This window comes from Schistocerca gregaria, chromosome 6, assembly GCF_023897955.1.
Source record: "Schistocerca gregaria isolate iqSchGreg1 chromosome 6, iqSchGreg1.2, whole genome shotgun sequence".
Classification (NCBI taxonomy): domain Eukaryota; kingdom Metazoa; phylum Arthropoda; class Insecta; order Orthoptera; family Acrididae; genus Schistocerca; species Schistocerca gregaria.
Window position 1 is genome coordinate 155427027 of NC_064925.1, and position 1153433 is coordinate 156580459.

The window sequence follows — 1153433 nt, forward strand, 5'->3', positions numbered from 1 at the left end:
GTTCCACTGCCAATTGATTCTGGTTAGTTCAGTATCCAGTTGTTCGTTGTGTTCACTACGCTCGCATGTTTTACATGTGTTCCAAATTGTTCTTGAACTTAGTTCTGGCTATTCAGCGTCCACGACCGGTAATCAAAAAGCCTCCGTGCGCGCTCGACTCTCTCTGAATGGCTCTGAGCACTATGGGACTGAACTGCTGTGGTCATCAGTCCCCTAGAACTTAGAACTACGTAAACCTAACTAACCTAAGGACATCACACACATCCATGCCCGAGGCAGGATTCGAACCTGCGACCATAGCAGTCACACGGATCCGGACTGCGCGCCTAGAACCGCGAGACCACCGCGGCCGGCGACTCTCTCTGATTTTACACTCGTGATCTCCTCGGGAGGTATAAGTAGGGGGAAGCAATATATTCGATACCTCATCGAGAAACGCACCCTCTCGAAACCTGGCGAGCAAGCTAAACCGCGATGCAGACCGCCTCTCTTGCAGAGTCTGCCACTTGAGTTTGCTAAACATCTCCGTAACGTTATCACAGTTACCAAATAACCCTATGACCAAACGCGCCGCTCTTCTTTGGATCCTCTCTATCTCCTCAGTCAACCCGATCTGGTACGGATCCCACACTGATGAGCAATAGTCAAGTGTAGGTCGAACGAGTGTGTTGTAAGCCACCTCCTTTGTTGATGGACTACAGTTTCTAAGGACTCTCCCAATGAATCTCAACCTGGCATCCGCCTTACCAACAATTAATTTTATATGATCATTCCACTTCAAATCGTTCCGTACGCATACTCCCAGATATTTTACGGAAGTAACTGTTACCAGTGTTTGTTCCGCTATCATATAATCATACAATAAAGGATCATTTTTTCTATGTATTCGCAATACATTACATTTGTTATGTTAAGGGTCAATTGCCACTCCCTGCACCAAGTGCATATCCGCTGCAGATCTTCCTGCATTTCGCTACAATTTTCTAATGCTGCAACTTCTCTGTATACTACAGCATCATCCGCGAAAAGCCGCATGGAACATCCTACACTATCTACTAGGTCATTTATATATATATATTGAAAAGCAGTGGTCCCATAACACTCCCCTGTGGCATGCCAGAGATTACTTTAACGTCTGTAGACGTCTCTCCATTGATAACAACAAGCTGTGTTCTGTTTGCTAAAAACTCTTCAGTCCAACCACACAGCTGGTCTGATATTCCGTAGGCTCTTACTTTATCAGGCGACAGTGCGGAACTGTATCGAAGACCTTCCGGAAGTCAAGGAAAAAAACATCTACCTGGGAGCCTGTATCTAATATTTTCTGCGTCTCATGAACAAATAAAGCGAGTTGGGTCTCACACGATCGCTGTTTCCGGAATCCATGTTGATTCCTAGAGAGTAGATTCTGGGTTTCCAAAAACGACATGATACGCGAGCAAAAAACAAGTTCTAAAATTCTAATACAGATCGACGTCAGAGATATAGGTCTATAGTTTTGCGCATCTGCTCGACGATCCTTCTTGAAGACTGGGACTACCTGTGCTCTTTTCCAATCATTTGGAACCTTCTGTTCCTCTAGACACTTGCGGTACACGGCTGTTAGAAGGGGGGCAAGTTCTTTCGCGAACTCTGTGTAGAATCGAATTGGTATCCCGTCAGGACCAGTGGACTTTCCTCTGTTGACTGATTCCAGTTGCTTTTCTATTCCTTGGACACTTATTTCGATGTCAGCCATTTTTTCGTTTGTGCGAGGATTTAGAGAAGGAACTGCAGTGCGGTCTTCCTCTGTGAAACAGCTTTGGAAAAAGGTGTTTAGTATTTCAGTTTTACGCGTGTCATCCTCTGTTTCAGTGCCATCATTATCCCGGAATGTCTGGATATGCTGTTTCCAGCCACTTACTGATTTAACGTAAGACCAGAACTTCCTAGGATTTTCTGTCAAGTCGGTACATAGAGTTTTACTTTCGAATTCACTGAACGCTTCACGCATAGCCCTCCTTACGCTAACTCTGACAACGTTTAGCTTCTGTTTGTCTGAGAGATTTTGGCTGTGTTTACACTTGGAGTGTAAACCTATGTAATAGGTACGTCTTTTCAGGTAACAAAAGGCCACATCAACTAACTTCATTATATCGATGAACAGCAGAAGACATACTTATAACAAGGCAAGTTTTTTTTTGTTACTCATAAATTTTTTTGTTTCATCGACTTGATTTAGCAGCTAACTTTCAATAATGTGCTTAAATTTTAGTGTAAGAAAATTCATATAAAACGATTTTCGTGTATCTTTCATATACAAAACATTACATTTTGGAAGGCTCTAATTATTTTTAAGTTTGGTTGTTTCCAATTTATATTACCTGCTAGTCTGGTTTCCTTGGAAAAAAAAGAAGTAGTTTGTGGGTCATTTTGGCTCAGTAGGAAAAGCGGTGCCTCTCCATTTGAAAAGACATAGATTGCCATAAAATCGTATTTACTTATTATCTCAGAAACATTTGTTCAGAAGGAGCTTTCAAACCAAAAACTTTACTACTGCGAACATTATTATTATTATTATTTCTGTATTAACTTTAATAATGCAACATAAAAACCTAAATTTTACTAAGCGTGTGACGCAAGTATGAGAAAACCACATTTTATTTTGTGCTCCCATAAAGTCTCTACCTCGCCTACGAACTCAGAGACAACGTGAAGTATATATAGGGTGTAAACGATTATTGTTTACAACATAGTATAGCTATGTAGTGGAAGTCGTAACGAAGAATTTTATACAAGACACTTGTGGTCTATTAAGTTGGGAAACAGCCACCAACAGGTTTACAAGACTAAATGAGCTAAATCCCAAGCGCTTCGCGTGATATTTTCATGTTCTCTTCTCCAGCTCTCTACACATCGTCATCGATTGTTTCGCAATTGTTGCTTGCATTAGCTTGTTTTTTATTCACTGCCTAATTATTACATGTTTGTCTGTTTGTTGTATCTGATCGGAACGGGCAACACATCGTCCGTAATTGGCAAGCAGTCTGTACTCGGGGCCGGTTTTCGGTGCGCCACCCTATATTATTTCCCAGCGATCAGCCACACAAGGCTACAGTTGGCTAAACGAGAGGTTTTGCAGAATCACAGAAATTACTTCTGAAAGTGTGTAAGAATTTTGTAATGAATAAAAACTCTATACTCCAGGGGGGAGGCAAGTGCCCTCTCTTGGTGTCCTCCTTCCTTCAGTAATCTACACTACTAGTTTTCAGTTTTTCATAAGAACTATAACCAAGCACAAATGAACGGTGAACGATTAAAAATGAACGGTTCCCAGAAAAGAACGACCAGCAGTGAACTAGTTCCCAAGGATGAACGAGTTTGCCCATTTCTAATAAGTATTTCGAGATGTTCCTTCTCCTAAGAGCTGCAAATGGCTTTAAACCCCAAACATCTACTGCAAGGTTTACTGTTAAATGTCGAAACTACTTGCTTGTTCTCAACTCCAGAAAATACTTTCCGAAGGAGGGCCACTATAAAGATCTTGGATGCATTAACAAAATACACACGCCCATCTACGCTTGCTCATGCTGATACCTAACTGTTGTATCACAAAAAAGATATCTTGGGAGTAAAATCACACTGAATTGCACCTTTGAGTAAGGAGAATAGTGAGAGAGTGACTCGTCCTCTCTCATATGCTTAAGAAATTATTCACGCAACACGATCGTGCAAACATAGTGTCGTTTGGCCATCATACAAACTCATGTAGAGAGAACTTAGTATTTGTCATGACACAATAGAAACTCAGACCTCAGCCACAGTGGGGTACAGAAATAAATCCAATGACGACAAATGTAAATTTGTGCTGGATCGGGTCTCTAATCCGCGTTTATCGCTTTACATGGGCAGCTACCTTAACCGCTTATGCTATCTGTGCATGGTTTCCAAACAACCACAATTAACTTCTTGCCACAAGCTACGCGTTTAGTGTCCACTGTCCACTGTCGTCATTGCTCGCAGCTGCACCTGATCCCCCAGGGTTTATAATGTAGTGCGTATATGCAATGAAGGTATCATTATTGCCTGTTAACACCACGCATAGTAATAGGCATAACTTGCATAGAGAAGTCACTGAAATTCAGAATTAATAATTGGCCATTTCCTGGTGGAATCCCAGTTCAGATTTACACAGAGTATTCTACAGCGTTGGTTTGCAGTTACTGCACATTTCTCACCCTGTGAAAAATCCCAAGTGATTGGAAAGAAAATCGGGTAAATGCTGTATATCAGAAGGGTAAAAGAACGGACCTGGTAACTTACAAAGCAATATCTGGTACGGTATAGTATTGGTAAGTAGGGCACATGGCCTGCTGGAGTGGAATGCTGTCCACATTTGAGGATGCAAACATTTGTTTACACCAATTCTGAACATTCATGGTGGTGTCTGTTTGTTATATATTGTGTCTCCCTACCACTTTCGCGCAACGACGCTCTGAGCGTGTTTTTTAGGGAATTGTCTTGTTTGAACCTCGGACCTGTTGCTGGTCAAGAGACGCCAAACCACACATGACATGTAGAACGCAGAAGAGTTCAGTGAGACTAGCAATGATATAACCAAATGCTTAATGATTTCAGTGTCAGCTCCACTGCACTCCCTGTAAAAGAATCTTAATACTAACTAAATGTAGTGGAAGGGCTTCTAGGCTTTCCCATTTTTAGTTAGCTGGTAAAATAACGTCGAAAAAGCGGTTAAGTTTACCATTGGAAATTTTAATCTGCTCACAAAACATTGTTTATAAATTGCACTATTGATAAAACGAAGTATTTTAATACAGGATGGTAAAAACAAACTACGTTCAACAAAAATGTGAACGAATGTTCCCTGAATGGGTTTCCAAGTTCTACAATGGATCGAAGGATGACCTATGCCATATCACATCTATAATCTAGGTTTAAATTAAGTTTCACGAAAGAGAAAACTATCAAAATGGTCTACAGTGACCCTCAATTATCTTTAATTACTTATCTAACTTGTCGTAAATTACAGTGGCTGATGTGGCTTCTCAATAACTATATAACAGAAAAATCATAGCGTTTCAGATCTTTACTTCAAGTGGCAAATGTGAATACCATGAGTTTTAAGTAACGATCGACAGTAGTATTACGCAAAAAGGGGGTGTACCAGATGAGACTTCTGCAGTTCTGAGTGAAGCCTTATGCGCTCAAAAATGCGGCATCGCGTGCGTTCATTACCTTGTCGGAGTTTAAGCAGCGTCAGGGCGGCAGCGGCCGGCGCAGCAGCCATCCAGCTCGCCGTCTCCGAACTAACTCTCTCCTAACTGCAATTTACCGAAGTTGGTTTAAGAAAAACTATCTGGCTGTGTTTCCATCTGACCAATCAGGGTCTCAATGTTAACCTTAAGCTCCACCTACAAAAATTCTGTCTATCCAATGAGAAACGTTATACTTTTCGTGGTGGGGCAACGTTTTTAAAGTTTGCAACGTAACAGAGAAGTGAAAAAGTCGCACGCTAAAACCTGCAGCTGGTGTGGTCCTTTTAGCGTTATCCTAAGATCTATACTGTTCTTCTGGAGGGCTCTATCTTTTAACATGGGCTGGAGGATTGTCCTAATGTAACAGACACGCGAAAAAGTCTCACGCTAAAACTTGCGGGTGGTAGTGGCCCTTTTTCTGTTATCGTAAGATCTATACTGTTTTTCTGGAGGGCTCTAGCTTTTAACATGGGCTGGGGGGTGCTCCTTGACGTAACAGAGACGCGAAAAAGTCTCACGCTAAAACTGCGGGTGGTGTGCCCTAGTGGTTAGCTGGCGACGTAGGTGTCCAGTCCGTCCCTTATCGTAGGGCCTTCTAGCTGAACACGGTTCTGCTCTCGGCTTCTGTTCTCGTTTCTCCCCTCGGAACAGCGTCGTCCTCACGGTGGGAAGGTACGACATGCATTTAGGCATTCTTGTGTTAGTTTGTGGTATTCCATTTGCTCACTTGTTACTCATATTACTTTGGTTAATTTAATGTCACGATTTATTCGGAGCTATGTGACATACTACTGGATTTGCTTATCATGTCAGTGTTTTCATGGAAGGTGTTGGATTTGCCTGACACCTTACACATTACAAAAATTTGTTTTCACCACATTAATGGAAACAGAGCACTGGAGACAACAAAATGATTAATTAGAATTTGCAAATCGATTATTCAGTTTTATAAAAGCAATGAGAATAATTAAAAAAAAATTTAAGCGATAAACAGCCTTATGGCCCCAACTTGAAATTAATAAAAAATTACCTCACGCAAATATAACTTTAACATAACTGCAGATCTGAGCTCACTAGTTGTGTAATTAGGTCAATTATCAGACCTTGTGAATATGAAAAATGACAATTTGTAAAAGCTATTAGGTTTCAAAATTACTCAAATAGCAAGATCTCATAAATACATGAATTAACTATTAAGACAAACATCCGGCAATATGATGTTATGATAGCCTGAAAGATGTGCACAGCAATCATTACATTCTCGACGTTTGGCGTTCATATCGGCAGCGCGTCTATATTCTGTCCTCGAGAGCCCAAGTGACAACAACAAGCAAGAGGACGTGCGCATACCAATAACGGCTTCTGGAACATACAAACTCAATATTAATACACAGTTCACTAAAATACTAAAACCACCAGCCAAGCAGAGGGTAGCGCCAAATGCAGGAAGACATGTGAAACGTTATAGTGTGACAACCGCAGTTACTATGAGGGGCATCCACTAAGTTAGTTCCGTTTCTATTTCTATCCGTGATAGCGCTACAATCTCAGTTCAGAGATGGCGCGTCAGTCACTCTGACTCAAAGAGAAGACACGTACACCATTCTCAGATCGCTGCTGCTTACGAGTGCTTTGTAGTGCTTCTTTATCATGTCAGCCGTAATTGAAAATGCCGCCGCTTGTGAAATCAGATCTGTAATTCATTTTATAAATGCAAAGGAAGTTAAACGAAAGGAAATTCATCGACAAATCTGCGAGGCTTACGGACAAAATGCTGAGAGTGATTCAATGGATAGACTCATCCGCCCTATCCTTTGTTACGCCCATCCTGCCTGGATCTTCGCCCCCCCTTCCTTTTACAAATCCCTTCAAATCCTTGAACGCCATTCTCTCCGCCTCGCCTATCGCATCCGTCTCCCCTCCCCTATGCGGATCCTGTACGATCTCATTCTGTTCCCGCACCTCCTCCTTTTCCTTGAAGGGATACGGATCCTGTACACCTCCCGCAAACTCGATCCTGCTCACCCGCTGGTCTCTCCCATCCTCTCCCACCCCCACCCGCTGCCGCACCTGTATTCCCACATCCCACCCGGTTTCCATCTCTCCACCCTCCTTACCCTCTCCCAAGGTGGCTTCCGGCAGCTCCCCCTCCCTGATGATGTCCTCCTCCCCTCCATCTACCACTCCTATCAACTTTGATCCTTCCCGCCCCCACTTCCTGTGTCCTTTCCTTTAGACACCCTCCCACCCTTCTCTTTCCTTTTCCCCCGTCCCCTTCCTCCACCCCTCTTCCCCAGGCTTCCCCCCTTCCTCCCCACTATCTCTCCTGCCCATGGCATCTGCTCTCCCCTCTCCCTCTCCCACCCCCCCCTCCTCCTCTATTGGCAGGTCCCCAGACTCGTAGACAGTTAGTGAACATTCGCGCGCCAGAGATCAATGCCTCGTGTTTCTGTGTGTGCCGTCGTTTTGTGCTTAAGTGGTTCGGTGTTATTCGTTTTGTGCACCTCTGTCTGAACATCTTTTACCTTGGACTCTACGCCCTTGAACGGCTCCATGATTTGAAAAAGTGTTTGTCTCTGCTTATATGTCCACCGTATTTTTATCTCACTTTTTCTTCATTTGTATCTTGTGTGTATCTCTGAGGCGAAAGAACGGCGTAGTATGCTGCTGCAGGCCTGCCTGTAAACAGGTTTAAAAATAACAATAAAGAAAAAGATAAATGGATAGAAGATGGGTCAGACTGTCTAATGAAGGATGTGATCAAGTGTACGACCAAGAACGAAGTGGACGCCCGTCTGTGGTTACTGATGAACTGGTTCACACAGTTGAATAGAAGATTAACCACAACTGTAACTTTACACTTAGTGCCCGTGCTGTGGCATGGATGTGTGTGATGTCCTTAGGTTAGTTAGGTTTAAGTAGTTCTAAGTTCTAGGGGACTAATGACCTCAGATGTTAAGTCCCATAGTGCTCAGAGCCATTTGAAGCATATCAAGTTTCCTTGAGACAGCTTCAGTCCACAGATAATAATGGTATCGGAAATCATCGTTACTGTGAAAGTTATTTTCGATTTTTCTCAGATGATTTCCTCAAACCATGGATGGACGGCAACAGTCAGATTCCATACTCCCAGATTACTCTGCTTTAACTCTGCAGACTGTTGAAAAATGTACGAGCATACAGAATAGGTTCCGAGATACGTAAGGGGCTTGAAGACTTTCTGAGTGATAAAACCCAGTACGTTGTCCTCGATGACAAGTGTTATCAAAGACAAGGTTATCGTCAGGAATGTGCCAAGAGGAGTATGATAAGCCCGCTCTAATTTGCTATATACGTAATGATCTTACAGACAAACTGAGTAGCAATCTGCAGCTGTTTGATAATGACACTGTGACGACGGGAATGTGTCGTCGTTGAATGACTGTAGGGAGGGTATGAGATGACTTGGGCAAAATCTCTAGTTAGTGTAATGAGAGGCAGCTTGCCCATAACGTAGGGGAGTGAGGGGCTTGGTGTAAGAGGGGTAAGTTGTAACAGGCTCTTTTCACCAGGATCTTAAACTTCATTAGACTATTTCTTAGTCTCAATTTGACCTATAGACAGCGCCGCATCATGTTGGCATTGCCAGTGTCCCTCCGACTGGCGAAGTGAGCGGAAGTGTGCACGCGCTTCACTTTTGCCAGGTAATATAAAATTGTACTATCGTAACATTTTGGTTTGCGTTTTTATTATCGACTAATTGCATACTTTCTATATCTTATTTACATTCAAATTTATCTATCTCTGATAATGTGGAACAGTTTTTCAGATTGCTAAATTGTTTAAATAGTTATCTTGATAAATGTTAAAAATCATACCATGGGGTTAGTTATAACAAAATCCCAGGGCTTGTTGTAACGTGTTACAACATGCTCCACGTTATGATGTATATACCTACTTTCTTTTTTTTTTCCTTTCTTCTAGAATGAGGGTGTATAAAAGAAAGTCAGAGCGGGCAACACAAAGCCAAGAACTGTACGAGTTAGCGACAGCTGAAGCTGTAGAAAAAAAAAATGAAGTATTCGGAAAGCTAGTCAGACTTTCGGATTATGTCACGTCTCTCTTTATAGATACATAAAGAAAAAGAACAATAATTAATGTTTAAGAGTTGGTTATGTTAAGCCTAGACAAGTATTTACGGCAGAAGAAGAGGGTAATGTGAGTTCCTACCTACTCAAGTACGCCGAAATATATTTTGGGCCACTTCCTATAGAAGTAAGGAAACTAGCTTACCAATGCGGTGTGCAGCTTAATGCTAAAAACATTCCCCCTTCTTGGCATCAAAATAACATGGCTGGTGCTGACTGGTTCAAAAATTTTTTACGCAGATGTCCACAGTTAACTTTAAGGACACCACATGCGACGTCTTTAAGTCGATCTACGTCGTTCAATAAGACTAACGTTAATTCATTCTTTGTAATATATCAACGACTTCTCCAAAAACATCAGTTTAATGCTTCTCGAATATGGAACATTGATGAAACAGGGGTCACAACGGTTCATAAATCTAAGAAAATAATAGCTGCTAGTGGCCAAGAGCAAATGTGAGCTATCACATCGGCTGAGAGGGGAACTATTGTAACACTTGCTTGTGCCTCTAGCGCTGCGGGTAATTTTATCCCACCGATGTTCGTTTTCCCCAGGCTCAAATATTCTGAAATGTTTATTCGCGATGGACCTCCAGATTGCATTAGAGCTGGTAATTCCTCTGGATGGAAGAACGAAAAAGAATTTATAATCTTTATGGATCACTTTATCAAACATGCCAAACCCACCAAGGAAGAGCCACTTCTGTTGCTACTTGACAACCGTAGCTACCACGTTAATATTGGAGTCGATGAAAAAGCCAAAGAAAGTAATGTCATCATGTTATCGTTTCCCCCGCACTGCTCCCACAATTTGCGACCTTTAGACGTAGGATAATACGGCCCTTTTAAAAATTACATAAATAGGGCACAGACAGCACGTATGCGCAACAATCCGGGGAAAACGATGCCAATATATGACACCCCAGGTACTGTGAAAGAATCGTTACGCTTGCTTTAAACCCTGCTAATATTATGAGTGGATTTAAAGCTTCTGGTGTGTGGCCTTTGAATGCTGATATTTTCCAAGACTCCGACATTGCACCATCTTACGTTACTGATCGTCCAGATCCTATACAAGAGCCAGATGTCGTAAATGTCACAGAAAATTTGTCATTGAATCTTGAAAATCCAGAGCTACTAGATTCTGCCCCTGAATTAGATATCAGCACCACGGAAATTATAAGCCAAATCGAAACTGCGAACGAACCAACTCCGAGTTGCCCCAGTCTACAAAAACCATTTTCGCCATCGAAGATTAGAGTTCTACCAAAAGCGCCACCAAGAAAAACTAATACAAATAGCAGACGCAAAAGGAAATCTACAGTATTGACGGACACTCCTGAAATAGAAGCTTTACAAAAGGAATGTGAGGAAAAGATGAAGAAAAAACAGAAAAAAGATGACAAAATTAAAGGAAAAGGTAAACGGAAGGGGGAGGGGAAAGGCAAAGGTAAATCAACAAAACATAAAACCGGAGTGAACAGAGCTTAAAAAAAAAAAAGGATTTTATGTTCAGATTCAAAACCTGAGTTAGAAGAGTGGTATTGTCTGGTATGTGGTAACGCTTACACAGATTCAACTAAAGAAGATTGGGTAGAGTGTTGCATTTGTAAAATGTGGGCACATGTAGGATGTGTTACAGAAGACACTATATCTTTTATTTGAATTAATTATAGCTCAGATGAAGACTAAATTTAATTATAATCAAACCCACCAAATGTTGATTCGTATATAAGAGCAATACTTTGTTAGATAGATATTAAAAAGAGATAATTACGAAGCATACCTTAGATGTGAATAATTTAATTACTTACTGTGATTGAAAAGTGCCATGATGATTATAAGTAGTGTTTAACTAAATAAAACAGTTAATTACTTAATTTTTAAGTGTTGATTACTTAAAAAGTGTATTTAAGTTACTTTTTGATAAGAATTACATAATACTTACTTTAGAAAGATGTCAATTTTGTTAACAATAAAAAAAGAATAAATGATCAGAGGTATTATTGTTGTTTTTTTTTGTCGTTACTACTTGCCCCAGTAGACGTCACAACATGCCTCAAGCACGAGGTAAGTTGCAACACCGCACTTCTTGTAGCAAATAATTGATTGTAAAATAATGATCAATAGTAATGGTATACTTTTTACTCGATTTGTTAGAGGAAGAGTTACAGAATCCATCCATCTTTATTTAGTAGCAATTTCATCAATGGATCTCAAGATATATTAGTGTTCATGAAAACTGTTACAACAAACCCCTCGCTCCCCTACAAAAATGAAAGTTAATGCAGATGAGTAGGTAACAGAGTCCCATATTGTTTGAATACCGCATTAGCAGTGTGGTGCTTCACACAGTCATATAGGCGTGACGCTGCAAAGCAGTATAAAATGGAATGAGCACGTAGGGAAGGCGAACGGTCGACCGTAGTTCACTTGGAGGGTTTCAGGAAAGTGTAATTCGTGTGTAAAGGAGACCACAATTAGAACACTAGTGCGACAAATTCTTGTCTTCTGCTCGAGTGTTTGCGATCGCCACTAGGTAGGATTAAAGAAAGACACTGAAGCATTTAAGAGTTGCTAGATTTTTTGCCAGTAAGTTCGAGGAGTAACCCAACTATTACAGAGATGCTTCGTGACTTCAAATCCGTGGAGGGTACACAACGCTCTGCCCACGGAACACTGTCGAGAGAATTTGGAGGCATGGCATTTGAAGCTGACTGCAGAATGATTCTACTGCCTCCTACATACTTCTCAGTAAGGACTACGAAGATAAGATAAGAGGAATTTGGGCTCATAAGAAGGTGTAAAGACATTTTTCCTTTGCTCTGTTTGTGAACTGATCAGTGTTGACGTCCCTTCCCTCCTTCTGCACTCACCGGGAGGAAACGATACTCGTAATGCTGTTTATCCCCGTCACTATGACGTGGAACAGCACCTGTAACTTCAGTAAAACACAGCTCCTCGCGTAGTTAAGAAACATTCTATCGATCGTCCGTAACAGTCTTAACAGTTTGTGTTAACTGATCAATTGTTTATCTTTTATCTTAGGCCCGGTTAGTTTCGTTGAGCAGTGAAATGTTGGTTCTTAATCCTATCATTACTGTCGTTTTTCACATCATCCTTAGCGAGGATTAGTAATTGCTGTTCGTAATTCCGTTGCTATGCCGGTGCTACGTCAAATTATTAATAACGGTCCAACGTAACTCGAGAGATCACTTACATTGAAGTAACCTCCTTGTAACTCGCCGTAATGCTGATTTTTGTATTATTCACCTTTCACTGTCTGTTATTTCTCTCTTCACACAGTCACTTAAAATGCTTAAAAGACTCAATCACTAGTATGAACATAAGTAATATTATTCCTCGAATCATGTAGGTGATACACCTGATTTATCTCTTGACTAATAGTTTATTAATCTTTTTGTAATTAATTGTCTGTCCCTATCACGCACAAACACCGATATGTCATTCGAGATTAACTTCTCATCAGTCCAGTAATCGTGACGTTGACAACAACTTTTGATTGAACGGCGTATTGGTTTTTCTACATCGCTTTGTATTACTGTGTCCTGCTCAAGACTGCTAATGGTTTTCGTGCCACTGATCCATTACTATCAAGGTCGTAACTGTTCTTCAGTCCGAAGTTTAAGTCCAGTAAATCAGTATCACTCAATTAAAATCACCGACGCTTTGATAAAGGTAAAGATTACTTTATCCAGTCGAATAACTGAGTATGGCTTTAGTCTCTCTCTCCCGAACTGTCGAACTTTCACAACTGAAACAATTTAGCCGGCCGTTGTGACCGTGCGGTTCTAGGCGCTACAGTCTGGAACCACGCGACCGCTACGGACGCAGGTTCGAATCCTGCCTCGGGCATGGGTGTGTGTGATGTGCTTAGGTTAGTTAGGTTTAAGTAGTTCTAAGTTCTAGAGGACTGATGACCACAGAAGTTAAGTCCCATAGTGCTCAGAGCCATTTGCCATTTTTGAAACAATCTAATAGCGTTTGCTTCCAGAAGACTATCGCAATAGTATTCTAGAGCGACTCAGGAGCAACTATCTAAACATTTCCATACCCGAGTTGCATTGAAGATGCATTGAATTTCCTTTTCGATGCCGCTACAACTCTCTTCCATGGTCCATGGTAAATGTTACCTTTGGCCGAACTACCTCCTTGGATTTAACCTTCGCTCATATGAATTTAAATGTATTCTATAGATCTTTAAAAGGTAATGTATGACCACCCTTTCCTTTTCATCTCCTCTTTTGTATGTTAGTCTCAGTATTTGAGTGTTATAGTTGTTAATCAAAATATTGTCAGTGTAATTTTTTTTATCACCAATAGTTGTTGTAATTGTCAAGATGACTCACTTCCCTACTTTAAGTTTTCACAAAGTTTGTTCATTGAGGCTTTCTGGCCTTGGGGAGTTACATCAGGTACCCTACACCCGACGGTGACCTGTAGTGTGTGCATGTAGATATAGGTGTAGGGAACGACAGTGCCTTGGTGTATACGAGGATAGTGTTGAGGTGGCAATATAAGTGAAATTTTATATGGAGTTTTGGTACCTGAAAAAGTGGGTCTGTTGTGTAGATAGTTCCGCGTAGTTAGCGCGTACACAAATTTCCCAACAGAGCGCGCCCCGCTAAGCACAACAGCGCAGGCGCAGCGCTCGTCCGTCTCCGCACTACCAGATGATGCTGTCTTAGAGACGGACCGAATTCTGCTTCCGCCGATCCGCGTATTAACATGTAACGCAGCCAATGAGATTGCTGTTAACGTAGAACCTTTTCTCCTCGCGGATCACACTCGCGCAGTGATACCTGAACGCGCGAGGTATTATAACGAGTGTACAGACCTCCGATTAGTCAGTCTGCTTTAGTCTGTACCAGTCTATAGTCAAGTTTGAGTCTGCGCCTAAAAAGATTACCATATTCCTGTACATAGCCATGAAGATAAATGACACTTTTTCAAGTATCAGAGATATGTGAGGATAAGACCAAAGGAACTTCAGATTGTCAGTTGTAAACACCATCCAGAATCAAGTTCCGTATATCTTTGCTTTTTATTATTTTAATAAATCTGTGTGAAAATTAATCAAGTTCTGTTGAAAGTTGGTCACCGTCAATCTACTACTCTAAGCGTGCAAGTGGCATTTCTATAGTCTGACCTAACGGCAAAAGATAAACACGCCACGATAAGACCACGAGACATATTGCTGACACTCGCCTACTTCGTTAGAGCGATAAGTCAAATAATCTGACCGAGCGAGGTGGCGCAGTGATTAGCACAGTGGACTCGCATTCGGGGGGACGATGGTTCAATCCCGTCTCCGGGCATCGTGATTTAGGTTTTCCGTGATTTCCCTAAATCGCTTCAGGCAAATGCCGGGATGGTTCCTTTGAAAGGGCACGGCCGACTTCCTTCCCCATCCTTCCCTCACCCGAGCTTGCGCTCCGTTTGTAATGACCTCGTTGTCGACGGGACGTTAAACACGAATCTCCTCCTCCTCAAATAATCTGATGGTTTGTGTACCGAAGATCTTACAGTACGCACACCACAGGGTCTGTTGCACATCGATGGGTGGTGAGTCGTGTTATTTGTGGTAACATAATTAAATGAGTACTTAGGAGAAAAGGGGAGGGGATCTTTTAGTGATGAGTTTAGGGGTTTCAACAGATATGGATATTTGTGTTATATGGGCAAATGAGTGCCATTTAGAAGGTCATCGCACGGTTCGTCATATGAAGAGAGTGAAATGCTTTCGATAGTGTAAAAGGAAGTCCATTTTATTCATTTGAATATCATTACAATGGATGTGCACTGTGGTATGATGTTCAGCCTCTGTGTCCTTCACACGATATCCCCCTAAAATTAAGTTGTGATCTATGGTAGATGGAACCAGAGTCATCAGGCGAGCGTCCACCCCGGCATGCGCGCCAGGTGTTCGTCGACGTGCGGGTCGAGCCTGAGCGAGACGGCCGGCCCGCCAGCCAGGAGCGCCGCCCATTGGCCAAAGGTGCCGTAGTCGAGCAGCGACTGGTTGCAGGCGGCGAGCAGCGCCAGGTCCTGCTCCGGGGAACCCCCGCGCGCCACCAGCACGTCGCGGCTGGCGCCCCCGTCCGCCAGGTGGCGCTCGCACCACCCCGGGTCGTCGCTGGCCACGGCGAACAGTGCGCGCCCGCCCTTCCACAGCCGAGCCCTGGCGCGGCACAGCGCCATGCCCGCCGAGAAGTAGGACGCGTCTGCCGGCAGCACCAGGCAAGCACACACACTGAGTCCTCCACCAACTTGCTCGTTAGTACATGTCAACTAAGCTACGCTTTAATTGATGAAAGGAGAAAATATAAAACCGCAGTGAATGAAGCAGGCGAAAAGGAATACAAACGTCTCAAAAATGAGATCGTCAGGAAGTGAAAAATGGCTAAGCAGGGATGGCTAGAGGACAGATGTAAGGATGTAGAGGTTTATCTCACTAGGGGTAAGATAGATACTGCCTACAGGAAAATTAAAGAGACCTTTGGAGAAAAGAGGGCCACTTGTACGAATATCAAGAGCTCAGATGGAAACCCAGTTCTAAGCAAAGAAGGGAAAGCAGAAAGGTGGAAGGAGTATATAGAGGGTCTATACAAGGGCGATGTGCTTAAGGACAATATTATGGAAATGGAAGAGGATGTAGATGAAGATGAGATACGATACTGCATGAAGATTTTGACACAGCACTGAAAGACCTGAGTCGAAACAAGGCCCCGAGAGTAAACAATATTCCATTACAATTAATCACGGCCTTGGGAAAGCCATGCCTGACAAAACTCTACCATCTGGTGAGCAAGATGTATGAGACCGGCGAAATACCCTCAGACTTCAAGAAGAATATAATAATTCCAATCCCAAAGAAAGCAGGTGTTGATAGATGTGAAAATTACCGAACTATCAGTTTAATAAGTCGCACCTGCAAAATACTAACGCGGATTCTTTACAGACGAATGGAAAACCTGGTAGAAGCCGACCTCAAGGAAGATCAGTTTGGATACCGGAGAAATGTTGGAACACGTGACGCAATACTGACCCTATGACTTATCTTAGAAAATATATTAAGGAAAGGCAAACCTACGTTTCTAGCATTTGTAGACTTAAAGAAACCTTTCGACAATGTTGACTGGCATACTCTCTTTCAAATTCTAAAGGTGGCAGGGGTAAAATATAGCGAGCGAAAGGCTATTTACATTTGGTACAGAAACCAGATGACAGCTCAAAAGAGTCGAGGGGCATGAAAGGGAAGCATCGGTTGGGAAGGGAGTGAGTCAGGGTTGTAACCTGTCCCCGATGTTATTCAATCTGTATACTGACCATGCAGTAAAGGCAACAAAAGAAAAATTCGGAGTAGGTATTAAAATCCATGGACAAGAAATAAGAACGTTGAGGTTTCGTCGATGACATTGTAACTCTATCAGAGACAGCAAAGGACTTGAAAGAGCAGTTGAACGGAATGGACAGTGTCTTGAAAGGAGGATATAACATGAACATCAACAAAGACAAAACGGAGATAATGGAATGTAGTCGAATTAAGTAGGGTGATGCTGAGGTAATTAGATTAGGAAATGAGACACTTAAAGTAGTAAAGAAGTTTTGCTATTTGGGGAGCAAAATAACTGATGATGGTCGAAGTAGAGAGGATATAAAATGTAGACTGACAATGGCAAGGAAAGCGTTTCTGAAGAAGAGAATTATGTTAGCATCGAGTATACATTTAAGTGTCAGGAAGTCGTTCCTGAAAGTATTTGTATGGAGTGTAGCCATGTATGGAAGTAAAACATGGACGATAAATAGTTATGAACAAGAAGAGAATAGAAGCTTTCGAAATGTGGTGCTACAGAAGAATGCTGAAGATTACATGGTTTCAAATGGTTCAAATGGCTCTGAGCACTATGGGACTTGACATCTTAGGTCATCAATCCCTTAGAACATAGAACTACTTAAACCTAACTAAGGAGATCACACACAACCATGCCCGAGGCAGGATTCGAACCTGCGACCGTAGCAGTCTCGCGGTTCCGGACTGCAGCGCCTAGAACCGCACGACCACCGAGGCCGGAATTAGATGGGTAGATCACATAACTAATGAGGAGGTATTGAATAGAATTGGGGAATAGAGGAGTTTGTGGCACAACTTGACAAGAAGAAGGGAGGGCAGCGTGGAGGGTAAAAATCGTAAAGGGAGACCAAGAGATGAATACACTAAGCAGATTCAGAAAGGATGTAGGTTGCAGTAAGTATTGGGAGATGAAGAAGCTTGCACAGGATAGAGTAGCAATAAGAGCTGCATCAAACCAGTCTCAGGACTGAAGACAACAACAACAACAACAACAACGCTTCTCAGCAAATTCCACTAACCCTCACTTGTTCCTAGAAGATTCTCAGCCAGCCATCGGACAGCACTTAGAGTACAACTCAGAGATCGCGTAGAAATAACTAGAATCCCTGAAGGCAGTGCAGGTGCATATTGTTCTGAAACTTCAGCTGGACATTTCTCTAAGAGTACCGTCAGTTGAACTGTGTTATGGCTTCTAAGTGCACAAATCGAACATTATACAGGGTATTGGCTGTGAAGATGGAGAGTTCCCGCAAACACAGAACATCAGTTACTACCTATTGTTTTCTGTACAGTAGTAACAGTTCCGGGAAGTAGACTACACCTGTTAGTATAGACAATCCGTTTTGCGTCCAAGTGTCCCACCTTAATACCTCATCTGCTGCCCAGCGATATGTAAACTTTAATAGCTTGCTTGTGTCGCAAATACTTCGAGGTACTAACTACCCTAAAAACATACTGCTTGTAGCAGCTATAATTACTAGTCTACAAATGAAGTAAATACTGACGTAATGTTGTTCAGTACTCTCTCTCCTGTCAGCAATAGAAATATCTGTACTTATTCTCCAACTACTGCGCATATTGAACTTCCTGGCACTTTAAAACCATACACCAAACCGAAACTCGAACTCCGGACCTTTGCCTTACACAGGCAAGTGCTCTACCAAATTCACTTTTTAACAGAATCGCTTCGTATGTTTATGAACATTCAGATGACCATAGTCAAAACTATCGTGTAACGTGAGCTGCAAACTCAGAAAAAAAATTGAAGGTAACAAAAAAGAGAAAAAGATTCAGAGTAACCAGGAAACGAAAGCACAATCTGTTGTCTACTGTTTTATCTTTTTTTCTGTTTTTTGATTTTTTTATTGTAAGTGAGAAAAGTGAACAAAAGCGGCCTTCACGTGATTCTGCATCAGCTGACAGGGGTCAGCTCACAGGGGTCTTAGCCAATACCCTGTCAACTAAAAATAAGAAAAAGCATTGTATCACAAGTTATCGAGTTTCCAACCACGCCAAGTAGTTAAAATTACACGAGCCTAAGGCTAAACAGGCCTTCACGTTGTGTGACAGCCCTTATATACACTAGCTGCCGCGAGTCCCACGAGAAAGACAGGCCGCGGCGCGTGCGTCACAAAGGTAGTCCTGAACTCGCTCGCTGGCTCAGCTCAGCAGACAAAATACATTTCTACATCTGCTAACTCGCAGATTCATTGGAATCTGCTATTATGAAGTCTTACTCATTAACAGTACTACAGCAAAATTTAATTTATGATCAACATGCGGTATAAATGGTAAAACGGCTTGTTGATAGCATATAGTCTCTTCTGCTTAACAGTACCCCTTACATGCTGGAAGTGGCGCCTTATGCAACTGATAATCGTTTTAGCTTGATTTTATTTTACTGTACGCCAGTACAGCCGTAACTAATTATAAGTAGGCACGTGGACTTCCCATCATTATAGGACTAATAACAGTAAATTCCTTAATAGCGGATTCCAGCAGAAGATTCAGTTTTCGTTTGTACGGGCACGCCTAGTTACGAGTTAACAGGTGTAGATGCGTAGTTTGTCTGCTGATTTGAGCGAGCGAGCGCAGGACTACCTTCGTGACGTACACGCCGCGGACTGCCTTTCTCGTATGCCCCGAGCTGCCGGCTGTGACGTCACTGGTGCCCGCAGCATCGCCGTATACGGGTACATTTTGACTCGGCGTTCGATGCGCTCGGTTCAACCGCGCGATGGCTTGATCCCACGCCATGCTGAGCTGTAGGCCTCCGTCTTTATTTAGGGTGTTATTAGTTATTTTGACTTAAATGTCTTCTTTAGTTACACAATGCCGGCAGCCATATGCGCGAGCCACAGCGGATTTTTTCTCAGATTTCATCTGGTGTCCGTTTTCTAAAGCATTCTCCGTAAAGAAGAATCCTTGGGATAGCGTAGATGATAAAATCACTTAGGCTCCTTCGTGCATTGTTCTACAGTGCATACTGTATGTCCAACATAAGACAGCCCACATTCGCAAGGTATCTTGTAGACCTCAGATGCTCTGAGACCTGCTGCAGCTTTATGTTACGGGGTAAAGTCAACTGCCTGCACACCAGTCAGAAACGAAACAGAAGAGACGGCTGTGAGCAGAAGTCAGCCAATCGCACACTGACCGACCCCTTTCTAGGCCGACAACGTGACAGCCGCGGCCCATATGTGAAGAGGACCTAAGTGCCATAACCGACTGGTGACTACGCAGTTCGATAGCAGCATCAACTCTAGTCTCTTCGCTTGTACTCTCTATGTAGTACAGACTTGGAATAGTTTATAGTGAAGAATATTGATTATGTTTCAGCCGTGGCGGGACCAGCGTCAGTAGTACCCATTGGAACGTTTCCACGTAACACCTGCTTTGTTTAACCTTTAAGGGACAGAAAAGGTAAGAAACTACCGGCAGTATCATCCAAATTTCGGGTAGATACACAACATGCTGAGTGCCGATACAGCGGTACTAGCGAATGACATTCTTATCTGTGATGACACCGTCGTCGGAGTGACGAAAAAGCCTAATATTCCTTCCTTCCTATGGAATTACGCTAGAAAAAAATCCTGAAAATCTAATCAGTAATTTCCTTTAACTAAACGTTTATCACATCAGTTAGTTATTCTAAGTTCACAGCCACTGTATTCGTGCGTCTCTCCTCTTTTCGAACAGCGTCATCTAATAAGCTGGTTTAGGTTTTTATGCAAGGAGCTCAAGGCGACCAATGAGCGCATCGTTGCGTGGTAAATGCTGCGTGAGAGACGACTACGTCCGCGACGAAGAAGGGTTCCACATCAAGTTACTGACCTCTTGCGGGGAGAAACGGTTGATCTTGATGGATATGGGTTGTTGTATCGTGAAACAGATCTTCACAAGACATTAAGCTGCGGTATTCGAGTTGGGGATATGGTGTGGAGAGACGTGCACGACTCATAAAACCTAGGAGTGATAACGAAAATGTTGCATCGGCATAATACCTAGCACAGAAGTAACACTAACAAGAGTGATTAGTAATTGTATGGGCAGACAACGGACATTACTCGTGTGGGAACTAATTTACAAAGGCAAGTGATCACAAAATTAGCTATTTAAATTCAACTATGAATTCAAAACATGAGAGTTCTTTAAAGAAATTATAGAAAAAATCAACACAATGAATTATTTGCATTACGCCTCAGTGTAATAATTACGGAGCACAACCTGACTTTGATCAAAACTTGCTCTCAAGAACGTAATAATTACACAGAAATGACTGTAAACTCTCAAAATACTGCGAGCAAGACATCGATACATAAACACATCAGAATCTGATAAAGGAATCCGTGTAACTGAGATGAAGGTAAAACTATTTACAGTTGGGCAGATTCAGTAGTTTCCGATATATCACGAATATTAATTTGAAATTTAATTATGTTAACTGTAGTTCACAATCAAGATCTTTGTAAGTATGGAAAAGAACTTGTAATTCTAGAGAACATTGTACGGTACTGTCTGGCAAAATTATATCCGTATTCTATATTTTCTCATTCATAACGTGATTATCGGAATTTAATTAGTTAACAGAGTAATAGGGTATGGACCCAGTTTCCATTGTTAGTGACGTGAGTTAATGACCACTATAAAATTATGATTAAAGCACACACAAGTACTGTATTGTCCAAATAAAAAAATCCTTCAAGACCCAGGCAAGTCTTTTACACACCAGGGTGTGTGAAATGCTTCAGCCTTAGTTTCTGCGAACGTACTGCCACGACGAATTAGCTCGGTAGAAACCATTAGGATGATCATGCGTCATCATCCCGTTGAAAATATTTTTTATCCGTACTTTGGCCTAACACAGTATTCTTCGTTTATATTCCTCCTGAAGCCCTCCTCGAAAATCAGATTGTGCCTCACGGAAATAGCATCTCACTGCTACAAGGCACTGATGCACGGACAAGCACTACGCCGGAGCCCCGACAGCCCCTCCCCCCCCCCCCCCCCACACACACACACGCACGTACTCTTTTTTTCCCTCGCAGTTAAATCTCGTCTCCCCTATGGTCGCTACTGTCTGATTGGTCTGTACCGCGCTCCAAAGAGTCTCTTTTACCATTCAGACAATACCACAGGCTTTATACAAAATCATATACTTGATCATGCGAATGACTCTTCTATAAAAAGTTACAAAATATACTCGGTGGCCGAGCGGTTCTAGGCGCTACAGTCTGGAACCGCGCGACCGCTACGGTCGCAGGTTCGAATCCTGCCTCGGGCATGGATGTGTGTGATGTTGGTTCCGATGGCTCTGAGCACTATGGGACTCAACTCCTGTGGTCATCAGTCCCCTAGAACTTAGAACTACTTAAACCTAACTAACCTAAGGACATCACACACATCCATGCCCGAGGCAGGATTCGAACCTGAGACCGTAGCAGTCGCACGGTTCCGGACTGCGCGCCTAGAACCGCGAGACCACCGCGGCCGGCCTCTGTGTGATGTCCTTAGGTTAGTTAGGTTTAAGTAGTTCTAAGTTCTAGGGGACTGATGACCTCCGCTGTTAAGTCCCATAGTGCTCAGAGCCACTTGAACCTTTTTATAACAAAGAAAACATTACATTCATGAAAAACCATAGACTTCAGTAACCCAAAAGTGATGTTGTGTCACATGTTGAGACACTGTGCTGTAGTGTCACAAATTGAAGAATTCTACTCCTTCGCAACCATGGTAATCACACAAATCTGTTTCTCATGATACTGTAGGAGATGTACGAAGGTGGCAGCAGAACTATCTCAAATTCTTCCTCCTACAACTGTTCTCTACATTTAGCCAGCAGTGTTTCACGAACACAATGTTGTCTTCCTACCAATGACTCCAATACGTTCCCCATCATCTCTCTCACACATTCATGTGGGCCAAATCGACCTCTTACCAACGTCCTCAAATTGATGCGATGCCTGCTGTGATACTACTTGGAGAAATAGTGGAACAGGAAATGAATTGATCGCACTAGCGTCCTGCAAAAATTTTCCTTTCTAGATTATCTGCCCTTTCCCAAATTCCTTCCAACAGATCGAAATCGTACATTCACCTCTCCCAATACGGATATTACGTTCTCTTTAAATTCCATATCGCTTCTTCGCGTTACCACTAAATACTTAAACGATTAGGCATGTTACGTATGTTCGCCCTCTTTGTAGTCACCACTAAGCTGGTAATGGGATGCTATCGCGTTGTTGTTCTTTGTTAGAGACACGTGCAACGCTCCATTGGTACGCTATGCGCTTTGACTTATATGTCACCGAGTATGCACAGAAATTTTAATCCATCGGCAATTATTCTGCGTAATTCACTAAAGGGAGTGATTATCTTTATTACGGTCTGGGGTGCAATTTGTTTTCCCACGCACCCTGTCTGCAAAATTGTACATCAGTCTAGTCACTCGAACTGTTGTGCTGCCAATCCTGCCGCTGTTGTAACCCAGTATGTTCGGCAGATTTTTGACATGTTGCCTTGGCCTGCTCGATCACCAGATCCGTCTTCAATCGAGTACAGTTGGGTCACTATCGGCCGAAAACTCCAGCGTCACCCACAACCGTAACTGCTCTGACCGACCAAGTGCAACTGGCGTGGAACTCCATCCCACAAACTGACACGGCATTTGTGCAACACAATTCATGCACGTTTGTATGCTTGCATTCAACACTCTCGTGGTCACACCGCTAATTAACACAGCGGCATTTAACATTTCAGTGGCTTATTCGTGCACATACATTAACCTGTGATCCTGCAATGTTCATCAGCTAAATTTTGTTACCTAGACAAATGTGTTCCAGAAATTACAGTGCAAATTTTTTGCTGTTGCGATATTTCTTTCAGTCAGTGTATTTAGCTGTTCTTCGCATCTGCCCTGGTGTTTCCCCACTGCTGACTTGGTGTGTTGTCTTAGATAAATGTATGCTTACTGAGAAACAGCGGCATTAAAGTCATAATTAAATTCAGCGTGGACTTCATCTTTTCTGTGACATGATGCTTGAAGAACAGGGATTTATCCATTTACACACACAATTTTTTCATCTTTGCTCTCGAAGGGATGCGTTCGTGCCGGTCGGAATAGCCGTGCGCGTCTAGGCGCTACAGTCTGGGGCCGAGCGACCGCTACGGTCACAGGTTCGAGTCCTGCCTCGGGCATAGATGTGTGTGATGTCCTTAGGTTAGTTAGGTTTAAGTAGTTCTAAGTTCTGGGGGACTGATGACCTCAGCAGTTAAGTCCCATAGTGCTCAGTGTACAAAAGTGGTCGCTTCTTGGTAAACAGCACTGCTGCCGTTTTCATACGTTAACATTGACCTTATTCTGCATTGCCAAGGATTGCTTCTGCATACGGAGGATCAGTTTGGGCACATTGAACCCTGAGGCTAAAATCGCTGTATCATTAACCTAGAGACTGGCTGAAACATGTTGTTCCATCGATATTTCGTTAACACTAACCTTAAACAACAGCAGAGACAATATGGAGCCCTGTGAAATGTCGCCAATAGGATGTTGCGTAATCTGGTAGGGTGTGTAAGTAGGCTGTTTAGATTTTTATGTTGGTAACGCCACGTAGCGCTCTGTATGAAAATCACTGGCTGTGCTGTGTGCAGTCTGTGGCTGGTTGGCATTGTTGGAATATTAGCTATTGTAGTGTTGTGCAGTTTTAGGTATACTTTCTACTTCTCCTCTCATTCCTTTAACTGTGGAATTCCTGTAGTACTTTTTGCTGAATCAGAGCTTCAGAAGACCATTTCTTTTCGATACCTTCACATTTTTCCAGCAGCTATTTCGCTTTAGCTTCCTCGCAATTTCTGTCTACTTCACTCCTAAGCAATTTACATTGCTGTATTCCTGTCTTTGCGGCAACGTATTTATGGATCTTTCGCCGGTCAGTTGATTTCTTCTCTTACCAAAGATTTCATCGAGTTTCTTTCCTTGCTCCTGTCTTCAGACGCCGAGCCGTGCAAACGCGCCAGCAGCAGCAGCATTTGCCTGATACACGGTAATTTAGTTTTGTTTCTGTTTTTTTCTGGTGTTTCTGCAAAGAAGTGAATTCTGTCTGTGTATTTTACTGTGTAGACTAGTGGTTAGCAAATTACTCTTAGTTTTTGTTTGTGTGCATAAAATTTAGATAAGGAGGCTTCCTAGTGTACTTTTCCCTCCATCAGACCACCACATCACCCCACTAAGTTTAAATCTCATGCTGTTATACACTCCTGGAAATGGAAAAAAGAACACATTGACACCGGTGTGTCAGACCCACCATACTTGCTCCGGAAACTGCGAGAGCGCTGTACAAGCAATGATCACACGCACGGCACAGCGGACACACCAGGAACCGCGGTGTTGGCCGTCGAATGGCGCTAGCTGCGCAGCATTTGTGCACCGCCGCAGTCAGTGTCAGCCAGTTTGCCGTGGCATACGGAGCTCCATCGCAGTCTTTAACACTGGTAGCATGCCGCGACACGGTGGACGTGAACCGTATGTGCAGTTGACGGACTTTGAGCGAGGGCGTATAGTGGGCATGCGGGAGGCCGGGTGGACGTAGCGCCGAATTGCTCAACACGTGGGGCGTGAGGTCTCCACAGTACATCGATGTTGTCGCCAGTGGTCGGCGGAAGGTGCACGTGCCCGTCGACCTGGGACCGGACCGGACCGCAGCGACGCACGGATCCACGCCAAGACCGTAGGATCCTACGAAGTGCCGTAGGGGACCGCACCGTCACTTCCCAGCAAATTAGGGACACTGTTGCTCCTGGGGTATCGGCGAGGACCATTCGCAACCGTCTCCATGAAGCTGGGCTACGGTCCCACACACCGTTAGGCCGTCTTCCGCTCACGCCCCCAACATCGTGCAGCCCGCCTCCAGTGGTGTCGCGACAGGCGTGAATGGAGGGACGAATGGAGACGTGTCGTCTTCAGCGATGAGAGTCGCTTCTGCCTTGGTGCCAATGATGGTCGTATGCGTGTTTGGCGCCGTACAGGTGACCGCCACAATCAGGACTGCATACGACCGAGGCACACAGGGCCAACACCCGGCATCATGGTGTGGGGAGCGATCTCCTACATTGGCCGTACACCTCTGGTGATCGTCGAGGGGACACTGAATAGTGCACGGTACATCCAAACCGTCATCGAACCCATCGTTCTACCATTCCTAGACCGGCAAGGGAACTTGTTGTTCCAACAGGACAATGCACGTCCGCATGTATCCCGTGCCTCCCAACGTGCTCTAGAAGGTGTAAGTCAACTACCCTGGCCAGCAAGATCTCCGCATCTGTCCCCCATTGAGCATGTTTGGGACTGGATGAAGCGTCGTCTCACTCGGTCTGCACGTCCAGCACGTACGCTGGTCCAACTGAGGCGCCAGGTGGAAATGGCATGGCAAGCCGTTCCACAGGACAACATCCAGCATCTCTACGATCGTCTCCATGGGAGAATAGCAGCCTGCATTGCTGCGAAAGGTGGATATACACTGTACTAGTGCCGACATTGTGCATGCTCTGTTGCCTGTGTCTATGTGCCTGTGGTTCTGTCAGTGTGATCATGTGATGTATCTGACCCCAGGAATGTGTCAAAAAAGTTTCCCCTTCCTGGGACAATGAATTCACGGTGTTCTTATTTCAATTTCCAGGAGTGTAGCATATAATTTAGACCAGTGCATTCTAGTTTACATACTTATACTTATCTTGTGGAGTTGCTTTAGGGTTAGCAGTTTCTAGTGACCGATAACTGTAGATAAAGTCACTTCTGTAGAGAAATTTATTTCTGTTTAAAAGTTTGCCGCCTCAGGGCATAGTGAGAAATCTGCAGAGAAGTTTTTAGTGTTTCTTTGTTCTCCTCGTTATATTTTGCGCACATCCCAAACTCAGTAGCGCCATTTGAAATCTTATATCTATTTTACACGGTACAATATGGCAAGAAACTGTATTTGTTGTGAGCGGGCACAAGGAGAATTGGCTGCGGTCTGTAAACAGCTGGAAGCAGCATTGGCTACCGTCGACATGCTTCTACCTATTGTTTAACGTTGAGCCGGCATCGGGGCTCCGGTGACGAGACCTGCGACACCTTTGGTGCCTTTGAATCCCCAGGTGGCCCGGATGTCGATGCATCTTCTGATTCGCAACATCTGAACGGCCCGTCTTCAGTCGAGGGCGGGTGGCAGACAGTGGTGGGTTCGCGTGTTAGTAGACGGAAGGCGAAAGAGGGAGCACGTCGTGCGGCTGGCTCCCTACGCTTTAGCAACGTGTACGAGTTGCTACCCAGCGTTCATGATAACTCTAAGCCAGCACCAAATGCCTCTCCCATTGGGCCAGCGTAGGATTTTCCTGCCCAGTCCGGACAAGCGCAAAGGTAGGTACACTTGTCATTGGGAGCTCCAATGTTAGACTGGTGATGGAGCCCCTCAGGGAAGTGGCAGGCAAGGAAGGAAAGAATGCCAGCGTACCCTCAGTATGTTAGCCGGGGGGTCTCGTCAGTGATGTGGAAGAGGCCCTGCCGGCAGCTGTCGAGCGATAAAATCTAGCGAGGTTATCACGTATTCCAATTGTGAATTAATATTGGTGAAGTTAAGTATCAAAGGTCTGTAAAAAATGGTAATCGGATGCCTTTATAGACCGCCTGGGTCAGGAGCTCTAGTAATAGAGCGTTTCAGACAGAACTTTCAGAACATTGTTAGTAATTTACCTTATCATGCCGTTGTAATAGGGGGTGACTTCAACTTGCCAGTTATAAATTGGGAATGTCATGCTATCAAAACTGGTGCCAGAGACAGGGATTCGTGTAACACTGTTCTGGACGTCTTGTCCGAAAATTACTTTGAACAGATAGAGACCCAACTTGTGAGGGTAACGTCTTAGGCCTCCTGGGAACAAACAGACCCGAACTTACCGAATAGGTAAACATAGAAGAACGTATCAGTGATCATAAGACTTTGACAGCATCTGTGACGACGGGTACCACAAGGAATGTTAAGAAAGGTAGGAAGTTATATTTGCTTAGCAAGAGTGACAGATTACAAATTTCAGAGTATCGGAGCAGTCAGCATCAAATATTCAGTGATGAGGACAGAGATGAGGAAAACAAATGGAAAAAAATCAATGTAATCGTGTAATATGTCCTCGACAAATAAGTTCGAGCAAGGTCTTATGGGATGGGAAAGACCCAACATGGTATAATGGTCATGTTAGAAAACTGCTACGAAAACAAAGATAACTTCACCTCAGATTCAAGAGAAACAAAAAACTTAACTGACGTACAAAAACTGAACGAAGCGAAAATGAGCGTAAGGAGAACAATGAGAGAAGCGTTCAGTGACCTCGAAAATAAAACTTTGTCAACCGATCTGAGTAAAAACCCTAAAAGGTTTTGGTAGTATATGAAATCAGTAAGTGGGTCAAAAGCATCTATTAATTCAGTCAGTGACCATACTGGCACCGAAACGGAATATTACTGAGAGAGGGCCGAAATACTGAATTTGGTTTTCCAAAACAGTTTCACCGCGGAAGATCGTAACACGGCCCCTCCTTTCAATCGTCGTACGAACGTCAAACGGCAGATATTGAGATAAGCGTTTGCGGAATAGAACAACTACTGCAATCGCTTAGTAGTGGAAAGGCGTCAGGTCACATGAGATACCTATAAGATACAACAAAGATTATACGAAAGAATTTACTTCCCTTCTAGCAGTAATTTACCGTAGATCGCTTGAACAACGAAGGGTATCTAGTGACTATAAGCAAACGCTGGTCATTCCCGTTTCTAAGAAGATCCATAGAATATATGTACCAAATTATAAGCCTACATCGTTGACTCCCGCCCCCCCCCCCCCCCCCCCCCCCCCATGAACCATGGACCTTGCCGTTGGTGGGGAGGCTTGCGTGCCTCAGCGATACAGATAGCCGTACCGTAGGTGCAACCACAACGGAGGGGTATCTGTTGAGAGGCCAGACAAACGTGTGGTTCCTGAAGAGGGGCAGCAGCCTTTTCAGTAGTTGCAGGCGCAACAGTCTGAATGGTTGACTGATCTGGCCTTGTAACAATAACCAAAACGGCTTTGCTGTGCTGGTACTGCGAACGGCTGAAAGCAAGGGGAAACTACGGCCGTAATTTTTCCCGAAGGCATGCAGCTTTACTGTATGATTAAATGATGATGGCGTCCTCTTGGGTAAAAGATTCCGGAGGTAAAATAGTCCCCCATTCGGATCTCCGGGTGGGGACTACTCAAGAGGATGTCATTATCAGGAGAAAGAAAACTGGCGTTCTACGGATCCTAGCGTGGAATGTCAGATCCCTTAATCGGGCAGGTAGGTTAGAAAATTTAAAAAGGGGAATGGATAGGTTAAAGTTAGATATAGCGGGAATTAGTGAAGTTCGGTGGCAGGAGGAACAAGACTTCTGCTCAGGGGACTACAGGGTTATAAACACAAAATCAAATAGGGGTAATGCAGGAGTCGGTTTAATAATGAATAGGAAAATAGGAATGTCGATAAGCTACTACAAACAGCATAGTGAACACATTATTGTGGCCAAGATAGATACGAAGCCTACACCTACTACAGTAGTACAAGTTTATATGCCAACTAGCTCTTCAGATGACAAAGAAATTGAAGAAATGTATGATGAAATAAAAGAAATTATTCAGATTGTGAAGGGAGACGAAAATTTAATAGTCATGGGTGACTGGAATTCGAGTGTAGGAAAAGGGAGAGAAGGAAACATAGTAGGTGAATATAGATTGGGGCTAAGAAATGAAAGAGGATGCCGCCTGGTAGAATTTTGCACAGAGTACAACTTAATCATAGCTAACACTTGGTTTAAGAATTATGGAAGAATGTTGTATACATGGAAGAACCCAGAAGATACTAAAAGGTATCAGATAGATTATATAATGGTAATACAGAGATTTAGGAACCAGGTTTTAAATTGTAAGACATTTCCAGGGGCAGATGTGGACACTGATCACAATCTATTGGTTATGACCTGTAGATTATAACTGAAGAAACTGCAAAAAGGTGGAAATTAAGGAGATGGGACCTGGATAAACTGAAAGAACCAGAGGTTGCACAGAGATTCAGGGAGAGCATAAGGGAACAATTGACAGGAATGGGGGAAAGAAATACAGTAGAAGAAGAATGGGTAGCTTTGAGGGATGAAGTAGTGAAGGCAGCAGACGATCAAGTAGGTAAAAAGACGAGGGCTAGCAGAAATCCTTGGGTAACAGAAGAAATATTGAATTTAATTGATGAAAGGAGAAAATATAAAAATGCAGTAAATGAAGCAGGCGAAAAGGAATACAAACGTCTCAAAAATGAGATCTACAGGAAGTGCAAAATGGCTAAGCAGGGATGGCTAGATGACAAATGTAAGGAGGTAGAGGCTTATCTCACTAGGGGTAAGATAGATACTGCCTACAGGAAAATTAAAGAGACCTTTGGAGATAAGAGAACTACTTGTATGAACATCAAGAGCTCAGATGGAAACCCAGTTTTAAGCAAAGAAGGGAAAGCAGAAAGGTTGAAGGAGTATATAGAGGGTCTATACAAGGGCGATGCACTTGAGGACAATGTAACGGAAATGGAAGAGGATGTAGATGAAGATGATATGGGACATATGATATTGCGTGAAGAGTTTGACAGAGCATTGAAAGACCTGGGTCGAAACAAGGCCCCCGGAGTAGACAACATTCCATTGGAACTACTGACGGCCTTGGGAGAGTCAGTCCTGACAAAAGTCTACCATCTGGTGAGCAAGATGTATGAGACAGGCGAAATACCCTCAGACTTCAAGAAGAATATAATAATTCCAATCCCAAAGAAAGCAGGTGTTGACAGATGTGAAAATTACCGAGCAATCAGTTTAATAAGTCACAGCTGCAAAATACTAACGTGAATTCTTTACAGACGAATGGAAAAACTAGTAGAAGCCGACCTCGGGGAAGATCAGTTTGGATTCCGTAGAAATGTTGGAACACGTGAGGCAATACTGTCCCTACGACTTATCTTAGAAGCTAGATTAAGGAACGGCAAACCTACGTTTCTAGAATTTGTAGACTTAGAAAAATCTGTTGATAATGTTGATTGGAATACTCTCTTTCAAATTCTGAAGGAAGCAGGGGTAAAATACAGGGAGCGAAAGGCTATTTACAATTTGTACAGAAACCAGATGGCAGTTATAAGAGTCGAGGGACATGAAAGGGAAGCAGTGGTTGGGAAGGGTGTGAGAGAGGGTTTTAGTCTCTCCCCGATGTTATTCAATCTGTATATAGAGCAAGCAGTGAAGGAAACAAAAGAAAAATTCGAAGTAGGTATTAAAATCCATGGAGAAGAAATAAAAATGTTGACGTTTGCCGATGACATCGTAATTTTGTCAGAGACAGCAAAGGACTTGGAAGAGCAGTTGAACCGAAAGGATAGTGTCTTGAAAGGAGGATATAAGATGAACATCAACAAAAGCAAAACGAGGATAATTGAATGTAGTCGGATTAAGTCGGGTGATGCTGAGGGATTTAGATTAGGAAATGAGACACTTAAAGTAGTAAAGAAGTTTTGCTATTTGGGGAGCAAAATAACTGATGATGGTCGAAGTAGAGAGGATATAAAATGTAGACTGGCAATGGCAAGGAAAACGTTTCTGAAGAAGAGAAATTTGTTAACATCGAGTATAGATTTAAGTGTCAGGAAGTCATTTCTGCAAGTATTTGTATGGAGTGTAGCCATGTATGGAAGTGAAACATGGACGATAAATAGTTTGGACAAGAAGAGAATAGAAGCTTTCGAAATGTGGTGCTACAGAAGAATGCTGTAGATTAGATGGGTAGATCACATAACTAATGAGGAAGTATTGAATAGGATTGGGGAGAAGAGAAGTTTGTGGCACAACTTGACCAGAAGAAGGGATCGGTTGGTAGGACATGTTCTGAGGCATCAAGGGATCACCAATTTGGTATTGGAGGGCAGCGTGGAGGGCAAAAATCGTAGAGGGAGACCAATAGATGAATACACTAAACAGATTCAGAAGGATTTAGGTTGCAGTAGGTACTGGGAGATGAAGGATAGAGTAGCATGGAGAGCTGCATTAAACCAGTCTCAGGACTGAAGATCGCAACAACAACATCGTTGACTTCAATATGTTTTTCCACTATGGAACACGTTTTATGCTCAAGAATTATGAAGTTCTTGGAAAAGGAAAATCTCCTGTATAAAAATGAACATGGATTTCGCAAACAGAGATACTGCGAATCTCAGCTTGCTCTGTCCTGCATGAGATCCACAGCGCAGTGGGCAATGTCGCCCAAGTTGATGCCGTGTTCCTTGAGTTCAAGAAGGCATATGACACCGTACCGCACTGCCTTATTGAAAAATGTACGAACTTATCAGGTATGGGGGCAGATTTGCGACTGGCTTCAGTACTTCCTTGCAGACAGAACTCAACTTTTAACGGTAAAAATCGACAGATGTAAATGTAATTTGCGGTGTACCCAAAGGAAGTGTGATAGGACCGATACTGTTTAGAATATATATGAGTGATCAAGTAGAAACAGTCGGATGCTCTCTAAGGCTGTGCGCAGACGACGCGGTTGGCTGTGGAAAAACAGCAACGCCAGCAAAATGACCTCCAGAGAATTGTTGAATGGTGTAGGCTCTGGCAGTTGACTCTGAACGTAAAAAAGACGTAACATATTGCGCATACATAGAAAAAGAAATCGGCTAGCGTATAGCAACACTATAGATGACAAACCGCTGGAAACAGTATCAGCCGTGAAATATCTAGGAGTAATTATCTTGAGCGACCTTAAGCGGAATGATCATATAATACACTCCTGGAAATTGAAATAAGAACACCGTGAATTCATTGTCCCAGGAAGGGGAAACTTTATTGACACATTCCTGGGGTCAGATACATCACATGATCACACTGACAGAACCACAGGCACATAGACACAGGCAACAGAGCATGCACAATGTCGGCACTAGTACAGTGTATATCCACCTTTCGCAGCAATGCAGGCTGCTATTCTCCCATGGAGACGATCGTAGAGATGCTGGATGTAGCCCTGTGGAACGGCTTGCCATGCCATTTCCACCTGGCGCCTCAGATGGACCAGCGTTCGTGCTGGACGTGCAGACCGCGTGAGACGACGCTTCATCCAGTCCCAAACATGCTCAATGGGGGACAGATCCGGAGATCTTGGTGGCCAGGGTAGTTGACTTACACCTTCTAGAGCACGTTGGGTGGCACGGGATACATGCGGACGGGCATTGTCCTGTTGGAACAGCAAGTTCCCTTGCCGGTCTAGGAATGGTAGAACGATGGGTTCGATGACGGTTTGGATGTACCATGCACTCTTCAGTGTCCCCTCGACGATCACCAGATGTGTACGGCCAGTGTAGGAGATCGCTCCCCACACCATGATGCCGGGTGTTGGCCCTGTGTGTCTCGGTCGTATGCAGTCCTGATTGTGGCGCTCACCTGCACGGCGACAAACACGCATACGACCATCATTGGCACCAAGGCAGAAGCGACTCTCATCGCTGAAGACGACACGTCTCCATTCGTCCCTCCATTCACGCCTGTCGCGACACCACTGGAGACGGGCTGCACGATGTTGGGGCGTGAGCGGAAGACGGCCTAACGGTGTGCGGGACCGTAGCCCAGCTTCATGGAGACGGTTGCGAATGGTCCTCGCCGATACCCCAGGAGCAACAGTGTCCCTAATTTGCTGGGAAGTGACGGTGCGGTCCCCTACGGCACTGCGTAGGATCCTACGGTCTTGGCGTGCATCCGTGCGTCGCTGCGGTCCGGTCCCAGGTCGACGGGCACGTGCACCTTCCACCGACCACTGGCCACAACATCGATGTCTGTGGAGACCTAACGCCCCACGTGTTGAGCAATTCGGCGGTACGTCCACCCGGCCTCCCGCATGCCCACTATACGCCCTCGCTCAAAGTCCGTCAACTGCACATACGGTTCACGTCCACGCTGTCGCGGCGTGCTACCAGTGTTAAAGACTACGATGGAGCTCCGTATGCCACGGCAAACTGGCTGACACTGACGGCGGCAGTGCAAAAATGCTGCGCAGCTAGCGCCATTCGACGGCCAACACCGCGGTTCCTGGTGTGTCCGCTGTGCCGTGCGTGTGATCATTGCTTGTACAGCCCTCTCGCAGTGTCCGGAGCAAGTATGGTGGGTCTGACACACCGGTGTCAATGTGTTCTTTTTTCCATTTCCAGGAGTGTAGAAATAATGGGAAAAGTAGATGCCAGACTCGGATTCATAGCGAGAATCTTAAGGAAGTGTAACTCATCCACGAGGAAAGTGACATAAGACGCTTGTTGGACACATTTTTGAGTATCGTTCATCTGTCTGGTATCACTAGCAGATAAGACTAACAGAAGAGACAGACAAGATCCAGAATGATTGTGGCACGTTTCGTCACGGGATTATTCAGTCGGCATGAGAGCGATATGGGGATGCTCAACAAATTCAACTGACATACCTTACAAGAGAGGCGTTGTGCTTAACAGAGAGGTGTACTATTGGAATTTCGAGAGGGCGCTTTCCTGGAAGAGTTGGGCAGCATATCACTCCCCCCCCCCCCCCTACATACCTCACGCGTAATGACCATGAGGAGGCAATATGAGAAATTAAAGCCAACACAGAGGCTTACCAACAATCATTCTTTCCACACACAATTCGCGAGTGGAACAGGGTTGCTGGACTCAGTTAGTGGTAAAAAAAGTACACTCCAGCACAAACCGTTAGGTGGCTTTCGGAGTATGAAGTAGATGTAGATGCACAGGTGTCCATCATCTGTGGTTGTCCTTTTCAGAGATATCTACTTCTTTTCAACTGAACTACCTGTTGCGTCGCAGTACCTACAGCCTTAGAGAACTTCAAACACGTCTCACCTCGCCTTATTAGCTCAGTATCTCAATTCCTTCCACACTGGTCCTTCCGGACGATTTTTTAAAGTTTTAGTTTACTCTTAATCATTACTAAATAGTGATGTAAATGTGTATATGTTCCTGGGTACGCCTCTCTGATTTCGGAATCTCTGTCTCACCGTGTTGGAACCTGGAATCTTCTCATGTCTTGAGGCCATTTCCGAGTACAGGTCCTCCTCTCGTGGTTTTGGGACAGTGTATTCGCCATAACTACCTCAGATATGTTTTTGAACCCAGCCTTCTTCCTCTCTCATTCCCCTTGAAAAAAGAGCGTACGGCTTATCCCCTTCTGCAGGACTACGTACAAAGCCAGTCCAGAGCGGAGAAAATCCCTGACGCAATCCGGGGCCAGGTGATCGAGAGTCATTAACACCGACCGCGGAACCACTAGCTGCTGATATATTTCTCAACTCTGTTCCTTCCCCAGCTACAGCGTACCAAACCCTCACGATTATTAGATTTTCGTCTCCCTTTACATGCTGTATTACCTGTTCAGTGCTCTCAAATTGTTTCATTATCTCTTCATCTTCTGCTTCTAATGTCTGAACAATTGTTTTCGCTGTTGGTTTGCTTCCCCTTTACTTTACTAACCCAAATATATCCAGACTGAGTCTTTGAATTTCCGTTTTTAGATTTTCTAGTTTGACTATGATTTTCAGATTTGACATTCCAGTCTCTGACTCGTAGGATGTTGCTGTCTCGGTGGTTATGCACTCTTTTTCTCATGATGCAAACCCCCTTGGCGGCTCGCTCCCAGAGATGCGAGAATCTTTTACAGTGGACTGCTCATCATGATACTTCTTCAGCTACAGGCCACATGCCCTGTGATTACCCATTGCCTTTTGCTGCGTCATGCCGTTTATCATTGCTGAGTGCTCTATCTTTTTTGGCAGTTTCGCAACACAACGGTAAGAGAGTGCCGTGAATCTCTATTCACTCTTCCGACCTCCTGAGAACACTGTTGGCTGAATGAAGGTCCCTAATTATGCCAGAAATGGTAGGAAGCCGATACAAACTATTTTTATTCAGAATATAAACAGTGTATTGGTTATAAGCGAGGATGCAGACTGTTCAGTTTTAAAACCAAGTACGCTACCCCTAGACCACGGGGAAGTCAGCCAAATACTGAAAAGCAACATCAGAAGTGGATAGCATGAGGGAGAAGGGGGGAGGGGGGAGTGGCCACTCTGTGATTAGCCGGCACTCCTCAGTTAGTGCTTACCTAACTGAAAGTGCCATCTGCCCACGAACCACTTTCGTGATAAAACTCACTTCCTATGTCGTGTTGACGGCGTTCACTTCAGCGAAATACTTGGCTTGCTGCAGCTGGGAGGTAGAAGACGAGGAATGTCATCTTCGTACTGGTTCCTACCCTCAAACATTTAAGCCGCAATTACATATTAATTACAGTTGTGAGAGGTTTGTGTATAGAATTACTATAAGAGAGGTACGTGTTACATGTTGTGAAGTTTGTAATAGCTGACCGGTGTGGCCGAGCGGTTCTAGGCAGCGCTTCAGTCTGGAACCGCGCGACCGCTACGGTCACGGTTCGAATTCTGCCTCGGGCATGGATGTGTGTGATGTCCTTCGGTTAGTTAGGTTTACGTAGTTCTAGGTTCTAGGTGACTGATGACCTCAGAAGTTAAGTCCCATAGTGCTCGAGCCATTTGAAGCATTTTGAAGTTTGTAGTACCTTTCAAATGTTATGCTCGCAGCGTTGGTAACATCTGATTGAAAAACATAATTATATATAAACACGTTTTTAAATAGTGTGTTCTTACTTTTGTCAGCCAAGTTACACTCTGCGAATACAAACAAAACAAACACCGTCCAAACACCTTGAATGCCTAACGGTACCGACTGACCGCCGAATCATCCTCAATCCTTAGGCGTCACCAGATGCGAATACAGAGGAGCATGTCGTCTGCACACAACTCTCCCAGCCGTTGTCAGATTTCGTGACTGGTGCCGCTACTCCTCAATCAATCGGCTCCTCAATTGGCCTCACAACGGCTCAGTGCACCCCGCTTGCCAGCAGCACTCGGCAGACCTGGACGGTGTCCCATTTAAGTGCTAGCCAAGCCTGACAGCGCTTAACTTAGGTGATCTGACAGGAACCGGTGTTACCACTGTGATAAGGCCGTTGGTACAGTACATGAAGAAAGAGTGAGCAAATTAGAACTGGGATGGAAGATACACTACCGACGAAATCAAACGTGCCAGAGTAATCCAAGATGGAAAGATCGAGTAAGGATGGTATCTTGATGTCCAGGATTACGTAACCTCATTGTTCGTTTTTTTTATTTCTCTCTCTCTCTCTCTCTCTCTCTCTCTCTCTCTCTCTCTCTCTCTCTCTATATATATATATATATATATATATATATATATATATATATATATATATATATATATATACTCCTGGAAATTGAAATAAGAACACCGTGAAATCATTGTCCCAGGAAGGGGAAACTTTTTTGACACATTCCTGGGGTCAGATACATCACATGATCACACTGACAGAACCACAGGCACATAGACACAGGCAACAGAGCATGCACATTGTCGGCACTAGTACAGTGTATATCCACCTTTCGCAGCAATGCAGGCTGCTATTCTCCCATGGAGATGATCGTAAAGATGCTGGATGTAGTCCTGTGGAACGGCTTGCCATGCCATTTCCACCTGGCGCCTCAGTTGGACCAGCGTTCGTGCTGGACGTGCAGACCACGTGAGACGACGCTTCATCCAGTCCCAAACATGCTCAATGGGGGACAGATCCGGACATCTTGCTGGCAAGGGTAGTTGACTTACACCTTCTAGAGCACGTTGGGTGGCACGTGATACATGCGGACGTGCATTGTCCTGTTGGAACAGCAAGTTCCCTTGCCGGTCTAGGAATGGTAGAACGATGGGTTCGATGACGGTTTGGATGTACCGTGCACTATTCAGTGTCCCCTCGACGATCAGCAGAGATGTACGGCCAGTGTAGGAGATCGCTCCCCACACCATGACGCCGGGTGTTGGCCCTGTGTGCTTCGGTCGTATGCAGTCCTGATTGTGGCGCTCACCTGCACGGCGCAAAACACGCATACGACCATCATTGGCACCAAGGCAGAAGCGACTCTCATCGCTGAAGACGACACGTCTCCATTCGTCCCTCCATTCACGCCTGTCGCGACACCACTGGAGGCGGCTGCACGATGTTGGGGCGTGAGCGGAAGACGGCCTAACGGTGTGTGGGACCGTAGCCCAGCTTCATGGAGACGGTTGCGAATGGTCCTCGCCGATACCCCAGGAGCAACAGTCTCCCTAATTTGCTGGGAAGTGGCGGTGCGGTCCCCTACGGCACTGTGTAGGATCCTACAGTCTTGGCATGCATCCGTGCGTCGCTGCGGTCCGGTACCAGGTCAACGGGCACGTGCACCTTCCGCCGACCACTGGCGACAACATCGATGTACTGTGGAGACCTCACGCCCCACGTGTTGAGCAATTCGGCGGTACGTCCACCCGGCCTCCCGCATGCCCACTATACGTCCTCGCTCAAAGTCCGTCAACTGCACATACGGTTCACGTCCACGCTGTCGCGGCATGCTACCAGTGTTAAAGACTGCGATGGAGCTCCGTATGCCACGGCAAACTGGCTGACACTGACGGCGGCGGTGCACAAATGCTGCGCAGCTAGCGCCATTCGACGGCCAACACCGCGGTTCCTGGTGTGTCCGCTGTGCCGTGGGTGTGATCATTGCTTGTACAGCCCTCTCGCAGTGTCCGGAGCAAGTATGGTGGGTCTGACACACCGGTGTCAATGTGTTCTTTTTTCCATTTCCAGGAGTGTATATATATATTTGCGCTTTTATTTGTTGAGATATTCTGAATGTCGTCGTGTTATGCTATGAAGATGACAGCTTTTTCTTTCGAAACGTGTCAGTTTTTTTACTACAATTGTTGCACATTATCAGTACGATATATCGTGTCATCTCCGAAGTGAACTGTGCATCCGCCGTTGATTTGGTTTGCGAACTGGAGCAGAGAAATTTTACACTCTTGTCAAAAGTGACGTTATTGCCAGGGGAGTATGAAATAATTTCTCACTTCACAGACTAGTGTAGTATTTGCAGCCGTAACGCTAGGTCCAGTTGCGGAAAACGACCTTTAATTGATACGAGTGTATGGAAATTCTGGCTTGTTACGTGCTGAAGCAATATTGTATTTCTTGTTAAGGTAGCCACGGGTGAAATCTGAACCCACTTACATGGGTGCGCAATCTAAAAGTTCAATTAAGCTCAATTAGGGCAGACTTTAACGCTGAAACCAGTCGCTGGTCGTTACCATATATGAGCAGTTATCTCGCAAAGGGTTCGCTTGTGGACGCGAAGTTTACGTGAACACGTTTGCTCTGTTATCGTATATTTTCACTCGTATCGGTTTTCAGTGTTAATTACGAAACCTGATCATACCAGAATTGACGCATTGCGGGAAAACGAGTTTGTATCTCCTGAGACATGTCATCATAAGTATCAGTGTACCTCAACGAATAAAAGCACAAATCAGTTTATTAATAAACAGTTTAATTTTCAGACTAAGCCGTATTCATTTACTTCCCCTTCCACTCCTCTTGACGACCACCCTCTCTTTTGTGAACATATGGTATGTTGAACTGTGTAGAGTCATTTGTCAGTCTCAGTTTCCGGCCGGAGTGGCCGAGCGGTTCTAGGCGCTTCATTCCGGAACCGCGCTGCTGCTACGGTCGCAGGTTCGAATCCTGCCTGGGGCATGGATGTGTGTGATGTCCTTAGGTTAGTAAGGTTTAACTAGTTCTAGGAAACTGATGACCTCAGAGGTTAATTCCCATAGTGCTCAGAGCCATTTGAACCATTTGAACCAGTGTCGGTTGCAACGGGTTCCAGCTCGTTTTCCTTGTCACCCGATATACCGAGACAACACTCGCACCTCTGCAGTTCATTTTTTGTGCAACTATTTGCGCTTTTATTTGTTGAGATATTCTGAATGTCGTCGTGTTATGCTATGAAGATGACAGCTTTTTCTTTCGAAACGTGTCAGTTTTTGTACTACAATTGTTGCATATTATCAGTACACCAGTTTTGACTGTCAGCCATTTGTTTGTTTTAGTACTACACATTTCGATGGTTCACGCCGTTATCTTCAGCTTTTGTAGTTACATTCTTTTCGGGGTAGTGCAGAGCGCATACATCTTTTACAACAGCTAAGTGAATAACAGATTGCTTGTCGTCTTTTGCTGGAGATAAAATGATATTTTCGGAAATAGAGCTGCTTTCGTCAAAAATATAAATTATGTGAAATTTTATTTTGCTTCAGTTTCTCTATAAGCGTACACTGCCAATGGCCTTGCCGCAGTGGTAACACTGGTTCCCGTGAGATACAAACTCGTTTTCCCGCCATGCGTCAGTTTTGGTATGATCAGATTTTGTAATTAACATTGAAAACCGATATGAATGAAAATATACGATAACAGAGCAAACGTGTTCATGTTAATTTAAGCGTTGTCGGACTGGGCTAGCACTTAGATGGGTGACCACCCGATCTGCCGATCCCTGTTGGCAAGTGGGGTGCACTCAGCCCTTGTGAGGCAATCTGAGGAGCTAATTGATCGAGAAGTAGCGATTCCAGTCTTATAAACTGACATACGCCTGGAAGGGCGGTGTGCTGACCACATGCCTCTCCATATCCGCATCCAGTGACGCCTGTGGGCTGAGGAAGGCACGGCGGCCGGTCGGTACCGTTGGGCCTTCCAAGGCCTGTTCGGAGTTTAGTCTAGTTTATAAGCGTACATTACCCTTGCATGACTTTCGGTTTCAACTGTACCTGTGCTTTTTATGAAAAAAACTTTTTTATCGTCAGCAAAATACGAGACGAAACCTTGGTGGGGTATGTTTGTTTCTGGACCATTAAGAACTAGACATTAGTATAGCGGTGTCGCGGGGGTAGCCGCCCGGCATGAGGTGCCTTGCCACGGTTCGCGAGGCTGACCCTGTAGGAGATTCGAGTCCTCCCTCGGCCATGGGTGTGTGTCTTGTCCTTAGCGTAAGTTAGTTTAAGTTAGATCAAGTAGCACGTAAGCCCAGGTTCCGATGACCTCAGCAGTTTGGTCCCATAGTAACTTACATGCCACCACCAACATAGTGGTGCGGCCTAAAATATCGGAATATTGGGCGTAAATGAACTACATGTGTACGAATGAAATTATGGTTATGCTTGTAAATGCTTAAGTTAAGTGGCATTGTGGTATCCAAAAAGTGACTCGTTGCAGTATCATATGCACACAAACTATCGATTTAAATCACAGTTGCAGTTCGTTATCCACAATGAATAAAATGAAATATTTCTTTTTCACGTAGCCTATCGCTGTGAAAAGGCGCCTGTGATCTGCAGAGAAACAGAAAATTATGAAAACACTTATTGCTCCATGTGAATGTGACGGTGCCATCGAAGTGCGTAGTGGTTAATTAAATTAGTGGCTCAGGCAAAATCAGTATTACTTATAATTAATTACCTGTAGCAGCTTTCATCTGTCCTCACCCAAACAGCATTCATGCTCACACTATCTGGGTCGTTGCTTCGGCTGTGCCCATTACAGTGATACATTCTCTTACATATGCCTTCATTTTTAATTTATCCCTTAGAATCAGTCAACCGCAACACCTCCATTGACAATAAGTTCCTCTTATACATCTACTACTCTGCAATTCACATTTAAGTGCTTGGCAGAGGGTTCATCGAACCACAATCATACTATCTTTCTACCATTCCACTCCCTAACAGCGCGCGGGAAAAACGAACACCTAAACCTTTCTGTTCGACCTCTGATTTCTCGTATTTTATTTTGATGATCATTCCTACCTATGTAGGTTGGGCTCAACAAAATATTTTCGCATTCGGAAGAGAAAGTTGGTGACTGAAATTTCATAAAAAGGTATCGCCGCGACGAAAACCGTCTTTGCTGTAATGACTTCCATCCCAATTCGCGTATCATATCTGCCACACTCTCTCCCCTATTAAGTGATAATACAAAACGAGCTGCCCTTTTTTGCACCCTTTCGATGTCCTCCGTCAATCCCACCTGGTAAGGATCCCACACCGCGCAGCAATATTCTAACACAGGACGAACGAGTGTAGTGTAAGCTGTCTCTTTAGTTGACTTGTTGCATCTTCTAAGTGTCCTGCCAATGAAACGCAACCTTTGGCTCGCCTTCCCCACAATATTATCTATGTGGTCTTTCCAACTGAAGTTGTTCGTAATTTTAACACCCATGTACTTAGTTGAATTGACAGCCTTGAGAATTGTACAATTTATCAAGTAATCGAATTTCAACGGATTTCTTTTGGAACTCATGTGGATCACCTCACACTTTTCGTTATTTCGCGTCAACTGCCACCTGCCACACCATACAGCAATCTTTTCTAAATCGGTTTGCAACTGATACTGGTCTTCCGATGACCTTACTAGACGGTAAATTACAGCATCATCTGCGAACAACCTAAGAGAACTACTCAGATTGTCAGCCAGGTCATTTATATAGATCAGGAACAGCAGAGGTCCCAGGACGCTTCCCTGGGGAATACCTGATATCACTTCAGTTTTACTCGATGATTTGCCGTCTATTACTACGAACTGCGACCTTCCCGACAGGAAATCACGAATCCAGTCGCACAACTGAGACGATACCCCATAGGCCCGCAGCTTGATTAGAAGTCGCTTGTGAGGAACGGTGTCAAAAGCTTTCCGGAAATCTAGAAATACGGAATCAACTTGAGATCCCCTGTCGATAGCGGCCATTACTTCGTGCGAATAAAGAGCTAGCTGCGTTGCACAAGAGCGATGGTTTCTGAAACCATGCTGATTACGTATCAATAGATCGTTTCCTTCGAGGTGATTCATAATGTTTGAATTCAGTATATGCTCCAAAACCCTACTGCAAACCGACGTCAATGATATAGGTCTGTAGTTAGATGGATTACTCCTACTATCCTTCTTAAACACTGGTGCGACCTGCGCAATTTTCCAGTCTGTAGGTACAGATCTATCGGTGAGAGAGCGATTGTATATGAGTGCTAAGTACGGAGCTATTGTATCAGCGTAATCTGAAAGGAACCTAATCGGTATACAATCTGGACCTGAAGACTTGCCCGTATTAAGCGATTTGAGTTGCTTCACAACCCCTAAGGTATCTACTTCTAAGAAACTCATGCTAGCAGCTGTTCGCGTTTCAAATTCTGGAATATTCCATTCGACCTCCTTGGTGAAGGAATTTCGGAAACCTGCGTTCAATAACTCAGCTTTAGCGGCACAGTCGTCGGTAACAGTACCATCAGCACTGCGCAGCGAAGGTATTGACTGCGTCTTGCCGCTTGTGTACTTTACATACGACCAGAATTTCTTCGGATTTTCTACAAAATTTCGAGACAATGTTTCGTTGTGGAACCTATTAAAGGCATCTCGCATCGAAGTCCGTGCCAAATTTCGCGCGTCTGTAAATTTTAGCCAATCTTCGGGATTTCGCGTTCTTCTGTACTTCGCATTTTTTTTCCGTTGCCTCTGCAACAGCGTTCGGATCTGTTTTGTGTACGACGGGGGATCCGTTCCATCTCTTACCAATTTATGAGGTATGAATCTCTCAATTGCTGTTGCTACTATATCTTTGAATTTGAGCCACATCTCGTATACATTTGCATAGTCAGTTCAGAAGGAATGGCGATTGTCTCTTAGGAAGGCTTCTAGTGACACTTTATCCGCTTTTTTAGATAAAATTATTTTGTGTTTGTTTCTGGTGGATTTGGAAGAAACGGTATTGAGCCTAGCTACAACGACCTTGTGATCACTAATCCCTGTATCCGTCATGATGCTCTCTATCAGCTCTGGATAGTTTGTGGCTAAGGGCTCAAGTATGTTTTCGCAACCATTTACAATTCGCGTGGGTTCGTGGACTAACTGCTCGAAATAATTTTCGGAGAAAGCATTTAGGACAATATCGGAAGATGTTTTTTGCCTACCACCGGTTATGAACAAGTATTTTTGCCAACATATCGAGGGAAGGTTGAAGTCCCCACCAACTATAACCGTATGAGTGGGGTATTTATTTGTTACGAGACTCAAATTTTCTCTGAACTGTTCCGCAACTATATCATCGGAGTCTGGGGGTCGGTAGAAGGAGCCAATTATTAACTTAGTTCGGCTGTTAAGTATAACCTCCACCCATACCAATTAGCAAGGAGTATCTACTTCTACCTCACTACAAGATAAACCACTACTGACAGACACAAACACTCCACCACCAATTCTGCCTAATCTATCTTTCCTGAACACCGTCTGAGACTTCGTAAAAATTTCTGCAGAACTTATTTCAGGCTTTAGCCAGCTTTCTGTACCTATAACGATCTCAGCTTCTGTGCTTTATATTAGCGCTTGAAGCTCAGGGACTTTCCCAGCACAACTACAACATTTTACAACTACAATTCCTCTTAATTCTTTCATATATTTCCCATGTTTTTGCTTCAAACGTTGCTACACTGTCTACAGTTTTAAGTAACCTAATCCTCGGTTCTCATTTGTGTGTTCTGTAAAACTCCATTTAATAGTTTGGTTGTTTGGCAAAGGCGGTTCTTTATTTCACTTTCACTGGATCCATTTTTGTCATTAATGACTTGCAAATATTTGTTGCTATCCCAAACTCTAAAGTCAGGCATTGACCCAATTCTCCAGCAAATATATTCTGTTTTCACTAAATTAATGGTTAAACCAGATTTCTGATATTCTCTGTGCAAATGTCTATCCATGTACTTCATATCACCCTCACCCTCTGAAAAAATTACTTTGTCATCAGCAAAATGCACAATGAGTAACCTGTCGTAATTTATAGATACACACGTATTTCAACAGGAAAGTTTCCATAACCTTAAAGCACAATACATGTATAATTTAAATACTGTAGGTACTGTCGAGCCCCACTGGCCACTGGAATCTTCCTGACATTTTGTACCTATTTTAATTACACACGTTTGGGTGAGGACACATGGCCTAAGAAGATGATGGAATGGATGTCAACTATTAAAAGAAGAAGGAGAAGAAGAGGAAGAAGAAGATACCTTTAAACAACATGAGAGGAGTGAGTCGGAAGATTTATGTCAGAGGCGAATTTAGGCGGAACATTGGAAAGACGGGACACTCTGGAAGCTACGATATGAAAAAGAACTATATGTATCCAATCGCAATAACATAGCATTCCTCATGATCCCATCCTTTATAGAAGCAATAAATGTCGTTGAGTCGAATTCTTACTTTAAATTAGATTGTTGCTCACTGCTTCGCCAGCAGACCCGTAGGTAACATATGTTTCACACATATATGTATTTCACGTAAATTTAACATATTTCGCAGGTTTTTATAAACATATTGAAAAAGGATGTTGCTGGCAACTATCTGATTCTAAGCTGTTTTCACCATGAGACTTTAGAAAGGATGTTAAATTTATCTGCGATATTTTAGCAGCGAGGCATGGTGTTTGGCCCCGAAACACACTAACTATATTATTTCCTCCCTGCTGTACTTATTTTCACATATGATTGATGCACTGAACAACAGAAGTAAGACACAGATTATTCTTCGTATTTTTAAAGTATTCCTACTCAACCATTTACCGAAGTTAAATACCGGCAGGTCGTTTTCGAACGTTTCTATATGCCACTACTTTCCATCGTCATCCCCAGCCCTAGCGGTAGTAGGGGTCTTTCACTACCAATCTATTTGCATACAAATAATGTTGAAACTGGTACAGGCGTTCCTCAGTTCTGCTTTTACATCACACCCTTTCATCCCAGACACTCAGCCGTCGGTTGCTAGGGGTGTGTTACGATCAGAGCAAATTTTGTAGATAGCAAGTGATATATGGCAGACATTCGTTCATGTGTTACAAAGATATGTGATATGTCATTGTCTTTGTAACAATGCCCCACCTCACTTCAATTCTAGCATTAAAACGTCATCGTGACTGTCACCAATTAGTCTAGAGATTCACTGAATATCTCTCCAGGTTACGACTTCTCACCTCAACGCCTGGTGGTCGTTAGGGTGCATTACCCCCAAAATATTTGTATACACATAATTATAAAAATAATGTATCATGAATACAAAAAGTGATTGAAATCGCCTCAGTCATTCCCGAGTTGAGCTTCTATATCACCCTCTTTAAACCTCCATTTATACGGGTGGTATATTTGTAGGTGAATCAAGTCCCAACAGAAACCATCGTGGGCGTGAGCACAACAACTCACCAAAGTTTGATCGCCATAAGATGAATGGCACAGCAAATCATGAAGACAAACATACAAACAAACAAACAAATTGTAAAAATCACAACAGTCTATGATGAAAAGTATTTGTTTTATACAACTACCAGTTTCAATGTTAATGATCGTCTTCAGATTGATCTGAAAGTAATGGGCATATTAATGAACAGTAGAATTATGATGTGTTACCAGCATTATCAGTAGCAGCGTGATTCACATTGGCTGAGGAAGAACTAACAAATGTACCTCTACATTTGAAGTTAACAAAAGAGTGTAATAAAACATATAGCCATGACTGGCATGGTCACATGATATAGAAACATGATAAAATTATGGTAAACACTTCTGTTTTAAGTCAGAGTAAAACCTCTTAATAATAGTTACCCAGCAGTAATGAATTCAATAAAATATCAAATGTAAAATTGAAAGCAGGATACAATTTTCACGAAAACTGCCGAGTTAAAACCAGGTGTGAATTGGCTAACTGTATTAAAGACATAATAGTTTCTAATGATGTAATTTTTGCGTGACTCGAGATCACTAAACTTTACACCACTGTCACCATTAATGAAACTGTAGAGATTACAAAAATCATAATCTGATGCCTCACCAGAAAATTATCAAAGCAGAAACCACACGGCTCACTGAAATGCTTGAATTCGTGCTTTCCTACTTCTCGTAATAACAAAATATATTTCCGAAAACAAGGCTTTGCAGTGGGAACTAGCTTCGGTGGCAGACTAGGTGATATTTCTACTAATGGCTTAGAAACAATTTTTCTTATAAATTCGCAGACTTTGAAGATCAAGTCATCTACTATAAACGTTATGCAGACGACTTCTTGGTGATGCTAAATGGTAGCGTAAACGATATTGATGTCTTCGTGCAACGGTTTTGTTCTGTGCATCCCAAAATTAAATATATCGCCAGTTAGAAAAAAATAACTCTTTAAGTGTTTCGCCTTAGGTATCACTAAAACTAACAATAGACAAGGTTCCAGCATGTATAGATTACTTACTTGCACAGATAACATTATTCATGTCAAATTCTGCCACCCAATTCGGAATGAAAGACCTTTTCCTTTACTTTCACGGTATACCTACTTTTTCACGTCCCATTAAATAGCCGATAAATGTATTGCATGTTGTTATTCCTGTTGCTTTTTGTTTATTTACGGATTGTCATATTTTTGTAGTCCCCCGTTTCTATTTGAGTTTACATATTGTTATTTTGTCAATTGGATTTAGTGAGTGGAGCTGAGGACGCCAGAATATGGAGTGCCAGGTGGAGACATCGGAACATTTCCGACATATTCTTCTGTTAGAGTTCAATAGACGGGTCGCAGCAGCGGATGCAGCTATAAATACACTACTCGCCATTAAAATTGCTACACCAAGAAGAAATGCAGATGATAAACGGGTATTCAATGGACAAATATATTATACTATAACTGACATGTGATTACATTTTCTAGCAATTTGGGTCCACATATCCTGAGGGGAATGCACCCGTGGTCTAGGGGTAGCGTCTTTGACTCATAATCAAAACGTATTCGGTCCCGGGTTCAACCCTCGCCACTGCCTAAATTTTGATAAATAATCAGCATTGGCCGCCTAAGACTTCCGGCATAAGAAGTCAGCCTCATTCTGCCAAGGAGTGGGAAATTGCCCCTAAAGGCGGAAGAATCAGGAATGATCAACGACATGGGGATGCAGAAGGCAATGGAAACCACTGCATTAAAGACACGTAACGTGTATCCACAGGACATGTGGCCTGTAGTTGAAGAAGTGTCATGATGATCTCTCCATTGGCCAAAGATTCCGGAATAGTCCCCCATTTGGATCTCCAGGAGGGGACTGCCAAGGGGGAGGTTACCATGAGAAAAAGATTGAATAATCAACGAAAGGATAATTTTCTACAAGTCGGGGCGTGGAATGTCAGAAGCTTGAACGTAGTAGGGAAACTAGAAAATCTGAAAAGGGAAATGCAATGGCTCAATCTAGATATAGTAGGGGTCAGTGAACTGAAGTGGAAGGAAGACAAGGATTTCTGGTCAGATGAGTATCCGGTAATATCAACAGCAGCAGAAAATGGTATAACAGGTGTAGGATTCGTTATGAATAGGAAGGTAGGGTAGAGGGTGTGTTACTGTGAACAGTTCAGTGACCGGGTTGTTCTAATCAGAATCGACAGCAGACCAACACCGACAACGATAGTTCAGGTATACATGCCGACGTCGCAAGCTGAAGATGAACAGATAGAGAAAGTGTATGAGGATATTGAAAGGGTAATGCAGTATGTAAAGGGGGACGAAAATCGAATAGTCATGGGCGACTGGAATGCAGTTGTAGGGGAAGGAGTAGAAGAAAAGGTTACAGGAGAATATGGGCTTGGGGCAAGGAATGAAAGAGGAGAAAGACTAATTGAGTTCTGTAACAAGTTTCAGCTAGTAATAGCGAATACCATGTTCAAGAATCACAAGAGGAGGAGGTATACTTGGAAAAGGCCGGGAGATACGGGAAGATTTCAATTAGATTACATCATGGTCAGACAGAGATTCCGAAATCAGATACTGGATTGTAAGGCGTACCCAGGAGCAGATATAGACTCAGATCACAATATAGTAGTGATGAAGAGTAGGCTGAAGTTCAAGACATTAGTCAGGAAGAATCAGTACGCTAAGAAGTGGGATATGGAAGTTCTAAGGAATGACGAGATACGTTTGAAGTTCTCTAACGCTATAAATACAGAAATAAGGAATAGCGCAGTAGGCAGCACAGTTGAAGAGGAATGGACATCTCTAAAAAGGGCCATCACAGAAGTTGGGAAGGAAAACATAGGTACAAAGAAGGTAGCTGCGAAGAAACCATGGGTAACAGAAGAAATACTTCAATTGATTGATGAAAGGAGGAAGTACAAACATGTTCCGGGGAAACCAGGAATACAGAAATACAAGTCGCAGAGGAATGAAATAAATAGGAAGTGCAGGGAAGCTAAGACGAAATGGCTGCAGGAAAAATGTGAAGACATCGAAAAATATATGATTGTCGGAAGCACAGACTCAGCATGCAGGAAAGTCAAAACAACCTTTGGTGACATTAAAAGCAACGGTGGTAACATTAAGAGTGCAACGGGAATTCCACTGTTAAATGAAGAGGAGAGAGCAGATAGGTGGAAAGAATACATTGAAAGCCTCTATGAGGGTGAAGATTTGTCTGATGTGATAGAAGAAGAAACAGGAGTCGATTTAGAAGAGATTGGGGATCCAGTATTAGAATCGGAATTTAAAAGAGCTTTGGAGGACTTACGGTCATATAAGGCAGAAGGGATAGATAACATTCCATCAGAATTTCTAAAATCATTAGGGGAAGTGGCAACAAAACGACTATTCACGTTGGTGTGTAGAATATATGAGTCTGGCGACATACCATCTGACTTTCGGAAAAGCATCATCCACACAATTCCGAAGACGGCAAGAGCTGACAAGTGCGATAATTATCGCACAATCAGCTTAACAGCTCATGTATCGAAGCTGCTCACAAGAATAATATACAGAAGAATGGAAAAGAAAATTGAGAATGCGCTAGGTGACGATCAGTTTGGCTTTAGGAAAAGTAAAGGCACGAGAGAGGCAATTCTGACGTTACAGCTAATAATGGAAGCAAGGCTAAAGAAAAATCAAGACACGTTCATAGGATTTGTCGACCTGGAAAAAGCGTTCGACAATATAAAATGGTGCAAGCTGTTCGAGATTCTGAAAAAAGTAGGGTACGCTATAGGGAGAGACGGGTCATATACAATATGTACAACACCCAACAGGGAATGATAAGAGTGGACCATCAAGAACGAAGTGCTCGTATTAAGAAGGGTGTAAGACAAGGCTGTAGCCTTTCGCCCCTACTCTTCAATCTGTACATCGAGGAAGCAATGATGGAAATAAAAGTAAGGTTCAGGAGTGGAATTAAAATACAAGGTGAAAGGATATCAATGATACGATTTACTGATGACATTGCTATCCTGAGTGAAAGTGAAGAAGAATTAAATGATCTGCTGAACGGAATGAACAGTCTAATGAGTACACAGTATGGTTTGAGAGTAAATCGGAGAAAGACAAAGGTAATGAGAAGTAGTAGAAATGAGAACAGCGAGAAACTTAACATCAGGATTGATGGTCACGAAGTCAATGAAGTTAAGGAATTCTGCTACCTAGGCAGTAAAATAACCAATGACGGACGGAGTAAGGAGGACATCAAAAGCATACTCGCTATGGCAAAAAAGGCATTTCTGGCCAAGAGAAGTCTACTAATATCAAATACCGGCCTTAATTTGAGGAAGAAATTTCTGAGGATGTACGTCTGGAGTACAGCATTGTATGGTAGTGAAACATGGACTGTGGGAAAACCGGAACACAAGAGAATCGAAGCATTCGAGATGTGGTGCTATAGACGAATGTTGAAAATTAGGTGGACTGATAAGGTAAGGAATGAGGAGGTTCTACGCACAATCGGAGAGGAAAGGAATATGTGGAAAACACTGATAAGGAGAAGGGACAGGATGATAGGACATCTGTTAAGACATGAGGGACTGACTTTCATGGTACTAGAGGGAGCTATAGAGGGCAAAAACTGTAGAGGAAGACAGAGATTGGAATACGTCGAGCAAATAAGTGAGGACGTAGGTTGCAAGTGCTACTCTGAGATGAAGAGGTTAGCACAGGAAAGGAATTCGTGGCGGGCCGCATCAAACCAGTCAGTAGACTGATGACAAAAAAAAAAAAGATCCTGAGAAATCAGTACCCAGAACAACCACTTCGGGCCGTAATAATGGCCTTGATACGCCTGGGCACTGAGTCAAACAGAGCTTGGATGGAGTGTACACTTACAGCTGCGCATGGAGCTTCAACACGATACCACGGTTCATCAAGAGTAGTGATTGGCGTATTGTGACGACCCAGTTGCTCGGCCACCATTGACCAGACGTTTTCAATTGGTGTGAGATCGGGAGAATGTGTATAGCCAGGGCAGGAGTCGAACATTTTCTCTATCCAGAAAGTCCCGTACAGGACCTGCAACATGCGGTCGTGCATTATCCTGCTGAAATGTAGGGTTTCGCAGGGATCGAATGAAGGGTAGAGCCACGGGTTGTAAAACATCTGAAATGCAACGTCCACTGTTCAAAGTGCCGTCAATGCGAACAGGTGGTGACCGAGACGTGTAACCAATGGCACCCTGTACCATCACGCCAGGTGATACACCAGTATGGCGATGACGAATACACGCTTCCAACATGCGTTCACCGCGATGTCGCCAATCACGGATGCGACCATCATGATGCTGTAAACACAACCTGGATTCATCCGAAAAAATGACGTTTTGTCATTCGTGCACCCAGGTTCGTCGTTGAGTACACCATCGCAGGCGCTCCTGTCTGTGATGGAGCGACAAAGGTAACCGCAGCCATGGTCTCCGAGCTGATAGTCCATGCTCCTGTAGACGTCGTCGAACTGTTCGTGCAGATATTTGTTGTCTTGCAAACGTCCCCATCTGTTGACTCAGGGATCGAGACGTGGGATCAGGTCACTACATTAACCTATCCTTCCTAGCACTCATTGCCAAAGTGTGGACTCTCCGTCGGTATCACTGATATCAACGGAAGGCCAGTTCCATTGGTTGAAGGATACGACGAAGTGTTGTCAGCCGCTTCCAGTTTGGAGTCTGCTTCTATGAGTCTGCAACCGACTGGCTGTGGGGGACTATTGCAGTCACAATGGTGACTGACTGAAGATGAATGTCGGGCTGATCTTGCTGAACAAAAAACAAAAAAAAAACAAAAAAAACGTATCTATCTGACTGCAGTCTGTTCATCATGGGATCAGGGTCCGCCCCTGGTAGCTGAGTGGTCAGCACGACGGAATGTCATACCTAACGGTCCAGATTCAATTCCCGGATTGGACGGAGATTTTCTCCGCTCAGTGACTGAGTCCTGTGTCGTCCTTATCATCATCATTTCATCCCCATCGACACGCAAGTCGCCAAAGTGGCGTCAACTCGAAAGGCTTGCACCAGGCGAATGGTCTACTAGACTGGAGGCTCTAGCCACACGGCGTTTCCATTATGGGATTAGGGCAGCTGGTGGCGCCGCTCTTCGGCAGTGATTGTACCACCTTGCCAGCTAAACGCCGGGACCGCTCCTCGGGCTGCCCTCCGTTTTACTGTTGGGACTGCCGGCTTACAGCCTCACGACATCCACCATCAGACATTTGCACATTTCTGGGGCTTACCCTGAGAGCAACTATGCGCAATGAGAGTACTGAAACATCAGCGGATGTGCACAGACATGCTGGGCTGTGGGGATGTGCGAGCCACCGCACTGCCTGGAACGAGGCAGCAGAACTGACCGTGGGTAACACCTGGTGCTTCAGCCACACATTTCACAACGAGCGCTGACACGCTACTTAGAGCATTTCTGCAACACGGGCGCAACAAGGCTGCTACCAGTTCGCTCAGAGGTGGAGACTCAACCACCGTAAAACTGTCAGCAGAAAGTGGATGATAATTTAATACTGTTTCATTGATCCCACGGGCGTGGCAAAGGTCCTCACCAGTGCCTCGTTGCTCGGCCGTCTTGAACCTTCATAGCGCATCACATCCAGTGGATCCCCTACATAACATTTTACTGTGGACCCAAGTTTAAACTCTAGCTCGTCCTAACTACATTTTGACATACCCCATTTTGCTCCGTGGAAAATTTTAATGATCATATCGCTGACTGTGGAATACTCTGCTGTAAACAGTACATACGCTCACAGACGCCAAGACCCCTTGGCTGTAAGCATAGTGTGCTAATGACGGCCCCATATTGCGCGACATGAGTTTTCAGCGTAATTTTGTCATGATTTCATACTGTGTCACTATGTGAGTCACGGCTATACACACTACTCGCCATTAAAATTGCTACACCAGGAAGATGACGTGCTACAGACGCGAAATTTAACCGACAAGAAGAAGATGCTGTGATAAGCAAATGATTAGCTTTTCAGAGTATTCGCACAAGGTTGGCGCCGGTGACGACACCTACAACGTGCTGACACTAGAAAAGTTTCCAACCGATTTCTCATACACAAACAGCAGTTGACCGACGTTGCCTGGTGAAACATTGTTGTGATGCCTCATGTAAGGAGGAGAAATGGGTACCATCATGTTTCCGACTTTCATAAAGGACGGATTGTAGCCTATCACGATTGCGGCTTATTGTAACGCGACATTGCTGCTCGCGTTGGTAGAGATCCAATGACTGTTAGTAGAATATGGAATCAGTGGGTTCAGGAGGGTAATACGGAACGCCTTGCTGGATCCCAACGGCCTCGTATCACTAGCAGTCGAGACGACAGGCATCTTACCCGCAGGGCTGTAACGGATCGTGCAGCCACGTCTCGATCCCTGAGTCAACAGATGGGGACGTTTGCAAGACAACAACCATCTACACGAACAGTTCGACGACGTTTGCAGCAGCATGGACTATCAGCTCGGAGACCACTTCTGCGGTTACTCTTGACGCTGCATCACAGACGGGAGCGGCTGCAATGGAGTACTCAACGACGAACCTCGGTGCACGAATGGCAAAACGTCATTTTTTCGGATGAATCCAGGTTCTGTTCAGAGCATCATGATGGTCACAACCGTGTTTGGCGACATCGCGGTGATCGCATATTGGAAACGTGTATTCGTCATCGCCATACTGGCGTATCACCCGGCGTGATGGTATGGGGTGCCATCGGTTACACGTCTGGGTCACCTCTTGTTCGCATTGACGGCACTTTGAACAATGGACGTTACATTTCAGATGTGGATACAGAAAATGTTCGAATGTTGCCCTGGCCAGCACATTCTCCAGATCTCTCACCAACTGAAAACGCCTGGTCAATGGTGGCCGAGAACCTGGCTTGTCACAATACACCTGTCACTACTCCTGATGAACTGTGCTATCATGTTGAAGCCTCATGGGCAGCTGTACCTGTACACGCCATCCAAGCTGTGTATGACTCAATGGCCAGGCGTAAAAAATTAGTATCGGTTCTAGGCGTTCAGTCTGGAACCGCGCTGCTGCTAGGGTCGCAGGTTCGAATCCTGCCTCAGAAATGGATGTGTGTGATGTCCTTAGGTTAGTTATGTTCAAGTAGTTCTAAATCTAGGGGACTGATGACCTCAGATGTGGTTAGAGGCAAAAAATTAGTACATCCTTTTAGAGATTTCCAATTCACTCAGGATTTATTGTTGCATCACTCCATATGGAGTACATGAAATGGTTACATCTACAGAATAGCAGCACATGCCCTTTTGAGGCAAGAGGCATCGACTCACGCTGAAACACTCACATTAGTACGTGGTGTAACCTACTCTGACGCAATGCACGCGCTGACTCTGGCATCCAGTCGATCGTACAGATGGCGAATGCTGTCTTGGGATAGGTAATGCCACACCTGGTCGACCTCTTCACATAGTTCTGTAAGAATTGCTGGTCGACGAGTTGCACGAGTCACTCTTCATCCCATCATATCTCGCACGTACTCGGTTGGAGACAAGTCTGCAGATCGTGCTCGCTAGGGAAGCTGCAGCACGTGTTGGAGAGAAAGTTGAGTTTCATGGGCAGTGTTTGGGCCAACGTAATTCTGTTGGAACAAGACATCACCTTCCTGTTGTAAGAAGGGCAAATTAACGGGTCTGACAACAATCTGCATGTACCGAGATCCAGTTATCGTCCCCCTACAAAAAACTTCTAAGTGAACGAGGCTTGCACCTTATCAGATTCCAGCCTGGGTGGGGCCACTGCTTCTTGGAACAATGCACTGTACGAGGCAGCACTCAGCACATGTACGCCGTACGCGCAAACGACGATCAGTTGCGTTCAGGCAGAATCTGCTTTCATCATACAAAACCACGGCGCGCCACTCTACCTTCCAAGTGAACCTCTGACGGCACCAGTTGAGACGTGCACGTCGATGCTGTGGCGTTAGTGGGACAGGCTAGAGGTGTGCAGACTCCCACTGCTGATAACTGGGTCGCAAATATTCGTGACGTTATGTCTGGGCTCATAAGCCCTCTTGTCTGTGCTATGGTATCTGTAGGAACTGCTACTGCCACCCTCACAATACAATCCTGGTGGGTGTCTGTGCTGCGTGGACATCCAGGACCTTGTCTACGGCTGTGAGAATGTCCAGTTGCCCACTGATACCAGTGTTGTACAACTGACGCAGCACGTCCAGCTTAAGTAGCAGTTTCCCTAAAGGGCCATCTCGCCACTGGAAAGGCCACAATTTTACCCCTTTCAGAGTCGCTCGCCTGACTGTGGGGAACACGAGTACGTCTCCATAACATCGTTGCCTGCCTGCTTCACACACTTGCATCACGTGAGCCTTCTGGTTGTGAACACTTCCTATCAAAGGGCAGACACAGATGGCACTCTGGTACCTATAGCACTACGCTGTCTGTCGATGTTGAAACCATTTTCGTACAACTGTTATCCCCCAGATGAGATATACCGTCATCTGGTCAAAATGGACGACGTCTTATTTTTTTTCGTGCAGTGTGTCTTATTTTCCTCTTATTGTAATTCCATGTATGCTTTTTAGTTCCATCTTAGACAAAAAGAATCGCACTACAGCTTGTGATCTTGATAACTTATCGTAATATTATTATTGATAAATATGCACATTCTTTTTAGAACGATCTATAGTTGGTCACTGCAGTTCCACCTATCACTGAATAAAACAAAAACTTGTAGGTATTGACTGTGGTTGTTTTTGCGTGTTGTAAAACTTTAGATCGCTCTTTTCTTCACGGTGACTACGTTACCCCTCATCAAACAAATATTCTTTTTATGTACTAGAGTGGTGGGGAAGAGAGTGAGACAGGGGTGTAGCCTCTCCCCAATGTTATTCAATCTGTATACTGAGCAAGCAGTAAAGGCAACAAAAGAAAAATTCGGAGTAGATATTAAGATCCATGGAGAATAAATAAAAACTTTGAGGTTCGCCGATGACATTGTAATTATGTCAGAGACAGTAAAGAACTTGGAAGAGCAGTTGAACGGAATGGACAGTGTCTTGAAAGGAGGATATAAGATGAACATCAACAAAATCAAAACGAGGGTATTGGAATGTAATCGAATTAAGTCGGGTGATGCTGAGGGAATTAGAGTAGGAAATGAGACACTTAAAGAAGTGAAGGAGTTTTGCTATTTGGGGAGTAAAATAATTGATGATGGTCGAAGTAGAGAGGATATAAAATGTAGCCTGGCAATGGAAAGACAAGCGTTTCCGAAGAAGAGAAATTTGTTAACATCGAGTATAGATTTAAGTGTCAGGAAGTCGTTTCTGAAAGTATTTGTATGGAGTGTAGCCATGTATCGAAGTGAAATGTGGACGATAAATAGTTTAGACAAGAAGAGATAGAAGCTTTCAAAATGTGGTGCTACAGAAGAATGCTCAAGATTAGATGGCTAGATCACATAACTAATGAGAAGGTATTAAACAGAATTGGATAGAAGAGAAATTTGTGGTATCGGATGGTAGGACATGTTCTGAGGCATCAAGAGATCACCGATTTGGTACTGGAGGGCAGCGTGGAGGGTAAGAATCGTAGAGGGAGACCAAGAGATAAGTACAGTAAGCAGATTCAGAAAGATGTATGTTGCAGTAGGTACTGGGAGATGAAGAAGCTTGCACAGGATAGAGTAGCATGGAGAGCTGCATGAGGACTGTAGACGACAACAACAACAACATGTATTAGAGTGAGACTAGCGCTTCTCGGACGAAAGACGCCTCTTTGGCACTTTGCCCGGTTTCGGACTCACCGGCCAGCGAGCGGTTGTAGACGCGCGGCAGCCAGGAGGAGAAGTCGGTGCGGCGCACGTGGACGCCCACGAAGGTGACGCGCGCGTGGTCGGGAACGCCGCTTCGCCTGCGCAGAGCCCAGAGCGCGCGCTGGGCGCCGGCCGCCAGCTCCGGCCGCAGGCGGAAGTCGCCGGCCCGCAGCTCGTCGAGGCGCGCCAGCACCGGCTCCGCCAGAACGATCCAGCGGTGCAGCAGCAGCGGCCGCTCCGCGAAGGCCGGCAGCGCGCGCGACAGCGGCTCCAGGCGCCAGCGCTTCACCGGCTCTGACGCCTCCAGGCGCCGTCTGCAAGAGCCACCGTACAGTGCGTGAGAGAAAAACTGTCACACTTCTTTCTGACTTGCTGCCAGTAACTTAGTTACGAAAACGGCCGACAGGGGCGCCACCGACCGTAACTGGCGATGAGTCAGGCAGGAAAGCACTTTCTGCGCTATAATTTGCCCATTACCAGTCGGCAGGTAGTGTGCAAGGAGTGTTATGGCGATGAATCAGGCAGGAAAGCCATTTTCTGTGCCATAATTTACCTGTTACCAATCGGTACGTAGTGTGTAAGGAGTGGAATGGCGATGAGTGAGGCAGGAAAGCCGATTTCTGTGCTATAATTTGCGCGTTACCAATCGACAGGTAGTGTGTAAGGAGTGTAATGGCGATGAGTCAGGCAGGAAAGCCAATTTATGTGCTATAATTTGCCCATTACCAATCGGCAGGTAGTGCGTAAGGAGTGTAATGGTGATGAGTCAAGCAGGAAAGCCATTTTCTGGGCTACAATTTGCGCTTTACCTATCGGCGGGTGGTGTGTAAGGAGTTTCACAGCACACCATCTGTTTACAACAGCTTAGTAGCATAATGAAATGGTACAAGAAATCTGAAGAGGATGGTTGTTGGTGCGATGCAAAATGTCCTGGCAGACTGGGCGTGTCAGGAAAGATGGTTACCAGTGTGAAGGACATGATGTTGCCAAGTCTACTTATCGAGCTAGAGTGAAACTGAACACCCCTCATACAACAGTACGGAAAATCCTTTGTAAGCAAACTGGTAGAAGCCGACATCGGGTAAGATCAGTTTGGATCCATAGAAATGCTGAAATACGTGAGGCAATTCTGACCCTACGACTAACCTTAGAAAATAGATTAAGGAAAGCCAAACCTACGTTTCTAGCATTTGTAGACTTAGAGAAAGCTTTCGATAATATTGACTGGAATACTCTCTTTCAAATTCTAAAGGTGGCAGCGGTAAAATACAGGGAGCGAAAGGCTATTTACAATTTGTGCAGAAACCAGATGGCAGTTATAAGAGGCGAGGGGCATGAAAGGTAAAGAGTGGTTGAGAAGGGAGTGAGACAGGGTTTTAGTCTCTCCACGATGTTATTCAATCTGTATATTGAGCAAGCAGTAAAGGAAACAAAAGAAAATTTCGGAGTAGGTATTAAAATCCATGGAGGAGAAATAAAAACTCTTGGAAGAGCAGTTGAACGGAATGGACAGTGTCTTGAAAGGACAGTATAAGATGAACATCAACAAAAGCAAAACGAGGATAATGGAATGTAGATGAATTAAGTCGGGCGATGCTGAGGGAATTAGATTAGGAAATGAGACACTTAAAGTAGTAAAGGAGTTATGCTATTTGTTGAGCAAAATAACTGATGATGGTCGAAGTAGAGAGAATATAAAAATTAGACTGGCAATGGCAAAGAAAGCGTTTCTGAAGAAGAGAAAATTGTTAACATCGTTTATAGATTTAAGTGTCAAGAAGTCGTCAGCGGTTCACCGGCTCTGACGCCTCCAGGCGCCATCTGCAAGAGCCACAGTACAGTGCATGAGAGAAAAACTGTCTCTTTTCTTTTTTACTTGCTGCCAGTAATTTAGTTAGAAAAGCAGCCGACAGCTTAAAATGGCGATGAGTCAGGCAGGAGAGCCATTTTGTGCGCTATAATTTGCCCGTTACCAATCGGCAGGTAGTGTGTAAGGAGTTTCACAGCACACCATCTATTTACACCTGCTTAGTAGCATAATGAAATGGTACAAGAAACCTGAAGAGGATGGTTGTTGGTGTGATGCAAAATGTCCTGGCAGACCGGGCATGACAGGAAAGACGGTGGCCTATATGAAGGACACTGAGCCGTAGTTGTGTCTGGCTCTTCGAAATGCGCGCCAGGTGGTGTGCTTTCGCTTCGTGTCTAGTGTTTGCGGTGGCGCTTTCGGTTCGGCGCGCTGTTTGGATCGCTACCACCCTCGGGCGGGAGGTGGAGCAAGTGTACGGTCACGTGACGATCGAGGAGTACGTAGTGGGCGGTGTCCGAGAGAGGTGGGGGCGCGAGCGGGGCCCTGTTGTTGGGGGTGTCAACTGCTCGCCACGTGCGCTGACCGACCTCTTGGCTGTCAGGGGCTAAGTCTGCCTTACCTGCATGTATGTGGCTTATGAATCTTGGAAGCTGTGGTGCAGGAGATCAGTGCATGGGACCGTATGTCTTCTTATCGGCCATTGAAACCACTGGCAGCAGTTGGCTCTGATGAGTATAAGGAAGTGCAACATGTTCCCGGTGCTGTCGTGCAGTCTGAGAAATCCCAACTGTTTTCTATGTAACCGAGGTATATATATATATAGTTTATGAGTTTCTTCACCAGTGGTTTTGATGGGGGTCTTCTCACTGCAGTTTTCGTTTGCTAGTCCACGAGAATGTGGTAATTGCTTCTTGGTCGGGCCGTTTCATTCACGCCTTCGTTGGGTGATTTAGTCTGAAGTCTACTTATCGAGTTTGTCTGAAGCTGAACACCCCTCATACAACAGTGCGGAAAATCCTTTGTAAGCAATTAATAGAGAAATTGTACGAACTACACCTGTACATTTAATATCCTGTAAATTATTTTCGATTTATATTTATATTACATCGCTGTTTATGATGCACAGTTGGATTATTTATCATTTCATTGGCTGATACTGACTAGCACCACATACTAACAATTCCTGTAATACTTCATTTCCGGGAGGTAATTGGAGCTCAGCATTGACAGAAAAGACAGCGTGGGCTATGCCTACCTCAGAAATCACTATCGGCGAAAAAATTGGAAATTTGTAGTAAGTTCCAATGTGACCAAACTGCTGAGGTCATCGGTCCCTAGACTTACACACTAACTTAAACTGCCACGCGCGATTAGCCGAGCGGTCTGATGCGCTGCAGTCGTGGACTGTGCGGCTGGTCCCGGCGGAGGTTCGGGTCCTCCCTCGGGCATGGGTGTGTGTGTTTGTCCTTAGGATAATTTAGGTTAAGTAGTGTGTACGCTTAGGTACTGATGACCTTACCAGTTAAGTCCCATAAGATTTCACACACATTTGAACATTTTTTAAGTTAAACTAACTTAGCTAAGGACAACAGACATACACCCATGCCCAAGGGAGGACTCGAACCTCTGACGGAGGGAGCCTCGCAAAACGTGGCAAGGCGCTTCAGACTGTCGGCTAGAGAGGAGCTTGGAAGGGAGCTGTCATGTTCTGCAGGGGTGGACATTTATTGCTTTATGACAGAGTAGAGGGAGAAGGCAGCAGTATTCAGAGGTGGAAGCTGCAGAACCCCCATAGCAAGGAAAGAGCAGGTTTCAGGTTACACTCTGATGGGAACAAAAAAAAAATGATAAAATCATTGTAGCATACCTGACCAAAGAGTGTCATGGTTGGAACAAGGCAAAAAGACATCTTTTTAATGCAAACAAATGCTCAGTGTCATAAACGATGGATGCGAGCTGACCTATGAAGAATCTTCTCAAGACAAACGCCAGGGCATGTTTCCCACTGAAAAGCAGAGTTGCATATTTGATGCGTGGAGTGCTAAGGATGTACGAGGGGAAACAATAAGTTACAGAAAATCTTCTGAAAGAAGTAAGAGCTTTAGGCAATTGCCTGGCAGATTCATGACCCATGTAGTGGGCGTAATGTTTTTGTAGCAGCTGCTGGGATTCGTTGCCTGAGTGCAAGGGTAGGCGCCTTGTGTAGGGAGAGGGGAGGTGTATGTTGTCTAAAGGAACTTCCCTCCAGGTATCAACCGAAGGTACTTCCTTATGGGGATTGATAGAAAGCACTTCCCTCCGGGTGTTCGACCTACAGTCGGTGGCAAGAGCCACAGTGGAGAATCTGGCGGTTAGATTGAAACGTCCCCTTAGAATGATGAATTACTGTGCTGGCAAACTTCTACGTTATTTGATACAGAGACAGCTGAGTAAAACTGAACGTACTCAGACAGTTCTCTCTTTACTTATTCTGATCATCACTAAACTGACACACAATATTTTTTTAGCGCAACGCAATCTGTCTTTCAATAATCCCTACAAAAGAACGGCCCAGACTAACAGGAACCTATACCTTTCATGAATCACTTACCTCACAAAAATCTTCGTTACTCGAACTACTGCAATACTGCAAGCACCAATACTGCCAGCTAAATAAACGATTCTAACTATCGAAGGCACTAACTACTGATAGGGATAGTTGGCAAATGAAAGATTTTGATAGAGAACAAACAACGTATTTACCACTGCTGGTGGCTCACCTCCAACTGCACAACGCTACGCGCTGTTCAAATCCAACTTCCCAACACTACACGCGAATATCAATGAGTCCAACCAGCCACAGACTGTGCACAGCAGAGTCAGTGATTTTAGTACAGAGCGCTACGTGTCGTTACCAACATACAAACCTAAACAGCCTACTTACAAGAATTTGTTGTTTTTGCTTTCAACACTAGGAGTTCGTGAAGTCGTTTCCCTGTTACAGAATAGTTATTCTGCTTACTCAAGTGAGATTCTTAACTTCTCTGTGCAGTATGAAACACGTTTAAATACTTCTTTACCTAGGAATACCTGAGTCGGAGAAAACAGAAATCTCGAATTGTGTTCGTCTTGTACTGAGATAATTTCAGTACTAGCAGTTTGTGGACGGCATACTGCGTCCACTTTGTAGGCAGAGAATTGGAGGTTCATATGGTTCAAATGGCTCTGAGCACTATGGGACTTAACATCTATGGTCATCAGTCCCCTAGAACTTAGAACTACTTAAACCTAACTAACCTAAGGACATCACACAACACCCAGCCATCACGAGGCAGAGAAAATCCCTGACCCCGCCGGGAATCTAACCCGGGAACCCGGGCGTGGGAAGCGAGAACGCTACCGCACGACCACGAGATGCGGGCAGAATTCCAGGTGCACCATGTACATTATATGTATTGTGACCAACATCCAACGAGCTGATCATCAGTGCAGTACATATGCTGTCCTTATTTCAGTGCGTGACATGCGCACTGTTGTTTGTTGGATAGGTAAACACTCACGGTAAATGAAATGAGTTCCATTTGTTTGACTGCTGATCTTTTTCTGAAGGTGCCAGAAAGGGTTTAGATCTTTTGTTTCTCACCGCTAATCAGTATCAGCCAACTTTGTGTCCGTCTAATTAAGGGGGTGGGGGAGGTTGGGGGGCTGGGGGGCGCATTTTAGAGGAAGTCAAACATACGTGCTGCCCATCTCGAAATTACACTTATGGCAGAATCCCACGTTCTGTACTACATATTTGTACAATTTATTGCACTCTACATGTTTTTTGAGAGTAAGTAATTCACATTATCCAAGTCATGATTCATTCTAGTAACAGCCCCATAGGAATGATTTCGTTTGATGTTCTAAACTGAAGTAAAACCACAACACAATGCTTCATTTTCCGGAAGTCCCTAGGTATGTCAATGAAAGGGTCGTTATACTCATTTGTTGGTGTGAGAATTCCATTGCAGAGAGAACATTAGACAACCACACAAACAAACACTACACTGAAGAGCCAAAGAAATTGGTACCCCTGAGTAATATCGTGTAGGGCACGCAGAAGTGCAGCAACGCATGGACTCAACTAAGTCTGAAGTAGTGCTTGAGGGAACTGACACCATGAATCCTGCAGATCTGTCCATAAATCCGTAATAATACGTGGGGGAGGAGATCTATTCTGAACAGCACGTTGCAAGGCATCCCAGATATGCTCAGTAACGTTTATGTCTGGAGAGTTTGGTGGCCAGCGAAAGGGTTTAAACTCAGAAGAGTGTTCCTGGGGCCACTCTGTAGCAACTCTGCACATGTGTCGTATTGTCCTGCTGGAATTGCCCTTGTGCGTCGGAATGCACAGTGGACGTGAATGGATGCAGATGAACAGACAGGATGCCTACGTAGTTGCCACCTGTCAGAGTCGTGTCTAGGCGTATCAGGGGTCCCATACTACTCCAACGGCATACGCCCCACACCATTGCAGAGCCTCCACCAGCTTGAACAGTCCCCTGTTGACATACAGGCTCTATGGATTCGTGAGGTTGTCCTTCCATCCGTATTTGGTGTTTTACCGTATTCCCGATATTCGAGGTACACCTGTCAAATGGTCGTACGGGTAAATCGGCACTTCATCGCTACCTCGGAGATGCTGTGCCCCATCGCTAGTGCTTCGACTATAGCACCACGTTCAAGCTCACTTAAATCTTGATAACCTGCCATTGTAGCAACAGTAACAGATCTAACAACTGCGCCAGACACTTGTTGTCTTATATAGGCATTGCCGACCGCAGCGCCGTGTTCTGCCTATTTACTTAACTTTCTATTTGAATACGCATGCCTCTAAGGTGCGTCTGAAAGGTTCGGTGAATGGTCTCAGAAAATAAAGGGAACAAGAGTTTCTAAGGAAGTAGCTTTACTGGCATTCAGAGTGATCAGTTTCAGCTACAACAATCTTCTGACATCGATTGTAAGCTTATTGCAAAGCGTCAGTAACTGTGTCTGAAGAAGTCGTCTGAGAAAATCTAAGTTTGAGAAGATGCTGATCCCTGTTTCGATAGCAACGGCTTGAAACATCACGAATTTCTACCTGAGGAAGGCAGGGAAGACGATGAACACCATGCGATTGACTGTCGCTTGCTTTTCGGATCGTAGTGGCAGCACCAAGTTTCATTACCTTCCAATGTGGATATCCAATAACACGTTACCATGACGCTTCGAGTGATTCCACAAAAATCGGTTGCTGACAGTTTCCAACAGCTTTACAACTGATGTAAGAAGTGTGTTACAGCTAATGGTGATTACTCTGAAGGCCAGTAAAGGTATTTTGCTTCTAATTCTTGTTTCATTTATTTCCTGAGGCCGTTCACCGAACTTTTCAGGCGCACCTTGTATACCAGTTTCTTTGGAACTTCAGTGTGCATGCTACAAATAATACGTGGTGATACGTGGGACCGCAGCTCGTGGTCGTGCGGTAGCGTTCTCGCTTCCCACGCCCGGGTTCCCGGGTTCGATTCCCGGCGGGGTGAGGGATTTTCTCTGCCTCGTGATGACTGGGTGTTGTGTGCTGTCCTTACGTTAGTTAGGTTTAAGTGGTTCTAAGTTCTAGGGGACTGATGACCATAGATGTTAAGTCCCATAGTGCTCAGAGCCATTTGATACGAGGGCCTTATCGAAGACAGAAAAGGTGTGGGCTGGGCCTAATCAGTTACCATTGGTTGCACAGTAAACACATAAACTTTTTTAAGGAAATAATTTCTTAAAACAATCATTTTTTTAAAATTTGCATGTAACACAAGCTACTCTGACGGCTGAAGGCCTTACTAAGAAAGAATTCAAAATTATTTGTCGGCTGAAGGCCACAAGCAATACCTCAGAACAATTAGGCGGCTGAAGGCCTGAATTACAAATACTAAAAGACCAAAATAATTTTTAAAATAATCATTTAAAAATTGACTGAAACACAAGCTACAATGACGGCTGAAGGCCTTATAAAGAAGAATTCAAATTATTTTTTGGCTGAACGCCACAAGCAATAGGAATGATTTAAACAAAATACTATTTTCAACAATTGACACAACCGGACCAAATAAAGAAGGGTGTGATCCACAGACAGTGCTCCAAGGATCGACCTGAGAAACGTCCCTACAGCTGCGTAAGCGGTGAGACAGGTAGCCAAGAGTTATGGTCACGTAACCGGGCAACTCAAACTAGGGACACTTAAACGCCAACACACTCGCAAAATCCACCTAAGATGCGATAACCAATACCACGATAGAGTAACATTTAGCATCGTCAAATGACAAGCATTTCATTACACAAGTTGACTCCACCAATTCCTAGGGCGCAGACAGGGTTAAGACCACAGTGCCTACTATCTGACTAAATGCACGTGGAACCGCAAAAGACAATTCCACAAGCAACTCAAACAATTCTAAAACAGTCACTATACAGGAACAAAACGAGTTGCGCGTAGACATGAACGCTAAGAAGACAGAAACGGTCGACAGACCAGATGCACGTCGGCCACTGAGACGACCGACCGAACGACCAACCATCGGTCGTTGCCAGTCAAGTTGTAACACCATAGCTCTAATGCTGTACGGATGTATTTTGCTTTTGTTTCATTTAATGTTACCTCATTGAGCTTCTGTAAGTGTGTTTGATAGAATAGATAACACAGAATTGTGTACTCCTTTCTTTGTTAAAACTTTGATGTCATGGTTTGGTTCTGTACAAAGTAGTGTATCTGTCATTTAAATTCTTTGTCCCATTTGGAGGGCACAAAACTTATTGTATATTATTGTAATTTTGTGTGAATAATTTTTGGTAGAAATGTCAATATGTGCAAATGTTCTGTTTCATTTAATGAATTTGGTTGCTGTTATGTAAACTGCTGATCCTCACTTAGGGTTCTTAGTTAGTTTGTATGTAAAAGGTGTTGCGGTTCCCCTCGGGAACGGAACTGTGTAGCGCGCGCAAATTGTGGTTGGCCTAGGTAGAAAAGGTGGAAGAAGAGTCAGTCGGGGACGAGCTACGAGTCGGGGACGAGCTACCAAACTGTGCACTGCCATGTAAATGTTGCATATTGTGCTGGTTCCGAGAGAGGTTTTTTTCTGCTACTATCCAATGCCTCGGATGGACGGATAAATAGCTGGAACGACTCTGGAATTGGTATTCATCATCACCACCAAGAAAGGCCACAGTCCAGCAATTCTGTCTTCAAATCCGCCTACCGACTTGCAGTTGCCACCACATTGCCCAATCACTGTAAAGGAGTACTATAATAATGTACAGTGAAGGATCAGCTAAATGAATGTGTTAGTGTGCTCAAATATAAGGTAATTTACAACTGAATTTATGTACCTACCTTGATTTTTCTCCTTATCGTAACACCTTTCAGGTTCCTCTCCGTTTGTACTAAAGTGATTACCGAGTGTCCCTACTGAAAGAACATTAAAGACCAGTGTTTTTGCTAATTAATGCCTCTTGAACATAGTAAAAAGAAAGTTAAAGTTAATAGTAAAACTGCTTATTAATGTGTTTTTGCCAACTTCAAATTAAGAGTTCTTGAGACTGAGGATTATAAAGTTTTGCATATTAAATGATCACATTTTTGCCTGTTGTAAATAGCAGAAGATGAGTCAGTATCTTACACATATATATATTAATTTTGTCTCTCGATGTAGTAAAAGGGGAAAACTGGAGTGTGGAATGCCATATACCCATGTTAGATAAGTGTTTGTCTCTCTTGTGTATTGGATGTGCATATTAAAAATATAACAGGATCCACAGTTTGTCTGTTGTGTTAATGCTAGGTAACAACCAATGGGAAGACCACTAATTATGAAAAACATTATTTCTTTATTCAAAAGATAGTGATAAACAACCTGTTAGTGGATTCCAGTTAACTTTCATTTTAAATAGTAAAGTATTTAACTGAGAGAGACTTAACCTATATCCAGTTAATGATTCTGCAGTGAATAGTAATAATAACGTTATAAAGAGCATTCAGTTTGTGTAAGCCTTGAAAGTATTAGTGTGTTTCGGTATCTGTTATAATTTTGCAAACAGTTTGTGCTGCTCTTAGTGTTAGTTTCAATCTTACCGTAAACATACGTATGTGTCAAGAGTTCACTGCACTCGCGTGTAACAAAGTATAGGTTGTGTTTATCCATTAAAGTTATTAATAACTATTTTCTTGAACGAGAATGTTAATCATTCTCTTGCCTAGTTAGGCTGGCGACCGTTTTCTTTATCAGTTAAACTGTGCAGATAGGCAGAACTTTGTTTGTTACTGTTCAAATATTTACGTAATTCTGACTTTCATTTCTGATAAGCCCACCTCCGTTAGGTACAACACGGTCAACACAACAAAATTACTCTCAGAGGGTAACACTGCTCTGTTGCGTTGTACCATAATTTGCTTTAATAAAATAGTTTTATTTCACAACCTGCTTCAACCTTTAAGGTTATGGTACAGCAGTAGCAGACGGTAGTGTTATAAAGTCAGGCAATGGAAGCATAGGAGTACAAAACCGCCAACTGACAGCTTGATGGCATGAGGTCACTTCGACGGACTGAAACACACAAGAAGTGAAAGTTGCACTACTCGAATATAACGATTCATTCAACTTAAACTCGCTGAATCCGGACCTCGGCGTTGTCGTGCACTCTCGCGACCACATCCTTCCATCAGGCACTGCATATATCACCAGCTCGCTTGGCGAGTACTGCTGCTCCGTCCCCACTAAACTCCGACACACGACGACCCGGAAATACTTGAGGTCGCTCCAAAGATAATACCACAGTACTCACTATCGATAAACGCCGCTTCTGCCACTCGCGGACAGACAAAGCGAGCAAACGTAGAGGCGCCAGTGAACACACTAAGAAAATGAGAGGTCACAATCGGAATACACGACGCCAACCTGTCAACGGCACAAACGCGAGCTGGAGCACGGCAAATTGGGCAGTGCGCAGTTCTGCACTGATATGCAGAACCATCTTGAAAATGATGACTCCATACGAAGATTAATCTTCAGCGACGAAACCTCCTTCAATGAAGGTGAAACGCCACGTAAACGCACATGGGCGATAGAGAATCCATATGAAACTGCCGAACGCGCCCGGGATTACGAGAAAGTGAACGTTATCTGTGCCTCGCCCAACTTCACACTCTGGGAACCATCCGTGTTCGCTGAGGGACCTGATATCACCTACTGTATCTCGAAATGTTGCAGTTACGGCTAGTGCCACAACCTGAAACTGATAGCAGCGGTTTCATCTTTCAGCAAGATGAGACACATATATACACAATCGCGTACAAGATTACCTGAACTAGGTATTGTCAAGTCTGTGGATGACCCGCGTTGCGTCCTCTGACCAAGCACTATTCGATGGCTACCACAGTTGCCAGACTTGATGCCCTGCAACTTTTTCTTCCATCAACTACAGCGTTTTCGTTCCACCTCCAATAAAGAACTTCGAAGACTTGCGAACCAGCATCATTCTTATGTCATATGCTTAGTCTGGTATTGGCAGAATTGGAGTCCCGATTAGATGTGCCCCGTTTGGGGCACATATTTATGATCACTGTCAAACAACTTTGGGAGATTGTCTTTCGCACATTGCATCATTATTACGTTGGTCTTACACATTTATCCGTACTCATTTTTTTGAAATGTTACATGGAATTTACAATCATTAATGCCTAGCACGTTTTCCAATCGTGAAACCATTCCGTAACTTATGTAGGGTGTCAGGCAAATCCAACACCTTCCATGAAAACCCTGACATGATAAGCAAATCCAGTAGTATGACACACAGCTCCGAATAAATCGTGACATTAAATTAACCAAGGTAATACGAGTAACGAGTGAGCAAATGGAATACCACAGACTAACACAAGAATGCCTAAATGCATGTCATACCGTCCCACCGTGAGGCAGACGCAGTTTCGAGGGGAGAAACGAGAACAGAAGCCGAGAGCAGAACCGTGTTAAGCTAGAAAGCCCTACGATAAGGGACGGACAGGACACTCACGTCGCCAGCTAACCACTAGCGCCACACAACCCGCACGTTTTAGCGTGAGACTGTTTCGCGTCTCTGTTACGTCAAGGACCCCCCCCCCCCCCCCAGCCCATATTAAAAGCTAGAGCCCTCCAGAAGAACAGTATAGATCTTAAAGGACCACACCAGCTGCAGGTTTTAGCGTGAGACTTTTTCGCGTCTCTGTTACGATGCAAACTTTAAAAACATTGCCCCACCATGAAAAGTATAACGTTTCTCATTGGATAGGCAGAATTTTTGTAGGCAGAGCTAAAGGTTAACATTGAGACCCTGATTAGTCGGATGAAAACACAGCCAGATAGTTTTTTTAAACCAAATTCGGTAAATTGTAGTAAGGAGAAGTGGAGAGTTGCTTCCGAGAGGGCGAGCTGAACAGAGCTGCGCCGGCCGCGGCCCCCTGACGAACACCGACAAGTTAATAAACGCATGCGATGCCGCATAACAGTGCATAAAGCTTCACTCATAACTGCAGAAGTCTCGTCTGTTACACCCCCTTTTTTGCATAATACTAGTGTCGATCGTAAATTAAAGCACATTTGCCACTTGAAGTAAAAATCTGAAACGCGATGATTTCTCTGTTGTATAATTATTGAGAAGTAATTTACGACAAGTTAGATCATTTTGATAGTTTTCTCTTTTGTGAAACTTAACTTAAACCTAGATTATAGATGTGATATGGCATAATTCATCCTTCGATTCACTGTAGAACTTTGAAACCCATTCAGGGAATATTCGTTCACATTTTTGTTGAACGCAGTTGGTTTTTACCATCCTGTATTAAAACACTTCCTTTTATCAATAATGCAATTTATAAACGATGTTTTGTGAGTAGAATAAAATTTCCAATGGTAAACTTAACTGCTTTTCTACGTTATTTTACCAGCTAACTAAAAATAGGAAAGCCTTGAACCCCTTCCACTAAATTTAGTTAGTATTAAGATTCTTTTACAGGGAGTGCAGTGGAGCTGACGCTGAAATCATTAAGTATTTGGTTATATCATCGCTAGTCTCACTGAACTCTTCTGAATTCTACATGTCATGTGTGGTCTCCTTACCAGCAACAGGTCCCGGGTTGAAACTAGTCAATTCCCTAAAAAACACGGTCACAGCGTCGTTGCGCGAAAGTGGTAGGGAGACACGATACAGAACAAACAGACACCCACCATGAATGTTTAGAAAATGGCGACCCTGCCAGGATGGTAAAATACCATGATTGAAGGTCGCCCACATGACTAACTAGGTCAGAAAAATATCGTGCTGAAAAATTTTCGTAGTAAAACATTTTTCTAAGGTTATACATAGTCGAAAACAGTAGCTGTGGCGATAAATAGTAAAAGTATTCAACAAATAGTGAGACATTGTAGCAGAGGCAATAGCATAATTAAGTTATGAATTTTAATATTGTTAGAATTAAGTTTTCTCTCGAATGCAAGCGCGTAGTTGGCGGATACATCGTTGACAAGTTGATTCTGACCCAAAAAGTAAGTGAATTGTTTGTCAAATCGTGTTAACAAAAAGTTTATGAAACCCGTGAGATCGTATGAGCGCATGTTGACGCGAAGTAGGGCGCGTGAATTGCTTTTAAAACAAAAAATAAGGGATTCGGAAAGATTAGCAATGGCAGATCGAGACCGTGACCGAATTGAGGTAGAGACCCAGCATGAAAATGGACAGAGAATAGAGGACAGTACAATAGACGATGCAGTATCGCGAGAAACAGAACAGATAACTCATCATAACGAGGATAATGTACGCCAAGGCACAGAAAACCTAGGTCAGCATACTACAGAGGAGCAGGAAAGTAGTGAGACAGGCGATGAGGATTCTAACTTGCGTCTTAAATACGTAGAACCCATAGTACGAGTAATCAGAGCTCCCTCACCACAGAGTACAAGGAATGCGAGCAGAAACGTGTCACAGCACAGTTCAATGCAATCGGTTGCGAATCACCACTTGGGCGAAAACACAGAGCTTAGGACGTCGGAACAAACCGCAATAGGACCCACCAATCTGGCAGAATTATTACAACAAATTACGGAAACCATGACAAGGCAAAGTAAAGACATAGCGAACCAAATTAAAATTCAGAATGTAGAAACCACAAGACAAATGCGTGAGATTAAAGAACAAAACAAAAAAATTCTGTTACACCTATATCATATTGAAAACGAGGCAAAAGAATTTCTAGAAGTGATAGGAAACTTAATAACAGGTTACAATCAGTTGAGAACAGACATTGACAAGGTTCAAGCGGACGTACAAACATTGCGTAATGACATTCAGGACGAGATCAAAACATTACGTAACAACAACCAGGGAGAAGTCAAGAAAGTAGAGAAACAGACAAGCAACAGTACAGTGGGTGAAATTGTTGAAAACAGTGCGTTACACAAACGTATCACAAAAGCAGCGGTGAAAAGATATAATAATCGCATAGTCAAAATAGAAGCACAAACGAAACGACAATTTCACAAATTGCGAACAGAGTTGTTGCAAACCATTGAAGAGCGTAGTGAACAGGATCGAACAAGCACAGAGTCTGCAACCACATCCGTATCTGTAACAGCACGGGAAAAACAAACAATTAACTAAGATATTACGCATTTATGATTCCAGTCACAGGCGGAAAGTAGCATGTGTGAAATCAGACTGCCTGCAACGTGGGTACGCGAAAGCTACAGTGGACAATATCCAATGGACCTACCACAACCGGAAAGAACGACGGGAGAAATGATCAGGAACAAAAGTGGCGAAGAATCGTGAATTTCTAATGGAGCTTTGACGAAGTACGACAACGATAGTACGAAGATTTCAGAGAGAAGTTTCTCTCACGATATTGGTCCAGCGAAGCACAGAACAGAGTGAAGTACGAATTATTACAGAACCCATATTTTGAAAACTCAGGAGAGAAGAGTCCCGTGAAATTTTTCGAAGTAATGGCAAACAAAAATCAGTGCTTAGATGTACCATAGAGTGACGGAGAGTTGATTAAATTATGCACGATGAAGCTGCCATTGAAATACCAGCAATCATTAGTAGGTCGCGGAGGCAATGACGTCAAAGCATTTAAAGGTATTCTAAGGAAACTAGAGTTCATGTTTTCGGAAGATGACGCAAGAAAAAGACGAAGCGCACGTAAAAACGAAAGCAAAAAGCAGTGGAATCCACAAGACACAGTACGAAGAAACAATAATTATGAACCACATGATAACTTCGCACCAAGAAACGACAATAGATTTCAACAAAGAACCGGTTATGGATTTAGAAAAGAATATGGCCATAACTATAATTCGCCCAGGAACGGCAACAACTATTACAGAGGGAATAACGACAAATTATCAACAAAGAAACCACTATCAACGAGCTGAACAAGAAAAGCGAATACAGATAGAAGAGGTCGAGGTAAGACCACCAAACCCCGATAAACGTTCGATTTGACAGCTAAGCGCCCATGCCAAACAGAATGACGCACCGACCCAGGACAATTGCAACACCTTTAACAGAGAAGTAAAAATCTTATCACGAGAAGAGAAGAAGGAAGAAACAAATCCGCAGGGATCAGATGAAAACGAAGACAAGAAAATAACAATATCGTGTTGGGACGAAATTAATTTTGAGAATACTGACGAGGAAGATGAATTACCAGAGGCATGCACAACGAATGTAGGAGGAAAGGACGAAGTAATGAGTACTGTAGAGCTATTTAACATGGAAACCAGGGAAAGCGAATTCAATGAGGATAATGTGCAGTCGACAGAAGTTGAAAATAAGTTACAAGTGGGCACACAACCCAACGTATATAATGAAGGAAATTATGAAGAGATAATTAGAGCATTTACAGTAGATGCGAATATGTGGAAGTAGCGAAGAAGGAGAAGATAGACGAGGATGAGGAAAAAGTTGAGAATGTAGAAGAAAGCGCAAATGAAGGAAGAAGTAGGGAAGAGGAAATAAAAGAGAGCGAAGTAGCAGTCGAATCTCATCCTACAGAAAGTTCGAATTCACAAGGGAAATTCCTAAAAAGACTCATGTATGATTCAGTGGAGGATTCGTTGATGCAAGAGGAAGAAGAACAGAACCAACCCTTTTAAATTCAATCAATTGCGAAGGCCATGGTAAAGCATATCCCAGTCAATATTGTAATTGATAGCGGAAGTGAACTGACTGCGATCTCAGAAAATTTATTCTTGCAGTGTAATGCCAATGAGGAATTGCCAGTTCTGAAAACACGTAAGATTAAAGTAAGAGGTCCTATTAGAAACAATGCTGCGGAAGTTACGAGACAAACAAGGTTAACTCTTTCGTGCCAAGGTCAAAAGGTCGAAGCCAACTTCGTGATTATACCTAAACTAACTGTAGATTCGATTATAGATGCAGATTTTTTAAATGAGAGACGAGCGATAATAAATATGGGGAAAGGTAGCGTAACATTCAGGAATGTCACACTTCTCTTTGAGCAAAAGCTAAAATTAGAAGAGATCCCATTTATAAACAAACAATTAAGAATGACGCGAGATAAAGAGGATGAAGAATTAGAATGGTATGCACAAAAGAAGGAATCGCCTCAACTCATGTTAGAAGTCCATAAAGAAATCGACGAAAAACTGCAAGAAGTTCAAGGTATTTCGGATCACAGTAAAAGAGAATTAGACGGTGTTTTACGAGATAAAGCAGAGGTATTTTTACCTAAGACTGGCAGTATTAAACACTTTCAGTACAAGTATGAAGTAAAACAGCACAAACCATTTAGAGTGCCACCCTATACAATCCCATTAAGCTACAGGAATAAAGTATTCCAGGAGATACCTAAAATGTTAGATGACGATATTGTTGAACCAGCTACCTCCACATATAACAGCCCGCTCCATATTGTACAAAGACGAGATGGGAGCATCAGGTTAGTGACTGATTCCAGACAGATCAACACAATCATAATCACTGAGACAGATCGCCCAGAAAAATTAGAGGAATTGATACAAAACTTCCACGGTGCTAAGATATTTTCATCAGTTGATTTACGGAGTAGTTTCTGGCAAATAGAATTGGCCCCAGAATGTAGAAAAATTACAGCATTTATCTCATTTTCTTTAGATGTTACCAGTTTAATCGATTGCCATTTGGTTTAAACATATCATCAGCAGCGTTTATTAGGGGATTTAATACTATACTCAGTCCTGAAATTTTACAAAAAATTACTTGTTATGTTGATGATGTGATTGTAGCAGAACCCTCTTGGGAACATCACAACGACACATTAAATTAGTTTTTACAGATCATGAAAGAGCATGGGGTCACAGTAAATATAACAAAATCCAAATTTGGAAGGCGAGAGGTGAAATTTCTAGGACACATAATTTCCGAGAAAGGGGTAATGGCCGACCCTGAAAACCTAACGGCAATCAAAGAATTCTGTACTCCATATAATAAGAAAACTCTCAGAGGATTTCTAGGTCTAACCGGATTCTATAAAAAATTTATTTGGATCGACTCTCTCGCAACATCACGCCTATGTACATTGACTGGAAAAAACACGCCATGTGTATGGGATCAACAAGCCAATGAAGAATTTTTAAAAGTGAAAAACGCACTAACAACAGCACCGATTTTAGCACATCCTGATCTAACACAAAATTTTTGTATGCCAGTGATAGCGCGAAAATAGGTTTAGGAATTGTTTTATTCCAAGAATACGAACAGGCAGGGCTAAGATCATATAGAACAATTGCCTTTGCCAGTCGGGTACTCACAAAAAGCGAGAGAAACTGTTCAGTCACCGAGCTGGAAGCATTCGCCATTGTATGGGGCTTCCAACGTTTTAGATACTTCCTATTCGGAAGAAAAACAAAAGTATATACTGACCACAAAGTATTAGAATTTCTGTTATCCGCCAAACTAACTCATGGGAGGTTAGCCAGATGGATGTTAATAGTAGAAGAATTTGACTTCACTATTACACACACACCAGGACCAGCGAATGTATTAGCAGATGCTTTATCACGCTGTCCACAGGGTGCATCCATAACATACGTTTGGAAGCAGCAGAAGACCAGTTTACAATGTACTATATGAAACAAGTACCTTTCGAAAACTACATTACGACAGCATTGAAAAACATAGGCAAAGAACAGGACAAGGATCCTGAAATAGTAGGAATCAAACACAAGTGGAGAAGTAAGGATTATCCAGACATTCGACAGCATTATCTCGTAAAAAACAATGTTTATTTTTTAGAGGAAATGTTAAAACGAATGAATGGTTAATTTATATCCCATATGAACTAATTAATAAATACATATGGTATACACATTTAAGTGATGGCCACTTTGGACCAAAGAAATGCTTTTTAAAAATAAAACAAACAAGCCACTTTCCTAATATGGAAAGATGAATTAGAACAGTATTAGTCAAATGCAAAAAATGTATGAGGGCTAAACACGTCACTTTCCAAACAAAACCACCTATGTTTCCAATAATCCCTAAAAGGTTAAAACAAATAGCTGCAACAGATTTGATGGGGCCCATCCCACGCACAAAAAATGGATATATTTTCATATTTGTCGTTTTGGAACTTACTTCTAAATATGTTACCTTGACACCATTAAAACGGGCAACAGGTCTTGCTATATGTAAAGCATTTAGACAAGATTTTCTCAGACAAGTAGATCGAGTTGAACGAGTAATTTCTGATAATGGCCCACAATACAAATAAGTGCAATGGAAGAACACGTTAAAACGACACAAAATAAAACCCATCTACATATCTAAGTACAAACCTAGCATAAATCCAGCAGAACGATCTATGATGGACATAGGCACTTTATGCCGATTATATGCAGGCAAAAGAGACAACACTTGGGATATATACCTTAAAGATTTTCAAGAAGTAATAAATGAAAAGCCACATAGCACTACACTACTACCTCCAGTTACTGTACATAAAAATATTGAACCCCCAAACATAACCAGAGAGAATGTTAGATTTCTTATTATACCACGTAGACAGCACAAACAAATCATAGCAACAGCACTCTCCAACATCAGAAAGGCAGCCATTAAAAGAAAAGAAAGAGGAGATAGAACAGCAATTAAAAGAACATTCTCAGTAGGCCAGAAAGTAATTGTAAAATCACATCATCTCTCCAGCAAACAGAAACACAAAATACATAAGTTTTACGCTGCATACAAAGAATCTATCATAATTAGCCGAATTGCTCATGATAATGCTGTGGAACTAATGGACCCAAAAACAGGCATAACCTTAGGACTTCACCAGGTGTACCATATCAAAAAGTTTGAAGATTAATTTTATTACTGGTAAATAATCAGCACAATATTGCAAGATTATGTTGCAGATAAGATCGTCAGGAGAAAGAAGACTGAAGAGAGAGGAAGGTGGGAAAAAGAAAGTAGTTTCAATAATAACACCAATAGTACCATAGATTAAGGTGAAGGGATAAAGCGTAGATAGTCTAACAGCATGAAATACTAAAATGCTATACACCACGACACTACACAAAAATAAAAAAACGAATTTGAGGATTCTTGAGTAGACGTTAAGACTCCAAATATGTTAGAATTGTAACATGGAATGGGCGCCGAAATTAGTAAAGCTTTTTAAGAAGGCGTAAAACAAGTAGGTACTAGATACATGTTAGATGATCATAAGTAAAACTTTTTGTAAGAACCATTGTAAAAACTCCAGCAAGGAAGAGATGCAACGACACCCAAGTTGCAACGCGAGAAGTATCAGGAAAGAAAAGGATGTAATTAGCAAGACACGAGGACAGCGAGACCAGCAGAAGGCCCTTGTAGCGAAAGTAGGCAATAAATTTCCCCTCTAGGTGGAACCCTGCTGGGATGGACAGTGACAGCGCCCTGCAGAGACGTGACGGGATGCCGAATGTCAGAAGGGGCTGGTTGCATGGACAAACAAGCAGACACCAGAGTTTCACCGCTCGAAAACCCCTGAGCGGAGCGAGCAAAAAACGGCCGAACGAGAAGACCGCTTGGGCAAGCCACTGCTGGCAAAAAATATGTGTAAAAGTCACATTACTGCTATTAAACAGCACGCTGATGCACGAAACTGAAGAAGAACTTCCGCAAAGTAAAAATGACATGCCCAAACAATTTATCAAACTGTTACTAGGAGGAGAACTTCAAAGCGACTAGTTATCAAAAAATATTTCCATATCCTGCACAGAGAAGAACCAAGAAGCAAGTAAGAAGCAGAGAATAAGCAGGAAGAACAGAAGATGAAGATTTGCAAGATTGAGACCAAGAAAGAAGATGGGTGAAGAATAGACGACATACCTTCCCCAATCCCTATCCTATTATAAATTAGTCGTCTGTGAAGTATTACAACGAAAAACGACCGCTTTCAGCGACACATAACGATGTCTTTCACACATACAAAGCCAGTAAACCACGAGATTCTGCACTCACAGCTCCATTCCATTATGGGACCTCCACAACAGCGACACACACTGCAAAACCAACAAGGAACGACGAAAGAACCTGTACATCAAATGCTTGCCCACATCCATCTCGCTCAAGTCCATCATAGAATTGTGTGAATGTGTGAAATCAAATTATGTGATGTAGGAATTGTGCAAAAGAAACATGTGAAAATCTAAATAAGTTAAGCACACCAGACAGCTAATAAACTAAAAAAATAACGGTCATTGACTATGGACTTAAGTAAAAAATAGACTATCGATAAAAATAACTCATTAGTTCTGAAATGGACCTATATAAAGAAACAATATTCCACTTATTTTCTCCTCATAAAAATAAAAGAATAACTATATTTTACTTATTTTCTCCTTATAAAAACAAAGAATAAAAAATTATCTTGTTGGATGTTTTCCCTTTTTTTTAACATTTGTGCCATTTATTAGGATAATATCTCAATACTTGTGTATGTGTATTTCATTGTCAAAGCAATTCTTGGAAATAATTCTTATTTGTTAGTGTAACAATGTTGAAATGAGCATCTCGAAATAAAAACATTTTTACTTGCACATGATATTTAGAAAATGTCTTAGGAATAGATTTTACTTAATTACTACATTTATAAAAACAATATTTCTAAGAAAATCGATGTGAAAGACTCCTCACTTTAGATTTAAAAAATTCTTAAAAAAACCTCACTCATAAAGAAAGCAAGAAAATAATTAAAAATTAATAATAGTATAAAAATATTCTTCTCTTGTCATTTTTAATTATAATGTGGAAAAATATAAAAATATAAATTAGTAATACAAACTAGCATAGAACAGAATAACGTGGTTGAACAGTATGCAACAAAATTGAGATAAATCAGAAAATTTTTGACTAACTTAGACAACGATACAATCATTGCCTAAATTCAGTGCAAAAATTAAGTTCGAAGGGTGGTGATATGTAAGGTGTCAGGCAAATCCAACACCTTCCACGAAAACCCTGACATGATAAGCAAATCCAGTAGTATGTCATATAGCTCCTAATAAATCATGACATTAAATTAACCAAAGTAATTCGAGTAACGAGTGAGGAAATGGAATACCACAGACTAACACAAGAATGCCTAAATGCATGTCATACCTTCCCACCATGAGGCAGATGCAGTTCCGAGGGGAGAAACGAGAACAGAAGCCGAGAGCAGAACCGTGTTAAGCTAGAAGGCCCTACGATAAGGGACGGACTGGACACCCACGTCGCCAGCTAACCACTAGCGCCACACAACCCGCACGTTTTAGCGTGAGACTTTTTCGCGTCTCTGTTACGTCAAGGACCGCCCCCCTCCCCCCCCCCCCCCCACCAGCCCATATTAAAAGCTAGAGCCCTCCAGAAGAACAGTATAGATCTTACGATAACGCTAAAAGGACCACACCAGCTGCAGGTTTTAGGGTGAGACTTTTTCGCGTCTCTGTTACGATGCAAACTTAAAAAACATTGCCCCACCACGAAAAGTATAACGTTTCTCATTGGATAGACAGAATTTTTGTAGGCAGTGCTAAAGGTTAACATTGAGACCCTGATTAGTCGGATAAAAACACAGCCAGATAGTTTTTTTAAACCAACTTCGGTAAATTGTAGTAAGGAGAAGTGGAGAGTTGCTTCTGAGAGGGCGAGCTGGACGGAGCTGCGGCGGCCGCGGCCCCCTGAGGAACACCGACAAGGTAATGAACGCACGTGATGCCGCATAACAGCGCATAAAGCTTCACTCAGAACTGCAGAAGTCTCATCTGTTAAACCCCCTTTTTTTGCATAATACTAGTGGCGATCGTAAATTGAAGCTCATTTGCCACTTGAAGCAAAAATCTGAAAAGCGATGATTTCTCTGTTATATAATTATTGAGAAGTCACATCAGCCACTGTAATTTACGACAAGTTAGACCATTTTGATAGTTTTCTCTTTTGTGAAACTTAACTTAAACCTAGATTATAGATGTGATATGGCATAATTCATCCTTCGATTCACTGTAGAACTTGGAAACCCATTCAGGGAATATTCGTTCACATTTTTGTTGAACGCAGTTGGTTTCTACCATCATGTATTAAAACACTTCCTTTTATCAATAGTGCAATTTATAAACGATGTTTTGTGAGTAGAATAAAATTTCCAATGGTAAACTTAACTGCTTTTTCGACTTTATTTTACCAGCTAACTAAAAATAGGAAAGCCTTGAACCCCTTCCACTAAATTTAGTTAGTATCAAGGTTCTTTTACAGGGAGTGCAGTGGAGCTGACGCTGAGATCATTTAGTATTTGGTTATATCATCGCTAGTCTCACTGAACTCTTCTGAATTCTACATGTCATGTGTGGTCTGGCGTCTCCTTACCAGCAACAAGTCCCAGGTACAAACTAGTCAATTCCCTAAAAAACACTCTCAGAGCGTCGTTGCGCGAAAGTGGTAGGGAGACACGATTAGAACAAACAGACACCACCATGAATGTTTAGAACGTCATCCAAGCTCTGTTTGACTCATTGCCCAGGCGTATCAAGGCCGTTATTACAGCCTGAGGTGGTTATTCTGGGTACCGATTTCTCAAGATCTATGCACCCAGAATTTCGTAAAAATGTAATCACATGTCAGTTCTAGTATAATATATTGGTCCAATGAATACCCGTTTATCATCTGCATTTCGTCTTGATGTAACAATTTTTATGGCCAGTAGTGTACTAAGATCTTTGCAGGAAGGCCTTCGGACAACACCATTCATGTGAAAATGACCAACGGTTGGAAGTAGTTCGGCTTCACAGAGCTATCAAGACCAGCCCCTCCTCCCAGTCACTGGTGGGACGTACCTGGCGGGGCAGTCCTCCGGTAGGTCCTCGAGCGCGGGCAGCGACAGGTTGTGGAACAGTTTGGAGAGCGCCTTCAGCAGCGACCGCGGCACCACCGCCGTCTTGTTGAGCTCCGGCAAGACCCGGGGAAGGGCCCAGACTGCCGCGTACTCCCACAGCTTGTTACCGAGCCGGCCTCCGTCCTGTACGCTCACCAGGTCGCCGTCAGGGCACTTCAGCTTCCCTTTCAGCCCCTCGTTCTTCTCCCTAATTACACCAGCTTTCTTCTGAATGACACTCTCGCTCTTCACCTTCCTGACGTTTTTTGCTTCTTTATACTGAGTTGAATATTCTTGTAGTTTCACACTTTCCCCTGCAGATTTCCTTTTGTTTTGTTCTTGTATCACTGACTGTCTTTCTTCTATGTGCTTCGGATTCTTATCCAGTACCTTCCCTTCCGTCTTACCTAGCTTGTCGATGCTGTCAGCTGACGTCACTTCTAAATCCTGAATAAAGACTTCTTTGTCTTTTGTCACTTCATAACTGTTGCCATTAGGAGGACCCTCGTTAGTCAAACTTCTAGAAGTGACATGCAGAACGTTGTCGCCCTCATTTGACTGTGCTACATTTTCTGATGAGGATTTGTTCTCTGTGGCATCACTTCCCTTTTGTATTATTCCAGTATTTTCGTCATACGTATCTGTAGCCTCTTGCGACATTGTCTCACTGACGCTTAAGTACCTGCGGCCAAACAGTTTCTGACCTCCGACCTCAGGCGTTTCTCGGGCGTTGTAGCGTTGTGCGTGCCTGCCTGCGCCCTCGTATGAGTCTGGATCCCATGCTGCAAATTTGCTTGGATAATTAATATTTTTACTAGCCATAGCAGGTGAATTTCGGTAGTCTCCATTTTGGGTAAACTGCTCTGGAGATCTCGAATAGTATAAAACTGGTTGTTGCATTTCTTCCCTTGTGTGAAACGAAACCTCAGGATTTTTACTTCTGGTGACTGGTGGATATTCTTGAGGATACCTCCACATCATACCTTCAGGGATATAGACAGGTCTCAATGGTGACTGAACCTGTATTGTCCTGTGCTGCAGTCTTTGCCGTTGTGTAGGAGAATGAGCGTAGGCTTCGAAAGTTGCACTATCTCGCCATCTAGTGTCTACATTCGCACTGACATCGTTCGGCATCATGGGTGCATCTTGGGGAGAACTCTGGACTGGATCCATATTGCCTGGCAGCTGCGGCCCTCTATTATCTGGCTGTAAAGGCCACCACTGACCTCGGTAGTCATACTTTACCCCTGACACGCCGCTATCCACCGCTTGTATCACTGATTTCGTTCCCCCAGTGGAGTCCTGCCGCGCTTGATAATCAATAACTGTGTAATTATTTTCGCCCCGGTTCGTCAGTTCCAGCGAATCTCTGGAAGGAGCTGTCCTCTCGCGCGTCTGCTCTTCTCCAAGTACGGCAGCAGCTGCGTTGCTGTCGAGTGCACCAGATTGGAGTTCGTTTGCTTCTGGTGCTTGGACATCAGCTGGACCTCCCTCTGCAGCTCCCTCTCGATCGGTTTGGCGGAAGGGAGTAGCTACTGGTAGATCTGACCTTCCGAATTGTGCAGTTTGCTGAGTGTCGTCTGAGTCTTCTGACCGTTCGTCTGCCGCACCGTCGTCGTCGCCCAGCTGAGACTGCTGAGGGCCAGTGGCCACCGCAATTTCCGACACGCGCGGAGGCGCCGAGCCGTACAGCTGCAGGAAGCGCTGCAGGATTGCCGCATGGGCGGCATCGCTGTCGGCGGCAGCGGCGGAGGTGGCCTGCAGGAGCGGCTGGGCCGATGCACCACTGGAGGCGTCACCGAATCCCCGGGCGGCGGCTGTGGTGTCCGCGGGGCGGCCGGGAGAGAAGAAGATGCTCACCAGCCACAGGCAGCAAGCTACTGCGGCACACCACGCCACCACACGTTGCCAACCGCCAGTCTTCATTTTCGGCACTGTACTTGCCATAGCCGGTTGACACAGTCCGGTTGTTTGCATGCAGTCAGTTGCAGCTTAAAACTGCAAAAAAGGCAGAAAGTAATCAGGTTTTGAGACGCAACAAAATGGTTCAAATGGCTCGGAGCACTATGGGACTTAACATCTGAGGTCATCAGTCCCCTAGTACTTAGAACTACTTAAATCTAACTAACCTAAGGACATCACACACATCCATGCCCGAGGCAAGATTCGAACCTGCCACCGTACCGGTCGCGCGGTTCCAGACTGAAGCGCCTAGAACTGCTAGGCCACACAAGCCTGCTGAGACACAACAGGCATCGTATGTTTTTCTTTGGATGTTATAAACCTGAGACTTCAATTACATTTTTAACACACATGTCGCGAGGCAACAGCAACTGTACACAAAGGAACTTCCCCCTTCTTGCAAAGTTTTGTCTCTATTACAGATAATGTTGAGGATCAGTGGACAAAGTTCAAAACCATCGTACAATATGTGTTAGATGAGTATCTGCCAAGCAGGGTGGTAAGAGATGGAAAAGAGCCATCATGGTACTACAACCGAGTTAGAAAACTGCTACGGAAGCAAAGGGAACTTCACAGAAAACATAAACATAGCCAAAGCCTTGCAGACAAACAATAAATTATGTAAGGAGGGCTATGCGAGAGGCGTTCAATGAATTCGAAAGTAAAGTTCTATGAACAGACTTGGCAGAACATCCGAAGAAATTTTGGTCTTATGTCAAAGCGGCAGGTGGATCAAAACAAAATATCCAGACACTCTGTGACCAAAATGGTACTGAAACAGAGGATGACAGACTAAAGGCCGAAATACTAAAAGTCTTCTTCCAAAGCTGTTTCACAGAGGAAGACTGCACTGTAATTCCTTCTCTAGATTGTCGCACAGATGACAAAATGGTAGATATCGAAATAGACTACAGAGGGATAGAGAAACAATTAAAATCGCTCAAAAAAGGAAAAGCCGCTGGACCTGATGGGATACTAGTTCGATTTTACACAGAGTACGCGAAGAAACTTGCCCCCCTTCTTGCAACAGTGTATCATATGTATCTAGAAGAGCGTAGCGTTTCAATGGGTTGGAAAAGGGCACTGGTCATCCCCGTTTTAAAGAAGGAACTTCGAACAGATGTGCAGAACTATACGCCTATATCTCTAACGTCGATCAGTTGTAGAATTTTGGAACCCGTATTATGTTCGAGTATAATGACTTTTCTGGAGACTATAAATCTACTCAGTAGGAATCAGCATGGGTTTCGAAAAAGACAATCGTGTGAAACCCAGCTCGCGCTATTCGTCTACGAGACTCAGAGGGCCATAAACACGGGTTCCCAGGTAGATGCCGTGTTTCTTGACCTCCGCAAGGCGTTGGATACAGCTCCCCACAGTCGTTTAATGAACAAAGTAGGAGCATATGGACTATCAGACCAATTGTCTGACTGAATTGAAGAGTTCCTAGATGAACGCAGCACGTCATTCTCAATGGAGAGAAGTCTTCCGAAGTAAGAGTGATTTCAGGTGAGCCGCAGGGGAGTGTCGTAGGACCGTTGCTATTCACAATATACATAAATGACCTTGTGGATAACATCAGAAGTTCACTGAGGCTTTTTGCGGATGATGCTGTAGTATATCGAGAGGTTGTAACAATGGAAGATTTTACTGAAGTGCAGGAGGAGCTGCAACGAATTGTCGCATGATGCAGGGATTGGCAATTGAATCTCAATGTAGACAAGTGTAATGTGCTGCGAATACATAGAAAGAAAGATCCTTTATCATTTAGCTACTATATAGCAGGTCAGAAACTGGAAGCAGTTAATTCCATAAATTATCTGGGAGTAGGCATTCGGAGTTATTTAAAATGGAATGATCATATGAAGTTGATCATCGGTAAAGCTGATGCCAGACTGATATTCATTGGCAGGATCCTAAGGAAATGCAATCCGAATACAAAGGAAGTAGGTTACAGTACGCTTGTTCGCCCACTGCTTGAATATTGGTCATCAGTGTGGGACCCGTCCCAGATAGGGTTGATAGAAGAGATAGAGAAGATCTAACGGAGAGCAGCGCGCTTCGTTACAGGATCATTTAATCGCTAACGCGTTACGGAGATGATAGATAAACTCCAGTGGAAGACTCTGCAGGAGGGACGCTCAGTAGCTCGGTACGGGCTTTTGTTGAAGTTTCGAGAACATACCTTCACCGAGGAGTCAAGCAGTATATTGCTCCCTCCTACTTATATCTCGCGAAGAGACCATGAGGATAAAATCAGAGAGATTATAGCCCACACAGAAGCATACCGACAATCTCTCTTTCGACGACCAATACGAGACTGGAACAGAAGGGAGAACCATTAGAGGTACTCAAAGTACCCTTCACCACTCACCGTCAGATGGCTTGCGGAGTATGGATGTAGATGTATCGTCAAGCCATTACAAATAAAGAGTTCTGAAGTATTCAGCTGTTATAAAATCCAAGCTCAGATTCAAACACTAGGAGAAATCATAAATCCAGTGACCGCAACAACGGTTCGATTGCGTGCATGCTAAGTGATCTGGAAAACTGTTTGTCAGACCTACTGTAGATTCCGTTCCTTGATGCTGCCTTGGTCAAAGAGGCAGAGAAGCTAAAACGCTCTGACACCAAGAAGGAATTATCTGAATGGGACCGAAGCCGGTACATGTACAGACAAAATATGATCACAATCTCATAAAAAATTGATGATTTGTTCAGTACATACAGCTTGACAAATTGAGCAATTCAATAACGCGTTGGTCCACCTCTGACCTTCATGCAAGCAGTTGACTGGGTGTTGTGTGCTGTCCTTAGGTTAGTTAGGTTTAAGTAGTTCTATGTTCTAGGGGACTGATGACCATAGATGTTAAGTCCCATAGTCCTCAGAGCCATTTCAACCATTTTTATGCAAGCAGTTTATCGCCACAGCGCTGCTTGGTAGATTTGTTGGATGTCCTTCTGGCGGATATCGTGCCACATTCTGTCCAATTGGCGCCTTAGATAGTCGAAGTCCCGAAATGGATGCTTGGATCTGCCAATAAAGCTCCAAATGTTCTCAGCTAGAGAGAGATACAGCGACCCTGCTGGCCAAGTTACGGTTTCACAAGCACTGAGACAAGTGTTAGAAACCCTCACCGTGTGTTGGCGGGCATTATCTTGCTGAAATGTAAACTCAGGATGGCTTTCTACGAAGTGCAACAAAGCGGGGCACAGAATATCGTCGACTTACCGCTCGGTCATAAGAGTGCCGCAGATGTTAATCAAAGGGTTCGTGCTGTGAAATGAAACAGCACCACAGATAGTAGCTCCCAGTTGTTGGACAACAGTTAGTTTGGTATCCCACCGCTGTACGAGGGGTCTCCAGACGCGTCTACGCTGGTCGTCAGGGCTCATTTCCAAGCATGACTCATCACTGAAGACAATTCTACTCCAGTCAATGAGATTCCAGACGAGAGACGCCCCGGACAGCAATAGGATACTAACCTGACTTCTCCACCATATGACCTGGCAACCAGGAGTGGTAGTCTGGGGTGCCATCTCATTTCATAGCAGGAACCCTTTGGTTGTCATCCACGACGGCATTAGAGCACAGCAGTACTTCGACGATATTCTACGACCCATTTTGTTGCCCTTCATGGCACGGAGCATACATTTCAGCGACATGACGCCCACCCACAGACTGCGAGACTTTCTACTGCTTGCCAAACCCTACCTTGGCCAGCAAGGTGACCGGATCTCTTCCCTATTGATAACGTTTGGAGCATTATGGACAAAGCTGTCCAACCAGCTCGAGATTTTTACAATGTAACGTGTCAGTTGATTACAATTTTGCATGATATCCCTCAGGAGGACATCCAAATATTCCATCAATCACTCCTGAGCTGATTCACTGCTTGCATGAGGGTCAAATGTGGACCAACCAGTTGTTGATATGTTCAATTTGTGAAGCTCTTTCCCTCGAATAATTCGTCCAGTTTTTCTGAAATCGTAATCATTTGTTTCTCTGTACGTGTACATCTCATCTACCGATCCCCTTCCACACAGATTCACCACCACCAAAAAAAATTCGGGTAACCGCCAGTGCTGAAAAAATTATGGTGTCCATGTCCTGGGACAGCGAGGGCGTAATCCTTACCCATTGCGTTCCAAAGGGCACTTCGGTAACAGGTGCATCCTAGCAAAATGTTTTGAAGAACAAATTCCTTCCTGCACTGCAACAAAAACTTCCGGGAAGGGCTGCGCGTGTGCTATTTCACCAAGACAATACACCCGCACATCGAGCTAACGTTACGCAACAGTTTCTTCGTGATAACAACTTTGAAGTGATTTCTCACGCTCCCTACTCACCTGACATAGCTCCTGGTGACTTTTGGCTTTTTCCAACAATGAAAGACACTCTCCGTGGCCGCACATTCACCAGCCGTGCTGCTATTGGCTCAGCGATTTTCCAGTGGTCAAAACAGACTCCTAAAGAAGCCTTCCCCGCTGCCATGGAATTATGGCGTCAGCGTTATGAAAAATGTGTACGTCTGCAAGGCGATTACGTCGAGAAGTAACGCCAGTTTCATCGATTTCAGGTGAGTAGTTAATTAGAAAAAAAAGTGGAGGCCTTAGAAGTTGAATGCACCTCGTATTACCTATTCGAGAGGGGGGTCACATCACATTGACGACAGCAGGAGTAACATAGAGATGCTGACTTTCTAGATTAATGATGAAAATGAACTTCCTACATAGTGAATAAAAGCTGTTACCTGAGTTTTCATGTTCTGGTGAAAGTCAGGTGTAGGAGTCGTCGCTGGAGAGACTGCAGAAAATTGGATTGCAGGCTCAACTTGTGAATATGTAAGTGTACGTTCGATAGCGCGCTGTTGGCGCGATGTTATGTCATCAATGGCGCCGTTTTTGCCATTATATCCAGATCAGAAATGCAACCAATCAGGGAACGCATTTGGCCGCACCTACTGTTCCGTTCACAGTTGTCAAATCTCTGTGCTACTGCAGGTAGCGGCTACTTTAGCCAGTTGTAGACGACGCTCGCGGCCGGTAACGTAAACAGTTGTCGTTCCAAGTTTTGTTTCTCTGTGCGGCGAGTTTATTTCGAGTTACAGAATGTCGGAAGCTTGTACCGGAAGTGGGCAAAAAAAGTGCGGCTGCTAAACGGGAAGTTCAACGATCTGCTCATGTTTTGCGTGGTCAGACACGTGAATTGGTGTGTGCTTGGTGCGAGAATATTTCGAGAAAGAGGGAGCCAATGGTGCAGCACTATTGCCTCTAACTAAGGGCGAGGTAGTCGAGAGAACTGCAGACGCCTTGAAGACACACAAAAATAAAGTCGTGAGAATTTATGAGGTGTAATACTGCGCGGAAGGGGAAGAGATTGGTTCATCTAAACAGCGACACCTGGAAGCAAGAGAAGGACAGAACCACCTGTAACAAACTTGCACTCTTTTCAACAAGATGCTCTTCGTCGCCACATATGTGGATATTAGGAGGGAAAAGAACATCCAAGAATTAAAAAAACTGTGCATTACTCTTCGCAAGGCAGTCATTCAGTGGCACCAAAACGTCATTGTTGACGGTTGTCAGAGCCCTACGTTTTCGGTATAAAAAATTAATGGACGGAAAATTATAATGGAGAGAAGCGACATTATAGCGCGGTGTTGTCGATTTTTGAGAACTGTCGTTAAATGCCTTTTAAAGATATTGTGTGGTTCGACGAAACCTGGATAAACGCTGGTCATCCTGTTAGCAAAGATTGGGCAGATGATAGCATATGCGAAAGTTTTGCTATTCCGATGGGAAGGAGCGCAGGAATTATCGTCTTGCGTGCTGTAAACGCATCTGGTTTTGTACCCAACGGTCTCCTCGTTTACAGATCGAGGAAAACAAACGACTACCACGAGGAAATGAACCACAATAGTTTTTTGAAGTGGTTCAAGGGGCAACTGGCTAATTGTTCAAATGGCTCTGAGCACTATCTGAGGTCTTCAGTCCCCTAGATCTTTAAACTACTTAAACCTAACTTACCTAAGAACATCACACACATCCATTCCCGAGGCAGAATTCGAACCTGCGACCGTAGGAGTCGTGCGGTTCCTGACTGAAGCGCCTAGAACCGCTCGGCCACAGCAGCCGGCCAAGGGGCAACTACTGGAAAACTTAAATTGGCCGGTCGTAATTTTAATAGATAAAGCCCCATACCACTCAGTTATTAAAGATAAAGCTCCAACGATGCCAACGAGAAAAGCCGACATTTCTGAATGACTGAAACGCCACAAAGAAAAAATTCAGGGCGATTTATGTAAGGCTGAGCTCATGGAAATAGTAAACAAAAATAATCCACCGTTTCAGCAGTATATTGTGGACGTGGTAGCTAAAGAACATGCCACAGCGTTCCTAGGTTTCCACCATACCAATGCCACTTTAACACTATTGAAATGATTTGGGCACAAATTAAAAATTACGTTGCAACAAATAACGAAAGCTTCACTGTGGCAGAAATTCAAAGACTGTTAGAGAAAACAGTGGCACAAATAACGCCAGAGAAGTGAAGAAATGTTGTACGCCACACAGAAACGGTTGTTAAAGAAGCGTGGAAAAGTGAAGTGAATGTCGAGATAATATAGACAATACAATACAGAAAAAGTAATTATGTCCTTGGGCAATTCCAGTGGCTTGTCCACGGACCAGAGCTCAGATAACGACAGTGTCGAGGAAGGAAATGATTATGAACAAAGTGACATTTACCCTTTACCTTAAAATTTGTCATTATCTTTGTGTTTGTATTTCGTATTTTTGACTGAATGGTGTGTACTGCAGTTGCATAGTATATCTCATCTCATTATTAAGGAATACTCATCTGCACAAATATGACCCTCTACATGCACCCTACAGTGACTGTTAAGTAATCAAGCAGTTGATATTATTTTACTGTTTACAGTGTTTACATGAACGATTCACATCCATTTTCGCACCCCTGCTTGTTGTAAGATCAGTGCTCTTCCTGTTGCTTTTGTTCAGATATACAAATAATAGGAACAGATTATCATTTTATAAACTAAAGTATGTTTGTTAAACCACAAGGATATAATGATCCTGCAAAGCGAACGCAATGCCGCACATTAAAAGGTGCCGTGAGAAGGTAACCCAACAAGGAACCACACAACTGTTGCTGAAACAGCCATAATGCGCGTGCACGCACAGGCAAACCGACAACAGCGCCCCCTTCCACGCTCAGCTGTGCTTCGCTGTCAACCACTTTGTTGTTATTCGGATCCAAGTGTAGGCAAGACTAGGTGGCCTCCTAGGATGGCAAAATGTTAGGAGCGGCAAAGGGAGGAAAAAATTGACTTTAAATCAACCAGCGGAAAACTTGAGCAAACGAGAAAGAAATGAAAGAGAGGAAAAATTAAAACTCCAAATTCTTTTTGAAAGCATATGGAACAGTTACTTAATAAGCCTTTGGTGTATCCGTTGTTTTTGATCCTCTATGACCTCATTCCTTTCCCCATCTGATCCTGTTCCCCGAACATATCCGCATACTCCACACCTCCCACCGCCTTGATCCCCCTGACCCCCTGGTTGCTCCTCTCATCTCCCATCCCTGCACTCTGCCACATCTTCACTGTTGTGTCTGCCCTACCCTCTGTCTCTACACCCCTACACCCCTACACCTTTCCCAAGGTGGCTTCCATCAACTCTCCCTCACAGATGATGCCATCTCTCCCTCCATTTATCCCTCCTATCAACTCTGATCCTCATTCCCCCTCCTTTCCTCTGTCCTTTCCGTGGGCTCCCTCTTCCCCGCCTTTCCAACCTGTTTTTCTCCCCACCTAATGTCTCACTACCTCCCTTCTTCCCCCCCCCCCCCTCCCCGAGTCCTTTTGTAATCCCCTCCTCTGCCTTACCCCACTCCCTGTCGCGTCTGCCCAGCACCCTCCCCCCTCTTATAGGTCCTCGTCCTCCCTTCCCCCCATTCGTTTTTCCTCTCCTTGCCCCTTTTTATTTTCCCATCATCTATCCATGTTTCCCCCACCTGCCCTCGGTTATGGTTTGTCATATTTGCCAACTTTTTAATGTAGTGATCAAGTGAATGTTCAGTGTTGTTCGTCTTTCCAAAGTGTCATGCTGTCGCTGGGTGTGAACTTTACGTCTCTTGGGAACAGAAACAAGACTGTCGCAGTTTGTTTTAATTGTCTGTCTATTATTTTACCTGTCTGCTTCATATGCATTTTATTACCGTCATCATCCCTTTGTTCTATGTTTTAAGTTCCACGATTTTTCCGCCATGTCACCATTTAAGTCTCCTATTTTCTCGCCTGTTTTTATTATTTATTATCTTCATCTTTTTCAACAAATTCTGTAGGCTGAAGAGCGGCATACTAAGGTGCTGCTAGACCGCCCCCTTTGGGGGAATCGAAACTCAATAAAGAAAAAAAAATCTGCTGTTCTTAGCGTAAGTCAGTTTAAGTAGTGTGTAAGTCTAGGGACCGATGACATCAGCAGTTTGATCCCTCAGTAATTCACACACATTCAACATTCAATAGGCCTTTAATTACTTCGCGAAAGGAAATACACTGCCTCTGTGTACCTACCAAGCTAAAGCAGACGCTACTGAGCAAGAAGCGGAAACGAACAAGACCTTGATTCATACCTGTTGAGCGCTAGAGTGAGGCACTTGCGCTGGCTTGCCAAAGATTAGCAATGAATTTATCAATTGTATCATACTTGTCAAATAAACTTACGATGAATCTGAGTGGTACTTTTCGTATGAAATCGGTATAAATAATAGTAAACTGCTATCATTCGGAGTATTACTTCTGAAAATTTTTTCATGTTATTCATAAGGAGGGGCAGCGTAGAAAAAAAAAACTACATTTTCATTTTGTACCGTATTTCCATTGTGATTCTGTGCAAGAAAAAAATCCTAAGCCAAAAATTTATGGTACAGAACAAGGGATATTCCAAGTCCAGCAGCTTTGCTTGGAGAAACAGGTTAATGAAAATTAGTACTTAAAGAAGTTTTTTAACTTAGGGTTTATTGTCCACTGTAAGCAACTCAATCGCCTATTAAGCAGTCGCCAGTACCTAATTTAGGACCTCTGACTCCAGGGAAGGGAAAGAGCGAGTGCCTTTAGACAAACACAACATCCATGCCGCCAAACCTGGACTCATCTCGGATGAATGATCAGAGTCCAGAAGCTTTGACCTCGGCGTCAATGTGGCAGCTAACACAACTTGTATATGAGCAGACATAATGTCACCACTGTATAATAGTCATAAGCTGACGCGTATTGTATTGCATTTTCTTTGTCTATGTTGTACTTAGCTCTGTGATTAGTTTGTTGATTAGTTTGTTAGACGATAAAGGCTGATTCTAATAGAATGTAAATCTTTCAGAGGTGATTACTTGTAATTATTCAGTGTGGTTCCATGTACTAGTTTGTCGAGTTTATTATGGGCTGATACTGTCATCTTGCTGATCACTTATAAAGTCACAAAAAGTTGAAGGAAGAACATAATGTAATGTACAGTCGACATTGAGGTCGTCAGAGATTGCGTAGAAGCTCGGAATGTGTAGAGAATTTTTGATTTTTATTTTAATTTTTTTCTTTGCTCATGGAATGAATCGCACTATTGAATCGAGATTACCCGAGGGGGACAATCCCCCGTTGACCAATGTCGACGCAAGCAGGCATTCGGATTCTGAGGGAACTGCAAAAAAATGCAGAAGGGAAGAGTCGGAGCTCCCAACAATCTCAAAGAAGATTAAAACTAAAAAGACTTTCAGAATTGGAACCATAAATGTACAGACAATGATTAAGACTAGTGAACTTAAACAAGGTAATAGATGAGATGAAAGAGAGAAGCATTGAGATTCTAGCGATGCAAGAAACAAGACACACTGATGAAGATACAGTGGAGTCAGAAGGCTTCATAATACTGAAAGGGAAACCAGGAATTAGAGTGGGAAAGGAAAGACGTGCACCTACATACTTTGGTACGATGTTCATAGTCGACCAGAGATACGAGGATGGCATAACTGAAATAAAGAGCAGATGAGAAAGGATATCAACACAGACGGAACAAAAACTTTGCAATAGTAAATGGGCATGCACCTACAAATGACAAAAACAGGGAAGACAAGAAAGTTGCAGTCAGTTACTGGGAGGAGATAGATGATAAACTGAAAAACATACCATATAGACATGTAAGGATACTCATAGGAGATTATAATGCACAGATTGGAAGAGAGAAGCAACATAAAGAAGTAGTGGTCGAGTGCCCTGCACATCAGCGGACAAATAAAGATGGAGAAAGACTAACTGAACTGCGTCGAGAACACAAAATGAGATTTATGACAACACACCTCAGGGCCAAACCGAGTAAGAAAAAGACATGGGCAAACCCACACACCCGCCTTGGGGAATTCCAAATTGGTCAGATAGCAATCAGCTGGACAAACACTAAAGAGATCATGAACACAAAGGTCAGGAAGAACTCAAGAATAGAATAGGATCATTATCTTACAGAAGTGCCTTTGGATCTGAAACAGGGATAGACTGCCACTGACGAATAGAAGAACTGGAAACGTGAAGATAGGCAGAAACAAATTAAAACACAATTAATGCAGATATGAGAAAGGAATTGAATCATACAATGAGTGCGACAACATGAAGCGAAATATGGCGAAAGAGGCTGAACTATGGTTACAGGAAGAAAAGAAACAGAAGCACTGGTGTTGGAACAAGGAATGTGAGGAAGCGGTAGAGTCTCGCAAGAAAACCTGGAGAGACTGGAGCTGCAAGAAGGACTTGGAAAAAGGGGAAGTTTTCTTAGGAGCAAGAAAGCAAGCGGCCTGAACGATAAGATGGACCAGAAGATAGAAGATGAAGCAGGAACTGGACGAGATTGAGACCAACTTCAGGAAAACAACAGCATACACTTTTTCGGGAAATACAAAAGGAGTCTGATTGGATTCAAGGGTAGAGAACTATTTATAAGAGATAAGAAAGGGGAGCTGGCTGTTAGTGCGAAGGAGAATTGTAGGATTTTCGCAGAGTAGTTTCGTGACCTGCTGAACTGTGAACCACCTGAAGACGAGCTGGAATTGGGGACTGACACAGATGAGAGCGAGCCACGCCCTCCAACCAGGGATGAAATCGCACATTCCGCAAGCGATCTAAAGAATAATAAGGCAACTGGATAAGATGGTACAGCGGCCGATATGATAAAGTGGGGAGGCAACAAAGCAAAACAAAGCAATAGACAACATGACCAACATAATCCACCAGATTTGGAGAACAAAGAAGTTGCCAGAAGGATGGAAGAATGCAATCGTAGTACCAGTAGATAAGAAAGAGGACATGAGAGTTGCAAACAACTACAGAGGAATGTCACTACTAAAGGTTGGATACAAGGTGCTGTCAAAACTCTTGCTCAAGAGATTAGAAGAACATGTAGAAAGTACAGGTGGCGACTACCAAGCGGGATTCAGGAAGGGAAGAGGACGTATAGAACAGATATTTGTCCTGAAGCAAGTGATAGAACATAAGGCCTTAAAAAACATAAAGACAGTATTAACCGTCGTGGACTTCACAAAGTCACATGACTCCATCGACAGACAAACTCTTGTTAGGATCCTGAAGAACAGAGGACTTGATGGAACTACACAAGAACTCATAAAAGAAATTCTGACAGGCGTAAAAGCCAGGGTGAGAGGAGCACTATCAAAAGTATTTGAGATCAAGACTGACGTTAAACAGGGGGATGGATTGTCAGCATTGTTGTTCAGTGTAGCAGTGGAGAGCAATAAACGAGGAAATGGGAGTAGAAAGGCCCATGTGGGGGCAAAAAAGGACAACAGGGCTGAAGTGGACTGCCTAGCCTTTGTAGACGACATAGCAATAGTAAGTGCGGCGGAAGAAGACGCAAAGGCACAGCTCGACAACTTAAGTAAGGTAGTCAGAAAGGTGGGACTGTGGATTGCCTATAACAAGACAAAGACATTAAATAGCACTGCAGACTGGGAAACACCGGATGGCACTGTGCAAATGGTGGACAAATTTAAATACCTGTTAGAATTTATAACAGGAAGGATCCGGAGCAAGGAGGGAATAACAGAGATGATAAAGAAGATGATTTCAGCCTTCTGTACGACGAGTGAGATATACAATAAAAACAATATATCAACAGAGGCAAAGATAACCCGCTACAAGGCAACAGTGAGGAATGCAGTATCATATGCTGCTGAGACAATGACACTAGGAACAAATTGGACAGAAAAACTAAAGAAAGAAGAGAGAAAAATGCTAGGTCCCAAAAGTGGTGGAGGGAGATGGATGTGAAGACCTAGGGAAGAACTGTACCGGAACATGAGAACAATATCCGGGGAAATTAGACTCGAAAGGGCAAGGTTTGCTGGACGTGTAATTAGGATGAGTATGGATTGAATGATGAAGAGAGTGTGGGAAACAACAGGGAGGACAAGGGGAAAGACAGGAACCAAGAGGGTTTTTGAACCTCGGAAGGAAGGGTTGGAATTGGGGATCAATGTCGAAGGAAAGGAAAAGGAGGAGCAAATATACACTGACCAATTTGCCAGAGATCAACGACCAAGAATAATACAGGAAAAGATTAGTGTGTCACCAGTGGAGCCGACAGGAGAAAATGACACTGATGATCTTGGAAGAAGAGCTGAGAGAAGAAGAGAAAGAAGAAGAAGGAAGTTCTGGGAGAAGAAGAAAATTCAGTCCACGAAGGGGCTACCCATGGTCCTACAGAGGCTGTAAATATACTATGAGCCAACAAACAGATTTTAATAACACTTAGAAAGCGTATTTTTTGTTCAACTATACACTTCTTGGAACAATGGATCAATGGATATTGGCATTAACAAACTAAAAGTAGGGTTAATTGGAATGTCAGTGGTGGTTATAGCAAGATCTAGTGAGAGTCATTTACGAGATGTCGTATTTTGAAAATTTTCCACACCAACGATTCTTTGTTCCATTCAACCTGGGCAGTTACTGTGTGCGATGCCGTTATATTTGATTACATTGTGCGTGGGTGTTCCTTGCTAGTTAGTGTGTGACAGTCCAAGTAGTAGGTCATGAGTGAACGATGATACTTTCCATTGCAGAAAAAGTCGACACGCTCAAGTTGTATCGTGTGGAGAGTGTAGAAACAATGCAAGCTTGTACCCATATGGTGTATGCAGCAAGATATTTCAATAGACATCAATCATATTGGCAGTTATTTATCAGCCTCTTCAACTAGTTATGTGAAAGTGGTATTATAACTCCTAGCAACGTAACAGAAGCAAACAAGTGACTATAGAAGAGGTAGAAATTAGTCTTATAGCTAATGTTGCAGTTGATCTGCACATTAGCTCCCTCGCAATCACACGAGGAAGTGGCATGAGGCAGGCATTTGTCATCAACGTGGGTTCCATCTCTCTCCATCAAGAGCTGCATGGAAACGATTGTGAGAATCGTGTTAACTTCTATACCTGGGCATTAAGAGAGCATACTCCAGATGTAACATGTAACCTGTTTAGTGATGAAGCCACATATGCCAATCATGTGCAGACAAACCACCAAAATATGCTCTATTGTTCTGTTGACAGTGCCCATTGGCTTCATCAGGTCGAGCATCAGCTTCAATGGAGTGCAAACGTGCGACGTTGAACTGTGAACCATCAGCTCATAGGCCCACTTTTTGAACGTAACAGACCATCTTGTACGGATGCTACCAGATACCTCTGCAGACTAGGAGGAACTAGTGGTACCAACATGATTTTTGTCCAGCCCACACTACACGAGGTTCAAAATGGTTCAAATGGCTCTGAGCACTATGGGACTAAATATCTGAGGTCATCAGTCCCCTAGAAATTAAAACTACTTAAACCTAACTAACCTAAGGTCATCACACACATCCATGTCCGAGGAAGGATTCGAACCTGCGACCGTAGCGGTCGCGCGGTTCCAAACTGAAGCGCCTAGAACCGCTCGGCCACACCGGCCGGCCTACATGAAGTACTACAGCACGTCTTCACGAATTGTTTCCAAATCAATGGACTGGATGTCGAAGACCTGTACCTTGTCCAACCCACTCTCCAGAATTGACACTAGCTGAAAGACGCTGTCTGTGAGGACACACAAATACAACCCATGATATTCAACGACATATTACTGCAGCCTGTTCGGATATGTCTGCTGAAATGCAAGCATGTGTACAACAGTCGTTCTATATCAGACTGGAATCATGTATTGCTGCTGGTGGTGGTCATTTTGGACACAAACTGGCCGAGCGGTTCTAGGCGCTTCAGTCTGGAACAGCGAAACCGCTACGGTCGCAGGTTCGAAGCCTGCCACGGGCACGAACTTATGTGATGTCCTTAGGTTAGTTAGGTTTCAGTAGTTCTAAGTTCTAGGGGGCTGATGACCTCAGATGTTAAGTCCCATAGTGCTCAGAGCCATTTGACCCATTTTTTTTAACAGAGCCTGTGACGGCCAGCTGTCGCTTTACTGGTCTTAATTCACATAACTGGTGTATACACTCGTATTATTCTTCACTGTGTGCTCCCACAGGTATTGTCCAAGTGCGGAAACTTTTCAAAATACGGTGTCTCATAAACGAGTCGCACTAGAATCTTGCAACAAACGTCCGCAGCTCGTGGTCGTGCGGTAGCGTTCTCGCTTCCCACGCCCGGGTTCCCGGGTTCGATTCCCAGAGGGGTCAGGGATTTTCTCTGCCTCGTGATGACTGGGTGTTGTGTGATGTCCTTAGGTTAGTTAGGTTTAAGTAGTTCTAGTTTCTAGGGGACTGATGACCATAGATGTTAAGTACCATAGTGCTCAAAGCCATTGGAACCATCTTGCAACAAACACAGTTGACATTCTAATTTACACTACTTTTAGTTTGTTAAGGCATTGTTCCATTTAAAAAGTGTATGGGTGCACAAAAATTAAACATTCTAAACATTACTGTATTTCAGTCCTTTTATTGGCTAACAGTACGACCACCTGACTACTAACCGATTCTGTGAAAACCGCACGCCAGTAGCAGTTCCCAGTTCCGCAATATTTGCGGTACATGATTCAGATGATTCAACCAGTATATATGAATGTGTTTTAGAATACGTGTTATATTTTATGTGTAAGGTTGCCCATTTTAAGCAAGAATTATTATTTCTATATCTGTACAGAATATTGTTTACTTCTGCGTTAGCTAGCGCAAAAACGTCAATTTTGTTTTACGCTCCATGTTATCATATACTGACTAATAAAAGGATATTTAATATACCTTCGCTTGCACAACCTCCAAACCCTGCAATACAGCCACCATTGTTGCGATGGCTACAAATTTAACACATATACTGTTAGCTGCATATTGCTCAAAATAGCTATACTTTTCTTTTTATTTGAGTCGTCTGTCTTCTGGCTGGTTTAATGCGAATTCCTCTCCTGTACCGACCTCTTCATCTCAGTGAAGCACTTGCACCAAACGTCCTCATTTACTTGCTGGATGTATTCCAGTCTCTGTCCTTCTCTATAGTTCTTATCCTCTACAGTTCCCTTTAGTACCAAGGAAGTTATTCTGTGATGTCTTAAGGGATGTCCTACCATCCTTTCCCCTCTCCTTGTCAGTATTCTCCAAACATTCCTTTCCTCGCCGATTCTGCAGAGAACCTCCTCATTCCTTACCTTATCAGTCCACCTAACTTTCTACATTCGTCTGTAACTCCACATCTCAAATGCTTCAATTCTCTTCTGTTCCGGTTTACCAACAGCCCCTGTTTCACTACGATACAATGCTGTGCTCCAAACGCACATTCTCAGAAATGTATTTCCCAAATTAAGGTCTATATTGGAAACTACTACACTTCTCTTGGCCAGGAATGCTAGTCAGGAATGCCCTTTCTGCCAGTTCAAGTCTGCTTTTTATGTCCTCCTTGCTCCGGCCAACAATGCTTCTTTTGCAGCCTGGATAGCAGAGTTCCTTGACTTTCTCTGCTTCGTGATAACAAATCCTAATGTTCAGTTTCTCGGTCTTTCATTTCTACTACTTCATATTACTTTTGTATTTCTTCGATTTACTCTCAATCCATATTCTGTAGTCATTAAACTGTTCATTCGATTCACCAAATCCTGCAACTATACTTCGCTATCACCGAGGATAGCAATGTCAACAGCGAATCTTACCATTGATATCCCTTCACCTTGAATTTTAACTCAATTCTTTAACCTTTCTCTTATTTCCGCTATTGCTTCATCGATGTGTAGAACGAACAGTAGGGACGAAAAACTACATGCTCGTTAATTGAAAGACTTCATTCGTGATCTTCCAGTCTTATTGTTCCCTCTTGGATCTTGTACGTACTGTGCATTATCCGTCTTTCCCTATAATGTACCCCTGTTTTTCTCTGAATTTCGATTTTCTTACACCATATTACATTGTCAAACGCTTTTTGTAAATGGATAATTTACATGAACACGTCTTGAATTTTCTATAGTCTTGCTTCTATTATCATGTGCAACGTCATAATTGCCTTTTTTTACCTTTATCTTTCCTAAACCCAAACAGATCGTCATCTAAAACATCCTCAATTTTATTTTCCATTTTTCTATATACTATTTCATTCAGAAACTTGGATCGTGAACTGTTAAGCTGATTGTGCGACGATTCTATCACTTCTCGGCTCTTATAATCATCTGAATAATGTGGACGATATTTTTCCTAAAGTCAGATGGTATATCGTCAGACACACCAACGTGAACAGCCGTTTTGTTGCACTTTCACTAATGATTTTAGAAATTCTAATGGAATATTATCTATCCCTTCTGCCTTATTCGATGTTAAGTCTTCCAAACTTCTTTCCTGTTTTGATCCTACTGCTGGATCCCTTGTCTCTTCTACATCAACTCCTGTTTTTTTCTTATATCATCTCTCTCCTCCGCATTTGACAGTGGAATTCCCACCGCACTCTTGAAGTGACCGGACCACCCTGACATTAATTTCAGCGAAGGTTGTCTGACTTTTCTGTATGCTGAGTCAGTCCTTCTGGAAATTATCTCTTTTTCATCTTTACATTTTCAATACAGCCTTTTCGCCGTAACTTACCTGCACTTCCAATTTATTTCATCCTTAATTATCTTGTATCTGTGTATTGCTGAATTTCCTTGAACATTTTTGTGCTTCCTTCTTTCATCGATCAACTGAAGTATTTCAGCAGTTACCCGCAGTTTCTTTGTAGTTACCTTCTTTGTAACTATGTTTTTCTTTCCAGTATCTGTGATTGTCCCTGTTAGAGATGACCATTCTCTTCAACTGAACTGCATTTTGAGCTATTCCTTACCGTACTACCTATAGCCTCAGGGAACTTCAAGCGTGCCGCGCGGGATTAGACGAGCGGCCTCAGGCGCTGCAGTCATAAACTGTGCGGCTGGTTCCGGCGGAGGTTCGAGTCCTCCCTCGGGCATGGGTGTGTGTGTTTGTCCTTAGGATAATTTAAGTTAAGTAGTGTGTAAGCTTAGGGACTGATGACCTTAGCAGTTAAGTCCCATGAGATTTAACACACATCTGAACATTTTTCGAACTTCAAACGTATCTCTTAATTCCTCAGTGTTTCTGTATCCGACTTCTTTGCGCATGGATACTTCCAGACTAACCTCTTAAACGTCAGCATACTCTTCATCACTACTAATTTGTGATTTGAGTCTATATCTGGTCCTAGGTACGCCTTACAACCCAGTATGCTATTCCCGTTACACCATTTTCTACTGCTGTTGATATTGCCCTATACTTACTTTGTACCTGACCAGAAACCATTTGTCTTCTTTCCATTTCACTTCATTAATCCCTACTATATCCAGATTGTGCCTTACCATTCTCCGTTTCACGTTTTCTAGCTTCCCTACCTCGCTGAAACTTCTGAAATTCCTCGTTCCAACTCGTAGAACATTATTCTTTTGTTTGTTATTCAGTCTTTTTCTCATGGTCACCTCCGCCTTGGCAGTCCTCTCCTGGAGATACAAATGGAAGAATAGTCGGGAATCTTTTGCCAATGCAGAGAATATCACAACACTTTTTCCACTACAGGTCACACTATGTGTCTTTAATACAGTGGTTTCCACTGCCTTCTGCATCTTCATGACATTGATCATTGCTGACTCTTCCACCTTTAGTGGCTCTTTCTCACCCCCAGGGCAATAGAGTGTCCTGAACTTCTGTCCGCTCGTCCGCTCTCTTTGACAAGGTCGTTGGCAGAATGAAGGTGACTTGTTATGCGAGGAGTGTTCGGCCGCCACTCTTAACGATTTTTATTCAAAACTGAAGCGGTGGCGCGGTTCGAACACGGGATCGAGAGCGTTTTGATTACCACAGGTGCTATTTAGCTCTATCGACAACAGAAAATCTTTCAATTTAAGCCTATATAATATTATCTCAAAACTGCTCATGTTTCATCTTTTTAGGCTCAAAAATCAAAACCAACAAAAGCGTACGCATCATCACCGGATGCTTATTTGCAATAACAGATGCTGCTGTCCTCATCACAAACAATACTATCACCAAAATTCAGTTCGTTTTACATGGGAAAGTAATGCAAATAAAGCTAGATTGTAGTGTACTTGTAGAAGTGTACTTGTAGAAGTGTACTTGTAGAAGCTTACCCACAAAACGATAAGATACCAGATGAAGCTATCTTCTGTTTGCGTAACCCACATGGTAGGTGCATACAGCAGCTATATACATCACTGGATGTACATGCAAATTTATATCGTTGTACGGCACACTGTATAGACAGACATAATATATACTGAGTTCCGTAAAAATGAAACTGCAGGGCGAAATTCGCGAGAGATACATGTAAAATATCTAAAACGGAAAACCTGGTAAAATTATCCAGTAACGTCCTTCAAAATTGCTCATGTTTTGTATACTATAAATGCGAAGGTTTTTGAGTGTGTGTCAGTATGTTTGTTACTTGTTCGTGCTGAAACAGCCTGACGTATATGGATGAAATTTGGAATGGAGATAGTTTATACCCTGAATTAAAACATAGGCTACCTTTTTTGAAGAACTACTCACACTTCATGCGTCCACTGTTGAGAATGAGAGCACTTCGTGCCAAACTTTGCACGTTGTATCAAGCCTTTACGAAACTTGTTCTTGCTGATAACCTCCCACAAAATAATGAAAGGAAAAAATTATATCGCTTCATACATTTTCGCTGTTCAGGGTGTGAATCTGCCAGAAGAACCATGACGTTTTAATTTATTATGTCTCTACTGCTAACTTTATTTGTGCTACTGTTTGCATGTTATGTTCACATATACCAGTGAACATACCATCAAAGTTATATCATTGTACGACACATAATTCAGGACGTGACGTCATAAACACTGAGTTGAGTGAACACTTGTCGTATCATACATGACGTTCTGATGTACTACTTCCTCGCTATACATTTCATGAACAGCGACTGTATATATCACTGGATGTACTTGCAAATTTATAACATTGTACGGCACACAGTTGAGATAGACGTAATGAACACTGAGCTGCGTGAAAATGAAACTGTAGGGCGAAATCTGCGAGGGATATAAGTGAAATATGTATACAAATACGTGTGAAATATGTTAGATATCTGTGAAATAGGTCTGATATGTGCGTAAGTGGGCAAATCCATGGGTAAAAACCTCATGTCAAATCCCTGGAACTATTTAAATCATATTTGGTACACATCTCACAAGGGGAGGTCAAAAATTTTCCATTTGAGGGTGTTGCGGGACTCCGATGCGGGTATATAAGCATCGACATGTAGGCAAAGGATTAGTGTGGCGGTCCTGTCTTTCGATGTGGTTGTGATAAATGCGGAAACGTGGACTATGATCATGTATTACCAAATGCACCCAAACAGGACCAACGTGCTTTTATTCTTTTCTTCGCTGCCAAAAGACAAACACTGGTTGACATCCATCGAAGGATGAACAATGCGTGTGGGGTAGCTACATGTGCCTAAAGCGACCATTATGGAATAGTGTGTCAAGTATCGTGCTGCTTCAGGTAATGTATGTCCCCACAACGCAAATGTCGTAACACAGAAGTTACGCCAACTGAAGTGGGAGACACTCGAGCAACTCTCGTCGTGGTTTCTCCCCATACGATTATCACTCCTCTGGTCCCTTAAAGAAGGCCTTGACAGGTAGACGATTCCTGTCAGACGATGATGTGCATCAGGGCGTTCCAGACTTCTTCATGCAGCAAGATATGGTGTTTTACCAAGGTGGAGTCTTCAAAGCGGTGCGTCTATGGCCTGATTGTCTCAGTTGTCACGGAGATTTTACCTTATTGGCATACCGATTCCGGAGTGTAAGCCTTCGACCAGAAACTTTTTGATCGCTCCTTATGGATAGGTTCAGAAAAGAAATGCTGTGAAGGTAACAGCCAAGAGCCTTCTGTTGTGGTGGATAGGGAATAGGGGAGGAGAGGATGACAAACAGGGAGAAGGTTCAAATGGACACAGGTAGGGGATGTAGCAGATGGACAGAGAGAGGGTGGGGGAGTAATTGAATAGAGAGAGGAGTGGGACAAAATTGACAGAGGAAGCGAACAGGATAAGATGGACTGGGAGGAGGCAGAAGATGGACAGAGAAAGAAAAGATTAGGCGATGGACAGAGAGTGAATGAGAGGTGGAGGAGGTTGGCTCTGAGCACTATGGGACTTAACATCTATGGTCATCAGTCCCCTATAACTTAGAACTACGTAAACCTAACTAACCTAAGGACATCACACAACATACAGTCATCACAAGGCAGAGAAAATCCCTGACCCTGCCGGGAATCGAACCGGGGAACTCAGGCGTGGGAAGCGAGAACGCTACCGCACGACCACGAGCTTCGGACAGTGGAGGAGGGGGCAGCAACAGTGATTATGAAGAGATGGACAGGGAGAGGGAGAAGGAGCAGAGGCACACTGTTAAGGGGTAGTGGGATATGGACAGAGGGTGAAGGAGGAAGTAAACAGAGAGAGGGGCGTGAGAAAATGACAGAGAAAAGGAAGAGGAGGAGGTGGACAGTGAGAGGGCAGAGGAGAAGATAGAAAGAGAAAGGAAAGAGAAGAAGGGGAAGGAGAAATAGATGTAGAAAGAGGAAGAGACAGAGGGGAGGGGAGAGGAGGAGATGGACCGAGAGAGTATAGGAGGAGAAGCCGAACGAAGGAAGATGAGAGGAGATGGACAAAGAGAGGTGGGGAGATCGACAGAGAGTGGGGTGGGGCAGGTGGAAAGAGAGAGGGGGGAGGAGGAGATGGACTAGAAGAAGATTGGATTAAATACATACGTTGGCAACGCCGTTTACTCAGCTATCTCAGCATACATGCAGAGAACAACATGTCTCGCAACGTTGTTTACAGAGAGATCTTGACACACACCAAGAAAATTATGATCCTTCCTGTACTAAACAAGTCAGTCGTGATACTATTTAATCCCACTTCTAGCAAATTTTGTAATTCGCTACTCGTCTGCGTAAAGATGCTTTCCGTCAACATGAGTTTTGACAACTTCAAAATTTGGTGGTTCTTTTCTTTTCTTTTCTTTTCTTTTCTTCGATGTCGCTGGATTTTCTGGGCCGCACGTGGCTCGTACCGCAAGTGTTCCAAGAGACAACTTATGTGACGGTGCAGAGGCTTGGTTAGTGATTTTAGACATTAGAATTTATTTTAAATTACTGTTTATCCGCAGGTAACACCGCGCGTCGCAGCTAGTAGTATAATGCCTCTCCGTTTTAGAATCCGACACCCGCCCACCCTTGCCGTAGGAAGCTCACTGATTGGCCTGTTTCCAAAAACAAAAGTGGGCTTAGTTTAAGAAGGAATCAAGAAATGTGATTTTAAATCAAATACTGAACTGTACTGGGCTAAATACAGGTGTTGCCTTAGAAGTAATGAGACTGCCCTCATTCCAAGAAATAGAGGAGATGGAATGGGGGAGCATGCATGTAGGCATCTCTATGGTCAAAGTAAAGTTTTGTCCAGAATGCCTGTTGCTGTCATCCCATCCTGCCAAATTCCTTTTGCATCCCTACTCTTAACACCTAATGCTCTAGGTTATTCAGGTGCCCCTACCTCTGGGTTTTGTTCAACCCACAACGCCTTCAAATACCGCATACAAGATATTTATCTTCTTTTACTCGTTGTGAGCAAACTATTAGTTCTACAGAAAAAGTGAGCAACACCTTTTAGAGGGGACTGTAATGTAATTAAATTTTGTGCTAGGATACTTTTTTACTAGAGGCCATGTTTTTCGAATTATTCAACAAAAGTGACTTTCAAGAAAGTTTTTCTTGAATAACTCCAAAACCATGGCCTCCAGCGAAAACTTATCCCTCTAAAAATTTTACTCTATTAAATTTCCCATACAAAGTTCTTGTTCATTTTTTCCGTAAGACTAATAGTTTGCACACAGTTAGCGGGGATAAGAAAATCTTGCCCCTTGTTTTTGCAGACACTGCGAGTTGCATAAAACCCATATGTAGGGGCAGCTGACTCACCTTTTGTACAGGATGAACCTAAACCCCATCGATAAAACTTCAGATGTTGTTCAAGGATATTTTATCGGTTGCTTGAAGGTGTATGTGCTGTCCAGTGACTTGTTACAGAGTAATAACGTGTTTATGATTTATTCGGTTTATTGCCAAAATAGCTTCTGATAAAATACCGTCTCAACAATGAGAAAAAGGTAAGAAGGCCTGTATTTTACAATCACCGAAACGAACAACACAAAACATAGGTTAATGCCACAACTCTCATGTGAAACACGTTAACTTTTATCACGATAAGTTCATTTCATTGCAAGCCGTGGCTCGCTTTACTCGTAAAAATACTCATATGTCCGAGTGAAGCAATTCATGTATCACTGCAAGTATTTTAGCTCATAAAATAATGACAAGTTTTATTAAATCGAATAATAGACGATAATATCCATAGCTAACTGTTTCGAATGCATCCAGCAAAAATAGTTTCACTTATTTGTAAAACAAATCGACATTCCTGTTGTATGAAAACCAAATTGCGATTACAAAACTTCATCACACCGATTAGAAGCAGAATATCATTGTTTACCTGGAGTTTAGATGCTCTTACATTTACAATAGCTGTCCACACATGTACCGTTGAAAAAGATATTTCGCAGCTGACTGAACACATACTTCCTACTTTCATTAGAAAATAGTTTTTTTGGCTTCGTACTGTCCAGCCTTGAAGTTTAAGCTTCTGGATCTCCATCATCTTAAATAACATGAAGCTAAGTCCGCTTCAGAGACTGACGTTAGTTTACATTCACAAACAGCACAGCCCTTACGTTTGCGTTATCTGCACGTTGTACATGCTCTATATCTCTCCGCACACAAAACCTGCTCGTCCTACACCTCGTTGTACTTTGAGAGTACGGTGATTTCTTCACTGCTGCAAATGCTTTCCTAATCAGGTAATTGTTTGTGAGCAAAGTAAATTTATTTATCCTCAGTTGACCACTTCTCAGACTAGCGTTAGTGTGATGCTAGATATAATACATCCCACCATCGAAACAACTGCTACAATGAATTCTTGCTAACGCTATTTTCGTTTTTGATGTAATACTTCTAAAAATGTATGACCCTTGCAGGATGCGAGCCGCTGTCGTTTCTACTCGCAGTCTCATGCGCCCTGCGTTGGGCCACATACCACGTGCTACTTGGAGCACATCTGTCGAGTGTCTTGTATAGCGGAAATCAGCGATAAGATTTGCCAAGAACAATTTTATTGTATGTAAATGAAAGGGATATCTGCTATCAGCTGCAGCGGTACATTAAGCAGAATCAGCGGCGACTAGCGAAAATGTGTACTGGGCCAGGATTCGAACCCAGGATTTCCTGCTTACGAGGCAGGTGCGGTAACCACTGCGCCAGCCGGGACACGGTGCTACCGTAACTGCACGGACTATCCCGCTACGCCTCACAGCCGGTCCACACTCCCATTGAGCGCCACTTATCCGTGGTTCTTGTCCATTATACTCCTGTTCGCTGCTTAGAGATTAACACAGGAGGTCAAACGTATTTGTGAATTCGCACTGAAGAAAGTGGATCCATTGACCAACCAGCCTCATCAATTATTTAAATGCGTAGTGTCTGTTCCCTCGAAAGAACAGACACCATGCAGATCCAGCAGCCGTGAAACACTGTTTGTAAATTGGAGTTATATACATTGTTTCACGCCTTCCGGATCTGCGTGGGGTCTGTTCTTTTGAGGAACAGACAATGCGCATTCAAATAAATAATTTTATTGTGCTTTGGATGGCATTTCACGACTGGTAGTCGACAACCTAGATATAAGATAAGGACCCATTTGCTACAGTTCTGGAATTCCTTAGTTTCTGAGCGACTTTAATGATATTGCAGAGAAATAATGTCCGTCCTTGCAAATATCGCCGCTCTAAATGAGTGGAGCATGAAGCATCAATTTTCGTAATGTTTCCACCATCAAAGTTCACGAAATTCCATTCTGTTAATACTAAAAAGACGTAAATGCTTTTCCCATCACTAAATAGCTAAACTACTTGCAGAAAAATATATAACAAACTATTAACAAACTAACACTGCTGTATCACACGTATAGCCTCCTCTTACCCCTAGTCTGTGACGTCACCAGAGCTTCAGCGAATAACAAAGCTTTTCCGATCACGTGACCAAATCTTGATATTAAATTATTTTTACACTTAAATTGCATAAAAATTACAGATTTTTGTGAGAATATTGATTGTTAATGCGTGTTGAATATTATAAACACTCAGAGTAACAACAGTCCGAACCATATTTTTACGATACGAAAATAGCCTATTGCCGCTTAACTAAACATCCAGCGCTGGTCTCCCTCACAAATCCACTGATGGCACCAGATGGTACTGACGTAGATCTCGCCGTGTCTGAAGATGTAGTTGGATTGCCTGAATGCAGAAGCGGTACTGAATGTGATCCAGTAGCTTCAGTCAGATGTGCATACTGTTCGGTTTCTCTTTGCTTTGACTAATTAAGTGAAATCCCACACCTGCACTTCGAAGCCTGAACACCTGTGCAATACTATCAGGTCGGCAGAAACAGTTAATTGTTTGGATAGTGTAATTATTGCAAACAAAGGGATATGCTGCTGAAGTATGTCTGCTCTTTTTTGGTTCTGTTTTACAGAGTGTTTCGAAATGGACTTTACAACTTTAAAAATTCATATAAATTAATTCGTAGTACCTACAGAGGTGAGTGTAGTGTCAGTTTGTAGGGAAATACATCACGTTTTGTCTCGCGTATTTCGCTAGTACTGAATCGCACCGTAAGGAGCGCTGGCAGCAGTTGCGTTTAAAACGACTACCTTCACTGGTCCCGAGCGTGTCACTGTATGTTTTGGTTTGAAGATTCGAAGTCGGCGACAACAGTTCGCAGTAATTTCTATATCAAGTACGCTAAGGATACTCCTAGTAGGCCTACAATTTATGAGTAGCATAAATGTTTTGTAGATACAAAGTGCTCGGTAAGACATGGGAAATGTTCAGGTTGCCGAAGCACATCTGACGACGTCATTGAGAGAATGAAACAACATTTTTTCAACAGCCCTATGAAATCGACCCGGCGGGTATCTCGCGAACTGCAAATCCCACATACGACTGGTGTCTGCTGAGAAACCGTTTGCATTTGAAACTGTACAAATTGACTTGACCATTGTACAAGCAGTAAAAGGCACTGATAAAATCGCTCGCAGGAACTTCTGTGCGGGTATGTTAACACGATTACATGAGGATGAACGCTTCTTGGACAAAGTCATCTTTTCTTACAAGGGGACTTTTCACTTAAGTGGCAGGGTTAACGCACATAACTGTAGGAACTGGTGCAGTGAAAATCCACATCGAACATTGCAACATGTTCGTGATAGCCCTAAACTGAACTTTTTTGTGCCTAGAGCAAGAACAAAGTGTATGCCCCCTTTCCTATTCTTGAGAGATCGATCAATGGAATAGTGTTCCTGGATATGTTACAAAAATTTTTGATACCACAGATCAATGACAATGAACAAAAACGAAATTTTTACTTTATGCAAGATGGTTCACAACCCCACTATCTGGCTCACGTCCAGAGGTTTCTCAGTGACCGCTTTCAGGTCAATGGATTGGCCTTGATGGGCCAATTGCACTGCCCCCACTTTCACCAGATCTGACACCACTCTCGACCTGAACTTAGAGCAAGAATTTACTCTACCACTGAGAAGATTACACCTGCAATGCTACAGCGAGTTTGGGAAGGACTGACTTCCAAAGGGATGTGTGCAGGATAACCAACGGAAGCCACATACAACATCTTTAGTTTAAGGTAAAAAAAACTTGATGTGTTTCCCTACAAAATAACGCTAAACCCAACTCTATATCTTCTTTCAATAATTTTATACGATTTTTTAAAGTTGTTAAGTCCTTTTTGAAACACCCTGTACAGATACTTTCTTTCTTTGCGTTACCATAGTTCATCCTTCATACCTTGAATAGATCGTCATTCAAATGTCTCTTGCGGTAAGACGCATAGTTTCCTAAGACAATGGCTCATATGACTGTTTTTGGTATTAGCGATTTATATTGTAATCACCTTTCCGTGCAGTTTTGAGCATTCGAAGTTACGTACTTCTCTTGCATGATCAGACACACAAGTGATTCGTAAGCAGTCTCATTTGTAGACTGTGGACAATTTCCCAGTATCCTGCAAGTGAACCGACATTGCGACCTACCTTACATATGATTAATCATTCAATTTCATATCTGTGCAAATTTTTGCACATAGCTGTTTATACAATTCGACCAATTCCGAGCATGTAGTGTACTTCTTGATAGTTTTACATTTTCCGCATGCCGCCTTCGCGGCGTCGCAGTTTCAATGGGCAGCAAAGCATTTTCCAATCTAGAAAATACCAATGCGTATCTTATCTGCAATTACAAGACACGGAGTTTTGGGAAGAAATATGGACAAACCGTGAGAAATGCTTGCCTGAATATAAATGCAGATGCAGGACTTTACTAGTTAAAAAAATCATATAAGCCTGCATGTTGTGGTTTTGTATTTCGGCACGAATGGCACCTATCCGATGCCATCAATACTTTGCAAGTGTCATTTGTGATCAGAAGAGTGTTCTGTGTATTTGTAAGTCTATTACGTCCGAGTTATTGAATTCGGACGTCGGCAAATTGTTAGTGCTCTTATAGTTGGTGCTTCCGTAACCAAGGCAGCCAAAGTGTTCGATGTTCCGAGAGGTACCGTATCGAAAATATCTACTGTTTACAGTGAAAGCGGAGAAACATCATCCCCCTAAGCCAGGCCGCTCAGGAAAGTGTGTGCTGAGCGAGCCTGACAAACGATGATTGAAGAAGATTGTGACGAAAACTAAACGGAAGTCAGGTGCAAAAGTCATTGCAGAACTGAATGTTGCACTCGTCAAGTCAGTCAGCATCAAAAACACACGAAGGGAGCTCCATAAGCGCGAGCTGGAATAGCAAAACAACACCACTGATGCAAATGCCCTTAACAGAAAAACGTGGCGCTGAAACCATAAAACCTGGACTATGGAGCAATGGTAGAATGTCATTTACTCGAATGAGTCTTATTTCACACCGTTTACAACTTCTGGCCTGTCTACGTCCCTAGAGTGAAACACGGCGTGGGTTCGGTGATGATTTGGGCAGTCATATCGTGGTATTCCATGGGACCCCCATTCATTCCGCAAGGACGCATCACTGCCAAAGATTATTGGACCATTTTGGCTGACAAGGTCCATCCAATGGCCCAACGTCTGTTCCCCGATTGGGCCGCGCGCGATTAGTAGAGCGGTCTGGGCACTGCAGTCATGGACTGTGCGGCTGGTCTCGGTGGAGGTTCGAGTCCTCCCTCGACTGATGACCTTAGCAGTTAACTCCCATAAGATTTCACACACATTTGAACATTTTTGTTCCCCAATGGTGTGTCGTCTTGGCTCAAGGCGAGATGACTCTGTTGACACAGCTCGCATCGTGAACCGACAATGAACTGCCGCATCTCCCTTGATCACCACAACATTACTGTCACCTACTTTGGAGAGGCGGGTGTGTAAACACTGTCCACTTCTGCAGTGTTACCTGAAACTGACACTGTTTTGCATACCTGTCTTTATCCATTTCAAGATGATTGGAAGTTGTTTTGAGTGCCAATGGTTTTCCTACACCGTTTTTGTTCCGGCGTAACCACAAGCGCCGGCAAGAAGATGAATAATGGAAGAGCAGAGAAGGTTGTGAGACGACGCCAGCCAATGGCACGCTGACTAGGACGTCACCACGACAGGAGCTGCCTCTATAAAAAGAGACTATAAGCGCTGCTCCTGTCAGACTCGACCGAACATTAAAAGACGTCCGTTAGCAGAGGCACTAACGGAGAGACCTAGAAGAGCAGTGGTACACATATCAAAAAAAAGTTTTGCATCACCTCGGTTCCGGAACCTGTACAGAAAATTGGAATACGGATCAATGTAAACATCATTTCCGCCCTTTTTATTGTTCACGAAAACCACACATTGCATGTTGTACCACTGCACAGCGAAACCTTCAGAGATGGTGGTCCAGATTGCTGTACACTCAGGTACCTCTAACACCCCTTACCACGTCCTCTAGCACTGATGCATGCCTGTATTCGTCGTGGCATACTATCCACAAGTTCATTATGGCACTGTTGGTCCAGATTCTCCCACTCCCCAACGGCAGTTCGGCGTAGATCCCTCAGAGCGGTTGGTGGGTCACGTCGTCCATAAACTGCCGTTATCAAACTATCCCAGGCATGTTCGATAGGCTTTAGCTCTGGATAACATGCTGGACACTCTAGTCGAGCGATGTCGTTATCCTGAAGGAAGTCATTCACAAGATAGGCACTATGAGAGAGCGAATTATCGCCCTTGACGACGAATGCCTCGCCAATATGCTGCCGACCTGGTTGCACTATCTGTCGGAGGATGGCATTCACATATTGTACAGCCGGTACGGCCCTATTCACGAGCACCAGCGGCGTACGTCGGCCCCACATCATGCCACCCCAAAACAACAGGGAACCTCCACCTTGCTCCACTAGCTGAACAGTGTGTCTAAGACGTTCACCCTGACCGGGTTGCCTCCAAACACGTCTCCGACGATTGTCTGGTTAAAGGCATATGCGACATTCATCGGTGAAGAGTACGTGAGGCTAATCCTGAGCGGTCCATTTGGCATGTTGTTGGGCCCATCTGTAACGCACTGCATGGTGCCATGGTTGCAAAGATGAACCTCGCTATGGACCTCGGGAGTGAAGTCGCGCATCATGCAGCCTACTGCACACAGTTTGAGTCGTAACACGACGTCCTGTGGGTGCAGGAAAAGCATTATTCAACATGGTGGCGTTGCTGTCAGGGTTACTCTGAGCCACCGCGAGGGACCAGCCGAGCGGTCTGAGGCGCTGCAGTCATGAACTGTGCGGCTGGACCCGGCGGAGGTTCGAGTTCTCCCTCGGGTATGGATGTGTGTGTTTGTCCTTAGGATAATTTAGGTTACGTAGTGTGTAGGCTTAGGGACTGATGACCTTAGCAGTTAAGTCCCATGGGATTTCACACACATTTGAACTTTTTTTTGTTACTCTGAGCCATAATCCGTAGGTAGCGGTCATCCACTGCAGTAGTAGCCCTTGGGCGGCCTGAGCGAGGCATTTCATCGACAGCTCTTGTCTCTCTGTATCTCCTCCATGTCCGACAACATCGCTTTGGTTCACTCCGAAACGTCTGGACACTTCTCTTATTAAGAGCCCTTCCTGGTACAAAGTAACGATGCGGAAGCGATCGAACATCGGGATTGACCGTCTGGGCAAGGTTGAACTACAAACAACATGAGCCGTGCACTTCCTCGTGGAATGACTGGAACTGATCGGCTGTCGGACCCCCTCCGTCTAATAGGGCCTGCTCGTGCTGGGTTGTTGGCGTCTTTGGGCGGGTTTAGTGACATCTCTGAACAGTCAAAAGGACTGTGTCTGTGATACAATATTCACAGTCAACGTCTATCTTCAGGAGTTCTGGGAACCGGGGTGATGGGAAACTTTTTTTGATGTGTGTATTAACGATAGTAGTGGCTTATGAGCAAAGGTGAATAACTTGCAAGGACATTGTATTAGCGAAGAACTTTGATTAGCTGTTTGTTGCCCATCACTTGCGGCACCATCGTAAATCAAAGTTAAATATAGTCAGTTTACGTTATTGTAATAAAAACCATTAATGTGATTTACTTGAATTGTTGTATAGTTATCCGAGAAGCCAGCAACTTTTAGGCACCATGTAAGAGACGAATGGGAAGGCCCCCACACTTATAATCATAGTAATGTGTTGTGTTTGTGGTGTTTCCATATTTTGTCCCATCCCTTGTATGTGATGGCCTCGTATGATAAAGCATCATAAATTACAGAACGGAAACATAATGCACGTTCGTATTACACTGTTCTGCAACTTACCGTGATCCCACGTCCAGCTGACATCTGAGAGAGTGAAGTAACTGCTGCCTATTATTGCTCGCTACTTGGTCAGCGATGGACGACGGTATGAAGATAGTACGGCCTCTTCAGCCTCTCTCTGCTGGTGCAGTTGGGACGCAGAGCTAATGCTGGTCGGGCTTTCTTCGCGTACGCAGCTAATCTGCATAGCGCGTGCCACGCCAGACCAGAAGGGACCAGAGAACAGTCCAGGCCACGAGATAAACGCCAGCGACACGCTGTGTGTGTGTGTGTGTGTGTGTGTGAGAGAGAGAGAGAGAGAGAGAGAGAGAGAGAGAGAGAGAGAGCGTGTGCACGCGCACCAGCCTGCCGATTTACACAGCACTAAATTCTCTGTTTGTGTTTGCCGTGCTCGCATTGTTAATGCGAGTAAACATGCCTGAAGGAATTTTATTATTTCTGCAGGAAAATACTTCAAATACAGCGCATCCCGTGTACAGCGACAACGTTGACTCTGCCCCCTCGCTGAAATGCGCTACGGGCGCTCTGCACCGCTGAGCGGAACAGATCCACCAACTCGTTATGCATCAGTTAATTTATTGTGCGGAGGGATGCCGTGTAAGGAAACATCGTGAAAATTTCCGTTTTCAGTCGATACAATTCAGCATTTTAATCGTGTATTCAGCAGTTATTCGTTAAAGTTAGAATAAAATGGGGCAAGACGGCGCCGTTAAAAGGTTTAACTGACGAGATACCAAAAGGAACCTAATCACTTCCAATAAGGTTTTAACTAGTTTTGGCTAGTGTACAACAGAGTAAGAAAGGCGTATCTAAAAATTAAACTGTACTACACACTTAGTAAAAACGACTGCGATTAGCGATCGCGCTCTGACGGTTCCGTACAAACCAAACTACGTATGTATTTCGTTCAGATGAGTGAGCATACGCTTAGAAAAAATATGAATGACTGTGCTAGTAAACTTCTACGTCATTTGATACAAAGACAGCTGAGTAAAACTGAACGTACTCAGACAGTTCCCTCTTTACTTATTCTGATGTTCACTAAACTGGCACACAATATTTTTTAGCGCAACGTAATCTCACTTTAAAAAATCCCTACAAAAGAATGGCCCTGACTCACAATAACCTATACCTTTCATGAATCACTTACCTCACAAAAATCTTCGTTACTCGAACTACTGCAATACAGCGAGCGCCAATACTGCCAGCTAAATAAAAGATTCTAACTACTGAAGGCGCTAACTACTGATAGGCATAGTTAGCAAATGAAAGATTTTCGTAGAGAACAAACAATGTATTTATCTTAATAGTGTTCAAAAGTCATCATATATATATATATATATATATATATATATATATATATATATATATATATATATATGTGTGTGTGTGTGTGTGTGTGTGAGAGAGAGAGAGAGAGAGAGAGAGAGAGAGAGAGAGAGAGAGAGAGAGAGAGAGAGATCCATCTTTACAAATTTCCTTTTTCTGGCGGACACAACCTCCTCTCAAAACTCTGGCATGTCTCTCTCCACATCCACCACTGCTGGCGGCTCACTTCCAACTGCACAACGCTACGCGCTGTTCACACCCAAATGCCCAACACTACACAAGCGAATATTCCAACAATGCCAACCAGCCACAGACTGCACACAGGACAGTCAGTGATTTTCCTACGGAACACTACGTCGCGTTACCAACATAAAAACCTAAACAGCCTACTTACAAAGAGTATCAAAATATGTGACAAAAATGGGATTACTTTTTGACCCACATGCTTAAATTTTTTACACCGCCAAAGGACCGTAGATCTTAGTATTTGAGATAAATTTCAACGTGATATCTCTACCCATTCGTGACAGAGGGTTCTTAAAGGACGACCATTTGTTTTATTGCAATTAGTGCAGTGACTTAGAAGCTTAAATATTTTACATTTCCAAGGGACCGTACACCTTAATGAGTCACATTATTTCAACTTGATACCTCTACCCATTCCTGAAGGAAAAGGGATCGGACGGACAGACAGACAGACAACAAAATTACCATATAAGGGTTAGTTTTTGTCGAAACGAGGTCATCATCATCATCATCAGTTTTCTGTTGCATTAAGTGTCCTTTACCTCTCCATTTTCTGCGATCCATTGCTTCCTTCTTAAGGCTGCTGTATGTTGTACCGTCCATCACGTCATCCAGTATCTGAAATCTCTTCCTTCCTCGCTTCCTTTTTCCATCTACATAGCATTGAAAAACTGTTTTTATAAGTCCGTCATTCTTTCTTTAGATATGCCCAATCCAAGGTCTTTTTCTTCTTTTTTTTTACATCTAGTAACTGTCTTTTCTCTCCCTCTCTTCTCAGTACCTCTTCATTTTTTACCCTGTCCACCCAGCTTACTCTTTCCATCCTCCGCCTTGTCCATATCTCAAAAGCCTCCAGCCTTTCTCTGTCTTTCTTCCTTATAGTCCATGTAGTCCATGTTTCAGCGCCATATAGAAGAACACTCCATACAAGACATTTTAGGAGTCTCGTCCTGAGTTCTCCTTCCACACCGCTTCGGAAAATTCTCCTTTTCTTATAAAATGCCTCTTTTGCCATTGCTGTCCTTGTTTTAATTTCTGTGGTGCGCTTCCAGTTGGTGTCTGTCCGGCTTCCAAGATACTTAAAATTTTGCACCTGTTCTAGTTTCTCTCCATTCAGCATAATTTTTTATTTCTTTATTTCCTGCTAGTGCCAATACTTTTGTTTTCTTTGTGTTAATTTTCATTTCATAATTAGCTTCAAAGGCGTCCACCAAATTCTGTAATTCTTTTTCCCCTGTGGCTAGAAGGACCATGTCATCAGCAAACCTCAAACACCCTACTCCTCCAATTTCTACTCCTTTGTCATCTAATGAGCATTGGTCAATCATATTTTCCAAGTACAGGTTGAAAAGAGTACGTGACAGACAGCATCCTTGTCTTACTTCTTTTCCTGTTCCATTCCAATTTGTATTTTCTTCTCTCACTCTAACTGAGGCTTTCTGATTAAGATATAATGAGTTTACTAGTTCTCTGGTTTTCCAGTCCACTCTCTTTTCCCTCATAGTCGCCAGCTTGTCCCAGACCACATTGTCAAATGCCTTTTCTAGATCGATGAAGCACATATATAGGTCTCTTCCTTTATTAATAACCCTTTCTCCCAAGATTCGTAGGATCACTATTGCACCTATGGTGCCTGTATTCCGTCTAAAGCCAAACTGCTCCTCGCCAAATTCTCCTCCATTACTTTTTCAAGTCTTTTAGTAATTATTCTTAACATCATTTTGGCTGCATATGAAATGAGACTGATTGTCCTGTGCATTTCTTGGTTCCTTGTTTTTTCCGTGAAGGAATCATTACTGCTGTCAGAAAGTCCTCAGGCCATTCACCACTGTCATATATTTTATTACATAACCTCAATGTTTCTGTTATTTATTCTTGGTTCAAGCATTTTAATATTTCTCCCAGCAACGTATCTGTACTTACCGCATTGCCATTTTTCGTTGCACCTGTGGCAGACTTTACTTCTTCCATTATGATGGTTGGTCCTTTCTCGTCATCACACTGTTGTGTGATTCAAGTTCCAGAGTTTCTGGTATGCGATTTGTGTCATATGGCTCTTTTAGATATTCTTCCCAACTCTGGAGTACATCGTCATGATCTTTGTGCACTACCTCTTCGTCTTTAATCCAAATTTCCATAGTAGCACTTCGTGCTCTGTTTTGTTCCCATGTCATAGACTTTACACTGCTGTATAGTAAGTCGTATCTTCCCTTCCTGTCCAGTTCTTCAGTTGCATCCATTCCTCTTTTAGCCATTTTTTCCTAGTCTGCTCTGTTTCTCTTCGCAGATTATTACTTAACCTTCGGTGTATCTTTCTTGCATCTTCAGTATTCTTGTTTTTAAATTTTCTTCTCTCCTCCATCTTGGAAATCATTTCTTGTTTGACCCATGATTTTTCCGTTTTCCCTTTTACATATCCTATATTTTGCTGTCCTGCTTTAATGATTCCTTCTTTCAGCACATTCCAGTACTCGTTGACATTATCAGGTTGTTCTTTGTCTCGTAATGCGTTTAGAAACTCACGTGACAGCATTTCTGTAATGTTTTATTCGTTGGATCTTATCTTCTCTAGATCCCACTTCTTCACCATTGTCGCCTTTTTGAGTTTTTTCGTTCTTATTTCTGTTTCTGCCATAATTAAGTTGTGGTCGCTATTAATATCTGCACCTGGTAATGTGTGCACTTTCTTGATTCCATTTCTGTATCTTTCTTCTATCAGTATAAAATCGATTTGATTTCTGTTTTATCCCCTGGCGATTTTCATGTGTAGAGCCTCCTCTCGTTGTTCTTGAACCATGTGTTTGCCGCTGTCAGCTGCCTTTCTCTGCAGAAGTCAATTAGCCATTCACCTTTATCACTTCTGTTTCCAAGACCATGACTGCCTACTACGTTTCCCTATTTCCCTTTTCCCAAAATGGAGTTCCAGTCTCCCATTACTATTTTGCAGCATTTTTTTATTTTCGTCCATTATTCTATTACATTGTACGTTTCCTCTACAATTTGGTCATCGTGTTCTGAAGTTGGCATATACACCTGGGCAATCTTTTTGTGCACCTTTCAGCCTTACACCAATAACCCAGTGATTTGCATAGTCCACATATTCCACACATTTAGCCAATTCCTTTGTCATAATCATTCCTATTCCATTAATTCCTTTTACTTCTCCTCCTCAGTAGTACAATACCTATTCATCTCACTTTAGCTCTCCATGTCCATTCCATCTTACCTCAGCAACTCCAACGAGGTCCATATGATTCTTTTCCATCTCTCTTTTAATGTTTTCTAGTTTTCCTGCTTGTAACAGAGTTCTAATATTCCAGGTAGCAATTGTTGTTTTGATTTTTTGCCTCATTTCTATTTGTCATCCCCCCTTCCCCAGAGATCGGAATGGGGGACTATTTTACCTCCGGACACTGATTTAACATGAGAGGAAGCCACTTTTGTGCATAAAATGGAGACTGCATTACGCAGGGAAGGTAATCTGCGGTGGTATTCTGTTGCCTTCCGCGGCTATGGAGGCCGCCCCTAACATTGTATACCGACGCCGTTCGCAGCCGCCCTCTCCGGACCAGACGCTGTATGAGAAGTATAGGTTGGAAAATGAAAGACACCTAGCCCTCGAAACCTAATAGCGTCAGGGTCGGAAAATAACAAGAGTTGGCCAAGGGTGGCGACATAGGAAAGGTTAAAGTGAGGAGCCTGACATAAGTAAGTGGAAGCAATGCCAGGACTCAGCTCGGGGCCCGTCATCGCCAGCCACGTACTCACTAGGTGTGAGTCCCTGAGGGACCCGAATGAGGTATGGAGCCTTAAAAAAGTGGTGTTCTAATATATGAGAATGAGTCTTTAACATTGACTAAGAAAGACAAAAGAGGAATACAGTCGCCTGTAACGAAATTTTTAAGAAAAGTTTAAGAGCCAAATACACTCTAAGAAAAGGAGGAGAAGAAGAAATTATCCGAATGGGACGGAAATCGGTAGATGTGAAGTACATGTATAATATTTCAGAAAAATTAGATGACCTTCACAAACTGAGCAAGTCAATAACCCTTTGGTCAACCTCTGATTCCTATGTCAGCAGTTGTTAGGCTTGGCATTGATTGATAGAGTTGTTGGATGTCCTCCTGAGTGTTATCGTGCCAAAATCTATTCAAAGGGTGCGTTAGATCGTCAAAATCCCAAGATGGTTGGAGGGCCATGCCCATAGTGTTCCAAACGTTCTCATCTGCAGAGAGACCCAGCGGGCTTGCTGGTGAAGGGGAAGTTTCGCAAGAACGAAGACAAGCAGTAGCAACTCTCACAGTATGCGGACGGGCGTTGTCTTGCTGAATCCTAAGCTCAGGATGGCTTGTCGTGAAGGGCAACAAAACGAAGCGTAGAATATCGTCGACGTACCGCTGTGTCGTAAGGGTTCCACGGATGACAACCAAAGCCATCCCGCTGTCAAATGAAATAGTACCCAGACCATCACTCCGGTTATCGGGCCGTATGGCGGGTGACAGCGAGGTTGATATCCCACCGCTGTCCGCGATGTCTCAAACCATGTTTCTGGCCTGGAATCGCATCGACTGTATTAGACTTGTCTTGAGCGGTGAGTACGCTTCAACGTAAGCCCAGATCGCCAGGAAAGATATGTCAGGAGACGCCCCAGACGGCCGTGGGATGTCTGTCTGACTGTCGCCCACCATACAGCTAGACAACCAGGAGTAATGGTCTGGCACGCTATTTCATTTCATAGCAGGGACCTTTTAGTTGTCATCTGCGGTATTCTTACAGCACACTGGTACGTCACTCTTCAAGCCAAACCACACTGGGCTACATTTCAACTACATAACGCCCGCCCGCACAAGGCGAGAGCTTCTACTTCTTGCCTTCATGCTTGACAAACGCTGCCTTGGCCAGTAACGTCTCGGGATATCTCCCGAATTGAGAACGTTTGGAGTATTATGGGCAGTGCCCTCCAACCAGCTCGGAAGTTTGATGATCTAACGCGTCAGTTGGACAGAATTTGGCACGATATCCCTCAGGAGGACGTCCAACAACTGTATCAATCAGTGTCAAGTCGAATAATTGATTGCATAAGAATCAGAGGTGGATCAAACGCGTTGTTGATTTGTACAATCTGTGAAACTCTTTCTCTTGAATAAATCATCCAGCTTTTCTGAAATTATAATCATTTGTTTGTCTGTGCATGTAAATTGCATCTACCATTTTCCGTCCTATGCGGATAATACCATCGTGGTGCATCTTTTTTTCTTGTTTCTTTCTTTTTGTGTTAGAGTGTGTTAATACGACAGGACTTCCAAACTGTGGGGATGGATAGAAGACCCGACATTCACTGTCCAAGTGATAGTAACGTGCCAAGTGAGCGCATTGTAAACAGGCTGAATCGTCTGACCAACATCGAGTGGGAAACAGAATTCAAGAACAAGATCTCATTGTACCAAATGAGCTCCAGTAATGTTGAACAGTGAATGCTCACTCTCCTGTCCATCGCCACATTTGGGTTGCAAGACATGTATATTGTCTATTGTCAAACCACAATTTATGAAATATGTTTACATTTTATTAATAGGATTAAGCAGGAATAATTAATATTTGTCATTTTGGAAATAATTGCGGTATCAGGGAACGTCTGCACCAAAGTATTGTCGGCGGAAGAGACCGCACATTGATATAATTTTAAAAAGGGCGGGAGATATCGCATATGGACACATTTTAAGAAAAGATAGGGAGAGACCGCGCATTGATACATTTTGTAATGGTAGCAGGGATTGTCTGCACCAGAAAGCATTGTTGGTGGGAGACACCGCACTTTAGCGATCGTAGGAAGTCAGTACTAAGCGAGATGTGAATCGAGTCGGTAGCAGGTCGGAAGCGAAAATTTGAGAGGAGCAATGTGCCTGGCAGCCACCAGCAATGATTTACAAGAGATTATAAACCGATGTACAGAGACATCAGCTAAATATTATAATAAGAGGAACTAATATTATTGAAATATTCTTTTTATAAACTCAAGACTACTGAAGGTATGTTTGCGCAACGCTAGTTGCAAGATTATTGTAAAAAGTAAGTCCCATTTGAACGTTTGTAAAATCATTTCATTACCAACAGTAAATATCTGAAGAATCGTTTTCAGAATATAATTAATTTTTGCCAGCAATACTGCAATACTGATTATAATCCATCCCAAAAAAGACCATCAACGTAAAACTTTGCAAAATTTTATTGTTGTCAAGAAAAAGTTTAACTATGACTTACGTAACTTCTATCAAATAAATTAAAGAATAACGTCAGCTTTGTTATTAAAGAATAACGTCAGCTTTGGTAATAAATACAGCAGCTAACAGAGTATAGTAAAACAGAGTTAGTATATTCATGTCGCAGTTCTATGTAGCAGTTAGATGGCGATGGGTTATTGCAGGTAGCGACTGAGGGCCACGACAACGACAATTTCTATGTTTCGTCGAAATAATCAGAAAATCACTTTTAATAAGCAGCGTTTAAATTTTTATACGAAGATTGCACTTAGTATTATTGAGAAAGAGAATTAATTTCAAAGGGCAGTTTCCATAGGTTGTTATAGAACGGAAGGTTGCGTAACAAAGGAGATATAGAGGAAACGGGAAGGTTTCAGGGTCTCAGATACCTTAATTTATATACCCACTTGAAGATGTGGCTCGTTATTAGTATATTTAGTGAAACCGAGAATGTGAGCAGCCATTATTGCTGTCTTTAATTATTTCTTCCATGTATTCTAATCCCTGCCTTTCCGTAAAATTTTCATCCTCCACGAGTCCCTCTCGTCAGTGGTAGTTATTCCTATCCCTTCTTCTGTTATTCCATGTCCTATCACATGCACTCATTTCTATCCTATCGGCACACTTAAGCGTTCAGCTCCCTTCTGCACCACCCACTGTTCATGATACACACAAATCTGTTACAATCGCTTAGCGACGGGGAGAACCACAAGGGGATCTGCCATGCCCCGGACGTCACTTGCTACACTCTGACAAACAAGATTTTCCGGAAAATATGTTACCATTACAGTGAATTCCACATATTATGTTACTATATGTGTCCCTGGAGGAGGGAACGCCAATAAAATGTAGTGTCGTATCCCGGGCGCCATGTAAGGGGGGGGGGGGGGGGAGGGGGGGAAGGGGGATAGGAGACGCCAATGAAGTGTCGTGTCCCTGGCGCTAGTTACGTTCGCTTCCCCACTGTGTGTTCTGCGGAGGTACTGTTGTGGCTGGCAGGAGAGCCAACCACTTGGTACTAAAGGAGGCCGGAATGCACGCGTTTTAGCTCACGCAGGCTGGCGTGAGGTCTGGAACATGAGAAGGGAATTAGAATTGAGAAAAACGGACGTAGCTGGTGGAATACTTAACTTTAATCCATTCATGGAGAACGTCGCTCTTTATGGTACATGATTCACAATATCAATAGTACGGATACTGGCGCCTTGCTAGGTCGTAGCAAATAACGCAGCTGAAGGCTATGCTAACTATCGTCTCGGCAATTGAGAGCGTAATTTGTCAGTAAACCATCGCTAGCAAAGTTGGCTGTACAACTGGGGCGAGTGCTAGGAAGTCTCTCTAGACCTGCCGTGTGGCGGCGCTCGGTCTGCAATCATTGATAGTGGCGACAAGGACCGCGGCCGATTTAAAGGCTACCACCTAGCAAGTCTGGGCGGTGACACCTCAGGTACAGTCCTCGAAAGTTCTTCCTTAAATTAAGACCTATGTTTATACAGGAATTCTCTTATTACCTATTCGAGTCTGCGGATTCTTCTGTCTTCGTTCCCTCTTCCGTTTTTTTTTTTATTTTTATTTTTTCAAGATAGTAGGATTCCTTCTCTTCATCTATTAATCGGCCCACAGTGTTAAAGTTTCGCTTTTCGCTATCTCATTTTTGCTGCTCCTCAATAGTTTCGTCTTTTTCGGTTTACTTTGAACCGACGGCATGTTCTGAGCAGACTGCTCATCCCTTTCAACAGTGCATGCAAGACTTCCTCACTTTGACAGAGGATAACAATGTCAACAGCGCATCTTATCACTGAAATAATTTCTCTCTGAGTTTCAGCCTCGCTTTTGAAACTTTGTTTTATCTTCTTCATTGATACTCTAATAGAGAGGTCCTACAGCATAAGCCTTGCTTTCCCCTTTTTTAATTCGTCTCCCTCCTTAATTGTTCCCTCTTATTGTACATTACCCGCCTTTCTCAACAGAGTATACAAATTTTTTGAGTATTCCGAACGTCTCCCTCCTTAATTGTTCCCTCTTATTGTACATTACCCGCCTTTCTCAACAGAGTATACAAATTTTTTGAGTATTCCGAACGTCTTACATCACTTTACATTGTCGAACGCTTTATGCAGGTCAACAAATTCTACGAAAGAGTTTTAATTTTTCATTATTCATTATCAAGCGCAACGTCATAATTGCCTTTCTAGTGCCTTTATCTTTTATAGAGTCAAACTGATCGTCACGTAACATATTCTCAATTTCATAGTCTCTTCTTCCGAATATTATTCCGGTCAGTAACTAGAAAGCATGACTATGAAACTGATTACGCAATACATTTCCCCTTGCTATATCCGTAACTAAAAGAAGGTAACAGAGAGGGTACAATTAGAGTAATAGATCAGGAGAGATTAAAAAGGGCGTGAGACAAGGATGCAACCTTTCTCCTCATCCACTGAGTCCCATTGTCATTATTGTAAACTATTAGTGATTGTTGTAAGAACCCAAGATTTTATTACTCTGTATGAAGCCAAATACGCAGCTATTTCGTCCGCTATTGGCTGTTAATGACGTATTAAAATGTATCCCTTTCGTAATTCTTCTCTAGGGAAATCATTCGGGATGACCGTATCGAGGTTTAATATGAGCAATAACAGCACAGCACATGCGGAATTTCGATTCATTATAACTCCATAAACAAGCATCATACGGGCAAATATATCGCACCCACAGGAGTCGTTACAGAGGGGAAACAGTAGCTGCGTTGTTTCTGTTTATCTCGTATTTATTGCAATGCGATCTGTAATAGAGTAACGATAATATGTGTCATGCGAGTATATTAAACCGGCCGTTACCAATACGTTGCCATTGTTCCTGTAGCACTGATGTATTTCTCGCCCCAGGAAGCTTTCCATGAATCTCGGTTATTGTTAAACATTGTGGATGTTTGTGTTGGGCCAGGGTATTTAGTTTCGTGTTGGGCCAGTGTATTTAGTTTCTCTGTTATTGAACTTCGGCTTTGACAGTGACACATCTTGGGTGTGTGGTCGGCAACGTTTATAGGACGTCCTGTTCAATTAGCTTGTTGTCTAACAAATAGAATACGCAGTGTGTGCAATAACAGAGAGGGCATAATTAGAATGGTAGATCAAGAGAGATTAAAAAGGGCATGATAGAAGGGTGCAACCTTTCTCCTCTTCCATTCAATCCCAATGTCGAAGAAGCAACGAAGGAGATAAAAGTTCAGAAGTCAGCCAAGATTCAGAGCGAAATGATGTCGATGGGGACATTTTCTGATGACGTTGCTGTCCTATTTGAAAGTTAGTTAGAATTACCGTATCTGTTGCGAACGATGAACAATCAACTGGACACAGAATGATCCAAAAACAGAATTGCGAGGCAACGTTCTGTAAACCGGAACATAGAGAAACATTACAAAAAATTACGTAACCTTTTTCTTTCTAATCTGTCCGAGATTAGTTTACATATAACCAACACCTAATAACATCGATTGTACAAGTGTCGATTAGAAAAAATGGGTAACGGCATACAAAGCACACGGTAACGTGTAAAGGATCATACTAATACGTGACGACTGGTAACAAATGCTATTTTTTGGATTATTAATGGTAAAAAAAGATACTGAAATCAAATTGTTACATTATCATATGGCTGCAAGATTGGTCTCTATATATACTATAAAATACATAGGTTGGCACAACACAGCAGCTTTCTGTAGGAATAGACATCCAGTTTGGTTATAATATGTTAGGGATTCCATGATGACTCTGTAAATTATTGTAACTGCTGGCGATACTTGTTAGAAACGGGTGGTTCAGTTTGCTTAATCGCTTGCACAAAGTGAGTGACTATACTACTGTCATGAAAACGAAGGGTAACTTAAACAATGTCTTGAAATTAATTAGTTGGGTCAAGTTGGGAAGTCTCTACTGTCTGACGCATTACCTGTGGAGGTGACAAGGGAATTGTAGAAAGTTCCGTCTATTAAGATAGCTGTTAGCTACCGTCTGGCGCGCGTCCATTGTATGAACAACGACTTTGAGATTCATGGAGCTACAATTCCTGAGAGGCGGATTGACACTCTTCAGGCACTTTTACTATTCCGTTGTGGCCCTCGCTGTGAACAATCAGTTACTAGATGAAATTTCTACTAGCCGTATTTGCAATTTTGACTAGTGAAATGCACACTATTATTGTCCATCTTCCAATCACTAACACTAGCTCTGAAACAGCTTGTAACACGGTCTGCAGCAGATGCAATAATCCTCACTTAGGGACGTTTCAAAACCTTTTATCTTAGAATCACTTGCAAAAATTTCACAAATGAAATTCCGGCTTCTGCAGAACAAGGTACCTAGCTATGTGAATGCAATTAAGACTATACAGTTAAATACCGATTTGTAAAATATCGTTGTATCGCAGCTTATTCTTGAGAAGTTTGAGCTCGAATAGATTTGCAAATTTCAACAAAGCAAGCATATTTCTATGAAATAACTGTAGAACATAAAATAAATATATATAAAAGTTAAAATGTGCATTACAATAACAGTACTTCCTATTACGAATGTGTGATTTCAAAGCAGCTATTTACTTGAAAAATGGAACGTAGCCCAAATAAGCGTAGTTTATGAGAAAGGAAATAGATGTGAATGTCATAACTGCAGCGGTACTTCTGAATACATGTCATAAACTGCATTTTAGACATGTGACAAAACAACTGTCGCCAACTGATGGAACTATGTTATCAGATTGCCATCATGCTTTGTGCAAAGGAAGAACATGCTCAGACTACACCTTCACTACGACTTAACAAGTAGAACAAAAAAACCTTGTATCCAATTTACCAACTTTTCTTCGAAGGAAAAGAAGCAAAATATATAAAATTTTCAGAAATAGAAGCATCTTATCTCACCTTATACGGCCTGTACAGGGTTTATATAAGAATAAGAAAAAAACATTAAAAATACAGAACAGCAGATAAAACAAACCAATGAGTTAGACAACGGCATCCCCTTCACTCACTCTATTCAATATATACATCGATTACATAACGAAAACTTAGGTTAAGACAATAATATTTATATATTACTAAGTAGATGCTAGCTCACTGCTTTTTTCTGACGACGAAGTAGCTGTTAGCCAGAACCAAAATAACCTACAAGTAGTTCTTTTAAGTCGGACGAAGTGGACGTGCGGTTCTAGGCGCTGCAATCTGGAACCGCGAGACCGCTGCGGTCGCAGGTTCGAATCCTGCCTCGGGCATGGATGTGTGTGATGTCGTTAGGTTAGTTAGGTTTAACTAGTTCTAAGTTCTAGGGGACTAATGACATCAGAAGTTGAGTCCCACAGTGCTCAGAGCCATTTCAACTATTTTAGCCAAGTTCTTTCAATTTAAGGAAAATAGCCAGAAATCCCCCCCCCCCCCCCCCCCCCCCATGAACCATGGATCTTGCCGTTGGTGGGGAGGCTTGCGTGCCTCAGCGATACAGATGGCCGTACCGTAGGTGCAACCACAACGGAGGGGTATCTGTTGAGAGGCCAGACAAACATGTGGTTCCTGAAGAGGGGCAGCAGCCTTTTCAGTAGTTGCAGGGGCAACAGTCTGGATGATTAACTGATCTGGCCTTGCAACATTAACCAAAACGGCCTTGCTGTGCTGGTACTGCGAACGGCTGAAAGCAAGGGGAAACTACAGCCGTAATTTTTCCCGAGGACATGCAGCTTTACTGTATGATTAAATGATGATGGCATCCTCTTGGGTAAAATATTCCGAAGGTAAAATAGTCCCCCATTCGGATCTCTGGGCGGGGACTACTCAGGAGAATGTCGTTATCAGGAGAAAGAAAACTGGTGTTCTACGGATCGGAGCGTGGAATGTCAGATCCCTTAATCGGGCAGGTAGGTTAGATAATTTAAAAAGGGAAATGGATAGGTTAAAGTTAGATATAGTGGGAATTAGTGAAGTTCGGTGGCAGGAGGAACAAGACTTCTGGTCAGGTGACTACAGGGTTATAAACACAAAATCAAATTGGGGTAATGCAGGAGTAGGTTCAATAATGAGTAGGAAAATAGGAATGCGGGTAAGCTACTACAAACAGCATAGTGAACGCATTATTGTGGCCAAGATAGATACGAAGCCCACACCTACTACAGTAGTACAAGTTTATATGCCAACTAGCTCTGCAGATGACGAAGAAATTGAAGAAATGTACGATGAAATAAAAGAAATTATTCAGATAGTGAAGGGAGACGAAAATTTAATAGTAATGGGTGACTGGAATTCTAGTGTAGGAAAAGGGAGAGAAGGAAACATAGTAGGTGAATATGGATTGGGGCTAAGAAATGAAAGAGGAAGCCGCCTAGTAGAATTTTGCACAGAGCACAACTTAATCATAGCTTAAGAATCATGAAAGAAGGTTGTATACGTGGAAGAACCCTGGAGATACTAAAAGGTATTATAACTGCAGAAACTGCAAAAGTGTGGGAAATTAAGGAGATGGGACCTGGTTAAACTGAAAGAACCAGAGGTTGTACAGAGCTTCAGGGAGAGCGTAAGGGAACAATTGACAGGAATAGGGGAAAGAAATACAGTAGAAGAAGAATGGGTAGCTCTGAGGGATGAAGTAGTGAAGGCAGCAGAGGATAAAGTAGGTAAAAAGACGAGGGCTGCTAGAAATCCTTGGGTAACAGAAGCAATATTGAATTTAATAGATGAAAGGAGAAAATATAAAAATGCAGTAAATGAAGCAGGCAAAAAGGAATACAAACGTCTCAGAAATGAGATCCACAGGAAGTGCAAAATGGCTAAACAGGGAGGTCTAGAGGACAAATGTAAGGATGTAGAAGCTTATCTCACTAGGGGTAATATAGATACTGCCTACAGGAAAATTAAAGAGACCTTTGGAGATAAGAGAACCACGTGTATGAATATCAAGAGCTCAGATGGCAACCCAGTTCTAAGCAAAGAAGGGAAGGCAGAAAGGTGGAAGGAGTATATAGAAGGTTTATACAAGGGCGATGTACTTGAGGACAATATTATGGAAATGGAAGAGGATGTAGATGAAGACGAAATGGGAGATACGATACTGCGTGAAGAGTTTGACAGAGCACTGAAAGACCTGAGTCGAAACAAGGCCCCCGGAGTAGACAACATTCCATTAGAACTACTGACGGTCTTGGGAGAGCCAGTCATGACAAAACTCTACCAGCTGGTGAGCAAGATGTATGAAACAGGAGAAATACCCTCAGACTTCAAGAAGAATATAATAATTCCAATCCCAAAGAAAGCAGGTGCTGACAGATGTGAAAATTACCGAACTATCAGTTTAATAAGTCACAGCTGCAAAATACTAATGCGAATTCTTTACAGACGAATGGAAAAACTGGTAGATGCGGACCTCGGGGAGGATCAGTTTGGATTCCGTCGAAATATTGGAACACGTGAGGCAATACGGACCTTACGAGTTATCTTAGAAGAAAGATTAAGAAAAGGCAAACCTACGTTTCTAGCATTTGTAGACTTAGAGAAAGCTTTTGACAATGTTGACTGGAATACTCTTTTTCAAATTCTAAAGGTGGCAGGGGTAAAATACAGGGAGCGAAAGGCTATTTACAATTTGTACAGAAACCAGATGGCAGTCATAAGAGTCGAGGGGCATGAAAGGGAAGCAGTGGTTGGGAAAAGAGTGAGACAGAGTTGTAGCCTCTCCCCGATGTTATTCAATCTGTATATTGAGCAAGCAGTTAAGGAAACAAAAGAAAAATTTGGAGTGGGTATTAAAATTCATGGAGACGAAGTAAAAACTTTGAGGTTCGCCGATGACATTGTAATTCTGTCAGAGACGGCAAAGGACTTGGAGGAGCAGTTGAACGGAATGGACCGTGTCTTGAATGGAGGATATAAGATGAACATCAACAAAAGCAAAACGAGGATAATGGAATGTAGTCAAATTAAATCGGGTGATGCGGAGGGAATTAGATTAGGAAATGAGACACTTAAAGTAGTAAAGGAGTTTTGCTATTTAGGAAGTAAAGTAACTGATGATGGTCGAAGTAGAGAGGATATAAAATGTAGACTGGCAATGGCAAGGAAAGCGTTTCTGAAGAAGAGAAATTTGTTAACATCGAACATACACTCCTGGAAATGGAAAAAAGAACACATTGACACCGGTGCGTCAGACCCACCATACTTGCTCCGGACACTGCGAGAGGGCTGTACAAGCAATGATCACACGCATGGCACAGCGGACACACCAGGAACCGCGGTGTTGGCCGTCGAATGGCGCTAGCTGCGCAGCCTTTGTGCACCGCCGCCGTCAGTGTCAGCCAGTTTGCCGTGGCATACGGAGCTCCACCGCAGTCTTTAACACTGGTAGCATGCCGCGACAGCGTGGACGTGAACCGTATGTGCAGTTGACGGACTTTGAGCGAGGGCGTATAGTGGGCATGCAGGAGGCCGGGTGGACGTACCGCCGAATTGCTCAACACGTGGGGCGTGAGGTCTCCACAGTACATCGATGTTGTCGCCAGTGGTCGGCGGAAGGTGCACGTGCCCGTCGACCTGGGACCGGACCGCAGCGAAGCATGGATGCACGCCAAGACCGTAGGATCCTACACAGTGCCGTAGGGGACCGCACCGCCACTTCCCAGCAAATTAGGGACACTGTTGCTCCTGGGGTATCGGCGAGGACCATTCGCAACCGTCTCCATGAAGCTGGGCTACGGTCCCGCACACCGTTAGGCCGTCTTCCGCTCACGCCCCAACATCGTGCAGCCCGCCTCCAGTGGTGTCGCGACAGGCGTGAATGGAGGGACGAATGGAGACGTATCGTCTTCAGCGATGAGAGTCGCTTCTGCCTTGGTGCCAATGATGGTCGTATGCGTGTTTTGCGCCGTGCAGGTGAGCGCCACAATCAGGACTGCATACGACCGAAGCACACAGGGCCAACACCCGGCATCATGGTGTGGGGAGCGATCTCCTACACTGGCCGTACACCTCTGGTGATCGTCGAGGGTACACTGAATAGTGCACGGTACATCCAAACCGTCATCGAACCCATCGTTCTACCATTCCTAGACCGGCAAGGGAACTTGCTGTTCCAACAAGACAATGCATGTCCGCATGTATCCCGTGCCACCCAACGTGCTCTAGAAGGTGTAAGTCAACTACCCTGGCCAGCAAGATCTCCGGATCTGTCCCCCATTGAGCATGTTTGGGACTGGATGAAGCGTCGTCTCACGTGGTCTGCACGTCCAGCACGAACGCTGGTCCAACTGAGGCGCCAGGTGGAAATGGCATGGCAAGCCGTTCCACAGGACTACATCCAGCATTTCGACGATCGTCTCCATGGGAGAGTAGCAGCCTGCATTGCTGCGAAAGGTGGATATACACTGTACTAGTGCCGACATTGTGCATGCTCTGTTGCCTGTGTCTATGTGCCTGTGGTTCTGTCAGTGTGATCATGTGATGTATCTGACCCCAGGAATGTGTCAATAAAGTTTCCCCTTCCTGGGACAATGAATTGACGGTGTTCTTATTTCAATTTCCAGGAGTGTAGATTTATGTATCAGGAAGTCGTTTCTGAAAGTATTTGTGTGGAGTGTAGCCATGTATGAAAGTGAAACATGGACGATAACTAGTTTGGACAAGAAGAGAATTGAAGCTTTCGAAATGTGGTGCTACAGAAGAATACTGAAGATAAGGTGGATAGATCACGTAACTAATGAGGAGGTATTGAATAGGATTGCGGAGAAGAGAAGTTTGTGGCACAACTTGACTAGAAGAAGGGATCGGTTGGTAGGACATGTTTTGAGGCATCAGGGGATCACAAATTTAGCATTGGAGGGCAGCGTGGAGGGTAAAAATCGTAGAGGGAGACCGAGAGATGAGTGCACTAAGCAGATTCAGAAGGATGTAGGTTGCAGTAGGTACTGGGAGATGAAGCAGCTTGCACAGGATACAGTAGCATGGAGAGGTGCATCAAACCAGTCTCAGGACTGAAGACAACAACAACAACAGCCAGAAATTGCATTCTGGAGGTCTCCATTACGAAGACAAAATCAATGGCGTTTTTGGGACACCGGCCAATGCGAGTTAAGATTGAAATTAACAAGTACATCACAGAGCAATTTAATACACACGTCAAAAAAAGTTTTGCATCACCCCAGTTCCCAGAACTCCAGAAGATAGACGTTGACTGTGGGTATTGTATCACAGACGCAGTCCCTTTGACTGTTCAGAGATGTCACTCGGTTCAAATGGCTCTGAGCACTATGGGATTTAATATCTGTGGTCATCAGTCTCCTAGAACTTAGAACTACTTAAACCTAACTAACATAAGGACAGTACACACATCCATGCCCGAGGCAGGATTCGAACCTCCGAACGTAGCGGTCACGCGGTTCCAGACTGAAGCGCCTAGAACCGCACGGCCACACCGGGCGGCAGAGATGTCACTAATCCCGCCCATAGGTGTAAATAACTATGCATGAGCAGCGCCTATTAGACGGAAGGGGTCCGACAGCCAATCAGTTCCAGTCATTCCATCAGGGAGGAGCTACATGTCTCGTGTTGTCTTAGTTCAACCATGCCTAGACGGTGAATACCGCGGTTCGGTAGCTTGTGCATTGTTACTTTGTGCCAGGAAGGGCTCTCAACAAGGGTTGTGTCCAGGTGTCTCGGAGTCAACCAAAGCGATGTTCTTCGGACATTGAGGAGATACAGAGAGACAGGAACTGTCGATGACATGCCTCGCTCAGGCCGCCCAGTGGATGACTGCTACCTACGGATTATGGCTCGGAAGAACCCTCACAGCAACGCCACCATCTTGAATAATGCTTTTAGAGCAGGCACAGGACGTCGTGTAACGACTCAAACTGTGCGCAATGGGCTGCATGATGCGCAACTTCGCTCCCGACGTCCACGGCGAGGTCAGTCTTTCCAAGCACGGCACCATGCAGCGCGGTACAGATGGGTCCAACAACATGCAACAGGCAACAAAGCAACGCTCAGGATTGGCATCTCGTTCTCTTCACCGATGAGTGTCACATAGGCCTTCAACCAGACAATTGTCGGATTCGTGATTGGAGGCAACCCGGTCAGGCTCAACACCTTAGACACACTGTCCAGCGAGTGCAGCAAAGTGGAGGTTCCGTGGTGTTTTGGGGAGGCGTTATGTGGAGCCGACCTACGCCACTGGTGGCCATGGAAGGCGTCGTAACTGCTGGAATTGCCCAAGTCTGTCGGAATGCACAATGGACAGGAATGGATGCAGTTGATCAGGCAGGATGCTAACGTATGTGTCACCTATTAGAGTCATGTTTAGACGTATCAGGTGTCCCATATCTCTCCAACTGCACATGCCCCATACCATTACAGAGCTCCACCAACTTGAACAATCCCCTGATAACATGCGGAGCCCATGGATTCATGAGGTTGTCTCCACACCCGTACACGTCCATCCGCTCGATTCAATCTGAAATGAGACTCGTCCGATCAGACAGCATGTTACCAGTCATCACAGTCCAATATTGGTGTTGACGGGCCCAGGCGAGGTGTACAGCTTTGTGTCGACCAGTCATCAACGGTACACGAGTGGGCCTTCTGCTCCGAAAGCCCATATCGATGATGTTTCTTTGAATGGTTCGAACGCTCACGCTTGTTGATGATCCAGCATTGAAAACTGCAGAAACTTTCGGGATGGCTGCCCTTCTGTCACGCTGAACAATTCTCTTCAGTCGTCGTTAGTTCCGTTCTTGCATGATCTTTTTCCTGCCGCAGCCGTGTAGGAGATTAGATGTTTTACCAGATTACTGATATTCCCGGTAAAATTGTGAGATGGCCGTACGGAAAGATCCCCAATTCATCCCTACCTCGGAAGTGCTGTGTTGCCTCGCTCGTGCGCTGACTATAACACCACGTTCAAACTCAGTCAAATCTTGATAACCTGCCGTTGTAGCAGCAGTAACCGATCTAACAACTGCGCCAGACACTTGTCTTTATAGGCGTTTCCGAACGCAGGCCGTATTCTGCCTGTTTACATCTCTCTCTATTTGAATATGCACGCCTGTACCAGTTTCTTTGGCGCTTCAGAGTATGTTGGCGCACAAATTTTCAACATTCGTCTGTAGCACCACACCTCATATGCTTAAATTCTCTTCTGTTCAGATTTTCACAAGGTCTGTGTTTCACTACCTTACAGTGCTGTGTGCAGGCGTACATTCTCAGAAAATTCATTCTCCAGTTAAGACCTATATTTGATACAAGCAGACTTCCCTTGGCCAGAAACAGCCTTTTTGCCAGTGTTAGTCTGCTTTTCTCATTGGTTATTTTACTGCCTAGGTAACAGAATTCCTTAACTTCATCTACTTTGTAATCACCAATTAAGATGTTAAGTTGCTCACCATTCTCATTTTTGGTATTTCTCGTTACTCTCGTCTTCGATTTGCTCTCAGTTACTTTAAAATAGGGAAATGTGTCCGTTATTACCAGTAAAACTCTGCATTAGTGAACTATGGATGTTTGAAAATAATTAATCTGCAGACTACAGCAGCACAACCCGCCCAGATAATTATAATTACCACTTTCACAAGAGTTTTAATGTGGTACTATTAGGCAAAAGTCTAAACATTTGCTTGAAAGAATGCACGCTAGCAAATACAGTAGTTAGAGTCATATCGCAAAATAGTAGTTAGTGTTTTGTATGTTCTTCCCTTATCTATCATCGAAGTTCGGGTATGGAGTTCATGTAAATGATTAAAACACAGCGAATGGAACAGCTCGTGGTAGACTATGGCTTTCACATTAGATATTTGCCAGATAATATCATGACTCTTGCGAGCCTCTTTAACCTATAAATATCAGTTATACGCAGATGAGATTACTAGAAGTTAAATGACATTAGTGGGTTGTAGAAAAGGCGTACCTCCGTATTTTAAAATAATTTTTGTAAATTTCACCCATTCGAGGTGGGATACTTCCTTTGTCAGAGAAAATGAATGCAGTATTCACCTGCAAATACGAAGCTCATTTAGTACACACTAGCCACCTAATACTTTAGATTAGGCTAATGTGAATGGACATTTAAGAAACGTTCTTCAACTGTTTAATTCGTCATATACTGTAAAATTTATTTTTTCTATGTCATTACTAAAAAAGAGGAAATAGTAATTCTACATTTCAGCGATGCTTAGCTTACATTTTGATTGGAATGGCAGTGCTGTCAACAACACATATTGTTCTATTAGAGCAAAATAATAAAAATTGCTTTAAGGAATTTTGTTGAGTAACCACATTTGCGAGCCAATTTTCTAAACGTATTACACTATTCTTATTATTGGCACTGTTCGTAATTTTAGATAAACTTGAAGCATACACAGGAAATAAGTTTCCAATAGGTAATTTAATTCTTCTGTAGTGGTAAGGTAACTTCACAATACCAAGTTTCATTCACCCTACTGCATCATTCCTCATCATGAGAAGTGGAACGTTCACAAAAAAGTCACACATGTAGAGAGCTCCCTTTGTCATTTGTTTTTGCCATTTGTCATCTTAAAAAGAGCATTGTGACCATGCTGCAACTGTCCCCATACCGCTACTTCTTCAAGGATTTGGATCACTGGTAACAATGTCTGGTTGAAACCATGGCCACTCTGCTCGCCTCTTCTAGTGATCAAGATCGTGATTTCGTTAGCACTCTCTCAGAAGGTATCAATAGCTTGGGTTTTCGCTCTCTTGCACATCGAAAGGTAAGGACGTTGATCTTACTACTTCATTTACAACCATTCCATGTTCATCGTGGGTCAAAATGTCTTAATGAAGACGAAAATGACTACGGAGCGACTTCAATGGGATCAAATAAAACAGATCTACAATAAATATAACGATCAATCTGGAAACAAATTGTATTTAAGGCGATTGTTACATGGTTTATCTGGTTTTATTACGTTGGACTGTGTGAATTGCTTGAATTCAATTAGTAACTTTAGAAAGGATTAACCTGCAATATGCCTTAGGTAAATAACGTTCCTCTCATTCTTTGCAACAGGCTTGCCATCAAGAAAGGTGAACTGCAAGAAATTCTCAAAATCGTAACGGAGAAAAGCTCAGGTGTGTCTCCGTTATGGTCTTGAGAATTTTTTGCAGTTTCGATTCACATAGTTCAACGTAATCAAACCAGATAAACCAAGTAACAATCGCCCTTATATACGATTTGTTTCCAGATTGACCATTAAATTTATTGTAGGTCTGTTTTGTTTGATCACACTAAAACTAACTTTATCATCAAATGTCTCCACACAAGCGTTATGCAAATAAATAGATAATGGCACGTTTGTGCTGCGGATGGGCCTTTTATAAGTTCCTAAGGTACCAGATGTCTTATACATAACTATTGACAACAGACGATTACGAAATGTGCAAGATCAGTAATAACTGCATGTGTTGATAATCAACATTTGCTGCTTTACGTGAACTGAACAGACTTCCCTTGGATTGAGGCCACCACAACGCGACGCGTAGCGATTTATGCGCATGTTGTGACAACTGCCTGAGCAATGGATGTCTGGAGTTGGACATTGTACAAATATATCAACGACAGCAACGCGACCGTTCAGAGACATCAAAGATCGCTTTACATCATTTCAGTGGCTTAAAAAAAATCTTGGGCTGCATTTATTATGGAGGACGATGTCGTCTATTGTTAAAAAATGAGAAGCTGGAAGAGGTAAATAAAGTTTGAAGCAAAACAGTGTGGTTTATTTAAGTATTACACTACTGACCAGTAAAATTGCTACACCAAGAAGAAATGCAGATGATAAATGGGTATTCATTGGACAAATATATTACACTAGAACTGACGTGCGATTACATTTTCACGCAATTTTGGTGCTTAGATCTTGAGAAATCAGTACCCAGAACAACCACCTCTGGCCGTAATAACGGTCTTGATACGCCTGGGCATTGAGTCAGAGCATGGATGGCGTGTACAGGTACAGCTCCCCATGAAGCTTCAACACGATACCACAGTTCATCAAGAGTAGTGACTGGCGTATACTGACGAGCCAGTTGCTCCGCCTCCATTGACCAGACGTTTTCATTTGGTGAGAGATCTGGAGAATGTGCTGGCCAGGCAGCAGTTGAACATTTTCTGTATCCATAAACGCCCGTACAGGACCTGTAACATGCGGTCATGCATTATCCTACTGAAATGTAGGGTTTCGCAGTGATCGAATGAAGGGTAGAGCCACGGGTTGTAACACATCTGAAATGTAACGTCCACTGTTCAAAGTGCCGTCAATGCAAACAAGAGGTGACCGAGACGTGTAACCAATGGCGCCCCATACCACCACGCAGGGTGATACGCCAGTATGGCGAAGACGAATACACGCGTTGTGTGTATGTGCGTTCACTGCGATGTCGCCAAACACGGATGCTACCATCATGATGCTGTAAACAGAACCTGGATTCATCCGAAAAAATGACGTTTTGCCATTCGTGCACTCAGGTTCGTCGTTGAGTACACCATCACAGGCGCTGCTGTCTGTGATGCAGCGTCAACGGTAACCGCATTCATGGTCTCCGAGCTGATAGTCCATGCTGCTGCAAACGTCGTCGAAGTGTTCGTGCAGATGGTTGTTGTCTTGCAAACGTCCCCATCTGTTGACTCAGGGATCGAGACGTGGCTGCCCGATCCGTTACAGCCATGCGGATAAGATGGCTGTCATCTCGACGGCTAGTGATACGAAGCCGTTATGATCCAGCATGGCGTTCCGTATTACCCTCCTGAACCCACCGATATCATATTCTGCTAACAGTCATTGGATTTCGACCAACGCGAGCAGCAATGTCGCGATACGATAAACAGCAATCTCGATATGCTGCAGTCTGACCTTTATCAAAGTCGGAAACATGATGATACGCATTTCTCCTCCTTACACGAGGCATCACAACAACGTTTCACCAGGCAACACCGGTCAACTGCTGTTTGTGTATGAGAAATCGGTTGGAAACTTTCCTCGTGTCAGCACGTTGTAGGTGTCGCCGCCAGCGCCAACCTTGTGTGAATGCTCTGAAAAGCTAATCATTTGCATATCATAGCATATTCTTCCTGTGGGTTAAATTTCGCGTCTCTAGCACGTCATCTTGGTGGTTTAGCAATTTTAATGGCCAGTGGTGTAGTTAGTTGGCGCTTGTCTAGATGGCAACGATTATAAATCCGAGTTCGTGCATTTGTGTAGGATAATATGCACATATTGCTGCTTCCTACATGTAATTCAATGAGTACATGGATACCACGTGAAAGACTAGTCCCCATGCGAAAGCATCCATGGGGTAGTAATTCTGGCAATATGTGCTTCCGCCACACAGCAGTATGTAGAGACAAAGTAGATGCTGACAGCTGCAAATTTGTGGACTCATAATAGAATCCAAACAACATTTTCCAGAATTCTTGTAATCCAACACAATTTTGAATAAAAAGGAGGATTCATTTGCAGTTCTAGTACAGGGTCTATCTAGGGCTTACTTACTCAGTAACAGCAGCAGTCACACATGTTCACGAACAGATTTTTCGCTTATTAGACAACAGAAAAATGAGAAGTTAATTTGTCGGTTGACAGACTGCAGTAAGAAATTGTAGTGGTTCTGTAACGCGGAAGCATCGTCTCATTAAGTTGCAAAAGAAAAAGCTTTCAGATTTTTTTTCTTTCTCTCTCTCTCTCTTTGTTTTGTTTTTGTTTTTTTACTGCAAGCTTGTCAACAATATGGAACGCTCGGATATAGTAGCGCGGGACATTATAAAGCAACACCACACGCCTACCTCTATTCAGATTCGAACCTCAGAAATTTGTTAATGTTACTCCATTCCCCTTATATTCATTACCGCTGCATTTACGCTTCTGACGCAGGAGTCGTCTGAATCTTCCATGTGACCATTCCTAAAAGCCGAGTTCGAATCACCGTCTTGCAAATTATGTTCTTTTATTCCAGATGACATCACATAATTCGAGTTACAGTGCAATCAAATCGTGTCTCAGTTGACGAACTCTGAGAATGTTAAGGAATTTTTTGCAAAATCATTAGATACAATATGACTCTTCAGATTATTGAATATGTGATGTGCATGTCCTCTTTTAGTCAATTTATCTACAATACACTTTGCTGTCTTGGTGTAAATACACAAAAAAAATCGTCTTCAGCTTATTAATGCGTGTGATTTACTTTTATGAGCAGTTAGGACCCATCTCAAGATCACCATGGTTTTGCGACTTTGTAAAGCTCCTTTAATGTATTGTTTTTAAATTGACATCTTACGGCCTTCTACCTTCCGATTGCTCATCAAAAACTTATTTATATCGCCTCTTGCCTTCAGCGATTATAAAGCTGAAAAACGAGATTACTTCTCTTTCGAACACATTGTGCCATCACTGGTTGTGTTGATCTAATATCTTAAGTACAAATGTTTCATAGCAAGTAACCATGCGCAGTATAAATTGCTGACAAGTATGTAGGCGTCATAAAAGCGCGAAAAAATGCCATCCAAACACAGGTGTCAATACGTTTTAATTATTTCCTTTAGAGGATATTGTTTGGTTTTAGCATACATGAGTTTGCTTATATCACTTTACAGCAAGTTCGCGTCAAATATAACACTAACACAAACTAGCGTTACCCTCTGAGAGGATTTCTGATGTTTTGACCATGTGTTTACCTAATGGACAGAGGGTATGGTTCAAATGGCTCTGAGCACTATGGGACCTAACATCTGAGGTCATCAGTCCCTTAGAACTTAGAACTACTTACACCTAACTAACCTAAGGACATCTCACAAATCCATGCCCGAGGCAGGATTCAAACCCGCGACCGTAGCGATCACGCGGTTCCAGACTGAAGCGCCTATAACCGCCCAGCCACACCGGCAGGCCCAGAGGTTATCAAACAGTAATTTCGTACATATGGAAAGTAATTGGAAAAACTTAACAGGCTTTATTTTGTGGGTAATGGAAGTAGAGAAGTGCATGCAAATGAAATAACAAACGGTCGCCACCCTAATCAGGCATAATAATTTGAAACATTATTTTCAAGGAAATTGAATATGAGTACCTAAAGTGACATTCATTAACAATATCTTTAAATAGTGCACTGGATACACACGACTACAGAGCGAACAAAGTTGTAGGTAGCAGTAGTTACCATCTGCACAAATCAGCAGTCATAAGAGATAATAATAGTTATTATTGCAGTCATTAATCAACATAGCACTGCGGTGTTACTATATGAAACACTGGACTAAAGTTGGGCATGAAAAAAGTTCTAACTTAATTAACATATAACTACCACAGCTGAAATTAAATAACACTACGCAGACATAGGAATGTATCTGATATATAACACTACATAGACATAGGAATGTATCTGATTTCTTTCGTAACAACAAATATCCAAATTATCTGTCTAATACGAGAAAAACTACAATGTGCCCATAAACTGGTACTGTCTCTCCAGGCAGCTCTGTGATTATTTTAAAACCAAACTGCAATTCACTAATACTGATTCCTAACCCCACTTAAAATAGTTTATATTTTCACCCTTTAAATCAAATTACTGAAACACAGAGTTCAATTAACCCCAACAAATAGTTCATTGTAACAATTAATACTAAATTACGTTTCATAATAGTTCAGTTCATGTGCTTTTTCACTGCCTGTGAAACAGGTATTTTACATAGCAACATTTACACACTCTGGCACTGAACTTTAGCAGTTTTAATAAGGGAACAAGTCACTATTTACCTCGAAACAATATGCTCGGTTTCTGCACGTTTAGGATGGGATCCTGCATCGGTTCATGATTGGGATAACTTTAAGTTTCAAACACAGGTTTACAGCACTTGAATTACTATTGAAAAACACTCACACAAATATACTAGTACATGCTATAATACATATCTGTGTTTCGGAAGTTGGTCCAGCAGTGGCACAATAGTGGTGGCCAGCAACATGGCGGCTAACTGGTCTCACACGCTTGATGTTGAATGCTCTTTACAGTTTCTTCTTTTCGACGGATTTTTCTCGTTTAAGAGCTATTCCTTAATACCAAGAGCACCATGCAACAGCCAAAGCCACACCTGAGGCAAATTTCCACATAAACGGCTTCCAAGTGCCTCACATGTCACCCTCGATGTTTATCATACAATGGCTAGCCACTGACTGCGTAGCATTCCTACCTAGTACCCGCCCAGATCGACCGCCAAAACCACCTTTTACCGCGCGCCAAGCCACTTCCGTAGCGGAGGGGGTTTATTACAGCCTTTATACTTTACAATAAAAATTCCCTAAACATGAACCAGCTTCCAATATATACACTCCTGGAAATTGAAATAAGAACACCGTGAATTCATTGTCCCAGGAAGGGGAAACTTTATTGACACATTCCTGGGGTCAGATACATCACATGATCACACTGACAGAACCACAGGCACATAGACACAGGCAACAGAGCATGCACAATGTCGACACTAGTACAGTGTATATCCACCTTTCGCAGCAATGCAGGCTGCTATTCTCCCATGGAGACGATCGTAGAGATGCTGGATGTAGTCCTGTGGAACGGCTTGCCATGCCATTTCCACCTGGCGCCTCAGTTGGACCAGCGTTCGTGCTGGACGTGCAGACCGCGTGAGACGACGCTTCATCCAGTCCCAAACATGCTCAATGGGGGACAGATCCGGAGATCTTGCTGGTCAGGGTAGTTGACTTACACCTTCTAGAGCACGTTGGGTGGCACAGGATACATGCGGACGTGCATTGTCCTGTTGGAACAGCAAGTTCCCTTGCCGGTCTAGGAATGGTAGAACGATGGGTTCGATGACGGTTTGGATGTACCGTGCACTATTCAGTGTCCCCTCGACGATCACCAGAGGTGTACGGCCAGTGTAGGAGATCGCTCACCACACCATGATGCGGGGTGTTGGCCCTGTGTGCCTCGGTCGTATGCAGTCCTGATTGTGGCGCTCACCTGCACGGCGCCAAACACGCATACGACCATCATTGGCACCAAGGCAGAAGCGACTCTCATCGCTGAAGACGACACGTCTCCATTCGTCCCTCCATTCACGCCTGTCGCGCACTACTGGAGGCGGCCTGCACGATGTTGGGTCGTGAGCGGAAGACGGCCTAACGGTGTGCGGGACAGTAGCCCAGCTTCATGGAGACGGTTGCGAATGGTCCTCGCCGATACCCCATGAGCAACAGTGTCCCTAATTTGCTGGGAAGTGGCGGTGCGGTCCCCTACGGCACTGTATAGGATCCTACGGTCTTGGCGTGCATCCGTGCGTCGCTGCGGTCCGGTCCGGTCCCAGGTCGACGGGCACGTGCACCTTCCGCCGACCACTGGCGACAACATCGATGTACTGTGGAGACCTCACGCCCCACGTGTTGAGCAATTCGGCGGTACGTCCATCCGGCCTCCCGCATGCCCACTATACGCCCTCGTTCAAAGTCCGTCAACTGCACATACGGTTCACGTCCACGCTGTCGCGGCATGCTACCAGTGTTAAAGACTGCGATGGAGCTCCGTATGCCACGGCAAACTGGCTGACACTGACGGCGGCGGTGCACAAATGCTGCGCAGCTAGCGCCATTCGACGGCCAACACCGCGGTTCCTGGTGTGTCCGCTGTGCCGTGCGTGTGATTATTGCTTGTACAGCCCTCTCGCAGTGTCCGGAGCAAGTATAGTGCGTCTGACACACCGGTGTCAATGTGTTCTTTTTTCCATTTCCAGGAGTGTAGATTTTCCATTGTGAACAGACATACATTATTAAATTTCATTAATTTTAAACATCCTTTAGCGTTTACAACACATACATAACAAACTTTAAATTTCCTCTCATAAATCAATGGCTTTAATTAGTAAAGAACAACCACTTCATAGTCACATACACGTAGTAACATAGTATAACCCACTTACAATCGATATTGGCGTTACACATGCCCCATGTTTCATTGAGGTTTCCTGACAGGGATACGTCAATGAAACATCAATAACACCTATGCAGTGTCGTGTAGTCAAAAAATAATCAATCCAACCAGCATTGGGCATGAAAAAACGTGTCACAAAATACAGTAAAATACAATAAACTTTATATACATCATTGGCAAAACAAGACATAAACATCAATACTCAGTCCTGTAGACCTGTGGTAATTCACTGTCATTTTATGGAACAATCAGTTAAGTAGTAATCAAAATTATCTGCATTATTAATAATAATGCATAGTATTCAAGAAAAATTAATTATACATTTAGAAGCATATAAATAACAATATCACAATGAATTTTACACTGTACATGTAATACATCAAATAGCATAGTTTTGAAATTATTAAGCAAGAATTTTCGATACTGCTTCTAATTATGTCAGTCCATTTTTGGATATTTACACAGACATATAAATATATTTAAATTGAACCTAGTATTATTTTCTCACTGCCCTTACTTGAAAAAGACAGTCCAAATTTTTAAAACCATAGCAAACACGTACACTCTATAATTAAGACAATAACCAAATAATTTCACTGCCTGCAATAACATTTGGCAGTACATGTTTGCAAAATTTTCAACACTGTGTATTCATTAGACATTACACATTTGACTACCAACTTTGGATTTTATGGCAGTTCATTTCTGACACAAATTTAAACACATAAAACACTCAGAAGGGTTTCAATTTCAAATACTGCCTATCACTGAGATATGACAGTCCATGATGAACATTTTACCATATTCACACATACTTTCTTGCGCCAGTTTGGAAAGTCCTTTAGGCTGCCCACTCTGTATTCAAGGTAGTCCTTTGCTATTTTCATCATCAAAACTTATCTGCCCAATAACACTTTTTGCAATCCTTATATGTGTCATAACCAGGAGTTTAAATATAATGCACATCTCATTATTTTATATCGAATCTTAAACGTACAGGCATGCATCAGTAGTCTTATAATAGAAAAGTTCTTTTTTCAAAATAACAACACTTAGTAAAACAACATCAAAAATAAGAGCAAATATATTAAACTACATAGGTACTTTTTCCCTTTCCCCCCCTTATTACTCATTTCTATAGATATACAGAAAATCTGCTATATTATGAACCCCCAATGGCTTGTTTGCCTTAGGATGAACAAGATAACATGCATTAGGGTGCGGAGTTCCTTGCACTTCAAAGGGGATCATTATAAATATATTTGAGTTTAGAATTTCTTGGTTAATTTCACTGGATTTTTCGTGAGTTTTTACTAGAACAAAATCACCAGTTTTGATTTTGGTCAATTTAAGACACTTATCATGCCTTTTAGATCTGGCTTTCGCTTTTTCTTTCATTCGTTTTCTTACTAAGTCTTTTTTCTTTTTCAGGTCAAGTTCTACATAGGGTGGAAACTGTAAGGCTTCTTCAATGACATTTTTGCTTTTACAATTAAGTAGGATTTCCTTAGGCGTAAATCCTGTAGTTTCATGATGGAGGGTATTCATTATATTTTCAAAATTCATAACAATACTTCATGACCTTGGTGGCAGTTAGTTGTTATTTACTGACCAATCTCCTATACGTGGTGGCTTCTTTGGTCTCCCCCTTTCTACATCTTTCACAATCCTATTCAACTCTTGCCATCATATTGTATCGTCAGGTGGCTCTTTCAGTTTCATGAGTTCGAATTCTTTTATGTTCTCTTCGTCTGAACTATCTCTCAGTTCACATTCACTCTCTGATTCTAGCATGATTGTTACTCCAAGTCAACGAGCCAGCTTATCTTCCGATCTTTCGTTATTTTCATTCTTTTCGATTTTCTGATCATTTCCTAAAATTTCCACTTTATTTTCGGTTACAAGCGCTTCCTCGATATCACTTTAGATGAAGTCGATTTTCACTTCATGTTTGGTATGATCATCATGAATTTCAGTGGTTCACTTATAATCGTCTGAATCTATCTCTTCACAACCATTGCTAACAATTTCTTGTACGATATTTTCGTCAGCCAGGATCGCATCCACACTATTGAGGATTTCGTCCTCCCCCTGATTCCCATTTATACTGGCCATTTTTCTATTTTCTTCACCAATTTCCCTGACATCAGCAGCTCGCGTGCTTCTTGCGGTGCCTTCCTTCCTCTTACTCTCTTACTAACCTATTCCTCTAAATTTGCTGCAAACACACCTCATGCTGCGCTAACGCCCTCCACCCCCTTTCCGTTCTCGTGCAACATCCTTACTCCAATGTTTCACTTTCGTTTCTTCCCTTTATCACATTTCTGGCCTTATAACCTTCTCCAAAATTTTCCCACTTATATTGCTTTATACAGCGAATTAAATCATCTCACCCTTTTTCTTCCCTGACGACTCCCATTCGCACAGACTGTGTTCCTTTCCACTTTTATTTAATAACATGTCTGATTCTCTTTTTGTTTTGGTGATATTCTCCACAAAAACAGGTTCACTGAATTCTTTTACGACGTCATCTTTTACTACTGCCGCTCCTGCCATCTCACGGTGGCCAGCTGATCGCTCTGCGAAGTTCAGTGCACGCGGTAGTCTAATTCGAATGTCCCGCTAGCTGTATTTTCTCCCATGTGTGACTCATACATGTCAGGACCTGTCGTTCTGTATACACCGGCTAGTGACGCATTTCTGCCATTAGCTTGTGCCTTAAATTCATCTTGCTTAGTTCTGTAATGTTTCTTTAGTTTGGGACCATAGTACTTGTCTGCAGAATCTGGCATGTAAAACATGCGGGCCTTAGTTTTCCGCATCATTCCACTTTTGAAGATTTTGCGGTACAAATCCGCTGCCGTAAAATGACATGCTACCGCTACCTCTGCCGCTACCTCTTTGCTTAGTATTTACTAGGTAATATTCGATCTCAGATTGTTCATTCTGCTCGTGATTATCCCTTGTCCAGTTGTTACTGTTTTTCGTCTCTAGTGATCCTCATCTTCTACTCTTTCCAAAAACTACGTGAAGCTTTTGTGGATGCTTCCAACATAACGTTTTCAATCCTCTGGGAGCTTTTTCCATAGTTCCCAATCTATTTTGGATTCCGTTCATCTATTCCTTAACTGTGTCAATTTTGGGACCACATTTCGCAAAATACCTTCATTGAGTTTCTACCTCAACTTTTGTACAACGTTGCCATAATAAACTCTCGCCATAGGTAGTCCTGCTTTTGTTCTGACGAATATTCCTCTATAAATTTTGGTTTAAACACATCAAATGACATTTAATCTGTGTCTAAATTTAACACCCATCGTTTAGCATCACCTGCTATGATGCTAATGAACATATTAGTCCATTATATAATCAGAAAAATTCCTTTCACAATTTTTCAAAAAATCTAGGGGATGTCGTCCATCATGGTTTTCAGCTGGATCGAATCGTTCTTTGCCCTCTAGCAATTTACTACAAATTATTCTGTCAGTTGCTTAATTGGTTTTTCCCTCATCTTACGTTCAAGATCTTTCATTTTACCTTGAATATGTGAAGTGTTCTGTTCACACTTCTTTTCGCAAGTGGCTACTTCTTTACTCAGGTTTTTTTTCTAGAGTCATTAACTTTTTGTCTAAACTGAGAAATTCTGGAATTACATTTGTTAATTAATGCGGTTTTGAGGCCAAAAACTTTTTCGCCAATTTTTGTTACTTCCAAAGGTTTATTTAAGTATTACACTACTGACCAGTAAAATTGCTACACCAAGAAGAAATGCAGATGATAAATGGGTATTCATTGGACAAATATATTACACTAGAACTGACGTGCGATTACATTTTCACGCAATTTGGGTGCTTAGATCCTGAGAAATCAGTACCCAGAACAACCACCTCTGGCCGTAATAACGGTCTTGATACGCCTGGGCATTGAGTCAGAGCATGGATGGCGTGTACAGGTACAGCTCCCCATGAAGCTTCAACACGATACCACAGTTCATCAAGAGTAGTGACTGGCGTATACTGACGAGCCAGTTGCTCCGCCACCATTGACCAGACGTTTTCATTTGGTGAGAGATCTGGAGAATGTGCTGGCCAGGCAGCAGTTGAACATTTTCTGTATCCATAAACGCCCGTACAGGACCTGTAACATGCGGTCATGCATTATCCTACTGAAATGTAGGGTTTCGCAGTGATCGAATGAAGGGTAGAGCCACGGGTTGTAACACATCTGAAATGTAACGTCCACTGTTCAAAGTGCCGTCAATGCAAACAAGAGGTGACCGAGACGTGTAACCAATGGCGCCCCATACCACCACGCAGGGTGATACGCCAGTATGGCGAAGACGAATACACGCGTTGTGTGTATGTGCGTTCACTGCGATGTCGCCAAACACGGATGCTACCATCATGATGCTGTAAACAGAACCTGGATTCATCCGAAAAAATGACGTTTTGCCATTCGTGCACTCAGGTTCGTCGTTGAGTACACCATCACAGGCGCTGCTGTCTGTGATGCAGCGTCAACGGTAACCGCATTCATGGTCTCCGAGCTGATAGTCCATGCTGCTGCAAACGTCGTCGAAGTGTTCGTGCAGATGGTTGTTGTCTTGCAAACGTCCCCATCTGTTGACTCAGGGATCGAGACGTGGCTGCCCGATCCGTTACAGCCATGCGGATAAGATGGCTGTCATCTCGACGGCTAGTGATACGAAGCCGTTATGATCCAGCATGGCGTTCCGTATTACCCTCCTGAACCCACCGATATCATATTCTGCTAACAGTCATTGGATTTCGACCAACGCGAGCAGCAATGTCGCGATACGATAAACAGCAATCTCGATATGCTGCAGTCTGACCTTTATCAAAGTCGGAAACATGATGATACGCATTTCTCCTCCTTACACGAGGCATCACAACAACGTTTCACCAGGCAACACCGGTCAACTGCTGTTTGTGTATGAGAAATCGGTTGGAAACTTTCCTCGTGTCAGCACGTTGTAGGTGTCGCCGCCAGCGCCAACCTTGTGTGAATGCTCTGAAAAGCTAATCATTTGCATATCATAGCATATTCTTCCTGTGGGTTAAATTTCGCGTCTCTAGCACGTCATCTTGGTGGTTTAGCAATTTTAATGGCCAGTGGTGTAGTTAGTTGGCGCTTGTCTAGATGGCAACGATTATAAATCCGAGTTCGTGCATTTGTGTAGGATAATATGCACATATTGCTGCTTCCTACATGTAATTCAATGAGTACATGGATACCACGTGAAAGACTAGTCCCCATGCGAAAGCATCCATGGGGTAGTAATTCTGGCAATATGTGCTTCCGCCACACAGCAGTATGTAGAGACAAAGTAGATGCTGACAGCTGCAAATTTGTGGACTCATAATAGAATCCAAACAACATTTTCCAGAATTCTTGTAATCCAACACAATTTTGAATAAAAAGGAGGATTCATTTGCAGTTCTAGTACTTTTTCGCCAATTTTTGTTACTTCCAAAGGTTCTACATTGTCTTGAATTTTCATTATTTCTGTGTCAAATCTATCGTTAATATCATTTATCTGTCCCTGTTTTTGTTGTTAATAATCCAACCCAGTTCAAAAGTAATAGCAATGTGCAAAGCTATAACACCAGGAGAAAGGATGATCTCCACTATGCAGGGTTAAATCTGACTTTGGCACAGAAAGGGGTAAATTATGCTGCCACAAAAGTCTTTGCTCGCCTACCAAACAGCATCAAAAGCCTGACAGATAGTCAACCAATATTTAAAAATAAATTAAAAGAATTTCTAGATGACAACTCCTTCTACTCATTGGCTGAATTTTTAGATATAAATTAAGGGAGGAGAAGGAAAAAAAACTACCATAAACATTAGTGTCATGCAATATTTTGTGTAATGTAATATCTTGTGCAGACATCTTTTATTAACCTGACTTGTTCCACATCATTACGAAGTGTCGTATTCATGATCTATGGAACAAGTATTAATCTAATCTAATCTAATCTAATCCTGCATAGTGTCGACATTGTCACTAATAGTGTCTGTCTCAATGTTTAAATAGCTGATTGCATTGTTCACAATGCCTACTTTCGCGTCAACTTGCTCGATTTATCTTCTTATTTTAGCACCTTGCATTTCAATTTGGTTGTTAATGTCCCTACTCTGAACTGCAATTGGTGCTTTAATTTGGTTGTTAATATCATTGCTCCGAGTTGCAATTTGTGCTTTCATTTGGTTGTTAATATTTCTGCTTTGAGCTTTAATCTGATGACCCTATACTGTAATTTCATTGTCATTATTGCTACTTTGTTCTGCAATTTGCGCTGACAGTGTTTTTAATAAATCGGTCAAATTCAGCTGTTTTTCAATTTCTTGTTCTATGGTGTCCTCACATTCAGATCCTACTCATCGCGTTTCACTTTCGACTTTCTATGAACTGAACATATCCATCGAGTGGTTAACTTAACCACTGTCTTCGGTTGTGTCATCTTTCCTGCCTTGTTTCATTTGCGACGAGTTCATCTTTTGAATTTGATCGTTTATGTGTGTATGGTATTCCATGTAAGCTAGTTGCAGCGTCGTGGCATCATTTGTGTTTCCGTCTAGCGAACTACTGCCACCTAGTACAGTACTTACTTTCTCGTCCCGCTTGTTCTGATCTAATGTCGTTTTCGTATCCCTCTTAACTTTGTCAGTACTTTATATATTACCATTCAAATACTTGTGAAGCTTTCTATTAACAATTTTGCCTGATGTATTGCAAATTCGTGCAGCTCGACGGTCCGTACTCGTCTTATAGTTGTTTTGTGTCAAATATTTATGTTCTGAACTACAATTTTGTGTGTAAAACTCACGAACGTCCTGGCACGCAGCGCCAAATATAACGCTCAATTGCAAGTTTGGATCAAATATAACACTAATAACTAACACAAACTAGCGTTACCCTCCGGAAGCATTTTTGACGTTTTGACCGTGTGTTTACGTAATGGATAGAGGGTATTGGCTCTGAGCACTATGGGACTTAACTTCTTAGGTCGTCAGTCCCCTAGAACTTAGAACTACTTAAACCTAACTAGCCTAAGGACATCACACACATCCATGCCCCAGGCAGGATTCGAACCTGCGACTGAAGCGCCTAGAACCGCACGACCACCATGGCCGGCGGATAGAGGGTATCGAACAGTAATTTCGTATACAGGGTGTTACCAAAAGGTACGACCTAACTTCCAGGAAACATTCCTCACATACAAACAAAGAAAATATGTTATGTGGACATGTGTCCGGAAACGCTTAATTTCAATGTTAGAGCTCATTTTATTACTTCTCTTCATATCACATTAATCATGAAATGGAAACACACAGCAGCAGAACGTAACAGCGTGACTTCAAACACTTTGTTACAGGAAATGTTCAAAAAGTCCTCCGTTAGCGAGGATACATGCATCCACCGTCCGTCGCATGGAATCCCTGATGCGCTGATGCAGCCCTGGAGAACGGCGTATTGTATCACAGCTGTCCACAATACGAGCACGAAGAGTCTCTACTTTTGGTACCGGGGTTGCGTAGACAAGAGCTTTCAAATGCCCCCATAAATGAAAGTCAGGAGAGCGTGGAGGCCATGGAATTGGTCCTCCTCTACCAATCCATTGGTTGAGAATCGTACGAACACTTCGACCGAAATGTGCAGGAGCTCCATCGTGCATGAACCACATGTTGTGTCGTACTTGTAAAGGCACATGTTCCAGCAGCACAGGTAGAGTATCCCTTATGAAATCATGATAACGTGCTCCATTGAGCGTAGGTGGAAGAACATGGGGCCCAATCAAGACATCACCAACAATGCATGCCCAAACGTTCACAGAAAATCTGTGTTAATGACGTGATTGAACAATTGCGTGCGGATTCTCGTCAGCCCACACATGTGGCGGTGATTCGAGGAAGTACAGTACATGCTGACGAAAGTAAAATGAGCTCTAACATGGAAATTAAGCGTTTCAGGACACATGTCTACGTAACACCTTTACTTTATTTATGTGTGAAAAATATTTCCTAAAAGTTTGGCCGTACCTTTTTGTAACACCGTGTAGATGGCAATTAGTAGAAAAACTTAACAGGTGTTATTTTGGGGGTAATGAAACTATTGAGACATTATGTTCACAGAAATTGAATAAACTATGAGTAGCTACAGTGACTTTCATTAACACTCCCTTTGAATAGTGCACTCGATACACGCGACTACAGGGCGAACAAAGTTACCAGTTACACGAATCAGCAATCATACGAAGATGAATGAAACTTCCCTCTTAATAATAATAATTACTATTCCAATCATTAATCAACACAGCACTGCGATGGCATGGTATGAAACACTGGACTGAAATTGGAGAGGAAAGCAGTTCTGACTTAACTAACATATAAATACCACAACTGAGATTAAGTAATACTAATTAGACACTTTTTATGCCCTCATTTTTGGTAATGTATCAGGTTTCTTTAGTAACAACAAATACCCCAATTATCTGTCTAATATGAGAAAAACTACAATTAATCCCATAAAGCGATACTGTCTCTCCAGGCATCTCTGTGATTATTTCAAAACTAAAGTGCAATTCACCACTATTGATTCCTAACCCCACTTAAAATAGTTTATATTTTCATCCTTTAAATCAAATCCCTTAAACACAGAGCTCAATTAACCTCAACAAATTGTTCATGGTAACAATCAATGCTAAATTAGTTTCATAATAGTTCAATTTATGTGATTTTTCACCACCTATTAAGCAGATATTTTAGATAGCAACATTTACACACACTGTCACTGAACTTTAGCACATTTGATATGGGAACAAGTTACTATTTAGTTAGAAATGGGATACTTGGTTTCTGCGCATTTAGGATGGAGTCCTGCATCGGTTCGTGATTAGGATAACTTTAAGGTTCAAACACAGGATTTTTCACACTTGAATTATTATTGAAAAACACTCACACAAATACAGAGTCCATAACTGGCAAACTAATTGACGGAGTTGTCTCATCTTTGGTAGTGTAATAGTTTGTAATTCCGGCAATCGCCACACAAGCGTTGTATTGCGTTGTTTTGTTTTGTCAGATAACAGTCGCCAGATATTCAGTGTTTTGGTCTTAGTTGCATCTAGTTGCTCGAGTAAACTTGGCTGGCACAAGGCTTACATTTGATGAAAGGAAGTCAGTTTTGAAGTGGTATTTTAATACGAAAACATTAATGAGGTTCAACGGCAATGACGAAATGAGTATCAAATAGAGCCACCGACACGTTTAACGATTCGTAGCATTCGAGACAGATCTGAAGCCATAGGCTGTGTTAAAGGTGTACACAAGCAACGATCTGTACGATCTGTATGATCTGTAACAGTAACAAGTCCAGCTAACTCCCATTGTGTGTTACAACAATTCACTCACTCATCACTGAAGTCTGTGAGACAGTGTGCCCGTGAAACTGGAGTGAGTCGCTCATGGCTTTGGCGAATTTTGAAGACAGCAAAGTGGAAGTGCTACATCCCACGATTATTACATGCAATGAATGAGGACACTCCAGATCGTAGAATTGAGTACTGCGAGTGGTTTACTAACATGGTGCGCAACAGTTAAGAGTTTGCAGAGATGATTGTGTGGTCTGTTGAGGCACAGTTCAAACTCAATAGTACAGTAAATCGCCACAATTGCATCTACTGGGCCGCCGAACATCCGAACATCCATGTTGACAAAGCCATGAATTTACCAGAAGTAAGTGTGTGGTTTGGGTTGTCTTACTGGGACATGATTGAGCCATTCTTCTTTGACGGCACAGTTACCAGTGAGCTGTACCTTCAGAAGCTTCAGACACCCATTTTACCTGCCATTCGAGACTTGTATGGAGACGGCAGACTTTACTTTCAACAAGATGGTGCCCCAGCCCACTACCAAAATCGTGTTAGGGCGTGTCTCGACGAACATCTACCAGGAAGATGGATAGGCTCTAGAGGTGCTGTGGAGTATCGTCTATGTTCCCCAGACCTAACCCCTTTAGACTTTTACCTGTGGGGAACACTAAAGTACGTCGTTTATCGACAAAAGCAACGCACATTGGATGAACTTCGGGAATCCATCGTACATTCATGTGCAAATATCCAACTGAACACGTTGCAGTCAGCAGTTTGTGCTGCAGTTCGGTGGCATCGTTTGTGTGTGGAATTTTAATGGTGACCATTTCGAACACCTAGTTGGACTTTAAGCTAAACTTTTACCAAAAATGAGACGACTCCGTCAATTAGTTCGCAAGTTATGGACTTTTAAACAGTGGATACATATTTTTGGACCCCTCTGTATACTGGTCCATCCTATAATATATATCTGTGTTTCTGAAGTTGGTCGAGCAGTGGCGCAATAGTGGTGACAAGTAACGTGGTGGCTAACTGGTCTCACACCCTTGATGTTGAATGCTCTTTACAGTTTCTTCTTGGCAACGGATTTTTCTCGTTTTAGAGCTATTCCATAATACCAAGAGCACCATGGAACAGCCGAAACCACATCTGAGGCAAATTTTCACATAAACCGCTTCCAAATGATTCACTTGGCACCCTCGATGTTTACCATATAATGGCTAGCCACTGACTCCGTAGCATTCCTACCTAGTAGCCTTCCAGATGGACCGCCAAAAACCACCTTTTACCATGCACCAAGCCATTTCTGTAGTGGAGGGGGTTCCCTAAAGCTTTTATACTTTACAATACAAATTGCCTGAGCATGAACCAACTTCCAATATATTGCTTTAACTTTGTGAACAGACATATATTATAAAATTTCATTGATTTTAAACATCCTTTAGCTTTTACAATACATGCACAACAAACTTTAAATTTCCTCTCACTCATCAGTGACCTTAATTAGTAAAGAACAACAACCCCATAGTCATATACACATAGTTACATAGTAAAACCTACTTACAATCGGTATTAGTGTTACAACTTCTTACTTCTAGCTCATACATTTTTCTGCAAGAATAGCACTACAGGACAAAATGAAGGATGAAAAGATAAAAGGCAGGTTTCACAGATGAAGACATTTTTTTGATTATGTCCTTCTGAAGATGCGTGCATCAGTAATGCTTTGTCATTATGTGCATAGGCACCATTCTCACTGTTGATGGTCTGGCAAATTGCGCAAGCGGTGGCATTCACACCAGCACTGTAACAGGACTCTTACAACTCTGCTAATATGCACCTTCATTTCCTATCTAGATTGGCCCCGATGCCTAAGTGGACCGTGTAGCGATCGTTTGTAAGTTGGACATATGCGGACCACCATAAATCTAACAATTTTTTGTGATGCAAATTGTTGTAAGAAAGTGTTTTCTGACACAGCGCCTAAAATTTGGAAAATGTCGTGGCATGGATGTTTCTGTAGATTTTGGATTGCTTCTCAAGAAAAAAAAAAGTCATATAAATTTCCTCTAAAGAAAAGTTTACCAGAACCTACACAAATGGCCTACTAGACTTATCTAAAATTAAATAAATAGACATATTTTTTCTTACATTACCCTGTTATTTAGAAAATAAAGTTCACTTCAAAAAGGGAAACGAATCCTTTTATTATAAAAATAATTTTTGTTTACATAAAATTTTCCTATTTTCTTCTTTAGCACACAAGAGTTTATTATGAATTAATGATTTTTCATGTTGTTTGAGTGAATGATTAACTGCATTTCTTCGACATTCACATGGAACTTTAATTTTATGGCAACTCAATACACATTCTTTACATGTATTATGATACCCATCTTTTTGATTCATGCCTATTTGAAATTCTTCAATATTTTTTTATCCATCACTGAATACACTTCTCTAGCTGAAAGTTGTTGTTAAGTTAAATGATGTAAATGTTAGTGGAATAAAATAAAATATTAAACTAAAAATTCGAGATCACATTTTGTACAGTTAGTAAGTGGGCACAATTGAGCACAATCGGTAGAAAATAATGTCCCTACTTTTGAGGACGCTAGCACATTGGGGAGTTATAGTAAAAATAGCAAGTTATAATAAAAATTGAAGATAATTTTTTAAATTAAACTAAAAATTTCAGATCATGAATTTTATTATTCTTATTTTTAAGTTTTTTTCATTCCTTCATATTTCAGGTTTATACTTCCATCTTCAAAATATTGAAAATCCCAACCAGAATTTAATTTATATCTATTTTACAAAATAATTTTGGATTTGTCACTGAGCTCTATACAAATTTTCTCTCCATAGCTAGATTTCAAATATTCATGTCCTGTTATGTAATATGTTTCATTTACTTCTAGCTGACTAATTTTTTTGAACAAACTCGAATTGCTAGACTGAGCTTCTTGAGTAGAGCCTCCATTAATATAGAATTCATTTTTTATAAGATTTTATTTTTCATTCCATATAAATGAAAGAGATAGTAGTAATGATATATAATACAGCTGAATTAATGTCTTTATTTTTAAGAGAAGATTATGAATGTGGAGAGTATACTGCTGATGATAATAATGAATAATGGCCATATGGTAATGTATTTATCCTATTTTCCAGAACATATTTTTTATCATCATAAGTACTAAAAATGTGTAGATTTCGTGATTTTCATTTCAAATCATATTTATCATTCTGCGCTGCTCTATATTCTTGAACAAAAAATCTTTATAGTCTTCTCCACTTGTTTTGTTTTTAACAAAACATTTCTTCACTCTTTTAGACTTGTTTCTCCTCCTTTTCAACAAATTTTTAAGAATACATTTTGCTCTAAAACCACAAAATTCTTCCATAATTTTTCTGTTATATTTTCTTTCATTTTTCCTAAAAGTTTCTTTTATACCTCTAGAATATTGTTTATATTATCTGATGGATAGTCACTTTTGTCAAAGTGATTAATCATTGATTTCATATCTTCATAAAAACCTTTAGTGTGCATGTCCAAAATATATGTCTGAATTTTGCTAACACATTTATCTATTTTCACCTAATTATGGTTTCATAACTGTGTAGTGAAAATCATACAACATTTCTTTAGATAAATCAATTACAATCATATCCACATAGATGGGTTTATTAAATGTAATTTTTGTTTTATTCATAATTATATTCATTATTAAATACTGATTTTTCTTTAAAGGTTAGTATTGCTACAAATACATCACATTTTTCTTCATCTTCAACTAATCTTATATCTATTCTGTCTCACATTCTCCATCATCTTGCCAAATACAGAATTATTCTTCTGTAACCTCACTTGTAGAATTGAAAGATACTGATTCATCGCATCCAAAACTACTATGTGGTAAATACTGACTCACAACATAACCATACACATTGTTTGCATCTAAATAGGCTAAATAATTAGATACACTTTTTACATCACAATCTTAATAAATTTATCATTTGCTGTTACATATATCTTACAACACTGAGATATATCATCCATTATTCATTTTTCAACCAGAAGAACCATATTATAATCATGTAATAATTCTAGTTGTTTATCAGTCATTCTTAGCATTGCATTCCTGACAAACCTGGAGCTCTAAATTACCAGCACAGATTCAGATCATTTGCTTTCGTGAAATTTTTGTAAAATTTTCAAAACATTTCCACAAATTTTTTTGACAGTTTGTAAAATAGATGTTTTCTATGTAAATATAGAACATGTACGGTGTGAACTATAAAAGAAAAAGGAAAAAATGTGAGAAATATCTACAATATTACATCAAAATATTACGACACACTTTATAAAACAGAAAAAAATCGACAGTAAATCACTATTTTAGAATGTCATGTGAAATATAACAAAAACAGCCACCAGTTACAGTCACACCAGATGTTATATATCCATCAGGACAATGCAGATGTACTTGTAAATGCAAATCTTCCAAAGCAGCTGCAGTAAATGTTTTAAGGAGTGATACTGCACCCTTACAATGTCCTTTCAAGACATATATTTCACTGCAAGCCCAATCATCAATAAACTAACTACTTTTTTTGGAAATGTTTTTTGATTGTGAACATTTATTCTCCTTTGTTAGACTGTGTCGTTTTTGTTGTGCTACTTCTGGGTCATATTTTTGTTTGTCATGAAGTGATTTTGCAATAGCCGCTGCTGCACTAGCTAGTGAACCAACTGCACCAAATGCTGCTAACAGAGATGAAAGAAATTCCCCCCTCCCTGACCCCCTCCTCCATCACATGCTGTTAGCCCTTTACTATTTTTCTTTTGTGTCAGATATTCAATAACAATTTTTCACAACAGGTAAACATAATGTCGTAAGTAAATTTCCACCTGTCTTGTCTCTCTTATTTGCGCATTAGTTAAACAATTATAGATGCTGTGTAAGTGATCATTATTGAGCTTAATTTTAATGGCTTTAACTTTAGTTTTGCCACTAGGTAGCAAAGCATAATCAGTGCTTAAGTTATTCTTTCATACAGATAAAAATTTACAAAGATGAACATTTTTAGAAAACACTGAAAGGGTGGTACTCAATTTTTCATAAACTCCAATCATTTTCACTAGCTGCCAATTTTTCGAATAATTAAGCGTCATAAGTTTACATTCTCTCATTTGCTGTTAACTGAAGTTCTTTATCAGCTTTACTACTTGCTTCTAAGGCTTCATTATCTCTGTACACAAAAACATGTTTTTTTCTAAGCTTCATGTGAAGGACTTATGGGAATGGGATCGGTAATCGGGATGTAAAACTTAATTCCAATATATGTTTTAGCTCGTGTCCATATAGAATGAAGTATAACAATGAACTGACTAAAGTTAAGATGGAGGTTCAACAGAGCACTTTGAGTTCACAGGTACTACATTTTGTGGTCGATACGAACTATGGATTCCACAGACTTATAAGATTATCACTCTGTGCAAGTGTTTCACCTAGTTTAGTGAATGGTTTGCAGTATGGATATTGTGGTAGATGCATCAGACATTGGCAAATTATTTAAAGCGCAATTTACTAATCCCTTTTACATGTCTATCAGACTTGCAAAATGTTTGCAGCAAGTTATTCATAAGCTAATGAAGTATGGTATCCCTGTTGGATTATTAAAAATAAAATACTAAATTTGTCAATATCTGTCTTGTGCCAAGTGTTTCATTACGGTAATTTTTATTTCATGCTAATTCTTCTCTGTGGATTACCGTTAATCTATAGATTAATTCTCTCACATAATTTGTCCAAACATATTCAATTGGTTTTTCTCTACATTTCATTATTTATCCTTCACCCACTTTTTCGAATTAAGAATCTAAATATGTTAATTTTTGGTTAGCAATATTAAGAATTTTATTTACAAAATAATGTGATAAATCATATGTATTTAATTGTGATTGTTCTTTTATCATTATATTGTGTTATTAGCCTCTACTCGATTTTATTTTATTTTGTATATTATCATAATATAATGATAATGAATAAAAGAATGTATCTGCATAATTTGATAAATCAACTGAATCGAATTTTGATCCCATATCATCCATGGTAATTTGTTTTTCAGTTGAAAGATTCATCAGTCCATCTGTACCTTTATTTTCTATCCCGTCGATCATTAATAATATCTCCATCAAATGTTATTGTTAATTCATCAACAAATTTATATATTTGGACAGGTCACACTCCAAAAGTTGTGTTTTCACTATGGCTGATATACTGTAACATTATTTTTCTTATATTTATTTTTACAGCATCATCCTCCTTTACTTTTTTAACATCACACTGAGCTTGAGCTATCTCTTTCTGTCTTTAAACACTTGTCCATACTTCTGCAACACTTCTTGTATTTTGGTTCAATTAATGTGTAGTAATACTTATTAGGATGATCATCAGATAATTCATACTTTGGACTTACATACCCTGGTACATCTCCAAATTCTTCCAAATGTTTATGATCATATGGATCCATTTGTTTTTCATCCTCTCTATTTTCTTCAGTTGCTTTCAGAACATTATCATCTAGTCCTTCAATTCCTTGATTGACCTGCTCAACTGCATCAAGTACAGGCCAATCTTCTTTCTTATATTTGTCAAATTCTGTTCTTGTTTGTTTTTTTTCGAAACTTGAATCTTTCTTTCAATTCTTCGGATATTTCTGTTCCTTTTAGCTTTTTAACAACTTGTGGAACTTATTTGCAAACATTTTCTGAAGATGAAGTTCATTACTAAAAGATTTATAGCATCTTACGCTTTTGTTTAACATGCTTCTTAAGCTAATAGAAAATTTTTGATTTTTTTTCTGCACTTGCTGTCATTAGGTTTCCTAGTCATGTCTTCTGTTAAAAATGTAACATGATCCTCATTCCAAGTTTTACTACAATATCCCTTAAAATTATGAAAATGTAAATCACCACCAACAAACGCATCGTAAATATGATATAAAATTTGAGTCATGTTACGAATTTTTTTAAAAATATTAGATTATCCCTGACTACTTGTTTAGGTACTTCAGAATATGTCTGAGCTAAAAAAATTCCATTATATTTGCCTCTAGTAAAATATTTTGTAACTGCATCCTGATTTTCAAGAATGAAGTCATTAGATACTTTGCATTGCTCTAGGGATATAATTTCACTAGCATTTTCAATAAACGAAGTAATCTTCTCATTATCTTTATCTTCAATTTTTTTATAAACTATTGATGTTTTGGTTGGTCTAAACTTTCAGAACAAATATACAAATGGTTGATTTTTTTATAATTCAACCGTCTTGGAGCTAAATTACAATTATCAATCATTAATATTGCTTATCCACAGTCATAGGTCCTATTATTGAACACAAATACAATTCAGTAAAGGCTTTCCATGTTTATTTTTCGATATCTTCTCTGCAACTCTTAGTTTTGGTTCCCATCTGTCATTTAATTATATAATTGGGTAGGTTAGGTTACGTTAGGTTAGGTTATTCGTATTAAATGAGTCATCTTTTGCAATTCAGTGATAAGTCATCTGTTCTAAAAAAAGATAGACTGTACCTATACGAAAAAGTTATAGCAATGTTGTGCTAGACTTTTATAAAACATTCTAGCTCCAAAATCAAAAAATAATAAACAGTATTCTGATGGAGAAACGACTGAAATTCTTGTTGTTCAATATGGACTGAAAAAATTCATTTAATCAAAAAAGTATAACAATAAAACTTTAAATAGAATTATTACTGCAAGTGATGCCACATCATATATGGATAAAAAACATTATATTCGAAGTGTATTAGGATTTAGTAACCAAATTGTTGAAGCAAATAAAAAAGGTGTTGCCAATGATGGTCCTAAAATTATTCTATTCAGATTAAGAAATATAAATTGTAACTTGGCTGATGGCATGTTTGTGAAGCATACTGGTCATTTTCCTCAAGAAACTAGTATTATTTCTTCATTCAAGCACAATGCTGAACTTAGTCGATCACTAACTCATGAACCATATTGTTCTGTATATATTCCAGTTTTTGATACTATACCACATTCAGAAATAAGTATAACTGATGAAAATAATAATTTAATTAACTTCAATGTTGCTACTGTAACAGTTACTTTAGAAATGGTTCAGTAAATTTTGTCCTTATTAAATAATGAACAAAGTCGAGAGCTATCAGTTTTACTCATTCCCTTTGAATGAGGAAAGCAAATATAACCTACATGTTCATAATAAGGCCACTGACATTAACGTAAATATAGTAGATGGATGACTTCATCCTAATCATACTCAACTGTACATGATCTTTAGGATTGCTATCAGATTATCCAACATATGACGAAAAATTAGATAAAAATTAATTGATAATTATATGGCAAAGCTATTTGATTTTATAACCATAAAGAAAGGAAGTAATACTATGTTTAGAAAAGAGCATCCTTTTGTTTCATCTTCAGTTTTGTTGTAATTGACTTCATCTCTTAATGATAAAATAAGTATGGAAGGACATATACTTAATAGTGGTAAGTAAACAGTAAGAAAAGTGAGATGCTATTTCCACTAGATATACTTGTTGCATTTTTCAAAGATTATAAATAAATTTTGTGCAAAGATGATCTTCCTGTAATTTTTATTTGGAGTTCCAGTGGTGAAGATGCTTTTCTTAGATGGCCTGATTGCAGTAATGCTGGAATTGAAATAGAAAGAAAAGTATTCTTCCAAAAGAAGGTAAAATTATTGTAAAATCTATGGAAATTCGTGTACCTATTAGTAAGTGTGAACCAAATTATATTTATTCATTATTATTTTTCTAAATATCTCTTTTTATTTCGATTGTGTTAGCATTTTGAAATTTTAAAATTGATGAATATTCGTCTGAGAAACTAACAAAAAATTTTATCCTTTGCCTTTGCAAATTATGCAACCCATTTTACTTTCATGTATTGAGGGTAGCGTTTTCGACCCTGTCCAAAAATGCAATCAGTTTTCAGTTATCTCTAAAAATAAAAAAAAGTTATACTAAAAACAAATTTCATGCACCTCTATGTAGGAAACCCAACTTACATGGGGAATCTCTGGCTGAGCTGTAGTGTGAAAATGATGGCACTCTTTTAAAATGAATATGGGAATGTTCTTTGTTTCAAACATAAATTATTCTTTTTTTAATGTTAATTCCAGTACTGTAATTGGCATTACAAGTTGTTTACATTTAGTCCCCTCAAATAAAATACAATAATGCAAGGAGGTTCCTACATTCATATTCAAATTAAACTGTTGAAAATGCCACGTTTTACAATGAATTTCAAATCCCTATGGGCCCAATTTCAGTTCACAAGAGCTGATAGTAGGGTTTGCATGTGGCACAGACCCTCTGAAGCTGTTGACTCATGCTGTCAAACAAGGCACTGTGCCAGCTGGTTGTGCCTCCATTATGATGTGGGCTGTCTTTACATGGAGTGGAGTGGGTCCTCTGTTCCAACTCAACTGATCATTGCCTGGGAATGGTTATGCTTGGCTACTTGGAGAATATCTGCAGCCATCCACAGATTTTGTGTTCCCAAACAACAATGGAATTTTTATGGACGATAATGCATCATATCACTGGGCCCCAACTGTTCTTGATGATTGAAGAACATTGTGGACAGTTGGAGCAAATGACTCTGCCACCCAGTTCACCCTACTGACACCCAGCATGATCTGTTCTTGCTGTGACTGATGCATGAGGGGATCACATTGCTAAAAAGAAGTTTACAGATACCAAGGACTGAATGCTGGAATGACCACATGCTTTCACAGTGCCTGACTGACAGCTTGCACCCATGGCTTTGGGGATTTGTGCCACACCCAAACCCTGCTATGGGTTTTCATCAACTGAAATTGAGACTCATCTGACCAGGTCACATTTTTCCAGTTGTCAGAGGTCCAACTAATGTGGTCATGAGCCCAAGAGAGGTACTGCAGGTGAAGTTGTACTTTTAGCAAAGGTTATAGCATTGTTCATCTGCTGCCATAGTCCATTAATGCCAAATTTGGCTCACTCTTCTAGTGGATACATTTTGCATACATCCCACATTGATTTCTACTCTTACTTCATGCAGTCTTGCTTTTCTGTTAGGACTGAAAAGCTGTACATACACAATGCAGCTTTCGGTTGTTAAACGAGGGCTGTCAGCCTCTGCAATGTCCATGGTGAGAGGTAATGCCTGCAATTTGGTATTCTCATCACATTTGACACTGTGGATCTCAGGATGTCAGAATATTCAATTCCCTAATGATTTCTGTAATGCACTGTCCCATGGGTCTAGCTCCAACTACCATTTCATGTTGGAAGTCTGTTAATTCTCATTGCACAGCCATAATCACATTGGAAACCTCTTTCACATGAATCACCTGAGTAGAAATGACAGCTATGAAAATGCACCACACTCTTATACCTAGTGTATGCAATACTACTATAATCTACATACGTACATATCACTATCCTGTGACTTTTGTCACCTCCATATAGATTATGTATAAACATACAAAACATGACCCTCCCATTATCCATGGACCTTGTCGTTGGTGAGGAGGCTTGCGTGCCTCAGCGATACAGATACCCGTACCGTAGGTGCAACCACAACGGAGGGGTATCTGTTAAGAGGCCAGACAAACGTGTGGTTCCTGAAGAGGGGCAGCAGCCTTTTCAGTAGTTGCAGGGGTAACAGTCTGGATGATTGACTGATCTGGCCTTGTAACAATAACCAAAACAGCCTTGCTGTGCTGGTACTGCGAACGGCTGAAAGCAAGGGGAAACTACGGCCGTAATTTTTCCCGAGGGCATGCAGCATTACTGTATGATTAAATGATGATGGCGTCCTCTTGGGTAAAATATTCCGGAGGTAAAATAGTCCCTCCTTCGGATCCCCGGGGGGGGGGGGGGGGGGACTACTCAAGAGGATGTCATTATCAGGAGAAAGAAAACTGGCGTTCTACGGGTCGGAGCGTGGAATGTCAGATCCCTTAATTGGGCAGGTAGGTTAGAAAATTTAAAAAGGGAAATGGATAGGTTAAAGTTAGATATAGTGGGAATTAGTGAAGTTCGGTGGCAGGAGGAACAAGACTTCTGGTCAGGTGACTACAGGGTTATAAACACAAAATCAAATAGGGGAAATGCAGGAGTAGGTTTAATAATGAATAGGAAAATAGGAATGCGGGTAAGCTACTACAAACAACATAGTGAACGCATTATTGTGGCCAAGATAGATACGAAGCCCACACCTACTACAGTAGTACAAGTTTATATGCCAACTAGCTCTGCAGATGACGAAGAAATTGAAGAAATGTATAATGAAATAAAAGAAATTATTCAGATAGTGAAGGGTGACGAAAATTTAATAGTCATGAGTGACTGGAATTCGGTAGTAGGAAAAGGGAGAGAAGGAAACGTAGTAGGTAAATATGGACTGGGGCAAAGAAATGAAAGAGGAAGCCGCCTGGTAGAATTTTGCACAGAGCACAACTTAATCATAGGTAACACTTGGTTCAAGAATCATAAAAGAAGGCTGTATACATGGAAGAAGCCTGAGATACTGACAGGTTTCAGATAGATTATATAATGGTATGACAGAGATTTATGAATCAGGTTTTAAATTGTAAGACATTTCCAGGGGCAGATGTGGACTCTGATCACAATCTGTTGGTTGTGACCTGTAGATTAAAACTGAAGAAACTGCAAAAAGGTGGGAATTTAAGGAGATGGGACCTGGATAAACTAAAAGAACCAGAGGTTGTACGGAGTTTCAAGGAGAGCATAAGGGAGCAATTGACAGGAATGGGGGAAGGAAATACAATAGAAGAAGAATGGGTAGCTTTGAGGGATGAAGTAGTGAAGGCAGCAGAGGATCAAGTAGCTAAAAAGACGAGGGCTAGTAGAAATCCTTGGGTAACAGAAGAAATATTGAATTTAATTGATGAAAGGAGAAAATATAAAAATGCAGTAAATGAAGCAGGCAAAAAGGAATACAAACGTCTCAAAAATGACATCGACAGGAAGTGCAAAATGGCTAAACAGGGATGGCTAGAGGACAAATGTAAGGATGTAGAGGCTTATCTCACTAGGGGTAAGATAGATACTGCCTACAGGAAACTTAAAGAGACCTTTGGAGAAAAGAGGACCACTTGTATGAATATTAAGAGCTCAGATGGCAACCCAGTTCTAACCAAAGAAGGGAAAGCAGAAAGGTGGAAGAAGTATATAGAGGGTCTATACAAGGGCGATGTACTTAAGGACAATATTATGGAAATGGAAGAGGATGTAGCTGAAGATGAAATGGGAGATACGATACTGCGTGAAGAGTTTGACAGAGCACTGAAAGACCTGAGTCGAAACAAGGCCCCTGGAGTAGACAACATTCCATTTGAACTACTGACGGCCTTGGAAGAGCCAGTCCTGACAAAACTCTACCATCTGGTGAGCAAGATGTATGAGACAGGCGAAATACCCTCAGACTTCAAGAAGAATATAATAATTCCAATCCCAAAGAAAGCAGGTGTTGACAGATGTGAAAATTACCGAACTATCAGTTTAATAAGCCACAGCTGCAAAATACTAACGCGAGTTCTTTACAGACGAATGGAAAAACTAGTAGAAGCCGACCTCGGGGAAGATCAGTTTGGATTCCATAGACATGTTGGAACACGTTAGGCAATACTGACCCTTCGACTTATCTTAGAAGCTAGATTAAGGAATGGCAAACCTACGTTTCTAGCATTTGTAGACTTAGAGAAAACTTTTGACAATGTTGATTGGAATACTCTCTTTGAAATTCTGAAGGTGGCAGGGGTAAAATACAGGGAGCGAAAGGCTATTTACAATTTGTACAGAAACCAGATGGCAGTTATAAGAGTCGAGGGACATGAAAGGGAAGCAGTGGTTCGGAAGGGAGTGAGACAGGGCTGCAGTCTATCACCGATGTTATTCAATCTGTATATTGAGAAAGCAGTAAAGGAAACAAAAGAAAAATTCGGAGTAGGTATTAAAGTCCATGGAGAAGAAATAAAAAGTTTGAGGTTCGCCGATGACATTGTAATTCTGTCAGAGACAGCAAAGGACTTGGAAGAGCAGTTGAATGGAATGGACAGTGTCTTGAGAGGAGTATATAAGATGAACATCAACAAAAGCAAAATGTGGATAATGGAATGTAGTCGAATTAAGTCGGGTGATGCTGAGGAAATTAGATTAGGAAATGAGACACTTAAAGTAGTAAATTAGTTTTGCTATTTGGGGAGCAAAATAACTGATGATGGTTGAAGTAGAGAGGATATAAAATGTAGACTGGCAATGACAAGGAAAGTGTTTCTGAAGAAGAGAAGTATGTTAACATCGAGTATAGATTTAAGTGTCAGGAAGTCACTTCTGAAAGTATTTGTATGGAGTGTAGCCATGTATGGAAGTGAATCATGGACGATATATAGTTTGTACAAGAAGAGAATTGAAGCTTTCGAAATGTGGTGCTACAGAAGGATGCTGAAGATTAGATGGGTAGATCACATAACTAATGAGGAAGTATTGAATCGGACTGGGGAGAAGAGAAGTTTGTGGCACAACTTGACCAGAAGAAGGGATCGCTTGGTAAGACATGTTCTGAGGGATCAGGATCACCAATTTAGGATTGGTGGGCAGTGTGGAGGGTAAAAATCGTAGAGGGAGACCAAGAGATGACTACACTAAGCAGATTCAGAAGAATGTAGGTTGCAGTAGGTACTGGGAGATGAAGAAGCTTGCACAGGATAGATTAGCATGGAGAGCTGCATCAAATCAGTTTCAAGATTGAAGACCACAACAACAACAACAACCAAACATGAAGGTGATGAAGACTAACAGAATGGAGAGTAATGAGTTGCTTACCATCAAAATTGGGATCAAAATAATAGTGAAAAATGTAAGAGTAGACTACAGTCCATGAGGAAAAAGTAAAGAGAAAATCACATGCTGATTGGCAAAGAACACTTACAGTGTCAAATATTGGTACAACATGGAGAGAGAAGTTCCTGAAAGAAAACACTTGGACCTTAGCACCATATGCAAGTGAAATGTACACCACCAGATATCAGGGTAATGAAGCATGGATGCCATCTAAGAACATTAAAATTAGATGTGCAAATAAAGTATGAAATGAAGAAGTACTGAAAAACATAGGTGTGAATAGAAGTTCATAGAAAATTCATGGCAGTAGAAGGTTGGTGGAACACCTTTTGCAGTATCCAGGATCAAGTGCTGGAAGGAACAGAACTGACGAATAGTAGTGTAGGCAGACCAAGACTAAAATAAGCAAATCATATTATAAAGGAAGCAATGTATAATACTTGTTAGAGATGAAGATTTTGGCACAGATTAGAAACAGTTAGAGGACAGTGTCTAACTGGACAAAATATCTATGACTTTAAGAAATTCTGTTATGATGCCTCAGGTATTTAGCAACTGCACTTTTGCATTTGGAGCACTCAGTCAACCACAGAGATAGCCGACCACAAGGGCATTCATATCTGGGGGCAAGGTGGGGCATACCCACCCCCCACCCGCCTTGCTTCCTCTCAGGGGAAGGAAAAAATATGATGTGGTCATGTGTTTTTCTTTCGATAAAATGATTTAAAAGTGAGTGTTACACAGGTTTTTAACAGGGAACTGAAAGCTTTTTGTGGCTACTTAAAAGTCGTCATTTGTCTTCCAAAATACTAGAAATGCTCCATACCCCAGGAGCAGGCTCCCCCTCCCCCATTTCAGCAAACTATAATAAGGACACCTTTGGTCAATCATTTGCTGAAATGTTAATGAATTGCTGCTATGTTGCCATAAGGAGCCATCAGGCACTTTACATCTACATCTACATCTACATGACTACTCTGCAATTCACATTTAAGTGCTTGGCAGAGGGTTCATCGAACCACAATCATACTATCTCTCTACTATTCCACTCCCGAACAGTGAGCGGGAAAAACGAACACCTAAACCTTTCTGTTCGAACTCTGATTTCTCTTATTTTATTTTGATGATCATTCCTACCTATGTAGGTTGGGCTCAACAAAATATTTTCGCATTCGGAAGAGAAAGTTGGTGACTGAAATTTCGTAAAAAGGTCTCGCCGCGATGAAAAACGTCTATGCTGTAATGACTTCCATCCTAACTCGTGTATCATATCTGCCACACTCTCTCCCCTATTACGTGATTTTGCACCCTTTCGATGTCCTCCGTCAATCCCACACCGCGCAACAATATTCTAACAGAGGACGAACGAGTGTAGTGTAAGCTGTCTCTTTAGTTGACTTGTTGCATCTTCTAAGTGTCCTGCCAATAAAACGCAACCTTTGGCTCGCTTTCCCGACAATATTATCTATGTGGTCCTTCCAACTGAAGTTGTTCGTAATTTTAACACCCAGGTACTTAGTTGAATTGACAGTCTTGAGAACTGTACTATTTATCGAGTAATCGAATTCCAACGGATTTCTTTTGGAACTCATGTGGATCATCTCACACTTTTCGTTATTTAGCGTCAACTGCCACCTGCCACACCATACAGCAATCTTTTCTAAATCGGTTTGCAACTGATACTGGTCTTCCGATGACCTTACTAGACGGTAAATTACAGCATCATCTGCGAACAACCTAAGAGAACTGCTCAGATTGTCACCCAGGTCATTTATATAGATCAGGAACAGCAGAGGTCCCAGGACGCTTCCCTGGGGAATACCTGATATCACTTCAGTTTTACTTGATGATTTGGGCACAACTTGGCTAAGGGAAGGATCAGTTGATAGGACAGACCCTGAGGTCTCAACTGCTTTTTTATTTATTTCTATTTATTCATTTAGCCTGATTTGATTAGGGCCACCATGGCCCTTTTACTTCATTTTTACCTAAGAAATAACAATTTTAAAATTAAAAACAGTATTACGATGTTTTGAGTGGCTGAAATGTTGGTGTTAGTAAATTGTACTGACGATGACTAATAATGTTAATACTGACATTACTTGTGCTACTGCTACAGCTGCCACAAATAGTGATAACAGTAATAATAATAATGATAATAGTAATAATAATAATAATAATGATAATACCAACAATAATAATGGCAATAATAACAATATTGATGGTGTGAGATATAAAAAGGAAATTTAAGGAGACTGCCCCAGCTAAGAAAACTGCAAACTGAGGAAGATCTGGCTGGAAAATAGTGTGAACAGTGGTAACGAGTGGGACAGGCACAGTGATAATAATTATTGTTGCTTTAGTAGATATGTCATTAAATGTCTTACACCTTGAAGATTTATTCTTTTCACCAGTATTTTGATTATTAACCAGTATATCACTGTGAAGAGTTCAGTGATAGTGTTGTTCTCATCTAGGGTGACCAGATGCAATTGTTTAAAAAGGAGGACAAACAGCTTCAAAAAGGAGGACAAAGGAAGAAAAAAGAGGACACATCAGATGGGTCAACTGCAGATAAGGATACCACTCGTCAGTTTTGGACAAGACACATAACTGCCGGGAATGACCTGTAAGACTAGTAGTTAATTGTTACTAATGGTCAGGTGGTGGTTAACTGAGCAGTATAAAAAAATCAAAAGCATTGATTGTGGTGACAGTGTGGCGCCAATTGTTTTATTATGTCAACAACACGGAATTGTTTACAAACCGAAAAACATAGGATCATTCACATCCCTTCATTTGACGCACCGCTACCAACATCTACAATTCAAGCAGCAGCTGACGACATGTAAACTTCACTTTAACCTTCCGAATACAAATAAATTGAATGACTATGAAACAATGAAATAAAACCATGACAGTTAATCTGTCAAGTTATTTCTTACCTTTATTGGCCACAGCTCCACATATCTTATATTCCGCTTTAAATTCATTTCTCCCTTTCTTGAAAGCTGGATATTTGCAGGAAAGGACATCAGAAAAAGTACACTTTCATTTAGGCATAGAGAAATATTTTACATAACTCACTCGGTTAAAAATTACATTCATAAACCACACGTGCACTACAGGAAGCCAAGCGAATATATGAAACGAAAATTTTAAATAATCGAAATTTGCATTCACTTATGGGGCAATCAACAATGACATCAGTGATCCTGGTGCCACCTACTAACATCGCCTTCATGCGTGTTTATCATGAAGGGTGTGCCAATAGTTAAAGTATTTATGAAAACAGCAATAGAATGGAACGAATTGTAAATTTAGGCTAACTTTACTATGCTCAACTTTCTGAAAAAGCCAGACACTGTAAAAATCCGTCCAGACCCCGAACAAGGAGCTAAAATGGAGGACATGTCCAGATTAATCCGGACATCTGGTCACCCTATTCTCATCAGAATCAACAGCAAACAAGCACTGACTATGATAGTTCAGGTATACAATCCACCATAGCAAGCTGAAGATGAAGAGACAGAAAAAGTATAGGAGGACATTGAAAAGGTAATACAATGCATAAACAGAGATGAAAATCTAATATCCATGGGGGGCTGGAATGCAGTTGTAGGGAAAGGAGTAGAAGAAGAGGTTACAGGAGAATATGGGCTTGGGACAAGGAATGAGAGAGGAGAAAGACTAATTGAGTTCTGTGAAATGTTTCAGCTACCAACAGCGAATCCTCTGTTCAAGAATTACAAGAGGATGAGGTATGCTTGGAAAAGGATGGGCAATACAGAAAGTATTCTGTGATTAGATTACATCATGGTCAAACAGAGATTCCGAAATCAGATGCTGGTTTGTAAGGCATACCCAGCAGCAGATATAGACTCATATCACAATGTAGCAGTGATGAGAAGTAGACTGAAATTTAAGAGATTAGTCAGGAAGTATAAATACACAAGAAGTGGGATATGAAAGTACCAACTAATGACAAGGTAAGCTTGAAGCTCTCTAAGGATATAAATACAGCAATAAAGAATAGCTCAGTAGGCAGTACACTTGAACACTTGAAGAGGAATGGACATCTCTAAAAAGGGCAATCACAGAAGCTGGAAAGAAAAACATAGGTACAAAGAAGGTAACTGCAAAGAAACTATGGGTAACAGAAGAAATGCTTCAGTTGATCGATGAAAGAAGTAAGTACAAGGAGATGGAAGAATATGGGAATGCAAGTCGCTGAGGAATGAAAAAAATAGGAAGTACAGGGAAACTATGACAAAATGGCTGCATGAAAAATGTGAAGAAATCGAAAGGACTTGCTCAGCATATATTAAAGCCAAAATAACCTTCCACGAGATTAAAAGCATGCTTGGTAACATTAAGAATGCAGTGGAATTCCTCTCTTAAATGCAGAAGAAAGAGCAGACAGGTGGAAAGAGTACATTGAAGGCCTCTATAGGGGGTAAGATTTGTCTGATGAGATGGAAGAAGAAACAGGATTCGATTTAGAAGAGATGGGAGATCCAGTATTAGAACCAGAATTTAAGAGAACTTTGGAGGACTTAAGATGAAATAAGGTAGAAGGGATAGATAACATTCCATCAGAATTTCTAAAATAACTGGGAGAAGAGGCAACGAAACAACTATTCATGTGGTATGTAGAATGTATGAGCCTGGTGACATACTATCTGACTTTTAAAAGAAATATCATCCACACAATTCAAAAGACAGAAACAGCTGACAAGTGCAAGAATTGTTGGACAATTAGCTTAACACCTTATGACCCAAGTTGCTGACAAGAATAATGTACAGAAGAATGGAAAGGAAAGTTGAGGATGTGCTAAATGATGATTACTTTGGCTTCAGGGAAGGTAAAGGGACCAGGAAGGCAACTCTGACATTGCAGTTGATGATGGAGGCAAGGCTAAAGAAAAATCAAGACATATTCATAGTATTTATTGACCTGGGAAAAGTGTTTTACAATCTAAAATGGTGCAAGGTGTTTGAAATTCTGAGAAATAAGAGTAAACTATAGGGAGATACAGGCAATATACAATATGTACAAGACCCATGAGCGAATAATAAGAGTGGATAACCAAGAATGAAGTGCTTGGATTAAAAAGGTCATATGACAGGAATGTAGTCTTTCACCCCTACTGTTCAGTCTGTACATCAAAAAAGCGATGGTGGAAATAAAAGGAAGGTTCAGGTGAGGGATTAAAATTCAAGGTGAAAGGATATCAATGATATAATTTACTGTTGAAATTGCTATCCTGAGTGAAAGTGAAGAAGAATTACATATTCTATTGAATGGAATGAACACTGTAACGAGTAGAGAATATGAACTAGGGTAAGTTGAAGAAAGATGAAAGTAATGAGAAGTAGCAGAAGTGAGAACAGCAAGAAACTTAACTTCAGGATTGATGCTTACATTGTAGATAAAGTGAAGGAATGCTGCTACCAAGGCAGCAAAATAACCAATGATGGACAGAGCAAGGAGCAGACTAGCACTGGCAAAAAGGGCATTCCTGGTCAAGAGGGATCTACTAGTATCAAACATAGGCCTTAATTTGAGGAAGAAATTTCTGATACTGTATGTTTGGAGCACAGCATTGTACGGTAGTGAAACATTTGAGATGTGGTGCCAATGAAGAATGATGAAAATTAAGATATGGTAGGGTAAGGAATGAGTAAGTTCTGTGCAGAATTGGAGAGGAAAGAAATATGTGGAAAACACTGTCATGGAGAAGGGGCAAGATGATAGGGCATCTGTTAAGGGATGAGAGAAAGATTTCCATGGTAGCAAATGGAATTGTAGAGAGCAGAAGCTGTAGAGGAAGACAGAGACCAGAATACATCCAGGAAATAATTGAAGTCATAGACTGCAAGTGCTACTCTGAGATGAAGAGGTTGGCACACGAGAGGATTTTGTAGCAGACCTTGCAGTAATACTAAGGAGAGATATGAGGTACAGTGTACTTTGATAAGACAGTAGAGAAGTCGGAGGGTATGGAAGTTTCTGCACTTGCCTGCGTGCAACCAGGGTAGCTGTGTGTATGGTGGTGAAGTAGGATCAGATAGTTGAACATCACAGATGTGACAAGCATAGGAATCCAGAGCTAGTTCCAGGCCTGTGCCCAGTTTGATAGTGCATGCATGTTGGTACTGTGATTCTCAATAGCTGTCTTTAGATTTATTAGTATTGCACTTAGATGTAACTGGAGGTCATCAGCATTGGTATTTGCAGTAGGACAAAACTGATGACACATCATTGACATACAATTAAAAGAGCATTGGACCTAATACTGAACCCTGGGGGACACATGATACTACCTGCCTCTACTGTGACTTTATGGTGCCAGACATGATGCACTGATGAATAGTGCATGGATTTATATGCACTGAAAAGTATGAATATATGCATGCATCTATGCATTAAAAATCTGATAAATATGATCTAAAAACTTTAAAATATGCATAATAAATAAAGTTCATTTTTTTCAACTTGCTCACATCTTTTAATCCTCCTAAAGTAATCTAATTGTACAATTGTTCTTAAAAGATTAATTAACAAATTTAATATTTATTACTGTCTGTTTGTCCCTTTCTCTTAGTCTGTTTTAGCATCAGTTGATTTTATTGCAATAAACAATTAAATATTTTTCACAGTTGTCTGGAAGAACTGATTTCCTTCTGTTACTTAAAATGTTTTTACTGAAGTCACAGGACAGTACCAAAAAGAGGCTATCTCACTTACAGTATGACCATTAAGCTGTTTTTCAGATTCTCATTGTAACACCTTATTCACATCCAAAAGAAACATTAAACCTGGATTCCTTGCTTCAGTTTTCTCAGTTATGTTGCAAAGACACTTTCCTATTTCTCCTGGTATGTCTCTGATGACAGCTGTTTCATAGACCTCAAAGGAAGAAAACAGAAGTGTTGCTTTTCCTTCCAAATGTGTGACTGTGGCTGGGAGTTTACAGAAATAGGTCTTAATAAACACTAATTTTCTCTGGAGACTCTCCTCATTGCAAGCACTAATTGCAGCTGGAATACTTGCTGCTTTGTTTCTGTCCATCACGTCCAGCACCCTTTTCACATCTTCTAAATACTCACTGTAATGCAGAGTTGCTTCCATCCATGTCCCACAACTCATGATGATTGGCTGTGGGGGTAAACTAATACCTGGCATCATTTCAGTAAATAATTTTTATCTTGATGGCACCTTCACAAACACTTTTTTCACAGAGAAAATTAAGGCATTTACTTCTGGAAAATATGCTTAAATTTCTTCAGCCCGTCAGTGAAGAGCATATGCTAAACAAGTTATGTGAACTACCTTGGGATAAAATATCTGCAAAGCTTTAGCACCCTTAATCATATATGCTGCTGCATCTGTAACTATCATGAGGAGTTTCTCCTCATTTTCTTTAGGGGGCCACAAAATGCGTAATGCATCAGGAACAACCCTAGCAATAGTAGACTGGTTTGTTTTTCCAGTACTCTGGAGACAATGAGATGAAGTGTTCCTGGTTCAGATTCCGCTAATTTTCCAAGGACAATGTTGCCAATATATTTCCCACATGAGAGAGTCGTATCATCTACAGATAACCACAGAGTTGAATCCCCAATATTATCTCTGATCTCTTGTATTACCTGAAAAGAATTATTTTATTGAAAATTTGTAAAGAACACCTATGGTGGTATGGGTCTCACTTTTTTGGGGGGGGGGGCGGTGGAATAAGTGTAAAATGGGGGGGAGGGAGGATAAGTATAACAAAAAATATTAAAAATGTTTTTTGATCGTAATCTCGTCATCACTACAGGCCATACAAAATTTTATGTTTCAGTTTTAAAATATTTTTATATAATAGATTTAAAATTCACAAAAAAAATGAAAAAGTTTTAATGAAACTTAAATGGAGGGTGGGGGATATGGGTCTAGCTGACATGCAAACTAATTTCATTAAATAAATTTTTAAACTTACCTCTTCGTAAACTTTGCTAAGATAGGTTTTCCTTATTGTTCATTCATCATGTACTTTTCGTTTGGTACATTTTTCGAGGAACCCTCAAAATTCCACATTATTTAATGTATTGAAAGGGATGTTGGCTGAAACTAAAGCTTTGGAGAGATCTTTCGAAAAATTATCATTGCCTTCATTTCCACTTCTGCTTGCAGAAAATGCTGCTGATAATGTTGTCTGGATGTTGGAGATATTTTTATTAACAGAATTTCTATAAGCAGCCGTTTGTAAATGTTGTGTAATCTGGAATTTTTTATCACAGGGCACCTATAACACTCCTCCATGAACCATGGACTTTGCCGTTGGTGTGGTGGCTTGCGTGGCTCAGCGATACAGATAGCCGTACCGTAGGTGCAACCACAACAGAGGGGTATCTGTTATGAGACCAGACAAATGTGTGGTTCCTGAAGAGGGGCAGCAGCCTTTTCAGTAGTTGCAAGGGCAACAGTCTGGATGATTAACTGATCTGGTCTTGTAATAATAACCAAAACAGCCTTGCTGTGCTGGTACTTCGAACGGCTGAAAGCAAGGGGAAACTACGGCCGTAATTTTACCCGAGGGCATGCAGCTTTACTGTATGATTAAATGATGATGGCGTCCTCTTGGGTAAAATATTCTGGACGTAAAATAGTCCCCCATTCGGATCTCCGGGCGGGGACTACTCAAGAGGATGTCGTTATCAGGAGAAAGAAAACTGGCATTCTACGGGTCGGAGCGTGGAATGTCAGATCACTTAATCGGGCATGTAGGTTAGAAAATTTAAAAAGGGAAATGGATAGGTTAAAGTTAGAATATAGTGGGAATTAGTGAAGTTCGGTGGCAGGAGGAACAAGACTTCTGGCCAGGCGACTACAGGGTTATAAACACAACATCAAATAGGGGTAGTGCAGGAGTAGGTTTAATAATGAATAGGAAAATAGGAATGAGGGTAAGCTAATACAAACAGCATAGTGAATGCATTATTGTGGCCAAGATAGATACAAAGCCCACACCTACTACAGTAGTACAAGTTTATATGCCAACTAGCTCTGCAGATGACGAAGAAATTGAAGAAATGTATGATGAAATAAAAGAAATTATTCAGATAGTGAAGGGAGACGAAAATTTAATAGTCACGGGTGACAGGAATTCGGTAGTAGGAAAAGGGAGAGAAGGAAATGTAGTACGTGAATATGGATTGGAGGTAAGAAATGAAAGAGGAAGCCGCCTGGTAGAATTTTGCACAGAGCACAACTTAATCATAGCTAACACTTGGTTTAAAAATCATGAAAGAAGGTTGTATACATGGAAGAACCCTGGAGATACTAAAAGGTATCAGATAGATTGTATAATGGTAAGGCAGAGATTTAGGAATCAGGTATTAAATTGTAAGACATTTGCAGGGGCAGATGCGGACTCTGACCACAATCTATTGGTTATGACCTGTAGGTTAAAACTGAAGAAACTGCAAAAAGGTGGGAACTTAAGGAGATGGGATCTGGATAAACTGAAAGAACCAGAGGTTGTACAGAGTTTCAGGGAGAGCATAAGGGAACAATTGACAGGAATGGGGGAAAGAAATACAGTAGAAGAAGAATGGGTAGCTTTGAGGGATGAAGTAGTGAAGGCAGCAGAGGATCAAGTAGGTAAAAAGACGAGGGCTAGTAGAAATTCTTGGGTAACAGAATAAATATTGAATTTAATAGATGAAAGGAGAAAATATAAAAATGCAGTAAATGTAGCTGGCAGAAAGGAATACAAATGTCTCAAAAATGAGATCGACAGGAAGTGCAAAATGGCTAAGCAGGGATGGCTAGAGGACAAATGTAAGGATGTAGAGGCTTATCTCACTAGGGGTAAGATAGATACTGCCTACAGGAAAATTAGGGAGACCTTTAGATATAAGAGAACGACTTGTATGAACATCAAGAGCTCAGATGGAAACCCAGTTCTAAGCAAAGAAAGGAAAGCAGAAAAGTGGAAGGAATATACAGAGGGTCTATACAAGGGCAATTAGATTAAATTAGATTAGATTAGTTTAATACTTTTTCCATAGATCATGAATAAGACACTTTGTAACGAAGTGGAATGTGTCAAGTTAATGAAAGATGTCTGTACACGATATTACATTACACAAAATATTGCATGACACTAATGTTTAAGTTAGTTTCTTTCTCTCCCTTAATTTATATCTAAAAATTCAGCCAATGAGTAGAAGGAGTTGTCACCTAGAAATTCTTTTAATTTATTTTTAAATGTTGGTTGACTATCTGTCAGGCTTTTGATGCTGTTTGGTAGGTGACCAAAGACTTTTGTGGCTGCATAATTTACCCCTTTCTGTGCCAAAGTCAGATTTAACCCTGCATTGTGAAGATCATCCTTCCTCCTGGTGTTATAGCTATGCACACTGTTATTACTTTTGAACTGGGTTGGATTATTAACAACAAATTTCATAAGTGAATATATATACTGTGAGGTTACTGTGAGGATCCCTAGATCCTTAAATAAATGTCTGCAGGATGACCGTGGGTGGGCTCCAGCAATTATTCTGATTACACGTGAATGAATACTTTTCTACTCAACAATAAATTACCCCAGAATATGATGCCATACGAAAGCAATGAATGAAAGTAGGAATAGTAAGCTATTTTACTGAGATTCTTATCACCAAAATTTGCAATAACCCTAATAGCATACATAGCTGAACTCAGACGTTTCAGCAGACCATCAATATGTTGCTTCCAGTTTAACCTCTCATCAATGGACACACCTAAAAGTTTTGAAAATTCTACCTTAGCTACAGACTTCTGTTCAAAGTTTATATTTATTTCTGGAGTTGTGTCATTTACTGTACGGAACTGTATATACTGTGTTTTATCAAACTTTAAAGAGAGTCCATTTGCTGAGAACCACTTGATAATTTTGTGAAAAACATCATTTACAATTACATCACTTAGTTCTTGGTTTTTGGATGTTATTACTATACTTGTATCATAAGCAAAATGAACTAACTTTGCATCTTCATCAATGTGGAATGGTAAGTCATTAATGTATATCAAGAAGAGTAAAGGACCTAAGACCGAACCCTGTGGGACCCCGTGCTTGATAGCACCCCAGTTTGAGGAATCAGCTGTTGTTTTAACATTACACGAACCACTTATTTCAACTTTCTGCATTCTTCCAGTTAAGTATGAATTAAACCATTTGTGCACTGCCCCACTCAAACCATAATGATTTAGCTTATCTAAAAGAATTCCATGATTTACACAATCAAAGGCCTTCAAGAGATCACAAAAAATACCAATGGGTGATGTCCGGTTATTCAGAGCATTTAATATTTGATCAGTGAAAGCGTATATAGCACTTTCTGTTGAAAAGCCTTTCTGAAAACCAAACTGACATTTTGTTAGAACTTTATTTTTCAAATATGAAAGGCTACTCTTGAATACATTACTTTCTCAAAAATTTTTGATAGAGCTGTCAGAAGAGAGACTGGGCGATATTTGTTGACATCTGATGTATCTCCCTTTTTATGCAATGGTTTTACAATGGCATATTTTAGTCTACCGGGGAAAACACCCTGCTCCAAAGAGCTATTACATACGTGGCTGAGACTCCTACTTATCTGTGAGTAACAAGCTTTAAGTATCTTGCTGGAAATGCCATCAATTCCGTAAGAGCTTTTACTTTTCAGTGAGTTTATTATTTTACTGATTTCAGAGGGAGAGGTTGGTGGAAATACAGTTGTTTCAAACTGGACTTCAAAATGTGTTTGAGTACAATATTATGGAAATGGAAGAGGACATAGATGAAGATGAAATGGGAGATATGATACTGCGTGAAGAGTTCGACAGAGCACTGAAAAACCTGAGCCGCATCAAGACCCCCGGGAGTAGACAACATTCCATTGGAACTACTGACAGCCTTTGGAGAGCCAGTCCTGACAAAACTCTACCATCTTGTGAGCAAGATATATGAAACAGGTGAAATACCCTCAGACTTAAAGAATAATATAATAATTCCAATCCCAAAGAAAGCAGGTGGTGACAGATGTGAAAATTACCAAACAATCAGTTTAATAAGCCACAGCTGCAAAATACTAACATGAATTCTTTACAGATGAATGGAAAAACTAGTAGAAGCCAACCTCGGGGAAGATCAGTTTGGATTCCATAGAAATACTGGAACACGGGAGGCAATACTGACCTTACGACTTATCTTAGAAGAAAGATTAAGGAAAGGCAAACCTATGTTTCTAGCATTTTTAGACATAGAGAAAGCTTTTGACAATGTTGACTGGAATACTCTCTTTCAAATTCTAAAGGTGGCAGGGGTAAAATACAGGGAGCGAATGGCTGTTTACAATTTGTACAGAAACCAGATGGTAGTTATAAGAGTCGAGGGACATGAAAGGGAAGCAGTTGTTGGGAAGGGAGTAAGACAGGGTTGTAGCCTCTCCCTGATGTTATTCAATCTGTATATTGAGCAAGCAGTAATGGAAACAAAAGAAAAATTTGGTGTAGGTATTAAAATCCATGGATAAGAAATAAAGGTTCGCCGATGACATTGTAATTCTGTCAGAGACAGCAAAGGACTTGGAAGAGCAGTTGAATGGAATGGACAATGTCTTGAAAGGAGGATATAAGATGAACATTAACAAAAGCAAAACAAGGATAATGGAATGTAGTCGAATTAAGTCGGGTGATGCTGAGGGAATTAGATTAGGAAATGAGACACTTAAAGTAGTAAATTAGTTTTGCTATTTGGGGAGCAAAATAACTGATGATGGTCGAAGTAGAGAGGATTTAAAATGTAGACTGACAATGGCAAGGAAAGTGTTTCTGAGGAAGAGAAATTTGTTAACTTCGAGTATAGATTTAAGTGTCAGTCACTTCTGAAAGTATTTGTATGGAGTGTAGCCATGTATGGAAGTGAATCATGGACGATAAATAGTTTGGACAAGAAGAGAATTGAAGCTTTCGAAATGTGGTGCTACAGAAGAATGCTGAAGATTAGATGGGTAGATCACATAACTAATGAGGAAGTATTGAATAGGATTGGGGAGAAGGGAAGTTTGTGGCACAACTTGACTAGAAGAAGGGATCGGTTGGTAGGACATGTTCTGAGGCATCAAGGGATCACCAACTTAGTATTGGAGGGCAGTGTGGAGGGTAAAAATCGTAGAGGGAGACCAAGAGATGAATACACTAAGCAGATTCAGAAGGATGTAGGTTGCAGTAGGTACTGGGAGATGAAGCAGCTTGCACAGGATAGAGTAGCATGGAGAGGTGCATCAAACCAGTCTCAGGACTCAAGACCACATCAACAACAACAGCCTATTGCAATGGTATAACTTACGTACTTCTCACACACTTGGCACAATACTACATTTCCAAGGATTTCCATCAATCCACTGTCAAAGTAAATAAATTTCACTGTTCTTCTCCTTCATCATTGTGGTAATATAGTCTCCTCCTGCGCACTCTTCAGAAATCACGAAGAACAGAACACTAGTTACTGATTTATAGGTAGCTGACAATGGAACTTCCTCATTCTTGAAATTGCCACCTGTGGCTTCATTTGTTACACAATACAAACCATACTGATTTTTATGATTCGATGGCCAACAAAAATTTAAAGGTTTGCCACATGATTGTTGATTGTTATTTAGTTTTTGTTAAGTTGTCAAGAGACATATTGAGTCATTTTTTATAGTACAGGAACCGCTCATTGCTGATTGCTATGTTTGCCTCATTTTTAGGTGCTTTTTTATGGATTTTAAAATATGACAGAGAAGTAATTCTACACAAACAGAGCAACAAAATAAAAATTTGCTCAGGTCTTAGTCTTCTTCTTATACTATTCTGGTGAAATACTTGTATATCAAGAATAATTGCTGCAAAAGTAAAATATATGCATAAATATGCAAAAGTTATTTATGTATGCAATAACACCTTAAATATGAATTTATATGCACTGTCATGCCAATATTCAAAAATCCTAGCTCTACTGATGAGACTTTAGGTATGACCAAAATCAGTACACTGCCTTTTTATGAGTTTTTTGATGAGCATTGAAATTTAACAATGGTTTACACTGATGTGTGTAAGCAGGGCCATACTGTCATCTGATAAGTAGATTTTCAGTTTTTGTGTGTTGTTGGAACTCCTAACCACAGTATTGCTAAGTGAGAATTTACTTCCACACATATTTACAGTTTTTGACATAGATTGCTGTACAACTTGATATGAAATGGAGAATTTCAGGTACAATCCATAGAATAATTTTAAACTGTACCCTGATTTGCAATGTTCCTTACAGGCCATTCAGCTGATGTACCCTGTAAATAAAGAGATCTAAAAGATACATGACACACATTACACACTACAATGTCAAGAGAACAAAGTATCATTCTATTAGGTAACAAGTCCTATGGAAATACTGGGAAATGAGCAACCTGATAATGACAACAAGGGTCACATACAAGGAATGTAATTTACTTCCCTGTGCCATTCCTTCAAGAGCTATTACCTTGTTGCTGACAAGAGAAGTTATGCATCAAAGGGAGAATGTGTGGTTGGAGGTACAAAATAACGAATTATGTCAGGTGATGCCTACAGTTACAACAGAGCAAACATCATTCCAGTGATACAGATAGAAAGAAGTGGTTCCAGCTGGAGGACTTGCCAGCATTTGGTGCTTGTTGTACAGCAGCATAAGTGTACCAAATTTTACTTGATTGCATTTTATATTCCAACAATAAAGCATTTTTCCAATAACAGTTTATCCTCTGTTCTAAAGGAATGAAACTCACTGTGGAAAAAATTTTCAGTTTTTGTGTGTTGTTGAATCTCCTAATCAAAGTAATACTAAGTGAGGTGGCACAGTGCTTATCTTGCTGTATTTTCGTTTAGGAAAGGGGGGGAGGGGGAGACAATGATTCAAATCTCCATCCACTGCATCTAGATTTCCCTAAATTACTAAAGACAAATGACAGGCTTGTACCTGTAAAAGGGCACAGCTGATTTCCCTCCCCCTCTTCCTCTCACACAAACTTGGGCGCCATCTCTAATTAGCTCATTGTCCAAGGAATGTAAAACTTTTACTCTTCTAACCTTCCTCCTAAGCAAGTTATTGCGTAAATTATTTCAATTTACCTTAGACAAGCCCGTCCTTTCTTGCTTCTTCCATTCATTGATCTTTCAACCATGTTTATCTGGATAAGTTTTCAGTCTGGACTACATGTCTATTTCTGTTTTAATACAGTACATATTTTAAAATAAGATTTGGGTTTCTGTTCAAGAACTTTCAACATTCTTGTATTGCCCTGAGGATGTTCTGATCACTGCCCTTGGAAGTGCAGGCCCTGCCATTGGAAAGAGTCAAGAACAAAATTTAAAGAGTCTTAATACTATGTCCACTCTGCTTCACCCAGGAATTTTTTGACTGTGAAGAGAAAGTTAATGAGTTTACTGAACTTTCTCCAAAACTACTGAATTTGCCAGTGAACTCAAATGTCAATAGCAGTTTAAATGTATGATTAGTAAAATGCTTAACTTGTTAAAGAAATTGTATTTTTGCATATTATGTAACATGTACATACGCATGTATATGTATGCATTAACATATGCATGTAGACATGCATGCTTCCATGGGTGATTTCCACTATTTTAATTTACTAATCAGTAACTAATGTCTGTGTCATCCCTGCCAGACATTCTTTTAAGTCTGTAATGTGTGTCCATGAGCCATTGTCCTGAGAAGATTCTTTATGAGTAAAAAAATAATTATTCCAAGCATTTTACATATATTCCACAAGATCACTGATAACCAAGCCACTAAAGGTAATAAAGCCAATAACATCATCATATGTTTAGTTATGCAGGAAAATGTGGGAGGGTAAACTGTAGCAGAAGGGCAAGGTTTGACTACAATAAGCAAGCTCAAGAAGAAGTCAATGGCAGTAGTTACACGGGATGAACAAGCTTCCTCAGGACAGGCTAATGTGGAAAGCTGCAGACTGAAGACCATAACAACAGGATCTACACAGTCCCGTCACTTTAATGCGACCATTGCCTATATTTAATGTCAACACGCACTAACCACTCACAGATGTCAGATACCAATGCTAACAGTGGAGGGTGTACAAAGCTTTAGGGGGACAAGAAGACAGTGAAGTTACTATCATAATGTCGAATTGGAGCAATTTAGCCATGATCATTGGCTTTCTGGCCAAAGATGGAAGCATTTCTGAAATGGCAAAGTTTATATACTGTTCACTAGTCACTGTAGCTAAAGTATACCATACATGGCAAAATGACCCTATTGAAAATCAGCACCAATGCAACTGAGATGCACAATGGGCCATAGATGACAGAGTTGAGTGCCAGTCATGGAGGTGTTTAAGGGCATATCTACATGCAACTTTTGAGCAACTGAGCACCCAGATGAACCAAAGGGCTACAAAAAGTGTCTCCTCAACAACCATTCAGACAATGTTGCTACAAATAGGGTCTGTAAGAGGCACATGATCTATACACACACTGACAGCAATGAAGACTGGAATTTGAATGCCAGTACCACAACTGGACGTCCACTGAATGACAACAAGTGGATTTTTCAGATGAATGACGTTTTATGCTGCATCAGACAGAAAGCAAACACTGTGCAACTGTCGTAGGAAGGGTCTAGACCAAAGGAGGAAGTATTATGATTGGGGGAATGTCCTTATAGCATTCCCTATGTGATCATGTCATTCTTGTGGCACAGTGGATCAACATATATATGTGTTTATCCTTAGGGGCCCTGTCCAGGCTTACATGTAGTTTGTTTTTCCTTGGCATGACAGCATTTACCATTAGGACAATGCAATGTGTCACACAGCTTGCTCTGTACCTGAGTGATATAAAGCACCAGGATGAATTTGCTGTATTCCTCTGGTGACGAAACTCACCAGATATAAAAACCCAGTCAAGAAACTATGGGACCACCTCAATTTGACTATTCATGCCATGAATCCTCTACTGAGAATTATAGTTCTTCTGTTCATGGAAATGGAGTTGGCATAGCTCCACATCCCTGTTTGTACCTTCAAGAACCTCATTGACTCTCTTCCTGCATGTCTCACAGTAATCCACTCTGCATAAAGTGGTTATTTACACCTTTGATAGGTGCTCACATTAATGAGGCTGAACAGTGTACTTTGGTTGAAGGTAGGATTAGTACATAAACCTCTGATAACAGTTGCATGTATGTTTCATGATACATTGTTCCCAAAGTTGACAAGAGTTGGTGATCTCAGTAACTTATGGAATGCATGTGAGAATACTGAGCCAGTGTAACACATGTCTGAATGGCTGTGTTGAATCATAGTAGCATCTACCATACTGTTAACAAAAATGTCGTATCCAAGATGCTGATACCTGTTACTGGAATTTACTGATTAAATGTATGTCTACTATAAATGACTTGGGAAGTGCCTTTCAGTGGATCACAGAATAAGTGGTAATTTTTGCACATTAGTCTTTTGAAATCTGGATACAAGATATATGTGAACCTAATAAGAAATACAGTAAAGATCGTTTTAGAAACATTTCTTACCAAAGAACAGAGAGGATTTGGAATGGGAAGATCTTGCTGAGATAGTGTTTTTCCAATCTACCAAATTTTTGAAAACTCAAGAGAATACAATCATTCCTTATACATAGCCTTTATAGACTATGGAAAAGTTGTTGGTAAAGTTGACAGAGTTAAAATACAGGAAATTAAAGAAAAGAATGGAATACCACAGCACCTAATGAGTGTAATTCAATGTATGTATACACACAACACAATAAAACTATAAAAATGGACTCCATTTGTGAGAGACATGTCTCAAGGATTACTATCATAGACAGCATGAAAGCTATGACAAATGTCCCCCTTAGCACAATAATGCCACCACCAGTCTATGTCCATGGAGTGGTGCATGTTTTGAGTAATTGTTGACACCGCTGATGGTTTATCCTGACACAGCCACTAACCTGACATATACATGATTCATCTGACCATCCCATACATTTCCACTGATTTACTATCCAGTCTTTATGTTCTAGTGCACACTCCAATCATAACAACCAATGATACTTCTTCAACATGGTAAAATGGAGTGTGCTTCAAAAAAACTTAGGCGTCCTCTAGCATTGTACTCTGTTATCACATCCTGTTTTACAGAACAAGAAGGTCTCCAATCTCAACATTCTGTGATGAGGCATGGATATTGAACAACATTGTCACCTACTTTATTCTAGCTGCCCTTCTACCTCTTTCCATAGATAATCACAACAGTGGCACACTAATAGCCAATCAGCTTTACTGTGATGTGATCATTTCCAGGAGTCAGGCCATAAACAGGTTGTCCTTTGTCAAAGAGTTTAGGTCACAGGAGTCCCTCTTTGCTGCTCATATCATCACTAGAATGATTCCCCATGCATCTCTGCTTCTCTCATATACTTTGCTTACTGGATCATATGTCCACAACATCACAAGGGGGCATTCAGTTCTGTGGCAAGCAGTTTTGGCTCAACAGTGTATCACATGCTGAAAACCACATTTTTTGTCTTTAAATGTTCATGAAACTCAGGGGCTTACATGATTCATTTACAAGCTTAATTTGAGGTCAAATATTAGCTATTTCATCCATGGAGTCTCTTGATGAAGGGCACTAGTGTGACTTCTACAACACAAGTGTGACTCTGTTTTCCACACTGATTACCCTCAGTTCTTAACATATGAGCTGGTCCATGATATTTAGGTATTATCCTCACAGTTGCACTTAATGTAACAATCACTTTCTTATACTGTAAAATAATCAGCTTCCATGTTGGCAGACTCAGTGGAAATATACAGATCAGATGTAATGTACATTATGTTTCATCTTCAACAATTCCTATTACTGTAAGCAATAGATTATCACAATATGAGTAAACAATTGAGATACTTCCATTAGCTTACCAAGCTCTTACAGCTTTATCTGCCTTAGTAAAACTGAAATGGCACTTAACCACAGTTTATGGGCAGAACGTATACAGTATGAATAAAATGTCCTTAATGTAATTATCAACCAATTTAATATATTGAAACACAATCACTTCAGCGTAATAAATACATTCATACTTACCAAACACTTCAAAAGTAACAAAGTGCTCAGAATCTGTAAAACAATCCTTCTTGAGCATGTTATTTTCACATTAACTTCTGAAAAAGTGTTTGGATCAAAACCATATCCAGTATCTTTATAACAAGAACTAAACACAGTTACAGACTAAACACAGAGCCATGGTAACTTTCTTTTAGACCATGAACTATAATATTTCTGCAGTTCCACTGTGTGATACCTTATGAAAGGGAAATGACATTTTTAGATACACACAGTTTTCCACTAAGCCCATATTAAATAATACGTTAGTATGTATCACTATTTTTCTATCAACTATGTCCATGATAAATCATGCTGTTGAGAATGCCAAGTTCATCTTCGCTAATAGCCAAGAACCTTGATGGTAGATATATTTTGTAGTCATTCAGATAGACCAGAACTGCTGCTCCAGATCTAGTGTTGACACATCTTGATGTTAAGATTATGGGCTACTCCAATGAAAAAAGTATTTTGATGCATATTGCACTATCACCATCACCAAAATGCTTCAAGTTCTGTAAAATAGAAACAGAAGAATCTCTGTTTTTTAATTATGATTACTTCATATCAGCCACATTTTTTATAATTCAATGAAGTACACACAGAGGACAGCAGCAGCAGTAGCAGCAGTAGTGCCAGCAGCCACAGTACCAGAGACTTACTTCTGCTACTAGTTGTCCCATATTCTAATTTCCTGCACAGCCAGCGATTGCCAACAAGTTCTGACAAGCAAGTCACTATTTTTGCAATCACCAAACATGTCAGATTTCACCAAGTCAGAATAACTTGAGGCTTGCAAAATACATAATCAGTGAGTTCATGCTTGCTGATGCCTATTCTGCATGTGTGGTATATTATGTCAAACTGGTTTCCATTGTTTCTGTGTGACACACAATGAATCACCTTCAGGGTTTGTTTTCATTTTCACACATACAGTGCAATCACAGTTAATTCTGTCTTGCAGCACAAATCGTTTGGCATATTATGCTGTCATATTCTTATTTTTCTTCTTTTTAGAATATCATCTGTGGCAAACAGGAGGCTGTTACATGAAGACACATGTATGTGCTAAGCTATCATCTTCTGTGATATCCAGCTTTTAACATTTCCAACCACATATTCAGTTTTCCACTAAAACTGAATGTGATCCCTTGGCATCTGTTCCCAAGATCAGATGCATATTGTTTGGTCCATTGTAATTGTAAGACATTTTTCCAAATCTTTTGATATTTATGAGATGCACATGTTGTAGATTTCTTTCAACTGATGGAATGTTTTCATATGCAGCTTTCCATTCTGCAGTTGAGTTTTTCACTTTATTATTTGTGACAGACATTGTAAACTTCAAGTGATAATCAATGCTTCTTGAAGTTCCTGTTTGACAGATATCTATCTATTATCATGTGAATTACTGCTTATTGCTTTCAAAGCTATTTACAAAATTAATCATTTTATTAGTTCATCATGATTGATATCTGCCGCCAATTTATTAGATGTCATCCTCCAACGATGATAATCAGCATAATATTCTTCTTCTTTCCTTCATTTTCTTCTTTTCGTCTTTATCATCATCATTGTAATCATCCTCTTCATCATCATCCTCTTTATCCATCCTCTTCTCCTCCTATATCTCCACCTCCTGCATCATTTTCTTTGGCATCATCTCCTCTGTATTGGTCTGTCTTCTTTCAGAACAGCTGTCCCAATCTCTGTAACAGCTGGAAAATAGGTTTAAACACATTTTCCAGCACAGAGTCCACTTCCACTTGCTTCTTTGTGGCAATGACAGTTCCTTGATAATTGTTACTGAGATTTCAACAAAACTTAGCGAGATTTGTTGTTTCCAGTATCAGACACAGCTGGATTAGGGCCTGAAATTTCAGATAATATAATATGTCATTAATATCTCTATTAATTAGTGGCAAGAGAGCACATAAATATTGTTCTTCTGTGTAATAACTAACAGCCTTACGAAATGGATCTGATTTTCTTATCCAAACACACTGCAGCTTCAGATGAAACAATAGAAACTCCAGGCAGGAATATCAACAATGTAGGAAAAGAAAGATTGCTACTCACCATATAGAAGACACATTAAGTTGCAGACAGGCACAATTAAAAGACAGTTACATAAAGTTTTTGGCCACAGCCTCCACCAGTAAAAGAGAGATACACATCGTTCATACTCACAAGTAAACACACCTGAAGCACAAATGACCATCAACTCCAGCACCTCAAGCCTATGTTGCTGTAGCTTCAGGTGCTTTAATATGGTGTGTGCACTACTTTTATAAGTTCAGATTCAATTCATTTCAACTATCTACTCTGGTTTTCAGTTTACTAAAAGGTATTTTAAAATTTTAGCACTCCTTCTAAGTAATAAAACTGGTTTTTAATTTTTTAAATCTTCTGTAATACAGTTTATTTTCTCTGTCTTCCTTATATTTTTTCTACTTATTTCAGACATAGAAAATATAAGTATAAATGGATGATTGTCAACTTACAGGGTGATTGTCTCTGGTTTTAATCAACAATTTAAACAAAAAATAATACACCTAAAATCCTTAAAAACAACTAAATTATACAAAAGTAGGCCTTGCACAGTGTCATTTAATCATTGGTATGCTAACAGAAGTGGCAATTAATTGTCACCTGCAGTATGGCTTCACTTACAGCAGAAAAACAATCTATCTCACTCAACACCCGAACAAAAATTATCTAGAAGGTCTGCACTATGTCTCTTGAATTTACAAGATTCACCATTGCAAATGATGTTCAGTTTACAGCATGATTTCCATTACTCTGTATATTATTTGGTAGGAGGCAATGATGCTCAGTTTATAGGGTGATCACCATCACCCCAATCATGGTGACTTCTATACTGAACACTGTTGGTGTGGTAATGATGGCCAGTTGACATGGTGACTGCCATTGCCCCAGTCATGGTAATTATCATAATATTAACCCAATCATGGTGATCACAATTACCATAAACTCATTGTGGACACAAATGGGGTGTAATGAGGCTCAGTTTGCCCCAAACATGGTGACCATCATTACCTCACATTTCACATTTGTTGCCCAAAGTCAGTTGACCGTAACTGATCCAGTCTTCATTTGGGATATTGTACATAAATAGTAGATTAATCTAATAGAAAATTTTTACTGTAACTTTATCAACACCACATGTGGGAATCATGTACTCTGATGCCTCAAAAAACTGTAACACATATCTGCATTAAGAGATTTGGAGACTTGTTGAGGAACTCTCTACTGTTATGTGAAACTTCCAGTAATAAATAACAAGCAAATGAATTGTGAAATATCTTATGAATTATTAAACACTCATACACTGCAGTTTAACATTTTGTAACCTAATACTGTTGTTTTATGCTCTAATCTGGCAGGTTCTATGTCCTTTGTGTCTGCCTCAATAGCTGAGTTGTCAGTGTGACCAATTGCCGTCCTACAGGCCTGGGTTCGGTTCCTTTCTGGGTTGAGGATTTTCTCCGCTCAGGGACTGGGTGTTGTATTGTCTTCACATCATTTCATTCCCATCTGGCACGCAGGTCGCCCAATGTGGTGTCGAATGTAATAAGACCTGCAACAAGGCGGCTGGACGTGCCCTGCAAGGGGCCTCTTGGCCAATGATGCCAAACGCTAATTTCCATTTATGTACTTGATGATCTGTATCTGCTCCACCATTTAAAATCCAGGACATCAGTAGCTTTCCCACATCAAAGAACAAGTATGATCACTTGAAATTAGCATATGATACATGAGTTACCTGTGAACATTTTAAAAACCTGTAGCAGTAGTAGTAGCTATACACTGATATTTATCCTCATGTCACAAGTGACATTTATTGTCTACACTTTAACAAGACATCCAACAGTCTTGCCGCAGTGGTAACACCGGTCCCTGTCAGATCACTGAAGTTAAGCACTGTTGGGCTGGGCTAGCAATTGGATGGTTGACCATCCGGTCTGCTGAGCGCTGTTCACAACTGGGTTGCACTCAGCCCTTGTGAGGCAAGCTGAGGAGCTTCTTGATTGAGAAATAGTGGCTCCGGTCTCTGAAACTCATATACGGCTGGCAGAGCAGTGTGCTGGTCACATGCCCCTCCATATCTACATCCAGTGACGCCTGTGGGCTGAGGATGACACGGCAACCTTCATGGCCTGATCGGGAGGAGTTAACGTGACATATGATTAGTAACTACTCATTGACATGAAGCTTACCAAACCCAGTGCCAGTTACACTCTCTCTCACATCTCCACAGAATCTAACAGTTTGTGATGTTCTAATGAAAATTATTCCAAGTTCACATGATGACAGAATTTGAGAACATTTATATCCCAGCCTGACAGTACAGAACATTCTTAAACACCTTACATAATTTGCTTACTGAGTAAATAAGAGTTGTTGTCTGATCAAGCTCATAAGAAGTCATTCCTTTCTGTTACACAGAAAAAGGGAAATTATTAGTATGTAGCATCACATCACACAATCTGAACATTTTAAGGTGTTGCACAAATGGAAACAAAGTGAATTCAGGGCAAAATTACTGAAAAAACCTGCTTGTGTATGAACAGTCTTCAGCAAATTACCATGAGAAAAAATTAGTCACCATTGGTACTGCAAGTAGACACATTGTGGTCACAGTGCTATAGATTTAACAGATTCTGCTACTCAGTTTTCCAAAGAGAATGCTAGAACCTATGTATTACGCTATTTTTATGTATTTGTAACACCACTGGTTTTCATATGTGTTGTATTTTTCTGTCTTTAAGACCATCATTTGTAGCTCTCATAAGTGATGACAAGACATGAAGTCAATGTATCTCACAGCTAATGCTGTACATATTGTAAAGATATTTTGTACAAAATATTGTTTCAGTAATGGATCAGGCTCATTGCCTATCCAGTGAGATTTTGAAATGATGTGACATGGATTTGCAGACACAATTACAGCATTATACAGGAAGGTGCTGATTCCTGCAAAAAAGTCATTTAATGACAATGTAATATATAATGCAGATAATAGAAGCAAAGCAGTCTGAGATGTTGTAAAAAAGGAAATGGGGAGGAAAAACAAACACAGAATAACATACTGCTAAGGGAGAGGGTAAGGTAAGAAATGATCCACAACACTTAGCAAACTATGTGAACGAGCATTTTTCATGTACTGCTGAGAAGATACAGCATAAAGTCCCCAAAACAAATATAACACCTGTAAATAATGTTGCACTAAATACAATGTTACTTCCAACCACAGAGAATGAAATCAATAAAACTGTTCAAAAATTAAAGAAACTAAAAGTCAGTAGGCTTAGATGAAGTACCAATGTGTGTACTGAAACAATGCATAGGGATTATACGAGGCCCCTTAACAAATATAATAAATTAATCCTTCACATCAGGAACATTTCCAGAGTAATTAAAACAGGCAAGAGTTGTACCTTTGCTTAAGTAAGGTAATGCTTTGCTTAAGAAAGGTGATGCAGAAAACATAGAAAATTACTGGCCCATTTCCCTGCTGTCAGCATTCTCAAAAATAATAGAAGAAATTATGAAAGACAGATTAATGAATTACCTGAATAAATACAATCATTTAAGCAAACCACAGTTTGGTTTCCGAAGTGGTAAAAATATGGAGTCAGCCATAGTAGAATTTACAAAAGTTGTACTTGATGCTCTTGATAAAGATGAGTGTGTCACAGGCATATTTTTGGATCTTTCTAAGGCATTTGATACAGCTGACCATAAGATTCCATTAAATAAATTAGAAGCATTAGGAATAAGAGGGGTAGCTAATGACTGGTTTCTATCATACCTGACAGATAGGGTACTAAGAGTAGAGATAACACATACTTCAAATAGATCTAAATGTTTGGTAAAACACTTATCAGAATCAAAATACATTAATATAGGGGTTCCACAAGGTAGCATATTAGGACCAATACTGTTCGTGATATACATCAGTGACATTCCCAGTAGTGTTACTCAAGGTAAAAAATTATCTTCGATGATGACAGCAATATTATAGTCACTGAAAAAATAAAAGAACTTCTTGCCAAGAAAGCAAATGAAACTCTCAAGAAAGTTTATGGTTGATCAATAAGCAATAAAGTGACATTGAACATAAAGAAAACCAATGCCATGAATTTCAGTTTGAAGTGGAAAAATGACATTGTTAAATTAAATGTAGATGGCACCTCTATCGACTGTGTAATTTCTAGGAATGAATATTGATTTTCAGTTGAAGTGGTGTGAGCACACAAAGATACTTGCAAACATAATGTCTTCAGCATGTTATGCCCTTAGAATCCTATCAGTGTGTAACATGCAGTGTCTTTTTGTTACATATTATTCATATGTACACTCAATTCTTAGCTATGGCATTCTTTTTAGGGAAACAAATGCACAAAATATGAACATAATTTTCAAACTCCAGAAAAGAGCCATAAGAATAATAACCAAAAATACTATTTGAGCTCATTGTTCAAAACACTGGGAATTTTAACTTCTCCATGTGAATACATTTATCAGTCAGTTGTACACATCAAAAATAACATTGGTAATTAATGCACGAACAGCTCTGTCCATGACCATGTAAGAAGAGATAAACTCAACTTACATTTACCAAGAAAAAATAAACATAATCCTCAAAACAGCATTTTCTACCAAGGAATAAAGCTGTGCAATAAATTATGAAGATAGATTAAAGAAATCACAAAAACACACTTATTTATAAAGGTAGCTAAAATTGCCTGTTATGCAATACATTTTATACATTGAAGGATTACTTAGATAAAATAGAGTAGGGGTTTGTTAAAAAATGTTATACAAACAAATAATAATAATGATTATAAAACATCCAACATTCCACATAACACCTTCACTTTGTTTTTTCCTTCTTTCTTCCTTTCTAGAAATACTTACAGCCAAGGTATGCATAGAATAGTACTAAAACCTTTTCCTCTTTCTGAGGTCAATATCTCACTCATTATGGAGGGATGTTCAAAAATGTTCAAATGTGTGTGAAATCTTATGTGACCTAACTGCTAAGGTCATCAGTCCCTGAGCTTACACACTACTTAACCTTAATTATCCTAAGGACGAACACAGACACCCATGCCCGAGGGAGGACTCGAACCTCCACCGGGATGAGCCGCACTGATGGAGGGATGCTGACTCAGTTTTTCAGGACAGCAAATGGGAAGTTGCAGTACAGAAAATGGCTGTGTGTAGTGAGTGAAGTGTTATGAAACAATGTGTGTATAGTGCGTGCAGTGACTGATAGTGGGATATGAGTGAACAGTGTGGCATTACATTATTTAATAAGTTATTTGTAAAAAAGGGATTGTATGCCAGGAGTAAATCTAATGATTATCTCTAACTAGAAGTCTGTAAATATTAGTGTATATGAATTAGCTTATTTTAAATTGATCTAAAGTTGTAAATACTTTGACATGTCTTATATCCTTGTAAAAAGAGATCTACAGATGAATAAAGCTACTACTACTACTGCTGCTGCTGCTGCTGCTGCTACATTAACAAACAACAGTCAGAGAAGGCAGTCTGCATGCTGCAGTGTTGTAAACTGAGGTGATAAAAATCATGGAATACCTCTTAATATTATGTCAGACATCTACAGGCCCAGCATAGTGCAGCAACTCAATGTGGCATGGACTCAAGAAGTATGTGGAAGTCCCCAGAAGAAATATGAGCCATGCTACCTCTGTAGCCTTCCTTAGCTATGAAAATGTTGCCAGTGCAGGAGCTTATGCACAAACTAACCTCTTGATTATGTCCCCTGAGTGTTTGATGAGATTCCTGTCAGGTGATCTGGGTGGCCAAATCATTTGCTTGAGTTATCCAGAACGTTCTGACATGGCACACTGACATCCAAAAGAATTCCATTGTTGTATGGGAAACTAAAGTCCATGAATAGCTGCAGATGGTCTCCAAGCAGCTTTTTCTAGTCAATAAACGGTTGAGATGGACCATTTAACCCAATCCATTCCATATAAACACAGCTCACACCACTATGGAGCTACCACCAGCTTGGATAGTGCCTTGTTGACATCTTGGCTCCATAGCTTCATGGAATCTGTGCCACATTTGAATCCTGCCATCAGCCTTTACCAACTGAAATTGGGACTCATCTGACTAGGCCACAGTTTTCAAGTCATCAAGGGTCCAATTGATATGGTCACGAGCCCAGGAGAGGCACTGCAAAGTGATATCACTCTGTTAGCAAAGGTACTTGTGTTAGTCATCTACTGTCATAGACCATTAACAACAAATTTAACCACACTGTCCTAACAGATACATTCACCTTCATCCATCATTGATGTCTGCTGTTATTTCACACAGTATTGCTTGTCTGTTAGCACTGACATCTCTATGAGAATGTTGCTGCTCTCAATCATTACATGAAATCTATTAGCTAATGTGTTTCCATGGTGAGAGGTAATGCTTGAAATATGGTATTCCACACTTTTAACACTGTGGATCTCCTAATATTGACTTTGCTAACGATTTCTGCAGTGTAACTTCTCACAGGTCTAGCTCCAACTTCATTTTGCATTCAAAGTCTGTTGATTCCTGTCATGATACCATAATCACATTGGAAATATTCTCGGATGAAACACCAAGTACAAATGATAGCTCTGCTAATGCACTGTCATTTTGTACCTTGTGTACATGATGCTACCACTGGCTGTATATTGAATGACACTATCGCATGACATTTGTCTCCTCTGTGTATGTTAATAACCACATTTGTAAATGGTGATTTCATCTTATGCAAAAAGGTTTCCAAAAAATAAGTATGTGTTAACAAGCAGTTTGTGAGATGACTGCATGAAGAGCGACTACTGAATTAAGACCACACAGTATTTGCACATCCATTGGCAGCTTTCAAATGAGAGAACTGATGAGGCAGGTAAAGCTCTGATTACATGTAATACACATGCTACCCACTGCCAAGCTGCACCACTGGTAAGCAGTAATGTAGCCTGTTGTGTTCGAATGTATCTAAATTTTGCATTATGTTCAAAACATTTGTTAGATATTTTAATAATACTCCATTATTTATAATACTCAGTGATCATACTATAGATGTACATTAGTTATATAGCCAATGCTTAATGAAATAATCCTTATGATGTCTCTGTAAACTCTTTTGGAAAGTGTTAGGTAACAAACATTTCTTTCACCAGAGCATTTGATTCTCAACTTGGAGTAATGTGGCACATGCATGCCGATTAGTAGTTGCCAAGACTGGACTCACATATTGCAAGCCTCAACTTGTTTCAGATCAGTGCACTGGCATTTTTTTCAAGTAAGCAATATATAACAGACTTGGAGACTGCTGACTAAGCACTTTTGCTTATCAAATCATGTCAGAAATTACTGTCTCAGTAGGAAATAATGTAGAAGTACAAGACACCTACAAGTAGGAGTAAGCCATTGCTGCTGTTAGCACTGAAAAAATGTAAGTGTAATATGCACTAATACTAATAAAATTTGTATTTTACTTGTCAATTCCAGTGTCACCCTAGCCGCCGTCTGCTTCACGTCTGCTGTGCAGCGAGCTACCTTAATGTAAGTATTAACTGTATTTTTCTTACTTGTCACTTCTTCTGCGGTGTGTTTTTGCTTTTAGGAAGCTTTAATTGTCGAGTGCTAGTAATAGTGTTCCATAGATTTCGTGTTAGTTTTGAATACAGTCAGAGAGAGTCCCTTTAGTCAGCTATAATGCCAGTGTCGCCCTAGCCGCCGTCTGCTTCACGTCTGCTGTGCAGCGAGCTACCTTAATTTAAGTATTAACTGTATTTTTCTTACTTGTCACTTCTTCTTCGGTGTGTTTTTGCTCTTAGGAAACTTTAATTGTCGAGCGCTAGTAATAGTGTTCCATAGATCTCGTGTTTGTTTTGAATACAGTCAGAGAGAGTCTCTTTAGTCAGTCATAGTGCTAGTAGTGCTAGTGTTTGTTTTGAATACAGTCCAGAGACAGGTAGTGCTATTTTCATTGTTTTCTACAAGAAGTGGTTAGCAATCACAGTTTAGTCAATAATCAGCCGCCTTTAGTGAATTAGCAGTCTAGTTAAAAGTTGATTAAGTCTCTTCAGTAAATTGATTCCTTAGGATGGATAGGATGTGTGACTGCTGTGTACGGATGCAGGAGGAGCTGGCCACTGTTAGCGAACAGCTGAGCGTGTTGATGGCCGATGTCAGCCGTCTGCAGGCTGCTGCCTCAGAGTGTAGCAGCAGTGGGGAGTCTGGTGCGTCGCAAGGTACACCCCAGGTGTTACATGCTTCACCCACTGTCCCTGCTGTCGAGACATCTTCGCGGTACCGGGCGCAGTTGGGCCACCCTCTCCCCAAGGGGAGTGGCGGGTTCAGCAGAGTTCGCGGCGCACGAGGCGGAGGGTCAATGTGGAGGCTGGCCGTGTGGCATTGCCCGCTCTGCCTGTGACTGGACATGTGGCTGCTCCTTCAGCAAGGTCCGAGCAGGCACACAGGGGGAGGGGTTTATTAGTTATTGGGAGCTCCAACGTTAGGCGGGTGATGGAGCCCCTTAGGGAAATAGCGAAAAGGTCGGGGAAGAAGGCCAGTGTTCACTCTGTCTGCTTGCCGGGGGGTCTCATCCGAGATTTGGAGGAGGCCCTACTGGCGGCGATAGAGAGCACTGTGTGCACCCGACTGCAAATTGTTGCTCATGTCGGCACCAATGACTCCTGCCGTCTGGGTTCAGAGGTCATCCTCAGTTCGTACAGGCAGTTGGCGGAGTTAGTGAAGGCGGAAAGCCTCGCTCGCGGGGTGGAATCAGAGCTAACTATTTGTAGTATCATTCCCAGAACCGATCGCGGTCCTCTGGTTTGGAGCCGAGTGGAAGGCTTAAACCAGAGGCTCAGACGATTCTGCGGAGAGCTGGGGTGCAAATTTCTCGACCTCCGCTATCGGGTGGAGAAATGTAGGGTCCCCCTGAATAGGTCAGGCGTGCACTACACGCCAGAAGCGGCTACGAGGGTAGCGGAGTACGTGTGGAGTGCACATGGTTTTTTTTTTAGGTTAGAGAATTCCCTCCCTAGGCCCGACAACACGCCTTCTGAGACGCGGCAAGGCAGGAGTAGGCAAAATGCAACAGGGAATAACAATATTAATCTGCTAATAGTAAACTGCAGGAGCATCTATAGAAAGGTCCCTGAACTGCTCTCATTAATAAACGGTCACAACACACATATAGTACTAGGGACAGAAAGTTGGCTGAAACCACATGTAAACAGTAACGAAATCCTAATCTCATATTGGAATGTATATCGCAGAGACAGTCTGGACAGTGAAGGGGGAGGCGTGTTTATAGCGATAAGAAGTGCAATAATATCGAAGGAAATTGACGGAGATTCGAATTGTGAAATGATTTGGGTGAAGGTCACGGTTAAAGCAGGCTCAGACATGGTAATAGGATGTATCTATAGACCCCCGGGCTCAGCAGCTGTTGTTGCTCAGCACCTGAAGAATAATTTGGAAAATATTTCGAGTAGATTTCCCCACCATGTTATAGTTCTGGGTGGAGATTTTAATTTGCCGGATATAGACTGGGAGACTCAAACGTTCATAAATGGGTGGCAGGGACAAAGAATCCAGTGAAATATTTTTAAGTGCTTTATCTGAAAACTACCTTGAGCAGTTAAACAGAGAACTGACTAGTGGCGATAACATATTAGACCTTCTGGTGACAAACAGACCCGAACTATTTGAATCAGTTAATGCAGAACAGGGAATCAGCGATCATAAAGCGGTTACTGTATCGATGATTTCAGCCGTAAATAGAAATATTAAATAAGGTAGGAAGATTTTTCTGTTTAGCAAAAGTGACTAAAAGCAGATTACAGAGTACCTGATGACTCAACACAAAAGTTTTGTCTCAAGCACAGATAGTGTTGAGGGTCAGTGGACAAAGTTCAAAACCATCGTACAATATGCGTTAGATGAGTATGTGCCAAGCAAGATCGCTAGAGACGGGAAAGAGCCACCGTGGTACAACAACCGAGTTAGAAAACTGCTGCGGAAGCAAAGGGAACTTCACAGCAAACATAAACATAGCCAAAGCCTTGCAGACAAACAAAAAATACGTGAAGCGAAATGTAGTGTGAGGAGGGCTATGCGAGAGGCTTTCAATGAATTCGAAAGTAAAGTTCTATGTACTGACTTGGCAGAAAATCCTAAGAGATTTTGGTCCTATGTCAAAGCGGTAGGTGGATCGAAACAAAATGTCCAGACACTCTGTGACCAAAATGGTACTGAAACAGAGGATGACAGACTAAAGGCCGAAATACTAAATGTCTGCTTCCAAAGCTGTTTCACAGAGGAAGACTGCAGTGTGCTTCCTTCTCTAGATTGTCGCACAGTTGACAAAATGGTAGATATCAAAATAGATGACAGAGGGATAGAGAAACAATTAAAATCGCTCAAAAGAGGAAAGGCCGCTGGTCCTGATTGGATACCAGTTCGATTTTACACAGAGTACACGAAGGAACTTGCCCCCCTTCTTGCAGCGGTGTACCGTAGGTCTCTAGAAGAGCGTAGCGTTCCAAAGGATTGGAAAAGGGCACAGGTCATCCCCGTTTTCAAGAAGGGATCTCGAACAGATGTGCAGAACTATAGACCTATATCTCTAATGTCGATCAGTTGTAGAATTTTGGAACACGTATTATGTTCGAGTATAACGTCTTTTCTGGAGACTAGAAATCTACTCTGTAGGAATCAGCATGGGTTTCAAAAAAGACAGTCGTGTGAAACCCAGCTCACGCTATTCGTCCACGAGACTCAGAGGGCCTTAGACACGGGTTCACAGGTAGATGCCGTGTTTCTTGACTTCTGCAAGGCGTTTGACACAGTTCCCCACAGTCGTTTAATGAACAAAGTAAGAGCATACGGACTATCAGACCAATTGTGTGATTGGATTGAAGGGTTCCTAGATAACAGAACGCAGCATGTCATTCTCAGTGGAGAGAAGTCTTCCGAAGTAAGAGTGATTTCAGGTGTGCCGCAGGGGAGTGTCATAGGACCGTTGCTGTTCACGATGTACATAAATGACCTGGTGGATGATATCGGACGTTCACTGAGGCTTTTTGCAGATGATGCTGTGGTGTATCGACAGGTTGCAACAATGGAAAATTGTACTGAAATGCAGATGGATCTGCAGCGAATTGACGCATGGTGCAGGGAATGGCAATTGAATCTCATACATAGAAAGATAGGTCCCTTATCATTTAGCTACAAAATAGCAGGTCAGCAACTGGAAGCAGTTAATTCCATAAATTATCTGGGAGTATGCATTAGGAGTGATTTAAAATGGAATGAACATATAAAGTTGATCGTCGGTAAAGCAGATGCCAGACTGAGATTCATTGGAAGAATCCTAAGGAAATGCAATCCGACAACAAAGGAAGTAGGTTACACTACGCTTGTGCGCCCACTGCTTGAATACTGCTCAGCAGTGTGGGATCCGCACCAGATAGGGTTGACAGAAGAGATAGAGAAGGTCCAACGGAGAGCAGTGTGCTTCATTACAGGATAATTTAGTAATCACGAAAGCGTTACGGAGATGATAGATAAACTCCAGTGGAAGACTCCGCAGGAGAGACGCACAGTAGCTCGGTACGGGCTTTTGTTAAAGTTTCGAGAACATACCTTCACCGAAGAATCAAGCAGTGTATTGCTCCCTCCTACATATATCTCGCGAAGAGACCATGAGGATAAAATCAGATAGATTGGAGCCCACACAGAAGCATACCGACAATCCTTTTTTCCACGTACAATACGAGACTGGAATAGAAGGGAGAACCGATAGAGGTACTCAGGGTACCCTCCGCCACACACTGTCAGGTGGCTTGCGTAGTATGGATGTAGATGTAGATGTAGATGTTATAATTAAAGATAGAACTGGTTTTTTATAGTGTGACATTGCTAATTTCAGTGTTTTTTTCTGTTTCTTTTCTTCCTTGGATACTGCACCAGAGACTATTGATTTGTTCCTAAGGAACTTGTTTCAGAAGTTTGGAGGTGTTCAAAGTAGTAAAGTTACTTCTTTCAGTTTCATTCTACAGTGGACAACACGCTACAAGCTGGAGATAACTTCTGCAAAATGGTTATTGAAAAATGAGCACCAGCACAGCACAGAATCAGATGGTGTGCCATTGAAGAAAGAACTGAATGGTTATGCTCAATTATTCCATTTTAATCATGTGTCTTCATGAAGGATTTTGAGAAACTGAAATGGATTAAAGACTTTTCACCAGATTATTAACTGCATAATATTGAGGACAGGGGTTATTCCTCACTTCCTGCACTCTGATAAAAAATGTGTGTTGACAAATATGAACTGGTGACTGCTGAATTAATGCAAAGTTGTGGAACATTGATGGCATTAAAGCCACTTGTGAGATTTTCCAGCTGATGCCAATCAGTGGAATGGACTATGTTGATGAAAATGAAAGAAATTTTTATAATAGAACTTTAACTGTTCTCTGGCTGAAAATATGTGCTGACGAGCTAAATGTGATTTTATTGTATGTGTGAAAAATGTGATTTTGTAGTGTAAAAATGAAAATAAAATTTATGCCTTCCATACATATTTACTTACTGGTCAGCACTACAGTTCTCGTAGACCCTTGGTGTCCTTTGTCATCTTCCTCCATTCATCTTTGTCCATGGCTTTCCTTCTCCAATTCCTGTTTTCCATTTCTCAAAGGGCCTCTTCCATGCCATAAAATCCCCTCTTTCTGGAATTTCCTGATGTCCTTCCCCAATCAGGCTTTGCTATAAGCACTTTCTTAACAAATCAAGTTTTAGCATTCTCTGTACATCCTATTCTTTCTTCCTTGATTTTCATTACAATATTTATCTGTCCAAAAAGAGTAGTTCTGCATTTGTCCTTAATCTCCAGCTGTTTTCATCTCTCATTGCACCAAATATGCTTCTCAAAATCTGCATTTCCGACCTCAATAGTCAGCCTTCTTCCTTTGTAGTCATCACCCAGTCCTCCAATCCACACACTGTTAGGGCTGATGACCAAGCAGTTTGGTGTCCCCCCCCCCCCCCCCCCCACATTAAATCAACCAACCACACATTGTTATAGGTCATAATATATCAAATATATTTTGATTTTTGTATTCCTACTAACATTTCTGAGCTTGAATGCATTCTGCAAGGAATATTAGCACTGATTTCACTTCCTATCCTTCAATTAATCTCTGTTGCTGTCATATTGTCTAGAATTATTATTGGACTGGAAAGTGACATACTTCCACTTTTTTATTTTCTTTCTCAATTTATATTTAAATGAATTCACTTCTCTAACTGTACCAGGATCTCCCTCCATCGTATACCTAGCGTAGTTTTGTTACTTTTTTTCCCTTTCCATACCCATTGTAACAGAATGCTGGTGTCTCATTCAAGTAACCATGGCAACAAGAGACATACAGAGAAATGAAACTTTTCTTGAACATTTTTAGTGTAGTTATGCTGAACAGTGCCACTTAGTTAGTTATTTTGTTACGTATTCCGTTGCTCAATCTCATGGTGAGCATTATTGTGTGGAATGTGTCAAAGGTGTAAGAATCAAGTCTTTCTTTTCTTTCTCACTTTCTTTCTTTTTTTTTTTTAAAAAAAAAAAAAAAAAGCTTAAAATTTTTATTACCTACCACTTTCCCTTAAGTGGCACAAAATGCATATATTATACCTATAGATTTATTTATTAGTTTTCAAGAATTCATCTATGTACAGGGTGTTTCAAAAATGACTGGTATATTTGAAACGGCAATAAAAACTAAAAGAGCAGCGATAGAAATACACCATTTGTTGCAATATGCTTGGGACAACAGTACATTTTCAGGCGGACAAACTTTTGAAATTACAGTAGTTACAATTTTCAACAACAGATGGCGCTGCAAGTGATGTGAAAGATATAGAAGACAACGCAGTCTGTGGGTGCACCATTCTGTACGTCGTCTTTCTGCTGTAAGCGTGTGCTGTTCACAACGTGCAAGTGTGCTGTGGACAACATGGTTTATTCCTTAGAACAGTGGATTTTTCTGGTGTTGGAATTCCACCGCCTAGAACACAGTGTTGTTGCAACAAGACAAAGTTTTCAATGGAGGTTTAATGTAACCAAAGGACCGAAAAGCGATACAATAAAGGATCTGTTTGAAAAATTTCAACGGACTGGGAACGTGACGGATGAACATGCTGGAAAGGTAGGGCAACCGCGTATGGCAACCACAGAGGGCAACGTGCAGCTAGTGCAGCAGATGATCCAACAGCGGCCTTGGGTTTCTGTTCGCCGTGTTGCAGCTGCAGTCCAAATGACGCCAACGTCCACGTATTGTCTCATGCACCAGAGTTTACACCTCTATCTATACAAAATTCAAATGCGGCAACCCCTCAGTGCCACTACCATTGCTGCACGAGAGACATTCGCTAACAATATAGTGCACAGGATTGATGATGGCGATATGCATGTGGGCAGCATTTGGTTTACTGACGAAGATTATTTTTACCTGGACGGCTTCGTCAATAAACAGAACTGGTGCACATGGGGAACCGAAAAGCCCCATGTTGCAGTCCCATCGTCCCTGCATCCTCAAGAAGTACTGGTCTGGGCCACCATTTCTTCCAAAGGAATCATTGGCCCATTTTTCCGATCCAAAATGATTACTGCATCACGCTATATGGACATTCTTCGTGAATTTGTGGCGGTACAAACTGCCTTAGACGAGACTGCAAACACCTCGTGGTTTATGCAAGATGGTGCCTGGCCACATCGCATGGCCGACGTCTTTAATTTCCTGAATGAATATTTCGATGATCGTGTGATTGCTTTGGGCTATCCGAAACATACAGGAGGCGGCGTGGATTGTCCTCCCTATTCGCCAGACATGACCCCCTGTGACTTCTTTCTGTGGGGACACTTGAAAGACCAGGTGTATACCGCCAGAACCCAGAAATAATTGAACAGCTGAAGCAGTACATCTCATCTGCATGTGAAGCCATTCCGCCAGACACGTTGTCAAAGGTTTTGGGTAATTTCATTCAGAGACTACGCCATATTATTGCTACGCATGGTGGATATGTGGAAAATATCGTACTATAGAGTTTCCCAGACTGCAGCGCCATCTGTTGTTGACAATTGTAACTACTGTAATTTCGAAAGTTTGTCTTCCTGAAAATGTACTGTTGTCCCAAGCATATTGCAACAAACGGTGTATTTCTATCATTGCTCGTTTAGTTTGTATTGCCGTTTTAAATATACCGGTAATTTTTGAAACACCTTGTAAATACTCAAAAAACTGTAAGCATGCACTTCCATACTAGACAAAATAACCCCCTTCAGTGCAGTTATAGTTACCGGCAAAGATGACATTACGTACAAGCAGGACACCAAATTTCTTGGACTTACCATCAGTAACATACTAAATTGGATACCACATATTGAGGCATTGTCACAAAAGCTTAGTAAAACCTGCTGTCTATTATGATCATTAAAAGACACAGCCAGTGTAGATACCTTGAAGCTGGTGTACCATGCCCTGTTAGAGTCTGTCTTGAGCTTGGCCTAATCTTCTGGGGAAAGAGCTCTGATTCTCTCACAATTTTCAAGTTACAAAAACAAGTAGTAAGAATAATGAAATGTAAAAAAAGAACTGAACACTGTAAACCACTATTTCAACAGTTAAAAATCCTACCACTGCCATGCCTCTATATATTGTAACTAGCTTGTTTTACAGTACATCACTTGGACACCCTCGACAGAAATGCAGACCACCACACACATGACACTAGAAACAAAACACAGTTACAAATTATAGCCCACAACACAAAATTATATGCGAATGGGGTTAAATGTATGGGCATTAAAATATACAACCAGCTCCCAACAGACATAAAAACAAGCAAACACCCAAAAATAGTGAGAACTAAATTAAAGGAATTGCTACTAAATCACTGTTTCTATTCCGTACATGAAGTTGTAGATGTAAATAAAATAGAAAGCTGTCTGTATCTGGATATGTGTGTGTGCCTGTGTGTGTGTGCGTGTGTGTGTGTGTGTGCGAGTGTACACCTGTCCTTTTTTTCCCCTAAGGGAAGTCTTTCTGCTCCCGGGATTGGAATGACTCCTTACCCTCTCCCTTAAAACCCACATCCTTTCGTCTTTCCCTCTCCTTCCTGAAGAAGCAACCATCGGTTGCGAAAGCTAGTAATTCTGTGTGTGTGTTTGTGTGTTTTGTTCATGTGCCTGTCTGCCGGCGCTTTCCCGCTTGGTAAGTCTTGGAATCTTTGTTTTTAATTTATGAAGTTGTAGATGTTTTGACTTAGTAAGATAATTTCATTATTGTATCTTATCTATATTCTGTCAGTATCTCATATAGGCCAATGTATTCTGCTATGTGAACTATGTACCACAATATTTTAATTACTTGTAATAAGTTGTATATTCACTTGTAGACATTTCTACTTAGTAAGATAATTTAACTATTGTTTGTTACTCATATTCTGTCTGTATCTCATATATGTATTCTGCTATGTGAACTATGTACCACAATATTTTAATTACTTGTAATAAGCTGTATATTCACTGGTAAATATTTCTACTTAGTAAGATAATTTAATTATTGTTTGGTACTCCTATTCTGTCTGTATCTCTTATATGTATTCTGCTATGTGCAGTATGCACCACTGTCATCTCTCATCACACACCACCTTTTTTATATTTTGTCTATATATCCTGTATGTATTCTGCTATGTTAGTTGTGTACCACTACTGTTATCTCTCATCATATACCATCTTAACATAATTTTCAAATTGACTTGTCCTATATCATGATGTGCTTTGCTGTACAAATTGTATGATCTACAGGACCAATAATAAATCAAATCAAATCAAATTATCTATTAGAATGTTACTGTCTTGAGCTATACATGTAGGGAAATTGATCACTGATTCTAAGTTATACGTCATTATTAGCATTTCTAGTTCACTTTTTCTATCAGAAGAGCTCAGAAAGTTCACATCAAAATCACCACAGGTTTAGAAATTCCTCTTTGAGTCTGACTCACAACATACTTTCCATCCCCACAATTACATGGTGTTCAGGCAGACAAAGTATATCCATCTCAGTCTTATTTTTGAGATCGTCTAAACATGGTAACAGCTCATCTACTTTACTTTTTATTCCCATGATATTTTGATGAAGTAAATCGACACTGTCCTTTGCTTTATCCCTATTTATTGCACATGAAGCTTCTTTTATTCTATTTTTCTCGATTGTTGTATGTCTGGACTTTGACTTTGCATGCCTCATCCCGTTAACCACAGGGATCATACCTTGTGTGACTGTGGCTTTCCTTACAGTGTCTGCTAATGGAGAAGCTAACTTATCTTCCCCTTTCTATTTAGGTGCAGGCCATTTGTAGTGTATCCCCACCTACTAATAGCATCACCTGAAACAACACTTATGTGAGATGTGACCAGTATCTGGAGCATTCTGTTCATCTCAGTGTTAACATGCCTTACAGCAGTGTTTACCTAAATCCCATCATGGCGCTGAAAGACCTCCACAAACCCCACATTTGTCTGCCCAGTTTCTACTCCTATTTTATCCAGGTCACTCCTAATACTATATCCTGGATTCATATCCAGGCTTTTTCGTGCTCCCCAAACTATAATTACCTGATCTTCCATCTCAAAGTACCTGCATAGCTGACCTAAGTTTTTTGTCTCTTGGCTAAGGCTAGCACTTGGTTTCATCCTGCATCTAATTTCTCCTTGAGCTGCTGGCCTACACCCCTCCCATGACTCCTACCTAGAGGTAATTGAATTTCGAAAGTTTTTTCAACAATTCCTCCTTTCTTTCCCTTTGCTTGCTACTTTTTCTCAGCACCCTGTCTCTTTTTCCTTCCTTAGCTTAAATAATTCCAAATTTACGTTTTCTAATTCAACATTAAAGGAAAAAATTGTTGCGTCCTGTTCAGCAGTTTTCTATCTTTTCTACATAACCAACATTGCCATGGAAGAGCCTGTTTCCTTGCCACTACATTTGCCCCAATGAAACCATAAAGTACAATCTTCATAGAACCTGACCTCCTTCAGATTTCTACAACAACCAACACACATGTCACTCATGGTTTGATTGGAAAGTTTACACAGAAGCAGAGAATAACTTGGCACAAGAGCACTGAAGTCTCGTAACCAGTACTGTTATGTAGCTAAATGCTAATGTAAATAAACTTTTAAATTTACTTTTGAAAGTTGCAACTAACTACCTAAACTCTATATGACAGACACAAATTAATTTACCTTTGAATCACTAAGTCTAGTCAAAAAATGAAGATCTACACTCACATGTAATTTATGCCTAAAATGCAAACAAAACTATCGATTACCAGCCTTTACAGAATACTTTCTTTCCAATCTAAATTCACTCTGAAAAGCAAAACCTTCAATATCTAGCCTAGTGAAGAAGTAAATGCACTAGTCTAAAATGTAATATTAACTAAATTAGCTGTTATTTCAATATTAATCACTTAATATAGTGAGAGCTTCATGGATGTGCATCTTCCAGTGATATTACATTGTACAATTAAGTTAAGTTGAAGAAGCTTTTGTACTAGGTCTATAACTTTGCTTCTGCAGTTTTTTTATTGAAGTTTAAGGTTTCATTCAAAAAAAAATGATTCAAAGTATTGGTCATTACTGTCCACCACTTTCTCTCCTCTTTTGGGCAGCAAATGAAACCTTGGTGAAGAGCTGGTCTTCTTTTGAGGAGATCCATGAATTGATCCAGTTTTGGACTTGTTTATATGACAAGAAGTGTTGAGCAGTCAGGTCAAGTGCCATTGATTGTAAAAGGTGGTAATCAGAGGGATCAATGTTGGGAAAATTATTTTTGATAAGTTTTGTGACGTGGGGTTGAGCACTGTCATGCTGTAAACTAACCTTTTCATTTCATTATGTCTGTTTGTCTTTCTGTACTGTGCTCAAACACATCAACTACTTTTGCTAACAGTCTCCTGTGATTGTTTCCATTGGTTTCAGTAGCTTCAAAAACCTTCCCTCTTCCACTACTGCACTGGTCTTCAGTGACAAAATCACCATTACTGAAGGGCTGAAACCATTTCCTTCACATTATTCCACTAGTAGGTGCCTTACCAACAGCCTTACTCAGGAATTTTTAAGCTTCAGTTACAGAATTCTTCATGTTAAAGCAGAAAATTATAATGTCCCACAAATGACAAGAACTGGGCTTGTAAGTCAGAATAACTTTATGATGCTATCACAAATTGACCTTTTGATGGCGTTGTGTTTAAAATGCCTAAGCTTACTGTATGACACCTATGACCTACAACCTGCACTACCACTTACCTTAACTGCCTTCTATTCCAAAAAAGCAGAAGCTAAGTTGTAGACCTAATAATGTTTTTTGGAGATACTGTAATATTGGCAATGCTTCTTCTTAACATGATGCCAATTCAGGTGGAGATGTTTATGTGTTTTTTATTGTGTAAATACTGTACTATAATTAATACACTGACTGCAGCTCAGTTAGTGATGGATGTTCCATCACCAGGGGTGCGCATGCAGGAGGAGTTATGTGTGAGACTCTGCTGTAATTGCTGCTGGCGACACAGCATCAGGTTTGTGGTACTGCTGTGGTTGCCAGTGGCCACACAGTCAACACATTGAATGTAATGCAAAAAATACTGTGCTGTTACTAGTGTATTGTGGTTGGTTGAAAAATATTTTCCACCAACATCATCTTGCAAATTTTAATTTATAAATTCCCTATCTCCCACCATCTTGATGATGTCAGGTGTCTGAACTCAGTGATGATGTCATATGTACATGTGACATGGACATTAATGTCATGTGTTTAAGGTCACTTATCTCATTAGATGTCATCAGAGGGATGGATTGTGAGGTCATAAATGTAAAAAAATTAAAACATGTTGATCTATGAACAAAGTGCACTGGACAGTTGATGGTCATAATATTGTAACTGATTTACCACACCTACTGTGACTTGTGTCATCGTAGCAGTACAGTGTAATATGCACACTGCTGAAAACAATAGCTACTGTCACTTTTCTAGCCAAAGTATGCCTAGACAGGAGCATGGCCTAATTTCACCAAACAAAGTTTTTTTTCTATTAATATTCTAATAATATGGTGAGACAATAAAGATAATTTTACTTTTACTTCAGTTTTGATTAATACTTTATTTTTGTGTGTCTCTGATGTTCTTTCTCATGACATGTGGTTTTCCTGTCTGACTGTGTAGTGATGAGAGGGGGATGTGCCTTTTACCTAATTAGCTTCCTTATGTGATTAACTGGGGGGCTCTACCCATATGCCATGTTTTGTATATGAATTTTGGGCATGAATAAACTATGCATCATAATAGGAAAACATTTGTTTTAGATGTTTCTATGAGTGATGAAATGTCTCTGCCAGTTCCAGCCAGAGTACACTTCGATCCACTATTGGCACAGGCCACATAAGAAGACGTCAGTGTGGGAGAAGTTTCTCATGGAATAAATCAGGTGAGGAGTGGCTCATTAATTGTTGTACTCTAATGTCACTTCTTTGCTAGATGACTTACTGCCAGATCCAGTTATGACCCTGCTGATGAAGTGCATGGCCTGTATCAGCAATATGTACTCATTTTTTTTCTATATTTATTGTTTTTCTTCTACATAATTTGTGAAAGTAATATATAACAAAATTTTATCTACTAATTTTAACCACAAACAGGTATTAGGCACAATGATTTTGAACCATTATCTCAGCATTGTAATCAACATTACTCAAGACTTCTACTGACTCATTCATGTAACAGCAAAAATCACTTCTTCTACTTCTTTGTCATCACCTTTTTCTGTTACTTGGGGATGGCTTTCCTAGTCATCCAGTCCCAATTATGTCTCTGGTAGCGGTCATCTTCACTGAGGTTTAGCTTCTTTATATCAACTTGGATGTTATTCAGCTGGATGGTTTGAGGTCTGCCTCTTCCTCTCCTGTTTGTGGCCAGAGAAAGGCACCTTTTGCAGCTTGGTCAGCAGGTCTTTGTGTTATGTGACCGTACAATTTCAGCCAGGTCTGTGAGTTTTCCATTTGTGGGGACTACTTTAAATTACCTTCATCTACATGTATACTCTGCAAATCACCTTTGGATGCATGACAATTGGTACATCCAACTCTACCAGTTATTACATCTTCTTCCTGTTCCTTTCACTTATGGAGCATGGGAAGTACGATTGTGTGAATTCTTCTGTATGTGCAGTAATTATTCTAATCTTATCATCACAATCCCTACGTGAGTGATACATTGAGGATTGTAGTATATTCCTAGAATCATCAAGTAGAGATGGTTCTTGAAAATTTACAGTTAATAAAATATTCTTTGCTGTTATGCCATGGTTGAAGGGATTTCACTTTAAAACCCGATGTTTTGCCCCAGCTACAGAGGACATTTACAAGGGGGATCATAGCCTTGGCAAATGTCCAATTCACACCCTGGTTCACGACTGACTTCAGCAAAATTACACTTCTGCAAACTGCCACGCAGTGGCATGACATCACATGTTTGGAATACATGAGTACAATTGGCCGTTGGCTGCTGTTGTCCACTGTTACTATTATCCCATGGTGGTAGACTGGTACACATTTTCTTTAGCATCAGAATCCAAATTTTTATCAATTTAACGCCCTCCTCCTTCCTGTTGAAATTCCTGTGGTGTTTAACAATCTCTATGGCCGCTCTGATTTAAGTGTCAGGTAGTCTTTTCTGAAAGTGTTTGTATGAAGTGTTGCCATGTATGGAAGTGAAACATGGACGATAAATAGTTTGGACAAGAAGAGAATAGAAGCTTTCGAAATGTGGTGCTACAGAAGAAGGCTGAAGATTAGATGGGTAGATCACATAACTAATGAGGAAGTATTGAATAGGATTGGGAGAAGAGAAGTTTGTGGCACAACTTGACTAGAAGAAGGGATCGGTTGGTAGGACATGTTCTGAGGCATCAAGGGATCACTAATTTAGTCTTGGAGGGTAGCATGGAGGGTAAAAATCGTAGAGGGAGACCAAGAGATGAATACACTAAGCAGATTCAGAAGGATGTAGGTTGCAGTTGGTACTGGGAGATGAAGAAGCTTGCACAGGATAGAGTGGCATGGAGAGCTGCATCAAACCAGCCTCAGGACTGAAGACCACAACAACAACAACATGGCCTCTCTGTATAGGCTTTCATGGTATCCACTTATGGCTGCCTGTACTTGGGTCCTATCAAAATGAATGTGGTGGTTTCCTGGCTGTAAAGCATATTCTACAACCGCTGATTTGTCAATCTCCCCTCTTCTGCAATTGCCCTTGTGCTCTTCAAGTTGTTTTTTGACAGTTCTTTTTGTAGTACCCACTTACACCTCCCCACAACTATATGGAATCCTATGAATTCCAGTTTTTACCAGCAGTTGGCGAGCATCCTTTGCCCATTTTTAGTTGATCTCATATGTTCCTTGTGTTTGTGTGTGAGTGTAAATTACCAAAATGTTCAACTTTTTCAAGATTTTTCCCATGCAGTCAGTCATGTCCTTAATGAATGGCAGGAAAACTTTTGATTTCACTGGCACTTGAGCATCACTATGATTTCTACATGGTGGTCTTAAGGATCCTTTTACCTCAGTAAACAAATAACCATTCTCCAGCCATGCATTGTTAAAAAAAATTTAATTCTGCATCAAGCAGTTCTGGTTCATAGATTTTCCTTGTTCTCTCTGCCAACATTTTAATAATGTTGTGTGGTTGATAAAGAAGTCCTCTATTGAGTAGAACATTCAGAACGGTCTGTTCAAATCAGTTGCACTGGCACTGACACTTTATGGATTGCTGAAGGTGAACAAAGAACATGTTCCTCTAAGGCCTATAGCGAGTGCTATTGGTTCACACACCTATTCGATTACCAAGTTCTTGACAACATTATTACGACTGTATGTGGGCTGATCGGATTCATATATCAAGAATTTGGCATATTTTATCAGTAAATCAAATGGCATAGTGGTACAGTGAGAGGACATATTAGTTAGTTTTGATGTGGTGTTGCTATTTACTATGGTTCCACTCAATGAAGTATTGCAACAGCTGAATCGGATTTTTCCTGCTGATGTTGCAGAACTGCTTTAAATATTGCCTCACAACCATGTATTTCAAATGAAACAAAGAGTTCTATGAACAGACAGATGGTGTTGCTACAAGGCGCCAATTAAGCCTGATCATAGTGAACTTCTTTATGGAAAAATTCAAGGAGCAGACATTGGGAACTGCGACCAAGAAACCATATATTTGGTTCTGTTATGTGGATGATACATTTGTTTTGTGGCAGTATGGCAGGGAGTCACTGGATCCTTTTCACAAACACCTAAATGGGATCAGATTGAATATTCAGTTTACCAAGTAGGAGGAGGCAGGCAGCAGATTAAATTTTCTTGATGTACTAGTTTTCAAGAAAGAAGATGATAGCTTGGGCCACATGGTATACTGAAAACCCACACATACTGACTGTTACTTATACCAGGATGTGAACCACCAGCTACAACAAAAGTAATGCATCATAAAAATCTTGAAAAACAGAGCGAGGAAAATTTGTGAACCAGAGCTGCTTGACACATAATTAAAACATCTCAACAATGCATTGCTCAAGAATGATTATTCATTCACTGAGGTGAAAAGAGTGTTAAGACCACCACCTAGAAATCATAATGATGCTCAAGTGCTAGTGAAATTGAAAGTTTTCCTGCCATTCGTTAAGAATGTGACTGATCGCATAGGAAAAATCTTGAAAAAGCAGAACTTCATGGTAATTAACACACCCACACGGAAGATACAAGATCACCTAAAATCGGCCAAGGAGACTCGCCAACTGCTGGAAAAAGGTGGAGTTTATAGTATTCCATGTAGTTGTGGGGTAGGTGTACAAGGGGAACTCTCAAAAAATGACTCGAAAAGCACAAGGGCAATTATAGAAGAGGGGAGACTGACAGATCAGCTGTTGTGGAACGTGCTTTAAAGCCTGGAGACCACCACAAGCATTTTGTTAGGACTCAAGTAATGGCAGCCACAAGCAGATACAATCCCCATTGAAAATGCCCTCTGCAGATGGGGATGAAACGTTGGGTTTTAAAGTGAAATCCCTTCCACCACTGCATAAAAGTCTGGAATATTTTACTAATTGTAACAGTTCCAGCTATGAAAGCTTACATTTTACAATCTTGAAACTCTGTTAGTAGATTTTATCATGACAGTTTATGTCTATCTTCAAGAGTCTTCCAGTTCAACTCCATCAGCATCTCTGTGTCACTCTCCCATGGATCAAACAAATCTGTGACAATTCAAGTTGCCCTTCTCTGTATATGGTCAATATCTGCTGCTATTCCTATTTGGTACAGGCCCCACACAATTGAGCAATATTCTAGGATGGGTCACACAAGTGATTTGTAAGCAATCTCTTTAGTATTTGATTGTGTTTCCCCAATGGTCTACCAATAAACCAAAGGCTACAACCTGCTCTACCCATGACCGGACCTATGTGATCATTCCATTTCAGATCCCCACAGTGTTACAGCCAGCTTTTTGTATGAGTTGGCCAATTCTAACAACAACCCAGTGATATTATAATTGTAGGTTACTATGTTTTTTCGTTCTGTGAAGTACACAATTTTACATTTCTTAACATTTATAACAAGTTGCCAATCTCTGCACCATGTTGAAGTCTTATCAAGGTCTGACTGAATATTTATGCAGCTTCTCTCAGATAGTACCTTATTACAGATAACTACATCATCTGCAAAAAGCCCAATTTTACTATTAATATTGTTGGCAAGGTCATTAACATGAATAGCAAGGGTCCCAACACACTTTCCTGGGACACACCCCAAGTCACTTCTACATATGATAATGACTCTCCATGCAAGATAACATGCTGTGTCCTCCTTACCAAAAAGGCTTCAGTACAATCACAAATTTCACTTGATACTTCATATGATCATACTTTTGACAATAAGTGTTGGTATGGTACTGAGTCAAATGCTTCTTGGAAATCGAAAAATACTGGATCTACCTGACTGATCTGACCAAAAGCTTTCAGTACATCATGCGAGAAAAGTGCAAGTTGTGTTTCACATGACTGATGTTTTCAGAATCCGTGATGGTTGGTTTTGAGGATGTCATTCTAATCAAGATACTTCATTATGTTTCAGTTCAAAATATGTTCTAAGATTCTACAACAAATTGATGTCAAGGATATTGGAGAGTAGTTTTCTGTATCACTGCTACTACCCCTCTTGTTAATGGATGTGACCTGCACTTTTTTCCAAGAACTGGGCATGGTCTTTTGTTCAAGGGATCTATGATGGATAATAGTTAGAAGAGGGGCTAACTCAAATGCAAACTCAATATAGTATCCGACAGGAATTTCATTGGCCTGTGGAACTTTGTACAATTTTAACAATTTCAACTGTTTCTCAATACCATTGCCACTAATACGTACTACACTCATCTTCTGAGTTGTAGGGAAATTAAACTGAGGCAATTCTCCTGAGTTTTCCCCCATAAAGGAACATTTGAAAATGGAGTTAACCATTTCAGCTTTTACTCAGTTTTATTTCCTGTCCCATTCACTAGGGACAGGACACTAACTTCGGTGCCACTAACAGCCTTTACTATGACCAGAATTTCCTTGGATCTTGTGAAATATCATTTGACAATATTCTGCTTCAGTAATCACTGAAGGCATCATGCATCGCTCCCTTGACAGCCAAACATGTTTCATTCAGCATCTCTCCATCTATAGCCCTACATGTTGTTTTACACCAGTTACGCAGTAATCTTGTTTTCCTTAGAAGGTCCTTTACAAAGACTCTATCCATGGAGGTTCCCTTCCATTATGAACTGTTCTACTGGGTACAAATCTATCCAGTGCATAGGCAACTGTTGTTCTGGACTTGAGCCATAGTTCATCTCTATGCTCCTGCCCTGCACTGAAAGTTTTAAGTTCCTAACAGAGATATAACACTATTGATTTTTTGTTTGGTTTACTGAACATATGTATCTTCCTGCTTGGTTTGGTCAACCTTTGTACTTTAGTAATCAATGTTGCCACAACTCCATCCTGGTCACTTTTACCAGTTTTTAAGTGGACACTCTCAAGGAGGTCAGGTCTGTTTGTTGCCATTAGATCCAATACATTTCCATCATAGGGGGAGGTCCTTACTATCTGTTCTAGGTAGTTTTCAGAGAGATCACTTAGTAATGTTTCTCAGGGTGTCTTATTGCTACCAATGCTAAAAAAACTGTAATTTTCCCAACTGATAGTTGAATGATTAAATTCTGCACTGATGATTACAGTGCGATTGGGGTACTTATGTACAAGTGAACTGAGGTTTTCTCTAAGGTTTCTGTTTACATCAGGAGATGAGTCTAGTGGGTGATAGAAAGATACAGTTATCATTTTATGCCTATCTCTGACACTGAGTCTTGCCCAAACAATCTCACATGCAGCTTCAATTTCTATCTTGGTGTATCTGAGTTTCTTGTCTGCTGCAACAAATACACCACCCCCGTTTCCCATTTGCCTGTCCTTTCGATATACATTTAAATTCTCCTGAAAATTCTCACTGCTATCAATTCTAGGTTTCAACCAGATTTCTGTACCTAGTATTACAGGAGCTTCACTGCATTTAATGAAGGCTTCAAACTTGGGGACTTTGTTGTGAATGCTTCATCAGTTTACTGTTAGGATTTCAATACTCTTACCAGTGGTAGGAATTTCTTTCTATCTTACACTGATACTTTTGGGTTTCCTACAGCTGTTGTTATCTGGATTGTTTGGTGAGACACCTAATCTAAAGAACTCTTGTGTGCAACCCACACACCATCAACTACTTGAGTAGCACCCTCTGATGTGAAATGCACACCTGACCCATTTAGGGATGCCATACAGTTCTCAATCCCATAGCACAAGTCCTGGAAATCACAGCTCAGCTTTTCACAGAGCCTTCAAAGTCCATGGTTCAGTCCTTCCACTTGACTTAAAACCAAAGGGCCATGGTCATTTCTGGGGACAATGCTGCAAATTGTGAGCTTTATTAAAACTCCATGCTCAAGACTGGTCTTACCAACCTTCTCTGCCAGTTGCTGGAATGACCCAAGTATGACCTCGGAGCGCAGATGAGAGGCATCATTTGTTCAAACATGCACCATGATCTGCAGTAGGTTGCACCCTGTTCTGTCAAGGGCTGCTGGATTAGCCTCTTCACATGTTGAATGAGACTGCCAGGCATACATACTGAGTGAATATGGTGTCTTTTCCAGTGTCTTGCTGCCATTTCCCTAAGGGGTACCATAAATTGCCATACATTTGAATTGCCCATCCCGTAAGTAATGTAGACGTATAGTTTTTTTCAGTAACTGTAAAATTTTTCCATCAGTGAGAAGTGTGAGCTCTGTCATAGGTTTGTGAATAGTGGTTTATGGTGTGGGATTTGTTAAAGTATTTTCATTGTGGGGAATGCAGTGGGGAAGCTAGTGGGTATTCTAGCAAGATCCTCTCCTGGGGCTGTAGAACCTGTAGTATAAATAAGTTGATAGAGGAGTAGGAGCATAAGATATCTACCCTTCAGGTGCAGTTACTACACTCAAAGGAGGAACTAGATAGGTTGAGGAGGGTGGAGGGTGCTGGGGAATAGGAACTGGCTGTCAGGTAGCCTCAGCAAGATTATCATTATTCATTTGTTAGACTGCCAGTAGTCTGAGTTAGCATCTTGTGCTATCAATAGCACAATTAGCATCTGTGCTATCAATATTACCATCATTTTGTCTCATTCATTTGGTGATCAGTTGCCTGTATTTTTAAAGTAACCTTTGCTATTGCATCAATGTTATACAGTGTGTTTCTTAATTTTTTTATTTTTGCCATTCTTGGTGATAAAGGCCTTCAGCCATGACTGTAGTTACTTGCCTTAAAATTCTAATTGGGATAACATTTTAAAACATTATTTGGTGTGTCTGTTTATTATGCTCATTTGGTAAATTGTAACACAGAGGGCACTATTAATTACACAGTTGTTTATTCTTTCATTAATAACATGTGATGTCTTTATATATTGCTGACTCTGAAATTACCGTTTTAATATAAATGTGTGTAATTGCAAAAGGGAACCAATAGTAACTGATTATGATCCCGTCCACAGTCATAACCGAATCCTGCCTTCCTCAACTACCAAATTTCAATTGATGCCTGAAATACTCCTCTATGATACAGACAATGGGGAGATTGAGTCACTAATTAAATCACTTATGACTAAGGACTTTCACAGATATGATGGAGTGCCTAGCAGAATATTAAAGTACTGTGCTGCACATGTTAGCAATGTATTCAGCCAATTTTTCCTTTAGGAATGATCAGTTTCATGAATGATTAAAGTACTCAGTAATAAAGCCACTTTATGAAAAGAGAGAAATGGATAATGTAGACAATTTTAGATCTATTTCTATGCCATTAGTGTTTGCTAAAGCTATTGAAGAGGTTGTATATGTAAGTATAATTGATCATTTTATATCACATGACTTGCTATCAAATGTGCAGTTCAGCACTACAAGTCATTTAACAATTGAAAATGCAATATCCTTTTTTCTCTGTGAGATACTGGATGGGTTAAACAAAATGTTTCAAATGATAAGCACATTTTTTGACTTAACTAAATCATTTGATTGTGTTGATCACAAAATATTGCTCCAGAAGTTGGACCATTATGGAATACAGGGAGTAGCACACAATTGGTTCACCTCTTACTGTAGCAACAGATACAAAAGGTCATTATTCACAGTGTTGAGAATGGCTGTGATGTGGGGTCTGAGTGGGGTACTGTCAAGTAGGGGTGCCCCAGGGATCAGTGTTGGAGCCACTGCCGTTCCTTATTTATATAAATAATACGCCCTCTAGTATTATGCGTAACTCTAAAATATTTCTGTTCGCTGATGACACTAGCTTGGCGGTAAATGATGTTGTGTCCAACGCTGGCTCAGTTTCAAATAACGCAGTTCATGACATAATTTCATGGCTTGTAGAAAATAAACTAACACTAAATCACAGTAAGACCCAGTTTTTACAGTTTCTGTCACACAATTCAACAAAACCTGATGTTTTAATTTCACAGATTGGGCATATGATTAGTGAAACTAAACAGTTCAGATTTCTAGGTGTTCATATAGATAGTAAATTGTCATGGAAAGCCCACATTCAGGATGTTTTTCAAAGACTTAATGCTGCCATTTTTACCGTTTGAATGGTACCTGAAGTGAGTGATTGTTTGACATAAAAATTAGTCTACTTGTGTCATTTGATATTATATTTTGGGGTAACAATATTTTTGGCTCAGAAATGGGCAGTTCAGGAAACAACTAATGTAAGTTCACAAACATCTTGTTGACCCCTGTTCATGAGTCTGGGTATTTTGAACATTGGCCTCTCAATATATATATTCCTTAATGTCATTTCTTGTTAACAATATTAGCTTATTCCCAAGAATAAGCAGCTTTCACTCATTTAATACTCGGCAGAGATCCAACCTGCATTTGGATCAGCCTTCCTTAACTCTTCTGCAGAAAGGTGTGCAGTATACTGCTGCATTCATTTTCAAGAGCTACCAGTAGAATTCAAAAATCTTAGCAGTAATCCATGTGCTTTCAAATTGAAACTGAAGAGGTTCCTCATGGGCCACTTTTTCTATTCAGTCAAGCAGTTCCTTGAAAAATTAAGTTGATTCTTTTTTATTGCATTTACTTAAACTTTTGGCTTGACTTTTTTGGGTTCATAAACATTTTGTTTTTATCTGTTACTACTTTTATGTTGTCATTTCATGTATTGACATGTTCCATGACTTTGGAGATTTGCTCCTTAATTTGATCCTACAAAACTTGACATATAAATAAATAAAATAAATTAATTAATAGACCCCTATCCCTTCCCCTTTACTTCCTCTTGACACCCTGCAAATAAAGTTTCCCAAAAGCAGGTGAAGTGACTCCTGCTGGCTCAGTTTCATTGTCAGTGAAAGACGGCACATCAGACTTAGGGGGACTGATACAAAGCCTAAGTCCTTCCTGGTCCACGTCCACTGTACAGGACACTTAGATCAACCATTGACATGTCATTTTCAGTCAAGTGGACAAATGATGGATCCTGTACTTTCTGCAGAGGAGACAGGATCCACAGGAGAGTGTAGTAATTGAGGCACCAGAGGTACTGGTATCACAGGTACATGGCTCTTGGGAGCTCTTCCAATACACCAGTACACAGTAGCTGCCCTTCATTTGACAGTAGTCAGGGCAATTTCCAGTTGCCTATGAATGTCAACCAACTCATCCCATGTCTGAGTACAGCATGCACAGGGGGGTTGCATTTTTGCTGGTGTAATGTATTAAAAGGCAGTGAACAAAAAGCTTTAAATGAAGTCCACTGATTATTTTTTATCTGTTGAGCTAAAAAATTGCTAATTCCCTACAGGAATTGAAGCAATTGCTCACAACTAAGTTGCTGTTAATAATAATAATAATAATAATAATAATAATAATAATAATAATAATAATAATTATTATTATTATTATTATTATTATTATTTATTATTATTATTATTATTATTATTATTATCAATTGTGAACTCATTGTCCACTTTGTCTTTCAATGTTAATCCTTTGGCCCATTGTAACAAGCAGATTTCTGCTGTATAGAACTTGTGTTCATGATTCTTTTTTGATGCCCAGACATCACTTCAATAAAATAGTGCTGGTCTTAAAACCATTTTATAAATTTAGCCTTTGGTTTTTATGGGTGTTCTTGCATCACACAAACTGCTGAAAGCATACGCCACTTATTTCAATGAGTGAAGTTATGTCTGCATCATTTGATCCAGCTAATGATGTTACTGACCTCAGATATTTATAATTTCTAACAGTTGAAAGTGTGATATTATAAATCTTGATATCTGTGGTAATTGTGACATCAGGGCAGCAGTTGTACATCATCAGCTCTGTGTTTGTTCTACTGATGTGTTAGCCATTTGTTTCAAGGACTTGTATAATCAGACTAAGAGATCCATTACTGTTACAGAATGATACTGCAGAATTGTACTGAATATCTGCCAAAAGTAAATGGAATGAGCATCAGCCTAGATGCCTTTGTCTACCATGTTCTGAGTCTCAAGGAGGAAAGAGTGAGCCAAGTTCTGCAAGATCTCTATTTGTGTAATCCATGTTGACTTTCATGTAGTAGAGTTTCATCCTCCAAGCCAAGCAGTTACTTATTTACTTCATCCATAGATAATACTGACAGAGAAATAATCAATAAAAGTATGTTTATATGAGTATACATTAAAAACAAAGATTCCAAGACTTACCAAGCGGGAAAGCGCCGGTAGACAGGCACAATAAATAAAACACACAAACACACACACAAAATTTCTAGCTTTCACAACTAACGGTTGCTTCTTCAGGAAAGAGAGAAGGAGAGGGAAAGACGAAAGGATGTGGGTTTTAAGGGAGAGGGTGAGGAGTCATTCCAATCCTGGGAGCAGAAAGACTTACCTTAGGGGGAAAAAAGGATAGTTATATACTCGCACGCACACACACACACACACACACACACACACACACACACACACACACACACACACACACATACATATCCATCCATACATATACAGACACAAGCAGACATCAGCATCATGTCTGCTTGTGGTTGCGAAAGCTAGAAATTTTGTGTGTGTGTTTGCTGTGTTATTTTATTGTGCCTGTCTACCAGCACTTTCCTGCTTGGTAAGTATTGGAATCTTTGTTTTTAATATATTTTTCCCATGTGGAAGTTTCTTTCTATTTTATTTATATGAGTATATGTTGATAAATTACATTTTTTTCCCATAGGAATGACTAAGAGCTCACAGTGCATGGGCATAAAATGTATTCCATAATTTGATAACAGACTGATGCTCCTGCATGTTGTGGTAATTACTCTGCAGTGAGAGAAAACCTATTCAAATCTGGAAACAAGCCTTGGATTACTAAAGGCATCAAAATCTCGTGTAAAACAAGAAGAGAACTATATGCTGCAGCCAGGAGTTCATATGATAACAGTAGGATTACATGCTATAAAATCTACAACGAAGTTCTGAATAAGACAATTCAGGCATCAAAGAACATGTGCTTGAAGGCAGAAATTGACAACTCGAGCAATAAAGTAAAAACTATCCAGAAATTTGTAGAGAAGGAAACGGGGAAAAATGCAGTTTGTAGTGAAAATATCCAAATCAAAAGTGAGGGTAATCTTGTTACCGATAAAAAAAAAACAGACACATTCAACAACAATTTTTTAACAGTAACAGAAAACATAGGTTTACAAGGGTCCATGAAGTAAGCCATCAATCTTTTGAAAGCTAGAGTACCTGGTTCAGTACAACACATGAAGGTAAAAACAGTCACTGTTCAAGAAATTGAAAGAGTTATTAAATCCCTGAAAAGTAAAAACTCTGCTGGAATTGACAACATTTCTAACAAATTATTAAAATACTGCTCCCGCTATGTAAGTAAAGTCCTTTGCCACATTTTTGATGCGTCACTTAAGCAGGGGGCTTAAGTATGCAGTTGTAAAACTGCTGTATAAGAAGGGGGATAAGACGGATACTGCTAAATATAGGCCAATATCACTACTGACAAGCTTTTCAAAGGTTTTAGAGAAACTAAAGCATGCTAGGATAGTTAAGCATCTCAGTGAACACAATAGTTTCAGCAAAAGTCAGTTTGGATTTCAGAAATGTTTGTCAACAGAAGATGCAATATTTGCATTTACTGGCAAACTCTTGGAATCTATCAACAAAAAATTGAAAGTGATTGGCATATTTTGTGACCTAACAAAAGCATTTGACTGTGTAAATCACCAAATTCTTTTACAAAAAGCTGCATATATTGGTAAAAGTGGTGTCAAACAGGAAACAAAAAGTTATAGTAGATAGTCAAGATGGTGTCCCAGTATCTTCAGAATGGGGTACCATGACATGTGGAGTGCCGCAGGGCTTAGTTCTGGACCCCCTTCTTTTTATTATATTTATAAATGATCTTCTTCTCTTTATGGAACATTGTAGATTCACCATTTTCGTAGATGACACTACACTACTTACTGATAATTCAGTAGATAAGCTTGAGGTAACGGTAAATAAGGATTTAAATGAAACGGTGAACTGGTTCAACATTAATGGTCTTATTTTAAATTACTGTAAAACAAACTACATTCAGTTCCACAAAACATCCAGAGATGAGGAAATATTTGTAAAGGTAGGTGAGCAGACAATAAGCAGGGTAGATTCCTCAAAATACCTAGGCTTGCATATTGATAGCAAACTGAATTGGTCAAACCACATTGTGGATCTGTCCAAAAGACTAAGTTCAGCAACATACACATTGCACATTGTTTCTGCTTATAGAAATATGGAAATCATGAAGTCAGTGTATTATGGTTACTTTCATGCAATTATGGCATTTGGAATTATATTTTGGGGAAATCAGCCACTGGCTAAAAAAGTACTGTGTGTACAAAAAAGAGTCATAAGGATCATGTGTGGAGTCAATTCTAGAGCCACATGCAGGAGTCTTTTTAAAAAGCTTGAAATACTTACATCCACTGCGCAATATATATTCTCGTTGATGTGCTTCATAAGAAAAGAAAAATCCATCTTTAAGCTGAATAGTGCATATCACAGTCACAATACTATAAGGAAACATGATATCCACTATGAACAGACAATTCTAAATATGGTGCAGAAAGGAGTCCATTTCAGTGGCTGTAAGATTTTTAATGCCCTCCCTTCAAGAATCAAGAATTAAATGTTTAGTAGATGATGATCTCTTGTTTAAAAAAACCTTAGGCATTTCATATTACAAGAATCATTTTATACATTAGAAGAGTTCCTGAACTACAGTGTTTAACATCTCTTGTATTGTAAATTGCAAATGTGTGCCCAAATTTGTATTTGTAATACCACATATTTTGATTGTAAACATATATTTTGCAATATTTATTTCCCTGTAACACTTATTATTTTGTAATCTTTATCTCTCTCTAAAATGTATTTTTGTAGTGGGACCTAAGGAACTGTTCACTGTTTTTTGTTGTGTAATCTCTATCTATATCTAAAATGTATTTTTTGTAGTGGGACCTAAGTTACTGTTTACTATTTTTGTTTTGTTTTATGTATTACCACAAATTCTAGCCAAAAACTTGTAAAATTGACACATTACATATCCTGTGATAGTGTCACAACATGGATCACTGGAACAAGCGATAAATAAATAAATAAATAAATAAATAAATAAATAAATAACTGTTGGATTGTGCATAGTAGACAGGAGGTAGTTGCCTTAGATCAAATTTCTAGATTATGTTCCATATACAAATAACGACCACATGACACAACTACTCCCCTGTTGCACAGATTCTGGTACCGTATTGGGAATATTTGTCCACCTCAGCTGGGAAACTGCTGGGACTGCTTCACTCAATGGCATCACATGGAATGTGAAGAAGAAGAGGTTACTTCCAGAGTGATCGAGATGAGAAGTGTTTCATTAAGTACTGTGGTATTTCATGCTACTAGCATGCTACAGGACACAAATTGTGGTTATCACCTGCCATTACTCATGAAATCAATCAGTAATTTATGTCTATTTCTTTGCGTAAGGTTTATTTTTCAGACAACCACTGTGTAACACTCCAGATGTTTGATTAACAAATCATTTCTCATTCTTGTAGTGTAGTCCATCAAACCTGTATCTCGGCATTGAAAGCCTGTATTTTTGTAGTAAAAAATGCACCCACCTCTCTATGTAACTGTAATCAAACAACAGAAATTTTTCAAACATTTGAATAGATTTCTTCCACAAATGTGAGACCAGAATCAAGTGCAAATAATGCATACAATACCTTTTCTCCTATATTCATGTCACATTTTGAAATATGTTTCCCTAAGAAGTTAGTAAGGTCCTAGTCTTCAGAACAAAAAGTTGACAAACCTTGGATAACTACAGGCATTAGGACTTCCAGTGTAACCATGAAAAGACTGAACCAAAAAATTAAAACTTGCTCAGATCCACAGTTTGTAGAGTATGTAAAAACATACAGGAAAATATACCAAAAGGCAATAGCAAAGGCAAAGTTGCTATATTATGAGAATTTAATCAGTAACTCAGACAACAAACCACAAACTATATGGGACATTGTGGGGAATGAAACTACTACCTTGGGAGAAGAGGAAAAAATAATACTCAAAAGCAGTGAATATTGCAATATAGAAAAGAAGGAAATGGCATACTATATTAATAACTATTTTTTAAATGTACCACATTCATTAAACTTAAACTTCACAAAACAAAAAATGATACATGCTCCAAGGGTTGCCTGCAGCATGAATATTCCTTCAACAAATGAACAGGAATTACTTAGAGTGATAGGAAGCTTAAAACCAAAAATGGCAGCAGGTGTTCATGAAGTACCAGTTTCAATCATAATAAGGACTGCAGTGCAGATTGCAAAACCTTTAGCCCATATTACAAATTTATCCTTTAGTGAAGGTCTGTTTCCTCAGCAACTGAGGATCTCAAAAGTGAGGCCACTGTTTAAAAATGGAGATAGACATAAAATAAAACTACCATCCCATATCACTTCTTCTTGCTTCCCCCAAAATATCAGAGAAACTGATGTAATTGAGAGCCACTAGTTACCTAGACAATAATAAACTTTGGAATAGTAATCAACATGGTTTTCGTGCAAAATAAAGCACAGAAGCTACAGTCATAGACTACACCCAAGAAATAAATAAAAATTTTGAGAAAAACAAAAGTATAATAGGAATCAATTTAGATCTATCTAAAGCTTTCAATACGGTCTGCCATGAAATCCTCCTTGAGAAGCTGGAAGCAGTACGTATTAGAGGAAGAGTTAAAATGTGTTTTGAGTCATATCTCAAAAACAGATCTCAGATTTTAGAGCTGACCACTGTAAATTAAAATTAAAAATAGTTTTAGAAGTTCTTTTAGGAGTACCCCAGGGCAGCATCTTGGGGCCACTACTCTTTCTCAATATATGTCAATGATTTAGAGTTACAATATGATACAGTCAAAATTGTACTATATGTAGATGACACAAGTCTTATAGTGAGCGACTTTAAAAACTCTTTACAGTCAACTGCTGCCAAAATCCTATAAAGTATTGAAACTTGGTTCAGTGCAAATAAACTTACACTCAATGCAAAGAAAACAAATGATGTACAGTTTAGTAAAATGATTCAGGATGAAGACATTAATTTAGAATTGGATGACAGAATAATAGAGAGAGTGCACTTTGCAGAAGTGTTACAAATGCATATAGATGAAGCTATGAATTGGAAACACCATGCCAAATTTCTTACACACAGACTTAACTCAGCCTGCTTTGCACTGAGAGTTATTGCAAATGTTTGCACTCTAGAAGGCACCAGAATGGAATACTTTGGATACTTTCATTCTGTTGCCTCATTTGGAATAGTGTTCTGGGCCAGCTCAAAATCTAATTTCAAAGACATTTTTATTCTACAAAAATGGGGTGTTCGAATAATTACCCACAGTTTGACACAAGCTCAATGCAGACCTCTTTCCAAAAAGTTAGAAATACTTACTCTGCCATCAGTCTATATACTTAAATGTGTACTCTTAACCAAAGCTAATTCAAGCAATCTCCACACAAATGCAGATTGTCACAACTATAACACAAGGAACAATAATGATCTCCACATAGGACAAGTAAGAAGAACATGAACTCAGAAGCATGTAAGCCACATGGGCATTAAGCTCTAGAATGCACTGCCTCAGTACATTAAAGATTTAAAGGACAATACAAATTTTAAATTGGAACTTAGAAATTTTTTTATTGATATATGTTGCTACTCAATAAGTGAATATCTTGAAGACCAAGAAAATGACTTTACAAACTAACCTCCAAAATTTTCTATCTTCGTTTGTTTCAGCTGTTATTATACTTTACCATTTATAGTACTAGTTATATATTGTACTGAGAAACAAATTACTATAAACCATTTATGTGGAGAGAAACTGTAAGTTTTCTGTCATTTATTATAGACACGTTCATTTTGTACATTCTATATTTTAATATCTGTGTATGACAAATCAAATTGTAGAGAATTTCATTTTGTATATTCTATATTGTTAATTTATATGTATGACAAGTCCAATATCGTTTGTATGATGACATGGATGCTAAATAAACAAATAAATAAATAAATTTGATCTGGAGGCTGTGTAACACCTCTGTACCATTGCCATATGCTCTTCATTGGACTCCTAAAATATTCAAGTCAAATAATAAAGGTCAATTGTTTTCAAACCTGGTCAATAGTGTATACATTCCAACAATTTGTACTTCAAATCCCTCAGTTTGTCTTTGCCAAAGTACCTTTATTTGTATAGGTGTTGTATAACCAGAGTATTTCCCTTTCCTACAACCATCTGGAGCTAATCTTGCATGTTTCTTTTATTCAGTGGATTTATATGATTTGCATAGTATTCATCAGTTACTGTTTTGTCCTGCAAAAGCTAAGGAAAAAGAAGAACCTTTTATTTTAATTTCTAGATCATCAGTCTTCTGACTGTTTGATGCCTCATACCACAATTTCCTCTGCTTCACTAATATTTTCATATCAAAATAGCCCCTATGCCAAAAGTCCTCAGTAATATGCAACTTATTCTCTGTTGCCTCAATAGATGTCCAATCACCTTGTCACTAACTCTAGTTGTTTTCTACATATCTCCTTCATCGCTGAATCTGCTGAGAACGTCCTTATTTATTACAGCACAGTACAATAAACAATGAAAAATTTAGGATGGAATGTAACAATATTATGAAAAGGCTAGTTGCTTCTCACTATATAGTGGAGATGCTGAGTCACCAATAGACACAAGAAAAAGGCTGTCAAAAAGTGAGCTTTTCGCCAACAATTCATTTTTTCAAAAATAGACAACATACACACACACACACACACACACACACACACACACACACACACACACACACACACACACACACACACTCACGCAAATGCAACTCCCACACATATGACCACTCGCTGGCCACTGAAGCCAGACTGACCAGCAGTGCCAACCAGGTGGTGGGGGTAAGGAGGAGGCTGGGTTGGGGAGGGGAAAGGATGTCAGGGTAGTGGTGGGGGACAGTGAAGTGCTCCTTGGGTGAGAATGCATGGATGCATGAATGAGGTGGAGAGAGGGCTGGCAGCTAGGCGCAGTCATGATGTTAGAGGGAGATCGGGGCTAAGGAGGGGAAGCAGAAAATGAGAGAAGTAAAGAGACTGAGGGTGCATTGGTGGAACAGAGTGCTGTGTAGTGCTAGACTGGGCACAGGAAAGGGGCTGATGTGTAAGGACAATGCCTAATGAAGGCTGAAGCCAGGAGGTTTATGGGAATGCAGGATATATTGCAGGGAGAGTTCCCACCTGCATAATTCATGAAAGCTGGTGTTGATTGGATAGATCCAGATGGCACAGGCTGTGAATCAGTCATTGAAATGAAGAACAACATGCTGAGTGGCATTCTCAGCAACAGGGTGGTCCAGCTGTTTCTTGGCCACAGTTTTTCAGTGACCATTCATGCAGAAAGACAGTTTGTTGGTTGGTATGCCCACATAGAATGCAGCACAGTTGTTGCAGCTTACCTTGAAGATCACATGACTGGTGTCACAGGTAGCCCTGTCTTTGATGGGATAGGTGATGGCTGTGACCAGACTGGAGCAGGTGGTGGTGGGAAGATGTATGAGACATGTCTTGCATTTAGGCCTGTTACAGCGATAGGAGTCATGAGGCAAGGGTTTGGGAGCAGGGGTAGGCACGTATGAGGGTAATGTATAGATTCAGTGAACAGTGGAATACCACTTTTGGGGGCGTCAGAAGGATAATGGGTAGGAAATTCCTCATTTCAGTTCATGATGAAATGTAGTTGAAACACTGGTACAGAATTTGATTCAGGTGCTTCAGTCTTGGGTAGTATCGAGTCATGAGGGGACTGTTGCTGGATGGTGGGACTTTGGAAGGTGATGGGTGCCAGGAGAGATATGGCATGGGAGATGTGTTTTTGTGCAAGGTTGCTGAGCATGCTGCCCAAAATGATTTTTTTCATTTCAATCACTGGTGCCATCTGGATCCTCCCTCCAACACCAGCTTTCCTGAATCACTCAGGTGGGAACTCTCCCTGCAATATATACTATGTTCCTGTAACCCTCCTGGTCTCACACTTTGTTAGTCATTGCTCTTACCCATCAGCCCCTTCCCTGTTCCCATTCCAGCACTGCACCTATGTTCCTGTAACCCTCCTGGTCTCACACTTTGTTAGTCATTGTTCTTACCCATCAGTCCCTTCCCTGTTCCAGCACTGCACAGCCCTCTATTCTGTCAATGTGCTCTCAGTCTCTTTGCTTCTCTCCTTTTCTGCGTCCCCTCTGTCTAATCTCCTGACTGCACCTAAATGCCTTGTTCTCCCTCCACCTCATCACTGTACACTCCCCTAAGCAGCACCTTACTGTCTCCCATCCCTACTCTGCTATCCCTCCCCCTCCCTGCCCCTGTCTCCTCCTTACCCCCACCACCTGAATGCCTCTCCTATCAAACACTGCTGCTCGCAGTATGGCTTCAGTGGACAGAGACTGTGGTCATATGTGTGTGAGTTGTGTGTGTGTGTGTGTGTGTGTGTGTGTGTGTGTGTGTGTGTGTGTTTTGTGAGAAGGCCTTGTTTGCTGAAAGCTCACTTTCTGACAGTCTTTTTGTTTTGCCTCTCTGCGAGTTTGCATCTCTGCTGCATGGTATGTAGCAACTAACCTTTTCATAATATTGTTGCAGTAGGTACATTATTATTTAACATTATTTTCAGGTTCCTTCTTTAATATAGCACATCATGCTTTTCAGTTCTGTTCTTTTCCAATTTTCACTGAGTCCATGATTCACTTCCATCCAATGCTGTCCTTCAGATTTACATTCTCAAAACTTTCTTTTAGCAGTTTAGGTCTGTGATTGGTCTCATAGACTTCTTTTGCAATGAATCCTTCCAGGATACTGTGAAATCCTTCACTGTACTCCAGCATGGGTCTCACTTTTATTTTTCTATCCTCATTTGTACTTACAAATCATCAAATGCAGCTTGATTCTGTAAAAATTTTATTTCATGTAAATGTAGTTCATTAGATATGTAAATATTGTAACTTTAAAACTATAACAGATACAGTTTTTCTGTTTATGTTAATATGAGTTGTGAATAGGTGTGTGTGTGTGTGTGTATGTGTGTGTGTGTGTGTGTGTGTGTGTGTGTGTGTGTGTGTGTGTGTGTTGTGGGGAAGGCACACCAAAGACTGCATTTTATTGGCAGGACACTTAGAAAATGTAACAGATCCACTAAGGAGACTGCCTACACTACACTTGTCCATCCTCTTTTAGAATACTCTGTGTGGTGTGGGATGTTTACCAGATAGGAGTGACAGACTACATAAAAAAGTTCAAAGAAGAGCAGCATGTTTTGTATTATCATGAAATATGTGAGAGAGTGTCACTGAAATAATACAGTTTTTTGGCTAGACATCATCAAAAGAAAGTAATTTTTCATTGCAATGGAGTCTTCTCACAAAATTCCAATCACCAACTTTCTCCTGTTAATGCAAAAATATTTTGTTGATACCAACCTGTATAGGGAGGAATAATCACCACGATAAAATTAGGGAAGTCAGAGCTCGTACAGAAAGATATAGCTGTTCATTCTTTCCACACACTATATGAGATTGGAATAACAGAGAATTGTGAAGGTGGTTCAATGAACTCTTTGCCATGCACTTAATGTGATTTGCAGATTATCCAAGTAGATGTAGAAGTCACTTGGTCCAGATGGAATCCCTATTCAGTTCTACAAAGAGTATGCTATGGCACTGGTCCCTTACTTATCTTGCATTTATTGCAAGTCTCTCAATCACCCAAGCAACTGGAAAGAAAGTATAGATGACTCCTGTATATAAGAAAGACAAAGGAGCAGACTCACACTACCTGACTCACACTACCTGAAGTACCCACAAGTGGAGACCCCAGCTGGACAGTTTATCTTATACATGTGTTCTGATACATATGACAAATGACAGCCAAATGTACAGATGATGCTGGTTTCATAAACATTTCAGCACAGGTGCTTGACGTTGTGTGAAGCCATATTTTTACCCAAACTTCCCAGACAACTTTCAGTAGTCATATGTATTCCTCAGTATCAGTTATAGCACCACTATGGATTCATCCCCCATTCAGATCTCCGGGCGGGGACTACTCAAGAGGATGTTGTTATCTGGAGAAAGAAAACTGGCATTCTATGGTTCGGAGCATGGAATGTCAGATCCCTTAATTGGACAGGTAGGTTAGAAAATTTGAAAACAGAAATGGATAGGTTAAATTTAGATATAGTGGGAATTAGTGAAGTTCGGTGGCAGGAGGAACAAGACCTCTGGTCAGGTGACTACAGGGTTATAAACACAAAATCAAATAGGGGTAATGCAGGAGTAGATTTAATAATGAATAGGAAAACAGAAATGTGGGTAAGCTGCTACAAACAGCATAGTGAACGCATTATTGTGGCTAAGATAGATACGAAGCCCACACCTACTACAGTAGTACAAGTTTATATGCCAACTAACTCTGCAGATGACGAAGAAATTGTAGAAATGTATGATGAAATAAAAGAAATTATTCAGATAGTGAAGGGAGACGAAAATTTAATAGTCATGGGTGACTGGAATTCGAGTGTAGGAAAAGGGAGAGAGAGAAACGTAGTACGTGAATATGTATTGGGGCTAAGAAATGAAAGAGGAAGCTGCCTGGTAGAATTTTGCTCAGAGCATAACTTAATCATAGCTAACACTTGGTTTAAGAATCATGAAAGAAGGTTGTATGCATGGAGGAACCCTGGAGATACTAAAAGGCATCAGATAGATTATATAATGGTAAGACAGAGATTTAGGAACCAGGTTTTAAATTGTGAGACATTTCCAGGGGCAGATGTGGACTGTGACTAAAATCTAATGATTATGACCTGTAGATTAAAACAGAAGAAACTGCAAAAAGGTGGGAATTTAAGGAGATGGGACCTGGATAAACTGAAAGAACCAGAGGTTGTACAGAGTTTCAGGGAGAGCATAAGGGAACAATTGACAGGAATGGGGGAAAGAAATACAGTTGAAGAAGAATGGGTAGCTTTGAGGGATGAAGTAGTGAAGGCAGCAGAGGATCAGGTAGGTAAAAACACAAGGGCTAGTAGAATTCTTTGGGTAACTGAAGAAATATTGAATTTAATTGATGAAAGAAGAAAATATAAAAATGCAGTAAATGAAGCAGCAAAAAGGAATACAAACATCTCAAAAATGAGATCGAGAGGAAGTGCAAAATGGCTAAGCATGGATGGCTAGAGGACAAATGTAAGGATGTAGAGGCTTATCTCACTAGGGGTAAGTTAGATACTGGCTACAGGAAAATTAATGAGACATTTGGAGATAAGAGAACCACTTGTATGAACATCAAGAGCTCAGATGGAAACCCAGTTCTAAGAAATAAGGGAAAGCAGAAAGGTGGAAGGAGTATATAGAGGGTTTATACAAGGGCGATGTACTTGAGGACAATATTATGGAAATGGAAGAGGATGTAGATGAAGATGAAATGGGAGATATAATACTGCGTGAAGAGTTTGACAGAGCACTGAAAGACCTGAGTCGAAAAAAGGCCCCCGGAGTACACAACATTCCATTGGAACTACTGACGGCCTTGGGAGAGCCAGTCCTGACAAAACTCTACCATATGGTGAGCAAGATGTATGAAACAGGCGAAATACCCTCAGACTTCAAGAAGAATATAATAATTCCAATCCCAAAGAAAGCAGGTGGTGACAGATGTGAAAATTACCGAACTATCAGTTTAATAAGCCACAGCTGCAAAATACTAACACGAATTCTTTAGAGACGAATGGAAAAACTAGTAGAAGCTGACCTCGGGGAAGATCAGTTTGGATTCTGTAGAAATACTGGAACACGTGAGGCAATACTGACCTTACGACTTATCTTAGAAGAAAGATTAAGGAAAGACAAACCTATGTTTCTAGCATTTGTAGACTGAGAGAAAGCTTTTGACAATGTTGACTGGAATACTCTCTTTCAAATTCTAAAGGTGGCAGGGGTAAAATACAGGGAGCAAAAGGCTATTTACAATTTTTACTGAAACCAGGTGGCAGTTATAAGAGTCGAGGGACATGAAAGGGAAGCAGTTGTTGGGAAGAGAGTAAGACAGGTTTGTAGCCTCTTCCCGATGTTATTCAATCTGTATATTGAGCAAGCAGTAAAGAAAACAAAAGAAAAATTTGGAGTAGATATTAAAATCCATGGAGAAGAAATAAAAACTTTGAGGTTCGATGATTACATTGTAATTCTGTCAGAGACAGAAAAGGATTTGGAAGAGCAGTTGAATGGAATGGACAGCGTCTTGAAAGAATGATGTAAGATGAACATCAACAAAAGCAAAATGAGGGTAATGGAATGTAGTCGAATTAAGTTGGGTGATGCTGAGGGAATTAGATTAGGAAATGAGACACTTAAAGTAGTAAAGGAGTTCTGCTATTTGGGGAGCAAAATAACTGATGATGGTCGAAGTAGCGAAGACATAAAATGTAGACTGGCAATGTCGAGGAAAGTGTTTCTGAAGAAGAGAAATTTGTTAACATCGAGTATAGATTTAAGTGTCAGGAAGTCATTCCTGAAAGTATTTGTATGGAGTGTAGCCATGTATGGAAGTGAAACATGGACGATAAATAGTTTAGACAAGAAGAGAATAGAAGCTTTTGAAATGTGGTGCTACAGAATAATGCTGAAGATTAGGTGGGTAGATCACATAACTAATGAGGAAGTATTGAATAGGATTGGAGAGAGGAGAAGTTTGTGTCACAACTTGACCACAAGAAGGGATCGGTTGGTAGGACATGTTCTGAGGCATCAAGGGATCACCAATTTAGTATTGGAGGGCAGCGTGGAGGGTAAAAATCGTAGAGGGAGACCAAGAGATGAATACACTAAGCAAATTCAGAAGAATGTAGGTTGCAGTAGGTACTGGGAGATGAAGAATCTTGCACAGGATAGAGTAGCGTGGAGAGCTGCATCAAACCAGTCTCAGGACTGAAGACCACAACAACAACAACATGGATTCTACCGCTGCAGTTAAGGATGAACCTTGGACCTCATGACAGAATTCATCTCCAGGGTCTATCCCTCACATCGACCATTGTCACGGGAAACAAGAATATAAAAATTCTACATTTATGGCCAACCAGTGCATAATTGTGGTTAACAAAAGTCACTGCAATTTTTTGTTTCCAAAGTATAGATTCCAACATGGAGAAATTTACTATTGTCGTTTTGCAACTGGACCTTAGAATTAGTGAACAATTGGCAGGTATGTTTGACAAATAATCTTTCACTGGTCTTCAGGATACTATCTCAGAATGTTTTGTTCTCCCCCCTTGAATCGCACATACAGAAAACCATGGATAGTGAGGCAGTGACTGGAACTTCCCCCTTTTAAGTGCTCCACATGCTACACACCTTGGTTTAGCAAAATTTTCTGTTGGATCAATCACTAAGGCTTTTTGGGTTCCAATATTTGCTTCCACATGTTCAGGCAATATTATCAGCTTTTCCATTACTTCCCATTGATGAATTGGCATGAAAAGCAGACTGTTGCTATTGATTATGCTGATTAAATTTGTGTGAACTGAAATCTGAGGCTATACTGGATGGCCCTGATCCTAGCATTTCACCCTCAGCAGCTTCTGGAAACTCCTCACCACGCACTTTTTTCCTTCCTAGCCTACCAGCCATCATCAGTAAGTTGACCCACTTTGTAATCTACCCACCTTGAAATCATTTGTTGTGATTGTCACTGCCTGTATAGTTAACTCTTTTAGTAAGTTTTGAGAGGAGCAAGATTTACAATAAACATTTTACTTATCTTCTTTTGTGATAGTTGGCTCCAGTTCTTCATGTCTAGGGGCTGATTCTTGAAGCTGAAATTTTTGACATTATAGGTTCTCACAGTCCCAATTGACATAATAAGTTTGAAGTAAGCCTTCAGTGTATTTTTCGTTTATGTTAATTTTATTCTCTCAAATTTTTCTATATCACACTACCTTTTCAATTTTCACATTAACAAAGCTGAAATTACATTGTTATTCCAAAATATATAAACACGTTCGATCACATCAGAGGCATGCCCACTGCTACCTCACTCTGCAGTACTAACAATATTCCAAAGGGTTCTCTTGACAAATTTTACTATTAATCTGCAAATGCATAAAGAAATAAACAGTACTAAATTGTGTAAATTAGTAATATAAATTTTATGTTTGCCAAATACTTTGTAAATTCAAACATTTCTAAAAAAAAAATTTAACTGTATATACAGAGATAGTACATATTGATTGTAACAATGAAAATTAAATAATATCTGTTTACATATTTTAGTCTGAAATATAACACATTGTGCACAAAACCACACGCATTTTTTTAGAAAGACAGGTGAGACAATATTGACCTACTCAAAATTCAAAGATATTTCTGGTATCTACTACTTCTGTTGAGGAAGAGTAAAGCTAGAAGAGGGTGTCCCTTTACAACACCCCCCTCAAAACATTTGTAAAAAATGTTTTTACAACATTTTGTGACTGACTATAAATTTTGCCAAACAATATACAAAATAATGCCAAAAGATGGAAGACAGGGGTATAGAAGTATCTGATTCATAACTTATTACAGAAAACATAAGAAAAATATCTCTACTATATAAGTCATAATTCATACATATATCAGGACACTGAATTCAGGTTTTCAGATCTGTTGAACGTTCTGTCACAAGGCAAACAGTACAAAGTCAGTACCACATTACAACACTAAACGATAGAAATAAATTCAGAGACAATGTAAATTACTGGAATTACATATTCCAAGTTTACATCTAGATAGTCACACATTCAAAATTTTCAAACGAAAAGAGAAAAAAAAAATCAGAGCCTAAATGTACAACAAGTGAGCCAACTCAAAAAACTCAGAACAATGGGTACAGACCAGAAGAAGATACACAATCATAAGTAGGAATATAGCACAAAATCAATCAGCCACATAAACCAAAGTATTGAAGGTTATGTTGACTCATGAAAGGACAAAATAATGAAAACATATTAGGGCCTAAGCTTATGATGTGGGGACCAACCCATGAATCCAAACCACACCGGGTACAGACCAGCAAAAATGGTTTGACACAACAAAACGAATAAAATTCATAATTATATCTCAATAAATTCAGTCATAAGTAAAGAGTAATTATAGAAAGCATCTAGCCCCAAACAATAATTGCACGCTCTCCTTGAGTATACACACACAGTCGCGATGACCAGGGGTACCCAAAACAGAGATAAGCTTGAGTCTGCTCACAACTCAAGATCCAATCAAATACAATACTGCAGTACTCAGGATTAATACAGGTAATCAGAGTACAAAAAGCTTTGAATGATGATGTAATTGATTAGCTCTAAATTGTTCAGATATACCACAAATTGGGATTCCTGTATCAAGCAAACAGTTTCCTTCCCATTTATCAATCTTGATCTTAGTGTAGTGGCACCCAAAATCTGAATCATCTTCTCTGTTGTTACACTTCATGTAAAAAATCACTTTCAGTCTCTTCAAATGCCAATTCCACACTGTCTTTACAGGGGTTTTATCAACTTTACTGGTATCATAGCGTTACTTTGGTTACTTATGTTGTCAGGCAAAGACCGAGCACAATGAATGGATTGTGTGGCACAACTATCACTTATTACAGATGGAACACAAAATACATTACTCTCAAAATTAGACTTCCTACGTAGGTCTTCTTTCACTTAATTCCACCAACTTGAAAACAAATTTTGACTAATCACAGCTGACTTATTCCAGAATGCACATTTATCTATGTTATCATCAATCTGGTCCCAAAAAAACTTCAAAAGTTTTTCACCTTTATTCTCCAGGCTCATAGATAATTCACCTTTACTGGTTGGATCCTTACTCTGCTTGACATTAATGAAAAGCTGTTTTGACTTGACTGGAATTCCATGACTCTCACTTACAACATCACAATCATCACTTCGTTACCTGTATTGTCAACATAATTCACAAATAACTTTGCAACTTCATTAGTTTTAAACCCCACAAATACCTGACACTCATTGTCATCATAGTCCTCTAAAATTACCTAACTGACAACATCATTAACAACACAAGTCTCATTTCCATCAAAGACACTTACCTCACCTACATTCATTTGCAATAAGATACCAGTCTCAGACCTACCAACCTCAGCTATTTCACAGCTCTCATTCACATCTCCATCAAAAATACCACCTAGTTCAGATCCAGTACAGTCATCATGTGATTTACATACACCAATAACGTTGTTTTCTGACCAAGAGAAGACATCATTAGTACATACTACATCAGAATTCTCACTAACCCCATTCAGGTTTGTGATTAGTACCTATGTCACCATAATTAAACATAGTAACCTAAAACTTTTTATCAAAACATAAATGAGAAATCTGATATTCCTTCCGTTCAGTTTAAGATATAACTGTCATATCATGAATACTGTTATTACTGTCTAATTGTAAGTGTGACATGGGGATCCTCTGCTTGTTGTGTTTCCTCACCCTAAAATTGTGGACCTTCATTCAGGCAAACTGGTGTTTCCTGAGTAGTTACTTCTAAGACTGTTTCTTCTATTAAAATGGCCATGGTTACCTCAATTGTTGCTATCCTGCTGGTGCTCAAAATTTCTCTCTCTATTGACCCTTTGATGCTGATAGAAGTTACCATTATCTCTGTTTCTGTAATTGTTCCCATTGTGATTTCTATCATTCCAGTTATTGTAGTGTATTCTTCTTTCTACTGCCCTATCCAGGCTATCAACATACTGTAAAAATTGTTCAACACAATCACCAGGCCTGTGTAATAAATCCCACTGCAACCTTTCTCATAATCTCCTTTCAAGTGGATCACTCAGGAACATTTCGTTAAATGGTTTGTCAAAGTGTGTTGATTTTTGAAGTTGAGCCTTACAAAACTCTTTCAAAGTACCACCCCTATTCATATAATTAGGGCCATTCAAAAATTCACTTTTATTTCCCCCCGTTCAGCTTCCAACCAAAATTTATTTAAGAAACTTTCCTCCAATCTTTGATACATTTCCTACTGACTTAAATTTAAAGCTACCTGTGATAGAGCTTCCCATTGATGAATTGGCATGAGAAACAGACTGTTGCTATTGCTTATGCTGATTAAATTTGTGTGAACTGAAATCTGAGGCTATACTGGATGGCTCTGAACCTAGTATTTCACTCTCAGCAACTTCTGGAAACTCCTCACCATGCACTTCTTTCCCTCTTGGTGTGCCAGCCATCATCAGTAAGCTGACTGACCCACCTTGTAGTCTACCCTCCCTTACATCATTTGTTGTGATTGTCACTACCTGTATAGTTAACTCTTTTAGTAAGTTTTGAGAGGAGCAAGATTTACAATAAACATTTTACTTATCTTCTTTTGTGATAGTTGGCTCCAGTTCTTCATGTCTAGGGGCTGATTCTTGAAGCTGAAATTTTTGACATTATAGGTTCTCACAGTCCCAATTGACATAATAAGTTTGAAGTAAGCCTTCAGTGTATTTTTCGTTTATGTTAATGTTATTCTCTCAAATTTTTCTATATCACACTACCTTTTCAATTTTCACATTAACAAAGCTGAAATTACATTGTTATTCCAAAATATATAAACACATCCGATCACATCAGAGGCATACCCACTACTACCTCACTCTGCAGTACTAACAATATTCCACAGGGTTTTCTTGATAAATGTATTTCTATTAAGGTACAAATTAACCCAGAAATAAACAGTACTAAATTGTGTAATTAGTAATATAAAATTCAAGTGTGCCAAATATTCAAATATTTTGTAAGTTCAAATGTTTCTAAAAAAAATTCTAATTGTATGTACAGATATAGTACATATTGATTGTAACAATGAAAATTAAATAATTTCTTTTTTTATATTTTAGTCTGAAATATAATACACTGTGTACAAAACCATATGCAATTTTTTATAAAGACAGGTGAGACAATATTGACCTACTCAAAATTCAAAGATATTTCTGGTATCTACTACTTTTGTTGAGGAATAGTACTGCTAGAGTAGGGTGTTCCTTTACAATTTTAGCTCCAGGCTGCAGCCACAAGAAGAGGCCACACACCAGCCTTCAAATGACAGCTGAGTGTACAGTTTGTGCTGGTTCTGTAAAAACTTTGGCAAAGTTGCTCAATGCTGTACAAAGCTATGTTTTTGTCCAAACTTCCAAGATGAGTACCACTAGGTGTGCATACTCATCAACATCAGTTAAAGTGCCATCAAACCATACACAGTGGAACTTTATCTACAGTGACAGGTTCACCCAGATTTTCTGTAAAGGCCAAACATACTGGGGCAATTTCTTAGTGAACTCAGGATCTAAGATTAGTGTTTACCTAAATTTGTGTAATAGGTGCCACTCTTGTGAGCAGGTGCCTATTCTCACTGCGGCTAGAGGCTCTGACACTGCCACATTTTTAATGGTGCAGTTTACTCTAGATTTCAATGATGAGCTGCCATTCACTTGGACTGTCGTGGTTGCTAGTGTCGAAGGTGCAATTATCAACACTGATTTTTTGCATCATTTTGCTGTTGTGCCAGATTTAGTGCATCAGTGTCTTCGGAAAGTGCCACTCTCTCCTACATCTCAGTCTGCATTGTGCATAATGCCATTGGTCTCCATCACTAAAAAATATCAGGAACAACCATTCCAGCCGTGCTGTGTCAAAAGGATTCGTTACCATTTCTGTACCCATGCAAAACAGACATGTGTGTGTCATATGAAAAGATACAGAATCATTCTCTACCAGCTCACTACAATGTCAAACAGGATACCATTAATAGCCTGTGCAAAAGCGATGCAGCACTGCATGAAAAAGTGTCTACTGTTTCTGCAGAATTAGTGATCATGCATGCCACTCTTCATGACTGTCAGCATATGGCCAGTACAAGGGAATCTTGTCTCTTTCACCTGCTGGTGTATCAGAGGATGGTGACCTTGGCAGTCAGCTGCTGTGAGAATATCCTGCACTTACTGACCCCTAATTCATCCCCGTTACCCCTAGGCATCAGGTGGCCACAAAACTGTGACACTTCCCTCTGGATAAGTTGTAAGCCTGAGTTGAGTAAAATGCTATAAGATGGATCAGTGACTAGATCTTACAGATCATGGGCTTCTGCTTTGCACATGGTCAAGAAGAAAAATGGATCATGACATTAGTGTGGTGACTAGCAGGACCTGAGTGCCTGATCCATTTCTGAATATCATGGACTTTAATATGGCAGCTGCCTGTACTTTTAGTGTTGTTGATTGTGCCAAAGCTTTTTCACAGATACCGATGGCAAAAAGAAATAAGCATAAACCTGCCATAATTATGCCATTCGGACTCTCTGAAGACAGTATGATCCCAGTCAGCCTTTGTAACACAGCACAAACCTGACAGCATTTAATGCATGAAATCATGCAAGAGTTTCCATTCACATTTTGTTACATGGATGATATTCTGATTTTTTTTTTCAGTCTCAAACACCAGCACTGTCATCTACAAGAAGTTTTCAGCAGACTCCAAAGTTTTGGATTATGATAAATGTAATTTTACCAAGGAAGAGGTACAATTCTTGGGCAACAAGATCATGAAGCTTAGATTTACATCTCTACCTGATATGTAAATGACATCCAATAACTCCCTCCACCTCAAACATTTGAGGCCTACGTCATTTCATGGGGACACTTCACCACTCAACCTTTTTCTGTTGGGCAAACACACCTCCACAAACCTGTGTGTACCATAAACATCTAAAGGAATTTCTGGCTTTAATTCTGTGAAACTGGCATTGTTAATTTCTCCTTATTGGGACATTCTATCCAAGAGGCACCACTGGCTTGGTTGGTTGATGCTACCCAAACTACAGTGGGAGCTGTATTACAACAACATGCATCATAATCTTGGCAATCTCTGGCAATTTTTTTCCAAAAATATCTCACACCAAAACAACACAGGAGTGCCTTTGATAGAGAGCTGCTTGCAATTTTTCTGGCCATCAAGGATTTCAGGCCATGACTTGAAGGACTTGTTTTCACAGTACTTACAGATGTTAAGCCTCTAGCATTCCCGTTGCAACAAGTAATTGAGCTCATCTCTCCTTGCCAAAGCTGCCAAGTGGATTCAATAGTGCAGTTCACCACTGACATCCGCCATGTTGCCAGCCATGCCAATGTCATGGTTGACTACCTCTCACAGTATTGTGCATCACTCACCACCATTGACTGGTGTGATGAGGTCACTGATTAGGTAGTTCACCCTCTTCTCTGGCTGTGTCCTCATGATCTGTCATCCATGGGATTACATCTCAAGCTCCTCCTTATACAAGGTTCTCAACAAAAAGTGTGGTGTGATGCACTTTACTAAAAGATACACCCTTCACCCCTGTTCCCTGGCACCACTCTATTTTCAATTTTTACCATGACCTATCTCACCTGGGAATCAGAGCTATCACAAAACTACTTGCTGCTGAAGTGGCCTGACCCAGTTTACAGTGTGATTATCACCAGTGGGCGAGATGTTGGAAACACTGCCAGTCTTCAAAGATTTCCCAGCATGTACCCATGCCAATATCTTCTTTACATGCCTCTTCAGGATGATTCACTCATATCCTCATGAATATCATTAGCCCTCTTCCTGTTTCACAAGGCCTCCATTTCACTGTAATTGCAGTTGACACTTTTACATGGTAGTCAAAAGCTGTCCCTGCTGTTGATATTTCTACTGTTTCCATTGCCCCAGCTTTGGTAACTACTTGGTTTGAAAATTTTGGCATCCCCACAGTGTTACTATGAATAGGTGTAAACAGTTTGAGAGCCAATACTTGCAAAGATATTACTTTTGTGTGGGTGCAATCACATCCACACTACATCCTACCATTCTGCAAGAAATGGGGTGGTGGAGCACCTACGCTGCACCTTGGAAGTGTCAATATGTCTCATGGTTGGATGCCCTCCTACAATATTGTCTGGCCTGCACACAGCCTTGATAGAAGATATTGGCTGTCCTTCACCCAGCTTGTGCATAATGAATCTCTGATGGTTTCATGTGATTTTTTACTTCTTCCTTTGTCCCTGACATGCTTCTTGATGATTCTGAGTTCTTCCAACACAATTTACAGTTATATATGAATGCACCTTCACCTTCGCAACCTGTGCATTATACTTCCAAACTGATCTTCTGTCACAAAGATTTGCTTTCCTAATCCTTCACAAAGGGGCAATTAAATCTCTGCTCTCTCCTTTGTACAAAGGCCCCTTTAAACTTTTGATTCACTCAGGCCAAACTTTCATCCTTGAACTGAATTGTCACAAGCATAAAGTTACCATTGACTGCTTACAGCCAGCTCCTGTCAATGGGTTATCAAATACTAACTTGGGCCCTCAATGACCACAGGTATCTCCAACTGTTTCAGTACCTTTGTCAGTGTCTTCCTCCCCCTTCCCCCAAATGGTCACATTTTCATGATCCAGTAGATAGAATAAGTGCCAGTTTTCTCATATTAATGGGGCTCCAAGTTATAGTGACATATATTACAGCGATTTGTGGGTAAGTTGCAGTGCCGCACCCTATGATTCACAAAACTGGGGGCTACAGGGCCTAATATGGGGACAATAGCAATACAATCAACCACCAAAATCAGATCTATTGTATAAAAATGTATCACCTTAGTATTGTCTTCTTTGATCAGGTTGGAAAATATACACATGATTGTGTGAATTCTCTTATGTATTGGGTTTCATTATTTGTGCATTCAGTCCCTTTATTTTTATTTCTGTGCTTTGTAAAAATTATATACCTCAAGTAGCCACAAATGTGGTGTTGAACAAGTAAAAATATTATTGATGTGAAATAATAATGGGAAAAAAATTAAAAGGTGCATCAGCAGAGCAGTAATTTGTTTCATTCATATTACTGTCTATAATATGCAGAAGATAATAATAATAATAATAATAATAATAATAATAATAATAACAATAATAATATGTTGTTGTGGTCTTCAGTCCAGAGACTGCTTTGATGCAGTACTCCATATTACTTTATACTGTGCAAGCCTCTTCATCTCTGAAAAACTACTGTGACTTACATCCTTCTAAATCTGCTTAGTGTATTCATCTCTTGGTCTCCCTTTACAATTTTTACCTTCCAAGCTTCCATCCAGTACCAAATTGGTAACCCCTGATGCCTCAGAACGTGTCCTACCAACATATCCCTTCTTCTTCTCAAGTTGTGCCACAAATTCCTCTTGTCTCCAATACTACTGAGTACCTCCTCACTAATTAAGTGATCCACCCATATAATCTTCAGCATTCTTCTGTAGCAGCACATTTTGAAAGCTTCTATTCTCCTCTTGTCTAAATTGTTTATCATCCATGTTTCACTTCCACACATGGCTACAATCCATATGAATACTTTCAGAAAAGACTTCCTGACACTTAAATCTATACTTGATGTTAACAAATTTCTCTGCATCAGAAACACTTTCCTTACCATAGCCAGTCTACATTTTATACCCTACCTACTCCAACCATCATCAGTTATTTTGCTCCCCAAATAACAAAACTCATTTACTACTTTAAGTGTCTCATTTCCTAAACTAATACCTTCAGCATCACGTGATTTAATTTGACTACATTCCACTATCCTTGTTTTGCTTTCATCTTATGTCCTCCTTTCAAGACACTGTTGGTTCCATTCATCTGCTCTTTCAGGTCCTTCGCTGTCTCTGGCAGATAATAATAATAATAATAATTATTATTATTATTATTATTATTACATATAATGAATATATACAAGAAGAAGCACATTATAAACTATTATCTAAACATACACCACCATTAATATACTGATGATGTAAATAAAATAGAAAGAAACTTCCACATGGGAAAAATATATTAGAAACAAAGATTCCAAGACGTACCAAGCGGGAAAGCGCCGGTAGATAGCCACAATGAATAAAACACACACACACAGAATTTCGAGCTTTCGCAACCGGCAGCTGCTTCGTCAAGAAAGAGGGAAGGAAAAGGAAAGATGAAAGGATGTGGGTTTTAAGGGAGAGGGTAAGGAGTCATCCCAATTCCGGGAGCGGAAAGACTTACCTTAGGGGGGGAAAAAGGATAGGTATATACTCGCGCGCACACACACACACACACACACACACACACACACACATGCGTATCCATCCAAACATACACAGACACAAGCAGACAATCTTGGTATTATTGGATGTTTCAACTGTAGACAGTGATTAGGCTATGAGTTTGGTTATAGTTGGATAAGACCATTGTTATAGCAGTCTTGCCCTTATTCCATGTATGTTTATTCATTTTTAGATGTTATATGATCAGTTCAGAGTTTCCTATATTGCTTTCTAGTTCTAGCTGATTGAGATAGCCCCAGCTAATAAATGATGTACCATCAACATAGTTCACTAGCTTTGAATTTTGTGGGCGTTTTATGTCATTAACCCTCAAGGGGTTGCACTGCTTTTCACAACCTGGGTGGCCATGTGATGCACTTTGTACACCAGTAAAGAATAGCTGTTTGGAAGTTATCAAGGTAAACATGTATGTGCAAAATCCCAGTTTAATTTTACTTTAATTAAACAATGACTAAATAATCTTACACTATATAAGATAAATCACAGTTCAATAAAATAATAATAAAATAAATTTTTCACTATTTCACTCTGTTGCTGCATGCAGATGTTACCCCACAGTAAAGATGCTCTCAAACCATTTAAACAGTACAGTTGCATCAGATCACTGCCAATTACTTATTTGATTACCAGTTACTTTGTAGATAACTGCCTCTTTGTGGGATTGTGCTGCTAGCTCAGAATGGATCATAAATTTTCTCTCACCTAGCTCACTGCTTATTTTATATTACAGCTGCTAACTTGAATGTATGAAAACATAACTTATAATTGTTTTATCTGACGTAAAAATTAAGGAATATTTCCAGATTCACAGCTGTAAAGCCACAGTGGAACAATACAAGATGATGTTATTTGTGATTGGTGCACTTCATACACGGATGTGCCAGCTCTAGGGTTAATATAGACAAGAAACAAAAATAGCTCAAGAATACTTGCCTAGTGGACTCCACAGCCGAGAGTTTTGTAAGCTGACTTTACTGTTAAGATTTTACTTCCATTCTTATAACACATTTCAGTAAACTGACTTCCGTCTCAGAGATACAAACTTAAAAACTTTAATGTTATTCATTTTATATGTAAGCTGTTAATATGGATAGTATAGTACAGTATTATTTACAGAATCAGTGGCCTTAGATGAATCTTGAGAAGTCTCATTGAACAATATTATGAAAAGGATATAGATTACCACTCACTATGGAAATGACACATTGAATTGTGAGCTGCAGAGAGACAGCTTTTGCCCACATGCTTTTTTGGTAAAGAAAAGACACACACCTTTACACAAGCAAGCACACTTTGTGCACATATAACTGCTGCCCCTGGCCATTATGACCAAAATGCAAAGTTCTAATTACTTTGTTTCATTTTTCCTGTCAGTTTAGCAGTTAATGGAAACAAGTTAAGACTGTTGTTATTGTGGATCTCCCTTTCCACAATCTGTGCAGCAAGTTGTTTAGTATTTACAGAAGAAAAATTCCATTTTTTCAGAATTATTCTTTTAAGCAACTTGCCAACTGTAGAAATCAATGAAATTGGCCTGCAATGATTTATGTCAGTTGTCACTCCCTTTTTACACAGGGTAAAGCAAAATTCACACACTTGGGCTTCGCAACGTGACTTCTCACATGCCAGCGATAAAAAAAAATTTGTCCGGCAGAAAAAGGATGTTTAAGAGTGGAAATCTGGTAACACTGTAACCACATGTATGATAACTATCTCTGACAGCACATTTTAGTCCAGGTGTTTTGGTATCTGGCATCTTAATCATCTTCCACATTGTGGAAGTGGTGTGAATAAATTCACACCACTTCATCTATTAGATGTGAAATCTGTTTTCTTTGTACCCTCCTCCAGTGGTCCCATAGATTAGTACCAACTATTATTCTTGCCTTGTTCAGGTACATTACCTTTTGTTAGGTCCTCATGTTACCAGTAGGACTAGCAATGTGCTTTGTGAATAATGTCCAAATTCAGTTACTATATGTATGTGTTATCACCATGGTCCAACTAATTATGCCTTTCAACATTAAGCCTGGTAACCACATGCTGTTTAGTACATTTGTCAATGCATTATTATTATTATTATTATTATTATTATTATTATTGTTATTGTTATTATTATTATTATTATTATTATTATTATTATTATTATTATTATTATTATTATTATTGCTGTTGTTGTTGTTATTCTATCAATGGAATTGTGGAAACATCACGTCTATTACTATTAGGGTGTCAGGATGCATCATACAGGCCAATATCTGTCAGACGGGTAATGCTATTAGATGGAACAATGTGCAGGACTGATAGTGGGTTTATACTGTATGCACTGTCCACCAGACAGGGATTACTTGCAATCAAAGTAAGGCACCCATGACAGATTGCAACATACATGCATCTGATAACTGGGCTGGTGTTGTCCCTCATGAATATGCTGCTAGATATCCTTGTTGATGCCATTCCAGATAAAAATTAGTTTTGTTGTCTGGAGCTGTGCCTTCAGGGGTCAGGTTCCCTCCTTCCAACATTGTGTGCCAGAGATCATCCACTGATATGCCATACTCCAGCTTCTGAGGGAGCTTTTCTGAAGGTCATACACCAAGAACCTCAGCAAAGTACACGTAGCATAGCAAGGCAGCTGCATGTCTTGCAATGCATGGTTGTCCTTTAACATGCTGCACAAGCACAGGCTGCATACCTATCATTAAGCTTTCATGCAACACCTGCATCCTGCAGATCGTCATCAGCAGATGCACTTCCAACAACAACAGGAAGCCAATGATGACTTTGTGAATGCAGTAATAAGGATGGATGAAGCAGATTTCACTTGTGAGGGTGTCTTTAATATACAAAATGCCCACCATTGGTGAGAGGTTAACTTGATTAAAATTTTGGTTAAATATTTCATAGAAATTACCCCCACCTTTCATTAATATCATCTGATTTGTTTATCTTCTGCCAGTCTCTGTGAGCAGTGTCTTCCTTAAGTTTATTATGGTCAGTTTTTCTTTTGTAAATGATTTAGTCATTATGCAGAAACATTTTGTGGTCTTTCTTAATTTCTGTAGATATAATTCTGTGGTCTGGCAGAAAGGTATCAATAGTTCTGACCACTAATTCTTCACTATTTAAATTTTTAACTACATGGTCAATGCGAGATTGTGACTCAGGTGTTATTCTGGGTGGTAACAAATGAATATTGACATCGTTGGAGCAGTGTAACAGGTCAGAATCTACAAGCTACTTTACATTATAGCTTAAAGAGTCCATCTTCACATTTCTAATACTATAACCTGTTTTTTATTTGTTGATAGTTTTTCAGGAAGTTCTTCTAAATGGCAGAAGAAGTCATCTACTAAACTATTTGGTGGTGTGTATAGGCCTACAATTATTAAGTTTTTTTGCCTTGCTTTATTTTTACAGCTACTGATTCAAGTGACATCCCCAAAGTGAGTTCACAAACTCAGTCAATATTTTCACACTGGATGTTATTTCTAACATAGATGCCTAAACCACCATTCTTGGATACCTTTTTTCAATATGCACTCACAATTTTTTAACTGTTTAAGTCAAAACTATGTATCTGTTCAGTCTTGCATCCAAGTTCATTTATAGCATGTAAGTGTGGTTTATTGTCTCCTAGAAATGCACAAACTTGTTCTATTTTATTAATGATGTACTCAACATTTTGGAACATTATTTTAAATTTTTTATGTTATTTGGGAAACTATATAGCACAAGTTCTGCTTCTTAAAATATGTTGCTGAGTTTTTTTAAATATTTTGAATGAAGACTAACAATGTCTACTACACATTGTAAATAATTTAGGAGTGAATGTAACAATTCACCCAATTATAGAGGCATTGAATCATCAACAGGTACATAAACAAGACTGGAAACTTCACCAATTTTTCAACAAATCCTTTTTTGAGCTACAAACCCACCACACACACCACCAAACACAAACACCCCTCTATCTGGCTATGTTGTGCCAACTGAATACACTGTGCCAGGGCTGCAGTTCTACATTTTGATTGTCCTAATGGGTTGCTATGGGTGTAGTGGGTGAGGAGAGTATGGAGGCCGGAAGCAGGATGAAGGGCTGGGGAAGTGCAGCTGATCACTGGGAGGGAGGCAGCAGGTATATGGGATAGTGGGAGGAGTGAGAATGTAATAGCTCTCTGGAAGGCTGGTGCAGCATATCATGATAATAACATAGAAGAGAACTGAGAGGGAATGATAGGACAGAACTGTTCTTAGAGCACGCATATAACTGCTGTTCTGTGATGGGTACCATTGTGCTAATGTGGATACTAAGCTAACAACAGATGACAGGTAGCAGCTACTTTTTATTTCAGTGGAAGCAACAGCCATGTCTTTTCTTCAAAGTAGTGCATTTACTATTAACACATTAATAAGCACAAGTAGTTCATAGCAAATCAATGCTAATTATTTGTTAATGCAGTTTCCAACAGCAGTTCACTTCTTAATATTGCCACACTGTAACCACACTGAAGTCTGAATCCAAAAGCAGGGTCCTCAGTGAAGCACAACACTTGTGAAGTACAACACTTAGCACTGAAAGCACATATATTTTGAAGTTCCATTTTCACTATCTACAACAATAAACAATGTTCCCAGGGGAACCACAGTGAAAAGACACTATCAGGAGTACCTCTGTCTTCCAAGTGTCAATCTTTCTGCAAGTATTTATTCTAGATGGAGAACTTGGTTGTACCTGCATTGGTGAGGTGTTGGGATGTCATTTGATGGCTGCAAAATAACCCCAAGCTGGCCGAGTCCATCCTCCTTCTATATGTACATGGTCATTCTGCAGTCCACAATTAAATGCCTGGCAGAGGGTCCATTTAACCACCTTCAAGTTATCTCTCTAGCATTCCATGCTCTAACAGTATGTGGGACAAATGAACACTTATATCTTTCCATGCAAGCTCTGATCGCTCCTATTTTATTATAACGATCATTCCTCCATGTATTTGTGGAAACCAACAAAATATTTTCACAGTCTGATGACAAAGTTGGTGATTGGAATTTTATGACTAGATCTTGCCACAACAAAAATCACCTCACTGGCAGAAATTGCCTCTATGGTACATTTGGCTGGTGGCGGAGATTACTGCTCGAGATATGTATGTCTCTTCTTCAACATTCTCTGTTACCTCCTTAGGTGTGAGATTGGCACTGATATCTGTTATCCCTTTCTTATTCGATCCAAAAATTATGGTTTCCATAAAACAATGTGTCTCTTCTCTCACTCTGTGTTGTGTGAGAGAGGCAAGATCATGGGGTCTTCCAAGACTACCATAGGGGCCACATTTGGGAGGCAGTCATACATCTTTCATCAGATTTTTTTTCTGTTGTTCTTTCCTGTATGCACTGGCACCACATGATAAATTCCTCCACTGTTGAGAGATACTTCATGAGAAGAGTGTGAAACATGTCTTCTGTGATCCCTTCATTAAGTGTGAGATTTTGTTGGCCTGTGTCACATTCAGATTTACAATGTGGCATAGGGCTATAACATTTTGTATGCAGTGCTGTGTTTGCGCACCTTGATTATTTCTAAATTTCTGAAGTTTGTTTTTCATAATCAAAAGTATGAAATATAATGAAGGAATGAATTAACAAATGAACAAAAGCCAAATTCAGAGGTAGTTAATAAGTTCTACTATAATTTTCAGTCAGTATGACATCTGGAAAATTTTGAAGTAAGTGTTGCACTTGCAAACAGGGTGCAGGAGAAACAATTGCCTGTAGGCCTTTGTATCAGTTCCCATTTCCCTTATTCTGTCCTCATGCTGCTCATGTGAGATGAGCAGTTTGGGACAGTAGAAAAGCTGTGCAATCTGTTGAAAACACTGGTTCTCTAAACTTACTCAGGATACTATTTGTTTATTTCCAATTTTAGAGACTGGCATCACCAATACATATGTGAATTTATCAGGATACAGGCAAAACTGTTGACAGATGAAATTGTAGCTCAAGAATGGTTATATTTAAACAGAACAACATTTTAATAATCTTCCAGAATCGCTATTATTGCCAGAATAATTAACAGCTTTACTAATATAAACTTCATGCAAGCTCCTTCTGCATCTAAATTTACATATATTTTCTGTAAGCCACGGTCCATTGCAAGGCTAAGGGTATATTGTACCATTGCTAGTCATCCAATTGCAAATAACATGGAAAAACAACAGATTGTATGCCTCTGTATGATCCCTAATCTTCCTTATTTTGTCCATATGCAAGATGAATTTTGAACACAGTTCAACAGTTAGGTGAAAACAATGGTTGTCTTTACTTCCTCAACAGATTTTCACTAAATGATCATCCCCTTTCCTTCAGTGATACCCATCTAAGTTCATGGAGCATTTTTGGAATGTTGTTGTTGTTGTTGTTGTTGTTGTTGTTGTTGTTGTCTTCAGTCCTGAGACTGGTTTGATGCAGCTCTCCATGCTACTCTATCCTGTGCAAGCTTCTTCCTCTCCCAGTACCTACTGCAACCTACATTCTTCTGAATCTGCTTGGTGTATTCATCTCTTGGTCTCCCTCTACGATTTTACCCTCCACACTCCCCTCCAATGCTAAATTGGTGATCCCTTGATGCCTCAGTACATGTCCTACCAAACAATCCCTTCTTCTAGTCAAGTTATGCCACAAACTTCTCCTCTCCCCAATCCTATTCAATACTTCCTCATTAGTTACGTGATCTTCCCATCTAATATTCAGCAGTCTTCTGTAGCACAACATTTTGAAAGCTTCTATTCTCTTTCTTCCCAAACTATTTATCGTCCATGTTTCACTTCCATACATGGCTACACTCCATACAAATACTTTCAGAAATGGCTTCCTGACACTTAAATCTATACTCGATGTTAACAAATTTCTTGTCTTCAGAAACAATTTCCTTGCCATTGCCAGTCTACATTTTCTATCCTCTCTACTTCAACCATCATCAGTTACTTTGCTCCCCAAATAGCAGAACTCCTTTACTACTTTAAGTGTCTCATTTCCTAATCTAATTCCCTCAGCATCACCAGACTTAATTCGACTACATTCCATTACCCTCATTTTGCTTTTGTTGATGTTCATCTTATATCCTCCTTTCAAGATGCTATCCATTCTGTTCAACTGCTCTTCCAAGTCCTTTGCTGACTCTGACAGAATTACAGTGTCATTGGCGAACCTGAAAGTTTTTATTTCTTCTCCATGGATTTTAATACCTACTCCGAATTTTTCTTTTCTTTCCTTCACTGCTTGCTCAATATACAGATTGAATAGCATCGGGGAGAGGCTACAACCCTGTCTCACTGCCTTCCCAACCACTGCTTCCCTTTCATGCCCCTCAACTCTTGTAACTGCCATTTGGTTTCTGTACAAATAGTAAATAGCCCTTCATTCCCTGTATTTTACCCCTGCCACCTTCAGAACCTGAAAGAGAGTATTCCAGTCAACATTGTCAAAAGCTTTCTCTAAGTTTACAAATGCTAGAAATGTAGGTTTGCCTTTTCTTAATCTAGCTTCCAAGATACGTCGTAGGGTCAGTATTGCCTCATGTGTTCCAATATTTCTAAGTAATCCAAACTGATCTTCTCTGAGGTCCACTTCTACCAGTTTTCCATTCATCTGTAAAGAATTCGCGTTAGTACTTTGCAGCCGTGACTTATTAAACTGATAGTTCGGTAATTTTCACATCTCTCAACACCTGCTTTATTTGGGATTGCAATTATTATATTCTTCTTGAAGTGTGAGGGTATTTCGCATGTCTCATACATCTTGCTCACCAAATGGTAGAGTTTTGTCAGGACTGGCTCTCCCAAGGCTGTCAGTAGTTCTAATGGAATGTTATCTACTTTTGGGGCCTTGTTTTGACTCAGGTCTTTCAGTGCTCTGTCAAACTTTTCACGCAGTATCATATCTCCCATTTCTTCTTCCTCTACATTCTCTTCCTTTTCCATAATATTGTCCTCAAGTACATTGCCCTTGTATAGACCCTCTATATACTCCTTCCACCTTTCTACTTTCCCTTCTTTGCTTAGAACTGGGTTTCCATCTGAGCTCTTGATATTCATACAAGTGGGTCTCTTTTATCCAAAGGTCTCTTTAATTTTCCTGTAGGCAGTATCTATCTTACCCCTAGTCAGATAAGCCTCTACATCCTTACATTTGTCCTCTAGCCATCCTGCTTAGCCATTTTGCACTGCCTGTCAATCTCATTTTTGAGACGTTTGTATTCCCTTTTGCCTGCTTCATTTACTGCATTTTTATATTTTCTTCTTTCATAAATTAAATTCAATATTTCTTCTGTTACCCAAGGATTTCCACTAGCCCTTGTCTTTTTACCTACCTGATCCTCTGCTGCCTTCACTACTTCATCCCTCAAAGCTACCCATTCTTCTTCTACTGTATTTCTTTCCCCCATTCCTGTCAATTGTTCCCTTATGCTCTCCCTGAAACTCTGTACAACCTCTGGTTCTTTCAGTTTATCCAGGTCCCATATCCTTGAATTCCCACCTTTTTGCAGTTTCTCCAGTTTTAATCTACAGTTCATAACCAATAGATTGTGGTCAGAGTCCACATCTGCCCCTGGAAATGTCTTACAATTTAATACTTGGTTCTTAATCTCTGTCTTACCATTATATAATCTATCTGATTCTATCTATTTCTGTAATACATCAAAATTAATTGGATAATATGTTAATAGACATAGCAGTGCACCTTGAACCATTTCTATGCCTATTTCAAATCTGATCTGGTGGGGACCTCAAATATTAGAGCAGGTCTCAAGTATGGGTTGCACAAGAATTCTGTGAGTTGTGTCTTGTCTAGTGAAGTGCTGCAAATATTTTTCAGTGCTTACAGAGTGAAACAGCACTGCTGACATAGATGTTGCAAAAGGACCATGGAAGCCTGGAAGTGGAGAGCTCATCAAAACACCATTATATCAGATACAGAAATATCAACAGACCTGGACTCTCCCACTGATGAGCTTACTGTTTGTTCTAAGTCCACTCTGATGGACTTTGTACCTTAGAGTTGGTGGGCCACCACTGGGCTCACATCAGCCATAGCTAGCCTTCTGCCCTGGATGGCAGCCATTCATGATCAAGGTGGGGCACCCATTCCACTGCCTGAACTTTTGCAGGCAAACTGATCCTGTATGCCTCCACTTGCAAGGTCGGACATCACCACTGGGAGCCATCTTCAGCTAAAAAAATCACTGTGAGCTTCCATGTTTGCTGGTGTGCCTTTTCCTGAGTTGCAAAGTTGTACCAAGACATTGGACCTGCTGCTATGGAAGTTATGCATCAGCATTCCAGCAGACCTAGTGCTAAAGTGCTCACATCAAGTGGATGTTACCACACTGAAGTAATGCTATGAGTGCTGTAGTTCATTTTCTAGTGAAATGTGTAACTGTTAATAATGTTTTCTCAAACCACCATTAGTCAACAACCTGACAACAACACATTACCACAACACAACTCTGCCACTGTAGAGGTTACTCACTGCAGGCCTCTACATTTTGGTGTCACTATCATCTCCAATATGGACATTACAGTTCGATCTAGCATCATGTCGCAGCTGCAGTGGTTAACATTGAGAGTTACAGTGGGGTAATTGAATGAACTACTTTGCTTTTCTTCTCCTACTTTTTTGTGCAGGAAAGGTGGATTCAAGACAGCTTGAGAACATTTATGAAGCAAGAGGAACTGGCTGATTTGTCACAATTGTATGGCAATGCTAGGGAGTACTATCTGCAACCAATAAGGTGCTTGCAGTGCAACCTATTAGGGCACAATGCATTGTGTGCTGAGACAGTATCACAGGAATTTCTTATGTGCCAGATTATAGCTGTACTGCTTGACAGTGTACCAATACAAAATGGCTCATGATTGGACTCCAGGTATAGGTGGTATTCTACGATTCTGTGTGTTTATTATAATGGCACTGTTGTTTCAGTGCACTTGGTTGTGTACTGGGGAAAAAACATCCACAACAACCAAGTCTAGGAAGCAGGAAATTTCTGGACATGATATAATTAAGTTGTTAGTGAATCAAGTAGCACATTTATACTGAATGAGGGTGGAATGCATAGGCAAATGATTGCTATGAAGGAAGACTGGGCTTCATCCAGTTTGTCTACTCAGTTGGTGGCTTCAGCCGGCACTAATTTGATTACTCCATTTTCTGACAAACCATCTATGTATGTATTGTCCTTCCTGGATATCTCGAAGCAGCAGCAAAGATTGGGTTTGGATCCAATGACCAGCAATTGCCACTGGCTAAGATGTAATTGATGAGGGAGATAAAAGCATTTGTGGCACAAAATGAGGAATTGAGGAATGAACTAACATTTGAGCAACTGGAACAAGGGCTCCAACAATACTATAAGAAACACAATAGCATGAGGTTTCTCCAGGAGCAGTTGAGTGGACTGTCACAGAAGCACTATGAGTTGACAAAGAGTTTCAGTGATAGAATATGAAAATTCAATAGTCATACATACAAATTAACAGAAAGTGACAAAGTGAATAAGGTTAGCCCTGCTTCCTGGAAAAGGATGGGTACTAGATGCTTTCCCCATGGTCCTGCTACCTGATACCTCTAGGAAGGTTTGGGCACGTATACCAAAGGACCTGAACACTATCTTTAGGACGGCTATGGACAAGGAGGACATAGAGCAACAGGTGTTCACAACAAGTAAAACTGACATGAGGTGTTATAAGTGTGGACGTATAGCACATGTCCAGAGACAGTGCCATTATCCACAATGTGAGAAGTATGCTGTGTTTGGGCACCAGTGGCAGGATTGTAGGATCAAGGGGAGGAATGGACAGAGGCAAAATATACAGGCATTAAACGTAAACAGAAATCTCAAGTCCGCAAGGTACCATTCCCATTTAATTTCAGTGATGCTGAATGATGTTCAGAGGTGGAGTGTAGTATATTAGGAGTTTTAAGGGGTAAGAAACTTTCACTTTTGTTGTTTTTCTAGGTAGGAAACAGTGAAACCCACCATGCTAAAATCTTTGTGGGTTAAACCAGTTAACCTGTGGAGAAATTCACTAGGGATTAATTTGCAAAAGGCAAAGGAAATCTACTTTGTGTGAGCATGAGATCAGAAGTACCTGTTGTACAGGTATATGAAAGAGCCATTACAAGAGAATGATGCATCACAATGTTTTATACAGAGAAGTATTGTATGCATATAAGAGACAGATGGGGAGAGAGTGGTACTGGCCAATGTAGGTAACTTTGATGCCGATGAGGTGAAGCTAACCAAAGGATTATTGGTAGTGACTTTGGACAATTTGGATGGAGATGATTTGAGTACATCATGTCTGGGCCATAATCATATACAAGCCGTTCCAAATGCATTACATGAGAAAGCTAGAATATGTAAAGGAATAGAGAGAGTGGAAATAAAGTAAATTTTAGTGGAATTCAAGAATTTATTTAATTCCCAGGGCCCATTACCAACAATGTCCAACAGTCAACAAAGCATCTCTATATCAGAAAACATATTGCATGCCTCAGCATTTACAGCCAGTTATTGAGGCCTTCATTTACCAACAACACAGCAATGGCATAATAGAGAGGTGTACTATCCCCTGGGGAGCAGTAGCCAAAGAGCCAACGGATGGAACAAGAAAAGTATAATTTTTTGTGACTATTGGCAGTTGGATAATAAAACACTAACAAATGAATATCCAAAACCCAATATTATGGGAACCCTTGACAACTTGAAGGAGTGCCAGTACTTCTCTGCAACAGATCTAAGGTGCACGTATTATCAGTTGAAGGTGTTTCTGGAGGACCTACCAAAACCTGAGTTTTTGGTACTCTCAAGTCTTATAAGTATCAATGAATGACACTTGCACTGAAAACCAGCCATGTTTCAGCCACTGATGGACAGGGTATGAAGGGGATTGAAGCCTTAGTAATATATTGTGCACCTTGGTGATATAATTGTGTTTTCAAGGGATATGAAATATCAGACATGGCAGCTGAGAGAAGTGTTTAAGAGATTACATGTTGCACATCTTACATTCTGTACATTAAAGTGTCATTTTGTTTGGAAGAAGTGAGTTATTTGGGTCATGTTTTTAGTCAGGAAGGGATAAAGGTGGACTTGAAATTAATACAGGTGGCACAGGATTTTCTTACTCCTTGGACAAGTAAGGAGTTAAAAACATTCTTGGGGTTGAGCAACAACAGAAAATCATGAAGTGGTTTGTGGATATCGCACAGCCACTTGCAAAGTTTAGTGTAAAATTTCAGTGGGCAACAGAGCATCAAGTCACAATTGAGAAGCTTGAAGAACGTTTCGCATAGAGTCTGACATTGATGTTTCTGGATTATGAAAAGCAGTTTCTACTATCATGTGACACTTCAAACCAGGCATTAGGTTGTGTTTTTAGTTAGGTAATATATGATTAGGAAGATCCAGTAGATTACACCTCACAACAATGAAAAAAGTCAAGAGAAATTACTACACAATGAAGAAGATGTTAAAACTGATATATGGGGTTACATATTTGAGATTTAACTGTATGGTAAAATATTCAAGTAGTAAGCAGTCACACAATGTTAAAGTGGTTGTTAGGGTTGAAGCATCCTTCAAGCAGAGTCACAGGGTGAGCAGCAATGTGACTGAGTGACTTTGATTTTGAGGCAGGTAGCATGAAAATGTGGACAGGTTTAGCTGAAAGTTTACAATGGTATGGACATTGCATCACCGCCTTGTGGAGTGACAGACAGTGAAGGCTGCTGATGCTGACTGCAAGCTGTTTACAATGCACCTGCTGCACGTTTTAAATGATGGACAACGAAACTACTCTAGTAGTGCCTACTAAGATAAAGGAAGTAGTGCTGAATGAAATGCTTGATCACATGCTATCTGGGCATGAAGATTGTGGGGCAGAGGGGTCAAAGAGTGGCAGAACATTACAGGTGAAGAACAAGGAAAAAGGGCATAGAGCAGTACACAAAGAATTATGTACCATGTGCACCGTACTGCTCTAGAGCCTTTAGAAATGACAGGAATGGACAATTTAGGACCTTTTAGCCACAAGTGGGGAATGATAACATTCCATTACTGGATTCTTCTTATGATATGTAGCAATGATCACTATTCCAGATTAGCAAACCAACAATTGGTGCAGGCCATTGTGAATAACTGGTTGCTGAAGCTTGGTGTCCCTGAAATGACAATCATGGGCCAAGATACCAACTTCATGTCAGGTTTGATGAAGCAGTTATGTCACTAATTAGAGGTGCAAAATCTAAGAGTTTGCTGTTTGCACCCATAAGCTAGTGGTAGAACAGAGCGCATACATTGCACTATTGGTAAGATGTTTAGTTAGAACGTCAAATCAGCCACCATACTGATTGGGATGTTTACTTGCCATTTGCCATTCCAGTATATAATTCCAAATTGAACACCAACACTGCAATTTCTCTGTATGAGACAGTGTATGGGGGAAAAATGGCTTTACTATTTCATACAATTAAGTGAAAGATTTGGAGGAATGTATAGCCAGTTCAGAATTTCACAAAGACATTAAGGGAACTATAGAAACATATCAGAGTATAGAGTAGGGCAATGGTTATTGCTACCAAGTCCATATACCACAAAGTGTAAGAGCAAGAAGTTTATTACACAATACCAGGGGCCATACCAGGTGATCGAGATGATGTCACCAGTAAATGTCAAGCTATAGTTGTCAACTTGAATGATGCCTACAACCATTTCAAGGTGCTCCAGATTCATTGTGCAATTGTCAGCACTGGATGCTAAGAAAAGAGCAAGGAAAGATAGAATGACAACCAAAAGGATCTTGCACCCTCTACACACAAGATAAGATATGGATTGAGATCTCGGAAATATGAAAAGGATGAAGAGTCTTAGGCAATTTTGTTTAGTGTAAGAAGTGTGTAATATTATTTGGGTGTTGTAACTTTAACTAAGGTGTTCTTATTGAAGAGGTGGGGGTCAGGGAGAGCGTATGTAATTTCTGTGCAGTGTGATCCCATTGCTAAAAGAAATATGGGGGGGGGGGGGGGGGTGCAGGGGAGACTGTAAATACTGTTGTTGTACTTTGGGTGTGTAGTCACCTTCAAAGGGATTTCTGTTTGTCATCAGTTCATGCAAGAAGTTATGTGGGGGACTGTAAGTACTTTCAAAAGGAGGAGGGAGAGAAATCATGGCTTCATTTTTCCAGGTTGCTGCACACCAAAGCAGGTCAGAGACATTGCAATCATGATGGTGCTACACCTTCTCACTAAGGGTGGAGTAGGAGTCCTAGGGATGGATCTGCTGTACAGACCAGGGATGTAATGGTAATCTCAGAGGATGAGAGAAGGGACATGGAGACTGAGTAGTAATATTGCTGGAACTGCCTAGCAGCGGGCTGCTAATTAGTGGAACAACTTGTGAAATAGTGGGGTTGACGTTTCACCTCCCGGTGACTGTTACAGGAATCACCAACATGAACACAACTCATCCACAGTTCTACAGACATGAGAAACTGTTGGGACTACTTCCAGCATTAAACCTAACTTATCTCAGTAGTACTCTACAATACAACTTCATCCTCTCCCTGAACTAACTCATAATAATACAGGGGGATGTATTTCTGCTGAAATGATGCTGAAACATGTACAGCAATACCAGAATAAGCAATGTCATACAGTCATGACCAAGAGCATCACAATATCCAGCAACTTAATAGCTCTGACTTTGTTCTGTGCAGACTTCATCTGCCTTAGGTGGAGAATCACCCACCTGTGTGACCACTCAGTACATCAGATAACAGCAGATTGGACTACCTGTTGAGTGCATAATACAGTTAAGTGAGAATTTGTTCAGGGGAAAGACTTTTCCAGTGTTACATTTGTTTTTTCTATATTTATTGTAATTTTGTAGTAGGAATATGAATATCTATGATTAATGATATTTTACAGGTGATGCGCTTCCGTTAAATGCTCTGAGGGACTGGACCTTGAGCTTTAATACACTGATGAGATTGATGATATGGCACTTGAAGCATTTTTTTGTACAGTGGTATCAAGGGATGCACAGTTAACACCATGTTGAGGAGTTGACAGGAGTATGTGAGTTGGTGGAAGTCATTGTAACTGATGTACTTTATTTTGTGTAATTTTTAAGGGATCTGTTGAACCAATTTGTTTTAGTAGATATGAAGGGATATCCAATGGGAGAGAAAAGTTCGGTAAAATTTCCTCTTAACTGATAAGTAGTCATTTAAGAAAACTGCAGATCATGTGTAAATGGAAAGCCAGTGGGAAATGTGTCACAAAGTGACTAGACTAAGCTCAGAGATAGGGAATGGATCTACCATCAGAGGGAAGTATGTAGTGCCACCACAATTTTTCAGTGCAACAGTGTGAAGTTGTAAAAAGGCTATGGATCTCAGTGAGCACAGAGCTGAGCAAAACACTTATGTCAGAAGCAGCAATACCACCAGTGTGTATGTGTACAGTGGATTGCCAGTGCCCACAATACTGACAACACTGTAGAAAGTCAGGGTGACCACAGTAACAGCAGGGCAGTTGCTATGTCTTATGTCTCCTACCTTATTTTGGTAAACATTGTTGGAAACAGTGCTTCAGGTTAACAAATATGCACTGACCTTGTATAAACACCCAACATTTTTGGCTAAAATCATTTCAGTCTGGCAGTACCATCTATGAAGGGAAAAATATGCCAGGCAACAAGTAAAATGGCCATGCAAGAAGCCTCTACAAGACTTGGGCTCCGCACCAGTAAGCCTACTGCTGGTTCTAAGTCCACTCCTTTCGATTAGATTCCATCCACTGGTGGGCCATCTTTGGGTTCATTTCAGCTAACACCAGCCTTCTGTCCTGGAGGACAGCTGTTCATGACTGAGATGGTGGTCATTCCACCACCTGTACTTGGGCATGCAAACTGATGCTGTGTGCCTCCACTCACAAGGGGGACACTCTTACAGGGAGCTGTCTTCCTTTACAAGAGTTATGATGGACTTCTGTGTCTGCTGGCACACCCAGCCTTGGCAGAGCTGCCAGCAGGTCACTGACCACTTGTTGCATCAGGACTGCCATGTATACTTCCGTTGTCACATACTAAGAGAGGACTGCCATTATGGAATGATGCTACAAGTACTGTAGCTTGTTTTCTAATAAAATGTGTGACTGTAAATGATCTTTCCCTGAGCCGTCGTAGGTCAGCCTCCTGATAACATAATGGTGCCTGAACTTAATCCTGCCACTACAGAGACCAACCACCTAGGGCCTCTGCCATGGGTGTAATATACGTTCCCAGAACTCTCCAAATAAACCTTAGGCACCCATTCATGTTCTATAGAACAGACCTTATGAGCTTTTTCCACTCTGTGCCATTTTGCAGTGCTTCAGCTGGATATTTAATCAATATGACTGAAGCTCTAGCATACTATTAATAGTATATTAAAACCTCGTGGGAATGTTTGTTCTAACTGTATATATTAAATTACATTTATCCACATTAAAAGGAGACTTATATTCATTGTATCAAACAGAAATTCTGTCAAAGTCATCCTAAATTGCTGTACAGTCAGTAAATGATGACAATTTCCCATACACAACAGCTTCATCAGTGAAGAGCCTCATATTTCTACACACCATATCCGAAAAATTATGTACAGGGTGATAATGACTTAACTATATGAAATAAAACCATCATAACTTCTGAATGATTTGTGTTAGGACATGATGGTAATTAGTATGTGCATGTGCACATGCCTTTCTGTTGTCAACCATTTTCATTTGGATGGGTTCATCAATAAGCAAAATTGATGTGTTTGGAGGCTGCGAACCCGCACTTCATGATCAGGAAGTATCTTTACGTTCAACAGGTGACTGTGTGGTGTGCAATGACCAGTCAAGGAATAATCGGTGTGATATTCCTTGATGGCATGGTGACTACTGAATGATATATGAAGGTCTTGGAAGATGACTGCATCCCCTTTATACATTACGACCCTGATTTCAACAAGATGTGGTACATGTAAGATGGAACTCAATCCCATAGAAAAAGGAGATTGTTTGATGTCCTGGAGAAGCAGTCTGGGGACCGCATTCTAGCTCTGGGGTACCCAGAAGCCACTGGCATGGGCCTTGATTAGCCACCATATTCTTCACATCTGAACATGTCTGACTCCTTTTTGTGGGGCTATTTTAAAGACAAGGTGTGCAGAAATAACCCAGAAACAATCCTGAACTGAAAACAGTCATTCAGGAGGTCATCAACAGCATCAATGTTCTGATACTTCAGCAGGTCATGCAGATTTTCACTATAAATCTGCCCCACTTTGTCAATAATGCTGGAAGGCACATTGAACAAGTCATTACCTAAATCTGAATATCCATAGTGATATTTACAAGTTGAATAAAGTGTGTGCACACTGTAGTTTATAACTAATATATGTTTTTCTTCCATGTTGTTCAATAATTGTAATCCTGTATGTTTTTAGGAAATAGGAGTGGACTTCTCAGACAGCCCAAAGTACTCCCAGACTACATTTGTCCCTGATGACAGTCATCATTCAGGACAACAGGATAGGTTTTATCATTCAAAAAGTCTTAAAACTAGTCGCTTATCTGGAAACAAATTATGCAAAATGTGACTTCCATTAACAGTCTGCAGTATGGTATTCTGTGTAATGCTTTTTGTAAATCAAGGAATGTAGAATTTGAAACTAGCTGGCAAGTTAAAACTGTGTGCCAGACTGAGACTCAAACTGGGGACCTATGTCTTTTGCAGGCAAGTGCTCTAATGACTGAGCTACCCAAGCATGACTCACAACCAATCGTCACAGCTTTACTTCTGCCAACACCTCGTCTCCTACCTTCCAAACTTCAGAGATGTTCTCCTGTGAAACTTGCAAGACTAACATTCCTGGAAGAAAGAATATTGCAGAGACATGGCTTACATATAACATGAAGAATGTTTCCAGCTGTGAGGATGGGTTGTGAGTCACACTTGGGTAGGTCAGTTGGTAGTACACTTGCCCCTGAAAGGCAAAAGTCCTGAGTTCATGTCTTGGCCTAGCAAATAATTGTTATCTGCCAGGAAGTTTCATATTAGTGCTCTCTCCACGAAAGAGTTAAATTTTCATTCTGATATAGAATATGCCTGTTGGCCAGCATCAGCTCTCATAGGACATAGTGTGTAAAAGTAATGGAAGCACTGTATCGCTTGAGATGATACTTTCTATGCTCACACTGATGTTTGGACATAAGATTTTCTTTCTCTAAGAATCTCATTACATTTGAGCCAAAATATGTTCAAGAGTAGCACAGCAGATTGATGTTAAAGACTGCCCAACCCATCAAACATGAAGTGCAACCAGTGAGGCAGCACTGAAGATATGCATGCCAGTTACTTAGGTTTTCTTGATGGCAGTCACCCACAGACTCATAGCTTGTGATGCCCCATTCTCAAGGCATGGCAATACAATTTTAATGTTCAGTAAACTCTCAGAATAAAGTAGATGAGATGATCAATATATCCTTATAGCTGTAGTTCTCAAAGACCAAATCTAATGTGACTGTATTTGATTGTTTCTGATTTCAAAGTTTTATAAATTTGCAGTAAAAACTCACATTGGTGTAAACTTTCCCGTCAGTTTAATAGATACTGTAAATTCTTTAGTCAGTAAAAATAGCTTCATAATGCACTTAAACATAGGTGGTGTGTCGGGAGAAATGATGAACAAACTATATGACTTAGAAATACTCTTAGGGCAAATTAACTCTGTAAAAGTCATATATTTGAATGAAAATTGGCTTAAATGGGACAATGTCAAGCTACTAAATTCACTCTCAGGAAAGAAGTTAGCATCGAGTGTTTGCAGAAAAAAGGGGCATGGGGGATCACGTACACTCCTGGAAATGGAAAAAAGAACACATTGACACCGGTGTGTCAGACCCACCATACTTGCTCCAGACACTGTGAGACGGCTGTACAAGCAATGATCACACGCACGGCACAGCGGACACACCAGGAACCGCGGTGTTGGCCGTCGAATGGTGCTAGCTGCGCAGCATTTGTGCACCGCCGCCGTCAGTGTCAGCCAGTTTGCCATGGCATACGGAGCTCCATCGCAGTCTTTAACACTGGTAGCATGCCGCAACAGCTTGGACGTGAACCGTATGTGCAGTTGACGGACTTTGAGTGAGGGCGTATAGTGGGTATGTGGGAGGCCGGGTGGACGTATCGCCGAATTGCTCAACACGTGGGGCATGAGGTCTCCACAGTACATCGATGTTGTCGCCAGTGGTCGGCGGAAGGTGCACGTGCCCGTCGACCTGGGACCGGACCGCAGCGACGCACGGATGCACGCCAAGACCGTAGGATCCTACGCAGTGCCGTAGGGGACCGCACCGCCACTTCCCAGCAAATTAGGGACACTGTTGCTCCTGGGGTGCGGACCATTCGCAACCGTCTCCATGAAGCTGGGCTACGGTCCCGCACACCGTTAGGCCGTCTTCCGTTCACACCCCAGCATCGTGCAGCCCGCCTCCAGTGGTGTCGCGACAGGCGTGAATGGAGGGACGAATGGAGACGTGTCGTCTTCAACGATGAGAGTCGCTTCTGCCTTGGTGCCAATGATGGTTGTATGCGTGTTTGGTGCCGTGCAGATGAGCGCCACAATGAGGACTGCATACGACCGAGGCACACAGGGCCAACACCTGGCATCATGGTGTGGGGAGCGATCTCCTACACTGGCCGTACACCTCTGGTGATCGTCGAGGGGACACTGAATAGTGCACGGTACATCCAAACCGTCATCGAACCCATCGTTCTACCATTCCTAGACCGGCAAGGCAACTTGCTGTTCCAATAGGACAATGCACGTCCGCATGTATCCCGTGCCACCCAACGTGCTCTAGAAGGTGTAAGTCAACTATCCTGGCCAGCAAGATCTCCAGATCTGTCCCCCATTGAGCATGTTTGGGTCTGGATGAAGCGTCGTCTCACGCGGTCTGCACGTCCAGCACGAACGCTGGTCCAACTGAGGCGCCAGGTGGAAATGGCATGGCAAGCCGTTCCACAGGACTACATCCAGTATCTCTACGATCGTCTCCATGGGAGAATAGCAGCCTGCATTGCTGCGAAAGGTGGATATACACTGTACTAGTGCCGACATTGTGCATGCTCTGTTGCCTGTGTCTATGTGCCTGTGGTTCTGTCAGTGTGATCATGTGATGTATCTGACCCCAGGAATGTGTCAATAAAGTTTCCCCTTCCTGGGACAATGAATTCACGGTGTTCTTATTTCAATTTCCAGGAGTGTATATTAGTTGAACAGACACACAACTTCGAAGCCAAAACGACATTCGATTGTTTAAATGAGGAACAGGTATTCGAAAGCTGTTGCATTGAGCTGTCTGAATACGGTTTACTAATCATAAGCATATATTATGTCCTGGAATTTTGGGCTACTAGGGCGTTTATAGAGAAATTGGAAACTCTGCTAAGTAGGTTGCCGGTAGGGAAACCATATAAAAAGATTGTAATTTGTTCTGATTTTAATATAGATATAAGAGACGAAAACAGATTTGTTAGCACCCTGAAGGATTTGTTGGCTACAAATGGCTTAACACTAAATTTTACTGAGTACACCGGGGTAACAGCCACTTCTACCACAAGCATTGATAATATAGTGAGAAGCAAAAATTATGTGAATTAACAAAAACATGTATTAGACTTAGGAATATCTGATCACTCAGCACTTTTTATGTCATTGCCATACATAGACAAAACATATAGGCCCACAGTGAAATTGGTCAGAAATTTCAGCCATCCAAATATAAACACACTTATTTTGAAAGTAAAGGCAACCCACTGGACCTTCAGCATTGTTCAGTAAACAATAATTACAACACTTTCATATCTGAATTCAAGAACATTTTCAATGAATGCTTTCCCCTCATATCAACAAATGATAAATACAATAAAAGTATGACATGGATTACGGAAGGTATCAGGATCTCTAGCATTAGAAAGAGCGAAATGCATAAGGAAGCAAAAACCAACTGTGATGCTGAATGTATTAGGTACAAAATCAAATACAATATATAGCTAATGCCTCAAATAAATCAAAAGCAGTATGGCAGGTTGTCAAGGAAGAAACAGGTACTGAAGAAACAAAACATTTTAACTACAAACTCGAAATTGGTGGGAATACTGTTACTAACACTCGGCACATCTGTGAAGAATTTAATAAGTACTTCATAACCACAAACAAAATTCATAACTTCTTACTTCCACAAATAAGACCTGATGCAGTACTGCAGGAATGAAGAGAGTTTAAATTTACTGCAGTATCATGTCACGAAGTAGCTAACATCATACAATCCCTAAAAAATCTTAAATCTGTGGGCTGGGATGAAATTCCAACAAATATCATAAATGCAGGAAGTGACAGTATTGCACCTCAACTCTGTAAAATAATAAAAGGTACTGCTCCAAAAATTGGGTACCTATGGCTTTCATGGAAAATCTATAAGATGGTTTTCATTTTATCTCAAAAACAGATACCAAAGGGTGGTGATACATCAAAAGGGAGAGAGAACTTGCTCTAGCTGGAAAGAAATTCAAGCAGGCATGCCTCATGGCTCGATATTAGAACCACTTCTGTTCTTATATTACATAAATGACATGCCTAACAAAGTAAATACATATACAATACTTTACACAGATGACTCAACTGCTGTAGTCTGCTGCAAAAACACTGATGAATTAGTAAGTACCATGAAACAAACTCTACAACAACTTGAACAATGGATAAAAGATAATGCTATGAAATTAAATCTTGAAAAAACCCAAATCATACACTTTAGGACCAAACAAACTACTGAATGTATATCACAAATAGAATATTCAGGTAAAGAACTGACCACAGTTGATTCTGTAAAATTTCTTGGGATAACTTTAAATATAAACTTGCAAGGGACGACCATGTGGACAGTTTACTGAAGAGATTAAATACTTTAGTTTATGCAATGAGGGTACTACACAAAGTAACGGATTTAACAGTGAAGAAAACTGGGTATTTCATAACACTTATAAGATATGGAATAATATTCTGGGGTGCTGAAAAGACAAACCTCCTTTGAATCTTCAAACTACAAAAAACAAATAATCAGAGCAATGACAGGAACCAATAGTAGACATTCATGTAAACCACTCTTCAAAAGCGTGGACTTCATGACAATACCTTCCATCTTCATATATGAAATACTTCTCTTTGAACAGAAAAACTCACATCTGTTTGAAGGAAATACATTCACACATGCCTATGAAAGTAGACATACATTGAAGTACATGCTACCTTGTCACCGACTCACAGTAAATGAGAATACTCCATATTACATGGCTGTGAAGATCAGAAATAAGATAAGGTCAATATTTGGTGAATCCACATTGGAGACCATTGGCACATACCTAAAAAGCAAATGTTATTATAGTCTAGAAGAATTTCTAAATGAATAAAAAGCAATGTTATAGTTTAGAAGAATTTATAAATAGGAATAGGGAGTAAAGATGCAAGTACAAATGGTATACTTTCAAAGCCATATAGATACAAAGTATACACGTTCACTTTATATTCATGTTTATATATAGAATTATATAGCAGTTGGTATCCCGTTCAGTACATCCATACTTCATATTGGTGTGTGAAGGCTATAGTAATGATCCGATGAGTTACAAAAAGATTTAAAATATAATGTTGTATTTTTATTGTAATAAGCAATGTATGTATGACGTATTTCCTGTAGTATATAAAATACTGTAACAATTTAGGTTAATGACTGATGAGTCACAAATGTTCTCAATTGAATGATTGTATAAAAACATGTTATGTGACAATAAAGTATCTTATCTTATATATTTCTGAGTTTTATATAAGCTCTCAATGTAATAAGGCATTGGCATCTCTGTCTTAGCTGTTGTCTAGAAACTTTAGTAAGACCTGGAATGCTTTTATTTTGTTTTATTTATGAAGGGCTCCTTTTTATGTAGTACAGACATTTTGATTTTTGAATAACACACAAGAGGATACAGAAAACTGGTGGTAATACAGTTCCGTCTCTCCATTATACTCTGTTCTCTAAATTAGAAAGAGTTCTCTTTCTGGCACAGAATGCATTAATTCAGGATGTTTTCCATTGCTCAGCTCTCCTTTGGCTTAAAGTTTACCTCATTTGTTTTAGGAGAGAATAGCATTTGAAGTTCTGTAGGGGTAAGTTCAAGGAAAATTTGTATTTTTACCAATATTACCTGCTTCTCAAATTTCTTCCCAATGTTCTTCATAAAGCATTTTTTTATAAACATAGTGATGAAGGCATTGTTTATGATTCTATTATTCAATATCTCCCTTTTGTGATCAAATACTAGGTTTGAAGCATGATGTACTTTCAATATATTACCAGAAAATGATATTATAGTGTCTGTATTATACTGAATTATGATGCAAGTTTGGTACTGGCCATGAGTTGTGCATGGATAGCCAAATGGAAATGCAACTGCTTCCGGTAAGTGGGAAATCCAGGTTTGAGTCCTGAGCCAGCACAAATTTTCATTGTCATCATTCCCTTCGAAAACTGATGGTTGACCATATTCACAAATGCAAATACATTACCTTAATGGGTAGATAAGCCATGAGCATCATTTTTTCTTTTATTCATTGAAGCCAGGCAAGACAAGTAGTGAAAGACTGGTGATATCCATTGGCAGCTGTTATGCTTAACTTAATTCACACATCTTTTTATAATTTCTTAAAGTCAGTGAGTAGCAGTCAGTTTGAAATTGAAATAACATAAAAGATCACATATTTTTATCACTTCATTAATGTCATAGCTATAGTGTATCTCAAAACAGGAAGAAATAAACAATCTCCACTGTAGTTATTTCCTTATATATCAGAATAATTAAATAAACCTATGGAAAATTCAGGATAGAATAATGATAGTATTATGACAAGGATAACCTGCTTCTCACCATATAGTTGAGATAATGAGTTGCAGATAGACACAACAAAAAGACTGTCAAATATGTACGCTTTTGGCCAAAAAGCTTATTTGTGATTCAGTATCTCCGCTATATGGTGACTAGCAAACTATCATTTTAATAATTTGTGAAGATGGTTAAATAACACCACAAAAGTCATTCTCTTACTCCTGTCAAACATGAGATTTCTTTATTGTTGAAATAACTTTTTTATTGTTCAGTGCAGAAAATTTAACATTTTTTCAGTCATAGACATGCAACTCATATCACCAACACAAGTTTAGTGCACACCCCGAAGTTATAGAAATGTGCAGTACTGAAAAAAATACTTTGTGTGAATCACAAAAAGTAACCTGCATTCCTTAGCAAAAAGCCATTGATACATATTTAGTCAGGTATGTGATAAAAGCTAAAATAATCTAAAATAATATAAATATTTCAGCTCAACAATTCACGTTTGTATAGAATTAAACATTTCCAATCTTCAGGATTTTACATTATAAATTGTTTTTGATACACTGATAATACACTAAAACACAGCACTGTATACACAGATTGTGAAATTCTGCTTATAGTTGCAGTACTGGATTCATTTTGGAGTCTGTAATCTGTTACTAGCAAAACAATTACCCATATTTAGACATCACATATCATACATACTGAGCTTCATTATGATACATTTTGCCTCTTTCTGGTAAAATCCAGTGAGAAATATCAGACAGTTTAAATGATATCATTGGTCTTTAGGAGAACAGATAAACTACAATGGTGGTTCCAGAGGTAACCCACAGATCATTTATAGTATTCTAATACACAAGAATCAGACATGTTTTGCAAAGAAGTTTTTACATCACTTGTGTATTTTTGTACAATTGAAAATGTAGTTCCATAAGTATTTGTATAAGCCTAACAAAAGTAGGCAAACAAACTATGTTGACAACAGGTACTTGTTGCATTAGAACATACAACATACATGTAATCAGACAGCTTAGCAAATATTTACTGTCTCACTGAATCTGATTAAAATTACACATGCAAACCTTTTGCCACTTCAGTATTCTGTGATCAAGAAACTGTTTTTTTTTCCAGCTGGCAGAGGGGGTACTTATTTACATATCCCCATATGTCAGTTACTCATCCTTCCAAATGCTACCAGGTAGCGAGTAAAAATACTGAATAGCAGCACCTTAGTTCACAGAACCTATGTTGCTGGAGTATCCAATATTTCCCAGTCAAAGAAAAAAATTAAATACTGTACTCTTCTCAACTACTTTTCATCATTTGTCTTCGAAGGAAAAAATATCCAATGATCCTAAATAATAGAAAGAAGCCGACAAGAGCGGTGGCATCAACCCAGTATTGTACATCAACCATTCCAAGCTCCTGAAGCAACTTTTTTGGTGTTCTAAGGTGACAGTACATATGTTCTGGTGGACAGGGTATTGGCTTGCGATTATTACCAAAGAGTGCACAAACTAGGCCTTCAACACCATAACGCAAGAAAGAAATATCTGCCATCCATAACATCCAAGAAGGAATGTCATTCAATAAGGCCATGAATCCAGAGAACAGTATTAGATATGCTGTATACACTGATGCAAAAAAGGTTCCATTCTGTAAAATAAAAAATAAAAAAAGTATTAAAGGACTGCAAGAACACAGCACAAATGTTTCACTTTCAATTAATATCATGTATGTTCAAAATCTTATTTTGCATCTCTTTTGGACAGTGAAAAGAACTACTTACAACAACAACTGGGCAAACAATGCCAATAAAAATTCCAAAACTTTCTGCAACAGCTGCAACCAACATGCAAATGCAGACAAACATCACATAGCGTGAAGGTTCCTGAGGTTGACCAGTTAGGAAATATGAAACTGTTGAATGTGCTGCTGCAAACATCATCTAAATATAAAAAACAAAAACAACAAAATGAAATATTTGACACTGGTAGCACACCACATAAATGAATGAAGAAAGTGATTAATTTCAAGTGAGTATCTTATTTCACATCTAGCATGCATAAATGAAACAATGGAAATTGAAATTCAGAATTATGTCATGTTTTAATTATGCAAAGCACATGAAAAGATACCATGAAAATGAGATGTCTCCTACTAGTTTATGCATTTTGCATACTAGACTCTGGCCCCTATTCTGTAGGGGAGAACACACCTGGGAATGCAAGATGAATTTTTCATTCTGCAGCAGAGTGTGTGCTGATATGAAGGTGGGAAATCTACTGGTGGAAGTAAAACTGTGAGGATGGGTTGTTGTGAGTCCTGCTTGGGTAGCACACTTGGTAGAGCACTTGCCTACGAAAGGCAAAGGTCCTACACTTGGCTCTATGGCTGGCAAATGGTTTTAATCTGCCACAAAGTTTCAGGAGTACATGATGTTTCCTCGCCAGTGATTTTAAAATCACTCAAAGGACTGCATACTAGAAACTTTAATAAGCAGTTTCCAACATTTTCTACTCTTTTTGTTGCTAAGAGGCATGAAGTTGTGTTTTACGCAGCATTTTTAACTACAGTAAAACCCCTGTTTTACACATTTCGAAGGACTGTCCCAAAAAGTGTAAAATGCATGAAAGTGTAAAATACAGGTAAACAAAGGAAACACAAAAAGCTGCAGATTTCATGCCCACTGTCCTTTGTTTACAAAGACTGACAACTTTAGTATTTTAACCAATATTGTACTGAAAGTTTTATTTACCATAATTTTATAATGATTATCATAATGAGTCTCACATTAAGACCAAATATCTTTTTAATGTGGTTTCACAAAACGCCTTCACTTCTGTGTTTTATTTACACCATTATGCATGATTGTAACGAATAAGAAAATGTGCATTAGTGTGTGTTAGCACTAAACTACTGCTTCCATGATCACAAAGGCAGTGGGTAAGTGGTGACACAAACAAACATGTGCACAGACTTTCCTCTTCATTCTGAGTATGTCCAGTGGCGTAAATAAAATGCAGAAACAAAAATCTTTCATAAAACTACATTAAAAAGAGATTTGTGTTCCAATGTGAGATTCAGTATTGATAACCATTATAAAATTATGGTAAACAAAATCATTACCCATTAAGGTAATGTATTTGCATTGGTGAAAACACTAAAGCTGGCAGTCTTTATAAACAGGACAATGGGCATAAATCTCCAGCTTGTTGCTGACAGGGAGGTTACTTGGTCCAGGGATGTCCTGGGTGAAAAAGAGGGCCAAAACTAGCATCATGTTACATAGCACCTTGAGGAGGAATATTTATGTATCACATCATGTTGTACAACCTAGGACTGCATGCATGGTAAAGATTAATGCCTTTCAACCAGAAGTAACAATGATTTGTGAAAGCCAATTACAGCTTCAAAAGCAGTATTTATTTTTATAAGTGACTATGAAATTAAATTAAAGCTATAATAATACAATACAATGAGCAGAAGGAAGGTTGCTATTAGAGTCAATAGCATCACATCATGATTATCATTAAAACAGTGATTCAGAATACTTCCCACCCTTCCAAACACTATGAACTAATCATACAGGTGGGTGTGATCCAACATGCCAACAATGAAAATCTTGCTTACTACACTAATGCTGCATTATATGATGAATTTCGTTGTGTATAGTCTATGTTTTCTGCTTTGTTCTGACTTTGAGCAGGAATATGACGCACATTCTGCTGAAATCTGTATGAAAATCAATGTTACAGATCATGATAACGTCAAAGAAAACTTAAAATGTGTGGAAATGTTGCAACATAGAATTGTTAATAACAGCAAAGCATTGTATTGAGAGAATATGACTCTTGCTGTGACTGACAAAAAATAAATGTAAAAAGTGGGAAAATGTGAAACACACGAATGTAAAAATGGAGTTTTACAGTATTATGAGTTCTACATATTTAAGTGGCATGTAATGTATTATATATACGGTGTTTGGAGGATATTGTAAATTCTTCAGTTATGGGGTTTAATGGAGAGTAAAATTCTGTCAGTGTCTGAACAATTTTCTCTGAACTGAAAGTGGAAATTTGTGTTAGCTGACAACATCATCTACTTCAAAATATTTTTAACTTCAATTAATTTCTGATAATACTTCTTCTTAATATGAATTCATTTGCCAATTATTAGTGTGTAGTAGAGTAATAATGTAATACATATATTATTAAATACAGCCCTAACAAGATTTTTTTTATTACACTACAATAAGATTTGAAGAGAACATTTGTTCCTAGGTACATGATCATGGTGAATCTTAGAAAGTTTTTCACTTTTGAAAAAGCATTATTTTTCTGCAGCAATGTTTTGTAATTTCCAAAATAGATTGCACCACACAAAAAGTGAATGCTATCATTTCAGAATGGAATAGGAAAATATGTTAGAGACTAGAGGTGACAATCTGAAAAGTGTTCCAGAGTAAAACACCCCCCCCCCCCCCCCCCCCGATTAATAGATCTATATCTGATAATTGGTCAATATATGTTAGAATGTGATAATATTAGTGTGCTTCAAAACATCGAGTACCATTTTATATTCACTGAGGACTACAATTTTTTTATATTGTGGATTGGTAAGGATAAGGATTCACAAAAGGCACACAAAATTTTTTAACACAAAACACAATGATAAAACTGCAGTCCTCTCTTGAGTCTGCTGCATGACTCAAATCATTAGCCACAGAACTCAATTAATTATTCATAACACTGACATAAAACACAGGGTGAAAAATTGGACCCTAAAAAGCAGATCAATTAGATTGACTTTGGCAGCCATTGCCCATTCCACTAAGTCACCAGCTTTGCGATCTCAACAGTGGAAAGAATTACAAAAAATTTAATGTATGTCTTTCATAAAACTTTATAGTTATCCACTTCAGCTGTACCTTTCAGTCCATGTAGCTCCCTGCAATGTTGTAACGCTTCAACAGGATTCCAGTATTTGAGCCTGCAGCTTTTCTTTTTTACTTTTGAAGATGTTTGTGATTTTCTCACTGATTATACTGACTTCTTTAACTGTGTTCTTCATTTCTAGCAATAGGTCATTACTTCTGCAAAAGCAGATCAGCTATCCATAATGATGAGGTATTTCTGTTAGAACTACTTATGGCTCATAACAACATCTACTAATGTTGATAATTACGTGCGTAACTGTGACTTAAGAGGAGTCACTCTTGTTTGTGTACATATTGTTGCTTCACGTAATTCAGTTCTTCAAAATGGTGTCTTATTTTGATTATTATTATTATTATCATCATCATCATCATTTTCCCATTTCAATATAGAAGTCTGACATGTAAGGATGTTTATCTTCATGTTGCTTCACAGTAAGTTTGCAAGTTATTTCAGGAAAAAACTAGTCTTGCCACTTGGTGATGAATTTACATGCACCACTTTGAAGTCATCTACCATTACACTGGTGATTTGAAAGTCCTCTTACTTAGTTATGAGTGGTCATCTGCAGAATTCTGTGGGCAAAGAACAGTGTGGCTCTGGACAAGAACTGCTCTTTAACTTAGTGTTAGTGTTGTTCAGGACCAAATAGTTTCCTTGTTAGTGAAATACACCTAGCTCAGAGGCTAGAAACACTTATCTTACAGAAGATAGGAACACTCTTATTAATACTTTACTGCTTGTTCAATTATCCAAAAGAGAATTAATATCTGTAGTTTCTCTCACCTGTGTAGGCAGAGTGGCAACCATTGAGGTGATGTAGTAGGTTCGAAGATTGTACCAATTATTGAACCACTCCTTTTTCATAACAGCAAATTCTGTGGGATCTGACAAGAGGAAGACTAGATTATTAACAGTGTAAAAGAATGAACAATTATTTGAAGATCATTAGTTCATTAAATAGATAAGTTTTCAACTTCACCTAATATTGTGAAATTCATAAGCAAGAAATATTACAAGCTAAAAAGCTATGATAGAAGTTACTGATGTCACTATATTGCTGTGGGGAAGAAATCAGTTTAAGTGTCACAACATATTTGACAATAAAAAATTTGACTGGCATGCAGGATTTACCAGTATTTTAATTTCTGCAATTTGTAGAATTAATCACCTAGTCAACTTAAATTATCAAATGAATATATTACAAAATACTTTCACACAGGAACTGAAATGAAAAATATCATGAAAATTCTGAGAAGAGCATCAGATAAATTTGGGATAAAAGCCAATACTTCAGAACAGAGTACATGATGACAGGGAGACAAGAACAGGGAATGGAACTTCTAGAAGTAGACAGCAACAAATGTAAGTGGGTCATAGAATGCAGAGACCTGGAAACCATACTCACAAAAACTGCAGTAAGAGAAACAGATTCTACAGGTCAGAAAGATGCATCTATATCTTCAGAAAATTAATGAGATCTTGGAGCATGTCAAGAGAGCTCATCATAAGATTCAACAAGACTCTAAAACTTCCTTTTGATCTTTAAGTAAAATAAAAAAGATATAACAAAAAAGACATATGAAGCAAATGTCTGCAGCAAATGAAGGCAGCACTTATGAAGGAAAAAAGAAAGTGAATGAAGAGGAGACCTTAAGTATGCTTTAGTGAATGCTTCTGAGGTATAGCAAGTAATAAGCATATAAGTTGAACTGAGTTCCCAGATTTTTAATCATGCACAGCAAAATAGCTTCTCAAATATTCAATTTCTCATCTGAGCCAAATACTTATGCAGGAAAATTTAAAACAACTGTTGAAGCTGGAGTACCTCTTGAGAGATTCCACACTTGTTGAATGAAATGAGCTAGTTTATAGTAGAGGAAGTGGTGGGAATATGGAACACTTTTTTTTGTTTAATACAAAATACTGAATTTAAAATGTGGCTATTTTGTCAAAAACACCACCTGTGTTAGTTTATATATCTATTACAAAGGATGAATAATAATTTTGATGAAAAATGAACATAATAAATAATTACATTTGATTTTTATACTTCCTGTAAATTATGAGTGAGCAATTTGAAGTGGGGTGGTTACATGAAACAGATTTAAAATATGCATTCCCAGTTTAGATTTTTACTTATGAAATTATAAAATGGTATTTTGACCTCACATGGAAAAAAAATCACAAACTACAGTGTAAATCTGTAGTAAAATAGTTTTTATGAGCTATAGATAACAATTCTGGTTCACAATTTAAAGTTCTTCATGAACAAAAGTTGCAAATGAACACTGAGTCTCACACCCATGCACAACATATGAGACCATTACTGACACATGGCACATTGAACCAAAAGTTCTACAGAATTTGACTATTTAAATGCCTCACTGCAAAATAAACAGCCTGGATCATTGTTTTCCGAAACGTCTTTCCCAAGATATTCTATCAGGTTAGAACTATGAGAAGATAGTTCTATTTCCTCTTCCTCGCTACAACTTTCGTCCTTACTTCTTTTTGTAGTTGAGAACAGTGTTCATTTACCAGCGTCAACAGTCTTTGCTCTTGTTGGTCTGTCTGACATATTGGCAGTTACTGGTTGATTTATAGGGCTATAAAAGGAAGATACCAGAATTGATGCCTTTTTCATCTGTAGATTCAGTTCAGTATTTTGTTTCTTGTCCATGAAACACTTCAAAGCGTTTTTATAGGGTGAAATGGTTTGGGCAGTAGCTGAAAGTGCTTTCTGACCTCTGTCTGATGTCTTCTTTTTTGAACTTGGGACTGGAGAGATGTGTTGTGGCTTTACATAGCCAACAGATGTTGATGGACCCACTGTCTGCTCTTCTCATCACCCCTCATCACCTTGCTTCGAATCACCTCCGGCATCTCCATTGTCACAAAGTGCTTCACCACTGTCAGCAACCTTTTCTGCTTCATGTTCAGCAGCAATGAAATCTGCTTCTGTAAAAATATATCTGTTTGGTGGATAAATGTTGGTACATTTTAATCCATTGACTGCTACTGCACCACGTTGGACTCTGTGGTACATCTTTCCAAACTTCTCTGCAATATCGTAGGTATCCATACTGCCTGTTCTTAGTGCCTACCTAATCTCTTCACTGTAATATATTTTTAGAGAGCCCATGAAAGTCCTATCAAGGGGCTGTAGTCTATGTGTAGTATGAGGTGGCAAGCAGAGAATGGTCACATGATTATCTTTTGCTTTTATTATGACATCTATATTCCTGGTGTGAGAGTAATGTCCATCCAGTATGAGCAAGACTGGGGATTCAGCTGTAGGTTTCGTATGTTCAAAGAATAGCTCCAGAAGGTGCACCTTTCATTAATCTGTTTGTCCAAATGGTACCTGGAAAAATCATCATTGGAGGCACAAAGCTGCCACCTGCACTCATGCATGCAACAATCATCACCAGACTTCCCCTCTCTGCAACAGTGAGGGCTCCTATCTGTTTTCTTCCCTTCATGTCAATTACATGTGGAATTATTGTTTGCACTAAACTAAGATCAGACTCATCAACATAGAAAATCTGATCAGGAGGATAGCGATGTTTAGTGTATTTGGCTTCCAGAAGAACAAAACATTTCATGACACTCTCTCAATTAAAGCCAGTGGCTCGAGCAAGTGATGTTCCTTCAGGCTTTCATACTGAATGCTGATTCTTGTGTCTGCTCACTAAGTGATCGAACGATGCCCTTCCAGCCATATCATCAGTGAATGGATTCCTGTTTCCATTTCTTACTGCCAGCTGATAAGCCATTCGCCTCATGTCATTATGAGTGAGTCCAAAAAATTTCTTTTCCATTAATAGGCAATACTCAACAAGGTCCTTTTCAATTTCTCGGGAAGAACAGGTTTTCTACCTAATTTTTCATGTGTGAAAGTATTTGAATTTATATCCTTTCTAGCCACCTTTCTAAAGAGAGTAGCTTGTGGTATATTGAAACATCTTGCTGCTTCATTTAGAGTTTTAGTTTTATCCCTAACAGCCATCATTGCTTGAACCACATCTTCAGGGTGAGATTTCTGTCACATTTTTTCAGGACACAATCTTATTTCATACATTTGTCAAATATCAGAATCTGATACTACAGAACAGTTGTTGAAAAGTAATGAACCATGTTTTTTTTCTTTCTTTTTTTTCTTTTTCTTTTTTTTAAAAGAAATCTAATACAGTATTGCAATAATGTGGGAAATGTGAATCTATAGTTCAATTAGTTTATCTTGGCAGTTCACACATGCCAGTCCAGACGTGGGAGATTGCAGTGTTGCCAGTTGTACACGCCAAGAGAAGAAGCAGCTCCATAGTGTAGTTCACAAACTTACGTTAGGGGGGAGTGCCAGTTTATGCAGTAAAGCCACCACGGCCACATTAACCCTTTCACTGCTACAGAGATGTGCTCCCCACATTCTGTGATGTGCACGATCATTGCACTGCTTGCCTGTGCAGACACATGGTATTTTGATTGCTTTGACACACTTTATCATTTGATTTCACAAAAACAATTGGGACCAAAAATTTGATTTTTACACATCTTCTTGACTGATACCTCCACCCCATAAATGACTTAATTTTGTTTTGATGTTCAACGCAGTTATTGTGGAGCATTAGATGTAGTAAATCATTGCACGAAATTTTGAAAAGTTTGCAGAGGCCAAAGTCCATAGCGTATACTTTCCGTTTTGTCGATTCTAGTTGCCACTAGAAATTTCAAAAAATTACATTCAAACGAATAAAATTCATGAAGTAAGACACTTCAATACTGTTTTTAAAGAAAGAAAATATTAAGCACCAATCAAAAACCTTTCACTTAGCAGCCATAACACTTTAACCATTATGCTAACACAGCTCGTCGTTCAGTATATCTCCCAGAGGACTTTAAAAGATCACACAAAATATCGACAAACACTGTTGGTATGATTATGAATTACTCACGTTTCGTCAAAGTACAATAAGAAATAAACAATTACAGCTGTTCTTTATTGTGAAAAAGCGGTTAGTGAGAATGATACAAACACCTTTCCTTGCTATCGCCTGAATTAGGAGGCTTATTGCTTGTTTGGTTTAATTTATTAATAGAACATGAAGCAATTGCTATAAAGAATGCTTTTTCCAAACTTTCTTTGAAAGAAAGTCTGCTATCAAGACATTGCTTTTGTTCAATTACTTTATTTATGACTGAACGTTTCTAAAACTGAAGACACTCATCCATGCTCTGCACTGCAGTCAAGCTCTGGCAACATTGTTCTCTGTTCATTGGCTGACTGTGTTTTGTGATGTCAGATGCGCTGAAAGAACCTAAACTCAGCCGCCGTCATAAATGATGCGCACTTCAGAACTCATGTTCTTATCTTATTGTATACTTTTTAGACATGTCAACAAGTTCCATCAATAGATGACAGCATATAAGCACTTATAAAAAGACTAACATTGATATGCATGTTAGATAACAGCCTGTTACGTAAGTTTTGAATGCTGCATGTGAAACTCGGAATAATCTTTTGTGGGGGATGCTACATTTGACATCAGCTAAGAAGATAAAGTATTTGTCAGTTAATAGAAGCTGCAGGACATATGCAACTGCTTGGTCAAAAGTGGAGGAGACTGTGTGCCTCTACAGTGACGTCACCAAAAGTCTAACACACTGGTAACACAATTTGCACCATTCGCTGGTTAACAGGTGCTGAATTGCATTGGAAATTTTCTATTGCTAAATGCTGAATACCATACCGTTATTGATAAATTAAGTCATTCAAAAGTTTGTGAACCTTGGGTACATGAATAATGATTAACCAATAGCAGTAGCATCAGCTTGGTGTACCCATTCAAATGGGAGAAGTCTGAAGCAAACACTGTGACAATGTATGAGACATAGCATCACTTCTTTGGATTTGAGAAGTAAAGGTGGTCACTGGCATTCCGTTAAATTGCCAAAGAAATAAAGAAACAAGTTAGAACTGTGACTATATTTCTAATAATCCTATCTTCAACTTCCCATTAAATCAGAATTTTACATATTTATTGTTGTTCAGAACTCTGCAAACCACTGAGATGATGATGGTAAAAAGTTTTGGTAATGAGATTAAAAAAAAAAAAACTGGTGAGTTTTAGACAGGAGGAGAAATTAATGAGTTTGGTTCAGTATCTCAGCAACCTGAGAAAACGTTATGCTCATCTACATAGAGTTCACTCTTCACAACATTTACTGATTTTTCTATGGTAATGCAAGAGCACATTAATTTATGCAGACTAGAGTTGAGACTGTACAGTTTGAGTGGAGACTCTTTCCTCACCTTACATACAGCCTAGACATAGTATCATCACACTACCATCTGTTCAAGTCACTGTACAATACAGCTTGGTTGCCACAATGAGTAATTAGAGAATCTCTGAAATTTTGTGTTCCAGTTTCTGAGGAATGAGTTCTAGGACATCAATTTCTGAACAAATTGAAAATAATTTCAATAAACAAGAGAAACATCTAAGGTATATTATACTACAAGTAATGGAACAAATATTTATCCAGCCAATATTATGCTAAAAAAATACAGGTTTCATGCTTTCTGAAGATAATGTAGAATGATTGGGCTTATACTTACACCTCAAAACAGCTGGCATAACAGCTGTATAAGCTAGGTATAGATTGGTACAGAATAGAAAGCTGACATTGTTGAATGTTTTTGAAGCATCATTTCCAGCTCCAGTAAAATTAAGCCCAAACACAACTCCAACAAGAACATGAAGCACCAATTTGAGATGTGTGACAGTCTGTTGGAAAACAAATATTGCAAGTATTTAAACCTCAATGAAAGTACTTACATTGTCAACACATTTTAATAACCACAAGTTGTTAATAGCTTAAAACATTGACACAGAAAACTGATTTTGCAGGATTATTAAGGAAACACGCTATTTTATTTTACTTTTTTCATAGTTCATAAACATGCTGCATTACACATATTGAAATGGGTCTGACTTACCCAGTCTCTGTAGAGTTGCACGTAAAACCTTTGCAATAGAATCCAGAATCTTGTAAACTCTGAAGGCTTAGCTACAAGAACTAGAGTTTTGTGTGGTACAGTGCCATCTTTCCTAGTCTCTACCACAATTGCATTACCTAGAATCAGATGAATTGCAGTACTTAAAAGATGTAGCTATCGGACTTTAAAGACTCATGCAGTTCAAGGATAAGAATGCTCCAAGTTTAGCTGATACATTAGAAAATATGTTAATCAATTTTCTTGAATTTTTGGCTTCCACTTACTGCAATATGTTGAGATGATATGTACTACAAAGTATTGGTAGTGCACAGAAATATGTAAGCATTATGCTATATCAAGGCTGATGAACTTAAATTAATGTAATATGACTCTTTTCAAATCCTTCAGTATAAGACATGGTATCACAAGATCCATCAGATGCTCTTAACCAATCTAACATATGCCTCAGGAATCAAAAGATCAGGTACAGCAATAGAGTATTGAGATTTTATTTTTGGATGGAACAGAAAAAAGGAGTGACTAATGATATTCCTATCTTTGCCACATAGTGGCTTGTAGAATGTCCAACATCCTTTTGTACATCAGCATTGTTCGTCAGCCAGGCAGTGCATTCCACTGCCTGTTTCAAAATGATTTAGAATACATAAGGCTAATTGATACACACTCTCTTTAAAAGGAACAGTATCTCATTTTTGACAATGACAAATATAACAATGTTATGGAAAGGAAAGTTGCTACTCACCATATATCAGAGATGCTGAGTCGCTGTTAGGCATCCGTGACTCAACACCTCACTGTATGGTGAGTAGAAACTTTCCTTTTCACAATATTGTTACTATCGCAAATATATGATAGTAACAATATGCTTGGGCTCCTGAACAAATTATAAGGGAGGATATTTTAATGTGTTAGAAATCACTGAGGACGTTTATTAGTATTCCCACAGACAATGTTACAGTCACACATTTGACTCCCCCTTTCTTAAGAGCATGCAACAAAAATAAATATATATGTGTCATCTGCTCTTTTTGACTTGTCTGAAAGAACACATACACACACAGACACAAACACACAAATCAGTGAAATAAGGATCCTTTGTTGCACTTGGACACAGTGTCACAATCAAACTTGAATGACAAGTTGGGTGTGATGTTTTATGTTTCCTTAGGTCTGCTTGTATGATATCTTGTATGAACAGGGCAATGTACTTGCCTGCAGGGGAGTAAATCATATTCATCAATAAAGTTCTATAGCCAGATATTCAGTACCTATCTTGCAGACATGAGATCACTCTGTCAGACGTACAATTGTTTGGCACCATTTTTGGCAACACTACTTATGATTTCTACACTTTTATCACAGTGCTGAAGGCTATTCTCTGAGAACATATGCTAGCCTTGTTTGATTCCATGCCAAGACACGTAAAGAATTTTATTGCAGTACACATGGTTTTCAGATGATGTTTATTCTCATAATCAGATCTCAGATCTCACTGTTAGTGGGGAAATTTGCTGAAAATGCTATTAACCAAATGCTTCAGCTGTTCAAGGTTTCAGAGTTCCAGTAAGCAATTGCTGTAATATTGATATATCTGGTGCCTTTGACAAACCATTGGCAGATATCTTCATGTACATAGCTGAATCACCTCACCTGGCTATGTTGGCTTTACAGACATCTACCTAGGCTACTGTGCAGATAGAAGGGCTGCTTTGTTGAATCCCAACAATAATTTGGCCAAATAATCACTAAAGGTTGCCCTCAGTCTTCATCCCTTGGACCTAAATTTTGAGATGTTTACCTTGAACCCATTCTGAAATATCTCCAAGAAAAACCTGAAGCTTTGACTGTAACTACATATGCTGTCAATCTCCTACTATTAAGCCAAGGTAACAGCAGACTACAGTTGGAAATGGAAGTGGAAGTTCTGATGGACACCATTCGTGAGTAGTGTAGAGTAAATAGACTTTCATTTTCTCCTCAAAAGTCAACTCATACAGGGTGTCACAGAAGCAATGGTCAATATTCATGTATATAAAAGGAACATCATTTGAAGCAAAAAGGTCTAGTCAATTTGGGGTCTGAAATGCCTACCTTAGGAACGTCTGGCACTTCTTCATTTTCAGTACTGTAAACAAAAACTCTTCTATTGCAAGTTCTTTGATTTACATATTTTGAGAGGTGATATTATGGACCAAAACAAGAAAAATGTGACCAGTGAATGCAGGCTCTAAAATGCATACTGTAAGAGCTTCCACCTGTTCAGTAGAAGAGGTGTATTTCATGAAAGTGAAGCAGAAGAAGTGTTCATAGTACTTAAGCTACGAATGTTACAGCCAATGCTTATTACACTTTTCTGATTTGAACTGTCATTCCTGTCATATTCCTGAATATTGACATTTCACCCTTGGACTCCCCATATAATGGTAAAAGGCAAGTCACAGGTGAAATATTGTAATCAAATTATGCACCCATACAAAAAAGTCCCACCTTAACTATCTTGAGACACATCGAGATGATAAATCTGATTTTGATACATAAATGCAGCCTACTGAAAGATTTGGCAATTACGAACAAAATTGTTGACATTTTTCAACATAGATTTGGCCTCTAAAATTTTTCACCTTTACCAAGAGGCAATACTAGCCACCATAGTTGGTTATGATGCTAGCATGTGTGTACAAAAATTGTCTGTGGTGTGGAAGCAGTTCGACTGTTTTGCGTAGATGGTGTCTTGGTGCAGATGCAGTGTGTAGTTCTATTGCATTCCTCAGTTGCATTTGGCAATACATCAGATGGATTTGGCACATCATCAACTAATGCATTGGAAGTAGTGTGTAGATTTGTGTATCATATCAGAGAATGAGTTGCTGTCTACTAGATGGAGGAAACCAGGCCACATAAAGTAAATAAAGTGCTTGTGACTTGTGATGATAATCACATCAGAGGCCATATTATCGATTTCTGGCAAGAGAGATGCTGCTGTCCTGCCACTGTAAGGTGCAAATATGATTCTTGCCCGATTTCAGAGAAAGAATTCAAATGCTCACATTCAGCCAACCACTGGTATAGTGCACTGATCAATATTATCTGTACAGAATCCAGAGAAAACAGGATCACAGCTGTAATTGTAGAGCCATAGGTACTTCTAGAATGTCCAGTTTATGAGTACCTTGATGGTACAGAAGAGGCAGTAGCTTCAAGTCATTCCTGTCAGTAAGACAGAATGCAATGAGCTGATATATGGCATCTTGAATGAAATAGCTTCTGTCTTCTCTTGGCTGGTCAAAAGAGGATTTTGACTCACTTATGCGTGCCCAGCACAGAAAGATGTGACATGTTTTAGAAGAGAGGAATAACTTGACACCTTGACAGGAATGGTTGGAAACAGGTTTTCTAAGCCATCAGTTGCTCTTGATTTCTGCAGCCAAGTTGTTGTTGGATCAAGTCAAGTCTGAAAAGGAGACTGGGTATTCAGTACCCCCTCCCCCCTTTCATCTACCATATAACATGGATGGTGAAATGGGATATACAAAAATACTGTTGGCTTACTATTGGATCCATGAGGTTCCTAAAAATAGCACAAAAATGAAACAGGATCTAGAGCTACCGAATCCCTGAAGTTACTTAAGGTAACTCATAAACTGTCATAGTACTTGTTGCCTCCTCCATACACACTTTTGTAATAGTGAAGGATTTATTAGATCTTTTCTGCTTTCTGTTCCTCTTTCCATTCCCTACCTCCCTCTGTCTCTTACTATTATTTATTATTATTATTATTAGTCTTTCATAATATTAAGTGGAGGGTAGTTACCATGGCTGGTCTTAATGGATAAAGTACTAATAGTTAGTGCAGTGCAGTTGAATCCACATGGCTGGAACAGTTGCCCATTGGCAGTTAATGAGGTCACCACTATATACCATTTACTTAAAAAAAAAGTGTACGATATCTGTTCAAAAATGTCCAGAACATTGTCCACAAAATTTTTCTGTGCTTACCTTTTACTTATTGTGCATGGTCTCCTTTTGGATACTCTCCTCCACAATTGATATTCCACTCCCAATGCCATTTCTGCTTCTGGAAGCAGTCTTGTCTTAATATGCCTCTTTCTGGATCACACAAAGTGCTGTCTGCAAATTTTCTTTTATCCCATCTATTGTTGGAAATTTTGTTGTTTCAATGGGGTTTTCAACTTTGGAAATGAAAAAGAAGTCCACAGGGACCATGTCTGGAGAGTATGGAGGGTAAGGCACCAGAGTGATTTCATTATTTGTGCAATAGTCACACACCAACAGAGATGAAAGTGTGGGTGTGTCATCATGATGAAAGAGTTGTGATCTTGCTATATTCCAGGCCGTTTCCTCCTCACATTTTCTTGCAGGCATCCCAACGTGTCCTAATAACACCAAAAATGAACTGTTTTCTCTCTGTGGCACAAGTTCATTATGAACTAATCCTTCGAAGTGAAAGAAAACTGTCAGCATGGCTGTTATATTTGACCTGACATGATGAGCTTTATCTGGTCTTTGAAAACCTTTCACAACCCATTGTGAAGATTGAACCCTGGTTTAACCATTATAACCATAAACCCACATCTCATCACTAGTTATGATTCTCTCAAGCAACATCTTGTTCTCATTTGTGCAGTCCAAAAGCTCTTCACAATTGTAAGGCAGAGGTATTTCTGGTCTTTACTCATGAGCTATGGGATGACCGTGGCAGCAACTCAAGCATTCCAAGAAGCTCCATCAGGGTTTCATGACATGATCCAACTGAAATGTTACATTATTCTGCAATCTCTAGGTAGTCAGTCTTCAATTGGCATTGACAATTCCACTGAGTTCCCGACATGAGCATCATTGGTAGATGTTGAAGGGAGTCCTGAATGAGTATCACCTTTAACTTCTGTCCAACCATTTTTAAACCATGTGAACCATTCATATCACCAAGGATGGCTTAAGTATTCATCACTGTAGGCTTCTTGCATCATTTTGTGCATCTCTGTAAAGGTTTTGTTGAGTTTCACACAAGATTTAATGCAGATGCTGAGCTTCTCTAACCCCACCATCTAAAAAATCATAAAATTGTGTGACAGTGTTCTACTCAATACATCTCTGAACAGCAACTAACAGACATACAACAGTGAAACTTCTGGCAGTTACATGTTTAACACAGACATATGCAGAGATGGCAACTGCATTCCGTTCCAACATAACCACCGGTGCGAAATTATGAAAGTTCGAGAATTTTTTGAACAGCCCTCATATATCCTGTTTTGTGATTCTTCCAGTGTAATCATAACGAAATAGTTCACCTATAAACTTTTTCATTATATGTTTTTTTTGTAAAACTTGTACAGAAATGTAATGTAAATAAATACGCATTTACTTGGCTAAGTGATGGACCATGAAAAATGGTAGAACATATAAAAAATGTTATTGTCAATCCTGTAATTTTAATCACTTTTGTATTAGCATGTAGCTCACTTGTAGTGCATTATTTATTTCAGTTGTGTTTTCTTATGGAGTTGTAATTTTCACAAATGAAAATGTACTTTATGGAAACTCCACTTTGTCATTTGACTGATAGTCCAGTGTGTAATATTTTAACTGCACTTTAACAAGAAATAAAGATATTTTTTCTTGCTAATTCACAGTTTGCGCAAAGTTTAATAGTTAATGTTTTATCTGGATAAGAAACTGGCCCCATTGATCACAATTATTAATGTTTCATTTAAGCATTGAATCCTTTCTTGTCACAAAAAAGGCGATTTTGAAGGAATATGTGCTAGATTTTTGTACCTTGTCCTCTCTCATTTGAATAGAATTATGTATCCTTGTGTTTCTCATTTCCAATGGTGTACCGAACAGTTTAGCAGAAAATAGTGATTAAGACTATGGAATGATTGTATGCATGCAAGACCCATAGTGACCTATGTTGGGTGATTGGAAAGGTCAGTGTTACATCAGACTTCAGTGGTTGAGGCCCCTAAACAAAGTGGAAATGTGAATGTAAGTACCAGGATGTCTTCTCAACTTCAAAGAGTGCACCATGAGATTGTGAGTGGGCTACTGAATGGGTCTAGCCTGCACCTGGTTGACAACTTGTTTGTATTGGTACTCCAACAATCCCTGTTTATGTCTCATGGACTTGCAAAACACTGATTCCATCTTAAGACATTTGGATGCCCAGGTTGGAGACTTAATGCTATACTTAGTGTTTAGAGTTAGAAATCATGTACTGGTCTGTAACCTTAAACATTTATTTACTGTCATGTCACTAACTTGTACCGTCCTGTTGACAAATGAGCTGAATCATCTCATTTGGTTTTCCACTTACTCATTTCCACCATCAGTGTTCACTGATGTGCATGGGGGCACTCTGGTCCAGACAGCCTCTCTTATAATGTTTTAGCATCCAATGCTAAGAGTCTCACGCCTAATAAATCCTAGTCCCACGTGATATACAGTAACAGGAGGAATGCATGTGATCCAGTGGCTTCTGTATCCCATAGCAAACAAGTCACTGCATGACAATGTGGCTGCTCACTTGTTGTCATTGCCCGTCACTGAACTGCCATGTGATTTTCTGCAATGATGGCTGTCTATCCATTGCTGTGATCCAAGACATTAGTTGCTAACCCCCATCATCAAATTTTTTTTACCCTCAGCTGGCAGCAGTTTTTCTGTAGCACAGGTATTCATAATGCATCCTTGACACAGTGGCACTTGGGAAGGCAAGTGTCTGCATGAACTCAGAGATGGTATTTTCCATTTGACCATAAACCACAATATGGGCACAATAAAATACATTGACATCATGTGTCTTACCCATAATGTGCTTGGTTGTTACACCTATGAGCACTACTGGATATATGACACAATCTGAAATATTACATTGGCCATGGTAATTAGAAAGCTATCCTCAAACATAGCAACTCTCTCTAATGAAAATACTCATGGAAATATTGCTTCTGTAGTAATATAAGAAGACATTATTGAATGTTACATCATTGCAAAAGATTTAGATAAGAACTCACAGTTAAGGAAAAAAGTGGATATCTACTTCATATTTTATTTTGATCTAGCAATTTATATGACAATCAGACACTTAAGCCCTTAACAGTACTCAGTGTAAAACTATATGCATTTTTACTCTTATGGTAGACACAATTATAGTGAGAATATGAAACTGTTAACTGCATACTCTTACTCACACGGGCATATGAGAGTAGACCCTCAGTCAGGCAAGAATTTCCAAGAGAAAGTCTTCAGCAGTATTCATACAGATAACATCCAATACCTTCATCACCCTGTGCCACCATTCTTTACATTTATTACTATGTACTGAGTCAATGTCAAAACCACACCTGCATCCAGAGCAACTGCATTTTGTTTTGTAGAACAAATGTTCAGAGGAGCTCTGAACAATAATTTTTTTCCATTTTAGAAGCGTGTGTTTTCTTTTCCAGTTTTTCCTTCAGTTTTCCTTCTCCTTCATATTCTTCTGTTTCTGATGGAGAGCGCTATTCCCCAGTTATGAGAGGCTTCCCAAATTTTGAACACTTTGTTTCTTTCTGTCAACTGATGTCAGGTTTAGCAGAGGGCACATCAGAAATGGGCATATGAATTTGTACAATTGTGACCTTAATTTTGAGTGCTCCCATAGAACTTTCTGTCTGGCAGAATATGTATTCAAAGTTGCAAATATGAATCTCCTTTGGCTGTATATCAGAAAGGTGACAACTAAAATTTGTTCTGGATAGGGACCCAAACCAAGATTTCCTGCTTTACATGAGCATTCACCTTTGCTTTGGCTATCCACGCACAAATCATGGCCAGACTAACTTCCATATATCACAACCTGCACTCCTATGTGCATGAATGTCTGAAGGAAATCTGCATCATGCTTCTTAATAACACAGATACTGCTATTTTGTATTTATTTACCAATATGAGGTCTTCAACTCTCAATAAATGTATCCTTTCTGGATGTAATATGCTTAACCTCTGAGTGTAGGTTGTAATGCATGGAAAATGATGTATAGAAGTTTGAGTGTTATCATTGTGTTCATGCTCAGATGGCCAAGGCAGTTACAATGACTACTCATGTAAACCAGGAAATCTGGGTTTATGTCCCGGACCAGCACAAATTTTCATTGTTCTCATTCCAATATACAGCTGAAAGTGGTTCATATTCACAAATGTGGATATATTTCCTGTATTTCTTGATGGCTGTAGTCATTGCAGTGCTCCACACTTCTTAATAAGACAGGCACGCTATTTCATTTTTTTTCTGTCTGGATATCCTTTGCTGGACTGCTGTCTCTAGTCATTTTATTATACTTGAAGACCTAAAGCATGGTTTTTATCCTGGTGTTACACAAAAACAATAAAGGCACCTCCCTGTCACTTCCAATGCTTTTGCCACCTTCCATAGTGTTTCTCTCTGATTATAGGCACTTCTGAATTAACCACTACAGTGGTAAGTATGATTGTCTCTAAATTTAAAAGTTCAGAAATGTGTTGTTGGAGCCTAACAGATGACAGACAGGCCACATGCACAGGAAAAAATACCATATAGACTTCACACCTAAGGCAATATATTAAACTGCAATGGCTGGAAAAACATTACAAGTTACTTTCGATCTTAACAAAAGTACTTGCTTATCATAATACAAACAAAGAACACAGGAGTAACAGAAAATGTCTGCTCTTTGTGTTATTATGCACAGCTATGATGACTAGCCAATGCCAGTTTTCCACCAAGTGCACCCAGCATAGAAAAATTGATAATTCATAGATGATCTGTGCTACAGACTGAACTTCCCTCATATAGAGTGATTAAGAAATCTAACTAGTAACATATACCAATATAAATAAACACACAGAAATACTCACCATTCGTTTGGACAGGTGGACTTCGCCAACTGTTTTCTTTAACTGCTGTCACTAGGGCATCAGTACAGTCTCCATATTCTCCACTGATAACTTCAAGCACTGAAAATAGTATTGTTTCTATTATTTTTGCATCCTCTCCTATGATATCACTCAACACAATTTGTATTGAGTTTCTGCATACATTAATTGCACTCCACAATTAATATTTAAATGTGTTTATAATTATTTCTATATAAAAGCTACATAATCTTACAGAATAAGCTGTGTATAAGTCAAACCTACAAGATGAGAGATGCAGCACCTGTGATGTAGAAATTTTCACTGCCCATGAGGAGATGATAGGGCTCAGCATGAAAATTTTAATTCTCAAATTGTGCACAAGTTTCTTCTGTTAAAATTCAAAACCTGTCAGCAGTCTCATAGTAGAGGCTCCTATTAACTGTGATTTGTCACTTGGTTGGGAACCCTATACTCAGTGTGCCCTCTGGTGATATTGATAAGCCATGCTACAATACCAGATTTCATAGACAAATTGTAGTTTCCAAGCACTAATATCCTACTAATAAATAAAATGTACCATTTGCTTTACTGGCAAACAAGTTTTTTTATCACTGCTCTTCATTAAAAAAGCTGTCCTTCACTGGATTGTTGATTTCAACATTGTAGCACATTGCTAATCATGATTCTATTGGAGTTACCGCTTCCTTACCTTCCTCTGACGTGCACTTGCACTTGTCCAGTCAGTTACAGTCGATCTACAGTTTAAAGTAGACCAAGTTCCATGGTAAAACATGGAATTTCTGATAAATACACATCACTGTCCAAAGTAAAAGAATCCAGAAGTCACTGAACAAGTATTTGTTCTGAACTGGGGACTGATTATGAACCTTTAGAATTTTAGCTTCACAATTGTCATGCATTGCATATTTTTTAAGTTTATAAAAACAAGTAACAAGCACAATATTTCATTTCTTCAACATGTTCACTAGAATCTGCTCATCTTGATGCTGTTAAACCACAATGAAACGAATGGTAAACTGATTGAATGAAAGATCCCACAGACCCCACATCTACTTGCACTGAATGAATGTTTTGCCATTTAGTGAACAATGATGCTAGCTCAGTATCATAATTATATTTATACTCCAGTGTTTTTGTGCTCATGATCTGATAGATCTTAGTTCTTGAACTCTTCCTTCCTGTTTTCCATGACCTGTAACAATTCTGAAGTGTCTGATTCTGTAATTCATTTGATTGGTCTGATGCATAAATATGACTTAAGCATTTTTGAAATTTATTTTTTTCTCTATCACTTCAAAGACCCTTTCCCTAGGCACAGAAGCATGCTCTGGTATGAGACAATAGGCCTAATGCTCAATATCACTATCCAGACTGAAGCAATTAATATAGTTTAGAGCTTGTGTTGTATTTGTTGTTTCCTGGATTTGAAGATAGAACCACCATCTTTTCATCATGTTTATTTTATGCTACTCTAATATGGAATACACACAGGATACCACTTCTGAAGATCATATAGATAATGTACTTTTTGACTGTATAATTATAAGTTTATCTTTGAACTCTTCCATTTGATCTGTGTTTGCATAGAAAAACAATATCAGATTTGTGATGCTAAATACCTTATTGTATATTTACGTATTTATTATCCAAACTAGTTTTGACAACAAATATCACCATCATAAAAAAAAATTGTTCAAATGCTCTGAGCAGTATGGGACTTAACATCTGAGGTCATCAGTCCCCTACAACTTACAACTACTTAAACCTAACTAACATAAGGACATCACACACATCCATGCCCGAGACAGGATTCGAACCTGCGACCGTAGTGGTCACGCATTCCAGTCTGAAGCGCCTAGAACCGCTCGGCCATCCCAGCCAGCTTCACCATCATCAGTGGGTTCTTTAAATCTTATTTATTGTGTATTATGGCATGTTACTGAAAATCATCATAACTGTTTGTGGCATATTTTCTGTGCTTTTTCTGTTGCCCTTTTTTTCTCAACATACATCATGTCATCTGCAAATTTGTTGGATGGCATGTAGTGGATTCTATACACAGAACAGGACAGCAAACAGCAAGATGGAGTAATCTTCTGGATCATAAAGTGTGACAGTTTTGTTTTTCTGTGTGTAGAATCAGCTAAATGGCATCCAATGAACTTACAGATGATATGATGTACTCTGAGAAAAACAGCAACAGAAAAAAGGATAGAAAATATGCTGCAAACAGCGACAATAATTCTTAAAAAGATGCCATAATGCACAATAAATAAGATTTAAACAACCCACTGATGATGGTGATATTTGTTGCTGAAACTAGTTCGGGGAATAAATTAGTACTTGTAAACAAATAACAAGGTGTTTTGCATCAAGGTGACTGTATAACCTTTTGGCCATGCACTTATAAAGGCTAAATCTATGTTGTATAATTGAGTGCTAAAAGAGTCAGTTTCTTGAAAGCGTCAAAGTTTCCAGGCCAACCTCTTTCAATGTGGGATAATTTCACCTGCCATTGGAATGTCAACATATTTTAACTTATGGTATGAGCTGTCCATACAAACAAAACCTCATTTTTCTTCCAAATGTGTGGAATATCTCCCTTTGACACTGAGCTCCTCATTTGGCAACTACATAGTCTGTGGTATCAGTCTCATTTCTTTTGGTTACATCTTCATGTACACAGTTCCTGGTGGAGCAAAAGAACACACCTGTAGTGAATGGTACCTTCACTGCCACTGTGCTGACTGACTTTGGTGGAACTTGTCAGAACATAACAGGAAGATAGAAAAACAATTATACACTAATTAGTCCTGACAAAAAGCAGTGAGGTGTCATTTCTTTTGAACCGAGCAAATAGTAACACTACCCATACATAAAGGAGCAGTTAATCATGTACTATGAAGACTCTGTAGAACACCTTTAAACAGAAATAACTGTCAAGAAGAGCTAAACAAAGTCTTCACTATGGCCACAATAGCAACATATTATACAAGTTACAAAACATCTTTTAAAGGAATATACAAACAGAATTCAGACAAAATAAGAACAATTTGGATAAACTAATACATACAACACAAAGCACTCTTAAATTATAAAGTTCATTGCACAACACAAAGAGAAAATGGCACAACTTCACACTCAAAAATTGCAACATCTTTAAAAAATCACAGAGTCAAAATAGCCCTCAAACAAACAGGTTGTTTATAAATAAACTAAAAACAAGGGCAAAAAATTATGATAGTACAATAGTTCAGAGATCTACGAATTGAAATGAAATAGCTGCAACTCCAAATACACTGGTATGACTGCAAGAAACATCAGAATTAAACAATGGAAAATTCAGGATGAAATAACAACAATATTACAAATAGGCTAGATTATGTTGGAAGTAGGCCTTTTGGCTGAAAGCTTACGTGTATATCAGTCTTTTCATTGAGCCTGTTTGTGAATGAACCTCAGAATTAGATACAAATAATACATACAAACATTGGAGAGTTAGTGTACCCACTGCTTAATGCAGACAATTTAAGGCAAGAAAATCACCACCACTACACTAGGGTAAAAGTGGATATAATAATCTTCTTCCATAATAACAATAGACTTAAATTGTAAAGTAAATAAGATGCCCATTGAGAATTTAAATTATATGTTTCACTCAATTTTAATGACTACTCGAGGATATCTGTCTGTTGAGACACTACTATTGCTGCACATGATTTTGAGCAATGTCCAACAGTGTGCAAAATGCTTCTCTAAACAGTTTTATTTCTTACTTGTGGACAAATCATTTCACAAGACACATAACCTTGTTTTCAGTTTTTTTTGTTTTGTTTTCAAGTTTTGTTCTTAATTACTCTCATTACTTCATAGCAATATTTTTTTCTTTTGCAAAATGGACTTCAAGCAGGCCATTTTGATTCTCCATTTGTCCTTTTTCACTGTTCATTTGTCATGAACATTAAGACAAAATTCTGTTGTATAATTCAAGAGCGTCTTGGTTTCTCTCTGCTGAAACCTTTATTGACATTTAGGTAACACACCAATGTAACATGTTATGTTCTATATATAGCCTTTGAAGAGAAAACTTTTGGCATTTCATTTACAGAGCAGGTATCTGTTCTTTAAATAACAGGTGTATCAGAAAGAATCATCCAATTTGGCACATCTATATTTCTAGAACTAATAAACGTATACAATGAATTTTGTTTTTTGATGGATAGAAAACTCAAAAAAGTTTTTTTTCATGCCTTCCAATAGGTGTTCAATATGTCCCCTGTGAGCTGCATGACATAAGTCAATGTGGTATTTAAACTGTTCCCACACTGCGGCAAACATGTCTTGAGTCACAACTTCTACAGCTCAGTTCATTCATTGTTATTGATAATGGTGGCACATGGAATGTGTCTTTTATAAACCCCCTAAAAGAAATAATCTCATACAGTAAGGTCCTGTGACCTCCATCCCCATATTTGATTCTCACAGTGAAGCAACATTACAGACCACAATTAGTAGAAAATTGTTTATTGTAGGCTGTCATACACAAAGTTATACTGGTTTATGTGAACAATAGGAAATGTTCTGAAAATAAGACTATTTTAATGCACCATAACATAAAAAATAGCCTTGTTAACTTCGCTTATCGTAGTTCTTTTATGTCAACATCGGAAAGTGTCAGTAAGAGATATCTTCCTCTCTTGGTGTACTGATAGCCTACAAATCAATTCTTTATACAACTTCACTGTATGGAACATCTTGGATTTCAGAAGCTTGAGGGAAATGGAACATTGTCATTTTTTCCCTTCATTTTTTCTGAGAAACTATTTCGATTGTCTTATGTTCCCATCCATCAACATTCCAACTGGTTAGACACTAAGCAGAGGACTGATGCTTAGAAATACTGGCGTGGGTAGCAGGAGGAATGCTTGCACCAAGTTGAACAGTTAGCTTTTTGTCTCTGCTTCTTGGTGAACCATGTGCTCTAGGTATGGTAAACTTGTAAGATAAAACATCTGTCCACATCTTCTCCGAACCTGAGTGTTAAACTTTACCTTGTCACGTTTTGCTTTACAGCCAGAGGTGACAATCCTTGGCATGTTTTCAACATTCTGCAATGGTTTTCTTGGAAACTGAACCTTTAGAAGGCCGGCCTATTACAGTTCTTTTTCCAGGAATCAGCACAGTCCTCCATGCTGCTTTAGTGGCTCTCAGTACTGCAACATCCAGGAGCTGGGTAATAGGTGTGTAATTTGTGGGTAGCATTATAATGTAGTATTGTGATTATGACACAGCCGTATCACTTTCTGGGAGAGATGGCTTAAAGCTTCTGCCCCATAAAATCTTTTCTTTCATCAACTGTTCTTCAGCAGAGCAGAGTTATTTGCACAAAGAATTCTTTAAATAATAACATGTCAGATCAACCAGATTTGCTTACTGCATGGTGTGAGAGCTCAACACCACGTTCAGTCTGAGTTGGGTGGAAACTTGTACACTTAATCTAAAAGGCAACATTCTTCCAGTCCCAGATACAGTAAATATTACATTGTTTGACTGTATGGGAACATTGAGAGATTTGAGAGGTCAAAACTCTGACATTCCAGGAAAACAAACTTTGGATGAGAAAAAGAGTGACAGGTTGTGCATTCTTGGACATGGTAATTGTGCAGAAGTGCTGAATGCTCTATGGAATATCACCAAGTCCCACATCATTCAATAGTGTTTCTAGTAAGCCTTAGTAGCCAACTTTCATGTTTCCTCTTAAATTTTTAATTTACTCTATTTCTGTTTCCCATATTTCTTGAGTATTGTTCTTAAGCTTCTGTCACTCTTCGTGTATTCTACAATGGTTATTTTCATTGCATTTTCGTTATATTTGAAGAGCACAGTGTTTTCAGCAAACTTTTCCTACTTTCTGACCATGTATCACTTCACCCCAGAAAACATCAATTATGTAAACAAATCAGTCTCATGCATAAATTAATGGTATAAATATCACGAAAATTTATGTAATACACAACTTCAAAAACAGGTCCGATGGCTACTCTGGGAACAATATTAATGTTCTTCAAAGCTATGGAGGAGAGTTTTGAAGCTATCACATAGTTTTCTTTTTCCTATCTGAAAGGCAAAAATATTCTGCCAATTACTTGCCTACAAAATTACCATAAAAACCTTTATGAAAACTTGATAGACAATACCAAGTGCAGCGGCAACTGCAGAGTGGGGCATTAGATGTCAGCAGAGATAATCGATGCTCCACTTCACCTCCACATGTCCTGCTTCAACCCACTCTGTGATATTTGTTTCATAGAAGTAAGTGCTGAAAATTTTGAAGTGTTAATGGCAAGGCCTTTCTTTTCTTTCTGATTACAGAATGAACTTCCATAGGTTATTTTTACATAATCTCAAAACTGGTAACAATTTTTCCCTCTGATAGTGTAGGCCTATCAAGGAATAAACGAGCCACTTCCCTTGTAAAGAAATAATTTCAAGGCTGTAGAAGCCTTAAAATGTTCTATTCCAGTTATATAAATGAATAGGAATGAACATATGTGTTTTGGGTAAAAAAAAGCATTTAAAAGAAATTTTTGCTATAATATATACTATTTATTTTTGACCATTTTGTAAAACTTTGTAAATGGTGCTATTCAGGCTACTGGTTTCCTAAATTGCACAATAGGGTGCCAAAATCACACCTGTTCCTACTATTATGCGGTTTTTGGTTGTAAATTTGTTTTTAAATTTAAGGGTATACTCCATATAGTTAATTATTTATTTCACTGAATATATCACACAAATAGACTTTAAAATATTCGTAATTATGCTTTTGTGTTATTGAAAAAAAAAAAATAAATTTATCATTGTTCAGGTACGGTTTAACTTACGTACAAAACTCACACTGAAAGGCCATTTCATGTTTTAAAACATCAGCACATATTTCAGGAGTCTATTTTATGCAGATTGAGCGTTACACCATATCCTCTACCACACTTTCTTCACAAATGAAGAAGAACCAGTCATCTACATCAATTTCAACCTGAAAATTTTTGGAGGTGATGACGATGAATCAGTGGCATTTTTTTTTTTTTATTTTTATTTTTATTTTTTTTTTTTTTTGCTTCTGTGCTTCCTTCTGCTTCTTTCTTTTGAGGGTCCAAGTCCTTAAGTTGATTTCAACACTTTCTTTGCAACATGAAGTGACTTTTTGTCCCTATAATCCTGCAATGTATTCTTATATGGGCTTGAAGACAACAGTTCAGCTTTCTGAGCACCTTTCTTTAGCCTTTTTCCTTGTTTAGTAACCAGTTATGGTAAAGGACTTATTTTATGGGCAGTCACAACATGAGTTCTGGAACAACTAACTTGAAGTGGTTGCGATACCATTGTATTTCCCACATTGGAAAGGCCTTCTTCAGCTTCTTGGTGCCCATTCTCAGCAGTGTCATTGGGAAGAGTTAGGCACATTGGCATCTCTTCAGGTTTATTTGTGTTGTTTTTCTGTGAATGGTTAATGGCTGGAACAAAGTCAGCATTGGAAAAGACACTTCTGTCTATGGGCCAGATTCCAGTGGCTCTGAAACCATTCATTGCATTGCTCAAGGTTGCTCCTCAGCTGTACACTTCGGAAAAAGAGAACAAATGCTGAACTGAGTCACAGGAGGCTCATTAGCTCACAGCCATTTACACAGTGCTTCATCATAACAGGTTTGCAAATGGCTTGAATATTGCTACATCTAGGGGCTGCAAACGGTGTGTAGTGTGCCGCGGAAGTTGTTAGAGTAGAGCACCATGAGAGTTTGCAAGTTTAATAGCTTCAAGATTCTCAGAGAGTGTCGAGTATCCATCCAACACAAGAAGAACTTTTTCTGTGCCAATGGTTTGGCATAAGCAATAAAATGCTCCAGCCATTTAATGAAGAGCTCACTATTAATATAACCAGTGTCTGAAATTTCCACATGAGCTCTTGGTGGAGCACTAGTTTTCAGGGAAGGATGAATGCTAAGCCTCTTAAATATTATTGTGGAGGACACATAATTACCACTAGCACTCGTACGGCAGACGATTGTAGTGTAAGTTCCTCCTTTGGCACTAGAAACACTACCCACTTGATGTTTTCCCTTCTGTGCCAATATATTAGGATATTTCTTTTATACAGTTGAGAAACCGAATCGTCAACAGTGAAACTAGTCAGTGCATTTTGTTTATGCTCGTCTACAATTTTTTTCTGGAATATCAAAAAACTTAACGTTTTCTTTATTAAAACCTCTAGCCCTAGCAATAGATACATTTTCGGGCTATCGTAAAGTTAGTGTCAGATGACGTTTCACAAAAGCATAGAACCATTTCTTACCAGCCATTTTTTTCTCTTTACTGAATGGATTGTCAAGATAGGGATTAGGCTCAAGTATTTGAAAAGCTAACTTCCTTATGTCATTTATTGTAAGATCGAACAGATTCCATTCAAACTCTAAAATGACATTAATAAGTTCTTCTTCAACTGAAAGTGGAAGTGCTGTTTGTTTCCTATTCACTATCCCATTGTTGCAACAGCTGAGTCCCCCCATTACTTCACCTCGAATATGTCTTAGAAACATTTTCTATGGTATTTCATATTTTCTGCAACATTCGTTCATTTTTATTTACTCTTCTTTAAAATCCTCCAATGCATGTGTCATTCTTTCTGGAGATCACTTCCCACATTTCCTCACAGCCATCAAATGGAAAATTGCAATGAAGAAGCGGAAAAAATAATACCGCGAAATTATTTATCTTAGCTTAGGAATATTACACTCCATAAATGTATTAAAAGATGTAGCCTAAATGACTTTCATTACTAAGGTTCTTAAACCGCACCAGTAAAGATTCCTAAATCACACTGATGCTATTTAGGTGACTAAGCAGTATTGCGATGTTTGTCATGTTGTAAGCTAAACAATTGATTGAATGACAGTTATAACGATGTCAACAGGTACTTAAATATATCTTAATTATGTGTAATAGATATGAGTGCAATTATCTTCTATCCTTACGAAAAGTACACAAATCTTACATGCAAATCGTCACTTTTCTTGTATACCACATACAACACATATTACCACAGCCACTGAAACTAAACTATTGTAGCATCAAGGGAGTGTTCCCTAGTTCAAACTACTCCTGCTAGGTGGTGTGTATGTAGGACAGGTAAATCTAAAAAAGTGGTGGTGCAATTTGAGAGCCGGTGCTATAGAGGCTACTTTTCCCTAACTTAATTTTTTAAACATTGTTAGATGTAAGGTCCACCAGTTATGCAAAACAACATTTTTTTCAGAATTCCCAAACATGTTGCAGCACCTCTTTGCTATCATCAATGGGTTACTATTTTATTTAATCTGGAACGAGAATATTTTTACTCAATGATTACAAAATTACAGAAATATTTAGTTCAAACAACTATTTGTTTCTGTTAGTTAATACCTTTACATTCTGTTTGCATGGTTTTGCAGGACCATTTCCATATTGTTTCGTACTGGTAGCTTGTCATCAGCAACCGAACGATGTTGATGAGAAATTTTGTTGGGAGTTAACCTATCATTTTAAACTTTAAACGTAATTTACTTTGTCATGATGTTTCGCGCATATATTCTTTTTTACTTATGTTTTTTTTTTTTTTTTTTTTTTTTTTTTGTGGAAAGCCCTTTTTCTCAACAACCTAATGAGGTGTTGTGAAGCACATGTCAATATAACACATATTTTCTGAAATTTGGTCATAAAAAGCACTTTACACTTCACCAAGGCACACTGTAATCGTGGCAGTAGTGTGTCCCAGCCCAGTTAGTGTTCATCAGTCAGTGTTCATTTGTTCATCAGTGAGTTTGGCGCCAAATTTGAATTTTGTTCACATTTTATCTTTGTGTGTGTGTGTGTGTGTGTGTGTGTGTGTGTGTGTGTGTGTGTGTGTGTGTGTGTGTGTAACAGCTGCTTGTGTTGTCTTTTCTGTGAAGTTCCTTTAATTTTCTGAGTAGTGTGCCCCTGCAGAGCATAGTGTATTGATTTATGATGATCTGTTTTTTTCTTCTGTTAATGCCTTTTGTACATGGAAGTTTTACTCAATGGTCAATTTGCTGTATTGGCTGTGGCTGCATTCTAGTATTCTGAAGTCTGTTTCTATTGTAGTTGGGTGGTGATTGTGGGCTATTAGGTGCTCAGCAAATGTGCTATGGGAGCTGTTGCTTTTTTTTAAAGCTCTGAGATGTTCCGAATAACTGGTTTTGAATTTTCTGCATTTCTGTCCTATGTATACTGACTGCAAGTGTTGCATGTGAGTTCATATATTCGTGATATGTTAAATTTATCTGTGGGTGTTTCTTGTGTTCTTATCTTTTTCAGTGTTGTGTTTCTTTAATATGTTCCATATTCTGTGAACAATATTTCTATTGCAGGTAAGTATATTCCATTTAGTTTTGTGTGTATATTCCAGTCAATGAAACAATCAACATCATCACACAAAATTAAAACAACAAGGAAACACACCAGACACACACATTAATTAAATAATAACCATACTAAAAACCATAAAATCACAAAATTATTTTGTGTTCAACAAAGAATTTTATTCTCAACATGAAGGACTGCCAATGGGATCACCAATTAGCGGCCTCCTAGCTAAAATATTCATGAACAACCTGTAGAGCATGATATTCAGACACATAATAAACCAAAAATACTACGAAGTTATATGCTGGTACCGTTATGTTAATGACGTAATATGCCTGACTGACGGAACACAGAAACACATAGAACAGCTACAAAATGAAATAAACAACTTACACCCAAAAATTATCTTCACATTAGAAACAAAAATATTTTCTAGAGCTCACCATACCAAAAAACAAATAACACAAATGACTCCACAATATTCAGGAAATGGAGAACCACATGCACCACCATTCACAACCTGTCAAACCACCCACTGACACGTAAGCAAGCAAGCTTCAGATTCATGCTCCATGGATTAAACAGAGCACCTATAAGCAAACAGGACTGCATACAAGAACTAAACACAATAAAACAAATAGCAGTAGAAAATGGCTGTGATACCCACATGGTAGATAAATTAAACAAAAAATTATGTGAACAATACAGAAATTTATATCGCGCGCGCACACACACACACACACACACACACACACACACACACACACACACACACACACACACACACACACACAAGTCCTCATGCAGCAAACAACAACACAAAATACAAACAAAGACCACATACAAGACATAGCAGGGCAACTACATACATACAAAACGAAGTGGCACATACTCAGATGCAATAACAAAATTGTACAGAGAATAGGCAAATTATTACAGAAACAGGGACACCAAACAGGATACATCATATTACTAAAACCCAGGTACAGCCTATACAGCAAACTAATTGCTGAGGAAAACTTCCTCATACAGAGGGCAATAGCAGAAGGGAAACAGGTCATAAATGAATACACTACACTCTGCAAAGGCTCACCATTTTACACACTAAAGGCACACCATGTAAAAGACAACACAAACAGCTAAGAGGCGTACAGAACACACACACACACACATACACACACACACACACACACACACACACACATTACGTTTAGAGTATAAAATGATAAGTTAACTCCCACAAAATTTCTCATCAACATCGTTTGGTTGCTGATGACAAGCTACCAGTACGAAACAATACGGAAATAGTCCTGCAAAACCATGCAAGTCGAATGTAAAGGTATTAACTAACAGAAACAAATAGTTATTTGAACTAAATATTTCCTTAATTTTGTAATTATTTAGTACAAGTATTCACATTACATATCAAATTAAACAGGAATCCATTGATGATGGCACTGTGCTGCTGAAACAAGTTTGGGAACTTCGAAAAGGCGGAGTTTTGCATAACTGACTTACCTTCCGTTCGACAATTTAACTGCAAACACGAAAGATACAAGAGCTGCAAATTCAAAAGATGCATATTCATTTATTTACCCTTTCACTTGGCTAAATGTTAAAAGAACAGTCATTGCATCAATAATGTGAATTTTGCAGAAACTAAATCAGGGACGCTTCTCAGAACTTCTGTTTGAGACTTAACCTGAGTTGTTCCAACAGAAAAAATATGCAGCTCAGTCGAGGACTGTCTTCAAGAGAACCACAGTGTAATATGAGCATACTGAGTGGTTGTAGTGTTAGTGAGTCATTTGTCATGCTCAGGTGATCAGATGGTGCATAGGAGGCCTCTCTATGCACTCTCTGCGTTGACTCTGCAGACAGTAACTATGTTGAGATTGGAGGTGAATAGTGTTGCAACATTTATTCTATGGTACAGTCATGCCCTAATGACAAGTACGAACTCCTACTGAACAACTTCAGCTATCTGAACAGGATACAACTGGATGGGAAGCTGGGATGGATGTATCGACAGGCAGCTCCACACTTTGGGCAAAATGTATTGGTGACGTGATGCTGCTTTCATTAGTAGTGTATAGACCATCTTCTGGAAATCTGCACAGTACAGACAGACGTTAAGATCAGTGCACCGTGTGAGCAGCGCTGGCTGATCGAACATCATTCAGGTATGAAATCTAGGTACATGTTGCTCCTGTTGTTTCATCAGGGACCATTGGAAACTGTCTGCCTGCAGCAGGATTAAGATAATGTGTGTCTCTGTTCAGGCTACTACAGACACCTGACACCACAACGCATGGCTACTCTGGTGTTGTGCAAGGGTTGACTGAAGAGTGAAATGGCGCTCGTTTGTCTTCAGTGACGAGAGGGGCTTCTGTCTGTATGTGAGTGATTGACGGAGATATGTATGGTGTAGACCTGGTGAGCTGCCGATTCCAGAGTGCATTCGCCCATGACACAGAGGTTCCATCCCTGGGTTCATGGTGTGCGAGACCAGCAGTTACCACTTGGGGTTACATTTGGTGTTTCTGCAGAGTAAAGCAACCAGTGCTTGCTTCATTGCTCGTATTGCAAAACCTGTGCTATTGCCATATTTTCGACAGGAAGGTGATGTGCTTTTCCAACAGGACAACACATGTCAACGGTCCATATCTACAGGGTGGTCCACTGATCGTGACTGGGCCAAATATGTCACGAAATAAGCGTCAAATGAAAAAACTACAAACACCGAAACTTGGCTAGCTTGAAGGGGGAAACCAGATGGCGCTATGATTGGCCGCTAGATGGCGCTGCCGTAGGTCAAACGGATATCAACTACGTTTTTTAAAAATAGGAACCCCTATTTTTATTACATATGCGTGTAGTTCGTAAACAAATATGAATGTTTTAGTTGGACCACTTTTTTCGCCTTGAGATAGATGGCGCTGCAATAGTCACAAACATATGGCTCACAATTTTAGACGAACAGTTGGTAACAGGTAGGTTTTTTAAATTAAAATACAGAACGTAGGTACGTTTGAACATTTTATTTCGGTTGTTCGAATGTGATACACTTACCTTTGTGAACTTACCATTTCTGAGAACGCATGCTGTTACAGCGTGATTACCTGTAAATATCACATTTATGCAACAAATGCTCAAAATGATGTCCGTCAACCTCAATGCATTTGGCAATACGTGTAACGACATTCCTCTCAACAGCGAGTAGTTCGCCTTCCGTAATATTCGCACATGCATTGACAATGCGCTGACGCACGTTGTCAGGCGTTGCCGGTGGATCGCGAGAGCAAATATCCTTCACCTTTACCCACAGAAAGAAATCCGGGGACGTCAGATCCGGTGAACGTGCGGGTCATGATATGGTGCTTCGACGACCAATCCACCTGTCATGAAATATGCTATTCAATACCGCTTAAACAGCACGCGAGCTATGTGCCGGACATCCATCATGTTGGAAGTACATCGCCATTCTGTCATGCAGTGTAACATCTTGTAGTAACATCGGTAGAACATTACGTAAGAAATCAGCATACACTGCACCATTTAGATTGCAATCGATAAAATGGGGGCCAATTATCCTCCCTCCCATAATGTCGCACCATACATTAACCCGCCAAGGTCGCTGATGTTCCACTTGTCGCAGCCATCGTGGATTTTCCGTTGCCTAATAGTGCACATTATGCCGGTTTACGTTACCGGTGTTGGTGAATGACGCTTCGTCGCTAGGTAGAAGCCGTGCTAAAAATCTGTCATCATCCCGTAACTGCTCTTGTGCCTAGTGGCAGAACTGTACACGACGTTCAAAGTCGTCGCCATGCAATTCCTGGTGCATAGAAATATGGTACGGGTGCAATCGATGTTTATGTCGCATTCTCAACACCGACGTTTTTGAGATTCCCGATTCTCGAGCAATTTTTCTGCTACTGATATGCGGATTAGCCGCGACAGCAACTAAAACACCTACTTGGGCATCATAATTTGTTGCAGGCCGTGGTTGACGTTTCACATGTGGCTGAATACTTCCTGGTTCCGTAAATAACGTAACTATCCGGCGACCGGTCCCGACACTTGGATGATGTCGTCCAGCATACCGAGCAGCATACATAGCACACGCCCGTTGGGCATTTTGATCACAGTAGTCATACATCAACACGATATCGACCTTTTCTGCAACTGGTAAACCGTCCATTTTAACACGGGTAATGTATCACGAAGAAAATACTGTCCGCATTGGCGGAATGTTACGTGATACCACGTACTTATACGTTTGTGACTATCACAGCGCCAACTGTCACAAAGCGAAAAAAGTTGTCCAACTAAAACATTCATATTTCTTCACGTACTACATGAATATGTAATAAAAACTAGGGGTTCCTATTAAAAAAAAAAAAAAAAACGCTGTTGATATCCATTTGACTTATGGCAGCGCCATCTAGAGGACCAACCACAGCACCATCTGGTTTCCCTTTCAAACTAGACGAATTTTGTTCATTGTAGTTTTTTCGTATGATTCTTATTTCATGAGATATTTGGCCCGGTCACTATCAATGGACCGCCCTGTATGTATATTGTAAGATTAATGCAGGTAGATGAAACGCGTTTGGGTAACAACCGTGCTAAAAACGCAGTTGAGAAAGACCAGTAAAAGTTATTTTTATATGCAACAACATTCAAGCAGCAATCAATTCTGATCCGCCCCCCCCACCCCCGCCCTCCTTTCCTCCGTCCTCTCCCTGGGCTCCCTCTCCCCTCCCTTCCATCCTGTTATCTCCCCACCAAATCTCTCCCTACTTCCCTTCTCGCCCCCCCCCCCCCCCGGAGTCCTTTTGTATTCTCCTCCTCTGCCTTCCCCACTCCCTGTCGCGTCTGCCCAGCACCCCCCACCCCTCTTATTTGTCCTCATCCTCCACTGGTTCCTTTCCTGCCTTCCCCCCCCCCCTTCGCTTTTTCCCTTCTTCCCCCCTTTTTTATCTTCCCCTCATCTGTCTAGTTTCCCCCCACATGCTCTCGCCTGTGGTATGTCATATTTTAGTGCAGTGTACCAGTGCATGCTCAGTGTTGTTTCATCTTTTCCCGTGTTGCGAACAGAAAGCATGCTATCGCTGGGTGTGAATTTTATGTCCTTTGCGAACAGAAACCAGACTGTCGCTGTGTTTTTTTAATTGTCTGTCTATTATTTTACCTGTCTGCTTCGTAAGCAGTTTTATTAACATCACCATCCCTTTGTTCTGTTTTAAGTTCCACGATATTTTTTTCGCCATGTTACCCTACAAGTCTTCGCTTATATCGCCTGTTTTTTTTTAAATTATGTATTACCTTCACCTTTTTAAAATAGTCTGTAGGCTGAAGAGCGGCATACTAAGCTGCTGCCAGTCCGTCCCCCTTCGGGTGGGGGGTGGGGGGGAGAATCGAAATTCAATAAAGGAAAAAAAAATCAAGCAGCAACTGAGGACAAATGGCTGTAAATATTGAAGCGTTTTTATTATTATTGTGGTTTCCAACTTACTGTAGTCAGCAGGGTTGTGGTACTGGGGGCACTCGAGCCCCACGGAGTTGAGGTAGGGCACGACGTTGAGGCTGGAGCCCTGGTAGACGCAGTGGCCCTGCGCCAGCACATACACGTGGTCCAGCATGTGGAAGATGGTCGCGCTGGGCTGGTGGATGGTGCAGACGACCGTGCGGCCGCCCCGCGCCAAGGACTTGAGCATCGAGACGCACTGCACCGACGACAGGCTGTCCAGGCCCCTGAAAAGCCCAGCCGCAGCGTAGCGAATTATACAGCAGCACGCAAGAAACCAGGGACGCATCTCAGAACTTCTGTTTGAGACTTACTCTGGGTCAGAAATGGGACTTAACATCTGAGGTCATCAGTCCCCTAGAACTTAGAACTACTAAAACCTAACTAACCTAAGGACATCACACACATCCACGCCCGAGGGAGGATTCGAACCTGCGATCGTAGCGGTCGCGTGGTTCCAGACTGCAGCGCCTAGAACCGTTCGGCCACACCGACCGACTTACCCTGGTGATCTATTGGCTAAGTTACAGAGAGTGGAGTGGGCCTTCTGGTCCTTAATTAAGATTTACAAAATACATCTCTAAAGTCTAAAATCCTGTATCCTTAAGATTTAATTAAATGTTTCTAAACTTTTGTCAGGATAGTTGCTATTACAACATCAACGACTTCTACATCTACATCTACATGTACATCCATACTCCGCAAGCCACCTGACGGTGTGTGGCGGAGGGTACCTTGTGCACCTCTATCGGTTCTCCCTCCTATTCCAGTCTCGTATTGTTCGTGGAAAGAAGGATTGTCGGTATGCCTCTGTGTGGGCTCTAATTTTTCTGATTTAATCCTCATGGCCTCTTCGCGTGATATACTTAGCAGGGAGCAATATACTGCTTGACTCTTCGGTGAAGCTATGTTATCGAAACTTCAACAAAAGCCCGTACCGAGCTACTGAGGGTCTCTCCTGCAGAGTCTCCCACTGGGGTTTATCTATCATTTCCGTAACGCTTTCGCGATTACTAAATGATCCTGCAACGAAGAGCGCTGCTCTCCGTTGGATCTTCTCTATCTCTTCTATCAATCCTATGTGGTACGGATCCCACACTGCTCAGCAGTATTCAAGCAGTGGGCGAACAAGCGCACTGTAACCTACTTCCTTTGTTTTCGGATTGCATTTCCTTAGGATTTTTCCAATGAATCTCAGTCTGGGATCTGTCTTACCGACGATCAACTTTACATGATCATTCCATTTTAAATCACTCCTAATGCATACTCCCAGATAATTTATGAAATTAACTGCTTCCAGTTGCTGACCTGCTATATTGTAGCTAAATGATAAGAGATCTTTCTTTCTGTGTATTCGTAGCACATCACACTTGTCTACATTGAGATTCAATTGTCATTCCCTGCACCATACGTCAATTCGCTGCAGATCCTCCTGCATTTCAGTACAATTTCCCATTGTTACAACCTCTCGATATACCACAGCATCATCCGCAAAAGCCTCAGTGAACTTCCGATGTCATCCTCAAGGTCATTTATGTATATTTTGAATAGCAACGGTCCTACGACACTCCCCTGCGGCACACCTGAAATCACTCTTACTTCGGAAGACTACTCTCCATTGAGAACGACATGGTGCGTTCTATTATCTAGAAACTCTTCAATCCAATCGCACAATTGGTCTGATAGTCCATATGCTCTTACTTTAAACGACTGTGGGCAACTGTATCGAATGCCTTGCGGAAGTCAAGAAACACGGCATCTACCTGGGAACCCGTGTCTATGGCCCTCTGAGTCTCGTGGACTAATAGCGCGAGCTGGGTTTCACACGACCGTCTTTTTTGAAACCCATGCTGACATACGGTTATTACTTTGACACCTATAGAGGCTAGCATCCAGGAGAACTCGCCATCCATGTCCGATTTCGCCCATTTCCGTCAATTGCGCCTAGGACTTTCCAACTCTCTTTGCTTCCCCTTTCACTCTTCCGTGTACAACTGGGCCTGCCTCTTTTCTTTGTTCCGTGGGGACTCAGATCCAGTACCTTCTTCGCGATTGCTCTGTGCGGCTTTTTCAATGTGTACCGCACTCATCTTCACCTTCTTTTACCTCTCTGGTCTTCTATAAGTACATGGATTATTTTCCTACAGAGCTCTTCTTTACTTGTCTTTCTGGTCACCAGATATTCATGACTCGCGGGAGTCGCCCATTTACGAAGCTCGGTAACTGTTAAATTATCATCCTATCTATTTTCCAACTTTTACTGGTATATAGGACAGCCTCTACATTTGTATTAAAAATAGTTTTCTGTGTGTGATATTTCTGTTTCGCCATATTTGCATACAATTATATGAGGAGAGCATTTGTCTTCTTTACGCGGTTCTTCATATTTGCTCCAGTTCCACCATCATCTTTTACCACATTACTCAGATGTAAGAATGAACTGATAATCTCCGTTTGCTGCCCCATTATGAACCAAGGCACTTCAATGTTCCCAGAAGATATTTTCATTTTCCTTGTTTTACCCATATTTACCTTGAGGCCAGAAATCCCTGTTTCATTGTTCAGTGAGTTTAATTTAGCTTTCATCAGCCTTTGAGATGATAATGGTATGTCGTGTGCGAAATCCATAAGCTCCAGACGTTCATGGTTTTTCCGGTGGATTTCTCCATTGCTGCCTGTTGTTACTCTTCCCTTAATTGAACCAACAAAAGTAGAAAAAGCGCTAGTGATATAACACATCCTTGCTGGACTTCAAGTGTTAGCTCTGTTGGCTCTGTGAGATTTCCCTTGTGGAGAACACAACATTTGTAATCAACACAGATCTTTGATGATGTTTGGCATCTACTGTGGTATACCATACTTCCGCACCACCTGCCACAGCACTTGTTTCACAGAATTGGAGGTCATTTCAAAATAAATGAATTCTCGGTACTTGGTTGGGTGGAATTCTTTATTTTTTTCTAATACTGTGCTAGGAATATTAATAAGATCAGCACAACTGTGTTGTGCCCGACAACGGGACTGATTTTTTACGCAGTCGGTTGGGGGTTTCTCTTCGAGGCAGATATGCTGCAACAAGGGGTGAAGCATTTTAATACTAGTTTCGATGTCGAGTTTTAAGATCTCCGAAGCTATGCTATCTAGGCCTGGAGCCTTTGCATGTTTTAGGCTTCTCAAAGCAATTCTAATTTCGTCCATTGTGTAACACTGCAGATTTATGTCTTGATCTGCTTCGACTTCCTCTGGAAGATCTCTCTCCTGGGCCTCTTGATTGTCTTCATGATTTACCAGCCCCTTGAGATGCTTCTCTCATCTTTGTAGCAGAGGCTATTTGGTCGTTATCATTACCCCACCCTTGTTCCTGACTGGTCCTTGATGTCTAAAGTTCGTCATTGGGAGCCGTTTAGTGACATTGTAGAGCTGTAGAGCTCCTTTACATTCCCCCGTCTTGCTACCTCTTCTACTAACTGTGTATGTTGAGCTAGCTATTTTGTTTTATCTTGCATTATCCCTATTTTCGCCTCCGTGGAGTCTTTATGCACTTCAGTCTTCAGAGCTCTTGGATTACAAAGGTTAACTTCTGTTTTAGTTCTTTCCTGCAGTTAACTTCATTGCAGATGTCGCCGGAGATCCAGTCTTTCCTTTGACGTGTCTTAAATCTTACGGTGTTTTCTCCAGAGTCTAGATAACGGAATGAAACTGCAGGGAAGTACAGTCGCTGCATGCGGCAACGACGTATGAGAAACGCTAGCTTAACCACACTTGCTAGAGCTTCGCTACGCCGCCACAATCGATGGTCTCCTTGCGACTCATGTCGCAGTCTTCGATCAAGATGACAGAATTGCCTTAGCCCAGCAGTGTATTAAATGTCTTAGGAAGACCCCTGTGCGAACGTCATGTGAACATTACGTCAGCCATTCTTAAAGTTAAGAGTCTTGTAAATTTGTCTCTATCGAATATACTTTAAAATTTAGAGGCAGTCTAAATATTCAGAGCATTCCCGTGGAAAATGATTATACAAAGTTAAGTAAATCTTCATATTTACATTGTAGTAAAGTGAACTACTTTACATGTTATAGTTCCACTCCCTCTTCTTCCGGAACAAAACAAAGAACCCACCGTTGCATCTGCGAGAGTACTTTCACGTGGCGACAAATTAGGGAAGTGTCATCGTGTCAATGTATACCACGCCGGTCCAGGGAGGAGGAGGGTGACTGGTACTTAAGGTTCCGTCGACGACTGCTTCATCAAAGAAAAATATTCCAGAATACTGCAGATATTTTTCGAGATAAAGTGCTAATTTACAAGGATCATTCATTAAAGGGTAAAATATTTCAGTAAAATCAACATCTCTGATGAATAACGTGTTCTCCTTACAAATATTTTATCTTTAGAGATAATTTATAATGCAAAGTAATGGCAAGATGATGTGCAGGACAGTAATATTCACGTCTTTCTCGCTAGCCAGCCACTTTTTTCATTAATGCTGACGCTATCGCCGGACCAAAGACAGGAATGTTACAACTGTCACTATAATGAGATACCTGGGATTCTGCAAGATTGCAGTACTCCTGAGATTAACAGGATAGTAATACAAAGCAGCATAACTGAATTACTTACAGAGGTCAAAAATTGATTTTGCTTACCAGTGTTATGGAGAGAAATTAAAAATCTGCCCTCTAATATTAGTGCAGTATTTCACATCCCTTTACATACATGTGTACGATGAAGAATGAAACACTGAATTTTGCAAACAGCTGTAAGTACCAGTTACCGTGCACTCTGGTGATCAATACACGACACACACTCAAGTTATACGGGTTCACGATGTCTCGAAGTGAGGGCGTTGGAGGGAGCCGAGGGTAGTATTTGACTAGTGAACAGGATGCTCAGCCGAGAGTGAGGCGTGGGAACTTCATCGGTTGCTTGGGTCAGCCGCCAGTTATCCCAGTGTGACGACATACCCGATGCCTCATACCGGTAATGCACAGAGGCATTATGAGGGTCAAGGCCTGTGACGTCTCGTGGACCTGCTAACTCTGATCTGTCGTGTGACGTGGAATGAAATATTACGCGCATTGACAACAACGGCTGCAAGCTCTTTCCGTAAGCAGATTTGACACTGCGGACTAAATGAGCGACTGTGTTTGGTTTCCGTTGATGGTATGTGTGTAGTGTAGAGGAACTCCGTCGCTGTCGCAACTTGACACATTAGCTGCTGATTTTCGTTGCTGGATCTTCTGTCGACATTTGTACAAAGATTTTTTTGACTTCCCTAGAGCACGAGTGGCTGTCATCCGCTACCAGCAGTGGAGGGCGAATCTTTGACGTATTCCAGCCACTCGTGCAGGCGAAACACCAGAAATATCGTTAACAAACGTCGTCCGAAGATCGCAACAGACGCTACGTGGCCACGAAAACCTCAACAGTTTTCAGTTTCGCAAATTATTTTCACTTTGGATGTCACTCTTAGCTCGGAGAAAAAACTGATATTAAAGTAACATTTCTGGGGAATGAGAGTCAGAGCTGAATTTTTTTGCTGAAGATATTAGCCAGTTTTTCTCAGCGGGGTTCGTAAGTGATTCATATGAATTATTCACGGGCTATTTTAATCCTACAGTTTTGTGAGCAGAATTTTTCGTTTTTTTTCCCCACTATGTACAGAATTCTAAAAGAGAGCTACCGTGTGCAACCGAAAAGTTACAATTTTTTTTCTTCTGCTACCATCAGGTGTGAAGTAGTGTAAAACGGAAGACACACCAGAGTAGATGAGAGAAGAGTGCCTGTGTTTGGAAACTGGATTGTAGGTGCAACAGACAATCTGTCATGGAGCCCTTATCGTTTGAAGTGTGCTTTTCTAAATACCCGAATAATCATCAACGAATACTGGCAACTTTTCTGCACTTAGTTATTCGTCTATGGATGCTTCTGTCTACAGCCAAAAGGTGCTCTGTACTTTGGTCTAATTCAGCTGAGACACCCGGGTTTTAAGGTTCAAATGGCTCAAATGGCTCTGAGCACCATGAGACTTAACTTCTGAGGTCATCAGTCCCCTAGAACTTAGAACTACTTAAACCTAACTAACCTAAGGACATCACACACATCCATGCCCGAGGCAGGATTCGAACCTGCAACCGTAGCGGTCGCAGGGTTCCAGACTGTAGCACCTAGAACCTCTCGGTGACTCCGGCCGGCCGGGTTTTAAGGTTACTGGGGCTATCAGGAGTTTGCAGCATGTGTCCACCTCGGCGTTAAATAGGCAAGGAACACGACTTTTTGCGCTGTCTTCAACATATTGGCTTTTTGGGTTAAAAAGGTGGGGCATAAGAGCGAAATATACGTTTCTGGGTAATCAAGAATTTGTACAACTGCGAGAACAACCGCTGTTAACAAGCGATTAATGTCCTTTGCTCCTGGATTTGTCTGCGGCTTTTGAAGATAAAGGCGACTTTATTTTACTAGAAACAAGTACGGGGGTGCCATAGCGCGAAAAATACTTACGTGGTGGGTTCATCGAGGAAGAGAACGGGAGGGTTGTCGATCAGCTCTAGCGCGATCGAGAGCCGCTTCTTCTGGCCGCCCGACAGCTTTTCGCAGCGGGTCTTGAGGCACGCGGCGAGGCTCAGCGTCTCGAGGATGTCGTCAATCTGCAAGACAGGAAAATAACTTAGTTACAGCTTCTGCTGGGCATCGAAATGAATATTGAGACACAAAGGATTTCATGAAATTTGTTGCCAGTGGACACCGATTTAAATCAACGGGGAAGGCTGTAAATTTGTACCGGACTGGGACTCGAACCAGGGTCTTCTGCTTACTTGGGAGGTGAGGTGACTGCTGAGCCATTTGGACACAGAGCTCACCACAGCTGCAGGGACTACCCTAGCACGCTTTGCATCAGACCCAAACCCTCCTGCTACACCCTACTGATGTAGTGCCCCTGCCCAATAGCCTCGTTAGTCGCGGCATCTCCCCTGTTGTCATAACAGTTAAGAATTGGTGTGCATCTCCATTGAAGAGACCACTGGCCATCATCGCCTTAGTTTTACAGGGTGTTTCGAAAATGACCGGTATATTTGAAACGGCAATAAAAACTAAAGGAGCAGCGATAGAAATACACCGTTTGTTGCAATATGCTTGGGACAACAGTACATTTTCAGGCGGACAAACTTTCGAAATTACAGTAGTTACAATTTTCAACAACAGATGGCGCTGCAAGTGATGTGAAAGATATAGAAGACAACGCAGTCTGTGGGTGCGCCATTCTGTACGTCGTCTTTCTGCTGTAAGCGTGTGCTGTTCACAACGTGCAAGTGTGCTGTGGACAACATGGTTTATTCCTTAGAACAGAGGATTTTCCTGGTGTTGGAATTCCACCGCCTAGAACACAGTGTTGTTGCAACAAGACGAAGTTTTCAACGGAGGGTTAATGTAACCAAAGGACCGAAAAGCGATACAATAAAGGATCTGTTTGAAAAATTTCAACGGACTGGGAACGTGACGGATGAACGTGCTGGAAAGGTAGGGCGACCGCGTACGGCAACCACAGACGGCAACGCGCAGCTAGTGCAGCAGGTGATCCAACAGTGGCCTCGGGTTTACGTTCACCGTGTTGCAGCTGCGGTCCAAATGACGCCAACGTCCACGTGTCGTCTCATGCGCCAGAGTTTACACCTCTATCCATAAAAAATTGAAACGCGGCAACCCCTCAGCGCCGCTACCATTGATGCACGAGAGACATTCGATAACGATATAGTGCACAGGATTGATGACGGCGATATGCATGTGGGCAGCATTTGGTTTACTGACGAAGCTTATTTTTACCTGGACGGCTTCGTCAATAAACAGAACTGGCGCATATGGGGAACCGAAAAGCCCCATGTTGCAGTCCCATCGTCCCTGCATCCTCAAACAGTACTGGTCTGGGCCGCCATTTCTTCCAAAGGAATCATTGGCCCATTTTTCAGATCGGAAACGATTACTGCATCACGCTATCTGGACATTCTTCGTGAATTTGTGGCGGTACAAACTGCCTTAGACTACACTGCGAACACCTCGTGGTTTATGCAAGATGGTGCCCGGCCACATCGCACGACCGACGTCTTTAATTTCCTGAATGAATATTGCGATGATCGTGTGATTGCTTTGGGCTATCCGAAACATACAGGAGGCGGCGTGGATTGGCCTCCCTGTTCGCCAGACATGAACCCCTGTGACTTCTTTCTGTGGGGACACTTGAAAGACCAGGTGTACCGCCAGAATCCAGAAACAATTGAACAGCTGAAGCAGTACATCTCATCTGCATGTGAAGCCATTCCGGCAGACCGTTGTCAAAGGTTTCGGGTAATTTCATTCATAGACTACGCCATATTATTGCTACGCATGGTGGATATGTGGAAAATATCGTACTATAGAGTTTTCCAGACCGCAGCGCCATCTCTTGTTGACAATTGTAACTACTGTAATTTCGAAAGTTTGTCTGCCTGAAAATGTACTGTTGTCCCAAGCATATTGCAACAAACGATGTATTTCTATCGCTGCTCGTTTAGTTTGTATTGCCGTTTCAAATATACCGGTCATTTTTGAAACACCCTGTATATGTGGTGTTACCATTTTCATCTGCAGCTATTTTCAATCAAGTCGCAGAGGTATTTGGGTCTGACAAGAGGCTTGCTAGGGTAGACCATGCAGTTGTGGTGACGACTGTGACCAGATGGCATGGTAGTCAGCGCGTCTGACTAGTTATCAGAAGACAGACACAAACTTTCAACTTGTCCCATTATTTTAAATAAATGTCCACTGACAGCCAATGTCTTTCATACCTTTGTGTATTGATTCGTAATGGCTGCAGCATCAAAACTGTGTCTGTTCTTTCGGGCGTGTCCGAAAGAACAGACACTATGTACAGGGTACAAGTTTCAAGTTGACAGACCAGAATAACTCGAAAAATAAGCTTCACACGAAAAAATGTTTAGAATCCAAAGTTCATTATTTTCGAGGGGGGCATCTGCTAGTGCTGAAATTAGCCTCCCACCCCAGCCCCCTGGGGGTGGGAAGGGAGGCAACTTAAAAATTTCAAATGGGGCCCAAATTTGTATTGCATAATCAGATTCTACAGAAAAAACTACGTACATTTTGTCTTAAACGTTTGTTTTGAATCATGGTAGTTGGCGCTGTAATTCAAGAAAATCCATGTTCTCATTTTTGCTTGCAAAATGGTTACAGATAAATAAAAAATACTTTTTTACTTCGTTAATTATGATTCGCTGAAACTAAAAGTCTCCCTCTTACCCCATAGGGTGAGGTTTGAGAGAGAGGAATTAGAGTTTTACAAATGTTGACCCAAATATTCATTTTTTCCGCAGGTTCGGATAAGTTTTGTTTGTTTCGTGGTCAACATCTGCAAAACTCTAATTCCTCTCTCTCAAACCCCACCCTATGGAGAGAGAGGGAGAGTTCTAGTTTTAGCGAATCGAAATTTACGAAGTATTAGTATTTTTTATTTACCCGCAACCATTTGCCACGCAAAAATGAGGACTGCGCCGACTACCAAGAACCACAACAAATGTTTAAGGCAAAACGTACGTAGTTATTTTTATGTAGAATCTGATTATGCAATAATAAAAGGAGGTTCCCATTTGAAATTTTTAAGTTGCCTCCTGCCCCCCCCCCCCCCCCCCCAGGTGGTTGGGGTAGCTGGCTAATTTTAACACCAGCAGATGTCCCCCTCGAAAATAATCAACTTTTGATTCTACACATTTTTTCGTATGAAGCTTATTTTTCGACTTATTCAGGTTTGTCAACATAAAATGTACACTCTGTATTGAGTTAAGGGTGCAGTCGTGTCACGAAATGAGTATTTTGGACGAGAGCATTAACTAGTTGTAATATTGCTGGTAATCATTGACACCACAAGGATGAACCACCTAGAGGTGCATCGTCAGTTAACAGTGATAAGCGATTGTAATACATTCTCTGCACATGAATGAGATGTTCATTCTGCAGCGGAGTGTGCTGCGCTGATGTGGAACTTCCTGGCACATTAAAACTGTGTGCCGGACCGAGACTCGAACTCGGGACCTTTGCCTTTCGCGGGCAAGTGCTCTACCAACTGAGCGACCCAAGCACGACTCACACCCTGTCCTCACAGCTTTACTTCTGCCAGTACCTCGTCTCCTACCTTCCAAACTTTACAGAAGCTCTCCTGCGAACCTTGCAGGACTAGCGCTCCTGGAAGAAAGGAGGTAGGAGACGAGGCACTGGCGTGAGTCGTGCATGGGTAGCTCAGTTTGTAGAGCACTTGCCCACGAAAAGCAAAGGTCCCGAGTTCGAGTCTCGGTCCGGCACACAGTTTTAATCTGCCAGGAGGTTTCATTCTCAGCACATGTTTGAACGATTTGCACTGTCCAGTCACATTAATGTGATGTTCGACGTCAATGTGCGATAACCACTCATTGTCGGCACATGGCAGAACTAGCAGCGGAGGATATATAAAGCGTGATGAGGGGACGTGAGAAACAGTTCGGTCGTTGTCATAATGCGAAAACGTCGCGATTTATCTGATGTCAAACGGGCATGATCAGTGGCTTTCTGGCCAAGGGTGGATGCATTTCCGAAACGGCTAACGTTGTGAAATGTTCGCGAGTCTCTGTGGTTAAAGAATACTGTGCATTGTAAACTGGAGCTGTCCTAAACTGGCTTCGGGCCAATCGTGTTGCATCACAGGTCGTAGATGACAGAGGTGAACGACGGTTGAAGAGATGTGTGCTGGGGAATAGACGTGCAACTGTTGAGCAACTAACAGCCCAGACGAACCAAGGGCTACCAACAGTGTATCCTCAAGGACTGTTCAGTGAACGTCGCTGCATATGGGCCTCCACAGAAGATGCACCCATGTTGACTGCTGTTCATCAGCGACGAAGGCAGGAATTTGCACGCCAATACCACAACTGGACATCCACTGAGTTGGAATGTACGAGGAATTTCCTATGCGACCCTGTCATTCTGCAAGGCGCAATCGAACAATACAAATATGCAACTATCTCTGTGGACCACGTCCACCTCTACATCCAGTTTCTTTCTCATCTACCATTAGGACAATGCAACATGTCAAACAGCTTTCAGTGTACGCACATGGTTCGGGGACCACCAGGAAGAGTTTACCCTACTTCCCTGACCACCGAACTCCCCGAATTTAAACTCAACCGAGAATCTGTGAGATCTCTTCGATCGGCTATTCGGGTCATGGATTCTCAACCAAGAAACCAGATGCAGTTGACTACGGTACGGGATTCAGTGAAGCTCCACTTTCCTGTTGGTACCTTCCACAACCTCATCGACCGGCTTCCTGCACTTCTCGCAGCGGTTTGCACTGCAAAAGGCGGTTATTCAGGCTTTTGACAGACGGTAGCACTAACGTAAATGGACAGTGTATATACATTCCGAACTATAATTTAGTGTTTGGAAATTTTTTTGAATGTTTTACCTTTGTCCCCTGAAACAGCCCCACAATTGTAACAAATAAAGAAAATGAGGCAGTTGCCTCGCACTAAGGAAGGAGAAACTTAACCTCCGAAAACCTCACTGCTGTTTAATTTTTTATTTGAAAAAGAAAACATACGTTTGCTCTTTGTGAAATCGCATTTAAGCTCAATTACTACTGAGAGATGAAGACCTTTTTTCGTTGCTTTAATTGTATCACGGAAAAAGATGACGCACATGACGTATTTTTTTAAATTCTCCTTGTCTGAAGGACTTAACATCGCCTGAAGCTTTGAAATTAACTACAGTGTGACACTGTTGGACATTTTGTCCAGGAAATGAGTATGTGCAGATGCGAAATCGTTCCAAGTATAAAATACATGCTCTCCAATTAACAGCGCGAATTAACTTCATTACTGAAACTGCTGGCTGATGCAAAAATTGTTTTACGTAACTTAAGTGCCTCCCAACGTAAAAAGTTCGCAATAGGAACAAGGTGAACACCATGTAACGAGTAACTACCTCACAGTATGCAACTCACTTTGCTGCACTGTGCGGCGGGTAGCATGCATGTACAGGCTTCGGTTATTACGCCGTGACTCTGAAACTGTCCAAACTGCTCTAAAAAAGTTCTGCACCATCCTCGTGACTTGTACTTCCATAGTATTGATTTTAGCGGGAAACTCTTTTTCAGTACTATTTTGGCCGCAGTCTCTCTACATGCCTCGAACGATTACTTAAAGCTTAGACCAGCACACATGGTCACTTTATGGCAAATGTTGTCAGCACTGAATGTTGCTCGCCGAATTGGCGCTCACATCGTACACGTCATTCGAACATGCAGTTACTAATAAGGAATGATGTAACACAAAGTGTTGAAAATTAAAAGTAATAACTGGGACAGAAGGGAATTTTCACTGATGAACAAGAAAGTCATTACACAATGGACGGTGAGAATGAAAACAAACCCAAGTAAATGTTTTAGAATTAGAATCAAGAATAGTTGCCAACATGAGTAACTTGGAAGTATATATACTGAAGAGCCATATAAACTGGTGCACTTGCCTAATACTGTGTAGAACTCCCGCGAGCACGCAGAAGTACCGCAACACGACGTGGCATGGACTCAAATAACTGTCTGAAGTAGGGCTGGAGGGGACTGACACCATGAATCCTGCAGTGTGTCCGTAAATCCATAAGAGTACGAGGGAGTGGCGATCTCTTCTGAAACAGCAGGCATACCTAATATACTCAATAATGTTTACGTCTTGGGAGTTTGATGGCCAGCAGAAGTGCTTAAACTCAGAAGAGTGTTCCTGGAGCCATTCTGTAGGAATTCTGGACATGTGGTGTGTCCCAAGTCCGTCGGAATGCACAATGGACATGAATGGACGCAGCTGATCAGACAGGATGCTTACGTACGTGTTACCTTTCAGAGTCGTATCTAGACGTATCAGGGGTCCCATATCACTCTAAATGCACACGCTCCATACCATTACAGATCCTCCACCAGCTCGAACAGTCCCATGCTGACATGTAGGGTCATGGATTCATGAGGCTGTTTCCATACCGGACACGTCCTCCGCTCGATACAATTTGAAACGAGACTTGTCTGACCAGGTAACATGTTTCCAGTCATCAACAGTTCAATGTCGGTGTTGACGGGCCCAGGCGAGGCGTAAAGCTTGTGTCATGGGTACACGAGTGGGCCTTCGGCTCCGAAAGCCCATGTCGATGGTTTCGTTGAAGCTGACTCTTGATGGCCTAGCATTGACATCTGCATCAATTTGCGGAAGGGTTGCTTTTCTGTCACAAGGGTTACATTTCTGTCACGCTGAACGATTCTCTTCAGTCGTCGTTAGTCCCGTTCTAGAAGGATCTTTTTCCGGCAGCAGCGACATCGGAGATCTGATGTTTTACCGGGTTCCTGATATGCATGTACACTCATAATATACAGGACAATCCCCACTTGATCGCTAACTCTGAGAGGCTGTGTCCCATCCCACGTGCGCTGACTATAACTGCAAGTCCATACTCACTTAAACCTTGATAACCTGCCATTGTTGCAACAGTAACCGATCTAACAACTGTGCCAGACACTTGTTGTCTTATATAGACGATGCCAACTGCTGCGCGGAATTCTTCTTGTTGACATATCTCTGTATTTGAATATGCATGCCTCTACCAGTTTCATTGGCGCTGCAGGGTATATTCGGTGCACTTTGTAAAGGCAGTTCTTTGGGTCCAGATTGTATATCAAATAGGTTGCTTTCAGAGTATGCTAATACAACAGCTCCGTAACTAGCCATCATATACAACCACTCGCTCGACGAAAGGTCCGTACCTAAAGACTGGAGAGTTGCATAGGTCACACCACTAATCAAGAAAGGAAGTGGGTGTGTTCTGATGAATTACAGACACATATCACTGAAGTTGATTTACAGTAGGATTTTGAAACATGTACTGTGTCCGAACATCACGAATTACGTCTAGGAAAACGATTTGATGATGCACAGTCAGCACGGATTGAAGAAATATCGTTCTTGTAAAAATACAACTAGCTCTTTATTCTCACAAAGTAAGAATGCTAACAACAGAACGTCTCAAATTGATTCCATGTTTCCAGACACGAAGATTCTTTTGACACAGTTCCTCACAAGTGGCCTGTAATGAAATTGCGCGTTTAAGGCGTGTTTTCCCAGTCGCGTGACTGGATTCGTAATTTCCTGTCATTAAGGTCACAGGTCGTAGCAACTGACGGGAAGTCACCGAGTGAAACAGAAGTAATATGTGGCATTCCCCGAAGAAGTATTATAGGCCCTTGCTAATGCTAATCTATGCAAACGAGTTGGCAGACAAACCAAACAGCCCTCTCAGATTGTTTGCAAGTTGATGTTGTCATTTACCGTCACGTGAAGTCAACAGAAGATTAAAATCAATTGCAGAATGAATTAGAAAATATATCTGTATGATGCGAAAAGTGGCAGTTTATTCTAAATAATGAAAAGTCAGAAGTCATCTACATTCGTACTAAGCGGAATCTGCTACATTTCAGTTACACGATAAATCACACATTTCTGAAGGCTGTAAATTCAGCGAAACAGTTACAGATTACAATTACGAATGACTTAACTTGGAATGAGGGCTTAGATAATGTTGTGGGGAAAGCTAACCAAAGATTGCATTTTATTACCAGAGTCCGCCTGCTTAGCTGGGTGGTAATGTGCTCGCCTCCCAAGAAAGTGGGCCCAGGTTCGATTCCCGGCCGGGTTGGAGATTTTCTCCTCTCTGGGACTGGGTGTTGTGTTGTCCTCATCATCATTTAATCCTTATCATCGGCGCGGAAGTCGCCCAAAGTGGCGTCCACTTGCACTTGGCGGCCGAACTTCCCCGGATGGGGCATCCCGGCCAACGATGCCGTATGCTCATATTATTTCATTTCTTATTGCCAGATCACTTAGAAGATGCAGCAGGTCTAGTAAGGAGACTGCCTACACTACGCTTATCCTTCCTCTTCTGGAGTATTGCTGCATTGGGTGGGATACGCGTCAGATGGGGTTTAAAGGGATTTTTAAAAAGTTCAGAGAAGGGCACCTCGTTTTGTATAATAGCGAAATAGGGGGTAGCGTGTCAAGGATATAATAATTTAAAAAAAAAGATGTTTTTCGCTGCGGCAGGATCTTCTCGTGAAGTTTCAGTCACTAACTTTCTCCTCAGACTGTGAAAAGATTTTGTTGGCGCCCACCTACATAGGAATAAATGATCATCGCAATAAAATAAGAGAAATCAAAAGTCGCAAGGAAAAATTTAAGTGTTCGTTTCTTCCGAGCGCTGTTCGAGATTGCAACGATAGAGAAAAAGTAGGAACCCTCCTGTGAACTGGAGACTAGTCACGTAGATGTAGATGTGCCCGTTTATTTCCACCCCGACAAAAATTTCACGTCACATGCACGTATGAGGGCTTTAATGGTCACCGTGAATTCGTTACACCAAGATGTGTTTTATCTCGTAGCTACAGTTCGTTCTTCAGGACGATAATGTGTATTATACCAATAGCTGGCGCCTGAACTCACTCCACCTTATATTTCAATTCATGAGCCGAATTTTCACCAGATGACAGGAGCATTTACATACACTGGAGTTTGTACTTGTATCGATTTCCACTTGTCCGTTCCCATTTGCGACAGAGCTAGACATTTGTATCAGTATAAATATGAATTATTTCCAACATCACGCTTAATGAAGATACACATGTTGCTACATCAGCAAAATTCTTTTCTATCTTGTAGCTCTCTAAAATCGATTTTTAGACTCGTTAAGATCTTACAGAAAAGGTGTCCTTCAGTACAGAAATTATTGCTTTCTTCGTTATCAGTCTACAAAAAGTACGAACAGACTTGCTAATTATAAATATCAAATAATAAATCAAATTCATAAGAAAATAATTACAGGAAGTAAACCGTAAGATGATATATGATTACATACGGTGTTTATCATCAATAGATTCACAAGTATTGAAAGAATGTTTGGATCGGATTGGTGGTAACGGATAGGAAGAAACAGAATAACTGAAACACCATTTAAAGGCCGTGTGCGTTTTATGATATTTCAGGAAAATTCACTGGCTAAGCATTATTTTTGTACCGAAAACACACATGAATAACCTTCTCTGGAACTGACGTCTTCGTCGCCTTGTTTCCTGTATGAATTTCCATTCCGCAGAAGAGCGTGTGCCGACTTAAAAATTCCTGGAGACTAAAACTGTATGCTAGACCTGGGACCTTAACCTTTAGAGGCAAATGCTCTACCTACTGAGCTATCCGAGCACGACTGACGAACCGCCCTCACACCTTTACTCCCTCCAGTACCTCATCTCCTACCTTCCAAACTTCACAGTTCTCCATGCCTAGCAGTACTACCAGTCCAGAAAGAAAGACGTTGCCAGGTTGTTTAACATCAGCGCAAACACCGCTGCACAGTGAAAATTCATTCTGGAGAGAATACTCCATACTGTGGCTAAACTTTATCTCCGCAGTATCCTTTGTTTCAGGAGAGCTATTCCTGCAAGTTTCGAGGGAGAACTTCTGTGAAGTTTGGAAGGTAGGGGGTGTAAATCTGGGAGGGCGCGTCGTGAGTCGTGTTTGAGTAGCTCAGTAGATGGAGCATTTGCCCGCGAATGGTTGAGGTTCCTGGTTCCGGTCCGGCATACAGTTTTAATCCTCCAGGAAATTTTCGTGACCTGTTCAACTGTCACAATAAATCCCGAAAGTCTGTTGGTTATTTCTAAACGTTCTTTATGCTAATTTGTTGATGGGAATGAAAAATTACTGCAAAGCACTTAGCGGAACAAACCTGTTACAAATGACTGCAGTCAGAAAATGTCATGCGCTTGCGATTTTCTTCTTTGATCAACTCTCCTTACTTCCTCTTCGTTCTGTTCTTTTGATCAAAGGCTACTGCCAAGTTCTTGCGGTTCCACGTGCGACTGCTGGCAAGGAGCAACGAAGGTCAAGAGCTGGTAGAACCTGTTACTGGACTGACAAGCCAGATGGCAGGTTTTATAGAACTTGCTTGGAGTATGGGTTAGTTCCGTTTCTGGGGGAACCACCGAGACGAGGTAGAATACATATTTCCTACACTATGCAGTTTTATATTTGCTTCACAGACGAGCAGAGAATGTGTTGTAAAGATATGCCAGTAACTATTTGTAGTATACCACAAATGACGAGGACACTCACTGCGTACATGCCGCTACACGTCTTCATCACAGACTTGCTAATCTCGTTGGAGTTGTAACGTGTTGTATTCAAGACCATTAGGAAATGTCCACGTGACAATATTTCTTGATTCTACACTACTTTAAAGGACCTCCTTTAGAACATTTCAGCTTCATCACCCTTCCAGAAATTACGGAACTACACCACCTGGTGTGCAAGATGTATGAAACAGGCGAATTGCCTTCAGGCTTCATCACAGATCTGTATATTACGGAACCATCAATTGAACAAGTCATGGTTTCAAAAATACAGACACGAATTGTTTACAGAAGAACGTAAGAAACTGATAGTTGCCGGTCTGTAGAGAAGATCATCTTGAGTTACATAGAACACGCGAGGGAATTCTGACCTACCACTTAGGTTGGAAGGAAGGCAAGATTGAAGAAAGGAAAACTAATTTTACAGCATTCGTAGATTTACAGATGGCTTTTGACAATTTTGATCTGATTACACTCATTGAAATTCTGAAGGTAGCAGCTTATAAAACAGGGAACGAAAGGATATTTGCAAATTGTACAGAAACCAGACTGCTGCCATGAGTCGGAAGACATAACAGGGAAGCAATGGTTGCGAAAGGAATAAGACTTTGTTGTAGCATATCCCCAATATCACAGTGTCTGCACATAAAACAAGCAGTAACGGAAACCAAAGGTAAAATTGGAAGGGATATTAAATTACCGGGAGAAGAAATAAAAACTACGAGTTTTATCGATGCCACTGCATTTCTGTAAGGCGCAAAAAGCACTTGTAGGAATAGTTGAACGAAATAGAGAGTGTCTTGAAAAGAGGTTAGAAGATAAATATTAGTAAAAGTGAAACAAGGACGACCGAATGCAGTCGAATAAAATCAGACGATGCATAGGGAATTAGATTAGGAATAAGACACTAAATGTAGATCAGTTCTGCAATTTGAGCAACAAAATAACTGATGAAACTTCCTGGCAGATTAAAACTGTGTGCCTGACCGAGACTCGAACTCGGGACCTTTGCCTTTCGCGGGCAAGAGCTCTACCATCTGAGCTACCGAAGCACGACTCACGCCCGGTATTCACAGCTTTACTTCTGCCAGTACCTCGTCTCCTGCCTTCCAAACTTTACATAAGCTCTCCTGCGAACCTTGCAGAACTAGCACTCCTGAAAGAAAGGATATTGCGGAGACATGGCTTAGCCACAGCCTGGGGGATATTTCCAGAATGAGATTTTCACTCTGCAGCGGAGTGTGCGCTGATATGAAACTTCCTGGCAGATTAAACTGTGTGCCCGACCAAGACTCGAACTCGGGACCTTCGCAGGAGAGCTGCTGTAAAGTTTGGAAGGCAGGAGACGAGGCACTGGCAGAAGTAAAGCTGTGAGTACCGGGAGTGAGTCGTGCTTCGGTAGCTCAGATAGTAGAGCACTTGCCCGCGAAAGGCAAAGGTCCCGAGTTCGAGTCTCGGTCAGGCACACAGTTTTAATCTGCCAGGAAGTTTCATATCACCGCACACTCCGCTGCAGAGTGAAAATCTCATTCTTAAAATAACTGATGATGGCCGAAGTAGAGAGGGTACTGAATGAGGGCTGGCAACTGCAAGAAAATCATTTCTCAAAATGGAGATTTATTTATTTTAGAGTGTAGCTTTGTACGAAAATGAAACGTGAACGAAAGCACTTCAGACAACGAGAGAGTAGAAGCTTTAGAAATGTGGCGATACAGAATCACGGTTAACATAGAATGCGTAGATCAAATATTTAAAGATAACATACGGAATCGAATTTTGGAAAGTATAGAAAAAAATTGTAAATTTGTGGTAAGATCTTTTGGGGCCAAACTGCTTAAGTCATCGGTCCCTAAGCTTACACACTACTTAATCTAGCTTAAGTTAACTGACGCTATGGACAACACACAAACCCATGCCCGAGGGAGGACTCGAATCTCCGACGGGGTAGCCGCGCGGGCCGGGGCAAGACGCCCTAGAACGCCTTCTAGACTGCTGCAGGTCATCAATGGAGTCTGTTCTTTCGGACATGACCGAAAGAACAGACACCATATCCATGTAAATATATAGTTCCGACAATACCGGCCATGACCTTCTTCTTCTGTGCGGATGCACACATATTATCCGAACTCTTACGGGACATGGTAAGAACGTCTTCCACGAGTAATGAGTGTGTTGGGTAGGGACACTACTAATGTAGTGTGTGGACATATAAGGTGAGAATGTGGGTCTCCCGGGAGGCGTGCGCGTGATAGTCTCTGCAGGCATAAAATGGTTCAAATGGCTATGAGGATTATGGGACTTAACTTCCGAGGTCGTCAGTCCCCTAGAACTTAGAAATACTTAAACCCAACTAACCTAAGGGCATCGCACACATCCATTCCCGAGGCAGGATTCGAACCTGCTACCGTAGCGGTCGCGCGGATCCAGACTGTAGCGCCTAGAACCGCTCGGCCACCTCGGCCGGCAGTCCCTGCAGTCGCTCTATCCGCTATGCCCTCGATGGCTCAGATGGATAGAGCGTCTGCCATGTAAGCAGAAGATCCCTGGTTCGAGTCCCGGTCGGGGCACACATTTTCACCTGTTCCCGTTGTTATATATCAACGCCCTTCAGCAGCTGAAGGTATTCATATATACGATTATGAACAGCTGTAGAAGCAGCATGTCTCAGTATTTCTGAGGCTACTTCCAGCGACTTGTTAAGTCCATATTACTTCGACTTGTTGCACTGCGCCGTGCAAAAGAAGATCCGACATGATATTAGGATGCATTCCGTAACTTTTGTCACATGAGTGTATGTTAATCATAAGTAGTTGTTTACTTCATCAGATGTTAGCAACATTTTGGTCGTTGCAGCTTTCAGTTAGCAGATTTAGCTGTTTTAGCAGGAACTTAGTTTACTACAAAGGCTTATCAGCAGAAGAAAGGACTTCTTGGATTATCATGCACTTGCTAAGAAGATGAGAGGTTGCAGGTGTTATGAAGAGAACACCCAACACTGAAAAAACGAGTTAGGTGGCCAAGAAAAAAAGCAATCGCAGAATTTCTTAGACCCGTTGAAGAGCTTCGTGTGATATTTCAAAGGTGTTTCTCTCGATGGACTCAACTGTATCCATCATCAGTTGCAAGTTTCGCTCGCTATGATGCTTTAGCAAAGCTGTGTACCCAAAAGACTCTTCGCCCCTAGTGTCTCTCATCCCATGTCATAATCCATGGATTCCCAAGATAGAAGTTATTGGAAGGTAAAAATGTCAAATGTGTATATTTTATTGAAGTAAAATACGATAGAATAACATGGAACAATGAAATAGTATTATAATGCTAAGCTGGTAATCAAATGAACTACTTTTAAGTATCTATGTCAATATACTTTCAGTGGAGAATGATTCCTCCACCAGAGAATTCTTTAACTAGCGTTGAAGCTTCGTTATAGTACCCACAAAATACTGATTATGTTATAGTGCACTCACGAATCTTATTTTTTTCTATGCTAAGGTTAAATCCCTGAAATTTTTATAAAAATAGTTTTAGTGGCAGTACTACAAAAATGATCCACACTATTTTCATACACCATTGTTATAGAGAGATATTGTTAACCAAAAAGCGTTTTAGTTGACATATTTATTGTGAAATAGCGTCCAAAATAATAATTTTTAACGAGATCTCTCCGCGTTTTATAGTACGAACGAGAAATGTAATTCCTAAAGCACCTACCTGATTTCTAAAAATATCTGTAAAGAGAGTTTCTCCATACTTTTTTTGCAAAGTGTTAGTGAATGAATACAGAATGAAATATTTACACCAGTTTTAGGTCATTTGGAGGCTTAATATTGCATACTAATAATAATTCCCAACCAAAATCATTCCTTAAATGCTTGGTGTGGTTTCTCGAATTCAGTTTATGATATTTTACTCCAAAGACCTAAATACTAATTACTTTTCCTACTCCTGTATTTCAACGGATTATAAGCACGGGTTCTGACGTCCCATAAGAGAGAATCTACAGCTGCTGCGTTTAATCTTCGTGGGAGACCTTTCAACTGTTTATGATACGCTGAAGGCACAATTTCTTTTTAAACTTCCTCAATCGCAAGGAAGCTATAATGACAGATTTTTAGGACAAATTGAATCGGCATGCACTCGACTCTCTGTCTCATCCAGAACACGTATAGTATGGTAGTTTTGGGGTTTAGAGTACACAAGTGCAACAAATTCACTTCATTTTCTTCAAATCATTACCCAGTGTTGCTTGTCTTATGGAATCCCCGACCCAGCCGGGAATCGAACCCGGGCCCAGAGGACGGCAATCCGTCACGATGACCACTCATCTATCGGGGCGGACATACAAAACTGGTGACAGTATGGAAAGCAACCAATTTATAAAACGTATTCACAGATACCTAAAATCGTTTTCCAGTTGATCGTAACTAGTGATCAGTTGCAAATTAGAGAGAAGAGGCGCATACCATTACACAACTCACACCGAGTTTCGTTGCCGCCACAACAGACACATCCGAATTCCGCTCTTCTGACGAGCAGCAGGTTCGCAGTGGCCATTTAACTGCCACATTAAGTATCGTGGATCATAGCTTCAATAACGGTTGTAGTGGGCAAGTTATTAGTTGCGATCTGGGAACCTAATTTATGTAGCGCATTTTGTTAGGCGACGTAGGTCAAAAAATTATGTGGTGATGGAGTTTTTAAATCTATGGGAGCTAATTTTCATTATCTACATTTTTAAAATACTGATAACACTGATAAATACTGCAGTTTGCAATTTCACAGACTAATTAAAGTAATCCATCAGGGGTGCAGCATTTCAAATTAATGAATTACGCTCATCAGATGGAGCAATATAATCAAAGTGCATAATAATGGACCAATTTAGCCCATGTTGAATAATTATCAAGATAACGCAGCTGTTTATTATCTGTTTATTATATAATAGAGAAGTTAAAACAATTATCTGTGTCAGTCATCTAGTTGTCGTGCGGTAGCGTTCTCGCTTCCCACGCCCGGGTTCCCGGGTTCGATTCCCGGCGGGGTCAGGGATTTTCTCTGCCTCGTGATGGCTGGGTGTTGTGTGATGTCCTTAGGTTAGTTAGGTTTAAATAGTTCTAAGTTCTAGGGGACTGATGACCATAGCTGTTAAGTCCCATAGTGCTCAGAGCCATTTGAACCATTTTTTTGAACCTGTGTAAGTCACAGCGGCTAACAGAGATAATTTATTTTGATTCATAGTTGTTATTATTTCCACCGAAGTTATCTATTTAAAACCAAAACTGAACTGATGGTAACCTATTACCCTACTTTGGTATGGAGACGTCAGTGAAATAGTTTTATGATCATGTGAACAATACAGTTTAGATGAAGTTATTTATTTAATTTTGGTAACCGGTTCCGGCCGAATTTGGTCATTTTCAGGTCTAAATCACGAGAGGACAACTTCTAGCACTTGCGTCAGCTGGCACAAAATTTATCATTAACCGCGACAAGTTCATTACATTTTGGGTTCTGCATTTCTGAAGGTTTTTGCTGATAACGTTTCATGGTACTGCATCCTCGTTCATTTAATTTGAGCGAAAGTAGTTCATTTGATCTATTTTAAACGTCTGTGTTAGAATACAGTGAAAATTCCGTTCGACAAACAGTGCAGACCGCACAGGTGCAGTACCCGCAGGAAAAAATACTGAGAAGACGCCTGTGGCTGGAGCTAAATGTAACAAACCATCAGAGGTTTAAAAATAACAGTTAGTCTATACAAAACACAGAGTTTAAATCGAGAAAGCACTACTGTCTAGGTAAAACAACTTCTAGAGAACAAGTATTATATCTTGAATTATTCAGCATAAAATAAAATATCCCTTTATGTAAACCTACATTACATCGAATACAGTGATTAACCGTATTGTGTAATTGTAAGCTGGGTGCGTAACAAGTCAGTTACTACTCTTAGTGTGTCTATAAATAACACAAAGACACGGTAAGAAGAAGACAGAAGAGCGTGGATAATGAATGGTGAAGGCCGTCTAGTGATGAAAGATTCCGACTAAAAGCTGGATTTGTTTACTCGCCTTTGCCAGGCTATTACATAAAAAAGTAAAAAAAATAGGGGTGCACTCCAGTCGGCGAACATAGCTTTACGGATTTTATTCTATACTTGTACCTTCGTTTTTGCAACAAAGGTGTTACGGCAACGGCTAAAGTGGTAGTGCGATGGGCGAGGAAACATTTCCTAATAATCTCACAAGATCGTATTTCTGATTTTTTTTCAAACGAATAATTTCGTACCAAGTAATGAACAGAAATTTTACATTTTAAAGTGTCAAGAATTTGGCATACTAGGGAACTCTACAAATGGAGATCGTGGCAACAGAAACAGTTCTATTGTAACTTAGTATGGACGTCCTGTAGCATTCACGGCAAGTGCAATTAACAGTGTCTGGAGAGAGGAAGACATTCGTAGGCTATGGCCTAGAATAATCGAACCGCGATTTCAGTGAGAATTACAACTGAGGTCAGACACAGTTTCGACTTTAACAGTTGACTCTCTTCACTCATTATTACTTAAAACATTGTGGCCTGAAGTCGGAATGAAATAGATGCAACAAGGAAGAAACGCTGATAATGCTACGATGAACGAATACTGGGCTGAGACGAAAGCGCTCCAGCTTATTGGGTGATTTATTGTAAGCAAAAACGATAATAATAATAATAGTAACTGAGGCAAATATAAGTGAAATGTGATGCATCAGCGAAAAACTGGAAATAAAATTACATTCAAAATAAATTCCTAACACCCACTGAGGTGACAAAAGCCAGTAGACACCACCTAATATCGTGTCGGGTCTCCTTTTGCACGGCGTATTGCAGCAATTCAGCGTGGCATGGAGTCAAAAAGTCGTTGGAAGTCTCCTGCGGAAATATTGAAATATTGAGCCATACTGCCTCTATGGCCACCCATGACTGCGAAAGTGTTGCCGGTGCAGGAGTTTGGTCACGAACTGAGAACTCCCTTAAATGTTCGATGGGATTGATGCTGGGCGAGCTGGGTGGCTAAATCATTCGCTTGAAATGTCCAGAATGTTCTTCAAACCTAACGTAAACACCGGTAGCTCAGTAACATGGCGCATTGTCATCCATAAAAATTCTATCGTCGTTTGGGAACATGAAGTCCATGGATGGCTGCAAATGGTCTCCAAGTAGCCGAACACGACCGTTTCAAGTAAGTGATCCCACTCCATATAAACTCAGGCAACACAATTGCGGAGACACCACCAGCTTGCGCAGGGGCTTGTTGGCAGTTTCGGTCCGTGGCTTCGTGAGGTTTGCGCCATATTGGAACCCTACCATCAGGCCTTACCAACAGAAATCGGGACTCATTTGACCAGGCCACGGTTTTCCGGTCGTGTAGGGTCCTACTGATACAGGAGTCCAGGAGAGGCGCTGCAGGCTTTGTCGTGCTGTTACCAAAGGCATTCGCGTCGGTCATCTGCTGCCGCAGCCCATTGACGCCAAATTCCTCCGCACTGCCCTAACGTGTACATTCGTCGTACGTCCCACGTCGATTTCTGCGGTCATTTCAAGCAGTGTTGCTTGTCTGTCAGCACTGACAACTTTACGCAAAAGCCGCCACTCTCGGTTGTTAAGTGAAGGCCGTCGGCCGCTGCGCTGTCCGTGCTGAGTGGTAATGCCCGAAATTTGTCGTTCTCAGCACACTCTTCTCACTGTGGACCTCAAAATATTGAATTCCCTAACGCTTCCGAAATGGAATGTTCCTTGTGTCTGTTCCAACTACCATCCCGCGTTCAAAGTCTCTTAATTCCCGTAGTTTGGCCACAATCACGCCAGAAACCTTTTAGTATGAATCACCAGCGAGCAAATGACAGCTCCATCATTTCACTGCCCTTTTCTGTCTTGTGCATGCGATACTACCGCTGTGTATGTCTTTATCCCATGATTTTTGTCACCTTAGTGTACAAAAAACGAGCCCCCATCACATCCTCCCACTCACACCCAAACACGCGCCACAAATACAAAAAGGAATGTACATGGGCACACTTACAATTAGCAAATCAGGAAACGTAAAGAACCTCGTTGTCATCCTCGTCATCATCATCATCATCATCATCATGACAATCAACATATTCCTTTGGACGTTGTAAGTAGGCTGTTTAGGTTTTTTTATTGGTAACGCCGCCGCCACGTAGCGCTCTGTTTGAAAATCACTGGCTGTGCCGTGTGCAGTCTTTGGCTGGTTTGATTTGTTGTCTGCCATTGTAGTGTTGGGCAGCGGCAGCTGGATGCTAACAGCGCGTAGCGTTGCGCAGTTGGAGGTGAGCCGCCAGCAGTGGTGGACGTGGGTAGAGAGATGGCGGAGTTTTGAAATTTGTAAGAATTGGTGTCATGAAGTGATATATATATTATGACTAGTGAGGTAAATACATTGTTTGTTCTCTATTAAAATCTTTCATTTGGTAACTATACCTATCAGTAGTTAGTGCCTTCCGTAGTTTGAATCTTTTATTTAGCTGGCAGTAGTGGCGCTCGCTGTATTGCAGTAGCTTGAGTAACGAAGATTTTTGTGAGTAAGTGATTTGTGAAAAGTATAGGTTAATGTTAGTCAGGGCCATTCTTTTGTAGGGATTTTTGGAAGTCAGATTGCGTTGCGCTAAAAATATTGTGAGTCAGTTTAAGCACATTCGTGTATAATTGTTTAAGGAGGACGTTTCACATAGATCAGTCTTGTATAATTGTTCTAAGGGGACGTTTCATATGTCGACCCTTAGCCGAGGATACCTCACTGGAATCTTCTGATTTTTTCTTGTAGTTTGTGTAATTAATGAAGATTTTTTTTATTGCTAGCGCGTAATCATAGAGAGAATTTCCTTTGTAGTTGTAGTCTTTCATTGTTGTACAGTACAACAGTTGTGGCATGCATGTAGAGTTGCACCAAGTATTTCGCAGCTGCGCTTGCAATTAACTAGATATTATTTTCAGTGCTATGTTAATGTGTTGTCTTATTTTTGTTCTTCAAATTGTGTTTTTCTGTGTTGTGTGAAAAATTGTGACAATAATGGCGTGTGAAAAACATAACACTAGGCTCCAGAGTAAACTGAGAAATGACAGTGAAGACGAAAGCAGTGTGTTAGCGTCACCATGTAATGAATTCACTAACGTTCAAAGTAGTAATTTGGTAATAGCGTATAGGGAAATGGAGCGGGCTGCAAATAATGGTGTAGGCAGTGAAACAATTAGTGAACAGGGAAGCATTATCGATCGATCGGTCGGCAACAGCTCGCCTCAGGATTCCGAAATGACAGGACACAATCTTGCAAATACTGTAGATTCAGATTTTGCGTCCTCACCGTTTCCTCAAATAAATCAAGACACATTTTCTGCTTTTCAAAATGCGAATATTGCCGGTTCAAATGCACTGCCGAAAAGCACTGAGGAACATGTTTCAGATACCAGTGCACTGTTATTACAGTTAATGCAACAAATGGGACAAAGGCTACAAACGTTAGACACAACGCTTGAACAAAATCAGAAACAAATGGGACAAAATCTTCAAAAGTTAGACACAATGGAACAAAATCAGAGAGAAACACAGCAAAAGCTTCAAAAGTTAGACACGATGGAACAAAATCAGAGACAAACACAGCAAAAGCTTCAAAAGTTAGACACAATGGAACAAAATCTTCGGAAGTTAGACACCACACTTGAACAAACACGTGAAGATTTAACTACTGAGTTACATAACATTGAATCGAAATGTCAAAAAATCTGTAATGACGTAAAAACACAAATTTGTGAGCATTTTCAACCTATTTTTTCGCGGCATGAAAACGCATTACAGAATCACGAAGCAGCCATAAAAGAATTGCAAACTGTTGTTCGTGAAAATCACGACACCTTGCAAGCTAAAATGGACTCAGTTGTATCCACCGATTCGGTTACGCAACTTGCAAGAACTCAGGAAAACTTAAAGGTCACAGTAGATTCGATTTCAACACAAATGGGCACTCTGAAACTTGGTTCAGAAAAACACACTGAGGAAATGTGTTCACTATCGGAGAAAGTAGCCGAACTTTCAGATCAGTTCACTAACTTATCTACAAAGGTAGATGATGATCTGAATGATACAGAAGAGTGCGAACAAATTAGGAAATTCAAACAAAATCAGAATCAAATTAATACACAACACCAAAGAGAAATCCGGGAAGTGCAAGATCAGCTGACACAGGTAATACAAGAATTACGTATTTCAGAGGACAGTCGCGCTCCAACACGGGAAGAGGGACTTATAAATACGGAAAAGCCACAAAATAATAACACAGGGCATTTCGGAAATTGTGAAAGAAATTGGCAAGGTGCACCGAATTTTGAGATGGAACTGCCGACACGACGTAACAATGAACGATATGCTACCCGCCGACACGATGATTTTGACTATAAGCTGTTCATTACTGCACGTAAATTCAAAACATTTAAGAATTCTGGCAACGACATTCATCCACAAGCGTGGCTCCATCAATTCTCTCATTGTTTTCCTCCCAACTGGTCATTAGAGCACAGATTAGAATTTATGTGTGGCTACTTGGAGAATGAACCAGCTGTAAGAATGCGATCGGTCATTCACGACTGTCATAGTGAAGGAGAATTTTATCATGCCTTCCTCTAAGCATATTGGTCTCAAGCTACACAAGACCGAGTAAAACATAGCATCATAATGATGAAACATTTCGAACAATCTGAATTTTCCAGTCTTGTCAAATATTTTGAAGACATGTTACATAAGAATCAGTATCTTTCAAACCCATACAGCCCCTCATAACTCATCCGCAATTGCTTAATCAAATTACCTGAACATTTACGATAGATTATTTTAGCAGGACGATGCAAAGACGACATTGAAGCTTTTCAGGGACTGTTACAAGAACTGGAAATTGACACTGACAATCGCGGAACGCGAAAACAGGAGCACAACAATTACAGGTCACACCTGTCACAATTCCGGGATGACAGAAATAATACACGACAAGGCTATTCGTACAACGTAAATCGTGACCAAAACAGACACCACCCGTATGACAACCGTTGGCAGAGTAGTAATTATTACAGGGAAAGATCACCTCTCCGCGGTAATGACTATCACAGAGACAATCATAGAAACAGACAATATGGCAACCAGAACTATTATTATCAGGGGAGGCAGAATAATTTCAGACGCAAGGGTCCACCGCGCAGTGATAATTCAGGGAGAAATTCTCCACCACTTAACCGACAAGAAAGAAACTACAGGAACTACCGACATGACGACAGACGATATAATCATAACGACAGACCGGAATTTCGTCAGAACCGGCGGGATTCAAACAGAGCTGGGCCCTCTCGGCAAAGTGAATTTGTAGAAGTTAGGTCTCCTAATCCCAATAACGACGCACGCCAACAAAGACGTAGCAGACAATGACTCTCACCGCAGGCAGCCACGTGCGCCGGCTGGCTCAGAGAAAAATAACATAGGCGCTAACCTTGAGAAAAACTCCAATATTCTTTACCGACGTATTCCACATGATAATTGCGTTGAAGTTGAAACTCTGCGTACTAGGAAGAGTAAAGGTTTACACCACATTTCACATGTAAAACCGTTTATTGAAATATAATCTGCTTTTTAACTTAGTCTTTGCCATAGAATTTTTCACTTCACGCTGCTAGTACAATTTGTCAGACTTAGAAACTGTTAACATGCAACACTGTTTTGAAGTTAACTATCCAGTCTAGAACCTAGGGAACATTTTTAAACAGAAATTACGAATGAATTGTTATAGTGAACAGACGACACAGTGTTGTTATTTGTACATTTTGCTTGTTAGTTGCACGATTATGTAACGACTATAAGGCTTACATACTTAGAACATATACTGTTAATGAGGTTTTAATGCAACATTTTGGTTCAGTTGAAAAGACATTCTTTATTTGAAGTACTTTCTGTGAGATTAAAGATGAGTTAGCATTTGGTTTCTGTGACAGCTACACGATTTTATCACGACGCTACTAATGAGTGACAATTTACAATGTTGCTTTTGCACTGTATCTGTTTTATATCTGCACAGTTTTTCTGTATTATTCTGGAAAGTAAAACATGTTTTAGTAGTAACTTTTGTGGTATAGCTACAATGAGACAGCCTTTATCGTAGCACAACAATACGTTACATTATAGTACTTTCTTGATCACGGTAAGGTACGTAATAACTACGATATCTATACAGAAAGCATTTCACCTTCGTTTATGATGAGGTAAGTACATTGACTTCAGCAGAACTTTGCTTACAGAGGACGATAACTACGACAGTTCCACAGAATTATCTTACAGCAAAACGCACATTTAGCAACACAGGGCACGCATTTGAGTGATTAATTGTACTTAAACCATTTATTTATTAATATTGTTGAATTAAAAAGAAAGTTTTTGTGATACATTTCATTCCATTGCTGTAATCTGTAACACCTGAGGGTATAATTACATTAATCCTCAGGGGGGTACACGCTTACTTTGTGTACCATGTGTATGGCAATCACAAGGAGCCCTAGCTAATATGGTATTTGCTTATACAACTTTACACATCGGTACCATATTTCTCTAACACATTAATTGCACAGCTATCTGATCATTTAACTGAGAGAGACAAAATTTTTTTATACTACGTCAGTGACAGATGTTTACGTAATTACATGGTTGGATAACTTCACACTTGTATTTTGTCTGTACTTTGTGAACTGTTCATATTTTTTCGGAACCATTGCGATATTATGAGAGCTTTGAATGATGTATTTGGTATGGGATCATGATTTTAAAGTACGTTTGAGGTAGATGACACTTTTGAGATGAGCAGAGAATTTTTTTTTAGGTTTTGAAATTATTGGAAGAAGCTACGACGATTTTGAGATTTGACTGAGGTTTTTTGATGACGATGTGTGTTACGCTGTTGCCGTATGTTTATGATCAATAAGCTGATGCTATATGAGTTATTTGATTATGCTACATATCTCTGTGATGAAATATTGAAGAAGTGTCGACGAATAATGTAAGGAATAATGAGTAGTGGTTAGGGACTCTGGTTTATGAAAAAGGTGGTTGGAAACCAAGAATCGTACTTTAAGAGTTATGAAATGTATGTAAATGCGTGAATGTATTACAATGCCGACGAAAATTTTTTGGACACTGTTATATCAATAGGATTTTGTTTCTACAGATGTGTAACGCAAATTCTTGACCTGTGAAATTTTTTATATGAGACTGTCACTGTAGCGAAAACTGGTGTCGTAAATATTTCGGTAAGACAGTTAAGTGACCACCTGCACGTAATGCGTCGTGGGCACCCAGCTGGGCGACAGCCACCTGGAAACAAGCCATTAGTGTGTGCCTTTCAGAGGCATAGGTAAAAAAAGAAAAAAGAAAAAAGGGGACCATTATGCTCGCTATTGACATTTCTTTGTAGAAAGCGTCGCAAATACGACACGCTCAAACTTGAAAACATATGATTACACTTTGGAGTTCTTAATTTATGATATTTACCGAAATGAAATGATGAGAAACATTCCATGTCTATTGTCTTGCTAGTTGGAAGATTGTTTACTGCATTCTGAAATGACTTATGGCTAGCGAACGACGTTTCACACCTTGCTTCGCCTATTTTGTTTAATATCTAGTTTCTAGCTGCCCTGCAGCATTGGTTAAAGTAAAATTTTATAGATGTACTAATATAAATATTTTATGCCTACAGACCCAGTAAAGAATAACTTCGTGATATACTTCCAAAAAATGGGAGAGCACAAATAGACATTTCCCTTCACAGGAAATGCAAAAATAATTTTTTTTGCGATTTGTTAACTTATCTGCTAGCGTAAGTTCTCGTGATGCATCACTCTAGTGTTAAGATGTGACATAGGAATTAAACATTTTTACTGTAATATTTTTTCTGCTTCAGCTTTGTCATGTTTAGTTGTAAGCTGTTGCATTTGCTTCTGCTGTGTGCCAGGCATAGTGCTACTGAATTTCTCTTTGTATTACTCTGTTAAGCCAGTTTTACAACGGATTTATTTTTCTTGTTTGCTGTGCATTGCCTTATATTAGTTTTAATATTGCTGCTTCTTTGACAACTTCCATTTTATTTCATTGTTGTTTGTATTAATTATTTTGTGCTGCTGCATTGCCTCGTCCCTTAGTTTAGCAACTGAGCTCAATAGCTTTAAGTTAGCTTGAGAGGGGGTAGACTATATAAGAAACTAACTATGACGAATTGGAAGAAAAGCATTGAGAAGCTATAAGAAAATGGTTTGGCCAAAAAAGTGGTGTACAGTGGAGAAAAACTATTTTTGAAAGAGGATGTGATCAGAATACAGGATAGGATTTTTTTTGGCTGGGGCAAATGTTGAAATAAAGGGACGATCTATGGTATGAAGTTTTGGGTTGGACTGCAGTACCAAATGTTACCCTGAAAACAAACCCTGTCCTTTCCTTTTGTGTTATCCCACTATGTGTTTTTGTACCCTTGTGTATTTATTTTCTTCCTGTCTCTGTGTACTGTTTCATAGAATTTATTCTCTTCTAATACTAAGCTACATTCACTATGATGAGGAATACTGTTACCCTCAAATATAATTTGCATTAGTAATATGTTATTTACTTTGTAAAGATGTTTAGACATTATTTATCTGTTCTGTTTTAATGCTCATGTGTGAAGTTGATGTTTCAAAAGTCATTCTGATCTTTTATGTATGTACTTATGTTGTAATTTTTGTAACACTGATGTATTTGTTATTTCGATTTTTCTGTAAAGCCTGTATTACTGCAAATGTTATCTGTACTATTATGTTCTTCAATGATATATTTTGTACCTTTGTTTTGTATTCGCATGTTATAAAATTGTAATTGACACCAATTCATCAAATTAAGTAACTTCTAAGTTACATTTCACTGCACACATTTCTGTTGGTCATAGTATATGGACAATATGTGAGAAGTAGGGACTGATAGTGTTTGCAAGTGTGTTGATAATTCAGCAAAGGACTGGTTAAGAGCATTGCTGGTTCAAAGGACATTTAAAAAAAAATTGTGAGTGGAAAAGTGGTGGCTATGGACTTGCTATATTATCCGCAAGACTCTCCAATGGCGATTGTGCACCTGCACAGTCAAACAGATGGCTCCTGGCCATCTCTACAAGGACTACAATGGGTCTGCACCTTTGATGACCCACCAATACCATTATTTCTACAAGGACTGCAGTGGGTCAGCACCTTTGATGACCCACCAATAGCATTATTTCTACAAGGGGGTCTGCTCTGTGATGACCCACCTACCGATAGTCTTCAACGTCGCCTGACTCTGCTGTGGCCCATTACCTGTCTGCATGTAAAGATTCAGCACTATCTTTCCATTCGAAGGGCAACACTACTTCAAGACTGCATGGAAATCCACTACTTCCGTGTGCATTTTCTTTTACTACTCAGACTTTGAGAAAAACACTGCAGTTTCACTTTGATGAATGATCAGGACTGTCTTTATGGACTGTGAGAAAATTTTAGCTTTTGATCAACATTGTGTCGATATGTGTGTGCATTTAATTTCTTTGTTATTGTAATTATAATTATGAAAAATTTTTTCAAATCTGTATTGGCCAGTGCCCAAAACAATTTGTAAAATTTTTTGTGGGGAGCATGGGGGCTATGTAAGTAGACTGTTTAGGTTTTTTTATTGGTAACGCCGCCGCCACGTAGCGCTCTGTTTGAAAATCACTGGCTGTGGCGTATGCAGTCTGTGGCTGGTTTGCATTGTTGTCTGCCATTGTAGTGTTGGGCAGCGGCAGCTGGATGCTAACAGCGCGTAGCGTTGCGCAGTTGGAGGTGAGCCGCCAGCAGTGGTGGACGTGGGTAGAGAGACGGCGGAGTTTTGAAATTTGTAAGAATTGGTGTCATGAAGTGATATATATATTATGACTAGTGAGGTAAATACATTGTTTGTTCTCTATTAAAATCTTTCATTTGGTAACTATACCTATCAGTAGTTAGTGCCTTCCGTAGTTTGAATCTTTTATTTAGCTGGCAGTAGTGGCGCTCGCTGTATTGCAGTAGCTTGAGTAACGAAGATTTTTGTGAGTAAGTGATTTGTGAAAAGTATAGGTTAATGTTAGTCAGGGCCATTCTTTTGTAGGGATTTTTGGAAGTCAGATTGCGTTGCGCTAAAAATATTGTGAGTCAGTTTAAGCACATTCGTGTATAATTGTTTAAGGAGGACGTTTCACATAGATCAGTCTTGTATAATTGTTCTAAGGGGACGTTTCATATGTCGACCCTTAGCCGAGGATACCTCACTGGAATCTTCTGATTTTTTCTTGTAGTTTGTGTAATTAATGAAGTTTAAGCACAGTCTTGTGTACAATTTTTCTAAGTGGACGTTTCAACGTTCATCGCATCAATCTTAACGCAACTCAGTTACCTTATGGTTGAACTAAATATTTTTCATGTAGAGTCTATTTCCGGATCGGAAGACAATGAGCAGCTGTCACCTGAGGTATTTAAACCTAAAGTTGCGATTAGTATTACCTCGTTAAAGAGAGGCAACCTGTAAGTCATCTGACTCGGGCTTAGCGAGAAAAATCTTATAGCTAATACTCGGTACTTCCTGTGTGCCATCTATATATTTTCCTTGACTTCATTATGTTAGGATCATAGTATTTCCAAGTCGTGTTCAGATTATTTTCTACGTTGGTGCTGGTGGACACACTGGCTTCGTTAACTATAGAACCTTACCTGAGCCTTAAATTTATATATAATGCTTTGATCTCTATCTGTGGTAATCACCCAATGATCTACTTCGGCATGGAAGTTGTTACATTTTTCATTCTTACACCGAAACTAACGACTCCATAGTAGGAAAAAGAAAAAAAACGAGGTTAAACAATTTGATTACATTCTTTGGAAAAATATAGGATTGAAAACAAGCATCTTATACGGAAAAAAATGCGTTCTAAAGTTGAACGAAAAACTTTAGAGTGAACAACTCGAGCGAAGGAATAAGTGTTACTTCCAGCTGGCAGTGGTACGAGTTGGAGCAGGAACATACCCCTGGTCTTGCCAAAGGAACTAACCCCTGGTTCCCATGAAATAATTTAGGAAAACTACAGAAAGTCTAAATTTGGATGGACTTACAGAGATTTGAAACCGTCTTTCATAAACATGCTAAATACGCAGTACTAGCTTGGAAACAGGGATTTACGTTAATTATGTATAAAGACGAAAATTTCTTGCCGATTGCTTGAAACCGAAGCGTGTAAGAGTGGCGAAAATATGCTCCTTTTTTCATTAGAAGTCCACAGTGCAAATGCAGAAAATTTATAGGGATACAAAGAAACAGAACCACTTGTTACTGTCGGAATGCTAGAGACAGACAAAATGAAAGTATTTGACATGACAAGCTGCGGAAGACCGTCTGAAACAATGTAGAAAATGGAAATGTACTAAAGCGAACAAGCTAGCTAGAAAGTTCATCTAAAGCCCTTAATAGAAAGAGCGGGAGTTTTTCGCGATACATGCTGACGCATTCGACTTATTTGGAACTGAAAGTGGTTTGTTTAATGAATTTCCGCGACCAGGTTCTGCTTCGCAGCTAGTTATGATTGATACTGAAGATTAACGTTCTCGGTTTAGCACAAATGATAGCCTTCGTCTTCTTGGTGTATGCGAGGACAGTTGTTTTTTTTTTTTTTTTTTTTTTTTAGTCGCCAGTTCTCTGATTGTTTGATGAGGCTACGAATTCCTCTATGGTATCAACTTCATCTCAGAGTACCATTTGCACCCTACGTCCTCAATAATTTATTAGATGTACTCAAATCTAGGTCTTCTTCTACTTTGAAGGGTACTCCTTGATTTCTTAATAGATATCCTACCGTCCTGTCCTTCAATGACAGTGTTATCCGTACATTCATTCCTTCACCTATTATGCGGGGAACCATCTCATTCTTCCTATTATTAGATCACCTAATTTTTAACATTCCTTTTATAGTATCACATACCAAAACGCATCGGTTCTCTTCTCCTCCAGTTTCCTCGCAATCAGTGAATCAATAACATCAATGCTGTGCTCCAAACGTGGGCTATCAGAATTTCTTTCGCACACTGAGGCCTACGTTTGATATTAATAGACCAGGAATGACCAAGAATGTTCATTAGTCTCTTCGTCTCGTTCAACAGCTCCTGTAATTCTGCCACACTCTCGCTGAACAGTGTTGCAAGCGAATTTCATCATTGATACTCTTCAACCCCGAATTTTAATCCCACTCCTGAGTCTTTTTTTTTATCTGTCGTTGCTTCTTCAATGTATTATCTGAACAGTAGCAGAAAAGCACTAAACCCCTGTTTTACACTCTTTTTAATCCGAGTACGTAGTTCTTGTTCATCTATTGATAATGTACCGTCTTGGTTTTTGTACACAGAGTGTATTATTTGTCTCTCCCTATAGGTTACTGCTATTTGCAGAATTTAGAACACCTTCCATCATCTTACATTGTCGTACACTTTTTCCAGGTCGACAGATCGAAGAATTTGTGCTTTTTTCTTAAATTTTTCTTCCAATAGCAAGTTCAACGTCCGACGTGGCCTAACGGTTTTAGGCTCTTCAGTCTGGAACCGCGTGACCGCTACGGTCGCAGTTTAGAATCCTGCCTCGGGCATGGATGTGTGTGATGTCCCTAGGTTAGTTAGGTTTAAGTAGTTCTAGGTTCTAGGGAACTGATGACCTCAGATGTTAAGTCCCATAGTGCTCAGAGCTATTTGAACCATTATGAACCAAGTGCAACTTCGGAACTGCTTCTCTGGTGCCTTTACCTTTACTGAAAACAAACTGATCATCTAACAGATCTCACCTTTCTTTTTCATTCTTCAGTTCAACAATCTTGTCAGATACCTGGAGGCATAAGTAGTTAAACTGATTGTGCGATAGTTCTTATCCACTCTGGCTATCTTCGGGATTGAGTGGAAGATATTCTTCCGAAAGTCTGATACTATGGTTGCAGTCTGATATATTATGGATAACAACTTTGGTTGCCCCTTCCGCCAATGATTTGAAAAAATTCTAAGGAATGTTCTGTAACCCTCCTGCATTATTTGATCGCAAGTCTCCCAAAGTTCTGTTGATCTCTGACTATAATACTACATACGCTATGTCTTCGTTATAGGATCTCATTTCTTATTTTATTACGATACAGATAAATTCTCGCCATTGTAGAGGCCCTTAATGTACCCATTCCACCTATTCGCCCTACCCTTTGCGCTTAACAATAGAATTCACATTACGCTCTTAATGCTGACGCCCTTCAGTTTAATTTCAGCGAAGACTGTTTTAACTTCTCATGATCGTGGTTCACACTCATGTGGAATTTTCTAAAGGCCATATTATTCGCTGTTGACAACTGCAGTTTCGGCCTTTGGTCCATTTTCAAGTGTTACTGCCAAAGATTTTGCTTCCTCCCATGTCAGACTTTAACATCCTTCGACATGTATACATGTGCAAACTGTGTTAGAATACTGTTTTGTTGTGATCTATGTGAATGGCATGAACATTGCTAACATTTCACGATGTAAAGAGCTTCGTTTTCATTTGATGTTACTGTATTTCTATAGTGAAAAGGCTTATTTCTGACGATGGCATTTAAACATGTCGGAGGATTTTATATTTGACATGTGCTGAAGCAAACTCTTTTGCAGTACGGCTTGAAAATTGCCCAAACACCGAAATTTCAATTGTGAAATAAATAACTTCTACAGTCAACGACGAATATGATGTCCTTTAAAGATAGGACTGTTTCCGGCTATTCCTTATTCGATTTCTTCACTTTTTCCTACAGGCTTTTTGCCTTGGCTTCAGTGCACTTCTTATTTATTTATTTCCTAAGTGACATATTTCTAATTCCTGAATTTCTTTGATCATTTTTCTAGCTGCTTCTTTCATCGACCAGATGAATTATTACTGATACCGAAGATTTATTCGTCGTTTCTTTCCTTTACCTATGCCTGCCTGTTAAAATTCAGCGTTTGCCCTTTTTCAAGATGTCCATTCACGCTCAACTGAACTTCACTGTATCTACAGTCTTCGAAAACTTCAAACGCGCATCATCATTCGTCAGTACTTCATTGTACCACACTTATTCTGCCGGGCGATTTTCTTCAACTTAAGTTTGCTCTTCATGTGATTTGAATCTATTTCTTCACCTAGATACGCTTCGCAATCCAATTTTGGATTTCGGAATATTTGATTTACCACATCGTAATCCAGAGGGAATCTTCCAGTCTCTCCAGGCCTTTTCCAAGTATACCTCGCAGCGCCATCCCTGAGATCCGAGCAGAGATAATGTGTAGAGTGAATTATTAAGGCTTTTGGTTACTCAAAGAATTTAGAGTATATTGTTAGCACATGCTGGAAAAACGGTGGTAAAGTAAGTTAAGGCTAATTATTTAAAAAAGAAAACATCCATCAAGCGTAATATTTTTTCGAAAATACGCTGACGGAAAAAATTCGCAGCACCAAAAAGTAACTAATGTAGAGCAATGTCTGTGTAGCATATTTAGGTGTTTAACATTTCAAGATTACAGGTTAATGTAAGTGCAAGATAAACCATTGCACATGTAAAATGCTGGTACATTAGTAACAGGTGTAATCGCCATAGTGTCGAATGCCAGCATGCAGACGAGCATGTATTGTGCTTTACAGGTGCCGGATGTCAGTTTGTAGGACGGAGTGCCTGTGGAATTTGGTCGGTCAATACAGGGACAGTTATTGATGTCTGTGGATGACGCTAATATTGTCGTCCGATTTGTCCCACGTGTGCTCGTCTGGAGACAGATCTGGTGATGGAGCAGGCCAAGGCAACAAGTCGACACTCTGTGGAGCAAGTTGGGTTACAACAGCGGTATGTGGGCGAGCGTTATCCTCTTGAAAAACGCCCTCTGGGATGCAGTAATACGAAATCGCACGCTAGACGATGACTACAGGTAGGGATCCAATGTGTCTAGCATGCAGACAGGTTGGTTGCAGGCCCCAAAATGGCTTCCTTTAACCAACACATGGCCGTCATTGGAACTGAGGTAATATAAGCTTTTATCAGAAAACAAAACACACTTCCACCCTGCCACCCCCCGCCCCCCTCCAATGAGCTCTCGCTTGACACCATTCAAGGCGCAAATGGCAGTGGTTTAGGATCAGTGGAACGCACGCTACGTGGTTTGGAACTGTCCTTGAAGTAAACGATTTTTGACAGCCTCGTTGTGTCACTGTGGTGCCAACTGATGCTCAGATTGCTGCTGCAGATGCAATACCATGCGCCACAGCCATACGCCTAACATGATGGTTCTCCTTCTCGGTAGTGCCACGTTGTCGCCCGGAGTCCGGTCTTCCTGTGACCGTACACTCGCGTGACAATCGCGGACAGCAGTCACGTACAGCGGATACTTTCCTGTCAATTACTGCTTCTCGTAGCCCTGTTCCACGACATCGTCCAAACTCAGTGAAGTGGCCTTAGAGGCACTCTTGACTACCATCAACTCACCACGTCCAGTCTCGAGGGTAACTGACCTTCACGACCATTACAGTGTGTATTTAAAAAAAATCTGATTTCAATCCTCATAGAAGTGCTCTTAGCGCCACTCCTAAGCGATTGGCCTGATATGTGAATAGACATCACCTTTCAAATGTAGAACTACGCCTACCAACGTTTGTTTATGTGGCACCACTCCTTCTTGGTGTGGCGATTTTTTTTTCTATCAGTGTATATTGCCCATGTAAAACAGGGAGGTAAAGAAATTGGCGAAATGGGAGTAGGATTCGCGCACTGAGGGCTACGTACAACCTTAATTATGGTTCAAATGGCTCTGAGCACTATGGGACTTAACATCTGAGGTCATCAGTCCCCTAGAACTTAGAATTACTTAAATCTAACTAACCTAAGGACATCACACACATCCATGCCCGAGGCAGGATTGGAACCTGCGACAGTAGCGGTCGCGTGGTTCCGGACTGAAGCGCCTAGAACCGCTCGGCCAGACCGGTCGGCTTAATTATGTATACATATAGTTCTTCCATCCTGGGAATGGAGAATCTCAACGATTTTTGCCTGTTATCGATATCAATACTGGCAAGATATTGGCCGGGGGAATTCCAAGACCATATGGAATTTTCTATAGTAGTCCCTCAGACTAACCCGGACATACAAAAAGAAGCGAGAAGGGAGACTTCAGTTTACATACGTTAGACAGAAGATTTATTAAAACATTTTTATTTTATTGCTAAAATATGACTACAACTTACATTTTATGTTTGCATGGGGCAATTTTAGTCTATTATGCTTTAGATGGATGATGGATGCAATGTTTGGTTGAAATGGTAAAATACATTATACATGTGATATAATCACAGTTTAAAAAGCTACAGCTTTTTTACTTGTACTATGAAACCTTGCTTCTTGCCGAATTCCATGATTCTAGGTAGATGGGAAGTACCCTATAGGTTTTGATGAATGAGTTTCGGAGTATCTAAAATATGACGTAAATGACCGAATATTTTGACAGCATTGAGTTAGATGTTTAAATTTCTTACGCCGTTAAGGGACCGTAGACTTTAGTATATGATATAAACCCGAAGGTAATACGTCAACCTGTTACAGAGAAGACGGACAAACAGACAGACGAATAAAAATAAAAAAAATATTTTTTCTGTGATGTCATTACAAATCAGCATTTTTTGAATTTTTTCCTATTCTTGTATCGCGAAACCTTTCTTCTTGATTCTGGGTCAACGGGAAGCATTCCATAGGTTTTGATGACTGAGTTTCCGAGTATCAAAGTATGTGACGTAAATGGCCGTAAATTTTGACTGAGGTGACTTAGGAGCTTAAAATTTGTAAGTTTGCAAGGGACCTCAGTGTGTCACATTATTTTGAACATGTCTAGCCGTTGCTGAGACAAAAGGCTTGTTAACAGCCGGATATACAGATAGGCAACAGGACAATAAAGCGATCTTGTTAGGGTTCCGTGTTTTCAGACCGAGGCAGGGAACCCTAAAAAATACTAGTATGTACTATTCCATACATGACAATGGCAGGTGATTCCCAATGCGGGAAGGAGACATCAATCCACGCGATAAAGTACTTTCAGAGCTTCCTTTTTTGGTTTACGGTAGCGTCAGACGATACTGGAGCACCTCGTCTATTCTTGAACATTCCGATGTTGCATGACGTAAAAAAGACAGTTATTGACGAACTCATCTGATGCCGCCGGACATCAGGGGCCGTGTCAGAGGGCACACTCGTTACACACGGAGCTACGATCCACTGATCACGTTGCGAGCTGACATAATTCCCTGGCACAGTAACCCACATCGGAGCGGAAGCGAGATAAGAACGTGAGTCTCAGTTATTGACAGCGGTAGGTACTTTTCTGAAGGCGATAACTGCAAATGACGAAACTTATAGAGCTGTGACAAAAGATGTCAGCTTTTTTTCCTCAAGTTGCCGGTGGTTGTCCTTGCTGTTAATCGACCGGTAAGTTGTCTCAGCGAAAAAGTTAATAGCAAGGTAATTCACCATGTATCCTCAGCTGAGTACGCTTTTCAGTTTACTCTTTCTCACAGTTAGCCGTTGTGCACATTTCCTCGACGAAGGTTAAGTTTGTGGCATAATATTTCCACGGGAGGGAAGTGTGCTTTTTGTAAGTATCGGGGTAGGTTATCAAGTAAAGTCGTTATATGATCATGACTACAAGCAGCTACTTTGTCAGAATATGTATTTAGGTCTTGCTAGGTAACATCTACATCTGATTAATAAAATTCTTTTCCGGGCTATTATGCCGTGGTCTGATGGATTTCGCATTGTAACCCAACGTTTCGTCCCCATCTGCGGAGGACATCTTCAAGGGGGTTCGTGGCTTCTGTTAACTTCCGAAACACACACTGTCTCACACAGCAGTCAGTAGTGAGACAATGTGTGTTTCGGAAGTTAACAGAAGCCACGAACCCCCTTGAAGATGTCCTTCGCAGATGGGGACGAAACGTTGGTTTAAAATGCGAAATCCATCAGACCACGGCATAATAGCCCGGAAAAGAATTTTATTAATCATGACGGTTCCGGCCGTGAAAGTTTACATTTTACAACATCTACATCTACATCTACATGGATACTCTGCAAATCACATTTAAGTGCCTGGCAGAGGGTTCATCGAACCACCATCACAATTCTCTATTATTCCAATCTCGTACAGTGCGCGGAAAGAATGAACACCTAAATATTTCCGTACGAGCTATGATTTCCCTTATTTTATCGAGGTGATCGTTCCGCCCTATGTAGGTCGGTGTCAAAAAAATATTTTCGCATTCGGAAGAGAAAGTTGGTGATTGGAATTTCCTGAGAAGATTCCATAGCAACGAAAATCGCCTTTGTTTTAATGATGTCCATCCCAAATCCTGTTTCATTTCTGTACACTCTCTCCCATATTTCGTGATAATACAAAACGTGCAGCCTTCCGCACAACATTTTCTGTGTGTTCGTTCCAATTTAAGTTGTTCGTAACTGTAATACCTAGGTATTTAGTTGAATTTACGGCTTTTAGATTAGACTGATTTATCATGTAACCGAAGTTTCACGAGTTCCTTTTAGCACTCATGTGGATGAGTTTTCGTTATTTAGGGTCAACTGCCACTTTTCGCACCATTCAGATATCTTTTCTAAATCGTTTTGCAGTTTGTTTTGGTCTTCTGGTCGTGTCGTTGTGTGAAGGAAGGAAGGGTAGAAGGTGAGGGTTCAACATCCTGTCGACGATGAGTTCGTACGAGACGAAGCACTAGCCCAGTTTGCCATAATCGATTCAGGGAAACCATGGAAAACCAAGACGTCAATGGCCAAACACAGATTTTAGCACTCCATGAATGCAAGTCCAGCGTCGTAACCAATGCACCATGCCTCTCGGTTGTTACTTGCACCAATTAATGATAACAGAACCACGAAGTAAGATAATGGTCGTGGCACTCTGTCTATGCTTCGTTGCCCACTGCGATAATAGCGCGCCAAGCGGTCAACAAGCCACATTTCCGCATGCAATATCGCATGAGTGGGAATACTATCATGTATATAGATTTTTAGCACAGTTTATGCAATGGGCAGCATACTTAGTGCAATAAAATTCAATAATGACTAAAAAGTGACAGCACATTTCTCATCTTTTAGTTTCCTAAGTCCCTCAGAGTTATGAAACGGCACCTCACAGGACAGCTTATTTCTGATTCTCTTGTAACGTGCACATGGTTATTGAAGAATGTCATTATCCTTCCATGACAAAAAATTGCTAGCAAACACCAGCGATCTGATCTTTTGCAGGACGGGGTACATCTGTGTGCGAAGTTTTGTTTGCGACACTTTCATCCAGATCAGTGAGTTTGTAACGTAGGGAACTTGTTCGGAATGTAATACCTACATTATTTATCGTACAAAGTAAGCAACAACACCTGTAGCTGCATGGAAAACCACCCAGAAGCGACAGTAAAAAAATGGTTCAAATGGCTCTGAGCATTGTAGTACTTAACTTCTGAGGTCATCAGTCCCCTAGAACAGAACTACTTAAACCTAACTAACCTAAGGACATCACACACATCCATGCCCGAGGCAGGATTCGAACCTGCGACCGCAGCGGTCCCGCGGTTCCAGACTGTAACGCCTAGAACCGCTCGGCCACAACGGCCGGCCACGACAGTAAAACATCAAAGGTAATAAAATTGTTTCCCAACACAGAAGATACCAGTTACACAATAATTATTACATCTGAACCACAAATGGCACGAATCTTCGAAATATTCGCTTTTGAAGCAGAATTTACAAAAAAAAAAATCTTACGTAAGAAAGCGTAGTGAAGCGTAAGAATGGGCAAATCAATTGACCACACAAAAAAATTTTACGTGTCAATGAAAGTCCTAAAAATAATAGAAATAGGCAACAACAGAAATATGTGCTGCTCATGTATGAAATACGTGTTTATATCCTCTTGCTTTCAGTGGAGTAAGCTGAATTTATGCAGTTGTTCGGAAATATTTCTTCGGGATTAAGTTGTTGTTTATGTCATTGATTCAGTCAGATTTGTCTGTTTTTACATTTATTTTACGTTAATTTATGTCTCTTGATGGTTTAATAACTCATGGAACGCAAAACACAACAGTTAATTCGTTAATTAAGTAGAAAAATACTTAAAAACGAACTTTGTCGTTACGACGCAGTCAACAGTCACCTTTCTAACCGCTTGGAGCGCTAGTGTCGCTCCATCTGTCAAACGGTAACAACATCGGCTCAGAGAGTATCGCGACTGGTATGTTAGACTGTGACAGAACTTTAAAAGAGTGCCAAAGAAATTAAACATGAATCTAAGGTACACGGTACTGCGTGGTTCGTTTCTCGACCTAGTGTAGTGAACCCAATTGTATGGGAAAGAGCTGTATTGAGAAAACTAGCAGCAGTCTGCTACCGGCAGGGCCGTGCGAACGGATACCGCCTGTCACGCTTGGACGTACGGCACAATGCAGACTTCCGCTCTCTGGTGATATCGTGGGAGTGATTTCTGAAGTTCTGCACGCGAGAACTTCCGGTTGCACGCAACACAGGACGCTGCGTGGGGCGAAGCCCTCCATTTTGACCTATGATATCAGGACGTGGGAAACTAAAAATTACAGCATTCATTCATGTTCTGAATTTGTTGTGGAAACTCTGTCACTAAGTAGCTTTATGGCTTTGTTTTCCATTTAGCCGCGTACCCGCCAAATTGAATGAACTGTCTCACGACATCTCAGGCATTTCTTCATTGCAACGTACATTCGCACCTCACAGACCGGAGCAACATTGAGGTGTATAGTTATTGCAGCGGCCGGAACTTCACGCTCTGCAATAGAACTAGCGTCGTTTTCAGTCCATATGTATACATGGTGAAGGTGAAGCAGAATATTAGGACCTGGTGACGGAATGAACAGTCTGAACACAGGATATAAACCAAAAATTAACTAAAGAAAGACGAAAGTAATGAGGATTAGGAGACATGAGAGAAGTGATTAACTTAACAGCAAAAGTCAGAACCACGTAGAAGACAAAGAAAAACTGGGCCACCTTGGAAGCGAAAAAACACATAACGAAGCGAGGAGTGCTGACTAGCACAGGCAAAGAGGGCATTTCTCGCTGATAGAAGTCTATTAGCATCAGCATAGGGCATAATCTGAGAAAGAAATTTCTGAGAATGAACGTGAAACACAACACTGGATGGGTGATAATCATAGACTGTGGGAAAACCGGAAAAAAGAATCTAAGCCTTTGACATGCGGTGTAACACAATGATAGTGTCATTTATGTGGACTGGCCCGGCGGATTAACAACGACGGCCGCTGTGCCGGCCAGCCTGGTTGTGGTTTTTCGGTGGTTTTCCACATCCCCTAGGTGAATACCGGGATGGTCCCCACATCCCGCCTAAGTTACACGACTCTCAGACATTTGAAGCGCATTCACACTATTTCACGATTTACTCTAGACGCAGACAGCTGGGGTACAGTGCTTCCATACCGGGGAGTGTGAGGTGGCGGCAAGAAGGGCCACCCCTTAAAATTAACGATGCCGATTCCGTACTTAACCCTGCCGACCCTGCGCACAATGCCACACAAGGGCAGTAGCAAAAGAAGAAGAAGAAGCAAGATGGAACAATAAATGGAGATTCTCAGCAGAATCGTGGCAAATGCCGAACTTAAGAAGAGACAGGATGATAGGACATTTGTTAAGAGCTCGGGAAATAACTTTATAACTTTTATGACACTCGACGAAGTCGCAGAGAGGAAACACTGTAGGTGAAGACAGATTAGAACACATCCAATAAATAAACAAAGTACTACTCAGAGTTGAAGAGAGGAAGTCGTGGTGAACCGCATCGGTCTATTCACAAGCCTGATGATCGAAAAAATGTGTGCATAAGAGGATAATTTTCCCAAAGAGCATATCTACTTCACAGGATACATATAAGCAATAAAAACCCTGCAGATCGACCATAATTCATTATTACCAACTTTTGATCCAGTTTTAACAGAATCTGTACTAGGAAACTTTTCGACCAACCTATTGTTCAAGTACTTTTTGTCTCCATATCTGATAACTTCAGAAGGGGATAAAAGAATCAGTTTGAAATTAGAGCAGACAATTAATTACAATTAGATTCAAGTAACTTATAATCAATGCAACCAATATGAAAGAGAACAAATTAATAATAGTTTTAACAGTGTACATTGGAGTGATTCGTTCTGACATTAACATCATTCAAGACTCGACATACAGATACATGGAGACTTGTATGCATGTCAGAGACGTTTTTAGATTTTGACACGTGCTAAAGTACAATTATACCACTTAACAATGGTCACTAGGCCAAAATTGCAATAGCTCAAATAAATAATTTGTACAGTCAATGGTGAACATGGTGTTTATTTTAAAATTTTGAGATGATTAGGAACCTTAATCAGTAGAAAATCAGGGAAGTTAAAAATGGTTTGATCACTAAGGGAATTACTTCCACTTTTAAGTCTAACCTTGAACAGGGAAACAAGGATGATGGTGGATGGAGAAGAGCTATGGGTTACTGGTGAATTACGGCGCACCTGCTGATTTACGTTGTATGTGGACTAGGAAGAGGCTTGGAGTCCTTCACGATAAAGTAACATTGTTCAGAAACACGTACGAACTATGAGTTCATCTAAAACTGCAGGACGTGCTATAGCTGTATCAGGCGACAAATCTTTGAAAGCTTAATAAAACATAAAAATTGTCAACTGCAGAAATATCAGAAGTTAAGGACATGCTACACCTAATATTGTCTCACCATTACTTTACATTTAATGGGAAAGTTAATCAACAGAATGCGGGTCTTGCCAACGGCAGTAGCACTTCAAGTTTTCTGGCAGACATATTTCTCAATCATTTGGGAAGTAAGATCTTTAATGAAGACAATATACACAAAAGTAAAATAGTATATTACTTGAGATATGTTGATGACACCTTGCTGCTATTTGATGGAACAAAAGATGAGCTCGAAAAACTACTAGCAGCATTGAATTCTTTCCTCAAAAAGATAAAATTCGCAATAGAACATGAGGGAAACAACAGCATAAACGTCCTAGACTTTAAAATCACATTTTTGCAAAAACATACATAATGTCTTCTGGGATAACAGCAATCAGTGATTTTATAATGTTACTTAAAAACCGTCTTGATTGCAATTTTTTTTATTCATATGACCGGTTTCGGTTCATTCAGAACCATCTTCAGATCTGATATTTTAGTTACAGGAGTAACCCGACCAAATCCAGCAATTTTCACATGCTACGTCACATTTTTTACTCCTGTAACTGAAATATCAGATCTGAAGATGGTTCTGAATGAACCGAAACCGGTCATATGAATTTAAAAAAATTGTAATCAAGACGGTTTTTAAGTAACATCTTAAAATCACAAATCACCAACCACCAACAAAAACACAAGTTCAGCACAAACAGAAAACGCACAAACACAGACATAACACTTGACAATTCACCATGCCATCCCACCACACAGAAACATGCTGCATTTATGTCCATGCTACACAGAGTACACTGCATTGAGTCAAGAATGAGATAGATACAATAAAGAGCTTTGCCATAAGCAATGGCAACACAGCCAAAACAATTGACAGTTTAAGCAGACAAATACACAAAAGCAAGAGAATAATAGGACACACTGTAAAACGAGAGCAAATATTCGCCAGTACCCCTTACCTGGGCCCCATATCACAAAAAATCGCCAACCTTTTCAGAAAAACAAATTTAACAGTTGCAAAAATGGTGCAAATGGCTCTGAGCACTATGGGACTTAACATATGAGGTCATCAGTCCCATAGAACCTAGAATTACTTAAACGTCACTAACCTAAGGACATCACACACATCCATGCCCGAGGCAGGATTCGAACCTGCGACCGTAGCAGTCGCGCGGTTCCGGACTGGAGAGTGTATCAGGTGACACATTCATACGATATCTGACTCACAAATTTGGTTCAAAAAGGAAACTCATGTATTACGAAGTTGTCACAAATGTTCTTTATAAGTATGAGAAAAGACATGATAGTCTGACATTTGAGATACGGCAGGTGAAAAGCTGGAGAACTACAGAGGCTGGGTAAAAAGCACCGCTATGAAGGAACACTTGAACATAAACGCAGATACAAGCCAAGCCAACAGGTTGCGTTATTGCATTTGACAACGAACGGCACCTGTGCGATGTCTTTGATAGGTTTCAAGTGTCAGATGTGGTCAGAATAGTGATCTGTGTAGTTGTGATAGTGCATCAGGTCGGAGCTGAGTGAATTCAAACGTGGGCATTTTTCTGCTGCTCTTATGGTGGGTGCTTCCTTAAGGAAGACAGTGAAAGTGCTTGGTGTTTCAATAGGGACCATATCGAAGACTTATTGCGCATACGGGAAAAGCGGAAAAATATCATCGCTGAGCCACAAACCGGACGAAAGTACACTCATGCTCACAAATAAAGTACAATGCTGATACATGGTGAAACAACGCTCTGGTGGACCGTTTGCGGGTTTAAGTCACCTCGGGGTATGACCATGCAGTGAAATGGACCTGCGATCGTCGCACGGTGGCGCTGACAGCAGTCCACATACAATGAGGTGTGTTGGTGCACGTCAGAGTGCGGTGCAGCGAGTAAGTGTGCAGACGTTTTCAGACGTGCTAATGGTGACTGTGTGTTGAAAATGGCTCAAAGAACACATATTGATGACGTTATGAGGGTGACTGGAGGCTGGTCAAACACAGCAGGTTGTAGCACGGGCCCTCCGTGTCCCACAAAGTGTGATCTCAAGATTATGGCACCGATTCCAGCAGACATGAAACGTGTCCAGGCGCTACAGTACGGGACGTCCACAGTGTACAACACCACAAGAAGACCGATATCTCACCAGCAGTGCTCGCAGACGGCAACGGAATACTACAGGTAGCTTCGCTTGGGACCTTACCGCGACCACTGGAACAGTTGTCTCCAGACACACAGTCTACAGACGACTGAACAGAAACGGTTTATTCGCCTGGAGACCTGCAAGGTGCATTCCATTGACACCTGGTCACAGGAGAGCCCATAAAGCCTGGTGTCAAGAACATAGTACATGGTCATTGGAACAGTGGTCCCAGGAAGGAGTCCAGGTATAGTCTTGCCGGGTTTTTCATCTGGCGTGAATCAGGAACCAGATACCAACCCCTTAATCTCCTTGAAAGGGACCTGTATATGGAGGTCGTCATTTGATGGTGGGGGGGGTGGGATTATGATTGGTACACGTATAACCCCCCCCCCCCCCCCCTGCATGCCTTTGACAGAAGAACTGTAACAGGTCAGGTGCATCGAGAGGTCATTTTGCACATGTATTTGTGCCTTTTCAGGGGTGGGGTGGGTCCCACCTTCCTCCTGATGGACGTTAACGCTCGGCCCCACCGAGCTACGATCGTGAAGAAGCACCTTGAAACGGAAGATATCAGGCGAATGGAGTGGCCTGCCTGCTATACAGACCTAAGCCCCATCGAGCATGTCTGGGATGCTCTCGGTCGACGTATCGCCGCACATCTTCAAGCCCCTACGACACAGGAGCTCCGGCAGGCACTGGTGCAAGAATTGGAGGCTATATCCCGAGTATGCCAACCCGTTGTGCGGCCTGTGTACGTGTGCAAGGCGATCATATCCCATACTGATGTCGGGGTTCATGTGCAGGAAACAGTGGGGTTTTGTAGCACATGTGTTTCGGGACGGTTTTCTCACCACCAATACCATGAACTTCTGTGTCGTGTGTGTTCCCTATGTGCCTATGCTATTAGCGCCAGTTTTGTGTAGTGTCACGTTGTGTGGCACCACATTCTGCAATTATCCTTAATTTACGAGCATAAGTGTATAGCGAGCATTCGTGACGGACGGTCACTGCAGAGGAAAAAAGCAATGGGATGAGAACTGCAAAAGTCGCTGCAAAACTTGATGTCGCACCTGCGAACACTGGACTCGCATTCGGGAGGAAGACGGTTCAAACCCCAGTCAGGCCATCCAGATTTAGGTTTCCCGTGGTTTCTCCGAATCGTGTAAGGCAAATGCCGGGATTGTTCCTTCGAAAAGGCACGACCGACGTCTGCCTCCATCCTTCCCTAATCCGAGTTTCTGCTCCGTCTGTAATGACCTCGTTGTCGACGAGACGTTAAAAACTTATATCCTCCTCCTCCTCGCAGCTGAAAAGGACGTCAGGACCATAAAAATACGAAGGGATCTCCATAATTTTCGAAGTGCAGGGCGAGCTGGAATTCCAAAACCACAGATCAGTATTGCAAATACCTGTAACTGAAAAACGTGGTGGCTAAGCCATAAGACCTGGACTATGGAACAATGGAAGAATGTAATTTGGTCGGATAAGTGCTACTGGACAGTGTTTCCAACTTAAGGCCGAGCTCACGCCCTTAGTGTAAAACGTAGGGAGTATTCGGTGATGCTTTGGGTGGCGGTATCGTGGTGTTTCCATGGACCCCAGGGGTACCGTGGATGGTAGCATAACTGCCTATGATTATGTGACCAGTCTGGCTGATCAGGTCCACCTCATGGTATGATGTTTAGTCCTCAGTGGTGATGCTATGTTCCAAGAAGACAGGGTCCCTGTTCACACAGTTACCGTCGTGCAGGATTGGTTTTGTGAGCACGAGAATGAACTGTAGCACTTCCTATTTTCACCACAGTCTCCAGATCACAAAATAATGGTGCTTCTGTGGTTTTCTTTGGAGATAAAGATGCATGGTGGCTACACACCTCCATAGTCGTTACCTAGACTTGGTGTAACGTTCCCCTGAAAACTATTCAGGATTTGAAACTTCCTGGCAGATTAAAACTGTGTGCTGGACCGAGACTCGAACTCGGGACCTTTGTCTTTCGCGGGAAAGTGCTCTAACAACTGAGCCACCCAAGCACGACTCACGCCCCGTCCTCACAGCTACACTTCTGCCAATACCTCGTCTCCTTCCTTCAAAACTTCACAGAAGTTCTCCTGCAAAACTGCAGAACTAGCACTCCTGGAAGAAAGGATATCGCAAAGATGTGACTTAGCCACAGCCTGGGGGATGTTTCCAAGTTTGGAAGGTAGGTGACGAGGTACTGGCAGATGTGAAGCCGTGAGGACGGCCCCGTTGTGCTTGGGTTGCTCAGATGGTATAGCACTTGCCCGCGAAAGGCAAAGGTCCCGAGTTCGAGTCTCGGTCCGGCACAAAGTTTTAATCTGCCAGGAAGTTTCATATCAGAGCACACTCCGCTGCAAATTGAAAATCTCATTCTGGTATTCGGCATTTGTATGAAGCCACTCTGGGATGACTGGAAGCTATTTTGAACGCCAACGATTCTCCTGCCCCGAGTTCGGGATGATGATGTGTTTTCCTTTTGGGGTTCCCGTATTTTTGTCCAGGCCCCTCCTATGTGAACGGAATGATCCACATGCATTTATGACCAACAACAAAGAAGACCAGGAAGAATTTTCTCTCAGCTGAAAGTATTTCAAGACAAACACGGTGGTATGTCACCCGTACCGTTGCGTGGCGCACCTGTGCATGCCACAACTAACCAGTTGTTACTCTCAGGGTAAAACTTTTATCACCAAGCTCTACAGCGTTACTAATAGTAGTGGTTGTTATTGTTGCAGAAGAGGAAAGTGTGCGTGTTTTAGTGGAAGCAGAAGGGATAGAGAAGGACAAGTTGCTGAAGTAAAAGTAAGAAGACAAAACTACACTTTTCCCACTCCATCGGGCTGGCTCGTACAGCAACCATACAAAGATAATTTTTTATGCTTAGAAATAAGCATACGCCAACATCGCACTAAAAAGGTTGTGTACCTATCCAATATATAAGAAGCTGTAAGAATTTTTTTTAACTAAAAAGAAGTACAGTAGCAGAGGCAGAACTGAAAGTGCAAACGTTACCTTCGATACACATGTACAGACATAATGGCAGAAGGAGTGGTGTAGCGACAGGATTGCAGACATGGGGCTTCGTCTGGACACAGTGTAGTGAAACTGACCAACATAGCTGAAGATGTGCACACATGTGTACAATTAAGGACTGGACTTTCCGCCTCGTGTGGCTTAGTAGCCAAACTTCACACAGGCAGAGTGCAAGAGTGATTCTGAAATAAAATTTTTAAAAAAATTGTTCAAATGGTTCTAAGCACTATGGGACATAACATCTGAGGTCATCAGTCCCCTAGACTTAGGACTACCTAAACCTAACTAATCTAAAGACGTAACACACATCCATGCCCGAGGCAGGATTCGAACCTGCGACCGTAGCAGCAACTGGGTTCCGGACTGAAGCGCCTAGAACCGTTCGGCCGAAACGGCCAGCTAAAAATTCAATGACGATCATATAACGGGGATTAAAAATTAGGCTACTGAACAAAACATTGTGAAGGTCGAATATATTAAAATAATAAATAAACATAAAGGGGTTATCTAAATGAAAATTAGAAGAAAAATACTGCATAGATCAGCAAAGGCAGCGCAAGTTGTAGTAGTAAATGATGTGGGCCTCAATAAAATGTAGTCAAGTATAAAAATAGGTATTTGTCAATTTCACTAGACTGTGTTTAAACGAGGCCATAAGATTAATGTGGATCTATCGCTGCTCCGCCGCACAAGCCGCTGTATGTGTATCGGAGGTAACATTTGGACTTTTCAGTTCTGCTTCTGTTACAATACTACATCTTAGTTTTAATGATTTTATTATTACTTCATATTTATTGTACAGGTACAAGCCCTGTTTGGTGTGATCTTGATGGTCTTCACTATGCTTGTGACTGATGAATTCTTCTCGGGTTGTCGGCCGAAGATGATGGGTACGAAACTCATTGAAACGTTGCGACAAGACGACGCCACCACTCGGCTGATAACCCGAGAAGAATTCATCAGTGGAATACGCCAAGGAAGACTGAAATCGCATACATTCACTATGCTTATTTCACAGCATATAAGCAAAGGTAATAAGTTTTCTTTCTAGTGGTTCGCAGGCACTTTTTTGATATTTTTATTTCGAGCCGTCTGTGATAGGAACATACCTCTGGCTATTGATGTTTCCTTTTCTCCTTTTTTTTTGTAGATAATCCGATGATGCGCTGATAGATGAAATGCATCATTAAAACAGTAAGTTCCACAGCCGAGACTTTTTTTTAAAATTCAAAATAAGAAGAAACTGGTTGAATGCAAGAAGGGTAGTCTAAATTGCAGTAACAGGGGAAGACTGAAAAGATGGCGCTACTCGTTAATGCGACATCGTATTAGCCAAAATCGTGAACAGAGATTGAAAATACCGCTTCAATTGTAAGGTTCTTTTTATTTAGAACACGACCGGTTTCGGGCTCTTATACGCCCATCATCAGGTGTTATAACTTGGTGCAGTGACCTCAGGCGCCTCGGTGGACGAGTACAACAGCGAGAGCAGAGTACCCCGCGGCGCCCGCGGCCACAGCACAGAGTTGTAACACCAGATGATGGGCACATGAGAGCCCGAAACCGGTCGTGTTATAAATAAAAAGAACATCGCAACTGAAGCGGTATTTTCAGCGTCTGCTATAAGGCTCAGCTACGGATGTTCCTCCAACAGGACTGTCTGTGAAGTCGTGAGGTTTCAAAGGGCGGAGAGGTGGCGCAGAGAGCAGAGCGGGCGACTCACCAGCAGCTTCTTGGCCTTCTCGGAGAGCGAGGAGCCGAGCTTGAGGTGGGCGGCCATCCACATGAGCTCGGAGACGCTGAACAGACCCGGTAGGTGGTCGGCCTGCTGGATGTAGCTGGCCTGCCGGCGCAGGCGGCTGTCGCCCGGCTGCAGCGGCACCTCGTCCAGCCGCAGCTCGCCGCCCATGCCGCGCGTCCTGCACCCACACCAAGCACCCAGCCTCAACTAGCGCCGTTGCAAAGTACCGATATACAGGGTGTTACAAAAAGGTACGGTCAAACTTTCAAGAAACATTCCTCACACACAAAGAACGGAAATATGTTACGTGGACATGTGTCCGGAAACGCTTACTTTCCGTGTTAGAGCACATTTTATTACTTCTCTTCAAATCACACTAATCATGAAAACACACAGCAACAGAACGTACCAGCGTGACTTCAAACACTTTGTTACAGGAAATGTTCAAAATGTCCTCCGTTAGCGAGGATACATGCACCCATCCTCCGTCGCATGGAATCCCTGATGCGCTGATGCAGCCCTGGAGAATGGCGTATTGTATCACAGCCGTCCACAATACGAGCACGAAGAGTCTCTACATTTGGTACCGCGGTTGCGTAGACGAGAGCTTTCAAATGCCCCCATAAATGAAAGTCAAGAAGGTTGAGGTCAGGAGAGCGTGGAGTCCATGGAATTGGTCCGCCTCTACCAATCCGTCGGTCACCGAATCTGTTGTTGAGAAGCGTACGAACACTTCGACTGAAATGTGCAGGAGCTCCATCGTGCATGACCACCCGTGGAGGCCAATCAGCTGCTGATAGTGCCTGCACACGCTGTAAATGGTACGGAAACAACAGGTTCTACCGTAGCACTCTCCATACAGTCACGTGGTCAACGTTACCTTGTACAGCAGCAACTTCTCTGACGCTGACATTAGGATTATCGTCAACTGCACGAAGAATTGCCTCGTCCATTGCAGGTGTCCTCGTCGTTCTAGGTCTTCCCCAGTCGCGAGTCATAGGGTGGAATGTTCCGTGCTCCCTAAAACGCCGATCAATTGCTTCGAATGTCTTCCTGTCGGGACACCTTCGTTGTGGAAGCCTGTCGCGACTCAAACGTACCGTGCCACGGCTATTGCCCCGTGCTAATCCATACATCAAATTGGCATCTGCCAGCTCCGCATTTGTAAACATTGCACTGACTGCAAAACACCGTTCGTGATGAACACTAACCTGTTGATGCTACGTACTGATGTGCTTGATGCTAGTACTGTAGAGCAATGAGTCGCATGCCAACACAAGCACCGAAGTCAACATTACCTTCCTTCAATTGGGCCAACTGGCGGTGAATCGAGGAAGTAGAGTACATACTGACGAAACTAAAATGAGATCTAACATGGAAATTAAGCGTTCCCGTACACATGTCCACATAACATCTTTTCTTTATTTGTGTGTGAGGATTGTTTCCGGAAAGTTTGGCCGTAACTTTTTGTAACTCCCTGTAGAGAAATTTCGATATTTTTCCAGGCAACATTGATATACATATCGAGTGCCGATATATATATATATATATATATATATATATATATATATATATATATATATATATATATGTGAAGATACTAACTGTTCTCGAAAGAACAGATACCATTGACGACCGTGCATCTTCTCTGGCGACAGGTGTTGTTAATATACCTTGATAGGGACAGCTGAAACTGTGTGCCCCGACCGGGACTCGAAAGTGGGATTTCCTGCTAACATGGCAGACGCCCTATCCATAAGAGCCACCGAGGACACAGATGAATAGCGCGACTGCAGGGTCTTGTCCCTTGCACGCTTCCCGTGAGACTCACATTCCCAACTGCCCACAATATACATACGTTCAAATGGTTCAAATGCCTCTGAGCACTATGGGACTTAACAGCTGATGTCATCAGTCTCCCAGAAGTTAGAATTACTTAAACCTCACCAACCTAACGACATCACACACATCCATGCCCGCGGCAAGATTCTAACCTGCGGTCGCGCTTTTCCAGACTGAAGCCCCTAGAACCGCTCGGCCACTTCGGCCGGGTATACATACGTAATGTACCTAATAGGTATTTGACTATGCACTCATTACTCGTGCACACCAAGGTAACGATTACCGTAAGAGTTCTGCCAACCTGTGCGCATTCGCACAGACGAAGGTCAATGGCTGGGTAGCCTTTAACTATATATATGAAGACATTAACTGTTCTTGAAATACAACGGTATCTGTTCTTCCGAGAACAGTTACTATCTTCATATATATTAGTTAAAGGCTACCCAGCCATTGACCTCCGTCTGTGCGAATGCGCACAAGTTGCCTGATCTCTTACGGGAATTGTTACCTTAGTGTGCGCGAGTAATGAGTGGATGGGCAAATATGTACTAGGTACATTACGTATGTAGATTGTGGACAGTTGCGAATGCGGGTCTCACGGGAAGCGTGCAAGGGATAAGACCCTGCAGTCGCGCTATTCAGCTGTGTCCTCGGTTTCTCAGATGGATAGAGCGTCTGCCATGTAAGGAGGAGATCCCAGGTTCGAGTCCCTGTCGGGGTACACATTTTCAGCTGTCCCCATCGAGGTATATCAACAACACCTGTCGGTAGCTGAGGGTTTCAATTAATATATATTGCAATTTTCGGTAAATATTTGAAATTATTCTTTTGAAATTACAGTAGGACATAATTTTACTTTCACCATGTGAGGAAATCATACTACTTTTTAAGCTATCATTATGCCCAGTCTCTCTCGAAATAGAAGGCACAAAGAAGTCTTTCGATTGCACCAGCGAAGGGTGGTGGTGGTGGGGGGGGGGGGGGGGGAAGAAGTGGTGAGGGTGGGGAGGGATTGAATGAAATAACATGATTTCCGAAGTGAGAAAATAACACACCAGTTGCGTTTAAAAACAATTCTTAACGCAACTTTCTTCACATCGGCATTCTTTAAAAAGTTGTTGGTGAAAATGATTAACAAAAATCTAAATGAGAAAATCGGTCTTTGCGGTGTGCAGAGGCGTGTGAGGGGAAATGCTGACGTAATCGGCCCTCGGCACTGCCAACAGTAACAGCAGCGTTTAACTGCACCAAAGCAACTCTCACACTTCGACTGCTAGTTGGCTGCCGTTTGCAAAAAAGGAAAAACACGGAAGGCGACATGAATTCTTCTGGACAAATACGATATGTGACGAAAACAAACGACGGACCCAGGGGACACCTGTTACTGTACCACTTACATGCAGTTACCGTTAGCAAAGTGGTTACCGCCAAACGTAAACGTGCATCGTTTTCCTTTCAAGTCTTGCTCTAAGGGCGATAAGCAGGCAGCTAGCTTGTTGATCTACAGAACATCTAATAATAAATCATGTGTTTTGCAAAAATAGACATAATGTCTGCAGGGATACCGCAGTCACGCAGCATGTGAAGGTTGCGTAATGTGGACGGGTTACTCCTGTAGCCGATTTTTGCAGTTCTGAAGATGGTTCTAGAGGAACCGAAACCGGCCATATGAACAAATATTTTGCAGTCAAGGCGGATTGTAAGTAACACTGAATAAATCAAGTGCCTGCGAAAGGCAAAGGTCCCGAGTTCGAGTCCCGGTCCGGCACGCAGTTTTAATCTGCCAGGAAGTTTCATATCAGCGCACACTAGGCTGCAGAGTGAAAATCTCATTCTGGAAATAAATCAATACTTAAATATACAGTTCTAAAACTGGCAGTATATTTACAATGAGCAGCCGATTTTTTTTTTTGTCAGTACGTCGAAAATCTTTCCGTCGAAATACCGATATATCGGTATTTTTTTTTTCGATGCAACGAGGGCTGATAATAATTTGTTTTTAAATATTGAAACCGGATTCCCAATATTTTTAAAAATACCAACAGTGCTAGCCTGAGCAGAGTCCCGTGTCGAGGCCGAACGGGGAGCCGAGCTCCCGAAACTCAGAATCTTATCTGAGCACGCTGTGACGATACGGAAACGCTTCTGTGCGTACCAAACACAAAGTAATGTCTCCTATTTTTTCCTCCTTCACTAAGCTGATGACAGAGTAATCATAAAACAACACTGTACAAATTCAGAAAATAACCAACGTTGATGTACGTACAAGAAGATTTACAGTGATTGAAGGTGAAGCACCTGACTAAATCTATGATACTCTGAAGAAGGAGAACAGGGATGCGACAGTCTGACATCACCACCGTTAAGCTGGTATTACATAAAACACCTACAATATACAGGTCTGCACCATTACCCCAGTGCATCATATTTAGTAACCGTGCCTGTGACTGAGAATCATGGAAAAACGACTATCTGCTACCGCACGAGCCATGGTTCAAATGGCTCTGAGCACAATGGGACTTAACTTCTAATGTCATCAGTCCCCGAGAACATAGAACTACTTAAACCTTACTAACCTAAGGAATTAGGTTAAGAAAGCAGGTGTTGACAGATGTGAAAATTACCGAACAATCAGTGTAATAAGTCACAGCTGCAAAATACTAACGCGAATTCTTTACAGACAAATGGAAAAAATTGTAGAATCTGAAATCGGGGAAGATCAGTTTGGATTCCGTAGAAATGTTGGAACACGTCAGGCAATACTGACCCTACGACTTATCTTACAAGCTAGATTAAGGAAAGGCAAACGTACGTTTCTAACATTTGTAGACTTAGAGAAAGCTTTTGACAATGTTGACTGGAATACTCTCTTTCAAATTCTAAAGGTGGCAGGGTTAAAACACAGGGAGCGAAAGGCTATTTACAATTTGTACAGAAACCAGATGGCAGTTATTAGAGTCGAGGGGTATGAAAGGGAAGCAGTGGTTGGAAATGGAGTGAGACAGGGTTGTAGGCTATCCCCTACGTTATTCAATCTGTATATTGAGTAAGCAGTAAAGGAAACAAAAGAAAAATTCGGAGTAGGTATGCCTCTGGCTCTGAGCACTATGGGACTGAACATCTTAGGTCATCAGTCCCCTAGAACTTAGAACTACTTAAACCTAACTAACCTAAGGAGACCACACACATCCATGCCCGAGGCTGGATTCTAACCTGCGACCGTAGCAGTCGCACGGTTCCGGACTGCGCGCCTAGAACCGCGAGACCACCTCGGCCGGCGGAGTAGGTATTAAAGTCCATGGAGAAGAAATAAAAACATTGAGGTTCGCCGATGACATTGTAATTCTGTCAGAGACAGCAAAGGACTTTTAAGAGCAGTTGAACGGAATGGACAGTGTCTTGAAAGGAGGATGTAAGATGAACATCAACAGTAGCAAAACGAGGATAATGGAATGTAGTCGAATTAATTGGGGTGATGCTGAGGGAATTAGATTAAGAAATGAGGCACTTAATGTAGTAAAGGAGTCTTGCTATTTGGGGAGCAAAATAACTGATGATGGTCGAAGTAGAGAGGATATAAAATGTAGACTGGCAATGGCAAGGAAAGCTTTTCTGAAGAAGAGAAATTTGTTAACATCGGGTATAGATTCAAGTGTCACGACGTCGTTTCTGAAAGTATTTGTATGAAGTGTAGCCATGTATGGAAGTGAAACATGAACGATAAATAGTTTAGACAAGAAGAGAATAGAAGCTTTTGAAATGTGGTGCTACAGAAGAATGCTGAAGATTATATGGGTAGATCACATAACTAATGAGCAGGTGTTGAATAGGATTGGGGAGAAGAGGAGTTTGTGGCACAACTTGACAAGAAGAAGGGACCGGTTGGTCGGACATGTTCTCTAGGCATCAAGGGATCACGAATTTAGCATTGGAGGGCAGCGTGGAGGGTAAAAATCGTAGAGGAAGACCAAGAGATGAATACACTAAGCAGATTCGGAAGGATGTAGGTCGCAGTAAGTACTGGGAGATGAAGAAGCTTGCACAGTATAGAGTAGCATGGAGAGCTGCATCAAACCAGTCTCAGGACTGAAGACGACAACAACATCAACAACAACAGCAACAACAACCTAAGGACATCACACACATCCATGCCCGAGGCAGGATTGGAACCTGCGACCGTAGCGGTAGCGCGCTTCCAGACTGTAGCGCCTAGAACCGCTCGGCCACTAAGGCCGGCTCCGCCCGAGCCATGATTTCACTTGCCTTCACATCCCTTATACGAGATGTATGTTGAGGTCCTAGGATCGTTTTGCAGTCTGATACCGGTTCCCTGAACTTTGTCAATAAAGTTTCACAAAAAGAAAGTGTTCTTCCTTAGATTCTTTCGGTATCACTCGTACTTTGATCGATCCTCCGGTACAAGTTTAGCAGCCGCCTCTGAATTGCTTCCATCTCTTAATTTGGACTGATTGGGTGGGGTCCCGAACACTGGAACAGTACTGAGGAATGCGTCCGGTATGTGGTCTTCATTATAGATGAGCTACACTTTCCTAGAATTGCCCCGATAAAAAGTCGACCAGCCGCCTACCCCACGACCGATCTTACGCACTCGTTCTATTTCATGTCGCTCTGCAACGTTACCCGCTAGATATATAATCTAAGTGACTGTGTGAAGCATCATACCAATAGTGTATTTGAACATTGGTTCAAAAGGTTCAAATGGTTCAAATGGATCTGAGCACCACGGGACTTTATTTCTGAGGTCAGTCCCCTAGAACTTAGAACTACTTAAACCTAACTAACCTAAGGACATGACACACATCCATGCCCGAGGCAGGATTCGAACCTGCGACCGTAGCGGTCGCACGGTTCCAGAATGTAGCGCCTAGAACCGCTCGGCCACTTCGGCCGGCGTAATCGAACATTAAAGGACTGCTTTTCCTACACACATGCATTACATTACATATCTTCGAAATTAGAACTAACAACTGTTCATCATAGCAACTAGAAATTCTTTCCAAGTCATCTTGCATCCTCCTACGGTTACTTAAATAACACTACAACGTCATCTGCCATCAGCAAACAGTTGCGTACTGCCTCTCATCCTATCCGTCAGATCGTTTATTTACAGTGCTCAACAAAAGTATGGAATACTATCATAAAATATAGTCTACGATACTGGAAGTCTCACTGATCTAGAAACTTCATTCTTTATCCAGTTAGAGCCCAAATACTGAACTTTGTTCACTACTGGCATGCTTTGTGGCCGTTTCCCGGTCATATATATATTGCTGTCGCAGCGGCAGACCGCGACCAGTCCATTATCAACAAAAGCTGTCTTCAGTTTGTGTTCTGCACTGCAGTAACATGCCAAGCAGAGGCATACAACACTTTGATAGGGTTAGGACAGTGGTTTTACTTTCAGCATGTCATACACAGCAAGTTGTTTACGATCGGTTACGTGTCACTCAAAGTCACGTGTCTAAGGTGTGGAGGATGTGCGGAGGGTCGGGAAGTGTGAACAATAGACATCACAGCGGTCGTCCTCGTATGACAACACCGATGCATGATAAATTCCGCCAATTGTCGGCTCGAAAGCGTCCAACCTCAACTGCCAGAAATATCGTAAATGACTTCTCCCAGACGACAGAGATTCGTTTCGTATAACAAACAGTGCAAAGTAGATTGCATTAGGGTGGTCTTCATTCCAGAAGAATGAATAGCTTTTCACTTAACCAACGGAGTCGAAGCAATCGAGGTACCTGGGCTTTTGCACGTCAGCACGGGACCATTGCAGAATGGAGTAATTTCATGTTTGCTGTCCAGACCCGGATTGGTTTGCGAAGAAACACTGAGCGTCTTAGGCTTTGGAGAAGCGCTAGACGACACCAGGAACGCCGATACTTTCGCGAAGTCCATCCGTTTGCAGGTGGAAGTGTAATGATCTGGGCGGCAATAATGATGGGGCGGCGGAGCCTCTGGTACCCATTTACGGCAATTTGACTGGTCCCTGAGACCTCTAAGAGGTCCTACAAACGATTATAAGGCCCTGCAGACGTGATGTCGGTGACAACGTCACCCTAGTTGATGACAATGCAAGACTGCTCTGTACTCCAGCAGTGTCTCGGTGTCTTCAAAGATGCAGCAGCAACCGAATGCCTTGGCCAGCGCAGTCCCCAGATATGAATGCTACATAGCATGCATGGGACCTGTTGAAGACGGCCATTACACAACCTCCGAATCCACTTAACTATCTCCAGGACCTCACTAAAGCTGCCATTGAGGTGTAGGACCTCAACAAGATAAACTTGATGGTCTCATCCAGAGCATGCCTCGCTAAGTGGTTCAAAATGGTTCAAACGGCTCTGAGGACTATGGGACTTAACATCTGAGGTCATCAGTCCCCTAGAAGTTAGAACTACTTAAACCTAACTAACCTAAGGACATCACACACATCCATGCCCGAAGCAGGGTTCGAACCTGCAACGGTAGCGGTCCCGCGGTTCCAGACTGAAGCGCCTAGAACCGCTCGGCTACAGCGCCTGCTCGCAAACTATAAATTACTAAATACTGACAGTCGTTATCGTGAGGTAAAGCTTTTCATTGTTTTTTTGTTTTTCAAGGTGTACACTTAGGAGAGAGCCTGCTTTGTTTTTTAAAGATTTTCTTTAACTAGCCAAAATCATTCTTGTTTTCAGAAGGAATTACGAGTAGGTTTATCTTGATAAATATTCTACAAACTTCAATTTGTGTGCTATGAGAAGTCATTCTACTAGCTCTCTGAAATTCCAAACTTTTGTCGAGGTGTGTATATGAAGAACACGAGTGGTCCTAACCTACTTCCGTGCGGCCCACCTGATGATACATTTGTGTCTGATGAGCAGTCGTCATCCAGAACAACGTGCTAGATTTTATTACTTAAAAAGTCTTCGAGCCACTCGCATATCTGAGGACCTATTCCGTACGCTCTGACCTTTGTTATCAGTTTGCAGTGTGGCACTATGTCAAACGCTTTCCATGGTTCGCACGATAAAGTGCGAGGAAAAAAGCAGGATGAGATTGGCACGAGCTATGATTTCTAACTAATTTTGGCAGATAAATACAACCGTGAGTCAGAATTAATATGCAAGCACTTCAAACAGATTATCAGCAACAACCTGGACGCTAACGCTCCTCCAAAAAGCCTAATGAGTACGTACAATGGAGGAATTAAATATGGGTGCATGTGACTGAAATACACAACCTTTAGTGAGGTGATATTGGCATAAATGCATTAGAGGCCTTTTTTCGCGACCTGGGCCGACCGCGGTGGTCTCGCGCTTCTACGCGCGCAGTCCGGAACCGTGCGACTGCTACGGTCGCACGTTCGAATCCTGCTTCGGGCATGGATGTGTGTGATATCCATAGGTTAGTTAGGTTTAAGTAGTTCTAAGTTCTAGGGGACAGATAACCACAGCTGTTAAGTCCCATACTGCTCAGAGCCATTGGAACCATTTTTTTCGTGACCTGGCATGTGAGATTTCTTGAAAACTTAAAACTACACTCCTTGAAATTGAAATAAGAACACCGTGAATTCATTGTCCCAGGAAGGGGAAACTTTATTGACACATTCCTGGGGTCAGATACATCACATGATCACACTGACAGAACCACAGGCACATAGACAGGCAACAGAGGATGCACAATGTCGGCACTAGTACAGTGTATATCTACCTTTAGCAGCAATGCAGGCTGCTATTCTCCCATGGAGACGATCGTAGAGATGCTGGATGTAGTCCAGTGGAACGGCTTGCCATGCCATTTCCACCTGGCGCCTCAGTTGGACCAGCGTTCGTGCTGGACGTTCAGACCGCGTGAGACGTCGCTTCATCCAGTCCCGACATGCTCAATGGGGGACAGATCCGGAGATCTTGCTGGCCAGGGTAGTTGATTTACACCTTCTAGAGCACGTTAGGTGGCACGGGATACATGCGGACGTGCATTGTCCTGTTGGAACAGCAAGTTCCCTTGCCGATCTAGGAATGGTAGAACGATGGGTTCGATGACGGTTTGGATGTACCGTGCACTATTCAGTGTCCCCTCGACGATCACCAGAGGTGTACGGCCAGTGTAGGACATCGCTCCCCACACCATGATGCCGGGTGTTGGCCCTGTGTGCCTCGGTCGTATGCAGTCCTGATTGTGGCGCTCACCTGCATGGCGCCAAACACTCATACGACCATCATTGGCACCAAGGCAGAAGCGACTCTCATCGCTGAAGACGACACGTCTCCATTCGTCCCTCCATTCACGCCTGTCGCGACACCACTGGAGGCGGGCTGCATGATGTTGGGGCGTGAGCGGAAGACGGCCTAACGGTGTGCGGGACCGTAGCCCAGCTTCATGGAGACGGTTGTGAATGGTCCTCGCCGATACCCCAGGAGCAACAGTGTCCCTAATTTGCTGGGAAGTGGCGGTGCGGTCCCCTACGGCTCTGCGTAGGATCCTACGGTCTTGGCGTGCATCCGTGCGTCGCTACGGTCCGGTCCCAGGTCGACGGGCACGTGCACCTTCCGCCGACCACTGGCGACAACATCGATGTACTGTGGAGACCTCACGCCCCACCGCAATTCGGCGGTACGTCCACCCGGCCTCCCGCATGCCCACTATACGCCCTCGCCCAAAGTCCGTCAACTGCACATACGGCTCACGCCCACGCTGTCGCGGCATGCTACCATTGTTAAAGACTGCGATGGAGCTCCGTATGCCACGGCAAACCGTCTGACACTGACGGCGGCGGTACACAAATGCTGCGCAGCTAGCGCCATTCGACGGCCAACACCGCGGTTCCTGGTGTGTCCGCTGTGCCGTGCGTGTGATCATTGCTTGTACAGCCCTCTCGCAGTGTCCGGAGCAAGTATAGTGGGTCTGACACACCGGTGTCAATGTGTTCTTTTTTCCATTTCCAGGAGTGTATATTTTACAAATGTAGTCTTCCTGTAACAAAGACGGCCTTCAGACAAGTACAATCTCTTGTGGAACGAGGGAATTTTACGATGTCGTTATTTTCAGCTCAAAAGGTAATGTTTTCCCTCCTTTACTCTGGATGCTCTGTATTATGATGTAGATATTCTTGATGTAATTTGGTATTTTGGGAAAAGTACAACAATTTGCTGTTTTTTTTTATCTTGATCTCAGGAGAAAAGTTTTCCGATGTGATTATGGCGGCACGATGAGTTTTAAAAACTGTTGAACACCGAACAGTAGTTGCAGTTAGACGCTTGGGACACACAGTTTCGAAAATCGTTAGGGAATTCAGCATTTCGAGATCCACACTATAAAGAGTGTGCCGAGAATACCAAATTTCAGGCATTACCTCTATCACGGACAACGCAGTGGCCGAGAGTCATCAACCGAGAGGAGTGGCTCTGCGTAGAGGTGTGAATGTTAATAGACAAGCAAAAATGATTGAATTAACCGCGGAAATCAACATGTATCGTACAAGAAACGTATCCGTTAGGACAAAGCTGCGAAATTTGGCGTTAATGGGCTATTTAAAAAAATGGTCAAATATGTGTGAAACCTCATGTGACTTAACTGATATGGTCATCAGTCCCTAAGCTTACACACTACTTAACCTAAATTATCCTAAGGACAAACACACACAGCCATGCCCGAGGGAGATCTCGAACCTCCACCGGGGCCATGGGCTATTTCAGTAGATGACGGGCAAGAGAGCCTCTGCTAACAATACTACGTTGCTGCAGTGCCATATCGGTCGGACCCTGGAGGACAGGAAAACCATGGTCTGGTCTCTTCAGTCCGGAGTTCAGTCGGTAAGAGCTGACGGTGGTGTTCAGTTGTGACGCAGTAACTTCGAAGCTATGGACCCAAGTTGTGAATGAGGCGCTGTAGAAGCTGATGGTGGCTCAGTGGTGGCCTGTGTTTACACGGAATGGAGTGGGTCCTCGGGTACAACTGATCGGAAAACTGATCATATGCAGACCAAACAATGATGGAATTTTTATGAATGATAGTGCACGCTGTTACTTGGGCACAATTGTCCGCCATGTGGGTGAAGAACATTTTGGTTATTTCGAGCGAATGGTTTGGCCATCCGCATCGCCCGATATGAGTTCCACCGAACATTTATGGGATATAATCGAGTGGTCAGTTCGCGCACAACATCCTACACCTGCAACACTTTCGCAGTAACGGACGACTATAGGAGGCAGCATGGCTCGCTATTTCTGCAGGGGACGTCCAACTACTTGTTGAGTCCATGCCACGTCGAGCTGCTGCACCACGCCGGGAGAGCCGGCCGCTGAGGCCGAGCGGTTCTAGGCGCTTCAGTACGGAACCGCGCTGCTGATACGGTAGAGGTTCGAACCCTGACTCGGGCATGGATGTGCGTAACACCCTTACTATAGTTATGTTTAAATAGTTCTGAGTCTAGAGGACTAGTCACCTTAGATATTAAGTCCCATACTACTTAGAGCCTTTTTTTTACGCCAGGAGAAAGGAGGCATCCTATGACTTTTGTCACCTCAATGTGCATCAAATTGCGAAGAAGTTCATGGGAAAAGACTGGCAACTTTCTCGAAAGTGTAGTATGTGAACAGAAGAATATTGTGATATCTTCTCATTTCTATCAATTGGCCCTTGGGCTATAACATATTCTCGTATTTTCAAATATTCTTTTAAATTCTACTCCACTACTTATTTACATTTAGACATTAATGGTTGTACGATAAATGAAACCACCTGTGTAGAGTTCCTTGGGGTCCATTTGTATAACAAGAACTGAAACAAAATTTAGGTAAACTAATCAAGGATGACGGTTCAGGGCGTTATATGCTTCGAATTATCTTCATTGTGTTGCTCTGAAGCCAATAGTGTAGGCTTACGTTCACTCCCTGTTATCTCATGGAATAATTTTATAAAGTAAAAAACTGTTCATTTAACAGAAGCGGGCAGTAATAACAGAAAAGTAGATAACTGTGCATCTTGCTGGAGCCCTTATAAAGACCTGGGAATTCTTATAACGCTTCCCAATAGTTCACCCTTAATGACTTTGGTTGGCCATAATACGAGTCATTTTCATCTGAACTGCAGTCTTAGTAGTCCCTATTAAAGAAACTAATTTCAATAATTAGCCTTCTTCTGTAGGGCTCAGCCTGGAGTTATATTCTCTGGTGGTAAAATATTCAACAAACTACAGTATAACAGAAAACAAGAAAGCATAATCCCTGATAATTCAAATGTAAAAACATACTTCATTAGCCACTCTTTCTACAAATTACCTAATATCTAGACTGAGGCACCGTAAAGTTCTGTTAGCTACATCGCAAGTAGCAGTGTTGGTTGTAAGGCAGCGTCACTAGTAGTATTGTACTCAAAAGAGGATTCATTCCTTAAAGATGATTTTTTTCAATACCGTTGTCATAAAGTAAATATGAAGCTGCGAAAAACAGACAAATAGCAGTATAACTGACGAGATAGCAGTTTTTTTTCCAGAGAACAAGGTTTCTTCCTTATTTTCTCTATCAGATTTAGCTTGAATAGTATTATAGCAATGTAGAGGAAGTTTTCTTGTTAATGGAGTATACAACTTACGTTTCTGTGATATTCTAGTCTTTCTTTAATGTATACGTTGTCTTGTTCCACATGTATGAAGATTATCTTTCTTTATCGTACATATAGAGCATGAAGAATGAAGTCTGCTAATTCTGCTAAAAACTAGTCTTAGTGAAGCATTCATAGCGAAGCGGTGACAAGTGAAGATAAAACAGAATATTTGCAGCGTCTTCGTGTAACAAAGACGCTGACACAGGAATGTAAACAGATGGGATGAATGCTCCATGCAAAGAGAAAGCGATTTTAGCTAACTTAAATAGTGCAGTGTATTGGTTGATGTGTAAAGACGATTAACGGGGTCAGTGCGGCTATACTGATAAGGATTAGGCCAAAAATTCCAACCAATATTTTCAAGAATGTCACATGGAGAGAAATGTAATACATTATGATTAGACATTTCTTATACCGTACAATGTATCTTTGGCCTCGAAGATGTCATTGAGAGTATTGTCAAATGGTTCAGATACTCAAGGAGAAAACATAGATAACATTTATTACATTAATTAAAACCTTGACCCATTATCATGATAGTGAAACAAAATGAGAATTCATTAAATCTTAAAGGAACAGATCCATCGCTACGAAAATACAGGTAGAAAGATTACGATTTTGTTTTAAACTCAGTTTATCTGCAGAAGTTTCGACATGAAGCCAAATCAACACTAGAACCATCTATAACTCCTAAAACTGCCCTGAATAACGCTGAATTTAAGACGCTAAGAAAATTATATATTCTCTCAAAAATATGGTATTTACAACAGAGTGCTAAAGATTTGTTCCCATATAATAAGACCTGCCTTGTAGGAAACATATAATTCATCAGTAGCTCAAGGGATTTTTCCAGAGAGATTGAAATATGCCATTGTTAAACCCCTCTATGAGAAAGGTCATAGGAGATATTTCAGTAATTACCGACTAGTTTCATTAGCAACATTTTCCAAAATTTTTGAGAAGGGATATATTCTAGTCTAATATCCCACCTGAGCATCAATTATGTCCTCAGTGAATCACAGTTCTAATTTGTAAAGAGTTGGTCTACTGAGAATGCCTGTTACATGTTCACTCGCCAAATTTTAGTAGCATTAAATACAAAAAATAGCTCCGGATATCATTTTATGCGACCTATCTAAGGCATCTGACTGTGTGAAGTACAATATTCTCTTGGATTACCTGATCTTTCATGGGATTGATGTTATAGCCAATCTATGCGCAATTTCATACCTAACCAAAAACATTCTGGATGTTGTAGTTGGTAATTCAACCAGTGTAGTCAGGGGAGATTACCTCGATTGTGGGCTCAATCATAGGTCCGCTGTTGTTCACACACGTAAACGGTATTCTGTCTAATAAGCGACATGCAAAATCAGTTGCTTTTGAGGATGACACTAGTATTGTACTCATTCCTAGCTGTCAGGCAGCAACAGAAGAAATAGTAACCAAAATTCTTATAAGTATCATTGACTTGTTTTCCGTGATTGGTCTTACTCTCAGTTTTAAAGCGATACAACTTATTCATTTCTGCAAATCTAGAGGTACTACAGCAATGGCAAGTGCAACACATGGTGAGGAAATAATACATAGAGTGCACATTTCAAAATTCTTAGATGTCCATACTGACGAGCATTTAAACTGAAGAAAGTACATTTTGGAATTCCTAAAACAGTTCAGGCGCATTTGATATTTTCATTCAATAAAGTCATGTAGAATAATTATCTGGGGAGAACTCACCATCGAGGAAAAAAAGTCTAAATTGCTCTGAAACGTGATGTAAGAATAATATGTCGTGCTCACCTACGATCATCTTGTAGACGTCTGTTCAAGGAGACAGCAGTTTGAACACTACAGTACAGTATATTTATTCCCTCAAGTTTTTTTGTTTTTTTGTGTGTAAATAATCCGCCGCAGTTGAAAGGGAACAACAGTGTATACAAATGCAACACTAGAAGAAAAAATGACATTCATTACGTCACATTAAGATTGACTTTAGCACTAAAAGGGGTGTACAATACTGCAACTAAAAATTATTATCATTTACGCTCTGATGTAAAATGTCTGGAAGAGAGCAATGCAAAATTTGGAGAGGAACTGAAGAACTTTCTCCTTGACAACTCCTATTTTGCAGAAGAATTTCTATTATTGTTATGTGTAAAAGGTGATGGCTCGGAATTACTAATTCGTATCTGTATGTTTTCTTAACAAACAAAAAACACATGTAAATGAACAGCTTGTAGACAATGTTTACAACATAATATGCTACGCGAATATAAAACGACTTGTTCCACATAGTTACGATTTATCGGGCTAATGATCCACGGAACATGAAACTAACTATATGACAGGGAAGCACTGAAATGTTTTCAACTTTTATATTTATCCACGAAAATGTGCCAGCACACGCAGACCGTAAATTGTTATCAGGGAAATTTTTAATTAGTCACTCTGAAGCTCAAAAGTATCTTCGAGGTGCTGTTCGCCTTATCACTTAATTTCTATGTGAGGGTAACTTTGCGGTAATCACTCAACTGATAACCTATAAGCTTCCAGGAGATCCTATACAAGAGACGAGACAATGTTAGTAAGGTGAAATCACTGAAGGTCATTTAGAAAAGTAGTGGCAAGCAGCAGTTTTCGTTTCGCTTCATATACGGATACTTTATTGATCGACACTCATTATTCACATTACAAAAAGCAGTGACTCAATAACTTGCATAAGATTTTGTGCAATTACTAGTGTGTAATTCTATAAACGAGTTTCTTTTGTCTACATACTTCCGAAGTTATTAATGTAGGAGATACTGGTTCTGGAGCGTACTTGTGAAAATTAATTCGTAACCTTCAGAAGTATTGCATAATGTGTCTATCAAACTGCAGACAGCACTTGTCTCGAGGTTAACATCATTAATTAAAACAGGTTTTTCGTCCATATTTTGTCACAAAATCTGTGTCAGTATTATAACTAGTAATACTTGGGGGATAACGAGAAGATTAAGTAGGTTTCTGCGGGAATTAAGGATTTTCTCACATGTGATATGTACTGTGACTACAGATGAAATGTCAGTGGAAAAGCAACACAAATTTTAACTATACGTCATCGTTTCGCTTTGAACCCTTGTGGTAGGCTGGTTGTAGCAGAACGGGTAAGTCAAGACACTGCAATACTGAAGATGAACGCTGACCTCTGTAAAAGACTGGTAAGTCAGTGCACTACCGCTTGTAATATTTCTAAAAATAGTATATTAAGCTCCGCTAAGATTTTTAACGCCATTGTCCAATGGGACTTCGATCTGGTGATCCAATGGATAATAGCCCTATACGTAAGCATTCTTAAATGGTAATACCGCGAGGGTCTCTAAATCATCACACCAGAAATCTTTCCAGTAATGTCTGCTTCCAAAGCGGTTCCATTATTCTCCTTGAGGTATTCCTTCAGCCTCTCTCAGGGCGGAATAGAATTCTTTGGAAACTTTCAAACAAGGAAGAGTTCTTGGAAAGACCCAAGATTGAAGAGTGTTTTCCGAGATGCCAATCAGAAAGATTTCCTAGTCGGTTCCGTCGGACAATAATCGTTGGTACATCCGATATGTTTGGCTTTACTTTTGTAAATCTTGCTTGTTAGTACTAAAGTGGTGAAGAAAACTAAAATCTTTCGTAGCTTCAGATCTTGTCTGTGTGAACAATATTCAAAAATTACTTGCTTGAGGATTTTGTCCAGCGATTGATGGATTCCAAGAAAGCTTGCAGTTCAGTTGATCAAATGGTTTGCTTGCTTTTTTGGTGGAAACTGGAGTGCAAATTTGAAGAACAAAGAAATAATCAAACCTTAAACCAACTCTCGTTCTAAGCTTCAAAACTGAGATTCATGGGAGAAGGCTGTGAAGAATTAACAATGTAAAGGCGAGAATGGGAATCTTACAGGAGAGGGTTTTTGAAACTACATCCATCGTTGTAACGCGCTGGAGGTGTGAAAATTCTCTCCAGGAAAAGACAGCAAGAGAGGAAAACAAACTATGAAAAGAACAGGCAAAAAACCTGGACTTAGGTTTATCCTGAAAAAAATATCAATACCATGACAAATGTCAAACCAGCCCGTTTAAAAATTAAAAAAAAAGTATTGTAGGCAGTGCGTAAATGATAGGTAATTTTACATAGGATGAAGCATCTAAAACTTGCACCGCAAATATTGCGGAAATGGGAAGTGCAGTTGAGATGCGGATTTCACGGAATGGATAGATAGTCAAGGGCTCGTATTGTATGCCAATAACCAGACTGTAATAATATTTGTTGTGCAAATATACACTTTTTTAATGTAGCAGTGTCTACTGTCATAAACAAATGAATAGTAGTGTAAATTAGAATATTAGTGGTGTTTGTTTGAGGATTCTAGTGCGAGTCGTTAACGAGATATCGTGTTTTGAAAAGCTAGTTTCTTTTGACAGTCGTGTTTGAAATACGATATCACTTGTCCACATTTTCAGCGAACTATATACTGCAGAGATCTTACATCTGATAGACGTGATGTTGAATGTAAACGCGCTCTGTTTGTGCCATTGATGACGCACTGATTGCCCAATTACCGGTCTGGTAAATAAATGCTTCTGAAGCGCAGCTCATGGTGTAAAAAATGTTGTTTATGAAATACATACAAGCTGAGGTACCAGTATACATGAGTCATATTTGAGAAATGCTTCTATCAAGTGTGGTATTTTTGCACCGAGTATAATGATCGTAATGTAGTACCGATAGGAATATGTTAATGAACGTGAATTTATTTTAGTTCCCGTGTATGTTATTTATGCCTCTCATAGTTCCTGTGAGCTAACGTTGTAACTGGTGTCATAGTTGCTGCTGAAATTACCTGAAATCTCTGTAATGCTAAATTCTGCTATCGTTAGATGACAATGGGGTAATGTAAGGTAATATTTTACAGAGTAAAATTCTGTTCTTGGAGACTTTCTCAGTTAAGTAACTTGGAACTCAGTGATTGTTGAAAGCAATGTAAATTAATGAGCGCTGTCTCCCGAAAGGTGAAATTCGTCTCTGTGGATTAGCCGGTAGATTCAAACACGAAAAATAGCGTTTTTAAAAGTTATCTAAGTTCTGGACTTGTGCTTATGCTTTGATGATTATAAGTTGCAACCGGAAGTGCAATGATAAGGTCTCACTTGTGGCAATGACTTCAGCTATGATATTAATCTGCGTCGCTTATGTTAATATTTAATATCTGAGCCGTTATGTTACACAGCCAGGCAAATAGTGTTGAGACTCAAAGCGGCAAAGAAGATTTCCAACAAAAATGATGACAAGAGTGGTCTCTTACGGTTTATTATGAAATAATGTTCTTCTTCTGCACTTCCCTATTAGCCCAAATGGGGCCTTTTACGGTTCGTACATTTTTCTTGGTCAGCCACGATCTGTTCTCCCATTTGATTCGAATTTCTTCTTTTCGTATTTTATCTATTCTTTTGCATCTCTACGCAACTCTTATAAAAGTCATTCCTATTCCTTGTATTTTTTCTTTCTTTTACATCTTGTATTCAATACTTAAAATTCGCTTCCATGTTACAGGGTTGGCAATCTGTTTTGCAAAATTTCAGTAGGGTTTATTTTCACATTTTACATTTTAAAGTTCTATTACTTGTTCCACAGATACTTATAAATCTGTATGTCATCTTCGTTTTCACACAGTATTTTATATTCGAGGTTTAAAATATTTTGCCTACTGAATAGTTTTTTCATCAACTGTTATCTTAGTTCTCAAAGAATAGTTTACGCGAAATGTCATTGACTTAGATTTACTAGAAGGTATTTACATATTATATTCTGCACAAGTTCTATTTCGCCCACAAATTCCTTTTTTAAATGGTTCTCTCGAAAAATGATTGTAAAATCTTCCGTATATAGGTGTGATTTTAGCTTTATCGAAGTGTTTAGTTCTACCGCAGTGTTCATCAAAGAATTCTATTCGAGAATTGCATCCTCAGTGTAAATACTGAGAGCATTGGAGATAAACTACAGCCTTGTCTCATTTAGTTGTATCGATTCTGTTAATAAGCCTTTGGATCTAAAATTACTGATCTTTCTTTCTGCAGACTTTTAATAATTGATACGAGATGTAATCTGTGACCTCTGTGCTCCATTATTCTCCATAACATTCCTCCAACCACCAACCATTGCGAAATGTTTATGAGCAGTGTGTGTCTCTTTGTTGAACTCCTTCTGCTTTTCGGTAATCTGTCGTGCAACAAAAACTGCATCTGTTGTCGACCGTCCCTTTTTAACTTCGGCCTGTTCTTCTGCTGGTATTTTTAGTCTTTAAAATTCTTGTACAAAATTTATAAGCTGTGCCAAGTAATCTTGTCTCTCAAATATTTTTGTCTCCGTTTTTATGTACAATGTTACTTCTTGTTACTTCCGATTTCATTCTGTTGATTTGATTTTCTGGGAACGCAGAATAGCAAAAAAACGCAGCCGTTACGGGAGTTTATAATATGTGTCTCGTGCCCCCTAGATTTTAAGGTGAGGCCTCTGGGTAGGTGTAGGCGCACGTGCGCGGGTATTTGCATGTGCCCGTGAGTTGTACGGATCATTGCTGACGTAGGGTGCCGTTCTGTTACAGCATACCACTTCTAGCGCGGCGCACAATTTTTTTTTGGGACGGGATAACGATTTTGGCTAAACGTGACTCAGAAAATTGTTGCCCGTCTACTTGCGTGAGTTGTGGTTTGGCAAAAGGAGAAGTGAGACAGGACGAGTTCAGCGACCGACGCAGCTAGCGGAACCAGTCGCGAGCTGTTCCCGTCAGCCGCTTAAGGTCACTGCCGGGCGAGACCCAATCTGCGTGTCGAGGACGAGCGTAGGCTATCGTGTTTGCCAGTGCCTGTCCTAGAGCATGTGCACCAGCGTATTCCATTACAGAGTTTGGAAGGAAGCACTGAGCTGTTACTGGCGGAAGTGAAGTTGTGGCTGGCCGTGGAAGAGTGAAGGGGCGGGGGTGATGGGAGGGGGGGGGGGGGGAGGAAGCTAGAGCACTTCCCCACGAAAGGCACAGGTCTCAGGTTCAATTTACGGTCTGCCGAACAGTTTTATTCTGCTAGGAAATTTCGAATCAGCCGGCACTCCACTACAGATCGAAAATTCATTCTATAAACAACATTACAGGCCTTGGCTAAGCCATTTCTCCCCAAACGCAATGTCTTTTCTTCCAGGAGTACTTTTGTGAATTTCGGAAATTGGGAGAGAGTTTCCAGTTGAAATGAAGATTTGGGGGAGGGTCGATAGCGGTGCTTACTTCGCTCAGTTGGCAGAGCAACATTTCAGAAGAATTTTACTCCCTGGTGGAAATTCCTGCTTTGATTTGCGCTGCATGTCAAATACAGTACAACTTCGGTAGCTATAACGGACAAATTAACCAGGAAATTCTTCCAAATCATAAACGGGTCCCGAAAAAGGTAAGTACAATCGCTGGGAGATATCCAGATGGATCTGAAGGCAGTCGATGTTGACCCACTGTCAGCTGCATTATCTAATCAGAAGGGTCTGGACGCTTATTAGCACATATTAATGTGGAATGTGTTCACCCCTCTCCTTTATGACGGTTTGAAAACAGAGGACACTTTCAGTGAGGAGTCCGAATGTCTGTGGAAGAATGGCAACCCATTTTTTCTCAAAAGCCGAAACCAAAGAAAGTAGTGATATTGGGCACTGAGGCCTGGAGCAAAGTGGACGTTGTAGCTCATCCCAATGTTTTAGATTAGGTTCAGGTCGCAAAATTGGGCTGGCCAGTCTATTTCAGGACGCTGCTTTGGTAGGATGCACTGACATTCTTATGAAACCATCGTATCTGAACCGTCCCTATCCTGGATACAGCACATAATCCGGGAAATCTTTTCATATCCTTCTGCGTTTCGAGTTTTCTAAAGCACAAAAAGGGAACCACACATTAACCACGAAAGAGTTGCCAATGATGGCAGGTAGCATTCTACAGGCAATCACCAAACCCATATAGTCTAAGGCGCTGCAGTCATGGACTGAGCGGCTGGTCTCGGCGGAGGTTCGAGTCCTCACTCGGTCATGGGTGTGTGTGTTTCTCATTAGGATAATTTAGGTTAAGTAGTACGTAAGCTTAGGGACTGATGACCTTAGCAGTTATGTCCCATACGATTTAACACACATTTGAACATTATGAAACCCATAAACTTCCCTCTGATTGTCACAGGGTACAGCGTGATTCAACACTGCATATCACTCGTTACCAATTACCCATTGTGCATCGGCATCGTTCTCCATACGATGGTGAGCCAAAAGCTTAATGGGTTGTTTGTCCGTATTTGGAACGAAATGCAACAGTGATTCTGCATATCAGAGATCGGACAGTTTGTTGGTAGGTTTGTGGAGGTATGTAGTATTAGTTGTTTACGCTCAGGTCATGTAATTCACGTAAGTAATGGGCCGCTGATTTCCGTAGGCGGTGACGGCGTCAGACAGCGACTCAGGTAAGTTCCATTTGATTACCATCAGGCGAATTTCGTCGACGAGGCATCAGCGTGAGTTCATTATAATGCTCTTCAAACCACTGTAGCACGGGTTTGGCTCCGAGACACAGACAGTTATACTGCTGAAACGTGACATGGTCGTCGGGAAGACATCAAACGAGAAGGGATGCAAGTGGCTCATAGCTGTCAGCGTGTCTTCGATTACTATCACAGATCCCATGGAAGCGCAGGAGAATGTCTCCAGTATCATAATATTACCTCCACTAGCGTACGTACGTGGTGCGCTACACGTTTCGAGCCGCCATTCACCTCGACGATGGCGTTTGTGGTGACGACCAGCGACCTAGTGTACCAAAAATATGATTCACCTGAAGATCGATGGTCGAATCCCGATGGTCCCGAGCTCTTTGCAGTTGTAGTTGACGATGTCTTTGGGTCAACATGTGAACACGTAGGGGGTGGTCTGCATGTTCAACAACGTGCGATGGACGGTGGGTCCCAAAATACTTGTGCGAGCCTTAGCATTGAGCTGTTTCGGCAGAGATGCCACAGATCATTTTCACTCTGCAGCGTGTGCCGGGCTGAGACACGAATTCGGGACACGGTCCCGAGTTAGAGTCTCGATCAGGCATACAGATTTAATCTTCCAGGAAGTTTCATATCAGCGCACACTCCACTGCAGAGTGAAAAACTATTTCTGTAAGCATCCCCCAAGCTATGGCTAAGCCATGTCTCCGCAATATACTTTCTTCCAGGAGAGCTCGTTCTGCTAGATCTGCTGGAGAGGTTCTTTGAAGTTTGGAAAATAGGAGACGAGGTATTGCCGAACTGAAGCTGTGAGGACAGGTATTTAGTCATGCTTGGGTAGCTCATTCGGTAGAGCACTTGCCTGCGAAAGGCAAAGGTCCCGAGTACGAGTCTTGGTCTAGCACCTAGTTTTAATCTGCTAGGAAGTTGAAACTTCCTGGCAGATTAAAACTGTGTGCCGGACCGAGTCTCGAACTCGGGACCTTTGCGTTTCGCGGGCAAGTGCTCTACCAACTGAGCTCCCCAAGCACGACTCACGCCACGTCCCACACCTTTACTTCTGCCAGTATCTCGTCTCCTACCTTCCAAACTTTACAGAAGCTCTCCTGCGAACCTTGCAGAACTAGCACTCCTGAAAGAAAGGATATTGCGGAGAAATGGCTTAGCCACAGACTGGGGGATGTTTCCAGAATGAGATTTTCACTCTTCAGTGGAGCCCTGCAGTGGAGTGTGCGCTGATATGAAACTTCTGCGTGCCGGGCCGAGACTCGAACTCGGGACCTTTGCCTTTCGCGGGCAAGTGCTCTATCAGCTGAGCTACCCAAGCATGACTAAATACCTGTCCTCACAGCTTTACTTCTGCCATTAGAGCACTTGCCCGCGAAAGGCAAAGGTCCCGAGTTCGAGTCTTGGCCAGTCACACAGTTTTAATCTATCAGGAAGTTTCATATCAGCGCACACTCTGCTGCAGAGTGAAAATCTCATTTTGCCAGGAAGTTTATCATCTATTTTGTGGTAAGGTCTTATGGGACCAAACTGCTGAAGTCATCGTTCTTCAAGCTTCCACTCCACTTAATCTAACTTAAACTAACTTACGCTAAGGATAACACACACACACACACACACACACACACACACACACACACACACACACACACACACACACACACACACCCATGCACGAGGGAGGACTTGAACCTTCGACGGGGCCAGCCGCCAGGACCGTGACAAGACGCCGGAGACCGCTTGGCTACCCCGCGCTGCTCCTCTATCCTGCTTTACAGAGCTGACAAGCCTCCGAACATAACGTTCTGTGAAGAGTCGTGGACGTCGAACCATTCAGCGCTTGGTGGTAGTTTCACTGTCCTCCTATCTCTTTCCGTAAATAATGACAGTAGCACATGAATATTCCACTGGTTTCGGCGTATTCGAGATATTCGTTTAGAGACTCTGCGTAATAATAATCTACTCTTTGTTGAGGTCTCTTTTTTCAGTGGCTCTTTTCTCAGTTCATTTCCCCATTTCCAGTCCATGTATTCGATAGGGTGATGCGCAGGTGTCTGCTCCGCCTACATACTTTAGATACCGCATCACGTGCCCGTGACACCTTTCTGGGTGTATTATACCAGTGACATCCCATGAATAGTCCACATTAGAAGTCAGTCATGGTATTAGTGGTAATTTTCTGTTTTAGAGATGTAAGCCTAATTGTTCTACACTGAAGCGCCAAAGGAACTGCTACAGGCATGCGTATTCAAATACAGAGATATGTAAAGAGGCGGAATACAGCGCTGTGGTCGGCAACGCCTATATAAAAACAAAAAAAAAAAATGTCTGGCGCAGTTGTCTGATCGATTATTGCTGCTACAATGGCAGGTTATCAAAATTTAAGTGAGTCTGAACATAGTGTTATAGTCAGGGCGCGAGCGATGGGACACATCGTCTACGAAGTAGTGGTGAAGTTGGGATTTTCTCGCACTACCATTTTACGAGTGTACTGTGAATGTCAGGACTAGTCTAGTTTCAAATTGTATCGAGCGGATGGACATGTACGGGTATGGACACAGTGCCATGAATCCAAGGACCCTGCATGTCAACAGGGGAGTGTTCAAGCTAGTGGAAGCTCTGTAACGGTAGGGGGCGTGTGGAGTTGGAGTGATATGGGACCTCTGGTATGTCTAGATACGACTCTCACAGGTGACACGTACGTAACTATCCTTTCTGATCACTTGCATCCATTCATGTCCATCGTGCATTGCGACGGACTCGCGACACGTCACACGTCCAGTAAACACTTCTGCTCGCCACCAAACTCCTCAGAAATGAACATTATTGAGGACCTCTGGGATGCGTTGCAACATGCTATTGAGAAGAGATCTCCACCCCCTCGTACTCTTACGGATTTGTGGACAGTCTTGCAGGATTCATGGTATCAGTTCCCTCCAGCACTACTCCAGACATTAGTTGAGTCCATGCTACGACGTGTTGCGGCACTACACTATATTACACAGGTGTACCTGTATCTTTGGCTTTTCAGTGTATTATAACAGTTTAAATTTGGTGGAACGCCCTGTTACGACCAGTGCCGATTGTTAATATGTTCATTCCAGCTTGTGAATGAGGTTTTGCAAGATGAGGTCTAAGTTCTTCGTCGGATTCTGGCATTGGTATTGTGGATTGTAATTTAACTGCCTTTATTTGGACTCTGTCAGTTATTAAATCTTTGATGTTATCTTATTGGAGGTCTTAAACTACCTTAATGGTTTGCTACGCCTGATCTAATAATGAGCTTTTAGCTAATTTTTTGATGCTATATTGTATGAATGATTTGATAATCGGCGCCCTTAAGTTTTTTGTTTTATTTATTGTCCCTTTCATGGTTCAAATCGCTCTGAGCACTATGGGACTTAACACCTGAGGTCATCAGCCCCCTAGAACTTAGAACTACTTAAACCTAACTAACCTAAGGACATCACATATATCCATGTCCGAGACAAGAGTTCGAACCTGCGACCGTAGTTCTCTCGGGGTTCCAGACTGAAGCGCCTAGAACCGCCCGGCCACACCGGCCGGCTGTCCCTTTCATACAATCCAATAATTATATTACGTGTGCTTAATTTAATATATAAATGTGCGCAGGTTACCAGCGAGTGCCTCATGTAAATTGTTTGTGTGAAATAAGTTTGTGAAATTTTTCTCCTTAGTGTTTGATTAGTCGTTTATGACTTACCAGTTGAGATTGACCTGTACACTATATGACAAGTAGTACCAACTAATAAGTGTGCACATGTCATTCCCGTAACTTTTGATACTTTAGTGTAAACACCGCATGAGGAAACTGACGACCTAACAAGGTGGTTATAGCCAAAGTGCGAGTGCCCTGCCCCGTTGCTCGACTGGTCCAGACAGAAAGTCGTCGAACAGAAGGTATTTCTCAGGCAATGCGGAGACGTGTTGGTGAGGAACAGTGTAGCCTGTCTAAGGCTTAGAGGTGGTTACTTCCGCACTCGGGTTTTCCAGTTATCGACACATGGCATGCTGTTCGAGAAACTGACTCCCCCCTGAGTCGCCTTATAGAGAGCGCTTTCACTCCCAGAAGGGACGACGGCTGCGGCCGAGGTGCGGCTACCCGACAGGAGGACGCAGCAGCTCTGAAGGTCAAGACAGGCGGCCAGGGCTCGCAGCTGAAATAAGCCTCAGATTGGGAAGGAGCGCCGGTCCCCGGCACGAATCCGCCCGGCGGATTTGTGTCGAGGTCCGGTGACCCGGCCAGTCTGTGGATGGTTTTTAGGCGGTTTTCCATCTGCCTCGGCTGGTTCCCCTTATTCCGCGTCAGCTACACTTTGTCGGCGATTGCTGCGCGAACTAGTTCTCCTCGTACGCGTACACCACCATTACTCTACCACGCAAACATAGGGGTTACACTGGTCTGGTGAGAGACGTTCCCTAGGGGGTCTACCGGGAGCCGAACCGCCCAATAACCCTGGGTTCGGTGTGGGGGTGGCGAAGGGGTGAAGTGGACTACGGTAGTCGTCGTGGGGTTGTGGACCACTGCGGCTGCGGCGGAGACGGTGCCTCTCCGTCGTTTCTAGGTCCCCGGTTAACATAACATAAGCCTCAGATTTATCGGTGGCAGGATATGAGCTAGTGACTTGAAAGCTAAAATGTACCAGGCTCAGCCACACACACAACGCAAAACTTCAAGTGAAGTAGGATGTTCCTGTATTCAGAAATAATCACTTTATTTCGTAGTTAAGCTGCTATAGTCCGATCCAGGAGCGATGGCGGTCCGCGCGTATGGAGAGACGGACGGGGTTGCGTTGTGTTACCGTTTGCAAGCGATAGTTGCAGAATGCGTATTATGCATTCTTCGTGCATTCTTCAAATTGTGTCGCTCACTTGTTTATGTAGAATTTGTCGGTTATCACTACCGTCCGCCATGACAACAAGGAACAGATAGGATAAATATTCAATATAGGACTCGCCATGAGCATATACGAATATAATACTTGCTTTGTTTATGACATTCATAGCAGAGCGCTCAGAACGGTACTGAATGCTTATTGGCTGTCGGATAATGCGTGACGTAGTTGCACCGAACAAGCCTAAACTCGACCGCCATCGTTTGTGACTCCAACTATAGCTAATATCTGCCTCTCGGGCATTATGTGGCTGCACCAAAGTACAAACTGTAATGCATGCAGCACGATATAATCAACTTACCCATGTGGAGGAAGCAACATGTCAAGGCGTCGCAAATAACGGTTTCCACAACAATACACTACGGGCCATTAAAATTGCTACACCACGAAGATGACGTGCTACAGATGCGAAATTAAACGGACAGGAAGACGATGCTGTGATATACAACTGATTAGCTTTACAGAGCATCCACACAAGGTTGGCGCTGGTGGCGACACCTATAACGTACTGACATGAGGAAAGTATCCAACCGATTTCTCATACACAAACAGCAGTTGACCGGCGTTGCCTGGTGAAACGTTGTTGTGATGCCTCGTGTAAGGAGGAGAAATGCGTACCATCACGTTTCCGACTTCGATAAAGGTCGGATTGTATCCTATCGCGATTGAGGTTTATCGTATCGCGACATTGCTGCTCGCGTTGGTTGAGATCCAATGACTGTTAGCAGAATATGGAATCGGTGGGTTCAGGAGGGTAATACGGAACGCCGTGCTGGATCCCAACGGCCTCGTATCATTAGCAGTCGAGATGACAGCCATCTTATCCGCATGGCTGTAACGGATCGTGTAACCACGTCTCGATCCTTGAGTCAACAGATTGGGACGTTTGGGACGTCAACAACCATCTGCACGAACAGTTCGACGACTTTTGCAGCAGCATCGACTATCAGCTCGGAGACAATGGCTGTTATCCTTGACGCTGCATCACATGCAGGAGCGCCTGCGATGGTGTACTCAACGACGAACTCAGGTCCACGAATGGCAATAAGTAATTTTTTCGGATGAATGCAGGTTCTATTTACAGCATCATCATGGTCGCATCCGTGTTTGGCGACATCGCGGTGAACGCACATTGGAAACGTGTATTCGTCACCCCCACACTGGCGTACCACCCAGTGTGATGGTATGGGGTGAGACGTCTTGGTCACCTCTTGTTCGCATTGACGGCACTTTTAACAGTGGACGTTACATTTCAGATGTGTTACGACCCGTGGCTCTGCCCTTCATTCGATCCCTGCGAAACCCTACATTTCAGCAGAATAATGCACGAGCGCATGTTGCAGGTCCTGTGCAGGCCTTTATGGATACAGAAAATGTCCGACTGCTGCCCTGGCCAGCACATTCTCCAGATCTGTTACCAACTGAAAACGTCTGGTCAATGGTGGCTCTCGTCACAATACGCCAGTCACTACTCTTCATGAACTGTGGTATCGTGTTGAAGCTGCATGGGCAGCTGTATCTGTAAACGCCATCCAAGCTCTGTTTCACAGAATGCCCAGGCATATCAAGGCCCGGCCAGAGGTGGTTGTTCTGGGTACTGATTTCTCAAGATCTATGCACCCAAATTCCGTGAAAATGTAATCATATGTCAGTTCTAGTATCATATATTTGTCCAATGAATACCCGTTTATCTCCTGCATTTCTTCTTGGTGTAGCAATTTTAATGGCCAGTAGTGTACATTATCTGATCAAAAGTATCCGGACAGTTCTTTGTATTGCGGAGTTAAGCACTAAATGTCACGAGAGATAGACTCACCGGTATAAAAAGAGTTGGCGAAGTGTTGCGTTGTCAATAGAATAGTAGTAGCATCTGGACGAATAGGTAAGGACAGCTCAGTGATGTCAAACGTAGAATATTCACTGGATGTCACTTGAGTCCAGCTAGCACAACGAGTGTGTGTAGTGAGTCAAAAAGAATGGGGTACAAGTCAGTGCTAAGTGATGTTTCAAGTGATGTAAAATGCGATGCCACTAGGCGACGGATAGATAGAAATTTAACCCTTATGGCAATGAAATAGTAGGTGAAAGTTTTTTTAATACAAACATTATGAAAGAACTACTGAAGTATTTTTAATGCTACATCTATGAAAGCTGGTCTTTCACTTTTCACTTACAAGTAAAAAAATATATTTCAGTGTTTTTGGAAATTCATCCTCTAAAGGGATGCCAAAGGGGATAGATGTTTTATGAAAATATTTCATTATGAAAGCATTTTTAGAGCTAAGTCTACGAAAAATTGCATCTGGCTTCTTGACTGGATATAAAAAAATACGCACTTCACCGTTTTTGGGAATTCAACCCTAAGGGGCTGGAGTAGGGTCACACTGATTCACTAACGTCCACTCCCAGCCAAAACAGCTAAGGACATAAACTTGAAATTTGGAGAGGTTTTTGATCTTATACTGTAAGCATTGTTTAAGAAGGGTTGGAGTTGTTTGGGAGAGGAGACCAGACAGTGAGATCATCGGTCTGATCGGATTAGGAAAGGACGGGGAAGGAAGTAGGCCGTGCCCTTTCAAAGGAACCATCCCGGCATTTGCCTGGAGCGATTTAGGGAAATCACTGAAAACATAAATCAGGATGGCCCGACGCGGGATTGAACAGTCGTCCTCCCGAATGCGAGTCCAGTGTGTTTAAGAAGCGATTGTTCTAAATGCCACTACTACGGGGGTGAAATTGAGTATGAAAGGCTTTTTGCGAAATGTCACTGTTGAAGAAATGTCTAAACTGGAAGTATGAAAACTGGTGTTTGGTTTCTCAGTCAGAAATAAAGAAAGAATGCGTGTTTCAGCGTTTTCGGAAATTCAGCGTCTAAGTGGGTAAAATAGTGGATGAAATTTTTTTTGAAAATGTTCCATTATTAGAGAACAACTGAAGCATTTACAGAGCTGCACCTCTGAATATTGGTGTTTGACTTCTCGATTAGAAAAAAGTAAAATATCGTTTTCAGTGTTCCCGGATATTCAACCTCCTAAGGAAGTTAAACAAGAGATGAAAATACAATGGAATGAACACCCTTAGCTGCTTACAGGCGTTGACATACGTCAACGGGGGCAGATGAAAATGTGTGTCCCGACCGGGACTCGAACCCGGGATCTTGTGCGTACATGGCAGACGCTCTATCCATCTTTTTTTTTATTGTTTTTTTTCTTTCTTTCTTTTTATATATATATATATATATATATATATATATATATATATATATATATATATAAAATTGGGGGGCTCAGCCGGGATTTGAACCCGGGACCTCCTGCACCCAAAGCAGGAATCATACCCCCTTTTTTTTTGTTTTTTTTTCTTTTCTTTTTTTTTTATCAAAGACGCTACCCCCTTTTTTGTTTTTTTTTTCGTTTTTTTATTTTTTTTTCAGTCCCCTTTTTTTATTTTTTTTTATTTTTTTTTATAAAGTAATTTCCCTTAAAAGCCCTTTAGGAAAATGGAACTAAAAAAACCCCTAAGTGCCACCGCCACTTTTCATCCTATAACAAAAAAAATCTGATCCACTTCAGGCGTTGGCTCCTGAGTAAACCCACCTCAGAGAGCTGCCTATATATCAGGGGAAATATGGGAAATCAAGGTTAGGGCTATACTTTGCCACTTTTTTTTTTGTTACATGTGAATTCTAGTAAGTAAGTGTTACAAGTAAGTGTTACAACAACAAAGGTGGCATAAAAGAGTAATCTAGAAATAAAAACATAAATCACTGATGTAATTCCAACTAAAAGGTTCTTCAATAATGTAACTGGTTCCACTTGGAGCCTCGTCATCGTTATCTGATATCTCCAATTGCGCCTTTGAAGGGCATCTGCAACGGAGGCATTCAGCTTCGGTAGTGCCTCAAGGAAAACAGCATCCCTGCAGCAGCTTGTCTCTTCCTTCGCTCATGGCTGACAAGGCAGAACGTTCAGCCGTTTGTGTGATGCGGCACAGAACATTAACCGCAGCTCGGCACTCCCCAGCTGAGTGGGGGGTTAACGAAAACGCTGCGTAAATAATTTGCGAAGAGCGTACGGTATTTCGGTGTGCGTTCGAGGGCATTGTGAGCATTTTGCAGGAACCACCAGTAATCAAGCTGCTCTTTCTCTCCGTCGCGAAAGATGTAGGCGACTGTAAGTCCTTTGAACCATGTAAGCGCATGATATTTTGCAGCCGGAAAGTAAGTTCCATCGGGACACAGTAGTATCTGAGGGTCAATCATATCAGGTGTGACCCGGAGGTAACAAGCCAATATCTTCTGTGTTAGTCGCCAAACTCCTGACGATGATGCGCAAGTAAAACGATGTTCATCAGTATCCAAAACGTGACAATCTGGGCAATAAGGGGAGTCTGCCAGTCCAATAGTGTGAAGTCGCTGTAGTGTGGCATATTTTTTGTTGGCGATCTGATACCACTTCGAACGCACCGTGGAGGACAGAAAGTTGTGGTGTATCGTTTTCCACACTCTTGGCCAGTGAACCGTAGGGTACTTGTTTTCCACCACGTTATGGGGAACAGCACGCAGAAGGTTGGTGTAAAAATCTTTCGCCTTTGGTGGACGCGTGGCGGAGAGGTTCAAGCTGACATAGCTGTAATCAAGAATGAAGGTCGACACATGGGAGAGCTGTGGTGCGACGTGCGCAACCGACACCGGCGGTACGTTAGAGACTGGCATCAGAACCTGTAGTAAACGACCCGTGAGAGAGGTATATTGACTTTTCCATCGTTTCCTCATGTTGCTCATGTAAAGGCTAGCTGCTCTCGCCCTGACGTTGACCAATCCCAGCCCTCCTTTGTGCACTGGGAGGGTAAGAGTGTCGTATCGTACTTTAAAGATATGACCTGCGGAAACGTAGTAACTGAGGGCCGCTTGAAGCCGGCGACCTATCTGCAGCGGTAGTGGGAGGACTTGTGCAACGTGATTGAGTTTTGATGCCACGTAGAGGTTCAGGTATTCAACACGTTGTAGCTGGTTCAAGTCCCGGAGCAGGTTCTGTCGCACCATTGCGCGTATGATCTGTAATAACCGTCGGTAGTTTGCTGCAGCTGTTTTACGTACATCTTTCTTGAACGTGATTCCCAAATATCGCAGATCAGAAACTGGTGGGAGGGGAGCGAGGGCTTCCGGTCCGAGACCTCGCCCAATATCCAACGCCGCCGACTTGTTGATGTTCAGAAGACTGCCGGCGGCCTGTCCGTATCGCTCAATCCAGGTTAGTACGCTTTGAACTTCGTCATTGGAACGAACCAGCAGTAGCAGGTCGTCAGCGTATGTCCTATAGCGAAAGGTGACGTCCCGCAGCGTGATGCCAGATAGGCGGTGGTTAAGGCCCCCTAGGAGTGGCTCGAGTGCGATGGCATAAAGGTAGGTAGAAAGGGGACAACCCTGTCGTAGAGACCTCTTAATGGATACTGGTCCTACCGTCCTTCCATTGACCTGGACGTGTGAGCTGGCTGCGGTCCAAAGACGCCGTAGGGTGTCGATGAGGCCCGGGGGGAATCCCATACAGTCCATCACTCGTAGGAGGAAGTTGTGGTGCACTCTATCAAAGGCGCGGTTGAAATCTACGGAGACGATCGCCGCTCTCAGACGGCACGCAGAAGCGATTGCTATTAAATCCCTGCAGTCACCGGTGGCCATGTGTATGTTGGCTTCTCCCCCCTGCGACGTCTGTTCAGGAGCGAGGATCATCGGCAAAGTCGTCTTAATACGGCTCGCCATAATCCTGGTGAAAATCTTGTAATCGGCGTTCAGCATTGTAAGCGGCCGATAGTCGTTAATCGATAGCCCTCCACCTGGCTTGTGTACCGGTATGAGAAGTCCTTCTACAAACGCTGGCGGCACAACACAGTCTGGAGACGTAAGTTCGCGGAACATTATAACCCAGCGAGGCATCATGATGTCACGGAAAGTCCGGTAGAATTCGATGGGCAATCCATCAGGTCCAGGAGACTTATTGGCCGCACCTTTGTCCACGGTGTCTTCGACTTCTTCGAGTGAGATTTCCTCTGTTAGTGCATTCACAGTAGCCTCGTCGATAGTACGTGTTACCTGCTGTAACACTTCAGTAGTGGCCTCGTCATCGACGATTCTTTCCTTGTAAAGATGACGAAAATGATCCTCCATCGCCTTTACTATGGTTGCTTGGGTCGTACATAAGCGACCTTCATGTGTCCTGAGTTGTGTGATTAAGTGTTGGCGTTGTCGGCGCTTATCCGCCACAACGTGGTGCATAGTGGGTTCCTCCGCAAACGTTCGGTCGTGCCGTCGCGAGCGGACGACTGCACCTTCTAGTCGGCGCTTCGTCAATGATAGTATGTGAGCCTTGATTCTGCTTTGATCATGTTGTCTCTCCGGGGAAGGGGGTAAGGCGTCGAGGTCCCTGAGAGTCGCGTAGTAAAAATCGAGGGTCTGTCGATGCCACGCAGTCACGTCCTTGCCATATTGCATAAGTGTCCTACGGATTGCTGGTTTGGCACAGAGGAGCCACCACTCCAGGGTCGAGGCGTATCGAGGGTGGCGGCGTTCACAGTCAGTCCACGTTGCTGCAACTTGCCGACGGCAATCCAGGTCCTGGAGATGAGTTATGTTGAGCTTCCAAAAGCCATTGCTGCGCCAGACTTGCTGGGGGCGTAGGTGTATAGTGCAGATATAGGCACTGTGATCAGAATAGGCCTGAGGCCATAGTTCGGCGTCCACCACACCTTGTGTGAGATCTTGTGACACATATATGCGGTCGAGTCGGCTTGCCGAATGACTGGTAAGATGAGTGTGGCCAGAGTGGTTACCGTGGACTTTTTCCCACGTGTCGCACAAGTGAAGTTCTTGGATCATCGCACCCAGTTCCTGACAAGGCGTGTAATGTGGGATTTGGTCCTTGGGGTGAAGTACGCAATTAAAATCGCCAGCGAAGACGCTGTGGTCGTATCGTCCTAGGAAAAGGGGAGCGACATCTGTGGAGTAGAATCTGGCGCGGTCGTGACGTCTTGTGGTACCCGACGGCGCGTAAACATTAATGAATCGGGTGTTGAGTGCCGTAAATGCTATTCCTCGAGCGGAGGGAAGAAACGTGACGTCGGTAACTTCAATACCTTCACGCACTAATATTGCCACTCCGGTATCTGCAGGGCTACCGGGCGTCACATGTGTGGTGTACCCGTAAAAGTGCGGGAGTGCAGTCGTTTTCGCTTCTTGTAGGAAAGCAAAGTCAACCCCCATGGCTCGTATGGTTTCTTTCAAAAGTTGGATCTTGACAGGAGAACTGATCATGTTGATATTCATTGTCGCCAGGCGGTAAGCCTGGCAACGAGTTGTTTGGGCGAGGTTATCCATGGTGAAGGTGGAGAGAAGCAAACATCGGAAGTGATGTCACCATCCGCCGAACGCGGTCCTCCTTGTGCTGCTTATGCTGCATGATCCGGCGGCGCCTCAGCTGGCCGCGGGTCGGGATCTTGTGTCTCAGCGTCCTCGGCCCATGAAGCGGGCGCGGATGTCTGTTCATGGTCCATAGCCTCAGAATGTTTGATAGCAAGGGACCGGGCGACTTCGCTACCTGCACTGGTACCTTCCCGCTGCTCAATGTTTCTGTCAATAGGCCGATGGTCGAAAGCTGCACGTTTTTCTGTCTGTTCTGCAAGGTTGGAGTCAGTGGAAACAGCTTCAGCTTCGCGGCTGGCTTCTTGAGTGGTCAGTCGTTCTTCCCCGGCCGAATGCGAACCGCTGTGTTCCGACACGGTCCAACGACGCCGCTTTCGGCGTTTCGGTGATCGCTGTTTCCGTACGTGGCCTTCATTGTCAGAAGACGGCACTGACTCATGCTCCGCCGGAACAAACGCTTCGGTCGGTACAATAAGGGAATCAATTGCCATCTTACTGGCGTCAATGTCTGTCGCGTTCGGTAGCTCCAGAGTCGTAGTGCTATTTTCCACCACTGGCCAGGTCGGCGGATCATCCAGGTCTTTGTCCGTGGAAAGTGATTCTTGTACCGCTGAAGCGGTCGGCCGTGTCTGTTGTGTGGAGAACGTCGTGAGCGCCGCCGCGTAAGTAACGGGTAGAATAGTCTTCGCCGCTGGTGGTGCAACGTCCTTCGATGGGAGTTGTGTGATCCGACGCTGGAGGCACTCGGAACGAAGGTGACCTTCCTTACCGCATCCGGAGCACGTCTTCGGTTGGCCGTCATAAATAACTATGGCCCGGCATCCACCTATCTGTAGATAGGATGGCACGTGTCGTTGGAGATCTATGCGCACTTGGCGTACTCCATTGAGTACTGGATACGTCTTAAACTGGGTCCATTTTTCAGCCACGTGTTCGTGTACCGTGCCGTAGGGGCGGAGCGCCGCTACAACTTCTGCCGCCGGGAGTTCAAATGGAAGTTCGAATATGCGTATAGTCCGCAGTCCCATTGTGGCATGGCCCACCTCGACGTTGCCAACATTTCCATCTGCGTGGCAGAAGCGGAGTTCTTGTTTCATCTATCGAAGCACCTTGTCGCAAGTAGTTTCGTTTATGAGCTTTACATAGACCGTGCTACTGACGATCGAAAAGTGAATGCCGACAATGTCGGCAGCCGGGATCTTGGCTTCCTCTTTTAAAAAACGTTCGACTTCGAGCGCCTTTGGTCGGGTAAAGTCGTTCCGAAATGTGAATTTCAAGGTTGATCTTCTGTACTGGTTTGCCATGGTCTTGGAGCGCTACGGCGTCACGTTAGTGTCGGCCGAAGAAAGTAAACAAGGCGCGCGGGCCCTCTCTGCCAGCGGAGAGCACTCACCGCACGTCCGCTTCGCTCGGCTGCGAGAGCCGCACTCAATCCATCTGAACCACCGAGGACACAGAGGATAGCGCGACTGCAGGAATTTATCTCTGGCGCGCCTCCTGCGAAACCCACATTCTCAACGTATTGTCCCGCACTACATTCTTAGTGCCCCCGCCCATTATACTCATTACTCGTGGCGCGTTGCCGATTCCCGTAAGAGTTCGGGCACTGTTTGCGCATTCGCACAGAAGTAGAAGAAGATGGTCAACTGGCCGGTGAGCCTTAACTATATATATATATATATATATATATATATATATATATATATAAGATGGTATCTGTTCTTTCGGAAATGTCCTATAGAACAGATATCATCTCAGTATATATAAAGAGATGAAAACTTTTATGAAATTAGTTCGTTATGGAAATATTTTCAAAGATAAATCTGTGAAAATTTGTATTCTGTTTCTTTGTTAAAAATTAAAAAAGATACCTCTTTCATAGTATTCGGAAATTCAGGCCCCAAGAAAAAGAAAATTTGTAAGAAAATATTTCGTTATATTAAAAAAAATTTAAAGCTATGAAAACTGGTTCTTCACTTCTCGGTGAGATATAAAAATGTGGTTGGTTGGTTGGTTGGTTTGGGGAAGGAGACCAGACAGCGTGGTCATCGGTTATAAAAATGTGTTAGGGGGTCAAAGTTCCTATGGAAATATCACAACAAGAACGCAAATGGCATGATTAACAAATACCTGCAACCAGAATCGCATTTTAGTCAGAAATACGTTCTGAAGTGCGTACGTCGTCTGGGTGGAATGCCTCGCACACGTCTTATTAGGTTTAGGTGCACCGAGGTGGACGGAGGAACTGTGATAGCGCAAGCAAATTAGTGACACAGAACTATACACTTTATTGCACTGCGATAGTTGACTAAAGTTGTACAGCAACTTGTTGGATGTGCTTGCGGACAGATACATCTAAACAGTGGTCTGTCAACGCGTGCGTAACTGAAAACAGTGTCAACAAAACTATGTCCGTCTAGGACACAACACTGTAAACTGTAAAGGCGAATAAATGTAAGAGGCTAGCCGGCAGGCTTGCCACCTTTCACCTAGCGCTCTTCTTAAAACGTAGCGCGTCAGCACATGTGCCTCAGAAGAAATAAATCAGTATACGCTGACCGAATACTGATTTACTTTTGCTGAAGTACGGCTGTTGACAGGTTACGTTCTAAGAAGACATACGCTCCGTCTTCAGGGCACAAGTGGCGCATCGGGACCATCCGACCGTCGTGTCATCCTCAGTTGAGGATGCGGTTAGGAGGGGCGTGCGGTCAGCACACCACTCTCCCGGTCGCTATGATGGTTGTCTTTGACCGGAGCCGCTACTATTCGGTCGAGTATCTCCTCAATTGACATCATGAGGCTGAGTGCACCCCGAAAAATGGCAACAGCGCATGGCGGCTGGATGGTCACCCATCCAAGTACCGGCCACGCCAGACAGCGCTTAGCTTCGGTGATCTCACGGGAAACGTTGTATCTACTGCGGCAAGGCCGTTGCCCTAAGAAGACATGGTCACCACGAAATTTTTGTTGACTTTTGTGTGTGCTTACGTTTTTCTTTTACCTTCACATAATAATGGCATTACTCTGAGACATTTGTACGGATGGACGTTGGAAATATTTTCCAAGGAATGAAGATTTTTGTGAGAAGATTTTTAGATGATGAGAATAAGTACCTTACAAATGGGCCAAATTGGTACTTATGCTGTGTGCGTGGCTGTGCCTATATTTTAACTTTCGAGACACAAACATCGTTACAGATTAAGTACAAGTTTGCATTTTACCCTTTTTTTACTTCTGTTTTCATCGGTTATATGGCTGCTGAAATAGTTAAAGTTGTCTCCTGCGTTTTGTGTATCATTTCTTAATCTAATTGCACTGCAATTACTGATTTAGTTCAAACAGTTGTGTTATTCCGTTTCACTTGTATATTTTCAGGACACTATCCATTGCGATCAATTTATTTTTCAAGTATTTTGTCATTCACCTGCGAAACTTAGATATTATTTCTTACTTGCTTTAATTTTTTACGTTTGATCTATACACATACGCAAAACTTTGGGGATAGGTTTCAACACTATCTCGGTCCATTCTCAGTTACATCGCCCTTCCATGTCCTTCGATTCTTAGAACTGCAGTATGGATTACGTAAAATTTGCAGTTAACTATTCGCTATCTGCGTTTTAACCCTGATAACTACAGACTTTCAATGAGAGTACTCCATTCAACAACTACTTAACAAAAGGTACCGGTACCTAGTTAATTCCTCCTGTCTGTACAGGAAGACCTCTGTGTTAGCTTCTTAGTAATGGTAATCACATTCTCTGGCAGGATATACTGGACCCACGTAACACTGGAGAAAAGGCGCGTTCTATTGACACTGAAACGCATTGCTTTATTAATTAATTAATGTCTCAGGTGTTCCAAACCTGGTTAAATTCACTTATCTGTTATATCAGTCAGTCGCAACCACTTGCAAACATGACAGATCGGTGTCACACTTGGCCGAATGAACCCAGTGTTCATGCAAGTAGTCATTCTTGTTAGTAACATATTGCTGACGAGAGAGAAATCTGGATCTGTTAAGCAACAGTGGCAACTTGCTTTAAATGCTCATGAATGTACGGATCGTGCTCCACAAAACGAAAGAAACACAGCGTCCAGCGATTACAATGTCAAGAAATCAAAAAAACCAGTCAACTCGTACGAATGCCTGTGTCTAACTGTGGGTGTGAATATCAGATGGAATGATCACTTAAATTCAGTCATGAGAAAAACAGGTGCCAGACTTCGGTTCGTTGACAGAATACTACAGAAACACAACCAGTCTACAAAGAGCTTACGAAACACTCGTGGGACCCATATCCTAGAATACTGCTCAAATGTACGGCAGCAGTACCAAATATGACTAACAGGGGATACCGATCGTTTAGAAACACAGGCATTGCGAATTGTAACGGGTTTGTTTGACTTGAGTGTCACAGAGATGGTGGAGAAAGTGAAATGGCAGACGCTTGAGAATTAACTATCCCGAGAAAGCCTGCTTAGAAAGTCTATGTAAAAAGTTCTCTCTCTTAAGATCGGTAGTATCAGATAACAGTTCTTGAACGTTCAAGAATATTGTTTTCTTTCAATAACGAACAGGTCCTATGTTAAAGTATCGGGTGATCAACCTCTTTTTTTCTTCCACTAGCTACCCTGTTCAGCATTCTGTTTGGAGACACTTCTTTTGTTGTACAATTAAATAAAAAACTGATTTTGAAAAGCTAGATGAGCCGGATGATTTCATTTATTACGTTCTATTTTCGAACGATTCCAGGAAACCACCACACTATCTGGTAATTTTGATTTTAGCTGTCATTGCATGGCCTTAATTCCTGAACCATCTATAGTAATACTTCGAAATTATATTTTAAGTGTTTTTAGTTTCACATCGATTCCACAGTTCCTCTATCTGAAGAAATTCTATTTAATAGTGGCGTATTTTCTGAGCTTATTTTTATCTAGTTTATTTATCTTGTTTCACATACTTGTTCAGTAGCTTGCGTTTTATTTGGGCAATGGCACTACCGCAGATCACCGAAGATAAGCGCCGTCGGGCTTGGCTAGCACTTGGATGGGTGACCTTCGGGGTCTGCCGAGCGCTGTTGGCAAGCGGGGTGCACTCATTCCTTATGAAGCCAATCGAGGAGCTACTAGACTGAGAAGTTACGCCTCCGGACACGAAAACTGAAAACAGCCGGTTGAGCGGTGTGCTGACCACGTGCCCCTTCACATCCGCATCCAGTGCCGCCTGTCGATGAGGATGACGCGGCGGTCGGTCGGTGATGTTGACCTTCCGAGGCCTGTTCGAACGGAGTTTTTTTTTTTAGTATCCCTTGTTCCAACAGAGGTTTTCATCCACTTCACCAATGAAAGACGTATTTAGTTGCTCGCATGTTTACCTTCACGTAGTGACAGTTATACCTCTGCTTCAGGAAGGTTTATTTATGTATAAATTCTTCCAGTTAATATGTGGCATAACAGCAAACAGTCTTGGTTGCAATTTTAGTTTTTTTTTCAACGACGCGTTTCGCCTTGTTTAGGCACCTTCAGATTATATTTTCTATTTTCTATATTTATGTATTATACGAGCATTGTAGCTTGACGTTTCCTGTGAGGATTGCTGGTAATGGAGGAATAAGGAGAGTAGCTTACATTCAATCTCAGCTTACCTGTGAAGTTACAGTACGCGCCTAACACAGACAGAGGCCGCTGTGGGTGACCTTGCTGTTGTTTGTAAACGGCAGGCCCTCGCATATCCGACGGCAGAACGTGTGGTCGCACCTACTGCTACGCCACCGCGGACAAACAGACCCCGGTCAGCCTCCGCAAATTAACGCCATTTTTAGTACTGCGTCATGTGGATGGTATTCCCCCGACTATAAAAACCGGTTCCAAATTAGCCTGAGAAGATGGATCCTGCTCAACCCTGTCATTACGGCCGTATAACCCCCAATGGGTAATATCACATTATTATGCAGAGAAATGGAAGATCGTATGCTGCTTGATATTTTATTATAGGATATTAGCTTATCTCGGCTTTATTGCAATCATCAGTATACCTCCAAACAATCATATTTATGTATAATTTACTTAACATATGATTTTATAAAGGTTTTTTTACGTTTGATGTTGTACTCACGTCCTGACATTGTAGATAGCCGTACTTCAACTTTGAGTATACCGTTGTGGTCTGTAATTGTCGGATGTAACATTTTTTTAGCAAAGTTTTAAATTGTTCGATAATTTGCTGTTGCACGTATTTTTTTTACTATCTGACAGATGCAGACATTCAAGTTCCACACTTAGTTGTTTACACAAAGATATTTATATTGTTGTGGGTCATGCATCTATGGAATTGTTATTGATGTGTTTGTGACTCTGGTGTTTCGGTTATCCGTTATCCCTATACAAAATTGCAATAAAAAGTTTTAGAAACTGTTTGTGCTATTATCCGTATGTTTTAAATTCCTCCCAAATATTTATGACTGGACCTTGTGGGATTTTTTGCAGGATTTGTAGTCCGTTTTTAATGTTGTCAGCTTCATGTTTTTCGTTACTGAGGTGTGTAAAGAAGGTGGATTTGTTGTTACTTGTTTCTGTCGTGTGTTCTCTGAATCTAACGACGAAATTTCTTACCATATGTCCTACATCAAATTTTGTGCAGTTAGTGCAGTAAATTTTGTAGATTCTAGAGTTCAAGTGTTTTGGGAGTATGGCTTTTCCTGAACGTAGTTTTGTGCTAATATTATTTGTCGTTCTGAAGGCTAAGTTCACGTTTGTATTTTTTAGTAGGGCGTTTATTTTATGGGTTAGTTTTCTCATATAGTTTATTGGTATGCAGTTTCTGTCATTAGTGTTATTTTATGATTTACGGAGGTCTTATTATGGTGTGTTTTTTTTATAGCTGTTGAACCACGTTAGAATCATGACTGTTCTTGTACGCGATGCATTGTAATGCGTTGCTTCTTTATGTAAGGCCTCATGTTGCAATGACAGATTTAGGATTCTGTTAATCATGGAATGAAGGAATGCATAGTTGGGAGATTTTGGACGTGAAGATGTATGGTTATTTGTTCTCTCTGTACTGGTTGGTTTCCAGTAGATCTCAAAAGTGTGTTTTTGTAGTTGATACTATGAGATCCAGAAATGGAAAGCTTGGACTGTAAGTGCTGCAGCCTGCGCTAATGCAAATTGTGGCAAGTCGTGTCAAGTAGCGTGACCTCCGTTCACGATTTTTCCTTAAATCTGCATGTGAAGTAGACAAAAGATTAGTAATGAAACTGTCTGCTCCAAGGAATTAATGCCATTGCCTCTGTAGCTGCCCATCGTGACGAAGGTGTTGCTGATGCAGGATGTTGTGTACGAACTGATCTCTCGATTATGCCCCATAAACTTTCTATGAATTTCATGTTGGAAGATCTGGGTGGCCAAAATTTCTTTATGTTAAAACATTTCAGATTGCTGATTTAAACATCGAGTAACATGCCTTCAATAACACCGGTCGCAGTTGACGAATGTGTTGGTCATCAAACTTACTTTTGAATTGCTGCTATAGTCTAAGTAATCGACTATGAGACTGCTGGCTTTCGCTCGACACGATTTGGAGAGAGCCCTGGAAAACTGGACGTCAGCTGACTGGTACTACACTCCTGGAAATGGAAAAAAGAACACATTGACACCGGTGTGTCAGACCCACCATACTTGCTCCGGACACTGCGAGAGGGCTGTACAAGCAATGATCACACGCACGGCACAGCGGACGAACCAGGAACCGCGGTGTTGGCCGTCGAATGGCGCTAGCTGCGCAGCATTTGAGCACCGCCGCCGTCAGTGTCAGCCAGTTTGCCGTGGCATACGGAGCTCCATCGCAGTCTTTAACACTGGTAGCATGCCGCGACAGCGTGAACGTATTTGCAGTTGACGGACTTTGAGCGAGGGCGTATAGTGGGCATGCGGGAGGCTGGGTGGACGTACCGCCGAATTGCTCAACACGTGGGGCGTCAGGTCTCCACAGTACATCGATGTTGTCGCCAGTGGTCGGCGGAAGGTGCACGTGCCCGTCGACCTGGGACCGGACCGCAGCGACGCACGGATGCACGCCAAGACCGTAGTATCCTACGCAGTGCCGTAGGGGACCGCACCGCTACTTCCCAGCAAATTAGGGACACTCTTGCTCCTGGGGTATCGGCGAGGACCATTCGCAACAGTCTCCATGAAGCTGGGCTACGGTCCCGCACACCGTTAGGCCGTCTTCCGCTCACGCCCCAACATCGTGCACCCCGCCTCCAGTGGTGTCGCGACAGGCGTGAATGGAGGGAAGAATGGAGACGTGTCGTCTTCAGCGATGAGAGTCGCTTCTGCCTTGGTGCCAATGATGGTCGTATGCGTGTTTGGCGCCGTGCAGGTGAGCGCCACAATCAGGACTGCATACGACCGAGGCACACAGGGCCAACACCCGGCATCATGGTGTGGGGAGCGATCTCCTACACTGGCCGTACACCTCTGGTGATCGTCGAGGGGACACTGAATAGTGCACGGTACATCCAAACCGTCATCGAACCCATCATTCTAACATTGCTAGACTGGCAAGGGAACTTGCTGTTCCAACAGGACAATGCACGTCCGTATGTATCCCGTGCCACCCAACGTGCTCTAGAAGGTGTAAGTCAACTACCCTGGCCAGCAAGATCTCCGGATCTGTCCCCCATTGAGCATGTTTGGGACTGGACGAAGCGTCGTCTCACGCGGTCTGCACGTCCAGCACGAACGCTGGTCCAACTGAGGCGCCAGGTGGAAGTGGCATGGCAAGCCGTTCCACAGGACTACAGCCAGCATCTCTACGATCGTCTCCATGGGAGAATAGCAGCGTGCATTGCTGCGAAAGGTGGATATACACTGTACTAGTGCCGACATTGTGCATGCTCTGTTGCCCGTGTCTATGTGCCTGTGGTTCTGTCAGTGTGATCGTGTGATGTATCTGACCCCAGGAATGTGTCAATAAAGTTTCCCCTTCCTGGGACAATGAATTCACGGTGTTCTTATTTCAATTTCCAGGAGTGTACAACGATATTCTTCCTGAAGATTAGTATTGTACTTTCCGTTTGGCTACTTACTGTAGTCAGCCTTTCAAGCTGAAGTACGTAACTCTAACAACAACAACGACGCTGTACTATTGTACATATAAGTAGATTTTTTCCATCTGATTTTTCGATAAACTAGTGTAATTGATGTTCTGATTTCATTTCTTTTTTGTTTCATGTCATTGTGTTAAGAAAATTGTAAACACGTTTCAATGTGAAGAGTAGTGTTTATGTCAAATGCCAAACAATATTGTAATGGAATAGAAATGTAACAAATGTTGAAACTGTTGTAAGATGTTTAAAACTGTAACTGTGCGTCTGGTCCACGCGTAGGCAATGTGTTAGGATATGTAGAATGCAAAACCTCGGGTGAATACCCTGTCTGTAAGGGAGCGGTAAAAGGTGGATGGCAGGCGAACGCGGGAAAATGCGCGGCACAACGGGCTCAGCAGTAGTAGTTGGAGTCTGGCACTGGCCTGAGCAATACCTTCTGGAGCGAGGAGGCTCTCCTGGAAGACGTAGTTGCACTGAGCCTCGGGTATGCTGTTCCAGCGCCCACACAGCATGGCAAAAGTCCATAGGCACTAAATGGAAAAGTATTGCGACGCAAAGAAGAATTAAAGTGCAGATACGTCAAGAGCCATAGCTGTGGTTGTGTGTGTGCTCTGTGCCTCGCCATCTCGCCGTTCGCCAACCGCCGCATCGACGCAAGCAGGTTGAAACTTTCAGTGCTGTATTCGTATGGACCATAGAGCGAACTGTTCAATAATAACCTAAATTTTACCAGAACTTTTCCCTAATTTAATTATCCTCACAACTAACCTAGACAGGGTCCTTTCCAAAAGTTGTGCAATCCGAGAGCCCCAAATGAAAAATTAAATTTTGTGTTAATAATAATTACCTGCAGACCTAGTTATGTTAGAATAGTGTTTAAAGAACTGTTTTGTTAATGAACTAGTAAATGAATAACGAAGGTCTTACGAAGTTCAAAGATAACTTTAATATTGATATAGTAATGAAGTTTAATTATTTCGAGACAGATATAAAGGTATTAAAATGAGAAGTAAATAAGATAAAAGAATAGTAACTCATATACTAGAAATCTTGAACGCATGATAATTTCAGTAAAAATCAATTTTTTTAATATAGAGATCATAACAGTTTCAGCCCCCCCGCCCCCTTTTATTCACTTTAATTCTGAAGTGTTCCACATTGGTTTAACCAGCAAAAGTTAAAGTCAATATATAAGTCAAAATTTATCAGTGTTTTATCTTCATCAAAATTGACATTTTGTGTGTGGCTCGAAAGTGCTATTTCTAGGGTAACCTATGCCCGATTTTAATCAGATCAATAGACAGTACGAAGTTTTATAGTATACATTATAGTGTAGTGTTATGTATTCATGGTTTTTCCATATCAGTACAGAACGTGAAACTATCAGTTCAATAGATTTTCTGGTTCTAAAATTATACTATATCACACAGTGCTACTACGTGTTGTTTTGCATGAATATACACCAATTTGTACAGGGAAGAAACTCAGTTAATGCCTAATTAGGCTGGCGACCATATTATTATAAAATCGGTAGCATCTTCAGTGTTGCTTTTGGTCCATGTTATCGTGTAATTGCATTTTGAACTTACTTGACGGATCGTTGTATTTACAGAGTGGGTATAAGTCTGATTTGCCACCATTCAGGTACACGCGGTCGATATCTATACGAAAATCCTTTCTCACAAGGTGAAGCCCGTTCACTTACCATAGTACAGGCTTTAAGGAGTATTGTGTGCCCCACGCGCACGTTACATAACCACTTAATAAAGAACGTAGGCGGACTTGGAAACCTGTTGCAGTACCCATTTGGGATGACGACGTGCCGCTGGTCCAACTAGCAGACCATGAACAGGCCTCATTAATCTGCTTGGCTAGGTTTCTTGTCCCTTATTGCACTTGCTAGCCTTGTCTGTCATTTTCCGAAAGCCGTTCAAACATAAGTAAAATCGCGTGCGTCTGCATATTAGCCGTTTGTAGAGGCATAAATTGTCCCTGAGGAACTCTGTCAGATTAGTATACATATGTGTGTAACACACACACACACACACACACACACACACACACACACACACACACACACACACACACACACACAGTTGCGTCAAGACATTACCACGAGCTTAGCAACGTGTTGATCCTCCTTTGGAAGCCAATACTGCAGTTTTTCTGCGTAGCATGGATTAGACGAGTCCTTGGTAGGTTTCCGGAGATATGTGACACCAGGTGTCTCCGCAACGCTCACACAATTTCTATAAATTATTGGTGGGTTCTTTATGGACGCGGAGCTGGCGCCTGATAGCGTCCCAGATGTGTTCCATCGAGTACATCTACATCTACATGGTTATCCGCAATTCACAATTAAGTGCCTGGCAGAGGGTTCATCGAACCACCTATGAGCTACTTCTCTACCGTTCCACTCTCGAACAGAGCGCTTGATTTCGCTGCCATGCTCCTCGTACGTACCAATATAGCACCGTTTTGCCTTATGACAAGGGCAGTAGTTGTGCAGGAAGGTGCCATCGTTGTCAAAAAAGACATCAAGCATGAGGACATACTCACGTAGTTTCCAGCTGTCATGATATCATCGATTACCACCACGGCTCCCACGGAAGCCCAGCTGGTTGTCCCCCTAGGCGCAACGCTGCCACAACCAGCCTACGTCCGTTGTGCGGTGCGTATTTCGACCAAAGTGTGGCTGGATGAAGGCGTATGCGGACGCGACCATCCATTTGGTTAGCAAAGAACGCTAGTATTTGAAGCAGCCGAAATGTTTCCATCGATCCACGGTGCAATATCGATTATCGCGTGTCCATGGAATACCAAATGACGATTTCGTTGGGTCAATATACACAAGTGACAGAAGTCATGGCATAGCTATATGCACAAATACAGACGATGGTAATATTGCGTACACAGAGTATAGAATGCCAGTGTCCAAAATGTCCAAATGTCCGTAAAATCTTATGGGACTTCACTGCTAAGGTCATCAGTCCCTAAGCTTACATACGACTTAAATGATCCTAAGGACAAACACACACACCCGTGCCGGAGGGAGGACTCGAACCTCCGCCGCACAGTCCATGACTGCAGCGCCCGAGACCGCTCGGCTAATCCCGCGTGGCAGAATGCCAGTGCAGTGGTGGAGCTTGTGACTGGCTGGACCAAAGAAGAGGTGTACCGAACAAACCCAAGCACTCTGGATGAATTAGGGGCGAGGATCACAGTTGGTCTAGGAAACGTACCTGTGACTCTCCTGCAAAAAGTCAGTTGATGGCATTCCTATCCGTTTACGTCGTTCGGTCAGCACAGGAGCACATGTGAAATTGTAGTGTTGTACACATATTCTCATGGCACTGAGAACAGACTAAAACTTGTTCCGAGTGCAAATACTTATTAATAAAATTTATGGACATTTAAAACTAGGGACTGGCTTCTCACCCATCCTGTATAATTTCATTTTTCTCTTTACTTTTTCTCTCAGTGAAAAATCAACCTCAGAATTGAAAGGAAGCCGTAAAACACTTTCCCTGTACCACTCATGCAGCTGTTGATTCTGTTAACTACAGTCGACCTTATGTACAACGACCTTTAATACTAATCCCTTGGCTACGCAAATGTCGCAGCGACTGCGTTGGTTCTGCTGTAATTACTCTATGGGGCAAAAAGAGCAAGCTGCGTGCCATAAAAATACTACACAAGACTTTTATTACCTTCTGACCTTCCAGCGTCTGGAATAAAGCCCCACATTGGAAAGGTGTCAGGGCAAAACCTAGGCCATTGCCGACATCGGCGCAATATTTAAGGCTTGGTTTCTCACAAGGCACCGAGTACTGCAGCTGCAGCAGGTGAGACTAGCTTTGTCGGGAAATGAGGCATTAATTACACAGCGAAGTATACCAGCGGAAAGGAGAAAGAGTTCAGACTCGTTTGGAAAAATACGGAAACTTGAGATAAGAACGACATTGCTGAAATAAATCTTCCTTCTACTACGAGTCTTCTGTTTCACGATTTAGTCATGACATTAGTACAGTATCGTACTTTAGGCATGGGAAGCGGCGTGCTGACTGCTGAGTGGCAGCATGGCGTTGCGTGATGAATAAAAAATGTGGGAAAACGAAGAAGGAAACTTCTAAAGTATTCTGAAAGAAAATTTGCAAATATTATTCTCATGGTGATAAAGTCGCCGTGTGCACAAGACAAGGTCAAACACGTAAAGTGCAGTGTTTTACGGCCCTGGGTCCTGCAGTCATTGTCTTCTGTCGTGAACGTGTGCGAGCGAGGTGTCGCAACAGTAAGTACAAACCTGGGAATGTGGACTGACACCCAAAGCGTGCTACTGAGCTCAAAGTCACATCACTTACAGAAAATTAAAAGGGATCCTGTGCGTGTGAAAAACCGTCTCATTCATAAACATATAAATAAGCAAACCAACAATTTCACGCTCAGTAGACGTGGTCAGTGCGAACTATTTGAAAGAAACGTATCTGTATGCATAGAAAAAAAATTGTAATGTCGACCTGTGTAGGAATGTAACCTGAAACACACGAAAATTTCTGCACTGACTTATGGCCCTGGTAAAATAAAGAAACTGACAGAACCAACATTGCGCAAATGAAACGAAACGATCAGCGTTTTATGAATGTCAGCTACAGAATGAAGTACTGACAGAAACAGCAACGCAATAAGACTCCGCAAACAGCTAAAAAAATACTGCTAAAAACTAATTACAACTGGTCTAGGAAAATTGGGTTCATAATCTTGAGACATAATGTCGATGAAACACATTACTCAACCTTATAACTGAAATTTCAGTTATGAAGGAACTTATCAAAGAAACAATTATAAACTCTAATACGAAAATTCATTTAATCTAATAACTTCCTTGGTACAGTAAATTAACTCAGATGATCAATCAATATAACAATTCCAAAAATTCGACTGTGACGAGGGTGAAGTGGACTTTGTAACTCATCAGATAATACCTTGTTCTTCATTTTATAACCTTTTTTTTACATCCGTATGCTATCCAACCATTGTTCTGAGTGATCATTCTACCTCGTAGTAAATCTGCAATCCAGATAGTTCATAAAGTGCGTCCATGCATTACACTGTACACTCAACGTATCCCCGCGTGCTGCACACCGCAGCTATGCATTACTGACTGTCAAACGTACGACTTAGACATTGTTGTGTGATTAATTTGTCATTTGTAGTCTAGCACTATTAAATTACGTCGCTTACAGCGCCATCTATTTTGTAAATATTTATTTTTCTTCTGCAATACGTGTTCCCCTTCTCCGATAATATTCCGTTTCAGTTTGACGTCATTCTAATGGTTCAAATGGCTCTGAGCACTATGGGACTTAACTACTGTAGTCACCAGTCCCCTAGAACTTAGAACTACTTAAACCTAACTAACCTAAGGACATCACACACATCCATGCCATCCAGGCAGGATTCGAACCTGCGACCGTAGCGGTTCCGGACTGCGCGCCTAGAACCGCTAGACCACCGCGGCCGGCCGTCATTCTAATCAGTGGTGTTATTTCTACAGCGGTTTGAAAGTTTAAGTATAATCACCCTGTACATTAGAAGGCTGAGTAACACGACAGTATTTTGATGTTTCACGCAAGCAACACTAAACGAAAAACTAATATACACCAGTATCGCATGTGATGATGCTTATTTTTATGACAAATTTCCAAAAGGAAAGCACGTTCGTTTACTGAAGATTCGCTTACTGTAAGTGAGCATACGTACTGAAAGCCAGTGAGAATGTTGAGTAGCGAAGTCTTTCCTGCTCCAGATGGCCCCATGATGGCGGTGAGCTCTCCGGACTTGAAGAGGCCAGAGATGCCTTGTAGCACCATCTTCGTCTCTGCAAACAAAAAAGACTCGATTAAGCGGACAGGTTCGAGATTCGACTCAACAGCTACACAGGTTCTGTTTCCAGCTCTCTAACGACCAGTAGCGGTGCCTCAATGTCATCAGAGCCATTACCAGAGAACAGGCGCCCATAATATTGGGCGGCCGCCAGTGATGGCGTAACGTAACTGTCTGCTTTGTTATGGATGTGAGCAGTCGTTATCAGAGTGACAGTGACAGCCGAGGGTAACAGTGTTTTACGTCTGGATACTGCATACACTCCGCTACGAGACGAGAGGAAAATCCACGCATGTAGAACTTTAAATCTGTGGCACTTTTTTCCTTCCTTTATGTTAAAGCGTAACTTTGATGCCCAACATACAGGAAATTCCTTATTTGTGCAGGATCATCATCAGACGTAAACAAAAGGTATAACTATCTTGCAGGGAGCACATTGTGCTCTTGTGGGAGCGATCTAGATGCTTGTAACACAATTAATTGATAGCCAAGATCGTAGGAATTCTTTTTATTCCATGATTACCAGTTTCGGCGAAACTAAAGCCGCCATCGTCGGATCTTAGGACACATACAGGTTACAACATCAAGGCAATGATGCTATTAATGGTTGCCTATAACACGCAGGCAACTATTAATACCATCATTGTTTGCCTTGATGCTGTAACCTGTATGTGTCGTAAGATCCGATGATGGCGGCTTTAGTGTCGCCGAAACCGGTAAAGAATAAGAAGAATTTCTGCGATCTTGGATACCAGTTTACTGTGTTGCAAACAAAAGGCTCTACGCCCCAATGACTGCGTGTACATTAGAGACGAAGTGCATGTTGATATTGGGGAAGTGAAGTATTGAAGTATTTTGTTCGTGGGGCGCTCAACCGCTCCGTGGTCAGCGCCCATACAAATCCACAATCTATTCAGTGTCCAGACTCGCCTCTTTCCCGAATGATGATGCAATGATGAGGACAACACATACACCCAGTCCCTAGGCGGATAAAATCCCCGACATGGCCGGGAATCGAATGCGGTACCCCGCGATTCAGAGCCAGCAACGCAAACCACTGGACCACGAGCAGCGGGCTGAGACTGGGAGAGGAGAGGCATCTGCCTTGAGTTAGTAAGAAAATTCTCGAAAAACCTATCCCGTCGAAAGTGTCCGAACACCCACATGTAATACAGAATTGACCTCTAGGTGTCATGATAGGCGGACGCATCAGTATAAAAAGAGAAGGCAGTATTGTGTTGGCTGTAATATCACAATGGGTCGGCCAGGAGACCTCAATGGCTTCGAACGTGGACGAGTCATTGAGTATCACCTAACAAATCTATCAGCGACATTTCTAGCCATCTATAGCTCCCAAGGCGAATGTTGGTGATGTGGGTGTGAAATGGAAAAGCGAAGGAACAACCACAGGTAAAACAAGGCGAGACACACGTCGTGAATTAACGGACGGAAACCGCAGAGTACTGTTGAAGGGTGGTTGTAAAAATCGCATGAAATCAGCAGGAGGAGTCACTCGTGCGTTTCAACATGCTACCAGCAGTGCAGCTAGCTCACTGATTCTGCGTAGGGAGTTACAAGGAATGTTATACAACGGTGGGGCAGTTCCTCATGAACCACTCACTTCTATAGTCAGTGGTGAGGCGGAGTGAAGAACGACGTCACTGGACAGTCACTGACTGGAAACGAGTGATGGGGAGTAATAATTCAGCCTATACGGCGTGCCAATCTGGCTGAAGGAACTGAGTATGGCATACGCCTGGACAATATACTTGACACCATGGATAATCCCAACAGTGGCTACGGAGGAGGTGGTGATGTTACTATATGAGGGAGATTTTCAGTGTAGGGAGTGGCACCTTTATTGCATAAAGGAAAATACTAAATGCCGAAGTATATGAACACATATTACAGCATTCTGTACCACGTACAGCAGAGGAACAGTTCATATCGATGGTTGTTTATATCAGCATGACAATGAACCTCTTCATAAGTCTCTATCCATGATGCAGTGGTTCGTGGATAATAATGTTCCTGAAATGGACTGGCCTGCCAGTAGTTCCGACTTGAACCCAATGAGACGCCTTTGGGGTGAGTTAAAACGTCGATCTCGTTCCAGACCCCAGGGTTCAAAATCACTACTTTATCTGGTTTCGACTCTTGAGGAAGAATAAGCTGCCAATACTCCACAGACATTGACACACCTCACTGAATGTGTAGCCAGCCGAGTTGAAGCTGTCATAAAAGCGAAGGATTAAGCACCCCGTATTAATTTCTACTAATAGGTGTCCGGATACTTTTGATCAGATAATGTACATCTGGAAGGGCGGATGAGGATTTGAAGCACAGCCCTCCCATCATTATCATTGCTGAAACTTATCTGTATCTACGCTCAGCAAACCGCCATGAAGTGCATGACAGAGGGTGCGTCCCATTGTACCAGTTATTAGGATTTCTTCCGTTCCATGCACTTACAGAGTGCAGGAAGAATGACTGATTGAATACCTCTGTGCGTGCTGTAATTATTCTAATCTTATCCTCCCTATTCCTATATGAGTGACATCTATGGGGTTGTAGTACATTCCTAGAGTCACCATTTAAAACCGGTTGTTGAAACTTTGTTAGTCGAAGTTTCTCGGGGTAGCTCACATCTGTCTTCAAGAGTCTGCCAGTTGAGTTTCTTCAGTATCTCTGTGACGCTCTCCTATGGATCATACAAACCAGTGACCATTAGTGTTGCCCTTCTATGCACATGTTCATTAATCTCTGTCAGCCCTATTATATTCTATAAAAAGTCGAACAAGTGATGTGTAAGTAATCTCCCTTGTAGCCTAACTGCACTTCCTCAGTATTCTACCAATAAACCGAAGACTACCGCCTACTCTACCCTCTATAGAGCCCATGCAATCATTCCAATTCATATCCCTACGAAGTGTTACACCCAGATATTTGTACGAGTTGGCAGATTCCAACAGTACCTCACTGAAATTATATACATAGGATACTATGTTTTTTTAGTTTTGTGAAGTGCACAGTCTTACATTTTTGAACATTTAAAGTAGGTTGCCAATCCTTTCACCACTTTGAAAGCTTATCAAGATCTGGCTCAATATTTATACAGCGTTTATCAGACAGTGCAGTACTTCATTACAGATAACTGCACCATCTGAAAAAAGTATGAGGTTACTATTAATATTGCATGCAACCTCAATGTGCAACATGAACAGCGAGGGTCCCTACAATCTTCCCTAGGCCACTTATTAGTAGATGAAAAATAATACTCAGTCTACAGATCTCTGATCACATGGTAGAAAAACGCATACAGAGCTGAAACTGTGCTAAGTGAGTGGGTGAGGGCGAGGGCGAGGGCGTGGGCGAGGGCGAGGGAGAGGGAGAGGAAGAGGGAGAGGGAGAGGGAGAGGGAGAGGGAGAGGGAGAGGGAGAGGGAGAGGGAGAGGGAGAGGGAGAGGGAGAGGGAGAGGGAGAGGGAGAGGGAGAGGGAGAGGGAGAGGGAGAGGGAGAGGGAGAGGGAGAGGGAGAGGGAGAGGGAGAGGGAGAGGGAGAGGGAGAGGGAGAGGGAGAGGGAGAGGGAGAGGGAGAGGGAGAGGGAGAGGGAGAGGGAGAGGGAGAGGGAGAGGGAGAGGGAGAGGGAGAGGGAGAGGGAGAGGGAGAGGGAGAGGGAGAGGGAGAGGGAGAGGGAGAGGGAGAGGGAGAGGGAGAGGGAGAGGGAGAGGGAGAGGGAGAGGGAGAGGGAGAGGGAGAGGGAGAGGGAGAGGGAGAGGGAGAGGGAGAGGGAGAGGGAGAGGGAGAGGGAGAGGGAGAGGGAGAGGGAGAGGGAGAGGGAGAGGGAGAGGGAGAGGGAGAGGGAGAGGGAGAGGGAGAGGAAGAGGGAGGAATCAAAGACTTTTCAACTTTTCAGAAAAGATACAACATATTTTGTAGCTTGGATATCATATTCGTATAGTAAAGTATATCAACATTACTTGATTTGATCCATTATAAATGGTTCTTGAAAGCCTGCGACTGTAGACGTAATGGGTTTGTTTATAAATAAATAAATCTTCTGCTACCCGTCACGATTTTTTTCTTTATTTTATTATTCGCACGACGCGTTTCGAGAAATAATTCTCATTTTAAAGTGCGTTTTTTCGTGTGTATTAAGCCATTTCTTTTGATGTTGTCAGTGTGCGTGAGTCTGTTTCATTTTGTTGACTTTTAAGTCTTCTAATGGTCCATTTGTGAAGAGTCTCACACACACTTAACATCACTAACAACTTGTTGTACACTTTACACATCGAAAATATCTTATATAAACAAAACAGTTACCACACAAGTTGTCTGTGATGTTAAGTGTGTGTCAGACTACTCAAATGAACCATTAGAATACTTAAAAGTCAACAAAATGAAGCAGACTCACACAAACTGTCAACATCAAAAGAAATGGCTTAATACACACCTAAAACGCAATTGAAAATGGGAATTAGTTCTCGAAACGCGTCGTGCGAATAGTAAAATAAAGAAAAAATCGTGACTGGTAGCAGATGATTATTTTTAAACAAACCTATTAAATCAACATTATTGTGAAGTGGTTAATAAATAATTAAGTGAAGATATTATACAACAGAATTACAGGCATTTTTCTCGTTTCCATGGAAAAATATTTCACTTTTTTGAATATCATAAATCTCTACCAGTTAATTTTCTGATAGTGAGATTACGTGCAGCACGATAGAATTATACAAATGCTTGGAAGCACGTATTAATAGAAATTTTAATTGAAATAATCATTAGTCATGGACTGTGCCGCTGGTCCCAGCGGAGGTTCCAGTCCTCCCTCGGGCATGTGTGTGTGTGTTTGTCCTTAGGATAATTTCAGTTAAGTAGTGTGTAAGCTTAGGGACAGATAACCTTAGCAGTTGAATCCCATAAGATTTCACACACACAACACAACACAAAATAATCATGTTACTGGACATCCTGATCAGATTAGTAGACCAACATTTGCTCTTTACATAACTACTACTTTTGGAAACAAGTGAATCAAAATCTCATTATATCTGCCATATTTGTATTCAGTGTCATACAGCACAATTTTAGGGGGTACCTTGTGATCACGAAATATGTGATAATTACCCACAGTCATCTAGTAACACCTCTTAAGGACGTTAATGTGCAACTTCACAATGTATATGTACCCAACTAATGAAATTCATCGAACAATCATTCGCAATTTGAAACGAACAGTAACGTCAACAGCTGCAACTCACGAAAACAAAACGAAGTTCGTTATCCTTTGTCCCTGAAGCCTCACTAAAGCAGTAAATACTGAGAAAGTATTTCAAAACGAAGCACAAACGTCTTTGACTATTTCCACAATAGTACAAATTTTCTGATAGTTGGCAGAGAAATTAAAAAAAAAATAAACCAAATATTTTCTTTTTGACAACTCTTTATTTCCTACGTATATTTAACTACACACGAGTACATAGTGTAATAGGAAGAAAAAAAATACTTTATTATCAAATCTGTGTTTCACTTGTAACATGAATAGCGACAAAGACAAATACGTTCATTTTCATTAAACTACTGCGCCATTTAGTATTCTGTAAATAGCCAGCATGCAAAAACATCCACTCTGTAAACAGACTCTTTCAATCTTTAAATGAAAATTCCGAGACATTAAGAGATTTTGCAACATTTAACCAGCTAAAGAATTACAAATACCTTCGTAGGAAAGAGAGACATAAATAAATGCACCTGAAACGCAAGAGAACCATGATCAATAATTGGCTATGTAATAGCTAATAAAAAATAAGCTCTCTGATGGGAGACACTCATGTGTTTAGAGCTAATGATAAATGCTCTGACCACTCCGTAGTTACTTGAGAGATTGAAATATGGACAAGATGGAGGAAACAACTATATCTAAAGAAAACTTGAAATGTAATGTTCATCTTCTGAAGAAAGAACAAGGAACTTATATCAACAAGGATGCACACAGGAATTGCAAATGGTTGAAACGGAAAACGATATTGAAGAAGAATCGGAAAGATAAAGAACAGGGATGCTCAAAATAGCTACTGGGCTAGCAGGGAAAAGTAAAGTATCAAATCGGGAATGGGGGTCTGAAAATATGGAATACAGAAATCGCTGACAATACTGAAGAAATACAAAATGCTTTTAATACCTATTTACAAACACAAACAGATGAAGCTGGGGGAAAATATGTACAGAAAGAAAATAAAACAAAGAAGTTAATAAAGAGATGTAGTGAATCCTGGAAAGAATCTTATCTAATGTTGAACATGACATTCATGAAAGACAGGACGTAATGTTTAAACTTATCAAGCATAACAATAGAAAGGATAAAGTTACTGAAAATATTACTATAATAAAAGAAAATCAATGGATACACCATTACAGAAATTTATGGTATGATGAAAATTGGGAAGAAAGCTATACTATAAAAACCAGTAATAACTTTGTAGATCAAAGTTTTTTTAAAAATTAAAAACTGTCTTAAATATAACAACAAACAGAAAAGCTACTGGCTCAGAGGCATTAATGCACAATTAATCAAATATGTGCAATAGCCACGACACAGGAAATTATAAAGGAATATGTTTACTAAATGCAGTATATGAAATTTATGAGAAAATTCTGAAAGACTACAAAATATCGCTGATGCTATAATCTCAGAAGAGAATACGATGAAATGGATGGATCATGTTTAGGAAATGACAAAAAATAGATTTTCAGAAAAAATAATGATTTACTGGCCAACTGAAAAGAGAGAACTACGTAGACTTCGTGAGAGATGGATGCATGGATGGATGGATGATAAAGACTGGAGCAGTTGATTATAATGTCAAATCATTTGAAGGAGACGATGACGACGAGATGACGATGATTAATAATAATCTGTTGGCATACAATATCTATACGGTGCTACAAGAATTCTTACCTCAGTACTCATTGTAATTACGAACCAGTGCTGGCTTAACAGATACTGTTGTGTGATTGTGTAAGGCGGAAAATTTTACTTACTTCATGAATGAGTCATGAGTCGCTCTCTCAGGTAATGGTTCAGTGATTATGATGCACGCATCTAACTTGATTTAGGGGGATATTAGCGTACCCAGGACACTGCTTCGTTCACGATAAATATCTTTCAAACTCACGGAGAAATTCTGTATCGTACACGCTGTCTTAAACGCATTGATCTACTGTAATGATGTCTGCAGAGATTAAAGATGACATAACCAGTTGACTACCCCAGTTCTCTCAATGTATCTCATTCTGCAAGTCCTAATGTCAAATTAGAGAAAGCGAGAGACAATATCACGACGAGCTTGAGAGTCACGGAAACGAAATACGTTTCCATGCATACTCAGCGAGAAAATGTTAATTGCGTGGCAGAGGTTTCTGCACATTATATTGTAGTATATTCCCGCACCGCTGAGTATGAGACATGGAGACAACAGCCACATACATTGCCACGTAGATTTTGCTTTCACGGTCACAGAATAATATGCTTAAGTCCGACGTTTGTATTGTACTTCTGACACAACATACTTTCTGATGTGTACAATATTTGTAGCCACATACAGTTTCAGAAATTAGAATAAAGACAAGCAGTGACACGGTAGTATTACAACCGTCCACAATACGAGCACGAAGAGTCTCTACATTTGGTACCGGGCTTGCGTAGACAAGAGCTTACAAATGCCCCCATAAATGAAAGCCAAGAGGGTTGAGGTCAGGAGAGCGTGGAGGCCATGGAATTGGTCCGCCTCTACCAATCGATCGGTCACCAAATCTGTTGTTGAGAAGCGTACGAGCACTTCGACTGAAATGTGCAGGAGTTCCATCGTGCATGAACCACATGTTATGTCGTACTTGTAAAAGCACATGTTCTAGCAGCACAGGTAGAGTATCCCGTATGAAATCATGGCGGTGAATCGAGGAAGTACAGTACATACTGACGAAACTAAAATGAGCTCTAACTTGGAAAATAAACGTTTCCGGACACATGTCCACATTATATATATATATATATATATATATATATATATATATATATATATATATATATATATATATATGACAACACGATGAGCACACGTTAGACCCAGATGTTAGTACGTTAGTGCGCTGGTGTCAATTCGTCCGTCTCCAAAACACCGACGAAGATGGCGTGGCGAATCTGACCACGGGCGGTAGATGCATCTTGCAGACGTCGACCGTCACGGGCTGTAATTATCAGCTGATCGTGACGTTCACTCATACGGAGCAGGAGCAGTCGAAGCACGTGCCTGCTGTGATGCGTGAAGGAAATTTCTCGTAGCGTGTGACAACTTACCGCGTCTCTCGTTTAAACCCGTATTGGACGAACACAACGTACTGTTACTTTGAAATCTAGGAGATAACATACTGCATAGTTAGGTTACAAACCTTAAAACGATAGACACTATTACATTTAATTGAGAGCGCATATAAACAATTACAGGATGCATCTTTTAAGAGCTGTACAGTCTTTGATGCAAAACAGGTTTTATTACACTACTGGCCATTAAAATTGATACATCACGAAGATGACGTGCTACAGACGCGAAATTTAATCTACCGGAAGAAGATTCTGTGATATGCAAATGATTAGCTTTTCAGAGCATTCACACAACGTTGGCGCCGGTGGCGACACCTACAACGTGCTGACATGAGAACAGTTTCCAACCGATTTCTCATACAAAAACAGCAGTCGACCGGCGTTTCCTGGTGAAACGTTGTTGTGATGCCTCGTGTAAGGAGGAGAAATGCGTACCATCACATTCCCGACTTTGATAAAGGTCGGATTGAAGCCTATCGCGATTGCGATTTATCGTATCGCGACATTGCTGCTCGCGTTGGTCGATATCCAATGACTGTTAGCAGAATATGGAATCGGTGGGTTCAGGAGGGTATTATGGAACGCCGTGCTGCATCCCAACGCCTCGTATCACTAGCGGTCGAGATGTCAGGCATCTTATCCACATGGCTGTAACGGATCGTGCAGCCACGTCTCCATTCCTGAGTCAACAGATGGAGACGTTTTGCGAGACAACAACCATCTGCACGAACAGTTCGACGACGTTTTCAGCAGCATGGACTATCAGCTCGGAGACCACGGCTGCGGTTACCTGTGACGCTGCATCACAGACAGGAGCGTCTGCGATGGTGTACTCAACGACGAACCTGGATGCACGAATGGCAAAACGTCATTTTGTCGGATGAATCCAGGTTCTGTTTAAAGCATCATGATGGTCGCATCCGTGTTTGGCGACATCGCGGTGAACGCACATTGGAAGCGTGTATTCGTCATCGCCATACTCGCTTATCACCCGGCGTGATGTATGGGGTACCATTGGTTACACGTGTCGGTCACCTCTTGTTCGGATTGACCGCACTTTGAACAGTGGACGTAACATTTCAGATGTGTTACGACCCGTGGCTCTGCCCTTCATTCGACCCCTGCGAAACCGTACATTTCAGCAGGATAATGGACGACCGCATATAGCAGGTCCTGTACGGGCCTTTCTGGATACAGAAAATGTTCGAGTGCTTGCCTGGCCAGCACATTCTCCAGATCTCTCACCAATTGAAAACGTCTGGTCAATGGTGGCCGAGCAATTGGCTCGTCACAAGACGCCAGTCACTACTCTTGATGAACTGCGGTATCATGTTGATGCTGCATGGGCAGCTGTACCTGTACACGCCATCCAAACTCTGTTTTAATCAATGCCCAGGCGTATCAAGGCCGTTATTACGGCCACAGTTGGTTGTTCTTGGTACTGATTTCTCAGGATCTAAGCACCCAAATTGCTCGAAAATGTAATCACATATCAGTTCTAGTATAATATATTTGTCCAATGAATACCCGTTTATCATCTACATTTCTTCTTGGTGCAGCAATTTCAATGACCAGTAGTGTATTTTATATTCAGCTAATAACGCATTTCGCCTTGTTTAATGCAGCCTCAGATTACCCTACACAGAAAATAGAAACTTTTCTTAAAAATAGCATGAACCCGCTTTAATGAAACGTTTGACTATAATGGAAAATATTGAAACCAACTTACTGATACGACAGATGTTGAATACATAGGCAGCCGTCCATGCAAATGTTTTTTGGAGTGAGCTATATAACTACACAGTACTCTATTGCTTCCTTAATTTGCAGTACGTAGCTTAGAGGTACAAGGAAATTACTCGTCTTGAATGCTGTTTTGACTCTTTCCGTTCATTTTTTTAATAGGGCACTGCGCGAAGACTCTTTAAATTGGACAAGAGGAACTACCTACTGTCGTCTTTTATGTATTTTAAATTAGACTTCTCGTGTCCTCAACGCTATTTTATATCCATACATTGTTTCAAGAAAACTTTTTCTGTTGCCCGTATTGGTGTCATTGATGGGCAAGACCAATAACTGGCTTCTAAATACTTTCGGTTACTATATCCCATTTACTTTTATTTTAGAGGGGCACCAGCCTACGTTCTTAAGACATCGACAACGATGTTTGCTAAGATGTATGCAGGACGCAGTCTATATATTCAACATTTGTTGTGTCAGCAACTATAATTACGTTTACATACGACAATTTTCCGAAAGACGAAAGCCGACTTTCGAAGACCGTTTACCGCTGTCATGTTTACTTGTTACGATCTGAAGCGGATTTGCTAGGTTAGTTCAATATGGTGCCTGGAAAACAGCTGTTACAATTTCTGATTTAGTCAGCACAATCACTATATCTCTTCAACTAGACTAGGCGTAAATAACTTCAGTCTAATATTTCCACTTATCCTTCACTGTACAAAAAGCCACTCCGTCCATATTAGTCGAAAATTTTTAAAAATGAGACGAGACCAGACAGACCAAGCATTTTTAAACACCTACTGCGTTTACATGGGAGCGAAAATTGTAAACCGGCAACTATAATCGGATTTCCAGATTCTATTTTGAAGTGTTCAGATGACCATCCAGAAGCGGTATTGGGAACCCGGTTTATGATATCCGGTTTTGGAGCCCAATGTAGACGGGGTGAATGTAACAAGAAGAAACAAGCGATGTATCGATTGGTTCAGATACGCCGGTTCCGGCAGGCTACACTTTTTCGTTTCTGGGTGATGACTAAAGCACCAGCTGTGTCGTTTTATCTCTATATGTGACTGAAATTTATTTCACCCTGTAAAGGATATCTGTCTGACAAGACCAGTGTGGAAAGTTCTGGATATGACAGAAAGAAGGGGAGGATAATAAACTGTTCTCTCGTTGTGCAAGTGTGTGATGTTAGGTATCAACTTGTTTTCATGCTACTCAAATATGTCGTGTTTAATACAGATGAAATACATTGTTCGAAAATTCATTGTTTTGAACTGTTTATCGCCAGCAGAAATTAATCCAAGCGTAGCGAAGGCTTCTAGTTGATTGGCGACTCCGTGGAGTGTTGTGTGCACCACGACAAAATAGTGGACGGAATTGGAAGCAAAAATCAGCATTGGCCGTATTTTGCTGTTTTATTGTCAGCAAAATCGCTCTAAGCTTGTGGTTATAGCTTGATACCAGTGCCTACCAACTTTAATTGTATATTTCAGCACTGAGGATGGTCACTAAGTGACTGAAAATCGATTTTGCTGACAATAAAACAACAAAATACGGACAATGCTGATTTTCCTTCGAAGGCTTGTAAGATCCCCATTTCGTTTCTGGAACGTGTCATACTTCTCTCGAAGCTCCAACTACAGTTTGAATTATTAATGAATAAAAGTGCGTGAGAAAGATGAAGCTGTAGGCGCGTTGTAAATAGTATGCGGTGCGTTTTACGCAAAGAATTAGTAGTGAAATGACTTTGTGCTAGTAAAATGCAAGCGAGTATATTAATTTCGCAGCAATCTGAAAGGAATCTAACTTGTTTGTGGGCTAATTGGTTACCTGTGGATGAAAAACTGCGTCCACCATGTTACCTAAGGAACGAAAGAGCAATCAAAGCATGGGTTGGAAGGCTCTGGTCATGTACTACGGAAGGCCAAGTTACTTTAATCTGTTGGAAAGCGTATGTACAGTGTATTTTCGCATTCATGTTTCTGTGTTATCATTGATTATCGTGAAAATGGCGAACAACAACTAAGATTACCACGCAGGTATTCTGGTCTATAAGGCGGAAGAAATATAAGATAGCATCTTCGTCTCAGAGATTTCAAATACGAACTGTTGTAGTTTTTATCTTGCTTACCAAATTTGGAACATTGTGATTTCCAGCTGTTCCCCACATTTGAGGCTGTAAAGCGGTTTCTCTCTACTCAGCCGTTATGGCAGCTGTTGGAAGGTATTTAGCAGACCTTCCAGAAACGCACTTCAGTTATCCATTCATTGGAAAAACGTTGAGCAAAGTACACTAAGCCAACACAAGGCTTTGTCGAAAATTGTGCATTTGTGACTTGTTGTTGTTGTGGTCTTCAGTCCTGAGACTGGTTTGATGCAGCTCTCCATGCTACTCTATCCTGTGCAAGCTTCTTCATCTCCCAGTACCTACTGCAACCTACATCCTTCTGAATCTGCTTAGTGTACTCATCTCTCGGTCTCCCTCTACGATTTTTACCCTCCACACTGCCCTCCAATGCTAAATTTGTGATCCCTTGATGCCTCAAAACATGTCCTACCAACCGATCCCTTCTTCTAGTCAAGTTGTGCTATAAACTTCTCTTCTCCCCAATCCTATTCAATACCTCCTCATTAGTTACGTGATCTATCCACCTTATCTTCAGTATTCTTCTGTAGCACCACATTTCGAAAGCTTCTATTCTCTTCTTGTCCAAACTAGTTATCGTCCATGTTTCACTTCCATACATGGCTACACTCCAAACAAATATTTTCAGAAATGACTTCCTGACACTTAAATCTATATTCGATGTTAACAAATTTCTCTTCTTCAGAAACGCTTTCCTTGCCATTGCCAGTCTACATTTTATATCCTCTCTACTTCGACCATCATCAGTTATTTTACTTCCTAAATAGCAAAACTCCTTTACTACTTTAAGTGTCTCATTTCCTAATCTAATTCCCTCAGCATCACCCGATTTAATTGGACTACATTCCATTATCCTCGTTTTGCTTTTGTTGATGTTCATCTTATATCCTCCTTTCAAGACACTGTCCATTCCGTTCAACTGCTCTTCCAAGTCCTTTGCCGTCTCTGACAGAATTACAATGTCATCGGCGAACCTCAAAGTTTTTACTTCGTCTCCATGAATTTTAATACCTACTCCAAATTTTTCTTTTGTTTCCTTTACTGCTTGCTCAATATACAGATTGAATAACATCGGGGAGAGGCTACAACCCTGTCTCACTCCTTTCCCAACCACTGCTTCCCTTTCATGTCCCTCGACTCTTATAACTGCCATCTGGTTTCTGTACAAATTGTAAATAGCCTTTCGCTCCCTGTATTTTACCCCTGCCACCTTTAGAATTTGAAAAAGAGTATTCCAGTCAACATTGTCAAAAGCCTTCTCTAAGTCTACAAATGCTAGAAACGTAGGTTTGCCTTTTCTTAATCTTTCTTCTAAGATAAGTCGTAAGGTCAGTATTGCCTCACGTGTTCCAACATTTCGACGGAATCCAAACTGATCCTCCCCGAGGTCCGCATCTATCAGTTTTTCCATTCGTCTGTAAAGAGTTAGTATTTTGCAGCTGTGACTTATTAAACTGATAGTTCGGTAATTTTCACATCTGTCAGCACCTGCTTTCTTTGGGATTGGAATTATTATATTCTTCTTGAAGTCTGAGGGTATTTGGCCTGTCTCATACATCTTGCTCACCAGCTGGTAGAGTTTTGTCATGACTGGCTCTCCCAAGGCCGTCAGTAGTTCTAATGGAATGTTGTCTACTCCGGGGGCCTTGTTCCGACTCAGGTCTTTCAGTGCTCTGTCAAACTCTTCACGCAATATCGTATCACCCATTTCGTCTTCATCTACATCCTCTTCCATTTCCATAATATTGTCCTCAACTACATCACCCTTGTATAAACCTTCTATATACTCCTTCCACCTTTCTGCCTTCCCTTCTTTGCTTAGAACTGGGTTGCCATCTGAGCTCTTGATATTCATACACGTGGTTCTCTTCTCTCCAAAGGTCTCTTTAATTTTCCTGTAGGCAGTATCTATCTTACCCCTAGTGAGATAAGCCTCTACATCCTTACATTTATCCTCTAGCCATCCCTGTTTAGCCATCTTGCACTTCCTCTCGATCTCATTTTTGAGACGTTTGTATTCCTTTTTGCCTGCTTCATTTACTGCATTTTTATATTTTCTCCTTTCATCAATTAAATTCAATATTTCTTCTGTTACCCAAGGGTTTCTAGCAGCCCTCGTCTTTTTACCTACTTTATCCTCTGCTGCCTTCACTACTTCATCCCTCAGAGCTACCCATTCTTCTTCTACTGTATTTCTTTCGCCTATTCCTGTCAATTGTTCCCTTATGCTCTCCCTGAAACTCTGTACAACCTCTGGTTCTTTCAGTTTATCCAGGTCCCATCTCCTTAATTTCCCACATTTTTGCAGTTTCTTCAGTTTTAATCTACAGGTCATAACCAATAGATTGTGGTCAGAGTCCACATCTGCCCCTGGAAATGTCTTACAACTTAAAACCTGGTTCCTAAATCTCTTTCTTACCATTATATAATCTATCTGATACCTTTTAGTATCTCCAGGGTTCTTCCACGTATACAACCTTCTTTCATGATTCTTAAACCAAGTGTTACCTATGACTAAGTTGTGCTCTGTACAAAATTCTACTAGGCGGCTTCCTCTTTCATTTCTTAGCCCCAATCCATATTCACCTACTATGTTTCCTTCTCTCCCTTTTCCTACACTCGAATTCCAGTCACCCATTACTATTAAATTTTCGTCTCCCTTCACTATCTGAATAATTTGTTTTATTTCATCGTACATTTCTTCAATTTCTTCGTCATCTGCAGAGCTAGTTGGCATATAAACTTGTACTACTGTAGTAGGTGTGGGCTTCGTATCTATCTTGGCCACAATAATGCGTTCACTATGCTGTTTGTAGTAGCTTACCCGCATTCCTATTTTCCTATTCATTATTAAACCTACTCCTGCATTACCCCTATTTGATTTTGTGTTTATAACCCTGTAATCACCTGACCAGAAGTCTTGTTCCTCCTGCCACCGAACTTCACTAATTCCCACTATATCTAACTTTAACCTACCCATTTCCCTTTTTAAATTTTCTAACCTACCTGCCCGATTAAGGGATCTGACATTCCACGCTCCGATCCGTAGAACGCCAGTTTTCTTTCTCCTGATAACTTAAGAAGCTGTGACTTAAGAAGCTTATAAATCTATCTTCCTTAGATACTGACCAAGAAGACATTAAAAGGTCGTTATCAGGCAGACGTTTCACATTAGCAATTATTAACTGTTCCGCTCCAGACACTGTCTGCGATTTTCCGCCTGGAACACTTTCCTGTGACAGAATATTCGTTCCGCCAACTAACCGAACTCTTACGTTGACGCCGAGCTCTTAGACGGCCAAACGTCCTCCCTGCTACTCTCGTAATCGCGGCTGACAGTGTGCTGCCTGGTCTAATGCTTTTAGTTTCTTACAGCACTTTCACTTCTTTTGTTATCGTTACTTCTATGCGAATTGCGGCATGGCTCACGATCTGTAACACCTATTGGCAGAGGGGCTGTCGGCGCAACAAAAAGAGTAAAGTAAAGAAGAAGGAAAGTTAAATTTTATTGACTCATCGCCATCGAACAGAACTGGAGAACGAAGAGCAAGGAAACAGCTGTAGCAGCAGAAGAAACCATTCGCGAATTCACCCCAGAAGAAACTCACAGCAAACTTTCTGTTGCGCCATACCTTTACTGTTGTAATTTTACGAATGGTATAGAATCCTGATATAGGTTCTTTGAGATAAGGAACTACAGCCCAGAAATGAAAGTTTATTTTTTATTGACACAAACAACTTACATATTACAGAGTCACCCTACGTACATAACAAATGTTAAAAGTAGGGATCGCCACTTTTTTAAATCGTGTATTACAACGGCGCTCACAATTCGGCCTGACTAAATATCTGTCTTGCTTCATATATTTACAATTTCCTGCAACTCTGCAGGGGAAAGAGCGTCCATGAGGACATAACACAGACGATTGTGTATTGTTTTCCAGAGTAGCGCACGACCGCCGTTGCACTAGACAGTTGTTATAGTTTATGAAACATTAGTGGTTGATAAATACTTGAATTTTCCTCAAAGGGACTGTCTTTTCAGACTGAAATGTTTATTTGCGACCATTGGCTTTTTATCTCATAATACAGAATCTAGGATCCTCTGTCGCTTAGAGGATTTCGACCCAAATCACGGCCCTACTGGGATTTCAACCGCAGATATCCCTTACATTCCGCATTATGAAGCAGAGAACTGTGATGAACGTTTACCATTCGATAATGCCAATTATTTCCTTTTATATGTAATGTACGGTGGTGTTATCATTTATGAGAAGTTATATCCGTGTTCAGTTGCAGTGACTGGGGGAAATTCAGGAAAATTCAGGACACGCCAACACGAACAAGGGAGTTACATTTCATTGACACGAAAGAGCTTGTTGGACTACTGGCATACCTTTGAACTGATGTTAGACCCTTCAATAATTAGATATTATGAAATGTTAAAAAACGGGTGCCTGTAGGCATTGCGCATCAGACGCAGGTGACAAATTAAGAGCCGTATGTATTCAGCCGAAACATGACCGACGCCGTTCCTGAGATTAGACGGCGTTACAATGCATATTGTTTATCCATTAATTCGCAACTGAGCAAAGTAACTCACCTTAATGAAGTTTCGTGACACATACGTAAACACTGACTTACAACAATTCCTCTTTTCTGACGGCGTGTATCACGTACACAACTGCACTGCGCGAATGGCTGTGGTGTGACTGTGCTGTTTAGTATTATACAGTATTTGTTACCGTTAATTGTGGGGGAATAGATATGGAGGAGAGCTGGAGACTGAAAGCTGTTGTCCGTACACAGCTAGCTGCTCCTGAGTATCACAAATGGGGACGCAAAGTTTTACCAACCTCACCTCACTTAACTACGAGTCACCATTGGTTGTGTCAAAAAGCTGGACTGTAGATTTGCGACAAGGTTGTTTAAGGGTTATATTGTAACGTTGGTACCGTAATGAAGGTGTGTGCTCCATCACTTCACTTCATTCGACCACAAGAATTCGAATAGACTTCCTGTGAACTACGTGCTTACGTAAACTAAAACTTTTTCTATGGTCGCGCTCAATATAGATGATTTTATAACAACTTAAACAGTGCAATTTGCTTAAAACGAAGAAAATTAAACTTGTTTTCCAAGAAGAAGGTATATATTTGATTCTTGGAGAAAGGAAGTAGTCATTAGTACGCTGGTTAGAGATCGGATTACGTGCTAGGAAGACTGAAGGCGCAATTACCTTTTTCAAGGAAAAACGACTGATGTCAGGCGGAACTAACGGCACATCATATCGAGGTGCTTATACTGTGCGTGAGTTTTTCTTTCACACTAAGGTCATTAAAATGTGTTTCTTTAAAAGAACATCATATTCGCCCTTGACTGCAGAAATTATTTATTTCACTATTGCAGTTTCGGCCTTTGGGACATTTCTAAGTGGTACTGCAGAACATTTTGCTTCAGCAAATGTCAGTCTTTAAAATCCTCCGACATGTATGTATGTCATCGTCAAAAATAGGGCTTTTCACTGCAGAAATGCATCAACATCAGACGAATGTGAAGCTCTTTGCGTCGTGGAATGACTCGAATTCTTACCAAAGTTATCACGTAAATAATGATTATTATAAATTCGCCTTAATGCCGTCATCTCCCGAAGTACAGAGCTTCACACTCGTCTGACGTTGCTGTTCTTCTACAGTGAAAAGGCCTATTTTTGACGATAAAATTTATCCATATCGAAGAATGTTAAAGTACGACATGTTGCGAACCAATATAGTTTTCACTATCACTTAGAAAACGGCAATATTGAAATAAATAATTTCTACAGTTAACGATGAATATGACGTCCGTTAAAAAATTCTACATGACTGGACACTGACCATGAGAAGTCACTCACTCAAAATATGTTGCTTTTGTCATTCGTGTTCAGATCGCTACACTGGCCATCGGTTCTTCCATCCATAAGAAAATTGGCATGTACGAATACGTATGTGGTTGATATAATGCAACAGGATCGTATGCAATGGGACCGTTGTGTAAATTTCTGAAATCGCTCCGGCCGAGAGCCAAGACTGATTCTTAAACTGAAAGTAACTAGTGGACTGAAATGTAAATGTCGTGTGACTAGGGCCTCCCGTCGGGTAGACCGTTCACCCGGTGCAAATCTTTCGATTTGACGCCACTTTGGCTACTTGCGCGTCGATAGGGATGAAATGATGATGATGATTAGGACAACACAATATCCTGTCCCTGAGCGGAGAAAATCTCCGACCCAGCCGGGAATCGAACCCGGGACCTTAGGATTGACATTCTGTCGCGCTGACCACTTTTTTTAAATCACATTTTGCTCTATATTGGTCAATGAATTTGTTCGTGGTGGACGTCCGTTGACAAGCGTTCAGGTTCTTTGTTGATCCGTTCTCTCAGTTTTTTATTGCAGAGGGTAGCTAAAACTCTGACCGAACACGCTGAGCTACCGTGCCGGCCTCAACTCAGCTACCGGGGGCGGACAGCTAGTAGACTGACCCACCCAGACAACTGCGTGCATTAGCCCGCCGCTTACGGATTTATGGAGGCGTAGCCAGCCTGCATCGATTTCACCTGGCGGATTAACAACGAGGATCGGTGTGCCGGCAGGACTGGATGTGGTTTTCAGGCTGTTTCCCACATCCGACTAAGTTAATACCGCGCTGGGTACCTCGCCCCGGCCCAGTTTCAATATTCACAAATATTTCTGAAACTTTCTCAGACGTTAACATGGGACAGCACTAGACACAGACAGATGGGGTACACAATCCCAGAGTGGGATTGGTGTGGGCGGGGGGAGTGGTTGAGGTGGGGACAAGGGGGCATCTGTCCACCCTCCACCAAATTCAGACTAGCATGCCAACAGGGTGAAGATGCGGTAAAAGGCCAGGAAAAGGAAGAGTAGTTTGTGGGTGGACTTTCTTCAACAACTTTGCCACTGATAGCCGTTCTTGCCGTTCTGCGTTGTCAATTAGTAAACTGTCAAGAAGTTAAATGACCTTTTACGATATGCTGATAGTGATTACTTAGAGGCCGTCTATTCCCAATAGAATAAAACACTATTTTTGTACCATACACGTCTTCCACAACAAGAAGCTTTCGGCACCGAGACGCATATTATATAGAATAAACAGGAAACCGCTGAACAAGGGGAACTGCAAGAAAAGAAACGAGTACATTCAAATAAACAGCTAGGAACAATGCGTATTACACACGTGTAGCATGTGGCGTTTATGCCACACTCCTGACCACGTTCATGACATTTTGTTGCTGTGTTTTGAGGCACAGTATAGGGAGATTCTGTTACGGGATGCTAGCGAGTAGGTGGGATCACAAAGCAGGGTCATCGAACGACGCGCCAGATGGTCAGATGGTCACGTGAAGAGCAAGAGCAGTATGGTACTGGCAGAGAGACTGACAGTGGGGATTCACCCAACACGTTGGGCGCCAAGAAGCAAAACTTTTATTATTTATATTTACTGTTCAAATATTAATGTACGCTCCAACCATCCTGGTGATGTTTCTTGCACTGAGAACTTGTTTACAATAATTTCAGTATCACTCAATTCATCAGGAAATAATAATTCTAACTTTTAATTACCGTCGGTCCTTATCAGTGGAAAGAATGGACCAAAAAAGTGCGCCCTAAAGCGCAAGGGCCAAACTGCTAAGGTAGCTCACCACTAGTCTACGATTGGTTTTCGAGAAGGTATTACGTGAATCCGTGTATAAAATATGATCGCATATAAAAAAGAAACAGTTTGATCAAAAAATTGCTTCGGATGCACTGGACCCATTGCTGTCCCATCTCTTGGGTGGTCGTCCGGCTAGTCGTTTCCAATGCGGTCGTCCATGTTTGCAAATTTTGGCTAGTCTTGAAGGGTCCATTCTTTCCATATGATGCTTCCAATTTCTTTTCCTTGTCAACATCCCTTTATTTATATTCTGTATTCTGCACTGTTTTCTCATCGACACAATTGTGCTTCGGTCCCACTTGGTTACTCCTTGCATCTGTCTTAGTACCCTCATTTCCACTGCTGTTAATTTTTTTTTATCTTTTTCGTTTCTGCTCTAGTTCCTAGTGCATATGTCAAAACGGGACGCTGCATTGTTTTATATATTTTTATTTTCCCCTCAGTTGTCATAATGTTGTTCCTCCAAACAACATTTTGCAAGCACCCTGCTAACCTATGGCCTTGGTCACTTGATTGTTCACTTCCACGGTTGAGTCTTGGCAGCTGGCGATAACAGGCCCTAGATAATTTACCTTCATCACTAGTGCAATCGACACACTATCTACTCCTAATTAATATCGTACAGTTCTTTTGACGTTTCTATGCTCTTAGGTTTTTTAGATGAAATTTTCGTGTTATATTACTTGGTTGTTTTATTAAATTTATGAAGTAACCTTTGGAAATTATCCTCATTATTTGCTATCAGTACAGTATCAGCAGCATGACATAAATTTACCACTTTATTTCTCAATTTACAGTCCAGTTTCTTTCTTACGTTATCAATGACGTGTGCTTAATGAGTCTCTCTGTCTTTTTATCCAATATAATTTCATCTGTGAATCTTTCGTGTATTTTAATTCTTGTTTTGTTACTGTATATATCCTATATGAATCTCAATAAACCCATTGGTTCTGTTTTGTCCCTTGAGGTTTGAATTATATCTTGTTTTCTAATCCTATCACAGGCTTTTGACAAGTCACAAATAGGCTGGGTTATAAAACTCTATGTGTTTCTCCACAACCTGTCTTACAGCGAAAATAGTATATACTGTGCTCCTATTTTTTCCTGAACCTTCGCTGTTCTTCCTCTATTTCTACATAATTCTGCATTCTGTCTCGGCTTACTGATGTTAACAGTTTTGAGGTGGTAACAAGCAGGATAATTCCCAGTAATTATCTAGTACTTTCTTATCTTCTTTTTTATATGCTGTAGCTGTAATTTTCCCACTCTCTTGGTATCCCACTTTCCTTCATGACACCATTAAGTAAAATACGAAATTGCTAATACAGTGCCTGCCCCCTATTTGATTAATTCATTATATATGGCATATGGCTTTGAATATTTTCTATTTATAAGTCTTTTTATTGCAGTGCATATTTGCTCCAATGAAAATTCTATTTGAGTGTCAATTTCCGCGCTGTGATGACACGTTTCAATTTACACCTTTGCTACCGTAACTCAAATTAATTTCCTCACTGAGTTTTGCCTATATTGTGTATCTAAATGTGTCCATTAACATCCTTCCTTTGGAGCATCCACCATACTTTCTTTTGCGATCCGTAAATATCTCGTTCCGTACCCTTTGTACATCGCTTCCAACGGTACTCTTTATTTTCCGAGTGTCAGAGTTTGCCTTATTACGAACGATCTTAACTCCTTGTGATCGTCTTGACTTGGACTACCTTTATATTTTAGGAATGAGTTCTTCTTCTGAGTGAGTCCTACAGTGGAAATTACGGTAACTGTGGTGATCTTTTGTGCTAGAACATGTAAATTTTTGTGCACATTCGCATTTGAATACTCCATTTTATTTACCAACACGTTGCTATAAACGTGTATATTGACAAAAACGCCAATGAATTAAACATTTGTAAAATCCTGTGAAGCTGGACATCCCCATATCAATAACGACGAAACCCACATTCCACGTTGGAAGTGTATCAGTCACTGCATCGTCCGTGATAGCTCTTCTGCACACTCCATAGATGTTATCTGCTCCATAATGTTTTAATTTTAATTTTATTTATTGCCTAATCGGGCACTACTTTTTTCTAAATATCCGACGTATAAATATCCTATTTAGCATTTGACTAAGTGAACCTACATTAGATTTTTTTTCTTCCAATATGACTGCAGACACTCGGTGATGTTCTCTTCAAGTGATTCGGAGGGCGGTGGAAGTGCCAAATTTTATTTCGACGCTTTTGAAACCGTATCTGAAAGGAGTAGAGTGAAATAGGAACGGCATCCTGAAAAACTGTAACGTTTCTCTGGGTGAACAATATACGTTCACACAATTGTCTGCTTACATTCGTCATTGGAGAGTAACGCTTCTAGCTGTAGAACTTCTTGAAACTGTGGCCCTCATTGCCTGAAGGACTGCTGTAGCCATCTAGAGTTAATAACTTTTATTTGTGTTACGAGAAGCGTCTGCGTGAACTTGTGAGTGAAATAGTTCTCGATATTCTTCCTTCTGATATTCTCTGTCACCTCCAATAGTTCTAAGTGGTGATCATCAATATTCAGGGACATATGGAACGTCGATTTTTGTAACTTAATTTTTTCCTGAGTAAATTTCATTTCCTCGAAACTATTGAAGATAATGAAATCTGTACACGAAATATGACTTCATTTCACACGGGAGCTCATTTGTGAGAACCCAGTTAGAACGAATCAAAAATCACAAACACACGATGTATGTATACATCATTCAAGCGCATCGAAGACTTATAATTTGCAGTTTTAATGCTATAGCTCAAGCCGTTCGCATCATGTTGTACATTTGAGAAATGGCTACTTTCAATTTTATCATGGCCATATATCACAGACACTGAATTCTGAGTAGAATGATTTATCTAAATTTCACGGAGAATTATCACAGCTGTAAATTAATGTACTCGTTTTGAGCTTCATAAGAAAGATTACAGGCTGAGGAAAGGCAAACCCACGTTTATGAAACCTTAAGAAAGCTTTTGAAAATGTTGACTGGAATACTCTCTTTGAAATTCTGAAGGTCACATTAGTAAAATACAGGGAGCGAAAGGCTGTTTACAACTTGCACAGGAAGCAGGCGGCAGTTACATTGAAGTGCCAAAGAAACTGGTATAGGCATGCGTATTAAGATACAGAGAGATGTAAACAGGCAAAACACGGCGCTGCGGTCGGCAACGCCTATACAAGACATATTGCCTAGTCGGACGACTGTCGTTTCAGATCGTATCGAGCCGATGGACGTGTACGGGTATGGAGACAACCTCATGAATCTATGGAGGCGTGAATGCCAGTAGGGGACTGTTCAAGCTGATGTAAGCTCTGTAATGGTGTGGGGCGTGTGCAGTTGGAATGGCATGGAACCCCCGATACGTACAGATTCAAAAACCGACAGATGAGACGTACGTAAGCATCTTGTATGATCACCTGCATCCATTCATGACCGTTGTGTATTCAGACGAATTTGAACAATTCCAGCGGGACAATGCGGCACCTCACACGTCCAGAATTGCTACATAGTGGCTCCAGCAACTCTATTCTGAGTTTAAACACTTCCGCTGGCTACCATACCCTCCAGACATGAACATTACTGAGCTTATCTGGGATGCCTTGCGACGTGCTGTTCAGAAGAGATCTCCAACCCCTCGTACTGTTAAGGATTTATGGACACCTCTGAAGGATTTATGGTGTCAATTCCCTCCAGCACTGCTTCAAACATTAGTCGAGTCCATGCCACGTCGTGCTGCGGCACTTCTGCGAACTCGCGGAGGCCCTACATGATATTGGCAGGTGTACTAGTTTCTTTGGCTCTTCAGTGTATAAAAGTCGAGAGGCATGCAAGCGAAACAGTGGCTGAGATGAGAGTGAGACAGGATTGCAGCCTGTCCTCGGTTATTCAGTCTGTATACTGAGCAAGCAGTAAAAGAAATCAAAGAAAAATCTTTAGGAGGGGTTAAAATTCAGGGAGACGAAATGAAACTGAGACTTGCCAATGAGATTGTAATTATTTCAGACAGCAAAAGACTTGGAAGAGCAGTTGAAAGGAATGGACACAGTCTTAAAAGGGGAATATACGAAGAACATTAACAAAAGCAAAACAAGGATAGAGGAATTAGTCGAATTAAACGAACTGATGCTGTGGAAATTAGATTGGGAAACGAGACAATTAAAGCGGCAGATGAATTATGCTGTTCGCGCAGCAAAGTAACTGATGATGGCCGAAGTAGGGACGATATAAAGTGCAGACTAGCAATGCGAAGAAAAGCGTTTCTGAAGAAGAGAAATTTGTTAACAAAATTTTTCTCCCTAGGTACACGTACAAATCAAAAGACGTTATTGAAAATCGGCCTCTTATCTGTAACGAATGTAGAGAATGTTTTAGACGTGTAACTGACCCGGAGTTTTTAAAAAAATATCGGTGCATGAAGCAGAATGATTAGTTACAAGTAATAAATACAAAATCACTACTAATAACGTCTTTTTGCCGCTAGTATTTTGGTTTCTATGCACGGAACATCTTAGGACACATGTGCAGCCGCGATGTTTGTGGCGTCATGGCACAGACTGCGCGGCCCCTCCCGCCGAAGGTTCGAGTCCTCCTACAGCGCACGCGCGTCCGCTTGTGTGTGAGTGTGTGTGTGTGTGTGTGTTTTGTTCTTCGCGTAAGTTAATTTCAGTAGTGTGTAAGTCTAGGGACCGACCACCTCAACAGTTTGGTCCCTTAGGAATTCACACACATTAGAACATTTTTGAACACTTGCGTATAACGGAGAGCTTGCGTTCGCACTTCCCCGTGCACAAATTACAACTGACTGTTAGCTCGAGGCATGCCGTATATAGTTCAAGCAGCAGTCTATCTGAACCACGCACTCAGCTTCGTTAGTACCGAAGAATGCGTTCTGGCTCACGGTCGTCGAGTAGTTACGTAACCATCTGTAATTCATGATTAGACTCATGTCTGAATTTTAATCCACTCTCTTAAGTGTAGCGTACGTCTAGTTCTGTGGAGTAGGTAAATGGATTCATAGATGGCAATTAACTACGATATTAAAAGGACCTCCGAATGTTTTTGGTATTTTTGGTTTACGTTAAACGGTAATCGCCTGCGGCCCATATATCCGAGCGAAAGGGTTGCTGGATGGCACTTCAGACTTGAATCACGAATTTCTGCTGTTAGGAAGCCTATATTATGCGTCGTTCGTTGATAGTGAATTTAACAATCTGTAATACTGAATAGGATCTACAAAGTAAGAACATCAATTAAATTAATACAATCAAAAAAATAATGTCCTTTGTTCCATGTTGACGTTGTGTAGATGTTGCACACTTCGACGATAGCTTGATGTTACTCATATTTATTATACAGTTAACCTCAAACAAAGAAATGAATCGATTCCATCAAAGGCTTCACTGACGCACATACATTTTAGCTGGTTTGATTGTTCACTACATATACGTAGTGTAATATCTTTAAGACTAGGTACAATGAGTGAGTATACCATTTCTCATCGGGTATTTGATTTTATAACATTTGCTGTTATAGGTCCCAATAAATATGTGCTTCCAATCTGTCCCCGTCTCTCCGTTAATTCCGCATTCTCTACCAAATATATATATATTGTAAATGTTTGCGTGTCAAGTCATTCCTCACACACAAAAAAAGAAAATATGTTATGTGGACATTTGTCTGGAAACGCTTACTTTCCATGTTAGAGCTCATTTTATTACTTCAAATCACATCAATCATGGAATGGAAACACACAGCAATAGAATGTGCCAGCGTGACTTCAAGCACTTTGTTACAGGAAATGTTCAAAATGTCCTCCTTTAGCGAGGATACATGTATCCACCCTCCGTCGCATGGAATTCCTGATGCAGCCATGGAGAATGACGTATTGTATCACAGCCCTCCACAATATGAGCACGAAGAGTCTCTACATTTGGTACCGGGGTTGCGTAGACAAGAGCTTTCAAATGCCCCCATAAATGAAAGTCAAGAGGGTTGAGGTCAGGAGAGCGTGGAGGCCATGGAATTGGTCCGCCTCCTCCAATCCATCGGTCACCGAACCTGTTGTTAAGCAGCGTACGAACATTTCGACTGAAATGTGCAGGAGCTCCATCGTGCATGACCACATGTTGTGTCGTACTTGTAAAGGCACGTATTCTAGCAGCACAGGTAGAGTATCCCGTATGAAATCATGATAAAGTGCTCCACTGAGGGTAGGTGGAAGAACATGGGACCCAATCAAGACATCACCAACAATGCCTGCCCAAACGTTCACAGAAAATCTGTGTTGATGACGTGATTGCACAATTGCGTGCGGATTCTCATCAGCCCACGCATACTGATTATGAAAATTTACAATTTGATCATGTTGGAATGAAGCCTCATCCGTAAAGAGAACATTTGCACTGAAATGAGGATTGACACATTGTTGGATGAACCATTCGCAGAAGTGTACCCGCGGAGGCCAATCAGCTGCTGATAGTGCCTGCACACGCTGCACATGCTACGGAAACAACTGGTTCTCCCGTAGCGCTCTCCATACAGTGACGTGGTCAACGTTACCTTGTACAGCAGCAACTTTTCGGACGCTGACATTAGGGTTATCGTCAACTGCACGAAGAATTGCCTCGCCTATTGCAGGTGACCTCGTCGTTCTAGGTCTTCCCCAGTCGCGAGTCATAGGCTGGAATGTTCCGTGCTCCTTAAGACGCCGATCACTTGCTTCGAACGTCTTCCTGTCGGGACACCTTCGTTGTGGAAGTCTGTCGCGACACAAACGTACCGCGACACGGCTATTGCCCCGTGCTAATCCATACATCAGATGGACATCTGCCAACTCCGCATTTGTAAACATTGCACTGACTGCAAAACCAAGTTCGTGATGAACACTAACCTGTTGATGCTACGTAATGATGTGCTTGATGCTAGAGCAATGAGTCGCATGTCAACACAAGCACCGAAGTCAACATTACCTTCCTTCAATTGGGCCAACTGGCAGTGAATCGAGGAAGTACAGTACATACTGACGGAACAAAAATGAGCTCTAACATGGAAATTAAGCGTTTCCGGTCACATGTCCAATTTCCAACAATCTAGTTTTCGAATAATTTCCAAGGCCGAAAAATGAAATATTCCTTAAATCTCAACGCATGTTAACCACTAGATTTTTGCTCCTCGTCCAAGGCCCATATGGTAATAGTGATATATTGTATGTATTGGATTGTATGTTAACCGGGTACCTTGAAACGACGGAGAGGCTTCGTCCCCGCGGCAGCCGCAGTGGTCCACAACCCCAAAACGACTACCGCAGTCCACTTCATCCCTCCGCTGCCCCACACCGAACCCAGGGTTATTGTGCTGTTCTGTCCCCGGTGGACCCCCCCCCCCCAGGGAACGTCTCACACCATACGAGTGTAACCCCTGCGTTTGCGTGGTAGAGTAATGGTGGTGTACGCGTACGTGGAGAACTTGTTTGCGCAGCAATGGCCGACATAGTGTAACTAAGGCGAAATAAGGGGAACCAGCCCGCATTCGCCGAGGCAGATGGAAAACCGCCTAAAAACCATCCATAGACTGGCCGGTTCACCAGACCTCGACGGTGTTCCGCTGGGTGGATTCGTGCCGGGGACCAGGAGCTCCTTCCCGCTCGGAAGTAGGAACATAACTCGCGGTCAACTGCTCTACCAAATGAGCTACCGAAGCTCGACTCAATACCCGCCCATACATTTTACACGTACTTTCGCCAGTACCTCATCTCCTAGCTTCCAAACTTCACAGTTGGTCTCCCGCAAAACTTACGATACCAATATTCCTGGAAGGAGCGCGTGCGAGCGTCTGAAATAACTAGAGTAACAAATGGATCTTGGCACTCTTTCAATTGTTATTGCTAACTTAAGCTAAACCTGGTTTTAGAAAAATCTCAATACTAAACAAATGTTGACGTAAATTATCTTCAGTGGTCCGATAATCTGGATCATTAATATCAACACAGTCACTTGGAATAAGAATCAGTCTTCGATGTAAGGTATCAATGGCGACAAATAATTCCAAGCAGCACTAAAATAATTTACTGCTTCGTTTGTCTAATAAATCTCCTTTGCTCTCTGTTGCATCGGAAGTAAGCTGAAGGTGTTCCATAGACGATAAAATAAAAATTATTTGTATTAAATTTAAAAGACCGGTTTGTAGGACATCTTCTGAGGCATCAAGGGATCACAAATTTAGCACTGGAGGGCAGCGTGGACGGTAAAAATCATAGAGGAAGACCAAGAGATGAATACACTGAGCAGATTCAGAAGGATGTAGGTTGCAGTAAGTACTGGGAGATGAAGAAGCTTGCACAGGATAGAGTAGCAAGGAGAGCTGCATCAAACCAGTCTCAGGACTGAAGACCACAACAGCAACAACAACAACAAATTTAAAGGTAGATGACTGTAGATGTTGAGAGCTACAGTTTTATCATTTTCTCTTTGTTATTTGTTTTTCAGTTTTCTTCGCAGAGAAAATAAGTCCGAAAATATTCGCCATGGGTTTAGTTCAGCAGGAAGTGAAGAGCTTTTGCGTTATGCAACGCAAGGGAATGCTTAAGATCCTTACGTGGACTTTTATAAGGGGAGAATTCTTCGTAAACATATGCTATTAATCGTCCAAGAGTTCAAAAATAGTTCGTCTCAAACAAGGATATGCTTGTCCCAATCTCTATTTCGAGTATTTTCGTGTGTTGTTCTCCATTTGTAACGAAAGCGGAAGACAAAAAATATGTGACAGGCACTGCAAATGAACAGTTAGTGTTTGCAGTCATTTACGCAACTCTGTGACATATCTAGGCACGATAGACAAAAATACTACTGCATCCAAAAGTCAGAAAATGACGTGGACATGAATCACAGATATTAAACAATTACAACAGAGCCCTTGCTAAGTTGTAGCTAGAGAGGTATTATTATGTCGGGTAAGGAGAATACATTTTCTAGCATGCCGTTGACGCTTGCAGAAATTTAAAGCCGGTGGATCTGTTTTCTGGAAGTCATCGTCTCAACTACTTGTTTTTCAGTTTTAGCCGTTACTCAGTTTCACAAGGACCCACGCGCACGCAGACCAAGATCCTATTTTGGATTTGAACAATAACTAGCTATACGAGAGCTTACAGAGGGCTACGAGATTTCAGTAAATAACGTGTGTCGGCGACAAGGGCTTAGCAAACTCTACTCAACAGAAGGGCGTAAGTGTGCGGTGCCTTGCAAAGTGTTTTCCTTTTCACAAGTGTTTGGCTCGAGATTAATGGATGCTGTGTTCGCGAAGCGTGGGCTACCTGTTGCGCCGATAGCCGGACAATGACTCAGAAGAACATCCTCTGCTTTTCTTTGAATTTCAATCTTTACATTTCAAGGATGTCTTTAGGTAGTGCTGCCGTATTGCCTAAGGTGTTTCAGGACGGTAGAACTTAACACCGTCTCAATGACGTACATTTCTACGCGAGTAGCGATTAAAAAAAAATGGCTCTGAGCACTATGGGACTTAACTTCTGAGGTCATCAGTCCCCTAGAACTTAGAATTACTTAAACCTAACTAATCTAAGGACATCACACACATCCATGCCCAAGGCAGGATTCGAACCTGAGACCGTAGCGGTCGCTCGGTTCCAGATTGTAGCGCCTAGAACGCTCGGCCACCCTAGCCGGCGAGTAGCAATTACAGGTTCAAATTTCTGTTGGCAAGTTGTAACTTAAGAATAAACAAAACAATGAGAGTTATCTGTGTACTAGTGTCGCAGTCCACACTTGGAAAGCAGACAGACATACAAGGACACCACAGGAAGTTTCGGCTTGGCATATAAAAGAATTTGAGGTACTGTGTCATATGACGAACAAAATTGTTTTGTTTATACAGCTTTTCGTATTTGTTTTGCTGAATTGGATAAACTAGGGTACTGTGATATAATAATTCTTGCTTTTAGGAACGTCTTGTCGTCAACACAAATTCATCCAAAGTTTTTGAAAGCTTATATGAAATCTGTTCCTACATATTCAACTGTTTGCTAAATTCAAACGTGACTGTAATTCTGGAAATATCAGATTCGAGAATCAGCCTAAAGTGCAATCAAATAAAGAGAACACTAGCGTGTAGGCGATCGGGGCTTAAATGACTATGAAAACGTTGGCGTCGCGGCCTTATAAAATTCTGTAGTTGATGTTATACGTTACATGAAATAACAGAAAGCTTTGTGCTAGGTGGGTGCCATATTTTTTTTTTTCATACTGTTTTGAACCATATGCTGAAAAGAATTTCTCAGCCATGTTTCAATCTTTTTAAAAAATATTCAGAATGATTTTTCTGCATGCTCGCAATTCAGCGATGTAGAATGAAGAAGTTTGAACTCACGCTCGACAGCGACATCAATGAAGAAATTGTAGATAACACTAGCGAGGTTAGACGTTCGGTCGATTATCGTCGTGCTGGTGGGAGCATATGCAACCGAGTGCTCTGGGGGGAACCTGTTGTACCGACGCGCTTGATGTTAGTGCTATCGTAGCAAGTCACAGGATCACTTGTCGATACTTATAACGATGCACTTCGTCCTTCGTGCGACTCTTCTCCAAGTCGTGCAGCTGTACTCCCTTCTGTATTGAGCTGTGGAAAATCTCAGAATCTAACGATCACAGAAATGCAACAAGCTTCCCAATGAAACCTCACCCACGGACCCAGAAGTATAATATCCGTCTTCGGCGACTGTCTTCACTCTCAGCAACGAACCCATGAACACATTCAGTGACACCTACTGCTTCCAACATCCGACGCAGCCTTCGTCCTAAAAATTTCTCCAGCTCCCCAACATCACCTGCGCCCTCTCCCAGCAACTGAACAAACACCACTTTACCGTCATTGTTAGCCCAGACTTAGAAGACGCCTTTGAGGACGCATACCACCAGACTTTCCTGTTTATTCATCAACACTGTACTCCTTCAGTCAACGCCGTCCACGTTATTGTCCACTTTCTATCTCATCGTCCTTAATATACAGGGTGTCCCATTTACCTTGACCACCCTAAATAACTGTGCACCAGCGTATCGGTGTCCAGCGTCACCACTTTGAGCATCTTTAAATGTTCTACTCCTGGGCAATTGCACAGGAGAGTAAAAGTCAATTTTGTGTTATGTTTGTACTTGGTTTTCATTTGTCTTCTGACAACTCCAGCAAGTGGACGAGTTTGTGATCCCAGTAATTGTTGTGTTATGAAATTAATAACGTTGTCTTTCAGTGAATGGTACATGTCTGAATAGGTCTTTAGGAGAGGAAATGAATTAACGAATAAAAAATACAGGGTGTCATTTAAAAAAGTCATACCGCTGTTAATATCTTCGTAAAATACAAAGCTACAACGAAGGAAATCCTGCCGATTGATGTCCCCCTGACGCCTAACGGACATTTGCTTGAAACATTTTGTAATTTTCATCTGGACAAACAGTTATTTAGGATGGTCAAGATAAATGGGACACCCTGTATTAATGGGAGACGTAACAAAATCTGCAGAAGATTGCTGGGGATACACCTAATCCGCAGTATTAATTCTTCTTTCCACAGCTGAGATGCTCAGGAGAACTCCCACTATCCAACTATTCCACCGACAACACCGCCCTCTTTTTTTTCCAAAGACCTATCTAAATCCACTTTCATAAGCCTTGGTCGTGGTGCAACGTTCAAATGGCTCTGAGCACTACGGGACGTAACTGTTGAGGTCATCAGTCCCCTAGAACTTAGAACTACTTAAAACTTACTGACCTAAGGACATCACACACATCCACGTCCGAGGCAGGATTCGATCCTGCGACCATAGTGGTCGCGCGGTTCCGGACTGTAGCGCCTAGAACCGCTCGGCCACACTGGCCGGCTTATGCAACGTGTGGCACATAGCAATCAATCTTCGCAAAATCCAGGCAATAATAATAGGACAAATTCCCTTCTGATTCCGCCTTCCTCACTTCCTTATAACCATACACGACCATCGCACAACACTTGCTGAAACAGTAATTACGATTCAAAATACAGGAGAAACGGCAACACTTGCTCACTGAGGTTGGTGAAATAAGCATTCTGTTCTCTGTTCACAATAAGCTGAATAAGTAGCCCAAGTGATGGTATGAAAAACACCCAAAAAGGTCACATACGCACCTGGGATCTGCACCACACCCTCCACGTTCTATGGTTTGAAAGTGTAATTGAGATATCGGTGAACTAGCAACCTTGCATCGTCTGAAAAGCAAAATAGCGACCGTTGAGACAACACTACACGCCACCAGGCAGCTGCCGTAAGGGCTGAGTTGCTTCTGCCACTGAGGATGTGCAGCTTCTCTGATGTACCGGACTCCAAATGTCTATTTCAGGTTGTTCTCTTCCCAATGCTCGGTCGTAAGGTGGTTCAGTTGGAACTGCGTGACAGTTCTCTCAGGGTTTGAAACAACTGCCATTGACGCGGCGTTACCATATCGGTTGGGAAGTTCTTACGACCACTGCGCTTAGGTCGTGTTACATGCTTTGGGGGTGGTAGACCATTCCTTGTAGACATGTTGAACTGTCCGCGTTGTCACACCTACAAAACGGCGACTTCATTCACGGACGGCCATCAGCACGTTCAAACACGACAGCTCCTTTTTGTCATTCTGTACCGTCTCCACGTCGATCCAGGATGCAAAATGAAATCGTAAAGTTTTAATTATCATCCCTAAATAATAAAGTTATTCTTACTTTTCTTCCTCAAGCAATATACCTGCTGATCCGTTGCGATTTCTTGATCCACCCATCTTCTCCTGGGCCTACCACTGTTCCTTCTTCCTTCAGGGATGTACTGTAGTAGCTCTGAAATACGTTCATCAGCCATTGTTTCAATACATTCCTTCCATTATTTTTGCTAATCCTTAATTTTTTGATTTAAGTTGTAAATTCCTGACGGCCGCGGTGGTCTCGCGGTTCTAGGCGCGCAGTCCGGAACCGTGCGACTGCTACGGTCGGAGGTTCGAATCCTGCCTCGGGCATGGATGTGTGTGATGTCCTTAGGTTAGTTAGGTTTCAGTAGTTCTAAGTTCTAGGGGACTGATGACCACAGCAGTTGAGTCCCATAGTGCTCAGAGCCATTTGAACCATTTTTTTTTGTAATTTCCTACATTCTTCCGTATAGTCTCCTTCCTTTAATCTGTCCCATTTTGTTACTATCTGGACTGTTGTAAAAAGTTTCATCTCGGATTCTTGGATTCTACTCTTAGAGAGATCATTTCTCTACTTTTCACTCCTATCTAGTCCACAGGAAACTGCCGTAACTTTACAAAATTTTAACATTGTGTCCTTTCGTACTATTCCCTTGAGTTTTCCTTTGATGGTGGTACACATAATACTGAATGTCTCAATCCATTTTTCAATGTCAACTTTACCGAGATATAATAAAGCTGCCTTCTTTGGAAGATGTCAAGTTGTTCAGCAGTTTTGTTTTATAATATGGATCTAGGCCGTGAAGTTACGTAGTTAATTTATTGTTTGTCAGCAGGGAGATGACCTTAAGCGTGAAACACAATAAAAACCCCGCGCCATAATTCCGCAGCACATGTCTGGAAGACCCAACACAAGGTGGTGCAGCGTATTTCCGCTTTATGAGTGGGCTGCGTCATCACACCTAGCGGCGTGGTGCGGAACTATGACTCAGGGATTTTATTGTGTACCACAGTTGTAAACATCTTCCTGCAGGATAACAATAAATTTAGCACACAGCTGCATGTTTCGAGGAGATAATTAATAGTTAATGATTAACCTTACATTGCACTTGGCACGTAGACATCATTTCACTGCCATGACTCGTGTCTGCTGTCGACCGTCACTTATCTCTGCTGTCTCGCTGACTGCGAACAGCGTTACTGATGACTTAATCGACTGAGGTACTTAACCACTCTTTCAGTACCAAACACAATAGATATGATAAATTATTGTGTCTTTCACTTATGCTGTGTTCTGTCAGCTACCGCGGGACGCATTTAACCTATTCACACAGCATGTCTTCGGCAGAGGAGAAACAAAAGAGTGCGATGGTACGGCTTGCAACGGATCTTTAATAACCAGAGGAGGGGAAGGGCGCGCAACGTAACGGCTCCTGCACCTGCCACACGGAACACGGTTGGTGCTTCAAGGAGGACTGGCGGAAAAGTGGGGCGCACTGCGAAAAGGAATACCGAGTCAGGTGCGAGTTTAACGTCCCGTCGACGCGAAGGTCTTGCGTGTCGAAGCGTACGCCGAGGCGCACAAGGATGGCCAAGCAAATCGGCCTTGTCCTGCTGAAAGGTCCGTGCAGGCGTTCTCCTGAGAAGTTAGGTTTTCAGGCCGCGTAAACGTTCTCTACAATGGCGTTTTGACCCCTCTGCTATAGGATCTTTAACGGGATCATCTGCTTCAAAATGGTTCAAATGGCTCTGAGCACTATGGGACTCAACGTCTTAGGTCATATGTCCCCTAGAACTTACAACTACTTGAACCTAACTAACCTAAGGACATCACACACATCCATGCCCGAGGCAGGATTCGAACCTGCGACCGTAGCATTCCCGCGTTTCCGGACTGCAGCGCCAGAACCGCACGGCCACCGCGGCCGGCGGATCATCTGCTCTTCCCTGTGGTCAGCTAACTGGGAAGATTCTGAAGAGGACCGAGCAGCAGGGTCGAAACGTAGACTGTTTAACAAGAAATTGAACATAATGCGAACTGACAAACTGTACTATTTCATCTTTAGTGAGAACGGCTGCAAAAACCTGCAGCCTTACATGATTTCGGGAGGCCGTGGAAAACCTCAGTCTCCGCTGTCGGCTGTAAGATCTCGTGTAAGGTATGGCAGCAGAGGCCCGTGCCCGGGGCGCTGTTTCCGAATGTTCGCAGTTTTGTGACGTCGAAAAAAAGGGAAGAATGGCAAAAGGTAACGAGAGTGAGGGAGAACGAACTAGGAGAAAGGAGGAGAAAAACCGTCAGCAATAGTACCAGAAGAATAAGAATAATAAGAAGAAGGGTAAGTGTGGAGGACACCAAAATGGTAAGTGGGCAGAGGTATATGATTCGAATTATGAGATTCAGACTGTGTTGAGCAACAGTCTCATAATACCTACCTTTCCCTGGTATGGAGAGACGCTTGTTTTCGGTTGTTATATGGCGTAGTTATCGTTACACCAAGTAAAGCAATGAAACCGAAATCGTAGAGAGTGTATTTTTCGTTTTTTATCTCTTACGGCTTTTCATTAATCAACAATGAAACGATAAAAAATGATATTTTTTTAAAGCAGTGCGACTCTGAACTGTATCTTGTCCAGTGTTTTAAATTTTATGATCCAAAAAAGAATTATTGAAACGTATACGTTTTACTTAATTGGGATGTTGTGATGGTATCTATAAACGAATAAGCGGGTTAATCGGTGATGAAAACTAAAGAGAAAAAGGGGAGATGTAGGCAGAGCGGGAGGGGATGGAAAGTCTGAGTTTGCCCATTTACCCAGTTACTCTACTGTAGTTACGCCAATACTGGCACATCGGACTGCTTATCTCGTCTCCTCGTGAATCCGAGTAAGTTGCATTAACCACCACACAACCTGTCTCAGCTACAGTTCGAGACCATCACGAGCTTCTACCGCCTTTAATGATTATCCCACACACAGAAGCCCGTATCGTGGATAAAGAACGTAAACATATGTGTATAAAAGGCACGAACGAAGAGTAAGAGTAAATAACTGTATTCTTAATAAAATTGTACAGCTGATTTTTTTGTAAGTCATGCCGCGAAAAAATATTTTCCTTCGGTTTTGCTGCGGGCACGTTGTTATCCTTTGCCACTGACTCTCGAATAAGACCACACGACACAAAGTCGTAAAGCATTGTTGGTTGGGAGGACCTGAGGCCGGAATTACACTAACAAATTTCTTTGTCAAAGATTTGATCAAAGATGTGATCAAATATTCGTCTAATATATTTGACAAAGACCGTTGACGTGGCGCTAAAAATGGGTATTACACTGTCATCATATTTTTCGTCAAAGTTCAAGATGGCTGACAACAAGAACTTCTTATTAATTGCAGCAGTTGCATGTACCAAAATTGTACTGTGTGCACATGCAGAAGAGAAGCGGAGGAAAAAAGGGAAACGTCCCTGGGTGAAGCCGTGGGTTTTACGACGACACGATAAAAGCATTCAATAAAACTTGTTACGTGAGCTTACAGTGCAGGACGTCAAGGCGTACATCAATTACTTAAGAATGGATGAGCATACATTTCTGTATGTGCTCAGTGAAGTGTATCCCCGTATCACAAAGCACAATACTCACTTAAGAACTGCTATATCTGCAGAAGACACTCACTGTAAGGCTCTGATTCCTTGACAGGTTAATTTTGTAGTTGTTGGTACACACCAATTGTATTTACTGGCGATGTTTATAAAAACACTACAGATGAGAGAACGCAGCAGCGATGCTAGTGCTCCTCGTGGTAACGTGTCACATTGCAGTAAACAGAAGACAAGCGACTTCTCTGATCAAATCTACAGTGAGGCCCTAGATTTGATCAAATATTTGATGACATTTGACAAAGTTCCCTATTAGACCATCAAATATCTTTGACAAAGAAATTGGACAAAGAAATTTGATTAAAACTGGCCCAAGGGATAGGTTGAGCCATCTAGTCGGAACGAATTTCCTTCCGTCGCTCACAATGGCCCCTTTCCTTACGAATATATATGAGTGTCTTATATGTATCTGTGGCGTCTAGCTAAGTGTAATACATCTGTGTATGGTGTGGTGTCATGTTTGCTTTCTATGATGATGATGATGATGCGATGTGTGACATCACTCAGCCTACTACACTCCTGGAAATGGAAAAAAGAACACATTGACACCGGTGTGTCAGACCCACCATACTTGCTCCGGACACTGCGAGAGGGCTGTACAAGCAATGATCACACGCACGGCACAGCGGACGAACCAGGAACCGCGGTGTTGGCCGTCGAATGGCGCTAGCTGCGCAGAATTTGTGCACCGCCGCCGTCAGTGTCAGCCACTTTGCCGTGGCATACGGAGCTCCATCGCAGTCTTTAACTCTGGTAGCATGCCGCGACAGCGTGGACGTGAACCGTATGTGCAGTTGACGGACTTTGAGCGAGGGCGTATAGTGGGCATGCGGGAGGCCGTGTGGACGTACCGCCGAATTGCTCAACACGTGGGGCGTGAGGTCTCCACAGTACATCGATGTTGTCGCCAGTGGTCGGCGGAAGGTGCACGTGCCCGTCGACCTGGGACCGGACCGCAGCGACGCACGGATGCACGCCAAGACCGTAGGATCCTACGCAGTGCCGTAGGGGACCGCACCGCCACTTCCCAGCAAACTGTTGCTCCTGGGGTATCGGCGAGGATCATTCGCAACCGTCTCCATGAAGCTGGGCTACGGTCCCGCACACCGTTAGGCCGTCTTCCGCTCACGCCCCAACATCGTGCAGCCCGCCTCCAGTGGTGTCGCGACAGGCGTGAATGGAGGGACGAATGGAGGCGTGTCGTCTTCAGCGATGAGAGTCGCTTCTGCCTTGGTGCCAATGATGGTCGTATGCGTGTTTGGCGCCGTGCAGGTGAGCGCCACAATCAGGACTGCATACGACCGAGGCACACAGGGCCAACACCCGGCATCATGGTGTGGGGAGCGATCTCCTACACTGGCCGTACACCTCTGGTGATCGTCGAGGGGACACTGAATAGTGCACGGTACATCCAAACCGTCATCGAACCCATCGTTCTACCATTCCTAGACCGGCAAGGGAACTTGCTGTTCCAACAGGACAATGCACGTCCGCATGTATCCCGTGCCACCCAACGTGCTCTAGAAGGTGTAAGTCAACTACCCTGGCCAGCAAGATCTCCGGATCTGTCCCCCATTGAGCATGTTTGGGATTGGATGAAGCGTCGTCTCACGCGGTCTGCACGTCCAGCACGAACGCTGGTCCAACTGAGGCGCCAGGTGGAAATGGCATGGCAAGCCGTTCCACAGGACTACATCCAGCATCTCTACGATCGTCTCCATGGGAGAATAGCAGCGTGCATTGCTGCGAAAGGTGGATATACACTGTACTAGTGCCGACATTGTGCATGCTCTGTTGCCTGTGTCTATGTGCCTGTGGTTCTGTCAGTGTGATCATGTGATGTATCTGACCCCAGGAATTTGTCAATAAAGTTTCCCCTTCCTGGGACAATGAATTCACGGTGTTCTTATTTCAATTTCCAGGAGTGTATTATCGAATGGCACAACGGGGCCCGCCGACCTTAACGTTCCCATCCAATGGACGCATCTCCATTAACATCACCATTAACGGCGTCACTCGGCCACACTTCATGTATAACCGCGGTGAGGTTTGGAATTTATTCCAAAACATTGGCGCAATGTCTTGTGATCTGGAACTTTACGCCACCGCCTCTTCTCCCTTTTCTGGCCAAATACTGGCAGAGAGAAAATTTCATCCGCCACAAGGGTTCGAATCAACTCCTCTCTGAATCGAGTGCCACCTCAGCTACGACTGTAATACACTGAGGATAAATCATTCAGCGGAAGCTAGACATGAACAGGGTGGTTATTATCAAACTTTCGCTGCTCGAGTCAGTGTAAACGGAAAACTATTTACTGTGTGGTCATCAAGCCGCATAGGAATGATATTCAGACTGTGCGCTGCAGAATTTGTGGTTTTAGTGTTATGACTTGGCGTTAGGCGCCAATACTGGTACGGCGAAGCAGAGCTGAAATGCAAGCATCACTGTGCATCACAGTTGCAAAAAGTCAGTAAGGTTCTGTACAAGGTGGGAGGGGCTTTACTCGTAAACATGTCTTACCAAAACAATAACAATAGCGCTGCTGCTCTTTTCGAGTATTGAAACATTTAAGGAATACGGAGAGGACCTCTTTCGGCATCAGGAGTGAAGAACGTGATTGGGATGTTCAGATTAACTGCTGATTTGGACCTTTTGCGCCACAAATTTTTGAAGTAGTTACTGTTGGCATGGCTGAGAATACTGTAAACAGTGTGGGATCTTCAAGTAGTGCGCGAGCTGTTTTAAGGCATTTGGCATTTGAACATTCCATGGTCCACCGTTCTACATCTACATCTACATCCATACTCCGCAAGCCACCTGATGGTGTGTGGCGGAGGGTACTTCGAGTGCCTCTATCGGTCCCTCCTTCTATTGCCTGCAGCAATATGGGGAAATGACAGGAAACCTAAATCTGGATGGTCTGGTGCAGATTTTGAACTATCGTCGTATCACATGCAAGTCGAGTCTGCTAACCACTGGACCACTCTGCTCGGAAAATGTGAAAGCGGTCATATGAAAATGGGCAAATAAATTTAAGATGCTTCACAGTGCGTCTTTTAGGTGTCCTCTTCTGTGGAATTTACCTCACATTTTCACACAACTTCTGAAAATATGGTTATTAAATTTTTCACACCTCACACTCATTGACATTGTTTTGCTATCACCCAAATGTACATCACCACAACTTTGGATAATTACAGACATCACTTTTATTTACAACACTGGTTCATTTGCACATATGAACGTCGCATTAAGATTTCAGATTTAAACCAAACGAAGAGCTACAGCCAGAAAAGTTTTTTACTATAAATGTAATACAGCTTAACTCCACTATTGAGTCAAAGCATTTTCATATTGTAACACATACTCTGATCTACAAAAAACAGACAAAAGTTTTAAAACATTACTCACATTCTGTGGCTGTGTTGAGCAGAAAATTACTTCTTAAAACTAATGCTTTCTTGTGTGTTATATATATGGTCATTACTGACATGAATGGAATGTTTGCCTTACCTTTCTACATGGACATGAAAGACCTGGAGCCGTACTTCTGCTTGCTGCAGAAATATGCTTTTGTGTTCTGCCACGTTGACTGCTACACTTCACAGTACAAACCTGAGGTGATGAGCAAGTTGTACTCCGAGTGACCAGTGAAAAGGAATACTAGAGGAGTTTTGGTGAGAGTATAATCAGAACAAGGTGATGCACACAGTGTTATTTTCTCAGAACCACACGAATACAGAGGCTTATCAAATGCATACACACTGTGTGGGTGGCAAATAAGAAAGAGAGCACACAACTATACACCAGATCTTTAGAACAACCCTTCCTGTCCAGTGCCTTTTTTATTTGGCAAATGCAAGGGCCGGTGATATTGTACTTTTATGTTGTGGAGAACCAACGTTATTTGTGTATACACAGTCCAGTTCGGGAAGTACTGCGAAAATTTGTGAAATGGAATCTCTTGTGCGGTTCCAGTCTGTCGTGGACGCACATGTTCATCACAATGAGCAACGTTTGTAACCAGGAACCTGAACATGTTACGTAGTTAGCAAATTTTACCCTGTCATGTGAAAACTGAAATGTGTTTCTTTCATTGGTTTATTCGTTATTTCTCTTTGGTGTATCCTTAAAAATGTTTCCACAGAGTTTCATTGTCGTACGATCAATCGTTTTATATGGGCGAACTCTCAAGCAGCGAAAGCTTAATTATAACCACCCCGTAGGTCAGAACTTTGTGAAGATAGAAGTCGTCCGTGTTGTTTTAGAAACATCTATCTCTCTCATTCGACTTACACGATGAAACAATAGTAAACCTATCGTATAACCAGTTTCTGTTTGGCCCAATAGCCGAAGTAATGATATAAGAAAGGCCAGTAGGAATTTTAACTCTACTCATCCAGAAAGCCAATCCACAACACGACAGAAGATTAGTACTTAGTGTATCGTTGACGACAAACCACTAGTTCGGATTAGAAAAAGAAGTCGGTAATGTTTCAAAGCAAACATGCCGGAATTCGCCTTAAACGAATTAGAAAAATCACGGATAATCTAAATCTTTGTGACCGCATGGAGATTTGAGCTTTCGTCCTCCCGAAAACGACCCCAGTGTGTTATCTCAGCCGGCCGCGGTGGTCTCGCGGTTATAGGAGCGCAGTCCGGAACCGTGCGACTGCTACGGTCGCAGGTTCGAATCCTGCCTCGGGCATGGATGTGTGTGATGTCCTTAGGTTATTTAGGTTTAAGTAGTTCTAAGTTCTATTCGACTAATGACCACAGCAGTTGAGTCCCATAGTGCTCAGAGCCATTTGAACCATTTTTTGTCTTATCTCAACGTCATCACGCTGAAAAAGAGTCAACCCAGTAACTAATACGTGATGTACGCTACAGCATCGCTGGTATTAACATTGCGCACAGTTGTCATGAGAATATGAAATGAGGTTGCTTCGACCTATACAGGCGGCCAGTGGCCTTGATACCTAAATAAATCGTGGAATTCCCAGTATTGGTCGCGTCTTTATTTGTTTGCACAAATAAACTATTTCGACTTCATAGCTACTAACAGGTCTTAAAAAAAAAGCTCCTCATAGAACGCTTAATTTACGGCGGCGTGTGGCAGCAGGAACAGTGGCTTGGAAATGTGTACAAAATGTAACACATTGAGGCGACTCTGTTTGCACAAATAAACTATTTCGACTTTATAGCTACTAACAGGTCTTAAAAAAACAGCTCCTCATAGAACGCTTAATTTACGGCGGCGTGTGGCAGCAGGAACAGTGGCTTGGAAATGTGTACAAAATGTAACAGATGGAGGTAACTCTGTTTGCACAAATAAACTATTTCGACTTTATAGCTACTAACAGGTCTTAAAAAAACAGCTCCTCATAGAACGCTTAATTTACGGCGGCGTGTGGCAGCAGGAACAGTGGCTTGGAAATGTGTACAAAATGTAACAGATGGAGGTAACTCTGTTTGCACAAATAAACTATTTCGACTTTATAGCTACTAACAGGTCTTAAAAAAAACAGCTCCTCATAGAACGCTCAATTTACGGCGGCGTGTGGCAGCAGGAACAGTGGCTTGGAAATGTGTACAAAATGTAACAGATGGAGGTAACTCTGTTTGCACAAATAAACTATTTCGACTTTATAGCTACTAACAGGTCTTAAAAAAACAGCTCCTCATAGAACGCTTAATTTACGGCGGCGTGTGGCAGCAGGAACAGTGGCTTGGAAATGTGTACAAAATGTAACAGATGGAGGTAACTCTGTACGAAAACCGTCACTAAGGGAAGGCATCATAATAAGTGGTCGATTACAAGAAAAGACCGTACTGGTTCAGTTAATGATTATGTTCCACTAATTCTAATAGGAGAAGATGCAGCTATTTACACACTGTATTATTTTCCATTTGCGGTGCTTACATCTGCATTTAACTTTGGCTGAAGTTTTTCATGACTTCCGTGAATACCTCTGGGTAGACACAAGGATGGTTTCTTTAACAAGGCGACGGCCGATTTACTTCTCTTTCTTGTCAAGCAAGGAGTACTTAAAGATAAGCACAGGCGAAGAGATCATTGTTGGTCAAAAGGAGTCTGGTGTCATCAAATATAGGCTTCAATCTGAGGAAGAAACTTCCATGAATGTACGTTTGGAGCACAGGACTGTATTGCAGTGAGACGTGGACTGTGGAAGAAGAGAGAATCTATGGGTTTGAGAGACGGTACTACCGAAGGAGGATGAAAATTTGGTGGCCAGACAAGCAGTGGAGAGGTCCTCCGCAGAATCAGAAAAGAAAGGAACACATGGAAAACACTTAAGGACAAGATTGTAGGACATGTGTTGAGACGATAGGGAGTAGCTTCCATGGCAGTAGAGAAGTGTGTAGAAGGTAAAACTGCAGCGGAGGAAAGGGGTTGGAATATATCCAACAAATGTTTGAAGACGTAAAGTTCAAGAGCTACTCTGAGATGAAGAGGTTGTCACTACTCATAAGAGAAATTCATCTCTGAGGAAGATAAAAGATCTGTGAGTAAAAAGTTCTCCACTTTCTAACAGCGTCAGGTGATTAAAATTACATGAGCTTTTTGGCCAAGCATTCCTTGGCTAATGTCAAGTGGTATGACTGCCATTGGACTGCTGTTATACCCATTATGTACACTAGCACCCGGCTGTGACGTCACTGGTGCACACGGCACTGCCATGCACTGGCGTACGTTGCATCTGCCTTGGATGCGCCCTCTTCAGTCGCACAACCGCTGGATCTCACGCCGTGCTGAGCTGCAGGCCACCGTCTCTGTTTGCGGTCTTATCAGCGATTTTTATTTCAGTGGCTTACTGGTCTCGCAACACCAGGGGTCTATAAGATAATTTGCGATTGTGGCAAGCCTTACAGCAGACAAACAGTACGCACTGTGGAAGAGTGAAGGAAGGAGCATGGGAGGCTCAAATGGCTCTAAGCACTATGGGACTTAACGCTGAGGTTATCAGTCCCCTAAACTTAGAACTTCTTAAACCTAACTAACCTAAGTACAAAACACACATCCACGTCCGAGGCAGGATTCGAACCTGTGACTGTAGCAGCCGCATAGTTCCGTACATAAGCTCCTAGAACCACTCGGCCACCGCAGCCGGCCTGAGCATGAGAGGTTTTATCGCCTATGCTACCCGGGGAAATCTAACTTAGCACGGCATGCTTTAGAGATCGGGCACCGAATGAAATCTGACGAAACATCCGCCGTGGCTCGCACAAACGGCTTCTGGGATTGTGTAATTAAAGAAGCTATTGAAATGAAAATCACAGATAGCACCGTAAATAGAGACGGTGGCCTGCATCCTAGTGCTTGGCCGAAAGCTCGCATTATTTTAATCACTTGACGCGGCTGGAAACGCAACAACATTTAATATAGTGTTACAAAAAAAAAAAGTGTGATATCAGTTTGGGTCCGCATCGTAGATTTTTCGTGAAAATGTTGAGACAAAACCAGAACAAGCGTTATCTAATTATCAGTTGTGTTTAATCCCTCAATGTGAGAATAAACTTCTAGATGAAACATAAAAAATATCGTGGTGCTTTTGAGCCACCTGAAACACTCAGAATGCAGCACTTGTCAGAAGCGTTCGTAGCTTCATGGAGAATCAGCACATACCAACGCTGACATTCGGAAACAGTTAGACTAACTATTAGCACAGCACTGATATAATGCGATTTGCCGACACTCGACATTTAGGGACTATTAAAACGGTTACACCTACACATCACAGGCTACCATGGTAACGTGGCACCCAGCATCGATATACGCGCACTGATGCCCTATGCGTTATCGTCGATTGGCAACAGCTCTATATGTGGTGGTGGCGATGAGTACTCGTCTGGTGCTATCACGTTGCCACATCCCGACTGTCGCTGGCGGCTGCATCGCCGATGAGCCAGCTACATAATCGCTTTGCGCTGTTTTCCATTTTCCTTTCGACGCTGCCATATCTCCTACCTTTCTGGTTTTTTGGATTCATTTGGACGCGATCTTTCCTCTAAAGCCGGCCTGTGTGGCCTAGCGGTTCTAGGCGCTTCCGTCTGGAACCGCGCGACGGCTACGGTCGCAGGTTCGAATCCTGCCTCGGGCATGGGTGTGTGTGATGTCCTTAGGTTAGTTAGATTTAAGTAGTTCTAAGTTCTAGTTTAATATGCCACAGCTGCAAAATACTAACACGAATTCCTTACAGACGATTGGAAAAACTAGTAGAAGCTGACCTCGAGGAAGATCAGTTTGGATTCCGTAGAAACACTGGAACACATGAGGCAATACTGACCTTACGACTTATCTTAGAAGAAAGATTAAGGAAAGGCAAGCCTACGTTTCAAGCATTTGTAGACTTAGAGAAAGCTTTTGACAATGTTGACTGGAATACTCTCTTTCAAACTCTAAAGGTGGCAGGGGTAAAATACAGGGAGCGAAAGGCTATTTACAATTTGTACAGACACCAGATGGCAGTTATAAGAGTCAAGGGACACGAAAGGGAAGCCGTGGTTGGGAAGGGTGTAAGACAGGGTTGTAGCCTCTACCCGATGTTATTCAATCTGTATATTGAGCGAGCAGTAAAGGAAACAAAAGAACAATTCGGAGTAGGTATTAAAATCCATGGAGAAGAAATAAAAACTTTGAGGTTCGCCGATGACATTGTACTTCTGTCAGAGATAGCAAAGGACTTGGAAGAGCAGTTGAATGGAATGGACAGTGTCTTGAAAGGAGGATATAAGATGAACATCAATAAAGGAAAACGAGGATAATGGAATGTAGTCGAATTAAGTCGGGTGATGCTGAGGGAATTAGATTAGAAAATGAGACACTTAAAGTAGTAAAGGAGTTTTGCTATTTGGGGAGCAAAATAACTGATGATGGCCGAAGTAGAGAGGATATAAAATGTAGACTGGCAATGGCTAGAAAAGCGTTTCTGAAGAAGAGAAATTTGTTAACTTCGAGTATAGATTTAAGTGTCAGGAAGTCGTTTCTGAAAGTATTTGTATGGAGTGTAGCCATGTATGGAAGTGAAACATGGACGATAAATAGTTTGGACAAGAAAAGAATAGAAGCTTTCGAAATGTGGTGTTACAGAAGAATGCTGAAGATTAGATGGGTAGATCACATAACTAATGAGGAAGTATTGAATAGGATTGGGGAGAAGAGAAGTTTGTGGGACAACTTGACCAGAAGAAGGGATCGGTTGGTAGAACATGTCTGAGGCATCAAGGGATCACCAATTTAGTATTGGAGGGCAGCGTGGAGGGTAAAAATCTTAGAGGGAGACCAAGAGAAGAATACACTGAGCAGATTCAGAAGGATGTAGGTTGCAGCAGATACTGGGAGATAAAGAAGCTTGCACAGGATAGAGTAGCATGGAGAGCTGCATCAAACAAGTCTCAGGATTGAAGACCACAACAACAACACCAAGTTCTAGGGGACTGATGACCTCAGATGTTAAGTCCCATAGTGCTCAGAGCAGTTTGAACCATTTTTTTCCTCTAATTGACAGTTCCAGAATTCATGGGATATTTACAAGTTATACGAGACGACAAATTTCATTTTGTAAATTTCTTTGTTGTACCGATTTTCACTTATTTCCCCGCGAATATCTTTCTGTTGTCTCACATCGGATCCTAGCAGTTCTCAGTTCTTCACAATGACAGCCGAACCAGTGTCCTAGCTATACGCGTCTCCAGGCCCAATTCATAACTTTACACACAACTAAATCGTGGCAGACACGCGAGTGCAAGTATACTGGTGCGATGACGTCACAGGCAAAACACTACACGACAAACACGTGCGAGACATGACATATTCCTTGTGTGCTTACGGATTGTTAGTACCGCAGTTATTAGCGATTCTGTACTGACGGTATTTTGTTACACAAGGAAGTTCGGCCGATGAACGAACAGAGGTTTTCACGCCAGAAACCTTATTCATGCCGTCACGTTTTTCCCCGCCGACGGACGTTTAATACAGACCCCTACGATATAAAATTGTCGAGAGTATGACATAACATGAAGGAACAGTTTATATTTTATGTTTACTGTTTTCTCTAATCAGGATGCAGAATGTTATCGGAAGTTCCGCGTTGCAGTAGACAAACATTGATACGTAGTTTAGCCAAAATGGTTAAATGATTGTTGTTATTCAGCGGCAGACATGCGTTAGACGTGACAGCTAATACTGAGGGTCAATTGGACAAACAAACTGACTAACGACGATTGTTAATCCACACTTAAATAGTGCCAACTATTTATTCACAACCGATACAGAAGTTACACGTTTGCAACTATTACTATCCTGCAAAGTAGTCACCAGCGTTGTGCAGAACCCGCTGCCAGCGAAGTGGAAGGCATAGTATACCGTTAGCAGAACCTGTTCTGTTGATGGTGCGAAAGGACCGGTCTAAAGTTATGGTACTTCTCGTGTACGACTGTGATGGTGTTATCCCAAAGCATTACGTTCCTCCACGGCAGACCGTTAATGCACAGTATTACTGTTCGTTTTTGGAGCATCACCTGCGACCAGGTCTGCGAAAGAAGTATAGACACTTTCTGTGCAAGTCACCCATCATTTTGCACGACAATATGCGGACACATACAGCGCAAGCTGTGGCTTCTCTGTTCGGGCGATGGGAGTGGGAAGTACTGTACCATCCACCACACTCCCCGGACTTAAGTCCTTGTTACTTTGATTTGATTCCGAAGATGAAGGAACCACCTCGAGGGATTCGCTTCAGAACTGTTCCAGAGATTCGACAGGCAGCAGACTGCTCCATTCGCACCATAAATGTAACAGGCTCTGCTAACGGTATACTACGCCTTCCACATCTCTGGCAACGGGTTCTACACACCGCTGGCGACTACTTTGAAGGACAGTAAACGGTGCAAACATGTAACTCTTTTGTATCGATTGTGAATAAATAGTTGCCACTATTTAAGTTCTAACCCTCATATATTATAAAAGTGGATGTATGTATGTATGTATGAATGAATGAATGAATGACTGTTCTACATCTCATCCTGAACCACTGTATCGATTTCAAGCACGCTTGGTAGATATATCACTTACTGTCTGGAGAAAACCACTGATGGGGGGTGGGGGCGGGGGAGAGGGGGAGAGTAACAACATGCTGTACCCAAGAGGGGTATGGATCAATAAGAGGCGTAGCTAGCACTGTGGAAATAACCGGACTATATTCATCGAGTATTTGAGAATGGAACACTTGATGACTTACAATAAACTTCACACACTTTTCCAAATCTGTAAGAGACTTTTCCCGCTGACGCCCCCAAACAAAATGACGAAAGGAGAAATAGTTTATCGCTTACTATATTTTCGCAGTTCATCCACTAAAAGTGCCGCATCAAGCATGACATTTTAATTTATTACTTCTTTACTAGTAACTCTATCCACAACACATTTTGCAGGCAGTCTTCACGTGTATCACTTAATGTATATTCAAAAATATATCATTGTGCGTCACATAGTAGCCGAGTTATGAGATGCGTGATAACTGCCGCATTATGCAAGGCGTTTCAGTTTATTACTGATTTACTACCAACTCTGTTTCCAAAAGATTTCGAACACTATGTCCACATATACCACTGGGTGTACCTACAAAATTATATCACTGTACGACACACGCACCTCAAGAGATACGATGTTTTAAAAGTTGAGGTGCATGAAAAAGAAACTGCAGCGCGAAATTCGCTAGGTTCGTGTGAATTTTGTGTACAAATATGTGTGAAATATACTACATATCTCAGGAAAGACAGTAGGGGTAAGAACTAGCAGCCTCCTATTGGGATAGGGGTGAAAACGTGGAGAGGGAAAGATGAGGGAGAAAGACATGAACAGACAGAGAGGCAGAAGAAGGAAACAGACACACATATGGAGGACAGGTAGAGGGGCACAGAGAGGGTGAAATGGACCTCTATGGGAGGAGAGGAGATGAAGGGAGGAGATGAAGGAAGAGGAGGAGATGAAGGAAGAGGAGGAGATGAAGGAAGAGGAGGAGATGAAGGAAGAGGAGGAGATGAAGGAAGAGGAGGAGATGAAGGGAGAGGAGGAGATGAAGGGAGAGGAGGAGATGAAGGGAGAGGAGGAGATGAAGGAAGAGGAGGAGATGAAGAAAGAGGAGATGAAGAAAGAGGAGGAGATGAAGAGGAGGAGATGAAGAGGAGGAGATGAAGGAAGAGGAGGAGATGAAGGAAGAGGAGGAGATGAAGGAAAAGGAGGAGATGAAGGAAAAGGAGGAGATGAAGGAAAAGGAGGAGATGAAGGAAAAGGAGGAGATGAAGGAAGAGGAGGAGATGAAGGAAGAGGAGGAGGAGGGGGAGAAGGAGAGATACCGAGAAAGAAAAGGAAGATCGAGAGGAGAGAACATGAAATGGTCTGAGATGGGTTAGAGAAGGAGATGAAACGAGAAAGGAAAGAGGAGTAGCTAGACAGTAAAAAGAAAAAGGAAGAGATGGACAGAGAGCGTAAGCAGAAGGAAATGGATTTAGGAGAAGGAAATGGACAGGGAGAATGGGGGAAAGGAGATTGATTTAGAGAGAGGAGGAGGAGGAAGGAGCAGACGGACACACAGAGAGAGAGGGGGGGGGGGGAGGAACAGATTTACAGAGGGAGTGGGTATAGGAGATGGACAGAGAGAGGAAGCAGTAGCAGTTGAACAGAGGGAGAGTCAGGAGCAGATGGGCAGAGTATGGGTGGTGTGGGAGGTGGACAGAGAGAGGGGTGAGAAGTTCTTTCCTTTCTCTGTCCATTTCGCCATCCCTGTCTATCTCCTCCTGCTCCTTCTCCACCTCTTATCTCAGTGCTTGTCCATCACCTCTAAGCTACGCAAGGTAGTTGGCTAGTGCGGAAATAAACTGAAATTTACGAGAAAAATCTAGGGTTTGATTTTGCATTTGTTGACTTCATATCTTTGCACTATCGAAATGGCACATTTGTTATTTTCTGAGGTTGCAAGGGCTTAATTGAATGAGTGTTTCCGGGGAAGTTGACGGATACTGAAATTTCTTTTTTGTAGATGAAAGTAGAAAGTCGCACAGCTGAGTGGTGTTCCGTTTCCGTGGATTAACAGTTTCCTTTACTTACCAGTCGTTTAAAATGCGTATTGCGCAGTTTAACTCTCAAGCCGTCGTTCTCTTTTCCGCCTCCGGTTGCATGTGAGTCGGCAAGCGACGCCACAACATTACGAAGGATGAGAGAAATACGTAGCTTAAGTGACTGGATTATGTATGCAAAAGAGGTGATGTGTCAGTGAAGTGGGTACTTGGACGCGGAATGCACTACCACGTATACCCGTCGCAAACAGCGATCCACGTGCGGTGACGCCACTGCCTGCTTTCCACTATCTTCAGATACGCGTCGTCATACTGCGGCTGTAAGCGGCTGCTAATAGACGGAGCGGAGCGTGGTGGTGGCGTTTACTCACGCGGGCGGAATGCAGCGGCGCACGTGGGAGGAGCGGCCGTGAACGCCGTTATGCAACTCGCAGCGGTCCGCTGTTCGGGTAGAGGCCTTTTGTTCGTAGTGCCACAGTTTGCTTGTCTCCGTAGTGACGCAGCTTGTCGGACGCCACACCGCCAGCGTTCAGGAGACCGCCGCTATGAACACAACTTTCTCTTTACCTTGGCCGCGGCGGCCTCGTCGCCCGTGACCCAAACACTACCGGAGCAATGTGCGCGAGACCGCAACTGCTGCTTCTCGGAAGGTGATCGGCGGCGACAGGTTGGTAACAGCCCTCTGGGGATCACCGAATGGCTTCAACCTGCGAAAGCATACTACTGCTTGTGTCCCCATCTCGGTCAGGCCGCGAAAAGTTTCGTTCTACACTTTATACAGGGTGTTACAAAAAGGTACGGCCAAACTTTCAGGAAACATTCCTCACACACAACGAAAGAAAATATGTTATGTGGACATGTGTCCGGAAACGCTTACTTTCCATGTAAGAGCTCATTTTATTTCCTCTCTTCAAATCACATTAATCATGGAATGGAAACACACAGCAACAGAACGTACCAGCGTGACGTCAAACACTTTGTTACGGGAAATGTTCAAAACGTCCTCCGTTAGCGATGATACTTGCATCCACCCTCCGTCGCATGGAATCCCTGATGCGCTGATGCAGCCCTGGAGAATGGCGTATTGTATCACAGCCGTCCACAATACGAGCACGAAGAGTCTCTACATTTGGTACCAGGGTTGCGTAGACAAGAACTTTCAAATGCCCCCATAAATGAAAGTGAAGAGGGTTGAGGTCAGGAGAGCGTGAAGGCCATGGAATTTGTCCGCCTCTACCAATCCATCGGTCACCGAATCTGTTGTTGAGAAGCGTACGAACACTTCGACTGAAATGTGCAGGAGCTCCATCGTGCATAAACCACATGTTGTGTCGTACTCGTAAAGGCACATGTTCTAGCAGCACAGGTAGAGTATCCCGTATGAAATCATGATAACGTGCTCCATTGAGGGTAGGTGGAAGAACATGGGGCCCAATCAGAACATCACCAGCAATGCCTGCCCAAACGTTCACAGAAAATCTGTGTTGATGACGCGATTCCACAATTGGGTGCGGATTCTCATCAGCCCACACATGTAGATTGTGAAAGTTTACAATTTGATCATGTTGGAATGAAGCCTCATCCGTAAAGAGAACATTTGCACTGAATTGAGGATTGCCATATTGTTGGATGAACCATTCGCAGAAGTGTAACCGTGGAGGCCAACCAGCTGCTGATAGTGTCGGCACACGCTGTAAATGGTACGGAAACAACTGGTTCTCCCGTAGCACTCTCCATACAGTGACGTGGCCAACGTTTCCTTGCGCAGCAGCAACTTTCTGACGCTGACATTGCATTGACTGCAAAACCACGTTCGTGATGAACGCTAACCTGTTGATGCTACGTACTGATGTGCTTGATGTTAGTACTGTAGAGCAATGAGTCGCATGTCAACACAAGCACCGAAGTCAACATTACCTTCCTTCAATTGGGCCAACTGGCGGTGAATCGAGGAAGTACAGTACATACTGACGAAACTAAAATAAGCTCTAACATAGAAATTAAGCGTTTCCGGACACATGTCCACATAACATCTTTTCTTTATTTGTGTGTGAGGAATGTTTCCTGAAAGTTTGGCCGTACCTATTTTTAACACCCTGTAGCCAGCAACGACACGTGGTTAGGATTCCACGTTGAACTGTGGGTCTCCCTTCGCGGTTGGATAACAGACATACGATAGGGGCACACAAGTCTTCGAAGTGGCGTTCAGTCGGAAGACGCACCAGGCCACTGACCCACGCGAAATCGGCAGAGCACGGAAGAGCTGCAACAAATAAGTAAAAAATGTCTCCGCGTGGCATCGTTGTTTGGGAGAGCCTCCATGCTCGGCTCCTATTTGAGCTAGGAACGTGGGGTGAGAAGTTTCTGATTTATCGCGAACCAGCGAACATTTGTATAGCCACTCGAACATCTGTTCTAAAGTAGTTATCTTACAGTATATTAATTAAGGTTTGAACGACGCATCGGAGCTGGCGACCAGACAAATTGTGGCTGTCAAATAGTTTTGCAAAATATTGGTGAGAAATTCTCAACTAATGGCAGCACTTTCCAACAACCCTACCACAACAAAGGTCAAAATTTTATAATGATTGTGGTGTTGCTCACGCTGCTAAATACTGCATTCTCGGGCAACAACGTAGTTATTATGTGGCAGGTGTCATTAAAGCACAGTTAATAAAGTCATTTCATGTAATAATGAATAAACTAGGCACTCATCCTTTCGTGTTTCCCACGCTGGTCTCGTTGTAAAATCATGGCACAATCGTCGAAAATCTAGGTGGTGATGATTCCAAGCTCGGATGCAAAGAGGCCTAGGTTTTATTCTGCTATATTCAAAAGTTTTGTAGATGCGCTTCACAAACCATTCTTGAAGATTAAACGTTTCAAAGTTAGCACAATGGTGATGTAAAAAAAATAATCAGCACTCCGAATTCAAGTTACACTTCTTTTTTATTGCTTTTGTTGCAATGGCACGTAACACACAAAACATCACTTCACAATACAAAACATACTTGAAAACATCTTCCTCACTGTCGAAGTTCACATTTTATAAGCTGACTACGTTATGCGTCTTTCCAACATGACGTCTAAGACTTGACTTTCTCAAGGTCCGACTCTCTAACAACTAACTAACTATTAATAATCGCTTACGCGCCCAAAAATCAAAGTTACAAGTGCGTCAAAGATCATAGTGACAAAAGAAAGAATACACATAAGAATAATATCATTGCAACATAAACATGTCGATGGAGCAAAGTATCTCTACATTAATGAAATCAATTCTGAATGTTGTCTCAGAAATATGTTAACTACTTCTAAAGAAACACAGTAGAATATTACTGATATCGAGAGGATCAGATGAGGTGCCGTCATGGTCACGTAATTCAAGTACCATTACAACTTGTACGCGCACCGTTAGGATTTTACGTGCAAAAACAGTCATCGATAAAGAACCCCGGACTGCAACGAGACTGACGGTTCAAATTTGGTCCACCGGTGTATCGGACCTTGGCCTAAGGACATTTTAACCGTTTAAAATACTCTAGCTTCGTTTGGATTTTACGTGCAAAAACACGTTTCTCTGGGAGGCTTTTGAAGATCGCCGCTTCTGTACTTTAAATTTGTATGAAACGATTCATACTTTGCACGAAGGTAGATAAATGGATAAAGTTCAAACGAATTTTTTATCCAATAACCTTTATCCGTTGTCGAGATATGATAGTTGAAAGTGAAGATAAATGTAGTTCGTAAAATTCGTTCTTATTTTAACTGAATGCGCGGAAACGGTATAGTAACGGAATGTTATGATTCAGATGCTGTTTGTTTATTATATCAAAAGAGATCACGGTTCCTATGGTCCGGCGTCAGTTATGAGAATTTCCCACTTTCAATCTCTTCAAACTTGGGAGGAAAGATTACGGTGTCGACGACGAAGCAGCTTGGCGCTGCGGTTGGCACACTGAACTCGCAGGACTGGAGTTCAGGTTTCGGTCCTGACATTGAGACAGGGACTGTGGAAAATCTAGAATAGAATAGAACAGAATAGAAGCATTTGAGATGTGGTGCCAGAGAAGAAGGATGAAAACTAAGTGGTCGAATAAGGTAGGGTTCTCCGCAGAAACTCTGATTAAAGGAACATATGCAAAACACTGACAAGAAGAAAGGACAGGATGACAGTACATCTGTTAAGATATCGGGGAATAACTTCCATGGTAATAAAGGGAACTGTTACAGGGTATAAACTGTATAGGAACACAGAGATTAGGATACATCCAGCAAATAAACTGGTGCTCTGAGATGAAAGGGATGCCACAGCACAGGAGAGGTTTTCGTGGCGGGCCGCATCAAACCAGTCAGAAGACTGATGACTTAAATATTAAAAAAGAAAGAATTTAGTCTTACTTAGTTCTGATAACTCGATTAAGTACAATATCTGGAAGGTTCTTACGAATAAGCCTATGCAAGGCAATTCTGACGTTACGGCTAATATTCGAAGCAAGGCTAAAGAAAAATCAAGACACGTTCATAGGATTTGTCGACCTGGAATAAGCGTTCGACAATATAAAATGGTGCAATCTGTTCAAGATTCTGAAAAAAGTTGGGGTAAGCTATAGGGAGAGACGGGTCATATACAATATGTACAACAACCAAGAGGGAATAATAAGAGTGGACGATCAAGAACGAAGTGATCGTATTAAGAAGGGAGTAAGACAAGGCTGAACTCTTCAATCTGTACATCGAGGAAGCAAAGATAGAAATAAAAGAAAGGGTCAGGAATGGAATTAAAATACAGGGTGAAAGGATATCAATGATACGATTCGCTGATGACATTGCTATCCTGAGTGAAAGTGAAGAAGAATTAAATGATCTGCTCAACGGAATGCATAGTCTAATGAGTACACAGTATGGTTTGAAAGTAAGTCGGAGAAAGACGAAGGTAATGAGAAGTAGTAGAAATGAGAACAGCGAGAAACTTAACATCAGGATTGATGGTCACGAAGTCAATGAAGTTAAGGAATTCTGCTACCTAGGCAGTAAAATAACCAATGACGGACGGAGCAAGGAGGACATCAAAAGCAGACTCGCTATGGCAAAAAAGGCATTTCTGGCCAAGAGAAGTCTACTAATATCAAATACCGGCCTTAATTTGAGGAAGAAATTTCTGAGGATGTACGTCTGGACTACAGCATTGTATGGTAGGGAAACATGGACTGTGGGAATACCGGAACAGAAGATAATCGATTTGAGATGTGGTGCTATAGACGACTGTTGAAAATTAGGTGGACTGATAAGGTAAGGAATGACGAGGTTCTACGCAGAATCGGAGAGGAAAGGAATATGTGGAAAACACTGATAAGGAGAAGGGACAGGATGATAGGACATCTGCTAAGACACGAGGGAATGACTTCCATGGTACTAGAGGGAGCTGTAGAGGGCAAAAACTGTAGAGGAAGACAGAGATTGGAATACGTCAAGTAAGTGCTACTCTGAGATGAAGAGGTTAGCACAGGAAAGGAATTCGTGGCGGGCCGCATCAAACCAGTCAGTAGACTGATGACAAAAAAAAAAAATAAATCTTTCACGTATTTATTGCTGCACATATAAGCTGCAGAGGTCACATTTTATTCTGTTTATTTAGGAATAAGACAACTTCTTTAGTGGTACCTACATGCCCTGCACGACTAAATAATGCAAGAGAGGGCCGGGATGCGTAAGAGCAAAAGCAATATAGGTACTACTCAACTCTGGAAGGAAGAAACTTACTTACATTGGGAGGGAAAAATGGCAGAACACCCGTAAACTGAATAAATTAGAGTTTGTCACTTCACCATCGAAATAACCATCGAGTAGTGCCCTCGTGTTCCACTTATCTTACGCTAGCAGGCCCTAGACTTCGCTTTACCGGATGGAAACTGCGCTGCGCCGGTCACCACGTTCTATACACTTTGCTCCTGCGTTTTGCAAAATGTTTCAAACTCAAATAAGTGTACATTATTTTACAGGTCCGTCTTGATCACACAAAGTTTTACATTTCACATTGACCGGTTTCGGCTACTGCCATCTTCAGACCACAAAATATTCTGATGCAGTATCACCGTCAAACTAAACATGTGGATACGTGAGAGAAATGTTAATTGAGGAGAGAGAAATGTTAATTGAGGGGAGAGAAATGTTAATTGATAGAGTAAAATTCTAGGCGCTAACCCGTGACATTTACATTTGTGTTCTATCACTTTACCACTTACGCTCGCTCAGTTCTATTTAAAAGACTATCTGCTTCAACGTCACCATATCTGATGTATTACGACAATATATCCACATTAAAATGCCTAATTCTTTATTTACTGCCGTTTATTGAGAGCCTGCCACGATATTATGAAGCATTTATCAAGTACTGAAGGTGTACAGTACATTGTTTCGAAGTGCACGTACAAAGTGCGTTCTCAAAATCCCCTACAAACCCTTTAGGGTGCCATAATTGGTACTAATTTATTCCTCCGTAAATCGGTTCCGCATTAACGTATTAGCATATCTATTAAGCTTCGCTGCCGTACGATAATTATAGCACACACTGGACCTCTGTGAGTAACTGAAGTTCAGTTCTTTAGGGCATCTACCCGTTTCAAAATTCTTGTTACTGACCCGCAGGACGTCACCGCACTGCTAGAAACCCTTTAAAACCTCTAGAGTATCACCAAATATCTCGCTTTTTTCTTACAAACCGCCGTGGAGCATCACTCCATATCTAAATTATTCTTACAAACTTGTGAAACATTGTTCTGCTTCAGTTGGGTAATTATTAAATTCGTAGCGAATTAAAATCCCTTGGCTAAGGCGTAAACGAAACATTTATTGTTTACACGTCACATATGTATGAAGTTATGAACGCTGTGGTTCTTTTTCTTATACGAATCCCGTTTCAGAACTAAATGGTGGTGAAAAATTTAGAAATGGCCTATGTAACGGTACCAGGTGGTTATAATTAACGTGCAGCTGTCCACAGAGGTCCGATGTGAGCTGTAATTACCTCATGGCTGCGAAACTTGGTAGATACGCTAAAGTTTTAATGCGGATGCGATTTAGGCTGGAAAAAGTATTAGTTTCCATGTTGGTGACTAGGTGCAAATCTGGCAAGGTACAACATTTCGTCGACATCTCTTTTGTTCGTATTGGACAAATTGTATAAGCGGCGGTTAGTAACAAAATCATTTTGCCTTTTTCACTTGTTTGACCTTTTGTGCCCACGTCCCGTTCCGAATCCATTACACACAGGAACTACTGTATAATTTTACTTGCATCCACAGATCGGAATTTGCACCTGGGTACCATAATTGGTACTAATTTATTCCTCCGTAAATCGGTTCCGCATTAACGTATTAGCATATCTATTAAGATTCGCTGCCGTACGATAATTGCAACACACACTGGACCTCTGTGAGTAACTGAACTTCAGTTCTACCCACAAGGTATATTTAACTGGTCACAGCCTGAGAGTAATACGTCAAATGGTATTAATCGTTTGTCAAATTATTTCCAGACTAACTACTCAATGAAGAAAAATATGTCAGTTGCTTTAAATTATTTCTTATGACCTACAAATAAATATGTTGTGGGAGGCTAGGTTTCGCAAAAGTAAGTACATGGAGAAGTAGTGTGTGATGAAGCAGAGAGATAAAGCGAGAATCTGTGTACACTTCGGCAATTATGTTGAGCATTACCGTAACAACACTAGGACGAACACAAATGAATGATAAGTACTGGGTAATCAGATAATATTTGCACCGTGAATATAATGTTGACAAGCAAGACATAATACGGGACTGTGCTTGAAGTTCAACGAAATAAACTTCCGTCGCACAATATACGACAGCAACCAAGAGTCTAGGGAAGTGAGAGAAAGTTGTAAAGGGTAGTTTAGAGCCTAAATCAAACAAGCAGTTCTAGCAAACTAAAAAGTCTTGTTAAAAACTGTTGAACGATAGCTACGAAAACTTGAAAACTTGTCATTTATACTGCATTCAAACAAAATTTCGTACTTTATGTTTCTGCACCTACATCAACATCGTACTTCTGAAGTAACCTAACGGTATTTGGAAGAGGTTTCTTCTGGTGCCACTAAATGATCCCTCCTTCCCTGTTCCATTTGCAGTCCAGCAGCAAAGAAAGCTAAACACAACGGTAGTAACCCATATTACGGATTCCTCAACGGAAAACAGACAAAGGAGCAGAAACTATTTCATAAGGTATGGGCGATGAATTTGCACCGTTCACTCCTTCGGTGTACCTCAGGGTGATTTTCGGACTGCAAGAAGATGAGGTACGCAATGAAAGCAAACAAGGTGAGGAATGATGTAAATAAAATTATATACGAAGATCTAGAGGTGAGATTTTGACAGCGGCGTTATTGAACAGAATTAAGTATTTAAAGCCGAGTGCTGTTGTGGCAGCTGGAATACAAAATAAGCAACTAGTTCAGTTTACGTAACAGCTTATGGCAAGAATCGTCGAGATGCTGTCGACATGTAGAGAAGAATTTATAACTGACACTATCTAGTTTCAGTACCACTGCAGTCAGCTCTTTCGAATCTGTAACTGTAGAGGTGCTACGTGAAAGTCGCAGACTACGCTTTTATCTTCTTTGCAGTCCTTGTGAATGGCATAGTCGATGTCAGTACAAGGCGCAGCATTTTACTGAGTATTTTGGAAGGTACTAAAGCCAGTAATTATGTTGTTTATCCTAAGTCGTATTGTCATCTGCTCAGCAACCATGAAGTCAGTTGTAGCAGGGTGGTTCGTAAAAGCATCTAGATTGCTAGACTATTTTATTGAGGAACGTGGTCATACTTTTAAGTGAGCGACGTTAATGTTAATGAGCTAGCGTACTGGTAAGAAAAAAACTTTTGGATGTGGGCACTTAAGGCACTTAAGGCACATTCAGATATGCTGCTGAAGATTAGTAACGCGTTTAAAATCTGTTTCTTGTTATTATTAAAGAGTGACATCATCTCAAGTACAAGTAAATCCACCACAACAGAATTATTATATCTTTTAGTACAACCACAGAAATTTTCCTTTCCAACGATAACTGGTTTCGTTTGTGTTCCGAATGCGTTAAGTTTAGTTGTAGTTCCAGATGCTCTGCAAGTACATTTGATCTGAATTTATCTCTTTATATCTCAAAGGCAATATCCTGACCGACTGATTCATCATCGCCCAGGCCAAACCACTAAGGATAGAAACTTGAGATCTAATGCTGTAGGCTCCATTTAAGAAGAGATATTTCGAAATTCCACCCCTAAGAGAGTGAAATAGGGGATGGAATGTTTTTTGAAAAATGTCGCTATTAATCCAAGTATGAAGCTATAACGATGAAAACTGGTATTTAGATTCTCGGTCAGTAAAGCTGAAATACGTGTTTCAGAATGTTTGGAAACTGAAACACTGTGTCAATTTTTGTTTAAGTAAATTATTAAAGAACTACTAAAGCGTCTGTGAAGCTACATCTATGAAAACGGGTATTTAACTTCTCGGTTGCAAACAAAAGAGCAGCGTTCCAGTGTTCTTGGAAACTGCATACCTCAAGGGGTGAAATAGGGGATGGAAATTCTTATGAGAATAGTTCATTATATTAAAACATACTGAAAACTAAATTGTGGTAACTGGTATTTGACTTCTAAAGATATATGGGTTGGAAGACAAAAAATTTTTATGGAAATATCACAACAACTCAAAAGGCAGTCTTAACGAAGACATCCGACTCCAGCTACAGAAATCGCATTTTTCCTCAGAAGTGCATTCGGAAGGCCATGCCTCTATGGCTTGATTTGCGTGAAAGTTTAGATGATGTTGCAGTTTGTGAACAACATAAAAACTGTACTACATAAAAACCTGTGCGGACCATGAAATTCACGCGAGCGAAGCAGCGGGCACTGAGCTAGTTAAGAATGTGACCAGTATTGATCACTGTGACAATAAACTGTAGCACAAAATATTCCAAGATATTAATTGGCGACTTAACTGAATTATGACAGTATCCCAAGAAAAAGGTGACCGCCTTATCAAGCGAGAAAGTTTTTGATGGAATAAACTGTGTCAGATTGGGTCATGTCTGCCATGTCATGTCTTGCCTTAGCCAACTGAATTCTGCATATGCTGACTTTAATATCTTTGTTTCATATCGTCCTGTAGATAAGAGAATGACAATTCCACCGACAAAGTTCGTTTCCAGAATTGCAGAATCAGCACTCAATTCTTGGATTTGGTGTGCTTATACAGTTTTTGAAAACAGTCTCCGGTTAAGATAATGAGCCATGTGCTCACACACTTTCGGTAGATAGTTTTAATGCCACCTAATTTCAAAACAACTAACACTCCATTGCAGTAACCGTTCGTTTCTCGACAAGCAAATAAATGAACAAATCAGGTGCCGAAATTTGAATGCATTGGTAACTTCTGGCCTCCGATTCTAGGACAAGAACGAAAAAAAAATAATGTATATTTGCCTTTAAATTAGGGAGGACATATAGAAACATATTCTTACTGTGTTTTTCTGGCCCCAGAATAGCTTTAGACAATCTGCTTTCTTTAATTGTACTCAAGATGATTATTTTGCATGCGCTAACGCTAGTATGTGGCAAAGCCCTATTTAAATACTGAGCTGGCATTGTTATTCAATACCGCCCGTATAATCCCTTCATCCGGCACTGAGATGCGCGCTCAAGACAGCCCAAGGAGGCTCGTAAACAAAAGCGGAATGCCTCGTAACTCAAGTCGAACACATGCTGGTAGCGCACACACCCTTAGCACAACACTGGGCAGTTTATGTGCATGGACGATATACGTGCCGCGAGACAATCCTCTCTTCAACGGTCGAGCTTGCGCAACGGTAAGATGCGGGATACTTCTCTGGGACGGATGCAGTTAGACTCTTAGGCTTGTGTAGAGCGGTGGCTTGGCTTGCAAAAACAGAGAGGTACACCAGGAATAGACGTAATTCGAGTGACTTATAAATTATAGAGTCCAGCAATCAGTAGTCTTTTTTTTAGGTTTTATTACGGAAATCCAGATTTTGGTAACAAAGTCTAAAAAAGGACGACTGACTGCTGCACTCTATGAATTTATGTCACGTAACAGTCGCTGAGTGCACCCACCTTCCGAATGGAAGGTAACCTGAGTGCTCTATTACCGACAGTGGCGTGGCAATCTTACCAAAGGGGAAAAGTTCATGAAAAACACACAGTACATAAAATATACACCAAAGCACAGTTTTGAAAATATAGCAATGAAATTTTTTACCGTGCTTATAAAATTAACACATTCACTGTTAAATTTCTTGGATTTTATATAACTTTTTAACGGAATTAAAAAATATTTTCAAGAAAATAACGTACCTTTTTATTAGAAAGCAGTCAAACGATTTGTACAAAATTTTATCTGTTTGATCTCTTTGCATACAGCGAGCTACTGTCATGAAGTGTTTTGAATATAACAAATAAGACAATTTTAAAAACGTTTTAATTATAATTCTAGAAGTATAATATAAAATTCATGCAAAATTTCAAGCACTTTGTCCCACATCTCAGCTTACACTCATAATTTCAAAATTTTCTCTTGAGACAACATTTATTGGGTAATTATAGCCTTCATAGATTCTGAGAGAAATATACAAGATCTTTAAAGAACATAATTTTCAGGAAGTGCAATTTAAAGTTCAACCTAACGTTTTTTCTTACTTTACCTCTTTAGAAGGCCCCATATTTGTATTCAGGTCATATTTCCCCTCAAGAACGTTCTTCTAATTTTTCATTTCCTGCCTTATTTCCGTCACTCATTTTTAACTGCACAGAGGCGCTCTAAAACTTTCTCAAGGTGTAACGAATGTAATTTCCTGCGTTAAAGCCCATTCCCTCTAATACCTTCATCCTCCTCACATTTCCATAATTAAATACACTGTCGTGCTAAAGAAACTAGTATAGGCACGCGTATTCAAATACAGATATATATAAACAGGGAGAATACGACGCTGCGGTCGACATGTGCGACAGGTGTCTGACGCAGTTGTTAGATCGATTACTGCTGCTACAGTGGCAGGTTATCAAGATTTAAGTGAGTCTGAATGTGGTGTTATAGTCGGTGCACGAGGGATGGGGCACAGCATCTCCGAGGAAGCGATGAAGTGGGAATTTTCCCATACGACCATTTCACGAGTGCACCGTGAATATCAGGAATCCTGTAAAACATCAAATCTCCGACATCGCTGAGGCCGGAAAGGAATCGACGACGACTGAAGAGAATCGTTCAACGTGATGGAAGCGCAACCCGTCCGCAAATTGATGGAGATTTCAATGCTGGATCATCAACAAGTTTCAGCATCCGAACCATTCAACGAAACAACATCGATATGGCCCTTCTGAGCCGATGGCCCACTCGTGTACCATTAATGACTGTACATCACAAAGCTTTAGGCCTCGCCTGGGCCCGTCAACATCGACACTGAACTGTTGATTACTGGAAACACATTGCTTGGTCGGACGAGTCACGTTTCACATTGTATCGAGAGGATGGATGTGTACTGGTATGGAGACAATCTCATGAATCCATGGATCCTGCATGTCAGCAGATAACTGTTCAAGCACTTGGAGTCTCTGTAATGGGGTGGGGCATGTGCAGTTTGAGTAATATGGGACCCCTAACAGATTTAGATACGTCTCTGACGGGTGACACATACGTAAGCATCGTGTCTGATCGCCTGCATCCATTCATGTCCACTGTGCATTCCGACGGACTTGGGCAATTCCAGCAGGACAATGCGACGCCCCATACGTCCAGAATTGCTACAGCGTGGATGAAAATGTGGTTTTGGGGCATCGTTTATATGCGAGTGAATTTAGCGACTGATTTGGACTCTGGGTTTTGCCATAAACACACTGTTTTAGAAGTTCAGGAGAGGACAGGAACCTGTAAGTGGACTTGGGAACGTGCTTTGCAAGGCTTTCGTTGTCAATGTGCGAGTTGTTATCCCTCTGAGCCTGTAGATATTTATACCAGCTAATATGCCACAGATGAATCGGATGTTCATCCGTTGACTCCATGTGGAAATATTTAGGCCATACTGCACTTTTGATGTCACTTACACGTCTGTCTCATAGCCTTCCCACAACACACTCCTAATACTCAGTGAGTAGCACAGATTAAAACGACAACTGCTTCTTCATAAATAAAGTAGCTGATTTCTCTATTCTTTCTAAGATATGGAACAAAGTCATAGTTGCTCTATAAAATTAGAGAGTATATATCACAGCCTTCTAGATATATCTCGTGCAAGTTTGCTAGAAAGTAATCCACGAAATCGTTGTTCACCGAGCTAGTATTAAAGTGTTGTTCCAAAAAAGAGTGCGTGGCTCGAATTCCGCGTCATACATTTAATTATTTTTCAGTCACTTTGGATGCAATTTTATCACTGAAACTCTGAAAACTTATTGTTGACAAGTTCCACCTATAAATAAAAAATAAATTGAAAATTCCTATTTTCGTTCAGTTTAATGAACGTCCCCTCGTAAAGAGGTCTCAGGTGTTTAGAAGACGATGGGCCGTCCGCCTGAGGCTGCGGCGTCACCACGGGAGACTGCTAACCGAAGGGGCCCGGATTCGATTCTCGACCGGGTCGGAGATTTTCTGCGCTTGGGGACTGAGTGTAGTGTTGTCCTGACGTCCGTGCCGTCGTAAGTGTCTAAGAAAATCGTCCTCCAATACACAGTGGTATCGTCTTTCCATTACTGAATGGGCACGACCCGAAATCCAATAAATTGGAAAAGAGAAGAATGAAGGGCTGTGATCTTTCAAATGTTCTTGGCACTGTTGATCATTATTGTGAACTACTCTTTGTCTCGCGCCGTTCGTTGCAGCCCAGTTGGACTCCCGACGCCCACTACAAGCTTGTTGGAGCCCAGGCACTGAGTAAATATTACAGCACAACTCGCAGCATCTGAAGAGGACGAGCATATCGATGATCGAGAAATTGTGCATAGAATGGAAACAACAACTTGGAGGAACAGCTAGAAGCACCACACCAAAGAATTAAGGGATGACTTCCAACTGAGTCAGATGCTCTTGTTTTGGCGACAAAAAACATGGCGGAGCATTGATCAACTTATTTCACTGTCGTCGTGGTATTGCTTCTCGACGCTGTTCTGATTCTTTCAGGTTAAACAATCATCCCAACAGATCTATCTGACAGTGTTCCTCGAATACAGATTCTATAAATTTTCCCATCCCCGAGAATCTGTGTTATGTTTTCATACATTCTACACAGACCTGTTTCGATTATCGCATGGAGATCCCTGTATTAGAGCAAGAGCTAATTTCCTTCCCCAACACGTATTCACCTGTGTTTTAGCGCTGTGGCATTGGACACCTGCGTGTCAGGAACTATGGCAAGCAGAACCTCCCTTCAAAGACGTAAGGGTTGAAAATGAGCGTAAGAAATATTAGAGTAATTCCTCTCGTTGTAGTGAAAACGCCGATATCTTGTTCAGTCTTTAAACTGCAATATGTCTTCCGTTGCACTTCGATTCTAGATGTTTACATACTATCTTTAGTGAATATCTTCGATTTCTATTACTTTGACATGAGCATGTGAAGTGAGTTGTTAATAACGGAAAGAGAATGGCAAAAAGATCTTGATATTTTGTGGCACTGATTGCTGGTGGGCATGAGGGGTTATTTCAGACGCCTGACCGGAAATTATTTGTCTTATCACGTTCAGCGATGTCTTAGCTTCTGAAAGTGTGAGTGCTGTTACTTAAGTGCATCTTTTTCGTGGTAATTGCACATTGAGATTAATGCGATATTTGCATTCTAACCTTCCTTCTCCTGGGTTTTTCGTTCCTTCTTCATTTCAGCAGCTTAATTTGCGGCAGCCGAACATGGGTAAGGGATGGTTAATAAAGGGAAAAAGGGAACTCTGAACGTGTTTACATCTTTACTGTGTCTATTAAATTCGCAAGAAACACACTTCCTAAGAATGTCTACACCCAACCACGCTCTAATTGACAGTCAGATCGACATCGTATTATCTTCGACGAGACATCTTTCATTATTAGGACGAACTAATTTTGGGGTTGCGTTATAAAAGAAGTAAAAATATCTGAAGACAGAATCAAGAAGGACGGCAGCTTGCAGCTCAGAGCGGCCTGGGACCAGGTAATCGCGAGGTTGAAGCAGTCGCGACGGACACGTGATATTTGGCGAGGAAGCAAATACCAGTGACGTCAGTCAGCAGTGCGGGTATACAAGGGCTTGGTCACAGCACCACGGGAGTGATTTACCTCTTGACAATGGCCGTAGACAACTCTGTCAAAAGCTCGTGGGATGTTTAACCATCTGGCGCTGCTGGAAGCCCGAGAGTGGTTTCGTACCTCAAACTATAGACGCACCTCCCCACTGGACTTTGCCATCGTTGTGTTGTTTATCCAAATTAATCCATGACGCTATAGCTATCTACGGTAGCGTTCACATCTGTTAAGATCACATGTTCTGCCAAGGGATGCCACCGACTAAAAATAATTTCATGTATGATTACGTGCATCCTCCACGCATAAACAGAATACTTACTCACAAGAGTACTACAAATCGACGGAAAATTCCCGGACCTTTAGTTCACCACACTAGCAAACTGTTCAACTGCACACGACCGTTCCGCTCGAAACCAGAACAACGATTCTGTCGTCGCATTCTGGTGTGCAACCGGTAGCTCTTGGGCGTCGTTGAACGAAAACAAAGACAATGCCGCCGATCGAAAAGGTGCGCTCACCCGCAAAGTTTCAGAGAACCAGTAGCGCCTAAAGGGTACAATTCACTGCGTAATAAACTTCCGATAGTAGGACCCCTTACCGTACCGTTAACGATGAGAGAGAAAGGATAGTAAGAGACCTGCACGAAGCCTACGGCTGTCTAATAGCTGCAACGTGGAAGGAAAGCTTAATTTTTCTATATCTCAAAAAGATCACCTTCACAAATATTACGTGGCATTAGTAGCTGCCACACTGCAAAGACATATTCAATTTAACATATAATATTCAGAAACATTGTACAACTACACTGTCTGAAGAAAAAAAAAAGACAGAGCACACACAAGGGGAGGAGGAACGAAATGAAACTTAACGCATTAATAAAGTATGTAATCCTATTTCGGTGATTAAAAAATCGAGTCAAAGTTCCAAAGAGAGTGGCAATATGTTCTGTTTATCAGTAGGACGTTGCAGCCCCTTTCACCTGGATGCATGCACTGACTACTTCGGTTCGTACGGGTGCCGTTAAGCCACTGTATCCTCTTCTGAAGAAAGGTGGCCCACAATTTTTGTAAGTGCTCCTTGAAATCCTTGGCACTGTCGCCGGGACGGTGGAAATATGTGAGAGCTGTTCCCACACATTTTCTATCGGGGACAGATCTGCTGATCTGTTTGGCCACAGGAGCAACAAATATACGGCTCACAGAAACATGTACCATTTGTGGATGAGCATTGTTATGTTGAAAACAGGCACCACGATACTGTTGCATGAGAGGTAACACATGCGGAAGCAGGATGTCGGTGACATAGTGTGGTGCCGTCAACCACTAACAGCCTGGCCTGAAGTAGTACCCGATGGCTCTACGTCTGGAATTAAGCAGCGAGGATTGTCGAAAACACTGGAAGAGTGAGACGTCTACACAGATTGCTGCCATACTTTCCGATGATCATCATCTGGGGTTGTGAAGAACTGCCATTCCTAATTAACACAGGGCCACCAAGATACTACCGCATGAGAAGTAGCACATGAGGATGTTGCAAGTCTGTGTCGGACCGTCGTATCATTAGAGCTACCTCTGCTGCTGGCAGCTGCGACCTGATGTACTGGATGCATCCACACAACAAGACTACTGTGGCTCTGCAAAGTTTTGGAGGACTGTGATCTCTCACCAGGTCGCCACGATCCTCGTTGACTGTGGTCTTCTGCATTCATCGCTCAACACAATGCGATGCCAGTCAACTGTCCATGCTTCCTGGTCACGACACCTTCCAAACGCATCCGTTTCTGCTGCGTTGCTAACAGCAGCCTATGAAGGGGACAGTAATTCCCTAACACGGTTGCTGCTAGACTCTAACCAATGGTGAGGTATGATCCGCAGCGTTTTAGGGAATCAGTTACTTGTTCTCGTATGGCAGGTACAGGCGTGAAGCGGTTACCTTGTAATGGTTAGATGTTGTCCACCGGAACCTTGAGGACGAGTATACCTTCCCTCGAGTTCCCATGGTGTCCATCATCGGACCACTGACGTATGTGAATGCTCAGCAAATCTGGATACTGTATGATTCTACCAGCCAGTAAAGTGGAGACCCACAACGAGGCCTATTTCAAAACTCCGTCAGATGCTGATTATTCTGTCTCATACGCATACAGGCACGTCCGTTCCCTTGACAGTGATGGCTCAGCACCTGACGCTCTTGACGCCGCTTATATACCGCACCTGATAACAATACTAAACACAAACTACTGTAATGCTCTCCGCTGGCCGATTTACCTGTCACGGGGAATTTCAGCTCTACTAATTTACATACCTGCCGATGGTGTGTTATTGTAAGAAATTATGACATCCGACCACGTCAGGATTTTTTTTATTTTATTTTTTTCCCTTCCATGACCATTTGTGTGTGCTGAAATTGTCTCTCGCGGCAGATTACCCACGAAATACTTTAAAAATACTGTAACTAGCCACCATTTTTTTTAAAATTACAGTATTTCAAACCTCAGCCACTGAGCTCACCACCATTATTATACATAAAGTAAGATTACTCACGTTCTGTCCATCCTGCATCACGTTTCCCATGAATTGTGCAATCCCTTCAGCGAATACCACATATCGTTGATTGCGCTTCAGAAACATGAAAATAGATAAAATTTACTTTTTGCCTTTATAACACACGAAGACCTCCCCCATGAACCATGGACCTTGCCGTTGGTGGGGAGGCTTGCGTGCCTCAGCGATACAGATAGCCGTACCGTAGGTGAAACCACAAAGGAGGGGTATCTGTTGAGAGGCCAGACAAAGGTGTGGTTCCTGAAGAGGGGCAGCAGCCTTTTCCGTTGTTGCAGGGGCAACAGTCTGGATGATTGACTGATCTGGCCTTGTAACACTAACCAAAACGGCCTTGCTGCTAATGAATAGGAAAATAGGAATGCGGGTAAGCTACTAAAATATCATAGTGACCAAGATAGATACGAAGCCCACGCCTACCACAGTTTACAAGTTTATATGCCAACTAGCTCCGCAGATGACGAAGAGATTGATGAAATGTATGATGAGATAAAAGAAATTATTCAGACAGCCAAAGAAGACGAAACTTTAATAGTCATGGGTGACTGGAATTTGATAGTAGGAAAAGGGAGAGAAGGAAATGTAGATGAATATGGACTGGGAGGGAAGAAATGAAAGAGGAAGCAGCCTGGTAGAATTTTGCACAGAGCATAACTTAATCATAGCTAACACTTGCTTCAAGAATAATAAAACAAGGATGTATACATGGATGAAGCCTGGAGATACTGGAAGGTGTCAGACAGATTATATAATGGTAAGACAGAGATTTAGGAATCAGGTTTTAAATTGTAAGACATTTCCAGGGGCAGATGTGGACTCTGACCACAATAATTGGTTATGAACTGTAGATTAAAACTGAAGAAATAGCAAAAAAAGTGGGAAATGGAGGAGACGGGACCTGGATCAACTGAAAGAACCAGAGGTTGTAGAGAGCTTCAGGGAGAGCATTAAGGAACGATTGACAAGAATGGGGGAAAGAAATACAGTAGAAGAAGAATGGGTAGCTTTCAGAGACGAAATAGTGAAGGTAGCAGAGGGCTAGTAGAAATCCTTGGGTAACAGAAGAGGTATTGAATTTAATTGATAGAAGGAGAAAATATAATAATGCAGTAAATGAAGCAGGCAAAAAGAAATACAAACGTCTCAAAAATGAAATCGACAGGAAGTGCAAAATGGCTAAGCAGGGATGGCTAGAGGACAAATGTAAGGATGTAGAGGCTTATCTCACTAGGGGTAAGATAGACACTGTCTACAGGGTAATTAAAGAGACCTTTGGAGAGAAGAGAACCACGTGCATCAATATCAATAGCTCAGATGGAGACCCACTTCTAAGCATAGAAGGGAAAGCAGAAAGATGGAAGGAGTATACAGAGGGTCTATACAAGGGCGATGTTCTTGAGGACAATATTACAGAAATGGAAGAGAATGTAGATGAAGATGAGATGGGAGATATGAAACTGCGTGAAGAGTCTGACAGAGCACTGAAAGACCTGAGTCGAAACAAGGCGCCAGGAGTAGACAACATCCAATTAGAACTACTGACAGCCTTGGGGGAACGAGGCCTAACAAATCTCTACCATCTGGTTAGCAAGACGTATGAGACAGGCGAAATTCCCTCAGACTTCAAGAAGATCAAAGTTTCGCTCAGATTCATGGAGAAACAATCAATAAGAGATAAAGTCACGGCTGCAAAATACTTACGCGAATTCTTTACAGACGAATGAAAAAACTGATAGAAGCCGACCTTGGGGAAGATCAGTTTGGATTTCGTAGAAATACTGGAACACGTGAGGCATACTGACCCTACGACGTACCTTAGAAAATGGACTAAGGAAAGGCAAACCTACGTTTCTAGCATTTGTAGACTTAGATAAAGCTTTTGACAACGGTGACTGGAATACTCTCTTTCAAATTCTGAAGGTGGCAGGTGTAACACACAGGGAACGAAAGACTATTTACAATTTATACAGAAACAAGGTGGCAGTTATAGAGTCGAGAGGCATGAAAGGAGAGCAGTGGTTGGGAATGGAGTGAGACAGGGTTGTAGTCTCTCCCCGATGTTATTCAATCTGTATATTGAGTAAGCAGTGAAGGAAACAAAAGAGAAATTTGGAGTAGGTATTAAAATCCAAGGAGAAGAAATGAAAACTTTGAGGTTCGCCGATGACATTGTAATTCTGTCAGAGACAGCATAGGACTTGGAAGAGCACCTGAACGGAATGGACAGGGTCTTGAAAAGAGGATATAATATGAACATCAACAGAAGCAAAACGAGAATAATGGAATGTGGTCGACTTAAATTGGATGATGCTGCAGGAATTAGATTAGGAATTGAGAAGCTTAAAGTAGTAAATGAGTTTTGCTATTTGGGGAGCAAAATAACTGATGATGGTCGAAGTAGAAAGGATATAAAATGTAGACTGGCAATGGCAAGGATAGCGTTTCTGAAGAAGAGAAATTTGTTAACATCGAGTATAGATTTAAGTGTCAGGAAGTCGTTTCTGGAAGTATTTGTGTGGAGTGAAACGTCGACGATAAATAAAAATGGTTCAAATGGCTCTGAGCACTATGGGACTTAACATCTGTGGTCATCAGTCCCCTAGAATTTAGAACTACTTAAACCTAACCAACTTAAGGACATCACACACCACCCAGTCATCACGAGGCAGAGAAAATCCCTGGCCCCGCCGGGAATCGAACCCGGCAACCCGGGTGTGGGAAGCGAGAACGCTACCGCACGACCACGAGCTGCGGACAGGACGATAAATAGTTTAGACAAGAAGGGAATATAAACTTTCGAAATGTGGTGCTATCGAAGAATGCTAAAGATTAGATGGGTAGACCACATAACTAATGAGGAGGTATTGGATGGTTGGTTTAAAGATTTAAGGGACTAAACTGCAAAGGTCATCGGTCCCTTGTTTCATAAAAACATAAAGCACATTGAAACTATTTACCAGTCATTCGAAACACTAAAATAAAAATTCCGGGGGAAGAAAAGCCCCAAGGTCAATGGTAAGACAACACGGTAAGCGGAGCACAGCAACAAAAACAAAACATAGAAGAAAGGCAGTTAAAACTGTACAGCAGAGAACTGTCGCTGGCTGATCACGAAAATAATAGGATGAACCAGCCACTCTGCAGCACGTTAAAACCTCCAGCCTAATAGATTAGGGTGGAGTCGAATTACAACACAAAACTAAGTAAAATATACAGCACAGAAGACGGTGACACAATAAAATTAGAGGGACCTACAAAAGCCGCTTGCTCGAATAAAACTTAAAACACGATCTGTCATAGAGACATTGTCACCTAAAAGAGATGATAAATCACCCAGGAGATTAAAAGTTCACCTGAGGGCGGTTAAAAGAGGACATTCCAACAATATATGAGCCACCGTCATGGTTGCACCACAGCGACAATGAGGGTGGTCCTCTCGACGCAGCAGTCAGCCAAGAGTGAACAATGCGGAGCCGACACAGAACAATAGAATCCCTGCGAGAGGCCCGCATGGAGGAACCCCACACAGTCCTGATCTCCTTTACTTGCCGTAGTTTGTTGGGTGCAGACAGAGTGCGCCATTCGTCTCCCCACTCCCAAAGACCCGACGGTGCAACACCTTTCGGAGATCAGTTTCCGGGAGGCCGATCTCCAGCGTCTGTTTGCGGGTAGCCTCCTTGGCTAACTGGTCGGCGAGTTAGTTTCCCGTTATCCCAACGTGTCCCGGGGTCCATATGAACACCACTGAACGGCCACGCTGTTCAAGAGCGTGAATGGACCCCTGGATGGCACCAACAATGGGATGGCGTGGGTAGCACTGATCAAGAGCGCGTCACTGCAAATGACGAACGACTCTCCAGTGCTGGAGCGAATACGCTCAAGGGCACGAAAAATGGCTGCGGTGTAAACACCGCAGCCTTCCGGCAAGGAGCGCTGATCGACATAGTCAACATGAGCATAAGCGTACCCCACACGGCCATCAACCATCGAGCCATCGGTATAGATAACCTCCGAGTCATGGTATGCGCCTAGGAGAGCAAGGAATTGGCGGCGCAAGACTGCAGGAGGCACTGAATCTTTTGGCCATCGGGAAAGTTCCAGCCGAAGCTGTGGCCGACGAATACACCAAGGTGGTGTATGTGGGCAGACCTGGAGAGCACATGGAAGAGGCAAACACTCTAGTTCACTAAGGAGCGACCAAACACGGATGCCAACTGCATGGCCTGATCGCCGCCGCCGGTGTGGGATATGGGCTGCCGCATAGCGAAAAGGAGACGGTAGTTAGGGTGTTGGGGCGAACAACGGACTTGGGCAGCATAGTTTGCTAACAGTTGTTGCCGCCGGATGCGAAGTGGAGGAACCCCAGCCTGAGCAAGGAGGCTATTAACAGGGCTGGTGCGGAATGCTCCTGTCGTCTGTCGAACCCCACACTGGTGAACGGGGTCCAGCAGCTGCAACGCTGAGGGCGACGCCGAACCATACGCCACACTCTCATAATCCAGTTGGGACAGCACGAGGGCTTCGTAGAGCTGCAGCAGCGTTTTACGATCTGCATCCCAAGTTGTGTTGCTGAGGCAGCGGAGGGCATTCAGATGCTGCCAGCACTGATGCTTGAGCTGATGAATGTGTGGAAGCCAAGTAAGCCAGGCATCGAACAGCTATCCCATAAAACGGTATGTGTCAACAACCCTGAGCATGGCATCCTGAAGATAGAGCTCAGGGTGTGGATGGACAGTTTGACGCCGACAAAAGTGCATTACACAAGTCTTCGCAAGAGAAAAGTGAAACCCATGGGCGAGAGCCCATGCCAGCACCTTGCGTATGGCTCCCTGCAACCTACGTTCTGCAACACTAATGGTGGAGGACCTGAAATCGTCAGCATATGTGAGTGAGACAGATGACCCCACTGCCGCTGCAAGGCCATTAATGGCCACAAGGAAAAGTGACACTCTCAATACAGAGCCCTTCGATACGCCGTTTTCCTGGACATTAATTGAACTATGAGATGAGCCAAGTAAAACGCGGAATGTCCCAACAGATAAAAAATTCTGAATAAAAGTGGGGAGAGAGCCCTGGACTCCCCACGCGTGGAACGTGACAAGAATATGGTGCCGCCAAGTCGTTTCATATGCACTGGAGAGGTCGAAAAAGACAGCGACGAGGTGTTGGCGCCTGGAAAAAGCAGTGCAGATTGCAGACTCGAGAAAGATCAAAGTACCGGCGGTGGAACGGCCCTGACGGAAGCCGCTCTGGCACGGAGCCAGAAGACCCCGAGACTCGAGCAGCCAATACAGCCGTCGACTCACCGTACGTTCCAGTAGCTTGCACAGAGTGTTTGTCAAGCTGATGGGCCGATAGCTATCCACATTAAGCGGGTCTTTACCAGGCTTCAGCACCGGAATGATGGTACTTTCTCGCCACTGCGACGGAAAGACACCATCGCCCCATATGTGGTTGAAGATTGCAAGAACACATCGCTGACAGTCCGCGGACAGGTGTTTGAGCACCTGATTGTGGATGCCATCTAGCCCAGAGGCTGTATCAGGGCACTGTGCCAGGGCGCTTTGGAGTTCCCACGAACTAAATGGGGCGTTATACGCCTCAGGGTGGCGAGAAGCAAAAGAAAGCCGTTTGCCTTCCTGCCGGCATTTTAGCGCACGAAACGCGGGCGGGTAATTCCCCGACGCAGAAATGCTCAGCGATTCCATCGGCATCGGTGCTTAGCGCCCCGTTAATGGAAAGCCCTGGGACACCTGTAGAGTGCTGCAATCCATAGATGCGCCGAATCCACACCTGGGAGGGTGAAGTACGGGAACCAATGGTGGAAACGTACCTCTCCCAGCACTCCTTTTTCCGCCGTTTGATGAGCCTCCGGGCCTGAGCACGGAGACGTTTGAAGAAAATGAGGTTCTCCAAAGACGGGTGCCGCTTATGTCGCTGAATAGCCCGCCGACGCTCTTTAATGGCTTCAGCGACCTCCGGCGACCACCAAGGCACTGACTTTCGCTGGGGGCACCCTAACGAAGGAATGGTACGTTCTGCAGCAGAAACAATCGCTGCAGTCCGTGTCTCAACCGCCACATCGATGGTACCGTGGGGGAAGAGAGTCAACAGTGGCAGCAGAGTAGAACACTTCCCAGTTTGCCTTGTTAAATACCCATCTGGGCAAGAGTTCAGGGGAGTGACGCTAGGGTAGTGAAAGGAAGATGGGAAAATGGTCACTACCACACAGGTCGTCATGGACCCTCCAGTGGACCAATGGTACAAGCCCTGGGCTGCACAAGGACAGATCTATGGGCGAGAACGTGCCATGCGCCACACTGAAATGTGTGGCCGCGCCAGTGTTTAAGAGGCAGAGGTCGAGTTGGGGGATGAGGTTATCGACATCTCTGCCTCGGCCAGTAATCTTCGTTCCACCCAACAGGGGATTGTGGGCGTTAAAATCCCCCAGGAGAAGAAAAGGCGTGGGGAGTTGGGTGACAAGTGTAGCCAATTCGGTCAGGGAGACTGTACCACTCGGAGGGAGATAGACACTGCAAACGGTTATATTCTGGGTAGTCCTTACACGGACAGCCACAGCTTCCAATGATGTTTGAAGCGGCACAGGAGCACTATATACAGAGGTCGTCCTAGCCGCCGTCTGCTTCACGTCTGCTGTGCAGCGAGCTACGTTAATTTAAGTATTAACTGTGTTTTTCTTAATTGTCACTTCTTCTTCCGTGTGTTTTTGCTTTTAGGAAGCTTTAATTGTCGAGTGCTATTAATAGTGTTCATAGATTTCGTGTTTGTTTTGAATACAGTCAGAGAGAGTCGCTTTAGTCAGCCATAGTGCCAGTAGTGCTAGTGTTTGTTTTCAATACAGTCCAGAGACAGGTAGTGCTATTTTCATTGTTTTCTACAAGAAGTGGCTAGCAATCACAGTTTAGTCAATAATCAGCTGCCTTTAGTGAATTAGCAGTGTACTTAAAAGTTGATTAACTCTCTTCAGTAAATTGATTCCTTAGGATGGATAGGATGTGTGACTGCTGTTTACGGACGCAGGAGGAGCTGGCCGCTGTTCGCGAACAGCTGAACGTGTTGATGGTCGCGGTCAGCCGTCTTCAGGCTGCTGCCTCGGAGTGTAGCGGCAGTGGGGAGTCTGGTGCGTCGCAAGGTACACCCCAGGTGTTATATGCTTCACCCACTGTCCCTGCTGTCGAGACATCTTCGCGGGTACCGGGCACGGTTGGGCCACCCTCTCCCCAAGGAGAGTGGCGGGTTCAGCGGCGTTCGCGGCGCACGAGGCGGAGAGTAAATGTGGAGGCTGGCCGTGTGGCATCGCCCGCTCTGCCTGTGAGTGGACATATGGCTGCTCCTTCAGCAAGGTCCGAGCAAGCACACGGGGGGAGGGGTTTATTAGTTATTGGGAGCTCCAACGTTAGGCGGGTGATGGAGCCCTTTAGGGAAATAGCCGAAAGGTCGGGGAAGAAGGCCAATGTTCACTTTGTCTGCTTGCCGGGGGTCTCATCCGAGATGTGGAGGAGGCCCTACCAGCGGCGATAGAGAGTACTGGGTGCACCCGACTGCAAATTGTTGCTTATGTCGGCACCAATGACTGCTACCGTCTGGGTTCAGAGGTCATCCTCAGTTCGTTCAGGCGGCTGGCGGAATTGGTGGAGGCGGGAAGCCTCGCTCGCGGGGTGGTATCAGAGCTAACTATTTGTAGTATCGTTCCCAGAACCGATCGCGGTCCTCTGGTTTGGAGGCGATTGGAAGGCTTAAACCAGAGGCTCAGACGATTCTGCGGAGGGCTGGGGTGCAAATTTCTCGACCTCCGCTATCGGATGGAGAAATGTAGGGTCCCCCTGAAATGGTAGCGGAGTACGTGTGGAGTGCACATGGGGGTTTTTTAGGTTAGAGAATTCCCTCCCTAGGCCCGACAAGACGCCTCCTTAGACGCGGCAAGGTAGGAGTAGGCAAAATGCAACCGGGAATAACAATATTAATGTGCTAATAGTAAACTGCAGGAGCGTCTATAGAAAGGTCCCAGAACTGCTCTCATTAATAAACGGTCACAACGCCCATATATTACTAGGGACAGAAAGTTGGCTGAAACCAGACGTAAACAGTAATGAAATCCTAAACTCAGATTGGAATGTATACCGCAGAGACAGGCTGGACAGTGAATGGGGAGGCGTGTTTATAGCGATAAGAAGTGCAATAGTATTGAAGGAAATTGACGGAGATCCGAATTGTGAAATGATTTGGGTGAAGGTCACGTTTAAAGCAGGCTCAGACATGGTAATTGGATGTCTCTATAGGCCACCGGGCTCAGCAGCTGTTGTGGCTCAGCACCTGAAAAATAATTTGGAAAATATTTCGAGTAGATTTCCCCACCATGTTATAGTTCTGGGTGAAATTTTAATTTGCCGGATACAGACTGGGAGACTCAAATGTTCATAACGGATGGCAAGGACAAAGAATCCAGTGAAATATTTTTAAGTGCTTTATCTGAAAACTGCCTTGAGCAGTTAAACAGAGAACCGACTCGTGGCGATAACATATTAGACCTTCTGGTGACAAACAGACCCGAACTATTTGAATCAGTTAATGCAGGACAGGGAATCAGCGATCATAAAGCGGTTACTGCATCGATGATTTCAGCAGTAAATAGAAATATTAAAAAAGGTAGGAAGATTTTTCTCTTTAGCAAAAGTGACAAAAAGCAGATTACAAAGTACCTGATGGCTCAACACAAAAGTTTTGTCTCAAGTACAGATAGTGTTGAGGATCAGCGGACTAAGTTCAAAACCATCGTACGATATGCGTTAGATGAGTATGGGCCAAGCAAGATCGTAAGAGATGGGAAAGAGCCACCGTGGTACAACAACCGAGTTAGAAAACTGCTGCGGAAGCAAAGGGAACTTCACAGAAAACATAAACATAGCCAAAGCCTTGCAGACAAACAAAAATTACGCGAAGCGAAATGTAGTCTGAGGAGGGCTATGAGAGGTGTTCAATGAATTCGAAAGTAAAGTTCTATGTACTGACTTGGCAGAAAATCCTAAGAAATTTTGGTCCTATGTCAAAGCGGTAGGTGGATCAAAACAAAATGTCCAGACACTCTGTGACCAAAATGGTACTGAAACAGAGGATGACAGACTAAAGGCCGAAATACTAAATGTCTTCTTCCAAAGCTGTTTCACAGAGGAAGACTGCACTGTGCTTCCTTCTCTAGATTGTCGCACAGTTGACAAAATGGTAGATATCGAAGTAGACGACAGAGGGATAGAGAAACAATTAAAATCGCTCAAAAGAGGAAAGGCCGCTGGTCCTGATGGGATACCAGTTCGATTTTACACAGAGTACGCGAAGGAACTTGCCCCCCTTCTTGCAGCGGTGTACTGTAGGTCTCTAGTAGAGCGAAGCATTCCAAAGGATTGGAAAAGGGCACAGGTCATCCCCGTTTTCAAGAAGGGACGTCGAACAGATGTGCAAAACTATAGACCTATATCTCTAACGTCGATCAGTTGTAGAATTTTGCAACGCGTATTATGTTCGAGTATAATGTCTTTTCTGGAGACTAGAAATCTACTCTGTAGGAATCAGCATGGGTTTCGAAAAAGACGGTCGCTTGAAACCCAGCTCGCGCTATTCGTCCACGAGACACAGAGGGCCATAGACACGGGTTCACAGGAGATGCTGTGTTTCTTGACTTCGGCAAGGCGTTTGACACGGTTCTCCACAGTCGTTTAATGAACAAAGTAAGAGCATATGGACTATCAGACCAATTGTGTGATTGGATTGAGGAGTTCCTAGATAACAGAACGCAGCATGTCATTCTCAATGGAGAGAAGTCTTCCGAAGTAAGAGTGATTTCAGGTGTGCCGCAGGGGAGTGTCATAGGACCGTTGCTATTCACAATATACATATATGACCTGGTGGATGACATCGGAAGTTCACTGAGGCTTTTTGCAGATGATGCTGTGGTGTATCGAGAGGTTGCAACAATGGAAAATTGTACTGCAATGCAGGAGGATCTACAGCGAATTGACGCATGGTGCACGGAATGGAAATTGAATTTTAATGTAGACCAGTGTAATGTGCTGCGAATACATAGAAAGATAGATCCCTTATCATTTAGCTACAAAATAGCAGGTCAGCAACTGGAAGCAGTTAATTCCATAAATTATCTGGGAGTACGCATTAGGAGTGATTTAAAATGGAATGATCATAAAATGTTGATCGTCGGTAAAGCAGATGCCAGACTGAGATTCATTGGAAGAATCCTAAGGAAATGCAATCCGAAAACAAAGGAAGTAGGTTACAGTACGCTTGTTCGCCCACTGCTTGAATACTGCTCAGCAGTGTGAGATCCATACCAGATAGGGTTGATAGAAGAGATAGAGAAGATCCAATGGAGAGCAGCGCGCTTCGTTACAGGATCATTTAGTAATCGCGAAAGCGTTACGGAGATGATAGATAAACTCCAGTGGAAGATTCTGCAGGAGAGACGCTCAGTAGCTCGGTACAGGCTTTTGTTAAAGTTTGGAGATCATTCCTTCACCGAAGAGTCAAGCAGTATATTGCTCCCTCCTACGTATATCTCGCGAAGAGATTAGAGCCCACACAGAAGCATACCGAAAATCCTTCTTTCCACGAACAATACGAGACTGGAATAGAAGGGAGAACTGATAGAGGTACTCAGGGTACCCTCCGCCACACACCGTCAGGTGGCTTGCGGAGTATGGTTGTAGATGTAGAGGTAAGGACATACACGCAGGCTCCACATGACACACTATGGTAAGTGCTACGGTTTACAGTAATAGCCCCTGTATCCACAAAGGACAGGGGTCCGCATTGCCAGGAACCAGGTTTCCTGGAGGGCAATGCAGAAAGCAGGTGTCATGCTTAGAAGCTAGCGTAGCTCAGGTAGATGGCTAAAATAACCGCCACAATTCCACTGGAGGATGGTACAAAGTGTGTCCTGTAGGGGCATAAAGGTACTGAAAAGGCAAATTACTTCGCAGAGTCACATGCTGCCACAGACTGAGTGAATGACGTTGTAACTTCCATCGTTTCTGTTGAGACTGCGAGATCCAGGTTATCAGGGGACGCAAAGAGCTCGGCCTCATCCTCAGAGGCGAAAGTGACAGGAAGTGGTGGCGCGAGAACCACTGGGTCCTTATTCTTTTTGGAGAGCTTCCTCTTATCTCTCTAGTCTTTGGGGGGGGGGGGGGGGGATTGCGCATGCTGGGAGGGCTTGCCTGACGTATTGTCATGAACAGAGGAAGAGCGTGAAGCCCTTCCACCAGCAGCTGGTGGCTTGTTCAGCCAATGGCTAGTGTCTTGGGAGACATCGATAGCGTCCTTGGAAGGGACTCCGCCAAGGGACCCCTTCCGAGTGAATGAGGCCGGAGGAGGCTGTTGCATCTCCGGCTGAGTAGCCGGAGAAGGCTGTCGCTTCTCCTGCTGAGTAGCTGGAGAAGGCTGCCGCTTCTCCGGCTGAGAGGAGAGGACTGACGTCCTCGGTTGTTCAGGCCGCATTGCTCCAAAAATGGGTGTTTCGGGAGTAGTGGAAGAGAGAGTGGCCCATACCAGCGGTGGGGCAGGCGTAACTTGATTTCTCTGTGGACCAACGGAGAAGGGAGTCTGCAGGAACTGGTGGCGGCAGCGTGATGGTAGGATAACACCTCAACATAGGTGTGGAGTTGAGTCGTTCTAGCTTCTTCTTTGCCACTTGGTAAGTTAAACGGTCCAAGGTCTTAATTTCTTGTATCTTCCGCTCTCATTGGTAGACTGCACAGTCTGGGGAGCAAGGAGAATGATACTCCCCACAGTTAACGCAGGTGGGAGGTGGAGCACATGGAGCATTTGGATGCGAAGGTCGTCCGAATTTCCAGCATAGGGGGGCGGGACATAGGGATGGACATTGCACCGATAGATCATGACCTTGACCTTCTCGGGCAAGCAGTCGCCCTCAAAGGCCAGGATGAAGGCCCTAAAGACACGACAAACAAAGTATACACCTCATCGCGCCAGGTTCTCCCTTAGTTCATCATCAGACTGCAGCAGATGATCTTTATGAAAGATAATCCCCTGGACCAAATTTAAGGACTTATGGGGAGTGACGTTAACGGGGATGTCACCGAGCTTCTCACAGGCGAGTAATGCCCGTGATTGTGCAGATGAAGCTGCTTGTATCAGAATGGCCCCGCTCCTCATTTTGGAAAGAGACGCCACTTCCCAAACTTATATTCGAGATTGTGCACAAAGAAAAGAGGTTTGGTCCCCAAAAACGAATCCCCATCAGTTCCGCTGCATAAAAGGTATCTTGGTGAATATGGCTCCTGTCTCTCTGCAGCCCTACGATCCTCCCATGGTGTGGCTAGGGAAGGAAACGAGTTGGGGTTATATGTCACAGCGTTAAATTCCACCTTACCACGCTTAGAGACATTGGCGGTCGGGCGACCACCAGATTGAGATTTCACCATCTTCATTGCGGGGCATCCGCCCCGATGCAACCCACTTTGACCAGGGGCTCTCCCCACGGGTGCCACTCAGCCACAGCAAAGGCCACCTGGCAGGATGGCTGTTGCCGGGAGTCCCGATGCCGCAGAGAGACGGGCATCTACTCCTTGGCTTACGTGGGGAGGTGTCAGCTCAGGCATCGGCAGTACGATCCCTGTGTTGTCAGGGGGCTACAACCTAGAGGGTACATGACGACCCCATCACAACGGGCTGGCTACCATGCTGGATTTTGGGTGCCATGGATAGTCCATAGTAATCGTGGGTGCAGATGGTGACGTAAATTACACAATCCATCAGGTGTGTATGCCCAAAATGAGGGATGGAGGGTGCAGTTACGACGCCAAGACGATAAAGAGGGCCAAGGTCTTAGGGCACAGAGGACTGATGGTGCACCACGTAAGGTGTCCTTCCCCAACAGGCTCGTACTTCTGTTGAATTTGGGAAAATGGAGGTCAAACCCCAATGGAGACCATCACATTAAAGGCCAAAACAGTTGAGACTCCTTTTAGTCGCCTCTTACGACGAAGGAATACCGCGGGCCTATTCTTACCCCTGAACCCGCAGGGGGAGAGAAGGTAATGAATAGAATTGGAGAGAAGAGAAATTTGTGGCACAACTTGACTAGAAGAAGGGATCGGTTGGTAGGGCATATTCTGAGGCATCAAGGAATCACCAATTCAGTATTGGAGGGCAGTGTGGAGGGTAAAAATCGGAGACTAAGAGATGAATACACTAAGCAGATTCAGAAGGATGTAGGTTGCAGTAGGTACTGGGAGATGAAGAAGCTTGCACAGGATAGAGTAGCAGGAGACCTGTATCAAACCAGTCTCTGGACTGAAGACAACAGCAACAACAAGACACGAACTGTTACATGCGATGAGGATCCAGGACGTGCGGTAATTACATTAACATCATTTGCAATGCAGATAGCTAAATTACAGGACGTCTCCGTCTGCAGTCAGCTGCGCGCTGGAGCGGACAGATGAAGCGAGATTGCGTGAATTTGCTCAGAGGGAGGGGAGGAGGAAGTACTGGATGCCCGTGGTCGGCGGAGAGGAGAACTTGACCTCGGCGCTGCGCGGCTGGGCTCTGCGGTCGAAACCTGTGTGGGACGCAAAGGTGCTGCCGCCAACCTGTCCAACCGGTAGGCCGACGGTGGGCACAGCCCACCAGCCGTGTTTGCAGACATCCCGGAGTGCAGCTTTTTAGGGGGCCGTGCGGGCCCACTGTGCTGAAAGCAAGGGAGCCGGAGCTTCGAGCACCGTGCTACTTCGCTAAAACCGTCCTCTCACGGGATACCAATGGGCATGAGGATGAGGAGACGGTACCGTCACAGCATGGAATTCCACATCCTCTACATTGGGGAGGGTAAATTCTAAAATGTTCAGATGTGTGCCAAATCTTATGGGACTTAACTGCTAAGGTCCTCAGTCTGTAAGCTTACACACTACTTAACCTAAATTATCCTAAGGACAAACACACACACACCTATGTCCGAGGGAGGGCTCGAACCTCCGCTGGGACCAGCCGCACAGTCCATGGCTGCAGCGCCATGGACCGCTCGGCTAATCCCGCGTGGCCGGAAGAGTAAATTGGAAATTCTGGTATGACATTTTTGTCCCCTCGAGAAGAACGTAGCCTGTAAGATGCTACTTGTTTTTCACCACAGAAGCACAACTGAGGAGCCGCCATTTTGTGTAAGCAGGCTGTTTAGGTTTTTATGTTGGTAACGTCACGTAGCGCTCTGTATGAAAATCGCACCGTGCTGTGTGCAGTCTGTGGCTAGTTGGCATTGTTGGAATATTCACTATTGTAGTTTTGTGCAGTTGGATGTGAACAGCGAGTAGCGTTGTGCAGTTGGAGGAGGTGATCTGCCAGCAGTGGTGGATGTGGGAGAGAGATGTCAGAGTTTTGAGAGCGAACAATCTGGACGTGTGTGCGTCAGAAAAAGGAAATATGTAATACTGGTTGTCATGAACTGATTATATATAAAATGACTTTTGAACACTATTAAGGTAAATAGGTTATTTCTTCTCTGTCAAAATCTTTCATTTGCTAACTATGCCTTTCAGTAGTTGGTGCCTTCAGAAGCTGGTGCCTTCACAAGCTGGTGCCTTCACAAGCTGGTGCCTTCACAAGCTGGTGCCTTCACAAGCTGGTGCCTTCACAAGCTGGGGCCTTCACAAGCTGGGGCCTTCACAAGCTGGTGCCTTCACAAGCTGGTGCCTTCACAAGCTGGTGCCTTCACAAGCTGGTGCCTTCACAAGCTGGTGCCTTCACAAGCTGGTGCCTTCACAAGCTGGTGCCTTCACAAGCTGGTGCCTTCACAAGCTGGTGCCTTCACAAGCTGGTGCCTTCAGAAGCTGGTACCTTCAGAAGCTGGTACCTTCAGAACTTAGAATCTTTTGTTTAGCTGATAGTACTGGCGCTCGCTTTATTGAAGTAGTTTGAGTAACGAAGAGTTTTGTGAGGTAAGTGATTCATGCGAGGTGTAAGTTTTAGTCAGGGCCATTCTTCTGTAGGGATTATTGAAAGTCAGACTGCGTTGCGCCAAAATATTGTGTGTCAGTTTAGTGATACACAGAAAAAGTAAAGAGAAAACTGTTTGAGCACGTTGAGTTGTGCTCAGCTGTTTGAAAATCAAATAACGTAGGGGTTTACCAGCAAAGTCATTCATAAATTTTCAAAGGGGACGTTAAATTGTAATGAGTTAAATTATGTATTTCGTGGGCTTTCTCTATCGTTAAGTATGTACTATGAGTAAAAAGTGCTCAGAGCATCAGCAAATTGACGTCCTCCCGAAGTCGCGTCATTTAACCTATTAATTGTTAAAATAAAGTCACATGTGCACCGAGGTGACCCAAGTCATGGGGTAGCGAACCGCACTTATACAGATGGTGGTAGTATGGCGTGCACTGCCGCAGCTGTCATTTGTTCTCAGGTGATTCACGTGAAATGATTTCGGACGTGATTATAGGCGCACGACAAGAATTAACAGACTCTGAATCCGGAACGGTAGTTGGACCTAGACACGTGGGACATTTCATTTCAGATATCGTTTGCGAATTCAGTATTCCGAGATCCACCATCTCAAGAGTGTGCTGAGAATACCAAACTACGGGCATTACCTCTCGCCACGGACAACGAAGTGGCTGGTGGCCTTCACTTAACGACCGAGAGCTGCGGCGTTTGCGTAGAATTGTCAGTGCTAACAGACTAGCAACACTGAGTGAAGTAATCGCAGAAATCAATGTGGGGCGTACGACGAACGTATCCATTAGGGAAGTGCGTCGAAATTTGGCGTTAAATAGCTATGACAGCAGACGACCGACGAGAATGTCTTTGCTAACAGCACGACGTCACCTGCACCGTGTCTCTCCGCTGGACCCTGGACGACCGAAAAACACTCACCGCATCAGCTGAGTCCCGATTTCAGCTGGTAAGAGCTGATGGTCTGGTTCGATTGTAGCGGAGACTACGCGAAGCCATGGACCCAAGTTGTCAACAAGGCACTGTGCAAGCTGGTGGTGGCTTCATAATGCTGTGTTCACGTGGTATGGACTGGGTTCTCTGGTGGAAGTATGAACCGATCATTGACTGTAAATGGTTATGTTCGGCTACTTTGAGACCATTTACAAGCATTCATTGATTCATGTTCCCAAACAACGATAGGATTGTTATGGATGACAATAGGCATTATCACTGGGTCACAGCTGATCTGAGCAGTTCGATCGAATGATTTGACCGCCCATCGAATACGTACTGGACATAATCGAGATGTCAATTCGCGTAGAAATTCCTGCACTGGCAACACTTTCGCAGTTATTGGCACCAAGATCTACTTAAGGCCATTCTAGTACATTTACTTAAAAAGAGAAATGCAAAACAGTGCAACGACTTTACGACATTTAGTTGTATCGGTCTCGAAACAAAGACTGTAACGAGAGTCATATTAAGAAGAATTGAAAATAAAACTGCTGAAGATACTGAGAAACACCAATGCGGTCTCAGAAAGGGTAAAGGAACAAGAGATGCTGTAGATTGCTTGAGGGCGACCAGACGAAGAATGACAAATGTTTTATCGACTGGGAAGGATTTCGATAGTCAAGTTGAGTATACTGCTGAGAGTTTTAAAAGATGTTGGTATAGACATAAAAGATTGATGATTAATAAAAGACTTACAGAGAGCAAAAACAATGAGTACTGGAAGGGGTGTAGGTCGAGGATGCTCATTGTCACAATAGCTGTTGAACGTAAGGAACAGGTAAGTAAAGCCACAGGCCGCAAGACTAATTGTTACTGCAGGATAAAGGATGAAGACTATAAACTACGGAGATGATGAAGCGGTACTGGCAGAATCAAAAGTGGATCTGCAGAAAATGTTGAAGGCAATTGCAAGAAGGGCATGGAATGAAGATAACTATAAGAAAGACAAAGGTGATGAGAACAAACAAGAAGAAAGCTGGAGTTAACATTTTGTTAGACGGGAAAGACAAAACAAGTAATATCCTTTGTGCAGCAGGGGAGTTTAATGACAAGGAACGGAAGCAGTACAGAAGAAATGCGGAGGGTGATATCTATGAAAAAGCGCCCATTCGAGGCAGCTACTAGCATCTAGAAGAATTCCAGTGGAGCTGAAGAACAAAATTCCAGTGCAGGTGAAGAACAGATTTGCTAAATGGTATGTTCGCGGTGTACCGTTATACAGCAATGAATGTGGAGGGTTAAAAAGAAATAAATATATTTAGACAGTTTTGAAATACCTACAATAAAGTCGGCCTACAGATTTAAGGATGAAGAAATAAATAACAAAATATGGGAAGAAAGGAGATTGTTGGAAGTGAGATGAAAGGAAAAAAATCTTGGCTCGGACATGTGCTGTTTAGGAATTGTCTGCAACAAAGAATTATAGCGGGAAAAGTAGAAGTAATGAGAGGAAGAAGTAGAAAGAGAATTGGGATGATGGGCGACATTAGGCCTAGAACAGAACGAACTAACGAACAAGAGGAGGAAGATGCTCAGAAAAGGACGCGACGGAGAGCCTCCAATTCATCTCGTCGGAAGTAAGGTTTACTAAAGGAGGAGAATTGCTTTGTTTATGATATGAGAAACACCGAATGGACAGAGTGTGTGTGCCTGCAGTGACAAACATGTTATAAACTGTTTCTCGCTCGCTTTCCTACTAACAACAAGCAATAATTCATTCTACTTAATTTTAGTTACTTTCTACATGAATCCTTCATGTCCACTGCTTTATGACAGAAAGTGAAGATTAGAAATCTAAAGAAGAATACTGAGCTCAGAATTTAAGAAAAGCCCTAATAACAAACAAAAGGATAGATTCTGTTCAGAAAGGACGATCACAAATAGAAATCATTAAAATTTATCTGTGTATTATGCTGCAGAATGAAATAAAATAAAAAATCCTGTAATTCTGGGGTTCAAACGGGATAATCATCCCATCCTAGGAAACACTGCATCAGTAAACCGTCGAAAGAAAGATCTATCAGCCAAGGTAGATTTTTTTGAAGTTAAGTACAGGTAATTTCATTTTCGTTGTGACAGTGATGTCTATACTGTTTTCTTCGTTACTACCAGAATAAGTGATGTGACGCTGTGCACCTTCAGCGATTCCTTGGAAGGGAAGCATAACACTTACATCATTAGCTAAGTTTTCATTTTTATGTTTTTCAGAATAAGAAATATATTAAACTTTGGCAACAGTTTTCCCTGTCAGGCGTTACAAATGATGCGAAAGTATCAATATTAACACCATTGAATGAAATAATTTGAACTATCAATCTATCGTAGTTCTTTCGTGTTTTCTTGCACTTTGACGTTCAGTACATTCATGGTTTCCCATTTCTAGTCTGCAATTCATCAGTCACTACAACTGTCTTGGAGTATACGTCAGGGAACGACCAGATAAAGGTAGATGCTAGACAGACTCATGGCAAGCATCAAAGGAAACGTGATGCTCCCAAGAAAGAACAAAATTATGAAGACGTCGTTCGGTCGAATCTTCAGCTCTGTTCGACCGTCTGGAGACATCGTAAGGTTTGATTGACAGAAGAGAGGGAAGATCCACGAAAGAGCTACACATTTCGTCACGAGTTCGTCTAGGAAGTGCCAAAGTTCATCACAGAGAGGTTTGCAGTTAAAATTATGAGAGAGTACAGTTGCTCTAGAGGCATTTCTGCCTCCAAAATATCTCGAGCAAAAAATGCATGATACCAAAACTAGAAAAATTACGTTCATCGACAGCCGAGATCCGATACAAAATCAAAGATTAGAATAGTAGGGTATAGTTGTATCCGATGTCCTCGTGCTGTACACCATAGCGGTAGCGTTCTCACTTCCCACGCCCGGGTTCCCGGGTCCGATTCCCGGCGGGGTCAGTGATTTCCTCTGCCTCGTGATGGCTGGGTGTTATGTGATGTCCTTAGGTTAGTTAGGTTTAAGTAGTTCTAAGTTCTAGGGGACTGATGATCATAGATGTTAAGTCCCATAGTGCTCAGAGCCATTTGAACCATTTTTTTTTGTACACCATAAGGTGGCATCTTTAACATACGTTGAGGTGAGGGAAGTCATGGGATACCTCCAAGTATTGTGTCGGACATCCTTTTGCCCAGCGTGGTGCAGAAACTCGAAGTGGCATGGACTCAGAAGTCGTTGCAAGTCCCCTACAGGAATACCGAGCCCTGATGCATCTATAATCGTCCATAATAGCGAAATTGTTACCGGTGTCAGATTTTGTGCACGAAATCTCTCGATTATGTCCCGTAAACGTTCGATAGGGGATATGCCTGGTGCTGTGGGCGACCAAATCATTCGCTCGAACTGTTCAGAATGCTCTTCGAAACAATCGCGAACAGTTGTGGCCCAATGACATGGCGCATTGTCATCCATAAAAATTCCATCATTGTTTGGCTCCAAATGGTCTCCAAGTAGACGAACATAACCATTTCCAGTCAATGATCGCTTCAGTTGAACCAGAGGATGCAGTCCATTCCATTTAAACACCATAGGGAGCCACCACTGGCTTGCAGAGTGCCTTGTTGGCAATTTGGGTCCATGGTCTCGCGGGATCTTCGCTGCTATGGGGAATTCAAAACACACGAACGCTGTCATCGGCTCTTACTGTTTGAAGAGGCCGCGACCGCTATCGTCAGAAACCAGGTCACGGTTTTCCAGTCTAGCCTCCAACTGACATGGTCACGATCCCCGGGAGTCTGCTAGCATAGCCCTTTAACGCCAAATTTTGCTACACTGTCCCATCTGATACGTTCGCCGCACGTCATATGGTGATTTCTGCGGTTATTTCACGTACTGTTGCCTGTCTACTACAGTATTATTGACAATTCTGCACAAACACCGCTGCTCTCACTAAAAGTGAAGGCTGTCGGCCACTGCTTTGCCTGTGGTGACAGGTAATGCCTGAAATATGGTACTCTCAGGACACTGTTGACACTGTTGATCTGGGAATACTGAACTACCTAACGATTTCCGAAGTTAAATGTCCAATGTGTCTAGCTCCAACTACCATTTTCGATCCAAAGTCTGTGAACTCCTGTCGCGCGACTATAATCACATCGGAAACCTTTTCACACGACTCACCTGAGTACAAATGACAGTTCCGGCAATCCAAAGCCCTTTTACAGTTTGTGTACGCGTTACTACTGTCACCTGTGTATGTGTATATCGTAATCCCGTGACTTTTCGTCATCTCATTGTAATGTCTCTGTAGTCTGGATGCAGCTTACCGTGAATCGATATTCCTGTGTTACACACGATTTAGTAAGGTCTATCTTGATCATCCATGGTCGTTTACCTGAAACAAGAGGAAAAGAAAATTAGGTATTTGACAATTTGCGAGCGACCACGCCTCAACATGCAACAATGTATCTTCCAAGCTAAAATGGATTGCCCATTACGTAATGATTCAAAATTGCATCTCATGCAACAGCCACACCCATAATACACTCCTGGAAATGGAAAAAAGAACACATTGACACCGGTGTGTCAGACCCATCATACTTGCTCCGGACACTGCGAGAGGGCTGTACAAGCAATGATCACACGCACGGCACAGCGGACACACCAGGAACCGCGGTGTTGGCCATCGAATGGCGCTAGCTGCGCAGCATTTGTGCACCGCCGCCGTCAGTGTCAGCCAGTTTGCCGTGGCATACGGAGCTCCATCGCAGTCTTTAACACTGGTAGCATGCCGCGACGGCGTGGACGTGAACCATATGTGCAGTTGACGGACTTTGAGCGAGGGCGTATAGTGGGCATGCGGGAGGCCGGGTGGACGTACCGCCGAATTGCTCAACACGTGGGGCGTGAGGTCTCCACAGTACATCGATGTTGTCGCCAGTGGTCGGCGGAAGGTGCACGTGCCCGTCGACCTGGGACCGGACCGCAGCGACGCACGGATGCAAGCCAAGACCGTAGGATCCTACGCAGTGCCGTAGGGGACCGCACCGCCACTTCCCAGGAAATTAGGGACACTGTTGCTCCTGGGGTATCGGCGAGGACCATTCGCAACCGTCTCCATGAAGCTGGGCTACGGTCCCGCACACCGTTAGGCCGTCTTCCGCTCACGCCCCAACATCGTGCAGCCCGCCTCCAGTGGTGTCGCGACAGGCGTGAATGGAGGGACGAATGGAGACGTGTCGTCTTCAGCGATGAGAGTCGCTTCTGCCTTGATGCCAATGATGGTCGTATGAGTGTTTGGCGCCGTGCAGGTGAGCGCCACAATCAGGACTGCATACGACCGAGGCACACAGGGCCAACACCCGGCATCATGGTGTGGGGAGCGATCTCCTACACTGGCCGTACACCTCTGGTGATCGTCTAGGGGACACTGAATAGTGCACGGTACATCCAAACCGTCATCGAACCCATCGTTCTACCATTCCTAGACCGGCAAGGGAACTTGCTGTTCCAACAGGACAATGCACATCCGCATTTATCCCGTGCCACCCAACGTGCTCTAGAAGGTGTAAGTCAACTACCCTGGCCAGCAAGATCTCCGGATCTGTCCCCCATTGAGCATGTTTGGGACTGGATGAAGCGTCGTCGCACGCGGTCTGCACGTCCAGCACGAACGCTGGTCCAACTGAGGCGCCAGGTGGAAATGGCATGGCAAGCCGTTCCACAGGACTACATCCAGCATCTCTACGATCGTCTCCATGGGAGAATAGCAGCCTGCATTTCTGCGAAAGGTGGATATACACTGTACTAGTACTGACATTGTGCATGCTCTGTTGCCTGTGTCTATGTGCCTGTGGTTGTGTCAGTGTGATCATGTGATGCATCTGACCCCAGGAATGTGTCAATAAAGTTTCACCTTCCTTGGACAATGAATTCACGGTGTTCTTATTTCAATTTCCAGGAGTGCATGTTATTAATTATTATTTCAGAGTATGATGCGTTTCAAGTCAGAGATTCTCAGTTGCAATTACTATGTTTGGCTGCAATGCTGTTAAATTCTGTAGCTAAGAAACAAAATGTTATCGCTTGCACTTAGAGTGTAATTACGAGACAGATAACGGAAGAACCTTTGTCACGAAGTGCTAATGTGTATTTAAAACAAATTTCACACACACACATTTTAGGGTAATGGCAAGGTTATCTTGGCCTTTTAATATGTTATTCTGACATGTCTTTATTTCATTAAGCGAGTGCTTGTTCAACGTGATTTTTATACTTTATCGTGCAATGGTCCGAGTCTTTTACGTTTGACTGATGGCAGCAGCCCCCCCACCTTCCCCAGTTTAAAACAGAAAGATATCAGTATATTGACCGAATTTTTTTGATACCGCTTAATCAAGTATAATTAATTTTATTTTCGTTTCCTGTTGCTCATGCCATGTCACAGCTCATATGCGAGTTTTGCGCATTGTTAGACTTTGGGTATAGAGCATACTTCCAAAGGCACAGAAAATGTTACTGTAAATGTAAAAAAATAGAGCAACAGTGAGCAAATTTTCAACATAGATAAAAAATTGTGATACCCCAAGATGTTACAACGCCTCAACGCAGAAAAGGGGAACTCATCAGCAGAAGGATAAAATTTTTCGCTTTAACGTACTGCCAACATCTGACATCATTACATGTGGAACTTTACATCTGATTGAAGGAGGACTGAGAAGGGTATCAGCTACCAGCGTTCACATGAACTGATTAAAGAACTCACGAAAAGCCAGAACAGGGATGAAACTTCCTAGCAGATTAAAACTGTGTGCCGGACCGAGACTCGAACTCGGGATCATGCCTCTCGCAGGCAAGTGCTCTACCAGCTGAGCTACGCAAGCATGACTCACGCCCCATCCTCACACATTTAATTCCGCCAGTACCTCGTCTCCTACCTTCCAAACTTCAAAGAAGCTCTCCTGCGAACCTTGGTAGAGCACGTGCCCGCGAAAGGAAAAGGTCCCGAGTTCGAGTCTCGGTTCGGCACACAGTTTTAATCTGCCAGGAAGTTTCATATCAGCGCACACTCCGCTGTAGAGTGAAAATTTCATTCCAGAACAGGGATGTCTGTAAGGGGCTCTAAGACCCGCTCCTACAGAAAACGTGACTCCAGGGTTGGAAATGGTGTTGCGTATCTCTCTCTCATTTATCTCTTAAGTATACTCCAATGAAACAGGCCTAGGAAGGCTCAACAGTATCGACCGACAGCAGCGTCATCCTCAGCCGTTTGAGGTCACCAGATGTGAATATGGAGGAACGTGTAATCAGGGCACCAGTCCCCCGTCCGTTGTCAGTTTTTGTGACAGGAGCCACCACTTCTCAGTCAGGTAGCTCCTTAATTGGCTTTACAAGGGCTGAATGCACCCCGCTTGCAAACAGCGCTCGGCAGATCTACATGTTCACCCACCCAAAAGCTATCCAGCCCGACAGCGCTTAACATCAGTGATCTGACGAGAAACAGTGTTACCACTGCGACGAGACCGTTGGCTTCTCTTACAACTAAATTAAAATCAGGTGGTGGCCTGAACGTCACTCTACGGCTGAACACCCATTCCGTGGTCGTAGCTGACTGTTTTCCTCTCGCTGGTGGTAGCGCCTGGTCCTGTAGAGAACCAGTTTCACAGGAAGCCTCTGTGCTGACAGCCTATCTTGCTCTGTGCGTAATGCGACCATTACGATGCAGATACTCTCGAAAACTTAAGATAACGGTCTCGGCAGCAGCCGCATTACCTACTGAAGAACCAGTCACTGATCACATTAACCGCACAGAGTACGTTGCCTGGACCGTATCTCCACATTTGGTCACCAGTCACCATAGTAATTAACCCTTTAATGCATAGTGCAGCTGATCAGCAGAAGACTTCAGTTCTTCGATGTATCCAATACTGAGCAATATTTTGTAAAAAATTCGTTATTTAGTTAAGTGTATACACTATATTGCAGCTGCTAAGTCGCTAGTAGTTAGAGATTGTAGTTGGCAGGATGAACTGAACCAGGTCGACAATCAGCTGTGTGGATGTACTGCCGCGCGTGTGTTTTGGTGGAGAGGAGACACGTGTTTTTGGTGTTTGTGCACTGATTTGTGGGCCTGAAAATTACTTTTTTTATTTTGAAAATGTAAGTAGTTACGGTGTAGACAGTTAATTCGAGTGTCTTTACGATAGATTTGAAATTAGGTCTTTTCTGTTTGTAGCGATTGTCAACAATAATGCTTTGTTAATTTAATTAAAATTTTTTTTTAGTGTTTTTTCCGTAATATAGGCACTATAAGCTAAACTTGGTAATTTTAACAGCTTGCAATAAAAAATTATGCATATAAGGGTTAATTTTCGCTTCCCTGTCGTCAATAGAGAATAATTATTGAAATAAAATTAAATTTTTAACACAGCACCTTCTTAAGTCGGGCTAAAAAGTATAAAAAAATTTCACCAGGCCTCATATACTTTCTTAATTTCGTATACATAATCCTGGAAGTGTGTGACTGAATTTTTAATAGCTAGGAAAATATTTGTAAGATATAAGATAAAAAGCATGAGTTGCATGTAATAGATAACAGTTTTTGATGTTGCTGAGTAACAGTCACGCAGTATTTTTTTTAAAGGAACACGCCGCCATTTGATTGTGTTACTGTTTCTTTAAGTACAACCCAGGTTGCCCGCCCGGTTAGCCGCTCGGTCTAACGCACTGCTTTAGGGGCGGGAACGAGCGCCTGGTCGGTCCCCGGCACGGACCCGCCCGGCGGATTAGTGTCGAGGTTCGGTGAGCCGGCCAGTCTGTCGATGGTTTTTAAGGCGGTTTTCCATCTGCCTAGGCGAATGCGGGCAGGTCCCCCTTATTCCGCCTCAGTTACACTATGTCGGCGATTGCTGCGCAAACCCTTCCTCCACGCCCGCATCTCATGGTCGTGCGGTAGCGTTCTCGCTTCCCACGCCCGGGTTTCCGGGTACGATTCCCGGCAGGGTCAGGGATTTTCTCTGCCTCGTGATGGCTGGGTGTTGTGTGATGTCCTTAGGTTAGTTAGGTTTAAATAGTTCTAAGTTCTAGGGGACTGATGACCATAGATGTTATGTCCCATAGTGCTCAGAGCCATTTTAAAGAAAGAGCCTTTCTCCACCCACGCGTACACCATAATTACTCTACCACGCAAACATTGGGGTTACACTCGTCTGGTGTGAGACGTTCCCCAGGGGCAAGGGGGGGGGGGGTGGCATTGGGGGCCCGAACCGCATAATAGCCCTGGGTTCTGTGTGGGGCGGCGGTGGTGTGAGTAGACTGCTGTAGCCTGTTGTGGGGGTTGTGTGCCACTGAGGGCTATTGCGGGTGCGGAGACAAAGCCTCTCCGTCGTTTCTAGGTCCCCAGTTCCATACAACACAACCCAGGTTTTGATCCTTCACACCATTGTGAAGTATTTGATTTTATGTCTTTAACATGTTAAGTGTCCCGCAATATATATTAAAGACTGTAAGGTGTCAGGCAAATCCAACACCTTCTATGAAAACCCTGACATAATAAGCAAATCTACTAGTTTGTCACATAGCTCCGAATAAATCGTGACATTAAATTAACCAAAGTAATACGAGTAACGAGTGAGCAAATGGAATACCACAGACTAACACAAGAATGCCTAAATGCATGTCGTACCTTCCCACCATGAGGCAGACGCAGTTCCGAGGGGATGAACGAGGAGAGAAGCCGAGAGCAGAACCGTGTTAAGCTAGAAGGCCCTACGATAAGCGACGGACACCCACGTCTCCAGCTAACCACTAGGGCTCACCACCCGCACGTTTTAGCGTGAGACTTTTTCGCGTCTCAGGTACGTCAAGGACCACCCCCCCAGCCCTCCAGAAAAATAGTATAGATCTTACGATAACGCTAAAAGGACCACACCAGCTGCAGGTTTTAGCGTGAGACTTTCTAGCGTCTCTGTTACGTTGCAAAACTTTAAAAACATTGCCCCACCACGAAAAGTATAACGTTTCTCATTGGATAGACAGAATTTTTGTAGGTGGAACTTAAGGTTAACATTGAAACACTGATGGGTCAGATGAAAAAATAGCCAGATAGTTTTTTTAAACTAACTTCGGTAAATTGTAGTAAGGAGAAGTTAGGAGAGTTGGTTCCGAGACGGCGAGTTGGATGGCTGCTGCGCCGGCCGCTGCCGCCCTGACGCTGCTTAAACACCGACAAGGTAATGAACGCACGCGATGCCGCATTTTTGAGCGCATAAGGCGTCACTCAGAACTGCAGAAGTCTCATCTGTTACACCCCCTTTTTGCGTAATACTAGTGTCGATCGTTAATTAAAACTCATGGTGTTCACATTTGCGACTTGAAGTAAAAATCTGAAACGCGATAATTTTTCTGTTATATAGTTATTGAGAAGCCACATCAGCCACTGTAATTTACGACAAGTTAGATAAGTAATTAAAGATAACTGAGGGTCACTGTAGACCATTTTCATAGTTTTCTCTTTTGTGAAACTTAAATTAAACCTAGATTATAGATGTGATATGGCATAGGTCATCCTTCGATCGATTGTAGAACTTGGAAACCCATTCAGGGAATATTCGTTCACATTTTTGTTGAACGCAGTTGGTTTTTACCATCCTGTATTAAAACATTTCCTTTTATCAATAGTGCAATTTATAAACGATGTTTTGTGATGAGAATAAAATTTCCAATGGTAAACTCAACTCCCTTTTCGACGTTATTTTACCAGATAACTAAAAATAGGAAAGCCTTGAACCCTTTCCACTAAATTTAGTATTAAGATTCTTTTACAGGGAGTGCAGTGGAGCTGACGCTGAGATCATTTAGTATTTGGTTATATCATCGCTAGTCTCACAGAACTCTTCTGAATTCTACATGTCATGTGTGGTCTGGCGTCTCCTTACCAGCAACAGGTCCCAGGTTCAAACTAGTTAATTCCCTAAGAAACACGCTCAGAGCGTCGTTGCGCGAAAGTGGTAGGGAGACACGATATAGGACAAACAGACACCACCATGAATGTTTAGAAGACATAAAATTAAATACTTGAGAATGGCATGAAAGGCCGAAACCTCGATTGTACTTAAATAAACAATGAAACAGTTAAATGACGGCGCGTTCCTTTAAAAAATAAACAATAGATAACAAAAAGCATGTAAAAAATTCGTGCATCAATTAGTAAGTACTCTAATTGTAAAGAGGCGAACTATTAATGTTCGATTTGTGTGTTGCGTATGCCCCCCCTCCCCCCCCCCCCCTCTCTCTCTCTCTCTCTCTCTCTCTCTCTCTCTCTCTCTCTTTCTCTCTCTCTCATTTATCAGACTGGCAAGAAAGGAAGTTCATATTGCATTTTTATCTACTTTGAAGCATATCTGTAATTTAGTTTAAGGCCAGCTGCAAAATTTGTATTGAAGACAAAAAGACAGACAAGAGAGAGTTCCAATAAAAACGTAGTAAAAATGGTTCACCACTATTAACGCCATCGCAACTAGGGTCGCAAAGATAAACCGCCCAAGTAGCTTCTTATTAGCTGACTCCTTGTATAAGGATAAAGAGGTTCGCTACACTTAAATGACTGATTGAGTGACAAACGTTTATTTTCTTCTGGTAATTTCATGACTAAGTCGAAAAGACAAATAAATTAAAGAAAAACTAAACAAGAAACATAAAAATTGTTCTCTGCATAACATTCCTTTTTAAAGATAACATTTCTGAATTACAGCTATTACTGATAACTCTCAGTGGAATACATTTAAAGAAGTTTCCACGCTCCGTGACAGCGAGTTATTACCTTCCGAATGAAAGCGTCTTCTTGTGGTAATTCTGGCTATGTTTAAGGAACACATAAATTTATCACTCTCTCTGATCTATTGCGTGCTTGAACTGGCTTAAACTGCTCCGGTTAGCATCCAGTTACAGGTAAGTCGTAATTCTGACACTTGTTACATTTGTAACCTACTAATAGAGCTAAAAAGATGAAAGAGAGAGCTGCTAACGAAACAATATTGTTTTGTGAAACTCCGGCAAAGATGCCGGGAATGCAAACTGGAAGACTGGAGGCGAGAGACAGTATTTAAAATCAGCTGATGGAAAATAGTGTTTTTATGTCCTGGGAACGAGGAAGAAGACATAGTTATACGGGGAAAACCTAAGGAGGGTATGTCGCTTCAGATACCTCGGATTACCTGTGGAAAGTAATAGAAATATGGTTCTGAGACAGAACACAGAGTGCAAACTGGATGCAGGAATTTGGAAAGGATGCCTGGAAACCTCTGTGGCAAAAATTAAAATGTCGGACTGAAGGGGAAGTCATACAAGCCAGTCGTAGGCCCAGCATTTTAATAACTATCAGAAACACAGGCAACAACAAAGAACAGTACAACAGGCTAGATGCAACTGACGTTGAGGTCGATGAGTGGAGTCAGCAGAGCGGATCGGATTCCAAATGAGAAAATCCGAGGAACACAAAGTTGAAGTGTCCAAGAAACGGAAGGAGAGAGGACTCCTAGCGGTAGGAACATATCATGAGAAGAAACCACAACCGAAGAGAGTGAGTGATAGTAGAAGGCGACAGGAAAAGAGGAAGGTCTAGAAAGAGGTGGCTGCCCTGCATTCGGGAGGAGCAGAGGGAAAAACAACTGAAGGAGAACGACAAACAGGTCCGGAAAAAGTAGAAGAAACTTGCCAGAAACGATGACCCTGCGTAAGAAAGGAAAAGAGACAACATACTTGGCGTTCCGCATGGTGGTGGTGGTGGTGGTGGTTAGTGTTTAACGTCCCGTCGACAACGAGGTCATTAGAGACGGAGCGCAAGCTCGGGTTAGGGAAGGATTGGGAAGGAAATCGGCCGTGCTCTTTCGAAGAAACCATCCCGGCATTTGCCTGAAACGATTTAGGCAAATCACGGAAAACCTAAATCAGGATGGCCGGAGACGGGATTGAACCGTCGTCCTCCCGAATGCGAGTCCAGTGTTCCGCATGGAGTCATCACAACAGGCCACTACGTTATTGGCATCCAGCTTGAATATATATATATATATATATATATGTATATATATATATATATATATATATATATATATATATATATATATATACGTGTGTGTGTGGATGCTTCGTGACGTTTTCTTCAGTGCAAGTACGGTAAAACGGCAACGGAAACAATAACTGAGATTCAATCATGAATTTGCACATGACACTTATCTTGCGAAATGGACGTACAAAGGCTTTCTCGTCACATAACGCAGCTATTCGGCATTGCGAGGTATAATAGTAAGCAAGACTTTGTGGTCAGGTGGCAAGAAATATGTCTCAGATTTGATTTACACTTGTGCGAGGAGGTGTCTTACGAAACTATTGAGCCCGAGGCCGTCGGGTATGAAGGACCGAACCAGACACGAGGAATGCTGACTGCCATCGGCACGTTTGCCGCAAATGGCGAACCACCTCTTGCCAATTTAGACCTCCACGCTAAAAAAAATAATTCTTAGTTTTATTTCTGATCGTGAAATGAGTTGATGCATGGACAAGAAACGGGTTTCAGATAATAACTACCCACTACACTAAAATTGCTTTTGCCGAGCAGCGAGGCAAAATCGCAAGAACTGTTACATTATTTTTCTTTGATGGAACTGAAAATACACTCACTTGACTTTGTAATACCAAAGTGCATTAATGCCAATATAGAGTTTATATGAAAAAGAGATCCGAAACACTGTTACTTAAAGCAGCACTACTACATCCCGCTTTTTTATTTTCATAAAAAAACAAACCGTCACAAAATAATCATGGACACTGAAGATATAAAATCAAACGAACGGCTACAAGAAAGCAGGTGGAACGTAATACTGGTACAAGACATGCAAGCATGTCCGAAGGAACTTTGCAGCGTAATGCAGAATAACACAGGCACTGCAATATCGTATTTATCCGCCAATACAGGGCAAGCGACTTCCAAGCAAAATGTCTCCCCTGTACGGGAATATGCATAATGGATGTACGAGAGCAGGTTGTTGTAGATTCATGGTTGACGACATATGGAAGTTTGGGTGTGGCTGTGATTCGTGCTCGGATAGCAAAACGATAAAGTGACCGCTCATGATAAGCGGGAAGCCCGGTTGAAGTCCGGCCCGGCACAAATTTTCACTGTCGCCATTCCACTATATAGCTAATGGTTCTCCATATTCGCAACTGTGAATAAATTTAATGTAATTATACACTATGTTTGCTTGGGGCTCCCAAACTGGATGTTGTAAACATATTTGCAAGTACTGCTTCTGGTTGGTCATGTAAACGTTCGAATTTCGAGTCTGGAAATGTGGTTGTAGTTGCTCGATTTCCACTTCCACAAGCAATTTCCGCTCCCCCACGAACAACTTCCACTCCCATGTAAACGCACAGCCATTTTTGAAACGTACCTCGGTTGTCTTGTTAAGTCTAGTTTTAAAACATTTTCGGCTATTTTAAGGCAGTGAAGGAGAAGTAAAAATGCTAGACTGAAGAATGAATCTGTCTACTTCTAATACTTAACTAAAGAAAAACAGTCACTGTGATGACTAAATCAGAAACAGTAACAGCTGATTTACAGATGCCATTTGTATTAAATGACGATCGCAAAATCGATATTTGAGCGGTCTAGCAAGATTGTTTCAGACCATGTGAACATGAAGCAAGAAACAGTTTCTGAAATTTGGTTTTCGTCTTTCGGAAATTGTGTCGCATGCAGACATTGTGATGGTTGGCTGGCTTCCTTTAGCATTTGACTTCGCCAGATACTGATACTGTTCTGATTATCAATTTCCCGTGTTCTTCCTTATCTTTTCGTCTATCTTCCCGTTTCTGGAGCCATAGAAGAAAAAATTAGAATTGAATGACCAATTGACGTCAAGGTCATTAGAGACGGAGTGTTTGTTCAGCTGGGCAAGTACGGGGTAGAACGTTCGTCACTGTGTTTTTAAGTAACGGTCCTGACAGTCTTGCTTGCGTACGTCGCGGGGAAATCTTAATCGACAAGGATTTCAAGCAAAGTCTTCCCGACTAAAGTTTAACTTCCTTATCCACTTCGCCACTTCTGGGTATCTTCTTGTGATATGGACTGTTGGCCACGATGTTGCTCGATGTAAGTGAAGGGAGATTGTTAGAATTTCGAAGTAAAATTAGTTTTTTCCCGTGCACTCTTCCCTGTATGCCCCCTCTCATCCTTATTTTGTGTAGCACTACAACGAAATAGCAATTATGTAATGCGCAACACTCCAGTATACCTCACTCCTTACTGATTATTAGATTGACTTTGTCAAATAAGCGGAATCAAGCGACATTGGATGAAAGTACAGCTGCGAATCCAGCTCGTACGGCAGTTGCGGGGATCAAATCGATGACGATAAAGTGAATTTCTGCTTTATTATTGTGTAAGGCTGGTGCAGTCCTATTATCAGACACACCATACAAAATACTAAAACTGAAACACTATTTCCAGAAGTATAGTGATCAGAGTTTTTACAGATATTCACAGAGGGGTGCAATTTCTTAAAAACAAGTACAGAATAAGTAATCGTTTTTGAAGGTGACTTACCACCAAAAGTTGAACGAAGTGATTCGACGCATGTTGAGTTCCGCCTTTGTGAAACTTTCACGTGAAATTTCCGTTCTTACAGCTTCTACGACAGTTTATTTTTGATAACAGCAACTTCAGTCGCTTTTACTCGCATGTCGGAACTGTCGATGACTACAAAGTTTGTTTCTCCTTTCATCTGTGTTATTTGACTTCAAATTACATTTGTTCAGGTATCTGGCGAAGTTATTTCACGTTGGAATTGCTCAGGAATAACAATCAAATTCTCTTCATAGTTTCGGAGAGTTTCTTATCCCGCCTGAGTGATGTTATCATTACTATATTTTAATTTATTTATAAACTACCACGCCAGCTACTAACTGATACACAAATTGATATCACTTTCTTTTTTTTTAAAAAAAAAAAAAAGTAAAGTTCTCTTGCGATTGTGTCTGGAACACAAATCACGCTCGCAGCAGAGCATCTAGACTAAACTGATCTTTCACATTCTTTGTAATTTTTTATTATCCAGAATGTTTTCTGGACGTGTATCAGTATCTCAAAACTATCTTAGAGACAATGGTCCTTACACACTTAACGCCCGGAATAAATTGACCCTCACAAGGCAAGCATCACTGCTGGTCACAAATTTCCAGTAATTGGCCAGCATCTGCTTTCACTGTTTCACATATCCGAAGGAGAGCTACTCGTACAAGTCTTCGTCAGGTTGAACCATGTAGCTACGACGGCTCCCAGGAGCTTCTCACAAATAGTATACGTCCGTGTATTGAAGGTTATTTGCCACCGGCACAGAATACAAGGAAACAGAGCACGGATTTTTATTCAAGCTGCGTGGTTGCGTTTTTTTCTTTTTTTTCGCTAGGTGTGATTGCGGACTAATGACAAAACATTCTTGGGCGTTTTCTCTTGTTTACATCTACATTCACTCTGAAGCACTTACAATAAAGTACACTATATTGCGATTCATTCTTCTCCACCTTTACAGGGTTGTAGAGCCCAAAGAACGGCTACGGCTGCACTGCTCGTACTAACCTCAGTTTACCTGACTAAATCTTCTTGGTATTTATATATAAGCAGAAACAGGACAGTACCAAGACGTTTTCAGATGTTTCTGTGGATAAAGGCTCTTAAAATTCCTTACAGCTTTTACAGAAAAGATTATATATTAAAAATGTCCATCGCATTGATTTTTAAGGTTGGCACAAAGACAGCTTGTTTCAATGAGACCTAATCGTGAAATGCCAACATCTCCATTTTCATTGGGGTTGTGTTTACGGCACGGTGCATTCGTGTATATCAAGGCATCCATGAACGGTTGCTTCTTACAAATCTTCTGTTTCCGACTGCCCTATATCCTGTAGAAGTAGCTACAAGAAGCAGTCAAACTAGCCACTTCTGCAGAAGGTGACTTCATTCTTCAGTGTTTCGATTCTTCAGGTGAATGAAACGTACAAAAAATATGCTATACAAAACTAGTGAAATGCTACATATGTTTATTATGAGTGATTTCCGCTAAAGTTAGTAAAAACATTAATAAATAGAAGAGAATAGGACTAGTTTTTCTTCGTTTTTTCTTCGAATAATGCAACAGTAATACTCCTTATGATGATATTTACTAACTTTTTGTTGGTAGGTTAATGAAAGTCTGCACTTCGCCCTCGATCTCTATACAAAGTTCCTGAATTATTGACAGTTAACCGGTCGTATTTACCGGGGAAAGCTCCCACAAGCATTACAATAATTTGAAGCGCTACGTAAAGTACTTGGTTTAGTATCAATTACGGTACACCAAACTGAAACCAACAAGCCATAAGACAGAAGACTTCCAACACCGTAAAGGAGTAAACGCGTACCTTTTTTTAGTGCTATGCTAATACAAATATCTCTAACAGTATGCATGAGAACAGCAGTAAAACCAGAAAATAACAACTACACGGGTAGAGCAACATTTAAAATCCTTGGCACTAACGAGGACTTTCAAATTTTTTTTTAAAAAAGAGGTAAAATGTTTTGTGAAATGATTTCTCTAAAAGTGAGAAATGTACGTTAGAGAAAATTTTGACGCACCTTTGAATGATGTTCGAAATCATGTAGAACAAATGGTACTGCACAGTCTACATAACCCGCCAGACAAATATCTTCAAGTACTTTTTAAAATTGTGGGATGGTACGTTAGACATTGAACTTCTGAATCGGCACTTCATTTACTGTACATGATTTCTAGTATGACACAAAAGCGCATCACATGTTTTTCCAACCTATGTTATTTCTAACCCTTACTGCTCGTTTCAAATAACGTCTGACAGTTTTTATTCAATTGTCAGGTTTTATTCAGAATGCACTAAATATGGTAATATAAATATCGTTCAGTGTTTTGTTATTACTATTATGGCTGAGAGAAAACAGCTGCCCGTGAAATCTTTCAACTTCCCCTCAAATCACTAATTAGGTTCTTCTTTATGACCCTGATTACTAACAAAAAATTTTGTTTTGCTAAACTAGACCAAACGCTGATCAGTGTGATGTTCAACTACCCATTTCCCACTCTTCGTTTGGCGACGAAAATTTGGTAACAATACGTTATGTAATTGATAAGGTGTTTTGTCTACGCTCCGCTCGACAATTTGACAAAATATAAAGTTGAAACGCCTATAGCACGAAAAAAAATTCGTTTCGTTCAAAAGTCAGAGGATACCTCCCAGTATCGTATCGGCCCGGCGAAGGCCAGCAACACGACATTTCATGCAAGAAATATTAAGCCAGCCTGCCTCCATAACTCCGAAAGAGTTGCCGGTGCACTATTTTCTGCACGAAATGATCTATCAATTACGTCCACATAAATGTTCGATGGGAGTGATGTAGGGCGATCTGGGTGGCCAGCTCATTCGCTCAAACTGTCCAGAATGTTCTTCAAACTAACTGAACAATTATGGCTCGGTGATATAGCGCAGTGTCATCCATAAAAATTCCATCATTGCTGGGAAACGAAGTGCATAAATGGCCGCAAATAGTCTTCTGTAACCGAGCATAAACATTAGCAGTTAATGATCGATTCATTGGACCAGAGGATCCAGTGTCTTCCATGTAAACACAACCCACACTACTATGTAGCCACCAACAGCTTGCACAGTGCGTTGTTGACAACTTAGGTCAATGGATTCATGTGGTCTGTGCAACACATTAACCTAACCATCTGTCTAGGCCGTGGTTCTCCAATCGTCTAGCGTCCAACCGACATGGCCACGAGTCCAGGAGAGGCGCTGCAGGAGATGCTGTTAGCAAATGTATTCTCGTCTTAACACATCAATGCCAAATTTCGCCTCACTGTCCTAACATATATGTTCGTCGTACGACCCACGTAGATTTCGGCAGTAATTTCACACAGTGGTGCTAGTCTATTAACACTGAAAACTCTACGTAAACGCCATGCTCTCGGCTGTTCAATGAATGTAGTCGGCCGCTGCATTGTCCGTGTTGAGTAGTAATGCCTGAACCTTGGTATTCTCGGCACACTCTTTGACACTGTGGATCGCGGTATATTGAATTACCTGAAGCTTTCCGAAATAGAATGTCCCATTCATCTAGCTCCAACTGTCATTCCGCGTTCAAAGTCTGTTACTTCCCGTCTCGCTGCCAAAACAGAGCGTAAGTGTGCGTGTGCGTGCACTTTATCAGCATAAAGCTAAAACAAATAAATAATCAATTATTTGAAAAATAGTCTCTGCCGAGTGTTATTTGCATTTCATGTGATGATTGGTACTGATGTGGAAGTAATACACTTTAAGGTTACTGGGTGTTTACTAAGACATTGACACTTTTATCATTCAACTACAACCCTTAAAATCAATTCACATATGTTGGCACCGAATTAGCAGTGAAGCATTTAGTCAAAAAAGTGCGAACGTATGAGAATGTCGTGTCTCGGCCGGCCGCGGTGGTCTCGCGGTTCTAGGCGCGCAGTCCGGAAGCGTGAGACTGCTACGGTCGCAGGTTCAAATCCTGCCTCGGGCATGGCTGTGTGTGATGTCCTTAGGTTTAAGTAGTTCTAAGTTCTAGGGGACTGATGACCACAGCAGTTGAGTCCCATAGTGCTCAGAGCCATTTGAACCATTTGTCGTGTCTCAAATAGTGACATTTTTATCGGCATTATAGACAGTACCATCTTCTGAAATCTATTTAACTGCGCCTTTTGGGGTACTCCTGCTGCCTGATATGATTCCTTTATCATTTCTGCGTATTCAGTGTGAGATCAAAAGCTGACTATTGCGAGGCAAGAACAGTGTTTCACGGCAAAATACAAAATATAAGCCTTTCTGTTTTTAAGAATGCAGGATGAGTGGTGAAACAGAAGAAAACAACATCGATGTGTTAGCAATAAGTAAATGTTGAAGCTCATTACGATTTTGTTCAGTGAATGTAGTCAATCTTCAAGGACAGACGTGTAGTGAGAATTAATGAAAATTGTTACTTTCTCACTTTTGAATGAGTTTTACAGAACATTTATAATTCTAGAGTTGAATGCTGTATTATGAAAACGATACTGGCTCCTGACTGCAGTCCAGTCTTTCTTATTTTACCTAGTTCGTCTTATTTCGAAGCAGAAGACTTAGAAATGTCGGATTTTACCTAATTTCTCTAGGCACGTCTGACATCTGAATGACACCATTCCAGGACGTTGGATTGGAAGAAGAGCAGCAGATGAACTTCATCGACGGTGGCCTCTCAGGTCTCACACCTTGTGATATTGTCCGCGGGGTTACGAAAAAGACCGCGTTATTATTATTCCTATGCCTGACACTTTTGAAGTTCTGCGACATCGCGTTGTTGAAGCTGCGAATTCAACAACGAGAGACCAGCTGCTTCGTATGTTGCAGAAAATGTGGCACCGTTTTGATATTAATTTTGTCGCGTAACACATGCTACTCACATTGAATGCATAAAAATTAGAACCTTCCCCTTTCCAGGAACGTTGGAATTGTGCTTCTATCTTTTGTAATTTGGAATCAATAAATGTTTGAAATATGTTCCTTCTTCTTGAAGAGAGCCTTGTGTATCAAGAGTACTGTGATTAGACTGTAGCGTAGGGATCGGGGGAAGTGGGTTTTGGCCTGGGGTTGTGCAAGCATTCACTTATTTTACAGCATTTGTTAACAACCGTACTACATAAAGCTCGAAGGACGCCATTAGAAATCCTCCCAAGAAATACTTCGTACCCAAAAATGATGGCAGCACAACTGAGAAGAACAAAAATCTTTCTCTAGACGCTGATGTTATTCAGCTCCTTTGACATATAAGCCAGCATTAACTATGAACCAATGAAGAGAAATCGCATTATTCACAATATCAGTCTGTAGTAATTTTGTAACCAGGCAATCAGAATAACTCTGTATCCTAAATGAACAAATGCCATAAGAAGAGCTACACTCTACTATCGTGAAATACCACAGCTCCTCAACTAATTCTATGGACAATACGACGACACTGAGTTTTCTAACATGATAACGGACAGCAGCGTAATACAGAAAGACTTATGGTTCTGTACAACGACAAACTCAACCTGTGCGTGAATATAAAACAATACAGAAATTACACTCTGATACCCTCGCGGCCCTGCTGTACAGCGTGCGTTTCACAATCTCTAACGGTTGCACCACGTACCACGTTCGGTAACAACAACAGCCTCCGGCTGCCTCCACAGTTGCCACTAACAGCCGCACAGTAACTTCACCCTGGTGACGCTCTCCAGCTGCCTATTAGTGGATGTAGGTCATAAAAACACAGAAGTAAGTGTTCTGTACAACAGTAACTCCTCAGAATTCCTCGTTTCTGGCTGTGGCTTCCGTCTTGTTCTACACGCCGGGGAAAAGACACAGTCCACTTACCAAGAGCGAATTGTCCACAGGCAGAGACACCCCAAGTTCCAGACTGCTCCTGTTCCCATCTCGTTTGCCGACCAACTAGCTCTCCTCCGAACTGATGCCCCTGCGACTACATGGGCCGGTAACGTCGAACAAGTGCGGACAGCGCCCCAACACAAGGCGGCGCCGCTGTGTCGTGTGAAGGTGCAACCGATCGAAGAACTTCTCTTGTCGGTAGATCGGTTGGGTACGAACACAAGACATCCTACAACACCGCACCCTTTCACCCGACCTCACTAGAACTTCACTCAACAGTGTCGTGTTTAGATCTATTGTGACAACCGCCAGACGATGTTCCGATTTTGTCAGTGCGGCGCTGTAATGGCTGACAAGGGAACCTCCCCATCGCACCCCCCTCAGATTTAGTTATAAGTTGGCGCAGTGGATAGGCCTTGAAAAACTGAACACAGATCAATCGACACAACAGGAAGAAATTGTGTGGAACTATGAAAAAAAATAAGCAAAATATACAAACTGAGTAGTCCATGTCCAAGATTAGCAACATCAAGGATAATCTGTGTTGCGTACCACAGTTGTCCTGTGGTTAGCGTGAGCAGCTGCGGAACGAGAGGTCATTGGTTCAAGACTTTCTTTGAGTGAAAAGTTTAATTTTTTATTTTCAGTTTAAGTGACAAACTCTTATGTTTTCAAAACTTTTTTGGGAGTGATTATCACATCCACAAGCAAAACTAAATCGGACAAGGTAGAAGAATCTTTTTACCCATTCGCCACGTGTACAAGTTAGATGGGTAGACAACATATTCCTGTCATGTGACGCACATGCCTTCGCCAGTGTCGTGTAGAATATGTCAGACGTGTTTTCCTGTGGAGGAACCGGTTGACCTATGACCTTGCGATCAAATGTTTTCGGTTCCCATTGGAGAGGCACGTCCTTTCGTGTACCAATAGCACGGTTTTGCGGTGCGGTCGCGAAACACAGACACTAAACTTATTACAGTAAACAGAGACGTCAATGAACGAACGGACAGATCATAACTTGGCGAAACTAAACTTTTCATTCGAGGAAAGATCTAAACCAAGGACCTCTTGTTCCGCAGCTGCTCACGCTAACCACAGGACCACGGCGCTCCTGAGCTCGGACTATCCTTGATGTTGCCTATCTTGCACGTGGACTACTCAGTTTGTATATTTTGCTTATTTTTTTTCATAGTTCCACACAACTTCTTCCTGTTTTCTCGATTGATCTGTGTTCAGGTTTTCAAGGCCTATCCACTGTGCCAACTTATAACTAAATCTGAGGGGGGGGGGGGAAGGGGAGGTTCCCTTGTGAGTAAAGCCAGTTGGCACGTGTGTAGGCTGCTCACGAAATTTCTGTCGGTCGGTTGGTCGGTCGGTGCTTGTGTAGGGCCGTTAAAGTGGTCGCCGCGTCTGCTCCGTACCGCTGACCGACAAATACAGAGCCAGATAAAAGACAACGTGGCCGTCGCATCAGTGTCTGGCCCGAAGCGACGCGCCACGGGATTGGCAGCCGCGGCCACGGCACGGACCTACAGGTGACGACTACGCTACTTCGTACAGCCGACAGCAAAGTTCGCAGTGGCGCTGTTACTGATCACTCGCCGCCAAAGACACAGACGTTGGACGTTTGTGCAGTTGCGGAGCTTTAAAAGACGAAAACTCCATGATCACTCACTATGGACTGTAACAAGTGCATGTGCTCAGGTTTTAAAGACAAAGACTTGTTAATACAAACGTAGCCTAATGGTGGTCCAAGAAACGTTATGGAAATGTTGAAAACACGTTTTTGTAGTTCGTATTGGATGCTGCCTGAGGAGAAGACATTTTATAACAGATAATTGTATTGCGTACTGAAGGCACAAGATGTCCAATTTTCTTTCTTTCTTTCACTAAGCCGTTATCCCGCATTGTGCGCAGGGTCAGCAAGGTTAAGTACAGACGTCGCATGGTTAATTTTAAGGTGTGGCCAGATGCCCTTCGTGCCGCCACGCCATACCCCCCCCCCCCCTCCCCCCACGGGGTGGAATTAGTGTATCCCAGCTGTCTGCGTCTGTAAATCGTGAAATAGTGTAAATGTGTTTCAGATGTCAACGAGTCGTGTAACTGAGGCTGGACGTGGGGACCAGAGCGATATTTACCTAGTTGGATGGCGAAAACCGCCTAAAAACCACATCCAGGCTGGCCGGCACACCGGCCGTCGTCGTTAATCCACCGGTCGGATTCGATCCGGGGCCGGCGCGCCTATCCGAGTCCAGGAAGCAGCGCATTAGCGCTCTCGGATATCATGGCGGGTACAAGGTGTCCAATCTAAATGGGAAAAAATGGAAAGAGATTAAATAGACATTGATGAAAGGAAAAAGTCCCTTCTGTTTGAACTACAGATGAGAATTTGGTAAAGACTTCTTTGAGAACCCTCCCATCGACGACGACTAGCCGTACATTCAATTTGGAAGAACCGATTCTGGTCGCCATGAAATCCATTCCGGTCCTGCTGCAGCATCACGCTTGCTGAGAGACGGTTCAAAATGGCTCTGAGCACTATGGGACTCAACTGTTGTGGTTATCAGTCCCCTAGAACTTGGAACTACTTAAACCGAAATAACCTAAGGACACCACACACATCCATGCCCGAGGCAGGATTCGAACCTGCGACCGTAGCAGTCGCACTTCCGGACTGCGCGCCTAGAACCGCGAGACCACCGCGGCCGGCTGCTAAGAGACGACAGTCGCCACCAGCAGTTAACGTCCGGACATTGTGTCTGCAGACAGGAGTAGATTACTCTGCCGTGTTTCAAGAACACATCTTGAAACTTCCTGGCAGATTAAAACTGTGTGCCGGACCGAGGCTCAAACTCGGGACCTTTGACTTCCGCGGACAAGTACTCTACCATCTGAGCTACCCAAGCACGACTCACGCCCCTGTCCTCACAGCTTTAATTCAGTCAGTACCTCGTCTCTTACTTTCCAAACTTTACAGAAGCTCTCCTGCGAACCTAACAGAACTAGCACTCCTGAAAGGAAGGCTGTGGCTAAGCCATGATTCCGCAATATCCTGAAAGAAAGGCTGTGGCTAAGCAATGTCTCCGCATTATCCTTTCTTTCAGGAGTGCTAGTTCTGACGCTGACTTGGTACGAGTATAAATAGATACTGTGTGTGATTATGTACTATTGGTTCTCTTCAACGCTTCGACCGCCAATTCCATTGTACAATTATGTACACTTTCTAATACGGCACGTACTGAAGCACTTTTGCATTTTCTCTGTCGGTTGTATTTACGTCAATTACCTTACAGTCACTCAGTTGGTCGGATCCATGACGATACTTTTATATCCTCACAGCAATTTTAGAGGCAAAATTTTTATTTATAGTGATTTACTGAGTGTTACTCATAATATGAGTTACAGAATCATCAAGGACAGTCAAGAGGAATGCCTGCTAGCTCCGCTGTTGGGTGCAAAAACCGAAGTGAATATGGAAATATGATGTTCGTTTTCCCAAGAAATGAAGACAGACGTAAACAGTGGAAAGTGAAAGTCAACCGAGAAGGCGGGAATCGTAAAGGCGACTTATGGTAACCAACAAATTATTCCTTTCTGTGTGAAGTAAGTAATTTTCTCCTGTGATATGCCGTTAGTAAGGTCCAAGCAATAACATTTTGTTCTATGGTTAGTAGAAGGAACTTTTGCAGTCATGAGATGTCCTTATGTTACATTTGTTTTACTCACTGGTTGTCACTGTTGGAAAGCTCGTTTGGTTTCTTTGTGTGCAGAACAATCAATTTCTTTCGATATGTTTATAATACCTATAAAACAAAATTCAAAAAATTACAGAATAACCTATTTACTGATCCATCCCCTACAAAAAAGAAAAACTAAATGAACACCATAACACCACTAATGTGGCCTTGTAGCACAGGGGAAAATGTTTAACATTGTAATCTGAAGGTCATGAGTTCGAATCCTGCCCCCACCAGGTTTTTTAACGTTGTTTTCTAGACTTTTAATGGTTCTTGAGTGACAATTCATGCGGCACGATGTGTTTTAATGTGTATATGGAACCCTAAGTCTGCGCAGTTGGCTCTGTAGTCTTGGCAATTCACATTCCTGTAAACCATAATTATCGTGTGGGTAGTCAGTTACTTATTTTGAATTACTTTCTGCTGTTTCAATAGAGTACCTAGACATTGATATTTTTCCGATTTTCTGTCGCATAGAGTTCCTAAAAGTGTGTACAGAATGACGTGTTTCGCCAGCATAAGAAAATGTATTATGATTGACACACACTTAAAACGCATTATGTGGGGACGGAATGAGACAAAACTTTACCAATGTCAGAGATGAATACCCGCACGGAAAAATCTGAAATAGCATCACGTGCTCTGAGATACATTAAATGGAACTTCGTTTTCTTATTAATCAGCTGTTAATGTTTATATAGCATCATAAACTATAGCTGTTGAAATTCGGCAGACACGCACACTATATATATAAATAATAGACGAATGGCTTTTGTTTTAATCATGTACCGAGTATTAAGCTAGATCTGCCTTGGCCTCATGGGTCAAACACATGCCTTATTTTACTCGTGAAGTGGCTAGCTTTCTGCTTGCGTCGCTAATTGCACGTCCCGCGCGCAATCTGGTAAAAACATGGCGGCCACGGGCCGATTGGCCACTCTCTCTCTATAGGCTCTCTAGATTATTCTAACAGTCATCATGCAGTCTTGTATCGACGCAGAGCGTGCGCACTCTTCTTTAAGGTTTCATGAATAAAAATATCCGAAGCCACCTCCTCAGAGATAAGCTGTTATTCATGGTACAATCGTTCCACCGAAACTTGCTGTGTATCATCCAGAACGGCAGGTCAGGGTCGGCCAGCAATCTCTGACGCAGCAGTTGAACAAGTTTCGGCAGGCTTACATTCGTGGGCCGGGCAAATCAACGAGACGTGCCAGCTTAGAATTGAAAATGCCTAGCGTTACAGTGTGGAAGGAATTAAGGAAACGCCAGTCCTTCACACCCTACAAACCGGAACAAGTCCAAGCTTTAGGAGAAAGTAGCAAAGGAAAACGAGCTAAGTTTTGTGTAGAAATGTCTAACAAAATGCAGACTGAAGATGATTTTTTTTAAATAAAATTGTGTTCAGCGACGAGGTCACCTTCCATTCCTGTTGTAAAGTGAATAGGCGTGATGTCCGAATGTGGGGTCAGCAGGAACCACGTGATGTTACGGAACATGTAAGGGACTCGCCGAAGGTGTTTGTTCCTTTTTTTTCGCTGTAAACTGTAACAACACTTACGGTCCTTTCTTTTGTGCCGAGTCAACTGTATCTGCCATATCGTACCTACACGTGCTTAAGGGTATACGGTACGCCCTATGCTTACAATGTTAAATTGAGGTAAAAGTTAGGAACACTTTCTCATTTGTTATTTGGACGATACTCTTGATTTTTTCACAGAACGCAGAGATAAGTTCTGCTTTTATGCTGAATTATTAATTTTGAAAAAATAATGTACAGTTTTTCATATATTTTATTTTTTGTAAATGTCAAAAAAGTTACACATTTTAACACGTATTTTAAAATTTACATCCATTAATACAAAATAATTACACATATCTTTTAATTCAGATATATTAGAAGGTCTTCAGGAATAACTACAGAAAATTTCATCTTTCTACTATAAATAGGCCCTGAGAAAATGTACCTTATACACAAAAAAACTAAAGTTACGGGAAATTAGCTTCAAAGTTTTTACTTCAGTACAAGCCTGCTCCATAGCTTGTATCATCAGAATCGTCCAGCAGCTTCCTCTTGATGGCTCTGCTATGCTGTCTAGCCATCTTTGAATATACTTTTATGGCATTATCTGAAGACCTGAGCCGTTCCTTGTCCAAACAAAGCATAGCTGCGGCAGCTCGTAGTCCTACACAGAGCCCCAACTTCTGCAGAACTTTGCCCTTTGTTATATTGCCCTGATTGAATGATGAAACAGCATCATAAACGCCAAAGTGAAATGTGTTTATACCCACAAACACAATTTTAGGTAGTCTATTCCATATCACATGGTTTACACACTCATTTGGATTTTGAGTCCAGCCATAAGACATTTCTTTAGTAGACTAATATCTGCGAGGTCTCGGAATATTTGTTTTATTTCATCCATTATGGCACGTGATGAGGGTGATTGTATTGTTTCTTAGTTACCTCGCCTCTGTTGTACTTGCACCAACTATCGTCTCCTTTTGGACATAGCCCATGTTTGGGATTCTCATTGTTTGAAGCTGTATGAAAGAACAGAGCCCGGACTGCTCTTCTCACTTATTCTGCATCTGCTGTATTCTGTCTTATTGCTAGACCATAGCACTTCTGAATATGTTCTATTGTAGCATCTGTCACTCTATTTTTCCCATCTGAAGTTTTTACATCGCTCCATTTCTTGCCTTTCATGCTAGCCTTGAGCCGTCGAAGTCTTGATCCCATCCTTTTCTGAACATGGCCAACACACTCCAGTTTGAAAATTTTCACATCGTTACCATAGGATCTCAGTTCCTCAATTTCTTTGAAAGCCTTTGAGTCACCATCTCCAAGATAATTTATGTATCGAACGTTGTACCATTTTACTGAGCGTTGATAAATACTTCTTACACCATCAACTTTCATACCACCACTTGACCCATACTAATTTGCCATGCACTCCTTCTCATGTTTAGTTTTTATTTTCTCCTTGCATCTGCAATGCTTGGAAAGTATTGCCACATCAACTTCCTTACCAGTGTCCACACTTATAGCTGTTACTACACCATTCAGAGATGTGTGACCTCTCTTCTGCCAGCTTCCATCAAAAGCTATGGACAAGTCTCTGCTATTATTATTTTCAACAACTTCTTCCTCAACAGCATCTTTCATGTTTTCCTGTGCCACATCTTCTACAGCAGAGCCTATTTTAATTATGTGTTTGTTAAATTTTGAAGGTGGACGAGGGAGGTTCAATACACCACACAACATGGCACCTGCAGCCCTGCCCTTTCCTATATACCGTAATCCATAAACCAGTCTAATGTTTATATTGTATAGTTTACCTGTATCTGCAGTAACATGTGAGGAATTGAAGAAAGTAACACTGTGTTTGCAATAACTGCACATCAACTCTAATTCACACGCAAGTCCTACATGTAAGTTTGTTTTCAATGAAACACCACATTTTCCACATTGCTTGCAGCACACATTGTTCTCCAAAACGTCTGATAATAAAGAGACGTTAATTACCTCATATTTTGTAGTCCCAGCATTTAGTTTCTTTTATTCTTCTTCAATTCAAGGTAGTTTTCTTCTTGAAGCACTTTCCGGTGTAGTGGCAGCAGCATCACTCAATGTATCACTACCAGTGTTGAGGTTAGTGGCTACTGGGACATCAGATAGTGATGAAGATGAATCAGACGAATTTTTAATACACTTTATTTTCTTGCGCCAATGTACATGCTTACTAAATACCGTCAGACTAGGTCTTGGCGTGTTGAAGGAAAGAAAACTCAATGACTTCTCCACATACGACTTTCACAACAATGACATGGATGTACTCACAAAGGAAACAATACAAATGGTGCAGAATCTATTGTCAACTGTCTAGCAGTGTAGTCAACAGAAAAGCTAACTCTCTTGTGCTCAATTATATCTCTGGCAAGGATGTCTATATCAGGTATATTTAGCGTCTCATATACAAGGTGCGGAACATCGAGTGTCGAAATTATTTAAAAAAATTATTTAAAATAGTTCTATTCACGTCATCCAAATATTTTATACATGGTATTAAACGGGAGAGTCTAAATTTTTCGAAAATGCATTTACCCAAAAATCGATTTTTTCATCGAAAAACTCATTCCGTATACCCTTAGACATCAACTAATATCTCAGTTTCAGCACGATGTGATTTCCAGCAAGATGGCGCGCCACCATTTTACTATCGTAAAATTGTCGCGTATCTCTGGAAGAGTGTGCCGACTTGTATTGGACGTGGTGAAACATTATCCAGGCTACCACGATCACCTGATTTAACCCAGATGGCATTCCAAGTATTGGCTACATCAAAGACAGAGTTTGTTTCTCCGTTTCTGGGAAACGTCGACGGGCTATGACAACTGATGACACAAGCAGATGTCACCATACATCAAGACTTGCTTCAAACGATTTGGCAGGAAATTGATTACGGGTGGGACATTAGACGTACACCAAAAGGTAGCCACATTGATTATATTTAAATAAAACTTGAAGATATACTGCATTCAGTGCTGTATCACATATTTCTGTAAGTTGTATATCTTTTTCACAATTAAATGTTTGTTTTGTACGATTAATTTATAAAAATGGTTCAAATGGCTCTGAGCACTATGGGACTTAACATCTATGGTCATCAGTCCCCTAGAACTTAGAACTACTTAAACCTAACTAACCTAAGGACATCACACAACACCCAGTCATCACGAGGCAGAGAAAATCTCTGACCCCGCCGGGAATCGAACCCGGGAGATTAATTTATAAACACACTGTAATGTGATATGGTTGCCGTGGCTGAGAGAACAATCAGCACAACTTCGTTGTACCGTTTTCCTGTTGCATTTATAATTCGTTCTGTTTCGTTTCACCTCATATTACTGCTCAATGATTTTTAAACGCGAGACTACAGCTATTTACAATAATGCTGTTATTTGCTGCTTTCGGGTTGTCTCTTCGTTAATGTACATCTTTTGCTTTTAAGGAAGTTGCTCTTCGGTAAAACTACACTGCTGATTACGTCCTTAATGTCCTTTTAATCTATGAGTCATGTAAGTTTCCTGTGGACAACAATACCGTCAGTGAGTTGATTGTGAGCACTGCCTCGTGGATGACTGATAAAATGATTACGTGTCATAATCTACTATTACATGTGAAAATCCTTTGGTTTAATACTTGACATGAAATGCATCGTTGCGAGTTGTTTTATACCTTCCACAGTTCTTGTTTCGAAAGGAACCGTAACAGCGGAGCAGACGCCGCTGTCTTTAAAAAGTATCTAACCTGCACACCTGACTGCCTCATTCACCACGTGGCTTACCTCACCGCGCTTTTTCACTCTTCTTTCTACCGTTCCACTTACTTGTTCCTATTTCATTAGGTGGTCACTCTTCCGGAATGTTTCTCTGTCACTGAGCACTGTGTGAGAATGTCGTTAAATTGCAATAGCCAAAAGAGGATTTGTAGTTGTTATTAGAAACGCTTCAGAAAATGAACAACAACAAATTTTCCTTACAGATTTAGTTTTATGGCAGCTTATTAAGCACATTATTAAGGTCGAGGTCGTTAAATGGCCTGACAAAATGTGAACCGGTTCGAGTGAGAGCTATAAAACGAGTCTTAATTGATGCTTGGTCAACAGGAGACAATACTGCTCGTATCTCAGTGGATAGATACATATGTTCCACGTATCATTTATATTATATTTTGTTAGCGTAATTTATTTTTATATGTGGAGCGTGACGAAAATTAGCAAACGCAGTAATAGAACATACTTTTTTACACGTCTGAGAATTTCCTGAATTAAAATGTGTGCTTGTAATGCGGACAGCCATTAACAAGAAAAAGTTTTAGTTCATTTTAACGGTAATTTGTCATGTATTTCACCCCAGTGAATACATGGTCGGAGATTTTTTTTCTCACAATAATCCACTATTGTCAAAGTATAGTGGACATTAATGATGGCCATTTTTCCTTTCTTCGAGTACGTATTGTAGTCGTGATTAAGGATTTTCCAGTCTGAACTGGGATGAATGGCTTACAATAAATTTAATACGTGCACAATGAAGGTGTAGTTAATGCCGAGCTCTAATTATTGTCTCTCATTTGAAATGAAGTAAAATCCAGTTAAAAAAAAAATGGCTCTGAGCACTATGGGACTCAACATCGGAGGTCATCAGTCCCCTAGAACTTAGAACTACTTAAGCTTGACTAACCTAAGGACATCACACACATCCATGCCCGAGGCAGGATTCGAACATGCGACCGTAGCAGTCACGCGGTTCTGGACTGAAGTGCCTAGAACCACACGGACACCGCGGCCGGCCAATCCAGGTTTCAGTATACCATTTTAGAAACGAATGCGAAATTTTCATAAACTCTCCTAAACATGCAGTAAAGGGGTAGGTTGCTGCTCCTGACGATTTGTGCCACAGACGCATGTGCACATGTGGACCAATAGTGGAGTGGGGGAGGAGAAGGCGGCGTACAGCAGCGGCATACATCCTCTACTTTCCTTCATTTACTTCGTTATGTACAATAAAAGCCTAAATTTCGCCTAACAGTCGTTATCTCCTAAATTGCACACATGTGGACTGCAGAATATTTATGTTTCACAAGGAAAAAATTCCCTTCCATTGCCTATGACTCTAAGCAGGCTGTTTAGGTTTTTATGTTGACAACGCCACGTAGTGCTCTGTATGAAAATCGCTGACTGCACTGTGTGCAGTCTGTGGCTGGTTGGACTTATTGTTGGAATATTCGCTAATGTAGCGCTGGGCAGTTGGAGGTGAGCCGCCAGCAGTGGTGGATGTGAGGAGAGGGGATGCCAGAGTACTGAGATGTTACTATGAGCGGACGATCAGGACGTGTGCTCTTCAGAAAAAGGAAATTTGTCAACTTGAATGCCACGAATATATATAATGACTTTTGAACAATATTAAGGTAAATATATCGTTTGTTATCTATCAAAATCATTCATTTGCTAACTATATGCTTATCAGTAGTTAGTGCCTTAAGCAGTTAGAATCTTTTATTTAGCTGGCAGTAGTGGCACTCGCTCTATTGCAGTAGTACAATTAACGAAGTTTTTCGTGAGGTAAGTAATTCATGAAAGGTATAGGTTATTGTTAGTCAGGGCTATTTTTTGTAGGGATTATTGTAAGTCAGATTTCTTTGCGCTAAAAATATTGTGTGTCAGTTTAGTGATGATCAGAATAAATAAAGAAAGAAAGGTCTGAGTACGTTCAGTTTTGCTCAGCTGTTTGAAAATCAAATAACGTAAGAGTTTTTCCATCACTGTCATTATTTACATTCAAAGGGGGAAGTTTCATCTTTCTTTTCAGTCAAAGGGGACGTTTCACGACTAATAAATGCCCTGCATGTCGGCAAACAAAGTGAATTCCTTAGAACTTTGGTTACTGTTTGCTTTGCAGATTCGAACTCCTCTTATCACAGATATGATTCATACTGCCGTCTCTATTAATATTAATCTCATCCCTCCCTCTGTCTCCCCCCCTCCTCTCTCTCTCTCTCTCTCTCTCTCTCTCTCTCTCTCTCTCTCTCTCTATCGGTGTGTGTGTGTGTGTGTGTGTGTGTGTGTGTGTGTGTGTGTGTTTGTGTTTGTGTGTATTGGGGATAGAATCATGAGATGACGCCACTACAAGAGATGTTCGTGATATTTTGTCAAAGTTTTGTAAGTAAGCTGTTTAGGTCTTTTTGTTGGTAACGCCACCTAGCGCTCTGTATGAAAATCACTGATTTCTGTGTGCAGTCTGTGGCTGGTTGAAATTGTTGGAATATTCGCTATTGTAGTGTTGGGCAGTTGGATAGCAACAACGCTTAGCGTTGCTCAGTTGGAGGTGAGCCGCCAGCAGTGGTGGATGTGGAGAGAGAGATGGCAGAGTTTTGAGAAGTTACTATAAGCGAACGATCTGAACGTGTGTCCACCAGAAAAGGGAAATTTGTAAAGATGGATGTCATATGTATCAATTCATGACATCCATCTTTACAAATTTCCTTTTTCTGACGGGCAGACACACGTTCACATCGTTCGCTTATTAAGGTAAATACATTGTTCGTTCTCTATCAAAATCTTTCATTTACTATTTCTATCAGTAGTTAGTGCCTTCAGTAGCTAGAATCTTTTATTTAGCTGGTAGTATTGGCGCTCACTGTATTGCAGTAGTTCGAGTAACGAAGATTTTTCTCAGGTAAGTGATTCATGAAATGTATAGGTTATTGTTAGTCAGGGCCATTCTTTTGTAGGGATTATTGAAAGTCAGATTGCGTTGCGCTAGAAGTATGGTGTGTCAGCTTAGTGATGATCAGAATAAGTAAAGAGAAAACTGTTTGAGTACATTGAGTTTTGCTCAGATGTTAGAAAATCAAATAACATAGAAGTTTATCAGCACAGTCATGCTAAATTTTTCAAAGGGGACGTTTCTGTTTTTGCTGTGGATGCTTGATTGTAATTGTTTTAAGGTTTGTAAGGTTCGTCTAGCTTCGCTAATTAGGAAAACGTGGACTATCAGAGAATGATCTGATGTACTCTTGTCAGGCCTCACTGAACAACAACACAGAAAAGAATGCACGCTGAGGAAGAGTGAGGGCACATGTATTTCACTATTTATAGAATCGATTTATGAACTACAATAATACCATTCGCTGTATTTCAGTAAGACCTGTGTCTGTTGTACAGTGTATGTGGTGGGATACCCGATTATCCACTTCTTAACTGCCAGACACCCTACGGTCTCTTGAGTATTGAACTGTGCTAGAAACGTGCGTATTCAGTTATTGCGTCATGTGCTGTCATGAGTCCGCATCTCGTGGTCGTGGGGTAGCGTTCTCGCTTCGAACGCCCGGGATCCCGGGTTCGATTTCCGGCGGGGTGAGGGATTTTCTTTGCCTCGTGATGGCTGGGTGTTGTGTGATGTCCTTAGATTAGTAAGGTTTAATTAGTTCTAAGTTCTAGGGGACTGATGACCATAGATGTTAAGTCCCATAGTGCTCAGAGCCATTTGAACCATTTCTTTTTGTTGTGATGAGACGTTCGATTACAAAACGTTGCTCTGGGGAAACTATTGTTTTTAAAATGTAACGTATGTTGGAGTAATTACTGCCAGTCATCAGTGGGAAGCCGCCTTTCACCTTGACAAACTTGTCACAAAGGAAAGAAATGTTGCTAGTCTAGTAAATGACGACGGACGATGAAACATTCTGTTGCTAGTCTAGTAAATGACCACGGACTGTGGAACATTCCGTAGAAAATTACTGCAACTAGTTCGAAGGACAGATCCACAGACACACACACACACACACACACACACACACACACACACACACACACACACACACAGACTTATACGTAACGAGCGGAGGCAGCGCTGTTTAATTGCGACAGCCCATGTTGCGAGACGAAATTATCAGAACTGAGCCACTTCTACTTTTACAGAATCGAAGGAGCTGTTCACTGGTGATGGAAAAATATTCCTTCGTTTCTTCCTAAATGTTTACATCTCGTCTGTAATTTCAGGAATTGGGTTGCGAATTGTGGAATTAATATTAAGGTATATAAAACATATTTACTGACTGTTTGATTATTAATTTTTTATTATTTTTACATTGGATGTATGCAGCAGAGGACAATTGTTCGAATTCTTGCTCGTCCATTTAGATTTTGAGTACGTATCGTTACCTTCTGTGTGGTGTTGCAGATGGTTTAATACACAAGGAGTGGTTTATTCTTTGCATTCGTTTTACCAGACCTGAGTAAAATCCGTAATGAAGTAGATGGCAATCGGGTGCAAACTAAGATTTTTGTGTAAGAAACGTAACGAAAAATTTCACAGTTGATTTCACTTAAACAGAAAGAGTGGGAGGGAGGCACTTTGAGACTGAACTACATAAGGAGCCATGAAACGTCGAAGTATGACGTAGAAATGCGTGTAAATTCGGTGAAGATTTCAAGCACTGACAAATGCTTTGAGATACAACAGAATGAGTGATGAAAATTTTGTGTTGCATTTACCGTATTGCTGAGGAACATACCACGTTCTGATACACCTATGTTCTCATTTAGAGGCAACAGCTGAATAAATGATTGAAATTTGTGTTGTATTTATAATATTTTTGAGTAATGTATCATATTACATACTGTGTCGGTTCGAGAACATTTTATAAACAAACTAGATATAATTTGGCGCCCCCGTCCTCCTAGTTCCTCTCCTAACACCTTAAAGATTAAATCTAAATCTAAATATCGCATTTTAAAATAAGTACAACATAGACATTCCAATTCCTGAGATCAAGCAGTAAAGGATCAGTCGCTAATAATATTCATCGCATATCCAGATTTTGGTCGCTGTGTGCCACCTTTAGTATATAGTAAATGTAAGTTAAAACTTTAAAACCGTCTGTATGGACGTGGTCTCAGTTGGACTATTCATGCCAAGGCTGATGTGAACTCTACTGCCTCACATTACATTTATTCCCTCATGGAGTCTGTGGTAAATAATCCACTGGAGTTCAAAAGGAACAATGACGTAAATAATTACAATACTAGAAGAAAAAATGACATTCATTACTACTCTTTCAGGTTGTCCTTAGTACAAAAATGGGTACACAATGCTGCTACTAAAATTTTTAATAACTTACACAATGATATAAAATGTCTGACAGGCAGGAAGATAGAATTTGAAAACAAACTGAAAAAGCATCTACTTGACAACTCATTCTATTATGTAGAACAATTTCTAGTTTTGTAATGTGTAAAATGAGCTGGATAGTAATTGTTAAGTCACAACAGTAATAAAAAAAAAGCGTGTAGCTATATCTACATATTAATGTAAAATGAATCTATAATTCTTTGGGCCTGCTGCGTAATAAATGTCATTCAAGAACATAACAAATTTGTATTACCACTTTCGCAGTTGTGAATGTTATTTTTATTTGAACTATAGCCTTTTCCAGCAATACACCCATCATCAAGTTATCTGTAATAGAACATATTATAAATTTTGCTAAATTGGTTATATTACGTGTGAGTTATTTATAAAAAAAAACGATTTTACACACATTTTCAAGTCCTGGCTTCCATGCAATATCATTCTTTCTGTTGCTGACTGCTTGACACTGAATATATTTTACGTTAATGTTCAAATGGCTCTGAGCACTATGCGACTTAACTTCTGACCTAAGGACATCGCACACATCCATTCCCGAGGCTGGATTCGAACCTGCGACCTTACAGTCGCGCGGTTCCGGACTGAAGCGCCTAGAACCGCTCGACCACCGCGGCCGGCCGGAATTAGATCACCAATTACAAAATACAGGGTGCTATTAAAAAAAGACTTGTTGCTGCTCATACCTTTGTGACGAAGAAAGTTACAAGAAAGACAATCAGTATTTTAACCCCGATCAGATTCTTGTTCCGTTAGGCGCCCAAACCGGCACTTTGCCTATGTATGTCTCTCCCCATAGTGCATGCGCTGTTCAGCATGCCTGCCGCACAAATACAATAAGAGTTGGATAATTTTGGCTAGCCACCAATGAGATTGATTTCTGACTACTGTGCGAGCGTAATTTCTGCTACTACGGGACTGGCGTCTCGTAGGCCCCTCGTTTCGCCACGAGGGCAGTGGAACAGTCTAGGCTGTAAGTGGTCGACCGCAGGTAACCACAGCAAACACGGAGTGGCGCTGTTGCCTCAGAAGTAATGAGAGGCGGACTCCAGCGTCCAGGGACGCGACGTAATTGCCGTCTGGCACGCACTGCGCCTTCGGCCTCCCACCATCCTTCGCTTCTTACTTGAAACGGAGAATGCCCAACTGTGACCTCATCCCGGAAGACATGTAGGCGCGGCGTACCAGGTTGCGCTTCCTACTCTGGACAAGCTGCACTAATGACGAGCCAATCGTTTAGCACAGTTTTACGAGTGAGAGGAAATAATCCGTCCATTTATAGGCGATAGACTGCTATCGAAACTGGTATATCCCATACAGACAGAAAAGAAGGCAACCGCAGAAGTAATTTGCCACTTTATAATTTCATGACAATAGCAACGTCTAACGACCGTTTGATGATGGTATCTGCTATATGACGCCCTTTTTTCAAAAGTCAATTGCACTACCGACTGTTCCTTAGATAGAATGACGCGGCGCTGTGAAACTTTGACATAAACTTTGTACCAAATGAGACTAGTTTTTTTTAGCGAAGGATCTTGTCTCCTTCTCTCTCTCTCTCTCTCTCTCTCTCTCTCTCTCTCTCTCTCTCTCTCTCTCTCTCTCTCTCTTCTCCTGTCTTGTGTAAGACGCACTCTGCGACTAGGAGGTGCGGTATTTTGTTCATGTTTGCACATTTATTGGCATATTGAAAGGGTACAGTACCGCCCGACATTGAAAATAGGTACAACATTCTTCGTTATTCTTGTCAGAACAACATATTTTTTGTAATAATAACTCAATTTCACTTAATACACCGAAGCCGGATACCAGTGTAGGAAAGAAGGACAATTTATTTTCTTAATTGATCACATGTGGACTCCCACAAAGTAAATCCCTATATCCAATTTGGTGAGATCTGCGAAATGAATGAATGTATGGTCGTCTGCTAACCGCAGATAGTGAATATGCAATATATCTTTGAGACGGTTCTTTGGTCACCTTTGGTGGAACCAAAAAGATGAAATTTACCTGAGCTGTGAGCGCCTGAAATGTGGCTGACCAATGCGGTAGCAAGGTGCTCCCCCACTTCGACAGAGGTGCGAGCTGACCTGAAGAATGGCCATATTTTCAGCGACTCTGCCGCTGGATCTTGTGTTGGTAAGACCTGTCTTAGGTGTGCTCCGTAAAGACAAAAAAGTGGAGAGAATGGTTTGCATGTGAAATACTTAAGAGTAGTTTTGGAATAATAATTTCTCTATTTCAGGAACTTTTCTGGGGAGAATTAAATGTCAGGCAGGTAATATTAAGAGGATCATAGTAATGCTTAAGTTAAGCTGAATTACTGGCGTGTATACAATAAGTTGAAAATATTGAAGAAATGGCGTGTGCAGGACTTGAAATTAGAGACAAGCACTTCCACGTGGTGAGTACTGTGTGAGTCTCAATTTGTGTATGAGACAAAGGATACAGAGAAGTGCTAGTCCATGGTATCAGTTGAGGACTCGCGTGTGTGACGAATATGTTCTTAATATTAGTTTGCGTGTTATGTTTCCGTGTGACGCTTCATTCAAACTATAATACTCTGAGAGTGAAGCAAGGTGAGTCAGCCGTCTATCCAGCAACGCCACTTGCTTGCATTTCATAGGAAGATGTGCATATATCCTCCAGAGTTCGTAGTAGGAAAGAAAAGCTACGAAGTGGGGCAGTGTCGTGTGAAACTGGGATGAATACTAAATGAAGTGGGAAAGCTGAAAGTGATGTAATTATAACGTTGTGACTATTCCTTGTGTTGTGTTCCATGTTGCCAGTGTGGTCTATTTCATGTAATTTAAGTATGTGTGGTTTGCATGGGAGAGTAGCAAGATAGGTTCAGAGGCAGTGGGTTATGCATGTTCCTTTTTGTACCGCTCGGTCTGGAGGAAATTTTCGTCATGATGGGTGTGAGAGTCGAAGTGTGAGATATAGCAAAAGATCAACCATCCTATCCAGAAAGTGCACTGTAGTGTTAGATAATTACGAGACCAATGTAAAGCCATGCCCACTGGACGGAGTTTCTCATGTGTTATTGTTGTAGAAAATGTAATGGTGTGTTTAGGTTATAGATTTTATCGGAATGAAAAAGATAGTGAAAAGAAAAAGATTGGTCGCCTTGTTCTTCGAATAGTGTGTAGCCATGACATCCAGAATTTATAATGTGTGCGCCATTCATATTCAGTGCGATGGCCACGTGTTGATCAAAGCCGTTGTATAAGAAAGAAAATGTGGTATTTGCCAGTGCTTAGTGAACAGTCAGAGTTGTGTAAATTACTAATAGTCTTATGTGCGTTATCCGTTTCCGTTGCTTAATATTCACACAGGAGAATAATTTGTAGCTCAATTGTGAGTACTAGAGCTCATGTTACTCGATAAATAAGAATGAATCCGCTCGCTTGGCAGACCACTCATCTTGCAGGCCTGACTGCTTGATGCCACAGCATGAGACGAGACAACGTGGAAGTCTTCATATGGTGATGCGATTGATCGGCCGCCGTTATAGCAGTCTACATTTTTGCATGACCAGTTGAAGAACCTCTCTTCATTATCTTTTCATCATTTACGTAGTCCGATTACGATTCCTTGAATGCATTTTTATGCACGCCAGCGTTGGCGATTCATACCTTTATTAGTAATACATATCTACCATCACCCTATTAACGAAAATCCACGAAAAACAGCGACGCCGATCGTTTTAGCGTTTTGTTTCAAAGTCTTGTCTTTATAATAAAATTTCTTTCTCTCAAAACAGCTTATAGAATTCTTTTACTATCAACCAAACCAGAAACGGAAGAATTTTTTTTTATTTCTGGCACAACCGGCAGTCATTTGACAAAAGTGCAACTGTCGATTAAAACAAATGAAGTTACTTTCAAATATCCTCGCTGTAGGGTCATGGGGTGATTATAGACAAACGAGACAACTCGTGGCTGAAGTGACTGATCACAAACTACGGTCGGCGGAAAACCTACTACCCCACCAACTCCTTCCACTGACACCCCTACGTACGGTGCAGAGCGCTGACATCTAAAGAGTGGAAATGTCAAACGTTGTAAGAGCCAAATCTCTGGTTTTTCAGGAGAATCAAAAAAAGAATGTATTTCTTTTTGTACTTAACTTATTTGTATCCAAGAAAATGAGAAGTCATTCTGATACTATAAAATTATCACTGTCTAAACATTCATGGTGGTGTCTGTTTGTACTATATCGTGTCTCCCTACCACTTTCGCGCAACGACGCTCTGAGTGTGTTTTTTAGGGAATTGACTAGTTTGAACCTGGGACCTGTTGCTGGTAAGGAGACGCCAGACATGTAGAATTCAGAAGAGTTCTAATGTTACTTAAAAACCGACTTGATTGCAAATATTTTTATTCATATGACCGGTTTCGGTTCATTCAGAACCATCTTCAGATCTGATATTTCAGTTACAGGAGTAACCCGTCCAAATCCAGCAGTTGTCACATGCTACGTCACATTTGGAGGAAGTTTCTTAGAGTTCCATGGGTTGCAAAGAGAACGAAAAGGTTGACATTGTAGCAAACAAAACTAAATTGCTCTTTGGATGGTCTGATACTAAAACAATAACTGACTTACTTCGGGCATTTTATGAGAAGACATGACGGGCTGGAAAAGAACTTGATACTGGGTAAGATCGAAGGCATGAGGAGGAAAGGCCCTCAAAGAATTGATGGAACCACGTAAGTAACGCTTTCGAACTTGGAAAGTCTTAAGGAGATAAGTGTAGGGCAGAAGAATGTGGTATGCTTTAGTTCATGGGGTCAGGGGAAGAAGGAATAGAATAGACGAATAGAGATTGAAATAGAACAATGTGTAACTAGTGTTAATGGATAAAAGCTGAATCCAGGCGGGAAAAATAATATTTTTAAGGCACGTTTTGCTTGTCGTAAGAAGAGAGTGAATGAAAAACACGGACCTTGTTCAGCAGCTAAACATCGGAAGTTTTGAAGAATTTGGAGAGAATAAAGACGAATGGGTGAACCAGGTGGAAAGTCAGCGATATGTAGTGTTTCCTTAAATAGTTACTATGACTCAGAAGGAAGAAGAAATGCTGGTGGAACACAAGCACAATGAACACAACAGGTACTGATGTCACAGCGAGCTACAAGATCGGGTGTTTGATCGACTAAGAGATGGAGGGGGGGGGGCTATGGAGAAGAGTAACAGTGGTTTGTACAGATGGACTTGAACATGGAAGCACCCTGTGAAAAGTATGCTTGAAGACAAATGCAGATGCCACCAAGCCTTCAGGTTGTCCTGTTGTCTTTGATCATAGAAGGCGCCAGTGCATTGCCCTCAATAAGTTGCAAGTGTCAATAGTGACCAGAACAGTGTTCTGTGTGGTAGTGTGTGTATTACGTCGTAGCTAATTGAATTCGAACCTGCGCAAATTGTTGGTGTCTGTATTGTGGGTGCTTGCGCAGCAAAGGTCGCCGAAGTGTTTCGTGTTTCAAGAGGCACCACATCGTCGACGATTTATAGCGCACACAGAGAAAGCGGAAAAATACGATCCTCTAAGCCACAAAGCGGACGAAATTGTGTGTTGAGTGATCGCCAAGGACCGTCGTTGAAATGGATTGCGACGAAAAATAGCAAGGCCGTCAACTGCAAAAGTCACCGCAGAACTGGATGTCGTACTCTCGAACCGTGTCAACACCAAAACAACACGAAGAGAACTCCGGAAGCAGACAATTGCTGGGCGAGCTAGAATTCCAAAACCACACAACGGTAATGTAAATGCCCACAAGAGGAAAACGTGGTGCCGAAGTCATAAAACCTGGACAACGGAGGGATGGGAGTCGTTTGACCGGACGATACGTGTTGCACATTGTTTCCAACTACTAGCCGAGTTTACACTCCGAGAGTGTGGCGGAGATTCGATGGTGATTTAAGGCATCATACTATGATATTCCAGGGGCCCCATGGGTACTCTGCAAGTCTGCATCATGTCGAGTATTGTGTGACCATTTTGGCTGATCTGATACATCCCATGGACACAATGTTTGTTCCCCAATTGCATGCTGTGTTCCAAGACGATAGTTCTTCTGTTCTCTCAGCTCGCATAATGCAGGACTGGTTTTATGAGCACAGTGTGAATTGTCGCATCTGTCCTGGCTACCACAGTAACAAGGGCTCAGTATTACTGAGCTTTTGTGGTTTAGTTTGGCGAGAATGGTGTGTGATCTTTATCCACTTCCATCAACATTACCTGAATTTGCAAATATTTTATTAGAAACAATGACATCAGATCCCCCTCCATAAGGGACTTGTGTAAGTCATTACTAGACACTGGAAGCTGCTTTGAATGTGGCCGAGCGGTTCTAGGCGCGTCAGTCTGGAACCGCGCGACCGCTACGGTCGCAGGTTCGAATCCTGCCTCGGGAATGGATGTGTGTGATGTCCTTAGGTTAGTTAGGTTTAAGTAGTTCTAAGTTCTAGGGGACTGATGACCTTAGATGTTAAGTCCCATAGTGCTAAGAGCCATTTGAACCTTTCTTTTCTGCTTTGAATGCCAACGGATTTTCTACGCCTTGTTAGGCAAGAGTGTGTTGTGCTTTTGGTTCTTAAATATTTCCGTGCACTTCCTGTAGGTGCACCCAATAAATGTGTGTTAAAGTGCTCTTGCCCTAAGATAGCAGTCTTAGAAGGAGATGTCCGCAGCAGTGAGATCGACCTTTTGTAACCATCTAAAGGGCCATGTATATTAATATCCGAGGTGTCACACCCTGCACCCTTTTACCCTGGTGGACCTTCATTTGCGAGCAACTGACGAAATAAATTTCAAAATTTAATTTTTTTGTGGCTCTTAAAACAGTTAAAAATGTGCTGGTTTGGGGAATGTTTGCGTCGTGTACTGGATAGCGTAAGGTATTTGTGTGCAAATGGAAGCGGGTTCGAATCTCAACAAGTATCCCAATTCTTAAATTTTTATCGAAATTACTTCCAGCATCATTTTTTATCAATTAATTGGTTGAAATATAATTTTTTAATTATGTTCCTATATCACATCATTTTGATCATCATATCAGCTTCTTAATTTGCGTTCATTTTTTTCCCTATCACTCTTTTTCGGCTTGAAATTATGTGAATTTAATTTTATGTATCAATTTCAATTTAATTTCTTTCATTTCAACATCCTATTTTTACCATCCATTCATTATTTTTATTCCTAATTTTGTTTGAATTTCGTTTTACTTATATCTTCTTGCGTTTAAATCTTTATGTGCGTTAAATTGTCCATAGTTCAATATGAATTCAAGTTATGTTTAAAATGGTTGTAATACGACTACAAAAATCACATCTTGAAACAAAAGCACCTTTTTGACACCGCTGCCCAGTCGTTATAAATATATTAGTTCGTCTTATGTTTTTAACCGATATGTCGTCATTTTCAAAAATTATAATAGATAAATTTAATTCAATTCACATTCACAAAAATTCCGACTGGGAAACTAGTGGTGTAAAGAAAAAATGAGAACAAATGAAGAAATTGATACGAAGGTTAAAAATGGTATGACAAAGGAATATGAATTTTTAAAAAAAGTACATTTAAAGCAATTATTGAATAAAAATAATGATCAGTGTGATTTCGATAAGAAAGTAAAAATAAAAAGAAATATTTATTGAGTACCTGACAATATTCGAACCCGCGCCCTTTTGATTGTGATGGCCTAACCCCACACGTTACACCACGTGATCAGTGTATAAAAACGTACGTTTTCTACTTTATTGAGCGCCATGTAAAATTCCAATTTATTTCGCCGATTACTCCCAGATAAGGCCCCACTAGGGTGAAAGGCTGCAGTATGTGATACCTGCGATCTTAACCTACATCACCGTACTGATGGTTGCAAGAGATCTATGCCACTCATGGGTACCTCTCCTTGTTAGTCGCGATCGACGAACAGAGCTATAGTATTAATGGGTAGCCATTACTAAACCTATTTCATGTGAATAAACCACGCAGGGACTCGTGTTTGGAGACAACACGGTACTCTAAGAAGTCCCTGCACCAGGGTAACTCGATCGTTGCTGGCGCCGTGCGAAGCGGCCACAGCCTCCGAAGGCTGCTAAGGTGCGCGGCTGCTGACCTTGGCGACGTCGAGAAGCTTCCGGTGGGCTGGATGTTGAGGCGGCGCCGTGACTTCGCCCGGACGGCTCCTCGTCGGTGCTTTTCCAGAAGGACTCCTGACGGACGCAAACAAGACAGCGAATCCAGCATCTATGCGTGCCTCGGGAAAACAATCCGCCCTTTGCCTTCACCGGGTCGAGCCTTTGTCCCACGCACACCGCTGCTAATGGCTAGGCTAGCCTAAATCGCGCACTGCTTGACGGAGATTATTACTGGTGTCCCACCACAACAAACACGCCTCTGACGTAATCTGTCTGTTCGAGAACGTCATTGTACCTCTTACGGTGATTTCCGTAAATGAAGAAAAATCTCGAGTATTCATCCGGGTGGCACCGTTCAGATGATGCAATATTTTTCCAGGCGTTTTTGGCGTCAATAGACGTCACTCATTAAAATATTCTAGACCAATATCAACAAACATCAGCAAAAACTAAGACCGAGATCAAACAACTTCCTGTGGCGGGAAACCACAGCTCAGAGACATTATGAATAAAAATAACATCACTCAACACCCAATCGCCGCTCAAATTATCATAAAAATTATAACAATTAAAAATTCAAATAAGATGCGGTGTTTCTAAAAGCCGCCTAAGTGTATAAGGTGCATTACTCGCAACTTCCGCTTTCACGTCAGTATACACTCATCTTCAGATTTATAATGGTTACATATCCATACTGTAAGTGGACAGTTACGAGTACCAGCTTTCAGGAAGTTACCCACGTGAAGAGTCAAACCACATTAGTGGACTATCCTAATAAAATTGAGTAAACCCAAAAGATTCTTGTGAAAATGTACAAAGCGTGACTGCTGAATGAGTGAGGCGGGACAACATCCGAACGATAAAAGTTCCAATAGACACCAGCTGTACCAAACTATATAAACAAAATTTAAAGTCTGTGTGATGTTTGTACTTCAGCCGTCTAGCTAGCATGTCGATGTGGTGTAAACAGACCGTAGAGGCCAGCAATACACTGTTTCATTTATTTCATTGTATACAAGTAGCTCTTACAATATATCCTTCGGAGTGTTATCTTGTCTGGCTTAGTGAACAGTCATAATTTTACATTTTGAAAATAATCTTTTGGCTATACTCAATTTTCTTAGCACAACCCACTACTGTGGTTTGACTCTCAACGTGTACAACTTCCCGAAAGCTGGCACTCGTAAATGTCCATCTACAGTTTGGAAATGTAACCGTTACAAACCTGAAGATGCGTCTATATTGACATGAAACTGGTAGTTCCGAATAAAGTGCCTTTGTACAGCTATGCGGCTTTTGGAAACACATAATCATTCTTGACTTTTTAATTGTTATAATTTTTATGATAGTAGGAATGGTTATTGAGTGTTGCATGTTGTTACTGTTAATCACAGGAAAAATCAGAGTTAGTAACGCATAAGCGTTGATAAGGAACTGAAGTACGTCGTTAACAGACTAGAGAGGCACTAAAAATACCACATAAACGTCCGAAGCAGTGAATTCCATTGAAATTAAAAGACAACGGTACATCTGAGAGTTGGGCAGTTGACACTGTGAGACAAGCCAACTGAGTTTGTTACTTTGTTGCAATGGCGACAAAGTATTGTGTTGTTGGGCATCTGAGACTATGAAATTGAGATGAGGCAACTGAGTTAGTTAGCTGGTTGCAATAGTGACAAAGTACTGTCGTGTTCACCCACGGACCTCATGTAGGCACCTCTTCAAGGAGCAAAGCATTTTAACTGCTACATCACAATACATATTTTCACTAATGAAATTCATCATAAATAATCCATCACAATTTGACAAGAACAGTGATGTATATATCTACAACACTAGAGGGGAAAAAGGACCTTTATTACCCATTGTTAAAGCTGTCAGTGCCTCAGAGAGGAGTTCAATATGGAGCAATAAAAATGTTTGATCATTTGCCCAACAACATAAAATGTCTGACAGACAGCAAAGCAAGGTTTAAACCTGATTTAAAATCATTTCTTCTGGACAGCTTCGTTTATTCCATTGACGAATTTATGCTAAAAAATCGGCACCCAGACCAAACCCTCCTTTTAGGTGTAGGCTGCAAAAAAAAAAAAAAAAAAAAAAAAAAAAAAAAATGTTCCCTTGAGTGGCGCCGACTCAACATGTCTTCAAGATGGCTCCTACACTTGACGTGACGTTCGTCAGAAGCAACGTGCTGTCATAGACTTCCTGTGCTGTGAAAACGAGTTAGTGGGATACACCCACAAGAGGTTGAAAAAGGTGTATGGAGATGCTGCTGTCGATCGCAGTACAGTTGGCCGGTGGGCAAGAAGGTTACGTGATGAAAGCGGGAAGGCAATATTGAGGATTGTCCTCGCAGCGGCAGGCCTCGTACTGCACACTCTCCAGACAATGTGAAGAGAGTTCACGAATTGGTGACGCACCACAGTGGACAAATCGTCAAGCTACGTTGGGATAGGGGAAGGAAGTGTTTGCAGAATACTAAAAGTGTTTGCGTTAAGAAAGGTTTGTGCCAGGTGGGTTCCGAGGGTGTTGACAGTGGCTCACAAAGAAACAAGAAAAACGATGTGCAGCGAACTTTCGGAACAGTACGAGAATGGCAGAGATGAATTTCTTGGAAGAATTGTGACAGGTGATGAAACATGGCTCCATCAGTTTTCACAAGAGACGAAGAGGCAATCAATGGAATGGCATAACGCAAATTCACACAAGACAAAAAAAAAAAAAATCAAAACCACACCTTCTGCTGGGAAAGTTATGGCTACAGTGTTTTTCGATTCCGAAGGACTCTTCCTTGTGGGCATTATGCCAAGTGGAACCACCATATATTCTGATGCATATGCGACGACACTGAAGATACATCAAGCTCGATTGAGTCGTGTTCGACCACATCGGCAAAAGCAGGATTTTATGCTGTTGCACGACAATCCACGGCCACATGTCACCCAAAAAACCATGGAAGCGATCACAAAACTCGGATGTACAACACTGAAACACCCGCCTTACAGTCCTGACCTGGCTCCATGAGACTATAATCTCTATGGGAAACTGAAAAACTCTCTTCGTGAAACAAGGTCTGAAGATGATGACTCCATTGTGCACGATGTCAAACAGTGGCTCCAACAGGTTGGTACAGAATTTTACAGGCGCTGGTTCCAAGGTGGCGTAAGGCAGTTGAGAGATATGGAAATTTTGTGGAGAAATGAAAATATTGTTCCTAAAGGATGTATCTACGTACTGTAAAACTGTCAAACATGTAGATGGATTTAAGAAAATAGTGTGCATTTGTTTTGGAGTGGCCGTCTTACTGTTTAACAGTCAACTGAAATCAAGCAGCAAGAGGAATGGGAAAGGCAAGTGATTATAACACATTTGAACAAGGATAAAACATCAGGACCAGATGTCGCACATGTGCCGCATTGACCATAATTCCTCGACTCCGATGAAATCGAATTCTCCATGATAAACTATCAAGGTCAACAAGTGTGAACGAAACGCGCCGCTGTCCTTTAGCTCGGGTTACAGCACCACTGGTCGCTAGAAGCACCAGAAAAGTCACCTGCACAAAGGATCTCCCTAAACTCATTGCTAGACTCCGAAGGCAGGAGAAGAGTACGAGGTGCATTCAAGTTCTAAGGCCTCTGATTTTTTTTTCTAATTAACTACTCACCCGAAATCGATGAAACTGGCGTTACTTCTCGACGTAATCGCCCTGCAGACGTACACATTTTTCACAACGCTGACGCCATGATTCCATGGCAGCGGCGATGGCTTCTTTAAGAGTCTGTTTTGACCACTGGAAAATCGCTGAGGCAATAGCAGCACAGCTCATGAATGTGCGGCCACGGAGAGTGTCTTTCATTGTTGGAAAAAGCCAAAAGTAACTAGGAGCCAGGTCAGGTGAGTAGGGAGCATGAGGAATCACTTCAAAGTTGTTATCACGAAGAAACTGTTGCGTAACCTTAGCTCGATGTGCGGGTGCGTTGTCTTGGTGAAACAGCACATGCGCAGCCCGTTCTGGACGTTTTTGTTGCAGTGCAGGAAGGAATTTGTTCTTTAAAACATTTTCGTAGGGTGCACCTGCTACCGTAGTGCCCTTTGGAACGCAATGGGTAAGGATTACGCCCTCGCTGTCCCAGAACATGGACACCATTATTTTTTCAGCACTGGCGGTTACCTGAAACTTTTTGGTGGCGGTGAAACTGTGTGCTTCCATTGAGCTGACTGGCGCTTTGTTTCTGGATTGAAAAATGGCATCCACGTCTCATCCATTGTCACAACGGACGAAAAGAAATTCCCATTCATGCTGTCGTTGCACGTCAACATTGCTTGGCAATATGCCACACGGGCAGCCATGTAGTCGTCCGTCAGCATTCGTGCCACCCACCTGGATGACACTTTTCGTATTTTCAGGTCGTCTTGCAGGATTGTGTGCACAGAACCCACAGAAATGCCAACTCTGGAGGCGATCTCTTCAACAGTCATTCGGCGATCCCCCAAAACAATTCTCTCCACTTTCTCGATCATGTCGTCAGACCGGCTTGTGCGAGCCCGAGGTTGTTACGGTTTGTTGTCACACGATGTTCTGCCTTCATTAAACTGTCGCACCCATGAACGCACTTTCGACACATCCATAACTCCATCACCACATGTCTCCTTCAACCGTCGATGAATTTCAATTGGTTTCACACCACGCAAATTCAGAAAACGAATGATTGCACGCTGTTCAAGTAAGGAAAACGTCGCCATTTTAAGTATTTAAAACAGTTCTCATTCTCGCCGCTGGCGGTAAAATTCCATCTGCCGTACGGTGCTGCCATCTCTGGGACGTATTGACAATGAACGCAGCATCATTTTAAAACAATGCGCATGTTTCTATCTCTTTCCAGTCTGGAGAAAAAAATCGAAGGCCTTACAACTTGAATGCACCTCGTACATCGTAAGGGAAGTGACATCTTCGAATTGCGAAAGGTCACCCTTTATGAAATGGAACAACGTGAATGGTATCTGTCACCACACCGGGAGGAACGGTTCGGTACATATGCGCAGTGGCACATAATGGTTTCTATCGGTCCTGGGCTAACACAGGGAGATTATCTTTTAGATGCAGTACATCACAGTGTACACAGCATGTTAACATAGAACTCCCATTGAACTGAAACTTCGATGTAATAAGACGGTTCTGTTGTTAGTAAGGCCGACGGTTCTAAATTGTTTGAACAAAAGTAGACAGTCTTCTTAGAAGTTCTGTATCATATTCAAGATTTCATGCAGGATGTATATGCTGCTATCTTCAGTACAAGAATAAAATGGAAAATTTTGTTTACTATGGTTGTGTTCAGTCTATTGTCGGGGAAAGATGTTACCAGAAAGATATGTGGCGTCAGCTCAAGAACTTTGTGTACGTCATTTATCAAGCACTTCAGAATTTTCCGTCATCCATGTACATACCCTTAATAATACGCCGTCATTCAAAAGAAACTGCCGTATTCACTTAGTGGGCAGGAGATAGAATATCGATTTGTACGTGGCTAACATTTCTGTAATCATTGTACTGAATAGTGTGCACTATTCCGCGGGCTCCATTCTTAACAGACTTCTAGCTGGGCTGCAAATGCAGGAGATAAAACCTCATACCATGGATTACAAAATAGCATAGGATGATACGGATTGAAGACAGTAGTGTGCGATGATTAGATATCATTCCAGTACCTGTGAGTTTCTACGGTTATTGAACGGTGATATATCTGGATGAGTTTCCAGTACTTTCTACCACTGGAAGCTCTTTCCACAAAGAACCGCTTCTGTCATCATGGTGGAATCTGGTATTGAACACAACTTGCGACGCATCTGTAACGTAACATTATAGTTCAAAATACAGCTTCTAGGATTAGAAAATCACATGATGCGTTCTTTTGATAGTGCATTACTTCAATACATAATATTCAGATACACCACCAAGCAATGCGTGTCAAAGTAAACGGTAGCTGCACTAATTTGAAGAAAGGAGAATTACTAATTGAGCTATAATAAAGCGAACTGCAGTAAGACTATTACTGACCAGGCATATGAAGGTAACTACCGTACAGCAGACATCACAGTTTGTTATTACTGTGTGCAGAGTGTAACACTATCTAATCCCATGTGTCTCAACCTTTTTTCCCTTTGGGGCACATAAAAGTGCGTTTAAAATTTTCATTACACGCCTGCTTGTGATTTTTTTCCCTAGGGGAAAAACAGCAAACAAATAAAATACATACGTACATAGACTTTTTTTGTTATGGAGCTACTACGAGATGTATTTTTAACAAATTTATTACCTCAAGATAATTCTTTTATGTTCAGGAAGGTATTAGAAATCTTGCGACGTTCGTGACATGTATTAGCGACACATTAATGTCGCGATACGGTAGTTGAGAAACGCTAGTCTAGCCATGCGTGACTCAGACGCATAAAAGTATCTACTACAGGGTACATCTTGCATAATGCTGTTTACCGGTGCAAAGAGGCAGTTGTGAGATACCACGTGCAGGCAGTTACACTCGCAGTTAACAGAAACGATCTGTTTCTCATAAAAGCCCTGCTATTGTTCCTGCACATACCCTCCGGAAAATTACTGAAGAAGAAAACAAAGCACTTCTACCCATACTGTAGATTGATTCTACTACCTTTAAAATGAATTTACAGTTTTGCGCCGGCCAGGGTGGCTGAGCGCTCCTAGGCGCTACAGTCTGGAACCGCGCGACCGCTACGGTCGCAGGTATGAATCCTGCTTCGGGCATGTATGTGTGTGATGTCCTTAGGTTAGTTAGGTTTAAGTAGTTCTAGGGGACTGATGACCTCAGAAGTTAAGTCCCATAGTGCTCAGAGCCATTTTTTACAGTTTTTCCCGCTCGTATCCTGTTAGCCTCACCATGAATCTCAAGGAATGGTCTCATTTGGCCAAATACGTCAGAGTTGCACTACTGATTACTAAGCCTTTGGGGGTAAGCTCACGAGAAACATTGCACGTCTATAGTATATATTCTTCACAGTGGGCATCACAGCTGCGAATTTATTAAATGAAAGCAGAATTTTTACACCGAAACCAACGGAAGTGCATTATGCGAAAACGCCACTACTGGCATAGTCTGGCATCTTGCTTCTAGCTAAACACTCGATAATGGCTAAAAATACGAACTAGTTGCATTATAAAAAATTACGCGAATGGCGGTGGCCTTTTTCGGAAGGCCACCGTCATTCGAGTAATACTGTTTTGAAACAGAATTACCAATCTTGAGAAATTTGTAAGAGATTCCAGAAAATAATCTCGAATCGGTATTTGACGGCCAGTCGTCCATGAGGTCATAAGAAACGGACTCTCATGTTTCAGATGGAACAGGAGAAAAAGTAAAGCAAAAGTAAGCCACGGGATATCTAAATTCACACGCATTCGGAAAGGCTTTATTGACAACCAGTTCTTGGAATTTCGAAACGTCAGAAGCTAATACGGCCGGAATAATGTTTATACATATTTCCGAAGTTGTGGTTTGAGAAGCACGAAAGTTTAAGAGATATAATTATGTCAAATTTTTGCAATATAATGTCCAACTGAAGACCTATTTAGCGGATGTACTTTTTTGTCTGCTTCCTCCAAATCTATTTTTCTTCTCGCTACTGCTTTCTCCTTCTTTACCTGCACAGGCTTTTTCCTCTTTCTTCTAGAAGATCTAGTGCTTGGTTTTTGCATAAACGTTTTTGTCACAGTCATGAATTTAGTTCAGTCCTGCATAATGTTCGTAACCGGATCTCTAGGTATCTTTTTGTTCAGTTTTCACTGAGAGAGAAAAAAAAAAAGATTTGTTTGATAAGTCTACAGGTGTTCATTCTGGTAATTTTGCTGTAAATTTTCTGCTATCGGAGATTTTGTTTGATATAAACTGTGTGATTTTCTTTTAATAAAATTCTTCTTGGACTTCTTTCTTGATTTAATTTGGGAATTTCTTCCAGAGACAAAATTTTTCAGTCCATGTTTTAAACACAATTACCGTGATTTAATGTCTTAATTTCGCCAGCACATTCTAACATTATGTGATTGCCTTATCATTTTAAATCATTCACTAATGGAGCAGTCGCTCGGCAACAGCTACAGTTAGCAAATAATGTTGCGAGAATGTAAAAGGTGAACGACCTGTGACGTAACTTGTTTATTGTCGAAGCGCCGTTAGAGATGCAGTGAGTTATTGACTTTGAAACCGCGGCGCGAAAAACGGACAAAAGAAGAACACTTTTACACATTTTCTTTTTTTTATGTACGAGATATTCTCGATGAACAGTTACTCATTCTTGTCTTGTCTCTTGTAACTTGTGTCGGACGCGCATGTCTTGCCGCCGTATTATTATCGTTCAAAATAATATTATTTCAGTGTAAAGTGCAATACTAAAAGTGCAATACTGCATAGCAGTAAATTTATTGTGCGACGTGTATGTGAAAACGTCAAAGGAATTACTGTCATTACCAGAAGAGAAGTGCCAGTCAAAAACGGCATCCATGTTAAATCTTTCATTGCAGTGTAAGTTCTTCTATTAATTGCCATAAATTCAAATTTAAATGGAATTGGTGTATGGACTATTTATTTAGTGTAGAGTCTATGTCTCACTCGTTCATGAAGTTATTTAATTTTCTTTGTGTTTCTGCCAAATAGAGAGTTCACAGTCACGAATTCTTTCGTCGAAATCGGACGGAAGTTGTATGCTGCGAAATATTTCCCCCGCGCCTCATTCTACTAGTAAATGCATGATAAACTACAGTCCCTTAGGAAATTCATGTTGAGCTATCCAAAAGTAATTATATTTTGAATAGGTATTTACTCTCCTCTGCAATGAAACTTCCGACTGATCAGACGATCCAACAAGAGGCAGCCGCACACGGTCGGCGTTTGCAAATATATTTCCACCGCTGATTATAGCTGTATGTTGCAGCACAAAAGAAACATATTGTTATAATTAGCGACTACGAACGGGGACGTTTATAACGTATGTTTATGTATACACATTTCGTAAACAAATCGTTATAACATCTATTGCGCCTTTTTTTATTCTAGTTGTTAAACTTGATTCTGGAACTGGTTTGTATGTTTCATATTACCTTCATTGATCCACATTCTACTTTGTGACGTTGTGTAGCACAGCCTTGTCTAATTGCTAAGTTAAATGCACTTCAGTTACATGAGAACGCTTAACTACTCACTTGACGTCATATAGCTACTGGAGATTGTGAATATAGCTTAATATTTTAAGTTGCTGATAGGACATTAGGCATTCACACTATTGTACGATTTTATTCATAGGTCTTCTGCTCCGCATTGTGTGGAACACAGATCGACCATATCAGTTATTCGTAACATTTAAGGTGAGTTGAAGTAGTGTGACTCACTTTGTCTTGGTCAGAAAGTGTGTTAAGCTTATCTATTACAGATGTTTACACGTGACTGTTTATTCAATAAAAATATAGAAAACTGCAACCAGTTACAGTTTGGAATACAAGTTTTTTCCATTTACTAGTCTTCGAACCTTTTCAGGCTGGTCTCCTGATAATGCACGTTGAAGCTACGGTATTATGCTGGGTATTGACTCCTTGAAACGAAGAGAGGTAAAAAGCCTATCATTTGTCGCCTCGAGTAACATCTGTACGGCGAGTTGTATAGAAAAAGATCTGTGTTACTTACAAAGAGAGTATGGGCGGCTTTGTAATTGGTACCCATCTGGAGGCTTCTATTGTGTTCGCCAACTGATTACGGTAACTCACATTACGCTAAGAGTATAAATGTACAGGGTGAATCACCTAAACTTAGCACCACAAATATTGTGGAAATAGAAAATGCTACTGATACGTCATTTTCACAGAATGGATTGGTGGTCTGCGGCTCGTAATGTTAGCCAACACTCAGCTTTTAATAATACTTGGAAAGTATACGTTTTGTGCAAACACAAACTTTTTTAGTGGAACTGTGCGTATTGACATTAACAAATTAAAAGTAGGGTAAATTAGAATGTCAGGTTTTTTTTTTTTTTTTTGAAGGATTCTAGTCCGAGTCATTCGCGAGATGTTGTTTTTTGAAAAGTTTCCACGCCTACGTTTGTTTGTGCCATTTAACCCGTATAGTTGCTAGGTACGATGTTGTTATGTTTGCTTACCGTGTACTTGTGTGCACTGCGACTTGCTGGTCAATTAGTGTATGTCAGACCAAGCAGTAGGTTGAGAGTGGACGATGGGATTTCCCAATGCGGAAAAAGGCGATATGTTCATTGTATATGGAGAATGTAGGAAGAACGCAATTCGTTTTTGTATGGGGTATGCGACAAGATGTCCCAACAGACGTCAACTATCTCAGCATTTATCAGCCCCTTCAATCAGTTACGGAAAATTGGTAGTGTTACATTTAAGGAGACAACTTAACAGAAGGAAACAAGTGACGACAGAAGAGGGGGAAATAATATGTGCTTGTGGTTGCAGTAGATCTGCACGTTGGCTTCCACTCAATCGCGCGAGGAAGAGGTGTCAGTCAGGCAAGTGTCATACGCGTTCTCCATTGACATAGTTTCTTTCTTTATTACATCTCTCTTCATCAGGAGGTGCACGAAAACGATTACGAGAATCGTGTTAGCTTCTGTACATGGGCATTAAGACAGGTTACTCCAGATGAATCATGTGTCTTGTTTACTGATGAAGCCACATTTTCCAGTCATGGCCAGGTAAACCGGCGAAACATGCACTATTGGTCTGTTGAAAATCCCTGTTGGCTTCGTCAGGTGGGGAGTCAGCGACCACGAAGCGTAAATTTGTGGTGTGGGATAGTGAACCATTAGCTCATAGGCCCGTTTTTCATAGACTGAAAATCGAACGCTTACAAAAATCGCAACCTCCTAACATACCATCTTCCACGGATGCTAGAAGACGTTCCTCTGCAGACTGAGGGAAATCTGTGGTACCAACATGGTAGACGTCCAGCTCTTGGCGCAACGAACTACTACGTCATGTCATCACGAATTGTTTCAAAGTCGTTGGATTGGAGGCAGAGGTCGTGTACGTTGGCTGATCAGTTCCCCGGTTATGACGCCTGTAGACTTTTTTCTGGGAGAAAACGGAAAGACGCTGTCGACAACGGAATACCTACTACACCCGTTGACATGCAGCGAAGTATTACTGCAGCCTGCTGGGACATCTCCTGTGAAATGCTAGCAGGTGAGCAGCAGTAGTTCCATACCAGAGGGGAAGCGTGTATTGCCCCTGCCCGTGGTCATTTTGAACTCAACCTGTAATTGTTTCGTTACCGGTCAGAGTCCATACGACTAGTGTATACCCTTGTGTTGTTCTTTAGTGTGTGCTAACACAGGTACTGTACAAATGTAGGTGTTGAAACTTTTCCAAATACGGTATGTCGTAAACTACTCGCACTAGAATCTTGCAACAAACACCACTAACATTCTAATTTACCATAATTTTAGTTTGTCAATGTCAGCAGCCATTGTCTCATTTACAGAAGTGTATGTTTGACAAAAAATACAATTTCTAAGTTCTATTACGATCTGTTAATTGACTAACAATACGAGCCGCTGACTACCAATCCATTCTGTGAAATGAAATGGAAAAGACATATCAATAGCATTCTCTATTTCAGGCTTAGGTGATTCACCCTCAATGAAGCAATTGTTACGATATATCGCCAGCATCCAGCATGTTCTATATAACTGTTGAATGTTACAAAGATGTGATGTAATTCCATCACAGACAATATTCGTTTTTGTGTGTATGTAATACAACCGAAGTGTAAGTATATACTTTGACCAGACGTGGTGTTCACATCAGAGCAAAAAATAAATTGGTAACATTCATGGTGAAACCTTCAGCTGTCATTTGTTATGGACAATTCGGTACTGTATTCGGTCAATGACCATTATCAAGCTTAGACAAAAACGAATAAATCAAACTATTAGAGATTACACAGCTTAAGAGGAAATATGAGGTTCAATAGCATGTCACGTACTGGCATAAACGGAAGAAAAGTTGTACCACAATTTGAACAAAAGTAATTTGCTCTATCAAACCCATCATAGTATGTAAAGAATTTCTCACAATAATATCTGTGTACGAAACTTTTCGTCAAGAGTCAAGTCCACATCGACAACTAGTTATACACTGACAGATATAACTAGATAAAACTATAGAACATGCTACCTATTGCGGTATCAGTTTACTAAGAGGTACAATATGAACTTTGGTTCTAAGTAACCAGTGTACATTAGTGAGTTAGATCGTGAAACTCCATATTTACATTTCTAAACATTAGAAACTTTTTGATAAAGAATGTGAACATAGACATTAAAACTTTCTTACACTATGAATTCGACAAACCCAATTAAGGATCTGGGTGGGGGATGATGTTTGGGGGGGAGGGGCAACTTTCTAAACAGTAGAAATTTTTCGATGAATGTAAGTATAGGACACACTACAGGGAAATGAGGAGGAAACAGTGCTAATTTATTATTTTTTATTTCTTCATTTTTCTTTATTTCTTTTATTTTATTTATTTTTTGTTTTATTTTATTTTTACTAATTTTTCCCCTAGAGAAGGGGTTGGAAGTAAGTGGGACAATCAGCTGATAGAACGATGGGGATAAACAGTCCAGTAACCCTACACTTTAAACAGTGACATAAATGACTTAACTTTATACAGGCACTTAACAGATGGGAACAGGAGGGGGGGTGGCGGATGAGAGGATGGCATAGGCAGATTTCATTTCTCGAAATTAAATATCACCTCCAGGATTTGCTGGCCATGACCTAACGAAATAAAACTATACAAGACATAGGAACACAGAGGGTTGGAGGGTGCTGCGTCGGGAATGGATCTGATGGCTCATGCCTTACCCAAAGAAAAACTGTATGTGAAATAGGAAATAAAAAAATTACAATAGCAGCTATACTAATCAGACAGATAAGGGACAGATGTGTGTCATATATACAATCCTAAAAGTTCCTCATTTTCACATCTTTTGAAACATCTACCATAATCAGTAGCTCTGTTTTGCTTAAGAATTAAATAATAAAATATTATTGACAAGAATTCATCAAAATGTTGCATTTCATTATTTATTACCAGAAAACAATCTATTTCCAGAAAAGTAGTTAACTAACCTACATTAGAAAACACATTGTATGTATATAAAACAAAGCCTAACATGAGAAACAAATATATATTACTTAAATCTTATGTTCAATAGTGGGGTCCAGTAAGAGAGAACCCTGATCACCAAACATCTCCATAATTGCTGGAGAAAATCCAACTTGTCTGTACTTACTCCTGTATTTATTGAGATGTTTGAAGATAGGGGCTCTTTCTTATTGGATAATAAATAGTAATAAATTAGGACTGTTTCCTCTTGCTTTCTCTGTAGTGTGTTCTATACTCACATTCATCAAAAAGTCTCTGCTGTTTAGAAAGGTCCGCCTCCCACAACAACCATCCCCTCCCCTCACCAGGATCTTCCGTTGATTACGTGGAATTAATATTGTAATAAAGTTTTAATCTCTAAGCTGACATTCATTATCAAAAAATTTCTACTGTTTAGAAATGTTCCACTCCTCTCCCTCGCAAAACCAGCTACCCACATCTTCCATTGGTTATGTGGAATTGAAAGTGTAACAATGTTTTAATCTCTCTGTCCAAGAGGGATGCATGTTACTGTTATAATATATTTTGGTATAGGATACTGTGTGAGGTTGGCTTTCTTTTTATTCACGCAGTACATGAAATTTTACGATGGATCATTTTGTAAGCTGATGTTTATGGCTGTTATATGGTATTTTAGTCTTTATCTGTTACCACAACATCCTAGTCTAGTAATATGTCTTGGCTGACTTATTTTTCGTCAACTTCGATGTTTTATAATATACAAAATTTCTCCGATGTGGCTCTAAGTGGTGTACTAATGTCATTAAATGGTTTTCTGCGGTTTAACCTGATTTATTTTCGGCAGATACGATGTATTTTAAATTACAAAGATCGCCAGTGTGGCATTTCCTGATGTATTACGTTTGTATATACTTAATTTTTACGATCCAGCTTCCTAATTCACAGAGGTTACTTGGAACCGAAGATTATAGTACCTCTTAGGAAATTGATACTGGAATTGCTTGCATGTTACATAGTTTCATCTCTGATATGGTACTGTCTTTGACTGTTTGGCCCACCTACATCTGTTAGTGTGTAACTAGCTGTCAGCTGTCCACAGTTATTATTGTGAGAAACTGGGCTTAAAAGAGTAAATTACTTTTGTTCAAATTAAGGTATAACTTTCCTGCCGTTTATTCCAATAAGTGCAATATTATTTAATCTCACATTTCCTTTTAAACTGTGTAATCTCTAACATTTTGATTTATTCATTTTCGGCTAAGCCTGATAATGGTCACTGAGCGAAATTAGCAGCGAATTGAGCAAAATGAATGACAGCTAAAGATTTCACCACGAATTTTACAATTATTTGGCGGCTGAATACCCCAGCTGCAAACATATATAAATGTTGAAAACAAAGTTACAACAGTATCAGAGAATTGCATATATCTATGTATTATATTTGGAAACAAAACTTCAAAGCGAACTTCTATTCTTATCTTAACGTGGTGTGCAACTGTTGCCTCATGGTAACCACAGATTCTGTTTAGTGCGGTTAACCTGATTATATTTACACAAGTGTTACGTTATTTTAACAGAAAAAGGCTCAGATATTTAGCTACGTAGTACAATACTTGTTATCTCCTAGGTTATTGTCATATATATAAACGAAGTAAAGGGGGAGGGGATAGTTATTATGGAGGAGCTACTAAGTGTTCGAAGTTATGAAGGAAAAACTTCTCAATTCACACCGTTTATTGAGAAGACGGTCTTATGCTGTATTTGTGTTGATAAAATGTCAGTTGCTCCCAGAAGGTCATGTTTTATGACTTGGTTAGCAAGACGAAACACCTGAAAGTTCTGTTCGATGCTATTTGCAGAATGACTGTGTTGGGCAAGATGTGTGGCAAACTGGTTTGTTTAGAATGTTGACACGGAGTGCATCCAACTATTCTTAGAATTTCGTACTGAAACTTCTACAGCGTTTTTTATGTGTTTACTTGCTCAGTGGCGCAGCTGCTTTTATCTAATGCGGAGGCGTGACCGGGTAGTGTGTTGTTACTGCATTCTAAAGTGCAATTAAAATAGGAAGTGCCATGTTGATTGTAGTTAATATCGATGCTACTGCGCAATTATTCTGTTTATTGTAGCAGTTGTGGCTCAGTTGTATTAGTTAATATATCCCTCGTAAAAGCGAAAGTTTGATACAAGGGTTTGCATGGTACGGATTTATGTGAGCATTGTAGTCTTTCATTGCAACTGTTCTAGATTCAAATAAAAGTAAAACTTCGCCTAAAGGTTTGAAGTTATTTAATGTTCTCTGTTGCATGTCACTGGTGCAAAAGTTCATGAAATCCGCTTTTTCCTATCTTCAGTACTGTCTTTGTTTCCATACATCAGTTGGTAAAAATGGAACCCTTACAGGATCACTTTACTGTACGTCTGTCTCTACGCCTGTTAAAACTCCTTTTTCTCAGGAACGGGTAGAGGTGTCAAGTTCAAATTTATGCCAAATACTATGGTCTACAGTGACTTGGCGTTGCAAAAAATTTAAGCTTCAAAGTAAATGCGGCCAGAAGGCACGGTCATTTATGCCACATACAATGAAGAGCCAAAGAAACTCGTACATCTGCCTAACATCGTGTAGGGCCCCTGCGAGCACGCAGAAGTGTCGCATCACAACGTGGCATGGACTCGATTAATGTCTGAAGTAGTGCTGGACCTAAATGACACCACGAGTCCTGCAGGGCTGCTCATAAATCCGTAACAGTACGAGGGGGTGGAAATCTCTTCTGAGCAGCACGTTGCAAGGCATCTCAGATATGCTCAATAATGTTAATGTCTGGGGAGTATGGTGCCAGCGGTAGTGTTTAAACTCAAAGCGTATTGCTGGAGCCACTCTGTAGCAATTCTGGACGTGCGGGGTATCAAATTTTCCTGCTGGGATTGCTCAAGTCCGTCGGAATGTACAATGGACATGAATGGATGCAGGTGAATAGACAGGATGCTTACGTACATGTCACCTGCGAGAGTCCTATCTAGACTTATCAGGGGTTCCATATCACTCCAACTGCTCACTCCCCACACCATTACAGAGCCTCCACCAGCTTGAACAGTTCCCTGCTGACATGCTGGGTCCTTGGATTCATAGGCTTGTCTCCATACCAGTACAAGTCCATCTGCTCGATACAGGCAACATGTTTCGAGTCTTTAACAGTCCAATGTCAGTGTCAACGGGCCCAGGCCAGGCGTAAAGCCTTGTGTCGTGCAACCATCAAGAATACATGAGTGATCCTCTAGCTCCGAAAGCCAATATAGATGAAGCTTCGTTGACTGGTTCGCACACTGACGCTTGTTGATGGCCCAGCACTGAAATCTGCAGCAATTTGCAGTACGGTTGCACTTCTGTCACGTTGAACGATTGTTTTCAATCACCGTTGGTACCGTTGTTGCAGGATCTCTTTCCGGCAACAGCGATGTCGGAGAGTTGATGTTTTACCGGATTCCTGATATTCACGGTATACTCGTGAAATAGTCGTACAGGAAAATCCTCACTTCGCCGCTAGCTCCGAGATGCTGTGTCCCATCGCTCGTGCGCCGAGTATAACACCATGTTCAAACTCACTTAAATCTTCATAACCTGCCACTGTAGCAGCAGTAACCGAGCTAACAACTGCGCCAAACACTTGTTACCGTATATAAGCGTTGCCGACCGCAGCGCCTTATTCTGCCTGTTTACATATATCTGTTTCTGAATACGCATGCCTACACCAGTTTCTTTTGCGCCTCAGTGTGTTTAGATACTCGAAACCTCAGTCATCAAACTCTGTAGGATACTTCTCGTTGACCTACAATCATGAAATTTTGCAAGAAGCAATGTTTCACTGTCAAACTAACGAAAAATCTAGAAAATTGTTAATTTTTAGTTATATCCCATACAAGTATTTTTTACTGGTTGTTGTCATTCCGTTAAGACCCTTTGTCATCAGGAATGAGTTGAGGTATAAAGCTGAAATTCATGTTAACTACTAAATCTTCGGTTTCTTGACGATGTAAAAAAAAAATGCTTCTAAGTGAATGCACTCGGAAATATGGCCATTTAAGTCACATATTTTGGTGCCCGGAAGCTCACTCATCAAATCCAATAGATGAGCTACCAATACATACACAATTACGTTTGTATGGAACCCTCACACGGCGAGACCTGTCTCAGGTCTCTGGCTTTTGTTATGAGAAAGCATTTTAATATCTGTGAAAATGTTTCATATATGTTACTGATGAACATGTCATGACAAACAACATTCAGTTAATAACGTGTAGAATTTTCAAAATTACGATCTCGTCATTGACACTGACTGACACCGACAAGCTGAAAATTAAGAAACATTGAACCGCATAGAAAGTTAATCCCTTTTTTGATGTGCTTTCGTTGTAAATGAAATATATTTACAATAATTATATCTTTTACAATGTCAGGTCTCCCCACTGCACCACTGACGAAGTTAGTTTCTCTAGTATTATACGTACAACTAGCGTTCTCCTGGAAGAAGTATATTCTAACCTGATCATCAGTTTACGCACCCTGGCCAGATCTATTAACGTGATCAGCAGCCAAAAGCCCGAATAACAACTTCTTGTATTGCGGACCGCTGCGAAACATGCAGGAAGAAAGTCAGTGATGTTATTGAAGGTACCGAATGCGCTATGTATGTCTGTTGAGGTTGTATGGCGCAAATAGCCCCATCGAAATGGTCCCACAGATTCTCTATTGGGTGTAAAACCAGGGAGCCCGATGGTCAGAGGACTACGGTCAACTTATTCTCGTGCTGCTAGAACCACGCAAACTTATCCTGGTGCTCTTAGAACCATGCAGGTGCACTGCGGACTGTGTGACTTGCTGCATTGTCTTGCTGGTAGATGCCACCGTGACGAAGAAGAACAAACTGCATGAGGGGTGACATGATCCCAAGGACAGATGCTATTTGTGTCGGTCCACTGAGGTCGCTTACAGAAAGACGAGATCACCCATAGAATGCCACGCCCAACATTCCCCAGACCACAAGGCCCCATCCACCGATCTGGAAACTTCCGACGATTATTGCAGGATGGTTAAAATCTTCTGGGGTGTTAGACCGCGTCGTATTTCCTCTAAAATAATCGATATTTACTCAAAATGTTATTGTCCGCCGAGGGGACTTGCAGCGCGTTGTTTATGTTGTTCACTCACCGCGGCGCCATATTCACGTCCTTGATAGCGGGGAGCCACGATGCCAGAAGCCTATAGCCGTCCTCTCTATTGAAATAACAAGCATTCTTGGTAATTTCAACCGCTTCTCGGACCTTTCTTCTATAAATATTTGTTTCCTTAGCCAGTACACGTACGCTTTTAAAATAGATATCAGACGCAAAGTTCTCATGATGTTCCTCTACTGCCGATTTTACACTTTGTTTTAGCCGCGTGTGCCGTTCGTGTTCTTTAATGCGTTCTTCAACTGTTCTTCCCCTTTCTCCTACATACACTTTGCCGCAGCCACAAGTCACGTGATAGACGCTTGCATTGTGTAGGCAATCAGGTGCATCCGTTTTGCGTCGGAAAAAATCTTTTACCTTGTCTTGACTAAAGGAAGATGTCTGGATACCATTTTTCTTTAGAATTCTGCCAATGCGGTCAGTGACCCCAGAAACTAACGGTAACCTAACAATGAGAAGGCGTTTCCTCGTCCTTCTTATTAGTGTGATTAATATTCCGCCAGAAAGCCCTTTCGATTGAACAAGTATCATATCCATTTGCCTTCAATGTCCAGTTTAAAAAAAAATTCAACTCCGGTTCCAAGCAGGTGTCATCACTGTTACGGAAGGCACGTGAAGACAAGACTGTTGAGCACTGCTTGCGTCTGGGCGGTGCGAAGTGGCATCTAAATACCTGTTTGTGTTAGTCGGCTTTCTATACTCTCTGTGAGCTAGAGTGTTATCAAATCTTCTGTATACTAATACATCCAAGAACGGGAGACCGACCTCACTCTCAACCTCCAAGGTGGATTTGATTTTGGGGTCTCTAACAGCGTTCTAGCAATAGTGGACACCGGAAGATCCTGAAGAAGATCCCAACAGAGGGGTCGAAACGTCTATTATTTTTGAGGAATCATGACGCCGCCTAACACCCGAGAAAATTTTAATTTTAGTGACAACGGCCACGAAAGCCTGGAGACTTACATTATTGCACGATGTTTGATTTCAGACGTTCCACACCGTACACGCCAACTGCCATCCGTGTGATGGGGCATAAAACGTGATTCATCTGAAAAGGCGATGCGCAAATTCCAGCATTCGTCGCTGATGAAAGCAATCAGCACGAGCGCACGAACCAGGGTCATGCTGCAGAGCCCCATAAGCTATATTGTTCACTGCTCTTGGCAGCCCCTTGGTTCATCTAGGCGATCAGTTGCTCAACAGTTGCACGTCTATTCAACCTAACACATCTCCACAGCCGTCATTCACCCCTGTCATCTGATCTGTGGCCCCTGATGCACTCCTATTGCCTCGGCGCCGATTTTAGATGGCGCCATTTTGGCATGCACTGTCTGCTTCAACCACATTGGCTCGCCGACAGTTTACAAACTTAGCGGTTTCGGGAATGCTTCTACCTTTGGCGTGAAGGCCAATGAGTATGCCCTTTTAGACGTCAGAGACGCCATTCCGTTCCCGCATTACTACAGCAACTGCACTGTTTTCTGCGTCCCCCAGACTCCTTTATATACACTCCGTTGTTTGTTCTACCCCTGCCGTCTGTGAATGGTTTTTGCACGTTGACGTCGAACGTAGATGTGACGGGACCGCTTATAACGCGACTGGACTATTTAATCAAGTTCGTATGGAATCCTCGAGAGGGCAGGTCCTACGCACACTTTTCCGGTGTTTCTTTTATAAGACGGCACTTTAATGTGTGTGAAAATGTTATTTTGTTACTGATCTGCAGGGTTATCAAAAAGTCAGTATAAATTTGAAAACTGAATAAATCACGGAATAATGTAGATAGAGAGGTACAAATTGACACATATGCTTCGAATGACACGGGGTTTTATTAGAACCAAAAAAATACAAAAGTTCAAAAAATGTCCGACATTTGATCACAATAGCAATAATTAGCATCGACAAAGCAAAGATGATGTTCTTTACAGGAAATGCTCAATATGTCCACCACCATTCCTCAACAATAGCTGTAGTCGAGGAATAATATTGTGAGCAGCACTGTAAAGCATGTCCGGAGTTACGGTGAGGCATTGGCGTCGGATGTTGTCTTTCAGCATCCCTAGAGATGTCGGTCGATCACGATACACTTGCTATTTCAGGTAACCTCAAAGCTAATAATCGCACGAACTGAGGTCTGGGAACCTGGGAGGCCAAGCATGACGAAAGTGGCGGCTGAGCACACGATCATCACCAAACGATGCGCGAAAGAGACCTTTCACGCGTCTAGGAATATGGGGTGGAGCGCCATCCTGCATAAACGTCGTACGTTCCAGCAGGTGTTTATCACCCAGGCTGGGAATGATGCGATTCTGTAACTTATCGGTGAGTCACGATAGAAGTTTTGCTGTGCAGCGCCATCTGTCGGACATTTTGTGAACTTTTTTTTTTTAAGATAAATAAATAACATTCAGTTAACACTGTGTGGAATGTTAACAACTAGATCTTTCTGTTAGGTTGACAAACAACGTGCGCTGAACGATGTGCTCTGAAGTACTCGCAAAAAAAGTATAGAGCACATCAAAGGTAACCGTCCCGGCGATAAAGAGGTTATTAGAGGCGGAACGCAGGCTCTGAAGGCTGCAGCAAATGCCTGACAGAGTCGTAAGAGTAAGAGTAAATTACAGAGCAAGACGACAAAAAACAACCTACTTTTTGATGCTGCCACGTGCTGACAGTTCTTTAACAGGTCTTGACATCGAGTCAAGGTGACGAGTAATGCGTTTTTGAGGGGCTGCTTGTGAGGCTTCTGTGATCGCTCAACCTCTTTTGTTTGCTGTTTGACGACTAACGATCTAGTTGATTGTGTGTGTGTGTGTGTGTGTGTGTGTGTGTGTGTGTGTGTGTGTGTGTGTAGGTAATGGATGCTTTATCAGAGGTCCTCATTGTAAATTCAGGAGCGTAGAAATGGCAATTAAATAACGAGTAAAATATGTGCGACTTAAGAGATAAAGCAAAGAATCAAATCGCCGTTTCCGTTCATAAGAAAGCTGATTGAGTGTAAAAAAGGGCCGTCCGGGGTTAGCCGAGCGGTCTCAGGCGCTACAGTCATGGACTGTGCGGCTGGTCCCGGCGGAGATTCGAGTCCTCCCTCGGACATGGGTGTGTGTGTTTGTCCTTTGGATGATTTTGGTTAACTAGTGTGTAGGCTTAGGGACTGATGACCTTAGCAGTTAAGTCCCATAATATTTCACACACATTTGAACAATTATTTGAAGTGTAAAAAGGTAACAATTTTGCTGAGCAGGAAGCCCAAATTCAGCACTGGTTAAGGACTTTTGTTTCGGTCAACAGCAAACGCTTCAAATAAGGTCATCGAACAAAATATTCAAAAACAAAACGAATTCCGTCACAACAGGATTCGAAAAGGCCTAACGGTACTGCCGATCGATGTGTCGTCCTCAGTTGATAAGCGTCACTGGATGCAGATATGGAGGGGCAAGTTGTCAGCATACTGCTCTCGTCGTTGACAGATTTGTGGCCGGAGCCGCTTCTTCTCAGTCAAGTAACTCCTCAGTTTGCCTCACAAGGGCTGACTGCACCTCGCTTGTCTCCAGCGTAGCAGCGTAGCCGCGCGGGATTAGCCAAGCGGTCTGGGGCGCTACAGTCATGGACTGTGCGGCTGGTCCCGGCGGAGGTTCGAGTCCTCCCTCGGGCAAGGGTGTGTGTGTGTTTATTCTTAAGACAATTTAGGTTACGTACTGTGCAAGCTTAGGGACTGATGACTTTAGCAGTTAAGTACCATAAGATTTCACACACATTTCACCATTTTTTTCTTCAGCGTACGGCAGTGCTTGCCAAGCCTGATAGCGCGTAACTTCGGCGATCTGACAGTAACCAGTGTAAACCACTGCGCAAGGCCGTTGGCTAGCACACTGTATATTAGCCCCCTTGAAAGAGCACATTGGTCATTTTGAAGCGCTGTATAGAGCTGGTACCAGGCGGTCATTTGCCGCTCATTCCCTCCCACCACGGCCGACTGCTGACATACGAGAGTTGGACAGTAATATGGAAACACGGAAAACAAAACATATTACCATGACTCATACGACATAGGAAACCCATTAGCATTAAAACTAGCTTCCGCTCGTCTCGCAAGGGATAAAAACACGCTCTGCATCGATTTCCAAGGTATCTTATACCATTATTTCTTCAAAAGCAGATAACAAGTATGGAGGTGAGTAGTGGACACACGGCCTTCTCTCCAAAGTAGAGTACAAAGGCTCAATAATATTGAGATATGTTGGCTGTGGTGAGCAGGAGAGATGAAACAATTCAGCCTCCTAGTTACTAAACTAGTCTGGACGGTGCGAGCTATGTGAAAAGAAATCTTGTTACCTTGGGATGTACCATTCACTAAAGTAGTCCTGGACGGTGCGAGCTGTGTGAACAGAAGTCCTGTGATCTTGGAACATAGCATCACCATTTGGGAACAAAAATTGTAAGCTACCATGGGATGGACCTGATCGGCCAGAATCGTCATATAATCCTTGTCCACAACGTGACCTTGCAGAATACGGATGAGACTCGTGAAATACCACGATATGCCTGCCCAAAGCATCACCTACGACGTTTCGCTCTTGGCAGGTAAATTTGACCAAAAGCTGGAAAACAGTGTGCAGCAAAACTTACACTACAAAATGACTTTCTTCCATTGCTCCACCGACCAAATTCGTGGCTTCGGCACCGCGATTTCCTGTTGCGCGCTATTCCCTGCTTTTGGAGTCACCTCCGTGTTGTTTTGGTGCTGACGGGATTCTGCATTGAATTTTGAGGCGTCGTCCTCTTCCGTTTCTCGTTACAATCCTCTTCAATGGACACCTTTCACGATCACTCAACGCACACTTCAGTCGGCGTTGTGGCTTAGCGGATGATGTTTTTCCACTCTCGCTTTATGCTTTATAAATCTTCTATATAGAGCGTCTTGAAACACCAAACAATGCGGCTACAATGGCTACGGCAGAACCCACCGCACGACCACCAACAATTTGCCCACTTTCACGTAAACATACCTCCTACATGATGCACTCACAACTACACAGAACACTGTTCTGATGACTGAGATTTGCAACGTGCTGGGGACATTGCCCAGGTGAAGTTAGTCGTCAAATACAACAGCGCAAGCTGCTTGGTTCGCCTCATTTCTACACTACTGGCCGTTAAACTTGCTACACCATGAAGAAACGCAGATAATAAACGGATATTCATTGGACAAATATATTATACTAGAGCTGACATGTGATTACATTTTCACGCAATTTGGTTGCATAGATCCTGAGAAATAACAACCTCCTCTGGCCGTAATAACGGCCATCATACGCCTGGGCATTGAGTCAAATAGAGCTTTGATGGAGTGTACAGGTACAGCTGCCCATGCAGCTTTAACACGATACCACGGTTCATCGAGAGTAGTGACTGGCATATTGTGAAGAGCCAGTTGCTAGGCCGCCATTAACCAGACGTTTTCAATTGCTGAGAGATCTGGAGAATGTGCTGGCCAGGGCACCAGTCGAACTTCTTCTGTATCCAGAAAGGCCCGTACAGGACCTGCAACATGCGGTCGTGCATTATCCTGCTCAAATGTAGGGTTTCGTATGGATCGAATGAAGGGTAGAGACACGGGTTGTAACAGATATGAAATGTAACGTCCATTGGTCAAAGTTCCGTCAGTGTGAACGAGAGGTGACCGAGGCGTGTAACCAATGGCACCCCATACCAACAGGACGGGTGATACGCCAGTATGGAGATGACGAATACACGCTTCCAATGTGCGTTCACCGCGATGTCGCCAAACACGGATGCTGTAAACAGAACCTGGATTTATCCGAAAAAATGACGTTTTGCCATTCGTGCACCCAGGTTCGTCGTTGAGTAAACCATCGCAGGCGCTCCTGTCTGTGATGCAGCGTCAAGGGGAACCGCAGCCATGGTCTCCGAGTTGATAGTCCATGCAAATGCCGTCGAACTGTTCGTGCAGATGGTTGTTGTCTTGCAAACGTCCCCATCTGTTGACTCAGGGATCGAGACGTGGCTGCACGGTTACAGCCATGCGGATAAGATGCCCGTCATCACGACTGCTAGTGATACGAGGCCGTTGGGATCCAGCAGGGCGTTCCGTATTACTCTCCTGAACCCACTGATTCCATATTCTGCTAACAGTCATTGGATCTCGACCAACGCGAGGAGCAATGTCGCGATACGATAAACCGCAATCGCGATAGGCTACATACAGTCCGACCTTTATCAAAATCGGAAACGTGATGATACGCATTTCTCCTCCTTACACGAGGCATCACAACAACGTTTCGCCAGGCAACGCCGGTCATACTCCTCTTTGTGTGTGACCAATCTGTTGGAAACTTTCCTTATGTCAGCACGTTGTAGGTGTCGCCACCGGCGCCAAACTTGTGTGAATGCTCTGAAAACGTAATCATTTGCATATAGCAGCATCTTCTTCCTGATGGTTAAATTTCGCGTCTGCACCACGTCATCTTCATGGTTTAACAATTTTAATGGCCAGTAGTGTATTTAGATTCAAGCATGTAATTTTCATGCTGTTTTCGCATTTTTCTTCAGCCCCTGTACGTCATGGTGGCAAAGGGTGTGTATGTTCTCGTCGACTGAATGGAATCAGAGCATTAACTTAAATCGACGCAAAGGCGTGATAGAATGGTAGAAAGCAACTATAGTGTTTGCACGCTCCCTTGACAATAGGATGAAAGAAGTTGTCCAATTTGCTGGTGTATCAGCGCGAACTGTCCAGCGTGTCTACGATAAATACTGTGCCACTCGCATCCATATAACTCGGTGTAAGAGCACTGGTCGTAGAAAGATACTAACCGGTTATCGACTCCACCTTATCTTGGATCCACTCATTCAGATTTACATGATGATTGGGATAAAGACTGTTTCCCACATCACGCCTCACTCTGCCTTTAGGATGACCGCTCGTCTTTTCCCTGGACAGACAGTATTTCTTTTACCAGCTGGTGATTTATTTCTTACGACTTTCACAATCTTACGTTTACCCATCTTTGTGTTCGTATCATTCATGTTTTCTCTTAAGTACCCACTTTCACAATCTTACGTTTACCCATCTTTGTGTTCGTATCATTCATGTTTTCTCTTAAGTACCCACTCATTAATGGAGATAAATTTACATTATTTTCTAATACTTTCGCTTCTCTTTGTATTTGTCAGTTTCTTCCCTACCATTCACCGCAGAATTTTCAATTCCGTGGTTTCCAAAAGTCTTCTAGGTTTTGGTATTTCAGGCCTTCTCTCAGCTGTGTATGTCATATTTGATCTCACTACTTTTTTGCATACTCTTGCATCTGAACACACTAAAGTCCTCGCGAAAAGGCCATGAAGGCCCAACGGTACCGGCAGGCCGCCGTGTCATCCACAGTCCATAGGCGTCACTGGATGTGGATATGGAGGGGCATGTGTACAGCACACCGCTCTCCCGGCCATATGTTAGTTTCCAAGACCGGAGCCGCTACTTCTCAATCAAGTAGCTCCTCTGTATGCCTCAAAAAGACTGAGTGCACCCCGCTTGCCAACAGCGCTCGGCAGACCGGAGGGTCACCCATCCAAGTGCTAGCCCAGCCCGACAGCGCTTAACTTCGGTGATCTGACGAGACCGGTGCTACCACTGCGGCAACACCGTTGGCTGCATTTGAACATACTGACAGTTTATTTGCACTACGTCATTTCCACTACTGGACAGTTCAATATCTCGGTATTTAAATGTCAACACCTGTTGAATAATTCAGTTGTCTTCAACACCATTTCTTGTCAAATTCGGTGCTACTTTTGGCAAATTTCACAGTGATTTTTAGCCAAATTTAGAGCTATTTTTGCCATATTCAGTGCTGTTTTGTTACCATTGCCAATTTCACTTTCTTGTTGTTGCAAATTTTGATGTTATTTAATTCCTATACTGTGTTACATTTTTTACCAATTTCACTGTTTTTTATTGCCAATTTCGGTGTTTTTTGCCAAACTCGATTATACATTTTTTACCAAATTCAGCACTAGTTATTGTGTCGAATTCGATGTTATTTTTGTCAGAATTGGTCTCATTTTTATTCTATTTCCGGGCTCTTTTGGCAATTTGGTGTTATTTTACCGTTTTCGCTGTTATTTTTTGTCAATTTTAAGGTTATATGTTTTCCATTTCGATGGTTATTCCTTTCAAACTCAGCGTCATTTTTATCCAAATATGATGCTACTTTTTCTGAGATTTCGTATTCTTTTATGCCATATTCTACGTTACTTTTATGCCAGATTCATTGTTAATTTCCTGCATTATTCAATGTTTGTTTTGGCAAATTCTAAGCAATGTTTTACCGGATTCGGTGTTTTTTGCCAATTCGGTGTGCTTATTGCTAAATTCGGTATATTTTTTGTCAATGTCGACGTTTTTTCCAAGTTTCTGTATATTTCTTTGCATAATTCGGTCATTTTTTGACAAATTTGGTGTTTTGATCTCCATTTTGTTGCTATTTTTTCCAGTTTTGTTGTTTATACCAATTTCGGTGCTATTTTTTAAGTTACATAGTGTGTTACGCGGGAAATAAACTTAATTTAAAATTATACACAAAACTTTGTCTTAAAAAAAGAAGGCAAAATACAATTTCAGCATTCAATAACTGTCAGTTACTTACTTGGATAACTGTCGTCCTCAGATTTATAACATTTTTCATATGGGAAAACGACAAATTTACTATATTTCGTAACAATCGCCGATTTCTCGTTATTTTTCGCATTAGCATTTTCGCAGAGTGTTCATGTTCGTACTGATCAACAGTGAATGGAATATCTGAAGAATCATTATCATACTAAATATGACATCAGAGTTATCATGAAAACTCTAGTAAACATGAAATGGAAAAACTTGTTAAATATAAAACTGTACGAGGAGTTTTTCCTTATTTTTTTTACCAGAGTTCACAGAAATTATTTGCATGTCTTTACTTTTTGAACTGCAATGAATTTATATCTTTTTCTACTTACATGTGTAAGCGGAACATGCTTCTGCCCTCGCTTTTGGTGGAGTTATTACCATTTCTATTTGCCTGACATAGAAGCAGGAATAGCAGTTCGCATTATTTGACAGATGACAGAGATGCACACTCATTGGTTGTGACAGCTTTTAACAAGCTGGATGGATATATTGTTTTCTTCCTTGTGAACATATCAGTTCTATACAGTTATGCAGTTTTGTCCTTCATTTTTAAGACTTCTTCTGATGCTTGCTTAGCAGTTGAGAGTTTCGATTGTATTTAGTGCAATCAAGAAAATATTAATAAATATTTCAATAAATTACATCGCGTTCTCCAAGTTTTCTTTTTTGTTGACACAGGAAATGATCATACACATATTCTCGCATATCAAAAACTCTCTAGCTAGAATTATTTACGAGGATCTTGTTCGTATAAGACGACACTGAGCGGAGGCAGGTAAAGAAGTAAGACATGTGCTCACTCATTGTTCCCTTGATACGCACTTAACATGCAAACGTCTCTTCTCGTAGACGAGATTACTCCTTAATAATAACGATGGACGCGTTATGACGCAGGCACTACAATTACAGAAATCGCATCGCTGAGGCATATCTTCCATTCACGCGTAAATCACTTTCCCGGCGCACCTGTTAACAAAACAGGAACTAGAAAGCAGGTTTCCCAGAGTCGTTAGCAACTAATGGGACAACGTTGAGTATTAACGATTGTGGGAAACAGGTCTCATCTCAGTTAGCTTGACATCATAGGAAGTCTCAGAGAACGTACGTTACATCAGATTGCGTTAACACCGCTATTACGTGTTCGCGTGAGCTGGGGTATTTGGCGTACAAACATCATTCGATGACAAGGAAGTAGTTTCGTATGTGGAGGGAGACGTGTGAGTCAGTTGGTGCGACACGTGTCGTGGCGGAATTTTAATGCCGAGAATGATTATTAAGTATTTCAAAAATTAATATCAGCAAGACGCATTAAATGATGTCAGCGTTCGTAGGCAGTTAGGTACTTGGTACACTGATTCTACGTAAGGCCTGTAATTTCTTATCCTACTTCGCCGACTGACTGTCTTCCTTAGATGCTGATAGAGATGGAATGAGTAGCGTTCACTGTCTGGACTGTAACCAAAATCTAAAATATAGCTGAATATGAGCCCCCCGCTGCATTCTTTACCCTCTGATACGAGTTTTTACAAGGTGTCTTAGCCGGCAGTCCCTAAAAGCACGTTATTAAGACATAGAGGGTCGATCAATACATCTCATTCCTGCTAGCAAACTTTTCTCCTTATTTCATATTTGTTGCGCCTTTACACAAATTACATTATTAGAAGTTCACATTACTAGTACTCCTAGCAATTCCTTCTTATGCCACTTCATAGCACTTAATGCATCATCCAGCAGGAGCTGCTACCAGTAGAAAAAGCTAGTAGCTTGTTGTTAGCGTAAGAAATAGTTTTCTGAAATTGCACTTAGCCGATTCGGATGTAATAAAATACTTACAATACCAGAATATCTCTCAATTTAAAGTGGTGTAATTTGCCTTCGGGGCAGAGAAATATATTGTTGTTATTGTTGTGGTCTTCAGTTCAGTGATTTGTTTGATGCAGCTCCCCAGTGGTGGTCTCTATATGGTACTAGCCTTTTCCACGCAGCTTCCCCATCGTAAGCTTCGACTAAAAAGTTGCACATATCCATTCCTCCCTCCTCTCTGTGTGCAGCAGTTCCTGGAAACCTCGATATGAAGCGATCGATGGGCAAACTAGGGACACTTCGCATTATTTTTTGTGCAAAACGTCATCGGATTTTAGCTGTGGTTTTAATTTAGCAACTAATCGGACATTGAAAAAAATATATATATCCCACGTACATCCATGTATACAGTGTGGTGAGCCGGCCGGTGTGGCCGAGCGGTTCTAGGCGCTTCAGTCTGGAACCGGGTGATCGCTACAGTCGCAGATTCGAATCCTGCCTCGGGCATGGATGTGTGTGATGTTCTTAGGTTAGTTAGGTTTAAGTAGTTCTAAGTTCTAGAGGACTGATGACCTCAGATGTTAAGTCCCATAGTGCTCAGAGCCATTTGAACCATTTGAACATTGTGGTGAGAAACAGTCTGATAAGTTCGTAAGGGTGTTGCAGGATAGGTTGCGCCGAGAAACAGTCGTTGAAAAATATTCGATACACTGTTTCTAATTAGAATCGAAGTTAGTCAGCCAGACCATTGCGAGGACTGATTCAAGCGGTCCGCCAGATACAATTAGTCTCTTCTGTTCTCACAGCGCAGATGACAGCGCACGAGACTGCTCAGCCGTTGGCTCGGGTTTGACCGTCACTGCCGTTCCATTTCCAGGTTTTCTATCGTCCTCTCGCTCGGTTTTAGCAAACAAAACGAAGAACACGTCAGGCGACCGTCTCTCGTGGGCAGATTGAATTTGGCTCGTAACGGCCTAATTGGCTAATTTCAGTGCTAATTACCTCAGAAACGGTGCAACGTATAGAATTTTTTTCTTAACAATTATTTCTCAATAAAACATAACCTGTAACACTGTTACAAGCTTTACGGACTGTTTCTGAGCACCCTAACGGCAATAGCCAAAGGGTGCGTAAATAATCTGCAGTTGCTCGCAGCGGCGTAGAGGGAGTTGAGTAGCAGCTGTCAGGATCCTGACTTGTGATTGCCCACACAACTTAGATGTTGCCACTTAAAGCAGGCAGCTGTAAATGATTTGGCATTTGCGAGTCAGGAAAATTAGAGTCCCATTAATACAGCGAAAGGGCTTATGTTGGGGCGAGAGCTCGATGACCGGACGTTGGAGCGACCATCTTTAAGCGCTAAAAGTGATCACTGCTGCACCACTAACTGTATTGAATTAAAGATTACTTTGCAAATGCACCATCATTTGAACGCATTTTGATTTCACCATATACCAAATGCCTCGCAAGTAAATCATGATGATATTCCGTATCATAGTGAATTATTCTGGGAGTTCAAAAATGGTTCAAATGGCTCTGACCACTATGGGACTCAACTGCTGAGGTCGTCAGTCCCCTAGAACTTAAAACTACTTAAGCCTAACTAACCTAAGTACATCACACACATCCATGTCCGAGGCAGGATTCGAACCTGCGACCGTAGCGGTCGCGCAGTTCCAGACTGTAGCGCCTAGAACCGTTCGGCCACTCCGACCGGCTCAGGGAATTGATTTTATATTGTGGGCAACCACAGCTTAAGAATTCATTCTTCCTTTATAAGACGTTTTAATACAACTTGACAGAGTGATGGGGCCGTACAATAATCTCTGCGTTTCGTTGTGAATGATTTGAATATGTACCTGATGATGAACTTAAGTTACTAAACCGGTGGTACTAATAATGGATTATTCAACCCCTACTACGGTTTTGTTTAACAACAATGTGTTCTAGGAATGTTCTTCATTACTGCCAACAGTAATACATTGTTCCATAAAGAAACTTTCCTTGTCACTATATATTATTAGTTGATTCCCGAGCTCCACATTAAATACGCACACGAGGAATTTAATGCATTTTTTTTCTTGGACAATTATTCACTGGAAGCCACAATGAAGAGTAGATATGGATAAAGAATCCTATAGTCAAGTAAGTAATTATTTCTTCGCTCGATAGAGGTATTTACGTGTGGAGTTAGTAATTTGAATAAGAGTGCATCGCTGAATTGTTTTATTTCAGGTCGTTGGTGTATCAACGCGTACTATCCTACGAGTCTAGATCAACGGTGTACTCTGAATACCTCGACTTCGGGGGAAAACTCCTCATCCACTAACGTGCACAACATCTTCTTCGTCACGTTCTTTATTCCAGGCGCTTGTGGCAATCAATAGATTGACTTTCCTGCCGCAAACAGGTGCTTCAGTGGCTCTGTCATAGAAAGCTACCTACTTACTATCGAATAGAAAAGCTACCACCTTAGGTGAACCTCTGCTTATCGGGATCACAATACATGTACACAGAGAAAAATACAGAGGCATGATCACACCCACTGGACGCTCAAGACATGGATAGAGGCGGCTAGGACTGATTAACTGCATTACATTCTGGCACACGTGATGTTACAGGACGTCATATACCACACGAAGCGATAACTACATTGTTTGGTAGACAATCTTTTGGTCGACTTGTTTCGAACACAATAAATTTCCTAGAGACCTAAAATCCTTCGTACACGAATAGTAGGGTTTTAGAAAGCATTACTTTGTATGAAACTCAACTTGTCCTTTGCTCAGATGATATACTGCGATCTGTGGATGAAGGGCGACACGCACGTTCCGTAATCCTAGATTTCCGGAAAGCTTTGACACGGTGCAAAACTACAAACTGTTAACGAAGGTACGATCATACGGAATAGGCTCCCAGATGTGAGACTTGCTCGAAGACTCCTTAAGTAATAGAAAACAGTATGTAGTCCTCGAACGCAGCAGTTCATCAGAGACATGGGTATCGTCAGCAGTGCCCAAGGGAAATGTGATAGTACCGCTGTTATTTTCTGCATAAATAAATGATCTGGCGGACAGGGTAAGCAGCAATCTGCAGTTGTCTGCTGATGTTGCTGTGGTATACAGGGAGGTGCCGAAGGTGAATGACTGTAGGATGACACAAGATGAGAGACAATATTTCTTGTGGGTGTGATGAATGGCGGCCGGCTCTAAATGTAGAAAAACATAAATTAAGGCGGATGAATAGGGAAAACAAAGCCATAATGTTCGCACTCAGCATTAGTAGTGTGCTGCTTGAGACAGTCAAGCCGTTTAAATATCTGGGCGGAACGTCGCAAAGCGATATGAACTGGACGAGCATGTGAGAATTACGGTAGGGAAAGGCGGACTTCGGTTTGTTGGGAGAATTTTAAGAAAGTGTGGTTCATCTGTAGAGGAGACGACATATAGGAAACCAGTGCGACCTGTTCTTGAGTACTGCTCGGGTGTTTGGGGTCCATAACAGGTCGGATTAAAGGAAGACATGAAAGGAATTCAGAGGCGGGCAGCTAGATTTGCTACCGGTAGGTTCGAATAACACGCAAGTATTACGGAGATGGTTAGAGAACTACAATAGGAGTCCATGGAAGGTAGGTAACGTTCTTTTCAAGGAACAGTAATGCGAAAATTTAGAGAATTGGCGTCTGAAGCTGACTGCAGAACAATCCTATTGCCGCCGACACACATTTAGCGTAAGTAAATTACGGTTCATACCGTGGGATATAGATAGCCTGAGTGCAATCAGATATTGGGTTGTACCCGCCCCTTCTCCCCGCCATGAACAACATTACCGTTTAACTAAACTTTATAATGCAAAAGAATTTTCCTTGAACCCTTTCATTTTTTAAATGATGAAAGATATATGATATTTAGCTTTCGTAGGAGTCTTACTAAGCCCCGAAGTAATGTTCAAGAGCCAATTGCTACTGCTTCGTTCTAAAAAAAAAATTACTTGTATATATATATAGAAAGACAAAGTAATTCTCAGTGCATCGCGAGTGCTACTTACAGCTCCTCCTCAGAAAAGAAAGCTAATTATCCCCATTGATGGTAGATACTTAATAGAAAACGTGCTCCCTCTGCACCACTCCTCTCCCTAGTGATACGTGCTTCACTCACATCCTGCAACCCCATTTTAAAATCAACTAAGTCAAAAGGTATAAACTATACCTACCGCCTGTGTATCGCTAGATTCCTGGACCCTTACCCCTGAAATGATACAGACTGGAAGATTTTAGGCTGCCAATGTTTTGCGTCTGACCACTGCCGCACAGCACTGTAGTAGCCATTACATAATTACTGGTGTGTTGTGATTTCAATTAGGTCGTTTGTTGTAGCGAAGCGAAAAATGAAGCAGTTTCTGGTCCACTGTGGGAACAACTCGGAGAAGGCATTTTCATCAGATGTTTAAACATTTATGTATTTATTTCACATTCACAGACGGATGATACAAAGTGTATGTGCCGTTGGTTGACTATGTGAGGAATAAGGAAGTCATTGTTCACACATTCCTTTCACAAGCTGTAACCTCCACCACACTGTCTCACTCTTTGGTGCTAGTATTCGAAATAAAAAATGTAATTATTGCCAACTAATGTAATCAGTATTACAGTTTTAGGAATAGTGATGATGGTAACAACGATCATTTGAAAATAGTTCAGTTTCGAGACCCAAAGACTAGTAAAACTTTTTTACCCCTTGGAAAATTTCATTTTTCCCCTCGCAGGGTAATTACCCCAGGTTGGGAACCGCTGTCTTAGGAGAAAGAAGTGATGGGATTAAGAGGGGACGACTGCGAAGCATTATTTATAAGACTAGGAAGAAGGGTAGTCAGGAGAAAAGGATCTCTGGTACGGGTTATTCTGTATAGAACACTGTATAGATCTAGAATGGATTTCATAGCAACCTAGAGGGAAGCAGATAATGTTTCAGCAGAACAAGGTGCAGAGAGGATGGGAGTGTAAGCTCGGAAGACATAGGCCTTTGGGGAAGGCTAGCTTAGGTACATAAGAGAACTTGAGAGTACTATGACGGAGATCAAATGGTTCAAATGGTTCAAATGGCTCTGAGCACTATGGGACTTAACATCTTAGGTCATCAGTCCCCTAGAACTTAGAACTACTTAAACCTAACTAACCTAAGGACGTCACACAACACCCAGCCAACACGAGGCAGAGAAAATCCCTGACCCCGCCGGGAATCGAACCCGGGAACCCGGGCGTGGGAAGCGAGAACGCTACCGCACGACCACGAGATGCGGGCATAACGGAGATCCACCGACCAGTATTTGTGTATGGAGTCTTAGAAATATTCCACCTGTGATTATAAGCTGTTGGCATTTTGTTTAGTTATCTACAATGGAACGCAGATGTCGCCATCCAGAAACATCTAACCTCTCTAAGTGACGAAAGCCACGAATTCCTCGAGCGCTTACGCTGGCCTCCCATATCGGTCATTATTGAGAATTTTCCTACGTCCTGAACTGTTCTTAGCCACTTGCCAGCAATCGAGTCACTAATTGCCTCTTTCTGCCACGTCACAGCGAACGATTCCATTCAGCCGTATTAATTCCTACCATTACTACACAGCCCGTAGTTAGACGTACAAAACGCTAGTCGCAGACGCACTGCATTGCTGGCGGGATGCGCAACCTAAGTTACATGCTGGATGAGCTATCGTATTTCGAATTTACATTAAGTTTTAGTTGCTGTTTCACAGATAAGATAATAGCCTACGTTCCCGCGCTTTGTTAGAGCTTCGAGGTACCTCTGAGGCCCGTGAAGTCGGCAGGATTTAATGAACGAAAACCGTAATTTTGTACTGACAACCTTGGCTGCGTCACGTAAAACTCCCCTCTCTTAAATTATGTCGCTAACAGGTGGTTACACGCGGTGTATTATGTTACTATAGCGGTGCTCCCCAGCTGAGATATTCGCTGCAGGGAAGACATCTGTTCACAGCAACAGTTTTTAAAGGGGTATTAAATGCTGTGAAGGACTAAATACTTAAAATTTAACAGCATGTTTTGAATTTCGACAGAGAAAGGAGCATTGAAGCAACGTGCGAATTGTAAGTTTTGTTTTAAACTGGATAACAATGCGACAGTCAATTTTGAAATGATGCAAACTGAATAAAATGTTTCTGGGCTTGTGACCGCATTGTCCATATATAATTTTATTGAGTGCGGCAATGGCCATGTAAGCCTACGTCTTTATGATGTAAATTGTTTATGAGAGTCAAGAAGTGAGCCGTGAAAGCGTTTATATATGGTATATAAGGTTTCGTGATAGTAGAGAAAGCACTGAAGATCATCCACATCCAGGAGCATAGTTGACGGTTCGAACTGTAGCAGATGCTCAAAACATGGCTGAAATTCTTAGAAATCATTGTGGATCTAGTGGGTTATGGAGGAGATAAATTAATTCCTGAAACAACTGCACATTTGATTCTAAATGAAATTCTGAGAGCCCGCGTCTCGTGGTCGTGTGGTGGCGTTCTCGCTTCCCACGCCCGAGTTCCCGGGTTCGATTCCTGGCGGGGTCAGGGATTTTCTCTGCCTCGTGATGGCTGGGTGTTGTGTGATGTCCTTGGGTTAGTTAGGTTTAAGTAGTTCTAAGTTCTAGGCGACTGATGACCATAGATGTTAAGTCCCATAGTGCTCAGAGCCATTTGAACAATTTTTGAAATTCTGAGCAAAACATTAGTTGTAGCTTTGTGTCCCACTGAGTTTCCAATGATCAGAAAAAGATTCCAGAGTGGAAACTAGAAGGACACGAAAATACGAAAATATCCGCCGCTAGGCCCATGTCTCGCTTCGCAATAGGTGAAATAAAAGCCGTTTTCATTGCAGGACACTTACAAAGCGGCAAAGCTCAGCACGCAAAGAGCCAGAATCTTCGAGGCAGAGAAAAGTGCGCATGCTGGGAATTCTTGCTCACTATTTTATTTGATTGGAAATGAATTATACATTACTTGTTAATTATAGGTTGCAGCGATCAGTCTTCCTTTTTAAATTTTATTGTGCATTTCTCGATTTCGACTAGAAGCTAGCCATTCTCAACGCACTATTATTTTCTCTCAATGCATGTAATGGCTGTTGGTCGGGCTTCGTCCACAGTTCATTGAATACTACTGTTTCAACAATTCATTGAATACTGCTGTTTCAACAGTAGTATTCCATGAACTGTGGATGAAGCCCGACCAACAGGCATTGCATGCATTAAGCGAAAATAATAGTGCACTGAGAATGACTAGCTTCTAGCCGAAATCGAGATCTGATCAATAAAATTTAAAAAGGACGACAGATCGCTGCAATATAGAATTTATAAGTCAATATAACAGTCGCTGAGTGCAACAGCTTCCTGAATGGAAGGTAATCTGGTGAATTATACGTTAATAATTCGCTCCACAAGGTCAAATGGTGAATGTAGATTGCTGCTTGGGCGTTCTAAACCGCTTATGATCGAGTATTGTGCGGATTCGACCTGAATTCCGAAATTAAGGGATATAGTATTCGTTACACGTCAATGCACCGGCGTATAACAGCGAGATCGTACTCGGTTTCTTGGCTCAAAAATGTATAGTGGTGCTTGGATACTTCCTTATTCTCCTGATTTATCTCAGTGCGATTTCTAGTTATTTGGAAAACTGAAAATGGTAATGAAAAAAATGCGTTTCGACACGATTTCAGCTATCCAGTGACTAGGATCACGTTACTGAAGACAGTTTCAAAGGTTGGGTGTGAGAACAGTTTCGAATAAATTTTCCAGCGCTTCTAATTATATACTGACTCACAGCGAGGCTATTTTGAATAAGAAGTCATGTCAATTAAAAAAGCAACGTCTTGACTTTTATTTCGTACCTGACAAATTTTCTGTGACAAGTTTTGTACGTAGCTAAAGTCTTTCCCTGCCGCTGCAACTCCTGACGTCATGAGTAATCCCACTACGCGACGTTATTGCGTCACAGTCGGCTAAGGAAATGACGTCCGCAGATCCGAATCAACTCTCTGCACTGGTATTTTAGTAACACAGTATTTAATTAGAGTCATATAAATAACTCTGTCCGGTGAGGCAAGATTAGCCAGTGGAAATTCTCACACACCTAAAGACCGATTTACAGCACATCAATTGAACTCAAGTAGACTCCAAAATCCGGTCACTGGACAGCGAAAATGCAGCACCAGTAGTCTCCATTTAACGCTCATCTGGTTTCTGACAACTTATTCGCTAACCTCCAAAAAATAAAAAGTTTCGGGATTTGACTTCAGAGACATGCGGACACAAAATTATCCTAAAACCTAACACTGCAGATTACACAAAAACAACAGTTCATTCCCACGCGAGCTTGACACTTCTTCCAAAAAGCATCGCCTTCAGCTGTTATATGCAAGGTTTACTGTAAGCCTACCACTGGCTGATAAAAACAGTTTTGGCACAATCAACGAACATTCGACTTTGAAACTCGCAACTCCTGATCACCTTCCACTTGCAGTAAAGCTACCGTCTCAAAATCCTTCGTACCTGTATTGCAAACAGAACTTCAGCTGTCGGCCGCGGTAGCTGCGTGGCCAGCGCAGTAGATTTCTAACGGAAAGAGTCCGGGTTCGATTCCCTGTCGGGTTGAATATACTTCTCCGCTCGGAATACTTCTCTACGTTCAGAAAAAAACGGAACAAGTAGACCGAATATAAGACGTTTATATTCGCAGGACATGTAAATTAGCGTGTTCCGCAGAAATGATTAGCGTTTGAGTCACCTCGGTGGAGAATATGTCCTGTTGCCTAGTAGGCACAGGATCCGTCAAGGGCCCTGACAACTTGCTTCATGCGTGATGGCATCGACGCGTATAAGGGGCCACCGATGCAGCATTCAGCTGGTTCTAAAGTTCATCTGTGGTGGTTGGCATGAAGTCATAGCGCTGCACCCGTCGTTTCACCATATTCCACACATTTTCCATTGGCTACAAGTCTGGTGATCTGGCGGGCCAGCCCTGTGACACCAAGAAGGCACATCTTAGTGCAACAATATGTGGTCGTGCATTGTCTTGCTGAAGAATGGCGTCTAGGGCGTTGTGCAGAAAGAGTATGGCTAAGGGCCGCAGGATGTCATTCAGACAGGTCACACTGGTCGCAGTGTCCTTGAAACGCACTCTGGTGCTGGATTCCTACTCTGATGCCATTCCTACCCACAGTGATGCCGTTCCATACACCATTGCCGCCTAGCTTGTTTCTTCACATTAGTGAAAGGTAGGCGGAGACATGGACGTCGCGCACGTAACTCATGCTGTAATAAACGGCCACGGCCTGTCACCCCTGATAGTGTACGATATGTTGCACTGTTACACTCTTGCACCAGAGCCGAGGACTACTCAGATCTGTCCTGCAATGCCATTCCACATCTACATCCATACTCCGCAAGCCACCTGACGGCGTGTGGCGGAGGGTACCCTGAGTACCTCTATCGGTCCTCCCTTCTATTCCAGTCTCGTATTGTACGTGGAAAGAAGGATTGTCGGTATGCTTCTGTGTGGGCTCTAATCTCTCTGATTTTATCCTCATGGTCTCTTCGCGAGATATACGTAGGAGGGTGCAATATACTGCTTGACTCTTCGGTGAAGGTATGATCTCTAAACTTTAACAAAAGCCCGTACCGAGCTACTGAGCGTCTCTCCTGCAGAGTCTTCCACTGGAGTTTATCTATCATCTCCGTAACGCTTTCGCGATTACTAAATGATCCTGTAACGAAGCGCGCTGCTCTACGTTGGACCTTCTCTATCTCTTCTATCAACCCTATCTGGTGCGGATCCCACACTGCTGAGCAGTACTCAAGCAGTGGGCGAACAAGCGTACTGTAACCTACTTCCTTTGTTGTCGGATTGCATTTCCTTAGGATTCTTCCAATGAATCTCAGTCTGGCATCTGCTTTACCGACGATCAACTTTATATGATCATTCCATTTTAAATCACTCCTAATGCGTACTCCCACATAATTTATGGAATTAACTGCTTCCAGTTGCTGACCTGCTATTTTCTAGCTAAATGATAAGGGACCTATCTTTCTATGTATTCGCATCACATTACACTTGTCTGCATTGAGATTCAATTGCCATTCCGTGCACCACGCGTCAATTCGCTGCAGATCCTCCTGCATTTCAGTACAATTTTCCATTGTTGCAACCTCTCGATACACCACAGCATCATCTGCAAAAAGCCTCAGTGATTGGTTGGGTGTGGGATTGAAGGGACCAGACTGCTAAGGTCATCGGTCCCTTGTTCCACGATAAAATCACACGAAATAAAAACTGTCAGTCGTTAAAAACGGAGAACTGAGACAAGGGACGACACAATACAAGAAAGACAGACAAAGACCAGACAAACGGAACTAAAATCACACCGAGTGCGGAGGTGGTTGGCCGACCATGAAAATAAGGAAAAGCCAACCACCAAATGACATTAAAACCCACAGTTTAAAACCACAGGCCAAAGGCCCAAGTCAATACAGGAAATAAAAGGACAAACACTCAAATCATACGATAAAAAACCCCTGCCCGAATAAAACTCAACACGAGGTCCGCCATAGCAACGTCATCATATAAAAGGGCAGGGAGGGTATCAGGCAGCGCAAACGTCTGCCTGAGTCCTGTTAAAAGCGGGCAGTCCACCAAAATGTGGACCACCGTCAAAGCCTCAGTGAACTTCCGATGTTATCCACAAGGTCATTTACGTATATTGTGAATAGAAACGGTCCTGTGACGCTCCCCTGCGGCACACCTGAAATCACTCTTACTTCGGAAGACTTGAGAATGACATGCTGCGCATGAGTTGTTGATCGTCTCGGGGAGCGGTCTGGCTGAAGCGAACAGACCCACCTTGTCGTGTTCTGTTGGCTTCCGCGAACCATTCTGCAACACCCGTTGCGCTGTCGAAACACTTCGTCCCACGCGAGCAGCGATTTCCTGGTCGGGTGCAGCATATCCTCTCACGCCAATAATGCGTCCTCTTTCACATTCACTGATTTGACCGTACGGTTCGAGCATACGTCTGCGAGGCATCCTGCACCTCTGTTCAAGGCACGCGAGCATCAGGTACGCTTCACAGGTAGTTGGTGTTTCGCCGCTCAAATGCTGATATTTCTTCAGAACATACTACTCTAGATGTCCTGTAAATATGAATGTTCTATCTCTAGTCGTTTTGTTGTTGTCTGAATATGAGTGTATTTTGCAGGAACGTCAGCAGCTTAACGTAGGAAGCCATTTGCGAGGGCTAGTCATGAAGATACAATTATCGCCTCAAAAAATCAAAGATGTACCATGTAAGTTAGCGACTGTGTGAGACAGTTTGAATACATCACTACATAAAAAAACAGTGAAGCACGCACAAGGGAAAGAGGAAACGAAATGAAACTTCATAGGTTATTGCTGTGATTACAATGTCGACTCAAATTTACAAAGAACTTGGCAATATGAGTCCACTTTGTAACGTTGTACCCCTCTGGCCTGTTTATATGCACTGAGTCAGTGGAGAAGAGTGTCATAAAGCCGTTGTATCATCCTGTAAGGCAAGCAGATCCACGACTGTTGTAACTGCTCCTTCAAATGGCTCTGAGCACTATGGGAGTTAACTTCTGAGGTCATCAGTCCCCTAGAACTTAAAACGACGTAAACCTAATTAACCTAAGGACATAACACACAGCCATGCCCGAGGCAGGATTCGGATCTGCGACCCTAGCGGTCGCGCGGTTCCAGACTGTGGCGCCTAGAACCGCTCGGCCACTCATGCCGGCAACTGCTCTTTAACGTTGTGTACGCTGGCATTGGGATGGATGTCGGAGCTGGGCCGACACATCGTCTGCGGCGGACATATCTGGAGCCACACGGGCATACCTCAACATCTCGTAGATAGTTCATAGAGAAACGAGCCATACACGGTCCTAATTAAAAATGGTACCACATGATCGTAGCACCAGAGGTAACAAATGAGACCGAATGATGTCCATGACGTACCACTGTACTGTTATGGCTCCCTCAGTCACTGCCAGAAGTGACCTGAAGCCATCACACCGGATGGCTCTCCACACCGCTGTGCCTCTTCAAAACACTGAAAGAAGGAGACCTCTCACCATGTCGCCGATGGTCATCCGCGGTAGTGCAGAGCCCCTTTCGTTGCTGAAGGCAAAGCCACACCAGTTATCGGTAGTCCATGCTTTCCGGTCACGTGTTATGGCTCCCTCAGTCACTGCCAGAAGTGACCTGAAGCCATCACACCGGATGGCTCTCCACACCGCTGTGCCTCTTCAAAACATTGAAAGAAGGAGACCTCTCACCACGTCGCCGATGGTCATCCGCGGTAGTGCAGAACCCCTTTCGTTGCTGAAGGCAAAGCCACACCAGTTATCGGTAGTCCATGCTTTCCGGTCACGTGTTATGGCTCCCTCAGTCACTGCCAGAAGTGACCTGAAGCCATCACACCGGATGGCTCTCCACACCGCTGTGCCTCTTCAAAACACTGAAAGAAGGAGACCTCTCACCACGTCGCCGATGGTCATCCGCGGTAGTGCAGAACCCCTTTCGTTGCTGAAGGCAAAGCCACACCAGTTATCGGTAGTCCATGCTTTCCGGTCACGTGTTATGGCTCCCTCAGTCACTGCCAGAAGTGACCTGAAGCCATCACACCGGATGGCTCTCCACACCGCTGTGCCTCTTCAAAACATTGAAAGAAGGAGACCTCTCACCATGTCGCCGATGGTCATCCGCGGTAGTGCAGAGCCCCTTTCGTTGCTGAAGGCAAAGCCACACCAGTTATCGGTAGTCCATGCTTTCCGGTCACGTGTTATGGCTCCCTCAGTCACTGCCAGAAGTGACCTGAAGCCATCACACCGGATGGCTCTCCACACCGCTGTGCCTCTTCAAAACATTGAAAGAAGGAGACCTCTCACCACGTCGCCGATGGTCATCCGCGGTAGTGCAGAACCCCTTTCGTTGCTGAAGGCAAAGCCACACCAGTTATCGGTAGTCCATGCTTTCCGGTCACGTGTTATGGCTCCCTCAGTCACTGCCAGAAGTGACCTGAAGCCATCACACCGGATGGCTCTCCACACCTCTGTGCCTCTTCAAAACACTGAAAGAAGGAGACCTCTCACCATGTCGCCGATGGTCATCCGCGGTAGTGCAGAACCCCTTTCGTTGCTGAAGGCAAAGCCACACCAGTTATCGGTAGTCGATGCTTTCCGGTCACGTGTTATGGCTCCCTCAGTCACTGCCAGAAGTGACCTGAAGCCATCACACCGGATGGCTCTCCACACCGCTGTGCCTCTTCAAAACATTGAAAGAAGGAGACCTCTCACCACGTCGCCGATGGTCATCCGCGGTAGTGCAGAACCCCTTTCGTTGCTGAAGGCAAAGCCACACCAGTTATCGGTAGTCCATGCTTTCCGGTCACGTGTTATGGCTCCCTCAGTCACTGCCAGAAGTGACCTGAAGCCATCACACCGGATGACTCTCCACACCGCTGTGCCTCTTCAAAACATTGAAAGAAGGAGACCTCTCACCACGTCGCCGATGGTCATCCGCGGTAGTGCAGAACCCCTTTCGTTGCTGAAGGCAAAGCCACACCAGTTATCGGTAGTCCATGCTTTCCGCTCACGTGTTATGGCTCCCTCAGTCACTGCCAGAAGTGACCTGAAGCCATCACACCGGATGGCTCTCCACACCGCTGTGCCTCTTCAAAACATTGAAAGAAGGAGACCTCTCACCACGTCGCCGATGGTCATCCGCGGTAGTGCAGAGCCCCTTTCGTTGCTGAAGGCAAAGCCACACCAGTTATCGGTAGTCCATGCTTTCCGGTCACGTGTTATGGCTCCCTCAGTCACTGCCAGAAGTGACCTGAAGCCATCACACCGGATGGCTCTCCACACCGCTGTGCCTCTTCAAAACACTGAAAGAAGGAGACCTCTCACCATGTCGCCGATGGTCATCCGCGGTAGTGCAGAGCCCCTTTCGTTGCTGAAGGCAAAGCCACACCAGTTATCGGTAGTCCATGCTTTCCGGTCACGTGTTATGGCTCCCTCAGTCACTGCCAGAAGTGACCTGAAGCCATCACACCAGATGGCTCTCCACACCGCTGTGCCTCTTCAAAACACTGAAAGAAGGAGACCTCTCACCATGTCGCCGATGGTCATCCGCGGTAGTGCAGAGCCCCTTTCGTTGCTGAAGGCAAAGCCACACCAGTTATCGGTAGTCCATGCTTTCCGGTCACGTGTTATGGCTCCCTCAGTCACTGCCAGAAGTGACCTGAAGCCATCACACCGGATGGCTCTCCACACCGCTGTGCCTCTTCAAAACACTGAAAGAAGGAGACCTCTCACCATGTCGCCGATGGTCATCCGCGGTAGTGCAGAGCCCCTTTCGTTGCTGAAGGCAAAGCCACACCAGTTATCGGTAGTCCATGCTTTCCGGTTACGTGTTATGGCTCCCTCAGTCACTGCCAGAAGTGACCTGAAGCCATCACACCGGATGGCTCTCCACACCGCTGTGCCTCTTCAAAACACTGAAAGAAGGAGACCTCTCACCATGTCGCTGATGGTCATCCGCGGTAGTGCAGAACCCCTTTCGTTGCTGAAGGCAAAGCCACACCAGTTATCGGTAGTCCATGCTTTCCGGTCACGTGTTATGGCTCCCTCAGTCACTGCCAGAAGTGACCTGAAGCCATCACACCGGATGGCTCTCCACACCGCTGTGCCTCTTCAAAACACTGAAAGAAGGAGACCTCTCACCATGTCGCCGATGGTCATCCGCGGTAGTGCAGAGCCCCTTTCGTTGCTGAAGGCAAAGCCACACCAGTTATCGGTAGTCCATGCTTTCCGGTCACGTGTTATGGCTCCCTCAGTCACTGCCAGAAGTGACCTGAAGCCATCACACCGGATGGCTCTCCACACCGCTGTGCCTCTTCAAAACATTGAAAGAAGGAGACCTCTCACCACGTCGCCGATGGTCATCCGCGGTAGTGCAGAACCCCTTTCGTTGCTGAAGGCAAAGCCACACCAGTTATCGGTAGTCCATGCTTTCCGCTCACGTGTTATGGCTCCCTCAGTCACTGCCAGAAGTGACCTGAAGCCATCACACCGGATGGCTCTCCACACCGCTGTGCCTCTTCAAAACATTGAAAGAAGGAGACCTCTCACCACGTCGCCGATGGTCATCCGCGGTAGTGCAGAGCCCCTTTCGTTGCTGAAGGCAAAGCCACACCAGTTATCGGTAGTCCATGCTTTCCGGTCACGTGTTATGGCTCCCTCAGTCACTGCCAGAAGTGACCTGAAGCCATCACACCGGATGGCTCTCCACACCGCTGTGCCTCTTCAAAAGACTGAAAGAAGGAGACCTCTCACCATGTCGCCGATGGTCATCCGCGGTAGTGCAGAGCCCCTTTCGTTGCTGAAGGCAAAGCCACACCAGTTATCGGTAGTCCATGCTTTCCGGTCACGTGTTATGGCTCCCTCAGTCACTGCCAGAAGTGACCTGAAGCCATCACACCGGATGGCTCTCCACACCGCTGTGCCTCTTCAAAACACTGAAAGAAGGAGACCTCTCACCATGTCGCCGATGGTCATCCGCGGTAGTGCAGAGCCCCTTTCGTTGCTGAAGGCAAAGCCACACCAGTTATCGGTAGTCCATGCTTTCCGGTCACGTGTTATGGCTCCCTCAGTCACTGCCAGAAGTGACCTGAAGCCATCACACCAGATGGCTCTCCACACCGCTGTGCCTCTTCAAAACACTGAAAGAAGGAGACCTCTCACCATGTCGCCGATGGTCATCCGCGGTAGTGCAGAGCCCCTTTCGTTGCTGAAGGCAAAGCCACACCAGTTATCGGTAGTCCATGCTTTCCGGTCACGTGTTATGGCTCCCTCAGTCACTGCCAGAAGTGACCTGAAGCCATCACACCGGATGGCTCTCCACACCGCTGTGCCTCTTCAAAACACTGAAAGAAGGAGACCTCTCACCATGTCGCCGATGGTCATCCGCGGTAGTGCAGAGCCCCTTTCGTTGCTGAAGGCAAAGCCACACCAGTTATCGGTAGTCCATGCTTTCCGGTTACGTGTTATGGCTCCCTCAGTCACTGCCAGAAGTGACCTGAAGCCATCACACCGGATGGCTCTCCACACCGCTGTGCCTCTTCAAAACACTGAAAGAAGGAGACCTCTCACCATGTCGCCGATGGTCATCCGCGGTAGTGCAGAACCCCTTTCGTTGCTGAAGGCAAAGCCACACCAGTTATCGGTAGTCCATGCTTTCCGGTCACGTGTTATGGCTCCCTCAGTCACTGCCAGAAGTGACCTGAAGCCATCACACCGGATGGCTCTCCACACCGCTGTGCCTCTTCAAAACACTGAAAGAAGGAGACCTCTCACCATGTCGCCGATGGTCATCCGCGGTAGTGCAGAGCCCCTTTCGTTGCTGAAGGCAAAGCCACACCAGTTATCGGTAGTCCATGCTTTCCGGTCACGCCACCGCTCCAAATGCTGGTGTATGTGTTAGTGTTAACAGTAGCATACGCAAGACCTGTTACTATCTAATGCGGCTCTTGCTAGTCTCCGACGAACGGTGTGGTAGGCATAGAAAGTTGCAGGGGGTCATGTCTAGTTCTGAAATGTCAGACGCAGATGTGGCAGACCGGAACCTTCCCCCAGGTTCCCATGCCGTCCATCATCGGGGCACTTTCACTTCCGAATGCTTTACAAACCTGAATATTGCACGATTCGAGCAGCCAGCTAAATAGAGACAGACAATTAGACCCCTTTCAAACTGTTACGTGCCCATAAAGCTGCCTCACTCAAGTACCTGGTGTCTCGTGTCTTTCACGATGATCACTCAACACATGAGGTTGTTCACACCTGGTACGGTACACCCTATCCGTCTTGGTACCAGCAATAACCTCCAACATTAATGTACTCTCGTGGCCGTTTTTCCTTGTTACATTGCCATTCGGACATGTCTTCTGGCTGCTTCATATTTTTATCAATGTATTCACCTTTTATCCTCGCACTACGAAGGATCAGTGGGGGAAGGGGGCGGTACTTTATACCCAACATTTGAAGATTTTGTAATTCTTCCAGGACAAAAATCAGTTATCAGTTACAAATAAATTTTATAATGCTTCACCGGTTTCGACAAATTAATTCGTCATCTTCAGAAGTCTTCTAAATTAGGGATAATATAAATCATTAGACCTTGTCTAAATATTTATGTGAAGTGTAAAAAGTATAATACAGAAATCTACTTACTATTGGTTCGGTAGACCTCAGTGTCTTCATCATAGATGCATAATGACAGGGTATGTCCAGAAATGTACATACTGTGTGTGATTAATTTAAACACCGATGAACAATATGCAGGAACTGAGTCACATCCCTGCATTTGTTGTGCTAGTAGCAAAAATGGTTCAAATGGCTCTGAGCACTATGGGACTTAACATCTGTGGTCATCAGTCCCCTAGAACTTAGAACTACTTAAACCTAACTAACCTAAGGACATCACACACATCCATGCCCGAGGCAGGATTCGAACCTGCGACCGTAGCAGTCACGCGGTTTGTGCTAGTAGCAAGGAATATATATAAAATTATAACCAAGGTATGTAAATAAGTTGTATGAAACACAACTGAAAGAACATGACACGTATTTCTAATGTATAAAAGGGATGGATTAATTTTCGCACTTTGTAAGCGATGATATGCAATCAAGACAGTGTCTGCTTTTTAATGAAAGTGGATTTTTCAAAGAATCTCTTGAATGTAGGCGAGAATGTTTACAGATTTCAAAATCTTCTAAAAGGTTCATTTTATAACCTTGTTAACAATATTAAAATTTCCATGTTAAGGAAGAATGGAGGAGAAAGTGCGTGTTTCTTTGTTTTGAGATGTTCTACAAAAGTTGACTTATATAAATTCTCTCCGTCTGCCGCGCGGGATTAGCCGAGCGGTCTAAGGTGCTGCAGTCATGGACTGTGCGGCTGGTCCTGGAGGAGGTTCGAGTCCTCCCTCGGGCATGGGTATGTGTATTTGTCCTTAGGATAATTTAGGTTAAGTACTGTGTAAGCTTAGGGACTGATGACCTTAGCAGTTAAGTCCCATAAGATTTCACACCCATTTGAACCATTTTTTCTCTCCGTCTTTGTTGAACAAGTGCTCACGCATACTACAGTTGCTGAAAATTACAGCCATGAATAAAACAATATTGTAATTTGGTCAGTTACTTTATATTTGAAAATTATGAAACCTTTTTAATGTCTTTAATGAATTTTTCTACCTGATCCCATAAACGATTTTAAATTTTTCAGTTAAATTTAGTTCAAATACTTAACTCTTAGTGGTAGATGTTACTTTTCCCAATTCAGTATTTTACCCGATTTAGTATTTTCAGATTCAGGTTCTTACACATCAATATCTCTTTTAAAAATAGTATGTAATGAGTAGAAGTAAGCAACAATTAAAGAAATTTGCATTTTTAATGCTTTTTAGGATGGACATAAAGTCTCCCCCCCCCCTGCCCCCCCCCCCCCCCACCCCCACCCCCACACCTTGGTAATGCGCGTTACGGAAAACGCGTTGGTACTGCCAGGGTTAAATGCGACACATTTTTCTCAACGATGGTTCACATGACCTTGTTATAGGAGTTTGCATTTTGGCTGTTGAGGAATTTGCTAATGTTATTGTCATTTTCTGTCTTGTCGCACCCCTCGTTGGGTACAATTCAGAGGCAAACAGTGCACTCACATTAATCAACATGTGATGTGAGTTTATGAATTACAATTGATACTAAATGCCATCGTGATTTGTGTGAGCAGTTGATAACCAAAGCATGGGACGAGAAAGTGATGACGTGCTTCGCTTACAAGGGTCACACTAACTGAAATATCTTGGAAACCTTGGTGTAGCGTCACAAACAGGGGAGTACCCTTCTCGGGAGGAAATACCGATGCGGAGTGCTCTGACGTGTCCTAATAAGTTCACTTAAAATGGCCAAGTACCAGAAACCAACCTGAATGCGTGAGTTTGCAGCGGGGCGTCTTTAATGAAAACAGAGCACTTTTTCCAGGTATCACCGCGACAAATAATAGTGTTCTTAATGGTCAACACATTGAAATAACACTTACAAGAATATGCGGCGACCTCTACCACCAGCTACCAGGATAAATTCGCCATAGTAACTGTAAATGTCGAGTGACTAAGGCCTCACGTAGGGCAGACCATTCGCCGGGTGCAAATCTTTCGATTTGACGCCACATCGGCGACTTGCGCGTCGATGGGTATGAAATGATTATGATTAGGACAACACAACACCCAGTCCCTGACTGGAGAAAATCTCCGACCTAGCCGGCAATCGAACCCGGGCCATTAGGATTGACATTCTGTCGCGCTGACCACTCAGCTACCGGGGGCGGACATTTGCCCTAGTATTCTGCCCTGACGAGTGGTATAATACGCGTTGACGCCCAGCTTAAGTCGAAGGAGTAAGTTTTTAATGACTGACTTCAGTGAAATTCTAGTTTATTCTGTATTTCAGTTCATTTGTTGAACGTGAAATGCTAATTTTCAGGTACAACTGAACAAAAGAAAACGCTTCGCTCAGAGAGACTGTATTTTTTTAATAAGCAAAGTTTTACATTATACGAACCATCAGGCCATTGTAGGAGGGTTGGAACAAATAGTGGCAGCTATTTATTTACAGCTCGCACAAAACAGTGTTTCAAAGTTTTACTGACCTTCAAAGTACTCACCAGCATTGTGTATAACCCGTTTCCAGCGATGTGGAAGTCGTAGGATACTCTTAGCAATGCCAGTTGTGTTGACAGTTAGAGCGGCGCGGTCTATTGCCCGACGAATTTCTAGCAGTTCTGAAGCGAACGGCGCGAAGTGTTTCCTTCAATTTAGAAATCGAGTTTAACTCACGAGGGCTTAAGTCAAGGGAGTGCAGTAGGTGCTATAGCACTTAGCAGCCCCGTCAGTCAAACAAATCAGTAACAGCTTGCACTATACGCGCTTGAGCATTGTCCTGCAAAATGATGGTCAGGTCCTGCAGAAAGTGTGATCACTTCTGTCTCTATGGTGCTCATTTTTGGAACATAACCTACAAACAGCTTAGAGACAGAAGTGACGACGCTTTCTGCAGAACCTGATCATCATTTTGCAGGACAATGCTCAAGCACGTACAGTGCAAGCTGTTACTGATTTCTTTGACTGATGGGGCTGCTAAGTGCTATGGCACCTACTGCACTCCCTTGACTTAAGCCCTCGTAAGTTAAACTCGATTTCTAAACTGAAGGAAACTCTTCGCGCCATTCGCTTCTGAACTGCTACAAATTCATCGGACAATAGACCGCGCCGCTCGAACTGTCAACACAACAGGCACTGCTAAGAGTATCCTACGACTTCCACATCGCTGGCAACGGGTTACACACAATGAAAGTTTGAAACACGCATCTATTTTGTACGAACTTTAAATAAATAGTTGCCACTATTGAAGTTCCAACCCTCGTATATTGCCAGATTACGTATTCGGTAAAAACAACAATCCCTTAAAACTGATATATAATCTGGGTAACAGCAGTGAGATTATAGCATCCACACTAAAATATTCAGCACAGTTCAGTGTGACAAAAATTTACTGTACGAAATGCTACATTTTAAACAATCAAACAGATTGAAGCGCATCCGCAGATACCACGTCTGTGGCACATTTAACACCGGAGCAAAGCCGTTCCACTACATTAAGGAATCATCAAGTACTGCACTAACAAGGAGAACACGGCAAGGACCATAACTTGATATCCCAGAAATTTCGCTCAGTGGATGAGGAGTCGCAATAAGCCAACACTTGTCGGTTATTATCTGTAGATACTCGACCGTTTCTGAGAAAACGGCGGTGATAGTTTTCTACATAACCTTAATTTTTTTTAGGACGTGATAACCTCTACCGTTGTGGTGGTACGGTAGGTAGTGCATGGCCTTTCTATTTTGGGCCCCATGTTCGAAACCCGATTATTGTTTTCCTTTATTTTATTTTATTTTTTCATATGTCTATCCAAGTGCGTAGGAGATTACTACACGCATGTTTCGTATCAGGTTAGTGTCATACATTTATTATACAATAGATATGTCTATGCATTTTATGCATTTTCAGGGGTTAAAACCTTTTAATTTTTCATATTATTATATTCCATTCATATCTCAATTCTTGTATTTTATTCTTATGTTTAATCTGGAGTGAGATTTGAAGCATTGCATTGTTTGATACCGATTGTAAAAACACTGGAACCGTAGAAGGCAATTTTGCAGCAGCGACAGTTCTTCGTAATAATCTCACTCGTTAATACTGAGTTAGCAATCATTTTGCGGAAAACCACGCATAATGGATGGCTTTTCTGAAAACTGCTGCTTGCAGTTGGTTATGAATCAACATTCACTACAGCAATTTCACTTAAAACAATTCAAAATAATTTGATCACTCATGTATATTTTATTCATATGCCACATTTGCAATTAGTAGACGTTATTTACATACATATTGGAAAACAATTCTGTAGTAATCTTCTATGGACATAGATATATAAATCAAGAACAAAACTAAAGGTAATAAAAGGGTTTCGAACACATGGCGCGAAAAAGTGAAGCCACTTAGCTAACCAGTGGCCTCCATATCGGATGAACTGTTTGCAAGCAAAAAGGCGTATCATATACCTTGACAACTTTAACCGTCGTTTTCTCAGAATCGATCGAGTATCTACGTATAAGCCGAGATACGTTCGCTTATTTGACCCCTCTTTCGCTGAGCAAAGTTTCTGGAAAAATCGGGTTACGGCACTAGCTGTGTTCTCCTTGAAAGTCTTTCCGCACTTCTCCCGCATTTTATGAGGAATACCGTCCATTGTATTCCCATTATGGACGCCTTTGCACATTCATGAAAACTGTATATACGATCAATGCACTATCTGTTTTCGGTCTCGTCGCTCACTTCATACGCTGTCCAGAGGGATGATTAATCTCTAACGGTATATACTTTCTCTTCCCTTCTGTTTTGGCCTCCTACTGATAATGTGACAATTTACTTTTCACTTTAAAACTTTTAATCCAAAAATTAATCTTCCTGCTGGTTATTCCAACTTTTGTTGTTATTTCTAAATATTTTCTAACTTCTCAGGTTAAGCTTGTTGTTACACTCTTTAACCAGAGATATTTGAATATCTGGTTTCTCAACCTGTTGCCAGTCATCCTGCGCGACTGCTCAAAAAATATTATTCTTTTTCCTGTTATGTCCATTTTGGGGGTTTCGAATCTCAATAGGTGTAAACCTTATGGGATTGCCTTGTTGCCCGTCGGTATGCCCATTTGTTGTGACTCTTTTCTCAGGAATGGATAGAAATGTTTGTCAAATACTAAGGTGTTCGGACACTTTGAGAAGTAAAAAATATAAGTTTCTAAGTCAATACAATGAAAAATACGGCAGTTTATTTCACATACTTTGATTTTCTCAAGCTCACTCGTCAAAGCCTAGGGGTTACTTCTCGTTGGTCTAGAATCATGAAATTTGGCAAGATGCAAAGTTTCACAGTACAAGTAAAGCAAAAAACTTTGTAGTTCTATCTATATCGAATATTTTTATTTTTGCCATTCATTGTGCATATTTCTGTCTGTTGAGATCCATTGTTCTCATGAACAGGTAGGTGTACCGATCTGAAATCTATGTCAAATACTAAGATTTACGGTCCCTATGCGATGTAAGAAATTTAAGCTTCTAAGTCTATGCAGTCAAAAGACACAGTCATTTATATTATATATTTTGATACTCGCGAACTCACTTATGAAAAACTACAGAAGAACTGTCTCTTTTTGTTTCCGTATTTCTGAATATTTCATGATAACTTCCTAATTTCCAGGTATCTTTGCTTATTTATGAACCTAAAATTTTCCACGTTCCTTCTTGCTTGTGTCTAATTTATGATTCATGTTAGGCAGACACTTTTGGGTACAGGCATTCCTTTTTTGCTATCGCGCCGTAATGCATAATTTTTTATCTTTTTGACACGCGCTTTTCGTTGAACATATTTTCGTTATTGTAAATGGTCTTTTGATTTTCTGTATCAGTCCATTTACGTCATGATTTTCGTTTTCTTAAATTATCTTTTCAGAACTATTTCGGTCTAAAAATTTTTGGAACTTTTTAAAGAAATTAGTGACAAATTTGTTTTTCTGTGCAGCGATTCTTAAGCCTCCTCTATTAACTATCTGTTCCATGAGATTGACTTGTGCATATGCTATACAGAATCAACGACTATAGTGCATAAGGAGTGCGCATTTTGGGTTTAAATTTATGTCCCTTTGAGGTGTGAAAATTTTAAGAGTCTAAATCCATGCCATATATCTTGATACTCGGAAACTCATTCATCAGATTCAATAGGATGCTTCCCGTTGACCTAGAATCACAAAAATTGGCTGTCAGCCAGGCTTCGCAATACAAGTACAGAAAAAAATCCGAAAATTGTTAATCTTTATATTATATAACCCGAAAAAATTTTTCTTTTTTTTCTTTTATTATCCATGTGTGTGTCTGTCCGCCTATTAAGACCCTCTTCCTATCGAACAGATTGGTGTATCAAGTTAGAATTTACAGAACCTATAAATGGCTCCTTGACGGTGTTGAAATTGGCAGCATCTAAATCAATGCAGTGCATTGATGTCATATATTTTCACAGTCGCAAACTCACTCAACAAAAGCCATAGGGTGCTTCCCGTTGACTTAGAATCATGAATCACAAATTTTGGCAGAAAGCAAGGTTTCAAAGTACAGATAAAAGAAAAAAGTCCGAAAACTGTTAACTAGTAATTATATCACCTGAAAAAATATTTTTGTCATTTTTTATCCGTCTGTCTGTCAGTCTTAAAGACTCCCTTTTCTCTGGAGCAGGTTCGCGTTTCAAGTTCAGATTTATAACACATACTAAAGTCTATGGTCCCCTTGGTGATTGTAAGTTAACGCAATCAAGAGATTCGGTCATTTGTGTCACATATTTTGACACTTGCAAACTCACTCATCAAATCCTATAGGGGATTTCAGTTGACCTAGAAACACGAAATTTGTCAAGAAGCAAGATTTAACAGTATAAGCAGAGGAAAAAAATTCGATAATTGTCAATTTGTAATTATATCACATAAAATACCTTTTGGCATTTGAACATATGTTTCATTCATCATCCGTCAAAAGCATAAAAGACGAACATTACTGCATACGAACATAAAATGTAAGTCGTAGTGATGTTCCAGTAAGAATACAAAAATGTTTTATTAAATCTGCTCACTCTACATGTATCAACTGAACTCTTCTGCTCTCTTCGTTATGTATTACAGGTTAATCTGAGGAACTACAGTGGAGACTTTGATATGGCCTTGGAATTTCGGGGACTAATATCTTGCCGGTACCGATATCGATAACAGGCAGAAATCGTTGAGATTCTCGATTTCCAGGATGTATGAACTATAAATATACACAATTAAGTTTGAATTGGAACCCTCAGTATGCGAGCCCTTCTCGCACTCGGCCAGTTTTGTTTTACTGCGGATACAGTAAAAAAGTCTTCCCCTGCTAATGGGAAACTTTTATCTCACAAATGAAGGAAATGAATATAGTCGTTTTAAGGTGTAACAATACGTAAGATCGGCAATGTTGTCGGCTATAAACAGGACCTGCATACTTGTTGCGCTCACCATTTTCACAACATACACATATTACAAAAAAGAGATAAATAATATTTGTATAGGGATAATGATCGATGAATGAAATTCCTTCGCACCGGTGAAATCGCATTCACAATTCACTTAAAACCGGTGTTTTTCTCAGAGCATATCTGTAGTTCCGTGTGGAGAACGGAGTATTACCAAGTCGGTAGAAGGCACCGACTGGTGTTTTTACAGTCGTTCCTCCTGTTCTTGCAGGAGGACCGTAATAAAACTCCTTCAAGCGTGGCCATCTCAACTGCGGGGCGCCCTTGAAGTAATCTGGCAAGGAGAACAAGTACAGCAGGACCTAAGCGTAAGGCAAACGACTGAGGACCTCTTATGTCGTGCGATTCTATATCACGTTATACTATTGAGAACGGTTACTTACTGTTACAATTATTCACGTTTGTTTCCCTTTATTGCATAGTTTATGCTACCGACTAATTATTTGTCTGCACACTGATCAGCTGGTGAATTACTTTTAAAAATTGTGTGATTCTTTTTAGTTATCATTACCAACCAGAAGGAGCGGATCAAACTGTTTTAGATACCACCATTAATAGAGTCATGGTTCTTTTTCAGCAAACTGTCGTCGAGCTGGTAGTGGAGAATGATACGAGATACGCCTTTGGATATTATAGTGTCCACACGAAACTGTCATCAGTATGTGGAAAGACAAACATCACGGAATAATATCTGGAACGAATTGTGCAGTAACGTTAATACTCCGACACTATGGTATTTTTACTTTGTAGCACGGTAACCTCGTGTATTCTTAACAAAACAGACAAGAAACGTAACCAAGTACTGTATTGAGTTATATGTCAAGTAAATAACAGCATAAACTTTATTAACAGAGCTCGTAAAAGGTCTTTAATAGCCCGACTTAAATAAAAATCGATCCTATTTTAAAGTTACTTTAATATTCGGACACTTTTCATGGCCAATTATTTCAACACAAATTTTTGTCAAACATATACGACGGTTGGAACTTTGATAGTGGCAACTATTTATTTACAGCTCGTACAAAATAGATACGTGTTCCAAAGTTTTACTGACCTGGAAAGTAGTCACCAGCATTTTGTATAACCCGTTGCCAGCGATGTGGAAGTCACACGATATTCTTAGCAGTGCCATTTGTGTTGACAGTTCGAGCGGCGCGGTCTATTACCCGACGAATTTGTAGCAGTTCTGAAGCGAATGCCGTGAAATGTTTCCTTTGGAAATCGAGTTGAACTCACGAGGGCGTAAGTCAGGGGAGTGCAGTAGGTGGTATAGCACTTAGCAGCCCCATCAGTCAGACAAATCAGTACCAGCTTGCACTGCAAAATGATGGTCAGGTCCTGCAGAAAGTGTAATCACTTCTATCTCTATGCTGTTGATTTTTGGAACACAACCTACGAACAGTTTAGAGACAGAAGTGATGACACCTTCTGCAGGACCTGACCATCACTTGAACGACAATGCTCAAGCACGTACAGTGCAAGCTGTTACTGATTTGTTTGACTGATGGGGCTGCTAAGTGCTGTACCACCTACTGCACTCTCCTGACTTATGCCCTCGTGAGTTCAACTCGATTTCTAAACTGAAGGAAACACTTCGTGCCATTCGCTTCAGAATTGCTACAAATTCGTCGGACAATAGAGCGCGCCGCTCGAGCTGTCAACACAACTGGCACTGTTAAGAGTATCCTACGACCTCCACATCGTTGGCAACGGTTTATGCACAATGCTGGTGACCACTTTGAAGTCCAGCAAACTTTGAAACAAGTATCTGTTTCGTACGAGCTGTAAATAAATAGTTGCCACTATTAAAGTTCCAACGCTCGTATGTTTCAACATCTTGTTGGTTAGGCATTTTGTTGTATCACTTCTTTAAAACGCTGTGGCATACTGCTAATGATCTTGTTTAACTAGTAGTACACAAACCGTCCAAGTCTGCCTTTAATGGTCACTTCATGGATTCTTGTGGAGACATGGGCATTTTACTAATACTTCGCTCTCATTCTCCCCATACAGTCTCAACAGGGTTGAAATCTGATGTTTGCTGCGGTTGTTGTAAGACTTTCGGGAAACCACACAACAAATATTTTTGCACACCGTGAGCGTTTTGTTTCGAGTCAGTCTCCTGGGAAAACTTGAATGAGTTTCATATCACCATTTTTCAGCACATTTGCGTAAATTGTTTTTAAATATGTTTAGAAAGACATATTTCTTCATAATACTGTCGATGAACACTGATCCGCGCGGTACCTACGTGGATAAACACTGAGGTAACAAATAGCGGGGTACCTCCTAATATCGCTTTGGATATTATGTTCGAGTATAATGTCTTTTCTGGAGACTAGAAATCTACTCTGTAGGAATCAGCATGGGTTTCGAAAAAGACGGTCGTGTGAAACCCAGCTCGCGCTATTCGTCAACGAGACTCAGAGGGCCTTAGACACGGGTTCACAGGTAGATGCCGTGTTTCTTGACTTCCGCAAGGCGTTTGACACAGTTCCCCACAGTCGTTTAATGAAGAAAGTAAGAGCACACGGACTATCAGATCAATTGTGTGATTGGATTGAGGAGTTCCTAGATAACAGAACGCAGCATGTCATTCTCAATGGAGAGAAGTCTTCCGAAGTAAGAGTGATTTCAGGTGTGCCGCAGGGGAGTGTCATAGGACCATTGCTGTTCACAATATACATAAATGACCTGGTGGATGACATCGGAAGTTCACTGAGGCTTTTTGCAGATGATGCTGTGGTGTATCGAGAGGTTGCAACAATGGAAAATTGCACTGAAATGCAGGAGGATCTGCAGCGAATTCACGCATGGTGCACGGAATGGCAATTGAATCTCAATGTAGACAAGTGTAATGTGATGCGAATACATAGAAAGATAGGTCCCTTATCATTTAGCTAGAAAATAGCAGGTCAGCAACTGGAAGCAGTTAATTCCATAAATTATCTGGGAGTACGCATCAGGAGTGATTTAAAATGGAATGATCATATAAAGTTGATCGTCGGTAAAGCAGATGCCAGACTGAGATTCATTGGAAGAATCCTAAGGAAATGCAATCCGACAACAAAGGAAGTAGGTTACAGTACGCTTGTTCGCCCACTGCTTGAATACTGCTCAGCAGTGTGGGATCCGCACCAGATAGGGTTGATAGAAGAGATAGAGAAGATCCAACGGAGAGCAGCGCGCTTCGTTACAGGATCATTTACTCGTAGTAATCGCGAAAGCGTTACGGAGATGATAGATAAAGTCCAGTGGAAGATTCTGCAGGAGAGACGCTCAGTATCTCGGTACGGGCTTTTGTTAAAGTTTCGAGAACATACCTTCACCGAAGAGTCAAGCAGTATATTGCTCTCTCCTATGTATATCTCGCGAAGAGACCATGAGGATAAAATCAAAGAGTTTAGAGCCCACACAGAAACATACCGTCAATCCTTCTTTCCACGTACAATACGAGACTGGAATAGACGGGAGAAACGATAGAGGTACTCAGGGTACCCTCCGCCACACACCGTCAGGTGGCTTGCGGAGTATGGATGTAGATGTAGATGTAGATGTAGACCTCCTTTTGGGCGGCGTAGTGTAGCAGCTCGACGTGGCATGGTCTCAACAAGTCATTGGAAGTCCCCTGCAGAAATACTGAGCCATGTTGCCTGTACAGCCGTCCATAATTACGAATGTTTTGCCGGTGCAGAATATTCTGCACTAATTTATCTCTCGATTATGCTCCACAAATGTTCGATGCGATTCACGTCGGGCGATCTGGGTGGCCAAATCATTCGCTCGAACTGCTCGGAATGTTTTCCAAACAGATCGCGAGTAGTTATAGCCCACTAACATGGTACATCGTCATCCATAAAAATTTCTTCGTTGTTTGTGAACATAACTATTTCCAATCAGTGATCGTTTTAGTTCGATCATAGGATCCAGTAAACACAGCTCATACCATTATGGAACAACCAACAGCTTGCACAGTGTGTTGTTGACAACTCTGGTCCATGGCTTCGTGCGGTTCTGTGCCCGACCCAAACCCTACCATCAACTCTTCCCAACTAATATCGGGACACATGTGACCATACCACGGCTTTCCAGTCGTCTAGAGCTCAGCCGCTACAGTGACGAGCCCAGAAGAGACGCTGCGGGCGATGTGGTGCTGTTAACAAAGGCACTCGCGTCGGTCGTGTGCTGCCATACTCTATCAACATCAAATTTCGCCGCATTGTCCTGACGGATACGTTCGTCGTACGTTCCACATGACACTCTGGTTTATTTTACTGCAGTGATGTTTGTCTGTTAGCACTGAAAACTCGTACGCAAACGCCGCTGTTCTCGGTCTTTAAGTGTAGGCCATTGGCCAGTTTGTTCTCCGTGGCGAGTGGTAATGCCTGAAATTTGGTATTTTCGTCACACTCGCGGCACTATGGATCTTGCATTACTGATCTCCCTAACGATTACCGAAAGGAACTCTCCAATGCGTCTAGCTCCTTCATGAAGGAAACCTTTTCTGATGAATCACCTGAGTACAAATGACAGGTCCGCCAATGCACTGCCTTTTTTATCTTGTGTACGCGATATAAACGTCATTTGTATATGTGCGTATCGTTATGCCACGATATTTGTCACCTCCGAGTAGCTTGACGTAACCAATCATAACAAGTGGTACAATGCCATCTGACAGAATATTAAAGTAAAATCGAACAGCTTTTTTTGTTTAAATTCTTTAACAACTTTTTTAAGTTCATACTACTACTTATTGGACATCTACCTTAATATACTACCTGATTATTCTGTATTTTTTTTGTTAAGAATAAAGTTACGATGATGCAAAGTAAAAATCTCACAGTGTACGTATATTGACGTTACTCATTGTATGTCATCTTCACGGGTAATGCATATGAACAGCCAGTAACGTCATCGCTAGGTAATGCAAGTCCTCGTTCGGAATAAAGTAATTTGCTGCATTGCGAGAGACTCAGTAAAGCTACGTCCGTGTTGCGTAACACAACTATAGTAATAGGACCTGACCCGAGTGCTGTTTCACGGTGTAGTCGAAAGCGCGAGAGAATCTCTTTGCCTGTAGCTAGCCAATCGCCTGCTTCCCGTCTCACGTAGGGGCATGCACCTCATTTCCGTGACGAATTAACAGCGATCCACGTGTGCTCTGTCTCATTCGTTTGCCAACGATACTTGCAGGTTCGGTGGTAAACGACTGATGCTATACTATGATAATTATTACTCCAGTTCCTGAGAAAAAAGAAAACTTACAGACGGACAGACAGGCAGTCGGCTAACAAAATAATAATAATAATATAAATAAATAAATAAATAAATAAAAATAAATAAAAACACAAATTTTTTGTTTAATATAAGGGTCATCAAAAAGCTTCCGACCGAAGGCCGTACAGTCCAGAGTCGGAATGCCGGTCAGGGAAAACTGCCGTGAGCACTGATGCAACATCCCACAGACCGGCCAGCTTGAAGACATCTGTTTGGTAAAACTCTGAGGCCTGCTGCGTAAAGAAATATCTAACTGTCAGCTGCACATCCTCGTCCGAAATCGTTTTCGACCCTTTTTTAAGGAACCAAAGGCGTGATAATCGCTTAGAGAGTATCAGGACTTTCGCGTTATTTCTCCGTTACATTTGCGATATGGGGACGTGCGTTATCATGAAGCATCAGCATTCCTTGTCGCAGCACCATTCCACAACGGTTTTCGACAAACATGTCGCCCCCCCATACGCTCTCTTTATTCTCCGATGAATGTCTACAGGTGCTGTGTTCTTCGGCAGCCTAGAAAAGAATAACATTTCGTTGGTCTTATAACGGCGCTATAGTTCAATTTTCCACTTTACCGCATCTCTTTGGAAAGACACGAATACCACACTAATACAGTGCCTACACGTCGGTGCTTATATACTCGCCTTGGTGTCGCGCTACGTTGCATATACGCTGCAGCAATACCCCTCAAACGGTAACTTTTTGAGTGTCCCTCACATAACTACAAATTAATAATTTTCGGAATTTTTTCCTTATCTGTAACTTGCTTTATGCCTAATATCTTGAGTCCAGATCAACGAGGAGCATCCTACAGTTTTTGATAAGTCAATTTGCATTTACCAAAATATGTGGCATAAATGGCAGTATCTTTTATTGCGCTGACTTAGAAGCTCAAATTTTTTTTAAACCACCAGGGGACCGTAGACCATATATGTGACATAACGTAAATTTAATACATCTTCTCGTCCCTGACAAAAAGGATTCTTAAGAGTCAGACGGACTGACAAACATACAGAAAAAAGATCCTATAAGAGTTCCGTTTTCTCCGAGTGAGATACATAACAATAATAATTAGTTTGGTGGCAGTGAAACACTATATCAAGGGAGGAACTCGGAGTGGTAAGGTGCCTGGTCACAAAAATATAACATTTAAAACAGAGAAAAATAATTTTACTTTTAAAAGGGTGTTCCGAATAGTTACGTGAAGTCTGAGAAGCCCAACTGATAGCAAACAAATGAAAATACAATATTAGACCTACAAATCGAATAAGTTAAACTGTTGACTTTCACCTTCCTCTCGTGGTTCAGTTCAGCACAGATTAAATGAAGCGCAGTATGAACAAGGACAAAGAGAAAAACAATTCAGTTAACGAGTGTTCCATAGCAATAAATCCATCATGAAAAAATTAGTTATCAGACCAGAAGAGGCGACGAGTCACTATAAAAAGAAACTGAAATAAAACGACAACGGTATAAAATGTATAGATAAAATTTTAAAAAAGCAACGCCCAGCTGATTTCAACAACAAGTAGTAAAGTTAACCCCGAGAACCAAAGCCACCACTAATAACACAGATAAATAACAAACGAAACTCAAATCGGTCAGATAGGAATATCTGTAGCATGGATAGAGGAAAAACTTTAGCAGTTTGCGTAGCTGAAATTGTATTTTTGAGGCTATTCCACAAAAGTGTGTGAAAATAAAATTTGCACGACAATGGCCGTATAGCTTCAACTACGACAGGAAAATTGTACTTGCGTTTGTACCGAGTACACAATAAATTACAAACGTAGCTCATAACATATAAAAATTATGAAAAAGGCTTAAGGGCAGTACACTGAAATGATGGTCAAGTAAAATATTTTATCACTATGAGTTAGGGCGATGATCTTAATTAACACCGGGAGTAAGTCAAGCCAAAAAACACACAGTAGGCCTGTAATGATCCCTGAGACACGAATGTTGGTTCTGTTCACACACTACCGTCTTAACCAATAAGTCCCGTGGACGCCAGTGCCTGCGGTTCAGTATTACAACTTTGTCCGTGAATTCTCATGCCATAAACAGCAGACTAAATACTAGGACCGTCATTCACCAAGTCTAAGCGACATGGTCGATTGGTTTATTTGGGGAAGGGGACCAAACAGCGAGGCCATGGGTCCCATTGGATGAGGGAAGGACGGGGAAGGAAGTCGGCCGTGCCCTTTCAAAGGATGCATCCCTTCATTTGCATGAAGCGATTTAGAGAAAACCTGAATGAGGATGGCAGGACACGGGTTTGAACAATTGTCCTCCCGAATGCGAATCCAGTGTGCTAATCACTGCGTCACCTCGCTCGGTATATGCGATATGGTTTTCTGGTGTATGAGTTGGCAGAACAGCGCCAATCACTCGCTTGAAATAAGATTCAGTTCCAGCAGTTGCTCACAGCGTCCGTTTCATACATGGCTGCCAGCATTTGCCCTCTGATGGCCATCCTCCAGCAATCGGTGGAATAATACTCAGAAAGCCTGCTCCCTGGCGGGACGCAAAAAAGGCGGTTGCTTAGCTACGCGCAAAGACGTTACATCGCGCATTCGATTATACGAGGGTTGCCCAGAATGTAATGCACTGCATTTTATTTCTTCAATAATTCTTTATTGAACTTAATGAGAAGTACACACTGGAAAGAATCGCGTTTTATCTACACACCCTATTTTTACACGTAACCTCCGTCCTGTTCTATGACCTTCCGCCAGCGCGAAACAAGATCGTGTATGCCCTGTCTGTACCATCCTAGTCCAGATGGCGGAGCCAGTGCTTCACTGTGTGAATTTTCTTTGCTGACTGACAGATACAGCGTCAACTGCCGAGTCGTAAAGCGTTTGTCCTCGCGAAGGACAATATCAGCTCGCTGCAACATGTCATGTGTGACAGTTGTGGATGGTCTCCCCGACCGCTGCAAATCGTGGAGCTCTGCTGAACCGCATTCTGATGACCTCACCCTCCGTGCCCAGCGACTAACTGCACTTGTCGACAGCAGAAGCTCCATAGACTTTGCAGAAGCGTTTCTGAATATTTCCCACAGTTTCTTCGTCTGCAGTGAGAAATTCAATAATGGCATGTTGCTTGTAACGTACACCGCATACAGACGCCATTTTGAAACTGTCCTGCAGCTACGTTATCTGTCGGAAGTGACGGAGACTTTAAAAAAGGCATACGTTACGTTTCGCATTGTTTTCGGGCTGAGAAAAAAAATACGGTGCATTAATATCTGGACAATATTGAAACAGCACATAGGCCATCCAGTACACGACAAAGTTTGATCTCTTCTGGATCCAAAATTTCACTAACGAATGATTCTGGTTTTTTGCAAGAACATACACTGAACTTTTAACTTTGTATTTGTTCATATTGTGTGTAAAGTTGAAATAAAAGCAAATAAACTCCATTTCATTCCAGTTATGCTTTGTTACGAAACGGTTGTTGACTTATTAGGCTATCTTTAGACAAAGACAGCCTAATAAACAATTTGTGTGTTTCATTGCTTTAAATACGAGGGTAATCCAAAAATTAAGGTCTCCTATTTTTTTATAAGTACAGAGACCTGTTTATTTCTACAATGGTTTACATCAGTTTACAGCTTGAACATTTGGCTATTTTTCGACATATTCACCATTTATGTCGATGCATTTTTGTAGACGCTGTGGCAGTTTTTGTGTGCCCATTTCATACCAGCTCGCCGCCATGCTGTTCAGAAAGTTATGAACTTCTTGTTTCACATCGTCGTCGGAACTGAATCGCTTTCCGGCCAAATGTTCTTTTAACCTAGGGAACAGGTGACAGTCACTGGGCGCCAAGTCAGGACTATAGAAAGGGTGATTACGTTTCCACTGAAGCTGTTGAGCGAGAGCAACGGCTTGTCAAGCGATGTGTGGAAGAGCGTTGTTGTGGAAAATGTGTACCCCTTTGCTCAACATTCCTCTTCTCCGGTTCTGAATTGTTTGTTTGAGTTTTTTCAGAGTCTCGCACAAAAATTTTCTACCAAAAAGTGAAGGAGGCAGCCATTAATAAATACGCGCACTGATTCACTCATCATTTGCACCTTACCTGATATTTTTAGGGTACTTTATATCACTCGGTACAAATGGAACCCTTATAGGGTCACTTTTACGTTGTCCGTCCGTCTGTCGGTGTGTCCGACTGTTAAGAACCCATTTTCTCAGGAAGGGATAGTCGTATCAGGTTCAAATTTATGTCGCATACTCAGTTCAGTGAAAATTTTAAGCTAATTCAGTGCAATCAAAATACGGCGACTTCTGTCATATATGTTGCTACTCGCAAACTTCCTCGTCAAAACTACAGGGTACTTACCGGAACCGATAGCTCACCAGTCTCGATATCGATAACAGGCAGAAACCCCTCGAGATTCTCGAGTCCAGGGAAGGTTGAACTATCTGTATACATAATTAAGTTTTTACGGAACCCTCAGAGCGCGAGCCGTCCTCACACTTGCCCATTTTTTATGAATCAATATTGTATTTACCAAACTAGGCATCCAAATCAGCTCCATTGCGTTAGGTACCTAAGAATTATGTCATTCCGAAATTAGTTGATGTCTCAGACTGGGCACTCAGGTAATCAGTGCCTCACACATGACGAGGGACTGCTAATAATCTGAATTTTGGCTATCTAGAAGTTTAAAAATATCTCTAAGTTTCCTTCGTGGAAATGTGATGACAACTTTCAACACCAGCTGTGTAAGATACCGAACGTGTCCTTATCAGAAACTGTATGTGTGATTTTGAAGTCGTACTTGTGTACAGGGATGTTGCTGTGCCAACTGTACTATCCTGATGTTTCATTCTCTGACCTTGTGGAAGCCAGAAACGAACACCACAGAAAAAAAAGTGATCTGTCTTCTACTCGACTTGTAGCGAAGCAGTGAGCTGCCCATGTTCACATGGACTCGTTAGCGCGGCAGGCGTACGATGTAAAACATTTCAGCTGAGAAATTATGTTAAGGAGTCTTCCAGACACCAGTCTGCGTTCCACTACCTCCTGCCCCCCACCCATCCTGCCTCAACAGTATATGACGACTTCCGCGTCGATGGACCTAATCTCTTCAAACTCTCAACCTCTCTGGCTGGAGACAATGCAAGTAAACAGAGGATCTTTCTGTGAAGCCGACGCTTTCTCAAGCCGGACTGTACGGACTCAGATGATAAGAGATCGTTTACCTTTTCACTGAACTGTCAGTTGAATTACCAAGTAGTAGGATTTAGAAGCTGCGTTATCGCACGTGATTTGCCGTTTTAAGGATCACTGAAGCTGAAATCGCTGAAAAACAGGATCGGAAACATGCCAGAGAGGATTTCGAGTTGCACTCCGTCGTAGCTACCGAGCGAGGAGGCAACACACAGGGATCACACTCCGTGGGGCGCCTATTCAGATCCCCGTTGGACCATCCAGACTAGGGTTTTCCGTAAAAGATGGCAGTTTGGAAAACGGAACTCAATCCACTTGTCATGTGGTTTTGCAGTTTTATAAAGTTCTACTGAGTGTCTCTTCTCTGCGTGCCTTTTATCATACTTTTATCATGACGGTGGCAGAAATCAAGCTGAAAAACGAACCGATTGACGCCGGCCGCTGTGGCCGAGCGGTTCTAGGCGCTTCAGTCTGGAACCGCGCGACCGCTACGGTCGCAAGTTCGAATCCTGCCTCGGGCATGGATGTGTGTGATGTCCTTAGGATAGTTAGGTTTAAGTAGTTCTAAGTTCTAGGGGACTGATGACGTCAGAGCCATTTGAACCATTTCTGAACCGATTGACTTTTATTTCCGTTATTATAACGTTTGATATTCAGCGCCCCATGTATCTCTAGCTACCATTTCGAAGCACGAATGGCTGTTAGACTTTATGAATGTGATTGTAACTGCTAACGCATGCACACTGGTAAATTCAGGTGGAGTTTCTTGGTTCAGGTTTGTAGCACGAACTAGGAAGGGCGACGAGTTTAATTTTTTAGAAATTGGCTTGGGGTGCCAGTTTGAAGGGGCGTCTAACTGCTGTGGGTTTCTTAACACACGGCCTCGCAATCGGTCCCCCAGACTTACACGCGAAGCAAGCGCTTGTTCAGATTTTCTGAGTAAAGGTATCAGGCGTCAGGATTTTAAAATCATTGGGGCAAGTGGCAACAATACGACTATTCACGTTGGTGTGCAGAATTTATAAGTCTGACGATATACCATCGGACTTTCGAAAAAAAAAAACATCATCCACACAACTCCGAAGACTGCAAGAGCTGACAAACGCGAGAATCTTCGCACAATCAAGTTAACAGTTACTGCATGCAAGTTTCTGATAAGAGTAATATGCAGAATAATGGAAAAGAAAATTGAAAATGTGTTAGATGGCGATCAGTCGATCAGTTTGACTTTTAGGAAAGGTAAAGCCCCAAGAGAGACAATTCTGACGTTGCAGTCAATAATGGAAGTAAGTAAGTCCGGAGAAAAATCAAGACACGTTCATAGGATTAGTCGACCTGGAAAAAGCTTACAACAGTGACAAATGGTAAGAGATGTTCGAAATTCTGAGGAAAATAGGGGTAAGCTATAGGGAAAGACGGGTAATATACAACATGTACAAGAGCCAAGGTAGAATAATAATAATAGTGGAAGACCAAGAACGAAGTGCTCGGATTAAAAAGGGTGTACGACTAAAATGTAGTATGTCACCCCTACTATTCAATCTACACATCGAAAAAGCAATGACGGAAGTAAAAGAAAGGGTCAGGAGTGGAATTAAAATTCCACGTGAAAGGATGTCAATGATACGATTCGCTGATAACGCTGCTATCCTCAGTGAAAGTGAAGAAGAATTACTTGACCTGCTGAATGGAATGAACAGTCTAGTGAGTACGGAACATGGATTGAGAGTAGATAGCAGGAAACTAAAGTAATGAGAAGTAGCAGAAATGAGAACAGCGAGAAACTTGACAGCAGAATTGATGGTCATGAAGTAGACAAAGTTAAAGAATTCTGCTTCCTGGGTAGCAAAATAACCAATGACGAACGGAGCAAGGAGGACATCAAAAGCAGACTATTGGCATCAAGGGCATTCCTGTCCAAGAGAAGTCTGCTATTACCAACCATAGGCCATAATTTGGGAAAGAAATTTCAGGAAATGTAAGTCTGGAGCGCAGTATTATATGATAGTGAGATGTGGACTGTGTAAAAACCGGAAAAGAAGAGAATCGAAGCATTTGAGGTGTTGTACTACAGACGAATGTTGAAAGGTGGCCGGCCGGGGAGGCCGAGCGGTTCGAGGCGCTACAGTCTGGAACCGCGCGACCGCTACGGTCGCAGGTTCGAATCCTGCCTCGGGCATGGATGTGTGTGATGTCCTTGGGTTAGTTAGGTTTAAGTAGTTGTAAGTTCTAGGGGACTGTTGACCTCATAAGTTAAGTCCCATAGTGCTCAGAGCCATTTTGAAAGGCGACTGAGAAAAAAAGCGCAGGTATTATTTCTGCAGTCTTCTGATTGCGGGAGGCTCCTAATACAATTAAAGAATTCACCTTATCAGTTGATCAGTTCGCCCCCTGCGAGTTTCTGTGCCTGTCTAAGAGGCTAAGCGGTTGGATTTTGTGCAGGGTTAGTGAACTGCTGTTCTCCGGTCTGGTGAGTATGACGTGTTGCTCCAGTGCGCACTTGGAAGGTGATTCTGGATGGGACTTGGCTCTGTTTCTCGTGAGAGGAACTTGCCATAATTTTTATAAAATAATTTGTCAGAAGAATTATCGGCTTCTCGCGAGTGTTTGCTATCTTTTGAGTAGATTCAGATGGGGTCGATTTTTTTTTCTATAGCTGCTTAAGATTCACCTTAGTTATCGTGACCCTGATTAAGTTTCGTGCTTGTTTTTTCACTGTGAGTCACAAGCTAGGCCAGCACACAGGACTATTTTTCGGTTTGGGGGTGGGGTGGGGGGGCATATCGGAAAGCTAATTTTACCTAGTGTGGCTTTTATATTATAATAAAAATACAGATTCGATTCAATCTTTTAATGGATCACACAAACGGACAAGAATTAATTTGCTGTTTCCATTGGCCTTCAATGATCCATAAGCGTGTTAACAGCTCAAATCTCTTCAAAACTACTAGATAAGTATTTAAATTGCAGCTGTGTTACTGAAGTATCACTCTCACATAGTACGCAGTAGAAAGAGCAAAACACCTCGAAAAATTCAGACACTACCACAAGGTCACAATCAAGAATGAATAACATTAAAAAAGTATTTTGGTGCTAGATGATTGCAATTGTGTCTAGTATAAGCTCAAACATGTCGGAGATGCAGTCCAGGTCACAAGCCAGTTTTGAAGACTCGACGTTTACTTGAAAATGGTGAAATGACGATTTAATTACAATCTGTTTACACTAGAACCCTACAACAAATGTCAATTCCCTGCTGGTCAGGGACACTGATTTTCTTAGAAATGTGCACAAAGCACTATTACAAATTTTTCCACAGCCGATGGAATCACTGTACAAGTTATTTCTGTGGGCCCTTATGTGTGCTTGCTTTTCTTGCTCGCCGCTTTTACAAAATGTTCAGTGTGGTAGCCTTGTGTACATATATAGCCATGCGTACGTACAGATATAGACATACGTACATATGTTGTAGGATAGGCACTGACGAGATTGTGGAGCGCCGCTGGCTCGCGGGGAGATAGTGGAGCTGACCGGTGCTCGCTCGCGATAACCTGGGGGTCAACTATCTGGGACGAGCGATAGACCACGCCAGGCTCCGTTCAAGCCTGCGGCGGCTCGCCAGCGCTGCACGCCGTCTGCCAAGTCTGTCCGAACGTCAAGGGGCGAGATAGGCGCTATTATATTTTATAGCACTAACTGTAGTTCCAGTTACAACACTGTAGTCCTGTGTTTCATTTATCTCCCAGCTGTGAATCTCGTCGAAGTCGTCATAAAGAATCCAGCCACAATATTTATTGTTTATTGTTTACATCAGAGGATACCGAAAATAAAGGGAATCAAAGTGTTTAAGATGTGTTACAAAATGTTGCTGAACAGAAAGTTCAGGCGCTTCAATTTGGAACCGCTCGACTGCTGCGGTCGCAGGTTCGAGTCCTGCCTCGGGCATGGATGTGTTAGGTTAGTTAGGTTTAAGTAGTTCTAAGTTCTAGGGGACTGATGACCTCAGATGTTAAATCCCATAGTGCTCAGAGCCATCTGAACCATTTTGAAATGACGTTCTATGCAGAATCGGCAAGGAAAGGAATATTTGGAAAACACTAACTCAAAGTAGCCACACTTTGTTACAGTATTTTAATCACATGGAAAAATTAAGCTCACAGTAAGTTTATTAACTTCTGAAATTTGCTACAAAAAAGATATATCTGAGAGTGAAAGCAACAGAGATCTTTTCAAGTACATCATTGGGAGAAAAATTATCTTCATTATCCTTTCTTTAGGTGAAGCTAGCTTTGACAAAATAAAGGCGTGTCAAACCTGCAGCTATAATATGCTTTGACAGTTTACCAATGGAAATAAAACATGTGACGCACAGAAAAAGTAGACTATAGGTGTTTCTCTTTAGAAACTTCATCTGTACTATTGAGGAATTGTTGACTAGAAATACTTAGCCTACAGTAAAGAACCTATAAATAGCCAGCCTGTAACCAAATAAATATTTTTCCATTAAAAAATGTGTTCTATGTTTCTTCACTTGCCTCTATCTACATCATAATATTTATCGTGGATATGATCTATGGAACATGTAACGACCTAGCAGACATTTGTTTAACATATCAAGGAATAACTTCCATGATACGAGAGAGATGTGCAGAGGTCACTAGTGTAGGGGAAGACAAATATACGTATATCTCTATATATTATAAAAATGTATGTGAGTATGTTCCAGACCTCACCTGCACTGATTTTAACTTGATACACACATCTTGAAAGAAGCACAATGGGGGTAAGAATACCATACTTCTGAAAGAGATGGGAACGGGGTTTTGTGTGCTGTCCTTAGTTTAGTTACGTTTAATTAGTTCTAAGTTCTAGGGGACTGATAACCATAGATGTTAAGTCCCACAGTGCTCAGAGCCATTTGGAACGGGGTTGAAACAGAAGCTTAACTAAGAGTGCGAGAATACCCAGACTATAATCACACGGTATTTTAACATGAGAGATCTCAGTGTCTTGCAACGAACTTAAAAATGCCTACAAATAAATATTTATCAAAGTTTTTCTCGGTGACACCCCCGACAAGATGATGAAAATATTTTCGCTGCAGCAAAATTACCCATCTATTACTGCTCTAGTGTTGAGACTATTCGTAATACATCTTACATAGTATCCACAAACGGAGTGTCCCACGAGAAGTGGAGAGTGTTCAGAGAGACGACAAGAACTATTATTCGAAGCAAAAATGAAATGTTATCTATCCCTTATGTCTTATTTGATCTTAAGTCTACCAAAGCTCTTTTAAATTCTGATTCTAGTACAGGATCCCCTATCTCTTCTAAACCGACACATGTTTCTTCTTCGATCACATCAGAAAAATCTTACCCCTCATAGAGGCGTTAAATGTATTCTTTCCACCGATCCGCTCTCTCCTCTGCTTTTAACAGTGGAACTCCCGTTGCACTCTTAATGTTGTCAACCTTGTTTTTCTCACCGAAAGTTGTTTTGTGTTTCCTGTATGCTGAGTCTGTCGTTCCGACAGTCATTTCTTTTTCGATGTCTTCACGTTTTTCCTGCAGCCATTTCGTCTTAGCTTCCCTGCACTTCTTATTTAATTCATTCCTCAGCGACTTTTAGTTCTCTATTCCTGAGTTTCCCGGAACATTTCTGCACTTTCTCCTTTCATACACCAATTTAAGTATTTCCTCTGTTACCCAACGTTTCTTCGCAGTTACCTTTGTACCTATGTTTTCTTTCCCAGCATCTGTGATGGCCCTTTTTAGAGAAGTCTATTCCTCTTCAACTCCACTGCCTACTGAGCTATTCCTTATTTCTGTATCTATAGCCTTAGAGAACTTCAACCGTATGTCGTCACTCCTATGTTCTTCCGTATCTCACTTCTCTCCATATTGATTCTTCGTGACTAATGTCTTTAACTTCAGCTTACTCTTCATCACTATTATATTATGATGACTCTATGTCTGCTCCTGGGTATTCCTCACAATCCAGTATCTGGTTTCGGTATCTATGTCTGACCAGGAAGTAATTTAACTTCAAAATTGTTCAAATGGCTCTGAGCACTATGGGACTTAGCATCTGTAGTCATCAGTCCCATAGAACTTAGAACTACTTAAACCTAACTAACCTAAGGACATCACACACATCCATGCCCGAGGCAGGATTTGAACCTGCGACCGTAGCAGTCGCGCGGTTCCGGACTGAGCGCCTAGAACCGCGAGACCACCGCGGCCGGCAGTAATCTAACTGAAATTTTCCCGTATCACCCAGCCTTTTCCAAGTATACCTCCTCCTCTTGTGATGTTTGAACAGTGTATTCACTAACACTGACTGAAACGTAGTTAAAGAACTCAATTAGTCTTTCTCCTCTCTCATTCCTTGTCCCAACCTCATATTCTCCTGTAACCTTTTCTTATACTCCTTCCCCTACAATTACATTCCAGTCTCCCATGACTAATATATTTTTGACTCCCTTTACATTCTGCATTACCCCTAAATATCCTCATACACTTTCTCTATCTCTTCATCTTCATCTTGCGACGTCAGCATATATACCTGAACTATCGTTGTCAGTGTTGGTTTTCTGTCGATTCTGATAAGAACATGCCGGCCAGAGTGGCCAAGCGGCTCTAGGCGCTACAGTCTGGAACCGTGCGACTGCTACGGTCGCAGGTTCGAATCCTGCCTCACGCATGGATGTGTTTGATGTCCTAAGGTTAGTTAGGTTCAAGTAGTTTTTAAGTTCTAGGGGACTGATGACCTGAGAGGTTAAGTCCCATAGTGCTCAGAGCCATTTGAACAATTTTTTTATAAGAACAACCTTATCACTGAACTGTTCACAGTAACACACACTCTGCCCTACCTTCTTATTCATAACAAATCCTACATCCGTTATACCATTTTATGCTGCTGTTGATATTACCCTATACTCATCTGACCAAAAACCCTTGTCTTCTTCCCACTTCACTTCACTGACCGCTGCTATATCTAGATTGAGCCTTTTCATTTCGCTTTCCAGATTTTCTAGTTTCCCTACCACGTTCAAGCTTCTAACATTCCACGCCCCGACTCGTAGAAAGTTATCCTTCCGTTTATTACTCAATCTTTTTCTCATCGTAACCTCCCCCTTGGTCATCCCCTTCCGGAGATCGGAAAGGGGGACTATTCCGGAATCTTTTGCCAATGGAGAGATAATCATTACACAGGCCACATATCCTGTGGATACACGCTACGTGTCTTTACTGCTGTGGTTTCCATTGCTTTATGCATCCTCTTGCCGTTGATCACTGCTGACTCTTCCTACTTTAGGGGCAGTTTCCCATCCCAAGGACAAGAGAGTGGCCTGAATCTCTGTCTGCTCCTCCGCCCTCTCTGACAAGGCCGTTGGGAAAATGAGGGGTGAATACTTAAGCCGGAAGTCTTCGTCCCACAATACTGATTATTAATCAGAATTTAAGGAGGGGCGGGATTCGAACCCGGGACCTAAGAAGTTTTGATTACGACTCAAAGACACTACCCCTAGACCACTGACCAGAAGAATCCAGCAAATAAATACCCGGGCTACGCTGTATCTAAGCTGGTATACGAGTACGATAAATAACTGAGGAGGAAAAGTGTGTGAATCTTCCCACAAGGAAGATATTAGTGTTGGGCCGTGTTATATCAAAGACTGATAAAAAAATAGAGGCTTAGTCCTGTCTTAATTGACAAAACTGAAACAAAATATGTCCGTAGATTGCCTAAAATCCAAATGCAGACAGAGTATATTCACAGCATGTACGTCAATGCCTTTGTGTGCCACGTGGAAAGATGCTTTTCTCAGAGGACCGGAAATTAGCAGTTTTGGACGGAACAAAGCTCGGATTTGGTAAATATTGGTGGGGTGGGGGGTGGGGGAGAAAAAAGCAAGAAATCATCTGCATCGTTTCCAAGAAATTAGTCAGAAAATCGATTTAAACTAGCAAAACCATGGAATAAACAAACTCGAATAGCCGTACACGCGAATGTGATTCTTGTGCTCCAACCAAAGGTTATCTTAGGCAAGAAGGGTAACTCTCTAGAAGGTGTTGGTCTTTTGATGGTGATGATTGGTTTGCGGGGCGCTCAACTTCAGGTCATCAGCGCCAGTAGAAAGTCCCAATTTTTACACAGTCCTATCTAGCCACTGTCATGAATGATGATGAAATGACGAGGACAACACAGACACCCAGTCCCCGGGAAGAGAAAATCACCAACCCGGCCGGGAAGCGAACCCGCTAGCCACTAGACTACGAGCTGAGGACTGGTCTTTTGAAGCAATAAAGTTCATACACGAGTAGATCAGTAGTACATAACTAACAGATTCCTAAAAAAAAAAGAATACATTCTGTGTGCAGCTAGTTCATGGCGACTTTGTAAATGTCCCGACATTTCACGTATACTTATACGGATGATACTTGGCAGGAATTGCAATATCTGCACTTTCGCAGTTCTAAAATCCTGAATAGAGATATTAGCAGAAGCGTCGGATTTCACTTCGATACAGTGTTCCCCGTTGTTTCAAGCATTAAGCGATGTTGACAATATTTCGATGTGTCCGGATTAAACGCGCTCTCGTTAGGTCTCGGTCTGTTGCCGTTCTGATCAGGAGAGTTGAGGGAAGACCCCAGTGGATAATGCGGTGTGTGTGTGCATAGGCATTGTGCTGTTGGAATTAACTGGAATAATCGTCCCACTCATTTCGAATTTTTGCGGGAACCAGCGAAAAGCCGCAAGTAATGAGAATAATTGGCAAGGGCACTACATTAGTAGTGTGTGGATAAGTTGAGAATTTTGATATGAGGGAAGCGTGCTAGGGTAGCCCATGCTCTTGCAGTGACCACTGTGTCCGAATGGCTCCTTGGTCGGAGCACTTGCCCTGTAAGCAAGAGACCCGGTTTCGAATTCCAGTCCGGCACAAACTGTCAACTTTCTGCATTCATTTCAATCAATGCCTTGTAGGAGCCAATGTCTGCATATCCTCCATATCTTAACGCAGGTATATCTTCCTCTGTCTGGCGTTCCCTATACAGCATAATGTTTGTCTGGTAACACTCCTAGCACACGTTCACAATATTTATTCACTGTGTAATGTGTATGAATTCACATTCCGTTTGAATATATCATTGTCCGCTTTACTCTGTTTCATGCTCGCACCGCAAGTAACAAGGGGTACCAACTACAACTGGAAAGTAGCTGCACCTAACTGCGTGACTCGCATAGCCGAATCTACGGTTGGATTTGTCGAGTGATACTAACCCAGCGCGATGCAGGAAGCAACACTCCACGTTCACAGCAAGTTGTTGTGGACGGCAGTTTCATTTAGACTATGTCCCCCTTGCACTACACATGGCGATTGAATCACTGCATCCTCTGTAAAAGCACAATGAAAAATGCCAGATCATGTGTTTGGGGGTCTTCACCTCTCACATCACTCTCTAATGCCGCAGTCATAGTGATACACTCGTTCTGGAATTTTTAAGAAGCTTCCTCCTAAATCTACATCTGCAAACGTACTCCGCAAGCTACAGTTAGCTGCATGGCGTAGGGTGCAATGTACCACTACTGCGTATTTCCTTTCCTGTTGCACTCGCAAATAGAGTGATGGAAAAATGACTATCTGTACGCCTGTAAGAGACCTAATTCCTCTTATCTTACCTTCGCGGTCCTTCTGTGAAGTCCGCAGCTCGTGGTCGTGCGGTAGCGTTCTCGCTTCCCACGCCCGGGTTCCCGGGTACGATTCCCGGCAGGATCAGGGATTTTCTCTGCCTCGTGATGACTGGGTGTTGTGTGCTGTCCTTAGGTTTAAGTAGCTCTAAGTTCTAGGGGACTGATGACCATAGATGTTAAGTCCCATAGTACTCAGAGCCATTTGAACCATTTTGAACCTTACGCGAAATGTAAGTTGGCGAGAGTAGAATCGTTCAGCATTCAACTTCAAATGCCAGTTCTCTAACTTTCGTCAAAAAGAACATTGTTTTCCGTCCAGGAGAGCATCTAAGTAATACTCGCGTGTCAATCGAACCTACTGGCCTAGCAACATGTCTCTGGATTGCTTCGATGTCTTCCTTTAATCCGACCTGATGGAGATACTGATCAGTATTCAAGAATGGGTCGCACATGTGGTCTGTATGCGGTCTGCTTCACAGATGAGCTACAAATTCCTGAAATTTTCCTTTCACTTGCCTTAGTGCGCATTCCATTTCACATCGCTTTGCAACGATACGTCTAGATATTTAATTGATGTGTCTGTTAGGGAGAACACTACTAATGCTGTATTCGAACATTAGGGGGCTGTTCTTCCCACTTATCTCCTTTAATATACAGAGGGGTCTAAAAAAATGTGTCCACTGTTTAAAAGGCCATAATTGGCAAAGTAATAGACGGAGTTGTCTCAACTTTGGTAGTTTAATATTTTATAGTTCCGGCAATCGCCACACAGGCGTTGTATTGCGTTGTTTTGTTTTGTCAGATGACAGTCGCTAGATAGTCAGTGTTTTGTTCTTAGTTGCACCTAGTTACTCGAGTAAACATGGCTGGCGCAAGGCTTAGTTTAGATGAAAGTGAGTGAGTTTTGTAGTGGTATTTTAACTACGAAAACATTAATGAGGTTCAACGGCAATGGTGAAATGAGTATCAAACAGAGCCGCCGACACGTTTAACGATTCGTCGCATTCGAGACAAATTTGGACCGAAGGCTTTGTTAAAGATGTACACAAACAACGGTCTGGACGACCTGTAACAGGAACAAGTCCAGTTAAGTCCTGACGTGTGTTACAACAATTCACTCGCTCACCACGGAAGTCTGTGAGACAGTGTGCGCGTGAAACTGGAGTGAGTCGCTCAAGTGTTCGGCGAATTTTGAAGACAGCAAAGTGGAAGTGCTACATCCCACGATTGCTACACGCAATGAACTAGGACGACCCAGATCGTAGAATGGAGTACTGCGAGTGGTTTACTAACATGGTGCGCAACGATGAAGAGTTTGCAGAGATGACTGTGTGGTCTGATGAGGCACAGTTCAAACTCAATGGTACAGTAAATCGCCACAATTGCATCTACTAGGCCGCCGAAAATCCGAACGTCCATGTAGACGAAGCCGTGAATTTTCCAGGAGTAAATGTGTGGTATGGGTTGTCTCACCGGGGTTTGATTGGGCCATTCTTCTTTGACTCCACAGTTACCGGTGAGGTCTACCTTCAGAAGCTTCAGACATCCATTTTACCTGCCATCCGAGACTTGTATGGAGACGGAAGAGTTTACTTTCAACAAGATGGTGCTACAGCCCACTACCAAAATTGTGTTAGGGCGTATCTCGACGAAAATCTACCAGGAAGATGGATAGGCCGTAGAGGTGCTGTGGAGTATCCACCACGTTCCCCAGACCTAACTCCTCTGGACTTTTACCAGTGGGAAACACTAAAGGACGTCCTTTATAGCCCGCTTCTCGTGGTCGTGCGGTAGCGTCCTCGCTTCCCACGCGCGGGTTCTTGGGTTCGATTCCCGGGGGGTCAGGTATTTTCTCTGCCTCGTGATGGCTGGGTGTTGTGTGATGTCCTTAGGTTAGTTAGGTTTAAGTAGTTCTAAGTTCTAGCGGACTGATGACCATAGATGTTAAGTCCCATAGTGCTCAGAGCCATTTGAACCATTTTTTGAACGCCGTTTATCTACAAAAGCCACGCACATATGTTGAACTTCGAGAATGCATCGGACATTCATGTGCAAATACCCAACTGAACACGTTTCAGTCAGTAGTTCGGGCTGCAGTTCGGCGGCATCGTTTGTGTGTGGATGTGAATGGTGACCATTTCGAACTCCTACAGTGATATCTTTAAGTTGGACTTTAAGGTACATTTTCACAAAAACAGACAACTCCGTCAATTAGTTTGCAAGTTATGGACTTATAAACAGTGGATATAATTTTGGACCCCTCTGTACATTCTTTTATACGTAGAAAAGCTGCCATTCACTACACCAAACCAATCGGGGTGGCGCAGTGGTTAGCAGTCTGGACTCACATTCGGGAGTACGACGGTTCAAACCCTCCTTCGGTCATCCTGATTAAGATTTTCTTTCATTTCAGGCAAACGGCAGGATGGTTTCTTTGAAAGGAAACTGCTGATTCCCTTCCCTAATCCAAGCTTGTGCTCCGTCTCAACTCAAAATTTTGTCTAAGTCGTCTTGTATCCTTCTACAGTCACTCAACGACGACACATTCCCGTTCATTCTAAGCAAATTATGACTGCCACTTCTAGATTCAGTGGGCACAGAGCCGCCTCACGGTGTATGGACTGCGACAGACGCCAGCTGTTTGTGCGGCCTCTCGTCTGCTAACGGACTCGCTTATCGGCGACTGCGGTCTTTGCCTGGTCCACACATTACGTACAGCCTTGCCGTCTACCAGGCACTTCGCTTGTGCTCGCACGCCACGCTCTCTGAGTCACTAGGTCGCCGGGGCAGCAGATGAAAGACACGTCTCGCTGCTGTAAGACGTCTGCACAGACCGTCATATTTTCCTCTCGAGAACCGCACGACGGGCATTACGTAACATCCACAGGCTAACGTGGCGGAACACACCGTGCATACAAGACCAAAAGCAGTTTAGGAGAAGAAAGTGAAAAGCAAACGTTTCAGACTACCACATGGGATGGAAAACTGTCATGCAAAAAAAAAAAAAAAAGAAAAAAAAAAAAAAGAAAAAGGCAGTAGGGTGCAGGAATACATCGGGGGCTCTAAAGGTGGAGGCGAACTGTCCAGAAGTGCAATTCGAGAAAAAGACTGGCGTAGAAGTAACATGTCATCCAATAGAGCGATCAGAGGTTGACGGAACACTGAAAAATTCAAGCCCAAACAGATAAGTTGTTTTACAGAATATAAAGAAAAGGGAGACGTATTCGTGAACATTTACATTTACAACATATTTTCATTAAAAAAAATGTTTGTGAAATCTTATGGGATTTAACCCCTAAGGTCATTAGTCCCTAAGCATACACACTACGTAACAGCCGGCTGGAGTGGCCGAGCGGTTCTAGGCGCTACAGTCTGGAACCGCGCGATCGCTGTGGTCGCAGGTTCGAATCCTGCCTCGGGCATGGATTTGTGTGATGTCCTTAGGTTAGTTAGGTTTAAGTAGTTCGCAGTTCTAGGGGACTGATGACCTCAGAAGTTAAATCCCACAGTGCTCAGAGCCATTTTTTGAACTACTTAACCCAAATTATCATAAGGACGAACACACACACCTATTCCCGAGGGAGGACTCGAACCTCCGCCGGACCACATTTTTTTTTACTCTTTAATAAGAAAGCTTTTCATCCAGTTCTACACTCCTGGAAATTGAAATAAGAACACCTTGAATTCATTGTCCCAGGAAGGGGAAACTTTATTGACACACTCCTGGGGTCAGATACATCACATGATCACACTTACAGAACCACAGGCACATAGACACAGGCAACAGAGCATGCACAATGTCGGCACTAGTACAGTGTATATCCACCTTTCGCAGCAATGCAGGCTGCTATTCTCCCATGGAGACGATCGTAGAGATGCTGGATGTAGTCCTGTGGAACGGCTTGCCATGCCATTTCCACCTGGCGCCTCAGTTGGACCAGCGTTCGTGCTGGACGCGCAGACCGTGTGACATGACGCTTCATTCAGTCCCAAACATGGTCAATGGGGGACAGATCCGGAGATCTTGCTGGCCAGGGTAGTTGACTTACACCTTCTAGAGCACGTTGGGTGGCACGGGATACATGCGGACGTGCATTGTCCTGTTGGAACAGCAATTTCCCTTCCCGGTCTAGGAATGGTAGAACGATGGGTTCGATGACGGTTTGGATGTACCGTGCACTATTCAGTGTACCCTCGACGATCACCAGAGGTGTACGGCCAGTGTAGGAGATCGCTCCCCACACCATGATGCCGGGTGTTGGCCCTGTGTGCCTCGGTCGTATGCAGTCCTGATTGTGGCGCTCACCTGCACGGCGCCAAACACGCATACGACCACCATTGGCACCAAGGCAGAAGCGACTCTCATCGCTGAAGACGACACGTCTCCATTCGTCCCTCCATTCACGCCTGTCGCGACACCACTGGAGGCGGGCTGCACGATGTTGGGGCGTGAGCGGAAGACGGCCTAACGGTGTGCGGGACCGTAGCCCAGCTTCATGGAGACGGTTGCGAATGGTCCTCGCCGATACCCCAGGAGCAACAGTGTCCCTAATTTGCTGGGAAGTGGCGGTGCGGTCCCCTACGGCACTGCGTAGGATCCTACGGTCTTGGCGTGCATCCGTGCGTCGCTGCGGTCCGGTCCCAGGTCGACGGGCACGTGCACCTTCCGCCGACCACTGGCGACAACATCGATGTACTGTGGAGACCTCACGCCCCATGTGTTGAGCAATTCGGCGGTACGTCCACCCGGCCTCCCGCATACCCACTATACGCCCTCGCTCAAAGTCCGTCAACTGCACATAAGGTTCACGTCCACGCTGTCGCGCCATGCTACCAGTGTTAAAGACTGCGATGGAGCTCCGTATGCCTCGGCAAACTGGCTGACACTGACGGCGGCGGTGCACAAATGCTGCGCAGCTAGCGCCATTCGACGGCCAACACCGCGGTTCCTGGTGTGTCCTCTGTGTCGTGCGTGTGATCATTGCTTGTACAGACCTCTCGCAGTGTCCGGATCAAGTATGGTAGGTCTGACACACCGGTATCAATGTGTTCTTTTTTCCATTTCCAGGAGTGTATATACATCATAGTGACAGGATCAGCTACAAACACAAATGTAATAATTTTTTTGTTACAAGAACGAGTGGAATTTTAAATGATGATCAGGTACCCCAGACATTGGTGGGTAATTCCGTGATGTGGTGAGATAATTTCGTGATATGGCCAGGTAATTTCGTTATATGGGCGGTTAATTTCGTGATATGGGCAGGTAATTTCGTGACATTTGTTAGTGGAGTGCAGATGGGTCAACAATACCTGTCAACGATGGTGCTCCAAGAGACTGCATGCCGAAGTGGTGCGTTGCCTTTCCACCAGGTGTGGTCGTAGTGAGTTAACAAAAAATATCGCGAAATTACTTTTATATAGGCAATCAGTTAAACTTAATGTACTACTTGCAGGACAAAGGAACCGAGCTACAGAGCAAATCAGTGGCCTGCGCGTATGCTACACCTTTAGAAATGTTAAGAAGCTATGAATTTCCCTCAAAAGCTTGAGCTGTAGCTTCTATTATGTAAATAACAAAACTGAGTGCGCTAAATAACCATTTATCAACATTCTTGGCTACGAAAATGACAATGTAGGTTTTGTTCTTATTTTGATTAGTTATCTCGGCTGTTCAGAAACATTGCACACATTGCTACAACTATTGAATCATAAAGACGATCAACGACGGAGCGCCTGAAATTAGATCAACAATATCTTGTGCTGACAAAAAGTATGACCCAAGAAACTACAAGCCGAAGTCGCGCGTTGCCTCTCAAACAGGTATGGTCGCAGTGAGTTAAATATCACGAAACTACCTATATCATGAAAATACCTTCCCTTTTCTTTACCTTATCTTAAAAGCAACGGAAATAATTGGGAGGTGTTGAAAACTGGACGTTATTTGATCTGTGATCAAGAATCAGTGAAATATCGGAATAGTCATACGTCCAAAAGAATATTAATATCACTCTAAGACCACGCCATCGGATACCTGTGAAATAGGTCGGACAGTTGTGCTAACTTCTTAGGCTGCTGGCTCTAACTGCGGAGACATGATTGGAAACAGAACTGAGTGGTTCGAGACAATGATCGATTTGGTTTCAGGAATGGAATACACAGACAGGAGAGTCAGGACAGATTCATAGCAATCGTGAGTGGCTTAAAAACTACATTGTAAGATGGGATTAGGCGTTTTAGTTCAAAGACCAGTAATTAGGATGGAGTACACATTCAGACACTAATTTAAAACCCCTAAAAATACTAAAAGGGATTAATACAAGTGGATGTTCAAGAAAGACGATTTCTAATGAACGCCTTGTCACTATTGTTGATTATCTTGCACGTCGAAAAAGCGATGAACTGAAGTAGATTTCAGACAAGGAATTAAAGTACAACAGCCAATGTTTAACATCACAAACGATGTATAACTTCCGGACGAAAGTATGAAAGTTAAGCGAAGCTTCGACTAAACTATGAGCAATAGAATGGACGCAGTTATTCAACATCAAAATTAGAGAGTGCGAAGTTCTAGTCAAAAATATAAGAATTATGTTATCTAAGAAGAACGATTACACATTAATTCTTCCAGGCGAATCTCTTAAACTTGAGTACACTCTTCATCACTTCTCATTTGTGATCTGAATCTATATCTGCTACTGGTTATGCCTTACATCCCAAAGTCCAATTTCAGAATTTCTACCCAACCATGATGTAACACAGTTTGAGTCTTCCCGGCTCCCCAGGCTTTCTCCAAGTATACCTCTTCCTCTTTCGGTTTTTGAAGAGTGTATTCCATGTATCTAGCTGAAACTTATTTTCAGTACTCGATTAGCACTTCCCCTTTCTCATTCCTGTTTCTGAGCCCACATTATTGGGTAATTATTTCTTTTCCTACTACAGCGTTCCAGTGCACCACGGTCATAAGATTTTAATCTGTCTTTAGAAACCCCATTACCTGTTCAGTGTCTCCATATTCTTTCCGTATCTCATTTTCTGCATGGGACATCGGCACGTAAAACTGAACTATCGTTGTTTCCTTTGGTTTGCCGTCAGTCCTGATAAGAACAAGCATACCACTCAACGGCTCACAGTAAATCTCCGCCACACCCATTCATGACGAATCCCACTCCTGTTACATACCTTTGTTGCTGTTATTATGGCCCTATTTTCGTCTGACTACAAATCCTTATCTTCTTCCCGTTTCACTTCACAACCCCCGCCCCACTATATCTAGCTTGAACCTTTCCATTTCCATCAAATACTCTTCCTCGTCAAAACTGCCACTTTGCGCTCTAACTTGTATTATGTTACAATTTCATTGGCTGTTGAGTCTTTTCCTCGTGGTCACTGTCCCTTGGCAGCCTCCTCCCGGAGATCAGAATGGTAAATCTTTTGCCAATGGAAGATCATGACTCTTTTTCAGTTACAGGTCACATGTCTTTTGGATACGTAACGTGTGTTGCGATGCAGTTTCCATTCCATTCTGCGTCCTCATGCCGTTGATCATTACTCTGCCAGACACTTATGTGTGATTTGCACACTATCCGAGTAGATGTAGTTGTAGATTGCTAATACTTCCGCGTTTTAGGGGCAAATTACCACCTAAAAGGCAAAAAGTTGCTTTGAAACTGTTCGTTCCCCCCGCCTCTTTGACAAAATTGTTGGCAGAAGGAGTATGTCTCTTTGTTGCTGCCATTACCGATGGGTTTTGCTCAGAATTCAAGCAGTGGCTGTGATCAAACCCAGGACACAGTACATGTGGATAACTAGCGAAGGGTAGTCTCCTTGTACCATGTTAAATGCAAGTCACTCCCACACCAAGGAAATGCGCTTCAGGAACAGATGCGTGAATCCGGCACTGTTGTCATGAGCATATACCTAGTGGAGGTAGTTTGCTGTCGCTTTCCTCCGACCTGTTATGAAGTGTCAGGTGCGTAATCTGTGTCGTGTGGATCGTGGGGACGAGTCTGTGTACAGTCGAATGTGCGTCTGCGTTGTTTTGAGTTAGGGTGATGCGGTAAAACCCAGTGCGGGCACATTAACGAACGGCTCTCGAATAGCAACAAGTGGCCCATTCGTCTGACTGACCGCCGGCAGCATTGTCGCACGTGCTAACACCATTAAACGTTGCAGAAAAGTTACTAGTTTAATCCAGCACACTGGCGATAAGTACAGTAACGATCAAGAGCTTTATATTACATCTTTTCCGCTTGCCGGCCGAGTACGGAAGGTGAAAATTTCTCACATCTCTATGATTCGAACACAGCGTTTGTAGCTGCGGCAGCGGATATTGGTGTACTACTCATATACTTACATTAAATGATAACAAGTTATAATAACACTTTTTTTGGGAAGCTTATTTCATATTACAGGGAATGGCTATTACATGTGGTATAAAGAAACTGACAACACTTACAGAAGCGTGACACACTTTATGATCACTGAAGAGGTGGGTGACTTACGTAACGCCTGCGAGACTCCCAGACACGACAGTACGAAATGTCGGAAAACCTGATTCAAGTGAGAGGCAGTTCTCAAGGTATCGTTTCGATCTTATAAAGGCCATTCTTTCCAGTGACTGCAGGAAGTCTGATATGCAAGGACTTGGAGCTCAGGGAGGTGTCTAAGAAACCTGGAACGTATTCCGGAACCATTTAGAAAAAAATACAAATTGAATGACTGTGAAAAATGGGTTGACTTGTACTATCAAAGTTACAACACAGAGAGTACATCGAGCTGGTGAATGTAGGAGAAAATTTTCAGCTTAGAAGAGCAACTGCTCTTCTGTAGCATTTTCACCTTTTTGGTCGGCGTGATAGTTGTTCGAAAGGTAAACAAGGATTACCGAGCAACTAATATCCTGTCCTTAAATATTCGACCATGTCGACCATACGGTTTCACAGAAACATACAGTAATACTCCTAGCCACAATTGCACGTAAGTTTATGACGTCATATTTGCTAGAGCACTTATGGTATGTGTAGCGCAACGATAGAGTTTTGCGGGTACATACAGTGGTATATGTGGAGACCGTCAGCAAAATGTGTTGCGTATACAGTCGGCAGAAGAGAAGTAATTAATGAAAACGTCATACCTGATTCAGAAGTTTGATTATGTGAACAGCGATAAACGTACTAGGGGGATGTCAGAGAGAAAATGTTGCCTGAAGATATAAAATTACGTCGAAAGTTTGTTGGCATTTGTGGGTAATTTGTGCGCCACGAGTTACGCTAAACCAGGACTTAAACGCAGTTTATGACATTCTTTACCTTATTTCTTTATATCTATTGTATATGGTTGACATTACTCAAGCACGGAGGCGATGTAGAATAATATGAAATACAAAAGTAAAAATTTCAAACAGCCAAGGTCGTTAAATACTACTTTATCTTGATGAGGAGTTTCGGCAATCCAAGTTGCCGTCATCGGATCTTACACAAACATACCTTATTGTCTAATTCTGCTAATAAAATGACTTCACATGAAGCATGTCTGCTGTTTGGCCACTTTATGCTGGATAGCATTTTCCATCGAACACATATCGCTCCGTCAAAGCTAACAGCAACAGCCTTTGTGTTGGATCATACACATTATTGCAACCAATTTGTGGTCATGATACCAAACGCGAAAAAGAAATTCTTTATCATTTGTTTTTCTTGCCAAATGATTGTGTTATTCTCTGTGATATTTGGAAGGCAATTTCTTTGAAAATAATTTTCATCGAAAATGTAATATACTACTGACCATTAAAATTGCTACAGCACGAAGATAACGTGTTACAGACGCGGAATTTAACTGACAGGAAGAAGACGCGGTGACATGCAAATGATTAGCTTTTAAGAGCATTCACACAAGGTTGGCGCCGGTGGCGACACCTACAACGTGCTGACATGAGGAAAGTTTCCAACCTGTTTCTCACACACAAACAGGAGTTGACCGGCGTTGTCTGGTGAAACGTTGTTGTTATGCCTCGTGTAACGAAGAGAAATGCGTACCATCACGTTTCCGACTTTGATAAAGGTCGTATTGTAGCCTATCGCGATTGCGGTTTATCGTATCGCGACATTGCTGCTCGCGTTGGTCGAAAGCCAATGATTGTTAGCATAATATGGAATCGGTGGGTTCAGGAGGGTAATACGGAACGCCGTGCTGGATCCCAACGGCCTCGTATCACTAGCAGTCGAGATGACAGGCATCTTATCCGCATGGCTGTAACGGATCGTGCAGCCACGTCTCGATCCCTGAGTCAACCGATGGGGACGTTTGCAAGACAACAACCATCTGCACGATCAGTTCGACGACATTTGCAGCAACATGGACTATCAGCTCGGAGACCATATCTGCGATTACACTTGAAGCTGCATCACAGACAGGAATGCCAGCGATGGTGTACTCAATGACGAACCTGGGTGCACGAATGGTCAAAACGTCATTTTTTCGGATGAATCCAGGTTCTGTTTACAGCATCATGATGATCGCATCCGTGTTTGGCGACATCGCGGTGAACGCACATCGGAAGAGTGTATTCGTCATCGCCATACTGGCGTATCACCCGACGTCAATGTATGGGGTGCCATTGGTTACACGTCTCGGTCACCTCTTGTTCACATTGACGGCACTTTGAACAGTGGACGTTACACTTCTGATGTGTTATGATCCGTGGCTCTACCCTTTATTCGATCCCTGCGAACCCTACATTTCAGCAGTATAATGCACGACATCTACATCTACATCTACATCTACATGACTACTCTGCAATTCACATTTAAGTGCTTGGCAGAGGGTTCATCGAACCACAATCATACTATCTCTCTACTATTCCACTCCCGAACAGCGAGCGGGAAAAACGAACACCTAAACCTTTCTGTTCGAGCTCTGATTTCTCTTATTTTATTTTGATGATCATTCCTACCTATGTAGGTTGGGCTCAACAAAATATTTGAGCATTCGGAAGAGAAAGTTGGTGACTGAAATTTCGTAAAAAGGTCTCGCCGCGACGAAAAACGTCTATGCTGTAATGACTTCCATCCCAACTCGTGTATCATATCTGCCACACTCTCTCCCCTATAACGCGATAATACAAAACGAGCTGCCCTTCTTTGCACCCTCTCGATGTCCTCCGTCAATCCCACCTGGTAAGGATCCCACACCGCGCAGCAATATTCTAACAGAGGACGAACGAGTGTAGTGTAAGCTGTCTCTTTAGTGGACTTGTTGCATCTTCTAAGTGTCCTGCCAATGAAACGCAACCTTTGGCTCGCCTTCCCGACAATATTATCTATGTGGTCCTTCCAACTGAAGTTGTTCGTAATTTTAACACCCAGGTACTTAGTTGAATTGACAGCCTTGAGAATTGTACTATTTATCGAGTAATCGAATTCCAACGGATTTCTTTTGGAACTCATGTGGATCACCTCACAATTTTCGTTATTTAGCGTCAACTGCTACACCAAATAGCAATCTTTTCTAAATTGCTTTGCAACTGATACTGGTCTTTGGATGACCTTACTAGATGGTAAATTACAGCATCATCTGTGAACAACCTAAGAGAATTGCTCAGATTGACACCCAGGTCATTTATATAGATCAGGAATAGCAGAGGTCCCAGGACGCTTCTCTGGGGAACACCTGATATCACTTCAGTTTTACTCGATGATTTGCCGTCTATTACTACGAACTGCGACCTTCCTGACAGGAAATCACGAATCCAGTCGCACAACTGAGACGATACCCCATAGCTCCGCAGCTTGATTAGAAGTCGCTTGTGAGGAACGGTGTCAAAAGCTTTCCGGAAATCTAGAAATACGGAATCAACTTGAGATCCCCTGTCGATAGCGGCCATTACTTCGTGCGAATATAGAGCTAGCTGCGTTGCACAAGAGCGATGTTTTCTGAAGCCATGCTGATTACGTGTCAATAGATCGTTCCCTTCGAGGTGATTCATAATGTTTGAATACAGTATATGCTCCAAAACCCTACTGCAAACCGACATCAATGATATAGGTCTGTAGTTAAATGGATTACTCCTACTACCCTTCTTGAACACTGGTGCGACCTGCGCAATTTTCCAATCTGTAGGTACAGATCTATCGGTGATCGAGCGGTTGTATATGAGTGCTAAGTAGGGAGCTATAGTATCAGCGTAATCTGAAAGGAACCTAATCGGTATACAATCTGGACCTGAAGACTTGCCCGTATCAAGCGATTTGAGTTGCTTCGCAACCCCTAAGGTATCTACTTCTAAGAAACTCATGCTAGCAGATGTTCGTGTTTCAAATTCTGGAATATTCCATTCGTCTTCCCTGTTGAAGGAATTTCGGAAAACTGCGTTCAATAACTCCGCTTTAGCGGCACAGTCGTCGATAACAGTACCATCGGCACTGCGCAGCGAAGGTATTGACTGCGTCTTGCCGCTTGTGTACTTTACATACGACCAGAATTTCTTCGGATTTTCTACCAAATTTCGAGACAATGTTTCGTTGTGGAACCAATTAAAGGCATCTCGCATCGAAGTACGTGCCAAATTTCGCGCGTCTGTAAATTTTAGCCCATCTTCAGGATTTCGCGTTCTTCTGAACTTCGTATGCTTTTTCCGTTGCCTCTGCAACAGCGTTCGGACCTTTTTTATGTACCACGGGGGATCCGTTCCATCTCTTACCAATTTATGAGGTATGAATATCTCAATTGCTGTTGCTACTATATCTTTGAATTTGAGCCACATCTCGTCTACATTCGCATAGTCAGTTCGGAAGGAATGGAAATTGTCTTTTAGGAAGGCTTCTAGTGGCACTTTATCCGCTTTTTTAAATAAAATTATTTTGCGTTTGTTTCTGATGGATTTGGAAGAAATGGTATTGAGCCTAGCTACAATGACCTTATGATCACTAATCCCTGTATCAGTCATGATGCTCTCTATCAGCTCTGGATTGTTTGTGGCCAAGGTCAAGTGTGTTTTCGCAACCATTTACAATTCGCGTGGGTTCGTGGACTAACTGCTCGAAACAATTTTCGGAGAATGCATTTAGGACAATCTCGGAAGACGTTTTCTGCCTGCCACCGGTTTTGAACAAGTATTTTTGCCAACATACCGAGGGTAGGTTGAAGTCCCCACCAACTATAACCGTATCAGTGGGGTATTTATTTGTTACGAGACTCAAACTTTCTCTGAACTGTTCCGCAACTGTATCATCGGAGTCTGGGGGTCGGTAGAAGGAGCCAATTATTAACTTAATTCGGCTGTTAAGTATAACCTCCACCCACACCAATTCGCACGGAGTATCTACTTCGACTTCACTACAAGATAAACCACTACTGACAGACACAAACACTCCACCACCAATTCTGCCTAATCTATCTTTCCTGAACACCGTCTGAGACTTCGTAAAAATTTCTGCAGAACTTATTTCAGGCTTTAGCCAGCTTTCTGTACCTATAACGATATCAGCTTCTGTGCTTTCTATTAGCGCTTGAAGCTCAGGGACTTTTCCAGCGCAACTACAACAATTTACAACTAAAATTCCGACTGTTCCTTGATCCAAGCACGTCCTGTAATTGCCAAGCACCCATTGACATTGCAGCCCATCCCGCACTTTCCCGAGGCCTTCTAACCTAAAAAACCGCCCAGTCCACGCCACACAGCCTCCGCTACCCGTGTAGCCGCCAGCTGAGTGTAGTGAACTCCTGACCTGACAGCGATACAGATAGCGGTACCGTAGGTGCAACCACAACGGAGGGGTATCTGTTGAGAGGCCAGACAAACATATGGTTCCTGAAGATGGGCAGCAGCCTTTCCAGTAGTTGCAGGGGCAACAGTCTGGATGATTGACTGATCTGTCCTTGCAACACTAACCAAAACGGCCTTGCTGTGCTGGAACTGCGAACGGCTGAAAGCTAGGGGAAACTACGGCTGTAATTATTTCCCGAGGGCATGCAGCTTTACTGTATGGTTATACGATGATAGCGTACTCTTCGGTAAAATATTCCGGAGGTAAAATAGTCCCCCATTCGGATCTCAGGGCGGGGACTACTTAGGAGGACATTGTTATCAGGAGAAAGAAAACTGGCGTTCTACGGATCGGAGCGTGGAATGTCAGATCCCTTAATCGGGCAGTTAGGTTAGAAAATTTAAAAAGGGAAATGGATAGGTTAAAGTTAGATATAGTGGGAATTAGTGAAGTTCGGTGGCAGGAGGAACAACACTTCTGGTGAGGTGACTACAGCGTTATAAAAACAAAATCAAATAGGAGTAATGCAGGAGTAGGTTTAATAATGAATAAAGTAATAGGAATGCGGGTAAGCTACTACAAACAGCACAGCGAACGCATTGTTGTGACCAAGATAGACACGAAGCCCACGTCTACGGCAGTAGTACAAATCTATATGCCTACTAGCTCTGCAGATGACGAAGAAATTGAAGAAATGTATGATTAGATAAAAGAAATTATTCAGATAGTGAAGGGATAAACGAAAATTTAAATTGTCATGGGTGACTTGAATTCGAAACTAGGAAAAGCAAGAGAAGTAAACGTAGTAGCTGAATATTGATTGGGGTTAAGAAATGAAAGAGGAAGCCGCCTGGTGGAATTTTGCACAGAGCACAACTTAATCACAGCTAACACTTGGTTCAAGAATCATGAAAGAAAGTTGTATACATGAAAGAAGCCTGGAGATACTGACAGGTTTCAGATAGATTATATAATGGTAAGACAGAGATTTAGCAACCACGTTTTAAATTGTAAGACATTTCCAGGGGCAGATGTGGACTCTGACTACAATCTATTGGTTATGAACTGCAGATTAAAACTCAAGAAGCTGCAAAAAGGTGGGAATTTAAGGAGATGGGACCTGGATAAACTGACTAAACCATAGGTTGTACAGAGTTTCAGGGAGAGCATAAGGGAACAATTGACAAGAATGGGGAAATGAAACACAGTAGAAGAAGAATGTGTAGCTTTGAGGGATGAAGTAGTAAAGGCAACAGAGGGTCAAGTAGGTAAAAAGACGAGGGCTAGTAGAAATCCTTGGGTAACAGAAGAAATACCGAATTTAATTGACGAAAGGAGGAAATATAAAATGCAGTAAATGAACCAGGCAAAAAGGAATACAAAAGTCTCAAAAATGAGATCGGCAGGAAGTGCAAAATGGATAAGCAGGCATGGTTAGAGGACAAATGGAAGGGTATTAGATTAGGAAATGAGACACTTAAAGTAGTAAAGGAGTTTTGCTATTTGGGGAGCAAAATAACTGATTGTGGTCTAAGTAGAGAGGATATAAAATCTAGACTGGCAGTGACAAGGAAAGCGTTTCTGAAGAAGGGAAATTTGTTAACATCAAGTATAGATTTAAGTGCCAGGAAGTCGTTTCTGAAAGTATTTGTATGGAGTGTAGTCATGTATGGATGTGAAACGTGGACGATAAGTAGCTTAGACAAGAAGAGAATAGAAGCTTTTGAAATGTGGTGCTACAGAAGAATGCTCAAGATTAGATGGGTAGATCACATAACTAATGAGGAGGTACTGAACAGAATTGGGGAGAAGAGGCGTTTGTGGCACAACTTGACTAGAAGAAGGGATCGGTTGTTAGGACATGTTCTGAGGCATCAAGGGGTCACCAATTTAGTATTGGAGGGCAGAGTGGAAGGTAAAAATCGTAGAGGGAGACCAAGAGATGAATACACTAAACAGATTCAGAAGGATGTAGGCTGCAGTAGGTACTGGGATGTGAAGAAGCTTGCACAGGATAGAGTAGCATGGAGAGCTGCTTCAAACCAGTCTCAGGACTGAAGACAACGACAACAACAACAATGCACGACCGCATGTTGCAGGTCCTGTACGGGCAGCACATTCTCCAGATCTCACCAATTGAAAACGTCTGATCATTGGTGACCGAGCATCTGGCTCGTCACAATACACCAGTCACTACTGTTGATGAACTGTGGTATGCTGTTGAAGCTGCATGGGCAGCTGTAACTGTACACGCCATCCAAGGTCTGTTTCACTCAATGCCCAGGCGTTTGAAGGCCGTTATTGCGGCCAGAGGTGGTTGTTCTGGGTACTGATTTCTCAGGGTCTATTCTCTCAAATTGCGTGAAAATGTAATCACATGTCAGTTCTAGTATATTTGTCCAATGAAACCCGTTTATCATCTGCATTTCTTTTTGGTGTAGCAATTCTTAATGGCCAGTAGTGTATCAGTGTATCAGCCCCACCGGCAACGACAACGCAGGGCGTTCAGTTTCGTCTGTGTAATAGTAACAATATATTTTATAATTTTTTCCGTCTGTTTTGCGATGGATTAGGCACTGACTTGAGTAAAATATATCTCTGTTGTCGACTTACTTTCACTTGTCACAAAACGACTTTAGATCTCTCTCTCTCTCTCTCTCTCTCTCTCTCTCTCTGTCTGACTGCTATTCAGACACATAAACGGTGCATGTAGTACGTGGGAGCGTGCTATCCGTGCGTCGAATTTGGAAGCCGCGCGATCTGAGTTTGACCGTGGACAGACTGTGATGTCACGAGCATTTCGGAAAGTGCACGACTTGTCGGGTGTTCGAGGAGTGCTGTCGTGAGTGTCTTCAACACAGGGCGAAAGCAAGGTGAAACATCGTCCAGACGTCGTGGGGTCGGGCGGCATCCCCTCATTACAGGTGTCGGACGTCGTAGGCTGGGCAGACTGGTAGAACAGGACGGGCGACGAACTGTGGCGGAACTGACATTAGACTTTAATGCTGGGCACAGAGTAAGTCTATCTGAACACGCACTGCACCGAGCACCCGTAACGATGAGCCTCCGCAGCCAACGACCCACGCATGCGCCAATGTTAACATCGACAACTACCACTGATATGAGCACTTGACCATCGTCAGTGGTCGTTGGCGCAGTGGCAGAGCGTTGCATGGACTGATGAATCCCGGTACCTTCTTCATCATGCCGACTGGAGGGCGCGAATCTGTCGTCTTCCAGGGGAACAGCTCCTTGGTACCTGCACTGCGGACGGAGCCAAGCTGGCGGCAACTTCATTATGCACTGGGAAACATTCGCATGGCATCCATGGGTCCATCGGAGCTCTTACAAGGCACCATGACGTCCAAAGTACATCGTACACGGGTTGTAGACCATGTGCACTCCTTCGTGACGATCATTTTTCCCGACGACAATGACATTTTTCAACAAGATAATGTACCATATCGCAATATCAGGAGTGTGATGCAGTGGTTCGAAGAGCACAGTAGAGAGTTCCAGCTGATATGCTGGTCCATCAGCTCACCAGATCTGAACCCGATCGAACGCAACTGGGATGTAAATAGTAGATTTCAGCTATCAGTCATCTTTTTTTAAATTTCATTGGCAGATCTAGATTTCAGCTAGGAACTAGCCACTAAACGTGTCGTCATAGCTCATCGCCCTTCCTCCCTGGTATTTACGGTAATTAGGTGACTTGTTTCTGAGATGTGGTGCCAGTTCCCTCCAGCGACGTATCGACGCCTCGTTGGTTCAAATGGTTCAAATGGCTCTGAGCACTATGGGACTTAACATCTGAGGTCATCAGTCCCCTACACTTCGAACTACTTAAACCTGACTAACCTAAGGATGTCACACACATCCATGACCGAGGCAGGATTCGAACCTGCGACCGTAGCAGCAGCATGGTTCCGGACTGAAGCGCCTAGAACCGCTCGCCTACAACGGCCGGCGCCTCGTTGTTCCCATGCTCCGACGCGTAGTAGCTGTCATCCGTGCAAAAGCTGGACATACTGGCTATTAGGTAGGTGGTCATAGTTTTCTGGCTAGTCAGTGTCATTAGTGTATACATTTTGAAGGAAAGAGGTAGGAACCAGAAAAGGAGTGGAGAAATGGATGCTCTTTTAAAAATATTGTCACAGTCAGCCTATTAACACTGAGCAGTTTGTCAACGATTAGATGAAAGGTCTACACAAAGGCGAGCCTAACGCTCTACTCTGTCTTAGTAATTCTGTTTCCTACAACATACAGCGGTCCCTAATAGAGAAATAATATTGTTCAATTATATTATGCAATAGTATTGAAGTTCTCCATAGACTACGCAATAATATTGTACAATGTTATTCAGTCATGGCGGGCATCGATTTGTAGAGTTGTATGCTCTGTGATAAAATTGTCCTCCTTGTTTTGCAGTCACACGACACACTGTCAAGAATGTTGTCAGTACCATCCACAGACGGCACAATATTTACGGGCAGCGCAAAATATTTCAGTTTTTGGTGTTCTCTATATTATTGCGCAACCTCTCAGCCTCATCTCTAGATGTTCAGTATTAGTGCGCTTCAGCAAAAACTGTGAAATATTGTTGACTCTCTAGGGGGGCGTTTAATAACGAATGTGGATCGTGGATCTATGTGAGCCGAGTGGTTTCGGGTAAGTAATTAAAGAGCAGATAGTAGCTACATTATCTCCGGTGGAGGTATATATACAGTAACAACATAGAAGATAGTCAGTGCTTTACACTAGGAGAAGGTGGATAACGTCATCGAACAAGTTGTAAGACTGTAAACGTTAGTTAACAAAGCGAGTAAATGTAAAATGTGGCTTCTATAGATTGCTGCAAGTGCGAGAAAAAGTAAGGTAATGGAGGTGAGAAGGAAAAACAAACCTAGTGTCGGAACACGTGATTACTAGCGTGCTGATTAACACATTCGCGTCCAATAAATATCCACGCGTAACGTTGCAGATCGATGTCAAATGTAACGGCCACACAGGTCATTTGTATGGAAGGCGAAAGGTCGACTTCGCTTTATTCGGCTAATTGTAGTAAAGTGGCTACTCTATAAAGAGATTTATTACAGAGCACATCTGTGACCCACTCCGAGTACAGCTCGAGTGTTAGGGATCCATACCAGGTCAGAATAATGGAAGACATCGAAGCAATTCAGAAGGGCGCTGTTAGATTTTTTACCGGTAGGTTCGATCAACGTACGAGTATTACGGAAACGGTGGCATTTTTTACAGACTGCAAAATGATTCTACTGCCACCAACATACACTGAAGGAGAAATATTGTGACACTCAGAAGAAGTAATGCGACAAAAAAAGAAAGTTGATAGGCGTGTTTGTACATCTGAAAGATTATGTTTATTTAAATTTCGCGTCTGTCACATAAGAGTAACGTCATTATGAGGATGCAAATCAGGACTGCTTTAAATACACGCTGCTACGGTTGTGAGCGTTAGTTACCTTGTAAATAGGGCGTGGTGAGTTTATGTTAGTCCAGAATACCTTTAAGGCGACGAAGATGCCATTACGAACACCTTACTGAGCTTGAACGAGGTCGTATAATTTGCATACGAGTGGCTGGATGTTCCTTTTGCGGTATTGCAGAAATACTTGGCAGGAATGAAGCTACTGTACGTGACTGCTGGCAGCGGTTGTCACGAGAATGTATGGTCACAAGAAGACCGGGCTTTGGACGGCCACGTGTCACTACCGAGAGGAAAGACGTTCGGTGTATGGTTGTGGCACATATTATTGCATCTGCAGCAGGAATTTGAGTAGCATTTGGCACCACAGTGAAACGACTTGGTTCAAATCGGTTACTTCAAGGGCAGCTCCGAGCCAGACACCCTTAGCGTGAATTCCACTGACACCAATCACCGCCATTTGCGACGTCAGTATTGTCAAGCGAGAACTCACTTGAGGACAGGGTGTAGGTCTGTTGTTTTCTCTGATGATAGCTGGTTCTGCTTTGGCGCCAGTGATGGCCGTTTGTTGGTTAAAAGGAAACCAGGTGACTGCCTTCACCCAACCTGTCTACGTACTAGACACACACGGCCTACACATGGTGTTACGGTCTGGGGTGCGATTTCGTACGGAAGCAGGAGCGCTCTCGCGGTTATCCTACGCACCCTGAGTGCAAATTTGTTCGCGGTGTAGTGATTCGACCTATTGTGTTGCCATTCATGAACAGCATTCCAGGAGGTGTTTTCCAACAGGATAACACTGTCCCACATGTTGTAACCCAATATCCTCTACAGAGTGTCGACATGTTGCGTTGCTGGGACATCATCTGACGACAACTGAAACGTCATACAAAAACAGTATTAATCGCTCCAGTACTGCCCGACCAAGCGCAAGTGGAGGAGAAAGTCAGGCATGCCAGTCTCCCACCCGTCTCAGCAGTAGAAATAGCGGAGAAAAGGAAATATGAGAAAGGTAGCCTCCGCCGTGTATGGTATGGTGCACTGCCAAGAACACTGAAGAGCCAAACAAACTGGTACACCTGTCTAATGAAGTGTAGGGCTCCCGCGAGCACGCACAAGTGTCGCAACACAATGTGGCATGGACTCGACTAATGTCTGAATTAGTGCTGGAGGGAATTGACACGATGAATCTTGCAGGGCTATCCATAAATCCGTATGAGTACGAGGGGGTGATCTCTTCTGAATAGCTGGTTGTATGACGTCCCAGATATACTCAATAATGTTCATATCTGTGGAGGCTGGTGGTCAGCGAAAGTGTTTAACCTCAGAAAAATGTTCCAGAAGCCACTCTGTAGCAATTCTGGACGTATGGGGTGCAGCACTGTCCTGCTGGAACTGCCGAAGCCCGTCGGAATGCTCAATAGACACGAATGGATGCATGGCTGCAGGTGATCTGACAGGATGCTTACGTACGTGTCACCAGTCAGAGTCGTATCTAGATGTGTCAGGGATCCCATATCACTCCAACTGCACACACCCCACACCATTACAGAGCCTCCTCCAGATTGAACAGTGCCCTGCTGACATGCAGGTCCATGGATTTATGAGGTTGTTTCCATACCCGTACACGTCTATCCGATCGATACAATTTGAAACGAAACTCGTCCGTACAGGCAACATGTGACAGTTATCAACAGTCCAATATCGGTGTAGACGGGCCCAGGCAAGGCGTAAAGCTTTGTGTCGTGCAGGGATCAAGAGCACACGAATGGACCTTCCACTCCGAGCTCCCGTATCGATGATGTTTCTTTGAATGGTTCGTGGGCTGATATTTCTTGATGGCCCAGCTTTGAAATCTGCTTCAACTTGTGGAAGGGTTGCACTTCTGTCGCGTTGAACGATTCTCTTCAATCGTCGTTGGTCCCGTTCTTGCAGGATCTTTATCCGGCTGCAGCTATGTCGGAGATTTGATGTTTTACTAGTTTCCCAATATTCACGGTGCACTCGTGAAGTACTCGTACGGGAAATCCCCACTTCGTCGCTACCTCGGAGATGCTGTGTCCCATCGCTCGTGCGCCAACTGTAACACCACGTTCAAACTTACTTTAATCTTGATAACTTGCTATTATACCAGCAATAAACGATGTAACAACGGCGCCAGACACTTGTGTTATATAGGCGTTGCCAACCGCAGCGCCGTATCCTGCCTGTTTACATCTCTCTGTTTGAATACGCGTGCCTATACCAGTTTGTTTGGCGCTTTAGTTTATATAGGTATATATAGGTACAGATGTAGATATGGCTGTGGATGTTGCTGCGGCACCCCTAGCGACCCCCACGATTCGCTCGGTGCCGTTCTATGGACACGTGCGAACGCTGAAACCTCTCCAGTACGCCGGCAAGGTCGTTAGAAACCCCAGCCGTTCTGCTACAGACTTACCGCACTTAATCCGGTCACGTTTCTTGCGGCTCGCGTTTTGCTGTAATGGACAGCAACAGAGCGGGTAGACATAACACAAAAAGGCCTGGGCTTGTATCATTGGCTGAGATGTCGTTCTTGTTAACGAAGCTAATGCTGTCCTTTATCAGCCTTTTCTTATTCATGCATGACGAACATACTCCACAAGAACTGTGTGCTAATGGGGGAAGGTACTTCCTAACATTAGTAGCCACTGGTTGTCGTATTCCACTTGAGTATTGAGCGAAAATTTACCTTTGTTCCCCCTGCCTACCGTAATATTTCTTCCTTATTTTCAGAAGCCATACACATGGTATACGTCAACTACTGATACGATGCAAAGTGTACCTCTGATACGAGATCTCTCGAATCACTGAAAAGCACTGAGTAACAAACTTGTCACAGCGATGCCGTTTGTCCGTGAGCGTATATGCTGCACTTTCGAAAGGTTTTATTTGTATGTTACAGTTCTTACAACGTGTCTCTGAATTGTTTCCTCCGTAAGGAGTACTTGAGACCGACACAAAACACTGCACCTGTACTTAAGAATAAGTCGCACTAGCGTCTCGTATGCGGTTTTCTTTACAAAAAAAATGGTTCAAATGGCTCTGAGCACTATGCGACTTAACTACTGTGGTCATCAGTCGCCTAGAACTTAGAACTACTTAAACCTAACTAACCTAAGAACATCACACACATCCATGCCCGACGCAGGATTCGAACCTGCGACCGTAGCAGTCGCGCGGTTCCGGGCTGCGCGCCTAGAACCGCTAGACCATCGCGGCCGGCGGTATCTTTACAGATGCTCCGCCATTTTCCGGGATACTCATAAGTAATACAAGTCATTAATTGCCTGTCTCCACAACGGTGTTCGTTCGGTTTCACATTGGTTAGTATTGTCACCCTTAGATATGTAAAGGTAGTGGATTTTCTCTATAACACTCCTGCGATTACGAATGGTGTCGACAGCAAATCGTTGAGTCCATCCGGTAAGTTGTTTATGTACGTAGAGAATGGTAGTGGATGGTTTTCAAAGGCATCACCTGCGTCCTTGGCTGTTAAAACAACTTATTCGTAAAATCCACTATCACAGTTTCTGAGGTTTAACCTTTTCAAGTGGAGTACAGGGAACTGTAGAAACAGAATACACACACATAATTGGGGCAGTCTACTTATACAATACATGTATACCATAGTTCTATTACAAAACAGCACATTACTGAACAATATTTTATGGTACTTCGAGTAAGCTCAGTAAGCCTGCTGCAAAGGAATTCTTGGGACAGTGATTTTTAATTGTATATTTACGACTTCTCCCCTTGCTACACACCCGAGTAACCAATGCTCTTTATCAGTCACGTGGGATTATTCGCTGCATCAGATATTCTAAATGGAAAAGAGCAATGAAAGAGACAGTTCGCAGTGTTCAATCTACTCGTAAAATTAAGTATCAGGTTCTTCAGAGCGGCCCGATTTGTTAACTAGTTTTAGTATCAGTGGCAGCGGTATTTGTTTCAGTATCAACTATTTGCCTATTTTGCACAGATGAAACTTTTATACCGTTGCAAGATCGTCATGCATTTGAAAATGCAGGATTTCGACAGCGGATCTATCCAAGAAAGTCTGAGTTTGATGCCTGATCCCTTTAGCATCTGCCGGGATGCTTCCTTTGAAAGGGCACAGCCGCTTTCCTTCCCAATCCTTCCCTAACCCGGGCTTGCGCTCCGTCTCTAAAGACCTCATTGTCGACGGGACGTTAAACACTAACCACCACCACCACCACCACCACACCTTTAGTATTCTTCACATGCGATCTGAAACCCACTGTATATATGATATATCTTTCAACTACAACTTTCGTTAGATGCATAGATTTAGTTCAGTAAAATAAAACCATCACTTTCGATATGTTAGAAACCAACCTTTCCACGAATCGTCAAAGATATAATTAGCAAATAGAGAATACGGCTGTTTTTAACTGAAGTCATTAAAGAAATCTTTGATGGAGATGAATACTGGTATAACGCTAGTTAATGCTTACGGGAAACCGTTTCGAAAAATAAGGGAGTCTGTTAAAGTGATAAATGTGATAAGCAAGGTTCACGTTTTTGTTGTTGTTGTTGCTGCATCTGGTGGGCGCTTAACATCGCGGTCATCAGCGTCAGAGGGTTCACGTAGCATACTAGTTTCAACATTACTACTATCTAAACACCGGTAACAGGGTTCGTATCGAATGAGAAGAAGAAGTAATTACTAGAAACAAAAGAGAGTGTTGTCAGATTTTGCCGGTCGCGGTGGCCGAGCTGCTCTAGGCGCTTCAGTCCGAAACCACGCGACTGCTACGGTCGCAGGTTCGAACCCTGCCTCGGGCATTGATGTGTGTGATGTCCTTAGGTTAGTTAGATTTAAGTAGTTCTAAGTTCTAGGGGACTGATGACCTTCGAAATTAAGTCCCATAGTGCGCAGAGCCATTTGAGCCATTTGATTTTGTTGTCAGATTTTCCTCTCATATTTATCTGATTTTTGGTTACTTTGGCAAAATTTTCCGCTCTAATCACTGGAGCGCCTTTTAGAGTGTGGCCAAAATAACATTGGCTCGAAGAAAACCTGTTGGTCACAAACCGCGCATGTGTAGTTCCAGCATGTTCACGCGTTTGCGGAAGCTGCTTTCACGGCCAATTATATCAGTAACGGTTTCTGATCTTTTCTCGCTGATTATATCACCTAAAATATTCTTTGGCTTGGTGTATTCTGGTCACTTTGTTTCACTGCACGTCTCTTCCCAAGAGCTTAGAATGCGTTAAAAGAAACACAGTTTCACCTATATTTTACTAGCTAAAAAGGTACATTCACACCGAAACTCTTAACCTTTCCCAGATATCACTAGTTAAAATCTGTATTTATAGTCTCTCGGAGAGTTCGTGATACGTAGGGTGAACCACCTAAAACTTGCACCGCAAAGATTGCGGAAATGGAAAGTGCGATTGGTGTGCGGTTTTCACTTAATGGATTGGTTGTCAGGGGCTCGTACTGTCAGCCAATAAAAGGACTAAAGCAATACTTGGAACGTGTATTTTTGTGAAAACACACTTTTTTAAATGGAACAATGCCTATTGAGACTAAAAAAATTGAAGTAGGGTAATTTAGAATGTCAGAGGTGTTTGTTGCGAAATCTAGTGCGAGTCGTTTACGAGACAGCGTGTTGTGCAACGTTTCCTCGCCGAGACTTGTTTGTGCGATTAAACCTGCGTAGTTGCTAGGTAAGCTGTTGCTGAGTTTGTTTACAGTGTTATTGTGTGTGTCTTGAGTGTGCTGCAATTTGTTAATCAGTTAATGTGTGACCGTCCCAAAAAGGTGGTCGTGACTGGACGATGCGATTTACCAACACATAAAAAGCCGGCATGCTCATGGTGTATGGAGAAAGTAGAAAGAATCCAGTTCGTGCGTAGAAAGAATCCATTTCGTTCTTGTATGGTATAAGCTGCAAGATATCCCAACAAACGCCAAAAATCTCGGCAGTTATTTATCAACACGTAACAGAAGGAAACAAGTGACGACAAAAGAGGTGGCAATTAACGTTCTTGCTGTTGTTGAAGTTGATATGCGCGTTACCTTACGCGCAATCGCATGAGGAAGTGACATGAGTCAGGCAAGTGTCCTACCTATTCTCCGTGGACAGAGGTTCCATCCCTATCACATCTCTCTCCATCAAGAGCTGCATGAAAATGATTATAAGAATCGCCTTAACTTCTGTGCATCGGTATTTCGACAGGACAATCTAGACTTTTCATATATCGTGTTTAGTGATGGAGTCACGTACCATGGCCATATAAACCGCCGAAACATGCACTGTTGGTCTGTTAACAATCCACGTTGATCTCGTCAGGCGGAACATCAACGTCCATGGAGTGTAAACGTGTGGTGTGGGATAGTGAACAATCAGCTCATAAGTCCGTTTTTCTTAGACGGAACACTGAACGCGCACAAGTATCGCAGCTTCGTAAAGGGCGATCTTCCGCGGTTGCTAGAACACGTTCCTTTGCAGAATAGGAGGAATCTGTGGTACCAGCCCACAGTGCACGAAGTACTATAGCGTGTCTTCACGAACTGTTTCCAAATCTAATTGCATAGGCTTCCGCGGCCAGAGTCAGTCGACATAAAAGTTTTCTGGGTATGGTACCGCGTCATAATGTAAAAACTACTGCTGCTGGAGAAAAACCAACATTTTCAGCGGCCTTCTTCTGGGTCTAATGTCGACTGTTTCCAAATCGTTGGATTAGACGCAGGGGATCTGTACCTTTGCCACCTCGTTCCCGCATTTGGCGTCTTAAATATTTTTTTCTGCGGGGAAGGTTGAAAGAAGCTGTCTAAAAGGGCATACCAACAACACCATATGATATCCAACAAAGTATTACTGCAGCTTGCTCGGACATCTCCGTTGAAATGCTAGCACGTCTGCATCAGTCGTTCCAAACCAGACAGGAAGCGTGTGTTGCCGCTTCCGGTTGTCATTTTGAACACAACCTGTGATGGAAAGTGGTGAAGTTACTGGCCGGAATCCACATAACTAGCGTATGCACTAGTGTTGTTCTGATGTTGTGTGATACCACAAGTGTTCTACAAGTGTTGGTGTGAGAACTTTTCAGACTACGATATCTCCAAAACTACTCTCACTAGTATCCTGCAACAAACACCATTAACATTCTAGTTTATCGCTCTTTTAATTTGTTAACGGTAATTGGCACTGTTCCATTTAAAAAGTGTGTTTCTGCACAAAACCATTTTCTAATTTATGTTACAATCTGTTGATTGGATAACAGTACGAGCCCCTTACTACCAACCCATTCTGTGAAAATCGCAATCAACAGCACTTTCCGTTTCCGAAATGTTTGCGGTGCGAGGTTTGGGTACCACTCTGTGTTTAGATTTTAACGGTATGTGGGATACCATGTCCTTCTAGGCACTTTTGTAACCTTTATTACACGTGTTTTACGTCCGTTGTTGTTGTAGTCTTCAGTCCTGAGATTCGTTTGATGCAGCTCTCCATGCTATTCTATCCTGTGCAAGCCTCTTCATCTCCCAGTACTTACTGCAACCTACATCCTTCTGGATCTGCTTCGTGTATTCATCTCTTGGTCTTCCTCTACGATTTTTACCCTCCACGTTGCCATCCAAGGCTAAATTTGTGATCCCTTGATGCCTCAGAACATGTCCTACCAACCGGTCCATTATTCTTGTCAAGTTGTGCTACAAACTCCAACCCAATTCTATTCAGTACGTCCTCATTAGTTATGTGATCGACCCATCTAATTTTCAGCATTCTTGTGTAGCATCACATTTCGAAAGCTACTATTCTCTTATTGTCCAAACTATTTATCGTCCATGTTTCACTTCCATACATGGCTGCACTCCATACAAATACTTTCAGAAACGACTTCCTGACACTTAAATCTACATAGTTTTGGTTAAACGCATCTTTTGCTTTATTAAGACACAGCAAGGTAAGATTATTTTTTGCGAAAGCACTGTGGAAAACTTGATCTACGCCTTTGCAGTATGTAATGGTGCATTTGTCAGAGAGAAATGAAATGACTAAACAAAAATAAACGAAATGATTTATGTAATAATGCAGAAATGAATGACAGAAAACACAGGTATATCCACTACAGAGAACACCTCGCAGTAATACGTTACCTGAAAATTAGCAAGTAGTATATTTTCAGTACGGAAGTACGGTTGATGGGAAAAAGAAGTACCTGGAAAGAAAAAAAGAAATAATATTAGTATCAAGTGACAGATGAAAGGATCTACATCTTCATCTACATGGATACTCTGCAAATCACATTTCAGTGCCTGGCAGAGGGTTTATCGAACCACCTTCTCAATCCTCTATTATTCCAATTTCGTATAGCACGCGGAAAGAATGAACACCTATATCTATCCAGACGAGTTATGATTTCCCTTATTTTATCGTGGTGATCGTTCTTTCCTATGTAGGTCGGTGTCAACAAAATATTTTCGCATTCGGAGGAGAAAGTTGGTGATTGGAATTTCGTGAGAAGATTCCGTCGCAACGATAAACGCCTTTGTTTTAATGATGTCCAGCCCAAATCCTGTATCATTTCTGTGACACTCTCTCCCATATTTCGCGATAATACAAAACGTGCTGCCTTTCTTTGACCTTTTTCGATGTACTCCTTCAGTCCTATCTGGTAAGGATGCCACACCGCGCAGCAGTATTCTAAAAGAGGACGGACAAGCGTAGTGTAGGCAGTCTCCTTAGTAGGTCTATTACATTTTCTAACTGTCCTGCCAGTAAAACCCAATCTTTGGTTAGCCTTCCCCACAACATTTTCTGTGTGTTCCTTCCAATTTAACTTGTTCGTAATTGTAAAAGCTAAGTTTTTAGTTGAATTTACGGCTTTTAGATTAGACTGATTTATCGTGTAAACGAAGTTTAACGAGTTCCTTTCAGTACTCACGCGGATGACCTCACACTTTTCGTTATTTAAGGTCAACTGCCACTTTTCGCACCATTCAGATACCTTTTCTAAATCGTTTTGCAGTTTGTTTTGATCTTCTGATGACTTTATTAGTCGATATACGACAGCATCATCTGCAAACAACGGAAGACGGATGCTCAGATTGTCTCCCAAACCGTTTATATAGATAAGGAACAGCAACGGGTCTATAACACTGCCTTGGGAAACGCCAGAAATCACTTCAGTTTTACTCGATGACTTTCCGCCAATTACTACAAACTGTGACCTCTCTGACAGGAAATCAGAAGTCCAGTCACATAACTGAGACGATATTCCATAAGCACACAATTTCACTACGAGCCGCTTGTGTGGTACGGTGTCAAAAGCCATCCGGAAATCCAGAAATACGGAATCGATCTGAAATCCCTTGTCAAAAGCACTCAACACTTCATGTGAATAAAGAGCTAGTTGTGTTTCACAGGAACAATGTTTTCTAAAATCATGTTGACTGCGTGTCAATAGACCGTTTGGCTGGTTCAAATGGTTCTGAGCACTACATCTACATGACTACTCTGCAATTCACATTTAAGTGCTTGGCAGAGAGTTCATCGAACCACAATCATACTATCTCTCTACTATTCCACTCCCGAACAGCGAGCGGGGAAAACGAACACCTAAACCTTTCTGTTCGAGCTCTGATTTCTCTTATTTTATTTTGATGATCATTCCTACCTATGTAGGTTGGGCTCAACAAAATATTTGAGCATTCGGAAGAGAAAGTTGGTGACTGAAATTTCGTAAAAATGTCTCGCCGCGACGAAAAACGTCTTTGCTGTAATGACTTCCATCCCAACTCGTGTATCATATCTGCCACACTCTCTCCCCTATTACGTGATAATACAAAACGAGCTGCCCTTTTTTGCACCCTTTCGATGTCCTCCGTCAATCCCACCTGGTAAGGATCCCACACCGCGCAGCAATATTCTAACAGAGGACGAACGAGTGTAGTGTAAGCTGTCTCTTTAGTGGACTTGTTGCATCTTCTAAGTGTCCTGCCAATGAAACGCAACCTTTGGCTCGCCTTCCCTACAATATTATCTATGTGGTACTTCCAACTGAAGTTGTTCGTAATTTTAACGCCCAGGTACTTAGTTGAATTGACAGCCTTGAGAATTGTACTATTTATCGAGTAATCGAATTCCAACGGATTTCTTTTGGACTTAACTCCTGAGGTCATCAGTTCCCTAGAACTTAGAACTACTTAAACCTAAGGACATCACATACATCCACGCCCGAGGCAGGATTCGAACCTCCGACTGTAGCGGTCGCGCGGTTCCAAACTGTAGCACCTAGAACCGCTCGGCCACTCCGGCAGGCAATAGACCGTTTCCTTCGAGGTAATTCATAATGTTCAAAAACAATATATGTTCCATAATTCTACTGCATATCAACGTTAACGATATGGGGCTGTAGTTTAGTGGATTACTCTACTATCTTTCTTGAATATTGGTGTGACCTGTGCAACTTTCCAGTCTTTGGGTGCGGATATTTCGTCGAGCGAACGGTTGTATATGATTGTTAAGTACGGAGCTAATGCTTCAGCGTACTCCGAAAGGAACCTAATTGGTATACAGTTTGGACCAGAAGAATTGCTCTTAAGTGATTTAAGTTGCTTCACTACTTAGAAGTTATTTACTTCTACGTTACTCATGTTGGCAGCTATTCTCGATTCCAATTCTGGATTATTTACTTCGCCTATTTAAGAAATGCAGCAACAGCCTCAAAGCAAGTATTTAAATAGAGTAATACTAGAAATTTAGGCCAACGGTCTAGCCGCAGAGGTAACGCCGTTTCCCGTCAGATCGCCGAAGTTAAGCGCTGTCTGGTTGGGCTAGCACTTGGATGGGTGACCATCCAGTCTGCTTAGCGTTGTTGGCAAGAGGGGTGCACTCAAACCTTATCAGGAAAACTGAGGAGCTACCTGATTGAGAAGTAGCGGCTCCGGTCTCATAAACTGACATAAGGCCGGAAGAGCGGTGGGCTGACCACATGCCCCTCCGTATCCGCATCGGGTGACGTCTCTGGGCTGCGGATGACACGACGGCCGGTCGCCACCATTGAGCCTTCCGAAGCCTTTAGGATGGAGTTTAGTTTTTAATTTTAATGTAGAAATTTGTGACCTCTTTTCAGTGGCGCTATCCGAGATGCAGCTTTCAGTGCAAATATTAAATAATGCGCCATCTATCACCAAGAAATTGCGATTATCCGTGGTCTAGGGGTAGCGTCTAAGATTCATAATCAAAACGTCTTCGTTCCCCGGTTCGATCCCCGCGAATGCCTAAATTTTGATATATAATCAGCATTGGCGGCCGAAGACTTCCGGCATAAGAAGTCAGCCTCATTCTGCCAACGGCCTTGTCAAAGAGGGCGGAGGTTCAGGGCAATCTCTTGTCCTAGGGGTGGGAAATTGCCCATAAAGGCGGAAGATTCAGCAATGATCAACGACATGAGGATGCAGAAGGCAATGGAAACCTCTGCATTAAAGACACGTAACGTGTATCCACAGGACATGTGGCCTGTAGTTGATGAAGTGTCATGATGATCTCTCCACTGGCAAAAGATTCCGGAATAGTCCCCCATTCGGATCTCCGGGAGGGGACTGCCAAGGGGGAGGTTACCATGAGAAAAAGATTGAATAATCAACGAAAGGATAATGTTCTACGAGTCGGGGCGTGGAATGTCAGAAGCTTAAATGTGGTAGGGAAACTAGAAAATCTGAAAAGGGAAATGGAAAGGCTCAATCTAGATGTAGTAGGGGTCAGTAAAGTGAAGTGGAAGGAAGACAAGGATTTCTGGTCAGATGAGTATCGGGTAATATCAACAGCAGTAGAAAATGGTATAACAGGTGTAGGATTCATTATGAACAGGGAGGTAGGGCAGAGGGTGTGTTACTGTGAACAGTTCAGTGACCGGGTTGTTCTAATCAGAATCGACAGCAGGCCAACACCGACAACGATAGTTCAGGTATACATGCCGACGTCGCAAGCTGAAGATGAACAGATAGAGTAAGTGTATGAGGATATTGAAAGGGTAACGCAGTATGTAAAGGGGGACGAAAATCTAATAGTCATGGGCGACTCGAATGCAGTTGTAGGGGATGGAATAGAAGAAAAGGTTACAGGAGAATATGGGCTTGGGACAAGGAATGAAAGAGGAGAAAGACTAATTGAGTTCTGTAACAAGTTTCAGCTAGTAATAGCGAATACCCTGTTCAAGAATCACAAGAGGAGGAGGTATACTTGGAAAAGGCCGGGAGACACGGGAAGATTTCAAATAGATTACATCATGGTCAGACAGAGATTCCGAAATCAGATACTGGGTTGTAAGGCGTACCCGGGAGCAGATATAGACTCAGATCACAATATAGTAGTGATGAAGAGTAGGCTGAAGTTCAAGACACTAGTCAGGAAGAATCAATACGCAAAGAAGTGTGATATGGAAGTTCTAAGGAATGACGAGATACGTTTGAAGTTCTCTAACGCTATAGCTACAGAAATAAGGAATAGCGCAGTAGGCAGCACAGTTGAAGAGGAAGGGCCATGACAGAAGTTGGGAAGGAAAACATAGGTACAAAGAAGGTAGCTGCGAAGAAACCATGGGTAACAGAAGAAATACTTCAGTTGATTGATGAAAGGAGGAAGTACAAACATGTTCCGGGAAAATCAGGAATACAGTAATACAAGTGGCTGAGGAATGTAATAAATAGGAAGTGCAGGGAAGCTAAGACGAAATGGCTGCAGGAAAAATGTGAAGACATCGAAAAAGATATGATTGTCGGAAGAACAGACTCAACATACAAGAAAGTCAAAACAACCTTTGGTGACATTAAAAGAACGGTGGTAACATTAAGAGTGCAACGGGAATTCCACTGTTAAATGCAGAGAAGAGAGCAGATAGGTGGAAAGAATACATTGAAAGCCTCTATGAGGGTGAAGATTTGTCTGATGTGATAGAAGAAGAAACAGGAGTGGATTTAGAAGAGATAGGGGATCCAGTATTAGAATAGGAATTTAAAAGAGCTTTGGAGGACTTACGGTCAAATAAGGCAGAAGGGATAGATAACATTCCATCAGAATTTCTAAAATCATTAGGGGAAGTGGCAACAAAACGACTATTCACGTCGATGTGTAGAATATACGAGTCTGGCGACATACTATCTGACTTTCGGAAAAGCATCATCCACACAATTCCGAAGACGGCAAGAGCTGACAAGTGCGAGAATTATCGCACAATCAGCTTAACAGCTCATGCATCGAAGCTGCTTACAAGAATAATATACAGAAGAATGGAAAAGAAAATTGAGAATGTGCTAGGTGACGATCAGTTAGGCTTTAGGAAAAGTAAAGGCACGAGAGAGGCAATTCTGACGTTACGGCTATAATGGAAGCAAGGTTAAAGAAAAATCAAGACATGTTCGTGTTCATAGGATTTGTCGACCTGGAAAAAGCGTTCGACAATATAAAATGGTGCAAGCTGTTCGAGATTCTGAAAAAAGTAGGGGTAAGCTATAGGGAGAGACGGGTCATATACAATATGTACAACAACCAAGAGGGAATAATAAGAGTGGACGATCAAGAACGAAGTGCTCGTATTAAGAAGGGTGTAAGACAAGGCTGTAGCATTTCTCCCCTACTCTTCAATCTGTACATCGAGGAAGCAATGATGGAAATAAAAGAAAGGTTCAGGAGTGGAATTAAAATACAAGGTGAAAGGACATCAATGATAAGATTCGCTGATGACATTGCTATCCTGAGTGAAAGTGAAGAAGAATTAAATGATCTGCTGAACGAAATGAACAGTCTAATGAGTACACAGTATGGTTTGAGAGTAAATCGGAGAAGACGAAGGTAATGAGAAGTAGTAGAAATGAGAACAGCGAGAAACTTAACATCAGGATTGATGGTCACGAAGTCAATGAAGTTAAGGAATTCTGCTACCTAGGCAGTAAAATAACCAATAACGGACGGAGCAAGGAGGACATCAAAAGACTCGCTATGGCAAAAAAGGCATTTCTGTCCAAGAGAAGTCTACTAATATCAAATACCGGCCTTAATTTGAGGAAGAAATTTCTGAGGATGTACGTCTGGAGTACAGCATTGTATGGTAGTGAAACATGGACTGTGGGAAAACCGAAGCAGAAGAGAATCGAAGCATTTGAGATGTGGTGCTACAGACAATGTTGAAAATTAGGTGGACTGATAAGGTAAGGAATGACGAGGTTCTACACAGAATCGGTGGGGAAAGGAATATGTGGAAAACACTGATAAGGAGAAGGGACAGGATGATAGGACATCTGCTAAGACATGAGGGAATGACTTCCATGGTACTAGAGGGAGCTGTAGAGGGCAAAAACTGTAGAGTAAGACAGAGATTGGAATACGTCGAGCAAATAATTGAGGAAGTAGGTTGCAAGTGCTACTCTGAGATGAAGAGGTTAGCACAGGAAAGGAATTCGTGGCGGGCCGCATCAAACCAGTCAGTAGACTGATGACCAAAAAACCAAGAGTGGATATCACATGAAAGTTAAATCGTCTGTATCTCATTGTTCTGTAGACCTCCTGTCATTACTGAATACCACGCATACTCATTATTAAGTGTCACATTTTTGTGTTAGCGTGGAACTATTGTCCCGAGAGACCAGATGCATATGGTATTATTGTAACAATTGACAGCGTGCAAGTACACAGCAGCTAGGTTTAGCGTTTTCAGCTTCACTGCAGCAATGACAGTTGTTCATAATAAAGTGTTCGAGACGATGTTGGTCATTAATAAGTATACAAACGTCTTAGATTAGGAGGCGATTCGTGTACCATTTCAGTAATACGCTTCTACCTGCCATACAAACTGCTTATGGTAGGTTGAGTTTTTCGCGTGTTAATATCATACTGCTCACCTGCCCATACATATGCAAACACTCTTGTTTACGTGTTGTTCTCAAGGACATCAGCGCTGCATTAAGAAAATGGGAACAGCGGCGAAGCCTACACAGGTGAAATGAAGGAATATAAAGTCATGTTTTGGAGACGGAAAGCAGGAAATTTACAAAGCTGCTAGACATGGAAACTCCCAGAAAGCAGTGATCCATTTCTAACCGAAGCAAAGCTACACAATGAATGAATGTTGAAAGGTAAACAACTCCAGTATGAGACCGAAAAAACACCACTGCGACGCGCTATACGTATTTCATATACATAAATTAGTTCTTATGGATAAGACTCTTCGTCGCATCTCTTAACGGACTGCGCTATTTAGTGTGAACAAAACATAAGAGAAATGTTCCTAAAACTTACCGCCCCGTTTTTAGGTAACATTGGCGTCGAAAAGTACTTTATCAGCATGAAGAAATTGTGTTAATAAAATATTTAATCCATTAAAAAAGGTACGTCAGCTGAGGCAGTTTGCCTCAAAAAGCTTTGCACCTTCCTCTAAAGGCCTTAGATACGAAACGGTTTTATCAAAATGCAAATAAAGCTTGGACCAGAAAGTATTTGTTAGTCACAGTCCTCCAGAACACATCCCATGAAAAACAAGTTTTCTGTGTCATCTATCCTGTACCTGTTCAAATCAACAGATTTTTTGAAGGTTTATCATTGCAAACGAGGAAAGAGCATTGCTGAACATTGCATTAAGTAGAACGAAATATATTGCTATCATAGCACAAAAATTCGAATATATCCAAGGCAGCTTGAAAGACCTTTCAGCCAAAACATCTTGATATATTAGCGTATTTTTGCTTGTTAGTATTAATAACCATTTCATGTAATATAATGCATCGTGTGAACCAAGTAATATATGACGTCTTCTCGTATAACATGAGACATGCCATCATGTCATTCAACCTGGAATTTATTATGTCGTGCAGTATGACACAAGGTGGCATTGAAGTTTATGATGCATCCATCCCCAGCGTGGGATACTTCTTATTATAGAGGCACCCCCCATTCTCGGATGGTTCCATTTGTAGATGCATCTCACTTTCTAGAAGCACACTAATTTGTGTCTATTTGTCCTTACGTGTAACAGGGGGTGAGCCTGGGGTAGAAATGGTCCTCTCGGGGAAAAAGTCAACTCCCTCTAACCCAGAAATAAAAAAAATAAATGTTTTAGCGTCGCCTCAAGGACAAATCCTGCCCCAGAATTTTCATCTCCCGCCAAACTTTTTTAGCTAATACATGTGCGCTCTTCAGCCATTGTTGTTGTTGTGAACTTGAGCCCTGAGACTGGTTTGATGCAGCTCTCCATGCTACTCTATCCTGTCGCAAGCTTCTTCATCTCCCAGTACTTACTGCAACCTACATCCTTCTGAATCTGCTTGGTGTATTCATCTCTTGGTCTCGCTCTAGGATTTTTACCCCCCACGCTGCCCTCCAATGCTAAATTTGTGATCCCTTGATGCCTCAAAACATGTCCTACCAACCGGTCCCTTCTTTTTCTCAAGTTGTGCCACAAACTCCTCTTCTCCCCAATTCTATTCAATACCTCCTCATTAGTTACGTGATCTACCCATCTAATCTTCAGCATTCTTCTGTAGCACTACATTTCGAAAGCTTCTATTCTCTTCTTGTCCAAATTATTTATCATCCATGTTTCACTTCCATACATGGCTACAGACCATACAAATACTTTCAGAAATGACTTCCTGACACTTAAATCTATACTCGATGTTAATAAATTTCTCTTCTTCAGAAACGCTTTCCTTGCCATTGCCAGTCTACATTTTATATCCTCTCTACTTCGACCACAATCAATTACTTTACTCCCTAAATAGCAAAACTCCTTTACTACTTTAAATGTCTCATTTCCTAATCTAATTCCCTCAGCATCACCCGATTTAATTCGACTACATTCCATTATTCTCGTTTTGCTTTTGTTGATGTTCATCTTATATCCTCCTTTCAAGACACTGTCCATTCCGTTCAACTGCTCTTCCAAGTTCTTTGCTCTCTCTGACAGAACTAAAATGTCATCGGCGAACCTCAAAGTTTTTAATTCTTCTCCTTGGATTTTAATACCTTGTTATATATTATTTACTATGGCTGGCGAATCTTCTGGATTTTGGGCACAAGGACTCAACCCTATAAACTGCAAGTTGCAAGTACGCTAACACCTTGGAGCTAAGAGAGCTCACTGCACCGGGGAGTAGGGTTAAGGGGATATCGTATGTCTTAAGCCGCCAATGTTAAATTATCGAATTTTATGACCCATTATCTTGGAAACATTTTAACACACTAACTTACAATTTTTCATAATTATTGAAGGCACCTTTCTAGATACACTGAACTAGAATTCTTACTAAAACTGTATTGTGGGGCATGTTATCTTTTTTGTGACAGCAAGTTAGGAAAATTACGGAAATTATAAATCAGGAGGGTTGGACGTGAGTCCAGTGTGCTAACCACAGCACCATCTCACTCAGTGTCTCCTAAAAAAAAAAAATGTGGGTTTCTTACATGTTTTTGCACGTAAAATTTGAACGGTGCACTTGCAAATGGTCTCATTGCCTGAGGATTAATTTCAGGCCAATTAAAAATCTTTAGCGAAACCATTTCATCGATTCGCACAGTTTGCCTGGGCGCCATTTCCGGTTAGTCTTTCAATCCTTGCTGGATATACTATTACATAGCTACAATAAGACACATGTTCGAATGACTACACAAATGGCTAATAGTCCCAGCTAAACCGAAAGCTTTTTACTCCACGTTTCAAGCACAAATAGGAACCGAGCACCAAGATCCCCGCGTTCGATGATTCTGAGCGCAACCTTTTCATATTTATTACGGTGCATCCGCTGTGTAACGATAATAAACTTTGATTTTTCTATTAGGCCGTCGCTGTAGTACGTGGTCATATATAACATGCTGGGAGCAACCACCATCCGACGTCATATCCCCATCATGTCACAGCAAAGAGACAGAAAATACAGAGGGACAGTGGCACTTTATTCAGAGCTCCTTGCGGTGCCACGTGGCACTATTCACCAACATGTTTTGGTAAGTCATTCAGTGGTTGAAACTTCCTGAAAGATTAAAATTGGGTGCTGGACCGAGACTCGAACTTTGGACCTTTGTTTGGGTAGATGATAGAGCACTTGCCCGCTAAAGGCAAAGGTCCCGAGTTCGGGTCTCGGTCCGGCACACAGTTTTAATCTGCCAGGTAGCTTCATATCAGCGCACACTCCGCTGCAGAGTGAAAAGCTCATTCTAGCATTCTACGGTGGTTTTGAAAGCGAGGGTGTTCCTGCGTGTTTCTGTAAGCCACGCTATTGCTGAATTTCTTCTTAGAATCGTTCCTGCCGTGAGCTCAGCGTATAAATATTTTTACGTATGTTCTGTAATTGTGCAACGTTTTGTGTACATTGATGTATTTCTTTACCAGTGTAATAAAGCTTGTTTCACCTGGAACGCCATGTTCTCCGCCTCGCTTCCCACACCCGCTTGCCTTCCCCCACAAGGATCTCTTACGATCTCATCAGTCTACTCGCTCACACTGAACACCTCCGAACAACCTACAGCATCCGTAAACTCGACTACAGCAGTCCTATTGTGTCCCCTCTTCTATCCAATCCTTGTCTGCTGCCGCGCCTCTGCCTCTACAACTCACCAACCCTTCATCTGCACATACTCCGCTTCCTCTCCAAAGACGATTCAACCGTCTCCGTCTTCCGGACCACGAGCACCGTCGCGACATATACCCGTCCTACAAACTCTAAATCCATCCTACCCTATCCCCCCCCCCCCCCCCCCCCACCTCTCTGTTTGTAACCCACAGCCATCTTCCGTGTTGCCATCCTCATGACTAGGACTCCCTTGTCTTCCTGCACACAATCCCTTCTTTTCATCTACAATCCACCGATCCAAGGCAGATCCTTTTCCAATTACAGTGAAAGTGCACAGTGCTCCGTTTTTAATGGTCAATATATCTTCTCTCATGTACAGTTTTTCTAGCGGTTTTTTAAGTGATTACCGTTCAAGTGTTTCCAAGTGTTGTATTTGTCTATATTTTTATCACTGTTTTCATACAATTCGTCAAGCCAGCATTATATTATTACTTCTCTCCCATTCATGTCACCATTATATTTATTTTAAATTCACAGTACATGTGCCTACTTGTTTTTAGCATGTAACTTAGTCTTATGTTCTACTGGGTGAAGGACAGGTTATTTCTACCGTTATCGGCCCCCCATCCCCCACCCCCGCCTACGTGGGTTAGACGTTTAGCCGTATAATATTCCGAGAATTTTGTGACGGTGGAGAATCCTGACACAGGCTTGTGTCATACTTTGTAACCCTTCCGAAATGTCAGCAGAGTAAGGTCACAAGTTTTTATTGTGACTGAAAACTTCGTTGTTGAATGGATGGTGAATTACGTCTTTTTTGTGTGCATATTATAAAATAAATGATTTACTTTTTGACAGTTTCAATAGCCATTTCTCCATTATTGTTTTTGTTTCTTTTTGGAAATTTTAGATGTAGTCTGCTTTGACATTAGAAAATATAGATTGCAGTCAAAGGAGAGTGTAATATCTTGTGAACAAATAGTTACTTCTGATTACAAGAGGAGCCATTTGTATACAAAGTTAAAAGTGTAAATTACTCTATTACACAATCTTAATACGCTTTTACAGACAGGTGGTAATTTTGCAAGTTTGAGATCTCTATAATGATCTGATGATAAACTAATTCAAGGGAAAGATAATTTTACAAGGCAGTGCTCTGAGTACAAAGCAGTGTTTTACTTATTAATTTCATAAACTTGCTAAAATCCAACACTTCGTGGTATGTTCGACTGGTTAGGTGGGTTAAGTCGTAATGTACTCCATCTGTGAATTGGGGTTTACATATTTGATCCTTGTAAGTCACTTAATTTCCCTTATTTCAAATTCAAATACAAATGTAACCATTTGTTACACCCAATTTATGCAAAAGAAAGCTATATCGAGAACTTTTTTTCTAACTTCGTTCTCCGGAACTTGTGGGTTATACAGATCTACAATTTATTTTGGAATTTTTCTATACTTGAGGTGTACTATGTGTCTCAGTTGTATTAAACCATACGAAGATAGATCGTAAACTGAATTTCGCAGACCACGTTTTCTTATTATGAATGTTGCACAGTAGATCGTCTAGGTTCAAATGGTTCAAATGGCTCTGAGCACTATGGGACTTAACATCTGAGGTCATCAGTTCCCTAGAACTGAGAACTACTTAAACGTAACTAACCTAGGGACATCACACACATCCATGCCCGAGGCAGGATTCGAACTTACGACCGTAGTGGTCGCGCGGTCCCAGACTGAAGCGCCTAGAACTGCTCGGTCATACCGGCCGGCGATCGTCTAGGACTTTAGTATTTGTGTGTATGTGTTACAGTCTTTGCTGAAAGACGATGCACATCAAGTATTTGTCCGTCGTAACCAAATGTAATTTCGCTTGATTGTAATTGCTAAATATTAACAACTGGGGGTTATTTTATAGTAATTTCACACGTTATCTGCCCCTATCCTATACCACGTCTATTGGTTTGGACAGCGTAAAACAAGGCAGAGGGTTGACAATTTGCGTCGCTGTCGTCATGGTGTTTTCTCTTTATGGTATTCTATCTCTCTGTTAAATAGCCTCAGGCATCGTGAGCCCATGGCTCTACACCTATAGCACTGTTTGCCAATTGTAGCACGAATTCCCATTGCTGCTTTGGAGTGAGTAACAGCTTTCTAATATCTTCCTGTTCCGACGCCATCGGGCAGAAACCACATCTATAGTCACAGTTTCAAACTGCGTGGGAAACAGAAAAAAAACATTTTGGTTTTAACGAATCGTAGAAGCTTTCAGCAACTAACACAGACACCAGCTCTTTTCAAGAGTACTAATACACTGATACATTATGAAAGCAACAAGCAAAACGAAAATATCCGGAAGAATGCAAAATTAATGTAGATCAAAAGACACGCTCACATTAAATGTAACGAAATAGTCGATGACTTGGCGAAGACTGTCGCTCGAAACGGGACATCAGACCTAAGGAGTACATTATACAGAAGAACAAGTTACAAATTGGGAGATGAATATCACTCACCAACACATCATAAAGGGAAACATTATGGAGAAATGTAGGGGAATATTCACTCTAAGCCCTAGTTCCACACAATAAGGCGAATAAATAGTTTAAATGTCTCGAACCATCTTCGCTGAAAAATCCTTATTGTGGATGCGATAGAGTAACAACAGATGTCAGTAACATTTGTTGCGAATGTAAACTATCTACCAACCAGCAATTCTGTGCTTCTTCAGTTTCTCCCGGCGTATTTCTTGCTCGAAGATTCCACGGGTGTATTACCGGTCCATAGTGTCCAACAGGCACAATATTTCGGCGATCAGACATGTCACCATCGTCAGGTGCGACGACGAACTGAGCTCCTGAGGGTGGGCAGCAGTCTTAAATCCCCTCCCGACGCGAGGCGTTCTCTCTTCGGTCCTCCCCGCGCTTCAGCAGTCGATGAGACGCTGGCGCCGGCGTCTGTGGTGGCGTCTGTGTAATTGCTTCGTCCGCCCCAGTCTCCGGTTCGTTTCCTTTCCTGAGCGTCTCAATGCTCGTTACCATGCCATGCTGAGGTTGTAGCCGCAATTTCGGCTGATGAGTCCGTCCTTGGTACGAGTTTCGATAGGCTCTCTAACGACGCTGTCCCAGTATTTAGATGCCTGTGCCAGGAGCCTGGTACGTTGGTAGTCCATTTCGTGATTTGCACACAAACAGTGCTCTGCGATCGCCGACTTGTTGGGGTACATAAGTCGAGTGTGCCTCTGATGTTCTTGGCAACGATCCTCGATGGTGCGCACTGCCTGTCCAATATGGCTTCCCACATTGACACGGAATCTGGTATATGCCGGCCTTCCGCAAACCGATATCGTCTTTGACACTTCCCAATAATGCTCGCGTTTTATTTGGTGGGCAAAAGACAGTTCCTACTAGGTGTTTCCTCAATATTCCTCCTATCTTCCCCAACAATACGCCAGTATATGGTATATAGGCAGTGGCTATTTCTCTGTGACTTCTTCCGTCTCCACATGCTGTACTATAGAAGCTCTGTTTCGTACCTAATAAATAAACGGATTAAAGGTCGCACAGTTGATGTTTCAAGCTTTCCAGTCACATACTAAATGTATTCCACAGCAGATTAATAACGTATGGATCCTGCAGGATATGTTTTTAAGCTAGGTTCTTATTTGTGGACCTAGATGAGCTCCGACTGTGCGCAATGAATAGAATTCTGATGTTTGCATTTCACGCTACAAATATTCATGTGACCTTTCCATTACACATCTGTCCACATAGTCACGATGACGTATTTATATGGGCTCGGTGATTCTGTAGGTTTATTATTGATGCAATAGCCGGCCGATGTGGCCGACCGCTTCTATGCGCTTCAGTCTAGAACCGCGCTATCGCTACGGTCGCAGGTTAGAATCCTGCCTCGGGCATGAATGTGTGTGATATCCTTAGGTTAGTTAGGTTTAAGTAGTTCTAAGTTCTAGGTGCGATGACCTCAGATGTTCAGTCCCACAGTGCTCAGAGCCATCTGAACCATTTGATGCAATAAACATCACATCTGACAGGCGTTTATGTATGCACATTATATATGCTGAGGTTCGGATTGAGTTGTTGGTCGGCGGATCAAACGGCCATGTGCTGTAAATTCTCTTGGAAACGTTAACAGCTCTCACACGGCTCACCTGTGCATGCCATGATCGCGAACAGTCTTAGGGAGCTACTGGCATTATCTCCTCAGTCATTTATGTACACAGTGAATAGCATATGCGCTATCGTACTTGCTCGGCAAATATTTGATGTTAGTTTAGAAGCTACCGCCAGTTATCACTTCACATCCTCCTTGACGTCACAAAGACGTCTTTATGATAAACCAGCAGATGCCTCACAACTCTATCAGAGATATTTTTCACCGACATAATCTAATCTATTTTGTGCGAAGTCATGATTCTGACCTACATCAGCTAATGTGTTTCGCTCGAAGATAATGATCGTAGACATTCAGTTTAAACGATTCCAAGGAATCTAGGATCTGATTACAACCCTTGATCAATCACGGCAGATAGCTCCTCACCCTTAAAGAACACATGACCCGACATATTACTCACCAGTCATAGGACTTGAGACTCTACAGTAGTGCGTTGATAAGCGGACATGTCGAGATGGATTTGGGTGATTGAATGTCGCGCACGAACACTTCCATGAGTTACTTGTATCGCTAATCATCGTTTGGTTTATGCAGTAACTTTAGTCATAAAGGCTTTACATAATGTAAAGTACAGCTTCTTAGTGGTGTTGGTGGGGCTTAGACATTTGATATTATTTCACAAGTTGAAGTAACTTGTTCAATTGTAAACGTAAAATAAATTGCCAGACGCACCACTGAATCACATTCACTGGAACACACAACGCGGTTTCCCCTCCATAGACAACGGCAGCCATGAATTACTTATGCCAGTGACGAATAAAGCTCAGATGTAATATAAATTATTTAACTAATAAATATAATCTCATGAAATATAAGAAATCAGTTGAGAAACAGTTTACACACAAGGACACAAAGGGAAAGATAACTATTCAAATGAAAATAAATGTTTACTACAATAAATTTTTACATTGGGCTAAGAAATATAAAATAATATCTCTTAGACTTAGACAGGTTTATAATCCCATACAGACGGTCCTGAAAATCTGTGAATGTGAATTTGTAATAGCTGTGAAAATATTTCCAACATTTAAAACGAAAAACTTGGGGCACATGTAACGGATAGCAGTTAGGTGGTGAACCATTCATGCATCGATTGTGTGTTGCACGCCCCCAGGCACTCCGTAATAAATCTTACAAATATTGTCATAACTATTAATTAATAGCTACTACATTTACATCTACATACACTACTGGCCATTAAAATTGCTACACCACGAAGATGACGTGCTACAGACGCGAAATTTAACCACAGGAAGAAGATGCTGTGATACGTAAATGATTACCTTTTCAGAGCATTCACACAAGGTTGGCGCCGGTGGCGACACCTACAACGTGCTCACATGAGGAAAGTTTCCAAACGATTTCTCATACACAAACAGCAGTTGACCGGCGTTGCCTAGTGAAACGTTCTTGTGATATCTCGAGTAAGGAGGAGAAATGCGTACCATCACGTTTCCGACTGTGATAAAGGTCGTATTGTAGCCTATCGCGATTGCGGTTTATCGTATCGCGACATTGCTGCTCGCGTTGGTCGAGATCCAATGACTGATAGCAGAATATGGAATCGGTGGGTTCAGGAGGGTAATACGGAAGGCAGTGGTCGATCCCAACGGCCTCGTATCACTAGCAGTCGAGATGACAGGCATCTTATCCGCATGGCTGTAACGGATCGTGCGGCCACGTCTCTATCCCTGAGTCAACAGATGGGGACATCTACAAGACAACAACCATCTGCACGAACAGTTCGACAACGTTTGCAGCATGGACTATCAGTTCGAAGACCGTGGCTGCGGTTACCCTTGACGCTGCATCACAGACAGGAGCGCGTGCGATGGTGTACTCAACGACGAACCTGGGTGCACGAATGGCAAAACGTCATATTTTCGGATGAATCCAGGTTCTGTTTACAGCATCACGATGGTCGCATCCGTGTTTGGCGACATCGCGGTGAACGCACATTGGAAGCGTGTATTCGTCATCGCCACACTGGCGTATCACCCGGCGTGATGGTATGGGGTGCCACTGGTTATACGTCTCGGTCACCTCTTGTTCGCATTGACGGCACTTTGAACACTGGACGTTACATTTCACATGTGTTACGACCCGTGGCTCTGCCCTTCATTCGATCCCCGCGAAACCCTACATTTCAGCAGGATAATGCACGACCGCATGTTGCAGGTCCTGGATACAGAAAATGTTCGACTGCTGCCTTGGGCAGCACATTCTCCAGATCTCTCACCAGTTGAAAAGTCTGGTCAATGGTGGCCGAGCAACTGGCTCGTCACAATACGCCAGTCACTACTCTTGATGAACTGTGGTATCGTGTTGAAGCTGCATGGGCAGCTGTACCTGGACACGCCATCGAAGCTCTGTTTGACTCAATGCCCAGGCGTATCAAGACCGTTATTACGGCCAGAGGTGTTTGTTCCGGGTACTGATTTCTCAGGATCTATGCACCCAAATTGCGTGAAAAAGTAATCACATGTCAGTTCTAGTTCTATAAACTATCTCAGTAGTGTTATTTGAAATGAATGTCTTCTTCCCTCCAGGGATTCCCACGTGAGCTACGAAAGCATATCCGTAACATTTGCATATTAATCGAACCTAACGGTAACAAACATAGCAATTCACCTCCGAATTGCTTCGATGTCTTGTTTCTGTCCGACCATGTGCAGACCCCAAACACCCCAGCAGACCAGATCAACCACACGTTGCTGAAATCCTCCCAATAAACCGAAGTCGCCCATTCGCCTTCCCTACCACAATCCTCATAAGCGCGTTCCATTTCATACCGCTTCACACAGTTACGCCCAGATTTTTAAACGACGTGGGGGCCTATTCTCCTACTCATCCGAAAGAAACATTTTTCTACATTAAGAGCCACCTGCCATTCATCACAGGGACGAAATTTTTTTTTCTTCATCTTGTATCATCCTAGAGTTGACCATTTCCTCTGGAACACAGCGTCATTGGTGAAAAAGCGCAGACTGCTGTGCACCCTTATGCCAGATCATTTATGTATATAGAAAGTAGTAACGGTCGTGTCACATTTCTCTGGGGCGCTCCTGATGTTACCACTGTCTCTGATGAACACTCCAAGTCGAGTATAACACACTGGGTTTTATTGCTTAAGAATTTGAACCCACCACTAATCGAAGACCAGAGCGTCACCTGCGTAGGCTGGCATTAACACCACAACACTGCTACGTTTTGAATGGTGCACTGACCGGGAAGCATGGAACGTTGAGAATGGGATCGCACTGTGTTTCGCGGTGGACTGCTGTTGTGCATATGCCGGATGACCATTGCCGGCAAGTATGAAGGCGACCGGAGAGTGATCCCTTTGTTTCAGTATTTTGAAAAATATGGTTCAAATGGCTCTGAGCACTATGGGATTTAAAATCTGAGGTCATTAGTCCCCTAGGACGTAGAACTACTTAAACCTAATTAACCTAAAGACAGCACACACATCCATGCCCGAGGCAGAATTCGAACCTGCGACCGCAGCTGTCACGAAGTTCCAGAGTGTAGCGCGTAGAACCGCTCGGCCATCACGGACGGCTGGCCAGCAAAATCCCCAGGTCTGTTCTTGATGGAGCTGAGATGCGACCATCTTGGATGTAAACTCCGTCCCAGTATCAGGCTTTAGGACATTCAGAACAAGTTACTTTTGTGGGGGGAAGCTTGGCTCGTGAGAGGATACTACGGCCATATGACACCTTCGTCAACCGTTTCAGTACGTGGATCCAGGCCAGAAGGAGGTGCTACGTCGTACTGATCAAGTGGGGTCATACTGTCCAGTTCTTTGCAAATTTGACTAAACTTTGTGACAGCTAAAATAATATCACTTATTCTTTCAACACGTGAAGTTTCATTTCGTTACCTCCTCCCATTTTTGGTGCTTAATTTGTTTTTGCAGGTGCTCCGCAGCCGTGTCTGGACATTGCATCACCATTGGGTTAAATATCGGTATAACATTTGGAAACAGAATGTAAGTGCTCCTTGTGGCGTAGTTAGATCTCTCCTGGTCGCTCTTCAGTTCGCCTACAGACTCAGCCGCGAGAAGCCTGATGGCTCGACAATGGCACTAGTTGAGGCCGCGAGTGGTGTGTGACCTGGCCGCGAGTGGTGTGTGACCTCTCCGTCGGCGCCGGCCTTGTCCAGCGTGAGGTCGCGCCCCGGCACGCACGGGTTTCTTTCATCAAGATTCCCCTGTGCCGCCTCTCACTCCAGCGCAAAGACAACCCACCGCCATTCCTCGCGGGTTCCTTTCGACAATGGAAACGTTTAATTTTTATTTGTATCCCTGTGTGTTCTTCATCCAGAATAGAGGCACTTAAGTACGTCATTCCCAGTACAGTTAAATCCAACGTTAACACGAGCGCTACCAGAACAAACCGCGATTTTTGTCGGGCACAGAGAAAATGCAGCACTCGCAATAGACCGTACTTACTTACCATATAACTTCTTGTTGTAGTTTCACGAGTCCGACACACGGAAATAAATGCGGGCCAAACATTACTAGTCACACTCGTGAGGAGGAAATTCGGACCAAAGTGTTTTTCTGTCGGATATGGCTCTATTCAACACGTAATACACTGAAGAGCCAAAGAAACTGGGACACCTGCCTAATATCGTGTAGGGTCCCGACAAGCACGCAGAAGTACTGCAACTCGACATGGCATGGACCTGACTAATGTCTGAAGTAGTGCTACAGGGAATAGACACCATAAATCCTACAGAGCTGTCCATAAATCCTTAAGGGTACGAGGAGTGGAGATCTTCTGAACAACACCTGGAGATCTTCTGAACATCCCAGATAAGCTCAACAATGCTCATATGTGTGGGTTTGGTGGGCAGCGGAAGTGTTTAAACTCAGAAGAGTGTTTCTGGAGTCACTGTAGCAATTCCGGACGTGTGGAACGTCGTATTGTCCTGCTGGAATTTCCCAAGTCCGTCGGAATGCACAATGGACATGAATGGATGCACGAGAACAGACAAGATGCTTATGGATTTGTCACCTGACAAAGTCGTATCTAGAAGTATCAGGGGTCCGATATCACTCCTACTGCACACGCCCCACATCATTACAGAGTCTCCACCAACATTAACAGTCCCCTGACGACATGTAGGATCCATGGATTCATGAGGTTGTCTCCATACCCATACATGTCAATCCGCTCGACAAAATTTGAAACGAGACTTGTCCGACGAAGCAACATGTTTCCAGTCGTCATCAGTCCAATGTCGGTGTTGACGGGCACAGACGAGGCGTAGAGCATTGTGTCGTGCAGTGATTAAGGGTACATGAGTGGGTCTTCGTCACCGAAAGCCCCTGTCGATAATTTTTCTTTGAATGGTTCACATGGTACACTTGTTGATGGCTCAGCATTGAAATCTGCAGCAATTTGCGTAAAGGTTGCACTTCTGTCACGTTGAACGATTCTCTTCAGTCGTAGTCGGTCCTGTTCTTGGAGGATCTTTTTCCGGCCCCAGCGATGTCGGAAATTTGATGTTTTTCCGGTTCCTGATATGCATGGTGCGCTCGTGAAATGGGGAAAATCCCAACTTCATCGCTACCTAGAAGATGCTGTGTTCTATCGCTCGTACTCCGACTATAAGACCACGTTCGACCTCACTTAAATCTTGATAACTTGCCATTGTAGGAGCAGTCACCGAAGTAATAAGTGCGACAGACGCTTTCCTTATATAGGCGTTGCCGACCGCAGCACCATATTCTGCTGCCTGTTTGCATATCTCTGTTTTTGAAAAGCATGTCTACGTCAGTTTCTTTTGTCGTGTGTGTGTGTGTGTGTGTGTGTGTGTGTGTGTAAATTGACAGTCAGAGAAATCAGGTTGATTACCGAATAAATGTAGCAGCGGTAATGTTAAGAAATGTCCCGTGCCGAACCATGAAGAGCGTGGAAATTTTCTAAAACTTACCGATCTGACGCCTGAAGAAAAACGAACAGGAATGTGAAAAGTTTGCGTGAAACACGAAGTACGAAATGAAACGACGTCGGTGTGCACAGACTTATGTGGCTTTACATCCGTCACAGTCCTTCCGTACTACCATGCCGCGGAGTACTGCTATACACGGAAAAAGAATTAAATAATGTTAACGTCTACCAGAGCACGCGAAACAAATGAGTAGCTACATAACAGGATTTTACTGCGACAGTCTCGGGTATCACGATGCCCCGTTTCGCACGCTTCATCTCCAATCGCTTGGGCAAGAATTCCGTCAAACTAAATGGTACGGCGATTGATTAATTCTTTGTTACTCTAGCATGAACGGTACAATGAGACACGCCATATCATTAATAGTAACAATTAATTTTGCAAGTCACACTGAATGTTTACCCCAGAAAGCTCTTGCACTGTCGTCGAGCGAGATGGCGCAATGTTTAGCACACTGGATTCACATTCGGGAGGGCGAAGGTCATATCCGAGTCCAGCCATACACATTTAGATTTCCAGTGATTTTCCTAAATCGCTCCAGGCAAATGCTGGGATGCTTCCTTCTCTGTCCTTGAAACTATCCGAGCTGGTGGTCCATCTGTAACCCACTGTATGTCGACAGGACGTAAAAGCCAAATCATTCATGCTTCCTTTCTTCTTGGACAGTCGCTTCCTCTGTCCCTTGAATAGTGCTCGTGTGGTCATATCCCCCTTATGATCTCTGCAAATGTGTTCTGTAGAGACAGACATGGGAGAAAAACCATTAACAAACTGTAGCAAATAACTGACTGTGGTTAACGTCTTCGACAAGGTTCTGAGAAAAAATTCCGTCACTACTGATACGGTAGATTTCGGAAATAACGTCTCTGCTGATCGGGCTTTCTGTGTCGAGCGTATTAGTTCAAAATGGCTCTGAGCACTATGGGACTTAACTTCTGAGGGCATCAGTCCCCTAGAACTTAGAACTACTTAAACCTAACTAACCTAAGGACATCACACACATCCATGCCCTAGCCAGGATTCGAACCTGTGACCGTAGTGGTCGCGCGGTTCCAGACTGTAGGAGCGTATTAGTGCACGGAAGGAAAAGTTTAGCGTAACGCAGGCAAACTGTCCACTCTTGCAATCTTGTCAGTACGCTTGAACAACGAATATTCGGAAAGAAGCGAGCTAGAAGCTTAAATTGCAAACCGCAGTAGGGATCGCAATATCATTGTCAACGGAAGTAGGAGCGATCCCTGTAACAGCATTAAGGCCTCAAACTCGCCGCTAAAGGGACCTGAGGGCTCGCCCACGCTACGACAGTGTGGGACCGTATATGCATCGAGCGTCCACTGCACTCAGTCATGGTGCAAACGATGAAATGGAGGCTTCAAAAGAAGACCAAAGGTGTGTAATTGACAGCGGAAGGATTGTGGGACATGGAAATTCATCAAAGAGTGTCACAAGTGTACGAAGAGCGCTACGTTCTGACGCAATGGTCAAGGCGTGGCACAATCTATGCAGTGAAGTGTGGATGTTAGTAGCCGGTGACGAACGATCTGAACGCCACATCGCATTATCGATACCGATTTCCAGCAGGGAACGCCCTCATAATTGAAGACCGGCGAGTTTCGATGACAGCCATTGCCCGATTGAGTGTCTGAAGTTCATCGGACATACAGCGCTCTCCGTACACTTGTTTCGTTCTTCGTACACTTGTGCCATTCTTCGGCGAATATCGGATCCCTGCACTCCTTCTACTGGAGCGAAACGTACTACACACATTTCCTCTCCTCCTGAGGCTTCTATTTCTCTGCTTTCATCACTACTGAGTGCAATAGACAGTTGACGCCTGCACGTACACGCTTTCTTATGTGGCTGTGCGCCCCTGTCTCTGTAGTGACGAGTGTGGGGCCTCAACACTCCTGTTACCGTCAACAACTTCTTCCGTAGACAGGCATGCCAACTACAGTACCGTAGCCAAAGGCACCAGCTTTTGTGGCTGAGGATCAACGGCGCGAACAGCTCAATCGACGTCGTGGCACAAGTTCTCGATCGAGATTAAACCCGCGGACTTTGGTGGACAGCGGAGTACGGCAAGCTCATCGTGGTGCTTTATGAACAACACAAATATAGTACGACCTGTGTGACATGTTGCATTGTACTGTTGTTACTTGCCATAGTACCGAGGAAGAGCACACAGCATGTAGGGGTGGACAAGGTCCCTAAAAATAGATGCAAACTTGCAATGGCTGACTGTGCAGTCCAGAGTGACGAAATCTACCAGGAAACGCCACGAAATATTCCTCAGACCATAACGCTCCCTCCTCCGGCCACGAGCCCTTTGCTTTCAGAGGTTTCACGCCGTATACGCGACCGGCCATCTGTTCGATCGTGCATAAAAGCGTGATTCATCTGAAAAGGCCATCTGTCGCCACTCAGTGCACATGCAAATTCCAGCCTTCGTCGCGGATGAACAGCAGCCAGTAGGGGTGCATGAAATAATCGCCTGTGTGGAGGCCTAAACGCAGCAGAGTACGCTGAACGGTAGTTGAGGAGACACTGATGGTAGCCCCTTATTTCATCTGGCTGGTCAGCTGCTCAACAGTTGTACACCTATTCGCTAGTACACAACCCCAGAGCCGTCGTTCACCCCTGTCAACTATGATCTGTGGTGCAGCACAATGACCTCGGCGCGGGTATTAGACGGCACCATTGTGCTTTGCACGGTATACTTTAAGCACAACGGTACGCGAACAGTTTACAAACTTAGCCATTTCGGAAATTCTTCCAGCCCTGGCGCGAAAGTCAATGATCATGCCCTTTTGGACGTCAGATAAATCGCTCCATTTCCGCCTTGCGACAATGGCTGCACTGTTTTTCGCAATTTCCCAACGCATTTTATACTGTATTCCCTCCACTGCTACTGCTGCCATCTGCCGTCTGTGAGTGGTTATTACACGCTGACGTCGAACATAGGCGATGGTCACCTTAATGTGACTGGACCGTATACATTTATACATACCTCCCTCCAGCACAGGAATTATTTTCAATAACAGCGAGTTTTTTCTGCTGCTTGTTTTCTTTCCTATCTTTCTATTTCCTCTTGGTTCCTGTGCAATTTATTACGAAGATTTTCCGTATAATATTTCACGGTCCTTTCAAACTGTACTAAACGAAATTTTAAGTACTCCTGTTCGCTTGCTGTCCATCGTTTTTACGAATCACATATACAGGGAATCTGACATTTTGCTGTTGGGCTCCGTTTGGATACGTTAATCTTCACCTGTAACCCAGTCGTTGACTAGTGCGTACCTCAGTGACGGCGTTGGCATATCAGCACAGCTGCAGACTACAAGCGTCAACTGACAAGGCGGTATAAAGGTACCGCAACAACCGGACGCAACTGTACTCGACAGGGCGCCATTTACACTCTGAGTAAGGAGAATAAAACGAAGCAACAACAATCGCGGAGGAATATACACCGCATTGTTGCGTATGTGTTAAACTTACGTCGGATATAGTACAGTAGACAAAGAAACAAAGCAATATTTTGGGCTGTGTGAAAAGAGAAACATGTCTGCGAGATTTCAGCATCAAAGGCAAGAGCAATGGAACAGATGAAATTTCCTTAAACGAAAATTTTTGTTGCTCCTGGAAGCCACCAGAGAGATAACCTGCAATGACGATGAAGGGGTAAGGGGGCGGGGATATTATCCTTCAGTAACGTAACCAATTGACTATGACTTACTAAGGACGGTCTAGATACTATTTATGTGACCCGAGGCTGAGAAATGCAATAAACGAATTTCGTTATTAGGTGGGCATTTCAAGCGCCTTAGGTAGTAAGCTTAGTCTGTCCAGGTAGTAATTTCCTACGTCAAGTCAGCTCACGTACGTGTAACTTACCATTCCATGTATTACCTGGTTAAAACAGCTATGTACAGTGAGGTTCGATATTGGGCGTTTACAGTTAAAATCAAGAAACGCCTTTCTGTAACTGTGGTATTATGACGGTAGAAGACATAGATCGTCTCCCGTCGTCGTGCAGCAAGGACTTGCGAGAGGGAATTTGATGACATAACAAAGAACGTTCAGATCATATTATCAATTTGCTGACTTTGTGAAGCCTCTACGACTCAACGAATCTGCCTGTTAATTTTCTCAGTAACGGGTAATATATCACGTTGAAATTTCTGTCAAATACTAGGGTCTACGATCCCTTGTCGGTGTAAATCATATACGCTTCTAAGTGCATTCAGAAGATAAGGCTATTTATGCCACATATTTTGATACTCTCAAAGTCACTCAACAGAAACTATATGGTAGGCCTATTTCCCTCTGAACTAGGATCATGGAATTTAGCAAGAAGGAAGGTTTCACAGTACAAGCAAAGGAAAAGAGTCCGAAGATTCTTAATTTGTAATTATATTAAGCAATAAATATTTTTGCCATTGTTTTACGTATGTCTGTCCGTCTATCAGTGCCCTTTTTTCTCATGAACGGACTGAGGTATCAAGGTTATTTCAAATAGGAAAGCGTACGGTCCCTTGATTAAAAGATACGGCTATTTATGTCACGTAGTTTGATACTAGCAAACTCCTCCTCAAAACCTAAATACATTTTTAAGTTTGTACGGAACCCTCTTCACAACGGTTCCTCGAATGGATTCACTGTCACTCATCGACAGTAACCTCCAAACTGATAGAACAGCTCCGTTCCGTCACGCACTTTCCTCAGTTTACTTTTTATTGGACAGTGAATATTTTGATGACGTTGATGGTGTTACCATCAGGAGACTCGGAGACTCCCCATCCCATCAGAAGAAAACTTTTTTTAAGACTTTGAGTAGAAGGCACTGGAGTCGTCATAACCTTAACCAAAAATCTTCTGGCAATATACATCTGATATTTTTGTAGTGTGGCCCCATTGTGGGGAAGTGTTCTCATGTTTTTTTTTTTTTTTTTTTTGCAATATCTAAATTATTTTCACGAGAACAGCTTACGATGGAAGTGGAGAAAGATGGCTGCGTTACGTTTCCAGACGTCTTACTTAGATCGCAAAAGCATTGTTTACCGAGAGCCCACAAATACAGATCTGTATCTGCGGACGTCTGGCTGTCACCGTTCTTCACAAAATATGTGCGTCCTTCGTACGCTGGTGCACTGGGCACATGTTTTGTCTGATTGCTACAGTCGTGTAAAGGAACTAGACTGCCTGCAATCTATCAATCTATGTTTAAAGACAGTCGACGTGCTTCTCGTTAACTTAAGACAATTCTAATTAGGAGTAAACGTAACCTTTCACAGAAAAAGAAAAGGAGTAGCTGTTTAAGTCCTGGACGTTCCTCCCACAAGTGAGAAACAGTTAATATAAATTAAGAAGAATCTTGAATAAGCTACATGTTAAAGTGATCTTCCAGCCGCCTACAAAAACCTGTGCTCTTGTGGGCTCGGTGGAGGAAAAGCTGGGTTTGCGGAAGGCTGAAGTCTACAGGATCCCATGTCGATGTGGCAAAGTCTACACCGATGAGACCGCGTGCACAGGTTGTGAAAAGTGCGTGGTCGTCACACTCGCATTCGCAGCCCAATATCTCAGTCATAAACGTACATTGTATCTTCAGAGGGCACCCCGCGAATCATTCTGCCAGTTATTAAGAAATCTGTGGAAATACGCTTGGTGGTAGATCTTATCAACGTGAAGGCGACTTTCAACTTGAGAAGGCCTGGCACCTAGTGATTTCTCTGGCATCTTCAGGAAACCAACATTTCACTCGTAATCACACGCTGAGCGACGGCTCGACAGATGTCGTGCATGACATCTCATCGTTGCGCATACGCTCGAGCGTTTTACATGGAGCAGTATTTGGCAGCGGGCGCTAAACTCTGCAGAACAGTAGCAATAAAGCTCCAAAAGTTATTATTTTTATACTCTTTTATTCGCGTTAAATGTTTCGCCTTCTCGACAGGGTGACCTTCAGGCCCTGCAGCACGAACGACAAAAAGCATCCAGTCGCACATGTTTATAACAAGGAACTTTTACTTGCGCCTGTTTTCCGTAGAAAACCTCAAAAGAAATGTATGCTTTTCACTTATGAAACCACAACAAATCTGGGTTTTTGTTGTGTGTGTAAAGCACACAATACTCGTGAAGCGTTTTCCGGAAATCAGGCGCAAATATAAAGGGTGTTTCAAAAATGACCGGTACATTTGAAACGGCAATACAAACTAAACGAGCAGCGATAGAAATACACCGTTTGTTGCAATATGCTTGGGACAACAGTACATTTTCAGGCAGACAAACTTTCAAAATTACAGTAGTCACAATTGTCAACAACAAATGGCGCTGCGGTCTGGGAAACTCTATAGTACGATATTTTCCACATATCCACCATGCGTAGCAATAATAAGGCGTAGTCTCTGAATGAAATTACCCGAAACCTTTGACAACGTGTCTGGCGGAATGGCTTCACATGCAGATGAGATGTACTGCTTCAGCTGTTCAATTGTTTCTGGATTCTGGCGGTACACCTGGTATTTCAAGTGTCCCCACAGAAAGAAGTCACACGGGTTAATGTCTGGCGAATAGGGAGGCCAATCCACGCCGCCTCCTGTATGTTTCGGATAGCCCAAAGCAATCACACGATCATCGAAATATTCATTCAGGAAATTAAAGATGTCGGCCGTGCGATGTGGCCGGGCACCATCTTGCATAAACCACGAGGTGTTCGGCAGTGTCGTCTAAGGCAGTTTGTACCGCCACAAATTCACGAAGAATGTCCATGTAGCGTGATGCAGTAATCGTTTCGGATCTGAAAAATGGGCCAATGATTCCTTTGGAAGAAATGGCGGCCCAGACCAGTACTTTTTGAGGATGCAGGGACGATGGGACTGCAACATGGGGCTTTTCGGTTCCCCATATGCGCCAGTTCTGTTTATTTACGAAGCCGTCCAGGTAAAAATAAGCTTCGTCAGTAAACCAAATACTGCCCACATGCATATCGCCGTCATCAATCCTGTGCACTATATCGTTAGCGAATGTCTCTCGTGCAGCAATGGTAGCGGTGCTGAGGGGTTGCCGCGTTTGAATTTTGTATGGATAGAGGTGTAAACTCTGGCGCATGAGACGATACGTGGACGTTGGCGTCATTTGGACCGCAGCTGCAACACGGCGAACGGAAACCCGAGGCCGCTGTTGGATCACCTGCTGCACTAGCTGCCCGTTGCCCTCTGTGGTTGCCGTACGCGGTCGCCCTACCTTTCCAGCACGTTCATCCGTCACGTTCCCAGTCCGTTGAAATTTTTCAAACAGATCCTTTTTTGTATTGCTTTTCGGTCCTTTGGTTACATTAAACCTCCATTGAAAACTTCGTCTTGTTGCAACAACACTGTGTTCTAGGCGGTGGAATTGCAACACCAGAAAAATCCTCTGTTCTAAGGAATAAACCATGTTGTCCACAGCACATTTGCACGTTGTGAACAGCACACGCTTACAGCAGAAAGACGACGTACAGAATGGCGCACCCACAGACTGCGTTGTCTTCTATATCTTTCACATCACTTGCAGCGCCATCTGTTGTTGAAAATTGTAACTACTGTAATTTCGAAAGTTTGTCCGCCTGAAAATGTACTGTTGTCCCAAGCATTTTTCAACAAACGGTATATTTCTATCGCTGCTCGTTTAGTTTTTATTGCCGTTTCAAATATACCGGTCATTTTTGAAACACCCTGTAGTTTCCCTGTAACATGTGCGAGGGTTGGAACTTTAATAGTGGCAACTATTTATTTAGAGCTTGTACAAAATAGATACATGTTTCGAAGCTTTACTGACCTTCAAAGTAGTCACCAGCATTGTGTATAACGCGTTGCCAGCGATGTGGAAGTCGTAGAATACTCTTAGAAGTGCCAGTTGTGTTGACAGTTCGAGCGGCGCGCTCTGTTGCCCGACGAATTTGTAGCAGTACTGAACGAATGGCGCGAAGTGTTACCTTCAGTTTAGAAATCGAGTTAAACTCACGAGGGCTTAAGTCAGGGGAGTGCAGAAGGTGTTATAGCACTTAGCAGCCCCGTTAGTCAATCAAATCAGTAAAAGCTTCCAATCTACGTGCTTGAGCATTGCACTGCAAAATGACGGTCAGGTCCTGCAGAAAGTGTCATCACTTCTGTCCCTAAACCTGGTCGTAGGTTGTGTTCCAAAAATGAACAGTATTACTTCAAGCGAAAATCCGGGAACTGCTTTCACACTTGCAGTTACAGCTCAGTACAGCGTATACATTGTACCGTAGAGTAGAAGTTAAATCTTAGCACGTTTTATCTTTCTTCGGCAGTGCAGATAGATACGGGTTCTAAAGATAACGCTAATATTGTATTAATCTGTATCGCCATTATCTGCAACTACTTATCACAGTGACGAGGTTGTAGATAAACGATTTTTATTAACGACTCGTCGACAGTGATTTTTAACTGTAAAATTTGTATATATTGCTTACCAGGTATTCTGCAGGTAGGATATACCTGAAGTATCAAAAAGACCAGGAACTACTTTTTCAAAAAAATTGCTCTGAGCACTATGGGACTCAACTGCTGTGGTCATTAGTCCCCTAGAACTTAGAACTACTTAAACCTAACTAACCTAAGGACATCACACACATCCATTCCCGAGGCAGGATTCGAACCTGCGACCGTAGCGATCGCGTGGGTCCAGACTGCAGCGCGTAGAACCGCTCGGCCACCCCGGTCGGCGTTCCCTAATCCTTTCTGCTCCTGTCCAGCTTTCCTATAAAACAATCGCCACACCATTCTGTAGTCCATCTCTCCTTACCGTTGTATACGAAGTCCTATAAAACAGGAAATACTGGTAGTAGATGAATTTTGATACTTAGGAAAAGAAGCTGTAGATGGCAGAAGTAAAGTAGCTATAAAAAGCGTCTGTGAAAGACAGGAACATATTAACGCCAAAAACAAATTTAGGTGTCAGGAAGTTTTTTGTGGAGGTATTTAATTCGAGTGTAGCCTTGTATGGATGTGAAACATGGACGATAAAAAGTACAGGCATGAAGAATATAGAAGCTTTAGAAATATAGTGTTACAGAATAGTGCTGAAGATTAGATATGATAATCGATGAGATGTTAGTGAGTCGAGTCTAGCATCAAGGAACATCAGTTTAGTAATAGAGGAAAGTATAGGGGGGACGGGGTGGGGGCAGTACAGCTTGTAGAGGGATGCCAAGGGTCACCTTTAGTAAACAGATTCAAATGGATGTAGGCTGCAGCATTTATGCAGAGATGGAAATTTTGTGCAAGGGCTGTAAGAAACCAGTCTTCTGAGCACAACAACACACTAGTTTCAAAACGCATTTTGCTTTGCCTGTCACAACAGGTGTATAGTTAGTAGAGAACCAGCTCAATCCATCTCGTTTCTTTCTTTTTCGTAGAGACAAACAAGGAATTAGTTAACATAAACTGAATTTAAATTGGAGTGACGTTTTGTCACGTGTCACGGAAGCCAACGAGGTGCCTGTCATCCATACGGGATCTTTAAAAGGGATACAATGAGTTCATGCGACTGTAGAAGCAAGAAAGTGACATTCTGGACGACTTTCAACGAATTGATGACATTATCAACAAATATAATTATCTGAAAATTGGAAACTGAAAACTTGTCCCTGTGCGAGTTTCATTCAGTGACATTACAAAACGCAGAATATTTGAACATTTCTCCACATCATCTTTTAAGTGCACGTGAGAAGTCCTCCGTCATAATCCGATCAAGAGTTTCTAACATCCTGTGAGTATCACAAATTCATGAAGGGAATTCTGAACTTGCAATGTTCATAGTCGATTTCTAATGCCATACAGCGGTATACGAGTTAGTGCTTCTTCCAGCGAGATATAGAATCATTGCCGATCCATCGTGTCAGATATGTGCTTGAGACAATGTTGTCGCTTCGGGCATATATCAGTTTGTACAGAAACTTATATTGGCTAACCGATTGGAACCCATGATAGAATTCGAACTGCTCTTATTTACATGGCCTGTTTGTACGAAGTAACTAAGCTGCCGTCAAATATTTGATTTACTTTTTCGCTCAGGCATTTAACTAAAAGTGATTTTACGCATAGGTTTACAGTATTTTTTCTACTGAGGACTATGAATAAACTTACGTTACAACGAAAGTAGTTATTCATTTATTTGGAATTAGCTTATGAACAGCAAACAACAGTTTAAAGATAGAAGACAGCCAAAGGGAAGGATATCTGAATACTACTGAATGGTTTTTATGTATATAAATTATAAGAAACGGGTGCAATCGACCCACAGAACTGGCCAAGTTCCTCAAATACTTGGGTCTTCGCATCCCCTAGATGTATACTTAAGACAGAAGAACATCGCACCACAAAGGAGTTATCCGAATGGGACGGAAATCAGTATATGTGATGCAGATGTACAGACAAGTAAATGATTACAATTTCAGAAAACATGGATGCTTTATTCAAAAGAAAGAGCTTCAGAATTTGAGCAACTCGTAACGCGTTTGTCCACTCCTGGCACTTATGCAAGCAAACGGTCCTGATTGATAAAGTTGTTGGATGCCCTCCTGAAGGATACCGTGCCAGATTCTGTCCAAATGGCATGCTGCATCGTCAAAATTCCATAATGGTTGGAAGGCCTTGTCCATAATGCTCCAAACGTTCTTAGTTCGAGGATGGTTTGTCGTGAAGGACAACAAAACGGAGCATAGAATATCGTTGACGTACAGCTGTGACTTAAAGGTGCCGCGGCTGACAACCGAAGCGATCTTGATATGAAATGAAATGAAACTCCAGACCATTATTCCTGGTTGTGGGGCCGTATGGCGGGAGACAGTCAGGTTAGTATAATATGGGTGTCTGGGGCATCTGCAGATGCATCTTCGGCCTGAAACCTCACTGACTGGAGCATAACTGTCTTCAGCAATGAGTCCTGATTCGAACAGAACCCCGATGACGCTCCAGACACTTGTGGGATACCATCTTGGCTGTTGTACACCCTGCGCGCCGACAGCGAGGAGTAATGGTGTCTGGAGTAACATTTTATTTGATAGCCGGATCCCTTTGGATACCGGTACGTCGACGATATTCTACATCCAGTTTTGTTACCCGTCATGGAAAACTATCCTGGCCTTGCATTTCCGCATGACAATGCTCGGTCGCAGAATGGCTTGGTTCAAATGGCTCTGAGCACTATGGGACTCAACTGCTGTGGTCATCAGTCCCCTACAACTTAGAACTACTTAAACCTAACTAACCTAAGGACATCACACACATCCATGCCCGAGGCAGGATTCGAACCTGCGACCATAGCAGTCGCACGGTTCCGGACTGCGCGCCAAGAACCGCGACACCACCGCGGCCGGCGGTCGCAGAATGCTACAGTGTTTCTTCTGCTTCTCTTTGTGCAGGCCAAACCCTACCTTGGCCACAAAGGTCACCGCATATCTTCCAAATTAAGAACTTTGGGAGCAGTAGGGTCAGACCCCTCCAACCATCTTGGTATCTTGACGATCTAATTGGACAAAATTTGGCACTATATCCCTCAGGAGAATATAGAACAACTCTATTAATGAAAAGTGCTTGAATAAGGGCCAGAAGGGGACCAACGCGTTGTTGGCTTGCTCAATTTGTGGAGCTCTTTCTGTTGAAAGAATCATTCAATTTTTCTTAAATTTTCATCAATGCTTTGTCAGTACATGTGCATCACATCTACCGATCTCCGTCCCATTCGGATAAATCCTTTATGGTGCGTTGCTTCTTCTTCTTTTCGTTTTAGAATGTTTTAGTTGGTGCTGCAATACGTTACCATCCAACGGTCTTGCCGGCTCCCGTTAGATCACCAATTTAGGTGCTGTCAGGCTGGGCTCTAGCACTTGTATCCCATCCGGCCTGCCGAGCGCTGCTGGAAAGCGGAGTGGACTCAGCCGTTGTGACGCAAACTGAGGAACTACTTGACCGAGAAGCAGCGGCTCTGGTTTCGTAAACTGACATAGGGCCGGGAGAACGGTGTGCTGACCACGTATCTCTCCATACATGTATCCAGTGACGCCTGTACGTCGAGGATGACACGGCGGCCGTTCGGTACCGTTGGGCCTCCATGGCCTGTTCGGGCGGAGTTAAGTTTTTTACCCTATGTTACCGAATGTCCACATAATTCATTTTAGTATTACGATTAAAGCGAATTATTTATTCGTAATGTTGGTGATTATTTAAGATCTTAATGCTGTTTTTACTGATTTGTTTGAAACGCTATTATCTACGTGTTGAAATTGGCAGAAATCCCAGGGATGCCTAGCACTGCAATGTCGTCGCTTTCTCTGTGTAACAGCAGTACCGGGGGATGTAGCAATGCTATGACTAGACACTGGGAAGTCACACGCACTGTATCTAGACAGCACGGGTCACCTTCGTCACTCGATGCCATCAGCCGACATCATATCGATAAATATGATCTTCTTTTTCTTGTGGACAGAATCGGCACAGTTATTACCAGATCTGGGGCGATGTATTCAGGGGGTAGCTGGATGCCATTCCAGTTCCCCCCCCCCCCGCCCCGCCCCTCCCAGGGACGGAAAATATGTACCCCAACTGTCTGGGTGTAGCGTTATTCCTGTGAAAGTGAGGGAAAGTTTTCTAATTATTTGAGAGTAGTGTAACTGAGGCGACACCTGGGTACCACCTGCTGTTCACCTTGTGGGATGTGGAAAACCGCAGACTGCCTAGCAGAGCGAACTTCGTCATTATCCGCCGGCCGATTCGACACGGGGCCAGCGTTCCTCACTGTCCCGGAAGTGGCGCGTTAACATGCACGGCTATCCGAGAGCGTTCAACGATAAACAAAGTATACACATTATTTCAGATCTTCTACGCATTCGTCTCCGACACTCAGGTAGCCTGTTTGCAAAGATCTTATAGAGGATTATATTTCTTTCACTTCACATAACAGTCTGGTGATGGTGTGTGTATATATATCTGTAATATGTGGTAGTGATTACCCAGTGAAAACTTTATTGCTGCATTCTAGAAGTACATGATCTTTCCACTGTTAATGTCTACTTCCATTGGGAATCCGTCGTTTGTTTTTGCTTTTTTCGTGCAACTTTCCATGAACTGGCTATTTACAATTTTCTAATATTTATTTACTTCAAAATTAACTAAAAGTTTCACCGAAAAGTTCTTGAAGAAACTTAAACACCTGATCAACACGGAGTTTTAAATTTAATTTTGTGTAAGATGAGTGGTACTGGTTCTTATTTTTGCAGATATAATTAATATTGGGATTTATGGATGAAAATTGTATTCTAAAGACGAGTTCGGCATTAAGACAACTGAGGTATTTTCCGTCGCCACAAAAATTCTAAAACCTGTTTCGGACATATATTATATAGTAGCAAATGGTAAAATTACCACACGACCTGTTGCAATGATCGAGTGTATTGATCTTTTAAACTGCATCACAATTACGCTAACGGAAGTCATTCAAAATATTCTTCTAACGAAGAATCAGACGGTAGTTCAATAAAAGTCTTGTATTTTTGCTCGAGGCTAGTACACTGGGAATACGTAGTTTTTCAGTCCACAATTACTTACAATAATAAATAGCATTTGGAAAACACTAATTGAAAGCATCATTCAAAGCGCCTGAATAACTTCTTGAAGAAATGTTTCTCCTATCTGAACCTCTTCCTCTTCTAAAACGCTTTTATTGTTGAGAAGCTGGAACGCACACAGCAACAACTTTTCGTGAGCAGTAAGTACGTCCATCTGTTTGACTCAAAGGGTTAAAATAAATTCATTGACCTTAATAAAAATGTCGTTTCCATAGACAGCCGATTTCTAACAAAAAAGCGAACTTACATTTAGAAATTTTCTCTAAGATTTTTGAAGAAAAGGAAACAGTCAAATGTTTCTTGAAATCATTTGCCTAAAAGTAAGAAGTAAAAAGATCAAAATACATTTGACGCGCCTATCAATAATGCTCAAAATTATTGAGATGTACGGTCTACATAATCCACCAGGTGAACATCCTCTATAACTATTTAAAAACAATGTTAAACATTGAAATTAAAATTCTCAGTCGACCCCTTATTTGCTGCACTTTATTTCTAAAATGATTGAAAAGCGTGTCAAATGTTTCATTTCTTAATTTTAGACAAATGATTACACAAAAAATTAGATCGTATTTTTTCAATTTCTTTCATTTCAAATTTTTTGACATTTTATTTACGTAACTAGCAGTAGCTCTTCATGAAAATTTAAATTTTCCCACAAATAACTAATATTTTCTTAATTACACTTGTTGCTTTGCGGCAATTGATGCTTTTTTGCGAAATTTGACCTCATCGTGGAAAATTTTTACGTTCCTTATGTCCATTTACCACTGTTTGCATGGCTATGGAAATTCGACAAAAATCCATTGTGTAATTTCTAGGAAGTCTTGCGGTCGCTCCGCTCAAACATATCACCAAAAAGAAAGCATGTACCACGTTCCTCAGCTCAAAAATACGGGTTAATGGCTTTCCTCGAGATAAACCATCCGAGCTCAGTATGTAAAAGAAGTATGTACGGTTTTCAAGCCATCACATGATATTTTCAATAAACTAGTTTGTGGCCGATATTTTATAAATTCAGTTAGTTTCATTACCTCACCTCGAAAATTCTTATAATTGGCGGATAATTTTTTGCATCAAGTGACAGTCTATGTATCATGCAGTGGCTACTACCACGATTTTGGCGATATTTTCAACAAAGTCACACTATCTTCCACTACACAAACTTATCTGCCACGTGGCTTACTGTACGTACATTTCAATTTATCTCACAATTCCTCGACATTCTCTTCCATAGGACTGAATGTATACCGTCAACGCATAGGAAGTTTGTAACCACTTTCTTGTTGCACGTTTTAAACAGAATGGTTTTTCACTTGTTTTGACAGCGTTATTGTGAAAGGTAATCTGCGCTGTCTAGCAGCGTTCGTGCCTTGGCTTAAATAAAGCTTGTCGACTGTGTAATGGTAGCGCATGACAAGGTTAATGAAGGCTCACTCATTGTTTCTTAACGAAAGCTTGTTTCGTTCTGACGCTAAAAACATGCTTTTAACACAGGGCTTTTTCTGCTTTTATAACCAAGCCTTAGTTTCTGTTTAAATAGCATGCAAAGGGGAAAAAATAGAAGTATTTTCTACAGGGGGCAGTCAAATGAAGACGAGCAACTTGGCTGAGATGTAGGGTCAAGGCTACACGAAAACACTAGCTGCCAGACGGCGCTATCATCCAATTAATTTAATTCAGTCGTGACTTTAATAAGACAAAGGATATTAATATAATGACTTTTTTTTATAAATCTACGAGGGTCAATCCAAAAGAAATGCACACATTTTTTTTTAAATTCATCTTTTGTTCTACATGTCTGAAAGTTTTACAGTGAGTAGATACATTCTTTAGGAACAATATTTTCATTTCTCCACATAATTTCCATCCCTCTCAACTGCCTTACACCATCTTGGAACCAGCGCCTATATACCCGCGCGGTAAAATTCTGGACCAACCTGTTGGAGCAACTGTTAGGCAGCGTGCAAAAAGGGAGTCATCATGTTCAAACCTTGTTCCACGAGACGAGCCTTTTAGTTTCCCAAAGAGATGATAGTCACATGGAGCTAAGTCAGGACTGTAAGGCGGGTGTTTCAGTGTTGTCCATCAGAGTTTTGTGATCGTTTCCATGGTTTTTTGACTGACGTGTGGCCGTGCATTGTCGTGCAACAGCAAAACATCCTTTTGCCGATGTGGTCGAACACGACTCAGTCGAGCTTGAAGTTTCTTCGGTATCGAAAAACACTGTAGCCATAACTTTTCCAGCAGAAGGTGTCGTTTTGAATTTTTCTTCTTGGGTGAATTTGCATGATGCCACTCCATTGATTGCCTCTTCGTCTCTGATGAAAAATAATGGTGCCATGTTTCATCACCTGTCACAATTCTTCCAAGAAATTCATCTCCACCATTCTCATACTGTTCCAAAAGTACGCTGCATACCGTTTTCCTTGCTTCTCTGTGAGCCACTGTCAACATCCTGGGAAGCCACCTGGCACAAACCTTTTTCAACGCCAACACTTTAAGTAGTCTGCAAACACTTCCTTCCCCTATCCCAACGTAGCGTGACAATTCGTTCACTGTGATGCGTGTGTCAGCAGTCAGCAATTCGTTAACTCTCTGCACATTGTCTGGAGTGTGTGCAGTACGAGGCCTGCCGCTGCGTGGACAATCCTCAGTACTGCCGTGCCCGCTTTCATCGACAGCAGCATGTCCATACACCTTTTGCAACCTCTTGTGGATGTCTCCCACCGTCTCGTTTTCACAGCACGGGAATTCTATGACAGCATGTTGCTTCTGACGAACGTCATGTGTGGCAGCAATCTGGAAGACCACTCACGGGAACAGGTTGAACTACGTTTGAAAACAAGTGGGAAGGACGTATCTAAACACTGTAAAACTTTCACACATGCAGAATTAAAACTGTATTTTTACAAAAATAGTGTGCATTTCTTCTGGAGTGACCCTCGTACATTATATAAATGCGAGGCATTGTATTAATATCAGTGCACTTGTAGTAGATAAACAATGTGTCTTATCTGTTCGTTAAGTACACTGGTGTCCAAAATTCAAGCGACAAACAGGTATTTCTCCATTCTGTGTCTAATTACGATATAATCATACGAACTGTCAACGGAAGTCCGTGTTCTCCACGGTAGATGGCATTTCGGTCAACGGAAAACACGTCAGCTATGACGTCAAAGCATCTATCAAACGGAGTAGTGTTTATCGGGTGGTCCCACATCCACAATCGCTGTGCACACAGAGGGTGCGGTATGGCATAGAAATGACACCTACCAGACTCTCTGCCGTGGAGGGCTATACGAAGGCAGCCGCAAATTGATGTGGCCCGATGGCTTAACGTGAATCGTTCTGTTGTTTCTCGGATGTGGCGATAGTTTGGAGAGACCGAAATTGCACCACGGAAACCAGGGCAGGGCCGACCGCGTGTGATATCAAAGAGAGGACCGTTATTTAGCTGTAAAGGAACGACGGTACCGTCTTCGTGCTGCGTACCAACTGACATCGGATCTCTCAGCATCCAGTGGACGCGTTGTGTCGAGGAAAAAGGAGTAGAAAAGACTTCCACAGCGTTACCTTTATTGTCGGAGACCCGCTATATGTGCGGCTCGGACGTAACTTCACAAAGGGAACGTCTAGAGTGGAGTCGTCAACATGCCAACTGTACAGTCGAAGAGTGGTCCAATGTTCTTTTCACAGATGAATCCCGATTTGGTCTGGAGCGTTATTGTCGAAGGATTCGCATCTAAAGGCAATGTGGAACACCATTTCGAGATCCGAACGTTGTAGAAAGAGACCGATATCGAGGAGGATCGCTAATGGTGTGGGCAGGGATTATGTTGACCACTCTGAAACCTCTTCATGAAATTCGACGGGTGAATGGGAAAGATTTAACAGCTGTCAGGTATCGTGACGAGATCTTGGGATCTCATGTACGGTTGTTGCGAGGTGCTGTGCGCCCATACTTCGTATTGATGGACGATAATGCTCCATATCATAGAGCACGTTGCATCACGTCAACAGCCACAAAGCACTATCCAAGACTTGCGAGCAGCTCTGCAGGAAGAATGGGCGTTACTGCCTCAACGTTATTTACAGTATGCTCCGTCGTTGTCAGACCTGCATTGCTGCCAGAGGTGGTTACACCCCATAGTGAGCACATTAACCAGTTGTTGTACTGTGTGTGTGTGCAAATGTGTTAAGCTGGAAAGAAACGGAGAACATTTTCGTCTACTGTTCTGCTTGTTGGATTTGTTTAGATTATGTTTCCTTTACATTGACTCTACTTTGCCATCGCCTGATTATACTGCTTTGTAGCAAAATAACACAACCTTTTCGTTTGTTGTTTTAATTTTGGACACCGGTGTGTTTTTGTTGTTGTTGTGGTCTTCAGTCCTGAAACTGGTTTGATGCAGCTCTCCATGCTACTCTATCCTGTGCAAGCTTCTTCATCTCCCAGTACCTACTGCAACCTACATCCTTCTGAATCTGCTTAGTGTAGTCATCTCTTGGTCTCCCTCTACGATTTTTACCCTCCACTCTGCCCTCCAATACTAAATTGGTGATCCCTTGATGCCTCAGAACATGTCCTACCAACCGATCCCTTCTTCTGGTCAAGTTGTGCCACAAACTTCTCTTCTCCCCAATTCGATTCAATACTTCCTCATTAGTTAGGTGATCTATCCATCTAATCTTCAGCATTCTTCTGTAGCACCACATTTCGAAAGCTTCTATTCTCTTCTTGTTCAAACTATTTATCGTCCATGATTCACTTCCATACATGGCTACACTCCATACAAATACTTTCAGAAATGACTTCCTGACACTTAAATCTATACTCGATGTTAACAAATTTCTCTTCTTCAGAAACGCTTTCCTTGCCATTGCCAGTCTACATTTTATATTCTCTCTACTTCGACCATCATCAGTTATTTTGCTCCCCAAATAGCAAAACTCCTTTACTACTTTAAGTGTCTCACTTCCTAATCTAATTCCCTCAGCATCACCCGACTTTATTCGACTACATTCCATTATCCTCGTTTTGCTTTTGTTGATGGTCATCTTATATCCTCCTTTCAACTGGTCTTCCAAGTCCTTTGCTGTCTGTGACAGAATTACGATGTCTTCGGCGAACCACAAGTTTTTATTTCTTCTCCATGGACTTTAATACCTACTCCGAATTTTTCTTTTGTTTCCTTCACGGCTTGCTCAATATACAGATTGAATAACATCGGGGATAGACTACAGCCCTGTCTCACTCCCTTCCCAACCACTGCTTCCCTTTCATGTCCCTCGACTCTTATAACTGCCATTTGGTTTTTGTACAAATTGTAAATAGCCTTTCGCTCCCTGTATTTTACCCCTGCCACCTTCAGAATTTGAAAGAGAGCATTCCAGTCAACATTGTCAAAAGCTTTCTCTTAGTCTACAAATGCTAGAAACGTGGGTTTGCCCTTCCTTAATCTAGCTTCTAAGATAAGTCGTAGGGTCAGTATTGCTTCACGTGTTCCAACATTTATACGGAATCCAAACTGATCTTCCCCGAGGTCGGCTTCTACTAGTTTTTCCATTCGTCTGTAAAGAACTCGCGTTAGTATTTTGCAGCTGTGACTTATTAAACTGATAGTTCGGTAATTTTCACATCTGTCAACATCTGCTTTCTTTGGGATTGGAGTGTAATAATAATTAAAAAAAAAAAACAATGTCCGGGAATTGCGTCGAAAGGTACGACTGGAGACTGTACATTATTTTAAATGCGCCAAAAATATGACAATATTGTTGATAAAATAGCATAAATTCGTAATACTGAACATTAGGACGAAATAATACCGTAGGTCTAGGTTCCAGGTGCAAACAAATCGATCAATGGTTATCGTAACCAACTAGTGTATTTATGGTTAACCAACTGTAGTACAGAGTGACACAGAATTAGGGGAGTGTTTGAAACGAGTAGTTGCAGCCATGGACAGTTGGCAGCACTGCTGGTTCGTGACAGCGAGTAAAAACAGTCCGCCTCTTCAGTAATCAATGATCAGTGGAACGGACAAGAGTGTGCGTTAGCGATAAAAATGTGTTATAAAAACAATGATAGTTTGGTAGCGGCGCAGAGGGAGTTTCGACGATTTTATAATTTAGAACGTCATGATGCCGTTGCGTCGAAACACGGGATAAAATGTAGGATCAATAACATTGAAGAGACTGGATCTAACCTCAAGAGAAAACCAACAGGACTACGAAGAAGTGTACGTTCTCCAGGGAACATTGATGTTGTATGTGAGTTCAATTCGTAAGCAGCAGCAGTGGTTGGAATGTCCCTGGAGAGTGTTCGCAGAATTCTTCATCTTGATTTAAAATTTCAACCGTACAAACTACAGATGGTGCAAGAATTGAAGGACAACAATTACCGGTTACAATTAGGATTCTGTTAACAAATGATAACAAAAGAATGAATTTCTAAAGAAGTTGCAGATGTCAGATGAGGCACATTTTCATCTCACAGATTGTGTGAATAAACAGAAATACACTTACTGGGCAAACACAAATCCTAATGACGATCATGATCGACCTTTACACGCTAGTGAAGTGACAGTATGGTGTGGTGTTTCATCAAATAGGATTATCGGACCGTATTTTATCGCAAATGAACAGGGAAACACAAAAACTGTCAATGCCGATCTTTACGTGGAGATGTTACGAACTTTCGTTACACCTGCATTCACCAACTTTCCAAACGTCCAAGAAGCCTGGTTTCAGCAGGACAGAGCGACATCACACACTGCACGGCAATCAATGGCATATGTGCAACAATTATTTGGCAACTGTGTGATCTCACGTTTCGGCAATATTCCTAGGGCCACTAGATCGCCGAATTTATCCGTTTATGATTTAATCTTGTGGGGGCTACCTCAAGAGCAAAGTCTACACGACTAGACCAAGAACCCTGGATAAGTTACAACAAAGAACTCAGGATGCAATTCACAGTGTCCCAGCTGAGATGTTGCAGCGGTTAATGAGGAATCTCACCAGCAGGTTTCACGAATGTATTCGAGCAGGACGACGCCAGCTAAAGGACGTAAATTAAAAAAAAAAAAAAGATAAATGCCATCAATGTTTCGTAAATGGTAAAGCTGTAACGTTTCAATTTCTATGAATGTATTTTCTTTCCTTCATCACTTCTAGTTTTATTGGATCGAGGAAATGTTACCGTTTTTCTGTGTCACCCTGTAGTTTTGAGCGATTGGGCGTTACAGAAGATAGAACACAAATTTTCATAGTTATTACAAATTCACAAAGTTCCAGAACTATCAGAGAGGTGTTACGAATCTGTGCTGGGCTAGAAGAAATTATTTTGTACTTTTTATGTACAGATATATGGATATAAACCCACAATAATAGAAAAACACAACAAAAGGCAGAATAAAACCACAGATCCACTTCACAGCAGTCACTTCAAGCCAAATCAGTGTGTCACAGAAGCCAAACCTAAATATGCTACTCTCCCATACATACGCCCTCTTTCATACCAAATAGCAAACCTATTTAAAAAGAAAAATATCACAAATAATAAATCACAACAAAAAGTAATCCATGATGTAAACACCTCCAAGAGTCCCTACCGTAAATCAGGAATGTACAAACTCAAATGCGATACATGCCCAAAATTCTACATTGGACAGACAGGCAGACGTTTTGAAATTAGATATAAAGAACACACTGATGCTTAAAGACTTGGTAACGTGAACAAATCCGCATTTGCAGCCCATATGCTGAAGAAAACCGTTCAGTGGGAAACATTGAGTACAACTTAAAATATTTACATCTAGCAGAAAAAGGAGCCACTATGAATATATTAGAAGAAATAGAAATACACACACACAAAAACAGCATCCCACACTATATCCTTAATGAACAAACGGAGTTAGCTGACACCCTTTCCTGAAAAATTTCCAAAAATTATTTTGCAACCACCAAAGCGAATAATATTAGTACGCATATCTGCAGATCAAGTAGCAAATTTATATGTTATTATAATTCTCATGATGCTAAATGTAATTAAATAACGTACTATTTTACCTATACAGTATTAAAAAACTTTATAATTAATGTAACATTATCAACTCAAAAAATCAATGTCTCTGTACTAGTGTAAAAGGCATTACAGTTGCGTAAATGAATATATGATCCTTTCCAAACATAGGACAATAGGACATCATCGTCAAATATTACGATATATCATAGCATCTTTGATACTCATATGTTTGTAAGCTCTTTGTATGTATCAAATCTTATCAGTGGCAAATCTGAAGTGTTCAGTGAGAAAAATTTACCTGTGCAACAATAAGAATGCAGTGGGAATGTATTCACATCTGTTGGACGAATGTTACGAAAACAAACACTCCAAACCGATATTTCACGTAACTCACCTACAACGAAAATCTGTACCGCAACCATCTGTGTGGGGCATGTTTATAATTATGTGTTATTTACATTTTAGGACAATTAATTTGTATAAAACACACCACACATCATAAAGAAAGCGTGTAAACCGTCTGAGAACGAATCACAACGACTCGAAACCGGTAACGGTACCCTTTGAATAAAGGAACTGAAAGTAAATTTGTAGCTGGTTGCTGTCCCAACACCATCAACATTTGTCTTCAACACTCACGGTCTCCATCATATGAGAAAACTGCATTGTACTTTTTAGTCTGATTTAAAAAAGTGTTATATTAAGAACTCATTTTTATTAACATTTGTTACTGGACGTATAATTTAGGAACTGTATTCCGCGAAAGCTTGCAATTTTAATGCTGTGAGGTTGGGGACCCGTGGAACAGGTAGAGACAAACCTTCCGAGGCGGCTTACTCGCAAGCGCACGATGCACGTGACTGCGGTAACTGGGACACTCGTCGACGCCGCCTGGCGGAAGGCCGCAGCCGCCACTGCAGCCGCCACTGCTTCTTGTTTTTGTTTGCACGTGTCGATAACTGGGGTCGCGCGTCTCGCGGTGAACGAGTCGCCTTGCGCTCGGCTATCTACGAGGTTCGCCGGCCGCTGCGAGCCGCCTAGGAAAAGAACTGCAGAGTGTTATCTTTTGGCAGCCTGACGACACAGGTCTGCACATTCGCCTACAGTTCTGTTGCGCATACCACTGCTTCACACGCGGTGGTGTGAGCTTAGCGCACCGAATTTGTTTTCCACCACAACTGTTCCATTTAGGGATACAACACCTGAGGAACGACAGCACGTACCCCCTCTAAATGCACAGATGACGGAAGTCATGTCATATCAGTATTGTGTCGGACCATCTTCTGCCCGGCGTAATGCAGCAGTTCGTCATGGCATAGACTCAACAAGTCGTTGGAAGTCCCCTACGGAAATATTGAGCAATGCTGCCTCTATAGCAGTCTATAATTGCGAAAGTGTTGTCGGCTCAAGATTTTGTGCACGAACTGACTTCTCGATTATGTCCCACAAATGTTCGAAGGGGGGTTCATGTCGGGCGATTTGCGACCGAGCGAGGTGGCACAGTGGTTAGCACACTGGACTCGCATTCGAAAGGACGGCGGTTCAATCCCGCGTTCGGCCATCCTGATTTAGGTTTTCCGTGATTTTCCCGAAATCGCTCCAGGCAAATGCCGGGATGGTTCCTTTGAAAGGACACAGCCGACTTCCTTCCCCGTCCTTCCCTAATCCGATGAGACCCATGACCTCGCTGTCTGGTCTCCTCCTCCATAACAATCCAACCCATCCCTCGGACGAACTAGGTGACCAAATCATTCTCAAAACAATCGCGAGCAACGGTGGCCTAGTCACGCGGCTCGTTGTCAAAAATAAAAATTCCATTCTTGTTTGGGAACATGCATTAGTATCTGCAAAGTACCCGAACGTTACCATTTCCAGTCAACGATCAGCTCAGTTGGACCACAGAACCCTCCTATTCCATGTAAACACAGCCCATACCGTTACGGAGCCTTCACAAATTTGTAAAGTGCCTTCTTCGCAGCCTATGTCCATGGCTTCGTGGAATCTGCACCACATTCGAACCCTTCCATCAGATATTACCAACTGAAACTGGGACTCATCTGGTATCTCGGTCGTCTATGGTGCAGTCGATACAGTCATGAGACTCGGAGAGGCGCTGTCATTCTGTTAGCAAAGGCACTCGCGTCGGTCGTCAGTTGCCATATCCCATTTGCGTCAAATTTCGCCGCGCTGTCCCAACAGATACGTTCATGTACGTCCCACATTGATTTCTGCAGTTACTTCACGCCGTGTTGTTTGTCTGTTATGTCTGACAACTATACACTATACACACCGAAGGTTGTCTGCTACTGTGTTTTCCCTGGTGAAAGTTAATGCCTGAAATTTGGTATTCTCGACACACCCTTAACACTGTGGATCTCTGAATATACAACTGTCTAACGCCATGCGTCTAACGTCCTGCGAACATAATCACATTGAAAACCTTTTCGTTCAAATGGCTCTGAGCACTGTGGGACTTAACATCCGAGGTCATCAGTCCCCTAGAACTTAGAACTACTTAAACCTAACCAACCTAACAACATCACACACATCCATGCCCGAGGCAGGATTCGAACCTGCGACTGTAGCGGTCGTGCGGTTCCAGACTGAAGCGCCTAGAACCGCTCGGTTGAAAATCTTTTCACACATATCACCTGAGTACAAATGACATCTACGCCAATGCACTGCCCTTTTATACCTTGTGTACCCGATGTTACCGCTATATGTAAATGTGCACATCGCTATCCCGTGCCTTTTGTCACCACAGTGTAAGCCCGACGACCTACATATCTACCGTGGCTTTTAAGCGAGTTGTATGACAAAGTTAGTAACATGTTTCTCGACCTTTACACAGTGTCAGGTAGTTCGTGAGTCCATTACATTTCATTTTTCATGCAAATCCTGTCTGATATCTTCTCCCCTCATTCCGTCCCTCCCATACACAGCTACACTAACAACCAAAACAAAACAGTTTTTGAAGTACTTCAAATTCGCCAATGACTGTACATCTACTAAAGTAAAAAAGTAAACTGCAGTTTCTATCTTCAGTCATTTTCACGTAGTTACAGGTGCTGAAAATGCAGCAGTAGTCAACACATTGTTATATATTCAGCACCTGTAAGCACCTAAAATTGAAGAAAAAGCGAAATCGCAATAGTGGATATTGTAATAAAAGTACAGTCAGTGGCGAATGTGAAGTCTTTTAAGAAAATTCTGCGAGACTGTGAGTCCACAGCAAATACAACTCTGTCTTATGATAACCTTCGCCCGCCGAGGTACTGAACATCGCCTGCTGGCGATTCAGCCAAATACGAGTGTAACGAAATTATATAATGGAGAATCGTTTTTGTGAAGATACGGGCAGCAATTCGGGAAATCCCCAAACATAAGAAAACTTCGATAGATCGTTATGGCCTGGCGCTCGGGAACGAGCATCTCGGAAACAGTGGAGCTGCTACTGTCAGAAGCATACATAGAAAGTGACTGAAGGACGATAAACCAAGAGTTAGCGACAAGGCGTTCGAGGACCTCAGCACGAAACGTGGAGGCCGGAGGCTTTCCCGTGCTTTGAAACAGGCTAGGCGGTAATGTTGGTTCTGTGATAGTCCCTTTCGGAATTATCCCTAAAATACAATACAAAATCTTAAAAATACGTATATTTAGGGGTATAATTATAATAAAGAACAACACATTATTTAACGTATTTAATAACATAAAACAGCTACAGGTCAAAATAAGAAACATTCAAGATTCACAGAATCAGAAGCTCAAGCATTATTTGTTCGCTGCTTTTAGCGTGGCATGGTTGGGTTCGAAAATTGAGCAGTTGGGTTTGCTAGCATTACCAGTTTTGTGTAAAGCAACCCGTTACGAGTTTGTTAAATCTATTTCGTTTGCCTGTTTTTGCATTTTGAGAACGCTGGATAATCTCTCTACCTCGGTAGTTGGAGAGCAAACTGATAGTGAAAATGACAACTTAGAGGTTTTCGTAAATAAAATTTGCATGATGACCTTCCAAGAGTATTACCTTATACTAATAAATTTCAGATGGCTATTTTTAAATTTCTTCCTCTCCTTCAACTCCAAAATGTCTGGCTTTGATGAGAGCTGGATGTCTCGAGCTATCGTCTGCTTTATGCATGCTGCTTTTCTGTCACCAAAAAATTTAAATGGCTAATCACATCTTGCACAGACTGTTTCTCCACGTTTCGTGCTACCTGAGGATATACATATTTCAATAAATCGAAAAGTTTCTCATAAAAATTTAAACACTGTAGCATCTGCAATGTTATTTCCAGAGAAATCTCCAGACAGTTTGCATAAAATTTTTTCATTTCAGCATTTCTTCTGTTGGAGAATTTCAGTATTACATGTGCTTCCTATCCAACATAAATACATCCTTGTTTAGGTGAATTTCTGTTTTAGTGACATCCAGTTTCATGATGCTGTTTAAATGAGATCTGGCTCCCACGTCTTCTGTTTTATTACGACTTTGCCAAGAAAAGTTAGCACCATCTTCCGAACCATCTCAGCAGTATGTACAACTGTTATGATTTTGGTTGATACAAGATATTAAAATCATTGGTTACATAGGGGATGTAACTCGTGAACAGTAATAATGCATTATTAAATGGTTTTTTTAAGATTGTTCGCGAGAGAATCGTTAGTATTAGAGAGATCCTCAAAAGCTGCTTACCTACGGAATGGCCGTAAGTTGTCAGTCTGGATGACAAACAGGGAAATATTCCCTTCTCGCGTCCCGATACCACACGAAAGAATATCTGCTTTCCCTCTGTACTTCACACGCCTCGGTGTAAACTGTCAACTTTCCGTGAGAGTACTGTAGGTATAATACAACTGAGTTTCAAACTCACCCATTCAATGACAATAGCACAAATATAGTAAGCTAAAATTATATGGATTGCATTAACCAGAGTTCGAGAGAATCTACTTTAATAAATATGTGGGGCTATAGAGTAAAGTAGTGCATCCAGTAGCGCCTATTAAATATAGTACGGTTACAATCTAAGTCCGATTTTACCCAAAATTTCCTTAAAATAACTCTAAACCACATATATCTCGTTTTGCCCTAAAAAAGGGCGAAATCCCTAAAATTAGAAACACTGCTTGCGGCGGTCTGTGGCAGATGTGACGACAAAAAAACAGTGCTGTAAGAACACTGCTCAGCGTACATTGTTGAATGTTCGGCGCCAAGGCGGACGACTCCTGCATTTTCCTTTGTTCGCGCAACGACATCGTCAATTACAATTAAAGTGGACACAGGCAGTGCCAGATTAACCCTCTGAATACCAGTGGTTTCTGCCTGGAACTACCATTGTATTAACTTTTTTGAAGTACCCGTGCCTTTCACATAGAACCATCTATGCATAGGACTATTGTAAGACGTAGACATTTAGTTCAAATGGTTCAAATGGCTCTGAGCACTATGGGACTTAACATCCATGGTCATCAGTCCCCTAGAACTTAGAACTACTTAAACCTAACTAACCTAAGGACATCACACAACACCCAGCCACCACGAGGCAGAGAAAATCCCTGACCATGCCGGGAATCGAACCCGGGATCCCGGGCGTGGGAAGCGAGAACGCTACCGCAGACATTTAGTGCTACGTCTATGTATGTGGTGCATTGTAGCTGTCACTTGTTTTACTGGTGACCAAAGTTAAAGCAGCAAACGGAAATTTTGCAAGGCTGCGTTTATTGTACCACAAAACAGTATACACGGATGATAGTGAAGTAGAAACAATGTAAGGACTACAGAACGTAATCAATTGCAACATGAATAACGGTAGACAAAAATGCTCTTCGTTTTTTCCAACTTAACGGGTTTCCACCTACATTCTGATAACTGTTTAATGTTCTCTTTACGGATGAGGCTTCATTCCAACGTGATCAAATTGCAAATCTTCACAGTCAACATGTGTGGGCTGACGAGAATCCGCACGCAATTGTGCAATCACGTCATCAACACAGATTTTCTGTGAACGTTTGGGCAGGCATTGTTGGTGATGTCTTGATTGGGCCCCATGTTCTTTCACCTACGCTCAATGGAGCACGGTATCATGATTTCATACGGGATACTCTACCTGTGCTGCTAGAACATGTGCATTTACAAGTACGACACAACATGTGGATCATGCACGATGGAGCTCCTGCACATTTCAGTCGAAGTGTTCGTACGCTTCTCAACAACAGATTCGGTGACCGATGGATTGGTAGAGGCGGACCAATTCCATGGTCTCCACGCTCTCTGACCTCAACCCTCTTGACTTTCATTTATGGGGGCATTTGAAAGCTCTTGTCTACGCAACCTCGGTACCAAATGTAGAGACTCTTCGTGCTCGTATTGTGGACGGATGTGATGCAAATACGCCATTCTCCAGGGCTGCATCAGCGCATCAGAGATTCCATGCGACGGAGGGTGAATGCATGTATCCTCGCTAACGGAGGAGATTTTGAACATTTCCTGTAACAAAGTGAAGTCACTCTGGTACGGTCTGTTGCTGTGTGTTTCCATTCCATGGATAATGTGATTTGAAGATAAGTAATAAAATGAGCTCTAACTTGGAACGTATTTTCTTTCTTCGTATGTGAGGAATGTTTCATATATAGGGTATCCCAGCTATCTTGTCCACCCAAAATATCTCTGGAACAATAACAGCTATTGTAAAACGACTTTCACCAGTATCAATGTAGGGCTGGGGCCCATGAATGTACATATTTGGGAACATTCTAAAACGAAAGCATATGTGTTTTTTAACACAAACTTATGTTTTTTTTTAAATGGACCTCCTATATTTTTTCTTCAGCAATCCATAGCATGACAAAGCACATACACAACGGCGTTGATTGCATCGCAATATTCCCATTACATCCCGAGATATTAAGACGCGAAGTTGGCGCTTGAAACACCTGACATCCGTTGCTAGCGCACGACCTGAGGCTCAGGCATGAACCCCATGCTGCCCGATGTGATTGACATACGTAATCACACTTTCATATACTTATCAAGAGGTCCGAAACGAATAATACGGTCTGCTGCGCGATTACGGGCTTTCGTTTTGGAATGTTTCCAAATATGTACATTCATGGGCCCCAGCCCTACATTGATACTGGTGAAAGTCGTTTTTTGCCGGCCGCGGTGGTCTCGCGGTTCTAGGCGCGCAGTCCGGAACCGTGCGACTGCTACGGTCGCAGGTTCGAATCCTGCCTCGGGCATGGATGTGTGTGATGTCCTTAGGTTAGTTAGGTTGAAGTAGTTCTAAGTTCTAGGGGACTAATAACCACAGCAGTTGAGTCCCATAGTGCTCAGAGCCATTTGAAAGTCGTTTTCCAATAGCTGTTATTGTTCCAGAGATGCTTTGGGTAGACAAGATAGCTGGGACACCTTATATATATTCCTGGAAATGCAAAAAAGAACACATTGACACCGGTGTGTCAGACCCACCATACTTGCTCCGGACACTGCGAGAGGGCTGTACAAGCAATGATCACACGCACGGCACAGCGGACACACCAGGAACCGCGGTGTTGGCCGTCGAATGGCGCTAGCTGCGCAGCATTTGTGCACCGCCGCCGTCAGTGTCAGCCAGTTTGCCGTGGCATACGGAGCTCCATCGCAGTCTTTAACACTGGTAGCATGCCGCGACAGCGTGGACGTGAACCGTATGTGCAGTTGACGGACTTTGAGCGAGGGCGTATAGTGGGCATGCGGGAGGCCGGGTGGACGTACCGCCGAATTGCTCAACACGTGGGGCGTGAGGTCTCCACAGTACATCGATGTTGTCGCCAGTGGTCGGCGGAAGGTGCACGTGCCCGTCGACCTGGGACCGGACCGCAGCGACGCACGGATGCACGCCAAGACCGTAGGATCCTACGCAGTGCCGTAGGGGACCGCACCGCCATTTCCCACTAAATTAGGGACACTGTTGCTCCTGGTGTATCGGTGAGGACCATTCGTAACCGTCTCCATGAAGCTGGGCTACGGTCCCGCACACCGTTAGCCGGTCTTCCAATCACGCCCCAACATCGTGCAGCCCGCCTCCAGTGGTGTTGCGATAGGCGTGAATGGACGGACGAATGGAGACGTGTCGTCTTCAGCGATGAGAGTCGCTTCTGCCTTGGTGCCAATGATGGTCGTATGCGTGTTTGGCGCCGTAAAGGTGAGCGCCACAATCAGGACTGCATACGACCGAGGCACACAGGGCCAACACCCGGCACCATGGTGTGGGGAGCGATCTCCTACACTGGCCGTACACCTCTGGTGATAGTCGAGGGGACACTGAATAGTGCACGGTACATCCAAACCGTCATCGAACCCATCGTTCTACCATTCCTAGACCGGCAAGGGAACTTGCTGTTCCAACAGGACAATGCACGTCCGCATGTATCCCGTGCCACCCAATGTGCTCTAGAAGGTGTAAGTCAACTACCCGGGCCAGCAAGATCTCCGTATCTGTCCCCCATTGAGCATGTTTGGGACTGGATGAAGCGTCGTCTCACGCGGTTTGCACGTCCAGCACGAACGCTGGTCCAACTGAGGCGCCAGGTGGAAATGGCATGGCAAGCCGTTCCACAGCACTACATCCAGCATCTCTACGATCGTCTCCATGGGAGAATAGCAGTCTGCATTGCTGCCATAGGTGGATATACACTGTACTAGTGCCGACATTGTGCATGCTCTGTTGCCTGTGTCTATGTGCCTGTGGTTCTGTCAGTGAGATCATGTGATGTATCTGACCCCAGGAATGTGTCAATAAAGTTTCCCCTTCCTGGGACAATGAATTCACGGTGTTCTTATTTCAATTTCCAGGAGTATATATATATATATATATATATATATATATATATATATATATATATATATATATATATATGCCACGCGTGCTCTATGAGGTCGGGCATCGAGCGAACATTATCACCCATGAACATGAAGTCTGGCCCCACAGCACCTCGTAATAACAACCGCGTTTGAGACCCCAAGGTGCCCTCACGGTACCTGACAACAGTTAAATCTTGCTGACTCTGCCGTATAATTTCATGAAGAGGTGTTCAAGTGACCAACATAATCCCCCACACCATTTGGGATCCTCCTCGATGTCGGTCTCTTTCCACAATGCTTGTGTTCCGGCGTAGCGACAAAAGCCGGCACGAAGAGCAGAGAAGGCTGTCAGACACTGTCAGCTAGTAGTAAGCTAACTAGGGCCGCACTGTGACATGTGCGGCCTCTAGCCGAAGAGAATGTAAGCGCCGCTCCTGCCAACCTCGACCGGACAGCGGTAGACTGGCGCTGGCAGACCTGGACTAGAAACCACGGAGTAGAAGAGGATACAAGAAGAGCCGTGATCCTAACTGTTATACTAACTCTTGCGCCTTATATTAATTGCTTGTATGGATACTGAATATCGCAAAGTACACTGACTGTTTGCAGGTCGCCGATCGCTTGCGACACGTTCCTGTAAACCAAAGTTAAGTATTGCCAATCTACTTTATTGTAATAAAAGCCATTAATTTGATTTGCTTCAATTGTTGTATAGCTATCCGAGAAAGCAACATCCTTAAGGCACCCTTTAAGAGACGAGTGGGCAGGACCCCCACAGTTTTGGTCCTGTAATCGCGTTCCATGTGCCATGAACATGCCAATCGCTTGAGAATCACTGTCCAGATCAAGAACATTGGCCCTCCATTCGACCGACCAGGTGGCATGCTAACGGCTCCACTCTAGACGTTCCGCCAACCGCTGTGGTCGAGCGGTTCTAGGCGCTTCAGTCCGCAACCGCGCTGCTGCTACGGTCGCAGGTTCGAATCCTGCCTCGGGCATGGATGTGTGTGATGTCTTAAGGTTAGTTAGGTTTAAGTAGTTCTACGTTCTAGGGGACTGATAACCTAAGACATTAAGTCCCATAGTTCTTAGAGTCATTTGAACCTCTAGCCGTTTCCTTTTGTGAACACATGCCAGAGGTAAGCAGCCAGCAGGTCTCCAACAATAAAGACCGCTCTGCTGAAGCCTTCCGTACACAGTTTACCTCGATACAACACTTCCAGGGGATGCTGCAAGATCAGATGTCAGTTGTAGTGCAAAATATAAATAACGAAAAGTGTGAAGTTATCCACATGAGAGCTAGAAGGAACTCGCTAAACTTCTGTTACACGATAAATCAGTCTAATCTAAAAGCCGTAAATTCAACTAAATACCTAGATATTACAATTACGAACAACTTAAATTGTAAGGAACACATAGAAAATGTTTTGGGGAAGGATAACCAAAGACTGCGTTTTATTGACAGGACACGTAGAAAATGTTCTAGGCGCTTCAGTCTGGAACCGCGCGACCGCGACGGTCGCAGGTTCGAATTCTGCCTCGGGCATGGATGTGTGTGATGTCCTTAGGTTAGTTAGGTTTAAGTAGTTCTAAGTTGTAGGGGACTGATGACTTCAGATGTTAAGTCCCAAAGTGCGCAGAGCCATTTGAACACTTAGAAAATGTAACAGATCTACTAAGGAGACTGCCTACACTACGCTTGTCCGTCCTCTTTTAGAATACTGCTGCGCGGTGTTGGATCCTTACCACATAGGACTGACGGAGTACATCGAAAAAGTTCATAGGAAGGCAGCACTTTTTGTGTTATCATGAGAGTGTCACAGAAATGATACAGATTTTGGGATGGAAATCATTAAAAGAAAGGCGTTTTTCGTTGCGACGGAATGTTCTCACGAAATTTCAATCACCAATTTTCTCCTCCGAATGCGGAAGTATTTTGTTGACACCGACCTACACAGGGAGGAACGATCACCACGATAAAATAAGGGAAATCAGAGCTCGTACGGAAAGATATAGGTATTCATTCTTTCCGCGCGCTATACGAGATTGGAATAATAGAGAGTTGTGAATGTGATTCGATGAACCCTCTGCCAGGCACTCAGATGTGATTTGCAGAGTATCCAAGTAGATGCAGATGTGGATTAGGCAGTACCATCTTGCCCTTACAGCCAAATAACGGTCCACTCTTCCTGATGTCGCACGTCGTCGGGCCTGTTCTGTTCTCTGGGCCACCGTTACAGTCTCTATAAACTGTCGCCTCATCCGAGAAACAACAGGACGGTGTACATTAAGCCATCGGGCGACATCAATTTGCAACTCCCCTGCTTCCATTCTTCCTATGGCCCTCCACAGCTCAGGAGGTGTCTTCTCTGTCCCGTACTGCACAGAGAATGTGGATGTGGGACTACGCTGCAAACACTACCTCGCTGATAGGTGCCCTGATGTCGTTCCTGGCGTGGTTGTCCGTTGATCGAAATGGCATCTTCCGTGAAGAAAACGATCGTAACGAGATCCTTTGCCAGTTTGTATGATTACATCGCGAATTAGGCACAGGATGGGGAAACTGAAGTTTTGTTGCTTTAATTTTTGGCACCCGTGTATTGTGCCTCCGGAGTTAGTACTCTAGTACTCTATCGAGACATACTGACATAATCAATTACATTACTTCTTAAATAAGTGATACAGATAAATGAAAATATGAGCCGACCGGTGTGCCCGAGCGATTCTAGGCGCTTCAGTCTGGAACCGCGCGACTGCTACGGTTGCAGTTTCGAATCCTGCCTCGGGCATGGATGTGTGTGATGTCCTTAGGTTAGTTAGGTTTAAGTAGGTCTGAGTTCTAGGGGACTGATGACCTCAGAAGTTAAGTCCCATAGTCTTCAGAGCCATTTGAACCATTTTGAAAATATGAATTGTAGACATTTTTCACTATATTCTTAAGAAAATTTACATACACTTTATACACAAACCAGAAGAGAAGATGCTGATCGACGGGGAAGGTAGCCCATACTCAAAGTTCTCAGAAATTTCGATCGTTCATTGTCAAATTTGGAACAAAAACTAGATGCGGTTTACATTAGCTTCTGAGTCGGCATCACACTCACGTGCAGGGGAATCGTAAATGTTGAGTCTATACAGATCTAAAGGAAACGAGGCATGGTTAAAGCGGAGCCAAAAGATGGTGAAAATCACAGGTCGGCCGAAATGAGTTTTCGTGAACCACGGCCTTTTAGTAATTTGAAGTTGTAATGCCGCATAATAACCACGTTTCGTTTATTTGGAAGATGTTCCTCATGTCTTGCTATTGCTGTTTTGCGTGGCTCTTGACTTCTCGTAAGTAGTCTGTAAATGTCGATTTCGCATCGAGAACAGTTCCTGTAGATGTAGCTTGCTTAGCTAAGATGTCAACTTCCTCATTATAGCGGATGCAAGGGTGAATGACTGTCTGCCCTCTCTGTTTACAGCGAATATATTCCAGTACAGATACAAAATATAACGTTTGGTAGTTTCGTTCCATCGTCGGAGTTGAATACTTTTGATAACACTCTGGGAGTCTGACACGATTCTTTAAAAACAAAGCAGAAGAAACAAACTTGGTTACTTACAAAATTGCCACGGCCTTCGTAGTAAGAGTTGAAGCACCTTTAGACTGTTTGTAGGCGTTCCTGATTTGTATCTGAGGACATATAAAAGCACATCCAGTATACTTCTCTTATGGGGTTTTGGATCCATCAGTATATACAGGTATAACGAAGCCACTGAGTTTCAGTGAGACAATTAAATCTGAAATTTTCAAAAGGCGAGGTTGTCTTATTCTAATAATAGACGGGAATGTGACAGCTGAGAGTGTCAAAATCATGTTCAGATAAAGGCAAATGAGAAGAACATCGCATACAAAGTTTGACAGGATAGCAAGGGTCAAAGCTTATGCAGACAGTCGGAATTTTAGTTCTTCTCTTCGTGGCATTTCGTAATTGGTAAATGCTGTCTCTACTGTATAGACAGGACTTACCATAAAGGCCATTCTTTGAATGAAAAATTTATCTGACAGCATTTGACGTCTAATGCTCAAGGGCATCTCTCCTGCCTCCACCAAAAGAGAATTTGTTGGGGGCCAACGTATGGCACCAAGGCAGGTAAGAATGTCTCCGAACACAAGAGTATCTAATTTGGAGAGATAAATCTTAGGCGCATTGTGATACAGCAAACAATCATGGTCCAGTCTAGATCGAAAAATCCCTCGATACGCCATGAACAGAATACTTTGTTGTGCTCCCCACCATACTTGAGCGAGAAAGTGACTTACACTTAATGCTTTCTCGTATTTATCAACAATAGATTGTTTGTGATGCGCCCACCTGGGCCGAGAGTAAAATATCATACCGAGGAATTGAGCATGAAATTTTATCTGGAAAGCATATTTTCCACATGTGGCCTGATCAACAATGCAAGCAGTGTTCGATTTATAAAAAGCTACGATCACCGATTTATCATCCGAGGTCTCCAACCTAATGTTAGACAGCCATTCATCGATGTGTTCTACAGCAATGAGTAACTCATTTTAGCCGGAATATATGAGTCAGCAGTTCAGCAAACACAAACATCGTCTGCATATTGTAAAATTTTTGTCGGGAGAGTGATTATTCTTTCTAAATCTTAAGTATACAGAGTGTACAAGACGGGTTTAAAACTGCAGCCTGGGACAGTCTCTGAAAGACAAAGAACGGATCGAACATGTTTCCTTTAAATCTGGTATAGATTGATATACACTAGACAACTGATGCCATGTATCATCCTCGAAGTCACTTACGATTCTAATGAATATTCCATCAAAAGTTTATATGATAACGCTTCCGGAAGCTCGTGCTTTTTGCTCTCAAAAGCATCACTTGTTTTGAGCAGCTCGGTAAACTGCGTCAGATCGTCACGTAGGCTTTCTTCCAAATCGTCTGGGTAAACACTGACGGCAATTGGAGTTCTTTTCTAGATCTCTTCTCTTTTGAAAAACGTAAATCGCCGAAGTATAGCAAATACACTAGTCATTTGATGACACCCTTCCATGCGTTTAGTTAATACAGACGATATACACAAAAACTTCAAAATGTTGTCTAGGAGTTTTATTTTCTCCAACTTTGTCGTACATTGTATTTCGCTTGCGTCTTCTTGAATTCTGTTGCTTATATTCTTCACCAAGAACAGCACTTCGCTTTTGCTTCAGTATCTGAAAATGCGGACTGTATTGTTTGGTTGTATCCGTGTAACGATTTACTCCGTCCAGTCACATTAATGTGATCACCGCCTACGTTCGACGTCAACGTACAATAATCTCTCACAGATGGAAGCGCTAGCTGTGGAGGGTATAGAAAGCGGGAGGGGGGAGGAGAGGGAAAAATCAGAGCAGTTGTTGTAATGCGAAAACGGAGCTATTTATCTTGCGTCCAAAAGGGTGTGATCGTTGGCTTTCGGGACAAGGGTGGAAGCATTTCCAAAATGGATATTTTCGTAAACTATTCGCGTGCTCCGTGGTTAAAGTACACCATCCAAGGCAAAATGGGCCTATCCAAAACAAGTGCTAACAGAAAAGTGGTTTGCAGTAATGAGTTTGTGGTTTATTGTGCAACGTATCAACGGGACTGCTAACGAATTACTCTAACAGAAAAATATACCAAAAAGTTTAGTTTGAGAGTTTGCAAAATAAACAAACTGGTTGATGACGTAATCCCGCCTTCAAAGTTTCTTCTATTAACATTTAAGATGTTGTGCTTCTTGAAATAGTAATGTAATTGTTATAAAACGCTCAGAAAACTTTAACTTAAAGAGATATTGCTTTCAGCAATAACATATGCACGGTTCAACAAATAATTAAATTAAAAAAGTTCAAACTGATTATGGTACGTTATCTACTTCATGAATATTTTCTAATACTGTTCATTAGACTCAGAGGTACAAATTAAGATTGGAGATGGTACCAAACAGAATATCAATGTGATGCTACTGCTACTGAGAGGCCCTTGTTCGGTTTTGTTTCCTTTGTTCATAGTTTTATGAGGATAAACTTTACCATAATTTTTTGTTGTCTACAAGGACCATGCAGTTTTGAAAATTTCACAAGTGAGGTGATATGTGAAATATGTCTTGGGAGCCGTAAGATTCGTTCCCGGGTTTCACTCAGTCATTTGTCTGAGATTACAATAGATTGAGGCATAGCGTAAGAAATGAGGTGAGAAGAGGTGCAAATAAAACTACTAAGAAAACTCAATTTGTTTTTTTTTCTAATTTTTTTATTTCAAAACCGTACTTATTAAAAAGGACACGCATCGTAACTTTCTACATCGTGATGCCTCATGTCGAAAGCCTCGCTTCCTTTTTCATCTTGACATAGAGGTATCATTTGTCATTATAAATAAATATTTTAGATGGGAATGTGTTGCATTGTTTAAAAGCTAAGACGACGAACGAACTAGTGTCACGCTCATATTCGCCGTTTCCGCAGATTGTGGTGTACATAAACAACTATTTTTTCTACCTGGAGCCGGCCGCGGTGACCCTGGCGGTTCTAGGCGCTTCAGTCCTGAACTGCGCGACTGCTACGGTCGCAGGTTCGAATCCTGCCTCGGTCACGGATGTGTGTGATGTCCTTAGGTTAGTTGGGTTTAAGTAGTTCTAAGTTCTAGGGGACTGATGACCTCAGATGTTGAGTCCCATAGTGCTCAGAGCCATTTGAACCATTTTTCTACCAGGGAGTGAGAGTGAAGCACGATGTTCAGAAACTTAGACAGGTCGGGTAACTCTCACACAGACGCAACTCTATTGAAAGGGTACCAAGCAAAGTCGGATGATTTCTCTACGCTTGGGAATTGCGCTCGTCAACATGCTCTATTTCCACTAAGGCACGTTACTTCCGTCTATGGCTGCTCTGTAACTAATCTATTCCTTCAAACTCGCAGTGAAGCGTATGTGGGTAGCGCCGCTTTTTATAAAATCTTTCTATTACTGCACATTACTTGTCATGTAAATATCTTTACAGTAACTTATTTCAGTCTCCAGGCTCGTAATCGCTAATCCTGCGCTGAAATATGATTATTATTACTATTATTACTGGCCGGCCGTATGTGGCAGAGCGGTTCTAGGCGCTTCAGTCTGGAACCGCGCGACCGTTACGGTCGCAGGTTCGAATCCTGCCTCGGGCATGGATGTGTGTGACGTCCTTAGGTTAGTTAGGTTTAAGTTGTTCTAAGTTCTAGGGGACTGACGACCTGAGATGTTAAGTCCCATAGTGATCAGAGCCATTTGAACTATTATTACTATCATGGGTTTAAGGAAACTAAATACCTGTGGTCACCATCCTCTTGTACACCCTAAAGGACGAAATCTGTGTAAGCTATCCGTCTGCTTCTAGGGTAAATCTCAAGTGCAAGAGTGGACGTTTCCTAAATGATTGCGTAGCGTGTTATCTGAGGCGTGACGTGGGTACCAGCAGGGTATTTACTTAGTAGGACGTGGGAAACCGTCCAGAAACTACACCCACTCTGGCCGGCTCGCAATAATCCGCGAGGCGGATGCGATGCGCGAGGTGGAATCCAGCCGTGTGAGACTCGTCTCCCCGTCCCCGGAATCAGCGGGATAACACGCTCGGCTATTCGGACATGCGCTACGAATAAGGGTAATACAGGGACATTACCTGCTATTGCAAGTGCAAACACTCAGCTGTTTAGTCACCTGGCACAGGCGAATTAACAGGCCAAGGTCGAACAGACTTCTTACATTTGTTCTGTAAAATAAGACATTCCTGTGACTAGTATCTTAACGCTATTGTTCTCGTGATAACTGCTGATCGATAAGACACTGTTTCAAGAGCGACATGCAGCACTTAATCTGCCTGTTGAGTTAGCTGACACACGGTACTCAAGTGTCGGCGCAGCCTTAGGCAGACGGTTCGAACACTGGTGCTGCAGGAGATTTCTCCAAGAGTATTTGAGCGGGGAGAGGTTGCAGGTAGTACAGATATGATTACTTCATTTTTTACAACACTGGCATAAAACCTAAATCTCTCTCAGGTAACAGTATGAAGTGCTGCCAACCGTGACTTCATTAGAGGTGGATAGCCACTTTGGAATATTCAGATATAAGACGGGAAACCAGCCTCTCCTTCACAAAGAAATCATTTGTTAACGCATCAGAAATTGTTTATGCATGAACTGGAAAACAAAATACTGAACAGTCGGATGGGGGTTTCTGGAGTCCAGGCAGGCGACAACAGACGATTAGTTGTTCGTATGGCGACTCACAGTAATATTCGAGAGGAATAAATTCCAGTTCGACACTGATTTAGTTCCTACCCTCTTCCCCCAAGACTTCTTTCGTTTCCGTTTACATACATAAACAATATTACGCTTTACTAGCACTTCTCATAACCAATTACCTCATTGAGGAAACAAGAGAAAAACTATCTTTGATGTCAATATTTCTTTCGAACACTAATAAAAGAACTGAGATCACATACAGCGAACAAAGCGGCAGATCATATTAAATTTAACATTTAACACGGTGTGAAATTAGCCACTTGCTGTCTCCTTATTTACACAAGTATGTCTGACAGCTCTTTATAAAAATGCGAAATAAACGGATGAAAAGAACTGGAGAACAATTTCTCTAAGGTACGTTCCTTAGGAAGGAAAGGCAGCTCACTTTTTTTTAACGTAAGATACCTCACGGGTAAACAGGTAGAGTCCGTTTCACCATATTTCTGAAAAGTGTTTAACATTGTACCGCATCGTCAAGTGCAATCGTCAAACGATCTTGCTGGTGTCTTTACAAATACTTTACTAGCTTGAAAAACACAGTTACAGCTCGATGAATATAGATACAGCTTAGTACATTACACTATACGACAAACAATTAACAAAATCGAAACCAACGTCTCGTGTGCCACAAGGAAACGCTATAACGACCAATGGTTAATAGGTACAAAGCGAAACTTCCTGGCGCTTTAAAACTGTGCCGGGCCAAGACTGGAACCTGGAACGTTTGCCTTTGGTGCGCAAGTTCTCAGTTGGTAGAGCACATAGTTTAATTTGTCGGTAAGTCTCATATCAGCGCACACTACGCTATGGAGTGAAACTCTCATTCAGTTAAACACGATTTATCAGAGCCAGCAGCACCCTCTTGTTCATTGTTGATGTGATAGTCAACTGAAAAATATACTGGAGGATGATTAAAGGAAATGAAGACCTAGAAAGTGTTTATACTTATACTGAGAGGCAGCAATTTTTAAATTCAGATAAATGACAATTAGTGCCCAATAATTGAGAGAAAGCTCCCAGTAACACCAGCTTAAAAGAATAGTGCCTACCTTCTGATGCCTACCGCATCGACTAAAAATCATTGGTTGAACTGAATATTCCATTGCCTACCACTGGTGCTCCATAAGCCCATTTAAAAGTCATTGTTCCGGAATTTTATAATAATTAATTGCATTTTCTCAGCTAGTCATTATCTATGTAAATGCGTAGTTATATAGTTCAATAGACAGCAGTCTTAAAAAAAAAAAAGGGAAAAACATTTTTAAGTCTTACTTAACACACATTCTGTCTACCGCACAAAGACTAGCTTACAACTCCGCGTCTAGACAAAAACTGTATCACTCGTTCACGTGACAAAAATTAGGTACTTTTGGCACTTATGACAAACGATATATTACAGCAAGAAGATCTAGATTGTTTTAGAAACGGCAACGTGTCAACTTAACTTTTGTACATAGTTTTTTGCATACACGAAAAAACATTTATGAAGAAAACATGTCTCTTGAGGTAGCAAAATTTTTAAAAATGAAAATAATTATATGTTACTGAATATTATTTTGAAATAGTTTTTTAAAAATTACGGTGTATGTCACATCGCCAAAGTGATAAACATTTCATGTTTTCTTTCATATGACAGTTATTGTTGTGAAAAACTAAGATTGCTTCCGAAAGATGATAACAGTTCTTGGTTTAACAGATAATGGGGAAATTTCATAATATACAGAATGATTCAGCTGCCCTACCTATGGGTTTTATGCATCCCAAACATCTTCAAAGACCACGCACATCTTTTTCGTACTTTCATTCGCTAAGTGCAACTGTTAGCTCTACAGAAAAAATGAACATTGAAATTTTGTAGGAAATTTAATGTAGTTAAGTTTTGTACTGGGACATGTTTCCGAATTATTCAAGAAAAACGTACTAAAGTGACCTTTAAACACTCTGTTTTTTAACTCCAAGACCATGGCCTCCAGCGGAAACGTAGCTTAGTATAAAAGATAACTTAAATTTCCTGTAAAAATATCCTGTAGTACTAATAACTTGCGCGTAGCTAGCGTCAGAATGTGAAAATGTCTCACGTGCTTTTAGAAGACACTGCGGATTGCATAAAGTTCAAAGGTAGGGGTAGCTGAATCATGTTGTATACTTTAGAAATACATGCCACTTACGGCCAGACAAAAGAAATGGAATGTATACGATAAATAAAGTCTTTCAAAATCAAAAATAAAACTATTGTTTCAAAGTATAATGAAATTTAAATAAATATTTCCGTACAATACAGCGGTCCCATAGGTTGGCTTCTTGTACTTCAGACTTGCAATTTTAGATAAAAAATATCGTTGTGGTTTTCAGTCCAAAGTCTGGTTTGATGCAGTTTTCCATGCAACTCTATCCTGTGCAAGACTCTTCACCTCCAAACAACTATTGCAATCTACATCCTGTTGAATCTGCTTACTGTATTTATCTCTTGGTATTACTCTTCAATTTTTACCCGCACGCTTCCCGCCAATACTAAACTGGTGATCCGTTATCTCTGAGAATGTAATATCAACTGATCCCTTCTTTTAGTTAAGTTGTGCCACAAATTTCTTATCTCGCCAGTTCTATTCAGTACTTCCTCATTAGTTGTGTGATATACCCATATAATCCTCAGTATTCTTGTGTAGCCCTACATTTGAAAAGCTTTTATTCTCTTCTCTTGTAAACTGTTTATCGTCGATGCTCACTTCCATATATGGATACACGTCTTACAAACACTCGTAAAAAGTATGATCGAAGCAGACTAAATCAATTAAAATTTGTGCCGCGGCCGGGACCCGAACCCGGGTCTTATTGCTTACTAGGGAGATATGCTACCACTACACCACCGAGGCACTATGGCAGACATAGCTGCACGAACTACCTAGGTCGAGTTCCCTCCCCAACACAAACTTTAATTCATTTTCCCTTAATATCGTCACTATTGCCAGGGCTCGCCGGTATTGGCGAGCTACCCAGCATTGGACGTAGCGGGACGTCTGCTGTACCATATGGTGATCTTCTCAGATCTTATAATTAAATGTGTAGTGGTAGCATATCTGCCTAGTAAGCAAGAAGACCCGGGTTCGAGTCCCGGCCGCGGCACAAATTTTAATTGATTTAGTCTGCTTCGATCATACTTGATCATTATCGTGAGATAATAACGAGACGGGAGTCTCAAAGGACACATTTAATTATACTCTCGTAAAAAACTTCCTGACTCATGGCTATATACGATGTTCACAAATTTTTCTTCGTCAGAAACGCTTTTCTTGCTATTGCCATTCTACATTTTATATAATCTCTACTTAGACTATCATCAGTTATTTTTCTGTATAAATAGTCGCACGGGGTAGCCGCGCCGTCTCAGGCACCTTGCCAAGGATCTTGCGGCTCCCCCTGTTCGAGGTTCGAGTCCTCCTTTGGACTTGGGTGTGTGTGTTGTCCTTAGCGTAAGTAGTGTGTAAGCCAAGGGACCGATGACCTTAGCAGCTTAGACCCATAGGAACTTACTACCACCACCAACTTCACAAATAGCAAAACTCATCTACTAAATTAAGTGTCTCGTTTCCTTCTCCAATTCGCTCTGCATCATCTGATTTAATTCGACTAAATTCTATTATCGTTTCGTTGTTGATGTTAGTCTTATATCCTCCTTTCAGCACACCGCCCATTCTTTTCAACTTCTCTTCCAAGTCTTTTGCATTCTCTGGCAGAATTACATTGTCATCGGCAAACCTCAAGGTTTTTGTCTCTTCTCCCTAAGCTTTACTTCCTACTTCAAATTTTTCTTTTGTTTCCTTTAATGCTTCCTCAATGTACAGCTTGAATAACATGGGGGATACGTTACAACCTTGCTCACTCCCTTCTCAATCGCTGGTTCCTTTTTATACCCGTCGAATCTTATAACTGCCATCTGGTTTCTATACAAGTTGTCTTTTACTTCTGCAGTTTCACGATTTCAAAGAGTGTATACCAGTTAACACTGTCAAAAGCTTCCTCTAGCTCTAGCTAAAAAAATAATGGAATCGTAAGTTTCGTCGTACCGGCTAATGTCGAATGTGCCGGTGCGAATCTTTAATTCTAGGGACATACCAATGTCTATGTTACTTACGGTGGCAGCAACAGCCAGGGGATACTTTGCTGAGAGCAGCAGCTTCTAATTTTGAAGGAATTGATAATCTCGTCTCAAACAGCAGCCTCAAATCTTAAAATGAGTCAAGTTATGGAGTGTCCTGAGGGAGTGTGATCAAAAAAGTTGAAGAGAAGGTAAAATTCAAATATTTACTACAAAAGTAAACATTTATTTCCCTACGTAGAAGAATCTGGAATGAAGAAAGTTTAGCTCTCACGTATCGCCTGTGAGATGTCTTAGAGACCGGCCACCAGCTCGGATGGACCAAAATGAAGCGAGAAGCCGTGGCCATTCGAAAGAAACCGTTGTAGTATTCCTCGGTGATCGGGAAAAGATAAGTCAGGATGTCAGGCGGAGATTTTTACACCCTATTCCACGTGGATGTCAGATCAAAGCTTTTAGCAGTACGCAATGGTTTCATGGCACAACGATGGAACTGCTCCTTGAGACTTCACGAAGTTGTTTCACAAGATGTGGTAAAGGACGTAAAGTTAAAGGTTAACTGTGTTGCATTTGGGCTTGTTAAAACGTTACTGTGCTGTTTATGCAAGAGAAGATGCCAGTCAAATTTTACTTGCGCCGACATTAATGAAGTGACTGGCGCATCGCAATGAAATACCAGACATTACACCTCTACTTAATGATGATACACGAATAACAGGAGAAACTCACTGCGTGTGTGTGTGAGTACAACCAAGATTATAAAATATAAAGGCTGGAGACTCGATAAGAACGTATGAAAATGTTCTCGGGGAATGAGGAATATGAAAATGTATTCTTTGGTGGTGGTGGTGGTGGTGGTGGTGGTGGTGGTGTGTGTGTGTGTGTGTGTGTGTGTGTGTGTGTGTGTGTGTGTGTGTGTAACATGGTCGTGTACTTCAGAGTAAAAATGGAATGATAAAAAATTTCTCTTCACTACAACTTTTTTTTTAAATGCAATCTAACGAGTGTAAACATGTTAACTACATTCCGGATTCGGTATACTTTTCACGTTAGAAATGTGGTACTAAAAATTTGTTCTTAAAATAACAGCTATGTTGGAGCGTTCATGTGAGGCGTTTCGGTTCGATTAGTGTAAGGAAAGATATACCATCGATGCGGTATGGCCTAGCCAATGACACCCGAAAAACGTCTACTAGGGGGAACATTCATGTAGCTGCAAACTTTTGTACAATGGCAGGGAAAGCGGCCTGAAAAACGTATTAAAAATTGCGACCGTTGGGTTGTGAGCTTGGGGGTGAGGGCGGTGAGAAAGTGGTAAAAAGTAACTTTATGTTCTTCTTGAATAATTTGAAAACTGCGGCTTCAGGCATAAATGCTCCCCAGTACAAAATTAAACTACATTACAATTCTTACAAAAAATGTTCTCTGGGGCTAATACTTCCCGCTGTGCAGCGGATCAAAAAGTCAACGATTATTAAAAATAGTGCTTTAACGACATGAAATTAATGTTCGTCTTTAAATGAGGCAGGTTAAGGACAACAATTAAATTCGTGTACTACGTCCAATTGCAGAAGAGTTGTATTAAGAGAAAAAACGTGTTCTGGGCGGGTTACAGGGTGAAGAGGAGGGGGGGGGTGGGTGGAGGATAGAAGTACGAGGGAAAACAGTTGACCTGATTGTGGTCATGCACTTCATTCCTTCAGAAGTATGAGAACTGAAAAGAGCAGATGATTACCCGCTATGTCTACCCCAATACGTCACGAGAAGCAACTAGAGAGTGTTTCACAAAGTTATACACACCCTCCGGAGTGCGCCTTACGAATCGCTGGCGACGCAGTGCACTGACATGCCCGAGGGGTTTTTATTTTCCACAGTGTGCGTTAACACTAAACGAAAAACAGGTACGAGCTATTACTAATACTAACGCAAGGAACCTATGTGGACAGGATCTACATGAATCTCTCCACACTGTCCTACACCGCTAGAGGGGAACTTGATTCTTTGTCCTCCTACACGTGAACTGAAGCGTTCTTTCGCGGAAGGCTACTTCACCCCCACCAAGAGCGCAATTCGCTTTTCAGTTTACAGGCGGACTATACCTGCCCAGCATTTTATGTCCATTTCTGTTGTGCGAGTAGACAACATGGCTTTATTGAGCTCATTTTATATAGTGGTGTCATTTTCAGTTTATTAAGTGACTACTTGGTAAATATGGCAAATACACACATCAAAAAAAGCTTTGCTTCACTTCGGTTCTGAGAGTTCCGGAACCTGTATAGAAAATTGGAATAGAGATCAACGTAAACACCATTTACGCCCTTTTTATTGCTCATGAAAACCACACATTGCGTGTTGAACCACCATACAGCGAGACCTTCCGAGTTGGTGGTCCAGATTTCTGTACACACCGGTACCTCTAATACCCAGTAGCACGTCCTTTTGCATTGATGCAAGCCTGTATTCGTCGTTGCATACTATCCAGTATTTCATCAAGGCACTGTTGGTCCAGATTGTTCCACTCCTCAACGGCGATTCGGCGTAGATCCCTCAGAGTGATTGGTGGATCGCGTCGTCCATAAACAGCCCTTTTCAATCTATCCCACTAATGTTCGATAGGGTTCAAGTCTGCTGAACATGCTGGCTACATTCATATACAAGATGTTCAAGATTGGGGCACGAATCGTCGTCCATGAAGACGAAAGCCTCGTCAATGCGCTGCCGATATGGTTGCACTGTCTGCCGGAGGATGAGATTTACGTATCGTACGGCGCCTTCCATGACCATCAGTGGCGTAGTCGGCCTTACGTAATGCCACACCAAAACAGCATGGAACATCCAGCTTGCTGCACCCGCTGGACAGTGTGTCTAAGGCGTTCAGCCTGACCGGGTTGCCTCCAAACACGTATCCGACGATTGTCTGGTTGAAGGCATATGCGACACTCATCGGTGAAGAGAACGTGATGCCAATCCTGAGCGGTCCATTCGGCATGTTATTTGTCCCATCCGTACAGCGCTGCATGGTATCGTGGTTGCAAAGATGGAATCGCCATGGGCGTCGGGAGTGAAGTTGCGCATCATGCAGCCTATTGCGCCCAGTTTGAGTCGTAACACGACGTCCTGTGGCTGCACGAAAAGCATTATTCAACGTGGTAGCTTCGCTGTCTGGGTTCCTCCGAGCCATAATCCGTAAGTAGTGGTCATCAACTGCAGTAGTAGCCCTTGGGCGCCCTGAACGAGGCATTTCACCAACGCTTCTTGTCTCTCTATATCTCCTCCATGTCCGAACAACATTGCTTTGGTTCACTCAGAGACGCCTGGACACGTCCCTTGTTGAGAGCCCTTCCTGCCACAAAGTTGCAATGCGGATGCGATCGAACCGCGCGAACCGCGGTATTGACCGTCAAGCATGACTGAACTAAGACAACAGGAGCCGTGTGCCTCATTCCTGATGGAACGACTGGAACTGATTGGCTATCGGGCCCCCCTCCGTCTGATAGGCGCTGCTCATGCTTGGTTGTTTACGTCTTTGGGCGGGTTTAGTGACATCTTTGTACAGACAAAGAGACTGCGTCTGTGATACAATATCCACAGTCAACGGCTACCTTCAGGAGTTCTGGGAACCGGGGTGATGCAAAACTTTTTTTACATGTTTATGTTCAGCACTGTTATCTGCAATAAAGGATATCAATAAAATGCGTGAGCAGAAAGGCAAGCTTTCAGTGCCGTCAGTTCCCTCCCCCACAGGAATAAACGAAAAAAAAACAGAACCTTGCTGATAAAAAGTTCTGAGCATTAACTACGCTGCAAAACGTTTACTTCCTTTTCTGTTGCCTCTCGTTTCGTCATCTTCAACCGCAAAAGGAGAACTTGAGTAACACGCACTAGGAAAGAAAAAAGCTGTAATCAGAGACGTTAACCGCAAGGGCACATGTACGGAATGGAATCCAGAAGGTAAGTTCGTAAAGTTTCTTGAAATACAGGTGTTTTTAAGTATCTTCTAAGCCACTTCAGGTGAGCAACATGGAGGTGTATTTTCCCGTATTCTGTATGATTACTCATCGGAAGTTGTCAGCCATGAACTGGAGTCCTTGTAACTTGTGCGGGCGCAGACAGTTCATCGATTAAGTACTATCTGCGGGCGGATTAGCGCTTCTGGCTACAAATGGCTACTTGGCCAGCACTAGAAGGCGAAGTATAGCGTATGAAAACAGCCGTTCTCCCATTACGTGGACAAAAATGAGAGGCGTATATGCACCTTATATTAAATATAGATACATTTTGTCACCACAATCCTGATTGTACGCCCCTACTTTGCTATAAGCTTTCCTACACGAAGAGTCGACAATGTATATGAAGGTGAAAAATACGACGCAATATATGTCTGAAGTTTGAAAAAGCTGACGATCGACGCTCTCGAGATTAGCATTTTTTATGTTGTCTTGTTATTACTTTCTGCGAGAGCACGGATGGCAATTTTCGCAGTCCGCTGAATATATTACATCTTTTCTTGCTCTGTCGGGTGCTCAGAGTTGCTTACTTATATTCTTTCACCTTTGACTGTTTTCACAGCTTCTTGGTGTAACCTCGTCATGTAACTTAAATTTGAAATGCTGACTGGTAATTTCGGATGGGGCTATTGCTATACTTCGAAACGAAGATTCATGTGAAATGTGCCCATAATTCAGTAACACATTTTCAAAAAACTTGTGCTGAAGTTGTTTAAAGCTGTTCAGCGTTCACAGTCTCAGAGAATATGTATGGAAAATTTAATGACGAGTCTGTAAGAAACAGTTGTGCCCGCAGAAAAGAGTAATATAGACTAAGTTTTAGTGAAGGCTGACAATTAATTATGTTCGGTTAACTGAAGTTGCGAATTGTTTCTTCCACAACTAATCTGACAAAGTTCAGAGCGCAAACAGAAAAACTCGTGACATAGGCGAAATACTTTCGTCTCCCGTTATATGATACATAATGAACAAGTGAAATTCTGCAACTGAATATTGTAATTTCAAGATCTCACTCGACATTGATATAAAGGGCCTGACAAAAATAAAAAAGCACCCCAACTGGAGGAGGAAACGAAAGAAAAATTGAGAGGGTATGTGATCTTATTGCGGAGATTACAAAAAGAAGACAAATTTAGAAAGAACTTGGCAGTATGAGCCCACTTTTCAGCATGGCTTCGCACCTTTTCTGGCCTGGGTGCTGGTCCACAAATGTTGTAACGGGCCCTTGATATCCTGCATACTAAGACTGGGGGGGGGGGGAGGCTGGAATTGACGTCCGAGGGGGTCCCACATACAGATTTGGCGATCTTGCTGGCCACTGGAGAACCTCAACATCATGCAGACGAATCTGACAGACACATTCCATGTATTGGACGAGCACTGTCCTGTTACTGTCGGATGAGAGGTAACACATACGGAAACAGGATGTCGGTGACGTAGCGTTGTTGTCCTCAATCACTGCTGCGTCTCTCCAAAAGCTTAGAAGAAAGGGACATCACCCCAAGCCACTGCCATACTGACCGACGAAGGTCGTCCGTGCTAGTGCAGGACGATAACTCTTCGCTGAAAACAGTGTTACGACATTCATCAGCCGTATATGCGTTCCGGCCATGTCATCATCCCAAACCCAATAGTGTTGTGGTGTTAGCTGCCTAGGCGGGAGATGATAATTCCACGGTCCGACTGCTGCTACTCTTCGACCAATGTCGCGGGATGACAATGTTAGGGGGAACTTGTTCTCAGATACCAGGCGTACATGTTAAGTGGTTATGGTGCGATTAATGTACAATACGGCCGTCCTACCTTGTGGTCCTCAGACGTGGTGAACCAGAATCGCCACGTGGAGTAGCCGCGCGGCTACAGGCGCCATAACACGGATTGCGTGGCCCCTCCCACCGGAGATTCGAGACCTCGTGTGTGTGTGTGTGTGTGTGTGTGTGTGTGTGTGTGTGTTGTTGTTAGCATAAGTTAGTTTAAGTATGGTGTGAGCCGTAGTTGTGTACGGCTCTTCGAAAAGCGCGCCGGACGGAGTGCTTTCGCTTCGCGTCTAGTGTTTGCGGTGGCGCTTGCGGTTTGTCGCGTTGTTTGGATCGCTACCGCCCTCTGGCGAGTGGTAGAGCAAGTGTACGATTGCGTGACGATCTAGGCAGGACGTACTGGGCGGTGACCGAGAGAGGTGGTGGCGCGAGCAGGGCCCTGTTGTTGGGGGTCGTCAACTGCTCGCCACGTGCTTTGGCCGACCTCTTGGCTGTCAGGGGTTAAGTCTGCCTTACTCGCATGCAGCTTAGAAGCAGTGGTGCAGGAGATAAGCGCGTGGGACCGTATGTCTGCTTATCGGCCGCTGAAACCACTGGCAGCGGTTGGCTCTGGCGAGCATAAGGAAGTGCAACGTGCCCCCGGCGCTGTGGGTGTTTTTCAAGTTCTAGTGAAGTGTAAGAGTTTCTTCACCAGTGGTTTTGTTGGGGTCTTCCCACCACAGCTTTCGTTTGCCTGTCCGCGGGAAAGTGGTAATTGCTTCTTGGTCGGGCTGTTTTCATTCACACCTCGACTGGGTGATTTAGGGTCGGTGTTGCGTGTCTCTGTGGATCGGAGTCTGTGCAGGCACCGCCCTTGCTACATCTTCTGGTTTTGGGTAACTCGGGGAGGTGGTGGCTTGTAATGGAAGTCTTGGGGCTGATCTGCTGTGGCCATGTAGACCACCAATAACTGTTCCGCCTATTGTGATTTGGGCCCCTTTACACGTGCCAATCCCTCACAGAGCTAAGGAACGGCGTTTAATGTGAAGTTTTGTGTGCTGGCCTATTCACATTTATCTTGTAACGACGGACAGGTGTAATGTAAGTTATTTAACTGGCGAGAGACAACTATTTTAGCTTTAGTACAAACTAGCTACTTAAAGGTGTTTTTTGTTTTATATATACACTCCTGGAAATTGAAATAAGAACACCGTGAATTCATTGTCCCAGGAAGGGGAAACTTTACTGACACATTCCTGGGGTCAGATACATCACATGATCACACTGACAGAACCACAGGCACATAGACACAAGCAACACAGCATGCACAATGTCGGCACTAGTACAGTGTATATCCACCTTTCGCAGCAATGCAGGCTGCTATTCTCCCATGGAGACGATCGTAGAGATGCTGGATGTAGTCCTGTGGAACGGCTTGCCATGCCATTTCCACCTGGCGCCTCAGTTGAACCAGCGTTCGTGCTGGACGTGCAGACCGCGTGAGACGACGCTTCATCCAGTCCCAAACATGCTCAATGGGGGACAGATCCGGAGATCGTGCTGGCCAGGGTAGTTGACTTACACCTTCTAGAGCACGTTGGGTGGCACGGGATACATGCGGACATGCATTGTCCTGTTGGAACAGCAAGTTCCCTTGCCGGTCTAGGAATGGTAGAACGATGGGTTCGATGACGGTTTGGATGTACCGTGCACTATTCAGTGTCCCATCGACGATCACCATAGATGTACGGCCAGTGTAGGAGATCGCTCCCCACACCATGATGCCGGGTGTTGGCCCTGTGTGCCTCGGTAGTATGCAGTCCTGATTGTGGCGCTCACCTGCACGGCGCCAAACACGCATACGACCATAATTGGCACCAAGGCAGAAGCGACTCTCATCGCTGAAGACGACACGTCACCATTCGTCCCTCCATTCACGCCTTTGGCGACACCACTGGAGGCGGGCTGCACGATGTTGGGGCGTGAGCGGAAGACGGCGTAACGGTGTGCGGGACCGTAGCCCAGCTTCATGGAGACGGTTGCGAATGGTCCTCGCCGATACCTCAGGAGCAACAGTGTCCCTAATTTGCTGGGAAGTGGCGGTGCGGTCCCCTACGGCACTGCGTAGGATCCTACGGTCTTGGCGTGCATCCGTGCGTCGCTGCGGTCCGGTCCCAGGTCGACGGGCACGTGCACCTTCCGCCGACCACTGGCGACAACATCGATGTACTGTGGAGACCTCACGCCCCACGTGTTGAGCAATTCGGCGGTACGTCCACCCGGCCTCCCGCATGCCCACTATACGCCCTCGCTCAAAGTCCGTCAACTGCACATACGGTTCACGTCCACGCTGTCGCGGCATGCTACCAGTGTTAAAGACTGCGATGGAGCTCCGTAAGCCACGGCAAACTGGCTGACACTGACGGCGGCGGTGCACAAATGGTGCGCAGCTAGCGCCATTCGACGGCCAACACCGCGGTTCCTGGTGTGTCCGCTGTGCCGTGCGTGTGATCATTGCTTGTACAGCCCTCTCGCAGTGTCCGGAGCAAGTATGGTGGGTCTGACACACCGGTGTCAATGTGTTCTTTTTTCCATTTCCAGGAGTATATATATATATATATATATATATATATATATATATATATATATATATATATATAATCTGACTATTGGGAAGTTATTAACGTCATACCTGGCAATCTCCTTTTCATAAAGAAAATTTTGTCAGCTATTCGAAATTGTTTTTGAAATTTTTTTTAATGCCAGACTTAAATATTTATTATTAAGAAAGCCTTTAAAATAAAAAGATAACCTTAGCAGTGTGTGTTATTTCACCAGCACCTCCTGGACCCTACTTCCACGATAACGTTTTTGGAATAACATGTGTACTTGAGATGATGTTTGTGAACTACCCTAATTGATGGTTCAGGGTGTAAGTCTAGGGACCGATGACCTAAGCTGTTTGGTCCCTTAGGAAATCACACACATTTGACCATTTGTGAGCCAGAACCTTGACGACGAGAACGTTCGCCCTCACTTTCACATACAGCCCAACATGCGGCCACTGTCATATCCAAGTGAGCCACAATTCTAGATAAATGGAGACTCACACCCCGAAGCCTCTTTCAGTCTCTGGGAAATTCTGTGTCCTTGACACTGATCATTCAACATCTGACACTACTGTCGCCCTTCTATACCCTACCATGCCTGATAACAACACTAAAGACGAACAATACTACTGCAGCCTGGAGGACGCTCTACCTGCACACAGAAACGGAAGTCCGATCACTTACGCAGCTGCCGATGATGTGTACATTTATGAAGTGACACTGACATTCGACCACGTCTTATGGATGCTTCCCTTCTTTTGTCAGGCAGTGTAATTCATTGACGCGACTCTTACACAATGGTGTGGAGATGTCGTCCTTGTGAAGGCTCTAAAACATAATTTCTGTGACTAGCTGCTGGCTCCTACATGCCTTCTCTATACTGTACCCTTCGAGCTCTGAATTCATCAACGACATTCTCGCGAGCTCCGAAAGTAATGAATCATTAATCTCGGAGCTCGTCTTATTTGTTGCGATTCAGGCCAGACACGCTACGAGCACTGACTTGTAGTGTATGAGCCGTGGTGAGACCGGCGCCAGTAATATCTCTGACATGAGTACGATCGATGTCCTAGTATGGAGGTTTGTCTTGGGGCTTGGGCCGGCTCGGGATATAAGCGAGCGCCGACCGCGAGTAAGAGGAACAAACCTTTAGAACGGAAGGCGACGGTGCGCGAATCGGCGAATGGCTGGCGCGTAGAAGCGAAGACGGCGTGCCTGAGGCTGGGCGGCGGTTATCACGTGGTTATACTGAAGGCGGCGGGATCTGGCCGACGCTGTGCATTCTCTGACAACCTCGTGAGCTGTGCATGTGGCCGCCCTTTCTTGCAGGGACACGCTGTTAAGGTCTTGCGAAGTGATGGTCTAACATCTTCGCAAACCGCCCCAGCATCAAGACACCCAGTTAAGTACTATAATTACTTAGTGCGCTTAGTTAACTGTGATTGTGATCGCTCTTGGTGCAGTAAGACGTTGCAGGACGTGTGATGTTATCTGTGATCGATTCCATTTGATGCCTCTTGCTAAGCGTGTGCCCTGCTTTACATAATATTGATGTATTTGCAGAATGTTAGTTCATTAGCTATTAATAGTAGGTGTTTAATTTGCTTACGATATCGCTTAATCCATGCCAATATGTCATCTGCGGGCAATCTGAGATATTATTTCTAAAGTTTGCCGTGTTGAGCTTAGCAGGCCCACTTAAGGTGGCCAAAATGTGCGTCGTTAAGTCCTAGTGAGTGTCGGTTCTCGTGAGCCTGTTCATTTCTCACTCTTAGCATTCGTTATCAGCTACTGTTTCACTTAAACAAAGGACATCCGAGTGAAATTAGTTGTTGTTGATTCTTGATTTTATAGTGTTAATTTACTGATCAATTTTGAATGTTAAAGTTACGAAAAGTTTTTTGGCCTCCTGTTATTGGGTGAGGTCTGTGTTTCAGTGAGCTGAGGCAGTGAAAAACCGAAGTGCAGAGCTTCCCTTTAATTACAAGTTCAGCTTACGGGCGTTGGACTTCGCCTGAGCGCGTGTGTTCTCCTTCGGCAGCGTTAGCTGGGTTCACATTTCGGTGGTCTACTCGATGTGGGGTTGCAAACGGAGCCACGTCTTGGTTCGAAGGAAAGTATTACTTCCCTAAAGTCGGTTCCACCGTTCGTGGTTAAACTTCGACCTTACGAGCTTGGGCCTTACTTGTGTTGTTACACATTTATGGCTGTACAAATTTGTAACTTTCTATTCCCTAAAAGCTCATCTTACAAGCCAACGGGCATTTGAATTATTCCGGGGTTCGCTCTGAGAGGTTCTCTATTCTAGTAATTTGCAAAATTGCCCAAGTTACGTTTTAATAATCATGGTCTAAGTATTCGTGTTAAAATTGAGGCGGAGGTGTGTCCCCTTTTATTTTACATGTAATGTTAAAGTATTGGAATTGAAAGGGTCTTAAATAACAGGTTTTAATTAGAGTTGTTTTGTTAAAGTTATTGTCAAATTCAGTCTTAGTGGCTTGTGTCAAATTTTATATGATATCGTTGCTAATGGTTTATTAGTTTATTAATGATTTTATGCAATGAGAGATATTCTTAAATATTTTTCCTGAGTGCCGTTTCTAAATGTTTATGGAAAAGCGTTGGCTAATGATTTATTAACTTGCTTATAATTTTGGGTAATGAGTGTTTTGTAAATAATCTTGCCTGAATGGCGTCTGTCAGTTTTTATGTGAGATTGTTTTTGGTGGTCAATAAGCACACTGGAATTGAAATGTTCAGTTTATTGTGTCAGCCCTCACACTCCCTTTAGAATCAAAGGTTAAACAAGGCAGGTGTTAAGTAATAACGTACCAGTGTATATCCATAGAATCACTTTTATTGTACGAAAATGAAACACCTGCTCAACTCAACAGTTGATGGTTGGAGAGAACGACATCACAATTACAGACAGTCCGTGTAAACCAGTTATGTTGGCCACTGATGGATCGTATATATGGATCGTGATAACTGCTTCTGCATCAACTAAGGCCTGAAGATGCTACACTAAAGCGACGCAACTGGTGACATCCTACGGACGGCTGTAGGTGTTTCATTTCCTTGCAATTAGTGAACGGCCGGGGTCCCGCAGACCTCCATTAAAAACAATGGCCATACAAAAAAAATCACTCTAAGGTTTCTTGATAAGGTGTTCCAATATAGCTCCATCAGCCCAAGAGAAACTAATGGCCTCTAACTTTCAAAGCTCAAAAACTGTACAAGTATGATTTTCCTGAACAATATTTTATCTTTGATGACTCCTTTCTATAAATGAACAAAATATCATCAAGGCCAAACTATTTATATTACAGTAACTATACACAAAATTCATAACTTTTAGATTATTTTATTATGCCATTCTTATATTTCAATTACTAACACATGGTTCAAGAACAATAAAAGAAGGCTGTATACATGTAGGAAGCCTGGAGATACTGACAGATTTCAGATAGATTATAGAATGTTAAGACAGAGATTTAGGAACCAGGTTTAAAATTGTAACCCATTTCCAGGGGCAGATGTGGACTCTGACCACAATCTATTGGTTATGAACTGTAGATTAAAGCTGAAGAAATTGCAAAAAGGTGGAAATTTTAGGAGATGGGACCTGGATAAACTGACTAAACCAGAGGTTGTAGAGAGTTTGAGGGAGAGCATGAGGGAACAATTGACAGGAACGGGCAAAAGAATACAGTAGAAGAAGAATGGGTAGCTCTGAGGGATGAAGTAGTGAACGCAGCAGAGGATCAAGTAGGCAAAAAGACGACGGCTAGTAGAAATCCTTGGGTAACAGAAGAAATATTGAATTTAATTCTTGAAAGGAGAAAATATACAAATGCAGTAAATGAGCCAGGCAAAAAGGAATACAAACGTCTCAAAGCTGAAATCAACAGGAAGTGCAAAATGGCTAAGCAGAGATGGCTAGAGGACAAATGTAAGGCTGTAGAGGCTTATCTCACTAGGGGTAAGATAGATACTGCCTACAGGAAAATTAAACAGTCCTATGGAGAAAAGAGAATATTAAGAGCTCAGATGGAAACCCAGGTCTAAGCAAAGAAGGGAAAGCAGAAAGGTGGAAAGGGTATATAGAGGGTCTATACAAGGGCGATGCACTTGAGGACCATATTATGGAAACGGAAGAGGACGTAGATGAAGATGAAATGGGAGATATGATACTGCGTGACAGAACACTGAAAGACCTGAGTCGAAACAAGGCCCCGGGGGTAGACAACATTCCATTAGAACTACTGACGGCTTTGGGAAAGCCAGTCCTGACAAAACTCTACCATCTGGTTAGCAAGATGTATGAGACAGACGAAATACCCTCATACTTAAAGAAGAATATAATAATTGCAATCCCAAAGAAAGCAGGTGTTGAGAGATGTGAAAATTACTATCAGCTTAATACGTCACGACTGCAAAATACTAACGCGAATTCCTTACAGACGAATGGAAAAACTAGTGGGAGCCAACCTAGGGGAATATCAGCTTGGATTCCATAGAAATAGTGGAACACGTGAGGCAATACTGACTTATCTTAGAAGCTAGATTAAGGAAAGGCAAACTTACGTTTCTAGCATTTGTAGACTTAGAGAAAGCTTTTGACAATGTTGACTGGAATAATCTCTTTCAAATTCTGAAGGTGGCAGGGGTAAAATATAGGGAGCGAAAGGCTCTTTACAATTTGTATAGAAACCAGATGGCAGTTATAAGAGTCGAGGGACATGAAAGGGAAGCAGTAGTTGGGAAGGCAGAGAGACAGGGTTGTAGCCTCTCCCTGATGTTACTCAATCTGTATATTAGGCAAGCAGTGAAGGAAACAAAAGAAAAATTCGGAGTAGGTATTAAAATTCATGGAGAAGAAATAAAAACATTGATGTTTGCCGATGAGATTGTAATTCTGTCAGAGACAGCAAAGGACTTGGAAGAGCAGTTGAACGGAATGGATAGTGTCTTAAAAAGAGGGTATAAGATGAACATCAACAAAAGCAAAACGAGGATAATGGAATGTAGTCAAATTAAGTCGGGTGATGCTGAGGGAATTAGATTAGGAAATGAGACACTTAAAGTAGTAAAGGAGTTTTGCTATTTAGGAAGTAAAATAACTGATGATGGTCGAAGTAGAGAGGATATAAAATGTAGACTGGCAATGGCAAGGAAAGCGTTTCTGAAGAAGATAAATTTGTTAACATCAAGTACAGATTTAAGAGTCAGGAAGTCGCTTCTGAAAGTATTTGTATGGAGTGTAGCCATGTGGACGATAAATAGTTTGGACAAGAAGAGAATAGAGGCTTTCGAAATATGGTGCTACAGAAGAATGCTAAAGATTAGATGGGTCGATCACATAACTAATGAGGAGGTGTTGAATAGAACTGGGGAGAAGAGAAGTTTGTGGCGCAACTTGAGTAGAAGAAGGGATCGGTTAGTTGAACATGTTTTGAGGCATCAAGGGCTCACCAATTTAGTATTGGAGGGCAGCGTGGAGGGTAAAAATCATAGAGGGAGACCAAGAGATGAATACACCAAGGAGATTCAGAAGGATGTAGGTTGCAGTAGGTACTGGGAGGTGAAGAAGCTTGCACAGGATAGAGAAGCATGGAAAGCTGCATCAAGCCGGTCTCAGAACTGAAGACCACAACAACAACAACAACAACAACAACAACGACAGTTAATCTGGAGTATTTCTTTTATTTTGTACAAAATCGCCAATTCAGTTAACATATATTTGTCGCGTACTACAAACTATACTTATGGAATTTTTTTGTGTTTGTAACTATTTGTTGTGGGCGGTGTTACGCAACAATTTCTTCCAAATTTTCCCGTAACTGATGTAAAACACGAAAGACAAAGACAAATCAAAATGGAATAAATTAACATCTACCAGAAAATGAAATATATGCCAGTACCAGGGGTTGTCACTATTTCACTATATAGATTATAAATTGATATACTGGGGTGCACGTATACCTAAATAGAAAGTCTGTATAAAAGTAAGTAGTGCTTGACTGTAGGCGAGGGTACGCGCCTTAGGCCATAAACCGGCAGGGGAAACAGCCTCCAGCAGAATTTGCGGAAGGCTCGCTCGCATTTGCAGGGGACCATGCCAGCTGGTAAAACAGGACAGAGCTTTCAAAGCAGCCGCCTTAGCACCAGCTGTCCCAAAGTCGCAATGCAGATTATGTCTCCAATCTGTGTTGTCTTTGGTCAGGGGATGCGTGCAGAATTTGGTAGAATTCTGAGAGAGGAGCTATAGTGGCAAGAACTGTAGGAAGTCAGAATTCGTCGAAATCACGTATACTGTTAAGACAAAATCTTACTTGAATGATACACAGAAAAGTTTTGGAAGTAACTCCAACACCGCACTCAGACCCCGAAAATCAAAAATGTTTAACGAAATGCAAAAACACAGTACTGGTTAACACATATACTTCAGAAGTGTGAGTAAAAAACGCTGATGTGGTTGCAGAGCTGTGCTATAGACAGACAGACAGGCAAATAGAGAGAGAGAGAGAGAGAGAGAGAGAGAGAGAGAGAGAGAGAGAGAGAGAGAGAGAAGTGCGGGGGAGGAGGGGGGACAGGAGAACACAGTTTGAATCGCCAAATAAAACGAATTTTGTGACTGGTTAATCACCTGAAATGAGAGTAAGGGAGGAAGACCAATATCTGTTAAGCTATCTCATAAGTATAAAAATTGAAGTCTCTCATATGAACACTTCATTTGCCAAGATCGCAGTTGTTTGTACGGTGATCACCAGTTTCGGCAAAAGTTAATTACTATTTTCAGGTCATTTTAGTACAAGCAGCTGCGTGTACAACAACAATTATAGGTAGACACTTTGTGCTAATCGATAATAATGTTACTCACAACATAGGAATGGCAATTGAAATGTGCCGAAACGATTCATCACTGAGCGAACAATTGCGATCGTGGCAAATAAAGTGTTCAACATTTAATATTACAAAATGGTTCAAATGGCTCTGAGCACTATGAGACTTAACATCTGAGGCCATCAGTCTCCTAGAATTTAGAACTACTTCAACCTAACTAACCTAAGGACATCACACACATCCAATCCCGAGGCAGGATTCGAAGCCGGCCGCGGTGGTCTAGCGGTTCTAGGCTCTCAGTCCGGAACCGCGCGACTACTACGGTCGCAGGTTCGAATCCTGCCTCGGGCATGGATGTGTGTGATGTCCTTAGGTTAGTTAGGTTTAAGTAGTTCTAAGTTCTAGGAGACTGATGACTACAGATGTTAAGTCCCATAGTGCTCAAAGCCATTTGAACCAGGATTCGAACCTGCGACCGTAACTGTCGCGCGGTTCGAGACTGAAGCGCCTAGAACCCCTCGGCAATTAAAATTACAGATCGCCTCCTGGAACAGGTAGGGGAGGTACTGAGAGTAAACGACAGAATGAGTAAGAAGATTTTCAGTGTAGTGCCTGAAGGAACTACAAGGGTAGGAGCACAGAAAGTAATGTGGGAGGGAGCTGTCAGAGACTACGTAAAGGAAACTTGAGTACAAAACTGGAGGGTTTCGGCATTAAACAGTGAACAATGGAATAATCTTCTACAGATAGCCAAGGCCCAGAGAGAGCTGTTGGGCTAATGATGTTGATGATGATAATAATTCACTTACGTCAGATATACGCTTTCAACTGTTTTTTGTTCTTCTTGTATTTATTTGTCGCGGAAGTAGTGGTCACGTGTGATCGGCAGAGCAGCCAACGCAGTTGTTGCAGACAAAGAATATTCGTCATCTGGCAGGCATAGCTTGAAGTGAATTAGCAGGTGCACGTCCTGTCGAAACCCTCTATCGATCCACTCGCTGCCTTTCAAGTCTTCTGTTGTTCAAACGGTAGAGCCATTCCGTGTACTGTGGTCGAAGAGGAGACGAAGATTATCTTCACAATTGCAAAGGCTTAGACACTGGTTTAAGGAACGTAATTTCATCGCTGCATTTTGTTTAACATTTTGGCATAGAACACTGCCTATGTGTACTGAATATGACAGCTTTCTAAACCAGCTCTGAACACTCGCTTACCAAGCTGTTTCTCTGTTTCTGCTGCAGAAGTGTATCTGATACTGAGGACAGTTTCGTAACACATATCCACAGCTTGTGGTCTTGCAGTAGCATTCTCGCTTCTGGTGCACGCGGTCCCGAGTTCGATTCCCGGCGGGGTCAGGGATTTTTCCTGCCTCGAGATGACTGGGTGCTGCTGTTTCGTTTTCATCATCATTCATCCACCATTACAGTCGGAGGAAGCCAATGACAAACCACTTCCGCTAGGACCTTGCCTACTACGGCAGTGCAGGTCTCCCGCATCGTCCCCTACGCTCCTCGTGGTATCAACCTCATTATCGTAACACTTCGTAAGTGAGGGCTGAGCAAAATATGTTACTCTGAGAGCTATCAGATCAGATAGTAATTCGGCGAAATAATCTTAGGCCGACAAGTGTCAGACAGCACAGATTAGACGAGATTAGATAAACTGTTTGTTACATAGACCCAATATGGAGAGATCCTCGAGAATGTGGAAGATGTCAGAAAAACAAAATCTCAGTAAAGCATTATGTACAGAAGAACTCATACGCTAATGTTCCTTCCTTAGGTAGGACCTCAGGTCCTAAGTGAGATTGTCCTTAAAGATGTGGAAATGTAAAGACAATATACATTTCAATTTATATATTAATGAAATGATTATTACAACCATTTTAATGTGGAAGTACTAATGCAATTATGAAATAGACGTTAAAAATGCTGTAAGGTTGCTAAAAAGTAATCGCTAGGATTTTTGTGAATTTATTTTTGAGCAACCTTACAGCACTTTCAAAGGCTGCTTCATAATTACTGTGATAATGTTTGCAATCCGATTTAAGGATTTTCAATTCAATTTAGATGTCGGTACTAACGTGCATAAAACAATTTAGAGGCTACAGTAGTGAAGTATCGGCAGCAACAAAATTTTCAAGGCTTACTCGCACAGATTACGTTAGTGCACTGAAGCTTTGCTACACATAGTATTCATGTGATGTGATATAAATAAATAAATACACGAACTAGTTCCGTGAAATTGACAATAGTGTAACTAACAGAGACTAGAACGTCATATTGTTAGCTACCTATTACACCGTTTTAATAAGTCACGAAGACAGACCGAATATAGAACGAACGCTACGTATTGGTACAGTAGTAATATTGAAGGCATAATGATATTACGGAGGTTATTGAAACGTTTCACTTTTTTATTGAACCTTTATAGCCTCCATCTTGCGCGACTGATCTTTTTCATTGTGTGATTATAAAAATTTTCTAAGAAAAAAGGAAGAAAGTTCTTTTCGAAGACCCAATAATAGGGGTCATATCTTCGTCAGAGGTTAGTATAGTTGTGAGTACCTAAAAGTCACTATTTTATGAACCATTTGAGCGTGTCGGTGTGGTTGAACTAAGGGTGGACAGAAGATTATGCGTAACGACCCACGAATTGGAGATAGAGCACTGACCGAACTATTAAGGGCAACCGTATCGGAGTGTTGGAGTCCACTAGAGGCAATTAAGAAAATCTCTTAAAATAACCGAGTGAAGTGTTTCACGACTGATTTTTGCTTCTCTTGACACTTCTGAGCTTAGAGGCCGTGGTTTATGAATAAACACTAATCGTATTTATTAATGTTTAGTATCCGCCTGTGGGACTAAATTTCGGTGATGTAACCTGGTTTTCGCCATCTCTGATAATGTCCCCTGCAGAAGAGGATGCAACGGTATATCGAACACTAAGTTTTAGGCAGGAAGATTTTACAGAAGAAACCATATAAAAGCTAAATATGAAGAAGCTTATGTGGATTTGAGTCCTGCACTCTCCGAATGAGATTTCATCTCCTTAACCACTGACCCACATTAATTGTCGTCTAGACTGTAAAAAAAAAGAAAATCCACCTTCACTTGTGTGGTAAGATATTGAGCTAAAGACAAGATTAGCAGCTTGTAGTTCACAGTGCAGCCTTGATAAAGAGAGTGCGACCGAATGAACTCCGCACTGTTTGTAGTCTAGCGGAAGAGGCCCGTGTCTCTTCAGAGAAAGAGGTAAGGTGTAGCGGGAGTCAGACAGCTGCTTAATACTCCGGAAATGATTTCGTTATTCCAGTTCTGATAGGGTCCTATGGAGGTAGTTTGCAAAATATTCTTCGAGCTGTCCATCCTAATGGGCTTCTAGCTTGTGTGTGTGTGTGTGTGTGTGTGTGTGTGTGTGTGTGTGTGTGTGTGTGTGTGTGTACAGGTGGAGGAGTGGTCTCATGGCCTTAGCCTCAAGGCTTTGCGTACACAGAGCGCCCGGTCAACTGGCTGCCGTATACTCGAAAAATCCTGCCTCCGGTAGTGTTAATTACATTACGGCTAGCTCTTTGCTACCTCGTCCTTGGCGTGTCCTTGGCGTGTCCTTGCGTCAGTAGCCTCTAGTCCTGGGTGCGGTCGTCTACTGAAAATGGCTATCACGAAAAGCTGTTAATATGGTATTACGCTTGCGTCGCTGGATGAACGATATCAAGAAGGAAAGGATAGTATTTGTTGCGTTCCCGTAGAGAAATTCAAAAGTGGTTAAAATTCTGAGGTTTTGATTTGACTGACTGATCAAAAAACACTACCGCTTCATATCTTATGTAAACACAAGCAATCACCTGCAAAGTGTTACATCTGTAAAATTATATGGTGCAGAATTCTGAGGTTATTTCACCATCGCCTTAAGAGAAGGCCGCAGTGCCCTCGTATGATGTAAAGCACAGTTTGTAAGTTTATACGTTAGCTTCTGATACACATCAAACGCAAATTCATAGCTAACCCTATTTTTCATTGCAATGTTTTCGAATTCCATCCAGTATTTACTTACATGTGAATTATCACAATGAGTATGATGAATACCGGAATGTTGGGCACTTCACCATGAAGCTGACATATAAACCCACAAGAAACGCAGAAATATTTTTTTTTATTGAATAGCCTCTGTAAAATCGTTTGAGAAAGACTGCAAGGGCTGCGCGCCTCGATTCTGTCAGAGCAGCACCTCACCATCCCTGGCCCACTGTGCCTGACTTCATACGAGGACACTGTGGACTTCTGTTTAACTGCTGATGATTGGTTTAGTCTGCGTGGTCATGCCTGAACTACCCGAAAAGGTAATACCACTCCCGATTCTATAAACAGTCGAACTTCTACGTATAAGAACTGATAGTTTTTCACGTATTTCGAACTTTGTGATGTCTTATCAGCTTGTTTTTGTTTCGTACGATGACATAGTGTTGCTCGGTGCTACATGTAGATGGTTTCTGCAAAATATATTGCGAATATAGCTTGTAATAAAAAAGTAATAAATTGAAACTTCATTCGTGATGCTGAGGTCTAGTGCATGTATAGCGAAAAATGTAGTAAGTGATAAACTATTCCCTTTAATTATTTTGTGTGGAGTGTTACCAAGAAAAAGTTTCGAAATTGTCTGAAATTATGTTTAATATTTGTTGGAAGAAGCTGAGTGCCCTCATTTTCCAATACATGGCAGTACATAACCTAAGACGAACTACATAAAGTAACAACGCATTAACTACTCTGTGGAAATGACTGAAACTGTGGGAATATGTTTACCACAGGTCTCTCAGTCATGCGCAGAACGCTGGGCGTCAAATGATTTGACGTCAGCGTCACTGTCGCTCCAAACGGGGCTGGTCCCACAACACGAGGCAGCAGAAGGAATGGGAAAAGATAATGTGTGTGTCGATCAGGGAGTAGTTACAGTGCATTGCAACATGGTCTGATTACAACATTTTCATAAACTGGCATGGGGAAGAATCATGTGAAATTGGAACATGGACTAAGTGTGACGAACGTAGCCCAGGAGTCTGGTATTGATCACAGCTTTATTTCAGGAACACGGGGAGTGGTCCGAACCACAGACACTGCCGTTGGCCGACCGGTGTGGCCAAGCGGTTCTAGACGCTTCAGTCTGGAACCGCGCGACCGCTACGGTCGCAGGTTCGAATCCTGACTCGGGCATGGATGTGTGTGATGTCCTTAGGTTAGTTAGATTTAAGTAGTTCTAAGTTCTAGGGGACTGATGACTTCAGATGTTAAGTCCCATAGTGCTCAGAGCCATTTAAACCATTTTTTACACAGTTGTTGATCAAGTTCAATTACAGTAGTAGATGACTGCTACAGTGCAACAGGCAGGAAGGAACCCACATCACAACAACTGCAACCACATTCAACAGGACTGAAAGGCACACAGTCTCACACTCAATAGTGGCATGGTGATTGCTTAGATGTGCTGTCTTTGCCCCACGACAATACGTGGTGTTCTGTTGACACCCACCCATCAGTGGTACAGTTTGTGATAGTGCCAGGAGCATAGGGATTGGATCAACGAGGAGTGGTGTCGCATGCTCGTATCAGACGGGAGCAAACTAAGTCTGAAGTGATTCTCGAAGTACTTCCATATGGTGAGAGGTGAGGACACGAATGCACCCAGGAACTGTGTTGGCATAAGCTGTCACCAGCACACTGGTCACCAAAGATGTAGCGCCAAGATTGATATTAGGCGCTGGATCAAGCACGCCTATCGCGAGAGAGGCCAGAGACACGCCAACAAGCAACATTCCGCCAACGCCCTCTCGACAGCTTGTATGTAGACAACCACCGCTGACCAGAGGCCCTCACTAGACTCACACTCCAGTTTGGCAACTGTTAGCTTAATCGCAGAGCGGGCTCAGATCACATTGCAGGTTACAACAGTACATAGCGACCAGATTTGTAACAATAGCAAGATTACCAGTGCTGCCTGCAAGAGAATTATTACTGATGAACTTTTAACATCGACTCTATTCAAGATAAGTAGCGGCTCCATGTAAGTAAATAACCGTAGTAAACTAAGTGCGCGTTTCTGTTGTAGAAAGAAAATACCGGCCACCCATAACAACATCCTCTCCCTTGCCTCCTTGGTAAAAGACTCTACAGTGGTGACGAGGATGTTTCAGGAACAGAGGAACAGCGCCCAATGTGATCAGTTTGGTGGTCGAAGCGTTCGATGCTGGGAGGCATGGTGTTGCATGGACACACTGACCTCCGAATCTTTGAATACGGTCACCGGTCATTATAATTGCGACGCTGTGACGCTGTACTCTTTTCCATGTGCATCTTATCAGGGTTGCATTTTGCTCTGCCGTTTGAAGTTGTGTACCTCATTTCGAAAGAACAAAACCCTTACAAGATCACTTTGTTGTCCATCCATCACACTGGCTCTTTGTCTATTAAGATCGCTTTTTGTCAGGAGCTCTTAGAGGTATCAAGTTGAAACTTACGTCGCAAATTGAGGACTACGGTCTCTTGGCAATGTAAAAAATTTAACAAAACTAGACATGATTGTCTTACTAGGATAGCCGCGATCGTTCTTTGAATAAAAATATGGCATTTCAGTCTTTGATCGCTATTTTTTTTTATTTTCAATAACCGGTTTCAGGCTAGCTGCCTCTCTTCAGATCATATATTGCAGTTACGGAGTAACCTGTCAGTATTAACTCACAGGTTACTCTGTAACTGCAATATATGATCTGAAGATGGGACTGAAATGCCATAGATTTATTTAAAAAATTTAAGTTGCTAACAGAATGGAATGAAAAGATACGACGATCTTTATCACATAACTACATACTCGCAATCTTTCACCGTAACCCATAGATGAAATATCTATACACATAATTGAATTTGTACGGAAACTGAGAGCCCGATTCCTAATCGCACTTGTTGGTTTTCATGAGTGACACTACGCGACCGCATCGAAGCTTTTGGAACGAGAGGATATTCGGCGAATAGACTGGACTGCCCGTTGTCCCGACTTAAATCCCAACGAACACGCCTGGGATGCCTTAGGCAGACTATTGCATCACATCCACCTGCCAATCAATATCCACCATTTCTCAATCGCACCTGCGCAGGAATGAGACTTCCTGCCACAAGATCTCCCTACCAACGTTGTGGCCAAATGAGAGCACTTTGAAGAGAATGCACTGTCGTCTGTGGTGTTCCGCTTTCTGTAATATCCAAGGGACCATCAAAAATCGCGGTAACTTCAGTGTAATTATTGTCTTTGAATAAAAATGTCATTTCTATTCATTCAATTCTTTCAGTTTAATTGTACTGTATTGAACTGGGGACCTAGAAACGACGGAGATGCTTCATCCCCGCCGTAGCCTTCAGTGATTCACAACCCCACAATAGGTTAGCAGTCCACCCACCTTACCGCTATCCCACACCTTCTTTCAAACGTGGATTCACTTAAGTGTTTACTATCACTGCGCTGTTTGCATGTACAAATGTTGTAGTACATTTACATTTTCTCTCTTCCACCACTTGTTAGCAATGGAAGCCTACTACTCCACAGGTGAAATGGCGGACATTATATTATGCTATAATTTATCAAATAGGCGTAGCCTCCGAGCCTGTGCCCTCTACGCTGAAAACTATCCACAGCGCAGAGTGTCCTCTGATAAGCTGTTGGACAGGCTTTTCCAGCTCCTGAGGGGCACAGGTACCCTAGCACCTGGGAAGAGAGAGAGAGGGAGGCCTGACATGGTGGAGCGTCTGCTACGTTCAGTGGAAGAAACTCTTGGTACCAGTCTACGACGATTAACTCCAGCAGAAGGCGTATCTCACCCTCTTATCTGGGAAGGTACTTCATGAACAATTGCTGATCCATACCATCTACAGCACGTGCAGGCCCCTAGGTCACAAGATCATCAGGGCAGACGGCGGTTTTGTCCATGGCTGTTGCAGAAATGTTCCGCTGATCCACTGTTCACATCCAAGATTTTATTTACCGATAAGGCAGGTTCACAAGAGATGGTGTTGTGAATTTCCGTAACTAGCTTGTTTAGGGAGGTGTAAACCCCAAGCAAGTCAGGAAAGCGTGCATCAACACCGATTCTCAATCAACGTATGGGCAGGCGTACTTCGTGACAGACCAATACGGCCCTACGTGCTAATGCTACGCATTATCTGGAGGCTGGGCCATTGCAGCAACGAATACGAATGTAGTTCATTCATGATGGCGCACCAACACACTTTCGTCACAATGTGCGCGAACATCTGACGCAGACATTCAGTACTGCTGACTGGTCGGGTTGATGGGGATTGGTGTGCGGGGGGGGGGGGGGGGGGGGGGGAGGTTGAGGGTGGCACACCTTGGCCTACTCTTTGTACAGATGTTAATCCCCTAGACTTTTGGTTACAGGTACCGCTACGGGGTCGCATCTTCAATGCGTGCCAGCAGATACAACAACCAGGTATGCTTCAAAAGGTGCGTAATACCTTACGACAGAGGGTAAACGGGCGCACTGTCATGAATGCACGCCACGTTGAACACCTTCTCTAAACACGTGTTTATCGCAGAAAGTATGCATCTCCGGAACCATGTTTGTTGGATTATTTTTCTTGCTTCTATGAGTACTACCACCTCTTCACTTTGTTTGATACCCTGAACAGCAACTCGTTGACGTAGCGCAAAGCTTTAGGAAGGAGGTAAAAGTATTAAAGAAATTCTGCTGCTACAAATAGAAACAAACAGAAAATTGGAAAAATAAAAGTGACATATATTAGTAAAAGTTGAGCTCGTTTAGAAGCGCAGACAACTCTCTGAGGAAAGTCGTTATCTTGTAGAACGATTTTAGTCATCATTTTATCTTTTATTCACTAATGCCTGAGAAACTCGGCATCGTCTGGGTATTCATTTTGCCAATTTTCTGTTAGGAACGAAAACAAGAAATGAACTGTGCTTGTAATGCAATATCGAAAAAAAAAAAAAATCATTCCCGTGAATTCGTGAAAACACATTTGAAATTTTGTATCACACTCGGTGTGAGATGATCACCGCGCGTGGTAGCTGCGCGGTCCAAGGCGTCTTGTCACGGTCCGCGAGGCTCCCCCCGTCGGAGGTTCGAGTCCTCCCTCGGGCGTTGGTGTGTGTGTTGTCCTTAGCGTAAGTTAGTCTAAGTTACATTAAGTTGTATATAAGCTTAGGGGCCGATGACCTCAGCAGTTTGGTCCCATAACACCTTACAATTCTCAGATGATCCCGGACAGTTCCTGCAAATTGGACGCAGCTGCTTCGCGTCTTTACCGAAAGATTTCGTAAACAAATGGTTCAAATAGCTCTGAGCACTAATGGACTTAACAGCACAGGTCATCAGTCCCCTAGAACTTAGAATTACTTACACCTAACTAACCTAAGGGGATCACACACATCCATTCCCTAGGCAGGATTGAAGCCTGCGACCGTAGCGGTCGCGCGGTTCGAGACTGAAGTGCCTAGAGCCGCTCGGCTTTTGTAAACACCTCTACGGAAACCCCTCTACATAGCTCCAAAGAAGGCTTTTGTTTTCGTCTACAGCCCGTTTGCGTTTCGTTGTTGAAAGCTGTCAAAAGCGTTGCCAGCTGTCAGGGATTTCATTAAGTTGACTCGACTGTGGGACTGTCTTAGTAACAAATAACGTATTAAAACTTATGCATGATCTGTATTTTTTTAATACATCTCTATGTATATACTGCCATATCTCTTGAACTGTGTTGTACAATGATATACTTGTGTAGGTACATTCAGCGGTATATGTGGATACTGCCCGAGAAATATGTTTCGAATACAGTTAGCATCAAACAAGTAATAATTTTAAACTGTATACATGCTGCGGCGGTTTTCCACGCATTTCAATGTTTACAACGTCAAATCTGCTTATCTATATCTTATGTATTGACAATTTTGTAGGTAGATTCAATAGCATTGTCGATACCGTCTGCAAAATGTGTTGCGAATAGCGTCTGTAGCAAGGAAGTTATCAATTTAAACGTCATTCACAATGCAGCAGTTTTTTCAAGCACCTCAGTGTTCATGACATCATATCTCCTGAACTATGTTTGCAACCATGATATAATGTTGCAGGTGTCTTTAGCGTCGTATGTGGACACTATCTGCGAAATTTATTGGGAACAGAGTTAGTAGCAGAGAAGTAATAAATTTAAACGTGATGCATTATGCAGCAGTTTTTCATGCATATAATTGTTTATGATGTCATGTGTCATTACCTATGATAGGAAGGTGGGTCTTACCTCCTCAGCGATTGTCACTTAACATTAAGGGATATATATATACCAAGTCTGATTGAAATCGGTCAAGTGGTTTAGGAGAATATGTGATATGTGCATACAGACACATATACATAGAGAAATACATTTTTATAATATATATGGAATTTTCTAAGGTACGTTCTCAATAGAAATATAGTAACCTTTATAGCAACGCCACTATGACCTATTTAGCTGAAGGCATACGTAAATAAGTTCTTCCATGGCTCTATTCTATACCTAAAATGTGATAACCACAAATGACACGTAACTAGTTACGTGTAAATACTGCATTTTCCGGTACTCACTGCTTGCTGAATGTTCTTACAGCTCGCAAACTAATCCCGTAAGAAGGAGAGTTAAATTATGCGCTACATTCTCAGAAAAATGAAATGAAATGACGATCCTATTTAAGGGTTGTTCGGCGGCCCAGAGAAAATCTTTGTAACGCCACTTGGGCAACTTAGCTGTCAATGAAAACGCGGTGAAATTATTAGGACAACACGATCATCCCCTCCCGACCGAAGGAAATCTCTGACGCGTTCGGTGACAGAACCACTGCCCCTGTAATCTATAGGCAATGAAGCTAACGAATACACCACGAGATGCGCGTATGATACTGTAGTTGTATATTACAATGCAAATAAAAGTAAAGCAAACGATGAAACACGGAGTCGTAGCGTTCCTCCCAGCGACAGTAAGGCATCATCTTCCCCCTCCCCATGACCTTCACGACGAATGGCTGGTAACGGCTCTAAAAATTTTCGCATCTACTTTCCAATTGTACACGAGAGTAATACGATGTACCGACTCAGTCGCGGCGTCTCACAGCGATGCGTTTATTAGTTGATTGTTTGACTTGGGGAAGGGGACCAAACAGCGAGGTCATCGATCCCATCGGATTCATGTAGGATGGGTAAGAAAGTCGGCCGTGCCCTTTCAAAGGAACCATCCCCGCATTTGCCTATAGCGACTCAGAGAAATCGAGGAAACCCTTAATCAGGATGGCCGGAAGCGGGTTTGAACCGTCGTCCTCCCGAATGCGAGTCCAGTGCGCCAACCACTGCGCCACCCCCTCGGTGAGCAACTTATGAGAAGCACCTAGCCTTTGAAGTGAAAACTGGATTGACGTTTTTTGTATTACGTGATGGCGCTGATCTCGCAAGCTGGATTAAGTACAAGCGTCATATATACGAAAAACTGTTGTCTAGCAATGAATTTGTTTTTTACAGTCGTTTTCTGTTATAGCATTATTATTATCAACATTTTCGTCTTTCTTGATTTATTTTTTATGGATATATGACACAATTTAGAAATTACACAGTCTTCAGCAATATTGTCTTTATATTAATTATGTTCGCTGTACCAGGGAACTGACCGTCATGGCATATTAACACCTGCATGTTTTTCGATTTTCAAGTGTGTCCTTGCACTGCAGCAAGTTTCATTACAATCAGTCGGTTCAGAGGCTCTGGGCGAACACTGTAGTACAGACTCGCTTCTGAGTAAGAGAAAGCAAAAGAGACGGAGCTACAGTGGAGTCTCAAGAAAAACAGGATGCAAAAATTTTTTGAACAGACGAAGGGACAAATTCAGACGCGATTCGTTTCGTATAGCTCCTCTTTTAAAGACATCTACCACCAACTGGACGCACAAATTTGCAGCGTCAGATTTTCTCATTGTCTCTTACCGCGTAGTGATCAAAGTCGCAAGAACATATCCCTAAATAAACTGCTCGGTCACTGCCATTTATATGACAGATTTGCACGAAATTAACGCATTTCTAAATCGAAATCAAACACTAATACGCCACGATAAAAATTTCCTCAATAATGTAATTTTTTTAATGCTGAATTAGTGTCCTTGTCACAAGTAATATTCCTAAGTCCCTAAGGTGACAAAAGATTTTCTATTACTATTGTTACTGTCCACTAGTAGTAACAGGTGAACAACTCTTGTTTCTAGACCTTCACTACAACCACAAAAAAGAAACGCAAAGTATATCTGTTTAAAAAAGCTGATGAAAATAGTCTTAACGCCTTTTTAAGAGGCAGCCTTCATTCCTTCGGATCTGATCATGTAAATGTAGAAAAAGTGTGGAATGTTTTCAAAGAGGTAGTGTCAACAGCAATTGAGAGATATATACCACATAAATTAATAAGTGATGGTACTGATCCCCCATGGTACACAAAACGGGTCAGAACGTTGTTGCAGAAGCAACGAAAAAAGCATGCCAAATTTAAAAGAACGCAAAATCCCCAAGATTGGCAAAGATTTACAGTAGTTCGAAATATGGCAAGTATTTCAATGCGAGATTCTTTTAATAATTTCCACAACGAAATTCTGTCTCGAAATATGGCAGAAAACCCAAAGAGATTCTGGTCATACATAAAGCACACCAGTGGCAAGTCACAATCAATACCTTCACTGCGCGATAACAACGGTGAAGTCACTGATGACAGTGTCACTAAAGCAGAGTTATTAAACACGTTTTTCCGAAACACCTTCACCAAAGAAGACAAAGTAAATAGTCCTGAATTCCAATCAACAACAACTGCCAATATGAGAAACATAGAAGTAGATATCCTTGTTGTAACAAAGCAGCTTAGATCACTTAATAAAGGCAAGGCCTCCGGTCCAGATTGTATACCAGTCAGGTTCCTCTCCGAGTATGCTGATAAAATAGCTCCATATTTAGCAACTATATACAACCATTCGCTCAGCTGAAGACTGGAAAATTGCTCAAATCACACCGGTACCCAAACAGGGAAGTAGGAGTTACCCGCTGAATTACAGGCCTATATCACTAACGTCGATTTGCAGTAGGGTTTTAGAACATATACTGTATTCGAACATTATGAAGTACCTCGAAGAAAACGATTTATTAGCCGGCCGCCGTGGTCTCGCGGTTCTAGGCGCGCAGTCTGGAACCGTGCGACTGCTACGGTCGCAGGTTCGAATCCTGCCTCGGGCATGGATGTGTGTGATGTCCTTAGGTTAGTTAGGTTTAAGTAGTTCTAAGTTCGAGGGGACTGATCACTACAGCAGTTGAGTCCCATAGTGCTCAGAGCCATTTGAACCAAAACGATTTATTGACATATGGTCAGCACGGATTCAGAAAATATCATTCTTGTGAAACACAACTAGCTCATTATACTGATGAAGTAATAAGTACTATCGACAGGGGATGACAGATTGACTCCATATTTTTAGATTTCCAGAAGGCTTTCGACGCTGTTCCTCATAAGCGTCTTCTAATCAAACTGCGTGCCTACGGAGTATCGCCTCAGTTATGCGACTTGATTCGTGATTTCCTGTCAGAAAGGTCACAGTTCGTAGTAACAGATGGAAAGTCATCGAGTAAAACAGAAGTTATATCCGGCGTCCCCTAAGGAAGTGTTATAGGCCCTCTATTGTCCCTGATCTATATTAACGACATACGAGACAATCTGAGTACCCGCCTAAGATTGTTTGCAGATGATGCTGTCACTTACCGTCTTGTAAAGTCATCAGATGATAAAAACGACTTCCAAATTATTTAGATAAGATATCTGTATGGTGCGAAAAGTGGCAATTGACCCTGAACAAAGAAAATTGCGAAGATATTCGCATGAGTACTAAAAGAAACCAGCTAAATTTCGATAACGCTACAAGTCACACAAATCTGAGGACTGTAAATTCAACGAAATACTTAGGGATTACAATTACAAATAACCTAAATAGGAACGATCACATAGATAATATTGTGGGTAGAGATAACCAAAGACTGCGATTCACTGGCAGAACACTTAGAAGGTGCAACAGGTCTACTAAAGAGAGTGCTTACACCACGGTTGTCCGCCCTATTCTGGAGTACTGCTGTGCGGTGTTGGATCTGCGTCAGGTGGGACCGACGGATGACATCGAAAAAGTACAAAGAAGGGCAGCTCGTTTTGTATCATCGCGAAATAGGGGAGATAGGGTCACAGACATGATACGTGAATTGGAGTGGCAAGCATTAAAAAAAAGGCGTTTTCGTTGCGACGGGATTTTCTCATGAAATTTCAATCACCAGTTTTCACCTCCGATTGCGAAAACATTCTGTTGGCACCCACCGACATAGGGAGAAATAAGACTTTTATCCATTGTGGATGTGGAAATGATCATCACGATCAGGGCTCACACGGAAAAATTTAAGTGCTCGTTTTTCCCGCTTGCCGTTCGAGAGTGGAGCGGTAGGGAGACAGCGTGAAGGTGGTTCATTTAACCCTCTGCCAGGCACTTTACTGTGATTAGCAGAGTAATAATGTAGACGTAGAGTCAGGCTGATTTAGAGTTTGGTAAACTGGCGTAGGGGACAACGTACCTTGCAAGTACTATGAGCAAAGCTTGAGACACATGCAGCACAACTCAAGTAATGAATATTAGTATGACAAAGTGAATAAGAGAAAGAAGTGTCCCCTCCATGTGACTGACGGCTTCACAATAGAGAACAAATATCGTTGGCTGCAGGGTACAGCTCCAGTAGGGTCATTAGGGAAGGTAAATAAACAACAGTAGTGACACGTGTTGTGCGATCGGCGTCACTGGTGGTATGTGCTGGCTTACATGGACGTATGCAGAAACTGGCTCTCGCACGATTCGTTGTCATCACATGCTAAGATTACAACCGGGATTTGTTTTCCTGTTTATCTGTCTCTGGAGGCTTGTTTTGACCGTCTCAACCTACGTGGAAAGTATTTCGTAAGAGGCGTGAAGCTAAACATAGCACGTAAACTCTTTAAAGGGCCAGTCTCATAAGCCGACAATTTCTAGGCGGTGCACACATGTCGAAACTGCAAAGGCGATGAGTTTGCCATCTGCGAAAAGTGCGATATTTTTTAGGCACGTTAGGAATAGCCTACGAGGATATCTTATCTGGCTTCCAATAAGGAAGTTTGATAGTGAATCGCAAGAAAACAAAGATAAAATTTATCAGCACTGACCTCATCATTGTTAACGGACTCATTCAACGTAAGAACACTTGAACTTCGAAAAGGGAGGTGATATCGGCTGTCTCACGACAATGAAAAGTGATGTTTGTGAATTTGTTTGAACAACATTCAGCGGAGAAAATGATGTTTAGCATAGCGAGGCCATCCGTCCCAAATGTATTTATCTTACATGATGTATAGTAAAAACAAATATTAATAAGTTAGGGATAGTTTTGGTAGTAATATACCGTCTCGAGTTGCAATACCTTTTTTTCTCTTCATGTCCAATGCGTTTCGGAACAGTAACTCAAATTTAAAAGACTGTAAGGACGGTTTTCAGCGTTGCACCTATTTCGACTTGTAACCTTCATTTGACAAGAAAATGCGCTGTGAACACTTTCAACATATGCTTGTACACATCAAACAGTAATGTACGTACAGTGTCTTAATTACCATGCCACCTCTTTTGCTTTCGTCCGTTGCATCGATTGTCTCGGCGTTGAGGAACAGGATATACTGACCCCGATTTTCTTTGTCATTGTCCTTAAATCTGTGAGTAGATGGCTGGATGTGTTACAGTCCTGAAGACACGGATATGTATTAGAATTTTTTACGGACCATTACCTACACCGGTAAATTATTGGTTCAAATGAATCAAATGTATTCACGCTGCAGCCGTAGTTCATATCCGTCAGCCAGTTTATAAGTGATTTCGGAAGTCAGATTACACGTTCATTCACTAATACACGAGTGCATAGATTTTTCGTATTTCTGTGAAATGTTTTAGCGGAGAGAAAACAAGACTCCCAAGAAATTACGCAATGAATTTTTGTCCGAATTTTGAAGGGCAAACCAAGAGTGAGAAATGAATAAATGTAAATAAACAGAGTATCAAATCGACGAGCCTGAGGTCAGTTTAGCAAAACAGAGAAAAATTGTTTAATTGGTTGGAAGTATCCAGAGAAATCAAGAAAAACGTAAATAGCGATTTGAGATCCAAACTAAGAGTAAGGTGTAGTATTGCATAAACAGATTAAACTGCTTTAGTGCTCCTACTTGGACAGACGAGTTACTTCATGCGGAAATAATAAAATAAATACCAAATCACAGAGCGAATTGAAACTTCTGTTGTTTCTTGATCTACATGCTCTTAATAATGAAAGAATACCGGTCGATGTTTCAATATATTTCGTGACATCTGAGCAAAACGTGAAAATAAAAACAAAGAAAAAAGTCAAATGTTCTGTGAAATGATTTGCTTTAAAGTACGAGGTAAAACAGATTGGAGAAACATTTGCCAGTTCTTCATATGGCAAGACTATCTAAGGCCACAGAACAACAGAGCGCACGGTCTACTTAACACACCAGAGAAATAAATATCCTCTAGTACTCTTCAAAATTCGAATGTTAGCATTTAAGTTTAAATTCTCAATCGGCACCTCATTTGTTTACATAGTATCGAACGCCAAATGTTTCTCCAGTCTGTTTTATTTCTCAGATTTAGACAAAACAGTTCACGAGGTATTTAATCGTTTTTCTATGAAAAATTTTTGTAATCATATCTTTGTAGGAATTAACCTGTGTTTACAAGAAGCCACGGTCTGACAATGTCTATTTTCATCGAACTAGCACGATACCTAGACACACGTATTATTTAATTCGATCACTGTAGTGCAGATGCGGAGCAACGATACTTGGGATTCGAACACGCATCCTCTGCCTACGAAGTAGTAACACTGCCATTGGACATCTTAGGTAGGCCACTCCTGAACGTTGTTAGCTAAAACAGGTAGTCCACCAAATTTACGATCGATTTGTTGGGGAGTACGGTCGATCGATTTGTTGGGGAGTACGGTCGACTGTCAAAGTTCACGAGCTCGTGGCACGAGAGATTCGCCCCCTCACTCCAGAGGTGAAGAATCGATCCCCCGCAGAGCGCGCGTACCTTTGCCGGTGACGCCGACGCGCACGCTGTAGGTGATGTCGGAGAAGCCTATGTCGATGGATTTGTTGCGCGGCAGGTGGACCAGGACGGCGCGGTGCGTCTTCATGGTGGTCACGGAGTGTCGGGTCGGCGCGGGGGTCGCGGAAGCAGACGCAGCGCAGCGCAGCGCGGCACGGCACAGTGCGGGCGAGCGGTGCGGAGTGTCGGCTGCCGTCCGGCTCGCTGGGCGATGGAGCACTGGCGGTGGCTGCGGCGGCGCGCCGCTGGCGGGCCTCCCCCACGCGCCGCGCCGTGTCCAAGGTCGCGCCGGCCGCCGAGGCGCCGCAGACGCTACGTAGAGCGGGCGGCCGGGCGCAGGCGCAAAACGCACAGTGGCGGCTGCGGCAGGTAGGCAGCCGCGCGCGCCAAAGTCGGCGGGACGCGACACAGTCGAGGAACAGGGTTGGGGGAATAACTGCAAATAATCGATTAATTCTACTTTTGACGGCAACCGATTAGAAGCATACCGGTGTTGTTACGGTATACTGATAATTTTTACTTATGGACCGTCTGACAGCAACGGAATAAAACACTATTTTAGTGCGCCTCTATTTTCTGCAAGGCATCATCAGTGGCCTGGAATATGTACATATGTTACCTATTTAATTTACATTCTTGTCACTGTGCCTATAGGTTACAAACAGTTCTGGTGGTTGGTATTTCCTATTAAGTAGTAATGTTTTAAATTGTACTTACAGTTTGCGTGAACAGTTTCTTGTGTTACGCTCCTCTTGCATTTTTGGTGTTGTTCTTCTTCTTAGGAATGAACTGAACTTTTGTTTCAATGCAATATTTTGGTTTCTGTTGCCGACTCTCAAATGATTTTGCCAAAGATCGAATGTTATTGCCAAACTTTCGAGTGTAATTATTGAATTATCTGTGATCTAGAATGAAACATCCCCCAGGCTGTGGCTAAGCCATGTCTCCGCAATATCCTTACTTTTAGGAGTGCTAGTTCTGCAAGGTTCGCAGGAGAGCTTCTGTAAAGTTTGGAAGGTAGGAGACGAGATACTGGCAGAAGTAAAGCTGTGAGGACCGGGCGTGAGTCGTGCTTCGGTAGCTCAGATGGCCGCCGGCACGGTAGCTCAGCGTGTTCGGTCAGAGGGTTAGCTGCCCTCTGTAATAAAAAAAAAACTGAGTAAATGGATCAATAACGAACTTCAATAGGCGTCAGGTAACGTCCGCCACGAACAATAGCGAACAAAATGAGATTACAAAAAAAAAAAAAGATGGTAGAGCACTTTCCCGCGAAAAGCAAAGGTCCCGAGTTCGAGTCTCGGTCGGGCACACAGTTTTAATCTGCCAGGAAGTTTCATATCTGTGATCTGTTTGTGTATGTGTGTGTGTGTGTGTGTGTGTGTGTGTGTGTGTGTGTGTGTGTCTGTTTTGGTGTGATATAATTATTTTGTACTGTGTGCGTGTGTGTGTGTGTGTGTGTGTGTGTTACGATGTTGTTGTTATCTTTTTTTTCTTGTGCGTGTGTGTATTTTGGTGCCGTATAATGGTTTTTTTGGGCTGTGTGTGATGTGTGTGTGTGTGTGTGTGTGTGTCCAGATGGTGTGGGGAAGAGTTTTTATGGTTTTTTTTTTGTTTTACGTTATCATTTCCTTTATAAAGTGTAGTAGGCAGCCTGTGCCGATGTGTGTTTGTTCATTTATCACATGTTTGTTTTCTGCTATGGCTTTCTGGATGTGGAAGTTTTGTTGTGTTTGTCATGTTTGCTTATTATCATTATTTTCATTTCTTGTTCCATGTTTGTAGGATGATGGTTATGGTGTTTTAAATGCTCTGCAAATGTGGAATGGTTTGTTTCATACTTCCAACATCTGGTATGTTCTTTGTATCGTGTTTCAAAAATCCTGCATGTTATGCCTATGTATACTGCATCACAACTTTGACATTCAAGTTTATATATTCCTGATTGTTGGAATTTGTTCCTCTTGGTAGCTGGCTGGCTTAGGTGTGATTGGAGGGTTTGCCCAGGCTTGTATGCTACTCTGAAGCCCTGTCTCTTTAGGATGTTTGCAACTCTGTTTGTTAGTTTATGTGTGTTGGTCATGGTGTACCATCTGGTTCTTTTCTGTGTGGTGTTGTCATTGTGTGTTTGTTGAGTGTGTTTGTAAGTTTTCAGCTTGTGAGTTCTCTTGTATTCTAGAAATGTTGTGTTTGTTTTGTATTTATGTTTTTATTTTTTGATTGAGCCTGGGTACCACATGTGTGTCATACCCGTTTTTCCTAGCTATTTGTATGATTGTACTTATTTCTTGTTCATAGTTTCTCTTGCTGAGTGGGATTCTGTTTAATCTATGTAACATGTTTCTTAGTGCTGCAAGTTTCTGGCTGTGGGGGTGGTTGGATGTGGAATGTACGAGGGATGGTCAAAAAGTAATGCCTCCCATTTTTTTTCTACTTACAAAAATTAAGTTAAGTGAAAGATTTGAATTTGGCGCCATTCCTCAAACCTTCTTCTGCAATCCACTGCAGTAGTAACTTTCTGTGTCAACAGGTGGCAGCACAGCAGAAGTTTGTAAGATGGCCGACATCGATGTTCGTTTGAGACGGCGTTGTGTGATTGAATTCTTGAATGCAGAAGGTGAAACGCCCATACGCATTCATGAAAGACTGAAGAAGGTGTATGGTGTTGTGACAGTGGATGTCAGCACTGTTAGACGATGGGTTCGTCGTTGTAAGGAAGCTGAAGGGCAAACACCGTTGACTGACGAAAAGCGGAGCGTCAGGCCGGTGAGTGCAGTGACTCCACACATCATTCAGCCAGTTGATGACATCATTCGTGGTGACCGTCGGGTGATTGCAGATGAAGTGTGTCGCATTATTTCTCTTAGTAAAGGCAGTGTGATCACGATTATTAAACAATTGGGGTACTCAAAAGTTTGTGCACGGTGGGTTCCAAGAATGTTAACCGATCAGAATAAAGAGGCAAGGAAAACAATAGCCTCCCAACACTTGCAGCGCTTCCATTTGGAGGGAGATGAGTTTCTGAAAAAAATTGTGACCGGGGACGAAACATGGGTGCATTTTTTTGAACCAGAATCAAAGAGGCAGTCAATGGAGTGGCGTCACACAAGCTCGCCGAGGAAGAAAAAATTCAAAACTGTGCGATCGGCAGGGAAAGTTATGGCAACAGTTTTCTGGGATACAGAGGGTGTGATTCTGGTTGATTTTTTGGAGCAGGGATGCACAATAAATTCTGTTCAATACGTCACAACCCTCAAAAAACTTAAAGCACGTCTTCAGCGAGTTCGCCAAACAAAATCAATGGCAGATGTTCTTCTTTTGCATGACAATGCAAGACCACACACCAGTCGTCACACCTCTGACGAGATTGTCAAAATTGAATAGGAAGTTTTGCCTCATCCCCCATACAGCCCTGACCTGGCACCATCAGACTTCCATCTGTTCGGGCCACTAAAAGAAGCTCATCGTGGGATTCATTTTGAAGATGAGGAGGCCGTCAAAACATCCGTGCGTCAATGGCTTAGGAAGCAGAGCTGTGATTTTTACCGTGCTGGGATACATGCCCTTGTTCAAAGATGGACCAAAACTGTAGAGATGGGCGGAGATTACATTGAAAAATGACAAAATGATCCTCAATGTTGTGGTTTTCAACCTATGTAATTGCATTTATATTTCCTGACAATTAAACATAGAAAAAAAAAGTAGGAGGCATTATTTTTTGACTGACCCTCGTATTATTGTGTTTGTGGCTGTTGGTTTTCTAAAGATGTGAAATGTATGTTTGCCATTTTCTTTTTTTATTGTAATGTCAAAAAAATATTTTATTTTCTTTTTCTTTTTCAAGTGAGAATTTTATGTTCTGATGAGCATTGTTTATTTCCGAATGGAGTTCATGTATTTTTTCACTTGGCTCATCTACCAGACAAATAATGTCATCCACGTATCTGTACCAACATATGATTATCAATATACCATAATATTACACGCAACTGAGGAAGACAGGACTACAAAAGTTGAAGATACCGGTATTGCTTCCAGTATCCTATAATCGAATAAGGGAATGATTAAATGTTTCAGTTTGTGAGAGGTACACTTGTACGTGGAGCCCGCTTTTGTAATATAATTCATGAAAAATGACTTGAAACGATTATCATATGCTGTGACACCACTAAACCAAGGTGTTGCCAGACTGTCAGAATGGATTGGAAGTAGGGAAGCGCGGAGCGCAGTAGCAGTTACTGTTGCACTCTGTTATATATAGGATGTAAGAATTTAAAGCTAAAAGCTAGATGGGAGAATTTAGTTGTTGGTCTATGGACGCAGCATAATACTGTCTTTATAGAATTAAGTGTTGAATGATACTGTTGTTGTTGTTGATGTTGTTGTTGTGGTCTTCAGTCCAGACACTGGTTTGATGCAGCTCTCCATGCTAGTCTACTCTGTGCAAGCTTCTTCATCTCCCCGTACCTACTGCAACCTACATCCTTCTGAATCTATTTAGTGTATTCTTCTCTTGGTCACCCTCTACGGTTTTTACCCTCCGCGCTCCCCCCCAATACTAAATTGGTGATCCCTTGAGGCCTCAGAATATGTTCTATCAATCGATCCCTTCTTCTAGTCAAGTTGTGCAAAAAATTTCTCTTTTCTCCAATTCTATTCAACACCTCCTCATTAGTTATGTGATCTACCCATCTAACCTTCAGCATTCTTCTGTAGTGCCACATTTCGAAAGCTTCTATTCTCTTCTTGTGCAAACTTTTTATCGTCCATGTTTCACTTCCATACATGTCTACACTCCATGCAAATACTTTCAGAAACGACTTCCTGACATTTAAATCTATACTCAATGTTAACAAATTTCTCTTCTTCAGAAACGTTTTGCTTGTCACTGCTAGTCTACATTTTATATCCTCTCTACTTCGACCACAATCAGTTATTTTGCTCCCCAAATAGCAAAACTCCTTTACTACTTTAAGTGTCTCATTTCCTAATCTAATTCCCTCAGCATCACCCGACTTAATTCGACTACATTCCATTATCCTCGTTTTGCTTTTGTTGATGTTCAACATATATCTTCCTTTCAAGACACTGTCCATTCCGTTAATCTGCTCTGCCAGGTTCTTTGCTGTCTCTGACAGAATTACAATGTCATCGGCGAACCTCAAAAGTTTAATTTCTTCTCCATGGATTTTAATTCCTACTCCGAATTTTTCTTTTACTTTCTTTTGCTTCCTTTACTGGTTGCTCAATATACATATTGAATAACATGACACGGTAACTCAAAATTAAAGCAACTGGAACAAATTTGAAGTTAATGAAATTTGGTATATTTAGATTTAAATATGCAGCAACGCAATGTGGAATCACTAATTTTTACAGTGCTCACCCTTGAATGTAGGAACCAAGTACTTCCCATCAGATTTAATGTGTAGGAAGATGAGGTGTACCCGATTTGTAATATTTTGTGTGTTTGGTAATCCTGATAGAGAGAAGTTACATTTTGGGATCTACTTTGTCAGACGATGTCAGAATTTTTGTCATGTAAAAATCCAAGTGGTTTTAAATACGACAGTAAGTGAGAACTGTAGAGCAGCTGAGAAGTTCAGTAATTTTGAAGTTAATGTAAAATGTTTCATATCCCATTTTATGAAGGAGAAACTTTATTTTGAATACAATTTTCAAACTGAAGCACTTGGTCTAAGGACATCCCATGTCGTGTTTCTTTGAACTCAATGAATATTTTTATAGGAAATCATTTTTCAGTCAGAATCAGGAAAATATTAATGTGCCACAATCAGAAAAGTATTAACGTTTGTAACAGTTTCAATGCTGGCAGCATTGCACATCACAGAGGTAGTATGGAGTAATTTCACTGAATATTTGCAAGGTTATTAATTTATCAACCAATCTACAGATATTATTTGTTGAAGTTATTTTATTTGTGGCATTGCACTTTGCTGTGCCAAGATTGAATATTTTCTATGCCTTCTGTAGAGAGAACAAAATACCAAGATTACGTTCGTTGCAACTCTAGATCTAAAAAAAAAAATATTTCATTGTTTATTTTCATGGCAAATTTTATCAGTTTATTGCACAGGACCATAGAACTCGGTGTTTACGAGATACGAGAGTGGGTAAATGTAACAGGGATTGATTTCATTATTAACACTGCTTATGGGTTTTCTAGTTTAGGCTGAAGCACACCTTCTGCTAAACAACACATCACACAGTAAATTTGAGTAACACAAAAATTACGCACTTTATATTCTTTGGAAAACAAAATTCAAATTTTTTTAAAAGAACGTTTCAAGTTTCTAGTTTTATTTATTTATTTTAAAGCCTGTTGAGTATTGACTTGCTGTCTATCGCTTGATTATGGAAAGGGATCTGGCAGTCCCCTAGCACAGAAAAGGGCTCAAACTGGACCTCCCATTTTGTTTTTGATTTTAAAAAAATCAGAAAGCAGTAATAAAATCTTGTTTCAAAAGCATATAATATTTACATTTACCTTTACATTTTATCTTAGATGATATAATGGAAAGCAATTGTGATAAAAAGTATTTTAAAAAATGTTACACGTTCCGAGTTTGAAAAATATTTGCCAAAATTATGAAAATATCACCAAACAAAATTAGCAAAATCAGAAAAATAATATAGTTCCAGCACAGGCATACAACAGTCTAAAAGAGGGGAAAAAACGTCAAATTTAAAGCTAGTTGTAGGACCATACCCATAACGCTCCAAAGTTCTCCACTGGGGAGAAATCCGGTGACTTTGCTGGCCAAGGTAGTAGTAGTAGTAGTAGTAGTTTTATTCATCCGTAGATCTCTTTTTACCAGGATATAGGACATGTCAAAGTATTTACAAGCTTAGATCAATTTACAGTAAGCTAATTCGTATACACATATATTTACAGACTTCTAGTTACAGACAATCATTATATTTTACTCCTGGTATACAATAATTTATTTACAAATAACTCATTAAATAATGTAATGCCACACTATTCACTCATATTTCACTATCAGTCACTGCACACACTATACACACATTGTTTCATAACACTTCACTCACTACATACACACACACACACACACACACACACACACACACACACACACACACACACACACACACACAGGTGATCCTTGGGCCATTTTCTGTACTGCAAGTTCCCATTTGCTATCCTGAAAAACTGAGTCAGCATCCCTTCATAATGAGTGAGATGTCGAGCTCAGAAAGAGGAAGAGGTGTTAGTATTGTGCTATGCATAGCTTGAGGGGATAGTGTCTCTAGAAAGGAAAAAAGAAGAAAAATAATAAAGTGAAGGTGTTATGTGGAATATTGGATGTTTTATAATCATTATTATTATTATTATTTGTTTGTATAACATTTTTTTATCAAACCCCTACTCTGCTTTATCTAAGTAATCCTTCAATGTATAAAATGTATTGCATAACAGGTACTTTTTAGCTGCCTTCTTAAATAAGTGTATTTTTGAAATTTCTTTAATCTCTTTTGGTAATTTATTGTACAGTTTTATTCCTTGGTAGAAAATGCTGTTTTGAGTTTTATGTTTATTTTTTCTTGGTAAATGTAAGTTGAGTCTATCTCTTGTTGCATGGTCATGGACAGAGCAGTTTGTGCAGTAATTGCCAATGTTACTTTTGATGTGTACAACTGACTGGTAAATGTGTTCACATGGAGCAGTTAAAATTCCCAGTGTTTTAAACAGATCTTTACAATGAGCTCGACTACTATTTCTGGTTATTATTCTTATGGCTCTTTTCTGGAGTTTGAAAATTGTGTTCATATTTTGTGGATTTGTTCCCCAAAAAAGAATGCCATAGCTAAGAATTGAGTGTACATATGAATAATATGTAACTAAAAGACACTGCATGTTACACACAGGTATGGTTTGGAAAGCATGAAACACACTCAGTAGAAAATCTCGGCGTGTGCGGGCGGGCATAATCTTGATGAAAAGTGAAGCCCTGTACAGACGGAGACGTTTTTTGCGCCATGGCTAGTGTAGCGAGTAAATTGCTTCGTGTGAACAGTTACCTTGGGTGCCATCTCGTGGCGTCCCACCGCATTGTTAGTAAATTGCATGCAACCGAACAAAGCTATATTCCCCGCCGTGTGGCTGCCATTTGAGCGCGTACGGCTGTTTGTTTTTCCTGTCAGTAGTGCACTTTGTGATAAAGGAGTGGTGTAAGGAAGCTATAGAAATTCTTATTGAGCCAAACAGACACGAAACATGTCTTTATGAAACAAAATCACCCACGTACCATAACAAACACGCCAGGATATACTCACTCGACAAAGGAATTTATTTATCGAAGGACGTTAGGTTTTGTCACATGCTGAAATTATAGCGAAGTTTACGCTCGACGTTTGTGTCAGAACTTAATTTTTATTTCTTTACGTACTACACAAATAAGTAATAAAAATGGGGTTCCTATTTTTAAAAAACGCAGTTGATATCCGTTCTTTGTAGTTTTTTCGTTTGGTGCTTATTTCGTGGGATGTTTGGCACGGTCACTATCAGTGGACCACCCTGTATTTTGTTATGAGAGACCAGAATATGTCGCGTTCCACCGTTGCTGCTTTAGAGGTAATATATTTCAATTTGTTTTTTGCACAGTTTTGAGCAGGGTCAGAGTATTCAGTACCTCAGGGACTGAACGTATTTTGCAGTGACTGTATTTCTTTACTGGGACTGGGAGATGCATTGCTCAATCAGTTCATATAAAGCTGGGTCTGGTTATTGTACCGCTGCTATTTAATGCAAGAAATTTGTTCTTCTGGTAAACAGACGCGTAGTGTGGGTTGCCTTGGGTATAGAACATTTGTGGCAGTCTTGTTTATGAATGGAGTCTTAAGTATTTAAGGAGGTGCATTCTCAGAATCATTTATGTGGGTACTAGTTGGCGCATTCAGCTAATTCAGTTATACATTCAACTGACCTATGTCACTGGACTCAACTGTTTCAAATTGTGTCATCATTAATATTATTATTTATTGTGTCAAAGAATGAATTAACGATTTCTGATACTGGTGATCTTGTGATTTTAAAATGTTTGCCGTAGTCAGAACAGAAGTTGTTCCAAGAAACGTCACACCCACTTCCTCCTAGCCCTTCCACTCACTAGTTCTGTTACAATTTGATTCGTCTTGTTTACTCTGGTTTCGCAACAGCTTTGGGACAGTTTCGCAGAAGAGCTTCTGTGACATTTGGAAGATAGGAGACGAGGTATTGGCAGAATTGAAGCTGTGAGGGCGGGTCGTGAGTCGTGCTTGCGTAGCTCAGTGGTAGAGCACTTGCCTGCCCAAGGCAAAGGTCCCGAGTTCTTGTCTCGGTCCTGCACACAGTTTTAATCTGCCAGGAAGTTTCAGTATTCCTGTTATGTTTATAGTCAGGTTTGTCACGATTAGCTGAATGAACGTAAATCATAGTCAGCAGGTGAACTACGTATTATTTTAGAATACAGTGTGAATCACCTAAAACTTGCACCACAGGTATTGGGGAAATGGAAAGAGTTATTTATGTGGGGGTTTCACAGAATTTATTGGGAGCTAGGGCCTCGTATTGTCGGCCAATCAAATTATAAAATGTATTTTTGTGCAAACATATATTTTTTAGATTTAACAATACCTATTCACATTAAAAAACTAAAACTAGGGTAAATTGTAATATCAGTGCTGTTTGTTGCAGGCTTCTACTGCAAGTCGTTTACGAGACATTGTATTTAGAAAAGTTGTCACACCGACACTTGTTTGTGCTATTCAACCTGCCTAGTTGCTAGGCACGATGCTGTTGTTATATTTGCTTAAGATGCGTCTATACCTGTGTGCGTTGCATCTCGTCGCCATGCGGCAAAGGTTAGCCCAGCACGGAAGTAGAAGCGCCCTGTATAAACACGGGCGTCAATGGAATCACTCGCACGCACATGTTGAGAAAGAGATATTAATCTACCTCTGAGTGCTGCCAACGTCAAGCTGCCCCTAGATGCGAAGTGATACAAAAGGATTGCGCCCGCCAGCAAATAATTTCTGTAAACATTTGCTGAGATGTTTACACTGGAACGAAAGCTTACTCAAGTTTGCTTCTTCAAGTCAGTGGGGCAAGTTTATTTCAAGAACTCGAAGCAAGTACTTGTTACAGAAGTTCATTTTGATCGTGTCTATAGCCTCAGACAACTTCAAGTGTACCTCTTCTTTCCTTAATACTTCTGTGTCCCACTTCTTTGCACACTGATTCTTCCTGGCTGATTTCTTAAACTTCAGACTACTCTACATCATTATCAAATTTTCATATGAATCTATACCTGATCACGGGTATCCCTTACATTCCAATATCTGATTTCGGAGTCTCTGCCCGATTATGATGTAATCTAACTGAACTCTTTCCATATCTCCCAGCCTTTTCCAAGTATACCTCCTCCTCTTGTGATTCTTGAACAGAGTATTCATAATTACTAGATGAAATTTATTACAAATTTAGTTTAATCTTTCTTCCCTCTCATTACTACGATCAAGCCCATATTCTCCCGTAACTCTTTCTCTTACTCCTTCCCGTACAACCACACTCAAATGCTCCACGACTATTAGACTTTCATCTCCCTTTACGCACTGAATTACCCGTTCTATATCTTCGTATACTTTCTCTTCATCTTCGGCTTACGACGTAGGCATGTATACCTCGTGTTCTTTTGCTGTCGATTCTGATGAGAAGAATCCTATCACTGAACTGTTCACCGTAACGCACTCTCTGTCCTACCTTCCTATTCATAACGAATACTACTCTTGTTATACCTGCTTATATTGCTATTGATATTACCCTATAACCATCCGACCAGAAATCTTTGTCTTCTCTCCATTTCACTTAACTCATCCCCACTATATCTAGATTGAGCCTTGGCATTTCTCTATATGATTTTGCAGCTTCTCTACCAAGTTCAAACTTCTGACATTCCACGACCTGACTCGAAGAATGTTATCCTTTACTTGCTTATTCAATCTTTTTCTCAGGGTCACCTCCCCCTTAGCAGCCCCTCCCGGAGAGCGTAATCTTTTGCCAGAGGAAAGGACATAATGACACTTTTTCGAATACAGGCCACTTGTCCTGTGAATACGAATTGTTTGTCTTACTTCACTGGTTTCTATTACCTTCTGCATCTACATCCCGTTCGTCATCGCTGATTCTTCCGCCTTTAGGAGCACTTTTCCACCTCAAAGGTAAGAGACTGCTCTCTGAAATTTTGTCCACTCCTCCACCATAACTGCTAAGACCGTTGGCTGAATGGGCGGTGCTTCCTTATGCCAGAAGTCTTCGGCCGCCACTGTTCAAGATTTTTTTTCAAAAGTTAAGCGGAGACAGGGTTAGAACCCAGGAGCGAGGACTTTTTGTTTACTAATCAAAGTAGCTACCCTTTTTTTAACCCTAGACCACGGCTGCAATTCAGTTATGGATTTATGTGCATGTAATCTTCAAGAATCGATTTTTCCCAATTTTATTGCACTGAAAATTTGTTAGTTATGTTGTTTCTACTATGCCCTGTTTAAAAATTGGATTGAATACTATGTTGCTATTCGGACTGCTGAGAGTTTACCTAATTATTTGATTTAACTAACCGTCTGATTAAACTCTGGATCTGTTTTGATTTTGCTGAGCACGCCTGTAAAATTATACTTTGCTTAATTGTTTCATGTTTAATGTTACTTTTTTTTGAACCTGTTAATTCTACTTTAGTTAAGTTTCTATTTAAACATTGTATTTGATCCTGTTTACTATTTAGATTGCTGAGCCTGCCTGTAAAATTGAATTTTTCTTAACTGTTTCAATTAAATTTTGCTCTAATTAATGTCTAAATATTTGTTCCGATCTTTGACTTTGTCTGTGCAAGCATAAATTGCTTAATTTTTCTTTGCATGCTGCCGTAGCAGAGTCTCCGAAGTCTCAGTAAATAAACGCAAAAAATACATTTTTGGTGTATCCTCTACTTAGGCTTAGTCCTAATCCAGCAGCCCGTGTCTTGCTATACTACCATATCATATTTAGTTATGCTATCGTTAGCTTTGCAGTGGGTTCCTGGATTTTTAAGTCCAAGTTTCTTAACTTACTGGTGGTGACGTAAATTTGAAAGGTATTTCGAATACAATGTATTCCGTGCGTTGAAGCCGTTTAGTAAATTTCGTGCTTTAGTTTTCAACTGACGTTTCTTGTTGTTTCTGGTGAAATATTTCAGTAAAATTTTCATTCAGTGTTTCGGCTTCGTTTAGTGTTCCAGTGGCCGTTTGAATTTTTTGGTTTTAGTTTGTAATTTCGTGAAGTTTCGTTGGTATTGGCATTAGCTGTGGTGTAGTAGTATTAATATAAGTAGTTGCTTTCTTAGTAGGCAGCGAATTTTGAGACCGCTATTGTTAGTTTTTTAAATATTTCTACAGGTTAACTGAACTTTGGTAACGTAGACGTACAGTTTTTGCAGTAACTGTAAAATTTCACCATGAGTGAAAAGTGTGGGCTGCGTCGTAGGTTTGTGAGTAGTGGGTTACGTTGTGGGATTTGTTCAAAGTATTTTCATTGGGGGGGGGGGGGGGGGGGAATGCAGTGGGGAAGCCAGTAGGCATTCTAGCGAGGTCTCCTGGGAATGCAGAATCAGTATTAGAAATAATTTGATAGAGGAACAGGAGCGTAAAATCTGTGACCTTCAGGTGCAGTTACAACGCGCAAAGGAGGAACTAGATAGGTTGAGGAGGGTGGGGAATGGGAAATGGCAGTTGGCAAGAGGGCAGATAGGAGGAGAAGGAGGTATTCAGACAGTTATATTTTGCGTATATGCAGTAGATTTGACCAACTGTCAGAGATGAGTGGAGAGGAGCCTCGTGTAGCTGTAGGTGTAGGGAACGTGTAGCAGTCCTTCGCAATTAGGAGGCCTAGGTCTGTTGTGAAGTCTAACAGAAAGAAGAAGGTTCTGCTGCTAGGTAGTTCTCAACGTAGAGGCGTGGGCCAGCAGTTGCAGGAAGTGTTGGGGACTGAGTACTGGGTCAAGAGCATTGTGAAGTCTAGTGCAGGGTTGGCTCAAGTGACTGACAGCATAGTGGAGTTAAGTAGAAATTTTACGGAGGAGGATCAGGTTGTGATAGTGGGTGGAGCAGGGGACAGTCTTGATAGGGACGGGGAATATGATGTAGGTGGTGACCTGCTAAAGATAGCAACTCAAACTGGTAGCACTAATGTGCATTTCGTGCAACTGTTTAAGCGTCATGATCGGCCTCACTTTAAAGCGGCTGTGGGATCACTCATGGAAAAATTCCTTTAATAGTTCGTGATAGCGCTGCATCTTTTTTAGATTGAAGTCAGCTGATAGGTATACCTGCTTCAAGGAATCCCTCTCACTAAGGCCTCACCTTCTGAGGATGTGAAGTTTCCAAGTAGAGAAGGAATTAGCATATTCCATCACAATATGAGGTATTAGAGATAAAGTTAGTGAACTGCTTATAGATGTTGACTCTAAAATTGGTATATCAGAGCACCACTTAAATAATTTGACAATTCAGAGACTTCTTTTACCAGGATACAGATTAGCTGCTTGTTTGTCAAGGAGTTCCTTGCGGGGTGGGAAAGTGGCTACGTTTGAGTCCATAGACGTATCACGACTGCACTGAACATATATTTGAATGTTGTCCACGGGCAGTTGTATTTACTGAAACTAAACTTCTAATTGTTTTTGTTTTTGATAGGTTCCCTAACTCCGATTTCAGAGCATTTCTGCTCAAGCTAGAGAGAGTTCTTGATTCACTTTGTAGGAAGTACCAGTAATCAGTTACATGTGGTGACTTCAATATTAATTTTGTATATGATGGTGCAAGAAAAAGGATGTTGGTAGAACTCATAAATTCATGTCATCTGATGCAGACTGTTTTTTCCAACTAGGATGGAGGGAATAGTAGCACAGCCACAGTCAATATTTTTATTGGGGCATTCGGTCAGTAAAAGGGTGAACGGCCTTTCAGACAGTGATGCACAAATTGTAACGCTAAAAGGCTTCAGTACTCAAACATATGTCATATTCAGTTACAAACTACGTAGGAAAGTTAATCCAACAGCAATAGAGAGTTTTTTAAACTTTTTGCAGTGAACACATAGTGCGTTGTGGGGCGATCACTCTGTTGTAGAAATAATCCAGAAGCCAAGATCGCTTAAATGCTCTTTACTGGATAACGGGTTTCAACACACTAAAGGCGCCATCATAGGATCTGAATGTAGCTTAACATTTATAAAACATTTGGATATAACGATACATGAGGCAGATCAGATGATATAAAATCACTGTCATAAAAATTAAAAAGCAACTTCTTTTCCATCAGGTATGTAAAACCGAAGTCACAGAACTATTTGGTACATGACCACTGCTCGACTAACAACGATCGGCATAGTGTGATTCCGATCGTTGTTAGATGAGCAGCGGTTATGTACTAAATAGTATTATCTTGTGACTTCGGTTTTACATCACTGATGGAAATGAATGATCTTGAGAGCAATTGTTATTTAGTTTTTTATGACAATGATTTTATATCAGCTGGTCTGCATCGTGTATCGTTATATCCAAATGGTTTATAAATGTTAAGCTACATTCAGATCCGATGATGGCACCTTTAGTGTGTTGAAACCGGTTATCCAGTAAACAGTATTTAAGCGTATCTTGGCTTTTGAATGAGTTTCATAAACCATGTCAAGGAACAAGAGTGGCAGCATGTTTATTGTGTCGATAACATAGATGACAAATATAATGCTTTCCTTAACACACTTCTCATGCTCTTTGAGAGCTGCTTTCCATTAGAACGTTGTAAACGGGGTGCTAACAGTAATGGACAGCCTGGTTGGCTGACTAATAGGACAAGGATATCTTGTAGAACAAAGCGGGAATTATATCAAAATGTTAGAAGTAGTTACACTCAAGCTACAGTAGGCCATTACAAACAGTATTATAAGGTGTTTAAAAATGTTATTAGGAAGGCAAAGAGTATGTGGTATACAAATAGAATAGCTAATTGACAGGATAAAATTAAAACAATATGGTCAGTTGTGAAGGAAGTGTCTGGTCAGCAACACAAGGTCGACTATATTCAGTCAGTTCGCAGCAAACATAATTCTGTTACTGATATATGAGATATATGAACATTTTCTGAGCAGTGCTGGTGAATTAAACAAAAAATTAATTTCTACAGGAAATCGTAAAACGTTTTAGGCAAAATGCCTTTTCGAGATTGATGTCTGAAATACTCATCTGTAATGCAGACAAGAGGGAGATTGAGTCAATAATTAAATCACTGAAGACGAAAGACTCTCACGGTTTGATGGAGTGTCCAGCAGAATATTTAAGTACTGTGCTGCACTTGTTAGCCCTGCATTTAGCCATATTTGTAATTTTTCCTTGAGGAATTGTCAGTTTCCTGGATGATTCAAGTACTCAGTAGTAAAGCCGCTTTATAAAAAGGGAGAAAAGGATAATGTAGATAATTTTAGACCTATTTCTATGCCATAAGTGTTTGCAAAACTTATTGAAAAGGCAGTGTAAGGATAATTGATCATTTTGTATTGCGCGATTTGCTATCAAATGTACAGTTCGGCTTTAGAAGTTATTTAATAACTGAAAATGGAATATTCTCTTTTCTCTGTGAGGTACTGGATGGATTAAACAAAAGGTTTCGAAAGCTTGGCATATGTTTGGTTTAACTAAGGCATTTGACTGCGTTGATCACAAAATATTGCTCCAGAAGTTGGACCATTATGGAATACGGGGAGTAGCTCACAATTGGTTCACCTCTTACTTTAGCAACAGACAGCAAAAGGTCATTATTCAGTGTTGAGAACGGCTGTGATGTGCGATCTGAGTGTAGTACAGTCAATTAGGGGGGGGGGGGGGGTTCCCGGGAATCATTGTTGGGGCCACTCCGTTTCCTTACTTACATAAATGATATGCCCTCTAGCGTTACGGGTAACTCTAAAATATTTCTGTTTGCTGATGACACTACCTTGGTAGTAACGGATGTTATGTGTAACATTGGCATCGGTATCGAATAGTGCAGAACACGACCTAAATTCATGGCTTGTAGAGAATAAACTAACGCTAAATCAGAGCAAGACTCAGTTTTTACAGTTTCTAATACACAATTTAACTAAACCCGACGTTTTAATTTCGCAGAATGGGCATATGATTAGTGAAACTGAACAGTTCAAGTTTCTAGGTGTTCAGGTAGATAGTAAGATGTCGCAGAAAGCCCATGTTAAGGATCTTGGACAAAGACTTAATACTGCCAATTTTACTATTAGAACGGTATCTGAAGTGAGTGATCGTTCGACACGAAAATTAGTCTACTTTGCTTATTTTCATTCGCTTATGTCGTACGGTATTATATTTTGGGGTAGATCTTCCCATTCTAAAAGAATATTTTGGGCTCAGAAACGGGCGGTTCGGGCAATAAGTGGCGTAGGTTCACGAACCTCTTGTCGACCCTTGTTCACGAATCTGGGTATTTTAACATTGGCTTCTCAATATATATATTCCTTACTGTCGTTTCTTCTTCACAATATTAACTTATTCCCAAGAATAAGCACCTTTCACTTGGTTAATACTCCGCAGAAATCAAACGTGCAGTCCGCAGCTCGTGGTCGTGCGGTAGCGTTCTCGCTTCCCACGCCAGAGTTCCCGGGTTCGATTCCCGGCGGGGTCAGGGATTTTCTCTGCCTGGTGATGACTGGGTGTTGTGTGCTGTCCTTAGGTTAGTTAGGTTTAAGTACTTCTAAGTTCTAGGGGACTGATGACCATAGATGTTAAGTCCCGAAGTGCTCAGAGCCATTTGAACCATTTTCATACGTGCTTTTGGATCGGACTTCCTTAACTTTTGTGCAGAAAGGTGTGCAGTATAGTGCTGCATCCATTTTCAATAAGCTACCGCTCGAATCCAAAAATCTTTCCAGTAATCCACGCACTTTCAAATCGAAAGTGAAGAGTTTCCTGGTGGGTGACTCCTTCTATGCTGTCGAGGAGTTCCGCGAAAAATTAAACTGATTCTTGTTGTGTTGTTGATTGCGTTTACTTAAACTTATGGATTGTCTTTTTTCGGGTTCGTAAACATTTATTTTTATCTGTTATTACTTTTTTGTTATAATTTCATGTACTGACACGTTCCATGACGGAGATTTGCTCCTACGGAACTTGACGTGTAAATAAATAAATAAATAACACGTTTCTTGTAGTAGCCATTTTCGCAGCAGCTGTATATAAATTGAAGTTGTTTCAAAGAACATGCCTTTTTTGCATGCTGCATATCGAAATTTTTATTTTTATTTATGCACTCAGACGCGTTTAGCCTTTTTTTACAAGTCATCTTCAGTAGGAGTCCTGAAATATTACATGATTTGTCCATTTTTACACACAGGTTGTGGTTTCCCATCTAGGTTATAGATTTAAAAACAGTTGCTTAACGTTTTTTATGAACTTTACCTGTAGGTTCCTTTCCATTTGATAAAAAAAACGTTAAGGAAATGTTTTTAAATCTATAACCTAGATGTGAAACCACAACCTGTGTGTAAAAATGGACAAATCGTGTAATATTTCAACACACCCACTGACTGGAGACACCTTGTAAAAAAAGGCGAAACGCGTCTGGGTGCATAAATAAAAATATAAATTTCGATGTACAGCATGAAAAAACGGCATTTCCTTTGAAACAACTGCAATTTAAATAAATAACATATAAAGAGATACTGACAGATTTCAGATAGATTATATAATGGTAAGACAGAGATTTAGGAACCAGGTTTTAAATTGTAAGACATTTCCAGGGGCAGATGTGGACTCTGACCACAATCTATTGGTTATGAACTGTAGATTAAAACTAAAGAAACTGCAAAAAGGTGGGAATTTAAGGAGATGGAACCTGGATAAGCTGACTAAACCAGAGGTTGTACAGAGTTTCACGCAGAGCGTAAGGGAACAAATGGCAGGAATGGGGGGAAAATACAGTAGAAGAACAATGAGTAGCTTTGCGGGATGAAGTGGTGAAGGCAGCAGACGATCAAGTAGGTAAAAAGACGAGGGCTAGTAGAAATCCTTGAGTAACAGAAGAAATATTGAATTTAATTGATGAAAGGAGAAAATATAAAAATGCAGTAAATGAAGCAGGCAAAAAAGAATACAAACGTCTCAAAAATGAGATCGACAGGAAGTGCAAAATGGCTAAGCAGGGATGGGATTTAAGGATGTAGAGGCTTATGTCACTAGGGGTAATATATAGATACTGCCTACAGGAAAATTAAAGAGACCTTTGGAGAAAAGAGAACTACTTGTATGAAAGCTCTAAGCAAAGAAGGGAAAGCAGAAAGGTGGAAGGAGTATATAGAGGATGTATACAAGGGCGATGTACTTGAGGACAATATTATGGGAATGGAAGAGAATGTAGATGAAGATGAAATGGGAGTTACGATACTGCGTGAAGAGTTTGACTGAGCACTGAAAGACCTAAGTCGAAACAAGGCCCCAGGAGTAGACAACATTCCATTAGAACTACTGACGGCCTTGGGAGAGCCAGTCCTGACAAAACTCTACCATCTGGTGAGCAAGATGTATGACACAGGCGAAATTCCCTCAGACTTCAAGAAGAATATAATAATTCCAATCCCAAAGAAAGCAGGTGTTGGCAGAAGTGAAAATTACCAAACTATCAGTTTAATAAGTCACTGATGCAAAATACTAACGCGAATTCTTTACAGACGAATGGAAAAACTAGTAGAAGCCGATCTCGGGGAAGATCAGTTTGGATTCCGTAGAAATATTGGAACACGTGAGGCCAGTTTGGATTCCGTAGAAATATTGGAACACGTGAGGCAATACTGACCCTTCGACTTACCTTAGAAGCTAGATTAAGGAAAGGCAAACCTACGTTTCTAGCATTTGTAGACTTAGAGAAAGCTTTTGACAATGTTGACTGTAATACTCTCTTTCAAATTCTGAAGGTGGCAGAGGTAAAATACAGGGAGCGAAAGGCTATTTACAATTTGTACAGAAACCAGGTGGCAATTATAAGAGTCGAGGGACATGAAAGGGAAGCAGTGGTTGGGAAGGGAGTGAGGCAGGGCTGTAGTCTCTCCCCGATGTTATTCAATCTGCATATTGAGCTAGCACTGAAGAAGACAAAAGAACAATTCGGAGTAGGTATTAAAATCCATGGAGAAGAAATAAAAACTTTGAGGTTCGCCGATGACATTGTAATTCTGTCCGAGACAGCAAAGGACTTAGAAGAGCAGTTGAACGGAATGGATAGTGTCTTGAAAGGAGGATATAAGATGAACATCAACAAAAGCAAAACGATGATAATAGAATGTACTCGAATTAAGTCAGGTGATGCTAAGGGTATTAGATTAGGAAATGAGTCACTTAAAGTAGTAAAGGAGTTTTGCTATTTGGGGAGCAAAATAACTGATGATGGTCGAAGTAGAGAGGATATACAGTGTAGACTGGCAATGGGAAGGAAAGCGTTTCTGAAGAAGAGAAATTTGTTAACATTGAATATAGATTTAAGTATCAGGAAGTCGTCTCTGAAAATATTTGTCTGCAGTGTAGCCATGTATGGAAGTGAACATGGGTTATAAATAGTTTAAACAAAAAGAGAATAGAAGCTTTCGAAATGTGGTGTTACAGAAGAATGCTGAAGATTAGATGGGTAGATCATATAATTAATGAGGGGGTACTGAATAGGATTGGGGAGAACAGAAGTTCGTGGCACAACTTGACTAGAAGAAGGAATCGGCTGGTAGGACATGTTCTGAGGCATCAAGGGATCACCAATTTAGTATTGGAGGGCAGCGTGGAGGGTAAAAATCGTAGAGGGAGACCAAGAGATGAATACACCAAGCAGATTCAGAAGGATGTAGGTTGCAATAGGTACTGGGAGATGAAGAAGCTTGCACGGGATAGAGTAGCATGGTGAGTTGCATCAAATAAGTCTCAGGGCTGAAGACAACAACAACAACAACATAAAGATGTTGAGGACAGGACGTGCTTTGCGATCGCGTTGGGCATGCGCAGCAGTGATTACATATGCTGCAGGCACATCAGACTGTATTCGTTGACGAAGAAACCTTTTGGAGGCGATTGAGGCACCTCATATTCTGCCTACATAAAATGATTTCTGTATTTTTCACCTAAATGCACCACTTAATTATGGCAGGCAGTAAAGCACATCTCCCCATGTTTACGGGTGTCTACGCATAACAACCAAGAATGCTGTAGTTCTTGTGGACGTAGACCGATGGATAAGATTGGAGATACCAGTGTGCGTTGCTGTACTGATGGTAGTTATCTAGAATTTGTTGAGACAGTTGTGTGCCTCAGTCATCTTGGAGTATGAAGGTGAAACCTTCTGAGTGGATTTGGACGACTTCGTTGAGGCCATAGAGATTGATGCCCATTAGAGTGTGCTGGAGACGTAGCAAGGGTTCCATGGCGACAGCAAACAAACTAGCTGACAAAGTGCACCCACTCCGAAGTTCTCCTTGTAAAGAGAAGGGTTTTCGTGAACTTTTCATTTATTGTTAATATCTAGGATGTGTCGCTGACACCTGAGGCGATCAGGTCAGTGACTGTGGAGTGGAAACCGAGAGCAGACATAGAGTACAATGGGCAACCAAAACCTGTGCGGTGGTAGGCTCTTTCCGGATACAAAGACGCGATTGGCTGTTGACATGCTCGCTTGCTAAGGTACGTGCATATGGTCTCTGTAATAGGCTAGAATGTTCATCATCGCTCCCCTCTCAGTGACGCTGTGTTAGTGTGAACCAAGAAAACACCATAAAAGTGGTTTCAGTCAGATGTTAACAGCGTGTGTCAGCAATTTCAAGTCCGAATTTATCAACGTAATCGACCGCACAGCTATGAAGGGCATAGATTTCGTCGTTTTGAGAGTGAGTACTGTGATTCCCTGAGAGAGATCCGCTAGTATGGTCGCACGCTAAAGCAATTTGTTAATCATTTTTACGAAGAAGTCACCGAAGAAATGCCAATAGAGAACATAAAACTTGACCAGAAGACCGTCCACGCTGGGAGATTTGCGCCGTGGTGCCGTTTTCAAAGCTGACTGCAGTAGTTCTGTTACAAATCTTGCGGTTAAGGTTGTAACTCGTACGTCATTGATTTTTGGTCCTGGTGTGGTGCTCATAGCCATGTGTGTGAGGTCTATGATTCCTTTCGAATGCTGCAATGCAATGTATTGCTCTGTAACGTGCGCCTTGATATCAGCGTGACATGCCTGAGAGTGGACCAGCTGGGACTCTTTAATCATGTGGTGAATGCAGACAGGGTGTACGTATTATCAGCATTGTCCTGGGAACAGACTTAGAAACCAGCCAACGTTTGATGTACCATACGTGATCTTTGCTTCAATGCGCTCCGTTACGGTTATGTATTGGATAGAATGTAAGGGTTCAGAATAAACCAGCAGCGCCAGAAAATGGTCTCTTTAGTCCCATCAATCCGTCTGGCTCAATTGCCCACGTAGATTTTTAAGCATTTCCTCAATGTCTCCTTAGTGTCTGGTCCATCAAAGTATACCTGACTGAAATTTTTGTCGAGCAGCCAACGCTTAGTTTGCTGGTCATGGGATTCCGCGTCCTTGTGTGTTGGAAGGCAGTAGTTGAGGTGTCACAGACCTCGGACGCCATACAGTTCCTGAGGCAGGTGTACAAATACCTAACTAACAGGCCACATCTTTATTTTTGTGCATAGACGCTGTCAAGACGGGTAGTTTATTTGTAGGTGACAGTATCCTGTTTCAATCGCCGCCAAACATTTTAGAGGATGATTTAGACTATATATCTACACTACTGGCCATTAAAATTTCAACACGACGAAGATGACGTGCTACACACGCGAAATTTAACCGACAGGAAGGATATGCTGTGATATGAAAATGATTAGCTTTTCACAGTATTCACACAAGGTTGGCGCAGGTGGCGACACCTATAATGTGCTGACATTAGGGAAGTTTCCAAACGATTTCTCATACACAAACAGCAGTTGACCGGCGTTGCCTGGTGAAACGTGGTTGTCATGCGTCGTGTAAGGAGGAGAAATGCTTACCATCACATTTCCGACTTTCCTAAAGGTCGGGTTGTAGCCTTTCGCGTTTGCGGTTTATAGTATAGCGACAATGCTGCTTGAATTGGTCGAGATTCAATGACTTTGAACAGAATATTGAATCTGTGGATTCAGGAGTGTAATACAGAACGCCCTGCTGGATCCCAACGGCCTCATATCACTAGCAATCTATATGACAGGCATTTCTACGGAATCCAAACTGATGTTCTCCGAGGTCGGCTTCTACCAGTTTTTCCATTCGTCTGTAAAGAATTCGCGTTAGTATTTTGCAGCTGTGACTTATTAAACTGATATTCGGTAATTTTCACATCTGCCAACACCTGCTTTCTTTGGGATTGGAATTGTGTAAAACTAATTATAGTAATAAAAAGTAAGGACGGCATTGGGCAACATAGCTCCAGTGGCAGGGTAGCTAACTCATCAAGTATTGTGCTGGGTGGCAATGAAAATATTTTCCTAAATAAAGATTTACAAGAAACACTACTCCAGACGCCACTAAGTTGGAGAAGCAGAAAGTATGGGCCAATCGAGCTGACAAGGGGAATACGGCAGAACTTAAATATGAAGACGACTATATTAGGAAGACGGAAGAATTTTTTGCAGAAAACGATGCTACAGAGATTTACAAAGATCCAGCTGAGAAGTTTCAGATTGTTTGCATAGGGAGAGGTCCCAGTTTCTTCTTAAAGATTATGAAAAGAAATCGCCTAAAATGATGAATGTTAAGCTTCCCCACCTTAGATTTCAAGATAAGATTCGTAAAGATGGAAAACCTGTTCGTGTAATTGTGGACAATATGTCATCACCATGCTATAAGTTGAATATTTATCTTAACGAAAACTTAAATCAGTTTACACCTTGGGTAATTATTTTGTGTTCAAAAGCAGTTCCGAGTTAGCAAATGCAATCAAGGATATATTTAACATCATAATGCGACATTAGCACCCGTGGACGTAAAACAAAACTCTACAGTAATGTCCCAGTGAAAGAAAATATAGAAATTATTACACCTAATCTCCTATCCGATAGCAAAATCAGTACTGCGGAGTATACAGAACTAATTGAATTTCTAGATTTTGTCCTAGCTTACAATTTTTATCTTCAATGACAAAATACACTCCTGGAAATTGAAATAAGAACACCGTGAATTCATTGTCCCAGGAAGGGGAAACTTTATTGACACATTCCTGGGGTCAGATACATCACATGATCACACTGACAGAACCACAGGCACATAGACACAGGCAACAGAACATGCACAATGTCGGCACTAGTACAGTGTATATCCACCTTTCGCAGCAATGCAGGCTGCTATTCTCCCATGGAGACGATCGTAGAGATGCTGGATGTAGTACTGTTGAACGGCTTGCCATGCCATTTCCACCTGGCGCCTCAGTTGGACCAGCGTTCGTGCTGGACGTGCAGACCGCGTGAGACGACGCTTCATCCAGTCCCAAACATGTTCAATGGGGCACAGATCCGGAGATCTTGCTGGCCAGGGTAGTTGACTTACACCTTCTAGAGCACGTTGGGTGGCACGGGATACGTGCGGACGTGCATTGTCCTGTTGGAACAGCAAGTTCCCTTGCCGGTCTAGGAATGGTAGAACGATGGGTTCGATGACGGTTTGGATGTACCGTGCACTATTCAGTGTCCCCTCGACGATCACCAGAGGTGTACGGCCAGTGTAGGAGATCGCTCCCAACACCATGATGCCGGGTGTTGGCCCTGTGTGCCTCGATCGTATGCAGTCCTGATTGTGGCGCTCACCTGCACGGCGCCAAACACGCATACGACCATCATTGGCACCAAGGCAGAAGCGACTCTCATCGCTGAAGACGACACGTCTCCATTCGTCCCTCCATTCACGCCTGTCGCGACACCACTGGAGGCGGGCTGCACGATGTTGGGGCGTGAGCGGAAGACGGCCTAACGGTGTGCGGGACCGTAGCCCAGCTTCATGGAGACGGTTGCGAATGGTCCTCGCCGATACCCCAGGAGCAACAGTGTCCCTAATTTGCTGGGAAGTGGCGGTGCGGTCCCCTACGGCACTGCGTAGGATCCTACGGTCTTGGCGTGCATCCGTGCGTCGCTGCGGTCCGGTCACAGGTTGACGGGCGACCACTGGCGACAACATCGATGTACTGTGGAGACCTCACGCCCCACGTGTTGAGCAATTCGGCGGTACGTCCACCCGGCCTCCCGCATGCCCACTATACGCCCTCGCTCAAAGTCCGTCAACTGCACATACGGTTCACGTCCACGCTGTCGCGGCATGCTACCAGTGTTAAAGACTGCGATGGAGCTCCGTATGCCACGGCAAACTGGCTGACACTGACGGCGGCGGTGCACAAATGCTGCGCAGCTAGCGCCATTCGACGGCCAACACCGCGGTTCCCGGTGTGTCTGCTGTGCCGTGCGTGTGATCATTGCTTGTACAGCCCTCTCGTAGTGTCCGGAGCAAGTATGGTGGGTCTGACACACCGGTGTCAATGTGTTCTTTTTTCCATTTCCAGTAGTGTATATTATCAAATGGATGAGCTTAGGATGAGTAATAGTCTAGCTTGTACTTAGCACATACTTTTGTGAACAATTTAGAATGTAAATTTTTTGCCAATTTTCCACAGCTAAAAGATGAAACGACTTATTATAAAAGATATGTTGACGACGTTTCAGTACTAATAGAGGGCGGTACCAGAGAGGTGAGCAATAGGTAGAATGCACCCAAAACTTTTACTAAGGAAATCGATAAATAGAGCTCAGTTAACTACACAGGACCTTGCTATTAAGAACGTTGACAACAAACATTTCGATTTTCAGAAAACCAACTTGTACAAATAGTATCATCAACGCTAGTCATACCATCCTTCCCGATATGAAAAGGCCATCTTCATCTCCATGATTCATCGATTCCTTCGTCTACCTTTGACCGAAAGCGGCAGACACACACACACACACACACACACACACACACACACACACACACACACACACACACGCTCGCCCAGAAAATAGAACCAGTAAACAACGAAAACCATTCCTATGAAATTTAACTGCCAAATGTCCTTGCGAATAGAAAAAAGTTTCAGGATGTGGTTTTCAGGTTAACACCACCATACAACTGCGATTAAAGCATAAACTGGAAAGGACGTATGACAAATTTAATGGCTCTGGAGTATAAAGAGTTTTTGTAACAATTGTGAGAAACATTACATCGGTCAAGGTAGCCGCTCTTTTAGCTTAAGGTTTAAAGAACATTCATAGCCACGTAACAAAACTGCTTAGTGACAGCATTTATCAGAAACCGGTAATACTATAGAAAACATGGAGTATTGTCCACAGGATGGAAGGGTTCCGTGCTTTTAATTTGTGAGAAGAGATAGAAATTTATAAAGCGGGAAAACAAAATCCAACAAAAAATGGTTCAAATGGCTCTGAGCACTATGGGAGTTAGCTGCTGAGGTCATCAGTCTCCTAGAACTTAGAACTACTTAAACCTAACTAACCTAAGGACATCACAAACATCCATGCCCGAGGCAGGATTCGAACCTGCGACCGTAACGGTCGCGTGGTTCCAGACTGCAGCGCCTAGAACCGCTCGGTCAACCTGGCCAGCCAAAAGCCAACAGAAGTGCTTAATAGGCAGAGCGATGTAGTTCCCAATGCCTAGTTTGCTTTATTTGACAATGTTCTACTTAAATCACTGAACGCCTCATTTTATTTAGCTTGCGTTAGCTTCACCTAGTATAGAGTGCTTCGCATATATACTTAGTTTCATTATGTTGTGCGTATGTACTTCATTAACTAGATAATCTTGCTCATGCACTGGTACGGTGTTTTGTCATTCTTTGCTTGGAACGGCATGCTACAAGGTACGAGGGGCCCTCTGGATGTAATGTTCTTCTACTTCTCGAGTATGCGGCGCTGAATATGTGCGGCATTCGGTTTTTTCACTGGGCTTCTTTAAGTCTTTGTTTCGCAGTTTTTATATTATTCTGCGTACTCGGAAAGCTGTTTATTATTTATGTCATTAACTAAAATATCGCAACTTGATCATATCTCAATTCCTCTTGGCTTTTTCCTTTTCAACAATCTAACTTTTCTCGTGCTTTTTTATTATTATGACCTTTACACCTTATTAGCCCACTACAGGCTCTACTGATTCTACCCCTCCTTTTATTTTACATCTTACAATTACCATTGAAGATTATATGTACGCCTACAGTTGCGATATCTGGCAAGTTTGCAACACATTTTGTTGGCTACAGTAGTACTGCTGACAGGATGACTCTTGTGTATACTATTATTTATATGTGTGTGACGATGCCGGCGCTGATTTTGTGTTTAGCAGTCGACGATGCCAAATGGCTCCAGTATATCAGGATATGTTTTTATAATGTAGGCAATCTGCTAGTTGTATTTGTGTTTTATCCCGTATTTTGTTTCAGATCTGAAGATAGTGCTTGTTGACCGAAACCGGTAGTGTGAGAACCTGCAAATTTGTGACCATAGACGTGTAGTAAACGAAATTTATTCTACATTTCGGGTCACTGTTCAATTTGCGACCATGTCGCACCTTGTACGTATATTTTGGCTCACTCCCTTCTCCTGCATCAACCGAGTATCTAGAGAAGTGGCGATGCTCGCTGAAGTAGAAGGCGAAATGGCAGTCGTGCCAAGAGGAAGCTGGATTAGTACGCATGTTGACTTGGCGCTTGGTTCAACTCCTGATGTCGTGGGTGCAACCCGCTCCTGTGAGTCAACCGTTTCCTATGATACAGGGCAGCCGTTAAGAAAGCGCCCTGCCTTGGAGTCTGTCCTCGAACACTTCATAGGGTCTCGTTGTGATGTTATGGTTAAAAAAATGGTTCAGATGGCTCTGAGCACGATGGGACTTAACATGTATGGTCATCGGTCCCCTAGGACTTAGAACTACTTAAATCTAACTAACCTAAGAACATCACTCAACACCCAGTCATCACGAGGCAGAGAAAATCCCTGACCCCGCCGGGAATCGAACCCCATCGAAGCCCGCCAGAGCTAACGTCAGTACCTGCGGATCCCGAGAGGTGGTGCCAGCGTGTCAGTGTACGCAAATCAGGAGCCGCACCTCCCCTCCCCGGGAAGACTAGACGACACCAGCTCCCCTCTTACGACAGCGCTCGAGACCAGTTCGTTAGCGCAAAGCATCTCCTCAGTTCGACAGCTGAGCTCCGCGACACAGCAGCTGTCGACGCCGTGGTTAGTTAGGTCTGCAAGCACCAGTGCAGCTAGAAAGATAGTTTACTGTTGAGTTGACGAAAGAATTTATTCAGAGATTGGAAATGCTTTAAGTTCTCCACGACTGCTCCTTAAATAATAAGTAAATGTGTCTAATTATTCAGTTACAGCACTGTCTATTGATATTCTGTAGTGTGCCCAGCCACCGTGATTTCTCTCCTGTTTCCTAGACTACAAATTACCATGTGCAACCGAGATACAACACTCGTCAGAGACGGAGAGACGAGAGCTTATCACTCTGCAGTGATAGCGGGTCTGTGGGCACGTAGGTGGTCTAAACCACCGCATGTCACACACGTGATCGAGGCTGGCCCTCGTCTACCATCAGAGGCTTGTAACCATTTACGATCAAGAAAGGCGATATAAGCTTCTTCAAATCAAGTCTCACAGTTCGCACAGCATTATACATGTGGAACTATTTGATTATTACCATTTCTCCTTCTCTATTTGCAGAACACTTCCAAAGAGATGGTTCAAATGGCTCTGAGCACTATGGGACTTACCTGCTGTGGTCATCAGTCACCTAGACCCCGAGACAGGATTCGAACCTGCGATCGTAGCGGTCGCGCTGTTCCAGACTGTAGCGCCTAGAACCGCTCGGCCACTCCGACCGGCCTTCCAAAGAGAGCTAGTGGCTCTCTTAGAGCCTAATTAAATGTCTCAAACAACACGTTGTACAGTTTCACAGTGCATAGACCAATATCGGCGTATTCCACAGATACTTTGTATTCGTACGTCCCTCCCATTAAAGGAGGAGAACCAACGGTGCCATCGATGTATCCTACTGGTCTTGAACATATCTACATCATACTTGTTTACTTCTACGGAAATCGTACAAGGCGATAAAATCGTACTGGAAGCTGTACACTTTTTTTCGGAAGAAACCGATTGTTTTGACTAACCAGCCGCCAACGACGTAGATACGGGGACTCTCTTCTCGATATGGGAATCCGAAACTAACTATGGATTTCCCGATACCTGTTTACATGTTGCCTGTCGTTGGCGGGACGAGTCATCCAACGTTGAGGTTGTGCACTACAAGTTTTGTGACGTAACTTCTTGCTATTTCTTGTTGAGGAGCCTCTTCGTCACGTGAAACACAAAAAGTTCTGCGGTATTTCGGCAGCGAGCCACGTACAAAAGAATCGATAGGAAGAAAACGTCCTACATCACAGGCAGAAAACAAGGCGCCATACCGTTTTCGTCGTGTTCACTGTAAGCCAATATTTGGAGGTTTTTATCTCATACGTTGTATTCTGTGAATACAGAGTTAAGAATAAATGCCCCATTTGGTGGTTGACCTACGATTTCTCAACCCAGTTCAACTAAACTGTATCCGGCAAAACCTAGTCCCACCAATACGTTTAACAGAAACGTGATTTAAGAAACGAGGCTCTGGCAACGCTATAGCTGCATACTGCCTGGCCAAGAACAGGTGGTATGAACTGTGCACTCTGCCGGAGCTGTCCCGCTAGCTCAGTGAGATAAGGCAATCCCTTAGGTAGAGGGTACGCCTACTTGCCGATTTTAGAGTCGCGTCCGCGCCAAACGTATATTGTTTCCGTTAAAGTATCAAATTGTATCCAATTTACAACTCTCAATATGGAATCGCATGTATGTCTTTCTGTTACTGTTAACTGTGTTCAAACATTAAAACACGACATGAACTTCTCGCAGCCTAAAGTTTGTTTAGTCCATGACACAAATGAAGCCAATAGAAAATAGTAGTGGTACAGTAATATCGTGCATATCCAGTGAAGTACAAAAAACACAGTACGTAGGCAACACTAGATTGCACATTGTGGTATGCACAATAACTGCATTCTGTGCGTTTGATATCCTGGCATATTTTCTCACTCAGTTTGTATACGTACGAGCAACAGTTGCTTCAGAGATGACGTCCATAACGACCATCTTGCATTTGCAAACACGTTGCCACTCTCTGGATTATACGTTGATGAAACCTACACAACACACGCCTGCATCCACCACTGATGAAATGGCATGCACCACAGCTATTAGGTACTCTACAACCCTGATGAACTACTACAAATTTGTTCCTTTAAATGTCCTCACAAAGAAAAATCTAATAGATTAAGGTTCAGGGAACGTGGAGGTCGGAAAATTTCACCTCCACGACCAGTCCTTTTCTATGGGAACGCCTCATTTAAATGGTTCCACACTTTCATTCCGAAGTGTGTTGGTACATCATCATGCTAAACCACAGTGGTCGCCGAACTCCAAGTGGAACGTTTTCTAACGCATCAGCTAAACTACTGCGGAGAAGCCGATGCTATAGGGGTGCATTGAACTTGTCTGGCAATAAGTAAGAGGCGAAAAGCATTCCTCCCAGGATTCTGGCCCGCAGGTTTGTGCCTGTGCCTGAAAACCACGTTCACGTGTGACATGTGGTTTATGTTCTGACAAGGCTGAGGTTGAAAATTCTTTCACGAGTGAAGCTAGATTTTTCTGTCCATATCACGTTATTTGTAAAATGTTCATTCTCTTATACTTCGTGCAAAAGCCATCCACAAAATTGTACTCATCGAATGCGGTCTTCTGGCCGTTGGTGTTAAGGAAACGTATAATGATATGTATGCATGTCTTCATCGTACAACACTTAAATACGAATCACGTCCTAAAAAAAAAATGGTTCTGAGTACTATGGGACTTAACTGCTGAGGTCATCAGTCCCCTAGAACTTAGAACTAATTAAACCTAACTAAGCTAAGGTCATCACACACATGCATGCCCGAGGCAGGATTCGAACCTGCGACCGTAGCGGTCGCGCGGTTCCAGACTCCGTTTAAGTTCGTTGTTGATCGATTAACTCAGTTTTTTTGTTGCAGAGGGAGCTAACCCTCTGAACGAACACGCTGATCCTGTAACGAAGCGCGCTGCTCTCCGTTCGATCTTCTCTATCTCTTCTATCAATCCTATCTGGTACGGATCCCACACTGGTGAGCAATATTCAAGCAGTGGGCGAACAAGTGTACTGTAACCTACTTCCTTTGTTTACGGACGGCATTTCCTTAGGATTCTTCCAACGAATCTGTCCGACATCTGCTTTACCAACGATTAATTTTATATGGTCATTACATTTTAAATCACTCCTAATGCCTACTCCCAGATAATATATGGAATTAACTGCTTCCAGTTGCTAACGCTCTATATTGCAGCTAAATGATAAATGATTTTTCTTTCTATGTATTCGCAGCACATTACACTTGTCTGCATTGAGATTCAGTTGCCATTCCCTGCACCATGCGTCGATTCGTTGCAGATCCTCCTGCATTTCAGTACAATTTTCCACTGTTACAACCTCTCGATATACTACAGCATCATCCGCGAAAAGCTTAATTGAATTTCCGATGTTATTCACAAGGTCATTTATATATATTGTGAATAGCAACGGTCCTACGACACTCTCCTGCGGCACGCCTGAAATCACTCTCACTTCGGAAGACTTTTCTCCATTGAGAATGACATGCTGCGTTCTGTTATCTAGGAACTCTTCAATCCAATCACACAATTGGTCTGATAGTCCATATGCTCTTACTTTGTTCATTAAACGACTGCGGGGAACTGTATCAAACGCCTTGCGGAAGTCAGGAAAAACGGCATCTACCTGGGAACCCGTGTCTATGGCCCTCTGAGTCTCGTGGACTAATAGCGCGAGCTGGGTTTCACACGATCGTCTTTTTCGAAACCAATGCTGATTCCTACAGAGTAGATTTCTAGTCTCCAGAATAGTCATTATACTCCAACATAATCCGTTTTCCAAAATTCTACAACTGATCGACGTTAGAGATATAGGTCTGTAGTTCTGGACATCTGTTCGACATCCATTCTTGAAAACGGGGATGACCTGTGCCCTTTTACAATCTTTTGGAACGCTACGTTCTTCTAGAGACCTACGGTACACCATTGTAAGATGGGGGGAAGGTTCTTTAGAGTACTCTGTGTAAAATCGAACTGGTATCCCATCAGGTCCAGTCGCCTTTCCTCTTTTGAGCGATTTTAGTTATTTTTCTATCCGTCTGTCATCTATTTCGATATCTACCATTATGTCATCTGTGCGACAATCTAGAAAAGGAACTACAGTGGCATTTTAATAGAGCTTACGTAGAAAGTTTGAGTGTCCATTTTTATGAACAAACTGTTTGGTTTACGAGCCAAATAAAGCAGACAACTGCCGCTGGAGAGCGCTGAGAGCGCAAAATTACATTGTGCTGTTAGACGACGGCGCTGTGTCTCTTTACATTGGATATCCCGTCCGCGTGCACATTAGCGTTAGGTGCCTCCTCCCCTGTGCCGACGGCGTAACTCACCATCTGTAGAAGAAAGACGTTCGGCCTCGGACTGCGCTGAATCTAGACTGAGGTTTTTTTTTTTACCTCCACACGGTCCGAAGGTGTCACACGTCAGACACCGGCGGCAGCCAGTAGTAAACTTTTTATCTAGATGGTTTGGCTCTGACCTTATTGATATTTTACTAAAAAGGAAAATGTGTAACGTTACACCATCTCTGTACACTGGGCAACAGAAACCAGGTATTAGTCACAAAAATTTGGTGCACCTTCCATATTTTGGTAAAATCTCAGATAGCTTTCCAAAAAAGTTAAACTCTGGGAATTGCAAATCAAGGTCTTATAATAAAGTCGTATCTACATTATTATTCAGTAGTAAAGACCAAATGAAACTTCTGGTACAGAATGGCGCATACAGACCCCTCGCAAGGATTTTGGGAAAGTATGGAATGGTCAGTCAGGCAGAGCAGTAGCACTTAGGTGATAGGAACTTGGGAGAAACTGGAGACCAGGAAAGACAGATTCAATTTTAGTAGCAAACTACTCCTACGATGTAGATTGTCACGTTTTGCTTACTATGAAGAAAAGTAGGAAGATGACATTGGCAAGTCCTGATATCGGTTAACATTTGACACAAATGGACGACCACATACAAATTTCGCTTTTCCCACTAGTATATTAAGCACTTTTTATTGAAAGAAAAATATGAAGTATGAAAGTTCAGGGAGAAGAAATAAAAACATTGAGGTTTGCTGATGGCACTGTAATTCTGTCAGACAGCAAAGGACTCGGAAGAGCAGTTGAACGGAGAAGACAGTGTCTGGAAAGGAAGATGTAAGATGGGTATCAACAAAAGCAAACCAAGGATAATGAAATGCAGCTGAATTAAATAAGATGATGCTGAAGGAATCAGATTAGGAAAGGATATTAAAAGCAGTAGATGAGTTTAGCTGCTTGCTCAGCGCAACAACTGATGGCTGAGAATATAAAGTATAGATTGGCAATGGACAGAAAAGCGTTTCTGATGAAGAGAAATTTAACAATGAAAATTGATTTAAGTATCAGTCTTTTCTGAAGGTATTTTTATGGAGTGTAGCAACGTGTGGAAGTTAAACAGGGACGATAAACAGTTTACTTAACATGAGAATAGAAGCTTTTGAAATGTGGGTTTACAGACGAAAGCTGAATGTAATGAGGAGGTACTGGACATAATTGTGGAGAAAGAAATTTGTGGTACAAACTGATTTGAAGGAGGGATCGGTTGATACGACATATTCTGAGACATCAAGGAATCAGCAGTTTAGTATTTCAGGTGTGTGGGGAGTAAAAATCGCAGAGGGAGACCAAGAGATAAATACGGTAAGCAAATTCAGAAGGATGTAGGTTGCAGTAGTTATTCGGAGATGAAGAGGCTTGCACAGGACAGAGTAGGTGGACAGCTGCGTCAAACGAGTCTCCGGATGACCACAACAACATTGAAACGTTAGCATACAACAGCAACTCCAATTTTATTTTTCGTCTTTTGCTAAAGTAATGCCTTCAACATTACATGAAAAACTTCATTTTTTTTAAAGTACCGACTTTGCTCAAGATAAAAAGTAATACTTTATCTTATAAACACACTGCGTCACGTTATTTTATGCATCATCTGTGTAAGTAATATCTGTGTAATTCGCACGTCATTTTATGTGTGGTTGCGATACTCAGCTGCTACCTGGCGATGACGTAAGAAAGTGAAAACCAGTTCGTAGTCAAATAAATAATAAACTGCAGAACCCTAGGAAAGAGTTTCTTAACGTTGTCTTTTCCTGTCAAGCGATGTCGAAAATCTCAGTTCACATTTGATGAATTCATAGTACTACATATAGGCTACTTAACAATAGATGTTGAAGTACAAAGTGACACATTATGAATTTCGGGAATAGAGTTGCATACGCTTGGCAACTTCCTACATAGTATACACCGTTAAGTTACCAGGGATAAGGAATATTTCCGCAGCACAAAATTTACTGGGATCGTATGCAGGACAAACCCCAAGACATATATTGTGAAATTTGTAAGTAATATGAAGGAAGGACATATTCTTTTTATCATTGGTCTAATCAAGCTGTACTAACGATATAGTACCCAGTTTCAGACACTTTTACAGTCAGTGAAATGAAGTTTATAACCATAAATAAGCGAATCTTAATCTCGTATGGATCATCGAGAAGTTTTACCTAACAACACTAGAGTTCTTCATTCAGATGGGACAGAGACCACTTACTGCCCTTTTGGAAGACATAGAAATCTTCTTTGCAATATGGAAGGACAGTGACTTTCGAAACGTCGCAGGCACACTGCCAGTAAAGGCGACGGGAAACCCAAGAAACTTTTACTGCATCGATCAATTCTTTTACCTCAGTATAGAACTTTACGTCTTTTTCACATGGTAATTTTTATGGTTTCGTTACCATGATGCTAAAGGGTGTACTATATTGCTATCTCTTTACCAGCTGTCCAAAACGCACAAACTTATCACCCAGTTTGACAGAACAAAATATCCCGATTGCTATGATTTGCCTGCGACGTTTCCAAGGAATGAAATAAACCACCTTAAAGTAGATTACACGATATGCAAATAATATGGTCATACTAAATCCACAATTCAGATTTAGTTTAGTAAGAAATTGTCCTTTAACGTTGTCGCATCTTGTCTTTTCGTATTGGCAGGGATTTATTTATTATTCGTATTCTAAATTCCAGGAGAAAACATTGGTGTTGTGTGCTTTAATGGTTGTTTAAGTATTCACTGTTAATTACTAGAAATCTTTGATGTAATATAGTTTATTGTTATGAGCGTCATTCACTCATGTTTAGGTATTGTATTTAGCCTTTCTCGTGTTAATGTTACTCTAGCCTGTATATAGGAGGGCTATCCACAAAGTACATTACGTTTTGGAATTAAAAATTAATAATGTTTTGGAATTTTTTTATTATATACAGATGAAAGCCACACTTAAATACTACTTTTCTACATAGTTGCCATTTAAATTAAGGCACTTACTGTAGCGATGGACGGGCTTGGAAATTCCTTCGTCGTAAAATTCGGCCGCCTGCGCCTTCAACCACGTGGTTACCTCTTCTTGAAGCTGTGCGTCGTCATTAAAACTTTGCATAGCCAACCACTTCTTCATTGCTGGGAATAAGTGGAAGTCTCTCGGTGCCAGGTCGGGACTGTACGGCGGATGAGGAAACAACTCCCGCTTAAAAGATTCGAGAACTTCACGAGTGGCATTTGTCGTGAATCAGCAAGATCTTTGAGCTCAACTTTCCCCTGCGCTTGTTTTGTATTGCTCTTCTGAGTTTGTGCAGGGTTTGGCAATACCTTTGAGAGTTTATTGTAGTGCCTCTTTCCAGGAAACCCACAAAAATCACACCTTTTCTGTCCCAAAAGAAGAGGTAACCACGTGTTTGAAGGCGCAGGCGGCCGAATTTTACGACGAAGGAATTTCTAAGCTCGTCCATCGCTACGATAAGCGCCTTAATTTAAATGGCAACTATGTAGAAAAGCGGTATTTAAGAGTGGCTTTCATCTGTACATAATTAAAAAAATTTCTAATCGTTTATATATTTTTAATTCCAAAACGTTATGTACTTTGTGGATAGCCCTCGTACGTCTACACTATATCAATAAAGGAATCGTTCATTCGACCTATGTACGCATTATTCTCATTTTAATGTTACAATAAAGATATATAAATATGCAGTAACCTGAGTCGTACAACATTACCTCCATTAAGTAATCGTTCAAGTTACCTGTGGACACACATGACTAACCAGCTACGCTAGACAAAGATTTTTAATCGTAAGAGAAAGAAATCAAGAGCGATTGTTTATTAATTACTATGACACCAGGGCAGCATTGTACAATTTATAAATAATGTGTTAGTCAAATCCTGCTGCGAGAGATTTTAGTCTACCATCAGTGTTGTCTACTCAAGCAAAACAGTCCAATGTCTTTGTACTAAAGTAGCTTTTTGTTTTCAACTACCAGAAAGTGTCACACGCCACCCACAGAAAGTTGTTCATACAATTCAGCCATGCCTTGCTGAAATATCCACATGATGATGCAGGTTACTCCTTCAAGACACATAATGGGAAAATAATGAATTCGACTGGTTATAGTAATTTCTATTTTCAATTGCGAACTTACTTTGCGCTACATGAACTAATTGTTGGCATATGACGTTGTATCTCCATTTACATCTATGCTCAGCAAACTATTGTTAAATATGTGGCAGAAGGTAGTTCCCATTGTATGACGTATTAAGGCACCTTCTCGTTCTGTTCGCGTATGGAAAAATGGGAAAAATAATTTCTCCAATGTCTCTCTGCAAGCTGTAATTAGCTAAATCTTGTCTTTGTGGTCACGCAAGAGCGATACGTAGGAGCTGTCGTATACTGCTGGAATCCTCACTTAAGACTGGTATTAGAAGCAGTGTAGCTAGTCTTTTGATACATAATATTTTTTTCATAATGCGGCCATAATATATTTCTTCAAAGTCAGTACCATCCTTAGACTGTTGTTTATTTACAGTGTTACATTTACACTAACACAATAATGATTTCGGCTTGAAACTACCATTATCAAGAGTTTTCTGAAGGCTGGTTAGACAATACCAGTGCAATATATAACAAGTGATATAACCATATAACAATCCATATTTGTAATGCTTACTTACAAGTGCTATAAATTGCCTAAGATGGCACACTGTTGTATTAAAATACATTATTCGACACATTGCCTAAGAGTCGATGCTTCTGGCAGAGCCTACTGCTTTGTTTCCTGTTACAAGCTGAGTGACTTTGGACTCAGTGTACGGTAGGATAGGAAAGGTTAGGAACAATTTATTTTCTGTTGTGGCTGTTACATCTTTGTAGTACCTCTTTATCTTAGTATACAATGAAGTTGCCTGCTCATAAACATAAACAGTAACAAACCTCTCAATAATATTGCCTGTATCCATAAATATAAAAGTCCAGCTAGTCATTGATGTTGTTTAAAGTACATTTTACTTGGTAAATAAACAGCTTTGTACCTGAAATTAACACGTGGCCAACTCTAAGTTGTGTAATTTTCCCTCAATTCAGAATTAATACAATACAGTGCAATTACTTATTCTACTCACTCATTAATTAAACAGTGAGGTTTGAAGCGATATTTATGATGTATGTATCATCAGGCATGTAAATCCTGTTGTATGTGTTGGAACATTACTTAGGAATAAATGCAAATAACACATGTATGTGAAACATGTCATGTACATAAAAGCAATTAAGCAAATAAAAGAATCAAAAGATTTCACGTAAACAGCACATTCTGCAAGTGTAAATGTAACACTGTAAATAAACGAGTCTAATGGCGGTACTGACTTTAAAGAAGTCTTTTGGTAGCTGTTTCTATCCTCAAGCATCTGCCAGCTTAGGTTTCTCTGCATTTCCGTGCCACTGTCTCGCGGACCAAACAAAAATGAGACCATTGATGCTGCCCTTTCTTTCTATAAATGTTCAGTGTCTGCCGATATCCTTTGGTATAGATCTTAGACACATGAGCAATATTGTAGAATGGGTAGCAAGAGTGTATTCTAAGCAATTCCTTTGTAGACTGACTGCAATTTCCCAGTATCCTGTCTATGAAACCACCATATGAATACAGTAATGTTTGTTGTGAACTTAAGAGATGACATCAAGGATAAGAACTTCAAACGACACTTTTTTACAGGTACTTATTATAGTCTTTTGCTGACGCAAAGCTATATGGGACCAGAGGCATACCGATGATAATCGCATGATGATGAAAAACATTAGGTTTAATGAATTTTGGGAATTAATTCCTTTGTTTCACCCGGTTTATAGTTTCATAATCTTTTCGATAGAATATCAGTATGCAAATATAAGGTGGCATATGTAGTAAACGAAGCAGATGTGGATAAAAACTGACGAAATATTACCTCCACAGAAATTACATTTATAATGCTGGATAGAATCTTCCTATCTTTAACCATTCTGGATCAAAAATACAGGGTATTTCAAAAAGAATATACGTATTTCGAAGGAATTTATTAAACTGTAAGAGATGCAGCTATGAAACTGGAGACACATACTTATGAATCTTTGAAGTTTGCGTTACAGATGTTCAATACGTCATCCCCAGCGACAAGAACAATATCACATCCATACCGGAATTCCTCCCATATTAGGCTATGCATGTCCATCGTCACTGATGTTATGGCAGTATGGATCCGATTCGTCGACTCTTCTAGGCACTGTGGTAGTATTGGTGCATAAACGTTCTCCTTAATGAAACCCTACAGGAAGAAGCCACAAGGCATCGAATCCAGTGAAGGTGGAGACCACCTGCTAAGTGCTAAATTACCAATCCAAGACTTGTTAGATCTTCATTCAGATATTCGCGGACTGGGCGACACCAATGAGGGGGAACCCCGTTTTGTTAAAAATGAAGTTGTCCTCGTTCAGCCTCAGAAACAATCAGATTATCAGACAGGAAGACACTGCTGACCGTTAACCGTGTTTCACTCACAGAAGAATAGGCCGTAAACTGGTGAGTAGGGTATCGCAGGAAATCTCGTATATGTTCAGTGTGTGGACGTGGATTCTGTAGGCCCCAAATTCGAACACTGTATTTCTCCACTTTTCCAGGCAAGTGGAAAAGCGCTTCATCACTGAACGGGATGTGTTATACAAGAGTTATCACTGTCAAAAGCATTCTGAAGCTCGTCAAAAGACGACACGCGTTTGCATTTGTCGTCATGACACAGAGGCTGCATAGCGTCATAAACAACCGACGCCTCAATGCAGGTCAAATTGTTCTACATAGTTTTAACTCCCACTTGTCAAGACGAGTTGATTTGTAGGCTTACGTCCGGAAGCGGTTTGAAATCGTGAGACATTTTCGTCAGAAACACGAGAGCGGCCAGGACTATTTCGCTTAAATACACATCCTCTGTCAACAGACTGTCAATACCATCATTCAATTTTTCAAGTAGTTTTATATGGAAGGGAAATTTAGTTTGAAGGAAAAAATGAATAAAAATTGTGGTCACTTGAGACGTGGAGTTAAAAGTGAAGTAAGAAACGAACAGGAATTAGAGATAATATGGGCGGAAAAATCAGGAAAATCTTCAGCGTATCTGCTACGGGGATCCTATAGGCCTTGTTGTTGTGGTCTTCATTCCTGAGACTGGTTTGATGTAACTCTCCATGCTACTCTATCCTGTGCAAGGTTCTTCATCTCCCAGTACCTACTGCAACCTACATCCTTCTGAATCTGCTTGGTGTATTCATCTCTTGGTCTCCCTCTACGATTTTTACCCTCCATGCTGCCCTCCAATACTAAATTGGTGATCCCTTGATGCCTCAGAACATGTCCTACCAACCGATTCCTTCTTCTGGTCAAGTTGTGCCACAAACTTTTCTTCCCAATCCTATTCAATCCTTCCTCATTAGTTATGTGATCTACCCATCTAATCTTCAGCATTCTTCTGTAGCACCCCATTTCGAAAGCTTCTATTCTCTTCCTGTCCAAACTATTTATCGTCTATGTTGCACTTCCATATATGGCTACACTCCATACAAATACTTTCAGAAAAGACTTTCTGACGCTTAAATCTATACTCGATGTTAACTAATTTCTCTTCTTCAGAAACGCTTTCTTCCCCATTGCCAGTCTACATTTTATATCCTCTCTACTTCGACCATCATCAGTTATTTTGCTCCCCAAATGGCAAAACTCCTTTACTACTATAAGTGTCTCATTTCCTAATCTAATTCCCTCAGCATCACCCGACTTGATTCGACTACATTCCATTATCCTCGTTTTGCTTTTGTTGATGTTCATCTTATACCCTCCTTTCATGACACTGTCCATTCCGTTCAACTGCTCTTCCAACTCCTTTGCTGTCTCTGACAGAATTACAATGTCATCGGCGAACCTCAAAGTACTTTCTTCTTCTCCATAGATTTTAATACCTACTCCGAATTTTTCTTTTGTTTCCTTTACTGCTTGCTCAATATACAAATTGAATAACCTCGGTGAGAGGCTATAACCCTGTCTTAATCCCTTCCCAACCACTGCTTCCCTTTCATGCCCCTCGACTCTTATAACTGCCATCTGGTTTCTGTACAAAATGTAAATAGCCTTTCGCTCCCTGTATTTTACCCCTGCCACCTTTAGAATTTGAAAGAGAGTATTCCAGTCAATATTGTCAAAAGCTTTCTCTACGTCTACAAATGCTAGAAACGTAGGTTTGCCTTTCCTTAATCTTTCTTCTAAGATAAGTCGTAAGGTCAGTATTGCCTCACGTGTTCCAGTATTTCTACGGAATCCAAACTGATCTTCCCCGAGGTCGGCTTCTACTAGTTTTTCCATTCGTCTGTAAAGAATTCGTGTTAGTATTTTGCAGCTGTAGCTTATTAAAATGATTGTTCGGTATACTGGTGATATTCATCTCGTATTGCTTTTAGTAGTCACTGTAACTCTGACAAAAGAACCTTACAGAATACTACCAGTTGCATCGAGGTTTGTTTTTAAGGAGGTGTTACTCTACCACTTTTCCTCTTTCCTGACATGCGACAGGCAACGTAGGAACTACCATCATTGAAGTCAGATTTGCGGGATTGGAATCTAAACATGATAAGATCTGTAACTCTTTTCTAAGCTATGTTAGTGGCCAAATTGGTTTCTAGCGTCTCCCTTTTGCGGAACTTAAATTTTGCTACCCCGTTTGCTACAAAGTCTCCTAACCGATCGCATTAATATTTCCACTATTTCGTATTTTTGCTCTACAGAATGAGACTCTGTTCAACATGCTATGAAAATGAAGAAACAGAAATAGATTTGGACCCCATTACTAAAGGCAGGAGCTTTAATTTTATGAGGATTAATTTGGAAGTTCCACTTATTACACTATTGTCGAGGAGTTGGAGGTTGTGATGGTTAGATAGGTAAGCGGTATCGCCAGTATATCCGAGCAGTGGGTGCGACGCTGAATAGGATGAAAAATCTGCGAGCGAATGCCGTTGATAATGATACATGAAGGACGATGGTGAAGGAAGGACGCCATTTCACCGATTTAGCTAACTAGCACTGCATAGGTATTCAGAATGCAGGGACCAGATTGACACTCCTGGCTAAAGGCTTTTCGGATATCTGAGGAAACCGAAATGGCAAGTTTTCGTTTGTTTTGCTGATAGGAGACATGGTGGTCATCTACACGATAGTTAAGACGTAAGCCACACTGGAAGTTAAGAACAGAAGGATGTATTCCTATGGGTTAACAGATTCAGTGGCTGAAAATAATTTAAAGATTTTGCTAAATATAGAGGAACTAAACACAGCGACATGATAAAAATGTGGAATTACGTTAGAAATGCATGCTGGAACATGAAAGCAGATGCTAGCTAAGCCTGCAGATTGCGCTGTTGTATGTGACCACACCTATGCAATGTCCTCAGTGCGGAAATTTGGAAATTTGTGGTAAGTTTCTATGGGACCAGATTGCTGAGGTCATCGATCCCTAGGCTTATACACTACTTAAACTAACTTACGGTAAGGACAACAAACACACCCATGCCCATGAACCTCCTACGAGGGGAGATGCACGAACCGTGGCAAGGTGCTTAAGACCGCGCGGATACCCCGCACGGCTCCTCAGTATGTTGCAAGTGTCAGTAGTGGTCATAATAGTGTTCTGTGTAGTCGGCAGTGCATTACGTCGGAGCTAAGTGAAGTAGCATTAGAGAAAATGGTTGTCACTCGTATGGTATATTGATTCCGTAACCAAGGTAACCGAAGTGTTTGGTGTTTCGAAAGGCACAGTACCGAAGATTTACGCAAAATACAGGAAATGCGAAAAAACATCTGCTAAGACAGAACACGGAGGAAGTGTGTGTTGAGTGATCGTGACGGACGGTCATTGAAAAAGATGGTGGCGAAAAGTGGGAGGTTGACAGCTGCAAAAGACACTGCAGAACTGATTGTCGCACTCACGAACCCTGTCAGTCATAAATACTGGACTATGGATGAGTTAGATGAGTCTTGTTTCATATTATTTTAAGCTTCAGTCGGAGTTTACGTCCCAAGAGTGAAACGGGGCAGAGTTCATTGATTTGGGTAGCCATATCGTGGTATTCCATGGGATCCATGGTGATTCTGCGAGGTCTCGTCGCTAATAAGGACTGTGTGACCATTTTCGCTGATCATATCCATCCTATGGTACAGTGTTTGTCCCCCAGTGATGATCTTGTGTTCCAAGACGAAAGGGCACCTGTTCACACAGCTCCCATCGTCCAGTACTGATGCTGTAAGCACGAGGATGAATTGTCATATCCCCCTTGACTACCACAGTCACCAGATCTCGGTATTATAGAGCCTTTGTGGTCTACTTTGGAGAGAAGAGTGCGCGGTAGCTGCTTACCTCTATCATCGTTATCTGAACATTCCGCTCTTTCACAGAACAGAATGGTTTAAGACTCCTCCTAAAACCATACCAGAGTTGTATTTTTCCATTCCTAAATGACTGGAAGCTGCTTTGAGTGCCAACGGTTACCCTACTCCATATTAGGGATGGTAATGTGATGTCTTTTTGGTGTTACCATACTTTCGTCCTTCCCCTCTATACAAAGAGTGATACTGTAAACGACGGCAAGGTTCTTTCAACTGTTGTAAGCACTTTTAGTGCTACTTCCTAAATAAACGTTGGAATCGACGTGGTTGTTACCATTCAAATAGGGTTCAGTGTACATGGGCTTGTTAATGTCGGGGAGCGGCCATTTGTTGGTTAGCACGGAATGTCTGGATAGGCTGTTTTGATGTTGTGTGGAATGAATTTACAGGTGCTTCGCTTAGTTTAATGCACGATATATGCCAGTCCAAACGCTGTTTAGAAGTAAACGCAAAATTGTCGCTGGAGCAGTCGGTAACGTGTTAGTGTGTCTGGGTCAAGAGCGCGGAAGAATTATCTGTGGTCTGTGCAGATGACGTCATTCTTGTAGTAGGTCAACACCACGTGGAGGCTTGGTGGGATGCCGCTCCGTAGACGGCCTCATTCTTTAAAAGCCGTTCTGCCGGCTGTAACGTCGCTGAAACTCACTCCTTCGCCAAATAGAGCAATAATTAAGTACCGCGGCCGCCGCACGGGATTCATTCAGGCGGCCGGATTCCACGTTGTAGTGGGCTGGAAGACACCGTCTTTATTTAGGATATTTTCTTTTCTTATGCTATTACAGAATGTTCGACATCTGTTCTGTGCCGGTGGTAAGCGTCTTCTGTCACCTGCTGAACCCTCTACCACTTTAGAATATTATATCGAAAATCCGACTGTCATTAAATCTATGAAACCAATATTCTCGACTCTTGACGTGGGCAGATAACGTAAATTCAAACTAATGCTTACAAGCTTTACATAGACCAAGGAAAACTATCAGGACGCATACGACCGGACGTTTGTGTGGGATGTGTCCATCCTTCGCCTTTACAACTTGAGTTCTGCAGGAGGCAAATTCAGTTAGGTGTGTGCATTTCTGAGAAGTAATGGCAGACCATTCTTCCTCAAGAGCCTTAACCAGAGACGGTAATCTACCTTCTAAATCATCCTAAACGACTCCAGGTCGTGTCTGTGCGCAGGCCAGTCCGTTTTAGGAATATTATTGGCCACAAACCAGTACCTCAGACATGGTGCTTTACGACATGGTGTATTATCAAGCTCACACTCACAGAGTACATAATGCAGGCAAAGTGAATTAACATCCTTCCGCATTTGACATTTTCTTTAGAGCAATGAGGTAATCACATCATTTCGAAAAATACCCAGGTACCTCAATAACACCTTCTCCGTCCATCACTGTTGGTACTATATATGGTGAGAGATAACGTTCTGCAGACGCCTGCCAAACGCCAAACCTTCCATCGGATTGCCACAAGGCACAGCGTGAGTCATCACTCCGAATCACTCGTTTCCAGTCACTTATACTTTCGTCGCTCTTTGCAACACCTCAACAGTCACATGACATCGACTACAGAGATGTACGGCCTCTGAGGACTGCTCTATCAGTGTACTCCCTATGCACAGCGTGTCCTAGCTGGACTGCTGGTAACACTTTGGAACATAGGAGCGATTCCATCTGCTGATTTCATACAATTTCTTACCACCACCCTCCGCAGTGGTCGACGGTCACTGTCAGTAGGTTACTTCTGCTCTATCTTCGTTGAGCTGTGGTTGTTTTTCCGCATTTCTGCTTCACAATCACACAACCAATAGAAGACTACGACAGCTTTAGAACCACTGACGGATTTTGTTACTCAGGTGACAACTAATGACTCACATTCCAGGTCGCCGAGCTCTCCTGACAGACCAAGTCTACTGGAGGTGCTCCTCTACTGACAACACGATGCAAAAAATGTTAAAATACTAAACCCTTTCTAAAACAATCTTAACGAACAGTGAAAGGCTATAGTGACGTCTGCAGGCCTTATTAAGAGAAAATTGAAAATAATTTGTCTTCTGAAGGCCACAAGCAGTGTTACAAACAATTAACGCCTGAAATCCGGAATTACAAGTGGGGAAGGCAGTAACATGTTAAAAAATTAGGGTAAATTTTAAACAATTATGACAATTTGTCCAAATAAGACGCAGTGATCCACAGACGGTGCTCCCTGGATCGACCAGAGGAAGGTGACTACAGCTGTGTAAGCAGTGCGACAGGTAGCCAAGAATTGTACTCTCGTAACAGGATGTCAACTCACACTGGGGATAGCTCAGCTCCGACCGACCGACTTACCCATCTGCCTAACGTCCAATCACCGATACAACGATGGAATCTTTTTAGGCAAGGGCGAAGAGACGGACAGCACCACGTCTTCAGAAACACAACCAAGGCACACGCCGTGCCGGACAGCATGAACGCGACGAGGAAAGGTACGTACCTGCTGGAAAAGGTCGCTAACCTCCATGGCAGGTAACTGGGGCATCATTGGCCACAAGGCAGAAAATAGCGCTTGTTGCACTTCACTCACAAGAATAATACTGAATCCAAACTAACATCAAGGAGTAGAAGGCCGCTAATAGCTTTCGCAAACCTGACAGGCTCCGCTTGTTGCGGTTCGTCTCACCGCCCCTGGGAGAAACAACACACAAAACACAGCGAGATCTCAGACAGTGGAGGTTTCAGTACTGGACACGGCTCACTCAACTTCAAACGCCCTGTGTTCGGTTATCGGCAACAGTGCCCGTACGCCACCTCGACTAATGTCTGAAGTAGTGCTGGAAGGAACTGACACAGTGAATCCTGCAGGGCTGTCCATAAACCCATAAGAGTAAGAGGGGGTGGAGATCTCTCCTGAACAGCACGTTGCACGGCATCCCAGATATAGTCAATAACGTTCATGTCTGGGGAGTTTTGTTGCCAGCAGAAGCGTATAACTCAGAAGAGTGTTCCTGGAGCCACTCTGCAGCAATTATGGATGTGTGGGGCGTCGCATAGTCCTGCTCGAATTGCCCAAGTCCGTCGGAATACACAACGGACATGAATGGATGTAAATCATCAGACAGGATGCTTACATACGTGTCAGCTGTCAGAGCCGTATCTAACCGTCTCAGAGGTCTCATATCACTCCAACGTGCATACGTCCCACACCATTACAGAAGCTCCACCAGCTTGAACAGTCCGCAGCTGACATGCAGGGTCCATGGATTTATGGGATTGTCACCACACCCGTACACGTCGATCCTCTCGATACAATCTGAAACGAGACTCGTCCGACCAGGCAACATGTTCCCAGTCATCAACAGCCCAATGTCGGTGTTGACAGGCCCAGGGACGCGTGAAGCTTGTGTTGTGCACTCATCAAGGTCACACTAATGGGTCTACGACCACGAAAGCCATATCGATAATGTTCGTTGAATGGCTCGAACGCTGACACTTGTTGTTGGCCTAGTATTCAAATCTGCAACTGTTTGCGGAAGGGTTGTATCTCTGTCAGGTTCAATCATTCTCTTCAGTCGTCGTTGGTCTCGTTGTTGCAGAATCGTTTTCCAGCAGCAGCGATATCGAAGATTTGATATTTTACCGGATTCCTGATATTCACGGTACACTCGTGATGTGGTCGTACGGGAAAATCCCCACTTCATTGATACCTCGAAGACACTTTATCCCACCGCTCGTGCGCTGACTATAACACTACGTTCAAACTCACTTAAATCTCGATAATCTACCATCGCAGTCGCAGTGACTGATATAACAGCTTTGCCAGACACTTTTTATCTAATACAGGCGTTGCCGACCGCAGCGCCGTATTGTTTACATATCTCTGTATTTAAATACGCATGCCTATACCATTTCTTTGGCGATTTAGTGTATTTAACAGTCACGGACGTACAGTTTTCACATATTAAGTAGTATAGTTGAGAATGGTGGTGCTTTCTGGTTTCGATTGACATTGGGTGCTATCTGCGAAATAAACAAAAATGAAGGGAACCACTAGACATATCAAACAAATTACGCAATTCTTTCCATGCAGAGCTTGTACTTGTAGTAGCACTCAACAGAAAAAAAATATATGCGAACTTTACAATTATAGAATACAAAATCGTGAATGAGTTATGACGCCATTACAATGAGAAGTATAACGAACGTGAGGTGGTTTAGTTCATTTTTCACTAAATGTATGTTACATGTCATGGGTGTTCAATAATCAGTTTTGATGTTACTAGCGTTCTGCAAGAATAACACAAATTTGGCGTTGCATAATAACATATGAGAACTATTCTTCTACTCTACTTCGAATACAACAGAAATTTGTGATACTTTATTACGTGACAGCATGTAATGACATTTCATTCTTTGTGTCAAGACTGTGTCGAATTTTACACAGTTATGTGACAACTCAGACAGATGGAGCCCACTTTTGAAGAAAATGCATTTAAAGCACATACTGGTGCTTGCATAAGTACTTCGTCATAAATTTGTTTGTTTCATCCGCGTCCATGTAAATCATATTTTTCTAAAATGCTGACCTTTTGCTTGCTTTACTTTAGTGCACTTCCCCATTCTAAAATCAATTTTCATAATGTAATTTCAAATTTTTGCCCAATTACTTCTAACTTTGCATTTATTTTTACTCTTACGAGTGTGATCATTTGCAATTCAAAAATAGTTTTATACCACCCACATCCTGTAGAGTTTCTTCGTTGATTGATAAAATATAAACAATTTTACGTTTTTTGCACTTAGTCTTTGCCAAATCCAATTTATGTTCGTTTACTTTTGAAAGGATATATTACGGACTAACAAATTCTGCTAATTTAGGATACCTGCCATTACACATAAATTTTCCCAGTCAAAGGAATTTTATTCGTCCCAATTTTACATTGAAATCCGCTACTGTCCTACTTTTTTTGCATTGGCTGTCATCTATCACGAACGTAGTGAAAGAGGGTTCTGGTTGTTCAGGACGCTCCCCCTCTCCCCTTATTACTTAAACGGAGTTACTAACCTCCTAGATTCCATGTAGTCTGACTAGAAGACATTTTTGTTTTCAGTCATACGATGAAAAAGGCATACGTAGTATTAACAGTTAACAAGAATATCGACGGATATTATCTATATATTCATAGCACTATCGGGTATCGTCCATCCCTAATTTAGCCAAGACCAGCTACTTGACTTTGTTGGGCTTACTTGAGCTCAGTTGTTGTTTTGTTAATAATTTCAGTTCTTATATGCAGTTGAATTTAATGTAAGTGTTACTGTTTATTGTTTTTATGCCTATTTCTTTTACCATAGTTCCTAATTATGTCTCAATCTGTAACAATAAAGAAGAGTAAAATCGATTTTGATTCGTCCACTTGCATTACAATAAGTTAAAAATATGTACGCTCTGCTGTAATAGCATAATTACCTATCTACAGCTGTTTAATGTTAGCACTGGAGTGGTTAGTTGGAGACTGGTAGAACTTTGGGATTGCTATGATTCAGTGTTTCACAGGACAGCGGAGCGGTAAATAACATTGCAGATAACATTATATTAAAATCAGTGCATGAAAATACGCCTGTTCCCCTTCCCCCCCCCCCCCCCAAATATCCCGTTAATGAAAAAAAATATCGACCAAACATCGATAGTTGCATTTCTTTAAGAATTTGCTCGAATTTCTATCATTAGTAGCGAAAATGGCAAAATATCGCCTGGGGAAGGGTTTGTTGTAGAATGGAAAGGGCAAATGACAAAAGTGCATTGTATAGTTCGTTTGTTTCTAAAACATTTTATCAGCGGGCTGCCTCAATTCGTTCGAGTCGATAGCGTCTTGAATCCGCCCCGACCGCTTTCGTCCAAAATCTATTTACGCTCCTGTAATGCGATAACAACTGAAGCCATGAATTCCATTACATTAAATGTTAAAATATGCGTGCACTCGTGCACTGTCAAATGGCTGGATATGCACATTAAAGGGAAAACATGCAATATCAGAATTATATCTTTTGTTACGATGCATTTTGTTTTATTTAAAAAATAATGTATAACTATTTTTTTTCCAATTCTCCACCGACTAGGCAAGCTCTGCACCTTGACGCACTGAGCTAGTAATCTCTGGATTCGTGAGGCGAGGTAGTTCCATGCACCGACAACCTAGAAAATGGGTTTCTGTGTTTCCCAATTTTCAGTTTAGGCGAATGCCAACGTTGGTCCATTACTATAGACAATAGCCAATTCCTTCCGAATTCCATTCTTTCCTGACGAATTCAAATTTTCTTTAAGATACACCCCTCTGCTTAGATATAAAGAGCTGCATCAAAGGCAAAAAGAATATCTCTTCGGAGATTCCCAGCGCTAAAATCCACACGATAAATCTGTACGTGTGGAATAGTATGCACTACCTAATATGTTTCAAAACACTGCGCATAAAAAAGGAATTCTTCCGTGGCCCATACCTCAGGCTTTATTGGTGACAATGGTAGAGCCAACTGTTGCGGATAGCCGTTACGCTAGTAACTATTAGTCTCCGCAACAGAACGGACGTCTTAGTTCACTATCGTTGGGTGCAGAGTCAAAATATGAATACTACGCACTTACACCTGCTCAGGCAAATGGAGCTAACCGGTTGGTTCTTTGTAATTGATATTCATTATAGTAGGCTTTAAGGGGCTTATCGGGGCACCATTAGTTAATGGGCCGTTCCTTGACAAGCCCTCTAAACAGATTTTTACCATTTTTTCTTACCAAAACCAAAACGCGGATTCGAAGATGGCTGTGTACGGCAGATGGTTGAAGTTTTTAAGAATATTTTATTGGTATCTTTATCCGCTTCCGAAATACAGATGTTCAAAATTAGCTTACATGTACACGTAAAATACGCATATAAAATCTGGGGTCAGGCGCAGGCCGGAGTGGCCAAGTGGTTCTAGGTACTACACTCTGGAACCGCGTGACGGCAACGGTCGCAGGTTAGAATCGTACCTCAGGCATGGATTTATGTGATATCCTTAGGTTAGTTAGGTTTAAGTAGTTATAAGTTCTAGGTGACTGATGACCTCAGATGTTACGTCCCATAGTGCTCAGAGCCATTTGAACACAGACAGTAAGAGAAGACAATAGAGGTAGGACAGAACAAAGGAGATGTGGGTGTGAGACGGGAGACAGTGATGGAGAGACACAAAGAGATAATGACAATGAGATAGGCTAAATGAGCAAATGAGAATGGGAATTGGGAGTGGACTGTTATGGGCAACGGAGTATTGGGCGTGACCGAGTTTCAGTTAGGGCAGCTTGTGAGAGTGAGAGCTGCAAATATGTTCGCATGCCAAAATGATTGGGAAAATTTTTAAAGTTGCTGAGGAAGGTACAATGAAGGCAGCTGGTACCGGCACCTACGTTTCAGTCACTCTTTTAATGGAACATGTTCGTCTTTCTTGTGTTCCGAGAGGGACATTTTTCCTCTGATAAATAGTAATCAAGAAATGATAGATGTATACTTAAATGAGGAAATTTTGGTAAAGTGTGAGGTTGAACAATTCCAGATTCTTTCCATTTTCGCCAACAGAAACTATTCTAACTTCTCTGTCTAACCCAACAATACCAGATCCGTTTATTCGACCAGTCCTGTCCGTAATAATCCTGGAGCCCAGTGACATTCGTGTTGGTTGATACCTGATGGCTTCCTGAACTCAAATCGAGACTGTAAGAAGAAGAGTTGTTTGCCAAAATACAGCACTTGTAATGAGCGAGATTTACCTCTGCTTGCTGACAACTCTGCGATCGTTCTCGAAGAAAATGGGAAGTCGTTATTTACGGAAATTCAATATTTTATTGTGCAAAATTGAGAAAACGCATTGTTACGCACAATTCTGTAATATTACGCAATGAGGCAGGAAAAATTGATTAATATGAAGAGTTAAAGTGTAAAATGTGTCATATTAAGTATAAAAAATCAAATTTTGCTAATTGCATGAATTTACTAACTATAAGGTCAAAATATGCAGATATGGACGAGAAAACCCTGAGTCTGACTCTTGCAATATCGTATGAGTGGTAATGAACTGTTTAAAATGCCTGAAGTTTTATCCAATCCACAGAGATAGCCGCATCCGTTAGTAAGCCGTTTCCGGGATTCGGGGTGATGATACTGAACCTTGTATTAGAAGACTGAGAAGCGTTTTAATAGCAAATACATTATGTTGGAATTATAATTCGTTTGGCAGCGAAGTAAAGTTACCATATGGCCAACATAGAAATATGTAACTGTGCACCGCGCGACCGCTACGGTCGCAAGTTCGAATCCTGTCTCGGGCATGGATGTGTGTGATGTCCTCAGGTTAGTTAGGTTTAGGTAGCTCTAAGTTCTAGGGGACTGATGACCTCAGATGTTGACCCATAGTGCTCAGAGCCATTTGAACCATTTTTTGAAATTGTGCGTTTAGGTATTTTCACATACTGCTAACAGTATATGTTACGCTTCAATAAGAAAACGTTTTGTTGCTTAATTTTATGTACTAAATACCATTTGTATGAAGGCCTCCCGTAAGCATATGATGTACATTACATTAAAAAATAAATAACAGTGTTTTCAGAATTAATGGAAAACATGAGCCCTTTTGAGGTCCTCATTAACAAATCGGAACCGCTCCTTTGACAATACCGTGGATATGTCCTTGTATCTATCAGCCTCGGTAATTATCTGTAGAGGTCCTTTTGCTCTTCAGCAGAAATTGAGAATGTCGATGCATTATACTAGTATGACGTCCACAGACTTTCTTTTCTTTATTTTTAAATAATTCTGAGTATTCACTCCGAAATTCCTTCAATATTTGCAGTATTGCTTTTAATTTTCTGGTACATAATAAAAGATGTTCTTTAATATCCTTTCTGCTCATTCCTCTGTAAAATCACATGTTCTGAAGATAAATCTATGTATTTATCATTGTATTTTGGCCACTTTATATCCCATTTAACCTTATTTAATCTCTCTCTCAACATCACTAATGTAACTTCTGTTCCTAATACACAGAAGTTCAGATACTAACAAGAGTAAAGCATTGTAAGTCGGGAAGAGAACAAAGCAGCTATTATAAAGAAAGTCACAGTTCTGAGCAAGTTATGTTAGATGCGTGATCGAATACACTCAATCAAACCGGAGTATTCAGATGCGAAAAGTCTCTGCGTAATAGTAACTAAAGAAATCGAATACACCGTGTGTATGAAGGAAATAAAACAGTAACGTACGCTGAGTAGATATCACATTGCAGGATGTACAAGGGGTGGACACAAAAAATGGAAACACCTTAAACGCGACACATCACTATCCCTAATGCAGTGTAGGAAATCGGTTACAATACAATACTGCTTCCAGTCATACCGGAATGGCTGAGCAAAGATTCTGTGTCGTGTTTAAGAGAATGTTATGCCATTCTTCTTGAAAAATAATGGCGAATTCAAGTAGCAACAGTCCTTTCAAGTCTTGAAAGAACTGTGACAGACGCCCGGACAACGGGGAACTAACGTGCATTGACAGTATGAAATAGCGCATTGATAATTGCTAGGCACTGGCCGAAATCTAGATTTGCCAAATAAAACCTGCAAAAAAATGGACGAATGACTACTGTGCTCTATCATTTGTAAATCATATCACAGTCGCTGAGTGAACCCACGTTACTAATGAAAGGTAACTTGGTGATTGGGAATATTCATGGGCTCAGTTTTCAAATCATTCTATCTCAAACATATCCTTCTGTGCCAAGATCATTCGTACATGTTTTTGAATCCTTGTGCCCTTTTGTATTTATTTCTATTCTTCATTTAGTGACTATAAATATATAAATACATGTAGCAAAGAAACAGAATGTTATAGTGACTTCTAGTTTCGTTTAGTACCCTGATGTAACCCTTATCAGTACTTTGAGTTGTGATACTCATATTTCATGTTCAGTTTAATTAATTATCTGGTGTGCGGCATTTCTTTTTCATTTGACATGATTACACGGAGGGCAAACGGTTCACTGTATAGTTTACCAGGTTCTAACCTCATAGCATTTCAGGATCATGCTAAATACTCAACTGACACTTCAGTGTTTTCCTGTTACAGGCCATTAGAATCACTAATGAGAGGTTTTGAAATTCCAGATTGGCCTGCAGTTCCCTGCTTATGACCTCCCTTCATAATGTTTTGGTGATGACAGGGTTCGTGAATGCAACATTCAATTCTGCAATGACTTTTGCAGCTGTTGTCCTCTTATTTTTCGTCAGAGTCCTTTTCAATGGCATTCACGATCACTCGTCTATGTTATGGTATAGCAGATGCTGATTCCACTTTCACTGTATGTCTTATACACAGTGCCACATTTCGATATACGTAGTGCCATGTTTTGATACCAGTCCACCGGCATCATAGCGTTATCATTAGATACCAACAGCGGTCGCGCGGGATCTAGTGGACACAATCATGCAAGCCTGCAGCCGGCCTGTTACTGTCAGTCAGGGCCATTCTTTTGTAGGGATTATTGAAAGTCAGACTGCGTTGCACTAAAATATTGTGTGTCAGTTTAGTGTTGATCAGAATAAGTAAAGAGAGAATATGTTCAGTTTGGCCCAGCTGTTTGAAAAGCAAATAACGTAAGAGGTTTACCAGCATAGTTATTCATAATTTTCCAAAGGGGACGTTTCACAGTACATTTAAATACAGGATATCTCTAAAGTCACTGTCCATTTCAATAAAGGAAGACAGTGATTGAAAAATCCATTTTGTTGTGAAGTTTTATACGTATTCTACTGCCCTTCTACATGACCACCATCTAGGTCAAAACAAATACTCCAGCCTTCACTAGTGGAACGAAATGTAGACCTTAACATTTCAAACGTAATGTGGCCTGCTGCTTCCCTGATACTATTCCGTAGGTCAGGCATATCATTCACTTTGTTAGTGTACACATTGGACTTGATGTACCACCGAGCGAGGTGGCACAGTGATTAGCACACTGGACTCTCATTCGGGAGGAAGACGGTTCAAACCCGAGCCCGGCAATACTGATTTAAGTTTTTCATGATTTCCCTAAATCGCTTCAGGCAAATGCTGGAATAGCTCCTTTGAAAGCCCACGGCTGACATTCTTCTCTGACCCGATGACCTCGCTGTTTGGTCCCCTTCCCCAAAACCAACCAACAAACATGATGTACCCCCATGCAGAAAAGTCTGAAGGGGTATGGTTCGGTGAATGGGAAGCCCACAGCCACAGTGACCCTGTGGCTATCCATCTCACTGGAAAGATTCTGTTCAGGAAATCACGGACGATATGTGCAAAATGTGGAGCCGCACCTGCTTCACGAAATACAACTGTATCCCGTATGCCAGGTTCATGAAGCTACGGCTCAGGGAACAGTTCTAACACGTTGAGGTATATGTTACCTGTTATTGACCTTTCGGCAAAGAAAAATGGTCCATATAATTTTGCTTTTGCCATACCCAAACTAACATTGACCTTCGGTGTATCACGTTCCCACTCCTACATCATGTGGTTCTTGATGTCCCCATATTCCGTTCTTTTCCACAAACGTGGAAAGTGGCTTCATCGGTGAAAAAAATGTTGTACATTAAATTCTCACTCTCTACAGATTCCATGAGGTCATAACATATTTCCCGATTACAGGCGAAATCCTCGTCGTCAAGACGGTGCAGAACCTGAATGTGATACGGGTGTTTTCGTAGAGTAAAACGCAAGATTTTCCACAGTGTGTTGCGAGGAACTTTCATTTCCCTACTGAGGCCTTGAGTTGATGCTTTCAGACTCCTATCAGTGGCAGTTTGAACCTGATGCACTCTTTCTGCCGATACGCGTTGTCGTCCATGACGTGCCTCATAACACGCATACCGCCGGTATGCTTAAATTTGTTCACGAGCAGACGAATGTGTGCTCTAGATGGTGTTGGTTTGCGGAATTTACAGGTACACTCTGCTCTGGAGTCTTCATTTGACAGTCTGCGTACCCTTGCACAAACAATGGCAACCCATTCTTCTGTGCAAAACATCTTGGATGACGCTACCAGAGAAAAGAAAACAAATTAGCGTTTCCATGGAAATGGATTGTGACTTTAGAGGAAAAACAGTTAGTGTACTCATGGAAATGGATAGAGACTTCAAAGAAACCCTGTATAAGAACACATTCTATTATTAACCAGTCATTCACAGACATACAAAACGAGAAAAAGTACAAAACCCACAAGGGGCAGTTCGTTTTACTGACGTTTTGCGACAGGTAATTCATCGTTGTAGGAGTATGAGACCAGATGAAACACACTGTTTATTGATGCGACTACTTCGGTACCTGTTACTGTGACGTATGTGCGGTAAAGAAACTGGTTCTCTACTTCTGAAAAAAAACCTTTTAAATAATAAAACATGACCTATACAAGGAATCTGACTACTCCTATTAATCATGGACGAAAGAAAAAAATTGGCATAGCCTTGTCAGAACGTACAGAATTGTATGTGGGGCCAAAAAGACGTCATTTTCAACCTAAATACGATATGCCAATGTTTACGTAATAAATAAAATAAATTACGTAATTCAGTGTAATTATTATATAGATGCGATAAATCACTTAAACGGTGGCCAAATGAACAACTTGAAACGTCACCTTCAGAAGATTCCAGGTTCGAATCCTGGCAGGGTCGCCATATGAAACATCACCTTTGTAAAATTTATACACGACTGGTCTATGTGAAACGTCCTCTTTGAAAAATTTATACACGACTGTGCTTAATCTGACACACAATATTTTTAGCGCAACGCAATCTGACTTTCAATAACCCTACAAAAGAATGGCCCTGAGTAACATTAACCTATACCTTTCACAAATCACTTACCTCACAAAAAATCTTCGTTACTCGAACTACTGCAATACTGCGAGCACCACTACTGCCAGCTAAATAAAAGATTCTAACTATGGAAGGCACTAACTACTGATAGGTATAGTTAGCAAATGAAAGATTTTAATAGAGAACAAACAGTGTATGTACCTTAATAGTCAAAATATATATGATAGTTCATGACATCCAGTCTTACAAATTACAAAACTCCGCCATCTCTCTCCCCACGTCCACCACTGCTGGCGGCTCACCTCCAACTGCGCAACGCTACGCGCTGTAAGCATCCAGCTGCCGCTGCCCAACAGTACAATGGCAGACAACAATGCAAACCAGCCACAGACTGCAGATGGCACAGCCAGTGATTTTCATACAGATCGCTACGTGGCGGCGGCATTACCAATAAAAAAACCTAAAGAGCCTGCTTACAAACTAAAGTCAATATAATTCCAGTAAACCTGCAAAACGAAAAAAAAAATTGTAGGGGCCTACATAGACATCGCGCATCTGCTACATGCCCACGAAATATGTAATTTTGTTTTGAAGCTGACAGCCAATGATCAAATAGGTGCAAAAATACTATTGGCCAGTTTTCAAGCAGTAATGGCGGACAGCATCAGCTGGTAATAGACGTAATTTTTACTGCACAAAAATAAAATATGTACTCCCTCCAAAAGAAGTTACACACAAACATTATAATAAAATTATGATGAGAAGCAAAATGTCTGAGAAGAATTTTGAAAGAATATTATTAATTGAACTTTAATTTGGCGGGTTTTCAACAGTGTCAACAAGACGAAATAATGGAAAGAATATTTATTGGAACTAAACAAAATTGAACCTTGATATTGTGACAGTTTTTTTTAAGACAGATAATTTAACTGCAATTGTCTTTAATTTTGAAATGCGAGAGGACGTAATAATTTTCTTTTAATGTCTTAACTGTTGCTGCAGGCAGTGCGATGACGTCAGCGGTGGTCCGCGCGGAAGATGTGTGAAGTTAACCCTGGTTCGTGGCGTGAAGATAATGATGGATCCTCCTGTTTCATTAATATTCCAGTTACGGCGGTGGTCCACGTCTCCGTTGTAGTCGAATCAGCTGGCAGCACTGGCGCGATAACAATAGTTCCAGTGTGTGCGTTGTCGTTACGCGCGCGACGTTTTATTATTAAAAGTTAATTAATCATAGGATTCGGGTAGGTCGAAATTATGCAATTTCTTTAGTATTTACGATATATAGCCGGTTAATGCCAATACTTCGCACAGTTCTTTCACCGTGTTGCCACAGGAAAACAGTCACTTGTTTGTATCACTATAAAAGTCCGTTAAGCATCATTTCAGTTTAAGTCGTCGTCTTTAAGACAGTTTGGATGATATAATAAATGTTTCTTGATCAAATCACAGCACTGTTCTTTTATTTAACTTTTTGGTTTGTTCCACTTTCACGCAATTCTAAGTTAGTGTCTCCACACGACAATGGTGTCTGGTTCACGGCTAATTGTCACAAGTTCACACAGTATGTAAAATCGTCACCGCAAACACTCTCTATGCTTTTCAGGTTTTACTGTTCACTTAAAAATGTACGATCTCATATTAAAACAGCAGACACACTGTAATTAATTGTTCCTCCGCATATCATCGTCTTTCACGCCGAACTTTGCAACGTTTCTACAAGCGCGAACCGGCCACGATACCACAACAACTCGCACGCTCTCTATCGATAGTCGTTCGCTCTCTCTCTCTCTCTCTCTCTCTCTCTCTCTCTCTCTCTCTCTGAAAACTTCTCCTAGCCTAACCAAAGATTTATAAGACATATAAAACCAGAGCATTCATAGTCGTACAATATAAAATAAAAAACAGTAGCAAAATGAATGAAGAAACGATGTGACGTATTAACTGTTGTGGTTGGCAGGAGAACCAACACCGTGTTACTAAAGGAGGCCGAAATGCACGCGTTTTAGCTCACGCAGTTTGGCGTGAGGTCTGGAACATGACAAGGGAATTAGAATTGATAAAAACGGACGTAGCTGTTGGAATACTTAACTTTAATCCATTAATGATGCACGTCGCTCTTGACGATACGTGGTTTACAATATCAATGGTAACTGAATATGGCGCCTTGCTAGGTCGTAGCAAATAACGTAGCTGAAGGCTGTGCTAACTATCGTCTCGGCAAATGAGAGCGTATTTTGTCAGTGAACTATCGCTAGCAAAGTCGGCTGTACCACTGGGGCGAGTGCTAGGAAGTCTCTCTAGACCTGCCGTGTTGCGGCGCTCGGTCTGCAATCACTGATAGTGGCGACACGCGGGTCCGACGTATACTACTGGACCGCGGCTGATTTAAAGGCTACCACCTAGCAAGTGTGGTGTCTGGTGGTGACACCACATTCCTCCCCCGCAAATCGGCGTACGGTTGTGGCATTAGGCTTCCGCCCGCCGTGGGGAGGACCCCATGTTGACGCATGCGGAAGAGGTGGGGAGCCTAACAACAGGCGAGGCTGTGCCACCCGCACCCTGCCATTCGGACCGCGGGGAGCTAGGAAACACCTGAAAACCTGTTCCAGGGTGCACGCCAACATGCGGTGTATGCGCCCGTAGAGAGACAGGAGGGGCCGAAGGGTCGACCTCCATCGGCCCGGGACACCCGACGGCCGAAGACGACATATGGTCCGGAGGGGGCAAGAGTTCCATGTCGGAGGACAACTGGTCACGGGAAGCGATCAGCGGTGCGTGACCCAGGGAGGCGCCCGACGGTTGCAGCGACGTGTCCACTTCGGGCGTCGCCGGCGGGAGAACAGGCGGCGGCCGTGGCGGCAGCGCGTCGCCATGGGGCAAAATATAAGGCAGCGTGGGTAACACCTGGGGCTGAGGAGAGCCAGTAGATGGGTCCCAGGGGCGCTGACCGGACGGCACCGTCGCTGAAAGCAGACGGCGAGCGGCAGATCCCGTGCGACAACAGAGGCGCAGCTGAGTGAGATGCCGACGCACCTCACCAGAGGCCCCCAAAACCAGATACATAGCGCGGCCGAGGCAGCGAAGTATGCGTCCTTCGAGCCAACGCCGTGAACCTCGATAGTGGGGATAGTAGACCACGTCGCCTGGAGCAAAAGTAGGTGTCTGCCGCTGCACAGGAACCTGATTCGGCGGATATAGCAGGGACATCAAGGTTCGATGATGACAACCACCAAAACGCGCTGGGATTCTTCGTCCACCGGTGTTTGGAAGTACGCATCTGCTAGGTCCAACTTCGAAAAATATTTACCCGGGCACAGTTTGTCAAAAAGATCTTCCGGGCGGGGTAAAGGAAAAGTTGCAATCACTAGTTGTGGATTCACTGTTGCCTTGAAGTCCGCACAAAGTCGCAACTTTCCGAAGGGTTTGACAAAATTAGTAAGGGTGATGCCCAGAGAGAAGCCTGCACACGTTCAATTACACCTTGTGATTCCAAATCGCGTAATGTTTTTGCTACGTCATCACGCAATGCGTGGGAAACATTGCGCGCTCGGAAAAATTTCGGTTGCGCGTTTACTTTCAGTTCCAAATGTGCTTTATAATTCTTAGCGCAACCGATGCCCGGTGCAAAAATGTCTGCAAATTCTTCACATAGACGAGAAACACTGTCTGAAGGCACAGTCTGGTTCACTGAGAGGACCTGATTTACTATAGACAAGTTAAACAATTGAAATAAATCGAAACCAAACAAGTTCACTGCAGAAGGAGATAGAAGGACGTAAAATGACACAAGTTTTGTTTGTCCTTTGTATGTTGCAAGAAGGCTGCACTGTCCTAACACAGGGATACCTTGACCTGAATAACTATTAATTTAACATTTGCGGCACGCAACGGAGGTGTGCCCAGCAGTTTGTAAGTGTCTTGATTGATCAGTGAAACTGCAGCTCCGGTATCGAGCAGGAATGGTATCACTCTGCCGTTAATGCCCAAGTCTACAAAAAGTTTATTGTCCTGCTGACGACAAGGGCGACTGTGTCGTGCAACGTGAACTGACACTGGTACAGAATCACTTGCGACTTGACGGGAGTTCCGGCGAAGTCGACGCACACTATTTTTGGGACGAACACAGTCACTGTTAGAGAGAGTGGCACTGCGCGGAGTTGAATGAACTACATGAATTTCCATGGGCGAAGTTTCACGGGCCAGAGTGTCCTTGGTTCGATTCCGATTCCGGTGCGAAGCAAAGGGCCTGGAACGGTTTTGAGCTTCCGATCTGAGCTTTTTCTGGCAAACACTCTGAACATGTCATTTTTGATTACAATAAAAGCAAATAGCTTGGCGTGACGGGCAATTCTCACGCGAATGTTTAGAAGCACACGGCGGGCATGATTTGATCACTACATTATCGTGCCGGCGCGGCACACGTGACTGAGAGCCTGGCGGCAGCGGCGCGGCCGGGCGCGAGGGCTGTTTACTGCTCTGTGCAGCTCGCCCGGCTGGCCGGTTAACCTGACACACTGCTGGCGAAGTTTCAAATGATTCCTGAGTAAAGTCAAGTGTGTCCTACCGATCCAATATGTCCATCACTTGTTGAAGGGAGGGATTTACAAGTTTCAATATCTGTTCCCTTATACGAACATCAGAAACGTTCTGTGCACTTGCATCACGTACCATAGTATCTGAATAAGGGAGTCCACATTGACACTCAAAAGAACAAACCCTAGTAAGGCCTTGAAAGGTTGCAACCCACTCCCGATTAGTCTGACCTGCCGTACGTTTTGTACGAAAGAAGGTATACCAATTGGCAACTACGTTGACTGATTCTTTGAAATATGCATCTAATGCAGACAAAATTTCTTCGTAGGACAGAGCTGCTACGTCGCGGCGGGGAAATAATTTGACTATCACACGGAACCTACTCACGCCGACGGATGAAAGGAGAAAAGGCTGCCGCTCGTTAACTTGAATTCTGTAGGCGGCGAGATGGAATCCAAATTGGCGTGACCACTCCGTCCAGCTTTCAAGTGCAGCATCAAAAGGTCGAAAAGTGGGTGCAACAGCTTGTTGTGGCTGCGTTATCGGTGAAGCGGCTGTTGCCGCATCGTTTTGCATCGCACGTTGACCCTGGACGAGGTGTCCAAGGGCATCCAGTAAGGCCTGCGTCTGCTGATTCTGTAAGCGATAAAATTAGGACAGGACATCTGGAGATTGTGGTGAAGGCATTACACAAGTAAATCAGGGCAATTTAGATAAGAACACTTTTACTCTCGTCGCCAATGTTGTGGTTGGCAGGAGAGCCAACACCTTGTTACTAAAGGAGGCCGAAATGCACGCGTTTTAGCTCACGCAGGCTGGCGTGAGGTCTGGAACATGACAAGGGAATTAGAATTGATAAAAACGGACGTAGCTGTTGGAATACTTAACTTTAATCCATTAATGATGCACGTCGCTCTTGACGATACGTGGTTTACAATATCAATGGTAACTGAATATGGCGCCTTGCTAGGTCGCAGCAAATAACGTAGCTGAAGGCTGTGCTAACTATCGTCTCGGCAAATGAGAGCGTATTTTGTCAGTGAACCATCGCTAGCAAAGTCGGCTGTACAACTGGGGCGAGTGCTAGGAAGTCTCTCTAGACCTGCCGTGTGGCGGCGCTCGGTTTGCAATCACTGATATTGGTGACACGCGGGTCCGACGTATACTAATGGACCAGGGCCGATTTAAAGGCTACCACCAGCAAGTGTGGTGTCTGGCGGTGACACCACATTAACAAATAAAAAATATTTGAAATAAGTGATACACACGTACTATGAAAAGAAAAAAATATTATCGACTTTCGGGGAAAGCAATGTCTTTACAGTACCCACCTCTGGTAATAAGGCAAGAGTGTATTCTCGGACGCAAAGGTGGTGCATTGCACCCTTTGATAGACTGCCCCAAAGTATTCCAACTTTTGTTGGAGTTCCGTAATGGTTCTTGCAGGCTCTGGAGAACGACTAAGTTTCGCTTCACCACGTCCCATATGTGTTCAGTTGGCGAGAGAACAGGTGATCCTGCTGGCCAGGGCAGTTTTACAACACGGGGAACGCACTGCGTCGCAGCAGTCGTACGTGGACGTGCACTGTCTTCCTCAAAAAGCACACCGCCTTCGAGTCCAAGAAATGTCTGTAGCACGGGGATAACCGCCTGTGCAATGTAACGGGCACTGGTTACTTTACCCTGCAGAAACACCAAATGTGACCGTGTATTCTAACTGATAGCCCCCGCAACACCATGATGCATGGGATGGGATCTGCGAGCCGTGGGCGAACACATGTCGGTCTACGCCGTACAGGCGTACTTCCACCAGTTGCATGTGGACAGATCCTAATCTCATCATTGAAGACAACAGACTGCCATTCCACTATCCAGTCGACTCTTTCAGGCACCGGACCAGCCATGGATGGCGTTATCGTGGTGTCTTTGGTAGCGTGGCCAGAGGCACACAAGACCTTAGTCTTCTCAATGGTCGTTCTACACAAAGCATGCGCTACATGTTCCTGGATTTCTTCAGTAGATGATGATCGCTCGGCCATGCTGCTCACATATTGCGAGGATTTTGAAGTGAGTCTTTACTACGCAGACGTCCAGAACATGGCTTCGGGTGTGGGAATGTTCCACAGACCAAAGCAAGAAAGCACCGCCGATACTCTGTGTCCGACGTGGGCAGGAATCCACCGATAGGTCCATCTAGCTTCCTGTAGGCACACAGTACGAGCCCACTGTAGCGGCTCAAGTTGTTCAGCAGGGTTTCATAGTCGTCGGCGGGGCATGGTTTTAAAGTAGAATGAATATTGCAACCGCTGTTCACGTATAAACTCAGCACTGTTACTGCCTGAGAAGTAAATACCTGGGGTGCAGGGACGGATCTCCAGAGTGCCGTCTGACTGCTACTGACTGTAACAAATTCATCACTAACACTACAGACCCTCAGTATGTACATGTTCTACCCTGGTTTCACTGAATGCAGTCCTTGAGTGCGTTGCGCTTTTTTTTTTTTTTTTTTTTTTTTTTTTTTTTTTTTTTTTTTTTTTTTTTTTTTTTTTTTGCTCTGTTATAAAACCAGCAACACTTCACCATAGGAGCACAGTGTCACAACTGTTACATAGCTGAAGTTGGCGGTTATCTCAGACAGACCACTGTCAACACGAAGTGTTCCGAGTAGTACCGACTTTTAACGAACAGTACTTGGAACCCGACGGCAACTTTCGACGCCTTTACTATTGGTAGTAAGAATAATGGGGCGTGTAACGTAGTGATATATAATGGTTACCAATTAATAATATCTGTTCATATGCGGCCTGAAGTGCCAACCCATAATGTCGTTTTGGCTTCTGACCAAAACACTTAGACTGCCATTGCTCTAAATCAGGCTCGTCGAAACTGTGCCCCTGGGGCGTTAGCGCTAGCGATCGCCCGCGTCCAGCGCCCCGGGCGATTTCGTATGTTCTCCCCATGGAGGTAAGAATAGAGGGAGACGCCGTGACGTCACAGCTGCGAAGCTATGTGAAGCCGAGGGTAGCCATCTCAATCTGACCAAAACATTGCTGCTGTAAGCCTGTGTGCGTAGGCTTGTCGCTCGCTTTTGGAAGGATTTTGCGCTATTATGGTGACTTGTGTGGTGTTCGGATGTACGAATCGTTCTGATTGTGATGCGAAATCGAAGCGAATAACATTTCATGTGTAAGTTGTCTCGTTAAGTGTGATTTTACAACTTCATTGCGAACGAACGTGTGCTACATCTGTACTTGTACTATAGCGTATTTTTCTCCTCTATGATTTTAGATTTCCTAAACATGAAAGTCGGAAAGCTCTGTGGGAGAATGCCGTGAGGAGTAAGAATTGGCGTGCGTCTAAATGGAGCACTATATGTTCTCAGCATTTTCGAGAAGAGGACATAGTTTTCCCTACACACCCAAAACATTTGCAAAAGGTATGTTAATTCAAAGAATTAAATTCTTAGTTTTCAAGTTCACGTTTCAGTATAATACGTACGTATAGTCGATAATCGAAGTGTTGAGGAACTCGCTTTGTCTTCATCATGTACCAAATTAAAAGCTAACACTACATTAACTGGCGTAAGGTATAGGCCTAAACAGGACGCTGTGTAGATTTGCCATTCTATGTATCGTATTTCAGTAAATATTGGTGGTAATGAACAGTGTATCCCAGTAGTGTAACGTAACTGAAATGTTCCAGTACGTATTACAAACAAGATGTATTTATGGGGCTTTGGAGGGAGGGTAAAGCTAACTTAGTTTTCAGTTACTATTATTTAGCTCTAACTCCGAAAGTGATTGAATACACATGTGAAGTAAATATTAGCAGTTATGTGACTATTTAAGGCAGTAGTTTGTGAACATCTCACTTTGTCATGTCTACTGTATTGTACAACATTTTTATTGCACTGTCTTTGCTAGTTAATGGCAGTTATGTTTTAGGAGTAATTGATAAAGCTCTAGTTTTACTTACATATGTTGATTTCGTGTGGATTCCTTCAGGTCATTTGAATACATAAATTTGACTTTCCACCTCATTAGGTCCTTACACATAGCTTTTGCCAAGGAATGATTCCATGCTGTATATAGAATTTAAGAGGGGAGGCGCTGGAACACTGAAGTGTTTCTGCAGCTACACAGTATGTTATAAAGAGATAATCTGCCTCTCCACATTGTCATGTAGAAACAAATTTATGAAACTCCTTTTTGATGAGCATCAGCCTCTGCACACAAGAGAATATGTGAGAAGAAAATTCAGGTTCATTGTTTAGATTATGAGACTACTGAAGCTAACAAGTTGTCTGGTATAATTATTTAGTGAAGTCACAGAAATTAACACTTGGGCTGTGTTAAATATAACTCTGTATTTGGGTTAAGCACAGCAAATGAACATTTCTTTTGTTTGATGCATTATTCATTGACATTCTCCATTGAAAGATATCATTATTGATTAAAAAACTTTTGCACTACCTTCTTGTTAATATTATCCACTACTGTGGAACATTGAATATGCACCAACCACTAATTCAAAATTAGATATAACACACAATTTTATATAATTAACTGTTGGACCAGTTGTATTGAGAACTTGTTAACTGACAGCACCCATAGCGATAAAGTGTGATAGTTAAACAAGACACCCCAGTGTTCAGAGTTTATATTTGTTCAATAAGTGTGTATTAATTGTAGCTTCGCACATGGAAGGCATTACAAGTTGTCTGCTGAACACAATGATTTTTGTTGGAGTAATGAGTATTTTATTAACAAGATAAATAGTTGCTGGAAAAATAGAATTTATATTTCTGGAAAGGACTAAGAATAGGCGTAATTAGTGGGCTGTAACATGCTGTTCATAACAAAGACTAACACCTTCAACCATCTGTTAAAAACAGTTCTTAATGTTTTCCATCCGTTTATTTCATTTAGTGAGACAAGAAGAGAAAGCCACTATTGCAGAAGGAGAGCTCTTCCTTTCCATCTTCAGTTTTGGCTGCCGTCAGCAGAGTGCAGGATGAAGTAGTTCCTGCTCTTGTTCCCGAGTACACTGCAGGACCACCAGAACGTAGTCAGACATCCTCTGAAAGTGATGAACTGAAGACGAAGTGTGAACACCTCATAAGAAAAACTGATCAGTACAAAAAACAAATTAAAACTCTTCAGCAGTCTAAGCGACGACTTAAGAAAAAAAGTGGCTTCTTTGAGTGCTGTCATTAAGGTACTGAAAGACAAGCATATTGTGGATGAAAGTTCACTAAATAAACTAGAAAGCATACCTGGAATTCAGAGAGAAAGCTCGGGCAGAGGCTGTACCTAGGTCATACAGCCCAGAACTACGCTCCTTTGCCTTAACACTGCATTTATATTCCCACAGGGCGTATAATTATGTTAGGTGCTGTTTTAACAAATGTTTGCCACACCCCAGAAAGTTAACAAAGTGGTACCAGTGTGTGGGTGGAGCACCTGGCTTCACATCAGAGGCGTTTAAGGTAATTACGGCAGAAGCTTGTCACCGTGAAACAAAGTTTCCTACTCTATGTAGCTTGGTAGTTGATGAAATTGCCATCAGGCAACATTTAGTATTTGATGGTACATGCTATTACGGTTATGTTGACATGGGGTCATCTGTAGACACAGATAATTTGCCCATTGCCAAAGAAGCAATTGTGATCATGCTTGTGGCTATTAATGCTTCTTGGAAGCTCCTAGTTGGGTATTTCCTGACTGCTGGTATAACTGGTGAGCAAAAAGCCGAGATAGTGAAACAGTGCATTGATCTTGCCAATTCAAGTGGTGTGAAAGTTGTTTCACTCACATGTGATGGTTCACCTAGCAATTTGTCGATGGCTAGATGTTTAGGCTGCAATCTCAATTGTGAAACTTTGAAAAGCACTTTTTCAGTTGAAGGGAATGATCATGAAATGTCATTTTTCCTAGACCCTCCACATATGTTGCAACTTGTGCGCAACGCTTTAGGAGATAAAAAATTTCTTTGGGATGAGCAAGATGGTGTCATTTGTTGACACTTTTTGGAACTGTTACATAAATTGCAGGTCATGGAAGGGCTCCACATAGGCAACAAGATCATTGCCAGTCACCTTAATTTTTTTTTAAATAAAATGAAGGTGAAACTGGCTACTCAGCTGCTTAGCAATTCAGTGGCAGATGCCATACAGTACTGTTGCGATATGAAATTCCCAGGTTTTGAACAGGCATCTGCAACAGTAAAATTTATACGCATTTTCAACTGTCTCTTTGATGTCTGCAATCCAGAACACTTTTACAAAGTGGTTTCAAGCAAGCATTAAATACAGCAAATTTTAGTGCTGTAGAAGGATTTCTTTTAAAGGCACAGAGGTACATCAAGGAAGTCGCTGTTGGTCCAAATCCTCAAGCAGTGAGAGTTGTTGACTCAAATAGGAAGACAGGGTTTATTGGATTCCTGGTGTGTATATCCCGTGTTTTACACATGTATAGCAAAGTAGTGGGGACACAAACTCGTGCTCCTCTATTGAAGTTTCTGCCTCTTTACAAATGTTCTCAGGACCACTTGGAAATGTTTTTTAGTGCCATCCGAAGTCGTGGTGGTTGGAATAACAACCCCACTGCTCGCCAGTTTGTTGCAGCATACAAGAGGCTATTAATTCATAGTGAGATCCGTGGATCAAAAAGAGGGAATTGTATAACTTTGGAAGATATTCTCATTCTTACTTTCAGCTGTTCCAATGTTGAAGATCACATAAATAACACTTCTGAATGGTGGCAGTTACTAAGCACGGAAAATAGTGCAGCGACAACTGACAACGACCACGATTACTTTGCTACTGGAACTTATCTCTCTGAAGTGGCAGTCCATATTGTAGCATATATAGCTGGATTTGTGGTGCGTCACTTAGAAAAAACCTTAAAATGTGAACCATGTTTATCCGTCTTGAGAGGGGATGGTAGCCATGTTGCTTATTCTCTCATTCATAGAAAGAGTAGGGGATGGTTGGTTTTACCATCGAATGATGTTGTTGACATCTGTGTGTGTGCAGAAAAAGTGTTCAGGTGCTATACTACAAGTAATTCAAAAGTTCCTTTGAAAAATCAGTTTCCCAAATGTGTGTCTGAGGTGCTTAGTGAATTCATATTCAAGCCAGTGTTTAAGGAGATAGGAGACCACATGAAAAATCAGCATCCCTTGGACAATCATATGATATTGCTGATTAAAGCAATTGCCACACGATACCTCCTGACACGGCAAAAACATGCAGCCAAGAGAATAAGTGATGCATTGCATGAAAATAAAATCAGGACAACCTATACAAAACTGGTACTCTTTAAAGGTCAGTAACTGATACTTGTACACAGAGGTCTGGTGTGTGAGGCATCTTGTATAAAGCACTCATTATAATGAGGCAAACGGGGAATGTAACCTTATTGTAATTAATAAATGATGCACATTCTTCCTTTTCTGTTATGTCTATGTTTGTTATAACCAGCTACAAAATGTCTGTGATGTCTGTATCTTAAAACTAATAGGACTAGCATATTCAGTGTACCTATGAAAATTTGTTCCTGGTGTGTGATGGAGTCAGACAATTATTATTTTGTGTGTGTGTGTAATACCTTTCAAATATACCTTCCTCAAACAAATATTTGGAACTACACTATATGTAGTGTTTCCAAGTGATTGATTCTCCAGCATACCAGTATGCAGTACTAGTTCTGCAACAGCTTGTGATTTGTGTGCTTCCAAATGGAACATACATTTCGTTTTGAAATATTTAGCCATTGTTTGGCAGAGTATGTTCTAGCCAGTGTTAATTAAGCTTCCACGAGTGACAACATATTAATGAGAAATAGAATTGCCTCATTTTTGGCATATTGAAATACATTCCCATCACTGTGTGCTATGTTATGGTTTTTGCTTGTGTGATTACAAATTATATTTTTTTGTGATCTAGTCCAACAGTGGTTTACCCTTAAAAATGAGAGATAGTAGTGTTCACAGGTGAGCGTTATTGGTTTTTCACTACTTCATTGGGCACTAAATTTTCTAGCAGTCTCTCCCCTAATACATTGAAATGTAACGCATGTGTTGTACAGAAACTACAGACCACAACATTTATGTCTGTAGTAAGACATTATATAAATGATTGCATATTTTCTTATGTTCGTTTGCTTGACTACTTTCCTGGTTTATGCAAGAGCACTGTGATAAATCATATGTATGTGAAATGGTAAATAGTATTACATTTGTATCAGTCAGGAGACTGAGACATTTCTTTCATTCTCAACAAGCAAGATGTGGACTTCGTTAAAATTTCATATAACTGTGTTATTTTTAAATTCCACAATTTTGTGAAAAAGGCAGTTAACTGAAAAACAGTCACATTATAATAATTTTTCTGTATACCTGTAACAAGCAATTCAACAAAGTGGATAACAACAGATCAAGAAAAGCTTTTTTGCTGGAATAAAATTCTGAATATAGTACCTAATATTTATGCTTTATTTCATTCCCAGTTCCCATACTTTTTATGAATGAATTATGAATATATAGCCTATATTTTGTATTAGGACAAGGATTTCAAAATGAAATCCTAGTTTCAATGTTAGTAAAACTTTGTCATTGACAAGCAATGAAGCTTCTGTTTACTGATTGAGACATTCCACACTTCTCAAACTATGATGTAAGGTTTTGTTCCATGATCTGTCTCAATCCCTTCATCATTTCATGTTGTGCCACCGTAAATACCTGTATGCTTCACAAGAACGGCTTGCATTTAAAAGAATAAAAATTATAAAATAGGGAATGACATAAACAAAGCTCAATTTAGAATGGTTTATGCCTAAGCTACCTAAAAAACACTGGGACATTGTTGCCCTGTTGAGAAATCTCTTTCATACCAAAATAAGAAATTGTAATGTAAGGTAAGTAAGCAATAAGTAGAACTACTTACTAATATTAAAATGACTCCCATAACATATGAAATTTGGAACACTGTTATACTGCCTTTGATAACAGACATGTCATGTAAGTGCTACTGTCGCAGTTGATTTGTTAGTTACTAAAAAAAGTGCCATAGTCTCATACTAGAGCTGCTGCATACCACTTAAGAGAAGAAATGTGGGTATGTATTGAAGTGTGTATGAACTGTATGGCAAAGAGTTTTGTTTTCTTCCTCAGGGTCAATGTTATCCAAACTAAAAGTACATTTTTTGTGTATAACAAACACCTAATTTATATTTCTTGGGATTCTCCGCAGTTCTATTCCACTTGACAACAGAATGAAGTTGTGCACAATGTGACAGGTTGTTGGCTAAACATTAACTCACATTGAGTTATTTTATCAGACTTGCTGCTTCATTGTTTAAATAATTAACAAAGACAGATCATTTGGTTACCTCTTCAGATATATGTGGTGGTCAGAACCGCAATCAGTCCGTTACACATTAGTAAACAGCTGCTACGATACAGCATTCTAAAGTCAAACAACTGAAAAGTTTTGGTTTGTTTGTCACGAAAATCGGAAAAGACGTCGTCACTTTTCGTAAATCTGGCATTGCTTCGTCCAATAAGCTGGTTGTATCAGATAATGGTAAGAATGAGTAAAGAAAGAACCCTAGTTTGTGATACACGATTATTACTGAACTAACAAAATTGTATCGTATATATATTGAAGACTAGCTATTCGTAATATTACATTAAAAACTATTTTTAATCAGAAGAAACGCGGAATTTCGCCATTACGAGATTTTATTTTAAACAAAAACTTTGAAACAACCAATTTGATGGTGTTACATGCGTATATGGTTCAATTAGCGACTTTAATACACACAGCGCTATAGCACACTGGCAATGTTTTGGTCAGAGTGTCATGGCGGCGAGCCACGCCCCCGTGGCTTCAAACCGTAGTACGGCTGGCATACGTAGCGCCATCTCCCCTTATTCTTACCTCCATGGTTCTCCTAGTGGCCGAACCGTGTCGCTCAGCTGGCCGTGCGGATCGCCCGCAGAGCCTCGCCTTGCCTCTGTAAGCCAGCTTCGTACGGACGACAGACCACGCGCCAGCAGCGGTTAAAAGCGACAAGAAACCGTTAGTCATCAGACGTAAGTCTATAGTGGATAGAAATGGAAGGTCAGCAGCAACAGACAAAAGGAAAGAGGAGCAGCGCTTCCCCGCTATTTACACCCGAGTGGAAAATTAATGTCCTTTGTACTGCTGTCGAAAATCATGCTAAATGTTTAGTGTGTCATCGGAAACTCATGTATTTAAAAACGTTCTCCATTGAACGGCACTTTAATACCTGTCAGGAAGATCAGTTCAAAAATTTGTCGATAGAGGAACGCCAGTGAAAGCTTGAAGAACCGAAAGAATATTTCAAGGAGCATCATAGAGAAGTAAGTGTTTCCTATCGTATGACTCTATTATTGACAAAGATGACAAATAAAACTATATTTCATAATCTGATTTGTCACTTAGCAATGTGCCAGTTATCGAATATCAGATTGTTAGCAACAACGAATCTTTCTTTTCGGTTAATTTTTATATTTGGGTTGCATTAAATCGCGTCGCACAGACAAGAAAGTTTCAGGTATGTTATTTTTTGCCACTTTATGAAAAACCGTCACAAATCCTCTCTCGGTCAGCAAAGTGTCATTAAGAGTCATTCTTTGTTTTTGTATCTTTGTGTTTTTATGGATGGGAAAACATATGTTCTAGTTTGATCTATGTTTTCAATTAATTATAAAGCAAATGTTCCAATAGATAAAAATTTATTTTGCGACCACATTTCGATGTCCTTCCTAGCGGCTGAGACCGCTATTTAGAGGAACTGGGGAAAAACGCATCTAAAATCAATCTCTTTTTGTTAGCTTTTGAGTTTCCATGAATGAAACAAGTAATTGTTAAAATGATAAAAGTGTTTTAAAAAAACAGGGTTGTACAAAATTAATTGTACGTTCTTGTATTTGTCAAGCAGACCTCATGGAAAAATTTGAAAAAAATATCTCTTTCGCCTCAAACCGTTGCTCGCCGAGTCGAAGATATGGCCCCAGATATGGAGCAGCAATTAATGAAGAGAGCGGAAAACTTCATTTCATTTTCTATCGCTCTTGACGACAGAATGCCACTCCTTCTGCCCCGGATTCGGTTCCCGGCTGGGTTTGAGATATTCTGCGCTCAGGAAATGGGTGTTGTCTAGTCCTAATCATTATCATTTCACCCCCATCGACGCGCAAGTCGCCGAAGTGGCGTCACATCGAAAGACTTGCACTCGGCGAATGGTCTACCTGACGGGAGGCCCTAGTCACACGAAAATGGTTCAAATGGATCTGAGCACTATGGGACTTAACATCTGAGGTCACCAGTCCCCTAGAACTTGGAACTACGTAAACCTAGCTAACCTAAGGACAACACACACATCCATGCCCGAGGCAGGATTTGAACGTGCGACCGTAGCGGTCGCGCGGCTCCAGACTGAAGCGCCTAGAACCGCTCCACCACGCCGGCCGGCCCCTAGTCACACGACATTTACATTTTACCTTCTGCAGACCCATGCTGATTGTAGCTGTACAGCAAACTGATGTTTGTGTTTTAACCCCATATCGCCGTATCAGTACCGGCATCTAGTCGCAAGTCATGGCACTAACACTGCTAACAACGCAAATCCTACACCGCGCTGTCTGAATTAATTCCTATAAAACTGGGTGCCCATACGGTAAATAATTTTCCGTCTACACTCTCTCAAACAGTGGTTATAACCAGCCTGAACTTCTCACATATCAGTTCTGTTACAGTTTTAGCAATAAATGAGGACAGGCATACACAACCTGATCAAAAGTATCTAGACACCCGTTAGTGGAGATTAACATGGCGTTTGTCAACCGTTCGCCTTGATGACGGCTCGAGCTCTGCTGGGGAAACATTCATTGTGGACTCTGAATGTCTGTGGAAGAATGGTTACCGACCCCTATTCCAGACTCGTTACGAGAAGAGGCAGCGAGGTTTGACGCTGTTGTCTCGATCGAAATCGACTTTCTGCCTCATTCCAACGGCGTTCCATTAAGTTCAGGTCGTTTCCAGGGGCAGACCAGTCTTTTTCACGAATGTTATTGTGCACATGGAAAAACCTTGGAGATACTAGAAGATATCAGATAGATTATATAATGGTAAGACAGAGATTTAGGAACCAGGTTTTAAATTGTTAGACATTTCCAGGGGCAGATGTGGACTCTCACCACAATCTATTGGTTATGAGCTGCAGATTAAAGCTGAAGAAACTGCAAAAAGGTGGAATTTGAGGAGATGGGACCTGGATAAACCGAAGGAACCAGAGGTTGCAGAGAGTTTCAGGAAGAGCATAAAGGAACAATTGACAAGAATGGGGGAAAGAAATACAGTAGAAGAAGAATGGATAGATTTGAGGGATGAAGAGAAAGCTTTTGACAATGTTTACTGGAATAATCTCTTTCAAATTCTGAAGGTGGCAGGGGTAAAATACAGGGAGCGAAAGGCTATTTACAATTTGTACAGAAACCAGATGGCAGTTTTAAGAGTTGAGGGACATGGAAGGGAAGCAGTGGTTGGGAAGGGAGTGAGACAGGGTTGTAGCCTCTCCCCGATGTTATTCACTCTGTCTATTGAGCAAGCAGTAAAGGAAACAAAAGAAAAATTCGGAGTAGGTATTGAAATCCACGGAGAAGAAATAAAAACTTTAAGGTTCGCCGATGACATTGTAATTCTGTCAGAGACAGCAAAGAACCTGGAAGATTAGTTGAAGCGAATGGACAGTGTCTTGAAGAGTGGATATAAGATGAGCATCAACAAACGCAAAACGAGAATAATGGAATGTACTCGAATTAAGTCGGGTGGTTCTGAGGGAATTAGATTAGGAAATGAGATACTTAAAGTAGTAAATGAGTTTTGCTATTTGGGGAGCAAAGTAACTGATGATGGTCGAAGTAGAGAGGATATAAATTGTAGACTGGCAATGGCAAGGAAAGCGTTTCTGAAGAAGAGAAATTTGTTAACATCGAGTATAAATTTAAATGTCAGGAAGTCGTTTCTGAAAGTATTTGTATGGAGTGTAGCCATGTATGGAAGTGAAACATGGACGATAAATAGTTTGGACAAGAAGAGAATAGAAGACTTTGAAATGTGGTGGTACAGAAGAATGCTGAAGATTATATGGGTAGATCGCGTATCTAATGAGGAAGTATTGAATAGGATTGGGGAGAAGAGGAGTTTGTGGCACAACTTGACAAGAAGAAGGGATCGGTTGGTAGGACATGTTCTGAGGCATCAAGGGATCACCAATTTAGTATTGGAAGGCAGCGTGGAGGGTAAAAATCTTAGAGGGAGACCAAGAGATGGATACACTAAACAGATTCAGAAGGATGTAGGCTGCAGCACGTATTGGGAGATGAAGAAGCTTGCACAGGATAGGGTAGCATGGAGAGCTGCATCAAACCAGTCTCAGGACTGAAGACAACAACAACAACAACAACAACAACAACATTGTGCACAAGCCATTGCGTCACAAATTGCTTTATGACAGGCTGTATCATCATGCTGTTACAAACAGTCATCGTCTCCGAACTGTTCCTCTGCTTTGTGCAATACACAGTGTGGTAAAATGTATTCATATCCTTCCGCATTTACTTTTTCTTAAGCTAAATAAGAGTGCCGCACCCTCATGTCGTTACACCTCCTCCTCCGTACTCACTATAATAATATCCGGTGGATCAATGGCCTGGTGCCCGCCACTTCGGCGCCTTGCCTGTCCGTAACACACCCGTTATCCAAATGGCTAAAAGGGTCTGCAGTTTAAGATAGAATGGGGACTCCTGTCACCGTTAAAAGGTGAAGGCTAGTTTAAAACGAAGACTGGAAAGAGCATGGTCTCACCGGGATTCGATCCCGCAATCTCTAGGTTTCCAGGCGTACCCCTTCCCACTTTTTTCTTTCTTTTCCATTTTGTTCGTTATTTTCTTGGCATTTGGTCTGCGCGGGCGTCAGACGACACCACATAAAGTTCATCGTTGAATCCTTCACTCAGTTCTTTTTTTTATTATTATTATAGAGGGCAATCAGACCTCTGACTGAACACGCAGAGCTACTGTGCGGGCTACCACTAGGTCAACAGGACTGACGTCCTTAATCATTGTTGGCTGTACGTGTGAGACGATTACAACTAATGTTCTCCAGGAATTCGCCAATGCTAAACCCCTCCATCGGATTGCTACAGGATACATCGTTGCCTAGCGGTCTGATGCGCTGCAGTCATGGAGTGTGTGGCTGGTCTCTGCGGAGGTTCGAGTCCTCCCTCGGGCATGGCTGTGTGTGTTTGTCCTTAGGATGATTTAGGTTTAGTAGTGTGTAAGCTTACGGACTGATGATTTTAGCAGTTAAGTCCCATAAGATTTCACACACTTTTTTTTTTTTTGATACAGCGTTGTTCATCATTCCAAACCACTCATTTCCCGTCACCCATTGTCGAATGACGTTCCTTCTTACATTGCCTCATGCGTCGCTTGGCACTAACCAGACAAATTTGTGCCGTATGAGGAGATGCCTGACTACTGTGCCCCATTTTTTAAAACTCTAAACGCAGAATCGTTGTGTTAGCTGATCTGTTGATAGCACAGTGAAACTCGTGAGTGATTCCTTCCCTTGATTTCATGCGATATTTTTACAACAACCCCCTGCAATGCTCGATGGTCCGTGTCCATCTTCATATCAGGTCTGCCTGGTTTTGCTTTAGGTGGCGTTTTTATTTCGCGTTTACACTCTTCACATCACCAGCGGTCCACTTGGACAGCATTAGAAACATTTGATTTGTTCTCGGTGACACATAATTATTATTCCACATCAGAAGTCACTGAGGTATCCCGCAGTTATTGCCACTCTACTGACAACACAAGACGCCATGCATCCTTTTACAACGGCAGGTCCGCCTCTCATATCTACTACTCAGATACGCATTACACAGAGGTGTCCGATTCGTTTCATCAGATAGTGTACAGTAAAGACACGTTTCAAATATAAGTGGAAGACGGAGGAAGAGACTACCGAGGAAGTTGCCTGTTTGCAAGCTCACCAACTACTTTTCTACCGCTCAGCATTCGTAGCAGGAGGGAGCGTTTGTTGTGGAAATGCCAACATGTTGTTGTTGTGGTCTTCAGTCCTGAGACTGGTTTGATGCAGTTCTCCATGCCACTCTATCCTCCCACTTCATCTCCCAATACCTATTGCAACCTACATCCTTCTGAATCTGCTTAGTGTATTCATCTCTTGATCTCCCTCTACGATTTTTACCCTCAACGCTTCCCTCCAATACTAAATTGGTGATCCCTTGATGCCTCAGAACATGTCCTACCAACCGATCCCTTCTTCTCGTCAAGTTGTGCCACAAACTTCTCTTCTCCCCAATCCCACTTAATACCTCCTCGTTAGTTATGTGATCTACCCATATAATCTTCAGCATTCTTCTGTAGCACCACATTTCGAAAGCTTCTATTCTCTTCTTGTCCAAACTATTTATTGTCCATGTTTCACTTCCATACATGGCTACACTAATACTTTCAGAAATGACTTCCTGACACTTAAATCTATACTCGATGTTAACAAATTTCTCTTCTTCAGAAACGCTTTCCTTGCCATTGCCAGTCTACACTTTATATCCTCTCTACTTCGACCATCATCAGTTATTTTGCTCCCCAAATAGCAGAAATCCTTTACTACATTAAGTCTCTCATTTCCTAATCTAATTCCTTCAGCATCACTCGACTTAATTCCACTACATTCCATTATCCTCGTTTTGCTTTTGTTGATGTTCATCTTATACCTTCCTTTCATGACACTGTACATTCCGTTCAACTGCTCTTCCAAGGCCTTTGCTCTCTCTGACAGAATTACAATGTCATCGGCGAACCTCAAAGTTTTTATTTCTTCTCCCTGGATTTTAATACCTACTCCGAATTGTTCTTTTGTTTCCTTTACTGCTTGCTCAATATACAGATTGAATAACATCGGGGACAGGCTACAACCCTGTCTTACTCCCTTCCCAACAACTGCTTCCCTTTCACGTCCCTCGACTCTTATAACTGCCATCTGGTTTCTGTACAAATTGTAAATAGCCTTTCGCTCCCTGTATTTTACCCCTGCCACCTTCAGAATTTGAAAGAGAGTATCCCAGTCACCATTGTCAAAAGCTTTCTCTAAGTCTACAAATGCTAGAAACGTAGGTTGCCTTTCCTTAATCTTTCTTCTAAGATAAGTCGTAAGGTCAGTATTGCCTCACGTGTTCCAGTATTTCTACGGAATCCAAACTGATCTTCCCCGAGGACGGCGTCTACTAGTTTTTCCATTCGTCTGTAAAGAATTCGCGTTAGTATTTTGCAGCTGTGGCTTATTAGACTGATTGTTCGGTAATTTTCACATCTGTCAACACCTGCTTTCTTTGGGATTGGAATTATTATGTTCTTCTTGAAGCCTGAGGGTATTTCACCTGTTTCATACACCTTGCTCACCAGACGTTAGAGTTTTGCCAGGACTGGCTCTCCCAAGGCTGTCAGTAGTTCCAATGGAATGTTGTCTACTCCGGCGGCCTTCTTTCGACTCAGGTCTTTCAGTGCTCCGTCAAACTCTTCACGCAGTATCGTATCTCCCATTTAATTCCATCCACATCCCATTTCCATAATATTGTCCTCAAGTACATCGCCCTTGTATAGACCCTCCATATACTCCTTCTACCTTTCTGCTTTCCCTTCTTTGCTTAGAACTGGGTATCCATCTGAGCTCTTGATGTTCATACAAGTGGTTCTCTTATCTGCAAAGGTCTCTTTAATTTTCCTGTAGGCGGTACCTATCTTACCCCTAGTGAGATAAGCCTCTACATCCTTACATTTGTCCTCTAGCCATCCCTGCTTAGCCATTTTGCACTTCCTGTCGATCTCATTTTTGAGACGTTTTTAGTATTCCTTTTTGCCTGCTTCATTTACTGCATTTTTATATTTTCTCCTTTCATCAATTAAATTTAATATTTCTTCTGTTACCCAAGGATTTCTACTAGCCCTCGTCTTTTTACCTACTTGATCCTCTGCCGCCTTCACTACTTCATCCCCCGAAGGTACCCATTCTTCTTCTACTGTATTTCTTTCCCCCATTACTGCCAATTGTTCCCTTATGCTCTCCCTGAAACTCTGTACAACCTCTGGTTCTTTCAGTTTATCCAGGTCCCATCTCCTTAAAGTCCCACCTTTTTACAGTTTCTTCAGTTTTAATCTACAGTTCATAACCAATAGATCGTGGTCAGAGTCCACATCTGCCCCTGGAAATGTCTTACAATTTAAAACCTGATTCCTAAATCTCTGTCTTACCATTATATAATCTATCTGATACCTTTTAGTATCTCCAGGGTTCTTCCATGTATACAACCTTCTTTCATGATTCTTAAACCAAGTGTTAGCTATGATTAAGTTGTGCTCTGTGCATAATTCTACCAGGCGGCTTCCCCTTTCATTTCTCTCCCCCAATCCATATTCACCTACTACGTTTCCTTCTCTCCCTCTTCCTACAACCGAATTCCAGTCACCCATGACTATTAAATTTTCGTCACCCTTCACTATCTGAATAATTTCTTTTATTTCATCATACATTTCTTCAATTTCTTCGTCATCTGCAGAGCTAGTTGGCATATAAACTTGTACTACTGTAGTAGGTGTGGACTTGCGCAGTGGAATTCAGATCAATGGACAACCAGTTTTTCTTCTTTACCAGCTCTTGGTTTGTTCCTGGAAGTGACAGTAATTGTTTCGATTTGGCAAGAAAACACGATATAATGCTCCAAACACAGTTGAAAGGGATGTCTTCTTAAGACGCAACGGTAAGATCGTATGTACTTTATCACATGCAGAGAACCCTTACTGACGGAAGTGGTGATGGCTTCATCCTGTAACATCACTCTTTCAACCAAACAGGCACACTACGCAGAGGAAAACCTTCAAAAACTAAACGTTCCACCAGTTCTCCCCATTCTGTATCTCAGGCGGAATGTTTGGAGCGAGGCTGATAGTTGGGTTGCCGCTGCCTTCCTCTACAGAGCGTTGCCACGTCGACGAAATCTTTGCGAGAAAAACTGCATTATACAGGGTTGCCCACTGATAGTGACCGGGCCAAATATCTCACGAAATAAGCAACAAACAAAAAAACTACAAAGAACGAAACTAGTCTAGTTTGTAGGGGGAAATCAGATGGCGCTATGATTGGCCCGCTAGATGGCGCTGTCATAGGTCAAACGGATATCAACTGCGTTTTTTTAAAAATATTAACCCGCATTTTTATTACATATACCTGTAGTACGCAAAGAAATGTGAATGTTTTAGTTGGACCACTTTTTTCGCTTTGTGACAGATGGCGCTGTAATAGTCACAGACGTATAAGTAATAAGTATCACGTAAAATTCCGCCAGTGCGGACGGTATTTGCTTCGTGATACATTACCCGTGTTAAAATGGACCGTTTACCAATTGCGGAAAAGGTCGTTATCGCGTTGATGTATGGCGATTGTGATCAAAATGCCCAACGGGCGTGTGCTATGTATGCTGCTCGGTATCCTGGACATCATCATCCAAGTGTCCGGACTGTTCGCCGGATAGTTATGTTATTTAAGGAAACAGGAAGTGTTCAGCCACAGGTGAAACGTCAACCACGACCTGCAACAAATGATGATGCATGATGCCCAAGTAGGTGTTTCAGCTGCTGTCGCGGCTAATCCGCACATGAGTAGCAGACAAATTGCGCGAGAATCGGGAATCTCAAAAACGTCGATGTTGAGAATGTTACATCAACATCGATTACATCCGTACCATATTTCTGTGCAACAGGAATTGCATGGCGACGACTTTGAACGCCGTGTACAGTTTTGCACAGTGATAGGCACAAGAGAAATTATAGGACGATGACAGACTTTTTGCACGCGTTCTATTTAACGACGAAGCGTCATTCACCAACATCGGTAACGTAAAACGGCATAATATGCACTACTGGGCAACGGAAAGTCCATGATGGCAGTGACAAGTCGAACATCAGCGACCTTGGCGGGTTAATGTATGGTGCGGCGTTATGGGAGGAAGGATAATTGGCCACCATTTATTGATGGCAGTCTAAATGGTCCATGTATGCTGATTTCCTACGTAATGTTCTACCGATGTTACAACAAGATGTTTCATTGGATGACAGAATGGCGATGTACTTCCAACATGATGGATGTCCGGCACATAGCTCGCGTGCGGTTGAAGCGGTATTGAATAGCATATTCCATGACAGATAGATTGGTCGTCGAAGCACCATACTATGGCCTGCACGTTCACCGGATATGACGTCCCCGGATTTCTTTCTGTGGGGAAAGTTGAAGAATATTTTCTATCGTGACCCACCGACAACGCCTGACAATATGCGTCAGCGCATTGTCAATGCATGTGCGAACATCACGGAAGGCGAGCTATTCTCTGTTGAGAGGAATGTCGTTACACGTATTGCCAACTACACTGAGGTTGAAGGACATAATTTTGAGCATTTATTGAATTAATGTGGTATTTACAGGTAATCACGCTGTAACAGCATGCGTTCTCAGAAGTGATATGTTCACAAAGGTACAGGTATCACACTCGAACAACCGAAATAAAATGTTCAAACGTATCTACGTTCTGTATTTTAATTTAAAAAACCTACCTGTTAGCAACTGTTCGTCTAAAATTGTGAGCCATATGCTTGTGTTATTACAGCGCCATCTATCACAAATCGAAAAAAGTGGTCCAACTAAAACATTCATATTTCTTTTCGTACTACACGAATATGTAATAAAAATGGGGGTTCCTATTTTTAAAAAAGCAGTTGATATCCGTTTGACCTATGGCAGTGCCATCTAGCGGGCCAGCCAAAGCGCCATCTCGTTTCCCCCTCAAGCTAGACACGTTTCGTTCTTTGTAGTTTTTTTCGTTTGACGCTTATTTCGTGATATATTTGGCCCGGTCACGATCAATGGCCCATCCTGTATTCCTACAAAGGCTCGTAGGCACTGTAGGTTCCGGAATGTGCTTTTAGTGTGCCAGGGCTACACAGTATGTATGCATTTTTTTACGCTGAAACTAAGCAGACATGTTTTATTTCATCTCATACATAAAAAATTATTAGGTACTGTATCCGTATGCTTTGACCATGAGATGTAAACATCACTTTGTGTCATGGATATGTAATTTCCTGAGTTGTTATTTTGTGATTTTACTTATATCACGGAAAGTGGTGGACTTTGAATTTCCACAGCCTTCATCTTCGATTCATTATTTAACACCGACCACGAACTCGTTTATGACGCGAATCCATTTCTCAGGAGATAAAAAAGTTAATTACAGAGGTCAATTCTTGGATTCCTAAGTAAATTACAGACATTTACAGATGAGTTCTTCATAGCTGCAAAAAGCGACAGAAGAACCATGCAAACTTTCGTGCCTAGCTGCAGAGATAAATATTAATGATACCTGTTGGAAGAAAGTCCAGGAAAATCACTTAAGAACATCTCTCGTTCGAGCAGTTCGGAGGCAAAACAAGTGCGTCATAAAATGATACACCGATTTTAACGGTAAGGCAACGTGACTTATTGTCATTTAAAGGCCCTAGAAGCCGCATTCAGACGCGTAATGTTCTCGATAGGGACATAAAGTATACGTGTCAGATGCCACGTGTTCAACGTAAATACACTCCTGGAAATTGAATTAAGAACACCGTGAATTCATTGTCCCAGGAAGGGGAAACTTTATTCACACATTCCTGGGGTCAGATACATCACATGATCACACTGACAGAACCACAGGTACATAGACACAGGCAACAGAGCATGCACAATGTCGGCACTAGTACAGTGTATATCCACCTTTCGCAGCAATGCAGGCTGCTATTCTCCCATGGAGACGATCGTAGAGATGCTGGATGTAGTCCTGTGGAACGGCTTGCCATGCCATTTCCACCTGGCGCCTCAGTTGGACCAGCGTTCGTGCTGGACGTGCAGACCGCGTGAGACGACGCTTCATCCAGTCCCAAACATGCTCAATGGGGGACAGATCCGGAGATCTTGCTGGCCAGGGTAGTTGACTTACACCTTCTAGAGCACGTTGGGTGGCACGGGATACATGCGGACGTGCATTGTCCTGTTGGAACAGCAAGTTCCCTTGCCGGTCTAGGAATGGTAAAACGATGGGTTCGATGACGGTTTGGATGTACCGTGCACTATTCAGTGTCCCCTCGACGATCACCAGAGGTGTACGGCCAGTGTAGGAGATCGCTCCCCACACCACGATGCCGGGTGTTGGCCCTGTGTGCCTCGGTCGTATGCAGTCCTCATTGTGGCGCTCACCTGCACGGCGCCAAACGCGCATACGACCATCATTGGCACCAAGGCAGAAACGACTCTCTACGCTGAAGACGACACGTCTCCATTCGTCCCTCCATTAACGCCTGTCGCGACACCACTGGAGGCGGGCTGCACGATGTTGGGGCGTGAGCGGAAGACGGCCCAACGGTGTGCGGGACCGTAGCCCAGCTTCATGGAGACGGTTGCAAATGGTCCTCGCCGATACCCCAGGAGCAACAGTGTCCCGGGAAGTGGCGGTGCGGTCCCCTACGGCACTGCGTAGGATCCTACGGTCTTCGCGTGCATCCGTGCGTCGCTGCGGTCCGGTCCCAGGTCGAGGGGCACGTGCACCTTCCGCCGACCACTGGCGACAACATCGATGTACTGTGGACACCTCACGTCCCACGTGTTGAGCAATTCGGCGGTACGATCGCCCGGCCTCCCGCATGCTCACTATACGCCCTCGCTCAAAGTCCGTCAACTGCACATACGGTTCACGTCCACGCTGTCGCGGCATGCTACCAGTGTTAAAGACTGCGATGGAGCTCCGTATGCCACGGCAAACTGGCTGACACTGACGGCGGCGGTGCACAAATGCTGCGCAGCTAGCGCCATTCGACGGCCAACACCGCGGTTCCTGGTGTGTCCGCTGTGCCGTGCGTGTGATCATTGCTTGTACAGCACTCTCGCAGTGTCCGGAGCAAGTATGGTGGGTCTGACACACCGGTGTCAATGTGTTCTTTTTTCCATTTCCAGGAGTGTATAAGCTTACCTGGGTTTTAGTGATATAAAGATTTAGTAATCAAGCTGAGGGCCTCTAGAGTTAGGTATCGGCACTGATAGTGACCATAATTTTGAACTTTTGAAATGAAAACCGAAATTCTATAAGCTAAAGAGAATTCAATTGAAACTTTCGAACGTGGGCGGGTTGGAGGAACTTAAATTCATATTGTATTGAACGAACGTGTGAAAAAATACGTAATAACGCTAAAGTATTTTACTGATGTGAGAAACCATTGGAACAGCATTATAATGGGTGTAACAAATACAACAGATAACGTCCTGGGATTGAAGGAGACAGCTGCGGATAACAAACGGTATACTGGAATGAATAAGGAAATGACATAAGTCTAAAAATGAATAAAATGAACAGCAAGAAATAAATTTAACCAGCAGTTAGAAAAGTGAGAAGAAGGGCTGGCTACCGTCGCAGGTTCGAATCCTGCCACGGGCATGGATGTGTTTGATGTCCTTAGGTTAGGTTTAAGTAGTTTTAAGTGCTACCGGAATGATGACCTTAGAAGTTAAGTTCCATAGTGCTCAGAGCCAATTTTTTGAAGAAGGGCTGGAGGACAGATGATGCGTCATAAACAAAAGTTCGAATATGGTAACGCGCTCCTGTACATCAACTAACAATTAATTGCTGTAGAGAGACCAACCAGATGATTAAGGATGAAAACAGTATTTGGACGAAGTAGGCAGAAAATAAGGGGATACGATGAAGAAGCTTTATAGATGCTGGAAGCAAATAAGACGTCTCAAAATTAAAATAAAGCGCAAGAAGCTGAAAGCGGAGATTCAAGCAGGATCTCTGAATTTGAAAAACCTTTGGACGAAATCGGCAGGATCAAATCTTATTTATAAAATATCATCGAAACTTTTATTGTCATCAGGCAAAAAAGAACGGAGACAGCACTATACTAATTGGTTGATGAAATTTATGAAATTGGCGAAATTTCACGGAATCTTGGTTACATTTCCGGAGAAAGCATGAGCAGATAAATACGGAAACTGCCAGACAATGATTATGTTATCAGACACTAAAAATACTCATAACAGTGCTTTTTCTATCATCGATAGGAGCACTGGAAGTACATTATAACAGGACAAGTTTGGTTTCAGTAGAAACAGGGCCACTCAAAAAGAAATTTAGCATTCCGTTATGCTAATCATTTAAGACTGATTATGCCTTTCAGCGTTCAGTCTGGAGCATAGTCCCCCTTACAAAATTCCTCCATGATCTCCTATTCAGTGCTAACACTGGTGCCTCTACTGATGTTAAGCCTATTACTTCCAAAGCATTATTAACCGAATCCAGGTACCTTCTCCTTGGTCTACCCCGACACCTCCTACCCTCTACTGCTGAACCCATGAGTCTCTTGGGTTACCTTGCTTCTCCCATGCGTGTAACATGACTCCACCATCTAAGCCTGTTCGGCATGACTGCTGCATCTATAGGGTTCATTCCCAGTTTTTCTTTGATTTCCTCATTGCGGACACACTCCTGCCATTGTTCCCATCTACTAGTACCTGGAATCATCCTAGCTAATTTCATATCCGTAACCTCAACCTTATTGCGTTGCGTTATATTTGGGGAAAAAACAAAAGAAAAACATAAATTCCTCTCCAAAATTTGGAAATGACTTTTGATAATGCGGGGCCGGCCTGGGTGGGCGAGCTGTTCTAGGCGCCTCAGTCTGGAACCGCGCGACCGCTACGGTCGCAGGTTTGAATCCTGCCTCGGGCATCGATGTGTGTGATGTCCTTAGGTTAGTTAGGTTTAAGTAGATCTAAGTTTTAAGGGACCGATGACCTCAGAAGTTAAGTCCCATAGCGCTCAGAGCCATATGAACCCTTTTTTTTTTTTTTTTTTTTTTTTTTTTTTTTTTTTTTTAAGAGTGCGGTTAACAGGCAATGAGATTGTGGAAGGTACCGACAGGGACGTGGGCCGATGCCGAATCCAGTGCCATGGCCAGCTGTGATAGGTTGTTTGGTTGAGGATTCACTGTGCGGAAAGCCCGATCGCAGTGGGACCACAGATTCTCGACTGGATTTCAGATTCGTGGAGTTTGGTGGCCAGGGAAGTGTGATAAACTTATCGTGGTTCTCTCCGAACCGCGAAAGTAGGCTGCGAGCTGTGCAACACATTGCCCTGTCGCATGGGGAAGATGTCATCGTGCCGAGGAAAAACAAACTGCGTGTCTGCGTGAAGACGGTTCCCAAAAAGATAGCACTCTGCATTTATCCATTGTGCCTTCCAGAATGACGAGATCACTTAGGGAATACCACGAAAACATTTCCCAGTCTTTACAGAATGACGAGACCACTTAGAGAATGCCACGAAAACATTTCCCAGACCATGCAGCTCGCTCCTTGTTTACCGTCTGACGTTTCACGCCGCACACACGAACGACCGTAAGTCCGATGGAGCACATAACGTAATTCATATGGAAAGGTCACCTTTGTCTCTCTGTGGACGTCCGTTTGCGGTACTGGCGTGCAAATTCCAGCTTTCGTCGCCGATGAACAGCAGCAGTCAGCGTGGGTGCTTACACCCAGTCACAAAAGTATTCGGACAGTGGGAAGTTTCACAATGAGTACTCGAGAAACACTGACTATGAAACCCAAACATATTTATTAGCAATATATATGCGTAACAACATTAATTACAAAAGAATTATTGTATTATTTCGTTTCCAAAACATAAATAACAGAAAAATAAACAACAAAAATGAAATATCCTGCACACCCTGCTGCTACAAAAGTATTCGGACAATGTCCAATAAATGTTCATAAGTTGTACGACGAAAATGTCAATACCTTGTGGGTCCACCTTTCATTTTCAATACCTCCTCCAATCTACTAGGCAAACTTTCCACGAGTTTTTTCGTGAAATCTGGGCCTATATTTGCCCATTCTTTCTCTTTCAAGGTCTCCTTCGTATAGATGTTGCCTGCCCGGAGGGTCCGTTTCAATTTATCCCACAAATGTTTGATTGGGTTAAGGTCTGACGATTAGGGTAATTGAAGAGCAACCAAGTTTGTACAATATGCGCGGTATGCTTGGGATCATTATCCTGATAAAAATGAAAGTTGTCCGCAATACCTAGATGTTGTGCACTCTGCTTCAAATGTCCTCGCAGTATATTCAAATACGCTTCCTTGTTCATCGTATCATCAATGAACACTAAATCACCCACACCATTGCCGGACATGCATCCCCACACCATGATGCTCCCACCTCCAAACTTTACTGTTGGTTTGAGGTTCCTGGGATTCAGCTCTTCATTGGTCTTTCGCCACACGTTTGCCTTTCCGTTGCATTGCCATAATGTAAATTTACATTCGTCGCAAAATATCGCCCAATTCACTACATTTATGAATGGCTTTCGCCGTGCCACTCGACCATGGTACTGCGATCGTCGTAGTACTCTCCGCACGGTTTCGGGATGAACTTTTATACCAAGATCTCCCTCCACCTCACTTGCAATTCGTGTGGCAGATATTTTCGGATTCTGTTGTACCTTTCGCACAATCACAGGTTCATCTCTCTGTGAAAATGTCCGTGGCCGTCCTGGTCTTCTTTCTTGAACCGTTTAATACTTTTCTTCATGTTCACTATTGCGGAAATTTCCCTGCAGATTTTCCCCTTCGCGTGATGATAAACGACAAGTTGCCTTTGCTCGAACGTAGAACACTTCCCTCTGCGGCCCATCGTCGACCTGCACAGGCTCGCGATACGTGTTTACTAATCATCGCTATCGTCTCCCTGAAATGTCGGACACACTGCAGTCGCTTCACCCTCTGTGCGTCTCGGAATGAACTATTCTCTCACGTTTTCCGCCTTTGTCCGTTTACTTTTGTTGCAACTTCCCATGCCGTTTTCAGGAAATATTACGTAACAGACACATGTCCAACAACAATTCTTCGTATTTGACGCGTGTTTCACGTTGCGACATCGTACCCAGAGTCCCAAATACATTATAAAGTGCAATTTCGGTATTTTTTCATGCGGAAAACTGCAAAATTATGCGCCGTCCGAATCCTTTTGCGACTGAGTGTGTACCACGCGCCTGCTGCGGCATCCCTTTTTTTAAGCAGCAACGATTATTGAACGGTCATTGAGGAGAAAATGTTAGTGGCCCTTGGATCATATTGGCGGATATTTCGCCCTTACGCATTTCCGCAGCCGTTATTCATCCCTGTGATCTATGTCTTGTGGTGTACCACAGCTGCATTAGCGCCGGTTTTGGATAGCGCGATTTTGCCGTGCCCAGGGTACTTTAACCACAGCCGTTTCAGAAATACCACCACCATTGCTCTGACAGCCAATGATCACGCCCTTTTGGATGTCAGATAAATCGCTTCGTTTCTACATTATGACAACGACTGAACTATTTTGTGCGTCTCTTGGACTTGCTTTATATTCCCTCCACCGCTGGTGCTGCCGTCTGCTGTCTGTGAGTGGTTATTGCATGCCGACGTCGAACATAGACGGTGGTCACATGAATGTGACTGAAACGTTTGCATGTGTACCACAGAACAGTACTTTTGTGCACTCTGCTTACAAATTAAGTTATTAACTTAAGTATTTGTTGAACGTCAGTATTTTTCTTTGTATGAGTGATGCAGTCCATTGAAACAATAAAATGAATCCGCATACCGTCGCTTCAGCATGGTCAAGCCGGCACGGTAGCTCAGCGTGCTCGGTCAGCGAGCTGGGTGCTCTCTGTAATAACTGAACTGAGTGAAGCGATAAACAACGAACTTAAACGGATGTCATGTGACGTCCGCTACTACCAAATACAATGACCCATAAGGAAGAAAATGCAAAAGAATAAAAAAAAGAAAAGAAAACGTGGTTTAGGGGTAGTGTCTTTGATTAGTAACTAAAGTGTCCTTGGTTCGAAACCCGTGGAGGACGTGTATATTTCTATTGTCAAACCACAATTTATGAAAGCTGTTTATATTTTATTAATAGGATTAAGTAGAAATAATTGTGGTAGCAGGGAATACCTGCACCAAAATATTGTTGCCAGGAGAGACAGCACATTGATATAATTTTAAAAAGGGCGGGAGAGAACGCGTATGGATACATTTTAAGAAAAGAGCGGGAAAGACCGCGCATTGATACATTTTGTAATGGTAGCAGGGATTCTCTGCACCAGAAAGCTTTGTTGGCGGGAGAGACCGCACTTTAGCGTTCGTAGGAAGTCAGTAGTAAACGAGAAGTGAAGCGAGTTGGTAGCAGGTCTGAAGCGAGAGGTTTAGAGGAGTAGTGTGCATGCCAGCCGCCAGCTATGATTTACAAGAGATTATAAACGGATGTACAGAGACATCAGCAAACTATTATCATAAGAGGAACTAATATTATTCAGTTATTTTTTTGAGAAACTCAAGACAACTGAAGGGATGTTTGTGCAATGCTAGTTGTAAGATCATTTTAAAAAGTAAGTCCCATTTGAACGTTTGTAAAATCATTTCATTCAGAATATAACTAATTTTTGCCAGCAGTATTGCATTACTGATTATAGTCCATCACAAAAACCATCAATGTATAACTTTGCAAAAATTTATTGTTGTCAAGAAAAGTTTAACTATGAATTACATAACTTCAGTCAAATTAATTAAAGAATAACGTCAGCTTTGGTAATAAATACAGCCACTTATTACGACAGCCCATTATCGGCTAATAGAGTATAGTAGAACAGAATAAGTATATTCATGTCGCAGTTCGATGTAGCAGTCAATGGCGATGCAGCAACAGTAACAAAGGTGAGGAACTGTTTTGGGTTATTGTAGGTAACGACTGAGGGCCACGACGACGACACATTCTATGTTTCTTTGAAATAATCAGAAAATCACTTTTAATACGCAAAATTTAATTTTTATGCGAAGATTGAGAAAGAGAATTAATTTCAAAGGGAAGATTTCATTTGTTATTATTAAGCAAAGAGATAGAAATCCTAAGGGAAGGTTTCATAGGTTACTGTAGAAGGGACGGTCGTGTAACAAAAAAGATATAGAGGAGACGGGAAGGTTCCACCCGCCACGAATAATAATCAACATTGGCGGCCGAAGGCTTCCGGCCTAAGAAGTCACCCAACGGCGTTGACAAAGGAGGTGGAGGAGCGGACAGTGGTTCAGGACATATTCTTGTCCTTCAGGTGGGAAACTGCCCCTAATGATCAACTGCATGATGATACAGGAGGCAATGGAAACCACTACATTAAAGGCACATGACGTGATCTACAGGACATGCGAACTGTAATGGAAAAAGTGTCATGATGATCTCTCTATTGGCAAAGGATTCCGGAATAGTCCCCCATTCGGATCACCGGGAGGGGAATGAACGTGCAGAGGTGACCATGAGAAAATGATTGAATAATCAACGAAACGATAACGTTCTACGACTCTGGGCGTGGAATGTCAGACGCTTGAACGTGGTAAGCAAGCTAGAAAATCTGAAAATGGAAATGCAAAGGCTCAATCTAGAAACAGTAGGGGTCAGTGAATTGAAATAGAAAGAAGACAGAGATTTCTGGTAGATGAGTATAGGGTAATATCAACGGCAGCAGAAAATGCTATAATGGAAGTAGGATTCGTTATGAATAAGAAGGTAGGGCAGAGAGAGTGTTACTGTGAACAGTTCAGTGACATGGATGTTCTTATCAGAATCGACAGCAAACTAGCGACGAGAACAATGGTTCAGGTATACATTCCGACTTTGCAATCTGAAGATGAAAAGGTGAAGAAAGTATATGAAGACATTGAAAGGGTACTACAGAACATAAAGGGAGATGAAAATCTAATAGTCATGGGCAACTGGAATGTAGTTGTATGGGAAGGTTCAAATCAAATGGTTCAAATGGCTCTGAGCACTATGGGACTTAACATCTATGGTCATCAGTCCCCTAGAACTTAGATCTACTTAAACCTAACTAACCTAAGGACATCACACAACACCCAGTCATCACGAGGCCGAGAAAATCCCTGACCCCGCCGGGAATCGAACCCGGTAAACCGTGTGTGGGAAGGAACAGAAGAAATGGCTACAGGAGAATATGGGCTTCGTCAAGGAATGACAAAGGAGAAAGACTATTTGAGTTCTGTAATAAATTTCAGCTAATAATAGCGAATACTCTGTTCAAGAACCGCAAGATGAGAAGGTATACTTCGAAAAGGCCGGGTAACCTGGGAAGATGGCAGTTAGATTACATCTTGATCAGACAGAGATTATGAAATCAGATACTGTATTGCAAGGCGTATCTAGGAGCAGATATAGACTCCGATCACTCAGTAGTGATAAAGAGTAGGCTATAGTTTGAGACTAGTCAGGAAAAATAAATGCGCAAAGAAGTGGGATACGGAAGTGCTAAGAAATGAAGAAACACACTTGAAGTTCTGTGAAGTTGTACACTCTGCGATGATGAATAGCTCAGTAGGCAGTTCAGTTGAAGAGGATTGGACATCTCTAAGCAGGGCAAGCACAGAAGCTGACAAGAAAAACATAGGTAAAAAGGAGGTAACTTCGAAGAGACCATTGGTAACAAAAGAAATACTTCATTTGATCGATGAAAGATGACAGCACAAAAATGATGAAGAAAATTCAGAAATGCAGAAACGCAAGTTACTGAAGAATGAAATAAATAGGAAGTTCAGTGAATCTAAGACGAAACAGTGTGAAGAAATCTAAAAAGAAATTATTGTTGGAAGTACTGACTCAGTCAAAAGGACCTTCGGTCAAATTAAAAGTTAAGGGTGGTAACATTGAGACTGCAATGGGAAATGCACTATTAAATGTAGAGGAGAATGCAGATAGGTGTAAAGAGTAGATTGAAGGCCTCTGTGAGGGGGGGGGGGGGTATTGTCTGATTTGATGGAAGAGCCTCTGTGAGGGGTGTATTGTCTGATATGATGGAAGAAGATACAGGAGTCGATTTAGAAGAGATGCGGATTCAGTATTAGAATCAGATTTTAAAAGAGCTTTGGAGGACTTAAGATAATGTAAGGCAGAAGGGATGGATAACGTTCCATCAGAATTTTTAAAATCATTGGGGGAATCGGCAACAAACAGACTAATCACGTTAGTGTGTACAATGTATGTGTCTGGCGACATACCATCTGACTTTCGGAAAAATATCAACTCAATTTCGAAGACAGCAAGATTTGCCAAGTGCGAGATTATCGCAAATCAGCTTAACAGCTCATGCATCAAAGTTGCTGATAAGAAAAAATATACAGAAGAATGGAAAATAAAACTGAGGATGTGTTAGATGACGATCAGTTTAGCTTTAGGAAAGGTAGAGGCACCAGAGAAGCATTTCCGACGTTGCGATTGATAATGGAAACAAGACTAAAGACAAATCAAGACATTTGTCTACCTGGGAGAAGCGTTCGACAATGTCAACAGGGGGAGATGTTTGAAATTCTGAGAAAAATAGGGATAAGCTATAGGCAGAGACGGGTAATATACAATACGTACAAGAACCAAGAGGGAATAATAAGAGTGGACGACCAAGAACGACCTGCTCGGGCTAAAACGTGTGTAAGACAGGGATGTAGTCAAAGAATCAATGATGGAAATGAACGAAAGGTTCAGTAGTGGGACTAAAATTCAAGTTGAAAGGATACCAATGATACGATTTTCTGATTACATTGCTATCCTGACTGAAAGTGAAGAAAAATTACAGGATGTGCTGAATGGAATGAACAGTCTAATGAGAGCAAAATATGGCTTGAGAGTAAATCGAAAAAGGTGAAAAAATGAGAACATCGAGAAACGTAACGTCAGGATTGATGGTCACGAAGTAGATGAAGTTAAGGAATTCTACTATCTAGGCAGCAAAATAACCAATCATACCCGGAGCGAGGAGGGCATCGAAAGCACACTTTCACTGGTAAAAAATGCATTCTAGGCCGAAAGAAGTCTAATAGTATCGATCATAGGCATTAATCTGAGGAAGACATTTCTGAGAACGAATGTTTGGAGCATAGCATTGTATGTAGTGGAACATGGACTCTGGGGAAACAGGAACAGAAGAGTATCGAAGCATTTGAGATGTGGTGCTACAGGCGAATATTAAAAATTAGGTAGACTGATAAGGTAAGGAATGAGGAGGTTCTGTGCAGAATCGGAGAGGGAAGGAATTTGTGGAAAACAGTCTACTAGAAGGTATTGGATGATAGGACGCCTATTAAGGCATGAGAGAATAACTTCCGTGGTACTAGAGGCAACTGTAGTGAGGTAGAAACTGTAGAGGAAGACAGAGATTGAAATACGTTCTGCAGATAATTGAGGACGTAAGTTGCAAGTGTCACTCTGAGATGAAGAGGTTGGCGCAGGAGAGGAATTCGTGACGTGCCGCATCAAATCAGTCAGAACACTGATGACTAAAAAAAACCTGTGCAAATGGGTGCTGGTGGAAGTGTTTCAGTGTTGAAGCTTTAAATCTGTATTCAGTGGCTGGTCTGTGAAGTGGGATAGAGGCCACGGTGGTCGAATTTAACTCGCAACTTATATCTTTAATTTCTGAAAGTCACAGACACAAGGCATAAACATCAGTCTTAGTAGGGTGTGAATCTGAATATTTTCCTACTGTTTCTGAGAACCTGGTTGGGCAAATAAAATTTGTTGTTATCTACTAGTTAAAGCTGACACAATAGAAGTAAGTCCATTACTTTGAGACCAGACGTGTCTTCTAAATTAGTTTCACAGAGTCATTTCAGTTATGTCATTCCTCCACCTCCTACTGACGGAATTCTTCAACATGCTTTGAGTGCAACAGGGTAGGGGTACTGATGACCATGAATGACTTCACCTCTCTTCCAAAATTATCAGCATTTTGACTTAAAGGTGGAAATGATCAAGACCGCGGTGGCTAGTTTCACAATGTGTATGAATTGCAGCTGCCCTCGCGCTGGAAAGATTTTTTTGTAGCGTGGTGCTTCAGAAGGCCTCTTAACGAATTTTCAAGGCCATTTTCCATGACCAGTAGTAATGAATATCTTTCTTCATCCAGGGAGAGTTTTGGCAGTTTGGTGGATAAGCCTCTGCCCAGTCCTATTCCACAGAGTCTGCTCTGTCGAACTCAGAATTGTGCAGTTCCCTGGCTGTTTCCATGGATTGTTTCCTTGACCGAAGCCGGTTTCTATCTAGTATAAGCGCATCTTGATGGAGAGAGAACTGCGTGTTGCCATGTATAAGTTGGCCTCAAAAACAGCTGCTTTTCGTCGTGGTCCGGGGGGGGGGGGGGAGGGGGGGGGAGTGGCTCAATACCGACAGCCATTTTCTTGGTGTACCACTGATAATTCGCAGTGTGTTGTTTAACTGTGTATCGTGTGTGTGTGTGTGTGTGTGTGTGTGTGTGTGTGTGTGTGTGTGTGTGTGTGTCTGCGAGTAAGAAAATAAAAACGGACACTTGCACAGCACCGTACAGCACAGTATTCCGCACACTATTGTGTGTGATTTCGGGAGGGGGGGGGGATTACCTGATGGACAGGGTTTATTACCGAGACACTAACACACTTTGGTGGATGAAGATGAGCATAGCAAGGGAGGTAGCCAACATCCCACCTCAGATGTTTCTGCCAGTAGTGGAGCAATCTCTAGTGCGGTTCTAGGGTGTCGTGGCTGCCGATGGCCGCCACAATGAGCAACATTTGTAACCTGCAATGTAAATATAGTAGCAAACAAATGTTACCCTCTTGTGTGTAAGTTAAAATGTGTTCCTTTTGTTGCATCCTGCCTACTCTCCAATATGGGGTGCCTAGGAAACCTGCTTTCTCGGATGGCTTCACAGCAGTTCAAGAAAATCGTATTAAGAAAGTTTATTACGAAAGAAAACGATTACAATACTTAACTCCGTGCTGTAGAACTAGACAGCGCCCAGGCGGCGCGGCGCTTATGTCTTCATGTAGAGGACGCTGCCGTCGCGTTGTCCCCCAAGAGGGGGGTCGGTCCGCGTGTAGTTGGCTGACGTATTATTCACAGCCCTCTCTAACATTCCCAACCGGAGTGCCGGCGCTTGCCTTAGCGCCGGAACACCTTTCACCGGTTAATTCGTTATTTCTCTTCCGCGATTTCTTAAAAAATTTTCAATAGTTTCAGTCTCCTAAGAATACTCGTTTATCGTGGGGGTTCTCTCAAGCAACAAAAGTTTAACGGCGACAAATCCGCACATGATATCGCAAAGATGGTGATTTGTGGTTGTGATGTTGCCATTCGTCACTTTCATCTCCCGCTACTTTATTAAACTTTTATTCTTAGTTATGGCTGCTGCGAAACCGGCTGTCTAGGTGACTGGACACTTCTTCCATCATTCACAAGCACGCACGTCATTAAGCACAACGTTTTTCGGTGGAGACATTTATTTTCCGTAAGTATAAAGAGGATATGTTAGTGCTTCGTGTTTCTTCTCGATTTTCTGTAAACCGACTAGCGTGAGAGATGATTCACCATACACCTACGTGTATGTTGAAAGTGCCAAGGAAGCATAGGCTGTTGCACTCTCGGCTCAAAAGAGAACGCTCAAAGGAGGTGGCTTAAAAAACACTCGTTCGACCTATACTTGAGTATTACTCATCAGTGTGTGGTCCGTATCAGGTCGGGTTGACAGAGGGGATAGAGAAGATCCAAAGAAGAGCGGCTCGTTTCGTCACAGGGTTATTTTGTAACCGTGATAGCGTTGCGGAGATGTTAAGCAAACTCAAGAGGCAGACTCTGCAAGAGAAGCGCTCTGCATCGCGGTGTAGCTTGCTGTCCAGGTTTCGAGAGGGTGCGTTTCTGGATGAGATATCAAATATGTTGCTTCCCCCTACTTATACTTCCCGAGGAGATCACGAATGTAAAATTAGAGAGATTCGAGCGCGCACGGAGGCTTTCCGGCAGTCGTTCTTCCAACGAACCATACGCTACTGGAATAGGACAGGGAGGTAATGACAGTGGCACGTAAATTGCGCTTCCGCCACACACCGCTGGGTTGCTTGCGGAGTATAAATGTAGATGTAGATGACAGGCAAAAGTAAAGAGAAATTCATGAGTCTATGAAAACGTCGATGCGTGAAGCCTGCAACTACGACCGTCATAACTTAACAATAGATCTTGCCAAATGCCCGAGAAAATTCTGGTCATACATAAAATAAGGAGGTAATAAGTGGCTCTTTTATCCAGTCACTTGTTGACTAGTATGATGTGGCACTAGAGATAGCAAAAGCAAACCCAAAATTTTGAATATCGCATTTAAGAAATCGTCAGGAGACTCGTACAAACATACTGTCGTTTTACCTCTGTTCGTAAATCAGCATGGTTTTAGTTAGCATCACTCGTGCTAAGCTCAGTTTGCCTTTTTCTCATATGAAATCCTGCGAATAATTGATGAAGGAAAAAAGGCAGATTCCATATTCCTAGATTTCTGTAAAGCATTAGACATAGTGCCTCACTGCCGACTTTTAACGAAGGCAGCAGCATACGGAATAGGATCTCAAGGTATGTGAGTGGCTCGAAGACTTGTTGAGTATCAGAAGGTAGGTTGTCCTCGACATAGAGTGTTTATCATAGACAACAGTATCGTAAAGAGTTCCACAGGGAACTGTGATACGACTGCTGTTATTTTCTGTATACATAAATGATTTGGCGGACAGGGCAAGCAGCAGACCGCGGCTGCTTGCTAGTGATGCCGTGGTATGTGCGAAGGCATCGTCGTTGAGTAACTGTAGGGGGATTCAAGATGACTTAGACAGAATTTTTAGTCTATGTGAGGAATGGCAGTTTGCTCTAAACGTAGAAAAATATAAGACAATGTAAATGGATAAACAAATCAATAATGTTCGGGTACAGCATCAAGAAAGGCAACTCTTACGGTCCAGATGGTATGCCAATCAGGTTCCTCCCAGAGTATGCAGACACAATAGCGCCTTTCTTAACAGTCATATACAACCTCTCACTTGACGAAAGGTCTGTTCTTCAAGACTGGAAAGTAGCACAGGTCACCCCAATATTCAAGAAAGGAAATAGGAGTAAGCTATTGAATTACAGGCCCATTTTACTGACCTCAATTTGCAGTAGGATTGTGGAGCATATACTGTACTCGAACATAATGAATCACCTTGAGGAAAATGACTTATTGATACATAACCAACACGGATTCAGAAAATGTCGTTCTTGCGCAAGACAGCTAGCTCTTTATTCCCATGAAGTAATGAGTGCTGTCGACAAGGGATCTGAGATCGATTCCATGTTCCTAGATTTCCAGAAGGCTTTTGATACCGCTCCTCACAAGCGACTGTTAATCAAATTGCGTGCATATGGAGTATCGTCTCAGTTGTGTGACTGGATTCCTGATTTCCTCTCAGGGAGGTCACAGTTCGTAGTGACAGACGGTAAATCATCGAGTAGAACAGAAGTGATCTTTGGCGTTCTGCAAGATAATGTCATAGGCCCTCTGTTGTTCCTGATTTATATACATGATCCAGGTGATAATCTGAGCAGCCACCTTAGATTGTTTGCAGATGACGCTCTAATTTACCGTTTAGTAAAATCATCAGACGATCAATTCCAGTTACAAAATGATCTAGAGAGAATTTCTGTATGGTGCGAAAAGTGCCAATTAGCACTAACCGAAGAAAAGTGCGAGGTCATCCACATGGTTACTAAAAGAAATCGCTGGCCAGGGTAGCCGAGCGGTTCTAGGCGCTTCAGTCTGGAACCGCGCGACCGCTACGGTCGCAGGTTTGAATCCTGCCTCGGACATGGATGTGTGTGATGTCCTTAGGTTAGTTAGATTTAAGTAGTTCTAAGTTCTAGGGGACTGATGACCTCAGAAGTTAAGTCCCATAGCGCTCAGAGCCATTTGAACCATTTGAAATAAAAGAAATCCGATACATTTGGGTATACGATAAATCGCACAAATCTAAGGGCTGTCAATTCGACTGAATACCTAGGGATTACAATTACGAGCAACTTAAATCGGAAAAACCACATAGATAATATTGTGGAGAAGGTGAAACAAAGACTGCGCTTTGTTAGCAGAACACTTAGAAGATGCGACAAACGTACTAAAGAGACAGCCTACATTACACTTGTCCATCCTCTGCTGGAATAATGATGCGCGGTATGGGATTCTTACCAGGTAGGATTTACGAAGGACATCAAAAAAGTGCAAATAAGGGCAGCTAGTTTCGTGTTATCGCGCAATAGGGGTGAGAGTGTCACTGATATGGTACGCGAGTTGGGGTGGCAGTCACTGAAAGAAAGGCTATTTTCTTTGCGGCGAGATCTATTTACGAAATTTCAATCACCAACTTTCTCTTCCGAATGCGTAAATATTTTTTTGACATCCACCTACGTAGGGAGAAATAATCATCAGAATAAAATAAGAGAAATCAGAGCTAGAACGGAAAGATTTTGGTGTTCCGTTTTCCCACGCGCAATTCGCGAGTGGAATGGTAGAGACATAGTATGAAAATGGTTCGATGAACCCTCTACCAGGCACTTAAGTGTGAAATGCAGAGTAGCCATGTAGATGTAGATGTAGTAGTGTGTTGCTTGACATAGTCACGTCGATCTAACGTTGTAGAGCAACAGGAAATGAAATGAGCATGTACGGACAGTAGTGAGGAAGACGAATGGTCGGTTTCGGTTTACTGCGAGAAAGTGTGGCTCATCTGTAAAAGAGGCCGCATATAGGACACCAAAAAATGGTTCAAATGGCTCTGAGCGCTATGCGACTTAACTTCTGAGGTCATCAGTCGCCTAGAACTTAGAACTAATTAAATCTAACTAACCTAAGGGCATCACACACATCCATGCCCGAAGCAGGATTCGAACCTGCGACCGTAGCGGTCGCTCGGTTCCAGACTGTAGCGCCTAGAACCGCATGGCCACTCCGGCCGTCTAGGACACCAGCGCGACCCATTACTAAGTAGTGCTCGAGTGTTTGGGATCCGCAGCAGGTCGAATTAAAGGAAGACATCTAAGCAATTCAGAGGTGGGCTGCTAGATTTGTTACTAATAGGTTCGAAAACACGCATGAGATACGGAGATGCTTGAGGAACTCAAATGGGAATCGGTGAAGGGAAGGCGACGTTCTTTCCGAAGACTGAGAAAATTCTGTGAACTGGCATTTGAGGCTGACTGCAGAGCGATTCTACTGCCGCCAACGTACATTTAGTGCAAATACCATGAAGATAAGAGCAGAAAGGTTAGGACTCATACGGAGGCATATAAACAGTAGTCTTACCCTCGCTCCATTTGCTGGTGAACAGAAAAGGAAATAACTAGAAATGGTACAGGGTACGATAAGTTACAACTTTCATTTCTCAAGTAGTTATAACGTCCGGTTTTTGGAAAGTGCGGTGCTAACTAAAGAAGTATTGGGTCTACTGTGACATCACGTATTACTTGTAGAGGCTTGGGAAGGCTATGTGGTTGCTAACAGCCTTTATTGTTAAGGGTGATGTTGTTATACATAATTGCTACTGCAAATATCACTTTAGCGTAGGAACAAGAATAACTAAACAATTATTTTACGTTGCGCCACGAATTACGGAAAATTACATCCGTATCCTCTTAACTTTCACATTTTTATGTGCGAAAGTGGCAGAGAAAACTTGGTTCCTGAGAGGTGTTACGTTCCATATATTTCCGGAAGCTGCACAGAGAAGTAGTCTGACTATACTCTGGTGTGCTTACTGGTATCGATATCTTCATTCTTATGACTTAGTAGACCCTTTATGTCTCTTATCAATGAGAGAGTATGGGTCGATGCTACGTTCTTAAATATCTGTAACGAATCAAAAATCAGATATTCTAATCGAAACATCTGTCTTTCACAATCAGTGTTTCCTGAAATAAGCCATGCAAGCACATCTGTCGCGTAGGCTGACAGATGCAGTTTAAAACATTCAGAGGTATTCGGCGACAGAAGGAAGGAAATTACGTTTCAAAATCTCGTCGACAATGCTCTCAAAACAGCAGGAATTGCACATGCCTGCTACCCGTACTGTGATGACGAAAATTATGAACTAAGTCAAATTATTGATAAAAAAAATAATGTGGGTCAAGTTAATGGTATGCGACGAACATATGAACTTCAATTCAGCCTTCACGAAATGCGATATTACCGTAATAATCGTATAAGAATCGTATGGTTGTTACAGAAGTTTAGACTCGTCTCACAAATAGCTTCCCAGCGACGCCTTTTGGGCAGTATCTGGTGATAAATAACAGAAACACCTCTCAAAAGGAAAACAGATGAAAGAAGCCTTAATGGTCGGATTCCATAAGTAATCTCCAAGGGACAGTGTGACGACCTGTTATACCTGATCAACAGGAAAACCGTAGCTAATAACGTCACAAGTTTCTTGCTCATTATTCAGACTTCCTCATGAGGTGAGGATAATGGGATGTTTCGCTATGCATGTACAATATCTTCACCCTGCAGATGTAATTTGGACGACTCAGATATACGTCATCGTGCCCCGAACTGTTTGTAACGCTATCTACTTCAAAGATGGCGTGTAAATAGGACAGAAGCAACACTGGTCAACAAAACACTTTTTTTTGCACTTACGACGCAATATACAGGGAATAGGCAAAATGTGAACAGTGCTAGTAATGGGATAGTTGTTTGACGGTTAACAAAGCAGGTAAGGCACGTGTTGCGCTAGAATGTGTTTTCAGTACGGACTAGGCAAGCAACAGTGCAGGTTGTTTACGATTAGTGCACACTTCGTATTTGCGTTCAGAGGCTGAGGGCTATGTGCAATGAAAGACCTAACAGACTTCCAAAGAGGGCAGATTGTGGGGGCCCGATTAGCTGGAGCATCAGAGACAAAGACAGGTAACTTATTCAGTGATTCAAGAGCAACTATTTCAACAATCACGACAGCTAACATGAAACATGGAAATACGTCATCGTGTAAACGTACAGTGGGCGCAAATCAAAACCAAATGACAGATCATCTTACGATACCGCGATTTGTGTCAAAGCAACACAACACTACGGCGGCTAGATTGCAGAGCTCAATAGCCCTCTTCGAGACCCCATATCTATCGACGCTGTTCGCCGAGAACTCCGTAAAGCGAATATTCATGGACGAGCTGTTATAGCGTAACCATTAGTGACGACAGCCAAAGCAAAGAAGCGCAAAAAATGGTGCTAGATCATAAATCCTCGACGGCTCATCTGAGGATACACGTCATATGGTCCGATGAGTCAATGTTTCCGGGCCGGGTTTATGTCTGGAGAACGACAAAAGGAGCCTACAATGCTGATTGCTTGATTCCAGCGGTTAAGCATGAAGGAGGAAGTGTGATGGTGTTGGCAGCCATATCGTGGTATTCTGCTGGTCCCATCATTACTCTCAAAGGCCGTGTTACTGCCGACGATTATGCCAAATTTTAGTTGATCAGGTGCACCCCGTGATTCAAATGTTGTTCCTCAACAATGGTGCCATATTTCAGGACGATAATGTGAACGATTCACAGACAGGACAGACTGGAGCATGCAGACTCCGAAGTAGATTTCTGCCTCCCTCGACACTACAAGAGTTAGAAGAGGTTCTGATCGAAGAGTGGCATAAATTCCACTGGAGACTATACGATCGTTATATGCCAGTATTGCAAGGAGAATCGCAGCTGTATTACGCCAGATGGGGGTCCAGCCCCTTATTAATAAACCATTCCCAAGTAAGAACAGGTAGTAACATTATTTTGCCTGTCCCCTGTACACTGCTTCTGGAACATAATTCGCCCCTCTATTCTGATCTAATTTCAGAATTTATGCACCGGCCTCTGTTTTCATGCAGTAATGCTTTTTGTAAATGTTTGTGTTGTTGTTGTTGTTGATGGCGGTGGTGGTGGTGGTGGTGGTGGTGGTGGTGTGGTCTTCATCCTGAAAACTGATTTGAAGCAGCTCTCCGTGCTACTCTATCGTGTGCAAAAACATTGTCATCTCAGAATAACTACTGCAACTTACTTTGTTTACTGTATTCATCTCTTGGTCTCCCTCTACGATTTTTACCCCCCCCTCCACACACACACACACACACACACACACACACACACACACACACACACACACACTTCCCTCCTATACTAAATTGGTAATTGGTAACCGCTTGACGTCTCAGAATGTGGCCTATCAACCGATCCCTCAGTCAGGTTGCGGCACGAATTACTTTTCTCCCCAGTTCTATTCAGTACGTCCTTGTTAATTTAGTGATCTACCCATCTAACCTTCAAATTCTTCTGTAGCACCACATTTCATATCTTATCTAAATTGTCAATCATCAGTGTTTCACATCCATACATGGCTACACTTCATACAAATGCGTTCAGAAAAGGCTTTCTATCACTTAAATCTATATTCGATGTTACAAAATTTCTCTTCTTCAGAAATGCATTTGTTGCTATTGACAATCTACATTTTATATCCTCTCTACTTCGGCTATCATCAGTTATTTTGCTGCCCAAAGAGTAAAACTCATCTACTACTTTTAGTGTCTCATTTCCTAATCTACTTCCCTGATTTATTTCGACTACATTCCATTATCCTTGTTTTGCTTTTGCTGATGTTCGTCTTATTCCTCCTTTCAAAACACTTTCCATTCCAATCAGGGCTCCACTAAGTCCTCTGCCGTGTCTGACAGAATTATGTCATCGGTAAATCTAATAGTTTTTATTTCTTCTCCCTGAACTTTAATGCCTACTTCAAATTTTTCTTTGCTTTGTATTACTACTTACTCAACGTACAGACTGAATAAAATCCGTGACAGGCTACAACTCTGTCCCACTCCCTTACCAAACACCGTTTCCCTTTCATGCTCCTCTGTTCTTATAACTATCGTCTGGTTTCTATACGAGTTATGAATAACCTTTCACTCCCTGTGCTTTACAACTGCTACCTTCAGAACTTCAAAGAGAATATTCCAGTCAGCTTTGTCAAAAGCGTTTTTTAAGTCTACAAATGCTATAAGCGAAGATCTGCCTTTTTGAATCTATCTCCTAAATAAGTCGTTGGGTCAGTGTTACCTCATGTATTCCTACATTCCTCCCTGATCGGAACTGGTCTTCTCCAGTGATAGATTCCTAGAGTTTCTCCATTTTTCTGTAAAGAATTTATGTTAGTATTTTGCAACCATGACTTACTAAACTTATAGTTTCGTAGTAACTTTCACACCTGTCAACAACTGATTTCTTTGGAATTGGAATTGTTACATTTTTCTTGAAATGTAAAGGTATTTCGACTGTCTCACACATGAGATGGGAGAGTTTTGTCGTGGATGGCTCTCCCAAGACTATCAATTGCTCTGATAGAATGACGTCTCATCTGGGGCCTTGCCTTAGGTCTTTCAGTAATCTATCAAATTCTTCTCGGAGTATCGTATCATCTATCTCATATTTCTTTACTTCCTCTTCCGTTTCTATAATACTGTCTTCAGTGCATGTCTCTCGTATAGACCTCCATATATCATATACTACTTCCATCTTTCCGCTATGCCCTCTGTTTGAGCTCTTGACAGTGATACAGCTGCTTCTCTTTTCTTCTGAAGACTCTTTAATTTTCCTTACCTTTGTCCTCCAGACATTCCTACTTAGGCTGAAACGCATGTACAGGTACTTATATAAATGAAATGACAATTTCAGAGACATTACTGGTCTCATACAGATATGATTTCATGTATGTCGACTGAAGTGGCCAGTGAAAGTTTGTACCAAGGCCGGGAATCGAACCCTGGTCTCCTGTTTACTAGGCACAACGGTTCACACAACTGCAGGCTCCTTCGATGCTTAGGTGCTGTTCCAGAGCATGGAGAGCCTTGGTAGTTCAATTCGTATGTAAGTGAGAATTTAAAATAGACTGGGGTGACAGAATTTGGAACGAGGAGGGAGGTGTGCCAGGGTAATCCGTGCAGTTGTGTGAACCGCTGTGCCAGGTTGGCTTAGTGGCTAACGCTAGTAACCAGGAGACCCGTGTTTGATTCCCGGCCTTGGTACAAATTTTGCCTCACCACTTCAGTCTATAAAAGTAAAATCATATAACTTTCGTCCTGTTTGTAAATTAGTGGTTGACGCTTTTCCGCTTTACCAGTATATGGTGTAAATATTCGATAGGGCGCCTCTTGAAACACCAAACACTTCGACTATCCTGATTACTGAAGCACCCACTATACGACCACCAACAATTTGCCCACGTTCGGATTCACCTAGCTCTGAGATAGTGCATCCACAACTGCGCAGAACACTGTTCTGACCATGATTGACACATGCAACGTATTGAGGACACTTCAGAGTTGCCGTTGGTGGTGCAATACAACAACGCAACCTATAGGCGTAAGCGGCGTTTGTAGTTTTGTGTAAGCAGGTATTTCTCGCGGAGTTTTTATATTTTGCTCCAACATCTGCAAGTCGTGGCGGTCGATTGAATGCAATTAGCGCTGCAAAGAGAGGTCGACATGCAGACGTGACTAATGACAAAAAGGAGATACCGAGTTTCGGTTTGCCCGCAACAACACCTTGTATGAAGTGGACCGATTACCATACAATGCTTCGCTTAATCATTGTTTGGTCTCCTTTAATGATGTACTACTGTAATGTAGCGCTGGAATTTCAATGTGTGTCAAGGCCGTAGGAGTTGAGGCCTACCTGTAAACATACAAAAAGGTAACTGAATCGGTGATGCAAAAAGAACTTAAGCCATATTGACCTAATTTTAAGAAAATAATGAAAACAATATAATTACTGCATGAATTGTCAGAGCGAGATGAAAATGAAACTGAAGATTAGGTAGCACTTGAAGTTCATTGTTAGTATCTCACATGAACCTTCTAGGCCGTTTGTATTGCAAAAGATTTTTCTGCGGTGTAGATTTAGGTTGTTTTGGCAATTAATAAATCTTGCAATTTTTTAATCAACAATTAAAAAATTGCAAGAAATACAAAAACAAATTAACTTTTTTTTTGCAGGTCTTATTGGTTTTGAAAATTAATACTGTCTAAAGAAGGAAGAACATGCAACAAAACAAAATAGGATTCAATGTTTGCAATATAATAGACCTACCTATGCTTGCTGCATATCATCAGTATGTCAAATTAATAGTTCATTCCATAAGGATGACACACATTCAATATTAGGAATCAATCGTATATATTTTTAATGTCTTCCATTATTTCGCCGTTATATGTTCTTTAGCATCTTTGTAATGCTTTTAATCAGGCTACTGTGATTTCTTCCTATGATCAAATTTCAAGGGAACGTTATTGGTCTGTGGGCCATAAATTAATTCCATTGCTTCCAGAACTCCTTGCACTGATGGTTTGTAATGGTAATGATGAAATTCTAAAATTGTTAGTCGTACCCTGTCAGCCCCTGGAATATGTCTTCTCGATATCTCAATAGAAAATCAAGTCTTCTTTTAAATTGATGGCCACCATTTCTTGAAGTCTAACATTTACTTTCCATCCACAAAGTGCACAATGAGCTTACAATCTTCGGTTACCATTAGCTCAATTAATTAATAGATTTTGTACATTCTGTCTATGTACTTGAGAGCTCTTTAATATCGCAAATGTCCACCGCAATAGCTGAGTGGTCAGCGTGAGTGATTGCCGTCCTACGGGCCCGGGTTCGATTCCCGGCTGGGTCGGAGATTTTCTCCGCTCAGGGACTGGGTATTGCGCTGTCGTCATCATCATTTCACTCCCATCTGGAGCTCAGGTCGCCCAATGTGGTGTCGAATGTAACAAGACCTGTACCAAGGCGGCCGGACCTGCCCCGTATGGGGCCTCCCGGCCAATGACGCAAAACGCTCATTTCCAATATCGCAAATACAATGTCAAATGGCAGGAATAAATCACTGTGGTTAGCATTAAAATTTTCTGTCATTCCAAACCAGACTAACTTCACAAGACCCTCCCGCCCCTGCGGGTTTGGGGGTAAGAATAGGCTCTAGGTATTCCTGCTTGTTGTAGGAGGCGAGTAAAAAGAGTCTCTCACCTTTTGGCCTTTGTGTGATGGTCCCCTGTAGGGTTTGACATTCATTCATCACAATTTTTCCGAAGAGCGAGCCAATTGAGAAAGGGCGCCTTACATGGTGCATCGTGTCCATCGTGCCTTGAGATCTGTATCCCGTTTTCTCATCGTAGCATTGCAGTCCCCCTCATTCTCTCCATCTCTTTGGCGAGGACACCTTCCTGGGTGCGTTTTCCACCATGCACTTGCAGTGTCGCTTTCTGCGCCGACGATGACCATGGACTTGGTTGCACCTGATATCAAGCACTCTAGCCAGTCCATTGTGGTGGGGCAGCCATGTACCCTGTTGGTTGTAGCCCCCTGATACAGAGGGATCGCTCTGCTGATGCCTGCACAATTAATTCCCCACCTGTGCCCCATGGAGTAGATGCCCATCCCCCTGGGACATCGGGACTCCCGGCAATGGCCATCCTGCCAGGTGGCCTTTACTGCAGCTGGGTAGTGCCTGTGGGGAGGGGTCCTGGTCGGAGAGGGTGGCATCAGGGTGGCTGGTACACAATGAAGCGTACAAAGTCATCACTTGCTAGTGATTAAACACCAGCAGTCTCTAAGCATCCTAAGTCTCAGTGCAATGTACGAAAGTATGACCCTAAATCATTCCCCTCCCTGGCCACATGGTGGGAGGAATACCAGACTAAGGATGACAGCGAACCTTATTCACCCCTATACCTCATATGTACAATATGTTGTGGTTGGCAGGAGAGCTAACCCTATGGTTAAAGGAGGCCAATATGCACGCGTCTCAGCTCACGCAGGCTGGCGTGGGGTCTGGAACATGACAAGGGAATTAGAATTGATATAAACGGACGTAACTGGTGGATACTTAACTTTAATCCATTAATGACGAACGTCGCTCTTTATGGTACATGATTCACAATATCAATAGTACGGATACTGGCGCCTTGCTAGGTCGTAGCAAATAACGTAGCTGAAGGCTGTGCTAACTATCGTCTTGGCAAATGAGAGCTTAGAAGTCAGTGAACCATCGCTAGCAAAGTCGGCTGTACAACTGGGCGAGTGCTAGGAAGTCTCTCTAGACCTGCCGTGTGGCGGCGCTCGGTCTGCAATCATTGATAGTGGCGACACGCGGGTCCGACGTATACTACTGGACCGCGGCCGATTTAAAGGCTACCACCTAGCAAGTGTGGTGTCTGGCGGTGACACCACACAATAATTGATGGGGACTCCTTTGCTTCGAGGAAGCCACAGTTTTCTTGAAGACCATTTAGAGGACAAATTTGGTAAGTGGAGGGCTTGTCCTAAACTGTCAGGGTCAGTCTTGGTAAGAAGAGCATTCTCTTCCCAGTCACAGGCATTACCCTGTTGTGACAAGCTGGGGGATGTTTCCTTTACCATCACGCCCCTTATGAGCTTAAGTGTGGGCCAGGGTATTATATTCCATAGGGATCGTCTTTTGCACTCTAACGACGAGCTGCGCGCCAATTTAGAGCGGCGAGGCACTCATTTTGTCTCGCGCGCCCACTGGGGTCCAAGGGATAATCAGGTTGCTACCAGTGCCTTGATCTTGGCCTTCGAGGGTGACATATTGCCCTAGAAGGTCAAATGATGGTCTACTGCTGTGATGTAAAGCTATATATCGCTCCTCCTACGCAGTGCTTCAAGTGCTGAAAGTTAGGCCATATGTCTTCCCGTTGTACTTCCAGCATCACAAGTCAAGACTGTGGACGTCCATCACATCCCAGTACTCCATGTGCCCCGTCTCCCATCTGAGTCAACTGCAGAGAGCATCATTCCCCTAGCTAGCCACATTACAGGATTTTACAGTGAGAAAGGAAACTCATTGAATACAAGACCCTGGACTGACTGACCTACAGTGAGGCTAATAGGAAATTTGAGCGTCTACATCCTGTGGCTATGACCTCCTCTTATGCCACTGGTGCGAGAACAGTTGTGGCCCCATCCGTTCTGTGAATTCAGGTCGGCTCTCAGAGCCAGAAGACTACACCTGCACCTGCCCCCTTGATGCTGGGGGCACTTCCCTCCCTGTCGCTCCCACACAACTTACCGCTGGAGCACTGCCCGCTCCCCCTGGTCACCCATCGGGTACACCATTCCCCACTTCTCAGCCAGAGAAGCATAAGTCTTCTTCGGCACATCTTGCTAGGAGGGGGGCCCTTGGGTCACTCCCTTCACTGGTTACTGCTAGTGGGGAAGATGATTCCCGCCAGTGGCTGAAGGGCCCAAAAGTAGCTGATACTAGGGCTTCACCATCATCCTCAATCCCAGAGACTGAATGAGTAAAGCCCTCCCAGCAAGAGAAACCCAAGCAGCAGTGGGAGGAATAGAAAAATAAGACCCTCAAGGCTAAGGGACTTGCAGTGGCACCCACACTACCGCTACCTACAAGTTTTGCTTTGCTTCTGAGGATGAGGTGGAGATTCTGGCGTCCGCTGAGGACCTAGGTCTCGCTGGATCCTCAGTCACCTTGGATACACATTGCTTAGAAAATAAATAGGCAGCGGGTGACCCAGAGGCGTATACTGCCTCATTGAGTGTTCCATGCCTTCCCAGCCTCGCGATCACGTCATCGTCCAGTGGAATTGCGGCCGTTTTTTCCACCGCCTGGCTGAGTTACAGCAACTGTTAAGCTTTACACCTGCTTTCTGCATTGCCCTCCAGGAAGCCTGATTCTTTGCAATGCGGAACCCTGTCCTCCGCAGTTATAAGGGATATTACAGGAACCCTGGAAACTATAATTGAGTGTTGGGTGGAGTTTAATTCTGTGTCATGAATTCAGTATGCAGTGTCTGCGGCTCGTGGTCTTGCTGTAACGTTCTTGCTTCCCGTGCGCGGGGTCCCAGGTTCGATTCCCGGTGGGGCCAGGGATTTTCTCTGCCTCTAGATGACTGGGTGTTGTGTGTCTTTCATCATCATTTCATCCTCATTCCCTCACAAGTCCCCGTTGTGGCGTTAAAGAACTTGTGGAGCGGCGGTCGAACCGCCCCGCGAGGGGTCTCCCTGCCACCAATGCCATACGCTCATTATTAGTATGCAGTGAACCTGTGTCCCCTCTTGAAGCTGTAGCTGTCAGAATAAAGACGAGGTAGGATATAACTGTCTGCAAGGTATATCTTCCTCCAGATGGTGCAGTACCCATGAACGCATTTTCTGCACAGACTGATCAGCTCCCTAAACCTTTCCTACTTTTGTGAGATTTTAACGTTCATAACCCCTTGTGGGGTGCCACTGTGCTTACTGGGCGAGGCAGAGATGTCGAAAATTTACTATCACAACTCGACCTCTGCCTATTAAGTTCACGTGTGCCCATACATTTCAGTGTGGCACATGGCACATATTCAACCATTGATCTCTCGATTTGCATTCCTGGCCTTCTCCCATTTATCCACTGGAGAGCTCATGACGACCTGTGTGGTAGTGACCACTTCCCCATCTTTCTGTCATTCCCCCACGGACACCTGCCCAGATGGGCTATAAACACGGTGGACTGGGAACCTTTCACCTCTGCTCTCGCCAGTGAATCTCCCCCACACGGTAACATCGATGTGATGTTGGGCAGGTGACTACAACTATCGTTTCTGCGGCAGGAAACACGATCCCTCGCTCTTTAGGGTGTCTGCAGAGAAAGGCAGTCCCTTGGTGGGGACTTCTGGCAAAGTCGCTGAAGCAATTAAGGAGAGTCGGCTAGCTCTACAGCGGCATAAGCAGCACCCTTCTCTGGAGCAGGTCATAAACGGCTCCGTGCCCACGTTCTCCATCTTATCAAACGACGGAAGCATTAGTATTGGGACAGATACGTCTCGACCATTGGGTGCCATACGTCACCTTCCCAAGTCTGAGCAAAGATCAAACGTGTTTTCGGGCACCAGACCCCAACACGCGTTCCCGGTGTTAACCTAAACGGCGTGTTATCTACCGACGAAAACGCGATTGCCGAACACTTTGCTGAGCACTGTGCTCGAGCCACTGCGTCGCAGAATTCCACCCCCCCCCCCCCCCCCAGCCTTTCGCAGTCTCAAACCTCAAACAGCAGCTGGAAGGGAAAGTGATTTCGATCACTACACACCACAGTGAATCCTATAACGCGCCATTTACAGAGTGGGAGCTACTCAGTGCTCTGGCACATTGACTCCGCCAGATCGGATCCACAGTCAGATGATCAAACATCTCTCATCTGACTACAAGCGGCATCTCCTCGTCTCCTTCAGTCGGATCTGGTGCGATGGCATCTTTCCATCGCAATGGCGGGAGAGCACCATCATTCCGGTGCCCCGACCCGGTGAAAAACCGCTTGATGTGGATAGCGATCAGTCCATCAGCCTCACCAACGTTCTTTGTAAGCTGCTGGAACGTGTGGTGTGTCGGCGGTTGGGTTGGGTCCTGGAGTCACGTGGCCTACTGACTCCATGTCGGGATGCTTCCGTCAGGGTCGCTCTACCACTGATAATCTTGTGTCCTTCGAGTCTGCCATCCACACAGCCTTTTCCAGATGCAAACACTTGGTTGCAGTCTTTTCTGATTTACCTAAAGCATACACGACCTAATTCCACAAGAGCTAATTGAAGGCGGCTCATTGTGTTGTTTGTTCCGTCCCGAGCAAAGATTGCAAAACAGAAGTAACTCACTCACATCTGGGGCTGTATAATTATTGACGTAGCTTAATAGAAAGTTACAAACTTCACTGGGTCCTTTCTTTCTGACATAGATAAAAAAATAGTTACCTTGTTTGTAAATGATGTATACAGAACAAAAGTCAATTGGTGCAAATAGAACAATAGAACAGTTCTCGCACAGGGACACGAGGAAGTTGGTAGTTTTACATGTAGTCGAAATATAAAGCAATAGTCCCAGAAACAGTCTCTGATTGTTTTTTCCCATTCTATAGAATATCATAAAACTCCTTAGATCTTTGGATATGTACAATTTTCTCCGGTACCGCTGCTCGGTTTGCGACCTCATGGAGTGTTTTTGACTTAATCTTTAACGTTGGCTCTTCACAGGTGTAGCAAGTGCCTACTTTAGGTCTTCCGTAAGCAAGCGGAAAGTTTTCACAAAAAAATCTTATAATGCAGGATGTTTCAAAAAGAATGACCTGATTCCGGACGCTAAAAATTATGAAACATGGGACGTGCCGACAAAGAAATGTGTGTTGTTTGAATGGGCACGGCGTAGAGTTTCAGGAAATCGCCATTAGGGGTCAATCAATGCGTCTTCTGAGTTTGCAATCAGAAGTTACATGGCGTCGGCTCAACTGAAACCGTTTTGTATGCTGCAGTTTGCAAAGAGCGAGTCAGAGATATCGGTCCAACGTGCTATTCGTCGGCGTTTTTGTATTAATCCGCATGTACCCAAAACCATTGGTCGTTGGTATTGCTAATTGGAAGAAATAGGATGCTTGGGCAAAGGTAGTTTTCCAGGTCGACCTCCCACTTTTGATGTCACGATGGAAAGAATTCGGCAAACGTTTGAGCGGAGTCCACGAAAGTCTACTCCCCTCGTAAGCAAAGAAATGGCAATGCCTCACACAACCGTCTGGTGAGTGCTAAAGCGCCGATGATCTATAAACCATACACAATAAGTGCAAGCTCCTCGGGTTGTTGATAGTAGGAAACGAGTTGACCTCGGCAGTGCTCTGCTAGAGGACATGAAAGACGGTACATGTTTACCACAACTGATTTTCAGTAATGAAGCAGCATTTCATGTACATGCCTCGTGACATAGAAGAAGTGAACAACAGAATAACAGCCGCCATAACTTCTCTAAAAGCCGATACATTGTGTAAAATTTATGGCTAGTTTAGCTATCATTTAGAAGTTGTTCATTCTGCTGCTGGTGGACACATAGATCATTTGTAATAGCATAGCTAAAACGTCAAGATTTTGTAAGTATTTTGCAGTTCAGTCCATGCCTTTAGTATGTTTTATCAATAAGTATGCAGTTTTGAAATCAGCTCATTATTTTTGAAACACTCTACAGTACCAGTGTTTCGCTTAGCAACAAAAAATTGGTGCATTTCACAGATAGCTCACAGTGCAGGTACTGGATAATGCGGCTGCCATAATGATTTAATGTGATGTGTCAATTTGATTATTTCCTCTGATGGCGTAGCATTATCACTTTTAGGTTCCCCCTTATATGTGTCGTTGTCTGCCAGCCACACAGCAATTTGTGAATCCTTTTAACTCCCTCATTAGTTAGTCACACATATTATGACAATCTTTTGTACGTAACACGAATCATTTTTCTCGAACCAGAAAACAGTAACTAAAAGATTTTTCACGCCTGCATCCCTTCTCTTTCCTTAGGCAGAGTCTGTTAACATCATTAACTATGATCATTTCTTTCAGGAAAAGGTCCTGCTCATTCTCGCATTCCATGTTCAGAAAACGTGTAAAAGCAAGAATTCTGGTGTCTTCTGGAATAATACTAAAAGATCCTCTTCGACATTTGCAGTCTTGTCACCTTTTTTGGGAATACTTTAAGGCCATAATTCACGTGTTCGTCACCATGAATTTTAGCTTTCTTCATAATATTTCTCTGATATTTCGAAAAACTTTTCATTCTTTTCATCGCACAGCTATTGGTACCAGTCTCTTCGCCCATTTCAACAAGAATACCACCAATTTGTTCCATACAGTTGTACCACACATTACTGTGCTGTCAACAGTCGAGAAGAAAAATAAGCGAAGTCCCGGACTTTGGGTATTTTTGCGCCTAGCTCGAACTTACTACCTCTGTTTGCGTGGAAGTAATCGTTGACTATGGTTGGTTTTTTGTGCACAGCCTGAAGGAGCTACATGCAGGCTATAGATTTTTGCATTTAACTCATTCTTCACCAAAAGTGGACTTAGAGGGTTGCAGCAATCAGTGATTCAGTTACATAAACTTATTTTTTCGAGTTAATAAGTAGAGCTTTGAGTACCCTTCATGCTTGTTGTAGATATTCTGATCTGTCTTTCCTTGCAGCTTTCGCCGGATATACAGAGGACGTCTTCATTTCTCATATAGCAGCCTATTTAATTTTAAATATTCTACTGTAACACCTCTCAAATGCTTCGATACTCTTCGTTACCACTTTTCCATGATTATCTACCTTATAATGATGCTCTTCTGTCGTACAATCTCAGAAATTTCTTTCTCAACTTAAGACTAATCTTTCAGGTTAATAGACTTTCCTAGCGAGACTTTCTCGTCAATGGTAGCTTGCTTCTTATGTACTAATTGCGGTCCTTCTAACGTGCACTCAGGGAGAAAAATTACAACAACCAGCTTCGTCTGTCATGCGAATATAAAGCAAGTAATGTAGTTCCGAATATTCCATGACTAGGAAATTTCTCGTGACATGTTCCGTCAATCGACGGAATACCCCCTGCACCAGAAATGTTCCCAGGAGAACACTTACAATTCATCGGAGACTGTCCTCCACGGTCACAGTCCCTTGTGTAGTGTTAAAATACGTAGAACTATGATAGTATAATATCTTGGTTTATTTGCATACAATGCCATCGTGGTGATAAATGAATATGATGGGGAGATCGATCTTAGTCGACCAAATGAAGATTCAACAATTCAGGTATAATCATTAAATCCTGTGAAATATCCAAAGAGTATTTAGGAGACATTAAGTAAAGTGCAGGGGTAATTCGATAAGCTGACAAAGAATGAATTCCAACATTACGGAGAACATACAAACTAAATGGAACAGAAACGACAGGAAATCTATATCATAAAACGAAAAATTAATATATTTCAGAGGAGTCATCAAAACAACGGTACTTTATCATTTGAAATCATAATAACTGGTGACAGATCCCAAATAAAGTGCACTTAAAAGCAAGAAAGGATAATTCTTAGAAATATCTTAGGGCCAACATGTAGAAATTTGGGTGAAAAAGAAATCACAGGTGATCTAACATGTCAGAGAAAGATCACAGATGCTGTCAGAAACTGGCCGTTACAATTTTATAGTCATTTAAATGTAGGTTGGGCAAAAGAAAAGTGGTCCGGAAAACATTTATAACACCTTAAGATTGGCCATTCAATTTACGTCAACTGCACAGGGGATGGATGATGTAAAAAGGAATTGGCTTAAGGTGCATCAAATTCTGTGACTGCCATTTTGGTTTTGCATACCATGTGCAGTGGTCACAAAGGTAATTCTAAACTTAGACTAAACCTAATCACAGTAACTGGCTTCGAGAAGTTAATAAAATGCTGAAAGAAACTGAATTTCCGAGGAAATTTTTCAGAATAGAATTTTTAAGTTACAAACATAAATTTCCCCAGAAGCCCACCCGACGAAGTTGAAGATGGACAGATGGAAATACTGAGAGGAAAAGAAAAAATATTACGAAGTAAGTTCAGATGCGCTCCTTAGTTGGGAATAACTAATAAAAAAATTAAGTATTAAGTACCGCAGTATATATAAATTCCGACTTAACGATATGTACTTGTACGCGTGTCTGTGTTTGTGTATGCGCTAGTGTGAATACACTATAATTTATTTATTATAAAACATTTTTTTATGAATGTGTGTTAGAGATTAGCTGAATCGATGATGTCTGGGTGCCATAAATGTGTTCACGTCGATGGTAGAATTAGGTCCTAAGCAAAAGTCAGTTCATTAAGAAGATACAGTTGCGGAAAAAAATTGCATCCTAGTTTCCCCTATAATTCTTGTATTATATCTGGGATACTTGAAAGAAAACAGAAGCTATTTTCATGTGCGAAAGGTCACATCAATCCATCAAATGAATCACAAAAAGCGGTGTGTCGAGTGACGGGCTCTTTCTATCTACAAAACATACGTCCACGTGCTTACGTCACCAAATCGATGTATGAATGTGGTTGTGTGCTGTGACTGTTGCGTGATTAGGCTCTTTCAGCACACGGTGGCCTTTAGGTACAGCAGAAGTCGGCGCTAAAGATGGGTCTGGTCTAGCGGAGAGGGGCCGAATGAGATCGCGTATGAGTCATGTGGCAGAAATTGAATTGAATCGCTGAGTGGAGGTTGCAGTGTCTGATAATACGCTTTGTTCAATCATGACCGTACGTGCGCTGGCGTCAGAAGGGCCATATTCTTCATTTCTCTTGTTATGCAAGTCCGCTTACTCTTTCTGAAACTCCTCTACATCATGCCTCTTGTTTCATATGAATGGCCAACAATGTTCATAAAGAGACTTAACTGAACTCAAAAGAACGAATTTTCTAAAATAAAAAACAGAATAACTTCTAGAAAAACGAATATGTGAATGATGTGTCAGTGGGAGATCAAAGCAAGGCACTTTCATATGATAACTTATCGATAGAGCAACCGAGTTGTCGTAAACTTTGCAGTTAATTCGATTGTATATGAGTACATACGTACTTACGTACCTTCCAAACTTCACAGAAGCACTCCTGCGAACCTTGCAGAACTAGCACTCCTGGAAGAAAGGATATTGCGGAGACATGGCTTAGCCACAGCCTGGGCGATGCTGCTAGAATGGAGAAAGTGTTGAATTTGGTAAAAGCTCGGCTGTGAGCCGCTTTGGTTGTAAATGTGTTATTAAATTACAAAAAATTAAATTAGTGGGTGAAACTGACCCCAACCTTATTTGGCCCTTTCCACAATCCTAATTACCTGTTCTGCCGAGAGGGTCTAGCGGGCGTTCCACTCCCGTTACACCATTTTATGTTGCTGTTATATTACCGTATATTCGTCTGAGCTTATCTTCTTTCCATTTCACTTTACTGACCTCTATTGTACCCATATTGAATCTTTGTGTGAGGTCACTGCTGATGCATCAACATGCACCAGTGGATGTCAGAAAGAGCTACAGCTGGACACTTTATCGATAATCAGTCGCTCCCCAGAGAATCGATTGAACTTAGTTACAGTTGCTGCGCAGCACATAATGTAATGAATTTAATTTATTAAACAGGGGTTGGCATACTTTAAGTGAAACGTGGGTGATGTTGTTCAGAAAATGCTAAAATGGACATTTCCATAAAATTACTAAATGAAACAATGACCACTATAAATCGATATTTATTATAACTTTCTGTGCACTTCAGGTTAAGCACAATTAGCAGGGACATGAAATCAGTACGTTCATTAAATAATAATACAACTTATTACAGAATTAAAGAAAACAATGCCAGCGCAAAGATCAGCTAACGAAGTTAAGATAAAAGAATTAATGTCAACACGACATTTAGGGGAATGTTTTTCAGTTCAGGGAAGTTGCACAGTGCTTGCAGAAAGACGATAAAAATGGAAAGAAGTAACTACAGAATGAATGATGAACACATCGCTGATTTTGATTTAGAAAATGTTGAGTTCGAGATTGGTGACAAGCATACCTGAATTAGGTATGCAACCGTCCTAATGTAAGTCTGAAAATTCCAGTGACGAGAGTCACTTGGTTTTCGGATACTGCAGTTGCCTTCCATACTTAATGTTACCAGTGCTTGCGACCAGCGCATGTGGTCGCTGAAAATTCTAAGTGATCGTGCCCGCACCGAAGGCTGCTCTCTCTCTCAAAGCCCTCTTGGCTGAAGCGTCGCCTGATGATTCTCAGGTGGAAGTAAGACTCACAGAGCACTGCCAGCAAGAAGCAGAAATTTTCCCATGCTCCATGTGGGATTTGGGAATGATACTGAGCACTAGTGAGAGATTCTTTCAAGTGTTGACCAATCAGGTCCGTTCTAATATTGCAACCATTTCCCTTCCATACTCAGTTTAAACATAATTAACCCGTTGTGTGGGTTCTTAGCTTTGGAGTTGGGAAATAAACAGTTTCTTACTCCCACCAGCTGTTGTACTTCGCGTCTTAGCCAACCAGACCTTTTCCACGCACACATAGCGATTTCTGTTCTCCCATTCAAGCCGTTATCTGTATTACCCAACGGTAGCAGCTCTTACTATTTCTTAACAGTATCAACAACAACAAAAGCCGGCAGCGGTGGTCTCGCGGTTCTAGGCGCGCAGTCCGGAACCGTGCGACTGCTACGGTCGCAGGTTCGAATCCTGCCTCGGGCATGGATGTGTGTGATGTCGTTAGGTTAGTTAGATTTAAGTAGTTCTAAGTTCTAGGGGACTAATGACCGCAGCAGTTGAGTCCCATAGTGCTCAGAGCCATTTGAACCATTTTTTTTAACAACAAAATTAGCTTGATGGCTCCGGGTTCCGCGTTCTTGAAAACAAGAGAGTCCAACTGTTTCCCGCCTCACTCCAAGGATCTATCTTTGTTCGTAGCATTTCCCAGAATAGTGGGTTCCTGCGAAGGGCAGCGGATCGTGATACTGTGTTCCCTTAGTGTATGCTCACAGTGCGTTCTCTTGGCGCCAGTGGACTGTTCTAGCTAGAAGAGCAGGATGTGATTACTGGTTAACATCCCGTCGACAACGAGGTCGTTAGAAACGGAACGCAAACTAGGATTAGGAAAGGACGAGGAAGGAAATCGGTCGTGCCCTTTCAAAGAAAGCATCCCGGCATTCACCTGGAGCGGTTTAGGAAAATCACGGAAAACCTACATCAGTATGGCCGGACGCAGGTTTGAACCATAATCCTCCCGAATGCGAGTGCAGCCCAATGACCACTGAGCCAGCTCTCTCGGTGTCCCTGTTAGAAACCCGATATAATTATTTTCCATCGTATAGGAAGCAACGTTGACTGTGCCTCTTTGGCAGAGTTTCACTTGCATGCAGTATACCGGTCTTACCTTCCTTTCCCTTTATTTGTCCTTGTAAAAGTCCTACAGTCCACTCTTAATGGCCGTACACTGGTTATCTGCCCTACTCCGTGGCTTGCCCTCAAATTGCACCCAATAAGACTTGCAACTACAGACCCCCAGCAGAAGACTTTAAAATGGAAATATAATAATACGGCAGTCACTATGGTACATGGCCATTTTGTTAAAAACAGACACATAGCATATGAATTTCCTTTTTAGATTTTTCTAGCGTCCCTACCACATTCAAACTTACATTCCACGCTCCGACAAGTGGAATGTTACACTTTTGTTGGTTCAGTAATTTCCTCATGCTTACCTCCCTCTTGGCAGTACTGTTCTTACGACTGTTAATCACACTTTACTACCACAAGGGTAAGAGGTTGCCCCAAAACTACTCCTCCCTCTTTGACAGCGTTTCTGGCAGAACTCCGTGTACCAGAAATGTGCACACACCACTGCAGCTCATTTTTATTCAAAATGTACACTGTATCTGTTATGCCACCCAGACATTTTGCATTGTTAGTCAAGGACACTGCCTATACACTTTTTTTTTCTCCTGTGCCTCCCGCCTACCGTTATTTATATCCCACCCCGTCTCTCTGCAAAAATGCTTTCTTCGACTAGACTCGCACAGTATGTTCTGAAAACTGGTTAGTCCTTTGAACTCGCCTTTCTTCCACTAACTTAACACAGTTGTGCACCGTTTGCAGGTTATGCCACTCGTCTCACTTTAAGGAGACTCACTGACCTGTTCATTGAGCAGTGTACAGGTTTGACAGTAATTAGGCATGGAGTAGGTTGCAATGTAATTTTGCGGACAGTATTTTTGAGGGGATGGTATTGTGGCTAAGACTGCAGTTGGTCGCAGCAGCAGTCTCTAGAGTAGACATCACAACATTACTTTGTTCCTGCAATTTAGAGAATGTGAAGGGCTGAGCTCAGGTTTAAAATTATCTTAATAAACAATAATGTGATTGTTGCTATTTACTAAAGGGTTTCCTTGCTGGCAGTGTAAGCTGTACCTAAGCTTAAGAAAACCTTTTCAACATAGAAATTCGTTAACTTTGAACATAAGAATTTGACTGCAAGAATATGATACGAAATCTGACTGCGAGAAAGTAACTTGAAAGTGACTGTCTGGTCCCTGTCTCCTTAAACATTCGTAATGGCAAGTTCCGAATTCAACACTGTGAATCATTAAACTTTTAAACTGATAAAGTGGTCCTAAAAAACTCAATGTTCCCCTTTTTATTGCCTAATTTTGGCTTATCTGTTGCTCTATGGAAACAGCATGACACTGCTCTTGTCTTGAAAGCGCGTCGCATTTGCTGAGCTACAACCAACTGCTGAGATGCGCCTGGTACAGTGCGCTCTTTTTTTTATGGACAAAACATACTCGGTTCATAAGAACTCTGAATAAGCACAAATGATAATTCACATTTTGGCGGGGACTTCGGATGCGACCGATGACCTGGAAAAATTATAACATCAAATGTAACTAGTTTTCTGGTTACAGAAGTTCTGTATTGAAAAATTTTCTCTTTCTTTGCTTCATAAACATTAATATACACAAAAACTCGAGTTCTTGAGTGGACAAACGTAAACTAGTCTTTAACTTCAAATGAGATCTTCTCAAAAATGCAACTCGTAAAAATGACGTTAAATATTCAACAGTTATTCCTACCCCGAAAATCAAAATGAAAACTATGCATGGCTGTTTATCTTTCCCCCTACTCACGTCTCTGACTACTTGAATAAAAAATGCGTAACTGCGAACTGCCGCAATAAAGTACAAAATGTGAAATCGATTATCTTACATTAAATCCTCTTCTATTACTCACCAAGGTAATCATAATAAATTATTCTTCTAAAATGCTTCAATCTCTTTGCTCATCTCAAATAATTAATCAGTAAATCTGAAACGTCCCCTTAGAAAAATTTATGAATGACTGTACTTATAAACCTCTTACATTATTTGCTTTTCAAACAGCTGAGCAAAACTGAACGTACTCAGACATATCACTCTTTACTTATTCTGATCAACACTAAACTGACACACAATATTTTTAGGGCAAAGCAATCTGACTTTTAATAATCCCTACAAAAGAATGGCCCTGACTAACAATAACCTATACCTTTCATGAATCACTCACCTCACAAAAAGCTTCGTCACTCGAACTACTGCAATACAGCGAGCGCCAACACTGCCAGCTAAATAAAAGATTCTAACTACTGAAGGGACTAACTCCTGATAGGTATAGTTAGCAAACGAAAGATTTTGATAAAGAACAAACAATGTATTTACCTTAATAGTGTTCAAAAATGACTTTTGAACATTATTAAGGTAGTTCATGACATCCAGTCATACTTACTGTCTCTGATGGACACACGTCCAGATCGTCCGCTCTCAAAACTCCGCCATCTCTCTCCCCACATCCACCACTGCTGGCGGCTCATCTCCAACTGCGCAACGCTACGAGCTGTTCACATCCAACTGCCCATACTACAATAGCGAATATTACAACAATGCTAACCAGCCACAGACTGCACACAGCACAGCCAGTGATTTTCATACAGAGCGCTACATGGCGTCACCAATATAAAAACCTAAACAGCCTACTTACAAATCAACATATTTCACTACCTCAAAATGTAACTGCTGACGTACCGCTCGGCATATGCCATAATAACTGATGCTTGCAGAGGAGAGAGAGAGAATGGCACCGCTTTCGCAGATAACCGCGACGATTTTTATTTCACGGACCTTCCTAGGAATTCTGAATTGGTCCGTGATGGAAAACATATCGCTTTGGTCACCGTAAGGGAGCGGCGTGTCTTGATATCCGTCGCTCAGGCTGAATTTTTTGAGGGACATGTAGTCTCCCACAAGCGTTCCTTCATGTATGGTGGATTGTGTCTCCCGACTGGCTATCTGACTGTAAGGTTGAGATGTGTACCAGAGGGCGTCTGTTCAGTACTGCAGTAGAGAAGGGATTGGAGGAAAAGGATCTGCCCGTCTGGTGGAGGGGGGCAGTACTTGGTATTAAAAAATATACTATTGGCGAAAAACACCGCTCACGCCAGACCATTGGTAGAATGTTCTGTTTTAAGGAACTCCACATGGAGCATAGAGTACTAAGGAGCAGCAGAGTACTAAGGAGGAGTATGAGCAGTGAGTAAAGGGAAGGCGGGGGAGAAGACTCCCGGAATGAGAGCCGCAGTCAGACGGAAGTGTAAGTGTTCTACATACAGTGTTAGGTAATTCTGGTCGATTTTTGCTTTGTTGCTGAGAGGCAAAGCTGAGCGAATTTTCTTACCGAGAAGCTTTGGTATGTGTGACATAGCAACTTCGTTTCTGTTTTGTGGATACTGTTCTGGGTCCCGTATCGAGCAGAGAAAGCTGTGGTACTTTGTTCGAGTCACCGCTGTGGCGTGAAATTGACCGCACTGCAGTCTCCGATTGGTGCAAGGTAACCATTGTGCCGCTACGGCTTGTTAGGAATATCGGAGCGAATTGCCCACCGCTTACGCCGTTCACCTCTGCAAACAGCAGCACTCATAGCTTCACGTACATACGGGGCATTAGCTCGTTGTTTCGCATTCAGAATCTCTGTCCAACCAATTAATTATAATCACAAAGCGTTATCAAGTGGAACACGTGGTGTAGGGACTCCATCCTTTACCGACATTGTCAACTGCACCGCAGCCCTTCTTGCTTTCAGACTAATTGAGTTATTTACGTTAGCTTATCAAATTCCTTATTTCTGTTTTTCGTTAATAAATCTGTGCAATCAGACTGGACATCTATAATATCAGTATTGATCGGACCCTGTAAGCCTTTTTAAATTAACTGATGTGGGGGATACTTAAAGTACGTAAAAGCCTTTTATATTACGTCTCCTTCAGCTTCACCGTTAGGGTAGAGATATTAATTAGATAAGGATCAGATCTCCATTGCGCATAGTCTGATAGTGGTGTAGCTGAAGGAGCTTCTCTCACGTAGAGTATTACCTGACATATAGAAGTAAGGAGTGGTATCGCACATTGAAAATAAACTCACACCCTGGACGTTTTGTGATTTTTCAGCGTGATTTCTTCCTTTTCCCTCATCCTGCTTATCGTTACTTAATCTTAACTCTCGACATAAAATTTCTTCGTATTGAAAACGGGGAATAATAAAATAAAAAATAAACTCGTCTGCTCTTCGGGATTCTGGTATTCGTTCTGACACTGCAACTATTATTGCCTGTAGAGCTTAACTGCCGTTTGTGTTCACGATATTGTTGATAAAATTAAAATACGTGTACGTCTTGGCAGACCTATTGAGCCACTTCTCCTTCTCCCCCTTCCCTGCACAAGTCCCCTGGTGTCTGCTCAATCTTTCCCCTATCTCAGTCTGACAGAAATCACGCGTTTTGTAGTTTTCTACTTGTTCCTGCACAAGCACGGGACCAGATACATCAGCTATCCGCCCCACAGAGAAAAAAAAAGGTTCAAATGGGTCTAAGCACTATGGGACTTAACTTCTGAGGTCATCAGTCCCCTAGAACTTAGAACTACGTAAACCTAATTAACCTAAAGACATCACACATATCCATGCCCGAGGCAGGATTCGAACCTGCGACCGTAGCGGTCGCGCGGCTCCAGACTGTAGCGCCTAGAACTTCTCAACCATACCGGCCGGCCGACAGTAACTCTCCAGACCAAATCGGGATTCATCTGTGAAAAGAACACCCCGGCCAGCCCCCACAGAGACCATAGAACAGTTAGAGAAAAGTAAAGTATTCAAAGTTTATTCGAAAATTGTGATTGCAGTTACACATCAGCTTCACAATTAACTAGAAAAACATGAAAGTTTGTACTGAACTGCGACTCTAACCCGGATTACCCTCTTATCGCGTGCGGTAACCATTTTAGCTATCCATGCTCGTCTCCAGGACCGACTCAAACCTTGATATGTCACAGTGTCTGCCGTTCACACTGCTCGCGCTTTGTGTGATTTCCACACAGTCTGACTTTTTTTTTGACGGGCAGGCCTGTCTGAAGGTCATTTGCATCGAATTACATAGCTATTGTAAAATAGAGACACAATAACTGTATATTTCGTAATAAGTTGCATTGCCGGATAAGAGGACTGCAGATGAGTAAACTCGACGTTGCTTTAAACCGTGTACTACTTTAAATGAAAAGCTCCAGCAAGGTATCCTATTCCTGAAGCCTGTTTTCCGACTCATCTGTGACGAACTATCACTATTTTTTTGTTTTCGTCGTATACTGTAAACTATGATTTGTGAAAACTAAAGACTTCAGCGAAGGCTAATTATCAGTCTATGTGCAGAATATACACTGAAGCGCCAAGGAAACTGGTATAGGCATGCGTATTCCAATACAGAGATAAGTGTATGTAACGAGGCAGAATACGGCGCTGCAGTCGGCAAGGCCTATCTATATAAGACAAGTGTCTGGCGTAGTTGTTAGATCGGTTATTGCTACTACAGTGGCAGGTTATCAAGATTTAAGTGAGTCTGAACTTGGTGTTATAATCGGCGCACGAGCGATGGGACACAGCATCTCCGAGGTAGCGATGAAATGGGGATTTTCCCTTACCACCATTTCAAGAATGTACCGTGAATATCCGGAATCGGGTAAAACATCAAAACTCAGACACTGCTGCGTCAGGAAAATGATCCTGCATGAACGGGACCAACGACGACTGAAGCGAATCATTCAACGTGAAAGAAGTGCAACCCTTCCGCAAATTGCTGCAGATTTTAATGTTGTGTCATCAACCAGTGCCACTGAGCGAACCATCCAACGATACACTCTGACAGGTGACACGTACGTGAGCATCCTGTCTGTTCACGTGAATCCATTCATGTCTATTGTGCATTCCGACGGGCGTGGACAATTCCAACAGGATACTGCGATACTCCACACGTCCAGTATTGCTACAGAGTGTTTCCAGGAACTCCCTTGAGCTTAAGCTATTCCACTGGCCTCCAAACCCTCAGACGTGCTGTTCAGAAGAAATATCCACGCCCTCGTACTCTTACGGATTTATGGACAGCCGTGCAGGATTCATGGTGTTCCTTCCAGCACTATTTCAGACGTTAGTCGAGTCCATGCCACGTCGTGTTGCGGCACTTGAGCGTATTCGCGGGGGCGCTGCACGATATTAAGCACGTGTACCAGTTTCTCTGGCTCTCCAGTGTGTGGCAACAGTAGGATTCTCAATGATAAGTGATAACTGGCATGGCAACAGCCTCCACAGTCGACGTCGAAATGTATGCGTACGGTAGAGTTCTGTCGGAGGAATCTTGTTCGAAGCGTTGGTCTAAACACATTTTCAGCATCTGTACTTGACCATGAAGAGGAGGGGAGCGGTTGGCGTAAAGTTCCTGATAATCAGATTCCGTTGTGGATAATATCTGGAAACTCTCTCCCTTGTTATGAAATGATAACATGTGTTGACTATGATGATGATGATGATTATGATGGTGATGATGATGATATGCCTCTCGTACAATGGTGCTATACTTGACACCCTCCCACGTGGTGCTATTCAGCTGCAATAGGTAATGTACCGGTAATGCGTTACACCTTCTTTCCTATCGCAAAATCTTAAAACACAAATGAAACAGTGAAACCGCGCATACTTTTACTAGTGCCACCTGCTCTCAGCAGTTAAATTTCACGTCACTCATTTCTCGAATGTAAATTGTCGCCTGGCTAGAAGAATCAAAACCTTCACATCTTCTCGACTGAACCTGTGCCTAACTGTCTTCCAGCCAACAATGCCAGACACCTTTGTTACTATTACTGGCATAATGTATGGAACTATTTTGCGTTAAATATTCATACATGGCCTAAGGAATATATTCTAGCACAAAACTAAATTTTCCACAACTCACAAAACTGGAAATGTCCAAAATTTGTTTCATAAGCCTGGGGATGAAATGGCACTTTCTTTTTTGACCTTCTCAAGCGCTGACTTTGGCTATTATTGAGCCATTGTTGTGATTTTCGCAAGACCAATTAAAGCATCATTGTATAAACCCCGTACCTCTGAAGGAACTGGAACAATTTCTTTGCAGAGAATGGTGTGTAATCCCAAGTATCGTTGGATGTGGTCGCACACAGCAGTAAGTGAATTTGTAAGTATTTTGTTCATGAACTGTAAGTTCCAAAGATTTGCCTACTTTGTGTGATGGCCGCAGAGAGTTTTCAGGTTGTCCACATCTTTTAAAAATTCGCATGCTGCTTTAAACAAGCGCCGTTCACGGATCATCAGCAACCTCTTTTCCCCTGCTCCTTTCCCCACCCTGCAGCTGACTAGGCAACCGCAGAGTAATCATTATTTTCACCTATGTGGTTTTACAACCTGAAATTGATTTGAATAGCTTGTTGGAAGGCATGGAAACGTATTCCATCTAGACCATAGCACTAGTTCACCAGTCCAAACTACGACGTGTTTACTTTGTGATCGTTTGCACGCATATATGCATAAAACGGCCGTCAGCTGTACCTAGTATGGTCTCTGCAATGTTATATTCAGCTGACACATTGTGCATCATAACGTTTATCGTGAATATTATCTGCGAAATATTTAACTTATTAACAATAGTTTACGATGTACTCTGTTGGCAGACCAATTGCTGTCGCGGAGCACTGGCAACTGAACTTGGTACTTACGTTGAAGAGGCAGGTGGGACGGTAAGTTAAGTACGCTTATTGATGCTAGCTAATGACCGATTCGCAGTAATCGCCTGCCGCTTACGTGCAGAGCCCATGTCACCACAGCGCCTAACCTTAATAGCAGCAATGAAAGTAAGCCAAGCTGGAAGCACGCACGTCACGAGTGAGCTCGTGCGTAACAATCTCGCTGTGTCTTACTAACGTGTTTTAATGATTATCCATCTAGATTTCCACATTTAGCTCCAACACAAATATATAACAATAAGGAAATGAATATCAAAATTAACTTCAAGTATTCTTCAGAAATTTTTATACATTACTGGCCTTTAAAATTACTACACCACGAAGATGGCGGGCTACAGACGCCAAATTTAACCGACAGGGAGAAGATTCTGTGATATGCAAATGATTAGCTTTTCAGAGCATTCACACAAGGTTGGCGCCGGTGGCGACACCTAAAACGTGCTTAGATGAGGATAGTTTACAACCGATTTCTCATACACAAACAGCAGTTTACCGGCGTTACCTGGTGTAACGTTGTTGTGATGCCTCGTGTAAGGAGGAGAGATGCGTACCATCACGTTTCCGACTTCGATAAAGACTGGATTGTAGCCTATCGCAATTGCGGTTTATCGTATCGCAACATTGCTGCTCGCGTTAGTCGAGATCCAATGACTGGTAGCAGAATATGGAATCGGTGGGTTCCGAAGGGTAATACGGAACGCCGTGCTACATCCCAACAGCATCTTATCACTAGCAGTCGAGATGAGAGGCATCTTATCCGCATGGCTGTAACGGACCGTGCAGCCACGTCTCGATTCCTGAGTCAACAGATGGGGACTTTTGCAAGACTACAACCATACCATCTGCACGAACTGTTCGACGAAGTTTGCAACAGCATGGACTATCAGCTCGGAGACCATGGCTGCGGTTACCCTTGACTTTGCATCACAGACAGGAGCGCCTGCCATGGTGTACTCAACGACGAACCTGGGTGCACGAATGGCAAAATATTATTTTTCAGGATGAGTCCAGGTTCTGTTTACAGCATCATGATGGTCGAATCCGTGTTTGGCGACATCGCGGTGAACGCACATTGGAAGCGTGTATTCGTCATCAGCCTACTGGCGTATCACCCGGCGTGATTGTATGGGGTGCCATTGGTTACACGTCTCGGTCACCTGTTGTTCGCATTGACGGCCCTTTGAACAGTGGACGTTACATTTCAGATGTGTTACGTGTTGTGGTTGGCAGGAGAGCCAACACCGTGTTACTAGAGGAGGCCGAAAGACACGCAATTTAGCTTACGCAGGCTGGCGTGAGGTCTGGAACAGGACAAGGAAATTAGAATTTAGAAAAACGGACGTAGCTGGTGGAATACTTAACTTTAATCCAGTAATGAATAAAGTCGGTCTTGAAGGTACATGATTCACAATATCAATAATAACTGATATTGGCGCCTTGCTAGGTCGTAGCAAATAACGTAGCTGACGGATATGCTAACTATTGTCTCGGCAAATGAGAGCGTATTTAGTCAGTGAATCATCGCTAGCAAAGTCGGCTGTACAACTGGGCGAGTGCTAGGAAGTCTTTCTAGACCTGCCGTGTGGCGGCGCTCTGTCTGCAATCACTGATAGTGGCGACACGCGGGTCCGACGTATACTACCGAACCGCGGCCGATTTAAAGGCTACCACCTAGCAAGTGTGGTGTCTGGCGGTGACACCACGTTACGACCGTGGCTCTACCCTTCATTCGATCTCTGCGAAACCCTACATTTCAGCAGGATAATGCACGACCGGTTGTTGCAGGTCCTATACCGGCCTTTCTGGATACAGAAAGTGTTCGACTGCTGCCCTGGCCAGCACATTCTCCAGATCTCTCAGCAATGGAAAATGTCTGGTCAATGGTGGCCGAGCAACTGGCTCACCACAATACGCCAGTCACTATGCTTGATGAACTGTGGTATCGTGTTGAAGCTGCATGGGCAGCTGTACCTGTACACGCCATCCATGCTCTGTTTGACTCAGTGCCCAGGGACGGCCGTTTTGGCCGAGCGGTTCTAGACGCTTCATTCCAGAACCGCGCGACCGCTACGGCCGCAGGTTCGAATCCTGCCTCAGGCGTGGATGTGAGTGATGTCCTTAGGTTAGTTAGGTTTAAGTAGTTCTAAGTTCTAGTGCTCAGAGCCATTTGAACCGTCAATGCCCAGGCGTATCAAGGCCGTTATTACGGCCAGAGGTGGTTGTTCTATGTACAGATTTCTCCGGATGTATGCACCCAAATTGCGTTAAAATGTAATCACATGTCAGTTGTAGTATAGTATATTGTCTGTGTCTGGCAATTTTAATGGCCAGTAGTGTAGTACACTGGAAAGTAGTGTGATCTCCACCGCCACTGCGCACGCATGTTTTCATGTCAGTAGGAGATGGTGGTGGTTAGTGTTTAACGTCCCGTCGACAACGAGGTCATTAGAGACGGAGCGGAACCTCGGGGTAGGGAAGGATTTGGAAGGAAATCGGCCGTGCGCTTTCAAAGGAACCATCCCGACATTTGCCTGAAACGATTTAGGGAAATCACGGGAAACCTAAATCAGGATGGCTGGAGACGGGATTGAACCGTCGTCCTCCCGAATGCGAGTCCAGTGTGCTAACCACTGCGCCACCTCTCTCGGTCATGTCAGTAGGATCAAAACTAAACAGCATTGTTGTATGGCGGTAGCAGTCGCCACAGACCAGGTTGGTATTGGTTATTCTTCGTATTGTAATGTTCCTGTTAATAAATGCCGATAAAACTAATGTCGCACTGTACCCATTTAAAAAATTCCAATAAATGGGCACGTAAGATTCAGATTTAGTAATCATTTTCATTGTAACGGGCAACAAACTGGCGATTTTCGTCGACTTTGGGAATACCAGGAATGTCTTGATGAGCAGTATTTGTTTTGCGCCACTTCCAGCTATACATTGCTAAAACTAACTTGGAATTATCTGCCGGAACATCAGAGAATGTGCACCCGGGACCCGCACATTATTCTGCCTCATTTGCGCATTCCTTCTGACCTTCCACGAGTGTCTCATTTTTCCTCCACGGGGTGTCTTTCTATCTTCAGTCCACATCGTCCCTGGTTTCGTTGAGACTTCAGTCTCTGCCATCACATTCCACTTGTGTGTCTTGTTTCTATATACGTTTCTGTCTACATTGTCTGTTGTATTGAGTTGTGCTTTGTCTAGGTCAAATCTGATTGTGGTCCACGGTATGATTGACTTGACCGCTTTTATGTATGTCAAAATACTGTTGGATTAGTGTTTTTGATAGTACCCTCCTGATGTGCCCCTTGAACTTTGACTTTCTTTTTCTAACGTCTGATGCTAGGCTTGACGTTTTCTCTATGCTTCTCAGAGAGTATAATTTGTATCCCTCTTCTGTCGGCTTCGAACCGAGAATTTTTCTCATGATTTTGGGTTCTTGCTTCAGGATGCTTTTCGTGTCGCTTTTCGTATGGAGTGTTAGTGTCTCACTTGCCTACAGTATTTCCGGCTTGATTACTGTGTTCTAGTGTCTTATCTTTGTTTGAATGAACATGATTTTTTTATTATGTGTCTTGTGTTTTGCTGGAAGCTCTTTTCATTTTTGTAATCGAATCTTCTGTGAGACCTTTTCTCCTCATGTAGGTTCGAGAATTTCACCTAGATGTTTGAAGTACGCAGCTCTGTTTATCCTGCCGTATTTTCCGTCTAAGTTTTGTATGTTTAATTTTGTGCAGAAGAATTCAGACTCCTAAAAAGGGATCTGCCGGCCAACTTTTCCTGGACATTCTTTTAGTATTTCTTTTTGTTTGCTTGCTGCTTCTGCGTTATCCGAGAGTTTGACCAGGTCGTCTACGAAGGCTGGGTTTGAGATATCTATATTGTCCTAGCCGTGTTGGTTTTCAGAGTCCTTGGAATTTCGGTTCTTTTTACCATTTTCTTATTGGTTTGTCCCAGGACTAGCCTGAACGATAGTGGTGAAACTCGGTCGCCTTAGCACCCACCATGTTTGATCTTGAAGGGATCAGAGATTTCACCCACGGATTTAACTTTCGATGTTGTGTCAGACTATGTCTGTCTGATTGATCGCAATGTTTTTGGGTGAGGTCCCTGTTCTACTAAGTTGCTGAACAAGGACTGAAAGGTGGCTACACTGAGTCACAGCGCCAGAGATTGCGCCAAAGGGTATTATTCAACCGCCTCCACTGGCAGTTGCCGCTGAGAAGTTGGTGGTGCTGTGGTAGTTCTGAGGTAGGCGTGGTCTGTGCTTGTTGAGACGTCAATAGATTACTAGTTGTTCTGTTGGGTAGGACACCATATGTTATTCGATTGGGGATGTTGTAATGATCAGAGTGTATTTTTCGTCAATATATATGAAGGTAACGAATTTTTTATTTTTATTTATTTCAAACATCCTAACTAACAATGTCTCTTGCTCACAGGTTCAGTCAAAAAAGCATCTGGCTTGTGTTCATGTATTAGAGTGTAATTCTGTTTTCCATGTGCAATCTTAGTATTTCTGTTCTTTTTTAATTATTTCATTGTAAATGGCTCTTAAAGCATCTTATCGTATTGAGGAAGAACCGTGCCAGATGTGTATGTTGAATCACACTTCCACTTATACTTTGTTGTTTCGTAGCTTTTATAGTTGCTGGGGACTTAATTAATTAATTGTATTACGGAATTTTCCTTTCATTCTTTGTTGTTATTCTGTGCAGTCAGATTGCGTACTAATTATTCAGGGCCAACCGGTTACGAGACTGCGTAACCGCACAAACAGCGACTAAAATTAAAATTATTAGAATTCTATATTAATTAAGCCCCCATGCAGGACTGTCAGTGAACAGCATCGTATGCTGTCTTGGAATCTATGATATCGCAAATTATTGGAGTGTTACTGACATCTACAAATAAACATGGTAAACAAGAACTCCAACTCTGAGGGGAGTATGGACCAAAACCAGACAAATCCTAGTAACTATGGGCTCTAAAATACTTATCTTAATACCTACGAGCACTTGGTCATCTTTGTTGATGTGGGAAATACCTCTTCTACTGTAAGCTCCTTGCTTTCCAGATATTGAGAGATGGTAGTGTGGATCAGATCAAGAAAGAAACGGATAGTAATCATGGGTTCTAAGCTGCATATCTTAAGGGCTACGGGAACTTGTTCATTTTCGCTGTTGTGAAACACATCTCTTCTACTGCATCCAGACAAACAAGGAAAGTAAAGAGCTTGGAGAAAAACAGATGTTCACGGGTGGGAGCGGAGGGGGGGCTTATGACCTCAGATGTTAAGTCCCATAGTGCTCAGAGCCATTTGAACCATTTTTTTAAGTTCACGAAATTTTCCACATTATATCGTTCTCTGCACGTAAACTATTGGTTCCAGAGGGAAAAGAATGAATGCGAACATGTTGTGGGATATTTATTGTAGTTTGATTTGTAGCGAAATACGTTATCGCTAGAGATAACGATCTATTCAAGAAAAATATACAAAAATTACCCCGTAACACACCTACTGTAATGTCGCTTGCACCGGTCTCTCCGCGATATTTTCAGAAATTTTATAAATTATATAACTCAGTACATATCTCGAAACATCTCTTCTTATCATACCGATTCCTAAACATTAATATACGGTGATTATCAATGCAACGTAGTTTCAAGCCCTATTACTCCTTGGAGAGTCCATTTACTCCATGGAATAGCTTCTCTGCTATCTATGTGTTCTCTTGTGAAAAGAATGAAGGAGATCTTGCCGATTAGCCGTAGTTTGATTTGTACCGAAATACGTTATCGCCAGAGATAACGATATATTCAAGAAAAACATACAAAAATTACCCCCTAACACACCTACTGTATGAACGAAGATGTATATGTATGTATTGTTGAGCTAGTCCCCATCTTGATGAGATTCTGTATGAGAAGGAATTTAATACATGAAATAAACTAAAGTAAGTGTGTTCGCGTATTATTTAACTGATTATTATTGAGAGTGTCTGCTTACTACGCTGTGTTGCACGGGATCAGTGGGGAACGTCTGATTTACACTGGACGAACCTGCCGTTTTGTATGCTCAAGATATCCAGTTAATTACTTTCAATAAATAGGCTAACACGGTCTTACCAGCAGATCTTCGGTCTTCCCCATGTGATCACCGAAAGTTAATAAATAATACAAATGTTTTCAGGAGATCGACTGACAATTTTCGTTGCACCGAGACTTCGAAATTGCTTCACTGCCTTATGGAATTTAAGTAAAGCTCAATTTAATCAGGATAGAACAGTATTGAACTGGGTGAATGTGATAAGCCTGCATTGTGAATGAAACTTCCCTTAATATACGCATGGTTTTTTACTATCCTGATCAGTGAAGCTAAATCAGGCCGGTGTGAGAGAGGTTTTTAAATTTTAGATCCCACAAAAAAATTAAACTACGCTTCTTCTCACAATAATCCCCCACTGGTCAGGATTTTTAGTATTTCTTTTGTCACACCCCCTCCGACCAGTTTATGAATATTTGTGAATGATCGTATTATTTCTCGTATTGGACCTTTTTTACTCTCAACTGAAAGAGTTATTATGCTACCGTCCTTGTCGGCTGTTTCGATGACATTTTTAATTTAAGCTTTCCCGTGAGGTAATAGAAATAAAAAAAAGATTTCTGTAAACATTATGCAGAATCTAATTATGTTTATAATTCATCTGAACTTAGTCCTTGCAGAAAGGTAGTTTTGTAGTAAGGAGGCCAGATAAACAAAACGATTTAATTAATAATTATATGCCCCAAAACAGACATAACTGTGGGGTAAAATATACACTATGTCAATTTTACAATTCGGAAATGCACGTCTAAGCCGGTGGCGTAATAATAAGCCATTCAGTGAAAACCTAAAATGCTCAAATGTTAATAATTAATTTAGTAGCAATATTGTATAGTGTTAAGACACAGTGTCAAGACCAGTATACTAAAAATCCCGACAGTTTGGGGGGGGGGGTTGAGTGAGTGTGGGGGTGTGTTTGTAGGTCACTTTTGTAGGATTTTCTTAAATAACTCGAAAGCTGTGGCCTCTAGCGAAAACGTATCCCAGTAAAAATTTAAATTTAAACTACATTAAATATCGTATGAGAAAGCTCATATTTATTTTTTTCTCTATGACCAGTAGTTTGTGGGAAGTGAGTGAGAAGACACAAAATCTCGCGCGACCAGCTTGCTCTTAACCTTTGGTAGTTTCCAGACTTAATAGACAGCAAGCGTCCTGTGGTACGTTGTAAGCAATTGTGTCTATAGCCTGTACACAGTAAAACCTAAAACCTGTTTCACATTCCCAGATTTTACGATTTCCAGCCATTTAAGTTATTTTGTTAGGTCCATCGTAAGCCCTATTCTCTCAATAAAACGTTTTATGTCATTAAAAATTACTTGATCACATAAAAACTAAATTTAAACTAATTTTGCATAGCATTCATTGCTCATGCAGTGAACACAATTGGATTTAAATTATTAATTCGGAAAAAACAGGTCTTTACGTTCAACTCTGTGAAGTTGGTCAAATTTACTTTCCCTGCAATGATAGCTTCGCTGAATGAACCTAACAACAGTGTTACAGAATTTCATTCGGTAGTAACGGCAAATATTTGTTGCTCCATTTTGGAGAACGCGAGTTCCGAGTGGGCGTACGCTGCTTCAAACTGTAGAATATACAAGTGTGATGTATAGAGAGATACGGACAGCTATTTGTATTCGCATACATGTGAGAACTCATGTGGAGGTGATGCTCCAGGCTGAATAAGTGGCGCTAAATAACATTTAACAGCATTTCACACGTTTGTGATATTCGTTACATAACAATGACACCAGTCACTCACACTCGCTTGTAAAAACTAGAAATGCTTGGTGCTCTGCAGGTTTCACATATTTCTGATACGAAGCGTGCTGCCTGCTCTTTCGGATATGACTCAAATAACAGACGCTACCAATTTATGTGAAAACTGCTTCACCTCGGTGGGAAATGAGTCCACAATCTTCAGTGCGGACGCACAATATCGATCGACCTGCAGCGGGAATCTAAAAAATTGACGAGCATGGTAGACAGGAGATTTCGACTTAGAGTGCCGGATTGGCACACATTTTTACCCGTTGCCGCTGGTTCCGCATAAAATTCTGATGCTAATATCATTAGCTCTTTCCCTTCCCCTTCCTTCCAACTCCCCTCTACCTTCAAAGTGCATAGTTTCAGAAATCTTCTGTTCACCATGAGCTACTCGAGAAATGTTTATTTGCCAAAACAGGCTTTCTGGTTTATAACCCATCAGTGCCATCTGATACACTGAAGCAAACAACTGCATATACATGGATTTCTACACCGATAACCGTGTATAGAGCAGCAGTAATGTAAGTCTACCCACATGATGTAACTATCACACTCTTTTGTGATATTCGGTACAGAAAAATTACGTCAGTCTCTCACACTCACTACAACATGTGACACGGAATAATGGCTGCTATCCAGAGGGTAAGTAACTGGTCGCTCTAAGAACGGGAGCAGCTATTTACAGTGCTCCGCTACAGTACCTACTTCCGCTAAGAAGTCTCATACTGCTTTGTAGAAGTGAGTATCCCATGTGTATTCCTAGCATGTTGTCCAACCACGAATTATCTTAGATTATAAAAGTCAGTGTCTTGGTCGCATAACGCGTTATTAAAACTGATTTCCTGCTTCGGATTTGCTGCCGTCATTAGATATAAGCACTTAGCAGGGTCACGCAGGCGCAACCGTCATTTCATGTACTCACTATACGCCTGTGTGACATGGCTAAATTTTTATATCTGATGTCTGCGAAGTCGGAACCGGTACTTATTTTTACATTACTGGCCATTAAAACTGCTACACCACGAAGATGAAGTGCAAGAGACGCGAAATGTAACCGACAGGAAGAAGATGTTGTGATATGCAAATGCTTAGCTTTTCAGAGCATTCACACAAGGTTGGCGCCGGTGGCGACAACTACAACGTGCTGACATGAAGAAAGTTTCCAAGCGATTTCTCATACACAAACAGCATTTGACCGGCGTTGCCTTGTGAAACGTTGTTGTGATGCCTTGTGTAAGGAGGAGAAATGCGTACCATCACGTTTCCGACTTTGATAAAGGTCGGATTGTAGCTTATCGCGACTGCGGTTTATCATATCGCGACATTGATCAGGATCCAATGACTGTTAGCAGAATATGGAATCGGTGGGTTCAGGAGGGTAATACGGAACGCCGTGCTGGATCCCAACGGCCTCGTATCACTAGCAGTCGAGATGAGAGGCATCTTATCCGCATGGCGGTAACGGATCGTACAGCCACGTCTCGATCCCTGACTCAACAGATGGGGACGTTTGCAAGACAACAACCATCTGCACGAACAGTTCGACGACGTTTGCAGCAGCATGGACTATCAGCTCGGAAATCATGGCTGCGGTTAGCCTTGACGCTGCATCACAGACAGAAGCGCCTGCCATGGTGTACTCAACGACAAACCTGGGTGCACGAATGGCAAAACGTCTTTTTTTCGGATGAATCCAGATTCTGTTTACAGCATCATGATGGTCGCATCCGTGTTTCGCGACATCGAGGTGAACGCACTTTGGAAGCGTGTATTCGTCATCGGCCTACTGGCGTATCACCCGGCGTGATGGTATGGGGTGCCATTGGTTACACGTCTCGGTCACCCGAACAGTGGACGTTACATTTCGGATATGTTACGACCCATGGCTCTACCCTTCATTCGATCCCTGCGAAACCCTACATTTCAGCAGGATAATGCACGACCACATGTTGCAGGTCCTGTACGGGCACATTCTCCAAATCTCTCACCAATTGAAAACGTCTGGTTAATGGTGGCCGAGCAGCTGGCTCGTCACAATACGCCAGTCACTACTCTTGATGAACTGTGGTATTGTGTTGAAGCTGCGTTCGCTGCTGTACCTGTACACGCCAGCGAAGCTCTGTTTGTCTCAATGCCCAGCCGTATCAAGGCCGATACTGTGGCCAGAGGCAGTTGTTTTGTTTACTGATTTCTCAGGATCTATGCACCCAAATTTGGTGAAAATGTAATCACATGTCAGTTCTAGTATAATATTTGTCCAATGAATACCCGTTTATCATCTGCATTTCTTCTTGGTGTAGCAATTTTAATGGCCAGTAGTGTAATAATATGTGACACTGACACTGACTTTTGTAATCTAATCTAGTACATATCCTTCGCAAGGAAGAGCGTCTCTTGCGCCTTCTGACAGATCTTGTTCAGTAACTCAAAGGCTCTTACCTACATTGAGGCGACAAAAGTAACGGGACATCAATGTGCACATATACAATTGGTGGTAACGTATACGAGGTACAAAAGGGCTGTGCATTGGCAGAGCTGTCATTTGTACACAGGTGATTTATGTGAAAGGGTTTTCCAAATGATTATGGACTCATGACGGGAATTAACAGACTTTCTGCGCAGAATGATAGTTGGAGCAAGACGGATGAGACATTCCATTTCGAAAACTGTTAGAAATTTAGTATTCTGAGAGGCACAGTGTCAAGAGTATGCCGAGATTACCAAACTTCAGGCATTGCCTTTCACCAAGGACAATGCAGTGCTGATGGCCCTAACTTAACGACGAGAGCACTGGCGTTCGCACAGAGTTGTCAGTGCCAACAGTGCTTGAATTAATCGTATAAATCAATGAGGGACATATGATGAACGTATCCGTCACGACGGTGTGGCAAATTCTGACATTCATGGCAGCAGGCGACCACCGCGAATGCCTCAGTGAACTGCACGACTTCGCCTGCAGGGTACTCAAGAGCACCGAACGATCTAATACTCGAATTAGAGTCCCATCATTATTCAGTATGCATTTCGGTAGCGATACCGTTCGGGTCTAGAGAACCGAAGCGCTGCGTAAGCCAATCAGAAGCAAGCAGCCGCACATACGCGCATGCGCACTGCACCGCACACAGCGCCACCAACACAAAGTGGCTAGCAGACGACACAGGCGCGCTATTCTTCGCAGTATTGAACTTGCGTTTTCGCAGTACGAAGTGTTGGTAAAATACCAGCGGAAATGTCGGACGAAAATGGGGTTAGCAGGTTCACAGTTCAGTAACACTGAAAGAGTGTTTAGAATTGGTTTTGTGATTGTCGTTTAAGGATATTTTATTTGAAATTGCGTGAAAATGTAATCACATTTCAGCAACCCTGGCTATGGAGAGGCACTTATTATTGAAAAGTTTTGGCCAGTATTTATAGCCTGTGCTCAAAGAATAAGAAGATGAACAGAATGTGGTTATAACTCGCTCTTACAGATCCAAGTGATTAAGTAGCCCATTTCCCTATATGATACGTCAACGATTTCCGTCTTAAGAATAAAATTGAAAAAACGCGTTTTCGAGAGCTTCTACAGTTCGTCAAAGTTTATAACATGCATCTCATGAATGAAAATATTACGGCGGAGATCTTTCATCTCTGTCTACTGTTCTTGAAGATTCCTTCGCAGATAAAGACATGTGACAAGAAGATTATGGAGATGACTGCTGCTAGTTACTTTGCCAGTAATTTCTGGTCTTAGATTCCTGTCCAACCGCATACTCAGAAATCACTACATATTCGGAAAAAAATGGTGAATTGCTTCTGACAAGAAAAAAATATAAAGGTCACTTCAGTTGTTTCACTCACAGCAATTTCATTTTCAACAATTTCATATTTCGTATTTTAAACACACAGAAATCATTACTGAGGAAGTGCGCTCTTACATGTAAGTAATATTGCAGAAGAATCTTAACTGCCGGCCGCGGTGGTCGTGCGGTTCTAGGCGCTGCAGTCCGGAAGCGAGGGACTGCTACGGTCGCATGTTCGAATCCTGCCTCGGGCATGGATGTGTGTGCTGTCCTTAGTTAGGTTTAAGTAGTTCTAAGTTCTAGGGGACTGATGACCTAAGATGTTAAGTCCCATAGTGCTCAGAGCCACTTGAACCAAAAATCTTAACTCACACGAATAACAGTGTCTCAGAACGTGTTGCATATATGAAGAGGAAAAAAATTCGCACCCATCCGTGCGCGAACCCGTGTCCTTAGTGTAGTAATCCCGTGAACTAATCACTTTTTTTTATCCCACAAAAACAATAACAAAAATGGGTGTAATGAAATGACATAAATAAGGTGACAGATAATTTCAATCATAAATTACAGCATTCAAAGAGTGAGTGTTTAGCAGTAGCACAATTCAACTGGTGGCAGTTCATCATGCACATTTTCTTCTTCTGCCGCCTGAGGTCTCTCATCATCATTTCCCAGACCCAAATTAATCATTCAGTAAATCCTTGATGTGTGTTACTTCCAGAGTAAATTACGTGGACAGAAGGGTAGTCCCAAACAGCGACATCCTTCACTGTCTCGTTATTTTTGTCAGTTGCAGCCTTCTAAACGCATCCTTAGGGAGTTCAAGATTTTCCTTTGTATCATACACCAGATGTTTGCCGTCATATTCTTGAATTCTGCTGTATTACTGATTTATTTGTCATGTGTGACTTGCAGGTGAGATTTGGATCGAGAACGTGACCCAACCCATTCCCTCTCTTCTAGGAATCCAGTTCCTAACCTATACCCATTCTGTTGAAGACAATTCGGAGCATGTTACCATATTTTTTATTGTGATTCTGATATTTAAGTATTTTCTCGACTTCATTTTCCATATACATCCTGTATTCAATATGTTCATTGCTCCCAATATTGTTAAAAACATAACTTGTATATTTGCCCATTAACCAAATCACTGCGTTATTTTTTGCCTGAGAGTAGTAAGTTTCCTCTGCTCTGAAGAAAATGTTAGACGCTACATTGTTTGCTGTCGTTCTTGTTATTTGAGAAATTTTCTCCCTGGTCCACCTCCAGTTGATAGTCCGATCTCCACATGTGTAACGACGAGGCCCACTATCAACGAGGTTGCATTTGCTGCAGAGGTTAGTGTCACTTAAACCGATGGCAAAGAGACGATCACTAGTGCTGATGATGTTACTGACTAACTTGTACCACGCTGTTCTCACGTCAGACGAAAGACCATCACTACTGATGTTTTCCAGACCACATTCCCTGCTATTCTAGTTGGCTATTTAATGATCTTTGAACTCTTATTTGCATTAAAGTAACACGTATTTTGAGAGAATATTGACCGGAAACGTTTTCTGTTTGGATGTAATCATTCACAGTAACAACCTAACCTAACCATATTTCTAACCAAAGAAAATAGTCTCTTATGAACTCCAGCTGGATGCATCCTCTGGTAATTCTTTAGTAACACAATCACTAAATCCAAAGCTAAAACCGCTAAATATGTTTAAAATAACAAATTATAGGTGTACATAAACCACAGCTCACCGATCGACATTGCAACTCCGAAATCCATAATCTCTCGATACAATTGTCGTAAAATCGGTGGGAGGACCGTTCGGTAACAGGTCTCAGAAGCTTATTGAATAGGATATTTCGATAAGAACCGAAAATGACGTCCTGCCGAAACGAACCAACTACACCGATCGATTTGAACGATACAGAATACAGCCCCTGTGTTCGTGACCGTATCGACTGCACTCTAAACGTCTGGAGAAACGTGGCCTGGCCAATGAGTGCCGATTGCTGTTAGTAAGAGCTGATGGTAGGGTTTGAGTGTGGCGCAGCCCCCACGAAGCCACGGACCCAAGTTGTCAACAAGGCACCGTACAGGCTGCTGGTGGGTCTGTGTTGGTGTGGGCTGTCATTATATGGAATGGACAGGCTACTTCGGTTCAATAGAAGCGATCATTGACTGGAAATTGTTAAGTCCGGCTACTTAGAGAACATTACAACCATTCATGGACTTCAGTTTCTCAAAAAATGGTGGAATTTTTATGGATAACAATGCGTCAGGACATTGAGCCACAATTGGTCGCGATTGGTTTGAAGAACTTTCTGGACAGTTCGAGCACCTGGCATCAATCCTGTAAAACATTTATGGGACAAAATCGAGAGGTCAGTTCGCGCACAAAATCCTGCACCGGAAACTGCTTCGCGGTTATGGACGGCTATAGCGGCAGCACGGCTCAGTAGTTCTGAATGAAACTTCCAGAGGATTGTTGAACCACTCGACGTCGAGTATCTGAGCTACGGCGGGAAAAAGGAGGCTAGAGAAGATATTAGCAGGTATCCCATGGCTTTTGTCACCACTGTGTACATGCTCCATTAATACGTCGAATAACAATGTTAATCTCGATGCAATCGCTTTCACTACGACAGGAAGAGTGAAGCGTGAGACACGTTGGATTAAACATGAATAGAGGCAACTTACATACACGCGTAAATATGGACAGGGCATGTAAAACAGGTGTAACATAGTTAATAGGTGTGTGCGTATGTCTTTGGATTACCATAGTAACAAACAATTTACAACACAAATACAAACTATCACTGTAGGATTAGTACATCCACACTCTAAAGTTATATATTTCCTTTCTTTATGACAAGCTGCCATAGTATGCTTTCACAGGATGCCTCGAAGTGACTTCTGTGGTGGTTGTTCGAGAATATCTGCTGTTTAAAAGATAGGGAAGATGAGGGTTTCAAATACAGTAATTTCAATCAGTCTTTGAAGCGTTCGATAGCCTCTAAATCTCGTAGTTCAGGAAGAGAGTCGCTGCCGTGGTAGATTTCAGCGCAAGTATCAAAATGGTGTACAAATTTGCACCTTTTGCTCATTCACTTTGGTTCCCCATCTCCGATTGACCATATACCAACCTACAACTGCCACCTCCAATTGTTGACCATATACCATACAAGACAGTGTACATTGACAATGTTATTGCTTTATTTATTATCTTTGACCTGCAAATTCTTTTGTTGTGTCTTCCAGAGTTTTTCTTTGTACACTAGGGACCAGAGCGTGTGGTTTGAAACCGGACGCAGTAATCCCGGCGGATGTGTAAGCTTAGGAACTGATGACCTTAGCAGTCAAGTACCATAAGATTTCACACACATTGTATTTTGTTTGCATTAATCCCAAACGTCACTCTACCCTAGGAACACGGTAAATGTATTATGATTAGGTACGATCATCATTTGTATTATATTGTTCGCAGCAACATGTGCAAGAATAACTTGAATTATTAAATATAACGAAACATTCACACACGTAGCTGCGAGAATAATTGTACTCGCGCGCCGTATTTTCTGGTTTATGACGAGAATCTTAGTTCAAAGTTTATCAATCGTATCATTCGTATGTGTAAAATTCGCATCAACATATGCAAGAATAACTTGAATTATTAAATATAACGTAACATTCACACACGTAGCTGCGAGAATAATTGTACTCGCGCGCCGTATTTTCTGGTTTATGACGAGAATCTTAGTTCAAAGTTTATCAATTGTATCATTCGTATGTGTAAAATGCGGCATGTTGGTTACTCACATGTGGTTTTTTGGAACACTACGGGACGAGAATATCTGTACTTCAACGCTCGGAACATTCATAAACTTTTGAAAATTATGTTTCCATCGATTTGTCATGTTAAGAGATGTAAATGCCATTCCACCTTTCCGCAGTGCCGTTAGTATATATACCACTGCTGAATCTCTGGACTACGACTAATTAGCCTTGTTTCGCAAGATGCTGCCCACCAAATTGCAGAGATACCATTCCTTGTTTAAAATTACGCAGCCTCGTCTCAGCAAGAGGTTAAAACAGACTATCGTGTCCCATTAGTGTCAATACCAATGAGATAACACAACCCTTCGGGGCGCGCTCATAGTTCACAACAGTTGAACGATCTTCGTTTGTCTTTGGCGTGTTTCTTGAAGAACTCATAAGCACCGATCTGCAGTATTCCACGCACACGTGCCAAATTTTATATTATCGCTTTTTTTCTATCACAACTTTTCTACAAGGTCCGATGACGTTAATAATATTGCACAAAGCATGGAAAACACCCAGTCTCTTCCAATCTATTGTTACTGGCCGCCGTCCCGCTTAATTCATTTAATTCAATGATATTAACGTTACAACTAATTCTTAAATTAATGAATATTCATAAGACGGGTTTACAACGATATAGTATAAACAATATCTGAAACAAAGCCTTTAACAAAAGCAAGTACAAAGTTATATTATTACTGACCCCCCCCCCCCCCCCCCTCCGGCTGGAGCAGCTGCACACCTCTTTTTAGGAACGATAGTAAGGATAAATTATGTTTATTGTAGGAAGTTAAGAACATTCTTTAAAAAGCGGGTGTGACATTTTCCATAACAATAAAAAGAAAAGAACACACTTCCTCTGCGGAAATGCAATATTAAATTTATGTAAGTAATTCTACGCCAATGTAGAATGATGGGTTTAGATCTGAAACTTCTACTACTTAATAGAGGAAGGATTAACCGTCTCTACTGCGACGAATGCGTTAGAGGAGTTAAATATGAGAAGAATGCGGAACGAAACTGGGCAGTCTCATTTTAGAAACAATTATTCCGTCACTTCCCATAATCAAATCAGGAAAATCACAAAAACCTAAATTATAATGTCTGACAAAGTATTTGGGTGCCGTCCTGCCAAACGTGATTACAGTTTCTTCTACGTTGCGCCAACTCACTCGGTTCGACCTCCGAATGAAATTGCGACTTACATTGTGCCGTTATTGTAATTATAAACGGGGATATGACCGGGACTGCAGTGTTGCCGATTCCAAGCTACAACAGCAGTATATGCATATATGTGATTTGCGCTTTAAGAAATCGTGTATCCTATAAATTGTCTATCTTTCTTTATTATGTAGGCTTAGTCAATTATCACCACCACCAGCGGTGTCATCCCGCAGCAAATGGAATAAAAATGCACTAAACAACTCGCTACGATTACGTTTAATGCTCGCATTGGCTACGAAATTCACAGAACACTGCTGAAGGCTCACTAGCTACCGCTGAATGGTTGATGTACATGCGCAGAACATACCTAAACTCGACCATCATTACTCCTGAATCCAACTGTAGCAGCTTTCTCTCGTGATTGTCATTCCTGTAATTCCGCTCAGCTTTTTTAAACGATCACTGTCTATATGGACTGGGCGAGTTATCATTTTCTCGCTTGTTTCTCCCCGATTTCCGTGTATACATTTTTTAGAACTTCCTGGCAGATTAAAACTATGTGCCTTTCTCTGGCAAGTGCCCTATCTACTGAGCTAAGAAGCGCCACTCACGAGCCGTCGTCATAGCTTTTCTTTCATCAATACTTTATCTCCTACCATCTAAACTTCACAGAAGTGTTCTTGCCAAACTTGCAAGTCCAACATTCCTGGAAGAAATGATGTTACCACAGCCGAAGGGCAGGTGGGGAGGGAGTGAGGTGGGAAGGGGGGAGGGGAGGGATGTGTCCGGAATGTATTTTTCACTTCGCAGCGGAGTGTCCTGCAGCAAATCGACAGATCGTGGTACAACCCAGAATTACGGCTTGGTTATGAAATACTACCTCGTATTTGCATCTTTTGATCGTGAATATATTTGGTTTAAGTTCAGTTTATCGTCTGTTACTATATATAGTTTCCCCCCCTCCTATCCCCTTTCATAAATTAAGTTATTAATATAGGAAATAGGAACACCTGTTTCGGGAAAGGAAGGCTGAATGCTTCGCAGTCCAGTGAACAGAAGACCAGCAAGTGACAGGGCTTTCTTCTGTTGACAGGAAAACCGTGACAGGCACCACAGCTCATTTCCACCGAATCAATAAGTAACAAAACGCTGACAGCAACAGATTTGGTGACCGTGACAACACAAGACAATGTTTCATTATTTACAACATTCACAAGGCAGTCCTAATCGCGAGCTGCTTACGATAGTCGCAAGTAATCGCCATATTCACAAGGCAGTCTTGAGTGCGAGTTGTTTACGATAGTTTATAGACTGTAGTATTGTACTAGACACTAGTTATCATTTGAAGATTTGTTCTGATAATATATTGCTCTTCCTCTCTAGTTTATACTCGATCATTAACGTTTGAACGACTCAGCTCCTGGTCGGAAATACAGTCATATCATTGCACCAAAGCCATTAAACAAACAGGGGTCTTCTGGTTAGATTTAGAGTTTAATCGGTTCAATTCCTTGATTGTAATTGTATTTGACATAATGTGAACTACCTGTTGTTCTAAGCTGTGCATTCCAATGTTTGAAAGACCGGGTCATTATTGGTGTATTTTTAACTGGATCTTGTGGTTCCGCCGAGTGAGTTCTCTTGTAACAAGCGTTCATACGTAATGTTTTAAAACATTCCTTCAGAGCGGCCTTCATAACTAAGAAGTAATTTAACTTCTGACATATTAACCGCCAACTGTCACCAGGCTTTAGTCAGAATAAGATTGTCAAAAGGGTCAAGTTGGGATCTAGTCACACCTTGGTCGCTGATTGAAATGAAAATGTTGCTCACTTTGAAGCAAACCTTATCCTTCTCATAATTGTTTCCAAATTTGTTTGACCTTCAAGCATAGGTGCGCATCTTAACCCTGAAACTTTCGACATAGTTTCCAAATTAAAGAAATAAAAAGTTTACGCCATCTGTTTCAGTAATTAAAACACTCTTGTTATCAATATTATATAAAATATGTAAATTATTATTATTACATAATGTATAATATATATACATTCAGGTCGAAGGCAGGTTTCTACAATGTGTTGTGTGACATGTCCGAAATAGTGTCTCGTAACGTTATGAAAAAAGAATATTTAGTCAAACAACTAGAAACTTATGAACATAAACGTAGTCGACAAGCACTAACTTTTGTGTATACTTCGTCATTCAGCCCGAACAGTCTGAATATGTTCAAAGGTGGGTTTTGTTTTCAACAACATACCATCAAGGAGTGATGCCAAAAAACTAAGAAGGACCATTTCTTGCGTGACGAGAAAAAACAGCAAGTAGCGATTCGGCTTGGTACTGATAGGGGTGTTGGATGTCCTCCTGGGACATATCGTGCCATATTCTGCAATCGACAAAAGGCGTAGCTGTTTGGAGGGTCATGCCCGTAATGCTCCAAACGTTTTCAGTCTGAGACAGATCTGGCGACCTTGTTAGCCAAATTATTTCGGCGCGTACTTATAGTGCTAATATTTGGAAACTTCAAGCTTGGTTTCTCTAGTAGTCAATGTTTGAGATATTTTTCCATTTATTTTGCCAACACTTTCGTATTGTATCCATTCCATGAGCGTGAAAGTAAATGTTGCTGGATCGAAACTGTTGGCACTTAACATTCATGGTTGGTCTGTTCCGAAAATTGAATGTGTGGACTAGTGATTTGATAATTAGTAATCGCAACTGCAGATGTTCCTCTCAGAGGCTAGTCTGACTAATACTGAAATTATTTTAATTTTTTAGAACTCTTTTAATAACTGTAAATGATGATTTTTTCTTAAAGTTTTCGGAGAATAATTCTTTTAATTATTTCAATGCCAAATTGCTTTAATTAAGAAATGTCTTACCTTATTATCCTGCATTTTGTATTTATTACTGAATTTCTGCTTGTGGTTTGGGGCCTTTGATCAATGGCTTAAACCGATTGTTTGTTAAGAATATAGCCCTGTTGCTCATTCTTTGCGTTGGTTAATATTGTATTCGGTTTGTTAGTATAATGTGAGAAGTGGTATTTACTGGTATTAAGGAAAACGTGGAAGAGAGGACCCACCATTGTAACTTTCTTTTCACACAACCTGTTTATTTAATAATATGTAATCATAAATTTGTTGTCTTTACAAATTAACAAATTTGTGAAATGTATAGGCTTTTCCGAGAGAAATCAAAACATAAGCAACATGACAATAATCATAACGGGCGTTCTAAAAGAAATGAGCCAGCGGCATAATTACAGATACCAGAACTTGTATGTAGGAAGTATTGACCCTGGCTGTTGAGACACTTGTCCCACTGTGACGCAAGTCGGTGAATGGCAGTCTCATAAATTTCCCGGCTCTGCGATGTTAAACAGTTCCGCAAGTGCAGCCGGACGTCGTCGTCCACACAAGCGTAGGAAAGGTTATGCTGACGTTCTTCTTTGTCCAAGATGGCCCCCTCCTGATTCACTTCCTGCAGCATGGAAAAGAGTGAATGCCCAACATTACACACAAGCCTTGACCACCCTCCGCCAAGCGATCAAATCAAAACGAGTAGGCAGTCTCACTCGTGGTGTCATTCTGCTCCACGACAGTGCAAAGCCTCATAAGGCCAACACAGTCGCGGCACTCCTGCACAAATTCAAATGGTGGTTCTCGGCCACCATCCGTTCAGTCCGGACCTCTCTCCCTGTGATTACACCAGTTTTGGTCCCCTTAAAAAGGCGCCGAGGGGCAAACGAATCACCTCTAACGACGAGGTCCAGCTGTACGTGCAGAACTGGTTAACATCGCAGCCCCGGGAATTTTATGAGACAGCCATTCACCGCCTTGTGTCACAGTGGGACAAGTTTCTCAACAGCCGGGGTCAATACTTCTAGCATAAAGGTACTGGTTCCTGTAATTATGCCTCGGTATAGTTTCTTTTTGAACGCCCCTAATACAAGGCCCCGGACCTGCAACCCGCCCGTTATCTGGTGAACAGCGGTGTTTACCACCACGCTGGACACAGTTTCTCTTATTAAATGCCCCTCTGCAACACATGAAAACATATTGATTTATATGTTATATTATATATATAATATATTATATATATTTGTATTTGGCCTCCGTTGTCGAGAAGATTTTATATGGCATATGTGTGTTATGTTTTGAGTCACTTTACGTTAGATTGTGGTACGAACGTTGGGAAAGTTTACGACTTTGAAATTTTTGTTGGAGTATACCAAGAATTATACGTGAGATGGCGCGAAGTTTAGCTCCAATGAGAGAGACGATAAGAGAAATTACAGGTAAATCAGATCAGTGTAACGGAAATTTAGAGATGAAAGTAACATAGGAAAGTATATAGAAATAGATAGCTGTGAACCTGCAGAAGAGATGAATCCGGAAGAATCCAATATGTTTGAAGAACCCGAACAGGTAACCAAGAAATAATGAAGAATCGGAAATACACTCAAGAGGCACGGAAGAGCAGGAAAATTTATCTGACGTGGGAAATTTAGAAGCTACAGGATGTGAGAGAACGGAACAGAGTGGTGCCAGTCGTGAATCGACGCAGTCGCCAACTGCAGTATTTGATTTGCTGACCTTTTTGATTGAGCAGTTCGACAAAGTTGTAAACCAGGTGAAGGTGTTGATCACTGTCTTGTAACATTTCGTTAACAGCCATGAGACCGACACTGAGCGGACGGTACCGATCGACATTAATGAACACATTACATTAAAGATCGAGTACAGCACATCAGAGTGTGCCATTGCTCTCACTAGGAGCCCTTGCAGTGATTGCTCGCTCTGGCTTCCTCCAATGTCGGCAAGTGGTCAGGTTTCAGAGGTGTTTGGGGTGCGGCAGTCTGGTCGTCCCCAGACATTTTACTTGGAGTCCCCTTTCATTGCGTAGGGCGGAGATCTCAAAGGCAGCCTGTGACTGTAACCACACGCCAGCTGACCAAGTCTGATCCAGTTTTGAGCTGTGTGCACTCATCACTCCTACGTAGTCCATGGCCCATCCAGAAAATTGCGTCAAGTGTCATCAGTGAATGCCTTCATATTTCTGATTCCCAGGCGGCCTGTGCAACCTCGAAACAAGCTGCAAACAAAAAGTAGTTACACGATTTACATGAGACAAATAAGATTATTACCATCATTCAACTCATAAACATTATTCATAAATACAACTTATGTAACACTTTTTTTAAAGAATCAATGCAGTATGTGCTTCCTTGCTGAAAATTCTTTGATTAACAAAATGAAACAACACACATTTACAAAATTTACTCAGTTGCTTCCTTCAAAGTCCTTTCTTTACACAGGAATGAAGCTGCTTCTAATTAAAAGTCTTAATCAATGAAACTGTACTTCTTCCTTCAAAATAATTTCTTTGACACAAAAATGGTGCTACTTATATTCCATAAGACCAAAATTATCAGCACAGTGTGAAGTTAAATATTTAAGTTTGAAGACAATTTGTGTCTCAACATAGGTTCAATATTAGTTGGAATCTATTATACTCGGTGATTCGCTATTGCCTGCACTACTTGCTAGTTCCGTCAGCTCCGGTCCACTGTGACCACCTACAATTCCCGAGACATCTGATTTTATCCTTCTACTAAACTGAAACAGTAATCCATTAATTCATTTATGGACTGTCAATGTTCGTCTTTTTCAATCCATTGTTCGTCGTTCCACATTGGAAGGCGCACATACAATTTGTTCACAACATACACCAAAACTTTATCCTACACCACAATGTTATTTTACATCGTTTTACTTTATCTGTTTTTTTTTTACCTTGCCCTTTTACATTCTTATTTTACCTCTCACCGTGTGCCATCTTCATTCATAATCTGTTTCTGTGAGTACTGATCAATCCAAGACTTCGCAGTCAGGTAGGTTAGGTATTCATTGTTGCACGTTTATTTGTTCCTGTAGTTTTCCATATTCAAATACGCAGTCAGTTAGCTTACCCAAAAGTTAGCTTTAAGTTTTTCATGTATCGATCTGCTTTGGGCTTAAAGGACACTGAAACTGACACTCATACAAGACGCACATAGTGTTGTGCAGGTTGCTTATAGAGTCTATTTTCACAGACGAACATTTGTTGTAGCTACGTTACATATTGGTTGCGTATACGTCACATACACTCCTGGAAATGGAAAAAAGAACACATTGAAACCGGTGTGTCAGACCCACCATACTTGCTCCGGACACTGCGAGAGGGCTGTACAAGCAATGATCACACGCACGGCACAGCGGACACACCAGGAACCGTGGTGTTGGCCGTCGAATGGCGCTAGCTGCGCAGCATTTGTGCACCGCCGCCGTCAGTGTCAGCCAGTTTGCCGTGGCATACGGAGCTCCATCGCAGTCTTTAACACTGGTAGCATGCCGCGACAGCGTGGACGTGAACCGTATGTGCAGTTGACGGACTTTGAGCGAGGGCGTATAGTGGGCATGCGGGAGGCCGGGTGGACGTACCGCCGAATTGCTCAACACGTGGGGCGTGAGGTCTCCACAGTACATCGATGTTGTCGCCAGTGGTCGGCGGAAGGTGCACGTGCCCGTCGACCTGGGACCGGACTGCAGCGACGCACGGATGCACGCCAAGACCGTAGGATCATACGCAGTGTCGTAGGGGACCGCACCACCACTTCCCAGCAAATTAGGGACACTGTTGCTCCTGGGGTATCGGCGAGGACCATTCGCAACCGTCTCCATGAAGCTGGGCTACGGTCCCGCACACCGTTAGGCCGTCTTCCGCTCACGCCCCAACATCGTGCAGCCCGCCTCCAGTGGTGTCGCGACAGGCGTGAATGGAGGGACGAATGGAGACGTGTCGTCTTCAGCGATGAGAGTCGCTTCTGCCTTGGTGCCAATGATGGTCGTATGCGTGTTTGACGCCGTGCAGGTGAGCGCCACAATCAGGACTGCATACGACCGAGGCACACAGGGCCAACACCCGGCATCATGGTGTGGGGAGCGATCTCCTACACTGGCCGTACACCTCTGGTGATCGTCGAGGGGACACTGAATAGAGCACGGTACATCCAAACCGTCATCGAACCCATCGTTCTACCATTCCTAGACCGGCAAGGGAACTTGCTGTTCCAGCAGGACAATGCACGTCCGCATCTATCCCGTGCCACCCAACGTGTTCTAGAAGGTGTAAGTCAACTACCCTGGCCAGCAAGATCTCCGGATCTGTCCCCCATTGAGCATGTTTGGGACTGGATGAAGCGTCGTCTCACGCGGTCTGCACGTCCAGCACGAACGCTGGTCCAACTGAGGCGCCAGGTGGAAATGGCATGGCAAGCCGTTCCACAGGACTACATCCAGCATCTCTACGATCGTCTCCATGAGAGAATAGCAGCCTGCATTGCTGCGAAAGGTGGATATACACTGTACTAGTGCCGACATTGTGCATGCTCTGTTGCCTGTGTCTATGTGCTTGTGGTTCTGTCAGTGTGATTATGTGATGTATCTGATCCCAGGAATGTGTCAATAAAGTTTCCCCTTCCTGGGACAATGAATTCACGGTGTTCTTATTTCAATTTCCAGGAGTGTATTTTGCTGTCCTATCCCTTTTCACCTTGTTTTCATGTGTGTGTAGAACTTCCCCATCAGCTATTTTATTTGCAGATCGGTTGGAGGCAACTGTTCCCACACTTCAGTGGCAGTTCGCTGTCCTTCCCCTTTACCGTTTACGAGTATCTGTGTACAAGTTCCTCAGCAGCTGTACACTTGTAGATCAGTTTGAGGCAGTTCTGGCAGAGGCTGCTGGGTTGTTCCCCGCGTATTTCAAGTTGTATTGTGGACTAGGGCACACAGCAAGGTGTACATATACACAAACGCGACTGGAAAGTGGAACATAACCCGTCTCATGCATACTCACTCGAGCTCCATGCACCAAGGCGATCATTGCTGATTCCTTCAGTCTGGGGCAGTTGCATGGAACGAATTTGCCTCCTGTGCTGTGATAGGCGGGAATTTCGAAAATACAAACAGCTTCAGCACCAGCAGTTGTCACTATTAGTTGCAAAATTTATCACTAGTACATTGTGCTGCATCACCATTATTTGCTAAAATCTATTCCCCCCTCTGCTCATCCATTGTCATCTCCTTCAATTCTTCGTGTATGAGGCTATAAATGCAGCCCTCAGCTGTATGCTTACAGGTAATACACTTATAAAACTCCTATCTCTCCGACACCACCATTTCATCAACTAAACACTGTGGGAACTGTATCACACTACAATCGATAAGCCAAACGCGAAACATACGTAGCATAGCAGCTGTATCGGTTGGCAGTACAAACTACACCGATGTCCAACAGGTGCCACAGCTGCCAACCCATGGGCATCACGTGTGTGGATAGAGACTGGTCGATGTCTCGTTAAATACTGGAGCACTGAGCTCTGAGTCGTGTATAGTCTCCAGTTCCTGCCGAGTCTGCAAGTTGCAGTGGTCGTCTGTCGTTTCCAAGACTTAGGCTCCATAAGTATACCGGGCTTTAATATTTTACAGAACTTGTAATAATTTCAAAAACGTCTAAGAAGCATCATTTTAGTTGAGTATTTCTTCGTCTTTAGTAAATATCATTTTATTACTAGCTGCTGGGAATCTTTCTCATTGCATTCCCAACAAACATATTTCTCCTCAAATAAATAAGAATGTTAAGTCCTTCCTCTCCAGCAACTCAGCACAGTGTCTTCCTCATCAATTTTAAACAGCTGTGTTAATTTCAGGGAGGAAGACTGTAGGGTAATTGTCAGTTTGGTTTCCCCCATCAAAATTTAGGAAATTCTTCCAACAGGATAATACACATATAAATAAATAAACAGAATTTTCAAGACATTCTTCTTCTCCAACAGGTCAGCAGGAACTGGTGGAAGGTAAGGGAAGCGGGGGAAGGTGCCGAAGTGGGAGAAGGGAGGGGAAGTGGGAGAAGGGAGGGAAGTGGGAGAAGGGAGGGGAAGTGGGTGAAGGGAGGGGAAGTTGGGGAAGGGAGGGGAAATGGGTGAATGGAGGGGAAGTGGGTGAAGGGAGAGGAAGTGAGTGAAAGGAGGGGAAGTGAGTGTATTTCATAGCCAATGCGAGCATTAAACGTGATCGTAGCGAGTTGTTTAGTGCATTTTTATTCCATTTGCTGCGGGATGACACCGCTGGTGGTGGTGGTAAGTGACTAAGCCTACATAATAAAGAAATATTATTAACGTCATCGGACCTTGTAGAAAAGTTGTGATAGAAAAAAAAAGCGATAATATAAAATTTGGCGCGTGTGCGTGGAATACTGCAGATCGGTGCTTATGAGTTCTTCAAGAAACATGCCAAAGACAAACGACGATCGTTCAACTGTTTGAACTATGAGCGCGCACCGAAGGGTTGTGTTATCTCTTTGGTATTGACACTAATGGGACACGATAATCTGTTTTAAACTCTTGCTGAGACGAGGCTGCGTAATTTTAAACAAGGAATGGTATCTCTGCAAGTTGCTGGACACCATCCTGCGAAACAAGGCTAATTAGTCGTAGTCCAGAGATTCAGCAGTGGTATATATACTAACCACACTGCGGAAAGGTGGAATGGCATTTACATCTCTTAACATGACAAATCGATGGAAAAATAATTTTCAAAAGTTTATGAATGTTCCGAGCGTTGAAGTACAGATATTCTCGTCCCATAGTGTTCCAAAAAACCACATGTGAGTAACCAACATGCCGAATTTTACACATACGAATGATACGATTGATAAACTTTGAACTAAGATTCTCGTCATAAACCAGAAAATACGGTGCACGAGTACAATTATTCTCGCAGCTACGTGTGTGAATGTTTCGTTATATTTAATAATTCAAGTTATTCTTGCACATGTTGCTGCGAACAATATAATACAAATGATGATCGTACCTAATCATAATACATTTACCGTGTTCCTAGGGTAGAGTGACGTTTGGGATTAATGCAAACAAAATACAATGTGTGTGAAATCTTATGGTACTTGACTGCTAAGGTCATCAGTTCCTAAGCTTACACATCCGCCGGGATTACTGCGTCCGGTCTCAAACCATACGCTCTGGTCCCTAGTGTACAAAGAAAAACTCTGGAAGACACAACAAAAGAATTTGCAGGTCAAAGACAATAAATAAAGCAATGACATTGTCAATGTACACTGCCTTGAATGGTATATCGTCAACAATTGGAGGTGGCAGTTGTAGGTTGGTATATGGTCAATCGGAGATGGCAGACGGGGAACCAAAGTGAATGAGCAAAAGGTGCAAATTTGTACACCATTTTGATACTTGCGCTGAAATCTACCACGGCAGCGACTCTCTTCCTGAACTACGAGATTTAGAGGCTATCGAACACTTCAAAGACTGATTGAAATTACTGTATTTGAACAGCAGATATTCTCGAACAACCACCACAGAAGTCACTTCGAGGCATCCTGTGAAAGCATACCATGGCAGCTTGTCATAAAGAAAGGAAATATATTACTTTAGAGTGTGGATGTACTACTCCTGCAGTGATAGTTTGTATGTGTGTTGCAAATTGTTTGTTACTATGGTAATCCAAAGACATACGCACACACCTATTAACTATGTTACACCTGTTTTACATGCCCTGTCCATATTTACGCGTGTATGTAGGTTGCCTCTATTCATGTTTAATCCAGCGTGTCTCACGCTTCACTCTTCCTGTCGTACTGAAAGCGATTGCATCGAGATTACATTGTTATTCGACGTATTAATGGAGCATGTACACAGTGGTGACAAAAGCCATGGGATACCTGCTAATATCTTGTCTAGCCTCCTTTTTCCCGGCGTAGCTCAGCAACTCGACGTCGGGTGGTTCAACAATCCTCTGGAAGTTTCATTCAGAACTGCTGAGCCGTGCTGCCGCTATAGCCGTCCATAACCGCGAAGCAGTTTCCGGTGCAGGATTTTGTGCGCGAACTGACCTCTCGATTTTGTCCCATAAATGTTTTACAGGATTCATGCCAGGCGCTCGAACTGTCCAGAAAGTTCTTCAAACCAATCGCGACCAATTGTGGCTTGACGCATTGTTATCCATAAAAATTCCACCTTTTTTTGAGAAACTGAAGTCCATGAATGGTTGTAATGTTCTCTAAGTAGCCGGACATAACAATTTCCAGTCAATGATCGCTTCTATTGAACCGAAGTAGCCTGTCCATTCCATACAATGACAGCCCACGCCAACACAGACCCACCACCAGCCTGTACGGTGCCTTGTTGACAACTTGGGTCCGTGGCTTCGTGGGGGCTGCGCCACACTCAAACCCTACCATCAGCTCTTACTAACAGCAATCGGCACTCATCGGGACAGGCCACGTTTCTCCAGTCGTCTAGAGTGCAACCGATACGGTCACGAACACAGGGGCTGTATTATGTATCGTTCAAATCGATCGGTGTAGTTGGTTCGTTTCGGTAGTGACGTCATTTTCGGTTCTTTATCGAAATATCCTATTCAATAAGCTTCTGAGACCTGTTACCGAACGGTCCTCCCACCGATTTTACGACAATTGTATCGAGAGATTTTGGATTTCGGTGTTGCCATGTCAATCGGTGAGCTGTGGTTTATGTACACCTACAATTTGTTATTTTAAACATATTTAGCGGTTTTAGCTTTGAATTTAGGGATTGTGTTGTATTTTCCTTGCACTTATCATTGTAAATAAATGGTAAGTACACTTCAGCTCTTTGTAATTTCACTGCATTTCCTTTATACTTACACAGGCTACTTTTATCTTCAAAGCAACCTTTAATTCGAAACAATAAATAACTTACAGAAATGTTTCATACAGCCATCAATCCAGTGTATTTTCAATTTTTATTCCCGCCTATCACTGTTAGTTCCCGACGTTCCGGCTAGGTGGCACATGCTAATGAGTTTTTCCAATAGTCATCATCCTGTTTTTCATAATTACGATGATTTTTGGTAATCAAGCGCCAGAGTTTGTTACAATGTGTTAACATGTTCCAACGAGATGAATGAGATGTGTGTATCATCATGTCGTTAAATACTATACATAATTCTCAGTCTACACCCTAAAAAACTTTTTATAACACGTAAGGTGTTTCATGACATTTTGATCTGTTAAATCGTGACATACATTGCACAATTACCTCTGTTTATGTATTTGACTTCTGGGTTTCAACGTAATAATTTACGTAAATTAAGAACTTTGTACCTCTGACTTCCCACGCCAGATGGTGGTTACTGTGCTACAACAAATTCTGATATATTTGATGTCATGTTATTTGGATATTTTTCTTTTTTACTAGATCCTGCAGTCTGACACCTTATAATTTTATCTGTAGAGTTTTATTCTTGCATGTTTTTTAGGTTGTTTTGAAAATAACACGCCAGTGTATGTTGGCAGGATGTGCATTTCCCCCTTCCTTTTTTCTATGCGTTTTTAATGTACAGTTTTAAATCTGAAATATTAAATTAATGATTTGCAAGTGCGCATTTGGTATTTTGTGGTAATCTCTTGCCAAATAAAGCAATGTTAAGTCTTCACGTGACACACGTCACATAGAGGGCGTTCCAAGCCCTGTCGAAATTCGATTTTGCTGTTAATAAATCATCAAAATTACGGCCAACTCTGACCTTCTTTCTAATTTTAGTCATCATGGAGTCGGGTAACGGTACAGCACGTGCACAGTATTGTTTATGGTTTCATGACTCCAAATCCTCCACTACAGTTCAGAGGCAATTCAGGAATAAATATCGCAAGGCACCATCTCTAAAACAAGCTGTTATTAATTGGTACAATCGCTCCGCCGTAACAGGCTTTGTGCCCCTGGCTGTGTATGTATGACTACGGGTCGCGGTAGGCCGGCATTATCTAATGCAGCAACTGAACAAGTTTAAATCAATTAGACGTGCCGGTGTAGAATTAAATATGTCCAGAGTTACAGCGTGGAAGGAATTACAGAGACTTCTGGCTTTCAGACCCTAGGAATTGAGACTGTTTCAAGATTTAAGAGAAAGAGACAAAGAAAAACGAGGTGAGGTTTGTGTAGCAATGTTTAACAAACTGCAGACTGAAGATGATTTCCTTAATAAAAACTGTGTTCAGTGACGAAGCCGCCTTCCATACCTGCGGTAGTGAAACATCCCCTTCGAAAACTTATACATGACTGTGCTTAAACTGACACACAATATTTTTTTTTATTTATTTATTTATTTTTTTTTTTTTAGCGCAACGCTGTGTGACTTTCAGTAACCCTATAAGAGAATGGCCCTGACTAACTTAACCTATACGTTTCACAAATCACTTACCTCACAAAAATCTTCGTTGCTCGAACTACTGCAATACAGCGAGCGCCACTACTGCCAGCTAAATAAAAGATTCAAACTACGGAAGGCACTAACTACTGATAGGCATAGTTAGCAAATGAAAGATTTTGATAGAGAACAAACAATGTATTCACCTTACTAGAGTTCAAAAGTCATTATATATATATATATATATATATATATATATATATATATATATATATATATATATATATATCACTTCATGACATCCAGTCTTACAAATTTCAAAATTCCGCCATCTCTCTCCCCACATCCACCACTGCTGGCGGCTCGCCTCCAACTGCGCAACGCTACGCGCTGTTAACATCCAGATGCCCAACACTACAATGGCGAGTATTACAACAATGCCAACTAGCCACAGACTGCACACAGCACAGCCAGTGATTTTCATACAGAGCGCTACGTGGCGTTACCAATAAAAAAACCTAAACAGCCTACTTACAGCAGAAAGGATCGGCATAAAATTAAGACATGGGATGGGCAGAAACCACGTCTCATAATTGAATATGTACGGGACTCGCCTAAGGTAATTTTTTATTTTTTATTTTTGTTTTGTTTTGCGCCGTAAACTGAAAAAAGATTTACTGTCCGTTCTATTTTTCCAAATAAATTGTTACTGTCATACAGTATGTGGGCACGCTTGAACATTATCTATTACAACAGGATATGGGTACAAAATTTGTTTTCTAGCAGGATGGTGCGCCACCACATTATTATCACGAAGCTGTCGCATACCTCCGTAGGAGTGTGGCGACTTGGATGGACGTGTTTCGACAATATCCTGGCCAGCACTATCACCTAATTTAACATTAGTAGACTTCCGTGTGTGGGATTACATTAAACAGTGTTTGTTCCTCCGCTTTCGAGAAACGTCGGCGAGCTCCGACGACGAATAACCCAAGCAGCTGGCACCATGCAAGACTTGCTTCACAGGATTTGGCAGGAAACTGAATACAAGTGAGACATTCGGCGTGTTACGAAAGATAGCAGTACTGAACGTTAGTGAAAAAAAAATGAAAAAAAAACAAATAAAACTTTAAGATAAACTGCATTCAGTGCTGTATCAAACTTTTCTGTAAGTTATTTACCCTTTTCGTAATTGATGGTTACGTTTGTATACAGAATTTATAAACTCTTTTTATGAGCAGATACTTACAATTCAAAGTCTATAAGAGATAGTGCATTAAAAACAATAAAAAACGATACCTGTTGATGATAGTCCTATTGTATAGAGAATGTTCTAACAACATGCCAATTTCGAGAACTTACCACACAATCTAATTTTCTTTTTCACTTTATTACATAATTTACTTTGAATCATCTCTGTACATTGGCAAATGGTAGTTACAACCAGCCGCCTGGCGTGGCTTGTCGAAGTACTTCAGGTTTGTATCATTTGTGCAAAATTATATTATTTTTATTTTTTTATTGATACATATTACTTGTTTTCTTAAAGTAGTAACTGGTATGCAGATAGTAGAATGTACACCAGTAAAGATAATATCCACACAAATTGTAAATGCGAAAGCGTGTCTTTCTATTACCTTTTCACTGCTAAATTGCTTAACCGATTTTGATGATATTTGATAACGATGTGGAAGGATGTAGGCTATATCAGAAAGTGTGTAGTACAAGTTATTTACTGATTTAAAGAATATTACGCAAATGAGGGAAAATGTTTGCTAATATTAAAAAGGAAAACACTTCCTAAAGTGCTGCAAAATTATATTTATGTGACCATGAATTGGCTGTCGGCTCCTTAGGCCATCTACAAGTGACCTGTTACATATTATTATCATATTCTGCCAAGCAGAGACGGAAATTTCATTTAATTTTGAAATAGTTGCTCTTTGTAAAACATATTTGCTACCTGAATTTTGAACCGAAACGTATTTGTAAAATGCTCTTATTGGATGGTTTGTTCTAAGAGGATTCAACGTAGAGAATATAAGACTTGTACAATGTACAAGGAGTTTAATCAATACTTACATATTAGTATTATCAAATTCGGAAGTATCTCTGTCCGTTACACTTTGATAGCTAAACCGCTGAACTAATTTCGATGAAACTGGGTATGGAGATAGTTCGAACACAAAGAAATAAGAAAGGCTACTTTGTGAACATAAAAAAGGACCCCTAAGAGTGAATGAAAAAGTTACTTTTAATATAATTGAATATAAAGTATGATAAAAACTAATTAAATTTTTGCATAACGTACACATATATAATGTATAGCAGGACAGGCGATGGCGTGTCAGACATGACGCGTGCAGGTTGTGCGCACCGCGTGCGGGGCCAAGGTTTCGCCCGTTTCGGCTTATCTCTCTCCTCTTCGGACATACTCCGTACAACGCGACATTTCGTTTAGTCCTGCGGTCTGGCACAAATCTCTCTAGTTCGGCATAATCGTAGTGTCAGCGGTTTATCTTTTGCAGCTTGTTCATGGTATGAAGAACGTTCACAAGTCAAGTACCTATTTGCAAAAGAAGAGGCAGTCTAACGATCTATAGTCACAAGCCTTTAAAAATGAGTGGGAGTGACGGAAGAGAGGGAAGAGAATTATCAATATACGGAGAGAATCACCTAAAATTTCCACAGGAAATATTACAGAAATAGAAAGTGGTATTGATGTGCGGTTTTCACAGTATGGATTGGTACTCAGGGGCTCTGATTGTTGGCCAGTGAGTAGATTCTAATAATACGTAGAGAGTGCATTTTTCGGCAGACACACCCTTTCTTAAATGGAACAACGCCTAATGACATTAACAAACTAAAATCAGGATAAATTCGAAAATCAGTGGCCTTTGTTGCAGGAATCTAGTGTGAGTCGTTTACGAGATATCGTATTTTGAGAAGTTCCCACATACAAACTTCTACAATAGCTGTGGGGCACACACTAAAGAACAATGGAAGAGCATACACTAGTTGTGCGGATTCCGATCAGCAACGAGACAATTCCCCATCACAGACTGTATTCAAAATGACCAGCGGCAATACTCGCTTCCAATCTGGTACGGAACGATGGCTGCACACATGCTGGTATTTCAGCGGAGACGTCCGAGCAGGGCTCTGGGGAATGGGACACCCAAAGTACAGGTCTTCTGTGTCCAATCCAACGATCTGGAAATGATTCATGAAGCCATGCTGTAGCACTTCATATACCATGGACTGGACTGCGATCAGTTTGGCACCACCTGTTCTTCCTATTCTGCAGAGGAACGTCTCCTAGCATCTATAGAAGGTGGTCTCCTGTGAGGCTGCGGTACTTGTGCGCATTCAGTGCTTCATCCGTGAAAAACGGATCTGTGAGCTGGTGGTTCACTGTCCAACACACATTTACAGTCCGTGGATCCTGGCATACCACCTTTTAAAGCCAACTCCAGCCGCGGTGACCGAGAGGCTCTTCAGTCCGGAACCACACGACTGTTACGGTCGCAGGTTCGAATCCTGCCTCGGGCATGGATGTGTGTGATGTCCTTAGGTTAGTTAGGTTTAAGTAGTTCTACGTTCTAGGGGACTGATGACCTCAGATGTTAAGTCCCATAGTGCTCAGAGCCATTTGAACAAAGCCGACGAGGACTGAAGAGACCAATACTGCATGTTTCGGTGGTTTGCCTGGCCATGGTTGGTAAATGTGACTCCATCACTAAACAATGTACAGTATATGATACATCTGAAGTATCCTGTATTAATGCCCATTTGCATAAGTCAACTCGATTTTCACAATCGTTTCCATGCAGCTCTTGATGAAGGAAGATGTGATAGAGATGGAACCTATGTTGCTGGAAAATGCGTTAGACATCTGTGTGACTCATGTCCCTTCCTCGTGCCATTACGAGGAAGTTAACGTGCGGATTATTTGTAACAGCAGCAAGAACATTAATTTCCCCTCTTCTGTCGTCACCTTGTTTTCCTAGTATTACGTTGTCTAGATGTTACACTACCACTTTCACGTAAATCATTGAAGAGGTTGACAAATAACTGCCGAGATTGTTGACGTCTGTTGGATATAACGTTGAGCAGACCGATCAAAAACGAACTGCATTCTTCCTACACTCTCCACACATCATCATGAGCATTCCGACTTTTTCATCAAGGGTAAATCCCATCGTTCACTTACGACCTACAGCTTGGACTCGGACAAACTGACTAGTAAGTCGCAGTGCACTCAAGGAACACACAAGGAGTCTGCAAGCAAACTTAACATCATTCCTTAGCAACTAAACAGATTGAATGGCAGAAACAAGGGTCAGTGTGGAAACTTTTCAGCATACGATATCTCGTAAACGACTCGCACCAGAGTCCTGCAACAAACATTACTGTCATTCTAATTTACCCTAATTTTAGCCTGTTAATTTCAATAGGCATTTTTCCATTAAAAAAGTGTAAGTTTGCACAAAAAAATCTATATATTAGGCCAATCTGTTGATTGGATAATAATACGAGCACTTGACTACCAATCTAATCTGTGAAACACGCACATCAGTAGCACTTCGCATTTCCGCAATATTTGCGTTTAAGTTTTAAATGATCCACCCTATGTATTATGCAGACGCATAAGCGATGGGTGCCGCAAATTTTCTGTGAAAGGACTTTACAGCACCACGAAGAAAGAATTTAAGAATTTAACTGACAATGAAAGGGAAAAAATTACAGCGATGAACTGGAGGAATTCACTGCACTTCTAACATCCCCATATCGACAGAGCAGCATTGAGTTGTGTTTAAGACCCTTTAATTACGCTCTGTGATGTATTTTGTTTAAGTAAATGACTGATTTTTTTACGTCTCCCTCGCTGCCACGAAGGAGACACACTTTTGTTTTATATCTAGTTAAGACCAGACGCCGTTTCCACTGCAGGTGCGGTAACAATTTTGCAATGTGTAATATTTCCGTAAATAATGTGCAATATACTTAAGTTAATTCAATCAGTTGCTCTAATGATTTAATTACCATTGATCATCAATTGAATAATTTTCTGTGTTTCTCATTACAGATTTAGATTGTCTGTGGGACTGTCGTCTTATACCGATAACAAAGAGCTGCATTTGGCTTGCAAAAATTGGCAGTGATCTTAGTGCAAACTGCTTGGTCAAAATATATAAGGACATCGTCTTGTCGAAAGTATAGTTCGAAGATTTCAAAATCAGATGATTTCATGTTATTCTATCACTATTTCAGTTTCAACTGACACGGTCGCGGCATCCCTTTTTTGAACAGGCAAGGGCACAACTGCTAATTTTTGCAATAAGGTTACAGGTCTTCCAGCCAGTCTCAAGCACTTACGCCCTTGCGTAATTAAGATCCTCCTTTATAACTGATCCTCCCATTTGAGCTGAATTTTATTCCAACCACTAATTCCGCAATCTAATATCCAACTACTAAAACTTTCGCGGCATCGTCTAGTAAAAATCGTTGCCCTCTTTTAATGTTATACTAACTTAGTAAAAGAACAGGTATAAACTGACGAAATACGCTAGGGAGGAAGAAACAGTTATATACTGTACACCACGAAGCACTTTGTGCTAAATTTGCAGGTGCGCAGCATGTGAACAAATTGGTGGTACGAACAGTAAAATTTGTGAATTTCCACGCATTGTGCCACTGTCAGGTGCAACATTTTTTGGTGAAATTGAAGGGAGAATACGTAGACAGAGTGTCTTTCCTAAAGTCGTCAGGCGTGTTTACTCTGATGTTTCATCAGATATTTGCAATTTCGTTTTTGCAACGTTTAGCTGGAGTCAGTGTAAAGACATTGCGCTCATCACGTGTCTCATATGACGTCCAAGTGTCGATGAAAAACGTCGTTTCTTACCCGTTACAAACAAGATGATTTTTAAAGCAGTGTGTTACGTTCCCATTCGGTAGAGGAGTACTATATTTGTGTAGTGCGTTATTTGATTCATCGAAATGTATTAGCAGGAACAGTAAAGCACTAAGAATAAACAACAGTCTACCACCGATTTACAAGCGGATATTCCCAAGTGCCAGTAAACGATCCTCACGGAACTTAGCGCCTATGAAGAGGAGGCAAAATCTCATTGTGGGTTCATAGAGAAGTTTGTTGGTTTTAAGTAATGGTATCTGGGAGGTTTTCCAGTAGTCGTGGATAGAAGCCAATAAACACGACGGTATCATAAAATGTTGCTACCGCTTGTAGGATTGATGTGACGATAAACAGTGGAGCGGTAACCTGGAGTTGTGTTATATTCTGTGGAGGACCTAGTTTTGATATCTTCTGCTGAAATGGGTGAGTGTGCTTCAGTTTGTAGGGTGGTATAGGTATCAGAAGGCGAAAGAAGAGAAGGGATGGCAGAATTGGTACATTATTTGCCCGAGAGTTTTTAGAGTAGACGAAGTTTCAAATAGCGGCTACAGAGTACGAAGCATAGATGTTATTTATATTGAGGTATTCTGATAATGGAGGTCGTTGTGAAGCAACGTGTACCGTGCGCGAACGATGTCCTTGGTGGCCCAGTATTAATTGTATCTGACTTGCTATTATCTCTGGCCTGTTGCTGGGGGATGCGAGGACGTCTGGTCGCAAGGGGGCGTGTGCAGTGTCAAACTGGGATACAGAGGTGTGCTCAGCTATCGAAGGGGCTTGACTTGCTAGTAGCGGTGGTCTGTTGGAGGTCCAGGTTCACCGAGGACCTGAGAGTGCCAGAATGAGATTTTCACTCTGCAGCGGACTGCGCTCTGATATGAAACTTCCTGGCAGATTAAAACTGTGTGCCGGACCGAGACTGCAAGGTTCGCAGTAGAGCTTCTGTGAAGTTTGGAAGGTAGGAGACGAGGTACTGGCGGAAGTAAGACCGTGAGGACGTGACGTGAGTCGTGCTTGGGTAGCTCAGTTGGTAGAGCACTTGCCCGCGAAAGGCAAAGGTCCCGAGTTCCGGTCTCGGTCCGACACACAGCTTTAATCTACCAGGGAGTTTCAGACCTAAGAGTGCTCTGTAGGGCCGATCTCAGCTGGAAGCTGATGGCCAAGCCTGGCGACAGTTACTACTTCGTCACGCCAGTTAGAGTTTAACTTTCAGCTACTCGACCATTGAAGGAGGTGAGCCTGCTCGGGGAACCACTGCGTGCCCATATTGTGGTCTACATGGTGACGTCCTTTTGTAACGAGCGGTAATTTTATTCTCAATCTATGTGCGACCCACTGCATCCTGATACATTTTGGGCCTGATGGGTAGTTGTGGTACTTCCTCCGATCTGCCTTTGTGAGACAAAGGCGCTCGTTTGTGCTTTTGTTCTTGGCTCTGTCTGTCTGATTTTCTGGAACAAGTGTTGGCGATTTGCGACGAACCTGCGTTACATTTTCAAAAAAATTTTCTGCTCACCACACTAATGAGCAGCGTGGCTGGCTTATTTGCGTGCGCAAGACGAACTCTCTGTCATAGCATTCTATAGTTTAGTTTCCTGATTGTTTTTACTTATACCATGCTTGTCAGCTTTTTTTGCAGTGTCTTGTATTTTGTTAAAGTAATGTTCAAGGTAGCTACCAATAATATTAACTGTAAATTATCTGCGGATATATTGTATTTTGTGAAAGCAGCGTTTATTCAGCGCTCGCCAGCCTTTAATCCATTGATGATTTTGAAATTTCATTACAATAGTTTAGCGTTCAGAGCCACGCCAATTGGCGTCCTGTATTTTTTTCGAATACTGTTTAACGATTTCAGTGCTTTTCAGACTTGTTTTAGGCATTGATTTTATATTTAATTAGAACAGTGCTTAATTCTGCCCATGTGTGTGTGTTGCAGGACAGTTTAGCTTTTGTTTAATGCATTATTCATCATGGGCCTCATTGTATTTTTTGACTGTTAGAATAGTATTTAATTCTGCCTATATGTGTTTTACAGGACAAGTTGGTTATTATTTAACGTATTATTTATCAGGGACCTCTCTGTATTCTCCGGACGATATGGTGAGATTTACCTAAGGATTTTGTAATAAATGTGCGGAGAAGGTATTTCGGTAATACAGCTGGACAGTTGATTACATCAAGTCCGCATTACTTCTCATTTATTATTTCCCGGACTAGTTTATCCCTTTGCGATAATTATCTTCTCATTTGTTTATCTACCGTTGCTACCCAACCGTCAGTATAACTGGTCGGCTATTGCTGCTGTTTACTTTCCTGTATCCTCTGAAATGAAGCACTTAACTTGCTCTGGTGTTTCATATGTCAGTTTTATATGATTTAAGGAAACTGATTTCTTCTAACCGAGTTTAAGTAAGTCTAAGTGATTGTCTTGAGGCGGCCATTATATAAGATTAACGTGATGTTTTCTATTTTATTTATTTATTATCATCCCAATGATCACATTTGTGATACAGGATTTGTCAGGATACATTTTAACAGCTATATAATATCTTTACAAAATATTTTTCTGTGCTGAATTCATATGAATCTATCTTATGTTTAATACAATATACAACTGTTAAATGTTTCAATAACATAACTTCTTATATCCTTGACAGACCTAGTCCTTGATGTTGTGATTTCATTTGTCACATTTATGATATCATATATTCTTATACAATTGAACAGAGCTATTCACTTATACTGTAGTCATATTTGTTAAGCATGTGGTCCTTAATCTTCTTATGTGTCAATATTCATTGATGTAATTTCATTTGTCACATTAACTTAGACATATATTCTTATACAGTTGCGCATAGATATTCACTCATAATAACGTTTGTCAAGCGTGTGGTTTTTTATATTCTAATATAGCTGAGCATAGAAATTCACTTACACTGTAATAAAATTTGTTAAGCATGTGAGTCTTTATAACAGTTTTAAATTTATCCTCATTTTCCTCGACCATTGCGCTGTAAAGCTCTCTGTGTTTAACATCATTCAAAGCAGTTACTTGTTTTTCCAAATCCTGTAGCATCTGCGCCAACTGTAAAGTGTGGTATCGATAGCTACGATGCCACGGCGTAGGTGCAAGTTCGTAGGTTGGCACTACGACACCGACACCGGCGACAGCGCCCTGTAGCCGGCGCTGTGGAGCTCTACGAGCGCCGCTCCATATTCCGCCCATTTGATTCCGAATTTGTGACCAAGCAACATTTTTTCTATTTCATATTGGGCGAGCCGCTACAGATTTTGCCAGTGTAACTTAACTGATGTACAGCTTCGCACCTACGTGCTCATGTCAGCCAAAGTTATGTTCAAATATGCCTCTGAGCACTATGGGACTTCTAAGGTCATCAGTCCCCTAGAACTGAGAACTGCTTAAACCTAACTAATCTAAGGACATCACACACATTCATGCCCGAGACAGAATTCGAACCTGCGACTGTTGCGGTCGCACAGTTCCAGACTGTAGCGCCTAGAACCGTTCGGTCACCGCGGCCGGCCAAAGTTCAGTAAAACCACTTTTAATTGCAGTACGAAGTGTTCTACTTCAACTACTCCTCCTAGCTTCCTACATTCGGCCTACCCTTCAGTTTTCAGGAGCAGATCCATACTCGGCCTTCCAGGTGATTGTTTACTCTGTATTTATCGTAAATGCTATTAAGGTTACATTTAGTGTAATTCTGTCCAATTAAGTTTTGTTTGGGTTACTGGTAAACTGGTCTTTTCGAGAGAAGAATCCTGTTCCTTCACGAAAATTGTATATACTTTTGTATTACCTGAAATAGCTTCACTGTTAGAGATATTTACCGTTGTACCTGAAGGCGTTTGTGCTGTTGCTATTAATAATTATATGATTGATCTTGATCTGAAACTCTTTGTTAACCGTAGCACTGCAAGTGCTTAACGCTTTAAATTACTTTGGCTTAGCCGTAGAAATACTTGTCATTAGACCTTAAGCCGTTTGCGCAGTTATTAACTGTATTCAATTGATGTTCTTGAAGTATCTGTTAGGAGGAAACGCCGTAGGGCAATTAACAGTTTGCTAGCAGCTGATTAGTGCTTGAACCATTCGATAATTTCGTCTTGTGTCTTAACGTGGGGCGACCTTCGCTGTTTTTAACTTATCACCTTACTCTTGCGCATTTCGAGGTTTGTATTTAACTTTATACTTTCTCGTTGTAGAAGGTTTAATTTTGACAGTGGTTAAAAATGATTCAAATGACTCTAAGCACTATGGGACTTAACATCTGAGGTCATTCGTCCCCTAGCCGGCCGCGGTGGTCTCGCGGTTCTAGGCGCGCAGTCCGGAACCGTGCGACTGCAACGGTCGCAGGTTCGAATCCTGCCTCGGGCATGGATGTGCGTGATGTCCTTAGGTTAGTTGGGTTTAAGTAGTTCTAAGTTCTAGGGGACTAATGACCACAGCAGTTGAGTCCCGTAGTGCTCAGAGCCATTTGAACTATTAGTCCCCTAGAGCTTAGAACTACTGAAACCAAACTAACCTAAGGACATCAGACACATCCATGCCCGAGGCAGAATTCGAACCTGCGACACTAGCGGTCACGCGGTTCAACATTGAAGCGCCTAGAACCGCTCGACCACACCGGCCGGCCTTGACAGTGGTATTTTCTTATTCTAGTTCTTTGTTTTGTGGCCCTAGAACCTTTCCACTCGTCATTTAGCTGCAGAATGGTAGTAGCTCGTCGAATTACGGGAAGAGTTTGTATTATGTTTTGTGTCGGTCCTGACGTTTCTTTTGCTGCAAGTAGTATGTGGCGGTGTGTCGCAGTGGTGCTGAGGGATTAATGATTGAGTCTACAGGATTCTCTGAGCAGAGCACATGCAATGAGTGTGAGATGGTAGAGGTTGCGTGGATAGGGATGTGAGCGGACATAGCTCGAAACAAGATCTCTTGAAGCAAGTTTCTTGGGGCAGGTACGTCATCTTCGTTTTCAAGGAAAACTGGGTGGCTTGTAGTCGTCTGGATATGGAACCAGTTCTGTGGAGTACGCTTTGTCAATCTTATTTATAGGCGGCGGTGAGCGGTGTACCAGAGATGATTTTCCTCGTCTTGTAGAACTGACGGCCGTGCCATGCCCTTCACGACGCTGCCCTTCCGTGCGAGATCCAGCTGCATCGGTAGCGGTGCCTATGTATCCTCCTCAGACCTGAGGTTAATTAAAATAAGCACAGTGATTTTTCTCCTGCTGTCAAATATCCTGCATTCTACGATCACTTGGCGCAAGTAGCAGTTTTGTTGACAGCTGGTTGCAAATTTTGGAAATTTGTGGTAAGGTCTTATGGGGCCAAACTGCTGATGTCATCGGTCCCTAACGTCACGCACTACTTAAACTAACTTACGCTAAGGACAACAAACACGCATACCCGAGGGAGCACTCGAACCTCCGACGGGGGGGGGGGGGGGGGGGGGGGGGAGGGGGGGGGGGAGCTGCGCGGACCGTGACAAGGCGCCCCGACCGCGCGGCAACGTGTTGCCATGGTGAATAAGTACTCTTTCGTTATTGTGTGTTATTTGGAACTTATTTACCGAAAATATGCACCTGTTATAGACATTACCTATAAGTGTTGTTTACAAGGCCGTACATTGTTATACGTTTTGGTAAATGTAAATGTCGTGTGACTAGGGCCTCCCGTCTGGTAGACAGTTCGCCGGGTGCAAGTCTTTCGATTTGACGCCACTTCGGCGATTTGCGCGTCGATGGGGATGAAATAATGATGATTAGGACAACACAGCACCCAGTCACTGAGCGGAGAAAATCTCGGACGCAGCCTGGAATCGAACCCGGGCTCTTAGGATAGGACTGACCATTCAGCTACCGGGGGCGGACGTACGTTTTGGTAATACTGCATGTTTATCTAATTACGGTTAAAAATAGTAACGTCCACTGAAATGGACGCTGGTTGGTTGGGTTGTTTTCGTGGGAAGAGACCAGACAGCGAGGTCATCTGTCTCATCGGGTTAGGGAAGGCAGTCGGCCGTGCCCTTTGAATGGAACCAACCGGGAATTTACCTGCAGCGATTTAGGGAAATCACGGGAAACCTAAATCAGGATGGCCCGATGTGGGCTTGAACCGTCGTCCTCCCGAATGCGAGTCCAGTGTGCTAACCACTGCGCCACCTCGCTCGGTTGGACGCTGGTGTTAAGTGCCACATTTCTGAACATTGGTTCCTTGGCACCAGTGATAGACTACCTTCGCTGATTTCCAATACATTTCTTGTTGCGATTGTTGCTAAATTACATTATCTGACTCATTATTATTAGTTTCTGTATGCAAATTAGGTAGTATTTTAACATAATCATTTTCAGGAACAATAATGAAGTCAAGAATACCCAAAGCAGTCCATCTGACAAGATTCTTGCAAATCAAGGACGTGAAACTGCTGAACAGACAATGAGAGAAGACAAATTAATTTGTATTGTAGAATATTATGAGCGAAAGCCAACCATAACTGCATCGACCAAGATTGGGAAGCAGCCTCTGGATCAATGTAACTGATGACTGAACAATGAAGGGCGGCTCATTCATGTCCCTCGTCTGGCAGTAATCAGCTGCTAGATTAAAATATGGGTGGCATAGAACTGATTGACAGTTATGAATCATTACAGGATTGTACCAGAACCAGAAATTGGCTGTAAATACTAATTTTAACTTCGTAGATCTGGGAATTGCAAATGTCTGGATTCAGTGCAGGATTCGCTGAATTAAGAATGATGAGTCAAAGAAGAGTATCTTGCAAAGTCTTGATTTCAAACTAAAAATCGCAGGGCATTTGTTAACAGGCCAAGTGAAACAACTTCTGACGAAGAATACGAGCACTAGATTCCTAAAAGGCGGAGACTATTCCCCTCGCAATAGCATGAGATGTGAGAACACTGGCTGCACGAAGGAAACCAAAATAAAGTCTCAAGGCTCTTAAGCTTTCCTTTGCCCAACATCGCGGAACAACTGCTCCTCTGAGTATCATTAAAAATGAAATTATCGTAAAAGAAATTTCCTGGCATATTAAAACTGTGTGCGGGACCTAGACTCGAAGTCGGAACCTTTGCCTTTCGTGGGCAAGTGCTCTACCGACTTTTTCTTTATTCATATAGTCGTTGCGTTTGGTCTAGGCGGGCGTCACAAGACATCCGTTCAAGTTGATCGTTGATTCCTTGACTCAGTTCATTTATTACAAAGAGCACGCAGCCCTCTGACCGAACACGCTGAGCTACCGTGCCGGCGCCGATTGAGCTACCCAAGCACGACTCACGCCCCGTCACAACTTTAATTCCGCCAGTACCTCGTCTCCTACCTTCCAAACTTCACAGAAGCTCTCCCGCGAACCTTGCAGAACTAGCAGTCTTGGAAAAAAGGATATTGCGGAGACATGGCTTAGCCACAGCTTGGGGGATGTTTCTACAATGAAATTTTCAATCTCTGTGGCTAAGCCATGTCCCCGCAATATCCTTTCTTCCAGTTCTGGTTCTGCAAGGTTCGAAGGAGAGCTTCTGTGAAGTTTGAAAGGTTGGAGAGGAGGTACTGGAGGAATTAAAGCTGTGAGGACGGGGCGTCAGTCGTGTTTGGGTAGCACAGTCGGTAGAGCACTAGCCCGTGGAAGGCAAAGGTCCAGAGTTCGAGTTTCAGTCTGGCACACAGTTTTAATCCCCCAGGAAGTTTCATACCATCGCACACTCTTCTGTAGAGTGAAAATTTCATTCTAGAAATTATCATTATTTATTTCTTTTTTAAAATTTATAACTAGTGTATGATTCAAGTGCTATCTGTCAGATGAGACCGTGTTTCTTTAAGTAAATAACCAATAAAATTTTGTCTGATTTCACATTTTTCACTTTATTTCTAATGCTTGTTTATATGTCACCAATGTGTAATGTCCGTTATAATGGACACTCCAGAAAATCATGATTTTGTTTTAAAAATTCTATGATTTTTGTGAATTCACTTCCACCACGTTCTGTTTAATAGCTACAAAAAATCTGTTTCAAACAAACTGATGACAACTGCGATCAAGTCTCAGGAAGTTATTGTTCATGGCAATGCGCAGATGTGGTTCGTGCACGATGGCTCACCAGTACATTTTCACTGAAATGTGCTTGCGAACTGACATAGATATTTCAGGACAACTGGAGAAGTTCCACACGTCACCCTTCTCATTCTTCAGGCCTCGGATCTTGGACATTTCGGTATGGAGTAGTTTGAACCTGTCTTCGCCCCTTTGCAGACAGAACACACCAGCGCGTAAGAACAGCTGAATCAGCTTGAAAGAATCTAAGTCCTTACGCCGGAGGTCAGGTGGCTACCAGAACATGCTATATTGGCTTTCCCGCGCAGGCTCTTGGCTAAACGACGTGACGTCGCCATGAATACGGGTAGCGAGAATTGGGACCTGAGAACTACACATAGATTGTTAATGCATACAAATTTCCAGATCCCGCTGTTGAAATAAATGGAATGCAGTTGTTTATTAGCTACCCTCTTCTCTGGCCGTTTTATAGTGCTGTGAACAAAAGTAGAAATCATTGTGCCTCTGATGAATGCAAAAAATGCTTCACATCCTGCAAATGTCGTCTATCATCGGTCCCCGAAAGACGAAGAACTACAAGGTAAATTGGTGTCACACTCTGAAAGAGATTACCCTGTTAATGTGACTAATGGAAGGATACGTTCTTATGATTTCCTCCCAAAATATTATGAATGGGACTTCAAAAAACGAGCTTCTGGGTTTGATGAACAGAAAGTTGAAGGGTGGCGTTTCAAACTGGCGCGGGAATGTATTCGTAGTTGTCGGAAGCACTAGCAAGGACAACGAACAGGTAAATACGAGGGTTGCCCAGAAAGTAATGCACCACATTTCTTTCTTCAACGGTTCTTTGTTGAACATAATGATAATTACACACGAAAGAATGGTATTTTATCTACACACCCAGTTTTTCCACGTAAACTCCATCCCGTTCCATGGCCATCCTCCAACGCGAAACAAGGGCGTATATGCTCTGTCGGTACCAATCCTTGTCCTGGTGGCGTAGCCAGTGTTTCACTGCGTGAACTTCCTTTGCTGATTGACAGATCGAGCGCCATGTGCCGAGTCATAATGCGTCTGTCCACCGGAATGACATCAGCTCGCTGCAACATGTCAGGTGTGACAGCCGTGGGTGGTCTCCCCTACCGCTGTAAATCTTGGTGCTCCGCCGAACCACTTTGTGATGACCTCACCCTCACCGCCCAGCGACTAACTGTACTGTCGACACCAGATGATCCATAGACTTTGCAGAAGTGTTTCTGAATATTCTCCACAGTTTGTTTCTCTGCAGTGAGGAATTCAATGAGGCATGTTGCTTGTAATGTACATCACATACAGACGCTATATTGAAACTGTCCTGCAGCTGCGATATCAGTGGGAAGCGAGGGAAACTTGGTGAGCTCACTCAAATAATACATATGTAACCTATCGCGTTCGTAGTATTTTTTCTGGATGAGAAAAAAATGCGCGCATTACTTTCTCGGCCACCATCGTAACTGCCAGATATTCATTCGCTTTAGAAACAGTTTTCTGTGTATTGTCAGTTTTGGAATTATTCACGCATTGTTTTCTAATAGCGATTACAAGTGATTAATTTCTACTACTACAACAATAATAATTCTGTTCTATAATGGATTTAATTTATTAACAGGTAACATCAGCAAGAGATCGCTGAGATGAAAAGACAAGAGTTCGGAAGACCGCGCTGCTTATTTTAGAAGATTTATCTCCGACGAAGATTAGATTTCATCACTCAGCCAGCACAGAGGTAGCCCTTGACCTAGACGCTACTGCTAAAGAGGATATAGACAGATTTAAAACTGAAACACAACTGCTGCGAAAAGAAAACTGCACTTTGATAGAAAGGAGCAAGGTCCTGAAGTCCAAGCGTTCGAAGTATGATGAGGAAGAAAATAAATACACTTCTTCTGCAGTAAAACAAAAAAATCACAGATATTGTAAATAGCATTTTGTCTTTGTGTTACACATTAGGTCAGATTCTATCTTTACTTAGTAATAACAAGAGGGTGAAGTTAGTTCAGTCTCAGATAACACACAGCATCTGAACTCAAATATAAAACATAAAATATAAAACTTTTGTTCCGAGGAAAACCCTGTAGTTGGTTGCGTCGATATCTTCCTGAGCTAAAGTGAGTGTTTATGAACGTAATAAACGTTCTAGCTCTTAATATTACGTATTTGAAGGCGGCTATTATAACATACACGATTTAGTGTCTACGTCTGCGCTTAACAACATACAACAGTTCCCGAGGCTGGTGGTAAAGTCTCACTGTAGAATAGTATTCCCGATGATGCCATTAGCGTTTGCCAATAACAGCGCACCCCTTCGGAATGGTCTATCTCATTATTTCTAATTGCCTAGGAGGGTAGCATTGACTTAGATCGAAGGGTTTGAGACCATCTTATGAACAAGTGTTGAGAAGAATGCACGTCGCTTTAACCTCCTCCGAGGAATCTTAGAAAATGTGTGCTTTGAGACCGATGTTTATTTATCGCTGTACGAGGCAAACTTTTCTTCTTAAAAGAGAGCACTGAAATGTAATCAGTCATACCCATATATATAAATACATTTAACTAGTTATTATATATCCTTATGCTCAGCAAAATATCGACCACAATCCATTCTTTGGAAGTGCTACTCTTTTGGTCGATGATATAACCACTTTGTGAAAACGAGGTCGTTTATTAAAATGACAGTAAGCAGAAGAAACCAAAGATTTATTTATTGTTATCTTTCGTTATTTTATACACATAGATAAAAATACACACAAAATACACTCAAAATGTACACACATTAAGTCGTAAATCATGAACCAGATTAGCTCTGTTGCCTAGTCCTGCTGGCGAAGGGAGAAGGCTACAATGTAAGTAGTGTGTGCTGGTTTACTACGTTCAGATTTTCTTCGTAAGCTGCAAAATACACCTCTCCTTGATGTATCTGTTGTAGACATATGTTCAGTCACGTTACTGAACTGCATCCCATGGAATCCGATAGCTCTTTTCTGAAATTTTGACATACTAATGACCATTTTTGAGCTGGGTATTGATCCCATTTTCGGTTTCGAGCAGAAATTTCCATTTAGCTTACTGGCCAGGGCATTCCTAAATTTAAAATGTGACAGTGGTTTAGTATTCCATGCAAGAAAGCTAGACTTCTTATCTCTATATGTAAAAGGGAATATCCTGACTGACTCATAGTCATCCAGCCCAAACAGCAAATTGAAATTTGGAGAAGGTGTGGATCTTGTACTGCAAGCGTCGTTTGAGAACGGATTTTTCGAAATTCGAACCCTAAGAAGGTGAAAGGGGGGTGAGATTTTTATGAAAATATTTTACTATGAAAGCGCTCTTAAAGTTAAATCTATGAAAATTTAAATTTGGCATCTCAGTCAGAAAGAAAAAGAAATTCGTGTTTCACTGTTTCTAGAAATTCAGCACGCCGGGAATGAAACGGGCATGAAAGTTTTTATTGATGTATTTCACTGTGCAAGTATTTCATTGTGCAAGCAATTTGAAGCTAAATCTATGAAAATTAGTGTCTTGATTTGCTGTTAGAAGTAAAACATATGCATGTCACTATTTTTGGAAATTCAACTACAGAGGTGAAATAGGGGATGAAACCTTCTATAAAAATATTTCATTGCGAAACCATTTTTAAAGCTAAATCTCTAAAACTGATGTTTGGATTCTCGGTTACAGACGGAAAGAAAGAAAAACGTGTTTCATTGTTTTTGGAAATTCAGCCCCTAAGGGGATGAAATATGGTCAGACTGATACACTGACTCATCACCTCCCAGCCCAAACCGCTAAGGGGAGTAACTTGAAGTCTGGACATTGTGTGGATCTTATACTGTAGGCATTGTTTAAGCAGGGTTGTCCAAAATTCCACTCCTAAGGGGACGAAACAGCGGACGAAAGGCTTTTTGAAACTATGTTGTTATTAAGGGAATTTTGAAGATAGAACTACGAAAGCTGGTATTCGGTTTCCAGACAGAAAATAAAAAAAAACATGTTTCAGCATTTTTGGAAATTCAACCACTAAGAAGGTAAAACAGTAAGTGAAAGTTTTTTCCAAAATAAGTAATTACCGAAGAACTACTGAACGGTTTTTAAGGTTGCATCTACGGCAATTGGTATTTGGCTTCTCGCTTGGAAATAAAAAGAATATACATGTTCCAGTGTTTCTGGAAATTCAGCCTCTAAGAGTGCAATAGCGAATGAAAATTTTTTAGAAAATGTTTCGTTCCATTAAAATAAAGCTTAATGCTAAATTTATGAAAACTGGTCCTTCATTTCTCAGTTAGATTTAAAGAAATATTTATTAGGGGATGAAATTTGCTGTGGAAATATCTCCACAAAAACGCAAAAGGCATGATAAACAAAACTTTGGACTCCAGATTAAAACAAAGGTTCAAATGGCTCTGAGCACTAGGGGACTTAACTGCTGAGGTCATCAGTCCCCTAGAACTTAGAACTACTTAAACCTAACTAACCTAAGGACATCACACACATCCATGCCCGAGGCAGGATTCGAACCTGCGGCCGCAGCGGTCGCCTGGTTCCAGACTGTAGCGTCTAGAACCGCTCAGCCACTCAGACCGGCCCAGATTCAAGAATTGCTTTTTGGTCAGAAGTACATTCTGAAAAGACCATGCTCTTATGGCCTCAATTGGCGTGAAAAGCCTGGAAGTTGTAGCAGTTTGTGAAAAAAATAAAATTTCGAATAAATGGACACGAAAAGAAGTCTTAGCAGGCCATACGGTCTGTGCTAGTGAAGAAACGGGTGCCAGGCTAGTAACGATATACGTTTACTATTGCTACATCAATTAAGTAATGGAAAATTCTTATGAGTCAATGTTTGAGTGTTGCATTGACATGGATTCATTCCCTCTTAGGAAACGTAAGCTTATATGGAAGAACTACAGACATATTAGAAACTTCAGAATCTGTTTCTGAACTAGAAATATATTGTAATACATCTTCACTGTTTGACTGAATTTCTTCAAACCTCAGTCGTGTTTGGTGGTTACTGGTGCCTCTGTAAGTTCAGTTAGAACATCACCTGCGTCTGAGTCTCCTCTATAGTCACAATTGGAGCCGATACCGTCAAATACATCTTCTAAGAGAAACTATTAAATCTCACAAGGGTCCAAACCTGATTTTCCCAACAGCATTAGGAAATGCAAAAAAAAAAAGAAAAAGAAAAAAATTATTACATTGCTGTTGTTGTACAATTTTGAAAACAATACGATACTGAAGCGAGAATGCAGACTAAAATTATTTACTGAATGTAGTGGTATAATTCTGAAACTATTTGCTTCATTTACCAAGTATATACTGACGTGGCACAATAATATGAAATAATTTGTGCATAGGCATTTGTTTGCAAGTGAAATATTGTGATAAATTATAGGGAAATTAAGATTATATAGATATTTTTGCCGACACGAGACAAAATATCTCATTGCACAGGGATTTTCGCTAGATGCAGCGAAACCGGAGGCACACTGCAGATTATTTTTAACGAACCTACATTACACTATAGTGTAATAATAAATCGATTTAATTTTGTAAATGTAAAGAATTACCAGCAAAAATCGACGAAATCCGTTCATTCTTCCTATGCACTATGTAGCTCTCCACTGACAGAAGGCTGACCTTGCTACACTAACGTGGGTGTCAGCTTCTGAAGAACTGCCAATAAGATCTAGTAACATCAGAGGGAAATGCTATATTCTAGAAACTGTTCGACAGAAGTGTCAAGTAAATAAGGAGGTACAATAATAGCTCAATATAACTTCTGCCACCGAAATGTTACGTAAACTCAAGGGAAATTGAGTTATATACGTCTTCGGGCACACACGAAACAAAAAAATTCATTTCACAGCGATACTAGACACAGTGAAACTGGAGGCAGATTGCTGTCAACATGTCTACACTACATAAGAAAATCATAATAAATCGATTTAATTTTGTAAATGTAAAGACTTACCAGCAAAATTACGAAGCAGTCCATGCACTGGAAATTGAGACTGCTTTGTTGCTATTTTATCGACCACAAAGTACAACGAATGCTACCATCTCTACAAAACATAGTAAACACATTGTGGTTGCTTTTTTGGCCACAGACCGTTCCCATGCAGCAGCTGGGTGCGATAGGGTCCTTTACAGGCATCAAGTTGCGGAGATTTTGAATCTTACGTGGTGTGTTTAAAATATCGACCACAAACCTATAAAGGTTAGTTTGCTTTCCTTCTTTCGAAAAGTATTTATTTACAAAAACTAATTTGCTGTCCCGAGGGCCTTGCGAGGCTGAGCAGTTGCCGGGTCGCTTCTGCGAGTCACCAAACCGCTCTGACAACAATTGTAAGTTTTCCAGACCTAATAGCAGTAGTAATATTAGTTTTATTTATCCATGGATCTGTCGACGGTGGCCTTATTTTAGAGACCATCCCGGCATTTGCTTGAACTGATTTAGGAAAATTACGAAAAATCTAAATCAGGATAGCTGGATGAACATTGGAGTCACTGCCCTCCCGAAAACTAGGCATCTGCTTAAGACAGCGCTATCTCATTATGTTTCCTCTAGTGTACAATACTGTTATACAAAGAAGGTATTTAATAATGTAAAAGGCTAGAGCTACACTGTTTATTCATTTTACGCTGACAGAAGTAGCTCGTCATTTGTCCTCACCAGGCTGGCTGGACACAGTCCCATTTCTCCTACAAAGAAAAAATATGTGACAGTACCAGGAGCTGAAACCAGGTGTTGCGTATGGCGCCCAGACACGCTCAACTATGGAGACGAACCAATGAGCACTATTCGACACATTTTCGTGCCACCATGTATAGATATCACAACGTACGTTTCTACAATGAAGAGCCAAAGAAACTGGTACACTTGCTAATAACGTGTAAGGCGCCGTGAGCACCTATAAGTGCCGCAACACGACGTGGCACAGATTCCATTAATGTCTGAGTGCTGGAGGGAACTAACACCATGAATCCTGCAGGACTGTCCATACATCAATAGGAGTACGACGAGGTGGAGATCTCTTCTCAACAGCGCATCTCAAGGTATCCCAAATATGCTAAGTAATGTTCTTGCCTCGAGAGTTCGGTGGCCAGCGGAAGTGTTTAAACTCAGAAGAGTGTTCCTTGAGCCACTCTGTAGCAATTCTGGACATGTGGGGAGTCGCATTGTCCCGCTGGAATTGCCGAAGTCCGTGGGAATCCGCAAAGGACATGGATGCAGGTGATCAGGCAAGATGCATACGTGCGTGTCAGCTGTCAGACTCGTATCTAGACGTATTAGGGGTCCACATCACTCCAACTGCCCGCGCGCCACAACATTACCGAGCTTCCACCAGCTGGAACAGTCCCCTGCTGGCATGAGGGTCCATGGAATCATGAGGTTGTCTCCATAACCGTACACGTCAATAGGCTCGACACAATTTCTAACGAGACTCGTTCCACCACGCAACATGTTTTCAGTCATTAACAGTCCAATGTCGGTGTAGACCGGCCAAGGGGAGCGTAAAGATTTCTTTCGTGGAGTCATCAAGGGTACTCAAGCGGGCCTTCGGCTCCGAAAGCGCTTATCGATGATGTTTCGTTGAATGGTTCTCACGCTGACACTTGTTGATGGCCCAACATTGAAATCTGCAGTCGACGTTGGTCCCGTTCTTGTAGGATCTTCTTCCGGCCGCAGCGATGTCGGAGATTTGATGTTTTACCGGATCCCTCATATTCACGGTACACTCGTGAAATGGTCGTACGGGAAAATCTCCACTTCATCGCTACCTGGGAGAAGCTGTGTCCCATCGCTAGTGTGCCGACCGTAACGCCACGTTCAAACTCACTTAAATCGTGATGACCTGTCCTTGAAGCAGCGGTAACCGATCTATCGATTGCACCAGACGCTTGTTTTATATAGGTGTTGCCGACCGCAGTGCCGTATTCTGCCTATTTAAATATCTCTGTATTTGAATGTGCGTGCCTGTACCAGTTTCTTTGGCGCTTTAGTGTATGTTGAAATCTCGACTCTTACGTATTTACCCGTTGAATCCTGGATGTTGTCGGGGACAGTCAAATAAAAAGGAGGCAGATGGGGAAAAATAAATAAACAATCCCACTGCGAGCAAGACGGTCGCTATCTTTAAAAAGTATGCGGTTCTCTACGGAACTATGATTGTACCGAAGCGTGCACATCTTCGTCCGAGGCACACACTATGTGATCAAAAGTATCCGGACACCTGGCTGAAAATGAGTTACAAGGTCGTGGCGCTGGAATTCAATATGGTGTTGGCCCACCCTTAGCCTTGATTACAGCATCCACACTCGCTGGCATACGTTCAGTCAGGTGCTGGAAGGTTTATTGGAGAATGGCAGCTCATTCTTCACGGAGTGCTACATTAGAGGTGGGGTATCGATGTCGGTCGGTGAGGCCTGGCACGAAGTCGGCGTTCCAAAACATCTCAAAGGTGTTATATAGGATTCAGGTCACGACTCTGAGCAGACGAGTCCATTAAGGGGTGTTATTGTCGTGTAACCACTCCGCCATAGGCCCTACGGTTTGAACCGGTGCTCAATTGTGTTGAAAGACGCAATGGCCATCCCCGAATTGGTTTTCAACAGCGGGGAGCAAGAAGATGATTAAGAAATCAATGTAGGCCTGCGCTGTGATAGTACCACGCAAAACAAGGGGCGCAAGCCCCTCGAAGAGAAATACGACCACACCATAACACCACCGCCTCCAAATATTACTGTAGGCACTACACAAGCTGGCAGATGAGGTTCACCGGGCATTCGCCATAACCACACCCTGCCATCGGATCACTACATTGTGTACCGTGGCCGGCCGCGGTGGTCTCGCGGTTCTAGGAGCGCAGTCCGGGACCGTGCGACTGCTACAGTCGCAGGTTCGAATCCTGCCTCGGGCATGGATGTGTGTGATGTCCTTAGGTTAGTTAGGTTTAAGTAGTTCTAAGTTCAAGGGGACTCATGACCACAGCAGTTGAGTCCCATAGTGCTCAGAGCCATTTGAACCATTTTTGTGTACCGTGATGCGTCACTCCACACAACGTTTTTCCACTGTTCAATCGTCCAATGTTTACCCTCTTTAAACCAAGAGAGGTATCGTTTGGCACTTACGAGCGTGACGTGGCGCTTATCAGCAGCTGCTCGACCATGAAGTCCAAGTTTCCTCACTTCCTGCCTAATTATCATAGCACTTGCAGTGGATCCTGATGCAGTTTGGAATTCCTGTGTGATGGTCTGGATAGATGCCTGCCTATTACACATTACGAACCTCTTCAACTGTCGTCGGTCTCTGTCAGTCAACAGACGAGATCGGCCTGTACGCTTTTGTGCTGTACGTGTACCTTCACGTTACCACTTCACTGTCACATCGGAAAAAGTGGACCGCCAGCCAGTGTGGCCAAGCGGTTCTAGGTGCTTCAGTACGGAACCGCGCGACCGCTACGGTCTCAGGTCCGAATCCTGCCTCCGGCATGGATGTGTGTAATGTCCTTAGGTTAGTAAGGTTTAAGTAGTTCTAAGTTCTAGGGGACTGATGACCTCACATGTTAAGTTCCATAGTGCTCAGAGCCATTTGAACCAAAAAGTGGACCTAGAGATGTTTAGCAGTGTGGAAATCTCGCGAACAGACGTATGACGCAAGTGACTCCCAGTCATCTGACCACGTTCGAAGTCCGTGAGTTCCCCGGAGTGCCCTATTCTGTCTCTCACGATGCATACTGACTACTGAGGAAGCTTATATGGAGTACCTGGCAGCAGGTGGGAGCAGAAAGCCTCTGATATGAAAAACGTACGTTTTTTGAGTGTCTGGATACTTTCGATCACATAGTGTATCAACGGCCACGAATGTCTTTCTTCAGAGCGGGCCAGAATTTTCGGAGAGAAACCCATACACATCTTCTACACTGCCTCGATGTCTGCCCATGCGATTTTTGGAGCCCTGAAGAAAGACATTCGTGGCTGGCAATTTGCTTCAGACGAAATGGTGGACACGTAAGTACAATCGTGGTTCCACATTTTTCCAAGATAGTCTCGATCGTTTAGTCTCACAATGGGTTAAATGTATTTACAGTTATGGCGATTAGTTCTGAATAATAAACTGTTTACTTACTTTTTAGGGTTCCGGGACTCAATATGTAATGATGCAACCCTCATAGGATCGCTTTGTTGTCCATCTATCTGATTGTCTTTCCGACCAATTGTGAAGAACTTTTTCTCACCAACAAGTAGACGTATCAAGTTCAAATTTATGTCACCTATTACAGTCTACGGTCTCTTGGAGAAATCTTAAGCTTCTAACCCACTTCAATCAAAAGATATGTCCATTTTTGTCACTTATTTCGATACCCGAAAACTCATTCATCAAAACTTAGAATCAAGAAGCGAGGTTGCACAGTACAATCAAAGGAAAGATCCGAAAAGTTTATTTTTTCGTCAATTTTTAAACATCTCCCTATTCGTCCGTCAATTAAGACCCTTAGTTCTCTGGAATAGATTGGCGTATCAAGTTCGTATTTATGTGACGTACTGAAATCTACTGTCCCTTGGCGGTGTAAGAAATTTAAGATTCTAAGTGAATGCAGTCAAAAGATTCGATCGTCTATGTCACATTTTGATAGTCCCAAACTCATTCATTCATCAAAACCTGTGAGGTATTCCCATTGACCTAAAATCATAAAACTCGTCAAGAAGTAAGGCTTCACAGTACAAGTAAAGTATAAAATCTAAACCTTGATAAATTGTAACTGTATCATATAGCAAATGTCTTTTGCCATTAGAACGTACACTGCATTTATCATCCGTCAAAAGTATAATAGATGATCATTACTGCATGCAAACATAAAACGTAAATTGTAGTTATGTTTTAGTAAATAAATAAGAGTGTGTTATTAAATCTTCTCTCGCAACATACATAAACTGAAAACCCCTGCTCGCTTCTTTTAGCGTTTTCCGGCTAGTCTGAGGAACTACGGAGAAGACTTTGATTTGGTCTTGGAATTTCGGGGACTAATATATTGTCACTATCGATATCGGTTACAGGCAAAAATTAAGGATTCCCAGGATGCATAAACCAACTAATATACACTGCCCCCCCCCCCCCCCCCCCCCCAACTCCACGACTCCTATTCGCACTCGGCCAATTTTTTTCCATCCTCTCGTTTCCGTTTGACTGCCCCTTATACATGTGAGTACCGTTTGAAGCATACATTTTGAACTTCGGTCAAGTGAACTTTTACAGCGTTTCTGATCCTCGCCATAATTTCTTTAGCTTTTATTCATGAGCTCATATTCATGAGCAGTTGAATTAATGGGCGCTGCTGTATACGTAATACAGCGCGTGGGTCACCCAACAGTTCGCCGCGTCGCGTAAAACAGACGTCGTCACTCCTTGTACTGGCCTTCAGCGTCACAATCGAGATCAGGATGGTTAAGTTGCGTGACGTTTGCGCATTCGATCGCGGCTTTGACTGTAGACATATACCGATCGCACACATCCCTATCTCTATGGAGCTGACTTAAAAATAAAAATAAATAAATAAATAAAAAAAACAACATAAAAATCACAAGACGGAATAAGGCCGAGACACTGTCATTAAACGCTATTCGAAGTGGAACAGGCAGTTTTGCCCATTATGGCTGAATCAAGAACAGGTTTCAACAAGTGAGCGACTGTATTAGTATTACAGCAGTAGCCCCATTCCCCGCCCCCCCCCCCCCCCACCCCTCCCACACTTTAAAGAATCAAACTAACATAAAGCTAGCTTTTCACGCGTCTTAGTGTCGTATCTCTGCTGCGGTGTACCATACAATAATACAGTTTTGCGGCTACATCCAGTGGCATCAGTAGATACTGTCTACAAAATGTGTTGCGAATGGTAGAAGACAAGTAATAAATTGAAACGTTGTGTCTGGTGCTGAAGTTCTAGCGCGAGAACAGCGAAAATAGAGTAAGCGATAAACTTATTCCTTTCATCACTTTGTGAAGTCTTCTCAGCCGAGAAGTGATTGGTAAATGTTTGAAACATCGTGTAAATTTTATGAAAGTCGAATATGCTCTTTCTGAAATACTGGGCGACTGTTGCTGGGTAAACTGCCTGCCGCGAGTTACAAGATGAAAACATTTTCTAACTCAGAAGGTAATGGAAACCACTGCATTGGAGACATATAATGTGTATCCACAGGATATGTGGCCTGTAGGTGATATGTGTCATGATAATCTCGCCACTGGTAGAAGATTGCGGACTATTTCCCTATTCAGATCTCCGTTGGGAGACTGCCAGTGGGGAGGTGACAATGAGAGTAACATTGAATAACCAACGAAAGGGTAACGGTCTACGATTCTGGGCGTGGAATGTTAGAAGTTGGAACATGGTTGGGAAGCTAAACAATCTTAGAAATAGTGACGGATCAACGAAGAGATATGGAAAGAAGACAAGGTTTTCTGGTCATATGAGTATAGGGTACTAGCAACAGCAGCAGAAAATGATATAGCGAGAGTAGAATTCGTTGTAAATAGGAAAGTAGGGCAGAGAGCAAGTTCCTATGCAAAGTTCAATGATTGGGTTCTTATCAGCATCGACAGCAAACCATGAGCAACAACAATAGTTCAGGTATACATGCCGACGTCCCTAGATGAAGATGAAGATGTAAGAAAGTTTATGAAGATACTAACAGCGTAATGCAGCACGTAAAGGGAGTTGAAAATCTAACAGTAATGGGCGACTGGAATGCAGATGTAGGGAAAGGAGCAGAAAAAATAGTTAGGGCAGGATATAGACTTGGGACAAGAAATGACAGAGAAGAAAGACTAATTGAGTTCTGCAATAAGTTTCAGATAGTAATAGCGAATATTCTCTTCAAGAACCACAAGAGGAGGAGGTATACTTGAAAAATGACCGGGAGATACATGAAGACTCCATTTAGATTATATCATGTACAAGGTACAAGGGAGGTAACTTCGAAGAAACCATGCGTAAAGGAAAAAATACTTCAGTCGATCGACGAAAAAAGGAAATACAAAAATGTACAGGGAAATTGAGGAATAAAGAAACACAGGAAACATACGAACGAAATAATCAGAAGTGCTGGGAATCTAAGACGAAATGGGCGCAGGAAAGATGTGACGAAGTAGAAAAAGAAATGATCATCAGGGAGACTGATTCAGTATGCAGAAAAGTCAAGACAAGCTTCGGTGAAATTAAAAGCAAACGCGGTAACATTAAAAGTACAACGTAAATTACACTGTTAAATTGATAGGAGAGAGCGTATGGGTAGAAAGAGTACATTGAAGGCCTTTGTGAGGGGGAGAACTTATTTGATGACGTGATGGAAGAAGAAATAGAAACCTATAGGAAAGGGAGAGGGGATCCAGCATGAGAATCAAAATTAAAAGAGCTTTGGAAGATTTAGGGTAAAATAAGGTTCCTTCGGAACTTCTGAAGTCATTTGGGGAAGTGGAAACAAAACTACTATTCACGTTGGAGTGTAGAATGTATGAGACTGGCGAAATGCCACCACTCTTTCGGAAAAACATCAACCACGAATTTATGAAGACTGCAAGAGCCGGAAAGTGTGAGAATTATAGCACAATCAGCTTAAAAGCCCATATTTCCAAGTTTCTGACATGAATAATACACATAAGAAGAGAAAATAAAATTAACGATTGGTTAGATGAGAATGAGCTTGGCTTCAGGAATGCCAAAGGCAGCAGAGAGGCGGTCCTGACGTTGATAACAGAGGCAAGACTAAAGAAAAGTCAAGACATGTTTATAGGATTTGTCGTCCTGGAAAAAGCGTTCCACAATGTAAATAGCGCTACATATTCGAAATTCTGAAAACAAAGATAAACGGTAGGGAAAGACGGGTAATATATTACAGGGTAAAGAACTAAGAGGAAACGATAAGAGTGGAAGGCCAAAAACGGAGTACTCGGATAAAAAATGGTGTAAAACAAGGATGTAGTCTTTCGTCCCTTCTGTTCATTCTATACATCGAAAAAGCAATGACGGAAGTACAAGGAAAGGTTCAAAAGTGGGATTAAAATTCAAGGCGTAAGATCTATACGGCAAAAATGCTGATGACAGTGCTGTCCTCAGTGAAAGCGAAGAATTACAGGATCTGTCGGATGGGATAAACAGGCAAATGGGAATAGAATACGGACCGAGAATAAACCGGAAAAGGACAAAAGTAATGAGAAGTTTCAAATACTGGATTAGCGAGAAGCTTACCATCAGACTTCGTTCTCACGTAGGGACGAAGTTAAGAATTCTTCTATCTTGAAGCAAAATTACTCATGATGGAAGAAACAAGAATTACATAAAAAGCAGACCAGCGCAGCCAAAGAGGGCGTTCCTGGCCAAAAGATGTCTACTTGTATCGAATATAGGTGTTATTTTGAGGAAAATATTTCCGAGTATGTACTTTTGGAGCACGGCATTGTTTAGTAGTGAAGAATGGGCTGTGAGAAAACCGGAACAGAAGGAGATAGAAACATTTGAGATGTAGTGCTACACAAAAATACTGAAAATTAGGTAGACCGAAAATGAGGTGGTTCTTCGCAGAACTGATGAGGAATGGAATACATGGAAAACACTGAGAAGAAGAAGAGACATGATAATGGAACGTCTGTTAAGGCATCACGGAATAACTTGCATGGTACTAGAGGGAACTGTAGAGGATAAAAAGTTAGGGAAAGACAGAGATTGGGGTACGTCCAGCAAATAATGGAGGACGCTGGTTGCAGTGCTATTCTGGGATGAAAAGGTTGTTTCGTGGGGGGTCGCATCAACACAGACTGATGACACAAAAGAAAGAAAAAAAGAAAGAAAAAACATAAAAACGTTGTTCACATAGAATAATAGTATCACCTAATCTTACCACTTATATCTTTCTTTAACCTTGAATTTAATCCCACTCCTGTAGCTTTCTTGTAGTTTCTTCATTGCGTATTCGGTATACAGGTTGAGCAGTAAGAGAGAAATACTTTATTAGTGCTTTCTCGCGCTTTTAAACCCAACACTTCTCTCTTGATATTCCGTTGAAATGTTCCCTTTTGGTTCCCTTATATAAAGCAAAGTGCCCGTCTTTTGCTATAGCCTACATTTTTTTAAACTTGTTATCATCTTGCACAGTTTTATCTTGCCGAGGGCGTTTTTTACATTGACAGATACTGTGATAGTGCAGTGTTAGCTACATTATCGTATCCTCCCTAAAGCCAACTGATCGTTATTTAAATTATTGTCTATTTTCTTCTACAGTCTTCTTAGTATTATGTACATCTCCCTAGTTTCAAAGTTCACCATTGATAGTACCTAGACAAATCGAATTACTGTCATTTCAGTTACTGGCATCATCTTTCTCTTCCAAATGTGATACAATTACTTACCTTGGGTTTCGAAACTTCCCGCTTCCTCGGAAAATTAAGAGTTGTGTCAGAATTACTTTTTTATCTCACTTGGTGTAACGTTCACCACAACCTTCCTTGCCTTTGTAAAAAATTTGTGGTAAGATCTCATGGGACCAAACTGCTTTGGTCATCGGTCCCTAAGCTTACACACTACTTAAGCTGATGACACAAAAGAAAGAAAAAAAAAGAAAGAAAAAACATAAAAACGTTGTTCATATAGAATAATACTGTTGATCTGGGACAGAGATAGCTGATAGCGGGTGAAGCAAAGGATTTTATAAATCATATGAGCATATAACTGACCGTAACTAAAATTTTCTATTGTGGAAGTTTGTTTTTTTCCATGAATTATATGTGTAATGTACTTCATTACCTGTAGCGCATCATTTGCTTACAAGTTACATCCATATTTCTTAAATATGCGGGTTTCATGTGGTTCCTAGACCGAATGAATATGAGGTAGGCCTTTGATTCCTGCCGTGCTATAAGATAAATGGTTCAAATGGCTCTGAGCACTATGGGACTTAACATGTGAGGTCATCAGTCCCCTAGAACTTAGAACTACTTAAACCTAACTAACCTAAGGACATCACACACATCCATGCCCGAGGCAGGATTCGAACCTGCGAGCGTGGCGGTCGCGCGGTTGCAGACTGACGCGCATAGAACCGCTCGGTCACACCGGCCGGCGATATAAGATAATTCTCTTACTGATCTATTCTGACGCCTCAGACAACGTTTTTTGTATGCAGAAACGTCAAGTAGAGCTCCCTAAACTGAAGTATCACTCAACTCACAAATCAAGATAAGTCAAAGCCATGCCGTCTGCGTTAGAACCAAGCATAGTACGGCACCTCAGTGTTTAAACCAATCTTCCTGTAGAGGTCGCTTCATGAGTACTTATTCGATTCTGATTGTCATCTATTATATGCATCTGGTAACTCCCATATGATGATGTAGAAGAAACACTAAAAGACCAAAAGTTATAGATTCTGTGTATTTATGTCGTTTTCCGTCCTGTAACCAACAAACCGGAATGGAAGTCACATGGTCCCTCACTGTGTGCCAAAAATGTAGAAAATTCACATCACTAAAGCATTTAAAGGGTCTAATTAAATCCAAATTTATTGTTATCTATATTTCTCTTCTCTTTCTTGTATTTTTTGCTTGCATCGCTGTAGTGTCGTATCTGTCATGGTTAGCTGGAGGGATGGCCGGATGCCCTCCCTGGCACCAACGGGTTAATCCACACCTGTGACGGAATACATGTACACCAACTGCCTACGTGCTGTGTTATTCATGTGAAAGTGAGCAAAAGTTTTCTAAATGTTTGCGTATCGTGTAACTGAGAAGAGACTTGGATACCAGCTCGATAGTCACATGGAGGGATTTGGGAAACCGCCTAAAAACCACATCTGGACCGCCAGCACACGGATCCTCGCCTTTAATCCGCTGGTTGGACTCTATCTGGGGCTGCCGTACTTACTCATCCTGAGAGGTGCACTTAACACTCACGGCTATCCGGGCGTGTAATTTTATCAAAATGGATAAATCACACACAGCTCAATACCTGGCAGTCTAGTGTTTAATTAAGGCATGGGCAGCTTGTGGAATGTTGGCATTACGTTTCGATTCCAGGCGAGTTAGCATGGTGTCACGTTGCTGTTGACTGACACACAGCAGATTCTTTTTCTGCATCTCTGTGTACCAGCTTAATGCGCGCCTTTCTGCTCACTTCGCGCCTAATCCGATTCGAGGTGGAACCACCGCTATTTTACTGGGCGGAAATTGCTTAAGTCGCAACGTTCATTAAACTGACTGATTTTTTATTTATTAGTGGAACTCATCCACAATAAGCACCTAAAGTTTCAATGATGAAATCTTTTCCTAAGTACCAGGAAAAATAATCCACTTCTCGAAGCAACACACAATATCCACAGGCTCAGAGGGATAACAACACCTACTGTCCGAATTGTATCCTGGACGTTTTAAAGCCCACATACACTTTCCTGGTCGATCCTGAACTTCTAAAAATTTGTGCCCATGGTGAAACCCACGATCCAAATGAGTCTCTAAATTTGCTCATATGGATTCATTAAAACTACATTTTCATCTGCTACAGTAGCCAGAATTCAACTTGTAACGCAGTTCTTGTAGTTAATGATGGGGAACGTAGGGAGAGTGAAAGTATCAGAGAGAAGACACTTCAAGATAGGAAATTTCACTCAAGACATCATAAGAAAAATACATTTGCGGCGGCCCTTTACAGCCGAAAAGTCAGTTGAAGACCTGGTAAAAGAAAGAAGGCAGAAAACAAGAGGCCGGAAGAGGAGCCTTGAAGGGAACTAGGACCCTGAGTACAAATCTTCGGCCCTCTATATGAAAAGCGAAGAAACAGAGGCGGTGGTCTAGCGGTTCTAGGCGCTCAGTCCGGAACCGCGCGACCGTTACGGTCGCAGGTTCGAATCTTGCCTCGGGCATGGATGTGTGTGATGTCCTTAGGTTAGTTAGGTTTAAGCAGTTCTAAGTTCTAGGGGACTGATGACCACATAAGTTAAGTCTCATTTGAACCATTTTTAAACAGAGGAAATTTTGTAGAAAGGACTTGAGTAGTTTCTGAGGAAGAGGTACATACATTAGTTTTTGAAAATAAAATTTTTGAATTCCATTGAAGGAACATCAGAGTGAACACGTTATTTCATGTGAAGCATGGTACAAAATGTCATTGCTGTATCTTCAAAATTGTGGATTTGTTGCATCTTTTAAGTACTATGTGTTTTAAGGCAAATGGCCGTATGGTTCGTTTGAAAAGGACGTGGCTGAATTACTTGACATGGCTAAATTACTTCTCCCACTTACTCAGACTAATCTTGTGTTCTTTGGTCTAATGAGATCATTGTCGATGGACAATTAAACCCCAATCTCCTTTCGTGAAAGTTGAGTGTGTTGTTGTCGTGTGGTTATCTCTGGAGTATTATCCAGCCTCATCTGGAATCGTCTGATGCTGTAGTCTGCGTGCATCACCTCCACTCAGCACAGAAATGCATGTTTGGTCGTAGAATTGTAACTATGAAAGCGGAAGAAGGAGATGGCTGTAGTAGCCAGTTTCATCAAAAGTCATCGAAAGGATTGACGTTTCCGCAATGTCACCTACTGAGCAGAATAAAAATGTATGACACTATAGGACCAGTTTTATAATTTGATCCACGAGATACTTGCACATAGAACTCTGGTGTACCGGTAGAAGACAGCAAAAGTAAAGCCGAAGATTTAAGAAATCATTCAAGCAGGAGAATGGTACAAACTTACCGTCGTTTGACCATAGGAGCCACCTGCGCTTTTTTCCGATCGCTTGGGACATCGCTCTGAGCAAGAGATTCGCGATAAATGCAACCCATGTGAGGGTCCAGTGCTGCGGAGTACTCTTTGTAAAATCAAATTAGGATTCTATCAGGACTTGGTGACTTATTTACTTTCTTTCATTTGTTTTTCTATATCAGAGACGTGACTTATGGTGATTATGTCGAAAAGTAGCTACTAGATCAAGCCCTAAACTGACGTAAACACCTGTAGAAATAAACAGGTTTATGTATTTATAAAAAAAAAATAGGAGACCTTACTTTTGAGATTATCCTGGTAGTAAGTCGTTTTCCCCTGTTTCTGTTTGTGAGTGGAAAAGGAAAGGAAATAACTAGTAGTGGTCCAGAGTTCTCCCCCCCCCTCCCCCCAATGCACAATACGGTGCCTACGGAGTATGTATGTAGATCTGCATGCAGAGTCTTCCTTAACGGGGAGGAATTACATTGGGTGTACTCTTCATGATTGTCCCGCGTAGAACGACACAGTTGCTTTTCGCGCCTTCCTGATTAACTTCAGCTGAATGTCACACTGGAGGCGAGGTGGAGTACGGCGCGCACACGTGATTTCCACAAACGACGACTCGGCCGACCTCGTCTGAATCACAGACTGTCGTAGTTAGTCAGCTGCAGCAAATGCGATCAGCAGAATCCCCAGGAGGCCAAGGCAAACGCGGTGAAGAAGTCTGCAGTGCGTCGCCAGGAGGCAGACTGGCGTGCCGTTGAAGGTTCCCATGCCAGTGGGCTGGTCCTGAAAGTGTTGCACGGAAAGAAACGAGTCAGTCATGGACAGAGCCCAGAGAGAAGACCTCGACTAACTGGTGTGCTGCTGCACTGTCAGATGGACAGTGTGCGCGGAGCGTTTCCACTGTGTGCACTCGACAGCCTTGATGACCGGTTGGTGTCTTTCTCCCAGCCTGGCGGATAGCGATCCCAGTGAAGGTTAAGAAATGGCCTTCTGCATATCAAGAGGAAAAGTACTTGAGTGCTCGCTGAACGATATTTTCACTCTGCAGCGGAGTGTGCGCTGATATGAAACTTCCTGGCAGATTAAAACTGTGTGCCGCACCGAGACTCCAACTCGGGACCTTTACGTTTCGAGGGCAAGTGCTCTACCATATGAGCTACCCAAGCACGACTGACGCCCCGTCCTCACAGCTTCAGATCCGCCAGTACCCCGCCTCCTACCTACCAAACTTCACAGAAGATCTTCCGCGAACCCCATAGAACTAGCACTCTTACTGCAGCTTACATATGCACGTTGGTGGTTGTACAATGCGGTAACCAAAGTCACAGGATAACGATGTGCACATGTACAGATGGTGGTACTGTCGCGTACACAAGGCATAAAATTGCATTGCCTTGGCGGAGCTGTCATTTGTGCTCAGCTGATCCCTTTAAAAACGTTTCCCATTTGATTATAGCCGCGCGACGGGACCTAACAGAGCCGGAGCTCGAAGCATAGTACATTCCATTTCGGAAACCTTTAGGGAATTCCATATTCCGAGATCCACAGTGCCAAGAGTGTGCCCAGAATACCACATGTCAGGAATTACTTCTCACAGCGCAGTAGCTGATGGCTTTCACTTAACGACCAATGGTAACGGCATTTGCGTAGAGTCGTCAGTGCTTAAAGAAAAGCAACGATGCATTAAATAGCCGCGTTTCTCTTCGACTCTATTAACTACGTTACCTGGCAGCAGACATACTGGCTGACAAACTTGAATCTTTTGTCACCTATAGGAGATTTACCCTCGCTAGGGGCACTATCTGTGCGTAATGCGATACAGTTGCAGTTGGATTCATGAGCATTACTTTCCCACGTCAAACGGCGACTACCCAGGTTTATAACTGCGGCAGCTTTGATGTTTTTCCATGTCCTTATGGCCATGCAACAGGCAAAGGCTACATAAACAAGATAACGGCGATAGACCACAAGGGGATTCCCCCTCTTCTGGCGACTAACAGCCAAGTCATCACATGCAATGACCTGCCTTATCTCCCGACTTTAATGTTGTACAACATGTTCGGCTTGCTCACGAGAGCTGTTTTGTTTCTCGGAGTCTTGCATCGAAATCCTTGCATCTTTGAGAGTAGTTTTTCGTTAATAGCGGCATTCACTTTCCATGGTGTGCTTACACCAACATTTACGTAGATACTCTTCAAGCCACCGTACGGTGCGTGGCGGAGGGTACCCTGTACCACTACTAATAATTTCCTTTCCTGTTCCACGTGCAAAAAAAGGGAAAAACTACTGTCTACATGCCTCCATATTAGCCCTAATTTCTCGTATCTTATATTCATGATCCTTACGTGCAATGTATGTTGGATGCAACAGAACTGTTATGCATTCAGCTTCACATACCGGTTCTCTAAATTTTCTGAATCCTCGAAAAGAAGGTCAACTTTCCTCCAGGCATTGCTATTTGAGTTCCTGAACCATCTCCGTAACACTTGCTTGTTGCTCGAACCTACCAGTAATAAATATAGCGACCAATCTCTGAATTGCTTCAATGTATTCCTTCAATCGCACAGATCAAATATACTCGAGCAGTATTCAAGAAAATGTGGCACCAGTGTCCAATATGTGGTCTCCTTTATACACATATCAAAAAAGTTTTGCATCACCCCAGTTCCCAGAACTCTGGACTGTGGATATTTTATCACAGACACAGTGCCTTTGACTGCTGAGAGATGTCACTAAACCCGACCAAAGATGTAAACAACCATGCAAGGGGGGGGGGGGGGGGCGTCTATTAGACGGAGAAAGTCCGACAGTTCCAGTAATTCACCAAGGAAGGAGGTACACAGCAAGTGTTATCTGGAGTTCAACCATGCCTAGACGGTCAATACCGCGGTTCGATCGCGTCCGCGTTGTTGCTTTCTGCCAGGAAGGGCTCTCAGCAAGGGAAGTGTCCAGGCGTCTCGGAGTGAACCAAAGCGACTTTGTTCGGACAGAGAGACAGCAACTGTCGATGACATGCCTCGCTCAGCCCGCCCAGGGGCTACTAATGCAGTGGATGACCGCTACCTGCTGATTATGTATCGGAGGAATCCTGACAGCAACGCCACCATGTCGAATAATGCTTTTCGAGCATCCACAGTGGGCGGTGGCCGAGCGGTTCTAGGCGCTTCAGTTTCGAACCGCGCGACCGCTACGATAGCAGGTTCGAATCCTGCCTCGTGCATGGGTGTGTGTGATGCCCTTAGGTTAGTTAGGTTTAAGTAGTTCTAAGTACTAGGGGACTGATGACCTCAGATGTTAAGTCTCATAGTGCTCAGAGCCATTTGAACCAATTTTGAGCATCCACAGGACGTCGTGTTGCGATTCAAACTGTCCGCAATAGGCCGGTCGATGCGCAATTTCACACCCGACGTCCATGCCGAGGTCCATCTTTACAACGACGGCACCATGCAGCACGGTACAGATGGACCCAACAACATGCCGAATGGACAGCTCGGGACTGGCATCATGTTCTCATCACCGATGAGTGTCGCATATACCTTCAACCAGACAATCGTCGGAGACGTGTTTCTAGGCAACCCGGTACGCTGTGACCTGATCTAATAGCTGGGGCCCAAGTAAGTTATCTAAGGCTGCTGTAAACACACCAGCATTAATATTCAAGCCATAGGGAAGAACACAGAATTGGTAGCTTCGGCCCCAAAAAGCAAAAGCAGTCTATTGTCTATATTCCTTAGATAATAGGATCTGCCAAAATGAAGAACGCAAATCAAGTGAAATCATATTTTTTACCAAAGAATTTCTGAATTTGCTCGTCGAGGTTTTCAGGCCTCGCTCGCACTACCACAATAATATTGTTGCTGCCTGGAGAGAACTAAATGTATACTTTTATCTGCTTTGGTTATGGCCAGCAAGCGGTTACTATATGCTGAATTTGATGTTTCAATAATACCCCAGTCCAGCATTTGTCGGATTTCCTTCACTACTTCATTTTCATTTGTCCAGGGAACCGAGTATGAAACTCTACAGTAGGTTTTATGGGAACAGACTTTCATATCATAATCTTTTATGATACCTGGTCGATCAATAAATACTTCATGGTATCTGGATAACAATTTCATTAATTGTCCAGCCAGTGAAGCGTCAATGCAAGATGCCTCTTTCACCTTCTCTTCTATAGTTGCGCCGATATCACTCACGATATTGGGTGCATCATTGTTTCGTTTAATATGACACTTTTGTGGGTGATCATATTCTAACATCAAAAATTTTTGTTTGCCGACAGATACATCTAATCCTCTTATCAGAGGAAGGCTCGCACAGAACTCCCGATTTAGCTTCAACGTTACTGGTCGCTATCATCGGTACTTAAGTGTACATGTTCCCCGGACGAGATCTATTATAGCCTCTCTGTTCCATAAAAGCTCAGGCCCAGTAACACCGGTATTGGTAAGTTTTCCATTAATAGTAATGTGCATATAAGGCTATCATTTCCATAGGAAGCTTCAGCCTGTATCTGGTACTTTATTATTTCGGCCTTCTTTCCCAGCGCTCCTATAAATTTGCAGTTCGTAACAGGCAAAATCGGCAGTCTTTTATTTGCGTTACCTCCTTAAAAAATTGTGCGTTCATCACCGACACACTCGCACCTGTGTCGAGGGCGATAATGATTGCTACACCATTGATGGTTCCATTGACACTTGCCTGAATAGCTTCCTTTTCTTACCTATCAGCGACGGCAAATTCTTGATGGAGTTCGTCTTCGATTTTCTTACCATCCTGATGGCGAATCATTTTAACATTCTTTTGAGTAGACCTGTTGCCTTCGTTCTTAGTCTTGGTCTCCTGGCGAAGGCCTACAGGGACCAAGATTAGTTTCTTGACTTTGGTATATTCTGTTTCAGCTCCGAGGACACCTCCACTATTTTCACGTTTTGTGATTCTACAGTCGGAGGTCGTCTACTCGGGTCCCACCATTGTGGATACTGGTTATTCGGCATGGGTATAGCCTATACGTAATTTGCTGGCTGACCCGAATTCATAAAATTTTGTTGCGGCTGCCATTGACTAGACTCTGGTTGTCGCCAATATTCATTGTCATGACGCATGTTTTTAGGTTTAACCTTGTACGGTTTGTCCGTTTTTTTTCTATCGTCTTTTACGATTAGAATTATTATTATTAATTCTGGCATTTTCATTACTATATTGCCTTTGATTACCATTCGGATGCTGGTAGTCATTGGTTTCCTGGTAATTATTATTATTAGAGAAGTAATTATGTTTTTGGTTGTTCCAGGAACCTTTTCCGTTAGAACAGTTGGCACTACTTGTTGCGTCAGATTCTTTCTGGCATCTTCTTGGGATAAGTCTAATGAATCTATCACAGGCAAAAATTCCTTACGATCAGTATCTGTGACGTTACACAGTTTTTCTCTAATATCTATTGGTAATGTAGCCTTCAATAGTCGTAACAGGTCCCATATAGTTACTGGTTCATCCCAGTACCGTGTCATATTAATGTATATTTCGAAGTATTTTCTCGAAGAGCCTGTCTTCGGGTTATATATTTCTGCGTTATATGCAATCTTTCTTAGCCCTCCTTGAGTTGACGCTGACCTGAACTGGTCGAGAAATGCCTTGTCGAATTCGTTAAATGTTTTTCATGTTTCTGCTCCGTTCAAAGCCCAGAGCGATGCGTCACCGGAAATGTGGGAAACCAGTAATTGGATTTTCTGCTCCTCCGTCTAAGACTTTGAAAGAACGCTTCTAAAGTTTCTAATCAAAACCACGGGATGAATATTCTTTTTACTCTCATCGTTGAATACTTGAAATTGACGGTGTTTAATTAAGCTCTCTTCATGCATTAAGGTACTGAACTGCATGGAGTTGTTGTCATTAGCAGGCGGTGTACTGACTTTATTACAAGTACACTCTGCTTCATAATTCGGCTTTCTAGGTGAAACAGATTGCTGAGGTAATACAGACTGATAACCGAAACTTGTCGGCAAATTTTCATTGTTCCTTTCCCCGTCAGTACCAGCGGCCTCCTTAATGTGCTGACATTGTTTCAAGATTGTGATTTTCCATGTTCAATACCTTGGCTACTTCCGCTCAGACTTGTTTCTGTACTTCTGTAGGAATGTCATTCTATATTGACTCCACAGTAGTAGTCAAAGCTTTGAACTGTGTTTTCGGTTTGAAGATTATTCACTTGAGATGGTATGTTTGATAACGGTTCAATACTAGTCTTTATTGCACTGATTTCTTTGTTAAAATGAACCGTAATTGCTTTATCACGATCGACTAACACCTGATTAATTCTCTGGACAATTTCCTTATTTCTTTGTATAAAAATTTTGTTTATTAGTTACATGAATTCCCTCTCACGCTCTTGTTCTTTTACAGCCTTTTCTTGTCTACGCTTTTCCTTTTCTTGTTCACGCTCCTGCTCCCTTCGCTCGCGTTGCTGTTTTTCTATAGCCTTTTCTTCTCTACGCTTTTCCTTTTCATTCTCCATGATATTGAACTTTTACAAATAATATTGCTAGGATATCCGGTAGTGATATAGCTTGAGAATTGCTGGTTTCTGACCCTTGCCCGATAGAAATATTATCATTCACCTCTGAAGTTTTAACTGCAAGAATGTCCTTTCGTCTTGAGAACTCCTCACTTTCATTTTCGCTAGGAATATAGGGTACTAAATCGTAATCATCTGCACTTACATTCCCAAAAACTTGCACTGAAATGTGCAAAGGTTGATCTATTTGAGGGTCTGATGCCATTTTTGCATCAGCATGCTCATTCGACTTTACTTGCTTCTTTGGTCCAATAATTTCCTACGAAATATCTTACAGCTAACCCATACACGAATAACAATAGCAAAATGGGTGAAATGCGTGCACAAAATATCTACAATACAAATACACTTGAAAATATTACATTCGTAGCCGGAATACTCAAGCACTGCTACTTAAAGCTGCTGTCACTGTAATTGAATTGTTGCTATGTTTTGAGAGCGCACACGCTACCAAGGTCAGCTCATACTCAACCAAGGTCACTTGCGCGCGTGTGCGTGTATGTAAGCTACAAACATAAACATCTGTCCCTATCCTAGCTGCAGTTGTTGGTGGATAGCACAACTCAGTTGTTCTTAGTTGTTTCTCGCATCATTTCGGATGACATACACATACATACGGTAATTTCTCCCGTGTAGGATTGATACATGAAAAGAAAATAACATAAATGTTACTATTTTATTATGGTATACTACACCTGTAAAGAATTACAATATTACAATAATGTTGTGTATAGAACCCCACGTTGGGCGCAAATGTGACGTGCAGTGGTATCGGTGTTTTGCAATTTTGGGCAGGACTGCAACAAAACCAATTACTTATTATCAGTAGCGTAACATGAGGTTTTATTTAATCGCTGCTTTTCCCGGCGAAAGATAGTTATTTTGTTAAAGAAATCTCCACCTGGGAAGGTGTAACAATGTTATTGGTCATGCAGTGTAAATGGCATCAAGTTCATGCAAAAAAGTGATCTTGTACAATTTACCGCTACTCTTACTAGAGGTGGCAACACTTTTCTTAAAGCAAAACGAACAGTTTTTACACACAATACCACATACGCACAAAACTAATGTATTCTTTCTTGTAAAAAATATTTCATAAAAGTTCTTACCAAATACTCAGGCTTCAAACATTAGCAAAGAACAATATTTATCGCGTCAGATGCTGTTTACACTATATCTAACGATTATTCACAATCTAAGTGGAATTTATTACCTCTTAGTGGGATCTGGGCCACCAATACGCAACAATTATCGCAAAAATTGATGATCAAGATTTATGTCTGTTTAAAAATTCAATTTAAAACTGCCACTGCAATATTTCACTAAGATGGCAGCTAACATAAGACAGTCACTTATCGAACCTGGTTCAGGCATTGTTTAACTATTAACAAATAATACATATTAAATATTTTCTGTACCTCTACTATATGCATTGTAAGAGGTCCATGATTAAGGAATTTTTTGATAGCGCACTCGAGCAGATGTAAATTCGATGGATTGCTCAAGCCCTTCCTGTTATATGTAAGGTATAAGAGAATCTCAGACCGGAGAGCAGTGTTGTCAGCAGGAGGAACTGTGTAGCAGATGTAACAGTAGTAGCTAGTAGTCTGGTGTATCGAGTTGGCTGGGCCGGTCATGTGAAGCGATGGCGGTGCACGAGTGTTGTAGTATAAGGTAAAAGCAGCCTCGCGCATGTGTAGTATTGCAATATCAAGTCCCATGTCAATGCTTAAAAAATCTCTTAATAATTTTTTTTATAAAAATTAACTTTTGACAATCATTCATCTCAATTTAAAGAATTTACTAATTTTTTCAAACCATGGTCATCCCGATTATTGTAAAGAAAAATCAGTTGTTTCCTTTTATACATGACAAATCTATCGGCCAGCATTGCACTGGGCTGTGCCAGAAATATATGCAGATATATATGCGTTATCCTGCGACTTCATTTAGGTAAGAATTTTCAATTTATTCAGAATGATCTTTCAGGACCATGACGGAGCACTGCTGACGTCCAAAATATACCACTTTAAATTCACAGTCCATTATTGAAAGGTTATAAGTAAGCCACAATTTTATTGAGAGATTAGTTACACATTTTTATTATTGGTAGGCTACGGAATTTATCTATTGGTTGGTCACTCTAAATGTGAATGTTATACTTATTATTTATAACTGTCGGGAGGTTACACTTGTCGACAACCGGCCAGGATCGTATTTTTGTGAATTTATGAGAAGTAGTCAGTTATATATCTGCTCTTATTTACCTAATATTAAATTAGTTTGCATCTGGCGCAATGCATTTACTAACTTGTCACTCTTTCTTAAACAGATCATCGGCAATTTATTGATCTTTGTTGTAATTGCATTTGTTCCATTTTTGGTTTGTCTTTGTTTGATTTTGTGCTTAACTTTAATTTGTGAAAATGCCGCGAAAAACTGTTAACAGTACATCGCGATGTGCAATAAGTGAGAAAGCCGAGTCGAATAATTTGACCGATAATACTAGTGACACTCAGTGTCATAATGATAATTCCCTAATTACAGATAATCAGTGCGTACCGATCACTAGTAATGATATTGATCCTAATGATGAGCAAACAAATTCAGTTGTGCCCACCGTAAATGTAACAATTGATGACGCGGCACGTTCCGTTACATTGAACGCTGTCCAGTTTGACACGCCTGATTTGCAAAATTTATGTAGCGAACAGATAATTGTTTCTAACGAAGGTGAACAATGTACTCAAAATATGTCAGATTTATTTGATTCCGATGTAGTGACCAATAGTGCACATCCGACTGGCAAACCTTTTTGTGAATCAGACAATTACCAAATGGTTACACAAAACGTGGCACAAGCAGATACACCATCACACAGCACAGAGATTACAGCACGTAATTTTGGTATGGATCGAGTAATGGCATTATTGCTACAACTTAATGAAAATAATGAAAACCTCAAACAACAACTTAATGAAAACATCAAACAGTCGAATGAAAAACAAAACAACAACTTCAAACAGCTTAATGAAAATCTTAAAACAGTTGAATGAAAAACATGACAACCTTAATGAACAGAACAAACAACTTAGTGAACAGATTACAGCCATCCCCGTGCAATGTCATGATACTAAAGAACAATTACGTGAGGAAATTAAGGTTTGTGCTAGGAACAGTAGTGAAGAAATTAAATCTGTTGCACAAGAATTAAGTAATACACATGCAGCCACAACGAAATTACTTAGAGATGAAATTAGTGCAGTCGCTAAACATTGTTCTGAAAACGCAACACAGTTACGCGACGAGTTTAATAAATTAATGTCATCAGAACTTTCACGCACACTGGATGCGAAAGTAGACACGAAATTTAAACAACAAAAGAGCCAAATTGACGAACGTTTTAACCACCACCTACAAAACAGTGAAACCCGTTACCGTAAATTTATACAGGAACAGAACAAAGTAAACAAACAACTCATGGAAACAATTACTGCACGGAGACAGGAAGATAAGCGTAAATTGTTTACGAAAGCAAAAACATTCGTAGACAACAACATTGCTGCAGTATCAGACGAAATAAATAGTATCAAAAAGTTGAACAACGAATTGCATGATGAAATCTCTGATTTTAAAACAAAAACAGACACACACACAGTAGACTTTCAGACAGTGACCAGCAGACTTGAGCAATTGGAATGAATACAGGATCCCGATGCCATTAAAGCAGACGTTAAGAAATTGAACAAAACCACCCGTAAAATCCAAAAACAATTTAATGTTTGTGACACTAAAAATGACGATCAGCTGAAAGCACTGACTGAAAAATTTTATGAATTGGCCAGTCGTATTGACGTCATCGAAAATAACAATGACGCTAAATCAGACGATACGTCACCAATTTCTTTCAATCAAACACCCCAATTCCAAAATTTGCAGCAGACAATCAGTGAAATAAGTTCGTCCAATAATACATTGCGTAGAAAAGTGTCGTCTTTACAGTAAGAATTGACAGAAATGAAAAAGTTTCAGCCTCTAACACGTCCCAGCATACGCCACATGGTGAACATTTGTCACATTCACACATCCAATGTAATTTAGGTAATTTACAGAGCGTACGTAACTTAGATTCCGAACAGTCACAGACAAACAGATTGTCATACAATCCTGAACCTGCTCAGACATACAGAGACGATAATTTTGATTATAAGCACTTTCTATCCGTGAGAAAATTTAAGGTATTTAAGAATGACAGAACACAAATTCACCCCTTGGATTGGGTACAACAATTTAGCTTTGCTTTTCCACCAACTTGGCCCGTAACACACAAACTTGAATTTATTTGCAGTTTTTTGGAAGGCGAACCGGCAACTCGTATGAGACTGATCGCGAGACAATGTTATTCGGTAGAATAATTTTAGAATGCTTTTCTGTCAGCGTATTGGTCCAAGACGACACAGCGCGGAAACAAGGATCAATTAATTAGCTTACCGAATTATGAGAACTCAAATTTTCCCACTGTCACGCAATTTTTTGAACACTTGGTCCAATAAAACCAATACTTAACTGGGCCAAACAGTGAATCAGCACATATCCAATTATGTATTTCTAAATTACCACGATCGTTGAGAGTATCACCTTTAACAGGACAGCAGAAAGAAAATATTTTGTCATTTAGAGATCTGTTACAGCTTTTGGAAGTTCAGCAATCAGACTATTCCTTCATTAACAAAAATTTTTCACATCATAACCAAGGCCAACAAGCATACGGCAATTACGACCAGCCGCGCTATTTTAATAGCAAAGATGATAGATGGTCCAGGAATGACAACCACCAGAACTTTAATAACAGACAAAATTTTGATTATCAGTATCCTCATAGTTATCAGCAACAGCAAGGACAGTTTGGCAACAATAGAGGCTTTTCCCCACAACATCAACAAAACCAGTCGGTTAGCATACCTAACCAAGAATGTAGTCTTCAAGGTGACCAAGCTTTATTGTTTCACCGCCTACACGTATAGCGTCGGCTCCACCAAATAGTAACGCACAGCAACAAGGAAATCACTACGTACAGAAAACACACCATTTCAACTCATATCGCAATGCGCCGTATAGCAACGATTATTATGACAGAGGTAAAAGTAAAGAGCACAATTTTCAGCGTACATTCAACGCCAGTAGGTCGTTCCAGCAGCAGAATCAACCACAACAACAGATTATCATGAATGAACCAGACAGTCGGTATCATCCCGAATCTAATACGTCAGGAAGAAATAACAGAACAGTACAAATAGTCGAGATGCCACAGCAACCTCCTGCAAATAACAGCACGTCAGAAAGAATTTGACTAGATACAGTGCAGAATGAATCTTCCAGCAACGTAAGCACTAGTTTTGACACACAGAATCTTGTTCACGAAAATGTTATTACTTTTGACAACATCCGAGACACTCTTTTACATGAAAAACCAGTTATACAAAAAACCATTTCCCACCCTGTCACTGAAGTAAAGATTGGATCGTCCACATTTTTAGCAGTAATTGATTCTGGATCACCTATGTCAGTTATAAATGAAGAAACTTTCAACGAATGTAACAAAGAGAATACCTACCCTACGTTACCATTAGGCAAAACTAAAGTAAAAGGAGCAGTATCTGGTAAAGGAGTAGATGTAAAATGAGATACACACTTGTCGTTTTCTATTGCAGGTCATACGTTCCACTCAAATTTTTGGATTGCGCTCTTATTGACAACAGACCTTATTGTAGGTACGAATTTTCTGGTACAACATGACTCAATTATTGACTTTCAAAATTCCTATTTAATGTTAAAGAATGAAAATTTACAACTGGCATTAGAATTTCAGGCCGGCCGCGGTGGTCTCGCGGTTCTAGGCGCGCATTCCGGAACCGTGCGACTGCTACGGTCGCAGGTTCGAATCTTGCCTCGGGCATGGATGTGGGTGACGTCCTTAGGTTAGTTAGGTTTAAGTAGTTCTAAATTCTAGGGGACTAATGACCACAGCAGTTGAGTCCCATAGTGCTCAGAGTCCCATAGTGCTCAGAGTCCCATAGTGCTGGAATTGGGCCCAGCGACTTGCTCAGTTTCTGAAGCTCTTTCTTTTGAAGAAATCGTCATTTTTCCTGAAACTGTAATAATTTGCTTGTCTGGACTTGTACATGACATCTACCGATTTCCGTTAATTCGTGTAAGTCCTTCATTGTGCGTCATTTTGTTGCCCTAGGGAGTAGTTTTTGTGATTTATTTTACTATAATTGATCGAAATCAGTGTATAATGTTGCATTTGACGCTAGCAATATTATTTTCATTTGAACTGCCATTAATGTTTAAATCAGCAAGGAAGCAAAACGTGCGAAAGTTACAGACTGTTAGTACTCAGTTGGCCGAGAAATGGGTCCGCATGGTTTTGTCTCCAGAGTGTATCATTTGTGACTGGTGCCATATAAGAGTGCTCAGATGTATGTAAACAGTAAAAGAGCACAGGTTGCCGGAGTCCACTTCAATAAAATGCTTCTTCCTGTGTGAAAGTGTCACCTTTCTATTTACATATTTATAAAAATCATTGTATGTATGTGTGTACAGGCCTTCCACATCTCCCCAAAATCCACTGTATCGATTTAAACCAAAATTTATATATATATATATATATATATATATATATATATATATCATTTACAATGTGGAAAAAAGCCCTTTCGGTATAACAATCATCTACTTCCTGCAAGATGGGGTCGAAAAGAGCGTCACTTAAAAACATACCTCGGGAACATTTTGAGCAACTTCAACCAAATCTTGTATGCAAATGACTCATTATTTCCGTTATTTGTATAAATGTATGTAAAAAATACTATGGGGATAGATTCCCCTACTACTACTGGGGACACGGAAGGCGGTATAAACGGGGAACATAAAAGCATAACTCAGGAATCCATGGAGTAATTTCAAGCAAGTTTGATATACATGACTCATTTGTACAAAAATATTGTGGAATTAGGACATCCTTACCACTCCTAGGGGGGGAGGAGAGGACAAGAACTGATGACATGTAAAACGGTTCAGAGTCAAATATACTACAAGGCGGGCTGCGCCTCGCCCTCCCCCGTTACCAAATGAAAACGCCAAGTTTTTACAAATGTAATTATTACAACTGAAGAACTGAGTGACTATAAGACCCTGTCGCAGAAGTAACGGATGACGCAGTACTGAATTTTCGAAGAACACGGTAAGGTCATTTGGTTTTGGAATACTCCGGTGAATATTGGTTTTGGAATACTGAGCTGAATACCGGTTATGGAATACTGAGCCGAAATGAATGTTGCTTTCTGAACCCCTCGATTTTTCATTTCCTCTCAGATTCTTTCGATAAAAATCTGAAACGAAGAGAAGGAATGTGAGTGAATGTTAAGAAATGAGGTGAAATCCTTTCCTTATTATAAATGTAAAAGGGGATGGTTTTTATCTGACACCTTAAAACTAAACCATTGTCCATGACTTTATGCATAGTACTTACCCAGGTATAATTCAGGATCCAGATTAAATTGCAGGATGAAATTCATTACAGATACAGATAAAGTGTCTGTACAAATATGTATGAATATTTATGTCTTATACAGGTTGTTTCTTTTAACTTGGAACAACTGAATATCTCCAAAAACACACAACTCATGAAAAAAATATTCCAGATGAAAAGTTAATATTTACAAAAGGGGTATCTGTCATCACTTAAACTAACTGTCGCCAGATCCCATCTCATGGCTGGGGAGCGCCAGTGTTTTATTTACAAATGGCAACACTGCGTTTTTATTGCAGATTCGGATTCTATGACAAAAATACCTGGGTTTTTATTTCCAATGTCAACACCAAATTCTTTGTGATAAACAGTTGATATTTTTGTTAAATATTTCATTTTTTTGCTAGTGTGATCGTGCAGTAAAACTTGCATGTTTAGCCATTTATAAGTCTGGCATATAAACTACGTTTAGTCTAACGTAGTTTTATGTCCCCTTCGGGGTCCCTTTGAGTGAGTCCCCACAACATCGGGAAGATTAATTTCGGTGCGTCCCCTTAAAATCTCACCAGCAAGGTAAGAGATTTCGGTGTGTCCTTCCATCTAACGTCATAACGCTCACAGCGACCGCTACGTGGCTACCGGCGGAATACAACCCAGAACCACTACAACGTAGTCGCACTGAAACTTGCTTTGGGGCGCGTGCGGCCCGAGGATTGGACACCCCTGCTCTATAAACTCGAACACCAAATGACTCGGCGCCTTCTCTGGTACATTTGAAGTAATGGATGTTTCATTTGTAGAAGAGAAAATCGAAATTATTCCAGTTTGTGAAAGGGCTGCAAGGAATTTGAACGCTGCTCTTGCTCTTTATGCCGAACTTTTTGGTGATAGGCCACGATCCCGTGACACTATGTATGATGTTGTCTAAGAATTTACCACTGAAGGAAGTGTGACGCCTAGACGAACTCGTACAGCAACTGTTACTGCGAACAGCAACAGCGAAAATGCAGTGTAATTGCTATACAACCAAATCTGGAAACCTAAATTAGAAGTTTAACAAAAATGTCAATCTATTAGAACATAAGAGTGCACACTTTAATCGCAGATGTAGTGTAGAATCAAATGAGTGGATTCTTAATTCCAAAACATACAGTTTTGTCGATTACAGCGCCATTTACCAGAAAAGAAAAAAAGTTTCATGTGAACCCTACGTATTTTTTGGCGTAGAATGCTAATATGCACTAAAAATAGGTTGTTCCCATTTGAAGATAAATCGATAATTTCCAACCATGGGGGGAGCGGGGGCAGGGGTTGGCCAATTTTAACGAAGACAGATAACCCTTTGAAAAACATTAACTTTTCAGTTGGGAAATTTTTTTCGTGCGATGCGCATTTTTCGAGATATTTGGATATTTGTGACGAATATGTGTGGCATGTGCATATTCGGGTGAAATCGCGGCCATAAAGTTAGTGTGTAATAAAACTATCAACGTTTCGGCTACTATTTCAGACAGTTCCGATAAAGTGTGTGATATTAGCCAAAACTTCGGTAGATTTATTATTACATATGACACGGCCACACAAATCCATAACGAATTTTATTGAAAAAAAGTGCTTAAATATATTTAGCGCTCAGCTGCTGTGGGAATACTATTTTTGCATTTCAACCTGAAAGTATGTTTCACAAACCATATGTCAATGGCCGAATCATTTGTCTGTGCTGATCAAGGATTCGAACTCTATGAGAAAACTCCAAGGAAGAGGATCGTATATTTCGAAAAGCGGCAGATGCTTTTTACTTCCCCAGAAAGGTTCGATGGCTGAGTACAGTTCTTTAAATAAATTATATATCCCGTCGTAATGGAGTATTCATCTCTAGATTTGCTACTTAGCGATTCTCAAACATTTATATCTAATTTCTTAGCTGCCGTCCTTTTATATTCATCGCTCTATAGGTAATTAACAAACGTAGTCAGTACCACATCAGATACTGCTGTGATAAGAACGAAGATTTAGGTTTTGGGAAAGACTGCGCTTCCAGTCCATGTCTGGCCGTAAATGTTTATGTTTATCGTCGTTTCCATTATCGAGTTGAAGCAAGTTCCGGTGTGTGCTTTTGTAAGGTGGATTGCAGATTTTCGTCCTCATTTGCTCTCCACTTCTAGTCTACGGCGGGATGTATATTCCGTTGATTCAAACACGTGAAAACTGAAGTGGCTGTAGTATATTTACCTATTTAAAAATCAGATTCGTCACGGACTGTTTGGTTAAAACTCATGAACAGATTTGGTTGGATTTCAGTACTATACAATGACTGTTAGTTATTCATGCGATGCATGCAATAATGTGGTACTTTTCCATGTTGGTTTTACAAGTCGTCGAAATTAGCTAATCGTACGATTAAATAAAATCACCTTACATCCTACTACGGACCATGTTTACCTTCGTTATGCAATTTGCAGCTATTCTGATGAATACAGAGCGTTGCATTCCGGTCTCAATGTTTCAAAAATTGAAAACTTCCTAATATTCCTGGAATATAATTCGTGAAAGTATTCACAGTAGTGATCTGTAACCTTTTTAGAGAATAACAGTATTGCGGCCATTGACAACTGTTGACGGGAATACATTCTTAGAAATTCTGAAGGTAGCATGGATGCAATATACGAAGCGAATGGTTATGTACAACTTCTATAGAAAGCTGATCGCGGTTATAAAAGTCGAAGGACACGAAAAGGAAAGAGCACTTGAGAAGGTAGTGACGGGGTTGTAGTCTACTCCAGATATTATTAGGTCTGAGCACTGAAAAAGCTACGAAGAACTTGGAAAAGACATTAAATTTCAGGGAGAAGGTATAAGAGGTTTTCCGAAGAAATTAAACTTCTTTTTGAGATCGCATAAAACGAGGAAGAGCAGTTGAAGGGAACTGAGAGGGCATTGGAAAGAGCGTATAAGATGTTCATCAGAAAAAGTAAAGGTAATGGAATGTAGTAGAATTAAATTAGGCCATGATGAGAGAACTGAATTACGAAATGAGACACTAAAACTAGTAGATGAGTTTTGGTGTTTAGGCAGAGAAACAACTGAAGATGTAAAACGTAGACTATCAGTAGCAAGAAAAGCGTTTCTAAAAAAGATAAATTTATTAATATGGATACGTATTATAAATTAAAGTCTTCCGTCACGTTTATCTGTCTGTGTGTGAAGCCAGGCTCGAGAACTAGTTGGAGTGTTTTGATATGGTCCTTAGCTATAGATAGACTGATTCACGAGGAAGCTTTGTTATGTAATTTACTATCGTTACGCCAGATAAGCTACCTGGCCGTACATACGGTACAAAGCTGGGACAGGTCGCAAGTTGAGTATAAATTTAAATGTTAGGTAGTCTCTTCTGAAGGAAGCTCTTGAAATGTGCTGCTACAGAATGTTGAAGATTAGATGGGTAGATCGTGAAACTAATGAGGAGATACTGAACACAACTGGGGATAAAAAAAAGATCTATGGCACAATCTGAATGAAAGAAGGTATCAGTTTCGTAATGGAGACAGTATGGGAGGGGTGGGACAGACGTAAAAACTGTACAGAGAAGCCACGGCTCGAATTTAAGAAGCAGTTTCAAATGGATGTACGCCACCTGATCAAAAGTATCCAGACATCTATTAGTGAGCATTAATACGGAGTTTGACCTTTCTTCGCGTTTATGACTACTTTAACTTGAAACGTCCCCTTAGAAAAATTAATGAATTACTGTGCTGATAAACCTCAAACGTTACTTGATTTGCAAACACCTCTTACGTCATTTGATTTTCAAACAGCTGAGCAGAACGGAACGTATACAGACATTTCTCTCTTTACTTATTCTGTGTATCACTAAACTGACACACAATATTTTAGCGTAACACAGTCTGACTTTCAATAACCTATACCTTTCATGAATCACTCACCTCACAAAAATCTTCGTTACTCGAACTACTGCAATACAGCGAGCGTCAATACTGCAAGCTGAATAAAACATTCTAACTACTGAAGGCACAAAAAACTGATAGGCATAGTTAGCAAATGAAAGATTTTGATAGAAAACAAACAATGTATTTACCTTAATAATGTTCAAAAGTCATCATATATATATATATATATATATATATATATATATATATATATATATATATATATATATATATATATACTCCTGGAAATGGAAAAAAGGACACATTGACACCGGTGTGTCAGACCCACCATACTTGCTTCGGACACTGCGAGAGGGCTGTACAAGCAAAGATCACACGCACGGCACAGCGGACACACCAGGAACCGCGGTGTTGGCCGTCGAATGGCGCTAGCTGCGCAGCATTTGTGCACTGCCGCCGTCAGTGTCAGCCAGTTTGCCGTGGCATACGGAGCTCCATCGCAGTCTTTAACACTGGTAGCATGCCGCGACAGCGTGGACGTGAACCGTATGTGCAGTTGACGGACTTTGAGCGAGGGTCCTACGCAGTGCCGTAGGGGACCGTACCACCACTTCCCAGCAAATTAGGGACACTGTTGCTCCTGGGGTATCGGCGAGGACCATTCACAACCGTCTCCATGAAGCTGGGCTACGGTCCCGCACACCGTTAGGCCGTCTTCCGCTCACGCCCCAACATCGTGCAGCCCGCCTCCAGTGGTGTCGCGACAGGCGTGAATGGAGGGACGAATGGAGACTTGTCGTCTTCAGCGATGAGAGTCGCTTCTGCCTTGGTGCCAATGATGGTCGTATGCTTGTTTGGCGCAATGCAAGTGAGCGCCACAATCAGGACTGCATACGACCGAGGCACACAGGGCCAACACCTGGCATCATGGTGTGGGGAGCGATCTCCTACACTGGCCGTACACCTCTGGTGATCGTCGAGGGGACACTGAATAGTGCACGGTACATCCAAACCGTCATCGAACCCATCGTTCTACCATTCCTAGACCGGCAAGGGAACTTGCTGTTCCAACAGGACAATGCACGTCCGCATGTATCCCGTGCCACCCAACGTGCTCTAGAAGGTGTAAGTCAAGTACCCTGGCCAGCAGGATCTCCGGATCTGTCCCCCATTGAGCATGTTTGGGACTGGATGAAGCGTCGTCTCACGCGGTCTGCGCGTCCAGCACGAACGCTGGTCCAACTGAGGCGCCAGGTGGAAATGGCATGGCAAGCCGTTCCACAGGACTACATCCAGCATTTCTACGATCGTCTCCATGGGAGAATAGCAGCCTGCATTGCTACGAAAGGTGGATATACACTGTACTAGTGCCGACATTGTGCATGCTCTGTTGCCTGTGTCTATGTGCGTGTGGTTCTGTCAATGTGATCATGTGATGTATCTGACCCCAGGAATGTGTCCATAAAGTTTCCCCTTCCTGGGACAATGAATTCACGGTGTTCTTATTTCAATTTCCAGTTCATGATATCCAATATTACAAATTTACTCTTTTGGTGGGCACACGTCCAGATCGTCCGCTCTCAAAATTCTGCCATCTCTCACCTCACGTCCCCCACGGCAGGCGGCTCACCTCCAACTGCGCAACGCTACGCGCTGTTCACATCCAACTGCCCAACACTGCAATAGCAAATATTCCAACAATGCAAACCAGCCACAGACTTCACACATCACAGTCAGTGATTTTCATATACAGCGATATGTGGCGTTAGCAACATAAAAACCTAAACAGCATACTTACAAACTGTTCTGACGAAACTTTCAACGACGTGTCTGAAAGGCCGTCAAAGAATGGCAGACCACTCTTCCTCAAGAGCCGAAGCGAGAGAGGATAGTGACGTTGGATGCTGGCATCTTTAGTGAACTCGACGTCCCAACTCGTCCCAAAGGTGCTTGTCCACAAACTATTTCGTCGCAGGTGTTATTTTCTTGCAGGGCGCATTGTCAAGCTGATGAGAACAGTTGCCATTCCCCAACTGTTCTTCTACTGTACGCAGTACCCAAGGTTGAAAAATGTGTTCCGAACCTTCTGCATTTAGCGTTTTCTTAAGCACAATAAGGGGACCACACCAAAACCACGAAAAACACTCACATACATTAATACTATGTACTCCACACATCAGGAAGAGGAGGAGATTAGTGTTGAAAGTTCCGTCGACGACGAGGTCATTAGAGACGGAGCACAAGCACGGATTAGGGAAGGATAGGGAAGCACATCGGTCGTGCCCTTCCAAAGGAACTATCCCGGCATTTGTCTGAAGCGATTTAGGGAAATTATGGAAAACCTAAATGAGGATGACCGGATGCCCCTTTGAACCGTCTTCCTCCCGATTGCGAGTTCAATGTGTTAACCGCTGCGCCACTGCTACTGTTGGTATCAAAAGCGATGGCAGGTAACGTTCTCTAAGCATTCGCCATACCCGGACTCGCCGCCCTGTGAGGCCGTGCTGTTCTAGGCGCTTGAGTCTGGAACCGCGCGACTGCTACGTTCGCAAGTTCGAATCCTGCCTCGGACATGGATGTGTGTGATGTCCTTAGGTTAGCTAGGTTTAAGTAGTTCTAAGTTCTATGGGACTGATGACCTCAGATGTTAAGTCCCATAGTGCTCAGAGCCCTTTTGACCATTTACCCGGACCCATTCAGCTTGTTGCTTCGTAGTATATCTCGATTCACCATTACTCGGTTTCATTTATCAACAGATCAGTGACGTCGCCACCTCAAGCGTCAGCTTTAGCTACAGATATTTGTGGCTTATGAGGACGAGCTCGAACGTGCTACCTATAGCTGGTAACATTTCTCAATTGGCGCGTAGTCCCTTCCCCTGATTTCATACGTTTATTTAGCCCACATTCCCTCATTCTCATCACTAACAGTCGACATGGGCAGTTCTAGAATGGCTGAAACGTTCCTGACGGACTCAGAACTCAGATGGCATCCAGTGAGTGGTCCATGTTCGAAATCACTGGGCTCTCCTGAGCGTCCTATTCTGGTGTTACTACTTCTCTACTAACAACAGAACAATCTCCGCCGCCTATTATACTGGCGGGTGCACCTCTCGTGACTCTTAGTGGTCAATTCCGCATTACATAGCTATATACGCATACTTGTCATCATATAGTGTAGGTTGCAGAAGTTATGAAGAGATGGAGAGACTGCTACAGGACTAGCGTGGAGGTCTGCATCAAATTAGGCTTCGGACATCAACAATATCATCTCAACAACTGTAAGTATAATATCACGCATTTGAAAATCGTCGTCGCTTAAAAGAAGTCGTCACTTAATGTCAGCAGATATCAGTCTCATCTTCTCTCGAGTTCTACAATTTGCACAAGAGTTGGCAAACACTGTTATACTGATGAAAATTTTTTACAGTTCAAAGTTAATTCATCACATATGTCACTCATTCATTCCTTTATACATGTTATTAGAGGAGAATAAGCTCGCAATCACTTTATAATACATATTTATAAATAGTCACTAGTCACCAGCTTACACGGCTCCATGCACTCTGCCTCACCTTCCACATATGCCTCCTGTCCCCCACGTGGATCCTCTATGACCTGATTCTTTTCCCCCATCTGCTCCTATTCCTCGAACATATCCGCATACTCTACACCTCCCGCTGCCTTGATCCCTCTCATCGCCTGGCTGCTCCTCTCCTCTCCTTGATCTCTGCTGTGCCTTCACTGTTGTGTCCCTCCTGCCCTCCACATCTACACCCTTCATCTCCTTTCCCAAGGTGGCTTCTGTCAACTCCCCTTACCGGATGATGCCCTCTCTCCCTCCATTTATCCCTCCTATGAACTCTGATCCTCATCTCCCCCACCTTTCCTCTGGCCTTTTCCCGGGCTCCCTTTTCCCCCCCTCCCTTCCATCCTGTTTTTTTTCCTGCCTACCCTACCTCTGCCTCCCTTCTCCCCACCCCCCGAGATCTTTTGCATTGTTCTCCTCAGCCTTTCCCCACTCCCTCTCACGTCTGCCCAGTCCCTCCCCCCTCCTATGGGTCCTCATCCTCTATTGGCTCCTTCGCCTCCTCCCCCCCACTTCGTTTTTCCGCTCCTTCCCCCCTTTTCTTTCCCATCATCTGTCCAGGTTCCCCCCATCTGCCCTCAGCTGTGGTGTGTCATATTTGCGCCAACTTTTTAGTCCAGTGTTCAAGTGAGTGTTCAGTGTTGTGCATCTTTCCAAAGTGTTGTCAATAGGAATCATGCTGTCGCTGGTTGTGATTTTTATATCTCTTGTGAACAGAAACCAGACTGTTGCCGTGTTTTTAATTGTCTATCTATTATTTTACCTGTCTGCTTCCTGTGCATTTTATTAACACCACCACCCCTTTGTCTTATGTTTTAAGTTCCTCAGTTTCCCCTCATTTTTCCATTTAAGTCACCGATTTTATCGCCTGCTTTTGTTATTTATTATCTTCATTTCTTTAAAACAAATTCTGTAGACTGAAAAGTGGTGTACTAAGCTGCTGCCAGCCCGCCCCCTTCGGGGGGAAACTAAAGTCAATAAAGGAAAAAAAGGCAGCTTACACGTTCGTAAGTAAACATTTTCAGACACACGATGTACCGCGTTTCCACAACAGCCGGTTCCTCTCCAGCCACGAAATTTCGCGACTATTAAATACACTCTCTCTGAAAGCACGGAAGGATCTATTGTCGTCACATATCGACCAAAGATGTTACCATATTACAGTACTTTTGAAAGTCTCATATGACAAAGATTCTCGTTACCACATGCTACGTTCGGATTGTAACGAGACATCCTCATCTAGCATTATCTTTCCTCAACAGTAGTTGCCGATACCAGCAATATTTTTCGAATTTTGGACGGGTCAGTATTATCTCAGTTGCTTTCCTGAAAACTTTCATATAATTTTATACACAGTACGTTATATTTCAAGTCAAAATTTATGAAAAGGAATTACTTTATAAAATGTGTAAATTATAACCGATAAGTACTAGTTCTGAATGTACAGTTAAAACAATTTTTTCTAAACAATTGAAATTACGATTTACTGGCTCACTTAAAATTTCTGTTACTATTTACGCAATCCTGTACTCTTTACTGCGTTTATTTCTCGATTCATTTATGAAATAATAATCGAAAGTAATAATGTAGAGGAAACTAGTAGAAATTTATTTCTTAAGAAAAATTGTAAACCGTTTGGAATATTGTTCTTTTTCTGCATTGAGTGAGAGCCATAAGCGTGCTTCTGATGTGATCTGCAGTATTTTTGTATTAACAATGTAGTTTCGGCTTTATGTCGGTGCTGCAACATACAAACAATGTGAATATTTCACTGTAAGATCGTGTGTGAATTTAGTACGCAAGATAAGTCAACCGGTATTCGACACGAAAATTTGTAATTGCCTTTTTGGGACAGAAGAAGTTTTTCGCTTGTTTTGCATTTAATCAGTAAAATCTCACAGAGCTTTCAGCTTTATTTATATTGCACAAACAACTGAACAATATAGCGTACGATTTGTTTCTTTTATTCCAATCAACGACCAACAAAAATTTGTCCTCAGGTTATCGATTACGGTCAGTGGTTGACCACATTCAGATTTCTGCTTCAGTTCACAGAGACTTTTGACTTTGTCGTAAGCCAGATATGGCACTAGTTTCACGGTCTGCGATATAAGCGCAATAATAAAAGCATCAAGATCCGAAGGTGGTCACCACTGACCGAAATAGATAGTCTCGGACAATTTTTTTGTAGTTCCTAGCGTCAGACATACTTTTTCCTTTTGGAAGACAAGTTTATGAAACAGTCTTTTAATGTTTGTGGCGAAAGGGAAATATGCCTTCTTTGTGGTCGGAAAGTGATACCTCACTGCACGCTTTGCATTCCACACATTTTTCGTTTGCTCATTAAAGTATAATATATCACTTAACGGTAATGTGATTCAGTTCCTTACGTGCGATCAAGTATTGTATCAACACTCTCCGTAACTTCAGATTGGAAACATGTTTGCACAAACAAGTTCCTCGCTTGCTCAATGGATATTCCAGAGTCTTAGTTCCCTCACAACACGGCGCTCATATAACAATGTCTGGCAGTCATTTCTTATACGCCGCAGTTGTTTCTATTTTGCAATCTTCGTTCATTGTTTGTGTAAATAACGCAGCCGTTTTGCTGGATGACAGACGCAAGAAGCAGTTTGTAAAAAGAAAGAGAGATATTCAATCCGTAAACCTTTTGAAGTTTACGTGAAATGTTCAAAATCATGGTTGTAGGGATAGGACAGTACATAACTTTGATACCATTACCTGAACGCCCCTAGTTTTAACACAGGAGACGTTTCAATTTGTTCGTCTCTCTGTAACACAAAAAGCACGGTACAGGCGAGAAAGAGTCGATAGGGATTGAGAACTACCTAGGTTTCCAGACCGGATCTTTCAGTCAGCAGTGGAGTGTGTTGGATTCTTATTATTATTTTTTTTCTTTATTGTAATTTTAATCACCTCATACAAGGCGGGCTGTCAGCAGCATCTTACGCTGCTCTTCAGCCTTGAGTGGCACAATAATATAGGTGGCACAGATAATACAATAAAAACGGCGGGCATAAATGGAGACTCGAAAAACAATAAATATGAAGCCGTTCACGCTGGACGAGAAAAAACACCAACACTTGTTGACACGGTTCACAGGACACGGATGACTGCCACAGCACAAGTGAACAGTGGTGGCATGACGGCGAAAGAACACTAAACACAAAACGAAGGCACACATACGAGACACTCATGGTGATGATCTCTGGCGCGCGAAAGTCCACTGAGCGTGTACGAGCCGGGACCTGCCAAGAGAGGAGGAGGGGGAGGGGGTGGGAGAGGGAGAGGACAGAGCAGAGATGCCATGGGCAGGGGAGATAGGGGGAAGGGAAGAAGGGGGAGGGGAAGCCCGGGGGAAGAGGGGTGGAGGAAGGGGATGGGGGAAAAGGAAAGAGAAGGAAGAGAGGGTGCCTAAAGGAAAGGACACAGGAAGTGGGGGCGGGGAGAATCAGAGTTGATAGGAGAGGTAGATGGAGGGAAGGAGGACTTTATCAGGGAGGGGGAGCTGGGGGAAGCCACCTTGGAAGAGGGTAAGGAGGGTGGAGAGATGGAGACTGGGTGGGACGTGGGAATACAGGTGCGGCAGCGGCCGGGGGTTGGGAGAGGATGGGCGAGACTAGTGGGTGAGGAAGATCGAGTTTGTGGGAGATGTACAGGATCCATATCCTTTCAAGAAAAAGGAGTAGGTGGGGGAACGGAATGAGATCATACAGGATCCGCGTGGGGGATGGGAGACGGATGCGATAGGCGAGGCGGAGAGCATGGCGTTCAAGGATTTGAAGGGATTTATAAAAGGTAGGGGGGCGGAGATCCAGGCCGGATTGGGTGTAACAAAGGATAGGGTGGATAAGGGATTTAGAGGTGTGGAGGATGGTGGAGGGGTCCAGACCCCACACACGGCCGGAAAGGAACTTGAGGGACGGAGTCGGGAGCGTGCCTTGGCTTGGACTGTCCAGAGATGGGAGGTCCAGGAGAGGCGACGGTTGAGGGTGGCGCGAAGGTACTTAAGGGTAGGGGTGAGGGTGACAGATGGTGAGACAGAAATCAAGGAGGCGGAAGGAAGGGGTGGTTTTGCCTACAATGATCGCCTGGAATTTGGAGGAATTGACCTTGAGCAACCACTGGTTGCACCAAGTGGTTAACTGGTCAAGATGGGATTGGAGAAGGTGTTGGGAGTGCTGCAGGGTGGGGCCAAGGGCAAGGGCAAGGAAGGCGGTGCCATCGGCAAACTGGAGAAGGTGGACGGGGAGTGACGGCGACGGCATGTCCGCTGTATACAAAAGGTATAGAAGGGGGGAGAGGATGGACCCTTGGGGCACACCGGTAAAAAAGGTGTGGGAATCTGTGTTATGGATGGTGACCTAGGAAGGACGGTGGGAGAGAAAGGAGCCGATCAGACGGACGTAGTTAATGGGAAGGGCGAAGGTTTGGACATTGAAGATGAGACCAGAATGCCATATGCAGTCGTAAGCACGTTCGAGGTCCAGGGAGAGGAAGATTGTGGAGTGACGGGAATTAAGCAGTTCGGAAAGGAGATGAGTGTGGTGAAAGAGGTCGTCAGTAGAAAATGATGGCCGAAAGCCACACTGGGTAACGGGAAGGAGACGGTGCTGGTGGAGATGCTGGTGGATGCGTCGGGTGAGGATAGATTCCAGGACCTTGCTGAAGACCGAGGTAAGGCAGATGGGACAGTAGGAGGAGACGGATGGCAGTTTGCCAGGTTTAAGTAACATCAGGATACGGGAGGTTTTCCACAGGTCGGGGTAGTAACCAGTGGACAGGACTATATTGTAGAGCCTGGCCAGGGTGGAGAGAAAAGAGACAGGAGCTTCACGAAGGTGACGGTAGGTGACACGATCATAACCAGGAGCAGTGATGCGTTTTGTGCAGAGTGTAGCAATGAGATCCTGTGTAGTGATAGGGGCATTGAGTTCCGTGTGTGCAATGTTGTCCAAGTACTAGAAACCAGATACGAGGGGAGGGACAGAGGTGTCAGTTCGATCGTGGACATCCAGAAAGAGGGAGTAATCGAACTGCGAATCATCGGGGATGGAAAAGACATTGGAGAGGTAGGAGGCAAAGTGATTGGCCTTAGTTAGAGTGTCAGGGAAGGGGTGATCATCATGGAGGACAGGATAGTAGGGTGAGGGTTTAGTTCCGGTAAGGCGACAGAAGGCTGACCAGAACGAATTTATAGGTAGGGTCCTGGCATGGATTACATTGTCATGGTGGTGGTAGGTGAAGGGGTGGCTATCGACCTGGGTGGAGAGGGTAACCCGGTAGGCATTCCAGTTGGCACGGGAATAGACATGGGCGTACTTTGGGGGAGGGTCGTTACGAGGGTCGGGGTGGGGGCGACGACCATCTGAAACGGTGAGGAGGACGGGGAGATGGTCGCTACCAATAGGATCCAGGACATCCAACGTTATGCAGCCAAGGAGGTTAGGGGAGGAAAGGATAACATCAGGAGTGGAATTGGATTTGGGACAGGTGCGCTGGGGGATGGAGGTGAGGTCACCTGAAAGGGAGGAGAGGAATCGATGCCACCGCCGTAACTGGGCGGCGGAACGACTATGTATGTTGAGGTCGGCGGCGAACATGTAGGAGGAGAAGGTATGGTCAATGTGGGAAAGGAAGTCAAAGGGAATAGGAGCGTTAGGGCGGACATAGATAGTGGCGCAGGTGACGGTAAGGCCGGGGAAGAAGAGACTAAGGATCAGGTGTTCGGTGGGGTCGGAAAGGAGAGGTTGGAGCCGAACTGGGATCTGGCGGTGATGACCACTGGCAACCCCGCCACGCACAATTGGGAGGGGATTATAGGAGCGGTGAAGGAGGTAGGTGAAGTGTGGACGGTGTGGTGGGGTTGGAGGAAGATTTCATTGAGGAGGAAGGCAACCACGCTGTGGGTAGCAAGGGTGTGCAGGAAGAGGTTCTTGGTGGCAGGAAGGGAGCAGATGTTGTTGAAAAGGATATGGTGCTGTCGCACCATGACAGGGATTTAGACAAGGGTGTCGAGATGGGAGAAGGTGAAATGGGTCTGGTTGTTGGAGTAGGTGGCATACATTTTTAGGTGGAAAACAGAACGGGCGGCGAGGGTTATCTGTTGGAGGGTGTGGGGGAGATGAAAAGGATGAACGTTCTGAAGGACGATGGTGAGGAATCTGATGATGTCTTCAGTGGTAGGGGGTGGGCGAAGGGAATTGCCAGGAGGGGTGGGGGTGTCCAGAGGGCGGACAGGGACGGTGAGTTCAGGAGTGGCGGAGGGGGTCGGGCTTTACACTTTTCTGAGTAGGTGGGATGGGGGAGATTGCAGGTATTACAGGAGGGAGGAGATTGAAGGTTAGGGCACTGCCGGAGGAAGTGCGCATGCCTACAATGCAGGCAGGTGGGGGCCTCGCAGCACTCTGCTGTTTGATGTGCGTTATAGCGCAGACACCTCTGGCAGCCAAGGGATTGAGGAGGGGAATGGGAGGGGTGGACCTTATAGCGCTGGTTGAAGAGGAGTACACCCTCCTTAAGGAGACGGTCAATGGAGGGGGTGTCCTCGGAGAAAACCCGCATAAGGCGAGTGCGGCCGGCCAAGTTAAAAATGTGGCGGACTGCCCGCATGTCCAGTGTGGGATGCGCCTTGAGTTCCACCAACACATCCTCCTCCGTGATTGACGGACTAAGCTGTGTGATCACGGCAGTGAGGGTCGGTGGGTGACGTGGCGGTTGGGGTTGGCGGGTAGGAGATGGAGAAGAAGCAGTGGTGAGGGAGGTGTTGGGGCCAAAATGGGCGATGGGGAGGCAGGAGAGGATGTCAGTATGGAGGGTGGGGCTGGGGGAGGAGATGAGATCTGAATCCCATCTGGGAGTGAGGAGTGAGATGGGGGCACCAGGGAAGTGTTGGCAGAGGAGGAGGGAGAGATTCCGGGCCTCGAGAAGGGAAGGATCGGGACGGGAGAGGAGGTATTTGTATAAAGAGGGGGGAGGAGAAGGAGGAGGCGGAGGAAGCAGGGCCAAGCGTGGAGATATCCATGGCATCCTGGGGGGGGAGAGGAGGATGGGGCGGGGACTTTTTGGGAGTGGAGGAGGTGGTGGTGCCACTAGGGCGTTTAACGGCGGCAGAAGGGTGGGTGGTGACATGTGGGACGGGACTATAGGGAGGTGGCGGGAATGAGCAGGTCCGGGAATGGACGCAGCAGTCGGCACCGGAGATTGTGACGGTGAAGGCGACGGCGACGGCGACGGTGGTGGCGGTGATGGCGAAGGTGATGGGGAGAGCTGGGCATGGGCAGTGGCCCGACGGGCCACCACCCTAGCTGGAGCTGCAGTGCCAGGCCGGAAGAGTGGTGGGAAAGGATCAGATGGAGAGGAGCGGGAGGAAGAAGCTGGAGAGGGGGCGACAAAGAGCGAGGGCGAAGGGAGAGTGAGAAGTGGAGGGATGGAAAGAAGGGGGTGTGACTGGGTAGTGGTGGGGGTTGACATGGCGACAGGGATAGACAAAAAAGCACAGGACGAAAAGGAGAGGAAAAAACTGGGGACAGGCGAAGACGGACGAAGACGAAGACGGATGAAGACGAAGACGGACGAAGACCAGAGTCCCACGCTGCTGGCGCTGGCGCTGGCGCTGGCGACGGCTGGCAGGAACGCCGCAGCTGCTGCTGCTGCTGCTGCTGCTGCTGGAGGGCTGGCTGGCTGGCTGGCACCTGAAACCCTAGCCCTTCGATTAGTGCTTGAATGGCACAATAGAAGGGCGCTATCCTTTCGGGCTACCGCCGGAGATGATGTCGAATTCTTAAATTTTGGGCAGATTAAAACTGTGTGCCGGGTCGGAAATCGAATGAGAAATTTAACTTTCAGTAGTAATACTCCTCCCGCCTGAGCAGTCCCAGCACTTTTAAGAAACCATCCCCACATTTGCATTTCTGCCAGTTCCTCTCCTTTTCTGAAAATACCACAAGAGGTTCTAGGTAAAAGTACTGGTTCGGCATACGATTTTGATGTCTCAGGAAGTTAAAATCAGCGTAATCCCCACTGCAAGTGGAAAACTCCGTTTTGGTCTACAATAACAGGAGGGAGTAGCAGTCAGCAGCACCAGCAATCTTTGTTTGTTCAGTTTGGTGCATTTCAAAGTTTACTTCGGTTTATTGGTTTCCCCACGAGGTTCTGACAAGAAGTCGAAAGCTGAGTGTTAAGTCGCCCCCCCCCCCCTCAATGCTCAATATTCCTATTTCTTCGATGTGTTTACCCCACTAAATAGTTGTTGAAAGCATTACTGCAAAGATTTCCCTGTACATCGACTACAAACGCTGGCTACTTTTCACCATGACGTCTGCGAAAAGCGTAAGCGGGTACTTCCGGGTGCCCGGGCCAATGCGAGCGTTGCCCCGGCACAAAGTACGAGTACGCTGAGATCGGCTTTCGAATTTATTCGCTCTGGAGCGTGCTGTGATAGGAAAGAACATGGTTTCGTGTTGAATGCGCAGTTAGCTCACTTGCTTTTTGATGAGATGGTTTATATTATTGTAGCTGTCGATAGGTATTGGTGTCTCCAATATTATTCGCCAATCATTTGTGAGGTACTAACATTCCAAGACTAAATTTTTACTGATTCACTCTGCCTAATTTTGGCTTCAGGTTTCGTTACTAAATTTTTTCTTTGTGAGGTAAGTAGCTACGATGCGTTCTACAGAATCCGATTTCAGTCAGTTCGCAGATATTACAGTCAATTCAGTCACTATTCCCTTCAGATTAGCTCCCTAAATGCTCTAAGACATGTTGGGGAATTTTATTCATGTGCGAATAATGTACTTCATTTGTACTTACCACGTGTTGTTTGTTGGAAATATGTTACTGTGTTCACTTGCTTTCTAAAGTCTGATATCTGAAGTGATACTAAATATTACCTCTTATTTGATGTTCGTTGGTCATTTATTTGTTACTTAAATACATTAGCGCGACTACACTCGGCAGCCATTCTAAGATCATACAATCCGTTGAAATACGCAATCTTTGGTACATGCCTCTATTTTCCACATTCTATTTCATCTCAAAGACAGCATCCAGTACTCTGAATATTATGTATCCCACTCTTTGCAGGAATCTCACAGCAAATTATGTAAGTAATGTGAGCGTTGGTGAAACTTTCAGAGGCGCTGTACTTGATTCTGCTCATGTGAATATGTTCGATGTTTCATATTTCACTGTCATAATTATCCGCAGCGCCCAGTCGCTGACTATTAAGTCGAGTTCCTAAACACATTCTTCATTACTCCATTGCAGTGCGTGTGATGTCACGATGTACTGCGCAATGTCCTTCACACATGCATGTCGGGTCCGACCCACTGTATATTTCATACAGCTGTCGATCGCAGAAATGACTGCCCTTGAGACGTGCATTCATGTCGACAGGCCAGTGCAGAGTGCATCGTAAAACCATAGGCACTGCAGTATAATGTCTCATGGCAACACAAGATCGCGACAGTACTCATAAGGCTCTTCTTGTGCGAGAATCACAGCAGTTGTGAGAGTACAGGACGTAGACACATGGTGGCATACGAAAATCTGTGGCTGTCCTGGAGACATATTCCGATGACCAAGACGACCGCTCGGGTAAAGCAAAAAATCCGAGTTCGAGCCTAGTCTGGTACAATTTACACTTTCGCCGATTTATTGTGCAGCTGGGGGTGTGGTCGTATTCGCAATGGTTAATATATTTCTAACTTTCTGTATTACCGAAATGATCGAGATAAATTATTATATTTGCTTAAGTTCGGTTTACATTTGCTATACCTGCTGTTTACCAAAGCCCTTTTAAAGTATATGTGAACTGTTCAGGTCACTTTAGTTTGTCATGTGGTAGCCATATTGCATTCGTGATTTAATTGAACAGGTCATAACTTGGTCTATGACAGGTCATAGCTTTTCAAATCAGGGCATATTACTTGCACTAGTAATCCAACTTTAAACCCAGCAGTCACCATACAAAGTGAATATTAAGTGCCAGTACAAAGAAAAAGCAGTCCAAGGTTGCAAATTTCACTTTTTTTTTATTCACTCAGTGACTACTTTAGGACCACAACACATTTTCAAATCATCTAACATGGTCAAATATGATATTATCGAAAATGCAAAAACGTATCAAAAATGAGCAAACGAACAGTTACAGCGCATAGAAATAAGTAGTTATCTGTATGCTCTGTAACCACACTAAAGCGCCAAAGAAAGTAATATAGGCATGCGTATTCAAATACAGATATATTTAAACAGGAAGAATACGGCGCTGCGGTCGGCAACACCTATATACGACAACACGTGTCTGGCGCAGTTGTTAATCTGTTACTGCTGCTATAATGGCAGCTTATCAAGTTTTAAGTGAGTTTGAACGTGGTGTTATAGTAGGTGCACGAGCGATGGGACGCGTCATCTCCGAGGTAGCGATGCAATGACGATTTTCGCGTACGACCATTTCACGAGTGTACCGTTAATATCAGAATTCCGGTAGAACATCAAATATGCGGCAGGAATAAGATCCTAGAAGAACGGGACCAAAGACGACTGAATAGAATCGTTCATCGTGACAGAAGTGCAACTCTTCCGCAAACTGCTGCAGATTTCAATGCTGTGCCATCAACAAGTGTTAGCGTGTGAACCATCCAACGGAACATCATCGATACGGGCTTTCCGAGCCAAACGCCGCTTGTGTACCGTTGATGACTGCACGAAAAAAGCTTTACGCCTCGCATGCGCCCGTCAACACCGTCATTGGACTGTTGATGACGAAAGACGTTGCCTGGCCGGACGAGTCCCGTTTCAAACTGTATCGAGTAAACGTGTACGAGTATGGAGACAATCTCATGACTCCAGAATCCTTGGACTGTTCAAGCTGGTGGCGGCTCTGTTGAAGTGATATGGGACCCCTGATACGCCTAGATACGACTCTGAGAGGTGAGACGTACATAAGCATCCTATCTGATCATCTGCATCCATTCATGTCCATAGTGCGTTCAGACGGACTTGAGCAATTCCAGCTGGACAATGTGACACTCCCACACGTTCCGAATTGCTACAGAGTGGCTCCAGGAACATTATTTCGAGTTTAAATACTTTCGCTGGCCACCAGACTCCCTAGACATGGACATTATTGAGCGTATCTGGGGTGCCTTGCAACGTTAAGGAGAGATCGCCAGCCCCTCGTACTCCTATGGATTTATGGCCAGCCCTGCAGGATTCATGGTGTCAGTTTCCTTAAGCACTACTTCTGACATTTGTCGAGTTCATGCCACGTCGTGTTGCGGTACTTCTGCATGCTGGTGGAGGCCCTAAAAGATATTAGGCAGGTGTACCAGTTTCTTTGGCTGTCCATGCAGTTAGTTATCTGTATGCGCTGTAGCTGTTCGTTTGCACATTTTTTTATATGTTTCTGCATTTTGGAAGATACCATTTGTGATTATGTTACGATGATTTGAAAATGGGTTCCACCCCGAAACTAGTCATCGATGGAATAAAAAAAGTGAAATTTGCAACTTTGGACTCATTAACAGAAGCTGATGACCCACAGTTATTCGTTCGTAAATATTACCTGTGTTGACACAGGATTATTTACATTTGCTAAGAGTTTCCGTATTGTTTTCGTGCAATAGTTTTTGTCTGAGCTGACATTCCAACGAAAAATAACTCGATATCTGTTTTCAGTAGTTATTTACTTTCAAACGCTTGCGGGATTTGTGATCTTAGTATAGTGTGATATCTTTGTATATTATTCTTTTTTTATTGTTCTCGTTTATATTTTGTGCGTATCTCAACTTTAGTAGCGCCGCAACTGGTTAATTTTCTCTCTTGCCTACGTCAGTTTTTTCTCTCTCAACTCCTTCTGATTGCTTCTTTGGCATTTTTTAAGATTCTGTATGCCTTTTTATAGTACAAAATGAACAGGAGCTGCGCCTGTGTGTTGGCACAAGGAGAATTGGTCACTGTATGCAAAAAGCTGGAAGCTGCACTGGCCAAGGTCGATTCGCTTCAGACTACTCAGAGATGCAACGTCGTTGGGGCATCAGTGGCGAAGCCTATGAAACCTTTGGTGGCGTTGTTGTCCTCTGGCAACCACGTTGTCAGTATGTCTTCAGATATGCAACATCTGATTAGTCTCTCTTCCCTCGAGAGTGGATGGTGGACAGTAGCGGATTCGCGTACTTCTGGGCAGAGAGCATATGTGGGAACAGGCTACACGCTTGGCCCCTTACGCCTTAGGCACAGGTACTAGGTGCTACCCAGTGATGACAATATGCCTGAGCCGACATGGGGTGCCCCTCCAGTTGGGAAAGTGGTCGATATTTGTGCACAGTCAGGACAAGTGCAGAAGGCGGTTATGCTAGTAATTGAAATCTCCAACGTTACGCAAGTAACGGAGACCCTCGGGGAAACAGCACGCAGATCAGAAAAGAATTTCGCAAGTTTGCCGGGACGTCTCGTCTGAAATGTGGAGTAGGGTTTGCTGGCGGCTATCGAACGCACTACGCGGGAGCAACCGGCTGCAAATTTCGACTCAACAAGTCAGGCGTGCACTATAGCTGGAAAAGTCTGCTAGGGTAGCGGAGTACATTGTGTTTTTATGCTTAAAGGAAACCCTCCTCATTCTTGGTATCAGTGATATTTGTTTACCGAAATCGAGGACAGAGCAGCCACATTATCCTCTTCACAGATCGGAAATACAAAACGTTAGTATGGTATTTGTAAACTGCAGCAGCATCGATGATGAGGTCCGAAGAATTAGTATCGGTTATTAAAAGTGATAAAGATCAGTGGTTCTAGAAACAGAAAAATGGTTGAAACCGGAAGTGAATGGCAACGACATCTTAAATCAGATTGGAATATCGTAAGGATGGATTAGACGCCAACGGTGACAACGTATTTATTGCAGTAAGCAATTTGATACCATCTCGTGCAGTTCATGACTTCGATAATGGGTGAAGTTAAGCATCTAAGGTGGGTCAAATATGTTGAGAGATGTTTTGGCAGGGCGCTTCAGAGAGAACTTGCAGAATTACATGAAAAAGTTCCTTATCACGCTTTTGTAATAGGAGGATCCTTCAGCTTATCAGCTGTAGAATGTTAATATGAAATGAAAGACATTATTTGTGAGATATTATTCTGAAGTCTTGTCCTAAATATACTCCGGGCAGATATTTAGAGAACCAATTCGTGAGAGTACCGTGTTTGACTTCATAGTGACAGACAGACCTGAACTCTGTTAGTCAGTTAACTAGTAGCAGGGCATCAGTTATCATAGTATCAATGACTGTGAGAAGTGTAACGATTACTAAGAAATGTAGGAAAATATTTTTGATAACGGCAGAATATCTTATACAGCGTCAAATATTCAGTATTGAGGATGAAGATGTTGTCCACAAACGAATAAAATTCAAAGTCTCGTTAAATACGCGTTAGACAAGCATGTTACGCTCAAGGTTTTAAGGGATAAGAAATGTCTACCGGTTTACAATGTTGCCAGGTAAGCAAAGAGAGCTTTATTACAGAGCCATACAGGAAGTAAAACCTACCGGGCAAATAAAAGCTGAAAATTACGAAAATGAGCGCAAGGAGAACAATGAGAGAAGCTTTCAGCGACTTTGGCAGCAAAGTTCTGCCAGATGATCTGACTCATAACACTAAGTTTTGGTCTCACGTGAAATCAGTAATCGTATTAAAACCATCTGTCACTCAGTCACCACAGAAACGGAAGATGACAGAAAGACAGCCGAAATACTGAATTCAGTATTTCGTAAGTGATTCACCGCGGAATACAGTACTACGGTACCTCCTTTAATCATCACACGAGAGCGGGAATGGCAGATATTGAGATATGTGTTTGAGGAATAGAAAAGCAATGACAGTCGCTTAGCAGTCTAGAGACAATAGGTCCAGCTGAGATACCTGCAAGAGTCTATAGGGGTTATGTGAGAGAACATTTCTATCTGTAGTTTATCGTAGGTCGCTGGAGAAGCGAAGGGTACCTAGAAACTGGACAAAAGCAGGTCATTCCCGTTTTCAAGCAGTGCCTGATAACAGTCTGCAATGCAATTATGGAGCATGTTTCATTACTTACGTACTATGACGGTTTTAGATAATGGAAATGTCCCCCACAAAAATAAACATGGATTCCTCAAACAAATCTTGCTAGACTCATCTGGTTCTGTTCGTCCTTGTGATACAAAACGCAATACACTGATCAGCCAGAACATTATCATCGCCGACCTGCTGTCGATATAAACCCGTCCAGCCGATAGTAGCGTCACTTGCTGAGGAATGATTACTAGTCAGATATACGAAAGGTGCATGTAGTTTCCGTGTGTAGAATCTACCTGAATTTGACAGGGGACAGAGCGTGATGGCACGAAGGCTCGGCACAACCATATCGGAAACTGCGCGTTTTGTCGCATTTCCGAGGAGTGCTGTGGCGTGTGTCTTCAAAACGTGTTAAGACCAAGATGTCGGACGTCATAGGGTGTCGAGACTGATAAAACAGGACAGGCAGAGAGCTGTGACGGAAACTAACATAAGATTTTAGTGCTAGGCAGAGTACAACTATGTCTGCACACACGGTGCCCCTAACAGTCCTAACGATGGGCCTCCGCAGCTGACGACCCACGGATGTGCCACTGTTAACACAACGACATCGATAACTTCGACTGAAATCAGCACGTGACCATCGGCTCTGGTCGTTGGCGTAGTGGCAGAGCGTTGCATGGTGTGATGAATCGCGACGTCTCCCTCATCATTCCGATGGGAGGGGCGAATCCGTCGTCTTCCAGGGGAGCAGCTCTTTAACGCCTGTACTGCGGGATGGAGAAAAGCTGGCGACAGCTCCATTGTGTTCTGAGGATACATTCAAGCGGGCATCCATTGGCCCTGTAGAGCTCGTGCAAAGCACATTGACAGCCGAGGAGTACTGTGCACTGGTTGCAGACCACGTACAAAACTTCATGGCTATCATGTTTCCCGAAAGTACTTATCAGTAAGATGATGTGCCATCTTGCAAGACCAAAATGTGATGGAGTGATTACTGGAACACAGTGGCGAGTTCCAATTGATGTGGTGTCACCCAGGTTCGCCAGACCTGAACGCGGTCGAATACATCTGGAATGTGATTGAACGCAGCGTCACAGCTCCTTTCTCCCTGCCCGGAATTTACTGGTGTTAAGTGACTTGTGACTTGTGTGTGCATATGTGGTGCCAACTCCCTTCAGCTTCGTACCAAGGCCTCCTTGCTTCCATGCCACGACGCGTCGCCGCTGTTATCCGGGCCAGAGTTGGGCATACTTGCAATTAGATGTTGTTGTTGTGCTCTTCAGTCCTGAGACTGGTTTGATGCAGCTCTCCATGCTACTCTATCCTGTGCAAGCTTCTTCATCTCCCAGTACCTACTGCAACCTACATCCTTCTGAATCTGCTTAATGTATTCATCTCTTGGTCTCCCTCTACAATTTTGACCCTCCACGCTGCCCTCCATTGCTAAATTTGTGATCCCTTGATGCCTCAGAACGTGTCCTACCAACCGGTCCCTTCTTCTCGTCAAGTTGTGCCACAAACTCCGCTTCTCCCTAATTCTATTCAATACCTTCTCATTAGTTATGTGATCTACCCATCTAATCTTCAGCATTCTTCTGTAACATCACATTTCGAAAGCTTCTATTCTCTTCTAGTCCAAACTATTAATCGTCCATGTTTCACTTCCATACATGGCTATACTCCACACAAATACTTTCAGGAACGACTTCCTGACACTTAAATCTATACTGGATGTTAACAAATTTCTATTTTTTAACGCTTTCCTAGTCAATGCCAGTTTGGCTGATCAGTGTTGACATTGGGGCTCAGGGCGATGGCGTGTTTCTCGATTTCAGGAAGGCATTTGATACAGCTTCGCACTGTCGTTTATTGAAGAACAAAAAACGAGCTTAGAACATCTCTGCAAGATTTGTGACTCATTTGAAGACTTCCTTACAAACAGAACTCAACACGCCGCTCTTACCGGAACAAAGTCGCCAGAAGTATAGTTAATTTGAAGATTACTCCTAGGAAGTGTGATAGTTCACTTACTATTTACAGTCTATATAAATAATTTAACAGATACATCGAGATTGTTTGCAGACGATGCGGTTGTCTGTAAGAACGTGGCAACATCAGAAGACTGTGGCCAGCTGTTGGGAGCAGCTGCAAAGGGCTGACGAATGTTGCAGGGTAAGGCAATTGACCCTGAACGTTAACAAATGTAACGTACTGCGCTTATAAATGGGAAGAATCCCACAACTGCACATTTACGCTATTGGTGACAAATTTCTGCAGACAGTAACTGCAGGAAAATACCTAGGGATATTCATTATAAGCGATGTTAAGTGGACTTCCCCACATAAAAGTAATGGTAGGAACAGTAGACGTCAGACAGATTCATAGGAAGAATCTTAAGCAAATTTAACTCATTCACGAAGAAAGTATCTTACAAGGTGCTTTTTCGACCGATTCTTGATTACTTTTCATCAGTCTGGGAGCCTTACGATGTAGGACTGATAGAAGAGATAGAGAAGATCCATCGAAAAGTGGCGCGTTTCGTTACGGCTTACGCTACAAGATAGGGGTTGTCCATCACGGAGAGGTTTACTATTGAAATTTCGGTAGAGAACGTACCGGTAAGAGTCGGACAGCATATTACTTCCTCACACATACGTCTCTCGAAATGACCACAAGAGTAAAATTCGAGAAATTTGAGTAAACACGGAATGAACCGACAATGACTCTTTCCACGCGCCGTTCCTGAAGAGAACATGGAAGGAAGGATCGGCTAGTGGTGTCATAAACATCCTCCGATACACGCGTACGTTAAACGTAAGTGGGATAAATGAAAAAAGGCTATTTGTATTTACAGCGTATCAATTAAGAGAAAGAGAAATAGAGAGATTATGTTAGAAAGAACTATTAGCGATTCGTATTCTCTAAATCTCCCCTCTTTTCAGTGTCTGCTCTAATCACATCACAGACAGCAAATAAACACAAACAAGAGACGACTGAAGGAATCACAGCAGCAGTAAATAATACTATACCAAGTAAACACAACTATTAAAAGAGGAGTAGTAAAAATGTAGTATCTATTTTAAATTTGCATACAGATCTTAAAAAGTGGTCTTGTTACACTGTCCAGGACAATAAAATATAGTTTCACAACGGAAAAAACGTATCAAACGAACCGCATAAAATCGTAAGTGGAACAAAAAAATGATAAAGATATGAGTAACATCTACAAGAAACTGCCGGCAGCGCTTCCCGCATAGAAGTGAAGCTGGAAAGTTTCCTAGTTTCCAAAGAGTCATTCCTGTGTAAACTAGAGACGTCTTAATAGAAACACCTCGGTAGCTCACTTCCTCCTCTCCCACCTCCCCCCTCCTAAAGATGTCTACAAGAATTTGGGAGATAGCTTTGGAGTAATCGAAAAGGTTCGCCATTAATGCTTAGAAGGAATGCCGTCCGAGACTCCACCAGAGACCAAACCTAGAAGCACCTTTACTTACAACGTGAAGCTTTACAGACACATAGATGTAAAAATTAAAAAGAATCTAACATACTTTTCTTACTTTCATTGTACCATATCAGACGGGACATTATATATGGGTAAATCATCGATGGCAGGTAAAATTTTCCGAGTCCAATATAATTTTAGGTATGAAGCTGAGAGCGTCCATTAGAAATCTGCACAAACAACCGGCTTTACTAAATACCGTTTTTCAATATATATTTATTCCTTAAATGAGTGTTGTTGTAAATAATACATCTCTCTATTGAACCAACAGTACAAACCACACAATAAATCAGGGAAATAGGAACAATCTACAAAAGCATTTAGTCACTTATTCCGGTCCAAAAAGGTGTAAGATTCTCGCGAACAATTTAAAAAGACCCTAAAGAACATATTGATAGCCAAATCCTCCCTCTCCATTGACAACACTCTTAGTAAAACCAATTGACAGACCTCTTCATATTTCGATACAGTAATCTGCTCCATTTACAGATTCTTTGTAAACAGTTTTGCTGTGACGATAGATTGCTACAACGGGGAGGCATTATTTCTTGGCCTTTAATGCATAAAAAACTTCCTGAGGTGTTTCGGTAGATCTCATTACGAAACATTACTGGACTTCGAAATACGTCCTCACCAATCCTATCCCCCCGATTTCAATCCATTTGACTTCTTTACGTTTCATAATGTCAGAAGGGAAGAAATTATCATGAATGGAGAACTTATCTGTGCTCTGAGTTAGTTTGTTCGAAAGGTGGAAGCAAATTTACGCATTGGAGGAAGAAAAACCTGTGCATTCGCTGGACTGAATTCATTGATCATAACAGGAAAAATGTTGCATTATCACAAGATGACCCTAACTGCATCTTTTGTGTATCAAATTTATTAATCCACTGTTACGTATATCGTTTCGCGCTTTGGGCTTATGCTTCTCTCACGAGGGCGGTGTATTCCAGTATTTTACTATGCAGGATGAGTCAAAAAGAAAGAACACGTTTCAGTTATACTGCTAGAGAGTTCGCACGGTTGAGGTGTGGGCAAGCAGTTGCAGGAAATGTTGGGGAGTGGGTAACAGGTCACCAGCCTTGTGAAGCCCAGTGCAGGGTTGGCTCAGGTGACTGACAGCATAAGGGAGTTATGTAGGAATTTTACCAATGAGGATCAGGTAGTGATAGTGGGTGGAGCAGGGAACTGTCTTGATAGGGACGGGGAATATGATGTAGGTGGTGACCTGGTAAAAATAGCTACCCAAACTGATGGCACTAATGTGCATTTTGTGCAACTGTTTCAGCGTCATGATCGGCCTCAATGCAGCTGTTAGGCGCCTTAACATGGGGCTGGAGAGGACGCTGATGATAGAGGGCATGGGTCGCATTTCGTTGGTGCCAGTTGGGTCTATCAGTAGGTTTCACTAGGCATGGCCTTCACCTTAGTACTTATGGGAAGCGGAGGCTGGCAAAGCTTGTAGGTCACAGTGTAGTGGGTGGTGGTGAAATCACTCATGGAAAAGTTCCTGTAGCAGTTGGTGTTAGAGCTGCACCTTTTTTTGGATTGAAGTCAGCTGATAAGTATACCTGCTCAAAGGAAGTCCCTCTAACTAAGGTCTCACCTTCAAAGGATGTAATGTTTCCAAGAGACATTACAGATAAAGTTAGTGAACTGCTTATAGATGTTGACTCTGAAATTATTGATATGTCGGAGCACCACTTAAGTAATTTGACAATTCAGAGCCTTCCTTTTATTCCAGGATACAGACTGTGTGTGTGTGACTTCCTAAGGGATCAAACTGCTGAAGTCATCGGTCCCTAGAGTTACACACTACTTAAACTAACATAACGCTAAGGACAACACTCACACCCATGCCCGAGGGAGGACTCGAACCTCCGGGGGGAGGGGGGGGGGGGCGCCTCTAACCGCGCGGCTATACAGATTAGCTGGCTGTATTTCAAGGAATTCCTCGCCGGGTGGGGGAGTGGCTATGTACTTAAAAACAGTATTTCATTTGCGTCCATAGACGTATCACGGCACTGCACTGAACAGATACTTGAATGTTGTGCAGGGGCAGTTGAATTTAGTGAAACTAAACTTCTAATTGTTGTTGTTTATAGGTCCCCTAACTCTGACTTCAGAGTATTTCTGCTAGACAGTGTTCTTGATTTACTTTGTAGGAAGTACCAGAAATTAGTTATATGTGGTGACTTCAATATAAATTTTGTATATGATGGTACAAGAAAAAGGATGTTGGTAGATTTCCTAAATTCATATGATATGATGCAGACCATGTTTTTCCAAATAGAGTTCAGGGGAACAGTAGCACAGCCATAGACAATATTTTTATTCATTCTTCATTACTAGATGGGCATTCTGTTAGCAAAAGGGTGAATGGCATTTCATACCATGATGCACAAATTTTAACACTAAAAGGTTTTTGTACTCAAACCAATGTTGTATTTAATTACAAACTACGTAGGAAAGTTAATCCAACAGCAATAGAGAGTTTTTCAAAACTTGTCAAGTAACAAGAGTGGCAAGATGTTTACAGTGCCGATAATATAGATGATAAATACAATGCTTTCCATAACACATTTCTCATGCTCTTTGAGAGTTGCTTTTCATTAGAACATTCTAAACGGGGTAGTAGCAGTAATGGACAGCCCGGTTGGCTGACTAGTGGGATAAGGATATCTTGTAGAACAAAGCGGGAATTATATCATAATGTTAGAAGTAGTCACAATCAAGCTACAATATCCCATTACAAACAGTATTGTAAGGCGCTTAAAATATTATTAAAAAGGCAAAGGGTATGTGGTATGCAAATAGAATAGCTAATTCACAGGATAAAATTAAAACAATATGGTCAGTTGTGAAGGAAGTGTCTGGTCAGCAACACAAGATCGACTATATTCAGTCAGTTCGCAGTAAAAATATGTCTGTTACTGATAAATCAGATAAATGTACAATATTTAACAATCATTTTCTGAGCAGTGTTGGTGAATTAAATAAAAATTTAGTTTCTACAGGGGATCATATAACTTTTCTGGCAAATGCCTATTTGAGGTTGATGCCTGAAATACCCCTCTGTGATACAGACAAGAGAGAGATTGAGTCAATAGTTAAATCACTGAAGATTAAGAACTCTCATGGTTATGATGGAGTGTCCAGTAGAATATTAAAGTACTGTGCTGCACATCTTGGCCCTGTATTTAGCCATATTAATAAATTTTGCTTTGGGAATGGCAGTTTCCTGCACGATTAAAGTACTCAGTAGTAAAGCCGGTTTATACAAAGGGATAAAGTGATAATTTAGATAGTTTTAGACCTATTTCCATGCCATCAGTGTTTGCAACATTTATTGGAAAAGCTGTGTATGTAAGGATAACTGATAATTTTATATCACGCGATTTACTTTCAAATGTACAGTTCGGTTTTAGAAGTCGTTTAACAACTGAAAATGCTATATTCTCTTTTCTCTGTGAGATGCTGGATGGGTTAAACAAAAGGTTTCGAACGCTTCGTTTATATTTTTGATTTAACTAAGCCATTTGTTTGTGTTGATCACAAAATATTGCTCCAGAAGTTGGGCCATTACAGAATACGGTAAGAAGCTCACAACTGGTTCATCTCTTACTTTAGCAACATACAGAAAAAGATAATTATTCACAATGTTGAGAATGGCTGTGATGTGGGGTGTGAGTGGTGTACAGTCAAGGGGGGGGGGGGGGGGGTGTTGTGCCCAGGGATCAGTGTTGGCGCCACTTCTGTACCTTATTTATATAAATTATAGATCCTCTAGTATTACAGGTAACTCTAAAATACTTCTGTTTGCTGATGACACTAGCTTGGCAGTGAAGGACGTTGTGTGCAACTTTCGCTCGCTTTCAAATAGTGCAGTGCACGACCTAAGTTCGTGGCTTGTAGAAAATAAACTAACGCTAGATCACAGTAAGAATCAGTTTCTTTAGAGTTTCTAACACAGAATTCAGCAAAACCTGACGTTTTAATTTCACAGAATGGGCATATGATAAGTGAAACTGAACAGTTCAGTTTTCTAGGTGTTCAGATAGATAATAAGCTGTCATAGAAAGCCACGTTCATGATCTTGTTCAAATACTTAATGCTGCCATTTTTACTAGGATTCGAACGGTATCTGAAGTGAGTGATCGTTCGGCAGGAAAATTAGTCTACTTTGCTTATTTTCATTCGCTTATGTCGCATGGTACTACATTTTCGGGTAAATCTTCCCATTCTAAAAGGATATCTTCGGCTCAGAAATGGGTGGTTTTGGCAATAAGTGGTGTAAGTTTACAAACCTCTTGTCGACCCCTATTAACGAGCCTGGGTATTTTGACACTGGCCTTTCAATATATATATTCCTTACTGTTGTTTCTTGTTAACAGTATTAGCTTCTTCCCAAGAATAAGCAGCTTTCACTCAGTTAATACTCGGCAGAAATCAAACCTTCATGTGTATTGGTTCAAATGGTTCAACTGGCTCTGAGCACTATGGGACTTAACTTCTGAGGTCATCAGTCCCATAGAACTTAGAACTACTTAATCCTAACTAACCTAAGGACATCACACACATCCATGCCCGAGGCAGGATTAGAACCTGCGACCGTAGCGGTCGCGCCTTTCCAGACTGTAACACCTAGAACTGCTCGGCAATTTGGATTGGACTTCCTTAAGTCTTGTGCAGAGAGGTGTGCAGTATACTGCTGCATCCATTTTCAATGAGCTACCAATCGAATTAAAAAATCTTAGGAGTAATCCACGCGCTTTCAAATCTAAACTGAAGAGTTTCCGCATGGGCCACTTCTGTTCTATTGAGGAATTCCTTGAGAAAATAAGCTGATTCTTCTTGTATTGTTGATTGTGTTAACTTAAACTTATGGACTGACTTTTTCGGGTTCATAAACATTTATTTTTATCTGTTATTACTTTTTTGTTGTAATTTCGTGTACTGACACGGTCCATGATCTTGGAGTTTGCTCCTCAATTTGGCCCTACCGAACTTGACGTGTAAATAAATAAATGTCACTGGATAGAGGATGGGCCGGCCGCGGTGGTCTCACGGTTCTAGGCGCGCAGTCCGGAACCGTGCGACTGCTACGGTCGCAGGTTCGAATCCTGCCTCGGGCATGGATGTGTGTGATGTCCTTAGGTTAGTTAGGTTTAAGTAGTTCTAAGTTCTAGAGGACTGATGACCAAAACAGTTGAGTCCCATAGTGCTCAGAGCCATTTAAACCATTTTTTTTTATAGAGGAAGGTTCAAAGTTTTATGCCCCCAAAGACACTACACCATATATACAATATGAGACACATACGTTGCAGGAGAAGCATCGAAACGGTAGTCCATTTCATTCCACACACAAGTCAACAGGTCCGTGTATACTGAATCGACAGCTTCAGTAACTCTGTTGCTCAGATCTTGAAAAGTAGCTACCACAGGTGGGACAAAGACTGTCGTTTATGTACCCCCCGACCGCAGCTCGTGGTCGTGCAGTAGTGTTCTCGCTTCCCGCGCCCGGGTTGGGGGTTCGATTCCCAGCGGGGTCAGAGGTTTTCTGTGCCTCGTGATGACTGGGTGTTGTGTGATGTCCTTAGGTTAGATAGGCTTAAGTAGTTCTAAGTTCTAGTGGTATGTTAAGTCCCATAGTGCTCAGAGCCATTTGAACCATTTATGTACGCCCAGAGAAAAAAATCGCTAGGCGTGATTTCTGGTGACCTGGGAGGCCGAAAGCAGTGAACAAGATCTTGTTGTCCACCTCTTCGAGTCCTATGTTGTGGTTGTTGCTGTTGTTAATATAAGCCCGTCCCACAAGGTGAAAGTGAGGCGGAGCACCTTCATCCACAAAAAAGAAATAATTAGAATCTTCAAAATGGCTCTGACCGTAGCGGTCGCGCGGTTCCAGATTGAAGCACCTAGAACCGCTCGGCCACACCGACCGGCTTTAGAATCTTCAGTATGTTGAGGAAACAACGAATTTTCAAGCATGTCGAGGTATGACATTCCTGCCACAGTGTCCACTGCAAAACAGGAAGTTCCATAAACTTCGTGAACATAAACAACAAAGAACACATTCAGTTTCAGTGGGCCTCTTTCACGTTTTACGCCGACGCCGGGATTTCGTGACTCTCAAGTATTTACATAATGTCGCTTGACTTCACCCAACAGATGAAACGTCGATTCGTCCAAAAAGATGAGTCGTTCAGAAATAGAGGCCAGGTGAACTGAAATGCAAAATTAGCATCTTTTGTTATAGTCGCCGGGACGCTGTTGGTGCAGTAACCACAAATTGTAAGACTTCGTATGCAGGCGCCGTTTCAGAACAAGTCACATCGTTGTTCGGGGAAAGTGAAGCTCCTGGCCTACCCATCTTATATAGATTTCCGAGAGCTCCGTGTGAACTCACTCTGATACGCTCGACAGTTTCGTCAGAGGTGCTTGGCCGACCAGGGTTTTTAGCTCCGCATATGCAACCAGTTTCGAAGAATTTTGTATGCCAGTCATAAATATGCTTGTGCAGAGGCGGCTTCTTGCTGAATCTATGGTGGAATGCCTGTTGCACTTGAACAACGGAATGACTTCAGGAAGAGAAAGCCGCTGCTTTGTAACTACATTGCTGATGACAAACTGCTGGATAGAGTATCTACAGTGAAATGTCTAGGAGAACTATCCAGAGCGACCTTGATGCTTGGAGAGGAACATTGGTTTGCAGCACTTTCTAGGGATAATCAATCTGGACGCGAATAGGGATTCCCAGAAACAGAATCTCGAACGAATTTCGCTTTTTTCTATCATACATTGAGCCATTGTTGAATATAAAGATGTATCTAACAATTTAAAGTGAATGAAGTGGTGAAATTTGAAGACTTAAGTTTTTTATTCAAGCTCAGAAAGAAAATCATTAGTTTCAGGGTGCTAGGATGTTGACTTCGGTGATTTGGGTACTGGAATCGGATCTTCGACCGAGGGTCCACTGATTGTTGGAGGCTTGGAATACAGATTGGTGTGCCGTTGATTCTCTGAATAAATTTCGAGCCAAAATGGAGTGCACAATCACATGGTAGACTTCACTTGATGCTTTGCATTGGCCACACTTGGCTGACCCACAGCCACATGCTCCAATTTAAAGATCCACCACACTGTCAGTCTGTCTCATGGTGGAACACGTCCTACTGGGCTGCCCTAATTTGCCACCCTACAATGAAGCTTTACTCTTGCAGACATACTACTTCTGGTGCTATAGCACAACACCAAAGCAGCTGATTTAATTTTGCTTTGTTACCTTGAAGGTGGTTTTTACTCCCTGCTGTCCCAGAGGGCACATTAGGCTCGTCGGTCACTTGTGGATTTGGAGGTGTGTGCTGTAGCCTGATCCAGGCCCACGTGTCCACAGCTGCCCCTTCTCAGTGGTATGGCCCCACTCCTGACCTTTGCACCTTTAAAATTCTCCTTATTCGTGGACATCTGTCGGAGGTTGACAGATTCATCACCATTGTTCTCTTTCCTGATATTTCATCTTGTGTGCATTGCTAGTTTTCTTGTGGCAAACATTATTCTGTAGCACCACGTCTCAAAGCCTGCGATTTTCTTCTGCTCCGATTTTTCCACGGTCCCTGGCTCACTACTACACAATGCTGTGTTCCGTACATGCATTCTCAGAAATTTATTCCTCAAATTAAGGCCTCGTACAATATTGTAGCTACACAGAAATAACGAACTAAGTCGCATTCATAGTCGTGAAATAAACAGAGAAGTTAGAACTCGTGGTGCATCTGAAGGGTCACTTTCCGTGTTTGTCGTATCTTTGACTTTACGACCAAAATTGAGATTGTTCACTTTTCAGTTGGGTAATGCTGATCGGCCTTAGTAGTAATAGTTGCGTTCTCTTCATACAAATTATTCTGATCGACTTCGTGTTTGGACATTTCTGAGCCTTAGTAGTGTTCTACCGTTACTCCGACTTATCGCTTTGTTCAGGAAGATATGAATCACCAGAGTCAGCTTCAGAGTCCTCAGAAAACCTTTCATTAGTTATCTGCATAATTTTTCAGTTTCGGTTAGGCACATTTGCAGGTTTTTTTCCAGCCATTTCACTCTAAAGAGACTTGAACTAGGAACGAATATATGCTAGGACTTCCTTGTTGAAAGTAATTAATGAAAAGAGTAGAGTAGCAAACAACCAATAAAGAGTGGTAAAATGAATTAGCCATAATAAATAAAATCAAAACTGACACTGAGTAAAGTATATATCTATCTTCAGAAAATGTTCTGAATGATTAAAATTGTAGTTTATGAACAAAGAGAGCCACAGAACAGCAAACTGAAACCACTCTTTAAAAACAAGTAATTTGTTAGTTGTGATATTACGAACAATGTTATCCACTCCAAATTCCTCTACGCAGACTCACTAAAACATAATTGAAACTGTATCGTAGTCAATTAACTGGAAATGTCATGTGAGAGAACTTAGTAGAGGAACAAATTTGCGAGTTCACGAACATGTCTGTGAGGCGGGTGAATATTTGGTCCTACATGGAGAGCCCGCCTATGAGGCAATGTGAGTCTGGAATGGAAGCAATTTTTCTTGGGTGAATCGGCTAGACGAGGCACGTGACCATTACTGCACTACGTCTAAATACCAAATGAGACTCTTGTTGCCTGCTAGAACCGTATGGGATTTTCATCGTCTCTAGTAGAACAAACGTAAACCACATCCGCCACTTAGACGGACCTTCCTTCCGTGAATGAACGCACAAAACAAACAGAAAATAAAGCAAATGCCAGACTAAAATTCACAGGAAGAAGAAAGCGTCTTAAAATCATCTTGTCAGACTGATTCTTGAGTATTGTTCATCAATCTGGGCTCCTTACCAGGTAGAACTGATGGAAGAGATCGATGAGATCCAACGAAGAGCGGCGCGTTTCGTCACGGGATCGTGTAGTCGGTGCGAGAGGGTTACAGAGATGCTAACGAATTCCGGTGGCAGACGCTGTAAGAAAGGCGCTGTGCATCACAGAGGTGTTTACTACTGAAATTTCGAGAGAGCATTCTCCGCAAGTGTCGGACAACATATTACTTCCTCCCATATAAGTCTCGCGAAATAACGACGACGAAAGAATACGAGAACTTAGAGCTAATATAGAGGCTTACCGACAGTTATTCTTCTCGAGCGCCATTCGCGAGTGGAACAGGGACTGATGAACCGCTCAGTGGTACCAGAAGTGCTCTCTGCCACACAGCGTTAGACGGTTTGCAATGTATTATGTAGTTTAAAAAGAATACAATAACAAACGCCGTTACGATAACGAGTACAAAGTAAAATTTGAATTTCTTGTGGGTGATTTAAGGAAAAACAAAATTAATGCCCTTAAATCGCGGGTAAAGAAAAACAAATTGTTGTTAAGGGTCAAGTTCAAAGTAACCAGACGATTACATGTACGAGATTAAGAGTAGCCGAAATATTTGAGAAGTCTGGACTGCCGTTTACTGACAGCGTACTAGTAAAACAACGTGTCTTAAGTTATGACTGAATAGGATGTGCAGATCAAAAACTAAACAAAATTCCAGAAATAGCCAGTGAAATACAAACTCAAAATTCACATTTCAGGTTGATTCGACTCTGATGTATGACTAATTCTGTTTACTTTTGCTTTGTTTGTTTTTTACATTTTCTTTTTGTCATTGTCCGTAATTATTAATAATGTTGTTGTTGTTGTTGTGGTCTTCAGTCCCTCTACGATTTTTACACTCTACGCTGCCCTCCAGTACTGAATTGGTGATCCCTTGATGCCTCAGACCATGACCTACTAACCGATCCATCCTTCTAGTTAAGTTGTGCCACAGACTCCTCCCCAATCCTATTCAATACCTCCTCATTTGTTATGTGATCTACCCATCTAATCTTCAGCATTCTTCTGTAGCATCACATTTCGAAAGCTTCTATTCTCTTCTTGTCCAAACTATTTATTGCCCACGTTTCACTTCCATATATGGCTACGCTCCATACAAATACTTTGAGAAACTACTTCCTGACACTTAAATCTATACTCGATGTTAAGAAATTTATCTTCTTCAGAAACGCTTTCCTTGCCATTGCCAGTCTACATTTGATATCTTCTCTACTTCGGCCATCATCAGTTATTTTGCTCCCCAAATAGCAAAACTCCTTTACTACTTTAAGTGTCTCATTTCCTTATCTAATTTCCTCAGCATCACCCGACTTAATTCGACTACATTCCATTATCCTCGTTTTGCTTTTGTTGATGTTCATCTTATATCCTCCTTTCATGACACTGCCCATTCCGTTCAACTGCTCTTCTTACTTGAAAGCGCATGCGCAACGAATACGTGAAAGATTGTATATGGGTCGTGGCTAAATAGCCCTTATATTCCCAACAGTGGATCAACGGATATAAAAAACTAGAATGGATAGAAAAGTGACGAGCTAAATAGGAGATGAAGCTTAAAAATAACCGCACACGGTTGCTTATGCTAAGAAAGAAACATATATGAAGCTATCTATGAGATCCTCCTGTTTGTCATAGATAGCTTCATATATGTTTCTTTTTTAGCATAATCAACCGTGTGCGGTTATTTTTAAGCTTCATCTCCTATTTAGCTCGTCACTTTTCTATCCTTTCTATTTTTTGATATACGTTGATCCACCGTTGGGAATATAATGGCTATTTACCCACGACCCAAGTACAACCTTTCACGTATTCGTACGCACATGCGCTTTCAAGTAACTTCCCCTATCTTGCGCATGTGCATAGGTAGCGGGTCGAGCGTAAATGTGAGCGACCATTTGTAGCTGCAGTTTATGGCGGATCATGGCCCATCGAACATAGGCCGGTGTGAGGTGGAGCTTACACCACTAAGTTAAGTAACGGTTTAGACTTTGTACATATGTACTCTTTGTGTTTCCCTTTTTTCGTTTATAAATGTGTAGCCATGGTGTTCTTTTAATCATTGACAAAGGTCTTCTTAGGCACTTGTGGGTTTTATTGTTCTGAAGAAGGTGTAGTTATCTACGCCGAAACTTAGGTAAACACTAGGTGCTTTTTTTCGCAGTCGAGGCTGGTTTTTAGTCTTTTAATATATTAAGCAACGATTGCTGACGCGCTACAATGTTGAATGTTCTTAAACAAAGATTTACTTCAAAAGCCATTAAAAGCTTCTCTCATTGCTCCCCTTGCGTTCATTTTCACTTGGTTCAGCTGCTGTTTGTCAGCTAGGTTTTTACCTTTCTTGAATCTGGGGTGCTCTCTACGTTCACGCAGCGGTCTTCTAATACGGTCATTAAACCACGGTGGATCTTTCCAATCCTTACGACCTTGCTACCATAAGAGAAGTGAACGATGCTTTTCAATTTTTCCGATTTGTGCTCCACATCTTCGCCCTAAGCACTAAATACTTTAAACAGACTGCTCAGACACTCTGCGGGTTGTATCCTGTCACTCTTTCTAAGCAACAAAATTTTCCTACTTTTTTTAACATTCCCCAGTAAAACGTGTTGTTGTAGATGCTATCACAGGCGTATGATCACTGATACCTTATTCTGCATTAATTGAATCGATAAATTCACGTCTGCTGCTTGCTAGGAGGTTTAAATGGTTCAAATGGCTCTGAGTACTACGGGACTTAACATCGGAGGTCATCAGTCCCCTAGAACGTAGAACTACTTAAACCTAACCAACCTAAAGATATCACATACATCCATGCGCAAGGCAGGATTCGAACCTGCGACCGTAGCTGTCGCGCGGTTCCAGACTGAAGTGCGTAGAATCGCTCGGCCACACCAGCCGGCTACTAGGAGGTCTAAAGCAGTACGTTCACGACTTGGTTTTCTAGTTTAATGTTCGAATTAATTTTCGGCGAAGATATACAGAATGATGTCGAAAGAATCCCTGTCTCTGGCACCAATTGATAACATGACTGTCCAAATCTGTACCGGGCCAGATAAAGTCATCCCCTATTACAATGGAATGATCAGGAAGATTGTTAACGATATTCCGGAAGTTCTCTCTGTAGCGCTCAACCACTACAGCTTCTGATCTAGGCGGTCTGTAAAAGCATCCAATTACCATTTTTGACCAACCTTTGATGCTTACCTTTATCCAGATTAATTCAAATTCGGAATCCGTGATTTCATTATATATTATCGAATTCTTTACTGCGATCACTATGCCGTCACCACTGGCGACTAACCTATCCTTACGATAAATATCCCAATCTAAAATTAGGATTTCGTTGCTGTTCATTTCTGGTTTCCTTCTGTTCCTAATACTATCTGAGCATAGTAAATTTCAATAAGCATTAGTAACTCTGGGATCTTTCCTTCGATGACCTTACCTTCGATTTTCCTGCTGTTTGCTAATATCGTATTAACCTTTTCTATATCCGAACTGCGAGGGCGAGCATAGTCTGAGAAGATTGGGATTGGTGTAATGTCGATTTTGGCGTTCAATTCGCCTCTAAATTTTTTGTACTGTAATAGATTTTTGACATGTTCAACATGGGACTTCTACTTTACTATAAATAAAAAAGTATAAATCTGTCCTTGCATCGTTAAACACCCTATTTTCTACCAGTATCTTTTCCTTAAATCATAAGTGAAAGCTGCTGAGCCTACGACACGCAGTTAACACTGCAAGTATTGAAAAATTATTGTGCGATATACACACTAGTTAACTTTGTGAACTCATGTGTGTCAAATAACCCTTACCGAAGTTGAAACACAAAATAGTTTCGTACAGCGCAGTGGATGCACGACAACACATCTCGTTCGATCTGGCGGTACGCGTAGAGCAATTGTTGTTGTGGCCGGCGTTTCGTTCGGTCGTCATTGTAGTACAGATTTCGGTTTTAGCGCAAACTTAAAAGATCTCCGAATTCCTTTATTTGTAAAACACTCGCTAGTCTCAAGGCTTATCGAACTCTGCTCTGCGTTGGAAGTTTTATATTGGTTATATGCTTCCGTTATGATTTCTCTACTTCCACAAACAGTACTGTAGGTGTAAATTTCCAGTCACTGGCGGAGAATACAGGAGATATAACGGGAGGAAACTGCTACCCTCCGATATCTGTGTCAGTAAAGACTTTACAGGAAACAGGTCGTGACTGGTAGAGCGACTAAGTACGTGGGAGGATGCGCCAGTATTCACAGCGAAGAATTTACAGTCCTCTCAGGTCAGTGGGACGAAGTCTGTTAGATACTCAAAAACCGAAACGGGATGTTTATTGGTCTCATGTGCTCGGATGATGCAATCACCAGCATCGTTGCTGAATAGGGATGGAGGTTATCGCTGAAGCAAGCGATCTTCGGTTACGCCGGTTCTTTTCTTATGCATTTTACCCTGACTGACAAAACTATTCTAAATAACCGGTTTCTGAAATAACCAATTTTCTATTTTTTTATTGCCGTTACTGCCAGTTATAAACTTCAACTTCGATCAACTATTAAAAGATTCTAATGAAGGTGAAGGAGATCACGATCGAAATAAGGCTGAAGTTGCGGCGGAAGTCGGTCTCAGCGTCTTTTGCAAAGATTGCGAAGGTCAAGGTCATGGGCGCGGCGGCAGCTACAATGAGGGATTACAAGATGGCGACTTCCCTGCATCGTCACATTCGAATGGTCATGTTTCATCCTGAAGCAACCACAAAACTAAGAGTTCAATTATTACCACAAGTTTATAGCAGGTCAATAATATTATAGGTATGTCAATTAAATTTACCTTCTCTTCCAAGGAACGCTGCGGTTATTTTCTCATTATACGATATTACACGTATGTTGTGGCTCCTTCCATCCAGTAAATTTAGGAAATAGAACATTGTACTTCATTGTTACCACACTTCGTACCATTTGTTTAAATAAATACTTTATACTGTAACGCGTTTTTCAAATGAACTAAACGGTATAAAGTAATTACTCCTGCCCCATACCGATTCCACACCACCAGAAGATAGCACTGAAAATTTTTGCTTGTCAGTATTTAATAGCTATGACAATACTTGTAAAAGTAAAACTAAAAACGTGGGGTACATTCAATAGATCATTGACGCGTGAATGGTTCACCTAAGTCACTAACAATTTTATTGCACTGTAAACGATGTGAACTGTTTCTCAACTACAGCTGCTCTCTACACTTCTTGCTACAGGGTGTCCCGAAAAGGATGACCCGATTTTAACTTGTAATAGTATTGAGACAAATGTCACTAGGTAACTGACACAGCGCTAGATGTAATCGGCACCGTCTAGAGTTTCAGAAAGAATCCGGTAGATGTCGCTACGAGCGCTAACCTGGAGCGTGCAGCCAGTCTCGTGCAATGTGGCGTCCGCGCAACAGAAGACGCATTGTGTTATTAAATTAAGTCCTACTCAAACAGTGATCGCAGTTCAGAGAGTGTTTAATATTCGATTTCGTGCTAAACTAACATCACCAAAGACCATTCGACGATGGTATAAACAGTTTGAAGAAAGTGGGTGCCTCTCTAAAAGCAAAAATCATGGACGGTCACACGTTCCTGAACAAACAGTGGAACAAATCCGATAAGCATATGAGCAGAGCCCCCACAAGTCTACGCGTCGTGCTAGCCAAGAACTTGCGTTACGGCGCTTGACAATGGGGCGTGTGTTACGACATCGTTTAGCCTTCAAACCGTACCGATTACAACTGGTACAAGCTCTTACACATACTGACAATGTGGAGCGAATGGACTTTAACGATGCTATTCTAGAGGACATGGAAGATGACACTTTTATGTCACGGTTGATATTCAGCGATGAGCCAACTTTCCATATTAGCGGTAAGGTTCACCGTCATGATGTTCATATATGGGGCCAAAATCCTCATGAGACAATTGAACACGAACGTGATTCACCAAATATGAATGTTTTTTGGCCGGCCGCTGTGGCCTAGCGGCTCTAGGTGCGTCACTCCAGAACCACACTGCTGCTACCGTCGCAGGTTTGAATCCTACCTCAGGCATGGGTTTGAGTGATGTCCTTAGGTTAGTTAGGTTTAAGTAGTACTATGTCTAGGGGACTGATGACCTCAGATGTTAAGTCCCATTGTGCTCAGAGTCATTTGAACCATTTTGAATGTTTTTGAGCTGTTTTTCAAAGCAAGGATTATGGACCCTACTTTTTTGAGGAAGAAACCATAACAGGATATTCATATCTTGCAATGCTGTGGAACTACACTCCTGGAAATGGAAAAAAGAACACATTGACACCGGTGTGTCAGACCCACCATACTTGCTCCGAACACTGCGAGAGGGCTGTACAAGCAATGATCACACGCACGGCACAGCGGACACACCAGGAACCGCGGTGTTGGCCGTCGAATGGCGCTAGCTGCGCAGCATTTGTGCACCGCCGCCGTCAGTGTCAGCCAGTTTGCCGTGGCATACGGAGCTCCATCGCAGTCTTTAACACTGGTAGCATGCCGCGACAGCGTGGAGGTGAACCGTATGTGCAGTTGACGGACTTTGAGCGAGGGCGTATAGTGGGCATGCGGGAGGCCGGGTGGACGTACCGCCGAATTGCTCAACACGTGGGGCGTGAGGTCTCCACAGTACATCGATGTTGTCGCCAGTGGTCGGCGGAAGGTGCACGTGCCCGTCGACCTGGGACCGGACCGCAGCGACGCACGGATGCACGCCAAGACCGTAGGATCCTACGCAGTGCCGTAGGGGACCGCACCGCCACTTCCCAGCAAATTAGGGACACTGTTGCTCCTGGAGTATCGGCGAGGACCATTCGCAACCGTCTCCATGAAGCTGGGCTACGGTCCCGCACACCGTTAGGCCGTCTTCCGCTCACTCCCCAACATCGTGCAGCCCGCCTCCAGTGGTGTCGCGACAGGCGTGAATGGAGGGACGAATGGAGACGTGTCGTCTTCAGCGATGAGAGTCGCTTCTGCCTTGGTGCCAATGATGGTCGTATGCGTGTTTGGCTCCGTGCAGGTGAGCGCCACAATCAGGACTGCATACGACCGAGGCACAGAGGGCCAACACCCGACATCACGGTCTGGGGAGCGACCTCCTACACTGGTCGTAGACCTCTGGTGATCGTCGAGGGGACACTGAATAGTGCACGGTACATCCAAACCGTCATCGAACCCATCGTTCTACCATTCCTAGACCGGCAATGGAACTTTCTGTTCCAACAGGACAATGCACGTTCGCATGTATCCCGTGCCACCCTACGTGCTCTACCCTGGCCAGCAAGATCTCCGGATCTGTCCCCCATTGAGCATGTTTGGGACTGGCTGAAGCGTCGTCTCACGCAGTCTGTACGTCCAGCACGAACGCTGGTCCAACTGAGGCGCCACGTGGAAATGGCATGGCAAGCCGTTCCACAGGACTACATCCAGCATCTCTACGATCGTCTCCATGGGAGAATAGCAGCCTGCATTGCTGCGAAAGGTGGATATACACTGTACTAGTGCCGACATTGTGCATGCTCTGTTGCCTGTGTCTATGTGCCTGTGGTTGTGTCAGTGTGATCATGTGATGTATCTGACTCCAGGAATGTATCAATAAAGTTTCCTCTTCCTGGGACAATGAATTCACGGTGTTCTTATTCAGTGTTCAGGAGTGTAGTTATTTCCACAACTTGACTCTGACAATTTCATCTATCAGCAAGATGGAGCACCACCGCACTAGGACAACAATGTGCGCAGTTTCCTCAATGCCATCGTGCCTCAGCATTGGATAGGGCATACATGACCGTGAGACTAGGCTTTACACTCTTGGCCTCCTAGGTCCCCTGATTTAACACCATGTCATTTATTCCTGTGGGGATATGTTAAACAATGTATTTACGGTCCTCCCTTACCTTGTGACATTGATGAACTAAAAACCAGAATATCAGCTTCAGTGACAGAAGACGTCTCACGCTTAGTTTGGGATGAATTCGGCTATCGGCTAGATGTCGTCCGTGCAGCCAATGGAGGACATATTGAACATTTATGATGGATTTTTATAAACGTCGGTCTTTTCTGAGTGACTTAGTATATACATTTGTTGGTGTTAAGCTCTTCTTCCTAATAAATACTTCTATATAAAATTGGGTCATTCTTTTTAGGACACCCTGTATTGTCCGTTGCATGTACCGCAGGTTTTTCGTTTCAAATTTCTAGTACCGTTGTAACTATTAAAAATTCACAAGCGTTAATTTTCACTACTATATTTAGGGATCTGAAATCGGTATGAGATAAGAGAAAGTAGGTTCTATCGTTTAGTGGTTTCAAAACATGTTATATTAAGAAGTTTTCTATTTAAATAATTATTTTCTGCTTTTTAATGCTGTGTGTGTGGAAAATTCTTCATTCGATTTCTGTCGTTTCGATGACATGTATATCCAGAAAAGGCCGTGAATTAGTGAGATTAGAACTAACTTGGAGGCTTACGAGCAGTCGTACTTACCATGAAACATTCGCGAATGGAATACGAAAAGGGGGAAATAACATTGGTATGCAAGGCACCCTCCGCCAAACACCAAACAAGAAAGCAAGTTAATATTGCATCATGATCCAGTTCTGAGCTATATTGAAAGTTTGAAGTCTCGTGTTCATCGAGAAGCTGTTGTAGTTTAAAATCAGTTGCCAAATTTGTTCCGAACAGACAGAAATAGAAAGTGCCCTCCGCAGCAAACTAGACAAAAAAGCAAGTTAATACTGCATTGTCATACCTGTTCTGAGCTATGCAAGTTTCAAGTCTCTAGCTCATCCAGAAGTTAGATAATAATAAATTATAAAATTTGTACCCAATAGACGTAATAAAAATGTGTTGAAATGGTTCCAAACTGGGGATGATAGCATAATGCAATACAACTATTGTCTGAGGAATACATCGTGAAACTACCGCTTGGACCAGGTGTGGGCAAGTCTTGAACACTCAACGTACACATGTATTGCCTAGTAAGCCACGCCATACGGCAACATGTTCATTATTGTCTCTGTAATGCTGTACAGATTCTTATGTAATCCGTTTGTTGCTAGTTTCTGTTATCTAAATGACACTGGTCGCTTTTCCCGGTTTCTGTAACAAACAAACATTTCTATATAATAGAAGTGTCACGAATCAACATGACCTTTTTTTTTTTTTTTTTAAAAAAAAGAAAAGGTTTACTTAAAAACTGAAAATTTTAGCATTGCTGATGTGGCAAATTGATAAGCCGGTTTTTTGGCTCATTACTAGTAAAAAGGGCTCTAAGCACTATGGGACTTAATATCTGAGATCATCAGGCCCCTAGACTTAGAACTACTTAAAGCTAACTAACCTATGGACACCACAGACATCCATGTCCGAAGCAGATTCGAACCTGCGACCGTAGCAGCAGCGCAGTTCTGGACTGAAGCTCCTATTACCGCTCAGTCACAGCGGCCGGCTACTAGTTAAAAATGAAAAACCAATTACAACCGAGGTCGAAAAAAAAGAAGAAACCTGTTATTCAGGACTACAATACTGTGGTCGGGTTTAACCGGTCTACTTTTTCCGCCCGTATTGAAGAATGACGAAGGACGAATACACAGAACAGGTATTTTACTCTAATAGAAGAAGGGAGACCGAGCAAGGTGGCGCAGTGGTTGGCAAACTGGATTCGCCTTCAGGAGCACGCCGGTTCAAACCCCCGTCCGGCCATTCTGATTTAGGTTTTCTGTGATTTCCCTAAATCGCTTCAACAAATGTCCCGATGGTTCCTTGAAAGGGCGGGGTCCATCTCCACCCCCATCCTTCCCTAATCCTCGATTGTGCTCCGTCGCTGATGACATCGTTGTCGACGGGACGTTAAACATTAATCTCCTCCTTCTCTCTAGCAGAAGAAGCTGTGAAAAGCCTGTGCTATGTTGCGAGAGGCTTGTTCGAAAATGTTACGTGCTGAAACCTGCATTAAAGTTTTAAGCACTTGTTCGATCTCTCATTTACACAAATGTGCAAAAGTTAAATCATTTCGGAAGGGAACTGCTATCATATATGAAACTGTTTTTGAACTTTCTGAGTACACAAAAGAGCTCGTAATAAGTGTCACGATAATCATCTCAAAACATTTAAGAAGTAAAGCACTCGTATCTTCATTATATTGAATGTATGTGATAGATGTGTATTATCAGAATATCTGTCCGACCCGATAGCTGAGTGGTACAGGCCTGGGTTCGATTCCCGGCTGGGTCGGTGATTTTCTTCGCTCAGGGACTGGGTGTTGTGTTGTCTTCATCATCATTTCATCCCCATTCGGTGCGCAGGGGGCCTCCCGACAAATGACGCCAATCGCTCGTTTCATTTCCATCACAATACCTGTTAGGCCATTATTATTAGCAGAACTCACAAGCTTCATCTTATATTCTGTTAACGGTGCCACCGTCATCTACTACAACACTGTAACGGGAGAAGTAGGATACACACCACGTCTTGATATTAATATGAACCAGGGGCCTTGCCGTTGGTGGGGAGGCTAGCGTGCCTCAGCGATACAGATAGCCGCACCGTAGGTGCAACAACGGAGGGGTATCTGTTGAGAGGCCAAACAAACATGTGGTTCCTGAAGAGGGGCAGCAGCCTTTTCAGTAGTTGCAAGGGCAACAGTCTGGATGATTGACTGATCTGGCATTGTAACAATAACCAAAATGGCTTTGCTGTGCTGGTACTGCGAACGGCTGAAAGCAAGGGGAAACTACGGCCGTAATTTTTCACTAGGGCATGCAGCTTTACTGTATGATTAAATGATGATGGTGTCCTCTTGGGTAAAATATTCCGGAGCTAAAATAGTCCCCCATTCGGATCTCCGGGCGGTGACTACTCAAGAGGATGTCGTTATCAGGAGAAAGAAAACTGGCGTTCTACGGATCGAAGCGTGGAATGTCAGATCCCTTAATCGGGCAGGTAGGTTAGAAAATTTAAAAAGGGAAATGTATAGGTTAAAGTTAGATATAGTGGGAATTAGTGAAGTTCGGTGGCAGCAGGAACAAGACTTTTAGTCAGGTGACTCCAGGGTTATAAACACAAAATCAAATATGCTGGAGTAGGTTTAATAATGAATAGTAAAATTGGAATGCGGGTAAGCAACTACAAACAGCATAGTGAACGCATTATTGTGGCCAAGATAGATACGAAGCCCACACCTACTACAGTAGTACAAGTTTATATGCCAACTAGCTCTGCAGATGACGAAGAAATTGAAGAAATGTATGATGAAATAAAAGAAATTATTCACATAGCGAAGGGTGATGATAATTTAAAAGTCATGGGTGACTGGAATTCGGTAGTAGGAAAAAGGAGAGAAGGAAACGTAGTAGGTGAATATGGATTGAGGCTACTAAATGAAAGAGGAAGCCGCCTGGTACTATTTTGAACAGAGCATAACTTAATCATAGCTAACACTTGGTTTAAGAATCATGAAAGAAGGTTGTATACATGGAAGAACCCTGGAGATACTAAAAGGTATCAGATAGATTATATAATGGTAAGACAGAGATTTATTAACCAGGTTTTAAATTGTAAGACATTTCCAGGGGTAGATGTGGACTCTGACCACAATCTATTGGTTATGACCTGTAGATTAAAACTGAAGAAACAGCAAAAAGGTGGGAATTTAAGGACATGGGATCTGGATAACCTGAAAGAACTAGAGGTTGTACAGAGTTTCAAGGAGAGCATAATGGAACAATTGACAGGACTGGGAGAAAGAAATACAGTAGAAGAAGAATGGGTAGCTTTGAGGGATGAAGTAGTGAAGGCAGCAGAGGATCAAGTAGGTAAAAAGACGAGGGCTAGTAGAAATCCTTTGGTAACAGAAGAAATATTGAATTTAATTGATGAAAGGAGAAAATATAAAAATGCAGTAAATGAAGCAGGCAAAAAGGAATATAAACGTCTCAAAAATGAGATCGACAGGAAGTGCAAAATGGCTAAGCAGGGATGGCTAGAGGACAAATGTAAGGATGTAGAGGCTTATCTCACTAGGGGTAAGATAGACACTGCCTACAGGGTAATTAAAGAGACCTTTGGAGAAAAGAGAACCACTTGCATGAACATCAAGAGCTCAGATGGAAACCCAGTTCTAAGCAAAGAAGGGAAAGCAGAAAGGTGGAAGGAGTATATAGAGGGTCTATACAAGGGCGATGTACTTGAGGATAATATTATGGAAATGGAAGAGGATGTAGATGAAGATGAAATGGGAGGTATGATACTGCTTGAAGAGTTTGACAGAGCACTGAAAGACCTGAGCCGAAACAAAGCCCCCGGAGTAGACAACATTCCATTGGAACTACTGACGGCCTTGGGAGAGCCAGAATTCTTTAAAGACGAATGTAAAAACTAGTAGAAGCCGACCTCGGGGAATATCTGTTTGGATTCCGTAGAAATACTGGAACACAAGAGGCCACACTGACCTTACGACTTATCTTAGAAGAAAGATTAAGGAAAGGCAAACCTACGTTTCTAGCATTTGTAAATTTAGAGAACGCTTTTGACAATGTTGTGTGGAATACTCTCTTTCAAATTCTAATGGTGGCAGGGGTAAAATACAGGGAGCGAAAGGCTGTTTACAATTTGTACAGAAACCAGATGGCAGTAATGAGAGTCGAGGGGCATGAAAGGGAAACAGTGGTTGGGAAAGGAGTAGGACAGGGTTGTAGCCTCTCCCCGATGTTATTCAATCTCTATATTGAGCAAGCAGTAAAGGAAACAAAAGAAAAATTCGAAGTAGGAATTAAAATCCATGGAGAAGAAATAAAAACTTTGAGGTTCGCCGATGACATAGTAATTCTGTCAGAGACAGCAAAGAACTTGGACGAGCAGTTGAACGGAATTGACAGTGTCTTGAAAGGAGGATATAAGATGAACATCAACAAAAGCAAAACGAGGATAATGGAATGTAGTCGAATTAAGTCGGGTGATGCTGAGGGAATTAGATTAGGAAATGAGACACTTAAAGTAGTAAAGGAGTTTTGCTATTTGGGGAGCAAAATAACTGATGATGATCGATGTAGAGAGGATGTAAAATGTAGACTGACAATGGCAAGGAAAGCGTTTCTGAAGAAGAGAAATTTGTTAACATCCAGTATAGATATAAGTGTGAGGAAGTCATTTCTGAAAGTATTTGTATGGAGTGTAGCTATGTATGGAAGTGAAACATGGACGATAAATAGTTTGGACAAGAAGAGAATAGAAGCTTTCGAAATGTGGTGCTACAGAAGAATGCTGAAGATTAGATGGGTAGATCGCATAACTAATGAGGAAGTATTGAATAGATTGGGGAGAAAAGAAGTTTGTGGCAAAACTTGACCAGAAGAAGGGATCGGTTGGTAGGACATGTTCTGCGGCATCAAGGGATCGCCAATTTAGTATTGGAGGGCAGCGTGCAGGGTAAAAATCGTAGAGGGAGACCAAGAGATGAATATACTAAACAGATTCAGAAGGATGGAGGTTGCAGTAGGTACTGGGAGATGAAGAAGCTTGCACAGGATAGAGTAGCATGGAGAGCTGCATCAAACTAGTCTCAGGACTGAAGACCACAACAACAACAATGAACACAGAGACATGCTTACCTCTTGGATTTCGAAAAGTAAATAACTAAATGTGTGAGAAATATTTTACTTACTGTTAGTATAAATCGAAGCTAAACTGAAATTTCCGCCGGTGCTTGGCAGATCGTGATAATAATTTTACAAAGCAAAAAAATTTCCTAATGATCTGCAGAACACAATAAAGTATTTTCCTTTTCTGTATTATAAATGCAAGAGCTCACGGAAAGAAGTTACCTTTGTCAAATCAGGTACTGTAAATGAGATGCAGTTGTAATGTGTATATCGTGAGGCACTTCTGCACCGGAAGCAATCACAAGTGTGACAGATAAACGAAAGTTGTGATACCACTGCATGAACATCCTGGAGAAACCCACCTGGCTTGCCATAGCTTCGGTGACATAGTAGTCAAGGTACACCAATATGACTTCAATGCAGCTACTTCTTCTGAGGAAGTTTCTAATGTACGTGCAGGTATTTTACATAATGTGAAGGACAATCAAACAAATAAAAAATTCTAAATTAGTCTATATTAAACTGAGTGAAAGTCCAAATCTGCAATTACTGTTTATTTTGTTTTTCCTTGTATGACGACCGGTTCGTCTTTTGACTGAGTTGTGGAGACGTTTTACTGCTCGTGCACTGTTGGGATCGGATGCTCATCTGGCGGTTTTAACCAAGGAGTGACACGTTTTCATGTGCACTTCCACCATCGAGGTCATGGCACACGAAGTATAAATTTTATATGACCTGAAGATATACACTATGTGGTCACAAGTATCCGGACATCCCCAAAAACGTACGTTTTTCATATTAGGTGCATTGTGCTACCACCTGCTACCAGGTACTCCATACTTCAGTGATCATTAGACATCGTGAGAGGGCCGAATGGGGCGCACCGTGGAACTGACCGACTTCGAACGTGGTCAGGTGATTGGGTATCAATTCTGTCATACGTCTGTACGCGATATTTCCACATCTCCCTAGGTCCACTGTTTCCGATATGATAGTGAAGTTGAAACTTGAAGGGACACGTACAGCACAAAAGCGTACAGGCCGACCTCGTCTATTGACTGAGGGTCATAATGTATAACAGGTAGACATCTATCCATACCATCACACAGGAATTACATACTGCATCCGGATCCACTGCAAGTACTATGAGAGTTAGGTGAGAGATGAGAAAACTTGGATTTCATGGTCGAGTGGCTGCTCATAAGCCACACATAACGCCGGTAAATGTCAAACGACGAGCCGCTTGGTGTAAGGAGCGTAAACATTGGACGATTGAATAGTGGAAAAACGTTGTGTGGAGTGACGAATCATGGTACACAATGTGGCGATCCGATGGCAGGGTGTGAGTATGGCAAATGACCGGTGAACGTCATCTGCCAGCGTGTGTATTGCAAATAGCAAAATTTGGAGGCAATGGTGTTATGGTGTGGTAGTGTTCTTCATGGAGGGGCCTTGCACTCCTTGTTGTTTTGCTTGGCACTATCACAACAGAGGCCTACATAGATGTTTTAAGTAACTTCTTAATTCCCACTGTTGAGCTATTCGGAGATGGCGATTGCATCTTTTAGCACAATCGTGCTCCTGTTCATAATGCACGACCTGTGGCGGAGTGGTTACACGACAGTAACATCCATGTAATGGACTGGCCAGCACAGAGTTCTGACCTGAACCCTATAGAACACCTTTGAGATGTTTTGGAACGCCGACTTCGTGCTAGGCCTCACCGACCAACATCGACACCTCTCCTCAGTGCAGCACTCCGTGAAGAATGGGCTGCTATTCCCCAAGAAACCTTCAGCACCTGGTGGAACGTATGCTTGCGAGAGTGGAAGAAAGGTGGGCCAACACCATATTGAATTACAGCATTACCGATGCAGGGCGCCACGAACTTGTAAGTCATTCTCAGCCAGGTTTCCCGATACTTTTGATCAAACAGTGTACCTCCAGGGTATGAAACCAGTCGTCATACAGGGCAAAATACGATAAACAGATATTGCAGATTTGGACATTCACTCAGATTAATATAGACTGTTTTACCATCTTTGGCTTTAAATTGTCTGATTGTTCTTCACATTACGGGCGGTGGCACGTTTATAATGCGAATATGTAATTGAAAGCAAAATAAAACTTCATACACAGACCGTTACTGTGAGTACTCCTGCTTGCGTAAAATACAATATTTATCGTGTGAAAAGAATGAATATCATGTATCCGCGTCCGGTCATTCACACATAAGTTGTCAGTGATTTCCCTAAATCGCTCAAGGCAAATGACGGGATGTTTCCTCTTTAAGGACACGGCATATTATTTTCCCATTCTGTATATTTTCTGATCTCGTGCTTCGTCTCTAAAGACCTCGTTGTCGATGGAACGTTAAACCCTACCCTTTCTTCCTTCCTTCCGCAAATCCTCTTTTCCCATCATATTGTAACCCTACATCAGTGTGACTCTACTTTCTACAAACGTTCATAATGGATACTCTCATGAACAGTAAGTCTTTTGAGACAGCTATTTATTTCAGTAAATGGACTCGCTTTACTTTCCGCATAAAACTTGGAGGCTTTATTCCACTCATCAAGTACAGATGCCAGAGAAAAGCAATGGAAATGGAAATGAGCGTTTGGCGTCATTAGCCAGGAGGCCGCTTACGGTGCACGTCCGGCCGCCTTGGTGCAGGTCTTATTACATTCGACGCCACATTAGGCGACCTGCGCGCCGGATGGGGATGAAATGATGATGAAGACAACACAACACCCAGTCCCTGAGCGGGGGAAAGCTCCGACCCAGCTGGGAATCGACTCAGGCCCGTAGGACGGCAATCTGTCTCGACGACCACTCAGCTATCGGGGCGGACAGAGAAAAGTAATGGTAGCTGAACATGACGTATGAAAGCGTACGGCAGTTCTTAGGCACACAACAATTCCGAGTTACACTTCAGATTATTGCTAGTCAGTCATCAAATTTAAACGGAATATTTCATTGGAGAATCTGTAACATCATAGCTCTAATGCTCTACTGATTTATTTTGCCTTTAGTTTTATTTAATGTTAAATCGTTGAGCACCTGTAAATGTGTTTGATTGACTCGATAACATAAAATTGTTTACTCCTTTCTTCGTTAAAACTTTGATGTCATGGTTTGATTGTATGCAATGTAGTATATCTGTCATTTAAATTCTTTGTCCCAATTGGAGGGAGACAAAACTTAATGTATATATTTGGAATTTGTTTAAATAATTTTGTTTAGAGCTACCTATATGTGCAAATGATATGTTTTGTTTAAAATGATTGTTTGCTGTTATGAAAATTGCTGACCTTCACTTAGGTTTCTTAGTTATTTTGTGTGTAAGAGATAGTGTGGTTCCCCTCGGAAACGTAACTTAGTAGCGCGCGCAAATTGTGGTTGGCCTACGTAGAAAAGGTGGAACAAAAGTCAGTCGGGGACGAGCTACCAAACTGTGCACTGCCCATGTAAAAGTTGTATATTGTGTATATTCCGAAAGAGGCATTTCCTGCCGCTTTCCAGTGCCTCGGATGGATGAATAAAGAGCTGTAACTATTCTGGAATTGTTGTCTACCATCGCCACCAAGAAATGACAGAGTCCGGCAATTCTACCTGCTAATCCATCTACCAACTTGCAGTTGCCACCACATTACACAATCACTATAATGGAGCACCATAGTAATGTACAGTGAAGGATCAGCTCATTGGATGTTTTAGTGTGCACAAATATAAAGTAACTTATAACTGAATTTATGTACCTACCATGATTTTTTCCCTATCACAACACCTCTCAGCTTCCTCTCCATTTGAACTATGATTACCGAGTGTGCTAGTTTGTGGAAAAAATGAAAGCCTCAAAGCCAAATAGTTAATTAAATAATGTTGTTTGATCTTTGGTAAGAAGGGAGTATGTAAGGTGTCAGGCAAATCCAACACCTTCCATGAAAACCTTGACATGATAAGAAAATCCAGTAGTATGTCACATAGGTCCGAATAAATCGTGACATTAAATTAACCAAAGTAATACGAGTAACGAGTGAGAAAAATGGAACACCACAGACTAACACAAGAATGCCTAAATGCATGTCGTACCTTCCAACCGTGAGACCGACGCAGTTCCTAAGGTCCCAGGTTCGATCCCAGCTGGGTCGGAGATTTTCTCCGCTAAGGGACTGGGTGTTGTGTTTCCTAATCATCATCATTTCATCCCCATCGACTCGCAGGTCGCCGAAGTTGCGTCAACTCGAAAGACCTGCACCAGGCGAATGGTCTACCAGGCCCTAGCCACACGACATTTCATTTCATTTTACCGTGAGACCGACGACGTTCCGAGGGGAGAAACGAGAAGCCGAGAGCAGAACCGTGTTAAGCTAGAAGGCCCTACGATAAGGGACAGACTGGACACCAACGTCGCCAGCTAACCACTAGGGCCACACAATCCGCACGTTTTAGCGTGAGACTGTTTCGCATCTCTGTTACGTCAAAGACCACCCCCCAGCCCATGTTAAAAGATAGAGCCCTCCAGAAGAACAGTATAGATCTTACGATAACACAAAAACGGCCACTACCATCCGCAAGTTTTAGCGTGAGACTTTTTCGCGTCTCAGGTACGTCAAGGACCACCCCCCAGCCCATGTTAAAAGATGGAGCCCTCCAGAAGAACAGTATAGATCTTACGATAAAAGGACCACACCAGCTGCAGGTTTTACCGTGATACTTTTTAGCGTCTCTGTTACGTTGCAAACTTTAAAAACATCGCCCCACCACGAAAAGTATAACGTTTCTCATTGGATAGACAGAATTTTTGTAGGCGGAGCTTAAGGTTAACATTGAGACCCTGATTGGTCAGATGAAAACACAGCCAGATAGTTTTTTTAAACCAACTTCGGTAAATTGTAGTAAGGAGAAGTTAAGAAGGGTGAGTTCCGAGATGGCGAGGTGAGCGGAGCTGTGCTGCCCGCTGCTCTGACGCTGCCTAACACCGACAAGGTAATGAACACATGCGGTGCCACATTTTTGAGCGCATAAGGCTTCACTCAGAACTGCAGAAGTCTCATCTGTTACACCCCCTTTTTGCGTAATACTAGTGTCGATCGTCAATTAAAGCTCATGGTATTCACATTTGCCACTTGAAGTAAAAATCTGAAACGCGATGATTTTTATGTTATGTAGTTATTGAGAATCCACATCAGCCACTGTAATTTACGACAAGTTATATAACTAATTAAAGATAATTGAGGGTCACTGTAGACCATTTTGATAGTTTTCTCTTTTGTGAAACTTAAATTAAACCTAGATTATAGATGTGATATGACATAGGTCATCCTTTGATCCATTGTAGAACTTGGAAACCCATTCAGAGAGTATTCGTTCCCTTTTTTGTTGAACGCAGTTGGTTTTTATCATCTTGTATTAAAACATTTCCTTTTATCAATAGTGCAACTTATAAACGATGTTTTATGAGTAGAATAAAATTTCCAATGTTAAACTTAACTGCTTTTACGACGTTATTTTACCAGCTAACTAAAATTACGGAAGCCTTGAACCCCTTCCACTAAATTTAGTTATTATTAAGATTCTTTTACGGGGAGTGCAGTGGAGCTGACGCTGAAATCATTATGTATTTGGTTATATCATCGCTAGTCTCACTGAACTCTTCTGAATTCTACATGTCATGTGTGGTCAGGCGTCTCCTTACCAGCAACAGGTCCCAGGTTCAAACTAGTCAGTTCCCTAAAAAACACGCTCAGAGCGTTGTTGCGAGAAAGTGGTAGGGAGACACGATATAGAACAAACGGACACGACCATGAATGTTTAGAAGTATTCAGATTTACTGTGGATTTAGTGAAATTGTTTTGTGGAAGCCTCCCAGTGATGGAATCAGTCCAGTTTAAAGTTTTGTGGAATTTCAAAGTCACCTATTTAATCATTTATTTGAAAGTAGAAGATTGTTGTAATAAAGACAATTTGCTATTTCTTTTAAAGATTAAAAGCTCTTAAAACTGAGGCTTATAAAGTTTTGCTTAGTTAATGATCATAGTGCTGCCTGTAGTAAATTTTAAAAGATGAGTCAGTTTCTTGTAAATTTGTCAACATTGTGTCTCACTGTAGTGAAAGTGGAAAACTGCAATAGTGGCAAGTTATTTACTCATGCTTGCTAAGTACTTGTTTCTTTTGGGTAATGAAAGTGCATATTAATAGTATAATAGGATCCACAAGTTATCCTTTATGCTCAAGATAAATAACAATTAATAGAAAGACCATTATTTATGAAAACAATAACTTCTTTATTCAAAAGACAGTGAGAAGTATCCTGTTAGCGAATTCCATTTTACTTTCGTTCTAAAGAGAAAAGTATATAGCCGAGAGAGTTAACCTTTGGCCAGTTCATAATTTTGCAATGAAATACATTTACCATATTATGTCAGCTACGAAAATGTTTGAAAAGTATCACTAAACCTATGTCCAATTTATGATTCTACAGTGAATATTATTAGTAATGTTATAAAGACCATTCAGTTTGAATAAGCCCTGAAAGTAATAGTGTGTTTTGTTATCTGTTTTATTTTTGCAAATAGTTTGTGCTGCTCTAGCTGTTAGCTCCAATCTTACCGTGAACACATGTATGTGTCAGAGGTCATTGCACGCGCGTGTTTATAGGTTGTGTTTGCCCGTTAAAGTTACTCATACCTACTTTCTTAAACAAGAACGTTAATCTTTCTCTTGCCTAATTAGACTGGTGACCGTTTTCCTTATTCTTTAAACAGTGTAGCTAGGTAAAACTTCATTTGTTGCTGTTTGAATATTTACGTAATTCTGACTTTCTCTTCCAATAAGCCACCTCCGTTAGGTACAACGCGGTCAATATAACAAAATTCCTCTCAGAGGGTAACATTGCTCTGCTTCTTCATACTATAATTACTAGAAAAAGAATAATTTCTTTATACGAACTGCCTTAGGCTTTGAGGTTATGGTATAGTAGCAGCAGACGGAAGTGTTATAAACCGTAAGAGGCAATTAAGAGGTCGCCTGATACAGAAGTACTGTGGAGGAATATGCAGTCTTCTGTGAACTACGGCACTGTAAGTGAGGTATCATCTTTAATACAACTTTAATCTTTGTCGAAGCTTTCACGTATCTGTGAATTTTCATGGCTCTACGATCATAAACGAAACCGTTCTTTACAATCAGTTATTTACCCGGCGAAATGAAAACAGTCGAAAATTCGAAGTTTATTACAGTTTGCTGCCGCAAGTAAACCGGACTGTTTATACTGAGGTAGCAAGTGTGGCATTCGTAACTGTAGATATTTAAAGCTGTACTAGAACCACGGGATTTGAGCGGGAGGAATTTTAAGTATTATGCGCCATCGTGGGACTTGGTTCCCTGATTAGTTCTGCCTGACGCCTGATACCTGAGCCAATCTCACACACGTGCCCACTGCGAAGGTCGCAGATACTGGCTCTTCCGGTTTTTCTGAAAGGAAGGCAAGCGGGAAGTGGCGTTGTGTGTTGAGCACCATCGTGACCTTCTGCCACGGTTGTCGAAACCAAGTGGCCTTCCTACAACTTCGGCTGTGAAAAGTAAGCCACTGAAACAGGCGTGCCTTACTTCTTCACTTTATCATTCCTTCTAAGGGTACACCGCTCTCTTTCGACCACGAATCTCCATATCCTTACTCTTTCAGTGTTTTTTTATATTGTCTGGTTAGAGGTATCCTTTCTCTTTCGCTCTCTATATTTCACATACAACTAATATCTCCAGTAATCTATGTGAATCTTATAACCCTTGTTAACCCTATACGTTTCACCTCTGACGGTCTTTCTATTGAAGAGTTCAACATTTTCAGTAAATCCCATCGTTTTCATTATTACCAGCGTTTAAGTTTAAATTACCTTTACATCATCACATTTCAAATGTCTCCAGTCTCTCGTCCTGGATTTTCTCGTAGTCCTCGTGACACTTCGTAATAGGACGTCTCTTTCCCTTTTCAGTTCCTGTAGTTGCTATCATTTTCCAGGCAATCATCTCACGAAAAATATTTTGCCAGGAGTAATCTGTGTATTTGATAAACACTGCGGTCAGAACTCTCGCCTTAACATTAATCCCACCACTAATAAGGCCCGTAATTTTATGAATGCGTTCGGATTGAGTGCAGCTGGGAATGACTATTTGAGACAAAAAGACAGTAAAACATGCCGTAACTTCCCACGAGATGCTAGACATACATTTTATAAACGTAGTGGTGCAAAATGAAACACTCCAAAAACAAATACAAACCACAGAAGATTTTCTGAAAGACGCTCAATCAAGAATCACAGAAACTTTGGTACGAACAGCACTTCTGCCTTCCGAACAATCGTCGAACAATTTCTATTTTTAGTAAAAACTTGTCTGAATTTCAGTCTTTTGATGAAAGGCAATTAATTTACATCGTGTGATTCTTCAATTTCTCCAGGCGTATTTTATGACGAAATAAATCTCGGGTGAACAGCCTGGTATGCACAGTCATACCAGGCTGTTCACCCGAGACTTATTTCGTCAATTTATATTGTTCTTGTTACCTCATTTATACATAAAGTAACATTTCTTTTTACTGTATCGTTATTCTAACAACGTCTTTTGGCGTACAAATCTAGTTTGGTAGTTTGATATCCGACCTATAAATGCCGACAGTGCGTTCGACCAGAACACTCGGTTACACTGCTCGTCGTGAAATGTGGTCAGATGTTCATCTCACTGGTTAAGAGAAAACAAAAATAACAGCAACCCGTAGTACGGTAGGACGTTTTAACTCGTTACGCTGTTACTACCAAATTGCGATAATTACGCCTTGTCAAGTTGGTAAACAATGCAATGACGAGCAAGACAAGCACAGTAATGAAACTAGTGAATTGTTGAAAGCGTAACCTGTGAAACGTGTTTACAGCTGTAGCTTTCCGAATTGCCTCGATGTTAACGAAACAAGGAACATTTTTCGCGTTAAAAACATGTTTTTAAAATTGGTGCCTCTGCAGTTGTTAATGAATGCAGAAGACGCTTTAGATCAAAACCACCGTTTAGACAAACAGTGTACTACATACAAGATAGATCTGAAGAACATGGCTTTGTTATGGATACACCAAGACTTGTCACGGTCCTTGCGACTCCCCCCGTCGGAGGTTAGAGTCCTCCCTCGGGCATGGGTGTGTGTGTTGTCCATAGCGTAAGTTAGTTTAAGTTAGCTTAAGTAGTGTGTAGGCGTAGGGACCGATGACCTAAGTCGTATGGTCCCATAAGACCTCACTACAAATTTCCAGTGCACCAAGAGGCCGCCTACAACAGTCACAACTGAGGAAAATGAATTATGGGTATGTTTAGCTGTAACCCAAAATCCGCGAGAAGTAACTAGACGATCAGCATCTGAGCTGGATTTATCATCAAGATCGGTTTTAAGTTACGTGGACAAAATAACAGCCATAACTGCACTAACTGGTATACTGACAATTACAAAAAAAATGGTTCAAATGGCTCTGAGCACTACGCGACTTAACTTCTGGGGCAATCAGTCGCCTAAAACTTAGAACTAATTAAACCTACAGGGTGTTTCAAAAATGACCGGTATATTTGAAACGGCAATACAAACTAAACGAGCAGTGATAGAAATACACCGTTTGTTGCAATATGCTTGGGACAACAGTACATTTTGAGGCAGACAAACTTTCGAAATTACAGTAGTTACAATTGTCAACAACAGATGGCGCTGCGGTCTGGGAAACTCTATAGTACGATATTTTCCACATATCCACCATGCGTAGCAATAATAAGGCGTAGTCTCTGAATGAAATTACCCGAAACCTTTGACAACGTGTCTGGCTGAATGGCTTCACATGCAGATGAGATGTACTGCTTCAGCAGTTCAAGTGTGTCTGGATTCTGGCGGTACACCTGGCCTTTCAAGTGTCCCCACAGAAAGAAGTCACAGGGGTTCATGTCTGGCGAATAGGGAGGCCAATCCACGCCGCCTCCTGCCCAAAGCAATCACACGATCATCGAAATATTCATTCAGGAAATTAAAGACGTCGGCCGTGCGATGTGGCCGGGCACCATCTTGCATAAACCACGAGGTGTTCGCAGTATCGTCTAAGGCAGTTTGTACCGCCACAAATTCACGAAGAATGTCCAGATAGCGTGATGTAGTAATCGTTTCGGATCTGAAAAATGGCCCAATGATTCCTTTGGAAGAAATGGCGGCCCAGACCAGTACTTTTTGAGGATGCAGGGACGATGGGCTGCAACATGGGGCTTTTCGGTTCCCCATATGCGCCAGTTCTGTTTATTGACGAAGACGCCCAGGTAAAAATAAGCTTCGTCAGTAAACCAAATGCTGCCCACATGCATATCGCCGTCATCAATCCTGTGCACTATATCTTTAGCGAATGTCTCTCGTGCAGCAATGGTAGTGGCGCCGAGGGGTTGCCGCGTTTGAATTTTGTATGGATAGAAGTGTAAACTGGCGCATGAGACGATACGTGGACGTTGGCGTCATTTGGACCGCAGCTGCAACACGGCGAACGGAAATCCGAGGCCGCTGTTGGATCACCTGCTGCACTAGCTGCGCGTTGCCCTCTGTGGTTGCTGTACGTGGTCGCCCTACCTTTCCAGCACGTTCATCCATCACGTTCCCAGTCCGTTGAAATTCTTCAAACAGATCCTTTATTGTATCGCTTTTCGGTCCTTTGGTTACATTAAACCTCCGTTGAAAACTTCGTCTTGTTGCAACAACACTGTGTTCTAGGCGGTGGAAATCCAACACCAGAAAAATCCTCTGTTCTAAGGAAAAAACCATGTTGTCCACAGCACACTTGCACGTTGTGAACAGCACACGCTTACAGCAGAAAGACGTACAGAATGGTGCACCCACAGACTGCGTTGTCTTCTATATCTTTCACATCACTTGCATCGCCATCTGTTGTTGAATATTGTAACTACTGTAAGTTCGAAAGTTTGTCCGCCTGAAAATGAACTGTTGTCCCAAGCATATTGCAACAAACGGTGTATTTCTATCGCTGCTCGTTTAGTTTTTATTGCCGTTTCAAATCTACCGGTCATTTTTGAAACACCCTGTAACTAACCTAAAGACATCACACACATGTATGCCCAAGGCAGGTTTCGAACCTGCGAGCGTAGCGGTCGCTCGGCTCCACATTGTAGCGCCTAGAACCGCACGGCCACTCCGTCCGGTTGACAATTACAATCTTTTGTTAGAACAACCACTAAATCAACCTGGTGTGGATGTTTGGAGGGGGGGGGGAGGAATATTATCATTTGGCGTTCTTGGTTTTTTTATGGCATAGTGACAGGAGATAGATATTTGGATATGCGTCAGAACTGTCTGGTGCCAGGACTGTAAGAGGTCCATGATTAAGGAATTTGTTGCTAGCGCACTCGAGCAGATGTAATTTCGATGGATTGCTTACGCGCTGCGTGCAATATGTAAGCTATAAGAGAATCTCAGACCAAAGAGCAGTGTTGACGGCAGTAGGAACTGTGTGTTAGTTACAGTAGTAGTAGTAGCTAGCAGTCTGGTGTATCGTGTTGGCTGGGCCGGTCGTAGGGAGCGATGGCGGAGCCTCAGCGATATAATATAAGGTAAAAGCAGCCTCGCGTATATGTACTATTGTTATGTCAAGCCCCATGTAAAAGTTTTTGAAAAATCTCTTAATAATAATCTTTTTTTATAATAAATTAGCTTTAGATAATCATTCATCTCAATTTAAAGAACTTAATAATTTCTCGAATCCATGGTCATACCGATTACTGTAAAGAAAAATCAGTTGTTTCTTTTTATACATGACAAATCTATTGACCAGCATTGCACAGGGCTGTGCCATAAAAATTTCTTATATGAGCAGATATATAAGCGTTATCCAGCGACCTTATTCACGTAAGAATTTTCAATTTATTCAGAATGATCTTTCAGGGCTATGACGCAACGCTGCTGACGTCCAAAATTCATCAGTTTAGATTCACAGTCAATTATTGAAAGGTTATAAGTGAGCGACAATTCCATTGAGAGATTAGTCACATTTTTATTATTGGTAGGTTGCGGAATTTATCTGTTGGTAGGTCACTCTAAATGTGAATATATATACTTATATTTTTTAATGTTGGGAGGTTACAGTGCACTGAAAATTTTCAAGAAATTTACTTTCGACTCGGTGGTGTTCCATCTACATCTACATGACTACTCTGCAATTCACATTTAAGTGCTTGGCAGAGGGTTCATCGAACCACAATCATACTATCTGTCTACTATTCCACTCCCGAACAGCGAGCGGGAAAAACGAACACCTAAACCTTTCTGTTCGAGCTCTGATTTCTCTTATTTTATTTTGATGATCATTCCTACCTATGTAGGTTGGGCTCAACAAAATATTTTCGCATTCGGAAGAGAAAGTTGGTGACTGAAATTTCGTAAAAAGGTCTCGCCGCGACGAAAAACGTCTGTGCTGTAATGATTTCCATCCCAACTCGTGTATCATATCTGCCACACTCTCTCCCGTATAACGTGATAATACAAAACGATCTGCCCTTTTTTGCACCCTTTCGATGTCCTCCGTCAATCCCACCTGGTAAGGATCCCACAACGCGCAGCAACATTCTAACAGAGGACGAACGAGTGTAGTGTAAGCTGTCTCTTTAGTGGACTTGTTGCATCCTCTAAGTGTCCTGCCAGTGAATCGCAACCTTTGGCTCGCCTTCCCGACAATATTATCTATGTGGTCCTTCCAAGTGAAGTTGTTCGTAATTTTAACACCCAGGTACTTAGTTGAATTGACAGCCTTGAGAATTGTACTATTTATCGAGTAATCTAATTCCAACGGATTTCTTTTGGAACTCATGTGGATCATCTCGCACTTTTCGTTATTTAGCGTCAACTGCCACCTGACACACCATACAGCAATGTTTTCTAAATCGCTTTGCAACTGATACTGGTCTTCGGATGACCTTACTAGACGGTACAACATCATCTGCGGACAATCCAAGAGAACTGCTCAGATTGCCACCCAGTTCATTTATATAGATCAGGAACAGCAGAGGTGCCAGGACGCTTCCCTGGAGAACACCTGATATCACTTCAGTTTTACTCGATGATCTGCCGTCTATTACTACGAACTGCGACCTTCCTGACAGCAAATCACGAATCCAATCGCACAACTGAGACGATACCCCATAGCTCCGCAGCTTGATTAGAAGTCGATTGTGAGGAACGGTGTCAAGAGCTATCAGGAAATCTAGAAATACGGAATCAACTTGATATCCCCTGTCGATAGCGGCCATTACTTCGTGCGAATAAAGAGCTAGCTGCGTTGCACAAGAGCGATGTTTTCAGAAGCCATGCTGATTACGTGTCAATAGATCGTTCCCTTCGAGGTGATTCATAATGTTTGAATACAGTATATGCTCCAAAACCCTACTACAAACCGACGTCAATGATATAGGTCTGTAGTTAAATGGATTACTCCTACTACCCTTCTTGAACACTGGTGCGACCTGCGCAATTTTCCAATCTGTAGGTACAGATCTATCGGTGAGCGAGCGGTTGTATATGAGTGCTAAGTAGGGAGCTATAGTATCAGCGTAATCTGAAAGGAACCTAATCGGTATACAATCTGGACCTGAAGACTTGCCCGTATCAAGCGATTTGAGTTGCTTCGCAACCCCTAAGGTATCTACTTCTAAGAAACTCATGCTAGCAGATGTTCGTGTTTCAAATTCTGGAATATTCTATTCGTCTTCCCTGGTGAAGGAATTTCGGAAAACTGCGTTCAATAACTCCGCTTTAGCGGCACAGTCGTCGATAACAGTACCATCGGCACTGCGCAGCGAAGGTATTGACTGCGTCTTGCCGCTTGTGTACTTTACATACGACCAGAATTTCTTCGGATTTTCTACCAAATTTCGAGACAATGTTTCGTTGTGGAACCTATTAAAGGCATCTCGCATCGAAGTACGTGCCAAATTTCGCGCGTCTGTAAATTTTAGCCCATCTTCGGGATTTCGCGTTCTTCTGAACTTCGCATGCTTTTTCCGTTGCCTCTGCAACAGCGTTCGGACCTTTTTTGTGTACCACTGGGGATCCGTTCCATCTCTTATCAATTTATGAGGTATGAATATCTCAATTGCTGTTGCTACTATATCTTTGAAATTGAGCCACATCTCGTCTACATTCGCATAGTCAGTTCGGAAGGAATGGAAATTGTCTTTTAGGAAGGCTTCTAGTGACACTTTATCCGCGTTTTTAAATAAAATTATTTTGCGTTTGTTTCTGATGGATTTGGAAGAAATGGTATTGAGCCTAGCTACAACGACCTTGTGATCACTAATCCCTGTATCAGTCATGATGCTCGCTATCAGCTCTGGATTGTTTGTGGCTAAGAGGTCAAGTGTGTTTTCGCAACCATTTACAATTCGCGTGGGTTCGTGGACTAACTGCTCGAAATAATTTTCGGAGAAAGCATTTAGGACAATCTCGGAAGACGTTTTCTGCCTACCACCGGTTTTGAACAAGTATTTTTGCCAACATACCGAGGGTTGGTTGAAGTCCCCACCAACTATAACCGCATGAGTGGGGTATTTATTTGTTACGAGACTTAAACTTTCTCTGAACTGTTCCGCAACTGTAACATCGGAGTCTGGGGGTCGGTAGAAGGAGCCAATTATTAACTTAATTCGGCTGTTAAGTATAACCTCCACCAATACCAATTCGCACGGAGTATCTATTTCCATTACAAGATAAACCACTACTGACAGACACAAACACTCCACCACCAATTCTGCCTAATCTATCTTTCCTGAACACCTTCTGAGACTTCGTAAAAATTTCTGCAGAACTTATTTCAGGCTTTAGCCAGCTTTCTGTACCTATAACGATATCAGCTTCTGTGCTTTCTATTAGCGCTTGAAGCTCAGGGACTTTTCCAGCGCAACTACAACAATTTACAACTATAATTCCGACTGTTCCTTGATCCAAGCACGTCCTGTAATTGCCAAGCACCCTTTGACATTGCAGCCCATCCCGCACTTTCCCGAGGCCTTCTAACCTAAAAAACCGCCCAGTCCACGCCACACAGCCTCCGCTACCCGTGTAGCCGCCAGCTGAGTGTAGTGAACTCCTGACCTATTTAGCGGAACCCGAAACCCCACCACCCTCTGGCGCAAGTCAAGGAATCTGCAGCCAATACGGTGGCAAAACCGTCTGAGCCTCTGATTCAGACCCTCCACCCGGCTCTGCACCAAAGGTCCACAGTCATGGTGAGCTCTGCCTTCATCTCGTAAGCAAGACCGGCAGCCTTCACCAAATCAGATAGCCGCTGGAATCCAGAGAGAATTTCCTCAGATCCAAAGCGACACACGTCATTAGTGCCGACATGTGCCACCACCTGCAGCTGGCTGCACCCTGTGCTCCTCATGGCATCCGGAAGCACCCTTTCCACATCAGGAATGACTCCTCCCGGAATGCACACGGAGTTCACACTGGATTTCTTCCCCTCCTTAGCCGCCGTATCCCTAAGGGGCCCCATTACGCGCCTAACATTGGAGCTCCCAACTACCAGTAAGCCCACCCTCTGCGATTGCCCGGACCTTGAAGGCTGAGAATGATCCTCTGAAACAGGGCAGGCAGCTGCATTTGGCTCAGCCAGACACAGTGCCTGAAACCGGTTTGTCAGACGCATCGGGGAGGTTTTCTGATCAGCCTCCACTGCTGTTCGCTGTTATTCAAACGAAACTTTCCAAAAAAGTGATTGGTCGAAGGGCAGATATTGACATGCCTCCACGTTCACAAGATATCATGCCTGTGGATTTTTTTCCGATAGTGTGCCGTCAAGGATTCTGTTTATCCCCAAAAGGCTCAGACCATTGGTAAACTAGAAGACTACACACACGACACATTTCGTGATTTGGACAGTAATACCGCACTATGTCATATAGTATGTAACAATGTTCCAAAAATACTTCAAAGATGTGTTAGTGAAGACGGAAAACAGTTTGAGCATAAAAACATCGTAAGTTTTGTTTGTATATGTAATGAAACATAAATTAAATCTTTTGTTTAACTCAGTGCCCAGCGTCCAGTGATTTTTGCGCCACGCGGTATAGTGTGTTGTACAGACATCATGGTGCCACACCAAACTGACATCATGAATCTAAGCCACAGACATCAGCGAGACCTCGCTGCAATAAGCAACGACGTGTGGAAGGCGTTCCTGAAGACCACGCCTCTCTCACCACTGCAGCGCTCTCAGTCTGAGGTCATTATAGTGTCGAATTAGGAGCAGCTCTGCCCAGTTCGTGATATCATCGGAAGGTGTTAGCTTCATAGTATAGGACCAATAAGAGAGTTATAATTTCTGATGGACTTCTTCATTTACACGTGGGACACTGTAAAGCAAGAGAACTGTCATTTGATGGACGTACTCCAGTCTCTGTCTTCCACTACAGTTTTTATTCTCCACAGCTCCCTCGTTTTTTATCTCATTTTGTTCGTTTTCGTTCGTTGTATCTGCTCCAGGCGGACGTCGCAAGACGTCCGTTTTTAGTTCGTCGTTGATCCATTAACTCAGTTTTTTTGTTATTACAGAAGGTAGCTAACCCTTTGACCGAACACGCTGAGTTACCGTGCCGGCTCGAGGTTACTCTGTGATACCTTTGCACGTGTTCTACCAGCCTGTCGATATCTTCTGTTCTTCGTCGATTTCGCGAACAACCTTATCTTATCAACGCACAGGATTTTCAACATTCATCTGTAGCACCACATTTCAAACGATTCGATTCTGTTCCGTTCCATTTTTTCCACAGTCTTTGGTTCACTATCACACAATGCTGTGCTACAAACGTACGTTCTTAGAAATTTCATTCTGAAAATAACTCCTATACTTGATTGGCCAGGAAAGCCCTCTCTGCCTGTGTTAGTCTGCTTTTTATATCCTGCTTGCTCCCTCAGTCGTGGGTTATTTTGCTTCCAATGTAGCAGAATTGTTTAACTTCGTCTGCTTCGTGATCACGTATTTTCCTGATAAGTTTCTCAGCGTTCTCATATCTGCTACTTCTCAATACTATTTTCTAAATTCACTCAATCCATTCTGTACTCATTCGACTCTTCATTCCATTCAACATACCATGTCATTCTTTTTCACCTTCACTGATTCACTGAGGTTACCAGTGTCATCAGCGAATATTGTCATTGACGGCTATTCACTCTCAGTTTTAACCTAACACTTGAAACTTTCTACTTCTTCCATTGCCTCTTACATGTATAAAGTGAACAGTATGAGCGAATTCGTGCATCGCTAATGTTTTAATCCGCGCACTGGGTTCCTGGTCTTGCAATCTTATTTTTCTCTCTTGGTTATATTAAGCATAATACGACACGTAGCACTGACTTCGCTGTTTTATACACGGAGTTATCCGTCTCTCTCCCCCTTGTGACGATTTTGAATAAATATTTATTCTTTAATACCGTCTCCGTTCCATTATATTCGACCAAATACAAAAGTAGGATTGAACACGGTCTGCGGGAGCTGCTGGGTATTGTTGCAGACACAAGGGCTTCAAGATATCTGGAAATCAGAAGAATAAATAAGTGATCACATTAGAATAGCACAGACCAATTACCCCCTGGATAGTAAAAAGTGGTCGCTATGTAAGGCTTCAAAAAAACCATGTATTTCCTATATGTTATTTTCCTTTCCACTTAAAAAATATTTGGTATGATTCAAGACGTGTACGACGCAAACTTCTATGAATAACCATGTTTTCATGAAAATTCCCCATACCTGTCAGTGACATGTTTACCCCACCTTCCCCTACACCACGGATCTTAACCATAGAGCGTTAGGGGTAGCTTTGGCAGGGATTGGAGAACGCCATTTGTAGAAAATCAAATTAATGATGGAGTTATATTAGTTCACGAAGGGGAAACCTACTAATAGATGATCTAACTGTTTTTTCAGACTCAAGCAGCCAACAGACAGACAGAGTTGCTGAAAGAATTTGTTGAAAAGGCAGGCTTGTAGATCTCCTTTGAAATAACCAAATTTGAGGCATCTCTAAGATAATGAAGACTAAATACGCTAAAATTGAGTCAACTAACAAATTCTGGTATCGGGGAGAAGTAATTGATGAAGATATTTGGTAGAAAACAACCACTCAAACAAGAGCTGCTGACATGAAAGCAGCAAACCAGCTCACAAAGCAAGCATATTTTAAGATATCAATACCCCTCAATTGTAAACCTTGACACTATTCTACGTAATCCGTCCAGAAGCACTTGGTGCAGTAGAAAAAAACATGCTGTGAGGTAAGTAATGGTAATCATAGAAAGAAAACTACTAAGAAAAAATTTTAGACCACTAATAGACCAAACAGAATTCAGAAGACGTAATAATAGTGATCTTCACTCATACACACACATTGCAAAAATTACAGAGATGAACAGGAAAAGAAAAACAGATATCTATAGGCTGAATACCAACAGACTGACAAATAGACTCTTTGCTTATTTCAGTAGATTAAAAACGGATGACACACGTTACAAATCATTTGTAAGAGGCATGGCCAAACTACGAATTACTCCGCAAGATATTGGGAAACGACTGTGTCTCAGAAAGAAATCGGAAGGTGCCAAAGGTTCCATTAAAAAATTCAAGAAGAATACTGTAGTCAGACAGAAAAAAGAAGTGAGAAACTTCGAGAAATGAGAGAAATATGAAAGAAAAGAAACAGTAGAAATAACGGTAGTCCATAGTGGCTCATACGTAAAAGAAGAATAACTGATACCTGCGTAACACTGTTGAATTAATACTACTTTCTCAACCATACTCTTTAGATATAATACTTTGTTCCATATCAGTGTTTGACACCAGTTGATATCTTTTGTTGAGGAGAGTTTTCCACGCTTTTACTAATCTATTTCCGATTTTTCCCCTTGCTACAGACTTCCTGTGCAGCCTTTTCTCCTACTCGCGCCCTTTCTCTGCTAATAATGTACCTTTGCAAAATTTGTGTCGAACAAATTACTGTCGTGGATTATGGTGTTGCGCTATGCTTCGGAACTCAAAGGGTAATCCCTGGAGGGAATATGACGTTCTTTTCTAGGAGTAGTATCGATAAAATTCAAAGAAACGGCGTTTGAAGCTGACTGCATAACGATTCTACTGCCACAAACGTACATATAGGGTAAAGACCACAAAGATAAGAGACATTAGGGCTTGCACGAAGGTATCTAGGAGTCTTCTCTGCTCGCTGTATTTGCGAGTGTAACAGGAAGGGAAATGGCTAGTAGTGGTTCAAGTACTTAAGTCACGCACCATACGCTAGCGTGCGGAATATGTATGTCGGATATATGATCCTGAAGTATCTTTTTACACTGATGGCCATTAAAATTGCTACAGCACGAAGATGACGTGCTACAGACGCGAAATTTAACCGACAGGAAGACGATGCTGTGATGTGCAAATGATTAGCTTTTCAGAGCATTCACACAAGGTTGGCGCCGGTGGCGACACCTACAAAGTGCTGAATGAGGAAAGTTTCCAACCTATTTCTCATACACAAACAGCAGTTGACCGGCGTTGCCTGTTGAAACGTTGTTGTGATGCCTTGTGTAAGAAGAAGAAATGCGTACCATCACGTTTCCGACTTTGATAAAGGTCGGATTGTAGCCTATCGAGATTGCGGTTTATCGTATCGTTTGCAAGACAACAACCATCTGCACGAACAGTTCGACGACGTTCGCAGCAGCATCGACTATCAGCTCGGAGACCACGGCTGCGGTTACACTTGACGCTGTGTCACAGACAGGCGCGCCTGAGATTGTGTAGTCAACGACGAACATGGGTGCACGAATGGCAAAACGTCATTTTTTCGGATGAATCCAGGTTCTGTTTACAGCATCATGATGGTCGCATGATCTCGGTGAACGCACATTGGAAGCGTGTATTCGTCATCGTCATACTGGCGTATCACCCGGCGTGATGGTATGGGGTACCATTGGTTACACGTCTCGGTCACCTCTTGTTCGCATTGACTGCACTTTGAACAGTGGACGTTACATTTCAGACGTGTTACGACCCGTGGCTCTACCCTTCATTCGATCCCTGCGAAACCCTACGTATCAGCAAGATAATGCACAACAGCATGTTGCAGGTCCTATACGGGTCTTTCTGGATACAGAAAATGTTCGACTGCTGCCCTGGCGAGCTCATTCTCCAGATCTATCACCAACTGAAATCGTCTGGTCAATGGTGGCCGAGCAACTGGCTCGTCACAATACGCCAATCACTACTCTTGATGAACTGTGGTATCATGTTGAAGCTGCATGGGTAGCTGTACCTGTACACGCCATCCAAGCTCTGTTTGACTCAATACCCAGCCGTATCAAGGCCGGTATTATGGCCAGAGGTGGTTGTCCTGGTTACTGATTTTTCAGGATCTATGCACCCATATTGCGTGAAAAACGTAATCACATGTCAGTTCTAGTATAATATATTTGTCCAATGAATACCCGTTTATCATCTGCATTTCTTCTTGTTGTAGCAATTTTAATGGCCAGTAGTGTATATGTAAATGTATTCTTCGTCGAGGATTTTGCTCCGTCGGATCTTACCATGATCATTCTTACGGCGAGAAATGTTATTTGTTCCCCGAAGCGAACTCTTGACATCTATTTACCTTGAATTTTGTATTCCATTTCTGAACTTAATCTCCCTTCCTTCATTTCCTCATCGATACGTAAATTATACATAATGGTGACAAACTGCACCACGAAATTCTTTTCCTTCAACTTCATCTCATCAGTTACAGCAATGTGGCGTACTGAGACAATGAAGCCATGACGCTTCACTGACCTTTCAGTCTCAAGTGTCCAGATAAATGGTACTACTGGAAACAACTACAGCAGTGTACCACACTAAATCTTCCATTCCGCTTGAAGTGATTCTTCTAGAGAAACTTCCTGAAACGTTAAAACTGTGGGCGGGGCTCCATCTTGGGACAGGAGCTGACTCAAGACTTCTATCAGATTTCCTGTCCTGAAAATATCTCTTGTTACTCGTATGGTTCTTATCAGTTCGTCTTCCTGTACGCCAATTCTGGTAACACATTTGTTAAGTAGTTGTATCTTCTACTTCCCAGCCACCAATGTCATTTGTACTGTTTATTGGCAACATCAGCTTCCTCTTTAAAGGAGTCATTTTGCCGCGTTTTGGTCTTTTTCAGACTTTGTGTGTCTTTAATACAAAATCCATTCTTAGGTGATCTTGCTGATGTTGCTTGAATTTCTGCTCTTTCCAATCTCTCCCCGATCTTGAAATTCATGCTATCCACCTCGCATTTCGCATCGTCCTACACGTCTCTACACATATCTTTATCCTGTCACAAAGCCATGGAACGTTTTCAGAAATCTTACACATGGTAAATCACCTACATCTTGCACTGAAAATAATGCGTAAGTGGAAATTTCTATTGATTTGTGGTTTTCACAGAATAGATTACTAATCCGATGCTCTTATTGTTGGCTAATAAATAGATTGTAATAATACTTATAAAGCGTATTTTTTGTGGAAGCATACACTTTTTTCAGTGGAACAATGTCTGTTGAAATTAACAAACTTAGGCCGACCGGTGTGGCCCAGCGGTTCTAGGCGCTTCAGCTTGGAACCGCGCGACCGCTACGGTCGCACGTTCGAATCCTGCCTCGGGCATGGATGTGTGTGATGTCCTTAGGTTGCTTAGGTTTAAGTAGTTCTAAGTTCTAGGGGACTGATGACCTCAGGTGTTAAGTCCATAGTGCTCAGAGCCATTTGAACCGTTTTGAACCTCGGAGCAATACTCGCTCGCACACATACTTCAGTGAGCATGGCGAGAAAATGAAGCTCATAGTCTGCAGCCAAAAGAAAATTATACACAAGTTTACTATCAACACGTGGGGGGCTCAATCAAATGTTTCTCTACGGCGGAATATGCTGCACCACTCTGGCAGAACTACACGTAAACGAGACGGGCGGCGTTATGACTGGTTGCCTCGGACCAACTGCAATTGACAAAGTCTGCCACCTTTTAGACATAGTATTCCTGCATTTTAAGTGAAGAACAGCAACAGAGGTTGGGAAGAAAAATAGGAAAAGATTCCAGGTACCCCATGCTTGGTAGCAAAGTATCATGTCGTAGGGTGAAATCGAGAAAGAATTTTCTTTCAACAAAGGAAGCTATTATCTCTTCACCTTCCTTTCACCGAATAGAATTTGTGCGAAACAAGGCCGCGCGGAATTAGCCGAGCGCTCTAAGGAGCGGCAGTCGTGGACTCTGCAGCTGGTTCCGGCCGAGGTTCGAGTCCTCCCTCGGGCATGGGTGTGTGTGTTTGTCCTTAGGATAATTTAGGTTAAGTTGAGTGTAAGCTTAGGGACTGATGACCTTAGCAGTTAAGTCCCATAAGATTTCACACACAATTGTTTGCGGAACAAGGTAACTGGAAGTAATAACCCTAACTTAATGGATGAGCCCGTTGCTGATTGCCAACAAAGCTATCAGACTTGGAAGACTGAACAGACTACGAGCTGGAGGGACGCCGTGCAAACAAAACGTAAAGCGGTGGGGCTATATTACTGCAGATTCAACCTGAGAATGTGGAGAAGAGCTTCAGGATGTTGAACATCTCTTGATCTGCCCGAAGTTTTCTGAGGCCTGGACACTAGAGGACTTGGTTTCAGCAAGTGTTCCAGCAATGAAGACTGCCGGTTTTTGGGGCTCAAGAATTATTTGACACGTACAAAGTCTTTTACAAGTTAAATGACACACAACTTCAGAGACTTTACTGGTTCTCATACAGATACGATTTTATATATGCAGACTGAAGCAGTTTCAGTCTGTGTATATAAAATCATATCTGTATGAGAATCAGTAAAGTCTCTGAAGTTGTGTGTCATTTCATTTATGTAAGTACATTTACGTTCGATGCTGAGGTGGAATTCCAGAACATGGAGAGCCTCGGCAATTCTGTTATTGTGTAAGGGGAAATTTTAAGTAGTCTGGGGTGGCAGTGAGGATTTGAATCGAGGGAGAAGGCATATCAGGATAATCCGTGCAGTTGTGTGAGCCGATGTGCCAAGGTGGCTGAGCAGCGTTGGCACTGTAGCTCAGCATGTTGATCAGGGGGATGGCTGCTTTCTGTAATAATAATTAAAAAAAACTGAGTGAAAGGTCCTGTGATGGAAGGAGGTCATGCAGCGTCGGCGCCGACAAAATGCAACGACCAATAACGAACAAAATGAAGGGGAAAAATGTGGCTAACGCACCTGCCTAGTAAGCAGGAGACCTGGGTTCGATTCCCGGCCTTGGTACAAATTTTCACCCGCCGTTTCAGTCGATATACATAAAATGTAGAAATCCTTGCGTATATATTGTAGATGTGTTTTGAATTTGCAAATAAGTGTACTTTACTGCCTAGCCCCTCGTTACAAATCTGATCTTTTTGAAACAAAGTATTTTTTCGAACTGGCCATGAACAATTCCCATATTTCATACAAAATCGCGAATTCCCGTTTTAGAGAAAATTAAATAAAAGAATAATAAGAGCCAATGGAATAGAGTATTATATACAAGGTAGCAAGGGGCTTTATTAAAAGAGTTTCTAACGAAAGTCCCTTTTGTCTCATAACTACTATATAAACCCAATGCACATACAGTTAAAGTCATTAGCCCCTGCTTTGGGATTTTTTAGCATCTGGGAGTCTCTGTGTTCGAGATTTTAGTGTCCGAGCTTTTAGCATTTGAGTCTTGAGTGTTCGCGTCTCTTAAGTTCATGGACCACTGTGTGAAATATTTAGCTTCATTGGAAGCCGCCTAGTTGAAAGTAAATTTCTGTTCGTTTAATTTATTCTCAGAAGCACGAAAACTGACAGAACTGTAATAACATCCATCGAACATCTCAATCGATAAAAGGCGGCTACAATTAATTCCAATTTAAGAACTTCAGTTGCGGCGAAAGCTATTATTCAAACATGGTGTCGCAACATGGCTTTCGATTGTAGACCCTCTTTGGACATTTATTATCAGGCTAAAATGTGACCTTTCATAGTAGTGAATCATATGAAAGAAACTGTGTTAATAAAACAGAGTCAAGAAGAAACTATAGAAACTATAGCGCCCTACGGTTTCGAACAGAGTATCACGATGAGTGTATTGCATTATTATCAATAATAATAATAATAATAATAATAATAGTTTATTCCACGTTAATATTAAATGGAATAATTGTCAACGGACAAAACATCGTTCTGTGTTAAGTGAACCCTGCGACTTTTGAAGGAACTAATTCGGTGTGCATGTTCTACGCGAATCAAATAGACCAATTCATTTTGAAACGCGAATCAACCACGTAGTGACTGTTAATGAGCATCTTTAGCGGCAGTAGCTAAACAACGGAGCTGGCCGATAATAATAACTTCAATCTAAACTAATTAACGAAAGAGTATGACTTAGATTAGTGCCAAGATCGGAAATAATCGCCAAGTATTGACTGCAATAACAGATAGTGTTGCCGTGCTTTCACGAATCTCGACCAGATGAAGAATACTGGCTGGGCACAGAAAAAGGACGTCAAGCTTTCGCTGATCGTGGAAGAGCCAGTAGGCAGCAATAGCAGGCTTCACAACTTTCCTGGATACGAAAAAAATAACATATTAATCTCCTGCATTGGCACGTACAAGAAAAGATACTTAACACACTCGAAAGCGTACGAAGTTCAGTAACTAATTAATAACCGATTCGCATATGAGAAGACAAGAACTATTACTCTGATGTTTGTCGACACACATGTAGCGATCATTTTATCTGCAAACAGCCTTTAACTTGCTCTGATACTTAAAGTTTGCCCTGGGAGCGATTTTCAGCGCAATAATGAGCTAATACTTCACTTCTGACATTTTATGCGCTGGAGCATGTTAATTGATACCTTGATTGACTACTCGGGAAGATTGAGAAACTTGCTACCGTGGACGGTGAACGCCTAATGTTTTGCATAAAAGTGCACTTGTTTATCAATGCATGTACTCAAAATACCCACCTGCGAATGCCACAAACTCTCTACTGGACTCAAAGTGTTATCTAGCCACAAATTTCTTCATGTCGTTCTTTTCAGGAGGATATTAGCTGGTACATGACATGGTAACTAGCGAGGATCTTCCAACAATTGACATCTGGAAAACTCCAGTTTTACTATTTCCAAATCATCTACCTTTGTTCTGATGCAAGATTATTCTTTTCATTTTATAACACCCCAACAACACCCTTAAAGTCAATGAAGACAGAATATCATAATATGAAGAAGGGAAGAGTTATCTTGGCAAATACGACATCTTTGCCGATAAGCTAACACCAAGAGTTTTTGTTATGAAAAGAGGAGGAAGAAACCTCAGATTTAATGAATGGAAAAATATCCAAGTGATAATTGTAATTAATATCTTGAAAGTTAAGTCCAAGGTGATGTTAATCAGAGATAGCTTTTATGTGGGGGAGAGATGTAAGCGCAACGAAGAAATTCAATGCGCCTACAATACTATTTCACAGAAGAAATCGCTTGCTGGCTCTCGTCCTGCAAAGATGTGCGAGAACAATTCTTGACTTAGTTATTGAGAGTACGGAACGCGACGATATTGTTTCTTGCGTGACGTGATTCACTGATTTTCTATGCAGAGACAGGAACTGATAGACGCGTTCAACCGTGCATAACGGGTTAATTGAACTTTATTGACGAAACTAGTGAATATTGGACTTGACTTTCAACTAGTTGGAACTAAAAGGAGAGTGGATAGTATAGCAGAGGACTACACTCAATTAGTCTCGAGTAGGACACAATTACACGACTTCACGAAGATAATACAACTACGCTGAAGAGTCAAGTTGTCGTAATTCTCAAGAAACTTAATTTTAATAGAACTGACTTTACCAAACAACTGCGTGTGCGTGTGGTGCGAAAGTTATAAAGTATTTAGTGGCCAAGGAACAATCTGTTCGTTCCAAGTGAAATATGAAGCGTGGAATACATTATTAAGTGATTTAATCAATGATAGTTAACCAACGACTGTTCAGCACGGGCAATTTAATCTGAATATAAAACTTTTGAACATTTTTTTTTTAACATTACGGAGTAGGTTCACTTAGACGTGATCAAAGAGTATCTGTGGATCTCGCTTCATACAGTCTCAATAACTCCATGGCAACAAGCCAACAACGTACTAGAAGACTGATAATTACAATGTTTCCTCTCAATTGGTAGCGTGTTCGTTGAGGATGAAATAAGATTTAACAACTACTGCATATCCGACAAATGAATGATTCAATCTTAAATCAGAAGAAGCATCCATCGTACGAGTTCGCATTTCTGTCTCCCGTTCACCAACGTGGACCTACGTCATCGCGCATCGTGTCTCAACTCCACTGCGAGAGCTGTGGCAGTAGCAGCTCTACGGCGTCGACAATATCAGCACGCAGTTGGAGTGCGGAGACACCACACTTTGTAGTTCAAGGCCGTGTCTCGTAAATTTTTGCGTAACGTTGATCCTGAACAGTTACTATTTTACTTAGCATTACCATTCCGTGCATAGACTTATGATAACACCACAAATGGTTGCTTTTGTGGAGGTGGCATGACCGGGAAGCATGGACTGCCGAGTAATTACGTCACATTGTGTTCAGAGATGTATCACGCTTCTGCAGAACACCAGATTACCTTTGTCGGTGAGTATGGCGGCTATCTGGGCAGAGGTGCTCTCGCAGCAGCCCTGACAGCACGCTGATTCCTTACGCACATTCTGCGTACGTATGTCTTACCTGTCATGCGACAGTATCGTGGTGCAGCTTATCAGTAGGACAATGGTCGACCACACATTTCATGTGTGTCTATGGACTATCTGTGTGATGTTGAGGTAGTCCCGTGGCCGCCAAGGTCTCCAACTCAGCCGCCAGTAAAACATATGTGGGTCCAGCTTTGATGTCACAGTGCCAGTTTCCAGGTTGCCAAGGATCAGTTACAATATTTGGGCATCATCTTGCCACAGGTGAGAATGCAACGTTTTTGTGATGCCCGTTCCAGCTGAACCAGTACATGCGTCCAGGCCAGAGAGAGTGCGACTTCATATTGGTAACAGGGCTCATACCGCCACTTCTTTGTAACTTTGCCTCTATTTTGTAATCCATATCCCTTTAAACCGCCTCCCCCTACACAAGTTTCATTTCATTTCCTCCTCTCACCGTGGGTGGTTCATTTTTTTCCTCCAGGTGATACACAGGGTGTCCAGAAAAGGACTCCCTGATTTCAAAATTAAATATCTCGAAAACAAAGATCGATAGAGGAATGCAGTAAACGGTATGTTTATTCTGAAACCTGTAAGAAGTTTATACAGCAGTTTGAAATAATAGTTACAAAAGCTGCTAACAGATGCCGCTGTAATCGCCAAACGTAATGCCTGGTATAAATAGTGATCCGAAGTCCAGAGCGATCAGTTCCACTATTGAAACGTGAAAGGAGGTTAGCGTACCGAAGGAAGAGATTAAAACCACGTATTCCATTGAACAAAGCGTTTTTCTGGTGCTAGAGTACCACAGGTTAGAAGAGAGTCCTACGGCAACAAGGCGACGTTTTCGTGCACGATTTAATGTTCCAAAAGGACCCGATGGAAACCATTCGTAAGCTCTGCGAAAAGTTTCAACGAACAGGCAACGTAACTTATGATCTAGTGGGGCATGTTGTCTGCAAACAAACCGCAGTTACGCCTGAAAATATCGCCACAGTTTCTGGAATTATTCAGCGAAATCCAATGTCATCCGTCCGTAGAATTGCATCTGAGACTGGTTTGAAGCGTTCCAGCACGCAGAAAATACTGAGAAAGAGATTACACATGTTTACATTCAAAATTCAAACGCAACAGGCCATACCTGTACGAGCTGTGCAACAAAGGGTTGCCTTTGCTAATCAGATGCTCACAATGATTGATAGTGAAGAATTTGATGTTGGCTGCATCTGGTTTACAGATGAAGCATACTTCCACCTGAATGGATACGTGAATAAGCAGAAATGGCGATTTTGGGGTTCCGAAAAGCCATATTGGTGTGAAGTGAAACCCCTGTATTCTCCTAAAGTTACTGTGTGGGCTGCAGTATGCAGCAGAGGCATTATTGGCCCTTTTTTCATTCGAGAAACGGTCACTGGTGCACGTTACGTTGCAATTTTGGAACAATCTGTCGACACACAGCAAGCGTTAGAGGATCGACCAGGTACTGAAAGGTTTATGCAAGATGGAGCCCGACCACATCGGACCGAACAAGTGTTTCGTTTTCTTGAGGAATACTTCGGGAATCGAGCCATTGCTTTGGAATATCCCACATTTACTGGTGCAGGCATGGATTGGCCCCCATATTCGCCGGATTTGACTCCCTGTGACTTTTTTTGTGGGGCACAGTGAAAGACATGGTCTACCCGAAGCATCCCGCCACGCTGGACGAGCTTGAATATGCGATCTCTGTGGCATGTGAATCCATTTCGGTTGAGACACTAAGAAATGTGATGGCGAATTACACTCTTCGTTTGCGCCACCTCTGTAGTGCAAATGGTGAACATTGAGATGTGATTGTTTGCAAAGATTGTTTTCATACGATTATTTCACTTATGTATGCTGATATGAGCTGTACAGCGTACAGCGCCATCGGTTAGCAGCTTTTGTAACCATTATTTCATACTGCTGTATAAACTTCTTACAGCTTTCACAATAAACATACCGTTTACTACATTCCTCTATCGATCTTTGTTTTCGAGATATTTAATTTTGAAATCAAGGAGCCTTTTTCTGGACACCCTGTATATAAGATAGACCCGTAATCCCGAAACGCTGTCACGGTTCATAAATTTGCAAACGGCATCTACAAACGTATTATCTGTTCTAATCAAAGGAATTGGTGTCTGTCCTGACACAGGTGGGAGAGGGAGAAAAGTGTTGCTGGTTAGTCTGCGCTCCCGAGCGGTACAGAGCAGAAGGCAGGACAATTCACAGTGAAAGCATTTGATTAGTTTCTTCTATGTAAGCCAACACTGGTACAGGCATTTACTAGAAATGCAGGTGGTGAGACTCGGTAGGCAACTCGTTGTGGAGACTCTTGGACAAACAGGGTTTTGGAACAGTTGTTTATTCCAGACAGGACTAACTAATACACTGGCGGCTAGTTCTTGGGTTAGAAAAAGCATGAATAACACTGTTACAACAGAAGCCAGTGCAGAAGTCCCAGGAGTGGATGCTAATCACAGTAGCAAACACTAGCAGCATCTTACGTCAACAACGTAGTTGTAAAACAAAAAATAATGAATGGGACACTGTTCACTGAGGCACTCCGAGAGAGAGAGAGAGAGAGAGAGAGAGAGAGAGAGAGACTTACGCGGAGCTGCACCCAGGCTGGAGTCGACGGACGCGGATTCAGCGCCCTGATCGTCTGACTGAGAACTTTGCCAAAATGCGGGATCTAGGGGTTTTAAAGAGTCGCGTGGTGGCACTGTTTTTCCCACTTAAAAACACCCAGCCAATCCCGTAGGTCTCTTGAAGGTGCCTGTGAATCACGGTTTAGTTAGGTCCCCTCTACTGCTCCTAAGGCGGAGATGTTAATGCAGTTGCACTAACTAAGTCCGTATTTGGTATCAACATTGTTCAACTGAAAGCTAAACGTAGTTGCTCTGCCAAATAATGCTTGCAACATTATTGTTATACGTCATTTAGCCCCGCCCCTCGTGCTCCCCGGTGTAGGGACTGCTAGGTCAACAGTTTTTGGCATTTTCGCTCTCTTTCTAACCCTAGTGAGTCTACTGACGTCCTGACGTTCTGACGTTGCTGTTGTCAGGGCTGGTGTCAAGCTGGCTGTATACACTAGTACGTGCCTGTTGGTTTCAAACTTCTACGGTGACAACCTACTACAGCGTCTAGACGACAAGTAAAGTTACATGTTAATTCCTTGAAGAGTAACTAACGCCCTGGTACCGCGTCTGGGGGCGTCTGCATTTTCGCAAGGCTCTCCACTTACGGTTTACTTCATGTAACAATATTTCTCCTAGTTTCGTCTGCTCTCAGCATCGTCTCTGCTTCCGAGCCTTGGAACGCCTGTCCTCCTTTCTCATAGCTTGAAGATAACACTACAGTTGCAAGGAATAATCAATATATTATATTGGGGAAGGTGAAGTTTGTGACACATGTATGAAAATAATGACATTTTAAGGGCATTCATACGTAAATTATGTATTACTTTGCAGAGTGTTTCTATTAAAGAACTTGAAAATGCTGTTTCCTAGAAATTCAACAGTCTTATAAATTTTGCACTTTATTGTGTACTGTATTACAATTTATCACAATTGAACGTATCCTGGCGCCCATTTATATGTTTCGACAACACTATAGTTTTTTTACTTTTATTTATTTATTTTTCGCAGCGCATGTTTCCACTCCAGTGCTGATATCTTGGAATTATCTTGGGCCACGCTGACTGTCACAAGGCAGTGATTATCTTCCTCACCAAAGATTACCAACCATGTCCCGCGGGGTAAAGTAGGCTAGCGATTACGTATAAAAACAGTTTACTAACATAAAAGTGCAGAAAGTCGATCCAGGTCCACCCGTTAACTGGTCGTATGCCAACAGTGTTACTATAACCTGCGTAGAGGTATTCTTTGTGTTTCAAAGACCTAGAGCACATGGACTGGAGGCAGAAGTGTTTTTTCTGCTGCCCGTACCTACAGAAGAAGATTTCTGGTTGTTAACAATCATTTAATTTTAATACTCACACTGACTTCAATACGCCTATCAAGACGGTAATAATATTAAGTAAGAAATTTTTCTAAAGACAATTTTCGGTTAAGGTTACTGATGATCTTTGGTACAGACAAATAGGCAGAATTTTTCGGATGACACATTTTGTTTGACTTCGATACCAGGACTGCTCAGATGTGACGTACTCGATACCAAAGTTTCTTGCACCCAACGACTCGTTTGGACATCCGTTCCTCAAAAATATTGCACTGATATCCCATTTCATTTCTGTCTCGACTATCTTTCTAGATCTCTGTCTTCGGAAGTACTTATGCCATAATGTGCAAATATATTAATTGTTGGAACCTCTTGTAATTTCATTTAATATCACCAGTTCTATAACACCTCCTTAAGTTCAAATTATGTGCTCCGTAGCTGGTTGCAACAGATTGAACATACACATTAGGGCTGTAGTCGAAAATGTACAAGATCTGATAACAGCTGGCGTATCCTGAACGTGATGACGTTCGCTTCACAGCAAAGGCTACACTTGACTTCGTTTATGAATTGGTGAATAACGGTTATGATTATAGGAAAATGAGGAGGTACTTCTCAGTAAAGAACACTTCAACAGAATTTAAGGGTTGCCTTGTTTTATTCTGTGTTTTAAGCGCTGCCACACGTCATTATCAACAAATGATTACACTATTTGTCGCTCGTATAAACTGCTGACACAGAAACCCTGTGATGCTTGATAAAACTTTGACATGAATATTCCTAGCAGTAAACCAAGTTATGCACACTTCCACTCATACAAAACATTACATTTGCGACGGTAATTGGCTTCAGCCTTCACATACGCATTGGTTTTCGACAACAGCCCGCACACAACTCTAATAATGTGCCCTTATGTTGCAATTAACACTCTGAATGATAATTAACTAACATACGCCATTGCAATTGACTACGTCCGTTACATACATGCTCATTCACTCTGGCTGTCGCCACCCACCTCTGACAGTGCAATACTTTGTCATAGTGACGTTATATGTGCGACTGCACTCGGCAGATGCCACCACTCAACTCCCATTATAATGCAGTTGAATCGCACAATTGCCTATGGCCATCATACGTACGACGGCCTCCACATTGTATCCAGCACTGTCAACGGAGCTGCTGTCTCGAAACTTTTGGTCAAGCATGATCCACCTTATATTGGTTGACTTCCTTCAGCCAACAGGAAACGACCATACTGTCTTCAGGTGGGTTATGATACCGCAACGTGCCACAATGAAGCCTCCACCTAGTAGTAAGCTCCTCAACAGCAGGGCTTGCTACATACTACATAATATTTCAGCTTTATGGATAGCGTTCGGAATAAATGATGCACATTCCTTCCCCGTCCCTCTCCCCAACTTTTGTTCTGGAATGAGACATTCTCACAGAAAACAACAATTTTGGAAAATAATGAGCCAGACACTACTTTGCCGACTTCCACTATTTTTCTGACTTCTCAGTTTTGGAACATGATGTGATTCCTTATTTGGTAATTAATTTAAGTGAGACTGATAAACTTCAATACTGTTCGGATCTTTAACTTTCATAAATAGTTATCCCACTAATGTCAGCACAGTGCTGTCCATTCTGTACCTATTATAGCATCAATTTTCATTTCTCAATGCTTAGTCGACATATTTATATTAACACAAAGCAAAACTAAGTTTCCATCTTTTGGCACTTTCCGTCTTTTCGAGTTACCGGAAGACCTACAATACAGTGTATAAGCTGGTTCCAGTGGAGGGTTAGCACTGGGAAATCTCAGCGATGATATTCTCTCAATCTCTCTCGTCCAGTACCACCACATGAACCAGTATTATGCCATGCAAAAGAAGCGATTAACTAGTTACAAGTCTTTTTCATTAAACTTGGAAAATATTAACGACCTTCAGTAGATATATATATATTTTAGTACTATCCTAGTATTTAAGTAGACTTACTGCAACTGAGGTCTGTACTCAGTTACTGCGCATGCTACTGTAATGATTTTATACATCGTTGAAAGTCTCTGACATGGCAGACAAGCAGCCCGCTGTAATCTTCGATATTCTCGCTTTTTCGTTTCTTTGCAAGCTTCGCCTCCAGTCGTCCTTCTAGGGCTTCGGATGCCCTGATGTGAGCAAGCTATCAAGTTGCTAAATTCTTCACCACCTTTTTCGTTAGTCAGTCTCCAGTACTATAAACGCTATTTTGGTTTTACATATTACAAAGTTATTACGTTTAGAATGTACATCCTACTGTATGTTTTGGTGCAATTCTCATTTAACGCAAAAAGCGCTGGCGTCACTTGTTTTTCGGTAGGAGTGCGTTATTCTATATTTGCAGGGAATTGTGAAAATAATATTCCAACAACCGTTATTTTTACAGTTTTCTATTTTGGCTACCGGTTTCAGCTCCTTGGTAGAGTCATCTTTAGGCCTTATACAGTAAAAATTACAAGACATCAGACAAATACTTAATACGATGACATACATAGTATTATATAAACAGAGGATACATGGTATTATATATAAGTAAAAGGAAACCAGTAATACAATCAGGGCACAGTCAAGGAAATACTACGAATATATGACATAGTTTGCAAACATAGTGCAAGACAAAAGTCACCTATCATAAATAATTCATGAAAACAGGCAGCGTTACTGCATACAAACATTAATCCTATATGTTCATTTTCCAGAAATTTGTAAAAATAAATGCGACCAGGTTTTTTATTTTTATGCAGACACAATGATCATGGCATCGTGCCCGAAACCGGTCAAGAAATTAAATTTCTTTTCTCCAACTGGTTGATTATTATTTCGTTACATTAATTATGTAATTCTACAGATTAGAAAACTCACGAGGTCGATGTGATGCACTAGCCCAAAAGTAACAGTTACAACATGGAAAAGCGTCAACAAGATATTCGTATTCACTAGTTGTCGGACGAGCGTCCGTGAAACAAGAAGGTTAATCAACCACGACGAACATATGAAATACCAACATACAGGAACATTCCAGAAACGGCCTATATTTGGAAAAGTATATCACGTAACTGGATCGGCAAGGACGGCAAAAAGCTGTAATGCTCTAAGTCACCAGGTCGTCTATGAAATAAAGACAACGTAAACGTAGAATCACATGTAAAGCAGGACCATCGTATGGTAAAATGCGAGGAGTGTATCTATAGATGGTATCTTCGCTAAGGAGGAACCGATCTAATATCGATTATGACAAATATCGCCAACTGTATTCACTAGACACACAAAGAATGACGATAAAGAGAAAATACCATAAAGAGCACTAAAACAAGAAGGTATAAACATGTGAAACAATTCTGCATAAAAGAATTAGCACTAGACCTGTAAATATCTTGTGAAAATTAGGTAACTCTATAGATTTAAAAAAAGTGAGGAGAAATGTAGAAGTAAGCTAAAAACAACACTTGTAGCCTGCTAAAGAGCTTTCTTAAAACATCAACCAAGACGAAAATATGAAATACGAAGAAGCAGAAAACATGCAGTAATGGACGGTATATGGGAAAAGTGAAACGTTCACGTGAATGACTATAGAAGTTTAGAAAACTATTAGGTTGACTAGTAAAAAGGAAGAAGATAAAACACCGAAACTGTATATTAAAACGGCAACACTATATGTTAAAAAATGAGGAATCAACATCGGAAACTGACAATGTACGGAATAAATCAGGAGACAGTTAAGTGCGTCAGGAAAGCAGTATCACCAAGATCGTGCCAAACATCAAATTACAAAAGCTAAATACGTCGTATGCACTGCAATACCAAAATTAAGTTAAATATACTACATTTCCGCGATAAGACGCATGATGAGGTCACATGGTCAGCCAATTACGAAGCTATCACCGTTAATATACAACTTAGAAGCGAGTATCATAGTATGAACGTAAACTAAAGAACAATAGGGACCAGTGGTCACAATGACCAATGAACGTATGTAGTAATCAATTATGGGAATAAGGACTGATGAAAACTACTAAATTCCAGTGTGTAAGGCAGATGAATACTGGATTAAAGAGTAAAATTTGTTATATACCTAGGTTCGCACAACAGTAACCAACGTGAGATTCACCAAAAGACCATAAAAGCTATGTCAGCTTAGTAGAATACGTGAACAAGGAATAATGGGAGCGAAAGAAACTATAAATGTCTGCACTCGTAAATAAGATCATTAAAAAACAAAACAAAAAACAGAGGTGGGGTATGTTACGTCTGAATAAGGTGGTAAAAATGTCGCAAGCCCGTGGCAGCAGCCCTACAGCAGAGCTTGTGCTATAAACTTTGTCTAACATCACCTTACAGATAGTGGGAGACCAAGATCGATTTCCTAGGATGTCCCGGCTAATAGAACACTAGAAAGCATCGTATGTAGAAAAACATAACGTACAGTAGACTCACTATAGAGGGCTATGACAGATATACGCATGTACTCAAATTAACTATGTCAGTGGAACGTATCCCAGAATAGCCATTAAGATCTAATATGTGTAAACCACTAATAAAATCACAAACCAAAAATCAGAAACGAATCGATATTGTACGTCCCACAGAGTGCGACGCAAATGCTGTAACAATGAAGAAGCAACGTAAGTTTTTACATCGAAATGAACCTGTATGCACGAATGTCTTATAAAATAGCCGTGGTAAACGAGACAGAATGGATGAATGCAACCTCCAAAAACCCTTAAACGTGGTAGCTTTAGTCCGCAGCTCGTGGTCGTGCGGCAGCGTTCTCGCTTCCCACGCCCGGGTTCGATTCCCGGCAGGGTCAGGGATTTTCTCTGCCTCGTGATGACTGGGTGTTATGTGATGTCCTTAGGTTAGTTAGGTTTAAGTAGTTCTAAGTACTAGGGGACTAATGACCATAGATGTTAAGTCCCATAGTGATCAGAGCCATTTTTTGTTAGCTTTAATAAGGAACTGTATAAATATAACAGGTCAAGCATGAGCAACCAGGCTATAGTGAAATTAGGAAGGACTAAAGTAACTATGAGAAATAAGACAAATGGGAAATAATGCAGGACCCATCTTTTATATGAGTTGTGTAAGGTAAAATATTTCGGTCCAGAATAGCTAGAAAACAAATATGACTGTACGGTAGCATATTCATTATACTACAGCTAATCAAACAATCGTAAATCAACTAGGAAGAATACATTCACCCGTAGCATGAACGATAAAAATCATCCAGTAGTACATGTACATGACAGAGACTCAATATCTGCTTCTAAATTCCGTAGAAGATTAAACGAACGAGAGAAGTCAAAATGAGTAATGGAACAACACAAAATATAGCAAAGAACAGGCGTGACAGACAGGTATCTTCACGAGCAAGACATGCTCTTCACACACGTAAAAACGAATGTTAAACACCCAGGAAGATCAGTCAAATATGACAATACAAGACGTTTTTAGAACTCTCGCGAGGTGAGGCGATATATCGCAGCGCAGTCAAAACTAAAAGGACGATGAAACTAGGCATAGTAACACGATGACAAATGAAAATGAAAAGGAAAACAAACAAAGAACAATATAACGATTAAAACAGATGATTAAATAAAACATGATCACCGGGAACGAAATCACTGAATCGAAAAAATTTCGAAAAGTTATGTGACAATACTCCCTTACAATTAACGCTACTGTACGACAGGGGCAGTCAGGAGTAAAATATAAATCACATTAAAGTAAGTCCTACGATCGCTAGAATTATAAGACGTCTCGGAACATTCAAAGAAATGTTTGTTTTTAGAATCCACCAGTTCATTTGAAAGACCCTCAGGCTTTTTTTCCACATGGGTAAAACTCGCTATGTTTTCCAGCGGATCCATCGTTTCCCTCTTATCTAACTAGTGCAAAATATTTAAATTCTAATCGATATATGTTACAGAATGCTTAGTGGTCTTCAGCTGTTCTTTAAATGTTGAATATTTTATTGTGTCTAGGGACGCGCGTTTATGGAACGTTCCCTAAATGATCTACAGCTCTGGCCAATGTAATCTGTATTACAATCACTACGTTTAGTTTTAAAAATGGTAGCCTTCAGTAAGGCGTCGGTGCGTTCAGCAGAATGTGTTAGTATTTTAAAGTATTTTTGCTGCTGAAACCTACTCTGACTTTAACGCTCTTAAAGGCACTGGCGATCTAGTTAACTCACCGAACCCGTATACCCCGTACCTGAATAAATTTTACTAACAGATCTGTGACTACAAAGAGTATCCGTACTTAACAGATTCGAATTCTTCCTTATTGTGTGTGTGTGAAATCCTATGGGACTTACCTGCTAAGGTCATCAGTCTCTAAGCTTACACACTACTTAACCTAAATTATCCTAAGGACAAACACACACACACACCCATGCCCGAGGGAGGACTCGAACCTCCGCCGGGACCAGCCGCACAGTCCATGACTGCAGCGCCCCAGACCGCTCGGCTAATTCCGCGCGGCTTCTTCCTTAGGTTAGAGAATTCCCTCCCTAGGCCCGACAAGACGCCTCCTGAGACGCAGCAAGGCAGGAGTAGGCAAAATGCAGCAAGGAATAACAATATTAATGTGCTAATAGTAAACTGCAGGAGCGTCTATAGAAAGGTCCCAGAACTGCTCTCATTAATAAACGGTCACAACGCCCATATAGTACTAGGAACAGAAAGTTGGCTGAAACCAGACGTAAACAGTAATGAAATCCTAAACTCTGATTGGAATGTATACCGCAGAGATAGGCTGGACAGTGAAGGGGGAGGCGTGTTTATAGCGATAAGAAGTGCAATAGTATCGAAGGAAATTGACGGAGATTCGAATTGTGAAATGATTTGGGTGAAGGTCACGGTTAAAGCAGGCTCAGACATGGTAATTGGATGTCTCTATAGGCCCCCGGGCTCAGCAGCTGTTGTGGCTCAGCACCTGAAGAATAATTTGGAAAATATTTCGAGTAGATTTCCCCACCATGTTATAGTTCTGGGTGGAGATTTTAATTTGCCGGATATAGACTGGGAGACTCAAACGTTCATAACGGGTGGCAGGGACAAAGAATCCAGTGAAATATTTTTAAGTGCTTTATCTGAAAACTACCTTGAGCAGTTAAACAGAAAACCGACTCGTGGCGATAATATATTAGACCTTCTGGTGACAAACAGACCCGAACTATTTGAATCAGTTAATGCAGAACAGGGAATTAGCGACCATAAAGCGGTTACTGCATCGATGATTTCAGCAGTAAATAGAAATATTAAAAAAGGTAGGAAGATTTTTCTGTTTAGCAAAAGTGACAAAAAGCAGATTACAGAGTACCTGACGGCTCAACACAAAAGTTTTGTCTCAAGTGCAGATAGTGTTGAGGATCAGTGGACAAAGTTCAAAACCATGGTACAATATGCGTTAGATGAGTATGTGCCAAGCAAGATCGTAAGAGATGGAAAAGAGCCACCGTGGTACAACAACCGAGTTAGAAAACTGCTGCGGAAGCAAAGGGAACTTCACAGCAAACATAAACATAGCCAAAGCCTTGCAGACAAACAAAAATTACGCGAAGCGAAATGTAGTGTGAGGAGGGCTATGCGAGAGGCTTTCAATGAATTCGAAAGTAAAGTTCTATGTACTGACTTGGCAGAAAATCCTAAGAAATTTTGGTCCTATGTTAAAGCGGTAGATGGATCAAAACAAAATGTCCAGACACTCTGTGACCAAAATGGTACTGAAACAGAGGATGACAGATTAAAGGCCGAATTACTAAATGTCTTCTTCCAAAGCTGTTTCACAGAGGAAGACTGCACTGTGCTTCCTTCTCTAGATTGTCGCACAGTTGACAAAATGGTAGATATCGAAGTAGACGACAGAGGGATAGAGAAACAATTAAAATCGCTCAAAAGAGGAAAGGCCGCTGGTCCTGATGGGATACCAGTTCGATTTTACACAGAGTACGCGAAGGAACTTGCCCCCCTTCTTGCAGCGGTGTACCGTAGGTCTCTAGAAGAGCGAAGCGTTCCAAAGGATTGGAAAAGGGCACAGGTCATCCCCGTTCTCAAGAAGGGACGTCGAACAGATGTGCAGAACTATAGACCTATATCTCTAACGTCGATCAGTTGTAGAATTTTGGAACACGTATTATGTTCGAGTATAATGTCTTTTCTGGAGACTAGAAATCTACTCTGTAGGAATCAGCATGGGTTTCGAAAAAGACGATCGTGTGAAACCCAGCTCGCGCTATTCGTCCACGAGACTCAGAGGGCCTTAGACACGGGTTCACAGGTAGATGCCGTGTTTCTTGACTTCCGCAAGGCGTTTGACACAGTTCCCCACAGTCGTTTAATGAACAAAGTAAGAGCATACGGACTATCAGATCAATTGTGTGATTGGATTGAGGAGTTCCTAGATAACAGAACGCAGCACGTCATTCTCAATGGAGAGAAGTCTTCCGAAGTAAGAGTGATTTCAGGTGTGCCGCAGGGGAGTGTCATAGGACCGTTGCTATTCACAATATACATAAATGACCTGGTGGATGACATCGGAAGTTCACTGAGGCTTTTTGCAGATGATGCTGTGGTGTATCGAAAGGTTGCAACAATGGAAAATTGTACTGAAATGCAGGAGGATCTGCAGCGAATTGACGCATGGTGCACGGAATGGCAATTGAATCTCAATGTAGCGAAGTGTAATGTGATGCGAATACATAGAAAGATAGGTCCCTTATCATTTAGCTACAAAATAGCAGGTCAGCAACTGGAAGCAGTTAATTCCATAAATTATCTGGGAGTACGCATTAGGAGTGATTTAAAATGGAATGATCATATGAAGTTGATCGTCGGTAAAGCAGATGCCAGACTGAGATTCATTGGAAGAATCCTAAGGAAATGCAATCCGACAACAAAGGAAGTAGGTTACAGTACGCTTGTTCGCCCAATGCTTGAATACTGCTCAGCAGTGTGGGATCCGCACCAGGTAGGGTTGATAGAAGAGATAGAGAAGATCCAACGGAGAGCAGCGCGCTTCGTTACAGGATCATTTAGTAATTGCGAAAGCGTTACGGAGATGATAGATAAACTCCAGTGGAAGACTCTGCAGGAGAGACGCTCAGTAGCTCGGTACGGGCTTTTGTTAAAGTTTCGAGAACATACCTTCACCGAAGAGTCAAGCAGTATATTGCTCCCTCCTACGTATATCTCGCGAAGAGACCATGAGGATAAAATCAGAGAGATTAGAGCCCACACAGAAGCATACCGACAATCCTTCTTTCCACGTACAATACGAGACTGGAATAGAAGGGAGAACCGATAGAGGTACTCAGGGTACCCTCCGCCACACACCGTCAGGTGGCTTGCGGAGTACGGATGTAGATGTAGATGTAGATGTAGATGTTATTAATTTAGTGTGAATGTGATCCACGATACCAGGTGAGAAGCCATTATTCACTGCAATGACCTCGAGTATATTTTTTTCTCTTTCTAATTTCTCCTTTGTCAAGCGGAATTTCAATTTGTTTAACGAGGAAGTGGAAAAACGACGTTTTGTACCGATTAAAATGCGATGAGGTAAACTGAATAACAACATCTGACTTGGATGGTTTCCTGAACACTGAAAACTTATTCGTACCATTGTTATTTATGAAAGAGACATCTAAAAATTAAATTTTTTTATCCCTTTGATTTGACGTGGAAAAGATCTCTAGTATCATGTCCAACCCTACATTGTCGTTACTGTGTAATAAAATTCTGTCATCTACATACCAGTAGTAAGAGTGCAATATCCTTCAGTTGAGGGTTCTCTTCAAACATGGTGTACTCAAGGTGTTTTAGAAACACATCGCCCGGGATTCCGGATAAACTGCACACCATAGGCAAACCATCTCGTTGCCTACCATGTAGTGTGACCGAAACTGAAGTAGTATGTGAAAGGACAGGCTCGAGATACTGTGTGAATTCTTGTGCTTCACCTATAGAGAGCCTTTTATGCTTGATGAAATTATTCTTTACAATATCAATAGCTTCTTTGGCCGGTACAGGTGTATACGTTCGTTACATATAGGACGTACATTTGTACCCAGCCCGCATCTCGTGGTCGTGCGGTATCGTTCTCGCTTCCCACGCCTGGGTTCCCGGGTTCGTTTCCCGGTGGGGTCAGGGATTTTCTCTGCCTCGTGATGGCTGGGTGTTGTGTGGTGTTCTTAGGTTAGTTAGGTTTAAGTAGTTCTAAGTTCTAGGGGACTGATGACCATAGATGTTAAGTCCCATAGTGCTCAGAGCCATTTTCTGAACTCTTACAGCCTAGCGACATATTATCGATTATACTGCGAAACTCTCACAGGCAAAATGAAGTTCACTTGCAGGAACATCGCTAACTTCTGAAAGAGTCACATGATGCTCTTTTGCTTCACCTACTTACCTCCTTACTACCAGATACTTTTTCTGAAACAGCATCTTCAGGGCAAAATGAGGTTTCCAAAGGAATTCCTTCTTCACAATTATTGACCTTCTTTCCATGAGAAGCTCTAATCCCTTTTCTATTTTTTGAAATGATACTGGTGTAATTATGGCTAAAATATACTCACTACTGCCATTTATAAGCGTGCATTCTGCTCTTTGCCGAGCTGTGGCGCTTGCCAGATGTGCTCCTAGGCTTTTAAGGTACAGAGGTCAGACAGTCCTAACACAAAATGTCCTCCGGACTTAATCGGACTGCCGCTTCTACCTCGATGTCAATGTCCGACCAGTACACATGACAATGGGTAAGGTCTTCGTTCTCCCTGACATCGTTTAGTGCCAGTGGAGGACTCCATGGGTGAAGTGATGTCGGTTTGGCGTCATTGCAATCCAAATTTATGATGTCTGGCTCTCAGTTGTCGATGACTGCTCTTCTCTCAAGAACACTTTCCAGCTTAGACTTCCTGATGATCAGTGAACTGAATCTAGCTTTGTTCCATTAATGACAAAATCAAAAATGAATTAGAATTCTCACTTTTTGCCTAAGCAGCAATGCTTCAAAGAGAAAATGGCGTGAAGAGCTCCATTTGAAGTAAAAACTAGCAGAGATTTGTGCAAAAAAATTTAATAATAGTGCAAAATATACTGGGCAAGCCTTACTGAGAAAGACAACCAGATAATGAAGCTTTTCAGTGGAATAGAAAAAACTGGATAGACGAGCAGTAGCTATACAACGTTTTTTATAAAATCATAAAGTTGACAGATGCTTCATTTGAAAACTGCAGTTGATAAAATAAATCGGAAACTTGATGACCAAATATCAGACATTGTCTTACTTAGTTAATTACTGAATTATATATCCCCTAATACACTTCCCTCTATCTTAACTACTTCTAGTGGTCAAGTTACTTGTCGTGCTCTAAATAATGTGTGCATAAAATCTCACTATAATGTACTGCACTGTTTATCACTTACGTTCTTTAAACTCTTCTACCTCTTAATATTGTGTTTTCTCATTTTGGTTGCCTATCTGACTGACTGACCTAACTTTTTTATATTCTGAGATCTTGTACTTTATTTTATTAACCATTTCACTACGTTAATTAATGGTGTCTGATAGATATGTGTGTCCATTCTTCTCTAGTTACGTCGTCATTCTTATTGTAATGTTAACCATAGTTAGTTCATACATTGTTTACAGTAGGTTAAGATACTTGTTTGTGGTCTGTTACGTCCACTGTTCACTCTATAAGCTATTCTTTGCACCTATTCTGCTTACTTTAGTGCCTTTGCTCTGCAGCTGTCAGGTTTGACAATTGTATTTCTCTTTCCGTATTCACACTTTTCTCTTTATTGCTCAGGTACTCTTAGTCTTTTTCGAGACAGGCATAAAGAAATATGAGCTCTACACTTCCAAAGACTTATGAATTGGTATAACATTGCCTGGAGGTACATAAAACGAAATAGGTGGAATTTCACCAGTAAATCAGGACCTTGCAGACGTCTGGTATATAGTTTGTAAAGTACAATTTTATCGTTCACACTACGTAACCCACAAGCCTCCTATTACGTCCTTTCTTCTCATTTAAACGTAACAAATGCTGACGTCGCGTCGTGTTCGGTATCAGAGCGTTATTCCCTGATTGAATAGCCCCCGTCTTTCACCACACCATCTATCGCTACTTCAATATAGCTGGCGGAAATAGCATCTTTAGGGCAAACTTAGGTTTCTAGACGGATACTTTTCGTCCCAATTCGTGACTCTGTTTCCTCATGAGAAGCTATAATGTCGGATATATGATCCTGAAGTATCTTTTTACACTGATGGCCATTAAAATTGATACACCATGAAGATAACGTGCTACAGACGCAAAATTTAACCGACAGGAAGAAGATACTGTGGTATGCAAATAATGAACTTTTCAGAGCATTCACATAAGGTTGGCGCCGGTGGCGACACCTACTACGTGCTAACATGATGAAAGTTACCAACCGATTTCTCATACACAAACATCAGTTGACCGCCGTTGCCTGGTGAAACGTTGTTGTGGTGCCTCGTGTAACGAGGAGAAATGCGTACTATCACATTTCCGACTTTGATAAAGAACGGATTGTAGCCTATCGCGATTGCGGTTTATCGTATCGCGACATTGCTGCTCGCGTTGGTCGAGATCCAATGACTGTTAGCAGAATATGGAATCGGTGGGTTCAGGAGGGTAATACGGAACGCCTTGAAGGATCCCAAAGGCCTCGTATCACTAGCAGTCGAGATGTCAGGCATCTTATCCGCATGGCTGTAACGGATCGTGCAGCCACGTCTCGATCCCTGAGCCAACAGATGCGGAATTTTGCAAGACACCAACCATCTGCACGAACAGTTCGACGACGTTTGCAACAGCATAGACTATCAGCTCGGAGACCATGGCTGCGGTTACTTTTGACGCTGCATCACAGACAGGAGCGCCTGCGATGGTGTACTCAACGACGAATGGCAAAACGACATTTTTCGGAAGAATCCCGGTTCTGTTTACAGCATCATGATGGTCGCATCCGTGTTTGGCGACATCGCGGTTAACGCACATTGGACGCGTGTATTCGTCATCGCCATAATGGCGTATCACCCGGCGTGATGGTATGCGGTGCCATTGGTTACACGTCTCGGTCACCTCTTGTTCGCATTGACTGCACATTGAATAGTGGGCGTTACACTTCAGATGTGTTACGACCCGTGGCTGTACCCTTCATTAGATCCCTGGAAACCCTAAATTTCAGCAGGATAATGCACGACCGCATGTTGCAGGTCCTGTACAGGCCTTTCTGGATACAGAAAATGTTCGACAGCTGCCCTGGGCAGCCCATTCTCCAGATCTCTCACCAATTGAAAACGTCTGGTCAATAGTGGCCGAGCAACTGGCTCGTCACCATACGCCAGACACTACTATTGATGAACTGTGGTATCTTGTTGAAGCTGCATGGGCAGCTGTACCTGTACACGCCATCCAAGCTCTGTTTGACTCAATGCCCAGGCGTATCAAGGTCGTTATTATGGAAAGAGGTGGTTGTTCTGGATACTGATTTCTCAGGATCTGCGCACCCAAATTGCGTGAAAAAGTAATCACATGTCAGTTCTAGTATAAAATATTTGTCCAATGAATACTCGTTTATCATCTCCATTTATTCTTGGTGTAGCAATTTTAATAGCCAGTAGTGTATTTTGTTAATTGTATCTGCGGAGTTTTCAAAGAAAGAATCAATTCTTAACTTTACGTTTTCGTAAAAACCTTGTATAGCTGCTGCTCGTCTATCGAATTCTTTTTCTAATTTCCATCGAAGCCTCCTTACCTGCTTATCATTTCCAGTAGGTTTGCCGTATTACTTTATTATTTCTATAAAATGTTGCTGATACTAACTACAAATAAAGTATAGTATTCATGCTACCATTTCTAAGATTGGGTACCGTTGTGTACTGGCCAGTTATGCTCCTGACCTATTAAGAAAGAGAGGTCGTGAAATCCTACTATAAAATTTAAGATGCCTCTTTATCAGTTGTCGAGTGTTGACGACTTCTCTCCCCCGCCATTCGAGACATTGCGTCTGCGGCGGCTCGCCTCTGTCTGCGACGAAGTGATGGCTGCTCCAGAGTTTCCGGCTACCTGCTGCTACACACCGTGACGTCACCCCAGCTGCCGTGTTGCCATCCGATACATGGCGCCGTAAACACTCTCTAAGAGCACTTGCCCGCGAAAAGCAAAGGTCCCGAGTTCCAGTCTCGGTCGGGCACATAGTTCTGCCAGGAAGTTTTATATCAGTGCACACTCCGCTGCAGAGTGAAAATCTCATTCTAGTCTCCAAGTCTTCTTTTCTTGAAGTCACATTTTTGTGCAGCATTTCGCCTCAAAAGCTATTGCACGCATTGTGCTGATCTGTGCAACACCCATTGTTGAATCAACTGTCACTGAAATGTCGCGTAGTTTTAGACCACACACTTTCACCTTCGTCCTTCGCAGGTTCCTGACTACATAATGCCCTACTGTACTCAAAATGTGTGCTCTTTATAACAATTACTGAAAGTCACTCTCCAGCCTATCAAAGTCACTATTCAACTGATAAAGCCACTGTAACTGCTACTTGACTGTTCATTTTTAATAGAACCCTTCTACATATCAGTCACTTACGAGCTGCATTCAAGTTCTAAGGCCTCCGATTTTTTTTCTCAGGACTGGAAAGAGATAAAAACATGCGCATTTTTTTTAAAATGAGGCCGTAGTCATTGTCAATACGTCCCAGAGATGGCAGCACCGTACGGCAGATGGAATTTTACTGCCAGCGGCGTGAATGAGAACTGTTTTAAATACTTAAAATGGCGACGTTTTCCTTACTTGAACAGCATGGAATCATTCGTTTTCTGAATTTGCATGGTGTGAAACGAATTGAAATTCATCGACAGTTGAAGGAGACATGTGGTGATGGAGTTGTGGATGTGTCGAAAGTGTGTTAGTGGGTGCGACAGTTTAATGAAGACAGAACATTGTGCGACAACAAACCGAAACAACCTCGGACTCGCACAAGCCCATCTGACGACATGATCGAGAAAGTGGAGAGAATTGCTTCGGGGGGATCGCCGAATGACTGTTAAACAGACCACCAGAGTTGGCATTTCTGTGGGTTTTGTGCACACAACCATGCGTGACGACCTGAAAATGCAAAAAGTGTCATCCAGGTGGGTGCCACAAATGCTGATTCGTGATTCGTAAGTCATGTAGCGAACTGGGAATTGCTCCTGGAAGAGCACAAATTTTTGAAGAAGTCATCGTTGCCCCAGCTGAGAATGCTGGACGCAGTGTGCAATCTCCAACCACGCCCGGGTTCGATTCCCGGCAGGGTCAGGGATTTTCTCTGCCTCGTGATGACTGGGTGTTATGTGATGTCCTTAGGTTAGTTAGGTTTAAGTAGTTCTAAGTACTAGGGGACTAATGACCATAGATGTTAAGTCCCATAGTGATCAGAGCCATTTTTTGTTAGCTTTAATAAGGAACTGTATAAATATAACAGGTCAAGCATGAGCAACCAGGCTATAGTGAAATTAGGAAGGACTAAAGTAACTATGAGAAATAAGACAAATGGGAAATAATGCAGGACCCATCTTTTATATGAGTTGTGTAAGGTAAAATATTTCGGTCCAGAATAGCTAGAAAACAAATATGACTGTACGGTAGCATATTCATTATACTACAGCTAATCAAATAATCGTAAATCAACTAGGAAGAATACATTCACCCGTAGCATGAACGATAAAAATCATCCAGTAGTACATGTACATGACAGAGACTCAATATCTGCTTCTAAATTCCGTAGAAGATTAAACGAACGAGAGAAGTCAAAATGAGTAATGGAACAACACAAAATATACCAAAGAACAGGCGTGACAGACAGGTATCTTCACGAGCAATACATGCTCTTCACACACGTAAGTCATGTAGCGAACTGGGAATTGCTCCTGGAAGAGCACAAATTTTTGAAGAAGTCATCGTTGCCCCGGCTGAGAATGCTGGACGCAGTGTGCAATCTCCAACCAGTGCATGAGCTGTGTCACGACAACTGAACATTCCATGGTCCACCGTACAAACTTCACAGTATTCACCGTCATTTGTCACGGGACGCAGCCATTAGAGTACACTTTCTCGTACGTTTCTTGTATTACTACACTCTCATGTAAAACTGAAATGTATATCTTTCAGTGGTTTGTTCCTTATTTCTCTTCCGCATATCCTTGCACATGATTCCACGAGCTTAGGCCTGTCTGAATCGAATAATTTACAGCCTTTCCTTTAGTAGCTAGGTGCAGTGTGTTGACGACATCTTCAGTTTCATGCCACTGTGAATACTGTATCTTAAGTAACTTTACGCTCAGATCAAATATGTATAAAGATACTATTATTTTATTACAAAGGAACTGTTCAGTCGCATGTCATCTTTTTTCGAATTCGATGGATACCTACTTTAATCCTGTTATGTTTTCGTCTTTTGGTTCTGCTTAACGATTCTGTGTAGTGACTGTTTTCTTTGGTTTCTGAAAATTAAGGTGACAGATCAGAACACAGGAACCGTAAACAAATTTTCAGTTTTTGTGAAGCCACACGGGGCGTATCATTCCTGAAGGTCTGATACACATATTAAAACTTCTCAAAGAATTCAATTCCAAATATATTGCTTCGGCTTGTGAAGGGCAGGAAATGATGCTTCGACTTACATAATGGTAAGAAAATAGAAATAGAACGAAGTACAGTCTCATTTTGCGGGCGTAATTCAACTCCATGACGGCAAAAAAAAAATTTTCAGCAGATGTATGACTTTCGCCATCCCCCTTTCTTGATGGACCTCATGGAGCACTGAAAACAGTCCTTGGGATGGTTAATTGAGAAGAGAGTTTGGAGCTAATTTTGGAAAAGCTGTTGTGAAAGAACCTAATGATTTAACTAAAACGTCATTCAGCGCTAGTTTCATGGACATCCTTTTTCTGCTCTTTTCTATAGTAAGTTAAGTACGAAATATGCTTAATATTATCACCATTGAACTAGTAACGAACTTTAATTTTCTTTTACTTTCAAATACATTTGTGTGTTAAATTTATACGTTATTACGTATTTAATCAATTCTTGAATTTTGAATTCGATTCATTTCAGTCGTCTCATGCCTGTCTGACCTCGGTCATATGTTGTCTCTCTTAAATAACAGGTGATCCATTCTGTGAATGAACCTTGGTGCTCCTTTCAGCTAGTGACTGATCAAAAGTTGGTTAGTTTTTTCGACTATAAAGATTTTCCAAACAATGCTGCGTGCTTTGTGGCGAAGTTATTGATTTAAAAATAAATAAATCTTGTTTGCTTTCATTTAGTAAGTTTTACGACCTCCGAACATATTTATGTGTTGTTTCCAGTTTCTGATACAAAACTTTTAATTTTGGTGCGCAGTTTCTCTGATCTTGAGTCGGAAGTAGCAATTTTGCCTAAAAATCTTCACTTCTCCCACAGTAAACACTTCGATATGTAGTTAATGCACACTCCCACACACTGTATAAAGAAACTATTAATGTTGAATTGACAGATGAGAATTAACTGTCAGTTACTTCATGCCTGTAAAGCAGACGTGCATAGAAATTATGTACAGAAAATAACGAACAGAAAACACCATACTTGCTACGATAACGAGCTTGTCTCAAAAGTAAATAATGGCTGTGGTGGTTTGCGCTGGGGCGTGGACAGGTTCCGTAATCTTGCTTCCGTTCAACCCGCTACGGCCTGTCTTTACTCGCTTGCGGTCACCGTCCGTCGCTTGCGGTACACACTAGGCCAACGAAGACGAACGAAAGACGGAGACTCAATTCGGCCGAACTTTGGTTGCAGGCTTGAGGCCAACTGATTCGGGCATGTGGAATGATAGTTGGCTCTGGTAACTTGCTGACATTGGTCTCCAGTTTTGTTATTGTTACAAACTAGCGTTCACATTGCAATTTCACGGGCCAGTATTATGAAGGAATAAGAGGATTTAGCAGTCGTCACTAATGCAGCGTTTATTTCACTGAAGCTCATCACCAGTAAAAGAAGAAACGACGCTAGTGGACGATCTCTCTTCTAAAAAGTAGTGATCAGTGTGGTGGGACAAAATTAATGTCTACCTTAAAGCTGAATTGGATTATGGGATGTTTCATAATGTGGCGTTCGCTGTATTATTCAGTGGTTTGGTATGTAACTAATTTGTAAATGAAAATTATAAAGTTATTTCATTAAGTGAGTAATTATAAAATAATTTTTTCTCCCGGCTAAAGATTTGGTCAAGCTGCTAAAGAAATCAAAGTTAACGTTGTGTTAAAGTGTTGTCTGTAAGTTGCATATCACTAAATCACAGTTCATACAACAGGTTCTATACAACTATTGATTACGATGGAGACAGTTATCTTCATCAAAATGATCATTAAAACCACCGAATATCAGCCGCGCACAACACTGCCGTATGTTACCTGAAACAATATTCTTCGCAACTCATGCGTAATTAATTTCGGCTCCATACATCAGCAAGAAAAATTTGTTATATGGATCGTGCCATGAGAACTGTTTTTAAAGGACCAATCTGATTCGAATGATTTTCATTAAAATGAGTTCGGGACCACCGGTGCACATTTATTTTTACACATTTTTATTACCTTCGGCATTTATGTCTGCAGAGTTGTGTAATTTGAATTTGCCGCTGAGATAAGTATTGAGATGACGGCAATTGACAGAGACTTTCTATTGTTAGAACAAATTTCCTTTTAACAGGGTAAGTATCTGAAGTAATACCAATCAAACATTACTTTTATATTGTGCACTATTTAGACGAATTTTCATCAAGCAAACCTTTGATACTTTCGTAAGAAACACAGATAAAAATGCGATTAAATCGCCATCATCAATAGCTGCGCTCCTTGCAGCGGAAAGAGATAATTAACACATATATTGCTTATTGAGAGAGGAATTAAAGTTACAAATAATCATTCACTCATACTTATAATAATAATAAACTCTATTATCAAGTAATAATAACAAATAATCACAATTTCTTAACAGACCACAGTATGGTATGCGATTTGCGTCCGCAACATACAAAAGCCAACCATAAAAAGGTAAAAACAAAGGAAGATAAACGCAGATCATAAAAGGAATTTACAATTATCATTGTCTTTGTATGATACACATCTATATGTTCAATTACATCATAAAATATTATATAAATAATTATTATTTATCATCGTTTTGTGTATTTCACTGTTTTTCTATATAACGGATAGATAATGTTTATAACTGTTAGAGGCATAATTTCCTCTCGTCGCATTGTATCTAAAATTTATCTCGTGGACGTTACATTGCCCCTTGGGCTGAGAAAATATATACCAGTCCACGTAATCCACGTAGATTTGCAAATGCAAATGTTCAGTTTCAATGTTATTTTACACATGATAAAATCATAGTTGAATCGAGTACTGAAAATGACTTCAGTGACTGTAATATCTCGGAAGCTGCTGCGGATACTTCCCGGATTAACGTATGACCCCCCCCCCAATTTGGGTTCACTGGACTCGGAAAACCGTCCACGGGATTTCAAAAAAATACAGCCACCTACTTTTAACAGTTAGGCTTGACATGAATGTAATAAAATGTGCTGCAAAATGCAGATTTATGACTCTGTTGTAAGCATCTGAGATACTGAAAGTTTTTTCATGGTGATATATTATAAAAGCCAGTACCTGTGGTGTAGGGGTAGCGTCTTTGATTCATAATCAAAACGTCTTTGGTCCCGGGATCGATCCCCGCCTCTGCCCAAATTTTGATAAATTATTAGCATTGGCGGCCGAAGACTTCCGGCATAAGAAGTCAGCCTCATTCTGCCAACGGCATTGTCAAAGAGGACGGAGGAGCGGATAGAGGTTCAGGGCACTCTCTTGTCCTAGGGGTGAGAAATTGCCCCGAAAGGCGGAAAAATCAGCAATGATCAACGACATGAGGATGCAGAAGGCAATGGAAACCACTGCATGAAAAAAACACGTAACGTGTATCCACAGGACATGTGGCCTGTAATTGAAGAAGTGTCATAATGATCTGTCCATTGGCAAAAGATTCCAGAATAGTCCCCCATTCGGATCTCCGGGAGGGGACTGCCAAGGGGGAGGTTACCATGAGAAAAAGATTGAATAATCTACGAGTCGGGGCATGGAATGTCAGAAGTTTGGACGTGGTAGGGAAACTAGAAAATCTGAAAAGGGAAATGCAAAGGCTCAATCTAGATATAGTAGGGGTCAGTGAAGTGAAGTGGAAGGTAGACAAGGATTTCTGGTCAGATGAGATATAAACAGGAAGGTAGGGCAGAGGGTGTGTTACTGTGAACAGTTCAGTGACCGGGTTATTCTAATCAGAATCGACAGCAGACCAACACCGACAACGATAGTTCAGGTATACACGCCGACGTCGCAAGCTGAAGATGAACAGATAGAGAAAGTGTATGAGGATATTGAAAGGGTAATGCAGTATGTAAAGGGGAAAGAAAATCTGATAGTCATGGGCGACTGGAATGCAGTTGTAGGGGAAGGAGTAGAAGAAAAGGTTACAGGAGAATATGGGCTTGGGACGAGGAATGAAAGAGGAGAAAGACTAATTGAGTTCTGTAACAGGTTTCAGCTAGTAATAGCGAATACCCTGTTCAAGAATCACAAGAGGAGGAGGTATACTTGGAAAAGGCCGGGAAATACGGGAAGATTTCAATTAGGTTACATCATGGTCAGACAGAGATTCCGAAATCAGATACTGGATTGTAAGGTGTACCCAGGAGCAGATATAGACTCAGATCACAATATAGTAGTGATGAAGAATAGGCTGAAGTTCAAGACATTAGTCAGGAAGAATCAATATGCAAAGAAGTGGGATACGGAAGATCTAAGGAATGACGAGATAAGTTTGAAGTTCTCTAACGCTATAGATACAGCAATGAGGAATAGCGCAGTAGGCAGTACAGTTGAAGAGGAATGGACATCTCTAAAAAGGGCCATCACAGAAGTTTGGAAGGAAAACATAGGTACAAAGAAGGTAGCTGCAAAGAAACCGTAGGTAACAGAAGAAATACTTCAGTTGATTGATGAAAGGATGAAGTAGAAACATGTTCTGGGAAAATCAGGAATACAGAAATACAAGTCGTTGAGGAATGAAATAAATAGGAAGTGCAGGGAAGCTAAGACGAAGTGGCTGCAGGAAAAATGTGAAGACATCTAAAAAGATATGATTGTCCGAAGGACAAACTCAGCATACAGGAAAGTCAAAACAACCTTTGGTGGCATTAAAAACAACTGTGGTAACATTAAGAGTGCAACGGGAATTCCACTGTTAAATGCAGAGGAGAGAGCAGATAGGTGGAAAGAATACATTGAAAGCCTCTATGAGGGTGAAGAATTGTCTGATGTGATAGAAGAAGAAACAGGAGTCGATTTAGAAGAGATAGGGGATCCAGTATTAGAATCGGAATTTAAAAGATCTTTGGAGACTTACGGTCAAATAAGGCAGAAGGGTTAGATAACATTCCATCAGAATTTCTAAAATCATTAGGGGAAGTGGCAAGAAAACGACTATTCACGTTGGTGTGTAGAATATATGAGTCTGGCGACATACCATCTGACTTTCGGAAAAGCATCATCCACACAATTCCGAAGACGGCAAGAACTGACAAGTGCGAGAATTATCGCACAATCAGCTTAACAGCTCATGCATCAAAGCTGCTTACAAGAATAATATACAGAAGAATGGAAAAGAAAATTGAGAATGCGCTAGGTGACGATCAGTTTGGCTTTAGGAAAAGTAAAGGCACGAGAGAGGCAATTCTGACGTTACGGCTAATAATGGAAGCAAGGCTAAAGAAAAATCAAGACAAGTTCATAGGATTTGTAAACCTGGAATGAGCGTTCGACAATATAAAATGGTGCAAACTGTTCGAGATTCTGAAAAAAGTAGGGGTAAGCTATAGGGAGAGACAATATGTACAACAACCAAGAGGGAATAATAAGAGTGGACGACCAAGAACGAAGTGCTCGTATTAAGAATGGAGTAAGACAAGGCTGTAGCCTTTCGCCCATACTCTTCAACCTGTACATCGAGGAAGCACTGATGGAAATAAAAGAAAGGTTCAGGAGTGGAATTAAAATACAAGGTGAAAGGATATCAATGATACGATTCGCTGATGACATTGCTATCCTGAGTGAAAGTGAAAAAGAATTAAATGATCTGCTGAACGGAATGAACAGTCTAATGAGTACACAGTATGGTTTGAGAGTAAATCGGAGAAAGACGAAGGTAATGAGAAGTAGTAGAAATGAGAACAGCGAGAAACGTAATATCAGGATTTATGGTCACGAAGTCAATGAAGTTAAGGAATTCTGCTACCTATGCAGTAAAATAACCAATGACGGACGGAGCAAGGAGGACATCAAAAGCAGACTCGCTATGGCAAAAAAGGCATTTCTGGCCAAGAGAAGTCTACAAATATCAAATACCGGCCTTAATTTGAGGAAGAAGTTTCTGAGGATGTACGTCTGGAGTATAGCATTCTATGGTAGTGAAACATGGACTGTGGGAAAACCGGAACAGAAGAGAATCGAAGCATTTGAGATGTAGTGCTATAGACGAATGTTGAAAATTAGGTGGACTGATAAGGTAAGGAATGAGGAGGTTCTACGCAGAATCGGGGAGGTAAGGAATATGTCGAAAACATTGATAAGGAGAAGGGACAGGATAATAGGACATCTGCTAAGACATGAGTGAATGACTTCCATGGTACTAGAGGGAGCTGTAGAGTGCAAAAACTGTAGAGGAAGACAGAGATTGGAATACGTCAAGCAAATAATTGAGGACGTGGGTTGCAAGTGCTACTCTGAGATGAAGAGGTTAGCACAGGAAAGAAATAAAACTTCCAAAGTTAATGTCACTCATTTATCGAATGTCATAACAATTTGCCACTGACGTCGTAAGACCGCCCGCGTGTGAGCCGTTGGACCGCAGACAGGTAGTGGCTGCTGCTGGACGGCCACGGCCGAGTCGGTGGGGCGTCGGCTGCCGTCGGCTGCAGCGTGGTTTGGATCTGCTGCTGGCTAGGAGTGGCGCTGCAGCAGCTCTTGTTTCTCCTTTCCCACGTCCCTCAGTTTAAGACGGGTACATGAAATGTCAAAATATAAGCATCAGTGACAGGATAATTACTATTCTCATCCTGTGGAAAAGTTTATTAGCGTCCATTTCACTCGCATTCACACGGATGGAATTAGACTGTTTTTGGAGTATCTTCTGTTTTCTGACACTGTTCAACATAATGTAGTGATTCACATGTAAGTTTATCTCAATATGCACATTTTGAACACTACACCGTTAATCATACAAGTGGCCGTAGTGTGCTTCGTTTACTTTAGCGTAGCCAACGTTGAATTATTGTTTTGCCTCGCGGCTGGCTGTGCAATCTGTGACATTAAATTTGGCACGCGAAGACGCTTCGTATCAAGCTACTAAAGGTTATCAGTTCAAGTTAATTATTAATACAGTCAACAGTACCCAACGTTCATAGCATTGCTGCTAACTTTGACACTCCAAGAGCGTTCATAAGGTTACATGATCACAGTTTTTATCACTGTTCATCATTATTCACAATGTAAATCACAGTTCTTCACGCGTCCACTAGTTCCTTCGAAACACGTTTCACTGTTCTGATTGCTGTCAGTAGTTTTCCACAGTACTTAACAGACAATCTATATACAAATGACATTTTTCAAGTAATGAGGCCTGGTACACTTGCACATAAGTTCATATTACCATGACTGAATAACAAAACTTAAAATTTTACACTGTCACATGAACATGAGACTATATAAAATTTTCAGAGTCTGCTACATCATCTTGAGCATGAGATCATTACTGAACTGTCCACATAAAAGTACATTTCCATTTTTATTACAGATACATATATTTATATATTTATTTTTTATTTTATTTTTTATTGGGATTGTTATTTACCATGTTTTTGGGACAGATGTCCATGTTCGGTTTGCGTAACCAGAATGTTGCTCATAAGACCATTTTACATGACTTCGTAATGAAACCGTGTACATAAATCAGTACACATTCGGATTTCGCTTCACTAGTGGTGAAAGCAGTTTTTTTATTTTTTATTTTTATTTACACTGTTCACACACCACCAACACTCACTACGTGTGTGGGCCTACATGACTCAGTCTTATGAAAATATTTTTGTTACATCCATTCTTACACATCAACAAATATATTATTTAAGCATTTTAATCATTTCTATCCTACATATAGAAAGGTAAAATTCCTCACATTTAATGCAATAACACTCAAGTGAACTGTTATAAAGTTATTGATCTCTTTCAGAGTAAAAATATGTTTATTATGGAGAGTGTCTACTCCTTGTTCAAATAATTCAGGAATATTACGGTGTAATACTTGACATAAAATCTTATGAACTAATACATACATAATGTTATCACATTATTACTGCTAATTATTTTGCCATAAACATTATATTTATAATTATGGGATAGTGCACTTGCACTTCTGACTGGTCCTTTGTATATTCCAACATTTAAATTGGTTTTCCTACTGCAAATATTTTTTTATGTCTTTATGACAATACAGTCCTTTCCTCTTTCCTGTATTAACATCCACTAGTATATAGCACCCCTCATGTGGGGTTTAGCTATTTTATATGGTCCTTCATACAGTAATTGACATTTTTTATTTTTTCTCTTGATTATCGATGCCTTGGGATCCGTCCTCAACAATACCAACCCATCGATACAACATTGTTGTGTTTTAGTAATTTTTTTGTCAAACTTTGCCTTGTGGAGCTCTGCTTGGCGATTTATATTCTGTAGAGCTGTATCTAGTTTCTTCTGACAAAGTAATTGTTCCTCTTCGATCTTCGGTATTGGATTAACCCATTCGTTCAATTCATTCTTCTGTTCATTCATTAGTTCACTGGGCGTGAAACCAGTTATCATATGTGGTAAATTATTATACGTTTCCATGAAACTATTTAGGTTTTCCTCCTACTCAGTGTGCCTATTGTGGGAGTACGTTCGGATGAACCGATTTAGTTCCCTGAAAGTTTTTTCAACCGGGCTACTGCTTGGTGAAAATCTTGAAATTAAAACATGTGTGATGTTATATTCATCCATAAGGTTCTTCACCCTTCTTCAGTAAAATACGTGACATTATCTGTTATGAGAATCGATGGGCACCCGACAAATTTGAGGTAATCGTTTGTCAATCTTTTTGCAATACTACTGGCAGTCGATGTCCTAAGTGGTGGTACATTTTCACGTATTTTGAAAATAAATCATACACTGCTAACACGTATTTCACTCCTCCTCTGGCAGCTGGTAGGGGTCCTGCAATGTTGATGGCTGCAACCTGCCGCGGACATTTTGCAATAATATGGTGTAGTTCAATATCTCTGCAAATATATCTCGGTTTGACCTTTTGACATATTTTACAAGTTCTGATAAGTTCTTGTACTCTTCTTTTTAAATTTGGGTAATAACAATACTGACTTATCTTCATAGTACACTTAACAATGCCGAAGTGCCCCCATGCCCGATACGTTAACCAAATTAAATAATCAAGCGGGTCTGATGGAATGCACACTCGCCATTCACTATTAGGATTGTCAGATTTCTAAAATATCATGTCAGTCTTCAACTGGTAAAATCGGTGGAAAGCTGTATCATCTTGCTGACACAATGCGTCCCTGATGTTCTTCCATATCGGATCCTTTTCTTGACATTGTTTCAGCCATTTCCACAACGCAAAATATTTTTTTCTACTAATAGGAGTGCGTGTAAGCTATTACAAACAGCATAGTTCTAAACATTCATGGTGGTGTCTGTTTGTACTATATCGTGTCTACCTACCACTTTCGCGCAACGACACTCTGAGCGTGTTTTTTAGGGAATTAACTAGTTTGAACCTGGGACCTGTTGCTGGTAAGGAGACGCCAGACCACACATGACATGTAGAATTCAGAAGAGTTCAGTGAGACTTGCGATGATATAACCAAATACTAAATGATCTCAGCGTCAGCTCCACTGCACTCCCTGTGAAAGAATCTTAATACTAACTAAATTTAGTGGAAAGGGTTCAAGTCTTTCCTATTTTTAGTTATCTGGTAAAATAACGTTGAAAAAGCAGTTAAGTTTACCATTGATAATTTTATTCTACTCACAAAACGTCGTTTATAAATTGCAATATTGATAAAAGGAAATATTTCAATACAGGATGGTAAAAACCACCTGCGTTCAACAAAAATGTGAACGAATATTCCCTGAGTGGTTTTCCAAGTCCTACAATAGGTCGAAGGATGACCTATGCCATATCACATTAATAATTTATGTTTAAATTAAGTTTCACAAAAGAGAAAACTATCAAAATGGTCTACAGTGACCCTCAATTATCTTTAATTACTTATTTAACTTGTCGTAAATTACAGTGGCTGATGTGGCTTCTCAATAACTATATAAAAGAAAAATCATCGCGTTTCAAATCTTTTCTTCAAGTGGCAAATGTGAACACCATGAGTTTTAATTAACGATCGACACTAGTATTACCCAAAAAAGGGGTGTAACAGATGAGTCTTCTGCAGTTCTGAGTGAAGCCTTATGCGCTCAAAAATGAGGCATCGCGTGCGTTCGTTACCTTGTCGGTGTTTAAGCAGCGTCAGGGCAACAGCGGCCGGCGCACCAGCCATCCAGTTCGCCGTCTCGGAACTAACTCCTTGCTAACTTCTCCTTACTACAATTTACCGAAGTTTGTTTAAAAAAGCTATCTGGCTCTGTTTTCATCTGACCAATCAGGGTCTCAATGTTAACCTTAAGCTCCGCCTCCAAAAATTCTGTCTATCCAATGAGAAACGTTATACTTTTCGTGGTGGGGCAATGTTTTTAAATTTTGCAACGTAACAGAGACGCTAAAAAGTCTCACGCTAAAACCTGCAGCTGGTGTGGTCCTTTTAGCGTTATCGTTAGATCTATACTGTTCTTCTGGAGGTCTCTAGCTTTTAACATGGGCTGGGGGGTGGTCCTTGACGTACCTGAGACGCGAAAAAGTCTCACGCTAAAACTTGTGGGTGGTAGTGGCCCTTTTTGTGTTATCGTAAGATCTATACTGTTTTTCTGGAGGGCTCTAGTATTTAACATTGGCTGGGGGGTGGTCCTTGACGTACATGTGACGCGAAAAAGCCTCACGCTAAAACGTGCGGGTGGTGAGCCCTAGTGGTTAGCTGGAGACGTGGGTGGCCGTCCCTTATCGTAGGGTCTTCTAGCTTAACACGGTTCTGCTCTCGGCTTCTGTCCTCGTTTCTCCCCTCGGAACTGCGTCTGCCTCGCGGTGGGAAGGTACGACATGCATTCAGGCATTCTTGTGTTAGTCTGCGGTATTCCATTTGCTCACTCGTTACTCGTATTACTTTGGTTAATTTAATGTCACGATTTATTCGGAGCTATGTGACATACTAGTAGATTTGCTTATTATGTCAGGATTTTCATGGAAGGTGTTGGATTTGCCTGACACCTTACATAGTGAACGCATTATTGTGGCCAAGATAGAAACAAAGCCCATGCCTACTACAGTACTACAAGTTTATATGCCAACTACCTCTGCAGATGATGAAGAAATTGATGAAATGTATGATGAGACAAAAGAAATTATTCAGGTAGTGAAGGGAGACGAAAATTTAATAGTCATGGGTGACTGGAATTCGTCAGTAGGAAAAGAGAAGGAAACATGATGGGTGAATATACACTCCTGGAAATGGAAAAAAGAACACATTGACACCGGTGTGTCCGACCCACCATACTTGCTCCGGACACTGCGAGAGGGCTGTACAGGCAATGATCACACGCACGGCACAGTGGACACACCAGGAACCGCGGTGTTGGCCGTCGAATGGCGCTAGCTGCGTAGCATTTGTGTACCGCCGCCGTCAGTGTCAGCCAGTTTGCCGTGGCATACGGAGCTCCATCGCAGTCTTTAACACTGGTAGCATGCCGCGACAGCGTGGACGTGAACCGTATATGCAGTTGACGGACTTTGAGCGAGGGCGTATAGTGGGAATGCGGGACGCCGGGTGGACGTACCGAATTGCTCAACACGTGGGGCGTGAGGTCTCCACAGTACATCGATGTTGTCGCCAGTGGTCGGCAGAAGGTGCACGTGCCCGTCGACTTGGGACCGGACCGCAACGACGCACGGATGCACGCCAAGACTGTAGGATCCTAGGCAGTGCCGTAGGAGACCGCACCGCCACTTCCCAGCAAATTAGGGACACTGTTGCTCCTGGGGTATCGGCGAGGACCATTCGCAACCGTCTCCATGAAGCTGGGCTACGGTCCCGCACACCGTTAGGCCGTCTTCCGCTCACGCCCCAACATCATGCAGCCCGCCTCCAGTGGTGTCGCGACAGGCGTGAATGGAGGGACGAATGGAGACGTGTCGTCTTCAGCGATGAGAGTCGCTTCTGCCTTGGTGCCAATGATGGTCGTATGCGTGTTTGGCGCCGTGCAGGTGAGCGCCACAATCAGGACTGCATACGACCGAGGCACACAGGGCCAACACTCGGCATCATGGTGTGGGGAGCGATCTCCTACACTGGCCATACACCTCTGGTGATCGTCGAGGGACACTGAATAGTGCACGGTACATCCAAACCGTCATCGAAACCATCATTCTACCATTCCTAGACCGGCAAGGGAACTTGCTGTTCCAACAGGACAATGCACGTCCGCATGTGTCCCGTGCCACCCACCGTGCTCTAGAAGGTGTAAGTCAACTACCCTGGCCAGAAAGATCTTCGGATCTGTCCCCCATTGAGCATGTTTGGGACTGGATGAAGCGTCGTCTCACGTGGTCTTCATGTCCAGCACGAACGCTGGTCCAACTGAGGCGCCAGGTGGAAATGGCATGGCAAGCCGTTCCACAGGACTACATCCAGCATCTCTACGATCGTCTCCATGCGAGAATAGCAGCCTGCATTGCTGCCAAAGTTGGATATACACTGTACTAGTGCCGACATTGTGCATGCTCTGTTGCCTGTGTGTATGTGCCTGTGGTTCTGTCAGTGTGATCATGTGATGTATCTGACCCCAGGAATGTGTCAATAAAGTTTCCTCTTCCTGGGACAATGAATTCACGGTGTTCTTATTTCAATTTCCAGGAGTGTAGTTTGGGGCTAAGAAGTGAAAGAGGTAGAATTTTGCACAGAGTATAACTTACTCATAGCTAACACTTGGTTCAAGAATCATAAAAGAAAGTTGTATATATGGAAGAACCCTGGAGATACTAAAGGGTATCAGACAGATTATATAATGGTGAGACAGAGATTTAGAAATCAGGTTTTAAATTGTAGGACATTTCCAGGGGCAGATGTGTACTCTGACCACAATCTGTTGGTTATGACCTGTAGATTAAAACTGAAGAAATTGCAAAAAGGTGGGAATTTAAGGACATGGGATATGGATAATCTGAAAGAACTAGAGGTTGTACAGAGTTTCAAGGAGAGCATAAGGGAACAATTGACGGTAATGGGGAAAGAAACAAACTAGAAGAAGAATGGGATGAAGTATTGAAGGCAGCAGAGGGATAAAGTAGGTAAAAAGACGAGGGCTGCTAGAAATCCTTGGGTAACAGAAGAAATATTGAATTTAATTGATGAAAGGAGAAAATATAAAAATGCAGTAAATGAAGCAGGCAAAAAGGAATACAGACGTCTCAAAAATGAGATCGACGGGAAGTGCAAAATGGCTAAACAGGGATGGCTAGAGGACAAATGTAAGGATGTAGCAGCTTATCTCACTAGGGGTAAGATAGATGCTGCCTACAGGAAAATTAAAGAGACCTTTGGAGAGAAGAGAACCACGTGTATGAATATCAAAAGCTCAGATGGCAACCCGGTTCTAAGCAAAGAAGGGAAGGCAGAAAGGTGGAAGGAGTATATAGAAGGCTTATACAAGGGTGATGTACTTGAGGACAATATTATGGAAATGGAAGAGGATGTAGATGAAGACGAAATGGGAGATACGATACTGCGTGAAGAGTTTGACAGAGCACTGAAAGACCTGAGTAGACCGGAGTAGACAACATTCCATTAGAACTACTGACAGCCTTGGGAGAGCCAGTCATGACAAAACTCTACCAGCTGGTGAGCAAGATGTATGAGACAGGCGAAATACCCTCAGACTTCAAGAAGAATATAATAATTCCAATCCCAAAGAAAGCAGGTGCTGACAGATGTGAAAATTACCGAACTATCAGTTTAATAAGTCACAGCTGCAAAATACTAACGCGAATTCTTTACAGACGAATGGAAAAACTGGTAGATGCGGACCTCGGGGAGCATCAGTTTGGATTCCGTCGAAATGTTGGAACACGTGAGGCAATATTGACCTTACAGCTTATCTTAGAAGAAAGATTAAGAAAAGGTAAACCTACGTTTCTAGCATTTGTAGACTTAGAGAAAGCTTTTGACAATGTTGACTGGAATAATCTCTTTCATATTCTGAAGGTGGCAGGGGTAAAATACAGGGAGCGAAAGGCTATTTACAATTTGTACAGAAACCAGATGGCAGTTATAAGAGTCGAGGGGCATGAAAGGGAAGCAGCGGTTGGGAAGGGAGTGAGACAGGGTTGTAGCCTCTCCCCGATGGTATTCAATCTGTATATTGAGCACTCAGTAAAGGAAACAAAAGAAAAATTCGGAGTAGGTATTAAAATTCATGGAGAAGAAGTAAAAACTTTGAGGTTCGCCGATGACATTGTAATTCTGTCAGAGACACAAAGGACCTGGAAGAGCAGTTGAACGGAATGGACAGTGTCTTGAAAGGAGGATATAAGATGAACATCAACAAAAGCAAAACGAGGATAATGGAATGTAGTCAAATTAAATCGGGTGATGCTAAGGGAATTAGATTAGGAAATGAGACACTTAAAGTAGTAAAGGAGTTTTGCTATTTAGGAAGTAAAATAACTGATGATGTTCGAAGTAGAGAGGATATAAAATGTAGACTGGCAATGGCAAGGAAAGCGTTTGTGAAGAAGAGAAATTTCTTAACATCGAGTATAGACTTATGTATCAGGAAGTCGTTTCTGAAAGTATTTGTATGGAGTGTAGCCATGTATGGAAGTGAAACATGGACGATAACTAGTTTGGACAAGAAGAGAATAGAAGCTTTCGAAACGTGGTGCTACAGAAGAATGCTGAAGATGAGGTGTATAGATCACGTAACTAATGAGGAGGTATTGAATAGGATTCAGGAGAAGAGAAGTTTGTGGCACACCTTGACTAGAAGAAGGGATCGGTTGGCAGGACATGTTCTGAGGCATCAAGGGATCACAAATTTAGCATTGGAGGGCTGCGTGGAGGGTAAAAATCGTAGAAGGAGACCAAGAGATGAATACACTAAGCAGATTCAGAAGGATGTAGGTTGCAGTAGGTACTGGGAGATGAAGAAGCTTGCACAGGACAGAGTAGCATGGAGAGCTGCATCAAACCAGTCTCAGGACTGAAGACTACAACAACAACAACTAGCTTTGTCCTTTATAAGTAGAATTTTATATTCTGTGGAGCTCTCTATTGGATCTGCAAACGCTAGTAATTCTCGTGGTAGCCTAGATAGTGCGTCGGCAATTACATTATCTGGTCCATGGACATGTCTATTTCCAAAGTCATACTCTTGCAAGGCGTGAGTCCATCGAGCTAAGCGCCCGTGCAGTAATTTGCATTTTAATATGAAATAATACCTTTTTTTAGGAGAACTGTACCAGCAGCAGAAAGTTAATAGTCACTTCCAATTCGGTTTTTTTTTCTTTGTTGTTCACGGAAAAATGATATCAATAAAGACACCATTTTCTTTTTACACATCATGCATATTACTTTTTACCAGATGAGTTTTTCATGCATATTACTTTTTACCAACTGAGTTTTTTCCTCTACAAGCGTCTAGTCTTTTCAGTTTCTTTTTATAATCGTAGTTCGCATTGTCCCTATGCATTCCCGTTTACGATAAAACTCTTATCAGCTTTAAGGCGTTCTCCATATTCCACTCTATACTCCCGTATTTCTGAATTTTGTACCGTTTTTGATGGGGCGTTACAGTAGTGATCAGAAATGTATCATGAGTCACGGTGGGACAGGTGGTGTCATATTGTTCCCGTGTATGTAGTGTCTATGCGATATGATAGAGGTCACTAGCTGAAGGACACAATGAGTTGCAGTCAAAATATGTCATTCCTATTTGCAGTCCTGTTTGTTTAATTTTCTGATTGTTTATTAATCTCTACTATAATTGTGCTTAGTTATGAGAGTGAATGATGGTATGAATGTGAAATAATGTTTTATGTAAACTTTTTATACTGTACATTGAAATAAGTGATCACGTGTGGAATATCTGAGAATGATGTGTGTGTTAGTCATTCGCAGCGAGCAATTTGTTTTAACATCTTTCGTTGGTTTATGGAACTAGGGAAATGAACTTCTGACTTCGGAAAAGAAATTTTGTTAAGAGGGAATTAATTTTATACTTGTGGGTTTTGTAAGTTTATTTAGGGTATTAAACTTCGCCCTCTCCGCTGCAGAGTGAAAATCTCATTCTCTATTTAGGGTAATTTAATGTTATAATTCGGTGACAAATTTTGATTGGTTCTGTATATACGAGCGGTACTGAGCGGATTGTGTACTGCTTTCCGGCTGGCTGTGATGTTTCTCCACCAATCATAAATTAGCATATTCGGGACTATTTTAGGAACTAGAAATTTCTTTTTTGTACAGCGAGTAGAGTTTGAGCTTGGATCTCATGGTGATCAGACTTACTGATATGGGCTCAAATGAAAATTATTAACGTTGTGATATTTCGTTACCAAAATGTTTGAGGAGTGCCGTAAAGTGTGGAGGAGATTTCGAGTTAATTCACAGGGTGAAATTCTGAACTTTTGATGACATTTAAAGTAACCAAATTCGGCGTGTCGTGTTGCTTACTCGCGAAAGTGATCATTGTGTTACATGAGGCTATTCATAGCAACATTTCAGCGAGTTATTCTAAAGGAAACAATCTGTAAATTTTCGATGAAGGAGAATTAAGAATTACCATAAACTGGCTACAGTTATGAATGATGTCTGCGTGCAGACTTTTCACACTTTGTGTAGTTTAGAGTAAGGCAGCCGGCCGGTGTGGCCGTGCGGTTCTAGACGCTTCAGTCTGGAACCGCGTGACTGCTACGGTCGCAGGTTCGAATCCTGCCTCGAGCATGGATGTGTGTGATGTCCTTAGGTTTGTGTTGTGTACTTAGTTCCGCGTAGTCAGTGCATACACAACTTTCCCACTAGAGCGCGCCTCGCTAAGCACAACAGCACAGGCGCAGCGCTCGTCCATCTCTGCACAACGAGGTGGCGCTGTCTTAGAGACGGACCATAATCTGCTTCTACCGATCCGCGTATTAATATGTAGCGCAGCCAATGAGATTGCTCCTGACGTAGAACCTTTTCTCCTCATGGATCACACTCGCGCAGTGATACCTGAACGCTCGAGGTATTATAATGAGTGTACAGACCTCCGATTTGTCAGTCTGCATTTGTCTGTACCAGTCTGCATTAGTCTGCATTAGTCTGTAGTCAAGTTTCAGTCTGCGCCTAATAAGATTATCATATTCCTGTACATAGCCATGAAGATAAATGTATAGACACTTTGTCAAGTATCAGAGATATGTAAGAATAAGATTAACGTACCAAAACCAAAGGAACTTCAGATCGTCAATTGAAAATAGCGTCCAGAATCAAGTTAAGTAAGGTTTGTGATGGTTATTATTTTAATAAATGTGTGTGAAAATTAATCAAGTTCTGTTTAAAGTTGGTCACCATCAATCTGCTACTCTAAGCGTGCAAGTGGCATTTCTATCGTCTAACCTAACGGCAGAAGATAAACACGCCACAATAAGACCACAAGGCATATTGCTGACACTCGCCTACTTCGTTAGAGCGACAAGCCAAATAATCTGATGGTGTGTGTACCGAAGGTCTTACAGTACGCTCACCACAGTTAGTTAGGTTGAAGTAGTTCTAAGTTCTAGGGGACTGATGACCACAGATGTTAAGTCCCATAGTGCTCAGAGCCATTTGAACCAAGAGTAAGGCATGATAGTAACTGGTGTATGCATGCTAACCGTAACAGAGTGAAATTTTACTCACATAAATATTTTCATTTAACTATTCCTTCCACGGACAAAACAATTTTAATGCGATTTTTGGTTACGAAGTGTATTGCCGTTTTTCTACAGCATTCTCCGGCTGATAACTGCATTTCAGTGACTTCAAGAAGGCGTGCGTCCGGGAAGAGATTCACGAGAAGGAAAATGGAACTTTGTAATGCAGCCGCGCCGCGGCAACGAGTAGAGTGTGCAGGCGTTGCCTGCAGGTGAAGCAGCGACTTTTGAAATAAGGTTTTTCAGCACAGCCATAAATCACATTCAGTATATTTTATTCACTGCTGTCGCCCTTTCGTTTAACAAACAACTACTGTACTTTAAACTGAAAATTCCACAGATTCTGACGACGTTATTGTTAAATTAAAGAACGAAACCGGTCAATGAAACATTCACTGCGTCTTGTGGCTGTCATGAAAAACTTAAATACACACCCGTTCTAGAGACACATCAAATGGCTACTGAACCAAGAAATGTTCGACCCGCCGTCCACACTAGGAGAGGGGTCTCAAAGCCAAGCAACCGCCAACGCTTTGATGTTACCGCCAGCAGACCGAACCGCAACTAATCCCAACCGCTTTGCTGGCTCCGATCTGTCGCCCGTAAACACTAAGCAAATTTCTGCCAACCAAGCTGTTGGCTGTAGTTCGTCGGCCCTCGTTGGCGTGTACGCTCCTTAAGGACGGATACAGCCAAGGAAACCGACGTAAGAAACCTCTCTACATATTGTAATCAATTAATTTATCATACGGAAATAAAAGTTATGCGTAGTTGATACTTTTTCTGGAAATACATCAAAGATCCATGTATCGTGCACAATTAGATAAAAAAGAAAAACTTGTTCCCAAACAAGGCGTTCGCCCTGAAAAGAGTCTACTGGGGTACACTTGTATGTGGCACTTGTACAAAATAATAATATTAACGTGAACTAAAATGAAACTATGATATTATAAACGATGTTTGTCTCCGATAGACTTTATAAAACGGATCGCTGACTGTGCACGACAGCGGAGCCAAAGATACTGCTTATGGTCTGAGATTGTAGTGTTGGAGTAAGACAGCGCTTGACGCATATTAGTCTGTAGCTGTCTGTGAACGAAAGATGATGGAACAGAGAGTTTTTGTGGTGTGCTCTGTGAAGCCACCAAATGTTAGATTAATGTCGGAATTACGAGAATATGGAAGCAGAAGCCTTCTCGCCAGCAAGGTAAAGATGTTAAATGTTTATGACTCTCGTTTTGCCAGCTCGTTAGTGTAGATGAGTTGGCTGCTAATTCGTAATTGTCGAGAAACCCCAGAATGTACGTAAACTGATTTGATGAAAAGGATAGTTAGATCTTTCCATTTTGTAATGTTCATAAGATTTGTTTACACATGTATATGTAATCTGATGATTTGTTTTTCTGCCTTTTTAGTGAGGTTAGATAATACTTTCTGTATAAATCTCATTGTTTGTGGATCAATTAGTAAATATTATGTACTTTTCTGAGTAATGTAGTTTCAATTGTCAGCAGTTTTGAAAAGACAAAGTTAACTTGGAATATAATTTCACAAAAAAATCTGTTAGTAATTCACCACAATCAGGACCGCGTCCCTGCCCAGGTCTAATGTTTTTCAAAGATGTTGGATTTTCTTAAATGGTTTCATTTATCATCCAAAAGAATTTCATGTACTATCCAAAGGATTAAGGTCGGCATTGCACACCGCTGACCTTGTAGCTAGCTTGTTCCTTACGAGAGACCAGAATATATCACCTTCCACCGTTGCTGCTTTAGAGGTAAGCCAATTCAATTTATTTGTTGTTTGCACAGGGACCAAAGTTATCAGTTATGAACAGGGCCAGAGGATTCAGTGCCTAAGGGGCTGAACGTATTTTACTGTGATTGTATTTCTTTATTTGTATTGGGAGTTGCATTGCCCAATCAGTTCGTATACAGTTTTGCTAACAATAACACAGCGTAAGTACACCACTTACAGTTAGAACACGCTACAAGGTAACTCAAGTTCTGTATCCAGTCTTCAGTCACACATTCATTCAACGTAAGCAAAAGAAATACAATTAAAAGAAAGTTACAGCCCATCATCTTATCTGTAATGCTGTACGTGTGTCGCTATTCGACAACGGCCGACACCGGCCTATAAAAATGCAGTACATGGTAACGGTGAGTTACACACGCCACTGCGCAATTTCCGCCATCCGACTCTAAGTATAATTCAATTACTTCGCACAAATGGTTACGGGCTACATACAAGCGAGTGCCCACACTGGCCATCGCCACCACATTCTAACCAGCACGGAGAATGGTGTTTCTCTCTGAAAAACCATTCGACCAATCGGGAACCAGGAATATCCTTGCTATGTTATGAGGATTGATTTCCCTCAGCGAATGTGAAGCAACCATGTAGTCTCCAGGTTGATTTGACGTCGTACTCACCACCACGATGTCTATCCCCAGTGGCAGTGATGACTTCATACTGCGAAATTTTTCAGTCTGATACAAAGTCGTGCTGAAATATAATGCCTCCGAATATTTTTTATGAAAATTTTTAAGCGTTGTGAATAAAACAAAATTTAACATTTTGCATGTTTATTCACATTCATGTGTCATAAATGTTACAGTTCCTCATTATTTTTCCAGAAGCTTCATTTGGCACACGACTTCTGTCACTGCCCTCATCTTTGAATAACTAGATGGGTTATGGAATTTCCTGGCAGAACTAAACAGTGTCCCGTATTTTTACTCTACTTCCTGCTCTTGTCTTTCGTGGTCAGTGTGCTTACCTGCTGAGCTAGCCGTCGACATCTCACGACGTGCCTCGGACCTCGAATTCCAACCGGCACATAGTGCAATTTGCAGGAAAATTTTAGAACAGTGCACATTCCCATGCAATGTTAAAAATTAACCGTTGTAAACAGTCCTCTAGGCTAAGGTTAAGATATTTCTCTGTACTTTTTTCAAAGAAGTCCAACACCAGCACTTAGGAGGTAAACAGCTATGAGGTTTGTAACGCACTGTGAAAACTGTGAGAGTGCAACCTGTCTGAACAGCTCAATGGATAGGACACTGTTCTCTCCACTGGCGTCAAGTCCCGAATCGCTACACAGCTTCATCTGACAAAAAGTTTCTAAACAGCACACTTTCGTTGCACAGAGAAGAATTCGTTATGGAAAGAAGAGATTTGGTTCGTTTCCGAAAATAAGATGTAGTATTCCTGTTCATGGTTTGATACTGATAAGCTGATATGATTTATTTATAACGTTTACATAATGTTCTCGACAAAATGAACTCTCTGTGATTAGTGTTCTTTGTGCTCCATTCAGTCTACTACAATTACGACTTACAAGAGAAGACAGTTCATGTGACTTCCTCAGCATGCTGAAGAACCTCTAATGTTAAGCAGCTAAAGGTGATCAGTTCAGTATTGCAGAGTTAGAGAGCTTTCTGTCAGTATCCAAGTAGACACACATTGGGACGACAAAAGTCGTGGGATAGGGATTTGCATATATACAGATGGCGGTAGTGTCGTGTACTCAAGGTATAAAAGGAAAGTGCAATGGGGAAGCTCATTTGGATTCAGGTGACTCATGTGAAAAGACGTCATTATGGACGTACGACGGGAATTTACAGACTTGGGAGTGGTGATGGCAGCTAGATGCATGGGACATTCCCTTTCGAAAATCGTTAGGAAATTCACTATCCGAGATCCACAGTGTAAAGAGTGTGCCGAGAATAACAAATTACTCGCATGACCTCTCACCACGGACAACGGAGCGACCGACGAACTTCACTTAACAACCGAGAGCAGCGGCATTCGCGTAGAATTGGCAATGGTAACAGACAAGCAACACTGCGTGAAATAACCGCAGAAAGCAATGTGGAATATACGACGAATGTATCCATTAGGACAGTGCGCAAAAATTTGGCGTTAGTGGGCTATGTCAACAGATGAGCAAGGCGAGTGCCTTTGCTATCAGCACAACATCGCCTGCAGCATCTCTCCTGGTCGCGTGACCATACCAGTTAGACCCTAGACGACTGGGAAGCCGTGTCCTGCTCAGATGAGCTCCAATTTCAGTTGCTAAAAGCTGATGTTATAGTTCGCATGTAGCGAAGACCCCACAAAGCCATGGACCCAGCTTGTCAATAAGGCACTGTGCAAGTTGGCGGTAAGTGGTGTAGGCTGTGTTTACATGGAGTGGACTGGGCTCTCTGGTTCAACTGAAGCGATCATGATCTGAAAATAGTTGTGGTCGGCTACTTGGAGACCATTTACAGCCATTCATGGACTGACCAGCTGCACAGTCCATGACTGCAGCGCCACTATTGTTCGCAATTGGTTTGAAGAACATGCTGGACATTTCGAGTGAGTGATTTGGCCACTCAGGTCGCCCGACAATAATTCCACCGAACATTTATGGGTAAGCAGGAGGTCAGTTCGTGCACATCCTGTACCAGAGAAGGTTTCTTAGCTACGGACGGCTGTAGAGGTCTCATGGCTTCTAACGACTTGTTGAGTTCATCACTCGTCGAGCTGCTGTAGTACTCCGGACAAAAGGAGGTGCGACACGATTTTCGGAGGTATCCCATGACTTTTTCACATCGGTGGAGGGGATATAGTATGTAGTAGTAGTAGTTGAACTAGCAGTAGTAGTAGGGCGGTGGTATTAGTAGCAGTTGAAGTATTTATAGTACTATACTGTTTTATTTTTGATCGCAGAAATCATTACTTAACCCGAAGTGAACGTGGAAAGACAACTCTAGACAGGAAATGTGCCCCTGTGTAGAATAACAGGTAAAGGATTGTAATGTAGAGGAAATAAATATATCTTCTTCTTCTTGACAATTTCCACATTTTGAGCCAATACTGTAAAATATCCTTCAAATCTTGGGTTGGGAAGTCCCCGTTAATGATATGTTCAGCTCTGAATCTCTCACTTGCTATAAAATATGCTTCTTCAGGTAATGGGCCAATCAGATCTACTATTTCGTGGAAGTGCAAGAAGTTAACAACGTGAAAAACTTTACAGCCTCACTCACTTCTAAATGAAATATCTTCACATTGTTTAACCTTCAAGAATGGCTGAGTTGTTCTATGGCGTAACTCAGGTATGCACTAACAGATCTGTTGAGAAACATAAGGATTAGTATATTCCAAAGCGAAGATGACACAGGCAAATATAAGATATTATCCAACTCCTCATTTGACACAAACAGTACTCACATCTCAAAGATTCTAACATCACCCCTTCCATGTTGTTGTTGTTGTGGTCTTCAGTCCTGAGACTGGTTTGATGCAGCTCTCCATGCTACTCTATCCTGTGCAAGCTTCTTCATCTCCCAGTACCTACTGCAACCTACATCCTTCTGAATCTGCTTGGTGTATTAATCTCTTGGTCTCCCTCTACGATTTTTACCCTCCACGCTGCCCTCCAATACTAAATTGGTGATCCCTTGATGCCTCAGAACATGTCCTACCAACCGATCCCTTCTTCTGGTCAACTTGTGCCACAAACTTCTCTTCTCCCCATTCCTATTAAATACTTCCTCATTAGTTATGCGATCTACCCATCTAATCTTCAACATTCTTCTGTAGCACCACATTTCGAAAGCTTCTATTCTCTTCTTGTGCAAACTATTTATCGTCCATGTTTCACATCCATACATGGCTACACTCCATACAAATACTTTCAGAAAAGACTTCCTGACACTTAAATCTATACTCGATGTTAACAAATTTCTCTTCTTGAGAAACGCCTTCCTTGCCATTGTCAGTCTACATTTTATATCCTCTCTACTTCGACCATCATCAGTTATTTTGCTCCCCAAATAGCAAAACTCCTTTACTACGTTACGAGTCTCATTTCCTAATCTAATTCCCTCAGCATCACCCGACTTAATTCGACTACATTCCATTATTCTCGTTTTGCTTTTGTTGATGTTCATCTTATATCCTCCTTTCAAGACACTGTCCATTCCCTTCAGCTGCTCTTCCAAGTTCTTTGCTGTCTCTGACAGAATTACGATGTCATCGGCGAACCTTAAAGTTTTTATTTCTTCTCCATGGATTTTAATACCTGCTCCGAATTTTTCTTTTGTTTCCTTTACTGCTTGCTCAATATACAGATTGAATAACATCAGGGAGAGACTACAACCCTGTCTCACTCCCTTCCCAACCGCTGCTTCCGTTTCATACCCTCGACTCTTATAACTGCCATCTGGTTTCTGTACAAATTGTAAATAGCCTTTTGCTCCTGTAGTTTACCCCTACCCCTACCACCTTCACAAATTGAAAGACAGTATTCCAATCAACATTGTCAGAAGCTTTCTCTAAGTCTACAAATGCTAGAAACGTCATCAAATCCCTTCCATCCAGTTTGGTTTAATCAGAGGATGCGGTAAAACTGACGCCATCTCCTCTGCGCTGTTAAGAAACTGCTCATACTTTTTGTCTCATCGAAGTAATTGACTCTCACCCCGGCGACGGTTCTCGAAGTACGCGCGGTTCGCCCTTGACACGCCGCCACATGAAAAGAATCCAGTCTGTGTCCTTGGAGGTGACGGGTTCCACCGGTCGGGAACCAGCTATTCGTCCGCGATCAGATCGGTAGATACCACGCGTCATCCAAATGCTGCCGTCATCGTCACTGAGACCATTGTTAAAAGGACTGACGACATCACTGTCTCATTAAAAGGACCGACGACGTCACTGTCATTTTTAAACCAAATTATTCCATTCGCCATCGCGACAGGCTAGGGTTCTTTCTTCGTGCACTACTAACATGATGAACTCCGATTCTAATGTGTGCATGTATCAAGGCGTTGCAGTTTAAAACATTTTACCACTGCTAATATGAACATGAGAAATTCCGAGTTCATCTGTTCTCATATACCCAATGTAAAAAGGTAAAATGAAACATAAATTGCACGGAATCTGCAAGTTTTAAGTATGCAGTTCGGTTACTGTATATGCAGTATCAAATGCATACACAGCGTAGTTTATAACTGTGCTTTTCTGTGATGTAACAGCCGCTCTGTACACCCATCAACATCTGACTTGTGCCAATGCCCATACCTAAGATAAAATCGCACCACTTTGCATCTTTCCTTGACACAAACTGTTAACTAAATTATCACTTACTTTGAAGATAGCGTGTAACGCAGCAAATAGCATAATAGAAATAAAAAGTGTGGCTTGTTCACAACAGATGTTCTGTACTGTTTGTGTGTGTGTGTGTGTGTGTGTGTGTGTGTGTAGATGCGCTCGCGCACGCTTGCGTAGTATTACAGATGCGATACCTGTTATCATACAGACAGCTCATGTCAATGCAACGGTCAGGCGATGTGCAGATCCAATACCAGCTAAGTTAACTAAATTATGTTATAATCAAATCCACTTTCATTAACAGTTTTTCACCATCAAAGTCTAATAATACATGGGCATGGGTGCACGGAGGTGATCATTAGTTGATTAAAGAAGAATATTTTGAGAAATTGCTTTGCAAATTTGTTTCAGCATCACAGGGCGAAAGCGTCCCATCTAAAATACTAGGCTACTTCTGAAAGGTAGAGCGAAAAGGAAATCAGAAGAAAGAGAGAGAGAGAGAGAGTGAGAGAGAGAAGGACAGGAAGAAAGTCAAAGTTTTTCGTAACGGGGAATATTAACAATCCTTCACCTGGCTAGCGCCTTCCAGATTTGATAATCTGTACTACATAAAGCGTTGTTATTTTAGAAATAGTCTTTCCTTAAAAAACACGTGGTTATTTCAGACTTAGTTCTCTCTCTGCGTGCGTGAATAAGTGCCGAAGTACAAATCCTAGCATTTTTCTCTTACATTTCGATTATGTCCACTCTGCCAATCATTTGTTAACGTGAAAAATCTCAAGCTGCACTGTAGTTCGGAATTTTCGTTCAGCAGTGGAACCCCAATGACCGAGTGGGTCAGTCAGTTCAAATGTAGCAAGAAGGAAATGGCATACCGCCCCCAATAGGAGGATGCCTAATAATGCTCGGTGCTGTTACATCGAGTCACATGATTAATGACATCTTTGTCTTTATTAAAATACAAAAACCTAACTGGGTGGAGCTTGTATAGAAGCAATATTCCCACAAAGTTCTCAGTTTCATTTTTCGAGATAGCCCAGAACAGTCGAAATGCAGATAATAAATTGTAATGTTACGCCTACGTATTGTTTCTACAGCGCAGACATGCTATCACGCCGATTAACCATTTGCCAGGGAGAAACCTTCCCGTCGTAAACTTGAGTCTGCAAGAACCGGTATATCCGCTTTCGTGTACCTTGAGCAAAAAAATGCATTTTAAATGCAGTTTGACTAATATCAAGAGAAAAAAATTCATATTTTAAATGTTATGCATGGATTTGCAACAGATTTGTACCAGCGAGTTTGAAGCCTACCTTCAAGGCGAACGCCTCAGGAACACGTGAGTCCCGCCCTCGTGTTCTACCAGACGTGATTACACGTCTCAAGGGCGTATCTAAAGAGCCAGGTGACCACTGCAACTGGTTCCTGGAGGTCGATATCAACACGCTTCGTATTTTTATTGACATTGGGAAGTGCTATAATTAATAATTGAGCTCCAGTATCTGTGTCGAATAATAGCGACTTACCTTTTCAGTTCTAAACGATTTTATGTTTCACATTATAATTTCAAAAGACAATATGCCGGTGGTGTGTAAGTAACAAAAAGTTCAAAATGGCTTTAGTGGGGAATTTTCTTTCTTGTATTCGTTGAAATGAAACAGCCATTGACACAGCAGATTTTTTCTACCTAGAATGAAACTGGCCAGCCAGTATGTATAGCTTGTCATGTTTAAATATGATTTTTGTTTGCGTCATATTCAAAAGTACCCGGTTATACTACACTATTTCCACATCAAACAAACCTGAAATGGCTCCATGTCCAAAAGTATTCGCTTATTTATCAAAATTCAAATAATATAGGTCTAGATGAAATTAATGTATTTCACTTATCACGCAATAAATTAATTACATATCACATTTAATATTTTCACGCTATCACACGTAAACGAAACTGACACGTACCTTTTTCTTGCAGTGCAAATCACATTTTAACGTACATACTTACGTAAAGAAATCAAGAAGTTGTTTTAATGTCAGAATTCAACACGTATTGCGTGGTGGTATGTGCAGTGCAGTATTCTCGCTTGATAGATATTCCTAGTGGACATACTACATCTATATGATTTCGTTATTTCATTTCTGGGCTAAACACTCTACCTCGGCTGATAGTAAATCATCACAGCTGGGACCCCAGTCGCTTGCACCCTTCACAATGCATCTCATTCAAACAGAGAAGTAAGAAAAGGATCACAACTGAACCCTCAGTGGTAGATACACTCCAAAATGCATTTAGTTTGCACGCAGCGTTAAACCACTGAACTAAATGTATCAGAATGGAAGGACCAGTGTGGAGTAGAACAAATCAAGTTGGAATGGATGAGAACAGAATGGATCGGAACGCAAGGAACAGTGTAGAACAGAATAGGTCTGCATGGATGCGAACACAACGGTTCGGAAAGGAATAGATCGGAACAGAATGAAATAATTCAGAATGGAACAGCTCGTAACTGAAGAGGTCGGATCAGTATGTAACGGACTGGATGGAAATGGTAAGGGGTAGAAGAGAACGGAATGAAATGAGTCAGATTGGAATGGACTGAAATGGAGCGGAGTAATGGGTTGGAAGAGGACAGTTCGAAAGTGGCTGGAACAGAATGGTAGCCCTCCATCGTCCCACCTTTCCATCGTTTTTTTTCTTTTTTTTCAACGGTTGTGTGTTCTGATCCTTTGTCATTTGTAAATGGGCTATGTATTCTGACGCAGCCTGTGTTTTTAAGCGGTGTGTGTTCTGCCCTGTTCCTTTGTTTACAAAAGGTAGGTGTGAATGAAATTCAGACCGGATACGTCTTTTAAATGGTCTGTATCAATGACTTCACTTGAATTCTGATAGCTGTATTTGTATTTGTCACCATCGTCTACATATGAACAGTTCCATACTGTCCCATAAATTGAAACTTTGTAATCGGTTGAGATGTTGATTGAACATCGCAGTTTTCAACATGCCCCCGAATTCCACTGGACAAAATACTAGTCTTAAAAGTCGGGTATAGAAACCTTGATTAAACATTTGTAAGAAACTGCCGTTGCTGCAAAAAAGACAAGCTGAAGCTGACACTATGCAGCAAATTGTATCCAGACTCGTTTCTGAGTTGCTACAGAGTTTGGAACAAATGTTATAAAACAAATTTCAACGTGAGAGACTTAACTTTACTGTAGAAAATTTATCTCTTGTGCATATCCGGCTATGTCTAGAATTTTCATTCTTCTATTGTTCTAAAATGCGAAACGATGTACCAACGTACAAGTGACTGTTGTTTCTGTTTCTCTTAGATCTTCCACACTAGAAACTTCAGCATTTTGTCATCATAATTACCAATGAAATAATAAGGATATAGGCTACTTAAAATATATTATATTTTATTTAAAGTACTGTAATCAGCACCATGCTCCACTAATCCAAATCTTTTATGCATTTTCGCCCGTTAATTACTTGTAATTGCTCGGTTAGCAGACGCAAAGATTGTAAGCCATAAGCACTTCATAGTTTCCAAATATCAACGTACATCATTCGAGCAGTTTACTATGATAACGAAGTCCGATAGTTATTACCATTATCATGAAAATCATTCTTTGCATTGAAACATAACTTAAAACTCCATTTTGTATCATCCGACTTTTCCATTCCCCATTAATGACTTCTGTGGCTAATGATACAGTTTCATAAATGCGACAAGTACTTGCTCAATTCAAGAAATTAGATGAAGCGGGAGGATTCTACTTCATCTCAATGACTCTGAAGCCTACATTTTCACGATTTTATTATTCTCTTGCTGTCGTCAGTGTTCAGCAACATTGTTTTGCGAACATTTTAGTTATGATTCTAAAACATTTAAGAAATGCATACTGGTCCGAACCATGCAGCCAAAAAAAGAAAGCAATTTATTAATGAAACCAGGAGACCGAGGTTTTGAAGGAGGAAGAACAGAAGAATACGATGTGTAAGATGAAGATGATGCTGCCGCTGCTGACAATGATGATGGGGGTGAAGTAGAGTCCTGAAAGAAGCTTACAGGGGAGACAGGGAGTAAACTGGCAGCGTCGTTTGCTGTTGCCCCAACAGGGAAAACGCGTGATACTGTATAGAGCATCAGATATCAAAAATGTGGATGATCAGTGATTCATCCGTACATGATGATGGAGACGACACTCAAAGATACACAATGGTATTCGTAATTTTATGTTTAAAATTAATCCTTCCAAAAAGTTACACAACAAAAGAGCTTCAAACTTATAGTAAAATGCTCAGAGTACGAGACCTCAATTAAAGATATACAAGCTCCAGAATGAGATTTTCACTCTGCAGCGGAGTGTGCGCTGACATGAAACTTCCTGGCAGATTAAAACTGTGTGCCGGACTGAGACTCGAACTCGCGATCTTTGCCTTTCGCGGACAAGTGTTCTACCAGCTGAGCTACCCAAGCAAGACGCACGACCCGTCATCATCTCTTCAATTCTGCCAGTACCTCGTCTCCTACCTTCCACGCTTCACAGAAACTCTTCTGCGAACCTTGCAGAACTAGCACTCCTGGAAGAAAAGATATTGCGGGGACATGGCTTACCCACAGCCTGGGAGAAGTTTCCAGAATGAGATTTTCACTCTGCAGCGGAGTGTGCGCTGATTTGAAACTTCCTGGCAGATTAAAACTGTGTGACAGACCGACACTCGAACTCGGGAGCTTTGCCTTTCGCGGGTAAGTGCTTTTTAAAGATGTAACTCGTATACACAATTCCGACATAGGCCATACATATATGCGTTTTGGGAAGTGATGCCATAGCGGTGCAGCTCGCAGTGATACATCGATATCACCGTGTGGATCGACTGCGCAGCCACAGATCTATTTCCATGCATATGCCATACGTCTTTGCCGCCGATTAACGTTTCTGGCACCTTGTGTATCTGTTGACGCATGCGCAGTGGCGCTTTAAAAAGACGATGCATGTGCTGCAGCGTCAGTCACCTCGGCTCACCCTGAAGATGGCTGGGCGGTATTCAGCCAAAGTATTAGAAGAAGAAGTCAAATTTATGCGGATGCATGCCCGAAATTTTGTGGATCAGTGTTTGCGCCGCAAAAATATGAAGATGCACAACGCAACTTCTATCCCAACCGCATTGTGTCGGGTGACCTGTGCCATCTCATTTCAGCCATCGCGGTGAGGCGTTTACATGATCATTACAGATGTGGATCTCGCAAGAAGGTTCACGGAAAAAACGTCGGGTGGCTATCTGCAGAATCCGATCGATGCTCTCTCCTAAACAGGGATAACTTACCGGGGTGATGGTCCCTCTCGACTCGGCTAAAGAAGTTGTAAATACTCTGCTTCAAGCCTCTAGAACAATGCGCTGTGGCCTGCTAAGAGCACTTCTCTGCATGTGGCTGGGGATCATCTACTGTTCTGGCCACGTTGGCCAATTTTCCACCCTCTACGTAAAAACAGCGTGCGAGTCTCCCAGGACTGCCCGGTATACTTGCACCTTCGCCTTTTTCGTTGTTCACTGGACTGGTATTAATAAAGAAGCCTTTTCACTACCTCCATCTGACGGGATCCTCTTCTCCCAACTGCATCTATACTGTTCAACAAATCATTCTACCACACACAAACCCAGTCCCTTGATCTCAAAGCACTCCATGCCATTAGATACCAAAGAAGATCTCCAACCACTGTCAGCCTCCTTTCATAAGAGTCATACTGGTCGCAGTGTCTTCCTAACTAGTTGTAAGTGTCCTAATTGTACATATGTTCGTGATCTGAATAACTAAAGTGTAAAGAAGGCAAGCCCAGAGAACTTGCCATCTTTCACTACCATTATGTGAGCAGACAACATGTAGTGGGATAATCTAGGCAGGACACATGGAAATACACCATTGAACAGTGGGTCTTTAATCCATTGTGTTCTGTGTTCCTGAGAGTCACTTGCCAGTAATTGCATAATGCATCGACCCCTGCACGGCTTCCTTCAGTTAGCTACGATTTCCTGGTTTGATGAGTAATTATAAATTCGGCTGAACATATAGTATCAAACGATATAGTACGTCAAAGACAAACACTCAGTCTTCTTTTTTATTTAACGTGGTACCGGGAAGTTAGACTGGAAAATCGCCTGTAGGGGCACTACGACCATAGCTGCTGAAAATGGCAGAGAACCAGACAGAGAAAGCATTATATGGGCTGAAACTTCCCCGTTGTCAATCGGTAGACAGTGTGAGGAGAACATTCCTTCGCAATTTTCTAAAGGCACCACCTGTTTGCGACAGCATAGTAAATTGATACAAGAAATTCGAGTAGGGTGATATCGGGGCCAAATGGGTGTATCAGAAAAGAAAGTGGACAGTGTTAGAGCGGGACGCAGAATTGAACACCCCTCAGCCACCGTGTGAAAAACTCTTTTTAAGCCGTTAAAAGTGACGCCGTAGAAACTGGAAGTTCTGCGAGCCATAAGCCCTTACGACAGACAGTGTCGTCTGCAGTTTCGTATTGACATGCAGAACCATTCTCAGAATGACGAATTCACCAAGTCATGACTGACGAACCCACATGTCATCTTTGAGAAATTTCAACCCACTCAAGACATGCTTATGAGGGACAGATAATCCACTTGTAATAGTCGAGCAAATCCGAGATTTCAAGAAAGTTAGTGTCCTGTGCTGTATCAAACAACACATTCAGTGGACCCTTCTACCTCGCTGAGAGAACTGACAATGCGTGGCGAATTTCGACATGCTGCAGTAGTGGCAAATGCCACAACTTGGAGCTGATATCAGGGATTTCATGTTTTCGGAGCCTTGTATGGGATTCCCTGAGTGAAACATTGCCCCGTAACCTGTCCTGGCGCTAGTCGAGTGTGCGCTACGGTCGCCGGACTTGACACTTCGCGATTGTTTCTTGATGGGCTCTCTCAGGGAAAGCGTTAATGTTCCATCTCTGCCACAGAAGCGGGAAGACTTGCGATGCTGCATTACATCAGTTCTTCTTGTCGTCACTCCTGATATTCTGGGTCTGTTATGGGCAGAATTGGACAACCGAATATGCGTCTGCACTGTGACAAAGGATTGACACGTAAAGCATTTACAAACATTTTAATGAAAACTTTGAGTTTTTGTCATTCACACACTGTATATCATTTGGTTCGTTGTTCTTTGTAATTTGTCAGTAACGAATTTTGAAAGGTTTCAAGAACTTAATAATTAACCTATACAGTAGCATCAAGTTCGAACCAGTTTATGAAGCTATTGCCATTTTCACCCAGATAATTTTTAAACATGGTTTTGTACACTAACGTTGCTTTAATACTTCCTTGGATTACGTCCAAACCGACCATGACGGTTTCTTCCCGTTGAGAAGGATGATCTGTTTTATAGGAAATCAATCTGGCCATGAAGTCGATTGTATTAACATTTCACCATACACCTTGGTCTAGAATTGGACAGTTACAAATGTTGATGAAATCTTAATAACATTGAGAGCTGCCAGAGTTACTTACGCTTTCTTTTAATGTTATTTAGACTGTTATCGGTTTCTTTTCCTTTGTATGACTTAGTGACATCCTTCAGCTCTAAATTTTTATTTTAATTGCACACTGTTATAGTTTTGTTGTTGGGGTCAAAGACAATAAGCAATGTACAGTTTGTGCAAGAATTTTCAAAATATAATAGAACAGTATCAACAACGATTAACAGCCTACGATTCCGAGAAATCACGTCAGGAGAATCGCCAGGAACACCAACAGACAGAAAAGAAGCTTGAACGAATCGTTAAAATTTGTTTATTTACTCCATTATTAATATCAATCAGCTCCGTTTGCAGCAGTAATCCACTCTTTATGTTTCTCTAATTTCCTCTTTAGATCTTCGTAGCTGGCACATCCTGCAACCTAAGCTATATACCAATGTTGAGATCTTTCTCTTGCTCTGTTTACTCATAATTTCCTGCAGTCCCTCATGCTTCAATAAATACTAAATACATTGCGAGAGTCTGATTACGATATATTTCCGTAGACCCCTCATTCCATCAGTTCTTCGAAGAGCTGCCTCGTTAATTTGTCAGCCTACTTGATGTTCTTTACTTTCTTCTAGCGAAAAATATCCCGTCAAGCTCTATTATATCCTACCAAACTTGAAATTTGTATGTGTTAATATTTGTAGGAATTTTTCTTGTTTTGGATATCTGAAATCACGTTCGTAATGTCTGAATTGCTTAGGCAAGCGGACATAACCACGTCAGAGATGCTAAGATCCACGGAGATGAAACAGAGCTGATCTTTGCTCTGCGAAGATGTACGCCAGATTTATCTGTTGATCGCGAGGAGAGAAGAAGAGACTTTCAGTTGAGCTTTGGTGTTAGATGTGAACACTCAAGTTTTGGCTTAGTAGCGGCAAGGACAAACAATGAAGATTTTGGGAATTATCATGTGAGTCCGTACACTGGTAAATGGTCAACTTTTACACTGCTGTATTTGTAAAGAATGGATTACACATAATGATTAAGTTAATTTATTTGGGGCAGTGGTTTGATAAGGCAGCGTTCTTGGTTTGTCACACATCCAGATCAGGAATCTTCTTGCTTTTCATTTTTTTGTTAAGATTTATCGATCATTGAGAGAGAAATTGTTTAAAAATTAGAATCTGGAATTTTGTTTAAGGAGAGATTATACAAATGAACTTCGACTTCTGTAAGATCAGTTTTTATACTTCTTGCATTATCGTGATGTGATTTGAGAGAAATCTTAAAGATTTTTGATGTTTAATAAAAGTTCAATTACACAATTTATCTAAATCGGTCACTTTTTGTTGTCTCCCGCGACGCGTTTCAAGACTTTATACAGCACATGATATCTTCATATGCCACTAAGTTTATACATCTGAAATGGTGATGGAGTTAACTTACGATGTCTTACTGTGCACAGAATCCTTCAGCTCACCATAAATTTTTGCCTTTATTTTTCACATCGAAATATGAAAAATTTTCTCTGCCTCATAGATCATTCATATCTTGTTTAGATTATGAATCATACACTGTAAAATATCTGACAGTAACATAAAATACAAAAATATGTAACTCCATCACCATTTCAAATATACAATCTTAGTTCCATATGACGCTAACAAGTACCTTTAACGAAATGAAAACAAAACAAACAACTACTTCCATCCAGGTGGTACGCATGTAACAAAATATCGCTGTTTTCCACATGAAGAAGAGATTATAACCTCTCGAAACGTGTCGTGAAAGAAAATAAAAAGTGGCTGACAAGGATAAATTATTTTATTTGAATTTTTACTGCCAAAACAGACTCATTTTCCTTAAAAAAAACTGTCCAACACGAACGACATAAGGTTTTTGATGTTTCATTAAATGCTGTCAAGTCTAGGAACATAAAATTGTAATTGAGTTCCTTTAAGCTACAGTCATTGTGCACATCCGAAGAGAATATTAATTTACAATTATTTAAAAACCTCCATAAAAAATTATGAACCAAGAATAATAGAAATGTTTTTAGAGTACGCATTGCACCTATGCATATCTTTGTAGTTAAATTTCGCTGGTCTGTCACTGAGAACCGCTACAGCGCTGCGAGAGTAATTTGCACCTGGGTAAGAAAAACTGTGTAGAAAACAGTTTCTTTCTTTAATTACTTTTCACAGCAACAATCTTTAATTTCAAAGCTATCAGTTTTCTTTTCCTAATTCATACTCATATTCTGTGATTACAATAAATTTCACACAGGGTACGATTTTATTAAGATTTGTGCAGTTGACTATTGTCACCAACAGCTTCGCGTTAAGCTACCTACGGATTCAAACTCACTAAAATAAACCGAAGCACAAAACTTAACACTTGACGATATTACTTTGGTGTTCGGGCGTCGGGTAATTTTCTGAGATTATTATTCAAGTTGTCACATAAAGTTCACTGCTCCCAGTCGCTTTTTGTTTGTATTTTTCTTTCGCTGCTGCACCATTTACTAGTCATTTGTGTTTCCTTACAGCGCAATGGGATAATTTTTGAGAATTTTTTTTCATATATTTTTCTTTGCTAACATAATTACCATGCCGTGAAACACAATGAATAGCAAGTTGTGTCGCAAACGTTCTCAGATAGTCAATATGCAAAACTGAAGTGACAACACCACCTTAACTTCTAATGAGTCACTCATTAATGCTACAAGACCAAATTGGACACAACAGTGCATGAAGTAAATGCTTCCCTCCCATATAGTCAGGTTACGAGGAATTCAGGCATTACACAGATTTAAGATGGCAACATTTATGCGAAATAAATAATTGCTTTTGATGATGGGACCCGAGACTCGAGATTAAGTCTTAGATTTAGAGCAGTAAGACGACATGACCACACAGACGACTCAATATTTTTTTCTGAATACTTCATCATACAACTGGTACCACGAATTGTTTGAAGAAAAACCAACTTGCTCTTAGGCTTCAGCATTTATTACAAGAAAGTAACAAAATACTAAAAAATCAGTTATCAAGTCACCTTGAAATAAAAATACAAGAACACAACAAAATACTTGAAACAAAACAAAAGGAAACTAACGATTCAATCGTAAAGATGTGATATGAGGTATGAAAACAGAATCATACCAAATCGATACAAGAATAGAAGAAATCGCAGAAACGAAGACATAATTACGTCAGTTTCAGAGAGTGGCTGATGTTGAACCGAAGTTTAAAGACATTACAGATATGAAACTTCCTGGCAGATTAAAACTGTGTGCCTGACCGAGACTCGAACTCGGGACCTTTGCCTTTCGCGGGTAAGAGCTCTACCAACTGAGCTACCCAAGCACGACTCACGCCCCGTCCTCACAGCTTTACTTCTCCCAGTACCTCGTCTCCTACCTTCCAAACTTTACAGAAGCTCTCCTGCGAACCTTGCAGAACTATCACTCCTGAAAGAAAGAATACTGCAGAGACATGGCTCAGCCACAGCCTGGGGGATGTTTCCAGAATGAGATTTTTCACTCTGCAGCGGAGTGTGCGCTGATACGAAACTTCCTGGCAGATTAAAACTGTCTGCCTGACCGAGACTCGAACTCGGTCCCGAGTTCGAGTCTCGGCACACAGTTTTAATCTGCCAGGAAGTTTCATATCAGCGCACACTCCGCTGCAGAGTGAAAAATCTCATTCTGGAAACATTACAGATACATATGAAAAGAGAAAGTTCCAATTACTGAAAAAAATTAAGAAAATAGTTCGTAGTGCCGCGCTCGCAAAATTGCAGCGCAATCGCGAAAACATTCGCAACAAATACGGAATTTGGAAACAGAAACAAATAAAATTGACACCACTGCGAAAGAATAATATGAAACACTGCAAGGACAGGTCGACGAACTTCCAGACAAAATTGAGCAAATCGAAGTAAATACAGACAATTACTCATCACACACACAACGAATACAGGTTAAAAAACCGGATAATTTCAATAATTTCAGCATTTTGAGGAAGGCCAAATGCCGGTAAGCAAACAGCACAAACAAAAAATCGGTAGATTACGAACTCATCTAGCTGACACTGAAAAGCATTTGACACAAGAACAAGAGACTCGTGATTGTGGTGAATGCTGTCACGGACAAAAAAGATTTCGTGCAATAACGAAATTTTGGCCGACTTAAACGTAAAAGAAAAATGTGTGTGAAATCTTATGGGACTTGACTGCTAAGGTCACCAGTCCCTAAGCTTACACACTACTGAACCTAAATTATGCTAAGGACAAACACACACACCCATGCCCGAGGGAGGACTCGAACCTCCTCCAGGACCAGGCGCACAGTCCATGACTGCAGCGCCTCAGACCGCTCGTCTAATCCCGCGCGGCTAAACGTAAAATAGACTTGGAAAATGAACGTGAACATTCGTATATATTTTTCAACCGACAGAACTTCAGTGAGTTAACAAGACTACAAATATTTTTTATCAGTTAGGGAGTTTGAAGTTTTCGCAGAGGCATCAATGATTTACATCCTTTACGTTGGATTCAACAGTTTTAGTTTTTCTTTACCTCCAGCCTGGCCACTGACACACAAGTTAGAACTTAACTACAGTCATTTGGAAGATGAACCAGTTGTACGGACAGTAACAGCATAGCTAGCAAGACAATTCTTTTGTTTAGAGAAATTTCAAAATGCATATTTTGCAGCAAACTGGTCAGAGACTGTATAAGTTAAGGACAAACTCACCAATGTGCCAAATTTTGAAAATTCATTATTTGCAACCTTTAACTTATTTCTTCAATCTCGTGGTACAAGAGAACCAACATTTAATAGAACCGTACAGCCAATCTGCTTCAATCCAGCTTTGTATTTCTTAACTACCATGATCTTTACCTGTTTCTTTGGTGACTGGACATCAGAAAGAAAACATCAATGCATTCCGTATCGTTCTGCAATTGCTTAAATTTCAGGAGTCCGACCATATGAGTAAAAATATAAACTTTTATCAGAACAACAGCAATTACAATGACGATACGCATAGTGGACATTTCAGATAATTCAGTGACAACAGCGGAAGTAGATACGGGAATAACCAACAGCAGCGGAAACAATATCAGGGACAAAACAATTTTAATAGGCCCACCACAGTACGATCGGTAACTAAATCCGAATTTTTATCACAACCAGCACTTCCATAGTTCAAAGGGCAACAAAAACAATCCCCCATAGCAACATAGCAATTTTGCAAAAAATTACGTAGAAAGAAATACAATATGCATATGCATAGGAAGCAACAATACAATCGCAAGTAACATGATGACATTTTTTCGTAAATCGTGGTTTTATTGTCTGACACATATAGGAATAAATGAAATGAAAATTACAGACAAAAGCAAAAATTTTGTTTTGAATGAATCGGATAGTCGTTTTCACCAACGACAACCTAATTCCAATAATGCACAACCAAGACGATTTGTACAAATAGTTGAAGTTTTGGAGCCTACTTCATAAAAAAATGGCTCTGCACACTACGGGACTGAACATCTGTGGTCATCAGTCCCCTAGAGCTTAGAACTACTTAAACCTAACTAACCTAAGGACATCACACACATCCATGCCCAAAGCAGGATTCGAACCTGCGACCGTAACAGTCGCGCGGTTCCGGACTGAGCGCCTGAACCGCGAGACCACCGCGGCCGGCACTATTTCACAGCTACGTGACAGTGGCGGAGAACAATGACTAGAGGAAAAGACCACAGAAGATTTACACGCAGAAACAACACTATATATTGCCGATGCCACAAACATTACTGAAAATACCAGTTTTTTCGAAGACCTCAGGTACATGTTATTACAAGAAAAAGGGGAACCTCAAAAACATATTTACCATCCAGTCACCAACATACAAATAGGCAAACATACTTTAAATGCAGCTTTAGATTCAGGCTCTCCAGTTTCAGTAGTTAGTGATGCAGTATTCTATAAAATTAATTCATATTAAACTTGCCCTACTTTACCATTACACAGATCAAAAGTTAGAGGAGATGAGTCAGGGAAAGATATCGACCTAAAAACAGAAACACATTTACAACTTACAGAAAACGCTCATACTTCCTTATCAAACTTCTAGATCGTTCAACCGCTAACAAAAGAGGTTATAGTTGTTGTGGATTTCTTAAAGAGACAAAAAGCAGCACTGGATCTTCAGAATTCGTGTAATTCGCTACAAAACAATGACACGCAGGTTATATTGCATTTTGAGAGGAGTTTTTCAATAGCAGAACAGCAATTAACGGGCTGCAGTTTTTCATGTCAAACAAAAACATAAATTGGAACGCATAATTATTGACTGCTGCAGATTTCCTATTATTAATGGAAATAAAGTATCAAATTTAGACGTGTCTCAAACAATAGAAGCAAAACTAGACACGTGTGAATCTGCAACAGACAGGGATAGGAAACAATTATAAGTATTCCAAAGAGACTCATTCTCAAATCTTTTACGACGTTTCCGGAACTACGCGCGGATTTGTTTACGAATTTAAAGTGAAACACCGCAATACTTTTGGTGGTGGTGGTGGTGGTGGTTGTTAGAGTTTAACGTCCCGTCGACAACGAGGTCATTAGAGACGGAGAGCACGCTCGGGTTAGGGAAGGATTGGGAAGGAAATCGGCCGTGCCCTTTCAAAGGAACCATCCCGGCATTTGCCTGAAACGATTTAGGGAAATCACGGAAAACCTAAATCAGGATGGCTGGAGACGGGATTGAACCGTCGTCCTCCCGAATGCGAGTCCAGTGTGCTAACCACTGCGCCACCTCGCTCGGTCGCAATGCTTTTGTTTCTATAACAGTCCGTTATGCGTTGGTCCAAGAAAGGATGGTTCTCTCACACTTATTTCAAATTAGAGACAAATTAATAATATCACATTAACAGAAAAAGACAGACCGTTGCTCTGAAAATTTCATAGGCTCACTGTATTTTCGACACTCGATTTAAAATGAGGATTCTGACAGATCGAATTACCCCACAACTATCGCAAGTATGCACACTTTTTATGCTTAGATATTTGTTATCAATTTTGCTAACTAAGTTGCGGTCTTCATATTTCATCTGCAGCTTTGATCAGAGGCTTGAACTCCGTTGTTCAGATATATTTAAAGGACGGATCATTACTTATGTCGGTGACATACTTGCTGCTGAAGAAACCTGGTACCAACATAACAGCGTCTTGAACTCACTACTGGAAACATTTTCGGATCATGGAACTACGGACAATTTAGACAATTCCGAGTTTAGAAAAACCTTCTATTAATTTTTTAAGTAATATCATTCCAGCTTCTGCTACTGAACCCGTTCCAGACAAACTGCTGCTACTGATACTTCAGTTCCAGTTACTAAACGCCAAGTCAGAAGTTTTCTAGGACTTGACAATTTTTTTCTCCGTTTCGTTGACTGCAAAGCTGTGGACATCCCACTGTTATATCAGTTAAGTGACAAAAATTCAGTTTGGTTTTGCGACAAATAAGCACAAAAGGAATTTGTTAAACTGAAAGAAGCTTTACTAAATGCACCTTTACTTTCTCACCTGGACCTTTAGCTTAGTTTTTGCTTCGCGACTGACAGTTCCAAGACAGCCCTTGGCGTCCACGTGTTTCATGAGCTAGAGTAAAATGGTTTTATTGTTACTACCAGCATCGCATTTGCCAGCCGTGATCTCTCTGCTTCTGAACGAAATTTTTCAGTTCCAGAATTTGAGGCACTAGCTGTCGTTTGGGTCCTTACTGATTTTCGATATTTTTTAATTTGGTGAACATACTAAATATACCGAGATCACTGTGCGTCACAGTTTATAATGACAGCCAAACTTTCTCATTATTGCTTGGGGATATGGGCATTCTCTTCACAGGATTTTCATTTCACTGTTATACGCACTGCTCGCTTCTCGTGGTCGTGCGGTAGCGTTCTCGCTTCCCACACCCGCATTCCCGGGTTCGATTCCCGGCGGGGTCAGGGATTTTCTCTGCCTCGTGATGGCTGGGTGTTGTGTGATGCCCTTAGGTTAGTTCGGTTTAAGTAGTTCTAAGTTGTAGGGGACTGATGACCATAGATGTTAAGTCCCATAGTGCTCAGAGCCATTTGAACCATTTTGTTGTACGCACTCCTGGAAAAGAGAAAATTGTTACTGACAGCTTGGTGACTCATAATTTGGTTCATCCACAGGGTTCTGTCAGTCTAATTTCAATTTTCTATATATCAAAAAGTTGCTTTAAAGAATATTGCGAAAGGACAAGATTAAGGTCCCATCTGGAATAATATCAAGCGATTGTGTCGAGACACAAAGCACTCTAGAGTTTGACACTACTATTTGGAAAGAAACAACATTCTCTTCAAACGCATGAAATACGAAAGTGATAAGTGGTTTGTTCGCATTCCTTATGATTTGGTCAACAAGTTAGTTTGGTATATTCATCTCAGTTATGCACACTATGGAGCGAAAAAATGTTTTTACATGCTTCGTCAGACCTCTTATTTTCTCAACACGGAAGAACGCATCCGACGTGTTATGTTCAAATGTAAACCCAGTGAAAAAGCTAAAACATCCACCATTTCACATTTTCTCACCTGTTTCCCATCATTCCATATTAACTACATGATTTAGCAGACATGGACCTGTATGGGCACCTTCCAATGACCATACAACGTTTTTCCTATATTTTTGTGGTCGTACAACTCACATCAGAATTTGTCTCTTTTACAGCACTTCGCGAAGAGACTGCGAGAATTGTTCCTGCAGCATTTACCAATTGTTAAGAGAAGGTGGACATGACGATAGAGTTATCTCTGATAGTGGACCTCATTTTAGTTCGGCTCTTGGGATACATACATTGAAACCAGAAAAATTACTTCAGTTTTCATTTCCCGGTACCATGCTTCTTCCAAGCCCTGTGAAAGAAACATGAAAGAAACAGGACAATTATGCAGATTATACTGTCACAAAAAGCAGACAGAATGGGATAGGTGTATTTAAATCTTTCAGGACATCATAAATTCTACCTAATGATTCACCTTCATTTCCTCCACATTTGGTGCTCAAAAATAAACTCCCAGCTAAAAAGGTCTCGATGCTTGAGACATCATGAAACCATTGCAGCAGCTCTTGGAAATATGAAACAGGTAGCGGAGAGGAGAAAACAGCTTCAGAAGACGAGATGCAGCAATAAAGTCTTCATAATAGGTCGAAAGGTTTTACTTTGTTCCCACTAGACGTCATGGAAATCAAAGAACAAGTTTAAAAAATTCTTCTTAATCTACAGTGGACTGTTCTGTATTCACCGAACAGCTCACCCGAAAGCAACTGAAGTCGAAACATCGTGCACAAAAAAATCACGTGGTCTACACCATATTTCCAATGTAAAACATTTTTTAACTAATTTGCTAGTAAGTACACATTTCTTAACATAGTAATTTTGTGCTAAATATGACTTTCTCATTGATGGGGTTGTTGAAAACATGTAAAGTCATAAGCCAGTTCATCTTACGTATGTGTAGGTCGTAATTTTTTTCGCTTATATGAGGTAGAAGAGGTTGACCATTCTTTTGTATTTCATTCACTTTATGTATTTCTGTTGATATAATGTACATTACTGTGACAGATATCAGTTAGAGTGCCATTTATAATGAAACTTTCTAGCAGTATGCGGCACGCAAACATTCGGCCTAAAATGCATTCCAAATAAAGAAGCAGCAACTTTTAGTCGAGTAGAAATGTGTAATAAAACAAAACCGTGAGTACCGGATGGTAACATGAGCTAAGGCGTAAGGAGGACTATACGTGAAACGTTCAGTTAATTCGAAAGTAAAATTCTATGTACCGACTTGACAGAAAATCCTAGGAAGTTCTGGTCTTACGTTAAATCAGTAAATGGCTCGAAACAGCATATCCAGACACTCCGGGATGATGATGGCATTGAAACAGAGGATGACACGCGTAAAACTGAAATACTAAACAACTTTTTCCAAAGCTGTTTCACAGAGGAAGACTGCACTGCAGTTCCTTCTCTAAATACTCGCACAAACGAAAAAATGGCTGACATCGAAATAAGTGTCCAAGGAATAGAAAAGCAACTGGAGTCACAACAGAGGAAAGTCCGCTGGACCTGACGGGCAGATGCGCAAAACTATAGACCTATCTCTGACGTCGATCTGTTGTAGAATTTTAGAACATGTTTTTTGCTCGAGTATCATGTCGTTTTTGGAAACCCGGAATCTACTCCGTAGGTATCAGCTTGGATTCCGGAAACAGCGATCGAGTGAGACTCAACTCGCTTTATTTGTTCATAAGACCCAGAAAATGTTAGATACAGGCTCCCAGGTAGATGCTATTTTCCTTGACTTCCGGAAGGCGTTCGATACAGTTCCGCACTGTCCCCTGATAAACAAAGTAAGAGCCTACAGAGTATCAGACCAGCTGTGTGGCTGGATTGAAGAGTTTTTAGCAAACAGAACACAGCATGTTGCTATCAATGGAGAGACGCCTACAGACGTTAAAGTAACCTCTGGCGTGTCACAGGGGAGTGTTATGGGACCATTGCTTTTCACAATATATATAAATGACCTAGTTGATAGTGACGGAAGTTCCATGCGGCTTTTCACGGATGATGCTGTAGTATACAGAGAAGTTGCAGCATTAGAAAATTGTAGCGAAATGCAGGAATATCTGCAGCGGGTAGGCACTTGGTGTAGGGAGTGGAAACTGACCCTTAACATAGACAAATGTAATGTATTGCGAATACATAGAAGGAAGGATCTTTTATTGTATGATTATATGATAGCGGAAAAAACACTGGTAGCATTTACTTCTGTTAAATATCTGGGAGTATGCGTGCGGAACGATTTGAAATGGAATGATCATATAAAATTAATTGTTGGTAAGGCGGGTACCAGGTTGAGATTCATTGGGAGAGTCCTTAGAAAATGTAGTCCATCAACAAAGGAGGTGGCTTACAAAACACTCGTTCGACCTATACTTGAGTATTGCTCATCAGTGTGGGATCCGTACCAGATCGGGTTGACGGAGGAGATAGAGAAGATCCAAAGAAGAGCTCCGCGTTTCGTCACAGGGTTATTTGGTAAGCGTGATAGCGTTACGGAGATGTTTAGCAAACTCATGTGGCAGACTCTGCAAGAGAGGCGCTCTGAATCGCGGTGTAGCTTGCTCGCCAGGTTTCGAGAGGGTGCGTTTCTTGATGAGGTATCGAATATATTGCTTCCCCCTACTTATAACTCCCGAGGAGATCACGAATGTAAAATTAGAGAGATTAGAGCGCGCACGGAGGCTTTCAGACAGTCGTTCTTCCCGCGAACCATACGCAACTGGAACAGGAAAGGGAGGTAATGATAGTGGCACGTCAAGTGCCCACCTCCACACGCCGTTGGGTGGCTTGCGGAGTATAAATGTAGATGTAGATGTAGCAATGGAATTTTTCCTACAGGCTAACACACCAAATTATGCCACTATTTCGCAAATGTTGTACAATACGCAATTGTGGAACGTTATGTCTTCTACACATACAGTGCTTTCTTTCTTTTTTTTCTTATCTAGAATACTGTGTACATTTCATGTAAATGTTTATATGCAACCTTTACGCTGATTTGTCAACTTCAGCTGTGTGTTGTGGACTGGTCTTGAATGCCACTAACAAAGTCTTTCCCATCTTAGGGTTGACACTCTTTCGTCTATGTTTGCTTTAACAATACATATGTTTTTGGAAGGGTACGCCTTTAGCAAAGAACGATTTTTCCTAAACAAGTCACCGTAGTTACAGCATCATCAGTGTGTTTTATGTTTTATGGCTGTTAAACATAAGGAATGTATTTTACTGCTTATATTCATGTAAATATTAGTTTTTAATCGTAATTACAGATTTCTGAAGAGACCATAAAATTATGCATTCAAACCTTCTTAATGTATAGTGTGGTTTTCCTACTGTATTACGATTTTACAGTGTCTATTTTTCTTTACAATCTGTCATTTGCAATTATGTTTCACTTACATTTTGTTTTTCCTCATCTTCTTCACCCTCAAGTTCTGTGTATTGAGTTGTCAGTGTCACTGTTTAACACCTGTGAAAACAAGATGGTGGACAGTGGAACAGTTGAAGATGTCATTGGCAGTTGTTTCGAATCTCTCAGAGGTGTGTGTCTGTGAGTGTGGAAAGAGAGAGAGAGAGAGAGAGAGAGAGAGAGGGTACATTATACACACACACACACACACACACACACACACACACACACGCACACATGGACACAAATCTTTGAGAGATTCAAGACAACCAACAATGACATCTTCAACTGTTCCACTGTTCCGCCATCTTGTTTTCACACCTTCAGCTGTTCCTCTGTCCGCCATCTTGTTTTTAAAACTGGTAAACACTGACAGTGACAACTCAATACACAGAACTTGACAGTGAAGAAGATGAGAAAAAAAATGTAAGTGAAACATAATGTAAATAGATATAACCTACTACGCAGTCATAGTAGAAGGAGAGGTGATACTCCTACGTGGCGCTTCCCAGTTGGCGAAGAGGGAAGTCCTCACTGGTTTTCTGGCGGACTTGAGTGAAATAAAACAGCTCTCTCGGACCAAACACACCCTCTGCGGTTAAAAACCGTAGTTGTAAATCGGAGCTTGCTCCAACTAAGGTTGACAACCTTCTAAAGTCAAAAATGGAAAGGTGTTTCAGGAAAAAAATTCCATCATCCTGCTCAAAAAGGCAGGAAAAGGCTACATCGGATTCAGTGGGTAGTCAATTAGAAGACAGCAACGAATCGGAGCGTTTGCAACCATCCAAATGCACACTAAAACACAAAAAGAGGATTACACATGAGCAAACAAATTATATAGCAACACACAACATAAACGCACTACTTCAGACTGGAAAACTCAAGGAGCTCATAGATGAATTAAATAAATAAATAAATTTAATAACAGGGATCCAAGGGATCCACAGAGGACTGATTCAAATCACAAGGATACAGAATTTATAATGGGGAACCAGGACCGAGGGCAATGAAACAATGTCACCAGTTTGGAACAGGGTTTTTAGTAAACATAAAAATAATAGATTAAGAAACGGATTTCCAAGCAGTATCGCCAAGAATTGCGACTCTAATCTTTAAAACAATGAATAAAACCTATACAATAATAAATGCTCATGCCCCAACAAACAAACAAAATTGTCTAACAAAAACAAAGGAAGAGGTAGATAAATTTTGGAACCTTCTAGAACAAACTGTAAGCAAAGTAAATAAAACGAATGGAAAAACCTTATTGGGAGATTTCAATGCGCAGTTGGGAAAGGAAAGGAAATATAAAGATAGAATTGGAAAATGAAGTCCACATAAATTTAAGAACAAAAACGGTCAAAGACTTATAGAACTCTGCAGAGAACACAACCTTATATATAAATCAACACACTTTAAGAGGAAGCCAAGTAAACTTAAAACATGGAAACATCCAGACTGGAGGAAGGGCGAGTGGCAGCTAGACCATGTCTGTATGGATAAAAATATTCATATGGAGATCCACAATGTTAAAGTACTGAGAGGAATAGCCACAGGCTCAGACCATTATATGGTTAAAATTAAAATCAAATTCACTCTGTTAAAGAAGAGGACCGGAAAAACTAATAAAATAAAAAGAGGTTTGACCCACATCAGCTAATTGAAAATAATAAGTACCAACAAATAACACAAACCATCAAATTTACAAATGATCTAGAACAACTAGTGCCTCATCTTAAAAAAGAAGCAGAGCATCTAGGTCCCTTGAACCCACGAAGGAAATGTGCACGTTGCAGAATGTAACAAATTCCATGAATATAGAGACAAAGCATGGTTAAAGTTTCAAACACATAAAACTGAAGAAAATGCCATCAACCTAAAAAATGAAAGAAAAAAATTCACTCAAAATATTAGAAGAATCAAGAGAGGTTTTATAAAGACATTATAAACTCAATAGAAGGTAATTATCATAAAAACAACTACAGGAACTACTATAAAATCTTTTGGAAACAACTACAACAATATGAGGCCCCTACACTAATACTGAAAGATGAAGATGGAAGAATGACACACAGTAACAAGGAAAAGGAAGAATTCATGGCAAAAGCATTTAACAAACTTCTGAATTGCGAGGAACCCAAAGAAACCTTACAAATCAACATAAATACTCCAATAAAAACCAAACCTAACAAATTAGACCCTCGAACTTTCCAAGAAGTAGAAAAAATTCGTAAAGAACCAAAAAAATTATAAGGCATGTGGACAAGATCAGATTTTTTTTTTGAAATGTGGACATATGCAAGTGACACAGTCAAGACCTCCTTACATGTGGCTCTAACAAAAATTTCCTCCTACAGAGGAATCTCTCTCCTAGATTGCACATACAAAATTCTATCCAAGACCCTATGTGAAAGAATCAGGGAGCGATTAGAAGTTATGGGAATATCAGGGAGGTTTTAGACCATGGAGAATTTGTGCAAAGCACTACAAGAAACGGAACAAACCTCTGGCAATAACATTTGTAGATTTTAAGAAGGCATATGACTGTCTCCATAGACCTTCAATATGAAAATTTTTCAGAAATCTAGGACTCCATCCAAAACTAATAAAAAGAATACAATTCACTCTAACCAACACCAAATCAAAAGTGAAGTTTAGAGGAGAAATTTCGGAACCATTCCTCATAAAAACAGGCTTAAGACAAGGTGACTGCCTATCACCATTACTGGTCATCTGTGCACTGGATTACATAATGAGAGAATGGGACAAGGACAATCCAAAGAGGATAAGAATTGGAAATGCAAAAGATCATATTAGCTTAAACTGCTTGGGATTTGCTGATGATCTTGCTCTCCTAGCCAGCACCGTTCAAGGAGCCAGGCAACAACTGAAATCACGACAAGAAATAGCAGAGAAAGTAGGCCTTAGAATATAATTTGAAAAAACGGAGATTATGCTAACTGATCCACCACTTGCAAACAGAACTACAATAGGAGAATAGGGAAGCAAAATTGTTGATAAATTTAAATATTTAGGCGAAATAATAACATAAATCTAAGTGAGAATCCATCATGGCAGATTAGAATAAAAAAACTTAACTATGCAAATTACATTACCAAAACTACATACAACAAAAAACCTATCTATAGATGCAGAATTAAAACACTATAAAACAGTTACACAACCAGAAATAACGTATGCAGCTGAAACCATCTTCAAAAGAACTAATGCATCAGAAATTGACAGAATACTAAAAATAGAAAGAAGAATAATTATGACATGTATAAATAAACAGTATAAAATAAATGGACATTGGAGAATAGCATCAAATGAAACAGTATATAATAAAATAGAACCAGTCATGAGCACAATCAGGAAGAAATGCATCTCATTCTTTGGACATCTGATAAGAACTCCAGAAAACAGAATTAGTAAAAAAATAATACAAAAACTGTGGAATGGCAAGAGCGACATTAAATGGATCACTGAAATTAAGGAAGATATAAAAGAACTTCAAATTACAGTAGATGACCTAAAAAACAAGACAGAGAAAACCAGAATACTACAAGAACTGCAAACCAGACTACAAATGAAAATCAATAAGAGCAGTACAGGAAGAGTTGTCTCAGATTAAGAAAGAAAGAAAATATCTGAAAGAATGAAGAAATATTGGGCAGACAGAAGAGCAAAACACCTTTTATATACGAATAGACTTTATTAATTGTATTACCTAAATATCGTATTAAGTTATTGTTGAAGAAAATTGTATCCCTGTGTAACAACTTGTTTAGAAATTTATATTTTTTACTAGAGTCGTCCAATGAAGGACATAAAATAAATAATAAAAAATAATATTAATAAGAGTAAAAGATACACATACACACACACACACACACACACACACACACACACACTCACACACACACACACACACACACATACACACATGCACACACAAACACAACCTTTGACATAAAATTAATTAATTTCAGGCATAGCCATAACAGTTTAGAAATCGTAATTTTTGCGTAAATATTTTGTATACATTAAGTTGTCTATGACGGCAGATGACAATCTGTCAAGAAGAACAGACACTGTAAAATCGTAATACAGCAGGAAAATCACACCATGTGGTAAGAAGGTTTGCGTATATAATTTTATGTGCTCTTCAGAAATATGTAATTACGATATAACAACTAATATTTACTTGTATATAAACAGTAAAGTACATTCCTTATGTTTAAGAGCATAAAATAAAAAAACACTGATGATGTTGCAACTGCAGTGAAACATGTTTGGGACAAAGAATTTTTTTTTTGCTAAAGGTGTCCCATCCAAAAATATATGTAAACTCTTTCTCTTTTGGAAACTTTCTTTAGATACTTGTTTGTATTATCATATGGTAAAACACATTTCAGTTTTTATTCTAGGTTATGTATTTACTCATTTGTAATAGAATCAGAACACTCATGGGCAAATGTAGGCGTATTCTTCCGCACAATGAATCACTTATACAGTGTTTGGACGTTATTATTACAACAACGATATGTTAGTTAACGTCAACTCGATTTATGCAATTATTTCACAGAAATATGGTGAAAAGTGCTACGGTTCTGCGTTACGATGGCGTTACACAGTGCTGTTGTGAGAGACTTTGGCTCTGAGTTGTCAGTGGAATACTTACAGAGTCTGCTCCTGGTTTCCTCACAAATAAACCAACACAGTGATGTAAATGTTTTTGCACTGAGTAGTCGACAAAACATGTTTACCTCAGAACACACTTTAGTGGTCTATTGGCTACAATCAATTTAACGCCAATTTTCAATGTATAAATAAATTCAACGATGGCAACGTAGATGGCAGCGGTGTAAGAATAACTACGACTTTATTATATTTGCTTTCTTAGTGATGCTTTGAATTCGCTAATGTTTACGGGGCGTTGGTGCGCCTGCGCACGACATGAACCAGTTTTCCATGGACTGTTTATGCACCCGTGCACGATTATTTGAACCTATTTGTCATGGACTGTTTATGGGCCTGTACACAATGATTTAAACCAGTTTGTTATGGACTGTCCGTGTGCCTGTACTAAATGATTTAAATCAAGTTGTCAAGGACTAATAGTGCACCTGTGCACGACAACTGAGAACGATTAGTAAATTACGAATCCTTTTTAATTTTTATACTATTTTCGGTTACCAATTCTTTATTTCTATTTATGAACATCGTGTTTTAACTTCATTTGGGAATTTTGCTGTCTAATCTTTGTTAAATATAAATGTCTCCCTTCAGGATTCTGATCGGAGAAGTCAAGGGTGAAAGCCCTATGTGTTAATTTTTGCAGGAATTTATCTTGTTTTCGATGTCTGAAATCGCGCTCCTAAGGTTTGAATTGCTTACACATGCGCGCGCTGTCTCGACACAGATGCTATGCCGTACAGGGGTGAGTCAGAGGTGGTCTTCGCCCTGCGAAGATGCGCGCCAGATTTATCTGTTGATCGCTAGGAAAGGAGAGGAAACTGTTAGTTGAGCTTTGATGTTGGATGTGAACACTCAATTTTTGGTTTGGTAGCAGCAAGGGACAAACATTTTGAATGTAATTATGAATCAGTAGAAGACTTATTCTGAAGAGAAAAAGAATTGATTTTTACATTGGTACGATGATATTAGTGAAGAATGGACTACAGGTAACGATTAAGTTCGTTTTATTTGCGGCGGCGGTTTGATAATTCGTATTCTTGGTTCGCCACACACCCAGATCAGGAATCTTTTCTCTTTTCATTTTTTGTTTGGATTTATTAATCATTAGGAGAGAAATGAATTTAAGAATTAGAGTTTCGAATTTTGTTAAAGGAGAGATTATATGTTCTAACATTCTGCATGGTGTCTGTTTGTTCTATATCGTGTCTCCCTACCACTTTCGCGCAACGACGCTCTGAGCGTGTTTTTTAGGGAATTGACTAGTTTGAACCTGGGAAATGTTGCTGCTAAAGAGACGTCAGACCACACATGACTTGTAGAGTTCAGAAGAATTCAGTGAGACTAGCGATGATATAACCAAATAATTAATGCTTTCAGCCTCAGCTCCACTGCACTACCTGTAAAAGAATTTTAATACTAACTAAATTTAGTGGAAGGGATTCAAGGCTTTCCTATTTTTAGTTAGCAGTTAAATTTTCCATTGGAAATTTTATTCTACTCACAAAACATTGTTTATAAATTGTACTATTGATAAAAAAGAGTGTTTTAATACAGGATGGTAAAAACCAACTGCATTCAACAAAAATGTGAACGAATATTCCCTGAATGGGTTTCCATGTTCTGCAATGTATCAAAGGATGACCTATGCCATATCACATCTATAATCTAGGTTTAAATTAAGTTTCCCAAAAAAGAAAACTGTCAAAATCGTCTACAGTGATCCTCAATTATCTTTAATTACATATCTAACTTGTCGTAAATTACAGTGGCTGATGTGGCTTCTCAATAACTACACTCCTGGAAATTGAAATAAGAACACCGTGAATTCATTGTCCCAGGAAGGGGAAACTTTATTGACACATTCCTGGGGTCAGATACATCACATGATCACACTGACAGAACCACAGGCACATAGACACAGGCAACAGAGCATGCACAATGTCGACACTAGTACAGTGTATATCCACCTTTCGCAGCAATGCAGGCTGCTATTCTCCCATGGAGACGATCGTAGAGATGCTGGATGTAGTCCTGTGGAACGGCTTGCCATGCCATTTCCACCTGGCGCCTCAGTTAGACCAGCGTTCGTGCTGGACGTGCAGACCGCGTGAGACGACGCTTCATCCAGTCCCAAACATGCTCAATGGGGGACAGATCCGGAGATCTTGCTGGCCAGGGTAGTTGACTTACACCTTCTAGAGCACGTTGGGTGGCACGGGATACGTGCGGACGTGCATTGTCCTGTTGGAACAGCAAGTTCCCTTGCCGGTCTAGGAATGGTAGAACGATGCGTTCGATGACGGTTTGGAGGTACCGTGCACTATTCAGTGTCCCCTCGACGATCACCAGAGGTGTACGGCCAGTGTAGGAGATCGCTCCCCACACCATGATGCCGGGTGTTGGCCCTGTGTACCTCGTTCGTATGCAGTCCTGATTGTGGCGCTCACCTGCACGGCGCCAAACACGCATACGACCATCATTGGCACCAAGGCAGAAGCGACTCTCATCGCTGAAGACGACACGTCTCCATTCGTCCCTTCATTCACGCCTGTCGCGACACCACTGGAGGCGGGCTGCACGATGTTGGGGCGTGAGTGGAAGACGGCCTAACGGTGTGTGGGACCGTAGCCCAGCTTCATGGAGACGGTTGCGAATGGTCCTCGCCGATACCTCAGGAGCAACAGTGTCCCTAATTTGCTGGGAAGTGGCAGTGCGGTCCCCTACAGCACTGCGTAGGATCCTACGGTCTTGGCGTGAATCCGTGCGTCGCTGCGGTCCGGTCCCAGGTCGACGGGCACGTGCACCTTCCGCCGACCACTGGCGACAACATCGATATACTGTGGAGACCTCACGCCCCACGTGTTGAGCATTTCGGCGGTACGTCCACCCGGCCTCCCGCATGCCCACTATACGCCCTCGCTCAAAGTCCGTCAACTGCACATGCGGTTCACGTCCACGCTGTCGCAGCATGCTACCAGTGTTAAAGACTGCGATGGAGCTCCGTATGCCACGGCAAACTGGCTGACGCTGACGGCGGCGGTGCACAAAAGCTGCGCAGCTAGCGCCATTCGACGGCCAACACCGCGGTTCCTGGTGTGTCCGCTGTGCCGTGCGTGTGATCATTGCTTGTACAGTGTCCGGAGCAAGTATGGTGGGTCTGACACACCGGTGTCAATGTGTTCTTTTTTCCATTTCCAGGAGTGTATATAACAGAAAAATCATCGCGTTTCAGATTTTTACTTCAAGTGGCAAATGTGAACACCATGAGCTTTAATTGACGATCGAAATTAGTATTACGCAAAAAGAGGGGTTTAACAGATGAGACTTCTGCAGGTCTGAGTGAAGTTTTATGCGCTGTTATGCGGCATCGCGTGCTTTCATTCCCTTGTCGGTGTTCGTCAGGGGGCGGCGGGCAGCACAGCTCCGCTCACCTCGCCGTCTCGGAAGCAACTCTCTCCTAACTTCTCCTTACTACAATTTACCGAAGTTGGTTTAAAAAACTATCTGGCTGTGTATTTATCTGACCAATCAGGGTCTCAAAGTTAACCTTAAGCTCCGCCTACAAAAATTCTGTCTATCCATTGAGAAATGTTATACTTTTCGTGGTGGGTCAATGTTTTTAAAGTTTGGAATGTAACAGAGACGCGAAAAAGTCTCACGCTAAAACTTGCAGCTGACGTGGTCCTTTTAGTTTTATCATAAGATCTATAATGTTCTTCAGGAGGGCTCTAGCTTTTAACATGGGTAAGGGGTGGTCCTAGCGGTTAGCTGGCTTTCCGCCCCTTATCGTAGGGCCTTCCAGCTTAACACAGTTCTGCTCTCAGCTTCTGTTCTCGTTTCTCCCCTCGGAACTGCGTCTGTCTCACGGTGGGAAGGTATGACATGCATTTAGGCATTCTTGTGTTAGTCTGTGGTATTCCATTTGCTCACTCATTACTCGTATTACTTTGGTTAACTTAATGTCACGATTTTTTCGGAGCTATGTGACATACTACTGGATTTGCTTATCATGTCAGGGTTTTCATGGAAGGTGTTGGATATGCCTGACACCTTACAACGTATGACATTCAGTTTCTTTAAGTTGAAGTTTTGTGTTTCGTGATTTCTGTGAAAGTTAAAGCATTCTTGAAGTTTCATTGAATGCCATTAAGTCTAAGGAAACGACTCTGTGATTTAGTTCATTTAAACGACACTCATTCTCCACATTCCAAGAATCTTTCCGTTTTCAATTATTTAAAAACTATTATGAAATAATTATGAACCATGAATGATAACGATGCTTTTACAGTATGCATTGCACGTCTCAGTATCTCTGTAATTAGATTCTGCAGCGCTGTTCGAGATGCTTTGAGAGTAGTTTGCGCCCAGTTAAGATAAATTGTGTGCAGAACAGATTTTTTCTTTAGTTAAATTTCAAAGGCACCAACTTTACTTTCAAAATAATCAGCTTTTCTTTATCAAAGTTCATAGTCAGATATTGTGATTACAGGGCATGATTTTTTCAAGATTCTCGCAGTTAGATTGATTTATACATTCCTGCAGTTGAATTTTGTCATCAAAAGTTGGCGTTAAGTTACCTACAGATTCAGAGTGTTTCGCTTACTGGTCTCACCGAAACGTTAATACGTGCATAGTGTATTTGTGTTTTGTTAAAACGCAAGAGGAGTCTTGAATGATAAGTGGCATAGAATAGGTATGTATATCAAACTTCATAAAACTGGAAGTGAATGTAATAAAACTCAATTATTACGAAAGACAGATGTGACGTTCTATGAAATACCATCCATTGAAACGAAAATATAAAGTATTAGCGTTTCGCAATAATATTTACTTCATATTTCAATGTGAATCAGTGTTCGGCTTTCTAGGCCTTCATCAGACTACTTAACACTATAAATACAGTCCACACATCATCAGAGAAAGATTCTGTCTGTACTAAGATCGTGATTTTCAATGGTATGTGACCACATTACAGCTATTCACCTACATGAAAATCACACATTGCATTGTTTTACTTTGACACAGGCACAAAACAAGAAATATTCTGTTGTGATATACTGAATGTTTTGTACCAATATCAAATTAAGGCATGGCAATACGTGTTTTTCGTGTAGATATATTCGTAATATTGTGACATGCATTTGAAAATAACCATATTTGTACAAATCGAAGCTCTTCCTGACGTCATGTGGACTATCTCTTTAGTCATAAGTTATCTAATGGTGGACTAGAAACCCAAAATCTGGTTCACAACGGAAATTCAAGTAAATGTTTTGTGGAACTGTTTATTTCACTTTGATACGTCTATATCCCTAAAAGTGCCAACGGAATATCCCGTAAGATATCTTCTAACTTAAAAGGTAAGAAAATCCGCCATTATTTCTGGGCAGTGAGCGTGTATGGTCTTCATGTGGAGGTACACGGTTTGTTTACATTCCTCGGTTCATCTAACTTAGTTTGCTTATATTCGTGACGACGACTGATGACGTAAAGGAGAAGTGGCTTACTCGGATTTGGGAAGGCTGGGAAACTCACTTACTAATCATCAGCCCTTCTGTGCCGATGCTCTTTGCGAAGTGTGACAGAACCTGCGGACGTCTGGACCCGATTCTGTTGGTGATAAAGAACATACTACCAAGAATAGCATAAGCAGGACAGTTTGTAAGAGAGATACACTGTCAGCCTATCATACAGTAAATTCACGCTAACAGTGGTTCTGCTGGCTTGTTCAACATGCAAGTATTACGGAAAAGCTGCGTGAATTCTAATGGGAATCCCTCGAGGGAAGACGACGTTCTGTTTGAGAAACGCTAATGAGAACCAGAATTTGCAACAGACTGTGGAGCTGCTGTATTGCGACCAACCTAAATCTCTCTTAAGGACCGTGAAGACAAAATAAGAGAAATCGGGGATCGTACGAAATGATACATGCATTCGTCTTTCCCTCGCTCCATTTGCGAGTAGAACAGTAAAGGGGATGACTAGCAGTGGCACAAATAACCACCGTCCGCCGTGCACCGTATATTGGCCTATGGAGCATATATGTAGATGCAGATTTAATGGCGCTAATAAATTACAATTACGTAAGGTCTGCTATTCAGAGTGTACTATAGCCTACGAAACTTGTTTTGTTGCCAACTATAAGACGAACAAGTGTTTAATAATCACTCAACGATAATTTCAACTGAAAGTATCCGCAAATTGTCTGAAAATTAGGAGTATAGGAGATGGATGGACATGTGAAAAGGCCATGTCATGGTACTCTTCCAGATGTTAAAAGTCTTACTGGTAACAAAAATCGTTTCGATCTCTCCAAAAAGAAATTAACAGGCACAAGTATGTGTGCTCAAGCATACACACACACACACACACACACACACACACACACACACACACACACACACAAAATCTCTCTCTCTCCCTCTCTCGCTATAACTCTCCCTCTGTCATGAGCACTGCTATTACAACTACTTCCTGCTGTGTTTCACAACCATAAATTTCAATTTTCATTTACTGTAGACCTTGTTATAAAAAAACAATCTGTGATTACTTGCTCTCTACCTGTAAGTGTTCTTGACTAACATTAGGTACAACTGCTAGAGCAAACGAGCATATTTGTCATCCGATATACCACGTTTGAACAAAGCCCTGATATATTTAATTGTTCTTTGAAGTGCAGTATTTGAAAATTTGTATGTGTTTGAGCCACAGTGATGGTGCATATCAACGTTGTGCTTCCACCATTGTCGGCATCTCATGTCACTATCGATTACTGCCTCATACTAGATACAGTGCTAAAAAAATATTTAATTTCCAATGGGATTTATCACAAATTATTATCGTTTTGTAAAATGTGTGAATAAGCAAGCCACCACAATAAATTCAGATAAATTCTCCTCACGTCAGGTTAGCAGACCGTAGTTCCTTTGAGGGGTTTCGGCTAGTAAACATCCAATGAAAAACTGAAGTAATTTATCTAACTTAGCATAATTTAGTTTGATCATTTACGGATGATTTAATTGCAGCGTTGTTTCAAATGACTGACGTCGTTCCAAGAATACACTACAGTAGTGATTTTAGACATAATAACACGGAGCTTTGCACTCATAAAACTTCTGAGGTTTTATAACCATTGATCAATGTTTCCCTTCCTGGTAATCTTTGAAACCATCCCGTCTCCCCTATATCTCTTTTGTTACGCAACCTTCCCTTCTACAATAACCTATGAAACCTTCCCACAGGATTTCTATCTCTTGCTTAATAATAACAAATAAAATCTTCCCTTCGAAATTTATTCTCTTTCTCACCCTTCGCATACAAATTTAATTGCTGCTTATCAAAAGTGATTTTCTGATTATTTCGACGAAGCATAGAATGTGTAGTCGTGGCCCTCAGTCGTTACCTGCAACAACCCAAACCTGTTCCTTACCTTTTTTACTGTTAGTGGATCGCCATCTGACTGCTACATCGAACAGCGACATGAATATTCTTACTTTGGTTTACTATACTCTAGTGGGTTGTGATAATAAGTGGCTGTATTTATTACCAAAGCTGACGTTATTCTTTAATAGCAAAGCTGACGTTATTCTTTAATTAATTTGACTGGCGTTACTTAATTCAGAGTTACACTTTTTCTTGACAACAATAAAAAAATTTCAAAGTTTTACATTGATGGTTTTTGGGATGGATTATAATCAGTAATGCAACATTGCTGGCAAAAATTAATTATATTCTGAAAACGCTTCAAATATTTACTGTTGGTAACGAAATGATTTTACAAACGTTCAAATGGGACTTACTTTTTACAATAATCTTACAACTAGCATTGCGCAAACATACTTTCAGTAGTCTTATGTTTCGCAAAGAAAATAATTCAAAAATATTAGTTCCTCTTATGATAATAGTTAGTTGATGTCTATGTACATCCGTTTATAATCACTTGTAAATCATAGCTGGTGGTTGGCAGGCACACTACTCCTCTCAACCTCTCGCTTCAGACCTGCTACCAACTCGCTTCACATCTCGCTTACTATTGACCTCCTATGAACGCCAAAGTGCGGTCTCTCCTGCCAACAATGCTTTCTGGTGCAGACAATCCCTGCTACCATTACAAAATGTATCAATGCGCGGTCTTTCCGCTCTTTTCTTAAAATGTATCCATACGCGCTCTCTTCCGCCCTTTTTAAAATTACATCAATTTGCGGTCTCTCTAGCCAACAATACTTTGGTGCAGACATTCCCTGCTACCACAATTATTTCCAACATGATAAATATTAATTATTCCTACTCAATCCTACTAATAAAATATAAACATCTTTCATAAACTGTGATTTAACAATAGACAATAGAAATATACAAGTCTTTCACATTATAGTTGTCAAGTGTGCTCAGCTGCCGCAGTTTGAGTTGATGCTGGTGACGTGTCAACTCTTCGCCCTGGCAAAGACAGAAAACATTCGATACTGGTATTTTAGTTCTAAATAACCGGCATTCTTAGTTTTGTTTGGTCTCGATTATAAATGGTTTCTTTGATTTTTCACTATTAACTGGGTTAAAAACCGGCATATCAGTTTGCATAGTCGCAGTGCTAATTTCTTTATTTTGTTTTCGAATAAAACTTTTTCGAAGGCGAGTAATGTTTATTCGTAAAATTTCTATTGCTTCAAAGTATCGGGTTATTATCGAATACTGGAAAAATGATGAATGCTTGTAAGGGGTTCATTATCTAAGAGGTTTACTGTTCACTACCCTACTGGAGCAAATGTAATTTCCATGTATTGCTCACGCGCTGCCTGCGACATAAAGCATCTCTGCTGCAATAGAATCGCAGGTCAGAGTACTGTCGGCATCAGTAATAATCGCTTGCTCCTACAGAGCAGTCGGAATAGTTCGTTGTTACGGCGAAGTCGTCGTAACTCACCGCTACAGCACAGCTGCTAGTCATGTAAGAGCAATAGCAGTCGCCACTGGTGCAGCGCAGTTCATTGCCATGTAGTGTAGGGTAAACTTCATTATTCTTCCTCGCCATGCGCGTACTTACATTTGTTGTCTGAGATGTTAATATGAATTTGTTTCAATCTCTTTGTGATTTCTCAGCACTAATTATGTCAGACATGTAATGTTCACTTTTTTATGTAATGGTTTGCAGAAATGTTTTCAATAATAAGGTTTCTCAGAACATAATTTTTGTACCAGTTATTTACTTGAATTTAAATATTTTACAAATTTTCCCAGGTCATAGTCATGTGTTGTTTAATAATCGGAGGACCAGCTATTCAGCTGTGTTAACAAGCAAAGTCAGTTTTTTTTTCTAATATTACAAATCTCAGACAAATGTTGTTCAGTAGTTGTAGATAGGCCAGCATTACACTAAGCTGTGCCATTTAAGAGCAGATATATAGGCAGCGTTATCCGGCGACACCATTATGAGGTAAGAAATTTGCAGTTTATTCAGGTTCATTTCACAGGGCCATGTGGTGACATGTTATTTTAAGAACAATGCCGACAGTTAGAAATGCGCAGCAAACACATGGCAAAAGAGTTGGTACAGCTCTGCTGAGACGATAACGTTCCTGTTGCCGTTTGACGTGTTCTATTACACGGTAAGTGTATACGTGCAGTTTACTCCATTTGTTTTAAGATTAAAAGATTGGCACAAGAAACTTGCGACGTCATACAAGGAGAAAACATCCACAGTTTTCCTTGTAAGAGAAGGTAAATTTAGTTGATGTACCTATAACTTTATCGGTGTGCAATAAACTTGGCATAATAATTAGACCCTTAATTTTATGTTTGCTTCAGGGTGACTGCTGATAACACTCAAAAGTGACTCTACAGGGAAGACATCAACTTGTAAGCGTTCGTTAGCAATGTCGCCGCGTCCTTCTCCTTCCCTTTCGGAATGTTTGGTGCAGGCAAGGAGACTGATTTCTGCTGTAGCTTGAACCACATATTTATGTTGAACTTTTACATCTGCATTTTCATTAGAATTTTTCAGTATTTGTTCGGAATCTACATAAACTACTGGATGTAATAGCAACAAGAAACCGAGAATCGGTTATTTCAGAAACCGGTTGCTTGTAGCCAGTTTTAAATGTCAAGTAAGACTATAGGCTAAAAGAACCGGTGTCACTGAAAACCGGTTGTTTCAGCGATAATCGCATTTGTAGGAGGACAGCCAGAGCGTCTGCTTTATTTTCGTAGCTGTCGGTGGAGCATTTGGGACAGGAATCCGTGTCAACGTCCGTGGAGGATCCTTGCAGGCTAGTGACTGTTGACAGGTATGGCCGCTTAAGTTACTGCTTCTTCAGTAATAACTGTCACTATTGTTTTCAGTATCTGTGCGTCGATGGGCTTCATCAGTTGCTCGGCATCAACATAGGTTGGGTGAAATGGAACGATTGTGTGTTGGATTCTACTTCTGTAAGAGAGGTGGTGAAGAGCTGCGGAAATAAAGTTATATCCGATACCAGATATGTTCTAGATTTGTTGACGAACGGAGCATCATCTATGGCAAATGTCGCAGATAGTCCTTCAACTATGATTTTTTTCTGTGGTGGGACGTGATGTGTCTGACACCTGCGAGTTTGAAAAACGCTTCCGTCACTTGAATCCTGGGATTCTACAGTGTAATCGAAGTCGTCTTGGGGGTGCTCTATCGTCGACCGTAACGCTGCGAGAGTTCAGTTTAGGACAGCATTAGAGACATAGTAGGACTGCCACCTCTGTCACTACAATGACGTCCACCCTGTACAGGTAATATGGGGCAATTATATTTCTCCTTGACATCGTTGAGTACCTTTCGAAGAATAGTGCGTAATGCTTGTCGGTTTGGGAATTCCGCAATCCAAATTAACGGCGGAAACCTAATAACATCAGGTCGCTCGTACAATAAACGTGTAGAGTTCCGTACACTTTCCAAGGGCTAAACCATCCTCACTGAACGTTTCTGGAGAGCTGAATATTTAAAAGCAGCGCCATTTACCTCATATCAGATAATGACAGAGAAAATTCTTTTTTCAGATCTTCGTTTACTATCAGAACTGAGACCCGTACACAAGACCATTTCAGGACGTCATAAAGCGTCTGCATCTGCGTGCTATGCGATGCGACGACGTCTCTTACTGGAGTCGTTGTGCCATTTTCTCTGGAGGCTGTGCGCTTAGTTCTAAAAACAGAGGGCAACAATTTACGTCCCACTACCAGCATAAGTTTGGTACTATATAAAATCATGGGAAATATGCTGACGCCATATGTCTCACTAATGGCTGTATCTGTGTGTAATTCGTCTGGGCTGGGTTTTATAAGCTTATGTTACAAGGTGTAAGGTACCATGTGAAATGAGAAGGAGCAAAGAACCCTACTACCGCGTTCCTACGCATTTGTTGCCTGAACCACATCTGCTGTGTGAAAATGAAGTGACATGTGGGGCAGACTTCAAACGTGTCTTCAGCTTTATTAACTTTTTTTGACAGGCAGGAATTCACTGAAAAGTAGACCCCTTTCAACATGTTAAAAGGGTGTGGTTTTTTTGCATGCATTTGACATAAACGTCCCTAACGATTTTCTTATACCAAGCTGTAGCTCCTAGAGGTTCACTGAAAAAGTCTGCTGCCTCAACACCTTTCTTCCTCAGTAGTGTTTATAGTCACGGGTGTTACTCTTGAGACCATTGTTTTGTAGAGTGGAAAACAGCAGTCTTAGGAGTTTCAGTGGTGTTCACTCGTGGATTAAGTGAAATGAACACTACATAATGGCCTGAAGTTATTGTACCAAATAATGTTGGAAGATTGCAGAATGCAAGCCACCCTGTGAGCAGTTGTAGCGAATCAGACGACGTATATCCATCGCTCATGGCCCAATCTAGATTATCCCATGCCCACTGTAATCGCAACTGTCATTTCGTCGTGTCAACATGGGAACGCGCAAGAGTCATCTGCCACGGAACCTCATGTTCAGCGATGTGCACTGAATGGTCTACTACGGAACATTTTTGTACCGGAATTGTACACTGCTGTCAGATTAGCCACAGATCTTCGCCGATGGTGCTTTCACAGCAGGCAAGCCCCCGAAGTCCACTTTATGTTATGAGAATGGACGTACAACATCTTGTCAACTAGTCATGGTTTCACCGTCGTTCAAGCACTTGAGTTTGATTGAATGTCTTGTGTTTTGGCGCGAACAGCTTCCATCCTTGTATTCGTTCGCGCTACCACTTCCCACAGATTGAAAGGCGTCATAATTGGCGTAAACGACATTTTGGTTAGAAGTGTAAAAGCAAAAAGTTGACGAATCGGAAGTAATTGCTACAAAGGTTTTATTGTCTTAATGGCTTCATTTATGGTCCAATATGACTATCCTAAGTTACCGCCTTCGGCGGAGTTCTGCATAAGTTGTGAGTGGTGAAGATGTACCGCCGAAAGCGGTATTTTTGCTGTTTTACGGTTATATATCGTGAAGGACTCACAATGTAGAAAGTTATAGGGCATTAAATTCTGCATTTAGTGAGATCTGACACTTATTTTTTTAGCTACCCGTTCCCATATTTGTGCTCATCAAAGTTGCACAGATTTTACGTATTTATGAAACATTTTCCGTTTTAACTTCTGATATTTCGTAATATCATCTAAACAAACCAATTTACCAATAAAGTAGTTCATACAAAAGTTATAGAGAAATACATTCTGCCTTAGATGAGATAAAAGTGAGTTTTGGACCACCCATTTCCATATAGCTCCGCCTTAAAGCTGGACCATTTGTCAATGAAGACATTTTAAACTACAATTCTTCAGTAAATGTCATTTATACTATATTAAACGCAGGTAATATAGCACTATATTATACCGGTCCCTTACTTAGTAAATTTAGTAATATAATGAAGTATTCAAATGGTAGAATATATAAAAAGGTAATATTAAAATATAGTTTCATATAGAATATAATGAAATCTATTCAACTAGTAAGAAGATGGGTGCATGTGTAGTGGGACGTGAAATTGAAGCGTCATCCATCCACCAGTGTCAGCCCAGTTTGCAGGTGAATATAAGTTTAATTAAGTGTTTTGTTTATGTATTTTGTAATATTTGTAATTGTTGTGAATTATCTGAAGTTTTGTATTTATTTTTATGTTTCATGTACAGAGAGGGCGACGCAACGAACGGAGACAGTATCTTCACTGCCGGGACCAGAGAGAAAATTGCTGGCCACTATACGTCGCGGGTCGGCAGCGAAAGAGCAACAGAAGATCCTGAAACCGAGTTGTTGCGTCGTGCTTCTAAAAACTGAAAAAATAAGAATTTGTAATGTTTCTACAACAATGACGTCATAGAAAGTTTAATCATGTTGTAAATGTTCAGTCCTATCTTGTCAAGGCTCAGGTTCACGTCTATATGTAGTATATAGGAAGATAATAAACTAGTGTATACTACAAAAGTTTAAATACGTGTTCCGAGAATTTATTTACGAAGAATTATGTTAAGGAAGAAGTATTACTAATTTATTTGACAAGATTATTAATTTTTGACAACGTTCATTACGAGTTTGAGTCTTGAAAGTTTATTCAATGTGGTTTTAATATTTATTAAAGCAGATAACTTGCATTAATATAATTTCTGAGAAGAAACAAACGACATTTAAATTGTAAAAAGTTTGCGCAAACCATTTGGACTGAGTGACATAATTCTGCGCATACGACTCAAATGATGATGTTTTAATTACAGTTTCGTTCAAGAACCATTCAGCGACAACTTTAAAAAGAGTTTAAATAATTTTGAAGTTGGTGACGAAGTCTGCACATGGTCATATGTCAAAAGAAACTCATTTATACAAAACTTACGTCGTTACACTACACATGATAAGAAACAGGGCTCTTGAAATCATTTAGCGTGAAACGTCCCCTTTGAAAAATTAATGAATTACTGTGCTGATAAACCTCTTACATTATTTGATTTTCAAACAGCTGAGCAAAACTGAACGTTCTCAGACATTAGTCTCTTTACTTACTCTGATCAACACTAAACTGACACACAATATTTTTTAGCGCAACGCAATCTGACTTTCAATAATCCCTACCAAAGAATGGCCCTGACTAACATTAACCTATACATTTTACAAATCACTTACCTCACAAAAATCTTCGTTACTCGAACTACTGCAATACAGTGAGTGCCACTACTGCCAGCTAAATAATAGATTCAAACTGCTGAAGGCACTTACTACTGATAGGCATAGTTAGCAAATGAAAGATTTTCATAGAGAACAATGTATTTACCTTAATATTGGTCAAAAGTCATAATATATACATAAGTTCATTAAATGAAATATCGTGTGACGAGGGCCTCCCGTCGGGTAGACCGTTCGCCTGGTGCAAGTCTTTCGATTTGACGCCACTTAAGCGACTTGCGCGTCGATGGGGATGAAATGATGATGATTACGACAACACAACACCCAGTCCCGGAGCGGAGAAAATCTAATACCCAGCCGGGAATCGAACCCAGGCCCTTTGGATTGACAGACTGTCGCGTTGACCACTCAGCTAGCGGGGGCAGACTTTTAAGTTCATGATATGCAGTCTTACAGATGTACTGTCTCTGATGGACACACGTCCATATCATCCGCTCTCAAATTTCCATCTCTCTCCCCACATCCACCACTGCTGGCGGCTCACCTCCAACTGCGCAACGCTACGCGCTGTCAACAGCCAACAGCCCAACACTACAATAGCGAATATTACAAAAATGCCACCCAGCCACAGACTGCACACAGTACATCCTGTGATTTTCATACAGAGCCCTAGGTGGCGGTGGCGTTACCAATATAAAAACCTAAACAACCTACTGACAAGTGATAATTGTATTTCATAATTACAAAAATTGTAGTGAATTGTATGAACATGAAAAGGGGAAAAAAGTAGGTATACAAATTTGACAGACGTCGATGTCTGAGAGTCGTTGGGCCACTTTGCTCCTCAAATTCTGCAATTTCCAGTTCTGAGTCCATCGCCCCATTACTCGGCTCCTCAAAGTCTATAATTTTTTGTCGACCCTTATGTTCAGTACAGTTCTTCGTCAATTTCATTTGGTTGGAGAGAGCTAGTGAAAGTTTCGCCTCGCAGTTGGCACAACTCAATGAGCACATAATCCCAGTCTTCCGACACTCATAACCACCTGTAAACACCTTGTTGCATTTGCAGAAAATTGTGGAGAAAAGAGACTGTGGAGCTGGTTCCTTGGAGGTAGGAATGGGGATCAGAACCAAACTCTGAAGCCTGCCATCCTAATAGCATCGGATCTACCTTGTGTGATGTTAAGTCCCATAGTGCTCAGAGCCATTTGAGCCCACCTGGTGTCCTAACCATATCTGTACTTGTAGCTAAGTTCTCAAGAAATGTTGGCGGTCTGCTTCGGATGTTGCTGGTAGGGATGCCTGACTGAATTTGAATTTCTCGAGGGCTCTGGAAAACAGCTCGAAGATTTTTTAGCCGGTACTGCGAAAGAAGAGTGCTGTCTCTGAGTGCTGACAAACTGATATGGCAATGTCAATCCCATACTGGTTCAAATGGCCCTAAGCACTATGGGACTTAACATCTGAGGTCATCAGTACCCTAGACACAGAACTACTTGAACCTAACTAACCTAAGGACATCACACACATCCATGCTCAAGGCGGGATGCGACCGTAGCAGCAGCGCGGTTCCGAACTGAAGCGTCTAGAACCGCTCGCCCACAGCGGCAGGCAATCCCATACTGGTCTTGCAGCCTTTTCTTCAGAGATTTCTCTCTTACTTTTGGGCCAGGGAAATAAGTCAGGTCCTCTTTTAAAGAAGACTGGCACTTACCTTCCATGCTCTCAATGTAGTTGCAAACATATTGTAAATAGGTAGTGATGTCTTCATCCTAGGGTCTATCTTTGATGTTTGCTAAACGTGCAGGTAAGAAAATATTTCTCAAGCAGTTCTAATGGTATCTCCTCTCGTCAGCAATCGAATCATTTTCCGATCGGGATGTCACTTCTTCCGCCCACTGTTCTCCCCAGCCAGCAGCAGTTTCAAAATTCTCTAGTGGTTACGGTACTGACACCGAACAGCCGACAAATATTCAGTCTCAGGCGTTTGGAAGTTAACTCATCATTGACATCCGTGATTTTTTTATGTTGTTTCAAAACTGAAAACTAGCTGAGCTGATTGCACTCGACGTGCAGACCCACTTCCACTGGCTTTCTCTGCGGCAACCGCATTATTCTCCTTGGTGTAAGATTTATGACACAAGACCTGATGTTTTGCGATATCACGTGTTTCAAAAAGAGCATCATTTCCATTATGTCTTTTCTTATTGCACTACAACAAAATTCTGATTCCGCTTGCATTCACACCCATTGCGTCATTCTTCTCTATTGTGTTTTCACACACAGGACGCAAATCCGTCAAATTTTCATCTGCTTGTTTCCAACAAACAACAAAATTAATTTTAAATTCCAAATTTTAGTTACGTAATACAAGGTGATTTAAAAAGAATACCACAACTTTAAAAATTTGTATTTAATGAAAGAAACATAATATAGCCGTCTGTTATACATCATTACAAAAAGTATTTAAAAAGGTTTTTTTCACTCAAAAACAAGTTCAGAGATGTTCAATATGGCCCCCTCCAGACACTCGAGCAATATCAACCCGATACTCCAACTTGTTCCACACTCTCTGTAGCATATCAGGTGTAACAGTTTGGATAGCTGCTGTTATTTCTAGTTTCAAATCATCAATGGTGGCTGGGAGAGGTGGCCGAAACACCATATCCTTAACATACCCCCATAAGAAAAAATCGCAGGAGGTAAGATCAGGGCTTCTTGGAGGCCAGTGATGAAGTGCTCTGTCACGGGCTGCCTGGCGGCCGATCCATCGCCTCGGGTAGTTGACGTTCAGGTAGTTACGGACAGATAAGTGCCAATGTGGTGGCGCTCCATCCTGCTGAAATATGAATTGTTGTGCTTCTTGTTTGAGCTGAGGGAATAACCAATTCTCTAACATCTCCAGATACTGTAGTCCAGTTACAGTAGCACCTTCGAAGAAAAAGGGGCCAAAAACTTTATTGGCTGAAATGGCACAGAAAACGTTCACCTTAGGCGAGTCACGTTCATACTGAGTTGTTTCCCGCGGATTCTCGTTACCCCGTATACAGACATTGTGACGGTTGACTTTCCCGTTAGTGTGGAAAGTTGCTTCATCACTAAACACAATCTTTGAAACGAAAGATTCATCTGTTTCCATTTGAGCAAGGATAAAATCATAGAAATCGATTCTTTTAATCTTATCAGCTGCAGACAGTGCTTGAACCAATTTCAGACGATAAGGTTTCATAACTAACCTTTTTCGTAGGACTCTCCATACAGTTGATTGTGGAATTTGCAGCTCTCTGCTAGCTCTGCGAGTCGATTTTCCTGGGCTGCGAACAAATGCTTGCTGGATGCGTGCTACATTTTCATCACTCGTTCTCGGCCGTCCAGAACTTTTCCCTTTGCACAAACACGCATTCTCTGTAAACTGTTTATACCAACGTTTAATACACCACCTATCAGGAGGTTTAACGCCATACTTCGTTCGAAATGCACGCTGAACAACTGTCGTCGATTCACTTCTGCCGTACTCAATAACACAAAAAGCTTTCTGTTGAGCGGTCGCCATCTTAGCATCAACTGACGCTGACGCCTAGTCAACAGCGCCTCAAGCGAACAAATGTACAACTAAATGAAACTTTATAGCTCCCTTAATTCGCCGACAGATAGTGCTTAGCTCTGCCTTTTGTCGTTGAAGAGTTTTAAATTCCTAAAGTTGTGGTATTCTTCTTGAATCACCCTGTATATTACTATATTTACAAGTACAAGACTAATACTGGAGTGCTGTAGCACTATGTTTTATCCTTTAACTAAATTCAATTCGAAATAGGTTGCAACCAAACTATTCCTTACTCTTCCCCACAATCAATCTGAGTTGGTCCAAATTTAAGGTGGAGCTGTACGGAAACGACTGATCAAATAAATTCACTTTTAGCCTCATCGAATGTAGAGTTTATTCCTCTATAACTTTTGGATGGACCACTTTATTGATAGATGAGTTAATTTAGATGACAATACCAACAAGTAGAAGTTAAAACCAATTTTTTTTTCATAAAGACGTGATATTTGTCCAACCTTGATGAGCACTAGTATGGGAAAAGGTGGCCCAAAAATTATGTATCTGGTCTCAATCAATGCAGAATTCAATGCCCTACAACATTTTGTAGGACCGTGTCATCGATGTTTTGAGACCTTTATGAGATATAACTGCAAAATCGCAAATTTACCTATTTTGGAGGTCCATTTTTACCCTCTACCACTTAATCACAACTCCGGCGAGGGGGAACACATAGGACAGTCGTTTTGGGACACAAATGAAACCATCAAAACAATAAGACCTCTTGTAGCAATTATTTCTGATTTGTATTTTAAACTTACTGTGGCCTTTTTCATCATTGTATTGGTGGGCGCTACGACAGTCACTTGTCAGCCTTATACATCTGCAGTGACCTGTCTGTCTGCTACCGTGGTGCATCTCCGGGCAGGAAGTGCAAGGCATACAACTTAGGGACGAGCGAGCTTGCCAGGCTACAGCCAATTACAATGTTAGAGATTGAGTATATTTCGGTTTGCAAGCCGCGTGGTCACAGCACAAAGGGACGGTCTGCTGTTGACCCTGCTGCTGTGAGGACAGGCCGTGGCGTTTCGCCAAGTAGCAAAGACGCTTTGTCTTGTGATAATGAAATGAGCACATTCGACCGATTTCTTTCGGGCTTATGGTGAGATCGTTGCTGCCTTTGGTTATTTGCTCTGCGTTTACATTCTTGTAAACGCGTGGCCTTTTCGATCATGGAGAATCAGACTTCTTTTCCCGACACATTTTGCTATCGTATTTGGCGTGAGGAATGGTACGCCTTTGTTCATACGCTACTGGCCATTAAAATTGCTAAACCAAGAAGAACTGCAGGTGATAAACGGGTATTCATTGGACAAATATATTAAACTAGAACTGACATGTGATTACATTTTCACGCAATTTGGGTGCATAGATCCTGAGTAATCAGTACCCAGAACAACCATCTCTGGCAGTAATAACGGCCTTATACGCCTGGGCATTGAGTCAAGTAGAGCTTGGATGGCGTGTACAGGTACAGCTGCCCACGCAGCTTCAACACGATACCACAGTTCATCGAGAGTAGTGACTGGCGTGTTGTGACGAGCCAGTTGCTCGGTCACCGTTGACCAGACGTTTCCAATTGGTGAGAGATCTGCAGAATGTGCTGGCCAGGGTAGCAGTCGAACATTTTCTGTTTCCAGAAGGGCCAGTACAGGACCTGCAACATGTGGTCGTGCATTATCCTGCTGAAATGTCGGGTTTCGCAGGGATCGAATGAAGGGTAGAGCCACTGGTTGTAACACATCTGAAATGTAACGTCCACTGTTCAAAGTGCCGTCAATGCGAACAAGAGGTGACCGAGACGTGTAACCAATGGCACCCCATACCAACACGCCAGGTGATAGGCCAGTATGGCGATGACGAATACACGCTTCCAATGTGTGTTCACCACGATGTCGCCAAACACGGATGCGACCATCATGATGCTGTAAACAGAACCTGGATTCATCCGAAAAAATGACGTTTTGCCGTTTGTGCACTGAGGTTCGTCGTTGAGTACACCAACACAGGCGCTAATGTCTGTGATGCAGCGTCAAGGGTATCCGCAGCCATGGTCTCCGAGCTGATAGTCGATGCTGCTGCAAACGTCGTCGAACTGTTCGTGCAGATGGTGGTTGTGTTGCAAACGTCTCCATCTGTTGACTCAGGGATCGAGACGTGGCTGCACGATCCGTTACAGCCATGCGGATAAGATGCCTGTCATCTCGACTGCTAGTGGTACGAGACCATTGGGATCCAGCAGGGCGTTCCGTATTACCCTCCTGAACCCACCGATTCCATATTCTGCTAACAGTCATTGGATCTCGATCAACGCGAGCAGCAATGTTGCGATACGATAAACCGCAATCGCGATGGGCTACAATCCGACCTTTATCAAAGTCGGAAACGTTATGGTACGCATTTCTCCTCCTTACACGAGGCATCACAACAACGTTTCACCAGGCCACGCCAGTCATCTGCTGTTTGTGTATGAGAAATCGGTTGGAAACTTTCCTGATGTCAGCACGTTGTAGATTTCGCCACCGGCGCCAACCTTGTGTGAATGCTCTGATAAGCTAATCATATGCATATCACAGCATCTTCTTCCTGTAGGTTAAATTTCGCATCTGTAGCACTTCATCTTCGTGGTGTAGCAATTTTAATGGCCAGTGGTGTACTTAGAACTTCTTTTGAAAACTTCGTGATCGATATACACTTCTAAGTTAACAATCCAATCTCTTATATGATCTATCGCAATGCTCTTCCACTCGTAAGACGATGTATCAGGAAATAAAAACAATAAAAATGTTTTTAATATCCTCTACCCTATCTACAGAGTCGAGAGGTACAAGCGCCAAGTCTGTTGAATTGTGTTTATCTGTGAAGGATATTATCCTACATACGAATGTTGATCGTTGTAGTGGGATCTTACAAATTTATCGTCCTCTTCCAAGGTCTTCGTTTAATGAATCTTCCTACGTTTTCAGAATGAGATTTTCATTCTGCACCGGAGTGTGCGCTGATATGAAACTTCCTGGCAGATTAAAACTGTGTGCCCGATCGAGACTCGAACTCGGGATCTTTGCCTTTCGCGGGCAAGTGCTCTACCATCTGAGCCACCGAAGCACGACTCACGGCCGGTACTCACAGCTTTACTTCTGCCAGTATCCGTCTCCTACCTTCCAAACTTTACAGAAGCTCTCCTGCGACCCTTGCAGAACTAGCACTCCTGAAAGAAAGGATACTGCGGAGACATGGCTTAGCCATAGCCTGGGGGATGTTTCCAGAATGATATTTTCATTCTGCAGCGGAGTGTGCGCTGATATGCTATGCTGAGATGAAGAGGTTGGCACAGGGTTATATACATGTGCAGTAAAAACGTTACTATCTGAAATCCCTGATACTGCCTCCCACTGCTGAATGCTGTTTGTATCTCCGTTTTAACGGCTGTTTTATTTTTAATGCAGATAACAGCATGCGATGGACGCCGTGTAAATCAATAATTTAAATCAGTTTAGGGTGTTTCATCTTCCGTACATTATATTCAGATTAATCGCTATGCTGTGAAAAGTGTCATGTGAACGAAGTTTATACATTTTTCATAAGAAAACATATCTATTCTTCTGAATGCTCTGTATCTGCACAATTTGTCATTGAGTGCGAAGATCTATTCAAGAGTTCTTTTATCGAACAGTTATATCTTTGAGAGATAAATACTTACACTTTATATATGAAGCTACTACTGGTATCTGTCAGAAATTTTGCTTCTATAGGTAGATGGTCAGAGATTTTATGAATTTGTAATTGAATTCTTTCCGTCGGTAAGATAGACTGACAAGAACGCTGTGTACGTCTTCTTTCTTTTAATATTGCTTTTGCAAGTAATCTATTATCAGATAAATTGCGCGTGATTTTTGACAATATAAAATATTTTCTCTTTCTTTTTATATGAATGTCTTTATTACGTGGTGGGCTTTTCTCGAAAGTAATTACTAATTTGGTTATTAGTTTCATTTTGATTTTTTTCTTTGATTTGAATTGAATTACTTTTCGTGAGACTGTTTGTTCAATGAAGTTACTCCTTAGCAGAATCATTAATAACGTTAATAACTGTAAGACACACTGATCTTGTAACACGTTACAAATAAGTTGAAAAATGAAATAAAATTTTTTAAGTTCTTGCCTCGGCTAAAGGTTTCTGCTCAAACACGAGATCTCAGATTATTATTTGCATTTGCCCACACACGCGCGAGAGAATAATTTCTTAGCATTTTCTTTTGTAATGCACTGTAGGCTCTGGATCTCGGCTGTTAAATTGAAAATAAAAATCTTAAAGCTATGTCTTCAGTTCAGCGGCTGGCTGCTGTGAAAAAAAATGCGTTTTATAATTGAAGTGGGCAAATGATTCGCCTCCGTTAATTTCATAAATTAAAATTTCCACGTAATTCGGGCTGTGACTGCAACGACGCCTGCAATTGTTGCGCTGAAAGTAACTTGAATTACTGATATTCAAAGGAAGCGGGCATGATATAGGGCTCACCTCTTACAATTAAAAGTGAATAATAGCATGAAACTATTATATTATCTGATTGCAAGTACAATAACGCTTACATTCAACAGCAATCGCCAAGATGTCCGACTGCTCGTTCAAAATTGGTTCAAATGGTTCTGAGCACTACGCGGCTTAACTTCTGAGGTCATCAGTCGCCTACAACTTAGAACTACTTAAACCTAACTAACCTAAGGACATCACACACATCCATGACCGAGGCAGGATTCGAACCTGCAACCGTAGCGATTGCTAGGTTCCAGACTGTAGCGCCTAGAACCGCACGGCCGCACCAGCCGGCACGACTACTCGCATCGGAGACAAGATAGAGAGTGATAACGGATAAAAGATGACAGAAGATTTTTGCTTTTCCATCTAAGTGGTTCATTATTGTCTGAGCGTATCTTTTTTATTATTTGCCCTCGAAAATTACGCATACAATTTTATATGATAATAATAATAGTAATAATAATACACATGAGAGAAAATTACATGTCGCCGGAGCGCTTAATGTTCACGTATAATCCAATATTAATTTTTTTTCAAATACCACTTTAAAGTTTTTTGTAATATTTCTACTGGGTACGGTGCAATGTCCCCCGAAATGTTTGAGACAAAATGTACGTATTAGTTCTTTTTCTCATTAACATTTCCTACTTTACTTTCACAGTTCCACACATACAGTTTTTGTAGGTTTCATTTCACATAGGTCACATTTTATCAGAATAGTCTCAATATTTTTTCACATTAGATTGATCCAATAAACAACAGAAATGGAGTTATTTACACAAAAGGACATCGTATACAACTGTTCACAAAAGTAATCAGATATTATATATAAATCAAGTTGACGTTCATCATATAATATTTTAAACATTTTGTAAATTGGGCTTTCATGCCAAGGTCGTACGTTCGTTGTGGCTGCTTATTTTGGCTGTTGCAGCTTATTCAGTGCTCGTTGGCACACAACTACGAGTTAGTCTGATATTTATACAGTCCCAGGGGTATTAACAGATCGCTCCCATTCGGCGCGGCCTGAGGAAAACCCTCGTGAAAACCTAGGCGGAGCGACAGACTAACCCGCTTTGGCTGTTGTCAGTTAATTATTTATACGATGTCAGTTCAGAATTTTGAGTGTGCACATGCTAATGAGCACCTGTTAGTGACAGTATGCAAAAGAAATAACATCATGACGACTATTGATACATCTTTAAGAAATTTTGAAAATATGAGACAGTATCACAGTTTCTGTAGCCATGGGATCAGGTTGTCAATTGATGCGGTGTTGTTGGAGTTCTACGTTGCGGCGTTTAGCTCATGACGGCGCAGGTAGGTGTGGTCTGCTCTCTGCGTCCGCTGCGCCGACGGAGAGGTCAACACCCGCACGACATAGGCGCAGCTCCCGACGACGTGGAACGTCATAATCAGCTGATCGGTCGCGCAGCTGGCGATGCGCGTCTGTCTGCGGCCGGGCGTGACGCCCCAGCACCGCCCCCCCTCCCCCCCTCCCACGCTCGTCGACAGGATTCAACTCACAATCAGCTACACATGTCCAGCGCTGTACATAAAGCGCACACGCATACAATGTAATATTTCCATCCCGCTGCAGATGTTGGGGCTAGCGGGAGAGGAATGTTTATTAGTTCGGCAGTTGTGAGTCTTTCACCAGTTTCTGAGCGTCTTGCAGAACACAATGACATGGATCTTATTTTCCAGAATACTGTTTAGATACGACACAGTTTTAGTTATGTCAGTTTTGGTTTTATTGAGATCATTTAATGTTTCCGCTGCACTCGCAGGCACTTTTAAGCGTCCACATACGAGTTTAGCACACAATATTCGTTGCTTCTGCAGATGCTGTTTCTGAAACAGTCCACGCATCACATTCCAAACTCACATTGCTGTTGTTGTTGTTGTGGTCTTCAGTCCTGAGACTGGTTTGATGCAGCTCTCCATGCTAATCTATCCTGTGCAAGCCCCATCATCTCCCAGTACCTACTGCAACCTACATCCTTCTGAATCTGCTTAGTGTATTCATCTCTTGGTCTCCCTCTACGATTTTTACCCCCCCCCCCCCCCCCACACACTGCCCTCCAATGCTAAATTTGTGATCCCTTGATGCCTCAGGACATGTCATACCAACCGATCCCTTCTTCTAGTCAAGTAGTGCCAAAAACCTCTCTGCTCCCCAATCCTATTCAATACCTCCTCATTAGTTACGTGATCTACCCACCTAATCTTCAATATTCTTCTGTAACACCACATTTCGAAAGCTTCTATTCTCTTCTTGTCCTAACTATTTATTGTCCATGTTTCACTTCCATATATGGCTACACTCCATACAAATACTTTCAGAAACGACTTCCTGACACTTAAATCTGTACTCGATGTTAACAAATTTCTCTTCTTCAGAAACGCTTTCCTTGCCATTGCCAGTCTACATTTTATATCCTCTCTACTTCGACCATCATTAGTTATTTTGCTCTCCAAATAGAAAAACTCCTTTACTACTTTAAGTGTCTCGTTTCCTAACCTAATTCCCTCAGCATCAATAAATTGTATTCAATGCAAATACGGTCTGTCCCAAAAATATTGGTCGTGGGTTCATTTGACGTTACCAGTTTACATTTATAAGAACACTCAGAGTTCTTCGTGCATAATATTGTCGTTTGTCCTGCTCATCGCTGTTGAAAGTTCAATATTTGCACTTCACTGTCTGTAGTCACAGTTTCACTTTCATAATTTTTCACACTGTTTAAAGTAACTGATCGGTTAGTACACAAGCACTAACGTATTCAATTCAGACTAAACTGGATTTTGGTTTGTTCTGGATTTCACCAGTCTCTTTCACCAAATACATAGATCCGATTTTTATTTATTGATATGTACCTTCTTTCCGATTTTTGACAATGGTTCAAATGGCTCTGAGCACTATGGGACTTAACATCTGAGGTCATCGGTCCCCTAGAACTAAGAACTACTCAAACCTAACTAACCTAAGGACATCACACACATCAATGCCCAAGGAAGGATTCGAACCTGCGACCGTAGCGGTCGCGCGGTTCCGTACTGAAGCGCCTAGAACCGCTCGGTCACCGAGGCCGGCTTTTGACAATGCAATGGTATTTTCGTCTGATCTGAGGTGAGTCCCATGTCATGTCTGCCCAGACATTGCGCACTTGGCCTCCAGAGCCATGCTTGACTTTACAAAAACTTTGCCTCCAGCATTATTTAGTCACTTTACAATCTAGGCCTAGCGTGCAAGTTCCCAGACTGATGTTAAATTATGACTTTCAATTCACGATAAATTCGAGAAAATCTCTGCCACAGCAGATGGCATTACGTCTTCACTGGGCCTAGCGCTACTCGTGATTATTGATTAACTGGGTCTTGCCCAGAACACATGAGGGACCTTAGGTGTTTTACACCTTACACTCAGGTTTGATAGTAAATGAGGTTAGTAATGCTTCAGGATTGGAATACACGCAAATACATGTAACTACATACATATATTATAATATAATATGGGCTTTCACAACCTTCATTACTACTAAAATTAAAAAATATTCACTACACACTAATGAAAAATTCTTTCATCCTTACATGCTGCTGCATGTTTTGAATAAGATGTTAAAGCAGCTTTAAATGAAATTTGCAAAGTATTCTTAAATCTACTATTATTTATTCTCTTCCAAATGGCAATTGTCTTTATATTTCTGTTATTGTTAATATCTACACGAATGAATAGCACAGACTCTTCGTGCATCATTGTCTTTACGTGCTACACTGTAATAGGAACATTTGCATGTATGAAAAAAAACACTATAAACTTAACCTATTATTTGCTCTGGATCTCGGCTGTTAAACTGAAAATAAAAATCGTTAAGCTATGTCTTCCGTTGCAGCGGCTGGTGGCTGTGCAAAAAATGTGTATTATAACTGAAGCCGGCGAATAATTTGCTTCCGTTAATTTCATAAATTAAAATTGCCACGTAATGGCGGCTGTGGCTGCAACGGCCGGTGCAATTGTTGAGCTGAAAATAACTTGAATTACATGAGATAGGGTTCACCTCTTACAATTGAAAGTGGATAATAGCATGAAACTAATATATTATCTGATTACAAGTACAATAATGCTTACATTCAACAGCAGTCACCAAGATGTCCGACTACTCGCATCAAAGACAAGAGAGAGGGTGATGACGGATAAAAGATGACTTAAGACGGTTCCTTTTCCATCTACGTGTTCCATTATTGTCAAAGCGAATTTTTTTTATGCTTTGCACTTGAAAATGACACACAGAATTTTATATGATTATAGTAATAAAACACACATATAAGTAATACCACACCTGAGCGATTAATATTCACGTATACATTAAATGTTTCTTTTCAAATACCACTTTCAAGTCTTTGTAATATTTCTACTGGGGACGGTACATGTACATTAAAACTTTCAGTGTATCATACCTCCATTTTACACTGCTACGTAAAGAGCGCATTATTTTACCCACGACTGCAGAGCCATTCCATATCCTGATATCAAGAAGCTCTTCTTATTCAATCCAGTACCAACACAAACGATTACTTAACTAAGAGGGGAATCAACTGTTGTACTGAAAATGCTTCCAAAATCGTGGGGGATATATTAGCTAAACATTATAGTCTAATGGTTGCCTTTAACAAATGGTGATGTCAGTTCCGTCGTAAACAGACAGCAAATTAGCTAATTAGAATTTTTATGTTCACTGCCAGATTATATTTACATCCAATCTGCGTTGAAAACAATGGTATGAAAATGGTGTTCGGTTGAAATCGTGGATTCCATAGATCCGATTTTTAGGATCATTGATTCAAAATGATGGTTTACGTACAAGTGTTGGCCCCCGGTAGGTAAGTATGCCTTGCAAATTCCACATGAATTTCGCTCAAGACAGTTTCGAAACCATCACTTCACATGTGCGAAAGTGTTGCAAGTGTTCACCGCACTTCATTAGTGCCGTTTTTCCAACTCTTATATCTCGCTCGTTGTTCTTACTAGTTGGGCTTGCGGACCGGTTGAGTCTGTAATTAGCAGTTCCACAAACATCTTGCACGTACTACTGTAATAACATCTATCTATGCTCTTCGTTTTCCCTAGGGCATACAGAACGTCCTACGGATGTCACTCTCTCCAGTTATCTTTTTCTTCAGCCAGTTACCAAATCAAGCTGACATATGTACTGCATTCGAAATACTTCCTTGCATCCTGCAAAATATTTTAATCCTTCATTCACCACTTTTCGTAAATGTCCGTCAATAATTACTTTCATATGAAAGAAAAATGTTTATTTCACTCGTTTTTTGAAAATAACTTTTTTGGTAACTTAGCATATCTGCAAAATTGCATATACGTGGCCACATTTACCAATATTCGTTAAGAGCTTTACCATTTCAAATAAACAAAGCAGTCCGCACTGTTAAACTGTGACTGACAGCGGAGAAGAACCAGTTGAAACTCTGATCTGCACAGGTGCAAAGAAGTGGAACGAATGGTTAAGCAAGTTCCCCACTTACTTCTCAGTACACTTTCAGATAACTTTACGCCTTAACGAGCAAATGTTTTTTGGATAAGACGATATTAAATATAAATTGATAAAATATATATCTGCAAGGCTATTGTGTACATACATGTGGCTTTATTAATGGTAAAACAACTACTGAAACTTGAGAAATACCTTCCAAAATGTTCTGCACATTATCCTTTGTTATCATGGACCTGTGACATCAAAATCAGTCACATATCGATAGTGGAATAAGCATTGTTACTGGGTTCTCGCTATGGAATTTGAAATTCACTGACGGTGTTGATAAGTAATAATTATTTCCATGTGAAATAAAAATGTTTAAATAAATATTTCACTCCTTTTTTTAAAAAAAATAGCTTTTTAGTAACTAAAAACATCCGCAAAATTGCGTGTCTGTGGCCACATTTACCAATATCTGATAGAGCTACGCCAATTCAAATAAGCAAAGAAAATCCAGTTCAGACTCATCTTTGCGGAAGTGCAAAGCAGTGCAATGAACGGCTAAGCAAGTCTTCCACTTACTTCGTCAGAACACTTTCAGGTAAATGTACACATTCACGAGCAAATATATATTTGGATAAGATGATATTAAACAAAAAATAAATAAAATACATCTGCTCAGGGCTATGGTGTGTTTGAGATTTCATTAGTGGTAAAACAGTTGCCTAAACTTGAGAAATACTTTCCAGAGTATTCAGCGCACACTCGTTTGTCTCTCATCCGGCCCAGTGATAAGGACCAGAGGGTTCCCCAAGTCCATTGGGTTAGAGAATCATAAATGAAGCGTCTAGCAAAAACATAAAAAAAGACCTCGCTACGCTTGATCGTTTACGAGTTTACCATGTCATTTACCTCCACTTCACCTCAAAAGTGGAGCCACATACAGATACTGGGTTATGTATTGTTATTGGGTATTCACCATGGCAAGGATTAAACCATGTACACGTCGGTCGAAAGCCACCAAACTGATACTCCAGCAACTCCATGCCTGTGCATTTGCCAGGTTTCCAAAATGCAATCCAATGTCTTGCAGGCGTAAGGAGTGAGAAAGGACGGCGGCCATCCTGCACAAGTTAAGTAACTTGTGTGATGTCCTTACTTCTCGCTCCCCCCCCCCCCCCCCCCCCTCCTACTCACTCTCCAGTGGGATTTATGCAGCCAACACTCATAATTAATAGCAGCTGTTTAAGAGATGTGGCTAATCGTAGCTGCCTATTCGGTGACTGTTATTTGTTTTTTAATGTACTATATTTTGCTGTCTACTGAACGATAGTGGGTTCATGATTAATAGTAACTGTTTAAAAATCATTTACTTAAAATCTGCTCAGTGAATTTTGGTTAGCTATAGCTGCCTATTCAGTGACTATTAAATGTTTTTATAACTCTGTACTGTGTGTGTGTACTGAATGACAGTGGATTCATAATTAATGGCAGTTGTTTATAAGTCATTGCTTAATAAGTCATTGTTAAGTGAATTTTGGCTAACTGTAACTGCTTATTCATTGGCTGTTATCTTTTTTTTAGATTCTACATTTTGCTGTTTACTGAATGACCGTGGATTCATTATTAACAGTAGGTGCTTAAAGGTCATTTCCTTAAAATCTTATCAGTGAATTTTGGCTAACTGTAGCTGTTTATTCAGTAATTGTTAATTTCATTAATTTCTTTTGTACTGTCTACTGATTGACAGTGGGTTCGTAATTAATAACAGCTGTTTAAAAATCATTTGCTTAAAATCTGAATATGGAACTTTGGTTACTTGTACCTAACTATTTGATTGTTTTTAAAATACTGTATCTTTGCTGTCTACTGTGTGACAGTGGCTTCATAAGTAATGGTAGCTGTTTAAAGGTCAATTACTTAAAAAAACTGCTCACTGAATTTTTCTAACAATAGTTCATTGTTTTTAAAGTTCTGTACTTTTCATGTATAGTCAATGGCTGGTGGCTCATGATTAGTGGCAGCTGTTTAAAAGCCATTTTTCTAAATTCCGCTCAGTCAGTTTCACTGTTGGTTATTTTTAACATTCGTTTGACTCTAATGAAGACAAGCTATGTATTAAAGATGATGAACGGTGAAGCAGTTAGTGGTGTTCCCAATCCTTCAGTGAGGGTGACGCGATCTCAGATCTTCCCACTTGAATTCCTAGTTATATCACAACTTATGATTAGTAGAGAGAATTGTAATCTTGTCTCATGCGTCAAAGCTGGCGACCTGGATTTTTACTGATTTTATATGTGTAGCAGTGCAGTCAATTTATCTGGGTCTGTCAATAAACGCTTCCGATTAAATCCGCTTGGCAGTGCATCGCGTAGTTTATCTTTCAGGATTCGACAAAAATCGAATCACTGGTAGGACGAAGTTGGGAGTGTAACACAGACACACTGGACAGCCTGTTTTGCTGTAGTACAATGGCTTCAGTAAGGTGGTGAAGAGATGGGGTCCAGACTACACTGTGGTGACAAAAGTATGCGCGAACTTTTGCAGGAGGACTACGTCACGAGACGGTTATAGGATTTTTCGACTGGCTCTGACGAACAGACGAATGGCAGACGTCATAGGCAGACTGCCACCAGGACACGTCGGGAACAGATCACTGGCAATTGGGTTGAGATCTGGAGTTCATATGTATATTGTTCATTAGGGACATCATAGCATACATAACGGAGACACGAGCGGTGCCGGCGGGGTGGCCAAGCGGTTCTAGGCGCTACAGTCTGGAACCGGACGACCGCTACGGTCGCAGGTTCGAATCCTGCCTCGGGAATGGATGTGTTTGCTGTCCTTAAGTTAGTTTAAGTAGTTCTAAGTTCTAGGGGACTGATGACCTCAGAAGTTAAGTCTCATAGTGCTCAGACCCATTTGAACATGATCGGTGTACAGCAAGACTCAACTGGGACAGTGAGTAGCATCCCTTGGTTTTCAGCTATTGGTCCCGCATCTGATTACGGTGGACAGATCGACACCAATGTGTTCGTAGACGACTTGCTGAAAAGTTATGGGAAGCATCTGATCTCCAACTCCTGCTGTTATGTTGTGATACCCTATTGGATATGACAAAAGGACTGATTTGGTAACTGTTAGAGGGAAATTGAATCCTCGACGAAATCTACGAAGAATGTTAAGCCCTGCTGCCATACCTTTCATGATCAGTGTACCAAATGTTACCATCTAGCAGGATAATGCAAGACGCCGCTCTAAAGTTAACGCCACAAATGTGTAGAGGAATCTGCATACCCGTCACTGCCTTCTCGAGTCCCGTGATTTATTACCCACAGTTAATGCGTGGGTTACAATTTGAAGACATATATTTTCATATCGTCCTGTCGACAAGGAACACTTAAACCTGTATCACTTGATGGGCGTGTGTAACCTATCCTCCGTAATCGTCTCGTAAAAAGTTATTGCAAGTGAAATCTGTAATAAATGCCAATCCCAGTAATGCCAAAGCACTCTGGAGGTGACCGGGAAAACCAAACGAGAAGTGTGATCATGTGGCTGCTGTTTATTTTTCCAGATAGCTTCGAAGACGTGTTCCCTTTCCAGTATTTCTTGTTTTTTTTCCCCTCGGTTTTCTTTTATTCCCCCTTGTAAATGCTGCCCTTGTAAAGTGGATTCGCAGCAATTCGGCCTGTGAAGATAATGATAGGACAAGCTGAATACTGCGATATAGCCGCCAACTCGTAACCGTACCTCACGAATGCTTGACTGTAGAAAGCAGGCAGGCCAGATCGTAGCCTTCTTTTGAGGGTCTCCATACATAAGTCCAGCAGTTTGCACCATACTAAAATATTCCAGTCATGAAATGTCCTGGTTTTATCATAGTGGCATCCACTCTCTCGCTGCTTTGAGTTGGCTTTCTTTATTAAAGGCTTTAAAGTTGCAATCCTTCCATGGATGTTAGCCTTGTGGGGCTCCCACCGTGTTTTCTTTTTTCCCTTCTTTTCCACTCAGTTTTACTCAAATGAATGCTGATTTTCGTACTCATTTTTACCACGGTAGTTTATTTTGTGTGACCACAATCCTTTTCAATACTTGTCGGTCTCTGTCAGTTAACTTCTAGTTTCGGCAACAATTCCAATTCGCCGATAATGTTTAACCACGTTTTGTGTATACTGTCGTACAGTGAATACCGTCACTAGTGAAACGTTAAGCAGTTCAACCGTTTTCGTCACAGTTGCTCCCGCTAACCGCGCATTGACGAGCGTCACTTTTTTGAAGGCTGAGAGATGATACATTTCACCGACCGCTTGTATTAGCCGTCGCAGAACAAATCGTATAATAAACTGAAACATTACCTCCAACACTTGGCACATCAGCTGTGCAATTCAGCTGTATCGTAGTATTTCCAGGTACCCACTTGTGCCAACTTGCAACAAGACGTACTATGTTCATATAATTTTGTCCACTCCTTGTACATGCAGTGTCATTTCATGGAGATTGCTGGCTGAAGTATGGTATAATCTCAACTCAGCCGTGCTGTAGTGATGAGAAATTGTGGAACCATACCAATCAAGGATTCGCAGTTTCCTCAAGGCTTTATGGTGCGAACTCCAGTGTGGGGTTGCGCATTAGTTGTTAGATTATACTACACACCTGGAAATGGAAAAAAGAACACATTGACACCGGTGTGTCAGACCCACCACACTTGCTCCGGACACTGCGAGAGGGCTGTACAAGCAATGATCACACGCACGGCACAGCGGACACACCAGGAACCGCGGTGTTGGCCGTCGAATGGCGCTAGCTGCGCAGCATTTGTGCACCGCCGCCGTCAGTATCAGCCAGTTTGCCGTGCCATACGGAGCTCCATCGCAGTCTTTAACACTGGTAGCATGCCGCGACTGCGTGGACGTGAACCGTATGTGCAGTTGACGGACTTTGAGCGAGGGCGTATAGTGGGCATGCGGGAGGCCGGGTGGACGTACCGCCGAATTGCTCAACACGTGGGGCGTGAGATCTCCACTGTACATCGATGTTGTCGCCAGTGGTCCTCGGAAGGTGCACGTGCCCGTCGACCTGGGACCGGACCGCAGCGACGCACGGATGCACGCCAAGACCGTAGGATCCTACGCAGTGCCGTAGGGGACCGCACCGCCACTTCCCAGCAAATTAGGGACACTGTTGCTCCTGGGGTATCGGCGAGGACCATTCGCAACCGTCTCCATGAAGCTGGGCTACGGTCCCGCACACCGTTAGGCCGTCTTCCTCTCACGCCCCAACATCGTGCAGCCCGCCTCCAGTGGTGTCGCGACAGGCGTGAATGGAGGGACGAATGGAGACGTGTCGTCTTCAGTGATGAGAGTCGCTTCTGCCTTGGTGCCAATGATGGTCGTATGCGTGTTTGGCGCCGTGCAGGTGAGCGCCACAATCAGGACTGCATACGACCGAGGCACACAGGGCCAACACCCGGCATCATGGTGTGGGGAGCGATCTCCTACACTGGCCGTACACCTCTGGTGATCGTCGAGGGGACACTGAACAGTGCACGGTACATCCAAACCGTCATCGAACCCATCGTTCTACCATTACTAGACCGGCAAGGGAACTTGCTGTTTCAACAGGACAATGCACGTCCGCATGTATCCCGTGCCACCCAACGTGCTCTAGAAGGTGTAAGTCGACTACCCTGGCCAGCAAGATCTCCGGATCTGTCCCCCATTGAGCATGTTTGGGACTGGATGAAGCGTCGTCTCACGCGGTCTGCACGTCCAGCACGAACGCTGGTCCAACTGAGGCGCCAGGTGGAAATGGCATGGCAAGCCGTTCCACAGGACTACATCCAGCATCTCTACGATCGTCTCCATGGGAGAATAGCAGCCTGCATTGCTGCGAAAGTTGGATATACACTGTACTAGTGCCGACATTGTGCATGCTCTGTTGCCTGTGTCTATGTGCCTGTGGTTCTGTCAGTGTGATCATGTGATGTATCTGACCCTAGGAATGTGTCAATAAAGTTTCCCCTTCCTGGGACAATGAATTCACAGTGTTCTTATTTCAATTTCCAGGAGTGTATATAGTAATCTGATATGAAAGGTATGGCAACAGCAATTACCATCCTTGCCATTTACTGCATTCCATTAAGCCTCCCTTTAACCATTTACAAATTCCCCGAAGCTATGTCCAATAGATCCCCACATCAAGATTCCAGAGTTGGGATGGTATGTGTCTCGAGAAGCTCTGCTCCCCGTGGCATTTTACCAGGTTTTCTACAGACACTCTGGCGTCCATGACGCTCCCACAGACAGAAGCGAGACATAGGTGAACACCACGAACGTCATTCACTGTCTCAGCTGACTCTGGATCTACACCATACAAATCTGTGTTTTCTATTCTATGATGTCAGCGATAAAAGATTCATGGGGTCTCGAGATCTGAAATCAGCTTCCAATTATCTGTTCCCAGTGGTTCGTGGAAAAAAATCTGCCGTTAAGACCTTCTGGATTTCAGTCTTATCATCCGTCTATTCTCCAGAGCCAGTCGATCTTCTAGTGTTGTGGTCCATCTGAAATGACATGTGCCTACTCCTCATGGAGCACTGCTGTCTTCGCCATTCTCTATGCAGTCGTGGCACTAGGAGCAACCTGGCTGTGACATTCCGAAAGATCGTGGTAAGTTGCACATGTGCTCTTCTGCTGTGTCGTGATCTCCTCGTGAAATCCTCCAGTAACCTAAGACACACCAATAGCGGCCAAGTACTCTCACCATTCTGTCTCCATCTGTACTAATCGCCTTCCTCTGCACTAAAAACTGGCTGTTACCGCAAATTGAGATGAAATTTTAATCAACATGTCTTTCATTATGGAAATAATGGTTTATCAGTTTAGTAGCGATCAGTCAGCCGACATATGATACGACAGTTTCGATTTCAGTTATCGTATCTAGGACTAGCGTAGGGTATCATAATTAATTTTATTTGATTCGCCTAACAGTTTGTTCTTTAGAGTAGAGTTTAACGAACGCAAAGATCAGTTACTCAAAGAGGCCGTTAGATATTTTTGAATTCGTTAGGCGAAAAAAGCGCACTTACACCATCGGTAGCTTGAAACTAAACTCCCCTCTCCGCCTCACACTAGCCCTATTAAAATGCTACGGTTGTTTAGATTTTTTTAAATGGTAACACCACGTAGCGCTCTGTGTGAAAATTACTGGCTGTGCTGTGTGCAGTCTGTGGCTAGTTTGCATTTTTGTCTGCCATTGTAGTGTTGGGCAGTTGGCTGTTGACAGCGCGTAGCGTTGCGCAGTTGGAGGTGAGCCGCCAGCAGTGGTGGATGTGGTGAGTGAGACGGCGGAGTTTTGATAGCGGATGGTCTGGACAGAAACAGTAAATTTGTAAGACTGGATATCATAAACTGATATAAATATTATGACTTTTGAACACTATTAAGATTTGAAACGCAAATTATCGACCTATGAATTTTTTTTAGTTGAGACTGTCACTGCTGTCGTAAATATTTCGGTAAGAAAGTGACCTTGACGTAATGCGTCGTGGACGCCAAGCTGTACCACCTGCCTGGAGAAAAAGCCATTATGCGGAGAAAAAAAGAGAGACCATTACCCTCACTATTGACATTCCTTTGTAGAAAGCATCGCAAATACGACACGCTCATTACTTGGAAACATATCGTACTTTGTGATACTTACTGAAATGCTTATGACTTGATGGGAAATATTCTTACATCTGCACATCTGAATACGATAAGTGTCTTTCTAGGAGATTTGGGAGAATTACCACTAACTTATGAAATGCTTCATGACTACTGAATGATATTTTTATGCTTTGCTTTGTACATAGTTACTTATTTTATTTGATATCTGTTTTCCAGGTCTGTTGCATCATTGGTTTTCTAAAATAAAATTAAATGCATTTGCTAATGTGAACACTTTCTGTCAACAGATCTATTAAATAATAATTTTATGATCCACGTTCTTCGAAAAAGGAGCACTTGGAAAGGAAAGGACAATAAGAAGGGATTAATAACAGTTACTACATACATAATTTTCATTTCAACTACTTGGTAATTTTTTGGTAGAATAACTTCTTGTGGTGCACCACTTTAATTACATAGACATTAAGATGTGAATATACATTTCCCTTATCTGCATTGTTGTCTTTAGTGTACTATTTTTTCTGCTTGTGGGTTTGTCATGTTTAGATATAAGTTATTACATTTACTGCTGCTTGCTTTGCAATTTGCATTTTTTTGTCATTTCTGTTTGTATTAATTGTTTTGTGCTGCTGCATTGCCTCGTCTCTTAGTTTATGCATCTGAGCTCAGTAGATTTAAGCTAGTTTAAGAGGGGGTAGGTTATATAACAGAATAAGTTGCGATGAATTGGAAGAAATGCATTGAGAAGTTATACGAAAAAAGTACAGAAAAAAGGGAATAATAATGAATGAAGGGAGATCTGCAGGAAGTAAAGATAGTTTTGTTTGCAAAATACTGCAGTAAAACGAACCCTGTCTTTTCTTTTGTATTATCCCACTATGTGTTTATGTACCCTTGTGTATTTGTCTTTTTCCACTCTTTATGTGTTTAGCTAATAAGATTTATGTTGTAGAATTTTTCAAATACTATGTTATTTACTTTGTAAAGATGTTTAGACATTATTTATCTGTTCTGTTTTGTTGCTCATGTGTGAAGTTGATGTTTCAAAAGTTATTCTGATCTTTTATGTATGTACTTATGTCATAATTCCTGTAACACTGATGTATATGTTATTTCGATTCTTTTCTAAAGCTTGTACTACTACAAATGTTATCAGTATTGTTATGTTGTTTAATGATTTATTTTGTACCTTTGTAATTGTAGTCTTATGTTATAAATTTATAATTGTATAGACACCAGTTCTTCAAATTAAGTGTCATTTTTCACTGCACACGTTTATGTTGGTCATAATATATGCACAGGATGTGCAGGGACTGTTAGTGTTTGGACGTGTGTTAATAATTCAGCAAGGGACTGGTTAACAGCATTGCTCGTTCTAAGGACAATTCCAAAAACTTTGGGAGTGCACAGGTGGTGGTTTATGGACTTGCTATATTCTCCGCAAGACTCTTTGATGCTGATTGTGCACCTGCACAGTCGCAACAGATGGCTGCTGGCTACCAGGACTACAGTGGGTCTGCTCTGTGATGCCCTACCCACCAATATTCTTCAACACTTCGACTGACTCTGCAGTGGGTTTGCTCTGTTGCAGCCCATTACCTGTTTGCATGCCAAGAGTAAGCACTGTCTTTCCGTTGGAAGGTCAACAATACTGCTTCAAGACTGCATGGAAATCCACTACTTCCATGTACATTCTCTTTTACTGCTCAGACTTTGAGAAAAACACTGCAATTTTACTGTGATGAACGATCAGGACTGTCTTTATGGACTGTGAGAAAATTGTAGCTTTTGACCAACATTGTATCGATAAGTGTGTGCATTTGATTTCTTTGTTAATGTAATTATGAATTTTTTTTCAAATCTGTATTGGACACCGCCCAAAACAATTTGTAAAATTTTTTGTGGGGTGTATGGGGGCTATGTAAGTAGGCAGTTTAGGTTTGTTTAATGGTAACACCACGTAGCACTCTGTATGAAAATCACTGGCTGTGATAATATTCTTCTCGGGTATGCAGCCGGATCATAACGTGTTTATGACACAATATTTCCGCGGTTCAACTGGCCGCCATCTTCAGGTGAGAGTACTGGTGCACGATCTCACCGGAACTGACTTCCGAGCGCAATTTTTTTTTCCTTTATTGTTATTTTAATACCTATACATACAGGTAGGCTGTCAGCGGCATGCTACGCCGCTCTTCAGCCATAGTGTTGACAATGACAGAACACAGGTTGGAGAAACGGAATGAACATAGTGACGGGCTAAAAAATAGTGGTCACAGATACACACAAAAAAAAAAACACAGAGCCGTTCACACTCGACGATAACGACACCAAAAACACGTTGACACAGCACACAGAACACTGACGAATCCGATGGCACAAGTGAACGTAGAAGCGTGACGGCGGACACTAAAAATACAAAACGATGTCACACACACACGAGACACAGATGGCGATGATCTCCGGCGCGCGAAAGTCCACGTAGCGTCTGCGAGTCCGGGGACCTGCCAAGAGGGGAAGAAAGGTGAGGGGGGGGGAGAGGGTGGGGAGGGGAGAACAAAGATGCCAATGGCTGAGGAGATGGGAGGAGGGGGATAGGGACAGGGGAGGGGAAGCCCGGGGGAGGGGTGGGGAGAATGGGAGGAGGGAGGGAGGGTGCCCAAAGGAACAGGCAGAGGAAGAGGGAGGGAGGATCAAAGTTAGGAGGGGTAGATGGAGGGTAGGAGGCCATCATCAGAGAGGGGGAGCTGCCGGAAGCCACCTAGGTGAGGGTAAGGAGGGTGGAGAGATGGAGACCGGGTGGGACGTGGGAATACAGGTGCGGCAGCGGGCGGGTTTGGGAGAGGATGGGCGAGACAAGCGAGTGAGGAGGGTTGAGTTTGCGGGAGGTGTACAGGATCTGTATCCTTTCAAGGAAAAGGAGGAGGTGGGGGAAAGGAATGAGATCGTACAGGATCCGCGTGGGTGAGGGGAGACGGATGCGATAGGCGAGGCGGAGAGCATGGCGTTGAAGGATTTGAAGGGATTTATAAAAGGAAGGGGGGGAGGAGATGCAGGCCGGATGGGCATAGCAGAGGATAGGGCGGATGAGGGATTTATAGGTGTGGAGGAGGGTGGAGGGGTCCAGACCCCATGTACGGCCCGAAAGGTGCTTGAGGAGGCGGAGTCGGGAGTGTGCCTTGGCTTGGATTGTCCTGAGATGGGGGCTCCAGGAGAGGCGACGGTCGAGGGTGACGCCAAGGTACTTGAGGGTGGGAGTGAGGGCGATAGGACGGCCATAGATGGTGTGATAGAAATCAAGGAGGCGGGAGGAAGGGGTGGTTTTGCCTACAATGATCGCCTGGGTTTTGGAGGGATTGACCTTGAGCAACCGCTGGTTGCACCAAGCGGTGAAATGGTCAAGATGGGATTGGAGAAGGTGTTGGGAGCGCTGCAGGGTGGGGGGCAAGGGCAAGGAAGGAGGTGTCATCGGCAAACTGGAGAAGGTGGACGGGGGGGGGGGGGGGGTGACGGCGGCGGCATGTCCACCGTATACAAAAGGTACAGAAGGGGGGAGAGAATGGAGCCTTGGTGCACACCGGCGGAGGGGAAAAAAAGGTGTAGGCATATGTGTTATGGATGGTGACGTAGGAAGGACGGCGGGAGAGAAAGAAGCCGATCATACGGACGTTTCCCAGCGCAAGCGGCGGCCCCTATATAGACCGCAGAAGACCCACAACGCGTGCGCGAGAAGGTGCCGTAACTGCCCTCTAGCGCAGTAGACGTACACCGCCGCCAGTGATGGAAACAGACGAAATCGAGATATCGCTGTCAAAAATAAAAAATATAAATAATTTTTATTTATTTTTATTTAAAAATAAAAATAAAAATAAAAGTAATTTTTATTTATTTTTATTTTTATTTTTTAATTTTTGACATCGATATCCCGATTTCGCCTGTTTCCATCACTGGCGGCGGGCTATGTCTACAGCGCTAGAGTGCAGTTACGGCACCTTCAAGCGCACGCGTTGTGCGTCTTCTGCGGCCTATATAGGGGCCGCCGCTTGCGCTGGGAAGTCAGTTCCGGCGAGATCGTGCATCAGCACTCTCACCTGAAGATGGCGGCCAGTTGGACCGCGGAAATATTGTGTCATGATGACGCTATGATCCGACTGCATACCCGAGAAGAATATTATCAATTTTTACGCCGGGAAAGCCTTCGTAGTCAATCATTGGCTGTGCTGTGTGCAGTCTGTGGCTAGTTTGCAATGTTGTCTGCCATTGTAGTGTTGGGCAGTTTGCTGTTCACAGCACGTAGCGTTGCGTAGTTGGAGGCGAGCCGCCAGCAGTGGTGGATGTGGGGAAGTGAGGTGGCGAATTTTTGAGAATGGATAATCTGGAGGTGTGTCCATCAGAAGCAGTACATTTGTCAGAATAGATGTCATGAACTGCTATATATATTATGAGTATTAAGGTAAATGAATTGTTTGTTTTCTATTAAAATCTTTCATTTGCTAACTATGCCTATCAGTAGTTAGTGCCTTCTGTAGTTTGAATTTTTTATTTAGCTGGCAGTAGTGGCGCTCGCTGTATTGCAGTAGTTAGAGTAACGAAGATTTTTGGTGAGGTGATTTGTGAAAGGTATAGGTTAATGTTAGTCAGGGCCAGTCTTTGGTAGTGATTTTGGAAAGTCTGATTGCGTTGCGCTAAAAATATTATGTGTCAGTTTAACACAGTCATGTATAATTGTTCTAAGGGGACGTTTCACGGTCACGAATGACCTGTGCGCCTGCATAACAGCGGTGATGTATTGTAGCAAGTATAAATTACTTCAGGAGGAAGATGAGCAGATACGATGACAAGTATTTGATATTTTCGATGACACATCTAACACGTAGCACTTCGTTCGCTTCAGAATGACAGTTTCACGTCAGAGTGCAACTGTCTATAACTTGATAGAAAATTTTAAGTAACTGTCGTATTATCATGAAGCAAGACCCGTGCTAAAAAAAGTACTCTGACAGGTGGTCACTGATTACATAGAGACTGGCTGAACGGCACTGCGCTCTTTCATAAGTAACTTTCTGACTGCGGCAGCGTAAGGAACCACATAGGGGTGTCCGTGCCGACGTCTTCGATTCGTTGACGTGCCTCGGCAGTGACTGTCTTTACCTGTGGTGCCGTCGTGAGTTACCAACTTTTGCGTGAGACCTCGTTCTGAGAACAAGAACATAGTAGCTGCTGCCAATGTAATGCTTTCAGTGATACGCTGACGGAAAGAAAATAACAACACCAAGAAGAAGTTGTGCGACGTAAACTAAAGTTGGTACGCGTGTTTCTATATCTGAAAGATGATGTCTATTCAAGTTTTTCGCAGGTCGCATAAGAGCGATGTTAAGACCGTCACTATGAGGATTAAAATCAGGTTTGGCTTAAATAGAAGCTGTAACGGTCGTGAGCCGCACTTACGTTTGAAACTGGACCAGGTGAATTGGTGTTAGTCAAGAATGCCTTTAAGCTAACAAAGACACCAACATCAACACCTCACTGACTTTGAACGAGGTAGTGTAAAATAGGGCTACGAGAAGTTGGCTGTTCCTTCTACCATATTGAAAAAAGACTTGGCAGAAAGTGTACAGCGTACATGATTGCTGGCTATAGTACTCAAAGAATGTACGGTCGCAAGAAGACCGAGTTCCAGACGGCCACATGGCACTACCTAGAGGGAAGGCAATTGTGTCTGGCGTATGACACTGGTGCATCGTACTGCTTCTGCAGCAGCAATTCGTGCAGCAGTTAGCACCATAGTGACACAGCGAACTGTTACAAATCGGTTAGTCAAGGGCAGCTCCGAGGCAGAGGCCCTGCAGCGGGCATTCCACGGACCCAAATCGTTCAAACGGCTCTGAGCACTATGGGACTTAATATCTGAGGTCATCAATCCCCTAGACTTAGAACTACTTAAACCTAACTAACCTAAGGACATCACACATATCCATGTCTGAGGCAGGATTCGAACCTGCGACTTTAGCAGCAGCGCGGTTCCGGACTGAAGCGCCTAGATCCACTCGGTCACAGCTGCCGGCTCCATGGAGACAAACCACGGTCATCTGTAACTTCAGTGGAATTAAGCGAGAGCTCACTGGCGAACAGGATGTAGGTCTTATTTGTTTTATGATGAAAGCGGGTTCTGCTTCGGTGCCAGTGATGGACGTGTGTTGGTTAGAAAGAGGTTAATTGACGGGCCACAGACAACATTTCTGCGTACTAGAGACACTGGTCCTAACCTGGAGTTATGCTCTGAGGCGTGATTTCATTTGACAGCAGGAGCATCCTGACTGCAAATCTGTACGTCAATCTGGTGACTCGACCTGTTATGCTGCCATTCATGAACAGCATTGCAGTGGGAGTTTTCCAACACGTTAATACTGACCCTCATACCGCTGTTGTAACCCAAAATGCTCTAGAGAGTGTCGACATACTGCCTTCGCCTTCTCGATGGCGAGATTTATCTCCACTCAAGTACGTATGCGACATCATCGGACGACAGCTTCAGCATTATCCACAGACAGTATTCTACGATCAACTGCTACTGGCATGGAATTCCATCCCACAAACTGATATCGGGCACCTGTACAACAGATTACATGCTTGTTTGCATGCTTGCGATCACAATTCTGTCAGTTACACCGGTTATTAATGAACCAGCATTTCGAATTTGCAATGGCTTATCTCGCGCTTTCGTTAACCTGTGATTTTGTAAATTTAATCACTTAAGTTTCATTACGTTAAGTATTCTTTTTTGTGTAATGATTTTTTTCCTAGGATATGTTAACGCGAAGTCAGATCGCAGTTGAAGAGATAACAGTCTCATTTCTGTCAAATGCTTATTTAAACTGGTCAACTCTCATTTAATTTGCATTTGAAATGAAAATAAGACAAATACAGTTGGGGAAATGTGTTGGCTGCTCCGCAGGACGTTCGCGTCCTCACTTGGCCGATGCCGTGAGCTGGGAACTGTTTGTAAGAAAAGTGTCTGATGCATGTTATTGCGTGTTTAGTTGGGAGTCTGTATGTAAGGTTAATGTTTCTTTTAAACGAATATATTGGTGCAAGGTTTTAAAACTGTATGTAAGTGAACATACGATAGCCCTTTGGGCGTGCAGTATTTTCTATTTTCTGTAAAAAAAAAAAAAAAAAAAAAAGTCATTGACTTGCTCATTTGAAAAGTTGCTATACATTCATTAGTAAGTAAAGCCAACTGATAGGCTTCATGTATAAATGTTCTCTCGCTGGGTGTTTATTGTTATAAATGTTATTTCTTCACTATCGTGTTAATACAAAACATGGTTCATGTGCAAGGTTACCCTTTTTTTTTAAAAAAAAAAGAATATATTTGGATAAGGTTTCAAAACTGTCTGCAAGTGAACTTACGGTAACCCTTTAGGCGTTCAGTGTATTCTATTTTTTTATGAGAAGGTATTATCTTTCTCATTTGAAAAGCTGTTATACTTTCTTCGGTATTTGAAGCCAACTGATTGGCTTCATGTACAAATGTTCTCTCGCTTGAAGTTTATGATAATTGTTATTCCTGGTGATGACTTCAACAAATAAAAAAAATGGTTCAAATGGCTCTGAGCACTATGTGACTTAACATCTGAGGTCATCAGTCCCCTAGACCTTAGAACTACTTAAACCTAACTAACCTAAGGACATCACACACAGCCATGCCCGAGGCAGGATTCGAACCTGCGACCCCAGCGATCGCGTGTTTCAGACTGAAGCGCCTAGAACCGCTCGGCCATACTGGCCAGCTTCAATAAATATTGTGAACAATAAAAAGTGGATTTTCCCCTGCGCTAAGGTCCAGTCCTTCCACTTAGTCCTTTGGGCGTTTTAGGTTACGCCGAGGTAATACCGGTATCAACAAGGCGAAATTAAGAAAGGGCTTTGGTCCCTGTCTTAAACGAAGCAAAATTTATTCATTCACTCCTGGAAAAAGTAGTACACTCTTTTAAAGGTTTCCAGTTCACTCAAGATTTATTGTTGCAACGATGTATATGGAGTACATGAAATGATTACCTTTATAGAACAGTAGCACAAGCGGCCTGAGGTATCAGGAATCGACCCTTGGTGCTACGTGGTGTAGCCTCGACTGGCGGCTATACAGGCGCTCTGGCATCCACTCGACCGTACATATGGCGAATACAGTCGTGGGATAAGTTATGCCATCCCTACTCCATATGTTCACGTAGTTCTGTAAAAGTTGTTTGTTGAATAGTCACACGAGTCACGTATCATGTCCGTCACATCACACACGTGCAGAATTAGAGACTAGTCCGGAGATCGTGCTGGCCAGGGAAGCAGAGCACGTTCAGTTTCAGAGGCAGTGTGTGGGCGAGCATTATCTTGTTGGAACATCATAACATAATCCTGTTGCAAGAATGGGAAATGAATGGGTCTAACAACATTCTGCACGTATGGAGTGCTTGTTAGTGTCCCCTCCAGACACAAGATTTGCACCTTATCACTTCCCACACTATAAGGCGTTGGGTGGGGCCGGAGTGTCTTTGACGAATGCACTCGACGAGACAGTGTTCACCAGGTCTGCGATGTATGCGCAAACGAGAATCACTTGCATGCAGGCCGAATCAGCTTTCATCGCTGACGAGCACGGCGCTACGTTCCGCCTTCCAAATGATGCCCTGACGTCACCAGCCGAGCAATGCACGTCGATGCTGTGGTGGTGAGTGGGAGGCTGGCTAAGGGTGTGCGTGCCCGCACTCCTACTACTAATAACCGGTTCGCAACAGTTCTTTTTGACACGTCTGGGCTCACAAGTCCTCTTATCTGTGTTGTGGCGATCTGCCACTGCTCCACTTAACTGTACGACAGAACTGGCGGGCTTCTGTGTTGCGTGAACGTCCAGAACCTCTTCTAGGGTGTGAGAATGTTCACGTGACCAATGTTACCAACATCGTTACACAGCTAACGCAGTACCTCCAACTTGGGTGGCAAGTCTCCCAAAAGACCATACCACAATTTGACCCCCTTTCATCTACGCTCACTGGACAGTAGGAAGCACGAGTGTGTCTCCGTTGCACAGTTGACTGCATGCATCATATGTTTACACCGCGCTGGGTCTCGGATCAAAATCTAAGTCGTCCTTCCGGGTATATTAATTTTTTCCGGTAGTATCTAAAAGATATTTTTTCTCATGAATATAAATTTGGAAAAACTATGACTTGCAGGTTACACTTTACTAACCACGTTAACAGAGCGATTTCGAAGAATATTCGTAAGTTTCAAGATAATTATTTTTGTAAAAAGTGGACATAGAAATAAAAAACTGTCTACCGTTTTCTATGAGTCTTTGTGATACACAAAATAAGAAAACCCCTATATTAAAATGTGCGTAATACTCTAATAAGTATACACTGTAATTTTGAACAAATTTTGGCAAGTAGGAACTCGGAAAATTATCACATTATTAATATTCAGACCGCCAGTAAAGTTATCACTTCATCCTAGCTTCATTTGATGCGTTGACTGGATCCTCTTCCATCTGATCTTCCAATTTCCTGTCTCCTGTTCGTCTGCGTTGTCTCGCTCTGGTTTCAGAGTCTGAAACAGCTTTCTGCCTGAAGCCCTAATTCTTGCTTTATCTAAATTTAATATTGGTTTCACTGTGAAACGACCAGCAGTTTGTAACATTCTTTTCAGGGCTTCACCTCTTGCAACATTTCCTCCACTGAATGTCAGCACTGCATCGAAGACTCCAAAATGCAGTGTAATTATTGACACAAACACTGTCTTGGAAATTGTGACAAAGATACAATGCTGATGGGCTCGTTAGGGTTCTAAGTGCGTCCATGGGGACATATCTTCAAGAGTCTTATACCTTAACATCTGGCAAATCTTCGAAAGTTTCTTTCAAAACACCCATTATGGCAAAAGACATACCTGGTTTGTGTAAATTTCTCACCATTTTGTTGTGCTCTGTTGTATCTGCACTATGAATCACTTACTGGAGGACATAGACCATGAATGTGTGTATCGTCTGTTGAAAAGAGGTGAAACAATTCTCCCCATGCAGCCTTTCTCATGTCTTCCAAGCTTCTAACATCTTGCCTCATGAACGCGCCATACATTCGAATTTTATCTGTGCCAGTTACTGTGAGTCTTCTTACCACCTAATCCTCTGCCATCTATCAAATTTTTTCCTCTGTATGCAGTTTTGGGTCGTCGCACCTCGTACCCATTCGTCTTTGCAGATCACCTGCGCATTCCAGTTTAGTGATAGTTAACATTTTCTTCACGTGGCCTTTCGTCCTTAACTGCTTTGAGTGCTTTCGAATCCCTGTCTCCTAAATAACTGACTTCGGAGGCGGGTGATACAAAATATCAAATTTCAGTCTGAGAACTGTCAAATTTACATGCCACATCCATACAGTGTTGTGTTTAAATGGATGAATAAACTAGAAACAAGGTAATAATATACACGTATCAAAAAAAGGTTTGCATACCTCGGTTCGGAGAGTTCCCGAACCTGTACAGAAAGCTGGAATAGAGATCGACATAAACATCATTTCCGCCCTTTTTTATTGCTCGTGAGAACCACACATTGCATGTTGTAGCAACATACACCGCGATTTTCAAAGATGGTGGTCCAGATTGCTGTATACACCGGTACCTCTAATACCCAGTAGCATGTCCTCTATCACTGATGCATGCCTGCATTTCTCGTGGCATACTATCCACAAGTTCCTCAAGGCGCTATTGCTCCAGACTGCCCCACTCCTCAACTGCGATTCGGCGTAGATCCCTCAGAGTGGTTGGTGGGACACGTCGTCCATGAACAGCCCTTTTCATTCTATCCCAGGCATGTTAGATAGGGTATATGTCTGGAGAACATGCTGGCCACTCTAGTCGAGCTATGTTGTTATCCTGAAGGAAGTCATCCACAAGACGTGCACGATGGGGGCTAGAATTGTCGTCCACGGAGACGAATGCCTCGCCAATATGCTGCCGATATGGTTTCACTATCGGTCGGAGGATGGCATTCACGTATCGTACAGCCATTACGGCGCCTCCCATGACCACCAGCGGCTTACGTCGGCCACACATAATGCCACCCGAAACCATCAGGGAACCTCCACCTAACTGCACTCGCTGGACAGTGTGTCTAAGGCGTTCAGCCTGAGAGGGTTGCCTCCAAACCCGTCTCCGACGATTCTCTGGTTAAAGGCATATGCGACACTCATCGGTGAAGATAACGTGATGCCAATCCTGAACGGTCTATTCAGCATGTTGTTGGGCTCATCTGTACCGCGCTGCATGGTGTCGCGGTTGCAAAGATGGATCTCGCCATGGACATCGGGAGTGAAGTTGCGCATAATGCAGCCTATTGCGCACAATTTAAGTCCGAACACGACGTCCTGTGGCTGGACGAAAAGCATTATTCAACATGGTGGTGTTGCTGTAGCGGTTCCTCCGAGCCATAATCCATAGGTAGCGGCCATTGGGCTGCCTGAGCGAGGCTAGTCATCAACAGTTCCTGTGTCTCTGTATCTCCATGTCAGTACAACATCTCTTTAGCTCACTCCGAGGCGCCTGGACACTCCCCTTGTCGAGAGCCCTTCCTGGTACAAAGTAACAATGTGGACGCGGTCGAACCGCTGTATTGACCGTCTAGTCATAGTTGAACTACAGACAACATGAACTGCGTCCCTACTTCCTGGTGGAACGATTGGAACTGATAGGCTGTCGGGCCCCATCCTTGTAATAGGTGCTGCTCGAGCATGGTTGCTTACATCTTTGGGCGGATTTAGTGATATCTGTGAACAGTCAAAGGGAGTGTGTCTATGATACAGTATCCACAGTCAATGTCTGTCTTCAGGAGTTCTGGGAACCGTTGTGATGCAAAACTTTTTTTGATGTGTGGATATATATTACGTATCATTGTAAAGGGGACACTCCATAAGTTAAGCTACATGAAAGAAACAAAAATTGATAATTTCAAGATTTCAACCTACTCGGAGCCCTTTAACTAAATTTTTGTAACTTCCTAGCTTCATTTGGTTTCAGTGACATTCACATGAAATTTGCTTGTCTTCCAGAAAATTGAAATCGGTTGTAAATCTTGTAAATCTTTCTCATCGTGATTAAGAAGTGTTTTTATACGTGAAGGAGACTATGCTTGGACTGGAAGTTACAGCCTGTACAATGATTCACGAACGCCAGTGGTTCTGTCACTCAGTCTGATCAGAACCTTTTTGTTTGTTCAGAGTTCTAAAGTTGGGATTTGCCTTTTGTGTAATATGTTTCCATAAGTTTTTTATTACGAAGAGGAATGGACATCTCTAAAAAGGGTCATCACAGAAGTTGGGAAGGAAAACATAGGTACAAAGAAGGTAGCTGCGAAGAAACCATGGGTAACAGAAGAAATACTTCAGTTGATTGATGAAAGCAGGAAGTAGAAACATGTTCTGGGAAAATCAGGAATACAGAAATACAAGTCGCTGAGAAATGAAATAAATAGGAAGTGCAGGGAAGCTAAGACGAAATGGCTGCAGGAAAAATGTGAAGACATCGAAAAAGACATGACTGTCGGATGGACAGACTCAGCATACAGGAAAGTCAAAACAATCTTTGGTGACATTAAAAGCAACGGTGGTAACATTAAGAGTGCAACGGGAATTCCACTGTTAAATGCAGAGGAGAGAGCAGATAGGTGGAAAGAATACATTGAAAGCCTCTATGAGGGTGAAGAATTGTCTGATGTGATAGAAGAAGAAACAGGAGTCGATTTAGAAGAGATACGGGGTCCAGTATTAGCATCGGAATTTAAAAGAGCTTTGGAGGACTTACGATCAAATAAGGCAGAAGGGATAGATAACATTCCATCAGAATTTCTAAAATCATTAGGGGAAGTGGCAAGAAAACGACTATTCACGTTGGTGTGTAGAATATATGAGTCTGGCGACATACCATCTGACTTTAGGAAAAGCATCATCCACACAATTCCGAAGACGGCAAGAGCTGACAAGATCGAGAATTATCGCACAATCAGCTTCACAGCTCATGCATCGAAGCTGCTTACAAGAAAAATATACAGAAGAATGGAAAAGAAAATTGAGAATGCGCTAGGTGACGATCAGTTTGGCTTTAGGAAAAGTAAAGGCACGAAAGAGGCAATTCTGACGTTACGGCTAATAATGGAAGCAAGGCTAGAGAAAAATTAAGACTCGTTCATAGGATTTGTCGACCTGGAAAAAGCGTTCGACAATATAAAATGGTGCAAGCTGTTCGAGATTCTGAAAAAAGTACGGGTAAGCTATAGGGAGAGACGGGTCATATACAATATGTACAACAACCAAGAGGGAATAATAAGAGTGGACTATCAAGAACGAAGTGCTCATATTAAGAAGGGTGTAAGACAAGGCTGTAGCCTTTCGCCCCTACTCTTCAATCTGTACATCGAGGAAGCACTGGTGGAAATAAAAGAAAGGTTCAGGAGTGGAATTAAAATACAAGGTGAAAGGATATCAGTGATACGATTCGCTGATGACATTGCTATCCTGAGTGAAAATGAAGAAGATTTAAATGATCTGCTGAACGGAATGAACAGTCTAATGAGTACACAGTATGGTTTGAGAGTAAATCGGAGAAAGACGAAGGTAATGAGAAGTAGTAGAAATGAGAACAGCGAGAAACTTAACATCAGGATTGATGGTCACGAAGTCAATGAAGTTAAGGGATTCTGCTACCTACGCAGTAAAATAACCAATGACGGACGGAGCAAGGAAGACATCAAAAGCAGACTCACTATGGCAAAAAAGGCATTTCTGGCCAAGAGAAGTCTACTAATATCAAATACCGGCCTTAATTTGAGGAAGAAATTTCTGAAGATGTACGTCTGGAGTATAGCATTGTATGGTAGTGAAACATGGACTGTGGGAAAACCGAAACAGAAGAGAATGGAAGCATTTGAGATGTGGTGCTATAGACGAATGTTGACAATTAGGTGGACTGATAAGGTAAGTAATGAGGAGGTTGTACGCAGGATCGGAGAGGAAAGGAATATGTGGAAAACACTGATAAGGAGAAGGGATAGGATGATAGGACATCTGCTAAGACATGAGGGAATGACTTCCATGGTACTAAAGGGAGCTGTAGAGGGCAAAAACTGTAGAGGAAGACAGAGATTGGAATACGTCAAGCAAATAATTGAGGAGGTAGGTTGCAAGTGCTACTCTGAGATGAAGAGGTTGGCACAGGAAAGGAATTCGTGGCGGGTCGCATCAAACCGGTCAGTAGACTGATGACCAAAAAAAAATCTTTCATTCATTTCCGAGTTTAAGGAGAACTGCCTCATCAATCTTCTAGTTATCATGTTTACTGCTTGAAATTGTCGAGTCTGTCAGGCGGGGTGCGCATTCAGTCTGAATGCGCTTTAGAGAGTCTGTAAGTGCCGGTGCAGTACGTGATTAATTCCGTGTCTTAATTTTTAACCCTTACTGCTTTAAGTATGTTCAGAATTTATTGTTTTGGCACAGTGCTCACCCTAGAAAATAGAATTTTTTTTTTTTGCATAAATATTTTCTTCATCTGGAAGTTCCAGTCCCAGCTCTTCGTCCTCAACCTTCCACGACATAGCCATAGCGTCTGAGACATCTGAAGAGAATGCGGCATTCATCGACCTCATATTAGTTACTCTTCCCCGTTCCCCCCTCCTCAATGGCGTCCTCCCTCCCACACCGTCTATTCTTTAAAGAATCGAACTCCCTTGCACAAAACAGACCTCATCAGGATGTCTAAGTATAGTATGGATAACTTGAGCTCAGTTTTAAGAACAGCTCGTTTTTCATGCATTTTAATTTTTTAGGACGTCGTATCACCTGAATTATGTGTCGTACAACTATACATGACAGTCAGGGACAGTCTGAAAAGCTTTAAGGGTGTTGCAGAGTAACTTGTGCTGAGAAATAATCTTTAATTTAAAAAGTCGATACTTTGCGCCGTTTCCGAATAAATTAGCATTGCAAGTACCCAATCACGCCGTTGCGCACGCAAATTCCAAAGGCCTGTCGGATGCAAGTAATGATAGCCGTCCTCATAGCTTAGATGCTACCGCAAGAAATCTCTCAGCCTTTGGATCGGGTTCGACTCGTACTACGGCCCTATGTCGAATTGTTGTCTCGCTCTATGGTTTGGTTTTGGGGAATCAAATGAAGCGCAGAAGATTTGATTCATCCTGACAGATAAGCTCCTGCTTCGTAATATCTTAAGAAAAATACAGTTAATGAATTTTATTTCTTTGACGAATACTAAATATTTTTTAGTTGATGTGGAATGAAGCTCTCAGTTTTGATTAGTATTGTGGAGTTACATCTAAGCTTGCACTATTTACTGATATAAAAAGCATTGGTCCTTTGAGAATCAGCCGGTTGGATGGGGGGGGTGGGGGGTGGGAGGGGACTCATTCGTTGACCGTGTATTATAATATAAAAGTGAAGCTTACTGTTATTAAGGATAAAAGACTGATATAAGCCGGCCGGTGTTGTCGAGCAGTTCTAGGCGCTACAGTCTAGAACCGCGTGACCGCTACGGTCGCAGGTTCGAATCCTGCCTCGGGCATGGATGTGTGCGATGTTATTAGGTTACTTAGGTTTAAGTAGTTCTAAGTTCTAGGGGACTGATGGCCTCAGAAGTCAAATCCCATAGTGCTCAGAGCCATTTTGAACTGATGAGAAACAAGACAAGACAATTAATATTTCAGGAAAGATAGAATGACCTACATGACTGTTTAACTGGTGATACTGATGAAAAGGTACACTTGGGTAACGGGAAGCAGTTGTCTTTCCCCACACACCGTAATCCCATTGCTCGGATTCTACTGGTTTGTCCGAACAGTATTCTGTTGAGTTCAGGTCATTGTAATGGGTCGTGTATTTTGTGGTTTCGTGTTTGTGCTGCGTTATGATGAGAGAAGTAAGAGCTGCAGTGCTGGCACACAGTCATCTGGTCTCAAAAAGATCCATTCGACGGACCATAGCCAAATGTGTTATGTCGACTCACTCCATTAGATACTGCGGAGAAGTTTGGAATTTAATCGAGAATATTGGGGCAAAGACTGTTGATCAGGAACTCTATGCTACCATCTCTCCTCGCCTTGTGGACAAATGCTTGAGGTGAAAATTTCATCCACCTCCAGGAATCAAATTGGGTACTTCCGAGTCGAGCGTCGTTGCACAGCGACCTCTGAGCGTCAGTGAACAAAATCTAAGCAACAACTAACAATGAAGTAGGACGCGTAACTGAACACGTAATTTCCTCCGTGCAAGTATGAGTTGTAATTACTGGTCGCGGGTTACAGTTGCTTGGCCATCACTAGAATGCACGTTGTAATCCCTGCAGCCGAGTACGGGTCGCTTACGCTCAAAATAAGTCAATGCAGAACAGTAAATTAAATAATCTCTTTCTTTTCTTAATCTTTTTACCTCCTCTAAAGGCCTCCGCTGCTCGAGGTCTCTCAAAAAAAGTAAGAAGAGACTCTCAGCCAATTTACCTTCCTCCATAAGTATTAGGTTCACCTTGGCAGTGGCAGCTTATGATGTGTAAACTGAAACTTGGCTGAAACGTCTAACGTTCGACATTTGGGGCCTCTCACATTTGTAAAAACAGCTCATCAAGCTATTTATCGACTTACCTGTCCTTCAGCAGCATGCAAAGCGTCTTGCAGGTCCGTTTGAGAAGGCGAGCTTCCTTACTTATTGCGACGTTGCTGCTCGGCAGCCGCCATACATTATCTCACTTAAAGCAAGGTCTTTTCTGTCACTCCCTCAACGTTTCTGAACAGTGGAAGACAAACTTTTCATACATCTGGCGAGAGCGGTCACAGTTGAAATATGAAGTGCGAGGTTAAAAACATTTACTGATGTTGCAGATGAGTATCTCACATTCCAAGTTATCTCTACATCTATACTGCGAAAGACAGCTGACGATATGTGAGAAAGGACATGTCGAATTTCATAGTCTACTCCTCCCATTCGTGGTTCGTTCACGAATGGTATGCTTAATAACAATTATAAGGTCTTAAAAATATTCCAAAAATGCAAAAGATTAATGTTTAGGGTGTGATCTGGCGAACATACTGGACATCCTCGACTAATCGATGGCCCATGGAATGTCTGTTTGGGTGTTCTAGTACAGTTGGGGAAAATGTGAAGTGTTTCTCCTATTTAATGGCTGAAATGGTTTAAATAAATGTTTTCACTGTTCATCACGGCAGGAACAGAACTTTCTTACAACCACAATACTCTGACAAGGAACATAAACCCCCAATGACAATGAACCATATGCAATTTTTTTTAGGTAGAAGCAAATCGTAAATGCTGTGGAAATTCTTCATAATATGCGTCAGTGTGTAATTTCCTTTCATCGTTTATATTATCTCGTGGGGGTGGAGATATCAAGCCAATGAAGCGACTCACGATGTTATTGTTCAGTGCTAATTGACCACTCAAACTAACGAAATTCTTACTCAAAAATGTACATGAAAACTGAAAGAAATGATTCTTAAATCGATCTCAGCGTGGTTCTGCTTACCGATGATGAACAAATAACGAATGAACTCGTAACGTGTCTGATCGTCATACTATCAAACAATTCATCCTCAAACTATTCTTTACGTCCTTTTAAAAATTAAAAATTTTACAAAATTACTTTATATATATATATATATATATATATATATATATATATATATATATATAGATAGATAGATAGATAGATAGATAGATAGATAGGCAAATGTGTTCAGCAAAAATATCCTATAGTTCTGTACCGATTCACTCGAAATTTTTGCGCATTACAGTCAGATGGACATAGACTCTATTTTAAACAACAATGCACAGGTTTTCTGTTGAAATGAAGTTTAGATTACTTTCTTGCTGACAGTTTTAATTATGGTATCACGGCAGTTGAAGCATTAGACAAATTCCTCCGGTTTTGAAACAAAATTTGTATAGTACACACTGTTTCGTTTCATTTATAACACAAAAAAAGGAAAGTTGTATTTAAGACTTATCAGCCTATGATTAGAACACTACCATGAATCCAAATCGTCAGAAAATTTGAAATCCTATCCATTTACAGACTAAAACCATACAACATATTGTCATTGAAGCTACTATCCTTACAAATCCAGCACTTGGTGATGTCTGTCTCATACCGTGTATACCAATGATCCCAACAAAATTTTCATGTTCACTTTAAGTGACTTCAGTTCCAAATCAAGATTTCCTTTGCCACACCAATAAACAAGAGGGGGAACTAAGAGGTGGAAAGAGAGAAGTCAGAAATGAACACAGAGAGGTGGAAAGAGGAGACGGACTACGAAAGAGGGGAGGAAGAGCTGGACAGAGAAGAGGGAGGAAATTGATTTTTAGAAGGTGGGAGGAGGGTATGAGCAGAGATATGAGGGAGGAGGAAGTGGTTAGAGAGAGTGTGGGGAAAGAGATGTACGAGCAGCTGGGGAACGGTGATGGATAGAGGTAGGGGAGGAGGAGAGATGGCCACAGAGAGAGGAAGGAGGAGAGATATAGAGAAAAGGGGGGGAGGAAGGAGATTAGAATGTATGTCCAATTACCATACATATTTTGCAATTGCGAAACATTGGCGGGTTCGGGGAGTTCAATAAGTAATGCAACAATTTTTTTTCCTCTGCGAATTTCCGTTGAAACAATAGCGATTTTGTTGTGAGACATCCTGGGACATTTCTCATCCAGTCCCTATATTCCCATGAAGTTCCTTTTGGTGACGGCGCTACACATAGCTGGAGTCTGTAACACAGGTGCGTTCCAAGTAGAGAGCTGTCATTGAGTTTCTTTTGGTAGAAAACAAGAGCATCGTAAATGTTCATAGGAGGTTTCAGAATGTCTGTGGAGATCTAGCAAGAAACAAAAGGACGGCGAGTCGTTGGGCGAGGCGTCTGCCGTCATAACAACAAGGTCACTCAAACCTTCAGATTGCCTATGTGCCGGCTGGCTGGATACAGTTATGACTCCTCAAATGATGGATCGTGTGGACACTCTCATTCCAGATGGTCGACGAATCACAAACAAATCCCTTGCTGCTCCACTGGAAGACTCAGTTGGCAGTGCTGACAAACATACCCACCAATTCGGATACTCAAAGGTGTATGCCCGCTGGGTTGCTGGCCACTTAACAGAAGCCAATAAAGAGCAACGAAGGACCGTCTGTACAGAATTGCTTGCACGCTGAAAGGGAGGCACTGATGCAGCAAGATGTTGGCTCCGACGTAGACCAGTCGAGTGGTAACATGCAGGCAAACAGGCCTTCCCTGTGAGGTGCCGTAAGGCCATGTTTTGTCGCCAAAAGAGTGGGGAATGATGTGGTGTATTGAAATTCAGAAAAAATCTGTTTTCGGGAAAGAAGTATGTTGCTTTACGAAGTGTGCGCGTCATCTAGTCAATCGGCGTGCACACGTTGTATTAAGTTTCGGTGTTCCGGTTTGGAGGGAAGAAATGTGACAGTGGAAACAAATTAGAGACACAATTGTATACAGGGTGGTCCATTGATCGTGAACGGGCCAAATATCTCACGAAATAAGCGTCAAACTAAAAAACTACAAAGAACGAAACTTGTCTAGCTTGATGGCGCTGCCATAGGTCAATCGGATATCAACTGCGTCTTTTTTTTAAAATAGCAACACCAATTTTTATTACATATTCGTGTAGTACGCAAAGAAATATGAATCTTTTAGTTCGACCACTTTTTTCGCTTTGTGGTAGATGGCGCTGTAAGAGTTACAAACATATGGCTCACCATTTTAGACAAACAGTTGGTAACGGTAGGTTTTTTAAATTAAAATACAGAAAGTAGGTACGTTTGAACATTTTATTTCGGTTGTTCCAATGTGATACATGTACCGTTGTGAACTTATTTCTGAGAACGCATGCTCTTACAGCGTGGTTACCTGTAAACACCACATTAATGCAGTAAATGCCAAAATGATGTCCGTCAACCTCAATGCATTTGGCAATACGTGTAACGACATTCCTCTCAACAGCGAGTAGTTTGCCTTCCGTAATGTTCGCACATGCATTGACAATGCGCTGGCGCATGTTATCAGGCGTTGTCGGTGGGTCACGATAGCAAATATCCTTCTATCTACCCCACAGAAAGAAATCCGGGGACCTCAGATCCGGTGAACGTGCGGGCCACGGTATAGTGCTTCGACGACAAATCCATCCGTCATGAAATGTGCTATTCAATACCGCTTTAACCGCACGCGAGCTATGTGCCGGACATCCATCATGTTGGAAGTACATCGCCATTCTGTCATGCAGTAAAACATCTTGTAGTAACATCGATAGAAAATTACGTAGGAAATCAGCATACATTGGACCATTCAGATTGCCATCGATAAAATGGGGGCTAATTATCCTTCCTCCCATAATGCTGCACCATACATTAACCCGCCAAGGTCGCTGATGTTCCACTTGCCGCAGCCATCGTGGATTTTCCGTTGCTCAATAGTGCATATTATGCCGGTTTACGTTACCGCTGTTGCAGAATCACGTTTCGTCCCTAAATAGAACGCATGCAAAAAATCTGTAATCGTACCGTAATTTCCCTTGTGTCCAGAGGCAGAACTGTACACGACGTTCAAAGTCGTCGCCATGTAGTTCTTGGTGCATAGAAATAGAGTACGGGTGCAATCGATGTTGATGTAGCATTCTCAACAGCGACGTTTTTGAGATTCCCGATTCTCGCGCAATTTGTCTGCTACTGATGTGCGGATTAGCCGCGACAGCAGCTAAAACACCTACTTGGGCATCATCATTTGTTGCAGGTCGTGGTTGACGTTTCATATGTGGCTGAACACTTCCTGTTTCCTTAAACAATAACTATTGTAATATTAGTAATTTTCGCCTCATAAACATTAATATACGCTCAATAGCAAACGCCTGATGGCCTAAGTTATCGAACAATTGTAAAGTAAAAGAAATGAACCATCGCATAGTAGCGACCGAGTCTATTATTCTTTATCTTTGCCGTTCTTGAGCGGTGCGTGTAAATCGCTATGTACATGTATCGATTAATGATATAAAAAAGAATTCTGTTGTTTCAAGACAAATGACGAATTTGGGGCCCCACCTTTTACTTTTTGTATTCTATGAAAGACGGACGCTCACTTGCTGCGTACCGCAACTGTATTTTATATTTTATGTGAAAATATTGAGTGAATATGCTAATTGTTATTTTTTACAATCAGAAAACATGTAGTTTCTTGTAACTGATTACGAACAGACAGCATCAAGAGGACATTTTGACTGTTATGTATAAAGTATTTAACCACAATGGTCATCTACTGTAATTGAATATGAAAAGGTGCGTAGCATTAAAAAACCGTGTGTTGAAGATAAGTGTGCTTATTTTAATAAATTAACCTTTCTGATTTCCATCCCCTTATTTACCTTAAGGATAATTATTTTGTGTTACTTCATCACCAGAAATTACGATCACGCTGATGGGCCGAACGCAGCATGAAGCAGAAGGAACAGTATCGTTTTCCTATTATTTGTGAACCAAACTTTTTTAATTGTGTAGTGTTGCATTTCTTTTAATGTCTATAAATCTTCTGGTCCGTTAGTGTTGATCCGGATATGACTACCTCGCGACTATAAAAATGCACAGAAATGATAATGTTTCTTCCGAATGATCTCAAATATATATATGAATATGCTGCTCTTATTCAGGTATTTAATGCTCAACGTATGTTATTATAATAGTGTAATCAACCCCTGGTTCTGTTTGTTGTCAAGTGGCTCACCAAAATATTCACTTTTTCGACATTAAAAAAAATAACAATTCTTTTTCTTTTCGTCCCCCAAGAGCAGCGTTAGACTATCCGGCGAACGGTCCGGACACTTGGATGATTCGTCCAGGATAGCGAGCAGCATACATAGCACACGCCAATTGGGCATTTTGATCACAACATCCATACAACAACACGATATCGACCTTTTCCGCAATTGGTAAACGGTCCATTTTAACACGGATACTGTATCACGAAGCAAATACCGTCCACACTGGCGGAATGTTAAGTAATTACCACGTACTTATACGTTTGTGACTATTACAGTACAATCTATCACAAAGCGAAAAAAGTGGTCCAACTAAAACATTTGTATTTATTTACGTACTACAAGAATATGTAATAAAAATGGGGGGGTCCTATTTTTAAAAAAAAACGCAATTGATATCCGTTTGACCTATGGCAGCGCTATCTAGCGGCCAACCATAGCGCCATCTGGTTTCCCTCTTCAAGGTAGACGAGTTTCGTTCTTTGTAGTTTTTTCGTTTGAGATATTTGGCCCGGTCACTATCAATGGACCATCCTGTACACTTAACTGCTCTTAGATAAATAACTACAGTTATACAGCAATTTGTTGGATGTGCATGCGGACGTATACAACTAAGCAGTGGCCTGTCAAGGAGTGCATGACTAATAACAACTTGAACAACACTATGTTCATCCTGGACGCCAAACTGTCAATTACAGTATTAAAAACCTTGTCCCTGTGCAAAGGCTATAGGTGACTCTACTTGTAGACTAAGTCTCGCAAGCTGAACTCCACTACAAACTGTAGCTACGAACTGCGACTCCATACTACAACCATCGTACACCAACGCCGAACATGATCTGCCCATTGCTACCTGTGGTCGCTACAAACCACAAAACAAAAGTCCATCTCATTCGCAGTGGCGTGCAATTGCTGACAGGAGCACGTTTGTGGTTGCTGGCGAACTTCAAAATCCCCGGCAGTGCCACTAGTCGGAAACTGTCTCAGCTGGCCAGCTGCGGCTACGTTCATTGGGGAGGACACAGCACATTACTTATTGAACGCTCCTCATAAAAATGTAGGGTAATTCAAGAGGAGTGTGACATAATTTGAGAGTCTATATGTGAAAATAAACCGAAAAGTTCCTAAAGCAAGCGTCCGATTTTCGCTCGTTGCAGAACTGGAGCAGGTTGAAGACTTCACACGTCCAGGAATGATGAATAAGACAAATGTGAATATCAATTACCGAAATGTTGTGTTGGTGATAGGGTGGACAGAATAATGGTGGGACAAATGATTGATCCACTCTACAAGAGGTGTTCAAAAAGTCCCCCACACACCTCAGTGCATTCGTTAATGCGTTGAAGAGTGTGTTGTGTTGCATATCGAACATCGTCTCCACGGACGTCAATGCGGGCAACATCGTTGGTGATGTTAGCGACAAGTTCTTTACGTGGATCCACTTTCGTAGCGTGCACATCCCCCTTTATCCACGCCCATAAAGAGAAGTCTAATTGGGTTAGGTCGGATGATCTGGCAGTCCAGTTAATGTGTTCGCCATGGTCAATCCACCATTGAGGAAACTGGATATTGAGATACTGGAATAATTGTCTGGTACAGTGAATCAGTCGTCCATCATGTTGCAGGTACATTTGCTGTCGTTGTTCCAATGTCACCTCTTCCAAAGTGTATATAGGTCTTCTGTCGGGAAATATCCATATGCTGCGGTTGTCAACCAATTTGGCAAGAACTCAGGTCATCAATCATAACCACCCCAGACCTTCACTGAGAACGTAACTTGGAACTTGTTCCCTAGTGTAATGTGGGTTCTCCATCGTCCAAGTATGGCAATTGCGGTTGTTCATAATACAATAGCGTGTAAGTGTAGCCTCATCTGTATGTTAAGTGTATTGTACGGTGTTCCTGTGTACAGCCAACCATTCACATACTGTTGTCTGCTTACTGAGTTACATGTTTGTCGATACTGTACGGGCTGCACATGGAATAGGTATAAGGCCTCAGACTGTAACAAACGACACACTCGCATTTGTAGAATATAGAGCTGACGGGTGTTGTGTGACCTCACATTCTGATGTTACCTGTACACTGGGTAGTGTTCCGGATTCACGTAATATTTGAAAACCCCTGGAAAATACCCTAACACAGGGGGCTCGTTGATCAGGGAAACGTCGCTGGTATTCTTTATCAGCAGCACAGGTACTACCATTACAATACCCGTATGCTAACAACATGTCTGCGTATTCTCCATAGGTGAAAACATGCAGCATGTTGGTATTCACGAACGCAGTGGGCTTGCTCAATTAAACAACACTCAAACACGACATGCACACGAACTCACGATTGTTCACTGATCCAATTCACGATTGCACACTGGGTATGCATGCGGCGACGTCACGGTGACGCCATCTGTTGAAGAACCCCAACATCTCTTGTAGAATGCATCAGTCATCTGTCTCACCTTTAGGGTCCACCACAGCGCCAACATAGCATTTCGGTAAGTATCATCCACACCTGTTTTCGTATCCCTTCATGGATGTATGTAGTCTTCAAACTTATCCAGTTCCAATGATCGAAAATCGGACACAAGTTCATAGGACTTTTTTGGTTTATTTTCACGTTTAGAATCACCTCACAAAATATGTGACATTCCACCTGAATCATCTTGTTCGTGCAACAAGCAGAATGGTGTTGATATAGCGTTTTTTTTTTCCCTGCATATCTTCGTAATTTCATGTAGAGTGTGTACGTATTTTTAGTGGGTAACGTTGGGAACCTTATGAAAGGGTTTGTGCTCCATCATGCATGAACCATATTGCCTGTCATTGTGGGAGTCGTATCTCGTCTAACACGATAGTAATGGAATAATGTGTTCTCATTTATTTATGCGTTCGTTACTGTATTCCCTATGTGTTTCAGTGTAACGAAGATGAACAAGTGCTCTTAACTCTTAAGATATGAGTTTTAGAGCTCATGTTAATTTGGCACTTTCGTCTTGCTTTGGTCCATACTATCACTTCTAAGCATAGAAGGGTTTTTTAACACATTTTATGTCGGAGAAAGTAACATGATACGTCAGTCTCCTTGTAGCAAGAGTTCACGGAAATTTAACTGTGTAAACACAACGTTTCTCTTAATATCTGCCACTGAGTTTGATTAGATCTCTTGCCATTGTTGTACGAACCCAAGACGAAACGCATATATCTTTGTTAGATCTTCTAAATCTACGCTGTTAATCATCTCGGGTAATGGTTTCCGATTCACGAGCAATACTCAAGAATCGGCCGAACGAGTGTTTCGTATGCAACCTGTTACTTGGATGAATTAAATTTTGTTACGATTCTTCCAATGAATCTTGGTCTTACATTCAGCATTGTTTTAACTGGCTTCATGTGGTCGCGCCGGACCATTACTCCTACATATTTTTCAGTGGTGACTAATTCAAACAGTAAATTTCCAAATCGATGTTCTACACTCCACAAAGCCATCTTATGAGTGAGGCACAGAGTACTTTGTGCAACGCTATCAGTGCCCTCTTTTCCGTTCCAGTGGCGATCGGTGAGAGAAAGAAGAGCAACTGCTGTTGATAATGTTGCGTGTTTAACAGTAAACCACACCTCTCTTGCGTCGCCTGCAATTGGCACCGGATGAGCATCTCCTTACCTCGTGCTTACTAAGCAAATTGGTGGTGAAACGCGCTGTTCTTCTTAGTATCATTTGTATTTCCTCTATCAGTGCCAACTGGTGCAGGTGAAAATCTGACGTACAACATTCAAGTGTTGGTTGAATGATGTTGTAGGTGAGGTACCTCTTTCCTGAGTGGACTAAATTAACCGTAGATTATCCCAACTAAGCATACTCATTTTCTGCGATTAGTTTTATCTGCACCTTTCACTTTAAATCACTTAATATGTATGCTCCGTGAACGGATTTGGTAGCTTCCAGTTGTGGCTGAGGATTTTGGTGTTAGTGGGGTTTGGCTTATGGTTTTGCAAGTATGGGCTTCAATCAGTCTTTAGTAATTGAACAACTACTTACGGTGACAGAGCACATAGGAACACAGAAAACCTCTATGCACAGTCTCTTGCTATAACTAAATTCACATAACAACCGAATAACAAAAAAGCAAGACGATTATTTGCAGCACATTAATAAAATATAAACTGATCCCCAAAGTGGGCAAGAACACTAACACAAAGTAAAAATTTCTCTCAAAGTCTAGGCACACGTTTCTGAAGTAAGTGCCTCCTTGGAATAAAAAAGCAATTTTACTATGGATGAAATCTTCTACAGTAGTCTACACTTCTACATAATTACCACCAATATTCGGTTTATTTATATGTCATTCTGCGTAGTACACAGCTGCGTGATGTTAACCGTCTAAGATCAATGTACTCGATAACAGCCTCACGTAATGTCATCCCACGCAGTACACAGCAAAACACCTTAATGGTTCAAAATGGTTCAAACGGCTCTGGGGACTATGGGACTTAACATCTGAGGTCATCAGTCCCCTAGAACTTAGAAGTACTTAAACCTAACTAACTTCAGGACATCACACACATCCATGCCTGAGGCAGGATCCGAACCTGCGACCCTAGCAGTCGCGCGGTTCCAGACTGAAGGGCCTAGAACCACTGGGTCACGGCGGCCGGCCACCTTAATGGTCTAAGATCATTTACTCCATAATGTCTTGATAGCCGAAATCTAGATTTTGCACAGGAAATCTACAGAAATATACAGTAAAATGGCGGTGTATTAAAAAGAAGTGTTTACGACTGTTTGTCAGTATTTGAAATGCCTCGTCCATCGTGAAATATGCTCAGCGTGCTGTGAGTCGTTCTCTTGGTGCTAAGTGTGAAATCGGCTGAAATTCAACGTCAAATTAGAGAAGTCTATGGAGAAAACATTATGAGGGATAGGATGGAACGGAAATTGATGAGAACTGTTAGAGAAGACCTTACGAATGTGCGTGATGAAGAATGAAATGGGCGGCCTTCAGTCGTTACTGACGATCTGACACAAAAGGTAGATAAAAAAGTGAAAGAGACGCTTTACGATTTCTACGGTGTGTTATGAATTAACTCAAGTGTCAAGAAGGGTGCTTTATGCAATTGTTGCCGAATCAGGCGCAGATTTCTGAGACGATGGTATACACAATCTGGTTTTACGATACGATAAGTGCCTTAATATTCGTGGGGATCATGTAGAAACGTAGTTTAAACTAAAGGCTTTCATGTACAAATAAAATTGTTTAGAAAAGTCTATTTGTTTCAGTTTTATTTTAGAAAGCTACTCATATAAAATGCGCGCCTCCTTCTACTCTCAAATTACTTTACAAGAGAGCACCAGAGAATGATCCACAGCCCCACTACTCGCAATAGCTACACCATATCCCAGACAGACAGTAGACAACGACAACACAGTCTATATGGATATACAGCCTATTATGGAATCTATAGTGAAACTGCATGAACAGCTAACACACTGGACTCGTCGTGTTTTCAAATAAAGAACAATAATAGTACACCGCGGTAACACCACAGCCACACCTTGTAAGTACACTTAAATACGATTACGGCACAATCTGATTCTATATTGTCTTGCCGTGCTTCTTCACAACAACGTTATCAGGCATACTCCAACGCAGCGGTGTATTTTCGCCTGTTTAAACTCCGACGACTACCAATGTTCGCCAATGGCAAATATGTCACACAAAAGCACAACTTATTCTCTGCAGTGTACCACTTAAACTCTTCACCACCATTCCTCCCTAAGAGCTTCCATCGTCTTCTGGACGCCGAATGGGAGACACGATCTGCTACCAAACCTCGACAACGTCCGAATTCCAGCCGGCCATGACCTACGCAGACCGCTACGGTCTACTACTGCTGAATCTACGCTGCTCTCGGCTCCAAGGCAGTCTTCTTCTCCAGGACATGCGTTTCTTACTGGCCGTCAGTGAATTCCAATGGCCTTCAGCCCTGGTCTCTGTACAGCTGCAACTATTTGGGGCAGCCAAAAACCGGTGTCTTAAGTAGCTTCAAACCGACTTTCACGGATGCTGCTAAGCTGGACTGTATTATTTAAGAAAGTTATTCAAAAATTTTAGTAAAATGCTTTCATGAAAGTCAGAATGCATCCTACGCTGAATGATTATAAAAACAAACGCAGCATGTCATTCTCAATCTAGAGAAGTCTTCAGAAGTAAGAGAGATTTCAGGTGTGCCGCAAGAGAGTGTCGTAGGACCGTTGATACAATTTACATAAATGACCTTGTGGATAACATCGGAAGTTCACTGAGGCTTTTTGCGGATGATGTAGTATATCGGGAGGCTGTAACAATGGAAAATTGTACTGAAATTCAGCGGGATCTACAACGAATTGACGCATGATGCAGGGAATGGCAATTGAATCTCAATGTAGACAAGTGCAATGTGCTGCGAATACATAGAAAGAAAGGTCCTTTGTCATTTAGCTACAGTATAGCAGGTTAGCAACTGGAAGCAGTTAATTCCATATATTATCTGGGAGTAAGTATTAGGAGTGATTTAAAATGGAATGACCATATAAAATTAATTGCCGGTAAAGCAGGTGCCAGACTGAGAATCATTGGAAGAACCCTAAGAAAATGCAATCCGAAAACAAAGGAAGTAGATTACAGTACACTTGTTCGCCCTCTGCTTGAATACTGCTCGCCGGTGTGGGATCCGTACCAGATAGGGTCGATAGAAGAGATTGAGAAGATCCAGCGGAGAGCAGAGCGCTTCGTTACAGGATCATTTAGTAATCGCGAAAGCGTTAAGGAGATGATAGATAAACTCCAGTGGAAGACTCTGCAAGAGAGACGCTCAGTAGCTCGGTACGGGCATTTGTTGAAGTTTCGAGAACATACCTTCAATGAGGAGTCAAGCGGTATATTGCTCCCTCCTACGTATATCTCACGAACAGACCATGAGGATAAAATCAGAGAGATTAGAGTCCACACAGAGGAATATCGACAATGTTTCTTTTCACGAACAATATGAGACAGGAATAGAAGGAAGAACCGTAGAGGTACTCGATGTACCCTCCGCCACACACAGTCAGGTGGCTTGTGTATTATGGATATAGATGTAGAAAACGCAATAATCTCACATCACTGGCCATACACTGAGATGACAAGAGTGGTAGGATACCTCCTAGTATCGTGTTGGACCTCCTTTTGCCCTGCGTAATGCAGCAACTCGGGGTGGCATGGACCCAACAAGTAGTTGGGAGTCCCTTGCAGAAATAATGAGCAATACTGCCTCTATAGCCGTCCATTAATAGCGGAAGTTCTGCCGGTGCAGGATTTTGTGCACAAACTGACCTCTCGATTATGTCACATAAGTGTTCGATGGCATTCACATCGGACAGTCTGGATGGTCCAATCACTCGCTCGAATAGTCGAGAATGTTCTCCAAACCAATCGCAAACCACTGTCTCCCGGTGACATGGCGAACCGCCATCCATAAAAATTTCATCGCTGTTTGGGAACAAGCAGCTCAACATAAACACTTTAAGTCAATGATCGGTTGAGTTGGACTAGAGGATCCAGTCCATTCCATGTAAACACAGCCTACACCATTATGCAACCACCACCTTATTGACAAGATGGGTCCATGGCTTCGTGGAGTTTGCGCCACACTCGATCCCTACCGTCAGCTCTGACCAACTGAAACTGGATCTCACCTGACCAGGCCCCGGTTTTCGGCCGTCTAGAGTTCAACCAATGTGGTCGCGAACCTTGGAGAGCTCGCTGCAGGCGATATCGTGGTGTTAACAGGGGAAATCGCGTCGGTCGTCTGCTGCCATAGCCCATTAAAGCCAATTTTCGCCGCACTGTCGTAGCAGATACGCTCATAGTACGATCCACAGTGAGCTCTGCGGTTATTTTATCCAGTGGTCTTGCCTGTTAGTACTGACAACTCTATACAAACGCCACTGCTTTCGCGCGTTCAGTGAACGCCATCGGCCCTTCAAGCGTTCGTGGTGACAGGTAATCCCTGAAAGTTGGTGTTTTTGGCACGCTCTTGACGCTGTGGGTCTCGGAATATTGAATTCCCAAACGATTTCCGGACTGGAATGTTCCACGCTCCTAGCTCCAACTACCATTACGCGTTCAAAGTCTGTTGATACCCGCCTTTCGGCCATAATCACATCGGAAACCTCTTCACGTGAATCACCTGAGTACAAACGACAGCTCTACTAATACCCTGCCCTTTTATGCCTAGTGTACGGCATAGTACCGCCATCTACACAAGTACATATCGCTATCCCATAATTTTTGACACCAGTGTAGTCCACCCAAAATTCCGATATACCGCTAAAAATAATTTGTATGCTAGTGACTAAATGAGCCCTTATAACTAAAATTACTGCAAAGTGCCACGCTCTTGCAGGCAGGTTTAATTTATAACTAAATGCTTCAAAGTTCTGCGAGGAACTTAGGGAGTTCGAGAATTTTTTCGATGTTTGAATAACCTTCTCTAGTATTCGAAATATCAGTGGAAAACATATACGATCGAACCAGACACAAATCGGACGAAAAATGTGAGACTAAAGAGTGCAGTTAAATCGATAGGAGAGAGAGGGTGGAAGGGAAGAGTGCACTGATGACCTCTATGAAGGGGAGGAATTATCCAATGACGAGTTAGAAGAAGAAATTGGGGTCCATATGAAATATTAGTCGGTACGTAAGAGAACTGTGGAAGACTTTAGATTAAATGAGGCAATAGAGACACATAGGCCAACGGCCTTGCCGCAGTGGTAGTAACACCGGTTCCCGTCAGATCACCGAAGTTAAGCACTGTCGGACTGGGCTAGTAGCACTTAGATGGGTAACCATCCGGTCTGCCGAGCGCTGTTGGAAAGCGGGGTTCACTCAGCCCTTGTGAGGCAAACTGTGGAGCTACTAGATTGAAAAGTAACGGCTCCGGTCTCGTAAACTGACATTCGGCCGGGAGAGCGGTGTGCTGACCACATGACCCTCCATATCCGCATCCGGTGACGCCTGTGGGCTGAGTATGACACGCGGCCGGTCGGTTCCATTGGGCCTTCCAAGGCCTGTTCGCCTGTTCGGACGGAGTATTTGGCGTTTTTTTTAAAATTAAGGATACATAACATTCCATAGGAATTTCGAAAATCGTTAGTGAACGTGGCAACGAAACGACTAAAGATGGCGTGTAGAATCTGTGAGACCGGCGACACAGCAACAGTCTTTTGGAAATAATATTATCCATCACTACCGAAGACAGAAAGAGCAGTTAAGTGCAAGAACTATCGTGCAATGGGTTCGTGCGTGCAAGTTACTAACAAAACTAATGTGCAGAAGAATGGAAAAGAAAACTGAGAATCTGTAAGATGATGACTGCACTGTCTTTAGGTACAGTCACCAGAGAGTCAGTTTTGACGTCATGCATGATAATGGAAGCAAGACTAAAGAAACACATCCACCTGACGGTTGAACCTTTGAAACGCTTTGTAGATATAAATAGCCGCTGGTAACAGTAAACTTGTTTCATCCTATATCGATAATGTTTCAGTCGTCTTTACGCAGTGCGTTAAAAAAATATGGTTCAAATGGCTCTAGGCAGTATGGGACTTAACAACTGAGGACATCAGTCCCCTAGACTTAGAACTACTTAAACCTAACTAACCTAAGGACATCACACACATCCATGCCCGTGGCAGGATTCGAACCTGAGACAGTGGCAGCATCTTGGTTGCGGACTGAAGCGCCTACAACCGTTCGGTCACAGCGGCCGGAGCAATGGGTTCAGTAACGCGATGCTGCACCCTGGCCTCCGATATCGTCAAATCCTCTTGCTGCATGAGTGCATGACGCCATCGCGAATAGCCTGTTAGTGATGAGTGAGGAGTGGCATATGAATAGTCTGATTCCACAGAAAGCGATGTGGTGTTGGTATTTGACTTTTCTAGTGTACTGTCTCTGGCTATTGTAAAATGAATGTACTTGCAGAGACAGACTGACAACGTCGTACGTATAAATATTAATGAAACTTTGTGAATAATTCTCACATATTTTTTCAGATTGAGATGCTAAAGTTTTTTCAACTGCAGGGAGATCATTCTCCATCAGAAGAGACTCTCACTGATTTACATGCAAGATTCTGTCGCATCTTCTCTAGGAAACTAGTTGCACATCAGCGATATGTTTCCATATAATATAATAACAAGCTGCTGAGCAAGAAAAATGTTCTCCTTACGGCATATTTCAGAACACATGGATTAGAAAATGCGAGACGATACATGTAGTGACTGCCCGTTGTTTATTCAGCAATAGTGACCATTTACGAACTTTTATCTGTATAGTTAACATGCAGTAAAGTTATAGATATTATCAGGATATTCTAAGGAGAAAATATTTTGTGCCTTCTTGGAATACATTTGGGGCTACTGACAAGTGGTGCTTCCTTTTCTGCACGTTACCAGTCTATGGAACACAAGGCCAGAGAAGCAGTGTGTAATGGTTCTTTATTTACCTGACCATTACAGCACTCCAACCCGCGTTCTCGATACCAGTAATATCGTACTACTTTTCTGCAAAGTAACAGACATATTTTTGTGACAATATTCACATTTGGTTTTATTAATGTACAGGTACTCCGATGTATCGATATATTACCAAGATATGGTTCTTGTGTGTATTCATTTCTGTGAGACTGTCATAATCTTTGACTTACTTGTAACCGTTTAGGCGCGAATGCACACAGAGCAGTCTTTGTTTCACTTTGCAGAAGTTAAGTTGCTTTTTCTCTTTGTAAAAGAACAGTCAAGTCTTGTGTTTGGTTAATGTAGAAATTAAATATATGAAGATTGATACAAAATTATTTTCTTGGTGATGTGACAATTAAGAGGAAGTATATCTGAATTTACAAGAAGCTTAATAAAAATGTGGATCGTGAACAGCAAGTCAAAAATTATTTCTACCATAGCATTGTTCTGATCTGTTATTGTTTGATCATTAAGAATTTCCTGAAAAACTCTCAAATATTGCTAAAATACAGGTCTGGACCTTCTAGCAGTCAAAGTGGAATAAACCTAGAATCAACAAGATGAGCCGTAACAACTTCGACGAAATCTACGTGCGTGAGCAACATTACTAATCTGATTTCTAACCTACTTTGCAAGTGGTGGTGTTGTTAGAAGTGGTACCCATCGTTCTTCGAAGGAGGCTTGCACATTGTTTGCCATATGTGACCGAGCTTTCTCGGGCTGGAATATGGCTGCGGAATGGTCAGTATCTCAAGCTCAACACCTCCATTATGTAGCGGCTGCTGTTGCTGTTCACAATGGACTCAATACGTAGAAGACAAGATCGTATGATACAGTCCATGGCGCCTCAGATCACCACATTTTTCGCAATTCCACATGACGCTCAACAAACCAGTCTCACCGACAGCGTTCAGCAGGTTAGCGTCCCACACGTACAAATCAGCATTGTTGAATAAGGAGGGAATCGTTCAAAACACTAAAATTGCTAATCAGCGTTCCACTGGCTGTATTCTCGAGCCCACTTGCAGCGTGAGGCGCTGGTGTTCTGTTGGTCAATGGAAGCCGACTCAATGCTTTGCGTGGCACCAGTCTAATCTTCACAAATGGTGTCTCACTGTCGAGGCAGACACGTCCACACCCGTTGCTGTGCTCCAAGTCAAGCCCACATTGTGGAAGAAGCTGTTCTGTCGGTAATGGCTATGTGCACAGGATCCTACGCTGTGATTACAATGCTTGGTCACACCCTCTCGTTGCTGAGTACGATCCTCTTCTATTCACCGGTTCTGCATGTGCATCAAAGTCGTAGCTGTGTGTTCGATACAAACCACAATGTCACGCTACGACAAACCCGTGTTCCAGTGGCGAAAGATTCTGTGTCTTGATCGAACTGACTGAAATTCTCGTTTTGTGTCCTTTCATGTGGACTCGCACATTCTGACACGTAACCACTTCGTTTGAAGGCTCAGTACCAACCTGTCCAGTTACACGAAAAAGTCGTTGTCGGGCATACATGCACGCCACCTCTCTGCAGTCTTAATGGCTTATTGCTCTGTTCTACACATCATCCTATTTTGGAGTGATTCTGACTATTTTTTTCTGGCTGTTGCCATTTTCACAAACTGTAGTCCACCGGCAGAACGGTAGCAACATATTTTTCCACGTGGTGGGTTCATCGCCCAGCCTTTAGTACATATTTGCCCCCGACCACTTAGTTCACTTTCTAAGTTCGAAATACTTTTTTCGAAACCTCGATTTCCTTAGAAGTATGCAACAAAGTTCTATATGTAGAAACGATTATTTATATTATGAATATGTTCGTTCCTAAGGCCAACGAGATCCGACTTGAAATAGTCGCGTTTGATAATCAGATATCATGACATAATTTACTAAAGTACTGGAATACGCTCCAGAATGGAAAATATAATTATAAATACCCGTGTAATGCCACCCGGTTGGTCGAGCGGTTCTAGGCGCTTCAGACTGGAACCGCGCAGGTTCAATTTCTGCCTCGGGCATGGATGTGTGTGGTGTCCTTAGTTTAGTTAGGTTTAAGTAGTTCTAGGTTCTAGGGGACTGATGACCTCAGATGTTAAGTCCCATAGTGCTCAGAGCCATTTGAACCTGTGAAACATTTCTATATTAATTTTCACATTGTTATTGGAACACCACAGACAAATGTTATTCACATTTTTTTCTCTCTGGGTATCCGTGTTGCATGTACAGGGCACAGTAGCGTTTCTTTGACACTACGTGTTTCCGTAGGGAAGAATATGTTTGACCATATGACATCTAATGATAAGCTTCTTTACTTTCCAAGATCCTTTTAACAAACAATAGCTGTAGGTATTTGTATATACAACGAAGAGGACAGGCCAGTTCTGGTGGAAGTAGAATATTAATTTTAAGTTCATAAATCGTCCATTTCAGTTACAACTAGAGTTTATGAATGAATCTACCTTACTAAAAAACGCGCTGAAGGTGGTTCTCAATAGTATCTTGGAAAAATGTATTTCTTCCCTGCTACTTAGCTTCCTGAAAAAACGTCACGGCTGTAATGGTTGGTTATTTATAAATAAAATGTTGGTAATATTTATAAACTTGAAGAAAACAGTCGTCACTACAACGTGTGCACGTTGCTTTTGCGGAAGTCGATTAGGAATTCCCCGGGTTACGCGTGGCGGTATACCAGTAAACAACGAGTTTCTATGCAGACAACTTTAACGTTATCTAACCACACTGCGTATTTCTTCCAGTCGAGTATGATTTTCTGCTGCGTTTAGTCTGTGTAATATCCAGCCGTGCTTGTCAGATTAGTGAATGTCAATTATGATTTTCCACTTCGCTATACTCACTAGGAATTCACTATCGTTTTTCCTTCTGACTGGTTATGGACTTGGAAGCAAGTGTTGTTTTTGTCGGCAACTACCACAGCAAAACATTCGACCGATTCAGTGGCTATTATTATTAATTTTGATTAAATATGCCCTCAAAAAAGACTAAATAATTAGATGTGCTCATAAAGAATTTACTCATTACGCAGGATTTTTTCTCTTTACCAAGGATGAAATCTAAATTTCAATAAATGCTAAAGTTCGTATTAAATTCTGTATTACAAATGACGGTTTTTTTTCTTCAGCTGCACGATTTCAACACATTACCATCAAACTCCAGTGTGCTGTAAATGAATTTTTTCTGCTTGATGTACAACTAAAGACTCTTCCATATCTTGGGAAGTAATTGTACCTCTTTTCCTCATCTCCATCTTTATTTCGCAACGCTCTGTTTATTTTTAGAAGTAAACATTTTTCATTTTCTTTATTTTGTTGACATTATTTTTTAAAACAAAAGAATATCAGACATTTTTTATATAATAACAACGGATGAAGGTGAGTAAAACGTACACTTCTTTACTTACTTGTCAACTAGTTTCGGGAATTATGTCATCTTTAGCAGCATGATTAAAAACATATGAATCATATTAACAATACATTAATATTACTAGTTCGGTGAATCTGTAACAAAATTTTTATATTATGCATCTCCATTCGTTGTTATATCAGAAATTATCATTGGAGAAAAATCGTAAGATCTGCTCCACTTTCTTTGAATACTCATGTAATTATTTCACGAATGCCTCTTATTGTTCGTTGATAAACGCTAAGTGAAGCACCCTACTTCCGTGTCCGTTCCTTTCCCTGTGCTCGAACCAGATCTAGGTAGGCTACCATTACCAATGAAGTAAAAAAGTATTTAATATAGTTTTTATTTAGAACAAATTACTTGGAATTTGCGGCAGAAGTGGTTGGTACACCATACGTTTCGGTAGATTTCACCATTTTAATTAGTCTTTATTTCATTTTAAGTGTTAATAAAACTTCTCACAAGTCAGCTTGTATCTAAACTGGCACTGTACGTTTGATTCCACAGTCCCTGGCAGCAGTCGATTTCTTCCACTGGTCAACTGGGCCGACATCAGGGAAAATAATCTTTGTGTGCGGGCATAGAAAACAAACACTAGTATAATTTTAGCAATGAGCATTTGCGTTCAGGATTTTCGGTTTTCTTAAGAAAGTAAATTCACCTGTTTTCCACGGAGTGTTTAGACTTCCATTGTTCCGAGTCACGCTTAGTTTCTAAAAAGCTTTTCAGATACACGCATTTCTGAAAACAACTTTCGCCTGAAATATTCACACTATTTTTTAGTCAGGTACATAATAGTTTTTTGAATCAGCATCAAATCTGGCATTTCAGATAGCGTCATCAGAATCAAATACTTGATATTCATTAAAATACGTAGCCCATTTCTCTAAGTAATAAAAAAGTGTGTTCAAACGTGTGTGAAATCTTATGAGACTTAACTGCTGAGGTCATCAGTCCCTAAACTTACACAATATTTAACCTAAGTACAGCAACCGCATTAATCAAAGTAACTGATGACATTAAACATGCTATGGACAGACGTGAAGCTACTATCCTAACACTGCTTGACTTTAGCAAGGCTTTTGACACAGTTGACTTCGATATATTACTAATTAAAATGAAACAGCTGAATTTCTCAAACAGCGCAATACAATGGTTCCACAGCTACCTCAAAAACAGAAGTCAACAAGTCATTTGTGGGTCGGAAAAGTCATCATGGAAAAGCGTGCGCTCTGGAGTTCCCCAAGGCTCCGTCCTTGGTCCACTACTCTTCTCACTGTACATTAATGATATTTCTTCAGTGATTCACTCCTGCAACTACCATCTTTATGCCGACGACATCCAACTGTACATAAGTGCAAGCCCCAAAAACATTGCTGGCGCAGTAGCGAGTATGAACGCAGATCTTTGTTCTGTTTCTCGATGGGCACAGAACCTAGGTCTGAAACTAAACCCCAAGAAATCCCAGGTCATACTTATATCTCATCCAAAGTTAATCAGCCGGTACTTTCGCGAAACAGTCCCTAAAATACTCCTCAATGGTACCCAACTACCATACCAAAAAACAGTAAAAGACCTTGGAATAATCTTGGATGAACACCTAAACTGGGAAGAACAAACAGTCACAGCTTGCCGGAAATCGCTCTCCTCCCTACATGCAATTCAAAAGTTTAGAAAAATATTTCCAACCCATGTTAAACAAAAATTAGTCCAAACACTAGTCTTGCCTAATCTTTACTACTGCGATGTAGTTCAACACGGCACAAATAGTGAAAATTCTAGATGCCTCGAGCTAGTGATGAATGCTTGCGTTAGATACGTGTGCAATATTCGGTTGTATGATCATATCAGTCCTTCATACTCCCAGCTAGGTTGGATACGCCCACATACGGCACGCGATCTCCACACGATGTGCTTACTTCATCGATTTCTTAGCCACTGGTGCCCCCAATACTTATCTTCTCACATTAAACACCTATCATCATTCCACAATCGCAACACCAGATCGGATACGTCTATCATCTTGGCTGTACCTTTACATAACACAAAATCTTTCTCTGTGTCATTCTCCATCTCAGCCATACGACTATGGAACGCGCTCCCCTGTGATCTGCGTCTTATCCAGAACTACTCAACATTCAAGAGGGAACTCAAAGCTTACATATTAGGGACGGTATAACCACCATTCTTGTGCCCCTCCCATCTCTTTCTTTCTCCTCTCCATCACAGCTTCGAATTTTACCGTTCTATTTCTCTTCCTCTAAGCTATCTACCTCTTATATATCTCTTTCACCCCATTCTATCGTCTTATGTCTCTGCTCGATGAGAATAACTCACAAGCTGCAAGAACATAACGAGAAAATTCCCAACTAACAATGGGACTGACATTCAGAAAAGAAAAGTATGTTTACTTTCATATACATGGTCATTATTATTATTATTATTATTATTATTACTATTATTATTATTGATTGTTATAATTATTTTTTGTTGTTATAATTATCATTGTACTACTGTTATAATATCTATTTTTTTCTTTAACATCAATACTGCATAATAGGCTATATGTCCTTAATGTTAAGTAGAAACTGTAACTCGTTCAACCTGAGTATGCCTGGTTAGGTGTAAGAGAGGGCCTGAAGGCCCTAATCTTGCCAGGTAAAATAAATGCATAAATAAATAAATAAAATAAATAAATAAATTATCCTAAGGACAAACACACACACACACCCATGCCCGAGGGAGGACTCGAACCTCCGCCGGGACCAGCCGCACAGTCCTTGACTGCAGCGCCGTAGACCGCTCGGCTAATCCCACGCGGCATCTAAGTAATCAAATGCTATTGAGTAGAAAACCATCGTCTCTTCCTTAAATTTCTAAATAAAATTAATTATTATTTTTACGGTTCCCATTACTTAATTTGTTCAAATTCATCTTGGTTTGTATGTCAGTAAAACTTAGAGCCTTCCTTTCATTCAGACGTCTTTGAGCGTCGATTAATATGTTTCTTATTTCAGTTATCAAGACTTTATTCTTCCCCACGCTTTTTGTATTTTTTTCAAACAGAGCCAAAACTGAATGGAGAGACATGAAGTAAATTTCACTGCTCGGACTACTGAAAAAATATGAACTTATTTTAGATGCCTTGCTTTCGGCGTCAAAAAATTATTGTAGTGGAATACAAAGCTTAAGACTTCTCTACTGCGGGCGTTAACGACAGCTATTGTGTTCTCGAATGAGACAGAAGAGTTTGACAATTGCATCAGTGTATAACTCTTTCAGTTTCTCTGTCGTTACAGTGTATATCGAAAAATAATTAAATGTTTTCATGATGATTATTTCCATGTTGACGGATGACTCCATCAGCACTTGATGTAGTATTATGGAGATACAAGCAGAGCGTTCAATTCCTTCTACATTTTTTCCTAATGCTGCTTTAATTTGGTGAAACACATTCCGTTGGCCGCGTCTAGAATCCCTCCACAAAAGCGGTTAACTCGTCTAGTGGAATTTGCAGTTGTCTTAAAGCGCCTAGACAAAACCTTGCATTTTCTCCCATGATTTGCTATTCAGTGTATCAAACTTCAACAACTTCCTTTGGATTCCGTCAGGTTCGATAAAGTATTGAACAACTAAAGGAAACATCTATTCAGCCTTGTGGTTCGCTGAGTCGGTGTCTATGCCATAAAATGAAACTTCTTGCAATTCTTTTATGCATTCGGACTCGGAGTGTGGTGAGAGAATATTTTTAACAATGGCTATAGTTTTGGTTGTGGCTGCAGACTGCTCTGCGTTTACTTTGGAGTCAGGATACATTACGGCACTCAGTTTTACGATACAGTCAAGTGAACGGAAAGAATGATGATGCTTGACAACTTTATAAGCTGTTGTTAGTTCTGCAGCAGCAACGAGCGATTCTTCCTGAGTATCTTCTTTAATCATGAACGTATAAGTAGGCTTTGATGTCGCTGCTACCCCGAATCTAGTTGTATGATTCTTCGCAGAAATGTGACACCTCACATCTGCCTTACGTCGGTGAGTTGCTGAGATAAAACATTCATAAATTTCACACAACGTTTCCTAATCCGTAAGTTCTTTCTTGGAAAAAGATCTCCCTTTTGTGTAACGGTCGGAAAAGTGACACTTTCTCTTTCCATCCTTAGGCATTTTCATAAGCTATGATTTTATTAGACAGTAAATAGTCGACAATGACACTGTAGTTATCGAGGTACACGTAACTAGACACTTCACACCCTGTATATCCGTCGTAAACACTTCAAACACAACTAACTTGGACTCGTTGTTCGTAATATAAAGTCAGATCACTGTTCAAATAGGAACTGCCCGATTCTTCCGCGTGGTGCTGTTTAAATGCTCCAAACCCCGTGCCACGGGAGAGCTCTCGTATTTTGTCAAACGATGGCGCTACATCTAGAAGGTGCTTGCATCGTCGGGACTGGATATGCATCATGCAGTGCTATCTGTGAGACGGCCTTCTCAACATAGACCTGTTGACATAAATAAAACTAAGTGAAGCTGCATTTACAGGTTGCGTTCACAGATGCCGTTCCTTCAGTATTTGAGCCCAGCTCGTAAAAGTAGTTTACAAAATCAGGTCATGGCGGGACAAGAAGGTCCATAACGGTGATGGTCCCGATATATCAAGACCGATGGCAACCATAAGGTAGCCAGATTTCTGCGTGTGGCGCTTTCCAGCGAAGCCGCAGCCAGCAAGGATTTTAGCGGTAAATTCCCGTCTACAGTATGTCTTTTAGAGCAAGTAGAGTCTGACGACACAGGGGATTGTGGAGTAAAACAAATAACCTAAACTGTTGTTGTTGTTGTTGTTGTGGTATTCAGTCCAGAGATTGGTTTGATGCAGCTCTCCATGCTACTCCATTCCGTGCAAACCTCTTCAGCTCCGAATAACTACTGCAACCTACATCATTCTGAATCTGCTTACGGTATTCGTCTCTTGGTCTCCCTCTACGATTTTCCCTCTCACCGCTTCCCTCCAGTACTAAATTCATGATCCATTGATGCCTCAGGATGTCTCGTACCCTTCTTCTAGCCAAGCTGTGCCACAAACCCCTCCCCAATTCTATTCAATACCTCCTTCTGTCTTCTTCTTGTATAAACTGTTTATTGTCCATGTTTCACTTCCATACATGGCTACACTCCATACAAATAATTTCAGAAAAGACTTCCTAAGACTTAAATCTATACTCAATATTAACAAATTTCCCTTCTTCAGAAACGCTTTCCTTACCATAGCCAGCCTGCATTTTATATCCTCTCTACTTCGACCGTCATCAGTTATTTTACTCCAAAAATAGCAAAACTCATTTACTACTTTAAGTGTGTCATTTCCTGATCTACTACTCTCAGCAGACTACAGTCCATTATCCTCGTTTTGCTTTTGTTGATGTTCATCTTATATCCTCCTTTCAAGTCACTGTCTATTCCGTTCAGTTGCTCTTCCAGATCCTTTGTGTCTCTGACAGAATTACAATGTCGTCGTCAAATCTCAAAGTTTTTAATTCTTCTCCATGGATTTTAATTCCTACTCCAAGTTTTCTTTTGTTTCCTTTACTGCTTGTTCAGTATGCACATTGAATAACATTGTGGATCGGCTACAACCCTGTCTCACTCCCCTCTCAATCACTGCTCCTCTTTCGTGCCCCTCGGCGCTTATAACTGCCATCTAGTTTTCGTACCTGTATTTTACCCCTGCCACCTTCAGAATTTCAAAGAGAATATTCCAGCCAACATTGTTAAAAGCTTTCTCTAAGTCTGCAAATGCTACAAACATAAGTTTTCCCTTCCTTAATCTATCCTCTAAAAGACGTCGTAGGGTCAGTATTGCCTCGCGTGTTCCAACATTTCTACGGAATTCAACTGATGTTCCCAGAGGTCTGCTTCCGCCGGTTTTTCCATTTGTCTGTAAAGAATTGGCGTTAGTATTTTGCAGCCTTGACTTATTAAACCGATAGTTCCGTAATTTTCACACGTGTTAACACCTACTATCTTTGGGATTGGAATTATTATATTATTCTTGAAGGCTGAGGGTATTTGGCTTGTCTCATACGTCTTGCTCACCAGATGGAAGAGTTTTGTCATGGCTGGCTCTCCCAAGGCTATCAGTAATTCTAATGGGCCTTTTTTCGACTATGGTTTTTCAGTGCTCTGCCAAATTCTTCACGCAGTATCGTATCTCCCATTTCATCTTCATCTACATCCTCTTTCATTTCCATAATATTGTCCTCAAGTACATCGCCCTTGTATAGACACTCAATATTCTCCTTCCACCTTTCTGCTTTCCATTCTTTGGTTAGGACGGGTTTTCATCTGAGTTCTCGATATTCATACTGGTGGTTCTCTTTTCTCCAATGGCCTCTTTAGTTTTCCTGTCGGCAGAATATACTTTACCACAAGTGACATATGCTTCTACGTCCTTACATTTGTTATCTAGCCATCCCTGCTTAGCCATTTTGCACTTCCCGTCGATCTCATTTTTGAGATGTTTGTATTCCTCTCCGCCCTCTTCATTTACTGCATTTTTATATTTTCTCCTTTCATCAATTGAATTCAATATCTCTTCTGTTACCCAAGGATTTCTAGTAGCCCTTGCCTTTTTACCAACATGATACTCTGCTGTCTTCACTAAGTCATCTATCAAAACTATCCATTCTTCTTCTTGTGGATTTATTTCCCCTGTTATTGTCAATTGTTCGTTAATACCTGTCTCCTGAAATTACTACCTTTTTGGAGAGTCTTCAGTTCATAGCCAATGAATTTTGGTCGTTGCCCACATCTGCCCCTGGACATGTTTTACACTTTATAGCCCAGTTCCTAAACCTCTGTCTTACCATTACATAATCTATCTGAAAGTTTCCAGTGTCTCCAGGCCTCTTCCATGTACTCGTATACAACCTTCTTTCATGATTTTTAAGTCAAGTGTTAGCTAAGATTAAATCATGCTCTGTGTAAAATTCTACCAGGCGGCTTCCCCTTTTATTCCTTACCCCCAGTCCATATTCACCTATTACTTCTCCTTCTCTTTCTTTTCCTACAATCGAATTCCAGTCCCCCATCACTATGAAATTTGCGTCTCCCTTAACTTCCTGAAAAGTTTCTTTTATCACACCACACATTTCCTCAATCTCTTCATTATCTACAGAGCTAGTTGGCATATAAGCTTGTACTACAGTGGTAAGCTTGGTCTTCTTGTGTGTCATAGCTACAATAATGAGTTCACTATGGTGTTCTTGGTAGCTTATCCGCGATCCTAACGTTTGTCAGACTTTTGAACATAACGCTACCAAGGCTGAACGTAATCTCACAAATAAATACTACCTGTGAGAGAATGCGAAACGTTGACGCTATGTCGCGGTCACTGACACAAATGTTATTTATTTAGTTTTCCTCTGATGGCGGAGGTCTGCACTCGTCCCAAGTAACCAATCAGCCTTTTTATTTTATTTATTTTTGCTAGTATTACAAAACTCTTGTGACGCAGTGATCATAACATTTGAAGAGACTTTGTCCGTTAAATGTATAACACCGATAAAGACAACTGTCTGCTGAAATATGTATATTTCGCTGCGCATCGCGGAGACCTTTAGTATTTCATAAAAGGCCAGTTACTGAAACGGGATTTTCGCTTTATAACAGCACGGGAAATTGAGCGTACGTTTACAATATTACTACTATTACTATTTGTCAGCATATCTCATTTAACTTGAGATTTTAATTTTAAATGAAACATTTACAACATTTGAAAGCTTTATGAAGGGTAAGGGCAGCCACATAATGTTGGTTAATGTTTGCTGTGAATCTCAACGAAAACATTGTTACCATATAATTGTAACTCACTTATCCCTTAGGAAGAAACACATGTTGTTTGTGTGAACTGTTCGTTTCGTGTAAATGGTTGGGAGAAGAGTAAAGGTAAAAGTTGTAATTCTTTTTTCTATTCCAATGATATGGATGGAACCGATGGATCACGTAGGTGATTAATGTTTCTGCATGTTTAAAATAGAAGGGATGAAGATCAGGGATAGAAAGACGATCAAGTATCCCTCCATCAAGTCAGTCATTCCACACGTACTTCCACACGTACGTACTGTTCTTCCTTACCTGTCCCAGACCCTCTAGATACATGGCCACCGAATCTTGGAACCCAGGTCGAATCTAGTACAGACGCGGAAAGTACAAGCTCTGATTTCGATTACAAAGAAAGTACGGGGCATCACCTGACACAAAATGATTTGAATGGCCTTGTTAGGGACACAAATCTTTCTAATGCATAAGCTGAACTTTTGTGTTTGCCTCTTCAGCAGTGGAAGTTACTGGACAAAGATGCTAGGGTTTGTGTCTTTAGACATCGCCATGTAGTCTTTGAACCATTCTTTGACATGGAAGACTTACTCTGTTACTGCAGTGTGATTGATGCTGTGAGAATGAGACATATATCAGCGGAATGGAGACTACTCGTTGATGGCTCCAAAACTAGCCTCAAAGCGGTAGTCCTTCACAGTATCAATGTTATCCTTCTGTTCCCGTAGCTTATGAAGGAAACATACTGCTGTAAGGAACATCTGTTGGATAAAATTCAATATAACAGCCACAAGAGACAAATCTGTGCGCACTTCAAAATAAATTGGGATACTTACAGGATTACAATCTGGGAATACAAAGCATTACTGTTTTCTTCGGAAATGAGACAGCCGTGATCGGAAGAGTCATTACGACAGACGGATTTGGCTGCCCGTACACAAATGGAAACTGATTGTAAGAATGTATCAAAAGTTCCACTGGTGAATTTGAAAGACATTTTGTTACCAGACTTGGATTTATGAAGTCGTTCGTTGTCGCAATGGACAAAGGTGGACCTGGTGTTATGTACTTACGCCAGAAATTCCCTGCGTTGAGTGAAGACAAAAAAGGAAGTGCGTGTGTTGGCTCACAAAATAGACAACTTATTCAAGATCCTGATTCTGTCACAACTTTGAGCCTTCTTGAACTGAAGTGCTGGAATTATTTTAACAAACTGTGTCTGATTTTTTTGAAGAGCAGACAGTGATGCCTTACTCAGCGAACTACTACAGTCTTACTGTAATATCGGTTGTAACATGTCGCTAGAAGCGTACGTTCTTTACTCACAGTTGTATTCTTTTCTGCTGGTGGTTTTGGACAAGTCTCCGATGAACATGGGTAAAGATTTCACCAAACAGCAACACTACCGTGGACAATGTGCAACAAGTGCATTATGGAGTCCAGCAAGGTATGAGGGTGGACACTGTTTGATGCTTTTTGCCTAAGTGCCTTTAATTCAGTTTGGAAGTTGTCTTCACCCATTGCAATTGTTTTTAGAGGATGTACTAGTGAATGAAAGGAAGCGTGTTTATGGGTCAATGGGTGTTGAAAGTTAGCAGGTATTGCTATAATTGTTTTGGTACGTTCCCTATAAATCTTGAAAGTATGAATATATTCACTAATGTCTCTAGTCAGAGCTAAGTAATTTAAGCAGTTATCCTCAAACTCCAGCATGAATTT

At 41.9% G+C, this 1153433-nt stretch overlaps 2 protein-coding genes and 1 non-coding gene across 3 annotated transcripts; 1 reads left to right on the forward strand and 2 right to left on the reverse strand.

Moving 5' to 3' along the window:
* Positions 1-15150: 15150 nt before the first annotated feature.
* On the reverse strand, positions 15151-112938 carry LOC126278418 (uncharacterized). Its single transcript, XM_049978528.1, has 4 exons — positions 112664-112938; positions 80109-82144; positions 56916-57238; positions 15151-15627 (listed from the first exon to the last, which is right to left on the reverse strand). The coding sequence occupies exons 2-4, from the start codon at positions 82121-82123 to the stop codon at positions 15293-15295; spliced, it is 2673 nt and encodes an 890-aa protein (XP_049834485.1). The 5' UTR covers positions 82124-82144; positions 112664-112938; the 3' UTR covers positions 15151-15292.
* Positions 112939-264887: 151949 nt separating this feature from the next.
* LOC126278108 (ATP-binding cassette sub-family G member 1) lies at positions 264888-728749 on the reverse strand. The gene is made up of 11 exons (XM_049977984.1): positions 728383-728749; positions 403787-403904; positions 354574-354769; positions 308018-308163; positions 301505-301743; positions 285547-285645; positions 276628-276764; positions 276247-276415; positions 270414-270514; positions 266480-266638; positions 264888-266346 (listed from the first exon to the last, which is right to left on the reverse strand). Exons 1-11 carry the CDS (start codon positions 728486-728488, stop codon positions 265996-265998), a joined length of 1821 nt encoding a protein of 606 aa, XP_049833941.1. The 5' UTR covers positions 728489-728749; the 3' UTR covers positions 264888-265995.
* Trnat-ugu (transfer RNA threonine (anticodon UGU)) lies at positions 321242-321316 on the forward strand. Its single transcript has one exon. It is a non-coding gene; the product is annotated as a tRNA-Thr (tRNA).
* Positions 728750-1153433: the final 424684 nt, after the last annotated feature.

Excerpts from the sequence above, each read along its gene's own strand:
- LOC126278418 (XM_049978528.1), bottom strand. The coding sequence starts at position 82,123 with ATGCAAACAACCGGACTGTGTCAACCGGCTATGGCAAGTACAGTGCCG. Across the intron at positions 57,239-80,108 it reads CCGGAGGACTGCCCCGCCAG|ACGGCGCCTGGAGGCGTCAG; the intron begins GTACGTCCCACC and ends TGGCTCTTGCAG. Across the intron at positions 15,628-56,915 it reads CTACAACCGCTCGCTGGCCG|ACGCGTCCTACTTCTCGGCG; the intron begins GTGAGTCCGAAA and ends TGCTGCCGGCAG.
- LOC126278108 (XM_049977984.1), bottom strand. The coding sequence starts at position 728,488 with ATGAAGACGCACCGCGCCGTCCTGGTCCACCTGCCGCGCAACAAATCC. Across the intron at positions 308,164-354,573 it reads AGAAGGCCAAGAAGCTGCTG|ATTGACGACATCCTCGAGAC; the intron begins GTGAGTCGCCCG and ends CCTGTCTTGCAG. Across the intron at positions 276,416-276,627 it reads TGCAACTCTACAGAGACTGG|ACTGTCACACATCTCAAATT; the intron begins GTAAGTCAGACC and ends GTTTTCCAACAG.